At 39.4% G+C, this 1,153,433-nt stretch overlaps 1 protein-coding gene, 1 long non-coding RNA gene and 1 pseudogene across 17 annotated transcripts; 2 read left to right on the top strand and 1 right to left on the bottom strand.

Annotated features, from left to right (window-relative positions):
• The first annotated feature begins 287,789 nt into the window (after nt 1-287,789).
• UNC5D (unc-5 netrin receptor D) lies at nt 287,790-900,852 on the top strand. 16 transcript variants are annotated; one of them, XM_021076126.2, is made up of 18 exons: nt 287,790-288,204; nt 628,417-628,635; nt 646,911-647,054; nt 679,713-679,816; nt 766,423-766,603; nt 767,478-767,645; nt 769,407-769,571; nt 790,125-790,157; nt 808,630-808,644; nt 809,406-809,552; nt 814,717-815,094; nt 829,168-829,252; nt 852,944-853,112; nt 855,033-855,260; nt 863,867-864,016; nt 871,309-871,473; nt 880,139-880,317; nt 894,754-896,833. In XM_021076126.2, the coding sequence occupies exons 1-18, from the start codon at nt 288,102-288,104 to the stop codon at nt 894,956-894,958; spliced, it is 2,838 nt and encodes a 945-aa protein (XP_020931785.1). In that variant the 5' UTR covers nt 287,790-288,101; the 3' UTR covers nt 894,959-896,833. The 16 variants fall into 16 exon arrangements, with proteins under 16 accessions (XP_020931785.1, XP_020931783.1, XP_020931784.1 ...); XM_021076124.2 differs by having other exon boundaries at nt 809,406-809,591; XM_021076125.2 differs by lacking the exon at nt 808,630-808,644 and having other exon boundaries at nt 809,406-809,591; nt 894,754-900,852.
• Nucleotides 900,853-1,100,607: 199,755 nt separating this feature from the next.
• Nucleotides 1,100,608-1,102,415, top strand: LOC110256913 (eukaryotic translation initiation factor 4B pseudogene; annotated as a pseudogene).
• A 25,795-nt stretch (nt 1,102,416-1,128,210) lies between these two features.
• Nucleotides 1,128,211-1,135,565, bottom strand: LOC146395880 (uncharacterized). The gene is made up of 2 exons (XR_014829928.1): nt 1,132,172-1,135,565; nt 1,128,211-1,131,618 (listed from the first exon to the last, which is right to left on the bottom strand). It is a non-coding gene; the product is annotated as an uncharacterized LOC146395880 (long non-coding RNA).
• Nucleotides 1,135,566-1,153,433: the final 17,868 nt, after the last annotated feature.

The raw sequence follows: 1,153,433 nt of genomic DNA, 5'->3' as shown, positions 1-1,153,433 counted from the left end.
GTGCGTGATTGCTCACACAATAAAGACTGTCTTCATAATAAAGTTTTGTATAAATGCCTTTAAATCAAGAGTGCCAACTTTCATGTTAGTCTTGAAAAATACAATTAGTCATTATTTCTCTAACAATTCATAAATATGAGTCAGACATAATGACAGCATGCAGTTTGTCACATGTGGAAGCCAGTAAATCAGTCTCAGCATCTATTAAATACTGAAAGCTTTCCTAGGAACAACTGAGTATGGAAGGTGAGGGGGGTAAAACAGGACTATGAAATTGAGTTCTTCTCAAAAAGGATGAAGTTTAGTTGGGAACACATGAAACAATGAGGCAACAGTCATCTCTCTGTAGAGTAGAGCTCTGTTCCATGCCCACCCACCCTGAAAGCAGACAAAGAGAAGAATGCCTCAGCTTTCATTAAATATTACATCATCCAGTCCACTCTACAAGGCTGGAGGGGATCAGGGCAGAGGCAAATGCTGTGTAACCATTGCCAACATCTCTTCTGTTTCCATCAGTGTTTTAAACTTATCAGAAACTTTAGAGATCTTTAGGCTAATTTCCCTCCTACAGAAGAGTACTTTAAAGCAGCTTCTGGAAGGTAAGTTACAGCAACCTCTCCTCTCCCTCTTCCTTACTTTTCTTGCCAATGTAAGGTAACCAACAGGGTTTAGGATACTTTGGGTCTATAAAACACTGCAGTTCGCATTGTCCTCTCCTACCCTCACCAGATTCAAACCATAAAATTCAACTCCTTTTAGAATTAGGCTTTAACATAGTCTATGTATCAGAGTCAAAACAGTCTCACCCTATTTCTCATAACCATTGAACCAATTTTTAAAGTTCACAGCCTTCTGGAAAAATAGGCTCATTTCTGAACCATCCCTTCTCTTCAAGGAATGTTAAGTATCCCCCTCTAGGTTTACTTTGAATATTTAGTTTTGTCTTTTCAGCATATCTTTCACCTCTTGGAAGAAATTTTCTATTATCATCGATATAGATGCTCTTACTTTAAACCAGACTGAATCATCCTGTTCCTGATATGAAGATGGGTCTGAAGAAGAGCAGGGACAAAGAAACCATGTCAAACAGTAATGACTCAAAATAGGAAAGTTACCAAAAATTCATCTCACAGAAGACACACTTGGAGGTAGATACACCTTAAAGAAGGAAGGAGAAACATTCCTCCTGATAAAGCTGGTTAGGAGATGAATTATCCAAAAGGCTGTGGTAACACCTTAGCTCCCACATCTTTGTGAGCATGCACAAAAACAGCTTATCTCTCCCTTCCGTGAAGTTAAGTGTGAAAGTCCCTGGCAATTCTCTGCCAAGTAATGACTCAGGGATTCAGGATCTTTCCACTTTATGGAACCATTACCATCCAGGGGATACTTTCTCTGAGTCCAGGAGAAACTTAAGACCTAATGACTTAAGGCAGCCATGAGCGCAATGAATTAACTTCTCTCTTATGCATCTAGAACACATCTGCTAACTAGGTACCATCCTGGGAAGAACTGAGGAAATAGTTAGACAAATAATTTTCTGTGGGCTTTAACTTGCTCACAGAACCTCAACTGAAAGACCATATCGGAGTCTTCTTGGAGTTTTCCACTAGATCCTCTGCATCCCACCATCCAAGAGAGAAGAATGTCAGGAATGGTTTTAGACGTGTTATAGCCCATGCAGGGAGTGATATGAAGCCCTTTTATCTACTTTCCATTGTTCAGAAAGCCCTGCCTATGTCAGAGAAGTCCACGTGCCCAAAAGAGGAAATTTTTTTGAGCATTTAGCCAGTCTCTGCCATATGAGCAGCATAAGTACTGTTGTAAGGCTCTTATCTTACATATCATTTCTTCCTGGTGGATTATTTGACCTAATTTGCGTATTACACTTTAAAAGATGCCTGGAGCACAAAAAGTGCTGTAAGAGTTTTCTATTATTAAAGTTATTATTAATACTACTATCACCACCAACAGTGTTATTACCACTATTATTATCTGACATGAACAGTACACTATTAGAGACGTTCTTCAAACAAACATTGTTCCTTGAGAAAAAAGAAGGTCCTATAGGTACCATCTAGCCCTCCTCAAGTAGACTGTGGTCCTGGAATTGTTAGGTTTATCTAATTCTCAACCTAGAACACAAGAAGGGCTTGCCTCTAAGAGAGGGGTACCATTTCACCAAGGGAGATGCTCTGGCAGCTCGAAGCCTTAAGTGGCTATCACAATGGAGGTCCCAGTCAGAGTTTCAACAGCAGATGCCAAGAGCTGGGACAGCAGACAGGAAGAGTAGGGCCCTCCAGACCAGGTGAGATGTGTAGGCACTAGGTCTGAGCTTGGGTAAACCAGAAGAGAGAGCGCCCCCAAGTAAATTAGAATATGTGGTGCATATACGTTATACAGTAGTTCTCCCTGTGCTCTTTCCTCTTCCCAGAACCTTTGGTAAAAGTTTTTGTTTAGCCCTTCTCAGTCAATGAAATTTCATTGTCCCACTAAAATGTCTAATTCCCCAAGGGAACCTTTCTTCCAAGCTTTAGTGCACTCTGGTTAACTCCCCAAACCCTCAATCTCAAGTGCCAGCCATGTGCTACTAACTACTGAACAGAGACCTCCCAGGGCAACACAAAATAGGTTTTTATTGCTTCATACCTCCCACCTTTTCCCCAAGAAAGAAAAAAAAAAAGTTCTACATCTTTACCGCTCCAAGGCTAAAAACACTGGAAGGGTTAGAGACAGAAAGAACATCTTACCTTACTGGATTTATCTTGTACTTTTTTGTTCTCTAAGAGTTCTAGTTACTCTGTAGTCATGGATTTAGTTAACATTTAAAGTGTCGCCTTTGACAGGAGAATGAAGACAAAGAAGAAATGACTTATAATCTACCTTCAATGAAGGAAAGATGACCTGCACACAGTTTTGGAAAGCAGGCATCCTTCTGGACACTTTCAGGTGTATTTCTGCCTGGGAGACAAGTGTGATGGTCCATTTCCTATGATAGCTGCAATTTTCTCAATGGATCATTCTTTCCCCTACTCTCTAATTAAAAGTGTACCCATCCTTCAGGACCCAGGGCGAATACCTCCTCTACCTTCTCTCCCACCTTCTTGCAATTTTCATGGCACTGATCTCTCTCTTCAAGCAGATACATGACCCCATCTCCTTAGGAATCTTTCCAGAATAAAATCTGTGTCTGATTCATTCTTGTACACCTTGCAGAGATTTAAAAAATCAAAAGGTTAGCAAATATTTTGAGATGATCAAAGCCCATGTCAGTCATACAGCCTGAAATGAGAGAGAACAATCAGATCCAGAATGTAGATGTATCACAGAGAAACAGTAAATTTGAAGCTCGGTTCTAGAGTGCATATGAAGTTCAGTTGAAATTATATATCTTGACTGTCACTCTGTGAATTTTTTTTCCAAAAGAGGAAAGTTACACATTTCTACAGTAAAATATTTGCTTAAGTAGCAAAATATATGAAGTGTTTATTTTTTACTCCTTGTCCATAATTTATCCAAAATATACTACTAGTCCTATTCTATAGATTATCAGTAATCACTGAGGGTCTTCACCACGATGGGCACCTAAAGATTATCAAGTGGAAGAAGCAGGGCATGAGTAAGAGATGGATGAAGGTACACACAACCTTGCAGGTATGCGTTTAAAGCCAGGTGTTTTCCTTCTCATTTACAAATGTCACAACAAAATTTTACTGACTCCTGACTAGATGCAGGTATCTGATGATAAATATTTCAGGATCTGCAATGATGAATAAGCCTTACATTAGAGATCATCTGTTATATTGAAGAAAAATATACTAATAGGAAAATAATAAAAATGTACAGTGGGAGTAATACATTTTCTATGAAGCATTGAAATAAAATATTGAGGGGTCAGAGGGAGAATAAGTCACATCTGTTTGGATGAATCAGATAAAAGATCATACCAGGTGCCTTGAGAAAGATCTTGAAATAGAATTTGACTACAAAGCAAAGTGTTTAGAAGTACATAACAGTTAACAAAGAGATGAGCAACAGACAATTCAAGCACATAGTAGAAGGGTTTTCATCCTCCCAAGGAATTTCTGTGACGAAAGAATCATGTCATTTTGTTGAATATGCTCGAATCTGTAGTCTTTCTTCAACTTTATTGAGATATTATTTTCTTTAATTGACTCAGTGTAAGTGAAGCTAAGAGAGGGATGTTGGTGTGTGTGTGTGTGTGTGTACTCACCCTTGCACTCCTGTGGGCAGGTACGTACTCACTGCACTATAATGCCTTTTATGGTTTTAAGCTGATTGACTCTGCCCAGGAACCACTGGCTTCAAGAACATGGCTGGGTGTTTGCCTCCCTTGCCAGTTCTCACCATCTCGATCTTGATATTTTCCTTCACCTTGAACAATCACTGTTGTCTCTGCCTTTTATTGCTTTGTGACTTGGGGTATTAACATCTGTTTGGTTTCTCCCAAACTTCATTTCCAGCCTTTCCTTTGGATTTTGACTCCAAGTCTTATCTCCTTAACTATTCATCGTCATCCTGAACTGGAAAAGCAGGAATAAAATTATTACACAAAGGTCAAATACCAATTAATATGGCAAAAGATAACCTTTGGATCATGTAAACTGGGAACTAAAATTCTCTTCTTGATTGAATTACAGAATTTCCTGTATAAAAATTTTTATTGTACAACTAGATGTAAGTTCCACACATAACCAAAACCTTCCTGTGCTGACCCTATTATATTCAATATATGGAGTGAAGATGAACTAATAGATATTAATTTTTGCTATAAACAGAAGTATAGTTGGTAATTATTTCCCAGTTTATTCTCTAATCTCTGGCAGTATAAATAAGGATGCATTATGAAATAATTCCTAATAAACTGTGATATGTTTTAAATCCATGCCAACCCTGCCCTCTATCACAGCTGTGCTTTTTTAGCATGCCTAAAATAGATCAATGTTTGATTTATTCCTAGTTGGTCTCCTTTGCAACCTGAACATACATATTAATTAATCATGATGATGATAATGGTACATTATAATTATTTTAAAATATAGAAACCACAGCAACCACCTACAAGATTTCTATTTCTTCCCCAACTGCTCCTTCCCTCAGGCCATATAGCCTACCGCCTTGCCATCTGTTACCATCCCTTTTCTTCATTGCCTCATCCCCCTGTCCTTTTTCCAGGCTCCTCTACCTTCATTCTTTGCCAGACATTTAACATGAGGCCCTCACAAAGAAAACAAGCTTAAGAGAAAAGGAGATAAATCCTGCAATTTCATAAAGATGGTGCTTGTTTTTTCACACTTAGCTAAAAAAAAAAAAATTAATTTTCTCTGTGCACCCACACCACTGTTGTCTGCTTTAGCAGATAAGCTTCTTGGGAGCAGGGACCATGTTTTTCTTAATTAGGTATAGGCTTTTTTAAAGCTTTTCATCCTGGACCAAGGTCTCAAGGTCCCTACTGCTGCTCAATAAATATTAAACATAGGCAATCATTGTCTAATGGCATTTATTAAACATCTCTTTGTACATACTCCTGTTAAAAGTTCAACAACCAAAAGTCCTGCCTGCTAGGAATTTATGCTGAAAAATGAACATCACTGATGCAGCACTGCATAAGACTTATAAAATGAAGGAAATATTTTACATGTGTTCATATACACAAAGAATTGACAGAGTTTTCTTAAGTAAATAGTCACTTTTTTATTTTGAATCAACTATCATTTGAGTGCTGTCTCCAGCCCTCTGTCAGGTTCAGAGAAAAACAGCAAACTCTTTCCACAAGAGACTTCACAACTAATTTATAATTACCTATATTCCTTTATTTATAAATAAGTTAGCTTTTGCATAAGAGCTCTAACATGATGCATTAAAAGTCACATAAACAGATAACTGATGTAAGGGCTAGGGCTTGAGTAGTCTTAAGCAATTATCAAGTGCTTTCTACAACAGTCCTTTATTGATCTTAAACATACTATTTTAAAAATACAAGTTGTAATTCCTCTAATCTTTAACTTCAAATGTCAACCATATATCCACCATCTCCCTCCACTCCCTATCTTCAGCATCATTTTAAGCTGTTACTATCAAATAAGGTAATTCTTGATCATTTTCATTCAAAGATATAAAATACACCTTCATATAACCCCGAGTGGAATTCGCTCCTGAGGTAACTTTCGCATTTTATGAAGGGGAAAAAACTGTCTACATGATCCCATAGCCTTGAAATCATTAAATAAGCAAAAAGTTACTAATAAACTAACAATGATTCATATCCCAAAAATGAACATTTCATATTTGGTAATGATTTTATAGATGCTAAGTGAAGGCATCTTGCTCAGATATTTTCCTAAGGCTGTAATGTATTGATTGATTACTAGAAATTAACAAAAGAATCACTCATTCATTCATTCACTCATCAGTTATTTATTGAACACAGATTATAAGCCATGCAATGTCCTTTGTACTATGTATACATTATTTTTAATGATTTTTATTTTTTCCCATTATACCTGGTTTTGTTCTGTCAATTTCTACAGTATGGCAAGGTGACCCAGTCACACATACATATACATATTTTTTCTCACATTATCATGCTCCATCATAAGTGACTAGATATAGTTCCCAGTGTTATACAGCAGGGTCTCATTGCTTATCTATTCCAAAAGCAATAGTTTGCATCTATTAACCCCAAATTCCCAGACCCTCCCACTCCCTCCCCCTCCCCCTTGGCAAACACAAATCTGTACTCCATGCCCATGATTTTCTTTTCTGTGGAAAGTTTCATTTGTGCCATATATTAGATTCCATATATAAATGATGAATGATGAATGTGGATGCAAAAATCCTCAACAAAATTTTAGCCAACTGAATCCAGCAACATATAAAAAAAGATCACACACCACAACCAAGTGGGATTCATCCCAGGTTCACAAGGATGGTTCAACATACACAAATCAATCAACGTCATACATCACATTAACAAAAGAAAAGTCAAAACCACATGATCATCTCAATAGATGGAGAAAAAAGCATTTGACAAAAGTCCAATATCCACTCATGATAAAAACTCTTACCAAAGTGGGTATAGAGGGAACATACCTTAACATAATAAAAGCCATTTATGACAAACCCACGCAAATGTAATACTCAATGAAGAAAAGCTGAAAGCCTTCCCACTAAAATCTGGAACAAGACAAGGATGCCCACTCTCACCACTGCTATTCAACATAGTACTGGAAGTCCTAGCCACAGCAATCAGATAAACAAAAGAAATAAAATGTATCCAAATTGGAAGAGAAGTAAAATTGTCACTGTATACAGATAACATGATACCATATATAGAAAACCCTAAAGATTCAACCCAAAAACTACTTGAACTGAGCAACAAATTCAGCAAAGTAGCAGGATATAAGATTGACATTCAGAAATCAGTCACATTTCTCTATACTAACAATGAAATAGTAGAAAAGGAATACAAAAATACAATACCTTTTAAAATTGCACCACAAAAATCAAATACTTGGAAATAAACCTGACCAAGGAGGTGAAAGACTAACATGTTGAGAACTATAAAACATTATTCAAGGAAATTAAAGAGGATTCAATGAAATGGAAAGATATTCCATGCTCCTGGCTTGGAAAAATTAATATCATAAAAATGGCCATCCTACCCAAAGCAATCTACAGATTCAATGCAAACTCTATCAAATTACCCAGGACATTTTTCACAGAACTAGAACAAACAATCCAAAAATTTATATGGAACCACAGAAGACCCAGAATTGCCAAAGCAATCCTGAAGAACAAAAACCAGGCAGGAGGTTTAACTCTCCTAGACTTCAGTCAATATTACAAAGCCACAGTCATCAAGTTATTCAACATAGTACTGGAAGTCCTAGCCACAGCAATCAGACAAACAAATCAATCAACGTCATACATCACATTAACAAAAGAAAAGTCAAAACCACATGATCATCTCAATAGATGCAGAAAAAAGCATTTGACAAAAGTCCAACATCCACTCAGTGTGGTACTGGTACCAAAGCAGACAGACAGACCAATAGAACAGAATAGAGAACCCAGAAATAAACCCAGGCACCTACAGTCAATTAATCTTCGACAAAGAAGGCAAGAATATAAAATGGGAAAAAGACATTCTTTTCAGCAAGTATTGCTGGGAAACCTGGACAGTCACATGCAAATCAATGAAACTGGAACACACCCTCACACCATGCACAAAAATAAACTCAAAATGGCTTAAACACTTAAACATAAGACAAAACAGCATCAAACTCCTAGAAGAGAACATAGGCAAAACATTCTCGGACATCATCCTTACAAATGTTTTCTCAGGTCAGTCTCCCAAGGCAACAGAAATAAAAGCAAAAATAAACCAATGGGACCTCATCAAACTGACAAACTTTTGCACAGCAAAGGAAACCATAAAAAAAAGAGAGAGATAGAGAACTCATGGAATGTATACATTATTGAACAAAAGAGACAAAATCTTTGACCTTATGATGCTTTCACTCTAATTAGAGAAGCAAATGAGGCAAGAAATGGGAATAGGGAATGCTGGAACTGGGATTGCAATTCTAAAGAGAGTGGTTAAGTGAGGCAAGAATATACAATAGAAAAAAAAACAGTCTCTTCAATAAGTGTTGCTGGGATACGTGGACAGCCTCATGCAAAATAATTAAATTAGAACACTCTCTAACATCATACACAAAAATAAACTCAAAAGGATTAAAGACCTAAATGTAAGGCCAGACACTATAAAGCTCTTAAGGGAAAACATTGGTAGAACATATTTGACATAAAGCGTAGCAATATCTTTTTGGATCCACATCCTAGAGTAATGAAAAGAAAAAGAAAAATAAATGAGACCTAATTAAACTTAAAAGCTTTTGAACAGGAAAGGAAACCATAAACAAAATGAAAAGACAACCTACAGAGTGGGAGAAAAAATTCACAAATGAAGCAATTGGCAAAGGATTAATATCCAAAATATACAAACAACTCATGCAGCTCAATATAAAAAAAAAAATGGGCATAAGATCTAAATAGACACTTCTCCAAAGAAGACATACAGATAGCCAAAAAACACATGAAAATATGCTCAACATCCCTAATTACTAGAAAAATGCAAATCACAACTGTAATGGGTATCACCTCACACCAATCAGAATAGTCATCATCAAAAAGTATATAATCAGGAGGTCCCATTGTGGCTCAGAGGTAGCAAACCTGACTAGTATCCAGGAGGACGTGGGTTCAATCTCTGGCCTCATTCAGTGGGTTAAGGATCTGGCATTGCTGCGAGCTGCAGTATAGGTCACTGTTCAGCTCTGGGGTTGCTTTGATATAGGCTGGTAGCAGCAGTTCCAATTTGACCCCTAGCCCAAGAACTTCCATATGCTGCAGGAGCAGCCATAAAAAAACAAAACAAAACAAAACAAAACAAAAAAAAAGAAAAGGAAAAGAAAGAAGAGTTATACAATCAATATATGCTGGAGTGGGTGTTTGGCACACACTTACAGAAAAGAGTATAGAGGTTCCTCAAATAACTAAAAATAGACCTAACATATGATCTAACAATTGGAAAAGATACATGCACCCCAGTGTTCATTGCAGCACTATTTACAGTAGTCAAGACATGGAAACAACCTTAATGTCCATCAAAAGAAGAATGGATAAAGAAATGTGGTACATGTGTACAATGGAATATTACCTAGCCATAAAAAATGAAATAATGCCATTTTCAGCAACATGGATCAATCTAGAGATTATCATACCAAGTGAAGTGAGTCAGAAAGACAGATATCTGGAGTTCCTGTTGTGGCTTGGCGGGTTAAGAACTCAGCTAGTATCCATGAGGATGCAGATTCAAACCCTGGCCTTACTCAGTGGGTTAAAGGATCCAACATTGCCTCGAGCTGCAGTATAGGTTGCAGATGAGGCTCGGATCTGGTGTTGCTATGGCTGTGGCATAGACCAGTGGCTGCAGTTCCAATTCAACCCCTAGTCCAGGAACTTCCATGTGCCACAGGAGCAGCCCTAAAAAGAAAAAAAAAAAAAGGGAAAGAAAAAGAAAGACAAGTATCCTATGATATCACTTATATGTGGAAGTTTTTTAAATGATTACAAGTGAACTTATTTAAAAAGCAGAAACAGACTCACAGACTTTGAAAACAAATATAGGTTACCAGAGAGGAAGGGTTATGGGGGAGGGATATGTGATTGAATGACATATTACTTAGACTGAACTCAGTTTCCTCAACTAGAACAGAAGCTGGTCAACAGGATTTCCACAAATTCTAATGTTACAGACTGATCTATTTTGTTTTAAGTATTGCTAATTTACTATCAAAATTATTTATTTATACAACTATTTTTAATGATATTTTCTTTCTTGAGGAGCAAATTATAAATAATCATGTTTAATGTAGAAACACAACTAAAATTTTATTCTAAAAAAAGGAGATATTAACATGACGTTTCAGACTAAAAATCAACATTACAAAAGATGCCTATTACATCCAGAAGGCATAACTTTAATCATCTTCCAAAAAAAGCTGTTTCTACTCCATCATATTTTCTATGGACAGATTAATATATACAAAGTAGTTGTATGGTTAGACTTTGTAATAAGTGTATGTTGACCAGAAAATTAAATAAAGTAGCAGCGAACTGTTTGGAAAAATGTTCTCCATAACTATGGCTGGCATATTGCCCTGCATTGCTAAGTTATCTCTGGAATTTCATCCTTATTTGAATCACACAGTCCCTCTAGTAGAGCATCCTCTTAGTTTAAAACTATTTTATTTAAGAAACTGGAGAGAAATCCTGGGAATGATGGCAATACAATTAAAATTATTTTTTCATTGCACGTGTATTTCCATGGGCAAATGATCATCTTGCACTTCCTCATTCACATATGCATTTTTTTTTAGGCACAATAGCAGCTCATCTGTAATATGTTCAAAAAAAAAAATCTTGCATCAGCAACCTGAGTTTTAGACACTTGACTTTTTTGAGTTATAATGGGTGAAATTAATTATTTTCTAGAAAAATCATGGATTTCCCTGCTGGTAATCACTTTAACGTATTCCTTTTTGCACCCGCTCTGAAACCAAAACTAGTGTAGATTTTAAATGAAAAGATGTGATGCTCTATCAGAAAAAGCTTACACACAGAATGTGAATTCAGCCACAGAGTGATTAGCAAGATGGCAGCACAAGTACTAGATCCTGTTCCATTTCCCAAGCCGAAAGCAAACAGAATTTTTTCTCACTGATATTGCTAAAGACTACGGTAAAATCAATAATATCCTTTGAGAAGCATCAGTGTGTGCTAAAATGAGCACAATATTTGGAGGGGAACAATGAGAATTAAATTCTGAGTTGCTCTCTTACATTCTATGTGCCTGAGTAAGTTACTTGACCTTCCCAAGCTTCCACCTCCCCATCAGTAACCTAGAAGGGCTGTTGGTAAGCTTAAAAATTATAGGAGAGTACTCCTTATAATATAAGCAATCACTCCCTCAATTTACTACGTATTTCGTTAACATTTTAACATTCTCAAAAGATGTACATTTTGATAGAAGTATGGTTTGTATTTATAAACTTATGCAAGGATAGAATGTATCTATTTACCTATTTATCATCTATCTTATTGTAATATTTACACTGATAGTGCCAAAGAAGTGTTGAGTTTTGCCTTTGGATTTCTACATTCAGCTTAAAATGTTCTCAGGAAAATGCTATGATGCTGCATTTAAACAAAAAGTCATTGTGTATGCAGAGGAGCAGAGAAACAGATCTTCATGGTATAAATCCATGATGTAAAAATGTACATGACAGGAAAAACAAAGAGAAGACACTCACCAGTTAAGGAGTTGTCTTCCTGATCTGGAAAACCTCCTTATGGTACACATTTCTAATGCTAGAGTGATTAAAGATAATCTAACCTGGTCAAGATGACGAAAGGTGCAAGTTATTTCTCGCTATTAATATTCTATTTAAATGGCAGAATAGATGAAAATATAAGAATAAACCCATAGTAACATTTGTCTTTCTTTGAGCTAGTGTAATTTTCTTGTAGAACCTTCTCAAACTCTACCAGTAACAATCAACTACCAACATTTTCTCTTCTTACTGCATCCACCCTTTGACAAGGGTTCATCAGATAGTTTGAGTATGTTCAAGATATTGCAACAGGCAGTTAAATCAACCATCTGCCTCCATAACAGCATGGATCATTTTTGCCCCCACCTTCTAAAGAAGTTTCCTTGCCATTTACTCTCCTGCCCTAAAGCCAATGACCTATGTTTTCATTAAGTTTTATTGTTGTTGGTTGTTATTTAACACCATCACCCCATTCCTGGTACCAAATTCAATATCAGTTAATTTTGTTACAGTAAAAATAATCCCTAGATCTCAATGCCTTATAATAACAAACATTTACTTCACGCTCATAGATCTGCTGTGGCTTTGTTCTAAGCTTTGGGATGGGGAGAGAAGGGTTCAGGTATGTTACATATGCTTGTTTTCCAATATCCAGGCTAAAGGATCAGCAGTTGCCTGAGGCGTTCTCTTCTCATGCTTGAATGAAGGAGTAAAAGAGCATAAGCAAACTGCACAAATACATTTGGAGGACCTCTGTGCCAATGTGACGTGTCTCTGCAATGGCCAAAGTAAGGCATGGCCAAGCCCAATATTACTGGGCCGGTGAGAATAATTCTTCCACAGCTGGGGTAAACTAGAAATGAATAGATACTGAATAAAAATTATCCATAGCCGGGCAGTAATTAATAACTGTTGTTGAAAAAGGATGTCAGTTATGCATTTTCTTATAAGTAGGCACCAGTATTTACCCTTAGGATAAAACTATAAGTCAGGTTTACTTCTCACAAAATAGGAATTCTGCCAAGGGACTTTCAAAGCAGGTGCTGGTTCTACGGAAGTAGGACATTGTCCTACATAAATTATAGGGAAAAGGAAAATTCTACACTCAGAAAGCCATTCAGACCACAAAATTGGATTCATTAATGCAACAAGTTAAGGGAGGGTCAGTCCTTCTTATCAATATGTAAATCTTTTTAATTTGGAAAAAAAATTTTAACTTTGTTTTTATTTGCAGGAATGTAGATCTATCTTTCCTAGTTCTCCACAGTAGCCAAAAATCCTTATTATATAAGATGCTCAATATCACTAATCATCAGGAAAAGAAAGACAAATACTGTATGTTTTCTCTTATATATGAAATCTAAAGCATCAAACAAGGAAACGACTGTAACAAAATAGAAATTCACAGGTCTTGGGAACATACTGGTGGTTGCCAGAAGGGAGAGGGGTCAGAGGAGGGGCAAAATGGGTGAGGAAGGTTAAGAAGCACTAACTACTAAATATAAAATAGATAAATTATAAGGATGTAATATACAGCACAGGGAATATAGCCTATAACTTTATAGGAGTGTAATCCATAAAAATACCAAATTACTATGTCACATACTTGAAACTAATATAATAAGTCAACTATACCTCAATTTTAAAAAAATCGTCCTAGAATATTCTTGGCCTCTAAAGACAATGCACTGTCTCCAGTTCTGCAAGGATGGTCTGTCTGGCATACATGTCCTCCTTACTCTGCCCTCCATTATACCAGGGGCAAAAGCCACATAACTGGACTCTTTGTTGACTGCCACAAAAACTGAGATTTTCCCCATATCTTAGAAATGAATACACAAGACAATCGTTGAGGAAAGAGAGTTAACATCAGAAACTTAAAATAAATATAGACTAAATACAACTTTAGTTGTTAGATAGAAGATAATGTAATAGGAGGGAAAAGGAAAGTGAGAAAGAGAGAGAAAGGAAGTGAGAGAGAAAAAGAAGAGGGAGAGAGAGGGAAATGCTATGAAAGAGGAGTAATTAAAGTTAATTGAATTTAATTGAAAATTAAATTCTGAAATAATGGTGCAACAATAAAATAAATAGAACTAAAGAGCAGAAGTTTCACAAGTTACATACCTTAGAATATGTAAATTTAAGTTAGTTTGCAGAAAGATCAAGCCAAGGTGTTCTTTGGATTATCAAAACAAAAGTAAAGAGAATAAAAATCCTGAGATTAAAAAAAAAAAATTCTGTAAACCAGCCATAATGGAAAAATAAAAATCATTATAAAATTTAAAAAATGAGGTACGGAATAACTGTTTTGAACATTCAATATCTCACTAAAAAGGGAAGATGTTTGGGAAATTTGGCAGGCTATATGGCAAAGATACCAGATAATCATTGCAGATACCAGGCCAGTCAGAAAGGAAGTCATCTTAAACATCACACAGAGACTTAGCTGACAATTAGAAAAGCTTTAATAGGAGACTCTGGAGTAGAAAACAGAGTATAGATGGAAACATACTCAAAGTGCTTAAGAATTTAAATTTTAATTTAGTCAGGAATAAATTGGCTTCAGGAATAAATTGATGCAGTGGGCTTGCTGGAATACATCAATATTGTCAAAGTTCTGAAGAAGAATGGTGATGATTATGATGATAATTACTGTTCGTGACAAGTATTTTATTCCTTAATTTTATACCCAGGCAATAACTCCATTTATTTCCAGCTTCAACTAGTAATGAAGTCCCCTTTCCTGTTGACCAGGTTTGGTAGCCTTCTAGAGTCTTCCCTACTAAGTCAAATCCTAGCATACTGCTCCTTTCCTGTACTCTCTCACTTTGTCTATACTCTGCCACCAAAGAAAGTGAAGAATTGTTTAGAGAAGTATGAGAACTATCTTACAGATAATAAGGATCTTCACAAGGAAGCCCTTGGTGCTGCCTAATACTGAATTTTCTTTCTTGCCCTCAGGTACACACAGCTGGCCTTCCTGTCTGGCATTCGATTGTGTTCTTGCCCCTAACACTATCTTATTGCTCTGTAGGGGGTAGTCACATCCTATTCCCATTGCATCCCATGCCAGGCTCCCAGAACATCACAACAGTTGAAGAACCCTAACTTGAAACTTGTGACAGAGAGAAATTTGCTGTTTCCTTATGGTCAGAAATTAAGACACTTTTGAAGACACATAGTGTCAAGCAGGTAGGAGATAATTCATTAAATCATGTTTAAAAAAATCAAATCAACTTTCTCTCATAATAAAAACCAGAAGTTTCTTAGATTTCATTTTGTTTTCACAACGGAAAAAAGGAAACCATCTAGTTCAATAGAAGGACCACCCTTTTCAAACAATAAAGACCTAAATATGAGCATAACTTTCTTCATTTACAGTTTGTATACCTTAAAAATTACATTGATGTCTCAGAGTTTCAATCTTCTTCCTATACAAAATGTAAATAACTCCTAACCCGAAGAATCATTGGAATACTGTATAAAAAAAATACCTGGTACTTAAAAACCCTTATCTGTTTTTACTTTTTTAATTATCACCTTACTCTCAAAGGACTCTGGATTTTCTGTGCAATTAGCATAGTTATAGAGGAAGGTTTCTATAGAAGGGAACACCTTTCCTGTTTTGGCAGGCTAGTCAACAGAGAAATTTGTGGGCTGAGTGATGGGCCAATTTGTTGCCTGAATGAATTATATTCAAATAACTTCACCACATCTCCCCAGAGAACTGCTGATAAGGTTACAAGCTCATCAAGATCCTGCCCTGTGTAATAGAAGCTGATTGGGTTTGAACTGTGGTCTCCTAAAGCAAAAACCAGGCTGCCTGTGTTCTCACAAAGTTGATTGGAGTTCTGCCCTCCTTTGCCCTTTGCTTCCTTCTACTTTTGACAACTTCAGGTGGCAGGGAAGCTTTTGGGCAGCTAATGCTTTTGAGGTTGTGATCAAATCTGGGAAAGAAATTTCCCGAGCGGCAAGTTTTCTTCCTCCCAGGAATTGGCATGCTCACTTGCCCCTAGCACCATCTCAAATATTTATAGAGATGTTAAAGATGGGGCTGAGACCACACCATGCCTTCTCTGTAGTTTCTGCTAACTCTAATTCCAAGATTAAACTTTGAATAGGGTGCTTGCCAGAGAGTTGCTTACCTTGGTAAATAAATGATAATTAATAAAATATTACCTAGAAAAACACTGCTGAATAAATCATGTTTCATAAACACTGCCTACTTTGTTTCTTGGTGGTGAGCAATTATTTCCGCTTTTATTTTAGGGGGAAAGATAAATTGTGTGTTTTTCTAACCACTCCTTAAATGACCTGTACATGGAGCACCTCTTCTTGGCCTCAACTTTCCAATGTGACTTCTTGGCATAAGTCATGACTGTTAGAGTACAATCCACCAGGCATTATTTGTCTCATGCAGCCTTGGGTTTCCAGAGGATTATTCTCCTAATCATATCTGTTTCCTGTAAGCTCTTTAATCAGCCCTTAATCCTCCCTTCTTCCTTTGCCAGAGCTAATTAAATCCTATATGGGAGTGGGCAGTCCCCCGGTGATGTCTGCAGGATGGGGCCCTATCTCTATGTGGTGGAGCTAGAGAGCCCAGTACAATGGTGGTGAAGACTGGTTTACTGATCCCAACAAGATTGCAGCAAGTTCCTACCATCTTTTGAAGAAGATGGGATTTCTCCATCAGGAAAGAGGGTCTTCTCTTGAAAGAGTGTTCAATACTGGGAAAAACACAGGAAGCAGGGAAGGGCTTCTGTCTAGCCTGCAGATCCCTGAAATCAGGCTTCCTGTTGTAGCCAGATCACCATCACTGTTCTCACCACAAATGGAAGGTGTTGATGACACCATTCACACCAAAAAGAGTGCAGGGCTTTGGTTGCTCTGCAGTCCGGGTCTTTCACTGATCTCTCTCATTCTTGCTCTCTCATTCTTCAGATTTCTTATATCACAATTACAATCCATCCAGAAATTAATCATGTGCTTCCCGATGACATTTCTTATTTCACTGGCTTGAAGTAGTATGTAGTTATTGGCATGATCTGTGAATGTTTTAACCTCTCATTTCATGGTAATTAAGTCATAGGTTTATTTTCTTCCTTATGTTATTTTGCTAATTACATATAATGTTTCAAGATCTCTAGAGGTGGAAGGAATGTTCCTATCTAGAAAATCTCAATGAGTCGCAATTCATATTGTCAGGACATCGATTTTATTCCTCTGCCACATGTGGGTCAGATGAACTTTTGTTAAAGTAGGTTTACTTTTTTCACAAAGTTCCTACCGTATCCTAGTGTATCCATGGGGATAACGTTTTTATAAAAAGGCTCTTATTCAAAAGGATTTGGCTTCAGTAGAGCAGTGTGACCCAGTAGAACTTTCTGTGACATGTCCTATAATCTATAATATCCAATTAGGTAGCAGTTAGTCCATGATGATTGAGTGCTTGAAATATGGCCAATGTAACTGAGGAACAAAATATCTAATTTTGTTTAATTTTAACTAATTTTAATTCAACCCTAGTATAATGGCCCCTGAAACCTGTCATTAATTCCTCCTCATCAAAAAAAAAAAAAGTGAATTGCAAAATGCAGTTTAGTTAGTAAATAAAAATGAGGTCTTAATCTTTTTTTCCCCCCACTATTTACAATATAAACATAAAAAGAAAATCATGAGGAGAAGGGAGCCCAAACCAAGACCATTTTGAGGTTGCTAGAATAGGGAGAGCTATGACTGTAAACAGCTAATGAACTAGCACAGGAATCACACAAAGTGTGAGAGATGGGAAGATGAAAGAACACAGATTGAGTTGTTCAGCGGTGTGGAGCACCTGTCTAGAAAATAATTTAACCTTTGATAGTTCGCTCTGGGGAATAGGGAAGAATGGATCTTACTTTACAAAGAGAAGTGCTTTCTTATAATGGATATCCATGTAAAAATGGATAAACTAGCTAGTAGCTTTTAACTAGATTGCAGATAAATGGAAATGATTATCGAAAGCTACGCAAATTAGGCAGTAACTATGACATCCTTGCCGACTCCCCACAGACACCTTTGCAAATACATTACTGCCTGAGACAGCTCTGCTCATTTATTACCATCTTATTTGTATGCTTTTCCTTCCAGGATAAGTTACACAGGATGCTTATATATATATATATATATATATATAAAGCAGGATGTGATGATCTGGAGAGCTTTTTCAGCTCCTGCTGTTAACACTGTGACACAGAACAGGCATTCTGATGGGCTTCCTGGGAGCAAGCTGGATACAGCTAATGCTAGAGTTAGTAGGCCACTCAGACAAGATCCTGTTTGCAGGGGCTGTTGAAACTGAGCAAATCACTCTCCTCCTTGGGTGCTCTCTTTCACCTCTGTACCCCTCTGGACTGGGGTTTTGCCCAGCTTGTGGCGGATGAATCAGAATTTTACTTTGCACACTAGTGATTGCAGAGGCGAAGGTGTTAACCATGGAGCTGACCTAAATTGTAGAGCTCAGAAATTCGAATATGGAATCAGCATTGTGAAGCTGTCCATATTACTGAATATAAAAAAAGTCAAATATAGCAATAAATTAAGTAGTACAAAACCTACAATTGTTCCTACAACATTAATGGGTTATGTTGAAGCTTCCCTGAGCATATCAAGAGAAGTACTTTGGGGAAATACTAGTACGGTTTCAGTTCTCAAAAGGCAGGTAGGCTATTTCGTGATAAACCATCTAAACGTATTGTAACATAATTAGAGCTGTTCAGACTTCTGGGGAACAGCCTGTCAATTCTTCCTGGATTTCATTTTTAATTTGCCTCAGGAGCATAGGACCCACTTCAGAGTCTATTTAAATAGAGACAATCTTGCACAAGTAGAAAAGTAAATATACCTCCAAGGCTAAGTTGTGATGCTAAAACAAGCTGCTGTAGATATTTACCAACTGGTTTGAGCTACACACTTGAGAAAATCTGTTCTCTGGAGAGACCATTTTGAATCTTATAATTTCCTAATAATTCTTCTTCATACCTAAATATGCTTTCAGTTCTGTTCTTTTCAGATATGTATAATTTTGAATCTTTTGACTGAGCATTTCCATTCCCAGGTATGTATCCAACAGCCATGTGTATGTGTGTATTCCCCAAAAGGTATGTACAAGAATATATATATGAGCACAATTTGGAAACAGCCCAAATAATCTACCAAAAGTATAATAAGCAAATACATTGTGTGGTATGATGATAAAAGGAATACTACACAGCAATGAAAAAGAACGAATACAGCTGTACACAAGTATATAACTATCCTTATATCGCTCACATAATATATAAAAAGGGAACAAACACAAAAAAATATGCATTTTGGATTACACATTTTACATATAGTTTAAAAATAGACAATTTTGGGAGCACCAAGTCAAGATACTACAAAGGGATGCAAAGAATTTTTTGAAGTTAATAGGTACTGGGAATATTTTATTTCTAATCTATGGGTGTGTTTAGTTTAGAAAATTTCATTGAATTATAGACATAATAAATTGTACCCTATACTGTCTGCTGTTATACTCAGTAAAAACATATTAAAATAGGAGTTCTCATTGTGGCTTATCTGGTTAAGGATCTGATGTTGTCTCCTTGAGGATATGGGTTCAATCCCTGGCCTTGGTCAGTGGGCTAAGGATCTGGCATTGCCAAAACTGCACTATAGGTCACAGTTGTGACTCAGATCTGGTGTTCCTGTGGCTGTGGCATAGGCCTCCAGCTCTGATTGGACCCCTAGCCTGGGAACTTCCATATGCTGCAGGTGCATCCCTAAAAAGAAAAAAAAAAAAAAAAAAGACTGTGAAAACATACTAAAATAAAACAAGCTTGTATTTCATTAAAATTTTATTAATATAAAACACAAAATTGAATAAATTTTTTAAATGAAGTTTAATGAATTTTTACAAATTAGCCTCATGTAACCAGAACTGTATTTAAAAATAAAACAGGAGTTCTCTTCCTGGCTCAGCAGAAACAAATCTGACTAGCATCTATGAGGACACAGGTTCGATCCCTGGCCTCACTCAGTGGATTAAGGATCCAGCATTGCCATGAGCTGTGGTGTAAATCACAGACGTGGCTCAGATCTTGTGTTTCTGTGGCTGTGATGTAGGCCAGCAGTTACACCTACGATTTGAACCCTTGCCTGGGAACATCCATATGCCTTGGGTGTGGCCCTAAAAGGCAAAAATAAGTAAATAAATAAAATGTTTAAAAAATAAATAAAAATAAAACAAAAAATAATGTAAATTTATACCATTGAGAAATATCCATTTCCTTAAATACGGTTCTATAATAAGATAATTAATGAATAATACAAGGTGCTTATGTTATCATATTCATTGGTTCAAAATCTTTGGCTTGGGATAGTTTACTTTGTGTCCATTTGAAAACGCAGTCAAAATGAAGAAGAAAAAATGTAAATTTAGATTTGCTCTTGGTAATTAGATATAGGTCAGTAACTAATAATATTTCAAACTGATGAATTTATTTTTAAAACTGTAAATATAGGAGTTCCTGCTGTGGCACAATGGGATTGGCAGCATCTCTGCAGCACCAGGACCCTCACAGTAGGTTAAAGGATTCAGTGCTGCAGCAGCTGTGACATAGGTCAGAAGTGTGGCTGGGATCTGATCCCTAGCCCCAGGAACTGCAGCCTGAAAAAAAAAAAAAAAAACATAAATATAGAAATTGGCTATTATGTTGACTGCCTAGGCATTTCAATAATCTCAACCATTTTTGCCTGGTATGTATAACAAGGAACTTCACTGAACTTTACTCACTGGAAATTTGTGTCCTACATCAAACTGCCTGGCTCTAACATTCTCCCCACATATGATTCAGTACATTACATAGCCTTTGTAGTTTTCATTTCATAAAGCCAAATGATCTCTGACATCCATTTTGGTCAGTATTATAAGGCATTATATTTGGTTCTATCTTTCTAAATTTTCTTTCCCAATAATTAATTTATTCAACAAGTTGTGAACACCTATTTAATTTTCAGCACTATTATAACACAAAGACATTTATGACATGATAATTTTTCCCAAAGAGTTTATGTGAGTTAGGCAAAAAGATAGACATGTGATAAACATGAATATAAATCAAGAAAGATTTCACAAGCAGTTACATGAATGAGTTACTTATAGAGGTGAAAAAGTACAAATTCCCAAGACAGGATGCCTAACACTAAGATGAGCATCTTCTTGGCTTTTAAAACATTTCTAAAGCAAAACACTCCCAAGAGATGAACTTTTCTTCAGCTTTCTGTAAATAGTTCCCATCATTATGGGTTGTTAATAACACTCTAGTAATCACTTTAAAGTAAGGTTGCTGGTCCAAACTGTGCAAAACTAAGGTAAAATAAAACCCCAAAAAATGTGTTTTATGAAAATTATAAATGAAGCCGACTTCAACTCTTCACTGCTTCAATGAGCCAGATTGCATTTCTCTTATATTCCTGTACTTAAATTCAGTTATTATGCTCTGGTTTCACATAGGAGACATCAACCCTTACTCTTTTAAGAGGAAGAAAAAGTACTTTCCAGGAAAATCTAAATGATTCAGAGAGGACATCCTAGGCATAAGGACAGACTTGGAAAATCAACAGTAGTAGAGACAACTTCCAAGTCATGAAAAGTAGGAAGTATAACCATCATCTTTTAGCAAGTATACATTATCAGAATGCATCTGCTGCCTTTATACTGCACTGCCACTGAAGTTGGGGACTATTGATGCCACTCCAGGTCACTTCTGCCATCATTACTATATACACCTAATATCACAGTTATTAATTTTGCATCAGTTGATTAAGATTCAAAGTCCTCGGTGAAAAAACTTATCAGCATCAAATGGCCAAGTCCCAGCTGCTGGGATGAAAAGGGAGAAGTACCTTGTTCCTCAGGCCTTCTTGCTGAAAGACCAGCATTCCCTACCAAAAAAAAAAAAAAAAAAAGACACAAAGTGGGGAAGCATTCACCAACCAGGAAAGGTGAATGAATGCTAAACAGAAAAAAAAAAAAGAAAGAAAGAAACAAAAGAAATACATCTGCTAATACTAAAATGATTCTGTATGATAATTGCCTCATTTTTCTCTGCTACTAGTCTATGATCAACTTGACAATAGAAACGGCATCTTATTGCTATACTTCCCAGCGCCTGCAAAAAATGTTTGAGTTTGAACACACAATAGAAGCTCAATGACTGCTTGTTGGATGAATGAAAATGATTAGTGAATCTGTTCAAACCAAAACCTATGTTTGCATAATGTTGTAAAGCTCTCAAAATATTCTTATATTTGAATCTGAGTCAAATTGCCATTTGATTTGACTTTACAAATCGATAACATTTGAACACAAATGGTCAAAGGAAGTAATTATAAAGTTCACAAAAGAAGAAACACAAGTAATCAATGCACATAAGGAAAACCTGGCTACTTACTATTAAAATTCAAGATAAAGCAAATATGAAACTATTTGATTCCCTGGAATCTAGAGGAGACCTGGGTATGAAATGTTATGTAATAAACTTTCCATTAATGAATATTCAATTTATTGAATGAATGATGTAATTCCTCTCCAAATCATAAAATTAACAGAGAGAATAAATTTTAAGTTTGTGGTATAGGATAAATAGGTACAACTTTTCTGAAAAACAATTTAGCAAAATGCACTAAAAACTTTTAAGAAGTTCAACTACTCATTTGTTAATAGTTTGTCTATGAAATTAGCATTTAAATATAACCAAAACCATACAGAAAGATTTACATGCCAAGATATTCATTTTTGTATTGTTGGTAATAGCAATAAATTAAAGAAAATTTAATGTCAAAAGATTTGGGATGAAGAAATTAATTAAATACATACATAGGATGGAATATTATGCAGCTATTGAAAGGTGTTATCAAGTTATAGTTTTCACAATATAATGACTTGTGAAATAGTATTTACAGCATAATACTTAGCAGGCTATAAATTTAGGTATAAATATTATCCCAGTTGTATAGTATAAACTCGGGCACACTCAAAAATTAGTAGAAAATATACATCAAATGTTAAACATAAACATTTATTTATGAATAAGAGATTTGTTGACTATTAATTACTTTTTATTGTTTTGCTTTCTATATTTTTAATAATATGTACATATTAAAAATTAAGCATACAAGGTATTTTACTTCATTCTATTTTCTTTCAAATTTCAGATATCAAACTGACTTTATAGTTTTTCCTTCACATCTTTCCTATCATATCTTTGCCCCTGATAAACTTATATACTTCTGTTCTTTAAAAGGAACAATTTAGGAAGTCCTACTTTAATATTCTAAGATGCAAAAATGTCACACATCTCTTTAATGATTCTGTTCTTATTCACCAATATCTCTAACTGAGCTATGCCTTTGGATTATCAATATCTGACTTATCCAGTGACTACTGGCCATCACCTTTGATCTCCATATGTCATCAGCTTCTGAATTGCTATGCCCAGGGCCCTCTAGCCATTAATAACACGCCTCCATAGCATCACCACAACACACAACCATACTTTCTCAGAGTTGGCATATATACTCTCTAGAGTGGCTGTCCAGCTAAGACCATCTCTCAGCATCTCTCCCTCCATAAAGATTAGAGATAGCTCTGAATTCCATTGTTCCCAGGTTGCTCCACCCAACTTCAATGGACAAAGCAATGGGTAGACACAGCTTGAGATTTGAGAACACTCTTGAAAAGTCACAATTCTTATTATTAAACTTAAACTTGGGCAGATCATTCCTTCTTTTAAATGTGAGCATTTAATAATTTTTTACAGCAGTGTGCTCTAAGAGCCCTTTAAGAGTTAATGTAAGAACCTTTACTTTGGATTTGGACTGCTTAGGTTTGAATCCCAGCTCTGCCACCAGGAGAATAATGTCTTGAGCAATTCATTTAACCTACTTCATTGGGTTGTTGTCAGGATAAAAGATATTATTGTATGTAAATGCTCCAAACAGTACATGGGAAATAGTGAAGACCACAGGAGTTGTAGCTCTTCTCCAGGTAGAATTATACAGCCCTGCTTCTTCAGGACAACTCCAAAGCTTTAAATAATGATCTTCCAAAGAATGGAAGAGTAAAAGAGCTCTGAATAATGTCAAGTTATCAGAGAAAAACTGAATAGGAATGTGCTAGTATTGGAAGAGTTAGGACCCATGGATAACAGGGATTGTAGGCAATCTCCAGAAAGGGAGGAATAAAGAGAATCATTCTGAGTGTCTAAAATAGTAAATGAGGCATTTTCCTGATCTATGTTCTCAATTCTGACTATAACAAAATGAGTATATTCTCTATTACTGCCCCTCCAACAGGAAGGTCTGATGGGACTGATAACTTGGAAACTGCTTGAGATCATGGGACTTTAGAGACCTTAACATTGAAGAGGATTTAATTCACAAACCCAGGGACAGTCTATGAGTTATACTCAGACCAGCAACATAGCTTCATTTATGATGATAAGTGAAGCTAAGACTCTGAGTGGTGAAATCACCATCATGCAAAATGGTAATTCACTTCCGTTTTCCCCTCAGTTCAAGTACTGCTTCACCACACATGGAGATATTACTGAGACTAATTCACATTTCCCCTAATTTTTCATTTGTCTACTGCTTTTTCTGTAACCTGTAAGCAATGCACTTCTCAATTTCTGGCTTTTATTAAACCCATCATCTTTTCATTCAGTTTATTTTGCTCATAACCTGCCACAGTATCACTGATACTCAGTGGCAATTTGAATAGATGTAAGATAATTTTCCTGTGCGGATTTCACCTGATAACATCAAAGCAATAACAAAAATCCTTCTCTTAGTTTCAGCCTACAGGGACACTATTAGTTATGGCCTACTGGAAAGAAAAAAATGAAATGAGGACTCTAAAAACTAAAACATCCAGTAATTCTGGCATTTTTATGAATTATAAGGCAGCTTGCCTACTTTTTTAAGTAAGAGGAAAAGTGCAAGACAATGGGAGAGAAATTCCCTGAATGTGTAAATCAGTGGGCCCCAGATACCAGTATTTTTAGGAACTAAGAAAGAGTTGGCTATTTTAGAATCAAAGCATTGAAAAGGTGAGCTGAAGGAAAGACTCCTGTAAATCATCCTTTTCTTTTTTTATTACATTAGCCACAAAATTAGGATGAATTCTCACATTCAGTCTCTTACTCCTCTCCAGTTGTTCTTTCAAAGAAGAGCATTTTTTAAAACAGGAGAATGTGTGGTAGATTAAGAATGGCCTCACATACTTTGCTGCTGTTGCCACTGAGAGGTATAATCTAACTCCTCTCCCTTTGAGTCTGGGCTGGACTTAGTAAATTGCCTGATCAATAATAATCTCAGTTCTTCTGAAATTAGGGGAAAACAAAACAAAACAAAACCCTACAACTTCCATCCAGGCCTCTGGGAATATTCCTTCTTGGACCACTATGCTGAAGCCACACTGAGCTGGAAGAAAGCTAACTCTTGGCCACCATGCTGAAGTACCACATGGAAAGCCACAGCCACTACATAAGAGGAAAGGGATGCCTCAGCTAAACTCTTCTGGCCTCTAGACATTGGGCCAGCCCATCTGAGGTCCTGAAAACCATGAAGCAGGGATTAGTCAGCACACATCCTACTCAAATTTCAGATTTGTAAGAAACATAAAGGTCCACTGTTCATTTAAACCACTGTGTTTCAGTGTTGTTTTTTATGCAGTGATAGATAACATGAACATAATTAAATAGTGTGTAAGCAACTTGCTTGGCCAACAAACAGGGACATACCTAGGGCACATATTGCACTCTAGTGCCAATGACCTGAAGAATATAAGGGACAGTATCTTTTAATTTTTTATTTTTATTTATTTTTTTCTTTTTAGGACCACACCTGCAGCACATGGAAGTCCGATGGCTAGGGGTCGAATCAGAGCTACAGCTGCTGGCTTGTACCACAGCCACAGAAATACCACATCTGAGCCTCATTTGTGACCTACACCACATAGCAATTTGGGATCCTTAACCCACTGAGCAAGGCCAGGGATCAAACTCACATCCTCAGGGATACTAGTCATGCTTGTTACCACAGAGCCACAACGGTAACTTCTGGGATATACATCTTTTTAAATCGAAGTATACTTGATTTACAATACTACATTTGTTTCAGGTGTACAAGATAGTGATGCAGTACTTTTATAGATTATACTCTGCTCAAAGTTATTACAAAATAATGGCTATATTTCTCTGTGCTGTATGATATATCCTGTTGCTTACCTATAGGTATGGGATTTAGACAGGTTTTTTTTTTTAATTGAAATATAGTTGATTTACAATGTTGTGTTAATTCCTGTTGTACAGCAAAGTGATTCGGTTTTACATACATATACACATTCTTTTTTAAATATTCTTTTCCATTATGGTTTATCCCAGGATATTGAGTATAGTTCCCTGTGCTATATAGTAGGACCTTGTTGTTTATCCATTCTGTATGTAACAGTTTTCTTCTATAAACACCAAATTCCCAGCCCATCCCTCATCCCCAACCCCCTTGGCAACCATAAGTCTGTTCTCTATATCTGTGAATCTGTTTCTGTTTTGTAGACATGTTCATTTTGCTGTATTTTAGATTCCACATATAAGTGATATCATCGTATTTGTCTTTTTCTACTTACTTCACTTAGTATGAGAATCTCTAGTTGCATCCATGTTGTTGTAAACGGCGTTATTTCATTCTTTTTAATGACTGAATGGTATTCTATTGTATAGATATATACCACATCTTCTTAATCCATTAATCTGTCGACATACATTTAGGTCATTTCCATGTCTTTTCTCTTGTGAATAGTGCTGCTGTGAACCTAGGGTTGCATGTATCTTTTTGAATTGTGTCTTTCTCTGGATAGAGTTCCAGGAGTTGGATTGCTGGATTATATGATAATTCTATTTTTAGTTTTCTGAGGAACCTCCGTACTGTAGGAGGGTTCTATAGGGATAGTATTTTTGAAGCATCAAAGTGAAAGGGACATTCTAGCTTATATCAAATACTCATTTATAATGAAATTCTTTATTTGGAGCAAACTCCCGAATAATAAGAGTTTCACACACAATGTAAATGGTCGTTTTCCAGCTTCATCCTAGATGAATATTTCCAGGGTAATCTGGTTTGTTATTCAACTAGGGGCTGATGATAAGGTTCACAGCAAAGCTGGTTTCTAAAATGATGGTAAAGGTTTTCTATTTGCATTATTCAACCATTCATTGAGTTACAGGATTAGCTCTTTTCTTTGTTAATAAGACTTTGTTTATGTTTTATTTCACTTTTCCAGTAAACAGGTATTCTATAACTTAATGCCTGCAAAAATGCTTTAAATCCTCAATGCTTTCCTGTTCTCTTTATTTCATAGCAATAAGTTTTATTTTATTATTTCTCCCTACAGATTTTTTTCATTCCCATATTGATTTTTGCTTTGAATATATATATTTTTTCAATCTCGTAGTCACAATCCTTGGCTGAAATAACAAAAATTCTAGCAGCTAGTAGTAACTGCTTGCCAACTAATGATTTAAAAATTTTTTTTTATAAATGTTGCCTCTGATTCATTTTATGGGGGTTAAAACAATATTACCTCCCTTTCCCTTATTTAGAAATGAGATGTTCAAGAATATAGAAAAAGCTGTTAGATAAAAAGAAAAAAGTAGTTTTAGTACTGTCTAATGTATATTACATGATCTTGACTGGAATATAGACACAAATACATATATACCAACACAGAGGAAAAAAAAATGCCCACATCATTTTTTTAAACATTTTGAGTAGTGAGAAAACTTTAAATTTTCCTCCCTTGAGATATAGCTATAGATGAAGGTTTTTAAATTTTCTATAGTTTTACTTATTTTTTAATTTGAAAAAAAGTATATTTTTTTCTTTTCATTTGGCATATATCTAATAATGAATAACTCGTGTAATTCCTTCTAGTTTACAGAGCACTTTTACATAATTTCACTCACATGATCCTCACAACAATCCTGAGACAAAGTATTAGAATCTTTGGACTTGAGTTTTCTGGTACTCTCATTTCAGCAATCTAGCATAAATTTTTTCTTGGCATCCCCTCTTACAAATAAAGGCACCAGGACTCAGAAATGCCTTCCATAAAATCTCATAGCTTGAAAGTGTCAGACACCAAAAACTAATACACACCTAACTCCAAAAGATAACTGGGGCATTCCACTGCACCATCTCCCTGACTGCGGCTCATGGCTGTGTTCTCTGCGGCTGCATTTCCTTGTCCCTTTTAGGAAACATCTTGCTATTCCTCTCTGAGGCAATCATCTTGCCCAGATCTGTTTTCCTCAACACCAGATGCTCTCAACACCCAATTCTGGCATTATGGCTATCATTCCACCCTTCCCCATGCTCCAGCTCTGGCTCACGTATCCACCACAACTTCCCCAGATCCCAGCCTCATCCTCACTATTCTAACAGTAGCTTGATCCATGATATGAAAGACTGGTCCTGCTAGCTGAAGAAGTTCCTGCAACCTCCAGAATCTGAGTTTTATCGCATGCCAAATGAGAATTATGGACACACTTCCCATTATTTTTGTGAAAGCTTTATGGGCCCTTTACCAGAAAACTCTAAATAATTGAGTAGTAGCTTGTTAATTCTATATTAAGGGAGCTATGAAAAAAAGAACTTTAAGTGTGTATTATCTGATATTTTATTTAAGAGCAATAAGACATTTAAGTCAACTAGGGAGAAATAGCTGCTTCAAATTCATGCTGTTTTGAATAAAACTATATCAATTTAACAAGATTTCATTGCACAAAGAAATGCTGTTATTACATTGTCGCATACATTATGGGGAGGTGTATAGAATTATGACAGTGCTGGCTACATTTTCATTTTTGTGTTAATCGAAGGTTCTGTGACATTTGACACCACCCTTTGATAAGTTTGAGGGGTACTTTCCTTATTCAAGGTAGGCGTCCCTTAGCTATGTGTTTCTGTTTTCCCTACCTGCTGTATATCCTGAATGTGATGCTTAAACCAGTCCAAATTATATAACACTGCATACCAGAGCCCACAAAGGCAAATTGAAAAGGTCCTAGGAGTCACAGCACATGTCTTGGAAAACCCACTTCAAAGATTCCCCCCACTGACTGGGGGCTCTCTAACTCCCCATGCCTTAAATCTAATATCTCAGGCTGTTCTCTCTGTGCCCAACTTTGGCTTCCTCCTAGGCACTTTGACTAGTATATTCCTCATTCCTTCCTTGTCCTATGTTGTCACCTGCCATCTTAGAAGGAAGAGGAAAGATGGGTATGTCTGTTCAACCTTCATGAAACCACACCTCAACCCTGGCACTCAGAGTTCTAACCCTGTGAGGTTGGCTATGGTCCCTTCATATCCCACCCTCCCAGGGAGCATTGAGATGGGTGTAGACAAGGTGCAGGCCATGGGATGAATTTTGGTGCCTCAGTACTGTATCAAGTCCTACAAGTCAGTTCTCCCATATGAGAAGGCGAGGGAGTGGTTAGTGGCCTTGAGAATTTAATCACATTAATTCAGTACATTGGATTTCCATTGCCTTTACAGCTTATAATATACTCCCTCATTGATCAGATGAGTATCCCTATACTGTGTTTTATAGATGAAGAAAGGGAGTTCCTATCGTGGCGCAGTGGAAATGAATCTAACTAGGAACCATGAGGTTGCAGGTTTGATCCCTGGCCTTGTTCAAGGGGTTAAGGATCCCATGTTGCCATGAGCAGTGATAAAGTTCAAAGATATGGCTCAGATCTGGCATGGCTGTGGCTTTGGCATAGGCCAGCAGCTGTAGCTCCGATTAGAACCCTAGGCTGCGAACTTCCATATGACGTGGGCATGGCTCTAAAAAAAAAGGCAAAAAAAATTAAAAAAAAAAATATAGATGAATAAAATTGAAATTTTGAAGCCTAAATGGCTTCTCTAGGGCCACATGGATATTTAGAGTATGGAGTCAAAATACATTGTCTTACAGGCTCCCTTTATATTTTCAACTGTTCTACACATTTAGACTTAGGTTGTAGGGTATAGGCTAGGGATAAGATAGGGTCCAGATATCCAGATTTCTCAGCCCAGACTTCCTGCAAAGAAAGGTGAAAGGAAAAAAACAAACTGAACAATGGATCTGTTACTGAAAGCACCTACCGTTTCAGAAGGGAGGAATCATGCGGGAAATCAGAAACAGAAATGGAAAAGGGGGAGCATTCATCTAGATGACCGCACAGGAAGGGCAGAATTGCTGGGAGGTTAGAAACCTAAGACGAGTGGAAATAAAGTAGGCAGAAAATATTAAAGCACAGTATGTTGTGTCAAAGACTGATGAGCGAACAGTGTCTTAAATTCTGTGTGCTTGCAGTGAACTTCACCCTGTGGGCAGTGTTGATATAATCTCTTGGGCTGGATAACTGTCCAAGACCATGAAATCACTGTGAAGTAGCCCTCACCCAACCATCATTTTGTTTCTTAGCTTGAGGTTCCTTTGCTCCTTCAGTTTTTGTCATTTATACTTATATGTTCTCTCTTACCTTCACCTCTTCTTTTTACCGCTTGATGGTTTCTGGAGACTAACAATCAGTCAAAGATTTGTGAGATCTTGACAAGCAAAACAATAACAATTCTGAGTCTAAAGCATGGTTTATGAATCTCATTTAAATTTTTTAAGTTCAGGCTGACAGAATTCCACTTGACATTCCTTAAGACCAAATCCTAATACACAACAAAAAGACCGGCTAAAGTTTTAGATTTTCTTTTCTCTCCCCATATGAATAACTATCAACCATGTGAAGGGATTCCCATCAAACTTAGTGATCGAACTTACCTGCTAACCCTTCCCCATTGTAACTTACAGGTAATTGTATAAACCCAATTTTCTGAGTTTTGCCTAATTCTTTCCACCACTTTGGCAGCAGGAGTGCCAAAGATTAATCGTTAATGATTCAGAAAAAGGCAGTGGGCTTGCATGGTCCTGAGTGCTCCATGGCTTCCACTGTGCATGACTTTAGGTATTTGCTTTAATCCAAAGTATTACAGGAAGCTACTGCTTTTGCTTGGCCACAGAAACAAGCACATGACTAAATCCAATGTCTGCCTCATGCCTCAATTGTTTTTTCTTTTTTTTTGTTTTTAGGGCTGCACCTGAGTCAAGTGGAAGTTCCCAGGCTAGGGGTCGAATCAGAGCTGCAGCTGCCAGCCTACCCCATAGCCACTGCAACACCAGATCCAAACCATGTCTGCAACCTACACCACAACTCATGGCAATCCTAAACCCACAGAATGGGACCAGGGATGGAACACAAATCCTCATGGATACCGGTCAGATTTGTTTCCACTGCACCACAATGGGAACTCCCTCAATTGCTTCTTAATAAAGAACTTACCCCAATCTCTTCAAACAGATGTTTCCCACCTGAGTAGGAAAAACCTACCCTATTCCAGAGTTTCTCATTTATACTCATAACGCTTCTGACACCAGATGTGTGGATTTTTCCCCCACACAAAACATTTCTTCCTTACCAGCTGGTATTTACTATTTAACCTATGTAGGCCATGATTTATCTAAATTCTTACACTGTCCACCTGGATATAGTGTCAGGTCCCAGGGGTAAAGGGCTCGGTTCCACAAGCCTGCACCCTCCCCTTCAGGTGCCAATCACAACTCTAGCTTGATACTTGTGCTCCTGACTGATTGGCTATAAACCAGGGGTTCCCAGTACTTCTTCTTCTTCAAGTTCAGTTGATTTGCTGGAAGATCTCACAGAACTCAAGAAAACAGTTTCCTTACCATTTGCCAGTTTATTATAAAAATATATGATAAAGGATACAGATGAATATACAGATTTAAGAGATATGTGGGAAGAGACACAGAGCTTCCATGCCCTCTCTGGCACACCTCCTTGTGTTCAGCAACATGGAAGCTCTTCCAACCCCATCCTTTGGGATTTTTATAGAAGTTTCATCATGTAGGCATGATTTATCATTAATTCTATTTACGGTCCTTCTCCCTTCTCTGGAGAGTGAGAGGTGAGACCTAAGATTCCAAGCTTTTAATCATGGCTTAGTGTTTCTAGTGATCAGCACCTATCCAGGAGCCCCTCCAGGGTTACCTTACTGGAAAAAAAATCACTCCTATCTCCCAGAAAATTCCAAGAGATTTAAGAAGTTGGTGTCAGGAACTGGGGCCAAAGACCAAATATTAGAACAAAAGATGTTCCTAGTCCTTTAATCACTTAGGAAATTACAAGGGTTTTAAGAGTTCTGTGCCATAAACAAATGTGTGTGTGTGTGTGTGTGTGTGTGTGCGCGCGTGTATATAAGTGTGTGTGTGTTTATACATACATACATACATATTTTTAAATTATCTCACTTTATTCATGTCAGAGCCCCTCTGCCTCACCTTGTGATGGAAACCATGGCTTAAGTTACAAAAATAACTCTAATGAGCAAAATCTCTAAAATTTATAGTCAATAATTCTTTCCTAAATGACAATAAGCTAACCAAACATACATATAAAACTCTATGTATACAGATGCATATATTGTGGAAGTTGGTACTATTTTTCTCCATATTTCACCCTTTGATTTACTGTGGTCTCTGATTTGATTGGTTTGGACTGAAATCACACAAACAGAAGTGTCTGGTTAACTTTTACTGATATATCCAAAAGCTGTAATATTTGTCTCATCTTTTTACTTTTGGAAACAAAATCTCTCAAATTTACTGCAGGGATTTACTTTATTTTATTCTGCCTTTTGTTTCTTTATTTTTTCCCTTCTATCTTGGCTGGTTAGAATTGGCAGCTGCTTTGCCCATTCCCGGGAGAAAAGCCTGCAAAGCTAATGATGCTGGTAGGGGTTCCATTCATTGCAGGAAAATGTCAAACAAGGTACTTAGGAACTGGAATTGGCTACAGAATGTGACTGTACATTATTATTTAGAATGGAGGGGGGAAGGTAGTTCTGTCAGTTCTTTGCATTTAAATGTCATTCTTGTCTGTTTCATGGAGTTTTATGTCAGATTGAATATAACTGAGATTCAGCTAGTATGAGTTAATGGAGCTACTTCAGCTACTAAGCACCTTTTTTCCTCTTGTTTTCAGAGGTTATATGAAAATCTGCACAGTCTGATGAGAAATCAAAGTGGTTTTATGTCTTATATGCGCACACACACACACACACACAGGAACACATACTCCGTGTACTCTCTTGTATCACTAACTATATGATTTATATAAGAATCAATTGTGGATACCACCCCAGAAAAACCTATTCCATAAGTATTCATACAGGAGACATGGTTTTTCCACCATGTCATTCTACACTGGATTAGTCTCTCTTCTGTTTTCTCATCTTCCTCCTTGTTATCTCCCTTTATCTAGAAAATGTCCATCAATATAAGCACTGTCCTTTTTTGCATATGAATATAATGAATCTAATTGGTCTCTGTTATGGACTAAATCTTGTGCCCTAAAGAGTGTATGTTGAATCCCAAGCCCCATTGTAACTTTGGAGGCAGGGACTGTAGGAATTGATTAAGGTTAAAGGAGGTCATAGGGTGGGGCCCTAATCCAGTAAGACTGTTGCTTTAAGAAGAGAAAGAGATACCAGAGATTTCTCACTCTCTTATCACATGCTGAAGAAAGGCCATATGAGGACATAGCAAGAAGGTTACCATCTACAAGCCAGGAAGAGAGTCCTACTAGAGATCAACCTGCTGGCATCTTGCCCTTGGACTTCAAGCCCCCAGAACTGTGAGAAATAAAGAAGTCTCTCCACCCCACCCCCACCCCACCCCACCTCACCCCCAGTCTGTGACATTCCATTAGGACAACTTAAGCAGACTGATACAGAGCCCAATAGAATGCCTGTTCTAAGTTGTCTTTCTCTCTTATGGTCATGAATATATTTCATGTAAACTGTTTGGACTCTCTGATCTTGCCCTCTTAGAATTATTTTCACATGTTTTTATATTTTAAACTTGGTTTTCAAGACAATAGACTTAACAGAAATGGCAAAAAATAGGACACACCTTTCCTGTATACTCTTCACCCAGCTTCCCCTAAGGTTCACATCACATATAACCACAGTAAAATTACCAAATCCAGAAAATTAACACTGGGATGTATGGGATACTAATAAATAATCTATAGACTTGATTCTAGGTTCACCAATTTTTCAACTAATGTTTATTTTATAGTTCTGGTTCCATATTGGGTTCAGGATTCCATATTGTGTTGAATTATTTTATCCTTTTTCTCTAGTTGGTGACAGTTTCAGTTACTTGACACATTTATCTCTCAGGTACTTGACACATTTGGAGAATATTGATCAGGAGTCTTACACATTTTAAAATTTAGATTTCTCTGATGTTTTCTCAGGATTTGATTGAGGTTATGCATTTTTGGCAGGAATAGCACAGAAACGGTATTGTTACCTTCTCAGTGCTTTAGAGCAGAGGGCACATGATGGTAATATGCCTTGTTTTCGCTGATGTTAATTTTGATTACCCTGTTAAGGTAGTGTCTGTTAGGTATTTCCACTTTACAGTTACTATTTTTCCTTTGTTACTGATGTGTCCTATTGGTAGGTACTTTGAGATTATGTAAATGTTCTTTTTCTCATATTTTTGTCCACTAATTCTAGCATGCATCAGTGATTTCTGTCTACAACTGTTATGACAGTTTTTCTAGGGATAACGTTTCATTTCTGTCATTCTTCTACATTGATTAGTTGAATCTTTTCTATAAGAAGGGGCTTTCCCTTCTCCCTAAATTATTTATTAAGTTATTTAAATCAGTACAGTCTCATGAATATTTATTTTATTCTTTGTGTTATAATCTATTAGCATCACATTTTGTTGTTAAAGCTGTTGCCCATTTGGCTATTGGAGGATCCTTCAGTTGGCTCTTTAATTTAAAGATACTTGGGAGTTGCCATTGTGGCTCAGTGGAAACAAATCCAACCTGTATTCATAAGGACACAGGATGGATCCCTGGCCTCTCTCAGTGGGTTAAGAACCCAGTATTGCCTTGAGCTGTGGTATAGGTCGCAGATGTGGCTCAGATCCCACATTGCTATGGCTGTGGTGTAGGCTGGCAGATGTAGCTCTGATTCAACCCCTAGCCTGGAAACGTCCATATGCCATCGGTGTGGTCCTAAAAAGCAAAAAACTAAATAAAAAAAAATTTTTTAAGATACTTTATTGCTAAAAAGTATTAACCATCATTTGAGCTTTCAGCGAGTTATAATCTTTTTGCTGGTGGAGAGTTCTGCTTCAGTATTGATGGCTGCTGACTAATCAGGGTGGTGGTTGCTAAAGATTTGGGTGGCTGTGCCAATTTCTTAAAATAAGACAACAGTGAAGTTTGACATATTGATTGACTTGTCCCTTCACCAGTGATCTTTCTGTAATATGCAATGCTGTTGAAAGTATTTTACCCAAGTAAATCTTTTTTAAAAATTGGAGTCAATCTTCTCAAACCCCGCCACTATTTTATCAACTAATTTTATGGAAATTTCTTAACACTTTCTTGTGATTTCAACCATCTTCACAGCGTCTTCACCAGGAGTAGATTCTATCTCAAGAAACTACTTTCTTTACTCATACATAGGAAGAAACTCCTCATCCATTCAAGTTTTTTTTTTTTTTTTTTTTTTTTTTTTTTTTGTCTTTTGTCTTTTGTCTTTTTGTTGTTGTTGTTGTTGCTATTTCTTGGGCCGCTCCCGCGGCATATGGAGGTTCCCAGGGTAGGGGTTGAATCGGAGCTGTAGCCACCGGCCTACGCCAGAGCCACAGCCACGCGGGATCCGAGCCTCGTCTGCAACCTACACCACAGCTCACGGCAACGCCGGATTGTTAACCCACTGAGCAAGGGCAGGGACAGAACCCGCAACCTCATGGTTCCTAGTTGGATTCGTTAACCACTGCGCCACGACGGGAACTCCCATTCAAGTTTTATCATGAGATTATAGCCATTCAGTCACATCTTCAGCACCCACTTCTAATTCTAGTTCTCTTGCTGTTTCCACCACATCTGCAGTTATTTCTTCCACTGAAGTCTTTAACCCTTCAAAGTCATCCATGAAGTTTGGAATCAACTTCTTCCAAACACCTGTTAATGTTGGTATTTTGACTTCTTTCCATGAATCACAATGGCATCTAGAATACTGAATCCTTTTCAGAATCTTTTCAATTCACGTTGCCCAGATTCATCAGAGGAATCACTATCTATGGCAGCTATGGCCCTTGAAAATTGATTTCCTAAATAAGAAGACTTGAGAGATGAAATTACTCCTTGATCAATAGGCTGCAGAATGGATGTTGTGTTAGTGGGTGTTATATATATATATATATATAATTTACATGTATATAAATTTCATCAGAGCTCTTGGGTGATCATGTGTATTGTCAATGAGCAAAAATGTTTGAAAGTAATCTTTTTTCCTGAGCTGTAGATTTCCACAATGAGTTTTAAATATTCAGTAAAGCATGTTTTAAACATATATGCTGTAGTGTAGGCTTTTTGTTCCATTTATAGAGCACAAATAAAATAGATTTCGCATCATTTCTAAGAGCCCTATGATCTTCAGAATGGTAAATTAGCATTAGTTTCAACTTAAAGTCACCAGCTGCATTAGACCCTAATGAGAGAGTCAGCCTGTTTTTTGAAGCATTGAAATCAGGCATTGGCATCTCGTCTCCAGCTATGAAAGTCCTAGATGGCATCATCTTTGAAAATAAAGCTGTTTCATCTGCATTGAAAATCTTGTTCAGCCTAGCCACCTTCATTAATTATCTTAATTAGGTCTTCTGGGTAACGTGGTACAACTTCTACATCAGCTCTTGCTGCTTCATCTTGTACTTCATGTTATGAAGAGAGTTTCTTTCCTTAAACTTCATGGACCAACCTCTGCTGGATTCAAATTTTTCTTCTGAAGATTCCTTACCTCTCTCAGATTTCATAAAATTGAAGTTAAAACCCTACTTTGGATTGGGTTTTAGCCTTAAGAAGTGTTGTGTCTGGTTTGACCTATTATCCAGAATACTCAAACTTTCTCCAAATCAGCAATAAGACTTTTACTTATTTATCATTTGTGTGTTCACTGGGGTATCACTTTTAATTTCCTTCAAGAACTTTTCCTTTGCATTTTACAACTTGGCAAACAGATTGGTGCAAGATTTTAACCTATTTCAGCTTTGGACATGCCTTCCCACTGAACTGAATCACTCCCACCCCAAGCTGTCTCCTTTGGAAACTGTAAGTTTTTCAAAGTCTGTGAGTCAGTATCTGCTATGCAAAGAAGTTCATTCTGTCCTTTTTTCATATTCCACATGTAAGTGATAGCATTTGATGTTGGTGTCTCATTGTCTGACTGACCTCATTTAGCATGATAATTTCTAGGTTCATCCATGTTGCTGCCAATGCCATTATTTCTTTCCTTTTAATGGCTGAGTAATATTCCATTGCGTATATGTACCATTTTTTCATTATCAACTCCTCTATTTATATATATATATATATATACACACACACACACACACACACACACACACACACATATATATATATATATATATATATTTTCCCACTGTACAACAAGGGGATAAAGTTATCCTTACATGTATACATTACAATTACATTATTTTTGCTATTGGGTTGTATAAATTGTTTATATACTCTAGAGATTAAGCGCGTGTCGGTTGCATCATTTGAAACTATTTTCTCCCATTCTGAAAGTTGTCTTTTTGTTTTCTTTTTGGTTTGCTTTGCTGTGCAAAAGCTTTTCAGTTTGATTACTTCCCATGGGTTTATTTTTGCTCTAATTTCTATTGCCTTGGGAGACTGACCTGAGAAAATATTCATGATGTTGATGTCAGAGAGTGCTTTGCCTATGTTTTCTTCTAGGAGTTTGAGGGTGTCCTGTCGTATATTTAAGTCTTTCAGCCATTTTGAGTTCATTTTTGTGCATGGTGTGAGGGTGTGTTCTAGTTTCTTTGCTTTGTATGCAGCTGTCCAGGTTTCCCAGCAATGCTTGCTGAGTAGACTTTCTTTTTCCCATTTTATGTTCTTGCCTCCCTTGTCAAAGATTAATTGACCATAGGTGTCAGGGTTTATTTCTGGGTTCTCTATTCTGTTCCATTGGTCTGTCTGTCTGTTTTGATACCAGTACCACACTGTTTTGATGACTGTGGCCTTGTAGTATTTCTTGAAGTCTGGGAGAGTGATGCCTCCTGCTTGGTTTTTGTTTCTCAGGATTGCTTTGGCAATTCTGGGTCTTTTGTGGTTCCATATAAATGTTTGGATTGTTTGTTCTAGTTCTGTGAAAAATGTCATGGGTAATTTGATAGGGATTGCATTGAATCTGTAGATTGCTTTGGGTAGGATGGCCATTTTTACAATATTGATTTTCCTAATCCAGGAACATGGAATATCTTTCCATTTCTTTACATCTTCTTTGATTTCTTTGATTAAAGTTTTATAGTTCTCGGCATATAGGTCCTTTACCTCTTTGTTCAGGTGTATTCCAAGGTATTTGATTTTGTGAGGTACAATTTTAAAAGGTATCGTATTTTTGTATTCCTTTTCTAATATTTCATTGCTGGTATACAGAAATGCAACTGACATCTGAATGTTAATCTTATATCCTGCTACTTTGCTGAATTTATTAATCAGTTCAAGTGGTTTTGGGGTTGAGTCCTTAGGGTTTTCTATGTATAGTATCATGTCATCTGCATACAGTGACAGTTTGATCTCTTCTCTTCCTATATGGATGCCTTTTATTTCTTTTGTTTGTCTAATTGCTGTGGCTAGGACTTCCAAAACTATGGTGAAGAGCAGTGGTGAGAGTGGGCATCCCTGTCTTGTTCCAGATTGGAGTGAGAAGGCTTTCAGTTTTTCCCCATTGAGGATTATATTTGCTGTGGGTTTATCATAAATGGATTTGATTATGTTCAGGAATGTTCCCTCTATACCCACTTTGGCGAGGGTCTTGATCATGAATGGATGTTGGACTTTGTCCAATGCTTTTTCTGCGTCTATTGAGATGATCATATGATTTTTGACTTTTCTTTTGTTAATGTGGTGTATGATGTTGATTGATTTGCGTATGTTGAACCATCCTTGTGAACCTGGCATGAACCCAACCTGGTCATGGTGTATAATTTTTTTGATATGTTGTTGGATTCGGTTGGCTAAGATTTTGTTGAGAATTTTTGCATCTATATTCATCAAAGATATTGGGCGATAGTTTTCTTTTTTGGTGGTATCTCTGTCTGGTTTTGGAATTAGGGTGATGGTGGCCTCATGGAATGTCTTTGGGAATACTCCTTCTTCTTCAACCTTTTGAAAGAGTTTAAGGAGGATGGGCACCAGATCCTCTTTATATGTTTGATAGAATTCGCCTGTGAAGCCATCTGGTCCTGGACTTTTATTTGTAGGGAGTGTTTTTATGACATTTTCAATTTCATTTCTAGTGATCGGTCTGTTCAGTTGGTCTGTTTCTTCTTGATTCAGTTTTGGCAGGCTGTTAGATTCTAGAAAATTGTCCGTTTCTTCCAGATTGTCAAACTTGTTGCCATACAGTTGTTCATAGTATTCTCTTATGGTTTTTTGTATTTCTGCTGTATCCGTTGCGATTTCTCCTTTTTCACTTATAATTTTGTTTGTTTGGGTTCCTTCTCTCCTCTTTTTAGTGAGTCTGGCCAGGGGTTTGTCAATTTTGTTTACCCTCAAAGAACCAGCTCTTAGTTTTATTAATTTTCTCTATTTTTTTTTGAATCTCTATCTTATTGATTTCTTCTTTGATCTTTATAATTCCCTTCCTTCTGCTGACTTTAGGTCATTTTTGTTCTTCTTTTTCTAGTTCATTTAGGTGGAGGGTTAAGTTGTCCATTTGGGATCTTTCTTCTTTTTTGAGAAAGGCCTGTATTGCTATGCATTTCCCTCTGAGCACTGCTTTTGCAGCATCCCATAGATTTTAAGAGGTTGTGCCTTCATTATCATTTGTTTCAAGGTATTTTTTAATTTCCTTCTTGATTTCCTCATTGACCCATTGGTTTTTTAGTAGCATGTTGTTTAGTCTCCATGTAGTAGGTTTTTTCTCATTTCTTTTCCCATGGTTGATTTCTAATTTCATGGTGTTGTGATCAGAGAAGATACTTGAGATAATTTCTATGCTCCTGAATTTGTTGAGGTTTGTGCCCCAATATGTGGTCGATTCTTGAGAATGTTCCATGAGCATTTGAGAAGAATGTGTATTCTGATTTTTTTGGATGTAGTGTCCTGAAGATATCAATTAAGTCTAACTTTTATACTGTTTCCTTTAGGATCTCTGTTGCTTTATTGGTTTTCTGTCTAGAGGATCTGTCCATGGATGTGAGGGGCATATTAAGGTCTCCTACTGTGATTCTATTCCCATCAGTTTCTCCCTTTATGTCTGTTAATATTTGTTGTATGTATCTGGGTGCTCCTGTATTTGGGGCATATATGTTGATGATAGTAACATCCTCTCCTTGGATGGATCCCTTAATCATTAAGTAGTGACCTTCTTTGTCTTTCTTTATGTCTTTTGTTTTAAAGTCTATTTTGTCTGATATGATTTTTGCTTTTCTGTCACATCTATTGGCCTGAAATATTTTTCCCCACCCTTTCACTTTCAATCTATATGTATCCTTTGTCCTAGGTGAGTTTCTTGTAGGCAGCATATTGAAGGTTTTTGCCTTTTTATCCACTCAGCCACTCTGTGTCTTTTGATTGGGGCGTTTAGTCCATTGACATTTAAGGTGATAATTGATAGATGATAATTTATTGCCATTTTGAACCTCGTGTTCCAGTTGATTCTATGGTTCTCCATTCTTCCTTTTTTTTTTTTTTTTTTTTTTTTTGGTTGGATGGTCTCTGGTTATTATCTGCTTGTGGTTTTTGTTTTTTTTTTTCATTTTTTGCAAATTCAATATTTGGTTTTGGCTTGTGGTTGCCCTGTTTTTTAAGTATGCTAACCCCTTCCAATAATTGTGTGTTTTAGCCTGATTGTCCTGTAGGTTCAAACACTTCATTACTATATTAAAATTAAGAAGAGAAACATACAAACAAACAAACAAAAAGGGTTATTTATTTCCTAACATCCCTTGCCCACATTTTATGGTTTGGATGACTCTTTTTTATTTTTTTCTTTTTAATTTTATTTTGTTTGAAACATGTTCATGATTAAACCTATATGCTGGCTTATTTGAGTGACTGCTCTCTGATTGTGGTTTCCTCAGTCCTAGTTCTTCCTCTTCTTCTTTTTTTTTTTTTTTTCCTTTTCTTTTTTCTTCCCTTTCCTTCTTTTCTTTTTGGATTAGAGAAGCCCTTTCAGTATTTCTCTTAGCCTGGGTTTTGTATTGCTGTACTCTTTTAGTTTTTGTTTGTTGGAAAAAATTTTTATTTCCCCTTCTATTTTAAATGATATTCCTGCTGGATAGAGTATTCTAGGTTGCATATTTTTTCCTTTTAGCACTTTAAATATCTCTTGCCATTCCCTCCTGGCCTGTAGTGTTTCTGTAGAGAAATCAGCTGATAACCTTATGGGGTTCCCTTGTAGGTAACATTCTGCTTTTCTCTTGCTGCCTTTAGGATCCTCTCTTTATCACTAACTTTTGCCATTTTTTTTTTTTTTTTGGTCTTTTTGCTATTTCTAGGGCCGCTCCCTCGGCATATGGAGGTTCCCAGGCTAGGGGTCTAATCAGAGTTGTAGCCACTTGCCTATGCCAGAGCCATAGCAATGCGGGATCCGAGCCACATCTGCAAACTACACCACAGCTCATGGCAATGCCGGATCATTAACCCACTGAGCAAGGGCAGGGACTGAACTCGCAACCTCATGGTTCCCAGTTGGATTCATTAACCACTGCACCACGATGGGAACTCCCAACTTTTGCCATTTTTATTATTATGTGTCTTGGTGTGGGTCTATTTGGGTTCAATTTGTTTGGGGCCCTCTGTGCTTCCTGTATCTTGAACTCAGTATCCTTTAGATTTGGGAAGTTTCCAGCGATAATTTCTTCAAATATATTTTCCATTCCCTTATCTTTTTCTACTCCTTCTGGAATTCCTATTATGCATAGATTGGCCTGCTTTATATTATCCCATAGGTCTCTTATATTGCTTTCCTGTTTTTTCATTTGGTTTTCTGTCTGCTGACCTGATTGGGTGATTTCCATTATTCTATCTTCCACATCACTGATTCATTCTTCTGCATTATTCATTCTGGTTTTTACTGCCCTTAGTTCAGTTTGTATCTCTGCAAATGAATGTTCTAATTTTTCTTGGCTCCTCCTTATATTTTCTAGTTCCTTTCTGAGGGATTCTGCATTACTGTTCATATCTTCTTTTAATTCCTTCAGTATTTTCACTATTTCTCTTTTGAACTCCAGGTCTGTCAGACTGCAGAATTCTGTTTCATTGTTGACTGTTTTAGGTGAGTTCTCCTGTTGGTTTAACTGGGGGTGGTTTCTCAGCTTCTTCATCTTGCTTGTTGTTTTCTTTTTCCTGAGGGAGTTGTACTCTCCGTGGCTGGGCAGTGTTTGCCTTGACACTGCTGTGGAATGTTTACTGACGGCTGGCGTTCTTGGTCAGTCTTCTTTGAGGCAGTGTGGCTTTTCTGGAGTGTGGGCAGGGCTGACAGGGTCTCTCTGAAGCAAAGGAGGACTTCCTGAGGGCAGACAGGACTGGGAGGTCCACACCACGATGGGAGCAGATTTCACTCCGCCGGTCAGAGCTTGCTCTGGTGCTTTTAGGCTGTGGGGTTCTTGCAGGGGGTTGACGGTGTTGGTCAGCTGTTCCACAGGAGTGCAGCACCCCCTGAGGGCTGGAGAAGCTATCTGGGTTACTGAGAACCCAAGAGGCTCTTCCCTAGGGCAGCCCAACTCAAAGGACGGCCTGAGAATGTAGGCAGATCTTTTCACAATCTGGCCAGGCTTGTTGTAGCTTTTCTGGCCTGCAGGGGGTCCTGCAGAGAGCTGGCAGTCCTTTGCAGCTTTTCTGCAAGAGTGCAGCTCCCCCGGAGGGCTGGATCAGCTGGCTGGGCTGGTGAAAACCCAAGAGGCTCTTCCCCAGGGCAGCCCAACTCAGAAAGACTGTCCAAGAATTGGGCAGATCTTTTCACGGCCTGGCCAGGCTTGTTGCAGCTTTTCTGGGCTGCAGAGGGTCCTGCAGAGAGCTGGCAGTCCTATGCAGCTGTTCTGGGAGAGTTCGGCTCCCCCTGAGGGCTTGGGCAGCTAGCTGGGCCACTGCCAACCCAAGAGGCTCTTCCCCAGGGCAGCCCAACTCAGAAAGACCGCCCGAGAATTAGGCAGATCTTTTCACAGCCTGGCTAGGCTTGTTCCAGCTTTTCGGAGCTGCAGGCCTTTTCTCAGGGGTTGGTTGTGTTTGGTGCTGCTATGTGGGGGTGTAGCCCCTCCAAAGGGCAAGCAGGCCTGTGCAGGGACAGCCCCTGTGGTGGTAGGCTTCAGGCAATTGTTGAGGCCAGCCCTCCCAGATGGCAGGCAGCCCCAGGTCTGGCGAGTGCATAGGGTGTGGCGAGGGTGGCGGGGGTGAGGGGAGGGGATGTACTGGGAAGCACAGCTTTCTGCTAGCTAGTGGGCCAGTAAGCTTGCTGTGGCATGGGGAGTATTCTATGGGGACCCACCCCTTCTTCTCTCCCCTCCCCAGCACGGGTGCAGACCAGGCTCTTCTCCCAGGTTCCCTCTGATGCGGCTTTCCACTTCCCCACCCCTAGGGTATTGCTCCCTTCCTCTGTGACAGCTTTGTTTTCTAGTCTCCCAGGAAGTCTCTGTCCCTTCAAACTTAACAGACCAGTTTCTAGACCTCCCAAGCAGTCTCTGCTCCACCCCACCCCCCCCAGCCCTTTCCCGGGGACTAACCTCCGGAGCCGAGGTCTCGGTGCCCAGCCCCCACCCAGGCATCTCAATTTTTGGTGACTGTGCCCATAGTTCAGATTGTCCATTCGGTACTCAATCTGCTTTTCAGTACTTCAACTTACTGCTACACTCTTCTCTGCATCTGGAGATTCCTCTGGTTGGTTTGATCTTTCCCCCGAGTAGGTGCCTTTCCAGGGTGCAGGATCCCTTTCTCCTCCACAGCTCCCTTTCGGGAGCGCCTGTCCAGTTCGGATTCACCTTCTCTCTCCTCTTTTCTCTTGTTTTACCTAGTAATGTCATGAACTTCTTGCCGTTATTGGAGTTTAGGTTCTTCTGCCAGCAATTGGTTGCTGTTCTGTGTGAGTCATTTATCCTGTAGATGTGGTTTTTTTTGTTGTGTTTGTGGGAGAGGGCGAGCGTGTCCCCCTACTCTTCCGCCATCTTGTCTCCTCCCCCTTCAACTCCTCTATTGATGGACATTTAGGTTTTTTCCATGTCTTGGCTATTGTATATAGTGCTGCAATGAACATTGGAGTACATGTGTCTTTTTGAGTCATGGTTTTCTCTGGATATGCCCAGGACTGGGATGGCTGGATCAAATGGTAGTTCTTTTATTTATTTTTTTGAGGGCTGCACCTGTGGAATATGGAGGTTCCCAGGCTAGGGGTCTAATCAGAGCTGATGCTGCCGGCCTATGCCAGAGCCACATCAATGCCAGATCCAAGCCACATCTGCAACCTATACCACAGCTCACGGCAATGCCAGATCCTTAACTGACTGAGTGAGGCCAGGGATTGAACCCGCAACCTCATGGTTCCCAGTTGCATTCATTTCCACTGCACCATGACGGGAAATCCTCAAATGGTAATTCTACTTTTTGTTTTCTGAGGAATCTCCATACAGTTTTCCACAGTGGTTGCACCAGTTTACAGTTTACAGTTTACATTCCCACCAGTATAATAGGGTTCCCTTTTCTCCACACCCTCTCCAGCACTTATTGTTGGTAGACTTTTTGATGATGGCCTTTCTGGTTGGTATAAGGTGGTACCTCATAGTGGTTTTGATTTGCATTTCTCTAATAATGAGTAATGTTGAACATCTTTTCATGTTTTTTTTAGCCATCTATATGTCTTCTTTGGAAAATTGTCTGTTTATATCATCTGCCCATTTTTTGATGGGGTTGTTCATTTTTTTGGTATTGAGCTGCAGAAGTTGTTTATAAATTTTGTCAATGAATACCTTGCAAATGCTTCATTTGCAAATATTTTCTCCAATTGTGTGAGTTGTCTTTTTGTTTTGTTTAGGGTTTCCATTGTGTGCAGAAACTTCTAAGTTTAATTAAGTCCCATTTGCTTATTTTTGTTTTTGTTGTCATTGCTCTAGCCGGTGGATCTGAGAAGATGTTGCTGTCATTTATGTCGGAGAGTGTTTGGCCTATGTTTTTCTCTAAGAGTTTTATAGTGTCTGGTCTTATATCTAGGACTTTAATCCATTTTGAGTTTATTTTTGTGTGTGGTGTTAGGAAGTGTTCTAATTTCATTCTTTTCCATGTGGCTGTCCAGTTTTCCCAGCACCACTTATTGAACAGGCTGTCTTTTCTCCATTGTATATCTGGGCCTCCTTTGTCATAGATTAGTTGACTGTAGGTGCATGGGTTTAATTCTGGTCTTTCTATCCTGTTCCACTGATCTATATTTCTGTCTTTGTTCCAGTACTATAAAATTTTGATGACTGTAACTTTTTTTTGTCTTTTGTGTTTTTAGGGCCGCACCCGTGGCATACTGAGGTTGCCAGGCTGGGGGTCGAACCAGAGCTGTAGCTACCAGTCTACATCACAGCCATGGCAATGCCAGATCCAAGCCACATCTGCAAGCTACACCGCAGCTCACAGCAATGCTGGATCCTCAACCCACTGAGTGAGGCCAAGGATCAAACCCATAACCTCATGGTTCCTAGTCAGATTCGTTTCCCCTGCGCCACCATGGGAACTCTGTGATGACTCTTTGTAGTATAGTATTTGTATTTTGGATTCAATTTGCCAGTATTTTGTCAAGGATTTTGAATCTACATTCACCAGTGTAATTGGCCTGTAATTTTCTTTTTTTTTTTTTTTTTTTTTTTTTTTTTTGTAGTATCATTGTGTGGTTTTGGTATCAGAATGATGGTGGCCTCATAGAATGAGTTTGGGAGTGTTCCTTCCTCTGTAATTTTTTGGAGTAGTTTCAGAAGGATAAGTGTTAGTTCTTCTCTAAATGTTTAATAGAATTCGCCTGTGAAGCCATCTGGTCCTGGACTTTTGTTTGTTAGAAGTTTTTAATGACAGTTTTAATTTCAGTACTCATGATTGATCCATTCATCTTTTCTATTTCATCTTGGTTTAGTCTTGGAAGATCATACTTTTCTAAGAATTTGTCCATTTCTTCTAGGTTTTCTGTTTTATTAACATATAGTTTCATGTGGTAGTCTCTTATAATCCTTTGTATTTCTGTGATGCCGATTGTAACTTCTCCTTTTTCTTTCTAATTTTATTGATTTGAGTCCTCTCTCTTTTTTTTCTTGATAAGTCTGGCTAAGGGTTTATCAATTTTGTTGATCTTTTCAAAGAACCAGCTTTTAGTTTCATTGATCTTTTTTATATCCCTCTTCATTTCCATTTCATTGATTTCTGCTCTAACCTTTATGATTTCTTTCCTTCTGCTAACTTTAGGTCTTGTCTGTTCTTCTCTCTCTAGTTGCTTTAGATTTAAAGTTAGGTTGTTTATTTGAGCTTTTTCTTGTTTCCTGAGGTGGGCTTGTATTGCTATAAACGTCCATCTTAGAACTGCTTTTTCTGCATCCCATAGGTTTTGGAGTGATGTATCTGTGTTTTCATTTGCTTCTAGGTACTTTTAAATTTCCTCTTTGATTTCTTCAGTGATCTGTTGGTAGTTTAGTAGCATGTTGTTTAGTCTCTACGTGTTTGTGTTTTTTGAAGTTTTTTTCTTGTTGTTGGTTTCTAGTCGTGTAGCATTGTGGTCAGAAAAGATGCTTGATATGATTTTTTTAAAGTTGCCAAAGCTTGATTTCTTGCCTATAATGTGATCAATCCTAGATAATGTTCTGTGTGCACTTGAGAAGAATGTGTATTCTGCTGCTTTGGGATGGAATATCCTATAAATATCTGTTAAGTCTATCTGGTCTAATGCTTCATTCAAGGCCTGTGTTTCCTTATTGATTTTCTGTCTGGATGATCTGTCCATTGCTGTAAGTGAGGTGTTAAAGTCCCCCACTATGATTGTGTTATTGTCAGTTTCTCCTTCTACAGTTGTTAGCAGTTGCCTTGTATATTGTGGTGCTCCTATTTTGGGTACATAAATATTTAAAATTCTAATATCTTCTTCTTGGATTGATCCTTTGAGCATTATGCAATGTCCTTCCTTGTCTCTTAAAATATTCTTCATTTTAAGTTCTATTTTGTCAGATATGAGTATTGCTACTCCAGCTTTCTTTTTATTCTGTATGCATGGAATATTTTCTTCCATCCTCTCACTTTCAATTTGTATGTGTCCCTAAAAGTGAAGTGGGTCTCTTGAAGACAGCATATACATGAATCTTATTTTTGTATCCTTTCAGCCAGTCTATGTCTTTTGGTTGGGGCATTAAGTCCATTTCCATTTATGGTAATTATTGATATGTATGTTCTTATTGCCATTTTATTAATTACTTTGGATTTGTTTTTGTTCCTCTTTTTTCTTCCCTTCTTCTCTTGTTCACGCCTCTTCAGGTTTGATGACTATCTTTAGTGTTGTGTTTGAGTTGATTTCTCTTCCTTGTGTGTGTATAAATTGTAGATTTTTGGTTTGTGGTTGTCCTGAAGTTTTCATATAGGAGTCTGTATATGTATGAGATTGTTTTAAGTTGTTGGTCTCTTAATTGCAAGTGTATCTCCAGTGTCCTGCATTTGTACCCACCTCTTCTTATGACATCCGATTTTGGTGCCATAACTGTGCATGGATGACTTCATATCTTTACTGTATATATACTTTTACTGGTGAGCCTTGTCATTTGTGGTATTTTTGTTTCCTATTGCTGTCTTTTCTTTTCTGCCTAGAGAAGTTCCCTTTAGTATTTGTTGTAAAGCTGGTTTAGTGGTGCTGAATTCTCTTAGCTTTTACTTATCTGTGAAGCTTTTGATTTCTCCTTCAAATCTGAATGAGAGCCTTGCTGGTTAAAGTAATTTTGGTTGGAGGTTTTTTCCTTTCATTGCATTAAGGATATTGTGCCACTCCCTCTGGCCTGCAGAATTTCTGCTGAAAAATCTGCCAATAACCTTATCAGGGGTCCCTTGTATGTTATTTGTTTCTTTTCCCTAGCAACTTTCAATATTTTCTCTTTGTCTTTAATTTTAGTCAGTTTGATTAATACGTATCTTGGGGTGTTTCTCCTTGGGTTTATTGTATGTGGTACTCTTTGTCCTTCCTGGATTTGAGTGAGTGGTGCCTTTCCCATGTTAGGGAAGCATTTGGCTATTATCTCTTGGAATATGTTTTCTGTCCCTTTTTCTCTCTCTTCTCCTTCTGGCACCCCTATAATATGGATGTTGGTGCATTTAATGTTGTCACAGAGTTCTCTGAGACTCTCTTCATTTCTTTTCAGTCTTTTTTCTCTTTTCTGTTCTGCATCAGTGATTTCCATTAGTCTGTCCTCCACCTCGCTTATTCGTTCTTCTGCCTCCTGTATTCTGCTGTTGGTTGTTTCTAATGAATTTTTTATTTCAGTTATTATATTTTGCATCCCTGCTTGCTTAAGTTTTAAATCTTTTATTTCTTTGCTCAGTGTTTCCTGTAAATTATCCATCTTTGCCTCCAGTTTATTTCCAATGTTTTGCATCATCTTCACTATCATCAGGTTAAAGTCTTTTTCCTAGAGGCTGATAATCTCCAGATCACTTAGCTATTTTTCTGGGGGTATTTTCTTGCTCCCTTATCTGAGTTATTTCTCTGCCTTTTCATTTTTATAGGTTTTTGGTGTGGTTTCCTTTTTGGCATACAATAGAGCTGTAGCCTTTCTTACTTCTGATGTCTGCCCCCCTTGTGGCTGATGTTGGTACAGTGGCTTGCTTTTGTCTTCTCCATTTTCTTATCTGTAACTTCTTTTGCCAATATTGAGAAACGTGGCTATCATTACCTACTATATATTTACTTATCTTCTCAATCCTAATGGATACACAAATCAGTTTAAGAGTTACTAGTGAATCCCCATGAAAATCAAATCTGCTAATGAGAATGCCATGTAAGCTGACAGTTCTTTTTGTTGTAATCCTTCTAGCATAAATCAAAGTCTTCTGTTCCAAAGTTATTTAGGTCAGTTCTTCTCTTTCCCATTCCTTTCAATATGATTATTTAATTCAGGTTATTAAAGCATAACACAGTCAAGGTCATTTTTTACAGATTATATTCCATTTGGGATCTCCCCAGCATCCTGGTTGGTTTCAATTTTTTATTTATTTTGGAGGAAGAGGTTCTAATCACCCAATTCTGATGTGATGGTGGTTAAGAGGTAGGAACTTTTCCCTCGGACCTAACAAGTAATTCTCAGACACCAGCTGGATGTCCTACAGTTTAATCTAATCCTAACACTATTTGCCTGGAGGTAGCAGCAGTTACCACAATGTAAGGACTCAGTCCTACAAGACTGCCCCTCATACACACCCTGCAGACACCAATTTCAAGTCTAGATTGTTATCTGTACTTCTGATGGCATGGCTGTAAACCATAGCTCCCAGGACCCCCTTTTTAAGTTCAATCCATTTGCTAAGCTGGCTCACAGAACTCAGAAAATCCATTTACTCACTAGAATACCAATTATTTAAAAAGACAATAAAGGATACAAATCAAGAGACAGATGAATAGATAATAGCAGTGGATAGGAAGAGAGTTCAGCACTTCCTTGCCCTCTCTGAGAGCACCACGTTTCCAAAATTCTGAGTGTTCACCAACCCAGATTTTCACACTCCATCCTTTTGAGGTTTTTGTGGAGGCTTCATTACATAAGTATGATTGATTAAATCATTGGCCACTGGTGATCAATTTAACATCCAGTCCCTCTTTCCTCCCCAAAGGTGAGGTTGGGAACAAGGACTGAAAGTTCCAACATTCTAATTGCATGGTTGGTTTTCCTTGCAACCAGTCCCCTTCCTAAGGCACTTTCCCAGAGTCTTCTCATTAACATAACAAAGACACTTTTTATTGCTCTCACCACTTAGAGAATTCCAAGGGTTTTCTGAGCTCTGTGCCAGAAACTGGACAAAGACCAAATACACACACACACATATACTGATTATAAATCACAAAATCACATGGAGTGTGTTAAACTCTATCAGAGCTATACTCAAAAGTATATTTAAACAAGTTTCATTCTCTCCTCAACCCTTCTACCCTGTCACTATCCCCTCATTTTTTCTCACCCACTCCTGTTAGATAACTTGTCTCATTAGTTTCTGATTTATTTATCCTCCATTTCTTTTGAGTAAGTTAGCAGATACATGCATAGGTTCTTAAATCTCTTATATAAAGAATTGTATACTTTAGGTAACATTTTGTAAAGAAGTTGCATATATTTAATGAGAAAACACAGTGTATTCCCTAGACATATAACTGGCCAGAGCTTACAAGACAGGAAACTAATGACCTGAACTTTGGGTCCAGAAGAACCTGGGTTTGAGCCCACGTTCAATTGAGTACTAATTTTAGAAAACTAACATATCTAAATCTAAATATCTTTGTCTCTAAAATAGAGATTATATTAGTATCTGCATCCTAAGTCTGCATAAGGAATAAATAAGCCTTACATCTAAAGCTCTTAACAGGGTGCTTGACATTTGCTGAAGCACTCAAGAAATGTTAGAAGTATTAGTAATATTAAGTGTCTTAGAACAGTAACTATGAATTTGTAATTAGCTAATTGCTTATGGCATGAAATATTTTTCTGCTATAATTTCATCAGTAACTTTGCACAAATAAATTTTCCCCAGGAAATTATATAAAAGATGGAACTGATCATATGTTTAATTTAGAAGTTCAGGATTTCCTCAACTCCATCATACTGAAATTGCAGTATTTTTTAAAAGTGCAAATATTCTGTTTGTACTAATCTTAATCTCTTTCACTTTATTCTATAAGAGCCATAAAGACTCTCTTTGTACCAGCCTCCTGTGATATTTTTGACAACTAAATTTTTAAAAGAAAAGATCTTTATGGCTAATATAATTTTTTTGTGCTAGAAAAGATGATGGTGAAAAGTCATTGTAAATCTGTTGTAGGTATGCTGTTGGAGTAATTTTAATATATTGTCATATTTAAATATGAATTTAAAGTGTGTGGATCTTGCTCAAATTGAGCAGTATTGGTTTGAAAGAATTTCACCCTGAGCTGACAAAGTTTTAATTTATTAACATTTAGTTAAGTCCATACTGTGGGTCATGCCTATGTTAGGTGCTAGAGGTAAAACAACAACAAAAGGGAGTTTCTGTCATGGCTCAGTGGTTAATGAATCCGACTAGGAACCATGAAGTTGCGGGTTTGATCCCTGGCCTTGCTCAGTGGGTTAAGGATCTGGTATTGCCATGAGCTGTAGTGTAGGTCAAAGACACAGCTTGGATCCTGCATTGCTGTAGCTCTGGTGTAGGCCAGTGGCTACAGCTCTGATTAGACCCCTAGCCTGGGAACCTCCGTATACCGTGAGTGCGGCCTTAGAAAATACACACACACACACAAAAAGAGTAGCTCCTCCTTTAAGGACCTCACAGTCTAGTCAGTTTCTAGAAGTTACTTAAGTTGGTGGGAATGATTGTGAAAACTGGATTTTGCATCTTGGGTCTTCTTCGATCCAACCAGAATCTATCTGGACCATTCAGAATGAGTTGGGGCCATTCAGAATGAATTTAACCAGTTATAATCCATTAGAATAATCTTTTCAATCCTCCTTCATTCTGTAAGTATGTATTAAGTGACTATTAGATGGAAAGCACTGTTCTACATGCAGGATCTACCATGGTGAAATCCTCATTCTTAGGAGCTTACATTCTAGAAGAGGAAGGTAACTTGTCCATCCATCAATGCAAATCAATCAAGTGATCATAAATATTAGGGACAGAGTTGGTGAAGCATATGGAGAAGGGATTACTTTGACATTTTGTTCAGAGTGGTTAAGAAAGCCTTCTCTAATAACAGAATATTTGAGCAAAGATTTTTAAAATGGAAGGTATATGCTATATAGTAATCTGGAGAAGGAGTGTTCCCCAAAGCAAATTCAAAGTCCAAAGTTGGAAGTATGTTTGACATATTTCGTAATGAGCAGGAAGCCCATAGGGAGAGAGAAATCAAGTGAGAGAAAAAGAGAAATAAGTTAGTATGATAGGGAAGGCCAATTTCCTATCTGAGAAGCTGTCAGAGGATTTTGAGCAAATGAATGTCATGATCTGGCTTACAATTATAAAAAAGTAATCAACAGAAACCTCAATTAAATAGAATTGGGAAGCCAGCTCTCAATAGCAGAACCTGATAAAAAAGATGAAAGGATATCACAACGTCGTAAATCAACTATACTTCAATAAAAGTTAAAAAAAATAAAATGAAACACAGTCACATGACAAGCGAAAAAAAAAGGAAAATGTAGGAAGAAATATTCCTCTTCTTTACTGGCAAAGACTCAGCCAAAGAAAAACCATGGACTCTGTTTACTGGAGCTTCTTTTTCTTCTCTATAAAAATGTTCTTGGAGTTTCCTGGTGACCTAGGGGTTAAGGATCCATTATTGTCATTTCTGTGGTTCAAGTTCAATCCCTGGCCCAGGAACTTCTTCATGTTGTGGGCATGGCCAAAAAAAAGTTCTCCTCTCCTTGCGCTGTGGATTTGCCAAGGCTCAATATGGTTGCAGACCTTAAACTGCAATTTCTACTAACCCCTAAGAAACCCATCTTTGCCGGAGAAGTATCTGTTTGTTTCAGGTTCACCCAACATAGAAGGAACCCTTTGGTTCTTGTGCCAGTTATAAGGTATCATGGCATATAGGTGAAAGCAGAGAAATCTGTTGACGAGGGAATCCAGCAACTGAAATCCAGATGAGAAATGACCAGTTCTTGGACAAAAGTGGGAGTAGTAGAGTGCTGAGAGGGTGGTTTCCTTAAAGTATTTTGAATGTAGATTCATTAAGAACAAATCCAAATTTTGAACCTTAGCTTTTATAAAAATTGAGTGTTAATCATTAATTAAGGGTCCCAATACAGAAGCCATTCTCTCATTCCTAGTGGGCAAGTTGTTGGGCATTTCCAGGGAGAAAAAATGATGAGCTGAAATTAAAACACAAGGAAATGTACAGTGTTTCAAATGGACAGAGGCCCATCCCCTGCGGTGTTCTGCATCTCACCTTGCCTAGGAGGACTGAGAAATCCAGTCATCTTCTTCACCTGCATAGAATAGCGGCATTTGGAGCTGCAGGGCCATTTTCTGATCCTCAGTAATGGGAGGCAAACTGGGGCTAGTTCACTGTCACGAAATCCAGTTCAATTCTGTGTCAGTGTGTCCATATCCCAATGCTCTAGGTTGATCCTCTTCAGAGCCAGAACTATGCTCTACCCTCTAATCACTTAGAAATTATGCTTTGTTGAACTGCATATCTTGGAACTCCTTTTCAGTTTAGGAAGTTTGAAATTTCAAGGCATTTACCCCCAATTGGGCAGGGATCTACTATCCATGAGATTATAGCACTTTTTTTTTAAATTATGGGGGGTGGGGGAGGAGCTTTTTCTATCTAGATAGCTTCTCACAATTTAGAAAAATTAATACTTCCTTGCCAAGGGTGGACAAATAACAGACATATAATGTTCTATCATTTCTAGATGTGAAAGTTCCCTGTATGCTTTCAATTTTTGAAGACCATGGTGGATTTATTTATTGTTAGGAAATGTCTGGTTTTTTCAGTCTGAAATATTGTGTTTTTCTTTTCCCTCCACAGTATGTCTGGTTGCCCACATTTATCTTAGAAAAGTAATAAGACTGACTTGAGAAAATGAATTTATGTTGGCTTGGCCCATACTGCACTTCCATATGCATTTTAAATGACCCAGAGGAATTATCTGTATTAATAAAAATGAATTATTAATTGGGTCTTATAATTTAATAGTTGAGGGCTGATTCCTTAATTTTGTTTTTAGAAAGAGGTTCTATTTAGAGCTATAGTGGGCACATTTAGATATACTGATCTCTATTTCAAATCCTGCTTTTGGAGAAGGCAGCTCTAGTTGCAAATCTTACCACAGAATGAGAGGGAAGCAATAGATTCAAAGGAGAAGTTTGAACATCTAATGCAACACCTGAGCTGTGTTTCCAAAAGCATAGAAGAACCCTAAATGTTATTCCTGGCCATTCTGGCAATGGGCCAGACTGGTGTAAACCTGATGAGCTTTTCAGGGTCTAATGGAAATGATTGCACTCATTTACACATGGGCTTTATTTGTTCATTAAAATCTGCAGGTAAGCAGCATTCCCACAAGACTGTGGGACTGAATTCACAAGGGATTGTATGCTTCTCAGGCATGATTTAGTTAATTCAACACAGTTGAATCCAGTAATGTTTCAGGTGAGAACACTGGAAGGAGTCCTGGAGTTAGAATGAGGAAACATAAATTAAATGGCATGAAAAGTGTTAGGGCACATCCACTTTCTGAGCCTCAGTTTCCTTATCTGAACAACAACTACCAAAGATGGAGGAATTAGAGCAACTTTCAAATATGAAAAAAAAAATTAATGTTATCATCCTTCAGAGAGGCCATCAACATTTTAAATGACTTTGTTAATAATGAAAAAATGGTTATTCATGGACCAGTGATAATGCACACATCTGTGGCCGCTTTCTCCTTCAATGTGATGTAGGGAAGGTTGTATAATGTGTTCAGGACCAATATCAGCCCTCCAGCTTTCAACCACATCTGAACAGGGATATTCTTGGTGGCTGCCAGGGATCTGTATCCCTGAACTTACACCAGAAAGTGTGTTACTCATGTCTGATTTATATTTCACTCAGGAGCAAATCTCTTTTAACTCTAGGGCATAATAATTTTTTTAAAAGTTCTGAATCCAAAATTTCTTGGGATAGGATGAAAGTGGGCAGTTAGAATATTTCAGTGAATCTCCTTCTGGGAAAAAAGAAAAAATGAAAACATGCTTACTTCAAATTTTATCACCTAGGAACACAAATCCCAGATGTGGGAACCCTTTTGATCCTAAGAAATTTCTTTTATAATTTTAATCCCGGGGCTTTGTGGTGTTTGAAATGATTTCATATTCTTTTGAGACACCCCCAAGCCTTAGTTATAACTGAGGTTCATCTACCGATGTTAGGAAAGTCAAAAGGGTAGCTGACTAACTGTTATTTAGCACCTAATCACATAACGAGCATTATTCTGGTTCTTCTCCACAACCATTCCTGGAACTATTATGTGCCAGGCACTATAATAATAATAGCAAACACATATGTGGCATTTTCTTATGCCAAGCGTAATAACTGCTTTACATGTAATTAGTTTTAATCCTCACTGTATAGAGAGGTATTATTAACACCATTTATAGATGAGAAAACCAAGGCATCAAATAACTTTTCCAAAGTCACACAAGTTTTTTTGTTTGTTTGTTTGTTTTTTCTTTTTAGGGACTCAGTCTCAGCATATGGAAAGTCTAGGAGTCAAATTGGAGCTACAGCTGCCAGCCTACACCACAGCTCATGGCAACGCTGGATCCCTGATCCACTGAGTGAGGACAGAGATCAAACCTGTATCCTCATACAGGTCAGATTCATTTCCCCTGCACCACAAGGGGAACTCCCACACAAACCAATTTTTGAAACCAGCTACCTAGCACCAGTCTCTGCACTTTACTAGACACATGTATCGGTTTCTTCAGTCCTTATGGCATCCTAATTTAGCAGTATTTATCATTCTACTTTTAATATGAAGAAACAGGATCATATAGGTTAAGTAACTTTAACATGGTTACACAGGCAATGGTTCAGCAAGCTTCATAAAGCGCTTGGTTTTTTTACTACTGCATCAAAAAAATAGACGTATATTTAGTTTTTTGTTTTTATTGTTGTTCCAAAAGTTTGATGTCTATGATTTCAGAATATGTGTTTCTAAACAGAATTTCAAAAAGGGGGGTAAATGAGAATCATAAAGTACTGAGCATTAGGGAGGGATGTGGCCAATCATAGAAAAAAAAAAAATCTCAAAGTCATCAGAGCTTTGTTATCTAATAGCTCAGGCTCTGATGTCAAACAGCTCTGGGTGAATTCAGCTCCATTGCCAAAGAGTTAAGTCACTATCAAAATTCTGAAAATACTTGAATACTCAGCAAGTTAGCAATTCAAGAGCCTAGAGAAATGGAAATCCAGTTATAGGAATTTGAATGTAAGATCAGGATTTGGTCTGAAAACCCCATTGGAAAGCGTGGCGCTTAAATGTTACTGAAAAAGGAAAGAAGAGATTAGAACTATGTTTGGCTTGATAACTGAACAGAGTAACCTCAGTTTTTCACTAGGGCTCCCCAAGATCACCCCTTGCTTTGGGCACATTGGAACCAAGAGCTAATAGTCAGTGATACCTGGTATCAGCATTGGTGGCTCCAACATTAAGAAGAGGACAGAGAACTGATTAGATATCAGGCCTGAGGTTGGCTCTTGAGTGGTGATTAACAGATCTCCTTTATAATGGGTTGCTGTCTGTTTGTTAATATTTTACCTTCCTAGCTAGAAAAATGGGCAGGTAAAGAACTGCCTATTTCCCCCACTAGAAGCAAATAATCACCATAGATTGGCATTGTCTTACAAAGCCTCTCTCATAAGCATTTATTGTGCTAAGAACTACAAAGCAGTTGGATTCTTAGACTTTGCCTCCCTGGAATGAATATCATATGCCCATGACTATGTTAGGGGAGGTCCAGGTCAATTACAGAATATAAATCAAGGGCCCTACTCATAGGAATAACGTGAAAATCTATCATTTGTTCCTTCAATAAGATCTTCAACTTGCTGAGAATTCTATGGAAATATTAGTAGAAGTTAGATCACCGCCACTAAATTCTTTCATTGTTGGAAAATTCAAAAATACATACGTCAATGACCAGCAGGTAACAACGGCAGTTTAATAACTACATCTGCGTTCAAACAAATAAGTGATCAGAAAAGGCAAATACACCCTTAGAGAGTGGGCTTGCCCTCAATTCAAGGCACCTCATTTGCTTTACCAGCCTCAAGGCAGAAACTGATTGATTTTATTTTTTCCTAATTTTTTCCCCTAAATTGAGTAAAACCTGATTGTCAGCTGTGATATGTCCAAGATATACCTCAACAAGAAAAATAAGTTCATCCCTCTGTTTCTACACTTCTCCGAAGCCTTAGAGTTCCCCACTAACATTTAAGAGGAGACAGCAGTTTAACGGTGATAGGCGAGCTGCTTTGTGATACTGAGACATCCAAATATGGAGACACACAGGACTGTCTCTCAACTTGCACAACATGACAATCAAAATGCTTGGAAATAACGTGATCCGGGCTGCTCCATCATGTTTATTGGGAACAGAGACCAGCTCAATGTGAGAGCAACTTGGCTTACCATAGTAGGAGTTCCAGAGTAATTAAATTCTTCCACATCACATGTAAGTATAATGTGTTAATAAAAAAGTAATCACACCTCCATTGTTTCTGCAGGTTCAGCTTAATTACACGGCAGTTAGAACTCTCTCTCTCCTTATTCATACTCAGCAAGGACTCCCTTTACCATCTGCTGATATTTAATTAATATACATTAAATGCCCTGCTCTATTATTAAATGTAATTTAACAACTTCCTCTGCGCTCTCTAAATTCAGAGCAACATGAGTGGAAGACATAATGAAAGAAAACAGTGTCTACTCCCCTTATTAAAATATTATATACATATTTACATCTTATCTACACATTATTTAATCCAATTTAGGAAAGATATTTTTCACTACTTAAGCGTGCAGTGACTCTTGGAAGCTTCATAGATTGCTGAAAGCCAAGATAGAATTTTCTTGCTTATCAGAATTATTGTGATTTGAACATAGTCCCCCATTGACCCTATTTCAAAAGCTTGGGAATTTGAAGAATTGGTAGATGATTAGAAGGAAAACTGTGTTTCTTCCTATCTAATATTTTCAGTAAATGTTTAATACCAAAGTGCTATAATGTTTAGACCTCAGAGGTAAAAGAGAATGATGACAAGGCCTAGAGAATAACAGCTACCCTCATTACAGAAATTCAGATGATGTCAAGGTTCCTTGTTTAACTTATATGTACTTGGCATTATAAACCGAAGAAAATTAAACCTGCAAGTTTCTAAATGTTTTAAGTGAGGAAACAGACTTGGGCATTGACACGCCCAAGATTATAGCATCACAAACAATGGAAACCCAAGCAAAGAATGTGGGAGGTGGGGTGGTTGGGAGGGTCTGCCCTGTGCCCCAAGTACAGGCAACAAGGGAATAGTATATGGTATAAAGAGAAAGTATGAACAATTATAAAACCAGTTAAAGGTCACTCTGCTTTTTATTACCACCAGACAGTGGCAATTTCAATGATCAAACCCTTTTCCCCAAGGGGTGGTCTACTTCTCCTCTACCTCGGTCACTTCCTTTTAATATGTCACTGCCCAGGGGAATTCCTGTTGTGGTGCAGCAGAAACAAATCCAAATAGGAACTATGAGGTTGCAGGTTCCATCCCTGGCCTTGCTCAGTGGGTTAAGGATCTGGCGTTGCCATGAGCTGTGGTATAGGTCAAAGACACAGCTCGGATCTGGTGTTACTGTGGCTGTGGTGTAGGCTGGAAGCTACAGCTCCAATTCAGTCCCTATCCTGGGAACCTCCTTATGCCCCAGGTGCTGCCCTAAAAAGCAAAAAAAGAAAAAAAGTCACTGCCCAGAGCTCCTGATTCAATGATCCAATCACATCCTACAACGTGCCATCTGATCTCAACTCACTTTCCAAGAAAAGGTTTAAACTAACAATGTCTCAAATGGGAGGCAAAATCCATTTTAGTTATATCTGAGTTAATTCAAAAATGCAGAAACCAGATCCTGCTTTGAGACCCCTCTCTCTGAAAATATAACTCAACGAACCTCCATGCTTACCGAGACTTTAAGACGTAGGAGGGGAAAGTGTGTCAGGAATCCCCTGCTCCAGACTGGGCATCCCTGAAAACTGAATAACCCTCATGTCACCATAGCAACAGAAAACATTCATATTTGAACCTAATATTGGCTAAGATGACGACAGCCAAGATGGTTTTGGTGGAATGACAAGAGGCAACAATGAGAAGTGGGTTTTGTTTCCTGTGGTGGAACCCCCTTAGGGGTCAAGGATCATCCTCCAGTTTGCATGGATCCTCCAAGGCCAGTTCACCAGGTCTCAGGGCTCCCACTGTCTGCTATGTGGGCAACATACCCTCTAATGCCTTATACTAAGGTTCACTGTTTCCAGATGGAGATCACAAAGTGAGGAGTCCCAATAATTCTTACCTATGCCCGTAATACTTTGCTCAGTGTCTTTCATGTAAGTCATCCAAGTTCATGCGTACTAAATTGAAATTATTTGATCAGGACCCCTGTTCTACCAGGTGTTACAGAAAAAGTTATTTGAGACTAAATTATTTGTACAAGGTCTCATGGCAGAAAGGCAAAATTCTTCATTTCTGCCTCTGAGTTTCTGTTTCCAAAGTTCATTGAGGGTTAAAGGTTCAAATTCATTCTCTCAGGGACTATCTTTCAAGAACTTCTCTCCCTTCCCTGCATCTCCAGCAAAATCAAAATTCCCTGAGGATGAGTAATTTAAAATATATGAATTCCTACAAGTCCCATTTGCCTTTGCAGAGATGCTAAAGGGCAGATGCTTTCTCCTCATCGTAGTTGAAGCAACCTATTTGTCATTATTGACAGAGACAACCAGACAAAGTTAGGGACCAGCCCTCCCTCATCGACATTGCTCTAAGGGCTGAGCTCAGTGACCTGTCCCGGACAGCCAATCCGTTCCCAGCAGTCACACCAATGCCTCAGTCAAGGTATGTTATCACTTCAGGAGCACTTTTACTTTTTATTCAGTTAATTATTTTTTCTTTTCTTTTTTTTTTTTTTTTTTTTAAGGCCGCACCTGCAGCATATAGAGGTTCCCAGGCTAGGGGTCAAATCAGAGCTGTAGGCACCAGCCTACACCAGAGCCACAGCAATGCAGGATCCAAGCCATGTCTGGGGCCTACCATACAACTCACGGCAACGCCAGATTTTAACCCACTGAGCGAGGCCAGGGATCAAACCTGCAACCTCATGGTTTCTAGTCAGAATCGTTTCCACTGAGGGACAACAGGAACTCCCAGTTACTTATTTTTTTCAAAAGGTGGGGGTAGATAATAAAGGGAGAAATAAAAAACAAAGGAAACATTTAACTGTAATTTCTGATCTTAGATAACAGCACTGGGCTGGCCCTCTTCTGTGTTTAATTTTAAAAGAGTCAAATTGAATGCTTTCACTCTTCCAACCTCAGAAGGCCAGGGGCAGCCTCACCCTGCCAGCTGCACAATGCCCATGTTCAGGACAGAGCAGCTCAAACACTGGTGTAGTCCAATCTGGGACACTCCTACCGTGATGAGGGGCTGGTATGGTTTGAGACTGGATATAGCTATTGCCTTGTCCTGTGTTTTTCTACCTGCACATGGCTGACCTCTAAAGAGTGTGTCCTGCTAACTTCTAAAGTTAACATTTTCTCTCTCTTTAGTATTATTTCTTACCTCTTTTCCAATAGCATGCAAACTTTTAAAACATAACCTAGAGAAGGAAATATACTTTACTTTTTAATCCTGTAAATACCCACAATAGATTTTCGTGCAGTTAAGTGCATTTAAGTGAAACACGTTTCATAAAACAACAGACCATATTGTGAGACACTTTCTATGTTTTTTGTTTTGTTTTGTTTTGTCTTTTTAGGGCTGCACCCATGGCACATGGAGGTTCCCAGGCTAGGGGTCGAATTGCAGCTGTAGCCTCCGGCCTACACCACAGCATCAGCAACACAGGATCCAAGCCGAGTCTGCAACCTACACCATAGCTCACAGCAATGCCAGATCCTTAACCCACTGAACAATGCCAAGGATTGAACCCTCATCCTCATGGATACTAGTCAGGTTCGATAACCACTGAGCCACGACGGGAACTCCCACTTTCAACATTCTATTTTTTTTTTCTTTCTTCCCTTTTCCCTTTCTTCCTTTCTTCCTTTCTTCCTTCCTTTTTTTCCCTTTTCAGCTATACCCACAGCATACGGAAGTTCCCAAGCAAGGGATGGAGTCCTAAGCAGAGCTGTGACCTACACCACAGCTGCAGCAATACCAAAAACTTAACCCACTGTGCGAGTCTGGGAACCAAACCAGGGCTCCACAGAGACAAGCTAGATCATTAACCCAGTGCACCACAGCAAGAACTCTGCCCTTTTCCCAACCAACTAATTAGTCCTACTTCTTAGTTTGAGGAACACTGCCTTATGCCACACCAACAAAATTACTCCTGGATATAACAATCTATTTTATAACTGAAAGGGATTATCTTTCCAGTAAAGAAAATAAACCTAGCCATAATTTTGGACAGTTTTTGGCTGGCTCAACTAGAATACACTTCTGTGGCTAGAAGATCAATACCATTTTTAGACCAGACAAGAATGTGAGTCATAAAACAGGAAGAAAAAAAATGTTTGTACAAAGTTCCAGTTAGATTACTCTTGGACTAGTGTGTGTACTTCTGGTTAAATTACCTCAAGAAAGAGGTAATTAAACGAGAGAGATTCCAGGGAAGGAAGCTGACAGGGCTGAAGTCCGCTGAGATACGGAGTAAAGAAGTTGCAAAGATGGGGGCTTCCCGCAAAGGGTCCTATTTGCCTCTGCTCCATGATATCAGCATACTGCTTTGCATCCCAAATGAGTCTGAGATTCTTTTAATCTGATTTTTTTTTTTTTTAGATTATTACCAAAGAGCCGGTTTGGAACAAATGAGTTTTCTTTATTTTTGGACCTAAACAGTGCGAACATGTCTATGTTGTTAACTAGGCCGTCCCCATGCTGGCTTTAATTTCCAGGACATGTCTTCTCAATATTTCTGTCCTGGGAGTGATGTCCTTGGCGTGACATGATAGTGTTGTGAGTGAAATGACCTCACAAAGAGGTTCACTTCCTACTTCATTAATTAAATACCCTTCAGATGCCCAGAGACAAAGGTAGAGACAGACCCATTATTTGGACATGGAGCCTCTAAGCCACTAGCAATTTTAGAAATCACACACTCCTTTCCCTTTCCTCTCATCTTTTATGATGTGAGCAAGGGCACCGAGCACATTTTGTTAACATTAAGGTTCAAATTCAGGGAGTTAACCATCGTGGCGCATCAAAAACGAACCCGACTAGGAACCATGAGGTCGCGGGTTCGATCCCTGGCCTCACTCAGTGGGTAAGGATCCAGCATTGCCATCAGCTGTGGTACAGACAGGTTGCAGACGTGGCTCAAATCCTGAGTTGCTGTGGCTGTGGCGTAGGCCAGCAGCTACAACTCCAATTTGACCTCTAGCCTGGGAACTTCCATATACATGGGTGCGGCCCTAAAAACAAAACAAAAAAAAGAAAGATTCAAATTCAATTTCACTGATTCTTAAGCCAGTCCTGTCTTTGTTTATATTTATTTTGTTTTGTTTTAGTTTTTTATTAAACCGCTACAGCTGATACCAGCAATGTGACCAGAAAACAATTAAAGGAGAATTGAATGTGTGTATCCTCCCAAAATTGATATGTGGAAGCCCTAATTTCACCATGTGATGATGTCTGTAAGTTGGGCCTTGAGGAGGTAATTGGGTTTAGACAAAGTCCTAAAGGTAGAGCCTCCATGATGAGATTAGTGCCCTGGGAAGGAAGGAATCAAAGCTCTCTCTCTGTCCTATCTGAGAGAGCTTTGTAGGAGCAGAAAGCCACTGTCTTCAGGCCAGGAAGTGGCCTCTCACCAGACACCAAATCTGCTGGCTCCTTGGTCTTGAAATTCCCAGCCTCCATACTTTGAGAAATAAATGTTTGTTGTTAAATCCTCCAAGTCTATGGTATTTTTGTTATAGTAGCCCAAACTGAGTAAGTCAAACACTGTTTTAAATTAATCACTCCCTGGAGAAGTGGAAAAAAGTCAATTCACCCTCCATGGATTGCTTTCAGTTCTTGTCTCTCCTTACCTCCTGAATCCAATCTCTACAATCAGAAACCAGCAAATGGAACACATAGATGTGAGCTTGACCACCTGACCTCTGATCAGCACAGAAGGCCAAGGCAAAGCAGGACAAGATGATGTCTGAGAGCTCTTTGTCATCCACCATTGGCATGTCAACATGATCACTGCGGGCCTGAGCAAATATTTGGGTCAAAGTAATTGTCTGGAGAATTTATTAATTGCACTGGTTAATGGATAATTATCAAATCATGCCCAGATGCTCTCTCCTTCCTTTTTTTGGTCCCCCACTGGTACACATCATACAGCAACAATTTTTCCATTTAATATACTAATAGTTTCACCTTATCTTGTGTTTCACTGGGAATTTGTTTAACCAAGACTTCACTGATATGAGCCGTTGTTTAAATTGAAAAATCGCAATGCCTTCCCCAACAACCTTGATACAAACCTTATCTGTGCGTGAAAGTGACAAAAACATATCTTTTTGTTGAGACAGTGTTGGGATGAGCTGAACTACAGAGAGAAGTTATTTTAAATCTAGGATTGGAAATAAAGGGAAGTCTTGGTCCTTTCTTAGGGCTTACCTGACAGTTGACACAAACTTAAATGTGAACGTGTGACTCTGCCACTTCCCTTTGGAACCATAGCAGCAGTTTGAAGGGGGAGGGCACCATGCTTTTTCAGGGAAAGGTGCAGGTTCGACATTTACGTTTAAGAAGGGAGAGGATGATGGCAACTGGAGAATTTTTATGTAGGCTTCATAAATGTCAATCACTTACTGGATAAACTACACATTTATAGGGGCATCTCTAATGTATTTATTTTATGAATTAGTAGACTCTGTGTTATGGGAGCCAGAGTTAAGCATCAAGATTATGAGAGGGTATATTCAGAAGAGCCATCCTCTTCAGTGAAACAGAAGGTTTTTTACTTCTTTCTTTCCTTCTTTCTCAGGAACCCCATGGCATATGTGAGTTCCCAGGCCAGTGCTTGAATCTGAATTGAAGCTTCAACCTATGCCACAGTTGCAGCAATGCTGGATCCTTAACCTACTGCACCAGGTCGGGGATCGAACCAGCACCTGCACAGAGATGTATTAACCCATTGTGCTACAGCAGGAACTCCTAATGAAACAGAAGTTTTTAAGTGTTGGATTTTTTTTCTTTATTTTTTTTCTTTTTAGGGCCACACCTGCAGCATATGGAAATCCCCTGGCTAGGGGTCGAATCAGAGCTACAGCTGCTGGCTTGCACCACAGCCACAGCAACACCGGATCTGAACCACATCTTTGACCTACACCACAGCTCACAGCAAACACCAGATCCTTAACCCAATGAGAGAGTCCAGGGATCGAACACACATCCTCATAGATACTAGTCATGTTCTTACCCTCTGAGCCACAACAGGAACTTCTAGGTGTTGAATTTCTTATCATCAGTAAATTCAGTACTCTCGGCAAAACACATCACACAAATGAATATTTGTTCCTATGGTCAGGCCACGCAAGATGGCTATTCTTTTGCTCTCTGTACATTCCCTGCTGGACTACTGCCTATTTCACCTATACCCTACTCACAGGATTGACCTACCTATGTACTTGCCCCAGGCTCCAGTTAGTGATTGTTCTTATCAAAGGGGCAGTGAGGGGCATGCCCCTCACTGGTTTCCCTGGTAACTAATGAGCCAACCTGAGGTAATTCTCCCTTTAACTGGCAATGTCTCCTCACTCTAGAAGCAACACCTGCTTTCATGTCCTCTGCCGCACAGTGGGGAGTCGCTCCTGGACCTTGCTTCAGACAGGTAAGTTTCCCCCTTGCATTACACTACCGATGTCGCTGTGGCTGACTCCAGGCTCCTTCTTTGGTCTCAAAACTGGGCAAGTGCAGGCTTTGTAGGTCTGTGGGGCCCCAGCCCAACAGTAAGACGATTCCTTCAGTTTAAGCAAATGCCTGGCTGTGTCATCATATGTTGAATTTTTCCTTTATTTTCCACTGTCATTTTTCTTCCTCCTGTGTAACTGGAGAAATGGGAAGGCCCCACGGGGCAGAGAAAAGCAGTGCCTGGGTCAATCTGTGTGTGTGTGTGTGAGTGAGAGAGAGAGAAAGAGAGAGAGAGAGAGGATGGATGGGGGTAGGGGTGTGGGAGAGAAGGAGGAGTGACCTGGTTAGATATTAAGGGTATAAATGGCCAGATTACTAGACCATAGGACGTCTGCAGTTGGATGAGAAATGCTCCTCAGAGAATTACAGCTGGCTCACAGGAATGACACTTGCTGATAGATGCATGGGGAACATACCATTTCCTGATAAATCATTTCACAGAAGCCTGTTCCCTAGGTGGGCCACTAAGAGTAGATTACTAGAACTTAAAAAAAAAAAGAACTAGGGAAAGATTATATGATATATTTTAGGGTCTTACGCAGCCTCTCAGCCTCATAAAGATAAAAAATAAAAATAAAAGTTTGATCTCTCTGACTGAGGAAGACTTGGGGCCAAGCACAGTTTGCCTCATTTGCATGCAGAGTGGGCTGGGTTGATAATAACAAAGCTGTTATTAGGAGAGACGTTGAGGTGACTTTAATCTGTTTTTGTTTTTGTTTTTTAATGTGTACACACACACATATGTATGCTGTTGTTTTGTGGTACTTCTTTTCAGCAGCCAAATAATCTCCAGGAGGGTTGGCTCACGTGCTTATGTAGGTGAATGAAATCCCTCTGTGTATAAGAGAATATAGTCTCTGACCTTTACATGATATAAGAAAACACTACAGATCTTTGTTCCTAATCACTCCTCAGCTAGTCCTCAGCCCGCAAGGCATTGGTAAAACGCTAGCCATAACAAAATGAAATTTGAAGAAGTCAGGTAAGAGAATGGCAGTCAAGACACCAGGTGCCTATAGGCAAAGTTAAGGAATTTCACCCACAGCCGTTGGCAGTTGTGGTGGCAGAATTACATGCTTTTATGGCTTCAGAGCCTTGTCTTTGCTAAATTTCCTTCAATTCTTTGCCTCTAGGATTCAATTCCTAGCCTGTCAGTGCCACATTGTCTTTCAGTTGTCATGAGAAATGGTAAAGCTCCTTTGAGGGGTTCAATATTAAAGGAGATGATCTCGACTCAGAGATGGAATGAGGTCAAGTAAATTCCTTACACCTCCCTGGGGCTCAAGAATGAAGTAGATGCAGATATAATGCCCTCCATTCTGGGGAGTCACAATCCTCAGGACAGGAGGAGAAATCAGGGAGTGAAACAGAGGTAAAACAACCAACATTAAGCAAACTTACGTTGGTTGGTTTCCTTGCGTCATCTTCAGTTCACGAAATAATCTTTGCAGGTAAATATTCTACACATTTGCTAATGACTGAACAGAGGCTTAGAGGGATTTATCTTTTCAGGGTCTCCCAGCTTGTGAATAATGGCAGAGCCAGGATTTGGTCACTGGTTAATTGATTCTAAGTTTTGCCGTTACTTCACCAAGCCTCTCAAAAGTCAAGCTTGAGAGAAGGGAGCTCTTTTCATCCAAAATCATTTGGCAAGAGCTTTAATCCTAATTACCTGTGTGCTGACCTAGTGTAGGAAAATCTGCTGAGTATTATGGTCTCGCCTGCGCAAACACATTGTCAAGGAAGAGAAAGAAACAGACACAGCACAAGGAAATTGTAATATCTATATAGTAGACACACAAGAAAAAAAAGTCAAGGGAGAATCAGTAAAGAAATAGATTAACTCTGCTTTGGATGATTAAGAACACTCAGGAGAAATGTTTAAAATTAGTTATGCCTTGAAGGACAACGACACAGATATGGGGAATGAGAATATTCTGGCTAAAACAGAAAGGTAAAGATAAGCCCTATGCAGAAGCATAGAGCAAAGTCTGGACATTTTTGATTCAACTGGATGAAAGAGTACTAGACCAGAAGAGAAAGTATACTAAGCCAAAAACCAGGAAATTCGTATTTGATTCTGCATACAAAGGGGGCATTTGAATTTTTCTAAAATGAAATATGGCATGATTGTTATATAGATTATGAAGATCATCTGGCCCCAGGATGCAGAGGTAGAATTTAAAAGTCTTTAGGCTCTGGGGGGAGTACATTGTAAAGTGTGATGGAAATAACGAGAAGACTATTTGGAAAAAATACTCCCATCTGGAAGCATTGAGATTGCAATAGCTGGGTGACCAGCCCATGCTCCTGACCCTAAGTGCTAATAAATAATGACCCTGGATGGCACCAATTCAATTAGCAGCTCCACTCCTGGTGCTAAAAAGCTGATCGTTGTTACAAGAGGAATAGATTGGATGCATCTGCTCCAGAGAGTGAACCACAAACGTGGCTTCCATCAAGCAAGCTGTGGATGAGCGTTCAGGGTAGTGAACTTCATGACAAGGGCCTGGAGAATAATGAAGTGGAGTCTTGCTGCTAAACTGCTGAGGGAAGCTTTGGGCAGACATCCTCTTAAAAGTTGTGAAGCTGTTTATTTTTTGCGTGGTTTTTAAAACATATATATATACTTTTTTATATTCTTTTCCATTATGGTTTATCACAGGATATTGCATATAGTTCCCTGTGCTATTCAGGAGGACCTTGTTGTTTACCCATTCTATGTATGATAGTTTGCATCTGCTAATCCCAAACTCCCAATCCATTCCTCTCCCCCAACCCCTTTGGCAACCACAAGTTGTTTTCTATATCTATGAGTCTGGTTTTGTTTCATAGATATGTTGATTTGTGTTGTATTTTAGTTTCCACATATAATCGATAGTATGGTATTATCTTTCTCTTTCTGATTTATTTCACTTGGTATGATAATCTCTAGGTACATCCATGTTATGGCCAATGGAATTATTTCATTCTTTTTGTGGCCAATATTCCATTGTATGTATATATATCACACTCCTTTATCCATTCATTTGTTAATGGACATTTAGGTTGTTTCATACCTTGACTGTTGTAAATAGTGCTGCTATGAACATACTAAGTTCATTCACTCTCTTTTCTTCACAGAAACCTTCTCAATACATCTAACAGAAATGCCAACATTCTCTCTAAAAAGTAGGTTTCTGTGGCCACAAACACCAAATAAGCTGCATGTTCACCTCCAAATTTTATGACTACAATCATTTAGGTCTGAAACTATTTAAAACCGACAAACCCAAATGCCACATCATTATTTTTTTTTCAGTAAAATGCCCAAGGACACAGGTGGATATACCAAGAAGTTAATGAGGTTTAGGTCTCCCTGCTCCTGACATGCAGGACCCTAGTTCTAAGGCTCTAGAAAGAGCCTGAAAACATGTAAAGTCTGTGGGATTTTCTGGCTTTTTGAATTTTGAGTTATAATTTGTTGTGCTTGTTCACACTCAAACTGATTTTTTTATCCAATTTTTATAAAGAGGGCCTCTGCAAATATTATAAGCTGCTCCTCCAGGGTTTTCTTACTTTGGGCCATATAATTTCTAGATATACTCTCCAAGCAAAATTGGTTGAAAATATCAGCCCAGCTAACTAAGTGAATTCATTCACTAAGTATGATTATAGGATTCCCCCGATATTGGAAAGCAGAGTGTTCTTGTAAAACGTCGCTTAAGCTGAAGTGGTACAAGGTAAATAAGAAGTTACCTTGGGCCACATCATGCTAATGACACACAAAACAAATCAAAGTAAAGCACAGGTGCTCACAGACACCGTTCAGAGCTACAGAGGCTGGATGCTGAGTGAAGTTCCAGGGGTGAAGGAGTTGGTGGAGCTGCCCTCACTGCTCAGGGTACCCACTGTCTCTATAACAGCTTGCTGCAAAACAAATGCTGAACACAATTTTTAATTTTCACCTTCTTTTCATAAAAGTGAAAATCTTGTGATTTCTTTCAGGTATCAAGAACAGGTATTAATGTCGATCTTTCATAAAAGCAAAGTGGCATAAAGTGACCTTTGAAAAAGCAGAAGATACCTATATTGATTTCAAGTCACTTAAATATCAGAGGTCGTATACCCATCACTAAACTGGTTTTGTAATATTTATTTTGCAGCCATTCATATCAGTAGTTAACAAAAAAAAAAAAAGAAAAGCCAGCTGTCTATTAAACCCAGTGCCTCCTGATTACAAAAATCTGTGTAATCTGCATATATGAGGAGGTAACATTTTCTTCTCTGTGGTAATTGACATTACATCCATTTTATCCAAGAGTGAGTTCAAGTTATTAAGGAACAGATTAAAGAAAGAGGGTGCGAAACACATTTCTGTTTTGAATTGCTAAAAATTGAATTATCTGATACAGCTTGTCTAGTATGACAAAGATTTTATAGGAACAATAATAATTCAGTAACCAGAGTTTATATTGAGCTGCAGCAGTCTACCTGGCAACGATTGATGTCTATAGAGACAAAGAAAGTGGAAAGGTCAGTAACAGCCTTAGCCTTGTTTCTTCCAGCTGATTTCTACATACGGTGATAAATAGTACCATTAATTGAGGTCAACAGCAATATAGCTGTACATCAGGCTCATTTCCACTTTGTGTGGCATATCGGTATTAGCGTGAACAACACATTGATCAATAAGAGAATTGGCAAATATTTTATATGGAATGCTTAATGAGCTAGTGGCAACTAATTAGAAGTAATAAGATTGGCTCTCTCAAAAAATAAAACTGATGAATTCAACAAGGGAGGTTGGCAAACCAGATGATGTTTGTGGAGTTGTTAAAGGTAAATAAATTGATGAGGATGTGTGTCCATCAGCCATGAAGAGTGCTATTTGGATGAGTGTAAGAGCAGGAAATCAAGCATAAATTTTTTTTTTAAGTGTGTGAGTTTTCTTCCAATTAGGGAAATAAATACTGTCAGCATCTGATCAGAAAGTGGCTTTAGCTTTATAAAGTTCAGGGCAGTCATCCTGCTTTGTGAAGCTTGGGAAAGCCAGCTCTTCTGTGTCATTAGGATGTGTACTTTTACCTCATTCCCATTCCATATCTGTCGGCCAACTAAAGTCTTAGATTTTACACTATGTTGTGATTATACCTGAGGTTTTGTGTTTTTGAGATTTACAATAAAATTTAAGAATAAAAATCAAAAAGGCATTCCTAATATTTTGCAACCTTAATATATATTGTTTTATTTTGTTACCTGCTAGTTGTTCTTAAACTTTTTTCTTTTTAGGGCTGCACTGTGGTATATGGAGGTTCCCAAGCTGGGGGTCCAATTGGAGCTGTAGCCACGGGCCTATGCCAGAGTCACAGCAACATGGGATCCAAGCCATGTTTGAGACCTACACCACAGCTCAGGGCAACACCGGATCCTTAACCCACTGAACGAGGCAAGGGATAGAACCCGTGTTCTCATGGATGCTAGTCCGGTTCCTTAAAAGCTGAGCCATGATAGGAACTCCTTAAACTTGACCTTTGTCTAGAGCAGACGTCTCCTGTTGACTGATATGTTCTGAGGATAGACCTTATTTTAGAGCATCAGCAATGTGTTTATAATGAGTTGGAAGAGAAGCCTTGTTTTTAAGAATCAGAAGGAAATTTTGCATGTTAATGATATTTACTGCATTTTCCCTATTTATAAAAGCACTGTTTTCTTTTTAAAAATACGTGTTTTTTTATTGTAATTATCCATATTCCTACTTCATAGTTAACTTGCGATTCTGATTTAGTGGTTATGGGATGAGTCCAGGACATCTGTGATTTTATTTATTATTTATTTATTTATTTGTCTTTTTGCCTTTTCTAGGGCCGCTCCCTCGGCATATGGAGGTTCCCAGGCTAGGGGTCTAATTGGAGCTGTAGCCACTGGCCTACCCCAGAGCCACAGCAACGCGGGATCTGAGCTGCTTCTGCAACCTACACCACAGCTCACGGCAACGCCGGATCCTTAACCCACTGAGCAAGACCAGGGATTGAACCCACAACCTCATGGTTCCTAGTCAGATTCGTTAACCACTGTGCCATGACAGGAACTCCACATCTGTGATTTTAATAAATTCTCCAGGTGATCCAGAGCATACCAATTTTGAGAACCAATGATGAATTATACATGCTGTCTTGTTTTTGTTATATTATTCGAAAAATTGTTACATTGTTAACAAAATGCTTTATGAGCATATTTTCATTTCCCGAAGAACTCTTTAAAACCATGACTTTTGATGGTCTCATGGTTTCCCATCATGGACATGGACTGTAAAGTTTAAAATATTTTTCCTATTTTTAATATATGAATTTATTTTAACTTAAAAATTATACAGCAGGAAACATTTCTATATATAAACATTTCAAACCTTCTGATAAATTTCTTCAGATAGATTTTTAGAAACAATACTACTGGACCAAAAAAGTGCATTCTTTAAAACATGCTGTTAAATTATTTTCTGGAAAAGTTATGATAATTTATACTAGTAGCTATAATATGGCTCTTGTGACCTCACCCCACCAGTTTTAAATGTTATAATTATTTTTATCATTGCTAATTTGACAGCTGAAAACTGTTATCTCCTTGTATTCTTAATTTGCATGTATTTGAGTATAGAGAGGTTAAACTTTTTTTTTTTCTATGTTTATGGGCTCTTGGTATTCTTTCTGTCTTGGTATTCTATTCTTTCATGTCCTTTTCCAAGGCAGAGTTAAAGGTCCTAAGCTAACCGCAGAACATGTAGAGATTTTTAAATCCCCCCAGGACATCTAAATTTCCTACATTCTCTAAGCTCTCAAGTCTGATGGGTGCAGGTGGATTCCCAGTCAGCTATACCAAGGTTACAATTTAAGGCGTGGTCTCCAAGCCAGAATATTCATTCTCAGCGAGAAAGAAGACAGAAGTGAATCCAGTCCCATTGTCAACATCCTTGACTCATGGTGCCTTAGGCAGGAGAGAGGTCAGGGCCCCCAGCTCTGTGTGGGGCTCCACCTCCTCTCCTGGGCCATGTCCAGCTTACCCACCTCCATCAAGATGAATTGGTCCCTTCCATCCCTGTAACCCTGTCCACTACCATCACCTACCACTACCACAAAGCTCAACATTCATGGTTTTTCTCTCAAGCTCAGAACTCTGGCCCCCTGGCATCCCCAAATCTGAATCCATCTCCCACTCTCTCTCAATCCCTGACACCTTTCCACTGTGTCCTCATAATCCCTAATCAACTAGGTCTCCTTTATTTTCAGGCTATCTTTTGAATGTCTCTGTTCCATTCTGTTCTTGTTGGCTCAGGGAGGTGAGCACTGCTTCTCTCTACTGGGCTGCTCTGTCTCTCACCCCCTTCCTCATCCCAGCCTAGGCTGTATACTTTTGTCCTCCTTGCCCCTTCTCAGACCATAGTCCTCCACATTTTGTAAAAGCCTTTGGCTTTGAAGCTCAGGTAAACTCCGCTGGTCTCCACCTCTCATGGTTGAAGTCACCTATACACCCCACTTTTCTCACTCTCATTCCCTAACTGTTTCAGCTCATGGCTCATGCTAATTTCATCAACCACTAACCATAGGATGATTTTTGGTGATCTTACTAGCCTCAGTTCTGGCCCTTCCAAACCTTGACCTCTCAGACCCTTGACTTCCTCTCTTCTAGTGACCTTGCACTTCACCCAACCTCAGCCATTTCTCAGATGTCGCTGCCTTATATCTTGATTTCACTGATAACTACTCTCCCTCCATCTCCTCCATTTTAAGCATCTCATTTTCTGATTTCCACCTTTCTAAGTTCACTCCATCCAAACACCCTGACTTACAATTTTTTGACCCTAGGACCTGCAATCCATTGAGCCTTTTAAATTTTTGCAGCAACCCATTCATTTAAAGTTATTTCCTTCTTCCTTATTCCATGTTCAAATGTTATCATGCACATGTTCTAACTCCCGCCTCTCCCTCACTTACTCCTACTCCTTTGTAAAATCGCAAGCTGGATAAATGCAACCATTAGACCAGTCATTTGCAGCATCCACACAGCTGAATGAGCCTAGGAGGAAGCCCAAATTCATGCCAAGTGGTCTCACTTTGAACTTGTCAGCTCGTTCTGCTCAGTGATGTTATTATACTTCTGAGCCATGAATTCTTCCCTTTCTTGAGACCATGGTTATCTTCTCTCTTTCTACAAGCACTTAAAACATCCTTGGTGTAAGCTCATGACTTGACTTTGATTCTTATTTTTCTGAGGTAATAGGAGCAACAATGAAATAACATCTACTTCATTTTACTTAATCTTCACCTGCCTCCTCTGCCTTCACTCATTATTATATGTGGATGATTTCATTAACGGATTCTATATTCCTCCCTCTAAACCTACCCTCCACCATCATATTTGACAGATCCTCTCACTAGGAAGAGGAGTGTATATCCTCACCTTTAGACTCAGGGTTTGATATTGTGATTGGCTTTGGGTAACAGAATGAAGAAAAAGTAACAGTGTCAGTTCCAAGCTTAGGATGCAAGTGGCCTTCAGTTTTTCAACTGGCTTTCATGTGCTTCAGCCATTACCATGAGCCTGGGGTCCAGGATGGGAGATGTCAGTTAGACCTGAGCCTCATCCCAAAGACAAGATGATTCAGCTGCTCCTGCTCAGAAAAGAGTTTTCCAGCTTCTTCAACCCAGTTTAGACGCATGATGCCCAACCTGCAGAGAGATTTACAGAATGCTCCTTGATAGGATCACTGAGACACAGTGGTGCTTGCTGTGTGGTATTATAATGACCACAGTTTCCTGCCACCCTATCAATAAGCTGTGTTATCATTGGTCATCCCCTTTGTTAGATTTCAGTCTTCCGTAACCACTTAATCCTCCCAAAACCTGTTACTTCTCTTTTATATAACTACATTTTCCTTCTCTTCTAAATCACTTTCATCATAATAAAAACATAATGAAATATCTGACCTTTTCAGAAAACATCCCTCTCTAGCTCTATACTTGTTTCCAGTTACCAACTAATTTCTCTTCTTTTTAAGTAAATTTCCACACTGTCTCCAGTTCTCCTCTAAATTTCTCTTGAACCAACTCCAATCAGGTTTTTACTTCCACCACTCCACTCCACTGAATCAAAGTCAATCAAAATCCTTATGTTTTGAAACATGGAGGTCAGTCCTCAGTGATTAATTTATTTGAATTATTAGCAGCTTTTAACATAGTGATTCACTCTTTGCCCTTGAAACCACTTTTTACTCGACTGTCAGGACACTTACTCTTCTTGATTTTTCTCCAGTCCTCGCTGGCCATCCTCACTCAATGAATGTTATAGGAATGAATGACTACAAAAAAAATCTATGGCACCAACCTCCAGCATTGAAATATATTTAAATATTTAACTTACATACATCGATACCACTAGATTGTATTAATAACTGAATAAAATTCTGATTTTTAATTAAAAACTTTATTTTGAGATCATAAGTTCAAATATAATTATAAGAAATAATTATAAGATATTATAAGAAATAATACAGAGAGTTCCCATGTATTATTACCAGTTTCCCCCAGTTGAAATAGCTCATAAAACTAAATTATAATATCACAACTAGGGCATTGGCATTGGTTCAATTAATATACAGAACATTTCCATTACTACAAGGATCCCTCATACTGCCTTCAATAACATATTATTTTTCATTGCTGAGTAGTATTCCATGGTATGGCTGTACCATAGTTTGTTTAACCTGTCCCCCACTGAAGGACATAAGGGTTGTTTCTAGTTTGCAGCTGTTATGAGCAAAGCTGTTATAAACATTTGGGTATGGGATTTGGTATAAACATAACTTTTCATTTATCTGAGATAAATGTACAGGAGTGCAATTGCTGAATGGTATGAAAATTGCATTTTTTTTAAAGAAATCTCCAAATTGTTTTTCTGAGTGGTTGTACCATATTACATCCCCACCAGCAGTGTATGAATAATCCAGTTTCTCTGCATCCTTTTGGTGTTATTCTTTTATTTTAGCTTTTCTGATGAATGATATCTTATTGTTTTAATTTTTACTTCCCTAATGATATAGGATACTGAAGTTCATGACTAATTTTGATGAGATTTTATATTGAAAACATGTCTGTGACTCTTAAATAATGGCTCTTTGAAAATTGACCCTTTCTCCTTACCAACCCCCATTGGCTTCTAAAGCAGAAATTATTATTCTGTCATGGATTATGCTGATTTAAGTAGTAAAAGATTACCAAAAATCTTATGTTTAGCCAGCACTATGATCCTTAAAAGAAGATTGTAACTGCTATGGAAAATCACCTCTTCATTTGTTGGAAATCAGATAAGGAGTGGATGAACAGATTCAGCTCATGTGACGTGGGCCATTCAGTAGTAGGATTCTTGAGGTTGACAGAGATGTCACATTTTTTTCCTAGATAGCCAAAAAAATAATAAATTCTAAAGTTAGTAGATGAGAATATTAACTGTCCTAAAATCTCATCTCTTGGATACAAATAATACCAGATTCACTGAGGAAACAACACCTATAGATCTTTACCTTTCATTTCTCAACCAGTCATCATCCAGGAGGGATGATAAATGCTCTAGAGAGTCTCCTAAATTTTTAAAAACAGAACTCATGGGCTTGCTTTCCCTCTTAGCTCCTTGAACTCAACTATTCCTAGCAGGGAACATAGCTCCATCTCTGACTATCTCCATCCATCTGACCCAACTTGGTTTAATACTTAAAATGGGGAAGATTATAGGGTTGTGGGCCAGGCTTGATTCTTTAGAAGTCAACCAGGAAAGTTCTATTCTCAGGGATTATTAGCTTAAAAGCTCATGAAAGATAAATAATGGGAAATAATATCACTTCAGTAAATCACAAGTATCAATGTAAAGCAAGAAGGCTCATCCTCCAGATCTCTTGATTTTCTGGTGTGATTTGTGTGAGCAGCCCAGCATAACAACTGAAGCCCCTCCAAGGCTGCCTGAGAAATAGCTCAGAGGAAACCGTAGTTTGGGATCCTGACTTATGTCACCTCACTCACAGCTGTCCTCCTCACCTATCATTAGAAAAACAAATTCAAAAACAAGAACAAGTCTTAAAGGAAAAGGACTTTGCCTTTTGACTTTTTAAAAATAATGACTTATGGTAGATGATTAAATGGAAATTAAAACTGAAATCCTGAGAGTAGGTGTGAGATAAAATAAAAGGGATCAAGTAAAAGTTAAAAAATTCAAGTTCCAATAAAATTAAAAGGTTAAAAGTTAAGATAAAATAGATGAGATGTAAAATAAAAGATAAAGAGCAAGAAGCCAATGATATAAAAGGTTAAATACATGAAAGTAGAGAAAATAAATAATTAAAAGACTAAAGTCCAGGAGATAAAAAGTTTAAATATGTAAAAGAAAAATGGATTAAGGATTGAGAATAGAATAAGGAACCTAAAATGTAAAGTGGAATTATGTGAAACTGAAGAAAAAAAGAGCATTAGGAGAAAAATGTTTTTAAGGGAAGATGGAAAAAGGGGACTTGAATATTAGAGAAACAGACAATCTTAAAAGCATGAGAAAATCCTCTGTCAGTTGACTAGGAGCAAGAATTTTCTGTAACTTATTTCTTAAGGGCCTTGTGGTTTTCCTCTTCCTCCAGTGGAATTTGTCCTTTGAAGTGGCAGTCCCCCTGAGGAGCCCTGCATAGCGAGAACTTTTCAATCAAGTTGCTTTCATGGTGGGACTTGGGTGTCATTTGTGTAAATTAAAGTAGGATTTGGCTCTAGGTTAATATAAGCAACATTCCAGTTTTACCTCTGAAAAATTCCAGGGGAAAAAAAAAGTGTGATATATAGAATTAATACTCATCACATCCATTTGCCCTTTGTGTTAGTTTGGAAAGCACCTTCCCAATTATGATTTCCTTTTGATGTTTATACCAACTTCATGCAGTAGGCAGGGGTTGTTTGCACCTGCGAGAAGAAACAGGTTCCTAGAGACTGGAGGTTTAGAGAGGTGACAAGTGTGGGGTAGAGAGCATTATACTATGAGGAAAAATTGCTGAATATCAGCCTACTTCTTCTGAAGCTGGGAGGTAAAATGACATGTTTACGCACTCATAAAACAGTGGGTAGAACTATGGGTATGGAAGGGGAAGCCTTCAGAATTTTTGCAACAAATCCCACTTGTTCGACCTGCCCTGAAGGACCTCTGTGAATTGCCTTAGTAAGAAGGAAGTCTCCATAAGGGCCTCAGTGCCATTTCAGTATAATCCCTTTCCTGTTTTCTGCTGGCCCTGCCATATGCAATCTATCCCGCAGCCATTTGTGCGGCCACCTCATGACCTTGCCACGGCAGGTAAGAAATGAGAAATTTTGAGGACGGCTGCACTCCCTGGATTTTCATGGCTTTGGCATAAAAATATTTAGTGCAGGTGTTTTCTGGGCAGTGAACTGGTGAGGAAGGGTTGCGGAGTGCTGTGAGCCTCAAAAGCACCTCTCTGCCTACAAGGGGCTGCCCCAGCCTTGGGGTCCAGAGTACTCTGTTAATACCAAGGCCAGTGGAGGGAGGTTACTATTTCCTATTTCCTGTCACCCTTAGAGAACGTCCACTTTGGGCAGCTGGGGCTTTTCTGGACCTAACAGTTTAAAAAAAAAAAAAAAGATGTTTTTTTTGATTTGTGCTTTCTGCTGACCTTTGAAGAGGATTATAACCAAGGATTAACATGAATTTGGAAACTTCTGGATTTGAGAGACGCATCATTGTATCATTGTTTGTTGATAAACCATGACATTTGATGTTGGAATGGCTCTGAAAGGAGTGGGCAAGGATACTCCTTTACTGTCCCCTGTCCGCTTCCTACAATTCTGAACGTCCTTAATATGCTGACTTGATTTTCCTTGCTCTTGAGCTATTGAAAGATAGAAGCAACTAGGCATGAAAGAGAAAAGTTAACAAGGGCAACAAAATATAGACAGCAAGACATTATAGGTAATAGAGGAAGACTCATAAGGCATTTTTATAGAGAGAGAGCCAAAGCTTTCTAAGAATAATAAGTAAACCATGAATGTCACACAAAATCTAAAAAATTTCTCCTTTAGCTCCTGTGTTGTGGACTCATATTTCTTCTCTGCTCTAACTTTCATGCTCCATTTCCCTCTCTTCCTTCTTTTTTGTATTTTCTTGACTTTTTATTATTTATTTTTATTAAAGTATAGTTGATTCACAATATTGTATTTAGTTTCAGATATACTTCAAAATAATATTGCTAAATATAGTTATAGGTATATATCTACACTCTTTTTTGATTATTTGCCATTGTAGTCTATTATAAGATATTGAATATAGTTCCCTATACTATATAGTAGGGGCTTGTTTTTTATAATATATATAGTAATGTGTATCTTTTAATATCATTCTCCCAGTTTATCCTTCCCCCCTCACTTCCCCACTGGTAACCCTAAATTTGCTTCCTATGTCTGTGAGTCTGTTCCTGTTTTATAAATAAATTCATTTGTACTATCTTTTAGATTCCACATGTAAGTGATAGCATATGGTATTTGTCTTTCTCTGAATCACTTCACTTGGTGTAACAGCACTAGGTCCATCCATTTTCCTGATGTTTTAAAAACTGAACTTAAAGCTTCATTTCAGCATCTTCACCTCCAGGTAGAAGCAGCATGATGGCTAACCACTCATTCATTTGTCTCTTGTTTAACAAGTATTTTTGAGTTCCTATTATGTTTCAGGCACTGCACTAGGCACTGAGAGTGCTAATTACAGTAGAGGTTTATACTGAATATCTGCCCTGTGCAAGTATTATAGAAAAGTAGCCTATACATTCTGAGAGAAATGCTGGCCCAAACTTGCTTTATTAAAACATTACCTTCTAGAGTGATCAGTTGGCTGCAAAGTCACTTCAAATACCATCCCCCTTCCCTGGACGTGTGTTTTTCATTTGCACGAAGGAAACATAGGTATTGTCTATCACTTTGTACCAATTTCTTATTCACCCAAATATCAGCTCTGCTGGCAGAACCATTATAACAGGCACTATGCTATCTTAACATCAACATTTTGATGATCCCTCTATTTAAAGCAAAAGACAATATGTAAAAAGAAGTAACTCTGTGAAGCAGTTCAGGGTTTCCATATCACCAAGACTACTAAAATAATTTTTTAAAATATTCTTCAGTGTCTTTAATGAAACCCAAACTGCTGTTGGATCTAATTATAAAGGCTTGGAGTGAAGATTAGAAATCCTGACATTGTGAAATATTTTGACAGCAGAAACTGTTTCCTGGATGTTTGAGCCTGGATTGAGCAGCAAGAAACCCAAAGGAAACAGGTGGACCACCACATCTCAGAAGACATCAGCAAAGAACACCTAGGGATGAAGAGACCCAACAAGATAAAGGATGCCTCCAGAGATGTCAGGGAGGACCATGTGTGCACAAGACCAGAGACCATTCCTCCCACTGTCTCTCCTGCACTCAGTCTCCATCATGGGACGGGATGTGTCTTAGTAGAGAATTTACATGCTGAGTTGCCTAATGGGAGTTTTAGTTACTGTGATTTAACAAGATCAAATATTTTTCTCAAGAATAAGATGCGATCATGTAAAATACAGAGAAAGTTACACCATGTTTTAGGCATAAGTGTCATAGTGTTTCAAAGCCTCTGCCCTGCATACATTGACCTCTCTGGTCCCAGCTGGAAGTCTTTTTAAGAAGGAGAGGTACAAGTGTAGATTTGGCACCAGGTGAGCTGTTACCAGAAAGCCAGATAAAACAGATCCACAAGTAATGTCAACTTTAGGATGAACTTAACCTTTTCCTTCAAAAGGCACTCTAATCTATGCCTTCTTGGTGAGAACCTGGCTCACGCTGCTAAACACACTGAAATGAAAGTCAATGCTACAGACTTTTTTTTAATGGACGTTTCCAGGCTAGGGGCTGAATCGGAGCTGAAGCCACCAGCCTGCACCACAGCCACAGCAACGCCAGATCCAAGCCATGTCTGCAACCTATACCACAGCTCACAACAACGCTGGATCTTTAACCCACTGGGCAATATCGGGATCAAACCTGCATCCTCATGGATACTACTCAGGTTCATTACTGCTGAGCTGTTATGGGAATTCCCATAGAGAGAATTTTTTTTCCATTATAACTGAAATAAAATGTTATTTGAACAGTCTTTCATATATCAAATATGCTTTGTCTTCTACTACCAATCTCAGAACACCAAAAATAAAAGTCAAAATTAATCAAGTAAATAAATTTGTTCTAATAAGTATATCACTATTATACCCCATGTTGAAGCACAACCTAACAATTAAGGAAAGAAAAAGATTCATAATACTATTTCTCACTGGTTTTAATTTTAAAAAATCAGTGGCACTGGAAATATATTCCAGCCTCATCAGGAGACTTCAGTTGTTCTTTCATGTTCTTCAGTCAAGTATTCATTGCAAGGACACGATCTGGAGGTTTAATTAGGGGAGGGGCTCTGCATGGGACATTTGTGTCTTAGTTGGATGCAAAATCTCATCTGACTTCAAACATTGTTCAATAATAAATATTTAACAGGAAGCCGCAGAGATGGAAGATATCCAGCTCAGAGGTGTAGACACCAGACCAATGGTTAAACCAAATTACCACCTTTTTGAGGCAGCAGATTTATAAACAGATCAACAGAAAAATTGAAGCACCTCATAAAAAGCAGAGTCTGGAAGATGTTAATCCATCCACCAGCCTCAAGTATTTTTACTTCATATGGATCACATGTATTTTCATTTCATCATGTGTTTTTGTTTAACTGTGTATTTTCATTTAAACATGTATAAACATTTTTATTTCCATTAAAGTATAGTTGAATTATACTATTGTGTCATTTTCTGCTGTACAGCAAAGTGACCCAGTATTATATTTATATATATATATATATACACTTTTTCTCATACTGTAAACATTTTATTTAAACGTACTTAACATTAGAGGAGGAAATTTATGAGTCCAGGTATTGGGGCCTAGAGAAAGGTGGTCTCTAAGGTGAGGTCTGTCTGGCTCAGCATAAGTAAAAAATACCTGAAATGATTGTCCAGTCTAGTCTATACTGTAAATCAAACAGGATGCACCTTCCATCAGGGAATAACAAGCTCTTGGGGAGTTTCCTACTTTTTCTCAAAATCTTTTCAAATACTGGTATCATGTTTCAGCAATCTCTTCATCATTGCTCATTCAGAAATTTGAAGATAAGACTTCAAAGTGTAATAGGGTTTCTAGAAAGTTTAGTTATCAGTTAATAAAACAACAATGGAAGAAATAAATAATTAAAGACAGGTCTGGAAAAGCTGTTTGCAAACTGATTTTCCTGCAAGTTGAGTTCTCTGTGAAATACACCTAAGAAACTTTTGCCTTAAAGGCAGCTGTGTATTGAATCCTATTTAAAAAAAAAAAAAAAAAAAAAAGCAAGATTGCCTTGTATTTGTTTTGAATGCTGGCTGGATTTCTACCTGTTGAATTCTCTAAGGAATGGAAATCATAAAACCAATTATAAAACTCACTATGAGGCTTTGAAGTGATTCAAGATATTCCTTCTAGCTTCTTTCTTTCATCACTTTGCTCTGTTTCTCTGCATCTTTTCCTTAAAAGGGGACTAAGTCTCATCTCTTGGGGCCATTATTTTTTCTGAAGACAAAAGAAAAAGCAATATCTATTCTCTTTTCCAACCTATTACCACCTCACTTTTGTTCATCCCCCTTGAGGTACCTAATTGTCTAACATAGGTCAGATATAAATATATTAAAGGAAGTCTTTCCAACTTAAAATTCAGAAGCTACACACATTCTGGCAGGGTCTTATGAAACAGAATGACTTTGATGCGTTTAAATTAAAATTTTTCTCTTTTCCTTCTGTTTAAAAAAAAGTCACTCAATTCAAGTGACATTTTGCTAATAGTGATTATATCATTCAGAGGATATTTAACCTTTGTAAGCTACTGACACTATTCTTTTCAATCACTGATTTATTGAGCAGTAGGTACACATATTAAATATTGAAAGCTTCAGTACTTTCTAAAGCATCTAAATAATGAAAAGAAAAAGGGGCAATAATAAGAATAACATTATTGACAGAAAACTCTGTGCCAGATACTGTTCTAAGTATTTTATATATATTCATTAATAGTCACAATAATCCTGTGAGATGAGTCGCAGTACCCCCATTTAACACAGGAGACTCAGAGAGCTTGAGTTACTTGCCTGGGGATCCATGGCCTGGAAATGGCAAAGCAAGCATTTGAACTTTGATAGATTGTCCCCAGAGCTCATGCTCTTAATGAAATGAGAAAAGGAAGGAAATGAAACTTTTTTTTTTTTTTTGTCTTTTTAGAGCTGCATCCACGGCATATGTAAGTTCCCAGGCTAGGAATCAGAGCTACAGCTGCCAGCCTACACCACAGCCACAGCAATACAGGATCCGAGCCACATCTGCAACCTACACCACAGGTTACAGCAACACCAGATCCTTAACCCACTGAGCAAGGCCAGGGATCAAACCAGAATTCTCATGGATACTAGTTGTATTCATTAACCACTGAGTCATGACAGGAACTCCAAAATAAAACATCCCTTAAGGAAGAAACAGGAAAGCTATCCAGAGGTGGTACAGTGACTGAAATAATAAGTATGCATAATTGTCCACCTTTTGATGACTGAAAATGAGATGTCTGGAAGTATATATCATCCAGCCCACAGGAGTCTCCCTCAAATCTCTTCCAGACCAAGTGGAGCATGGGGAGGTGCAGAGCACAGGTGTCTAAGATGATAATTCCAACATCCAAGGATGAGAAAAGGAATGGAGAGGAAAACAAGATAGCTTCCTAGGGTAAAGATGAGCCTGGGAATGGAAGAGTCCACGTCAACTGAAAGTCAAATCCATAAAAAGCCTAGCAGAGGGGAAGAAGGGCAGGTGCAAAGCCATGGGATCTGGTAGATTCTAGAGAGTAAAAAGCTTACAATGCCTGGGGATCTTTAAAATATTCCTGGAAGTGAGAGAAAGGCCCTATTCTACAGGGAACACTTACCTCAACTGGGAGAACTGGGAAAAAGTGGAATTCAGCTGAAGAGCCAGTTTAAGCTGTTTTCACAGTTGACTGATCCCAACTAGTCTCAGAGCATTCACAATAGATTTTTTTCTCTACCAACTATTCTCAATTAAGCCAGAGGAATACTAGTGAACTGTAAATGAAAACATGATTTCTTGGCTCAAACTCTTCCAACAGCTTCCCATCTACTGGGAGCAAGATCCAAAATTTGTCATAGCCACAGCCCCTTCCATGCTGGTCCCCACTCTTTGTGCTCTGATCTCCTTGCAGTTCTTCAATTCTGCTAAGTGGTCTGTCTGCCTCAGGGCCCTTGCACCTTCTGTACCAATCATCTGGAATTCTAGTGCCTGAAACATCAGTAAGTTTCCTTTCTTCTCTATGTCTCTGCACAAATTTTTATTTTGAGGCCTCTTGCACAAGGCACTCTCTGCCTCTTTTGCTTCCTAGGTTTTGTTCACGAGCCACATAGTCATCTGGTATATTACATATTTATGTATTTATCTTCATTGTCTCTTCCACAAGAATGCAGTCTCCATAATGCAGGCATTTAGTGTTCTTCATTGCTGTATTCCTAACTCTTAAACTAGTACTGTCCATAGTAGATGTTCAATAATGATCATAAAGTGAGTAAATGCAAAATACAATGCTGAGAATTTTGAATAAGGATAATGAGGTTGAAGAAAAAAAAATCCTTATTAGTCTAAAGGCAGTAGACTGAATGACCTTGGACTGAAATCAGTCTTCAGCCATGTTTTGTTTTATCCACAGAGCAATTTTTCAACAATATAAACCAATATTTTAATATCAAGAGAGTTTACACAAAAATCCAGAATTCTGGCTTCTTGCCAAAATGTGAAAAGATTTGGCATCCCCTGGACCTATATTCCCACATTGGAATAATCATCCAAACTTGGGTAGAAGCTGTCCTTCCAAGGCAAGGTCTCCCCTCTCCAGCTGGCACACACACATTACAACTTTCTCCCCCAACATGAAGGCCAAGTGTTACTTGCTATTCATCACTTTTGTTGTACTTTTGGATGGATTAAGGGAGAGAAATATTTCTCTGTGCCCACATCCCTGTCCGCACTAGGCAAACAAGACTGAGGGAGCCACATGATCCAAGAAAAAATGGAAGAGAGTATATGTCTTTGTAGAAGCGAAGACATTCCTATATGTTTAAAATGCCAACATTGGGCCACCTGTGCCATATATAGTGCCTGTCTGAACCCTGTTATCACTTGAATTTGCACACCTTCATTCTACTCAGACTAAGCAAGACAAGGAAAATGTTGAGCTGGGTCTAGCAGGCCTTTTGGTGATTGGGCTTCATAGGCTTAAGATAAGGAATTGTGGGTCAATACATATGTCTACTTCTGCACTTTTGTGTTCAGTTCTCATTTGTTCTACTGTTGCCTGAGTTTCCTAGAAAGCTTTCTTTGAGAAAAACTATATCTCAGGTGAAGAGCAGGAAATCTATGATTTATTATCAAGTACAATGTGGCTTGAACAATGTTAAGTGTTTTATATGTATTGATTAGTTCATTTAATCTTCTCAGCAAACCTGCACAATAATGATAATTATTACTCTTTTTAATAGGTAGGAAAATTGAGACACAGAAAGGAAAAATACCTTTCCAATAACATCAAGGCCAGTAAATGGCAGAGCTGGGATTTTAGGTCAGGTATCTATGGCTCTAAAATTCATGCTCTTCACCAACCCCCGTACCACCATCACTGGAACACTACAGTCTCAAAACCTTCCCACTGTCAACCTTGGCAGGTGGGGGGCTGTCCTGTGCAGTGAAGGATGGTAAGTTAGCATTATCCTAGGACTCTACCTGCTGGATACAAGTAACACACTCCCCCTACCCATACCTAAATGTTTTCTAAAGGATGAGATGGCCCTTGGCTGAGAACCACTTCACTAAAGGGAAGCTAAGGTTTGCATGTTCCTTCTTGACCAAGCTATTTAGGAAGCTTAGAGAGCCAAAAGAAAAGGTGGAAGCAACATTTTGAACTTAAAATTTTAGATACAGCCCCAAAAGTGGCATGTAAAGAATGAATGAACCATGGGACAGAGTTATATGGGCATTGATAACTGTCAATCCATCTTTGTCATGAAATTCTTCAGCCATCTTTTTTTTTTTTTTTTTTAATGGTGGCACCCACGGGCATATAAAAGTTCCCGGGCCAGGGATTGAATCCAAGCTGTAGCTGTGAACCACACCACAGGTGCAGCAATGCCTGATCCTTTAACCCACTGCACCTGGCTGGGGATCAAACCCACACCTCTGCAGCAACCCAAGCTGCTGCAGTTGGATTATTAACCCACTGCACCACAGCAGGAACTCCTCCAGCCATCTTATCAAAAGTAATAATCTTCAAGCTGCAGAGTAAAAACCACATGATCCTCTCAGTAGATGCAGAAAAGGCTTTTAACAAAATTCAACGCCCATTTCTGATAAAAACTCTCCAGAAAGTGGGTAGAGGAAACCTACCTCAACATAATAAAAGCCATATATGACAAATGCACCATTCACATCATTCGCAATGATAAAAAACTAGAAACATTTTCACAAAGAGCAGGAACAAGACAAGGATGTCCGCTTTCACCACTACTGTTGTGGTAAGGGAACTCCCAGAACAAAGGGAAGGCAACATGGCATAACCAGCATCTGTGTGCCCATGTGTAACTCCGCAGCAATAAGACGTAATCAGTATCCATGTGCAATTTTGTAACATAGACTGTCCAACCAGAATTTACAGAATGTACATTATAAGAGGGACAAAGGGACCAAAGTGTAAAAGAAAAAATAATGGCAGGTATATAAGACAGCATCCCACTGCATTTGGGGATTAGGCCTTGGAAATGAATCCCTGAGCCAGTGCTGGCATGAATAAATGCTGCTTCCTGGCAAAAAGCCTGTGTCCTGTTCCTATGTACAAGAACCCTACAACACCATTCAAAATAGTTTTGGAAGTCCTAGCCACAGCAATCAGAGAAGAAAAAGAAATAAAAGGAATTCAAACTAGAAAAGAAGAAGTAAAATTACCACTGTTTGCAGATGACATGATACTATACCTAGAAAATCCTAAAGACACTACCAGAAGACTGTTAGAGCTCATCAATGAATTTGCAAAGTTGCAGGATACAAAATTAATGCACAGAAATTGATTGCATTTTTATACACTAACAATGAAAGATCAGAAAGAGAAATCAGAGAAACTACTCTATTTACCATTGCATCAAAAAGAATAAAATACCTAGGAATAACCCTACCTAAAAAGGCAAAAGACCTATACTCTGAAAACTGTAAGACATTGACAAAGAGATCAAAGACGGCACAAACAGATGGAAAGATGTATCTTGATATAATCAAAAGTAGAGGCGCTCCCAGTGTTGATATTTACTGATTTCGCTGTGAGCAACAGACAAAGATGAACTGGAAAGTTAATAGAACTAAAAGAGCATAGAAATATTGAAATAGCCTGGCAATGCACCAGGCACCTAATTATTTTTTTAAACATAGGTGTTCATTGATAAACTGCTTAGTTTGAATTTTAAATGGAATCAAAACTTGCACTTCAACATTTCGCTTTATGAAATAATGTATTTTTCTTCTATTGAAATACAGGATGTTATAAGAGTGAAAGTGGAGGGGCGTTCCCGTCGTGTCGCAGTGGTTAACGAATCCGACTAGGAACCATGAGGTTGCGGGTTCAGTCCCTGGCCTTGCTCAGTGGGTTAAGGATCCGGCGTTGCCATCAGCTGTGGTGTAGGTTGCAGAAGCGGCTCGGATCCCGCATTGCTGTGGCTCTGGGGTAGGCCGGCGGCTACAGCTCCGATTGGACCCCTAACCTGGGAATCTCCATATGCTGTGGGTGTGGCCCTAGAAAAGGCAAAAAAAAAAAAAAAAAAAAAAAGAGTGAAAGTGGAATCATCCCTGCTCAGCTTTCATATCCTTACTATTACTACTCTTGCTTAAGGCCTTTCCTCCAAACTGTCAATCTTAGTGCCTTTCCTATGGAGTGGGCACTATGGTTTAGAAGCTTTGTGTTGGTAATATCTCAAGGCAATAGGTTTTATTTCAGTTTGATCGAGCAATGATGCCTTCCAGAGTTAGTATTAGTTATGAGATTTAGATTCAATCGTGTATTTATATTTCATAAAAATAAATATAAGTTGAAATTCCTAAAGGAAATATCTGGCTATAAAATAAGAAAACAATTGATAGGAAAAAATAGTGAAATATGGCTACATTTCCTTTTCTGTATGTGTATTTGAGTATGCCTTCCCTTTACTGAAGGAAGAATAATACCATGTGGGGGCTTAGCAAAATAATATTTATCACTGAAGAAGTGTTTGACAGGTAGGCTGTGCGCAAAAGATGCTAATGGCAGTCGGGTATCTTATATAAGACCACTGCTTACAAATCACAGAGGCCATCTTAAACTGGCTTACTCATAAAGGAAATTTATTAAAAAGATTCTCAGGGGCCACACAAAATCCAGGGACGTTATTAACAATCCAGACTCAGGAAGATGGGAACCAGAGCTGCCCAGGAATCTTAACAGCAGGCATTCAGGAAACATCACTATCAGTTCCCAGCACTGAGAAACCTGTCAACCCTCCCTAGACCAGGTTCCTATCCCTGGTGACATAAGCTGTGTCTGCAGGGTCAAAATTCCCCTTGTAGAAACGTGACTAAGAGGGGCTCACATCTTGCTGGGAGAGAGGGCAGTTCTCAGTGGATAAAGTCTAAGCAGTCACTGTAGTAGCTGGTTGGGATTAAGTTTTTGAAATAGAGGTGGAAAAAAGCAAATTTAATATAGCAGAAATAAGAATTCAGAAATCAAGGGAGTATAACATAATAGCAAAGAGCATGATCTCCAAAATAAGTGAGGTTCAAATTCTCACTGCCACACTCTGTGTGACCTTGCATAAGCACTTAACCTCTCTATGCCTCCATTTCTCTATCTATAAAAGGAAACCAGTAATAATATATCTGGCTTACAGAGTTGTTATGAAAACTAAGTTAATTTTATCTAAAATATTTAGAGTTTCCATTGTGGCTTAGTGTGTTAAGACCTGACATAATGTCCAGAAGATGTGGATTCTATTCCTGGTCTCATACAATGGGTTAAATATCCGGCATTGCCACAAGCTGTGGCATAGTCTCCAGGCTGCAGCTCCAATTTGACACCTAGTCTGGGAACTTCCATATGCTGCAGGTGCGGCCCTAAAAAGAAAATAAGTACATTTATTTATTTAAATTAAATATTTAGATAGTGGCTGAATCATAACAAATGCTAGATAAGTGTTAGCTCCTATTAAGATGTTGCAAGGTGACCCCGACGTGGCTGGTTACATGTGTAGCCTTGGCTCTTGACCTTGCCCAACTTAGATCATACTGATCATACTGAATCCAAATTTGGGGCATCCCCTGAAAATTTCCAACTCCAATATCTTAGTGGAGGTGGAGAGGGAGAGGATGGATGGATAGCTAGCTAGCTAGGGCTTTCATGGGCAAACAAATAAAAAGGTTTTCACATATGTCGAAATCTAATAAAATCCTCTTTAGGTATTTCTGATCTTTTCTTAAATTCCTCTGCTGCTGCAGGTTTCTTGCTTTTCCCCATGCAAGCTTTGAAGACCCTTCTGATGACTCCAGCAATTCCCCCTGACTCCGCCAAGGGGATTAAAAAAAAAAAATTGCTATTGAGCAAACTCACTTCATGCCAAGGGGCCCCATGCAAGGATCCATACACAAACCACACAAGCCCTATTCTGTGCTAGGTGCACAGAGACATAAAGAGCAGGTAACAAGGAGGGATTACACTTCTAAAAAATCTAAGTTTTGCCCCAAGTTTTTAAATCTTCAAAACTGGAGGTAATAGAAATATCATTTGAAGCAGGGAGTAGGTCAAATAGAGAAAAGAGGATTTCAACTTAATCAAAGGCAAAACAAGAGTGACAGGCCTGAACTAAGGAGAGCACCAGTCAGGTGATCTTATTGTGATGGAAATGTAAAACCTGGAGTTGGGATCCCAGCACAGCTGTGTGGAGGACCACTGGGGGACGGCGGGATCATGGGCGTCAGATACCCTGCAAAGTGGGCCAAGGAGGGCCAGGAGAGTGTGTGGCGGGCACCAAGTTTTGAATGACAGTCTGCCACTCAGAACCTATGAGGCTCTGGCAAATTACTTGATTCTCTTCTATCCCAGTTTTTTATCTGTAAAATTGGGTTAAAAATAACACATACCTCATAGGGTTGTTTTGTGCATTAAATACATCATTTATGTGCAGTACTTAAAACAGTGTGCACTACAGGAGCAAGCTATTAAAAAATGATTGATTCACTTTATTGATTGATCATAGTGATTGATATTATTATAGGGATGCATTATGATGAAAGTGTCTTGCCATTAGGCGGAAGATGTGGGAAAGAGGAAATTGGGAAGGGGGCATCTGGTATAAAATCCTGTTAAAATTCTGAAATGGCTTAAGCACTGGATACTTTTATCTGATATTGAAAGTTATAAAATTACAAACTTGTCTATAGTTTTTTCCTGTGATTGCCACAAACTATAATCAAGTGATTTTTTTTCACTCTGGAGGATGAGGAGATGAAAAGAAAGTAAAAGGAATAGGTCATGATCTGGTAAAATGTGGTTTGTAGGAAAATCCCCTCACTCACCTGTTCATGCACAGTGCTCTCAGAGTGTCAGGACCCCTGGCCTGAAACTCTCACGGAATCACTTGTGGGAACTGGTGCAGACGAGTCAGGTTGTAGCCATACCCGATGCCTCCCACGCATAGCCATCAGGTTTCATCCTCATCACAGATCCACTGCCTAGTTCAGTGCATGGCTCCAGGCATATTCATTTAACAAAAACTAGATACTGCAGCAGGCATTTCATCCTCTTAATCTTGTGAAGGACATATTATTATCCATATTTACTGACAATGAAGCTGAAGTTCAGAAAACTGAGTACTTGTATTGTGTACCAAGACCATGCAGCTGAGCAGAAGAAACAGGGTTTCACTCTGACCTTTCTCCTGCTATTATATTTTGCAACAATATTTTTTACTGGAAGAAAACAAACAAACAAAAGAAAACCCTCCTACTGCTTCTCATTGCAGGAAGAATTCATTAGACTGACATTCCTGTTCCCACAAAGATCTCATACCCATTCGCCTTTCAAACTTCCCTTCCCACCTGTCTCTTACACTTGTTTTATCTCCAGCCAAGTCAGCCTGCCCTTGCTGAGTTCCTGAAATCGCTGCATGTTTTGCCTTTGCTCTTGTTTCCACTGCCTGAAGCAACTCCTCCACTCCACATTTCTTTTCCATCAAGGCTTATCTGACCTCTAAGCTGGAAGTGATTTTTTCCCCTTCTTAATCAGTAGAGCATTCTTTATGTCTCCATTAAAGCAGTTTTTATTTCTTAATTACAAATTTATGATTGATTTTTTATTCCTGGAAACTTAAGAGAAGGGAACCACGTTTTATACATCTTTGTGAGGCTTAAGAGAGTCTGGCAGACAGTCTTGAACAGAGGGCATCCTCAGTCACCATTATCTGAGAGAATGAGCAGAGGAGATCATTTTTCAGGGGAAGAAAAGTGACATACTCAGTTGTGGCACCACCTGGGTTATAGCACTTTTACAGGACTATTTAATGTCCTTTGGATACAGTCTGTGACTAGAGCCAGCACATAGCTAAGACGCATGAGTCTAGGAACGCAAGGATGGAAATGAGAACAGATACCCTGACCATGACATCTAATGACTCAGTAGGAGTTTTTTGCTTCTCATCCCTAAAACTTTGTGTACTTTTCGATTTAGAGGTCTTGAGTTTCCAAGACAGAGAAGCTTCCATAAACCTTCCAAAACACGGGTTTCATTGACCTAAAAGTTGAGACTCACATCTGGCCACTTTGGGTTCCTCAGACAAATGAAGGAATTTCTATGTTGGCTGGGTGACTAATCTTGATGAACAAGGGAAACAGCATTACTATTACTCAATGGGACATAAAGGAGCATGCCTGGAACCCAAGGAATTCTCTTGGGTAACCTCTTAGAATCCCTGTATTCCATACTGAAAGTTATTGAGAAACTACAATAACAAAATGCAAGCAAAACTACTAAAAGCACAAACCCATCAGAATAAGAACCATCTGGGGGTATTGGCTGAGTGCAAAGGAAAAATGAAATGAGCAGTGGAGGAAGAGTTATAGGATATCAAAAGGATCATGACTTAAAAGCAATAAATATCATCTAGGGTAAGTATGGTAGCTTCCACAATGCAATGTCTCCATTTCTGTGGGAAAGTGAGGATGTGTTTGGTTATAGTCAAAAGAGCAGCATAATGTGAGCCAGATGTTGTTCTGGTCTTCAGAAGTTAAACATGGGCTAAAGGGGAAGTTTAGATGGTGAGTTGACAAAAGGGTGGACTGTGCTGGATTGTTAGATGCCAACCTTTCCCTAGGTCCTCCATGCAATGTCCATGAGAACAGGTTTCACAAACCTTCAGCTGCAGACAGCTTCTTGAGGAAGATCCCCTGCTGTGTACTCTGAGATTTGTCACCACATTTTCATTGAGACCACACTTACATGAACTACTTTCAGTCAGTGACTGAGGTTGGCAGGGATATAAGGCAGACATCTTTCTGGGAGACCCAGGGTTCCTCTAGAGACCAATTTTGGCTTGAAGACTCCCTGGCACCTTCAATAGGCTACAGAGTAGTATATGTCATTTCCACTCAACCTTCCTTCCCTCTTTCTTTATATATTAATCATAATAGCATCATGATTTTACATCTCGACCCAGCTTTCCCTATCTCTCTCCGCATTTTTCTCTTATACACATTTCCCCTAATAAAAATGGCAGGTTTAACTCCATCTTGGAGTCAACTTACTGGAGGACCTATACTAACAGGCCCTACTCTAAGAGCTCCTCTATAGTGCAGAGTGGAAGCCAGGAGCTACAGTCCAAGACACTATTTTCCTGTGTGGCTTTGGGATTGAGTTTACCTATAATGGTCACCTGAATGGCATTTAGAAGGTGGATACCAGAGAGGTCATTATCCTTTGGAGGTCATTGTGAACAAATGTAGTGGTTTCTCAGATTTCCCTGTGGACTCTCTCTTTACCACAATAAGCTTTAAATTATCACTCCCAAAGATTAAAAATTTGCAGAAGTTTATCATAGGGCTTTTGAAAAACTGTAGTGTTTCAGGCTTAAATTTTCAATGACTCTTTGCCCAGTCTTCTAACTGCAGCCATCCAGAACTTTATTGTCTCAGATGTATAAATCCTAACTCCTACACTGAACCCCTTTACTCCAAGAATATTTAGAATAGCTCAAGTTTTTTAGCTGTATCCAAACTGATACAAAAAGAAATTGAGGCTTAGATCTCTATGTGATATTTAAAATGAAGGTCTCCTGAAACATGCTCAATAACTTAATTTTTTTAATTAAAGTATGGTCCATTTAAAAACATAGTAATTATCAATTTTTAAAAATAGGTTAAATACGTAAATACTTGAAATTTTTGGTTCACCTTGCCCCATCCCACCATCTCCACAGACTCTCTTACTTATACTCCTACCTCTGCCCCCTACCCATCTAGTCTTCAATCCCACTTTTTCCCTCTCCCCTCACTTTCACTGGAATAACTAGCATTCACTGAAACCCATCCATTCTGGAGCAGATCACAACCTCCCCTTTGGCTCATTTTGGTTTCTCTAGTAATGATCTACTGTTTCCATAGAAAATGCAATGCATTTTCACACAGAGGCCAGCATGATCTTTCCAAATTACAAATCTGATTATGTCAAGTTCCACGCTTAACCTGCTTAAATATTTTTTCCCTTACTTCTAGAATCCAATCCAGTCCAATCCAAAAATCCTTGAATTGTTTTTCATGGCCCCGTGTGATATTTCTCTTCTCATTTAAAACATTTCCCCCCTTGCTCTCTATGCTTCCACTACTCCAGCCATTTTCTTTGACTTCTCTAATACGTATCATGTTACTTTCCATTTCTCATCTTTCTTTCCACTGCATCCCTCTCCCGGAAAGACTTCTCTCCCAGTACACACTCACTGACATACATGTGCAGGACACACACATCCTTCACCTCACTAGTCTTCCTCATGCTGCAGGTTTCAGTTTAAATTTCACTTTATCAGGCAGAACTTCCTTGCCTGCCTGCTTGCATCTCTCATAGGCATCCTATCTTAATAAATCTATTTCTTGCCTATCACTTTGTCTCTCGCTGAATTTCTTCTGCATAGAGGCATGAAGAACCTGAACCTCCGTGAGTCCAGACACTGGCACTAAAACCCCAAACAAATGGAAGGTGTTAAAGAAGCATTCTTCATTCCAGAAAGAAGGACTACCAGAACCAGTCTTTGGACCACTTAACATCAGCTTTGAAAAACAACGAAAGTTTGCATCTACTTGATCCTTATCTGTGGCCCTATTTGTTGCTCCCAAATTATAAAACCATTTCCTATTCTCTCCCAATATGCAGGGATAGTAGAGCAGAGTTTTTAGGGCATTAGCCTGCTGTGACCCTTCTTTGCCTGGCAAATGAATAAAGCTATTCCCCCCCCCAAATTCACTTTATCAGAAAAAGCCTTCTCTGAAAGCCTGACTAGGTCAAGTTCATATGTTACATATTCTCAGAAGTTCTTCTCCTATAAAGCAGTTATCACAATTGTATCTAGTTCATTTTTCTGAGATATTTTATCTCTTTCCTTTTTTCCCTTTAAAACTTCTTATGAGAAGAGACAAATTCTCTCCTTTTTGCTATTATATTCATGTATATTAGGCACTTAAGAAATATTTTTGAATAAATACATATTATTCACATCTACAGGCAAAGCTCATCATCTGTATATTGTCAGTGTGGCTATTTTCTGTGTTGGGGTCCAAGAGTGAACAAGTTACAGCTCATCAAATTCAAGACAGAATGTTGGGGAATTCCCGTTGTGGCACAGAGGAAACAAATCTGACTATTATCCATGAAGATGTGCGTTTGATCCCCGGCCCCACTCAGTGGGTCAGGAATCCAGCATTGCCATGAGCTGTAGTGTAGTTTGCAGATGTGGCTCAGATCCTGAGTTGGTGTGGTTGTGGTGTAGGCTGGCAGCTGTAACTCTGATTCAGCCCCTAGCCTGGGAATTCCATATGCTGTGGGTGTGGCCCCAAAAAGAGCAAAAAAAAAAAAAAAAAAGAGAGACAGAGTGTTGGAATTGGAGAGAATATTAACACTTATCCCATCTTTATTTTCCTAGAAATTACAATAACTTACTGGCTTATCAAGAGCCCAGATCATACAGGATAGAGTGACAAAATCATAAGATAAATAAAGCATGTTAATAGACTTAAGTAACTTAACCCAATGTTGTTTGGGAAAAAATACTTTATGTTCATACAAGCAAATACATTTTAAAATAAATAGATAAAATTAGAAGTCTAGACTGTCTACAAGATTTCCAGAGAATACCACATATAAATAAGCTCTAATGAAACAATATTTGAAAAATTGCCCAGATTTGTCTTGGGGCAACAGCATAGGATCATCACATGAAAAAATGTGCCCCTCCAAATTACCCTCCAGGCACACACTTGCCTCTTTAATGTTTTATAAAACAAGGATGCATAGCCATGCTTTAAGACAAGACTCTCAGTCTTCCTTTGAGATGAACTGTTTTATCATGTACAAAGAAAAATACAATATCTATTCCATTACTAATTTTGAGAAAGAGGCAGTATTGGGAAAAGAACAATCTGGCTATGCTGAAAATCCAAATAAGCAAAAAGTCACCCATGGAAACCTCCTTTGGTGGTAAATGGATTGCATTTATGTTTCATGCTTCATTTTTTTTCCCTCCCAACTGAAACATTAAGAATTTCTCCAAGCAATCTGACCTATTTGTCTAACAACACTCTAAGGGTTATATATCCTTCTTTTGGACCTTGACCTTGGAAGATTCTTTTCTTTTTCCTTAGTCTTGTTTTTTAACTTTTCACTTCAATGTAGGCTAATATCACTGGAGAAGACTGTTCAATCTTAACACTTAGATAGGCCCTAACAAGCTTGGTTAATCATATTACATGCAGTCCTGGGAAGCCACTACTTTTGGGTGAATAAAGTCAGAACTTTGATGCCTAGGATCCTAGAAACTGCTACATCCACATTGCCCAGAAGAGTAACCCCAAAGCTGGGAAAATAGCAGTGATTATTACTGCCACCATCAAGGGCTTCAAAGGTTTAGAAGTAGGTGGTTTCTGCCTCATTTAACTCACCTTTTGCCAGGTACAAAACCCAGATGCACCTTTGAGGGTAACCATGGATTGTTATCAGTTTAATGCAGGCAGTAATGCCTATGGTGGCTATAGTTCCAGAAGTGGGATCTACTAGCTCAAATCAACCCAATTTCTGGTACTTGATAATGTGGATATTGACTGAACAAATGCTTTCTTTTCAGTCCACATTGACATAGATAATCAAAAGCAGCTTGCCTTCAGGAGGCAAAGACTACAATTCAACTTCACATCTATCCTTAGAAGTAGTGAATTCTTCAGTCAACTGTCTGGAGGACCTTGAAAATCTTGAAAACCATAGGAGGCTATCCTTGTTCCTTTTTTAAGGATAGTTTTTCTAAATTGTTCTGGTTATTTCTAGCCATTGTTGCCTATGATGAGGTAAGACACTTTCCTATCAGAAAACAAAAACATAAATGAATGAAAGGACAGAAGCTGCCACATTGTTGGAGTTTCCAGTGATAGAGAGCATGTCAATAAACCCCTTTTAAAGTGGGAAACAAGTCTGTACCATGTACTACCTGTGCGCTACAAAGAGACACAAATTATGGGGGTAGGAGAGGAGTCTCTGGATTCTGGGAGATAACATGCCACATTGGGTTGGGTTGTGCTGTCCTGTTTTGTGGGCAACCTAAAAGTCTACATGTTTTCAGTGGGGTCTGAAGAAAGGAGACTGTGTGAGGAACAGGCTGCAGTGCAATTTGCCCTCCCACTCCTTATGATCCAGTAGACTTGACAGTATTGGAATTACCTGTGGGACATAGAAGTGACTTAGCCTCTGGCCGAACTTCCTAGGGTTCTGGAGTAAAATAGTGCTTGTTCCTGCAGATATATCTTCTTTCAAAAAGCAAATTTTAGGTTACTGTTGAGTCCTGGTAGAGACAACACCAGACCATGAGGATAACTAGTAACTTTGCAACCTAAACTGGTCATTATTTGATACACTGAATCATAAAATCGGGTGGCTGGTGAAGCTATTTTCAAATGGAGAATGGAAATAGTATGTATAAGACCAAATCTAAGAAGCTCCAAAAGTTACAAATAAAGTGCATTAGCAGGTCGATCAAATTTCTTAAGAACCCTAGGTTACCACCTCTCCTTCAATCCACACACAATCAGTTAACAGAGGAGGGAAAAAACATGGTCCTGGTTTATGAACAGGTATGAAAAGTATGTTGGTACTATTAGAAGTTGATGGTTGGTACATTAACTAAACATTGGCCCAGAAAAAAAAAATGCTGAAATGAAGTCTTTTCAGTATGAAGAACTTCAGCCAGAATGATCTGGTTGTTTATTTTCATTGAAGATTTTATCTGAGGTATAGATGAACATTGATTGGTGGATAGTGGCTAATAGTTTTTAGTGTTCAGAGACTTGGAACAAGATTGAAAGATTGATATGGGAAACTTGGGGAGAGGTATGTAGTTGGTTTTCTTAGAATAGGAAGAGAATGTAAAAATATTTGTAATTGCCCACCAGAAGGCATCTGCTGTAGAGGAGGTGGACAAGATGACCCATTTGCTAAATGTCAGTCAGCCTCTTTCCCTAACCACTCCAATTTTTGTCCAATGCATCAATTTTAAAAGTGGTCATGATGACAGAAATGGAGGCTAATCTTGAGCTCAACAACCCTGGTTTACTAAGGTTGATCCAATTATGGCCATAAAGTGCCATGGCTGAATGCCCAAACTGCCAATAGCAGAACCCAACACTAAGCCTCACTAGAACATTATTACCTAGAAAAAGTAGCAATCCCCCTGGTGGCAGGTTGATTACCTTAGATATTTTCCATCGTGAAATAGGCAGCTATTTATTTTGAATAGGATCCAGGGTTAGAGAGTTGTTTTACAAGATTCAGTGTATGCCTTACATATATGTAGGCAATAATATACATCATTATGTCTACCCATTATCTAAATAAATTGGTCCTAGAATCTGAGGGCTGCAGATGGAACAGGACACTCTCACTATAACATCTAACATGTAAAAGATTTCTACTTTCCTTACCCATTAGCTTGTGTACAGCAGGTTTGGAGATCCTAGTACCCAAGAAAGAAGTATTACACTGGGGAATACAGTCATGTTTATGTAACAGAAAGCTGAGTTGCCTCCCGGCCATTTGGGGATTCTCATGTTGCTTAACAAACAGGTAGAAAAGATAATCATTCAGCCCAAAGGTATAAAAGGGAAAAACTGTGATGATTCATCCAGATTACTAAAACATAAGCAGATACATCAGGGACTTCACTGAAATGTTGCAGATTAATTTATATGCTTCTTAACCAATGAGGCTAATCAATAGGACACTGAGGCACTCTAACAAAATCAGGATCATCAAGGACTCAGTAGCTGTGCAAATTAGGGTTTGGTTCATCCCAGCTGGTAAAGAACTTCATCTGAAGGAAGTGCTAACAGAGGACGAGTGGATCATGAAATTAATGACAAAAAAGAAAACTTTAATTTTCAGTTTATCTTTTTTTATTTTATTTTTTTTTGTCTTTTTGACTTTTCTGGGGCCACTCCCGCAGCATATGGGGGTTCCCAGTCTAGGGGTCTAATCAGAGCTGCAGCTGCTGGCCTACACCAGGGCCACAGCAACACGGGATCTGAGCCGCGTCTGCAACCTACACCACAGCTCACAGCAACGCCAGATCCTTAACCCACTGAGCAAGTCCAGGGATCGAACCTGCAACCTCATGGTTTCTAGTCGGATTCATTAACCACTGAGCCATGATGGGAACTCCTGATTTTCAGTTTAGACCTTATAAGCAGCTATAGAAGTGGAGGTTGTTGCATCTATATTTTTTTAATTAATTGTTTTTTCAATAACTCCTCTTTTTCCCATTTTTACATACATAATACAGAACATGTGAGTGAGAGCTAATATTTTGGGCTTTGTGTGGAAGTATGACTGAAATTACATCACTCTGGGAGGATAGGATCACTGATGGGATAGCACACATTATTATCTAGATTAAGAAACAAGAATGGAGTTCCCGTCGTGGCGCAGTGGTTAACGAATCCGACTAGGAACCATGAGGTTGCGGGTTCGGTCCCTGCCCTTGCTCAGTGGGTTAACGATCCGGCGTTGCCGTGAGCTGTGGTGTAGGTTGCAGACGCGGCTCGGATTCCGCGTTGCTGTGGCTCTGGCGTAGGCCGGTGGCTACAGCTCCGATTCGACCCCTAGCCTGGGAACCTCCATGTGCCGCGGGGATGGCTCTAGAAAAGACAAAAAGACAAAGAAAAAGAAACAAGAATGGATTCTGAGGGACAGAATGAATGGTCTATGCTGCACCGTCTCAATTTGCCACCACATTCATCCCCCCACCCCCCGGTTTCACCCTTCATCTTCTCTACTGTTTTCTGCTCAAAAAGGCTAAACTCTATGGACTTCTTGAACTCTCTTGCCCTGTTTGGGTTCAACCAATACTAGAACAACTACGGGACATATACTCCCATAGATTCATGCCCTTCCATCTTTGCCTGTCAAATCAGGATTGGTAGAAGCTACATTCCTCAGCTGAGGGTCACATCTCTTTAGAAACCTTCTCCTGTAATTATATAGTTATATCTCTCATAACCATTCATTCCCCATAACTCTTTGGGTTGGGTGGTAACTACTTTATCAACTCCAATAGTTTCCATTAACCTTGTCAACATCTTTGCAAATAGTTCCTTCCTTAAGTTATATTTAATCCTGCCTTTTGAATGACTCTGACTTGAACAAATTCCATACTTTCTCCATACTAGAATTCTTTGTTTATTTTCAGTTTTTCTTCTCTCTTACCTCCATGGTTTACTCAGGCTTCTTCTCTTCCCTGGAAGATTATCCTCTGATTATACCATTAAATAACACTGTAATTGTGTATCCGTCTCTGAACTCTAAGCTCAATATGTACAATTAGTATATCCATCTTACCTTACCCATCCTTATATCCCCAGCACCTGCCATAGAGCTTGGCATATAATGGACACTCAGTCAGTATCTGGAATAAATGTTCTATGCTCTCAAGAGCTCCATCCATAAAAAACTGCTGGCTTAGAACTTTTTTCATAAAAGGGTTTTGCATAGCAGAAGCTCAAAAGTTAATTTATATTATCTGTCCTGCTTTCATTCAGCAAGTTCTCAGGTAACTGAAATTATCCTTTTGGCTCCAGAGGTAATTGTTTCTTTGTTCCCACAACCAAGAGAAGTTTACAGGGAGTTCCGCTGTGGTGCAGCAAAAATGAATCTGACTAGTATCCATGAAGATGTAGGTTTGATCCCTGGCTTCACTCATTGAGCTAAGGATCCATGATCCATGGTTGCTGTGGCTATGGTGTAGGCCAACAGCTATAGCTCCAATTCAACCCCTAATCTGGGAACCTCCAAATGCTGTGGGTGTGGCCCTTAAAAAAAAAAGCAGAGAGAGAGATGTTTACAGGACAAATAGAATGCACGATGAAACATGGAGTACGAACCAAGTTTTAAAGCTTCTGGGCTCCCAAATTAAGAGATAAAAAGTGATTCACTGGCACTGGTTTCAACTCTAATGTATAAAGAGCTTGAAAGTTGTCACTGCCATCTTTACAAGAAAAAAATTGAACAAACTAAAAATCAATGAATTTTCTTGGACCCTCTGGAGAAGTGGGTTTGCAGGACAAATTTCCACTGTGTAATGTGGAAAGACCAGCCCAATAAGAGAGCTTCTGTTTACCTAGAGCAGAGGTCACAGAAGTCAAACATTGGTGGAAACATTTAAAGCTGGAAACTCCTGGGAGCTGCAGACTTTTAGTGAGTGGTTTTTCCTCCAGAAACCTACTAGCTTCTCAAGGTAAAGATTCAAAAAAGTTACTCTTGCAGAGCTAGGGTCAGAGCAATCTTTGTGAAATACACCTAAGAATGTTCTCCATAGTAAAGCCTACTCTCCAGGGAAAAAAAAATTTAGCAAAGCCTTATCCAAGATGAGGGAAGGGAGTGTTGCCACTCTAGGAGCTCCAGCTTTCATGTCTCATCTAAGGGTGGAACAGAGCTGTGAAAAGGAGGGATGCTTGTGAGCCTAGAGATCCAGATCCCTGAAGGATGGACATTAAGTTATAAAATGCTTTCTCTCCTCTAATTACCACAACACCCATTTATGATTAAAAACTCTCAGCAAACTAGCAATAGAAGGCAGCTTACTCAAGTTAATAAAGAACAGCCTCCCAAACCTCACAGCTAACCTCATACTTAATAGTGAGGTACTGGATTCTTCCTCTCTAAGATCAGTAATAAGACATAGATGTCCTCTCTCGTTTTTATTTCACTTGGTACTGGAAAACCTAGTTACTTCCACCAGATAAGAAAAAGAAATCAAAGATTCACAGACTGACAAGAAAGAAATAAAACTATCTTTGTTCTCAGATGACAGGGTTGTCAATGTAGAAAATCCCAAAGAATCAACAAGAATACTCCTGACACTTAATAAGCAAGTAGAGCAAGGTTGCAGGGTACAGTGTTGATATAATAAAGTCAATTGCTTTGCTATATACCAGCAAAAAACAGTTGGATTTTAAAATAAAAGTGCCATTTATAAAGCACCCCAAATTAAATTCTTAAGTGTAAATCTAACAAAATATATAGAGGATCTATATGCAGAAAAAAATGGAGTTTTCTTGTGGTGGCAGTTGGTTAAGTATCTGGCATTTTCACTGCAGCGACTTGGGACACTTAATTGGCGCAGGTTTGATCCCTGGCCCGGGAAATTCCATATGCCATAGGGGCAGCCAAAAAAGAAAAAAAAAACTATAAAACTATATATTGGAAAAAAATAAAAAACGTTCTGAATAAATGGACAGATATTCTGTTCTCATGGATTGGAATACTCAATATTACAAGGATGTTGATTTTTCCCAACTTGATCCAGAGATTTAATGCAATCCCAAAAATGTCTCTGTAATTTACAGTTATTAATGTAAGCTGATTTTACATTTATATAGAAAGGCAAATAACCTAGAATGGCCAACACAATATTGAAGAAGAACTTAGGAGAACTCATGCTATCTTCATTTCAAAAATTAACTATAAAGCTATAGTAATCAACAGAATGTAATATTGTTGAAAGAATAGATATATAGCTCAGTGAAACAGAATGGAGATCCATCTGAATATAGTCAAACTAATGTTTGACAAAGGAATATGGAAGAGTCAATGGATAAGGGAAAGTTTTGTCAACAAATTATGCTGGAAAAATTTAGATGCCCAACTGCAAAGAAAAAAAAATAGCCTAGAGAAATATCTTACACCTTTCATAAAAATTAACTCAAAATGGATCATAGGCATAAATGTGAAATGCAATACTATATAATCTCTAGAAGAATTTTAGATAAAATTTAAATGATCTTAGAAGTGGCAATTGAGTTTTTAGGTACAACACCAAAAGTGAAATTGGAGAAAAAAAGCAAGTTGGACTTTATTAAAATAAAAAACTTCTGCTGATGAAAGACACTGTTAAGAGAATAAAAAGATAAGGCATTGACTGGGAGAAAATATTCACAAAATGCATAGCTGACAAAGGAATTGTATCCAAAGTATACAAAGAATTCATAAAACTCAACAATAGGCAAAAGTCCTGAGCAGACACACCACCAAAGAAGATTACAGATGGCAAATAAACATATGAAAAGATGTTCATCATCATTTTTTGTTAGGAAATTGCAAATTAAAACAGCAAGTGAGATACCCCTAACACCTAGTGGGATAGCTAAAAAAATTTTTTTTTAGAAAGAAAAAGGACAACACCAAATGTTGGCAAGGATGTGGAGCAGTAATAACTCTCAATCACTACTGGTGGAAATATAAAATGGTGCAGTCACATTGGAAGATAGTTTGATAATTTCTTACGAAGGTAAACAATCATGCTTCTAGATATTTATCCAATTGATATGAAAACTTATGTCCACACTAACACCTATGTTTGAATGTTTATAGCAGATTTATTTATAAATTCCCAAAACTGAAACCAACCAAAATGTGCTTCTATATGTGAATAGATATATACCAAACTCTGGTATGTTGACACAAGTGAATATTATTTAGCAATAATAAAAAATTATCTATCAAGTCAAAAGACATGACTGAATCTTAAGTACACACTGTTTAGTAAAAGAAGCTGGCATAAAAGGCCACATATTATAGGATTCCGATTATCTGACTAGAAATTATTTGCCTTTCTAGAAAAGGCAAACCAATAAAGGAGGCAAAAACAATAAAAAGATCAGTAGTTTCAAAGTTCCGGGGACAGAGGAGATAAAGTTGAATAAGTAAGACATAGGAATTTTCAGGTTGGTGAAACTGTCCTGTGTGATATTGTAATGGTGAATATATGGCAATATACAAGTGTCACAATCCGCATAACTCTATAGGATTTAATGGATGCAAATTACATAAACTGCATGTAGGAGATCAGGAGAATCCCAGGATGGAATGCAGAATGTGACAAAACAATCTAACACTATTACAAATATATAAAACAACCTCACTATGGAGGATGGGGAAATTGCTGATTTAACTAACTTTGGGAATGAGTGGAATCTATTAAGCTAAAGTCAAAAGAAACTTTTAAAAATTTATAAAGTAGAATACAGTAGATTTGCATTCTAGTTGATAAAATTGTCCTGTGGGTATATGGTTTAATAATTCTGCTACTTCTTCCTGTATACTAGAATTGAACAAATCAGTAAAGTGGCAATAAATAGTGCAAGCCAGGTTTCTCACTGGTTGAGTAGTGACAACAGATAAGGAAGGGGAGGAGCCTAGAATGATTCATGTGAAAACGGATTTGAATTGGTGATATCATTATGTACTCATGTTTAGCTTAATATAGATACAGATTGTTACATAGAGAAATATTTTTGGATATATGTCTAACACGGGTTAGCATACCCATAAATATTCCCTTGCTCTATCAGTTAGGAGGACCTGGAAGCAAGGACCCACTAGCAGCAACAAGTACTCCTAAGGCCTTGACCTTGGTTTCTTTTTGTCCCACTGTACAGCAAGGGGATCAAGTTATCCTTACATGTATACATTACAATTACATTTTTTCCCCCACCCTATGTTCTGTTGCAACATGAGTATCTAGACAAAGTTCTCAATGCTTTTCAGCAGGATCTCCTTGTAAATCTATTCTAAGTTGTGTCTGATAAGCCCAAGCTCCCGATCTCTCCCACTCCCTCCCCCTCCCATCAGGCAGCCACAAGTCTTTTTTCCAAGTCCATGATTTTCTTTTCTGAGGAGATGTTCATTTGTTCTGGATATTAGATTCCAGTTATAAGTGATATCATATGGTATTTGTCTTTGTCTTTCTGGCTCATTTCACTCAGTATGAGATTCTCTAGTTCCATCCATGTTGCTTCAAATGGCATTATGTCATTCTTTTTTATGGCTGAGTAGTATTCCATTGTGTATATATACCACCTCTTCCAAATCCAATCATCTGTCGATGGACATTTGGGTTGTTTCTATGTCCTGGAACTTGGTTTCTAATACCACTCTCCATTAAAGGAATGAGGGCAACTTTGAGAAATGACTGAATCTACAACTAGGTGAGGAAATAAACAAGATGAACCCACAGAATCTTTAAGTGATGAAAAGTAAGGAATTGCTTTAAAAAACAAACAAAACCTAACTAAACACCCAATGAAGGGATATGTCAAAGGAAAGCAGTGGCCAACTGATAGAGCTTCCAATGGTCAAAGCTGGAATAATTTAAGTAACAAGATAATTGAGAAGCATTTGATTATAACCCAGAGTATAAAATAAATACCCATGAGGGCACACAGACTTAGCTAAGTGGTAGATTGAACAAATAAATAAATGAGGCAAAAGAATTCCAAATAATTTATGTAGATATTCTTCCCTTGGAAGTAAAGTCTAATTCTCCTTAAAGTTGCCTACGATGACATCCTTTCAAACAATACTGAATGGAATACGGGAGTGGGGATAGGACATTAACTTTAAATGAGGATAGCTGACAAGTGCTACCTCAGCCAGGTGATCAAAGTTCACATCGACAGTGATGTCATGTTGTTTGTATGTACTCTTCATATGATGTAATGAAAATGGCACTTTATCTCTGTGGTCTTCTGCTCAAGAACCTACATCCTAGCCTAATCATGAGACAAATACAAGACAAATCCCACCTGAGGCCCATTTCTACAAAACACCTGATCAATCCTTCTCAAAACTATCAGGATCATCAAAAACAAGGATGTCTGAGAAACTCTCACAGCCAAGAGAAGCCTAAAAAGACATGATGACTAAGTCAGATATGATATACTGGATGGAATTCTGGAGAAAAAAGGACCTTCAGATAAGACCTAAGCAATTTGAATAATGTATGAGCTTTGGTTAATTAATATAAAATGAGCAAATGATTAATCTTATCACCAAATGTTACAGTACTTCCACTTTCAAGTCTTTATTCATGTTATCTCCCAAGATGAAATGGGATAGCCTCCTCCTTTAGTTGTTTGAATTGATTCATTCTTCAAAGTTAAGTTGGAGATCTACCTTTTCCACAAATCCTGGGCCTATTACTCTATGTTCCAGGGACCCCTCCCACTAAGGGCTTAGTGTGAAGTAGGTATCACATCACAAAGCCCATATTTATATGTTATGACTTTCCTCTTTATTTTCTTTGTATCCATATCTTGGATCCTAGAATGTTCTCAAGATAAACAGGTATATTTTATAAACTTCCTTTATATGGCAAGCAACTTTGAGTATAATTCTAGGCTTAATATATGTGGCAGTTAAAATTTTCTAATTTTAAAAAATCATAAGTGATGTGCCCCAAGATGTATTTTCAGGTCCAAAAGTGTATCTATCACTAGGTACCATTTTCCTGTGTGTATAACCTATTACAGTTTTGAAATTTACAGGCATGGCAAAGACTAATTGATATTTTCTTTCAAAGGACTCCAAAATCCCTAATGACTAAAATACAAAACCTCAACTCTTCAATAATAGAATCCTGCCAACAATTTTGGTCTTATCTGTTAATATTCTCTAACATTTAACTTTTGCTCCAAATAGAAGAAATAGTTCAGTTTATTTGGGGGAAAGGGGACATGGTGTGGATTTATAGGCTTTTCCCTACTTCTGTGTATTTAGAAGTGAACTTTACTCTCCTCAGACCACCTCAGCTGGTCACTCCTAACACCCCAGCTAATAAGACTTAGGTGTTTTTTTCCCTGTTCTTCTATATTATTTCAAAGTATTGAATCACATTATTTAAATGTTAACTGTTAAAATACTTACTATATTTATGTAGTTATATTTATTTAGCTATCTTTCCAATTGTACTGTAAGTAATATGAAATGTATTTTCTTCATTTTTATAGCTACTCACAGCATAGTTGGCACTTAATTTATCTTCAAATTAGAACTTATTGATTGAGTGAATGAATGTATATGAATACAGTGTGAAAGAAAAGAAAGTATTCTAGCATATATGATCCCCAATGGCCTAAAAATTCATAGAAAGTTGGCATCATTGATATATTTCCTACTATATTCCAGAAAATGCAAACTCTCCTAAGAAATGTCTTGTAGAAACACCTACTAAACATCTCAGTGAAGGGTCGGAAGTTTTAAAGCACATATTCTATGTATGCTAAACTGTAGCTATGACCCTTCTTTATTACTTTATATTGTGTATTTCTTGTTATTTTATATTTTATATGGACACTTTATATTCTATAACTCACCTATACTGTTTACTATAAACCTATCCTGTCCTCTACACAAATCTTGAACCAACTATCTTTTAGCTACAAGCTCCCTTTGAAATTTCCCTGTATTTTATAAGAATTTGAACTACTCAAGAATGTGGCCTCATCTTCTGTAAGTTTCCAAGCAAGCAAGTAGAATTTGTAAGCACACTGATCAAATGTCTAATACCAAGCCAAGACAGATACATAAGAAAATCATTGCTTTTAAGATGTGACTTAGTCTCATAAAATGTGAAAGCTGGAAGTAGTTTCCCTTTATTCATTTAGCTCACTCTCAGATAGCACACCTACTGTGTGCAAGTGTGATGCTGGGCACTGGGATATTACAGCTTCAGACTTTCATTTTAAGCAAGTGAGGAAAGAGGACCAGATGGGCAAGTCAGTTCTCCTTATTCATTAAGCTAATAATCGCCTGAGTAAAGACAAGAAGACATATCTCTAAGATTCCCCCTTCATTACATTGTATAGCTGTGAAGAATCTGATGAAATTCTCTAAAAGGAAAAATGTACCCTTTCCAGAGTGGCCTCAGTTCTAAAATTCCACCGTCCATTTCTTTTGACCTCTCCTTTTTCAAATTCTCCTGTGAAAAGTAAGAAATTAATATTAAAATCTGTAATACTTTAGAATAAATTAATTTTTAAGTGTGGAAAAAATTGAAGCATGAAAATAATGGGCACCTGGCAGGGAAATAGATAATAAAAAGCAAGAAAAATTAGCAAGAAGTAAGGAAAATCTAGGAGATGCACTGAGGCAGACAGATGCCAACTACCTCACAACATCACCTCAGGCCAACCCAGCCTGTTTCAGAATGGAGTAATTAGCTCACTGAAGTCTGAGCCCTTGGTTCCTCTGTCACAAGTTTTCCCCATGGTTTACAAACTTCATTCTTCTGCCCATTAGTAGGCAGAACTAGTGAAAAATCACTATGACACAAAGGTTGCTGCAGGAGTGCCCACTCTGGAGCCCAAAGAACAAAGAGTTTCAAGTGTTGATTGCAATGCTCTTCCTTATTTTGAGTCAGAAATATCAGCAGGAAGAAAGGATTTTTTTTAAAAGAAACTGATAAGACCAGAAGAAATTCTAGCAAGAGCACAAGCTTTCTGATAAGAGCCAGCCACAGAATAGCTTAGCTTGGCTGCCTGAATATTTTAACCATAAATTGATTAGGAACAGTAGGTAGACCTTGGGTGAAAAGTAGCATTTCTGGACAACTCAAAGGTAAATCTTAATAGGACCAGGCCCAGGCAGGTGGCCAGTTGGGTGAGTGCATGTTACTTAGGAAAGAATGTCAAAGAGGAAGGAGCAGGAAGGCTGATACATTGCATCTAAAAAAGAAGCCTTTTTTTTTTTCTTCTCCAAGTTTGGTATAAATTCCAGCCACTAAAATCTAGGGCCACAAATGATGAGAGTAGACCTATTCATTCTGCTTGTAGAAGGTCCCACAAGCATCACTGCATGCAGATGCTGCCGCCAATGACCTCCTGCTTGATGCATTTGTGGCAGAAAAGGCACCCTCCATGTGCGTATCCATCTTGTTTGTGCCTGGTCTGCCACTCTCACAGAGTCCCTGTTTCAGCACCACAAACAGCTCCTCAGGAAGAGTCTAGCTACATTTAGAAACTCCATCTTGAATGGGACAAGAATGATGGATTGAGTACTTTTTGGTGCCATTTCATTCAGAACTGAGAACTTGTGTCTCTCATGGGGGAATCACTTGTCAAAGAGGAGAGAAGTTTTAGTCTTTGAGTTGGAGTCTGAGTTTGCTGGAGGTTTCATTAAAAATATAATGCCAGATAACTGAATTACAAAGCCTCTGCAAAGTATTTGGTATTCTGCTGCTGCTAAACCTATATATCCTTTCTTTTGTCTGTTTCTTTCTTTTGGCTTTTAATTATGGAAGGATTCAAACATAGATGTGTGGAAAAGAGTACACATGGGTACATTTGGGTTTCCATCACTGAGATTGGAAATGACAATTGTTTGCCTGTCTTGTTTTATCTCTTTTCTCCCACCCCTCTTCCTACTTCCACTGGGCTATTTTAAAGCAAACCTCAGACATCATATCATTTTGTCATAAAAACTTCGCTGTACCTTGCCTTTGTATAACCTGTATTTCTTGAGATGTATTTATCTGGTACAAAATAAGTTGGGGCTCTGCTGGGAATTAGATGTTGCATTCTTAGCACACTCTTCTCTATGCTGCAGATGCTTTACTCTATTGACAGAGAAATGCCTAATGGTATCTGATTCAGGACCTCAGGAAATACAATTATAGACAAGGGACCTGAAGATGGCATAGTGACTGTTTTCTGACTGATCCCTTGGACTGAGCTGAATTGCTATGATTTGTGTAAGGGCAGAAAGCAGATGGAAAAAATTCCATGTAAGGCTGAGAGTCTGAGTGTGAGGTTGGGGCTGGTGCCTGGAGGAGTTGTTTGGGGAAACATTGAGAACACTGATCAAAATAAATTCGGTTTAGGGGCCCATGTGTGAGATGGGGTTTGGCAGAAAGTCACTTTTCTGACTTCGGCATGGAATTCAGCAACACTCCAACACGATGAGATTTATACAGTGTTTGGAAATAACTTCATTGGCAGTCTTAGGTATTTACATGAGGGGCAATTTCAGCTCTGGCAAGAGCAAATTCCCACCATGCATTCATTGATTCTTTCTTTTATTTATTCAAAAATGTATCAAGCCTGGACTGTGTGCTAGCTATTGCTCATGTTACTGGGGTCAATAGTAGAGATCAAGATAAGAAAAATTTTCTCACATTTTAGGGGGAAAAATAAACAATATGCTCTAAATATACAATATAATATCAATGTAGATAAAGGCTATAACAAGGAAGGTAAACCAAATGAAAAGAGATTAACTTCAGACTGAGTATTGTCTTTAACACACATGGGCATGGAAGTCTTCAATGACAAGATAACTTCTAAGAAGGAGCCTGAATAAATTACAGAGACAGGAAATGCACAGGTGTGGGTTAAGAAAGGCTGGATTAAAGGGACAGCAATTGAAAGTTGTCTGAGATTCAAATAAGACGGGCAGGTCCAAAAAAAAAAAAAAAAGGCAAATATGACTATAGTATGGTGATCAAGGGGACACAAGACCAGCAGTCAGTCAGATCAATCTTGTAGGGCTCCAACCACAATATTGAATTTGTTTGTTTGTGTTCTGTGCAGGGCCTCTGCATTGCTTAATGACAGCGTGTGAGTTTGGGCTGTGGACCTGAGGTTAAGCATTTAAAACAAGAGAGTAACAAGATGTGTTTAGGTTCTTTTTTTTAAGAGCCTGGATTCTATGCAGGCAAGGGATTGCAGGCAATACAATGAAAGCAGAAATTTTATAAGAAGCCATTGAAGGGAGTTCCTGTTGTGGCTCAGCAGAAACAAACCCAACTAGTATCCATGAGGATGAGGGTTCCATCCCTGTCCTTGCTCAGTGAGTTAAGGATCTGACATTGCTGTGGCTGTGGTATAGGCCACAATTAGACCCCTAGCCTGAGAACTTCCATATGCTACAAGTGTGACCCTAAAAAGCAAACAAACAAACAAAACATTGGAATAACCTGGCAACAGATAATGTGATGATAGGGTTAAGTTTACCAAAGAGATAGTGAGATATGCTTGGATTTAAGGTATATTATCATATCAAGCTAATAGGACTTGCTGATGAATCAGATGGATGTGGATGTGAAAGAGACTCAAGTATCTGGGGACTGGGCAATGAGGTCTATGTTAGTGCCCTTTACCAAGATGGAAAGGAGTAGGTCTAGAGATACCTCTAGTTGCTAACAAACCAGATTTGCTCCTGCTCCTTGTTCTCTTTCTTCTCTGCATCATCAGTTCGTCCCTCTCCACTGGCATTCCTAGAAGCAAAGAAACATACAGTAACATTTCTCATATCCTATCTACTGCTTCAACCTCCCTGGCTGTGCAGGGTCTGGCCCCGATGGGCTGCATTTCTCCCACTCACAGGTTAGTTGGCTTCTGCTGGGTTTTGCCAATGAGAGAAAATGGGTGGAATATTGGAGGGCAAGAGGAAAGAAAACCGAGATGCTTCCCCCAGACCCTCTGCCTCAGGTGGCATCGGTGATCAAGGATTGATGCCTTTGGCACTATGATTCTTCTTAGAGTTCAGGAAGTTCAAGAGAATCCAGGAAAAGGGACTAAGACGGAATGACCAATAGAAAAAGAGGAACCCCATTAACCAAATATTAAAAGCCTTTCAAAAAAAAAAAAGAGAGAGAGAGAATAATCAACTTTCATCAAATGCTGCTGAGACGTCAGGTAAGATGTAACAGACTATTACATTTTGTAATTGATTCTATGAAAAGAACAGCATGGTGGAGATAAAAGGTTGATCAGAAAAGATTAAAGCAAAATAGGAGAAGGGGAAATCCAAATACTGGTTAATTGTAGTGGGAACAAGGAAATGTGGTTGTAACTTGAGAGGAATATAGTGTTAGAGGTGGGACTGTTCTGAAGATGGGAGATGTAGCCATCAGAGGCCATCCAGTGAAACAGAAATCTAAGCATTTAAAACAAAGGTAATTTTGGAGTTTCTGTCATGGCTCAGGGGTTAACAAACCTGACTAGTATCCATGAGGATGCAGTTTTGACCCCCTGGCCTTGCTCAGTGGGTTAAGGATCCAGCATAGCTGGGAGCTGTGGTGTAGGTCGCGGATGTGGCTAGAATCCTGCGTTACTGTGGCTGTGGTGTAGGCCAGCAGCTGTAGCTCCAATTAGACCCCTAGCCTGGCAACCTCCATATGCCGTGAATGCAGCCCTAAATAGACCAAAAAAAGAAAAAAGACAAAAGTAATTTTACCAGAGCTGAAACACCAATAAGGGCAAGTAAAGGAGCCCAGGATTAGCAACTGCATGCCACTAATTCCTTCTGGCCAAAAGAACAAAGGGGAAAAATTATGTTACTATAGCCTGAAATTTAGGGTCCCTTGCAGAAGGTGGAACCAGAGCAGTGATGCCCACTCGGAGATGGAGCCAAGAAGACAGCTTCCTTCAGAGATGTGTCACTGTTCAATAGTCTTCTCTCCAGTGGCTCAACATTGACTTGGAAAATCTTTCAGTGGGCAGTGATTCTCAACAATGTCTGTACATATGTATCATCTGGGAAGCCTTTAAAATACACCAATGCCCAGACTTGACATTGAACTTTTAAAATTAGAATCAGTGGGGAGCAAAGCTTTGGTATTTTTTTAAAAGATCCCTAAGGGTTCTAATGTATAGCCTGGCTTGAGAGCCACCACTCAAAACTCCACATGGTAAAACAGTACTGAGTGCTTCTTTGCAGGAAACTGCCTCTGATGGTTGCATCTAGACCTGAAGAATCCATCATAGCAACAAATGGTGAAAGCCTGAAACCTCTCTGCTGAATTAATTTCCTTAATGAAATAGGCTGCCTGAAAGCTCCATCCCTTTAATGCTGTTTTGAGGTTATGAGAGCAAAGGATGAAAAGCCCAGAAGCAACATTCTCTGTTTCCTTTCACCAGAACAGAATAATTAAGCGGTGTGGTTACCCACATGGCACTGAGAGACACATTTTCCAGGATGCTATAGGTCACAACAGATAGAGACAGAGGGGCTTATGCTAGACACACAGAGGGAGGAATTAACACGTCTGATTTCTTTTCAAACCACTAAAATGGCTTTCAAAGTGGCTCATGTTTGTGCTTCTCTGATTTGGAATGTTATGTACCCCATAATTAGGGCTTCTCTCTTTGTTGGAGCCTGAATCATTTGTCACTTTTTAGGGCATCAAAATCTTGAGTCTCTGGATCAAAAATAAGCTCCTGGTCTTTTACTGAGAATCCTGCATTTTGGGTAAGTAATTTCCCCAAGCAGCTGGGATTTAGTCAGTGTTCTTAGTTATAATTAAATGATAAATCTTCACGTGGAAGGCATCCAACATCCAGTATGTCAGTTCCATCAAAGTGGAATAGATCACAGATACATTTACCTAGGAAAATGATTCCACTTTGGAAAACAATATTCTCTTGTCAGAAGCCAGATGACAAGCAGTTGCCTGTGAACAGTCAGCAACAAAAAGATGCTTTACAGGCTCGTGATGCATCTTACACACTCCACATCCATGCAGTTTTCTGGAAATGATGAGCATCTCCCTCCCTGTCTGACATTTCCTTATTGGCATCAGCATCCCCAGTGTCCAGATAGGCATTGATTTAGGGATGCTGTGATGCTCAGCTGGGGCATGAATTACATTCCGGGCAGCTCTTCCTGGGACACTCAGATCATCCTACCTTTCAGACTGCTGCCTTCAAATCTTGTCACCAAACAAGCGTTTGTTAATACCTGCCATGGTCTGTGCTTCTACTAGGCAATGTTGGCAGTGCAACCCTAACTATGACACTTCTGAGTCATTTGTCCAGTCAGGCATTGAGACTTAATTAGGATGGGGGCAGAAAATAGCTTGGAGTTGGTAACTCAAATTGTCCTTTCCAAATTAAAAATGATACATCTCTGTTTACATAGGTATGTATAGCTTTATAGGTTTATATATAGTGAAGTAGAATTCATGTTTGTATCCCATGTGCCCTAGCACAAGGCACTATAACTATGAAGAATTCAATAAGATTTGTTGACAGTGCATCACATAAATTAGATAATTATAATCATTGAAAATGCACAGTATAGAAATTTTCAGTGGTAACTAACACATAGATTGCTTATTGTACGAAGAACATTATTTCAAATTATTTCATCCTCATGACAACCATTGGAGCTAAGTATTATGATTATTTTCATTTTTCAGATAAAAAATTGGAAGCACATAAAGATCAAGGAACCCGATTAAAGCACACACAGCTGGGAAGGGGCAGAGGAGGGGATGCCTATTCAGGTTTTCTGTTTCTTTCTTTCTTTTTTCTTTTCTTTTTTTTTTTTTTCAGGGCTGCACTCACATCATATGGAAGTTCCCAGGGTAGGGGTCAGATTGGAGCTGTAGCTGCCCGCCTACACCACAGCCACAGCAACACAGAATCCAAGCCACATCTGCAACCTACACCACAGCTCACGGCAACGCCGGATCCTTAACCCACTGAGCAAGGCCAGGGATAGATACTAGTCAGGATCATTACCACTGAACCATGATGGGAACTCCCTATTCAGGGTTTCTGATATCAGTTTTACACCAACAAAACTACAGTCTACAGAGTTGGATAAGTTAGAGTTTATATGCTAGGGTTGTTTGCAGAGGTATGGCAACATGGGATCCAGGATAGAGCTTTGTCTTTGGGATTCAATATACCCAAGTCCACACTCAATAGCTCTGTGACCTTGGGCAAGGTCATGTATCTCTCTGAGCCTCAATTTCCTGATCAAAATTATAAGTACATCCCATGTTATTTGAGAATAGACTCTGGAATCAGACTTTCCAATTGCGTAACTAAACAAGCTTCATAACCTCTCTGTGCCTCAGTTTCCTTGTTTGTAAAAGAGGCATAGGAGTTATAACTATGGGGATCCCCATTTGGGATCTCCAGTCTTTGCTAAATGGTTTGATGTATTTTATTATCTTTGGAAAATTCCCATCCTTTATTTCTTCAAATACTTATTTCTCCCTGTTCTCTCTCTCTCTCTCCCTCTCTCTCTCTCTCTCTCTCTCTCTCTCTCTCTCTCTCTCTCTCTCCTGAGATTCCAAGTATTTATATATTGGACAGTGTGCTACTAGTTAAATTTCTTGGATGCTCAGTTATGCTTTGTCTCTTTCTGTAATTTGAGTGATTTCTATTGATCTATCTTTAACTTCACTGATTCTCAGCTATGTCAAATCTACTAATAAGCCTTTGAAAGAATTCTTTCTTCTGATATTATTCTTAATTTCTACCCTTCCATTTGTCTCTTTCCTATAGTTTATACACATCTTTGCTGAAATTCCTCATCTATTCATGAATACTGCTGATACTTTCTATGAGAAAGAGCCTCTAATATATTAATGACAGATATTTTTAAAATTGCTGTTTTGGAGTTCCTGTCATGGCGCAGCAGAAAGGAATCTGACTGGGAACCATGTGGTTTCAGGTTTGATCCCTGGAATCGCTCAGTGGGTTAAGGATCCGTCGTTGCTGTGAGCTAAGGTGTAGGTGTGTCTAGGATCCTGTATTGCTGTGGCTCTGGCATGGGCTGGCAGCTGTAGCTCCAGTTCAGTCCCTAGCCTGGGAATCTCTGTATGCCACGGGTGTGGAAAAAATATATATATTGCTGTCTTATAGTTCCAAGATTTGAAACAACTCTGAATCTAGTTCTGCTGATTGTTTTCTATCTTGGCAACAGGTTGACTTTGTTTGTTGTTGTTGTTTTTGTTTTGTTTTGTTTGCTTTTTAGGGCAGTGCTTGTGGCATATGGAGGTTTCCAGGCTAGGGGTCGAATCAGAGCTGTAGCTGCAGCCTATGCCACAGCCACAGCAATGCAGAATCTGAGCCATTCCTGAGACCTACACTGCAGCTCATGGCAACACCAAACCCCTAATCCACTGAGGAGCAAGGCCAGGGATCCAATCTGTGTCCTCATGAATGTCCCCATGAGTCACGAATGGGAACTCCTCCCCCACCCCCGGCCCCCCGCTTTTTAGGCCACGCCTGTGGCATATGGAAGTTCCCAGACTAGGGGTCGAATCAGAGCTACAGTGCTAGCCTGTGCCACAGCAGTGGCAATGCCAGATCTGAGCAGCATCTGCAGCCTATACCACAGCTCACAGAAACACCAGATCCTTAACCCACTGAGCGAGGCCAGGATCCTCATGGATTGAACCTGCATCCTCATGGATCCTAGTCAGGATTTCTAGCTGCTGAGCCATGAAGGGAACTCCCTTGGGTTTTTTGTTTCTTTGTTTTATTTTGTTTTTTGTATCATATTCATTGAATCTTAGGCATTTTATGTAGAACAGTAGATACTTGGGTAAATAATATCTTCACTTGAAAGTAGGATTGTTTCTGCCTCTATGAGGCTGAGAAAATGTTGAGTTAATCTAGACAGGAGTTGATCTGTGCTTGGGTGGTGGTGTTGCTATGGTTACCTTAGAGTGTACCATCAGCTAAAGTCCCTCTAATGGAGGACTGCCATTGACTTGTATTGAGAGTCTAGCATATTGTACTAAAGGGTTTTTCTCAGTGTTCCTGATTAGCCCAAGGCATGTGGCCTTCCCTTCCTCACTGTATAACAGGGGGACTTTCTCGACACTCCTCTCCCACCCTCGTGGGGCAGGGCTTTCTGATCATCATATTTAAGGCAGGGACAGGAAAGATGCTCTGTTGTCCTGGTTCAGCCTGTGGCAGGCAGGCCCTCTAATAATGGGCCTCATATATAGAGCTTTCTCTGCATTTGTATCTCTTCCATGTCATGTCCAACTTTGCTCTGCACCACTGATGGACCTTGTGCAGAAGAGCCTCTCACCCCATCTCAGTTGTAGGACTGCAATATATAGGACGTTTAACCTAAAACTCTTTACTGTTCTTCCTCCAGAAGTAAAGGAATTTTTCTTCTGTTAGTTCCCCAGAAAAAATAGGATTCATTGCCGCTTCCTGAGAACCTTATAGTGTTTACTTTGTATGAGCAAAGGAGTTTGGGGAAAGTGTGAAGTTTTATGCCTGCTCTACACTAGCAATCAAATCCCTCCTTGTGCCTATACCACTGTGGGAAATTCTCTAGTCTCCTTCTGTGCTTCCAATATTTCTACCAAGCACCTGGATGAAGCCTATGCATCAGTTTGTACACCCTACAATGTATCTGGGTTTCCTAGGAAACCTATATTGTCATACTAGCCCACACCCAACTGTTTACTGTTCATTACAATATGAGCTAATTTTTTTCTTACCCATTGTATGTCAACTGGTTCTTCTTGCTCCCATTTTCTGTCATTTGTCTTTCCTTGAAAGTTCCTAACCTTGAGCTTTAACCTGCTTGGTTGCCCTACACATCAGCTTTGCAGTGGGTTCAAGAAAAACTATGATTTTGTAATTTATCTCTCTTCTTCTCATTGTTTTGGTCGAAGTGACACTTTCTGGCTCTGCACGTTCAGATCATAAGCAGAACTCATCCATTCTCTTTTATGCTGCACCAATCAGGACCTCACTTAACATGTACCCTCCACAGACACAGTCAACATTATTTGACAGTGCCACAGTACTAAAACTGTTAGACAATTCTTAGTACTAATTTTTCTCTATCAGCAACACTTGATGTCATTGATTCTTCTCATATTCTGTAAATGTTTTGCTTGGTTTCCAAGATACAACACACTCATAGCTCTTCTCCTCCATCCCTAGAAATTCCTTCCCCAAACATCTTGCTGATTCCTCTTCTTTTCAAGGCTTAAAATTGGAATTCCCTGGGGTAAATTATTGCTCCTCTTTTCTTCTCTACTTTTCCCATGCCCAACAATGATCTCATCCAGTCTTGTAACTTTAAGTATCAGCTGCACAAGAATGATTCCCATATCTCTGTATCTAGCCAGGTCTCTTCCCTGCTATGCTCAGATATTTAACATGTTATTTCACTTCTTCCCTAGAATGTCTAAGAGGCAGCTCAAATTTATCTTGTCAGAAAATAAATTCCATATCTTTTTTTTTTTTTTTTTTTTTTTTTTTTGGCCACACCTGTGGTTTGTGGAAGTTCCCAGTCCAGGGAAGGAACCTGTGCCACACAGTGACCTGAGCCACTTCAGTGACAATGCCAGATTCTTAACATGCTGCACCACAAGAGAACACCAAATACCTTCATATTTACATCTGTAATACACACATTCTTCTCCATCTTTTTAGATCACAATTTATTATTTCAGATCCTGAGGACAAAAGAAAAATTTACCCTTCCTTTCTCATTTCACTCACATCACACAATTAACCCTTTAGTAATTTATGTTGGCTCTCTGTGAAAAAAATCTTTTTAACTTTTTTAAAAATCAGAAATTCAATTACTTCTAACCACTGTGATCATTGCAACCAAATTATCATCATCTGTTGCATGACTTTTTTTTTTTTTTAACAAATCATCTTTATTCCACTTCTGTCCCAGTAAATTGTCATTGTGGCATTAAGAGTAAATTTGGAAGCATAGGTCAGATCATGTCACTTTCCTCCAAAACCCTCGAACAATCCCTATTTAAGTCCTAGTGGAAACAAAAGGAATTATAACAAACTAAACTCTCTTTCCCTGGACCTCCTTTTTTTAAACATCTTCTCTTACAGGTCTCTTCCTCACTCCCTGATGAATAATAATAAATCTAGTTCATGGAGTTCCTATTGTGGCTCAGCACATTAAGAACCTGGCATCATCTCTGTGAGATTGTGGGTTCAATCCTGGGCCTCATTCAGTGGGTTAAGGATCTGGCATTGCTGCAAGCTGAGGTGTAGGTCACAGATGTGACTCGGACACAGCATTGCTGTGGCTGTGGCGTAGGCACCAATTCCACCCCGAGTTCAGGAAATTACATATGCCATGGGTTTAGCCATAAAAAAGGAAGAAAAGAAAAATAAATAAATAAATCTATTTCATTAAAATAGAAGATAACTTTCAGCTACATATGACTCTTCACTGTTTTCCAAAATGCCAGGCCTATTCCTAACTGAGGGCATTTTCACTGGATGTTCTTTTGACCGGAACTCTCTTTTTCCATATATCTCTAGAACTCACACCTTCACCTTCAAATTTTAGCTCAAATGTCATCTTTCCAAAATAGTATCGTGCCCACTTCCAATAAGCACCCTTTGTCTTTCTTACTTTGCTTAATTTTCCTTCATAATCTTTTCTCCTACAGCATATAATTATCACTTTATACTATTGTATATAATTTTCTTATTTACTATGCTTATTGCTATGTTTCCTCCCATTAAAATAGAAAACAAGAATTTTTGTCTTTATTTTTCACCATTTTATCTGCAGTGCTTTGAAGAGTGTCTAGCAAATAGTAAACAGTCATTAAATATTTCTTAAATGAATTGTCAATTCAGGGTTGATTGTATGAATTAAATTAAGTAACATATGTAAAATACCTGATAGTCAAGATGATCTCATTAAATAATTTTTGTCAGTACAACAAGCAGTGATGGGCACATACAAATATTTTCTAATGAATTAGTGTGCATTTAAATTTTAAAATTTTAAGTTCCTTATTCTAAGTGGAAAAATGATGGGAAAATACATATTTAAAAACTATATCCCCACAAGTGAGAAGGCCAAGGTAATAGAGGACAATGTATATTTTACCATTTTTGTGAGATTTTTTAGACTATGAATAGAGTGTTTATCTAAAAGGCACAAAGTTATGTGTAACAATGGTTATCTATGAAGAGGACTCTGGGACACCAGTGAGGATTGGGGTTATGTAAGTCATTATGTAGGACTTATTTTCCACTATTAATTTTTTTTAAATCATATGTATGTATAACCTATTAAAAGAAATAAAATACAGTAATTATACCTATAGATGAATTTGAATTTCCCAGAGAAACAGGAAAAAGGCTGTGTGTGTGTGTGTGTGTGTGTGTGTGTGTGTGTGTGCGTGTGTGTGTGTGTGTGTGTGTAGAGAGAGAGAGTTTCTATAAGGAATTGGCTCACATGATTATAGAAGTTGCCAAGTTAAAACCTGCAATGTAGGCCAGCAGGCTGCAAACCCAGAAGAATTGATGGTGCAGATGAAATCCAAAGGCCATCTGTTGGAGAATCTCGTTTTACTTGGAGTGGCCAGGTTTTGTTCCAGCCTATCCTTCAACTGGTTAGATGAGGTCCACCCACATTTTGGAGGGCAATCTTTTTATTCGAAGTCCCCAAATACTCTGTGTTGATACGTAAAATTAACCATTGTAACAGGTATTGGCTCAAGAAAAATTATACACATATCCCCAAAAAAGTTTTGTACAAAAATGATCATAGCAGTTTTATTCTGAATAGACAAGTCCATCAGTAATAGAACAGATAAATAAACAACCATATATTTATAAATTGGAATGCTACTTATCCCTAAAAATGGATAATTTCCTGATACATATCAACATAGATTAATTCAAAAGCATTGGGCAGAATGAAGAAAGGCTTATGTAAAACAGCCTGTAATGTATAATTCAACTTATATAAAGATCTAGAACAGGCAAAACTAATTTGTAGTGGAAAAAATCAAAATGTTGCTAAGTCTAAGGGCAGGTATTGATAAGGAAAAAGTGTGAAGAAAACTTCCAGGATAATAGAAATATTCTGTATCTTGAGGGGGATTTAGTTTTCGCAGATATATGAAGATGCCAAAACTATCAAATTGAACACTAAATATTTTTGCACATATTTATATAAAAATGTTTTACTTACAAACAATAAACAAATCTGGAACACTAGCTAACAATATGTGTGCTCAAGTATTTAGAGGTACCTAAACAGTTCAGCATGCATATTACTAAATAAAGTTTAATATTTGTCTATAGTGTACAACCTGCTTTATAATGCATCAAAAACATCAATGCATTTGTGGTAAACAATGGAACAGAAAGAAATAGTTATGCAAGAAAGCAAATACAATAAAGTTAATAATGTAAGCCACGTGGTAGACGTATGTGTATTCATTGTACATGTCTATGTTTTTCTATGCTTGAAATTTTTTATAATAAGACACTTGGGGGAAAAGAAGACATAAATAGAAATTATTTTTAAAATAGCTCTTAATGCTTTCAGCATAATTGACCCCCTTTTGGTAAAAACGAAAACCCACTTTTCTAATTAATTTACATTTAGACAGAAAATATCTACAAAGAAAAACTATGATAAATTTTTCATGTATTTCTTCCAATTCCACATCTTACTGTAGAACAGAAGTAAACTATAATAAAAACTAAAGCGTTGCTTGTGAGGAAGTCCTGGTGATTATTCCCTCAACCAGACATGAAAGGGAGAATTTTAAAAGAGGATTCAGAGGCTTTTATCTCCCTGCCTAAAACACATTGTTACTATTGCTGTTGCTGTTAGAACTCCAGACCTAGGAGCCATGGCACATTATACTGAAGCCCAGATAACAAAGTATCTTTGCATTGAGAGAATTTTCCAGTAGAAGGGGAGTAATACCTGGCAACCCTTTAGTCTGACCCCTGATTGCAAAATGAAGGACTGACTTCTACCAGAAGATCGATAATAACTTGTACAAACCAGTCGCTGATTTTGCAAACTAAGTTTTGGGAAAAATAAACAGTAAAATTTTTTCTAACTTCCCAATGGCAATTTCAGTTATGAAATAAAAACATGACCTATGTCAGAATGACTTAGGTCAATAACTTAGCACTAATGATGGTGAACTTGACCATAGACACTCCCTACTATCATCAAATGAGGACTAGATCACCTCCTCTAAATTGGAAGTCTTCTGGATCCCCTTCCCACTTTTGCTTCTCTCTGTTATCCCATTTCTACAGTGTTCTCAGTGAAATACACGCACTAATGTACATAGATATAGCCTGGTGATGTTGAAAAAGTATTTTCCAACAATAGTATATCAGTGCCCTTTCATTCACATAGTGTCTTAAATTTCAATATACTTCTGTAATTTAAAGCCCGCTAAGGCTCACTAATGTAATGTCTGCAGCACTAGTTCTCAGATAGCTGTTTAAATAGAGCTGCATAAAAATCACCCACTGGCTTATTTTTAAAGCAGGATTATGGAATGTACACTACAGGTAGTCAAACAGAATTCTGTACAATGGAGCCCAGAATCTTTTATGAATCTATCTATCTATCTATATCTATATGCATATCTATCTATACATGTTTTCACTCAATAAAGCTTAGAAATCACAGTGCTGATACCAATTATGTGCATTCTTGGCTGCAATTATCATCTGAGGTCCAGCTAATAGAGATAGCTATTCATAACAACACACATGGGCCTTTTGAACTTGGAAATTAAAAAGAAAAAAAAAAGATTAATTGAAAACACCTTAATGTCCATGATGGGATGAGTTTACTACAGCCTGGGCACAGATATAAGAAAAAGAAGTGAAGATGTAGTAGAGATAGACAATAATGTGAGTAATACTTAACATGGTTTTAATTGTGATACCTAATCCCGTCTTTCAAGAAATTGGTAGCCACCCTAACCAAATGAGTCTAAAATACATTTTTTTCAGTTGTAGTCTTTCTCATCTTTCTTTGTTATCCTGGGTCACCCTTCTTTACCTCTGATTCTCAATGGAATGGTGGCTTTATTACAGTAACTATAAAATTCTAATATCAGAAGATAATCTCCATAGGTTTCTCATATTTCTTCATGTCTTATAGGCAGCATCACTGATTGCTTTTGTTCTGAGCAATACTTTTAAGAATGTGTGTATTGCAAATAGCCTTGGAACAAAGAGATAGAATCTTCCTCCAGAGTAACAAAGCTTTGCTTAATGTTCAATATAAAAGATTTGGGTTTTCTCAGCCCAGTTTCTCTCCTGTAAATCAATCCATCATGTGTACAGTATGACTTGTCCCGCCTCACACCACCTTGTGGGAGCTGGAGCTCTTAGGATTCCAGTGTAAGAAAACACTAATTCTTGGGCTACCATAAGTAATTAACTTTCCTTTGTCTCTAATCTGGAGGTTGTGTGTCTTCTGCCAGCATCCTCTTCCATAATCTATGTCAGGGTAATGTAAAACCCCAGATACTTTAAAGTTTTGACAGCTAATTGAATAACATTTTCAATTTCTCTCTACTTACTAAAATCCCATACTAAGCAACAAGGCCTCAAAAACTTTATTTGTATAGTTTTAATTATCTCTGTTGCTAACTTATAAAATTTCAAGAGGTTTTTTTCAGCTTCAAAGAAACACTCTAAAAACACTTCCATAAAGTAATCTGTAGACCCAGACACAGCATCTCTCTTTTAACTGGTATACACGATCCTACATTTTCTCTCTTGAGAATTTTTAAATGTGTTCTTCCAGAGGGAGGGGTTGGCATTTTTACCCCATAGTGGTCTCTGCATATATAGCAACTTCCAGGTTGAATCTGAACTGAACTAAAACATACTCTCCCATTGATTTTATGATTGATTTTCTCAATGTCTCTCATAAACTTGACCTTAGCTGCCTAAGCAATTGGAGAGGAAGGTGGATGGTAATGATTCCTTATCAACGTTCTCTCTCTGGTCGTATACAGACTTCAATATTATTTTATTTTATTTAAGGACAGTATAGACTCAAATAATTTTATAGTTCAAAAAGATCTTAGAAGTCATCTCCCTGCAAGCTCCCACACAAAGCAGATACACAAACAGTAAGCAGATATTTCTTAATAACCAGCAGTGATGAGAGTTGATAGAATTTACAGTCAAGTGCTTGTCATGGTTGTGCTTATTTAATATTTAGAAATGTCTGCTTGTATCAACCATAAAGCAGTTACATTAATCACGTCCAAGCATTAGTCCTAGGCCCATTCTCTGGAGCTACCACCGACTTTATTCTTTCTCAGGTATCATATATGATCTCCCCAAACTCAACTGAGTAAATTACCACCATCATTTTTTTTAAATGGCATGGCTTTAAAATATTTGGATACTCTGGCAGAATCTATACTAAAATGTATTCATACATGCTTTTTCCTCAACAGCCTAATGGCAAAACTCAACACCATATTGGTCTTTTCCATGCAGATGTATCATATTGTTTATTTATCCCATGTTCACAATTAACTAGAAATGTCAGGTGTTTCTCACCTGAATTCTTTACAAACTAGGTTCATTACATTTTAAATTCAGGCAATTGATTTTTTTCTTTTATCTAAAGTAATCTAAATGCTCTGTAAATGAGTTTGGTGGGTTTTAATCCATTTCCATCCTCTTAGGATTCTTTTTGACTTATTTCCGCAATAAAAACTATTGGTAACTTTTCCAAGATTTGTCATTAAAAAAATCTGAAACGAATGCTTTTATACATTTATTTATTAATTAAAACAGAACAGAACCAGTAACAGAACACTTTGATTTTTAACTTTAGCATTCTCTCATAATTGATGTAATCCTAAAGATCTATATTTTTACATGGAATTATTTAAAATGTTTTAAGTTTACCTTACTATATTGTAAGCTAGGATTCATTTATGTATGTTATTCTCAAAGTTACAGTAACTTGATAAAAATTTAACATCTTGCTGAAATTTGAAAAAATTAATTATTTTAAGTTTTGTTATAAAATATTTATGGTAGAAAATTTCAAAATCACATGTAAAATTTAGAGGGTGTAATTGGCCCTTGTATGAAGATGGCTGAAAAAGTCAGAATTGGTGCACATGGCTTTCAAAACATCTTATAGAGGGACAAAGAGGTGAGGATGAAAACACACATAACACATAAGTATTAATTAGAAAACAAAGAATCCTGCAAGCTTGAAATCATCTGTACCCAGAGAAATCAACATTAAAGGATAATATAGCTACTACTAGGCTTCTCACTATGACTACAAGACATTGCATGTGCAGAGTAGGGCTAGGTCTGAGGGGAATGCATGGAAAATAGGAAAAGAGAAAAGGAGGGACAGACAAAGCCAACATAAAATCGCCACAGAAAAATCCAACACTGAATACAGGTCTGAAACCTGATAGTTGAAAGTATTAGATGCGAGTCAAGGATTTGAAAATACATAGGTAGCAGTCTTGGACAGACATTATTTCTGGGGCAAAAGAAGGTAATTAAAAAGGGAGAGACATTCTTTTAAATTGTAGTTGTGAAGGCAAAGACACAATTAAGAGGAAAAAATAGGGCTCCTGAAGAAATAAAAATAAATAAGACATAGGCATTATTTCCTCCCACCATCACCACCAACATTAAGATATCCCTTTTTAAAAAGTAACTTCATTAAACAAACAATACATGTGCTTTTGAGTTAGAAACTTTGTTTATGAAATGGCTAGAATAAAATTAGCCTATTTCCATATAAAGTTACAAGATAAAGACAGAAAATGATAAACAGTACATGTGATTTAAAAAAACCCTCTAAAAGAACCAACCATGTGAAGCAGAAAAAAACTATGACAACAATAAAACTGAATAAAATATCCTAAAACAAGTGTTTGAAGATATTGTTTATATAACAAATGCAAAATTTAAGAACAAGAATAGATAGGACAGCAAGAAATGAAGTAAGGGTTGATTGAAATCAGCAAAGAAATTAAAGAAAGAGGTCATAAATAAGAATTAAGGTAAAAGATAATTAAGTAAGAATGGATTTAAATGAAAATGTAACAAGGAGAATTGAATAGGGACAGATTAACAGGCAAAACAATAAGAAAAAGAAAGTCAGAAAGAAAGTAATTAAAATGGAATGCAGGCAAAGAAGATCAAACAAAAATCCCTGAAGAAGATACTCAAACAATGCAATAGAAATTGCATATAAAACTGTACTCCAAAGAATTCTGCTTTTGGCCACCTTAAGTAAATAAGGCCCAGACTTGCATTCCTATCTCAACAACTGGAAAACTGGAGAAAATATATGTTACCTATTTTTTGACATGGAATTCGACATTGAAGATCACATAGTGAAGGAAGGTGATCCATGAGAGAAGAAAAACAAATGTAGTGAGCATTATGATTAACCCCATATTGAGATGTTTCTAGCAGAGTTCAATGGCCTCCATTGAGTTGCAGAGGCAGAGGTTAACACACACCGAATTTCTTGGCTGACTGCAAATTCAGGAGACACACACAAGTTTGTCAAAGGAACCTACCTTAAAAGCAGCAGATGGGAGTTTTAAGAAGAAAACTGAGATATTCAGCTTTTCATAATGTCAGGAAGTCATTTTTCAAGTTTGAGTCCAAGCAAGTTAACAAACACTCTTCAGAAGAAAACAACAGAATCAATAGTTACAATAACATTATCTACAATGAGCATTTAGCAACAAAAAGCTGAGACATGTGAAAAAACAAAAACAAACAACAACAAAAAAACTGAAAAAAAAAAAAAGGAGAGAGAGTCAAAACATATTCTGTGCAGGAGAGATGTTCGATATAGATGACAAAGACTTTGAACCATCTATTATAAATATGTTTAATGAATTAAAAGAAAAAATTTCAAAGAGTTAGAGGAAAAATTATAAAAAGTGAGTTACCAAATAAGGAATATATATAAATAAGGACTTTAACAAAATGCATGTTATGTACTAAAAATTACAATATCAGAAAGTTAAAACTCGATGGAGAGTAGAAGCTGATTGGTGGACTCGATCTTGAGACATATATGAAAGCAATAAAGGAGTGAAATTTTAACTTAAGATATTTACATAAATGGAAAAGAAAAGAGGGTCCGAAGGTAAAACCACACATTTATGAGCAATTGATTTTTCACAAATGCACATAGGTAATTCCACAAGTGAAAGAATTATCTTTTCAGCCAACAGTGCTTGAACCACTTGATACCCAGAAGTAAAACAGTAGACCTCAAGATTTACTTCAAATTACACAAAACATTAATTCAAAATAATGTATAAAAGGTTCATAGATTTAAAACTATAAAAATTTTAGAAGATATCCTGATGTTGAGTTAGGCAGGATTCAGGTTTCTTAGATAAGACCTAGAAAACAAGAAGCATAAAAGAAAATAAAATTTTAAAATAAAGTGAATTTCATCAAATTTTAAAATGCCTTTCAAAAGATACTCCCAGGAAATACATATATCTGATAAAGGAGCTGTATGCATAAAACATTAAAAATGTTTACAATTCAATAATATGAAGACAAACAGCTTTCAAAAATCTGACAAAAGATTTGAACAGAAACTTTGCAAAAGAAGCTATATGAGTACCAAATAACCACATAAAAAGATGTGAAACATTAGTCATCAGAGAAATGCAAAGTTAAAAAAAAAAAAAAAAGATACCACTATACACCCACTAGAATGGCTAAAATAAAAAACAAAAAGCTGAAACTACAAAGCATTGGCAAGGAGGTGGAGCACCTCAAACACACACTGTAGGTAGTGATATGTTCAAGAATTTGCACAACAGTTTGGATAGTTTCTTATAAATTACATGTACACATACACTTGCATCATCCAGCAATTTCACTCCTACTTATATGAGAAACAAACATATGTTCACGCAAAGACATGTACACAAACGTTCATAGAAAACTTACTCCTGATAGCTCAAAATTGAATCAGCAAAAATGTGTGTCAGTGGGTAAATTCATAAACAAATGGTAATATATACAAACAGTGGCATACCAGTGAAAAAGAATAAACTACTGACACATGCAAAAATATCTGTAAATTCCAAAATCAGACTGAGAAAGAGAAGCAAAACAAAACAGAAGCCAGACACATTATAAGATCATATTATGTGATTCCATTTGTATGAATTCTAGAAAAGCCTAAAATGCAGTGATAGAAATCAAATCAGTGCTTGCTTGGAGCCAAGAAATTGATTTTGGGGATGGTATTGTGGGAAAGGCATTGAATAAAAGGGGGCTCAGGGAAACTTCCTTGAGTTCGGAAAAGTTCTATATCTTGACTGTGATGTTTGTTGCATGAATTATCAAAAGTCATCAAAATCTTAGTGTATGTAAATGACATATCAGTAAAACTGAATCAGGAAAAAAACTGTAATCAAAGAAAATTCTTTTAAAATAAAAGAACTTCATCTACCTAGTAAAAAGATGCATTGGGTCCCTGGAATAACTGACTTGAAATTTTGAACTCTACAACATACCCTATTAAAGCTATTCCAAGTTAAAATTTAAGACAAAAATTCTCAGAACTTAGACACCAAAAGGCCAACATAAGAAAACAACATTGTCATCAGATCTCTCAAAATCAACATGCAAAGCAAGGCAATAATGCCACAGGATTTTAAAGAAATTCAAGAAAAGAAAGTATGATCTGAGGATATTCAACTAAGCTACTGTTCAACTGTCAAGTCCACAAATAATACATTTGTTTACACTTGAAAATACTCAGGCTATTCTCAAGAATACCTAAATATCCATCAATGGAGGGTTGAATATTGAATAAAGAATATATATATATATATATACACACACACCCATATACAATGGAATATTACTCGGCCATAAAAAAGAATGAAATAAGGCCTTTTGCAGCAACATGGATGGACCTAGATATTATCATACTAAGTTAGACAAAGACAAATATCATATAAGATCATTAATATGTAGAATCTAATAAAAATTATATAAAGGAACTTATTCACAAAATAGAAACAGACTCAAAGATTTCAAAACCAAACTTATAGTTACCAGTGGGGTAACCTTGCAGGGAGGGGTGGATTGGGAGGTGGGATTGGCATATATGCACTACTATATACAAAATTAGTGAGTAACAAGGACCTAGTATACAGCTGGGAGAAATCTATTCAACACTCTGTGATAGCCTATATAGGGAAAGAATTTGAAAAAGAATGGATGTATATGCATATGCATGACATTCACTTTGCTGTACACCTGAAACTAACACAATATTCTAAGTCAACTATACTCCAATAAAATTTTTTTAAATGCATTGTGGATGGAGTTTCCATTGTGACTCAACAACTAACAAACCCACCTAGTGTCCATGAGGATGAGGGTTTGATCCCCGGCCTTACTCAGTGGGTTAAGGATCCAGCGTTGCCGTGAGCCATGGTTAGGTCTCAGATGCGGCTTGGATTCTGTGTTACAGTGGCTGTGGCCAACAGCTGCAGCCCTGATTCAACTCCTAGTCTGGGAACTTCCATATGCTGCAGGTGCAGCCCCCAAAAGACTAAATAAATAAAATGCATTGTGGTGACGAATGCACAACTTTATAAATATATCAAAAGACATTAAACTGTACAGTTTAAATGGGTGAATTATGTGATTTGTGAACGATATCTCAATAAATCTATTTTAAAAAAAAGGATCAGTGTATTATGCTCACTGTTCAGTAGGCTATTTGCTGAAATTCCTCTTTTCCTGAAACCAGAGCCATTGTCTGTTTATTTCCAGGCTGTTAACATCTCTTCTCTTCACCATAATTTCAAACCCAAAGTATGAACTGGATAAAAATCTCAGCATCAATAAGCATTTCATGCAGACTCAGCTGAATATAATACTGTGGATTTAAAAATCATTTTGAATATTTACTCTGAGTTCTTCTTTGCTTTTATGTGCCTCTCTATTACTATGCCCTCCTCACATTTTCACCCCTTAGCCAAAGAAACTATCATGAATGGGTCTTATCAACTAATTCATGTTCTTGGCAGACACTGTGACCCCAGAAAACATCTGGTTCTGCAGAAATTTCATCACAATGGCAAAACCCCTAAAGCCAAAGAGCTAAAGTTCTTATGGTGGAATTCAAGGCAACAGGAGTGATTGGAGAGGCATTTGGCAACATAAAGAGACTTTCAAGTACCCTGAAATCAGGACATATGTGGGTGGGCTGGCCATGTCTCCGTCTGAGGTTGGCTCCTGAGTGCCCCTGGCTTACACTTCCACTCTTTGCATTATAATTCTGGGGCCATGAAGGCTGGCATTTCTCCAAGAAATGTTCTTGCCTAACCTGGATTGGGTTTCATGACACCTTCATATTTTGTTTGCTTTTTTCTCTCCCTCATAGCTCTCTCCCTTGCAAACCACACTAGAAGGAAGATATTTAAGGCCAGTGTTGTGAGGAAAGTAATAAGTTCAAATAATTCTCTTTTCATTTATGTTACTTTGTCAAAACCTTTTATGAACTTTGGCTTTTTTTTTTCCCTCTCTTCATCTAAAACAATGCTGAAAATACCTAAAGTTTCAGGAAAGGCATTTATGAAGCCTCAGGAAAAAAATAAATAAAAAGAAACACAGCCTGAGAAACATGCTTTTAAAAGATGACCTATATTCTCCTGGGAATTTTTCTTCGTAACTAGAGAAGGAGGACAGAAGGCCATTTAGGGATATTTTTTAATTAACTCAGCACCACTCAGCAGTCTTTAAAAGTCGGTGGAATGAAATCAACATGGATGACACTTAAGAGTGAGCATCAGCTGAAAGAGGAGCTTAGCCTCCTTGGGAGCTGAAAGAATAAATACAGCCTCTGGAGCTTTAGGAGAGCATTCCAAGGACCCACCATCCACTATCCTCCCACCTCCAATCCATTAATTAGGGTTGAATCAGTACAAGTCCTCACTGGTAATCATCATATCTTTTTTGGAGAAAGAAGCTACTTTAATCCCAGTTAACCTGCTGCTGTTTCACACCACTACAATTAAATCTTTAGCTTTTTTTTTTTTTTTTCCACACCCATGGCGTGTAAAAGTTCCTGGGCCAGGGATTGAACCCAAGCCACAGCAGTGACAGCATGGAATCTTTAACTGCCAGGCCACCAGGGAACTCCTCTTGAGGTATTTTTGGACTATCAACATTCCTCTGCTTTAATATAGCCTCCCTTCTCCCTCTCATTGTGTCAGTGGAAATGAAAGTTTATCATCCTTTTCTGGGGTACAATGTTGCTTATTGTGCTATGTTGTTTACTGAGGTTTTTCAAATTAAATAATATCTTCCTTTATCTCCTTTGTCATTTTTTGTAGCTGGGTCATCAGAAATTTTGTTTAGAATTTTTATTTCTAACTCAAGTGGCAGAGTTTAAAATTTTCTGTCCTCAGAGTTCCCTTATGGCTCAACAGGCTAAGAACCCAACCGAGTTTATGAGGAAGAGGGTTCAATCCCTGGCCTCACTCAGTGGGTTAAAGATCTGGCGTTACCGCAAGCTGATTTGACCCCTAAACCGGGAACTTCCAAAATGCCATGGTGCAGGCCTAAAAATTAAAAATGTTTTTAAATTAAAAAAAAAACAAAAAACCTTTCTATCCTCTTCCAAATACTCCATTCCTCCCAGCACTCCTCTTGTCACACACCATCACTCACATCAGACTTGCTGTTTCATGGAACCTCTGCCTTTCTGGCTTATGTGAGGCTAACGGTCCACCATGCCGCCTCAGTCTTTCTCCCTTTCATTTATACGCAACTCTTCCCATTTTAACAAGGTTTGGTTTGACCTCTAAGAACCTTTTTCTTTGTTTCCCTTGACCTTTTGCAGCTTTTCAGGGAGGCACAAGTGTCAGCTGCCAAGAAAGTTTTTAATTATTGACTCATCAGCCTGGGACTTCCCAGGGGAAAGGGGATCTGCTTTGCCGCATTCGTGCTATCGAGGGCAAGGTCTAAGATATGATAAATAAATAACAGCGCATGATGAATGTCTGATCCTCTGTAGGCCACAAGGGAAAACGTCTGTCAAAGCAGCCATGCTTCTTTCTCCTTTTAACAAGGCATCCTCAGTGTGGCAGCCACAGCTGCCACTGTGCAACAGAAGCAGGTGCTTCATGCACCCATTTTTCCCATGTTTGGCAAAAGAGGGTGGCAGGCCTCATAAATCCTAAGTTGTGGGGTTGTCTGTTTTCATCCTTTCCAAGATTCATTTTAAAGGAATAAGAGCAGAAGTGAGATTTCCTCCCTGGAGATCTAGATGCCTGTCCTTGACCCATCATTGTGGGACTTTTAACAACCTACTATCTTTCTGATCTTCAGTATCCTTATCTACAAAATAGGAATATGACACTTCTTCAGTGAGATGAGACCCCAGTGAAATGATAGGCATGGAAAATGTAAAAGTACACATGTTTATTTGCATCATTATTAGGAGGTGTTTTTCACTCATTTTTTTCCTTTGACAAATGTTAATTTTAAGGTCTATGAAAGGTGGGTTTTTGTTTTGCTCACTGCTACATCTCCGGTACCTAAAACAACACTTGGCATATGGTGAGTACACATTAAGTATTCAAGAAATAAATAGATGAAGGGATGAAGGAACGGGCTAAGCATCCACCTTGCAGTTACTGAGCGAAAAACTGACTAATGTGAGGGTGAATAAAACAAGCATGACCTCTTCTGGGATTTACTCAGTGATTTATCCTTAAGGATGGTGTTAGTTGTGGGCTTTTTTAGAGATGCCCTTTGTCAGAATGAGAAAGCTTTCCTCTCTCCCCAGTTTGCTGAAGATGTCTACTAGAATAAGTGCTGGATTGTACAAAATACTATTCTGCATCTAATGAGATGGCAATGTGAGTTTTCCTTATTCTGTCAAATGTCAAATTATATTACATTCTTTCTTTGGTTTTTTCTTATTTTTTCTGTTTTTATTTCTCAAAGTGTAGTTGATTTAAAACACTGTGTTAGTTTCTGGTGTATAGCAAAGTGATTCAGTTATATATACATTTTTTTAAAGATTCTATTCCATTATAGATTATAAGATATTGAATATAATTCCCTATTCTATGCAGTAAATCCTTGTTCTTCTGTTTTATATATGGTAGTGTGCATCTGTTAATCCTATACTACTAATTTATCCCTCCCTCTCTCCCCTTTTGTAACCATAAAATTGTTTTCTATATCTGTGAGTCTGTTTCTATGTTGAAAATAAGTTCATTTGTACTGTTTTTTTAGATTCTGCAGATAAATGATATCGTGGTCATTCTCTATCTGACTTCCTTCACTTTGTATGATAATCTCTAGGTCCATACATGTTTATGCACATGTCTTTATTTCATTCTTTTTGTAGCTGAATAATACTCCCAATTTTGCTTTTCTGGAATAAGCCCCACTTGCTCATAAAATTTCTAATTAAATGCATGGGCTTTTCTATTATTCTGTTTAGTTCAATCAGTATTTACATCATGTACTTTAAAACTGTATTGTTAGCCATACACATATTTATGATTGGTATATCTTCCTGAGAAATTGACATATTCATCATTATGAAATGCCCTTCTGATAATAATATAGCCACTCTAGCTGTTTTAGCTTATGCTTATTGCTAACATAGTAATATTTTTTCCATTCTTTCTTTTTCAATCTCTCCTTTTCTTTTTTTATTAAGACTATTTTTAAGAGAAGTTTGTTTCACAGAAAAATTGAGGAAAATGTACAGATTTAGCCATTGCCCACACATATGCATAATTTCCCCTGTTATCAACATCAGCCACTAAAGCGGTACACTTGTTACAACTGATGAACTTAACTTTGACACATTATACTCACCAACAGTTCACAGTTTGCACTAAAATGTACTCTTGGTATTGTACATTCTATACATTTGACCAGCATAAGACAACATGTATCCATTATAATGGTATCACACAAGTATTTTCACTGCCTTAGAAATCCTCTGTGCTCCACCTCTTCATACCTCCCACTCCCCAACCTGGGGCAACCACTAAACTAATTACCAATAATTTTTTGTCTCAATAGTTTTGTCTTTTCCAAAATGTCGCATAGTTTGAATAATATTGTCTTCTTTTACTTATAATATGCATTAAATTTCTCCTATGTCTTTTCATTGCTTGATAGCTTATTTCATTTTAGCACTGATTAACATTTCGTTGTCTGGATGTACCACAGTTTATTTATCCACTCACCTATTGAAGAACATCTTGGCTGCTTCCAAGATGCTTCCAAGACAATATGGCAATTATGAATAAAGCTTCTGTAAACATCCATGTGCAGGTTTTTATATGCACATAAGCTTTCAGCTACTTTGGGTAAATACCAAGGAGTTGGATTGCTGAATCTGGTGGTAAGAAAATGTTTAGTTTTATAAGGAAATGCCAAACTATCTCCCATTTTGCATTCCCACCAGCAAAGCATGAGAGTGCCAATTGCTCCATATCCTCATAAGTATTTGATATTGGCAATGTTCAAGACCTTGGCCATTCTAACAGATGTGTAGTGGCAGGTCATTGTTGTTTTACTTTGTAATTCCCCAATGACACAGGCTGTAGAGCATCTTTTCATATGCTCATTTGCCCTCTGTCTATCTTTTTTGGTGAGGTGTCCATTAAGGTCTTTGGCACATTTTTTAAATCAAGTTGATTTCTTATTGTTGAATTTAATAGTTATTTGTATATTTTGCATAACAGTCCTTTATCAGGTGTATACTTTGTGAATATTTTCTCCCAGTCTGTGGCTTATCTTCCTACTCTCTTGAAATTGACTTTCATAGAATAGATTTTAATTTTAATGAAGTTAAGCTCATTACTTATTTGTTTCATGGATTGTGTCCTGGGTGTTATTTCTAAAAAGTAATTTCTCTACCCAAGTTCATCTAGATTTTCTCCAATGTTATCATTCATGAGTTTTATAGATTTGCATTTTATGTATAGGTCTATGATCAATATTCATTTTTGTGACAAGTGTTAAGTTCTGTTTCTAAACTCTTTTTTTTTTGTATGTGTGTGTCCAGTTACTCTAGCTCCATGTGTTGAAAAGACTTTGATCCATTTTATTACCTTGCAGAATTTTCAGAGCTCCTTCAAATTTTTTCATCTCCTTCAGTATTCTGTGGGTGATTCGTAGAATTTTACCTTTCTATATAAACTTTAGAATGTTTGTCAATATCCAAAAATTAACTTGCTAGGATTTTGACTGGGTTTATATTGACTCTACAGATCAAGTTAGAAGGAAGAGACAACTTGACATATAAAATATTCTTATCCATGAACATGTAATCTCTCTCCATTTATTGAGTTATCTTTGACTTTATTCATCACAGTGTTATAGTTTTTCTCATATAGATCCTCTACATGTTTTGTTAAATTTATACATAATAATTTAATTCATTGAATGCTAATGCAAATGGTATTGTGTTTTAAATTTCAGTATCCACTTATTAATTGCTGGCATTCAGGAAAACAATTGATTTTTGTATAGTAACCTCTTATCCTGCACCCTTGCTATAATTGTTTATTTGTTCCAGGGTTTCATTTTTTGTTTTGTTTTGTTTTTTCTAAATTCTTTCAGGTTTTTAATGTAGATAATTATGTCATTTGTAAACAAAAAATAGAGTATTTATTCCCTTCAGATTTGCCTTTATTTTATCTTATTGCTTTACTACATTAACAAGGATTTTTAGTACTATGTTGAAAAGGAGTAGGGAGAGGGGACATCCTTGCCTTGTACCTGATGTTCTTGGGAAAGATTTTAATTTCTCACCACTAAGTATAATGTTAGATGTAAGTTTTTTAGTAGGTAATGTTTAACAAGTTGAGAAAGTACCCCTCTATTCAAAGATTAGAGACTTTTTTATGAGTGGGTGTTTTGTCAAATGATTTCGCTACATCTATTGATATGATTATGTGACTTTTCGTATATAGCCTGTTGATGTGAGGGATTATATTAATTTTAAAATGTTGAATCAGTCTTGCATACTTGAGATAAATCCCATTTGGTCGTGTTGTACAATTTTTTATATATTGTTTGATTCACTTTACTAATACTTTATTGAGATTTTTACATATATATTTATGAGCTATATTGCTCTTAGTTTTATTTTCTTGTAATGCCTTTTTCTGATTTTGGTGTTAGATTAATGCTGGCCTCATAGAATGAGCTAGGAAGTATTTCCTCTGCTTCTGCACTTTGAGAGAAATTGCAGAGAATTAGTTTCATGTGTACACTATAGTGATACAATATACATTGTGAACCACACAAAGTTACACAATATTATCAACTATATTCCCTGTGCTATACATTACATCCCTGTAACTTATTTATTTCATAAATAGTAGTTGTACCTCTTAATTTCCCTCACCTATTTCACCCATCCTTCCCCAAGCCCCCTCTAGCAATCAGTAGTTTGTTCTCTGTATCTAGAGTAAGTTTCTATTTTGTTATATCTGTTCATTTGTTTTGTTTGTTTAATTCCACATTTAAGTGAAAACATACAATATTTGTCTTTCTCTGCTGACTTGTTTCACTTAGCATAATATCCCTTAACTATATTTCATTTTTTTTAGATTACTCAATGAATTTTATTACATTTATAGTTGTACAATGATCATCATGACCCGATTTTACAGCATTTTCATCCCAAACCCCCAGTCCATCCCCTCACCCCCCAACCTGTCTCCTTTGGAAACCATAAATTTTTCAAAGTCTGTGAGTCAGTATCTGTTCTGCAAAGAAGTTCATTGTGTCCTTTTTTTAGATTCTATGTAAAAGTGATAGGATATGATGTTCGTGTCTCACTGTCTGATTGACTTCACTTAGCATGATAATTTCTATGTCCATCCATGTTGCTGCAACTGACCTTATTTCTTTCCTTTTAATGGCTAATATTCCATTGTGTATATGTACCTTCTTCTTTATCCACTCCTCTGTCGATGGACATTTACGTTATTTCCATGTCTTGGCTAGTGTATATAATGCTGCAATGAACATTGGAGTACATGTATTTTTTAGAGTCATGGTTTTCTCTGGGTAGATGCCCAGGAGTGGGATTGCTGGATCAAATGGTAATTCTATTTTTAGTTTTCTGAGGAATCTCCATACTGTTTTCCACAGTGGTTGCACCAATGTACAATCCCACCAACAGTGTAATAGGGTTCCCTTTCTCCACACCCTCTCCAGCATTTAATGTTTGTAGACTTTTTGATGATGGCCATTCTGGCCAGTGTAAGGTGGTACTTCATATTGGTTTTTATTTGCATTTCTCTAAAATTAGTGATGGTGAACATCTTTTGATGTGTTTTTTGGCTATCTGTATGTCTTCTTTGGAGAACTATATGTTCAGATCATCTGACTATTTTTGGATGGGCTTATTTGTTTTTTGGTATTGAGCTGTAGGAGGTGTTTATAAATTTTGTAGATGAATCCCTTGTCAGTTGCTTCATTTGCAAATATTTTCTCCCATTCTGTGGGTTGTCTTTTTGTTTTGTTTAGTCTTTGCTGTCCAGAAACTTTTAAATTTAATTAAGTCCCATTTGTTTTTTGGGGTTTTTGTTTTGTTTTGTTTATTCTTTGTTTGTTTTGTGCTTTTTTAGGGCCATACCCATGGCATATGGAGGTTCCCAGGCTAGGGGCCTAATCTGAGCTACAGCTGCAAGTCTACACCACAGCCACAGCAATGCCAGATCTGAGCCACGTCTGCAACCTACACCACAGCTCATGGCAATGCTGGATCCTTAACCCACTGAGCAAGGCCAGGGATTGAATTTGCAAACTCATAGTTCTTAGTCAGATTTATTTCCACTGGGCCATGACAGGAACTCCTTAATTTTGTTTTTGTTGTCATTACTCTAGAAGGTGCATCTGAGAAGATATTGCTGTGGTTTATGTCAGAGAGTGTTTGGCATCTGTTTTCCTCTAAGAGGTTTTAGTGTCCTGTCTCATATTTAGGTCTTTAATCCATTTTGAGTTTATTTTCATGTATGGTGTTAGGAAGTGGTCTAATTTCCTTCTTTTCCATGTGGCTGTCCAGTTTTCCCAGCACCACTTATTGAACAGGTTGTCTTTTCTCCATTGTATATTCTTGTCTCCTTTGTCTTAGATTAGTTGACTGTAGGTGCGTGGGTTTAATTCTGGGCTTTCTATCCTGTTCCACTATCTACATTTCTGTCTTTGTGCCAGTACCACATGGTTTTGCTCACAGTAGCTTTGTAGTCTAGCTTGAAGTCAGGGAGCCTGATTCCTCCTGCACCATTTTTCTTTTTCAGGATGGCTTTGCTATTCTGGGTCTTTTGTGCTTCCAAACAAACTTTAAGATATTTTGTTCTAGTTCTGTGAAAAATGTCCTTGGTACTTTAATAGGGATTGCTTTGAATCTGTAGATTGCCTTGGGTAGTATAGTCATTTTGATAATATTGATTCTTCTAATCCAAGAGCATGGTATGTCTTTTCATCTGTTTGTGTCATCTTTGATTTCTTTCATCAGTGTCTTATACTTTTCAGAGCACAGGTCTTTTGTCTCTTTAAGCAGGTTTATTTCTAAGTATTTTATTCTTTTGGATGCAATGGTAAATGGGTTTGTTTCCCTAATTTATCTTTCTAATCTTTCATTGATAGTATACAGAAATGCAGTTGATTTCTATGTATTAATTTTGTATCCTGTGACTTTGACAAATTCATTCATGAGGTCAAATAGTTTTCTGGAAGCATCTTTAAGGTTCTCTGGGAATAGTATCATGTCATCTGCAAATAGTGATAGTTTTATTTCTTCCTTTCCAATTTTGATTCCTTTTTTCTTTTTCATCTGATTGCCCTGGTTAGGACTTCCAAAACTATGTTGAATCACAGCATTGAGACTGGACATCCTTTTCTTGTTTCTGATCTCAGCGGGAATTATTTCAGTTTTTCACCATTGACAATGATGTTAGCTCTGGGTATGTCATATATGGCCTTTATTATGTTGAGGTCAGTTCCCTTCCCTCTATGCCCACTTTCTGAAGGGTTTTTATCAGAAATGGGTGTTGGATTTTGTCAAAGGCTTTTTCTGCATTTATTGAGAGGATCATATGGTTTATGTTCTTCAGTTTGTTAATGTGGTGTATAACACTGATTGCTTTGCAGATATTGAAGAATCCTTGCATCCCTGGGATAAATCCCACTTATCACAATGTACAGTCTTTTTAATGTATTGTTGGATTCAGTTTACTAGTATTTTGTTGAGGATTTTTGCATCTATGTCCATCAGTGATATTGGCCTGCAATTTTCTTTTTTTGTCGTATCTTTGTCTGGTTTTGGTATCAGGGCGATGGTGGCCTCATAGAATGAGTTTGGGAGTGTTCCTTCCTCTATAATTTTTTGGAATAGTTTCAGAAGGAAAAGTGTTAGCTCTTCTCTAAATGTTTGATATAATTCATCTGTCAAGCCATCTGGTCCTGGACTTTTGTTCGTTGAGAGTTTTTAATGACAGTTTCAATTTCAGTACTTGTGTTTGGTCTATTCATCTTTTCTACTTCATCTTGGTTTAGGCTTTGAAGATTGTACATTTCTAAGAATTTGTCCATTTCTTCTGGGTCATAGGTTTTATTGGCATATAGTTGCCTGTAGAAGTCTCTTATAATCCTCTTATAAGTATTTCTATGATGTCTGTTGTAATGTCTCCTTTTTCTTTCTCATTTTATTGATTTGAGTCCTCTCTCTTTTTTCTTGATAAGTCTGGCTAAGGGTTTATCAATTTTGTTGATCTTTTCAAAGAACCAACTTTTCATTTCATTGATCTTTTCTATGATTTTATTCATTTCTATTTCAATGGTTTCTGCTCCAATCTTTATGATTTCTTTCCTTCTGCTAACTTTAAGCCTTGTCTATTCTCTCTCCAGCTGCTTTAGATATAGAGTTAGCTTATTGATTTGAGCTTTTTCTTGTTTCCTGAGGTAGGCTTGTATTGCTATTAAACTTCGAACTGCTTTTGCTGCATCCCATCGGTTTTGGAGTGTTGTATCTGTGTTGTCTTTTGCTTCTAGGTATTTTTTTTTTTAATTTCCTCTTTGATTTCCTCAGTGATCCATTGGTTGTTAGTAGCATGTTGTTCAGTCTCCATGTGTTTGTGTTTTTTGCAGGTTTTTTTCATGTTCTTAATTTACAGTCATATAGCATTGTGGTCAGAAAAGTTGCTTGGTATGATTTCAAATTTCTTAAAGTTACTGAGGCTTGATTTGTAGCCCAGAATGTGATCAATCTTAGAGAATGTTCCATGTGCACTTGGGAAGAATGTGTATTCTGTTGCTTTTGGATGGAATGTCCTATAAATATCTATTAAGTCCATCTGGTCTAATGCTTCATTTAGGGCCTGTGTTTCCTTGTTGATTTTCTGACTGGAGAACCTGTCCATTGCTGCAAGTGGAGTGCTAAAATCCCCCACTATTATTGTGTTACTGTTAATTTGTCCTTTTAAGGTTGTTAGCAGTTGCCTTATATATTGCAGTGATCCTATTTTGGGTGCATATATATTTACAATTGTTATACCTTCTTCCTGGATTGATCCTTTGATCATTATGTGATGTTCTTCTTTGTCTCTTATAATATTCTTTATGTTAAGGTTATCTTATCTGATATGAGTATTGCTACTCCAGCTTTCTTTTGATTCTGTTTGCATGGAATATTTTCTTCCATCCTCTCACTTTCAGTTTGTATGTGTCCCTAGAAGTGACATGGGTCTCTTGAAGACAGCATATATGTGGGTCTTGTTTTTGTATCCATTCAGCCAATCTATGTCTTTTGAATGGGGCATTTAGTGAATTTACATTTAAGGTAATTATTGTTTTTTATTTTTTTTCTATTATAGCTGATTTACAGTGTTCTTTCAATTTTCTACTATACAGCAAGGTGATCCAGTCACGCATACACATGTACATTTTTTTTCTCACATTATCGTGCTCCATAATAAGTGACCAGATAGAGTTCCCAGTGCTATACAGCAGGAGCTCATTGCTTATCCATTCTAAAGGCAATATTTTGCATCTATTAACCCCCAATTCCCAGTCCATCCCACTCCCTTCCCCTCCCCCTTGGCAACCACAAATCTGATCTCCAAGTCCATGATTTTCTTTCCTGTGGAAAGGTTCATTTATGCCATTTATTAGATTCCAGATATTAGGTAATTATTTATATGTATGTTCTTATTGCCATTTTATTAATTACTTTGGATTTGTTTTTGTTCCTCTTTTTTCTTCCCTTCTTCTCTTGTTCTCTCCTCTTGATGACTATCTTTAGTGTTGTGTTTGAGTTGATTTCTCTTCTTTGTGTGTGTATCAATTGTAGATTTTTGGTTTGTGGTTGTCCTGAAGTTTTCATATAGGAGTCTGTATATGTATGAGATTGTTTTAAGTTGTTGGTCTCTTAATTGCAAGAGTATCTCCAGTGTCCTGCATTTGTACCCACCTCTTCTCATGATATCTGATTTTGGTGCCATAACTGTGCATGGATGACTTCATATCTTTACTGTATATATACTTTTACTGGTGAGCCTTGTCATTTGTGGTATTTTTGTTTCCTATTTCTGTCTTTTCTTTTCTGCCTAGAGAAATTCCTTTAGTATTTGTTGTAAAGCTGGTTTAGTGGTGCTGAATTCTCTTAGCTTTTGCTTATCTGTGAAGCTTTTGATTTCTCCTTCAAATCTGAATGAGAGGAGTTCCCATCATGGCGCAGTGGTTAACGAATCTGACTAGGAACCATGAGGTTGCGGGTTTGGTCCCCGCCCTTGCTCAGTGGGTTAACGATCTGGCATTGCCATGAGCTGTGGTGTAGGTTGCAGACGCGGCTCGGATCCCGCGTTGCTGTGGCTCTGGCGTAGGCTGGTGGCTATAGCTCCAATTCAACCCCTAGCCTGGGAACCTCCATATGCTGCAGGAGCGGCCCAACAAATAGCAACAACAACAACAACAACAACAAAAGACAAAAAAAAAAAAAAAAAAATCTGAATGAGAGCCTTGCTGGTTAAAGTAATTTTGGTTGGAGGTTTTTTCCTTTCATCGCATTAAGAATATTGTGCCACTCCCTCTGGCCTGCAGAATTTCTGCTGAAAAATCTGCCAATAACCTTATCAGGGGTCCCTTGTATGTTATTTGTTTCTTTTCCCTAGAAACTTTCAATATTTTCTCTTTGTCTTTAATTTTAGTCAGTTTGATTAATACGTATCTTGGGGTGTTTCTCCTTGGGTTTATTGTATGTGGTACTCTTTGTCCTTCCTGGATTTGAGTGAGTGGCTCCTTTCCCATGTTAGGGAAGCATTTGGCTATTATCTCTTGGAATATGTTTTCTGTCCCTTTTTCTCTCTCTTCTCCTTCTGGCACCCCTATAATATGGATGTTGGTGCATTTAATGTTGTCACAGAGTTCTCTGAGACTCTCTTCATTTCTTTTCAGTCTTTTTTCTCTTTTCTGTTCTGCATCAGTGATTTCCATTAGTCTGTCCTCCACCTCGCTTATTTGTGCTTCTGCCTCCTGTATTCTGCTGTTGGTTGTTTCTAATGAATTTTTTATTTCAGTTATTATATTTTGCATCCCTGCTTGCTTAAGTTTTAAATCTTGTATTTCTTTGCTCAGTGTTTCCTGTAAATTATCCATCTTTGCCTCCAGTTTATTTCCAATGTTTTGCATCATCTTCACTGTCATCAGGTTAAAGACTTTTTCCTGGAGGCTGATAATCTCCAGATCACTTAGCTGTTTTATGGGTTTTTTTTTCCTGCTCCTTTATCTGAGTAATAGTTCTTTGCCTTTTCACTTTTATAGGTTTTTTGGTGTGATCTCATTTTGGCATACAATAGAGTTGTAGCCTTTCTTTCTTCTGAAGTCTTCCCTTCTTGTGCCTGAAGTTGGTATGGGGGCTTGCTGCAGGTTTCCTGATTGGAGGGACTGGTGCCTGCCCACTGGTATGTGGAGCTTATTCTTATCTCTCTGGTGAGTGGGGCTTTGTCTCTGGGTGAGATTAGAATCTGCTGTGTGCCTGGGGGTGGGGGCAGTCTTTAGGCAACCTCTTTACTGATGGGTGGGGCTGTGATCCCATCTGGATTATTGTTTGGCCTAGGGTATCTCAGCACTGATGGTTGGGGCCAGATTTTCCCAAAATGGCCACCTCTAGAGGAACACAGACGGATGAATATTCCTGAGATCTTTGCTTCCAATGTTCTTACCCCACAACAAGCCACAGTCACCCTGTTTTCCCAGGAGATCCTCCAAGAAATGCAATCAGGTCTGACCCAGATTCCTATGGAGTCTCTGCTTTGTCCTGGGACCCAGTGCACGTTAATGCCTGTGTGCACCTTTCAAGAATGGGGTCTCTCTTTCCCCAGTCCCATGGAGCTCCTGCACACAAGCCTCACTGGCCTCCAATGCCAAATTCTCCAGGGGCTCTTTATCCAAATGCCAGATCCCCAGGTGTGGGGACCTGACATGGGGCTCAGAATTCTCCCTCCTATGAGTGAGTCTCTGTGATACAGTTACTTTCCATTCTGTGGGCTGCCCACCCAGTGGGTATGGGGTTGCTTATATTGCATAATCGCCTCTCCTACCATCTTGATGTGGCCTCCTCTTTGTCTTATGGAGTAGGATAACTTTTTTGAAAGTTTCCAGTCCATTTTATTGAAGGTTGTTCTGACTTTGATTGTAATTTCATTGTTTTTATTGAGAGAAGGTGAGGTCTAGTCTTTCTATTCTGCCATCTTAATTCTGTCTCAAGATTTCATTGTTTTTTATGGTTGAGTAATATTCCATTGTACGAATAGACATCTTCTTTACTCATTCATCTATTAATGGACACTTAGTCTGCTTCCATATCTTGGCTAATGTAAATAATGCAGCATTGACTATAAGGGTGTATGTATCTTTTTGAATTAGTATTTTTGTTTTCTTTGGATACGTGCTCAAGAATGGAATTAATATATCATATGGTAGGCCTATTTTTAAGTTTTTGAGTAAATTCCATACTGTTTTCCATAGAGACTATACCACTTTTCTTCCCCACCAAAGTGCACAAGGGTTCCATTTTCTCCACATCTTCACCAACGTTGGTTATTTGTCATCTTTTTGATAATAGGCATTCTAACAGATGTGAGATAATATCTCATTGGGGTTTGATTTGCATTTGTCTGGTGATTAGTGATGTTGAACAACTTTTGATGTGCCTAATGGCCATTTTTATGTCTTCTTTGAAAAATGTTTATTCATGTCTTCTGACCATTTTAAAATAAGATTGTTTGTTTTGATATTGAATGGTGAGAGTTCTTTATATATTTTGGATATTAACCCCTTATTGGATATATCATTTGAAAATATGTCTTCCAGTCAGTGGCTTGCCTTTTAGTTTTGTTTGTGGTTTCTTTAATTTGATATTAATTTGTTTAATTTACATTTTTTGTTGCTGATTAAACAGATATATAGATATATACATATATATCTATATATATGTATATATCTCTTAAGCTGATGTTAAAGGGCATATTATGTTGTTTCAGGTCTTACATTTAAGTCTGTAATGCATCTTGACTTTATTTTTGTACCTTTTGGAGAAAATGATCTTGTTTTATTCTTCTACATGTAGCCATCCAGTTGTTCAAGCACCACTATTGAAGAGACTGTATGTTCCCCATTGTATATTCTTGCCTTCTTTGTTGTAGCTTAATTTGACCAACTGTATATGAAGTTCTCTCTGGGCTCTCTTTTCCATTTCATTGATCTATGTTATTTGTGCCAGTAACATATTTTTTTATTATTATTATAGCTTCATAATATAGTTTGAAGTTAGGGAGGTTAATGCCCTCAACTTCGTTCTTTTTTATCAATATAGATTTGGTAGTCAAGGCCTTTTCTGTTTCCACACAAATTTTAGGATTATTTCTTCTAGTTCTGTGAAAAATGTTATGTGTATTTTGATAGGAATTGTATTGAATTTATGGACTTCTTTGAGGAGCTTGGACATTTTAATATTAATTCTTTCAATCTATGAACTCGGTATATCTTTCCATTTCTTTTTCTTGTTTTCATTTTCTTACATCAATGTCATAATTTTGAGAGTACAGGTCTTTCAACTCCTTTGTTAAATTTATTCCTAGATATTTTATTATTTATTGAAGAATTGTAAACGGAACAGTTTTCTCAACTTTTTTTTTCTGGTAGTTTATTATTAGTGCATAGGAATTCAACAGGTTTCCATATATTAATTTGGTATCCTGTAACTTTATTGAATTTGTTTATTAGTTCTAATAGTTTTTTGGTGGCATCTTTAGGATTTTCTATATATAGTGTCATGTCATCTACAAACAGTAATAGTTTTACTTCTTTTTTCCAATCGGGATTGCTTTTATTTCTTTTTTTATTTGATTGCCATGGGTAGGACCTCTAATACTATGGTGAATGAAAATGGTCAGAGTAGGAATCCTTGTCTTGTTCCTGACCTTAGAAGAAAACTTTCAGCTTTTTAGTACTGAACATGATGTTTTCTGTGGATTTGTGTATTATGTTCAGGTGTATTCCCTCTATACCCATTTTGTTGAGAGTTTTTATCATGAATAGATGTTGAATTTCTTCAAAAGGTTTGTCTGCATCTATTGAGAAAATTACTTGATTTTTAGTCTTCATTTGGTTAAAGTGTTGTATCATATTGATGGATTTGGATGTATTGAACCATTCTTGCATCCCTGTTTAAACCCCACTTGATCATGATATATTATCCTTTTAATGTTTTGTTGTATCCAATTCACTAATATTTTGTTAAGGATTTTTGCATCTATGTTCATCAGAGACCTTTAATTTTCTTTTTCGGTAGTGTCTTTTTCTGGGTTTGGTACCAGAGTAATGCTGACTTAATGGAATGAGTTTGGAAGCATTCCATCATCTTCACTTTTTGTGGGGGAGGGGAATAGTTTGAGAAGGATAGGTATTAACTCTTTTTTGAATGTTTAATAAATTTCACCTGTGAAGCCATCTGATCCTGGACTTTTGTATGTTGGGAGTTTTTAAATTACTGATTCAAATTAATTACTAATAATCAGTCTGTTCAGAATTATCATTTCTTCCCAATTCAGTCTTGGAAAATTTGTTTCTAGGAATTTATCCATTTCATCTAGGTTGTCCAATTTATTGGCATGTAATTGTTAATAATATTCTCATGATTATTTGTATTTCTTTGATATTGGATGTAACTTTTTCATTTCTAATTTTATTTATTTGAGCCCTCTCTTTTTTTTCTTGATGAATCTGGTTCAAGGTCTGTCAAATTTATCTTTCAAAAATCAGCTCTCAGAGTTCCCATTGTGGCTCAGTGGATTAAAAACCCAATGTAATGTCCATGTGGATGCAGCTTCAACCCCTGGCCTTACTCAGTGGGGTAAGGATCTGGCATTGCCACAAGCTGTAGTGTAGGTCACAGATGTAGCTTGGATCCAGTGTTGCTATGACTATTGCTTAGGCCTCAGCTGCAGCTCCAATTGGAAACTACTATAAAAAGGGGAAGAAAAATAAAAACAAGAAAAAAAAATCAAGCCCGCATCCTCATGAATTCTAGTTGGGTACGTTACCACTGAGCCACAATGGAAAATCCATGAAGAGCTCTTAATTTCATTGAACTTTTCTTTTCTTATTTTTTAGTCTACATTTCATTTATTTCTACCCTGATATTTATTATTTCCTTCCTTCTACCAATTTTGGGTTTTGTTGCCGTTTTTCTGTTTCCTTTAGGTGTAAATTTTGGTTGATTTTTTGAAATAATTGTTGTTTATTGAGATAGGCCGAGGTCACTATGAAATTCCCTCTTAGAAATACTTTTGCAGAGTTCCTGTCATGGCACAGTGGTTAGCAAATCCGACTAGGAACCATGAGGTTGCGGGTTCGATCCCTGCCCTTGCTCAGTGGGTTAACGATCCGACGTTGCTGTGTAGGTCGCAGACATGGCTCGGATCCCATATTGCTGTGGCTCTGGCGTAGGCTGGCAGCTACAGCTCTGATTAGACCCCTAGCCTGGGAACCTCCATGTGCCGCAAGAGTGGCCCAAGAAATGGCAAAAAGACAAAAAAAAAAAAAAAGAAAGAAATGCTTTTTTGCTACATCCTATAGATTTTGAAAAGTTGTTTCTATTTTTATTTGTCTCAAGGTATTTTTTTTTAATTTCCTCTTTGATTTCCCTGTTGACACTTTGTTGTTTTAGCGGCATATTGTTTAGTCTCTTTATGTTTGTGGGGATTTTATCCCAGTTATAATTTACCTTACTTGATGTACAGTAATACTTAAAATAATTTCATATATATAATATATATAATGCATAGTATATATAAAATACCTTTAACATTTTTGCAAGGCAAGTCTACTGGAAAAATATCCCTCAATTTTTGTCTGACAAGTCTTTATTTCTCTTTCACTTTTGAAGGGTAATTTTGTAGGGTCAAAATTCTATTTTGGCGCTTTTTATTTCTCAAAAATTTTAATATTTTACTCCATTATCTTTTTGCTTAGTGGTTTCTGAGGATAACTCAGATTTATTTATCTTTTTTCCTCTTGTTTCTTTCAGGATTCTTTTCTTTACCTTTTTTTTTTTTTTTTTTTTTGTAATTTGAAAATGATATATCTAGGTGCAGAGTTCAGGGGTTTTGTGATTTTTGTTTATTTGTTTGTTTATTGGGCATTTACCCTTCGTGTTCTCTGAGCTTCCTGTATCTCTGGTTTGGTGTTTGACATTAATTTGGGGTAATTCTCAGTCATTAATGTTTTGAACATTTCTTCTGTTTCTTTCTCTTTCTTCTTCTGGCCTTCCCATTACATGTATGTTCCTCCTTTTAGAGTTGTCCCACAGTCCTTGGATATTCTGGTTTGTTTACTTATTTATTTATTTTTGCTTTTTAGGGCTGCACCTGTGGCATATGGAAGTTCTCAGGCTAGGGGTCAAATTGGAACTGTAGCTGCCAACCTACGCCACAGCCCACAGCAATGCCAGATCCTTAACCCCCTGAGCCACAACAGGAACTCCAAATATTGTTATCTTTTTTCAGTCTTTGTTCTCTTTGCTTTTCAGTTTTGGCAGCTTGTATTAAGATACGCTCAAGTTCAGAGATGCTTTCCTCAGCTGTGCTCAGTCTACTAATAAGCCTGTCCGAGGCATTCTTCATTTCTGTTATAGCGGTTTTTATCTCTAACATTTCTTTTTGGTTCTTTCTTTTGCATTTTTATGACTTACAATTTTCTTCTTGATCACTAGACATAATGTACTGGGGAAAAGGAAACTGCTGCAAATAGGCCTTTAGTAATGTGGTGTTGAAGTGTGGGGGGGGGCTTTCTATAGTTCTATAATTAGGTCTGTTTTTCAGTGAGCCTCTGCCTCTGGATGGTGAACTTTACAAGCATTTCTCGGGGGCTTTTCCCCTCCATTTATGTGGGGGAAGATAGTAGAGTGGATTGGAGTTGAGTATTTCCTCCTTCCTGGTAGAAGGCTACAGCTGACTGGAGTTAGTCAATTTCTCTTCTCCAGATGATTTAGGCACTGATAAAGTACCACCAGTTTAGGTTCTAGTTAACTAGTTTCTCCTGAGGGTAGACCTTGTCAGTGAGTACCTGGTTATTTCAAAATGGTTCCTTTTCCCTTCCTCCTGCCAGATGACTGAGGAGTTTTTTCTTTGTTAATTACTGTTGAGCTCCTGGAGGTAAACTTTACAATACTTGGGGAGGCCCCTTTGACTGTGTATCCCTGGAGACTTTATTGCTCAGAATGGTCCACACTGAGCCGCCAAGAATCCTTCAACTGAAGTTCAGATTTCTTCACCCCGGCACTCGTTCCTGCAGCACTTTCTGCTTGTGAGTCTCTTCTCCAGTAAATTGTTATTCTTTGTATTTTCCTGCCTGACTCATGAAAGAGGGCCAGTGCTTTGCCCTGTATTCTCACCTAATTTATGATGGCTAAAGAAGCTGTTGAGTTTGTTAGTCTGTTCAGCTTTTTACTTGCTGTTAAGATAGAATGGCAACTTTCAAGCTTCTTACATGTGGAACTAGAAACCATAGCTCATAATTTTCTTATTGCATCATCCCTGCACACATACACACACGTGTCATTCTCTTAACTCAAAATCTATTTCAGCTATCATTTCTCTATTTCTATTTATAAGAAAACTTGTTTAAAGTGATGTATGCATTGCCTTCAGGTGAGTCCCTTTTATTTCCCCTTGTGTGCACTCCAATAGGGTTTTTACCTGTAACACTTTACTGAAATTGCTTTTATCACATTTACGTAAGCCCTCCATGTTGGTAAACCTAATGGTCAATTATTAGTTATCGTACTTGACATAACAGTAGTACTTAATTAATTACTCCTTCCTCTTGGAAATAGTTCAGTTACATGACTTCCAGGATATCACACTCTTATTTTTTCACTGGTTGCTGCTTCTCCATTTCCTCATCTTGGTTTTCCTCATCTCCTTGTCTTCTATGTGAGATACTTAGGATTCAGTCTTTAAACCTCTACTCTTTTATATGTACTCAGTACTTAATAATCTTATCCAGGAACCTAGCTTTAAATAGCATCTGTATGCAGATGTCTCTCAAATTCGTATGTCAAGACTGGTCCTCTCCCATGAATTCCTATGTATTTCCAACTCCCCAACTCTGTAATCCTCAGCACATCCTTCAGGAAATAGGCATTTCAAATTTAACCTAAACCAGACTGAACCTAAGATTTTCGCCTCTACACATATTCCATGAAGTCCTCTCCATCTCAGTTAATGGCGATTGCTTGCATCTGGTTGCTTAGTTAGGAAAGCCCATTACTTCCACTACTATATATGTTCACAGTGTCTATGATAGCCTCCTCGCTGAAGCAGTCATTTTCTCTTCTGTGAATTATCGCCACATTCTCATAGCTTGTCTTCCTTTTTCTGTCTTTACTAAACTTGAATCTGTGCACAATAAAGTACGTCAGATCCTACTTGGATCTACACCAAAACCTCGGATGCCTTTTCTCCCAACTCAAAGTAAAGGTCAAAAATCTTTTAAGAGCCTGGAAGGTCCTGTGGAATCAATCTCATCCATTATCTCCCAAATGTCATCTCCTACCATCTCTGTTCTCTTACTCTGTTCTGGCCACACTCACCTGCTTGCTGTTTATTTTTCCACATTTCATATACATTTAGAACTTTTGGATGTGATGTTTTTATATCCTGAAATGCCTTTCTCAGAGAGTTGTATGCATTGTTTCCTTTCCTCCGTCAGATCTTTACTTAAATGTATTATCAGTGAGGTCTTCCATGATCATCTTATTCATAACTGGAATATTTCACTTTCTCTAACTCCCTTCTCTTCCTTATTTTTAAGGATTTATCTCCTCTCACTATGTGGCATCTGTCTTTTTACCTTTCTACCTACCCATCTATTTATCTTGGAATTTTTTGTTTCCCCCTCACTCATTTCTATTTATGGATAGATTTTTGCTTGTTCTATTTGCACATTTTAAATTAATATATATTATGGCAAAGTATTACTTTCTACATCCCATGGAGAATGGATCTGAAGTGTGAATAATAAAAATAGCAATTTTTATTGAGGACTTAGAAAATACCAACCTCTAGACTAAGAGTTTTACAGGAACTCTCTCATTTGATCTTCACAGCAATCCATTGAGGTAAAACTGGCCTTTCCTAGTCTTTCAGGTGATCACTCTAAAGCAAGAGAAAAGTCATTTTCCCAAAGTCAAACATATTGACAAGGACAGTTCATACTTGAGCCTAGGCATACTGATCTAAAGACCATACTATCAGTCACTACACTGACACGTCACAATTAATTAATTCATGGCAAAGCACTCTTCTAGATTTGTGAAATATAAAAAGACAATAGAAATAAATTGTCTTTCGGTTAACTTTTAAATAATTGCCATTAAGATGAATTTCTCTTTTCAACATATGCTTTCTTTAAATATTATTAATCAGGACAATAAAACTTCTAAAATATTTTTGTATTAAAAATACAGAACCATCATACTTTTCTTTGGTAGTCTCCCCATTATGAGTTATGCAATTGTTAAATTTACTTTTTTTTCTGTCTTGGGTAGCTTTGAATTTATAGCTCTTAAAATCTCCTAAAAGGACACAGCTAAAAATTTAATAGGCATTTCAGCTAAGTCTTTTTGAATTTTGTAATATATTTCCCTTTAGCCTTGGGTAAAGCCATAAAAAAAAAAAAAAACTTCCTGCTTAAAAATGTAATCATCACACAGGAACCTTCCTAAAGTCAGCATCAAATAGAATAAAGTATATTTTATTAATGATACAATTCACAAAATTACCAGCCCTGCCACTCTTTGCCCTCCGGGGACACCTCCTCCTCCTACTACATGTACACCAGTCACTGGTGTTTGTTCTGTGTAATTTAACCTTCTGATTGCCTTGAATGTTTAATGAACCAGATTAAGTGAAATGCTGATTAGAAGTGTTGACTTCTGTTGAGAAAGTGGACCGGGGAAATCTTTGTCTTGAGTCAGAGCCCAAGGAAGGCAAAGTCCCGATTTGGGGAAATAGAATCAGGAAAGGACATAAAAATTGTTTTTTTTCACTTCTGAAATGAATGAAATTTAATGAATGAATGGAAAGATCTTTCAAAGATCCACTTTGGCCTGGAATCTGGTCCCTTTTCAAGGTACCATGGCCCTGTCTCTACTTAAATGCCCCTTAAATGCCTTTTTCTTCCTCAAAATGTGTAGCTAAGACTCACACTGATTTATAATTGGTCTCCTCCCTTCTCCCTCAATTTGGTTGGTTTATTCTTGTCTCAAAAATAAGTAAGTTTCCACTTTTCTATACAGCAGAAATTGTCAGAACATTGTAAATCAACTATACTAATTTTTTTTTTTAAAGAAAACTGTTTCTTCCTCGAATTTGTCTCAAAGAGGGAGGATATATATCGCCCTGGAAACTAAACTATGATGTAATAACAAAGAAATACCAACTGAAAATTTAAAGTACTACTTGGTAGGTTGAACCTTGAAAATTTAGAGACAAGAGATAAAGCCCATGCAATTTATAACACTTTACCAATATCTAAACACAGATTTCACTATTGAAATAGAAGAAATGGCCAAAATGCCATGTTGATTGCCTGAGGGTAAATTTCTACTGGTTAACCTAACTTATACAGAAAAAGAATTTGAATTACTAAACTTATTTATTCCCCAGTGAGATGAGGATTCTCCTTCAGAGGACATAAGCCAGTGAGAAGATAAGTTCTTGTTTCTGAGGTGTCTTAGAGTGGAAGAATAAGCCAATTTCTGTTTAAACAAAAAAGAGTTTTTTGTGTGTATTTGTGTGTGAGGGCTGCCAAGGGACATATCCAGCAGCAAACTGTACTTACACACTGGAGCTGGTGTGATTATCGTTACTTCCATCCTATTCAGAAGCTTCCCTAAAGATCCAGTTTTGCACAGAGCCAAATCACATGAGATATAGAAGGAGCTTTTAACAAGCATCACATCTGCTGTAAGATGCCGACTTCACTAGTGCAGAATGCCCCTACCCAGAGATAACTCTACCCTTGATACAGGGTAGGGAATTAGGAGTGATTCACGATACTTTTAACTCTTCCTTTATTCTAGTGTCCCCAATAAGGTGTGTTTTTCTTTGCTTTCATTTATTTTTTAAGTGTCTGGAATTAAGAGTACTTAATTGGGCTGAATCATGCGCTTATGCTTTAAAATAATTAAATAGGTTGTTTGTAAATTGCTCCAGCTGGCCCCCAAACCATTTTAAACCACTGCATTAGACCAAACAACAATTAAATAGATGTCAGCAGGCAAAATATAAGGAGAAAGACTGATCTTTCTGCTCTACTATTTTAGGACCTCTGACAGAATTTTTTAACGAATTGTTTAATCTCCACTACTCAAATATATATGTTTGGTAAAACTTTTGTTGAATAAATTAAATGACAGAATGGAAGAAAATTATCAAAAACACAAAAAGGAGATAATAGTATGACTGTGTTTTGATTTTTTAATAATATTTGATTAATAGATGCAAAGAGTATTGGTTATTTCTAAAACTTAGAGAGGGTACAATTATCTGTACTTTACAAACCTGTCTATTTTATAGTTACACTCATTCCTTAAGAGTAATAAGATACGAAGTCATATTCAATCATACTTATGATTCCGATTTGCTCAATTTATTATCCTAACCAACTCTTTCTCACTGATACAAAGAAAATCCAATTTGGGGAGTTTCCTGGTGGTCTAGTGGTTAGGATTCAGCACTTTCACTGCAGCAGCTCAGGTTCAATCCCTGGGTCTGGGAACTGAGATCCCGCATCAAGCCACTGCATGTCATAGAAAAAAGGAAGGAAGAAAGGGAGGGAGGAAGGGAGACCCAGTTTCAAATATGGGTAAAAAAAGGCTTCAGGTAATTAGTTATGATGACAAAGTTGAAGTGTTTTCTGAGAAGATGAAGAAAAATTTAATGATAGAATATCTAACATAGAAACTTCAAGAAAAACCTTCACCTACTTCCAGTTTCAGGAAGAGTAGAGCAGTTTATAACAATTGTAAAATGACATGTAACTATATATACCTGAGTTAACACACACACGTGTGTGTGCTTAGTCATATGTGTACATTTATTGGGTAACACTGGGGAATGAACAAATGCAAGCAGAACTAGAGAAGAGTCAACCCTTGAAAGAAGTCTGGGAAGAGATTTCATCTGATAACCATTGCATGAGAGACAAGAGTCTGGACTTTGAGTTCTGTCAAGAGCAAATTGGTAAAGACCTCATAATTTTATAGAAGCCCAACAAGGTCATATTTTAAGAGTAAACACTACATCCCAGGGCTAAGGATATACCTTAAATTAAAGGCAAAGTATTAGATCCATTACACAGAGTGTAACCAAACTGTCAAAAGCAGATAATTAACAAGTAATTTCACTGCTGCTGGAGTGAAAATTACTACTTTTCAGAGGAAGATAACTGAATTTATAGTCTCTATAATGCATTATTAACAAAATTAAGAATGCAATAACATTTTTATACATATTAAGAACCTGCAGTATATGAATCATTGTCAAGAGAAAAAGTAATCAAAAGAAAATGACTCTGAGGTGAAAGAGTTATTGGATTTGGCATACAAGTATTTTTAAAAAGCTATTATAACTATATTAAAGTGATATTAATAAGAAAGTATCCTATGAATGTTTGGGGCTAGGGGAGATAGGAAATCTCTGTACCTTCCTCTCAGTTTTGCTGTGAACCTAAAACTGCTCTAAAATATGCCTATTAAAAAATTAATGATGGGTGATTGACTATAGTGATGTCCTTGGGGAGATGAAATAAATTCTAATCCTGTAAGCACCTAGGATTGTAAATGAGTAATAGGACATTGTGGAAGTTTTATTCTGATTATTTGTTTTCTCAGATAATTAGGAAATAAGCTATATACTGAGAGAAATTAAGAGAGAGGAGAGATATGAATCATTTCATAGGAGAGTGTTCCTTTTTTCTAATATTTCACTAACTATAACAAGCTATCTTATATATAGGGACTATCTGCCAAGTTAGCTGATTATCTGGTTACCTCAAATTGTCTTTTTTTTTTTTTTTTTTTTTTTGCTGAAATGCCTCAAAGATTCAGTTTTGTCACTGTACTGTTTGTGGGGAACAATGAGTATGTATTTGTATCCCTGGCACCTGTTTCAGTGTCTGGCACACTGTGGACATTTAAGCAATATTTACTAAATGAATAAATATTTTAGTATTTACTGTATTTGTATATATTGCTTTTTTACGTATATGTGTGTTGAGGGTACATGTATCGTGTTAATCGTTGAACCCTTTCCAGTACTAATCATCTAGGTATATTTAGATTACTCTTTCTTCTAAACTTTTTTTTAGATTTGCATATGTATGTGTATATATATATATATATATATAATGGCTTTTGGGACTATTTTAACAACCCACACTCTGTAAATATTCAGACTTGGAATTGTCTTTTCACTGATATGTATCTTAGGGCAGATATTTCAACTGTTTCTAGAGTACTATCAGCGAATAATTCTGATACAAAATAAAGACGACACTGTTGAAATCAGAGAAGTTGTAATTAGAAATTACAGTCCTGTTTGGAATGTCGTTTCCTCATGGCCTATGTCTATAAACTGTGATCACATATTAAATGAGATGTTATTATCCAGACCAATGCTAATACATTCAATAAATTGTAGCTAGGGAACCCAGTGTTTATATATTACATTCCTAATTTTAAGTCAAGTTGACATTGTAACTTATCCGACTGAAGACCTCAAGTTATCTTGGACTATATTTTGATCAAAGAAGAGTCACTTGAGTGGAAACCCATTGTAATATAAATGTGAGACTCATAGGCAACAAAGGACCCAGGGGAAAAGACTGTAATAAAAACTTTTCACATAGGCTAAAGAAGGCCAATCACATTCAATGGATGAGCTTTGAACAAGGAGACAAACAGAAGAACACCAGTGGGTGAATGGGTCCACCACTGAAAAACTGCTGAAGCATCCATGAGTGTTTGGAACAGAAAGAACATCATCATATTGGTGAAGGAGGTAGTTTTAGACTGCTTGGACCAGTACTTTATTGACTGGCGAGAATAGAAGAAGCTGCAGTAGAAGCCCTTCTAGTGGACTCATTATATTCTCCATTCTCTTGCCAGGATGAATTTGAGCAGATTAAGCCTTCCATCCTTTCATCATTCTCCCCAACTGTCAAACAGGAGTTTAAGTTTCTTTTTAATTTTAAAATTTAAAAAATATGTAACTTTATTTGATATTAACCAGTGAATTAGATCATAACAATTACATTGTTTTTACTAGCAATAGTATAATCAATATTAGGTGACAGATTCACAGAGGAATTCCAAGGGGCAAATGGAATGGCCCACTATTTCCCTCTTATACTAGTACCTTGAGTGCCATATATTTCTCTGAAGCTTTTTTATCTCAGGCATCCAACTAGGACCAAGCTTAGTCTTCTAACTTCCAACTTCTGAACCCAAGTTCCAATGAATTTTCAGTTACTTTTTCTGCCCTGCTTCTTTTCCAGAATGCTCTACGGATAACCAAAAAAGCAGCTGGAAATTTCCTCTTTGGGGAAAATGCCAGCATGTCTCGCCTTTATAGAAAAGCCATAAGCTCCTAGTAGGTAAGTACTATCTTATGCTTGATTTATGGTTTTCTATAACATCCAGTGTAGTGAGTAGATTTATGATTGATGAATTGGTTAGTTGTGAAAACACATTTTATAGTGGGTAGCGAACCCAGGAATGAAGAAAGCTCTCTGTCACAGCTGGAATTTCCAATATCACTGTGGTGCTAATCATGCCTTTCATGTTGCTTTACTTATTTGACGTCTGTTTCTCGTCAGCCATCACCAACTGCTACCACTGATGCTTCAGTGTTCTTTACATTGACATTTTTGCTGTCCCCCTCCAATCCCCCCCCCACAAAAAAAATTCCAAAGACAACTTTGTGTTGCTTTTGGTGTTAAATGCCAAGTCTATAAAAATATACTTTATACAAAGACCAAAAAGAAAAATACAGGCAGTTGGCGTAAAATCTTCACTTGACATGTCTTTCCCCCCAACACTAACATCACCTCTTTTGAACCTTTCCTTTTGCTTTTGTTATTCTGTTCTATGACAACAACTATATTTAGTACCTTTCATGATCTCCATTCTTATAAGTGAAGAAAATGATAATTGTGTCCAAGCCTAAGCACCCTTTAATTATACGTTTTAAAGAATGTTAAAGGCATTGAAAATAATTAACCACCAGGTGAACTTCAGAAAAGTCACAAGATTAGGCAGTACCGTGTTCCAATTCAATGAGCAACAGGCTGGGTTTAAAGAATGTAAGTGGATGGAAGAGAAAATGTGATTAAAATGTCAGTCCTGCCAATGGTTGATTACTTTTCACAAAATATACTAATTGAGTTCCTCAAGCAATTATTGTGTCTCTTATCTCCACCATCACCTTTCTTTTGGGGGCAAGTAAATCCCCCAATACAGTTTCCCAAATAGTTTCTTACTATTGAAGTAGTGGTAAGCCTTCAAAAATTATGTAGTGATGGAGTTCCTGTTGTGGCTCTGCAGTAACAAACCTGACTAGTATCCATAAGGATGCTGGTTTGACCCTGGCCTTGCTCAGTGGGCTAAGGATCTAGCGTTGTCATGAGCTGCAATGTAGGTCATAGACACAGCTGGGCTCCTACGTTTCTGTGGCTGCAGTGTAGGCTGGCAGCTGCAGCTCCAATTCAACCCCTAGCCTGGGAACTTCCATATGCCATGGGTGCAGCAGCCCTAAAAAGAAAAAATACATAATGCAGTTATGATTTGACAACAGAGCACTTGAATATTCTGTCCTGGTTTATCTTTCTAATAGAAATTTTAGCCCTAAGACTTTTAACCATCCAATCTCTGCCTCACACTCTTAATGGACTGAAAAACTCCATGTGGGTAGTTGGGTAAATGGGGTAGAAATGACTCAAAAGTGTTGGACCTATAGTAGGGCAGGGTAAAAAAGAATACCCAGGTTAAATTCAAGGTTTAAAGAGTAGGTGCTCACCATCATACATCTTACTCTGAAAAATCGCCTCTGAGTTCAGGCTTCCTAGTATAACCCTGTACTGCCATCCACTCTGTACTAATTCACCCATCTCTAAGTTAGCACTTTTAAGCCTTCGATTCCATTATCTATTCACTTATCTTTCCTATTAAGGAAAGAGGATAAAAACATGAAATAGCATATGGTCCTTTTCCTAAAAGATGTATTCATATAAACAAAGTAAACCTGGGAGTTCTCATCGTGGTGCAATGGAAATGAATTTGACTAGTATCCATGAGGTTGCGAGTTCAATCCCTGGCCTCTCTCAGTGGGTCAGGGATCTGGCGTTGCCAGGAGCTGTGGTGTAGGTCGCAGACACAGCTCAGATCCCTCGTTGCTGTGACTATGGCTAGACCAGCAGCTACAGCTCCGATTCCACCCCTATCCTGGGAACTTCCATATGCCTCAGGTGCAGCCCTAAAAAGACCAAAAAAAAAAAAAAAAAAAAAAAAAAGAAACAAACTAAAGCTTGCACCAAGTGCCCTGGAGCATAGAAGAAACAATACCCAGCTCTGCAGGGGGAAACCAGCAAAAGCATCACTCATAAATTTTGAGTTTGACATAATAAATGATAAGGAAAACACCCCAGTAGAGGACAGCAGGAACAAATGCACAGCAGCATCAAGGGCAATGGTACATCCAAGGAAATGCACTCAGTTGGGATGGCAGTGGTGCAGGGTACATGGGAGAAGGGCAGGGATTGCAACAATTGAAACTAAAAAACAAAGATTGTTATAGCTACTGGAAAGCTACTGAAGAAAGATTTGGTAAAGAAAATTATGTGATTATTTATTCTGATGGACAAGTATAGGTAAGACTAGAGTCAAAGAGACTAGTTAGGAGGTCATCTCAATAGTTCCAAAAAGAGAAGCAAAAGCCTTTGTGAAGGCAGGGGTACGGGTTATGAAGAGTGAACAGTTTGAGATATTTTTAGTTGAAATTCACATAACTGAGTTATACTGAAAGATGGAAAAGGATACTAGAGGGACTTCCTGGCTTCTGACTTGGACTTCTGGGTCATTTATAGTGTCTTCAATGAAATTGAGACTATGGGAGGAAGAGCCAGCTTGGATGAAAAAGATATTGTTCAGGTTTGAACATGTTGATTTTGAGTTATTGGTGGGATTCCTCAGGCATTGAACCTAGCAGACACTTAAATATATGTCTGTAATTCAGGAAGGAGTTCTGGTTCGGAAACTTGGATGGAAGAATCATCAGCAGAGGGATGTTAAAAGAAGTTGTGTCCTGGTATGAAAAAGCGTTCAGGATCCATACCAACCCACCTCAATGTACAATTCTAGACCCATCTATGATTGCTTATATTCTTTTCACTATCTCAACACAAACTTTATGCCTTTTACCCCCATACCCTTGTTCATACTATAGCTCCTTGCTAGAAAGTCCTCTTCCTCTTTCTTGACTTTCAATATGCTGTTTTTCCTTTAAAATTAACCCAAGTCTCTCTTCATCTGGAAATCCTCTCATGGCTAATTTAATTACACTAAATTACATTACTTCTTTTGAATTCTTATACTATCTATCTCAAGTATTAGTTAACTTATTTCCTAGTTAGTATTAATTTATAATTTCATAATAATTTATATTAATGCATAATTTAATGTGCAGATTCATAATATGCATGCAAGTACTTTTTATATATTTTGCAAAACTACTATTTTTGAAGACAATAGATTATATCTTAGGGTATATGCAATATACTCTCACATACATCATAGGTATACAACAATTTTACTGTTTTGTAATATGCATATTGCAATTTTTATGTACCTAATGAAGCTTATAAAACCTCTTTAAGGCTGAGTAGTATTCCATTGTGTATATATACCACCTCTTCCGAATCCAATCATCTGTTGATGGACATTTGGGTTGTTTCCATGTCCTGGTTATTGTGAATAGTGCTGCAATGAACATGCGGGTGCATGTGTCTCTTTGAAGTAGACTTTTGTCCGGATAGATGCCCAAGAGTGGGATTGCAGGGTCATATGGAAGTTCTATGTATAGATTTCTAAGGTATCTCCATACTGATCTCCAGAGTGGCTGTACCAGTTTACATTCCCACCAACAGTGCAGGAGGGTTCCCTTTTCTCCACAGCCCCTCCAGCACTTGTTATTTGTGGATTTATTAATGATGGCCATTCTGACTGGTGTGAGGTGGTATCTCGTGGGAGTTTTGATTTGCATTTCTCTTATAATCAGCGATGTTGAGCATTTTTTCATGTGTTTGCTGGCCATCTGTATATCCTCTTTGGAGAAGTGTCTCTTCAGGTCTTTTGCCCATTTTTCCATTGATTGATTGGCTTTTTTGCTGTTGGGTTGTATAAGATGTTTATATATTCTAGAGATTAAGCCCTTGTCAGTTTCATCATTTGAAACTATTTTCTCCCATTCTGAAAGTTGTCTTTTTGTTTTCTTTTTGGTTTCCTTTGCTGTGCAAAAGCTTTTCAGTTTGATTAGGTCTCATGGGTTTATTTATGCTCTTATTTCTATTGCTTTGGGAGACTGACCTGAGAAAATATTCATGAGGTTGATGTCAGAGAGTGCTTTGCCTATGTTTTCTTCTAGGAGTTTGATGGTGTCCTGTCGTATATTTAAGTCTTTCAGCCATTTTGAGTTTATTTGTGTGCATGGTGTGAGGGTGTGTTCTAGTTTCACTGATTTGCATGCAGCTGTCCAGGTTCCCCAGCAATGCTTGCTGAATAGACTTTCTTTTTCCCATTTTATGTTCTTGCCTCCCTTGTCAAAGATTAATTGACCATAGGTGTCAGGGTTAAAAAAAAAAAAAAAAAACCTCTTTAAAAGCCACCTGTAAGATTCAAATGAAATAATTTGTGAAAAGTATTTATAAAATGTGGAGCATTTTATAAATTTATGAAAGATTATTATAATATTGTTTAAACAATAAATATATGAGAATTGTATACATTATCACATCCTATATGCATGGTGAATGATAAGAAATAAAAAGTTTTGGATCAACTCATGTAATATGACAGATCAGATCTTATGAAACATAGTTTCAGAGGCTTAGATTATTGGCCTTTAAAAGTAGGATCCTTATTTTATGATGAGGAAAACTTTTGTGTTCTGAAGTAACAAATCAGAAAAAAAGAAAAGAATTCCAACTCACAGTTGTTCTAGAGAATGTCATGTTAATTATATCCTCCTTATAATTTCTTAGAATTATGTTTAAAAAATAGTGTTCACTTATATGTGTACTTTAGAAAGTAGAAATGATTACAATAAACAAATTTTTAAACAAAGAAAGTTGGAAGTTTTCACTACCTGTATTGTACACTTATCAAAATGTTTTAATAATGAAGACAGTGTGTTCAGATCTGGTGTTGTTGTGGCTATGGCATGGGCCTCAGCTGCAGCTCCAATTTGACCCCAAGCCTGAGAACTTCTATATGTTGCAGGTGTCATACAAAGAAAAAAAAAATAGAATGATGTAAGTGAATAGACCATTCAAAAATAAATTCACACTCATATGGTCAAATGTTTTTTTGATTAAGATATGAAGATAATTTATTGTCAATAGCTATCAATAAATGGTGCTGGAGCAATTAGCTAGCCACATATAAGACATTTACCTTAATCTTTACCTCATAGCTTATACAAGTTGAAATTAAGACTAGTCTTAAATGTAAGAATTATTTTCTTTAATTTTTAAAAGAAAACAAAGGAGAAAATCTTAGCGGCCTTGCATTTGGCAACAATTTATTAAATAGACACAAAAATCATGAACTATTAATGCAAAAATCAATAATTTGGACTTCGTCAAAATTTTGTAACTTTTGATCCTCAAAAGATACTGCTATAAAAGTGAAATGATGAGACACAAACTTTAATAAAATAGTTACAAGACATATTTCTGAGAAAAGCTTTGAGTCTAGATTATATAAAGAATATTTGCAACTCAATGTTAAAAAGGCAACCATACTTTTTATTATCTTTTGTGTGGGTGTGTCTTTTTCTTTTCTAGGGCTGCACCCGCATCACATGGAGGTTCCCAGGCTAGGGGTACAATTGGTGCTGTAGCCACCGGCCTACACCACAGCCACAGCAACATGGGATCCGAGCCATGTCTAGGACCTACACCAGAGCTCATGGCAATGCCAGATCCCCAATCCACCAAGTGAGGCCAGGGATCGAACCCACAACCTCATGGTTCCCAGTCGGATTCATTAACCACTGAGCCACTGTGGCAACTCCAACAACCATACTTTTTAAATAGGCAAAAAAAATGAGTATTTTATAAAGATCTGTGGATGTCAAATAATTACAAGAGAAAATATTCAATATCATTAGCCATTAGGAAATTGCAAATTATTATCACAATAAAATATGATTATATAATCACTAGAATGGCCAAAATTAAAAATAATGATTTATCAACTATTAGTAAGAATGTGGAGCAATTAGAACTCACATTAATTGCTGGTGGGATTATAAAATGATTCCATTACTCTGGAAAGTTTTTAACAGTTTCTTAAGATGTTAAACATAATGCATAATATACAACCTAGATATTTCACGCCTATATATTTTCCCAAAGAAATAAAAATGTATTTCCAAAGATTTATTCATGAATATCCACTGCACTTTCATTTATAATAGAAAAAGTGGAAATAATGACTATGTTCATTAGTATATGAATGGAAAAGTAATTTATAATATATTCATACAATGGAATATTATTATTGATAAAAAAGAATAAATTTTTTGATACACACAATATGAATTTCTCTCAAAATAATTATACTAGTGAAAAAAGCAAGGGTAACAAGGAATTTATATCACATGTTTCCATTTACTAAAGTTCTAGAAAAATTGAAATATAATGACAAAAATCACATCAGTTGGGGCCAGGAAAAGGAAGAGGAAGAGAGAGAAAGTAGTTACAAAGAGGTATAAGAAAGTTTTAGAGAGTGATAGACATAGTCATTATCTTGATTGGAATGTGTATACATATGTCAAAACTTATCAAATTGTACACTTTAAATATAGGCAGTTTGTCAAATGTCAGTTATACCTCAGTAAAACTACAAAAATATATTAAATGCTAAATGTCTACCCCAAACAAAAAGCATATATCTACTTGAATATATTCTTGAGAAAGAAATTTGGGAAACAGCAGTACTTCTGTTACATTTGAAAAACCACCCACTTACTTCGCTTCCTACTTCTTTTATTGTGCCCATTTAAGTCCTACTTTCATGTTTCATATGACGTGAAGTCAGTGGAAGAAGAAAGCTAATAATCTGCCTAGAAATCAGGAAGGGCACAAATCCATCTCTCCAGCCTCAGCCACTGCTCCCCAGAGCCCACAATGATACTGTGCTTGGGTGAGAATTTTGCTGTGTCAATAAAGCAGGAAGCACTTGTCTTTACCAGGCTTGATCCTGTAGTTTCACTGACAAACGCCTTTTGTTTGGGGCCAGACCTTTACTGCTCTATCCTAGGAGGCACTCATCACGAGAGGACCTCTATGAGACCCTTTTAAAATTCCCTTTACAAAGTGAATTCTGAACCTTTTCTTGCCCTCTGGAATTCCATTTTCTGATATATATGTTCTTCCAGATATAACAACAGATAGTAGAGATGTATCATATAGACTGCATAGAAATTACAACAGAGAGTTACAAGGATAGTATGAGTTGACTCAGTAAATGACCTGAGTTCAGTTCATTGACGATGGACTCAGTGTCAACTTTGAACACGTGTGTACTCACTGAGTTGTGGCTTCCCATCACTCAAACAGTCTGTCTAGTCCAAAGGTTCGATTTTCTGGATCATCTGACTACATTTAGATTCACTTTAGTAAACAGTCACTAATTCTACTCTGTTCATTGAATTATGTTAAATCAAGGGACTACAGGGATATATACTGACCAAAATCTCACCAGTTCATGAAAGCAGAAATCTAAGAACTTGGACCTTGACCTCAGTGAACCCATATCTCAAATGGGAGGCTGACTACTAACCTTCTTACTAATCCTCATCCCATATCTAATTTCTTTTTTTTAATTTTTATTTTTTCCATTTTAGATGATCTACAATGTTCTGTCAGTTTTCTAAAGTATAGCAAAATGACCCAGTCACACATACATATATACGTTCTTTTTCTCACATTATTCTCCATCATGCTCCATCAAAAGTGGCTAGAGTTCCCAGTACTATACAGCAGGATCTCATTGCTTATCCATTCCAAAGGCAATCATTTGCATCTATTAACCCCAAACTCCCAGTCCATCCCACTTCCTCCCCCTCCCCCTTGGCAACCATAAGTCTGTTCTCCAAGTCCATGAGTTTCTTTTCTATGAAAAGTTTCATTTGTGCCGTGTATTACATTCCAGATATAAGTGATATCATATGGTATTTGTCCTTCTCTTTCTGACTTACTTTACTATGAGAGTCTCTAGCTCCATCCATGTTTCTGCAAATGACATTATTTTGTTCCTTTTTATGGCTGAGTAGTATTCCATTGTGTATATATGCCACATCTTCTTAATCCATTCATCTGTTGATGGACATTTGGGTTGTTCCCATGTCTTGGCTATTGCGAATTGTGCAGCAGTGAACATACGGGTGCATGTATCTTTTTCAAGGAAAGTTTTGTCCAGATATATGGCCAAGAGTGGGATTGCTGGTCATATGGTAGTTCTATATTTAGTTTTCTGAGGTACATCCATACTGTTCTGGTTTGGTTCCAGGCATCTCTTCCTAGGGCCACTTTCTGTTACTGTCTCCAAATTCTTGCTGCCACACCAGGGATCATCTTGGACTCCATAGGGTACTGGTACACAACACGTGTTTTCCAAAAGTTTGACAGCATGGGTCATTCCTTCAGCTAGTTGTTAGCATTTCCCATTCTTACCTTCTTTACACTCCCTATCAGCTTGCTACAAATGTTTCATAAATTCTTGCACCCAAGATTTGTAGACTATGGAACTCTAGTCAATAGTATCTCATACTATTATTACGCTCACTTTAATATTCAAAGATTGTCATTGACTTACCAGAAATTCAGGGATGACATCCAAAATAAGTGTAAATATCAAGGACCAAGAGCTTGAATGCTAAGCAGAGACAAATGAGACCATAATTTTATTCATACATCAAAAAAGAAAGAGAACTTTGGAATTCTTTCTTCAGAATGACCAAGAAAAATATTATTATTCTGGAATGGTATAATCTGGCCTTTCTCTATGACACAGAAAAAGAAAGGAAGTTGTAGATATAAAGATGCTGAGAAAAATGCTGAAGGAGAGAGTTAATATTTGGGAGATGCTCCTAGAGAAATGGAAGAGGATATGATCTGGTGCCTAGGATAAAACTTTGTCAAAGAGGAGGAATAGAATTGTATGTGATACTACAGTAGGCAGAGAGGTGTAAAGGAAGAAAATTGATATATATTGAAATGTCAAAGATGGTAGAGAAATTCAAGTCAGAAGTTTTCAGTTCTGCTAGTATCATAGGTACCATTAGAACCTTCAGATGATGTGTATGGGTGGCAACCTGAGGAATTTAATAATGTGGAATAATGTGGAGCAGTTGCTGTGGGGATGCTATGTTGCATCTCCTACATATAAATAAATAGATCAAAGATTACTGAGTAGCAGGGAAGACCTAGTTATGTTTACTTAGCATGAAATTTCAGTGGACCCAATTATTTTAGTTTGTGACTTTCTTCGGTTTCTGCTGACAGCTTAGCAGAAAGAGTAGAGACAGTGCCTGATGAAGTTACCCAGCATTAGGGATCTATAAAGTAGACTTGATAGAAGGTTGGGAGTGGCAGCGGAGAATTCTAAGATGTTAAAGAGATGTCTCGGAATTGTCTGACTGTAGGTTCCAGGCTTTGTAGGAAGGAAAGTGGAATCAGTAAGAGGTAATGGACTACAAGAACTGGAACACTTTCAGGGACTCATTATGAAGAAGGTGAAAAGGATGTCGGCAAGAATAAAGGATTAGGATAAAAGCCTGATAAAAAGATGATAGCAACAACAGCAAGCATCTCAGAAATCCCAAACTGAATGATAATGAGGTCTGCAGGCATACTTTCTATTATGTAGCTGGAATGAAATCAATGTAAAGGTCAAGACAATAGCAAAAAACAAAGTAGAGAGGAAATACATAAGCAAGACACTGTGCTCATTGAGAAAGATTGAGAAATGCCCTGGATGTAGAGATGAATGAAGTGCACATCTTCAGTTAGCCAAAGGATGCTAAAAAAAATGGCATAAATCTTAAAGGTGAATAAATCATTGAGTGAAACCATAGTCTGGAAGTAGCCATAGCATGACAGAGGCTTAAAAAAAAAGTCTTATCCCATCAATTTGCCATAAGAATTGCCAAAGCAAAGGGACAGAATAATTTGATAAGGAATGCAGGAACAACAAGCCATTGGAGAAAGCCAATTTTCAATGAAAGCTAAGAGATGGAAAGAACACTAATGGAAAAGTTTCAATCATAGGGAAATTTTCTTGCTTAAAGTAATAAAAAGTTTCCATATAGTGCAATTAAAAGGGATAGGAGGATAGATGGAAAATGTGGAGATCTCTGAAGGCAGCAAGTCTAAGCTGAAAAAAAAGTGGAAGTGGACAGTAGGGAAAGGATTTGCTCCTACAACAGTAAATGAAGGAAATACTGTTTAAGAGCCAAATAGCTCTACTCAACTCTTCTTTGCTAAATTCATTTCACATGACTACTTATGGATACTATTTTAATATTGAAAAATAATTAAGGATTGGTAGAGGAAAAAAGCTTAAAAACTAAAGTGAGAAAGAAATTTAGATTTCAATCAATTCTTATTGTACAGAAAATAAATTTAATGAAATTAAATAACCTGTCTAAACTCCCTCAACTTGGAATAGAATTCATGTCCTTTAACCACACTGCCCCTAATTACCTGTCAGTCAAAAGACTGATATTTTTGCCCCATCTCTGCTCTTAGCTAGCTTTCTTTGATTTATTTTTCATCATTACCTGCTTTTTTCTTTTATTATTATTTTACATATAAAAGAGACAAAAAGACATAGTGTTTGCTTCTCCCTTTGTCTCCTGATGGTAGGGTAAATTCAGCCAGGGGTCATATTCTAGCAATACTGCATGAATTTTCTACTTTTTCAAGTAGAATGGTAAGGTGAACCTTTGATTCTGAATTCAATATTCTCACATTTCCACTAAATTTTTGATCGCTATTTTATTAAAATTGCAAATAGCTATGGGGTTTTCTTCTTGGCTTGCTCTTTTTCTTTTATTTCTCTTATTCTTTCCCCCTGGAATATTATGTAACACAGTAATAGACTTTGCCACTGACAACTATTTGAACTTGATCAAGTCAGTTCTTCTTTCTGGGTCTCTAAGTCATGAGGAAGTTGTACTACACTATTCCTCAAGTCATAAAAAAAGATGTAAGAATTTACCATGAAACTCTTCATCTTTCCTATTCTTTCTTCCTTTTCCCCCACAAAAGTTCAAAGTGTTGGGATTTTCCCCAATCTCCAGGGGTTCAGAAGTTGTTTAGTTTGAAATATGTAGCAGATAGAATCTACCCTAATGTCATGTTGCAGTAACAAATAGCCCCCAAATTGCAGTTTATATCCAAAGGGGCACAAAGTTTGAGTGATGATGTAAGATAAATAAGTTGTAGAGATCTAAAGCATAGCAATACAATTAACATTACTACATTGTATACGTTACGTTTAGTAAGAGAATAGATCTCAAGTGTTCTTAACACAAAAGAAAAGGAAAAAAGATAACTATGCAGTTAGTGACTATCTTAATTAGTTTGAGTGTGGCAATTATTCAATAACAAAATGTATATCAAAAGATCAGGTTGTGTATTTGCCATGTATACCATTTTTGTTTTTCAGTTGTGCCTCAATAAAAATTAAAGGTCACTGATTCATAAAAAGTCCACTGTGAGTCTGAATGAATTCCAAGTTAATTTTCTTCCACATGAAAGCTCAGCATTCTAGGCTGCTCTAATCTCATGGCACCTCCACAGCAGCAACTGCTATCAAGATCTCTGGGTGAACCAGGGAATCAAGCATTAAAAACAAAATGCTTTTCAAGAAAGTGACATGAAGTGCTTTTGCCCATGTTTTATAGTCCAAACAAGTCCAATGGCCTTGCACAATTTCAAAGGGTGGGGAGGTACAATTCCCCTAATGTCTCCTGATGAAAGAACTAGCTAATAGTGGATAGTTGGAATACCCACATGGGATAGAAAAGTAGCATTTAAATTCCATTTTCCCCCACTTTAAGTGCTCATAATAACTGGTAATAATTCAATATTCTAGTGTTCTTGTATTAACATGCTATTAAAATGTTTATAGTAATGTGCAGGTGCTCTTGTCTTAGTTTAAACACTAGCTAAGGGAAATTGAATGATTTCAAAATGGTTATAAACAAAGATTATTTGAGATGTATGAACTCATGAGTGTGCATGGATTTAATTCTCCATATACATTTTCAAATTCTAGGGGCTTTATTATTTGTGGAATTTGGTTTCTCTGGTTGCTTTTTGTTTGTTTTGTTTGTTTTCTCAGTTTTATGAGAACATGTAGAATCTAAAGGCACTTATCCAGTATGTAAATCTGTTGTATTAAAATTCTACATTATGATAATATAAGGATAAAATTCTTAGCCTATTGTTCCAATGCTGTATTAAAGAAAATGTTCCTAGCAATACTATTCAAAAAGAGAACTAAGAAAAAATTGCAAGATTAAGATCACATGTAAAAAGTTTGGATTTCTCACTATCTATATGAAAAAATTACCCCAAATTTACTCAAAATTAGTAAGGCCAAAATGGGATGTCTGGGATTTTCTTTGGGATTTTCCTGACGATGTGTCTTACCACCGGCCTTTCTTCTCCTTAATTTGCTCTTTACCTATGGAGAGGGGAGCCGTATACCAGGAGCCTAGGTATCAAGATGCAATGCACATTTTCCCAGAATTCCTCTTGCTAATGTTAGTAGACTAACTAATCAATTTACATGCCTTTTTTCAGACCTTTTCTCATAGAGTATGTTCCCACAATAACTGCTGCAGGAGGAATAGGACTCATGATTCAGGACCTTTACCCACAGCTGATTGGACCAGGGACAAGGAATCATATGACACCTCACCCCCCCCACCCCTTCCACCCCAAGAAAGTAAGAGCGTGAATGTCTGCCTTGAACATCTTAAGAACTTTCCAAGTTCTGGCTCAGGAATACCCTGAAAACCAACTACACTACCCTATCCAGATTTCTAACCTGCTGTAAGTTTGAAAAAAAAAAAAAATGTAGCTTTTCAGCTGTTTTGCTTAAGACTTTCCATACATTTATGTTTATTTATAACTAAATTATCCCTAATGAAGATACTAGGTATATGCCAGATATATAGTAGGTAACAAATTTGAGTGCTTACTATGTTTCAGACACTATTCTAAGTGCTTTTTCCATATTAATTCTTTCAATCCTTACAACTGCCTAAGAGAGTTACTAATATCATCCCAAATTTACAAATAAAGAAACCAGGTCTCAGGAAAGTTAAGACACCTGCCCAAATCACAGAGCTAATAAATGACAGAGCCAGGATTCAAATGTTACTGAGTCCAAGTTTGTACTTCTTACCACACAAGCTTGTACTTCTTGCCACATGATAGGCCATGGAGAGAGGAGTTGTTGGGGCAAGTAATAGTGACTTTAGTTAGAAAGCCAGCAGACCAAAAAGATGGTACACCAGTGTCCCAAAGAATCATTTTACCCAAGTTAGAATTCAGGCTTCTTTTATGCTAAAAGGGGAGGAGGTGTGGCTGGTTGTTGCAAACTTCTTGTTGCCAGACCACTTTGTTCTTGCAGCTGTCCAGGTAGGTCTGGTCACAATGTTCCTATAAACCTCCAAGACAAATGTTATTCTCTGTTCTGTAATTTTTTATCTCTCTATGAAGGGAAAATTGTTACATGTTTAAAGGTCACAGCGGTGGGAATGGGCTATCCTGTTTATTTTAGGCTGTAGGCAACAGTCTTATAGGAAAGGACAGAGCCAGCATGACTAAGCATAGGCAACAGAGCACAAGGGTTAGGGCTAAAGGAATAGATCACCTATGCGGTCGGGTTTGTTCTTCTCTGTTATAAAACCTATGAAGTCTCACTCTGGAGCATGTGCTTTAGCCACTATGACATAACACCCTTGAAGGTAATAGCTTTTGGTGTCTTTCTGCTTGGGTTTGAATTTATTGATGCCAAAAGCAGAAAATGGTAGGCCTGAGAAGTTCCAAAGTGGAGACCCTCCAGAATAAGATGTATGGGAAAGCACTGGGGATATGAGAGAATATGAAATCTGGAGATGACAGGACTAGTGTACAATGATCAGAACACTCCATTTAATGCCTGAGAAGTTTTTTGAAATCCTTGCCTGGAGCAATGGTGTGGATTGGAGTATGAAAGCTGTGCTTGGTGGAGGTTAAGAGCAATGCTATTGCTTTTGCTCTTGTCTTTTAGCCTCTTAAGGGTTTAAAAATTAAGGCACCAGCTTATATACATGAATCATTTGCTGAATGATTGGGTTCTGTGAAATTTCACTTTCTGGAGAACACAATTGACTGAGATATTTTTGAACTATATCCTTTCTATTGTTAATAAACTCTGAGTACAATAGTGACTGGCAAAGATTAAACAAATAATAGATGGGTTTTTATAATTTTATAATCAGGTAACTCCAACAATTGAATTAGTCTCCAGCACTTCATTACCAGACCAGGCACAGGTTAAACATCCTGCTACCTAACAGATTTCTGCAAAGATACTGCCACAACTCATGCTTCTAATTTCCTCCCCCTTGACAAGAGACATCGGATATATTGTGAAGTGTGGCTGATTTTTATCCACTGCATTAAACAAAACACCTTTTTTTTTTTTTAACCTCCATCATACTCTGTTCCTTCATGGGAAACACTCAGCATGACTCATGGTACCTGCTGGTGCTTATTACCTTGGGCTGTGTAAGAGGTAAAATAAAAATGATCAGATTTAAAGGGCCAGAAGTAATGAGAATGCAGAAAGAAAATCGTCTGGAATAAATGGTTTTATGAAGACATGGCAAATGCCCCGTAAGCAAAGAGTTGAACCTTGGCAGTGCTTCTGAGTCCCCACTTTACATGAAGGTAAAACAACGTTTCCTACATTCTAGGCAGTAGGAAACAAATCAGTGACCCGCAGGGAGAAATGCTTATGATTGCTGCAGTACTTGTATCCAGAAGTGACGAGTAGATGACTCAAAATCATTGCAGGATATGGAGACTACCTTACTATTAACAAGTGAACACAGAGTTTAGAATTTAGGTTGGGATAAAGAAGATAATGTTGATGAATAGGTCTATAACATGTTCACAGGTAGTGGCTACAGAAAAATAAGATTCACTTTGCCTTTTACCAATCAAGCTAACATGCTTTTTTAAAGCTTGTAGGGAGTTCCCTTCGTGGCTCAGTGGTTAATGAACCTGACTAGGACCCATGAGGATGGAGGTTCAATCCCTGGGTCTCGCTCGGTGGGTTATGGATCTGGCATTGCTGTGTCTGTGGTATAGGCCGGTAGCTACAGCTATGATTGAACCCCTAGCCTGGGAACTTCCATAGGCCTCAAGCTTAGCCCTTAAAAAAAAACCAAAAAACAAACAAAAACAAAAACCAAAAAACTTGGAGACTGAAATTATGGACAAGCTACTTGTGCAACAGTGTGTCACCCTTTCTACACCATCCAGGTACTACAGGAGTCCATACATCTTATACTTTCACTTGGTAATTTCCAAAGTGCTGCAGCCCTTGTTGTTAGCCTTTAACTACTTTAATAATGGCCATTTTTTCAGAGTTCCCACTGTGGCACAATGGGATTGGTGGTGTCTCTGAAGGACCAGAACACAGATTTGATCCTCAGCCCAGCACAGTGGGTTAAAGAATCCAGTGTTGCCACAGCTGCTGTGTATGTTGAAGCTGAGGCTTAGATCAGATTCCTGGCCCAGAAACACCATATTCTGTGGGGTGGCCAAAAAAAATTAATTAGTTATTAAATAAAGACTCGTTTTCACCAAATTGGATTTTGGATTTTTTTTTTTTGGCAATATTAGAGGATTATCCATTAATTTCATGGGGAAAAGAAGATGGATCATGTCAATCGGTTTTGTAATCTACAATTTTCTTATCTACTAGGCTCTTTGTCATTGGTATGGCTAAAGACTTCCAAACATTAGTGTATATAAAAATTACTTGGAGGGATACAAATAAACAAAATAAAAAATGAAAAAGGAGAAGTCACAACGAATACTACAGAAATACAAAAAACCACGAGAGGATACTATGAAAAATTGTATGCCAACAAATTTGACAACCTAGAAGAAATGGACAACTTTCTAGAGACTTACAGCCTGCCAAAACTAAATCAAGAATAAATAGATCAACTGAACAGATGAATCACTAGACATGAAATTGAATATGTCATTAAAACACTCCCTACAAATAAAAGTCCAAGACCAGAAGGCTTCACAGGTGAATTCTAACAAACATACAAAGAGGAACTTATACCCATCCTCCTTAAACTTTTTCAAAAGGTTGAAGAAGAAGGAACACTCCCAAAGAGGTTCTTTGATGCCACCATTACCCTGATTCTAAAACCAGACAAAGATACCAGCAAAAAAGAAAACTAGAGGCCAATATCTTTGATGAATTTAGCTGCAAAAATTCTCAATAAATTTTAGCCATCCAAATCCAACAACGTATAAAAAAGATCATACACCACGACCAAGTGAGATTCAACCCAGGTGCACAAGGATGGCTCAACATATGCAAATCAATCAATGTCATATACCACATTAACAAAAGAAAAGTCAAAAACCACATGATCATCTCAATAGATGTAGAAAAAGTATTTGACAAAGTCCAACATCCATTCATGATCAAAACTCTTACCAAAGTGGGTATAGAGGGAACATACCTTAACATAATCAAAGCAATTTATAACAAACCCACAGCAAATATAATACTAAATGGAGAAAATCAGAAAGCCTTCCCACTAAAATCAGGAACAAGACAGGATGCTCACTCTCACCACTGTTATTCTACATAGCATTAGAAGTCCTAGCCACAGCAATCAGACAAACAAAAGGAATAAGAGGCTTCCAAATAGGAAGAGAAGAGGTAAAATTGTCACTGTATGCAGATGACATGATACTATATATAGAAAACCCCAAGGACTCAATTCAAAAACTACTTGAACTGATGAACAAATTCAACAAAGTAGCAGGATATAAGATTAACATTCAGAAATCAGTCACATTTCTGTAAAGAACAATGAAATATTAGAAAAAGAATACAAAAATACAACACCTTCCAAAATTGCAAGAAAAAAAACCCAAACACCTGGGAATACGCCTGACGAAGGAGATGAAATACTTATATGCTGAGAACTACAAAGCATTAATCAAGGAAATTAAAGAACATGTAAAGAAATGGAAAGATATTCCATGCTCCTGGGTTGGAGAAATTAATATTGTAAAAATGGCCATCCTACCCAAAGCAATCTACAGATTCAATGTAATCCCTATCAAAGTACCCAGGACATTTTTCACAGAACTGAAACAATCCAAAAATTCATATGGAACCACAACAGACCCAGAATTGCCAAAGCAATTCTGAGGAACAAAAACCAAGCAGGAGGCATCTCTCTCCCAGACTTCAAGAAATACCACAAAGCCACAGTCATCAGGACAGTGTGGTACTGCTACCATGACAGACAGACCAGACCAATGGAACAGAATAGAGAACCCAGAAATAAACCCAGACACCCATGGTCAATTAATCTTTGACAAAGGAGGCAAGAACATAAAATGGGAAGAAGACAGTCTTTTCAGCAAGCATTGCTGGGAAACCTGGACAGCTGCATGCAAATCAGTGAAACCAGAGCACTTACCCTCACATCATGCACCCAAATAAACTCAAAATGGCTGAAAGACTTGAATATAAGACAAGACACCATCAAACGCCTGGAAGAGAACATAGGCAAAACATTCTCTGACATCAACCTCATGAATATTTTCTCAGGTCAGTCTCCCAAGGCAACAGAAATCAAAGCAAAAATAAACCAATGGGGCCTCATCAAACCAACGAGCTTTTGCACAGCAAAGGAAACCAAAAAAGAAACCAAAAAGACAACTTACAGAATGGGAGAAAATCGTTCCAAATGGTGCAATGGACAAGGGCTTAATCTCTAGAATATGCAAACAACTTATACAACTCAACAGCAAAAAAGCCAACAACCCAATGGAAAAGTGGGCAAAAGACCTGAAGAGACATTTCTCCAAGGACGATCTACAGATGGCCAACAAGCACATGAAAAAATGTTCAACCTCCCTGGTTATTAGAGAAATGCAAATCAAAACTCCCATGAGCTACCACCTCACACCAGTCAGAATGGCCATCATTCATCAGTCCCCAAATAACAAGGGCTGGAGGGGGTGTGGAGAAAAGGGAACCCTCCTGCACTGTTGGTGGGAATGTCAGCTGGTACAACCACTCTGGAGATCAGTATGGAGCTACCTTAGAAATCTATACATAGAACTACCATATGACCCAGCAACCCCACTCTTGGGCCTATGTCCAGACAAAACTTTCCTTAGAAAAGACACATGCACCCTCGTGTTCATTGCAGCACTACTCACAATAGTCAAGACATGGAAACAACCTAAATGTCCATCCTGACAGATGATTGGATTAGGAAGGGTGGTATATATACACAATGGAATACTGAACAATGAAAAATGAACAAATAATGAACAAAATAATGCCATTGGTAGCAACATGGATGGAACTAGAGACTCTCATCCTGAGTAAAGTAAATCAGAAAGAGAAATACCATGTGATATCACTTATATCTGGAATCTAATATATGGCACAAATGAACCTTTCCACAGAAAAGAAAATCTTGGACTTGGAGAATAGACTCGTGTTTGCCAAGGGAGAGGGAGCAGGATGGATTGGGAACTTGGGGTTAATAGATGCAGACTATTGCCCTTGGAATGGATAAGCAATGAGATCCTGCTGTGTAGCACTAGGAATTCTATCTAGTCACTTATGATGGAGCATAACAATGTAAGAAAAAAAGAATCTGGAGTTCCCGTCGCAGCACAGTGGTTAATGAATCCGACAGGAACCATGAGGTTGCGGGTTCGGTCCCTGCCCTTGCTCAGTGGGTTAACGATCCGGCGTTGCCGTGAGCTGTGGTGTAGATTGCAGACGCGGCTCGGATCCCGTGTTGCTATTGCTCTGGCATAGGCCAGCAGCTACAGCTCCGATTTGACCCCTAGCCTGGGAACCTCCATATGCAGTGGGAGATGCCTAAAGAAATATCAAAAAGACCAAAAAAAAAAAAAAAGAATCTATACATGTATGTGTAACTGGGTCACCATGCTGTACAGTAGAAAATTAACAGAACACTGTAAACTAGCTATAATGAAAAAAAAAATCATTATTGAAAAAAAATTACTTGGAAGGATAAAGCATTTATACAGATTCCTGGATATCCCCCCAGTAGTTTTGAGTGATGTCTTAAAGTCTAATTTTTTTTAACAATAACTCTGCTGATTCCTATGTAGGTGTTCCAAGGAACACACTTTGGGAAAACACTCTCCCAGAATGACCTGGTTTGCAGGACCCATGGCTTAGGAAGAAACCTAACCTGTGCTCTGCTTAATACCTATGTGGACTTAGGTTCAGAGAAGAGCTAGAAAAAAGAGGGTTGAACAGGTGAGTCTATTGAAGGCCCAGGATGCATCCATCTCCATGCCTGGGCTGGCTGTTCTACAATGGGAAGCAAGTCTCATTTAATGAGTAGAGAGGAACTTTACAGCAAGTTCCTAGGGAAATGAAGTTTCCTCACATCTTAGATCTATCGTCTAGTGGTCAGAATCTCACTCATTTCCAATCAGATAACTAAGATGATTTAAGAAGGTAAGATCTCCTGATTGCAATCTGCCATCTTAAAACAGTACCCCTGCTCCTTTCTATCTCCTTGCAAATCCCAGGAGAGAGTGTTTCTCACCAAAGCCACTCTTAAAGTGACAAAGCACACCCACAAATTCTTTTAGAGGTGGTATGAACCTGGATTGTGTCATGATTACTCTTCCTTAAGTTAATTGTTATGATCTTTATTGCTGAGTGTACCAACACATTCTGATAGTTTTATTGTCACTGTTATCAAGTCCCCTAAAGTTCCACTTTTGATCAGTATAAGACTCAGTCCCAAGAGGAAACCTGTGATAGTTCAGCCAATCACCAAACTGCTGTATATTGTGTGCCTAAATTTTCTTTCTAGCCCTCTCACCCTATTTGAAATCAGGATTGTACTTTGGTGCATATTTAAAAATAAATAAATAAACCTACTGCAAAAATCACATCCAAAAGTAGTATTTTTAAAAATGTTTTGAGGAAATCCTGTGAAATCAGATTGTTATGATCATTATACAACTACAGATGTGATAAATTCATTTGAGTAATAAAAAAATAAAGAATGATACCTAAGGTGAAAAAAATAAATAAATAAAAATTAAAATGTTTTGTGGTCAAATGGATGAAGGGAACTATTACATTATGTACAGTATTTCACTTTAAAAAAAAAAAGCCAGAGTTCCCATTGTTGCTCAGCAGGTTAAGGACCCAACCTTGTTTCTATGAGGATGCAAGTTCGATCCCTGGCCTCGCTCAGTGGGTTAAGGATCAGTGTTGCTGCAAACTGGGGCTTAGGTCGCAGATGTAACTCAGATCTGATACTGCCATGGGTTATGATGTAGGCCTCAGCTGCAGCTCCGATTCAACACTGAGCCCAGGAACTTCCATAGACTACAGGTGCTGCCATAAAAAGGAAAAAAATAAACAGCTTGTTTTGCCAAATAATTTAATAAACCCCCCAGTGTAAACAGTCCACTAAACAAAGCCCTCTAAAACTAGTATTTAGGAGAGTCAAACCAGATATGAAACACAAACCTACCCTAGTGAAGTGAGGATCTTGTAATTAGTTAATGTTCCAGCCCCCAGTGGCCTCTGTGAATTGAGGAAGATGTTTCCTTTCTTATTAACCACCAGCTCCTACATGTTCCTTTCCTTGGCAATCTAAAATAAATCAAAATGGAAAATATTTTTGGCTCCTGAATTGATTAACTGCTTGACCAACATTTACAGAAGGTATCTGTTAGGACCTGTGGGAGCAATTTCTTAAAATAATTACTTACAAGTTGTCTCCTCTTTGCCTAAAGTGATCCTTTCCCTTAAAGTGCAGTGAGGTGACTGAATGTCAGTGCCATTTCTTTGACGGCCAACAACAAGCCTTGCTCTAAGGACAGTGGCCTCGTCCATTTTAGATGACAGTCCCTGGTAATACATCATGTCTGACACTTAACCCTTTTACAGCTCAGTGAGAGTACAGGCCCCTGCTGTTTTAATGCCTATGGGAGACTCAGATGTGCTCAGGAATGTAATCACTCCTTGTTAAGGGGAGTCTTAGCCTTCCAGTAGTCTGTTTTTAATGTTTTTCAGGAGTTGACAGCTGAGAGTAGCTGAATCTGTCGGTACATTGCTCATCTTAAAGTTTAATTGCATTATTTTTGCAGAAGAGTAGGCTAGTTCATGCAATTGATTCTCTTTTACAAATACGGGAATAGGAGAAGCAGAAGTCGAAGAGACAAAAACAGAATCTTGGAGGAGTAAAGTAGGGTTGGGATTTAGAAATGATGATGATGGCCAATCTCATTTTACAGATGATGGAAATGAGGGTCAGAGAAGCATGTCACAGCTCTCTATACGGATCACACTTTCCAGTGACTATTTGTCCTACTTCTGCCTAGGCTTTTAGTTCTCTTTCTTCCATTCGGTCAGCTTCTACCTCCTCCACATTCCAACTCAACACTGCAGTCTATGTAACGTTTTCCTTGTGATATACCTCTATTATAGTCTAATCATACATTATTAAATAATTGGCTGCATGTTATCTCTTTAGGGGCAATGCTGTAATTCTTTTTGTTCTCACTTCCAACTACAATGTATTGTCCAAAGAAGTTACTGGCAAAAAAAAAAAAAAAAAATCCATCTAAGGGACTTACTTAAGGTCACATAAGTAGCCATAAGAAGAACCACTGATTCACTGTGTATGTTTTTTAACTCTATTTGGATAAATCCTATTTCTACTTTGTTATATTGACTCAGAGATTGTAGAAGACTTGGCTATGTCTTTTACGCTTCTCATTTTATCAGGATACATCAGGAAAAGTTGTAAAGTGTTGAGAAGATGTAGGTGCTTTTTTTAAAAACGACACAATCTCATCTTTACAAAAATGAGAAATAAATATAATAGTACCTTGGAACTTAAACAGCATAGGATTAAAAGGCTATTTTCCCACGATTTGTGAAATTATTCAGCTAAGATGAACTCCTTATCTGAGCTATTATTCAACTCATCTGGATCTCCCTTGCTAAAAGGGATATTGTAAAAGTTAAATGAGATTATTTTTGTAAAACATAGGAAAACAGTAGGCATTTTGTAAAAGTTACTTCTCTCCTGTCTTCCCCCATAATTTGACACTTTATAATTTCCAGCTTTTTTTTTTATTTTTATATACATTATCTCATTTGAGTCTTATTACAGCTCTGTGAGGTGGCTAGCAGAGATATAACTCATTAATTATAGATAAAGAAAATGAAATGCTTGAGATACATTTTTGAGAAAATAAAATTAGGCAGTTTTTGCATCTATCAACACAGTATCTATCCACACAGTATCTATCCAGGGCCATGAATCAATACGAAATCTTTCCACGTGCTATTTTAAGATAAACATGAGTTCTCCCTTCCATGGATCCCTGAGCTTCCCCAGCAAATTCCAAGGAAATCCATGATGAACCATGATGGGGTCTCAGAAATAACCACAGTTCAGTTTGACAAGAACTAGTTTAAGTCAGGTATACTACCAATACAACTGGCTTATAAACAAATGCAACTGCAAGAAGTAATTGAAACATGGAGGTGATTGTTGACATTAATTTATAAATGAAATACACAGATCTGTATTTCTTCCCATCACTGATACACTTTACGTTACATATAGTCAATATTTTCTTTGGGTGGGTCAATCTGTTTCTTATATCTCCAGTATACTGGTGGCTTTTATTTTATTTTGTCTTTTTAGGGCCACTTCTGCAGCATATGGAGGTTCCCAGGCTAGGGGTCCAATGGGAGCTGTAGGCGCCAGCCTATGCCAGAGCCACAGCAACACGTCTGCAACCTATACCACAGTTTGCGGCAATGCTGGAAACTTAACCCACTGAGCAAGGCCAGGGATCGAACCCTCGTCCTCACGGATGCTAGTCGGGTTCGTTAACCACTGAGCCATGATGGGAACTAGGCTGGTGACATTTAAAAGCATGTGGATGGCTGGTGGCTCACTCCATAAATCTGTGGTCATCCCTTGTGTAATATAGAAGACAGAAGCCAGATTGCTGAAGTGCAATGTTGCCGGGATTCCTTTAAGCAAAGGTGGGAGGGTGAGGGTAAATTTACATTCCACTTTCAATAAGACGTGCAGCCAGTAAGTGGTTACAGGCCTTTAACTGAGCTGCTTTCTAAAAGAGGATGTGAATAAATATGGGTTTGGCTAAAGCTAGGACAGGGCATTGGCTGAAGTTTCAGAACCCAGTTGCTACACGTTTATATGGCACTCATTCATTGAAGAGAGTGGTTTCCTGCTGGCTGACTGTGGTGGACCCATTGTCCACACCCTCCCTGACTGCATGAGCTCATCTCCTGCAGTCAGTATACACATGAAGGTGATAGCAGAGTTGAACACAGTGGAGGCAATCTGTTGGCCAAGCAGGATATGGTATAAGTTCCTTGAATCTCCATTCCCTGTGGATGTGCTCTTAGACTTTTCCCTGGGCACTGCCAAAAGGGAAAGTGGCCTAGTAAAATGTTCTCTTTTAAGTCGTAACATGGCTTTTCTCATAACCCCTGGTTAAACATCCTCCTCTTCAACGTTCTTTGTCTTTTTTTTTTTCATTTTTTAAAGTTTATCGAAGGATAGTTGATTTACAATGTTATGATAATTTCTGAAGTACAACAAAGTGATTCAGTTATACATGTACACACATCCATTCTTTTTCAGATTATTTCCCCCATATACACCATCACAGATTGTTGAGTAGAGTTCCCTGTACTATACAGCAGGTCCCCAATGCCCAGTCATCCCCATACTACAGTGTGAACAAGCCAATCCCAAACCCCCAATCCATCCCTCCCCACCACCTCCACCTGTCCCCTTTGGTAACCATACATTTGTTTTCAAAGTCTGAACATCACCTTTCTTTGAATTACACCCTACAGTTCTTTGCAAGTCTTGGAATAAAATGTAATTCACATGGAAGAACATATTTAGACATAGAGTTGGAAAAATGTGGTAACATTCCAAGGGAACTTGGAAATCCCAAAGTATTTTCAATGTCTGTTTCATAGGGAATGACTCTTTACCATTTTTCTTTCATTGTCACTTTCCCAGGTATTGCCTGTACCCAGATGCTTTGGGATATTTGGAGTAAAAAAAAAAAAAAAAAAAAAAACAAAACTGGGTGTGATGGCAGTGGGTGGCCAGGAGCTTCTGGTCCTGGGGAAACTGATAACTCGTATTTGGAAGGAATCATGAAAATAAATCAATTTAGAGGCAGCATGGCTTTGTCACATCATTTCTTTAAAAAAAAAATTTTTATCTTTTAATAGTTTTAGATCTACAGAAAAATTGCTCACATAATACGAGTTCCCTTATATTCCACACCCATTTTCCAATATTATTAGTATCATTCATTAGTATGATGTATTTTTTACAATTAAGAAACAAATGTTGATACATTATTACATAAGTATTAATGCAAATAATGTTAACTTGACATACATTTATTAATATTAAATATATATTTATCAGACTTTAGCCTTCTTGAGCCTGTATGTTCCAAAGCATTGAAATACTATTAATTTAAATAAGCTAAACTGACCTGCCTCCAATCTTTCCTTGTGCTGCAACTTTCTTACTGTGCAGACCAGTAGGTCTACCCAAAATCCTAAATAGTCAAGTTGGAAAAACTTTCTTCATTTCAAAAAGTCGTTGGTTGTGTGCATTCTCGTATCAAATAGAAATATCTTCTCAAAATAGAATTTGGCTGCCAAACAGAGGTTCTTTCCTTTATTATCGCCATTCAAAAGTAGTCTCTTCTTCCCTTCTCCCCTGGAAAAAAAATATTTTTTTCTATTCAAATATAATCTGAATCCTACTGCTAACTTCAAAGCAAGGTCTTTGTAACTATGGACGCCAAATATAGAGGTAAGAGTCTTTCCATGACGGAAATTTCCCTTCTTTGCAGTAGCATTAACTTTTTATATCCAAAGTAATCTAAAAGCCTCATAGGTAGTTAAAGTAGCAATAGAGACCATGCCTTTAGGAGAGTGCTAATGTCAATCTTGACCCAAAAAAAAAAAAAACAGATTGATTTAAAATACTAAAATCTTTTCTGGTATTTTTGCTATTAGGCGTCCTGTGTTCAAAATGTGGATACCATTAGCATGAACTTTTAGAAAGATGATCCATTCTCTTCAAGACTGCATGTATTCTGCTTTTCTATTAAGATTTAGTCATATAAATTAGTAAGAGTCCTAGGTAAATGACATGGTAAAAGGAACTGAAATTGGTAACCTCACTGCCATGCCTTCATTTCTGAGAGGCTGAGCATATGTGGGGATTGTGGGGTTGATGATGTGGCAGGGATTTCTCCCTTTTTGTTGTTTGTTTTTGTTTTATAAACCTCTTTTTTATTTTCCTTATCTTTCCTTTTTGTTTTCTCTTACTCTTCCTTTTCCTTGTTTTTTTTTTTTTTTTTTTTTTTTGGTCCTGTCAAAATAAATGAAAACCATCAAAAAAGGCAGTCCAAGGCTACTTTTTTTCAGTTCTTGCTTTAGCAAGGGAGTGAAGCACATTCACTTCTGTTCTGACAGAAATTCAAAGGTAGGCAGAGGAAAGGAAAGCTTTAAAGTGGAAAAGAGGAAGGCTCAGGTGTGCCTGTGCCCTACTGGAGGCTATTGGTGTAGGAAGCTGCAAGTAGGCTAACTAGAAGTGGGGCATCTTTTTCATTTTTTTTTTTTTTTGGTCTTTTTGTCTTTTTAGGGCTGCAGTATTTAGAGGTTCCCAGGCTAGAGGTCCAGTCAGAGCTGTAGCCACCAGCTTCACCACAGCCACAGTAACACTAGATCCAAGCCATATCTGCCACCTACCCCACAGCTCACAGCAATGCCAGATCCTTAACCAGCTGAGTAAGGACAGGAATCAAACCCTCATCCTCATGGATGCTAGTCAGGTTCACTAACCACTGAGCCATGACAGGAACTACAAAGTGGAGCATCTTTCGTGATAGCTGTTCAGTGTCTATTTGACTTCCTCTGGTCCTAAGTTGTAATCAAAGGCAAAAAATAGGGAGGTTGGAGTTCCCTTCATAGCTCAGCGGAAACAAATCTGACCAGGATCTATGAGGATGTGGGTTCAATCTCTGGTCTCACTCAGTGGGTTTGGGATCCGGCGTTGCCAGGAGCTGTGGTGTAGGTCATACACAAGGCTCGCATCTGGTGTTGCTGTGGCTGTGGTGTAAGCCAGCGGCTACAGCTTCAGTTGGATCCCTAGCCTAGGAACCTCCATATGCTGAGGGCATAGCCCTAAAAAGATTAAAAAAAAAGAAAAAATAGGGAAGCTATGGTTATTACTCAATTCGTGGCCATTAAGGGACAACTGTTAAAGAAGTTTTTGTTCACCTTTCTGGATCCTTCCTAGAACTAATAATCTGAGTTCTTACATGTATGACTTACAGCAGGCTGGGGTCCTGGGCTGTTCATTGTAGGTAAAAGGGTTGGTTTCCTCAGCAAGTTGATCCAGCTTGGGGGTCAGATTTCTCTTTTTATATAGCCTGGCCAGTGGCCACTTGTGGACATCCCTTTTAACTTCTTCATCTCCTTCTCTGCAAATATTTTTCTTACCTTTTTGTTAGATTTTTGTTTTTTCTATTATAGTTGATTTACAATGTTCTGTAGATTTCTGCTGTATAGCAAAGTGACCCAGTCATACATATACATACACATTCTTTTTCTCACATTATCCTGCATCATGTTCCATCACAAGTGACTAGATATAGTTCCCTGTGCTATTCAGCAGGATCTTATTGCTTATCCATTCCAAATACAATAGTTTGTATCTATTAACCCCAGACCCCCAGTCCATCCCCCTTCCCCCTTTTCTTCCTTTTCCTTACTTCTCTCTCTCCTTTTGTTTTGTTTTGTATTTGTTTTGCTTTTTAAGGCCACCTGTGGCACGTGGAAGTTCCCAAGCCAGGAGTCAAATTGAAGCTAGCAGCTGCCAGCCTGCACCACAACCACAGCAACGGAGGATCCCCAACCCACTGAGCGAGGCCAGGTATCAAACCCACATCCCCATGGATCCAAGTCAGATTTGTTTCTGCTGCACCACAACAGGAACTTCCTCCTCATTTCTTCTCAATATTTGTCTTGTCTTAGAGCTCAATAAAGATTGATAAAGAGGAATGTGAAGTGTGGCCAAGGTTCAGTGTATAAGGAAATATTTGGTTTATTCACATCAAGCTCTCAATAGCTCTTGTCTTAAATAAAGGATAGAGAGAGAGATGGGGCATCTCTGTGATCCAGAATGTGCAATCATTATTTTCACAAGCAAATAGTAAATACCAGGTTGTTATTTGGCTATAATAAAATATAACATTTAAATATTTCTCTGTGTAAGTTTCCAGGAAAACAAACTTAAAATAGTTATTCAGTATCTTCTGGAAGTGAGACTAAAATTAATACACTTTTTCTCTCCTCTAGACTTGCCAACACATAGAACCATTTTGATATTAGGCAGCAGGAAAAAAAAAAAAAACCCATAGATGCCAATATGTACCTCCAAAATATTTATCTATTTGTTTGTTTTCCTTTTTATAGCCACACCTGTGGCATATGGAAGTTCCTGAGCTAGAGGTCTAATCAGAGCTGCAGCTGCTGGCCAACCCTACAGCCATGGCAACACAGATCTGAGCTGCATCTCTGACCTGCATCTCTGCCACAGCTTGTGGCAACACTGGATTCTTAACCCACTGAGCAAGGCCAGGAATCGAACCCGCATCCTCAGAGAGACAAAGTCGAGTTCTTAACCCTCTGAGCCACGACAGGAACTTCCCTCCAAAATATTTAATCTTTTTGCTATTTTAGAGACCATAAATGGATCTTAAATGTGGCCATTTGGCCTAACAGTGTTTCCTGTTCAAGATGCATTCAAATAAAAACATTGGGCTTTATAGAAAGTTATAGAGTTCCTTTTGGGGTGCAGTGGGTTAACAATCTAGCTTGTCTCTGTGGCGTTGCCAGTTTGGTCCCTGGCCTGGAAACTTCCATTCGCTATGGGTACGACCATTAAGAAGAAAGAGGGAAAGGAGATATTTGTTGTTTCCTTGGAATATTGCTAACTGGAGCAGTAAACCTAAGTGAGTCAGTGAGCATCGAGAGAAACGCACTTAAATTAAGAGCTAGAGCTGATGTTTTTATAGGACACCTGTTCCTGTGTGCTGAAGCTCTACGATCAAAGTGCTTGGAATAGAGACAATTTTCATACTCACTGCAGATTTGCTAAGTTTGTGGATTACTCTTTATTATGTGAAATTTATTCTTAATGGAATTCTTCTCTTCTGAATTTTTAAAGCTAATTAGGCATTGATATCTTTAGCTGCGAGCACCTACACCATTTTCTCTGATCCACACTCTACCTAGGATCTTTCCAATGGAAAGGGATATTTCCATTTGTCTCCAAACCCAAAGAGGAGAGAGTCAAGTTAAACAGATCACAACCACCTCCTACTGAAAACATGTGCCCAAGAACAGCATTTTCGAAGGTGATCCAGCTGTGTGAGCTGAATCATTGCTCACAGTAATTTTACTAATGCATTCCATCCTGAATTTTAAAATCCGGATGAGTCACCCTATATGACCAACTGCTTACATTATTAAGCAGAACATAAAGGCATTTACATACATTGGCATAATTCATTGCTGGATCAACAAAATGAACTCCTACTTTTATAACCCTTCAGACTTCACAGGAGAAAATAAATGGTCTTTAACCAATGAGATGTGCTGGCAAATATAGAATTAAAATGTCAGGATTTAGTGTTGTGGCTCAGTGGTAACGAACCTGACTAGAATCCATGAGGACACGGGTTTAATCCCCGGTCCCACTCAGTGGGTCAATGATCCAGCGTTGCCGTGATCTACAGTGTAGATCATAGACATGGCTCAGATTCCATGTTGCTGTGGCTATGGCACAGGGCAGCAGCTACAGCTCTGATTCAAACCTTAGCCTGGGAACTTCTATATGCTCTGAGTGCGGCCCTGAAAAGACAATCAATCAATCAATCAATCAATCTATCAATCATCAGCTGTTGTAGTCCATCTTGTATTTTGTGTCTATGTTGTTCTTTCATGAAAGTAGTTAACCAGTACTTGTGTATCTGAAAGAGAGCAAAGGACTAGGTTAAGTTGTCTAATATGCTAAAATAATACCCATGTCAGGATACAGGATATTTTCCTGGCTTTGCTTATCCAGAAAGTATCCATCCATTAATTTAAGAGAGGCAGAGGGTAGACTAAATTCTCTTTGGATAATGGGTGGAGTCTAGATCATTTCCAGCTTTATGGGAACTAGATTTATACATAGTTTCCTCAAGTTGTTTATAAAGAAATAGAAATATTTGAAAGGAGGAAGCAACTTTTGCTAGGTAACAATAGTGTCGCTTTCTGTGGCCATTCTCTACAATGATGACCATCACTCATCATTTATTGTACATGGCACTTTTTATCTTCAGAACATTTGAGGCATTTTATCAAAATCTCCACACATCACTAGAAGGCACAGCTGCCTATAACATTCTGGATATCACACCATACTTTGGAAAAGTGTCCAGGGATTTTATTTATTGAGTCATTAGTGATAAGAACAGAACATCTATATTTATCACCATCTCAAAAAAGAACACAGTCCATGATTTGTCCAAGGCTAGAAGGTATTTGCTTACAATAATTTCCTAGGAAAAGATGTGATTATTTCCCATGCCACACTCATTTTAGTCATGTGATACTTTCTCGTCTGTTATATGGTTGCTCTATAACCATATCATCTTATCATACTGTGTCATCAAACATCGAGTATGATCTCTAAACACTTTACACTCAGTGTCCATTAGAAAATGATCTCATATAAACAGCACAGGGGATTCAGCATTAGATAATATGTATGCAGTTTTTGATCATCTTAAAAGAGTCTTGAGGCATCACTCTACCACAGATACTTGGCTGTCTCCAGCAAGAAGTAACTCACTAACATAGGCAGCTTGAGGAAATGCTAGTTTCTGAAGCTATTACAGGGACTAGAATGTCAACATGGAAGAAAGGACTAGAAATAAGGTGGAGAAGTGATTCCCATATAAAATCAGGACCTCTGTAGACTTACAGACTTAGCAAATGGGTATATTAGAAAAGTCAAGACACCACAATGCACTGAATCACAGAAATTTGTTTGTTTGAGGTCTTCTATTTGTTTTATTTTGACCTACTTTCTATCCTTGGAAAAAGTTTACCTCACTAACAATTTATAGTGTGCATCTGAGACTGAAGTTTATCATGCCTGAATTGCTCAAGAACACACACCCCCAAAACTAATAAAAAAAATAGTCCTCAAACAGTGACAACTCCAGGGAGCTTAGTATAAAACACAAAACCTCTCATACATACCAAAAGACGCCATCTAGAAATCCCCCCCATCTTAATAACTCTTTGTCATGAGCCAACATTTAAAACATGTTGTTTTTAAATGGACAGAATCTACTATAAATGAAAGAGCTCTTGGAATTAAAGGACACTAAGATTTCATTGCTATTAACCCCAAGCTCCCAAACCAACCCACACCCTCCTACTCCCCCTTGGCAACCACAAGTCTATTCTCCAAGTCCAAGATTTTCTTTTCTGTGGAAAGGTTCATTTGTGCCATATATTAGATTCCAGATATAAGTGATATCACATGGTATTTCTCTTTCTGATTTACTTTACTCATGATGAGAGTCTCTAGTTCCATCCATGTTGCTGCCAATGGCATTATTTTGTTCATTTTTATACCTGGGTAGTATTCCATTGTGTATATATACCACCCTTCCTAATCCAATCATCTGTCAGGATGGACATTTAGGTTGTTTCCATGTCTTGACTATTGTGAGTAGTGCTGCAATGAACACGAGGGTGCATGTGTCTTTTCTAAGGAAAGTTTTGTCTGGACATAGGCCCAAGAGTGGGGTTGCTGGGTCATATGGTAGTTCTATGTATAGATTTCTAAGGTAGCTCCATATTGATCTCCAGAGTGGTTGTACCAGCTGACATTCCCACCAACAGTGCAGGAGGGTTCCCTTTTCTCCACACCCCCTCCAGCCCTTGTTATTTGGGGACTGATGAATGATGGCCATTCTGACTGGTGTGAGGTGGTAGCTCATGGGAGTTTTGATTTGCATTTCTCTAATAACCAGGGAGGTTGAACATTTTTTCATGTGCTTGTTGGCCATCTGTAGATCGTCCTTGGAGAAATGTCTCTTCAGGTCTTTTGCCCACTTTTCCATTGGGTTGTTGGCTTTTTTGCTGTTGAGTTGTATAAGTTGTTTGCATATTCTAGAGATTAAGCCCTTGTCCATTGCACCATTTGGAACGATTTTCTCCCATTCTGTAAGTTGTCTTTTTGGTTTCTTTTTTGGTTTCCTTTGCTGTGCAAAAGCTCGTCAGTTTGATGAGGCCCCATTGGTTTATTTTTGCTTTGATTTCTGTTGCCTTGGGAGGCTGACCTGAGAAAATATTCATGAGGTTGATGTCAGAGAATGTTTTGCCTATGTTCTCTTCCAGGCGTTTGATGGTGTCTTGTCTTATATTCAAGTCTTTCAGCCATTTTGAGTTTATTTGGGTGCATGATGTGAGGGTAAGTGCTCTGGTTTCACTGATTTGCATGCAGCTGTCCAGGTTTCCCAGCAATGCTTGCTGAAAAGACTGTCTTCTTCCCATTTTATGTTCTTGCCTCCTTTGTCAAAGATTAATTGACCATGGGTGTCTGGGTTTATTTCTGGGTTCTCTATTCTGTTCCATTGATCTGGTCTGTCTGTCGTGGTAGCAGTACCACACTGTCCTGATGACTGTGGCTTTGTAATATTGCCTGAAGTCTGGGAGAGTTATGCCTCCTGCTTGGTTCCTGCTGTGTAGCACTGGGAACTGTCTAGTCACTTATGATGGAGCATTATAATGTGAGAAAAAAGAATGTATACATGAATGTATACATGTATGTGTAACTGGGTCACCATGGTGTACAGTAGGGAAAAAAATAATGTATTGGGGAAATAAAAAATAAATAAATAAATAAATACTGAATGAAAAAAAAAGAACCTTAATGTCTTTGTATCTTTCTGGAGGAGCGAGGGGTATAGATGAATTGTTGAATCTGAAAAGTCAAGTATATGCGTGAAAAATTTAAGGCTACCTATAAAAAATAGAGAATAATTAATGTTAATACAGTAGTGGTATGTGGAAAAAAGAAAGAAACTCTAGAATACAGGAAAAAAAGAGAAACATGAAGCACCCAAAAAGCAGAGAAAATAGATAGTAACAAATGAGATGAAAGGAATGCATCCATGTATATTAAAAAATCAGGAATTACATTTGTAAGAAGATGGAGTATTTGCTTTTCCTCTTCCTTCCACTAAATACAATTAAAAGCTTGGACATTTAAAATAAAATTCTCCTAAGACCCTGAGAGCCTGTGAGAAGGCAGATTGGCCGAGGATCTCAGAACATGAGGAACAGTACAGTGATGCTTTCCATGAGTTTTCTTTTTTACTTTGTAAACTCCATATTTACCACTGACGTAGATAGCAACCCAGAAACACCAGTAGGTATAGAGAAAAAGAGCCCCTCAGATCCTATCCCCTGTTTTCAAAGGACAACCTAGGAAGTGGCAACCTAGAAAGACTAGAAACTTTGTAAACAATAACGACTCTGCTCCAGTCAAACACAGCAGAAATGACTGGGACTCAACCCCTACCCACATCAGAGAAGATCAGACCTGAGAGAAATAGCCAAAACATAAAAGGAAAGAGAAAAATATTACATTGTCCTTTCTTTGTTATAAATCAATATTATATTATTGTAATATTAATAATATTATAATATTGTAACAATACTGTACAATAATAATGTTACAATAATGAAACTCCCCTCACCCCTCTGCCCCCTCTTGTCCCTTTTTTGGGGGCGGTGGGTCTTAGAAGTTTTTCATGTAATTTTAAATACCTAGGCTTATTGTTCTTAGGATTTTCAGAGGTTTGTGTAATTTTGTCCTGCCTGGTAGGATTCTTAATTTTGAAAAATAATTTCTCATTTTATACTACCACTTATTTAATGTCCATTAAGTGTTTTACCAAGTTACTACACTATTATAAATTTGAAAATGGTATGAAAATGGCATTTAGAGTTTTTTGTTTGTAAAGCATATTTGTCATAAAACATGCTGATTACATAGAAAAATAGACATGGCCTCAGGCTTCACAGATTTTGTGATCTATAAGAGAGATAATAATAAGGAGGCAAAGAAAAATATATAGTAATTGCATATTTGGGTGAAGGCTATAAATGACTTGTAAATATAAAGCAGTGGAGAATAATAAGGAACATCCACCTAGGAGGATCACAAGGAACACTGCACTGAGAAGGTAATATTTAAGTAAGACTCGAAGGAGCAAAAAGAAGTCAGTTCTACAAAGAGTGAAATAGTGTTCTAGGCAATGAAGGGCAAGAGAAAAAAGACTATGTCACACACTGACACAAGAGGTGTAAAGAAGGGCCCACTACACTCTGAAACTTCCTTCCAGGGGCTGTTTTCCATTTGGTTTTCTTCAGCTTTTCAAGATGCTGCTTCTAGTTCCCACTGTGGCACAGTAGGTTAATAATCCAGCTTGTCTCTGGAGAGGAGCCAGTTTGATCCCTGGCTCCCCAACAGTGGGTTAAGAATATGGTGTTGCTGCACCTGTGGTGCAGCTCCAGCCCAGATTCAGTCCCTGGCCCAGGAACTTCCATATGCCATGGGTGTAATTGAGGGGAAAAAAAAAAGAAAAAAAAAAAGAGAAAGATGTTGCTTCTGCCTACTTTTTCCCTGTGCAGAAGATGGCCAAGCCTCAGAAACACTGAGAGTGTCCATTTTCGTCATGCTGCAGAAGCCTCTGGTCACTAGCTGACTACCCATTCCATCAGAAATCAGAAACCTAAAAACAATAACATTTTCTATTTCATCCAAGCTCCAAAGCACAAGGCACAAGGGCAGGACCTAAATGAAAAGGAGCATTTTGATGAAACAATCACAGCCTGGGAATAGAATGCCTGCCTTCCAATCCTAATTCTGCAATGCTTCACTCTTTTTTTTTTTTTTTTTTTTTTTTTTTTTTTTTTTATGTGTGGGCTGTTTCTTTACTTGAGAAATTTTTCTTTTCTCCCTTGAAGAATAAAAATCTTGGAGGTGGAAAATACCTTAGAGATTTAGTGGTACAGCTTTCTCAGCAGAAAACCAAGTGTACACCATTTCCGACCTCCCTATCCAGCAATCCACCCTAGCTTACAGTTGTTATACATAAAATCTACCCTGTCTTAGCTCCTAGGAAATTAAACTAGAATAAATGCTAAGTAATAAGCCTATGTGCAAGTGTAAGCATATAGTGTTGGTAAACTTAAGCCATACATATTTTAAATGCATGTATAAAATATCAGTGTTTTGATTTCCTCAGAAGAAAAACTATAGGTATCCAAAGAAATGCTAATGTCACGTAAGACAAAGCCAAGTACTTCCATGAATATTCTACCTCTGCTGAAGGCAGAGATGATTCCCTAGTAGTTGCCTTGGAAAAATGAGACACATAGAGTATGTTCTTTTTGAGATAATGCTGAGCATCTTTCCAGAGAAGAATAAGACTTGACAAGGGGAAAAAGCATGGGAGAGATTTGCTTTTAAGTGATCCAAACACCAACTGTCAGCCTCAAAGGAAAAGAATATGCAAGACAGAAATAAAAATGAATGATGACTTAATTGGGACATTATTAGAAAGGGCACAGAGAATTTTAACTATGTCACTTAGAAATTTTTCTCCTCCCCAGAATCAAGCCACAATCTGTGACCAAAAATAGGAATCTAGCAAGAATTCAGATAGACTTCATATTCCCCAGATTTTTTAAAAAATTTTCTACTTTGTCCATAAGTGACCTTAAAAAAACATATTTTGAATCCAGTGATATATCCCTACCCTATTCACTTCCTGGTTGAGCTCATTCAACCTGACAATCCCCATTCTACCTCTCCCAGGACGAACGTCTTCCAAAGTATCTCTCTCTGAGTTCCATTAAAATTTCAAAATATAGCTCAGAAGAAAAGATTCCATGTTAATTTAAATTTGAGAAATGTTAAGTGAAACAAAACTATGTGTACATCTTCTTCAGGGCTTTACCACAATGAGCTGCATTTCCCACATCCATTTGATCAAGAGAAGTACCAGTGTTCCTGGAAACCAAACTTGGGAACCCAAATCCTCAGCACTCTAGTCAAGTTGCAATAGCAAATCACAATTCATAGAATCCTTGGTGTGAAACAAAAAACTACTCCTTTCAGTTCTCCTTTCACATTGCAAAAATGTTCCATAGGATATGAATCTGATATCATTTGCCACTTAGGGTGTACAGTTTTGTGCAAAAGCAAAGAACACTCGTTCTTTTCACCTCCTCGTCTGCCTCAAAGCTTGTATTCTACAACATGATCATCTAATTTTGCTTTCATATAGCCCAGCGCAGACACCAGGGGATCTCATCCTCAATACTCTCCCCTTGTTTTTCTTTCTTCTTTTATATCAGGTATCTTTTGCTACTCGTAACTAATAGATTCATGCTCAATGGGGAATAATCACCAGAGGATAAGAACATTAAAATCATCTGATCTGATATTGTATAAAATTATCTTAAAATTTATCTTTAGTAATAAATGACTGAGAATAGCCAAAAAAAAATCATGAAGCAAAAATATAGCATTAAATATTGTATAGGAATTTGCCTTGCCAGATATCAGAATATACTAACTATTCACTGTTATATAATCAATGTAATAGTTTATAGGAATTGACCGATTCCTATTTTCTCTTGGAACCAAATAGAATGTCCAAAAATAGATCCAAGAAAATATAATAATTTAACATGTGACAAGGGTTTTTTGTTTTGTTTTGTTTTGTTTTTTTGTCTTTTGTCTTTTTGCTGCTGTTGTTGTTGTTGCTATTTCTTGGGCCGCTCCCACGGCATATGGAGGTTCCCAGGCTAGGGGTTGAATCGGAGCTGTAGCCCCTGGCCTATGCCAGAGCCACAGCAACGCGGGATCCGAGCCGCGTCTGCAACCTACACCACAGCTCACGGCAACGCCGGATCGTTAGCCCACTGAGCAAGGGCAGGGACCGAACCCCGCAACCTCATGGTTCCTAGTCGGATTCGTTAACCACTGCGCCACGACGGGAACTCCGGGTTTTTTTTTTTAATTCAGTGAGATGCAATGATTTTTTTTTTAGATTTCTTAGGTTTCAATTTTTATTTTAAAATATGGATAATTTTACTCTTCCAAGGTCAGTACTGATTATTTAAGGTTCTTTTCTTATTGCATTAGCTAGCATATATTTTTTAATTTAGAACTACAATATGATGCATCAATCCTACTCTTGGGTATATATCCAGGTAAAACTTTCATGGAAAAAGATACATGTCCTGGTATGTTCATTGCAGCACTGTTCACAATAGCCAAGACATGGAAACAACCTAAATGTCCATTGACAGATGAATGGATTAAGAAGATGTGGTGTATATATACACAGTGGAATACTGCTCAACCATAAAAAAGAACAAAATAATGCCATTTGCAGCAACATGGATAGAACTAGAGACTCTCATATTAAATGAAGTAAGTCAGAAAAAGAAAGACAAATACCATATACATCAATGAATTGTTTTTAAAAGGATACATAGACATGTATATACGTCCATGGAGAAAATAAAATTACATCCCTTCTCATACCCCATGCAAAATCAATTACAAATTAATTATACACTTACATTAATTTATTTTAAATGAAACAATAAAGCTATAGCAGAAAATGTAGGAAATTTCATGTTTAAGATCTAAAGAGGAGATTTTTTTTTTTCCCCACTGTACAACAAGGGGGTCAGGTTACCCTTACATGTATACATGACAATTACATTTTTCCCCCACCCTTTGTTCTGTTGCAACATGAGTATCTAGACATAGAGGAGATATTTTTAACTGACAAACATCCAAAACTACTACGAAGTAAATATGTGAATATATAATAAATAAATATATATACAAAAATATAAAATAATCATTAGAGGAATTCCCATCATGGTGCAGTGGAAACAAATGCAATGAGGAACCATGAGGTTGCAGGTTCGATCCCTGGCCTCGCACAATGGGTTAAGGATCCAGTGTTGCTGTGAGCTGTGGTGTAGGTCTCAGACGCAGCTAGGATCTGGCGTTGCTGTGGCTCTGGCGTAGGCCAGCAGCAATAGCTCTGATTAGACCCCTAGCCTGGGAACCTCCATATGCCATGGCTATGGCCCTAAAAAGATAAAAGACAGGAGTTCCCATCGTGGCACAGCAGCGGAAACGAATCTGACTAGGAACCATGTGGTTGCAGGTTCGATCCCTGGCCTCGCTCAGTGGATTAAGGATCTGACATTGCCATGAGCTGTCGTGTAGGTTACAGATACACTGGGCTCTGGCATTGCTGTAGCTCTGGTGTAGACTGGCAGCAACAGCTCCAATTAGACCCCTAGCCTGGGAACCTCCATATGCTGCGAGTGTGGCCCTAAAAAGACAAAAAAACAAAACAAAACGAAAAAGGCAAAAGACAAAAAAAAATAATAATAATCATTAGGTAACCTTTTTTTCAAAGCCACAGCCACACACACTGGAATATTATTCAGCCATAAAAAAGAATGAAATATTGCCATTTGCACCAACAATTATACTTAGTAAAGTATATTATAGTAGCGAAGTAAACCAGACAAGTATATGATATCACTTATACATGGAATCTAAAAAAATGATACTTGAATTTCCATTGTGGCTCACTGGAAACATCCAACTAGTATTCCTGAGGATGTGGGTTCAATCCCTGGCCTCTCACTCAGTGGGTTAAGGATCCAGCATTGCTGTGAGCTGTCATGTAGGTTGCAGACACGGCTCAGATCTGGCGTTGCTGTGGCTGTGGTATAAGCTGACAGCTGTAGCTCCAATTCGACCCCTAGCCTGGAAACTTCCATATGCCACACCTGCAGCCCTAAAAAGAAAAAAAGAATACCAATTAATCTATGTGCAAAACAGAAACAGACTCACAGACATAGAAAAGAAACGTTGCTAAGGGGGAGAGGGAGAAGGGGAGAGTCAAATTGGGAGTATGAAATTAACAGATACAAACTACTATAAATAAAATAGATAAGCAACAAGGATTTACTTATAGCACAAAGAATTATATTCAGTATCTTTTAGTAACCTATATTGAAAATAATCTGAAACACACACACACACACACACACATGAATATATGAATCACATTTGCTGTATATCTGAAACTAACATGATATTGTCAATAAACTATACTTCAATAAGAAATTCAAAAGGTAAACGTTTGGCTTCGAGAAAAGAGAATAGAGATGACAAAGTGCTTATAATTTTGATACACAGGGATTCTTTATAAATACACAAAAAATACAACTGCAGAGAAAAATTGGCAAAAATAGAAAAAGGCTATTCACAGAATAAAAATTCTAATGACAAAATTAATGTTAATTAGTTAAATTCACCTCAAGGTAACCATAAGCTGTAACTCTAAACCACTATTTTTAAATAATATTTTTTAAAAAATATTTATTTCTGGAAGAAATAGACAGAAACAGTAATTATTAATGTCATTGTAGAAAATGGAAAGAAATTGGGCAAAAGTAAACATACACCATTTAATACTAAATCCTTGCTCTTGGTAATATTTCCCATTGGAAAAAAAAAATCCTCAGCATGTACAAATGCAGGCACACAGCTGATTGTCTCAGAATTGTTTGTAGAGGCAAAAAAAAAAAAAAAAAAAAAGCAAATCCAACTGTAGTGGAAAAAATAAAAATCATTAAAAAACTGCAACTGAGTTTCTCTTCCACTGGGAAGAGGATAGGAACAGCATGGATCCCAAACCAGCAATGAGAAAAACCTGCACTGACTAAAAATTTGCAACTTTTCTTCATGTCATCAGAGCACCTTAAATAACTAGAGGTGGACAGGCACTCTTTGGAGAGACAAGATAAGTAGATAGACTTGCTTGTGACAGACCAGAGGGAGAGGTGCTGGCTCTGCAAGTCACTCAGATGGGTTCATTGAGAGGCTCTTTGTCATGAAATCTCATCAGATGTTCACAAGAAAAATTGGTGGCAGGACAAGAGGACAGAGGGACCTCCACACAATGCTTTTTAGGGCGTACAGGCAGGAGATAAGGAGCCACTGTGGAAAAGGCACACCACCCTCACTTTCCTAACAGACATGCATCTCATTGGAAACCAAAGCCGTAAGCTTCTAAGAGGGGCTAATGCTTTTACCTGCAGGGTACACACATCAAGACTTATGATGGCTGGTGGAAAGATAGAAAGAAAAACAAAATAAAACAACTCTACTACTGGGGAAAAGCAAAAAACATTGAGTCCTAGACCCTGTATCAACACCATGGGGTCACTTAACACTGTGGTGGAAAATCTTTTTTTCTTTTTTTTTAAACCCACAGCATTCAGAAGTTCCCGGGCCAGGGATGGAATCCAAGTCACATCTGCCCCAGTATGGGATCCTTTAATGCACTGTGCAGGGCCAGGGTCAAACCTGCACCTCAGCAACAACCTGAGCCACTGCAGTTGGATTCTCAACTCACTGCGCCACAGCAGGAACTCTGAAAATCTCTTCTATACAAGATATTCTACGGATACAAAGAAGGCTTTTGTTGCCATGGAGAGGAGAGAAAAGGCTGAGAAGGCCCTACCCTTAAGTCCTAGGTGTGCTAGGTCTGCCTAAAAGCGAGGTTGGGCCAGAAGAACCATCAGCAGTAGCCTGGCAAAGCCTGAATAATAAGAACCAGAGTCTAGCAGTGGCAGCAAGGAAGCAACTTGAAGCAGCCGTCCCTCTGTGCATGTGTGGACAGGCATGAAAGGCTGAATGTAAGACTATAACACCAACTCTAAGAAAAGCCCTCTGATATCAGCCCTCTCCCTAAACACAAGGGAACGGTAGATTAATGCTGGATTATTTTTTTTGTAGCAGCTTTATTGAGATACAGCTTATACAATATGTAATTCATCAATTTAAAGTACATGATTCAATGATTTTTAGTACATTCCCGGAGTTGCACAGCCAGCACCACAATCAATATTAGAATGTTTTCATCACCTCCCTCGCCTCAAAAAAAAAAAAGTTTACCACTTATATATTACCCCCAAACCTTCTATCACCCCCTCCTCCAGCTCTAGGACAAATAGCTCTAATCTACTCTCTGCCTCTATTGATTTATCTATTCCGGACAGTTCCTGCAAATGGAATCATGTATTTTGTGACTTTTTGTGACTGATTTCTTTCACTGGGCATAATGTTTTATATTACAACATGGGTCAATACTTTTTACTATTACTATTTATGGCCAAATGATTTTATCAGTTTATCAGTTGGTGAACAGGTGAGTTGCTTCCACTTTGAGGTTATTCTGAATAATTCTGCTGTTCTTTTATGGGGGGGTGTACACTTAGAGTAGAAGAACTGGGTCAAATGGTACTTCTATGTTTAACCTATTGGGGAACTGTCAATCTGTTTTCCGAAGTGACTATATCATTTCCATTCCCACCATCAGTGTATGAAAATTCCGATTTATCCACAAACGTGCCAAACCTTGTTATCTCTCCTTTAGATTACAGCCATCTAGTTGATGAGAAACAGTATCTCATCATGGTTTTGATTGATTGATTGATTTTGTCTTTTTAGAGCTATACCTAAGGCATATGGAAATTCCCAGGCTAGGGTTCCAACTGGAGCTGTAGCCGCTGGCCTACACCACAGCCACAGCAACACCAGATCAAAGCTGCATCAACAATCTACACCACAGTTCACGGCAATGCCAGATCCTTAACCCTCTGATCAAGGCCAAGGATGGAACCTGCGTCCTCACAGGTGCTAGTCAGATTCATTTCTGCTGAGCCATGACAGGAACTCCATGGTTTTGATCTATGTCTCCCTAGTGACTAATGATGTTGAATATCTTTATGCATACTTAATGTTCATTTATTTGTCTTCATTGGAAAGATATTCAAATAGGTCTTTGCCTATTTTTAATTTATATGCCTTTTTTATTATTGAATTGTTAGAGTATTTTGTATAGTCTATATACAACACCCTCATCAGTTGTATGATTTGCAAACATTTTCTCCAATTCCTTGGGTTGTCTTTTAACTGTCTTTTTCTGAAAGGTTTCTTGAGATATAATTGACATATAACATTGTGTAAGTTTCAAGTGTTCAGTGTCATGATTTGATGCATGTATGTATTGTGAAATGTTTTCCACAGTGAAGTTAGTTAACACATCTTCACCTCATATAATTACATTTTTGTTGTCGTTGATAGTGTTAAGCTTCTATTCACATAGCAACTTTCCACTGTGAAATACAGTATTGTCAACTACAGTCACCATGCTGTGCCTTAGATCCCTGGAATTTACTTATATAACTGAAAGTTTGTACCCTTTGACAAACATCTCCCCATTCCCCTACTCCTTAGCCCCTGGAAATAACCGTTATACTCACTATTTCTATGAGTTTGATGGGGTTTTTTTGTTTGTTTGTTTGTTTGTTTGTTTGTTTGTTTGTTTTTGGTCTTTTAGGGCTGCACCCAAAGCATATGGAGGTTCCCAGGCTAGGGGTTGAATTGCAGCCATAGCCATTGGTCTACACCACAGCCACAGCAATGCCAGATCTGAGTCATGCCTGCAATCTACACCATAGCTCATGGCAACGCCGGATACTTAACCCACTGAGAAAGGCCAGGAATTGAACCTGAGCCCACAAGGGTACTGGTCAGATTCATTTCCCTGCGCTACAATGGGAACTCCAGAGTTTGATGTTTTTAGATTCCACATAAAAGTGAGATCATGCAGTACTTGTCTTTCTCTGTCTGACTTATTTCACTTATGTAATGTCCTCAAGGACCACCCATGTCATTGTAAATGGAAAGATTTCCTTCTTTATTATGGCTGATTAACATTTCATTATAAATAGAGTTAGAAGGATCAATAGATCATATTTCTAACCCAAATGTCGGTGGGCTGTTAGACTGCTTCCATGTCTTAGCTGCTGTAAATAATGTTGCAATGAACGTGGGGGTCAAGATATCTCTTTGAGATGGTAATTTTATCGTCTTTGATTATATACCTAGAAATGGGTTTGCTGGGTGATATGTAGTCCTATTTTTAATTTTTCAAGGAGCCTCCATACTGCTTTCCATAGTGACTCTACCAATTTTCATTCCTAAAAACAATGTCATGGTTCCCATTTCTCCACATCCTCACCAACATTTGTTCTGTCATGTCTGTGTGATGATAGCCATTTTTAACAGGTGAGGGGTGGTATGTCATTGCGGTTTTGATTTGCATTATCCGCACTGATTAATGTTGTTGAGTGCCTTTTTATGTATTTGTTGCCCATTCATATGTCTATTTAAGTCCTCCACCATGTTTTAATCAGATTGTTTGGGGGGTTTTTGGGGGGAGTATTTTGGGGGGTTTTTTGTTGTTTTGGGGGGTTTTCTTTGTTTTGGTTTTGGTTTTTTGCTATTAAATCATGTGTTCCTTAACATGCTTGGATATTAAAAATACAAATATGCTCTACAAATATTTTTTCCTCAATTTCCGCAAATATTTTGTAGGTCTGAGTTTCATTTTGTTGATGCAGAAGTTGTGCCTAAACTTTTAAGCTGGATGTAGTTTTAGGTTTTGATTTTTGCTTTTGTGGCTTGTGCTTTTGGTGTAATGTCCAAATAATAATAATAATAATAATTGTAAAACCAATATCAAATAGCTTTTTACTTATGTTTTCTTCTAGGAGTTTTATGTTTACAGATTTTACATTCAAATTTTTAATCCATTTCAAATTCATATTTTCAGTGGTATAATATAGGGGGCAATGCAATTATTTTGCATGTGAATATCCAGTTTTCCCAGCACCATTTCTTGAAAAGACACATCCTTTCCCCATTGAGTTCTGTTTGTCTGTGTGTATGTTTTTAGCTAGTAGCATGGTATTTTGATTATTATAGCTTTGTAAATGTTTGAAATCAGGAAAAGTGACACCTCCAGTTTTGTTCTTTCTCATGATTGATTTGTTTATTCAGGGTCTTTTGTGATTCCATATGAATTTTAGGATTTTTTAAAATTTATGTAAAAATGCCATTGGCATTTTGATAGGGGTTGTACTGAATCTATAAATGACTTTGGGTAATGTGGAAATTTTAACAATATTAACTCTTTGGATCCATGAACATTGAAGGTCTTTCTATTTGTGTTTCCTTCAATATATCTCATCAATATTTTATAGTTTTCAGTGTGGTTATTCATTTATTCTGTTAAATTTATTCCTATTTTATTATTTTTGATGCCATTGTAAATGGAATTTTTTAAATTTCTTTTTCAGAGAGTTCATTATTAGTGTATAGAAACAAAGCTGATTCTGTATGTGAATTTTTTATCTTAAAATTTTACTGAGTTTATCAGGCCTAAGAGTTTCTTGATGAAATCTTGAAGACTTTCTATATACAATGTTATGTCACCAGCATACAAACTTTACTTCTTCCTTACTAATTTGGTTGCCTTTTAATTCTTTTGCTTGCCTAATTCCTTCAGCTAGGACTTCCACTACTTTGTTGAATAGGAGTGGTTTGTGGGCACCCTTGTCTTTTTCCAGATCTTGGAGGGAAAGCATTCAACTTTTCTCTGTTGAATATGATATCTGTAAGTCTGCAGCCTTTATTTATTGTGTTGAGATATGTTCCTTCTGTACCCTCTTTGTTTAGTATTTTTATCATGAAATAATGTTATTTTGTCAAATGCTTTTCCTGCATCTATTAAGATGATCTTAGGATTTCTTAGGATTTGTATCTTTGTATCTATGTCACATTTGTTGATTTGCATATTTTACAGCATCCTTGAATCTCAAATAAATCCCACTTGATTGTGGTGTATGATCATTTTGATGTGCTGTTGAATTAGGTGTCTAATATTTTGTTAAGTGTTTTTTGCATCTATGTTCGTCAAGGATATTGATCTATATTCTTTTCTTATAGCATCCTAGCTGGATTTGATATCAGGGTAATGCTGGCCTCCTAAAATGGGTTTGTGAGTGTTCCCTTCTCTTCATTTTTTTTTTTTTGGAATAGTATGAGAAAATTTTCTGTTAATTTTTTAAATGTTTGGTAGAATATCCCAGTGAAACCATCTGTTCCTGAGTTTTTGATAGGTTTTGAATTAATGATGCAATATTTTTGCTAGTAATTGGTCTGTTTACATTTTCTACTTCATGATTCAGACAGTAGATTTTATATTTTACAGAATCTATCCCTTTCTTTTAGATTGTCCAATTTGTTGACATATAATTATTTGCAGTAATTTCTTGTGATCCCTTGTATTCTGTGGTATCAATTGTAATGTCTCCTCTTATCTGTAATTTTATTTATTTTAGTCCTCTTTTTTCCTTGGTAATACTAGATAAAGGCTTACAATTTTGTTTAGCTTTTCAAAAAGTAGCTAGGGGTTTTGTGGATCTTTTCTGTTGCTTTCCTGGTCTCAATTTCATTCTTTTTTGTTTTTTGGGGATTTTTTTTTAGGGCTGCACCTGTGGCATATGGAAGTTCCCAGGCTAGGCGTTGAATTGGAGCTACAGCTGCAGGCCTGTGACACAGCCACAGCAACACAGGATCCATGCCGTGTCTCCAACCTACACCACAGGCTCATGGCAACACCGGATACTTGACCCACCAAGCGAGGCCAGGGGTTAAACCCACATCCTCATAGATACCAGTTAGGTTTGTTTCTGCTGTGCCGCAATGGGAACTCCCTCATTTATATTCATATTCATGTTTCTCATTTCCTTTTTTCTAATTTTGAGTTTAGTTTAGTCTTCTTTTTCTAGTTCCTTGAGGTGTAAAAGTTAGATTGCTTATTTGAGATCTTTCCTTTTTTTTTTTTTTTTTTTTTTTTAAATGGCCGCACCTGCAGCATGTGGAAGTTCCCAGGCTAGTGAGTGAATCAGAGCTGCAGCTGTGGCCTACACCACAGCCACAGCAATGCCAGATCCAAGCCACATCTATGACCTATGACACAGCTTACAGCCACACTGGATCCTTAACCCACTGAGCAAGGCCAAGGATCAAACCCACATCCTCACAGATACTGGTTGGATGCTTAACCCCCGAACCACAATGGAAACTCCTGAGATTTTCCCATTTTAAGTCAGCATTTATCATTCTAAACATCCCTCTTTGCCTTACTCTTGCTCTATCCCATAATTTTTTGTATGTTGTGTTTCATTTTCATTTATTTCAAGATTTTTTTCCTTTTGATTTTTTTTTGACCCATTGGTTGTTCAGGATTGTGTTATTTAACTTCCATACATTTGTGATTTTTTTAGCTTTCTACCTGCTATTGGTTTCATATTTCATACCACTGCAGTCAGATTTATATCTAAGTATTTAATTTTTGAAGTCCTAATGAAAATAGCATTGTGTTTTTATTTCAAATTTTACTTGTAAAAAAATTACTTTTTTGTATTTTTCTTGTATCCCACAACCTTGCTATAATTACTTGTTAGTACCAAGAGCTTTTCTGTTGTTTCTTTCAGGTTTTATACATACATGATCGAGACATCTGCAAAGACAGTTTTATTTTTTCCCTCATAATGTATATCTCTATTGTGTCATTTTTTTGTCTTACTGCATTATCTAAGACTTCCAATTAAATGTTGAAAAGAAGTAGTGAGAAGGCATCTGCTTGCCTTATTCTTGATCTTAGTGGAAAACTTCAGATTTCTCACTGTTAACTGTGATGTTAGCTGTCAACATTTTATACATATTCTTCATCAAGCTGAGGAAGTTTCCCTCTATTTCTAAATTACTAAGAGTTTAATCATGAATGGGTGTTTTGTCAAATACATTTTCTGCATCTATTGATAGTTATGTGATTTTTCTTCTTTAGCCTGTTGATGTGATGGATTGTATTAATCGACTTTCAAATGTTGAATAGCCTTGCATTCCTGGGATAAATCCCATGTGTTCATGATGTATAATTCTTTGTAAAAAGAAAAGAAACATTGTTGAATTTAATTTGCAAATATTTTGTTGCAGATTTTTCATCTATGTTTATGTGAGATATTGGTATATAGGTTTCCTTTCTTATAGTGTCTTGTTTGCTCTTGGTATTAGGGTAATTCACAACTTATAGAATGAATTAGGAAGTATTCTCTCTGCTTCTGTCTTCTGAAAGAGATTGTAGAAACCAGTATAATTTCTTCCTTAAATGATTGGCTAGAGTTCAACATTATATCTATCAGGAACTGCTGCTTTCTCATTTGGAAATTTAGTAATGATAGATTCAATTTACTTCATGGATATAGGCCTATTCAGATTGTCTACTTGTGTTTGTTGTGGCAGATTGTGTCTTTCAAGGAATTGGTCCATTTCAGCTAGGTTACAAATTTGTGGGCATAGAGTTGTTTATAGTATTTCTCCATCACTTTTGGAGGATAATTTTTCAGGGTACAGTATTCCAGGTTGGTGGGGTTTTTCCTCTCAATACTTCAAATATTTCATTCTACTCTCATTTTATTTGCATGGTTCCTTGGGAGAAATCAGATATAATTCTTATATTTTTTTCTCTAAATTCTTTCAGGATTTTTTCTTATCTTTGACCATCTGTAGTGTGAATATGATAAGCCTAGGTGTGGACTTTTCTGATACTTACCCTACTTGGTTATCTCTATATTTCCTGAATCTGTAGTTTAGTGTCTAATACTGATCTTGGAGAACTATCAGTCATTATTGTTTCAAATATTTCTTCTGTTGCTTTATCATTCTTTTCCTTCTTGTATCCTCATTATATATATATATATATATTATATATAACACCTTTTGAAGCTATCCCATAGTTCGAGAACAGTCTGTTCTGGCCTTCAATCTATTTTCTCTTTGCTTTTCAGTTTTCGAGAATTCTATTGATATATCCTCAAGCTCAGAGATTCTTTCATCATCCATATCCAATCTACTAATAAGCCCACCAAAGACATTCATTTCTGATAGAAGGGCTTTGATCTTTAGTATTTATTTTTGGTGTTATCTTATAATTTTCACTTCTCTGCTTTCATTTCCCATCTGTTTTTACATGCTGTCTCCTTCATACATGAGAGCCCTTAGGATTTTATTCATAGTTTTAATTCCCTGTCTGACAATTCTAATATCTCTGCCATATCCAAGTATGGTTTTGATGTTGGGTCTGTCTCTTTAGACTATGTTTTTTTTGTATTTCAAATGGTGTTGTAAATTTTTTTTTTTATTTTCCCACTGTACAGCAAGGGGGTCAGGTTATCCTTACATGTATACATTGCAATTACAGTTTTTCCCCCACCCTTTCTTCTGTTGCAACATGAGTATCTAGACATAGTTCTCAATGCTATTCAGCGGGATCTCCTTGTAAATCTATTCTAAGTTGTGTCTGAAAAGCCCAAGCTCCCGATCCCTCCCACTCCCTCCCCCTCCCATCAGGCAACCACAAGTCTCTTCTCCAAGTCCATGATTTTCTTTTCTGAGGAGATGTTCATTTGTTCTGGATATTAGATTCCAGTTATAAGTGATATCATATGGTATTTGCCTTTGTCTTTCTGGCTCATTTCACTCGGTATGAGATTCTCTAGTTCCATCCATGTTGCTGCAAATGGCATTATGTCATCCTTTTTTATGGCCGAGTAGTATTCCATTGTGTATATATACCACCTCTTCCGAATCCAATCATCTGTCAATGGACATTTGGATTGTTTCCATGTCCTGGCTATTGTGAATAGTGCTGCAATGAACATGCGGGTGCAAGTGTCTCTTTTAAGTAGAGCTTTGTCCGGATAGATGCCCAAGAGTGGGATTGCAGGGTCATATGGAAGTTCTATGGATAGATTTCTAAGGTATCTCCAAACTGTTCTCCATAGTGGCTGTACCAGTTTACATTCCCACCAGCAGTGCAGGAGGGTTCCCTTTACTCCATAGCCCCTCCAGCACTTGTTATTTGTGGATTTATGAATGATGGCCATTCTGACTGGTGTGAGGTGGTATCTCATGGTAGTTTTGATTTGCATTTCTCTTATAATCAGCGATGTTGAGCATTTTTTCATGTGTTTGTTGGCCATCTGTATATCTTCTTTGGAGAAATGTCTATTCAGGTCTTTTGCCCATTTTTACATTGATTGATTGGTTCAGCCAGGCATGATGTACCAGGTAGATGGAACTGTTGTGTTTCATATATATATTTGTGATATGTATGATATATATTATCACAATTTAAAAATGAAAATGTGATATGCCAAATACTACTGAATTGCATACACTAAAAGGTGAATTGCATGGTGTGTAAATTATACTCAATAAAGCTGTTACAAAATTAAAAGGCAAAATGATAGACAGGGAACAGATTAATTGATACTGGGATAGCAATAATAGGAGGGTGACTCAAAGAGGAATGACACAAGGAGACCCTTTGTTGTGACAGACTGGTTCTGCGTCTTGATCGTGATAGTGGTCACAGGCATCTGCACATGGAATAAAACTGCACAGAACTGCAAACATGCACATACACACATACACACACACACACACAGCTCTCCTGGTTTTAATACTTTACTACAGCTATTTTTAAAAAGTTACTGTTGGGGTTCCCATTGTGGCTTAGCAAGTTAAGGACCAGACATCATCTCTGTTAGGATGGGGGTTCAATCCCTGGCCTCACTCAATGGTTTAAGGATTGGGCCTTGCTGCAAGCTGTGGTATAGGTCACGGATGCAGCTTGGATTCTGTGTTGCAGTGGCTGTGGCTTAGGCTGCAGGTGCAGCTCCAATTTGACCCCTGACATGGAAACTACCATGTGCTACAGATGCAGCCCTTTTTAAAAAAATAAAAAAGTTACCATTTGGGGCAGCTGGATGAAGAATATACAGGGTTGGACTATGTGTACAACTTCTCGCGGATCTATAACTCATTAAATACAGGGTGGGGTGGGGTGGGAGATAAGGCATTACCCAATCTAAAAAAAGAGAGAAAAAAGAAAAGAAACTAAAATACGCAAAATAATAAATGATATGGCAGAAATCAACAAAAAAAAACCATAAATTCAGGAAAAATTCACTTTCTAAGAGCAGTTTTTTCCATCTTAGGAAAGTGATTTTTGAATGAGATTGATAATTGGAGCTAGGGCTGTAATTTGCTGATTAACATCTCAGATTCACACTTTCCCTCTGTCAGCAGCTGCCACTGTCATGTAAGACCCCATCATTTCTCACCTGCACATCACAATAGCTTCCCAACTCAACTCTCCGATTCCATCTTGCGTTTCCCAATCGTTCCTCAGCCAGAGTAACCCTTTTAAAATGTCAAGCCTATTGGGTCACTGAAAAAGTCCCTTCTGTATACTAAAATACAAAAATATATATAATTCTTTTGGGATATCTTCTATTTCCTGCAGTTTATTTTTTCCATGTAACTTTAAAAAATTTTTTTCCGGAGTTCCCGTCGTGGCGCAGTGGTTAACGAATCCGACTAGGAACCATGAGGTTGCGGGTTCGGTCCCTACCCATGCTCAGTGGGTTAACGATCTGGTGTTGCCGTGAGCTGTGGTGTGGGTTGCAGATGCAGCTTGGATCCCGCGGTGCTATGGCTCTGGCGTAGGCCGGTAGCTACAGCTCCGATTCAACCCCTAGCCTGGGAACCTCCATATGCCATGGGAGCGGCCCAAGAAATAGCAACAACAACAACAACAAAGACAAAAAGACAAAAAAAAAAATTTTTTTTTCCACTGTACAGCATGGGTCCAAGGTACACATACATGTATACATACTATTTCCTCCCATTGTTGTGTTGCGATTTAAGTATCTAGACATAGTTCTCAATGCTACACAGCAGGATCTCATTGTAAATCCATTCCAAGAGCAATAGTTTACATCCCTTTACCCCAAGCTCCCAATCCCTCCAACACCCTCCCTCTCCCACTTGGCAACCACAAGTCTATTCTCCAAGTCCAAGATTTTCCTTTTTGTGGGAAGGTTCATTTGTGCCATATATTAGATTCCAGATATAAGTGATATCACATGGTATTTGTCTCTCTCTTTCTGACTTACTTCACTCAGGATGAGAGTCTCTAGTTCCATCCATGTTGCTGCCAATGGCATTATTTTGTTCATTTTTATACCTGGGTAGAATTCCATTGTGTATATATACCACCCTTCCTAAATCCAATCATCTGTCAGGATGGACATTTAGGTTGTTTCCATGTCTTGACTATTGTGAGTAGTGCTGCAATGAACACAAGGGTGCATGTGTCTTTTCTAAGGAAAGTTTTGTCTGGACATAGGCCCAAGAGTGGGGTTGCTGGGTCATATGGTAGTTCTATGTATAGATTTCTAAGGTAGCTCCATACTGATCTCCAGAGTGGTTGTACCAGCTGACATTCCCACCAACAGTGCAGGAGGGTTCCCTTTTCTCCACACCCCCTCCAGCCCTTGTTATTTGGGGACTGATGAATGATGGCCATTCTGACTGGTGTGAGGTGGTAGCTCATGGGAGTTTTGATTTGCATTTCTCTAATAACCAGGGAGGTTGAACATTTTTTCATGTGTTTGTTGGCCATCTGTACATCTTCTTTGGGAAAATGTCTCTTCAGGTCTCTTGCCCATTTTTCCATTGGGTTGTTGGCTCTTTTGCTGTTGAGTTGTATAAGTTGTTTGCATATTCTAGAGATTAAGCCCTTGTCCATTGCACCATTTGGAACGATTTTCTCCCATTCTGTAAGTTGTCTTTTTGGTTTCTTTTTTGGTTTCCTTTGCTGTGCAAAAGCTAGTCAGTTTGATGAGGCCCCATTGGTTTATTTTTGCTTTTATTTCTGTTGCCTTGGGAGACTGACCTGAGAAAATATTCATGAGGTTGATGTCAGAGAATGTTTTGCCTATGTTCTCTTCCAGGCGTTTGATGGTGTCTTGTCTTATATTCAAGTCTTTCAGCCATTTTGAGTTTATTTGGGTGCATGATGTGAGGGTAAGTGCTCTGGTTTCACTGATTTGCAAGCTGCAATGCTTGCTGAAAAGACGGTCTTCTTCCCATTTTATGTTCTTGCCTCCTTTGTCAAAGATTAATTGACCATGGGTGTCTGGGTTTATTTCTGGGTTCTCTATTCTGTTCCATTGGTCCCGTCTGTCTGTCGTGGTAGCAGTAGCACACTGTCCTGATGACTGTGGCTTTGTAATATTGCCTGAAGTCTGGGAGAGTTATGCCTCCTGCTTGGTTTTTGTTCCTCAGAATTGCTTTGGCCATTCTGGGTCTGTTGTGGTTCCATATGAATTTTTGGATTGTTTGTTTTAGTTCTGTGAAAAATGTCCTGGGTACTTTGATAGGGATTACATTGAATCTGTAGATTGCTTTGGGTAGGATGGCCATTTTTACAATATTAATTTCTCCAACCCAGGAACATGGAATATCTTTCCATTTCTTTACATCTTCTTTAATTTCCTTGATTAATTTTTTGTAGTTCTCAGCATATAAGTATTTCATCTCCTTGGTCAGGCGTATTCCCAGGTGTTTGGTTTTTTTATGTGCAATTTTGGAAGGTATTGTATTTTTGTATTCTTTTTCTAATATTTCATTGTTCTTTACAGAAATGTGACTGATTTCTGAATGTTAATCTTATATCCTGCTACTTTGTTGAATTTGTTCATCAGTTCAAGTAGTTTTTGAATTGAGTCCTTAAGGTTTTCTATATACACTTTCAATTCAGCTACATTTGTTCCCATGTGGTCTGCTTTCCATTCCATGCCTAGAGTTCAAATATTTGTGTGGTTTTCTAAGACCACATAATGGTAATATAAATCTAAGTATAACCTGAAATCCATTCTTGCCTACTACAAATGCATTGCCTCAGTAAATGTCCCTATCTCCCCCACATCACAGAATTTTCCAACTCTCGAGATGCATTCCAATCAATATACAAACTTCTCCCATGTTAAATATATATATATAACTGTTTTTATTTTATTTATTTATTTATTTATTTTTGGTCTTTTGTCCTTTTAGGGCTGCACCCATGGCATATGGAGGTTCCCATGCTAGGGGTTGAATAGGAGCTGTTGCTGCCAGCCTAAGCCGGAGCCACAGCAATGCCAGATCCAAGCCATGTCTGCAACCTACACCACAGTTCATGGCAACAGCAGATCTTTAACTCACTGAGCAAGGCCAGGGATCGAACCCACAACCTCATGGTTCCTAGTCGATTCATTTCCACTGCGCCATGATGGGAACTCCGCTGTTTTTAATAACAAGGTTATATGAAGTCCAGTTCCACCAAACACCTATTCATCAGCTCTTCTTTGTGACAAAAGAGTTGTCTGCATATATCATCTCCAATTCACCTCCCATCCATTCTGTTTGAAGCTACTGCAATTGTGCTTTAATATTGTCACCTGCATCTGACTCTGACTACATCCTCCATCTTTGAGTATTTTTTATTTTATTTTATTTTATTTTATTTTGTTAGCATCCTGGACAAGACACTTCTTTTTTTCTTCTCCACTGCCCTATTTCAATCTCCTTTGCTGGTTCTTCCTCATCTTTCTTCCAACCTCCAAATATAAGACTATCCTAAGTCCCATCCTTGGTACACTGTCTGTACTTTCAACTTTGGATAACCGCTTCCAATGCCAAGGATTTTTATTAGGTTAAATCACATGGAATTGCTATTATTTTCCATCCAAGAAAATCATCCATTCTTGTCAATTATGCATGGTTTAAAGCCTATATTCCATCTGCGTGCTGCCACTCTCAGCTCAGATATACCCTCCAAATCCCAGTCGCTGTACTAAAATGACTATTCACCATGTCCTGATGCTACCTAAGAGAAAGAACAACCTTGACATTTATCATTGAACTCCTGTTCATTTCCATCTAACCACCCTGTCTTTGGCATAGCCTGTTTAAATTGATGGCGATTCCATCCTTTCAGTGGCCCAAACCAAAAATCTTTAAGTTCTTTGCTCTCTTTCTTTTGCTCCCCATTGGCTCTACCTTTGAAATATAGCCAGAATTACCTGTCCCCCACTGCTCCCATCCTGGGACCAGTCACCATCATTTTTCTCCTAGATTATTACAGTTACTTCTACCTCTACCCTCTATGAGTCTATTCTCAACACAGCAGCAACAGCCATCTTTTTAGAACATATGTCAGATTATCTCACTTCCATTCTTAAAACCACCAGTCTCCTCAAGTCACTTAGAATAAAATCGAAATCAGTGCAACAACTTTTAGAAAACCCTACCAACCTGACTTCATAACCTCATACTATTGCCTTATTGGACTTCAGCCTTGACATTCCTTCTGCCTGAAGTGCTCTCCCCAGTTAACCAAGTAATAAGAACTCCTATACCGTTCAAATCCTGTCTCTATCCTCATATTACCAATGAAGGCTGCCTAAGCAACCAGACCCCACCCCCAACACCACACACACACACACACACACACACACACACACACACACACACACACACACACACGGCACTCCCAATCTCTGCAATTCTGATGAATTTTTCATTATTCCACAGCATTAATTGCCTTAGTGCATGCTACACAATTTACTTCTTTATTATACCTATGGCTATTGTTATCTACTGCTGCAAAAATTTAAACTCCAAGCTTGTCTCCTTTGTTTATTGATTGAATTCTAGGTATAGAGAATGTCTGAAACATAGTAGGTAATAGATAGTCATTCATACCATAGATGCATTTCTTCTTTAATTTAAAAAAATACCTAAATATTAGAAACAGCCACACAGTCTTACTTTCTGTAGCGATTGAGCTGAACTATGTACCACACCATACAAAATTGTTGCAGTTTTACTTCTTCAATTAATACCACCCAGATAGTCTCATTTTAAACTATGTACCATCTTCACTTCCACCCTTACATCTAACACTTTCTATTCATGCTTCCTTGCTTTCCTTTTGGACTCCAAAACTCTGTCCAAAATCTCAGCCACTGATTGTGTTGACATCCAAATTTAAATAGAAATATCACCATAGTTACAGCCCTTAGGACCTCTGAGCCAATTCACAATATAAGGTTTCTTTAGTAACCACAGGTTGCCTAAACCAGTTTTGCCAAAGATGAAATTTCTTTAACTGATTTTTTCCCTTCTCTTTAAACTTTTTAGCTGACACACTCAATTGATGCAAGTCATGTGATGTTCTGGAATATGAATCTGCCATCCATCTTGATACATCCCAATTCAGTGTGTCAGCCGAATTCATTTTCAAAAGCCCTGCAGCTCCACATAAATGCAGCTTTTTTAAGTCACATAAAAATAATAAAAGATTGCAAGTTGGGTGTTAACTTTCTAAAACATCACAAGTAATAAAAGGATCCCTTCAACAGGAAGTGCTCTATACCCATCCCTCACAATGGCACTCATCACTCTACAGTGATAACTATCTTGGACCTCTTCCATCTTCTGTTTCCACAAGAAGCAAAAATATTTATTATAAAGGGATCTCACATAGTCTGCAGTGCCACACACAGACCTCCAAGCTAGCAGAGAATGTAGCAATCGACTGTAGCAAGGAGTGCCTTTTCTCTTCTACTCTGAGTAACAATATTCTCGCTATTATCTTAAATCTTTCTCTACTGGCTCTGAATTTAGATTTAAGAGGTCAGTGTTGCTTTGCTAATGGGGAAAAAAAATCCTTAGAAGAAATGTTTTTATTGTGTGATGGTTTATTATGTGTCAAATTTGGCTAGATCATGGTACCCAGGTACTTGATAAAGCACTAGTCCAGATGTTGCAGTGAAGGTATTTTGTAAATGAAATTAATGTTTACAACAGTAGACTGAGTAAAACAGATTACCCTCCATAATGCAGGTGGTCCTCATCTAATTAGTTCAGGATGTTTAGAGAAAAAAAATGACACTTGTTCCCAAGAAAAAGGAAATTCTGGCCCCAGTCTGCTTTCAGCAGCAACATCAGCTATTCCCCGGGTCTTCCCTGCTGGCTTGCCCTGCAGATTGTGGATTTGCCAGCTTCCGACTCATGTGAGCCTACTGGTCCTATTTCTCTGCAGATTCCTGGCAAATACACCTGCCATTTAATACCACTAAGGGAAAAACTCCAAATAAAGCAAAGGAAAGTTCAAATCTGTTAGTGTTTTCCATTCCCGTCTTTTCTTAAAAATGAACTAAGGGTTCCCCATTGTGGCTCAGCAGCTTAAGGATCTGATGTTGTCCCCATGAAGATGCAAGTTCGATCCCTGGCCTTGCTCACTGGGTTAAGTATCTGGCATTGCTGCAAGCTGCAGCATAGGTCACGGATGCAACTCGGATCTGGTGTTGTTGTAGCTGTAGCATAGGCATGCAGCTGCAGCTCCAGTTGGACCCCTGGCATGGGAACTTCCATGTGCCTCAAATATGTCCATTAAAAAAAAGAAATCTAAATCAATAAAGCAGAAGCTTATTTATTTGGTTATTTTTAAATATCATAGCTTCTAAGAAGGAAGATATTTCCTAACTTTTAATTTAACAAAGAATAATAGTATATAATACTTTCCATGGTGTTATATTTCATAGTGTCTGTGAAGATGCAGTTTCAACCCCTGCCCTCATTCAGCGGGTTAAGGATCCTGTGTTGCCTCAAGCTGCACTGTAGGTCACAGATGCGACTCAGACCTGGCATTGCTGTGGCTGTGGAGTAGGCCACAGATGCAGCTCCAATTCGACCCCTAGCCCCCGGAACTTCCGTATGCTGCAGGTATGGCCCTAAAAAGGAAAAAAAAAAAAAGTTTCTCTTTGCTGTTATAGGCTATTAATTTTTTTTTTCACAGTAGTTAAAATGAGTACAACCCTTGGTTGACATTGGCAAACTATTCTTTTAATTGAAGTGTTTGAAAAGTTGGGCTTAAAATTTACTTTCAAAAGGCTTTTCTTTCCCAGATAACATAAGAAAGAAAAACAGTTTTATACCAGCCCATGTTTAGTGTGCTTCAATCCAAGGGGTGGGGAGAAGTGAACTGCTTATTTGGGTGATGCCTCATTTTTATACCATCGGGGATCAAATTTGGCCCTTTCCTGCCCTGCTTTTTGCTCTTAACCAAACTACAAGGCAAAAAAAAAAAAAGATATAAAATGTTAAAAAAAAATTTTTTTTTGAATCACAGTTTCGCACAAGCTATCAGTATAGCCTGGTGGTTACAGATGTGTTTGAGTTTGAACCCTAATTTTACCATTTCATAACCATGTAACATGGGCCAAGGCTTATTCTCTGTGGACCTGTTTCTCATCCACAGAGAAAGAAAATAATTGTATCTTTCCTTATGTTATTGTGCCACGTAAATGACTTTAATGTATGCAAAACCTTTAGAGTGTAAGAAACTCTCAGTCCACTTGGTCTCTTTGTATAATTAAAGAGGGTCTAGTTTATATTTCTTTTTTTCTTTCTCTCTCTCTCTTTTTATGGCTGCATCTGAGGCATATGGACTTTCCCAGGCTAGGTGTCAAATTGGTGCTGCAGCTGCAGGCCTACGCCACAGCCACAGCAACACTGGATCCCAGCCTCATCTGTGACCTACACCACGGTTCTCGGCAACACCTGATCGTTAACCCACGGAGCAAGGCCAGGGATGGAACCCGAGTCCTCATAGACACTATATTGGGTTTTTAACCCACTGAGCTACAATGGGAACTCCTAGTTTATATTTCTGATTTGTGTCTACACATAAAACTAGCTGAGATTAAGAGACACATCTGAAATCAGAACAAACAGGAACTGGTTACTAATTATTTGATTTCAAAAGGCTTTTTTGCTACGTGTATTTGTGCATTTCAACCAGAAATGTGAGCTCTGTGCACCCATGTGTCAGAGTTATCCATGTTATCACCTTATTGTGTATTAAGCCCTTTGAGGGGTGGCCTCAGATTTCTGATGATGAGCACTCATGCACTCTTTATATACAGGAAGGCTTTCTGGGAAATATTCTGAAAACCATATCCCTGGGCTGTAGTCTCATTTTCTGCTATTTTAGCAACCACTTGTAGGCAAGAAATTTATCTTCAAATTCATTTCAGAAAAATTTTCCATGGAATACTTGGACATTTTTCTTTGTTCTTCCACCTTTAATCCCTCTCCTTTGTCAAATTCTGATGCATTGCATTCTTTCTTTGTTTTTAGATTACATCTTTTGTTGTTGTTGTGGTTTATGCCTTGACATCAAAATGTCCTGCTGTGTAGAAGAACAAGTATTAAGTGCTTTACTGTCATTTTACTTTGCTTTATCTTTAATTCTTTATTTTGTTGTGTTGTTGTTCCTTTTACCTAGGGACAGAATATAAAACTAAAAACCATATTCAGATACCATAATATGGGTATATAAAACACAAACTACCCATTAAACAATTCTATCAAATAAATTAATTGGATCTCAGTTCTTTTCTTAGTCTATATTTTCTCTGTCTTTTTTTATTTGAAGTACAGTTGATTTACAATGTTGTGTTAGTTTCTTGTGTACAGCAAAGTGATCTGAATATATATACACACATTCCTTTTCATATTCTTTTCCATTATGGCTCAAATTATTACAAGATATTGAATATAGTTCCCTGTGCTATACAGTAAGACTTTGTTGTTTATTTTTTATACATAGCAGTTTGTATCTGCTAATCCCAAGCTCCTAATTTATCCCTCTTCCCCAGCCTTTCCCATTTGGTAACCAAGAGTTTGGCTTCTGTGTTCTTGAGTCTGTTTCTGTGTTGTCAGTCAGTCAGACAGAGAAAGACAAATATCATATGATATCACTTATATGTGGACTCTAAAATATGATACAATGAACTTATCTATTGTCTTTTTACTTCATCAAATCAGACTAAATTCAAATCCTCCCCTGAACTACAAGGGAAAGATAAATCTTCACCTTTTCCCCCACCGTATCACTTTCCCGTAAGGTAGATGCCATATGGACACGTAAAAATCACATTCAAAACTATATCTATGCAGATGTTCCACAAAGACTGCTTTTAGAGAAATTCTTTTTTTTTTTTCTGAAAATCTGGAACATCAGACGTGTTCCATCTTTATTTAATGGAACAGTCTAAACCTTGCTAAAATTGTAACTTTCATGATTGATTACATCATTGATCAAACCAAAGCTATTCTGGCATTAACATCTGTTAATCAACCAGATGTTCTCTACGGTCCCAGTGATTGAAGAAGACTCTTTCCCTGCTGGTTATGGACTAATGGGGTAGTGCTTTTTGCGAGGGACTCGTCTCAGTACTGAAAGAGAGACAATATAAATTCTAAAAATGCAAAAACACATGATGAGTTTCTTTCGTTTGTACTTGGTATACTGGAGTTGTACACAGTCTGTGTTCTTCTTCGGGTTAATAAGGCTGACTCACTTTCTGACATCAATTCCAGTCTTATTTTAAGGGAGCGTATTTGAACTCCCTTTCAGTGCAACATCTGCAATCCATACACACACACACACACACACACACACACACACCCCACACACACACACAAACATACACACAAAAGAAGAAGAAGAAGCAGCTACTTGTAAATCAGAGATCTTTACCTATTTTATAACTCAATCCCTGACTAATCTTGGCCTGCCCAAGTAAAATATCAATGTGGAAATTTACCTGCTGGCAGTAATGCCAAACTCTCCATGAATGGTTCAAAATCAGAATCTCTTTAGTTGTATCTACGCAGAAATTTTTTTTTAATCTGCTCTCCTGAAATTAGCCTTATTGCCTTAATTTTGAAAAGAAGAAGAAAGAGAAAATTAGAAAAGAAGGAAGGAAGGAGGGAGGGAAAGAAAGAAGGAAGAAAAAGAAAGATCATAATCTTTTATTTATCTAACCCCTGAGGATAGTTTAAATTGATTTAGGGCCCAAAGTTATCCCTAGGAAATATGAGGTCAGAGGAAATTTTCTAAGTTTTTGGTCTTCCCTTACATTTCAGTCCATCCCTAACATTTACTTAAGTTCTACATTAAACAAACTCAGAGAGCATTAGATGTTAAAATAAGTTGTAGCACATCTTACCCTTAGAGTTCTAAAGGGGAAAGGATACCAACAAATAAAGGGGAAAGGCCCCATATCAAGGCTTGGCCTTCAGGGTAGGAGAAAGCTAAGGAAATATTTGCACAGTTTTGAGACCTGGCTTGTTTTAGCAGCAGTTAGCCAGTCGACCTTGGTTCTCTTCTCTCCTCCCATTTCCTTGCCCATCACCTGTATCTGATCCCTGTCCAGGTAACCTGGCCATAGCAGGGGAAAAACAGGACTGATCTCGCCCACCCAGAGAGTGCTCTTAGGAGTTCCCATTGTGGTTCAGTTGGGTAAGGATCCAGCGTTGCTGCAAGCTGCAGCATAGGTCACAGATGCAGCTTGGATCCAGTGTTGCTATGACTGGGGCACAGGCCTCAGCTGCAGCTCCAATTCAACCCCTAGCTTGGAAACTTCCATATGCCACAAAAGCAGCCTTTAAAAAAAAATGACAATACTGTTAGCACCTGCAGTAGCTGTGTAATGCTTTTCCCCTCTTGGCACTTTTTTCCTTACATCATCTCATTTTCATCCTCACAACAAACCTGAAAGGCAAGCATTATAGCCTTGATTTCATAGCCTTTTTTTTTTTTTTTTTTTGGCTGTGCCCACAGCATGCAGAAGTTCCCAGGCCAGAGATCCAACCCACACCACAGCACTAACAACTGCCGGATCTTAACTGCTAGGCCACCAGGGAACTCCAAACAGTCCTTTATCTCCAGAGTAAAAGCCGTGACTCACTGAAACGGCAGTGAAAGGTCAGATGGGATCAGAGCTGAATAAACTGCCATTTCTCCTTCCTCTGCATCACACATTCTCCCAGGAAAATGTACACAGACCCACAGATACACACTCAAACATATGCCCAAATCCAAGATGCTGCATCTCAAAGGGGAGTGGGGGGTAGGATATCCTCAAAGACAGTAGCCTGGCCATGTGACAGTTGTTTGTCTCTTGTCTCCATGGAGAAGGAAGGAACAGTGATGCATGTATGCTCACAAAAACCGTTCAAAAAAAACACAAAGAACCCAAACCATTCCTATGTGTGAGTGATCCTTGCCAGGTGGGACAATTACTGACCTTTGCTGAAGACACACACAGCGTTAAGCTGTAGGCATCCGTGTTTCACCTTAGAAAAATCACAATGAGAATTAATAACAGCTTTCTTGATAGCAGGGGTGGAGGTGAGGGGACTCTGATTTTACAGCATTTCTGAGCTTCTCATGCTTTATGCTAGTGACACAGTATTCCAGAGCAAGGAAAAGCTGGCTTTTCAGGGGAAAGTACCTGCAGAGAGGTTTCTTGCTTTCCCAGCTAAGTTTCCAGCTGCAGCCAAATCCAACTGGAAATATCTCTCTTCCTTTCTCAATAGGTGACCACAGACTCAGATAGTATACGTGATAAAGACTTTTGTGCCCTCGTCTGGTCCATTCCACAGCAGAAAGGTAATAAGAATTTTTCCTAGTTCACAATCAGGCCTCTTTTCATCTTCCAATCTTCTGTCCATCACACGTAAGAGTTCTTCAACCAAGTTGACATGCGAAAAAATCATTACTCTAAATCCATCCAAACTTTAGAAGAAGGAGTTCCCATTGTGGCTCAGCAGGTTAAGGACCCAACATTTTCTCTGCAAGGATGCTGGTTGCATCATGGCCTCGCTCGGTGGGTTAAAGATCCAGTATTGCTGTGAGTTGGGGCATAGTTCACAGATGCAGCTTGGATCCAGTGTTGCTGTGGCTGTGCCATAGGCTGCAGCTGCAACTCCAATTTGACCCCTGGCCTGAGAACTTCCATATACTGCAGGTGCAGCCATTAAAAACTTCAGATGGAGCAATTCTGGGCAGACCCTACAGAAATTTCCAAGGACAAAGCTTAGCTAATGTTGACACAGGACATTCTTCTGAGACCCAGTTGCTTCAAGATTAATCGTTTTTTTTGTTGTTGTTGTTTTTTTTTTCTGTTTTCTTTGTACCTCCTAACATATGGTCACTGGTAGGCTCTATAACCTGGTGATTATAAAATGTATGGGCTTGAGATGTGAGTTTCTGTTCAAATTCCCACTCTGCCAGTTCTTAGCTTCTTTATTTCCATGTTTAGAGGGAAAATAGTAAAACTATTAGGAGTTCCCTGGTGGCTCAGTGAGTTGAAGTTCCAGCATTTTCACTGCTGTGGTGCACGTTTGATGCCTGGCCACAGAACTTCCACATGCCACAGGAATGGCCAAAAAAAAAAAAATAATGACTGGGCGTTTGGGGTTGGTAGATGCAAACTATTGCATTTGGAGTGGATAAGCAATGAGATCATACTATATAGCACTGGGAACTAACTATGTCTAGTCACTTGTGATGGAACATGAGATGGAAGATAATGTGAGAAAAATAATATATATATATAAAATATATGTATATATGACTGGGTCACTTTGCTGTAGGGCAGAAATTGACAGAACATTGTAAATAAACTATAATTAAAAATCTTTAAAAATAACTAACCTTTAGAGTAATTGTGACGATTCCAAGAGTAATGTATGCAAAGCCCTTACCTTGTTCCCTAGCACTTAAGTGTTTAATAAATGTAACTCTACAGATAGCATAGGAATATATGTATACCGCAAAAGAAAAATAAGGAACAATTTCCACTGAATAAAATAAACTAGAGGGGAAAAAATCCTATAAAAAAAAGACATTGTCACAACTGAAACCTAAATTTTTTAATGTCCTTCTGAAAAGCTTTAATTGCTTTAGAAATACTGAATATTTAAGTATAATAGCACGTTATACTTCTAGTTCTACTTACATCTCTTCAGTCTGTTCCGTTTTTATCCCTGACTCGGATGGTATCTCTGCTAATTGAATTTGGCAATGCTATTGGCACAGAGGAACAAGGTAGCAGCCAATGAGGACACAGAAGGCAAGGATCTCTTCACATTGTCCTTTATCATTTAAAGAACCTAAATGTCTTGTATACTCAATGTGCAATTCAGAGCAATGTCAGGTTGATTTCCCAAAGGGTGGAATTCAATGGTATAATGATCACACATGTGGAATACAGCTTCACATACTTAAAAAAGAGAGCAAAGAATGTATTCCTTGTTTGAAGTTAATTAAAGTGGTACGGAAACAGCCCATAAAACACTGTCTGCAGCCAACTAATTCTACTATAGTGAGGATGTTGATTTATCTTGCTACTGGTGCACATACACATAATTATTTCCAGTTCTCCTACTCACATAAACCAGAGTGTCTTTTTTATGTGAAAAATTACCGGGGATGTTTAAAAGTGGATTTTTCAAGTGCTTCCTGCTGGTCTTTTACAGGGTGCCCATTTAAGATTAAAGGGGAAAAAGGAATAAAAGTTTTTTCCATTTTATTTCCTCTCTGTATTTAAGTCTTTGGCCTTTAAACACTCACCCAATCATATAGAGAACAAGATCATTCTCCATTATTTTTAGGTCATCTAGGATACAAACAAGATGCAACTTAGACATTTATACAAGATGAACATGGAAACCAGACTTTTCTCTATTTATCTACATCTCTTTCCTCCCTGCACCAAGAACAGAGTTCAGATAGGTTTTAAGTCCTCATGAATGTTTGTTGAATCAATACATAAATTTCCGCTCTTGTTTTCTAACCTATTTAAGCCAACACATGTTCTTTTTTGTATAATCTCTATGAATCAAGGAACTCCTAGATAATATAAGTTGATTCTTCTTTTTCCAAAATTTCACATCAAGAACCTCCCAGAGTTACTTGGTAGCCTATCAGTTAAGGATCTGATTTTGTCACTGCTGTGCCTTGGGTTCGATCCCTGCCCCAGAAACTTCCACTTGCCACAGACATGGCCAAAAAAGAAAAAGGAAAGAAAGAAAATTCTCTGAATTCACTGTCTAACACTTCCATCCCAATGGCTTCACTGTTCTCCTATGGTCTTGCTAGCACTATACTTAAAATTAGTTACTGAATATGTGGCATGTTTTATAATTAATAACTTCTTAAAATCTTAAGACAATCCTAGGAGGTCAATGCTATCATTATCATTTTTTTATTGAAGTATAGTTGATTTCCATTATTATGTTAGTTTTAATTATACAGCAAAGTGACATGGTTTTTTTGTCTATTTATAATTACATATATATATTTTATATATAGTTATATATATTCTTATTTTTTCCATTATAGGTTATTACAAGGTGTCAAATATAGTTCTCTGTGCTATATGGTAAACCCTTGTCTATGTCATATATAGTAGTGTGTGTCTGTTAATTCCAAATTTCCTAATTTTCTGCCTCCCCTCTTTGTTAACCATAAATTTGTTTTCTACATCTATTGGTCTGTTTCTGTTTCTTAAATAAGTTCATTTGTACTATTTTTTAGGTTCCATATATAAATGATATAATAGGATGTTTGTCTTTGGCTGGCTTATTTCACTTAGTATGATCATCTCTAGGTCATCCATGTTGCTGTGAATAGCATTATTTCACTCTTTTTATGGCTGAGTAAGATTCCATTGTATATATGCACCACGTCTTCTTTATCCAGTCATCTGTCAATGGACATTTAGGTTGCTTCCATGACCTGACTATTGTAAATAGTGCTGCTATGAACAAAACTATCATTATCATTTTATAGAAGGGAAATGAAGTTTAGAAAATTTTAATGATTTGATCAAAGCTGTATCACAGGAATGAAACTAAGCAGAGTTCATTTCTTCATTAGGATTGTAGATTGCCTTCATTAATAATATGACTCAAATTTATGAAGAGAGAAAGGATTTGGAGAACATTAAGTCCCACTGCTTCATTTCACATATGGGGAAACTAAATGAGAGTAAATGTTTAGCCTCAAGTTTCAAGGCTAAGCAGATCTAAATTAGAAATCATAGTTCAAACTCAAGTCTATTTCTCTTCTCACATTTCTAGAATTTACAATATACTATATAATTCAATTTGACAAAAAAATACTCCTTGCCACTGCTTGTATTCACTGCTAATTGATTCCATCCTTTCCCTGTTTTCCTGTCCTTTATCTCTCCTGCACTTGTCAGCAAATGTTTCTGTCTTCACCCATCTTCATTTCTCTGCATTTCCTCTCCTCAGCCTCTCTCCTGCAGTACTTGATAGTTTTGAACTCCTTTTCCTTCTTGCTAGTCTGTGCCTGCTTTTCTGGTTGCCTCTTCTCCATATTTTCTTTTCGCATGCCTGTCTGTGTTTTTCTGTCTCCTTTGCTTACTTCCCCTCCACCACCACTCCGTATAACATTGTGGTCCCTAGGCTCCATCCAGGGTTTCCCCTTCTTTGTCTTAATCACAACTTTGTTTATACTATCACCCATATCAGCAACTCCACCCTGATTTTCAAACTCAAACTGAATACTATCTGTGGTATATGTTGACCATCGTGAAGATATGCATCAACACTTATTCCAGGCATCCAACTTTGAACCCATGTTTTTTTGTTTTTTTGGTTTTTTGCTTCCCATCAGACTTGTCTTCCATTTTCTTTTTTGGTTCATGGCATCTCCAGACCACTTTAACAGAAATTAGCCAATTATTCACCAGTAATTTTGTTCTTTTCCTTAATGGCACACGGCTGGGCTACATTTCTGGGTTCCCTCAAGGTTCAGTGGATCATGTGACTGAGAGCTGTCTAATGGAATAGGAAAGGAAGTGATGGCACCCTCTTCTGCACCTAATCCTAAAGCCTTGCGACGTAATCCATCCTTTCTTTCTTGCCTAATCTGTTGGTCAAATGCAGAATCTCCAGTGTAGGAATTCAAGGTCCTGCAGGGTTGTGGAGTTCACAATGGGAAGACCTTGGGACCTGAGTTACTTCATGGACCAGAGCTGGTCATTCCTCTGTCAAATCTCATTAGAATATGATTAAGTATAAGATACACTTTTATTGTATTCAGCCACAGTTTGTTAGAGTTAATTGTCACAGAAATTAGCTTACCCTGACCTAGTTGAATAACTGCCACGTAGTTGAATAACGTTAGTCACAAATGCCTGTGTTGTCTTACCTCCTTTGCATGTACCCAATCAATCACAATTCCAAGGTTTTCCTTATGTATTTATATTAAAATCTCTCCATTTTTACCACTCTTATCCCAATGTAATTGTTCTCTTATTCTCATGCAATTAGAACGAATGCAATTTATTCTCAATTATACCTTGTTTCAAATATCTCACAAAATTCAACTCTCTCCTCTGCTGCCTTACTTCCTAATCACAAGTCAACATACAAAATCTCAATGCTTAGAATCATTTCATGGCCTGAGATCACTGCTGGGATCATTTAGATAAAGCCCAAATTCCCTCGCATGACACCCAAGTCTCTTTGACAGTTTTCTTCCCTATACTTTTGTCACTCCAAATGTTTAGCATTTTATTCAAACTATGCACTTCCTTCTTCCCTCACCTTTTTAATTGTATTTATATGGTGTGTAATTATAATGATAGAGAGTTACATTTTTTTTCCCTGCTATAAAAATTCTACTTATTCTTCAAGGCCCAAATTCTCTGTGCTATTGTGGTACATTCTCTAATCCCAAGGTGAGACTTGATTCCTATACCCTTTGTATATGTAACTATTCCATCACAGTGTTCATCTTGACTCTAAATATCCTTTGTCTCTTTGTTATTTTGAGGGAGTCTAAAAACCAAGTATCAATGTCTTTTTCTAGTGTTTATTTTCTATTTTAGAGAGCAAGCTTTGTCCTTAAAAGGAGTAACCAATAAAGATTTGGCAAATGACTGAGAAGATGAACAAAAGTACAAATGCAAGGTCAAATATATATCATTTTTGAAACGTAGGTACTGGTGTTTAGAAAAATGGCTCATGGTCTACTCTGTCTTCGAAACAAGGTCTAATGCTTTTCTCGCTATATATTCCAACTCATCATAGATTTATTGTTGTTGTTTTCTACGGTTGTTCATTTATCTCAACTCTTTGAAGAGGCTGGGGTTCAAAGAAGCCTTTTAACTTTTTCTCATATGTTACGATATATTTTAGGCTTTTCTTGGATTAAGAAGTATAAAACCACTTCCCTAGAAAATGCATAAGAGATCAAAGTAAGGTCCCTCTGGAGAGTACACTTAAGAACTAAGAAAGGGTACTAATATTACCATATAATCATTTTCATTTTTCTATCTTTCAAAGCCAAAAGAATCCTTTTTGGCTCTTCCAGACCATCAGTGATCATTCTCTTTTATAAACTCAGAGAGGATGATATACCACTGATTTACTAATTAATCACTGCCTTAGTAATGTTCCATGTTGTTGCTTATGCTTCTCTTTAATTTTAAGACTCTCCATATACCTTTACTTCCTTGCTAGATTTTAAAGTCTTTAAGCATAAAATATCCCTTGGAAATTAGTGGTCTATTTCATATCTTATTCAAATAATAACTCTAATTTTGTTTTGATTTGTTTTAATCCTTAGGATATACAGTGAAATACTTGTGCTTATTGTGTTTCATTTCTTTTACTTAGTTTGATTAATTTAGCATTTGGTTAAGTTTATACGATGTTATACGTTCGACCTACCCCTAACTTTTATGATGGTGATCAAGGTGCTTCATTCCAGCAGTCTCACTTGATGTAATTTAAGTGAACAGAACAGTTTGGTGGGATGATAGCAGAGGGAATCGTCTTGCAATTCATATATGGTTTGCTCAGGACATGCATGGTTCTAGAACTGATTCTGAGAAATGACAAGAAGGAGAGGACAAGATTTACTCTGGGTTAGTAACAATGGAATTTAAATGCCAAGTGTGATTTTTAACTCACACTTTTGACTCTTTTGTGCCCTGGCACAGTCTGCTATTGTTTCACCCATTTCATTGTTTGTGTTTATATATCCAGTGGGGAAGCTTCCTTCATGGCTGTGGATTCAGATCAGATTCTTAGATCCATATTTATTTCAATGACAAAGAACTGAAATCAAATGAGGGCCTGTTGCTGGATGCTTGAGGCTATTTAGTTAACATAAATAAATGATCACAGGAGTCATGATTATATGGCGGCAATAAACCTACTCCAACTTAGGGCACAAAAGCACATAAAAGAGAAGAAATGGTCTCTCTGCTCCTTGCTTCAACCCTGACTGTATCCTGCTTGAAACACCAAAATGACCCACCTTCACCTCTCATTTTAAATTGGGGTGGGGAGAGAAGGTGGTCCATTAGAAGCAGAGGGTTTCATTAAAGGTAGAACCAAATATTCTTTCATTTCTAGGAATCCTTCTTTCTCTACTCCCTGTAAGAAAAAATATATATATCTAAGTAACTCCAATTATATTTGTAATAAAAAGTTAAGGAAACAGGAGTTCCTTGGTGACCTAGCAGTTAAGGATTTGCTGTTGTCACTGCTGTGGCACAGGTTTGTTCCCTGGCCCAGGAACTTCCATGTGCAGTGGGCATAGCCCAAAAAATTGCATTAAAAAATAATAAACAAATAAATTTTTTTTGGTTAAGGAAATATTGGTATTCAATGTTTTCCTGAATTTTCTACAAAGCAGCTCCCTTCCTACATCAATACTGCTATAATGCCATGCCAAGTGTCCACCAAACGGACCGTGTATCTGAATGCCATCACCCTGCCTAGGATGCAAAGGATGGACAGTTTTATGTTTTGAATGTCAGCAAGCAGTCTGTTCCCCCAAGCCCTCTGAAACCCCAAGCCAGAAAGGCTGCTTGTGGAAGGGACTCCCTTAATCGAATATTCAAAGCTCATTACCTCCAAGGAGCCATGAATTTCCTACCCCACAACCATCTGACAGATGGAAAAAGGAGAAAGCTACCGATGGGGTTTCCAAGGGATAAAAATCTTTGTTAATATGTGTTAGCAATGCGAAGCTTGGAATCCTCAGATAGCATTTCTCTTCACTGTCTGCAAATCCCCTCACTGTCCTTTTATGTGTAACAGAGTTCATTCCCAGAGTCGGCACTAAACGAACACACGATGTCAGCTTCTCCCTCAGCTCAGTTGGGGGAACATGCAGCGTTAGTGTCACAGTGAAGGTCCGGTGTCCTGTTGCCTTCTATTCCCTAGCAGTGGGGAACAATACTGGCCAAATTCAATGAAATCTGCCTTGAAGTCAATTTGCGTTGGTCCGTACCCTGCCCCTTGTTACCGATAGGTGGCGCTGCTGCAAAGCAGATCAACATGCCAGGAGCGCTTACAGAACCTTGTTAGCTTTGGAGAAGAGTGTGCGGCCTAGCATATACACTCTGGCACGCCCGGCGAACAGCAGAGGGACCAACCTTTGTTCTCTTACCAAAAATGATATTTTCTAATCACTGATCCGGTGATTCATGCACAAATTAAGATAACGTATTTGCACAGGACCCAAATTTTGCCCTGTATTTGAATAAATCTAGGCTTTTCTTTAATCATTTTCAGATTCTTTTCCTTAAATGAGCTTAACTATAGTTTACCTCATTAAAATCTTTTTAAATATTCATTACATTACAATTTCCTCATCAAGTCCTGAGAGTAATGTTTTTGTCTGTTTTAATCTATGAAAATCAAGACTTCACTTCCCCCTTTTTCGCCCCTTAAACTGACACTGTCTTTCTTGGGTTTGAGGTAAATATTATCTAAAGATGCCATGGGCCAGGACAGAGGGTCTGACTTCAGAAATCTGTCCATCAGTGACAAGGACAAAAAAAAAAATCAAAACTGGATCAAGAAAAGATATATTCACGTACATGTGTGTGTATGTGTATTTATCTTCCCTACAGAATTCATCCATCTTTTATTCATTAATGCCTTTTCATATCTTGACAGAGAAGATGTAGTTATTTTATTGAAATGATGTGCATGAAGATAAAGTGGGTGAAAACAACAGCAACAAGTTGAAAATCATTTAAATGAGTTGTCAATCTGCTCAAGAGAAGCTTCAAGGAAGTAAATGCTAAATGAGGCCAACAGTCTTGCCTACCGTATCCTTGTCCATCTTTCCTTCTTGCCTCTGGGGATCATTAGTCAATGAGTGATCTTGGCGCTCAGCTTTCTGGAATTATGGTCCCACAGAGGATGTACTATGACTCTGTACAAACTCTTCCAAACTCATAAGACCTCTCTCTTCATTTTTTGCTTTGCAGAAAAATGACTCTAAGCCTTCCAAAATGGGTTCTGAATATATTTGCTAGTAATTCTGGCAAGGCATCAGTTTCCAGAGACACCCAGCCTGACTTCCCCAAAGTGATTCTTTTCCCCTAAGAAGCTGCTAAACTAAACCATCTCTGAAAGCCAGCTACATACTTCTACTTGGTTAAGAATAAGCCATTATTACTTTCCTAAGCTTGGAAGAGCTGTGTAGGACAATAGTAATTAGGATGCAGAGAAGGTATCCAAAGCAGTCATCCACATTACAGTTACTAGAACCTGGTTGCTTTTAACTCCAGTTTCATCACCAATGAGAACTCATTTACTCCTTTTATTCCTGTCAAGCTGAGCCTTTCTAGGCAGAGCCAACACCCCAGAAACACATTTATCGCACTCAGTTCAGTGCTCAGGGCATCTCGAACCTAAGCTGTGGACCATCTTAGGTTTCTGGACATTCTAAAGCTATTTGGTTGGTCCATGATCCATGATTCACATCTTAAAATATCTAGTTTCAGGAAGTCTATCTCTTTCTATGTTAGGTAACAAATGCATTTCCATGTAAAAGAAGTTCAGTGGTATCAAGAAAACTGCTCTGACACTCTGACCGCCATCCAAATAGAAAATCACTGAACCATAAATCTGATACTATGAAAATCAATTTCTAAACCTCCTATAGCTAAATATTAAGTTCTATCATGTTTCCAAACATAATAGTATATGACTCTATGTCTCTCCAAAGGTTGTCTTTCTCTCTCTCTCTCTTTTTTTTTTTTTTTTTTTTTTTTTTTTTGGCTACACCCATGGCATATGGAAGTTCCTGGGCCAGAGATGGGATCCAAGCTGCAGCTGTGACTTACACAACAGCTGCAGCAATGCCAGATCTTAACCCACTGTGCCATACCAGAAACTCCAAAAGGATGTCTTTTAAACTTATTGATAGTTTTCTTTTTAAAAATATTGTACCTTCCATTTCTAAAGACAAGAATACTTGTAACCCAATTAAATTATTTTTTTCCTTTCAGTTAATGCAGGGTGTATCTTAGATAACTATCAAGAAATTTCCTCTATTTCTGATCTATTTCCTCCTCCACTCCCCTACTTTTTATTCTCCAAATTACATTAAAAAGTAAACAAATAAACAAAAATATATGCTCAAGCCTACTTTAAGAGATCTTTGTTCACTTGCCATGCAAATAAGTTATTTTAGAACCAGAGATCTAGTGAAAGATTGTAGCTTACTGAATTTTCTTTGAACAATGCACTTTCAAAGCATCATGTCAGAACACCCATGACATATTCATTGGTCTCAGTGAATTTTCATTAAATTCTTAGTCAGTGGGGCAAACGAAATTTTCAAGCTGTAATTCTTCAAAGTGGTTCATCTCAATCACAGAGCATGTGTCTAAATAGTACTCATCACTCTCTAAAATTATCTTACTGATTTGTAAACATATTTATTTTTTCTCTTCCAATTTAATGAAATCTATACTGAAGTACACTGGAAGACTGCTTGATACTTAGAGACTCAATAAGTTATTGTGATGAAAAAATGATGTCCCACACTTCCTGGTATTACCGGTGGAAATAATATAATAGGTTAATTTGCCTTCATTCATTGTTGAGGACTGCAAAGTGGTTTAGCCATTTTTGAGATCAGTTTTTTGGTTTCTTACGCAATTAAACATACCCTTATCATATGAGCCAGCATCTGTGGGAGCCAGCAATCCTACTTCAAGTTTTTACTCAAGAGAATCGAAAACATATATTCACCAAAAAAAAAAAAAAATACAAAGTGTTTATAACCACTTTTGTCCATAATTGCTAAAAACTAGAAACAACAAATGTATCCTTCAACAGGTAAATCTATAAGCAAATTGTAGTATATCCATACAATGGAATATTACTCAGCAGTAAAAAGGAATGAGCTATTGATAGAACATATTCATTTTTGCTAGGTATAGGAAGCCAGACCAAAAGACCACAGATTTCCTTGTCCATTTATGTGACATTCTTGAGAAGGCAAACTACAGGGGTAGGAAACAGAGACATATTTGTTTGAGGCATTTAAGGGGTGGGAGAGATTAACTCAGGAGGGCATACACAGCAATTTGTAGGGTGATAGAATAGTCCAGTATGGAATTGTGGAGGTGCACACGTGACTACATTTGTCAAAATCCACAAAATATGCAGCACAAAGAATGAACTTTATTACTTGAAAATTAAAACAAGCCAACAAGCAGAAAATGTTGGAGGATCCCAGATAGAAAACAGACTCTGACAAATGAATCTCACTGTATTACAAATAAGGGAGAAAATCTCACTGAAGGGAGTGAGGCAAAAAATGAACTGACCTAAGCATATTTGGTAAGCAGTGGTTTGGTTGGAAAATATAAGACTAAAGACAAAAAAAAAAAAAGCCTATTTGTAAACATTGTACTATAGTTGGTAAGTTTCTTTTTTCAGGGGTACAAGTAAGCAATTCTGAAACTATTTTGCATGTTTACTAGAGATTAGCAAATCGGTAAATGGACTGCGAATGATGGGAGCCAAGTTTCTCACTGCCAAAGAAAGAAGTGACAAGATAAAATGAAGGGTGGGTTCAAGTAAGAGATGCAGCATGAGAGAGAGAAGAGAGGGGAGGCACTTAACTATAGGATGAATTTATACATAGGATACACAGGATAGTAACCATATATATATATATATATATATATCCTGGTTCTGTGCAGTGAGAGGGCATAAAAGCAGAGAGAGGCCAATAGCAACAAACACAGTTAGTGCCCAGACCTTTGTTTCTAAGTGCCATTCACTGATCATTGGAACCAGGGCTTCTCGGGCAAAGAGTTAATTCTAGGGTCTAGGAAGTACAAAATGATTCTGGAGCATCTTGAGGTGTTGACAATTAAAGAAATGCCCCCCCCACCACATGGAGGCATGTCAAAAAGACACCCAAGCTTCTAAAGGCTAAGACTAGAACAAAATAAATAAATAAAATATTGGATTATAACTCAAATAATAAAAGTCCACGACATGCTAATATAAATAAGTGATTAAGTAAAGGAAAAAATGAGGAGATGGACAAATATTCTTACAGAAGAATCCCAAATAATAAATAAAGAAGAAATGATGGAAATAGAAAAGCACCATTGGACCATCACAGTAATAATTGCTTCTTGCAGAATCCACTGATAAATGCTAAAATTGTGAGCAAAATGTGAAGGAGAAATAGGATAAATGAATAGCCTCAAAGGATTTCTTCCATGACTTATTAATTGCCATCGTGATTTTTAATATATTCCTCAAAAGTCTTTGATACGCCTCCCTACAGGAGTAGATATTAATTCCCCTCTCCTAAAATGTGGACTAGACTTAGTGACTCACTTCTAATGAACAGAATATGAAAAGAAAAATAAGTAAATAACTTAAAAGTAGAAAATCCTGGCAGACAACTGCTTAATAAAGTGTTTGAAGCTAACATCACCAGTAATAAGTCATGATGATGTCATTTACCCTCTTATATGATGTGCTAATAAGGGCACTTCATCTCTTCAGTACTTTTCCCCAAAATTTATAACTCAAGACAAACACAGGGAGAGATACATTCTGCAGAATAGTTTCCCACTGCCTCAAGAATGTCAAGATCACACACCAAAAAAAAAAAAAAAAAAAAATTTAAAGACTGAGAAACAGATGGGTAGAAACTAAGTTAATATGATTACTAAATGCAGTGTAGATTCCTGAATTGGATCCTGAACAGAAGATCATATTGTCATATTTGAAAAGCTGGAGAAATCCATATAAACTCTGCAGTTTAGCTAAAAGTACTATTGAACCTATGTGAATTTCTTAGTTTGGATAAACATGCCATGAGTATATAAGATGTTAACATAAAGGGAAATTGGTTCGAGGATATACAGGACTCTGTACTGTCTTTACAACGACCTGAAATCCTTTCAAGGTGAAACTTTAAAATGAAAACAAGTTAGATAGTAATAACGTCAAATGAGTATTAAAGACCAGAACGGATAAAGGATACCATTCTGAGTATGGAGCTTATTAACAAGGGAGCAGATTAGAAACTGGGTGTTGGAGGGGTGGTTAGGTTTCAGAGATCTAGAAAGTAAGAGGAAGGTGCAACATGAGCAGAATTGCAGTAGCAAAGTGCACAGCTGGTTAAGAAAGCCATGAGGAGTTCCTGTCTTGGCTCAGTGGTAACGAATCTGACTAGTGTACGTGAGGATGTGGGTTCAATCCCTGGCCCTGCTCAGTGGGCATTGCCGTGAGCTGTGGTGTAGGTTGCAGATGTGACTTAGATCCTGTGTTGCTGTGACTGTGGCTATGGCCAGCAGCTATAGCTCCAATTTGACCCTTAGCCTGGGAACTTCCATGTAACATGGGTGTAGCCTTAAAAAGCAAAAAAAAAAAAAAAAAAAGCCATGAACAAACCAGTCCAACCTAATCTTGGGTTGGAGAATAATGGAGGGCATTTATCAGGACTCTCTTATTGTATAAGTAATGGCTTTGCAATGTAGGCACATGATTTAATTACTTGCAACATTTATTTTTCTACGTGAAAATACCTTTACCTTTAATCTCAGATAAAAGAGTGAGTTCTTTACTAGCATCCAGACATTATCTCATCAACCCATATAACCAGTAAAAAATATGTTTGTTATGTTTTGGTTCGGGGCAGGGCATATTTTTTCAGTTGTCAGTGAATCTACTACTGGAACAAATTGTTGATAAAACATCTCTTTTAGTCAGTGTCTTGGAGTTTAGGTGGAGAAGTTAAGATCAGGACATCTGACTGAACTCTTACTAATGGGTTAGGACACTGAGAAATGATGTAGGCTTCCTGAATCACTTTTTTTTTTTTTTTTTTAACAATTGTCAAAGTCCCTCCCAAAGGCTCCAGAATCACTTTCCTTACTTCCCTCACAAGGTGGTTCCTACCCAAAAGTCTTGTCTTCTTCCTGCTTGAGAGATTTGAGCCATCTTTACTGGAAATGTTAGTAGTGTTTCTATATGATTTCATGTTTACTTTAGTTAAGGAATATGCCTGGAATGACTGTGGTATTGTGTATTGTCACATTCCTTATAATCCCCTTCTAGAAAGCTTCCTATGGCACTCAAGAGCCCTCTGTGGTCTGCTTTGCTGTGTAACATCTTTTCCACCTTGACATTTTATGGGAGAAATACAAAGCTAAGTCCTCTAGGGGGCTGGCATGCTACTTAGTTGAAGTTTAACTAATGATAGGAACTGTAGGTGAGCATGGAAGCTAATTCCTTTCTCTATCTTTGTTTTATTGACAACCACTAAATGCTACTGGCAATGTGTTTCCAAGTATCAATCCCATCCAAATGTAAGTGCCATCCAAATGTAAACACACATTGACCCTCCTTTGTTGCAATCAACCCTTACACTTACACACAAACACACACTCCACAGACTCACACACATACCTTGCTTTCATTACAGAGAATCAAGCCTGGAAACAACTGTCTGCTTTGGGAGGGGAAAATTCTTTCTTTCCTGCTGATAATGAAAAGTATAAAAACGTGCTCACGAAACTTCTGTCTCCGAGGAATTCATTGCTACACAAACCAAGATTTCACTGGTAACAGATTACTGAGGGGTGTGGGGACACTTTGCATGGCTTGAGGTATCTTCATCTAACTCCATGCTAAAATCTGGACAGTAGGCGACACAGTAAGCCTGGAAAGTGAATATGTATTTTGCATCCCCCACGGTGTGATCAAACACGGATAACTCTGAATAATCCTACTTTAGTTCTTAAAATTGGTTACGGGCTTGTTCAGAGAGCACTGACGACTAGCTCCTGTCTGACAAGAGTGTCTTGTGGTAGACGTTGGCAGGAAAGCAGTTCCTAGGATATGGACTTCATTAAACTAAAAATACAAAATGTTAAGGTTAAAACCTTAGACATGCAGTGTGGTTCAATCCAGCCAGGAAAACAAGGGGGGGGGGTAATCCAAGCAGAAAATGATGATGCATAAGAATGTGAATTTGATGGCCTTGAGGGGTCCCAGTAAGAGCCCCAGAAGGCAAGAGAACACCCAGGTAATTGTAACCAAGAGCTCTCGCCATTTTTCCCTACCTGCCTGGTACCTTGGCCCTGTCCCAGAGGGGCTCCATTCTCTTTACAGAGCAGGATGTTGCATTCATTCAGACTTCAGCATTGCTGTGGAAATTCAAACAAAAGCATCTGTTCAGAAGTGTTTTTCACTCCATGGACACCCCATATTCCCAAGGGAAAAGACTGCCGTGCTGATGAATCTGCCCTTACAAATTCCTTTCACTCTCACCAAGTGTCCAAATCCTTTCTCTGTGGCACGCTGACACAGGAAACTCATTGGAACTGAGTCCCTCAGAAAACTGAGACACAGCCCGCTTTTTGATGCACAGTGCCAAAGAGGAGCAAAAACTGTCTGCTCCTACTCATCAATTCTGTTTCATTGCAACAAGAAAGCACGCCTCTTTCTCTGTTTCTCTGGCACACACACACTCACTCACATCCACTCATAGAAAGGTTCTGACTTTCGGCACATGATCAATAGGAAGATACACACCCCAGGAAAGTTGCAGTCGCTAGTTGCATCTAGCAGACAATGGGAACTCTGACCTCACTCATTCTGGAAGCGCCATCAGAGCAATCAGCATGAAGCCTGATTTTAGTCCCCAAGAAAGAAAATGACTGAGCTCTGACCAGGGTGAGTCAGTCCCCACACTGTCACAGCATCAGCTCGACTTGTCACGGGATGTCCTGACATGCTAGCTTGACATTAGCTAAATAGATTCACAGGATGCAAAACCCCTGAGGAAAATAATTGCACCTGGCAGAGAGGGTTAGGGAAACATTTCTGACTCCTTAACCTTCCTTCTCAAGAAATAACTCTCTAGCATCCCAAAATGTCAAATTTCAAGTCAGATAAGGTTAAGGGATTGGATTTCCTCTAAAGAAAAAGGAAACAATAGTTTAAACAAACAGAAAGTGTTTAATAAGAAAGCAATACTCTGGAGTTCCCAATGTGGCTCAGTGGTTAATGGACCCAACTAGTATACATGAGGACTCGGGTTGGATCCCTGGCCTTGCTCGGTGGGTTAAGGATCCAGCATTGCCGTGAGCTGTGATGCAGGTCACAGACACAGCTCAGATCCAGTGTTGCTATCTGTGGCGTAGGCCTGCAGCTACAGATCCAACTGGACCCTGAACCTGGGAACCTCCATTTGCGCAGGTGCAGCCCTAAAAGGGCAAAAAACAAAAAAATAGAAAAGAAAAGAAAAAGAAAGAAAACAATACCCTTGTCTCTTTCACACCTCAGATGAGAAACTCAAAAATCAATTTACAAAGAAAGGTCTTGCTTTTCTTGTGAATTAGGAACTCTGCAGATGAAAAATTCCCTTCTTTGACTTAATTTTTCCTGCTAACCGGAGAAAACGCTCAGCTGGCATTCTTAAAAGCTCCCCCTGTCAAGTTGAGGGCACTATGATGTCCAATTTTTCTTTTTTGTTAAAATGATCTTTTGCTACCTCAAACATATCCCTTCCATTTTCTCCATCTGGATGCTTCAGCAAATACAAGAAAGACTTTTCATTCAAGCTGATTTTGCCATGTCACTCTCTAAACAACATGCCCAAATCCGACCAGAACAATTTTGAATACTAGTTAATGAAATTATTTTCTGTGCTTAAAAAACAAGAAACAATAAACCCTGGGAGTTCCCTTTGGGGCCCGGCAGGTTAAAAATCCAACTAGACTGCTATCTATGAGGATGGGAATTTGATCCCTGGCCTTGCTCAGTGGGCTAAGGATCTGGCGTTGCAACAAGCTGCAGTGTAGGTCACAGATGTGGCTCGGATCCTGCATTGCTGTGGCTGTGGCCTAGACCAGCAGCTGCAGCTCCGATTCGACACTAGCCTGGGAGCTTCCATATGCCACAGGTGTGACCCTAAAAAGAAAAAAGGGGGGAAAAAAGCAGCTTCAGGCTTTGAAATGTTATAACTCTGTTATCTCAACTCATTATAATCACCCTCTTAAAAATCAGTGATTACCTTCTTTGGTTCTACCTGGGGCTGTGGCTGAAGGATTAAAAAAAAAGAAGAATGAGGGTTCTTAAAAGTGTCTGTCAGGGAGCATCCTCTCATCTTTTCCTGCTTTGTTTTCTTTACTTGGGTGATTTCTCTTCACTAGCACTCTCATTTTCAAAGAATGGTATTTGTTTTAAAATGAAAAAGTGCCTTCCAGAAGGAGGGAAACACTACTTTCCAAGGTCATGAAATGGGTGCACGAGAACTAACAGAAAAGATCTCGGAAGTTTTGAAACTGGGCTTTTTTTTTTTTTTTTTTTTTTTTGGTCTTTTTAGGGCTGCACCCATGACATGTGGAGGTTCCCAGGCTAGGGGTCAAATTGGAGCTGCAGCTTCTGACCTACACCACAGCCATAGCAACGCAGGATCTGAGCTGCATCTGCGACCTACACCACAGTTCACAGCAACACTGGTTCCTTAACCTACTGATTGAACCCACGTCCTCATGGATACTAGTCAGGTTCATTACAGCTCAGCTGCCAACCAGAACTCCTGAAACTGGGATTTTTTACTTGCCTTCCTTTTCAACGAACTATTAAATCCTTAAAAACAACATTTGCATTATTAAGCTTCAGTATTTAATATTAGTGTTCTAAGGGTTTTTAAGCAATAATAAGGAATCAGTTAATGTAAAATAAACTAAACTATTAGAAACAAATAAATGCATATTTTTAATGCCAAGAAAAATAGGATATCACCCTTTGAAGCATCTCCTGGATCCTTAAAAAATGTGAAGAAAAGAAAAATGGCAGTGCTGAAATCCAGAAACTTAATAGAAAGAATCTGATCCTTTACCCAAGCTGAAAGGAATATAGAAGTACATCATGAATGATAAAAAAAAAAAAATCCTCCAGAGTTCCTGTTGTAGCTCAGTAGGTTAAGGACTCAACATTGTCTCTGTGAGGATGTGGATTCAATCCCTGATCCAGCTGCACGCTCAGATGTGGTATTGCCATGGCTGTGGCATAGGCTACAGAGGCAGTTCCAATTCGACCCCTGGCCTGGGAACTTACATGTTGCAGGTGTGGCCATTAAAAGAAAAAAAAAAATCTTCCTTTTCCTATTGGGAAAATAAATCTATTTTATATTATTAACAAGAACAAGAAATGTTTTTAAAATCTAAACTCTTTGTGTAAGTCATCTACAAATAGAACAAAAGGCAAAGAGTCACTTCCTACCTACAAATATAAATAGAATCTCAACATCTTACCCTTAAAAATCCCACTCATCCAACCTAATTTATTGACCATATGAATTAAAACTTTGCGGAGAAGGAAACCTCAGGAATTGTATACAGTAAAATCTAAATAGCAATTAATGCATAATATCTGAGTGAACTCATTTATTTATAATTTTTTGAATTATATTACTTTTCATGGAGAGTAAATATCAGAGTACCATTACAAAGGCTATCTGGATATCATACCTGGATTAAAAGTAGACTATATAAAAAATAGAAAGAAAATAGTGATATATTGCATACATCTGATTTTAATGTAAATGTATGCGTACTTGTTTACATATTACTTCTATATGAGGGGTTGGTAAACTCCACTCAAGGGCTAAATCCTGCCCCCATGCCTGATTTATAAATAAAGTTTTGTTGGAACAAAGCCATACTCATCGTTTACATGTTATCTCTGACTGTTTTCATGCACACACAGTGGCATAATTGAGTAGTTGCAACAGAGACAGTCATCCTACAAAGCCTAAAATATTTATTTGGCCCTTTACAGAAAAGTTTGTCAATTCCTGATCTGCTTTTCCTTCACCACAGAGAATGAATAAGATTAATTTGCTGCTTTTCCAGCATATCATTATTCTGTTTTATTATTTGCTATTGTTGCTAATCTCTGTGACTAATTTATACATTAAACTCTACCACAACTGTGTTGGTATAGGGAAAAAAATGTGTAAGATTCAGTACTATCCATAGTTTCAGGCATCCGCTGTGGTCTTGGAATATATCCTCTATGGATAAGGAAGGACTGCAGCATTATTAACTATATGAACTGTAGTTAACACTATACATTACACATTTCTATGACTTATTTATTTATAGCGGAAGTCAGTTCTTGTTGACTCCCTTCATGCATTTCATCTGCCCACCACATCCCACCCCTGGCAACCTATTCTCTGTATCAATGAGCTTGATTTTATTTTATTTTTCTTCAAGATTCCATATATAAATAAGATCATATGGTATTTGTCTTTCTCTGATTGTCTTATTTAACTCAGCATAATGCCCTAAAGGTCTATCCATGTTGTCACAAATGGCAAGATTTCATTCTTTTTTATGGCTTAATAGTATTCCATTGTATGTGTATATATCTCATATCTTCTTTATCCATTCATCCATCAGTTTGTTTCCATATCTTGGCTATTTTAAATAATGCCACAGTGAACATTGGGGTGCATGTATCCTTTCAAATTAGCATTTATACTTTCTTCAGACAAATACCCAGTAATGGAATTGCTGGATCATATTGTAGTTCTAGTTTTAATTTTTTTGAGGAACCTCCATGCTGTTTTCCACAATGGCTGCTCTAATTTTCACTAACAGTGAACAAAGATTTCCTTCTCTCCATAATCTCAACAATACTTGCTATTTATCATTTTTTTTGATAAAGCCATTCTAACAGGTATGAGGTGATATCTCATTATGGTTTTGATTTGCCTTTCCCTGATGACTAGTGATGTTGAGCATCTTTTCATGCACTTATTGGTCATCTGCATGTTTACTTTGGAAAAAATGTCTATTCAGATTCTCTGCCCATTTTTTAATAAGATTTTTTTTTTGCTATTGAGTTTTATGAGTTCTTTTTTTTTTTTGTCTTTTTAGGGCTGTACCTGTGGCATATGGAAGTCCCCAAGGTAGGGGTTGAATCAGAGCTGTAGCTGCTGGGTTACACCACAGCCACAGCAACTCAGGATCCGAGCATTATCTTCAACCTACACAATACTCACAGCAATGTTGGATCCTTAGGCAACTGAGCATGGCCAGGGATCAAACCCATGTCTTTATGGATGCTAGTCAGGTTCATTAACCACTGAGCCACAACATAAATTCCTAGTTGTATGAGGTTCTTTATATATTTTCAATATTAATCCCTTATCAGACGTACAATTTACAAATATTTTCTCTCATTCCATAGGTGCCTTTTTCATTTTGTTGATTTTTCCTTTGTTGTGCAGAAACTTTTTAGTTTTATGTAATCTCATTGTTTATTTTTGCTTTTGTTGCCTTTGCTTTTGGAATTAGATCCAAAAAGTCATCACCAAGACTGAAATGACTTTATTGTGAGATAGTGAGGTTTTTCTGTTTTTTTTTATTCTTATGACTAGTAGATGAATTGGCTATAGTATTAACTTACTATACATTCTCAATAAATAATCACTACTTTTAAATGTATGTGATTATGCCACTATACACATTTGAAAAACAGAACCCCTTGGTGAAAATGCATGGAGAGAAAATCAAGGGTTTTGAAATCTGTGCATTGTTATCAAGATCCATTGATATGGTATGTTGGCATTTTAGTTTAATAAAGACATAAAAGCAAAATAATAGTCCATTTGTAAATAATGATTTTTGCATAAAGTGGAAGGCTAAGTCTTCAGAAATATAAAACATGTAATAAGTAACGCTTACTTGAAGTCACAATCCTTTTCTGTGGCTTCATGAAAACATTTATTATTACCCCTCTTGGTTGTGAGAGTTGACCGGGCCCACTCGGATGGCTTTGTTTTTGGTCTCCGGTGCTATTGCGATTAGATGGTTATGAGACTGGCATTATCTGGAGGCTCTTTCCTTCATGTGTGATGCCTGGGCTGGGACGGCTGGAGGAGCTGGGCTATGGCTGGGCTTATCTTTCTTAAACTCAGGCTCCCCACATGCAGCCTTTCATATGGGTTCCTTCACTGCACGGAAGTCTCAGCACAGTCAATCTTCTTCATGGCAACTGGCTTCCCCTGAGCAAGTGGATAAAGACTTAAAATCAGTTTCAGTGGATTAAATAAAATAATAAGTAATAGTTTAATGATGGAGTTCCCGTCGTGGCTCAGTGGTTAATGAATCCAACTAGGAACCATGAGGTTGCGGGTTCGATCCCTGGCCTTGCTCTGTGGGTTAAGGATCCGGTGTTGCCTTGAGCGGTGGTGTAGGTTGCAGTTGCGGCTCGGATCCTGCGTTGCTGTGGCTCTGGCGTAGGCCGGTGGCTACAGTTCCAATTGGACCCCTGGCCTGGGAACCTCCATATGCCGAGGGAGCAGTCCAAGAAATGGCAAAAAGACAAAGAAAAAATAAAATTTTAATGAACACTAATTCCCAGGCCAGATAGTAAGAGTATATCTTATTTCATTCTCATAACAACCCAGGAAAGTGTATATCACTATTCCTACATTAAAGGTGAAGGAACAGAGGCTCAGAATTGGAACCTAATTGTACCACTGCACATAGTTGTAAAATGGGCAAGCCAAGTCTTTTCATCCATTCAAATCCAGACTGCTCTTTCCCTAAAATCCAAATTCTTTTTCCTGTGCTGAGCCACCTCTTGTCAAGCCATGAAAAGTTAAGTGGCAATACGAAAGATAAATAACTGTTCAATATACAGGGTGTCATAAATTGCTTGTGATTAATACCCAAATTAAAGTACATTCAACAAGTTCTCTAGAAGTTCAGCAGGGACAAAATTTCTGAGGAGCTTTCTTACGAGAAATTAAGTGATCTAAACATGACAAAGTTTTGTTCACAAACTGAAGATAATTCAATAAGGTATACATTTTACTTTTATCAGATACTTTTGCTTACCTCAAAATTCTGTGGGTGTATTTTTCCCTTTCACAGATATTAAGATTCTAGGTCTGTAAAAGGCAGAGCAGATACAGTCTTTTTTAAGTGGCTTAGATAATTACCCTTGATGATCTAGATATTTTTGCTGATTTCCTTTTTACTATATTAGATAATATGACCATTATTATTTAAGCCTAAAAGAGCATCCAGTCCCCTGATTAAAGGAGGAAGAAAGGGCTATTTCATTAGAAGAGGCAGTTGTACTTTTCTCTATGGGAAGAATATGATCATGATGCTAAAGTGATGGGGTATTTTCTCCGCTGGTTGCAGACAAAGATTAGCTTTTTGAAATCCTAAAATGCTCTTCAAACTTTGCCATCTGCCTCCTGGATGTATTATCACCAAGTTTAGAGCTTCATACCTGTGTCAGCTCTTATTTCCTACAGTACCCCCATCCTAAGTGAGAGGTCCTGTGATGGACGGTTCCAGAAAATTCAGATCCCAAAGAAAGGGACACATACCTTTACACAGCAGGTTCATCTTCATGCTGATTAAATTGCCCAAATCAAGTAAAAATCCATGGCAAGTTAGACAGTGGAACTCTTTTATGGGTTGGCAAAGTTGATATCATTTGCTAGAGCTGAGGAGAATCAAGTTGCCTGGTTAAGGCTACATCCAAGTTGTCCAGATTTTTTTTTCCCTGTGATACTTTCTCTTCCCACCCTTACAAATGTTTTAGGCTTCTGGTCCACCATCCAGAGCCCTTGGTTTGGTAAAAAGAGGAATCCAATGATACTATCAGGCATATAGACTCTCAGCCACTGAATTCAGGGATATAGGCAAGACATCAAAATTCTTCTAGGCATCTAAAATAATGCTTGTGTACATTGTATTTGTTTCGTAAACAATTACCTCTTGAATGCCAACCTGATGCACAATTTACGCTCAAGTGATACCAAACCCTTGTGGTTGACTTCATAGAAAATTGTGCTCTATAACTTGGTTAAGTTCTTTGGTCTGCTATTTTTGACTTGTCTTACTCCTGCTTCACTGCAAGTTCTAGCTCAGATATTTTCTTCTCCAGAAAACTTTCCAAAGCCCCAGTCTATGCCATGCACACCTCTAGCATGTTCCTAAATTAGTCCACTGGAGGCACCTGTATATCATATCTGTCTTCATAAGCTCATTGAAAATAAAGATCATTTCTTACTCATCTTTGCACCTCAGTGCCCAGTCTCATACCTGACTTGTAGTTGGAACTCAGTAGTATCTGTTGAACTAAAAAATGAATTAGACAGAAATCCGATGAGCCAGACCAGGAAGCTGGATGTCCCAAGCCCCAGCAGTATGTTCTGCATCACATAGAAAGTGTTGCTTGTACAAGGATTTTGTTCAAATTAACTCCATGCTGCCTCATAGAAGCATCACTCATTTCTTCTAACTTTCTAAAGTCCAAAATTGCTCTGGGGAACACAACTGGAAGGTTCTAACAATTGATCCAATCCATCCTGCTTCCAGTCCATCCTGAGTCATGGGAAGAGCCAAGAGGGAGAAACTGATGTAACCAGAGGGGTTCAGCTGGTCTCAGGGATAGAGTGGGAGTTTCTTATTATCCCCAGCAAAGCACTAACTCCAGGAAAACAGAATGGAGAAATACCAAACTAAAGTGGTGTGCTCTCCTGGCCCAGGAAGAAAGACAGCAAGCCAAAGAGGTCAAGCATACATAGAAAGGAATTCAAGTTAATTTCCTGGAAGAACTGACCCTATCTGAGACTTGCTTGGATGTGCCAGATTTTCAGCATCTGCAGACTTAATTGGTAGTGACACTGACTGCCTTGCTGTGCATGCGAGAGAAAGGCAGAACACAATGGCCAGCTCCATGGCAGATCAGGAATGAGGAACCCTGGGATGTTAGCCACTCTTGTGAATGATCCTAGCACAGATCAGCAGGTCACATATTTATTTAAGGCCAGCAGGAAATGAAGTGGGTATCATGGCCCCCCAAGGCTTTCCACTCAGCTTGGAAGGCGGGAAGGTGATGGGAGAGAGCAGACAGTCCTCCATAATCAGTGAAGCATTATTTGCATCTCCTTGGGGAATAGGAGATGGTGCTGACATGGAAAGACAAGAGGTCATTTCCTTCACTGTCACACCAGGAAGCCCCGAGGAGCTTAGACCCAGCCTCCCTTGCTCCATTGCTGCTGTTGGAATTAGACCTGCAAAATGCTGCTTTTGAAAAAGATGCTACTATTGTTTCTCATTGAGTTCAAAGAACAAGAGTCAAGGAATTGCTTCATCTTCTATTGGCTTGTCATCTGTGAATAGGATTCATGACCCTTGAGCAAGTGAGTTTTGAGTTTCTTCAGGTCAAATACTGTCTGTGAGAGCAAGGCATATGGGTTGCCCTAAGCTTTTGAGAGAATCTCGCGAGCAGAAGCCAGCGATGAATTGCGGTTCCCAACTGCATACTGAATGTTTCCTATTAGCTCACCATCCTCTGCAGTAAATCAACTGACTCTCCATTACAATAGATGGCAATAGTGCATTACTTGTCAGCAACAAGCTGCAATAATAAGGCTCTTTCAGACAGCCTCTCCAATACAGATTGTGATGTCTGTGGAGAAATAGAACTGCTTTTAAAGAGTATGAGCAATGGCTCCGTAATAAGGCTAGATCCCAGTATTTCAACAGGAGGGTCTCTGAATTTCCTTACATCATGACAAGAAATTTATTGCAAAGAGCATGATGAAAATTCATTATTTAATTGAAAGCTATTTATGAAATTGAGGTCCTATTAATTCAGCAACAGAAATACAGCCTCCAAAATGTTCAAAGCCTACAGAAACTACAAATTATCTGGTGGCTCCTGGAAGCAGTCGGAAGGCTTGCATTCACAGCTTGCCTCTGCAGCTTACCAGCTGTGTGACCATGGGTGGGTTACTTGGACCCCATCTTTACCTCCCCAGGCTAATGAAGGTGACGATAATACCTTCCATACAGAATAGAGGATTGGGGATTAAGTAAGATAGCATCTGTAATGTGCCTCAAAAAATGCCTGTAACACAGGTACCTGATAAATGTTACTTATTAGTGTCTTAGACCTAATGTTTTTAAGTCTCAGTGTGGGACCAGAAGTTCCGTTCTGTGGGATGCCCATTCCTTCTCTCTTGCCCTTCCACTGATGCCAGTGTAGATCTGAATTCTCAGAAAACATTCCGGGAGGATTGAATTTTGAGCTTCCCACAGGAACACATAAAGAGACCAAAGTCAGCTTGTCCCCACTGGGTTGGCATCTGACAAAGATTTGAAGTGGCTCGGGGACATCACAGAGGATAGCTGGAAATCACATTGTCAGCCCGAAATGCATCAAAGCTGTTTGCTGGCTTGAGCCACCCCTGGGAGCAACCCCATTCAGTGTGGTCCATGCAGAATCATGCCTGGCCCTGGCAGGATGGGAAGTCAGTCACCACCCCATATGGCACCTCGTTTGCAGGCAGTACTTGATGAGAAATAAATAATGATAGTACTAACCCTTCTTCACCCACAAACGGAACTCAGTTAGGGACATCTGTCACCATTATCACCATGGATGCAAATTCTATTACTTTGTGCTGAGGAAAATTTGATGAAGCCCACTTTGTAGCGAATGGGAGGATATCTTGCCTAAGAGGGAAACACGAAAGACGACTACTAACAGTGACGAGCACACCCACCCCAACTCTCTGGGGGTGTGTTGCTAACACAGAGAAAAACCTGATACATCCACTTGTAGTTATTTGGTTTGTGCTTAATTCCACTTCTTTAGCCAGAATATGCCCAGTACCTTAGTATAATCCAGATTCAGTGACACTCTTGTTTTTCCTCTTGGCTGGGTGATGATTCTGCCTCCACCTATCAGAAAGGTCTCTGAGGATTTTGGGAGGAATTCCCAACTATGAGAACCATGACTGGTCCCTCCTTGGTCTCTAGCTATATCAAGCCATTCCTGTTACACATATCACATGAGCCTTGAATAAGACAGCTTCTCAACGACCAAGGGAAACAGTGTCTCTGGACAGTGGTTAGTAAGAAATATGAAATTTATTTCAATATCCTTGTGGATTTAAGGCAGTGCTACTTCTTTGCAGAAGGAAGTAGGGTAATGGTGGGAAAACTGAGGTTTCCAAACTCTTGAGATTTTGACAAGGGTCAAGCCAAAATGGAGCCATTTTTTTCCCCTCATGATTTCTTAGCAGGTCTCAATAGTCTGGTTAATTCAGAGGAAATAAAATATCCATGCCTGATTACTCCAAAGCAATGAACAAGTCCAAGTACAGTAAAATGTCTTCAAGCAGCACCAACACGATCCATGATGTATGTGATATGTGATAAATCCTGTCCCTTGTTGCTTTGACACTGTTGTTTTCTGGTTGTATATTTGGTAGAGTCTTCCAGCCTGATACTCACACACTTTCCTCACATCCTCACCATTCTTCATAAAAGACCGGGCTAGTGGGAAAATGTTCTGAATCACAAAACCAGCTAGAAAAGTTTTGAATTCCATCTTTTGGCTTGTCCCTTCAAATTGTTAGCCTACACAAACGCAGTAAAAACCTGCTTGATGCATAGATCATAGAATATACATTACAGAGTAAATATGTAGTGTTATAAAGGGAAGAAAAAAATGTATAATGTTCTAAAGGGAGCTAAAGACAAATGTTCTGAAGTCCTGAAAGTCATAGATGAGACTTCTATAAGCAGGTAGTTATTGTTGACTGTAAGAGGTTGAGTTCCAGACTCTATAATCTGTGGCTGACATTCAGGTGAGTGCTACCATCCACTCTTTAAAATTACCCAACCCCTCTGAGCCTCCTTTCTCACCTCTAAGTGAGAATAATAATATTCCTATCTCTGAGAGTTGTCATCATGATTCAATATACCCATCCACAAATGGCACTTAACCTTGTGCCTACAACACAGGAAAGCCCTTTGTGGGCACTGCCCACAACAAGGGTGATGATTTCTATTTCACTTTGCATCATATTAAACATGTTCATATTTGTGAGCATTTGAGATTTTCTTCCCCACTTCAGATCTTTTGTTCCTTATCCCTAAAAGGAGAGGAGTAGGTGCAAGATGATGTGTCAGTGTCATCAAGAGCAAGTTTTCACTGCCTGGTAAATGATCCACTTTAGGAGGAGAGTATTCAGGGCAAGAGATGAGATTTTCCAGAAAAGATAAAATAAGAAGTAAGGGTCCTATGAGAAGTAGAAAAGAAGGAGACAGTCTCATCTGGGGCGAGGGGACACAGAGCTGCCTTTCTGTGAGCCCTGGGGATTGAACTTGTCACAGACGGAACAGAGATCCAAGAGAAAAGATGATATTGACATCATTGCCTGAGCACAGAGTCTATTCCTAATGAGCATCCTTAAGAATGGATTTTTTGGGTAATGGAATAATGTAAACACTTTTCCAATATTAGGGATACAAAGACTGGGTTACATTAGCATTTACATCAGTGTTTCCACTGATCACCCTCTTCATCCTCTCAGGTAGCCCCATTATCCACATTAACAGCTTAGGCAGTGGTTAGTTCATAACCTTTCAGAATGTTACACTCATTTTTTTAGTGTCATAAAAAATACACATAACAAGAGATCCATCCTCTTAAATTTTTAAGTATACAGCACAATATTGTTAACTATAACCAAAAAGCTATAGAGCAGACCCCTAGAACGTTTTCATCATACAGAACAAGATGTAAGATACACGATGTATGTGATGCATGATACACCCCATGTCTTGCTGCTTTGACATTGAACATCACATGAACATCAACTCCCTGTCTTTCCTCCTCCCACCCCTTGGCAACCATTGTTCTACTCTCTGCTTCTATGAGTTTGACTCTTTAGACACCTCATACATCATAAAGTATTTATCCTTCTGTGACTTATTTCACTTAGCATAATGTCCTCAAGGTTCATCCACATTATTGCATATAGCAGGATTTCCTTCTTTTTTTTAAGGCTGCATAATATTCTATTGTATACATAGACCACATTTTCTTTATTCATTTTTGAGACTCTAATGCAGGTGCTGGTGTCTTCCCTAGGTTGCTTTTCACACATGTGAAATTCTACACACAATTTCTAGTCATCCATATATCACTTGAGACCTGTTCATAAAACTCTTTAAGGAACAATGCAAGGACTGACATTTCTTCCCCCATTAAAGCATGAGCTCCTTGAGTGTATGGATGATAGCTTTCTTGTTCATCTCTCCATCACATCTGCCAGAATAGATATGCAAGAGGTGGTTTTCAGTGGAAAAATAAATTAATGAATGAATGTCTACTCTGGGCCCAAGTGTTTTACAAACATGATCCCAGCTAATCTCCACAGCATTCTATAAAGTAGAGGTCATGATCTCCATTTTACAGATGAAGAAATAGATATGGAGGGATTATGTATCTTCTCAAGGTCATAGAACTTGTAAGTTACAAACCCAGAGTTTGACTTTGGCCTATCTGGCTTTAAACTGTGTGTTTATTCCTATACTATATAGGTCAGTTTGGGCTACTGTAGCAAAATACCATAGACTGAACACAACATTGTAAATTAACTATACTGCAATAACATTAAATGAAATTAAAATACCAGAGACTGGATGGATGAAACAACAGAAATTAATTTCTCACAGTTTTGGAGCTTAGGAAGACCAAGATCAAAGTGCTGGCTGATTTGGTTCCTGGAGAGGGCCCATTTCCTGGCTTGCAGATAGCTGCCCTCTCACTGTGTCCTCATATGGCCAAGACAGAGGGCTCTAGTGTCTCTTCCTCTTTTTATAAGCCCTATCAGGTTATGGCCCTCCTTTATGACTTAATTTAATCTTTATTACATCCCGATTGGCCCTATCTCCAAGTATAGCCACACTGAGATTAGAGCTTGAACACAGGAATTTGGGGTGCACGTATACATTCAATCTATAGCTTGTATCATTCTGCAAATAGATATATGTACTGAGAGAGAGATAGTTGATCTCTATATGCCCCAGCATATCAAAGGCTGCACATTTTTTTAATGTGGTTTGACCTCCGAGAGGTATTTTGTCTGGGTAGTTTTTGCAAGCTTAAAGTTATTTCCCATCAAAAGAAATAACCATGCTAAGTTACTGGTGCGCTCTGGACCCACAAGAATGGTTTTCCTGCATGCAGTCAGCAACAGCATGTGGTTTCCATAGGGTAGGGCTCCTTACACACTGCTAATCTTACAGCATACACTCATTCAGTATCTAGAAGTTTTAGTATCTAGGACTGATGGAGTGTGTGAAGTCTAGCATTTCTGTTCCCACTGGACTGATTGTGCTTTCACGGGCTGGTGGTTGAGTCTGTGCTCACAAACTTCAATATAACTTTTCATCATCATAAAAGCAAACTGATTCAGAAGCAGTGGATGGAAGTAGCTAGACCAAAACCTTGCATTGTATACACATCCTTCCATCTTTATCCACCCAACTAGGCTTCAGGTGACAAAGGAAGACATTTTTCTTTTCTTTTCTCACTTAATGTCTCCTGACATGAAATCTCAGAGATATTTACACTTGAAGAAATCTTCTTTGGAAGTTCAATTAGTCAGTTTAATGAGAACGATTGTCTTCCTCCATCCATCCCCAGAAATGCTCCTCAGCCTGATTCTCCTCCTCAAGGGGGCCCCAAGTCACCTCTACTTTCACAGTTTTTATACTGAACATGTAAAGGCACTTAGTAGTTTTTTTTTTTTAAAAAAAAAACTATTTATTTTGCTTAGTCAACATAACTTGTCTGATGGACAAATTGATAGATATTCCAAGGTTTAAGTGATTTTGAAATAAGGAGGTTTAAGGTGATTCCCTCCATGCAGGACAGCTTATACCACCAGAAAGTGGTTTTGTTTTTGGTTTTTGGTGGGTTTTTTTCATTTCTTTATTTTTCCAGTTCTATTTGGTGTGGCATAGGTCAGCAGCTGCAGCTTCAATTTGACCCCTAGCCTGGGACTTCCATATGCCACAGGTGCAGCCCTGAAAAGACCAAAAAAAAAAAAAAAAAGAAAGAAAAAAGATATAATGAATATAGGGAATTCCTTGGTGGTCTAGTGGTTAAGACTTGGTGTGTTCACTGCTGCAGCTCTGGTTCAATCCTTGGTCTGGGAACTGAGATCCCATATTAAGTCGCTGAATTCTACGCACACACACACACACACACACACACACACACACGTGTGGTGGATATGCAACATTGTATAAGTTTAAGACAATGATTTGATAGATGTATATATTACAAATGATCACAGTAATTTTAGTTAACATCTATCACCTCACATGGTTACAATTTTTTTTTTTGGTCTCTTTTAGGGCCTCACTCATGTCATGTGGAAGTTCCCAGGCTAGGGGTCGAATTGAAGCTGTAGCTGCCAACCTACACCACAGCTCACAGCAATGCCAGATCCTTAACCCATTGGGCAAGGCCAGGGATCCAACCCAAGTCCTCATGGATACTAGTCAGGTTCGTTACTGCTCAGCCATGATGAGAACTCCTTGTGCTGAGAACTTTTAAGATCTACTATCTTTGCAAATTTCAAATATAGAAGACAGTATTGTTAACTATAAACCTATGCATATATGGTGAACTAATATTTGACCAGGGATCCAAGAATAGTCAATGGAGAAAAGGCAGTCTTGTCAATAAATGGTGCTGGGAAAATTGGATATTCACAGGCAAAAGAGCGAAACTACATCCTATCTTAACTCACAAAAATTAAGTCAAAATAAAGATTTAAATGTTATACCTGAAACTATAATATTCCAAGGAGAAAATATAGGGAAAAATCTTCTTGACATTGGTCTTGGAAACAATTTTTTTAATATATGACATGTAAAGCACTTGCAACAAAAGCGAAAATAAATAAGTGGGACTACATAATATTTTATTAATGAAATAATAGTGATGATTGATAATATTTATTTGCTCTTACTATATGGTAATAATATGCTAATTAATTAACATGGTTTATAACATTCAGTCTTCATAACAGTACAATGAAGTAGCTGCTATTGTTATTCCCCTTATGTAGATGAAAAAATGCAAGGTTAAGAGAACTTAATGACTTGCCAGGTGACAGACAAGAAGAGATGGGAAAGTCAGGATTTGAAACTAAGTTGGTCCAAATTCTAGTCTCTATTTGTAACCATATGTTCAGATGATACACTGATCTAACATCTTTCTAGTCACACTTTTCTTCTTCCATTACTTTATTTCCCTTCTCTACCTTGTAGCAGTGCTGGTGGTTATGATTAGTTGTGGCATAAGGCATTCATTTATTGAATAAATATTTATTATGGCCCATGAGTTTGTAAAGGCAATTTCAGTAGAGAGGAAGTAAAATGGGTACATGAAGAATTATTTTCCAAACTCTCCCAGATTATTTCTTTCTCCACCTCTTACGTGTTAAGTACAATTTCTCTATCCTGCTTCCTCCTATGGAGACTGAAGCTTTTTGTATTTAACAACTCTTATTTTAAACTATGCAGTGCTGTGCAAAACAGTGTATAAGATATTTTAAAGACCACCTTGGGTAACTTTCCTGTAATGTTTGAATCTGAAATATTTTCCCCTAAACCCACAATTTTGCATATAGTCAAGCGGCTAAATTGCCTCTCTGAGAGGCAGAAATTACTCTGTTGATTTGATTTCCTTTGTTTTCTTAAGCAAGTATAAGATATTACCAATTCTTTTTAATCCTACTACCATTGCCACATCTCCCTCCTCGCTTCTAAAATTCTAGACAATTTTCCATAGTAAGCACTTGCAGAAATATTAACCTTTAAGGAATGGGGAAAAGTTATGTGTTCTAAAAATATAATCAGCATCCTTAAGCTTCTTTAAGAATTTTCTAGTCCAGGTTCAAAACAAAGAGTAGCACCAAACAAGCGATCAATACAGCCACAGAGTTCCCATTCTGGCTCAGTAGAAATTCGGTTAATTTCTACTACTATTCATGAGGATGTGGGTTCAATCCCTTGCCTCGCTCAATGGGTTAAGGATCCAATGTTGCCATGTGGTATAGGTCAAATATGAAGCTTGGACCCAGTGTTTCTGTGGTGTAGGCCAGCAGCTGCAGCTCCGATTCAACTCCTAACCTGGGAACTTCCATATGCTACAGGCATAGCCTTAAAAAGACCAAAACAAACAAACAAACAAACCAAAAAAAAAAAAAAAAAAACAGACAGGAGACAGGAGTTGTCATTCTTTTCTCCCTCCTATGCCTCTATGTCTACAGTTTGTCAAGCAGCTATTATAAGGCTGCATTAAAGATCTCCCTTAATAGAAGTTCCCACTGTGGTTCAGTGGGTTAAGAATCCAATTGCAAAGGCTCAGGTCACTGGGGAGGCTCGAGTTTGATCCTTGGCCCAGCCTAGCGGGTTAAAGAATCTGTCATTGCCTCAGTTGTGGGGTAGGGGGTTGGAGCTACAACTCAAAATCAGTCCTTGGCCTGTGAACTTCCATATGCCACAGAAACTGCAATTAAAAAAAAAAAAAAAAATCTCCCTTAAGAACCAGAGACAAAAATTCCCTTCTGGCAGAGTGGGTTAGGGATCTGGTGTTATCACTGTAGTGACTCAGGTCACTGCTGTGGCATAGGTGCAATCCCTGGACCAGGAACTTCCACTTGCCAAGGGCATGGCAAAAACAAAACAAAACAAAACAAAAAACAACAAAAAAAGAGAGAGACAAATGTTTTTGTATTTTAGGTTTTTTTGTTTGTTTTTCTATTTTTGTTTTTATTTTGGTCACCCCACAGCATATGGAGTTCCTGGGCCAGGGATCAAATCTGAGCCATACTCTCCACCTATGCCACAGCTGCGGCAATGCCGGATCCTTTAACCCACTGTTCCCGGCCAGGGAATGAACCTGCATCCATGGTGCTTCAGAAATGCCACCCATCCCATTGTGCCACAATGGGAACTACTATATTTTTGTTTTTTCTTTTTTTAACTTCTGTATGCAGTAATAAGTCAATACAAGATGCAGACTTTGTATTTTGAACATTTATCATAGAAGTGGCACTCCTTCTGGAAAAGATGTATTTGAACTCTTGTTTTCTGTGTATCTGTTACTTAAAATTAAAAGAAAGTAAGTAGTTAATGACTAGTTCCTTCCCTGAACCTGGATCATGACACAATTAAGTCAAGAGAATATCAAGCAGGGATAATTTCTCTCAGTTACAGAACAAGTAAAGTATTACAAGGATTTATGCCACTTCTTTAAATAACTGAATCCGATGATTCAAGAGCTTGAATTTGATTATGTGCTTGTGACCAGAATCTCAGCTCTGTACTTACTCTACTGACAGTTCAGCCACCTCCTATTATTTTCTGCTTTGGTCAGAAGTTTCTCTATGGAATTCGGTCAGAATTTGAATGTCTGTTCACCTTCATTTTAGAATATAATGCTGATTCACTCTCAGAGGTGGTTTATGATTGAGGCATATGTTGGCTTTGTTCTATACAGTTTGATTTGGAATGTTTCAGAACCTAAAAGGTAAGAGTTTCATCCATTTATATGAGATACGTATCAGGGATTAAAAACTTGTATGCTCCTGTGAATAAAAACTAAGATTACTTGGAGTTCCTATAGTGGCTCAGAGGGTTAAGAACCTGACTAGTAGCCATAGAATGCAGGTTAAATCCCTGGCCTTGATCAGTGGGTTAAGGATCTGGCATTGCCATAAGCTGTGGTGTAGGTCAAAGATGAGTCTTGGATCTGGCGTTGCTGAGGCTGTGGTATAGGCCGGCAGTTGCAGCTCTGATTCCACCCCTAGCCTAGGAACTTCCATATGCCCCAGGTGAGACACTAGAAAGAAAAAAAACAAAAACAAAACAAAGATTACTTATAACACAGAAGAACAAGGCTGACTCCAAACTGGATTTATTCCTTTAGCTCTAATCCTTGTGCTCTGTTGCCTGTGCTTAGTCATGTTGGCTCAGCACTTTTGTATATGAATGTTGTCTAGGAGTTCCCACTGTGACAAAATGGGATCAGTGGCATATTGGGAGGGCTGGTATGCAGGTTCAATCCCTGGCCTAGCACAAAGGGTTGGGGATCTTACATTGCAGCAGCTGAGGCTAGGATTTCAACTGTGGCTCAGATCTGATCCCTGGCCTGAGAGCTCAATATGCTTCCAGGTGGCCAAAAAAAAAATGTTGCCTATAACGTGAAATATACTGGGTCACCCATTCTCCAGGCTGTGACCTTTAAAGGTATGACATGTTTCCATTCATAGAGAGATAGATAAAAAGTTGCAGAACAGAAAACAAGTGCCTTATTGGAAATTACAGGAACATTGTGACCAGACCTACGTGAACAACTACCTGAACAAAGGATTCTGGCACCAAGATGTTTGCAACAATGAACTATACCTCCTCCCCTTTTTGTATTAAAAAAGGGGCCTGAATTCAAACCTGAAGTCCAACTCTTCTCGGTCTTTATTTCCAAATAAAGTCACTATTCCTTACCTCAACACCTCTTCTCTCAATTTATTGGCCTGTCATGCAACAAGCAGTACCAGCTTGGACTCAGTAACACTTAGAAATTCCTGATATAAACACACATGCATTTATATTACATATACAACCTAAACTTAAAATATAAATAAAATTCACTCTCACAAAAAAACTTGTTCAGATTAAATTAAGAATAGAACATGTTCTTCAAATAAAGTGATTCTTTTAATCCAAAATGTTTTCCTTGGTTTTTTTATATACCTGAAATGGTTTTCATATTGAGATAAATCAGAGCACTTAATTAAGGAATGAATTGAATATCATTGGCCATAATCTCTTATGTAGAATTTTAGACTTTAGGTAATATTTATGTGGATTCTTATAACTATGAGTAATAGCCAGAGTTCATTTGTCCTTACATTATATCAAGCTTTTTGTCTTTATTACTGTGTAGGCTGAACAGAGCTGGGAATGACCTGTGGTTGATGGGAAGAGCTTTAGGTGAAGGCTGAAATGCCACGTAGTGTCATACCTTGTGGTTACAGCCCTTTGGAGTGTTGTAGAACCTCTCACCCTGCCCCGCATGAACTTTTGCCATTCCAGTACCAAACCTGAATGCTGAGTCTTCATCTTTCTTTTTTTCTCCCAATCTTTTAACTCCCAGATGCCAAACATGAAAAGTCATGTAATTTTCTTTTCTGTCATCTCCTAACTCAATTTCCTAAGCTCTCTAAGCCATGCCTAGATGGCCCAGGAAAACTTTTACTTGTCATTTGTTAATACCTTTCACATCCAATAGGAGGTGATTATAGGGGCTGATTCTAAATACCTTTTGTAGCCTTTGGGTGCCAAGGGTCATTACCATATGCCCAAGTCTCAAGAATTGTTTGTTTTCTTCTTTCTTTATCTTGTGGAGAAATTCCAGTGCATCTCACACCAGTTCCTAATCTCCTTTCTACCTCACCTGATGGGATAACAAAGACTTCGCATCATCTCAGTATTCCCATGGATGTTGCCCAAATCCATCTGGCCCATCTTCGAGGATAAGTCATATCTGTGTGTGTAATTGACACCTGTTATTTTCAACTCCTGAGAACATGGTGGCCCAGTGGGTTAAGGATCCATTGTTGTTACTGCTGTGGCTCTGGTTACTGCTGTGGCTTGAGTTCAGTCCCTGGCCTGGGAACTTCTGCATGCCACAGGCATGGACAGAAAGGAAAACAAGAACTTCTTTGTAATTCTTTTCTAAACAGTTTTAGATTCTGGCTTTCTGTTGGCTTTTTACCATGTTCAAGTCTCCTCACTCATAAAAATAACTAGAAACTAACAAATGAAAAACGCACTAGTATATACTGGGAAGAATTTAAATTAGAATGTCTTTTCCTCTTGGAAACCATAGAAAGAAATAATGGGGAAAAAATGCATGCAGAAAGGCTCAGGCACTCTATTTAAAGTGAAACAAGAAGATAGAAAGCTGCTGGGGGCAGTTCCGGGGTGACTCAGCAGGTTAAGAACCCAGCATTGTCACCGCGTGGATTTTATCCTTAGCCCAGGAACTTCCAAATGCCCCAGGTGTGGCAAAAAAAAAAAAAAAAAAAAGAGGGAGTTCCCATTGTGGCACAGTGGAAACAAATCCAGCTAGTATCCATGGAGATTCGGGTTCGATCTCTGGCCTCGCTCAGTGGGTTGGGGATCTGACATTGCTGTGAGCTATGGTGTAGGTTGCTGACGCAGCTCGGATCCTGCATTGCTGTAGCTGTGGTGTAGGCTGGCAGCTGTAGCTCCAATTCAACCCCTGGCCTAGGAACATTCATATGCCACGGATGAGGCCCTAAAAAAAGAGAAAGAAGGGAAGGGAGGGAGAAGAAAGAGAAGGAAGGAAGGAAACTGCAGGGGCTGGGGCAGGGTTGTGAGGCAGATGGCATGTCATTTGACATCCAGGCTGGAGTCAGGAATCTGAGTATGGAAGACCCAGAAAGCAATGGTAGAAATATACTTCGTGAAGATAAAGAGCATATACTAAGGCACAACAGTTGAGAACAGAGCTGGGGATTATCCACAAACCTCACTGAACAGAGATGGCAAGAAAAGTGACCAGGGAGGCTGTGACAAGCTGTGACTGATGTGAGAAAATACTTTATGAAACTTCCCTGAAATAAATCCCATGGAGACCTCTACCTGTGAGCCCAGATTTTGTAGGAGGAACAATCTGGACCAAATTAATTTTGGAAAAGGGTGGAAGGCTGTTGAGTAGTCACATAGAAAAGAACAGGGATGTGTTATACTGGAGTAGACTGTTTCTTTGGCAGCAGAAGACAGGCCCTTGGTGTGTCAGGCTTTCTTCTCTTGGCACACACATTCCCAGTCCCACCTACCATGGAGAATTCCTGCAAAGAGTAGGTCTAGAAATACCTAGCCCATTTAACCTTGAGTCATAAAAGAACAGTGGCACAGAATCCAGACGGAAATACTAATACGGAGGTGTAAAAAAACAGTAAAATTTCCCAACAAGGGAACAGTCACCAGAAAAATATTGCCATGTTGCAGCTGAAGATTTAGCCAAAGATCCCACCATTAAAATGAATTATGAAGCAATCACTGGAAGAAAGAAGACCACGAGGCAGAAAAACAAGAACTCAGGGGGTAATGGACACATGACAGATGTGAAACTTGAGCTACAGAACCCAGAGAAAGAAGAGAAGAAAGAAAGGAGGATCGCATAAGTGAAGATTCCTGGAAAGAGTGCAAGCGGAATGGTTACTGTGACTTCAGTTGCCACACAAGGGACAAAGTAAACATAAGAAATAAAATGGAGGGATAGTTGAAGGGATATAGAGGAGAGAGGCAAAGAGCAAGCAATATATTTCTTTTGGACATTCTTTAAAACAAACCAAAGAAAGCAATGGAACAAAACCAATGTTTTAAAATGTAATTCAAAAGACATTTTTATGAAAATAGAGGAACTTTGAACTTATTTTCTGTTTCCAGAAAAAAAAAAAAAAACTGACCAGAACAGTCAACTCTATGATGCATAGAAGTAACGTTTTTGAATGTGAAAGATGATGAAAGAATTTTCCAGATATAGGACACCAAAAAAAACCCTTTTTTTTAATTTAATTTTTAAGAGTATAGTTGACTTATAGTGTTGCATTGGTTTCAGGTGTACAGCAAAATGAATCAGTCATTCTTATACATTTATCCATTCTTTTTTCCCATATAGGTTATTATAAACTATTGAGTAGATTTTCTTGTGCTATACAGTAGGTTCTGGTTAATCATCTATTTTATATACTAGTGTGTATATGTTATTCCCACCCTCTCAATTCTTCCCTCCCCCAACAGTTTAAAAGTTCTAAGGGGGAAAAATGCTTTATATAATCAAGCTAACATCAAACTTCTCTCTCAACCACAATACCCACAATACCCAATGCCAGAAAATAGTGAATTAGCCCCTAAAAAATACTAAAGGCAAAAAAAGTGTGAGGCAGAGATTTTATATCTAGCCAAGCTATCTTTTAAGCATATAAAAGATAAAAAGCCATATACAATAACACAAACTAACAGTTTAAGATGGAAAAATTCAGAGAGTACATTTTCCATGAGCTCTACTGGAAGAAAAATTTATAGAGTTTTGCTCAGCAAAGAAATACTGGAGAAGGTTTAGCAGCAAACCGGCAGTGAACAAAGACTCTATTTGTTATGATTAATATTTAAACAAATACAGATATAAGGGTAACAGAATTGTGTGGAAATACAAGATGGCTTGATAACATAGAAAACAGCTGGAGTATGATGTGGGTTCAGCCATTAAAAAAGAAGAAGAAGGTAGGGAGGGAAGGAAGGAAGAGCTAACAAAAAGAATAGAAGAGAATGAGAGGGTGTGTCAGCGTAAAAAATGCACAACCTAAAAGCTGAGAATTATGTTTTATTTGGCGGACAAAACTGAAGACTTAAGCCAGGACAGTCTCTTACGTAGTTCTGAGGGACTGTCCCCAAGAGGTAAGGGAGGAGCCAGGATATAGAGGAGTTTTGTAATGAAAACCAGGTAGTAAAAAATCAAAAGATTACTGTTAATATAAGAAAAACCAGGCATCTCAAGTTAATGAATTTAGGTCTTTTCTATGTATGGGAAGATGCAAGAGTCTGGGCTCATTGAAATCATTCCTTTGATAATGCACCTCAGCTATCTAGGGCCAGCATCCTGTTTTTCTCCATTCTGAATCCTCACTGGGTGCACAGTTGGGGGCCAGCTGCTGGCTTGATGGCTGCAACATCCTTTATTTACTGATATGGCGGGCGACACTTCTCCTTCACTGGTGCAAGTAAAAACTTGCAGATGCCTCCTGTTAGTAGCTAAGAGGCAAAAGATAGCCTTGAAAGCTGGCAAATCAAATAATGGAAATATAAGCGTGTTGAAGTGTACATGTCTTCAGTGTAAACATGAAAGGAAAATACTATTAATTTGGGGATTGGGAAGGCAGAAAAGAGAGAGAAGAAGAGATTAAATGAAGAACATAAGATATAAATGAATTTTTTCATGCTCATAAAAAGAAGTGGGTACATACTAGGTATGATTATAGTGGTGATTGCCTGAAAATGTAAACTCTTTAAATATTAGTGGATGTACAATTTTTAAAAAGAAAGGAGTAAACAGAGCAGAGCCAGCCCTCAGGAGAAACCAGTTAACCAGAGCCTAACTGACCTAGGGGAAAGGAAATACCCAACTGCAGCCAACTCTAGCCTTCTTCCTCCACCCATGGGGAGAGAAAAAAAACAGAAATACTTCTGAATTTCACAAGCTCTCTAAAAGCTTGAAATCTGATCATAGGACTGAAGATTACTTCCCCTTCCCCCACAGTTCACACCACATGACTAAGAGCATATTTACAGCAGTCAACACATATGTATTTGCTTATATTTACATAAAGAAAAATCAGGAGATATATTCAAGAAAATAATACATGTCATTGTCTGTTGGTGGCCAACAGGCAAAAGGCAGAATAAATAAGGGCTTCCCTTGGAATTCCCTAGTGGCTCAAGGGTTTGGGGACCCTGCACTGTCACTGCTGTGGCTCAGGTCACTGCCATAGTGCAGGTTCAATTCCTGGCCCAGAAACTTCTGTATGCCATGGGTACAGGCAAAAAAAAAAAAAAAAAATAGAGGGCTTGCCTTAAAGGGAAACATCACACTTTTAGGCTGATGTTTGTTTGTTTGTTTGTTTGTTTGTTTGTTTTACCAAAGTGAATGTATTACCTGCAAAAAACATATTTTTATTGTTTAAAAGTTGAAAACTTAGGAGTTCCCGTCATGGCGCAGTGGTTAACGAATCCGACTAGGAACCATGAGGTTGCGGGTTCGGTCCCTGCCCTTGCTCAGTGGGTTAACGGTCCGGCGTTGCCGTGAGCTGTGGTGTAGGTTGCAGACGCGGCTCGGATCTGGTGTTGCTGTGGCTCTGGCGTAGGCCAGTGGCTACAACTCCGATTAGACCCCTAGCCTGGGAACCTCCATATGCCGCGGGAGCGGCCCAAAGAAATAGCAAAAAGACAAAAAAAAAAAAAAAAATCATAAAAGTTGAAAACTTAAACATTAAATATTTTAAAAATAAAATGCATTCCAACTGCAAAAATTTCATCAGAAAACATCCTTTGATCCTTTTCTCCACACCCCCTCCAGTATATGTTATTTGTGGACTTATTAATGATGGCCATTCTGACTGGTGTGAGGTAGTATCTCATGGTAGTTTTGATTTGCATTTCTCTAATAATCAGTGATGTTGATCCTGTCATGCCTTCACACTGCCATCCTACTTGTTTTTCATTTATACACAGACTTGATAAAAGTAATAAATATATTGTTAACAAAAGTGTGAGTAATAATACTCTCTAATAACCTAAATGGGAAAAGAATCTGAAAAAGAATGGATATGTGTATATGTATACGTGAATCACTTTGCTGTATAACTGAAACTAACGCAACATTATAAGTCAACTATAATCCTGTCCATTGAGGATCTGTCCATTGTTGTGAGTAGGATGTTAAAATCTCCTACTATGTTTGTATTCCCATTGATTCCTCCTTTTATGTCTGTTAGATTGTTGGAGGTATCTGAGTACTCCTATATTAGTGGCATATATATTGACGATTACAATATCCTCTTCTTGAATGGATTCTTTAACTATTTAATAGTGTCCTTCTTTGCCTTTCTTTATCTCCTTCATTTTAAAGTCAATTTTGTCTGATGTGCGTATTGCAACTCCTGCTTTCCTGTCTTGTCCATTGGCATGAAATATCTTTTTCTAGCCCCTCACTTTCAATCTATACGTGTCCTTTGCTCTAAGGTGACTTTCTTGCAGGCAGCAGATTGAAGGTTTTTGCTTTTTTCATCCAATCTACTACTCTGTGTCTTTTGATTGGAGCATTTTGTCCATTGACATTAAGGTGATTATTGACAGATATGTATTTATTGCTAGCCTGGGAATTTCCATGTGCAGACCTAAAAAGCAAAAAGCAAAAACAAACAAAAAAGAAATGAATCTTTTTCTTAGTAAATGATATTTAAATCCTAACTTATTTTTCTTCCTTTCTTTTTGTTAATTTTTTTAGGGCTGCACCTGGGGCTTATGGAGGTTCCCAGGCTGGGGGTCAAATCAGAGCTATAGCTGCTGGCCTATGCCATAGCCACAGCAACATCAGATCTGAGCCAAATCTGAGACCTACACCACAGCTCACAGCAAAGCTGGATCCTTAACCCCTCATTGGATTCATTTCTGCTGTGCCACAACGGGAACTCCCTAACTTATTTTTCTTATATTGTGACTTTTGGTAGTGTCAATTTTGTTAAAATAATGTTAGATGGAATTATTTTGATTTTCAAAATGGAATTTCAGTAAGGATTCCACTATTTTAAAAAGATCTGTGGGAGTTCCCATTGCGGCTCAGTGGATTAATAACCCAGCTAGTATCCCTGAGGATGCCCTAGCCTCACCCAGTGGGTTAAGGAACCAAGGTTGTCACAAGCTGCAATGTAGGTTGCAGATGTGGCTTCGATCCTGCCTTGCTCTGGTTGTAGCTTTGGCATAGGCCAACAGCTGCAGCTGATTCAACAAATGGCCCAGGAAATTTCACAGGCCATAAGTGCAGCCCTAAAATGATAATAATAATAATAATAATAATAATAGGTCTGTGTATGTAATTAGGTGTGTATTTTCACAAGACTTCACAAATGTCCACACTCCAGTTCAAAGGCAGCTATTCATACATTATCATTCAGGCATCCCAATTTTACACCACACAATGTCCATTCATGGAAGCTCCTTATTGTCCCCCATCTTCTTAGGTCTCCCCCCAACACACACCCACCGGTTTTGAAAATGTTTGTTATCAAATCAACAAGTTCATTGGTATGTACTAGCTTCCTCTGTCTAATGCCACCTCCATTTTCCAAACTTAGCCTGCTGTAAAAGAATCTCAAATTGTATTTTGTCTAAGATAATAAAGGAGCACTCATTTTCATCACACAATTGAAATAAAACATTTTAAAAGTAAAAAAAAGAACATACAACCTGGAAAATGGCCTTTGTTTTCCCTTCAGTGCCAGAGTTTACTTCATTATGTTAATTCCAGAGGGCCAGCAAAAGAAAACTGACTTAAATTGAACAGTAATCCATAGTGAAATTGACTAATCCGGCTTCACTTATTACCAACTCTGTTAAATGCAAAAAGTAGTACATTGAATTGAAAAATAACAAAAGAGCAAACAGTGTTTCTAAACTGCTAATGCATTGGAAAGCCAAGGTCTTTTTGCATGGCATGTACATGTTGTAATAAGGGATGTGTGTACAAATAGGAATTTTGCAGCTTGCAGTTCTTATAAAAACTTATAGGAAACTCTATCAGAATGCAAAAGAATAATCTTTAAGGCAAATCAAAGAAACATTTTTATCTGGCAAAACCAGGCACAAACAAAGAAGAGCAAGTAAATAGCAACTAAGAATCTCATTAATGGGAGTTCCTGTTGTGGCGCAGTGGAAACAAATCCAACTAGTAACCATGAGGTTGCAGATTTGATCCCTGGCCTTTCTCAGTGGGTTAAGGATACTGTGCGCTGAGCTGTGGCGTAGGTAGCAGACTCGGCTCAGATCTGGCACTGCTGTGGCAGTTGGCCAACGGCTACAGCTCTGATTCGACCCCTAGCCTGGGAACCTCTGTAGGCCCCGGGTGCAGCCTTTAAAAAGAAAAAAAAAAAAAAATTATTAGGAAAAGCTATAAAGCAATACAAATGTTCACTATACCATGTAATGAATTTCAGGTTTGTACTTATGAGATACCTCACTTTCAGGTTTGTATTTATGAGATACCTCACATGCATACATTTCCTGTCCTCACTTATACATCAGGTTTTTGGATGTTGTCTCAGTGCCAATTAAAGAAGAATTCTAAAAAGTGCAGAATAGTGTGTAGTAATTTATCTAAAGAGGAAGGTTATACAGATACATATCCTTGTGTGAATGTATATATGTGTGTACGTGTGAGTATATCTATTTGCTTATATTGTTAAGGGTCCCTATAGTAGGTAAGCGGCAATAAGGTAAAAAGAGCAATAATTCAAGATAAACTTTTTAAAATGTAGCTTATTTTAGAAATTAAACTTTGAAATCATGTACATGTATTATATAATTATAAAACAAAATTTAGCTTTTAAAAACAGCTTTAGAAATAAAAAATAAAGTAAAATAAATAATAGCTGCCTGATTCAATTTTTGCATAGGCAGTCAGAGAGGAAATATTTCAAGGGACTTTACAACACAATAATTGGGCCACACATCCACAGTGGGATAGATCTCAAAGGAAACAAGCAGCAAAATAAAAAAAATATGATTGTTTTCAGTAACCATATCATTGGTGGTAATATTGTATTTTCATTCTGAGAACTTTGTGTGTATGATGTGAGATAAAGCAAATGGGTAATTACATAGGCATTACTGAGAACTAAGATTTGGGGCATGGGATAAATGTAAGATTCATGACATTGAGTATAATCTCAGTAGTCTTGATTTTTAATTGGAAATAGCAATAAATATTCAAAGCGCATTTTATTATTTAAAAATGTACATTATCTAGTTCTGCCCACTGGAAAGGCCTAAAAACAATGAATGATCAAATAGTGCATAAAACTTCTAGTGCCCAAGTGTGCTACTGACATGCTGTCACCAATTGAAAAGAATCGGGACTCTTTAAGGCAATAGCTATTACCAGTGAAGGAAAATATGTCTTGGGTACTTTTCAAAATAATCAAGGAGAGGGTTCCTAGGAAAGTGGTGGGAGTATTAAGGAAACAAGATGAGCGTTTCTACACCAGATAGTAAGAGACCGAGAAAAGAGAGGCCTACACTGGGTCAAAAGAACTTAGCCGTTTAATAGGCACTCACTGGTCAAAGATGACACTTTGAGCATCGATAAAGATAATAATTCCAGTGACTTGAAAAATATTAAACTATTTAAATCCATGAGTTCATAATTATACAAAAAAGTCAGGCATCGCCTTTGGAAAATATTAACACTAACTCATTATTTTGAAAACTCAGAGGTAAAAGAAAATAACCAAGCACTTAACCTTTAAGAGCTATCCCTTAGGGCAACAAAATAGTTGATGAAAATAAGTTTCTCTTTCTAGAAGTATTCACACTAATGATTGAGGAAAAAGTGATCTAATTACAATATTACCCTCTGTAACCTCTAATGAATTAATGCATCTAGTTAGTGATTTTCAATTGCTGCAACTCTCATAAGGAGAGGGAAAACTGGAAACTATGTACCTTCTTTTGGAGGAATACACCACTACCTATGAAATGGTCTGGAAAAAAAGCAAACTTGAATACAATAATTACCAATGTACATGAAATACAGAGAACAACAGAGCATGTGAGTGTTATATAAAGATGAACTCCACAATAAAATCTGCAAGAAATTCTACACGAAAATGACTGGATTCTATAACAACAATAAGCAAAAATGCAAAAACAGAGATGGAGGATGAATCTATAAATTAGAAGACACTTATTAGACATGTTGACCAATTGCAGTGTATGGACCTTGTTTGGATCCCAATTCAATAAATAAAGAGTGAAAATAATATAGAACTGTGAAAAGTGAGTGATGCATCAGATTCTGACTATACCCCAGGCACTTGCCCTCTGTCTCTCCAAGAAGTCAGAGGCAGTAGTTCTTGGGCTTTCCAAGGACTTCCTGAGTCTCTCTGAGTACAGGCCTGGAGTCCCAGGAGATAACTTTCAACCTGTGAGATGTGACAGAGGATAAATGCCTCATTTCCCTTTTTTTAAAAAAAAATTTTTATTGGAGTATAGTTGATTTACAATGTTGTATTAGTTTCAGGTCTACAGCAAAGTGAGTCGGTTATACACATACATACATCCATTCTTTTTCCCACATAGGTTGTTTAAGAACATTGAGTAGACCTCCCTGCGCTGTACAGTAGGTCCTTGTTAGTTATTTATTTTATATTATAGTAGTGTGTATATATTAATTTATCCTCCTAATGTATCCCTCCCCTCCACAGTTTTCCCTTTGGTAACCCTAAGTTTGATTTAGAAATCTGTAAGTTTATTTCTGTTTTATAAATAAGTTCTTTCATATCATTTTTATTAGAGTCCATATATAAGTGAGATCATGTGATATTTGTCTTTCTTTGCCTCACATTACTTAGTATGATAATCTCTAGGTCCATCCATGTTGATAAGAATGGCATTATTTTTTTATGGCTGAGTAATAATATTTCATTGTATATGTGTACCACATATTCTTAATTCAGTCTTCTGTCAATGGACATTTAGGTTGCTTCCATATCTTGGCTATTGTAAATAGTGTTGCAATGAACACTGGGGTGTGTGTTTCCTTTCAAATTATAATTTTCTCCAGATATATGCCCAGGAGTGGGATTGCTGGGTCATACGTTTGTTCTATATTTAGTTTTTTAAAGAACCTCCATACTGTTCTCCAAAGTGGTTTTACCAATTTTCATTCCCACCTACAATATAGGAGGGTTCCCTTTTTTCCACACCCTCTCCAGTATTTATTGTTCGTAGACTATTTGATGATGGCCATTCTGGCTGGTGTGAGGTGATATCTTATTATAGTTTTGATTTGCATTTCTCTAATAATTAATAATGTTAAGCATCTTTTGATGTATTTTTTGGCTGTTGAATGTCCAGTGTCCTTGACCTTCTATGGGACTCTTCCGACATGTACTCCACACAGTGTCTCCAGGGTTCTCCAGTGGGATTGATTCCTCTCTCCAACAACACTGCCTCTCCATTAGCAATCTCTTCTTTAACTTCTGTTCCCTCCACTTGCCCACTTCCTCACACTGGTGCCACCCTCCAAGGTGACATCCAAATCTGTACCTTAGGGTCTCTGCTCTTTGGGGGAACCCAGGCTAAGACACTGGAAATTTTATAATAATAACCTGTTTTTGTCAGGAGTGTGAATATAGGGTTGATGTTAGGACTTTTACAGGGGTCCTTTTAGAGATGCTTTCTAAAACATTTACAGATAAAAGTATATGATGCTTGGGATTTGTTTCAAAATAATTTATGAGTGGATGGCTAGGAAAGTGGGTAGAGTCATACAGGATAGCCTCTGATTTGATAATTGGTGGAGTTATGTGATGGGTATGTGGAGGTTTATTACCCTTTTATCACTGCTTTTTATAGATGTTTACTATTTTGCCTAATAAAAAGCTTTATGAAATTATGGCCATACTAAACATATCCCTGGAGGGATTCAATGAAAGTGATAAAATTGGTTGCCTTTGGTAAGGGACAGTAGGCAGGTAAAGGAATATGTTGGGAGGAAGAGTTTTCAATGTGTAATTTTTTTTTAATCCTTTAAATCTGGACTAAGAGAAGATATTATATTTTCAAAAAATAGGGGTAAAGTTACATATAATCATAAAGCATTCATAAGAGAAAGTAAAAAGCAGCATGATTGATCACAGCAGTTTTCTGCATAACACCTTTCAAATGTACCCATTGACCTGAAGATAAGGACTGAAATCTTTTAACACATCTTTAAAGTCCCTACAGGATCCAGTCTGTGTCTACGTTTACATCTCAAATTCTAGTTCTTTATAACTTGATTCAGCATGCCCCAAACATAGTTTTTTTTTTTTCATTTTTGTCCGTCTTTTTCTCTCCTCCAAACCTTTGCGTGGGCAATTTCCTCTTCTTTAGAGAAGGCTTCCCTGATCCCACACTGAGTCTTCATTTTCTCATGTGGGTAAACAGTACCCTATGTCTCCAATTATCACAATTGTGATTTCATTACTTTAATATCATGTGATAGTATGTATAGAAGCTATGATTTTAGTCCACAACCCAGCTGTGTAAGAAAGAAAAACCTTTTCTTTCTTTCTTTCTTTCTTTCTTTCTTTCTTTCTTTCTTTCTTTCTTTCTTTCTTTCTTTCTTTCTTTCTTTCTTCAGCATACAGAAATTCCTAGGCCAGTGAGCAAACACATGCCACTGCTGACAGCTGTAACCAGAGCTATAGCAGTGACAACACCAGATCATGAACCCACTAAGCCACCAGGGAACTCCAAAACAGATCTTTCTTTAATGTCTCTGTCTCCCCCTGTTAGAATTTCACCTTAATGTCAACAGATGCTCTATCATGATCTCTTTGGAAACTCTAGCACAGGCCAGGTGCTCACTCAATATTTAATGGGCAGAGAGTGATGAATGAGTGGTTGGATGGATGGGTGTGGATGGACAAATTGAAGAACAAATAAGTAAGTGAATGGATGCATCCATGAGCAGGAATTTTGGAATTCTGGTCATGAGCTTTATTGCCCAAAGATTTGAATTAACATATGGCTAATCTTTGTATTTCACTGTTTTAGAAATTCAGTGAAAGCCTTGGTTGTATGCTTATGAATGAGGAGAAGGAGAATACTCTAATTGGAGCAAATACCTCTACACTAAGGCCACTTTAGCCCCATGTATTTTTTTTTTTTTTTTTTGTCTTTTGTCTTTTGTCTTTTGTTGTTGTTGTTGTTGCTATCTCCTGGGCCGCTCCCGCGGCATATGGAGGTTCCCAGACTAGGGGTCGAATCGGAGCTGGAGCCACCAGCCTACGCCAGAGCCACAGCAACGCGGACTCCGAGCCGCGTCTGCAACCTACACCACAGCTCACGGCAACGCCGGATCGTTAACCCACTGAGCAAGGGCAGGGACTGAACCCGCAACCTCATGGTTCCTAGTCGGATTCGTTAACCACTGCGCCACGACGGGAACTCCAGCCCCATGTATTATAGTAAAACACACTCACTCTTTTTTTTTGACACTTTAATACAGCAGGCAGTGTGGAGGCAACTCTCTCCACTGCAACATGGGACTTTGTTAAAAATCTCTTTGCATTATTATTAGCAGTGTTGATAAGTAATAATATATGGCAAAGTGCTTAGTACGTGTCCAGGATTTTAAAATCTAAGTTAGTCTGTGCTCTAAATCAGCTTAACGTTAAAATGAAATCCATTCTTGGGCAAGAAAAATGTGTCACATGAGGCAAAACACAGACATAAAATATATGTCTGAAAGGAGAGAAGGGGCCCATGTTGACCTTGGTTTTCCAGTGGAATTCAGTTGGCAAATGAGTTCTTCGGGCTCACTGCATCTCATCTCTTCAGGAGGAGCATGTGCACTGGGAGTATAGTTTTCTTTTTATCCAAGATGAGTTCCTCATTGAAGCATCCTTCTGTTTCATGGCTATAGGACATTTATTTGGTACCCATTCAACCTAGTTTATATTGCTGGGAATGGGGGCCCTCCCATAGTTTTTTGCACCACTCCAGCTTTTGGAGGGAATGGAAGTGTCTATGAGGCAGAGTCTATACTTTTATCTGGAAGGAGGAAATTTTAGAACAAATGAAAAAAGATACCTATAGCCTTCAGTCCTGTATTTTTACAGTCATACACATTCACGTTACTTATATGCATCATTTCCTTTTCAAACTGTTGTGTAGTGCCAAGCCCATCTCACGGGGCAGGGGTAATTAAGAAAAGAAAAGTTACAGGCTCCTCATCCACATTATGCCGCAATAAGCATTTGGGTCATAAACCCTCCATGGGGTGGGCATTCCTGAGGGTGTTCACCACCTCTATCTATTGTCTCCCTCTTGATAGGGCAAGCATTAAAGCCACATTTATAGTGAGGGGCCACATTCATACAGTTAGAAAAGATAAGCAATTAGGTCCTACTCTACAGCACAGGGAACTATATACAATCACTTGGGATAGGCCATGATGGAAGATAGTATGAGAAAAAGAATGTGTGTGTGTGTGTGTGTGTGTGTGTGTGTGTGTACAAAACTGGGTCACTATGCTGTACAGCAGAAATTGACACACACTATAAATCAACTATACTCTAATAAAAATAAATTTTTAAAAAATAGGAGACACAAACTTTCCAGACTTCAGAGAGCATAGATTGCAGTGCCTGAATATTACAGGAATTGCCTTGGAAATGCCTGCTGCCCAGGATCTGGGACTCCTGTGAAGTTACTGTCCCCCCGCCAGCCACCACCACCTCCCACCACCCCCAGCTGAAGAAGGGATGCCATGAATCCCAAAGGAAGCTGACCTTGGATGCATCCCCTCTAGCCAGGAGAAAGACTCCCTACCCAAACTGCCCCACCTAGTTCCTTGTCCAGATCACCTAAAGGAAGCCCCCAGGTTCATTTTTAAACAATCTTGCCTCTTGCATTGCATAAAGCAGCACTAACATATCTGTCCAAATTCACTGAGTTAGCAGGGACATTTAAGCTTGCAAAACCAAAAGTGGGACATACACATTAACACAAATTAAATTTAAAAGCTTATACCTTCCTGTATGTCTAAGAGGTGAGGGGAGAAGAGTTAGATATCATTTTCTTCATATATATATATGACTGATATATATCCCAACCATGCACATATATACATTTTATATATACATATATATAATGCAAGTCCACTGATTGGAAATCAGAAAGAATATGTATGTGTGTGTATATGGTTGTATATGTGTGTGTACATATATATATATTCTTTCTGATTTGTAATCAATAGACTTGCATTTTTATTGAAGTGTTCATTTCTGTAACTGAGCACCTTGGAATGCTTTGCACCATTTAATTACATGCTGGTGATTAAATAACTGCATTCATGGAGGAAAAAAACACCACCAAGCAGATGTCATATACTCAAGGAATGCCATATTTGTTCTACACATAAAAACAACTGTATTAATTTAAAGTAGATGGATGTTTAGCATGGTTTTCCCCATGCTGTGTTTGTGCTTTTTCTCAAACTAAACATATTCTATGCGGGGAGTGTTTATCTATGTCAATCCTAAAGGCCTCTTCCATGTCATCAGTAAAGAATGGCCTGTTTCCCTTTGTCCAGAGCATGGTAAGTAAAGGTCTGAAATGAGCACATCACTTTCACAACCAGCACCTACCCATCCTTCTCGCTCTTGTTCTGTGATACGTAGCTCACATGCCTCAAGAAACAGAACCCTCTTACACAAATATCCATGCATAATACAATTCATTTAATTGATTTTTACCGGATGGCTTTGTCCTGACTTGTTTCACAGTATTTGAAATTCAGCCTTGTTTATATTTATTTTCCTGAGTACACTTCATTCATGTCATGATTATCATGAGAACCCCTAGATGAGAGGGAGGCTTCCTGCCTTGTGTTGAAAAATAAATAAAAACCAGTGGGTTACATTTTCAAACACGCTTTTCTATAATGCAGCAATAGCAACATCTGCTGTGGCCAGGTTCAATGATATAATGCACAATTGGGTTCATTCTTTGACAGAATGCTCAAGCAAGGCACAGTAGAATTGCTTTAAGTCATAAGGTAGTAACCACATTGGCCTAACATCAACCACAGATAGCTGGTGCAGAAGATGATTCTATGAACCAGCCGAGATTATACAGAAGAAAGACCCCAGAATGAAGAATGGTAGTTTATGATATGGTAGGTGGCAGAGATATCTCAAGGATCTCCCTCATCTTTGACTCTATGCTTTCTAAACAACCATTGCCTACAGAATAGAGTTTACTGTACAGAACATACACACAGCACACCACAATCCCACAGTTACAGGTAGGATCATTTGTTTAGATATTCCTATACATTGTCATAAATGAAGATTCTTGTCTGACAGTTGCATACGGGCTTGGAATTACAAAGCAGCCAAACTATATCAGGTCAAACCACTGACAATAAGTTCTTGAACCCACTCAGGTGAGGCAAGATTTTGATTAGCAGTGACAAAATTAAAGGTCGTCTTGGTAGCCATGTTTTGAATTGAATGCCAAGTTCTTTCTGTCCAGTATAGCACAATTATTATTTTTGTCACATGCTAGTTAGCAAGCAGGTAATGGACATACATACAAATAACATGGTTTTTACACAGCCAAGCCAAATTTTAGTCCGTATACTTAATTCATTTGTTCTAAAATTAAGTGTCAATATTCAGAAATTTCTCTAAAACCCTGTATTTCTTTATGATCATGATCATCATCAAAATCATTATCATCACATTTATATAGACATCATCACTCATGATAATGAAGGGGAAATGAGGAGATACTTGCATAGAAGTAACTCTCTCTACAGCAGGGGAATCAAGGCATTGTTTTATTTCTAGTAGAATGACCAAAAGCCAAGTACTTGATGATGCCCAGTGATACAGCCTCAAGTATTTAAAAATTTGTTTGGCAGTAGGGAGTTCCTATTGTGGCTCAGCAGTAAGGAACCTGACTAGTATCCATGAGGACGCAGTTTGATCCCTGGCCTCGCTCAGCGGGTTAAGGATCCGGCATTGCCGTCAGATGGGATGTAGGTCACAGATGCGGCTCAGATCCTGTGTTGCTGTGGCTATAGTATAGGCTGGGCAGCTGCAGCTCCGATTCAACCCCTAACCTGGGAACTTCCGTATCCCTCTGGTGAGGCCCTAAAAAGATGAAAAAAAAATTGTTTGGCAATAGAAGGATGGTATCTACATAAAAAGAAATAAAGGAGTTCCCATTGTGGCTCAGTGAGTTAAGAACCCAACTAGTATTCATGAGGATGTGGGTTCAATCCCTGGCCTCACTCAGTGGATTAAGGATCTGCTGTTGCTACATGCTATGGTATAGCTCACAGATGCATTTTGGATCCAGCATTGCTGTGGCCGTGGCATGGGTCTCGGGTGCAGTTTCAATTCGACTCCTAGCCCAGGAACTTCCATCTGCTGCAGGTACAGCTGTAAAAAAGAATAAATAAATAAATTTGGCATATGAATTTTAATAAATATTAATTATGTATTAGACATATTTTTTATTATGTTGTTTAATGGGGTTGACATCCACAATTCAAGATTCTTGCAGTTTGGAATTTACCAGTGGACTTTTGTCATGTGGTGTGTCCTGTAAATATTCAAACTTTTAAAACAGTTTTTAAAATAGTTTTTTAGATAGCTGTATCAAAGCACGAAGCACCTCTTTGCCCTGTCAGGAAAGATGTAGTTGCTTCTCGGGGCTTGTGAAGAATACACGAATTGTTGTATTAAAGACTTAAAAAATAAAAAAGGTTTCACCTCCATCTATTAACCCATAGGAAAGAAATTTAGAGAAGGTGATCATTTACAACAAAATGGGAATATGTCTACTATTCAAATTTATGACTTCGTGGATTTGGGGAGCTGGAGTTTAATATATTTTTTGATGTTATTTTATATAATATCCTATTATTAATCTTTGAGAACCTGGAGCAGGGCACATATTATTAAAATATCAACTTGAATTATTTTCACTGGATAAGAAGAAACCATTGTGTAGTCCGATACAAGAAAGGAAGATTGTAACTGAGATTTAGTAAGATTTACCTGCCACTTTGTAGGATAGCAGAAAGCAGAGAGAGACTGTGGGCAAAATCATGCAGGAAAGACATGAGAGTTCACTAGTTGGGTTGTCTTGGAAAACAAAAATAAGAAAGAATAAAAAGCCACTGGTGGGGAGTTCTTGCTGTGGTGCAGCAAAAATGAATCTGACTAGGAACAATGAGGTTGCAGGTTCGATCCCTGGCCTCGCTCAGTGGGTTATGGATCTGGCATTGCTGTAACCTGTGGTGTAGGTCACAGATGCGGCTCAGATGTCGCTGTAGGTCTGGTGTAGGCTGGCAACTGTAGTTCCAATTCAACCCCTGGCCTGGGAACCTCCCCTTGCTTCGGGTGTGGCCCTAAAAAAAGAAAAATAAATTAATTAAATAAAATAAGACACTGGTATTTATTTGTGCATCTTTTACCAAAAATTAGGAAGTCTTTACTTAAGACATAAACTATGATAAATTCAGAAATGTGTAAAATTAAAGCACATTCAGGAATTCCCTGGTGGTTCAGCAGGTTAAGGATCCAGCATAGTCACTGCTGTGGCTCAGGTCACTGCTGAGGTGCAGGTTCGATCTCTGACCAGGGAACTTCAGTATGCCACAGGCACAGCAAAACAGCAAAACGAAAAAAAAAAAAAATCAGGATATAGGATATAGGAAAATGGTTAAAGATAAGAGCTCTAAAATCAAGAAAAATCACTTACGATATGGTGTAAGCTATTTATTGAGTTTAAAATTTTCATTGCTATGAGTTCCCATTGTGGCATAGCAGAAATGAATCTGACTAGGAACCATAAGGTTGTGGGTTTGATCCCTGACCTCCCTCAGTGGGTTAAGGATCTGGCATTGCTGTCAGATGGGATGTAGGTCACAGATGCCACTTGGATCTGGCATTGCTGTGGCTGTGGTATAGGCTGGCAGCAACAGCTCTGATTAGACCCCTAGTCTGGGAACCTCCATATGCTGCAAGTACAGCCTTTAAAAAATTTTTTTTTCATTACTAAATTTAAATATCTAAAAATTCAATTTAGTCCTTTTACATTTATAATTTACATAAGATAATATTCACTTATTTTGAGTAAACAACTCAATGCTTTTGAGAAAATTACAAAGTGGTATAATTATCATCATGATTCAGGTTTAGAACAATTCTATCACCTCAAAATGTTACCCTACACAGATTTACAAAAAATTCTTTTTTTTTTTTTCCAGCATGTAAGTGGACCTGCACAGTTCAAACCTATGTTGTTCAGGGGCAACTGTATATAAAAACACAATTGCCTTTTTGTATATTGGTTTTGTATTTGCAACCCTTCTATACTCACTCATTAGTTCTAACAGAAATTTTTGTAAAATCCTTAGATTTTGCACAAAAGATCATGCCATCTAAATGATCCATCCTTTCCCATAAGTATACTTTCTCCTTTTTTTCTTTTCATTTCACTGATGGCAACCGCAATTACAATGATGAATAGAAATGGTAGAAATAAATATTCTTTCATTGTTCTTTATCTTAAAGGGAAAGAGTTCAGTCCTCCACTGTTCAGTATGATGGAAGCTATAGATTATTTCCAGCTGTTCACTAACAGTTTAATTTCCATTCTATTCCTAGAATGTTGAGATGTTTGATCATGACTGAATGTTGGATTTTTTTAATGGGTTTTTTTGTTTTTGAGCTCTTTAGGGCCGCACCTGAGGCATATCGAGGTTATCAGTCTAGGAATCCAATCAGAGTTGTAGCTGTCGGCCTACACCACAGCCGCAGCAACATGGGATCCGAGAGGCATCTGTGACTTACACCACAGCTCATGGCAATGTCAGATCCTTAACCCACTGACTGAGCAAGGCCAGAGATTGAACCCAAATCCTCATGGATCCCAGTAGGGTTCTTTAACCACTGAGCCATGAAGGGAACTCCCTAATGTTTCTTTTTTTATTACAGTAAAATTTGCAACACATAAAACTTACCCTTTAGACGTGTTTAAATGTACATCTTCAGTGGCATTAAGTAAATTCATTTTGTGGTTGTTCAACTATCACCACATCCATCTCCAAAAAATTTTCTTTTTTTTTTTTTTTTGCCTTTTCTAGTGCCACTCCCACGGCACATGGAGGTTCTCAGGCTAGGGGTCTGATTGGAGCTGTAGCCATTGGCCTATGCCACAGCCACAGCCACGCGGGATCCGAGCCATGTCTGTAACCTACACCACAACTCACGGCAACGCTGGATTGTTAACCCACTGAGCAAGGCCAGGGATCGAACCCACAACCTCATGGTTCCCAGTTGGATTCGTTAACCACAGCACCACGATGGGAACTCCCCCCAAAATTTTTAATTTTCCCAAATTACTCCTTTAAATTACTGATTCAACTTTGTTACTAAATATAAATGTATCCAGATTTTCTATTCCTTCATGATTCAGTCTTGGTAGCTTGTGTTTTTTAGGAATTTGTTCATTTCATATAAATTATCCACTTTGTTGATGAATAATTTTTTCATAGCACTCTCTTATAATTCTTCTTTATTTCTGTAAAATCAGTAATAATGTGCTCACTTTCATTTCTGATTTTATTTGAGTTGTCTCTCTTTTTTTCCTTAGTCAGTTTAGCTAAAGTGGAGTCAAATTGGTTAACCTTTTCGAATAACCAACCTTGTGTCACTGATTTTCTCTATGGATTAGACTCTATTTTCTTTATCTATATTAACATTACAGCTATAAATTTTCCTCTTAGAACTGTGTATGCTGCATCTCCCATAAGTTTTGGTGTTTTCATTTTCCTTTGTCTCAAGATATATTCTAATCTTACATACGGTTTCTTTGATCTATTGTTTGTTTGAGTTGTTTAATTTCCATACATTTGTAATTTTCCAGCTTTCCTCTGCTATTGATTACTAGTTTTATTCCATTATGATCAGAAGTGTACTTTGTATGATTTTAATCTTTCTAAATTATTAAAATTGTGTTATGGCCTACTATATGGTCTATATTGGAGAGTGTCCTGTGTGTACAAGATAAAAATGTATATTCTGCTCTTGTTGGGTGGAATATTCCGTATATGTTTGTTAGGTCCAATTGGTTTATAGTGCTCAAGTCCTCTATTTTCTTGTTTATTTTGTCTTGTTGTTTTATCCATTATTATAAATAGAGTTTTGAAGTCTCCTACTCTTATTGTAGAGCTGTGTATTTCTCCCTTAAATTCTGTCAATATTTGCTTCACATATTTGGGAGAGCTGATGTTCAGTACGTAAATGTTAGTAATTGTTATATCTTCTTAGTGAATTGATATTTTATCAATATATAATGTCCTTTTTTTCTCTTGTAACAGATTTTGGCATAAGGTTTATATTGTTTGAAATTAGTAGAGAAATCCCTACTCCCTTTGGGTTACTATTTGCATGGAATTACTTTTTCCACCCTTGCCCTTTCAATTTATGTGTGTCTTTAGCTAGACAGTGCATCTCTTGTAGACACCACAGTTGTAGACACATAGTTGGATTCTATATACATCCCTTCTATCATTCCATGTGTTTTGATTGGGAATTTAATTTATTTAAAGTAATTACCAATGAGGATTTATTTTTGGCATTTTGTTATTTATTTTCTGTATGCCTTGTAGCTTTATTGTCCCAACTACATCTCCAATGTTTTTCATTTGTTTTGTTTCATTACAGTTTTTTTAGGGCTGCACCTGTGGCACATGTAAGTTCCCAGGCTAGGGGTCAAATCAGATCTGCAGCTGCCAGCCTATGCCACAGCCACATCAACACAGGATCCAAGCCACACCTGTGACCTGTACTGCAGTTTGCAGCAATACCAGATCCTTAACCCACTGAGTGAGGCCAGGGATTGAACCCACAGCCTCATGAGTACTATTTGGGTTCTTAACCTGCTGAGTCACAATGGGAACTCCTCCAATGTTGTTTTTTAATATGGCTTCTATGTCTCTTTGACATCATTTGCCTCTTTACTGAGTTAATTTATATTTTAATTTAATATTTTAAACAGTTACCTTCTGTTCTTCAAATAAATTTATAAATTGCTTTAAAAGCTTTTTCTGCTAAATCCAACTATTTGGCTCATTCAGTCCATTTACATTGACTGTCTTTTTTCTTAAATATAAGTCACACTTTTCTGTTTCTTTACATGGCTAATGATTTTTGCATAAAATTGGACATTTAAAATAATACATTATAGCAACATCTTGGGTTCTGTTCTTGCTTTTTTTTTTTTTTTTTTTTTCCTTTCTTTCTTTTGTTTTGTTTTTACTATCTTGCCTAGGCTTAAGCTGTGGAGTCTGTCTCCTACTCAGTACAAGTGATGTTTCTGCTTAGTTTTTTATTTTTTAATTTTATTTTTTAGCCTGGCTCCCTAGGGTTTGCTCTTGTGTTTGCATAGCTTAGTGGTTAGCCAATAATTTGAGAAAAGCTTATATGCAAACACCTGAAGCCCATAAGGTGGCAGTTAGATGTCTTTGTGGTTTAGGGAGCACATTCATATTTAGGGCCAATTCCCACATCTCCTTTACCTTTTCCTCCTTGCTGGATTCTTGCAGGTCTACTTTGCTCCTATATGTAGTTTCCCAGTCAGCCAGCTATATACAGAGAACTTACCTCAGCACTCCTGTGGCTCTCACCTTTCCAGAATCTCACATTAATTTCTGCCTGATTGCCTGCTTGCCACACTGGGACCTCAATGTTGGGGTAGTGGATTTGCAGGTGTTTCCCATTTATTTCCTCTCGGGTTTGCCATTTAAAGCTGACAAAGCTACAAGATGTCATCCCTGTCCAAACTGAAGCTCCCATTTGCAGCAAATCTGCTAAGATTTTTGGCCAGTTTTGTGCTGGTAAAGCTAAAGTTTTCACCAATCAAGCTGGAGAGTAGGAGCATCCTGAGTCCAGAAGGTCCAGGCTCCCACGATTCTTGCCCTCAAAATCCTCTCATTTTATCCTCTGGTTTGTCTCAATTTCCTCCATTTCAGAGACCTGAAATCACTTTTTTTTTGTTTTTCCAGTTTTAAACTTTTTTTTTTTTTTTTTAGCAGGTAGCATTCATTGACACTCAATGCCTCCCCAGGCAGAAGTTTGTCTTCTTTATCAGCTTTGGGATAGTCTGAAATAGTTAGTGTATTCTATAGCCCACCAAAGTAAGTTAGATGAAACAATATCTCTGTGGAGTTTATTCTATTTTGCTTCTTAATTTTATTTATTTTTATTTTCATAAGTTCTGCCTTACAAACTTCTGTCTTCAGCTACTTTGTGGGCAGCCATAATCAACCATAAATACTTACAGAGCAATTCCTGTCTATTAATTTTGTGCTAGATTACAATCATATGGAGAAGAATATGACACACTTTGAAAAAATTAAAGTATAGTTGATTTACAGTGTTGGAAATACTTCTTGAAACGGAATATTCTACAACCCTTCTGAGGGAAATGATCTATCAAGTCCCTTTTTTCATGTCTATTTAGCCTTTTTGTATGACATCTTATTTATTGCCCATGTTTTCAGTTATTTTGCTTCACTAAATAATGTTAAAATTCTTGTTTAAATGTCGTTTTAAAAATTGCAATTCTGAATTCCTTAGTAGTATGGTACTTTAGCTTATTGATTCTGGTGATGTGCTTTTTTTTTTTTTAATTTTATTTTGGCTGCCCTGGGCCAAGGATCTGAGCTGCAGTTGCAACCTACACCACAGCTGCAGCAACGCCAGATCCTTTAATCCACTCTGCCAAGCCAGTGATAGAATCTGCATCCTGGTGCTGCGGAGACACTACCTATCGCATTGTACCACAGTGAGACTTCCAAGGGTGACACACTCTTTTTCAGGCTCAGGTCCTTGTATTTGTCCTATAGGTTGTAAGCTCATATTTGTCTGGGTTTTATGGAGAAAAAGCCCTGTGTTCAAGTGTTTGCTCTCGAAAGAGGACTTCCCTTTCCTTCACTATACACTCTGGGATACTACCTTTCTAGCACAAGTTAATTTCATGGTTTTGATTTTCTGTAACCACACAGGTCATACATTTTTTACCCTGAAACTTACATTTAGAAAAGCTTCATCAAAATTTCCTAGAAACTTTTCTAACCTAGATCTTGGGCCATGACAGATGAGTCTTCTCATGGCCTCTCTTTGTTAAGTGGATATTCCTGGTTAACATTTTCAGTTTTGTTTAAGTACTTTAAGTGTTCCTGGTTTGTATGCAAATCTCAAGTCTAATTTCTCTCCTGAAGACCCAAGAATTAGCCTCATGTCCCCCGAGTTAGCATTAAAATGCAATCCTGGGGGAGTTCCCATCGTTGGTTGTTGCTTTTTTTTTTTTTTTTTTTTTTTTTTTTTTGTCTTTTTCAGATACCACGAGCATAACACCCTATAGGGGTTTTAGTAATTTTTAGAGTTTAGTTCTGGGACTTTCTAAGAAGGAAATCATACGCATGTAAGTAATATTTTTTCACTACTATCCTTTCAAATAGGTATAATTTTATTTTATTTTATTTTGTCTTTTTGCCATTTCTAGGGCCGCTCCTGCAGCATATGGAGGTTCCCAGGCTAGGGGTCCAATCGGAGCTGTAGGCGCCAGCCTACATCAGGGTTACAGCAACGCAGGATCCAAGCCACGTCTGCAACTTACACCACAACTCACAGCAAGGCCAGATCCCCAACTCACTGAGCAAGGGCAGCGATCAAACCCGCAACCTCATGGTTCCTAGTCAGATTGGTTAACCACTGTGCCACGGCAGGAACTCCTAAATAGGTATAATTTTAAAATAATGTATTGCAATGACCAATCATCCTGAACATTGCTAAATAATTAGAGTGATAGCATTCTGGTTCATTCACAGTATTAATGAGAATAACATGTACTTTGCTTTATAACTTTGCCTGTGAGTTTGGAATAGTCAATCATAAGCTTGTCTTACTCTTTATAGTTTGATAATTTTTAGCCAGAAAAAAAAATATGCAAAATGTCTTAAATGTCTTTTTAACACCCACTGAGATGACAGCAAGGTTTCAAGTATTCAAATACTGTAGTGTTTTTGTTGAGCATGTGACAGCTGTTATCACCTCCAGGTGAGGAGTCTTCCTCTACAGGAACAGTAGTCCAAGGATGTCAACTCACTCCATGGTTTGAGACCACAAGAAAGACCTGAGTCACACAGATATTGCAGTGAAGGCCAGGCTCACTACCACACAGAGCAGAGAGACCCAATACCAGCTTGAATAGTGGGTGTTAGGCCTCCACCCCAAACTGACACAGAGTAATGGTCTGCACGCACCCCTCTGTTTCTGCAAACGGTGGACCCAGGCCTGTCCTCTGTGGGATATGAGAAACAGAGAGCTGGAGGCATGCCTGACACACACCATTCAGGCAAACAAAGAGGCATACATCTGGAAGAGGGCAAGATACTCCCAAAGAGGGTGGTGTGCTCAGCACAGGGAGTGGGGCTCCTTATCTTTCTAAACTATCCCAGGCCCAAGGCCATTCTTATGTGGCCAAGCAGAGCTCAAAAGACTGCATGCACAAAGGAAACACATGATCTTTCCCAACAATTTTCTAGTATTGAGCCTCTTTGCATCTTGAAAAAAAATTGCAATGTGGTCATCTTGTATATATGCATATATATGTACAAATATCATATATAATTTTATGTATTATACGTTTACACATATACCTATACAATGCAACTGTTTTAATTTAGAGTTTTGTAGTTATATTTATATAGAATTTATTCAGTATGTAGTTTTCTGTCTGAATTATGCTAGTTTTATAATTAGAAAGGGATTTTTTTTCTTAAATTTTCTTAATTGAAATTTGAGTAGGGAAGGAAATACATTTGTCTAGTAGATTAATATAAAGATGCATAAAATAAAGTTTGTAATCTCTTCCTACTTTCAAACTCTTCCTACTTTATTTCCACATTTTTGTGTTTATAAAAACACACAAATACTTTACATATTTATGTTTTTTGCTTTGAGGAGGTTTGTTGATTTTATTAAAATGGGATCTGTATTCCTCATGACATATTTTCCTAAATTAATGGTACTGAATATTTTGGATATCACTTCAGGTCTATATGTATAGATTTATTGTATGGTTTTTAATAGTTACTTAATATTCTGCAGTATGGATGATCTACAATTTATTCAATTTTTTCACTAGTAGATGAATATTCACATAAAGATTTGCTAATATTTTTGCTTTTGTTTTGTTTTCATTTGCAACTAAAAAAGTAAACATCTTTGTATATATAAATTATATACAAGTATTTTCAAGGTTATAAGATCAATTTATCATAGTATGATTATAGTACAATATATATTCCCAGAAAAGTTTCCCAGAGGGCTACAGTAATTCACATTTCCATCAGTAAAATATGAGTGACCATTTCCTCTTTGAGTTGTTATCATTTCTGTGTTTTACCTTATAATATTATGGCTGAAATATAGTATAACCTTGTCTGTTTAATTATCATTTCCCAGACTACAATGAGATTGACTACTGTGTCATGTGTTTATTTTCCATTGTATGTCCATTTTGGGATAGTTGCCTTTTCTTTAACTGAAATATTATCTTTACTTTTAATTATCAATATATAGAAGCATATCATTATTAGAAATAGTAACTAGAGAGGAGGGAGGGATAAATTAGGAGTATAGGATTAACAGATTCAAACTACTATACATAGATTGATAAGCGTCAAGGATTTACTGTATAGTACAGGAAATTATATTCAATATCTGGTGATAATCTGAAATGGGAAATAATCTAAAATATATATCTATAACTGAATCACTCTCCTGTATACCTTAAATTGATGCAATAATGTACATTGACTATACTTCATTTAAAAAAAAGAATAAGAAGGGAGTTCCCGTCGTGACACAGTGGTTAACGAATCCGACTAGGAACCATGAGGTTGTGGGTTCGGTCCCTGCCCTTGCTCAGTGGGTTAACGATCTGGCGTTGCTGTGAGCTGTGGTGTAGGTTGTAGACGCGGCTCGGATCCCACGTTGCTGTGGCTCTGGCGTAGGCCTGTGGCTACAGCTCCGATTTGACCCCTAGCCTGGGAACCTCCATATGCCGCGGGAGTGGCCCAAGAAATAGCAAAAAGACAAAAAAAAAAAAAAAAAAAGAATAAGAAGTAGTAACTAATTTTTGTCATATTAAATTGCAAAAATATTCCCCACTCTATTGTTCGATTTTTGATGTTGCAAATTTAAGACATTTGGACACAGAAAAAAAATCACTTTATTGAAGTGGAACTTACATATATAAAAATAAACAAATCATGATTATACAGCTTATTGATGTAGTCCACTGAACAGACCCATAAAACCATCACCCAGATCAAGAAATAGGACATCAGCAGCCAAAAACCGCTCCTGTTGTCCTCATTTATTCATTATGTCTTCCTTCCAACCCAGTCTCTTCTTTAAACTATATAACTGTCTACACAGCTAGCATGAAACAATTGATTTCCAGTTGCACTGCATTATTTGAATTCCCATATACGACTTCCTGCTTTGAGAGCAAGAGACTAGAGTATGCATGGATTTAGCATAATATACCAGTTCTGTTCTATTGATGATCCATGCAGATATTTATCTGTGTACTGAGCCACGAAATGTCTTCAGTGTTTTGTTTTGTTTAAATACATTGTTTATCATTCCTATGTGTCTAGAGCAGAAAAGGATTAGTTGAAGCACAAAATTACTAAGTCATCTTGGTCAGAATACATCTCCTTTTCTTCAGTCTTAAAAAATAACCTCGAATGTTTCAGGCCTCTTGTTTCTCACACACACACACACACACACACACACACACACACACACTCTTGGTATATGAGCCAGTTCATTTATACACACACACACATATATATGTCTATACATATGCATATGTATAGATATATATCAATTCATTTGTTCATATACACCAATACAAACAGTTCATTCGTATACATGCATATACAGATCTTCCTCAATTTATGATGGGATTATATCCTGATAATCCCATTATAAGGTGAAAATACTGTTAAGCTGAAAGTGCATCAATATACCGATTGTACATCATAACTTAGTCTAACCTACCTTATAATGTGTCTCAAAACACATTGGCTTACAATTGGGCAAAATCATCCAACACAAAGTTTATTTCATAAGAAAGCACTGAATATATCCTGCAATTGATTGAATACCGTATGGAAAGTGAAAAACAGAAGGGTTTATGAGTCCCAAATGATTGTAAGTATGTTGGTTGTTCACTGTCATATCATGTGGCTGACTGGGAGCTACAGCTGCTGCCACTGCCAGACATCACAAGAGAGCAACTGCATTCCACTGGCCCTAGAAAAGATCAGAATTCAAAATTTGAAGTACAGTTTCTAATGAATGCATTTCACTTTCACACTATCATAAAGTCAAAAATCGTTAAGTCAAACCGTTGTAAGTTGGGGACCATCTATATAAAGAAATAAACAGGAGTTCCCATCGTGGTGCAGTGGTTAACGAATCCGACTAGGAACCATGGGGTTGCGGGTTCGATCCCTGCCCTTGCTCAGTGGGTTGACGATCCGGCATTGCTGTGAGCTGTGGTGTGGGTCGCAGACGCGGCTCGGATCCTGCGTTGCTGTGGCTCTGGTGTAGCCTGGCAGCTGCAGCTCCAATTAGACCCCTAGCCTGGGAACCTCCATATGCCGAGGGAGTGGCCCAAGAAATGGCAAAAAGACAAAAAAAAAAAAAAAAAGGAAATAAACAGATGCCTGGTGTGTGTGTGTATGTGTATACATACATGTGTAATTTTCTCCTCTCAGCAAAGAAGTATACTGTGCAAGAGAGTCAAAGGAGTTCTACCTTTATTTTCTGCTTGGATTAGTTTCTTACAAAAGCACTAAAATCATCAGGGGCTTACAGTCATCCCCCAAATTGATTCTAGAACCAGATTGACTACTCTAGGGAAACTGGCACTTGAATTGAGATTAGGTCATCCTTAGACCTGACTAGATGAGTGGAATACATAATTGAATTAAATTGCAAATGGTACTCTCTTAAATTTTATTTTAGGTAATATACTAGTTAACGTGTAAAGCAGATCTTTTCTCCTTCAAAATTCACGATAGCCATTTACTAATGAATGCTTTTAAATCTACTGCCTGAGGCTTAGATATAACAAGTTATAAATTCATAGGGTTTTTTGTCCTGTAAAAATGGAGAAAAGGAAGCAGGTGTATAGTAGGATTTGGGCTGAGAAAGTCAAAGCTTTATCTGAAACTTGGACAAAATTCTGTTAAGCTAGCATTTTTCTCTTTGCACAAGTTGGGTTGGAATCATGCAGCAGTTACTTAAGTGCCTCTTTAAAAGAGCAACAGGATTTGTCATCTTTCTCTTAATGACAGGGAGTCATTTATGATATCTTATTCCAGGAGAGAGGTCTACGGAACTGAAGGAAAAAGGGAAATAAGAGAAGAAAATAAAAAAGAAAAGAAAAGGAGTTCCCATTGTAGCTCAGCAGGTTAAGGACCTGACATTGTTTCTGTGAGGATGCAGATCGATCTCTGGCCTTGCTCATTGGGTTAAGGATCCAGTGTTGCCTCGAGCTGAGGCAAAGGAAACAGATGTGGCTCAGACCTAGTGTTACTGTGGCTGTGGTGTAGGCTGGCGCTGCAGCTCTGATTTGACCCCTGTCCCAGAAACTTCCATATGCCTCAGGTGCAGCTGTAAAAAGAAGAAGGAAATGATAAAATAAAGAAAACTTTGTCTTTATTATTTTGTTTTACTTCTCAGAGAAGCAATTCAATTCTTAGTGTTTGGCATTTGTGCAGGTGGCTTCTAATGCATAAAGCCCTTAGATAAACTCCTTTGATAGCATAATCCACTTCCTAAATGTATACACTACCATTCTGTCATATTTTGCTCCAGATGTTGGACACCTCTTTTTTCTCTTGGTCATGGTCCTCCAAATAGACAATATAGAACCTTCCAGTCCTCAACTTTGACATAAAGATACTCCCCTGACTGCATCCAGTTTCTCCTTAGTCCTTGTTCTGGAGGAAAACAGACAGCTTTAGTGTAAAAAGATATCCCGGCCCTATTTATGTCTGTATACCGGAAACTCTGCATCTAACCCTACGTTTCCCCAACAATTTCCTCTGGGTAGATGTTTCAGTTCCAGAAAAATCTAACAGCTTCGAATGTCATGATAACAATGCGGGGATGGGGAGTTTCTTCTACTTGTGACATTTTTGACTCGATTCTCTTCCTGACCGTAAACTGCAGGACAGTCTTTTCCTCAGGCCTTTAGGCTTCTTTTGTTTGGAGTATGGACAAAGAATGTCACCCACCATATCAGTAAACAAAGGTTGTGCGGCCATCAAGCCAGCTACTACTGCAGCTGTTCCAGACTGTGCACCCTCTCCGACTGTTTACCCTAAAGATGGAGAAAAGCAGGGTGCTGGCCTTAGATAGCTGAGGTGCATATCAAAGTGCTGGAGGCCAGCTCTGGCAGCCAGGGAGTGTGCCCTTCCCCATCGGAGAGGGACTTGCGTCGGCGAATGTACAACACGGAGACAGCCTCTTTGTCCCTTCTTTCAGGGTGCTGGACTGCTCAAATTTTTATTGGCATAAGTGGTTGATTATATAGACAGCTTTTTGCTGCAGATTACATCACAGTGTTAAAAGTACATTGATTAACTATTACATGGTATAGCAGCTATACATCATGTTTTAAGATCTTTGTTTTAACTAAACTTAGTGGGTACAATTTAGGGGCAACTAGGTACAATACATCATGTTTTAAGACCTTTATCTTAACTAAACTTAGTGAGTACAATTTAAGGGCAATTAGGTACAATACATCGTGTGGAAAGGAGGAGACAGTACAAATCATCGCATAGCCAGCCAGTCTTTACAAGTTGAAGAGGTCACAGACACAAGAATTTGGCATTTACAAACCTTGTTTGTAGACTGGTGCTTATCTTCAAAGTGTTATGGCAGGGAGATAGTGTAAGTAAATATAAACCAACTTAACTAAACTAGCTATCACTCAAAAGCTTTTAAAATTAAAGACAAAACTCAGAGCTAGGTTTTTTGGATAATATATGGCTAACTTCTGTGGACTTCATTAAAATCCTAACTCTAAAGTTTACTATATAACTAGTTAATAGATAAACACTATGTTTTAACTAAGTTGGATTTAAATAAGGGAAAGGTCCTTCAGGATGAAATTTTTATTATACTATTGTTGTAATTTTGTTAAGTCACAAATCACCACAGGAAAATAAGAATGGGAAATAAGAATAAGTAAATAATCAGGAAAGACTGAGGAAAACTGAATAGCAAGTGAATAACAGAAAAGACTAAGTTATCCATGGAACAATCCCCACTCAGCAACGCAAAATGGAAATTATTTCCTGGGAAATTTAGTTTTCCACCTATGTCAGCAGGCGAGCCTTATTGTCTTCTGGGGCCTGTCCTCGGAACTGTGCCGTACACGCAGGCCTCCCCTTGTTTAGGAACCTACCCTCGGAATTGTACCGTTCAGACAGGCCCCTTTTCCTGATTAGGAGCTTGTCCTCAGAACTGCACCATTCAGGCAGGCCTCTTTTTTCTGATTAGGAGACTGGCCTCAGAATTGTACCGTTCAGGCAAGCTCCCTTCCTTGGCTTCTTGTATCTTCTCGGCTCCCCACATCAAAGGACTGATCTCAGTGAACCCAGACTCTTGTATCTTCCCATAAATAGAAAAGAGCTAAATTCATCAACTTGAGATGTCTGGTTTTCTTTAATTAACAGTAATCTTTCGATGTTCTGACAACCTGATTTTGGTTGCAAAACCCCTTGTATATCCTAGCTCCTCCCTTGCCTCTTGGGAGCCATGCCTCAGAACTACCTGAAAGGCTGCCTCCCAGGTTTAAGTCCTCAGCAGATCTGCAGGTTGTTCATTTTTTTCAGTTGATAGGAGATAGCTGTTGCAGTTTATCTGTTTGGTATAGTGAAGGCAACATGGCAGTCATGTGACTTGGAGCTATCAATTTAATTATCTCTGGAATTTTCCTTCCCTGTTTTCTTTATTCACCAGCAGGTATTGTGCCAACCAGAGTAGATCAAGAAGAACAAATTAATGAATGAATGATGTCCCATGGCAGAATGTGGAGGGAACACACAGATACAAACTGGACAGTAAAAACCTGCCACAAATACACATCCTACAACAGTTTGGCAGCATCTTCCACTTGATGGTTAAGAATAGTATTTTCTCCCAATATGGCAAGATACCAGGCTATCCCTGAACCACCACAAAGTGCTGGGATGAATAAATTGTCACATTTCTTTTTATATTTTTAGGGCCACACTGGTGGCATATGGAAGTCACCAGGCTAGGGGTCGAATTGGAACTGTAGCTGCCATCCTACACTACAGCCACAGCAATGCCAGATCCAAGCTGCATCTGCGACTTACACCACAGCTCAGGGTAGCGCCAGATCCTTAACCCACCAAGCGAGGCCAGGGGTCAAACCCGCATCCTCATGGATACTAGTCAGTTTCGAACTAGCTGAGCCATGACGGGAACTCCAAATTGCCACATTTCTAATGCTCAGTGCCAAGGTCAGATAACTCAGGGGTTGCATGTTATGCTGTCATCAGAGGCTACAACTTTTTTTCTTTTCTTTTTTCTTTTTTGTCTTTTGTCTTTGTTAGGGCCACACCTGCAGCATATGAAGGTTCTCAGGCTAGGGGTCTCATTGGAGCTGTAGCTGCTGGCTTATGCCACAGCCACAGCAACAGCAACACAGAATCCGAGCCTCATCTGTGACCTATGCCACAGGTCATGGCAATGCCAGATCCTCAATCCACTGAGCGAGGCCAGGGATTGAACCTGAAACCTCATGGTTCCTAGTCAGATTCGTTTCCACTGCACCACAATGAGAACTCCTACATCTTTTTGAGTGAACATATCTCCTCTTTTCTCATCACAGTTTATTCTTTTTTAAAAGCACTAACATGTTAATTTTACTGCCAAAGAATTGCGTTTCTTGTTAATAATTTTAAGTTCTTTCATCTGTGTCAGCAGCTGCAGCTGACATGCCAAGATGCCTGATTTCTGGAAGAAATTCCTTGGGGTAGAAAATGGGGAAGACACATTTGGTGGTGTCAGGAAAAAAGTATTGCATCTTATTGTGGGACCCCACTGCCTTTTTATTATTTATTTGTTTGTTTGTTTGTTTACTTGTTTTTAGAGCCACACCCACAGCATGTGAATGATTCCAGGCTAGGGGTCGAATCAGAGCTGTGGCAACATCTGTGACCTACGCAATGCCAGATCCTTAACCCAGTTAGTGAGGGTAGGGATGGAACCCAAATCCTCATGGACACTAGTCTGGTTCTTAATCCTGATGATCCTCGATGGGAACTCCCCCACTGCCCTTTTTAAACAAATGTACTGGATTTCTGTACTTTATTGCTGCTTCATAGCCCAACATCCAAAATAGACTTCTCCAATTTTGCTTGTGTGAGAGAGTTTTCTTAACAGATGATCTCATATTGCCTTTAACAGGGAAGGTTGTTAACCTGGATGATTGGACCCAGATAAAACATCATCTGGGAAGCACTCATGGCTCCCCAGCTCTCAACATCCTTTTCTCCCCGATTCCAGCAGGTTCCTGAATCATGAGCAGGGCCATGAGCCCCCCATGGTGAATAAAATTCCACCTAATCTCTGTAAATTGCAGTCCTTTCTGAAATGTGCAGCTCTGACTGAAGAAGACCTTTCTGGGGAAATGACTGACACAGAGAATTCCCCATGGTGATATCACGGGTAGATTATCTCATCTAATTGTATTGCCAAGTTCACCAATTGAAGTTGCCAGCTGTTGCCCTTCCGTCCAGTTGATTTTTGGTCTCCCCCCTCATTCATTATCATAATTGTATGATTAATAGAGATGGGGCTTTTATCAGAAACATCTAGCCCTGGCAGAGCTAGAAACACTTGAGGTCTTCAGAGAGAGTAGTCAGTTAGGTTCCCGGAGCAGGAAGCTACAAGATTAACATCCCAAGTGTGAGAAGAGAGAAGAGCGCTATGGTGAATGCTTAGGAAAGAATCTGTGTGCATCCTACAAAGGCCCTAGAGATATAGAGAAGGGTTCTTTTTTTTTTTCATTTTTTTTATTACTCAAATGAATTTATCACATCTGTAGTTGTATAATGATCATAACAATCTGATTTCACAGGATTTCCATCCCACAGCCCAAGCACATCCCCCCACCCCTCCGAGAAGGGTTCTTACAGTGGTTATTACTAAAAGTGCCTATTCAGTCCAGAGGTTAGGAAAAAGTAAGATGTACAATGTTAGGTAGCGTTATTTTCTTGCTCTTTTTTCCCCCTAAATCTTCATCCAGACTTCTTAAGCCCACCTCCTTCCCTTTTCAGCTACAGCTGTGTTATATTCCCAAAGGTCCCGATCTCATTGATTTCTGAAATCTTGGTTTTTTCAGATTTTTAAATAAGTATCTCCTGCTCCCAAATCAATCCACTTCTAGCGTTAGGGAATCCCCCAAATGTCTCCCTACTTTCTGAAATCTTCTATGTTTACAGCCCCTTCTTTCTGTTCTGAGTATGTTTTGTCTATAGTAATCTAGATTCAAACTACAATCCCTCTGCTCTTTTTTGTAAAGAAATTCACCCATCTCCAAAACCTAAATGATGATTTGGAGAACCACGGAGAAAGGTCATGTGATGGTAGGTATGGCTTTCCACCACCTGTTTTTTGGTGCCTCTATCTTTCTCCATTTCCTAGAACAACAAATTATCTCCCCGTACTCTTGTAGAGTATTTCCACCTTCTTTAATCAAACAGGTGGGTTAAATCATTTAAAATACTTTTTCAGGCAAATACACATTTTCCTAAGGAGTTATAGTAAACCCCATTAAAAACTAATTCGTTATATTTGGAAGGGCATATCTTATGCAAAATCTCTCTCCTCCAAATCAGACTTAACTCAGACATTTTCTATTTTTTGAGAAAGCTTGGCTAGAGATGATCAAAAGTCTAGGAAAAAAGGGAACCCTATCATTTGCAACATTAACGGACCTTAAGGGCATTATGCTAAGTGAGGTAAGTCAAAGAAAAAGTACCATATGTTCTCACTTATATGACAATTTAAAGCAAAACAAAAACCAAAGAACAAAATAAGCCAACTCATATATACAGAGAACAGAATTGGTGGTTGCCAGAGGTAGGGGGTGGGGGTGGGTCAAAAGGTACAAACTTCCAGTTAGGAAATAAGTCCTTGGGATGTAAGTATAGCATGGTGACTAAAGTTAAAAATACTGTATTGTATATGGGAAAGTTGCTAAGAGAGTATATCTTCAAAGTTCTTATTACAAGAAGAAAAAGTGTAACTATGTAAGGTGATGGATGTTAACTACACTTATTGTGGTGAGCATTTCACAATACACATAAGCATCAAATCATTATGTTGTACACCTGAAACTAATAGAATGTTATATGTCAATTTTATCTCAATAAATAAGGTGATGGTTCTAGCTCTTGACCTTTTTGTATCAAGTGTTAGAAAACAGGCATAGTCAATTCAAACAATGAAGAATGGAGAAAAACACTTTACTGAGCCTATTTGTTGAATTAATACTACCTAGTTACAGCTAATACTTGTAGGTTGGCTCTAATCCAAAGTAATATCTCTAGAACACAATGCATCTGTTACATAATAGTTCCACTTTCAGAAGTGGCTTAATTTCCAACTCGGTTGTGTTGAGTATTCCAAATCATAATGTACTAGAGTTGAAAATAATGGATCTTATATAGGATTGGTCTTAAACTCAAGCAGTGAAACAGTCCCATTTACAGATGAAGAAATTGGGAATAGGAAATATTGACTTGCTCCAGGCTGCATAGTCAGTACCTGGCAGTATCAGGATTCAGCCTGCCAGTGTCCTGGTTTTTTTGTCCTTTAGGCCCGCACCCACGGCATATGGAGGTTCCCAGGCTTGGGGGTCCAAACAGAGCTGTAGCTGCTGGCCTATGCCACAGCCATAGCAACATGAGATCCGAGCCACATCTGCGACTTACACCACAGCTCATGGCAATGCCGGATTCTTAATCCACTGACCCACTGATTGAGGCCAGAGATCGAACCTGTGCCCTCACGAATGTTAGTCAGATTCATTTCCACTGAATCATTATGGGAACTCCTCTCAGGTCAGTTCTACTCTTTCATGCTGCTCCTCGGCCAGAGACAATGATCCAGAGTTTTGACTACTCAATTTATTTCTCCAAGTGGATCTGGAGAAGAAGACTCAATCTCTCATAAACTCCATCTTGGGTTTAGAATAGTGCAAACTGGTGCCTCATTCTAGATTTGTGGCTACTTGGTTATATGACCTTGGGCAAATCACTTCTACACTCCACTTGACTCTCCCTATCTTCCCAGCAGAGATAATACTATCTCACTTCGAGGGTTCAGTTCTGCTGTAAAAAACAACAAAAATATATTATATATATATTTAATATGTATATATGTATTTATATATAACAAAAATATATTTGTGGATATATAACAATCGTATATATTCCTTCCTTGAGCAGGGGATGCACTCAAAGGTTCTTAGATTCCCTCCTCCTCTCTTGTCATTGCAATTTTACTTGACTTTTTAATTTCATTTATTAATCTTATTAGCTCATCTATTTCCTAAATTTTTTCTTCGAAATATAGCTTTTACTTTTGGTCCATTTTGGAGACGGTAGTAAAACTTAAATGCAATTTTGGAGAAACAGAAGAATTCCTCTTTTCTTTCTTTTTCTTTTTTTTCAAAATACTCATTTGTGATATAACCAGTTTTGAAGAAAGGAAAGTCGGAGGATGAATGACTATTTTCCAGAAGACAGGTAAAGCATATTTGGTAGATTAATTCCCAATTCACCTTCTCAAAGGAAAAGGACAAAACCCTCATTTACCAAGATTCTAAAGAGATTTTCAGGTAAGTCCCTAGCCAGGCCCCCATCAGTCTTTGCTTTGAAGCCTTCATTCCCCAGAGTTTGGTTTTCCTGACCGGGTCCCAAACATTTTATTGAGCTGCAAGAAGAGTGGAGGAAGTAATCGTTGACAGTCACAAGTCTGGTGGCACTCAGGAGAACAATGGCCTCTGTGCTTATCAGGGAATCAATCTTTCTGCCTATCATCTTCTTTTTCTTCTGAAGAAAGTGACTTAGAGCAATTACCTCATCCAGAACAATTACCTCACTCTAAACTGTTTATTCTCCAGAGAAAGGTGTTTGGGAGCCAGGTAGCACTCTGACCAGAGAGATGGATTTTTTAAAAGTACTCTATCGATGTTAAGTGTGGCAGTGGGGAGCTGGTGGGAAGGTTGTTTTTCCTTCAAACCAAGACTTCATTTTCTATGGGGGTCCACCAGGCAGAAGGGGACATATTCTGACCAGCTGAGTTCCAATGTCCTTGTGGGCTCTTGATCTGTGAGAGGAAGCGGTGCTCTTTCTATGTAGGCTTGAACTCAGGGCCATATCCCCAGGTGTGATCTTTGCTCTCAAATGGTGTGGCCTGAGGTATTCTCTCTTAAATGACTCCTTCTTCCAAGGGGAGAATAAGACGCAGCTGTGAGGTATTTTCAAAGCAGTGAAGTAAAGATTTGGTGGTCTGTTCAAAACAAAGCACACTTGTAAGAAAAGTCTTCTTTCCTTACAAAGGCCCAGCATCACTTTTTTTCCAGATACTTAGGAAAAGGCAATTCCAGAAGGCCCAGATTAAGACAAAGAAAACAGTAGTCATCAGAAAAGAGGGAGCTTTCTGAAAAGTTGGGAGATTGTGGAGGTGATTAAGACCACAGACTAGGGAATTGGGGGAACAAAGTAAAAACAAAAATTGATCACACATTCCCAATGCACCGATGATTGTAATTTCCCAATTTCTTTAAGTACATACGTGTGTGTTTAGCCTAGTGGCAATGATGGGTTTATTCTAGTGCGATTTTCCCCCAACTTGGCATGTCTTTTTTTTTTTTTTCTTTCTTTTGAATTTTTCAAGAGTGATGTCTGATTTGATTTTTAAAATATGGATACAAAAGAAGCAGCACTGTGAAAAGAATCAAAGTTGAACAAAACGGAGGTTTCAAGGAAGCAGCAGACTCAGGCGGCAGAGAAGCCCGCATCTTCCTGCGCTGGCTTGGCCTCCAAGAGGCCCTCCGGCTTTGCTCACATCTTAAAACGCGCGCGCGCGCGGGCCCGGCTCTGGTCCGGCTTCCCTGCTCCGGGAGTCGGGGCGGTTTGCGGAGCGTGGAAGAACCTGCGGGTGCGCGCAGCGGCCTCAAGGCTCACCTGCGCCTCCCCGCCACCAGCCCCACGCTGCCTGCCGCCGCCGCCCCTCCCGCAGCCCCGCCCCGGCCCGGCTCATTGGCTGCCACTCCGAGGGGAGGGGAAGGGGCGGCCGCGGGGGTCTCATTAGCGATGCGGGCTCCTTCCTCCACTCCCTAGTCCGGAACCCGGCGGCGGCGGGAGCGCTCATGAGTGAGCGGTGCAGCGGGGACGGCGGGCGACTCTGGCAGTGACCGAGGTGGCAGCGGTCACCCCGCCGTGGGAAGCTATGGGGGCACGGGTATCCTCTGGGTGCTCAACGCGCTGCAGCTCCCAGCGCTCTGCCCAGCTGCTGTAGGGAGCGGCTGTGGAGCAGTCGCTCGTGGCAGACCCCCGGGACCCCCGCGACTCAGCCCCTGGCTTGCGGTGCCTCTCCTGGGTTCCCGGAGCGCGGAAGAGCATCCGTCCTCTCTAGTGGGGCGAGCAACATGGGGAGAGCGGCCGCCGCAGGAGGAGGCGCTGGAGGGGCACGCCGGTGGCTCTCTTGGCTGGGGCTCTGCTTCTGGACAGCCGGGGCTGCGGCTGCTAGAGGTAAGTGCGGATCAGAGTGGGCGGCGGGGCCGGAGGCTAGGCGGCTGAGTGGGACCCGCACCTACGGCGTTGGCTTCCCAAGTTGCTTCCTTGATCTCTGCGCGCGCCGAGCCGAAAGGGGTGGGACCCAGGCAGAGGACCTCCGAGGGGACCACTGCCTTCCACCCTGAGTTTGAGATCAACCGCAATCCTACAGGTTGCTGGGACGGGGGCCTCTACCCTTACCTTGCTTTCGTCGTTTGCTCGTTTTACCAAGCCCTCCCCAATTGCTGCAGACTGGTATCCCCACATCTTCACTCCAGTCTCGCTCTCCCCAGTCCTCTTCACTTCCTTCCGAGACGAGATGTTCCCGGGTGGGCGCCCGGAGGGGTGTCCGAGAGTGCTTCGGGAGAGGGGCCAGGAGATAAGAGTCTCCATAGGGTGGATTTGAACGGAGAGGGCGCCTTTTCCTTACCGGGAGCCGAACTGCACCCAGGCTGAAGTCCTTGTAGCCTGACACCCCCCGGGCAATAGCAGCCCGAGGTCTTAGGCAGCGCTGGGCTTTCTTTCAAGGAGGCTGCGTTTGTGCGGGAGCTGGGGAGAGCGGCGTGCTCCATCGGGTTTAACTGCTCCTATAGTGCCCAGCCTGGCTAGTAGTTGGCTCGAGGCAGCTCACCCCGCGCCTCCTCTCCGTGACCGGTGCCGGCTGTAGCCAAGGGAGCTTGGCGAGCTCGGGGTCTCTAGAGCGGCAGGGAAGCCGCGGCTTCCTTCCGACTTAGCAACGCAGACCCCATTTTTCCTGGATTCCCCGGACTCTAGCAGAGTGAAATTTTGCACCTGGTTTCAGCTGCACGCTGAGCGAGGACAGGGAGCATCAACTTAAAACCCGCGGACTTGTTTTGAAGGTGATCAGAGGCAATTTTACACATAGCTGGACTATGGCTTTACCTTTGAAATTAACTGGAAGCTGCTTCTCTCTCTTTACCTTTCTCTTTTCTCGGGTGTCATCCATTAGGCTTAGATTTTGTAATTGTATTAAATGGTTTACCTAAACGCTTGTTCGGCGAGAGGTGAAACTCATCTGTCCACCGCACCTCTGCTCTTGCTGGCTACCTTGAGCATATTGTAAGTAGCCGAGAGACTGAAAAGGGTGGAAAGACGGTCACAAAAGAACCAATATAATCTCATTTTTATAAGAGCTAACGGTGTGTTAAAAGCAGTCGTGCTGCCTGCAATGAATTTAAAAAAAAAAAAAAAAGGTGGATGGAGGTTTTACCTTTTATGATCCTGTTCGGTGACTATTTGCATTTCATTTCCTGAAAAGTTTCTTTTCTTTTTTTTTTTAAACACAGCAAGCTTTTTAAAAAGACGAAAAGGTTTAAAAATGAGCCTCAATGATTGCATACACTGGGTTATGGTGAAGCATAGTTCTTTTCCTTGCTGGAAGAAGCACAAGCTTCAGCCATTTAATTTACTACGGAGAATGCCTCCTTGCAAAGTCAGCTCTGCGTTGTTTTTAATACACTCTTATGGGGAAAAGTGGGTCTTTTCTTTCCTGAATGTTGAGCTCAGTGAATGGGTTCCTGCTTGGTGTTGGGTGCTGAATACCTAACAGTGACTGACTTCCCATACTGACCTTTGGAATTTGGTTGATGGGGGCTGTCTAGAAGCCAGCTTGAAACAAGAGGTAGGGACCTGCCAAGAGCCTCTTGGATGGAGTTTTGCTGGCTGTGAAACTAGGGCTAGCACCTCTTGTCTGCAAGCTGTTCTTCAAGGGACTCCTGGAAAACATACTGTACACTCGGCAGGCTTATTTACAACAAATGTCTTGCACAGATCATAGTCATGTTCAAGACACATGGAGTGGAGCAGTGCATCTCATTAATATTTATTTCCCTTGTAGTATTTAACTTTCTGGGGCAGGAAGCCCGTTACCTTTCACACCTGTCAGAGGTTCCCCAAGCAAGAAGCAGTAAGCAGGCTATGAATCCTGTGAAGCCACAGGCACCTGGCTTTGGCCAGGTGGGCACAATTGGAGTTTTCAGGAAAAAGGTTGTGTTTCGATGTTAAGGTCTCCCAGCCCAGGAAGCTGCCCCTTTATTAAAAGCCAGATGAGGTACACTTGGGACATGTTTGCTGAGTACTTTTCACCACACTTTATGGCATTGCCCCTACATTGTTCTTACTCATCCAAGTTTTTTTTTTGTTTTGTTTTTTTGGGTTCTGAAAGTCTCTCCATGGTGATTTGAACCAAGATGCTTTGCCTTCCCTAAACAACAGGATGGACAGAACTATACCATTTGCTTTGATGATACAAGAATATTGAACAATTCAGTAGCCATTTCTTTACAGTTACTTATCATTCATGTTATGATTATATCAACTTCTTTATTCTTTACCTCCATACTTGTACTTAATGTAAAACCTCTGAAAATCAGAATGGGATTCCAGATGATTGGCTTTGAATGTCCTCAGGAAAATAGTTGGGGCAAGGGAGTGCCCTCACAAACTACCAGTGGCCCAAGGAGCCATGTCTGGTTCCCTCCCTTTGTAAGCAAGACTTGTGATTTATGTTCCTCTTGGGTGGCATACTGTGAGGAAGGGACTTTGGTACCATGATTACTGTATATTTTAACTCTTTCCAACTTAAAAGAGGGCAGTTTAAACGTTATTCATGACCTGCCAAGCGCTAATGGAATCAACATCATGTTGTCACACTGATTTGTTTTTGTTCTTTGAAAGAAAGGAGTACAGCTGTTGATCTGGTTGTGCTTCCTGTGCTGGATACAGTACCTAAGGCATCCCAGGCTAAAGGCTGGGAGGAAGATGCTCTTAGATAAGTGGAGCTTTCACACCATTCCTTTTTCTAAAAATTTCCCTGGACGATGAAATCCTCCTTCTTGTAACTATAGTATTAAGGGTAAGAGAAATACACATTTATTTTATAGGCATAGCGGGGTCATGTGGTTAACGTGTACTTATATCCACTTATCTACCTTGTTCCTACAGTTTTAAATCTAGATTCAATTCCTCCTTAACGAATGTTTTTACTGCCTCCCCCACCCCACATTATGCTGCTTTTTCCTCCCAAATCTGCCCCTCCATTGGGCTGTGAGAAAAGAGCCTTTTCTCCCAGTTTCCTGATGGGTTTTTTCTTTTTGTCACTCTCGGGGTATGCTCTTAGTTCCTGTCCAGAAATCTCTTAAGTGTCTCAGTTCTAAAGAGATTCATTGTTCTCACCTGGCCCTGTAACGGCGGCACCTGGTACTCTTTGTCATATTCGTACAAGGAAAAATACTAATGTCAGCCTTCCCTTCCTCCCTTTTTGAATGACCCATCTGTGGGGTTTTTTTTAATCCCCCCCACCCCCATCTTGGGCTGCTCCAGGACATACGGAGTTCCCAGGCCAGGGATCAGATCCAAGCCTCAATCTCCACCTAACTGCTGCTGTGGCAACACCAGATCCTTAGCCCACTGTGCTGGGCTGGGGGATTGAACCCATGTCCCAGTGCTTCTGATACACTGCCTATCCCATTGTGCCACAGCAGGAGCTCCCTGTCTGTGGTTCTTTAAGTAGTACAGTACCTGTAGGGTGGGAACCATGAGTTCCATCAAAACGGTATGAGTGAACTGGTCTGGTAGTCTGCTGCCTTCATAGTTCTTTTCTGTCTCTTGCCTCAGTGACTTGTAAACTTTTTCTCAACCTCCTTTTACCACCTAAGTACCCAACTTAAAATGTTGCCAACTTTAAAGGTTTATCAAGGAATTGGTTGCTCAGGAGATAGTGAGTATTTGATAATCACTCCCTCGTGTCTGTCTGACTTCTTTTTTAAATATGGAGGCTAGGGACGCAGTTTCCAGGTGTTAAGATCTAATCCCAAAGACAGATATATGAAGAAGGATTAGTTCCAGGACACCCCTTTAAGGAAGGTGGTGGTGGTGGTAATGACTAGGCATAGGTGTTGGATGTGGCCATCTTCTTGATCATACCTCTGCCATTAACTCCTGTTGTCGTGTCCACTTGGCCAGTTGTGTCACTGTCTTCTCTTCTGTCTTTAATGCCTTTATGAACTGATAGCATGACTGAATCACCAATGGGAACTTTCCCTGTGTCATTTTTTAGCCACACACTCCAGGTAAAGACATTTACCTGCTTACTCATTCATTTCCTCCATGGCTGCTGTTGGCATGAGACTTGTCATGGTGCTGCTTCTACCCTTTCTATTATGCCTCTTCCTTAAGTGAAGGCATATTTTAGCAGCCTTGTTTGACTATTAAATAATACTAATGACTGTCCTTAGTGGGTGCCATTCATTTTTCTAAAATGTTTTACAAATATTAACTCATATAATCCTTGAAATGACTCTTCAAGGTAAGTACTCTTATTATTCTCATTTTAAACATAGGAGACGAGTTACACAGAGAGCTTAGGTGCCTTGCTCAAGGCCACGGAGTTAGTATATGGTGGAATCTGGATTTGAACCCACATAGGCCGACTCTGGAGCCTGCAATAAAGATGGTTTTCTAAATCATCCTGAAAACAAAAATGACTCTTGTATTTTGGTGACAGAAGTACTAAAATTCCATCTCTATAACCATTATGAGACTTGTAGAAAAATTGAGAGTAGTTGAAATCAATCTAGAAATGTATTCAGATAAATCTCAGAGATGTATGTTGTATAAAAACAGCCACCCGCTCACCATTCAGTTTAATATACTTTGGGATCAGATTCACACTTAACATTCTGAGCGCTTGTGTCTAATACGATAGCTTGCCTTTTTTTTTTTTTTTCTTTCCAATTTTGAATCTCAACACAAAATATTACTCTGATTGAAGACGCCATCCATGGAATGGCAGATCCCCAGAGACTATTTGTTGCCTGTCTTGTATTTTTAGCCTTGTTTGCTGGGGAAAATGTGGAGCATGAGATTTGAGAATAGATTGTTAACACCAGAGGCTGCTGTTTCTGCTGTTTTGGGTCCTCCTGCTGCTGCTCTTGTGAGGCAGATGGCTAGATTCATTTATAGAAAAGAGATATTCGTTCCATTTTGCATTGCCACTTTGAAAAGAACTTTTAATTATTGGTACCACATTGCATTGTCTGGCCTTATTGTGCGAGTACGCATGCTGTGCGTAGAGAATTTGCAGAATCAGGCGGATGTTAATGTATTCAGTTTAGATGGCATTAGAAATCCACTGAAAACTCTCCTGTGCTTTGGGAGTATTTCTTGGAAAATGGGTTGGTGTGCAAGTTGGTGTGTATGCCTGTGTCTGCAACACCCCCGCCCCACCCTACCCCAGACCTCACTGGACTAAAAATCAGGGGTAAAAATAATAGGGTTGTGTTGATGGGGCCGAAGGAGAAACCAAAACAAGAGACCACTCCAGGATGCAAATTATTTCCTAATATGTTTCCAAGAGGACAAGAATTACAAGGAGGGCTGTATTTTACCTCTATGACCAGATTTTTTTTGACAGTTTGCTTCCTAAGTAAGGATGCTGGGAGCCAAGAGTTAGCCTCCATGTGAGGTCATTGACAGCCTCACTAAATGCAGATACTGACTTTCTGCCCCCAAACTTCTGGCTCATACAGTGCAGAAGAGCCTTCCTCCCCAGAGAGGGAGAGCTTGGCACTCACATGTCTTTCTCCACTCCTCCCTGACCTTGTAAGGATAGGAGGAATCCCAAGGGCTGTTTCACCACAACCCTGTAGAACTTGACTCAGAATGGACTTTACAGATGCGTGGTTGTTGCTTAGATTGAATGGTATAATTTCTCCATCAGGTAAGCCCAAGGGGAAATGACATCGCGGACATTCCAGAAGGTAAGTGATGGGCAGATGGCACAGGAAACAGGAGCTCCTAGGGGCTAAAGTGAAGAAAGCTTCCTGACTACTTTAAGGGCCCAGGCAACACCGGAATAACTGTTTATTTTTATTTTTTTTAGTGTCATCCATATCTTTTTTTTTTTTTTTTGTCTTTTTAGGGCTGCACCCATGGCATATGGAGGTTCCCAGGCTAGGGGTCGAATTGGAGCTACAGCTGCCAGCCTACACCATAGCCACAGCAATGTGGGATCTGAGCCACGTCTGTGACCTGCACCACAGCTCACAGGGGATCCTTAACCCACTGAGCAAGGCCAGGGATCAAACCTGCGTCCTCATGAATACTTACCAGATCGTTTCCACTGAGCCACTACAGGAACTCCTCATTTTTTAATTTTATTTTACATTTTTCCTTTCTTGGCCTGCCCCTCGACACATGGAGTGTCTGGTCCAGGAGTCACTTCTGAGCAGCAGCTGAGACTTAAACCTCAGCTGTGGCAACGCTGGAACCTTAACCCCCTGTGCTGGCCTGGGATGGAACTTGCATCCCAGTGCTCCCAAGATACCGCCAATCCTGTTGGGCCACAGTGGGAATTATTTTTTATTAAAAATTTTTAAGTTTTATGAAGTATAGTTGATTTAGAAGGTTGTGATAATTTTTGCTGTACGAAAAAGTGATTCAGTCGTACATATATCCATTCTCTTTCAGCTTCTTTTCCCACATAGATTATCACAGAATACTGTGTAGAGTTCTCTGCTCTACAGCAGGTCCCCATTGGCCTGTGTTTAATTATCATTGGTAGATTTTGATAACTTAATATAAAAGCAAGTGTATTTCCTAAATATTGGATAAGAAGATTTGCCTCTATAAAGAAATTTGTGGCATGCTTTTGTCAGTGGTTTGTGGTGATTGGCAGTTTCTGCCTCATAACAGTACTTATTTAGTAGTTATCTTTATTTGAAGTTAATTTAATAACATCTACTGGAAGAGGAAGGAAAACCAAATGATCATGGGTTATGGAAGCTAAGCTGGTAATATTTGAAACACACAAATCAGTGCTTTTCAAATGTTAATGTGCCTTTGAATTGCTGCCGATCTTGTTAAAAATGTACATTCTGATTTAGTCAATTGGGGAGGGGCCTGAGAGTCTGCATTTCTGACAAACTGCCAGATGATACCATCTGACCACCCTTGGAGTAGCAGGGTCATGGATGATAGTAATTCAAGTTTTTGTGGGTTTTTCTTTCTTTTTCTTTTTTTTGGATTTTGCAATATTGCTTTTCACTTGGGAGCCAGTATGAAGTGAAATTCAATATAAGAGTATTATAAACATGCCATTGGAAGAGGAGGCAAAGACAAATGTCAGGTTTAACAGACAGAAAACGTACAGCCATGCATAAAACTAATAGACATTCAGGGAGTACTGTTCTGATGCTTTCGTGTCCAGTGCTAGTAAAGATGGATGCAAAATCTTCAAATTCGTGGATTTTTGAAGTGATGGGGGCCTGAAGTCTGCATCTACTTTGTTTCTGTAATAAAGGAAACTGAGTCTCCCGGAAGTTGACCAGTTTACGCAAATTGGGTTTTTGTTAAATAAGTGGCTTTTACACCCCCGTTGAATGCTCTTTTCATCTTATTATATCTCTTGACTGGAGCTCCTCTTTAAAAAATGATTCTGAGTTCAGGATGTGGAGAGAGTGAGTCTATACTTAACAAAAACACAACAGAGGAATGTTCCTTTGTGGTACTGATGTGCTCCCCAAGCAGCTGGATCCTTGCTGTTACAACATAGTGTGGGAGCAGGTTTGGGGTCCTTCTTTGCTGAAAGACACTTAGCTCTATTGGCAGTGCCCCCCCCGCAGGCTTTCTGTTTCTTACCCAGCACCTGGCAGTGCTCCTTCCCTGGCACATGCCAAACAGTCATTTTTGCTCAAACCTTATTATGTTTAGGTATAAATAATATTGAGGTAATATTGAGGGTGAGAGGTCTAAAGTTCACTCAACATGGTGATAAAACATCCAGGAATGGAGTTCCCAGAACAAAATTAAACAACTGTTAGGAGGGTTTTACATTGTTCCCTCGCCCCGAACAGATGACAAAGCCTGGATTCCTAGGTGGATTATTCTAAAAAGATATGAGCAAGTGTAAGATGTGAATCTCATGGATTTTGAATAGTAATTTGTTTGCATGGCACTTGACATTTTAAGGTACATTCCCAGTTTTGATTGTCTTGTATTTTTATGTTTACCTTGCTACTGAACAGATGATGAAATTAAGGTTTAGAAATTTTTCAACCAGAGCTGGACAGAGCCATAAATAGCCCTAGGACTAGAAGCTGAGTCTCCAAATGGTTTCTGGGCCTTTTGGACTACTTTCTTCTGTAATTCTGATGTAATTTATTACCTGGTAGATTGGATATACTTAAGCTCGACTGTACAACATTCTGCCCACATTGCATTTGACACGGGGCTCTGGATACAGGAACACATGTGACAGGGAAAAAATACACGAATAAAAATGTGAAAACCTGTGTTGGTTTCTTGGTTTATGTGGTTATTAAATGTTTCTCAGGATTATGAACAGAAGTGGTTCCATTTTGGAAAAGGGGCAGTAGGAAAAGTGCAAGGAGTGATTGGAGGCAAGTAAAATTGTGACTGTGTTTAAGATGGAGTCGTGTGGCACAGTGGTATGTAAAATATTCTGAGAAACTTGCTAAGTGATCCTATTTTTTTTTTTTTTAAAAGGAAATTAAAATTTAGTTCAGAAGTTCCTTCCAGGCACAGTGGAAACAAATCCGACTAGGAACCATGAGGTCGAGGGTTCGATCCCTGGCCTCGCTCAGTGAGCTAAGGATCTGGTGGTGTTGTGAGCTGTGGTGTAGGTTGCAGATGAGGCTGGGATCTGGTGTGGCTGTGGCCAGCAGCTGTAGCTCCACTTGGACCCCTAGCCTGGGAACCTCCATATGCCTCTGGTGTAGTCCTAAAAAGCAAAAAAAAAAAAAAAAAAAAAAAAAAAAAAAAAAAATCATGAAAGTAAAATCACAATTAGTTCTTCTCCAGTTTTATTTTAAAGATGCCATGATGCCTTTAGAAAGAGAGTACTGACTTTAATTTGCATAACTTTCTAAAGACCTTGTCTTTATTATTACTGTTGAGTTCCTGTGCTTTATTTTTCTGTCGGTATGTAGTTGCGAAACAAGATTAAAGTCTTTTAATTTGTATTTGGAAGTCGTGTAGTGGCAACAATGCACTTGGACTTCCAATGATAATTTTCATCAGTGTGTCTTGAAGAATTATCTAACCTATTTTTTAAAAAGAAATATAAAAAAAACCCACAAAATAAAATTGTTTGCCAGAAAACGAGAAGCGTGTTATAAGCCTTTTGAAAGGAGCTGGGAAAATTGTAACTGTCCTTCATCTGAATAGGCAACACTTGTCTCTTCCTCAGCCCAGGGACCAGCCACTACAGTGATTGCCAACAGCTTGCATCAGGAAATTTCCAAAGCGGTCACCCTTTAAAAAAAGCAAATCAGGATGTTCACAGGTTTTGGTAGTGTCAAGTGTGTGGGTAGAATGTAAGCGTTTGTGGGTTTGCTTTAAAGGAATAAAGGTCTTAAAAATATTTGTCTTTCGTCTTTTTTTTCCACCTTGGAGCCACATGCACACACACATACCTCAGTACAAAAATACGGAAATGAAAACTAAAACCTATTGGTGATTTCCTCAAGTTGAGTAGACAACTTGAAATGCACATCAGTCTCGGGTAGCAATGTGAAAAGACAGCTCTCCATATCACATCCTGCAGCAGACAACACCATTGCTTGTGCAGCCAGTTATTAATAATTGTCAAGAGGATTAAGTGCTTTAATGCTCAGATCTGTGTGTATGTATTATATAGTAGTAGAATGTCATGTATCATCATTATTGCAAACTTCCATCGTGAGAGTTCTATGCTATTAATTTAAATGCCATTAATAACACTTAAACTTAAGGTGGAGACGGTTTTGACCTGAAAGTCAGCTTTTTACTTTGAGTGCCCCCATTTCTCTTTCTCCCTGATCTTTCCCATCTAACCCCAACTCAGTCTCCCCTCTTCTGGTCTCCTCCTCAGGTCAAAACTGCCACCCCACTCAAGCAGTGCGGTGGGTTGCAAAGTTCAAGGCCCCTTTTCCCCTCGTTCTTTTTATTTGTAAAATGAGAAGTGATAAAATTATCTTTAAGGCCCCTTCCTGCTCTTTCTGTGGTGCTACATCTTGTGTCCAGGACCATTTATTCATGGTATTTAAAAAAATCATTGCAGGAAGCACTTCTTGATGTTTTAAATATATATCAAAACTTTCCAGGAGTTCCTGTTGTGGCTCAGGGATAATAAACCCAACTAGTATCCTTGAGGGTGCAGGTTCCATCCCTGGCCTTGCTCAGTGTGTTAAGGATCCACTGCTGCCCTGAGCTGTAGTGTAGGTCACAGACGTGGCTCAGATTTGGTATGGGAGTGGCCCTAAAAAAGACAAAACAAAAACGTACCTCTCATAACAAATATTCAAAGTAGAATTTTCAGGCAAGTTAGTGGGACTTAAGGAATGATGCTGGTGAGCCTTGGCTTAAGAGTTTTCAAGAATGCATCAATAATAAAAGAAATGTAATTTTATGTATCAGTTTCTCTTTAATCAGTGGTTGTGCAGCTCCAGCAGCAGAAGTGAGATGAGTGGAAAAGGGCTGAGGAGATTAGGAACCCCTCTGCTATAGCTGCTGCTGCCCAGTTGAGTGTGTGGGCCCATGATTGCTAGATTGACTTTCTCTTTTTTTTTTTTTTTTTAGCAGAAGCCATGTGTGCGTGTGTGTGTGTATATGTATGTATGTGTGTGTATATATATATATATAATATCTACTATTTCATGTTAAATTTCCAGATATGAACTCTTGTTCAGATTATTTTAATAAAACACTTCTAGGAGTTCCTTGTTGCTTAGCAGGTTAAGGATCTGGTGTTGTTACTGGAGCAGCCTGGGTCACTGCTGTGGCTTGGGTTTCATCACTTGGCCGGAGAATTTCCACGTACCCGGGGCACAGCAGGGAAAAAAAAAAACCCAATTCAAAAAGCCACCTTTAATTCAAATAAGAGTCACAGGATATAGCACCCAGCCTTCCAGTTTGTCTCAAGTCAGTGACTTTTTCACATTTTGTTAAGAGATTTAAAGGATCAGGGCATCATTTGGTCCTCATTTTCTGTAGTTGTCTTTGAGCTCTGCCTGTAAAGCTTTTCCTAGCTTTGTGGAAGAGCATTGTCAAAAAGCACAAGATAGAAAGCTTTTGAGTGGCCTTTTATTTCACACATGATAAACACTAATTTGATCACTGAGTTTCAGTGTGATTTGTAAAGAAGAATCATTAAATTGTTGAAAAGGTGCTTACAGTTTCTAGACTACAGCTCAAATCTCTATGTGAGCAACTAAGGTCTAGAGAAGCATCATGGCTTGCTTAACTTGTATGAGGTCATTAGTTTGTGTTTATCCTCGAACCCAGATCTTCATTTTCTCAATGCTTTTCTTGCCTCTTCTTTTCAGGCCTTCGGTAGATGAGAACAATCAATAGAGGCATAGAGGAATTCAAAAAAAACACCAGAAGACTAAAGGCTGTTGATCATTTTATCCTTCTGTTAAAGGATGCTTTCCTTTTATTTAAAAAGTGTATGTTTTGCTACATACCTTTAAATAGTATAGATTTTTCATCTTTGGTCTGTTCTGAGTAATAGAAAGTTGAGGCTATGGTGAGAGGCTCAAGGGGTTCATTGTAGCAGAGCTAATGAAAAGATTTGCATTATAGATTTGTTTGGTGTTTTTTGTGAGTCAGACTTTTGTTCTAATGACTGAACTTCTGTATTCTTGGTAATGTATTGAGGATGAAGCCACTAGAAGATCCTACATTCTTTCTAAATATGATTATTAAAATTCTCTGCATAGGAAAGAAGATAATCACTTCACTTCTGCTAATACTAAGGGGATGTTAGTGCCATGAGTTAGAATAGGAAACCTTATGCATTACCCAGGGAAACAACTTTAGAATATTTGCCACCAACTCCTTATTGTTGTCTGCAAAACTAAATCACTTCCGATGTCCACTTTTCCCCATTTGAATCTGGATTATCTTGTGTGCTGGTAACACTTCACAGTTTGAATGGTAAGTGAGGTCTGTTATGATGAAGTGGTGTTGAATCAAATGGAATCAAAGGTGGGGTGCTCACAGGACGCTAGGTGGAGCCGGTTTTAAATGTGTGCAAAGCTTTTGAGGTTGGCAGCAACTTGGCAACTCCAAAGGCCTTGTATTTGCATCCAGAGTGACTGGTTATAATTTTAAAAGCCTCTGTTGCTGCTTCTCATGCCCTCCCTGTTGTTGTTTATTTTAAGGGAATTCTTCTCTAAGAGCCATAATAACTTGAAAAAAGCCATCCTTGTAGTTGAGCTGGAGCTTAGAAACTCCAGTGACTCTAATGATGATTATTCCTGTTGAAGCCACCTTGCTGGGGAAGTGTTAGACACTGGGGGTGTCGAAAACTTCTGATTCTTAGAGACTAGGTGTCAAAATATTCAGGGCTTGGTTATTTTTAGCAGTTATCAGTGAAGGCTCTTGCTGCTGGAATGGTGATTAGGTTTTAAATCTGTAAATTCCTGGTCTTTGCCCAAAGCCATTCCCCGCCCCCCCAAACTTGCAGAAAAGCTGACCTCTCTGTTGCATCATTACTCAGGGTTAGGGAAGAAAATCACGTAAAGGTGCTTTGAATGTGTATAACCAGATTTTTTTTTTAAGGTTTAAAATTGCTGTTCAATATTTAAAGAGTTTTATTGAAACAGTAGATTTGAAAATGAGCACCACATGTTTAAGGTAACCCCTGTTTGTAGGAATACATGTGTCTGTAATTTGAATTCTGAAGAGAAACAAAACACCAGAATTACCATCAGCTGCAGTCAGGACTTGCATCTCAGAAGAGTTGAGTCAGAATCTGAGAGGAGAGGGTCCACTGGCATTTTTTCTTTTTAAGGTTCCTCAGGTGATTCTCAGTTTGAGAGCTAAAGCTTGAGAGCCACTGGTTTAATGGGTGCCTTGTGTGTAAATGTAGAAACTGATCTTTTAAGACTTAGATAAGGTCTTTGAAAATCCCTGCCAGGGCCAAGTGTTAGGGGCAAAGGTGACCACTCAGTTTCCCCTCCTCTTCTCCATATTAAGTCTTATGTTTCCGCGTGTTGAATCCCAGATGACTTGGAGGAGTGAAATTGGGTAACGGTACTAAACATTTCAGTCTTTAGGAACTAGACTTTTCTTGCTAGGATGGAAGAATAGAAGTATTCATTAAAAGGATGAGATTAAATAGGAGACATTATATAATAAGGGAGGAGAGAACCCAGGGATGGAGGTTGTGCTTTGTTTCCTTTCTGGACCGAAGCACAGGGGCCCACAGGTGGAGGTTCCTAATAACCCTCCTCTAATGTCTCCTAGGTCCAGGGCGTAAAGGGGAAGAGATCCCATTCATGAGTGAATTAGTGCCTTTGTACTGGTCTTGACCTCTGAAGGAGATAGGCAGTGTAGTTCCTCTTAGAGGGTAGGGCAAGGCCCCAGTCAGTCCTGTTGACTAAGAGAGGTGGGTGGGGACAGCTGGTGCCCCTTTGCCACTTTGGGAAACGTGGCATAGGAATTCTTCCTAAAGCAAGCATTTCTCTGTCTACCCTGTTCACAACTGCCGCCCATTCCTTATTTGTCTGTGAAATCAAATACAAGACATTTCTTGACTAATTGTTGCACATGAATTTCGTTTAAAAAAAACATAATTAGAATGGATACCTGTGGGAGTTCCTGCTGAGGTGCAGTGGATTAAGAATCTGACTGCGGCGGTGCAGTGGTTGCTGCAGAGGTGCAGGTTCAATCCCTGGCCCAGCGCACTGTCACAGCTGTGGCTCAGATTCAGTCCCTGGTTCTGGAACTTCCATATGTCATGCATGTAGTTTTTTTTTGTTTTGTTTTTTATGTTTTTTGTTTTTTTTTTTAAAGAGATACCTGTATACTTATCACCTCTGATTTTCCTTCAGAAGGAGTCTTGCTTGAATTTTGTGTTTATCCTTTCCTGGTTTTTGAAGCTATTTCAAGCAGGTTTGTATGTGTTCCTAAATAGAGTTTACTTAGGCTTTTTTGAGATAATATGGTCTACATAGTCTTCAGTTTTTTTTTTTTTTCCAGCCAGTATTAGGTTTCATCTTTGTGACTGGATGTACTCTTGTGGAATGAATCACTTCCCTCTCGTACAATAGTTGGTGCTGTGAGTAAACCATAATGGACTTATTTATTTTATTCTCTGAAGTTTGGGTTGTTTTCAGGTTTTATTTCCTATTACTAGGAACATTCATGTTCATGCCTCATGGTACACACTTTTCTAGTGTTTCTCATATATTTGAGAGTAGATTACTAAGACCCAGAGCATGAACATGTTAAATTTCCCAGGAATGCCTATGCATTTTTGAACAAGAATTCCCATCACTTCACATCAGCCAACAGTTAATACTTCAAGGCCTGGAAATGTCTGCTAATTTAGTGGGTATAATATGATTATCCCTGCATGGACTTAATTTCCATATCCCTGATTACTAATGAAGTTAAACATTTTTTTTCGCTTATTTCTTTGCCATTTATAGTTCTTCTCTAAAACACTCAAATCTTTTGCTCATGTTTCCTGTTCGTCTTAGTGAATGATAGGCGTTTTTAATATGTGTGTATATATATTTTTAATCTTTAATGTGTAAAGTGTGATTGGAATTTCTTCTCCCAGTTTTTTTAAGTTTATGGTATTTCCTCATGACTTGAGCTTTTTATGTTACCGTCTCAGCAACCAATATTTTAATTTTAATGCAATCAATGTTATCAGTTGTTTTATGCTCTTGTGTGTTATGCTTAGGAAAGACTTCCTGAATTTCATTGAATAGATTCTCCTGTATTCTAAAATTTGATACCTTCGCCTTTCATATTTATGCCTTTAATCCATCTAGAATAGATTTTATTTTTCTGTGTAGAGTTTGAGTTAGGGATTTAATTTCATTCTTTCATGTGAATAACCAATTGTCCCAAAACCATTGATTAAGGAGCCCATCTCCTTTCTCTAATGATCTGCACTGCCACCTTTGTAATGTATAAAAGTTTCATAGATGCATGGGAATTTTTTAGTCTGGTGTTAAATGTTCCTCAAAAAGTTGCAGCAAACCTTTTTGGTTTTATTTTCTACTGCCTTTTCATATACCCTCTATTCATCTGGACTCCATGCTGTGCTTCAAAATTGTCCCACAATTTCCTTTGTCTTGTGCATTTTATACTTCTGTCTCTCACATGCTGCCTTGTGCTGTTGTTTTAGGTATATTTACTTCTCTTTTCTTCACATTGTATATAAGTTTGTGAAATCATGCTTTGTGTTTTGTTCATCTTTGATACTTTTGAACAGAAACTGGTGTCTTTTACTGAATAGTTAATAAATCATTGACCTAAATTGGGAGTTGGAATTGAAAGGATCTTAGAAATTATCCAGCCAGTGTTGTCATATTTGTCCACCTATGATCCTGAAGATTTTCAGAGTTTGAGTGCAATGCCCAAGGTCATACAGCTTGGTCAGTCCCCGATGTTTTTTCCTGAGCTTTGCCAGAACATCTTTCATGATCAGTTCTCTGGACAAATAACTGAAATATCAGACACTGTCCAGAAGTATGAACTAACATGTGAAGATACGGGAAAAGAGGTGTAGACACACGTCTTTGCAGGTCCATGACCCTTGGCTAGTTGAGTCTGTGATCTATAGTGAAGTTCACCTCACATCCAAATAACTGAGCATTTCCCAAGCATACTGTGCTGACTCACATCCCGTGCCTTTAAACACAGAGCATGTTCAACAGAACTGTTTTGATGGACCACTATGCATTAGTCTTCTGAACTCCTAGAGATTAATTTCTTCTTGTTGAATCTTATGTTACCATACTTTGACATCACTTCTGTAGCTGTACCAGTCAGACCATATTTTAATTCTTTTTTTATCTCTTTCTTGATTTTTATCACCTGAGGTCAGAGACAGTTTTCTATTCTGTTGTCTTCTCAGCACCTAGCACCAGGGCTATGTTTGTTCTGAGTTAGGTTTTCAAGATGTTTGATTTTTCACTTTCTATTTTTTTGCTTTTTAGGGCTGCATCCAAGGCATATGGAAGTTCCCAGGCTAGGGGTTGAATTGGAGCTGTAGCCGCTGGCCTGCACTACAGCAACAGCAATGCCAGATCTCAGCCACATCTGCAACCTATGCCATAGCTCACAGCAACGCCTGATCCTTAACCCACTGAGCAAGGCTAGGGATCTAACCCGTGTCCTCATGGATAATAGTTGGGTTTGTTACCGGCTGAGCCACGACAGGAATTCCCTCAAGATGCCAACATATGCAAAATCCAACAAGCAAAAAACCCCAAACCTTCAAGGGACCTTATAAATATGTTCTGTCACTCTACCCTTTAAATATGTAATCTTGTTGGGTGAAATTGTGCTGCCCCTATCTAATAAGATATAAAAACTATAGGAATGAAGAGTTCCCATCATGGCTTAGTGGTAACACACCTGACCAGTATCCATGAGGATGCAGGTTTGATCCCTGGCCTCACTCAGTGGGTTGAGGATCCAGCATTGCCATGAGTTGTGATATAGGTCACAGATGTGACTCAGATCCTGCATTGCTGTGGCTGTGGTTGGCAACTGCAGCTCTGTTTTGACCCCTAGCCTGAGAACCTCCACATGGCTCGCGTGTGTCCCTAAAAAGACAAAAATACCCAAAACCAAAAGCCAAAAACCCCAAAGCCAACCTATGGGAATGATAGCATACTTTCACAGTATTAGGTGTTATCACAGTAGTCCAAAGTAGTTGAAGAACTTGGTACATGTATTCAAAGATTCCATGTCAGGGACATGTTGTCAGACAGGAAAAAAGCAGGCTAGGTTTCTGATTGAATGAGGCTGTAAGGTTGGGAATTGTTGTAGTGGAAGAGAACTTCAAGGTCCTAGGTATTTGGGGGGGGGGTCCAAAAAATGGATAGTTAAAATAAATGGAGAGACAGGGCACACAGCTACAAGTAGCCTTAGGTTTAATGGATGGTTTTGGAAAGCACACCCTGAGATGATCAGTTTTGGAGTAAACATTTCAAAGGAGGGATGATATGGGGTCTCTGTTTATTTCACTTGACTGTTCAGTGCTGGGAGCTTCTAGGTAGGAAAGGTCCAGATGCTAAGTCAGTGAGCCAGCAGGACGTACAGTGAGACCTTCTGGAGTGGATACTCTCTTCTGCACCTTGTTGGTCCCACAGGGGCTTCAGGGTTAGATGAACACAACGAATGAGCCCAGGGGAACTTTATTTGCATCTACTACAGATAGCTTTAAAAAATTTTTTTGCTTTTCAGGGCTGCGCTTGAGGCATATGGAAGTTCCCAGGCTAGGGGTCCAATTGGAGCTGCAGTTGCTGACCTACACCACAGCCATAGCCATGTGGGATCTCCAGGCTGCATTTGCAGTCCACACCACAGCTCACAGACAGCACTGGATCCTTAACCCACTAAGCAAGGCCAGGGATAGAACCTGCGTCCGCATGGATACTAGTCAGGTTTGTTACCACTGAGCCATGATGGGAACTCCCTAGATACTCCCCAAATAGCTTTTTTTTTTTTTTTTTGATATAAGTAGTTTTTTTTTCTGAATTACAAAAATCTTATATGCTCATTGTAAGAAGTTGGAAAATATAGGAAAATCCTAAAGAGAACAGAAATCCCTAAACAACCACCTCAGGGGAGTTCTCCAGGGAGAGGCCACGTTGCTAATGTCGTGTTGCCTCTGTTGGCTGATGTCTGCTAATCACTCCTGTTGCTTATCCTCTGGAAAGAGGAACGACCAGTTACCCAAGTACTAAACCCAGTACTTTAGTTCAGTTCTTCCTAGCTTGTCAGAGTGTTCACTTCATGGTAGCAGATTCTCTAAGTACCTCTGTTGCATATTCAGTGCTTTGGATAATGTGAAATTATTATATTTTTGTTATTTTTCAACAGGTGGCTGAGCTGGTGGACATACTCTTTCTAGTGCCCAATATCACTGATAGCAAGCTCTTTAGAAGAATTCCACAGTAGGGCTTTGTGTTAACTGAACCAATAACAAGACACACAGTTACTTTTTATCTTAGTCTGAGAATGGTAGTGATTTAAGTCCACCTTTGACATTCATAACAGAAGCATTGCAAACAGAAATTGTTTACAAAAATTTTTTTTTTAACTCTGCCAAGAGCACTTCGAAGGATGACTTTCCTATTGCTAGTGTGTTACCGTAGACTGGTTTTATCTCCACATCAGAATAAATCAAGCCTTGGCCAGGAGTTCCCATCATGGCTCAGTGGTTAATGAACCCAGCTAGTATCCATGAGGACTCAGGTTTGATCCCTGGCCTCCCTCGGTGGGTTAAGGATGGGCATTCTCATGTGCTGAGGCATAGGTTGTAGGCGTGGCTCAGGTTTGGCGTGGCTGTGGCATAGGCCGGCAACTGCAGCTCCAATTTGACCACTAGCCTGGGCCCCTCCATATGCCACAGGTGTGGACCTAAAAGGACAAAAACAAACAAAACACAAACAAAACAAACCCTTGGCCAATATGAGCTCTTCTGACTATTGCAGACAAATAGAGATACATTTATTTAGAATATGTATTGTTCTTATGTGTATGGAGGCTGTCTGTGGTAAAGCCTTGTCTGTAGGTAGCCAGGAGCAATGATATCAATACATATGCTCAAATTATTTTCTGCATTTTTTTTCTTGGAGTTGGATAGAAATAATTAAAACGGAATTTTCCTAGGCAAAATTAATTACAGTTAGAACAATTAGTCTTTGTCAAGTCCCCTTCCCGCCTTCTTCAATTTAATAAGAAAATGCTTCTGGAGTAATTAAGATGTGGAAAATGAAAATCAGAAGACCATGTTTTTGGGCATGCCATGACTTAACTTGTTCTCAATTCCTCCTTCCCTACATCAACACCCTTTCTCTTAGCCAGAGCACTCACCTCCAAAGTGAAAGGTTCTATAGTTTCCCAACTTCCAAAGCATCTTCTCCTATGTGTGTATATATGTAGCGGTATCAGGTATCATAGCTGGTGGTGGTCTTTGTAGTGAGTTGACTGTCTTGATGACAGGTGCTACTTGTTTTCTGAATATTTGCATGTTGTTTGGCACATTTTAGTAATAATTCATCCATTCATGTATTCCCTTTAACTGACTATGATGAATATGTGTGTTTTAGCTGAGCTCTGACTTGATAATTGTATAAGATAATGTAGATATTTTCTGTTTGCCAGCCATCATGCTAGAGACTTAATATATGTGTGCTTTAATTTCTACAACAACTCTTTAAGGTAGGCGTTATTACCTGCTTTAGAAATAAGGAAATTATTTAACATTTCAGATGTGGTACATATATATGACGAAATATTACTCAGCCATAAAAAGAACAAAAAAATGCCATTTGCAGCAGCACCGGTGGATCTAGACATTATACTACGTGGAGTAAAACAGGGGAGGAGAAATATGATATCACTTCCATGTAGAATCTAAAAAATAATGCAAATGAACCTATATTCCAAGCAGAAGTAGACATGGAACCCAAACTTACAGTTATCAAAGGAGAGAGGGAGGGAGAGAGGGATATAGGATTATGGGATTGACAGATATAACTACTCTATGTAAAATAGATAAATGGCGAAGATTTGCTGTATAGCATAGGGAACTATATTCAGTCTCATGAATAACTGATATTGGAAAATAATCTGAAAAAAAAATTGTAGCTGAATAATTTTGCTGTACACCTGAAATGAACACTGTACTTGAATCAATAAATCAACTACTTGAATAAGACAAAAAGTACTATAGGAGTAGTCTAAGAAATACAATTTGTATCCTCCAAACCATACTTTTGTCATTTTAATGTATTAAAATAAATTTTAAGTGAAGACAAGATGCCCTTCCACTTGATAACCCAGAAGATTCTCATGAATGTCTGGGATTCTTTGGTTATAATATTGCTTTTAGAGCCGGCTATGTTTGGTTTTCCAAGGTAGCTTTCCCAGCCACTTCTTGGTCACCAGGTATGACAGGGGTTTTCCCAAGCACATGGGTGTTGAAATCCATCCTTTTGGTTCTGTTTTTGGCTGTCATCTCAGGTATCAGCAGTTTATAGATAATAATTTTTCCTAATGTATCAGTGTCCTTGAGTATCAGTCCTGTTTTCCCTTTTGATAGTTTAAACAGGGAGCATGGAAATGACAGCATGTGGCCTTGGGGGCCTGGTTGGATGACAGGCCTGCTCTGCTAGTCGTTTGCTGGCTGGTGACTGGACCCTAACTTACGTGCTCCTTGCTGTCCTCAAAGCCTACCTGATGCTCTGTGTCCATCCAGAGGAAAATTGGCAACAGCAGGTCCCCTGTTGTTGATACCATAATATATATGGCTAACCTTGCTTTGGGCAAAGGTTGTGCATGCGTTTATGTCCAAATTGATAATAGTTGGGCCAAATGATCACCTCAGTTAAAATTAATAACATGGGAGTTCCCCTTGGGGGCTCAGCGGTAATGAACCCGACTTGTATCTATGATGACACAGGTTCCATCCCTGTCCTTGCTCAGTGGGTTGAGGATCCGGCATTGCTGTGAGCTGTGGTGTAGGTCACAGATGCGGCTCAGATCCCATGTTGCTGTGGTGTAGGCTGGCAGCTACAGCTCTGATTCAATCCGTAACCTGGAACTTCCATATGATTTGTGTGCGGCCCTAAAAAGACAGCCCCCCCCCCCAAAAAAAAAATATTAGGAAACTGCATTTCTAACCTGCGTTTCTAAGGGTTCTTTCCTTGCCTGAGATTCACAAAAGAATTGACCTTGTTGGTGGATCCTTGGAGTGGGGAGTTAACATATGCTTAACATATGCATGCATTGTGATGGCCAGATTATAGGACCTTTTTAATTTAGCCCTCGAAGGGAGGAGGCTAGGGTTGTAGAGAAAGTATGATGGGAAGGCATCCACCAGCTTTTCTTGAGTCACATAGATTCTAAGGGATGTATCAATATTTTTAAAAACTCCAAAAACATTTATTGACTATATTGAATGTGTACGCATATTTGTTTTTGAAAGAGACAATGAAGAATATAGTGGTATAGCACACAGTCTCTAGAATCAGACTATTTAAATTCAATTTTTAGCACTTGTTAGCTGTGTGACCATAGGAAAACTACTTAACTTTTCTGTGTACAGTTTCCTCATGCATAAAATGGGGGTAAGTAAATAGTATCTACCCTCTAGGGGCATTGTGAGGATTCAGTGAATTAATATATGCAAATATCTTACTATGATATGTAGCATTTTAATCTACATTTATTACTACTACTCCTGTGTTGAGTACAAGAAACTGGGATCTAGAAATCCACTGTAACTGCCATGAGGGATCTTCCAGTGCAGTGAGGGAGATACCGGAATAAACTCCACAAGGAATTGTCAGAAATTCAGGGGGTGAAACATCACAGGTGGCTCTGGCAGCACTGCCAAGACCTCCAAACCTCGGAATGGGGAGATTACCCAGAGGAAGTGATCCCCAGGCTCACTGAGTGATGCATTTTGAGTAGGAAGATTTGGGGGATGGAGGTCATTCAAGGCAGCCCAAATTAGGGCAAGGCCCCCCACCCCAACCCCAGTTGGCTAAGCCTGGGCTGTGCATCTAACAGAAGACAGAACCTTAGATTTCATGGAGAAAGGACATGTGCAGGTGTCCTTGGAAGAGGTGACTAGTGGCTGGTTTGGAGGTGTTAGGTTGGAAATCCAATCCTTGTTGTATTTCTAGTTAGTGGGGGAAGGAGGGTGGAGAGAAGCAGCAGCCATGCATTCAAGACAAGATTTCTGGAAGGAAGGAGAAGCCATCAGAGATGGGAGAGCTGGTGTTTGATGCTCAGGATGGGGTTTGGGGGATGTGTGTCAGGAGTGGACCTAGTTGTTACTAACCACAGGACAGTACTAGGTTAGATGTTCATCCTCATCACCTGAGTTGGGGAAACAGTTGGTTCTATTAGAAGCAGACACCACAGAAGCAGTGGAGTGGAGGCCGCTGCCTGGTACTTTTGTTTTCCAGCCGTGGACTCCAAGGCGCTGTGCAGATCACTCTAGATGCTGTAACTGCTTCCTATCGCGTTGCTGGTTCATTTTTACCTTTTCCAAGTGAACACTTTGGGCAGACTGATTTACTTTTTTTCCTCCTCTCTGAAATGGAGAAGTGCTCTTTAGCACTTTTAGCCTTTGAAAATATAAAATCACTCAAGGGCTTTCATATTTTCAAAGGGCAGAAGCAACTTTAGTGAGAGAGAAGAGTGCAAAAAGCTGACTGATCTTTTTTTTTTTTTTTTAAGTGCTATAATGAAAACATGTATAAGACATAGCCTTCGGGCCTGTGTGTGTGTGGATGCTGGTTTAAAAAAAAATAGGTGGCCAAGGTAAGGACGGGAAGAAGGCAGAGGAGGATGCGTATTTGGAAAGTGAGACAGCTTTCTCTCTTGCTGGGATTTTATTTTTTCCTTTTTATCTTCCTGGAGAAGAAACAGTCCTTATCATTGTCTCCCAAGCGTGTGCTGTGATGTGGTAATTCCTCAATATTTTAATGGAGAAAATGGTGGCTTCCTTCTTTGGCATTGATGGGTCACATCTCTGACCCCTGAGGATGAAATCGGAACCATCAGGAACGTGGCTGTGTTATTCCAGAGTGAGTTTTGCCTTCAGAGTGACAGGTATAGTTATGTCTCCGGGAAGATGCCGAGAGAACAGTTCACCTGTCAGGTAAGAAACAAATAACCGAGCAACCAGCCAGGCCCATTATCTCAGCCTTGCACTGCACCTGCGCACAGCAGACACCTCTGGAGCGGTCCATCATCCAAAAGGGCCATATTTTACCCAATGAGGTGCTTACTCCGAGCAGCTATAGAGATGATCTAGTAACTCAGCCTTCCTTGGCAGTACTGGGTGATGGGCTCTTGCTAGAGGGGCCTCTTTGTCTCCTCCCCAAAGCACACACCACAAACGGTTATCTGCAGGAAGGATTTTACTTATTTATGTTGATGATGATGATGTTTATTATTTTTGTCTTTTTGCCATTTCTAGGGCCGCTTCCGTGGCATATGGAGGTTCCCAGGCTAGGGGTTGAATCGGAACTGTAGTCTCTGGCCTACGCCAGAGCCACAGCAACGCGGGACGTTACGAGCCATGTCTGCAACCTACACCACAGCTCACGGCAACGCCGGATCGTCAACCCACTGAGCAAGGGCAGGGACCAAACCCCCAACCTCATGGTTCCTAGTCGGACTCGTTAACCACTGTGCCATGACAGGAACTCCTATGTTGATTATTAAATATCATGAACAGTGACGTATGGCATTCATAGCAGTTGTGGTACTTAAGTGCTGTTTGCCAGAAATGGTGTCTTCTGTTGGGTACCCTAGGTATTACAGCATTCATCAGCAGGCTGGGGAATTGTCCCAGAGTCTTATTTTTTTTTTTTTTGTAATTGATTAAAGAATTGGAGGTCCCATTGTGGCTCAGCAGGTAGAGAAGTCGACTAGTATCCATGCGGATGAGGGTTCAATTCCTGGCATCGCTCAGTGGATTAAGGATCTGGCATTGCCACAGGCTGTGGTGTAGGTCACAGATGTGACTCAGGTTCCATGTTGCTGTGGCTGTGGAATGGGCTGAAGCTGCAGCTCTGATTTGACCCCTTGACTGGGAACTTCCATATGCAGCAAGTATTGCCCTAAAAAGAAAGAAAAATTATTGAAATATAGTTGAGTTATAATGTATTAATTTCTGCTGTACAGCAAAGGGACTCAGCTCACGCTCTCCATACTCTCATATATCTATATATATATATGCTTTTCCATTATAGTTTATCACAGTTCCCTGTGCTCTACAGTAGGACCTTGTTGTTTTTCCATCAGACTCTTGTTTTAAGAAGACACCCGGGATACAGTAGGCTGTTTCCACAATGGGTCGGGTTGGGGTTTGCTGGAATCTAAAGCTGATAAAGAATGTACCTTGCAGTTTCAGTGACTCAGTGGTATTGCAGTGACTCTGTCTCCCTCTCTGTCTCTCTCTCTGTCTCTTTTTTTTAGGCAGCCTGAGTGCTATGCTATGATTGGGAGGCAGAATCTTCTGAGTGGTAGACTCACGCACTTCCTTGGGTTTATGGCAGAGAAGCTATTAATTGTGAAACCATGTAAGAGTTGATGATGCTGCCTCAGACTTGCCCATCAAAGGGCCACTTAAAATTCATGCACAGTAGCAACTGTGAAGGAATACCTAAGACTCATAAATAAAGCAAACCTACCTTAATTTATTGCCAGTACCTTCTATACCCATTGAGCTATTCAGAACTCTGCACAATTGATGTTTCTTTCCTCCAGTTATTTCAGTAAAAAATGAACTCTATTTTATGCCACACAAGCATACTAATAAACCAGTGTTTTGCTGCTTATAAAGGCAAACTGTCACCTGTTAAAATATGTAACTGTCATAGAAAGATAAAAAAGGATCATTTAATAATGATGAACAATGTGCATGTGGCATAAATAGAATCCAAAAGGTAAACAGCAGTTTATTATGCTAGAGCCAGCTAGAGCTTTTTCTCAGTGAAGGGCTCTCTACTCATCTTTGTGCCCTTTCTTTTAAGGGAAATACAACCTGGCTTAACGGTGTGTGTGTGTGTGTGTGTGTGTGTAAAGAAGTCTCTCATTACTGGCTCTCAGAATCTGCACTGTTGCTGTCATGATGGAGGGAAAAAATGGTTTCCAGACATGTATTCTTAGCTAATGGGGACAATCTAAAGTGTTCTGGGTTTTCTAGAGCTTGATAATAGGGAGCATTTAGAAGTTTGATTATGCTGGTGGGTTTGGGAAGGAGCTTGGTTTTAATTAAGCTCTTCAGCAGCTTTTATTTCAGTGTTTGAAGCCAAATATATCCCTAGCAGGAATATATCTGATGCGACTAAATAAAGCCAGGGCTAGCAAAAATAAAAGTGGGTTTATTGTAGCTGCCTAGGTTTCTTGATCTCTTTTTATTGACCTATGTGAATAATACCTCCAAGGTACAGCATTGAAAACTTGCCGTTTCCTGCATGTCTAAGGAGATGATTGTAGCCAGTGGACGGTATTAAAGCTGCGTACTCACACACTGGATCTTAAAAGGCATTGAAAGGTTTTTGGTTTTGGTGCAACAAATGAGAGATTATTGTGAAACCTTTTAGAATTAATAAATATTTCAGTTGTAGTGTATTAAACTTCAAGGAACTAAAAAAGCATAACCATTCCCACAGTAAGAGTTTCTTTTCTTCTAGAGTCACTTCTTCTCCCTGTTTCCAGTCAGGGTGTGTTTACATTGACTAGTATCTTGGAAATGACCATTATGGCTGGCTTAATAAATATTGAATGTCTTAAAGATTGTGTAAATATTTGCCCAACAGACAGCTCTGGCTTCCGAAATATTTGTTTTTTTGTACTAGGTTCAATTTGAAAAGATGAAAAAGTTTACTCAGCTATTGAAGAGAGATTTTAAAAAAGCCTTTCTAAGCATATTTAAATTCAAAGCATTGTATTCAGTAGGACACAAATATTTACTCAAATTGGAGGAGACAAGACCTTCTTGAAAATGCTAAGAAGGGATTCCTTGGAAAGCCAGGGTGGGCTGGATTCTGGGGTTGGGAGTGACGGTTGTTCTTCATCCCAGTTCCACACCAAAATGTCCCTCTCACACATAAGTTTCTTGTTCTGGAAATGCCCTTTCTCAGCAAAATGCTTAAAATAACAGTGTTGTTTGTTAAAGCGACTTATAGACATAGAAAAACAAGCACTCCATACATTCAAGATGGAATCTCGAATATTAGGTACTAGAGCAAGATTTGGCTACCTTTCCATGTTCCACAGTCTAATCCATCTTCACTACCAGACGTCTGCTTCTAAAATCCTCATTGGTATTATTTCCCCCAAATCGACAGCAGTTTTGTTGCCTTTAGGATAAAGTGTCCAAACTCCTTGATACTGAGATTGGGCCTCGGTCTTCTCTTCCAGCATCATCCCCCACCACGTCCACTGTGTACTTTATACTCCAGCCACAAAAACACATCATGAACTTTTCACAGCTCTGCACCTTTGTATATATGGTTTTTCCCCCAAGACACAAACCTTTCCCTGTTGGACTGATGTGCTCCTACTTAGTTTCCAAAGCCCATTTCAAAGGTGAGCACCACTGGAAAATTTTCTAATTATTCCACTGAGTGGAATGAATCACTTCTTTCTGAAGATAGTTCTTAAAATAGGGCATTTATAGTGTTCAGTTGCAATTAATGGATTGCCTATTTCTGTAAGTTCTGAACTTTAAGGGATTGTGTTTTATGCATCTTTGTGTGGCACATCATATATCCTTATTAGGTTTCTCTTTAATGGAAAATGGTCTTTTGAATTCAGCCTATGGTGATGCAACTCCATGGCTGTGGCTTTGTATCCAAACATTGTGCCTTTAGGCTTTAGCATTTCAGTATTAAGCCTTGATAGTGGATGGAGTAGATGTAAAAATACATACCGAACAAGTGAATGGACCTTAGGACTGAGAATTAGGTGGTGGATTTTTTTCAATTCATCACTTTTTCTTGGATGACCCTCTGTTGCCCACTTGCCTTGTGGCTCTCAGCAGATTTCCTAGCTGGTAACTTTCTCATTGGACTAATGAGAATAAATAATAATATCCCTTCCTACTGTACTGGATACAAATACCAGTAGTAGAAAATTGACAGAAATTTAACTGAAAATGACATTCACATGTGGGGGTTTGGAGGGTTGTAATTAATACCAATATTCATTGTAATACCTTTCCCAGAAAAATGGCACGTTTTAGTTTTTGCCTCTAAGCCTGCATGGATCATCCTTTATGTAGTCCAGGAATAGACATAATGAAACTAGGTCATGTGATTTATAAGATCTGTTTTTTTGTTTTGTTTTGTTTTTTGTCTTTTTGCCTTTTCTGGGGCCGCTCTTGCAGCATATGGAGAGTCCCAGGCTAGGGATCCAATCGGAGCTGTAGCCACTGGCCTACACCAGAGCCACAGCAACGAGGGATCCAAGCCGCGTCTGCGACCTACACCACAGCTCAGGGCAATGCCGGATCCTTAACCCACTGAGCAAGGCCAGGGATGGAACCCTCAACAACATGGTTCCTAGTTGGATTCGTTAACCACTGCACCACGACGGGAACTCCATAGATCTGTTGATTTAGGAGTTGCTGTTGTAGCTCTACAGGTTATGAACCCTACTGCTATCCATGAAGATTCGGGTTCAATCCCTGGCCTTGCTCAGTGGGTTAAGGATCTGGTGTTGCCATGAGCTGCAGTGTAGGTTGCAGCCATGGCTCGGATCCTGTGTTGCTGTGGCATAGGCTGCAGCTGTAGCTCTGATTTGACCCTGAGTCTGGGAACCTCCATATGCCTCGGGTGTGGGCCTAAAAAGACAAAACCACACAAAAAAAAAAAAAAATATGGTCACTTACAAGATTTTGGAGAGTGAAATGTGCATGTTTATCTCTAGCCACATGATATGCAGACCAGGTTTATAGCATAAACTATAGCTTATTGATCTCCTGATATGTTTGCTCAGGCACTGTAGATGTTGTAAGTTCCTATGAATAAAGTGATTAAATTCTTCCACACTCTTCAAAGTGGGGTTTGCAATGGGATCTTTTGGGTGCAGGAGCAAAATATATTATTTGGTGAAATATTTCAAGCATATAGAAAGCTGCAAAGAGTACTCTGATTATCTATATGGCGGTACCAAGCTTTGTCAAATGCCAGCTTTGAATCTAGAAATTAATATTAAATATTTTTTAATATATATGAAACATAAGTTAACCTGTTTGCCTACTCAGCCTATGGGCAGGACTATCCTGTGGTACATGGGAAAGCCAGAGAGAAGTTGATGGGGGGGGTGTCTCAATCTGAGGGTCTTGCCATGGATGGCTCAGTGATGTTCTGGTCTTAACGGATCTGCACAAAATGGGAAAATGGTCCGCAAATACTCCTGCAAACAAATAGTACATTGGAAATAGTCTGAATAAGGTAAGGACAGGTGAAACCAGAAGAAAACGGCAGAGATGTGCTTCTCCAGGTCTGAGGGCATAGTCCCTGTCCTTCTCATTGTGAGGAAAAACAATAGCAATCATAACACGTTTGAAAAAAGTCAGCCACATCATTTTACAGTGACCTTATTTTGACTAGAGTTAATAATTCCTACTCCTAGTTTATAGTAAGAATATTACTATTAAATAGTGTAAAACTGCTACTTAATCATTATCTCCCAATTTAAGTATGCAGCTATAGCAACTAGCAAACATTTTATGTCCTTTTTCTTTTTTAAAAAAAATATTGTTTATCATTTAGAGCAGCATTGACATGGCTTTTCTGAAAAGAGCCAGATAGTAAAAATTTTAGGGCTTGCTAAAGCTTAGGCTTTAGGCCACAGATTCTTGTGTGACAACTACTTTGTGGGTGAAAGCAACTAATACACAGCCCATTGAATGGAATGAAAGGAATGAATAGTGGCTGGGTTCCAGTAAAACTTTTTTTTTTTTTTGTAATAGCAGGTTGCAGGCTGGATTTGACCTGTAGACTGAAGTTCCCAACCCCCTGTGTTAGAGATACATAGAGAAATGCTTATGGAAATGAGAAGATACCTGGGATTAGATCAAAATACTCTGGAATTATAGGGGAAGCAAATAGAGATACAGATGAGGAGAGACGGCCATGTGTTGATAATTGTTGAAGTTGGGTGATGGATAGATGAAGATTAATTCTGAATTTCTGACTGTGTTTAATTTTTCCGTAATACATTAGGACAGACCTTTTTTTTTCCCTCAGAATGTTTAAAATTGGGCTGCAGCCTAATAGCTTATAAAATTTCACTATTTTTGATGAAAAACACTTAGCTTTTTTGATGTTTCTTTAGACCAAAAGATAGTTTGCTATATACTATTGGAAGAAAAAATTTATTTCTTTTGCCTTGGTAAAAATGACGAAAATAATGTGCCCCAAACATTACAGCATTCAATTGAAATGCATTCCTTTGACAAGTACTGTTGTAAAACAAATCATAAATACTGCTGAAGACTTGAAGGACCGAGTATTAGAAGAAGCCAGACCATGTGGGAAATCTGCCCAAGAGTTAGCTAAAAGTGTGGAAGTTTCAGCATCTCAGAGCTGGTGTTGTTTGTTAGACTATATTCTGGTAGTGAAACATAAAATGGTTTATACCAATTACTATTGTTGTATAATGAACCTTCCCAGATTTAGTGGTGTTAAGACAATAACTGCTTTATTATGCTCTTGGATTCTGTGGGTCAGAAATTAAGGAGGTGTCATGGGGACGGCTTGTCCTCTGCTCCATGATGTCTGGGGTACTCTGAAGGGAAGACCTGAATGCCTGGAAGTAAGGACAATGGTTGGGGCTCGAATCATCAGGAAGTTTCTTCATTCATGTATCTGGTGTATCAGCAGCATCTACATGGAGTCTCTGAATAGCTGAGCTTCCCACAGCTGGGTGTCGAAGTTCTGAGAGAGGAAGCATCCCAAAACGGCGCCATTGGAGAGTGTTCCAGGAGGACCAGACAGAAGAAAGACACTTGACTTAACCTCAGAAGTCATTTCTTTCAGACTGTGTGGATTGAAGCTATCAAAAGCCCACCTAGATTGAAAAGGAGGGGACATAGACCTCACCTCTGGGTGGGAAGGTTGGAGTATTAGGGTCCATGCATAAAATTGCCACAAGTATTGAATTTTTGTTTTGATGAACCATTGAGGGAAAATTATATGAAGAGAGATAAATTATCAACTGTAAAAAATCTGTGTGACTATAATTACTGCTGGTGGAGTAGCCATTTTGATGAGGCTAAAAATAAATTTTCTAGGGTAAGGTTAATGAGAAACCATCTCATGTGCAGTGTATCTCCTCCTTGTTCCTGCCTGAGCGCTTTAAAAATGAAGAACCTTAAACCAGATAGACAATGAGTGGTATATTGCCTTAATATGGCTAATTTTATAAAAGAAGACTATTACATTATTGTAGAATCTTGACAATATTTGTGATAAGTTGGGAGATGATGGTGAATATTTTTTGAACTGTGTGGAGATTCTCTGGTTGTTTAGGCAAAGTAATCTAAAGAGTTACCAAACTTAAAGATGAATATCACATTTTTTCCAAAAAGAAGGTAGTTCCAAGTTTGCCAACCTTTTCTGTGGTGACAAGTGGTAACAGATTTCTGGCCAGGTTTTTGAAAAATTTACATTTGATATTTCTCATCACTATAAAAATGAGTGAGAATAGTGAATTTTTATGTAAACTTTTAAAATCGACATACAGTTGATTTACAGTTTTGTTTGTTTCAAGGGTACAGCAAAGTGATGGCAATTGTACATATATATATATTGCAGAGAGGTGTTTTTTTGTTTTTTTGTTTGTTTTTTTTTTTTTTACAGTAAGCTACAACATACAGAACATTTAAAAGTAAAATTTTGGGAATGACTATATCAATTTATGGTTTTGTTGCCAAATTCTTTGTGTTTCCTATAAATTCCTATATTGATTGAAAAAAATTAGAAGCAGAGTTTTATGAACTTTCCAGATGATAACATTTTCATTGGCTTTCAAATTTGTTAAAAATAGAAAACTTTATGTTCCAAATTAATTTTAAGAACAACTGAATGACACCAGTGAAAATGAAAATTTACTGGATGAAATGAACAAAGAAATTACTGGAAAACACGTGGATAGGATTGAAAACTTGGTAAGTGCATGCAGAAACATTATTCTGCTTTTTGGTCTCCTCTTTTCCTGGGGGATCTAGTGGAATGCCAGTGGCCATCATCTAATGTAGGGACAAAAGAATTTAGACCCAGAGCCATGAATTCCTTCAGCACCAAGTAAACTGAGCTAATCAAAAATTATTAAAAATATGTTGTCACTTTGCTATTGCTAAAATTATTAATAGTTTGTGATAACAAAAATGTGGAGTTCCCTTTGTGGCTCAGGGCTAATAAACCCAGCTGGTATCCCTGAAAACACGGGTTTGATCCCAGGCCTCACTCAGTGGGTTAAGGATCTGGCCTTGGCGTGAACTGTGGTGTAGGTTGCAGATGTGGCTCGAATCTTGCATAGGCTGGCAGCTGCAGCTCTGATTTGACCCCTAGCCTGGGAACTTCCATATGCCAGAGGTGTAGCCCTAAAAAGAAAAAAGAAAAGAATTGGTTTTGCGAATATAAATGCAGTGATGTGATTTTGGCTACCATGGACCTACTGAGCATAACATACAGCCTCTGACCTCTTGGCAGCCTGGCCCAGTCTACAGTGACTTAGCATCCTCTGGCCCTAAGTGTCCCTGAATACTTGTCTTTTTTCGTGCCTCCTTATCTGGGATATGCTCTCTCCTTTTCCTTCAGTGGCCTTTTCAGTCTTACTTGCCCTTATAAGTGCTTGTTCCTTCCTTGAGATCCAGCTCAAATGCCCTGTCCTCCAGGAAGCCCTCCTTAACTACCTATGCAAAATTCATGGCTCTTAGTGTTGCCACTTCCTTATGTAATGTCAGTATATTACTCTTACTCAGTTTTGAAATTTTCTCATTGCTCATTCCCAACAGAGTGTAAGTGTACAAAGACCAAGAAACATGTATGATTGATTCATCTATTTTTTTTTTTTTTGTCTTTTTGGGACCACGCCTGTGGCATACGCAAGTTCCCAGGCAAGGGGTCAAATCAGAGCTGCAGCTGCAGGCCTGTGCCACAGCCATAGCAAATGCCAGATCTGAGCTGCGCCTGCAACCTACACCACAGCTCACGGCAACGCCGGATCCTTAACCCACTGAGCAAGGCCAGGGATCGAACCCGCGTCCTCATGGATGCTAATTGGGTTCGTTAACCACTGAGCCATGATGGGAACTCCTGAATCATCTTTTTAATCCCACTGGTTGGCACAATGCCAGGCACATTCTACGACTGTTTTTATCACCACTGTGCTTCTCCTTTGACTCCTGCTGCTAGTTTATGCATTGGGCGCTGTGTTAAGCTCTTGAGTAGTTGATTTCATTTAAATTGGACAGTAACTCAGTGAGGCAGGGCTTGTGGGAAACTGAGTCACACATGTAGATGAGGAGATTCAGATGTGGGTCAGTGACAGAAGTGCATACCCACCTCCCCTGTTCTAGGTAAAATCTGGTTTAGTACAGAGTTTATGGTGTTCAGTACGTCTTCTAGCCACCAACATTTGAGATGTCTTTAGTGTAAGGAAGAGAATTCTAAGGTTTGAGTAGGATGGAAAAATACTTTATTCTACCATGTGACCTTGACTTTTTTTTTTTTTTTTTAAAGGGCTACGCCTGCAGCATGTGGAAGTTCCCAGGCTAGGGGTAGAAGTGGAGCTGGAGCCACCAGCCTGTACCACAGCCACAGCAACGTCAGATCCATGCTGCATCTACGACCCACATGGCAGCTTGTTGGCAATGCCAGATCCTTAAGCCACTGAGCAAGGCCAGGGATCAAACCCATATCCTCATAGATACTAGTTGGGTTCTTAACCTGCTGAGCCACAATGGGAACTTTAAATGTTTTCTCTTCTGGATAAGAAACCTGAGGGTATGGGGTAAGAAATGAAACAGAGGCAATCTGAGACAGGAACTTTTCTATCTCCCAGCCCTGGGATTGAGCCTAGTGTCTCTTGGTGAGAAATCCTCCTTATTTTCCTCCCGTGATCCTCTGCCTGTTTTAAGCAGGTGCCTACTGGGTGCTTGGATGTGGCCAGGCAAACCCGTTATGGTACAGATGTCCATTTTTCAGGCTTCAGATGTAAGATTGTGTGTGGTTTGTAGCTGTTTGTAGGATTTGAGGCTGGTTGCTGCCATGCCTGTACCATTCAGACCACTGATTTAGGGAATTCTGCTGTGGTGCAGTGGGTTAAGGATCTGGAGCTGCTACACTTTCCACAGGCCTCAAGTGTGGCCAAAAGACAAAAAAACAAAAAAAACAAACCCTCCCCCTGAAAAACCCACAATGATTTAATTCAGCCAGTGTCCATCCATTTTTATAGGGACTCATCCTCTCCTCTTCTCTGGAGATGAACTTTATGAGAAACTGTTTACTGATTTAAGTTCTAGCTATATTGAGTTCCTCTTTGTCTTTTTCTTATGAATAGCCTTAATAATAATAATAACAATAATAGTAATAAACAGGCTGCCTACTTAGTTATTATGACACATTGATAGACTGTGTGATTATCTTTAGGACTGTTTTGTGCAGTTGAGTATATTCTTCAAATTAAAAGTAAAACCTGGTGTCCTGTCAGATCTTAAATTATAAGATCTAAGAGCTGCACTGTTCATTTATATTTTTATGAACCTCTTAGCTTTGTACAAGTCTCTAGCAGACACCTGCTTCATGGCCATTTAAAACAGTGGCTCATAACATACAGTAAATTTATAGGCAGTCGTTTCTTGCAGTTGTTAACTTATGGTACTGTACTTGTGACTGCAGAAAAAAAAATCACTATTTCTTTAACTTTTAAAATCGAAATGTGCCCTTAAGTACATTTTGAGTGTATTACTGGGGAGAGCCTCCCACCACTTCTTATCAGCAGAGTACATCTGTTGGGGCGAGCTTTGTTTTGAAAATAGACATTTATCATAGTAAACATCACCGATCTTTTAAGAGAGATTAATGAATTCTCTCCTTTACTTACATTGTAGGAAAATGTAACCATTCTTAAAGAGTGTGCAAGCTGGATTTCAGATTCTCTCATTCAACTGATAATCTCTATTGGAAAAGAAGCTGAAAAAGAATTGGATGTGTTGACACGTGTAACTGAATCACTTTGTTGTACAGCAGAAATGATCACAACCTTGTAAATCAACCAGACTTCCATCAAACTTTAAAAAAAAATGAAAAAAAAAAAACAAAACCCAAATATATGTATCAAGTGTCTGTAATTTTCTAGGTGCTGTTGTAGGCCTGGAGATAAGACGGACAGTTTTCACCCCTCATGGGGTTTCCCTTTGCATGAATATGTTTTTTAAATTTTTAAAAAATTTTTATTATTTTTTTGTCTTTTTGCCTCTTCTAGGGCCGCTCCCGTGGCATATGGGGGTTCCCAGGCTAGGGGTCTAAGTGGAGCTATGGCCATCGGCATACGCGACCCACACCACAGCTCACGGCAGTGCCGGATCCTTAACCCACTGAGCAAGGCCAGGGATCAAACTCACAACCTCATGGTTCCTAGTCAGATTCATTAACCACTGTGCCATGACGGGAACTCCTGTTTTTTTTTTTTAAACTTTTATTTGATATTGGAGTAGAGTTGATTTTCGTTGTTGTTAGTTTCAGGTGTACAACAAATTGAATCAGTTATACACACATCCATTCTTTTCAGATTTTTCCTGTGTAGGTTATCACAGAACATTGAATAGCGTTCCCTGTGCTATGCAGTAGGTTCATGTACATGGATATACTCTAGGACTTATAGAAGTTATAACTAAGAATAACTTTTGAGAAGCTTTCATGTCGTTGTTATAGGTAAGACTATCCTAGTAAACACAATAAGGATGGGAGCTCTTTTTAGCTGTGTGTGCAGTGTAGCCGTGGTCAGTTAGGTGTTAACATGTCTTTCTACCACTGAAATAAAACGTTTAGAACACACACAGCTGTGGAATGGATTGATGCTATGCTGTTTCTGGAATTGTTGAATTTTCAGGAGAGAAGTGAGGTTGAATTGCCAAGTGTGCAGCGCCAAACAAAACTACAAAACATCATTTTCAGGAGTTCCTGTCATGGTTCAGTGGAAACGAATCCATGAGGATGCAGGTTCAATCCCTGGCCTCTCTCAGTGGGTTAAGGATCCGGCATTGCTGTAAGCTGTGGTATAGGTCACAGACACAGCTTGGATCGGTGTTGCTCTGGCTGTGGCATAGGCCAGTGGCTACAGCTCTGATTCGACTCCTATCCTGGGAACCTCCATATGCCGCAGGTGCAGCCCTAAAAAGACAAAAGATAAAAAAAAAAAAAAATTTCTTGAAGTATAATTGGAATTGTCTAGCTGGGGAATGTGATACTTTCTTCCACCTCCAAATTGTTCCTTTTAAGTGATGGTCATAGGTTGGATTTCCTAGGATGCAGATACTGGAGATGCCTGGTCAGCTGCTGGGACCAGTGAGTAAAGGAGCAGGTGAATGAGACTGGCGGAGGGAGACATTGAAGGGCCGTGTAGCTGTGACAGAGGCCTAAGATTCCGTGTGGGTTCTGAGATTGGGATGGGCCTTTAGAATTGTCTTGGAGTGAGGCCAATGCCTATGACTTTAAATCTACCCCCTTTCTCTCCCTCTTCTGCCCTCACCAGTCACCAGACCTGTCCTGCCCATGGGGAAAAGGGTAATTTGGATGGAGTAAGACTCTTGAGTGAGAAATTAGCTAGTTTCTAAACCATGTACCTAAAGTGCCCATGGCCTTCTGGTGGATTCACAGGGACTCTGCCTTAACTACCAGCTCAAAGTAATTCAGGGTTTCCACATTGGATTGCTATTTACATTTGAAATCCAGGGTTTCTGCAATCGGTTACGAGAAAAAAGCAAGTGAAAATGAATGCAGAACAGAAAACGAGGGCGGTGGTGTTCTATCGTCCAGGGCTTGAAATGGTCGTGCCCAGAGGGTGCTCATTGGTTAGGATTTGAATTCTTTTTTTTTTTTTTTTTTTTTTTTTTTTTTTTTTGGGTGGGTGTCTTTTTGCCTTTTCTAGGGCCGCACCTGTGGCATATGGAGGTTCCCAGGCTAGGGGTCGAATTGGAGCTGCAGCCTCCAGCCTACGCCAGAGCTACAGCAACTCGGGATCTGAGACGCATCTGTGACCTATATATACCACAGCTCACGGCAATGCCGGATCCCTTACCCACTGAGGGAGGCCAGGGATTCAACCGGAAACCTCATGGTTCCTAGTCGGATTCATTAACCACTGTGCCATGACGGGAACTCCAGGACTTGAATTCTTATTGTTTGACCTAGTTGTAAACAGTGGGTTGAGTATGTCTTTTGACTGCTGTGAAGGGCTCTCAGAAGTAATAAAGTTTGAGGAGCTTTGGACTAGTGCAGTTGGGAGAGGAGGGCTTAGCTGAAGCTGTGAGCCACCAACATTCCCAGGAGCTGGGGGAAAAAGTGCTTTGTCCTAAAGTTGGGATCTGGGTGCACACTGTAACATTCATTACAATGAGCACATAGAGTAGCCTTCCTGCCAGATATAAGTCTTAAAAGTCTGTAGCTATATATCATCAGATGAAACACCCCTTCTGAAATTCATCTGCTGGAGATAAACCAATTATGGAAGCATGGAGATTCATGTATCCTATGATCATATGCTTGCTGTGCATCATGTTGACATATATTTAACATAACAGAAAACACATAGGCCTTTAAAGGTGGAATCAGAAGGTGTGATTTAGAAGCTCCCTTGTGGCTCAGTGGGTTAAAAACCTGACTAGTATCCATGAGGATGTGGATTCAATCCCTGACCTTGCTCAGTGGGTTAAGGATCTGGCATTGCCACAAACTGTGGTGTGTAGGTCGCAGATGTGGCTCAGATCTGGTATTGCTATGGCTGTGGTATATAGGCTGGCAGCTGCAGCTCTTATTCGACCCCTAGCCTGGGAATATTCACATGCCACAGGTGAGGCCCTATAAACCAAAAAAAAAAAAAAAGTGTGATTTAATTGCTGAAATTCCTTGTCCCACCTTTGTGTTTTGGATCTCTGTGTTGGATCTTGTTGGGATGAAGAAGGTTATGTAGCCAGCCCTCTTTCGGGCTTAAGTAATCCAAATTCTGTCACTGCAGGTCTGCTGTGAAATACAGTGTGTTAACATGTTGAATAGTTTCCTCTATGCTGCAAAGTTCCCCAACATGTTGAATTCAGGAACATTTTCCCTCCAGGGAAGTTAGAGAAAAAATAGCAAACTCAGCAAAAACATACTCAGTTTGGTATTTTACTTTCCCATGTGACTGATAGATATTTATTGGTTTAGGTAAATTCATTTGTTTTTCCACTGTAAGCTTGGGTCAGAAAACTCTTAGCAAGGGAACCTTAGCAACTGAAATGTTTGTTAAATATAAATTTAACATCTGCCACATAAATTTTATTTAAAACTGGAAGAAAATACAGGGCTTAAGAACCTAAAGCATTTCATGTTTTCATAGGTTTCTTAGTATCATTTTTATGCCTATTATGAATTTTATTATAGTTTTTTAAAAACTTTCTCAGGAATGAGGACTCATTTCTTCAAATGACTGAGTATAATTATGTTTTTTTAATTGAAGTATTGTTGATTTATAATGTTTCAGGTGTACAGCAAAGTGATTAAGTTTTATATATACATACATATATTCTTTTCTGAATTGTTTCCTTATAGATTATTACAAAATACTGAATAGTTCCTTATGCTGTACAGTAGGTCCTTGTTATCTGTTTTATATATAGTGTATATATGTTAATCCCAACTTCCTAAGTAATTATGGTTTGAATAGAACTCATTTTAATCATTTAGAACCTCAGATCTTGTCTCTAAAGTTCCATTGAGCTTGCTAGTTGCCAGCTGTCATTTAAAGAGTAAAATGTTTCCTTAGCCATCACCCTGTTATATAGGTTTCTTCTGAAGATGGTGTGAATGTGAGTTTTTAAAGACACTGCTTAAAAAAAAGGAAGAAAAATAAAGACACCATGATGCGAAAGGAACTACCAGAGTGAAGAGCTAAGAGCAAAATGGTTTCTTTAGATGATTGAGCAAATCTGTAGAGCAGGATTTGTCTTAAGAACCCACTGCCAAAGTCAAAGTCGAGAAAAGCAGTAATCATTCCTAAGAAACTTAATTGTCTTCAAAAGGGAGAGAAATGATTCTCTTACCAAATTGAAAGTGTAACCTCTTTACCCAGCAAATATTGGAAGAGGTCCAAGACCTCTGAGTTTTAGCGTGTGCTTGTGTGTACATGTAAGAAGTGTAAGGGGTACATGTGTTCAGCTTCTGTGACAGGCGTTTTTTGTTTTCCAGTACCTCACTCACATGTGGCATATGGAAGTTTCCCGGGCGAGGAGTTAAATCAAAGCTGCAGCTGCTGGCTTACACCACAGTCACTTCAACTTCAGATTCTGAGCTGAATCTGCGTCAGATCCGATCTGCATCTGCGACAGCAATGCCAGATTCTTAACCCACCAAGTCAGGCCAGGGGTGGAAAGAACCTGCATCCTTAGGGATACTAGTCGGGCTCTTAACCTGCTGAGCCACAACACGAACTCTGTGACAGGTGTTTTTATCAGCCTGGAAGGGAGCCTCCGAATTTCATTGCTTTGTGAGACACCCCATTTTGCCCTTTGGTGGTAGATTTTGATACCAACATTTATTACTTATTTGTCCCTTAACACAGGTGGGCTGAACAGCAACTTTTCCACTTTGAAGTTTGTGTCGGAAACATTGAATACGTACATGCATTGTAGGTAACCACAGCCAGGGGAAATTTTAGTTGGCAAAATGACTTAATAAAGTATTTTATATTTACCAATCTTAAACATCTTTTTGATTAAAATATAATGAAATGGGAAAATAAATCTCATACCTCCTATCTCACTTTCTCATTTTGCCTTTCCATTTTGGACCAAACTTCTCTTCAGCCTTGTCCTCTGGTTTCTGTTTTTCCTGCCACTACTCTTCCCTGAGACCTAGGATAGAAGACATCTAATATTTCGTATTAAAAGTTCATAACATGTGTCACCATCTGTTATAGGTAAATTAATATGTCCTAATTTCAGGCAAAGTGTGTTGGAAAAAATAGTCTCATAAGTACAGATCAATATTATTGTGGCAAAACCTGTCTTTCATACAGAAGAATGTGAGCTGCCTTTTCTTTGGGGCACTATAACTATCACTGAAAACTGGTAGGCTTTTTCTTAGGTGTATTTTTATTTGTCCACATTTCAGCTCCGTGAAATTATGCTTATTTCATTTGTTTTCATTATTTTTGGAGTCCAGGTGATGAGAAATGTGAGTTTTTGAGATCTTCGACATTTACTTTCTGTATGACTTTGAAGACACTGCTGTGCCATGGTTTTCTCCTCTGTAAAATGGGTATCATGACACTTATTTCCTACAGCTTGAGATTGCATGTAAAGTACTGTTGATTTGTCTCTAACTGCAGTTTTTATAGGCCTTACCTTTAATACAGCTGTATCAATCAGTCTATATTCCAAATGATTTTCATTTGTAGTTAATTTTTACCCCCCCCCAGTTTCCAGCCCTTTTGTAAATAAAACAGTACATGGTTTCTAAGGGGGTAGGGGGCATAAAAGTATGGCCAGGGAAGAGAGATCTGTGCAAGTTCGGATTGTATTTTTGAAAATGGGTCAGGTAGAGATATACTATTTCCTTTGTGGTTTACTATATGATCAACTTTTTGTTTATTGATTTCATGGAAATCGAAAATACTGTGCATGTTTGTTATTTGCAATTTATAAAGTTTCAGTGTGTATGCATGTCATCATGCCTGTTCATAAATTTTTCAAATCCTCTGAGTCAGTTGTCAGGACAAGGGAGGGGTTGTACTGATTTCCCCGGTAACAACATGGTTGTAGTGGCAGGGAGCTTGCCCTTTGTGAAACACTGACAGATAATAGATCAAAGCTTAGGTAGGTGAAACATTGCTGTTGGAGGGGGAGGGTCAGAATTGCTTCAAGGCTTGACTGGAAGCTGATTGATTTAATCAACACAGCTAATACAGAACCCAATAGTGTGTTGGTTGGACTCCAATGCATGAACAAGTGAGGTCAAGGAGCGCCCCCATGAGCCCTGGCAGTGCAAGCACTCTCCAAGTTAGGGTGAGCTTCTGCCAGGGGGAGCCAGACATGTCTGAGCCATTCGTGTGATTGTGCATCTTTTGAGATGGCCCACTGTATCCAGCTACTTTTAAGAGGTACCGTTCAGGTTTTGATTTATCCATCTTTTCCCACTTGTTTGGTTCCCATACTCACTAAGCAATTTTCTCAGTAATGATATAATTTCCCATGTAGGTCTGTATACAAGGAGATGAATTTTGCATGATATAGTATTTGGCACATTTTTCTATCACTGTTAATTAATACATAAGCATTGGAACTACTGGTTTGTCCATTGGCAGGAATCTATCTCTAGGACAATATTTTAAAGACTGATAAATAGATTGTATTTTCAGAGCTTTTTCTCAGTGAAGAACAGTTTTTCATTACTTTTCTTTGGAAATTCTTTTCCCCTGTCTGCTCTGGTCTCTGTCTGGTGTTCCTGTAATGCATATTGACTGCCCTGTACCTGTCTGCATTGTCACTTAGTTTTTTTCTTTTTTAATCTTCATCTCCTTCCCCTTCCCCTTGAGTCTTCAGAGACTTTCCTTGAGCTTTTACTTTACCGATTTGATTTTTTTTCTCATAACCCTGAGTGCTACTCGCTGCCTTTATGGTTGTCTCTAGTTTTGTAGGCTGGGCTTTCTGTTTCTCCCCCTGTCCTTTTTTTTGGGGGGGGGGGCACACCCATGGCATGTGGAGGTTCCCAGGCTAGGGACTGAACTCTCACCACAGCAGTGTGGTGACAATGCCAGATCCTTAACCCATTGTGCCACACAGGATCTCCTTCCCCTTTTCTTGACTGCTGCTTTTTATGACCCTCTACTCTCATTTCAGAGGTGCAGTGTCCTTTTGAGTTTTACTAGAAGAATGCATTTTAAAATAAGTGCGCCCAGGAGTTCCCATTGTGGTTCAGTGGTAACGAACCCATCACGTATCCATGAGGACTTGGGTTCAGTCCCTGGCCTCGCTCAGTGGGTTAAGGATCTGGCATTGCCACGAGCTGTGGTGAAGGTTGCAGATGTGGCTTGAATCTGGCCTTACTGTGGCTGTGGCATAGGCTGGCAGCTGCAGCTCTAATTCAGCCACTAGCACGGGAACTTCCGTATGCTGTGGGTGCGGCCCTAAAAAAAAGGGGGGGGCAAAAAATAAGTGCTCCTATTTCTTGTAATTGTTTTTCTTAGGAAAACAGTCACTTTATTCAAAATTTTGCTTAAGTAGGTGGGATCATCTATGCTTTTCGAAGACTGGCCTTTGCAATGTGTTCTTTTAGAGGTGGTTTTGAATACTTGGCAGTTTCTCAGTCTCCGGTGAAAGAAGGGAAGTTTTCAGAGATTCAGCTGCTGGGGCAGGAGTGACCAGAAGATTAGGAAGTACTCTGGCAGCTTGACCCACTTGGGTTTCCTTAATTAGAGTGGGATGCAGGAATCCCCTGGACCACTGCCTTCCTCCTTGGCCTGGTCTGGTTCTTCCAGTGAGCTACCAGCCAGGACTGTACTTCCTTCTTCATGTGCAGTGAAAGCCAGGTTTAATCTAGCAGTGACTTCTGATCCCATAGTGCCCTTTTGTGTCCCAGATAGAGTGGGAAAATCACCTGTGCCTCACACCACACTCACACTTGCCACCCAGTCCTGCTGCTGTTACCTCATGGGCATTCGCAAACTTAATTTCTGCAACCTTCCCAGGTATCTACTCACATTGAAGATGTCTTCATCAGGTCATCCTTTCCTTAATTGGGTTTCATCTGCATTATATCTATAAAGCCCTTCAAGTTTCTGGTGTGAAAAAATAAGCAGATGATTATTTATATTTAAAAAACTCAGGCATTCTCATTGTGGCTCAGCGGATTAAGAACCCAACATAGTGTCTATAATGATTCAGGTTTCAACCCTGATCTCTCTCAGTGGGTTAAGGATCTGGTGTTGCCACAGGCTCAGGTATAGATCACAGATGTGGCATCTCGGATCTGGCGTGGCTGTGACTGTGGTGTAAGCTGGCAGCTGCAGCTCCCATTTGACCCCTAGCCCAGGAACTTCCATGTGCCTCAGGTTTGGCCATTAAAAAAACCAAAAATCTGGAGTTCCCATGGTGGCACAGCAGAAACAAAGCTGACTAGAATCCATGAGGATGCAGGTTTGGTCCCTGGCCTCACTCAGTGGGTTAAGGATCTGGCATTGCCGTGAGCTGTGGTGTAGGTCGCAGATGCGGCTCTGATCTGATGTGGCTGTGGCTCTGGCATAGGCCGCCAGCAACAGCTCCGATTAAACCCTTAGCCTGGGAACCTCCATAGCCGCGGATGTGGCCCTAAAAAAGACAAAAACCAAAAAAAAAAAAAACCACTGAAAAACCCAAAAATCTAATTGATAGTCATTTCCATGGAGGTCTGAATTAGGGGCTGGAGTTTCATGTGTTCGAGTCTGTATATTACCTAGAGAACCAAATGTTTTGTGCAGTATGAAAGGGTCTAGTTATTATCACCAATGAGTGAGTGATTATCTGCCCTAAGAAACAGGATTTACAGCCTTGAAGAAAATCCAATTTCTGTTCCATTCCGGGCCCCCTGCTAGGAGCCCAGGAGACTCTGTGAAGCCAGCAGCATCTCTGGCACCCTGTTGAGAGAGACTGAGGAAAGTGAGGGCTAGCCCCTGAATTCTAATGCTGATTCAGCGCCTGTGTGCTCCTCATTTTGTAAATATCAGCTCATGCTGACAGAGTTAAGGCTTTATTTCCGAAAGAGGAAGGTAAATAAACTCGAGAGGGATATTGGGGAGTTTTCTCCATTGTCCGTCCCCCTCCAGCTTGTTGGCTTTTGTCTTTACCATGAGGAAAGATGATATTGGCAGTGAGGACCAGCTCCTTATCAGCATTAACGAGGAACTTGTAAACTATCCAGAGAACATAAACACAATGGAAATTTTATGTGGGTGGCAGGCAAATGGCTCCCAAGCTGAACAACCCTTTGCAGGAAAGAGAAAATTAGTCACCATTGTAATTTTGTGATAGGTCACATCGGAGATGAATGAACATGGTTCCCAAATGTAAAATGTGGAGGAATCTATCCTCCAGGGCCAGTTAATAACCAGGTCTCCTGCCACTGTGAACCTCAACGGGCGATGATGACTTCTTCTCGCCTTCCTTCCAGCTACCTCCACACACTCCAGCCCCTAATTCAGACCTTGCTCTGCTTCTGAAAGACATTGGAAGAGACAGGCCTGGGCTGTAGTTGTGGTGGGCACTCTCAAAGCAAAAGATCCTCAGTTTCCAAATGGGAGTTGAAGCAGAAACAGAAGATAGACTATGTATTCTGCCTTGTGAAATTGAGAAATTGGGATTCTGGGTACTGTTATAAATAATGAAATTGGGACATTCTTTTTTCAAGTGTATAAAGATTCCAACATACTAAAATCCTTAAGTATCTGCGGGGGATTGATTTTCAGACCCCTGCATGTACCACTATCAGTGGATGCCCAAGTCCCTTGTACTATAAAATGACATAGTGCTGTCAGCCTTTGTATCTGTGGCTTACGCATCTGTGGTTATGCAGCTGCGAATACGGAGGGCTGGCTGTACTATATATGAAGAAATGCTACGTTTTCTTTATAGAGGTTGAGATAGAATTTATCTACTTTGTAAAATACCTATGATAGAGAATCTTTGGGGGAAGACAGCAGTGGAGTCTTGATATTTAGTTTTGTGAGAGTACATGTCCCATGTTATATCTTAGATCCAGAATTGACCTACCTAATACTATTGTCTTTCTGCATCTGCATTGATCTGTGAAATTATGTGTGTGCACGCATATGGGCCAGGGGATTGTCAATGTGAGGATGTGGGCAGATTAACAAGGAATGCATTTCTCCAGTTGGTGACTTTCTTTACCTGCTGTCAGCCAACAGAGTTCCTGTAGGCTAGGTAGTACTTGACACATGCCATTAGGAGTTCCTGATGTGGCTCAGTGGGTTAAGTACCCAACATAGTATGTGTGAGAATGAGGGTTTGATTTCTGGCCTTGTTCAGTGGATTAAGGATCGGGTATTGCCACAAGCTGTGGTGTAGGTTGCAGATGCGGCTCCAATCTCGAGTTGCTGTGACTGTGGCCAGCAGCTGCAGCTCTAATTTGATCCCTACCCTGGGAACTTCCATACTCTGCAGTTGTGGCCCTAAAAAGAAAAAAGAAACAGGCCTTTATTTCTTAAAACAAATTGTATCTTTAGAAATCAAAATGTTTTATTTATTTTTAGGGCTGCACCACAGCATATGGAGGTTCCCAGGCTAGGGGTCCAATCTGAGCTGGGCCTACCAGCCTACGTCAGAGCCACAGCAACACAGGATCCGAGCCTTGTCTGTGACCTATACCACAGCTCAGGGCAATGCTGGATCCTTAACCCAATGAGTAAGTCCAGGGATGGAACCTGCATTCTCAAGGATGCTAGTCGGGTCCGTTAACCACTGAGCCAATGACAGGAACTCCTCAATGTTTTAATTGAGTGCTCCTCCTCCTTTTCCTTCCCACTACCATCTATGTAGTTTTCCCTTACCTAAAAGATGGCAGTTAAAGTGGACCTCTGTTCATTCGGACCTGAGTTGCCAGATTAATCTTCCTAATGTTCAACCCCTAGTAATATTTCTCTCTCAAATTCCATTTCCCTGCCTAATCAAGTTCCCAAATGATATTTATTTAAAGCATATGTGCGCCTGCCTCTCCATTTACTTCTCCCAGCTTGATTCTTTTTTACCTGTTACTCCAGCAGAAAGCCTTTTCCCTCTACCTCCCCAGCCAGATCTTACTCAGCTCTTCATCAGTTCCTTGGGTCTTTGCCTTGAATCTCTGTCCTGTGATTGGATTTCTGTGTACCCTTCTCCCCGTGGGCAAACCCCTCTCTACACTGAAGCCCTTGTTTCATGTCTTCCTTCAGACTCTTGGCTCCGAGGAACATTTACCTCTTTCCTAACCATGCTGCATTTCCTCTTTTGTTTCTTTGCTCTCAGTGCCCTGATTTAAGGGAGGAAAGAGATTTCCATGGCCAGCTCCACGACTGTGAGGGGTACGGGAGGGGTACCGTTTATCACAGATCTGTCCCTATGTCCCTGTGTGAACATCTTGTGCACTGAGTAATTGCAGCTCTTTCCCACTAATATCTTTTTGGGCCAAAATTGTATTTGAAATCCTTACATGGCTGTACTACCACCTTTCTAGAAAACACTCTTCTGAGTCATGTAAAGGGTTTTTCTCAGGTGTCCCCCTGTGGGCAGGCTTATAGCTGAGGTCTGGGACAGCCTCATTCCGCTATCCCCTGTGACGTGCATCTTCATTATTTTAGGAAATAAATCCTGCCATGCATGCCTGGATGCTTCTTAGTGGATATTATTTTTCCATTTCTAGCCTACTTCCTTCATTTTGTTTGGTGAATGATATTATGATAGTATTCTAAATCTAGGTATCTTTTCTCACTTTTTTATATTCTGTTTTATGAATTACTTTTATATCACTTCTTGACTATTCACATTTAATGACCTGTCCCCTCACATGCACTCAGTTATTCTTTTAGGTACTAAAATAGGACATTATTTTCTATCACTTAATATCCATCTAAGCAGGATTCAGTTGTAAAAAGAAAAAAAAAAAAAAAGGTTCTAAATCTCCAAAGGCTCAGCCACTTGCAGAGGTAGGAATTTGGTCCAGATTTTCTTTTGCTTTTCTTAAAATAGGAGGGGAAAAATGCCAGTCATAGTTGGTCTCTCTTTAAAATAGCTCATGAAAATAGTGGCCCTTTTCTGAATACTGCTGTCAATGTTACTACAGCAGCCAAGACCTGAGACTGCACGCTCTGGGCTTGCTGGCTACCAGCCCTTTGGAACAGCTTTGGTGCATAATTCTCTTTTCTTTCTACCTGTTGACTGTTAAAAATTTCATGGCTAAATGATGTTAAGTGTAGTGCGGTAGCCTCCTCTTGCAGGAGGGGCCCAACCAAACTTGACTGTACAACTCCTGACTCTCCTGGATATGAATTTTAATCACTTCTGTAAATGGATTATCAGAAATTTTGGTCACAAATGAGGGTTTCTTCAACAAGGAGAGGGCTTATCAGGGAGAGGGTAGGATTTCTATTTTTGTCCTATGCCTCAGTCTCTTTGTAAACACCTCTGAGTTACTGAAGTTGATTTTTGATAGGCAAGAGAGCTTAGAAAACTTGATTCAGCATTGTAATTTGAGGTAAACTTGTGTACTGTGTTCTTTGAAGTTTTATTTCTGTGCCAAACTTTATTTTGCTAACAGCTCAGAAAACAACATCATATTTCCTCCTTTGTGTCCCATCCTGCAGTAATAATATTCTTCTGCTAACCTAAACTCAACTACTGGAAATCATACTAAGGCAAGTTTAGATATACTGATTGTGGACTTTTATTTTTGAAATGTAGAGTGAATCACTTTATAAAGGGTTCCCTCTTTTTTGGGCAAATCTTTTACTCTATGGAAACATGAGTATGTTCATCTTAAGAGTCTTTGAGTCTTGATACAGGCTTTTGATGTTTTATGAATTCCAGGGTTTGCTAAAACTAATACTGCTAGTTACTATGTGACCTACACGAACCGTAATGCTCTTGGGAGTTGACTTGGGGAAAGTGTTACTCTTGGGGTTGTTCATCCATGGTGGAAAATAAGGAAATGTATTTCCTAAAGGAAGGGAATAGTCTGCAGTGAACATTAAGAGTAGCTAAAACTAATTCGTGTTTCTTTTAAATTCAAAAACGATTTACAAACAAAATTGAATTTCTGAATAGAAGTTCAAATTATTTTAGAAATATTTCTGAATAACTTTCATAGAACATTAATGCAAAGCTACCTCATTCATGTACAAGGGGAAGAGTAACTTTTGAGAAAATATGCTTATGCCATCTTTAAAATTTATATATATATACACATATAACTTTTTTTTTCTTTCTTTTTTTAGGGCTGTGCCTGCGGCGTATGGAAGTTCCCTGCAGCTCTGATTGGACCCCTAGCCTGGGAACTTCCATGACAAACAAATCATTCTTGATGTACAAGACTCTCAAAAAACAAAACAAGACAAAAAAACCCAAAAAACTTGAAACCTTTTAATCGTAATTTCTGTTACTTATTTGGAAATCTTATTTAGGATGAGTTCATTTTAAATTGAGAACTGATTTAGTGACAGGACCAACAGAAACTCTTGATGTTGGTCAGTTCTGTAGCTAAATAGAAAAAAGTAAAGACCACAGGAAACTACATCAAACTACATTATGCCTGTGTCGACTTTTCGCTAAAATAATTGTACTGAGTTTAGAAATTATACATATAAAACAATTACAGAGTCATAGAAGGTATAAATGGCTTTTGTTAAACTAATGGCAAGTTTTTTTTTGTTGTTGTTTTAAATGGTATATAAAACCTTTTGTAACTTTTTTTTAAATTACTGCTTTTGGTGACAGGTTTTCTTTGCCCAAGAGTGGCAGAAATAGCACACACACACACACACACACACACACACCCTTTTTTTTTTTTTTTGGTGCCACCAGCATCATCCACCCAAACTCTAGGTTTAATGCAATAAGTTGGTGATACATTGCCTCTTGGCTGGTTTAGTTATCTGTACCAGTTATCACTGGTAAATAAACCACGTTTATTTTCCATTTAGCGGTAGAAAAAGTCTGGGAAAATTATTAAAAAATATGTGTATTTTCTGTAATAAAACCTTTCTTGCTCTTGAGTTATATACTCTAAAGCTATTTTAATCAGTTTGCCTTCCTCTGACCTAGAATGCGTTTTTCCTTTTTGATACTTTTCTAACCAGTGAGTTTAAAATAGACTCATTCTGGTTGGCTTTGAGATAGTTATTAATACCTCAGTGATACGCTCCTTAAGTAGTGACCCTCATGTTTCTGGTGGTGGTGTTTTGTTTTTCGTTTTTAAAGGTTTGTGCTGTCATACGATAGCACTAATTGAATAATCATAAGACTTTCACCTCTGAGCCTACAAACCCCAAACTGTAGCTAGACAGACTTGAAAGTGACAATATTGATAGCCTTGTTGTCAAGTTCATGGATGAGGATAAGGCCTCTGGGTTTCCTAGTTCCTTTTCAACAGGAAAAGACCAATTTATCTTCAGGCAAGAGCTTTCACTAGGCCTCCCTTGGAGAATTATAGCATGTGTGCTAGGACATTCTGAAGCACAGGGCAGATAACCGTTATCCCCAAATGTTTGGCTCTAGTTTTGTTTAGAGGTAGTATCTGCTTTCAGATGAAGCTTGAAGCAAGTTTGTGTTCTAAGGTTCTATGAAGCTGTAAGTAAAAATTTCCTCCATCGGAGATAATAGATGAATCTGAGTGAGCCTCTAGGTGGCATTTACTTTGCTGTTACGGAGAGAAAGGAGAGGGGAAAAAAATCAAGTTAGCTGTTAAGTTATTTGGAGATCTGGACTAAACAATTTGTTCTTCTGATCCAAAGCACAGAATGGTAAAGAAAATCACTGTTCACATCAAGTTAAGCTTATTATTGAGGAACCTTCCTGGAAAAGGCCCAGCGCAAGTTATCCCTACTGAGGTTTGGTGGATTCAGACCTGTTCCATCTGTTCCCTTGTCCATGAACCTGACACCGAGCCCCCTTTGTCTAATGGCTTCATATCTGCCTACCTAGCATTTGGAGTTTGTAGGCCACAGAGGTAATAAGCTTTATGATTATCCTGTTAGTAACTTCTATATGACAGTATACACTTTAAAAAAAGTGACATGAGAAACAGAAACATTAGAAATACAAGTCAAATTAGAAATATAATTGAGTGAACATTTCACTTTTTAAGGAAAAAAATTCAAAGTGATAACTATTCATGGGGCCCCGAAGTTTATATAAAGATGAAAAAGCTGTTGGGGAGTTAGGAATTCCTGTAGCCTTCTGTTAAATCTGTCTTGACAACTGTTAAAAGGCATTATCATCAGAAATAGGGCTGCTTTTCACTGACTGTCAAATATAACCAACATGTAGGACTTTTAAAAAGTGTGACTAGAAGGTGTGTCAAAGCAATTGGAAGAAATCACCAAAGATCAGCTACTTCTGGCTCCTCTTGGGGAAAAGCTTTAGAATACACCCCTCAAACCAGTGACCAGTACCCCAAGTGAAAACTGAGTGGTTTAGAATTATGTTTCATGAGCTGAGAGCAAATAGAGTGGAGGAAATTGAAACCACTTCTTTATTGTTGAACGAGTCAAGCAACTATTCTAAAAATAAGTGCCATAGAGGCAACCTCTGTAAAGTTCATGTGGCATTTTTTGGTAGACTGAGAACCATTTGCCACCCCAATCTAACATATCCAAGGCCTTGAAGCTGCTGGTGGGAATACGAACTGGCTTTTGTAACAGAAAACACATTGGAAACTATTAAGAGCTGGTTCTGGACCCAGCTTATCCCTCTGGTTGGCTCTTAGATTCTTGGGTTACCTCACTGTGCTTAAATGGGTGGGCGGCGGATTGTGTGACCTTTAAGGCCCCTTTCCACCTCTGAAATGCCTTGGTTCTCAATTCCATTTCTTCTCTACCTTTTGTGGTGCTGAACTTCAGCTTATCAGATGGAGATGATGTAGCTCAGATTGACATGTTTGTTGTAGTGATGAAGTTCAATTTAAAATCTAATTGGGTACTTATTTTATACTTAGATATATTAAATACTACAAAAGTACAGCATTTGTATATATTATTGAGTAGTATAATTAACATTGTAATAGACATTCAATATTTAATATAGAAAACAGATATGTATATTCTGAATCTGTGATACATTATATTTATAATGAAAATACTTTTTAATATACATATAGTATAAAACGAGTACTCAGACTTGAAATCAAACCTCATTTTTACAGCAAATGTGTCACTTTAAGATACATCTATATTTGGTTAGCTGAAGTTTAACATCATAAGAAGTATATATATATAATGTATTATAATATGAATATTTACTATACCACATATAATTATACATTATCTGTATATTTTATGTAGTAAAATTTGATATATAAAATATAAATTTATAATTAAAAATATCAAATTAATATATATTGTATGTACATGTGTATATAAAATGTCAAAGCCAAATTTATTCTTCATGTACCATGGAGAAATATGTACTTACTTGAAGTGATGACTTTTAGTTCTTGGAAAGATTTGTGTAGGAGTTCCATTGTGGCTCAGCAGAAACAAATCTGACTAGCATCTGTGAGGATGCAGGTTCAATCCCTACCCTCGCTCAGTGGGTTAAGGATCTGGTGTTGCATTGAGCTGTGATGTAGTTCACAAGGGTGGCTTGGATCTGGCGTTGCTATGGCAGTGGTCACAACTGAGGCTCAGAATCTAAGAGCCAACAAGTTGGGTCCAGAACCGACTCTTATAGTTTACCAGCTATAGCTATAACTTTAGACAGCTACAGCTCTGATATGAGCCCTAGCTTGGGAACCTCCATATGCCACGGGTATGACCCTCAAAAGACCAAAAAAAAAAAAAAAAAAAACCCCAAGACAAAACAAAAACAAAAGATTTGTGCAGCCATGACAAAAAGAATACATTTCCCCTAGAACATTTATTTATCCACTGGTTTTCTTTCTTTCTTTGTTTCTTTCTTTCTTTTTTTTTTTGGGGGTCTTTTGTCTTTTTAGGACTCCACCCGAGGCATATGGAGTTCCGAGGCTAGGGGGTCCATTCGGAGCCTATGCCAGAGCTACAGCAATGCTAGATCCCAGCCGTGTCTGGAACCTACATCACAGCTCACAGCAATGCCGGATCCTTAACCCACTGAGCAAGGCCAGGGATCAAACCTGAAACCGCGTGGTTCCTAGTCAGATTCGTTTCCACTGTGCCATGATGGGAACTCTTTTTTCTTTTTTTTTTTTTTTTTTTTTTTGGCCACTCCACAGTATATGGAGTTCCCAGGCCAGGGATCAGATCTGAGCTTCAGTTGTGACCTAAGCCACAGCTATGACAACACTGGATTCTTTTTTTTTTTTTTTTTTTTGTCTTTTTTTTGCTATTTCTTGGGCTGCTCCCGAGGCATATGGAGGTTCCCAGGCTAGGGGTCGAATCGGAGCTGTAGCTGCCAGTCTACGCCAGAGCCACAGCAACGCGGGATCCGAGCCGCGTCTGCAACCTACACCACAGCTCACGGCAACGCTGGATTGTTAACCCACTGAGCAAGGCCAGGGATCGAACCCGCAACCTCATGGTTCCTAGTCGGATTCGTTAACCACTGAGCCACGATGGGAACTCCAACACTGGATTCTTAACCCACTATGTGGGTTAAGGGATTGAAGCTGCGTCCCAGCCCTCCCAAAATGCCACTGATCTTGTTGTGCAACAATGGGAACTCCTTCACTGGTTGTCTTTTAGGTCCTGGGACCATTGCCTCTGTCTTCCTTCCCCATCTTGGCCACCTTACCTGAAGTTAGATTATTTCTAAGCGGAGAGATTCATTAAATTGTAACTTGGCCAGTTCATTGGGAAACTTTGGAAAGTCAAAATAGCTGAATTAGCAATGAGATCTTGCTGTGTAGCACTGGGACCTATGTCTAGTCACTTAGGGTGGAGCATGATGTGAGTAAAAACAACGTATACATGTATGTGTAACTGGGTCACCATGCTTTACAGTAGAAAAAAAAAAACAATGTATTGGGGAAATAATAATAAAAAAGCAAAATCAAGAACATGAAATCTTAAAAAAAAAAAAAAAAAGCCGGAAGGATTGTAACAGCTCTCAAGCCCCAAATCCCTTTAAGACTGATACAGTTTGATATTCTCTTCTTCTTTTCCTGATTTGTCTTATTTCCTCCCTTTGCTAGTTTTCCATTTCTGAAGAAGGAACTAAAGTATCTGAATTGCATGCAGGGCATTTAAAAAGAATTTGTTCTGCATCTCTAATTACCTTTATCTATTATGTTAGGATTTTACTCACTTTGCCAAATTGCATTGCTATAAAGTCCATTAGGGATTTTAAAAACCAGGATTAGTGCATGCTGCATATTCAGAACTTCAGTTATTAATTCAGTTCTAGCAGAAAAAATTTGTTCTAATTATGGTAGCATTGCGGTATTGGACATTGGTCAAAGCTTTCAGAGATGGTTATAAACAACTTGAATTTATTTTGAAATGATTTAGTTGATTATATTCTAGACTCAAATAAGTATTACCACACCACTTCCTCATTCTCCACTGTAATATCTATAGTTTTAAGTCTAAGGGCATTTGGCAAATGATGTTATGCCAGTTTGTGATATTCAAAGTCAGTCATATAATAATAATGGTACTAGTAGATTAGAGTTGAAACTCCCTATATATGAAATAAGTTAAAATAAGTTAAAAACAAAGGAGTTCCCTCATGGCACAGGGGGATTGGGAATCTGGCGTTGTCACTGCTGGCACAGGTTAGATCCCTGGCCTGTGAACTCTTCTGCAGGTACAACCAAAAAACCCCAAAACAATGAAACAAAAAAAATCAAAAAAGACTTCCAAAAATATTTTACATCATGGGAAAACAGATGTCTAAGTAATGACTATCCCTAGAAAGCTTATGTTTATCCTCATTCCAGTTGAATCAACAGGTTCACCGCAAAATCATCACGTGTATCAGTTATCTCTTCTATCTGACCACTTTTTAAAATGCTTCCTACAAAAAATAAGTGTGCGTTCTGTATCCCTCACTTCCCTTCTTTCCTTAGAAAAAATTCTCATAGTCATACAGATAATTTGGGCTGTTGGATTAACTTTTAAGAAAATAATTTGTTTTAAATTGTGGCTGAACCAGTCTTTCCATTTTTCAATAAATTAGAGGCATCTAGATAGCAGGAAAATAATTTGAGTAGGAGAATGAAGGTACCTCTGATATGATGTTGTTGGGACCTTCCTTTTTAATGATCTGCATACCAGAGAATAGAAGGATTTAAGTGATAGAATCACATCTCTAGCTACTTGGAGAGAACCTTGTAAGCACTTCTAAAGTCATGAGAGCCTCATTTCACAGACACAATAGGAGCTTATCTACTATTTTAAAGCTAGAGAGACCTCTGTATCACTACTTCCTTCTTTTTTTCTTCCTTCCAAATGATTTATCTGCTTGGTGCAGGATGTGATAGAATGAAAATTAAAAACATGGATCTTGGCACTGTCACACATGGCTGGTGGGAATGCAAACCGGTACAGTGCTTTTGGAAGAAAAGTTAGTGATAAATAAAACTATATATGCACTTACCTTTTGATTCAGTCTTCTAATACTAGGAGTATATACAGAAAATCCACCTCCAACAATGTGAAGATACATATGAATAAAATTATTTATTGCAGTATTGTTTGCATGTACAATATACTGGGAACAACCTAAATTTACACAGTATTGTGATTGGATAAATTGTTTTACATCCACGCAATGGAGTACTATGCAGCTGTAAAAAAAGAGTGAGGAATAGTTGTGTGAACTGATTGCTGTTGAGTCATTTCCAGGATATACTGTTATATGGAAAGGTAAAGTACAGAGGATATGTATGTGCTATCTTTCATTCAAGGGAAAAATATGAAAGGATATTTAAAAGCATGCATGTATCTGCAGTTTGTGCCAAAGAAATGCAGGAGGAGAAGTCAGAAACTATAACTACCTATAGGAGGGAGGGAGAAAAGAGTAGAAAGAAGGAGGGAATAGGAATGAGATAGTAGAGATAAGGAGAAAATAATACTTCTCTGATGATCTTTTCAGTTTGGCCTGCTTTTTAGAACCAGAGTAATGTTTCATATGTTAAAATAAGTAAATAAAATTAACCAGGATGTTGGTGGAACCCAGAGAGAGAACGTGCAATAATAAATGAACCTAACTATCATGAGTGACTTAAAACAATGACCTGAAGGAAGAAGAACTAATCTAATAACTTTGGAGAACAGCATTTTGACTTCATACTGTAAAACTAAAGTCAAAAAGTATAAACAAAGGCCACGCTCTGTTGAGTGAATTTGTTTCCCACAGAGAGATGAATAAGCTACTGTGAAACTATTTTGAGTATACTAAGACTGAACAAATAGTTACTTTGTAGGTAATGGAGAGCTGGATTTTTCCCTATTAGAAAAATTTACAATTAGGAAAGATAGAATAAATGCTGTGGTGTTGGATCGGATTTGGAGGTTACCTCTATAAGTACATTTTTTGGGAGGGGAGCATAAAATTACAAGTGTTAATGTCATACATATCAAGGGAAAATGAAACCATTTCATTAATGGTTCTTATGTGTAGGTAGGCAGAGAAACAGACGTGTATTTGTATGTGTGCACACATGTTTATTTACTAGCTCTGTGTTGAGAGGGACAGGCAGACGCAGTGACACCTCAGTAACAATGAGCACACTCAGTACTGAGAACCTGGTTACTAAATATCATTCTATTATCCACCCTCTCTCCAGCATTTGTTTTTTTGTGGACTTATGAATGATGGCCATTCTGACTGGTGTGAGGTGGTACCTCATAGTAGTTTTGATTTGCATTTCTCTAATAATCAGTGATGAAAAAAATCATGGACGTGGAGAACAGACTTGTGGTTGCTGAGGGGGATGGGAAGGTAGTGGATGGATTGGGAATTTGGGGTTAATAGATGAAAACCATTGCCTTTGGAATGGATAAGCAGTGAGATCCTGCTGTATAGCACTGGGAACTATATCTAGTCACTTATTATGGAGCATGTTAATGTGAGAAAAAGGAATGTATGTATACGTGTATGTGTAACTGGGTCACCTAGCCATACAGTAGAAAATTGACAGAACACTGTAAACCAGCTATAATGGAAAAAAATAAAAATCATTATTAAAAAAAATAAAGGAGCTCCCATCGTGGCGCAGTGGAAACGAATCTGACTAGGGACCATGAGGTTGTGGGTTCGATCCCTGACCTCGCTCAGTGGGTTAAGGATCCAATGTTGCTGTTGAGCTGTGGTATAGGTTCCAGATGCAGCTGGGATCTGGCTTTGCTGTGGCTCTGGCATAGGATGGCAGCAAGAGCTCCGAATGGACCCCTAGCCTGGGAACCTCCATGTGCCGTGGGTGCGGGCCTAAAAAGACAAAGACAAAAATAAATAAATGCCATTCTTCAATGAAAGAAACTGTATTTTCTTGGAGACATGATTCCAGAACTGGAGAAGAGAACATAGAAGATGAGCCTGGAATATCTTGTAGTACCAGAAAGGAAGGAATTTTCAAAAAAAAAAAAAAAAAAAAAAAAAAAAATGGAGTTCCCGTCGTGGCGCAGTGGTTAACGAATCCGACTAGGAACCATGAGGTTGCGGGTTCGGTCCCTGCCCTTGCTCAGTGGGTTAATGATCCGGCGTTGCCGTGAGCTGTGGTGTAGGTTGCAGACGCGGCTCGGATCCCGCGTTGCTGTGGCTCTGGCGTAGGCCAGTGGCTACAGCTCCGATTCGACCCCTAGCCTGGGAACCTCCATATGCCGCGGGAGCGGCCCAAGAAATAGCAACAACAACAACAAAAAGACAAAAGACAAAAAAAAAAAAAAATCGGCATGTGATGAAAGATATAGGAGCCAATTGAAAGAACACTTGATGGCCCAAGCCAGAACCAGTAGAACAAATAAATGAATCAGTAATGACAGTATTACATTGCCTTAGACTCTAGGAGACTAAAGAGTCTTGACAATGCAATGCAATGGGAAGTCCTTAACTGGACCTAGCACAGAGAACATCCATGAAGAAACAGGTGAAATTCTAGTAAGACCTGTAGTTTAGTAAACAGTATTATGTCTTGGTTTTGATAATTGTATAATTTTGTAAGATATTAACATTAGGGAAAGATGAGTGAGGACCGTAGAGGAATGCTTAGAATGTTGTAAGACTAAGTTATTCAGAGAGATGGAGAATGAGAAATTCAGCAGTGGTGAGGAAACCATGAGTTTGAGAGGCATGAAATGTTGTACCTGATTAAATGGGGTGAGAAGTGGTGGGGGCTGGAGATAGGGGAAAAGGTAGAATTTGACTCTGGTTAATCCAGCTTGAATAAATTCAGTAGCTCACCCTTCTATTTGAAATTTTATTCAGCCTTGAGCCACTCAGAAGTGCCGTTAGGTTTCAAGGAGTAGGAGAAGCTCTGATTCTCTAAATGGAGATGGGCGGAGAGCCAAATCTGGAAAATCCTGTCTTGGGAGAAATTCAATCCCTTCACTATTTCCTTTTCTTAGGATGCTGTATGTTTCCTGCATTATAAAAGGGGAAAGTTAACTCAAATGCAGCTGAAATGTGATGCAACCAAATGACCTTATTAGCAAATGGAAGAATAGCAGGGCTCTCTCTCTCCATATTGTAGCCCTGTAACATCCGGGCTTTTAGAGGATGTGCAGAAGCTACTTTAAAGAATTTTGTTTTCATGACCAGATATAACAGTGGTAGCTCTACACATGGGAGTGTGTGAAAGGCAGGATACACATGGTCAGCAAAGGGTAGGAATTTTAAAGGGATGCTATATGAGAGCAGGATGGGAGATGAGATAATTTTTAAAAATTCTTTTACTTCTTTGGAGAACACACTTTAGGCATCCATGAAGATCTTGTATTGTGGAGAGTTCCTATTGTGGCACAGCGGAAATCAATCTGACTAGCAACCATGAGTTTGCGGGTTTGATCCCTGGCCTCGCTCAGTGGGTTGAGGATCTGGCATTGCTGTGAGCTGTGGTATAGGTCACAGTCTTGGCTCAGGTGGGGCTGTGGCATAGGACAGCTGCTGAAGCTCCCATTCGACCTCTAGCCTGTGCTGTGAGTGTGGTCCTAAAAAGTAAAAAAAAAAAAACAAAAAACTTGTATTGTGAAGTACTAAAGAGAAAAAAATAATGGTCTAGGAAATTCAGAAATTCTGACGGTATATTAGGATTTTAAGATAATTAAATGTTGCTCCAGCTGTGTAAGCCAACCTCTGTACTGGGTAGTAGAATTAATAAAAATTACCATTTATTGAGTATGCAAGTCATCAAGGAATTAATGTGCGTTTTAATTTTTATAAAACACTACAATGTAGGTCTTTACTATTTAATGGATAAGGAATCTAAAGTTTGAAGCAGCTTTGCCCAATGGGAACGTAATACATGCCACATATGTAATTATTAATTTTTAGTAGCCAGATTAAAACAGTAAAAAAAGCGAAAATTAATTTTAATAATATATATTGTTTTGCTCAATTCATCTAAGATATTTCAGTGTGTAATCAATGTAAAACTATTAATGAGCTATGTTTACATTGTTATGTGTTTAAATGGGCAGCTATTTATATTACATCTCAATTTGGATGCTAAGTTTTCATTGGAAATACTTGATCTGTATTTAGAGTTCATTAAAACACAGTAGATTTACATACCCAAGTTGTTCCAGCATGCTTCAAGGTTGTCCCCAAAATTCAATAGATTATCCTCTTTTAAATTTAAATTTAAATGAAATAAAACTTAAAATTCCTCCCCCAGTCCCACCTGCCACTTTTCCAGAACTCGGTAGTAACCTGTGACTGGTGGCTATCCCAGAATGAGTGCAAGTTGAGAGAATTAAAATAAATTACCCCAGTCCTGAGAACCCATAAGTGCTGGAACTGACATTTAAATCTGAGTGAACACAACTCAGAATCCCATGATTTTAACCGACTTCCAGAATGAAAATGTTGCTTCACAGGAGCTGGGCAGAGATGAGAGCTGACTTAGTTAAATGCATGTCTTCTCTGCTTTTTCGAAATTATTATAAAGTATAGTTGATTTACCATGTGCCAGTTTCCTCTGCTTTTTTGATAATTGTGCTTAAGCTGATGGGCCCGAATGCCTAAAATCAAGTGTCCACCGTGAGGCAGCTTGTTTATAAGCCCGAGGAAAAGCTGGCCTTAAGAGCAGCAGGCGTGTTTCACAGGCCAAAATGCTAATGTCTTTCTTAGTTATTCTCAGTCATTGCCATAGTGAGATGGGAATGGAAATGCAAATGGTCAACGGAAACCGTTTTTCCTCTGGAGGCTGCTTCTGTTTTTTATCCGAGTTCTCTAGTTGTACTTCATTAACAGTCTGAGTTGTTTGTCCTTGTCGTAGTGCTTTTAATTTTGTTTTGTACATTTTGGGGGCTCTTTCATGTTTAAAAAAAAAAAAAAAAAGCTGTTAGACGGCCCTCAGGGGACTCACATTGATCTCCCCAAATAGGAGTTTTGGCTTCTAAAACAAGGGACAATCTAGACAGAACACTTTGATTGGCAGCGAACGTTGCCATGGCTTGAATTTTCTTTTTTCATTCAGCATCACTAGAGAATCATTTTGATGTTTTTGAATTTTTTGCTAATAATATATTAAAACCGTAGACATACTGGTTTCATTTCTTAATGCTAGCTTGTTGTAGACATGGTTCCCAGAAAAGATGCTTGCTTGCTTGTTAGTGATTTGAATTTTTGAGAGCAGGTTTTCCTCTATTTAGAAAAAAAAAAAAAAAAAAATGTACCGAGCAGTATCTGTCCATGAAAGCAGAAAACCCTGTTTCTTGACTTTGACCATTCTTCAGAGGATGGCTAATTGTTTTTGTACAGAGGGAAGGAGAAGCGTAAAGGAAGAGAAATTGAGTGACATGCCAGCAATTTTAGTTAATTTCGTAATAATTTATGTCAGACAAAGTAAAATGAATCACAACCTAAAAGGAAATGACTTTTTAATGAAAATTGTTCAGGCATGTCATTTACACTGTGTGTATATGTGTGTGTGCCTATATCAGACAGACAAAAAAGAGAGTGAATATTGAAAGGCTGTAGTAATTTTGTAAGCCAGTGTTTTGCTTTTCTCTTTAGTTTTCTATATGAAATGTTGGATGCAAATTATATGGGATAAAATAATTGTTCTCTCCCTGAACTAGAGTCACAGTGTGACCTATTGGGTTTGCTCTATTTACTGTGTCTGCAGCATAATTATGAAGACTTAGCTGCTCTACCAAATAGTTACAGATGTGGGAGAAAAATAAATTACTTTTGCATGCCAGCCCTGGAAGTCGTGCTGTTGTAATATAATGTAATCGGCCATGAACAAAAGGAAGTTATTATATTCATTTATATTAGTTTGAAAGCCACAGAAATGTATTATATTATTTTAGGCTGGAGAATTGAAGCAGGGCCATTGATGATTTTTTTTTTTTTTTTCCCGATCATCCAGCTTTCCTCTGAAGGTCATCCTCATGAAAAGTGATCATTTCAGCCTTTTCATTTCACTTTAAGATATAATCAAATCATAGTAGCTATCCTCAAATATTTGAAGACATATGGAAGAGGGGTTATATTTGGTCTGGGTGACTTAAGGTGAGGAGAAATAGGATCAATGGCTGGAAGTGACAAGACGCATTTTAATTGAATAGAAGGAAGAAATGATTGTGGAGAGTACTGTCTAAAATAGAATGGAATTCCTTGAGAGCTGGTGGTTTTTTCCAGTGTCAGTGTCCTCTTTATAGATCCTTTCCTGGTGATGCTCTAGAATCAGATGGGTAGATTTCAAAAAAGCAAAGAAAAAAGCATCAAAAATCCTTTTCCTTCTAACGCAGAGACCCATGAAATCAGAACTCTAGAGGGAGCCTGTGGTTGTAGCAAAATGTAGTAGAATTGTGAGTGAGCCACTTAGACTTCATGACTTTGGGGAAATTCCTCCTGCCACTATTTTTGAGTTTATACATATGGAGAAGATAATGACACTTTACATGCAGAAATATTAAGGCATGATTAGGTTAATATGGCTTTCTGTGAAAGATTGAGCTATTTGCTGAACCTATATATGTAAACCCTACTTCAACATAAAGATAGCTCTTTAATACATCAGCTGAAATGAGGAATGAATGGTAGTAAGTTGATTCACACTACGCAGAGTAGTGAGTAAATGGTGCAGGTTAAGTTAAAAAAAGTAACATAACTTTGGAACAGATGATAGTTTTTTTTTTTTTTTTTTTGCATCTGTTGATTTTTTTTTTCATTTATGAGGCGGCTTAAATAGGTTTTTACCCAGTGATCACCCTGTGACTCCTTGCTTAAAAATATCCTCTGAAGTCTTTCTCAGTTTTTCAAGATTTCTAGTTATATTGTCAGATTTGAAATAAAATTTTGTAAGTGTAATCTGTTATTTCTATGAGTTAAAGATGCTGTGAGTGGTGAGATTTTTACCTGCATGTCAGGAAAAATATTCAGACACACACACACACGCAATAGAGTGTGCCTGTGTGGAAAACCATTTCTTCTAAGGGATTATTATGAATGAGCTTTCTTCATTGTTTAGGGTTTTATTCTTACTGAAATGTTATCAGTTCCATTTTAAATTGAAGTATAGGTGATTTACAATGTTGTGTTAGTTTCAGGTGTAAAGCACGTGTTATGTATGTTAAAGATATATATATATATATATATATGTATATATGCATATTTTTGCAGATTCTTTTCCCTTACAGACGATTACAAAATACTTAGTGTAGTTCGCTGTGCTATGCAGTAGGTCCTTTTTGGTTGTCTATAATAACACTTGTTACTAACCAGCCTGGTAAGTTTTTTATAAATTATGTCTGGAAGGAGGTTAATTTAGATTTATGTAGGGGAACTGGAGAAAGAAGGAAAACCTTCTGTAATACATTATCATATAATGACTTATCTCTGAATTTTGAATTGAGGGTCTTTTTAAAATTTTAACAGAATGTATCTTCTTAAGTTGGCATAGACTTCTGGGTTGGATAGACTTTTTAAGTCTAAAAGTCCCATTTGTGTTTGGAGTAGTTTAAAATTGTTTGGGAATTTGAAAATATTATTGATCAGATGCATTCCACTCTTGTCATGTTTGTTGTTTCTTTTTGTCATTTGAGATTTCCAGTTGAAGGACAGTTTGACAAATCTCAAACTCTGTTGGTAAAAGGTATTCCCAGTTGGGAAAATGAAAATGATGGTCAGCACCGTAGTGTAGGATTGGAACACAGGGCTTCTTTTCAGGTAAATGATGTCCTTTACATTGACACATTACTACTAACTGCAGGTCATCTGGACAAGGTTCCAGAGCTGCCTGGTGTTCTTTAATCTAGAGTCTTCTGTTTCCCAAGGGACTCGGGTGAGGAGGCATCATTCATCAAAGCCATTGGTTGTCCTCAATATTCCATGGGATGATGGAATTCAATATCGGTGACCCTACAGTTGCCTGGTGCTAGTTACTGTTAGAGCAAGGAGGAGTCCTAAACGTTCTTCTTTGGATAAGTGAGGAGAGGTTGAAGAGAGTGAGAAGAAGGAGAAAAGCAAGTCTTTGTTAGAATAAGATCATTTAAATTGCCTCAGATGAAAAAGATAGTGTTTGAAATAGAAGGAAAAGGCCATGTGCCATGTACCTGGTTTAATTAACCTTGTGTTTCCACTTGTGCAGTCCTTTGGGGAGGTGAGGAGAGAATGCTCTGGGATAAAATTGACCTTGCTTTTCTACACACGCATATGGAAATGCCAGGCAGGGACTTTACAATGATATTGATTCTCTTTCAGAAGCACAGCATTGATTGCAGTGGAAAAGACTTGGGGAGGGGGTAGAGTGTGGCCGGGGGAACCTCCTGAAGCTTTCATTTGGAATCTCTTAAGAAGGTAGGCTCACATTATTGACTTACATGGAGATATTGAGGGTTTTTGCAAAGGTTTGTGATCACTCACTTCTCATTTGCTATAGAGGCAGCTTTTTTGTACCACTTTGATTATACCTTATATATTTCTTACTAATGAAGGCCATGTTTGTGATGAAGTGATAGCTACTACCTTGAGCCTTTTCCACCGTAGCAATGGAGTAGTGCATCTATAAAGAGAGGCTTAGTGAGACAGCAGCTTTTGTTCCAGCATGTGATTGTGGTGTATCATGGGTCTCTATCAAAAGGACATCCTGTCAGCAAGTAATTAAGAAAGCCTTACATTGGGTAGACACGACCAAATTCTCATTGGTTAATATAATGCTATAGTCTCATCTGAGACCACAATCTGTGACATGAATCCAAGGACATTCGTACAGTGAAACTACAGACATGTTTGATGATCGAACAGTCCTGGGTTAACAACTACCACAGGGAAGTCCAATTAGCAAATTTATTCACTTGGGCCCTATTTACCCTTCTGCTGTCAACTCTAATTACTTATTTTGGAAAAAAAAAACTTCGGCCTCCACTAGGGTCTCTGGTGCCTGTCAGTGAATGATCATCTGTTTGCAACTCCTTAGCTCTATTTGAATCTCGCCGGCCTGCCATCTGGTTAGTGGGCACCAAAACTCAATCAATGTTTATCCATACAAAATGGCAATTCCTGGGAAGGGATGCTTTCTGCCTAAGTGGTCGCGTGGTGGAAGTTGATATGAGAATTACACATATCGCCATGATTGGCAAATCAATAATGGTGATTCCATGTCCTGGATGTTTTTGTCTTTAACAGGAGAGAGCTATTATGCTATAAAACTTGCGGGACATGAAACCTGTGCCTTTATTGCTAGACGGGGGGGAGAAGGGGGAGGGGAGAGAGTTGGGTGGGGTAGATGACAGCCTCCAGCAACGTGGAAGTAGGGATGGCCAGACTGTCATGTCTCCACATCATTTGTTTTATAGTTGGTGCGTCTGGAACAAGTGCTTTCCACAAGAGCACTAACTCAGAGCTGGTCCCTGCTCAGCTAGGCTCTGTCTCCTTCATCCACAGGGAACAGTTCTGGGACCTTCAAAGGCTTGGAAAATGCCCCCACAAATTTTTGTTCTTGACAAAGCAGTGTTTGCTGAGGAGATTTAACCTTAGTTCCTTCCACCCTAAAGAGGCATGAGTTTGGGTAACAAGGTCACCAATCTGAGTCCTGCCTCTGCATCTCCATCTATAGATGTATATGTATGGAATAAATATTGATTGAGCTTTGGTGCCTACTAACCAGATGGCAGGCCGGTGAGATTCAAATACAGCTAAGGAGATGCAACCTTAGATTTCAACCTATAGACGTAGGTGCCGAGGCAGGACTCAGACTGGTGACCTTGTTACCCAAACTCTTGCCTCTTTAGGGTGGAAGGAACTAAGGTTCAAACCCTGCACATTTGTGTTGCAGAGAAACTGCTGAGTAAAGAGGAGTGAAGCTGAGCCTCAGATGGTGTGGTCACAGCTTCTCTCACTTGGAGACAAAGCCCAGAATTGCTCTTTGTCTCCTGTCTTTCCCCCATAGCTCGTTTAAGTTCTCTTAGTTTTTGTGGGTCTTTGAAACTACATTAAATTGGAAATATGCATCTGGAAAAATAACTTTTCTTTGTCGATGTAAATACTGTTTAAGAGTGAATCCCCTCTGAAAGCAAGAACACTAAAACATATTCATCCAAAAGTTTAATTGTTGATATTTATTATTAGTGGATTTATTTACTTTTTTTGGGCCACCCTGGGGCATATGGAGGTCTCCACATCATTTGTTTTATACCAGGGATTAGATCCTAGCTGTAGTTCAGACCTGTGCCACAGTTGTAGCAATGTTGGATCTTTAACCCAACCATGTCAGGCTGGTGATTAAACCTGTGTCCCAGCACTCCAGAGATACTCCCAATCCCCTTGCACCAAAGAGGAGTCAGAACTCCTATTAGTGGCTTTTAAAATTTATTCCTTCAAGGAGTTCCTCAGTGGCTTAGTGGATCTGACATTGTTCCTGTTGTGGCTCAAGTTGCTGCTGTGGCATGGATTTGATCCCTGGCCTGGGAACTTGCCATGGGCATGGCCAAAAAAAAAGTTACTCATTCGGGACCAAAAATACCAGAATCCCTTTCTCTCACATTTTTTTTAATAAAAGTTATTGTTTTTACATAATAATTTATAATGTTCTGACTTTGAAAAAGAAGTCTCCCCTATAGATTCCATGGTTATAGTCCTCAGAAACAGCTTCTGAGCACTTCTGGGGTCCAAGAAATTGAATGTTTAAGAACCATTCCAGGTGATTTTGTGACAGATCATCAAGACATTTTGGGACTCATCAACCTAGTGTGCTGATTTTTTTATTTCTGATTAATTTTTAATTTTAGTTTTTTGAGAAATGCTATGATATTGTCCTTAAATGAAATATATATTTGTTTCTATAGTGTTGGTGCAGTTTTAGATTCTCCATGTCCTGGCCCCTATTCCATGACTTAATTTTATGCTTGGACATTTTATTCAAATGTTTCAAACTTAAAAGTTACAGGTGCCTCTTTTTTTTTTTTTTTTTTTTTTTTTTTTAAGAAAGATCACAATGCCATAGCAATTAATACTTAACTTTTACATTTTTGTTGATGGTTTATTATGTAATCCAATGTGAAAGTTAAATTCTGTTTGTTTTTACATCCCTTTAAAGAAATCGCTCAACAAATACATAAAATAAATGAAAGGTGAGAAATAGAGGGGGAGCTATACTTAAATTACCTGAAATTATTTGGCTTTCAGGAATTTACAGCTATTTTACAAAGCTCTCTATGGCAAAAAGCATTATATTGGCAGTAGTTGGAACAGCATGCTTCACAGAATTTTAGTATTAATTTAGGAAGAAGGAGCAAAAGGACTAAGGATGGTAGAAAAAGGGAAAAGAAGGAAAAAGTATTGAATAATTATATACTGTCAATATATTTGCATAGAAATTTGGCTCTTGCTATATATGAAGAAGATCATGAGTCTGTTTCTGATTTAATTTGCTAAGTGTTTCCAAGTATCTCCTGTGAGTAGGACATGAGTTTCTTAAGGCTGCCAGAACAAAATACCACAGGTTTTATGTTCTCAAAGTCAAGGCGCCTTCAGGGTTGGCTGTCCTGAGGCCTCGTTCCTTGACTCACTGGTGGATGTCTTCTTACTATGTTCTCACATGGCCTTTTCTCTGGGCCCCCTCCACTCCCCCAGTATGTTATCTCTGAGGCCTCTTTTCTTCTAGGGTTCAGTCAGGGTGAACTAGAACCCCATCCTTATGACCTCCTTTAACCTTTTAATTACTCTCTTAAAGGTCCTGTCTTCCCATTGGTCCTCTTAGGGGATTAGGAATTCAGCATATGGATTGTACAGGGTACATAATTCATTCTGTAACAGTGAGTACCAAGAGTTAAAAACACACAGTTTAATGGGCTGATGGACCAAAGCAATCTCCATGATAATAAATAATGTGAAGAATTTAAATAGAGCCTAGGAAAGCCTATAGAGGAACCAAGCTGGCCTAGGACCCAGCAGAGAGAGCTGCTCGGAGGGGATGATGTTTGAAAGAGGTCCATGGAGCTGAACCCAATTGTGTGAGAGGAGTGGGGGTGGAGGGGAGTTGGCAGATGGCAGCAGGATGCATCTCATATAGAAGTGAACATGTGTACAGGGAAATAGTAGGTCACGAGGCTGAAAAGCTTTTTTCAGAGACTATTGGAAAAGGTGTCAGTACTCTGCCCAGGAGTTTGGACTGCGGATGTTGGTGCTGGTTTTGTGCAGAGGCATCCTGTGGTCACTGTGTGGTAGATGTGGCGGTGCGGTGCTAAGGGTCAGTGGGAGTCTGACTCGGATGCTGGGCAGGCCGAGGTTTGGTGTGACCTTGGTTGGACAGATGACTGAACCTCGGGAAATATTTGCTTCCTCATCTCTGGAATAGGGAAAACAATCGCCCCTTCTCCATCAGGCTGATGAGAGAATGAAATGAGATAATGCAAGCAGAGTGGTTGCCAGACAGCAAATACTCCACCTATGCTGGAGTGGAGAGCATTTCTTTCACTCCACAAATAATTCAGCACATGTGTGGTATGGATGTGGTGCTGGGACTATGGTTTAGAAACATCAAAATGATGAAGATGGTATAGAATTTAAGATACACCTTCACACTGTCAGCATCAACATGCATGGCAGATAGTTTAAGGAGTTGGGGTGTGGAAAGTAAAGGGGGAGCCTCAGGGGCAAAGAGAACATACATCACAGCTATTTGAAAAGTGTAAGGAAGAGAACCTTCTGTTAAGTCCTTGAGAATTAGTGGGTTATATTGTAACCTATTGTTTCTGCACTCCTTGTATCAACGACTCCACATGCTCCACATACATTGGCTTCATCTGTTTCCTAAAATTTCCCCTTTTTTTTTTTTTTTTTTTTAATTTGCTCATTCTTTTTAAAATTCTGGGCTTTCATGCTTGTGCTGTACTCCATTCAATCAGTATTTCATTCTCGGAGGTAAAGTCATGTTTCCCAAACTAACATTGTTTTTCAATTAATTAGAATCAGTTAAGAACAATTTAATTGAATGCTGTCACAAGCACCATAAATCATTGTGATGCCTTGCTGTCAGCACCCAGCTTCTGCAAACACCTCTTGTGGCAGGATCCGACACAGTTTATAGTCATATCCAAAATGTTTAACCGGAATGACATAATTGTCAAATATGTAATTGTGCTTTTACTGCCTGTAGCATTCAGTACGATTTGAAAATGTCAGAAATTACTACTGCAGGCAAGTCAAACGTTTAGATATATGTCCAGAATAGAATCCTCTGCTGAGATAAAAATGCATTGGGACTCCTTGGTGACTTTAAAGTTCAATGCCCTTAGGTATCAGTAAGTGACTTCCGGTGTCTTCATACTACATCTCAAGTTGGGGAAGAATGCAGGGGAGTCCAGCCCTGTCTGTGCGACTAAGAATTATTAGGTGTAGAAATTGAATACAAGGATCTTTTGAAGGGAGGAAGGATGGGATTGTCATACTGGGTCATATTTTAAAATGAGTTTTGACATGTTCAGTAGGCTTCATAACACATGATTAGCATCTCAGAATGCTTAGGGAAGGCAGAACACAGATTCAAGGATATCAAAGGAAGTGTTGAATTCGTGTTGAATTTTCCCGTTTTAGCACTGATGGTTTCAATTCAGGATAATTTTGCATAATATAAACTCTCACTAAATTGTCGTTGTCTAATATTTGTTTATTGTTTTGCTTTATAACATAAATTGTCAAACTGTGACCCCCTGGTCAACTTCCTACCCCACCTCCATCCCCCTCCAGCAGAATACCTAGCTGTATCCACATGCACTGACTTGGCAACTGTGTATCAGATGACAAGACAGTTCTGTCAAACAGCTGGATAACCACATTAAAATAATTCAGCAGGTCCTTTGAAAGGAACAATGAGTTCAAATTCAATGGAAATTTCCACTTAAAGGGAGTCCAGCCGTCACCACCAGAATAGATATTAGTCTGCATTTATTTTATTAGCGCTCACCCATGATATGTCATTAGTATGAACTGTGCTTTTCTTAAACTGCAAGGAGGGCAAGCTCATGTAAATTGCAAATACAGTGCATCCATTCAAATATTTATCTAGAGGGATATAGTTCATGGAAATCTTTTCTTTTACATTGAGTACGATGCTCTTTAATATCATGGTGCTTTGTTCCTGTGATCTTGCATTTGACTGGGCTGAACTGCAGTGCAGAAAACATGGGAGCAGATTGTAGGTTGCTCATCAACTTTTTCTTCTTTGAGATGACATGGAGCCATATCCCACGTGACAGAAAATTACTATGATTATCCTGTTTCACATGGAAGTTTTGTGATGATTTGCAGAAAGGAAACCAAAGAACCTTTCAAGCAAGTAATGGGCAGATTATTTTGATGGTCTGGCGCTGGCATTTCTTCTTAGGAGGAGTGCACGTGGGATGACACCCGAGACTTATTTGAGTCGGCTCTTTGGGTTGCCTTTCACAGTAGTGAATAGGCCCCAGGATAGGGCTGCCCAGGTCCAGGCTTTTGATGGCTTTGGCAAGTTACAGCCCTGTTATATACCTGTTTCTTGTGTGTCTATCTGTTACATAGACATAGTAGTAATATACCCCTCTTAGGATTGTTTTGAAGATTGAGTGACTTTATATACCTAATATGCTAATAGCAGTGCCTGGTACATAGTAAGAGGTGAGTGAATTTTAGCCATTATTACTACTATAACTTCTATTAATATGAATTGGTGTGTGGAAGTTAAGTACTGTTAATTTCTTGATGCTTCATTGAGCCTGCAAAAGGTACCATGATAACAAAAATGTTTGTTCTTACTTTCTAAATTGAGGGGACATTTGGATTTTGCACATACAAAACTATTACACTTTCTCCTTTGAACAATTCTGGTCAAAATTACTAAACAGATGGCTTTTGAACACTCAGAAGAAAACTGTGGTGGTCACTAACCATCATAATGTGTTAATTAAAACCAAGTCATTCCAAACTAGCCTAATCTCATTTTTGGAAAGAGTTACTGGGTTGTTGGAATGAGAGATGCCTTATCTAGATTCTGTAAGGTATATGTGGATTCATGCATTGTATGTGTTGATCGAAGTTAAGAAACAGAAGCTTAATCGAGGGGAGTACTATTTCATGGATAGAACACCACAAGAACGACTTATTCTTAAGGGGTCTGTTATAGCTTTAAAAAATGCAGTTATTTTATCTGCATCCATTTAATATTTGTATCCGTGGTTTCTGAGAAGACCTGGAAAACATGCATGATATGTGAGTGATACACATTTTGGAGAAGTAGTTAATGTTGGTGACAAATATTAGTCTCATAATAGATATACACCATATAAAATAAACAAGGACCTTCTGTATAGCACAGGGAATATTCAATATCTTCTAATCTATAATGGAAAAGAATCTTAAAGAATATGTGTCTGTATAACTGAATCACTTTGCTGTATACCTGAAACTAACACAGAATTGTAAATCAACAATATTTCAATTAAAAACTAAGCTTCAAAAATAACAGTAGGAACAGGAGTTCCCATTGTGGCTTAGCGGAAATGAAACTGACTAGCATCCTTGAGGATGCAGGTTGCCTCCCTGGCCTTGCTTAATGGGTTAAGGATCCAGCGTTGCTGTGAGCTGTGGTGTAGGTCAAGGTTGTGGCTTGGATCTGGAGTTGCTGTGGCTGTGGTTTAGATGAGTGGCTACAGCTCTGATTGAACCCCTAGCCTGGGGACCTCCATATGCCATGGGTGTGGCCCTAGAAAAAAGACCAAAAAAAAAAAAAAAATAGGAACAGTGACTGAAATAAGAGGAAACAGCAACAACAAAAAAAGGAGTTCCTGTTGTGGCTCACTGGTAATGAGCCCAGTAAGTGTCTGTCAGGACTCAGGTTCAAGCCCTGGCCTCACTCAGTGGGTTAAGGATCTGGTGTTCCTGTGAGCTGTGGTGTAGGTTGCAGATGTGGCTCAGTTCTGGCATTGCTGTGGCTGTGATATAAGCTGGCAGCTGCAGCTCCAGTAGGACCCCTAGCCTGGGAACTTGCATATGTTGTGGGTGTGGTCCTAAAAAGACAAAAGAAAAAGGTAACATTTAATGGGAATACAGTATATATAAAGTCATAATTTTAAAACATGACAGTAGTAAAGTGGACTAGGCTTAACAGAAGTTTATTTAAACATATTTCACACCTTAAAACAGTTTTCTTTTGGAGTGTCAACTCTGGGTTAGATAAGGTTGACTTAAGCAGCACTCGAACGAAGAAGCTAAAGTATAACAATAGTGAATACCCAGTGACATAGCCTCTACCCTCAAGGAGCTTGTATAATAGTGTTAGTGATAAATCTGAGTCATTTCAGTAGGTTGTGGGAATAGTACAGCAGGATAGCCATAGAGTTCTCGAAAATTCACAGATGGGACTTTTTTTCTGTTTAATACATTTTTTAAAAAATTGAAGTATAGTTGATTTACAATGCTGTGATTCATGTGCACAGCAAAGTGATTCTGATATATAGATACACACATATACATATCTATGTATATACTTTTGCAGATTATTTTCCTTTGTAGGTCATTGGAAGATACTGAGGCATTCCCTTGTGCACAGTGGGTTAATGATCTGGCATTGTCACTGTAGTGGTTTGGGTCACTGTCATGGTGCAGGTTCTGTCCCTGGCCCAGGAACTTTCACATACCATGGGCGTGGCCATAAAAAAGAAGATATTGAATATAGTTCCCTGTGCTATACAGTCTGTCCTTGTTGTTTGTCTCTTTTAAATAGTGCCTATATGTTAAACCCCACCTCATTCTGGAGCTTGCTTCTTGCCCCTTCTGCTCTGCTGCCTCCTTGGAGCAGATGTAAGAAACAAACAGGCCACAAAAAAAAAAAAAAAACAAAAAACAAAAAACACCACTGTGTTATCATTGGGATTTTTATCCCAAGGGCATGGCAGAGCATTGAAGAATGAAAATCAGAAAATGACATGATCAGGAGTTCCTGTTTTGGTTCAGTGGTTAAGAACCCAGCATAGTCTCCATGAAGAGGCAGGTTTGATCCCTGGTCTCACTCAGTTAAGGATCTGGCATTGCTGCAAGGTACAGCATATGTTGCAGATGCAGCTTGGATCTGGTGTTGCTGTGGCTATGGTGTAGGAGGCCTCGATACAGCTCTGATTTGACCCTCTAGCCTGGGAGCTTCCATATGCTACAGGTGCAGCTGTAAAAAGGAAAAAAAAAATGACATGATCAGCTTTAGAGCTTAGAAAGCTCACTTGATCTGCATGATGGAGAATGAATTATAGGTGGGCAATATTGGAAATTGACCGATTAACCGATTATTCTAATAGGATACTGATGGAAACTGACCTAAGATAGTGGTAGTTGAATAGTTATACAATATTCTAAACTAAGGAAATACCATGTTAAATTTTTTTTCATGTAATTATGACACTAGTGACCAGGTGTTAATAGATGAGTAAAATTAGAATTTTGAATTCGTAACATGTTTAGGGAAGTACAATTCTTTCATCATTTGTTAGTCAAGAATGAGTAATAAAGGCAGATGATTTTAGTTGACATGAATAAATGATTGGAGTTGACAGTAGAGGTGTGAAAGATTTTAACAAAGACATTTGCTAATTGGCATTGTAAAGATGCCTGTCCCCATTCTGTCTCTATAAGCGAAATGTATAGATGGTACTTATTCAGTGAACACAAACCTCCTTTGTGATTATCCATCTGCCAAACTAATGCACAAGGTGTGAAAAATTATTTCTACAGAATACTGACTGACTCAGCAGCTTAGAAAAAATAGGATATGTTGTCCTAACTCTTGGAGAATGAAAGAACAACTTTGTTATCTTATTTGATTTAGCAATTTCTGGCCAAGTCTTGATTTCTGGAATGGTTCATGTGAGCCTGAATGAAAATGATTACAGATTAAATCGAGAGTGTAATTATTTAGGTTAAATTTTTATCGAGCCTGTATTTCCATGTGATGAGTAAGTGAGGTCACAGATAGCACTGAGACTGTGGAGATCACTGCTTATGTGACTTTGCACTTTTAGGAAATACACTGTCAGATGGGGTAGCAATGACCGGAGGACATTGAGTTTTTTTCTTTTTTCTTTTTCGGTCTTTTTAGGGCCACACCCATGGCATTTGGAAGTTCCTAGGCTAGGGGTGGAATTAGAGCTGCAGCTGCCAGCCTACACCACAGCTCACAGAAATGTGAGATCTTTAACCCACTGAGCAGGGCCAGGAGATCAAACCCATATCCTCATGGATACTAGTTGGGTTTGTTACTGCTGAGCCACAATGGGAACTCCTGGGAGAGAATGTTTATTTAATCATTGAGAGCATCCATGATTGCCAAAAAACCAGTGTTTGAAAGGGAATGAAATCATGCAACAGAAAATAACTGCTTTGACTTTTAGAGGATTAAGTTTACATCTAAACTTACAGTAAAAGAATTTTAGAGCTTGGGCAGTTCTTAGACAGCATAGATTTTATGGATAAAGATATTGATGCTCAGAACAGTTAAATGACATTTCCAAGTTAGGTAGCTAATTAGTTGCAGAGTGGGAAAAGAACCCAACTTTTTAGTTCCCGTCTAATGCCTTCTCTGCCATCATTTGCTATGTCAGTGGCACATAATAGTTAAGATTAATTCATGCCTAGAAAGTATGCATCAGAAGGGGATTTGTATACCTGTTACTGCTAAAATAGAGAACAAAAAACCCTGTCCAGTTGCTGATAGAGAACATCTCTTCTTGAATAGTTACCTGGGTTCTGAAGACATTTAAAAGAAGGGCGTTTAGATTGTTCTCGTCACCAGTTAATGGCCTGCTGACTCTGAGGGCTGCAAAGGGACATTGTAACAATATTCTGGCAAATTCATCGTGGTCAAAGGTATAATTTTTAGCTTACTGGCCAAAAATTAAATAACAAATTAGGATGAACTCAACTAAAGTTGCTGAATTGCATCAAAGTACTTGAAAGAGACTAACAGTCGAAAGCAGAGTGCCCATCAATTAACAATGAGAAGCACAACCATCTGTCAACATAGACATTGACATCTGTCAATGTCTTTTAGGTGTAACTCTTCTATTTCCAGCGACCTGGGAAACCAGGTTACTTGGTGAGCTCAGGTTTAGACTGAGAGTAGGTGTTGATAATTGACAGACGTTTCCTGGTTCCAAGATAAAATTGTCTGTTGTGTCCATTTCACTGTAGGTATGCCTCCTGCTGGGACAAGGCAGCTTAGCTTTGGGGCATGGGTAACACAGCTTTTGGTCAGTATAAGGACAGGCGCTGCCAAAGCTTGTGCTAGTGACTGTCTTTGCTTTTCCTCAACTTGGTCCTTGCTTCCGGTTGATACTCTCCACATCCCAACCACCACATATGTTCATACATATTCAAGTCTTGTTGGACATATAAGATGGTGTCTCTCTGAAAGGGGATTTCACATACCTCTGATCTGATTTTACTTATTAACTCTCAGAAGACATTTTAATTCCCTTAATTTTGCAGTTCTTGGATGCTACTGTGTTACCTCACTGTCATTTCCAAGTCCTCCTTCCAGCCTATATATTGGAGTCCAAATTCTTAATACATGTCAAAATACTTTGATAGGGTCTATATGGAGTAGCTTATAAAGTGCAGTTATCTTCCTGGTATCCAGTAAAGGTCCAGAAATACCAGTTCTCATTCAATCCTTCACAGTAAAGTGTCAATCAGATTATGTCACTTGTAAGTGGTAGAGCAAGCAAGCATGTGATACATGCCTGACCCTCTAAGGTAGATACAAAAAGGTTAGGCTTGGAAATCAGATACAGGTTTGAGGTGGGCCTTACTTCTTACCAACTTTGTGACCTGGGGCAGGTATCTTTGCAAGTGATTCTGTTTTATCATAACGTTTTAATGATACCTGCCTTTTAGGGTGATTTTAAGATTTTTAAAGCAGTTTTGTATATGTAATGCTTTATTGATGTGATTCACACCTAGGTGTTTCATGATGATGTATTTTCTCTTCCATGTGAGAACTGTAGATTGTCAATATTTAAAGATGGAGGAGTTCCTGCTGTGGCACAACAGAATTAGCAGCATCTCTGGAGCACTGGGTCATAGGTTCAATCCCTGGCCTCACACGGTGGGTTAAGGATCCAGTGTTGCTGCAGCTGTGGCTCATATCTCATTCGTAGCCCACAAGCTGTATATGCTGAGGGGTGGCCAAAAAAGAAAAATCAATACATAAATTTTAAAAAAGATAAACTAACTTCCATTGGATAACACTGTATTATCCTAAGCAAGTCAAAATAGTCTGAACACAAATCAAACCGGGCCTTAGTGTTAGATATTGTCAGTAAGAATATAGACCTTTGGATATCTGAGCTGCAAATATGTGGGTTTCTGGAATATCTATAACCTGTCCATTCAGAGTGTATTTGAGTGTGTACAAATCTTTTAACTCTTGCATTTTTTAAAGTTTTATTGAAGTATGGTTGATTTACACTGTTGTGATCATTTCTGCTGTACAACAAAGTGATTCACTTATACATGTACACACATTCACTCTCTTTAATTTCTTTTTTTTTTTTTTTTTTTTGGCTTTTGTCTTTTTAGGGCCGCACTGTGGCACATGGAGGTTCCCAGGCTAGGGGTCAGATTAGAACTTAAGCTTCCAGCCCATGCCACAATGCCTATGCAGGGCAGGATCAGAGCCAAGGCTGTGACCACAGCTCACAGCAGCTTGCATCCTTAACCCACTGAGCAAGGCCAGGGATCGAACCTGCATCCTCATGGATGCTAGTCAGATTGTTTCTGATGAGCCATGATGGGAACTCCCCATTCTCTTTCAGATTCTTTTCCCATATAGATTATCACAGAGTATTGGGTAGAGTTCTCTGTGCTATACATCAGGTCCCTGTTGACCATCTATTCTGTATACCATAGTGTGCATGTGCCAATCCCAAACCCCCAGTCCATCCCTTCCCACCCCCGCCCCCACCTGTCCTCTTTGGTAAGCTTAAGTGTGTTTTCAAAGTCTGTGAGTCTGCTGCTATTCTGCAAATAAGTTCATTTGTAGCAATTTTAAAGATTCCACATAAAAGAATATGTACCATAGACTCCACAAAAATTACTGCTCATTTAGGAGTTTGCTGTAACAGAAAATCTGCCCAAGTACATAGGTTTTTAGAGAAGGACCTCACCAACATTCACAGAACAATGCGCGTACTCTTCTTTTAGGTCTTTAGACAAAGAAAGGGATTCTGTGATCTCCCATGGTAGCATTTCATAACCATACATGGTCTCTGTGAAGTACTTTAAGCTGACAAGGGCTTTTCCAGCTCGGCTGCACAAGTACGGTGACAGAGTCTGGATTTCCACACCCTCCGTATGAGGTGTACAACCACATTATAATTTTCTGTTAAAATACACCCTTTAGGCCACCTTAACGTCTCATTTCTGTAAACAGAATGATCTCCCCCCCCCCCCCCACCCTGTGGCCTCAGTACTGTTGACTTGCTCAAATTTTCAGACTACAGTTTTAATTTGTTCCTCTACTTGTCAGTAACAGATCACAGTTTGTTTTTGTTGTCGCTCAGCAGCAGCAGAGAGCCTTTGAGGGCTGTGTGTGAAGCTGTCTGAATCCACGATCCAGTGTGCACTTAGATAAAGGTCAGATTCATCTGTATTTCTTAATAGGATTGTCTTCTTTCCCTATGACATAGTAGGTTCTTGTCTCTCTGAAATGTGTATTTCCGTGAAGACCACGCCACTATCATTTCCCTGACCTTCTGCCTTTTTCTCTTTTAAAAGGCTGGTTAGCTAAAGAATCACTAGACTGAAATACATTGATTTCCATTTGCATAGTGAGGAACCCAGAAAAGAACAGGATGATATTTTGGCTGTAAGCTTCTGATGTGATCAAAACTTTATAAAGTGACCAGAGGCGGTAAGTTCCATAACAATTGTCATGTTTGGAAAGAGTCAGTAGCGTTTGGAGACAAGACAGAAGTGAGGGCTCTATATTCTTGGCGTCACAGTTTGCTTTGGGACAGTGGGCTATGGTGCTGGCAGCTCTTAAACCAGAATCTTCTCAACACATAGATATTTGTTAGCAGGCAGCCCCAAACTCTATATTTTCTGTAAGTTCATATAAAACCTGATTCTATTCTCATGACTGCAGCAAGCATTGGCCATGAAAGGTGAACTCTGTAGCAGATTCAGGAGTATGCTGATCCTAGAATCTGATAACTGCAAGGGCAAATCAGGGACCAGAGTCTCCCTTGAAGCTGGGGGTCCCTGGGTGGCCAGGGTTTCATATTGCAGGTGCCACCTAGAAGTTACTAGAAGGCTGCTGACTTTCTGTGTCTTGATCATGTCTCCTTTCACCGATCCTCATGCTGATTAACAAACACCTTGGTGCAATTTAAGAAAGTCTTTTGAACTGTGAAGTGGATATTTTTATCCCCATTTTGTGGGCAGGAAACGAAAACCCTCAATACTTATTTCACAGGTTTCTAATGAGGCATGTATTAATAATGTGTATGTGAAATGCCTGGTCCCGTGCCTTAAACATCAAAGATGTTAGCTTTTATCATCCCTCATATAATCAAGAGTGGGTTGTTGGAGGGAAAATATTTATAATGACTACTATGAATGAAATGTGTAATATCATTATATGAGCAGATTCTGGTGTTAAAAGTTACCCATATTGAAGGGGTTATGAATTTACTACTTGTTAGGGATTTCTTTTTTCTTTAGAGGTGGCATATATTAATGTTTATTACCTGCTCATTTCTTAGACATCCTAAATTCCAAATAATTGTTCTGGGAGTTCCCATGGTGGCGTAGCAGAAACAAATCCAACTAGAAACCATGAGGTTTTGGGTTCAATCCCTGGCCTCGCTCAGTGGGTTAAGGATCCGGTGTTGCCATGAGCTGTGGTGTAGGTTGCAGATGCGACTTGGATCCTGTGTGGCTGTGGCTGTGGTCAGCAGCTGCATCTTGGATTAGACCCCTGGCCTGGGAATCTCCACATGTTGTGGGCATAGCCCCAAAAAACAAAAACAAACCAACAACAACAACCAAAAAAACCCCCAAAAAAACTTATTCCTCTTGTAAAGAATTGAGAATAGGGATTCCTTTTTTTCTTTTTTCCTTCTGTCCTTCCATCTTTCCTTCTTCCCTTCCCTTCCCACCCCACCTCTCTCCCTCTGTCCCTACCCCCATCCCCCCTCTCTGTTTTCCTTTATATTAGAAAACTGTTCTTCTGTAAGAGTACCTCATAAATTGACTAAGACAAAACACGTGTAAATCTGCCTTTTACAAACTCACCTTCTTAGCTTCTTGGGATTAGCTCCTGCTTTGGTTATACCCCTTTTCTTGTGGTCTCACACTCCCTGTGTCAATCTGTTGTTTTCACATAATGTTTTTGGATTCCCACCCCCCTCGGCAAAGGGGAGGGGGGGGATAAGTGAAACATTGTGCTTTAATCCCCTCTCCCGCCCTGCCTTCTCAAGAGAATTTAATCAAGATGGGAATAGGGAATAAGTGTATGCCAGTGTCCCTCATTTGCAATGCATGTTGTGTCAGCCTCTTTAAATAAAGTAAAGGTTAATATGTTGATTTCCTATTTATAGGTAACTTAATGCTTCTAATTTTTTCTAATCATGGTGCAAGGTTTTGGCTCAGTACTACGAGTTCTTAAATGATCCTTCTAAATCGCTGTAATGATATGATGAGTTTACTACTCTCCGAAGAGGTTGGATTGACAGGTTTAAAGAGACAAATCATACAGTACTTTCTTCGCCATATAATATCTAGTTATAGTGGCAAGTCCTTCCATTAAGCAAGCTGTATTTCTGGATGATATATCTTTAGGCTTTTTTTTCTTTTTTCTTTTTAGCTCAGACATTTCTGCTTTGGCAATCCAGATTTAACAGTAGGGCTAATATGACCTTCACGTATATCAGAATAGAATGAGACAGTATTTAAAAGCTGAACTAATACTATCCATCAGAGGAATTAGATATTAATTCATTACATCCTTTCCATTTCTGACATTAAAAAAAAAAAAAAACTTGGCATTATACTGTTTTCGCTTTCTACTTTCCTTTTATGCATGGATTCATCTTTAGAAGAGCCTTTCTTCTGCCAAGATGAGACCCGGGCCCATCTTGAGGCAGCGATCAGAACTAAACTTTGCCTCCACAGACGACTACATGCTCTCTGAAAAGGACTGGGCTGCCTAATTGGTTTCTTTATGTTTTTGTTGAGTCTACTTGACACAACCTTTCCTTAGAGTCACTTGGTTTCTAAGGAAATGCCATGTACCACCTTTAATGAGTTTCAAAGTCAGTTGTCTGCCTACCTTCCACTCTGTCCTTTACCAGGTTTGAGTGATTCCAGAGCATATAAATGAAAAATGTACACTTCTTTGAGTGGAATCAAATCTGAAGGTTCAGTCGTCTGTTCAGCGAGTATCACATTATCAGCTCTCTGGTAGGCATTCTTTTGGGCCTTGGATGTATTTCTGCTACCAACTCCAAACACATATATGGTGCCTATAGTGTACGGAACACAGTTCTAAGCATTTTTACAGATACTAACAAGGTTTTCTTTGGAACATCCATATGGGACAGGTACTCGTTATTCTTATGTTAGTGATGAATAAATTGAAGCCCAGCAAGTTTGTCCAAGGTACTTCTAAATGGTGATGCTGAATCTGTACCCAAGCAGTGTGTCTCCAGCCGTACCCAAGCAGTATGTCTCCAGAATCTCCAGAACATGTCTGTTTTATCAAATGCAATATAGGATTTCCCTTGTGGCTCTGGTAACAAATCTGACTAGTATCCATGAGGACGCAGGTTGAATCACTGACCTTGCTCAGTGGGCTAAGGATCTGGAGTTGCTGTGAGCTATGGTGTTGGTTGCAGACACGGCCTAGATCTGGCGTTGCTGTGGTATAGACTGGTGGCTGCAGCTCTGATTAGACCCCTAGCCTGGGAACTTCCATATGCTGCAGGCATGGCCCTAACAGACGAAAAACAAGAAAACAAAAGACCAATGTACATTTAACCACATTGTACAGAAATGACTGATAGCCAAGTCATTGGCTTCCCCAGACTCACAGGTTGTCAATTTGTCCATTTTTGTCAGGAAGAGTCCCTGTTCCGTCTCGAGTGTGTTATATGTACACAGGTTCTGGATAAATCTAAGAATAATGACAAGTCATTCCATCATCTAGTTTAATGGATGTTTATTGAGCAATTACTATGTACCAGGTACACTGTTAAGACCCTTGAAGACGAAAGGAGGAATAATAAAAATATTTTTCCTGATTTCCTATGCAATTTAAGTTGTCCCTTACATTATTTCCATCTTGTGTTTTCCTGCTGTTTTAAAGTATTTAAAATGGGTAATGTAGATAATCAAAAAGCACTTTGTAAGTTCTAAACTATGCAAATACTCAGTTTTCTTTTTATCATTGCTTGTTTTATGGAACAACTTTTCATGAGCCCTCCTCCCAGGCAACTTCAGCCATTTGTTAATTTCATTTCTCTTCCAGCTTCATGATTAAACTTGGTGTTTTGTGGTTACTGAGTAAAAGACACATCGTCAATTAAAATTCCAGAACTAATATTCAGCATGAGACGGCCGAGTTGCTAAATGAAAATGAATATTATATGACAAAGGGAAGCTGCAAATTTACTTAGGTTTTTCTATCAAATTAGCAACTTGCTTGTTACAGAAAATGAATGCTAATTAGTTCTCTGGGATGCAGGAGACATCCCATACCTGTTCTAGGACAGTGTTTGGAAAGCAGTCTCATTACTTTAAGGTCTGTTCTTGGCATGAGAAATTGCAAGGGAGGACCATTGTCCTGGGCCAGGAACTATCTTGAATGATACCACCCATCACCTCTTCTGTGGGCATCACTCAATCTGAGATGGTCATGTTTCTCAAAGCAGAGGCAAACTGTGGAAAGACTGAAGGTTCCCAATGGGTAGGGGGTTCCCAGCCAGTGAAAAGCTGAAACTGATAAAGGGCAATAGATGGAATACCTTTAGATCCAGGCCTAAAGCAAGTACAGAGAATTCAGTAGGGAAATGACAAAGCAGTTTTCCATAATAAAGAATTTTGGCCTTCGAGGTTAATGTTTAACCAGTGAATTCTCCATACAGGTATTTAAAGCACATATATTAAGAGGCTAGAGGTTGGAGATGGAAAAATAAAATTTTCTAGTGATTATTTTCAAAGGACTTGATAATGCTTCTTAAATGCTTCTAGGTTGAAAGTCTGAGACCACTGGTGAAAATTTAAGAGGAACGTATGTGGTTTTGTAACAAGAGGAGATAGATACAAGTGCCAGGACAAGGACTACAGGCAGAAAAGAAAGGCTGAGTGAGGTAGCTCAGATTAACGTGGAAAGTGGGTGGAGGTAGAAGGATTGGACAGGAGTATATGTGTGCTAAGGGATCAGGCAAGGGGGTATGCAAGTCAGCAGAGGGCCCTCAGGGATGTTATTAGATAGAAATAGAGCCTCAGTGTCAAAGGAAGTCACAGCTGTGCTGTACACTGGCCTGCATTCCATTCTGGGTACCGTGTTAAAAACAGAATCAACTAGAATGTGTTTAGGAGAGTTAAGGAATTTGAAACCAACAGACTGTTGGAGGAAGGCATGGCTCTTAATGTATCTGAGACTAGCTTTCACGTGGAAGAAGGAGGAATAGAAAAGAACATTCTTTCACTGTCCTCTATGTTCTAGTCCCTGGATGAGATACTAAAATACTGCAATTAGTTTTCACCAAAAAGAATCTTAGCATTGTGGCTTGGTATATAGTCAAGAAAAGGAAGCGTGTAGAGGCAGGGTATTACACACACATTTACACAGCAAGTCCCATGGTGTTACTGGAATCCTAACTTGGGTCTTTTGGCCTTTAAAGCCCATATTGCTTATTCTACACTTTGTTCTGTCCTGGAGGATTAGAAATGAGACCGATGCATATGGACTTTGATGTTATAGTCTAATGAATATTTTTGTACCTATGTTCTGTTTTTAATGAATTTTATTGGCATGTAATAGACCTACAGAGTTGTGTTAGTTTTAGGTGTACAACAAAGTAAATCAGTTGTACATAGACATATATCCATTTCTTTTCAGATTCTTTTCCCATAAAAGCTACTATACAGTACTGAATCGTTTACCCTGTCTTGTACGGTAGAATAGATTCTTGTAGGAGAAAGGAGTAATTGAGTCCTAAGCAGGATGTCCCCCTTGATTGGCGTGCAATAGGGCAGTGCTTCCAACCCTGAAGCACATGCTTCCTGATTTTATGAATAAACTGACTGGGAAGGGACAGGTCAAGGCAAGTGGTGAGAAACCGAATGACACATTTAGAAGGCAAGGCAGGGAAAGCCCAGCTGGTAGTGAAGATGCAGGAGATCCATCAGGCCCCAAAGGTTAGGATGTCAAGTGGGAAAGAAATAAGTTGCAAGCCATCAGCACCCTGAGGTGGCATTTTGCAGAGGCAACAATCTCCTTCAGGGATAGGCGCCATGCTGGGGGGTGGGGGGTGTGTGGCACAGGACATTGGATGATGGTGGGTCTGTAAATGTGTTCAACTTCCAAAAGTAGCATCATTTTAATTTGTGTTAAGATTCCACTGTGGCGGAGTTGTAATGAACGTTGACCCCAGTTGGACTGACCTGTTGAGGGGGAAATTGGTCTGAATTAGTGGAAATGATTGGCCAGTGTGGACCTACGGTATAACACAGAGAACTCTACCCAATATTATGTGATAATCCATGTGGGAAAAGAATCTGAAAGAGAACAAATGTGTGGCCATGTACAACAGAATCACTTTGTTGTGCGGCTGAAATGATCACAGCGTTGTAAATCAACTATACTTAAATAAAACTTCAAAAAATAAAAGAGATCTATATTTCTAAAAAGGACAAAGCAATGGAGGTGCATTACCCCAGCATCTCAGCAGAGAGATGAATGGGAGGCATGGTCATGAAAATGAGATGCCCACTGAGTTCTGAAACATACAGCCATAACAACATTTTGTAAACTATGCTTCCCAAAGGACATTTCAGTGATGATCATACAGCATGCTCATTTAAAACTGTGTAAATCATATCAGTTAATTTTCACATGGACCAAATAGCCTTTCCAGATGATCACAGTGATGCTCTTTGCTTGGAATGCATTTTCTGCATGTATGCTTCTCATGTGGCATGGGTGCCCATCCATCTCCTGTTGGTGACCTGGGCATAACTGCTGCTGTCAGTTCATTCCAACACCTCAAGATCTAAGAGAAAATCCCTAACTTAGGGAAAATGCCACATAGTTTGTATTTGGCAGGAAGACTGTCCAGACTTCCATGATGGCAGGTGGGGCTTGGCAGGTCTCCTTTGCCAGGGCAGGTGTCCAGGCTCTCTCTTTTGTATTACTGTATGTATGTCTTATATGTCTGTTTTTAAACATTTATGTAAATATTTTTCTCTTTAGGGCCACATCTGCAGCACAGGGAAGTTAATGGGCTAAGGGTCCAGTTGGAGCTGCAGCGAGGCCTATGCCACAGTCCTGGCAACACCAGATCCGAGCCGCATGCCACAACTTGTGGCAATGTCGGTTCATTAAACCACTGAGCAAGGCCAGGGATTGAACCTGTATCATCATGGACACTATATCAGATTCTTAACCCTCTGAGCCATAATGGGAACTCCTGTCCTTTTTTGAAACAAGATGCTTACCTGTTGTAGGAAGAACCTGGGAAGTTGATTCCAAACCTGCTTAAGTGTCAGCAGTGGCTCTTGCTGAGCTTGGCAGGGTCTGCAGTTGGAGACCTGTGATTCTCCTCCAATCCGCAGTGATGGATTGAAGATGACAGCCTGAGTTAAAGTCCTAAGCTCCCAACTGGTCAGTGGATTTCCCAAGGACAACATTGCGAGAGTCATTTGTCAGGAGTGAGAACCTGGAGATTTGGATGTTTGAGGTGACAGCTGTTAGCCACAGTACTTAGAGAAATAACTCATGGAAGATTAGAATAAGAAGGTCTTTGATTTTTGCTCTGTGTTATGGTGACATCAGGGTACGGAAAGGTCTCCGTGGACCTTTCTGCTATTTCAGTGGCAGGATGGCTTTTTTCTTTGGGCTAGAGTAACACCAACAAAGATTGGGTGACCTCTAAGCTCAGCTTTTGTGTATAAGGTATGTGTATGTATTAGCAAATTTGAAACCCTGGAAGAAATATCCTGGAAATTGACTTTTGTGTATGTTCTAATACTATTATTAGTAACATGATGATAATCCCTCTGCAAAGTCACAGATAGTCATGGGTGACATTCTTTTAGTCCCAGACTTTAGAGTCCTTGACAGTTTGGCACTTTTGGCGATGAATACTTTTATCCTCCACAGGCAAGTGACATTAAATCATCATTTGCAAGCCTGCTTGTTTTTTTATTGTCAGGTCTAAACATCAGCATTCAGCAAGACATCCCTTCACTTCCTGGCAGGAACCCAGTTTCACTTGATTCCTGTGAGATAATAGCTTGAGTCAGGACAGAGGTTCAAGCTTTTGTTTTGCTTCCCACTGTAATAATTATCCAAATTCTATTTTAGTAATACATCCTCGGATCTCTTTTCTCACAAAGGGTATTGGGCTTCCTGATGTAACGTAGCCATTCCCAGGGCAGAGAGGATTTGTTGAGAGAACATTTTAAGGCCAGCTCAGACATCACATAGAAACTTAATAAAGTCAGACCCGGGCAAGGTGAAAACTCTTCCTTCGGGGGCAGACATTCTGGACCAGGAGCTGCCTTTCTTCTTCCAGGCCACAGAGGTATCCTTCCGTCTATGACCGTTGAGGTGAACTGGTTCTTTCATACATTCTGGAAGAATTCTGTTTTTGCTTTTTCCCCAATCATGCACACACATACTCATTACATTATTTGTCTTTTCTCTTTTCGCATCTCCTTGCCCTCGATCCCTGCTTTAAAGAAACGCACACTCCTGCCCAAGCTTCTTGGCTATATTTTCTGAGATGCTAATGAATGAGTTGTTTGAATTCCTTTATTCATAGAATCATCTTTTTTTTTTTTTTCCTTCTTTTTAAGGCCTTGCTCATGGTGTATGGAAGTTCCCAGGCTAGGGGTCGAACCAGAGCTAAGGCTGCTGGCCTACAGCACAGCCATAGCAATGCCAGATCTGAGCATCTTCTTGGACACTATGTCGGGTTCTTAATCTGATGAACCACAGCGGGAACTCTCATGGGGTCATCTTTTTCTCCCGATTTCTTTTTTAATTTTGTGGACTATAGCCTTTTTAGACTCTCTTATGTGTGTTAGATCCTCTAATCCTCACAGGCCTCCATACAATAAATATGATTTTTCTCTGGTACAGGAAATTGCACTCACAGAGGTTAAGTAATTTGCTCAAAGTCAAAGCTAAAATTTGATTTTGGAGTTGTTCACAGTCCAGGTCCTATTTTTTTTCCCCAAGCTGTAGTCTCCAGTGCTTTGGCCCCCTTTCCAACATACAGGAAGATTGTATATTTCTGATTTTTTTTTTAAAGATAGACTTCTTTCAGCACATGAAAGGTGTATAGGTAGAGAATATTCCCAATTTCTGATTTTTCTTGGAGTGACTTGCATCTGAAAAAAAAGTCAATTCTGAAAACACTAAAATTAGATTGGATTTCTAATGAGGCCATAGAAAAGCACCAGGAAAATGCTGAACATTGTTTTTAAGGTCTGTTAAAATGGCTGAAGTCTCATCCGTTATTTTCGTTGTGTTTTCAGTACCTCCTCCACCCTCCTTTCCATATTAGGCCATGATCAGGTTTGCTATAGAACTGAATCAGTAAAGAAAAATTAAGTCTGTACCTGGGGCCCCTCCCAGCTTGCCCTGGTGTACCCCCCACTCCACCTCCAACAGAATCAGAGGCTTCCGTGCCCTTTGCACACGCCTCCAGGATTGTTCTGAACTCAACTCCGTTGTTGTTCACTATTTCCCTGCTTGCCTGTGGGTTTGAATTTCCAGCACTTCAGCTGGTATGAGCCGGGCTTTATTCAACCTGTAGTAATAATAATAATAGCTAACATGTAATGAATCCTTAATAAATTCCAGGCACTGTGCTGAGCACTTTGGTTGCATAATCTCATTAAATTGCTCACAGTGGCAAAGGAGAACTAAATAACATTTGGAAATTGAGTAACTTGTCTGAGCTTCCAGAGCTGCTAAAGTCATTTGTCCAAAGGCACAGAGACGGCAGGTAGTGAAGCCAGATTTAAACCCTCTGTTCTTCTGACTCCATCCGCCAACTCCTTCACTCTAATTCATATTCAATTTTCATGATCTAGTTCAGGCTTTGTCACATATTAATTACTCAACAAATGCTTCTTGAATTGACAAATAAGATTGGAGGCTCTTGAAACAAACACCAGACTTATAATTAGGAGATTAAGGATTGCGTTAGATGTATGGCATGGTTAGCTTTGTGACCTCAGCAAAGTCTGGACTCTGTATTGAGGGGGAAAGGGTTAAATGAACCCTAACATCTCTTCTAAATGCTGATGAATAAAACCACAAGGGGTGACAGAAAAATCATTCACGGCCACTAGCTCATGCACCAGTCATTGGGCAAATAGCTATTGCATTATCCCAGTTGCTCTTCAGTTCAGCTGTAGTGGTATAATTCCATTTAGATCCAATCTAGATACGTTTTTGCAGGGCCTCTATCATTTTTCAGAATGTTTGAAAAACAAAATACATTTAGGCTCCTAACCCTGAGTTTGGAAATCTGAAATATACAAAAGATGATACGAACAACTCTGACTTTGATTACCATGGAGTGGCATAGCTGGGGGCTATAATAAAAAAAAAAAAAACCTATAAAATTGAACTTGATCTGAACCATGACAGGCCTCCTTAATGCGCAGAGGCTTTGGCTTTTGAGTGGATTCTTTCACTGTATTATACAAAATGTGGATGAAGTGATAAGTGAGTTTAAAAATGATTGTATAGAGTAAAGGGCACTGTTGGCCTGGAAAAGCATTTTGCACCAGGGAGACCAAAAATGTAAAGCAACTTTATTCCCCTTCTTTGAAGGGCTTTCTGGGTTGCTTAGGATTGCCAGGGTTGGATTAGTTGGTCTGTTGTTTGCCAAATTAAGATAACCTTTGTTGCAATTTCTTTCTTTCTTTTTTTTTTTTTTTTTAGGTATTGTTATCCAAAAGGCAGAAAAAAATAAAGGCAGAGAGATTGAGAAAGAGAAGAGCCAGAAAATAGAAGGGCCAGAGAAAAGTTTGTGTGTGAGAGAGAGAGGAAGAGGTTAATTCATAAACATATATATAGATATTTGAAAGAAATTAAAGGCACAGGACATTTACATTTGAGAGGCCACTAGGCTTGTTTTAAGTGCAGTGATTCAAAATAAATAAATACATACATACATTAACACACACACACCCCCCAAAACTCAAAACCAAACCCCAAGACACACAAGTTGAGGAGAACTATAGCTGTCTTTAGCAGTTTATAGACCCAGAGCACTTACATTGCCCCCCACTGGTATGAACACTCAGCACAGATTCCTCTGCTCCCTGCGTGTGGTGCAATGCTCTGTCCAGGCAGGTGGCAGTGGCCACAAAGCTCTAGAGGACTGTGTTAGAGTGGGAGCAGGTGAAAGCTATGCACATTTAGCCTTAGCTCTTCTGTCACTGGCCCTGCTTGTCTGCTGCTTCAGTAGTTAAGCAGAGAGAAAAAGCAACTTGAGCTTGCATTACCAGTCAGGTTCCCGAAGCTTTGAACATGCATCAACCTTAACACATACATACTTCTCGTTTCCTTTGTGTTATGAACCAGTTGAAGTCATGAACAAGGATTCTGAAAATGCAGTGAACATAGTCAAGCCTAGGCTACGGATTCAGCCTTACCTTCTGCCTCTGTCACTACTAACTAATTGTAGGCTGTTGGGCAAGTGCTTCAACCCAGTGGGCCTCATCTGAAAATAGGAAAACAGTGTTTTTCTGTGCCCAGATCTAGGAAGGGTGGAGGCAACAGATATATGGTCTAATTCCTGGCATTGGGCATGTGTTCAATGTTTGGTCATTCTTCCGTTTTGGCCGCTCATGTTTTCTCTTGCTAAGGGTACTAAACTTTTTTCCTACTATAAAGCTGTCCATTGATGCATCTAATGTGTGGTCAGGCTTCTGAATGGCTTGGCAAGCACCCCCTGCTTCAGGCCAAAATGGGATAAAATGAGAGTGGACACTAGGAGTATTCTAACCTAGCAGTGTTTTAAAATAATAATGTTAGATCAAGGTTTAGCTTTTCGTCTGCATGCCGTTTGGAGGCTTTATACTACTTGGCTGTAATGAAACACAGGTTTATGAAAAGCTCACTGTCAGAGTTCTTGGTCTGATATTCTCAAATGCAAATCCTCAGTTTCAAGGGAGGATCATGCGTGGCAGTAACAACCACAAGAAGTGATATCTTTACTTGTTTTCTGAGTAATACCTTGTGAAGTGTTCAAAATGCACAGATTTCATCTGAGTGATTATCGAATTTCGACAGCTCTTTTGTTTTTGTTGCTACAGTTGAATGTGTTGAATTTTCATGGTCAGAACATTGTTATTGAGAGTATCCTGCAGTTTTAAAACATAAGATATTGGTAATTAAACAATATAATTATATGCAATCAGCCATCGGTTATACAGAGGCACATTTGTCATGGTTAAGACTGAACAAGTTCTAGATGCTTCATTTCTGGCCCAAGGCATTTAATGATGGGGCCATAGCTGATTAGCACTAAATGCCCACCCTCAGACTTTCACTACAGTGGGGTCAGAAGGAGGGGGGACCTAGTTTGAAGTCTAGGCAATGGGATTGTGGGGACCAAGAGAGAAAGTATTAGTCCTCACTCCAGTTTTAACTGAGCTTGACACAGAGCTCCCAGGTTTGATTATGCTTCTGAGTGGGGTTAATCGAGGGCTTCCTACAGAAGTTTCCAGCCAGGTGTCAGGGGAAGACATGACCCAGGTCTCCAGTGCCCTTATGAATAAGCTGCTCAGAGATCAGAGGTGGATTTCCCATGTAGCTAAAGACATGTGAGCTTTAAACCCCTCTCTTGAATGGGCCTCCTTCCAAATTTTTTTTTTTTAATTTCCTTTTTTAAAAAAAGTTTATTTTTTATTTTAGGGCCGCACCTGTGACATATGGAAGGTCCTGGGCTAGGGGTCAAATCGGAGCTGTAGCTGCAGGCTTATACCACAGCCACAGCAATGCTGCAGCGAAGCCACATCTGCCACAGGTTGTGGCAACACTGGATCCGTAACCCACTGAGTGAGGTCAGGGATGGAACCCTCATCCTCATGGATATTAGTTGGGCTCTTAACCCTCTTAGCCACAATGGGAACTCCCCATTTTCAAATTCCGATTTATTTTTGCCTAACTTTTAGAAACTGGAGAATTAGTACATGTTGCCATCATGATTTGTGGGTCAATCAAAGCTAAAATTAGGACATAGAATGCTTTACTTGCAGTATTTGAAAATGTTAACATAGTACTCTAACTTGTATCTATAAAGTACCAATTAGCTAGCTTTCAGATCTTAGAAATTTGGGGAGGGTCTCAGATCAGTTCTAGGTACTCTCAGAATTAACCATCAATGTCAATAAAAGTTGGTCTCAACAGAGCATTTTCCTCTGTAGGAAAGGTGTGGCAGAACGCCTCCTGTAGCACAGAGCCTCTTTGATACTTTTTTTTTTTACACTTAATTTTATATGCAGCTTATGCTTACCACTTTACTTCACCACCCAAGGGATTGGCATAACAGACAGTGAAGATTAAAAGTAAAAAAAAAAAAATCTCACCTATACAGCAAAAAGTAACTGCAGAGATCAGAGACAGCTGGGAAAAGACAGACAGCTTCAGTGAACACAGCAGCAATGTGTGACCCTGCAGTGTGGGGGCAGATTGATCAAAACCAAATTTGTCCTTAAGGATTTAATTTGCAGAGAGGTAACCATCACTAATTAGAACAACAGGCATCAGTTGGCCCTTTAATAGCGTACAGAGTAAAACAGGTGATGTTGCAATAAAATAAAAGCTTCTTTTAGAATATCTGAGGCCAGATACTCCGGCAATTAAGGGCACAGACTTTGCATTGGACTGTCTAGATTTTAAAGTTGAGGTACAATTAATGTACAATAAAGTATACATATTTAAAGCACCCAGTTTGAAGGATTTTGGCCTAAGTAGTCACATGTGGAAAAAGTCACCACGATTAAGATAGTAAACATAACTATCACCACCAAACATTTCCTCATCCCCGTATGAATCCATCCTTCTCTTTTTCACCCCCTGACCCCCACTGCAGCAGACTGTCTTGCTCTGCTTTGTGTCTCTATACAGACTAGTTCGCATTTTCCGGAATTTATATATGTGGGATTGTACCATATGTTTTCCTTTTGGGGTCAGATGTCTTGCACTCAACCTGATTATTTTTAGATTTTTTTTTTTTGTTCATGTTGTTGTGTGTATTGTCTGTTGCTTGTTGTTTTTTTAATCACTAGGTAGTATCCCATTGTGTATCTCTATGACAGTGTGTATTCCTTTGCCTGTTGATGGACACTTGGATGTTTCCACTTTGTGGCTCTTACAAGTAAAATTGTTATGAACTTTCACATGCTGGTCTTCCTGTGGAGATACTTTCAGTTTCTTGGGTAAATATCCCGGCGTGGAATGGCTGGGTTATATGCTAGATGCATGTTGACTACTTGGATTTAAATCTCTCTTGTACCATCTGGCTTAGGACATTGAGTTAGTCACTTAACCTGTTAAACGGTACGTAAGCTTAGGTTTGTTGGAAGGAATAAGTGATGATTTATGTAAAGCACTTAGCTCTGTGCCTCACCTGTAGTAAACACATACAGTCTTAATTATTTTTTTTTAACTTGAACAATTTTTAAACTTTAGAAGATTGCAGTCCTGAAATTTGTTAGTTTCACTTCTCAGGAAAGTTTATCCTTATGAAAAATGGTTGTTCCATCAAACTGCATCTTAGTGGATCTACCTCTATTTCCTAAGATATATTTACTTCGAACATGAGGTCTGGCCGTGGTTATCAGCTAATGACATACATAGGGTGATAGGCAATCAGCCTTTGAAAGGAGAGATCAAAAAGAGATATTTCAGTTTCTGAAAGAGTGTTTATATATTAGCATGTATGGAATGTGTAAATTACTTTCGTAAGTTAGTAATAGATAAGTGTTTAAATACAGAGAGTTAAGGATGAAAGAGCTAAGATAAAGAAAATGCAGTCCTGGAGTCTCCTCCCATTGTGGCTCCTCAGGTTAAGACCCCAACATAGCATCCGTAGGGATGCAGGTTTGATCGCTGGTGTGTTGCTGCAAGGTGAGACTTGGATCCTGTATTGCCGTGGTTGCAGGGCAGGCCAGCAGCTGCAGCTCTGAATTAACCCCTAGCCTGGGAACTTCCATGCACTGCAGGTGCGGCTGTAAAAAGAAAAAACACGCAGTTCTGAAGCTTCTCCTTTAGTGTGTAATAAATTGAGGAGTGATCCCTAGATTGAGGGCTAAGACTGCTTTCCTTATCAGCTCTGTTGGCGTTGGGGCCATCATTTAACCTTCCTGCCACCTACAAGAATGAGCTTCCAGCTTAAAAAGTCTTCTGATTCTGTGACAGGTGGTGTGACAAGATACTTCCTTAACCGTGCTGGCACGCCCTAAAATCTAAACACTGAGTCGAATCACTGTTAACTATGTCCATGGAGAGTTTTAGGATTGCTTAAGGAGAGGTCTAATACTTTAATGCATTTCTGCAGGAGTCTTGACTGGTGTCTGGATTTCTGCTGTTATATTTTTGGTCTGAGAACAAGGCAGGTATCACAAGTGATGTTGCCAAGCTCTCAGGTTAGGAAAGAGGGTCAGAGCTGGTGGCCACCGCCACTCCACGTCTGGTTAAAAGTAGCCTGGACCAGGAGTTCCCATTGTGGCTTACTAGTCACCTGACTAGTATCCATGAGGCATAGGTTTGATCCTTGGCCCTTCACAGTGGGTTAAGGATCCGGCATTGCTTTTGCTATGGTGTGGATCGGCAGCTGCAGCTCCAATTTGACCTGTAGCCTGGGAATTTCCATATGTAGCGAGTGTAGCACTGAAAAGACAAAATTAGAAAGAAAAAGTAGCCTAAGACCTGGGGGGTATACAGGCCTTTTTCTTCCTCCCAGCAGTGGAATGGTATTTGAAAAAGGCACTCCATCCTGAGGATGTGGTTTTTGAGGCACAAAGCCCAGGATTCAAGGAAATGGTGATTTTTCTTCTACTTTAGTTTTACTGTTGTTCTGGATATTCTTTGCTTTTTAGCACTGCTGTATATGAAATGAACTTGGGTGCCGTGCTGAAATTGACACCTGCTTTCTGTCTTTTCAGCAAACAGCTGGATGAACAGATGCCAGTGAGCTATTGCCATTCAGTACCCCCCACATCTGTTTTGTCAGGACTGTCACGTGCATTTTTCATAGTTATATGTTTAGCTGCTTTTCCGTGAGTAATATTCAAAATGCTGACCCCATCATAGGAGAGTAATGATTTAGAAATACTGCAGTGGTTATAAATTCTGGTCCAATACATCATGGGCTTCAACTGCTGAATGATCTTACTGTTATCATTTTGGACGTACACTTGAGGGGACATCAGTGTCTTTAATCAATTTCAATCTCCCCGCTCCCTTATCTTAACATCACCACCAAGCAGGAGGCAGAAGAGTGGTTTTTGACGGACGTTTCCAAGGTTGATGCAAATATCTTTTCCATGAAAACATGGTAATTTTCTTTGAGGAATCTTGAGATGCAGAGACAACCTATTTGGAGACAACTTATTTAGACCTTGCTTTTAGGCAGAATGCTTTCTTCCTATTCTGACATAAGAAAGTAATGTTTTGGGTCACAACTGACTTTTTTTCAAGTTTTATGGTTGCACCTGTGGTGTGTGGACATTTCTGGGCCTGGGGTTGAATCTGAGCCCCAGCTGCGACCTGCACCACAGCTGAAGCAACACCAGATCCTTAACCCACTGCGATGGCGCCAGGGATTGAACCCACTTCTCCGTAGTGGTCTGAGCCACTGCAGATGGATTCTTAACCCACTGCCCCATAATGGGAACTCCTGACATTTTATTCATGCGTTTAGCTTATTCGGTGGATCTAGCGGGATGGAGCACATGTATTTACTTCAGTTTCCAATAATCAAGAAAGCAGTCAACTTTTCCTACCAAGTGAAGAGAATCTGCCCCAATTTGTGGGCTGCTCTTCTTAGCATTCTGGTGTGGTACACAGTATGCACTGAATTTTACTTCGCTCAGTAAGTTGCTAGAATGCTTTCTCTCAAACAAACTCAACTTCTAATTATCTTTGTTGGAAAAACTATAAAAGCTTTATTCTATGCAAATATGGAAAAAGTATTATCTTTCTGAATTCCGAGGAAGAACAGCAAATAAGAGAGGCAAGAAAGTCGATTGTTGATTTAATTTTGACACTGTCAAAGTGATAATCATATTTTTCATTATTCCCATCAAAGTTATCAATTATTAAAGGCTTGTGTTTAGGATATTTTTTTTCCGCTCCTGCATTATCCACATTGATTGGCATGTGGTAAAAGTTTAATTTGCCTTTTGCTTTCTCATTGCTTTAAAATGTTTGCAGAATGCAAATGATTGTATTAAAATTAGTGTTGTGTTCATAATCAAAGTTGTAGTTCAGTGTTGTAAAAGAAAACTTGAGATGAAACCTCTTAACATTTGTTCTTTCATTCTTGAATCTATTTTTCTACCTACTCTCTGGAGAGCTAATGATCATTTAACACAAAGGTAATATACTCTGTTAGAATGTAGAAATTTCTCTAGAATATTTTCTCACAGGATAGGATGCCAGTCTTCCAAATGGGAAATTTGCCCACATTTTCAAATTTATTGTTCCTTAGTGTTGTGTTGGGGTTTTTTGTTTGTTTTTTGATGCGGAAATTCCTGGGCTAGAGATGAAACCTGAGTCATGTGACAGTGCCTAATCCTTAACTTGCTGAGCCATCAGGGAACTCCTTTTTTTTTTTTTTTTTGGGGGGGGGGAATGCTGAGCACCTAATGGCAATTCACAGTAGTGACTTTGTATTTCAAAGTTAGTGATACTTCAGTATTCATTTGAATCGAGTTTGGCTTCTCGTGTGTGTCTGTGTGTGTGTGTGTGTAAAACAAGAAAAGCCAATGAAGATCATTTGCAGAGAAAAATATTTGATTCCCTTGGATAGATTTAAGAGCTAGGTCATCTGAGCCAAAGAGTAGTGGGTGTGTAATTCATATTCAGATTTTCCAGCAGGCTTGTAGATTGTTTGTTAGGGACGAGATTGCTAGAGACCCATGGCAGGGTTGTCTTTTGATCAGTGGGGCCAAAGAAACATTCTGGAGGGCAAGAGGTTCTGTTCTCATTCTGGCTCATTTAGAAAGGGCATTCCAGTTTTCCCCACTGCTTTTATGTGTGCGTGCTGGTTACCCTCTTTTGATCTCTTCCCCAGTCCATTTTCACTGTGGCCCAGCCCTGTCTGGCCTTGGGAGATGCACTCTGACCTACTTCTGCCCTGATTCCCATCTCCGCCTTCCCAGGATGAGGCCACCAGACAGGTGTCCTGTTCTTGGTCCCATTGATGGAAATCTATATGTACCTTGGGCTGCTGTTTTCACTCCTTTAGAGATTTTTACTGAATATCATTTTGTAAGGGATGCTTTCATGTCTCAAATGGCTTTCTGATAAACTAGTGGGAAAGGAAAAGAAAGAGATCATAGGAAAGAGACAAGCATAGAGAGAAAAGCATATGGCTATCCGCCCCTAATTCTACCTTTGAGCTACAAAGTGCTGTGCAGAGGTATGAAGGAATCTGTTGACTTCTCCTCCTCTGCCCCAACCTTCCTCCCACCTTTCTTCTTTCAATAGTTATTGAGAGTCAGCTGTGCTTAATAGTGTGCTAGATCAAGAATGAAAAGAAAACATTGATCATTTTAGTACTGCCCACTACTAGGAGTTAAGAAAATAATGCAAAAGAAAGGGATAGAAGCAAACCGTTACTGTATGATGTGACTGGTTTTAATATTAGGAGGCTCTGAACATACAGTGGTACTTATAGTAACAGATAATACAGTGGGACCCTATTTCCTCTCCTTCTGTTTATTATCCATGCGTACAGTGAAGTCTGCACAGAGAACATGTTGGATTTGGGATTTGAAGGATGCTTAGGAATTCTCCAGGTCAGAGGTGAAAGGGAATTCCAGGAAGAAGGAACAAAATGTGCAGAGACCTGAAAGTGTAAAAATGCATGGGGGGTTTAATTTTGCACTGTTGTTTGGGGCTGTAAATTGGTGTAGTCACTATGGAGAATAGTATGAGGTTCCTTAAACTAAAAATTGAGTTAACTATATGATCCTGCAAACCAAATCCTGGGCGTATATCTGGAAAAGACGAAAGCTCTGATTTGAAAAGCTACCCCAGTGTTCATAGCAACATTATTTACAATAGTCATACCATGGGAACAACCTAAATGTCCGTCTATCCTGTACAGGATGATTGAAGAAAAAGGTAAACTGTTGGATGATAGATGCTAGCAAACTGTTATGTGGACCAGAGCTATTTTTGCCCTGTGGGTTCTTATTTAGTAACTAGTTGCTTTACTTGCAATGTCGTCACTAGTGTGGTATGTTTGAGAATTTCCGTGGGCGTTATAATGTGTGAGTAAAAACAATAAGGCAGCCAGTTGGGTTGGAGAAAGTGAAAGTCTCATGCGTGGTCAATGGGATGGTCTTGGATCTTCCTTTTGCAATTTCTCTCTTCCATCTCTGTTACCCAGGTCCCATGAGTACTGCTCCCCTCTTTATAGTGTATTTGGTCACTTGGGATGTACAATTGGGAGAAAAACTGAATTCGTATATACGAGTGTGCTGTATGTGGGTAACAAATAGCGCTCTGATTTGGTGACCCCAGAATTGAAGTGTACATAATAACCACACAAGGAGACAAAGATTGGTTGATTTATTATCAGCCTTGAAACTCATGAGCCAGTAATTGCCAGTCAGAGGTTAGGTGGGTGAAAAGTATTGTGGTCAAAACTTTCCTCTTTTGATGCTCACCCTCCTAAGAGTAAAATACACGTTTAGGGAAATAGAGTGGTTTCCTGAATCTTATCAGATTCCATATGTTAGAAATGGTTGATTTCAGGTCAGTTAGGAGTATACCCTGACCTTTGACTATTGCAGTTACGTGCGATTATTCACCTATTATATCTATGTTGGCACAACTAAATCACAAAGATAACAATCTTCAGTAACACTCAGAGCAAAATCCTTGAAATTTTCTATTATATTAAATCATATTGGAATAATTCAGATTTTTCACTATAATCTAGAAATGATTTTTTAAGTACTAAAAGCTAGTTATGTCAGGTATTAGACATTTGTCACCCATTTTTGATATATGCCTAAGGAGGGAAAAAGGTGTAACTTGCTTAACAGTTTTTTTTTTTTTTTTTTTTTTTTTTTTGCTTTTTGCTTTTTAGGTCCACACTCGTGGCATATGGAGTTTCCCAAGCTAGGGGTCTAATCAGAACTGTAGCTGTTGGCCAATGCCACAGACACAGCAAGGTGGGATTTGAGCCGCATCTTCGTCCTGTGCCATAGTTCACAGCAACGCTAGATCCTTAATCCACTGATCGAGGCCAGGGATCAAACCCGCAACCTCTTGGTTCCTAGTCAGATTTGTTTCCACTGCGCCATGACTGGAACTCCCTTAACAGTTTTCTTTGAGTCTGCAGGTTACATGGGTTTTAATTCTTACTTGACCGATTATCCTGATAGCCTTCCACATAGAAGGATGGTAAGCAGAACAGCCAAACCCCAAAATGGGGTCAGAGAGGGTGTGTTATGGGGCAGAAGCTTTCATTTTTAGAGGAAGCACATTTAAAGTTGGCTTACCCAACATTTGGATTTACGTCTATCTCTTGTTTTTTTAAAAAACTTTTAAAATTTATTATTGTATTTATTTTATTTTTGCTTTTTAGGGCTACACCCACTGCATATGGAAGTTCTCAGGCTAGGGGTTGAATTGGAGCTGCAGCTGTCACAGCATCGTGGGATCCGACCAAGTCTGCGACCTACAACACCACAACTCACAGCAATGCCGGATCCTTAATGCACTGATTGAGGCTAGTGGTCGAACAGCATCTTCATGGATATTAATTGTGTTTGTAATGCACTGAGGCACAACAGGAACTCCAACTTCTTTCTCTTCTTTTTACCATTTTCAAACATTTGTGGCCTGTCATCTTGATATGACCTTTACACAAGTACTCAGGAGAAAGTTGAGATGCTTAATAATCATGCAAATGAGGCAGAACAGACACATCTTTGATAGGAGAATTAACTAATAGCAAAACATGTTATTAACAAGTGGCCAGTGATGTGACAAATATTTTGTGTAAGTGGAATTAATAGTGAAACATGCAGCAGCTGGCTGTTATCTTTAAAACGAGCAAATTGTAGTAAACTCAGCTTGATGAAACAGACACATTAAAAAAGATGTATCGATGGCTTATGAAATAGCCTGCCAAATTTTTTTCAATTTTTTTTTTATTTGGGCAGAGTAAGGCAAAGTGTTGGACACTGCAGTTTTACAGTGGTCTAAATGATGTGCTTCTCGGTATCAGTACTGTAGAATATAGGTTTTATTTTCTTTTTCTCTGCATCAAGATGCTTGACCATCAGTCTTGTAATATACTAAAAAATTTAACTTAGCATTGAGCCATTGAAGCAATTTTTTTTTCTCCCAAGTTATTTGCAGTCTAAACAAATCCCTTTATGGAATGTTTAGGGCTCAGTGGAGTTTACAGATAGGAATCTTGTAGGTAATACACAATTTTGATGATCCAGATCTGAGTTGTGACCGGTCCCTGTGACCTCAGATTTTCTCTCCTAAACAGATGACAGGAAGATCCTCTTGGATCCTGACGCTCATTCCTACCATTGTGAGACTTGATTCTCTCTTGAGTGACCACATCCCCAGTGTCTAAAATTGCTTGCCCTGGAGTTCCCGTTATGGCACAAATAGGTTGTCTCTGCATCTTAAGAGTCCTCAAAGAAAATAACCATGTTTTCAGGAAAAGATATTTACATCAACCTTGGAAATTCCTATCAAAAACCCCTCTCCTGCCTCCTGCTTGGTGGCACTTGGCATAGCAGAAACGAATCCAACTAGTATTTGTGAGGACATGGGTTTGATTCCTGGCCTCGTTCAGTGGGTTAAGGATCTGGCATTGCCGTGAGCTGTGGTGTAGTTTGCGGACATGGCTCAGATCCCGTGTGGCTGTGGCATAGGCCAGTGGCTACAGTTCCGATTCAACCCCTAGCCTGGGAGCCTCCATATGCTGTGGGTCTGGCCCTAAAAAGCAAAAAACTAACTAAAATTGCTTGCCGTGTTGCCTTTTAATTCAAAAGATGGTGATTATGATCTTCTGTGATATATGCAAGGAACCGTCAGGAAAATCATAACCCAGTATCTATGGATAGTGGGAGTTGTGGGCAAGAAAACCACTCCCCCCCCCCCAAAACCATCCACAGGGTGGTTCTGTCAAATGCAAGAGGAAATTGATAGGTAAATAACTGCCCTGCCAAATCCATCATTTACTGAGAAACACAGAAGATGTCTAGCGCAGTTTTTTTTAACAGTGTTGTATAAACTGATAGAAGCCGTCATCATCCGACAGAAAACTCAGGGGACTTGGCAAAAACCAGATTCCTGGGCCTGTTGTTAACACAATCGCTGGGAGACTTCTGGGTCATGGACCCGCTATTGAGAATTTAACAGTTCTACCATTGTTAATATATGCCAGGTTTCCTTTATATCTCTATGTGTATCTAATGAGGCTATTTTAGTTTTACTTTAGAGTATAGTTGTTGATTTACAGTGTTGTATCAATCTCTGCTGTACAGCAGAGCACCCTAGTCATACATGCATATGCGTTCTTTTTCTCATACTGTCTTCCATCATGGTCTGTTTCAGGAGATTGGATATAGTTCCCCATGCTCTGCAGCAGGACCCCATTGCTTCTGATTGAAATAGCCTGCATCTAACAATCCCAGACCCCCTGTCCATCCCACCTCTTCCCCACTCCCCTATGGCAACCACAAATCTCTTTAGAAGGGATATTTCACAGTGAGCTGCAAGACCATATGACACTTGTATTTTAAACAAGTACCTCTGGCAACTTTTTTTTTCCCCTCTTTTTGAGGGCCGCATCTGCTGCAAATGGAAGTTCCTAGGCCAGGGGTCTAATTGGAGCTATAGCCACCAGTCTACACCACAGCCACCACAACACCAGAGCCGAGCCGCATCTGCGACCTACACCACAGCTCGAGGCAACACCGGATCCTTAACCCACTGAGTGACGTCAGGGATCAAACCCACAACCTCATGATTCCTAGTCGGATTCATTTCTACTGCACCATGACGGGAACTCGTCTAGCAACATTTTATTCTGTGAATATGAAACCAGTCTTCCAGGCAGTAGTTCTCAAACTTGTAACATGTTATCACAATTGCCTGGAGGTCTTGTCAAAACACAGCTTCTGACCCCACCCCTAGAGTTTTTGATCCAGTAGGTCTGATGAGGCCAATGACTTTGTGGTTCAAACTTGCTCCTGGGTGCTGCTGATGCTGCTTGTCTGAGGACCATATTTAAAGGAGAGAGTCACTGTGGTAGTGTGTTGAGATGCAAATCATTGTTTTCAATAAAAAGTCCCAAAATACTGCTTCTTATCTAGTCTGCCAAGGGGATTCTCTTTTTCTTTACTGCTTCAAATTCCTGTAATTGAATGAGAAGGGGGGGTTTCACACTTCATGTTTTTTTTTTTTTTCTTTTTACATCCGTGCCTGTGGCTTATGGAAGTTCCCAGGCTAGGGGGTCAAATTGGAGCTGCAGCTGAGGCCTAGACCAGAGCTATAGCAACACCAGATCTGAGCTGCATCTATGACCCATGCTACAGCTTGTGGTAATGCTGGATCTTTAACCCACTGAGCAAGGCCAGGGATCGAACCCGCATCCTCACAGACACTATGTTGGGTTCTTAATCTGCTAAGCCATAACGGGAACTTGGGGAATCACACTTTACACTGTAATTTTTTATTCCCATCCAGTCTGTCCCTGTTTTGTTGCTCACTGAGGTCATCAACTAACAACTTATATCCTAGAGGGAACACTGATTAAGACCAAGTACAGTGTGGTGTTCTCTTGTGGATTAATAAGGATCCATTGTTGTCAATGCAATGGCTTGGGTCTCAGCTGTGGCTCAGGTTCAACCCCTGAGCTAGAAACGTATGCATACCACAGATGTGGCAAAGAAAGAAAGAAAAAAAAAAGACCAAGTACAGTGGGTAATATTCAGGTTGTTCTCTGAGGCCTTGTGTTCTAAGGACATGAGATGTAGGACCCAGATGTACTGGGTGAGATGAGTGTTAGAATGTTTCTTATTCAGTTTGAGGGCAGCTGTGAGGAAAGGGTAGCAAAGGAGGGAACTTGGAGGCTAATGTAAGGTGTTGTTACCAAGTAGCTGATGCTTATGGTCTCCAGAGAAACAGGAAGACTACCTTTGCAGTCGCCTCACTGAGCTGGCTTTGGCTGACCTCGCTGTAGCTAAGCAGGAGGTACGCTGGACATGAAAATGCCAGAGACACTAGTGCCAGGGAGTTAGTAAGGATCCTGAGTCAGGAATGGCTCTCAGGCTGCTGACAGCATCTCCCAGAGATCTCTGACAGGCCTGGACCCAGGGTCGGAGTAACCTGTTTGAGTCTGTTCCATGTATTGGCATCCTTCCTTTCCCTGCTTCCCTTTGCTTACTCTGTATCTTCAGGCCTTGTTGTCATCCATTTACTGCCTAGTACGTCCCAGAGAAACCAGTTTTCACTTAAGTCCATGTCTCGAAGGTTGCTTGAGAGTGGGGCGGAAAGACAGCCAGCACAGGTAAAACTTGAGTACCACTGGGAAACTCAGGTGACCATCCTGTGAGCATTTAAACAATGACTCGGGCTTTTTACTAAAAAAAAAAAAATTCTTGGTCAAATCAGTTGATTTTATTAGCAGTGAGTGTTCTTAATGAAGAATTAGAAAATCCCCATGACCAAAACCTAAACATTGAAGTCATCTAGCATCTCCAGGTAAAGCTGAGGTACAGTCTTGCAGCAAACACGCATCCCTAGCCATGAGCCAAGAGGGTCCCTGCAGTGTCAGAGCAGTGTTGTCTCAAGAGAACACATCCATTAACTGAGAGGAGATTCAGAGGAGCACAGATTCCTAATTTTTTTTTCTTAGCGTATTTAAAGATTTAAGTATGTGAGACATGCAGCTCCCATGTTTTTTATTTTTCTATTTTTAAATTATTTTATGGCTGCACCTGCAGCATATGAAAGTTTCCAGTGTAGGGGTTGAATTGGAGCTGCAGCTGAGGCCTACACCACAGCAACAGCAACATAGGATCCTAGCTGTGTCTGTAACCTACACCACAGCTCACAGCAATGCTGGATCCTTAACCCACTGAGCAAGGCCAGGGGTTGAACCCTCATCCTCATGGATACTAGTCAGGTTCTTCACCTGCTGAGACACAGCAGGAACTCCATCTTTTTTTTTTTTTTTAAAATACAACTTTTCTCCACATAAAACTTGCACTTTAAAAACCCATCCCAAATCAGATTGGTATCATTTATCTTCAACTCCCTTCCTTTTTCTTCTTAATTTACAGGATATTAGAAATCTAAAAGCAAATGCCTGACTATCTGGGTCTCTCCTTAGAACCCCTAGGAGAGAAAGAACGAAGAAGCTGGTCCCCAGCCTCCCTTCACAGGTTGGAGTGGAGGTAGATCTGAAGGCATTAATGCACTGATAATAATTGTCCTATTACACAGATATTTATACCATGCCTTATTTTTCTTTGAGTGTTTTTCCCACCTAGCAATGCATTATATACTTTGCTCTTTAATGATTATGTATGCAGAGTCATCATTACTACTGGATTTCATAAATGCAGTTAAAGATTATAATTTATTTGCCTAGTTGGCTATTCCTGGATATTTATGGCATTTCCATTGTTCCCCTGTTATATGTAAGTTGATGTGTCTATATAATTTCTGTACTAACTTGCTACTCTCCTTAGGATCATTGGCAGAAGTGGAATTACTAAGGCAGAGATTGCAATTTTAACATCTTCTGATAGATTGCCATCTTAGCTTCCAGCAATATATGTATATGGTGATTTTTGCCACAACCTCAAAAACCCAAGACATCATTATCTTTGTCAGTTGATAGGCAAATAACAAACAGCATCTTAAAAGTCACTTGGTTTCTTTTCTTTTTCTTTTTTGCTTTTTAGGCTGTACCTGTGGCATATAGAAGTTCCCAGGCTAGGGGTCAAATTGGAGCTGCAACTGCTGGCCTACACCACAGCCATAGCAATGCCAGATCTGAGCCGTGTCTGCAACCTATACCACAGCTCCTGGCAATGCCGGATCCTTAACCCATTGACTGAGGCCAGGAATCCAAACTGAATCCTCCTGGATACCAGTTGGGTTCGTAACCTGCTGAGCCACACAGGAACTCCCTGACTTCTTTTTATTTATTTATTTATTTTTGGGGGGTCTTTTCTAGGGCCGCTCCCACGGCATGTGGAGGTTTCCAGGCTAGGGGTCTAATCAGAGCTGTAGCCACTTGCCTACGCCACAGCAACAGCAATGCCAGATCCTCGCCTCATCTGCGACCTATGCCACAGCTCACAGCAACGCCAGATCCTTAACCCACTGAGCAAGGCCGGGGATCAAACCCGCAACCTCATGGTTCCTAGTCGGGTTCGTTAACCACTGAACCATGACGGGAACTCCTGATTTCTTTTTAAATTTAGTGTCATTGAGGGTAACATTGGTTTATTACATTACATAATCCCATGTGTACAACCTTTTATTTCCTTCCTCCGTATACACTACAGCATGCTCACCACCAAAAATAGAGTTTGCATCTGTCATCATGCAGTTGATCCCCTTCACCCATTTTGCCTTCCTCTCCACCAGCACTTTGGTAACCACTACCCTCTTTTTTGTATCTTCATGTCTGTTTTTCTGTTTTTGTTTGGTTCAGTTTGTTCTTTTTTCATATTCTGTGTACTAGTGAAATCATACGGTATTCATCTGTCTCTGACTTATTTCTCTTAGCATAGCTTCAAGGGTGAACCATGTTGTCACAAATAGCAAGATTATTATCTTTTTTATGGCTCACTGGTATTTCTGTTTTTGTGTAAGTGTGTGTGTGTCATATCTTCTTTATTCATCCATTGATAGCACTTAGGTTGTTTCTACATCTTGGCTATTTTAGAGAATGGTGCAGTGAACATAGAGGTAGGTATATTTTTTGAATTGGTGTTTTCATGTTTTTTGGATAAATACCCCAAAGTGGGGGATAGCTGGATCATATGGTGGTTCTATCCTTACTCTTATGAGGAATCTCCATACTATTTTCCATAGTTAATTATACCAGTTTTTATTTTCGCTAATAGCATATGAGGGTTTCCTTTTTCCTTATCAACACTTGTTATTTCTTACATTTTGGGTAATAGCCATTCTAACAAGCATGAGGTGTATCTCAGTGTGATTTTGATTTTTTGTTTTCCCACATAGTTCATTTTGTTGAACATCTTTTCATGTGCTTGTTGGCCGTCTATATGTCTGGAAAAAGTGTGTATTTAGGTCCTCTGCCCCTTTTTTTTTTTTTTTTAATTTATTTTCCCACTGTACAGCAAGGGGGTCAGGTTATCCTTAGATGTATACATTGCAGTTACAGTTTTTTCCCCCACCCTTTCTTCTGTTGCAACATGAGTATCTAGACATAGTTCTCACGCTTTTTTTTTTTTTTTAATCAGGTTGCTTGTTTCTTGGTGTTGTTGAATTGTATGAGTTCATTGTATATTGTAGATATTAACTTTTTGTCAGATACATGATTTGCAAATATCTTCTCCCATTTAGTATGTTGTCTTTTTGTCTTGTTAATATTTTCCTTCACTGTGCCGAAGCTTTTAAATTTAACGTAGTCCCATTTACTTATTTTTGCTTTTCTTTCACTTGACTGAGGAAACATATATGCAAAAGATATTGCTAAGACTTATGTCAAAGAGCATACTGTGTTTTCCTCTAGGAATTTTGTGGTTTCAGGTTGTGTATTCAACTATTTTAATCTACTTCAAATTGATTTTTATTATGCTGAAAGATAATGGCCTAGTTTCATTCTTTTGCATGTAGTGGTCCAGTTTTCCCAGGGCCACTTACTTAATTGTCCATATGTGTGTGGGTTTTTTTTTTTTTTTTCCTGCCGCTACCATGTTCTTTTGACTACCATGGCTTTGTAATCTAGTTTTGAAATCAGGGAATATGATACCACCACCTTTGTTCTTTTTTTCACAAGACTGTTTTGGCTATTTGGAATGTTTTGTTATTCTATATTAGTTTTAGAATTTTTTGTTCTAGTTCTGTAAAAAATGCCCTTGGGGTTTCAATTGGGATTGAATTGAATCTGTAATTTGTTACAGATAATGTGGCTATTTTAACAGAGTTATTTCTTCCAATCCTTGAGCACAGAATATCTTTCCATTTGTGTCTCTTTCAGTATATTTGAACAATGTCTTATAGTTTACAGTGTATATTTCTCCTTGATTAAATATATTCTTAGGTATTTTATTTTGGAATTGGAAATAGGATTGTTTTCTTAGTTTTTCTCTCTGCTGTCTCATTGTTAGCATATAGAAATGCAACAGTGTGTTGATTTTGTACCCTGACATTTTACTATATTTGTTACTTAAAATAGTTTTTTTGTCATAGTCTTTCTCCCGGTTTCTATGTATAAAGTCATGTCACCTGCAAATAGTGAAAGTTTTATTTCTTCCTTTCCCATTTGTTGCTTTTTATTTCTTTTTCTGCCTAATTGCTCTTGCTAGGACTTCTATGCTGAATAAAAATGGTGAGGGTGGGCATCCTTGTCTTTTTACTAATTTAGAGTGATAGGTTTCAGTTTTTCCCCATTGAGTGGGAACATATAGTTTCTTTAATCACTCTAATATTGGTACTGTTATTTTGGCAGTCACACAATCTTCTTTTCATTTCATAAATTGCTTTTTTATTGTAGCTTACTTTTTCATTGAGGTTTTAGTCTTGATATTTTATAAGCATGCTTAATAGATAAAAGAAGTTATCTGTTTAGGAAATACTTTGCAGTGTGATAAATATGTGTGTATGTATACACACACACACACACACACAGTAAAACAGAAAGCTTTTACATTGGCTACTTGAAGAATTACAGTTTTAATTAACAAATTAAAAATCTCCTTTGCTACGTGATTCCCTGTTACCTTGTGGCTGTTCCAGGCTTCACTTCAAGTCATAGCACATGTATGAGCTCACTTATGGTGGCCCTTTTTCACAGCCTCAGAAACCAAAAGGTACTTTATATAATTCTGTAGCATTGATCTCTTGAATATAAAGGAATTTGTTTGCAAATTCCTCTTAAGGACTGCTTTTATCATTCTCATAGCTTTTTAAGTTACTCAGCTCCACAAGAATTTCATGAAGGATCTATCTGAAGGTTATATTAGAATGCCTATCAAAATTGATGTTACAGACAAATGGTAGAGAATTTCAGAAAAGGCTGTGACCTGTGTTAGCTGGAGTGGTTGTTTCTTGTGGGAGGCAGTGACTTGAAATGGCTCTGTTCTGATTTCAGTAGGTAGAGAGACGAAAAGACATTGTGGATCTTGTTCTGTTTTTATATAAGCAGGAAAGGCCTCTTCCAACAGAGCAAGTAAATAAAAACAAATGGCAATGCCAGTACATGGGCCAGCTGCTCACCCACAATTGAATTGCCCAGTAGCAAGATCCTGCTGTATGCATAAGCCCAGCTGACCTCTGGGCTATACTCCACACGCAAAGCACGCAGTGGCCTTGAGTCTTGGGTCAAACTTGGCAGTGAAATTACATGATCTCTGTGCTTCTGCTTGGAGAGAAAATTTTGTCCTGTTCTCTATCTTTATTTCAGGCTCACATGCATAGGCTTAGATCATCATCCTGTATACAGGACTGTAAATGATATTCCTTGATATGCTGAATAGCTGTGCAGAAATATAAATGATATTTATGAGGAAGTTGGGAGTGCTTTAAATATTGTGAAAATGCTGACTTTGACACATTGGGGATAATGATGCAGAAACAGTAGGCTCTTTGTAAACTGTTTAATGGCAACAATTTTCTAAATCAAAGCAATCTACACTTCCCCATTTACAATTTCACTTCTAACTACTACAGTCTCGTAAAGAGGTTTAGTACGCAAAATCTTTGGCTTTTCCAAATGGTTTATCTAGTACTCTGATGCTTCAAACCATTTCTATTTTATCTTTTAAAATATAGAAATGTTACATGGGGAAGGATGTTTTTCATTTTGGCTGAAATACGGTATTGTTAGTAGATACAAAATTCGAGCTAATATTTTAAACGTGAGGTTTCCTTCTATAGTGTTTGATATCTTAGATAAATATTAATACTTATATAAGTGGGTTTGTGTGCTTGCATAGAAATAATATAATGGCAGTGTACACATGTCCTTAGTCTATTGAGTAATGGGTGTGCAGTGGTAAATGCCAGAAGGATTACACTGTGCAACTCAATTTTGTTTAATTCTTCAACTATGGCAAAGTTTAATCTGTATATTACCTTCTGTATTTGCTAAATTATAGACATTTACCTTTAAATGCATATTTTTCTCTGTGTGTAAGCTGAAAAGAATTCTTGTAATCTAATTATATTTGATTGGAGCCAGTGCTGTTTACATTTCATAATGCCTACATTTATTTCTGACCTGCTGTATCTTCATTTAATGAGGTTCCTGTAGAATTTCCTGTCACCCCCTTTGCTTGCATCACATGAGAAAATAAGTTAATGTAAAAGAGCAGAAGTATGAGAGAAAAATACCTGTTAGAAAACACTTGGAGTTCTTGTTGTGACTCAGCAGGTTGAGAACCTGAATAGTATCCATGAGGACGTTGGTTTGATCCCTGACCTTGCTCAGTGGGTTAAGGATCCAGCATTGCTGTGGCATTGGCCTGCAGCCATAACTCTGATTTGACCCCTACCCTGGGAACTTCGATATGCTACAGGTGTGGCCATAAAAAGAAAGAAAAGTAAAAACACTTGAACCTTCAACTAAAGGGACCTGGAAAGAAGTTTTCTACTATATGTTTTTCTTGTCATATGGAACATTTCTGGAAATAAAGTTTTATAGTTCTCGGCTCTGAGTACCTTTGAATCACACATCTCAATGTCAATAAGTTTCCTCTGATCCCACTCTTCATTTTCATTTACAGAGAGAGATTTCCTTTATTCTGCAAAGTAATTTTCATCATCTTCGACGGTGTAAGGCATTGGAAGAAAAAAGTAAACGTGGCTTTGTGCTCAGAAACACAATATACCAACTTTATATCTCTGGGACTTTGCTATAAACTTTTATTTTAAATGTTCTTCTGTGTGCTCACAAAAATTTAGAGGATATGAAACACATATTACTTTTTTTCCCCCACCTCAAACACTGAATAAAATCTCATGCATGAAAGTGCCTAATAAAATGGATAATGTCCAAAGGAAGGAAGAGGAATTTTATGATTCTGATACAGACCTACAGAAAAAAATCTAAAAAACAGAATCATCTCTTTGTTGGGCATATCACTAAGCAATGGGAAGATAAAGAAGATTGGCCCGTGTGAGAGTTCCCATTGTGGCTCGGTGAGATAAGAACCTGATACAGTGACCATGAGGATGCAGGTTCTATCCCTGGCCTTGCTCACTGGATTAAGGATTCATTGTTGCTACAAGCTGCTGTATAGGTCACAGATGCCGCTCAGATCTGGTATTGCCGTGGTTGTGGTGTAGGCCATAGCTGCAGCTCTGATTCAACCCCTAGCCCAGGAACTCCCATATATTGCAGCCATGGCCATAAAAAGAAAGGAAAAAAAAATTTGCGCATGTAATTTCTGGTGGTCTTGACTGTGTATGATTTACCCTGAACTTGTATGTCATGGTGTATATTTTCTCTGGAGGAATTCAAGGTCATTTTTTATCCCGTTGGAATTCTTAAAAAAAAAATTCTCTAAATTGAAAAAACTCTTTGGCTATCCCTGATTCTCTTTCCACTTTCTATATTCTCCTGGGGAAAAGGAGGAATGAACTCTAGTTTAGGGATGTGGGAGGTAAAAACTATCAGTGGAAGCCATGTTATTATCATTATTTAGGCCAGTAGGAACTGACAGAGGAATTGTGTGTGTATTTGTCTTGGTGGAATAGGAAATCAGGTTAGAGACTTTTCAATCATAGTGACTAATTTATATATATATATATATATGTATATATATATATAAAATATACACACGCACCCATAGTGTGCATATATAATATACACATTATATGATATATACACAAAGTGATGAAAACTCATTCTGCAAAGACTTTTTTTTATAAATGAGGAATCAATATAAACATTGGCAATGTATGGAATTTCAAGGTGTATTTTCCTCTTTAATCATGTGTGCTATTTTACTGCTTTTTTCAATATGTAGTTGCATAATCCATATATGGATTAGAGTTGGAGCAGGGTTAATTATCAAAAGAAAACAGGGGAAATATAGAAGAGAATTTTCGAGAAACTTTTTTTGTCTTTTTGCCTTTTCTTGAGCCGCTCCCGAGGCATATGGAGGTTCCCAGGCTGGGGGTCTAATCAGACCTGTAGCCGCCGGCCTATGCCACAGCCACAGCAATGTGGGATCCGAGCCGCATCTGTGACCCACACCACAACTCACAGCAACTCCGGATTCTTCACCTACTGAGCAAGGCCAAGGATCGAACCCATAACCTCATGGTTCCTAGTTGGACTCGTTAACCACTGTGCCACGATGGGAAGTCCAAGAAACCTTTTAACTTCAGGGAAAATATAAAATCATGGAATAAAATAGCCATATATGTTTACATATATATGTAAAATATGTAGACGTTTTATATATATATATATATATATATATATAAAACTTTTTTTTTTTTTTTTTTTTGGCTGTGGCTGCAGCACATGGAATTTCCCCGGCCAGGGATCAAACCAGTGCCACAGCAGTACCTGAGCCTCAGCAGGGACAACACTGGATCCTTAACCACAGAGCCACCAGGGAACTCCTACTACATTTTTCTATGTAAAATATTTTACTGCGTCTTCATAGGACCAGGAATTTTTAAGCTTTAATATTCAGCCAAAAAAATAAAATAAAAATTTTGTATTAAGCTCTTGAATGTATAATGGAATCAGTTGCTCATTTGACCTCTAAGTTTTTCATTAGAGGTCCTAGTGTGAGATGTGAGAGGGCAGAATGACTCCGCTATTCCTTCTTATGCACCATTTTATATTTTCTAATGACTCCGTCCATCAGACATTGGCATTCACAGCAATGATTTGTCTTTTTGTTTTCTGTAAAACCACATTACACATTAGAGAACAGTAACCATTATTCTTTACGTTAATTGACTCTTGGTAGAAGTTGAACTAAAATGAAGCAAATATAAGAGATGGGTGCTTGGCATCCTGGGAGCTGTGAGACACAGGTTCGACCCCTTGCCTGGGACAGTGGGTTAAGGATCTGGCATTGCTAAAGCTGTAGCTTAGGTCCCAACTACAGCTCGGATCTGATCCCTGGCCCGGAGAGTCCACATGCTGCCGGGAGGCGAAAAAAGAAAAAGACACTCAGCACCATTAGAAGGATAGTGAAGAACAACTTAATGTTTTGGAAAGTGGACTTTGAGGCTTGTGATGTGTGTTCAGTAGATTGCACCAGTAGATAGTTAACCAGTTACACCAATTTACCAAGTAATTAACTCATTTGAGCTAGAAATAAGTTCTTTGTACAAGACAAAAACAGCCTGGTGCCACCAGCAGCAGCCATGGTAACCTGCCCACAGAGTAGATTTTGTGGGGTGTATATGGGGTGTATGGGTTACAAATCCTCTAAAAGAGAGGACTCACAGCCCATGTATTTTTGAGAGATTCTGAGAAGGAGGTGGCTTAAACTGTGCGGTTGAACTATGCCATTCACCCAGTCATATTTAGTTTATCCTCAGTTAAATCCAAAAAATACTTATGTGGTCACTTTCACTGCAGCTGACATGCATTCTCTGGGAGGAAATATGAGTTCTCTCAAGAATATTGATGCACGTTTTTATTAGAATCCTCATCGTTGTGTCATGGTTTTTTACTTCGTATGCTTGGAGGTCATTCTCTTGAACTTGGGACATGATGTCTTAGGATTTGGTTGGAAGGTACTTGAGAATCATCATGCTTTGCTCCAACTCCGACATGTTCCTCCTTGCTGTGTTTACTATTCTGAGCATTGACATGGTCACAGGTAGCCAAGAGAGAATGTGACCTAGACCTCAAGGTCAGTGCTACCAATACTTTATGATTGCCTTCCCAACTTGTGATTTTTTTTAAGGTGATTTTAACTCTATTGAACCTCTAGAATTCAACGTAAATTCATTCCGTGTAGCTAAAGAGGTCACAAGATAGAGACTGAGGAAGTTTCCTAAAGACTGGGGAAGGTCTAATAACATGAGCAGAGCTAAGGATAACATGGGAATGAAGTGTAAAAGGGAAATGTATATTTTATTTGGAATTATTTTTTAGTTGCTTTTGCTTTTTAGGGCTGCACCTGCAGCATATGGAAATTTCCAGGCTAGGGGCTGAACTGGAGCTACAGCTGCCACAGCCATGCTAGATCCAGGCTGGGTCTGTGACCTATACCACAATTCATGGAAATGCCAGATCCTTGACCCACTGAGCGAGGCCAGAGGTTGAACCCACATCTTCATGGGTACTAGTTGGATTTGTTTCTGCTGAGCCACAATGGGAACTTTCTGGGATTCTTGAGATTGCAGAAGTGATACCTCATTGTTTGACCAGGTGAAACAAGGCAATGGAAAGATTAAAGGCAAAGCTGATTGCTTTTCTTTCCTCCTGACTTTGTCCTAATTTTTCCAAATGATAAATCCAATAGTGACAACTCAGGGTCTGTTTTTACTTATTTTAAAATTGCTTATACAGATATATTGAAGTAGATTTAATTCTCATACCATTGGTGGTGGTTTATCAAAATAAAAATCATTCCATATACATTAGTTTAATTTGACTTTTTCACTAACGAAATATATTACAGAGGGAACAAGTTGTGAGCATCAGGTATGCAGGCAGAGCAAGTTTGGGAGTGTCTGGAATATTGTTCTGCACACTTAGAGAAACAGGTTCAATGACTACAAAGGCTACTACATGCTGCAGGATAAATGAATATATCAAATTTTGTTATTGGCAGTGGGTACTGTCATTTGTTTTGCCTGAAATGATGATCTCTTAATATTTTTAAGAATTTCTCCTGGAGTTCCCGTCATGGCACAGTGGTTAACGAATCCGACTAGAAAACATGAGGTTGTGGGTTCGATCCCTGGCCTTGCTCAGTGGGTTAAGGATCCGGCGTTGCTGTGAACTGCGGTGTGGGTTGCAGACGTGGCTCGGATCCCATGTTGTTGTGGCTCTTGCTTAGGCTGGTGGCTACAGCTCCGATTGGACCCCTCGCCTGGGAACCTCCATATGCCGGGAACGGCTCAAAAAAAGGCAAAAAAGACCAAAAAAAAAAAAAAGAATTTCTGCTGAGATGTTCCCTTCATGGCTCAGTGGTTAACGAACCCAACTAGAAACCATGAAGATGCAGGTTTGATCCCTGGCCCTCGCTCAGTGGGTTAAGGATCTGGCATTGCTGTGAGCTGTGGTGTAGGTCCCAGACATGTCTTGGATCCTGTGTTGCTGTGGTTGTGGCATAGGATGGTAGCTACAGCTCTGATTTGACCCCTACCCTAGGTACTCCCATATGCTGCATGTGCTAAAAAAAAAAAAAGAATTTCTGCTGAGTACTCACGTTTGAATAATAGTTTTTCTTTGGCCTTTCTTCCAAGTAAAATGGTGTTCGTGGGAAAAAAAAATAGTTTGCTCAGTTAAACAAGGGATTTTTCTACTTCAGTATGCAAGAAAAGGGCTTTATGCTTAATTTTTGTGATTAAAAAAACATGTATTCAGAGTTCCTGTAGTGGCGCAGTGGTAACGAATCCAACTAGGAAGCATGAGGTTGCAGGTTCGATCCATGGCCTTGCTTAGTGGGTTAAGGATCCGGCGTTGCCGTGAGCTGTGGTGTGGGTCGCAGACACGGCTCAGATCCCGCATTGCTGTGGCCCTGGCATAGGCCAGTGGCTACAGCTCCGATTAGACCCCTAGCCTGGGAACCTCCATATGCCATGGGAGCGGCTTGAGAATGGCAAAAAGACAAAAAAAAAAAAAACAAAAAAACAAAACACCAAAAAACATGTACATAGTGTTAGAAATGGTAAGGGAAGGAGGCAGAGACCAGGATCAATGAGATCTTAGGGAGCAGCTCCTTACATAGGGAAAGCGGTAGTTTCTATTTTTAGCACAGTTCCTGATGGAGTAAGAAACAGGGAAGATACAAGTTATGTTGTTATAATGTAATAGATTCTCCTGGCTATTTTTGTCTTGCAGCTTTGTGTTTCATTTTGTACAGTTACCACCTAACACTCAAGGGTGGAGACCTAATAAAACGAATGATTTTTACTGTTTTATCAGGGTCCCAAGGCTGTCACTCTTTCTGCTGCAAGCATGTGGCAGTGTAAAAGATGCAGCATTTGATGCCACTCTATCAGTTTTGCCTGCAGCTTACTCACCATTGGTTTTCCACCATCCGTTCAATGTCAGTGTAGTGACAAAAGAAAATCACACTTTAGTAAAATATTTTTTTTCTTTCTGGTCCTTTGAGTGTTGGGAAGCTCCAGGGGTCTGGGGATCATGTTTTGAGAACAGTTGTCTCAGAAAAACTTGTATGTGTTCACCACGCTACAGGTACAAGTGTGTTTACAGTTCAATTACAGGTGATACAGAAATACTTGAAAATAACTCCAGTGTTCATTTACTTGAGGATGGAGGAATAAATTGAAGTACATGGGCATACCTCACTTTACTGCATTCTGCTTTACTATGTTTGGCAGATACTGCATTTTTTTTTTTTTTTAAATAATTGAAGGTTTGTGGTAACCCTGCCTCAAGCAAGTCTATTGGCACCATTTTTTTTCCAGCAGCATTTGCTCACTCTGTGTTTCTGTGTCATGTTTTGGTAATTTTCATGTGATTTCCACTGTTTTCATTACTATTGTATTTGTTAGGGTGATCTGTGATCACTGATCTTTGGTATTATTGTAGTTATAGTTGTTTTGGGTACCCACAAACCACACTTACATGAGAAGCCAAACTTCATGGATAGTGTTATGTATGTTTCAACTGCTCCACTGATAAACTTTTCACCTCTCTCCCTCTCCCCTGGCCTCTCTCTTCTGGGGAGACAGGAATATTAAAATTAGAACAGTTAATAACCCTTCAGTGGCCTCTGGGCATTCAAATGAAAGGAAGAAGCTCATATCTCTCACTTTAAATCAAATCTACAAATGATTAAGCTTAGTGAGGAAGGCAAGATGGACAGAAAACCATGCCTCCTGCACTAGTTAGCAAAGTTGTAAATGCAAAGGAAATGTTCTTGAAGGAAATTAGAAATGCTGCTCTAGTCTACACACAAATGATAAGGAACAGCCTTATTGCTGATAGGGAGAAAGCTTGAGTGGTCTGGTTAGAAAATCAAAGCAGCCACACTATTCTTTTAAGCCAAAGTCTAATCCAGAGCAAGGTCCTAATGCTCTTTGCTTCTATGAAAGCTGAAAGAGTTGAGGAAGCTGCAGAAGAAAAGGTTGAAGGTAGCAGATGGTGGTGGTTCATGAAGTTTTAAGGGAAGAAACCATCTTGATAACATCAAAGTACAAGATGAAGCAACAAGTGCTAATGGAGCAGCTGCAGTAGGTTATCCAGAAGATCTAGCAAAGATAATTCAGGATACACTAAATAATAGATCTTCAGTGTAGACCAAGCACCGTCTATTGGAACATGTTAGCATCTAGGACTTTCATAGTGAAAGAAGAAAAGTCAATGCCTGGCTTTAGAGCTTCAAAAGACAAGCTGAGTCTCTTGTAAGGGGCTAGTATAGCTGGTGACCTCAGTTCAAGTCACTGCTCATTTACCATTCTGGAAATCCTACAGCCCTTAAAAATTATGCTAAATCTTCTCTGCCTGTGCTCTATAAATAGAACAACAAAGCCTGGGTGACAGCATACCTCTGTATATATGGCTTAATGAATATTGTATGCCCACCGTGGAGCCCTACTGCTCAGAAAAAGGATTTCATTCAAAATATTATGGCTTACTGACAAACTACCTGCTGACCCAGGAACTCTGATAGAGATGTACAATGAGATGAATGTTGTTTTCATGCCTGCTAGCACATCATTTTGCAGTCCATGGATCAAGGAGAAATTTAGACTTTCAACTCTTATTATTGAAGAAATGACTTTTGAAAAACTATTGTTACCAGAAATAGCAATTCCTCTGATGGATGTGGGCAAACTAAAGTGAAAATCCTATGGAAAGTATTCAACATTCTAGATGTTGAATTAAGAACATTGTGATTCAAGGGACGAGGTCAAAATTTCAACATTAACGGAAGTTTGGAAAAAAGTGATCCTGATTCTCATGAATAACTTTGTGGGATTTGGGACTTGAGTGGAGGAAGGAACTGCAGATATGAAGGACATCACAAGAGATATGGAGTTAGATGTGGAGCCTGAAGGTGTAATTGAACTGATACAATGTTGTGATAAAGCTTGATGAAGAATTGCTTCCTGTGGATGAGCAAAGGAAGTGGTTTCTTGAAGTGGACCCTGCTTGGGCTGAAGATACTGCGAAGATTGTTGGAATGACAGCGGAAGATTTAGAATATTACACAGACTTATAAATATTACATAGTCGATAAAGGAGCAGTAGGGTTTGAGAGGATGGACTTCAATTTTGCAAGAAGTTCCTCTGTGGGTACAATGTGGTCAGAGCACCCCATGCTTATGGAGAAATTGTTCCTGAAAGGAAGAGTCAATCAGTGTGCAAACTGCATTGTTGTCTCACTTTAAGAAATTGTCACAGCTACCCCAGGCCTCTGCAACCAACACCCTGGTCACTCCACCGCCATGAACACTGAGGCAGGTCCCTCTACCAGATAGAAAAATAATTTATGATTTGCTGAAGGTTTAGATGATTATCCATTTTTAGCTATAAAATATTAAAGTATTTTAAACTAAGATATGTGCATTTTTTTAGACATAGTGCTATTGCACACTTAATAGATCACAGTGTAATGTAAACATAACTTTTATATGCACTTGGAAACCAAAAAACTTGTGTGACTCACTTTATTGCAATACTTTATTATGGTGATGTGGAACTGAACCCACAATATCTCCAAGGTATGCCTGTAGTCATAGAACGGAGTCAGTTTCAAGAGCATAATGTTAGGTGAAAAAAGAAAAATGAAAAAATTCTAGCAGACTACTAAGTATGTCTCTGCTAAAATAGGATCTCCATGAAATTGTCTTTTATCTGTTTAATTCATGTTTGGATCTTAAATAAATACAAGTTCCTAGCCAATAACAGGCTCTCCATAAGTATTTTTTAATGAATGAATAATCACTATTAATGAAATTATAGAGCACACAAAACTCACCAATATAATGTTCTGGAAACACTGGGGGAATAATAAACAATAAACTCCATCACTTCTGATTTCAAAAGTTATTTCTATCTTTAAAATGGACCCAAAAGTGAGTTTACAATTTGCCAATAACTATTTGTGAAATAATTAATTAGAAAGTCAGATTTCCTATCCACTCTTCATTCTTAGTCTTTATGGAAATGACATTTATAGCTTATTTAATAAATGGGGAGATGGAATTATGTTTAGAAACACGTTTAAGAACATGCTGTCTTGTGTTTCTGAGTTTGTTTTGATTTTCATTCTGTACACTCTGTTCTTTCGTTTCTATCAAGTGCCTGCAGTTCATTGCATTTGTTATAGTTTTTTTGTTGCTTTCAGCCCAGTTCCCAGTATTTGTTAGTGTTTCAATTCCATTTAATGGAAAAGGAAGGATTTTTAAAATTAATCTAAAAATTTCTTTTAAATGGAAGTTTATGTCTTGAGATTTCATATTCTGGGGAGGGTATTTCTTTCTGCTGGTTTTTGAAAGATGTGTGTGTGCGTGCGTGTAATTAAACTCTATAAGCAGCTAAATTGAAAATACTAGCATAAATATGTGTAAGCTTTCGATAGCTGAAAATTAACTGCAGGAATCCACTTGTGTGCAAGAAGCCCCAGTTCCAAAGCCTTGAGACTCATTTTTCCCCCAAAAAAACATAGTGAAAATCCTTCTAGTTTTTCTTTCTCTTATCCACCAAATCCCCACAGGGCTCATGAAATCTTTAAAAACAGTTAATTGTCTTTTAAAATTTATAAGTGATCTTATAGAAGTTTTCTCAAATATTCCTGATAGGGATATTTGGAGCATATGAACTCATAGTATTAAACATATCTATACAGTTTGATTGTATTTTATAAAGGCAAACAAGTTGACACATCCCAGTGTAAATATTTTTAAGTCTTACATGTGATGGAAAATGATGCCATCAGGGCAGGCCATCCTACCTGTGGATCGTAGGAGCAAACAACTGATCTGCACGTAAAGACTGAGAATTGTTAATCACCCCAGGCAAGCAGAAGTTTGTGGCATTAAATAAATTTCACCTACAAAAGACAAAATTTACTAATCTTATTGCTCCCAGGTAATACTCATTAGGCCATTCCCTAATAAGAGAAGTGGTTTGTGTTAGTGGAATTGTAAGTAAGATGTTAATTTTATTTTTAAAATTACTGATAATAAAAAATGCAAGTTGAAATATAGAAGTGCCATTTTTCCCTTATTAAGATCAACAGAGCCTTAAAAGTTTGATAAAAGCTGGTGCTGGTGTTGGCTTGGTATGGATATGGGAAATGGGAACGTGTATATATTGGGAAACTGGTCCTTGAAAGTTATCTGCTGGTAATTTATTATTAGTAATCAGAATTCCTTAAGTTATTATATTCCAATTTTTGAATTTGTTCTAAGAAACGGAAGGTAACAGTAGTCCAAACACACAAAGATATTTTACATAACACATTAAGGTATTTTTAGTATTTGGAAATATTAGATATAAATATCCAACATTAGGGTGTTGGAAAATATATATAAATGTAGAGGGTAATATATAACTTCTAAAATAAAAGTGTAATTCTATGGTTATTGATACACAAGGATGTTCTAATTTAAAATGAAACAATCAGGTTTAAATTTTGATAAAAAATTATATACACATGTACACTGAGACAAAATAGGAAAAATATAATTAATAGCTATTTTTTCTGATGACGGACCATCCAACAATTTTGGGTTGAGTTCATTATTAAACTCTATAGGCTTTTCTTAATTATTTGGTGTGTATATAATTCTAATATATTGAGGAATAATTGACAAATATACTTGTATATGTTTAAAGTCCACAGTGTGATAATTTGATATAAATATATAAATTGTGGAATCATTTCCAAAACAAGGATAATTAATACATCTGTCGCCTTACATAGTGAACTTTTCTGTATGTACATGGTGAGCACATTTAAGATCTACTCTTCATCAACTTGCAAGCATATACCAATTTTTCATTACAGTCACCATGCTGTACATTATATCCTCAAAACTTACTTTTCTTACAACTGATTGTTTGCATATTTCAACTTATATATCCCCATTTCCCCCTTAGCCCGGCCCCTGACAACCACAAATCTGTTCTGCTTCTGTGAAATCCTTTTTTTTTTTTTTTTTTTTTTTAAGATTTTATATATATAAGTGGTAAAATGCATTATGTGTCTTTCTCTTTCTGGCTTATTGCATTTAGAATAATGCCATGCACTATTGTTGTTGCAAATGGCAAAATTTCCTTCTTTTTTAATGGCTGAGTCATTGAGCGTGTTAATGTATGTGTATAGATGTGTGTATATACTTATCACATGTGTCTTTATCCATTTGTCCCTCGAAGGTAATTTAGTGTATTTCCATATCTTGGCTATTGTGAATATTGCTGTATTGATTATGAGACTGCAGGTCTCTCTTTGAGATACTGATTTCATTTCTTTTGGATATAGACTCAAATATGGAATTGCTGGATCATATGCTACTTCTATTTTCAACTTTTTTGGCCTTGCCCTGTGGCATGCAGGAGTTCCCAGTCCAGGGATCATACTCCTGCCATAGCAATAACAATGCTGGATTCCCATGAGCCACTAGGGAACCTTTTGAGTATCCTTTATGCTATTTTCCATAGTGGCTGCACCAGTTTACGTTACCAGTAACAGTGAACGAGAATTCTCTAATCCCCATGTCCTTACCAGCACTTACTACTTTAAGTCTTTTTCTTTTTTTGGCTGTGCCTGTGGCTTGTGGAAATTCCTGGACCTGGGATCAAACCTGTGCTGCAGTTGCAGCCTGTGCTACACTGCTCAATGCCATATTTTTTTTTCTTTTTTTTGTCTTTTTAATGCTGCATCTGGGGTCGAATCAGAGCTGCAGCGGCTGGCCTATGCCAAAGCCACAGCAGTGCTGCATCCAAGCTGCATCTGTGACCTGTGCCACAGCTTGAGGCAATTCGGGATCCTAAACCCACTGAGTGAGGCCAGGGATTGAACCCACATGCTCATGTATAGTAGTTGCGTTCTTAACCTGCTGAGTCACAATGGGAACTCCACAATGCTGGATATTTAACCCACTGCACCACATGGTCTTTTTAATAATAGTCATCCTAACAGACATGCGGTGATATCTCATTGTGGTTGTGTTAAGCTTTTAAAATTTTTGAAAACTTGTCACCTAACATATGGTCTATCTGAAAAGTGTCCTGTGTGTGCTTGAGAAGAATGTGTATTCTACTGTCATGGATGGAATGTTCTGTATATGTTGGTTAGGTACATTTGGTTGAAAGTGTAATTCAGGTTCATTATTTCATTGTTGATTTTCTGTCTGGATGATCTATCCATTGTTGAAAGTGGTATATCGAAATCCCCTATTACTATTGCATTGCTGTCTATTTCTACCTTCAGATCTGTTAATAATAGTTTAATAAGTTTAGGTGCTCTGATATTGGGTGTGTATATTTTTACAATTGTTATGTCCTCTTGATAAATTGACTCCTTTATTACTATATAATAACCTTTTTTTCCTCTTGTTATAGTTCACTGCTGCTAAATTTGCAGTTAGCCTTATCAGGGTTCCTTTGTATGTGATTACTATTTTTTTCTCTTGTTGCTTTAATTCTTTTTTTGTCTGATTTTTGAGAGTTTGATTATAATGTGTATATGTGAAGGTCTCCTTTGGTTGCATCTGTTTGGAGATCTTTGAGCCTCAGGTGCCTGTATGGCCATTCATGTCCCCAGATTTGGGAAAGTTTCAACCATTATTCCTTTAAATATGTTTTCATTCCCTTTCTCTCTTTTCTTCTGGGACTCTCTTAGTGTTAATATTGTTTTATTTAATGGTATATAATAATTCATATCAGTTTTCCTTTTTCATTTTTACTTTTTTCTTCTCTACTGCATAATGTTGAGAGATCTGTGTTCAAGTTCTCAGATTTTTCTTTTCTTCTTGATTGAGCTTGCTATTGAAGCTCTCTATTGCATTTCTCATTTAATTCATTATTTTCTTCTGTTCTATAACTTCTTTGTTTTTTTCTTTCTGTCTGTTTGTCTTTTTAGGGCTGCACTGGCAGCACATGGAGGTTCCTAGGCTAGGAGTCAAATTGGAGCTGTAGCTGCTGCCTTACGCCACAGCCACAGCAATACCAGATCCAAGCCATGCCTGTGACCTACATCACAGCTTATGGCAAAGCCATATCCTTAACCCACTTAGGACAGGGATCAAACCCGTATCCTCATGGATGCTAGTCAGATTCATTTTTACTGAGCCACGGTGGGATCTCCTATAATTTCTGTTAGGTATTTTCTTTTATCATTTCCATCTCTTTTTTGAACTTCTCATTTTGTTCACGCATTGTTTTCCTGCATTTTTTGAGTTGTCTATCTGTATTCTCTTGCTTCTCTCTGAGCTTCTTAAAGTGTCTTGAATTCTTTTCCAGGTAACTCATAGTTTTCCATTTCTTTTAAAGTCAGTTCCTGGAAAATCACTGTTTTCCTTTGATGGTATCATGTTTTTTGCTTTTTCATGTTTTTCGTGGTTTTGCATTGATGCATGCATTTAAGGGAGCAGTAACCTCTTCCAGCCTTTTTTGGATTAGTTTTGGTGGGGAAAGACTTTTCACTGACATTGGATGCAAGGACAATAGCTGGGTGTGGTTCAGTATCTCTCATGTCCAGGACACCACAGAGACACAGTCTCTGAGTATCTCTCATCAGCTGAGATCATCTTCGGCTAAGACTATAGGAATTTTCTGTGACAAAAACTTTTCCGTGGCAGGGATTCTCTGAGTGGCAGTGGCCGCTAGGGCTGTTGTCCTCAGAGGTGAAGGGGCCTTTCTCTTCTACTTTTCTTTTTTTAATTTTGGGGAGGATATTTTATTTGAGGTTATCCGTCTTGGCACCAGGTCTGATGTGCTGGCACTTAGTGCAGCAGCAGAGCTGGTTTCATGGGGTCAGGTGCTTGTGGAACTATGATAGGACCTGGATCCTGGGACAGCAGCATGGCACTTTTTATGGTTGTGGTGGTGGGTGGTGTCTGAGGTGCAGGCCTTTGAGTATTTCCTCTGGAGTTAGGGCCTGTGTCTCCACAGCTCAGGGCAGTGACTTGGGCTGTGTGTGTGGCTAGGGGACTAGCAGCAGCACAGGCCCTGGAATAACAGGCTACAATGTGGCTTTGGCCAGGGTCTGGGTGCAGTAGTTCTAAGCTCTGGAAATGGTGGGCCAGAGTCCCAACCCTGGCCCCCCAGGAGGTAGTTGGAAGATAGCAGTAGCTTGGCTCTGGTGACTGTGGGTCAGTTCCATAACTTAGAACCTTGGGGGTGGGCACAGAGCAGCCCAGAGATGGCAAGTGAAAGCCTGAGGTTGGGATCCGGGGACAGTTGCAGAACAGCATGAGCATCAGCTCAGCCTCAGTGATGGCAGGACAAAGTCATGACTGAGAACCCAGAGGCAGGGTGCAAAGCAGCATCAGTGCCCCCTGCGCCATGTAGTGACAAGTCAAAGCCACAACATAGAACCCTTGGGTCAGAGCACTGCCCAAGGGTGGCAGGTCAAAGCCATGACATAGGATTCATGGTGGACAGTCACAGAACAGCAGCATGACCTTGGTGATGGCTGATTAAAGCCTCATGTCAGGACCCAGAGTTAGGGACAGAGCAGCAGAAGGATGGTCCCCGGGATGATGGGTCTGCAGCAGTGACCCTGAATGCATTAGCATAGGCAGGCTAGCCCCAGTTATCTCGAGGCAAAGCCCGACTTGAGTCCCAGAGGGTGGGTGTAGGGCAGTAGTGGTTCTGGGCGCGGGAGGAGACCACATCGGTGTGGACCGATGAACTGGGTTCAGTGCTGTTTAAGACTGTGGGGTCCTCAGTGGCAAACACTGCAGATGTTTGTGATCTCTTTTCCCCTGTGGGGTGAAATTCTTCCAAGTGCATCCTCCCTGATGCCAAGCTGTTCTGGCCCTGGGTATGGGGATGCAGTGATCCTGGTCAAATGCTTCCCACATTTTCTGTGTGGCCACCCTTGGTTTGTGAGTTCTGCAGGGTGTGTACTGCTCTTTTTGTCTTAGTCCAGAGCTTTAATGGAGCTATTTTTATTGATTGGTAGTTGTTTATTTTTATTGTTTTGATGGCGAGGCGAGCATTGGGGACCCTCTAGCCCTCCATCCTGCTGACATCACCTTCTTAATAATTCTAAAAGTAAAAGCTGTCAATATCAAAAAGTATAAGTAAAATTCTGTTGCTTAGTGAAAGCCAAGATATTGTCTGCATTGTTTTTTAAATTGCCCTATAATTACATTTATTCAAATGTTGCTAGAAATAAATGATTCACTAATAAGTATCTTAGAAATCATTTCTTATCCTATAAAGTTTTTCTCAATGATTATAGTTCTTAATAATACTTTACTAATATCTTTTTGCAGGATAGTGGACACATCACAGCAAAATAAATAACAAAGTGGCCTTTGCAACTGTGACCCTAAATGCATATGCCATTGGGGAAAAGTTTTGATAAGTTCAACTTCATTAAGAAAATTTTCATGGTGGAGTTCCCGTCTCAGCACAGTGGTTAACAAATCCGACTAGGAACCATGAGGTTTCAGGTTTGACCCCTGTCCTTGCTCAGTGGGTTAAGTATCCAGCGTTGTCATGAGCTGTGGTGTAGGTTGCAGATGCGACTCGGATCCTTCATTGCTGTGGCATAGGCCAGCGGCTACAGGTCTGATTAGACACCTAGCCTGGGAACCTCTATATGCTGCGGGAAGCGGCCCTAGAAAAGGCAAAAAGACAAAAAAAAAGAAAAAAGAAAAAGAAAAATTTCATGGTAAAACTTCGACCAATTCGAAAGAAAATTTGGGAACGTAATTTTTGGAACTCTTGCCAGAGCCAAAAGTGCTATTTCTTTAAAGCATTCCTAGAAATCAGTAGGAAAAGGACCAATAACTCATTAGAAAAATAGACAAAGAATATAAGCCAATAATTCATGGAATTGGAAGCACAAATGGCTCTTAAGCATAGACAATTCGTAAAAGAATTACAAAATTAAACACACTAAAACATCAAATTTTCACCTATCAAATTAGCAAAGATCTAAACAGTGCTAATAACACTGTTGTCACATCTCCGGATAAAATCAACCACTGCCTTTGGTGTTGTACCTTGATACAGTCTCCCTGTAGGCAAAATTGAGAGGAATTATCTAAATTATAAATACATAAACCCTCTTACCCAGACCTTTTACATCCCGGAAATGTCATGCCTGCTAGCAAATGATAGATAGTTGTCACAGCAGTGCTGGTAAGGAGCAAAGACTGCTTGATATTCATCCATAATCATCCATCTGATTAAATACAGAGCACTATACTATGCATTATTGCTCTAAAAATGAACAGGATACTTCTGTGTGTATTAACATTGAAAAAATCTCCAAAATATATACTGGGAATGGGAAGGTTCTGGACACTATGTAATGATTGTATACAATAGGGGAGCAATTACATACATCTGCACATCCACACTCATAGAAATTTTTACATAAAATATACATGCATATATACAAATATATATGGCATGTATTTAAATACAATTACCTGAATCATATGTGCTTTCTCTCTTTTCTCCTTTTTTTTTTTTTTTTTTTTATGACCACACCTGAGGCATATGGAAATTACCAGACTAGGGGTTGATCGGAGCTGCAGCTGCTGGTCTATGTCAAAGCCACGGGTTCCAAGCCTCATCTGCAGCCTGTGCTGCAGCTTTCAGCAATGCCAGATCCTTAATCCACTGAGCAAGGCCATGGATGGAACCCGCATCCTCTTGGACAATGTGTTGGTTTCTTAACCCCCTGAACCACAATGGGAACTCCAAAATCATATGTGCTTTCATTGAAGAAAATATTTCCAGAAATGTGTATAGGAAACTGAATATACTTCTTGTCTCCAGGAAAGGATATCAAGCAGCTGCAGATAAAGATTGGGAGGATGGGCTTTTCTCTCTCTTCTCTTAACAAAGTTTGGAGTTTGGATAATGTAAACACCTTACTTAGCCTGAAAAATAAATGAGATATATATTTAAAATACAGTATAAGTAAAATATTAATATGACCCCCCAAATATGTTCGGTAATTATTTGCAAAGTTGTATTGAATGCTTTAAAGTCTGAATTGGGTTTTACACTGCAAATAGACTAAAATAAGTGGCTTGTGTCTTTCTGTGCTGATTTATTCTCTTATTTTTCTCTCATTTTTTGTTCTGATATATTAAGCAAAACAGGGACAGGGTTCAAATACATGAGTGACAGCTTGTCACTGTAGAAGTTCATTGTGAGAATTTTCATGAGTTTATGACATCTTTGTTAATAAGCACTTAAAATGAACATCTTACAAGGTGTTAATAGGGAGTAGAGTGAACTCCAGGGCAACTTGAACTATTTCATATGCATGTATTTTTCAGTGTAATGGAGCATTTCCTTCCTGATATGTGAAATTTATTTTTTATTTTGCTGAGTGTCTATGGTAACTACCATCATTGGCCTGATCACTTTTTATGCTGCCAATATGCCCTCAGTGGGGTGAAGAAGAGGTTGGTTCTCTTGAGACCAAAGAGGCCGTTTCTTAAACTTAAGATCCTAAACTGGTGGTTTTGTTTGCTTAGTTCGCTTAAGGTTTCCTCCCAATTATCTTTTACTGTATAACAAACTACCTTGAAGCCTAGTGGTCTAAACACATCTTTTTTTTTTAATGGCCACATCCGTGACACATGGAAATTCCTGCAGCTGAGGCCTGTGCTGAAGCTTGTGGCAACGCCGAATCCTTAACCCACTGAGCGAGGCCAGGGATGGAACCCGCCTCCTCAGGGACACTATGTTGGGTTTTTAACCCATGGAGACACAATAGGAATGCCTTAAATACAATCATTTTATGTAGCTCATCATTTTCTGGGTAAGGATGTTGGGAAGGGCTGGTCTCTGTGGTTTGGTTTGGATCCAGAGCTGGGGCTGGAAGATCTACCTCTGAGATGGTTTCCTTACTCAGATGTGTGGCATCTCAATGCCCTGCAGCTTCCTTTTCCACCCAGAGTGTTGTCTTAGGGCCTTTCTCTGTGGCCTGTGATGCCCAAGGTATGTTGGGATCAGGGTAGACACTCTGCTTCTATGGCAGCTGGTTTCCCAGAGTGAATGTCTCAAAAGACAGAAGTGAGAGTTGCCTTTCTCTTAAGGATTGGACTGGAAACTGGCACCCAGTCAACTCCTTTCAAATTCCATTAGCCAATAAAGTCAGTCTGCTCAGCTTTGAGGGGAGGAAATGTGAAACCAAGGTCTCAATGGGAGGCGTGTCTTTGAATTTGAGGCCAACTTAATCCATCACAATTCCTTTCAACTTGGAAAAGATATTGAGGATTCTGTTGGGAATCTTTGATGCCATCAATCAGCTCAAACCCCAGAGTGCACTCTCCTTCCCCCTTAGCAATGAACCCGAGCTTCCGGGCCATGTTGTAGCAACTTACTTGTTGACCTTGTTAGGAAATACTTGCCCAGATGGCAACTCTGGACATTGAGTTTGGCTGCTATTCTTCCTTTTCATCCCAGCAGCCTGTAACCTGACTCTTAGTCCCAAAGCTATGCTTCCTCTTTCTTAGTTAAAACGCCTTCGAAAAATAGCTTTCTTGGTCTTCCATCTTGGTGTGTCAAGCAGATTGAGGTAGCCATAGAGGACTTTGTTCTCCAGTGCCACCATCATCAGGACACAGAGACCTGTTTCCTGTTCCTCAGCAGTCTTGTTATTTAACCAAGGTATGAGTATGCTTTGTATCTTACTTGTGTCAGTTTCCGTTGCACCAAGCAGCTCCAAGAATGTGTATTCACTATGTAAATGAATGGTGATAAACACTCTCTTTAAGCTCCTGTGATCCTTTTACTTTCATTCTCCTCTCCCTTTGACTGTCTACTACCTCTCTTTTGGCTCTTACTGCACCTGATCTTGTTCATCCAAATTTCCTTCGTTAGTTTCCCTAAGACCAGTCTTGCCTGCCTTTTTTTCTGTTCTTCACATTGCAACCCAAGGGAGCATCCTGATATGAAAATCAAATGATGTGATCTCCCTGCTTGACTTTCTTTAGTGGCTCTGTTGCCACCAGGGTAGTTAGATAACTTACAAGCCTCCGAATGACTGGCCCCTTGCTTTCCTCTAGCCTTAGAGTGACCAAGGTCCCCTCTCACTTGATGTTTCAATGATAGGGACTCCTTTTGCCCCCCTATTGCGCTCTGCTGATTCTTATCTTCAAGCCTCTCTGTATGATGATGATCTACCTGCATCCATCCTCCCCTTCTCTGTTCATTTCTCTCCCCTCTACTACTTCTCAAGTCTCGGGCTCCAGGACAGTTCCTTTGGGAGGCCCTTCCCTGAAGCTGGGAGAATTAATTCCACTTCTCTGTGCTCCTATTTTGCCCTCTTCTTTTCCCCATCACAGATGCCATTCCATGTTGCTACTTTGTCTTTGCTCCTTTGCTGGTCTGTATCTTCATTTAGATTGGGAGCCTGAGGGTCTAGAGAGACTGAGTTGTTTTTTTGGCTGCACCTGTGGCATGCGGAAGATCCTGGGCCAGAAGTTGAACCTGTGCCACAGTAGTGACACACCAGACCCTTAAACCCACTGATCCACCAGGGAACTTTGAGATTAGTTTTTTGGGTGTTACTGCCAATGCCTAGAACAGTGCCTGGTGCATCCTGAGTGTAAAGATCAGTTGTGTGTTTAAGTACAGCTGATGGCAGATAGGCTTTGGCTGTGGATCTAGGGGAAAGCAATTTAGCTCATTGTCTTGATAACATGATTTTTTGCTGACCAGAAGCTAGCTAGCTAGATATTATCTTTTCCTTTCCCCTCTCCTCTTTCCCTTTTTTTCTTTCCTTCCCTTTTCTTTCTTCTTTCCTCTCCTTTCTTTCCTTTCCCCCTCCCTCTCTTCCTTCCTGTTTTAATCCAGACAATTGAGATTTCCATATGAATGACTTCCAGATGAAAGGGGTGTACTATGTTTTATACTATAATTTATAATTCATGCCACCTTTCCATGTTTAAAGCAGATTTGGAGTACTAAGAGCCTTTTTTCTGGCCCGGATCTTTGCCTACTATTGAGATAATTTTAGAACATTTTTTCTGTTCTATACCTGCTATATCATCTATTTAAGTCACAATTCAGTATCTGTCTCTTCTTCAAGAAATGTTCTAGCGCTGAATCATTCCATTTCAGCTTTCATTTTCTTATGACACATTCTTAAATTTGTGATACACAAAACTATGTCCAGTGCCAGTCATTCTTGCTTTCCTTTTAATAAAATTTTAAGAGCTGGCACTACATCTATCTTTTGGTATTGCTATGAAGGTGGTGTCACCAAGCCTTTATTGAGTTAAGTAGACACTGGCTTTCTAAATAAGATAAAAGCTAACCCACTTGAGGAGTTCTCTGGTGGTACAGCTGGTTGAGGATCTGGCATTATCACTTTAGTGGCTCAGGTTCAGTCCCTGGCCTGGGAACTTCCACATGCTGCCGGCACAGCCCTAAACAAAAAACCTAGCCTACTTTAAATCATGAGGAAATTCATGAATTTCTTATATATTTTGAATATATAAGATACTAGTGGAAAGGAGGCCTAGAGTTTTTAAGTCTCTTTAAGCAGAGATTGTATTTCTTTCTGCATGCACATCTTTTTGTTTGATTTTCCATTCTTCCACTTAGCAAAGGTGTGAACATGTCTGGAACCCCGTGGTTTCTTTTTCTCCTCACACATGGGCAGTCAGTGCTCTCAAAACAGATCTTCCTTACACAGCTACCAACTTCCATATGTTTGCCAAATGCATGAGAAGATTTCATCACCCCTTAGGAATACACATCCCATTGCATAAATACTGATTGGTGGGCATGAACTTTATCGAGGTTCAAGGAGATTGTGAATCAGGAAGGCATCATTTGTAAACTGTGTTCTTTGACATGAGATGTTCTAGTGAATTGAATATCCTGATTAATGAGGTTACCATTGATACCATAAACAGATTATCCTGTTTTAAAAAGCACAATGCAGTAGGTCTCTCTTTTTAGTTCCTACATTATGACCCTTGTGTTTTCTGGTCCCTCAGCATCGAGTTCAGTAGCTTATTCAAAGCATGCTCCACATTACATTCATTAAGTGGATGTGTTTCTGATGATCTTCACTGATGATTCAGAGAGTAGTATGGGATCTAAAATTATGAATACCAATTATCATTACACCATAAACGCTTGGAAGTGAGGGTTAATGAAGAGTTTCTGTACATTAGATGACTCTCCTATCACTTTTTTTTTTCTGAATTGAGTTGAAATTATTCTAGTTTGTATGCAAACCCAAATAATACTGCACTTGAAATCCAGTTTGTTCTTGTTTGTCTTTTTTCTCTGTTCAGGGCTGCACCTGCGCCATATGGAGGTTCCCACGCTAGGGGTCTAATCAGAACTATAGCTGCCGGCCCTTGCCAGAGCCACAGCAATGCTAGATACGAGCCACCCTTTGACCTACACCACAGCTCACGGCAACGCCAGATCCTTAACCCACTGAGCGAGGCCAGGGATCGAACCTGCAACCTCATGGTTCCTAGTAGGATTCATTTCCACTGTGCTACTATGGGAACTCCCCCACCTTTGTTTGTGTGTGTGTGCTTGCTTTATTTTTATTTTTATTTTTCATGTCCCTGCACCATTTCCAGGTTCTTACCTGTCCTTGAAGGCTATCTGCAGCCCCTTTATCACGCCTGAGTCAGTGGCTGTGTTTTTCTCTTCAGGAGCCTCCATCAGTGCCGGCTCCTGTTCCACTGATATGTAAATGTGTAGCCTCTTCCATAAGGTTGTAACATGTGGACTTGCTGTAATTCACACCAGAAGCTTTCTCTTCTGTAGGGAGTGCTTTGATGAGAGGATCTCTGTACCCTAAATTTTGTTGAATGCTTCTTCCTTGAAAGTATCTGGTATGAACTTCATTAAAATCAGCATTAGGGAAGAGAGGGTCTTGGAACTTGGGCTTTCCCGAACCCCAGACTGGCTTGGTGGGCTCCTCGGCATAGCCTGTGGGATGCTGAGTGTGTTGGAGGATTCTGTAGTCTGTGTTGTTGAGTGCACTGTCCATAGGTTACCACTCGGAAAGAAAATTGGCCTCCCTGTTCCATGTATCTGGGTCTTAAGGGCAGCTCTGTTCTAAGTCAAATACGTGCATTTCTGACTTCAATTGATTAATTTCTGCTCTCTGAGTACATATTTCAGGAGCATGGGAAATTAGATGGATATGGTGGTGGATATAACTGTAGCTGTATTCATATGAAGATATATTCCAAGAACTGGTATAAAATTGACAGTATATGAGCTGATATCAAATTGTGGCTCAACGAGTTAAGAACCATACTTAGTGATCTCAAGGCTGCGGGTTCGATCCCAGGCCTCGCTCAGTGGGTTAAGGATCTGGCGTTGCCACAAGCTGTGGTGTAGGTTGCAAATGCCACTCAGATCTGGTGTTGCCATGGCTGTGGCATAGATCTCAGCTGCAGCTCCGATTTGACCCTAGCCTGGGAACTAACAAATGCTGCAGGTGTGGCCGCAAAAAAGAAAAAAGAGAAAAAATCCACAGTATGGTTTATAAAAACTCCAACCATAGCTACTGACAGTAGTTTAAAACTCCTGTGTCTTCTTGCTTGGTCTCTGCAGATGGGAGAATTGTCATTGGGATGCTGTTGCAGAATTGCTGTTGCTTTAGATAGCTTTATTTTTATACGAGTTGCTTTTAAAAAGATTAAAAAGAAAACCATACACCCTCAAACATCAAAAGCACATTTGGACTCATTTTTTGCAAAAGGAAAATAAATTTAATGGATGCCAAAATATCTGAAAGCTAGCATGCTTGGCAAGATTGTGATAATGGTATGTGGGTAGTGGAGGATTTTCACGGTGTTTGCAAATATTAAACAAGGTTCAGTCCTCTGCACTGTGAAATAGAAGGAGTATTGGGTCAGGAGTTAGGAGACCTGGGTTCCGATCTGGGCTCTGCTGTAATCTACGTCACTTCCTTTTCTTTTCTTTTTTTAAAAATTATTATTTTAAATTGAAGTATGGTTGATATACAGTGTTAGTTTCAGGTGTACAACAATGATTTAGTCACATATATATCTATATTCTTTTTCAGATTCTTTTCCAATGTAGGTTATTACAATATATAAAATGTAATTCCCTGTGCTATACAGTAGGTCCTTGTTTTAATCTGTTTTATATATAGTAGCTTGTATATGTTAAACCCAAACTCCTCATTGATCCCTCCCCCCTTCCTGTTTGGAAGCCATAAGTTTGTTTTCTCTGTGAGTCTGTTTCTGTCTTGTAAATAAAGTTCATTTGTATCTTGTTCTCACTTCCTTTTCTTAGGCAAATATTCTCATCTCTCTTTCTCTCTCTCTGCTTGTGTTTTCTTTGTGGTCTAAAGTATCTACACCTAACTATAAAATCTCCCCTTGATTTTCATGTGGACAATAAACAAATATGGCAATAAACACGGCAGTTTGACCTTAAGTTTTCAGACTGTGCCACCTCTATAGAATATCAGGACAAAAGTCACAAGGAATTAGCCCCTTGTCTCAGTGTTTTCAAGATGCCAACTCTGAATGCTAAGGAATCAGCATGATGGATGTTGACTGGCATTGATACCAGAAGCAGAGCAGAGAAATGCAGAGAGGAGTTCCTCTTGTGGCTCAGTGAGTTAAGAACCCGACTAGTATCCATGAGGATGAGGGTTCAATCCCTGGCCCTGCTCAGTGGGTTTGCTGCAACCTGCAGTGTAGGTTGCAGATATGGCTCAGATCTGTCATTGCTGGGGCTGTGGTGTAGGCTGGCGGCTGCAGTTACAATTCAACCCCTAGCATGGGAACTAACATATGCTGCAGGTGCAGCCCTAAAAGAAAAAAAAAAAGAAAAAAAAAAAAAAGAAATGCAAAGATGTATAAGACGTTCATTAGCTTGCAGCATACAGCATCTGTGCAGGAGGCAATTTGGATTCTTAGAATCGCTTGTACAAGCTTCTTTCCTTTGTCAGAGCTGAAATTTTCCAGTCTTCACCAGCATTCCCGTTAGTATGAGTCTTAGTAACAGCTTTAACCGGCCATCTGTTTTAGTCATTATTTTTCTTTAAGTCAGACCTAGGATATCATTCTACCTAGAATAACCCAAATTAGGAAAAGTTACTACCAAAAATACATACTGACCGTATATTCAGTATATGTTATATCTGTATTTCACTCAAGGGGCATGCATTTTAATCTCTCTGAATTCGAAGTATATATAATTGATGATATCTTCCAATTAAAATCAGCAAAGCTTTTTCCTGTGAGTGGTAAATAAAATAATGGTGCATTTCGTAAGAGGTGATATCTTAGATTTAATGGACTGTGGTATTAACTTTTATCACCAGCCATGACATCAAACCCTTTGTTCAAACAATATTCATAAGCGAGATGGAAAATCTCCATGAACATGTTTGGGATTTGGGGTATGGAGGGATTTTGCTAAAAACAACCCTTTCCCAAGTTGCCATGGACAGTTGAGTCACTGCCTGTGCTGGGTCCTCTGTGACTCTTGTTTGCTTACTTGACTGTCTACTAAAAAAAAATTTTTTTTTTAATGGAATTAGAAAGCTCTAAACCAATGACTTTTCCTCCTTGCAGATGTACTTCTTTACAAGAAAATAGGTATAAAGCACTTAGCCCAGAACCTGACACGGGATAAATGGCAACCATAAAATTCTTCTGGGTAAGAGCACTCTCTGGCTAAGTGCATGGATTTTGCATTTCCATATTTAGCCTCCGTGAGGGTAGCCATCTCTCACCAGAGGCAATGAAGGGCCAAACTTCAATATATGAAGCCAAAGAAGAATCCATCTTACAAATGGCTGGACCACTCTGACAGTGGAAATAAGTAGGCTCCAAGGTATAAATTATTTTTGAATTTTTCATTTTGCGATATTGTCAGACTCAGAAAACAGTGGCAAAAACAGGTTTCCTGTAAACCTTTCTTTGAGTTCCCTGAACCAACATTTTCAAGCAAAAGTGTACAGTTATACAAATCATGACATTAGCTTTGATCCAATATTGTTCTTTTAAAAAATACATATTTTTTAGCCATTTTTTAAAAAAAATTGAAGTATAGTTAATGTACAGTGTTGAGTTCATTTTAGGCATAAAGCAAAGTGGTTAAGTTATGTATTGTGTGTGTGTATATATATTTTTCAGATTCTTTTTCCATTATAGGTTATTATAAGATACTGAATATAGTACCCTGTGCGCTTGGTCCTTGTTATTCATCTATTTTATAAATCCAGTATTATTTTCTAGAGTTGAGCATACATACTAGGAGCCAAAGAATAAATATTTTTGGCTTTGTTTGCTCTAAGTTCTCTGTAGCTACTTCTTAACTCTGCCATTGGGCAGGAGAAGCTATAGAGGATGCTTAAATGAATGGTAATGGCTGTTTCAAAAGTTTTAATCATAAAAGTAGATGAACACTTGGCCTCAGTTTGCCAACCTATGAGGTTGATAGACCTTTTTCAAAATTCGACAGTTTTCCCACTAATGACTTTCTTTGGTCTCGAGTCAAAACCCAGATCACATGTTGCCCCCAATAGTTATCTCCTGGTATCATTAATTTGGAACAGTTTCTCAGTCTGGTTTTATGTTGAGTGATCTCAAGACTTTTGAAGTGTATTAGCCAGTTGTTTTGTAGGTTAGATGTCAGTTTGTGCTTTTGTGGTATTTCTTCATAGTTACATTTGGATTTTAAAATTTTAATTGATTTTTGTTAAGAACAGCACAGGAGGTCTCTTGTGGTGTGGCAGGTTAGGGATCTGGCATTGTCACTGCAGCAGCTCCAGTCACTACTGTGACATGGATTCAATCCCTGGCCCTGAGAAATTTCCCATGTCATGAATATGACCAGCAAAACAAAAAAGAAAAAGAGCACACAGAGATGGTATTGTGACCTTCTCTGTGTGTTATATCAGAAGGCACATTATGTCTATTTATCCCATTATGGTGATGGTAACATGGGTCATTTGGTTATTAGCATGCTATCTGCCAGTTTTTCCACTGTTAGGGTTATTATTTTTCCATTTAAACGTTACTGCTTTTATCTTTGTAATGATCATGCTTCGAGACTATTTACTCATTCTTCTGCCTGTCAGTTTCAGTGTCCATTAGTGATTCTCTCCTTAAACAGTTAATAATCTCTTGTGTGCCAAATGGCACTGTTTTAGTTCCATTATTCCCTCTGCATTTATCAGTTGAAATTTTATGGTAAGGACGTGCTTTTCTTTTATTCCTCATTCGTGTGTGTGTTTTTTTTTTTGTTTTGTTTTGTTTTTTGTTTTTTTTTTTTAATAGGAGCACATAGATTCTTTATACTTTGGGCTAAGTTCTATTGTTGTCATGATGTATGCTGTTTTTTAAAACTGTCTCAGATTTGCCTGTTTGGAGAGCCCCTGCAGTTAATTGTGCTATCCTTTTGAATGCCCTTGTCATTTACTTTAGCTCTTTTTCATGTTACGGCACCTCTAAGATGTCCCTGGCTCATCTTGTGATTTGCTTGCCCTAGCCCTGGAATTGGGACATTTTACCTTGGAGTCCTGGTTCCTTTTATTAGAGAATAAGACTCTGAAACCAAGATCAAAGGAGTTAGGCATGTTATTGTACTGGGTACCATGGGCTCCAGGCCCTCTCAGTGAACAGAACTAGGAAATAAATCCATACGCGTATGCACACACACGTATATATGTTTGTATCTGTGTATCTATATAAGTATATATATTAAAATCCATGAGTTTATACATACCTCTCATCTCAATCCAACATAACAGAAATCCAACCTCTCCCTCTTCCCTTTTTTGTAACTCTCTTTTCCAGTAAGAATGCTGACTCTCATTATCCATGATATACTTAATGGTTTATTCCATCCTAGAATAAAACAGGGTAGTTTTGAAATTGCTAACCTCTACCCTTGTGTAAACAAACTGATTATTTTTGTGCAATTCTTTTTGTCTTGAGCCTGGGGCTAGATAGTCAAAATGTCTTAACTCCCTAGGTTGCTTAGGTTACACCCCAAATTCAGTGTGGTCATACTGTTCATCTGTTATAAAGTTAGTGTCTGTATACTGTCCGCTCATCTTTATTTTGTTATTTAATACATGAAATATTGTCATAGTTCTAAAGTCAGAGGTATAAGAAGAGTTATGCTCAGAGAAAGGTCATTCCCCCACCCCTCGTATCTCAATCCCATTAACTCATTTCTTCCCTTTCTGTTCTCACTTGTTACTCCCTGGGTGTATCTAATCTCATTAGTGCCTTGCATATCCTTCCTGTGTTTCATTGTATACAAGTGAGCAGATACATGGATATTTGTATATACTCTTCTATATCCAGAAAAAGGAAATGCATATTGTATGTGTGTGTGGGAGGGTGTATATATATATGTGTGTAGCATTACTTGTAATCACAAAGTAATGGAAACAATGTTCAGGTCCACACACAGGAGAGGCTAATAATACTGTATATGTCCATACATACAGCTTTGTAGCTGTAACAAAAATGAAAAGGATATCTGTGAACTGATTTGGATGTAATTCTAAGCTATATTTTTAACCGAAGGGGAGAGGAAAGTATATGGGGAAGAGTTGTAAGAGAGGGTCCTAACAGGAAGCCCCTAGAGCATGTTGTGTCTCCCACACAGGTTTTCTCCTACCATTTTTTTGGTCCAGAATTTTCCCATTGGGCGATTATCTCTTTAATTTGTAGTTTTCATTCCTCCCACCCCCCCAAAAAACCCACAAAATATATGTGGGGGCTGAAGTGTCAGGGACATGAAAGGTTTGAGAACTGCCTTGGTCAAAGATGGAAGGAAAAATTCCTGCAGGTATCAGGTGCTGAAGAAATTGGGAAGTGAATCCTGAAGGGGAATAGAATCCCAGTATTAAGTATTAGCAGTTTTTCTTTCTAGACTCCAGCAAGGTTTAGGATTAGGCAATACTTTTCACGTACCCTACTCGGAAAAATAAAAGTCTAGTGAACAAGTAACAATTCAGATACCCTGACCTAAAACTTGAAATGTTTCAACTATAGTGTTTATATTAATTAGGCAATGAAAAAACCATCCTCAGTTTTGGAGGAGAAGAAAATAGAAGAATAAATCAGACATAAACAGAACAAATAAAAAGTTATTACCTCTCTAGCCCTAAGAAGCCATTGGAACGGAAATGGTATCATTTCACACTTTATTCATTACCTTAAAAATGTCATGATTTGAGGTAAAGTGGGAAAGAGAGATTACAAAGAAGAGGTGAATCTTGTGTGGGCTCCAGGGGCATTTGACCAGAACAGTTCTCATGCTTGGAATTCTATTTTAATTAGCTAATTGCATTTTTTTTTTTTTCCTAAAGCAGGCAGACAGCTTGAAGTGTATGAGATTGGTACAGTTGACCCTCTGTATCCATAGGATCCATGTCCATGGGTCTACATCCAGAGATTCAGAGGGCCAACTGTATACTTTTCTCACTCTTTGTTTTGCCTTTGCCCTTTTTTTGCTAAGATGGTAATGAATTACGTCCAGTTTTTCCTAGTGTTCTGCCTCCCTCTAGCCTCGTGCTTTTGTTCATGCGCTTTGACCTGTCCCCTTGCCTTCATATGCACACAGTCGCCCTTATTTTAGCTAATTTCTTCTCAGTCTTCAGGTCTCACTTAGATGTAATTTCTTAGGTAATTTTCCCCCAACCCTCCAGAATTGGTGAAGTTTTTCTGCTTTGTATTTATTTTGTCTGTGCCTCTTGAAATCCTGCTTTATTTGCTTATGTACGTGTTCATCCTTTGAATGCAAAATCTATGTCTGTCTGATTATACCCACTGAGCGCAGTATTTACTACCCATGACATAGATACTAGGTGAGAGGATTCAGCAGTGGTCCAGCAATCTAGGATGTGAGGTAATGTAAAACCTGGGTCCTCTTTCTCCCCTGAGTTATTTAGAGGCTGTAAATATGAGAAATGTATAGGAAAGCAGTTAATAAAAGAAAACAAGGTTATTAAAGCATGATTGCCATCATTTAAGATATATTACATACTCTACTTTGTCTCTTGGTAGACAGCTTGGTAAAAAGCCTAATCACCTAAGATTAATGAAACTTATTTTCTTAGCTCATGTCATAATAGAGATCATCAGCCCAATGCAGTCTTCTTTTGTACAACTCTGGGATAAGATTAATAAAATAATTTGAAATGTAGAGCTATTTAACATGCCTGTAGTGGTTATAATTTAGTTAGAAGTAACAACAGGCTGCAGATCTGTTGACTTAAAATGATACTAGTAATTTTTTTTACTGTAGAACTTCTTTGAGCCACTCATATTCTGCTCTTCACTGTGAATCTTGCAGAGGGTGTATTATACAGCATTTCTAAAATGATCAAGGAACACTTTTTCTTTCTCCCCATAAATGAGCATTTTAAGAATTTGTGATTCATTTGCACTCCCTCCCTTCATCCCTTCCTTCCTCTCCAGCTACCCACTTACCTATTTATTGAGAGAATGATTATTGAATTCTTACTCCCTCCTCCCTCTGCTTTTGTGCCTTTCCACAATTCCTTTTTGCCATTATACATTATTTTGTTTTTCTATCTTCTCATTTCTTCTCTATATAGCAAAAGAACTATTTCAGACATACTCTACTTTGTCACTAGAGCAGGAAACTCCTACAGATGATAACTGGATCATAAATGAATCATGTTTGGGGTCTGTGTATATAGGGATATGTCCTTACTCTTTCCCAGAGAGGGGAAACATTCATAATTTATTGGGAACATAATAGAACTATTGAGTGTGTATACCTCAACAATAAACTCTTAAATACTTCTTTTCTGATTCTATTACAGTATAAAAGAGCAAGTATAAAAATATTGAAGTCAAAAATTAAAAGATGACATTAGTCAGAGACACCCATAAAACAAGATAGGCAAGAAGTGTGAATTTATAACAGCGGGCCTTTGGGCTGCAAAAGCCTTGAAGTTTGCTCTTATGGGCTTGTCCAACCAAGTGAACCAAACCAGTTAATCATTCTGTCGTGCGGTGTAGGACAGAACAAAGAGGTTCGCAGTATATGAGTCATTAACAATGCCCTCTGCTCCTTTCTTTTCTCTGCCTTATTTGTTTCTTCCCTGTCTCTCTCCACTTCACTATACTTTACTCGATTTTTAATTTATTAACAAGCAGATTTCCTGTAAAGCCTGCTGATGTGCACAGGTGTAATCCTCTGGTTCTGCTTTTAATTGATTATAGTGGTTTCATAGTGTGGGGGAACAAAAGAGATCAAGTTATGTCCACTAAGTGACATGGTTCCAAATAGATAGCACACGAAAGAGCTCTGAAAGCTGGCACAATCATGATAACTGTACCGTTTAGAAAAAAAATATGATTTTGGCTAATTTCGTTTCTCCTTATTTTCATTTTGAATAATTTCAGACCTACAGAGGATTTGAAAGAAGAATGGATATTTGTATTAGAGCTTTTCATCCAGATTACAGTTGACCCTTGGATATCCCTGGAGTTAAGGCCCTCACTCCCCTTGCAGTTGAAAATCCAGGTATAGGCCTGTCTATCTGAGGGACTTGCATATTGGCCTCAGTTCCACACCCCAGGATTCAAACAACCACAGACCGTGTAGTATGTATTTATTTTTTAAAAAAATCCACATGTTATTGGAGCCATGCATTTCCAACATATGTTACTCATGGGTCAACTGTAGTTTTATCTAAATTAACGGGTAGACCGATAGTCCTTTAACTAGTCAGGTTTTAGGGCCTTTGAAATACAATTCAAATGTGTACATACTTCAGGGACAGCACTTTTATAGTTAAACAGAAAACACTAATGGAATATTTGTGAAGCAGGGTTGGGCAGATACTGTTGTTCCCTTGGATTCTTCTTGCCTCTGTCAGAGAAGGCTTTATCCACATTAAATGTGTAAATTGAACATCTCAAATGTTTTCGTCTCTTGGGTTGGTCCAATTGTCCTGAGGGCTTGTCTGGTTGGCCGTGTCCATCCATAGCTGTGTTCTGGGGAGCTTTGTCTTCCTCTTCTGGTTTGTTTTTGTTGTTTGCAAACAGCTCCCTATGTAGGCACGATGGTTGCTGTGGGACGGTATATAGATAATTCTTAATTAAAAAAAAAAAAAGTAGGAAGGAGAGAGATTACAAATGTAAAGTTAAAGGTAGAAAATTGTGACCCAGAAAATATGTTCCTTGGAGTTGCTGTCGTGGCATAGCAGAAATGAATCTGACTAGGAACCATGAGGTTGAGGGTTCCATTCCTGGCCTCACTCAGTGGGTTAAGGATCTGGCGTTGCTGTGAGCTGTGGTGTAGGTCACAGATAAGACTCGAATCTGGCGTTGCTATGGCTATGGTGTAGGCTGGCGGCTACAGCTCCGATTGGACCCCTAGCCTGGGAACCTCCATATGCCACAGGTGTGGCCCTAAAAAGACCGGGGGAAAAAAGAAAAGAAAATGTGTTCCTCAAGTCACAGACAATATGATTATTGAACATAATTTGGAATCTCTCTCCTTCCTACTTTTTTCCTCTGCTGTTCTAGGAGTATTCCAGGCATGTTTCCTTTTCTTCATTTTTCTTATAACTTGAGAACAATTTAGTGATAAACTTCTCTTGTCTTTTTACGGCCACACATGGGGCATAGGGAAGTTCCCAGGCTAATGGTTCAATTGGACCTGCACCTGCAGGCCTACACTACAGCCATAGCAACACCAGAACTGAGCTGCATCTGTGACCCAGGTGGCCTAGCAGTTAAGGATGCAGTACACCTTAACTGAGCTTACAGCTTGTCATGATACTGGATCCTTAACCCACTGAGCAAGGCCAGGGGTCAAACCCACATCCTCATGGAGGCTATGTCAGGTACTTAACCTGCCGAGACACAATGGGAACTCCTAGTGATAAACTTTTTTTTTTTTTTTTTTTTTGCCATTTCTTGGGCCGCTCCCGTGGCATATGGAGGTTCCCAGGCTAGGGGTCTAATTGGAGCTGTAGCCACCAGCCTATGCCAGAGCCACAGCAACTCGGGATCTGAGCTGCGTCTGTGACCTACAGCACAGCTCACGGCAATGCCAGATCCTTTACCCACTGAGCAAGTGCAGGGATCAAACCCGCAACCTCATGGTTCCTAGTTGGATTTGTTAACCACTGTGCCACGACGGGAACTTCCCTAGTGATAAACTTTTAATCCAGAATTTTAAGAAGTTAACACACCTTAAGAATGGGGTGGGGTGGAGTGGTGGATCTTTTTCTATTTAAATTGTGTGTATGGTCTTTCTAAGTTGAACCTAGTAAAATATGACCCTATGATAATCTATAATGCAGTGTAAATGCTGTGTATTAACCATGGCCATTTATATCTAAGGGTTTTCAAATGGAATATTTTTAAAAAGCTTGGGTTTCTGTCATGACATATGGCAATGCTAAGAAAAAAGACATAGTTTGTAGTAACAGATGGATTTGAACCACACTTGGATCTGTTGAACACTTTTTAATATTTAATTTACAATGAATCTTTAATATAACATTTAACTAAGTGTTCTGTCATATTCTTTTCAATGTAATTCTGTACAGAAAGTTTTAGAAGAATATTGAGTGTTGAAAATTAAAACCGTCTTTGAAGGAAAAAAAATAGCAATTTTCCTGAGATTTTTATGGTTCACTTTTATTTGGGCTGTTAAGAATGCTGTATCTTTTTTTAACAGTCTGTCAGCCACTTCTTTATTTCCTGTTAGCTGGGAAAAAAATGGAACCAAAGAATGAAAGTAACTTTTAGCCAAGAAAATAAGATACACACAAAAGCCATGCTGAAGGCATTGGATCCATTCCGTTTGTTGGTATGGATCCAAATACTACAGTAGTTTTCTAACAATGCTAGAAATTATGAGGGTAGTATAAACATGGTTGCTATTCTTCATGGAGAGAATCTGAATAAATGAAATCACTAAGTAGGTGGTAAAACAGCCTAGTCAATCACAGCTAGAGAAACCCAAGGAAAATTCCTCTGGAGTTCCTTATATTTGTTTAAACATTTCATTCAAGGTTTATTTTTAGGCTTTTTCAAAAAGTTTATTGAGAAGGATGGAAAAGGTAGCCAAGATGTGTTCTGGGAGTTCCTGTTGTGGCTCACTGGTAAGGAGTCTGACTGGTATTCATAAGGACTTGGTTTCAATCCCTGGCCCCACTTGGTGGGTTAAGAATCCAGCATTGCCATGAATTTTGGCATAGGTCACGGATGTGGCTCGAATCTTACGTTGCTGTGACTGTGGTGTAGGCCAGCAGCTGCAGCTCTGATTCTACCCTTAACCTGGGAACTTCCATATGCCGCGGGTGTGGCCCTAAAAAGCAAAAAAAAAAAAAGGTGTTTTGATTTATAGCTCATACTACTTTCCATTGGATTGCTATATCTTGGTCATAACTGTAACACCTGAGTTTCATTCATGTGAAGAGAGAAATGTAAAGCTGTGTTCCTTCTTCCAGGACAATACTTATTAAACAGTTTCTTCCCTTGCACTTGATGAACTCTCTCTTTGGGCATGTGTTAGTTTGACATGATCCTTTTCTAAAAACACAGATGTTAAAGACACGCAAAGCTAATTGAGGATTATTTCTTGAAATCAAGCCCTGGTCTTTTGTGAGAGGGAATAACACCAATTGAAGGTCTGTCCTTTCCTGATTTGGTAAGAGGAACTTGAACCTACAGTGTGTTCTGTCTTGATAGCTGTCATTGCTTCAGAAGACTCGTTCCAGAAAAAAAAAATGGTCCAGGTCATCATCATTCTTTTTGTTTTTGCCATGTCTGTGGAATGTGGAAGCTCTCAGACCAGGAGGCCAGGGATTGAACCAGAGCCGCAGCAGTGACAACATGAATATCGAGTCCTTGAGTATCAGGCCACTGGGAAACTTCTGAGTTGTAATCTGTGAAGTCTGTATCTCTGGATGTTCTTATCCATCCTTTGATAATTCTGGGTCCAAAAGGGGTTTTTTTGGTATATGTATAGTTTTATTTTCCTCACTGTACATTATGGTGAGTATTTCTGCATGATGTCTCATTCGAAAGTGGATCTTTAAAACTGAAGGCAGTTCTGTAACTCTTTCTCTTAACTAGAAACTGTGGGCTTACAGTTTTTACATACAGAACAAACAAGGAGGAACAATGAGCCAGTGTCTAACTGGGTGGGTTAGGAGGAGTCAGATCACTCCTTTTTTTTGTTTTGTTTTGTTTTGTTTTGTTTTTTGTCTTTTTTGCCTTTTTCTAGGGCCACTCCCATGGCACATGGAGGTTCCCGAGATAGGGGTGGAATTGGAGCTGTAGCAGCCGGCCTATGCCAGAGACACAGCAACGCGGAATCCAAGCCATGTCTGCGAACTACACCACAGCTCATGGCAACGCCAGATCCTTAACCCGCTGAGCAAGGCCAGGGATCGAATCCATACCCTCATGGTTCCTAGTCGGATTCATCAACCACTGAGCCACGATAGGAACTCCTTTTTTTCTTTTTCTTTCTTTCTTTCTTTCTTTCTTTCTTTCTTTCTTTCTTTCTTTCTTTCTTTCTTTCTTTCTTTTTTTTTGGTCTTGAAGTCACTCCTTTGGATCCTTGATGGTAGCCTCTGATCTGGGTCTACAATTTCATTCCTTCCTCCTCCCCAACCATTTGATATATAACATGTATTAACCTGACTTGGTGCAGCACTAATATCTTTGGCTCTTTACTTACCACATTCATTTTGTCCATTTTTAGGGGTTAATATGCTTTTATGGGGAAGCAGATGGCCTTTTCTCCCATAGCCATTCATTGATATTTGAAGCTAAAACTTCAGAATGAAAAGGAATAAGTACCCAAGTTCCTAATGGGTCGCGGGAGCTGAATTTTTTTTTTTTTTTTGTCTTTTCTAGGGCTGCACCCATGGCATATGGAGGTTCCTAGGCTAGGGATCTAATCGGAGGTGTAGCCACCGGCCTATGCCGGAGCTCATTGCAACTGCAACTGCAACCCCGGATCCTTAACCCACCGAGTGAGGTCAGGGATCGAACCCGCAACCTCATGGTTCCTAGTCGGATTCACTAACCACTTCGCCGCAATGGGAACTCCCAGGTGCTGAATATTTAATTCCCCCATTCCACTTATATTGCCTTTGCCCGAAGAGTCTTCTTGGCAAAAGATGTGTAGTCCTAGGGCCAGTGGTTTGCTTTATTGTCTGTGCCAGGTAAACAGAGTCTCCATTCCCTCTGCTTGGTCCACCCCCTTTCTCTCCCAGAAGGGCATCCTTTCCTCTTACATTTCTTCATATGGGGGGGGGGGGAGAAAAGAAAGAATAACTTCACCAGCACCTAGCCTGTCTGATTCTGAAGGACATCCATTGGCACTGTGGATATTCTCAGAACAGTTTTACTTCTTAAACAAATAGGAGTAAAAAGTGAAATGAATTCTAAGTTATTTGTGCCCCGCTGTTGAGTGACATTACCGCACCATATGGCACTCCACGGAATGATTCCAAACAGACTGGGGAGTGTTACCTCTCCAAAATACAATAGGCATTGCTTTAAAAAGATACATCGAGCCATAAAGCCTGGACATATTGATCCTTCTCTTCTCCTGTCAGGCATAGTCTTTTAACACAGCTTTTATTTTCTAGTTAATAAGCATCACATAATACGAAGCTGCTTACTTGTTCTGCTTGCACTAGGGCATATGCTTAAGCTGGTGAAGGTTTAATTACTCTCTCCAGCGCAATAAAGCTGCCAGTTCATGCAGTCGAGGGGCCCCTTGATAAGGCAGAGGATGTTGTTATTTTGAATTTACCCTGTGTTGAGAATGTATCAACAGTGCATTTAGGTTGGCTTATCCCAGAAAGGGTTTAGAGTTGAGGAAAGAGACCAGAATCGACTAACAGCAGTTGTGCACTATTTGAAAGTTTAAACCCTGGAGTTAGCTCAAAAAAATTCATGAGTCTAAACTCATCTTCACTTTTTTTTTTTTCTATCATGATAGAAAAAAAAAAAGTAACATTGATGAATGCCTCAGTAGAGACCCATCCTTACCTCATTTGAGCACCAGAATTCCAGGGATGAAACTGATTGTCCTTTCTTTGGTGTGTTTTATCTTCCAAAATGTGTTGGGAATTATTTTGTCTAAAGGAACAGGCTAAGCAAGTATGTGAATGATGTGGATTTATAAGGCTGGTTTTTTTTTTATATGATGCGTTAGCTTCAAAAAAAAAAAACACTGAACTTTGTAGAGAAATTATGGCTTTCTGGTGACACACTCATAGTTTTATTTCCATCTTCAGTGTGTGTTCATGATTTGCATTTCAGTTGGAGAAGTTACCAGTGAACCTTTCCTTGGTTTTTACTATAAACCATCCCTTTTCCATTTAGTAGAAGAAGTAATTCACTTAAATGATGACAGAAAGTGTGTGTTTAAAATAGAATTTGTCTGGTGATCCGAGCTAGGTGTCCAAAGATGATTATGTAATGTTAGGGGTTGAGAATTGCATGGGTCAAAAGAAATTGGAGGAGAGAAATTTAAATGGGAATGATTTTGTGAAGGGTATTTGCCCATTTCTGGGTAAAAAGTCTCCAAAGGGTAATAAGGTACTGTACAATTTAATGAAGGCACAAAACTTTTGTGTGTAAAGAATGGACTGAGTATGGTAGAGCTAGGTTGAGCCCATAAAGGACCAAATCGAAAGGATGCTGTTAAGAATTTGCAATATTCCTCTCTCTTTGCTTCCTTCTACCCATATTCACATCCATCTTGAGCATCAGCAAACTCCCAAGTGCTTATTTGTTACTGTCCCAAGAGGATACACAGAATTCTCATTTCAGTTATGCTCAATTTTTCACTATATTCTAACCAAGATTGCAGATGTACCTCCATGATCTTCATTGGTTCAGACTCTTTGTGAGGACAGTGGACATGGTGACAGTTTTGGATTGCATAATTAAAAAAAAATGAAACACTCATTATGGCTGTGTAATCTATTGAGAATTCAGTGCTTCCAGTTTTTGTCTGAGATTCTTAGAGGATCTGCTTTAATAAGGAGGGTAAGACTTGTTTTAATTAGCTTAGCAGATCAAATGTTCACATGGAAAGGAACCTTCTAAAAAGAATGAGAAAATTTGTTTTACTCTAAGGAGCCAATTGCTTTTTTTGCAAGCTTTTCTGTGTTACTTATTTTTGTAGTTGATTTTTTTTTAAATCACATATAGTATAAAGGTAGACTTCAGCTAAGGATTGTATCTAAATTATTAAAGACTGTCCTGAACAGTTGAAAGTAATGAGATTGTCTTTTGGGGGGAATAGGTAACTATAATCTAGAATGGAAACAATCTTTTTTTTTTTTTTTTTTTTTGCCTTTTAGGGCCACACCCTTGGCATATATGGAAGGTCTCAGGCTAGGGGTCGAATCAGAGCTGTAGTCACTGGCCTCTGCCAGATCTGAGCCACATCTGTGACCTCCACCACTGCTCACAGTAACGCTGGATCCTTAACCCACTGAGGGAGGCCAGGGATCGAACCCATATATCCATATCCTCATTGATCCTAGTCGGGATCGTTAACCACTGAGCCATGAAGGGAATTCCTGAAGACACAATCTTTATTTACATGTGAGTTTATGGCATCTCTCCCACCTTGAAAGGTAAGGATATAAAAGTTCTGTAACTTTGCTTTCTGTGTAAGACTGTCCAAAGAGGAACCACAGATATTTAATGTGAAAAAAATGCCATTGCCAACACCTTGTTAAAGCGACCAAGGTGATTACTATTAGTCACTGAAGTATGCCTCCCTCATGTTTTCATACCTTGACAATTGGCCACACTGCTAGATGCTGGTGAAGAAAAGGATAAAGACGAAGGTGTGTGTGATGAATTCCACCTGTAGACGTTAGAGGTGGTTAAGAAACTTCCCCCCACAGTTGAGCTTTTATCTAATAAAAAAAAAGACAATATGTACATGAAAAAATAAACATGAGTTAGATTTCAGACCACATGCAATGATGGCAAACCAGTCCTCCTACAGTAACAATAGTAACATCTAAGATGAATGGTCGTGGCTTTACAATCTATATTTAATTTTAACAGTGCGAATTCCATTTGTTAGAAGTCAACAACATTTTGGAGAAAGCAATAGAATAAATAAAGGTCATTGAGAATTTTCTTCTCTAATCCAAACTATTGATTCAGCTGAATTTCATGGAGTCTGCAGTTCCTAAAGCTATAGAGGAATTGCTGGGTAATTGAATTTGTCCCATTAGTTAAAATTAATATTTTTGAAAATAGAGATTACATTTTTAATTCCTTTGGAATAAGAGCCCAGGGTGGTATTTGGGATCCCGCAGGCTGGTCATTTTTAGATTCTCTTGCAATAAGGAAATTCAAAGTGAAACCACCTCTTTGTGCTGTCCCACATCCTGAAGCTCAGAAGGAATGTAAGACATTCCCAGAAGTGGGTTTTTGCCAACTATGCTGAAGAAGGGCATAGATTGGGCTTTTTTTTTTTTTTTTTTTTTTTTTTTTAATTATCCCAAATCTGGCTACTTTCTTAAGTAAAACCGAGGTTACAAAAATGTGCTTTAGTGGAGCTTAAGTGGCATCAGTAAAGCATCCTGACTGCCACCTTCTCCAGGGACTGCTTTGGTTTGGGGCTGTGAATGGTACCACGTACGTCTTAGTGAAAGTCCGTGTGCTGGACACACAGGGAGGCCAAACAAACTGAGTCGAGTTTAGAGCAGAGAAAGATTTATTGCAGGGCCATGCAAGGACAGGGGTAGCTCATGTGCTAAACAGCCCCTAACCAAAATTGCAAAGCATTTTTAAAGGCAAGGTGAAGGAAGGGCGTGGTTGGTTGTTGCAAACTTCTTGGTGCAGAAATTCTTTGTTCTTATAGCTTTCCGCAGAGGGCAGCTCAGGATGTTCCTGTAAACCTCCAACAAGATATATGTTACATACTTCAGAGAGGAGCTAAAGCTGAAGTTCTAGGGGAAGCTTCTACCCAGCAAGTCCTCATAGGTTCCTGCTCGGTTACACTTTCTGTTGTTATGGAGCCATGTAAATCCCAGGGAGAGAAGTGAAAACACACATGTGATGGTTAAGCCCTCTGCTTAAAAGGCTTTGCTTCTCATAACCTCTAATAGGCCAGAGGGTGTCTGCCAAATGAAGTACTTGATGCAGAAATGATGTTGGCCTATGAGTTGACCTTTACGAGGCAGAACAAACTCAGGGCACAGTAGGAAGTGAATAAGACGCGCGGGATGGTGGCTGCTTAGCTTGGTTGGAAAGAATTCTGGGCTAAGGACCTCCAGTTAGATGGGCGTGAGTAAGCAGGGCTCTCTGGAGGGAATGGAGGGAGAGCAGATACTTTTGTGCAAGTCCGTGACATTGATAAAAAAGAATCAGTTGATGGAAATAAATGAGAGGGCTTTTTTTGGTTCTTCATGGAAGTCCCTCTTTCAGAGACTCCTTAAACCAGGTGATGGGGTATCTTCAAAGCCTACTGCATGTTGCTCCCAGCCTGCCTCTGCAGTGCCTCCTTGCTCTCCAGTGTCAAATCTGTGCTCTGTCACTGTCTTCCTCCATCTCTTTTCATAGAATTGCTTTATCCAGGAACTATCACACCCACCCACCCACCAACAACCCAGGTACTTACCATCATGTACGGGCAAGAGAACACTTTCTCATAAGAATGTCCCCACTTCCTCATCTTGTAAGGCTTGTCCTCTTTTCTGCTTGCCTTTGGAGAACTGGGGTTGCCATCGAATGTGTCCTTACCTCTCCTTATATATTTCCTTTCTTCTTATTTTGTTTTATAGCTGCACCTGTGGCATATGGAGGTTCCCAGACTAGGGATCAAATCAGAGCTGTAGCTGCCAGCCTACACCACAGCCACGGCAATGTGGGATCTGAGCTGCATCTGCTGCCTATCTGGCAGCTGTGGAAATGCCAGATCTTTAACCCACTGAGTGAGACCAGGGATCAAGCCTGCATCCTCATGGACACTGTGTTGGGTTCTTAACCCAATGAGCCACAACAGGAACTCCATCTTATATATTTCTTTTATGGGCCTGTCATCTTTCCCAGTGGGATATAAGGCTTTTCTGCAAAAGCACCACCTGCTGTGTCACTTTGTCTCTTCAGATCCTATGCTTCCTTGTTGCCCAGCAGATACTTTTTGTTTGGCCATAAGCATCACTGTAGACTTTGATCTCAGTGCTGCTTTTGGACCTCTGACCTGATCTAGGGCACAGTAGCCCTTTTACATTTGTCAGGGAGATGCTTTCTGGTAGAGCCCTGCCCTGTCTAAAGTGTAGAGTGACTGTTGTCCTGTGCTGTGGAGCACAGGTGTCCTATTTGCATTTTAAATCTTCCTGAAGCCACTGAACCCAGCTCCCACTGCGAGAACAGCTTCCCACAGAGCACAGCAGGAGCAGCAGGGCAGGGAGTGAATGGTATTCCTCTGGGGGTCCTGGGTTTAAGGTTATTAAAGCAGAATGTTTCTGTAATTGCAGCTCAGTGGGAAATCTCCCCATGTCACCTTTCTGGCTGCTGACCCCAGCATCCTGCTGTGCAGCCTGGGAATGCATCAGTAAACCTCTCTAGGACTTCTGGGACAGCTGGAGTGCCTTTGATTCATCTGCCCTTGTTGCTCTGGTTTATCTGTGTTTACATAGAGAGGCAGTGATATTTACTAGCAGAGTCTCCAGTTGCACCATGGGGAAGACATCCACATCTGAGGATACTGCCGGATCCCTGGGATGGGCGGGTCAGTTTTCTGAAGGATTTAGCAAAAGGATCACATGTGGCCTTTTTTTTTTTTTTTTTTTCTTTTCCCTTCTTCTTCTTTTTGGCTGCCCCACAGCATATGGAGGTTCCAGGTGAGGGATCAGATCTGAGCCCCAGTTGCGACCTACACCACTAGGCAACACCAGATCCTTTAACTTTCTGTGCCGGGCTCTAGATCAAAACTGTGTCCTGGTGTTGCAGAGACACCACTGATCCCATTGTGCCACAGCGGGAACTCCCAGCTTTTTTTTTTTTTTTTTAAATGTGGTCTTCTGAGTCTATCTGTTTGCACTGAGCTTAGTTTTCCTTCTGAGGGAGCTTGTCCGTTTTTATTATATACGTTATTTCTGTGTTCCTTTTTATAATTTGCATCCCATATTTTCTCACCATAGTACCAATGTTCTAGTGTCATCCAGGGCTCTTGCTGAAACTGAGTAGTACTCTGTGGGGCTCCTACGTACACAAGCCTTTCTGTGTCCCCTCATTTCTTGTCTTTAGGAAACAAGCTTCCGCTCCCCTGACCCTCCCTGAGTTCCAATGGGCATGTTCAGACAGTCCCTAATCAGGGAAGGGTGGGGATGCTGAGACAGGGGAGGAGTAGTCAAGAAACAATAGTGCATCTTTGAGGCAGGGTCCTGGTTTCTCCTCAGGGAATCAATATCTTTGAGTTCTCCTGTAGAACTGAAAACCCCAACCAATGAAAACCAGAGAGGAGGATCACCAGGACAGTCCTGGGGCCACTAAACTCCAACCCTGAATAAGAATGAAAGTTTATATCTACCCTTAGCCTTCTCTCTGGCCCTATTTTCTATTCCTAAGCTGTAAAAGTACTTCCTAATCTCTCCCAAAGGAGAGCACAGTCTTTAGGGCATTAACTTGATGTGGCCTCCTTTGCCTGGCAAAGCAATAAAGCTATTTTCTTTTTTCTCCTCTGCACAAAACTCTGTCTCCATGTTGCAGTTCAGCACCAGCAGACAGAGGCCAGGTTTCGGCAACAATGCTGCTTCTGTGTTATCCTCTCTGGACTACCTTTTGTAACATTTGGTGCCCAGTGGTGAGTGATTATGAGTCGCTTCTAGCTGCTGCTGACTTCTTAGTCACATCCTGTCCATCTCTATCCCCAAGCTTGTTGGGTTTTTAAAAACTTCATTGTGAACATAAACATGCTGGCTTCCTAACTCCTGTCCCTCGTCTTCTCACCTGTGATGTCTTGTGACAGCCCTTCCTACAAGGGCATGTGCATGTGGTCCTTAAATACATCTCCTTTCAGATTGGATGACCTATATGAATGCCATTTTCTGTCCAGAGCACTTTCACCTTGTGACATACTTTTTGCTTGGAAACCCTCCAAGTCTCTTGTAGCATTTCCCTGAAGCACCCAGCCTCCTGCTCAGGGACCAAGCAGAGAAAAAGGGTTGGAGGAAGCTGGCCCAGTGATGAGGAGCAAGGCAAGCCTCTCATTTCATCTGTGGGGCTGAAAAGGATGTGTGCATCACTGTGGAAGCAGGGGCTCTGTCTTTGGGGATCCGTAGCCTGGCCCTGGGTGTGCTGCTTGTCCCAGGTTCTCTTGCCTACCAACTCATGACCCAGGCTGCCACCTGGCCTTCCTGTTTGAGACTGATTCCCACTCCCACCCTTGAACTACAAGCCTCTGTTGGTGTCCAGAGGCCTGTCCCCTCCACTCTGCCCTGTATCCACACCCTACCCTCACCCATCAGTGTGCTCATCCAGACGCCACCTGCTTTAAGTGGGAAACATCCTTCTTCCACCTCAGGCCACAACCCTTGTGTTGGGCTGCACCTGCCTTGTTATGGCCAGGTTTCCCGTTCTCAGACCTCCTGGAAAGCCTGGGGACCATCCAGGATATGGTGCTTAAAGCATCAGTCCTGAAGAATTTTTTTTCTCTCCCTATTTTTGAATTTATTTTTAAAATTTATTTATATTTAGGTGGCCACATCCATGGCATATGGAAGTTCCTGACCTCCTCCGCAATTGAAGAAATGCTGAATCCTTTGACTCACTGTGCCTGGCCAGGGATTGAAACTGCGCCTCTGCAGCAACCCGAGTGGATGCACTCAGGTTCTTTACTCACTGCTCTGCAGCAGGAACTCCTCTTTTTTTTTTTTTTTTTTTTTTTGTCTTTTGAGTGCCGAACCTGCGGCATATGGAGGCTCCCAGGCCAGGGGTCTAATCAGAGCTGTAGCTGCTGGCCTACACCAGAGCCACAGCAACGCCAGATCCGAGCCGTGTCTGAGACCTACACCACAGCTCATGGCATTGCCGGATCCTTAACGCACTGAGCAAGGCCAGGGATCAAACCTGCAACCTCATGGCTCCTAGTCGGATTCATTTCCACTGTGCCACGATGGGAACTCCCTAACTCCTCTGTTTTTAAATTTTATTTTACTGAAATGTAGCTTATGTACAATGTTGTATTAATTTCTGCTATACAGCAAAGCGATTCAGTTATACATATATATAAATATGAAAAATAATCCATTACAGTTTATCACAGGATATTGAATAGTGTTTCCTGTGCTCTACAGTAGGACCTTGTAGTTTATCCATCTTATATAGTTAGTTTGCCTCTGCTAACCCCAGACTCCCAATCCATCCTTCTCCCACCCCATCTTTCCCTTGGCAATCCCGAGTCTGTTGCTAAGCCCCTAAGTTTTTGAATTCATCCTTCCCCATTGGCTAGTGGAAGCTATAGGGAGAGCTGAAATCTGAATGTTTCTGTTCCGCATGTGCATTATAAAAGTGCTGTGGGTGATCAAGCCCCGTGGAAGGAAGGATGAGGAAACAGACAGATGTGCTCTGGAACTGTCATGGTGGGCGGGAAATAGCGAGCTTGGGCTCAGTCACATCGTGCCTTGATTGCGTCACTGAAGAGCCAAGAGCAATGTCCCTGATTGTGTCAGGATGCAGGTGTGGAGGTGCGTTTTGGATTTGGGGGCGATCCCAGAGGATGGAAGACATTCCTCTAGTCTTATTTTTCGAGCTGCCTCCCTTGTCAAGGAGAATAGATGTTTCTTTTGATTTCCCGTATTGCTGATTGAGGAAAGGAGAGTGATACCATTTGAGCTGTAGTCTCCTGAGCGAAGGAAAGAATCAAAGACAGCTAATTCAGCCTACTCCTTTGACAGGGAGGATAACTGAAGCCCGCGGTGATTTATGTGTCTGCCAAGGTCACACAGCTGCTCTGTGAGGGCGCCTGACTCCCTCTCCCTTGTCCTTCCCGTTGGCTGTGACACTGTCCGAGTTGTTCTGCAACATTTTGGCTAATTTCCCACCAACCCCGTGAAACAGTCCACCTTCCTCTTTTCCCCTGTGAGTAAATGGCATCCCACCAACCCCATCCCCATGTTGGGGATCTTGACACTGTCTTCCCCCTTTCCCTTTACACACTGTCAGTCACTAAGCCCAGTGCATTTCCCCCATCTATCCATCCTGTGATAGCTATTCTGTTCCTTTCCTTATCTCTATATTCTTTGGACTTGACGCTTAGGTCTGCCTGACCCTTGCCCACAATTGCAGTCGTGCTCCTAGTGGGTTTTCCCAAGTTAGGGAAGCCTGTGACTTAGGGAGGAGAAAGCAAAAACTAGAGCTGACCTTGACACAAAAGCTGTGTGAGGAGAGACAAAGGGGTATGGAGGCTTCAGAAAATTAAGCTTTCCTATTTCTAGCAGCCCCCAAAATGTGCACTTCGATGTGCTATATTATATTCTTGTCTATATACACATAAATATGTCTGAATATATTTGAATATATTATAACATGCAGCACATGAATTCTTCATCATGTCTGAAAGAATGATGTTGCTTTCTAAGGCATGATCTTTTATTTAGGAGAATATTGAAAGTTTTTCCTGAGGAATACCATTGAAGGAGTCCTTATGTATGATTTATATATATTTTGTCTTTTCATCTTTTTCTAGGGCTGCACCCATGGCATATGGAGGTTCCCAGGCTAGGGGTCTAATTGGAGCTGTAGCTGTCGACCTATGCCACAGCCGCAGCAATACCAGATCCAAACTGCGTTTGCGACCTCCACCACAGCTCACAGCAACGCTGGATCCTTAACCCACCGAGTGAGGCCAGGGATCGAACCCACAACCTCATGGTTCCTAGTTGGATTCGTTAGCCACTGAGCCACGACAGTAACTCCGATTTTTATTAATATTGATCAAAGTTTTGGTTTATACTTTCATGCTTGTGAGAATCTGGCTTCCAGGAGTTCCCATTGTGGCTCAGTGAGTTACGAACCCGAGTGGTATCCATGAGGATATGGCTGCAATATCTGGCCTCGCTCTGTGGGTTAAGCATCCAGTGTTGCCATGAGCTGTGGTGTAGGTCACAGATGCAGCTTGGATCTGCCATTGCCATGGCTGTGGTGTAGACCAGCAACTGTAGCTCTGATTCGACCCCTAACCTGGAAACTTTCCTAAGCCATGGGCTGTTTAAAAAAAAAAAGAAAGAATCTATCTTCCAGATTACAAAGTGGAAAGTAAAGCTTATTTGAACTTGAGCTCATAAAGCAGAGGAAGCAAAACATTTACTATAAAATCACAGATTAGATGAAGGAAGAGCTGGGATCTTGTATAATCAGGAGTGATGCACAATGATAGCTGTAAGTCAGTCCCTCTGTGTGTGTTATGTGGAAACTGATAGTCTGCATGTATTTAAGTCATACTTCTTAATTTAAACCTATAGCAGTTTTTTTGTTTGTTTTCTTTTCTTTTTAGGGCTATGCCTGCAATGTATGGAAGTTCCCAGGCTGTGGTCCAATCAGAGCTGCAACTGCCAGCCTATACCACAGCCACAGCAACTTGTGGCAATACCAGATCCTTAATTCACTGAGTGAGGTCAGGGACTGAACCCGCATCCTCATGGATACTAGTCAGGATCTTAATCTGCTGAGCCACAATGGGAACTCCAACCTAGAGCCCATTTTTATGTCCACGTTAAAGAGAACTAAAGAAGTCCTGGAGATGCATGATGTGTCTGACATCCTGTTTGCCAGGCACCTGCTTGTCATCTTCTTGCTCTTGGCATAGCTTTCTATTCAATCAAAAAATGTTCACTGGATAATGAGTAGAAGGAAGGTATCATGTTAAACTCTGTGGAGAGACACACAAGGCTGTATGTTCAGGAAAAAAGAAAATCTGCCAGGAAAATTACTGATCTCGTTAAACATGGAAGGCATTCAAATTAGTAGGATGATCAGCATTAAAAGCAGCTTCCTCAATGTTCCAAAGGAGTGGAAGAGAAAATTTCTCAGAATCAGGATGAGATCTGTGGGGGTTGACTGGGGTGATCATGAAAGATTTTGTGGAGCAAACGACAGTTAGATTTTGCCTTTAGCGTCCAAATCATTTTTCTTTCGCTTTTTACCTCTACCTGTTCAGGGCCCTGAAATCCTCAGTGATTTATAACTGCAGACTTTGATGGAGCCAGCCCTGCCAGCTCTGTTAATAGATGCCTTCCAGCTCTTCCCCCCTCAACATGAGCCCCCAACTCAGTGATTTGGCTTTAGTCAACAGCTCTGCTACCCATTCTTCCACTGGACCCCGGTCTGGGGCATTATTAATTTTTTTTTAACTGTTATTATTTAGAATGAGTAATTTAATTCCAGAGACGATAATCTATATTCTTTTTAGTTTCATTAAGTAGCCATTAGAATGCTTAATCTCATCCATCTTTTTTCCCCCGCCTGTCTGAAACACTGCCACTTGTTTAGATAGTGTTTATTAAATTTTTAGCCCTGCCAAGCCACTGCACTAACATGAGATATCCTGTGATTTTAGCCTCAAGTCTCATCCCAAAGCCTATAGTCGCTTTGTTACTTCTTGCACTCACCTGGACTTGATTTCACGGAGCCCTGGCATCCTTTCTTTTTCATGCTTTCTTGTCACAGATTTCCGCTGCTTTCGTTTGGGGTCCAGAGTTTTCATGTCATATCAAATCCTTCTTGACCTAGAAGCTGAGGGAATATGGTTCAGACACACAGCCAGGATCACCTGCCTTGCAGGTTGGATGTGGTATCCAAGGTGAAGTTTGCCCTGTTCTGAAGGGATTTATTTGAACTTTGTAATTATGGATCATTTCAGTGCAAATACATTTTTACATAACAAGTTACTGCAATCTTGATACCAGAAACACAACCTCAAGCCATCTTGACCTTGAGGAGTTGTTCCCAGCTCTGCACAGGCTAAGATAAAATCTGTCAAGGTGACTTGGAAGGCTTCTAGAAGCTTTGAATTTGAGGTTCTGTGTTTCCCCCTACAGCAGTTGATGACATCTTTTGATATGTAACTCGGGCCAGACAATTGTATTTCTTATCCTCCTTTATGTGTCTGTGATGTCCTTAAACAGAAAAGAAAAGAATACTGTCGAGACTTTCAGAATTGCCTCAAATCACTTATTTTTTAAGCAAAAATGGAACTTGTTCTGGGTCTTCAATTTACACAGAGATACCCCTTTTTATTTTTTGATTTAAAAAAAAGTGGAATGCTTCCCTTGTTGATTTTGGGTTTTACGGATATATTATTTGCTTAAAAATAAAGTTTTGTCATTCACCTTAGCGTTTACTGGCTAAAGTACTTTATCTTTTATATTATCTTGAGACTGAGCTTTACTGTCTCCTTGGTGATAAATTACAAAAGATGAATGAGAATTGCAAAGGTTTTTGCTTCGTAGATTTATAGTGACTGTGACTGGACTTGGTTCCTTGTGTCACCCCTCAGGAAGGACATTAAACCTGCCAACTTAAACATTGCTTGTTGGGAGTTCCCGCCAAGGCTCAGTGGTTAACAAATCCGACTAGGAACCATGAGGTTGTGGGTTCGGTCCCTGGCCTTGCTTAATGGGTTAAGGATCTGGCGTTGCTGTGAACTGTGGTGTAGGTTGCAGATGCGGCTCGGATCTGGCGTTGCTGTGGCTCTGGTGTAGGCCAGTGGCTACAGCTCTGATTTGACCCCTAGCCTGGGAACCTCCATATGCTGCGGGAGTGGCCCAAGCAATGGCAAAAAGACCAAAAAAAAAAAAAAGAAAGCATTGCTTGTTGATGGAGCCTAGTATGCTGGGGAGGTTGCATGTGCCCCTGGACTTGACCATGGCTTTGATGCTTATGTGAAAGTTTGTGTCTAACCTTTATATCCTTGATCATGTTCACTCTTAGTTTACAGCTATTAGAGAGGTTTTGTTAATACTTAAGTCATCTCCTTTTGACTGGAAGTGCCAGGAATTTTGTGTCATGATACTCTACAGACCGAGTAACTTCAGATTTGGATGGAACCTTAATTAAAATACTCCCTACTGGAAAGGATCAGAGAAGAACATGCATTTTGTGATGGTTTGACTGCCTGTTACCACCTAAAGAATGTTTTCATAGCAGTGATCAGATTTAAGCAGTTCAGTAAGGAGGCAATTTACTGTTTTCCTGATTTTGTGGACAAGTATCTACATCACAGTGACATTAAAGGGTTTGTCCAGCAGGTTACCACCAGTAGAATCAGAGCCCAGGCTGGGACCCATGCCTTTTCATTTCAGGATCAGTGTTGCTTTCACTCATCTGCCATTTCCTGCAACTCCTATCACAAACAGGTGTTCTAAATAGCCTAGTTGAGGGTAGGAAAAAATCTATACACATTTTACAGTAATTATACATGCCTTTGAAGAGCTTATAGTCACATAGAGTGAACGAAAATTACAAGGTAGGTTAAGGAGTACTATTAAAATTAGATAGTTATTGGAGTTCCCATCATGGCTCAGTGGGTTAAGAACTGGACTAGTATCCATGAGGATGCGGACTCAATCCCTGGCCTCACTCAGTGGGTTAAGGATCCAGCATTCTTGTGGGCTGTGGTGTAGGTCAGTGACGCAGCTGGGATCTGGTGTTGCCGTTGCTGTGGCTTAGGCCGGAAGCTGCAGCTCAGATTTGACCCCTAGTCTGTAAACTTCCTCAGGTGCGGCTTCCCCCCCGCCCCCTCCCCTTTTTTGATAATTATTTACTCATTCCTTCCTGAGTTCATAGAAACAGACTGACATTATCTGAGAGGTTCCCAGGAGAAAAGATTTTTCCACGGGAACTTAAAGGATAAATTAGTAGATAAAGGACATCTCAGGAAGGGGGACAGCGTGGGCAAAAACATGGCGGCATGGCCGAGTGTGGTCTGTGGTTGAGTGAAGGGAGAAGTGGTAGAAACTGAGCCCGAACAGGTGGGATTGAAAATAGGTTATAGACTAAAGCTTAGCTTCTAGTTTTCAACCTTGTTTTGTAGTTAAAATGTCCTTAATTTTTAGTAAAGCTAAATCTATCACATAATTCGTGTGGGTGACAGCAAAAAACCCAACCATTAGAAGAATATTGTCTTAGAAAATTACGGGTGTATTTATAAGTTAGCTCTAATTCCCACAGGGTTTTGAATAGGCTGTGCCCATGCAATAGGGGCTCAGGGAACACTGGATTTGACATTGTGAGGGCATCCGTGTCTGTACCTTCCACCTCCCTTGTGTCCCAATTTCTCTCTCCTTCCTGGAAAGTAGTTTGTATTTTCCAGGTCCATGCTGACAAAAGTCAGCCCCTCAAAGCCCCTTCTGTTGTTAGCGTCCATTTATTGGGTGGAAGTTTGCTTGTTCCTTAAGCAGTTCTGGCTGCCTAATGAAATGCTGGACTCTTTATCAACGTTACAGATGGTGGCAGTTGCACAGACCCAAACTGGGACAAAGGGAAGAAAGAGGTGAGCCATTGACCCAGATTTATAGATTGTTCTAATTAATTAGCAGATAAAGGTGCCAGTTTCTTCCTTTCTCATTTTTTAACTTTGACAGGCAGAGTGAAGATATTTGTGCCCCCATAGGAAGGTTTCTCTCTACCTACTATAAGTGTCGCCCTGGGGTTTGGTCTGATTGAGGTTTATAATTTTTTTAGGTCTGTGGGTTGATAACATTCTGGCAGCAGCTAGAACAGCCTAGATGTCCCAGAAGGTCTGGAGCTTACCTTTGGAATTGGTGGGAAGGGACAGTAAATTATGTCAGAGCCCTTTGGCAGAAGCTCTGAAGTTGAGGTGGGAACAGAGTCTGGGTCCTCCATGCTGTGTGTTGAAGACACCCCTGCCAAGTGTCTTCTGAGAAAAGCCAGTGTTAAGTCAGAGGAGACCTTGTTGAGCAGCCACGGCTCACAGCACCCTGCTTCCCTAGTGAAATGGACTTGGTTTTGCCGGTGCCATGAAATCATAGAAATTAAGATGGGAAAGGTCTCTTCGATCTCATCCAGCCCTTCCCTCACTGCCAGCCTAGGAAATTGTTCCTTATGGATGAGCCCCTGGTTCTTTGACCAGTCCACTTTTAAACAATGCAAGTGATAAGGTATTGAATTTCCCTGGTGCTGAATTTCTTTTGATTTGTTCAAGCTGTCATTCTGCACACAAACCCTTGTAGTTCCTCGTTAAGATTCTTGCACTGCCTGAAACCTACATGCCACCGATTTTCCAGTGGGGATGGTTACTCTGTTAGACAGGGTCATCCTCGTTGCATTGTGTTCACATCCTTCTGCTTTCCTCTTAACAGAGACGACAGTAGGGTACCCTCTTCAGATTTTGTGTTCCATTGGTTTTATTTTATTCTTGCACCTGAACTGCATTCTCTTGATTACTGTCATTTTATAGTAAGTCTCGAAACTGTCCTCTAGCTTTGTTCTTTTCCAGAACTATTAACTATTTAGTGCTTTTTCCTTTCCATACAGATGTTTGGATTCAGCGTGTCAATATTGACAAAAATGTTGCTGGGACTGGGATTTTGTTGAATCAATTAAATACGAAGGACAGTTGTCTTCTTTCTAGCTAAACTTTCCCCCTCAAGTTTCACAATAATTTCTGACATCTCTAAACATTCACAGGCAGCAATTTTGTCTTTGGTTGTACTAGATTGCCTCAGTTTGACTTAACAATGATTTGAGGCTGTCTAGGATTGGCTTATTTTAGTAATTCTCAGGCACGTCTAGTAGATGGAATAATTGTTGTATGTAATCAAAGCTATAAAAGAGATATTTATGTTTTGGAAATGTCAACATCTTTGCTTAATTTGACTTCCTTAAACTTCTTCTTCCCTAGCTTTTCTTTTCTTAATAAATATTTCTGAGGTAAAGAAGATGAAGTGATAGCTAGCACTGGTTTTCAAGCCGTTTAACCCAAAATCTGTAGAGCATCATGTGTTCAATTTAAAGATGGACATTCATAGGAATTATTAAAATTGTTAGCTAAAAGTAGAAATATGATCAATCTTTATTTACACACATACACACACACACCCATTTTAGTAAGGAAATCACTCGGCTCCAAGAGCCTGTAAATCAATTGCTGGCCTTTTAACCATAGTACCTCATTGTATTTTAACTGGAAGATTGAGTGATTTCTTCTTTTTTGGTGAAAGGAGACTCAGTGCTGTGAAAGGGAAATTGACGAAAAGTCTGAGGGGGGAAAAGAATCAACTAGGTTATAATTTTGGAAGAACAATCGCTGTATTGTTAACCAAACTCTGGCTCTATCAGGTACACTGAATCTCTGACCTATGAAAAATGGCTTGGATTCCCCTCATTTGTCTTGTTTGAGCAGTAAAGAAAATATAATTGAAGAAATGGCATTGAAGAGTATCCTGGGTTATTTGTTATCAAAAGTGACATGCAGGAGACTTCCGATACGAAATTTCAACATAAGAAGTGGCCAAATCTGAGACTATGGGAAAGGGGACAATTTGAGTTTACCTTTAAAGAAAAATGTCTTTTTCAAACCTCTGATAGAAAATGATATGGGCAGGGCTTACTTTTTTTTTTTTTTTTCCTCTTAAAACTGAGAGTCTGGAGTTCCCTGGTGGCTCAGCAGATTAAGGATCCAGTGCAGTCACTGCTGTGGTGTGGGTTTGATCCCTGGCTCAGGAACTTCCTCATGCTGTGGGCATGGCCAAAAGCCAACCAAGCAAACAAGAAACAAAACACCCAACTAAAAACAACTGAGACTCTTCAGTATCTTCTGAAGGTGATGATACAGGGGAGTCAAAGACTAAAAACGAGAAGTGACTTCAGAAATGTGATTACTGTAATTTGCAAAATGGTTACTGTTGTTTTTATAGTAAGTCTTGAGAAAGAACCTGCCCCCTCCCTAATAGTAGCATCATCAGCAAGTACCCACATGGGTATTGGTTATAAATGCAGATTCGCAGGCCCTCAGGATCAGTCTGATGAGCACTTGATAAGTGAGCATCTTGGGCCTAAGCAGTTCTCAAGAATAAGCCCTTTCTTCTATAGTCTCCTAATTACCTTCTTCATGTGCCCCAAATACTTCTGTTTGCTAATGCTGCAAAGTTCTTTAACATCAAGTAAATAGTTTTAGTAAATTAAAGATAGTAGACATCAGAGTTGAAATGCAGTGTGAGGACCCTTGAGCTGATTATCTAGCTGGGCTTTGTGACTCTGGAAAACTCTGACAACCTCTCTGATATTCTTGGGCAGGATGGGGTATGATGTAGTGATCATTGTATCACCCATCTCAGTAGGTTTTGTGAGTACATATGTTTATAGAGAGGGACTGGGATCTAGACGATATGCAGTAAAAGCTATTGTTTTAATTATGGCGAACACTAAAAATTTTTGAAGGGGTGACCTACATATTTAGGGTCATAATACTGTGTCAACAAATGCTGTCTGGTTCTTTTCGGAAAGCAGGCTGTAATGGGATAACAGTTAAAGAGAAATAACACCATATTTCCAAAAGAGTAACACACAGATGTATGAGGAAAGGGCCCAGAGTGGGTAAGGCACAAAACTGAAAAGAGTTTTAAGTCGTGTTCAGGAATGAGCTTTTTATTAAGAAGGAAGATTTGGAAATGGAAGCTAAGCCACAGGTCCTTAAATTGACTACTTTGCCCTAAGATGCTGAGCAAGGACTCTTGCACCCACCACACTTTGAGTAGGTTCAACATGTAGTTGTAAAGACCAGTGCCTTTCCTTGTTTGCACAGCTTAAAGGTTTCAATCTACAGTCTTTCAATAGTAGCCCAAATAAAAGGGTTGTAAGGTCCACTAGTTCTCTGGCAACTGCATGGCATGACTGTACTGTTTTGATGGGGGTTGGTACTCATCCAATTTGTAGGCATGTTTTCGTATTAATATTCAGTTGAATGCAAATACTCCTTCTATGTGTAATCCCCATGCTCAGTGCTATAGATAGAAAGATAAAAGAAAAGTAGTCTATGCTGTCAAAATTGTAACATGTTGTTTTCTGCGATGGCTTTTATTTGTTGTTTGATTTTTGAATTGAGAATTATGATTCATTCAAGAATGTATTTGAATTAATTATCTTCCTGGTAAAATTTGGGCATTGCTAAGAGAGTCAACATTTAGAAATGAAAAAACACAGCTCTTAAGTTGAAAGTCTAAGGTTTCCTAGCTTAATAAAAATGAGTAAGACATTTTATTTATTTATTTTTTTGTCTTTTTGCTATTTCTTGGGCCGCTCCAGCGGCATGTGGAGGTTCCAAGGCTAGCGGTCCAATCGGAGCTGTAGCCACCGGCCTACGCCAGAGCCACAGCAACGCAGGATCCGAGCCGCGTCTGCGACCTACACTACAGCTCATGGCAACGCCGGATCGTTAACTAACCACTGAGCAAGGGCACGGACCGAACCTGCAACCTCATGGTTCCTAGTCGGATTCGTTAACCACCGCGCCACGACGGGAACTCCGAGTAAGACATTTTTTAAGAGATTTTTTCAGCATCTCTTGGAGTGGAGTAGTTCTTGCTGAATTCATTCATACTTTATTTTGGTTGCTTTTTCATGTTTGGTTTTTTCCCCACAAATGTCAGTGTTGACGAGTAGATGGAAGAACATTTAGGGGGGTGTAGTTATTCCTTAACTTAATGGAAATCAGATTCTTTAAACTTTTACCTGTGGCTTTCAATAGTAACTACACTTCAGAACCACCTGTATGGAATTTCCTCTATAAATACAGAAGCTTGGACTTTGTGGAAGTTCTGACTTTGTAGGTCATGCTCTGCCATAATGTTGAATAGCTAGGACAGAATAGCTCTGCATTTTTATTTATTTATTTATATTTTTAAATTTTTTTAAAGGCCACACCTGTGGCCTATGGAGGTTCCCAGGTTCTAAGGGTCAAATCAGAGTTGCAGCCGGGGCCTACATCACAGCCACAGCACCATGGGATCTGAGCGATATCTGCAACCTACACCATAGCTCCTGGCAACACCAGATCCCCAACCCACTGATTGAGGCCAGGGATTGAACCTGCATCCTCATGGATCCTAGTTGGGTTTATTTCCACTGTGCCACAATGGGAACTCTGCTCTGCATTTTTCTTGATTCCTGTTGCTTATGGCCTTTTCAGACAGTAAGAATAAAAACTAGGTCTTTGCTCTCAAATCTCAATGTGCATGCCAGTCACCTGGGCATCTTGTTATAAATGGGGTAGAGCCTGGGACTCTGCATTTCTAAGAGGTTTGCAGTGATAAAGATGCTGGAAGTTCTTAGCTTACACTTTGAATTCTTTGAAAAGAACTGGATTGAGATTTGCACTTTTGGGAAACAATACCTTACTAGGACTATAATGTGGAGAATCTGATACCCACTGTTTACCCTGCAAAAACCCTCATGTTGTTCTCCTGCCTGTTTTATAATAAACAGAAAGGAATATTATGACTTGCTAATAAATAAGTTGACCTTTCTTCTTTTACAAAATTAAATATATATATTACAAGCCTGAAAACTGCTTTGCGGTATAGAAAGGATTTTGCAACCATGGTTCACCTCTTTAATGGAATTCTCAAAGTTAATGTTCTGACTGATAAAGTCAGTCTTGTGGAGAGATATATAGAAGCAATGGGAAGCTAAAGGAAATGAGAAGAAATATGTATGTGGCTATCTAGACGCAGTTATAGCTACATAATTTTAATCATCATTGCCTATTAAGAGAAGGTACCTACTTGTTAAACCTACCTGTTAGAGCATTAACTTAAAGTAGGTTTGAAAAACCCTGCATACATAGTAAGTCCTCAATAAATAGTAGTTATTGCCAACACTGCTATCAGTGTGGCTCGTGTTACCATCAACAGTGACAGTGCTCATTTTTTGTAACTTTTCAGAGAAGTCTCTTAAAAGTGTTGGGTATAATATGAGGGGAAAAAAGTAATTCTGAAGAGAATTTTGAGAATCAGAATCTTTAAGGAGTAAGGTAAAAGTGAAATGCATAAAAGCTTTATAAAAAAAAAAAGCAAAAGTGCTCTTTTTGTTAAGTAAACACCCAAAAGAAATATTTTTCCTATTCATTGATAATATCCTAGCAGAGTCTCTCTAAGTGTACTGATGCATGTATTCCATTTTCAAATATCTCATTAGTTCCTCTTTATGGATTAAATGCTCACGTTCACTAGGGAAAGTCAGGCTCCAAATGACAGATGTAACTTGGATGTAATGGATGGTAGCTCTTCTTCATTGTCATCTGAACTGGTTAAACTAATAGATTAACCTCCTCCCTTATTTTCTGAGAGAGTTAAAAAAAAAAAAAAAGAAAAAAAGAACAAGAATAAAAACTAAATTCCACATGCAGGAAATTGGCTTTTAGCGACAATGTCCTAGTGCTTTAAGGCATTTGATAAGTATTTTTGCTGTCTGAGAGGTTGGAACTTACATGTGTTAAGTCTCTGTCCTTTCATCTGTCAGTGGCAACCAGGCCCAGACTGGAGGGAATTAAAGCTGGGGGAGAGACATGAAGCATGTCACATACCATAGATGTAGGTGAAACTGTCTTGATAAAGACATTTATGAAGAAACTGAACCTCATTCTGTTAGGTGAGAAACTTGTTCAGCTTTATTGTGAAACATAAGGTTAAGAAGGGAAGAAAAAAGCTATCCCTACCTAGATAGATTCACAGGATTCTTCCTCTCATCATCATCCCTCAGATTGAATTCTTTTAATTAATCCCAGATTGAATTTATTTAATTAACCCCAGATTGAATTCTTCGGCTCTGTGAAATACAGGCCAACCAAATTATTATTTTTTTGGAAGTGGTCTTGTCCCAGTTTGAGAAACAAATATATGCAAAACTTGGGTGTACAATTTTAATTTATTTTTTACTTTTTAATTTTTGTCTTTTTAGGGCCACACATGTGGCATATGGAAGTTCCCAGGCTAGAGGTCGAATTGGAGCTATAGCCACCAGCCTATGCCGCAGCCACAGCAATGCGGGATCTGAGCACGTCTGTCAGCTACACCACAGCTCACAACAATGCTGGCTCCTTAACCCCCTGATTGATTCTAGGGATCAAACCTGCATCCTCATGGATACTAGTCAGATTCATTTCTGCTGAGCCACCGTGTATAATTTTTAGAAACTACCACAGCAACAAACAAATGAAAAAAAAAAATGCTACTTATCAAGGTCCATGTTCATTTCTATCATTCCATGGTTATATTTCCCCTCTCAGCTTAGTAGGAGACTAACATGTGTCCTTGGGCCACATGCCTTTGCCTTCACAGTTATTGAAGGACATTTTCAGTTATGCCCCTGAAAAAAATACCCCATCTGTGTACGACCTCCTCCAAAATAGGAAAAACTATTGATTAAGCAAAATAAGTTTAGTAGACTTAGTGCAGGAAGGAAGAATGCCTACTTGGGAAGTCTTAGTAGCCTTGCAAAAGGAAGACAAGGGAGAATGTAAGATAGAAGACCTAGGTAGGTAGGTGAATTTGAGGCAGGTCTTGCAAAGTGAGGAGATGGTTAGCATTGGCAGATCTGGGCATAAAAAACTGGTCTGGAGGGCACAGTGAGATCAGGATGTGAGTATTGGTGAACAAACTGTTGGTCTTGCTGGTAAGTCATCTACTTCACTTAGTTTACAGTCTTAGCTTGCAAAGACAAAAACGAAGGATTTCTTTTTGCCTGTTTCCAGTATGCCTGACCACAGAAAATAGAGTATGTGATGATCTCACTGCTTAATGATGGAAAATGATATGTATTAGTGTCCTATTGTTGCCATAACAAATTACCACAATCTTAGTGGCTTAACAAAGTACAAGTTAATTTGTTTCTCATTCTGTAGATGAGTAGTTCAGCATGGGTCTTGCTGGACTCAATTCATGGAATCAATAGAGCAGTATTTCCTTTCTGGATGTTCTCCAAAGAGCATCTGTTTCATTGAACTTTCCAGCTTCTAGAGGTTGCCCACACACCTTCTCAAGTGGCTCCGCCTCCATCTTTAAAGCCAGCACAGTTGCATCTTTCTGACACTTCTCAAAGTTCTGTCTCCATCTTCCTCTTTAAGGGCCCTTTGGCTTGCACTGGGTACACGTGTATAATCCAGGATATTCAGCATGGCTCCTGTTGAAAGGTCTCATCTACATGTGACCATGTACATCTACATGTTGCCATGTAAGGTAACATCTTCACAGGTTCTGAGGATTCGAATGAAGACATCTTGAGGGGTAGGGAGGCTGCATTATTTGGCCTTCCACGTGGGGGATAGATTCCACAGAAATGGGGTAAACCTTGTCCTCTTTCATCTTTTGGCTACCAGAATAACCTCATGATACAGATAATTCTTTGGTAGTTCTTGGAGTCTTTATTTTCATTCATAAAAAGCAAGGATTGGAGTTCTCATTGTGGCTCAGTGGAAACAAATCTGACTAGTGTTTATGAGGTTGCAGGTTCAACACCTGGATTTGCTCAGTGGGTTAAGGATCTGGCATTGCTGTGAGCTGTGGTATATAGGTTGCAGATTCGGCTTGGATCCCATGTTGCTCCGGCTGCAGTGTGGTCTGGCAGCTACAATTCTGATTTGACCCCTAGCCTGGGAATCTCCATATATTGTAGGTGTGGCCCTAAAAAAGACAACAACGACAAAAACAAAACAAAGCAAAAAGGATTGTAGAGCTTCTCCTCCTTGTAATAAGTTGGATGTCAGTGAGATCTATTTGATAGCATTCATATATTGTCCTTTTTCTTTCTTTCTTTTTTTTTTTTTAAAGGAAACTACTATTCTGCTATTTGTATGCTAGTTAGCCCCAACAGGACATGGGATACCTACTTTAGATGATTATGCAAATATAAATATTGAGATCCTATTCCTGCTTTTTTTGGTAATCTAATGACTCCCTTAACACCGTGATATTTCAGATTATCTTCGGTGAGAAATGACTTGAATTTAGCTTTTTGTATCACACAATCTTATAGATCATTCTCAGCAGTGCTTTACCTAAATAAGAAATCTTTTCTTTCTGGTGCACTGCAAATAGTACTCAATGAAACATGTCTATAGCATAGTCTTTGTATAATATGAACAGCACCAGTGACGTGTAGATTTGAGTGTCTTCCTTTAGTTACTGAAAATGAAGAGCATCTGCAATTCAGGGGAGGCTCTTTCCTACCCCCCTGTTTCTTTATCTTAGGGTCTTTTAGCCATTGACACTGTTATCACTAAGCTTCAAACCTCGTGACTCTTATGTGGCTCTGATGTGAAGTATGTTTTAAGGGCAGGGGAAAGAACTTGCATTACAACTGTCAAAAGAGGCATTTTTTAGTTTGTGTAGAAGTTTTGCATTATATTGGAATAATCCACTATAGAACTTGAATCAAGATGATCTCAGATTCAAACTGTTATATAGCTAAATAAATAAATAAATAAATCTGGTTTAGGAATGTTTTTCCTTTTCTTTCCCTCTCTCCCTCCCTTTCTTGCTTCTTGTTTTCTGTTTCCCCCTCCTCCTTCCCCTTTCTTCTTTCTCATTTTCCCAATCTTTTTATCTTCTCAGCACTAAACGTTTATTTTAATTTTAATTTTTTTCTTTTTAGGGCCATGCCCTAAAGGGGCGAATTGGAGCTGTAGCCACTGGCTTACACCACAGCCATAGTAAATGCCAGATCCTTAACCCACTGAGCGAGGTCAGGGATCGAACCTGCATTCGATGGATGCTGTTCAGATTCGTTTCTGCTGTGCCATGACGGGAACTCCAGCCCTAGATGTTTAAATGATGTATATATTTGTTTGTTTGTTTTGTCTTTTTGTCTTTTTAGGGCCCCACCCATGGCATATGGAGGTTCCCAGGCTAGGGGTCCAATCGGAGCTATAGCTGCTGGCCTACGCCACAGCCATAGCTATGCCAGATCCAAGCCGTGTCTGTGACCTACACCAACAGCTCACTGGCAACACTGGATCCTTAACCCAGCTCACTGGCAACACTGGACCCCTGAGTGAGGCCAGGGGTCGAACCTCCAACCTCAGGGTTCCTAATCGGATTCGTTTCTGCTGTGCCACGATGGGAACTCCAAAATGATGTACATTTTAAGCAAACCACTTGACCACTCTGTCATGGGACTAATGAGGTTTGTCATGGGAGTAGTTCTCCCTCAGCAGAAGAAAATTATGTGTATAAGAGTATTTATTTTATGATTCTTTACATGAAGAAAAATCAGAAATTATATGGTCACCAAATAGAGTTAAGTTACATAATTTGTGAAAACAGTCCAATATTAGTGATTATTTGCTGGCACAGTTATAGGCTATTAGAATCAGATTTGTGGTGTATTTACGTTTCTTCTGGAACTCAGCACAAAGTTTGTACACTAATGATAGTGACTTGTATATATACGTTTTATTTGAAATAATATTCAAAAAATCATGTCTCTCTATGCGGAGAAGAAGAATTGGGAAGTATATATTAAAATTAAGAATAGTATTGAAGTAGTTCTGGGCTTTTTACTTCCTACTTTTTATGCATCTGGATAATTTGGAATTTATGATCAGCAGTTATTTTTACTGTCTAAAGAAGGAAATAAAAATTAAGACTGGTGAATTTATGGTTTATAAAGTATACCTCAATAAAGCAGTTTAAAGCAAACATAAAAGCAAAAAGTACAATGAGATACTACATCAGAAAAAGGAAAAAAAAAAAACCTAAGGCAAATTAATGCGAGCTTCTGTGTCATGCAAATAGTATGACTATTAAAGACATAGGAGAAAATTTTCTAGGAGAAGAATTTCTATGCAAACATGAAGAGGTAATGTTTCTGCTGTTACAAGAAATCTTGTCATTATAATGATCAGGTCACGTCAGTAGTAACCTGATAATTAGTAGGTGAGAAGGGCACAAGGGACAATCTGTAGATCAAGGGCCATGTAAATTGGGTTTTATCCTCTTTTTGTATCTCCAGAATCTAGCTGAGATCCTGGCATTTTTCTCTAATGCGTTTGTTGGGTGGATGGAGTGATGGGAGCTATCTCAGCCTTCTTTGGCAAATACTCATTTGTTTTCCCTTTAAAGTGCTTTAGGTATCCATATTTATAAATAAAACTGAAATTCCCCACATACAGGCCGCCTCCTTTCTTCATAGAACTAGTGGAAAATTACATGGATCATTAGTATGAGTGTTTTGGGACCCTCAGATCAGAAGGCAGACCTTTTATTCAAAGCAGTGGTGGTCCAATATGAAAATCTTAAAGGACAGGCACGATTTCTGTTTTATATTGCTTTCTTCTAATATCTAGCACTGTAACTTGAATACTTGGACAGTTACAATGCTACTAAATTAAAAAAAAATAGGTAAATACTGTTTTTCCCTAACAGTATGCTATCAAAAGTAGAGGATTTAACCAAACAGTATTTGCAAACTGTATAGTGTCAATGACAATATTCATTTGATCAACCTTTCCAACATCATGTTAAAAAAAAAAAAAAAAAGGAGGAGTTCCCACCGTGGCTCAGTGGTAATGAACCTGAATAGTATCCATGAGGTTTCAGGTTTGATCCCTGGCATCTCTTGGGGGGTTAAGGATCTGGCATTGCTTTGAGCTGTGGTGTAGGTCAAAGACCTGGCTAGGATCCTGCTTTGCTATGACTGTGGCCATGGCATAGGCTGGCGGTTGCAGCTGTGATTTGACCCCTAGCCCTGGAACTTTCGTGTGTTGCAGGTGTGGCCCTAAAATGTTTAAAAAAAAAAAAAGGTGGCCAGGAGAGATGATAGGGTGGAATCAAGGCTATAACAAAATCATCATAAAGTTTGTTTGGATTCTTTTTTGCCTTGGTTGCTAGAATTGTTATTTTGTATTTAAAGAATATTTTTCTCTTAAGCATGTATTTTCAGACTTAATCCTAGAGACTAAATAATTTCAAATGCTCAGAGAGGTTATGAATAATCAACACACCATCACCTAAATCTGTTAAATATTCACATCTCTGTGTTTGGTCCGGGCTCTTCCATCCAGAATACATAGGTGATGGCTAATTCTGTAGCTTCACAAGATAAGAAAGCACCTTTTTATCAGAAAAAAATCCACAGACGCTTCGGCAGCCTCTGACATTATTTTCCTCTGACTTTAGCACATCCCAGTCTCTTCCTCCTGTCACAATCATGGAGCGAACTGTGCGGACCACTGCTGTGGATTTTAAATTTGATTCTTCAGCACGATGGAGAGGCCAGTGCGCCAGAGCACTGGGTAATTTAACCTGAATGTCAAGGAGGTATTGTTACTGGTAATTTCTTTCCTTGGTCTGGTGACTTTATCTCCCTGAGGAAGGGAAAGAAAAGCCCTAGAGCGTAAGCCAGGTATACCTCCTGCGATTTATTACAGCGAAGGTTCAAGCATGAATTCAGCAAAGGGAAAGAGGCGTGGCCAAGTCTGACACCAGGTGCCTGTGTTCAAGACTCTTCTCCCAGTGGAGTCACACAGGAAGCACTTAATCCCCCGGAAACAAATTGGAACAACACCTGTGAGGTGTTGTCCATCACAGAAGCTCATTAAAGACACAGTACCCAGGGTTTTCAGTGAAGGTTTGTAGGGTAGGTGCCTTCTGCCTGGCATGAACCAAAATTCTAAACTCCCATAAGGAAAGTAGATGTTCAATGAAAACCGTATTTTTATAGAAATAGTTGAGTCCCAGTGAACCATTGTGTCAGTTTTGGAAATAAGAGAAACCCTCTTGAAATCCAGGTTCCCAGAGACCAATTTTGTAAACCTGCACAATCTGTATATTAATTTGCAATCTTCTCAACTTGTAGTCTAGAGACCTTGCCTCTTGATAGAAGCACTTCTTGAAAACTCAGGTGATGACCCCCGTCTTGCTGAACACGTAGCATTTGCTTTTCTTTCCTGCCCCCTCCTCCCAACACATGTTCATCTAAAAGGTAATCAGAGTCTATCCAGCTCTGTTCTCTCCCTGCCTGGTTGAAGACACTTTTATCTCTAAATGTGACTGCCTTGGTAGCCTCCAGCCTGGCTTCCTGGTTCAGCATTTGCTTTCTCTTCATCTGTCCTCCACAAAGCAGCCTGACTCTTTGTTTAAATTGGAGAACTGGAGTTCCCATTGTGGCTCAGTGGGTTGAAAACCTGACATAGTGTCCATGAAGATGCAGGTTCAATCCCTGGCCTCACTCAGTGGGCTAAGGATCTGGTATTGCTGTGGGCTATGGTGTAGGTCCCAGATGGGGCTCAGATCCTGTGTTGCTGTGGCTGTGGTGTAGGCTGGCAGCTGTTGCCCAGATTTGAACCCTACCTTGGGTACGTCCATATGCTGCAGGTGCAGCCCCCAAAAAGAATAAAAAAAAACCTGGAGACTTAGTTTAGAAGTTCTTAAACTTCTTCCTAACTTCACATTGTTCTCAAGATGAACCCCAGGGCCTGGAATACGACACATGAACCCCAGGGTCTGGGATATGACACATGACCTGTCCAGTTCCATCTGGAACCATCCTCTTGGTTATTTTGCAGTGACACAGGTCCTCGCTGGTTTCTTCAAATTCACCAAGCTGGTTCCATCCCTAGGCTCTGAACAAGCTCATTCAGATACCACCAACACTAGTGTTTCTTTCTTATTGTTAGGCCAACGCTATTAATTGGAGCTTACTTTAAAGTAGGGCAGCCACATAATTTATCATCTAAACCAGGACACCTTTTAGAATAAAAGGGGGTGTTATTTATAATTATTCTCAGTCAACAGGTATAACCTTGGGACTGTAATCATCTTGCTGACCCCTCCCTGGAAGAACCCCTTTCTTGGTCACATCCTTTCAATTGGGTCACTGTCAAGTCTCTCACAACCTGCCATTTTCCTTTATCTCTAAATTTATAATCACTAAATTCATACTAATTTATGTGATTATTTATTTAACATATTTTACCCCCCCCCCGGATGCTACAGAGTTTCATCAGTTCATGGGCAATATAAGCTCCATCCAGCAATGCCAGTAGATGTAAATAGAGATTCAGAATGAGGTAATAGCAGTGCTTTCAGATAGACATTTTTGGATCGCTCTTCTTCATTCTACTTTATATTTTCCCTCCACTGACATTGTTATTTGGGAAGTTCTTCATTAAATCCTTGGGTTTACTCTTTAGCTGCTGTCTTATTGAATGCATAAAGAATGAATTTGGTTATGTGTTGGAATGTGTTACCTCTGCAAAAACTCTCAGGCAGATAAGTTTGCTAGCGATTGGTGTGTATTTTAAATAGGTAGCCTCTGAATTTCGTTTCATTCATTTTTTTTTTAAACAGGAGTACATTTTTATTTAAAAAACAGTTCTTTTTGTATAAATGAATTCATCTCACCCTGTAGGAATGAATTTGCTGTGATCTCCTGGAAGTGGTCAAGCACACAATGGGTTTCTCTGAACAAAGCAGTGTGCTCCAGGTGCTAGGAAGACCCTCTGGCATTTCCCAGCCTTTTGGTGCTCATGCAGACAATGCTGCCTTCTTTGCCTTCAAAGGCCTTAACTGTCAAATAGGTCTTACAAGGTGTGGGTAGAAATTAAAAATTTGGCTCGACTGCTGTCATCCTGCTGTTTTGATACCAGATTCTCTAGAGAGTGAGAGCTTCTGTTTTGTTTTAGATTCAACCCAAAGTGAAGGTTTGGCCCATCAATTTTCAAGCCGCATATTTTCCACTATTTTTGGAAATTTGCTTATACGCTGATTTCTACATCTGGGCATCACAAATTTACATACATACATATGTCAAAAGTTAGTCTACTTAACATCTGTGTCTCTTTAAAAGATAAGGGAAAAATGAGAATTGGAATGGAGACTGCTGTAATTACAGAATAAAGGCTTTTCATTGATCTTAATTCAATATAACAATTTAAATTTTCATTGCCAAGCTGGGTGTAGATACAATTAATTGCCTACCACGAGGGTTCCTCTTTGCCAGCAGAGCTATCCTCAACTATGGGGCTGAGAGATGTAATACTGGCTCCTTTTGAACCTCTAGCAGCTAGGAAGAAGGCATACAGCACCAGTGGTACCTGTTGGGGAGTCCAACAATAGGGTGTGATTGTAGTCAGATTGTGAACACCTGGAATTTTTTTTTCTCATGATCAAAATAACCGTGTGTGGAGAAAATAGCCTTTTCCCTATCTTTGGATATGGTTAGTAAGCATGTGATGCCTGGAACAATGGCAGCCCTCTTTTGACCATGAAAAGCCAAACTTGATGATGGCCAGGTATAAAGAAGTAAAGGATCTTGAGTGATATTGTTGGCAGTTGCACTAGCCTTGGCAGCATGTGCCGCCACCAGTTTTGAATGTGAGATAATACATGTCCTTGAGGTTTAAGCCATTTTTAGTTGAGATTCTATAGCTTGAAGCAAAAAAAGAAAAAAATGCTGATATACTGGAGATATTAATTTAAAAAATCAAGTGCAGGAATTCTCTTGTGGTGCAGTGGGTTAAGGATCTGGCGTTATCACTGCAGCAGCTGGGGTCACTGCTGTGATGTGGGTTCATTTCCTGGCCCAGGAATTTCCACATGTGGCAGGTATAGCCAAAAAATTTAAGAAATAAAAAAGCAAAAATTCAAATACATTGATTGAATTCATGACAACACTGGATCTTGAACCACTAGGGAACTCTTCAAATATGTTTATAATAAATTCTCCCTTAAGATGCTCATTTTAAGAGTTATGCTTATGTTCATATTCTGGTGAAGTATTAGAGTCAGTATCTGAATTCAAATGATAGATATTTACCACTGTGCTTAACAATCAAGCTCTTCATTATCCTGGATTATACTACCAACAACTAAGACAAAATCTGGTTAGCAAAGATGCTGTCTCCATTATTGGCCTTATTTCTTCCTTTCTGATGGGCTTAACCATGGGTGTAGGCTTCATATTTTGGTTAATAAATCAAAACCCTGCATTCATCTCTTGAAACTGTTTTCCTTCAAGGCATTAGAGCAACAATGATAATCATTTGGTGGGTCAGATTTTAGCAACACAGGTATTGTTTGAGTAGTTGATGAAAACTTTCAAGACCAGCCTGTGGGTAGTGATAAATTGGGACAGTTTTGTAGATACTTCACCACCATCACCATCTCCTTTCACACTCAAAACTGGACTACAGTAGCAATTGTTCACAACCTCTCCCTGCTCAGTTCCCCTGTTGGAGAATAGTAGGAGGGGTAGGATGAGAATGCCTGGCTCCTCTGGAGCACTGGGACACAGGTTTGATCCCTGGCCAGGCACAATGGGTTAAGGATCCAGTGTTGCTGCAGCTGCAGTGTAGGTTGCAGCTGAGACTCAGATCTGGTCCCTGGCCTGGGAACTTCATATGCCATGGGGTGATCCAAAAAGAGTTTTTGATTGCTATAGTTGCCCCTATTTCAAGGTTGTCTTGCCCGGTAGTGTGTGCGTGCCTATTCATTATCATTAGCAGGGTACCCAGGGAGTGTCAGTCTTACTGATGTGTTGGTATCAGGAATACAACTGACATTCATAAAATTCCCTAGCATTACCAGAAATAAACACTAGGATCATATAATTTTGGGGGTGCCAGGCCAGATCAGCTATACCTTTGATAAGAGTTATACCCTCTTGTGAAAGATAAAATACTCATCATTTAAAATGAACAGAGTCCACTTAACCATAACAAAGATAGGTCATTGCAAGTCAGGTATTCTCAGGTCCTGAGAGGCAGGGGATACACGTGTTAACATTCCTTAAGTTTTTACTGTTTCTGCTCCCTGTCACCTGTATTTATTAATAATCAGTGCAGCCTGGCAGAAGACGAGAAGTTCCTGTAGTCTCAAAAAAAAAAAAAAAGGAAAAAAGCAGAGAGAGAATTATTGGATAAGTGAGATGATTCTCAAATTAGAAGGAGCCCTCATTTCTGCTTGCGCGTCTCCCATTAAGCCTTCCTACCCTCAGAGTTTCTCTTTAAAAATTGCAAGATGGACCCGAGGCATTGATTGTTTGACCTCAGTTTTTCTCTTTTGCTAACCTGAAAGGTGGTACAGCAGACATTGAGATGGAAGAGATGTCTTTGTAAATCCCTGTGTAGGCTAAGATTGTCACCTGAGCTCATGTTCTAGAACAGATTAAAAGGAAAATCTGTCTGATGTGTATGGGCCTTCTGGAATATGACCTTGAATGAAGATAGATGGCAGAGACCCTCTCAGAAGCCTTCAGAAGAAACCAATAAGGTTGGTATTATCCTGGGCAAATCCTGCCATCCTTTATGCTTACTTACTTTCAATGGCTGGACTGTCTTCTTAGTGAAATATGAGAGGTATTGATCTTAATTTTGCCTTGGAAATTGTGGATTTAACACGGACAGGTTTTGCTCCGTTGCATACCTCTGCACTCTCTGATCAGTCTTTATATGATTACTTTCTGCTCCATTATCCTCCTTCCAGGTGGGTCATTGAAAGACCTCGCATTTCTGTGTGTTAAAATCTTATCCGCAAGGAGTCTGTGGAGGTGATGTTGAGTGGCTTATAGAAAATTTAGTCTTTGAAATCCCTTTGTGGCTCAGCAGAAACAAATCCGACTAGTATCCATGAGGCGGTGGGTTCCATCCCAGGCCTCGCTCAGTGGGTTAAGAACCCAGCATTGCCGTGATCCTTGGTGTAGGTCACAGACACGGGTCAGATCTGGTGTTCCTGTGGCTGTGGTATAGGCTGGCAGCTGTAACTCTGATTTGACCCCTAGCCTGGACACTTTCATATGCTGCGGGTGTGGTCCAAAGGGAAAAAAAAAAAAAAAGGAAGAAAACTCAATCTTTATGTGGTGTGTCTGTCATTAACTCACATCCTTCCAAGCTGGAATTTGGAATTTATGCAAACCCTATTGTCTCATGAGACCCTAGGAAATTGGTTTCCTTGGGCCATCTGCCAAATTGACCAGTGCAGTTGCCTGATAATGGCTTTCATCTTCACCCTGCAAGTGGAGGAAGCATTAGGATTCTCCACCTGGAGGCTGAGGGATGATCCTTCCTTTCTCCCAACTACTTATTCTTCTGTCTTCATTATTCGTACTCCTTCTTTGCTCGCAAAGAATAGTTGTGGTTAAGAACTATGATCCTTACTTAAGGCTTTGAGGCCATTTTGATGCCTCTCACATTATTCCATTTTGTACTTTGTTCACTTGGGGATTCTCCGTGTGTGTAGCCCCGTTGCACTTTTAGGGGTCTGCTGCTCACTTCTAGAGTCCTATCCCAGTCTCAGCCACACACGCTAAATATACATTCATTTTTGCATCGTAGACCTGTTCTTTCCTTCTGGTGTCCTAGTCAGATCCTGCTGGGTTATTGCAGGACTGGCCTTATCAGGTCACAAGAGGCAGGGAGTTAGATGAGTTAACATTTGTTAAGTTTTTGCTGTCTCTGCTCCCTGTATTTATTAATCAGGCTGGGCCACCACATTCCACTCGTAAATCACGGAAGTGAAAGCATAAGCCATTTGTAATGCTCTCCTCTGTTGCCGAAGCTTGTTGGTCAGCCATCCCCTGTCACCCTGTCACATTTATAATAAAGGTAGATTCAGGTCACCTCCTTAGCAGTGGCTCTGTGGGTTAAGGTTGCTGCTTATTTTGGGCAGTCAGAGCAGCGGGAGGGGACTGGGCTTCTGGATCCAGCTGGAAGCTTACCCTTTAGAGCTGCAGTCCTCCTTGCCAATTGCAAGAGCTGCGACATCGCACGTATTATGTGGGTGACCCTGAACTAGGCAATAGAAAAGGTCTTGAGAAGTGCTTGAAGTAGAAGAAATTGTGACTGCTTCAGTGCCTTGAATTCACCTACAAATCTGCTTATTTCAGATTCTCTCAGAAAGGATAATTATCACCCTCATCTTCAACCACCCTTTCAATGACTAGACCAAGCTCAATCCATGCAGTCACTTCCGGTGGGACAGGGGTCCCTGTTCCTGGACCATGTTTCTGGACCATCTTCCCCTCTCTTCCCTCCTCGGACGTTTCTCCATCCCTCCCACTGAATCTTATCTCATGCCAGAGCTCTTGTTTGCTAATGTGGAGACAAACGAGTGGGTGCTACCCGCACTTGTTTTGGTCGCCTGAGCCCCCACAGATGGTGTCGCCTTCTGCAGCCATGCCTCCCCTGGGGGCAGGAGACTGACTGGCTGAGGACGTGAAGTCCCTTAAGCCTCTCTTGTATTGAAAAACAGAAAGACGATCATTTCAATAAATGGTAGTTTCTGGTAGGTCTCTTAGAAAAGAGTTTGTGGAGATGGGGTGGATGGGAGGATTTGCCCATCATGATTAGAAATTTCTGAAAGAATAGGCTTCTTCATGGTTTGGGAGAAGGTTAAGAGAACTGTTTAAGATTGAGTCCCATATGTGAGATAACATGATACCATTCTGATGCCCATCAGTGGGTTTGAGAAGGAAGAGATGGCTACCGGTTATAAAGGGAGCAGGATTCTGGCATACTTGGACTCGAGAGAAAGCCAGGTTCTATAGTATGTATACTTCTGCTGTTCAAAGTATGACCTGAGACTAGCAGAGGTGCCATCACCTGTTAGATTCTCAGAAATGCAGATTCTTCAGCCCCGTCCCAGAACTGTATCAAATTAGTATTGACATTTTAACATGATTTCCCAGATGACTTTTTTGCATACTCAAATTTGATACGCCTGGGTCTCTATGAATAGTGGCTAGAGTGACTTAATATTTTAGGCTCTTGTGCCTCAAAATGGGAATTGTAGTAGCTACTTCACCATTGTAAATATTTTTAAGATAAAAGCATGTGTGAAACCATAAACATTTTAAAAAATAATATGTGAACAGTGGGCTATCAGGAGTTCAGAGACTTCCTACAAGGAATCTCATTTTCGACCCCAGCAGCACTTCCTACCCAAGTGATAGTAGCAGCTTTCACCCAGATGATGAAGAAAAGAGGAATCATTAGAAGTCAAGGTTGGAGGTTAAGGGATGTTGTGTAATAGAAGTCACATGGTAAGTGATGAGAGTATATTGGCTTCCTGTGAAAATGAAGCTTTTACTCTAATTTCATACGATGTATTGTTCTGAAATTCTAGAGATCCAGTAGAGCAAATGTCAGAGATACTTGTGGGTTTATGCTGAGAGCTTTGTGTGGGATTTGACCCACTGACTTTAAGTTGCATAGAAAGCTAACCTGGCACTGGCAGCATGTATTTTATAATTGGAAATAATCAATGTTAAACATGCAAGAAGAAATTATAAAAAAAAAAAATCCCCCCCATATTTCCATAAATATGCAAGTTCATTTGGTAATGAAGGTTCCTCTAATGTTAAACTGTTTCCAGGAGCTGACATTCTCTGTTCACAACTTCTCTTACAGGTTCTGAAATTACTTTATCACAGTTGATTCATTTTCTAATTTTCAACTTCATTTCTAGTGACAACTTTGACCAGCTTTTAGCACTTTTTTCCTGTAGGAAAATATTATTACATGTGACTGTATCTTTCCTTTTGGTGCGCTGAACTGGAGTATGTAAAAATAATATCTGTATGAATATCATTTACTGAATTTAGGATTCTGACATGCGTAACTCAAAGATTTGGCTGTATACTAGGTTTTCAGATTTAAATGGACTAAAAAGAAGACAAAGGCAAAATTAGATGTTTCTGAGCATTCTATATTTATGAATATATTTAGTTTAATTATGGAGGACACATTAATTCAGTGTCTTCAGTGAGGTTTTATCTCTCCTTCTGTATATTATATTTTGTTTATTTTTAGTGAAATAGTGCCTCTAATAAGATTAGTGATAACAAACGTTGATCATCCAGATTATAATTACCTTTCATTTCTTAAACAAAAAAACAATCTGAATCTTCAGATTCAGAGTTGAATGCTATACACAAGATGATAATAGTTGGTAAACCTTAATTATTTTTACATTTCATAATGGGGTATTGATAAGTTACACATAGTCTTAAGAAGTATGAGAAATACTGATTTTTTCCTTTCCTCCCTTCCTTCCTTCCCCTCTTTCACTCTCTTTCTTCTCTCTTTCTCTCTTTTTTTTGCTTTTGAGGGCCATACCTGTGACATTTGGAGGTTCCCAGGCTAGGGATTGAATCAGAGCAGCTGCTGGCCTACACCACAACCATAGCAACCACGTCTGTGATCTACACCACAGCTCATGGCAACATCAGACCCTTAACCCCTGAGCAAGGCCAGGGATTGAGCCCACATCCTGGTGGATACTAGGCAGGTTCGCTACCACGGACCCACAATGGGAACTCTCAAGAAATACTGATTTTCAAAGACATCTTTACCATGATAAAACTTAGCTACCTTCATTTTCCAAGACTGGGCTCATCTTCATTTGGGCTGGTCCTGAAAGATCAGTGTAGAGTCACTTGGTTTTAGGAGTGGACAATACTTCTAGTCTCAGCTTCAGAGAGTACATTTCCTGAAGAGTGTTTTGTCCTGAGGGAGATGTGAGAGAGGCTGGCAGGAGAAAGCAACTGGAAAGGCTTCAGTCCCCCAAAGGGCTTTGTCAGGACTTGGATAGGATTTTAGAACTTGAGATGACCTTCTAGATTTAGGAAACCGAGGGTAAGGAAATCACCTGTCTTATCCAGGTTCCCACAGGTGGTCGGCAGCATTTAGGATCATAGTCTTTTATTGTACTAGTCTTTTATTCCAGTATTATTTTCGTTACGTTGAAAATTTTCACATCCATTACACATATATGAAATGTGGTGAATTTATATTCACATATATGTTGTATGTATGAATTACTGTGTATGTATGAATTACTGTGTATGTATGTATGATGTGTATGTGTGTATATATATGTAAAAGACATAAATATAAGTAAAAAACACTTCATAGTATTATTTTCGAACATAAACTATTTTTGATTGTTTGGTAATATACTTTCAGGCATGGACATACACACACATACACATCACAAACCATTACACTGAATTTAATCACTTTCTGAGAAGACTCCCAAAACCACGTTCTGGAAGTAACAGGTTTTGAGATGGAAAATTAAACTATAATTATTCCTCTACTTTTAGGTCATGTGGGATCCACTCTCTTCCTAAGAAAGTTTGTGATCATTCATACCATTTTAGACAGGAAATTTTTATGAAAATATAAAAAATTGATATTTGGAAAAGAACCAACAAAATCTATTTTAAGCATGTTCATATGTATTGATTTGTTTTCACTGTTTTTTTTTTTTTCCTAGCTCACTCAACCATTAAACATTAAAGAGCTATTTTGTTTTCCTTCCTTCTTTGTAATTGCTTGGGTGCCTGAAAAAATCGTTCTCGTGTTTTAGAAAAATATAACAAATAAATGGCAATTCAGGAATAAACATCCTTGTTTTAATAGTGACGGGGTCTTAACTCATCAAGTGAAAAGGACAGAATGGGAAAGTTCATTCCGGTAACCATCTGAACGTGTATGTGTGTGCCTGTGTGTGTGATTTTGTCACCATGTGTTAAACTACAATTACATAGGGAGCCAAATCTGGACAGCCCAATAGTATTTATTGCTTTCTGCTAATGTTTGGTTGTTCATTTCTGTGGCTGTAAGTGCCTGGTTACAAGGTGTTATTTACTTGGGTGTTGGGGTGGGGAGAAAACCAGAAAGAGTGTTTTCTGTGGTAAACAGAAGTGTGTGCATAACTGTTGAATGCTCCACATTTTCAAAGTCATATTCACCTGTAAGACTTGAGAAAAAACATCCTGCAATGTTACCGAACATTTAGATAAGTTATTTCACTTCCCTTGTGCATTGGTCTCCTCCTCTGCAAAACATGCACAAAAGTAGTCTCCCTGGAGTTCCCGTCGTGGCACAGTGGTTAACAAATCCGACTAGGAACCATGAAGTTGCAGGTTCGATCCCTGGCCTTGCTCAGTGGGTTAAGGATCCACCGTTGCTGTGAGCTGTGGTGTAGGCTAGTAGCTATAGCTCCGATTAGACCCCTAGCCTGGGAACCTCCATATGCTGCGGGAGCAGCCCAAGCAATGGCAAAAAGACAAAAAAAAAAAAAAAAAAAAAGTTAGCTCCCTGTATTGTTGTGACAATTAAATAAAATAATGTGAGACACATCTAACAACAGCCTGGTACATGGTGGGATCTTGCCATGTCCCCTCAGTCAGACTTGGCGACATCACACTCAGCTAACTTACAGAAAGCAAATCACTAGGATGCCCATTGTGGCTCAGTAGCTTAAGAACCTGACTAGTATCCATGAGGATGTGGGTTTGATCCCTGGCCTCGGCTTGCAAGCAAGATTGGGAGCTGCTGCTCTGATGTGACCCCTAGCCTTGGAATTTCATATGTCATGGGTGTGGCCCTAAAAAAGGAAAAAAAAATTTTAAGTAGAAAACAATAACTAGAGATAAACATAGAGAAATCCATGTCAATGTTTATCACATAGACCAATGTATTTTTCTTAAACTATTTTTTTAATTTACTGAAAGTGTATAACTCCATGTTTCTTGATAAATATGCAGAGTCTCAGAATTATTGTTGTATTAAAGATACCGAGCACTTCTCACCCAAATATCTCCCTGCTGTGGCCCCTTTTGTGGTCTTAGCTATGGCATTCCCCTGATCTTTCTAGTTTTGTGTTTTCAAAAATCCCCTAGAAATAAATATGTAGCCTTTCAAGTCTAGTGTATTTCACGTATCTTAATGCCTTTGTGTTTGGGCCATGCTGTTACATATATTAGTGGCTTATTCCTTTTTATTTCTGGGTAGCATTCCATTGTGTGGCTAGACTGTGATCCATTTATCCAGCCACCAGTTGAAAGACATTTGAATGGTGTACAGTTTGGGACATTTGTGAATCAAGATGTTGTCGAGTGAGAAGGCTGAACCCTAACCACTTGTTGTAGTTCCCCAGAACTTGGTCCCTTTGGAGAAAGAACTTTGCAAAGAGACTGAAGGTAGGGAGGCAATTGAGTGTTTATTTAAAGAGAGATGAGAGAGAAGATGGGCGTGGAGAAAATATGGGCACAGCCAGGCTGGGGTGGGGCGGGGGGAGTGGAAAGGGAGAGAGAAGGAAAGAGGGAGAGAGAGGAGGAGGACCAGGACTTGCTCTGGAGGTTCTTTAAATCACTTGTGTGGGGGCAGTCCTTCGGGGCTTCCTCTGGCCAGTCATCTTGCTTTGTCTGGCTTTGGGCTGGTTTAGGGCCCTGCCCTCAGGATGGGTTTTAGCACAAGGGTCTCTGGGAGGTTGACAGGAAGTACTCTGGTCTGGGGCCCTCCTTTCTCTGACCACTGAGGACCTTTCTGCGAGTGGGTAGTTCTGGGGTCTCCTTGACCTCACGAATGAGAAATACATGGTCTCTTATCTTTTATCCAAGCAGAATGCAGCTTTTATCTTGATGTTATTTGTCCACAGGGAACAGATTGAAGTTGCCCAGCCTGGAATCCGTCTATCCCCTGCTTCGAATATACTTTAAAAGTTCTACACAGGGAGTTCCCTTTGTGGCTTAGTGGGTTATAAACCTCACTAGTATCCTTGAGGATATGGGTTGGATCCCTGGCCTTGCTCAGTGCATTAAGGATCTGGCGTTGGTGTGGCAAAGGCCAGCAACTGCAGCTCCTATTTGACCCCTAGCCTGGGAACTTCCATGTTCTGCAGGTGCAGCCCTGGGTGAAAAAAAATTCTCACACAGGTTTTTGTGTTGACATAAGTTCATTTTTCTTAGGTAACTATGTAAGAATGGAAATGCTATGTCTTACGGTAAGCATATATTAATTTTACTTAAACACAAGCAAGGAGTTCCTGTCGTAGCTCAGCGGAAACAAATCTGACTAGTATCCATGAGGACGCAGGCCTCACTCAGTGGGTTATAAGGATCCAGCATTGCTCTGAGCTGTTAGTATAGGTCACAGATGCAGTTTGGATCTCCCATTGCTGTGACTGTGCTTATGGCCTGCAGTTGTAGCTCCGATTCAACTCCTATCCTGGGAACCTCCATATGTCCTGAGTATGGCCCTAAAAAGACCGAAAAACAAAACAAAAAAAACCCCCAAAAACCACCCCCACACACACCCACACACACTTTCCACTGTCCTGCAGCCTGGCTGAACCATTTTCGCAACCTACCAGCAGTGGGGGTGAGAGGTCTCGTTACATATCCTTGGTGTCCTCAGCTTTCATTGTTTTAATTTTACCCTTCTTGTAGGGAGAAGCTAGTATCTCATTATATTTTTTGTTTTTCTAAAACTCGTAACGTTGTAAAGAATCTGTTTTGACATACATATTTCTTATTTGACTTACACATATCTTCCTTGGGGACGTGTCAGTTCAAATCTTTTGCCCACTTTTAAGTTGGGGGCTTGTTTTCTTGTTTTCTGGAGTTTAGAGAATTCTAAATATATATGTATTCTGAATACGAGGTTTGTCCTTTTTTTATCTTTAAAAAAAATTTTTTTTAACTGGGTAAGTGATTTGAAAACACTTTTTTTCAAGTCTATGGCCTGTCATTGTTCTTTTAGCACTGTGTTTAACAAAGAAAAAGTTCTTAATTTTAATAAATTCTGATTTTATCAAATTTTTTATTTACTTATTTTTGTCTTTTTAGGGCCGCACCAGTGGCATATGGAGGTTCCCAGGCTAGGGGTTGAATTGGAGCTGTAGTCGCTGGCCTACACCGCAGCCACAGCAGTGCAGGATCTGAGCCAGTCTGTAACCTACACCACAGCTCATGGCAATGCCCAATCCCTGACCCACTGAGTGGGGCCAGGGATCAAACCCGAGTCCTCAGGTCTGTTAACCTCTGAGCCACGACAGGAACTCCATGATTTTATCAAATTGTTTATGATCATGCTTTTAATGTCAAGTCCAACATCAAATCCAGCTCATCAAACCCAATGCTAAGTGTATTTTCTCCTATGTTTTCTTGTAGAAATACAAGTTTTAGATTTTTATGTAGATCTATAGTCTACTTTGAATTTTTGTACCAAGTGTGATTTGTGTGTTGAGATGGGTTCTTTTTTTTTTCCCCTACAATATCTAGCTTCTAAAGCACCATTTATTGAAACACTGCATTTTCTCCATTGAGTTGCCTTTGTGTTTTGTCAAAAATCAGTTGACTGTATTTGTCTGATTCTATTTCTTGATGTTCTTTTGTGTTCCATTGGTCTCTATTCTTCTACCAATGTTACATTCTTTTGATTATTGTCATTACAGTAAGTCTTGAAACGGGGTGCGGTATATCCTCCAGTTTTGTTCTTTTCCAGAATTGTTGACTATTTATTGCCTTTGCCTTTACATACAAATTTTAGATTCAGCATGTCAATATCCACAAAAATGTTACTGGGACTGGGATTTTGTTGAATCGATAAATTGACGTTTTAACAACCATGAGTGTTCCTATCCATGAGCAGAGGTAACTCTCCATTTGTTTAGGTCTCGGATTTATATTTAACTGTGCTTTAAGTTGAGAAAACCTAGTTAACTCCCAAGAGCAACTAAAGTCTAGGATGTTGTAAGCATTCAATATATATATATTGGATGAAGTAGCAGCTTAGCAAAAATGTAATTGATTTTCCCTTTTCTCTTCATACCCTTTAAACAAGAGAAACCTTTAGAGGTGAAGGAAAGTACACTTAAATTTTTTTTTTTTTTAATTTAGGTATAGTTGATTTGCACTGTTGTGACAATTTCAGCTGTACAGCATAGTGATCCAGTCATACCCATATATACATTCCTTTTCTTATATTTTCTTCCATCATGGTCTATCACAAGAGACTGGATAGAGTTCCTTGTGCTGTACAGTAGGACTTCATTGCTTATCCATTCTAAATGTTTGCCTCTACTAACTCCAAACTTCCAGTTCATCCCACTCTCTCCCTCTTCCCTCTTGGAAACCACAAGTCTGTTCTCTATATCTGTGAGTCTGTTTTGTAGGTAGGTTCATTTGTGCCATATTTTAGATTCCACATATAAGTGATATCATATGATCCATATGATCTCTCTTCCTGGCTTACTTCATTAAGTACACTTTTTTTTTAAAGACATAAAAGTCTTATGGGAAGTCAGTATAGAGGTTATTGAGCTCTGTAGCCAAGACTAAATTTTGGTAATATCATGGCTGTACCTTTAATCTTTGAAAAGGAGAAGTTAGCAAGTGACTTTGTAAGGCAGGATAAGAGTTTGTTTTTCAAAACATGCTCCACCCCTGCCCTGCATTTACCCTCCAGTCTGCTGAAAGGTGTTACAGTCTTGGAGTAGAAGAAGCTTCAGAGAACATCTCTTCCAGTGATTAGCAATTTTTTTTTTTTTTTTTATTTCATCAGGGCACCTGTTCAAATGAAATCGTACCCTGAGATGCAGTCAAAACAGATAAAAGCTCAGGCTGAACTGGACTCTGCAGACACATTTGAAAGCCTCAAGTCATTAAATGAGAAAACTGAGCCTCAAAGAGATTATGTAACTTCCCCAAGGTCACTTGACAGATTGTTTCAGAAGCATAAATAGACTTCCCATCTCCTGATCCTTAGGACAAAGCTCCAAATGACTGCCTTTTCATATTTTCCTCAAGCTGGATTATGTGTTTCTATGGGAACTGTTTTTTTTTTTTTTTTAATTTATTTAGTCTGCTGTAGTGAAAACGTGACCCAATGTCGTTAGCTTTAATATTTGATTCCACAGGAAGATGTTTTGAGGTCCCTCCCCCATAGTAAAGAAGCCCTCATTGGGAGTTCTGTTGTAACTCAGTGGAAATGAATCTGTTATCCATGAGGATGCAGGTTTGATCCCTGGCCTCACTCAGTGGGTTAAGGAGCCCACATTGCTGTGGCTATGATGTAGACCAGCAGCTACAATTCCAATTCAACCCCTAGCCTGGGAACCTCCATATGCTGTGGGCGCAGCCCTAAAAAGACACACACACACACACACACACACACACACACACACACACACAGAAGAAGCCCTCATTGATAGCTAAGTCTCCATGATTAATGTTTTATTTTTTGACCATGCCCATGGCATGCAGAAGTGCGTGGTCCAGGCATGGAACCTGAGCTGCAGCAATGACAATGCATGATTCTCAACCCACTGAGCTACCAGGGAACTCTGTATGTTTTTTTAGTTTACATTATTCCTATGATCCAGGTGGAAAAAACCTGTCAGAGATGACTGAAAACTAGGTATCAAACCATTTAAAGAGGCTTCCAGGTATGGGACCGTGCTTTTCCAGCTGTGACCCCCCGGCACACTGAACGTGCCTTAGGGTTTTGAAAGTTTGTTTTTTTATCTTGGAAGAAAAGGTCTCCTATCTCTGAATGGGTGAAAGGTCATCCGAAGATACCAGTAAGGCTAATTAAACTGGTTGCCTTTGTGATTCTTTACTTTGTCAACTGGAAAAAAAAAAAACACTACCTAAAAGTTGAAAATTTTGTTTTATTCCATGGACTTTCTGGCTACTTAAGCCTGGAAGGCAGTAAAGAGGGACTGCTCTGAAGAGCTATGGGAGGAGCCAGATGTATAGGAGTTTTTGCCACAAAACCCAGGTAGTTGGAACATCAAAAAATTACTGGTAAATAAAATCAGACATCCCAAATTAGTGAATTTGTTGCATTTCTTTAATTTTTTTATAGTTTTATCGAAGTACAGTTGATTTACAAGGTTGTGATTATTGTAACACAAGGTTTGTGTTATAATTTCATTTGTAAAGGTACACACATCCATTCTCTTTCAGATTCTTTTCCTACATAGATTATCACAGAATACTGAGTAGAGTTCCCTGTGCTCTACTTGCTCTACAGCAGGTCGCTGTTGGTCAGTCATTCCATGTACCTCAGCGTGCATATGCCAATCCCAAACCCACAGTCCATTCCCCCTCCTCCAGCCTTCTGGTAACCATAAGTTTGTTTTCAAAGGCTGTGCTGAAAATAAGTTCATTTGTATCCTTTATTTAGACTCCACATATAAATGATATCATGTGATTGTCTTTCGCTGTCTAACTTCACTGAGAGCATTTCTTTGTATGCAAGGGTTTGGGCGCCTTTGATAGGCATCTTAGGATGCATATCTAGGGCCAGTATCCTGTTCTTTCCTGTCCTGAGCCCCTTCAGGGTGTGCCCTTGGGAGCTGCTGCAGTGGCCACAGTTTGGTGGCTGGCAGCCTACTTGTCTCCATCCTGAGCTCCCTCAGGGCTCGCCATCAGGGACCCCTGTAGTGGCTGCTGGCTTGATGGTTTGTTTACTGATCCTTTGTTTACTTGACATCCTTTGTTTACTGATAGGCCAGGCAGAGGTCCTTGTCCACAGTGTGAATTGAATTTTCTTTATATTCTGTGAAGAAACAAAAGAAAGAACTACAGACACAAATGGGATGAGTTTTCTATAAAACTGCAAATACCATTTCTGATTTCAGAGTAGCAGTATTCTTTCTTTCCTACCCCTAAATATTTCTTATGGAGTGGAGACTTGGTGAATGCCATCTTCTAAAGCACAGTGCAGGATACGCTGTAGACACTGATCATGTTTTTCATGAATTGAATGAGTTGAGTGAATGAAATACTTCTCATTTGGATCTTAGGTCCCAGAGCACGTAGTTAGAGAGGTCCACCCTGGCTACCTTACCTGTAAACATAGTCCGTGTCACCCTCAATTCCATTAGCCAGCTTTATTTCCTTTAGAGCTCATTTCGTTGCTGAGACTTGGTGCTCTGTCTGCTGGTGCTGAATAGAAAGGCGAAGACAAGAGTTTGGGGTAATGGAGAAAAAAGATAGCTTTATTGCTTTGCCAGGCAAAGGAGACCACAGCAGACTAATGCCTTAAAGACTGTACCCCCTTTGGAAGAGATTAGGAGGTGGTTTTATAGGTGGTTGGGGAGTGGAAAATAGGGCCATAGATAAGGGTCGGGGTAGAGGCAAGCTTGCATTGTTTCTCAAAGCTGGTGTTGAGTGGCCCCAGGACTGGTTCTGGAGGGCCTCTTTCTTTCCAGAATGAAGAATGCTTTATTAAGTAGTTCTGCAGAAGGGCTCAAAGATATTGTTAGGTATATTCTTTGAGGAGGAACCTGGACCCCGCCCCAAGGCTGCACCTTTGTCTCTTGACTGCTCCTCCCTGGAGCAGTCCTTACTTGCCTGACTAGCAACTGTTTGAACCTGTCCTTTGGGACTCAGGGAACGTCTTGGAGGCTGAAGCTTATTATTCCCTAAAAAGAAATGGAGGGCTCAGAAAGGCTTGAGTCTCAGGAGCCCCAGGAGCCCTAGCTGCTTTAGTTTTAGAAACAGCACTGGCATTGCATCACATCTGTATTTATTTCTTTTCTCTTTTCCCCCTCTAATACGTAATTTGCAGGAGGGCAAGAGCTGTGTTGGTTTTATTTACTAGTGTGCATCCTGAGTACCTAGAACAGACCTTAGTGTGTTGCGCAGTAGATGTTCTGTGATTGAATGAATCTTGTGATTCTCATCTGCTTGGAGTGATTCTACTCAAAAGGACAAAATAGATCACATGTCTCCTTATGTCCTGTCCCATCCCTGTGACACTAGGAAAGTATTGTTGCCGAGACTTGGCCTCTGTCTACAGGTGCTGAATAGAAATGCAGAGACAGAATTTGAGGTGAAAGAGAAAAAAATAGCTACTATTGCTTTGCCAGGCAAAGGAGGCCACTGCAGGCCTTCAAGACTCTGCCCCCTTTTGGGAAGAATTTCAGGGAATTTTATAGTAAAAGGTAGAGAAACAGGGTGTTAAGATAAGAATCAGGGTTGGAGCAGACACGCATTCTTTTTTTTTGCCATTTCTCAGGCCACTTCCACAGCATATGGAGGTTCCCAGGCTAAGGGTCGAATCGGAGTTGTAGCCGCCAGCCTACGCCGGAGGCACAGCAACTCGGGATCCGAGCTGCATCTGCAGCCTACCTCACAGCTCACGGCAATGCCAGATCCTTAACCCACTGAGCAAGGCCAGGGATCGAACCCACAACCTCATGGTTCCTGGTCGGATTCGTTAACCACTGCACCACGACGGGAACTCTGCATTCTTCTTTCTTTGGTGAAATCTTAGCCATCAAAGCTGGCATTAGGAAATCTTGGCCTGATCCTGATGGTAGTCTTCTGGGTTATTGCCTAGAATAATGGTACTTGGGGAAAAAGGCATATTGATCAGAGCTTAGAACAAACTAGGAAAACAAACCTGAAAAACATCATGTGATAATAACCTGTAATTCACAGGCCACTGTGCTGAGGGTGCCTAACCTTTAGCTTCTAGGTAATTTTGTTTAGGGTACAGTCCAAGGAACGAGAAGCACAAGGAAGGGCTCCAGGCTGTTCAGTTTTAAAGTACTCCTCTCTAGGAGTTCCTGTCCTGGCACAGTGGAAACAAACCTGACTAGGAACCATGGGGTTACAGTTTCGATCCCTGGCCTCACTCATTGGGTTACGGATCTGGTGCTACCATGAGCTGTGGTGTAGATCGCAGATACAGCTCGGATCCTGCATTGCTGTGGCTCTGGCGTAGGCTGACAGCTATAACTCTGATCGGACCCCTAGACTGGGAACGTGGACCAAGCCGTGGGTGCGGCCCTAAAAAGCAAAAACAAATAAAGTGCTCATTTCTAAAAGAAGCATAAGGAGTATAACCTTTAGGTATATAAGATGACTCCATCATTATGTGTATCCCTTGAGAGGGAATCAGGATCAATCAACTATTTGTTGATGGGCGATTTCTCCCTTGTCTTTTCATCCCCTTCTTCCCTGATCAGCAACTGTCTGAACCTGCCCCTTTAAACCTCTGGGAAGGCCATGGAGGCTGAATGAGGCCCATTTCCTAAAACCAAGAAACAAGGGCTTTTGTGCCCAGGAGCCCCACAGGGCCCTGCTTGGTCACAGTATTAAAAAGGGAAAGGGGTGTCTTTCCCAATCACAGAACATCCTTCACTGAAAAACATTCAAATGTTCGTTATGTGCTTGGTTTACCTCCTGGTTTTACCTGAGGTTGTTTTTTTTTTTTTTTTTTTTTTTAAATACCTCTGTTGCTTTATTGGCATCTAAACGGCCTGTGGTAAATGCTGGTGTTCTGTTTGACATCTCCTTTGATGTAAATGCTTAAGGAACCTTGAATGCAATATTGGCTTAGTTGCCCTGAGCTCCTGACACTTGTCCTATTTTTGTTAGCCCAAGTTCCCATGCCCCATGCACAGTGAGGCCAAAGAAACCAAAATGTCAGAGTTGGGAGCAGAGAAAGTGCCACCCACAAATCCTAAACTCCCCAAACAGAATTGCAAAGACTTTTTAAAAGCCAGGTGAGGGAGGAGGGTGGCAGGGTCAGTGGTCAGCTCCTGTACAATTCTCTGATTGGCTGATGGTGAGGTAGGGGTAGACCTTATCAGTCCCTGGGCTCCAGCAAGCCTGGGATCTCTGTGCTCATGGGGTCATCAGCTCATCAAGTACTTAACCTCTTCCTTTTGGTGTGGGGATGGGTGGAGTTCACATTTGTAAAACAACCTGGGGAAATGTACTTCAGATACTGTTCCCTGGGTACTTAGGAAGGAGCTCAAGCAGAAGATCTGGGAGCTCTCTTGTGGTGCAGCAGGTTAAGGATCCAGAGTTGTCAGTGCAGCAGCTGGGGTCGCTGATGTGCTTGGGTTCCATCCCTGGCTCCACAACTTTACATGTCATGGGTGCAGATAAAAAAAAAAAAAAAAAAAAAGAGGATCTGGGGGAAGGGCCTGTCTGGGCAGGACCCTTTTAGAAGTCTCTAGTGAGTACCAGTTAGGAATATCCTTAAATTGTCACACTGACAGTAATAGGGATAAAGTGTTGTACTCAGATTGGTGGTATTGCCTCTCCGGTCTGATCTTATGCTAAAAATATAAGCACTGTTGCATTAAGTGAAAACAAATGATTTGGCAGAAACTTCAGAGATGTTCCCTTAGGCTAAGGATGCTCACTGTTTTCAATACCTAGGTCGTTTGCTTTTTGTATGCAATGGCAGAAAAAACATGGACCACAATTCCGAAAGATCTGACGTCTAATCCCAAATAACCAAGCATTCTTTATGACCACAGGCCGGATTTTTCTCTTGCTGTGGTTTTATCATGTTTATTATGACAAAATGGTGTCTTCCTATTCGGAATGGGAATCTTAAAAAATGAACCAGTACATGCAAATAAAGCACTCTGAGTATTTTAGAAAGGAAATTGTCACAGTAAGACAAGACAGAGGCAGTTTGTGGGAATGTATATTGGTGCAGCCGTTGTGGAGGACAGAATGAAGGTGTTGTAGGATTTACATACAGAGACACAGGACACTAAGGCTTATTTCTAGGAAGCAGAGTTTATTCGTGCGGGCACTGACTCAGCAGATTCATATCCAAAGGCTGAGCCCTGAGGGCAGTGGGGAGTTGTCTTTTATATTATTTTTATCCCTTTGTCCCCCTTATATGGTAACAGCCTTATTGCAGGCTTATTGGGTACAGTCTGGGCTGTGCATATGTGTAGATAGGGTGATTGGGCCTTGCTGTTTTTCTCATTTTAAGGAAGTTCCTGTCACTTTCCTTGGGGGACGGGGTCCTGCCATGCTGCTACAGAGTTTCCTTAAAAAATTAAAAATGGAACTACCCTATGGGAGTTCCCATCGTGGCTCAATGGAAATGAATCTAACTAGTATCCATGAGGACATAGTTTCGATCCCTGGCCTTGCTTAGTGAGCTAAGGGTCCGGTGTTGCTGTGAGCTGTGGTGTAGGTCGCAGATTCAACTCAGATCTGGCATGGATGTGACTGTGGTGTAGGCCAACGGCTATAGCTCTGATTCGACCCCTAGCCTGGGAACCTCCATATGCCACAGGGGTGGCCCTAAAAAGATACACAGAGAAAAGAACTATCATATGACCCAAAAATCCCACTTCAGGGCTTTTATCCAGTGAAAACAATAATTTGAAAAGATATATGCAGCTCAGTGCTCATTGTAGTACCATTTGCAATAGCCAAGACATGGAGGCAACATAAATGTTCATTCACAGAAGAATTGATAAAAAAGATGTGGTGTGTATATATATATGTGTGTGTGTGTATATGATGGAATATTACCTAGCCATGAAAAAGAATGAAATAATGCTATTTGCAGCAACATGGATGTTCCTAGAAATTATAATACTAAGCAAAGTCAAACAATGAAAGACAAATATATGATACCACATATATATAAGTACAATCGAATTAAAAAGTCATACAGGAGTTCCTGTCATGGCTCAGCAGTTAGCAAACCTGACTAGCATTCATGAGGATGTGGGTTCAATCCTTGACCTTGCTCAGCGGGTTAAGGATCTGGTGTTGCCGTGAGCTGTAATGTAGGTCAAAGATGAGGCTCAGACCCCGCGTGGCTGTGGCATAGGCCAGCAGCTACAGCTCCGATTGGACCCCTAGCCTGGGAACCTCCATATGCCATGGGTTCAGCGCCCCCCCCCCCCGCCCCCAAAAAAGTTGTACAAAAACCCTTATTTATAAAACTAATTCAGATTTTGAAATCAAACTTACGGTTACTATAGGAGAGGCTGTAGGTGGTGGTAGGGAGCATAAAGCAGGAGGATGGCAATAACATGTACACACTACTATATTTAAAATAATTAACAAGGATCTACTATATATAGCACAGGGAGATTACTTTATAGTCTATAATAACCAATATGGGATAAAATAATGGATATGCATAACTCAGTTATTTTGCTATACACTGGAAATTAATATGACATTGTAAGTCAACTACATGCCAATAATTTTTTTTTTCTTTTTTGGTCTTTTTGCCTTTTCTAGGGCCGCTCCTGCATATGGAGGCATATGGAGGTTTCCAGGCTAGGGGTCGAATCGGAGCTATAGCTGCTGGCCTACGCCAGAGCCATAGCAACTCGGGATCCGAGCTGCATCTGCAACCTACACCACAGCTTACGGCAACGCGAGATCCTTAACCCACTGATTGAGGCCCAGGGATCGAACCCGCAATCTCATGGTTCCTAGTAGGATTTGTTAACCACTGAGCCACAACGGGAACTCCTATATGCCAATAAAATTAAAAAAAAAAAAAAAAAAAAAGGTAAGACAGTGGTAGACTTGCCATTCAGTTCGTTCTGATGAGCCTTTCCTCTGAGCAGTCTGCTTATTATCAGGTTTAGGAAACTGGGTGTACTCTGGTTTATCATGCACAACTAGTTAGATGTTTGTTCCAACTTCCAAGACTAGTAATCTAGATATGGAAGCCAATTCCAACTCCACTGAGAGCTTCAGAAAACTCTTTTCAGGGGAAGGCAGGTTATGTGGTCTACAGAGAGAGAGCTTTATAACTCACAGGTGGGTCTCCCTGGATTCCTTTTCAGCATATGGAATGATGTGCTTCTATTGAATTTCTGCATCAAGGTACTTTCTTGTTTACATTGAGTGGCTGCAAACATATCATGTAGTGGATTAGTGCCCGGGGGTGCTTATAGAGTTTGTCAGTCCTGGTTTGTTTATTTTGAGGAGCAACCATGAATTAGTCTGTGCAGTCAATGCAAAACACATCTCTATTAGCTCTGTTCCATGCCCATGCATCCTAGGTTGCTGGAGATAGTTCTTGTATGTTTCCTAATAAAGGGTTGTGATTTTTTTTCTCCCCTTGCTGACTTAGGCAAATTGCAGATGGAGATCTGCAGGCCTGGCTTTTTAACAAACTTTGCAAAATGCCATGTCCCACCCCCCACCCCCCAAAAAAAAACCCCAAAGTAAAACCTTAACCATTCAACTGTTTGTTCCTTTCTTGCTTAAACTCATTAAGAAGATAGCCAGAAGCCTGATGCTACCTGAGCAAAACCCTAACCATTCAACTGTTTGTTCCTTTCTTGCTTAAACTCATTAAGAAGACAGCCAGAAGCCTGATGCTACTGGAGCCTTTTACTGCACCATTCTAAATGTACAAATAGCAACTATCTCAGCCTCAATGACAGGCATTAAATGGGCTGGTGATGATGATGAAGAAGATGCTGATGATGATCCTTTGACTTTCTGCCATCATCTAAGTCACGGGACAGAATGTAAAAGGAGACAATTTGATCTTGATGAAAGGGTCTCTCTCCCCGGGGAACTTGTCATCCTGTGCAAAGCCCCAAATTCTTATTTCAAATTCCTCAAATCATCCATTCAACTTAAAGAATGGCTAAGGTCTTTTCAACTGCTCCATGAAAGTAGGGAGGCTGGCCTAAGGAATCACAAAAAGTGGAGGAAAGAAGAGCTATTTTAATCCATTTCTTAAACTGGTAGTAGAGAGGGTTTGTTTTTTTTTTTTTTTCTTCTTTCTTCTGTCCTTTTCTTCGCAGTAGAATAGGTCCACACATTTTATATAGTATAGAATTTCATAGCATATAGACTCTACATCAATGGGTCTTAATGCTGGCTGCCCATTAGACTCATGTCAAGAGTTTTAAAAATTACCTGTGTCCCAGAGTTCCTCCTGTGGTGCCACAGGATAGGCAGTGTCTTGGGAGCACTGGGACACAGATAAGATCCCTGGCCTGGCACAGTGGGTTAAGGATCCAGGGTTGCTGCAACTGCAGCTTGGATCTGATCCCTGGCCAGGGAACTCCATGTGCCACAGGGCAGCCAAAAAAAGGAAGAATTACCTGTGTCCTATAGTCATCCTTGGTCTTGATGCCATTCGGACCCGACTATGTGCTACTTGTAAAGCTCCCTAGAGGAGGAGGATGTCTGTTGTGGAGGTTACAGACACGGATTGGTTCTAGTGTTTTAAACTGCTGATAGGATTGAGAATCACTTGTAGCAGCATTAATTGATCCCTCTAGCTCAGTCCCCACCCACCCAGCTTTCTTATGTTAATCTTATGGGAAGGTCTGCAGTAAAGATTCCCATGAAAATCCAAAAGAGATCCCAGAACTGAATTGTGCAGGTTCTAAGTCACTAAGGACCTGCATCTTCTCTCTTTGTTGTGTCTTCTTGAATATTTATGTGGTATGTTACAGGGGAGGAAATACTTTTCCTCTATTGTAGCTTCTTTGGCTGGTGTAATAATTAAATTGATTGAAGACAGGTTAGCAGGACAAAGGTGAATTTCTTTACATAGGCATGGGAGCTCCATAAGAATCTGAGACCCACAGACAGCCTGGCAGGTGAGGCTTATATGCCATCCTCAGCTAAGGAGAAGGGGGTCAGGGGGTTGGGACTTAAAGCAGAGGGAAGACAGTTCACATGGCCAGGAAAGAGCAAATGTTTGATACACAAATGTCTGCCGTGCTCTGCAGAGACAGAAGTTTGAACACAGAGACAGGCCCTGGAAACCCCACTGGCCCACATTCTTTGTAGTTATCAGTGGTGATAGCTCTCTTCCTGGCTTCCTCTCTCAACTCTTTTAGGTAGTTATGGGGAAGTAAAAAGCTCTTCCTGACTCTTTTGGGTTTTGATGATCTTCAGCTCAAAATAATCCCCATGCCAAAGTGGCACATTTTGGGGAAGTGCATCCTGAATCCCTTCCATGTCTTAGTACAGAGCTCTAGTTGTCATTAGAGTTTAGAATTGATGATGATGGGAGTTCCCGTCGTGGCGCAGTGGTTAACGAATCCGACTAGGAACCATGAGGTTGCGGGTTGGGTCCCTGCCCTTGCTCAGTGGGTTAACGATCCGGCGTTGCCGTGAGCTGTGGTGTAGGTTGCAGACGCGGCTCGGATCCCGCGTTGCTGTGGCTCTGGCGTAGGCCTGTGGCTACAGCTCCGATTCAACCCCTAGCCTGGGAACCTCCATATGCCGCGGGAGCGGCCCAAGAAATAGCAACAACAACAACAAAAAAAGAGACAAAAAGACAAAAAAAAAAAAAAAAAAAAGAATTGATGATGACTTTGTCGTCATGTAGTTATAACACATTTTTTTTTTATCAGTCTGCAGGGCCTGTTTAGTCTTTGTTTTTTTCTTTTGTTTTTTTGAAGTATAGTTGATTTACAATATTTCAGGTGTACAGCAAAGTGATTTATATATATATATATATATAAATTCAGATTATTTTCCAGATTATTTTATATTATAGGCATTATAAGGTATTGAATATAGGGAGTTCCCATTGTGGCTTAGAGGGTTTTGAACCCAACTACTGTCCATGAGGATGAGGGTTCGATCCCTGACCTTGCTTGTTGGGTTATGGATCTGGCATCGCTGTGAACTGTGATGGAGATCACAGACATGGGTTGGATCTAGAGTTGCTGTGATTGTGGCATAGGCTGGCAGCTTAAGCTTCAATTTGACTCCTAGCCTGGGAACTTCTCTCTGCGGCAGGTGTGGCCCTAAAAAGCAACAACAACAACAACCAAAAAAAAAAAAAAAAAAGAAAAAGATTTTGAATATAGTGTCCTGTGCTGTACAATAGGACCTTGTTGTTTATCTATTTTTTTAAATAAATTTTATTGGAGTATAAGTTGACTTAGAATAGTGTGTTAGTTTCAAGTGTACAGCAAATTGAATTAACCATGCATATACATATAGATCCAGTCTTTTGCAGATTCTTTCCCCATATAGGCTATTACAGAGCATAGAATAGGTTTCTCTGAGCTGTGTAGTAGGTCCTTGTTCCCAATCAATCTTGTATATAGTCATAGCAACCCAGTATCTTATCTCTGTGTATCCTCAGGCTGGAGCCACCTTTTCTACCTTTGATATATTATACTCTTCTTACAGACTTCATTTGTCTTACTTAAAACATCTTCTAGCCTAGTTGTTAATCTAATGGAGGTCTTCCAACTCCTTATTTACCAACCTGAGACTCTAAAATGGAAACAAACATTATGATTTATTGTCATTGAGATTTCTTTTTTATACCAGATTTCTTTTTATCTCAGCCAGTTAAGGATCGGATTTAGTCTTCATGAGGGATGCGGGTTTGATCTTTGGTCTTGCTCAGTGGGGTTAAGGATCTGGCTTTGCCATGAGCTGTGGCATAGGTCACAGATGTAGCTTGAGCAGGTGCATCTGCAGTTTGACCCCCTGGCCCAGGAACTTCCATGTGCCACAGGTGTGGTAGTAAAAATAAAAAATAAAAATTAAGGAGTTCCCATCGTGGTTCACCAGAAACAATTTGACTAGCATCCATGAGGGATGGAGGTTCAATCCCTGGTCTCCCTCAGTGGGTTAAGGATCCGGTGTTGCTGTGAACTGTGGCATAGTTCACAGATGTGGCTCGGATCTGGCATTGTAGTGGCTGTGGTGTAGGCTAGTGGCTACAGCTCCGATTCTACTCCTAGCTTGGGAACCTCCATATGCCAAGGGTGTAGCCCTAAAAAGCAAAAAATAAATAAAATTAAAAAAAAGAGAAGGGTCTTCATATGTCCATTTGCAAAGATAAGATCTGGCATGTCTCCATTCAGATCAATGTTTGCATATTTTTGGTAAAATGGGACAAACAAAACAATGTATTATTTTTCAAGAAGCTCAACTTTGTCTGCAAATACAGTCATTTTATGAGTTTTGGTTCTTCACCGCCCCTTATTTTTTTTTATTTGTCCATCCCTCTAGTTGATTCATCTATTCCTAGTTTTCCTCCAACCCTTTAAGGGTCAATTTTTCAAATCGTAATAAATGTGATCTTCTTTCCAGTCTCAGTAGCCAACATGGAAATAATGCACTGGGCCCTGAACAGGAAAACTCATTATTTTTCTCTGTCTCTTGTCATTAATCAGAAAATATCCTCCAATGAATTGTCACAGTGCTTAATGGAACTCAACTGGGAGTGTGAATCAACTTATGCAGGGAATTTCTTCAAGGGATGTATAGCTAACCTCATCTCAGACCAACTAAATCTGAGTTTTTTGGGGAAAGGGGAGGTCTGGGAGTTAGATGACTATTAAAACAAAATTGTCTTAAATATTTGCCTTAGAAAATGTTGGAGTTCCCATCATGCTTCAGTGGAGACAAATCTGACTAATATCCATGAGGATGTGGCTTCAATCCCTGGCCTCCCTCAGTGGGTTAAGAATGTGACATTGCCATGAGCTTTGGTGTAGGTCGCAGACACGGCTTGGATCTGGCGTTGCTGTGGCTGTTGGTAGGCTGCTAGTTGTAGCTCCAATTCCCCCCCCCCAGCCTGGGAACTTCCATATGCTGTGGGTGAGGCCCTAAAAGACAAAAAAAGAAAAAAAAAATGTTTGCTTCTCTTAATATTCTTATGAAAATTATCATAGATTCTCTGCTGATAGTTTTATAGTTTATTTTTGTTTCTTAGTCATTGTTCTTGACATGATTGTAGAGGCTCATGGCCTAACTTCAGGATCTTGCTTAATTTTTTTTTCTAAATGGATAGTCACCTGAGTCAATATAACTAGGTGATTCTGATGTGAAGTCAGCATTGAAAAGTAAATTCCCAAACCATCTTTGACAATGCAATCCATCTGACTCATTTATTTTTGCCTTTTAATTTTATTTATTTATGTAATAAATAAGCAACAAAGGCACATCCTAAATTATTTAAACTCTTCAACTTAGGTGGAGAGGAGGGAACCTGTTTCTCTCTTGTTCCCAGGCGGCTTAGTTTTCCCCTACTCCCCAAAGCAATCAATCTTTGGTTTCTTGAATATTCTCCATCTCACTCCTTTTCAGATGGCCGCTTTATACTTCTCTGCGTATCAGTAGAAGTTTATGCTGCCCCCTCACTTCCTCATGGAGGTTTATCCAGGTTGTTGTTTTGAATTTCCAGACATCACTTATGTCTGCCACTTCCCTGATTTTTGGATCCACTTTGAGTTATTCTATTTCAGCATTAAGTATTTCAGAAGATACAGCAGTACTGGAGTTCCCACTGTGCAAGGGTGCAAGGGGATCGGTGGTTTCTTGGGAGCACGGAGATGGAGGTTTGATTTCCCTGCCCAACACTGTGGGTTAAGGCGCTGGCATTGCTGCAGCTGTGGCTTAGGTTGCAGCTGTGGCTCAGATCTGATCCCTGGACTGGGAATTCCATGTGCCACAGGATGGCCAAAAAAGGAAAGAAAAAAAAAAAAAAAGAGCACTAGCCATGAAGCCATAAAGGCCATTATAGTTCTCCCTCTGGTGCCCCCTACATTTCTAACCAAGTTGTATAAGCCACAAACAATTTGGAATTATTTTATGGTTCAAAAAAAGTGGACTGCCATGGAATAGGTAGATAAGTGAGCTTTTGTTGAAAGATCTGGATTTGATTTCTGGTAGACAAGTATCTTGCAAACTGTAAAGTACTTAATAAAATGAATTTTTATTATTGGCCCTGCTGTTGCCATCTCCTTTTTTTATGATGTGAAATTCCTGGGTACCAAGGTGGGTCAAGCATAACCATAGGAAGATTGACTAGGTTGAAGGATTGTACCTGCTGGCTACATGGTTAGATTTTAGATTAATCATTAAACTGGAAAAGGAGAAGCAAGTTTTTGGCACAGAATTGAAATGTAGGGAGTAAGATTGAAAAAGAAGCAGTTAGCTCAGCAAAAAAAAAAAAAAAAAAAAAAAAAAGGGTTAATTTCATATTGTATTGCACAGACTTCTTTGTTTATATTTAAAAATGACTAGTTGAGCTCCTTGGCGACCTAGCAGTTAATGACTCAGTGTTGCCACTGCTGTGGCACGGGTTCAATCCCCGTGGGCATGGCTGAAAACAAAATGACTAATTACAAGCACATTTGAATCTTTTTTTTTTTTTTTGCATTTATAGTTATACAACAATCATCACAACCAAATTTTATAGTATTTCCATCCCAAAGCCTCAGTGCATCCTCCCACCCCCCAACCTGTCTCCTTTTGAAACCGTAAGTTTTTCTAAGTCTGTGAGTCAGTATCTGGTCTGCAAAGACGTTCATCATGTATTCTTTTAAAATTCCACATGTAAGTGATAATATTTGATGTTGGTGTCTGACTGTCTGACTTGACTTAGCATGATAATTTCTAGTTCCATCCATGTTGCTGCAAAGTCCTTTTAATGGGTGAGTAATATTCCATTGTGTATATGTACCATACCTTCTTTATCCACTCCTCTGTCAGTGGGCATTTAGGTTGTTTCCATGGCTTGGCTATTGTATATATAGTGCTGCAATGAACATTGGAGTACATATATCTTTTTGAGTCATGGTTTTCTCTGGATAGATGCCCAGGAGTGGGATGGCTGGATCAAATGGTAATTCTATTTTTAGTTTTCTGAGGAATCTCCATACTGTTTTCCACAGTGGTTGCACCAATTTACATTCCCACTAACAGTGTAAATAGGGTTCCCTTTCTTCACACCCTCTACAGCATTTAATGTTTGTAGACTTTTTGATGATGGCCATTCTGGCCTGTGTAAGATGGTACCTCAGAGTGGTTTTGATTTGCATTTCTCTAATAATGAGTGATGTTGAACATCTTTTCATGTGTTTTTTGGCCATCTGTATGTCTTTGGAGAATTGTCTGTTTAGATCATCTGCCCATTTTTTGATGGGGTTGTTCATTTTTTTGGTATTGAGCTGCAGAAGTTGTTTATAAATTTTGGAGATTAATCCCTTGTCAGTTGCTTCATTTGAAAATATTTTCTCCCATTGTGTGGGTTGTCTTTTCATTTTGTTTAGCGTTTCCTTTGCTGTGCAGAAACTTTTAAGTTTAATGAAGTCCTATTTGTTTGTTTTTATTTTCATTGCTCTAGCAGGTGGATCTGAGAAAATGTTGCTGTGGTTTATGTCAGAGAGTGGCATTTGTTTTAATTGGTGTTTCATAAGTAAATCAAAGGCCTGAACAGTGTAAATACAAAAAGTTACCAGTTAGCCTAAAGAGGTAAAGTTGGTGATGGTCTTAAAAATCTCTAGTTAGGATAAATGCATGAAGAAAATAAAGGTGGCCTCACTGTCTTTAGCTTTGTTGTGTTTTGGCAAGTATTTGGTTTTGTGACATTTCCTTTCTCATAATAAGAATCAAATCAGAAGTAACTGTTGTGCTTTTCCAACTGAGAGAATAAAATGTGGTGCATGACCTTGATTTTCAAATGATGCTATGCCACATACAGGTTTGTCTCAGTTGGAGGCAGACTTCATCTGAAAGGGATCAGGTGATTATACAACAATTGTGTAGTTTTTTAAAGTGAATATTTAAAATTATTGAAGTACAGTTGCTCTATAATATTAATTTTAGCTGTACAACATCGTGCTTCGGTATTGCAGACTATTTTCTATTATGGGTTATTACAAGATAATGGGTATAATTCCCTGGGTGATAGAATAAATCCTTGCTGCTCATCCATTTTGTATAGAAGTTTGTGTCTATTCATCTCATACCCCTGTTTTCTCTACCTCTCTGTTTTTTTCTCTGCTTTGGTAGCTGCAAGTTTGCATTCTGTGTCTTTGAGTCAGATTGGTTCAGCTGCTAGGGAAAACAGGATGGAGGTTCCTTTGAAGGCTAGAAATAGAACTACCATAGGACCTAGCGATTCCAGGTCTGGAAAAAATGAAAACACTAATCTGAAAGGATACATGCACCCCCCAGTGTTCACAGCAACATCATTTACAGTGGCCGAGATATGAAAACAACCCAAGGACCTATCAGCAGATGTAGAATATAATTGTGTAGTTTTAACATCCATGATTATCATTGAGATGGGACATGGCTCTTTGAAGTTTCTTTCAAAATAACTGTTTGAATGTAGGAGTCTACTATTTGGAGTGAATAGGCACAGCTTGGTGGAGGGGAGAATGTGCTGGGTGATTTTGACAAAAGATTCAATGGTGCAAGATGAGTTGGAGTACTTGTGTTTGGTTTGGATATACATTTTAAGTAGGATTGATGTGACTAAGGAGTGGGCTGTACAAATGATTTATTTTCTCCAACACAGGCATTTGAAAAAGAAAGTTAGTGAGCAGAAAAGCAATATAACATGGAATGAATCAGCCACTAGAGCACTCCATTCTTATTTTGCTTGAAGTCACAGATCAAAACATATAGATTTTTTGAAAATAAAATTACACAAGTCTAAGTGTTACACAAATAAATTTTCTCTTGTAAACATGCTAATGTCTTTTCATTTGCTTATTTATTATGACATGGGTTCACTTTTTGGTTATTGAATTTCCCTGTTGAAATGGAAACTGTCTCTTCATTGGAGAAGTGATTGCCAAAGAGATAGCTTAGTCATGTTTTTTGTTTTTTTTTTTTAGAGCTGAACTGGTGGCATATGAAAGTTCCCAGGCTAGGGGTCAAATTGGAGCTGCAGCTGCCAGCCTATGCCACAGCAACACCAGATCCTTAACCCACTGAGCAAGGCCAGGGATTAAACCTGCATCCTTATGAATACTAGTCAGGTTTGTTACTGCTGAGCCACAATGGGAACTCCAATATATTTCTGCTTCCATATTTCTTTTTCTTTAATTTTTTTTTTATTGTAGTTGATTTACAGTGTCAATTTCTGCTCTACAACAGAGTGATCTGGTTATATAAACACACACACACACACATTCTTTTTCTCATATTATCTTCTGTCATGTTCTATCACTATATCCCAGTGATAAGATATAGTTCCTATGCTGTAGAGCAGGATCTCATTGCTTATCTGTCCTAAATATAATAGTTTTTGCATCTACTAAGCCCAGACTCCCAACAGAAGAATCATTATCCCAGATTCATAGACATGAGCATGCCCAAGGTGGTGTATTTGTGTCACACTACTAGGGACTTTTGACTCTGATTTCTGGATGTTAACTGTGCTCCTTTCCAACTCCACTGAACAGTGCTTAGCTGAGCTAGTTTCGATTAGGGTCTGCATTTATTGCTATTTGCAAGCCCTGAACTATCCTCTTTCTAGGCGCCAAGCCGATTGCTGAGTGAGCACTGAATTCAGAAAACAAGAGCTGAGGATAAAACCACCTTGGAGCTAATGGGTATTCAATATTATTTTTATTTAATTAAAAAAAATTCTCTCCTGTTATTTTTGCCTCTCTCTGCCCAGGGCTCATGTCGGTAGCGTTCAGAAATAATCTCAGTGGTTTATTATGGTAACCCCAGCCTCCCTTGGTTGGCTAACAGCAATCTCACAGCCTCTGGGGAGCAGTTGTTATCAGAGATTCAACCTGTTCCTTCACAGGGCTATAGAGTCGCTGCCAGCATTTCATTTCATTTTTGTTCCATCTGCAGGTGCCAGAAGCTGGCTTCATACTTGACATGTAAAGGCATTTGGGGCATATTGTTCATCTCAATGTACATTAATGATGATTTTAAAACCTTTATTGCAGTCTGGCTTTTTCACATGGTATGGGAACCCTGTTAAAGGCTGGCTGAACATAGAACTCCCTCTGTTGAGTTGGACAAATGCTAAAAGCCTTTGCTCTTCTGTCTTCAAACTATATGTAAGAATACCATTCAGAGTCTGGTCAAGATTCCTGATTTTGATGCCAAGAAACAAAAAAAAAAAAAAAAAAATAAGAAAAGGTGGAAATTAAAAAAAGGAAAGCTTCCTTCCATTGCCATTTCATATCTCATCAATAGCATCACGTTTTACATACAACTAACAATGTGGCGAATAGGTTTATTCTCACCAGCAGATTCCGGAACATTCGACTCTTCCCTCTGTCTCTACCTTATCTTAAAAGTCATGTTCAAAAAGATTGAACATGCATTCCTGGAACTTTTTTTGTTGAGTCAGGGAAGTGTTCTTAAGGCTGAAAGGATCAAGGGGCACAGGTGAGTTTTAATATTTTTATATTTCATTTTCTGTGGACACAGGCAGAAAAACCCACAGGATGGTTACTGACTTCATCTAGGCATTGGGACTTTGAAAATGTGGGCACACTGTTCAGGTGCAGTGGCAGAAGCAGTCAGAAATCTTCAAGAATCACTTATTAGGAGAAGAATTCGCAGCTCTGCGTGGTTCTTAAAATACAGCCATGAGTATCACAACAAACTGGCTCATTAGGTACTTTTAAAACGCTGCACTTAAGTGTCATCACTGCCTGGCATTTCGGATGGTACAAATCACGCATGGATTTCCAGGTAGCTGGAATGCTCCAGCATCCCAAGTCATGCCAATTAAACAGCTGACTGGGCTTCCCGTGGGGAGGAGTCTTTTGCATCTTCATGGCCACCTAATGAAGGCTCATTTGAGCAACGCTTTTTTTTTTTTTTTTTCCTTTTCCTCTTTTTGTTCCCCATAAGAAAAGAATTAGAAATTAGAGAACCCCCTTGTAGAAGCTGAGCAGTTGTTGTTAATATGTATGTAATTTAGTAGCATTCATAGATCTGGTGAGCAGCTCATACACATCTTCCAGATTAGAGCTCGAAGAACAAGATCTGACCTCCTAGGAAATTTCTCATTAGAAGCAACAAACATGTTTTCCCTTCCTTGTTCTTTCCCCTTCACTGCTGCCTTCTGGCGGTTCATAAAGGTAGTCACTGATGTGATGCTGTAAGAGCTGCCTCCTGGTGTATCTTAAAAAGTAAGATATGAAAACGGAACCCAGGAATTCCCTGGTGGTGCAACAGGTTTGGGGTCTAGCATTGTCACTGCTGTGGCTTGAGTCGCTGCTCTGGTGCACATTTAATCCGTAGCCTGGGAATTTATGCATGCCTTGGGCATGGCCAAAAAACCCAAAACAAAACCAATAAATAAATAAATAAAAGCTGTGTCAAAGCAGCTGAAAAAAGGGGTTCCTATTGTGGCTCAGTGGGTTGAGGACTCTGTGTAGTCTCCATGAGGATGTGGGTTTGATCCCTAGCCTCGCTCAGTGAGTTAATGATCTGGTGTTGCCTCAAATTGCAGATGTGACTCGGATCTGGTGTTGCTGTGTTTGTGGCCTAGGCCTTTAGCCACAGCTCCAATTTGACCCCCCAGCCTGAGAATTTCTATATGTAGCAGGTAGGGCCATAAAAAGAAAAAAGAAAAAAAAAGAGAAAATGGAACCTAGGATGAGGTGTCTTGTACCTCTGTTCATTTGAAAAAAATTAGTCTGGAGTTTATAAAAAGCCATCACTCAAGAATAAACTTGCAGATGTGGAGTTCCCATTATGGCTCAGGGGGTTAAGAACCCAACTAGTATCCAGGAGGATGTGGGTTCGATCCCTGGCCTTGCTCTGTTGGTTGAGGATCTGGCATTACCGTGAGCTGCAGCGTAAGTCACAAATGTGGCTTGGATCCCCCATGGCTGAGGCATAGGTTGGCAGCTGCAGCTCCAATTACACCCCTATTTGGGGAACTTCATATATGCCTCAGGTGCAGCCCTAAAAAGGAAAAAAAAAAAAGATGATGGAACCCAAGATAAAGTGTCTGTTACTGCCGTTCAGTTAAATGCAATTAGTCTGCAGTCTGTAGAAGACACCACTCAGAAATAAACCTAGCAGATGTTTTTGCGAAGATACCAGTTCCCCCTTAGGGAGCAGGATGTGCCTCCTCGCCTCCCCTTTCTCCCTTAACAGCCTACAGTTTAGGGTGTGAGTGAGTGGAAAAATCCTACTGATGCCATATTAATTAGAGCCATTAATGCCGTGGGTTTTTCTGAAGAGGCTGCCATTTCAGTACCTCGGAAGGGAGTGACTGTATTTCTCTCAGGCCTTAGTGTGGAAAGGGTAGACCTGGGAGAGCCATAAACATACCATTGTATAAAGTGTCTGACAAGTCAAGTAGGATACAGGTCAGAAATGATGTGTGACTCCTTTGTTCTGGAATTACCAGGGACTGACTTAAGTTATAGCCTGGTCGCTGCTATCTTTCTTTGCAAGGCTGGGTCTAGGCTACGCTGTAAAGGTATAAAGTGTCCCCCTTTCCCACCTATGTTGTGTCCCTTCCTCCCACATCTAGGGACTATTTAGTGAAAAGTGTTACTTCATCCACAGACCCCCTTCCCCCTAAAGCAAATTTTGCTCTCGGAAAAGGTTATAACATTAATCTTAATCAGAGTCTGCATCTATGTTTTATTCTCTTTTATTCTGTAGGAGTGGGTGAGAGAGCTGTGACGTGTGGAGGCTAAGCTTGGCCTCTCTTAGTACATCTGAAACGGCACAGGCTGAAATGCAGTGTCCCCTGCCCCTCTGGACTAGGACAGGAGATTTGTTCCTGTTCTGCCAACTTTGCCTAGAGAGTTAGCTGTGGCCTTGGCCTCAAGACCTCAACTGATAACTGAATTGGAAAAGGGAGAGAGAGTTATTAGTATTGGAAATAAACAGGCTCTAGGAAGGAAGGCATTTTTATTGTTGATTAATATGTATCAGATCCCTATTGAAGCAATTCATTGAATAAATACAAGCTCCTGTTTTTAGAGACTATTAAACTAGGCTTTCATAGTGGGAATTTTTTGTAATTTATCCATTTGTTATTTGGCAGCAGTGTTGTGTACAAACTAGTGTTATAATTTATATGCTTCAATACTGATTGAATTATTTTCTTTCCTTATAAGCATGATTTTGTTTTGCTTTGGCTGCATTTTTAGCCTGTGGAAGTTCCTGGGCCAAGGATCAAACCAAAGCCATAGCAGCAACCCGACCTGCTGCAGTGGCAATGCCAGATCCTCAACTCCCTGTGCCACAAGAGAACTCCCGTAAGCATATGTTGTTATAGCCACAAAATATTTACTTATCATATATGCAAATATGTGAGTTCCCTGGTGCCTCAGTGGCTTAAGGACCTGGCATCATCACTGTTGTGGCTTTTGTAGCTGCTGTGGCTTGGGTCCAGTCCCTAGCCCTGCAATTCTACATGTTGTGGTTGTGGCCAAAAAAAGAATACATAAATATATGTATAGGCATGTGTGTATCCAAATAACTACATCCTTCAGTTTTTGATTACTTTTTGACTGATCTAAATGTTTATACCATCATTTAGCTTTTAAAATAGTAAAAAAGGAAACTTAAACTCAGTGTGTGTGTATATCTGCACTGGGCTTTTCTAAATAGATAAATTTTATCAGTGACCTCTGGAAGACGCAAGATACAAATCAAAATTTGGACAGGTAATGTACCTTCTGCCTTTTTCATGCCCATTAATGGAACACTTTTTTAGCATTGGTTTATTTTTTATTTTTATTTTTTATTTTATTTTTTGACTGACCTCTGCAGTGGTTACTTGTGTGTGGCTGGCTGAGTGTATATGTACTGGGATCATTGGAGCTGTTTCACATATAGAGGCATCCACCCCTTAGGCTAAGTTGGCACCAGTTATAACAGACCTCAATGTGGCCCCTTGCCTGCAAGCTTATGGCACAGAGTGATGGCCATTCTCTCACTTTTGCTTTATTTTGCTGAGCAGAGGGTATTTGAATTGGTCCTGGTGTGAGGAGATGGGGGTTGTTCTCTAAATAACCAATCTTCCATTGTCACTGACAGTCTAGAAACTTAGTTGCCATGGCTTGTAGGAGACCACTCATTGGACAAAGCACTCATGAGTGGAAAAGTCTCCTCCATAATATACAGTGACAAATGATGACATGCTCCCATGAGTGTTGACATTTTGCCTCCCTATAGAGTTCAATACATATGACATAGGTAATTATTTGTTCAGATTTGATGAAAGCTAATGCTAATTTTGTGTGCATATAAATTTGGATGTGGCTCGACATCACTTGGAATAATAATAATAGGGAGAAGAGCCCTGTCACTTATTGAGGACATGCTATGTGCTGGGTGCTTTACATAAATGACCCCATATACTTTTCATGACAACCATATGTCATACATGGCATTTTCTGTCTTTTGAAGTTTGGAAACTGGGACTGAGAAGTAGTCATTTAATTGTCTCTCTCCAACGTCCTTGCTCCTTCATGTCCGTCATTGCTGTGGTCCTAGTCAATGAAAGTGATGAAGAGTGTAAATGTCTTATTTGTGGCTCTTAAGCAGATAGCCCACGAGATGGACAGAAAGCTTCCATGTTTTAGTGACTCGCCTTGGGTTAGACAGTTACTACTTGAATGGCTGGTGCTGAAATCCAGGACTTGTCACTCTTCCTTCAGTACCAACCCTCTTGCTTTTAAGAAGTAGCTGCAATGCAACTTAGCCAATGGTTTGGCGGTTTAGTCATTTTTCTGGCAGGAGGTAATTCTACCTGCATGCATCACTGTGTTTAGTTCAGTAGGTGATGCAAGAAAATATTAAGGTGATTTTACTGAGCAGGACACCACCTCAGAATTTATATCCCCCACCCCCAAACCATTGTCACTGTTCATGGGTGTTTGAGCACATTCACAGGAGCCAAGCTGACCATGTCATGCCCTGCAGACGCCATCCTTACGGCAGCCTCCTGACTTTCCCTTGTGACATTTCTTCTCTTTGTAGTGTCCTCTCTCTCCCCATCTTGTCAGCTGCTCCTCCTCTAGATTATAGAGATTATCTCTTACACATATAAGCAGAAGTCTTCTTTCCTGATAAAATAGCTTCATTTGGGTTAGAAACCATATAACTTATTCCTCTTCTTCTGTTGATTGATAGACCCGTGGGTATAGAAATTGACTCACATTGTCAGTGATCGGGTACAATAAATAGGAAAGTGACAAATACTTGAGCTAATCCATGGTAGGCAAGTAGGGAATGATCACTAGATTTGTAATTATGACTAATTTTAATTTAATTAATTAATTTATTTTGTTCTTTTACCTTTTCTAGTGCCACTTCCTGTGGCCTATGGAGGTTCCCAGGCTAGGGGTCTAATTGGAGCTGTAGCCACCGGCCTACGCCAGAGCCACAGCAACACGGGATCCGAGCCGCGTCTGCAACCTACACCAAGCTCACGGCAACGGCAACGCCGGATCCTTATCCTTAACCCGCTGAGCAGGGCCAGGGATTGAACCCACAACCTCATGGTTCCTAGTCGGATTTGTTAACCACTGTGCCGCGAGGGGAACTGCCCTAATTATTACTAATTTTTAATAGGTGCTATGGTTTGAGGGTAAAGCCTTTGGAAAATATCTCCAGAAGGATGGAAAACTAAAATCTTTTCTACAGAGGTAAGAAGGGTGACTACTGTTGGCTTTAAATGAAACTAAAGAGCTACAAGAAGCTGGAGTCAGTTAAGACATAAAACAGCAGAAAGGGGTTTATAAACTGAACGAAGTTAATAAAGACGATAGTAGTTCTGAGTGAGCTTGAGTGATTTCCTTCTGTTGAGGTTTTGTGTGGATAAAATGAGGCAAGTGGGACAGTGGTTGGCAGAGCCTATACGTTGAAAATGCAGAAGTCTCAGTTCCTGTTTTGGTTCAGCAATAAGGAACACAACACTAGTATCCATGAGGATTCAGTTTGATCCCTGGCCCTGCTCCATGGGTTAGGGATCCGGCATTGCTCTAAGCTGTGGGTCAGAGACATGGCTCAGTTCCTGTGTGGCTGTGGCTGTGGTGTAGGCTGGCAGCTATAGCTCTGATTCGACCCTTAGCCTGGGAACTTCCGTATGCCACAGGTTCAGTCCTAAAAAGCAAAAAAAAAAAAAAAAAAAAAAAAAACAAGCAAAAGTCTCTAGGAATGTAAGAGGTAATTAACTAACACAGTACCTCTATAATTAGGTAATTAATACCGTACCAATGCCACATATGTCATTTTTTTGTATTTACTCATTAAAAAATAAAACAGAATGGGGATGTCCCATTGTGGCTCAGCAGGTTAAGAACCCAACAGGTATCCATGAGGATGTGTGTTCAATCACTGGCCTTGCTCAGTGGGTTAAGTGTTGCTGCAAGCTGTGGCATAGGTCACAGATGTATCTCGGATCTGGTGTTGCTGTGGTATAGCCTGGCAGCTACAGCTCTGATTCAGTCCCTAGCCTAGGATATTCCGTATGTCAAGGGTGTGGCCCTAAAATGAAAAAAGAGAAAAAAAAAAAAAAGTAGACAGGAACAAGAAGTAATTTTAATGATAAATTTTATGTAATAGGATATATCCAAAATCTTATCACTTGAATGTATAGTATTTTACAATCATTTATTTTCCTTCTGATTTTATTTTGACATGTGGTTGATTTATAATATTAGCTTCAGGTGTACAACATAGTGATTCAATTTTTATAAATTATACTCCATTTAAAGTCATTATAAAATATTGGCTATATTCGTTGTGCTGTGCAATGTATCTTTGTAACATTTATTTTACACAGTCTCTTTTTAGTACTAAGTTGGGGGACTCTTGGTGTGTCTTTTACATGTGCAGCACAGCTCAGTTTGGATTAGCCATGTTTCAAGTGCTCAGTAACTCTTGAGGTTATCATATTGGACCAGGCAGGTCTAGGGTATCTGCCAGTCTAGGAATGAGATAGAAACCCTGTGATTCTTGAGTGAGCTGCAAAATCCTCTATAAAGCTCTTACAAAATAACCTTTCCTAGACCCCATTCAGAGAGGTTTTGACTTGGTAAGCCTGGGGTGAGGTCTTAGCATCTGTCTCGGAAGCTCTGTGGGTAACTTTGCTGTGGCTCTGAGGTTTGGCTCTGTACACTGGCCTCTCTATGGTGGGTGTAGGCCTCAGGCCTCTTTCTCTTTCTAACTGCTCTGCTTTTTCGGAGGTAACTCAGCGCATAACACATTTGTTTTATGTAATAAGCAAGGCATTGCTTGCTTATTAAGCTGTTTAAACAAGTTTAGGTGAGTTTTGTAGGCATGCTAACTTTATCTCTCTGTTTAACCCTTGGTTGTGGGAGAGTGGTTGGTGGGGTTATTTGTTCAAAGTGTGAGTGGGCTAATGCAGAGTTGCCACTGTCCCTCTTCCAGCAAAGATGAAGGCCAGAGAGTCAATAAATGGGCAGAAATCTGAGGAAGTTCTGTTTCAGCCCCTGGCTAAATGGATTATTCTTTTAGTTACTCTTTGGAGCTTCTTGGTGCTTTTGTATATCTCCAGCTGCAAAATGTGGTAAATGCTGATGGATATACCCTTGGAGACCCTTAGGTTAAAACATTGCTGTGCTTAGTATACTGTGTCACCTCAGGATTATGGTTAGCTACACAGCCTGTAAGTTAAATAAGTGTTTATAGAAATTTGAACAATGCTGTACTCAAGAAGGTCAAATTGACTTGCTCAAGGACAATATGCTTCTCTAGGGCTCTGATTCTCAGAACCAATTGACTTCCTCCTATTTATTACTCATCAAGTCATCTGCTTCTTTTTTTCCGATTCCTGCCCTTGTTCCCCATTTCAGAGAGACTAGATTGGCATGCTCTGTGTTTGTGAAGGTTTGCTTTCTGGTGACATGATGATGGCCTGTTTTCTAACTCCCTCGGGGTTGGAAAAAAACTAAAAACCATTTGGTTAACTTCTCATATGATTTTTGCACCTCCTTTTGAATCTCCTGACATTTAATCCTCTAGTTGATTTTTTTAGCAACACCAATGATAGGAATTTCACCACCTCCTAAGGCAGTTCATTTCATGTCTAATTAGCTCATTTTCCCTTTTACTCTACCTGAAATGTTTATTGCTGTAACTTCCACCCTTTGAAGCTGTGTAGGACATCTAAATATGACAGTCCTTCAGGTATTTGAAAGTAAAGATTTTGGTCATGACACACTCAACTCCATATGTATGGTCTACTTGCCTTTTCTTTTTAGGCTGAATAATTCTTGAATTATACTGTCAAGTTCTTCCAAGTATTCCTCAGAAAACAAGGTTCTGGGGTTCTCTTTGTGGCTCAACAAATTAAGAGCCTGATGAGTATCCTTGAGGATGAAGGTTTGATCCCTGGCCTCACTCAGTGGGTTAAGGAACTAGTGTTGCTGCAAGCCATAGTGTAGGCCACAGCTGCAGCTTTGAATCAACTCCTAGTCTGGGAACTTTCATATGCCGTAGGTGTGGCCCTAAAAAAAAAAAAAAGAAAAAGAAAACACTGTTCTAAGTTTCCTTACCCTCCTCAGAGTGTACTTGTAAGACTATATACTAAAGTGTGATACTTTAAATATAATCAGACTGACACAGATTCCTTAAAGATGGTTGAAATAAGGAAAAGACAGGGAGGCAGCTGAAACCTATGTGAAGATTTTCTTTTCTTCTCTGAATAATCGCATAATTCAAGATGCAGAAAAAAATCGCAGTGCCACTTACTGCATTCCTTTTGTGAAACCAAATGGGAGAACCATGGGATCTTTCCTTTGCTAAACAATCCTTTCTAGTACCACACTAGGAAAGTTGTTTGCTGGTTAACTTAATATAATAAAGTAAACTATCTTGTGATGATCTTAGGTAGGCATCCACATACTTGCATTCTTAACTTCAAGACACGTATCTCGTACAGTTGGCAGATTAAAAACTATTAAGTGGTATTTTTAACTTCAGAGTCTTGGTGCCCCCACATGCCCCTTTTTAGTGTTTGAAATTAAACAGCAGGGAGATTGAGGCTGAATGTTCCAGGACCATTAGAGTAAGCTAGACCTCTGACATGCATTCAGCTATGCAGAGCTAACAGAGTACTTAATCCACAACATTGCCTGGACTCTAGGGTGCGTGCCCAGCGGAAGGCATTTATTTACTGAATTAAAAGCACGGCAAGTAAAAGCCAAGGTATTATTTAGGAACATTTATTGACTCATTCTGCTCCTATTTACTGAATTTCTCAGTGATGGAAGATGATGAACAAGTTGATTCTTACAGTCACTTGGCTTCTCTAAAGGTGAAGCACATCTTCCTTGATTTCTTCGTCTTGCATTGAGCAAACAGCTTTTGTTAGAATTGGAGGTTATCCAGCTCTAGTAGGGGAGAGTATGTAGAATAGGTTTGTTTTTGTGGTTTTGGCTTTTGTCTTTTCCTCTTGAATTATCCTGTCAAGTCTGCTCCATGAAATCACCTATAAGGAGATGTTGGCAGTCTTGGGATTCAGTGACAGTTTGCATCTCTCCTTACCTAAATTCCTTCTTTCTCTTTTAGCGCATGTTTGAGTGTACATGGTGAGCACACACATACATGTACACGCAGGAGTGAACACAGAATCCTGAAAACCTACCTGTAGCTGCTTTGGGAAGCATCCACTTTGTCAGGAAACAGAATGAGAAGGGATTTTTCAGGCTACTGCTTTATTCAATTCTAGTTGCAGAAATGTTTTATCACCAAAGAATCTCTCATTTCTTTTAGCAGGATGGATGCCAAACAAAGCTAGGTGTCTTTGTCCACTGTCAACCTGGGACATAATGGGATTGATGTTGCTCTTTGAAGAATGGGTAGGGATGTTAGATATAAAGGTGATGGGATCTGAGTAAGCTAAGGAGAAATTGTTGATACAGATTATTTCAGTTAGGATCTTTTTGCACTATGATCCTAAGAAGGTCTTTCTTTTTTTTTTTTTTTTTTTGTCTTTTTGCTATTTCTTGGGCTGCTCCTGCGGCATATGGAGGTTCCCAGGCTAGGGGTCCAATCGGAGCTGCAGCCACCGGCCTACGCCAGAGCTACAGCAGCTTGGGATCCGAGCCGCGTTTGCAACCTACACCACAGCTCACCGCAACGCCGGATCGTTAACCCACTGAGCAAGGGCAGGGACCGAACCCGCAACCTCATGGTTCCTAGTCGGATTCGTTAACCACTTCGCCACGACGGGAACTCCAAGAAGGTCTTTCTTAACCCCAGCCCTTTCTTGTACACCAACCAGGCTGGATTAATTTATTCTTGGTTCTCTTTGACAATTTTGCCCTCACTGATAATCTCCAGTGTGAAGTCAAATTGATCAGCCCAAAATTTTCTCTGGGAGGCTCATTGACAACTCACAAGCCTCTGGGATGCATTTGCCCTTTCCTGCTAATGAAATTGCAAGGTATTCTATGCGAGGGCAACTTAGAGGTTGTGTATCTAAAATGCATGGATGCTGTGGGGCTTGGGAGTGTATCATAGAATTGTAGTTTACCAACACTTTCAACAGCAAACTTTTTTTTCCCAAACTAAATCTTTTCTGGAAGCTCAATATTTGATATAGATAAATGCAGTAGTTCTCAGGTGGAACTGAGAATGGAGAGTCCGGGGTCCCAAGACATGATCTGCTAAGAAGCTTGCTTATCTGATTCCTCCCTCATTCACTGGCACAAGTGTGAGGGAGTCAAGGGTATATCGTCAGAGTTTTAATTCTACTTCTTGCAGAATAATGGATGGTGATTCTTCCCTAGCACTCTTGTGCACCACTCAGGGTACATTTTCTGTTGTGCAGTGTAAGAAACCACACTGGTGTTCAGAACCTGACATAGATGCACATACACATGCTATAAATCTTAGTTGCTGGAGTATCTGTTGTGGCTCAGTGGTAAGGAATCTGACTACTGATTTTGAGGATGTGGGTTCAAATCTGGCCTCACTCAGTGGGTTAAGGGTCTGGTGTTGCCATGAACTGTGGTGTAGGTCACAAATGCAGCTCAGATTGCTGTGGCTGTGGCGTAGAACTGCAGCTTGGATTTAGCCTGGGAACTTCCATATGCCATGGGTGCAGCCCTAGAAAGAAACAAACACACAACAAAAAGAAAAAAAACAACCTTTGTTGCTTATCTATGTATCTTATTGGATGCCCGAGATCAATTAATAAGTCACTCTTGAACTCTCGATCCATCAAGGACTCACGCATCAGGGTTGTCCAACTTAGCTTATCTTGGACAAAGCAAACAAAACAAAACAAAATGAAAGTCTTCAGACGTGAGAAAGGGATGGCTTGCTAAATAAAAACAATAACAACCTCACTGGGGAGATAGTGGCTATTCTCCTGACCATTTTAACTTTTTTTTTTAAAGGCTTTCATGCCATCAAATAAACAGTCAGTAATCACTGGAAAGTTGGCAATTTATAAAGGAATCTAACATGTAATTGATGAGTCACTGAGAGAATGGGAGATGTTGCTAGGCTGGAGTAAATCCATCTCTTTGCCCCAGTTTGCTAGTTATGTGGAAAAATATGGTAGCAATGAAAGTGAAATCTGTTGGCTATTTTATGCTTCATTTACATGGTTTAAAACACATCATAGTTGGTTGTTAGCATGAATATAGACTATGTTTTTCAAAAACTTTGTTTCCCCCTTTTTCATCCCTTTCTTCTTTGAATGATGCAGAACTGAGGTATAGAGGAGGATATTGGTATTAAGAGGTCAGAAAGTCCTGGAGTTCCTGTTGTGGCTCGGTGGTTGAGAAACTGATATAGTGTCTGTGAGGATGTGGGTTTGATCCCTGGCCTCAGTGGGTTAAGGATCCAGTGTTTTGGCATTGATTACAGAGGCAGCTCAAATCTGGTGTTGCCGTGTCTGTGGTAGGTCTGCAGCTGCAACTCTGATTCGACCCTTAGCCCGGAAACTTCCATTTGCCCCAGGTGCAGCCCTAAGCAGGGTTGGGGGTGCAAGAGGCCAAAAAGTGTAGGGACAGAGATTTTTAACTATAGGTTTTTTCATTGAGATTGGCCATAAGCTGAGGTTATAAAATTGAGCAATTAATTATATTTTTCTTCATGTAACCTGTTCTTCCTATATTAATATTTTAATGGATAGTGAGAATATCACTTAGTGTTTTATCTCTGTGGTGATGACCAAGGTGAATTTATTCAGCCCTACTTGTTGTTTTCAATATCAGTCTCAGAATCTTAGATACTTATGCAACAAAAATATCATCTCTAATGTATTGAATTTGAAACCTTATTGAATTTATTATAACATTGTTATTTTTATTATTTAAACTTTCAGATTGGAACTGTTCTTTGGTGAAATGAGTTTCATAAGTTTGTCCTACAAGTTATAAAATTTCCCATTTTATCAGTATTATTACAGTATAATTTATAATAACCTATATCCATTTAAAGAGTATTCTTTGACTTTTGACAATCAAGTACTGAACATTTGCATCACCTCCAAAAGGTTCTTGAGGTTCATTTTGGTCTATTCCTGTCCGAGCCCCTAGCCTCTGACAACTGTTGATCTTATTTTTTGTCATTAGGGAGTCTCATATATTGTTTGAATTTTCCCTAACATTCCATTTTAAAATGTTATGACTTCATTTTTTTTTTCTGTTAGCAAACAATGGCAGAAAGAAAAATAGAATAAAAATTAGATTCTGTTTGGCTTTTCATTTGGGAGGTATAAAGGCTTTGTAAATATAATGGATTGTTTGTGAAGAAGAGCTTGAAAGTAACACCTTAAAACCTCTATTATGTCATCATTTAGAAATAACACACAAACATACATTTATATCAAAGCATTTTTTATGAATAAAATACAAGAATGTTAAACATCAGATATTGAAAGCAGTTTTGTACTATTTTGAGACCATTGTATGTAGTTAAGTCTCAGTCTACATTTCTATAATGTATATTTGGTTTCTAAGCTGGATATATTTAATTTAAAAATAATTTATAAATTGTGCTTTATCTCAAATAGTAATAATAATTTATTCTTGAAATAAAGTGGCATGGATCACTTGTTAAATAGAAGAACAAATACTTTTCTGGGCAAATTATGATGAACTTTAAATACATAGAGTATTGAAAGGAACTTTATAATATTTAAATACATATTGATTGTAACTTAAACTATCTTTATCATGTCATGGAGGAATGAATTAGGAGCATGGGTTCTGGAGTCAGGAAATCTGGTTTGAAATCTTGGATCTCTAATGTACCAGGTGTGTGACCTTGGGCAAGTTTTTAAATTTTGATATACTTATCTGTAAAATAAAGAAAGTAATGTCAACCTCCAACATAGTGTTCTTGGGAGGATTAAAAAAGTCTAGTCGTAAAATGTTTAAAATAGAATCAGCCACATAAGACGACTTCTATTATTACACCCCCAAAGTAGTTAATCATAGAAGTTTTAGAAAGATAATATATTATTATGACACAGTTCTATAAGTGGATAGGCTTTGAGAAATACTCAACTGGAAGATTTCTATTTTCCGTTCTCTTTTATTATCAAATACTTTATTTCGTAGTTGGTGGTACTGTCCAAGGTGCTGAAAAGGACCAGTCCGTGTTTGCGCTATTACCCTTTGTCCTGAATATTTTCATTCTAACTGGAATCACTGGGGTTAGCACTCTTGTGTTAGTGCCTAATTTTGTAAAATGAATGCCATCTGATTAGTGACGGAAAAGTGTTTGATTGTGGAAAGATTAGGCAAGAGAGTCACTTGTCAGTAAAATAAACATTTCTTCTCTAACTTGCATTGAAACTACATTTTGTATATTTTTCATATTTACATGTGAGTGAAGGTTTCCAATGCTCAATTCAATTTGCCAAGTAGTTGGCTGTCCTGCCTGAGTACTTTTGATCTGCAATCACTTTGAAGGCCAAGGCAGCTTTGTCTAGTGCCAGGAACAATTAATTTCTTGAGACTCTAATAAAAAATGTTGCACTTGGTTGCACAGGTAAATAGTGAATTCATAGGCAAACAAACAAATGCACAAACAAACGGAAAGGATATCCATAAATCATTTGTGTGATTTCCTTGCCAGATAAGAATGTTGGCACATATTAGGCACATACATCTTTATATAATTGAATCAAATACTTACCTGATTTCCAAGGCTGAGTCTGATAGCTAAAATTTATCTTCATTGTCTGTCTTTTTCATATGAAGCCTTGGATGATAAATCTCTATTGGAATGCCAAATTTCTCTAAAAATAGCAATAATCAAATTGTAGGATGGATAATCTTATGCAGTGATGAGGGCTCAAGGTGAGACATTTCTGCCTGGCCAGTAATATTCACAGGTACCTTGGAGTCTCCTCTTTCTTCTCAAAATGTTTATGCTCTTAGTCCATTTATTATAAGTAGAACATTGAGTCTTAAGTTACATATATTTCTTTCCTGGTTTATGATGTAAATGATATACAAGAAGAAAAAACTCACCAGTTAACTCCTATGGAGAGAAAGAGTAGTCTATGTGAGTTTAAATGTGTAATTTCTATCAATCCTTCCCTCAAAAGACATAAAAGTTGATTCAATTCTATTGTGAAAGACTAGTATTAAAAAGGTATATATTTTATTGGCATAGGATATAAACAGCATTTTAATTGGTTTATAATCCATCAGTACTCATAAGACATAAGAATAAAGAAGATCCTTGAAACTGTCAGTATTGTAATATAAAATTATTCTTGGCTTCATGTTAGTGGTAGAGCAACATTTGCACTGATAATTACCCTATAGTCTAATTTATATCAGTGAAACTTTATAAATTAAATTTTATTTTCAAGTTATCTTTGAATTCTAGTCAGTTATGTGGCATATGATTGCAGTTTATTCTCACATTATTTAAAGGATAATTTACTTTTTACTAGCATTTTTTATCATTAGGGAGTTAGAATAACTTGGGATGAAACGCTGAAAATTTTTACTTGACTTGGAGGTGTAAGAGTTTTAACCTTTATTGAAAAGCCTGATGACAGTTATGAAATTTTAGGATAGAACTGACGGTAAATTAAATCTAAAGAATTTCATATGGATTTTTGTAAATGGTCGAGTCATAATACTGAAATATAGAAATGAATTTAATAGCGTTTTTGTGAAAATATAGTAAGTTCTACTAATAAGAACCAGTGGTTCAATTTTGATTGGAAAAGCTGGCGCTTGTTGCCTTAGAATTGCTCCAAAATGAAAACATATTTATTTTGTGGGAGGGGATGTTGAAAATTAAAGGAAGTAGTTTTTAAATTATTTTAATTTTGAGTAATAGCTATGTAACCACAGAAATTATCTCTTTTTAAGTTATGAAATGAAAATACAGAACAGTTGTTTTTAGCTTTATTGCATAATATTGGGCTTTTTTAAAAATAGGGAACTGTTTCCCAAGAATAAAATTATCATTTTTCCCCTTCTTTTCAGTTTCCCCCTCTCTTCCTCCTTGCATAATTGTGATTCTCTTGCAATAAATCTTGGATAATTATCTACTTACAGTGCCATATTTTACTTAGGAGTGGCTCATATACCATGCATTAAGAATCATGAATTTTTAATGATATACCAAAATTAAAAAGCAAGTTAGGTGCCTGAAAACTATCATAAAAGTTCCTTATGAGGTCAATTTCCATGAAATAAAAAAGGCCTACAGTTTATGTTACAGAGTTAAAATATTTTCTCTGGCAAATGATGGAGCAATGATGCTGTCAATTATTTATGAAAGGAAAGGAATCAGCTCTTGATTTCCTCAAAGTGTATTGTGTGTATGCATGCACATGTTCATGCCTTTGTATGTGATTTTTGGTTTTTGAGTACCATTCACAATTCTTTTCTAAGTGCTAAACTTTAAAAACAAAATAAAACTGTTAGTGAAAACTGCTAATGACCTTTAAAGCTGGAAAGACTGTGTAGTACTTTTTTTTGTAGAGGGTTCAGTGATTTGGGACAAAAGAGTGCTTTTTTTACTTGATTGGGGGGTTCTCCCAATCATTTTATTTTAATTTCATGTATGATCAACCATCTGGCAGATCCTGAGTTTTGTCATGGATATCTTAGGCATGATAAGCAGATAAACTGAAGAAATTATTAAGAATTAAATATCCAAATACTAATACCGACATTAACGATTACTTTTCATTTCAAGAAAAAGTGGCAAGGCTATGGTATAAATTTATAATTGCATGAAAATATTTTTTGCTTTACTCTTAAGTTCTATTCATTTCTTTCATGCATTTTTGGGGAAAACTAGAAAAACAAATTGCCAGCTAAAATGTGATTGACTTAGTAATAAAGAAAGCTTCCAGTTTCTAGGAACTGGAGATTGCAGGTAGAATGGCCTTAGAAATTGTGACCAAATACAGCAAGTTGTGTGTTGTGTGATAACCATGTGTGATGACCCTGATCCAATTAGAGGTATTATTATAATGTTTGTGAGCATATGAAACAGTGCAAAAATCTTATATATAAGGGGAAACAAACTTGTTTGAAGGTAAGGTGAAAATGTATATTCAGGGCCAAAAATAAATTTAAAATCCAATCATGTATCTTAAGTCAGTTTTGGGTGGGGAGATACTGTAACACTTGAACTTCATTTGTTACAACCTGTCCTCTTTTGGGTTAAAGAGTCACTGACATGGAAAATATAAAGTGTCTAGAGTTCTTCTAAGGGTAAACGTGATGAATGCGTTCAACCTCTTAGCTTGAATTTCTGCTCATTTTGAGAGCTGTAGAGCAGAAGTCAACTCCAAGTTGCATTGTAAGGTTACATCGTGAGGACTGAAATAAATATTTCCTTGGGAGTAAGCATTTGTCAAACTCAATTGAAAGTTTTAACATGAGGGGAGTTCCCGTTGTGCATGGCTCAATGGTTAACGAATCCGACTAGGAACCATGAGGTTGTGAGTTTGATCCCTGGCCTCACTCAGTGGGTTAAGGATCTGGCATTGCTGTGATCTGTGGTGTAGGTCACAGATGCTGCTTGGGTCTGGAGTTGCTGTGGCTCTGGCTTAGGCTGGCGGCTGCAGCTCTGATTGGACCTCTAACCTGGGAACCTCCATATGCCGCAGGTATGGCCCTAGAAAAGGCAAAAAGTAAAAAAAAAAAAAAGTTTTAACATGAAGTAAAAGAGATAATGATCCTAAAATATTAATATTTACATAAAAAAGGATTTTTAGGAGTTCCGCTGTGGCTCAGCAGGTTAAGAACCAGACTAGTATTCATGAGGATGTGGGTTCCATCCCTGGCCTTATTCAGTGGGTTAAGGATCTGGCATTGCCTCAAGCTGTGGTATAGGCTGTAAGTGTATGTCGGATCCTGTTTTGCGGCGGCTGTGGCGTAGGCCTACAGCTGCAGCTGCAGCTCTGATCTGATTCTTAGTCTGTGAACTTCCATATGCCACAGGTGCAACCCTAAAAAGAAAAAAAAGGGGGTTTGCAAAAAGTTGTACCTATAACATTTAAGAATATTTGGATTATTACCAAAAATAGAATAGCCTGTAACCTTAATTCTAGCTTAATTATTCAAATTTGTAATTTTAATAATGAATTTAGAACTATGATTTTAAATTTGGTCTTAGTAATAAGCTTATAGATACTATTGGAATACCTATAAATTTTTTATTTCCTTCCATAGTTTAAGGTGTTTGATCCTAACTATACTTTACTCAAAAAGGCCTTATCCATAGCACTATTAAAGTATTCAAAATAATTAAATGTATAAATGCAATGTCAAATGTTTGAAGATGTTTAAGTTTATGCGGAATATCAACAGAGCACTTTTAAAAATAATGTATTAAATTTATAAATAGAAAATTAATATTCATTTAGTTTAAGAATTTAAGAAAGACAGGTTTGGAGCTAATAATTTTTTAAAATTGAACTTCATTATAGAAAAAGTGAAACACTGAATAGCCTTTTGTGTTCAAAAACTATTCTTGAACACACCAGATTCATGTGTTTAGCTAAGAAAGTCCCTAGTATTCCTAACAATTAGAGCTATCATTGGGTATCAGCAATCATCATTGCTAATTAAAAACTACATATGTGGAGAATAGACTTGTGGTTGCCAAGTGGGAGGGGGATGGAGTGGGATGGACTTGGAGTTTGGGGTTAATAGATGCAAACTATTGCATTTGGAGTGGATAAGCAATGAGATCCTGCTGTCTAGCACAGGGAGCTATATGTAATTACTTGTGATGGGACATGATGGAGGACAATGTGAGAAAAAGAGTGTGTGTATATATATATATATATTTATATATATATTTATATACATATATATCTGACTGGGTTAGTTTGCTGTACAGCAGAAATTGACAGAATGTTGTAAATAAACTATAATGAATAATTAAAAAAAAAACTTTGTGTATGGGTGTTCCCATTTTGGCTCAGTGACCTAAGAATGGGACTAGTATCCATGAGGAGGCAGGATCAATCCCTGGCCTCCCTCAGTGGGTTAAGAATCCAGTGTTGCCACAAGCTGCAGAGTAGTTCACATATGCTGCTCGAATCTGCTGTTGCACTGGCTGTGGCATAGGCCTGCATCTGTAGCTGCCAATTTGACCACTGTCCTGGGGACGGTCCATATGCTGCAGGTGTGGCCAGAAAAAGAAAAACAAAAAAACAACAAACCCTTCATTTATGGGTCACAATAGGAAAGAATCCCAATGTGTTCAGGTTGGAGGAGGTTTCTGGTTAACTTTCAAACTTTTGGGTCTATAACCTGAAAGTAATGATGACTTAGCATTCAGATTGATACTGTCTTCATTTACTTATTTATTTATTTTAAAGCCTAGAGCTTATTCTGTGAAAGATGTGCTAATTTCTATGTGATTCTACATTGGGGAAGAAAAGAGAAAGTATCTAGAAACTATTTTATTTATTTCTATTTTATATTTTTCCATTAAGACAAATTATTGTGAAATATGATACAAAAGAGTATATTAACCTAAGAATATAACAAAAGGAATAGTAATAAAATATATATACACTTTAATAGATTTTTGATGTTCTCCAGTTACAATAAAATAAATATGGCTGAGGATTTCTGTTTGTCTTGTTTAGAATTTATTGTGTTTCTTAGATTTGAGTTGTGGGTTTTTTTTTTTTTTTTAACAATTTTTGGAAAATGCCAGACATCTTTTCTTTGAAGATGGGCGCTTCCCTGTTATTTCTACAATCATCTCCTTCTGCAACTCCAAGTAATGTATTTTAGACTTTGATTCTCTATCTTTCATGTCTCTTAACTTTGCTCTTTTTGTTGTCCATATCTTTGTCAGGAGTTTCTATTGGATTGCTTGTTAAGAATTTTCTTATTCATTAATTTTCTTTTCAGCCATGTCTGATCTATTGCAATTTGATTCACTGACTTTTCTATTTCAATTATACATGATTTTCCTGGAAGTTCTTTTCTGGTTCTTTGATAAACCTGTAATAAAAAGCAGTTCTGTAATCATATTTTCAAACTTGTCTTTTTTCATTAAGGTATAATTGACTGAGAACATTAAATTATTTCCATGTGTACAGCATAATGATTCAATATCTGTTTATACTTTGAAATGATCATCACAATAGGTCTTGTTAACATACATACTTACAATTTTTTTATTGTGAGTGTACTTTTAAGAGTTACTCTTTTCTCTACTTTCGAACATGCAATATGGTTTCATTAACTGTAGTCAACATCCTGCATACTATGTCCCTATGACTTAATTATTTTATGACTGGAAGTTTGTACATTTTGGTTCTATCAATCATTTCTTCCCTCCTCTGTCTCTTTCTGCTAGCAACCACCAATGCGTTCTCTGTAGCTATGAGTTCATTTTGTTGCATTGCTGCTGTCTTTTTTTTTTGTCTTTTGAAGTCCACACCTGTGGCATATTGAGGTTCTTAGGCTACGGGTCGAATCAGAGCATAGCTGCTGGCCTATGCCACAGCCACAGCAATTTGGGATCCAAGCTGGAGCTGTGTCTGAGACCTACACCAGAGCTCATGGCAATGCAGGATCCTTAACCCACAGAGTGAAGCCAGGGGTCAAACCTGCGTCCTCATGGATGCTAGTCAGATTGGCTTCTGCTGAGCCATGACAGGAATTCCAGTTGTTATTATTGTTTAATTCCACATCTAGGTGAGAAGTATTTCTCTTTCTGACTTATTCCCTCTAATGTCCTCAAGGTATGTATATATGTATCTAACATCCATTCATCCAATGAACACTTAGGTTGTTTCCATATCTTGTCTATTGAAAAAATGCTGTAGTGAATATGAAGATGCATGTATCTTTTTGAATTAGTGGATTTGTTCTCCAGATGAATACCCATAAGTGGATTGCTGGATCATATGCCAGTTCTGTTTTGAATTTCTTGAGGAACCTGCATACTGTTTTCTGTAGAATCTGCAAAAATGTACATACCCATCAACAGTGCATAAAGATTTCTTTTTCTTTATTTCTTTGTCAACACTTGTTATTTCTTGTACTTTTGATGATAGCCATTCTAACAAGTGTGAGGAGATATATTATTTTGATTTACATTTCTCTGATGATTAGTGATATTGATCATATCAAGCATCTTTTCATGTACCTGTTAGCCATCTATATGTCTTCTCCAATGTCTATTCAGCATATCCTCTGCCCATTTAAAAAAAATTGGGTTGTTCATTCTAATTTCATTGTCCTGAGTGCTTTATATATTTTGGATATTAATCTCTTATTAGATATATAATTTTGCAAATATTTTCTGTCATTCAGGAGATTCTTTTCATTTTGTTGATTATTTCCTTTGCTGTGCAGACCTTTTTAGATTGATGTAGTCCACTTGTTTATTTTTGCTTTTGGAGTCTGATCCAAAAATTCATTGACAGGACTAATGTCAACGGTCTTACATGGAAGTCTTCAATCTATTTTGAGTTCATTTTGTGTTTGCGGGTAAGATAGTAGTCTAGTTTCATACTTGTGCTTATGGCTGTGCATAAGCACAAAGGTTCCCTAGAACCTTTTATTGAAGGAACTATCCCTCCCTCTCACTGTGTGTTCTTGCCTCCTTGGCCATAAATTATTTGGCCACAGATGTGTGGGTTTATTTTATTTTGAGGCTTTCTTTTCTATTTCATATATCTATGTGTCTGTTACCTTTTTTTTTTCCTTTTTACAGCTGCACCTGTGGCATATGGACATTCCTGGGCTGGGGTCAAAATCTGAGCTGCAGCTGCTGGCCTACACCACAGCCACAGCAACACCAGATCTGAGCTGCTGGCCTACACCACAGCTCATAGCAGTGCTGGATCCTTTACCCACTGAGTGAGGCCAGGACTTGAACTCTCATCCTCATGAATAGTATGTTGTGTTCTTAACCCACTGAACCATAACAGGAACTTCTGTGTGTCTGTTTACTATACTGTTTTGATCATTATAGCTTTGTAATACAGTTCAAAGCCAGGGAGCATGATACCTTCAGCTTTGTTCTTTGTAAAGATTCCTTTGGCTCTTTGGGGTCTTTTGTGGTTCCATATAAATTTTAGGATTGTTCAATTTCTGTGAAAGATGCTATTGGAATTTTGGAAGGGATTACATTTAATCTGTAGATTGTTTTGGGTAATATGGACATTTTAACACAATTGATTCCCTGAGCTTATGAGCATAGAATATATTTTTATTTATTTATGTTTTGAGTTTACTTCATCAGTGTCTTAAGGTTTCAGTGTACAGGTCTTTTACCTCTTGGGCTAAATTTATTACTAGGGGAGTTCCCGTCGTGGCACAGTAGTTAACGAATCCGACTAGGAACCATGAGGTTGCGGGTTCGATCCCTGCCCTTGCTCAGTGGGTTAACAATCTGGCATTGCCATGAGCTGTGGTGTAGGTCGCAGACATGGCTCGGATCCTGCGTTGCTGTGGCTCTGGTGTAGGCCGGTGGCTACAGCTCCGATTGGACCCCTAGCCTGGGAACCTCCATATGCCACGGGAGCGGCCCAAGAAATGGCAAAAAGACAAAAAAAAAAAAAAAAAAAGTCTTGGCTCTCAGGGACAGACTGAATGTGTTTGAATCCTGGCTCTGTTACTTCTGCGTGAACTTGGGAGAAAAAAGAAAAAATTATTACTAGGTGTTTTATTCTTTTTGGTGAAGTTGTAAATGGTACTATTTTCTTACTTTCTTTTTCTGATACTTGTTAGTATGTAGAAAGGCAACAGATTTTTTTTTTTTTGTCTTTGTTGTTGTTGTTGTTGTTGCTATTTCTTGGGCCGCTCCCGCGGCATATGGACGTTCCCAGGCTAGGGGTTGAATCGGAGCTGTAGCCACCGGCCTACGCCAGAGCCACAGCAACGCGGGATCCGAGCCGCGTCTGCAACCTACACCACAGCTCACGGCAACGCCGGATCGTTAACCCACTGAGCAAGGGCAGGGACCGAACCCGCAACCTCATGGTTCCTAGTCGGATTCGTTAACCACTGCGCCACGACGGGAACTCCAGATTTTTGTATATTAATGTCATATCCTGCATATTTAATTTTAACAGTGTTTAGTGAAACTAATTTTTTCTTGAACTGTAGTTCATTTACAGTGTTGCTTCTGCTGTATAGAAAAGTGATTCAGATATGTATCTAAATATATATGTACTTTTTCATATTATATATATTTTTTTGCGTTATAGGGCTGCAACTGCAGTATATGGAGATTCCTAGGCTAGGCATTGAATCAGAGCTGTAGCTTCCAGCCTATGCCATAGCCACAGAAACATGGGATCTGAGCCACATTTGCAGCCTACACACAGCTCATGGCAAAGCCAGGTCCTTAACCCACTGAACAAGGCCAGGGATGGAACCTGCATCCTCATGGATTCTGGTCGGATTTCTTACCACTGAACCATAACAGGAAATATTCTTTCCCTTATAGATTATTACAGATATTGAATATATAGTTTGCTATGCTATACAGTAGGACCTTACTGTTTACCTATTATTTTCTTTCTTTGTTTTTTTGCTGAGTCTAGGGTATGTAGAAGTTCCTGGGCCAGTGATTGAACCTATGCCACAGCACTGACAATGCCAGATCCTTAATCAGCTGAGCCACCAGGGATCTCCCATCTGTTTTATACATAGCAGTTTATATCTGCTAACACCAAACTCCTAGTTTATCTCTCTCCCCTGTCTTTCTCCTTTGGTAAGTGTAAGTTATGGTTTATGAGTCTGTTTCTGTTTTGTAAATAAGTTCATTTGTATAATTTTAGATTCCACATATAAGTGATATCATATGATATTAGTTTCTCTGTCTGACTTTTTTCACTTAGTATGGTAATCTTTAGATCATGCATGTTGCTGCAGATGGCATTATTTCATTCTTTTTTGTGGCCAAGAAATATTTTGTCATATGTATATACCATATCTTTATCCATTCCCCTGTTTATGGACATTTAGGTTGCGTCGATGTCTAGGCAGTTGTAGATAGTGCTGCTGTGAACATTGGGGTTCATATATCTTTTGAACTATGGTTTTCTCTGGACAGATGCCCGGGCATAGGATTGCTGGATCATTTGGTTAACTCTTTTTAGTTTTTTAAGGAACCTCCATACTGTTTTCCATGGTGGGTGTACCAATTTATTTTCCCACTAACAGTGTAGGAGGGTTCCCTTTTCTCTACTTTTGATGGTGGCCATTTTGACATGCAAGAGGTTATACCTCACTGTAGTTTTGATTTGCATTTCTCTAATAATGATGTTAAACATCTTTTCATGTGCTTTTGGTCATCTGTTTATCTTTAAGAAATGCCTAATTAGATCTTCTGCCTATTTTTTGATTGGGCTGTTTGGGGTTTTTTGATAGTCACCTGCATGAGCTGTGTGTATATTTTTGTGTAGAGTGATCAGCAGAGTTCTTTTCTGGCAATGATGGACAAAAACAGGTATTCTCCCCAATATCTGTCAGTGTTAAGCTGAATAAAACAACCTTTATAAGTGATCATCAGATGAATAATTACCTTTAAGTACTGTAGACCATTAAATGTGCTAATATCTATTCCAGGATTAAACTGAACCAGTATTCACATATCTGAATGGTATGATATTAGCTTCTCGTGAAAATCATTCCCTACCTACCTCCTCATCTTCCCCTCTCTTCTGAAGTATCCTTTGGAGTGGTGCCATTAGCCAATATCAAAAGATACTGTAGAAAAGAGACCTTTAGAAAAACTTCAAGTCTAGAGTAAAGATGTTGTTAGGATCTTGGTTGGTTTGCAGTGCCTTTTTTTTTTTTTTTTTTTGAGTTTTCTTCTTGAGAAATGGTTTGTTGCTTTTTGAACTTGAGTAGCAGGATTCTTTGGGTTTCTGAGCAGTTGATTTTTTTTTTTTTTTTTCTTCTTAGGCATACTTGGTTTGTAAACTCATTAGCTTTCTCTCCTGGGAAGCCAGAATATTGAATCCTATGTTACATAACTTCATATCAAAGTTATTTCTGGCTCCATTGTAAATCCTTACTTTATTTTTTCGTACTTTTATTCCCATTTCTTCAGATTTATACTATCTTGGGATATTTTATATCTAATGGTAAGCCACCTTACAACCATTTCTGAAAAGGAAAAAATAATACAATGACATCTGGACTGCTAGATAAACGGCCACATGTTCTGGAGGTGCTTGAGAAAGCTTTGCTTGGGAGTTTCTGTTGTGGCTCAGTGGTTAACAAATCCGACTAGGAAGCATGAAGTTATGGGTTCGATCCCTGGCCTTGCTCAGTGGGTTAAGGATCCGGTATTGCCGTGAGCTGTGGTGTAGGTCGCAGATGCGGCTTGGATCTGGCGTTGCTGTGTCTGTGGTGTAGGCCTGTGGCTACAGCTCCAATGAGACCCCTAGCCTGGGAACCTCCATATGCTGTGGGAGCGGCCCTAGAAAAGGCAAAAAACAAAAAGACAAAAAAGAAAAAACGGAAGCAAGCAAGCTTTGCTTGAAGGTGATATGATAGAGTGAGATGCCTGAGTCGGGCCTTCAGATTGACCTGGCTTTGAATTTTGCCTCCCTTTCAGAACCATGTGACTTGGAATCAGCTGTTTTTAAACTTTCTGAAGTTCATTTAACCCATATGTATAATGGGAATAAGGCGAGCTACAGTTTTACTATTTTTTTTGTTTTTGTTTTTGTTTTTGTTTTTTTTTTGTCTTTTGTCTTTTTGTTGTTGTTGTTGTTGTTGCTATTTCTTGGGCCGCTCCCGCAGCATATGGAGGTTCCCAGGCTAGGGGTTGAATCGGAGCTGTAGCCACCAGCCTACGCCAGAGCCACAGCAACGCGGGATCCGAGCCACGTCTGCAACCTACACCACAGCTCACGGCAACGCCGGATCGTTAACCCACTGAGCAAGGGCAGGGACCGAACCCGCAACCTCATGGTTCCTAGTCGGATTCGTTAACCACTGCGCCACGATGGGAACTCCGAGCTACATTTTTAAACTCGTGGAAAGTACAAAGAGATGAGATGATATTTGTTTGTAGGATACCTTCACATTGCCCCAAGAGTGCCCATGATTAGATTTGAAAGTGTATCATTCAAACTTTGACAGTTGGATGGGGCACTGTTAGTAATTATACCAAGAAGATCAGCATGAAATTAGGCTGTTTTAGACAAAGATGTATGGTCACCTTTTATAAACTATAAATGCTTTTATATTCACATATGCTATCAAGGTGTGCACTCTTCCTCTCCCTCCCTCCCACACACACGCGCTCTCTCTCTCTTTCTGTATATATATGTAAATATATAATACACTCACACACTGAGACTATTCAACATAAGGCAGACAAACCCAAACCACCTTTCCTGGAAGGTGTGCTTTGATCCTGGCTTTTGAATAAGTTGCCTTTGCAAAATCTTCAGCTACTAGAAAGAGTTAAAAGTATGAGTTTGAGGACCTCTCACTGTGGCACAGTGGGTTAAGGATCCCTATTGCTGCTGCTGTGGCTTGGATTCAATCCCTGGCCTGGGAACTTCCATGTGCTGCAGATTTAACAAAACAAAACAACAACAAGGTTGAAGTTCAGGTTAAAACTAGTAAATGAATGATCAAGAACATAAAAGAGAATCAGAGATAGAAAATTTGGAATGTCTGTTTTATCAAAGTGTAGAGAACAGGATTTCTCTTGCAGTGCAGTGGGTTAAGGATCTGGTGGTGTCATTGTTGTGGCTTGGATTTGATCCCTGGCCCAGGAACCTCCACATGACCTGGGTGCTGTCCAGTTATAATTAAATGTCAGGAAATTATGAGGTCCAGTCTGGCTTTAGAGAAGGTAGGGCTAAGTTTGTATCTAGGGATAAAAAGAGCTCTGTTTAGGAGGAAAAAGAGGCAGAGGCTGGAGATCTGAACTGGTAAATTAGCCCACCTTCAGTTATTGATTTTGCTAAGCTGAGTGACTACGGCAAATTATTTAAACCATCTGAGCCCTCATTCTGTATCTTATAATGTAGATAACAATACCTACTTCACAGATTGCCTTAAAGATTTGAAAAGTACTTAAAATAGTACCTGCTGACCAGTAGGCTCTCAATAAATAGTAATTATCATTGTTTCCCAGCGTAATGGCTGCAGTCTGCAGGCTGATCCATTGTGTGTCACTATTAATAAAATAACATGAGAGTAGCCTTTTCCTAGTTTGCAGGAAACCTAGTTTGGTTGGGAAATTCTCAATTGGCAGTTTCTCTGAGATCGATGTTTTACCCTTTGGTGTTTACTGCTGCTTGTCTGCCAGTGGGCGGCAATAGATGACAAAACAAATGAACGAGGAGCATCAATATTTCATGCTTTTCTTCCCAAATCAACACATTCCAAGTGTTTCATTACTTGGGCAAGTTTAAATCCCAGTGCCTGGTTTAGAATACTGTGTCTGTGGGGTTCCTATTGTGACTCAGTGGGTTACAAACCCAACCAGTATCCATGAGGATGTGGGTTTGATCCTTGGCCCTGCTCAGTTGGTGAAGGATCTGGTGTTGGTGTGAGCTGTGGTGTGGGTCGGCAGCTGCAGCTCCAATTTGACCCCTAGCCCAGGGATTTATATATGCTGCAGGTGTGGCCCTAAAAAGGAAAAATTAAAACATTAGAATACTCTGTCTGTAATGTAATGATGCCTGTTTTAACAGATGTCTCCTAGGGCCATAGAAAACAACTTTCTAAGTTCTCAGGCTTCATTTTCTGCTACCTAGCCTAGGATTGGTAGGCCAAAAATATATTTCAGATCCTTGTCCTTCCTAGAACATTCACTAGCTATGGAAAGGGTCTTTTTCTAGGACACTATTCTATGCTGGGGAAAAAAAAAATGTATAACTGTACTGAACTCCTAAGTCAAAATGTCAAAAATCTCCCAGGCTGGCATAATTCACCTTTTAAAGGTAAACAAAAGGAGATAGGGAAATTATGTTCCTTGGAAAGAAGATCTATCCCATTATACAAACTAGAGCTGGAAAGGTCACAAAGCTAGTATTTTCAGATTCAGTCCCCTTTCCCCTCAACCTGCTCACTAATTCTCACTGTTTTCTTACCACTATTGTCCCCAAATTCAACTCTGTCACTCTGGTGACCTGTATTGCTAAGCAGTAGCAATAGGTCCCAGGGGCCTGTAAGTAACTCCATCCTTTTGTTTTGGAGAAACGTTGCTTCACAGGTAAGAAACTAAGCATCGCTGTCTGGGCCTATCTGAGATCCTAAAAGCCCTCGGAATGTGTGTTGATGGCCTCGTTTTAAAGTCCCCAGTGCATCATTGGAGCATATCATCGGAACATAAATCACAGTTAGAGAATACATTCTTCCAAACTCAGTCAGCCCATGTCTCTCAGAAAATACATTCACTTCTGGCAGCTTTTTAGGAAGCCTGCTTTATGAAAAATAATAATAAAAGAGGACTTTAAAGGTTTTTGTATTCTTTTTTGGTTTAAATTTTTTTTTTTCTTCACTTAGTATCCAGGCAGACAAATTGTGTCCTGACTGCTTCTGTTGGTGTTTCCCTCAAATATTCAAGCCCTTGGTTAAATTTTTTTTATTTTTTATTTTTTTAGGGCCACATTCTCAGCATATGGAAATTCCCAGGCTAGGGACTGAATCAGAGCTGCAGCTGCTGGCCTACACCACAGCCACAGGAATTCCAGATCCAAGCTGCATCTGTGACCTATGCTACAACTTGCAGTAATGCCAGATCCTTAACCTACTGAGTGAGGCCAGGAATCGAACCCATGTCCTCATAGGTGCTGGTCAGGTTCATTACCACTGAGCCACAACTGGTACTCCCCCCTTGGTTAAATTTGAACTGCACTGAACATGGAAGCCCTTGGCATCTCATTCAGTCGATCCAGCCTTTCTTGGCTGCTCTTGCCCTGATTAAAGACAAGGAATATTAATGTACATGGAAGTGCTATGCAAATATGAATTGCTATTGCCAATTTTTATCTTCCCTCAACTCCACTGCACCAAACATTTGTCACAAATTAATTTGTGTATACTCTTTGATTAATGAGTGCTATTTTTGTCTTCCCACTATTGTTCCTGATCCATGTGTTTTCTAATATATTGTTCAGTGATTCATACATGGTGATCTTATCTCCATGGCTAGACGATAAATGTTCTCAAATGAGGGCGAGGACCAGATTGTATCTGCTCCCTTAACTAATGTTTAATAAGGGTCTGCTGGTTAGATGTTTTCTAAAATGTTAGCTGACGGAAGATGGTGGGTCTTCAGGACATGCAGTTTCCTGTTGGTAAAACTAACTCCCCACTCCCTGCCATGAGCATTTGGTTTTCTTGTATGAGAAGATCTCTGTTTTGTTACCGACTTGTATTTTATTTTTTTCTTTTTAGGACTATACCGGCGGCATATGAAAGTTCCCGGGCTAGGGATAGAATCGGAGCTATAGGCACTGGCCTACGCTGCAGCCATAGCAATGCAAGATCCAAGCCACATTTGAGACCTACACCACAGCTTATGGCAATACCTGACTTTTAACCCACTGATTGAGGCCAGGGATCAAACCTGAATTCTCATGGATGCTAGTCGGTTTCATTAATTGCTGAGCCATGAAGGGAATGCCGTGTTTATTCACTTTATTAAAGTATGGTTGACATGTAAAAAGTGCACATATTTAATGTATGTAAGTTGGTGTGTTTGGGGATAATTATCTGTGAAACCATCACTGAGGTCAAGGCCATAGACATATCCACTACTAGTCAATGTTTCCTTGCATCCCTTTATTATTATTATTTTGTGTGTGTGTGTGTGTGTCTGCGTATCAGAGTTTGTGTGGATCTTAACATAAGATTATCCACCTAGTACATTTTAAGTATACAGGCCAGTATTGCTAGCTGTAGACACTAAGCTGTACATTAGTTATCCCTAATTTACTGATCCCTCATAACTGTAACTTTGTACCCTTGATCATCACCTCCCCATTTCCCCCTCCCCTCAGCAACAGGTAAAATTCTGCTTCTATGAGTTGAACTACTTTACATCCACATATAAGTGAGACCATGCAGTATGTGTCGTTCTATGTCTGGCGCATTTCACATAACATAATGTTCCCCAGCTTCATCCATGCTGTTGCAAATAGTAGGATTTCCTTCTTCGTTTTTTTAATGTGTGCATCACACTTTCTTTTTCCATGCATTCTTCAGTGGATATCCAGGCAGATTCTGTATCTTGGCCATTGTAAGTAACACAGCAGTGAACATGGGGGTGCAGAGATCTCTGAGATCCTTATTTCAATTTTGTTGGATAAATATCCAAAATGAGATTATTAGATGGTGTAGTTTCAGCTTTAATTTTTGAGGAGCCACCATGCTAGTTTCTACAATGGCTGTACTAGATTACTTTCGCACCAATGGTGTGCAAGGAATTCCTTTTCTTCGCATCTTACTCACACTTGTTTTTATTTTTTAAAAATAGCCATTCTAACTCATGCGAGGTGACATTCTCATTGTGGTTTAGATTTGCATTTCTCTGATGATTCATGGCACTGAATACCTTTTCATATACATGTTGGACATTTGTATGTTTTCTTTGGAGAGATGTCTATTTAGATCTTTTGTCCATTTGTTAATTGGTGTATTTGTGTGTTTTTTTGCAGATGAGCTGTATGAATTCCTTATATATTTTGGATGTTAACCCCTTATCGGGTATTTGGTTTGCTCATATTTTCTCCCATTACACAAGTTACCTTTCAATTTAGTTGATTATTTCCTTTCCCAATAACTTTTTGATTTGATGTGGTCTCACATTTTATTTTTGTTTCTGTCACCTATACGTCTAGTATGGTATCCATAAAATTATTTCCAAGATCAAATGTCAAGGAACTTTTTCTTTATGTTTTCCTTTCGGGATTTTACATTTTCCAGTGTTATGTTTAAGTCTTTAATCCATTTTGAGTTAATTTTTTCCATATAGTTTGAGATAGAAGCCCATTTTTATTCTTTTGCATGTGGATATACAGTTTTCCCAGTAACATGTATTGAAAGGACTATCCTTTCTCCATTGTTTATTTTGGTGCTTTTGATGAAATGTTATTGACAATCAAAGCATGGATCTATTTCTGGGCTTTCTATTGATTGAGATCTCTTTAATTTTAGTGTAATGAGACTGAGGTATAAAATAGAGGTCCTATTTGGACCATCCTGGAACAATAGGGTAAGATAATGAGAAGGTGGTACCTGATGAGTTCATTTTATATGTCAGTTGTGCATAGCGAAGGAAAATCAGTGCCATATGCACCAGAATGTAGGTTGTGATCATTTTTTATTCATCTGAAATCAAGAAGGGAGCAACCATGGGAGAAAATATTTGCAAAGGATGCAATGATAGGAATTAATATCCTAAATATATGAACAACTCATGCAGCTTAATACTATAAAAAACAAAAACCCAATAAAAAATGGCCAGAAAACCTAAACAGGCATTTCTCCCAGGAAAACATATAGATGGTTACAGGCACATGAAAACATTCAACATCACTAATTATTGGAGAAATACACATCAAAACTACAATATGGTATCACATCATACCAATCAGAATGGCCATCGTCAAAAAGTCTGTAAATAATAAATGCTGGAGAGGGTGTGGAGAAAACAAATCTCCTACACTGCTTGGAGGAATATAAATTGGTGTAGCCACTGTGGGGAATAGTATGGAGATTTCTTAAAAGACTGAATGAAAACAGAGGTACTTAGGATCCAGCAGTCCCACTACTGGGCATCTACCTGGAGAAAACTCTAATTTAAAAAGATAAATGCACTCCAGTGTTTATAGCAGCACTAGTGACAATAGACAAGACATGGAAACAACCCAGATGTCTTTTATGAGGGAATAAAGTAGATGTTCTATACACACACACACACACACACACACACACACACACACACACACACACGAATATTACTCAGCTATAAAAAAGAATGAATGAATGCCATTTGCTGCAGCATGGATGCACTGGGAGATCATCAGACTAAGTAAAACAGACAAACATCATGTAATGTCACTTATATGTGGAATCTAAAAAATGATATAAATGAATTTACTTACAGAACAGAAACAGACTCACAGACCTAGAATACAAATTTATGGTTACCAAAATGGAGAGGGGAAGGGAAGGATAAACTAGGAGTTTGAGAATAACAAATGCACACTACTATATATAAAATAGATAAATATTAAGAACCTACTGTGTAGCAAAGGGAGCTGTATTCAATATCTTGTAACAACATATAAGGGAAAAGAATCTGAAGGGAGTCAAGTCCCCTCCTGGCTCAGACAGTTACAAACCTGTCTAGTATCCATGAGGATATGGGTTCAATCCCTGGCCTCCCTTAGTGGGTTAGGGATCTGTCATTGCTGTGAGCTGTGGTGTAGGTCATAGACACAGCTCAGATCCCACGTGGCTGTGGCTGTGGTATAAGCTGGCAGCTGCAGCCCCGAACCTGGTCTGGGAACTCTCACATGCTTCAGGTGCAGCCCTAAATAGCCAAAAAGAATCTGAAAAAGAATATATATATATATATATATATAATTTTTTTAGCTGAATCATTTTACTTTATATCTGAAACTAATACAACATTGTGAATCAAATATATGTCAATAAGTTAAAAAAATGAAGTAAAGAAACACAAAATATCGAAGGGAGCAACTAACAAGAAGGAGAAATTCTTCAAAGGCTTTGGTGGGGACCCTGCCATGTGCCAATAATTTCTGATTCTAGGACCTGTTTGATTTACAGATTGATAACAGTTTTTTAGTATTGTCTATCATGAGGTACATTATATCACTTGTCCTTACAAAGTCCTATATACCTTGTAGATTCTCTATATCCCAGAAAAGTATAAAGTTACTTCTTTCATTAATTTTCTCCCTATTTTTGATAAATTGACATAACCAAATTTGGCCATTCATCATCATTAGGTTTTCCTGGTACTGGTTATTACTGTTTTCTTTTTTTAAAAAAATTGTATTTTTATTTCTTGGCCACACTTACAGCATGTGGAAGTTCCCAGGCCAGGGATCAAACCCACGCCACAGTAGCGACCCAAGCTGCTGCAGTGACAGTGCCAGGTCTTTCACCTGCTGTGCCATGAGAAAACTCCCTGCTTTGCTTTTTTCATATCAGGAACCTGCAGGGCACTTTAGGTAGGTGAGGGTTATGTGTATCTCCCTTATTTGATTTTACTTAAAAAATTTTTTTTTGTCTTGTCTTTTTAGGGCCATACCCGCTGCATATGGAAGTTCCCAGGTTAGTGGTCAAATTGGAGCTAGAGCTGCTGGCCTATGCTACAGCCACAGCAACTCGGATCCAAGCCGTGTCTGTGACCTACACCACAGTTCACAGCAATGCCAGATCCTCACCTCAGCACACTGAGCAAGGCCAGGGATCGAACCCGTGTCCCCATGGATGCCAGTTGGGTTTCCTAACCACCGAGCCATGATGGGAACTCTTATCTCTCTTAATAAAGTTACTGATATATACAAAATGATATTTTGGACCAAATTTTGCTACAAATGCAAATATTGGTTAGATGGAAAATATGAAATTAATCATAATGATTTTAGATAAACAATAATATCCAGTGCTTTGTTCTTTTTTTGAGTTCCACCCATGCTTGCATAAAAGATTGATTGTAACAAACACAACAGTTATTCCAGTGACAAGAGTTCTTTAATTTTATAATTGATCTTGGTTTACCAGAATCTTATGAAATAATGAATAGATTCAATACTTTTTAAAACCACAGTTCTATCTCATTTCAAAGGAAGGCTTTGCACAACTTATTCAAGAATGTATATAAATTTTCTAGCTTATCCACACATAAAATTTGACAGTGAATACCCATTTCAAAAATATTTCATGCCATTTAATAAAACCCATTTTGTTGATCAGCCAATAAAGATAGTTAAAATGTGTTTGCAGGGAGTTCCCGTCGTGGCGCAGTGGTTAACGAATCCGACTAGGAACCATGAGGTTGCGTCGTGGCGCAGTGGTTAACGAATCCGACTAGGAACCATGAGGTTGCGGGTTCAGTCCCTGCCCTTGCTCAGTGGGTTAACGATCCGGCGTTGCCGTGAGCTGTGGTGTAGGTTGCAGACGCGGCTCGGATCCCGCGTTGCTGTGGCTCTGGCGTAGGCCGGTGGCTACAGCTCCGATTCAACCCCTAGCCTGGGAACCTCCATATGCCGCAGGGGCAGCCCAAGAAATAGCAAAAAGACAAAAAAAAAAAAAAAAAAAAAATGTGTTTGCAGTAGCTTCATGTCCTTGAACATTGTATGAAAGCCAACCCAATTCAGGTTAAGTACCTTTGATTGTAAATTAAAACTCTATCACCCATCTGTCTCTCTGTGTTTCTCTCTTTCACACACACACACACAGCTTAAATGTTTTAAATTATGTTACAGACATCAAAACACCATTTTATAATGGGGACCATTAGGTTCAGCGAGGTTAATTTAAGCACTTTGCCTCTGGATTATAATTAGCAGTTGGGAAAGAAATGACCCCATGGTTTTGGACTCCATTTCCATATATATATATATATATATATATATATATATATATATATATATATTTGTCTTTTTAGGGCCACACCTGTGGCATATGGAAGTTCCCAGGCTAGGGGTCAAATTGGAGCTGTAGCCGCTGGCCTACACCACAGCCACAGCAATGTGGGATCTGAGCCACGTCTGCAACCTACACCACAGCTCATGACAATGCCAGACCCTCAACCCACTGAACGAGGCCAGGGATCGAACCTGTGTCCTCACGGATGCTAGTCAGATTCGTTTCTGCTGAGCCGTGACGGGAACTCCCCATACATATTCTTTATACCATGCTATATATCCTGAGCTTATTCTATCTCTGGGTGCTGAAAAAACAAAAACTCAGTTTATTTAACTTAAGAATAACCTACACCTTGTTACCAAGATGGAAATTCTAAGAATGATTGTAAAAATGTCCCTACTGCATCTGGTTTCTTGGGAGTATTAGTGAATCAATTTGCTGTGTATGGCAACGAGGTACACTATCTAGGGGAGGCACACAGAGGTGATTCAGCAGGGCTTGCAGTCTAAACTGATCACTGAATTACTGCTGACAGGGGGAAGAAAGTCAGGGAAACGGGCATGCCCAGACTGGCACAAGTGGGAAACAGGTGAATTGAGAGCATAAAAGCTCACAGGCATTGAATAGCAGAGGCATGTCCTGACGGTTGCAAGGCAGCTGATGTAAATGATGTCGATGGGTCTAGTACTCTGGTGATTCTCAAAATTCAGATTATGGATTCCATTGGAAATGTGGCAGATAATCTAGTCTTAATGAAGAAAGAAGTCACTGCATTATATCTGCTCCAGATCTTTGCTTGCTGATGGTAATAGCTTCACACTGGAAGTAATTCTTTTTTCCAACAAATGTTAGTTATGAACTACCCTTTCATTTACTTGTGCTTTCTGAAGTTATTCCCTTGAGGTTTGATTGTTGCTATAAAGTTAACACCTGGAATGTAAGATAGAATTTGATTTGCATATAAGAGTCTATATGTAAGTGTATCTGAAGGTGATAAATTAGAAGTAGCAGATTAGGATTTCCTGTTGTGGCTCAGCAGGTTAAGTACCTCAGTAGTATCCTTGGGGATGTAGGTTCAGCCCTTGACCTTGCTCAGAGGATTAAGGATCCAGCATTGCTGCAAGCTGTGGCATAGGTTGCAGATGTGACTCGGATCTGGTGTGGCTGTGGCTGAGGTGTATGCTGGCAGCTGCAGCTCCGATTTGACCCCAGCCAGGGAACTTTCACATGCCCCATGTGTGGCCCTATAAAGACAGGAAAAAACAAAAAACTGATTATCAGTGTTCTCTTGTAGCTCAATGGCTCAAGGATCAGGTGTTCTCAATGCAGTGGTTCACGTTGCTGCTGTGGCACAGGTTCAATTCCTGGTCTGAGAACTTCTGCCTGTTGTGGGTGTGGTCAAAAAAAGAAAGAAGAAGTGGCTGATTATCTTTCATCATGAGAAGAAAAACTGGGGTTGAATGCTATTTGCAGATAGAATAGATTCTTATCTTTTGTTCCTGCTTCTAATTTGATAATTGGATATTTGTTGTATTTTTACTCATGCATTTTTGAAAACATACTTTGTTGAAGGAATTATTCTGTATTGCCTATTAAAATAATTAGATTTGTTATTATCTCTTATCCAGCGTTCAAAGGCATTTGAGGGGACCTTTTCTTAAACCCATCTCTGAAAGGTGACAGTTTTCAGCATCACCACAAGAAACATCAACTTTCCTGTTTTCTTTTCTGCCTAACTTAAGTTCACATGTGTGGCAGTGCTTACTTTTAGCCTTAGTTTCATATCCTTTGCATATTCTGCTAGTTCTTCCTACTGAACCAAGTGATAAACTGTATGGAGGGCTTGGCTAATTTCAGCTTGAAAGCACATTTAATCTGAGGGTTACCTCCTGGAAAGTGATCAGTCTACTGTGGTAGATTTTCCCCCAGTCCTTTGTGGAAGGGCCTGATTGATTTTCTTTTCCCCTTTCAAGTAACACATAGAATGAATGTTTTTTTCTCACCTCATTCATCTTCTGAAATCAAATAAGAGGAGGAGTAACACTTGCCTTAAATAATCCCATCCTTAGGAAGATCTATGGCAACAGAAATTATAGGATATATGGGTCTAGAATATACATTTCTGACCTGGTCCACTCTGAATCTTGATCTCTTTGACTCCCAAGTTTTTACTATTCTTTTGTAGGGGAGAAATCCTTTTCCTTTTTTTTTTTTTTTTTTTTTCTCTTGTAGGTTCTTTGGCTGGTCCAATAATGAAATTGACATAGATTAAAAGGAGAAAACCAAATTTAATCTGTATATATGGGAGCTCATAGAAATATGTGACTCAAAGAAATGACCAAAGAAGGCAGCTCTTGTACTTGTTTTAGACAAATAAACAATACATTTCTGAAGAACTGAAGAGACAAAGAAGTGTGGGTTTGGAACAGTAAATTAGTAAAGAAGTAATAGGTTTTATTTATTTGGCCTTCTCAGCCTTGACTTTCCTATTTCTGGTGATAAGGATATCTGTCTACCTTCTCATACAGGAGGGGTAACTTTCACAGGGGAGTTTTATTTCCTGTCTTCTGGGGAGACAAAGGAGGGCCAGAGTGACCCTTCTAGCATCAACTGTTTCTCAAGTCAAAGTGACCAAGATGTCAAAGTGGGTTTTTTTGTTTTTTTTGTTTTTTTTCCTTTTAGGACCACACCTATGGTATATGGAAGTTCCCAGGCTAGGGGTTGAATTGATACTGCTGCTGCCAGCCTACACCACAGCCATGGCAACTCAGGACCTGAGTGATGTCTGCAACCTATACCACAGCTCAGGGCACCACCGGATCCTTAACCCACTGAGTGAGGCCGGGGATTGAACCCGCGTGCTCGTGCATACTACTCGGGTTCATTTCTGCTGACCACAAGGGACACTACCAAAGGGGTATATTTTAGGAGGGCCTGCCTTAAATCCCATCACTTTCAATTACAGCATGCTTTCTCCTAGGACTGTATCAGACTCCCAAGTTCCCATAGTACTATAAACCTCATAAAAATTATCATTTTTGACAATAGGAAAATGACAAAATTTGAGTAATTTTGATGTCAGAGCAGGGCGTGACTAAAACTAGAAGTCTCCTTTATGCCTTTTGGCCCACTGTAACAGTTAATATTACCTATCTGCTTGCTTTTTCAGTGTCCCATTTTGCATGAGAAATTATGAAGTCATCCTAAGTACAGATGATGGGTTCATCCTGAGGTCCTGTTGTATCATTTAAATTAAAGCTCATCTGACTGAGGGATGTGTACCGCACTTCTTATCCTTTGCTTCCCTCGACTTCGGAGCCCTGCTCCCATCTTCCTATCCATACCACCCTCCTGCACTTCCTAGGTCCAGTCCTAACCTGGCCTTTCCTTCCACCCCATTCACTCCCTGCCCTTCAGTAAACATAATTGTTTCGAAGATTCTGGAAGACTTTATGGCAAGTCATTACAAAAGAATTGGAAAAAAAAAAAAAAGATTCAACAAATACGCATAAGTTCCAAAATGTGGTAGAAATTTCAGAATTGTTAATTGACATCATTAGTGAAATAGGAATCATGTTAGATTTGTATTCCTTCTAAAATAATGCATATAACAGCTACTCTATGATAAATGCTATTTTGAGTTCCTTACACATGTTAATTTATTCAACTTACAAATGAATGCTATAAATCTTATAAATCTTGTAACAATTCCAAGGGGTAGGTACAATTATGTCATCTTACTATTTTTGTTTTACAGATGAAGAAACTGAAATTCAGAGATTATGTAATAAACATGCTCAGAGAGTGTCGGTGCTGGGACTTCACTTTAAACAGTCTTATTCAGGAGTTCCCGTCGTGGCGCAGTGGTTAACGAATCCGACTAGGAACCATGAGGTTGCAGGTTCGGTCCCTGCCCTTGCTCAGTGGGTTAACGATCCGGCGTTGCCGTGAGCTGTGGTGTAGGTCGCAGACGCGCTCGGATCCCGCATTGCTGTGGCTCTGGTGTAGGCTGGTGGCTACAGCTCCGATTCGACCCCTAGCCTGGGAACCTCAATATGCCGCGGGAGCGGCCCAAGAAATAGCTGGGGGGGGGGGGGTGGAGACTAAACAGTCTGATTCAGAAGCCGATGGTCTTGTTACCTGGTAGTTGAAAGTGTGGTCTTTTGGGCACAGAGACATGAATGTCACTTATGAAATTGCTAAATCGAAAACTCTTTGGATGAGCATAGTGGCAAATCCTACTGCTTATTCTGATGCACTTTATGTTTGCCTTCTTAAGGGTCTTTCACTAAGTTCTCTAATCAATTATTTTTATTTGGCTTTTTACTACCACCAACAAAAAAGTCTTAACACTTCTGTATTATGTATTTAATAAGTATTTGAGGGTTAATTCAGGAAATTTGGAAAATATGTAGAAGGGTAAAAAGAATTCTAAGTGGTAGTAATTATTGTGATTACAACTTTATAATTTGCTTGTATTCATGTAGTATGCCGTGAACAGTTTTTTTTCATTTGTGAACAGTTCTAAAATACTATTTTAAATGATTCCCTGCATTTTTAATATGCTGAAATCATATTTGTATGTGTTTTTTTAAGTTCTTAAAGTTTTGAGAATTTTTTTTATTGGCATGTAATTCACATACTATTTTACATTGTCTTTACACTAAAAAGAGTCTACAATTCAGAATCAGATGTTCACTTATATTTTCTAGTAGCTGCTTCATGAATTTGATATTTACATTTCTTTAATCTCTGGAATTTTTTATTTTGATATTTGATATAGAAGATCGAATTTATTAACTTATTTTTGTGTTGGAATATAATTGATTTATGATGTAGTCTTTCATGTATACAACAGTGATTCAGTTATACATATACATCTTATTATCTATTCTTTTTCAGATTCTTTTCCCTCCTAGGTTATTACAGAATATTGAGTAAAGTTCCCTGTGCTATACAGTAGGCCCTTGTTGATTATTTTATTATTCTAATTTTTAAAAAGTAGAACAAAAATCACATTTGCCCTATGTCATTGACTATTTTTAAAAAATTATTTAAAAGTCCTCAGCAAAATAACCGGGTTGGCTTAATAAATACTTGTGAATTTCATGAATAAATGAATGAGTCTCATTAGACCTCTTTGATTTTCAGGCGTTATCTTTTTGAATGAAGATTTCATCCCCTGCCTTTGTAAATTCTGAGGTGAATATTAGTTGATGACTAAAAATCATGTAAATAACAGAGGAAGTCCAGTTAATTCTGCACATCTAATGCCTTCTTGCCCAAGACTGTGAATGGATGATCCATTTTTGGCTAGATCACTTCTTCCCTGACAGAATTGCAATTGCCTGTTCACTCTACCTACAGGGTAAATGGGAATTACTGTCTGTACGGTTTTATTTCTCAGGCATGCATCTCTTTTATCTACACAGAGACAGGGAGGTTTAGAGGCTGATGTTTACCACTTAGCACAGTGACGTCATCACCATCGCCTCCACCATCATCATCACCGTTATTTTCAGAGCTAAGAATAAACATGATGGTGTGATTACCTTGTGCCACGCCGAGCACAAGTTCTAAGTGCTTTCTATGTAATAGATCAATGAATTTATATACCTATCCTCATCTGAGTAAATACTCTTATTTTTCACAATAGGACAGAGGTGGAGATAATTGCCTAAGGTCATATAATGAAGAAGTGGAGGAGCTAAGTGTTTAGTAGATATAAGCATCTAACCAATGCTTATCAAAAAGCTACTAAATGCTTGTTGAATTGACGCACTTTTATTTTGTATGCGAAGAATATGGCATTCAGAAGGGCTAAGTGGTTTGCCCAGGGACACATCAGTAGCTGTTTGGTAGAGAGCTTGGATCCAACCTAGAAGTTCAGATTTTGAAATTCTTATCAGCTGCCAAAAGATACAGGTCTAGGAGAGCACAGGTATAAGAGTCCAGATTTTGGACCTTTGTTCATATCCTTCTACTCACATGTATTCCTTTTTGGTCTTTGAGTTATTTTTTTAGGGGCACACAGATAACATACAGAGAGTCCCAAGGTAGGGGTCAAATCAGAGCTGCAGTGACTCGCCTACACCACAGCCACAGCAACACAGGAACCTAAGCTTCATCCTTAACCCACTGAGTGAGACCACGGATTGAACCCAAATCCTCAGTTGCTGCTGAGCTCAAATGGGAACTCCTTGAATTATTTCTTCAAGTCTTGGAAAGACTTGAAGTTTGTTAACCCATCTGTGAAGTGGAGAAAATATTAATATTTTTCCGGAGCTATTATAAGGCTTAAATTGCTTACAGATCTGTTAGTTGAGCTGACTAGTGGAGACCATAGAGCACTGACATAGCATGGAGAGGAAAAAAAAAAAATAGTGGGTTTATTATTTATTTTTTACTCCTTCTACTCAATCTGATTTTGAGATATTCAGAAAATATAGCTCTAAATATTTTCTCTGCTGCTATGATTAGTCCTCAGTCAGTCACAGGAGAACTTCAGAAAATATAGAAGTTCAGCTGTGTTCTACCAGGAAATAATACTCCTCTGAAGGTTTCTGAACTTGTTTCCTTTAAAAGTACTCATGTTTGAAGCTCCTTTCCAGCCTTCTCCAAAATCGCCCACTCCCACCACCTCCCCTTTTGCTTATTGCAGAATTTTTTTAGCTGCAACAGCAACACATTTTGTCATCCATTTAAAATTAATTTTGTAATAAACTGGTTGGCCTAGAATAAGAAAAAAAGGAGGAGCGGGAGGGGAGAAAGTTCATTGCTAAAGAGAAATTCCATTCAGGCTGCTCTCACCCTTCCCCTAGGCCTGCCTCTAAAAATTTCAGGCTGATTTTTGCTCCATATGATTATCGTTCTGTGTGCTTTTTGGCCAGAAGTGTTTGGGGGCTCCAGTCTGTTCATTATCATATTTTTAAGACTATTTAGGATGATTTTTAAGACTGTTGAAGGTTTTTATTAATTTTTTTTTTTTTTTTTTTAATTTTAAGGGCCACACCTGTGGTATATGGAAGTTCCCAGGCTAAGGGGTTGAATTCAGAGCTGCAGCTGCTGGCCTACACCATAGCCATGGCAATACCAGATCCTTAACCCGCTGAGCAAGGCCAGGGACCAAACTGACATCCTCATGGATACTAGTCAGGTTCATTGCTGATGATCCCAAATGGGAACTCCTGAAGAGATTTCAATGAAGGATTAGTCCATTTGCTTTTTTTTTTTTCTTTCTTTCTTTTTTTTTTTGCCATTTCTTGGGCCGCTCCCGCGGCATATGGAGGTTCCCAGGCTAGGGGTCAAATCGGAGCTGTAGCCACCGGCCTACATCAGAGCCACAGCAACTCGGGATCCGAGCCACATCTGCAACCTACACCACAGCTCACGGCAACGCCAGATCGTTAACACACTGAGCAAGGGCAGGGATCGAACTCACAACCTCATGGTTCCTAGTCAGATTCGTTAACCACTGCACCACGAGGGGAACTCCCTAGTCCATTTGCTTTAAATAGTGATGATGAAAACAATGATGATATTTGAAAAGCTGAAAAGCAATGTCTTATTTTTTCCTTAATAAATGCTCCCCCAACCCCCAGCTCTAATTACTTTCCTAGATACATTTCTCTTGACCCTGGCACAGAGCTTCCAAAACCCTTGGAATTTCAAGAATTATAAAGTTGTCTTTTGTGATGTTAATGAAGTAGCTTTCAAAACTGATGGGGCTGCTAGTTGCTTGGAGAAGCAGACACTTGATTGGAGGATTGAAACTTTTGTTCCCATTCCAACCCACTACCTCAGGGGAGAGGGGGCTGATGGTTGAGTTTATTTACCAATGGCTAGTGTTTTAATCAATCATGCCTAAGTAATGAAGCCTCCATAACCTCCTCCCCCAAAAGAACTGGGTTCTGGGAGCTTCCAGATTGGGGGACCAGAATGCTGCTTTCTGCCCACCATGCTGAAACTGACTATGCTTATGACTTGAACCTAGCCAGAACCCAGGTTACCTCTTGAAACCACAGTTTTTAAATTAGCATCACTCACCCGGTGTCAGGACTTAAGAGGTTCAGGTTGTGTCTCAGAGCAAAAAGAATTCAGTGAGAGACAAAGTGATAGGCAAGAAGTAGATTTAAGATATGACACTTGTGAGAGATGCAAGTGGGCAGGCAAAGAAGCACTGCCCTGAGGAGTAGGTGGGCTGTGTTTCTTAATCCAATACAATTGGGGAGGGGGAGAAAGACCACCACCTTCCTCATTCCTTGAGCAGACAGCAGGCTTACATCACTAGCTCCTCCTTCTTATAGGGTAAGAAAGTATTTGACCCTTTGAAATCAAACTAAGACTGTCACAGTGCTTATTCAAATCAGCAGAAGGGTGGTAACAGAGACTAAAGTGTGTTGTGTCATCTCAGGTTTCTGTATAATGAGGGTCTCCTACTTTGGAAAGTTATCTTTCCCTTAAACTCCTGACCTTGGTCCTAAGGGTCATTGTCTTGCTGAACTTGAAGGCAGGCCTCATTTTACCTTTCACTTAATGACCTGAGACATAACTCATGCTTTTATTTATGATTTTATAGTTAAGCAAGCTGGCTTCATTCCACTATATTTGGTGACTTCCTTGAGTGATTATTAACCTCCAGTGGAGACGTCTCCCCAAGTTTCTTAGGTTTCCCTCTTTATCTATGGTCCCCTTCTGGGACTTCAACCACTACCTGTGTAACTATCCTACTCCATCCCTATCAATGCCAGGCCCCAAACCTCATGAGGACACAAGGTCCTCTGTTCAAGACCATCCCCTGTGTTTCTCTTCATCTGGCTATTGATTCACATCCTTTAATAACCTTTGTAATAAATTGGTAATCTAGTGAGTAAACTAGAGTTCTGAGTTCTGTGAGTCACTGTAGCGTATTAGTTGAACCCAAGGAGGGAGATGGGGTGTGGGGACCTCTGATTTATTATTCTTGGGCACAAAGGGCAGGCAACAACTTGGACTTGCGAGTAGCATCTGAAGTGGAGGCAGTTTTGTGAGCCTGAGCTCTTAACCTATGGGTCTGATGCTGGGTAGGTGGTGTCAACATTGAGTTGAACTGTAGGACACTCAGCTGGTGCTGAAGAATTGCTTGGTGGTGTGGGAAGAAATCCACAGGCATCAGCCTTGGTCCTGGGATCTTTTTCTACTCTGCAAAGCCTTTTTAGACCATTGGGACTCATACTGATAACTTTCTTAGGAAATACTCTGGTCTGGATATTACTGGGTTTTTGTTTCTTTTTTTTCTGAAACTATTTAGTGACACATTTTTGTTTAGTTTGTGTTATACTAGACTCTGTACCTCAGCTCAGTGTTAAGCTCTTTGAAGGCAGAAAAAGCAAATGTCACCCATTTACCACTCAGTGAGATGTCTTGTCCATTAGTGCTGAATAAATCTGGATTTATGAAGTGCACACAAATGTACTCTAAGGGTTCACACTAAAAATTTCATCCTTGGCCCTTCTGGTGACCATTAGTTTCCAAGTCCTATGCCTGGCCCAAATTGGGTTAATACTGTCCTCTACAAATAAAAAAATTCTAAGATAGCCAACCATATACTTACCTGGGTTTTCCTATTCTAGGCCTTCTCTTAGCTATTTATAGTATCGCTACCTATAATACTATCTCAGTTGGTTCTTAAGTAGCTTAGGATTTAGGAAGCTGAAAACACTCTGTATAATGATAAAAGTGATAATTCTTTTTTTTTTTTTCTTTTTAGGGCTGCACCTGAAGCATATGAAAGTTCCCAAACTAGGGGTCAAATCAGAGCTGTAACTGCAGCCCTACACCACAGCCACAGAAATGCCAGATCCAAGAGGCATCTTCAACCTACACCACAATTCATGACAATGCCAGATCCCCGACCCGCTGAGCAAGGCCAGGGATCAAACCACATCCTTTTGGAAGTTAGTCAGATTCTTAACCTGCTGAGCCACAACAGGAACTCTGAAAGTAATAATTTTTATGATTCCTTATGACAAAGGTCCTATCTACATTCTCTAGGGAGAGCTGCATACTGATATAAAATATCCTTGCAAAGAAAGTGAAGATTGACTACAGTAGTCTCTTAAAGCCATCTGCCTTTCCTCAATAAGACATTAGTCATTATCTGTATAACCTAGGTGGCTTAAGTAGGTAGTTCATTTATTAGCACATCCTTACAAAACACTTTCGAGGTAGGAGGCATGATTTTAAATTCTTTATATGGATTAAGACATTTAGTCTTTACTGTGTTCCAAAAGTGGTAGGCACTGATATTACCTCAATTTTATAAATGAAGAAACGGGTACAGAGAACCAAGGTAATGTGCCATGCTCACATAGGTAGTTGAGCTAAGAATCTGAATCTAACTATTGTGGAGTTTTAGTACTTCATACCCTTAAACAGTATGGTGCTTTGTAACTTTGGTCCTTCTGTGTTCTTATCTGAGTCCTGCCATGATGCTTCTTTCCTCTTAGTGAATAGAGGTCATTGTAAATCATCTGTGCCTATTGCTGGAACACTGCATCTCCATCACTGAGTGCTCTGTGTCTTTCTGGTAGCTGAGTTCTCTCTCCGAATTCATGTTGTCTTGCACACAGTGATACTGAGAGAAGAAATCTGAAGTTCCTTTGAATAAGGGAAAGCCACTTTCTGCTTTGAGGCCAACCCAAAGTAAGGCATTCTTTTGTCGAGCTCTTACCACTTCCTGTGAACTTTTCTTCCTTTCCTCCCCACTCCTAGTCCATGATCATTAGTTTAACGTGTTTGTTTAATTAAAGAATTATGTAAGTGACTTCTCACTCTATGGTAGGTAAGCTGTTTTATTGACAAGGCAGTACCCACCCAATTCAGAGTGCAGTGTTCAGTGCCTGGCACATAGCAACCACTAAGTAGTTCATGAGTGTGTTAATTGATGCTCTGGTCACAAGGGTACCATACAAATTTGCTAACTTAATTGCTTAGAGTTTCTGTGTGTGAGTGTGTGTGTGCGCGTGAGTGTGTGTATAAAAGAGAATTCTAATTTCCTTCATTAACTGACATTTTCAAGCACCAAATCCACTTGATGTTTATCCTAGTTACCATCCAAAGAGTTACCTGGAAAGAGATATAGTAGTTGCTTTCTTTGAATTCTTTAGGATTTAAAGCCCAAGAAACAAAGTTGCTGATGAATTCACATAAGACCTGCAGACAAAGAAGGGCATTACATAGAAAAATAAATGGATATTACTGACTACCGTTTCTTGAGCCCCAGGTATTTATTGTCCAAATGGACTTATGTGAAAGGTTTCTAATGGAAAGATAACAGACTTATGGCCTCTTCAGAGGGAGACATTAGTATTCTGATCCAAGAGTTTCAGAGGCATTAGTTTACTTTGAATATTTTCATATCTTTTTACCACTGGGGCCTTTAGTATTGGAACAAATTGATGTCTAGAGTCCAAAAAAGCTGTTTAGTGTGTGATAGTGGAAAATTAAATAATGCATTTGTCCTGCAGGCTTCTGGCTCTCCCTGCTTCTGCAAAATCAGTAGAATACCCACAGCCACTTTTTTGAGTGCTGGATGTCTTCATTGGAAAGTGAGGAAATATATTTAATTACTGATCTCAAATTAATGGCAGGAGGACGAAGTTGCATTTTTCTATTTGAATTTCTGTTCCTGTCTCCAGTTGCTTTCTCTGGCACCAAGAGCAGTGAATTATCATCCAGGATTGGAGGGTTCCTTTTCAGTCATTACCAGTGGTACCTGTTTTACATCCTATCATCATCAACATGGAGATTTAAGATTTATAAAGCAGGGAGTTTCTGCTATGGCACAGTGGGTTAAGAATCTGAGTGTAGCAGCTCAGGTCTCTGCAGAGGCATGGTTTGATCCCTGGCCTAGCACAATGGGTTAAAGGATACAGCATTGCCACAGCTGCATCTCAGATTCAGTCCTTTTATTGGGAATTCCCATATGCTGCATGTGGCCATTAATAAATAAATAAATAAGATGTGTAAAGCAAATATATTGTACCTTAAGGCCTTGAGAAAGGGGAGCATTGCAGAGGCAAAGTTAGCTTGGAAGGGTATGGCATTACCTATGAAAGTTCCACTGCTGTCAACCCCTAGTCACAGCAGTCTGATTTCATCTGATGTAATCTGACACTTAGAACATGAGTGATATTTGGGGACCATCTTGACTAAAGGGTCCTAAGAACAGTCAAGGGAAGAGCAAATCAAGCAAGAGAATAATTCTGTTTCTTTAACACTTAGTTGTAAGACTATATCAAAGGAGCAAAGGGAAGAGAAAGTCCTCTGGCATTTTCTCAGTTAATTTCTTTTCCTAAGAAGACAGTTCTTCTGACAGTTCTTTTTCTGTCTCTGTTCCCTCCTTACAGGCCTCCTTGCTGCTTTGTATCTCAAGGGGGTAGCATGTTCCTGACCCCACTTTGAAACATGTGTTTCTGAAAGGCAGAGCAGGACATCTGCTACCCACCCACTCTGCTGCCTCCCAGGACTTTGCTCATCTTCCTTGAGCTGGAGTGTAAAATTAACCTCCTGCCCACATTTGGTAAAAGGGCCAGCTTTGTTTTTGTAAGCAATCTTTTTCTTTCCTCTCCTCCACCCCACCTCCCCATTTCTCCTAATGTAGTGTAGCAGAGACAGAATTTTAAGGTCTATAGAGACTTTAGATTTGTTACAGTGAAAATCACTGTATAGACAGAAGGTACCATGAGATCCATCAACCTATGATCTATCGGTCTATTGATCTAATAGCTATCTCTCTATATCATTCTACTTTCATATATAGTCACTGTATTTTATAAAGTAGTAATAAATTTTGACCCTCCTAACCATAATTTTCTCCCATAAAAGAAAATTTTTAAACTAGAAATGGATATTTTAATACCATGTGAAATGTACAAGATGGCTACTGTGAAGTAAGTATACACAGTACCAGGTATTCAGAGACTGAATTTCCTAGCAGTTAAGGTCAGCCTCCAGTAGCCTGCTTAATTCAGATATTTTTTATTTTTTGGAAGAGAATCTATTTATCAAAAGACGCAGCACATATTCTGGAAGGAATTTTATTGGACCATTACCTAGCATTATAATTCAATGGATCTTCTGATCCCCCCTCCCCTTTTTAGAACCTGGGTTGCTAACCTTTTGTTCTCTTTGGGCTAGTGGTTCTCAAACTTGAGTGTGTATCAAAAAAACCTGGAGGGCTTGTTAAACACATTGCTGGGCCCCATCCCAGCACTGCTGATTCTGTAGATCTAGAATGGAGCCAAGCATTTGCATTTCTGGGTGCTATGAAGGTTGCTTGGAGATTCACTGCTTAAGGACACAAGAAGTCACAGCAGGAGTTCCCCTTGTGCTTCAGCAGGTAAAGAACCTGACATGGTTGACCTGAGAATGCGGGTTCTATCCTTGGCCTTGCTCAGTGGGTTAAGGATCTGGCTTTGCCTCAAACTACAAAGTTTGGATCCGGTGTGGCTATGGTCTGTAGCTGTAGCTCCAGTTTGATCTGTAGCCTGGGAACTTCCATATGCTGCAGGTGCTGCCGTAAGAAGAAAGATAATGTCACAACAATTAGATAAGCTTGGGTGATAATAGCTCCTATTTGTGGATACCTAAGGGGTGTCAGTTGCACATCTTCACTTAGTATGGTGTCCTTAAAGCCCTGTAAGAATGGGGGGGGAGAATCTCTTTCAGAAAATTTTCAGGGTATGGCTTGTGAACAGCATCACGTTGCTTAGAGGTACCAACGTGCTTGGTGAGGTGGGACCTGCCTTATCACACTGGGCTAGGGAAAAAAGAGTTACTGATGTAATTGGCCTTATCTGTCAGAATATGTGTTAAAAGTTGAGTTGATCAATTCACTAGTGCCTTGCCTCATTCTGTAGGAATCTGGACCTTAATGCTGCATTCCTTAGTAATGTGCTCTTCGTAATGTCTTCCTTGTTAGGTAAGGACAGTGGGAAATAAGATCTATGGGGAATAAGATCTATGGAGTAAGTATCGGACCATTCTCTGAGATGTTACAAGGTTCTTCCCGCTAAACATGTATTTCAAGTGTAACTTCCTTATCAGGTATGATCTCTGTATGCGTAAAATACCTCTACCTCTTTTATTTGTACTAAAGTTTAGATTAGGTTTCTTTTTTATTGTTGTTGTTGTTGTCTTGGCTTTTTGGCTTTTTTTCTTTTCAGGGCTGCACCCAGGACATATGGAGGTTCCCAGGCTAAGGGGCTAATCAGAACTGCAGCTACTGACCTACATCACAGCCACAGCAACGTGGAATCTGAGCTGCATCTGCAACCTACACCACAGCTCATGGCAATGCCGGATCCTTAAACCCACTGAGCAAGGCCAGGGATCAAACACGTCACCTCATGGTTCCTAGTCGGATTCGTTTCCGCTATGCCACGACAGGAACTGCTAGACTATGTTTTTGATTATGGCTCAGATCTATTAATGTATGTTCTTGAGCCCATTTTCTTATTTTCTCCAACTGGGCCTTATTTTCCTCTTTTATTAAGGATATAATAATGCCTACCCTGAATTAGGGTTGCTCTGAGGATTAAACTATCTGGCTTGTAAAATAACCGCTGTGTAATAAATATGTAATTCTCCCCCTTTCTCTTTCTGTCATTTGCTTAGTATTACAAGTTTTTTAAATGAATTGACATTTCATGATGAAAATTGTTATTGGACAGCGTCTTGAGTCTCATGGTGTTTCACCTTCCTTCTAGCCTGAGACTGAAGTCGTCTCTGCTAAAGAATTTGTACGTGTTGAATCCTGACTTCTCACCTCCTCCTCCTTTGATTGTTTTTCCATCTATAACCCAGTAGAATGACAATGGCCACTGTCTAAGTGTCTACAGCCACTGTTGATCATTATCATATCATTTACCATCTCCGAGGTAACAAGTTTGACTATACTTTCACAGCTCCGATAGTTACAGAGAGCTTATCAGGTTCTATTGGAGACGAATCAAGCATTTCCATTGTAAGTGCCTGTCAAGCTATTTGAACCACATCCATCCTTTTGGTTTGGATGCTAATTGCAGACAGGGATGTGCAGCCTGATTCTAAGTGGGTGAATTGGAGAAGGGTTGGAGTGGTGTCTGATCCCTCAAATCTACAAGGAAGGGACGTGTCTGAGGGCAGTTCTCTGGCATCTTAATAAGTTTCCATGGTACTTGTCTTTTGAGTCCCTTAGGAGCCCAATGGGGGAAAAAATCTGCTTGAGAACACTGACAGGGTCTTATTTATTTATCTTCCTCCCCCTGGTACTTAACCCAGTGTCTGCACAGTATGGGCTCAATCATTACTTTTGAATGAAGGAGTTTATTAATATAGTAATGTCCTTGGAATTTCTACACAATCCCAAGTCATCCAAGAATCTCATGAAAGAAAAATTGGTAAGTGATGTTTTCAAAGACCTATTCAGATGAGCAGTGAAGCAGGGAGCCTCCCTCAAAGACCTTGTGAAGTTTTGTTAGTTGATCAGTTCTATGGTGGACTTCGAGCCGTGCAGGGATTGCCAAAGAGCATTGCTGTCTACTCTGCTCCTTCACAATGTGATTGTAGGAGGGTCCCACTCCTATGGAGCAGAGTGAGAGAACAGGACCTTGGAGAAAGCCTAGGGCATCGCCTTCGTGGTACAGAAGAGGAAGCTGGCTGCCCTCAGGGAGAGACTATTGTCTGGCACAGAAATGGCCTCCAGTACCTTTCCCTACTTTGTAGTAAACTCGGAAATGAGTTCTTTAATTTAGCACAAGTAATCGTCAGGGTGTATTCCCCAAAGCCACGCTGCTAATGGTGGCTATTGACCCTGTCAGTTGCTTCTTGTGGAGGGTGTGCCATGATGGATAGTTGGATTGCACTGCCATTTCCTGATGACACCAGTGCTGATCTCTTGGCCCTGGCATTAAGTCCCTCTTCACTCTAATCCAGAATCTTTAATTAATAGCATTTAAAGGAAAACAAATGAGAGAACAAGGCAGACATAGAAAGCCCTTACTCTGTACCCCTAAGGAAAGTCATGATGCCCGTCTTAAATAACAGGACACTTCCAGGTAGATGAAACCAGGTGCACCAAGAATACATCCCAGGGATGCTGGAAATGGTTGGTATACACCCAGGGTCACTGATGTGCTCTAAAAGGAAAACAAGGAGATAAAACAGTATGAGTAGTCTTTTTAAAGCCAAAGTCTGTAATGCAAGCTTCAGACTTTGTTGGGTTTTCCGTTACTTCTTACTCTTATCCAGGTAAGTAGCAGTTTCATCATGTAAGTATAAACACTACTCTTCTCTTCTCCTTTCTGTTTTCCATGACCACCCCCCACCCTGCCCCACCTCTTTTGGTGCCTACTTCCATGAATGTGTGGGAAAAACATTTCAAACGTTCATGAGCTGGTAGAATATCTCAATTGAAGTCATTACTTGATATATCAATAATTCTTTTGGGGTTGCTGTCTTGCCAGGAGTGTGGCATGAGAAGAGATAGAATATTATTAGAGAGGCTAATTTGTCTGATTTCACAAGTATTTCTGGTTCTCTATGGATGACACCATTTGGTTCCTTACATGGGACAAGAGACTGTTTTCTTCATTCATTTGGGAGCGTATCAGTCAGTTAGATGTGGCTGGAGAATTTCAAGCAGCAATGCAAAGCCTTTAACCAGAAATGATAGTGTTGCCAATAACAAGGAGAAGCAGGCTAATAACATTTCAATTTTAAAATTCTTGGCCCTGTTTTTCTTTCCTGCTGAAATGTTATTGAAGTATAACTGCCTGTTGAACACACATTAATTCTGGAATTTGTGGTGAATCCAATCACACGTAGCCAAATTTGCTGGGCTCACTGCACAAGCCTTTTGACATTTGAGGCCAAACGTTCAAATCACGAAGCTGAAGGTCGTGGCAGGTATTAGACAGGGAAGAATTAAGAAGATGCATAGCCCTCACCATCTCAAGCAGAGTCTTTACAAACCTGTCACCATCACCAATGCATTATTTATCAGATTAGGTGAAGGAAATGTTACCTCTTTAAAAAAAAAAAAAAAAAAAAAAAACAGGGCTTAGTTATGGGGGATGGTGGAGTCCACTTAAACTCACTGTCAAATGGGAAAGCATCTTATTTCAAACCCAGACTCTTCCTGTTACACTAATGAGCCTTCTGTTTTGATGTCCAGTGTGTTGTTGCAGATACTTTTAGCTTGATTTTATGCCATTGGACAGTCTCTCTATAACTGACAAACATTTGCATGAACATAGCTCTCATTAGGTATTTTTAGATATGCCGTGGCCTTTAGACAAGTGTATCTAAATAGAAGGGTTCCAGCTCGGAGGATTCAGCTCAGTAACTTGTCAGGCTTGGCCGTGGTGAGAGCAACTTGTAAGCAGCAGCCAGCTCATCTGAGCAGGAGGGCTGGTCCCTGAATGGTTTGAAAGTTTTGAAGTGAAGGGAAAGGAAAATGAACCTCATTGTTACATATACAGCTTGCACATTTATAAAGCTTGGATTATCAAATTGTATTTTCTTCCAGAAAAGTTAAAAGATTCTTAATTGGGCAGTGAGATGATGAACGCATTCCCTTTTTCAAAATATTCCTGAGGCTTGCTTTCACTAAAAGAGGTTATAATCTCCCCAGAGAGACTGTCTTGACAGCTTGAGAGACACCAGATTCAGGATTCCTCGTGGAAATGTCAGTTAACACAAGCTCCCTATCAGGAAATATTCCAGATGCTGCAGCATGAAATGCAAAGCCTGGACTTGTTAACTTGAAATTACACCAGGACCACAAAAACCTCTGAAATACCCATTGGCTTCATCAAATTACTCCAAATCCCCTGGGTAGATAAGGTTTAAACCAGGGCAGTGCAATGGCTACAGTGCTAAACCACAATGCCAATTAATTTTTATTCATTGATCTATCTTTGAGGGTATGTTTTATTTATCACTCCTGCATCCTTTCCCCCCTCCTTGTTGAGCATGTGATGCAGAACCTTTTAAGATCTGCAAACTGCTCAAAGCCTTTCCTCACATATTGGAGACAATTTTTTTTTTCCTTATGGGTCTCTTTCTGGCTGTATTTTCTTCCTTGCTTGCTCTGCTCTGTTCATATGCCCTTCAGGCTAATTTGCATCGTTCTTCCCTTTACTTTAGCACATTTAGATACTCACTTGTCTCGGTCCACCATCAGCAACCATGAATCATTTTATTTTTGTTTTCTGGACTGGTGTCCATCCTGTGGTCTATTTACTTAGAAAGCAAAACAGGAAATGTGGTCATGGTGAGTTTCCTGACTGGTCCCTGAGCAGGTCTTTGCCTTATTATTAATATTCTACTTTTGCATTTAGATGCAAATGAAGCAGGTTGGATGTCTATGCTTGGGATTGATGTATGTGACATTGTGTTAGAATGAGATGTGGTGGTTCTGAGAACAAGAGCCCCTAGCAGAGGCTGATATTGTTGACACGGTTGACATGATGAATTAGTTACTTGGATAGTTAGTAGAAAGTCACAGTGCATTATACTCTTTGACCGGAGTGGTAATGGGTGAGTTGGGTTGAAAATGGATGTCTACTTAAGGATATTTGTTGGCAGATTGCATACTCTATTGTTTCTGCAGATGAGCCAGGGCCTTTAGATACACAACTCCCTATCTCTGGGTTTATATCTCATGCTTCTTCTACCTGGCTCATATTCTGAATCTCCAACTTCTGTGCTCTGTTCTGATGAAGAGGAATGAATGCTCAGGTTTTCCTCTGACAGGGTTCTAAGAGCAGCAGAAGCCAAGCTCTGTGAGGTGATGGCAAGCCCATCCATCACCTGAAGGAAATGAAAAAAATCCAATATATAGGACTATTAATGGATTGTAACAAGTAACAGCAGTTCCATTCCCACTTGAGTACACATGCATCCATTCCATCCTTTGTACACACATATTGTTTAGCATCGTGAGAGCCAATGAGAGAACAGCAAGTTGTTACGAGCACATCTTGGAGAGAGACAGTCTTTACTTGAGTGGAGAAGCACTGCTTCATGGGTCCTTAAAACCACCCCCATCCCACCAGCCAGCAGGTGCTGGGAGAAGGCAAGTAACTGTGCCTGGGAAATGACTTACTTAAAGTTAACCATGGTTCTGCGTTAAGAGTTAAAATTAGACTCGGTTGCCCTTTTAATTTATTATTTATTTGTCTTTTTAGGGCCACACCCATAGCATATGGAAGTTCCCAGGCTAGGGGTCAAATTGGAGCTGCAGCTACCAGCCTATGCCACAGCCACAGCAACACCAGATCCTTAACCCAATGAGCTAGGTCAGAGATCAAACCTGCGTTCTCATGGGTACCAGTTTGGTTCATTATTGCTGAGCCATGATGGGAATTCCCTGGTCTCCCTTTTTAGAAGTCTGTAAATGTGACCAGCTGTGAACAAACTAACAAACTGCCCAGCAGCCCAGACGTAAAACTTCATATGCTTCGTAGGAGCTGTGAGGGATTTTATAGATTGTTTAATCTAGACCTCTCATAATAGATGGTGAGCAGACACCCAAGGTAGCTCATGATGTCTGGGTGAGCTTTTTGGTGTCCTTAAACATGGCTTTAATGCTTAGATTATTTAAGGGCTACTTTCATTTTTGAATATTAATAGTGATTTTATTAAAATTACAAATTCAAAAACCAAGTTCTTTCTTAAGTCTTTAAATTCAATTTACAAATCTCATTATTCTTTTACTAAAGCCAGCAACATTAACAATTGCTTTTAAAGTTTTTTTTTTTACAACCTACTTAATTAAATCACTTAAATATTTTAAACTGCACTTATAAATTTAATATATTGTATTTTCTTTTTAAGTACTTAAATTGTCTAACAAATAAACTTCCCTATGGGCTTAAATAACACTTGTAAATCTCATAAATTCAAATTATAAATATGGTAGCTATCAATTCTGCGTGTTACAGTATTGCTTGTAACTTTAGGACAATTTTCTTAGAGCTACCAACTTAAATTTACAGTTTTAAAAGTTACTCAGTTCTGAGTGTTCCTGCTGTGGTGCAGTGGGTTAATGATCCACCCGTCTCTGCGAAGGCCCTGGTTCTATCCCTGGCCTGGCACAGTGGGTTAGGGATTAGCATTGCTGCAGCTGTGGTGTAGGTTGCAGCTCTGGCTCAGATTCTAATCCTGGTCTGGGAACTTCTTTATGCCACAAGGGATGCCAAAAAAGGAAAAGAAAATAAGTTATTCAGTTATGGATCATTTAAAACTTAAAGATAATAAAGGTGCTCCTGCATCTTTATCCTGCAATGTTGAATTGTCACACAATACAAGTGGTATGTTTAGAGTACAAATTACATACCGAATATTCTTAAATTTAACAGTAAATAATAATAGACTGGAAATGATTTACTTCATTATTTTTGTACTTACTTCCCTGGGGTTAAATGACACTTTGACCCAGTAAGAGAAAAAAAAATATCATACCAAAGAAAATGGGGTCCCTGACCTACCTACTGTAAGTGACTTATGGACACAAAAGAATGGGATGGCACAAACAACTTGATTCTTGCCAAAGACGTTGCCCTGATGATGGGTACAACAAAGTACAGATTCTAAAACTGAAAAAGAGATTTGATCTCCTATCTCTGTCAGATTTAATTTCTTGGTCTCTTCTCTCAGTATTGTAACTATCTTTAAGCATAGAGCGAACACAGGTTTTTTTTTTTTGTTTGTTTGTTTGTTTTTTTGACTTATTAGAGCCAGGGCATATGGAAGTTCCTAGGCTAGGGGGTGAATTGGAGCTGTAGCCACTGGCCTACATCACAGCCACAGCAATGCTGAATCTGAGTCGTGTCTGTGACCTACACCACAGCTCAATGCAACACTGGATCCTTAACCTACTGAGTGAGGCCAGGAATCGAACCTGCATCCTCACGGATGCTAGTCAAGTTTGTTTCCACTGAGTCACGGTAGTAACTCCTGATGATGCTTAAGACAGGCAATGTCTTCCCCTTTGAAATACTACACCCTGATGTTATACTTCTGATACCTCTTTGGATTGAATAGATGTCGGGTCTCTATTATTGACAAATGTTTCCTTCTTGGCAGAACTAGAACTCGTATAGGTAGATATTAAAAGTATTCCGTTTGGATTTGCATCTGTCATGGCCTTGCCTGAATGTGTTTTGACATACTGAAATGACATCCCATTTCTACCACAAGCATACTCTATCCTCCAGGCTGCTGGTTGAGGAGTCTTTATTGGTATAGCTATCAGCGTTAGAAATAAGTTGCAAGAGAGAAAGTACAAAGGCAAATAGGAGTATTTATGCAAATCTGGAAAGTTACTAAAGCTAATATGGAAATAGAATTATTTTAAAAAGTCTGTTAGGGACCACTTTTTTGCCGCACTGGTTACTGAATATATCATGAGGCAGTGCACAGTGGTTACTCTGAAGCCAGACTCTCTGGCTTTGCCTTCTGCTCTACGTCTCATGGCCTTGTCAAGAATGCTTGCTTCAGGAGTTCCCGTCATGCCACAGTGGTTAATGAATCCAACTAGGAACCATGAGGTTTCGGGTTTGATCCCTGGCCTCGCTTAGTGGGTCAAGGATCTGGCATTGCAGTGAGCTGTGGTGTAGGTCGCAGATGTGCCTCGGATCCCACATGGCTGTGGCATAGGCTGGCAGCTGCTGCTCCCATTCGACCCCTAGCCTGGGAACCTCCATATGCTGTGGGTGCAGCCCTAGAAAAAAGCCTTTAAAAAAAAAAAAAGAATATTTGATTCAGAGATGAACTAATCTATAGAACAGACACAGACTCACAGACATGGAGAATAGGCCTTTGGTTGCCAAGGGGGAGAGGGGAGGAAGTGGGATGAACTGGGAGTTAAGTGTTGGTAGGTGCCGACTTTTACATCTAGAATGGGTGGACAAGGAGGTCCTACTGTACAGCACAGGGAAATATATCCAGTCTCTTGGGATAGACCGTAATGGAAGATAATATGAGAAAATAATGTATGCATATGTGAACCTGGGTTACTTTTCTGTACAGCAGAACATTGTAAGTCAACTATAATAAAAAAAAAATTTAAAAAGAGAATACTTCAGGTAACTCTTCTAGAAAACAGTAATAACAACTCCCACCTTAGAGAACTGTTGAATGCATTAAATCCACTTGAATGAAAGCTTTACAAAGACAGCAATTTTGTCTGTTTGGTTATTGGTATATTCTCAGCACTTACAAGAGTGTCTGGATATTATATATGCTCTTTTTTTTTTTTTTAAACTAAATAGAAAGTGCTTAAAACAGTGACTGGAATGTAGAAGATGTCCAATAAATGTTGGCCGTCATTTTGTTTTGGTGACAACTTGCTCACAGTCATTTGCAGATTTTTAATTTTGTGCTGATTAAGAATGTGTTGACCAACGATTCCTGTGCCAGTAGTTGCACACCTGTGTTTATTCCTGATGTGTGATATTATTTGACCCAGAAAAAAGCCTTCATAAAGCTGAATTACTCCAGTACCTGGGTGCCCAGCTTATTTATAATTTTCTGGGTTTGTAGGTCTTCTTCCTGCTCAGCATATATGTGCACTTTTCATTTTTTGCTATTTTTTTTTCCTCTAAGTGATCTCGTCCTTAAGTCTTCTTGACCCTCTCTTAACCCTTTTCCTGTGTTTTTCGTTTGTGCATCCTTGAAGTGGAGGCAGTCTTTGAAGGTCTGTTTTTGACTGTTGATGCTCATAGTTCAACTAGCCTTTCTGGCCAATTTTACTGACTCCTGTACCTTTAAGTAAACCTCCCTTTATCCCTGTTGAAAAGGACAACACTTCTGACTTAAACCTAGGCAGAAGCCAGATTAGGACTTGAACCCATGTTTTTCATTTGTTTTTTTAACAGGAGAAAAAAAATCAAACAAAAGTGTAATAAGAAGTATATATCAGAGAGACCCAGAACAACTGAGTAACTTCCTGAAGAGACTGATGCCCTCACCTTAAATACCATCTTCCACTAAAGACTGAACCCACCTTTTTTTTTTAATTAGAATCACTCACCTGGTGTCCAGACTTACTGAGGTTCAAGTTCTTTGTGTCTCAGCATAGAAGGAATTCAGCGAGAGACAAAGTGATAGGCAAGAAATAGATTTATTAAGAGGCCATTTGTGAGGGCTACGAATGGGCAGGCAAGAAGGCTCTGCCTGAGGATTGGGTGGGCTTTACTTTTCTAGTCCAAGGAAAGTGGGGAGGGGAAAAGACTGCCTTCCTCTTTCTTCAAGTAGACATCAGGCTACATCATTAGCTCTTCCTTTGTATCCAGTAAGAGAGTATTTGACCCTATGAGGTCAAACTGGGACAGTCATGGTGCTTATTCATATCCGCAGAAGGATGGCCACATTTGCTAAAGTATGTTGAATCATCTCAGGTTTCCCTAGAATGAGGGTCTCCTATTTCAGAAGATCATCTTTCCCGTAGATTCCTGTCCTTGGACCTAAGGATTGTTATCTTGCTGCACTTGAATGCAGGCCTCATTTTATCTTTCACTTAATGACCTTAGGCATATCTTGTGCTTTTATTTATGGTTTTATAGTAAAACAAGCCTACTTCATTCCATAAACGTTCTGATGGCTTTCTTGAGCAATTAACTTCCAGTGGTCTCCCAAAGTTCCCTAGGTTTCCCTCTCTATCTATGGTCCCCTACTGGGACTTCCACAACTGCCTGTGTAACTATCCTACTCTATCCCTATCATTATCTCTGACCATCTTCTAATTCATAGACCCTTCCATTTGTATCGTATCTACTATGCTCTCGAACTCTGACAAGAGAATCATATTCTCACATTGGAAATTTGAGTGATGTTAGAATCCTCCACTCTCCCCTCCAGAACCCAGATTATAGTCAAAATTTTCTCTGTTCTTCCTTCGCAGTGTTTTCACATCAGATCTTTCCTTCCAACAATCACAGTGTCCATTTGGACCCTTATCAGTAACCACCTGGACTCTTCAATCTTCTTACACTTGGCCAGTGTTGGGAAAACTCAGCCTCTGTCCACCATTGCTGAGTAGAAATGCGGAGGCAGAATTTTGTGTGGAGGAGAGGAAAAAAAAGCTTTTATTGCTTTGCCAGGCAAAGGAGGCCACAGCAGGCTAATGCACTAAAGACTGTGCTCTCCCCTGGGAGAGATCAGGAGGTGTTTTTATAGTCTGGGGAGTGGAAAATAGCTCACAGAGAAGGATCTGGGTAGAGGCAAGCTTGGATTCTTCTTCAAAGCTGGTGTTCAGTGGCCCTGGGACTGATACTGGGAGTCCTGGAATGAAGAAGTCTTCATCAAGTAATTAGCATCTTCCATTTGTTGGGGATTTTAGTTCTGCAGAAGAGCTCAAAGATATTATGTATATTCCTCGAGTTGGAACCAGGACCCTGTCCCAAGTCTGCACCCTTGTTTCTTAACTCCCTGGTCTCTGCGTCCCCTCCCTTCCCAGATCAGCAACTGTTAGAACCTGCCCTTTGGAATGCAGGGAAGGTCCTGGAGGCTTATTTTCTAAAAACTAGAAATGGGGGACACTGAGAGGCTTGTGCCCAGGAGCTCCAGAGGGCCCTGCTCAGTTTCAATAGCTATGTCTTTCAACCCCTCCTCCATACTGCTGCCAGGGTTATGTTCTTCATAACATGATCAAATCCTATTTCTCCATGCTCAAAAGCCTCTGAGGAGACATAGTTCTCACATTTCCAATTTCACCTCCCCTTTCACCCTTCCTGTGTTTCTTTATGTGAAACCCAGTCCCCCGCCGCCGTTGCTTTATTAACGTTTTCTCCCACTGTGATTAGGCAGAATAATGCCCTTCCTTCCCCCAGGTCCTAATCCTTGGAACCTGTAAACAGGTTAGGGTTATATGGAAAAGGGGAGGATAAAATTGAGGATCCTGATCAGCTGACCTTAAATTAGGGCCAGTATCCCCATTGCTCAGGCAGCCCCAATGTAATCTTGTGTCTGTAAAAGTGGAAGAGGAGGATGGAGGAGGAGAGTCACAGGGATTTTAATTGTAGCAGGAGGTTCCTATGAGTGGATGTGAGATGAACTTGACCTGCCCTTGCTGACACTGAAGATGGGGGAAGGGGCCGAGACAGGTGAGTAGTTTTTAGAATCTGGAAATGCAGTGACAAGGAACACAGCCTGGTGGACTTTTTGCTTTAGCCTCGTGAGTCCTATGTCACACTTCACAACTGGAGAACTTTATGATAGTGACTGTGCTTTTTAAACCACCAAGTTTGTAGTAATTTGTTCCAGCAGCATCAGGAAACTGATACACCCACCTTCATGCTTTTACTCAAGCTGATCATAATGTTGGCAATAAGCTGCTTCTTCACACCGACTTACTGAAGTCTGATAAAGACTTCAAGGTCTGTATAAATACCGCCTGCTCTAAGACTTCCCGGAGTCTTGCAGTTAAAATTCATTTCTCTAACCCTACTCACCTAAAACCTTGTGTCCTGTATCAGCACTTTCTTTTATTAGATACAAGTGTGTATATCTCTTTCACCTTGGATTGTGGGTATCCAGAAAATAAGACCCATATATTATTTATCTTTGTATCTTCCCATAAAAGCTTTACATTCAAGCCAGTGCTCTTTGGATCAAATTGTAAAAATGCAACACATGGAAAATGGTGCCAAATACGAGTCCTAAACGCCCACAAGATGGAGATATTTCTTTAACAAATATAATTTTCATTATCCCATGAGTTCTTTTTTCTTTGACCCCTTTCAAAACCAGAAATTCAGTCCTTTTTACTTGAAAGAGTTGAATTTCAGCCTTGTATTTATAGTCATAATTTAAGATTTATTTATGTAATGAAAATGTCGTTGACCATTTTAAAATAAATGTTGGTATGCACATATATTGAAATTAAGAAAAATCTTTGCTTGAGAGGACTTGCGTAAATAGCGTAACTGCATGTTGACAAGTACAGTGTGGGCTAATGATGAAATTGTGTCTTACCGAGCTTAGTTTTATTATTATACAGTAGTTTGTGTGTTCCCTTTGGCAAGAGGTCAGGAGAAAATGTGGAAATGGTCTTGCTTGCTGCAATCTAATTTCACTTTTTCAATTGGAATACAAATTAAAGTCACAGATGACTCTGACAAGGGGCGAAATTCCAGGTCGTGTGAACATGTAGGGCTGTAATAAAATTAGCAGGTGAAGCCACTTACAGTGTCTTTTGAAGCATCTTCTGACAAGCAGCTTTTAAAAGTGTAAATTCAGAAATTCATATGCCCTCATCAGTTCTTCCTTAAGCAGCCTGCCATAGAAATCGTCTCTAACTCAAGTGCTTGTTGCCTGTCCATTAGCTAATAAATAGGGGGTTAGAACTCAGATGAAGCTAGCTGTTCTTTGCAATACCAGCTTGGTTATGGAACTGTGTTCTGGGTGGATGAGAAGCAGGAGGGAGGGTGTGTGTGTGGGAGGGTGGGTGGAGTGTGGACACACCCAGTTAGTTGGTTTCAAAGTAGGTGGATTGGCCCTTTGAAAGCTTACGTTAAGCTGTGAATGCAGGGTGGAAGATAAATTCAGCTGAAGCATATGAGGTTGCTTGATGCCTCCACTAAGGTAAGCAGCATTAGCTTTCAGAGTCATCTAGAGCTGTTATTTTTCTATATGAAAGGACCCCAGCCATAATGACACTAGGACAGCCAAAAAAAAAAAAACCCAAACAGGCTTGTTTATTAATAACAATGTCCAAATATTTAAAGAACTTCTGATGGAGAAGGAAGGCAAGTATCCCCTTCAGTGTAGCATTTTAGGGCAAAGCTGGAGCTTAGTGGGCACACATGTTAGGGGCAGAGTTCAGTCATGGTCCCAAAGCATTATCTTACAACTGGAGCTGTGTAATCATGGAGGAAGCTTCTGATAATCAGAGTCTTTCCCTCACAGGCCAGGTGATTACTTTTCAGCCAAAAGTTGGGTGGGAAGTGCTATTAGATGACCTTTGATGTTTTCTTCTACCAAATTGTTTGGTGATATCAGAACATTAACACACACACTTTATGAATTAGTAAGCTTCTTTTTTTTAATTTTTAAAAAGGTTATTTTTTCTATTATAGTTGGTTTACAGTGTTCTGTCAATTTCTACTATAGCATAGTGATCCAGTCACATACAAATATACATTCTTTTTCTCACATTATCCTCCATCATGTTCCATCACAAGTGACTAGATACACTTCCCTGTGCTCTACAGCAGGTTCTCATTTCTTATCTACTCCAAATGCAATAGTTTGCATCTTTTAATCCCAGACTCCCAGTCCATCGCAAGTAAGCTTCTTTAAAAGAAATACAGCAATGTGCCATTATTCCTTAAGAAATAATCCTGCAGTTCCCTGGTGGCTTAGTGGGTTGAGGATCTGACATTTTCACTGCCGTGGGGTGGGTTTTAGTCCCTGGCCCAGGAACTTCTATATGCTGTGGGCACAACCAAAAAAGAAAGAGAAAGAATAAGAAATAACCCTAAAGTAAATAATTAGTATTGGAGCAGACCTTACCTGCTGTTGAGTATAGTCAAATTCCTCAGCATCAAAATCAAGATGGCACTCCCAACTCAATAGTTGATGCACCAAACTTCACCTGGAGCCTTGGGGTTTGCCAGTGCTAGAGTAATGATTAATCATTGAGAACATGTGGAAAGGAAGCCTCAGGTAAATGGAAATAGGAAGTGCTTCTGACAATTGTAAAGGAAAAGATCATCAACTCTCTTAACCAGTCTCTTTATTTTGCCTGCACTTTGGGGAAAACGTAGTTATCCTTCTTGTTGGATAAATAATTCATTGTGGTAAAAGTTGTATTTCAGTTTTTTTTTTTTTTTTAAGAAAAAATGAGTCATCACACTTGGATATTAAATGCTGAACTTTCTTTTGCATAGCTGTGAGCCCCATGTTGGTACTGCTGCTCTCTGTGGCCCCTGTCTCCTAGAGGGATGGAGATTCTCCATTTTTTTCAAGTTATGTCACAACCCAGAACAGTTTCCAACACTACCTGGCTTGTCACCTGGCCAGGGGCAGAAAATTGCTTTGGGCCTTTCCATCTTGTAAAGTGAATAGAGTCCCATTTTGCTATCATTCCTGGAATAGCAGCACATGGGTCTCTGAACCCCTCTTGGCAAACTAGGTGTGATTTTCAAGGGAAAATGCTGATGATGTTTTAATTAGGATTCTTCTCTTCAGCTTCCTGTGTTAACAGGTGCAAGAGCAGAAAACTGAGAGTGCAGGAGGGCTTGAGAAATGGGAGAGCCCTTGTGAATTGGAGTTAGAAATGGGAGAAAAGTGGCCAATGGAAATGCTACAGAGAGAAAAAGAAGACATCCATGCCGGGTGGAAGGTGGGAGTTGTAGAGGGTGGTAGCTGTTAATATGAAATAATCTATTATTTTGTCTTTCTCAGCAAAGTTAAAATATGCTCTAGTGGATGTGACAGGAGCTATTAGCCTGTTCTGATAAAAGAGAAAACAAGTTTTCCGAACATTATTCATTTTCAGACTGCCCTAGGTGAAAGCTTCCAATTATCAGGATGACGTATACTTGGTTAGCATTTGGAACTAACCAGATTCATCTTAAATGTAGGCAATTCATTTAGGCTTCGTGAGGCCTATGTTCATATTTAAAATGGGCAACAGCACTTGTATTATCTCGCAAGTTAGAGTAAATGAAATAATGCATAGTAAACACTTGGGTTGGTATCCATTCACAGGTAGTAGTCAATAGATAGAATTAAATAGTATTCTCAGGACCCAAGCTTAGGAACCTGTAAGCTAACAAAACACAGGGAGTTCGCCTTGTGGCTCAGTGGTAACAAACCCAACTAGTATCCATGAGCATTCAGGTTTGACCCCTGCCCTTTCTCAGTGGGTTGAGGATCCAGCATTGCCATGTTCTGTGGGGTAGGTCTCAGATCCTACGTTTTGCTGTGGTTGTGGCATAGGCCAGCACCTGCAGCTCCCTAGCCTGGAAACTTTCATATGCCATGGGTGTAGCCCTAAAATGACAGACAAAACCAAAAAAAAAAAAAATCACTGTCACCTTTTATTGAAACAGCCTATATTGACTGCATATATCTTTGGGGGTGTTGGGATAGGGAATTATGTATCCTTGATTTAGTAACTCAGAATAACTCAACTTAAGAACAACTACTTGATACCATTTCTGTGCCTTCATTTCCCTACCATTCCAGGAGCTTGATAGCATTAACTACTTCCTTATCTGGCAGAGAAGCCAGAAAACTAAATGTTATGAATCTGCATAATATACTTCCTTTCAACTGTAGAGGGGCATTGAAGGAAACTGTAATGCATTTTCCTAAGAAGACCCAAATGATCAATATAAGGTTTTCAGCTCAAACTCACATCTCCTGACCCATTACATTTTTTTTTGCACCTTAAGAAGAAATATGACAAGAGAGGAGCTTCTTGATAATGTAGCGGGTTAAGGATCTGGCATTGTCAGAGCTGTAGCTCAGATCTCTCCTGGGCTTCAGGTTTGATCCCTAATCTGAGAACTTCTGCATGCCGTGGGTATGGCCAAAATAAATTCCTCAGTGCAAAATTTATTTGAAAATTATGATGGGAGAGGAGTTTCCATTGTGGCTCAGTGGAAATAAACCTGACGAGTATCCATGAAGATGCAGGTTCAATCCCTGGTCCTGCTCAGAGGGTTAAGGATCCAGCATTGCAGTGAACTCTGCTATAGGTCGTAGATATGGATGAGATCCCGAGTTGCTGTGTGTGACTGTGTCTAGCAGCTGTAGCTCCAATTCAACCCCTAGCCTGGAAACATCAATATGCTGCAAATGTGGCCCTAAAAATCAAACAAACCAAAAAAAAAAAAAAAAGTGTGCGAGAGATTTAGATACATGGCAGAGGCATTTTCTTGGGGTATGGGAATGAAGGAAAGATTGCTGGAACTTCTTGAATGCCTGATTGCTGCACAACTGCACAGCCATTCCTCACTTGTCTTTTGGTTACCATTGATGAAGGATGCTCTAAACATAGGGGTGGGGAAATCACTGGTGTCAGTAAATACATTTTGGATTTGATTTTAAAATGACTCTCCAGAGTTCCCGTCATAGCTCAGCAGTACAAACCTGACTAGCATCCATGAGGGTACGGAACTGATCCCTAGTCTCACTCAGTGGGTTAAGGATCTGGTGTTGCCATGAGTTGTGGTATAGGCCTGCAGTTGCAGGTCTAATTCAACCCCTAGCCTGGGAACTTCCATATACCACACCTGTGGCCTTAAAAATAAATAAATAAATAAATAAATAAATAAATAAAATCACTCTCCAGCAGAATATTAAATAAAATCACAAACAGATATTCAGCCAGGAGCTAAGGACAAAAAAGTAAATAAATACAACTAATATTCGAGAAGACAAACAGATCTTCTAATAATTGCAATTGATTGAGACATGTATTCATGTAGGCCTCCATCAAATGGTTTGGAAACAGCATAAAGAAGGTGTTCAGGATCTTAGGGAAAGGCTCTTCTCTTTTAAATAGGCTTTTGTGACCAAAACATAAAATCTCTGTGTAATTTTTTCATAAGTACAGCAAACATATATTAAGCATCTTTTCTTCTGGTTATTAGCACTCCATTGGCCTGTGGGAAATTGATTGTCGATGCTCATTAAGGGGGTTATGCTTTAACTGGGTAAGGAAGACATACAGACCTACACTTTGTATAAAGAATGAGCCTGAGGCTGGTATGACAGGGGCTGATAAGGCACAACTTGGCAGCTTTGAGAATCAGTCCCCCCCCCAAAGTCTTTTGTCCTAGGTGTATCATTAAAATGTGCTTTCATAGAGCTGACCTCACTTAAGCTTTGCTTGTGACAACTCTTTGAGGTTGAGCTCTCATTTTGTAACTAAGAAAACAAAATCAGAAAGGTTTCAAGGACACTCTTAGGTTCACAAGGCGAACTGAACCTGGATTTCCCACTCTAAGTACCGTGGAGCACATTCCTTGACCACAGCTTGCTACCCAGCCTCCCCCCTCCCCACACCTCCTTCAGAACTGTGGCTTGAGGACTATTTGGTAACCTTGCTTTGCCTCTGGACGTGACAGATAGTGTTGAGCCACTAACACCCTCATCACCTCAAGATTTATTTCAAATCTTTTATATCCAGTGACTGATCATTCCAGGAGATTACTTAAGTCAACAAATCTGATTCACAAGGAATAGAGAGTTTAGGAATGAGACAAAGTACCTTCCTGCCATCTCCATCCCTGAAACTGAAAGGCATTGCACAAAATTCATCGTATTTTGGCTAAGAAAACATTCAACGTAGGCTCTTACAATTAAATGAATTGTAACACCTTGCAACCCAAAGCATAACACATTGGAGAAAACACTGCCTAATTTTTTACTGTATTAATTCAAGTTCCCCAGTAGACCTTATAGCAATTAATACCAAAAGAAACATAGTAAAAACATCCAGCTATTGTGATCATAATGTCACATTACATCTTTCTCTTGCTAGTGTGTAACCTTATTTCCTCTGTCCTAAGAACTAATATTCTGGGATTTAGGAATGTTATCAGAGGTGCAGTAGCCAACCACCTTTTTATGTTAGTGAATTAAACAAATATACTAGTGGACACATTATTTATTTATTTATGCCTGAATGGCTGTGGTACAATGCCATGTTTGGTGAGTATTCAAAGGTCTACTGAGTTACTAAGAGAGGAAGGTGCCATTACAGTGAGATATATTTATGCCTTACTGGTCACTGCCAACCATTTAATGGCTGTATAATAAAAACTGAACGTGTTTGCCTTGTGATTCAGTGCTGGTCAAAGAAAGCTGTTGAATTTTCATAGTCTTTGTTTTTAAGGAGTTAAGATAATAAGAACAAAGTGTAAGGAGACTGTTAGATAGACTGCAAGTATATAGTGTTTCAATGAAGTTTTCCACTGAAGTGGAAATTAGGGATTGAATCTATTATAAGGAAGCAAAAGGAGTCTTGAGAATTGTGTAGTTAGACAAGAAGATCCCCTCAGCGAACATTTCACTCTTCCCATAGGTCTGGAAACTCTATATGATGAAGAGCTGATGGGTAGGGTTTTGGGCATAGTTGGGGAAAGGGTGCCAGTGCAGAAGTGAGCAGGGGTAGTTCAAAATCACAATAAGAGAGAGCTTGGTGAGCAAGGGACCAGGAGAACAGCCTGCAAATGAGGGAATATGAGTGATTGCTGAAGACGTGAGTGGGATGGCAGGATTGACAGTAAATTGATAAGTGGTCTTACGCTGAGTGGGAGGAAGCTAGTAAAAGAACCATTTAGAGGGGGAAAATACTTAGAGGAAAGTGTGAAGCTTTTCGTCTGAATACAGAATGCCCTGGTAAGCACCTTCTGTACTGTAATTTTGTGCCTTGTGTTTTTTCGTGGAAACTAAGACACAGTCTGACAAGAATGATAGCATCCTTTGGGGTGGGATGTGAAAAGTATGGACCATCCTGGGAAAATAAAAATGGAGCATATGGTCTCCATCACCATAAAACCTCTTGGTAAGTAAGAGAGGGAGAAAGGGGCTCTTGGATCACAAACGTGAAGCCAAGAGTTCTCTTAAAGCACAAAAGAGGAAAAGGCAACAGGAGTATTTAGTTGCAAGATGAGTATAGATCCTAAGTTTCCTCTCACCTTGAACCTTTCCGTGACACATTACTTATCCTGATGTGAAGAATTGTAAGTAGAGAGTGAGGAAGAACAGAAGATAGAAAATAAGAACATCAAGATGGAAGACAGTACATAAAGGTAGAGTGTGGGAAGCTGACTTTTCTCCAGGGGTTCAGTGGCACAGGTATGTAATTAGCAAACACAAATCATAGAGGTCAACCTGAGTTGTCAGTTTGTGATTTTCCATTTAGGATCTCCTCACCCCTTTGCTGTTTACCACAGTTGACTTTAATCTTGTCTACTTTCTGACCCTTAGTACATGCATAAAGAAGAATTTCTTTTTGTTTGACATGATGGTGTTTTTTTTTTTTTTATGATTTTCAACGTATCCAGCTACCTCATTAGAGGTAGAAGAGAAGCTTTCCTAGCTCTCAAAACAGATGACACCTATTGAGGGGTGGATTATGGGAATATGGGTAAAAAACCCTTCCAGATATGTATGCTACTGTTAGATGCAGATGATCACTACAGTTTTAGCAGAGTTTGTGCACATTAAATATCCCACGAGCTTCCTTATTTTTACTGGTCTCGCAATTAGAGCGAAGCCAGGGAACCAGTTCTGGGCATTGAATGGAAGTGTGATACTTTATTGGGTTAAGAGCCAGAATGATGCCTTCTTTCATACCCTGCCTCAGCAACCTGGAAGGCCACATGTTGAGATGGTACCTTCACAAGATGTCAGGGTTATTGGTCCCTGAGTTCTGGATGGAGGATTGCCCTTATTGACCTGCTTTGAATTTTATGTGAGCAAGGGATAGACCTTCATTGTATGAAGCCACTGAGATTTCATGGCTTGTGTCAGTCAGTAGCTACGATAAATGATTGTGACTGATAAAGTTTTATGTCAGACTTGAGTGACCTAACCTGCTTTATAGTGGTGGAATGGGGGCCCACCAGAGGAGTGAATCCTCAAAATCTCCATAGGTGGAAGGAGTTGATAATCTGAGTCTCTGTAGGTGAGATTGTTCATTTAGTAAATTACTTAATCTCAGGGGATGAAACTGTAGGGAAGAAATAGACCTGAGGTCAGTGTTTTCGCTAGTGGGCTCTGAGAGGCTTAACCTGGACTTTGCGCATTTGGGGGAATAGGAAAGAATATCCAGGAGTAAGTGGAGTGTTTGTGTGGTTGGATATGCTTTTGTTTTACTTTATTTTCCAGAAGCATTAACAAAAATACCAAAGATATAAAGGAGTTTAATTCAAGAGTCCACCTTTTGTGCTATTGGTAACAGTCAAAACGAGGGCATCCAAGTGATACAGACAAAAGGCGGCAAGTCTGACACTGCTGCCCATCCAGTTTTCTCCAGGGCCTGTCCCTTTTTTTTTTAGGCATGTGCACATGACAGTCATGTGTAGGCCCAAAAGGTGACACTAAAACCAGTTACCACTGTCTCCCCGCCCCCTTCCCTGTGCTGGCTCTGCTCTGGGACTTGAACTTGACTGTGCTTCTCTATTTGGCGGGTAGAGCTGCAGCCTTATCTTTTGCCTCTGGCTTTGAACAACCCTTCCCAGTGATGCCCCTGGGAACCCAGCCATAGCCCAGGCCTGAGCCCTCTGAACAGATGTGTGGGAGAAGGGAGAGGGAGGCACAGTGGGCAACTGCTTCTGGCATTACTTGTCCCCAAAACCTGACTGTTTCACATTTTGTTTAACAAGAAGGTGAGGACAGATTGATCTGGTCCTAATACCCTGTTGTCCTTTTAAGTTATTAAAAGTTGCAGCATAGATACATGCCGTTGATAGTTTGCTTATGACCATAACGACCCATCTTCACTTCTATTCTGAACGTGTGTGAGGAGTTTGCAACCCATATTATGCTCGGACAGGTATCCTCTCTTTACACCGTGGAGCAGTTGGCAGGTTCTAGCACCATCATTTCAACTTCTGTTGATAGAGTGCCCACTGGATGCATGGCCAGAAATAAGAAATGTGGTTACTAGATTGAAAGCTCCCTGAGGGCAGTGTTTTTCCCCTCTTGACTTTACATCACCTTGTAGTATCTTGCAATCAATTAACCTCTTGTGCATTGGATTTAAGGTGGTGGTGTCACTGGCCTGGGTATTTGGCCTCCTTAATAAAATTGATAAGAGACCAGACAAGAAATTCAGGCCGGTCTTTACTGGGGCCGCTGCAGAAGTGGGGGTGGGGTGGGGGAGGAATGAAAACAAAGACACTTCCCTTGCTGGGCTGGGGGGTGGGGGAAGGGTGGGGGGCTGAGCTGGTTCCTTATGTGGGGTGAGGGTAGAGGCAGGTCCAGGGGCCAGAGGAGTGGCTTAGGTGGTTTGCCCACCCCTTTTGTGTGCAGGGAGTATAGTAGCCTCCTTTTGCTCTCTGCTCTTCCGGAGTGGCAGTTGGATTTTTGTATCTTCCTGCCCATTATTTGCCACAGCTGTGCTGGTACAGTTATTTTTTGGTCCCTTATACTTTCTTGGTATTTTGTTACTCAAGGAGATGTTTGTCTAGGTGGAAGCATTGCAACCACTGCAGCAAAGGGTCCCAGGTCTCAGCCTGTCTCAGTGGTGCTGTGAGAGCGGGGGGTCCTTCTTTCTGGCTCAGGCCTGCAACTGTCTCTTGCTATTGCATTAGGGCCAGTGTTGCTGGAATCAATTTTTTTAACAAGCCTTCAAATGACTCTGCTGCACACACAAGTTTTGAGGACCAGTGAGTTGGTTCATGGGCCTCGGCAGCTATGTTGTAATTGCACAATTCCAGCCTCATGGAAGGTATGCCTGAGCTCCAGTCCTGGCTCTGCTGTGATGTCACCTAGGCACCTTACTTCTTTGGGTATGAGTTTATTCATCTAGCAATAAAGGTGTCCTGCTAAATGCCTGCAAAATTTTCTTCCAACTTTAAAATTGAATAACTCTCTGAGGATCTTTTGTTCATATCGATCATTTCCCAGGAATGTAACTTGGGGTGTGTGTCCGAAGATAGGTGGGAGAGAGGGATGGCTTCTGTGACTCAGAACAGGAACACTCTTTGGCCTTGGAGCCTCTGGACCCGGGTCAGAGCCGCGTCTGTCCTCAACTCCACCACTGGCTAGCGTCTTCCTTTAGTGGATTTCCAAGCCAAGTTGCCCTTCGCTACTTTCTGCCTCTCTTCCCTTTGCAAGACCTCTTGTCTTAAATTCAAGCGAAAGGCGGACCTCTTCTGAAAATTAAGAAGACCTCCATCTGCAACAGTTCCTGTTTATTTTTCTACACCAAGCTCAGGCTGGGAAAATGAATGAAGGTTTATACATATGTATCTTTTCATTTCTCTCAAGCTTCACAGCCCAGGGTCTGGATGGTGAGTTGTGTTGCTTTGATCACCCATTCTGGCACTAATATTGATTTCTGTTCTTTTCCCCTTCTTTGGTTATTTTTCTTCCCCCTCCCCTACTGCTAGAATTAGGCCCATCTGTGGAATGTAAGCATCTCATTCCCTTCTGTGATCACTCTAGCAGGGCATGCATTTGAATGTTTATCAACATTCACTGCATTGACCAGGCAGGCCCCTTGTGGGTCCTTACCTGAAATACGGCACCAAAAAAGACACTCCTTCTCAAACTTACAGATACAGAAAACAAACTACTGCTTGCCAGTCAAGGGGTGGGGGTGGGAGTGAAACCTAGGGGTAGGGGAATGAGAGGTACAAACTATAGGGTATAAGATAGGCTCAAAGATGTATCGTACAACAACAGGGAATCTAGTCATTATTTTGTAATAATTGTAAATGGAATGTAACATGTAAAAATTGTATAAAAATTTAAAAAAAAAAACCTCCTAATCTTCTAAGGTAACTTCCCTTGTACTTGAAAAGAAATTTTGTCTGCCTCTGCGATTCATTTCACTTATTTTGAGAGTCTTAATTTTAATGTGTTTAAATCTTAAAATGTAGCCTTTTTCTTTATGACTTTGAGTTTAAACTTTTCCTTTTCATTTTCCGTAATAATTATTTCTAGTATACATATTATTTCCAGAAGCCAAGACTCATTGTATTTTATCATTCCTTGTCCTTCCCCCCACCTTTCCCATCCATCGTTAAATAGCATTTGGGTCTTTACCTCTACCTGCATAATTTCAAAGTCTGTATAACATCACTGAAAATCAACAACTTTTCTCTTGCTTCACAGGTAATTTTTATGAGGCTCATTGTCTAAAGATGCTGCTGCTAATGATGTCTCTTTTTGTTCAGAGAGAATTATTCTTGAATTTGTGTATGTGAAGAAAATTTGGAGCTGCTCAGAGGCTGTCTGACACTCGAAAGATAATCATGGGTGGCTATTAAGTAACAGGGAAAGAAAAATAAAACTAAAAACTAGCTGCATTCAGAGTTTCATGGACTAAGAATTTAATATGATACTATTCCTCTATTTTTTACCAAACATCCATTAATCAACACTCAGTGGTAACACAGATGGAAGTAATAATTTTTATTAAGTTTCTATTTCTGTCTCATCCAAAACTAGTGGTTTCAGTAAGAAGATGATCTTTGAACATGATCATTGATAAAGTAAATATTCCTAAGAAATTTTGAATCCCATGCCAGAGAACTGACATCACCAATGAAGATGGATTAAAGCCTTATTTAATCAACAGATAATTCCATGTTAAGAAGTGGATGCAGATTCATAATTCATGCACTTAGCAGTGGTTTCCTTTTCGTGGCCTTTAGATATTGACACATCTTAGGACAATATTCAGACTCTCTAATTTGGATTGTTGTCTTGTAATAATCAAGACAGATGGGTTTACCACTTGAAAACTTTCTGAATTTTTATTTAGCTTATTTCACAATGGGACAGAACCTGAGTGAGCTGCCATGAGAACACCAACACAGGGGCTTTAGTTTTAATGTTGATATGCAGATGTTGTTGAATCATCGACCTAAAAGAACAATCTGTAACCAGATAAGTCTATCATTAGAAGCACACATGTGACACTTTGCTTTCCTAAAAATGTTGTAATGTTGTACTTTAATATTCTGATAAAAACAAATAAGCAAACTTAGCTTTCAGTATCTTTTCTCAGTGAGATTCTTGGGTCAAAGTCCTCTGTGCCCCAACCCTCAGTGCTTGCTGCTGAGGTTATTTGTCCATAAAGGAACCAAATTTAAAGCAGAAGACCATGCTTTACTTAGAGGTATATACCTATCTCTGAAAGGAAAAACCGACACTGAGTTCTGATCCTTAGTTTGGTTTTATTTTATTTATTGATTGATTTTTTTGGTCTTTTTGTCTTTTAGGACTGCACCCATGGCATAGGGAGGTTCCCAGGCTAGGAGTTGAATCAGAGCTGTAGCTGGTGGCCTACACCACAGCCACAGCAACACAGGATCAGAGCCACACCACAGCTCATGGCAACGCCAGATTCTTAACCTACTGAGTGAGGCCAGGGATAGAACCTGAGTCCTCATGGATGCTAGTTGGGTTTGTCAACCACTGAGCCATGACGGGAACTCCTGTTTTTATCTTAAGTTTTTGTTTTTGGGAATTCCTGTTGTGGCTTAGTGATAAATGAACCTGACCAGTATCCATGAGGATATGGGTTTGATCCCTGGTCCCACTCAGTGGGTTAAGGATTTGGTGTTGCCATGAGCTGTGGTGTAGGTCACAGACATGGTTCAGAGCTCAGTGTTGCTGTGGCTGTGGCATAGGTCGTCAGCTGTAGCTCCACTTCAATCCCTAGCAGCCCTAAAAAGAAAAAAAAAAAAAAAATAAGAAAAAATGGTTTTGAATATCAGCTCTGAGGCTGATGGTATTGAGATATGTTAATAACATGAAACGGTCTATGCTTTTTGATCAAGTGTGAGTGAGGCATTTAAGGAAGCAAAAAGTCAAGTACAACATTTTTTAACCTGCTTTTAATTGGATCATTAGGGAGTTCAGGCTCTATTGGTTGAATTACACTGCAGTCCTCACTCTTAGCTATTGAGGTTATTTAAATTGCATTTCAAACTAGTCATTGTAGAAGAGGGTATTGGAAAATTTTCTCAGTGAAATAAAGGGCAACTCTTTGAAGAGCATAATGTCTTTTCTGAATGAGTGCCTTAGAGAAGTGGTATTTGTGTGTGGAGCTAAGACATAGGAATGTTGTTTACAGACATATCTTTAGTACTGGATTGCTGTGTTTCCTGCCCAACTCAGACTGTTTGCTCTTAGAGGCTTTGAGAACTTTGATTTGTGCCTTTTGGTGCTGAGGCTATACAGGCACAAACTAGTAAGCCTGCTTTGCCTCAGACCTGGGCAGAAAGTCACCTGGAATTTCTAATAAATGATTTGTTAGTCTTGGAGAGACTTTGATTCTTTATGAATTGAAATCAGCAATTGTTCCTTTCTGTATCTGATTACTAGGGCCAAAGTGTCAATCCTGTGATTGTGGAAGCCTCCATTAACAATATGTGCATTAAAATCTGGGAGGAGTTCCCACTGTGGCTCAGTGGTAATGAACTAGACTAGTATCCACAAGGATGTGGGTTCAATCCCCAGCCTCACTCAGTGGGTTAAGGATCCACTGTTGCTGTGGCTATGCTGTAGGCTGGCAGCTGCAGCTCCGATTGGACCCCTAGCCTGGTAACTTCCATATGCCATGGGTGTGGCCATAAAATGCAGGAAAAAAAAGACACCCAAAAAAACCCCTAAAATCCGTCCCTTTGTCCTTTGGAAAGTACTCATCACTGACTCATATGTGATTTTTTTAATTAAAAAAAAAACTGTGAGCTTAAAATTTTTTTTAATTTTATTTTTAAAATATGTATTTAATTTTTTTATTGGAGTATAGTTGATTTACAGTGTTGTTTCAAGTGTTGAGCTAAGTGATTCAGATTGATCTCTGTGTGTCTCTCATATACATATATATAGAGAGAAAGAGACACTCATTGTTTTTTGGATTCTTTTCCTATATAGGTTATTATAGAATATTGAGTAGCGTTCCCTATGCCAGACAGTAGGCCCTTGTTGGTATCTATTGTATATGTAGTAGTGTGTATATGTTAACCCCAAACTCCTAATTTATGTAGTTTGCTAATGGTGATCCCTGGTGGACTATTTATTGTCTTTTCTGGGTTGTCAATTAAATGCTAAGTCTGTTCAAGATCATTTCGATTTCCAATATTGTGTTGTATTTCAATAGTAAATTAGTGATTTAAATGTAGAATATTGAACTCATGATCATTATAACAGATTTCTCTATATTTGCTCTTAAAGTTATGTGATCACCAGCAAAACTGTGCTCTTCCAAAGAACAGGGAAGCTAAAGTTATCAATAACATTGTACACTTTATCACTTAAAAATACATTCTACTAAGTTAAGGGAAAAATAATCAAAACTAAACAAAACAAGCCTGGGGCACTTTGGAATACCTTGAAGCAGAAAAGCTTTGTTTTGTTCAAGTTGTCAATGAGATTAAGAACTCTGGGTAGATTGTGAGAATTATTTTGTTTAGGCATGACAGGGACCTGATCCTTGTGCTATGGGGTTCCTGAAGAAACTTGAAGAGGTTTCTTGGTAGAGAAAGGTAAAGACAACAATTTGTTCAGTTCTTTAGTTCTGGTTGATATGGCAAGACAGAACAAATCATTATTAAACAGTATGTATTGACAGCCTATTATATTGGGGGGGGTCCTCTTTTTAGCTGCTAGGACATGTGAGGGATTAGATAGATAAACGTTTCTGTTCCTCTAGGGCTTAAATGGGGACAAGGCAGAAAACATATAAATCTTATAACTATGTGAATTGTAGAGAAAGCCAGAAGGTGATAAGTGCTATTAAAAAGAAAAAAAAAAAAGGCGGGAGTTCCCATCGTGGTGCAGTGAAAACAAATTTGACTAGGAACCATGAGGTTGTGGGTTCAATCCCTGGCCTCGCCCAGCTCAAGTGGGTTAAGGATCCTGCATTGCTGTGAGCTGTGGTGTAGATCGCAGACAGGGCTTGGCTCTGGTGTGGCTGTGGCTGTGGCTGTGTTGTAGGCCTGCAGCTGTAGGTCCAATTCAGACCCTAGCCTGGGAACTTCGAGGTGCTGTGAGTGTGGCCCTAAAAAGCAAAAAAATAAAAATAAAGGCAAGATGAAGGAGATCATTTGAGTCGGGCATGTATTTGGAGTAGTTAGGGTAGCCTTTATTAAGAAGATAATCTTTGGAATGAAAAAGGAAATAAGTGATGGCCGATAGCAAATAACATTCCAGGAAAAGGGGAATGTCCAAGCAGAGCTTCTCCAGTGGGAGGAGAGTGTGGGATTACAGGAGAATGCAAGCAGGGAAAATGGATGGGCATAAGGTGTCACTTGAGGGGTTTTTTTTTTTTTTTCTCCTTTCTTTCTTTTTATGGATATGGAAGTTTCTTGGGCCAGGGGTCCAAACAGAACTGCAGCTGAGACCTATGCCACAGCTATGGCAACACTGGATCCAAGCCTCATCTGTGACCTATGCAGCAGCTTGCAGCAAGCACCAGATCTTTAACCCACTGAGCGAGGCCAGTGATGGAACCTGCTTCCTTGGAGACGGTGTTGGGTCCTTAACTTGCTGAACCAGGATGGGAACTCCAGTGGAGGGTTTTTGAACAAAGTTTGAAATGATATGATTTAGCTTTTAAAACCATTGCCCTGCCTCTTTCAGACTGTTGGAGCCCAAGGGAGGAGGTAGAAGGACTAGTTATGAAGCTATTACAATTATTTGTCCAGGCAGAAATTATGATTGCCTTGATTGCAGTAGGGGCAGTGAGTATGGTAAGACACAGGTTTGTTCTGGGTATACCTTAAAGGGAGAGCCCACAGCATTTCCTGATAACTTGGATTTGAGATGTGAGAAAAATCTACCAATAGTGAATCTAGACACCTTGGTCTGACAACCTGTGAGGAGAAAGTTTCCCTTCCCTGAGATGAGGAGGGTGAGGGTGAGTGTGTTGGGGCGGGGTAGGGACTTCAGTCTTGGGTATATGTCATTTAAAATGACAGATTCCAGGTGGATAGGTGCCGTGTAGGAATGTGGAGGTGTGTCTAAGTATCTGTCATCTTGGTGACCTTAAACGAGAGCCCGGGAAGTTCATAAGGTCTGTGCCTAAATTGCTCAGCAAATTCTGTGGATGAAATAATCCTGGTTGAGGCCAACTGAGGTTATTTGCTTTTTATCATGTAAAATGTGCCCATATTTTATCAGGCTACCCTCCTACCGGAAGAGGGGACTGACCTTTAACTTAAGACTGAACTGCCTACTGCCCATCTATCAGGCAAGGACTTAGCAGAAGGCAGAGGGGTAATATCATTTCTGAGAGCTGGGGCTGTGAGTGTGTGTGTGTGTTCCTAACTCCACGATTAATGTCATGAAAAGCAACCACCAAAACATAAAGACAAAAATCCCCCTCTTGTACAGCAAATTTGTACTAGCTCTCCACCCCCACATACTTAATACTTGATGACATATTTGGTTTTTGTGCATTATGGAATATTAAACTCGATGAAATACTCAACGCTTCACTGCCCAGACATCCTTGACCTCTGAATTCAGTTATAAAGTGTATTATTGAAATAGGGTTCAAACAACAGATTTTCACTATCTCCTCAAAAACAACACCAAATTTTTTTTCATTAAAAAATGCTGCCTTCTAATTATCTTCTATATGCATATGTAATAACTTGGTTTGACGCTAATAATGATAGAATTTTATATTTTTTTTGAAATTTAACTTTATAATATACTGGCCTTTTTGTTGTGTTTTTGAAGTGCTTTAAATATGCCGCTTCCACACTCTCCAATTTCCAAGATACCCATTGTTAGCATTCTGATGTTTAGCCCATCACACCTGTAGGTATGGTGAAAAAGTTAAGTCAATGAATTTCCTGAAAAATTTGATTAAAGTGTAATAGAAATACATAGGTAGGTAGATTGTATATCTTAAGTTTCAGTCCATTTAGGATCATTCAATGTATATGTCATTGAAGCTCCACTGAATAGCGAACCTTTCTCCAGGCCAGTAGATAAAGAAATAAACATTTTTGTAATACACAATGTTCCATGTTATTAATTTACTTTGATTTTGAAATTATTCATCTGTGGATGGACGGTCAAAATTCTACTCTTTTTTGTACTGACTGTAGTGCTTGTGGAGCACTTCATGCTGTGCTGGCACTTAAGCACACCGCAAAAGTTAGCTGCTGTCATAGACCAATTTGACACAGGTAGTAAGAGCTGGAGCCAGAGTTTGAGCCCATTTCCATCTCCTAAGCTTGTGCTCTAAGATCATTACCAAACCTCTTTTCCTCTTCTCCCACCATTCCCTCCTCTGTTTTTTGTTTGTTTGTAGCAGCTATAACATTTACTGAGTTCCAAACTCACCCTTGAATTGCAGACCAACAGCTCACCTTATGATGGATTATTTCCTTGGGCACAATATTCACACTAAATTTTTGATTATAAGATCAAATGAGCTTTTTCTACAAGGCTAATACTCTGCTACATTTTTTTTTGGCTGCCCCTGTAGCGTGTGGAACTTCTCAGGCCGGGGATAGAACCTGCATCACAGTAGTGACAACACTGGGTCCTTAACCACTAGGCTACTAGGGAACTCCTCTGCTACACTTTAAAAGATTCCATCAATTTTTCCAGTATACCTCTACTCATTTGTGCCTGCAACTTGACTCTCATCTTGTACTTTTTGACTCCACCTCCATAACCAGTTCACTGCAAGAATATGTGGATTAGATTCTTCTCACATCCCTCAAATCCTTTTTTCCCTATTCTTCCCAATCTTTAGCATCCAAGTTAAAATATATGACTTCAAACCTAATTTCATGCTTTAGTCTACATGATCAAGTATATCCTACCATATACCAAGTTAGGCGGTTAGAACAGGCTTTATATATGTCCCCTTGTAGCTAAAACAAGCCAAAATACAGCTTTTAATCTGCAGAACAAACATCACCAAGTCTTGGTGTTTTAGGAGGAAGGGAAATTAATTAGTTCATGGCATCGTCTCTCTAGCGTTTCATGTGGCAGTGATCTTTGAGCTCTGGCTTGAATACACCTATTAGAGAAATCTGCACTTTTTCTCAGGGGAGGTTTTTAACTTCTAGATAAGTCAGCTTATGAGCATAGTCTTCTTAAACTTGAGTTAATAATGCCTTTCTGTGCCTTCCACACATTTTTTTTTTTTTTCTGAATTTCGCCTTTTGGAAGTTCCAGAATAAGTCTGATTTCTCTAAAATATAACTTTCACATCTATAAAGAACCTTGTTACATCATCATCCCATTTTTAGATGTAACTGCTGACGTCTGTGTTGCTAATATAACAAACTTTTTAGTTTGCCAATTCTGGGCATGCTGAAAATCCCCTTCAAATATGGGCCTCAAAATTGAGAACAGTTGTCTAAATGAGGCCTGAGAAAGAAGAACTCATTAATTCACCAGTATTTTTTTTTTTTTTTAAAGAACTTAGTTGGTGCAGATTTAATGCTATGTGGTAGATAATGAACTAGAGAACTAACTTGATGGAAGTTGGGAGAGACCACAGATCCAAACATTAAATCTGAAAATGAATTAACATTTGCAAAGAGACTACAATTATGAAATAGATCCTTTTTTGTGTTGTTTTTTTAGGGCTGCCTTCCAATCCTATAAGAATTAGGGAAAGACACTGCTTAAGGGGAATATAGGGGCTTGGTGGATATGCTCCCCCCAAATCTCAGATTCGTGAGTTGACAGCAGGGTGCTACATGTTTCCTCTGAGCATTGTGAAGGAATTAGGTTCCCAGAGACCCTTCCTGCGTTCACCACTGTGAATTAGAGGTCGGCACTTGCCATCTGCCTCTGCTATGAATTAAATCATGAGCCCCTGCAGCTGCTGACCCTCAGCACTCCCTCAAAGGAGCTCAGGATGGAGATCAGGAGTGAGGCTCTCTGGGAAAACTGGCAGAACCAGTCTTCAGATAGTTAAGATATTTTCAGGGAAACATTTTATGAGCCCAGTTCTTGCATTTCCTCATATCTAGAAAAGCACTAAAGTCTTTCAAGGTAATATCTGCTCCTCGTGACTAGCAGCAACTTTCAGGAGACTAGCAGCAAACTTCTGTAAAATGTGTGCTTGGTTGTGTGTCCCTCCCCTTTCACCAAAATCGCATATATATATACTGACCTTCCCCCTGCCTCTTCAGAGCGGTTTTTCAGAAGCTCTCTGAAATACTGCTTCCCGGGCTATTGTCCTCATTCTACCCCAAATAAAACTTAAGTCTCAACTTTTAAATTGTGCATATTTAAGTCGACACTACCAACTAACTGTTGGTGCTGTTTACTGAGGGTGGCCAGATTAGAAGCATTTGTTTATCTGCTAAGTTGACCTGCCATGAAGGGATCAAGATATTCAATTATTATACATCCCCAATCGTGTGTGTGTGAGAGAGAGACAGAGAGATCCTAGTGTAAAGTCATACACTGCTACCAGGCTAGTTTTCCTGAAGTGTAGATTAGATTGGGTCAATCCCAAGCGTGCCTTGTCTTGGGGGAATTTGGTTTGAATGGTGGAAATTGACCTAAGAACAAGCATTTTAATTTGGTTACCTCTTAATAGCAATATGATTCCTCCTCCAACAGAGCAACCCAAATATTTCTATCCCTCCATGAATTGTAACATGTACATTGGCGCAAAGGAAAATTACTGTTTTTTTTTTTTTTTTAAATCAATCTTCATGGGTCCTAGGAGGTATTGATTCATAAACACCGTTTACATGAGCAGTGGTTAAACCAATGTATTAGCTGAGGATGAGTCTCAAGAACAGGTGAAAACATTGTAATTAACTTTTTTTTTCTTTAGGGGGTCACACTGGTTTCCTGACATCAGAGGCTCAGAGTGGGGTTAACACAAGGAGGCTAGAGTAGAGATTCTAGACAGGAAATTTGTGCTGCATCCCAGTGCAGGGAGGTGGGGAGGGGCTTGCAAACTAGCCAATCGATCACTGCCTCCAGGGACCTTGCTTCCATTTACAATATAATCTTATCTAGATAATGACCCTTCAGGGGAAGCTGAGTTCCTTTATCTCTGCCTATAATGAATTAAGTATATTTATATTCAATCACCAAGACATCAATGTCAAGCTCCTTGTCAAAAGCGTGTTAAGAAGGGAAAAGGAAAGAAAAAAATAAAGGAAAAATACTGAAACCCCATGGAACTGCTCCATTTGTGTCAAAATCTTTCCCTGCAGCCAAAACTTGCTGTTGCTTCTATTCACTGCCTTGCCTGGGCTTCCACTGGGGCTGGCTGACCAGCTCTTCAGCCAGAATCTCCGCTTACCCTCATTTTCTCTTTACCCCAGCTATCAGTTCTATCACTTACACTCCAAATTGTATTTCTTTTGCCTTGATTTTTCTTCATCCTCTGTCCGATTTCCTATGCTAGGTACCATCTCTTGCCTGTGTCTGAAGCAACTTCCTAAATGGCCTTGGTACACTCACCTGGGCACTGTTAGGGACCACTCTTCACCCAGTGGAAAAGTGACCTTCAGAAGCTAAATGGGGTCATGCTGAAACCAAAACACCTCTGACTCAAACCCAGATTGGGACTTGAACCCATGTTTTTTTTTTTTTTAATTAGGAGCACTCACCTGGTGTCTGCACTTATTGAGGTTCAGGTTCTTTGTGTCTCAGTGCAAAAGGAACTCAGCAAGAAACAAAGTGATAGTCAAGAACTAGATTTATTAAGATAGGACTCTTGTGAGAGATGTAAGTGGGCAGGCAAGGATTAGGTGGGTTATGTTTTTATAATCAAAGGAAAGCAGGGAGGGGGAAAGACAGATTGATTTCTTTCTCCTTGGAGTAAACATCATTGGCTCCTCCTGTGTGTTTTGGGTAAGAGCATATTTGACTCTAAGAGGTCAAACTGGGACTGTCATTGTGTTTATGCAAATCAGCAGAAGGGTGGTGACATCTGCTAAAATATGTTGAATCAACTCAGGTTTCCATAGAAAGTAGGGTCTCCTACTTTGGAAGATCATCTTTCCCTTAGATTCCTGTCCTTGGTCCTAAGGATCATTATCTTGCTGAACTTGAGTGCAGGCTTCATTTTATCTTTCACTTAATGACCTGAGTGAAGCATGTCTTGTGCTTTTATTCATGTTTGTTTGTTTATTTATTTATTTATTTATCTCTTTAGGGCCACACCTGCAGCATGTGGAGGTTCCCAGGCTAGGGGTCGAATTGGAGCTGTAACCGACAACCTACACCACAGCCACAGCAATGGCAGATCCGAGCTGCATCTGCAACCTACACCACAGCTCAGGGCAACACCCAATCTTTAACCCACTGAGTGATGCCAGGGATCAAACCTGAAACCTTATGGTTCCTAGTTGGATTTGTTTCTTCTGTTCCAGGACAGGAATTCCTCTTCATGGTTTTATAGTTAAGCCAGCCTGCTTCATTCCAGTATATTCAGATGGCTTTCTTGAGCAATTATTAACTTACAGTGGTCTCCCAAAGTTCCCTAGGTTTCCCTGTCTTACCTATGGTCCCCCACTGAGACTTCCACTGCTACCTGTATAACCATCCTACTCCATCCCCATCAGTATGTCTCCCCTGCTTAGAGCCTGTAATGGTTCTCATGACCTTGCAGTGAAGGGCATCCCCATCCCTAGAGTGCCTGCAGGGTTTGGCACCTATGGTACTGGCATTGCCCCTTCTTCTTCTTCTTTTTTTTTTTAAATTATTGTAGTTGATTTACAATGTTCTGTCTATTTCTGCCATACAGCAAAGTGACACAGTTTTACATATATATATATATCTTCTTTTATTCATATTATTCTCCATATTATTCTCCATCATCACAAGTGATCAGATAGAGTGCTTATCCATTTCAGATGCAATAGTTGGCATCTGCTAACCCCAGGGTTGCCCCTTCTTGAGTCACTCTTCTTCCATGTTCACCCCTCTAATTTCTTGTTGCTTTGAACAGTTCTCTCTCCTGCCTCAGGTCCAGGGCCCTTTCCTCTGCTTGGGATATTCTTCCTTGACTGTGTATAGCACCATTTCCTTCTCGTCTGTTTTTCAGATCTCAGTTGAAAGACCACCCATTCAGAGATTCAGACTTGACCAACCTATTGAAAGACCACCTATTCAGAGAGATAGCCTTGACCAACTTGACAGTCCTCCAAACCTCCTTTACCTTGTTTGCATCTCTCTGTCTTGTTTCCTTCACATCATCCATCACAAACTAATTCTTGTTTCTTTATCTACTTTCGTTTTGGTCTTTCTCCTGGAATAGAGTATATATGCACATATGCATGTATATATTATATATGTGTATATATCATACATATATGTGTATGCAGCACATATATGTAAATAAAATGTGTTATATAGGTATATATCATACATATATGTGTATATCATATGTGTATATTGTGTATGTGTATATATCTTATAGGTAACACACACGCATATAGTATATATATTTCATGTGATCATATATATATATTCATGTATTATATATATTTCACAAGATCAAAGGACCACATCAATCTTATTCACCGTTTTCCCAATAAAATAAATATTTTTTGATGGACTATTCAGTGGTGGTGATTTTCTATGCTCTTGTCTACAGATGGAGCCAGAGAGAATGAATTTCATGTCCCATGAGAAGGCAGGGCATTTCTGCTTCCTGCCTCAGAATCTGTGGTCAGAATCCTAGCACAGCTCCTTATGTTAATGTTCCATGTTTGACTCCAGCTTGTTTTGTGGATAGCTGGTGCCAGTAAGGCATGATTTGCCCAAGGTTCATCCCAGGGCTCTCAGAGTCTCTCCTTAACTTAATTGACATGGAGTTTAATGTTACAACAAGAAGAGCTAAAATGCATCAAGTGTATGCTCTGTGCCTGCCACCATGCTAAGCACTTTGTAGTCCTGTTCAACTCTTAAAACTACCTTGAGTTCTCCATTTTCAATGGAGAAGCTAGGCAGACAAAAGTTGCACAACTTGCTCAGTGCTGAAGTAGCTGGCAAAGCCTGGAGTACAACTAGGTGGCCTGACTCCAATTCTCAATATCTTTTTTTTTTTTTTTTTTTTTGTCTTTTTGCCTTTTCTTGGGCCGCTCCCGCGGCATATGGAGGTTCCCAGGCTAGGGGTCGAATCGGAGCTGTAGCCACCAGCCTATGCCATGCCACAGCAATGCAGGATCCGAGCCATGTCTTCGACCTACACCACAGCTCATGGCAACGCCGGATCGTTAACCCACTGAACAAGGGCAGGGATCGAACCCACAACCTCATGGTTCCTAGTCGGATTCGTTAACCACTGCACCACAACGGGAACTCCAATTCTCAATATCTTAACAACACTAATAGATGTCTTTTCCTTAAATAATGAGCCTCCTCTTTTAAATTGTTTTGTTTTTCCTGGGCCAAGGATGTTATAGTCATTATAAGTCACCAACATAATACTTTATGTGATTTCATTGGATTACTCTCTGGTATGACAGGGAAAAATCCCTCAGTTTGTGAGAGACAAACCCTGAGAATCTAGATGCACAGAAAACAGAATAGGTGGGAGGCTAGTTAGTGACATAATAATTAAAGACTATGTTATCTGTTTATTGCCTTAAAGTTCATTCCAGTATTGATGATTGTAACAATAACAATCTCTCCTACATCCCTAGGATTGAGTCAATATTTGTTTCTAGAATACTTTCAGGATACTCTTATTGAGGGATGGACACGATGGCTAGTATATACTTGTCTTAAATATATTAATACTCTCAATTTAGAGAGTTAGGATGCAACCTTCTGGCTTGCCATATTCATATTGTGGGTTACACGCTGACTTTATGTGAAGATTATCTCATTTACTTTCTGTACCATAACCTAGGTAATTATTATTTCATTCTATGGTAGTCTTATGCATAGAAAGCTTCTGGTAATTATATATTTTAAAGCCTGCGTTAATATCCAGTGTGTTAACCCACTTGCCTTGCTACTCTGTGGTACTTACCCCCAAACACCTCGAACCTCCCAAGTAGTCTGGACAGTAAGGGTAGTGAGAATAATGAAGACTTTGGATTCAGACAGACTTTGCTTATAAATCTTGAGCCCCTCTTTTCTTAGCAATGAGAACCTGAGCACAGTTTTTATTTTGCTGTGGTTTTGGTTTTCTGATCTATAAAGTGGAGATGGTCAGAATCAGTTCCAAGAATCAGATGAAATAGTATACGTAAAACCATGATCGATGCATGGGAGATGATCACTTATGGTTGCCCATCCTGGTCCCACCTGTTGGCACCAATGTCTCAGCTATGGGTTGCACATGACCTGCCCCAGTTATGGCCCCTCCATAATGCTTCTTTCACCCAGGACTTTCTGCAGCTCGAAGAGATTGCACGGGGAACTGGCTGACTATTTCTCAATGCTTTAAATGTCATACTGCCTTTTTTTTTTTTTTTTCCCGAGGCAGTAATTTACCTTTGACAGTGATGGATTATTATTCAGCTTTGATTCATAGCAGGGTTGCCTTATAAGGAAAGAGTGGCATATCAATGAGGAGAGCTGCTGGTTTAAATATGGGAAATATTTTCAGTAATTTCCTAATTAACATGAGCAGATAGAAAAGCCATTTGCTGAGCTCTGCTAGGGGCACGTTCTTATTCCTGTTATGCACACGTAAGACTGAATTCTCTCTGCCATAGTGATTCACCCATGCATGTTGTCTAATGGGATTCATCCCTAACCACATACCCAAGTGCACAGAGTGGGGACAAGGAGCCAGGAGTGGTTCATTCCAAGTACTGATACTGACTCAGAGTGGGACCCAAGGAGGCATTAGAAATCTCACTCTGGGAGTTTCTACTGTGGCTCAGTGGGTTAAGAACCCAACTAGTATCCATGAGGATGCAGGTTTGATCCCTGGCCTGGCTCAGTGGGTTAAGGTTCTGGCATTGCCACAAGCTGCAGGGTGGGTCACAGATGCAGCTGGTATCTGGCATTGCTGTGGCTGTGCTGTAGGCCAGTGACTGCACATCTGATTCAACCCCTAGCCCAGGAACTTCAATATACTTGTAGGCATGGCCGTAAAGAGCAAAAAAGAAAGAAAGAAATCTCATTCTGAACTTCTCCTTCTGATAAATGTGAAAATGATTTTAACCTTTATTAATCCATGGCAAACTTAGGAGCATTGAAATCTGGAAAAAAAAAGTCAAACTTAGAGTCAAGGTAAAACAATGTGCCTTTAACTTGGTTTTGTTTTAATCATCAGCATTGGTTTGCTCCAGAAGATCAAAGCCAGTGATAGTCTGAACGCCTCTGCTTTGTCACCAGAGAATCAGGGAGGGATATGTGGTTAAATAAGATGGTATCATTAAAATGAGGGAAAACATAGAAAATGAGTACCTACTTCAGTGAATTTAGTATCATTGTTCATATGAAAGTGACATGTATCTCCAATTTCTAACTCAGGGAAGATTCCCCAAGATATTTGAGGAGGCTCTCCTGACTATTCTGTAGAGATGGAAGAAGCTTTATTTCTATCCTACCCTTTGAACAGTTAAAGAAATTCAGGTTGAGCAATGTGAAGGGCCTTTCTCTGGGTCATAGAAGTAACTGCTTATGAGATTGGACACTGAGGCTTAATGAAACCAAGCAGGACCCTGTGGGGCTCTGGGGTGCAAGCCTTTTTCTGTCCCCCATCTCTTTTTTTTTTTTTTTTTTTGAGGGAATAAGATTCAGCCTCTAGCACCTTCCCTGAGCTCCAAAGGTCAAATCAAACAGTTGCTTATCAGGGAAGGGAGGGGATGCAGAGACAAGGAGGAACATTCAAGAGACAATAGTGCAGCCTTGGGACAGGTCCTGGTTCCTTTTCAAAGAATACATGTAACAGTATCTTTGAGTTCTTCTGCAGAACTAAAATCCCCAACAAATGAAAATCAGAGAGGCAGACCACGAGAACCAGTCCTGTGGCTTCTAGTAATTAAACTCCTTTTTTCTTATTTATTCTACACTTAGACTTTTATTTGCCAGAAACTGCCATTGGCTCATGTGGAAATGCTTATTTATCTGGTCCCTTGTTCCTTAGCTGTTTTTTGTTTGTTTGCCCTTCTGTCTTGTCCTAGGCCACTCTTGCAGCATGTGGAGGTTCCCAGGCTAGGGGTCTAATCTGAGCTATAGCCGCTGGCCTACACCACAGCCGCAGCAACGCCAGATCCGAGCCTCATCTGCGACCTACACCATGGCTCACAGCAATGCCAGATCCTTAACCCACTGAGCAAGGCCAGGGATCAAACCCACAACCTCGTGGTTCCTAGTTGGATTCGTTAACCACTGAGTTGTAACGGGAACTCCCTTAGCTTTTTTAAAAAGACATTTCCTTCTCATCACTCTTGTAACCCTGTAAGGAGAAAAGAATGACCTTTAGTTTCCTTTTTGGTAGATGGCTTTGCATGAAGCAAGTACTTGATAAACAGTAATTTAAGCACCTTAAATATTTTGCTAGCTAATTTTCTTTATTTTCCACTGTTTCCTAAATGCCGTACTTTTCTTTTCTTTTTTTGTTTTTTTTTTTTTTTTTTTTTTGCTTTCTTTCCAGAGTCTAAATGTAAGTCTACATTTTCTTGCCACTGTTAAAGAATGAACTTCAAGTTTAGGTCAAATGAAACATTACTGTGTTATTACTCTGCTTTGGAGCTTAGAGATTTCTTTCTTTTTTTTCTTTACAATTTAGGAGATGTAATTTAGAAGAAATAACTTTGTCAGGGTGCAAAGGCAGGAGATATAAAGTGACTATGTCATTTTTATACGTAATGAAGGAAAAGCTAGGGTTGGTCATCAGTGGTTTGAAAATGTGGGGTCCTAGAAACTGTCCCATGCATGAATGCACTGAAAATTTGCTCTTATTGGATTTCCTGTTGTGGCACAGCAGAAACAAATCTGACTAGTAACCATGATGTCACAGGTTTGATCCCTGGCTTCACTCAGTGGGTTAAGGATCTAATGTTGCAGTGAGCTGTGGTGTAGGTCGAAGATGTGGCTTGGATCCTTCGTTGATATGGCTGTGGCTATTTCGTAGGCTGGCAGCTACAGCTCTGATTTGATCCCTAGCCTGGGAATGTCCATATGCTCAGAGCAAAAAAAAAAAGAAAAAGAAAGAACTAAAGTAAATGTGGAAGTTATTTACTAGAACGAAATTTTTGATGCAAGCCTCTGTGTTACATAATTGTAAATGGTTTTGAATATTTTCTTTTGTTTTGACTTTTTTTTTATTACTCAAGTGAATTTATCACATCTATAGTTGTATAATGATCATAACAATCTGATTTCACAGGATTTCCATCCCACAGCCCAAGCACATCCCCCCACCCTCCAAACTGTCTCCTTTGGTGACGATAAGTTTTTCAATGTCTGTGAGTCAGCATCTCTTCTGCAAAGAAGTCCAGTCTGTCCTTTTTTCACATTCCACATGTCAGTCTCATTGTATGGCTGACTTCACTTAGCATGATAGTTTCTAGGTCCATCCATGTTGCTAAAAATGCTGGTATTTCGTTCTTTTTAATGGCTGAGTAATATTCCATTGTGTATATGTACCACATCTTCTGGATCCACTCCTCTGTCGATGGACATTTAGGTTGTTTCCATGTCTTGGCTATTGCAGATAGTGCCACAACGAACATCGGAATACATGTGTCTTTGGGAGTCATGGTTTTCTCTGGATAGATGCCCAGGAGTGGAATTGCTAGATCAAATGGTAGTTCTATTTTTAGTTTTCTGAGGAATCTCCATACTCTTTTCCACAGTGGTTGCACCAATTTACAATCCCACCAACAGTGTCATAAGGTTCCTTTTTCTCCATACCCTCTCCAGCACTTCTTGTTTGTAGACTTTTGAAAGATGGCCATTCTGGCAGGTGTAAGGTGGTACCTCAGAGTGATTTTGATTTACATTTCTTTAATAATGAGTGATGTTGAACATCTTTTCATGTGTTTTTTGCTATCTGTATGTCTTTGGAGAATTGTCTCTTTAGATCTTCTGCCCATTTTTGGATGGAGTTGTTTGTTTTTTTGGTATTGAGCTGTAGAAGGTGTTTATAAATTTTAGAGATGAATCCTTTGTCAGTCTCTTCATTTGCAAAGATGTTCTCCCATTCTGTGGGTTGTCTTTTTGTGTTGCTTAGGGTTTATTTTGCTGTGCAGAAACTTTGAAGTTTGATTAGGTCCCATTTGTTTATTTTTGTTTTTATTATCAATACTCTAAGAGGTGGATTTGTGAAGATGTTGCTATCATTTATGTCAGAGAGCATTTGGCCTATGTTTTCCTCTAAGAGTTTTATAGTGTCTGGTTTTATATCTAGGTCTTTAATCCACTTGGAGTTTATTTTTGTGTATGGTGTTAGGGAGTGTTCTAATTTCATTCTTTTCCATGTGGCTGTCCAGTTTTCCCAGCACCACTTATGGAACAAGCTGTCCTTTCTCCATTGTATATCCTTGTCTCCTTTATCACAGATTAGTTGGCTGTATGTACATGGGTTTAATTCTGGGCTTTCTATCCTGTTCCACTGATTTATATTTCTGTCTTTGTGCTAGTGCCATGCAGTTTTGACGACTGTTGCTTTGTAGTATAGTCTGAAGTCCGAGAGCCTGATTCCTTCAGCTCCATTTTTCTTTTTCAGGATGTCTTTGGCTATTCTGGGTCTTTTGTGCTTCCAAACAAACTTTAAAATATTTTGTTCAAGCTCTGTGAAAAATGACCTTGGTAATTTGATAGGGATTGCATTGAACCTGTAGATTGCCTTAGGTAGTATAGTCATTTTGATAATATTAACTTTTCCAATCCACAAGTATGCTATATCTTTCCATCTATTTGTGTCATCTTTGATTTCTTTCATCAGTGTCTTAGAGTTTTCAGAGTACAGGTCTTTTTTCTGTTTAGGTAGGTTTACTCCTAGGTATTTTATTCTTTTGGATGTGATGGTAAATGGGATTGCTTCCCTAACTTCTTTTTCTGTTCTTTCATTGTTAGTGTATAAAAATGCCATCGATTTCGGTATATGAATTTTCTATCCTGCAAATTTGCCAAATTCGTGGTTGAGCTCTAACAGTTTTCTGGTAGAGTCTTTACGATTCTCTCGGTACATTATCATGTCATCTGCAAATAGTGAGTTTTACTTCTTCCTTTCCAATTTGGATTCCTTTTATTTCTTTTAATTTCTCTGATTGCTGTGGCTAGGACTTCTAAAACTATGTTGAAGAGTAGTGGCGAGAGTGGACATCCTTGTCTTGTTCCTGATCTCAGTGGGAATTCTTTCAGCTTTTCACCATTGAGAATCATGTTCGCTGTGGGTTTGTCATATATGGCCTTTATCATGTTGAGGTAGGTTCCTGTTATGCCCACTTTCTGAAGCATTTTTATCAGAAATGATTGTTGGATTTTGTCAAAGGATTTTTCCGTGTCTAAGGAGAGGATCATATGGTTTTTATTCTTCAGTTCATTAATGTGGTGTATCACACTGATGGATTTGCAGATATTGAAGAACCCTTGCATCCCTGGGATAAATTCCACTTGATCATGATGTACGATCCTTTTAATGTATTGTTGAATGTGGTTTGCTAGTATTTTGAGGATTTTTGCATCAATGTTCACCAGTGAAATTGGCCTGTAGTTTTCTTTTTGTGTGGTATCTTTGTCTGGTTTTAGTATCAGGGTGATGGTGGCCTCATAGAATGAGTTTGGGAGTATCCCTTCCTTTGCGATTTTTTGAAGTAGTTTCAGAAGGAGAGGTGTTAGCTCTTCTCTAAATGTTTGATAGAATTCGCCTGTGAAGCCATCTGGTCCTGGGCTTTTGTTTGTTGGAAGTTTTTTAATCACAGTTTCAATTTCAGTTCCTGTGGTGGATCCATTCATCTTTTTTTTTTTCCTCTTGGTTTGGTCTTTGAAGATTGTACTTTTCTAAGAATTTGTCCATTTCTTTTAGGTTTTTTCTGTTTTATTGGCATATAGTTGCATATAGTAGTCTCTTATGATCCTTTGTATTTCTGTGATGTCCGTTGTTACTTCTCCTTTTTCATTTCTAATTTTATTGATTTGAGTTCTCTCTCTTTTTTGCTTGATAGGTCTGGCCAGGGGTTTATCAATTTTGTTGATTTTTTTCAAAGAAGCAGCTTTTCATTTCATTGATCTTTTCTATGGTTTTCTTTGTTTCTAGTTCATTGATTTCTGGTCTGATCTTTATGATTTCTTTCTTTTACTAACTTTAGGTTTTGTCTGTTCTTCTCTCTTGAGGTGCTTTAGATGTAAAGTTAGCTTGTTTATTTGAGCCTTTTCTTGTTTGCTGAGGTGGGCTCGTATTGCTATAAACTTTACTCTTAGAATGACTTTTGCTGCATCCCATAGGTTTTGGACTGTTTTATCTTTGTTGTCATTTGCTGCTAGGTATTTTTTAATTTCCTCTTTCATTTCTTCGGTGATCCATTGGTTGTTTAGTAGCATGTGGTTTAGTTTCCACGTGTTTGTGTTTTTTGCAGTTTTTTTCTTGTTGTTGATCTCCAGTTGTATAGCGTTGTGGTGGGAAAAGATGCTTGATATGATTTCAGTTTTCTTAAAGTTACCGAGGTTGGATTTGTAGCCCAGGATGTGATCAATCTTAGAGAATGTTCCATGTGCACTTGAGAAGAATGTGTATTCTGTTGCTTTTGGATGGAATGTCCTATAAATATCTATTAAGTCCACCTGGTTTAATGCATCATTAAGGGCCTGTGTTTCCGTATTGATTTTCTGTCTGCTTGATCTGTCCACTGCTATAAGTGGGGTGTTAAAGTCCCCCACCATGATGATGGTGTTGTCGATTTCTCCTTTTAAGGTTGTTAGAGTTGCCTTATATATTGTGGTGAACGTATGTTGGGTGCATAGATATTTAAAATTGTTATATCTTCTTCTTGGATTTATCCTTTGATCATTATGTGATGTCCTTCTTTGTCCCTTAAAATATTCTTAATTTTAAAGTCTATTTCGTCTGATATGAGTCTTGCTAATGCAGCTTTTTTTTGATCCCTGTTTGTGTGAAATATTTTCTTCCATCCTCTCACTTTGAATTTGTATGTGTCCCTAAAAGTGAAGTGGGTCTCTTGAAGATAGCATATATATGGTTCTTGTTTTTGTATCCATTCAGCCAGTCTATGTCTTTTGGTTGGGGTGTTTAGTCCATTCACATTTAAGGTAATTATTGATATGTATGTTCTTATTGCCATTTTATTAATTGCTTTGGATTTGCTTTTTTGCTCTTTTTTCTTTCCTTCTTCTCTTGTTCTTTTCTGCCTAGAGAAGTTCCTTTAGTATTTGTTGTAAGGCTGGTTTAGTGTTGCTGAATTCTCTCAGCTTTTGCTTGTCTGTGAAGGTTTTGATTTCTCCTTCAAATCTGAATGAGAGCCTTGCTGGGTAGAGTAATCTTGGTTGGAGGTTTTTTCCTTTCATCACGTTAAGTATATCATTCCACTCCCTTCTGGCCTGCAGAGTTTCTGCTGGAAAATCTGCCAATAACCTTATTGGGGTTCCCTTGTATGTTACTTGTTTCTTTTCCCTAGCTGCTTTCAAGATTTTCTTTGTCTTTAATTTTGGTCAGTTTGATTAGTATGTGTCTCAGGGTGTTCCTCCTTGGGTTTATTTTATATGGTACTCTGTGCTCCTGAATTTGAGTGGGTGGTTCCTTTCCTGTGTTAGGGAAGTTTTCGGCTATTATCTCTTGGAATATTTTTTCTGTCTCCTTCTCTCTCTCTTCTCCTTGTGGCACTCCTGTAATACAGAAGTTGGTGTGTTTATCGTTGTCCCAGAGTTCTCTGAGACTCTCTTCATTTCTTTTCAATCTTTTTTCTCTTTTCTGTTCTACATCCATGATTTCCAATAATCTGTCCTCCACCTCACTTATTTATTCTTCTGCCCCATGTATTCTGCTGTTAGCTGCTTCTAGTGAAGTTATTTTGCTTATTGTATTTTGCATCTCTTCTTGTTTAAGTTTTATATCTTTTATCTCTTTGGTCAGTGTTTCCTATAAGTTATCCATCTTTGCCTCCAGTTTATTTCCAATGTCTTGCATCTTCTTCAGCATCAACAGTCTAAAGTCTTTTTCCTGGAGTCTGAGAATCTCATCACCTAGCTGATTTTCTGGGGTTTTTCCTTTCTCCCTCATCTGAGTTATAGTTCTCTGTCTTCATTTTTATAGGTTTTTGGCATGGTGACCTTTTTACAGATAATAGAGTTGTAGCCTCTCTTACTTCTGATGTCTTCCCCCCTGTGGCTGAAGTTGGTATGGGGGACTTGCTGTAGGCTTCCTGATGGATGGGACTGATGCCTGCCCACTGGTTGGTGGAGCCAATTCTAATCCCTCTGATGGGTGGGGCTTAGTCTCTGGATGGGATTAGAGGCAGTTGTGTGCCTGAGGGGTCTTTAGGTGGCCTGTTTCCTGATGGGTTGGGCTGCGATCCCACCTGGATTGTTGTTTGCCCTGGGGCTTCTCAGCAGCTGACTGACAGGTGGGGCCAGATTTTCCCAAAATGGCCACCTCCAGAGAAAGGCAAGCTGTTGAACATTCCCAAGAGCTTTGCTTTCAATGTCCTTCCCTCACCACAAGCCACATTCACCCCTGTTTTCCCAGGATGTCCTCCAAGAACTGCAGTCAGGTTGACCCAGATTCCTATGGAGACCTTGCTCTGCCCTGGAACCCAGTGCACCTGAAAGTCTGTGTGCACCTTTTAAGAATGGGGTCTCTTTTTCCCTTGGTCCTGTGGAGCTCGCTCCACTGGCCTTCAATGCCAGATGCTCCAGGGGCTCTTTCTCCCAGTGCCAGATCCCCACACTTTAGAGTTTGATGTTGGACTCAGAACTCTCATTCCTGTAGGTGGGTCTCTGTGAATCAGTTAGTTTCCAGTCTGTAGAGCTTCCCACCCAGGAGTTATGGGGTTATTTATGTCATGAAATCGCCCCTCCTACCTCTTGATGTGTCCTCCTCTTTTTCTTCTGGAGTAGGATATCTTTTTTAACGTTTCTCGTCCATTTGGGTGAATAATGCTCAGTCTTTAGTTGTGAATTTTGTTGTTCTTAGGAGAGAAGTTGAGCTCCAGTCCTTCTATTCCGCCATCTTTATTCTGGCTCAACCTATTTTCTGATATATGCAACCAACCTTGATCCTTAGTTATTTGAACTGCATCATCCATCTCCACTCATTGGAGTCCATAAATAACTTTTTTTGGTTCTGCCACCAAGTCTGGCATCAGGCGGGATCGCCAGGGAGGAGGATGGCGGCTCTTCCTCCGTGCCGCGGCGGTGTCTGGTTTTGAATATTTTATAATAAAGCCGTTTTCAATAATTTTTAAAAAAAATTTTGCTCTTATATACACTGTAATTTCATTAACAATTAAGATTTGCTTAATGAAGCTTGTGACCAAAAAAAAAAACTTGCTTTGTAGTTAAGCATCTGTTACTAGTTTTGAAAATAGGAATCATGTTATCTATCTCACTGAGAGGGTGTGTCTGCTGTGTTGTGTGTGTTATGAAATATTGTTCATAGTATTTTTTTTTTTCCCTCTTCCCTTCAGGACCCATAGCTACATCATGTGGAGGTTCCCAGGCTAGGAGTCAAATCAGAGCCACAGTTGCTGGCCTATAACATAGCCACAGCAACACAAGATCTGAGCCCCTTTTGCGACCTACACCACAGCTCATGGCAACGCTAGATCCCCAACCCACTGAGCAAGGCCAGGGATTGAACCTCCAATCTCATCGTTGCCAGTCAGAACTCCATATTGTTTATAGCATTGTTTTAGTACTTGCTAACATTTCCTTATGTTATTGGTCCTATGTTTATTAATTACTAAATTTGATTACCCAGGTGGTAAATAATTTGAGGGTAACTTTAGGTTGTTAGAATCATAAAACAAAATGTAAACAAACCACTAAAAGTCCTAATTCACAAATGGCACTATAGCAAAAAGTGGTTTTGGTGTTAAACATATGAAAGAAAAAAGTTAATACTGAAATTTGGATTCTTTAAAAATTAGACTATTGAGTAATATTAAGTTGGATTTGTAGAATGTTATATTACAAGTTTAAATGGATACTTCACATTTTCTTTAATTGCTCCACTTCCACCATATTTTGTGAATAAGAGACCCTGCATTTCTCAATTTCATTAAGACTGTATCAGGAAAAAATCTACTGAAATTGAAAGGTGATTTTTTTTCCTTAGGCAAAAAGAATATCCTTGTTCAAATACTTAGAAATTGACTTGATTTTTAGTTTTTGGGTTTTTTTGTGTGTGCCTGGTTTTGTTTTTGTTTTTGTTTTTTTTTTAAGGACCAAACCCACAATATATGGAGGTTCCCAGGCTAGGGATCAAATTGAAGCAACAGGGATCCGAGGCGAGTCTGTGACCTATACCACAGCTCACGGCAACGCCCGATCCTTAACCCACTGATTGAGGTCAGGGATTGAACCTGCGTCCTCATGGATCCTATTCAGGTTTGTGAACCACTTAGCCACAAAGGGAACTCCCCCAAAATAACATTTAAACACATTGAAAGAGGATTTAAGTCTCTTCTACTGGTCCATTTATCCTTTAATAAAATGGATGGCAGACGAAGGGTCAAATTCTGAAAATGGCTGTTCTCACCTTCCCTGTCTTGTCTGTTCTGAGTGGTTAAAGTTTCCCTGTAGTTAGCTCTCCCTTGCCTGAACTCTAAACAAATATGTAAGCTACATTCTCTGTGAGGTTATTGGTATGCTGTATTATAAAGTAAAATATAAAATTATGTGGTTTCCAATAATAAAAATCTGATTAAATATTTGGCATCTCTTCAGAACAACTCCTAAGAGTTGAGTTCAGTAAGTTTCTAAAGAATATGAAATAATGTATTAAACATGCAGTTATTCTCTAGCAATATCTTGCATTATAACGAACTTTGTGTGTGTGTGTGTGTGTGTTTGACATGCTAGGTTTGTTTACCCTTATGTCTGAGTATGATATTATAATAATATACCTCTTCTAAACTCTTAGCACCTTAACTTACCCTACACTGTTTTTGTCATTCTTCAGAGATTCCTATAAAAGATCCAAGTAGTATTGTTTTTTATAAAATGAAAATCTGTAATCTCTGGAAAGAATTGATTTCCTCAGAATTACAGATAGATAGTGACCATGATAACAAGCAGTATTCTTCATTCACTATTTGCTATTCAAACTGTTTGTACACACTGGCAGAATTCTGATTATTAAAGTGTGAGTCAAGTGTTTTGAATATTTATTCAGGGTTATTCTGACAGTCAAAATTTTATCTGCATCTACAATATCAAAATTTATTAGTTATAATTTTGGTGATTTTGATTCTTAATCTTTCATGTATTTTTTAATGGTCATACCCACAGCATATGGAAGTTCATGGGCCAGGGACTGAATCTGAGCTGCAGCTGCAACCTATGCCACAGCTATAGCAATACTGGATCCTGAAGCCACGGCCCCAAGGCTGGGAATTGAACTCCTGCCTCCGCAGTGACCCAAGCCGATTAACTCAGATTCCTAACCCTCTGGGCCACAGTGGGAATGCCTCCTTAACTTTCTTTTAATTGTACTTTTTAATGATTTTATTCTAAAAAGTCTCCAGGAGTTCCCTTTGTGGCACAGTGGAAACGAATCCGAGTAATAACCATGAGGTTGTGGCTTCAATCCCTGGCCTCACTCAGTGGGTTAAGGATATGGCATTGCCCTGAGCTGTGGTGTAATTCACAGATGCGGCTCGGATCCTGTGTTGCTATGGCACAGGCTGGTGCCTGCAGCTCCGATTTGACTTCTAGCCTGGGAACTTCCATATGCCTCGGGTGCAGCCCTAAAAAGCAAAAAATAAATAAATAAAAAGTCTCCAATAGAAGAATCTTAGAAACACAGTTTTGGCACTTTTCTACCCAGTGTTTCAGATTTTTTTCTCTGGCTGTCTCCTGGCTTTAGACTGGGGTTGGGGAGTGTTCCTGGAATGGGCCCAGTGAGGCTCTGACTTCTGCCGGGGGCATAAAAAGAGTGACTGAGTTGGAACTGGACACTTGACAGCTAACCTTATTGCCAAGTGATGATTGGAAGCTTATTTTTAATCACCAGGAGGAGAGAGGCTGAGGAATCTGGACTTGCCTTAGGTGCTGTCATATAGAAGCTCCGAGAGTAGTCGGTGCATGGAGAGATAAGGAATGGATGTCAAAACATTTTTTCCTTGCGGAATTTTGGAGGAGTGTGAACATTTCTATTTGGCTGGCAGGGGCTCACTCTATTACATAGAAGGAAAGTCCTGATTTGGAGACAAGCTTTAAAGTAATTTCTGCCTGATATTTAAGGGAGGTGGTGCTTCATTGCATCTCCATTTGGCTGCTTGTCTCTGGGCTTGTGGGAGAAGCTAGCTTGTTCATTTTGGTTCTCAGTTTACCTGGGTTCACTGGAGGTCAGGAAACCAGATTATTTCACAGGTGTTTTAAGGATAGTGTGTATGAAAATTTTGTTGCAGTACTAAATCATAGCAGTAATCTACCTTTTGACTCTCAAAAAAAGAATTTTTTTTTTTTTTTTTTTTTGGTCTTTTGTCTTTTTAGGGCTGCGCCTGTGGTATATGGAGGTTCCCAGGTTAGGTGTCAAATCAGAGCTGTAGCTGCCAGCCTACACCATAGCCACAGCAACACCGAATCTGCGCCACATTTGTGACTTACACTACAGCTCATGGCAACGCAAGATCCTTAACCCACTGAGCGAGGCCAGGGATCGAACCCAAGTCCTCACAGATACTAGTTGGGTTTGTTAACCACCGAACCACAACAGCAACTGCAGAATTTCTTATTTTTAATAAAAAGTATTGAGTTCCCATCATAGCTCAGTGGGTTAAGAACCCAACATAGTATCCATGAAGATGCAGGTTTGATCCCTGGCCTTGCTCAGTGTGTTAAGGATCCAGCATTGCCATAACCTGTGATGTTGGTTGCAGGTATGGCTCAGAACTGGCATTGCTGTGGCTGTGGTGGTGTAGGCCAGCAGCTGGACCACTGATTTGCCCCCTAGCCTGAACTTCCTTATGCTGCAGGCGAGGCCATAAAAAGGAAAAAAAAAAAAAAAAGGTGTTGATCTTAACTATTACCGTCAGAGAAGCTATTCTTTGAGTAATTATTCGCAGTCAGGTACTCTTCTTGGTGCTCAAGATGCAATGACGAACACAAGGGCAAAAACATAGGCGCTCCCTGCTCTCTGTTTTTGGGGTTTTTTTTTTAAATTTCTTAAAATAGAGTTGATTTACAGTGTTGCATCAGTTTCTGCTGTAAAACTCTTTGCTCTCCTGCAACTTCCAGGGTTGGGAAGGAAGGTCAGATATTAACCCAAATCCTCATGGTGGTTTATGCTTCATTACATACTGGTATTAATTTTCTGAAGACGAGAATCACAGTACTCTGCAGACAGTAACCTGTGGTTAATTCCCCTCAAACTAATTCCTGGGCTACTACCCAGATAGCATGTAGGATTTGGGCAGATGGAGGTGGAGTGGAAGAACAGTGCAGATAAGAACTTGTATTTGACCAGGGAGGCTCAGGGAAGGGGAAGATGAGGGGGAGAGGCTGGAGAGGGTCAGCTGGCTCATCACACCCAGTCTTTGAGGTCATGTAAGGTACGCGGAATCAGTAAAGGATTTCTAAGCAGAAAAGAATGTTTCTGGCTGAAGTATGGAGAAGTTTGTTGTGGGTGCCGGAACTAATCGGAGACACTGGTGAGAAACTTATCGCAGTAGTTAGGGAAAAGGTAATGCTAATTTAGATGAGAGTGTGGTAGGGAAATGAGTGAACTGAGAAATATTTTAGTAGTCTAATTGCGGAATTTAGGAATAGGTTGAAAATGGAAGTTATAAAAGGGGAAGGCCAAACAGAATTCCTATCTTTGTAACCTTTTTTTGTAATGGCTGCACCCAGGGCATAAGAAAGTTCCCAGGCCAGGGACTGAATCCCAGCCACAGCTGTGACCTACACCACAGCTGCAGCAACATCGGATCCACGAGGACATGGGTTCGATCCCTGGCCTCACTCAGTGGGTTAAGGATCCATTGTTGCCATGAGCTGTAGTGTAGGCCAGCAGCTACAGCTCCGATTCAGCCCATAGCCTGGGAATTTAGATATGCCGTGGGTGCAGCCCTACAAAAAGAAAAGAAAACCTAAGACTAAACCTTATCATATTCCAACATTTTAATAATTGAGTAAAAGATGGATTTAAAAGATATCAAGAAGAAATATCCCTTGAGATGGAGGACAAATAAGAGAAAAGTGATGAGAACCTTTCAAGAACAAGGGAGTTGTTAAAATGTGTCAAGAGATGTCAGTTTGTCAATTAAGGTGGAGGCTGAAAATGTCCATTAGAGTGACTGTCGTGGAAGCCATCGGTGATGTTGGTGGGATCTATGTTGGTTGAATGTTTCTAGACTGAGTAGGTTAAAGAGTTGTAAGGAGTAATGAATGTAGGCTACTCTTTTGTGAAAGAGAAGAAAGATAGTGGACTGTAGATCTTTATAGTTTTTTTTTTTTTTTTTTTTTTTGCACCCATAGCATGCTGGCATCCCTAAGCTTACAGCAGAGTACCCAGAGAGGCACTGAGAATTGTGGTGCCCCAAATCCCAAAGAGTGTTCTTACTCTTCTCCTCAGCCCCTCCATCTACTTTATAACAGTTTTATGAACCACTATTACAGGTTTTGATTTTATTTTTAACGCACCCATTTTTTTTTTTTTTTTTTTTTTTTTTGCTGCGCCCAAGGCATGCAGAGCTTCAGGGCCAGGGATCACACCTGTACCACGCAGTGACCTGAACCATAGCCGTGGCAAAGCGGGATCCTTAACCCAATACACCACCTGGGAACTCCTGTATACTGTTTTTGATTAACGGGATAGAGATTTTATCACAGCTAAAACTGACAAGAAGGGTCAGTACAGGGAGACTGGAAAGCTGTATACTATAGAAAAGAAAGGCAGACATGATAGGTGAGCCACCTAGAAAAGCGGGAGGCATAGGATCAAATGCCTACTTGTAGGAAGAGGAAGATGGACCTCAGTCCACCTCCACCAGGAAGAAATGGGAAATGAGAGCAGATTCATGTTTGGTTTTAGGATTTGTGTTTCAGTCCTGTTGGCACATTTGTATTGATGTGGCTGGCCTGTTTCCTCTAAAGGCGGGTGGCTGAATTTTGTTAGAAGGCATGACCTTAGAGCTTTGGTTGAGTGTATATAGAGGATCCACAAACCCAGCTTCATTAGCTTAGAACTCACAGTCACTTAATTGTGTGAATCATTCCATAGTTGGCAAAAAAATCAGTTCTAGAACTTACCTATAGCATGTCACTCCTTGCATCCCTGTGCTTTCCTTCCCTGGGCACCTTCTGCTCCCCCACACCAGTTTCCAAGCATTCAGCAGTTTTTTGAAACTTCCTTGCTTAGAAACAGGAACTCAACCAGTTTAGTCTAAAAGCAGGATGTGAATAACACTGCTGTAAGCACCTCTAACATTTGAATCAGCATTTGGCTCCTTGAAATCCCTTACTTTAATCACGACAATTGATCTACAAATCAAGTTGAAGGAAGAGCTGGGGGATTGGTTTGGACCAATAGCTTTGGTAAATGAAATTTTTTCTAACTAAGAATCAACCCCACACCACAGGTGCAGTTGTGATGAAGGCCGGATTCAGTTTCATTCAATACTGTCCTCATGCTAGTTTGCAAGTCCACACATTAGCCAATGATTCAGAACTGACCAGAGGCCAGAGAAACACTTACTTTGATACTTGCACTTGGGTGGAATCTTGGTTTTAGTTTTCCTTTATGGAAGATGGGGTATTAGCCTTGTGGTCAGTTCAATTCTCCCTCATGGAAGTTTGCCTCTTTGATTTATCATAACTGAATAAAATGATCAATCTTCCCACCAAACAAACCCCATGAGTTTCAGATGTTTAGTTGTTGGGAAAAATTTGTTCTCTGGGGTGAAGACTTTGAAAATAACTGTTATAAGTACATTTTAATTATGTCCAGTCTGGCATCATCTTGCCAGAGGAAGCAATTTTTGAGGAACCCGTTTTTGTTTTTGTTTTTTCCCCTTGAGAGTTTTGGTTTTAAATGTTGAAAAGGTTTTGAGAAGAGTAGCTTGGATGGAGAAATGGGGCAAGGGAGAAGCTCCAGGAACACGATAAGCTGTTTATAAGCGGCATGAAAAAGGCCTGTTTTCATTTCCAAGCAGAAGGCCATTAATAACCTATATTGCTTCTCAGCTGTTACTCATTAGTGGGGACATTGCATGGCATTGGGGAAAAAAAAAATCTGTGAATCGTGGCAACTCACACATCTCATTTTCACCCCCAGAACATCTAACATTCAAATGGAATTTTTGTGCAAGTGAAAATAGCACACCAGGCATGCGTGAATGCTGTCTTGCACCCCTCAAACCCAAGACAGCATTAACCAACAGACACAGGTTAGATAGAACATCACCTTTCATTTTAAGTTCAGTTGGCCCTCTGTATCCCTGATTGGTTCACTCTGTGGATACGGATCCCACGGATGCAGAGGGCTAATGATGGAACTTGAGCATCTGGGAATTTGGGTATCTGTAGTAGGTCCTGGAATCAAGCCCCAGCAGATCCCGAGGGATGCTTGGAATCGGTTTCACATTTCAGTGGCACTAAGCTAAGTCTACCATGAATATACTTAGTTTTTAATTTAGTTTTCAAGGAGGTTTGTCTTTACCTCTTTTATTTACTTGGTCTTAAAAGATATTAAATGCTTTTATTAACCCCCTTATATTTCTCGTCAAGCTGTGTATACATAAACCAGTGACTTAACTATTTCCTCCTCTGTGAAGCCATCTTGGACTCTTGTTTTCTGAACTTCCCACTATATTACACATCAGATCCTCCTCAAGGTGTGTTTCCACCTTGCCTACTAGACTAAGGGCCTCTTGAGGACTGGTGATTATCCTCTTGTTTAGCATAAAGCCCACATGCCCTAGCTGCTCAATAAAGGACTAGTGATTACTTGAATGCATACATATGCATGAAATTAAAGCTAACAATTGGGCCAGATCTTTGTGAAAATTGACCAAAACCAAATAGTGTCTACATTGGGGAGTGGAGGTGGGTAAATTCGACCATTTGAAAATGGGTTAGGAGTTCTTGCCATGCTGCAATGCGATTGGCAGCATCTTGGGAGCACTGGGATGCAGGTTTGATCCTCGGCCCAGCACATTCGGTTAAGAATCTAGCATTGCCACAGCTGTGGCTTAGGTTGCAACTGTGGCTCAGATCTGATCCCTGGCCCTGAAACTCCACAAGCTTTGGGGCCGCCAAAAGAAAGAAAGAAAAATGGCTTAGTTAAGGAGTTCCCTGGTGGCTCAGTGGGTTCAGGATTCTGTGTTGTCACTGTTATGGTATGGGTTTGATCTCTGGCCAGGGAACTTCTGCATGCCTTGGGCGTGGCCAAAAAAAAAAAAAAAAAGGATTAGTTGAAAATAAACCCAAAATCTTTAATAGAGTTTAACAAAACTGTTATAACATAGATGGTGGGTCTGAGGAGAGTAGTGAGAAAGCACTTGAAGCATTTAGGGTACCACAATTTCAGCATTTCTCTGGGTGTTCTGCCATAAGCTTGGTGACGTCAGGACAAGTGTCTGATTTGTGTACCCGAGCCTAGCACATTACCTGGTATAAGTTAGGTGCTCAATAAGCAGGTGATGTCTGGTGACCAGAAGCAGACAGACAATCAGACATAAACGTGCTCTATGGAAACACAGGGTTCACAAAATGTGGTTATCCAGGCAGTCAAAGTAAGTCTCTCTCTGCAGAAGGGCTGGCTTAGTGTCAGAAATAAATTCTATAGGAACTCCATCCCTTCTGGGTGCTACCTGATCAAGGCCAAAAGTACAAGAGCCCTCCCTGGCTAGCCTGCAGCCTGCTTGTCCTCTGTAAGTTGATTGTGTGCTGATGGCTGCTTTGATACAGGTTTCCGTTTAGAGAGAGAGAGGAAGGTGTTTGTTAAGGGAGAGAGAGATCTCAAAGGTAGATCACAATGGGCTGAGCCCTGGGTGGAGCAGCTGAGTGCCCTGAGGAGGATAGAAATGAGCTCCTTTGTAGGGGAAGGAACCTCTCACATTACCCAGAGCCAAAGCTTAACCGCATCCATCTTCGTTTTTGGAAAAGTCTCTTGCAAAGGCAGACAAAGAAAAAGGAAAGGCAAAAGTCATCTCTCTTCTCTTTCAGAATTAAACAATTTGGATGAAATTACCCCCATCCTTACCATCATTAGAATCTATCGAATGAAGATAGAATTCCCCCGAGTTTACAGACTTCCTGCTCTGGTATTTTACCTAGGAGCAAATAGCATCGCATGCTTTATTGGATGTCTTAAATAAAACCTCGTGTTTGAGGGACATGTTTATTGAATGTGATTTTGTTGCTTAACTTCAGCATTAAATAAGTGTGGGAGACGTGATTATTTGTTATAACTTGCATTCTACTTAATATTTAAAATTTGACTGTTTTTTAAATACATAAATATATGTAGATAAAATATGGATTTAAACACAAAAGAGACTGTGATGGGATGGTTCTTCTTAGCTGGCACGGGAGAGAGACAGCTACTACTGGTGTTTTATGAGCATATTAATCCTCATTGGTAGATATAAATGTGTTAGTCTCCTGTAGCCAATTATAAACATGTTTTATGGGAAGTTACCCCCTCTTCATTTCTGCAGAGTCTCACTGAGATAAGGACATCATGACAAAGCTTACCTAAAACACAGAGAGCTAGATAAATAAAGAACCCCAGAGTGGGGGTGAACTCGGAGAGAAGGGCGGCTCCATAAAGTTACCCTTCCTACATGCTGAAGTCCTTTTCAGTGTACAGACTAGATACTGTTCAGATCTAAGCAGAATTGTCACATATGGGTGAGAGCAGAAACAGATTTCAGGGCTGCCCTTAACCAGCCTGGATGAACGTGGAAGCTTCCTGAGCTTCCGTGCTCCTAATACTTAATACCTAGGCTTCTATTCTGTGTTGAGTTGACCCTTAAACAACACTGGAGATTAGCAGTGTCCAGTCTCCACATGATCAAAACTCTACATGTAAGTGGCTCTCACCATCCGCAGACCTTCAGCATTCACCTTCCCTTAGCATTCGTGGATTCAACCACAGGCAAATCTTGTAGATTTGTAGTATTTACAATTGAAAAATATCTACACATAAGTGGAGTCTGGCGCTTCAAACTCCTATTGTTCAAGGGTCAGCTGTACTATTGAGAACTCTACGATGTAGATACCTCTATTTTCTTTTCTTTTTTTAAAAAAATAGATGAGGAAACTGCTTAAGCTCCTCCTCAAAGTGGATCCTTAAGCCATGAGCATCAGTATTGCCTTGGAATTTGGTCAATAGATGACAAAATGTCATGCCTTTCCCCAGAATGGCTTAATCAGAACCTGCATTTTAACAGCATCCCTAGGTGACATTCAGTGGTGCCTGAATTTACACACCTGTGTAACATGGCAAAACCAGGCCTCAGACAAAGGTATAAATGGCACGAGAATTCAGACTCGGGTAGAATGACTCGCCCAAGATCAGAATTGTCAAATATCAGAGATAGGATTTGACCTCAGCTCAAGAATTTCTGTGTTTCACACTCTCTGCTAGAGCGTTGCATTCTCTTGTGGAGAAATTAAGAGTAATGAGTAGCATAAGTTTTTGTTAATTAGAATGCTTAAAGGCTGTGCTGAAAGTTTTCTTAATAGGAAGGGGGTTAGAATTTTAATTCCCACTCCCACTCCCGGCGCTCCTCCTTCTGAATCATCATTGTGAAAGAGTGTCTATTAAAAATGCCTCCTTGTCTGGTGCTATCTTAAGATCTAAAGAAAGAGAATGTGGCAGTGAAAAGAACATTAAATATAGCTACCTTTTATGCATGCTAGCTGTATGCCCGACAGAGCGTTCATTAACATTTAACATATGTGTTTTAAATTCAAGAAACAGAACCATAAAGTAGGAAATATTATCTCCTGTGATTTTAACACATGAAATGGTTGCCATGTTTGGCTGACCTTAATTAGCTTCAGTTTGAGGGATTTTTTGTGCTGCTTTCTAACAGCCTGAGAGGATTGTGGTGATAATCAAATAAGTAAATATACTAACGTGTTTCAAATGATACTTGACCTTGAGACATTTGATGTTAGATATTGTCATAATTTTCATTTACTATGGTTTCTGCCAGCTTCAAGTGGTAGGAAAAAGCCCTGACTTGGAGGACCTAAATTATAAGAACATTTATTATTTGATGCAATGTAAATGATGAATGCAGCCTTCAATGAGGATGTCAGAAAACCAGGTAATTTTGAACATTATATGCCATCGTCCTCAGTGAGGTGAATGTATGCTCAGACCGGCTCCACAGGTGGTAACAGGGTGGCTCCACAGGTGGTAACAGGATGGCTAGAGCAGTTCCAGTCATCACATTCAGATACCTTGTCAGGTAGAAGAAAGGTTCTTTCTTCTTGAGTGTATCTTTTTAAGTCCCAAAGTCCCCTTAGCATACTGTCATTCACATCGTAATGTCAAAATTGTTTCCCATGCCTAATATTGGTGAGAATTACCCTGACTGGTATAAGAAATTGCAGAGCCTTGTAAAGGGCAAGACTAGATGGGGTCCTTCTTCAAAAAGAAGTCCCTAAGCAAGTAGTAGCCACTGGAGATAGAGGTATAACCATTCAGCTTCAGAGATAAAGAATCTGAAATTCCAAGATTCAAATAGTTTGCCTAAGGCCACATAGAAAATGGCAGGCCAGTTTTTGATTCCACACTCACAAATTAAAGATTGTAACTTACTGCGATTCAGAGACTTGTTTTCTTTGGATGGGTTGCCCATTTGTTTAGGAGTCTGCAAGCACTGATGAAGTCATTGTAGGGGATGTTAGGAGAGGAGGACGTGGAATGGGACAGCTGTGGTCCAGCATAGGCAGATGACTCTAGGCACCCAAGACTATGAGGTGGAAGGAACTGATGGATGCTGAGTGGACAGGCACGACTTTGGGGGTCAGTGCTGTTGGAAGAGTAAATGAGAGGGACTCTATTGCTTTAAATGTTTTAGTTAATGCCCTGACTTTTCAGAATCTTGTTGGACAGGTTTATCCATTCTCTTTGAAGGTGTTTTTCTGGGGCTGAGTCTTTGGGTACCTCTCCATCAGGGCTTCATTTCTCATCAGCCCCTGTTGACAGACCCACAGTGTGGGTGAAATACCCTGGGCAGATCCTGTAACATACTCCACTAATATCCATGAGGACTTGGGTTCAATCCTTGGCCTCGCTATGTGGGTTAAGGATCCAGCCTTGCCATGAGTTGTGGTGTAGGCCAGCAGCTGTAGCTCCAGTTTTACCCTTAGCCTAGGAACTTTCATATGCAGCATATGTAGACCTCAAAAGCAAATAAGTTTATTTAAAAAAATAAATAAATTTCACAGGTATTGGTACCATTTAAGGCAGTCTGTCCTTGATTGTGTAATTAAGAATGGCTTTGAGTTCCTGTTGTGGTTCAGTGGTTTAAGAACATGATATAGTGTTTGTGAGGATACAGGTTTGATCCCTGGCCTTGCTAAGTGGGTTAAGGATCCAGCATTGCCATAAGCTGCAGTGTAGGTCACTGATGCAGCTTGGATCTGGTGTTGCTATTGCTGTGGCTGTAGGGCAGGTTGCAGCTGAAGCTCCCATTAGACACTTAGCCTAGGAACTTCCATATGCCACAGGTGTGGCCATAAAAATAAAAAGAGAATGCCTTTGTGGACAGGGTGTTGGAGGACAGTGACAATATAGTCTGGCATATGGAGAAACTGTCATAGGTCTCAGTTATTGATAAAAGACAAATCAAGAAGAAAAAATATCAAAACCTTACTTTTGGTATTGAGTAGGTTGCAGGGGCTCTGGTTTAATGGATCAATGCTGGAGCTGAAATCAGAAGCCTTGCTCTTTCTCTTGTCCTAAGATGACCAATTGGGCACTTAAATTGCCCTAGTAAAGCTAGTTTGATAATGACATTTCCCAGGGCTATTATAAGAAATCAGTGGGTTAACACATGCCTTGAAAACTTTTGAAACTTCCATCTAGGAACATTTGAGCATTCTCATATTTTCTTTCCTCCCTATATGGTCTCCAATGCATGCTTTAAAAAAAATTTTTTTTTTCTTGGCCACAACTAGGGCATGCAAAAGTTTCTGGGACAGGGATTGAGCCTGTGCCACAGATGTGATGATGCTGGATCCTTAACGAACCACCAGGGAACTCCTCCAGTGCCTTCTTAATAGAGTGACCTTGGAGGGTCTTTGTTTGTTCTGTTTAAAGTTAGAGTTATTTTTAGATGTAGCTGGGAAGAAAAGTTGAAACTCTGACCTAGGTCTAGATCATTTCAATTTTTTAAATTATCCTCATCTACTTAGGGCCTGACATTCTGACTTTATCAGAGAGCACCATTTGTTTCCTAATGAGAATGTTGTGCTTCTCTTCAGAGATCAGTGAGCGACAAAGATGGGGCAAGTTTACTCTAAGCTAAGGCCTTCGAGTCTTCTCATGTAATTATTAAACAGACAATCCAAGAATGAACCCTCCAAAAAGACAAATTGCACCTTTTTTGAAGTACCACTGGGAAGTCAAAACTGGCTCCACGTCTCTTCCAACTTCCTTTCCAAAAGAGGATTTCAGAGTGGGAAATGGCAGACTGGCAGAAAACAAATTCTGGTAGATTGCCAGGTGGCACTGGGGTAGAGGTTGTGCCTCTCAGAATGGCAGCCAAGCACTAAGTCCCTTAATTACACCCACTGGCGATAGGCTTAGGCAGAACAGAGAAGGGAAAGCTTTGGAAAATAAAGACGTAGGGCTTTGTCAGTAATCTAGAAATGAACTGGAAGTATTTGGTGGGATTCTGTCACCTTAAGAAAATAAAATTTAGTAGTGTGCCTGCCTCAATTCGATTTCGTGAGCATATTTTTAAAGCTCAACAAACAAATTAGTTCGGGATTTCCTGGTAGCTCAGCAAGTTAAGGGTCCAGCATTGTCACTGCTGCAGCTTGGGTCGATGCTATGCTGCAGGTTCATTCCCTGGCCTGGGAACTTCTGCATGCAGTGGGTTCAACCAAACAAACAAACAAAAAAAATCAACAAACTTTGAATTAATAATAGTTAATGTCTAGGGAAAATGCTTAATTAGTTACTCATTTCTTAATTTTTCTTTTTTCTTTTTTGGCTGCATATGGAGTCCCCAGGCCAGTAAGGATCAAATCTGAGCCACAGTTGGCACCTATGCCACAACTGCGGCAAGGCGGGATCCTTAACCTACAGTGCTTGGGCAGGGGATCGAACCTGCATCGTGGTCCTGCAGAGACACTGCTAATCCTCTTGTGCCACAGCAAAAACTCCTTATTTTCTGATTCTTGCCACCACTAATTAAAGTAGATATTATCAGCTCCATGTTAATAGATAATGAGGACATGATGGCCCAGGAAAGCTAAAGGACTAAAATCATGCATGTTAAGGTGTGTCTGGCTGCTGACACAGTCTCTTTCCCCTGTTTTCTACTGCATCAGAGGATAAAGGACTGTTGGTACAAATTATGTAAGTTGGATGTGATGGCCTGTGGGGCAGGGGGAAGTCATCAGCACCACACAGCTTCCTTTCTTGTGGGTTGATGAAGGAAAATTTCTTACTGCATTGAAGTAGTAGGAATAAGGGCATGTGGCCTGGCTGCAGCCCTTTGTGGGAAACTGGGAGAGGCATCAGGGCTGAGAGGTGTGAGAGGAGGTCCAGGAAAGTGTACAAATGAATAGGGCCCTGCAGCTATACAGGGCCACACAGGGAGCTGGTGTAAAGATCTTTAATGGGAGTTCCCGTCGTGGCGCAGTGGTTAACGAATCCGACTAGGAACCATGAGGTTGTGGGTTTGGTCCCTGCCCTTGCTCAGTGGGTTAACCATCCGGTGTTGCTGTGAGCTGTGGTGTAGGTTGCAGACGCAGCCCATGAAATAGCAAAAAAAGGACAAAAAAAAAAAAAAAAAAGATCTTTAATGCTTGTCCAGCTTGCTAGGGGAATTAATTACTTTTCAAATTGAGGCAGATGTGGCTCTTGGAGCCCCTGGTGCATGCTGGCTTTCTTCTCTTGTCCCCCCCACCCCCCAACTAGATCCTCTCCCCAATCCATCTCATCAGCTCCTAAGTTGAAATAGGATCACTGGTGATGTGCTTCCATGCATTCCCAACTGGGACAGTTTACCCTCTCCTCACTCTGACTTGTTGAGGGACATTAAAACTTCCTTGTTGAAGTTGTGACAAGAACCTATTACAATCTCTGCCCTGCGAGATTGTTCTGAGTGCAGGAAACAGATGATTTGACACCACCACAGCCTGACCAGTGTCTTTCTGGATAGCTTGTCCAGTATCTCAGCTTGGCAAGACAAGTCAGGTTCACAGTCTGTAAATTAGAATCATGTTCCTTGGTGTTTTTTTGTTTTTGTTTTTGTTTTTTTTTTAAAGGAAGTGATTTTTGCATCCTTGTGGGGGAGAGTCTGAGTGGTTCACATAGGTCCTCCCAATAATCTTGTCCTTGGTGGTGGCAAGAGCAGATAACAGACATCACAGGAAAATTGATGTCAACCAAAGATGATACACATACATCACTGTCTGGTATTTATATAATGTCATACTTAAATTATTAATTCATTCTTGACAGGAACAAATGTACAGTGAAATTTACTAATTTGGACTAATTGATAGAAAGGCCAATTATGGAACAAAGCCTCTACTGGCTGGAATCCAACCAACAACACCCCAATTCATCAAGTGTTGGGTCTTCCTGAATGTGTAAGAGAATTCACAACTCTTAGGAAAATCATACTTTCAGGGACTTCTCCTTTTCAAAGATGATTGACCCTAGGGTCAGTATGAAAACAGTGCCTGAACTTTCCAAGATTTGTGTTCTTTCCCAGTAACCAGGATTCATGAGGGCCTGTAAAATCCTGAGATGCCAAGAAAATAATGAAGTGAATCTTGTATAATTCTAATTGACATAGTTTCTGGCTCATTCTTAGCAGCCCAGGACCACTGTGCAGAACCGTGTTCATAACAATAGCAAAAACAGCACTGATTTTAAAATCCTGAACATGATAGTAAGCACTTTATGTGGTTTACATGTTTTATTTTCACAGCCACCCTACAAAGTTCTAAGTTGACCCCTATTTTGCATGTAAGAAACAACATGGTTAAATAAAATACTGATGGTCTCATAGGAGTAAGTAGTAGTATGGGGGTCGGAATCCAGGCTCTCTCAATCCAAAACAGATTCACTTACCACTGCCAAACCAGCCTAAAACTCTTAGAAGGAAAACATGACTGTCTTGAGAGGCAATGATGGTCTTCTTGGCAGGTCTGCACTGGTAGAAGATGGACAATATATTGATGGGAGTTCACAAATCTAAAGTTTGCAGACATGAGATTATATTTAAATTTCATTCCAACTCTGAAATACTGTAATTCTAATCAGAAAACACACCTGACCAGAACACCTCACCTCCAGGTAATATCAGTCCAAAGATGGACTATGATAAGACATGTTATAAAGTATACATTAAAGACATTTGGGAGTTCTATCTTGACTCAGTGGGTTAAGAACCTGACATAGTGTTTGTGAGGATGTGGATTCAATCCCTGGCCTCATTCAGTGGGTTAAGGATCTAACATTGATGTGTTTGTGGCGTAGGCTGCAGCTCTGATCTGACCTCTGGCCCAGGAACTTCTGTGTGCCACAGGCGCAGCTGTAAAAAGAAAAAAAAAAGATATTTGATAACTTTCTCATTTCATACAGTCATGAACATAGGGTTGCTTTCTCTGATTACATTGCTAAGTGGATTTACTTATCCTCCATGTAGAATGGAGGCTTCTGAAATCCTTGAAAAATTGTAATTTTAAAACTAGTTACAACAGTTACTTCCTTCATCTTATTTACATCTTATAATTTACTTGATGAACACTCCTTTTATTGGAAATATGGAGGTGTATCCATACAAAGTGTCATTTCTAATTAGGGTATAAATTAAGGATACACTTCCTCCAAAATGTATATGTCTTTTAAATTATTGAATGTGCAAGCAGTTTACAGATATGTTTGTGTTGCACTGATCTGAACTCACTGTGTGTTCTGAAGACCCATTACTTCCAGACATACACACTCATGTAGAAGTAATGAATAAGGGGAGAAGGCTGTCTCTCTGCATATTAAGACACCAAAAGAGTAATCAGGCCTGTGGTCACTTCATTAGGTACATGGCTGAATTTTCCTTGGTTCTTAGAAAGTTTTACCATTACCTAAATTAAAAAAAAAAAAACTAATTGAATTTACTAAGAAGGATTTAAATGAGGTTTCTGCCCTTGTAGATTATGAAATAGGATTCTTATAATCTGACCATGAGCCATTTCTTGAACTTTGGAAGGTATTAAAATCTTGAGGAGAAACCCTGGCAAATAAATTAGTTTCCTGCAGTGCCTCATTTAAGGTGAAGACTTTCAACTTCATCCTTTCATCCTACCCTTTCTCTCTGACTTTACAACCTGAATAAGTAAGAACTACTCTTTCTTCATCGTCTTTTTTTTTTTTTTATTGTTTTTCTCTTTTATTTTTCTTTGACTTTTTTTTTTTTTTTTTGCCTCATCTGCAGCATATGGAAATTTTCAGGCTAGGGGTTGAATTGAAACTCCAGCTGCCCTCCTACACCACAGCCACAGCAACACAGGATCTAAGCCATGTCTGCGACCTACACCACAGCTCACAGCAAAGCCAGATCCTTAATCCACTGAGTGAGGCCAGGAATCGAACACATATCCTCATGGGTACTAGTCGAGTTCATTACTGCTGATCCACAACAGGAACTCTGGTTGTTGTTGTTTGTTTATTTTTTATTTTTATTTTTTTGCTTTTTAGGGCCGTACCTGTGGCATATAGAAGTTCCCAGGCCAGGGATAGAATTGAAGCTACAGCTGTTGGGCTGTGCCACAGCCACAGCAACTCAGGATCCAAGCTGTGTTTGTGACCCATACCACAGCTCATGGCAATGCCAGATTTCCAAACCCACTTAGTGAGGCCAGGGATTGAACCTGCATCCTCACAGATACTAGTAATGTTCATTTCCACTGCATCACAATGGGAACTCCTGTTGTTGTTTTTTAAATTAAAGCATAATTGATTTACAATATTGTGCCAATTTCTACTGTATAGCAAAGTGACACAGTCATACATATGTATACATTCCTTTATTATCTTCCATTGTGGTCTATCCCTGGAGATTAGATATAGTTTCCTGTGCTGTAAAATAGGACCTCATTGCATATCCATTCTGAATGTAATTGTTTGCATCTATTAACCCCAAACTCCCCCTCTATCTGGCTCCCTCCCCCTTGGCATCCACAAGTCTAAAGAACTACTCTTTCTTTTTAGTACCTACTTTTCCCCCATATCTCCCTTATCATTCAAAAGACAACAGCTTTCCCGAGCCATTTTGAAATCATCCTTAGCACCTTTACCATCATCTTTTTTGACTCAGTAAGAACGATGGATAAGATTTCCAGCCTTTCTGAGCCAGCCTCTCGTCCAGGTGATTGGGATTTGCTAGTGACCTGGAGACAGGTCCCTGCCTTTGTGTACCTCACATTCTACTAGAGAAACAAGGAATAGATTATATGCTTTATAAATTAAAAAAAAATTCAAAAAGTTAGAAGGTGAACATACTATGGAAAAAGAATGAGTAGATTAGCACAGGAGGGGTAGAGAGGGCCAGGGTTTTTCAGTATTAAACAGGACTGTCAGGGTTGGCCTCTGAGAAAAGTTAACATCTGAGCTGATGTGAATAAAGGAGATCCTGACTTCTGTATAGAAGCTCCAAAGGTTCATCTCTCTCTCAGACTTAAACTCAAAGTTCAGGGGCCTGAACAGGCTTATGTGTGTGTCTCTTCTCCCCTCCTTTATTCTCATTCCTTCCTCATCTCTACTCTTCGCCACTCCTCCCCCCACCCCCCATATACACGTCTATCTTTGCTTCCTATGGTTTCTCTAGTGTTACAGGCATGCACCTACCTCAGAACCTTTGCACTTTCTGTTTCCTGTGCTCAAAATGCTCTTTCTTGAATATCCATGTGCATTTCTTCCGTACCTCTTTTACACTTTACCTTCCTAAGCCCTTCTAGCCACACTATTGCAAATTGCAATTCCCTCTCACCCAGCAGCCTTTTCCCTGCTCTGTTTTGTCCTACAGAACTTTATCATCATCTACCATTCTATACATTTTTAAATATGTTGAAAATGTGTGTATCATCTCCCCCACCCCATGAATGTCAACTACTTAAAGGAGATGGATTTTTGTCGCCTGGTGTTCATGAATATTCCACTCCTAACACAATGCCTGGCATAGAGAAGGCATCAAAGAAATTGTCCTTGTGCCACTGAATGGTGTGTGTATAATGGTTGCTTGCCTGTTATGTGAGTTCTTTTAAAACCTCTGAAAGGAGCTTGCTTTTTAAAACTAAATAATGCATTCCACTGGTCATTTTGTTTACATCATTTATTTAACATTTTAAAGCTATTGCAGAAATACACTTCCCCTATGGATTGCATAAAATGCCAATTCAGTAAAGTACAATCAATTGGTTATTACAAACACCAGCCACGTAAGAAAGCTGTTGGTGGAAAGGGTAGGGGTGGGGCAGCAAGAGCCTCCAAATTAAAGAACTTAGATTGAATTAATGTGTTCAGTTTGGTGTTTCCATAGAACTCATGTTCCCTGCCTGTCCTTTACCTGAAACATCTCAGTAGCCAAGTGACCTAAGACACAGGTCCCACGTGGGAAAGAGTGGTTGCAGAGTTCATGTGTAAAATCCAGGACCCGGAGTGCTGGTGTGCAGTCCTCTCTCCATCATTAACATGCTGCAAACCCTGGTAGCCTCTCTATGCTATCACATACCCATCTGCCAAGTTCTCACACAAGTGAGCAAATGAGAGCCTTTGAGAGAAACGTTACAAGAAACATCATCAGAATGTGATCTATCTGCATCACAGAGCAGATGGAAGTTCCTGCAACCAACCTAGAAGAGTCAGGCACGACATTCATTTCCGGTCTGGCTTGTGTACAGCATCCTAATCTCAGCAGATAAGCTCGATAATGATGGAAAATGGTCTTTTGGCCCTTGCATCCTGACCTTGGAGGTGGTCCAGCTTTCAGTGTTCCTTTACTTTGTTTGAATTTAGCATCCCTTTGGCTTTAAAAGTGGGGAAATATTTTCTTTTTCCTTAGTGGCAATTCAAACACAAAACAAAATCAACATTTGAAAATTCAGATAAGCAGGAATTGGTTTACAGTTAGAGATTTTGAGCACACTGCTTTTGTGTGATAATATTTGATATTTATTTCTACAAGTTATTGCACATTCATTCCTGGAGTTTTCATTGCAGAAAATTGCCAGAAGGAATGGATTTTGTCTTCTTCAGCTGGCAGAACAATTTTCCACCTGTCGCCCAAATATTTGATGAGAGGGATTATGGTGCTGGCTCTGAAAGTTTATACTCTGGATCCTTCGGAAGTGAGGTCTAATGACACTACTACCGTGATATCATAGTCCAGCTTGCTAAAGTGTCTATGAAGTTGTGGATGGATTTTTTTTTTTTTTTTTTTTTTTTTTTTGCCGGCATCCACGGCATGCAAGTTTCTGGATGCAGAATCGAACCTTCAACACAGCAGTGACAAGGCTGAATCCTTAACCTGCTGAGCCACACGGAAACTCCCTGTGGATGGATTTCTTGTGGTAAGGGTAATTTCTGAAAAACCAGCTTCAGTGATACGCGCGCATGCATGACACACACATGCACATGCACAGTTCTCAACTTGCTGCTTGGCAAATGACATTTTTCATCTTTGATGCTGTCATAGTATTCTTGTATTCAGCAAACTCTTGTGTGGCCTTGCCAAAGATCTGAATTAATTGCCCGAAATTATTGTTGTTCATCTTCCTGGTAAATGGAAACAGAAAGAAGCACTGGTCTGTGGGTACAGATGAAATTGTCATTTGATTTCAGGTTCAAGTAATTCAGTTGTTTTACATTCCCCTTTTACATTCGTAAGGTGTATAGCCAGCAGAGTTGTTACCGTCAACAAAAACAGATTTCAAAAATCCATGCATAATGGCAGCAACCTTTTAAACTGTCAGAATAAATATTAAACTGTTCTCCCCTGTTTCTTCAAACACTCTATGGACATTACAAGTCATAATAATATTGCTGGTGCCAGAATAATTTTTCTGGAGCATAGATTTTACCATACCCTATCACATCTCTTCAGCTGCCTTGGAAGAAAGGCTAAAATGTTTAGGCTGATATGCTTGCCCCTAGATAATGAGGCTTGGGTTTATCTAGATTATCTTTTTTTATACTCCTCCATGTACCTCACAAGCCAGGGAAACTGAACTGTTGTTTCTTATGTATTTTTTGTAGGTTTTCTCATCCCCATACTTTTGGTTGCGCTGTTTCTCATTGTATTGATCAAGTTCAAATTTTAGCTATCCATCATGACCTAACTCAAATTCTACTCTCCCCCAAAAGCCTTCCAGGCAACACGCAGTTGGAAATCATGTATTATTTTCTGAACTCAGACCACTTCATAGACATTGTTTCTGAAATCTTTCAGTTTGTTTTTTTTATCCCCATCAGTTGCTTATAAATCTAGAAGATTCCATCATTAAGAGCATTTTGTTTTGTTGTTGTTAATGTGAACATAATATAATAACTTTCCTCCAAATGGAATTGCAGAATTGCATGATTCTCTTCTGAAAATCTGCTCTGGTTTGCAGTAGGTGTTGGTACAGTTGTTATTTGAGCTGCGTGTGTCCACTTCTGTGCAGCAGTTTTCAGTAGTGGTTGAACCACCAGATTCAGAAGCTGCACATAAGGAGGAACCACATAAGGAGGGCAGACATAACTTACACATGGATTTTAGATTTCCCAAACAGTGGGTACCCCTGACCCCCATGTTATTCTGTGGTCAGCTGTACTTTCCACAGCTCGTTAGTGTCGCCTGGCTGGTCAGGTGGCATTTTGCCACCAATAGCAGAGCCAACCTAGTGTGTTCAGAACTTCAGCAGTCTTGCTAGATGCAACTGTATTGATTGTCATCTTTCCTGTATGATGTTTTCAACTGTTGAGAATGGGGACGTTAGCACTGGTACACCCAGTACAGAAAGGAAAAGCTGATCCTAAACCCTTCAGCTCTCCTGGGTTTCTTTGTCCTGCCTCCCAAATACACCTCCCCAGAACTTCTCCTTCAGCCTCAGCCCCCAGGCTGCTGCTTCCTTCCTCTATGTGGGCACAAGTCTGAAGGATGTCTTTGCTTGCTTACTTTACACATCCCAGGAAGAGCTGTGCCTTCTCGGATAAGTGGCAGCATGAAACTATGTGAAGTATTCCAGGTTGGGCATGCCACATCTTTTCAGAGTGTTCATTGTATTCGAAAACATGGAGTCATCATTTTTTGCTTTGCTTTTACGAAAGAGATGTATTATAAAGCAAAATTCAAAAATTTCCTGAATTTCAAGATGCAATAGGTACCAGAGAAATGTCTTGTTTGTGGTCATGCTGTTGTCTTCACTGATACCTTCAGAGATCTATATTCAGTTTTTCTCAGCCAGCAGGATGATTGCAGTACAATAATTTAAAAGATGCTGATTTTAAGGAGTTCCCTCGTGGCTCAGTGGGTTAAGGAGCTGGCATTGTCACTGCTGTGGCTCAGGTCACTCCTGTGGTGCAGGTTCCATCCTTGGCCTAGTAAGTTCTGCATGCCGTGGGGTGGCCAAAATAACCCCCCCCACCGCCACTGATTGAAGATTTTGATGTCATCTAGCCTTTTTTTTTGCACTTGATAGATTTTTGTCCACTGTCTTTGCCTTATTTTCCAAGATTTCCCCTTTACTTTTCTTCTTTCCTAAACTGAGGGTTCTGCCCTATCTTCAGAAATGTGCCTCCCTTTAACTTCTTTGAGTGAGACAGCTGGAAGACTAATAAGAGTATCTAGATTTTCATGCAGTCTTGTTCAAAGAACTTGGGATCCAGGTGTGTGGGTGTGAAAAAGAGTGGCAAGGAGAGGATCTCCTTCTTGTGGGTGGCTTGGCAGTTCCATAACAAAGCACATCTTAAAAGGGGACTATTGAAAATAGGCAATGTTTTTGTTTCCTTTGTGCTTTAAAGAGAGGGACGTAAGACTGGGAAGGCATATTTACTTGTTTGTGTGTAGACTTGTGCTTCTCTGGAGCTGGGAGATTTTAGGCAGGTACCAGGATCCCCTTGACTTTAACCTAGGGTCCTAGGATGCTGTAGATTTGTAGAGCAACTGGGAGTGTGCACTATTTTCAATAATTCACAAAGTTTAATGAAAAGTGTGCATTGTTTCCCAGTGCATTTTTGTGATTTGGGCTGGAACTTTTGAATTATAGAAGGGTTATATTGGTAATGATGGATTAATCAGAGGTTCTGATTACTTAATGTCTCTCTCAAATTTTTAAAAATACATAAAACGAGTTCCCACTGTGGCGCATTAGGATTGGCAGTGTTTCTGGAGCAATGGGTCACAGGTTCAATCCCCAGCTCGGCACAGTGGGTTAAGGATCCAGCAGTGCCACAGCTGCAGTGTAGGTCACAAATGTGGCTCAGATCTAATCCCTGGCCCCCAGGAACTCTATATGTCTCAGGGTGGCCAAAAAAGAAAAAATAAAAACAAGAGTACTCCGGGGGCCTAATAGTAAAAGATCGAGCATTGTCTCTGCTATGGCTTGGGTCACTGCTGTGGCATGGGTTCTGTCCCTGGCCAGGGAACTTCCTCATACCACGGGTACAGCCAAATTAAAAAATAAAAAAGACCACTTGTACATCCATCTTTCACTTTGCTAATTCTTAATTATTATTTATTACTAATAATAAACAGTGTTATTTTCCTTATCTATTTCATAGATTTTTAACAAGAGATATGAGTAGTACAGATTAAAGTGCTTTTCCTTCTAAACCCCCTTTCCATCTTCTTTCCCTTCACCCTCTTCCCAAGAGCAGCTTCTCTGAGGAATTTAATATCCTTCTCTTTTATTTTTGTATTCTAGCATGCATTTATGTACTTGTAAGTACATAATTTTCATTTATGACTGTGATCTATAAGAATTTATAAAAATGAAATCCTACAGAATATATCCTTTTTTAACATGTTTCTTTTTCTTTTCTGATTCAACGTAAATTGAGATTTATCTGTGTTGGTAGATAGATTGATGGTCCCTTCTTACCACGGTATAGTATTCTATTCCATGAATTTGCCTTATTTGATTTATTCATTCCACTCTTAAAAGATAGATATAGTGATGTTTCTTCGCTAGAAAACATCTACAGAATATTTACGTATGCTTATTTCAGCTCAGGTCCCAATGGAGATGTCTACATGACTTTAATTACTAAACAGCAGTGGGGGGAATTATTTTTATAACAAATGTTGTTTGCCAGGCAGAATGCTTTAAATCATAAACTCCAAAGGGTGGAAGAGCCAAAGGAATTGGATGCCATTGAGGTAATGAACCCCTCAGCCTATAAGTAGGGCTAAATTTAAGTCATCTGAGAAATTGGAGTTCCCATTGTGACTCTAAGAACCTGACATAGTCTCCATGAGATTGCAGGTTCCATCCCTGGCCTCGTTCAGGGAATTAAGAATCCAGCATCGCTGTGAATTGCAGTGTAGGTCCCAGAAGTGGCCCAGATCCGGCATTGCTATGGCTGTGGTGTAGGTTGGCAGCTGCAGCTCCTATTGGACCCCTAGCCTGGGAGCTTCCATATGCTGCAGGTGGCGTCCAAGAATGAAAGAAAGAAAGGGAAAGAAGGAAGGAAGGAAAGAAAGGAGGAAAGAATGAAGGAAAATTTTCTCCCTGACCATTGAAAAAATACCAGAGAAGAATTCTACAAATCTCTTTGGTTACATATTTTAGTTTCTCAGAACACTTGAGTTCAGAAATTTTTCATAGCATTTGACCTTAAGATCTACTTCTATAAGTTAAGCCCCTTGCTTTCTCCAGAAGTCCTCAAGACCAGCTCCTTACTTTCACTCCTAAAATAACGCTTTCTACTCCAAAACACTGAGTAGAAGTTCTGTTTTCTCTGAGACTGAGGAAGTGCGGTCTCTTTAGACCTTCTCCTAGGATTTCTTCTCCTATTTGTCAGTTCTAATCAAGGCATTTTTAGACTAACCCATTTCTTTAGTTTACAGGGCTTAAAGCTATGGAAAATTCATCTTATGATGGCCTTGAACAAGAATGACAGGATCACCTCATAGGTTTTATATGTGACTTTGTATATTTGTACTTATGTATACATACATATATATTTGTACCTTTATGCAGGAAATAATGTGTTCCTTCCAGTTCACAAGTATTATACACTTACCCCATACGTGTGTACACATGCACACTGATAGTACTGCATGGCTAGACTATATTTAGCATGTGACCTATTAGGTTGGCTAATCGTGCCTTTTGATATGTTGCACAAAAGCAATTTGTACTATTTAGGCATTCGTTTAGTTGATAAAAATGAGAGTGACTAGAGTATGCCAGAAGATATGTAAAGAAAGTTGAGAGCAGGATTGTTGTCAATAGCAAAACAAAACAAAGGAAAATGGCCATTAACATTAAAATGGAGAAGTATAAATGCATGCACACAATAGAATACTTTAGTGAAACACAGAAACTCCAACCACATGCATGGGGGTGTTGAATTGTTAAAACGATGTTGAGGGCAAAAAGCCATCAGAAGAATAGGAATGGCCAATCAACATATGAGAAGAGGCTCAACATCATCAGTCATTACCCCACAAAAATCACAGCCATGAGATACTGCTTCACATTACAATTGAAAAGAAAGATAATAACAAGGGCTAAGGAGGTTATGGGGAAATTTGAGTCTTTATATCTTGTTGGTGGGAATGTAAACTGGTACAGCCAATAAGGAAAAGAGTTGGTTGTTCTTCAAAGAGTCAAGTATAGAGTTAACCATCCAGTCCACCAGTTTCACCCCCAGGTCTGTGCTCCAAGGAAATAAAAAACATATGTCCTTGCACAATCCTGTTTATAAATTCCATAGCAACAATATTTATAGTAAGAAAAGGTCCCAAGTGTCCATCAGCTGATGAATGGATAAACAAAATTATGGTTTATCCATACAGTGGAGTATTAACTAGATAATAAAAAAGAAGCCCAGGGGTATGCTATTTGGATGAATTTGCAGAATGGGTCACCATAGTATATGGTACAGTTTATATAAAATGTCCAGAATTAGGCAAATCCATAGAGACACATTAGATTAATGGTTGCCAGAGTCTCAGGTGGGGAGCAGAGGAGGAACAGTTGCTAACTGGGTAAAAGATTTCTTTGGGGGAGTGATAAAAATATTCTAAACTTATAGTGGTGGTTACAGAAACTTGTGAATTTCTAAGGCCAATGAATTTTACACTTCAGGTGAGTGCATGTTGTGGTATGGGGATTATATCTCAGATTACTTTTTTTTAAATCAGAGAATGTATGGTATGTACTCTGTGACAATTTTTTTTTTTTTTTGTCTTTTTGTCTTTTGTTGTTGTTGTTGTTGCTATTTCTTGGGCAGCTCCTGCAGCATATGGAGGTTCCCAGGCTAGGGGTTGAATCGGAGCTGTAGCCACCGGCCTACGCCAGAGCCTCTGTGACAATTTTTATAGAGTTTGAAATGAATCAAGTAAACAGTGTGTCATCATGTTGCCCAGGGTTGTATACCTATATGGTAAAAACATAAACATAAAGGAGGAAATGATCTGAAAAGAAGGGGGAGAGAACCGCAGCACAGAGGGGTGGTATTTACCACTGTTTCAGACAGGTGATCATGTATCAGAGAGGATTACAGAGACCTGGTGTAGGGAATACTCGGTTCTCTTAGGTTGAGTAGTGTGATCCTTTTATTATCATGCTTCATTTCTGATATTGCACTTGTTTTCATCAGTGTGTATGCCTAAAATTTTATATGCATCAAATACTTCATAGTAAAAATCTGTATGCAGCCCATTCTGCCTTTGGAGGCAGCTCAATTGTTCCACTAATATAAAACATACTCTACCCATACTGTTTCTCTTCCCTCAGAGAGACTGGTGGAGGTGAGGGTGGATCTCCAGGAGAGGTGGCCCTCTGCTTCGTTAGGACGTTAACAAGATTTTGGTCGTACAAATCTGAATGGTTATGTATTAAAAAATAGAATACAATCTTTTTGCCTAAAAGTCATTTTTGTCACTGTTATGCTTTTTTTTTTTTTTTTTTTTTTTTTTTTGGTCTTTTTAGGGCCACACACTCAGCATATGGAAGTTCCCAGGCTAGGGGTTGAATTGAGGCTACAGCTGCTGATCTACACCATGGCCATGTGGGATCCAAGCCACGTCTGTGACCTACACCATAGCGCATGGCAATGCCAGATCTTTAACCCACTGAGAGAGGCCAGAGATCGATCCTGTCCTCATGGATGCTAGTTGAGTTTACCACCACTGAGTCTCGATGGGAACTTCCATCACTGTTTTGCTTTTTAAGAGGGAATGTAGCAGTTCCCTGGTGGTACAGCAGGTTAAGGATCTGGCATTGTCATTGTTGAGAGGAAGGGGAGATGAAGAGAGGGGGAGTTGGAGAGAGAGAAGGCAGAGAAGAGATAGGTAAGGGTGCTATGTGAGAGAAAAATGACAAAACTTCATGGAGGAGTGGACAAGTTATTTATTTATTTATTTATTTATTTATTTATTTATTTGTCTTTTTCCATTTCTAGGGCCGCTCCCAGGGCATATGGAGGTTCCCAGGCTGGGGGTCTAATCGGAGCTGTAGCTGTCAGCCTACACCAGAGCCACAGCAACATGGGATCTGAGCCGCATCTGCAACCTACACCACAGCTCACGGCAATGCCGGATCCCCAACCCACTGAGCAAGGCCAGGGATCGAACCCGAAACCTCATAGTTCCTAATCGGATTCGTTAACCACTGAGCCACGGCGGGAACTCCTGGACAAGTTATTTTTGATGATATACAAATGAGAATTGACAAAGGACAATCTGATATCCAATTAAAATTACATTTTTCTGAAATGTACATGCAGCCAGCTCTGGGACCATTAAAATGATCCTGCTAACGGATTTCGTATAGGTAAACTTGATTGCGCATTTGTTTTTAATTTTGTGTTTTTTTTTTAATTGAGATATAGTTTACGTACAACATTGTGTTAATTTCATTTGTGCAACCTAGTGATTTAATATTGTATATATTCCAAAATGATTACCTTAGTACCAATGTAACACCCATCACAATCATAGTTGCAAATATTATTTCTTGGGGTACCCATCACAATCATAGTTGCAAATATTACTTCTTGGGGTGGCTATCCTAGCCACTTTCAGATATGCAATACGATGTCATTAACTATAGTCACCATGTGGTACATTATATCCCCGGTGCTTATTTATTTTAAAACTGGAAGTTTGTATCTTTTGACTCCCTTCATTTCTCCCATCTTCTACCTCCTGCCTCTGGAAAACACCAATCTATTCTTTGTATCTATAAGCTCAATTTTTTGTTTGCTTTGGGTTTTAGATTCTACATGCAGGTTAGATCCTAGAATATTTGTCTTTCTCTTTCTGACTTATTTAGCATGATATCCTTAAGGTCCATCCATGTTGTCATAAATGGCAAGAATTCCTTCTTTGTTATTGCTGAATAGTTATTTCTTTGTGTGTATGTGTGTTATCCATCTGTCTGTCAATAGACACTTAGGTTGTTTGCATATCTTGGCTACTGTAAATAATGCTTCAATGGAAAACATATATTTTTTGGCCACCCCCATGGCTTGTACAAGTTCACGGGCCAGGTTTTGAACCTACACCACAGCAGCGACCAGAGCTGCCGCAAGTGACAATGGCAGATCCTTAACCCGTTGCACCGTGAGGGAATTTCAAAAACATATCTTTTTTGAGTTAGTCTTTTTATTTTCTTCAGATAATTATCTAGGAATTGCTGGATCTATTTTAAATTTTTTAGGGCCCCCCCACCAATATTTTCCGTAGTGGCTACACCAATTTACGTTGATACCAACCATATAAAAGAGTTCCCTTTTCTCTACATCCTTGCCAACACTTGCTATTTCTTGTCTTTTTTTCCTGGGACTTATTTATTTTTCCGGAATTAATTCTTGTCTTTTTGGTAATAGACATTTTAACAGGTGTGAGGAGGTAGCTCATGGTGGCATTAATTTGCATTTACCTGATATTAGTGATGTCAAGTACCTTGTCTTGTTCCTGTTGGCTGCTGTATCTATATCTTCTTTGGAAAAATGTCTCTTCAGATCTTCTGTCCATTTTTAAATGGGAATTTTTTTTCTACTTAGTTGTATGAATTCTTTATATATCTTAAATCTTGCCCTTTATGAGCTATATGATTTGCATGTATTTTCTCCCATTTGGTAGGTTGCTTTTTCATTTTGTTGATAGTATCCTTTGCTGTGCATGTTTTTTTAAGAAAGCATGGGAAAAGACCATGTGTTAGGACTGGTGATTGTGTCTTAGATGAGGAATAGCATCAGTGATGTAAAGAGATAGCTGATAAACTAATTTAGGGAGAAAACAAAATCCAGGGGCTAAGAAAGTGCTCATTTCCCCCCGACTTCTCCCATAGGTTCCTTGTAGAGATTAGGAATAGTTGTTCCTGATGTTGCAATTTCCAACCCCAGGAAGGCACTCAGTTTGCTTGGGAAAATTGCCTTTGAAATCTCCTTTGACTCTTAAAAAATAGTATATCCCTGGGTTACAAGATTATTCGTCCATCTGTAACATCCCAATTGACCCCTTTTATGTGTCTTCTGGTTTTATATACCCACTTTTCAAAATTGTCAAAGTTACATGGCATTTAAAGCAGCAGCTCTTAAGGTTGTTACACACTTATCTAAATTGGGTCTCATCAGCACCTTAATGAACAAACTCTTTATAACCCAGCCTTAATCAAAACGTTTAGAAAAAAAATAGAGCAATGATCTGCTCTCAGGCTTTGTGGGCTTCGTTCAGATATTAAACTTCAGATCCCCTGGGAAACAATTCAGATGATTATTGGAATATCCAGTGTCTTAGATTCATATGCCATGTTCCCTACCCCCCGAAAAACACCACACACAGCACCCCCCAGTAATGCCAATATCCTCATATAATATCTGCTAATTCTAATAGTGAACATTCAGAATGTCTCTTTTGCTCTGAGACTATTTTTGGAAGACATTCTGTGACAATGCTTTAGATAACTGGCAGGGTACTTGGGTGCCTCAAATCAGATTCAAAGAATCACTTTTCTAATCAGTTTTGCACCCACTAGGCAGTAATCTGATCCAAACTCAATTCTCCAGGTCTTTGATGAGCTCTCATGTGGAGCCAAATCCAAATTCCCTCAAAGAGAGATGGTGCACTTGCCCTTTCTCTGATCAGGGGAGCCCTCACAGAACTCCAAGAGCTTGCAATGATGATTACAATAAGCCCCGAGATTGCCACCCATTCCTAAAATGCCTTGGGATATTTTTACCCTGCAAGCTGTTTATGCAAAGAAAGGAAGTTTCATCTTGAAAGAGCGAAATCATTTAAGGCAACTTTGAGTCTAAATGTCAGATTTTTTTCACTTAAGTCTCAGTGTTAGATAGTAGAAATAACTCTGTTAAGAGAGGTGTTTCTATTAACTAGTAATCTTGGACAGGTTACTTAGAGTCCATAAATGGCACTCTTCTTGTCTGTAAAATATGAGTTAAAATGGATAGTTTATAGAATCCCTTCTAACATTAGCATGCAATGTTTGCAAAGGCCGATTTGACCCCTCTGCTACTTTCTGCTTTTTCCATCACAAAGACACCCATGATAGCCATCTAAAGTCTTTTTCTTAAGCACATTTTTCAAAACCTGGCCTCATGTTGACTTGTATCTTTGCTCTGAGTACTTGTGCATAGAAATCTGGTTAACAGCATTTACCTAGTAATGATTCCTCACTATCTACCAGCTTAACATAGTAAAGTATATTATCTAGATCTAGAAAGAGCTCCTTCTCCATCTACTTTTATGATTTTAGAGCTTTTTTATTTTTTCTCATAATTACAGTGGCATTATTGTATTGGCTCGTCTAGAACATTAGTTCACAATCAGGAAAAGCAACTGTGAAGAAATATATCTGTATCTGTAGGTACATTTCAAGAAATGACAGATGCAATTATTTACTTGGAGGGTCCCATGGATAAAATGAACCTGGAGTTTCAGACCAATTTAGATTCCTTTTGGAGCCTCCAAAATTAAGAATACACTTTTTTTGACGCTTTAACTTGTTTTAATTGGGCAGAAAGGCAATGTGTTATTTTCAAAGTATTCAGTCATAGTAAAATCCAGTTCAGCTATTAAAAAAGAAAATCTTTTCTCTCCCTGCCCTAGAGTATTCACAAAGAGTCTACAAATATGGTCTTATTTTGTGTATGTCCTAAATATAACTGGCATAATTATCTCCATATTTGGCTCATTAAACATTACATTCTTCTGTGAATCATTGCAGCGGGATAGCGCCCCAGCCGTGAAAGACTTGCCCGTGAAACAAAAGGGAAAAGCACAATTCCGTTCTAGTAGTTTTACCTTTAACTCTATTGCTGTCATTGGGGAACGTTGCTTTGATAGGTAATTCATCGCCCCAGAGCCTGTTGTTGTCCACTTACTCCACTTACAACACATAATCTGCATTTGCAGCAAGCCCAGACCTTCAAGTGAACCCAGGGTCCACATTTATCTTGAAGGTTTGTGGTGTTCCCCACAGTCAGAGGAAGAGCAGCACATTCTTCAGAAAGTGGCTCCTTGAGTCCTTGGACACTAGAGTTATAATAAGAAGGGGAACTTGCCTCATCAATCTTGCCCGGTTCTGTAAAGGTAGACATAGACTCAGAAGCACTTAGTATTTTGGAAGCCAACTAGATTTCTAGATAGGGGACTATTCTACCTGACTTGTTGAGGTTGTTTCATCTGGGATTAGTGTGGGGACTATGGACAGAGGGTAACATGGAAGATAAAGGCAGTATTTTGTGTTTTTTGGAAATTAAATTTTATTGAAGTATAGTTGAGTTACAATGTGGTGTAAATTTCCATACAGTAAAGTGACTCAGTGCTACATATATATTCTTTTCCATTATGGTTTATCAAAGATTATTGAATATAGTGTTTATTTAGTAGGACCTTGTTTATGAAACTAACATTCTAATCTCTGCATGATTATTTCTAAGAATTTCAAATGTTGAGAGATGAAGAATTTAAGTTTTTTTCTCATATGAAGTAGGTATTTTTACTTTCTGCTATGTAAGAAATGGGAGTTTACCAGGAGAGAGGAATGCTTATTTTAAACAAACTAATTTTTTTCTGAGTACTCAAATGCCCTCTCCCTCATTTTTTAATGACCTGTGAATGCCCAGTTTGCTCTGGTAACTATGTGCATATTGATATAGCTGATCTTTCAATATCCTCCAAGACTACTTGCATTCAAGCCAAATGGCCAAGGTCTGAATGATAAAATGATTTTTATGAATGAATATGTTTATTCATCATCAGTCAGAATTTTGTCTACCTTCCCTTCTGCTTTAATCACATTTTATTATGGCTTTCTCTCTGTAATGGAAAGTGACTTGGGAAAAAAATTTAAAGAAAGAAGAAATTAGAATTTGCTCTCTGAGACATTGAGTAGTAAACAGTTGTAGGCTCCTTGGTTACTTTTTTTCTCTCTGTTTCATATTGGGACCATTAGGATCTTATTTCTTCCCTTTATTTTAAGGGACTCCAAGAGTGTTTTCTTGTGTTACTGGTGGAATTATATACAGCAGATGACCAAGGAGGTGGTGTTTTTGATTTGAATCTCTCCTAAGTGGTGATAATCATTGTAATGCAGAGCCTCCTTCCCCACAGATGGACAATGTCCAATCAGGTTTACTGGATTTCTGGGATTAACTAGTCTAAAGAGTTGACATTATCATCCATTCAGTGGAAAGAATCATTTCCACCTAGGTTTCCTGACACCAGATTCCCCACTCCTTGGAAACAGTATATACAAACCTCACCAATCCAAGTAACTGCATGTATAATAATTATATATAATATATATAACCATAATAATTAGCATAGGATTTTAAGATATTTATTTTGCTCTAAGACTCGGGATCAAATTTGTTTTTTCAGCTTTCCCTCCTAGGAATTATATTTTGGCGATGACTTTGTAATAACATAGCACAGACCTAGGGTTTTTTTGGGTGAGTAACTTGTAATGTTCTTGTTAGCTTCCTCTAGCCTTGTTGTGCCTGGTATACATCATAGCATCAACTTTTAGCACTGTCTTCGCATTGATTTTTAATGTCTTGACGTTGTCTTCAGATATATTGGTACAAAGTGGGCTTTATTTCTGTTTTGTTGTTGTGATGTTAAATCCTAACCCTAGTAGACTATAAGTACCTTTGGCGTCCTATTTGAGAGCCTTTGGGTGGATGGTTCTGGATTTACCTAAAAATTCATTTTATCAATAAGTATACATTAACTCACTTAGGTACGTCTAATGATTAGGTGTGTCTGATTAGGTATATATGTTTGAAAAGCATATAGTTCCGTGTTTAAGTATAAATACCAGAAAATAATTTCATCTTGGGATTTTGCAGCGCCATTGTTGCTCTAATTTGATATTTGACATGGCCAACAGAAACTGTATTTGGGATTTCTCCTTGTGGCTCAACATGTTAAGAACCTGACCTAGTCTTCTGGAGGATGCGGGGTTGATCCCTGGCCTTGTTCAGTGGGTTAAGGATCTAGGGTTGCCACAAGGCATAGGTCACAAATGTGGCTCAGATCCAGTGTTGCTGTGGCTGTGGCATAGGCTGGCAGCTGCAGCTCTGATTTGATCCCTAGCCTGGGAACTTCCATGTGCTGCAGGTGCAGCCCTAGAAAGGACAAAAAATGAAGGAAACTGTATTTGACTGGGAGAACACTGTAGTCAAGTTTTATTTTATTGAAGTATAGTTGATTTACAATATTGTGTTAATTTCTGCTGTACATCAAGCTTGTTTTAATATATGTTGGGGCATAGAAAAGATTGAGAGATAGGGAAAAAATGACAGTGTAATGATATCAACCCCTGTTCTTTCCTCTCGCTTCCTGTCCCCAACCCCCTAATAAGAAAGAACATTGTGATCCACTATGAACTCCCCACATCTTTGCCCTGGAAGTCACCTCTAAATGTTATAGAAAGTGTCATTCCTTCTAGAGCATATGGACCCATTTGATTGATAGTTTAATATCTTCCCCCAAAGTATCAACTCTAGTGTTGGTTGTTTCTTTCAATTTCCAAACCTATTCCATAGTAACGTATGTCATCACTGACCCAGACCCTAGGTCCCAACAAAATTAAGTGTGTGCAATAAGCCATAGATAGGTACCTGCAAGCTATCAAATTGTTGATGACAAATAGCAAACAGGAATGGCCTAAAATAGGCCCAGGATTGTCTGATTCATATTCATTTATACATGGAGGAGGATGCTGAGACAGCTAAATAATTAAATCACATAAAGCAATTAAACTTACTCTAGTCAAGTGCTCTCTTTCTCCCATTCTTCTTGCTGACAGTATGCACACCAGGCTTTACCCCAGTGCAATTAAGCTGATTAGGTATGATTAGGTAATACTAAGCTGCTCAAGTATGTAGCAGTCTTTTTTTGTTGCTGTTCCGCCCCTCCCCCCAAAGTTTCCTTAAGTCAAATGCCAGATTCCCAAAGTACAACTTTAGATCATCCATTGATGTACATAAAACTCTTCATCAGGAATTTCTGCTGTAACACAGTAGGTTAAGAATCTGACTGCAGCAGCTCAGGCTGCTGCAAAGGCAAGGATTTAATGTCTGGCCTGGAGCAGTGGGTTAAAGGATCCCGCATTGCCACAGCTGCAGGTGGGATTCAGTCCCTAGCCAGGGGACTTCCACATACCATTGATAGGGCCATTAAAACAAAAAAACAAAACAAAACCCCTCTTTACCAAACACAATTTACATTTTCATGTGCTCATGGTAGCATTATAATACTATATTATTGTCTTTCTACATGAAATAATCTGGAGGATATTTCCTGTAGAAGGCAGGTTTGATATCTTACCTAAGATCGTATAATTAATTGGTAAGAAAACCTGGATTTGAATCCAGCTCTAACTCCAAAGCCCACATCAGTTGCCTTGTCTAGGGCTGCCTGTTGATAAAAGATATCAGGAGGAACACTATTCTGTGCTTCTAAGGCAACTTTGCGTAAATCTGTTTATGACTGTGTCCAGCAGCTTGTCTAAGGAGGATAAAAAAATGTAAGCTTCGTCTATTGTACAAGGTCCATCTCCCAATCAGAACTGTCACATCAAATCAGGACACAGCTTCTATTGTGGGTCACTAGTGCCATGTGGTGTATGTACTGTCTGACTTTACTCAGTACTACATCCCAGTGGGCGCAGCTAAATCTTCGTATTAGGAAAAATAACAAAGGAATTAAAGGATTTTACATGAGCATCAAAATTTCATCCTCATATCAGAATCTGAGGTGATTTCCAGAAGAAGGACTTTGTTGTGCAAAAGAGGTCATCTCATTAAGAAATGGAAGACAAATCCCATTCCTTTCGCTTTTCTAAGGTGTTTTTTGTTTTTTTTTGTTTTTTCCCCTGTATAAGGCTTTTTTTTTTTTTTTTTTTGGCTTAGAGCTAGCCATTTTTTTTTTTTTCCTTTTTTTTTTCTTTTTAGGGCTACACCCATGGCATATGGAGATTCCCAAGCTAGGGGTCCAATCAAAGCTACAGCTGCCGGCCTATACCATAGCCACAGCAATGCAGGAGCCAAGCCATGTCTGTGACGTACACCACAGCTCATGGCAACGTCAGATCCTTAACCCACTGAGCGAGACCTGGGATCGAACCCACAACCTCATGGTTCCTAGTCGGATTTTGCTGTGCCATGATGGGAACTCCAAGAGCTAGCCATTCTTGTCAATATGTCAATAGCTGTTGCTTTTGGAATAGTAAAACTGATCTCTCCATTGCTTTAACTCCAAATTGGTGATGAATGAAATGAATGAAGGAATTAATGGATTGGAAGAAATAACATAAAAAAAAATGTTGGTGTTGCTGCTGTGGCACAGTGGGTTAAGAATCTGACTACAGTGGCTCAGGTGGGTGCAGAGGTGCAGGTTCAATCCGTGGCCTGGTGCAGTGGATTGAAGGATCTGGCATTGCCACAGCTGAGGCTCAGTTTCATTCCATGGCCCAGGAACTTTCACAGCCATAAAATGAAAAAAAAAGTGTTATTGGTATTATTAAGGACTTGGTACTAAAACAGTAGAAACGATGCATTGTTTAGCTTCAAGTTATGTTTTACTTTTAGAGGTTATACACTTCCATTTTTCTTGAAACTATAAAACAAAATAAAAATGGTAAAAATATGTATAGGCACTTCATAAAAAGTAAATGAAAATAGTTGAATAATCTTTAATATTCAGCTTTGCTAGTAATCAAAAATTATATTTTCAACAATATTTTTTTTACCCATCAAACAACAAATATCCCCTAAATATCGTGTTTAGTGCTGGTGAGGATGAAGACATTTGGCCAACTCCTACAATGGTAGCGGTTATTGCAGTTTACATTGTCCTTTTGAAAATAAATTTAGTCACATGTGATATGCATTAGTGCATATTTATTGCAAAGGTAATGGTCATAAAGTTGCATCACAATTTCATTTATCTGTATATTTATTGAATCACATACTTTTTGCCTTCATGGAACTTATTGTCAGGTAAAGGCACATTGATACATATGAATAACTATATATTAGTACAGAGCATTATGGAAAGATAAGGAAAGGAATATAAGCCAGAATTTGTGTTGTTCCAAAAGGGCTCCACATATGATGTGCCAACTAAACTAAGCCTAAAGGATAAGGATGGGCTGTAAGCAAATAGCACTTTGGGGAAAATGGAAAACATGAGCGCTACTTCCAGGGGAAAGAGCATTTGACCCCTAAAAGAATTGAGAGATGGTCCCTTTATTATCCTGGTGGTGAAGTGATTGGGCACAAAGCTAGAGATGTCAGCACGAACCAGATCATGGAAGGTCTTCCTTGAAAGCCATGTCAGAAAACAGGAATCTTATCCAAAGGATTGAAGGGTTTTAAGACAGAATGACATGTTTGAATTTATATTTTGCAAAATTCATTCTGCCTGTAGAATATAGAATGGATTGAAGGTGGGCAGGCAAGAACAAATGAAGACAAGACCAATTGTAGAATTTTAGGGGAACAATGGTGGTTGGTAACCCCTGTAGTAGGAAGAGGGATAAAGAGCTGGTAGGAAAATTGAAATATTTGGGATTCAGAACCCATAGAGTTCAGTGATGAATGGAATATGAGGGCTGAGCAAAGGGAAAATACATGATGTCCAGGTTCTAGCTTAGGGAACTCAGTGAATATTACTTAGGCCAAAGAATGCGTCTAGGTTGCTAAGCAGTAATTTCTGTTTTAGGCTAAGAAATCTGTGGGATCTATGGGGACATTTAGGTAAAAACGTCTAGAGGCAGTTGAATGTAGGTTTTAAGCTGCAGAGAGAGAACTGTGCTGAAGATGTAAATTCCTGTCTTTTCGGAATGTAGATGGTGAGTAGAGAATTAGAAAATCAATGATATGAAGCTAACATTGAGAAATAACTAAATATTAAATAGTAAGGAAATAGTAAGAACAAAACTGACATACTTACTCTCAGTCATTAAGAACTGGTTCATACAACATTGTAAGTCAAGTATACTCCAATAAAATTTTTAAAAGAGAAAAGAATTGGTTTAATGAAAAATTAATATCATCATGATAAAATGAGACGGCATCTTAAAAAAAATCCTATTCACATAAAGACAAAAGATTAAATATAGATCTGAAAAAGATAAGAATGAAATATACCAAATTATCAATAGTCTCAGTCTTTGGGAATTTGGTGACAGTGGACAACAATGTTATATATATATATATCTATGGGTGTGTGTATACACAGACACACACACCCCCATAGATATATGTATATAATTGTATGCATATATAACATGTATATAATTTGTTTTACATATGTATATGTGTATATGTATTTAATATATATATGTATGTACATAATTTGTGCTTTTCTGTAATTTAGTGTTTTATAATAAGCCATAATTTTCAGTAGAAAATACATCATAAAGACAATTTTATTGTATTTGATTTTACTGGAATATTTGCAAGTTACAGTGTCATCATAAAAGATTTTACAAGAGTGTTTTCTCGGCAGAATTTCTCAATAGATGGCAATACAAAATGTAGTTGTAAATTTAATCTTTTGTGTTCCACCCGAACAAAAGCAGCATAATATAATGGGGAAAATACTATTTCTAGATGTCAATCAAGAGATTTTTCTAGGGAGAATCTGCTCCTTCGAACCCTTAAGCAAGTTGTTTAACCTCTGAGGGCTTGGATGACTTCTCAGATAAGAGAGTTGGCCAAGATTTTATCTAAGATGCTCTCCTACTCTGTTTTGCCTAAGTCCAGGTCACATAGAAAAAATTGTATCAGACCATGTTCCAGTCAAATCAGCCTCTATTTATTCAGATACGTGACTAAATGGTCACAGAGTTTTTTAAAATGTGACCTGACATTTAATGGAAGTGTATTTATTTCAGAGGGAATTTAGTGATGTTTTCGTTTTCTGCCTTTTGTTTCATTTTTTGTCCTAAAAAGATGGAAAGTCCCTACAGAACATAAAACACTAAGCTCTTCCTGAAAGGTAATTTTCCAAGAATTGAAAAATATGAGAATGGTGTTTGATTATTTGGTTTTCTGTCATTCAGTGTTCCATTAAAACAACCATTTTTCCATAACTATGAATGGCCTCACCCTTGAAAACTGTCAGTTACAAATGAAAAGTGATAATATTCTGAAAGCAAAATGTTTCCCAAATCCCACTAGCTTTTCAGATGAATCTGAAACCTAGTTCTTGGCCCACATTCATATACACAAATATATCCACTGTGGGGGGAGAGGGATTAAGAAACAATTTTAAGCTCTATCTCAAATATTGTTTTCAATAAAATATTACCCTTTTATTTTTACATTTTAAAATGAATTATTTTTATCAGCTTTACAATCTAAGTCCTTCCATTTTATTCTCGTAGTGATGTATTCATTGTATATTTTTGCCCTGATTCATTCATTTCAATATATTAAAAGTTAGACACCATGACGTAAAATCTAGAAGTTGCCATAGTTGAGTTTTCAGGGGCTTTTATATTCCTTCACTGCAACAGAGAATGTCTGTGTGTCTGTGTGTGTATTATTCTAAGTGTTTATTTAGAACACATTTTAAAATATTGAAAAACAAAACAGTTAATAAAAATTTAAATCATCAATAATCCCACTAGACATGGAAGAAACCATTGGGCTAAATTTGGCCTCTTATGTTAAAATCTCTTTGGCCAAACTGTTATTATGGGAACAGGTGTCTCATGCAGAATCTGATTGCACATTGCTTGTTTCCATTAAAGGACAAGGCACATTCAGAACTAGTGTAAAATCTCCGGCGGAGACCCAATTTCAGAAGTCAATTTTGCAAATGACTCAGGCAAGAGCTAAAATAGGAGATGATTTAAACACCAAACCAAAACAAAAAAACTTCCCCTGTGGCCTTGGGGAGAAAAGTCACTTGTGTTAGTGTAGCTGAAAAAAAAAGTAGCTCCGTCCTGCTTATTAGAACAAACATGATCTCTCCCTCATTGAAAGTGTACATACAGAATTACTTTATACTGGCCTTAGGGCTCAGGCTGTATACTGAGACAGCTGTCTTTCTTGGATTTGGTGGTGATTCTGTGTCTACATCTCAGAAAACTCTTAAAGAAAAGCATGTAGAAATCAGAGCTCTTAGAGCCAAGTAGATTCAGTAGTTTAGTAAAGATGTTAGAGTCAACTCTTTAAAATGTGAGTTCTAAGGAACATGGCTTGTAGCTGTACCTAACTCTTTGACCCTTTACATTCGTGGCACACATGTATGCATACCATGACCTCAGTTAGAATGCCGTTCCCTGTTTTTTCCCCCTCTTCCATTCCTGCCTCCATGTTATGCTGAGGTGGAATCTTCCCTACAATGCCTGTCACAGACTCTCCAATGAAGAGAATTAGACTTTCTCTCCTCTGTGCTCTGTGACATTTTGCTTATAGTTCTGGTATACTGTCAGCATGCTTGTCATTGTTCTGTAATTATTTGTCTGTAATCTGTCAGCTTCTTGAGGAAATTAACTATGTCCTAGCTATCTTTGGTCTCAGTGTCCAGTACCTAGAACACTGTCTAACCTTAGTGCACCTGTACACTATGTCAGTTTAATAAAAAGATTGAATATAGTAAGGTAAGTAATGATATTTTGGGGAATAATGAATGTGCTTTTATAAGCTCTACTAATACCTGAAGTTTCTTGTGTGAGGAACTGAGAAGGGCTCTTCAGATTTCTTTGAAAGCAGCGTAAGTAACAAATTCTATTCTGCAGAATTTAAGATCCGTTCAATGGAATAATATCTTTGGCAGATACTGTATAGGAACGACACAGGTGAGGTGAACTATGCAAATGCAGTGATATAAAACATTTCCATTTTTATTAGAGGTTGGGAAGAAGGCAGATAGTTTCTGAGTTTTAAAAAAGAAAACTTTTATTGGGGCCTAGGGAAAGAGTCTGTGTTTCATAAATTGCATTAAATATTTGGTATGTAAAATTCCTGCTGCTTTTCTGCATTAAATGAGTAAGATGCATCCCCCATCTAATTAAGTAACCATATGGAGACAAGTTCCATTTACATAAACAAAAGCAGAGAACCCAGCTCTACTGTGCTGTCTTAGATTATGTAACTTGGTATCCCTGTTATTACTTTCTGCTCTGACTTGCATATTTCTGTGGGCCAAATATACTCACAGACATTGAGTGGAATTTAAAGAGCTATTTTTAAGGTGCCTTGCTCTGTTTAAATATTGCAGTGAGAGGGACCCTAGAATGCTGTGCAGTTTCCTATGTTTAATAACCGTGTGCCTGTTAAAGCCAGTAGTTTTGGGATCTGGCCAACAGGAAATCTATTGTGTATTATTATCCTGCTTTGCTGGACAACCCTGTGCTCGGTGTATGGTTTAACCATTCATTCACTGTATGTTTATTGAATAAGTAAATGTTCCACAGCATGTTTTCAGACCTAACACGATTGCTCTAACATGCATATGGGTTGCACATAGTAAAGAAGTATTGTAAATAATAATTCATATCATGGAGGGCCCTGGGATTAAAATAATAACAATCACAATATTGAAATATAAATATTAGGATACTAAGATTTGCGATGGAAGTCTAAATCATAATTATAATTCTCTTTCTTTTGTTTGCTGTTCTATATCCAGACAATGATGCTGATGGTGTTAGTAGGGGTGGCTGTGGGAGATCCCCTCATGATTCAGTGGTAACGAGCTTGACTAGCATCCAAGAGGATACAGGTTCAATCCTTGGCCTTGCTCAGTGTGTTAAAGGATCTGATATTGCCTTAAGCTGTGGTGTAGGTCACAGACATGGCTTGGATCTAGTGTTGCTGTGGCTATGGCATAAGCCTGGTACTATAGCTCCAATTTGACCTCTAGCCAGGAAACTTCCTTATGCCACAGATGCAGCTCTAAAAAGAAAAGAAAAAAAAAAAAAAAGTAGTGGTGGCTATGGTGTCATATTATGTAACATTTTATTCTTAACTGTATTTTTAACATGTATTGTCTCATTGTAACATCACAAAATACTAAACCTTCATTTTATAGATGAGAAAAATGGAACCTCAGAATTAAGTTACTCACCCAAGGTCACAGAGTTAAACCAGGCTTTAAGTCAGGTTATTTGATGCTAAAATTCTTTTGTTTGATCAGATTTAGTCTTTGCTTTATGGTGGGGTTATTATTTGGACTTTGGAACAAATGTACGTTTGTATCAGTAAGAAGACAAGTGTACCTTGGAGATAGAAGAGAAAAAAGAAACGTATTTCAAAGTACTCTTAGAAAATAATTTAGAATTTCTTAAAATCTCTGAAGGCTCAACTTCATTTATACTGTAACCCCATGGAATGCCAGCATACTGATGGTCCAGGGTGTTATGAATCCCAATTTGGAGTGACTTTGGCCTCTAGTGTGCCCTGTCCCATTACAAACTTCACATCTCAAGCAGTCAAATGTTGGCCATTTCATAAGGTTAAACATAACAGTATGACAAAAGCCCTGGTTCCAGTCCCTTTAATTTTGTTGAAATTCACTTGTGTCCTGGTATATTCCTTATATTTTAATGGGAGTTTGAGTGGTTAACTATTCCTGCTTAAAAGATATGAAACTCTTTCTAAATGAAACATGGCAAAATCCTTCTCATTATTTTATTCTCAAACATGCCGATTCTTTGACTGCTTTGTTGGTTTCTGACTTTGGTGAGGATGCCTAGTCAGTTGAATATAATTAGTTGCATACTTGCTGTGCTATTCTCTCCAAAATATTTTCTCAAAACCTTCTCCAGGTCTGTCCATAACACATTCATGCTGACCTGGAATTACAGTACAGGCAACGGGATCACTATGATCTTTAGGATGAATATTTTACTTAGTGAAAGTGGTGAAGCACCACATAGATAACGTCTCATTTTATCTCATCTGCTTTTGGTTTTTTGAACTTTACACTGTTGCCATAAGGCAGGCACACAATCACTGATTCTATCCAACTTCTTTTTTTTTTTTTGAAGTTTTGATCATTTTTTTAATTCGAGTGTAGTTGATTTACAATGTTTTTACTGCTGTACAGCAAAGTGACCCAGTCATACATATATACACATTCTTTTTCTCATATTATCTTCCATCATGGTCTATCCCACAAGACTGGATATAGTTCCTGTGCTGTACAGTAGGACCTCACTGCCTACGCATTCTAAATATAATAGTTGGCATTTACTAACCCCAAACTGCCAATCTGTCCCATCCCTCCCACCTTCCTCTGGGCAGCCACAAGTCTCTTCTCCATGGCTGTGAGTCTGTTTGTGTTCTGTAGATAGGTTCAATTGTACCCTATTTTACATTCCACATATAAGTGATATCATATGGTATTTGTCTTCCTCTTTCTGACTTACTTCACTTAGTATGAGAATCTCTGGTTGCATCGATATTACTGAAGATGACATTATCTATCCAACTTTTAATGGTTCATTTGTTTGAACTGGACTGCAACGGAGTTGTTAGGTGTTTGGAGTCAGAGATCTGTGTTCTAAGTCCTCACTAGCTCTATGTCTTTTAGGCAAGACATGTAAATTGAAGCATTTTCTCAAAGGCAGAAGGGGACCCTTATGGTCCCCACCTTGGAGGATGTTGTAAAGCTTAAATGACTTAATCCCGGTAGAAGGTTTATTACCATAAACTGTAATCAATAAATGGCAGCTCTTATTTTTACTCTCTGCTAACATAATTTCCATGGGGTTTTTTTTTGTTGTTGTTGTTGTTTTGTTTGTTTTTTGTTTATTTTCTCTTACCACAAATTACTTAACACTGAGAGCACTGGGATTTAATAAAGTGAAGCTTGAAGCTCCGGCTTTGTTTTAGAAGGAAAGATCTAGTTGTATCCATGAGGAATATTTTCTGCAGAAACAACAGAAAATCTAACTAAAAGTAGCTTAACTAGGCAGGGATTTTAAAAAATGACAAATTATCCGGAGATGGTTGCCTCCTGGTATATGTTCAGCCTCTGCGTTGTCAGAGCTGGAACCTCTGTGCCCCTTTTCAGCTTTCCTCGTGGTCTTCCCCAGTTCAGACAGAAACAGAAGATAGAAAGGTTACTACCCACTGTCTTTATTCCTTTCATCAGAAAAAGAAAAGCTTCCTCAGAAACTTCTGTTTCTGACTCCTTTGCCATCGATGGCTGTCACGTGACCATTCCTACCTGGGAAGTGGTAAAATCAGTCTGTGACTTTTCCTGCCTCTGCTGTCTGCGAGAAGGCACTTCGCAGTGTTAGTCACCAACATTTGTCACACCAGGTTTAACACCTTGAATTCTAAAGCAGTGGCACATGTATGGAGATTAGAGGAAAATTGACCTTGAAGCCCCAAATTCCCTGACAGTCTTCCTTAAAACCATTTATTAAAATATTACCGACCCCTCCCCTCCCCTCCCCCGCTACAAAAGGCAGGATTTGCCTGCAACTTCTAAGCCCCAGCTTAGAACTTGGGTGGGCAACTTCCCACCCCCGTGGGATGAGAAGGGGAGTATAGTGCTGGGGGAGCAGCCTTCTTGTGGCAAGGAAGGCATCTGAAGGGTAAGGCACTTCTATACCAGGAATTCAAGGCTGAGCTCAGGAGGGGAAAGGAACAGAGGGAACAGTATTACGTAAACCCCACTGCTAGCACCTCACTATACATACAAAGCAAACACACACACACAAAAGGAACATATGTAACTCTTCCCTTTGCACTTATTTCATTCCTTTGTTGGAAGGATGCCAATAAAATGTAATATATAAATGAACAGTAGTAAGTATATATGAATGTCTTCACCTTTTACCTTCGTAAATTGATGTTTTTCATGTTTTTGTTTGTTTTGTTTTCAGGGATTCAAGCCTTTTCCCTACACATACATGCTACTTGCTTGACTTCAGGAGTAGTTAAGCTAGGACATTACATTCTGCCTTTTTAATTTATTTTTTGTTTTGTTTTTTTCTTTTAGGGCCACTCCTGTAGTGTATGGAAGTTCCAGGCTAGGGGCCAAATAGGAGCTGCAGTTGCCGATCTACCCCACAGGCACAGCAACACCAGATCCTTAACCCACTGAGCGGGGCCAGGGATCAAACCCTCGTCCTCATGGATACTAGTCAGGTTTGTTACCACTAGCCACAATGGAAACTCCAAGATTGACTGATTCTTAATGGAGGTCCTTAATAACACCAGCACATTTCGGGCAGACTTTTCCATTCCACTCTGCTGCTCTCTGTTCCAGATGAACATTGAACTTGTTCTTTTATCTAAAGGGGATTTCTAAAATAACAGTTTGGTACCATAAATGTTTTCAGATCTCTGTGTTTCGTGAATTGGATAGTTAAAATTTGATTTGTTTTAGGATACGGTGCCTTTATCATTTTACTTAGAGGTTAAATGTGGTCTCACTATGTACATGGAAATTTTTTGTGTAACCCCAACCCACCCCAGCCCTATTTTGGTCATTACTTCAGGCATTCACATTGCTATTAGTTAAGCAAAAGTGCATCATTCAGAACTATACGTCTGCCTGTGTTCATTCAGGCTGCCACTGTGGGCCTCTGCATATAAGTTTTATCAGGTGACCCTTTTCTGCAACAATGAATTACTTTGGACAGAGCTCAAGCCCCCCGTAGGGTGTGAGCTGTTTGATGCCCATATAAAATCTTTTAATACCTTTGTCATTTCCTCTAACACATGGATTTACAGAATCCCGAGGGGACTTGGTTTTTATTGAAGATAGAAATTGCCATGAGCAGTCAGTAACAAAATGAATTAATATATGATATATTTTATGAAGTCCATTGTAAATATAATTTAAAGCATTAAAGAAGAAAAAAAAAACAGAAAACAAAAAAATGCTTCTCAGATCCTATCCTGAAACCTTTCTTATTCTATGGGATGCATGTACCTTTTATTTTCTGAGGGAGTTTATCAAATTTTTATGACTTTAAATTGTTTGCTCTCTTATTATTTCCAGTATTTGCTTTATGATGATTTTTTGGCCCTTCCATGAGTTAGCTTTTCTATCAATATGAGTTAACTTTTTTTTCATTATATGCCCACACCTTTGGCATATGGAAGTTCCCGTCCAGGGACTGAATCTGAGCCATAGCTATGACCTACACCACAGCTCTGGCAATGCAGATCTTTTAACCCATTGTGCCAGGCCAGGGATCAAACCCGCATCTCCACAGGGACCTGAGCCACTACATTCAGATTCTTAAGCCAGTGCACCATGGCAGAAACTCTATGAGTTAACTTTTTAATTCCAAATACATTTGAAAGCTTATAATATCTCAAATGCTTTAATATGTGAGGACTCTACCCACCACCTCAAATTGATATATTTAATGGACAAAAATTAGTAGAAACAAACTATTGTGTTTATTTAATTCAATGGCATACATAGTACTTGTATATTCCCATTGGCAAGGAGCCTTTTTCATAACTCAGTGTCATTTATTTTCTTCCTTATACAGACATAATTATAGGTGGTTGTACCTTTTATGTCCTACCCCCCCTTTACATTTGATCATACTAAAAGTTCTTAAAACAGGAGATTGCCACACCTATTTTGCTTACTCATTTAGGTTCTGGACTTGAGTGTGAATGATAGGAGAGACTGTTCAAAATTACATTGATGGGACCCAGAAAGCCAGGTTAGGGTACAGGTGTGCACCCTGTTGCTAAGCTTTATCTTGATGAACAGGATTGCTCTTCCAGTGGTTTCATTAGGTCCCTTTCCCCTTTAGTCATAAAGACTGGTTTGCTTTGAATGCTAGTTACCCTTTCCAGGGCATGGTTGATTTGGGTATTGCAATCCTTGCTTGCTTTGTTCTTTCTCTGAAATGGCCATGGGAAGGCAGAAGATAGGTTCCTCTTGGTCATCTTCATATTGCTCAGCAGTTACTTCTTTCTTCTTCCACTTTGTGGTAGTTTCTCTCTCTTTTTTTTTTTTTTTTTGTCTTTTTTGCCTTTTTCTAGGGCCGCATCTGTGGCATATGGAGGTTCCCAGAATAGGGGTCTAATCAGAGCTGTAGCCACAGGCCTTTGCCAGAGCCACAGCAATGCTATATGCGAGCTGTGTCTGCGACCTATACCATAGCTCACGGCAATGCCGGATCCTTAACCCACTGAACAAAGCCAGGGATTGAACCCGCAACCTCGTGGTTCCTAGTTGGATTAGTTAGCTGCTGAGCCATGACAGGAACTCCTGTGGTAGTTTCTTAGGATTCAGTTCCTTGTTGAATGTAGTAAAGAAGCAATGAAGCAGAGTCACCGCTTCTGCTTTTTTCTTTTTATCGTGTTCTCTCCACTCCTCAGTTCCCTACCCTTAGGAGAGACTCATACCTCTTTTGTTTACTTAGGCAAATGTAACTATAAGTGTTCAACTAAAAACTCATAGCTTTTTAGTGATTTATTTTAGTTCTTAGCCTTGAAAGTGAGATGGTATATGGGGCAGGAGGGCTGGGGTAAAGAATGATGGTCAAAGGGCGAGCAGGATAAATGTGTATTCTTTTTAGAAGGTTTAATAATTTGGGGAAGAAACTCTATCCAAAGGGGAATACCAGACAATCTCCAAAGTTTCATAGGTAAAGGAAGCAGACACTTTGAAATCTCTTGGGCATGTCTTATGATGGAGCACCCTTCACCAACATCACTATGTTCACACTCATTTTTTATGGAGAACCAGATCTATTCCCACCATTATTTCAAAATTTTGAAGCAGCTTGGGATCTTCATGGAACACTTCAGGGTAGCCACTCAACAGACTGAACTGTAAGATTCAACCTCTCACCCCAGAGATATTTATCCCAGTTCTTTCAGCAAAGGTATACATATTCAAAACTGTAGCTTGAGGGGATCTCCTATTCATTTTCACTTGTCCAGTAATACTGAATGAGTATCTGCCTAAAGGTACCACATCTCATTAATTCAATCTCTAGAAGATAATTCTTCTGCACAAGCCTTACAGGCATGCTGTCTCATGATACAAAGTTTCCCAGCACAGATTCCTAGAGCCGGTTGTGCTTTGTGGCCTGATGTACATGCGGCCAGTAGTGTAGAGTGTGTTCTAATATCTTCTTCAATTTCTCAGGAACCGACAATGGTGAAGTCCTCCCTGAATCCATCCCGTCAGCTCCTGGGACACTGCCTCATTTCATAGAGGAGCCAGATGATGCTTATATCATCAAGAGCAACCCCATTGCACTGAGGTGCAAAGCGAGGCCAGCCATGCAGATATTCTTCAAATGCAATGGCGAGTGGGTCCATCAAAACGAGCATGTCTCTGAAGAGAGTCTGGATGAGAGTTCAGGTAAGAATGAGAACCATTCAGAAGAATATGTGGTAGTTTCTCAGATTCTCATGTTATATGGCTGGGAAAAACTACAAAGGCCACCCATCATTACCTCATTGGGATGAGATCATATTAACAACATCCCAAGAATATAAAAATAAGATGCTTTAAATGACTCCACAACTCCTTTGTGAACCTACTCCAATGTGGTAGAGGGGCATTTTTCATTTTCCTGCTCTATGTAACTTTAAGACCTAATTTTGTCTGAAAGTTAATATTCTTACTGGAAGGAAAACTAGGCAGTCACTGTTTTCATTTTCTGAATTCTAAATATTTTTCAAGATATAAATCTTTCACAAAATACCTTTTTAAGCAGTATAAATTCAGTTTCTCTGAGCTTCCTCCTGGATATTATTCTTGTGCCCTTTATTCTCCACAGTTGGTGGTTTCTGAGTCTTCTTTAAGTTCTTTGGATTACTGTGTAATGGTAGAGCCCAAATTAGATGACTAAATTTGAATGAGATCTCCACTATAAAAGAATTTCAGGAGTTCCCAGTGTGGCATAGTGGAAATGAATCTGACTAATATCCATGAGGATGCAGGTTAGATTCCTGGCCTCACTCAGTGGGTCTGGGATCCAGTGTTGCCATGAGCTGTTTGCAGACACAGCTCAGGCACTCAGGATCTGGCATGGTTGTGGCTGTGGGATAGGCTGGCAGCTGCAGCTCCGATTCAACCCCTAGCCTGGGAACTTCATATGCCACAGGTGTAGCCCTAAAAATTAAAAAAAAAAAAAAAGAATGAAAAAAGAGGGAAAAGAGTTTTAGCACCATTTTTGTTAATTTCACTGATGAGAGGTGATGATAAGAGTAGTTATCTTAGTAGACAGTGTTTATTGAGCACTTACCATATACCAGGCCTTATCTAAGCATCTGGTAGATATTACCTTACTATCTTTTCAACAGCCTTCTAAGGTAGGTAATGCTGTCGTTGCCTTCTTAGAGCCCAAGGAGATTATGTAAGCTATAGGCTTATGCTGGATCTCAGAGTTAGATTATTTGACTCAAAACTTTCAAAAATTTTTAACTTTTTATCTTAGTATATAATGGAAATAGTGCATACTTTTGAACTTTGGCTCCTCAGACTACTTGAAAATTTAGCGTGATCCTAAATCCAGTCTGGTGTTACTCTAGGTTAGTACTGGATTTACTCACTCATTATCAGGTTTTGAATAAGTCAGAAAGCCTGAGTATAATTAAGAAGTAAGTCAGCTCTTTGATACATGAGGCTAGACCTTCCTGAGTATTCGAAGAAGGCTAAGAGGCAAGCACTGATCTCTAGGCCTTTACACCTACTAACAGGTATAAGAACAATATACCCATAAGCACAATGCAGATGAATTTACTATAATGTCTGAAGAGAGGTAGTTGGTGCCATGGAGGATTAAAAGAAAAAAAAAAAATCACATCTAACTAGGATTTTCCAGAAAGATGTGGAAGCCATAGCATTTGAAAGGGACATTAATGAATATGTAATTCAAATAGGCATCATTGGATGCTGCACACTATGGGGGAAAAGGAGTCTCCAGGGTTTGATGGTCAACATTAGCAAATGAAAGCAAGGTGATTTCACAGAACCAGAATGAAATATCTTCAAGTTTGTTTGGAAGCAAAAAGACCCAGAATATTCAAAGCCATACTGAGAAAGAAAAATGGAGCTGGAAGAATCAGGCTCACTGACTTCAGACTATACTACAAAGCTACAGCCATCAAAACTGTGTGGTATTGGCACAAAGACAGAAATATAAATCAGTGTAACAGGATAGAAGGCCCAGAATTAAACCCACAGGCACCTACAGTCAACTACTCTGTGACAGAGGAGGCAAGAATATACAATGGAGAAAAGACAGTCCCTTCAATATGTGGTGCTGGGAAAACTGGACAGCCACATGTAAAAGAATGAAATTAGAACACTTCCTAACACCATACACAAAAATAAACTCAAGGATTTCCCCTCATGGTGCAGCAGAAATGAATCCGACTAGGAACCATGAGGTTGCAGGTTCGATCCCTGGCCTTGCTCTGTGGGTTAAGGATCCAGCATTGCCTTGAGCTGTGGTGTAGGTCGCAGACATGGCTCGGATCCTGTGTTGCTCTGGCTGTGGTGTAGGCTGGCAGTGGTAGCTCCGATTTGACCCCTAGCCTGGGAACCTCCATATGCTGTGAGTGTGGCCCTAAAAACAAATAAATAAATAAACTCAAAATGAATTGAAAATCTAAATATAATACTGGACACTGTAAAACTCTTAGAGGAAAACATAGACCAAAAACTCTCTGACATAAACCACAGTAATATCTTCTCAGATCCACCTCCTAGAGTAATGAAAATAAGAACAAAAATAAACAAATGCGACTAAATTGAACTTACAGATCTCTGCACAGCAAAGGAAACACTAAACAAAACAAAAAGACAAGCCATACAATGGGAGAGAATCTTTACAAATGAAGAGACTGATAAGGGATTAATCTCCAAAATTTATAAACACCTCCTACAGCTTAATACCAAAAAAACACAAACAACCCCATCAAAAAATGGGCAGAAGATCTAAACAGATGATTCTCCAAAGAAGACATACAGATGGCCAAAAAACACATGAAAAGATGTTCAACATCACTCATTATTAGAGAAATGCAAATCAAAACCACTATGAGGTACTACCTTACACCATCCAGAATGGCCATCATCAAAAAGTCTACAGTCAATAAATGCTGGAGAGAGTGTGGAGAAAAGGGAACCCTATTGCACTCTTGGTAGGAATATAAATTGGTGCAACCATAGTGGAAAACAATATGGAGATTCCTCAGAAAACTAAAAATAGAATTACCATTTGATCCAGCAATCCCACTCCTGTGCATCTATCCAGAGAAAACCATGACTCAAAAAGAAACATGTACTTCAATGTTCATTACAGCACTATATACAGTAGCGAAGCCATGGAAACAACCTAAATGTCCATCAACAGAGGAGTCAATAAAGAAGCTATGGTACAAATACATTATGGAATATTACTCAGCCATCAATAGGAAAGAAATAATGGCCTTTGCAGCAACATGGATGTACCTAGAAATTATCATGCTAAGTGAAGTTAGACAGTGAGACACCAACATCACATGCTATCATTTATATGTGGAATCTAAAAAAATGATACAATGAACTTCTTTGCAGACCAGATACTGACTCACAAGACTTTGAAAAACGTATGGTTTCTAAATGAAGCAGGCTGGCAGGTGGGGAAGGGCTGAGTTTTGGGATGGAAATGATATAAATTGGGTTGTGATGATCATTGTACAACTATAAATTAGTAAACTTCATTGAGAAATTAAAAAAAAGGAAATATGCAAAAAAAAAAAAAGAGAGAGAAGCACATTCTCCTAAAGTAAGAGTATTTAAAAAAAAAATAAAAAAAAAATAACGGGAAAACAGTTCAGTCAATGTCGTGGAAGGCCTCAAGTATCAGAGTGAGAAGTTCCTTACTTAATTTTATGGATACTTTGCTGGTGGCGGGAATTGATTACAGCGAGCTGGGAATGCAGTGGCCTTGAAGCCATGCTTCAAAAGATGAATTTTGTACAAGCATTTGGAATGGTAAGGAAAAACAGGATTGGGGGAAGTTAGGAAATTAGATAATTTATTTGAGAATATAAGATGAGCTTCCAGAGCAGGGGCCACAGAAATAAGAAATAGATATCTGATGTGAGAAACACTTTAATAAATCAGACTTAATAGCTGAATTAAAGAATAAAGAAATGAATAAAGGAGAAATCAAAATTAATCTCAACAGAATAAGACAGGTAATAGAATTAATGTAAGTGATCACATTGGCAAGGATAAAGTTCTGAGATCACTGGACAAACTGCATTTGAAATACTTCTGGGAAACAGTGAAGAGATACAGGTCTGAAACTTGGTAGAATTCAGAATTAGAGAAGTAGGTTTGGTCATCATCAGTAAGGATTGAAGCCATGGAGTCATCAAGACAGTGGTTAATATGACAAGAAAATGTAACTAGAGATATACCTTCTTGGGAGTCAGAAAGCAGAACATGAGCTGCCAACAAAGAAGTAGAGGAAGCTCTGTCCCAGAATAAAAGGAGAAAACTTTTAAAAAGATCTTTAGGTGATGTTCTGTTGCTGCCAAGGAATCAATGAAGAAGATGGCAAAGAACTAAACCTATATATAAACAATTCTAAGCATTCAGCAGTTCTGAACTAATTTGGGATTGCAGGAGAAATGCCTGACTTCAAAAGATAAGCACCTAAAACCTTATCACAATTCCCTTTTCATTCCACTTTGGAACTAGTGTGAAGGAGAAAACAAAAGTGCTTATTTTAGAGATACTGTTCTTCAAACCAAAGCATGCTTAGAGCTCCAGAAACTAAGTGTGAGAATGGGAAGGGATCTCAGTGGTAAACCTAACATTCCTATTTTAAACATGAAATAAAGGTTCCAGAAGATAAAAGTATTTCATGGCATAGCTATTTCTAGAATCCAAAGCTCCTGATCTTCACTTCACATATATTTCCTTGACCTCTATATACAGATTCCTGTGGTCCCCTTCATAGTCAAAATATTGACAGGTTCCCTTACTCTGACATAAGCATGGATTTCAGCACATGGCTCAGCATTTTCAATCATGAATCTTTGGAAAACTTCATTTTCCAAGTGTATATTCCCATAGCTCTTCCATTTCTTTATTCCTGATTATGTCTGCCTTCTTAGGGCCAATTCCTTATTCTAGGTTGTGTTTGTAGCACTGTTAGATAAGAGTTTCTAACAGCCAAGAGTATAGAGACATTTCCAGGATTTCCGGTGGAGGTTCCTTCTTTAAAGAAGGACTTGGCAAAAGTCAAAAAAAAAAGAAGAGGACAGATTGAATCTTGGTGTCAGAAAAGCCTCCCAAGGTTGGGATCATGGATAGACCTCAGTGGATGGGTCTGGCATTGGGAGAGATTGAGTTACGAACAATAGCAGTCTTACTTTACCTTGGCGTGAGGACCTCAAAGAAGACTCTTGATGTTGTGGGAGAGAGCAGCCAAGGGAACAGCATTTACCATCTGAGCAAAAGCCTATGCAACAATGGTAGAATATGAAAGGTGTATGTATCTTATACTCAATCAGCCCAACTGGAAAGGACTCAGATGCCAGTGGCTCCATGGGGCTGTGTGTTCTATCCTCAGGCATTTGTGTCCTAGATTTTGTTCAGTAATGACCTCAAAATAGCAGAACCCCTTTGGGTAAACTGCTCCAAATAAAAGATAGGAAGAACATTGAAAGTGATCAGCTATTTTTTTATGCTACTGCCAGAAAATTCTATATCTGTTCTCATTGAAAGACCTCTTGATAAGTGTTACAGGCCAATTTAACACTATACCCTCTTGTAATTTCACAACATTCTGTTTTGTTATTGCTTCCACCTTCTAATTCCCTTAGCATTGCTAGGCAATTCCATGTCTTCCAGATAGGAGTGTTGATTACATTCTCTGCTTCCATGTAGAAAGTCTTCCCTCTTCACTTCCTTTAAAAAATAAAAATTAAAAAAAAAGACCCATAAAAGTCACCAATTTCAAAGGAACTTGGAAGAACAAAACAAAACAAAAAAATCATAAATGACAAAAATCTGCAGAGATTCTATGCCTCTTAAAAAAATACTGTTGAGAAAGAATTTAAATTTTAACAGCTACCTTTTTGAAAAGAATTTAATAAGCACAACCTTTTCTTCCAAGTCATTTTGATTGGATCAATAGGAAAGAAATGTCTCTCCCTGAAACTGTTTTTCTCCTGCGTAGTTAATGAAAATCGCTATCTGCCGCACACTGCAATTATGTTTGCTAAGCTCTGTATTAATAGTGGAAAAGTGGAAACTAGAGCAAGGTGAGTGGAGATATTATACCCAAAACCAATGCATAAGTGCAATTAAGCTTGGAAACTAAATGGCCTCAGGTATTGAAAAATAGATACGTTACTTCCCTTGGGTTCTTCGATGAGGGCTTGAGTACAGAGATTGACTACCTTTACAGCCTTAATGGCTTTTGATGGGGTCTGAAAAATAATTCTTGCCAGTCCAGTAGGAGCTAATGACACCAAGAGGCCAAGGACAATGGGGCCATATTTGACAAGAGGTAGAGCATTTTCCATGTTCTTTTCAGAAGTTGGACGTTACTATGTCAGTATCTTTAGCCAACAGAGCCTCCATTTCTAGAGTCCCAGAGAATTGTGCTGTTCTTTTTACTTACAGGTTTCTTTCTTCACAGAACTAATGTGAAATGCATAGGACCTGGGAGTATTCGGAGTCAACACAGAATCTTTTGTATTTCTATAAATTGGTGGCAATAAGTCCTTTCAGTTGTTAAAGGCTGCAAACTGCCTTTGGTCTTTCTGGTAATTTGGCCCCGTCATCTACCAGTTCAAATAAGAAGAAAAAGGATTGTGTGTTTTCCTGCAATTTAGCTTGGAAAACCCAGAGCTAGAGTTCTTTCCTGCAGAAAGCACAATTTATTTGACATGAGTTACTATGTTTGCACAGACACGGCTATACCTCTTAGTAATGTACACTTTTAGTTCCCTGCACAAGCCAAACCATCCTCTTTCATTTGTTCTGCCTCATTTCATTTGGAAATATGGGAAGTCTTCTTCCTTGTGCTTTCCCCTGTTGACATCTTGAGTTGAGAGGCAATCCCCATTCAGGAATCATGCCCCTGAGAAAGGTTTGGATTGTTCAATAACATAGAAATGAAGAGTGTTAATATTATAATAAGGTACATGTGTGTGCACACATACACAAACACCCCCAACACAGAAAACAACAACCCACAAAACCCATTTTTGGCAATCAGGATAGTGTAGCCTCTGGGTAGCTTGAGTTATCAATAAGTTAAACCACTTCTTTATTGGTCAATAAAAATGGAGTTCCCTTACAAGGCTCTGTGGTTCTTATCTTATTCTACCTTAGAGTTATTGAACTCTAATGAGTGAAATAATGTCTATTTCAGTGTGTTATGGGAAAAGTCTCAACTCCGGTAAACTAATATTTTTCTTCTTAAAGAATATCATTTCAGGGATTTCACCATGTGTGATTTCCTTGCTAGCAACTGGACTCACTCTCTGTGGGTAAAAGGTTAATGGACTGTGTTGAGAAAAGGGAGAAGAGTAGCAATGAAAATGTACTAAATCTTTAAAGTTTCTGTCTTAACTTTGCTGTGCCGGTGATGGGGATTTGAATATAGTATCTTCCAGAAAACTGTTAATTGAAGTTACATTCAGTGATACACAAATCATCAAGGTACGTTTGGGAAGCATATATTTGAGATCATATAACACAGCAATAATCAGTCTCTCAAGTGTTCCATTGATAGTTTGTGGGTTTAAAACTCACTTTTGTGTAGAAACATTCTCCCATCCCAGATTTCTTCTTGTTCATCACTGTTTTTCAGAGGACTGACATATCTTCAAAGGTTTTCAGGAAAATATTATGAATTCTTTCTAAAATCTTGTGACAGAATATGAAGGCCTCGTCTCTTGTGTCTAATTAAACTTTTGCTACAAAAAGTTGGAGACCATTTATTCTCATTCCACTCATAGCAGGGATAGAAAGCAGCTAAGCATTTTATCTAATTTTGTAACCATTTCTGATCTTGGTCAGAGGTTTGTTATAAACCCTTGAACAGTGCCTGCGGACTTTGTTGAGCTTTTCTGTTCATACAACATTTGGATGTGTGTTTCTTTATTTGAAGCCATGATTATAAGCCTCTTAAAAAAAACTGAAGATGGTGTAGTGGTTAAGAGCATGGATAGCAGTGCTGAGTGAATACCTACTATGTTTGAAATCTGACTCTCCGTTGAGAGACTTTTCAAGGTATATGTGTTATTTAGCTTCCTTTTACCTTGGTTTCTCCATGTATGAATGGCAGTAATCATTATATATACCCTGTGAAACTATCATAAGGGTCATAGAACCTAATATACATGACGACATGCTTAGCTCAGATCTGGTGTATGGCAAGTTCCTATTCAAGACTAGCCTTCAAAATGATAAATATAAAATTGCTGGAGTTCCTGTTGTGGCTCAGAAGGTTAAGAACCTAGCTAGTGTCCATCAAGATGTGGTTTCAATACCTAGCCTCACTCAGTGAGTTAAGGATCTGGTGCTCCCTGAGCTGTGGTGTAATTCACAGATGTGGCTCGGATCCTCCATTACTGTAGTTGTGGCATATTCTGGCAGCTGCAACTCCAATTCAACCCCTAGCCTGGGAACTTCCATATGCTGCGGGTGCAGTCCTAAAAGCAAAAAAAGAAAAAGAAAATTGCAATTTTTTTTTTTTGAATGGGGCAAGTGGCTGGTGATAGGCTTCAGAAAATCAATAGAAAAATCATAAACTTTTACAATTCCAAAAAGACAACAGAGCTAATATTATTAACAGAGAAACAGAAATAATTGTCTTTATAGAATGACTTTTTATTTGCCTGTGACTCACTCCATCCGTTTACATTTCATCATGGCTATTCTCAGAGCCCCTGATGGCACCTTGAGAGAAAGAAGCTGTATGATATATGCCTGACTTCAGGGCATGATCCACCAAAAGGAGGTAGTTTCAGTGACTGTGGGAATGGAAACCCATTGATGGGGGTAGCAGGGTTGACAATCAGGACAGTGTTTCCTACAAGCTGGGAGTAGGATGTCTGAGTCATTCAGGGGTTGCTGTCCTCTAAATAAGCCTCCCCTCTCCATTTCTGCCTCTTAAGTTTCTCTTCTCTCCGTTATCAGGCAACACTATCAAGTTAATTTGCTTTCTTCTGCCAGACACCTCTGTGCTGATTAATTCAAATCTCCGGTGAGGGCGAAACTGGAGAGCTTGGGTGTATTCTTAGTTTCTGTACTTAAGACTGAACTTGTGGTTCTTCTGAGAAATACGTGGAGTGGTTATTATCCAGGGGAAACTAAAGAGTATTCATTAGGCATAGTGCACATTCAAGGGATGACTTTTTTTTTTTTAATCAAAATACATTTTAATCCTGTTGCTAGGATGAAGTGGCAAAAAAACTGTTAGCCCTAATTAAGCATCTGCCAGTAAAATGAAATATGGTTTTACCTTTTAATTATCTCCATTTAATTTGCTACTTTCAGTAGCCTGTTGGCCTCAAGACATCTAAGCTCCCCCAAGAAAATGGAGGCACAGTTTCATGAAAAGGTTTCCCTCTGTATCAGAGTTTTAAAACTTCAAATATGGATCACATTTATGTGTCTTTACCAGAGCTTTGTCCTAGACACCAAGCTAAATGTTAGGTAAGGACAGAGCCTTTAAGTCACAGGTGTGTGGCACCCATGCCCAGAAGCTTTGGCCAATGATAAGGAGAGGTTAGGAAGCCCCTCTTGTGCATTATTGTACCAATCTGTGCATCTCCTGTCATAGCAGTTGTCACCCTGAATTGTCAAAGGTTGAAATGTCTCCTGTCCAGCCTATAAGCTTCTTGAGGGTGTGAATCTCTATCATTTACTTTACGGTGGTATCTTCAGCACCTGGGACAGGGGTGGGTACATATGAGGCATGCAATACAATTTTTTTCAAATAACATATGTTGTAGGAATTCCTGTCATGGAGCAGTGGAAACGAATCCAACAAGGAACCATGAGGTTGTGGGTTCTATCCCTGGCCTCGCTCAGTGGGTTAAGGATCTGGTGTTGCCATGAGCTGTAGTGTAAGGCATAGGCACAGCTTGGATCTGGCATTGTTGTGGCATAGGCCAGCAGCTGCAGCTCCGATTAGACTCCTAGCCTGGGAACCTCCATATGCCACAGGTGTGGCCCTAAAAAGCAAAAACAACAACAAAAAATGTTGTGACCCATAAGACATCTTTGCTCTATTTCCTATGATATGGGACCCACAGCAAAATAATAATAATAGAATAGAAATAATATCATTGTGTCAAGATGAAATAAAATGATTTATTAATGGCATTAATAGAAGGAAAGAGCACTATAAGTGGTATAATAATTAATAATGGTAATATATTATTCAAAATATGGGGAAGCCTCTCATTGTTCAAACTTGTTTTCTCGGCTCCAAACCTAGGAAGAGACAAGTGAAAAACATCCCCTTATATAAGCAGTGGACCTGCTTCTTCCACTAAGTGGGCTGTTTTCTGTTTTCTTAGGAGACAGTGGAGTAAGGCAGGGCTAGCTCAGAGCCAACTCCAGGCTTTACAGGGACTGAAATACTTAGGGAGATGATGGTCTGTGAGAGAAGGCTCTTGAATATGAGATGGTGGCTTTTCGTGGGGAGTTTAATTTTTTTCCTGTTCTCCCAAATTGAGCAAGGTCCCATGCTACTCATAAAGTTCTATTAGAATAGTTCTTTGGAGTTTTGTCCCTGGAAGCTGTATAGTCATTCTCATGGTTAATTCCCAGTCATAAAACATTATAATGTGGAGAACCAGGCACAGAGAAGGTAAAACACTGGACTAAAATGGTCCAGGGAAATTGACCCAGAGACTAGACTAAGAAAACAATCCCCCAAAACCTAATTTGCTGGCCTCTTACTACTTTTGTGTGGTTTGGGAATATGGGAGGAGGAAGAGGAATTTTCACCTCCCTTCTAGAATCTGGTTATTTAGTGAGCACACCACTACCAAGAACTTGAAAAGGTTGGACATCGAGTTGTAATGAGATCCTGAGCATGGAGAACCATGTCATATCCTCCCTAAGCACCCATGCCTAGGTGCATCTGAGAACTGGTTGGCAGCAATAGTCATAGCAGGATGCTACCAATGGGCTTCCTGCAAGAGTGACAGTGAGCATAGATAATAGGGGAAAGGGTGGTGTGTGTGGAGGGTGGGGGGTAGAAGGGGAGGGGGCAACTGTTAGTAGGCACAGGATGCGATTGGCGCTGAATGTTAAGTACCGTTGCAGAACTCTTTCTTTTCTGCAGAACACATTAGGACTAGGACTAGAGCTTTTATTAAAAGTTGACCAGAAATACATAAATTTCATCCTTTTTCTCTCTCCATTTCTTTCTCCTGTCTTGTGTATTTCTCTTCTTTGAGCCGTGAAGCTTATACCTTCAATTAGCTTGAAAATTCCCTAACTTTTATTCTCCCAACAGGATTAGACCTGCTAAGAGTAACTAGTGTTTCCGATCTGATAAATAAGGGGATTACAGCAATAACTGCTGTCAGCATTTTTCTCATTTAAACAAATAAAGCTGACAAATGATGAAGTTCTGTGCTGCTCTGTTATGTTTAGTACATGCAGAGCAATTATTCATACGCTGCCAACATTAGTCTATCTACAACTAAACCATTCAACAGCGTAGAAAGCTTATTAGCATACCAGTCCCATAGTCATATTTTTATCTTCTGTAAGACTCTCCTCCATAACAAAGGCTGATGGTTATAATTTGCACAATAATTTAAAGGGTTGGACTTTTCCGTGCTTATTAGAGTTCTACAAGTTATCAGGTACAATGCTCTTCTTATTTATGAGATGCCATCTTCTATTTGCCTGGGATTTTTGTTCCCCTGTAGCATTTCCTATGAACCAGTTTGCTGCCATCTTTTGAGATGAAGTACATGGCTGTTTGTACAACACAATTGGATGAACTTCAGGGCAGGAGGATGGGTGGAGGTGTCCTTACATAGAGCTGCTTTCAATGGGTGTTTCTCATGTATATGTATTTATACATATTTACATATGCATATATATGTAAAATATATCACAATATAGAGCAATAGTGAAGATGTGAGAGAGAATATACTCTTTAAAAGTTTGCATTTTAGGAGTTCTGGTTGTGACTCAGCAGGTTAAGAACCCAACATAGTGTCTGTAAGGATGGGTTCCATCCCTAGCCTCACTCAGTGAGTTAAGGATCTTCTGTCACTGAAAGTTGCTGCATAAGTCACAGATGTGGCTGGGATCTGGTGTGGCTGTGGCTGTGATGTATGCCTGTAGCTGCAGCTCTGATTTGACCCCTATCCTGGGAACATCCATATGCTGCAAGTGTGGCCATAAAAAAAAAAATTATTAGGGTTGTTGTTGTTGTTATTATGGTGGAGAAAAGTATAATAGAGACAAAATATTTATGATTTTCCAAGGGTTTTCTCAGAGGGCACGGTTTGGAAAGGCTGAAGGCCTTGTGTTTGAAGAAAAAGATCTAATCCATAGAGTCACTATGTGTTTGTGAGGTGGGGGGAATGATGTCACTTGTGGCTTTTTAAAGAAGTTTCACACTGTGATGCTGCCTGAAGGAAAAATAATTCTGTTTGGGAGTTGCCAAGTGGCTCAGGGGGTTAACTATCCAGCATTGCCACTGCCTTGGCTCAGGTCACTGCTGTGGTACATGTTCGATCCCTAGTGCCCAAGAATTTCCATGTGCCATCAATGCAGCCAAAAAAATAAACAACAAACCCTGCTATGTTTGGAAATAGTTGGTTTATGTTGGTTTTGCTTCTTCAAACCCATGGAGAGCTTCTGTGAATGACAAGAAACTGAGCCATTGTAATACTGAAATGCTGCTTCAGTGCTTTCCTTTTAGCTGGGGTTAGTCTAAACTTCCTGATAACAATGGAGAGAGATCAGGTGTGACTTCCATGGGGGAGGAGTGTGGTCCTTGGCTACCGTTTATGCTTTCCAAAACAAATGTACACCTGTCTGTCCATGTGTAATAACCGTGTTTTCAAGTTTTTGTGTCTGGTGCTCTGACCTCTTGGAGCCTTGCTGATTGTCCAGGATTCTTGCCCGGCCCAGGACTGACTAATCCTTAGAGACAGCAGATAGCTCCCTGTGAGCACACCTTTCACACCTGAGCTCTTACCTGGACCACTTCTATAATCAAGCCCTTATACTCCCATATATGCTCTTATACTCTGGCCACCATTCCTCTGCCCTAACCCGGGACGAGGTACCCAAAAAGCAGAGGCAGCTATTCTGTCCCAGAACCCAATGAAATAATGCAAGCTAGCTAAATATTTTCACCTTGCCTCTCCATTTCCTTCCTGTGGAAACCTCAATAAAGGTTCTTGCCTGCATGTTCCCTGACCCCCTCTATTTGCTGACTGACTCTGGTGCTTCTCCCTGTGGCCCTGGGTGCTAGGCCTCCTGTTTCTAGGGAGCTGGTATGTAGACTTATTCCTTCTTGATGGCCATTTCTGTGCTGAGTGCCTTATTCTCCCTTATTAAAACGGCCCAGGTACCCTTAAAACACCATGGTGCCTAGATTAGAGTATAGCACATTTTAAAATTTGGATAGAGCAGAACTCTCTGCTTTATAAACTTGATAATCTTGAACTGTTTTGGGAAGGTGTCTATTTGCAGCGAAGAGGAAGCTTATGGGTTTAGACAGTCTTAGAAGATGGAAAAGGTAAAAATATATATATGTGTGTGTATATTTGTATACATATGTATGTATGCATGTATATAAACACATATACATATATGTATATGCACACACATATACATGTATATATACACATGTGTATATATGTGTGTGTGTGTGTGTATAGTTCCCCATGAGCTTGAACACATTTCCGACCTTCCAAGCTTATCAAATGCCTCTTCAGTGAAACTATCTCTGATTCCCAAATGGGTAGCATATTTTCTCTCCATTGGTGTCCCCATCCCGCAGTAGGGGAGCTTGGGCACAACAAAATTACCCCACCTCACACCTGGAGACATTGATTTGGTATTCTCTCTCCTCCCTCGCTCTGTTCAAAGTAAGATCATCTACCCTTTGTCACAAATCAAAACTAAGAAATATAAAACAGATCCTCTTCTCTCCAGCCTTGTTCTTTATCTTTGTTTATTCAACCTTATTTTCAAATCCTCAATATAGGTCTGCTTTCTGTCCTAATGAACTTTTGGGTAATCTGATTTTCTTCTCTTCACCTGCCACCTCTACCTTCTCATTGTCCTGGTCCTTCCTCTCCCACTTTATTTTATTGAAGTGCAAATTTCTTTTCTTTCAGGGCTGCACTCCTGGCCTGGAAGATCTTAGGCTAGGGGTCAAATCAGAGCTGCGCTGCAGCCGCCAGCCTAAGTTATAGCCATAGTAATGCTGCATCCAAGCCGCATCTGTGCCCTACACTGCAGTTCTTCTCAGCACCGCCAGATCCTTTAACCCACTGAGTGAGGCCAGGGATCAAACTCACATCCTCATGGATATTAGCTGGATGCTTAACCCAGTGAGTCACAAGGGAAACTCCCAAATTTCTTTTTAAAAGGCAGCAACAACATTAACAGTCGAAACATCTCTGAGGCTTCTCTCCTGTTTGATGTAGATGGCTTCGTAGATTCTTACCACATCTCTGACCGGTAAAAGATACATTTGTGCACAAACAGGAAAGATGTGAATTACCAGCTGCCCTCATGATGATTTTCTCCATGTAATATCTCCCACAGATTTAGAAAGTATAACTCAAATTGTGTACACGGTGATTTATGTGGCCATGAAACTCTCTCCCCACAAACTATAAATAACATGTTATTGATTGGGCGGAAGGGAACGTTTCCTCAGCCTGACTAATCCCACACCTCCGTTCCTGTGCTTTAAATCCAACCACCACCCAGGATTTGTAAGCACATTCCACCCCCTCCACCAAGCTGCCCTGGCTTGTTTAGATGATACTGCTGGTTCTGTCCCGTGAATTGCTTTTAAAGAAAAACAGAGTGATACACTTGATTTTTCCTTAAATGTTCCACATGTTGCTCTTATTTTAAATTTTTTAAAATTATAGTTGACTTATAATGTATTAATTTCTGCTGTACAGCAAAGTGACCCAGTCATATATCTATCTATCTATATATATATATATATATATACACACACACACATACTGATAATATGTATACATACATTCTTTTTCTTTTTAAAAAAATTTTTTTTTGTCTTTTCTAAGGTCACATCCTCATCATATGGAGGTTCCCAGGCTAGGGGTCTAATCAGAGCTGTAGCTGCTGGCCTACACCACAGCCACAGCAAGGCAGGATCTGAGCCACATCTGCAACCTATACCATAGCTCATGGCAACGCTGGATCCTCAACCCACTGAGAAAGGCCAGGGATCGAACCCGCAACCTCATGGTTCCTAGTCGGATTCGTTAACCACTGAGCCATGACAGGAACTCCCCCATACATTCTTTTTCTTATATTATCTTCCATCATGGTCTATCCCAAGAGACTGGATATAGTTCTCTGTGCTCTACAGTAGGACCTCATCGCTTATCCATTTTAAGTATAATAGTTTTCATCTACTAACCCCAAACTCCCAGTTCATCCCACTCCCTCCTGTCTCCCCCTGTTCACCCTTAAAATGAGCTCATTGTAAATGTTGCCCATATTGGTCTTATTTCCATAGTTAAGTATAAGTACCTAAAAATATGGGGACAGAATTGAATTTTTGAGAGGTACTTGCATGAAATGCTTGTTTGGGTGTAAGACACATCTAGGTTTAAACCCTGTCCTTCTGTTTACAGACTGTGTGATTGTAGGCAAATAACTCTCTAAGAGCTCTTTCCTCCACCAAGGGGGAATAGAGTAGCCTCTACTGCATCAGTGCCTAGTGGAAGTGTAGTGAGTAAAGTGGCAAAAGCTTTTCCTGATGCTGGGCACTTGAGTGGAATTCAGTAAGCATCATCTATTTTTCTTCCATGCTGCCTATCCTGGGGCAAGGCACCACCTCTGCCAGTATTTGCTGGAAGATGCTGCAGAGAAGATGCTGACTCTAAAGGCTCCTCCCCTACTTGTGATGACCTGACTAATACTAGTGAGGAGGATGTCCTTTCCTCTTGGGCACTTTGTGCAAGGCGACTGTCTTTTCCCAAAGAAAGAACGGCTGGTAGTCCTTAGCTGGAGGTTTGGAAGAAGCACCAGTCAGATTTTTTACTGTTAGAAGCGGAATGTAAAGATAGAATAATTTTTAAAATTATTCATGGAGTTCTAGATCCATCCATGTTGCTAAAAATGCTGGTATTTCGTTCTTTTTGATGGCTGAGTAATATTCCATTGTGTATATGTACCACATCTTCTGGATGCACTCCGCTGTCGATGGACATTTAGGTTGTTTCCATGTCTTGGCTATTGTAAATAGTGCTGCAATGAACATCAGAGTACATGTGTCTTTGTAAGTCATGGTTTTCTCTGGATAGATGCCCAGGAGTGGGATTGCTAGATCAAATGGTAGTTCTATTTTTAGTTTTCTGAGGAATCTCCATACTGTTCTCCACAGTGGTTGTACCAATTTACAATCCCACCAACAGTGTCATAGGTTCCTTTTTCTCCACCCCCTCTCCAGCACTTATTGTTTGTAGACTTTTGGATGATGGCCATTCTGGCTGGTGTAAGGTGGTACCTCATCGTGGTTTTGATTTGCATTTCTCTAATAATGAGTGACGCTGAACATCTTTTCATGTGTTTCTCGGCCATCTGTATGTCTTCTTTGGAGAATTGTCTGTTTAGATCTTCTGCCCATTTTTGGATGGGCTTGTTTGTTTTTTTGGTATGGAGCTGCAGAAGTTGTTTATAAATTTTGGAGATTAATCCCTTGTCAGTGGATTCACTTGCAAAGATGTTCTCCCATTCTGTGGGTTGTCTTTTTGTGTTGTTTAGGGTTTCCTTTGCTGTGCAGAAACTTTGAAGTTTGAGTAGGTCCCATTTGTTTATTTTTCTTTTTATTGTCAATACTCTAAGAGGTGGATCTGAGAAGATGTTGCTGTCGTTTACGTCAGAGAGTGTTTGGCCTATGTTATCCTCTAGGAGTTTGATAGTGTCTGGTCTTATATCTAGGTCTTTAATCCATTTGGAGTTTATTTTTGTGTATGGTGTTAGGGAGTGTTCTAATTTCATTCTTTGCCATGTGGCTGTCCAGTTTTCCCAGCACCACTTATGGAACAAGCTGTCCTTTCTCCATTGTATAGTCTTGCTTCCTTTGTCATAGATTAGTTGGCTGTAAGTGCATGGGTTTAATTCTGGGCTTTCTATCCTGTTCCACTGATCTATATGTCTGTCTTTGTGCCAGTACCTAGAAACTATCATGCTAAGTGAAGTCAGCCATACAATGAGACACCAACATCAAATGCTTTCACTGACATGTGGAATAGGAAAAAAGGACAGACGGAACTTCTTTGCAGAACAGATGCTGACTCACACACATTGAAAAACTTATGGTCTCCAGAGGAGACAGTTTTGGGGGGTGGGGGGATGTGCTTGGGCTGTGGGATGGATATCCTGTGAAATCAGATTGTTATGATCAATTATATAACTACAGATGTGATAAATTGATTTGAGTAATAATAAAAAAAAATTACAGGAGTTCTATTTGTGGCTCAGCAGGTTAAGAACCTGGCGTAGTGTTCATGAGGATCTGGGTTCAATCCCTGGCCCTGCCCAGTGGGTTAAGGATCCAGGGTTGCCTCAAGCTGTGGTGTAGGTCACAGGTGTGGCATGGATAGCACATTGCCGTGGCTGTGGCATAGGCTGGCAGTTGCAGCTCTGACTCAACCCCTAGCCCAGGAACTTGCATATGCTGTGGGTACAACCCTAAAAAGAAAAAATAATAATAATACAAAGTCAAGATCTTAATTTATCCTTTTTCCTAGTTTCATTCAGCCTTAGCTCTCTTTCTATAAAAGCCTCTCTTTTCTTAACCTTCTCATTCTGTTCCTTGAAGAACCTTCCTCAGTTCTCATGGCTTCAAACGTAACTTAGTTCAGCTTGTCTTCATCCCATTGGTTGTCTGGAGTTTAGGGCTTTTCCTGGGGTTCCTAGCCTCTTTACCCATTCCATGCTGTCCCCACTGCAAAAATAATTCTAAGACACATAGATAGAGTGACCCTCTCCAGCTGCCATTCACAGGGGTGGGGAGCATTTAGAACCACCCGGAACTATGTTCCCGAGGTTGGTTTGTTGAGGCCTCTTTACCCTTTAGAATCCCAGCAATGAATGTGGTGCTACATTCCTCATAGCATATTTTACTCTAAGAAAGACACAGCCAGAGCACTGTGCCAAGGTTCTGTGCAAACTATTCTATTACATGTGCGTCTCATTGGCTGGTGGTACTTTACACTCTACTCCTTCCAGCCTACTCAGCTGTTGGAATTTAATTAGCAGTAATATATTATTGTCAAAGTAATTAAAACCTTGCCTTGATTAAGAACAGAATTATTTAATTAACAGGAAAAGGTGGGGCTGGCCTTCACTTTGCATTTGAGGCATACCCCAGCCTCAGTGGTTTTGCTTTGTCTCTCTTGCAGGCTTGAAGGTCCGGGAGGTGTTTATCAACGTCACCAGGCAGCAGGTGGAGGATTTCCATGGGCCCGAGGACTACTGGTGCCAGTGTGTGGCCTGGAGCCACCTGGGGACCTCCAAGAGCAGAAAGGCCTCTGTGCGCATAGCCTGTGAGTATATTCTGGTTACCTCCTTGTCCTGTATAAATACACACTAGACTTACAGAGTGCAGAAGGGGGCTTAGGACATGCCAGCTGCTTCAGCAAAAGAGAGGGGAGAGGACAGTAAGAAACCATCAGAACTGTCGCCACCTCTGCTCATTCCCTCTTGTCAAACGGTGGTTGACATGTTGGAGATTTTTTTTTTTCTGGAGCACAATCAGCAAATCGCTTTGGATAAGAGATTCTGCCTGGACTGTCAGAACGCAGGTGCCTCCACAATACCAGGAAAAACTGTTCCTGAGAGAGAGAAAGAAAAAAATAAAAATGAAACCACGCAAATGGATTTTGCTGTTCATCATCATTGACACAGTTCAGGGGGCATTGCTGGGAAAAGTTGAGCAATGACTGTTGACTGTACTTTTCTAGCAAATCTGCAAAAATAAGACATTAAAGATTAAGGGAGTTTTATAGCCTACTGTTAAACCTCTTTGCTCTGAATCTTAAAACATGGAAATGGGTTTTAAAACTGCATTTGTTTGGCCCAAGTAGGACCAAAAAAAAAGACACTTGAGGAAAAAAAAAAAAAAAAAACAGATTCCCTTTCAGGAGAGCCTAAGATTTCTTTGTCATGTTTCGGTATCAGTGTTTTTATTTTTTAAATAATTCAATGAGTTTTATTATATTTACAATTGTACAACCATCCTCACAAACTCATTTTACATTTGCATACCAAACCCCCAGTCTACTCCTCCCTCCCCCACAGCCTGTCCCCTTTGTTAGCAGCATCAGTGTTTCTGATCATCTCCAACATGTTTAGAAATATAGAAACTTCAGACTTCTTGTTGTGGCTCAGCAGTTAGTGAACCCGAGTAGCATCCATTAGGACACAGGTTTGATCCCTGGCCTCACTCAGTGGGTTAAGGATCTGGCATTGCCATGAGCTATGGTGTAGGTCACAGATGTGGCTCAGATCCCATAATGCTGTGGCCATGGTGTAGGCCAGTGGCCACAGCTCCGATTGGACCCCTAGCCTGGGAACCCCCAAATGCAGCAGGCGTGGCCCTAAAAAGACAAAAAAATGAAAGAAATATAGAAACTTCCTTTGTCTTTCTTTAAAATGGTTTTATCCTACCCTCCCCCCCCCCCCATTATTCCACCTTGATGGGACCCCATAAAATCTCCTTTGCATGTCTAGGAGTGTAAAAGGACTCCCCACCCCCTCCCTACCCCAGCCAAGAAGGAAAGGGAGAGATGGAGGGCAGAGATGGCTATTGTTGTTTTATTTAAATGTTGCCTTCACTACCTTCTGAGAGCGCTGCTTCCATGAAGAATATAGGACAAGAGGGATTTATTTAAGGACTCAAGGAATTCTTCCTAGCAGATGTTGACGGTGTAGGGATTAAGCATAGGAGTAAATTGCTGGTTGCAGAGACGTTTATGTTTCTTGGGAAAGGAAATCTCTGTCTTAGCCTCTGCACTTCACCTTCACTCCTCTGGTGATTTGGGAGGCTCCTGCCTGGTTGACTGGGCCCTAGGGGGCCAAAGAGAAGGTCATCTTGTAAGCTGTGCTCTTGGTGTAAGATCCCTGGGAAGTGTTTTTCCTGAAGTGATTTTAGTACATTTTAGCCCGGAAATACCTTGTGACGGGTCAGCTGAGAGAGGGACCGTGTTTGATTTTAGTTTTCCTTGACACATCCAGCTCTGTGCCTCCAGCATGGCATTGGCCAGGCAGGCTGCCACATTTAACTCCAGTTAGGGTGAAGCCAGTTATCCTCTGGAGCCTGAAAAGAGGAGAGGCAAGACAGCGTAGGGAAGAGTTCCCTCAGTTTCTTTCTTCTCAATGTCACTTCTCCTGTGCATCTTCTTCCTCTACTTCATGGAGCCCCACATGACCTATCCTTTGATTCCCTATATGTTGTTTGTTTGTTTCCTCATTTTGGCTGTGCCTACAGCATATGGAAGTTCCTGGGCCAGGGATCGAACCTGTGCCACGGCATTAACCCGAGCCACAGCAGTGACAACATAGTATCCTTAACCTGCTGGGCCACCAGGGAACCCCTGCAGTCCTGTAAGTATTACCTTGTTAATCTTTCTACCTCTGAACTCTGTCACCTCCATACTTACTCACTTCATTCCTGTCACATGCCTGCAAGAAACCTCCAGAGGTTTCCTCCTGCTTGGCAAAGAAGGGCTCAAACTCATCTTCATTCATTTCCCATAGCCTCTGTGTATTTTTTTTAATTCAGTGAATTTTATTAGGTTTGTAGTTGTACAGCTGTCATCACAACTCAATTTTATGGCATTTCCATACCAAACCCCAAGCCCATCCCTCCCCAACCTGTCTCCTTTGGAAACCCTTAAGTTTTTCAAAGTCTGTGAGTCAGTATCTGGTCTGCAAAAAAGTTCATTGTATCCTTTTTTTAGATTCCCACATATAAGTAATAACATATGATGTTGGTGTCTCACTGTCTGATTAACTTCACTTAGCATGATAATTTCTAGGTCCATCCGTGTTGCTGCAAAGGCTGTTATTTCTTTCCTTTTAATGGCTGAGTAATATTCCATTATCTATATGTAGCACCTCTTCTTTATCCACTCCTCTGTCATGGACATTTAGGTTGCTTGTAGTCTTGGCTACTGTATAGAGTGCTGCAGTGAACATTGGAGTACATGGATTGTATCGAGTCATGGTTTTCTCTGCGTAGATGCCCAGGAGTGGGATTACTGTATCAAATGGTAATTCTATTTTTAGTTTTTTGAGGAATCTCCATACTCTTTTCCATAGTGATTGCACCAATCCCGTAGCCTTTGATCATGTACTCTGTACTTCCTTCTGAACACTCTTCTACTGTTTGTATTGCTTCACTTCCCTGACATGTGTATCTGTCCCTAAAGTTTCCAGTTTCACAAATGTGACCCTGGTGGCTGAGAACCCAGACACTGGAGTCCTCTTGGTTTCTAGTTCCTATCTCCATGTTGTGATGGTGGACAATTTATTCACCTCTCTGTGTCTTAAAAGGGTGCTGACTTCATAGAATTCCTGTAAGAGTTAGAGATCTTGATAACTTTAAAGTGTTTTAAACCATACTGAACACAAAGCTAACTCTTATCAGTCATTTGCTCTTATTTTATGGCATATCTGATTCTGTGTAGCCCCAGCATCATACACCAGTAAGTGGGTTAATATTTAAACTAATTGAACTGAATTATATTTTTAGTTACTTAGTTTTTCTGCAGATTATGGCTATATAGATTCTAAAATTCATTTTAGGCCAACCCTATGTATCCAAGTCTCCTGAGTTGAGTATGATAGAATCAGAAAAGGTTTAAAAAATGGAAAACACTTTTCTATCACTTCCTGCTTTTTTAGAGTCAGCAGATACTTTTGTGGAAATCATCTTGAAAATCACTTTAGGGATTAAAAAATCATTTTGTCATTTTTGTGTATGCTATGCACATATGAATATGAAAAGTGATTTTTAAGTTAAAAAAGAATATCTTTAAAGCCTGTATTATGCACTTAGCGTAATATAATCTCTAATATTTACAACATATTTTTAATTTCTTCCTGTGTAGCAAGAGATAGATTCTTTAATTTATTTAAAATTATTTATGCAAGTCAAGACATGATTTGTCATTAAATATTGCATTTGACTTGGGGACCAGTGTATATTAAAATGTAAATTGAAATTTAACTATGTTTAATGGCATCAAAAGTGGAGGGGGAAAAAACCGCCTTTAGGACCTTGGTTGGAATTCTTTTGATTTGCTTGCAGGAAGAAAGAAGAAACACTTTTTTTTTAATAACTTTCATGTTTTCTTGAAATAAAGAGATTTCTGGCTGCTATTTGCAAGCACTTCCCAGCAAGTAACACATTGCACATGAGGATAGTTTTTATTTCCAATAAATGAAAAGCCAAATTAGATATAATTGTCACCATATTTTTTCTCTTTAAGATTGTTTTTTGAAGTGCTAAAGACATCTTAATGTGCTTAAATAAGGATTTTGATATAAGAATGTCACTTATGAATCTGATAGCAGTTGTCTTGAGGGGACTTTGCAAAATTAGTATCGTTTTTATATTATTCATTCAATTATTGTGGTTCACAATCAGAACTCCCATGCTCCGTGCATTTAACCAATGATCCATTCAAATTTAATAATTTCAGGAGTTCCCTGGTAGCGTAGTGGTTAAGGATTTGGCCCTGTCACTGCCATCATGTGGGTTCGATCCCTGGCCTAGGAACTTATGCATGTGGCAGGTGCAGCCAAAAAAAAGAAAAAGAAGAAGAAATTAACAATTTCAACACCGCAGTGGATAAAATCTCCATGGCATCTGAACTGTTCAGCTGAGTGATGTCTTATCATGATGGTGTTAGCTCATCTCTACAAAAACACCATGAAGCTCACCAGCATGATATGGCTTAGAGACCATTCAATTTAAAAGGGAAACAGTATAGTCAGAATTACTTTTGTATTTATAGCACTCATATTTTCATTGAACTAGATCCACCTGGGGTATCAGTACCTATGTAGATTCCTAGTTTCTACCCTGGACCTTTTGGGTCAGACTGAGGAAGGACCAGGAAAGCTGTGTTGGTATAAAGTTATCCAGGTGATTCTATGATCAGGGGACTTTGGAACATCTTGCCCAGGAACAGTGTTTCTCAAATGTTAACATATATGCAAATCAACTGGGTTCCTATTAAAAAGTGGATGATTCAGTTGAAATGTGTCAGTATGTCCAATTCAAGGTCCAAGAGTCTGTAATTTATAAGAGTTCTCATATGATGCTGCCAGATGGTCCGTGGACCCTACTTTGAGCACCAAGACCCTGGAACACCCTTAGGAAGCACTATTTGGGAACGGATTTAACCAATGCCTCCAACGTTGTCAATAGCTGAGAAAGCAATGCTCAGAAAGGTGAGGTGACTTGACCACAGGGCCCCCAGCAGATGGCAGACATGGAACCAGACCTTACATCCATCCACCCTCCCCGAGCACTCTTGCTACTAAGTCCTGTTGATTGGTTTCTGTTAAATGGAAGTTTGAGAACATAATAGAAAAGTTCATGCTCATGCACGTTCGAATATTTTCTTAAGGACAGACATGATTGCTTCCTATTCTGTTTCTGAATAAATTGCATTCCTCTACATGGTCAAGTTATGATATATACTTACATTTTCTATATGTTATTGTTATATATAATACATATATTTATATATAAAATCACGACACATTTTTTTTTTTGTCTGTGCCTGCAGCATATTCTTGGGCTAAGGATGGAACCTGCGCCATAGCAGCAGTGGTCCAAGCTGCTGCAGTGACAAGACTGGATCCTTAACCCACTGTTCCACAAGAGAACTCCAAAAATCATGACACATTGATGCCATCATGGCCAAAAAAAAAAAAAAAGTATAGGTTTTGTTTTTAGTAGCCAGAGGGCCTGTCTTCTTAAACTATTGTGTTTTCCTTAATAATTCCAGCCTGTGTTAGAGAGATGCTGGCAGCCCATCCAGCTGCCTGGGGCTGGGAATAGCCGAGGCCCCATTTCAAAGTGATGTTCCAAAGGTGAAATAAATAAATAAAGCCAGCTCACAGTCACCCCTGCCAAATTGGCAGAAGTCCGTCTCCAGGGAGTGACTCCCACAGGCCTTCTCTCATTGGTCTGATTCAATCAAGCTGGAGGTGGTTGGGCTGCTGTGGCATCTGTTACTTCTGCTGCTGGATGGTTGTCAAAAGGAGGAATATTCAATTATTCGTAGTTGTTTATTTTCATGGGTGAACATTTGGCTGCTTAGCCCTTGCATTTCATTCCCATTTCTCTCCTCCTTCTTCATCTGCTTACAAAATGTTTGGCCTCTGTCATTAACCCTCAGTTGAGCAGACCCTTCTGTTTTTTTGTTTTTTTGGGCTGCCCCTCAGCAAATGGAGTTCCTGGTCCAGGGGTCAGATGCAAGCCACATTTGTGACCTAAGCTGCAGCTCCGGCAAGCCAGACCCTTAACCCACTGTGCCTGGCCAGGGATTGAACCTGTGTCCCATTATTCTGGAGATGCCACTGATCCTGTTGCACCACAGCAGGAACTCCTGACCCTTCTTAACACCCAGACCTATGCTTCAATATGGGAGTTGCTGGGGTTGGGGGATCAGTGAAACATTTGTCTGTTATAGTCACACTGTTGACCATGTAGGATAAAATACAGCAGGAACCCCATTGTTCTGTTGATTTTTTTTAAAAAAGAGAATCTATAAAATATGGTTATGTCCTGAATATAATTTAAATAGAGGGCTAATTTGAGACACTCTTAAAATATCTGTGCAGTCATGCCAAGAATGAGCAAAGAACTTAGGGGAGAATCTCGTTTAAAAGTTATGAAGTTCCCTACCTAAAAATTACCAGTAAAATCAACTGGCCCATAGCAAAAACGATATTAGTTTTATCTGCTTTTGGCAGGAGGGTGGTGTCTTTTTTTGAAAGCTATAGGAGACATCCAGTTAACCATACTTATGGATCTTAGCTCCATGGCTTTGGTAAATAATATCACCTTCTAAAAAGAGTCATTAGCCCCCTATCGATGTCAAAATTAAATATTAAAACAAACATAGGCACATCTATCTGGTGTTCAAATTCAGCCTTAACCAACATTTTCCATCTTACCTCCTGGTATATCCATGTAAGTGTGCTAGCCTCTGACTGAGTTAGGATGGCTTAGATTCTAGAATAAGAACTTGTTTTTCTTCTCCTAGAAGTGCTCATATTCTTTCTCCTTCCTGGAGCATATTCCCAGCCCCATCTCATTCTCTTCCCAACTGCATCCAAGGACCATCATGCATGCCAGCTGTCTCTTTTATGAGACCTAGTATAGTGAATCTCTTAGTACTAGTTGACCTCAGCAGCCTAACATACCAACTGAGCCCTTGAAAAATATACCCACCCCCCAGCATCTCTAGCTGAAAAATTGATAAAGTAAATATCCTCCTCAGAGCTCTCATGGCATTTGCTGAGTACTTGTCCCATGGTACCAATTAGTATTTTTCCAGAATTCTGGTTATCTTGAAGTTTTGTGTGGACTTATTTCCCATATTAGATTGTAACTTGCTTTAAAATTCAGTTGTGCAGTTCCCTTGTGGCACAGTGGGTTAAGGATCCAACATTGTCACTGCAGCGGCTGAAGTCCCTGCTGTGGTGTGGGTTTGCTCCCTAATCTTGGAATTTCCACATGCCACAAGCGTAGTCAAAAAATAAATAAATTCAGTTACATTATTCTCATTGACTTGATCTTTGAGGCTTGTACAGAGCCTTATCTCATCTCCTTTGTATTATAAAAGCTTGTTTGGTTTGAAAGGCAACCCTGTCTATGCCAGATAGGGTTCCATGAAAGTGCACTTGTGAGCTCCCTGTCATGATCATGCTATGAGACTAACATGGCATCTGGCTTCTTAGCTCACCCATAGCTCACAAGGATGTTATAATTTCAAGGATCATCATTGTTCTCACTGGCTTGTGACCTACTCCTAATAATGTTTACTGTCATAAAGAAGAGGTCACAAGGGAATTGGGAGCCGGTGAGTCATTACAGCCACACAGCCCAGTAACATGCAGCACATGGCTCTGAAAGGCCCCAAGGCTGCCAGCTTTACCTGTGCTTTTACTTTGCTCCCTTTTCAGGACCCGGGATTCGTTCCCAGCTTATGGAAAATACTGTTCAGACCAATACTTAACACTCGGTAACAATGGCACAAAAGCTTGCAATCTTCTTTGCCTTCCCCTGGAAGAATGTAGCCAGAGTCAGGAGAGAATAGTGTTTTTCTTAGCCAAAGGCTGATCCTTTCATTTAGGCTGAGGTAGACAAATAGGAGCATTACCAAAGGATCTAAGGGTCCAGGCCTCTTGATGGAGTTGAGCACTGCAAGAGAGCATCTGGCCAAGGCAGGGGTAGGCATTAAAATGAAGCCTACATTCCACCCACAAGGACTGCAATCAGACCATGGCTGCAATCACACAAAGAAGGGGCTGGTTTTTCTTCTACCTATCCCCCACTCGGCCCCTTTGGCAGTGCCTGTGGCATGTGGAAGTTCCCAGGCCAGGGATCAAATCTGAGCTGCAGCTGCTACCTACACCACAGCTATGGCTATGCCAGATCCTTAACCCACTTTGCCGAAGCAGAAACTCCAGGACTGTTTTTGGTTTTTGTTTTTAATTTTTTATTATAGTTGATTTACAATGTTCTGTCAATTTCTGCTGTACAGCAAAGTGACCCAGTTATACATATATACATTTTTTCTTACATTCTATCATGTTCTATGATAAGTGATTAGATATAGTTCCCTGTGTTATATAGCAGGACCCCACTGCTTATTCATTCTGAATGTAATAGCTTGCATCTTCTAACCTCAAACTCTCACTCCATCCCACTCCCTCCCCTCTTTCCCTCTGCAACCACAGTTCTGCCCTCCTTGTCCATGAGTTTGTTTCTGTTTTGTAGGTAGGTTCATTTGTTCCATATTTTAGATTCCACATATAAGTGATATGGTATTTGTCTTTTTCTTTTTGATTTACTTCACTTAGTATGAGAATCTCATTGCATCCATGTTGCTACAAATGGAATTATTTTTTTTTATGGATGAGTAGTATTCCACTGTATAGTATATCTGTACTACATCTTCTTAATCCATTCATCTGTCAGTGGACTTTTAGGTTGTTTCCATATCTTGGCTGTTGTGAATAGTGCTGCAATGAACATGCATGTCCATGTATCTTTTTGTATAAAACTTTTGTCTAGATATATGTGCGGGAGTGGGATTGCTGGATCATATGTTAGTTCTATATTTAGTTTTCTGAGGAACCTCCTTACTGTTTTCCATAGTGGCTGTACTGGTTTTTCTTGATAGTATTTTCTAGCCCAAGACCTGTGTTCTTATAGGTATCTGATTTGTGTCCAGTATACACAAAGATGCCACATAGGCTTAAGGCAGCAGAACTGGGCACAAAATTTGTGGTGCTGAGTGCAAAATGAAAATATGGGGCCCCTTGTTCAAAAGTTAAGAGTTTTAAGCCATTGGTATTAGAGTATTAAATCAAGCATGGGGCCCCATGCAGCCATACTGGTTCCACCTCCAGGAGGCTGGCCATAATGGCAGTAGTGGTGATGGTTAATTAAATCATTTTATATATGTAATGATTTTATAAAAAGGGCTTTGAACAGCTAGGGGACACATTAAAACTGATTCCACATGGAATTGGAGACAGGGTTTTTTGGTTTTGCTCTAAAGCCGGAGGCAGCATCACAGGAGCTATATTTTAAGATGGCATATTTGGGGTCAGGCTGACAACTGGAAATGCCTATTGTGGTCACATTCTTCTGCAAACTGTACATAAGCAAGTATGTCTTGTAGGGGTGATACTGGAGAAGCAATTATTGCATTGGGTGAGTAGGTGACTAATAGGGTTTTCTTTAAAAAAAAGTATAGTGATATAATTCAGACTTTTGAGAACGTTGAAATATAGTACAAAAAAGTTCCTTTAAGCTTTTTACTGAGAATCTTCAAATGTTAATATTTGACCAAATTTGCTCTGGGGTCATCTCTTTCTGTGTTTATTAGTATATGCATTTGCAAATAGATAATTATGATTTATTTTTTGATTTGGTTAAGATTAAGTTGCAGACACCATGTTCCCTTTCCTCTAAATACTTCATTGTGTATGTATTTTGTTTTTATTTTTATTAGAGTTGATTTACAGTGTTTCTGCTGTATAACATAGTGACATAGTCATACATATGTACATTCATTTTTCTTATGTTATCTTTCACCATTGTGTATGTTTTTAATAAACATATTTTCTGACATAACTATAATATTACTATCAAGAAATAAACATTGATACAATACTATTATCCCATCTAAAGACCTTCTGTTTCATCAGTTGTTCAAGAATATCCTTTATAATAATAACAGAAATCCTATGGCTTACATTCAGTTGAAAGGTCTCTTTAGCTTTCTTTAATCCAAGTAATTCCTCAGTCTTCCTTTGTTGTTCGTTATGCTGAATTTTACAGGTGTAAAGTTCAGTTATTGTGTATAATGTTCCTCAATTTGAACATATGAAAAGAGCAGTCATCTAAAAGGAAGTTCCACTGGCCACATCTGGGACAGTTTGAGCATCAAAAGAGATCATAAAGAGGTTCCCAGTGTAGATCAGTGGGTTAAGAACCTGACTAGTATCCATGAAGAAGTGGATTCAATCCCTGGCCTCACTCAGTGGGTTAAGGATCTGGCCACAAGCTGCAGTGTAGGTCTCAGATGAGGCTTGGATCTCCAGTTGCTGTGGCTGTGGCTGGCAGCTACAGCTCCAATTTGACCCCTAGCCTTGGAACTTTCATACGCCTCAGGCGCAGCCCTAAAAAAATAAAAAAAAAAAAAAAGAGATCATAGTAAAGGATTACAGTTCATTAAAAAAGAATCCAAGAATTTATACCGATATGTTTTAAATATAAAAATAAATGAGGGGAAAGGGACAGTCTTTCCGTATATTAGAATAAATGAATAAATGTAAAAGGAATGATGGAAATGGAAAGTTATTTACCATCTATCATAATTTATTTAGCATCTATTGATTGATTCAGACAAGCATCATGGATACTAAAATTAATGGCTGAAAGTTTTAGGAGTAACAGGATGTTTATAGAGTCTGAGTGTCTCTCTACAAGATACTGATTAATTACAAAGAGAGAGTGAGTAACCTAGCTGTAGAGAATGCTACCATATGCCACCTTAATTAGGTGGTTGGAGTTGACATCACTAGAAATGGGGACAAATACACAGTGTATATTCTGATGGGATAAATGGAGAAGATAGCATCACTTCAATGATATTCCTTCCAAAAATAGCTTATCTGTATTTAACCATAGGAAAGCATTTGACAAGCCTAAATTGAGGAACATTTTACATAATCGGTCATTTTTAACTACGTACACATATCTCTCAAAATGCCAGCCTGGTGTGGGACATGCTGGGGTGTTCTGGGGATAAAAGAAGCCATAGGATAGACATGGTACAGCTTTCTGAAACATCACTTGCCTTCCCCCTTAAAGTCAGTAAAATATAAACATGAGCACAAGTATGGAGCAGAATGTATAATTTTCTTAAATAGTGAAGATTCAACTTGAAACTTCTAAGCCATCTTGTGCATGCCGCATTTTTTAGGCTCCATCTATAAATGCCTCAGGGATGTGAATTTATTTTTCTTTGCTAGTAGGGGCACCTCAATAGAGTGTGAATAACTCGGAACTGTAAGTGATTGTGATTCTATGAACAAAATAGGATGATTTCTACAGAATTGGTATAAATTGAGTTACTTTGGCTTAACGTGTGCACAATTGAGAACATCAACCTTAAAGATGGGAACTGCTGGGTAACAGCGTGTTACTTTGCAACATATCCTACTGTAGATGATGGGAAAAAAAGTTCCCCAAATAACATGCCTTCGTGTCATTTATTGCCAACTATTACTTTCCTGAGAAGAATTTGCAGAAATATGGCCACCAACTTTTTAGGAAATCTCAGTTAATTCAATCTGCCATGCTTGTGAAAGAAACCTGAAACATCCTGGAAAATGGCCCTTTTTCTAAAATCCTCAGTGTAAGTTTATGAGGAAGAGGACAGATTTTATTTCAATTCACCTCTCATTTTTTTTTCCACTGAAAAAAATTTCTGACAGATAATGTTATGCAAGAACACAAAACAAAAACTCCCAAAATAAAAACACAACTTACCTCTGTTAACATTTAAGGACTTTTTGAGGCTAGTGATATTGTTCTTAAATTAGTTTAACATCTCTCTACCAGGATAGGTAAGGACAAGGGGGGTGCATTCTAGAAATTGGTTAAGCATCAAAGATATCTAAGGTTTGGAAGTGCCAGACATACATGAATAATTAAATGTCTGCCATGTTCTCAGAACAGTAATACATAAAATTCCATCCCTTCCTTTGAGGAGCTTACACTCTAGTGAAGAGATAAACTTACAGACAAATCTTTTCAAGAAATCATGGTTAGAATAAACATGGTGTGTTTTAGGGGCTCACCTGAAGGACAATTTGTCGATCCCCTATGTCTGTGGTAGGCTTCCTGAAGTAATTAGGAAGAAGGAGGGTTAACTTAAAACCCCATTGTTCAAGTTAAGGAAAGAGTTAAACGCACAGAAAGATGGAACAGTATGGAAGCTACGCTTGAAAAAACAAGGAGATGTGGTGACCAGGGAGAAAGAGATCAGATTATGGATGGTCTATGTTAAAGGGGAAGGGGCAAATCTGAGGTTCCAGAAAGGTGAAATTACCAAGCTCATGTGGCTCCTTGAATTCAAAGCTAAGGAAAAGTGAGATAGAAGTTTAAAGATTATCCCAGGTTTGGGGCTTTGTAGATTTTGGGCTAAAGTGACTGAATTAATGGTGTTTCCATTAAGTGATATTATTCATAGAGTCGTTTCTCCACTAGTGTAGTGAACAAGATACTGAGTTCTTCTTTGGGTCACATTTTGTGTGAACTACCCATGGAATATTCAATGAACTGTTTTCACCATGCCATTGTGTTTATGAGCCTCAAGCCCTGAGGTCAGCATCAAACCTTAGCATTGAGAGTCATTGACAAGTAGGTGGTCATTAGAATAATAAATCTCTATCATAAGAGGGAGCAGGTTTTTATCTGAAATACTTAAGATGGTTTTCCATACTATATATTTTCCATCCTACTCTGCAACACCCAAACTGCTGGTAGAGACAGAGGAGTAGACCATGAGTAGCATTCTGTATGTGGTTAAGGGCTAAACAGAGGGGGAACCATGAAGAAGACAGAGAAGAAAAAAGTACTGAAGAGGCACTGGGAGATCAAAGAGAGGGTGGAGATTTTTATGAAGGAGTAAATGGTCATTGGTGTCATTGTGATCACCAGAGAAAAGTATGAAGTGGGGAAGCGTCGGTTGATTAGCTTCCATTGACTGGGGCAAAGCAGTGTCATGGGAGAGGGTGGTAGGAGTTGATGATGGTAGATCTAGGATTCAATGGAAGTTGAGAGAAATAGATGGTATGGATACCCCTTTCCAAAAATTTCACAGATAACAAAAAATCTGGACCACTACCTCAAGTTGTCCATTTGCAGACTAGGTGGTATTATAATACAAGTATGATGGTTAGATAGGCTCATTTATTGAAAAGCCTTATCGAGAAGGAATAGGAACAGCAGAAAGTGAAGAAGTAAAGATCATAAGAACTAGATTTAAGTTTTGGGCTCAACTGATCAGCTTTGTTGCTCTACTCAAGGGTTTCGTAAAAGTTGCAGGCTGAGAGAATCACATGAGGAACTCTTTTTTTCCCCCTTTTTTTTAAAGTTTTGTTGAAACTTTAGAATTTGATTTACAATGTTGTGATCATTTCTTCTGTACAACAGAGTGATTCAGTTATACATGTACACACATCCATTCTCTTTCAGAATTTTTTTTTTCCCACATAGATTATCACAGAGTGTTGGGTAGAATTCTCTGTGCTATATAGCAGGTCCCTGTTGGCCAATCATTCCATGTACCTCAGTGTGCACATGCCAGTCCCAAACTGCCAGTCTATTCCTCCCCTCCACCCAACCTGTCCCTTTTGGTAACGGTAAGTTTGTTTTCAAAGTCTGTGAGTCTGTTTCTGTTCTGCAAATAAGTTCATTTGTATCCTTTTTTTAGATTCTATATGTAAGTGATATCACATGGGTTTGTCTTTCACTGCCTAACTTCACTTAGTATGATAATTTCTAGGTCCAGCAATGTTGCTGCCAATGGCATTATTTCATTCTTTTTTGGCTGAGTAATATTCCATTGTATTCCATATGTACCACCTCTTTATCCATTCCTCTGTCAATGGACATTTAGGTTATTTCTTTGTCTTGCTGTTGTAAATAGTGCTGCAGTGAACTTTGGGGTGCATGTATCTTTTCAAATTATAGTTTCCTCAAGATAGATGCCCAGGATTGGGATTGCTAGATCATCTGGTAGTTCTAATTTTAGTTTTTTGAGGAACCTCTGTGCTGTTTTCCATAGTGGGTATACTGATTTACATTCCTACAAACTGTGTAAGAAGGTTTCCTTTTCTCCACATCCTCTAGCATTTATTGTTTGTAGACTTTTTCATGATAGCCATTCTGACTTGTGTAAGGTGCTCCCTGAAAGTGGTTTTGATTTGCATTTCTCTAATAATTAGCAGTGTTGAGCATCTTTTATTGTTTTGGCCATCAGTATGTCTTCTTTAACAAAATGTCTATTTAAATCTTATGCTCATTTTTGACTGGATTGTTTTTTGATATTGAGCTGTCTGAGTTGTTTGTATATTTTGCAGATTAAGCCTCTGTCAGTTGCTGCATTTGCAAATATTTTCTCCTATTCTGTGGGCTGTCTTTTTGTTTTGTTTATGGTTCCCTTTGCTGTGCAGACACTTTTAGTTTAATTAGGTCCCATTTGTTTGTTTTTATTTTCATTACTCTAGGAGTTGGATTTGTGAAGATATTGCTGCAGTTCATGTCAGAGAGTGTTCTACCTGTGTTTTCCTCTAAGGGTTTTATAGTATCTGGTCTTATACCTAGGTCTTTAATCCATTTTGAGTTTATTTTTGTGTATGGTGCTGAGAGTGTTCTAATTTCTTTCTTTTACATGTAGCTGTCCAGTTTTCCAAGGAACACTTATTGAAGAGACTGTCTTTTCTCCACTGTATATTCTTGCTTCCTTTGTTGTAAATTAGTTGACCATAGGTGCTTGGGTTTATTTCTGGGCTTTCTGTGCTATTCCATTGATCTGTATTTCTGTAAATCAGTACCATAATGTTTTGATGACTGTAGCTTTGTAGTATAGTTGGAAGTCAGTGAGCCTGATTCTCAGGATTTCCTTGGCTATTTGGGGTCTTTTGTGTTTATATACAAATTTTAAAATATTTTGTTCTAGTCCTGTGAAAAATGCCATTGGAAATTTGATAGGGATTGTATTAAATCTGCAGATTGCCTTGGGTAGTGTAGTCATTTTGACAGTATTGATTCTTCTAACCCAAGAGCATGGTATCTCTTTCCATCTGTTTGTGGCTTTGATTTCTTTCATCAGCATCTTATAGTTTTCAGAGTATAGGTCTTTTGTCTCCTTAGTTAGTTTTATTCTAGGTATTTTATTTTTTGATGTGATGGTAAATGGGATTGTTTCCCTAATATGTCTTTCTGATCTTTCATTATTAGTATATAGAAATTCAGTCAGTTTCTGTGTATTAATTTTGTATCCCACAACTTTACCAAATTCATCGATGAGCTCTAAGAGTTTTCTGGTAGTGCCTTTAGGATTTTCTAGGTGCAGTATCATGTCATCTACAAACAGTGGTAGTTTTCCTTCTTTATTTCCAATTTGGATTCTTTTTATTTCTTTTTCTTCCCTGATTTCTGTGGCTAGGACTTTCAAACTTATGTTGAATAGAAGTGGTGATAGAGAAGCTTTAAAATTAAGGTCACTGAGCTTTATTCAAGATGTTTGGAATCATAATCTCTGGGCATGTGGTCCAGGGATGCTTTTGTGATTTTGCTGTCTTCTGTTTCTTCCCCTTCCTACTGTCCACAATTCAGTTTCCTGTGCAGATACCTCCTTCTCTTCCCATTTCTGAATACTATAATACTCTAGGTCTCTCCATCCACAGGCTCTCCTTTGGTGAAAACTCTTACTCCATGGCCCCAGTACTGTCTACATACTGATTTTTCTCAGCCCTGACCTTGCTTCTCATCTCCTGATGCCTTTATTCACTGACTACCTGATATGTCCACTTGGATATCTAGTAAGTGTCTCAAATGTAATATATCCCCAAGAGAACTGTCTTGAGTTTCACGCCATCAGCATTGCTACAAACCTGTGTTTATTCCCGCCTTTCCCAATTCAGTAATGGTGACTCAGGGCTCATGACAAGACCCAGGTGTCATCTGTGACTCCTGTTTCTTTCAGTCACATCTCACTCAGCAACAAGTCTATCTCCAAAATATATCCTGAATGTGTCAGCTTCCCTGCATCTGGTATAAACAATCATTATTTCTCTCCAGTGATAATTTTCTCACTGCTTCCTCTCTTGCCATCTTAAATCCTTTCTTCACACAGCAGCCAGAATGATTACTTAAAACAAAACCACACACACACAAAAGAAAAAAAAAAAAGATCAGGTCATGCTATTCCCTTGGCTGAACTTCTCCCATTGGATTTCTAAACTCCATGATATTGGCACTGGAGGAATAACTAGCCCCTTCTTCACTTCCCTTACACCTGGATCCTCTCCTTTGCTGTTTCAGCCATGGTGATTTCTTTTATTACTCAGGTACCCATGGTTGTCCCTACATCAGAGCCTTTGACATTCTCTTTTCCTGGAAAGCATCCTCCCAACCTCTGCATGATTAGGTCTTACTTGTAAGCTTTAGTTTTATCTTCATTCTTGGTTCGGTCTCTTTGTAAGATTTAGTATGAAATACGGAGCTTGCTACCAAAATGGTGAAAAACTGATAGCTAAAGTGATCTCTTAGACCCTTTCTGTTCTGGCAAGATTGATTTAAGGTCAAGCAAACTTCAGTTCACTTTTTTCCACTCAGCTGTTGTGTGTACCAAACAGGAGGTGGAGTGATAACTGTTTAGTGCCATAGTCCAGCCTTTACAAGCTCAGGACATGTGGCTACATCTTGTCATGATCGACATTCTTGGCCTTTGGATTGCTGGGGTGAAGAGAGAATCAAAAAGTTAATGGTGCAGGTTAAAAGCTAAATTTCTTCTTCTAGGTTGGCTTTTCCTTTTTGACTCTCTCCTCCTTTTTACCCTCTCTCTGTAGTACTAGTACTGGAATATGATGAAGTAGTGGGTATTGAAAGCTTAAGGTTATTTTTAGGTCATTTCTTTTGAAACTCATAGCAAGTTCACATCCCTCTAATTTTCTGCAGAGGGCTATGAGGGCACTGAAGAAAGTCAGAAATGATTCTTCATGTCTCTTTTCTTACAAACCTTTCCCACCCACCATGGAGTTAGCCTTGCTTTTCTTGACTTTAAATGTTCATCAAGATGCTTAGCTGAAGATAAGCTCTAGTGTGGCCAGTAGGGGACATAGGGTTTAAGCAACATCATGGATGGGGAGTTCTGACTGAGGAAGATAGAGTGTGACTTTTCTACATATGTCTTGAGAACTGAGCAAACTAGTCTAGTCAGTGACTCCTGAGACTGCATTTTTTGTTTTTCTCTCTCCATCAAAAGCACTTTGGTTCAGTGGCTATTTCTGCACTAAAACTATTAGGGCTGTTTCACCTAAAACTCAGTTTTCTCGTTAGGACTACAAGTAGGACAATAGTATTCTCAAACATAGAGAATGTGGAACTTAGAAGTATTTTATCCCCAGAGCTTTCAGTGGAACATGATGGAAAGATACAAAATGTGAGTTCTTAAATTTATTTTTGTTTGATTTAATACTTTGAAAACAAAGGAGCAGAGAATTCCTATATTTTTACCTAATGCTTTTGTTGAGATGTGCTATTTATTTAGGTCATACTTCAGCTGTCCTTTCCATATTGACACGGCCAAATTAATATAATCAATACACAGAAAGTGCCTTTATGGAACTTGGAGATAAAGCAGACTTTCGAAATCTTTCCATCAGCATGGTTTTCTTATGAAGTTTCCACCCATAGTCCTTGCTAAAGGAAGTGGTGCTGAGTGTCTTAAGTATAAGTAGCCATGTGGTGTAGCACATGTAGCCGCTGTCGTGTCCACTGGACCAAGAATGTGCACTAGGTAGATTAGCTGCCTCTGAGTAGAGTCAGAGTGAGAGACTGAATCAAGAAGGATGAAGTGATTACATACTTGTTCAGCCTTGCTCTTCAAATATGATTTGATTCAGAAGGAGAATCAGTAGTTGATAGTGGCAACAGAAAGGGAAAGATGCAAAGAAGCAGGCAGCAGTGACCCTGAGATATCAGAGGACAAGGGTAAATACAAGTAATGAATAAGCGGAGGCCGTTAAGACAGAAGAGAGCAAGAGTAAGTTGTTTCCGATGGGCAGAAGTGACAGAAGCAGCATCTGTGCTAAAAAGGATTGTGAAATTACCCAGTTCATAGAATTACACTGAATCTCTTGATCCCCACTTGCTTGGCCATGTCATAGTCTCTTTGTGATCCTTGTTCTTCCCTCCAAGCCTGGCATGTGATATGTCCTTCCTTCCTAGGGTTGCACCCACAGCATATGGAAATTCCCAGGCTGGGGGTTGAATCGGAGCTGCAGCTAGTGGCCGCAGGCACAGCAACTCAGGATCTGAGCTGCATCTGCAGCATACACCACAGCTCACAGCAATGCCGGATCCTTAACCCACTGACAAGGCCAGGAATTGAACCCGCATCCTCATGGATACTAGTTGGGTTCATAACCCTCTGAGCCACAACAGGAACTCTGTTTGTGATGTTTCTTGGTTCTCAGTCTGTCCTGGACTCAAAACTAAGATGGTCTTCCTAATGTTCAGTAAATCCTCAAATCCTGATGGAATCTGAATGAATGTTTGTGTGTTCTTGTAAATGAAAGAAGCCAAATACAATGGAATGTATTGAGTTGGGAAGAGCTCAATAGAAAACAGGTTAAATGAGTTCTCAAAGCACTTTGTAAACCTGCAGCTGCTGCTTCCCACCATGATGTGTTCCTGCTGCTGGATGCTGCCTTCGCAACACAAGTGTTGCCTGACAAACTATGCTACTTGTTGCAAACAGGGATAATGACACACTGTGCTGGTTATAAAACGATTTATTGACAACAGCAATTTAACAGCAGAGGAATTGCAGAGCACCAGGGAGCTAACAAAACCCCAACAGTATTCTGTGTCTCTGAAAAGCAGCCTTGAGGAGCCTCTGCACCATAGGACCCCTGGCATTATCCACACTTCTTGATGTCCCAGGAAACAGAGCCTGCTCATCACTTGGCCCCAAGGTGTGGTCAGAGGGCATGTGGTGTAAGGCTTACACAATCCAACTGTGATCAAAGGTGTGCTTCCTTCGCTGTTGCTGCCAGATTTTCTCAGCAGGAGTGAAGGCTACAGTATTTGGAAATCTTAGAGAAATTTACATGTGGAATTGTCCTTTAATGCGAGTTGTCCTTCAGAAAGACAGCAAAAGCAGATGAGGTGGTCCACAGTAAAGGCGGGAAATGACAGCTAGGAGCCGTCTTGCATGAACTTGGATTAGTGGGTCAAGAAATGGGTAGAATTCCTAGATGAAAGCAAGGCAGAGTGTTTAAACCAGGCTGGCTAGAGAAACATCTGTCAGTGCACCAAATACAAAGAGAGTATCACTAAGGAAAGCATTGCCCTGACAGGAAGCCTTTTATATGCTTTCTTTGGGAATAGGGGTTAGTAACTGACCCCTTGAGTCATAACCATCTAGGGCTAGAGGATGAAAGCAGAACCAACTAGGGGCCACAAGCCTTGACTTTCATTTTGCTGGCATCCATCTGTTCTGCATTCGAACCAGCCCTTTTATGACAACAAATGATCTTTATTTGGCTAAGTTACAAATTCCTTTTATGTATGACAAATATGGTATGTTGTTCCTTCAGAAAAATATGGGTGAGAACAATTCAAAGCTGATTTGAACACCAGTGTAGTTTGGCACTGATGGGACGTTGTCCCATCCTTCTGCAATCTTAACAAATGACTATGACTATTTAAAAAAAAATGACTATGATTTTTCACTGGCTGATTTGGTTTGAATGAGTAAATTATTTTTATTTCATTGCATTAACTGCCAGAACATTGAATGAGCTGATAACTCCCTGGTGTTTCTGAGCTGCAAAGAACTATTATTCGGAATTGAATTTTTATTGATTTTCTTGTGCTACAATGACTTTTCTAACATAGTAGCATGAAAGGAAAATGAGAAAAAGGCCAAAGAGGGCACAGGGTGAGGAAAGGGAGGCTGGCGCTTCCCGTGGCCTGGCCCCAGATGGACTGCTTATTGGCAGGTACTACTGACTCTGGGTGATCCCGCTGCTGATTATATGATTTACAGGTTAGCCAAGCACTTGGCTTTGTCACCTTTCCCTCCCCTTCCCTTCTTCTTTGTTTCCAGTCATTGTGTACTTTGTTGGCATTCTGCTATGGAACTAAACAGGGTGACAGGGTGAAGAGGGAGCAGGAGAAAGTGTAATCCTCCAAATTGGTTAGTGCTGATGTGGGTTAGTTCATTGATACTAGCAATGAAGATGAGAATGTGTTAAGTGTTGCTTTAACATCAGTGTCCTACCTTCATCTATTTTTGTGTTTGTTTTGTTTGTTTTTTTTTTGTTTTTGTCTGTATCTGCAGCATGCAGAAGTTCCCAGGCCAAGGGTAGAATCCATGTTATAGCAGTGACAACGCCAGATCCTTAACCTCTGTGCCACCAAGGAACTGTAATCCATTTGTGTTTTTGCTTCTCCTAGTCCTCTTAGCTATTGGGGACTTAGTTGTATCTAAGTTTATAATAATACTTCAGATCAGTTGAAATGGAAACTCATTGATTCATTCAACAATTTTTTTTAATATTTTGTTATTTTAATATGATTTTAATTTTATATTGAAATATTTTATAGTGATAACCAAAGCAGTCTACAGATTCAATGCAATCCCTATCAAATTACCCATGACATTTTCACAGAACTAAAACAAACAATCCAAAACTTTATATGGAACCACAAAAGACCCAGACTTGCCAAAGCAACTCTAAGGAACAAAAACCAAGCAGGAGGCATAACTCTCCCAGACTTCAGGCAATATTACAAAGCCACAGTCATCAAGACAGTGTGGTACCTGTATCAAAACAGACAGGCAGACCAATAGAACAGAATAGAGAACCCAGAAATAAACCCAGACACCTATGGTCAATTAATCTTTGACGAAGGAGGCCAGAACATAAAATGTGAAAAAGACAGTCTTTTCAGCAAGTATTGCTGGGAAACCTGAACAGCTGCATGCAAATCAATGAAACTAGAACACACCCTCACACCATGCACGAAAATAAAATGGCTGCAAGACAAATATAAGACAAGACGCCATAAACAAATATTTACTAAGTGACTACAGTATACTCTTACAGGTACTAGAGGAAAGGCAGGGAACAAAACAGATGATTTTTTTTTTTCTCATCTTTAGGAGTAAAACCAAATTAAAGATTATTTTAGGAGTTCTCGTCATGGTGCAGTGGTTAACGAATCCAACTAAGAACCACAAGGTTGTGGGTTCGATCCCTGGCCTTGCTCAGTGGGTTAAGGATCTGGCATTGCAGTGAGCTGTGGTGTGGGTCGCAGATGCGGCTCGGATCCCACGTTGCTGTGGCTCTGGCATAGGCCGGTGGCTATAGCTCCAATTAGACCCTTAGCCTGGAAACCTCCATATGCTGTGGGAGCAGCTCAAGAAAAGGGAAAAAGACAAAAAAAAAAAAAAAAGGATTATTTTAGAATTCACTAAAGATTGAAAAATATAGTCCTCCTTGCTTCCTTCTTTAATAGATAACGTAGGAGTGAAACTTGGTACAATAAAATGAAACAAAATGTACTTCGTCCCTGGCTTCTGATTCAGTTTGGTCTAGTTTAGAGAATCTTGACAACTTGTAAGAAAGAGGAGGTTTTTTTGGACATTATCTTTTTCTGGCTATAAAAATAATCTATGTTGATCAGAGAAAATTTTAGAAAATGCAGAAACAGATGAAGAAGATAACATATTCATCAAGTAGCAAATCTTTGAAATGTTGAGTGGTTTCTCTTTGAGGGCTTTTCCTATGACATATATAGTAATTCCATACCAGTTGCTATTTACAATTTTTGAAATCTTCAGTCTTGATGTGTGTATGTATGCAGTTTGGTTCAATCCTGCTATACAAAATAATGTGAAAATTATTGTTTTTCTTCTTTCCATAGACCATGTGAGCATAAGTGAGATCAGAAGGTGGAAATCTATTTATAGTCTATCCTCTCAATGTATATGAATAGACGACCAAGTCGAATAAGAGTGTCCTTATGTGATGTGATAACTTATGGAAAGAGAGGTAGCTAGGCAAGCATTTTGCAGAGACTTGCAAGAAGGAAACAAGAGAGCATATATATGCAAAAGAAAAAAGTTGTAAGCTGGTAAGAGCCTGACTGAAATAGTAAATGAGGCATAGCATGTACGATGTAGGCCTGTGAGATGCTCTGCCTCTGCTTACCTATAATTTTCTCTGTGAAACTTTCCTATAATCACCAGATTAAAGTAGGTCCAAATGTGATACATTTTCAGGGAGTTTTATACATCTCTATCTATTCCTCATTCATAGACCTCATATACCTCTTACTTACTTGTTTAGTATCTATCCTCCTTGATGGAGCTTATGCTGTGGGAAGGCTGCAATGGTCTGTGTCAAGTTCAGTAACCTATCCCTTGCTTCCTGGCATAGTCTCTAGCCCATGACCAACAGTGTGAGTGAATTATGAATGAGGCTGTTATGCATTTATGGGAAAATTGAAAGCAAATTAAGAGAAGAGCTACCTGCCAACACAAGTTTTTTTTTTTACATTTTTATTTTTTTAATTAAAATATAGTTGATTTACAGTGTTGTGCCAATCTCTGCTGTACAGTAAAATGGCTCAGTTATACGCACACACACACACACGCACACATACATCATGGTCTATCACATATCACAGAATACTGGATATAATTCCCTGTGCTATACAATAGGACCTTATTGCAAAACAAGGGTTTTGTTTTTGTTTTTTGCTTTTTAGGGCCGCACCTGTGGCATATGGAGGTTCACAGACTAGGGGTTTAATCAGAGCTACAGCTGCTGGCCTACACCACAGCCACAGCAATTCCAGATCCAAGCCATGTCTGCAACCTATACCACAGCTCATGGAAATGCCAGATCCTCAACCCACTGAGTGAGGCTAGTTGCGTTCACTAACCACTGAACCACGACAGGAACTCCCAGATGTACCTTTCATTTGGATGTAAATCCATTCTATAAAAATATAATTTTCACATTTGGAGGACAGTTCTTATATATTAAAAAAAGAAGTAAAAGATCATTTACTACAAACTATTTTATCTTACTTAGCAATTCATATATTTACTTATAATTTAAAATATCCTCTGAGCTTTGTTAAATATCTTCATAGTATTACATTATATAAATGCACCAAAAGATATTAACCATTCCTGTGTTATTAAATGTTTAGATTGCTAGCAGTTGATCAGCATTTGAGGAATATCACCATGCTATACTTTTTTGTGTAGCTCTTTAATAATGAATCTTTTTAATAATGAGGTAGAATCCATAATACTTGGCAATTAATTTACCTATTTAAAATGTACACTTTAATAGTTTTTGGTATATCCTCAGAGTTGTGCAATCATTATCAGAGTCAGACGTAGAACATGTTATTACAACAAAAAATAAAACCATTCCTGATCCTTCCCCACCAATTCCACCTGCAGCTGTAGGCAAAAACTTCTCCCCATTCTCACCATATGAATTTACCTATTTTGAATGTTTCGTATAATGGAATCATACAATATTTGGTCTTTTGTAACTGGATTTTTTTCATTTAGCATTGTATTTTCAAGGTTCATTCATGGTGTAGCATGTATCAGTACTTCATTTCTTTTTGTTCCCAAATAATATTTTGTTTTACACTACTGTATAAAATAGATGATTAATGAGAACCTACTATATAGCACAGGAAAATCTACTCAATGGTTTGTAATAACCTATATAGGAAAAAAGAATGGGTACATTTATGTATGTGACTGATTTATTTTGCTGTACACCTGAAACTCATACATTGTAAGTCAACTATACTCCAGTAAAATTAAAATAAAAAATAATAAAAGTTCCAATAGAAAGTAAAAAAAATGAACAGATAGAAAAATTTAATTGTAAAATTTTTGTTTTATGGATGTACCAATATTATTTATTTATTAGATAATGAACTTTTAAAGAAATTTGGTACTCATTACTAGCTTTCATGTTTAACCATTTTCACTTCTAGCAATGTGTAAGGCTATCTGGTTGTCCATACTCTTTCTAACACTGGAAATTATCCTTTAAACAAATACAGAAAACAAAGGCTATTTGGAAGAGTAAAGAGACATAGTGATGTTTTCTAAATGGACATTTCTTTAGCAACAGTAATATTGGCCCCTCTGTATATCTTTATTATCCATTTGTGCCTCTTTTGTAAATTATGTTTTCATGCCCCTTTGCCATTTTACTTTACTATCCTTCGCACTTTGTTTCAAAAGTTCCCTTTATATATTAAGGCTGTTAAGCCTCTGCCTATAATTTTGCTTAGAGTGTTTTAGATGAAAACAATTTTCAGTTTTGACAACAATATCTACTGATCATCTCCTTAAGTGTTTTTGGTTTATAAAAGTCTTTCCTAACCTAAGATCCAATAAGTATTTTATTACTGCTGTGGTTTGTAGAAAATATTTTTATTAAGATGGGATTTATTTTGGTACAAAGTAAGACATAGGTCTAACTTTATCTTTTTCTCCAAAAAGGCATCCTAATACCTTTTCTCAATTTATATATCACTTTATCATATACTAACTACTCTTTTTTTTGAGTGTCTTTGAAAAATGTTCTAGTTTATAATTAATTTGTATATCTGATTTATGACAAGATTATCCTCTTTTAATAATCATGGCTTTATAATAAGATGTAATAACATATGTGACCTTAATTAAACCCTGTTAAGCGCCCAGTGCTCTTAAAACTATTTTACACACATTAGCATTTAATTCACAGAAAACTTACACATATTAGGAATTATTATCCTCATTTCACAGATGAGGACACTGAGGCAAAGAGAGATAAAGATACTATTTATCAAGACAAGGTGCTAGCAAGCAGCAGACCAAGAATGGAACAGAAACAAGCATACCCATTTTATTATGCTTTGCTTTATTGCAGATATGGTACTTTTTACAATTTGAAGGTTTGTGGCAACCCTGTGTTGAACAGGTCTATCAGCATCATTTTTCCAACATCATTTTCTCACTCCATGTCTCTGTGTCATATTTAGGTATAATTTATATAATCAGATGGTGAACTTAAACTTAAAAAGATCAAACTAGACACAATAGTCCCTTGAGTGCCTAATGCAGAGCAAGGTCCCAACTCTTTAATTTTGTGAAGGCTGAGAGAGGCAAGGAAGCTGCAGAAGTGTTTGAAGTAGTTTGAATATTCATGAGATTTCAGAACAGAAGCCATTGTTATAACATAAAAGTACCAGGTAAAGCAGCATGTGCTGATGTAGAAGCTGCAGCAAATTATCCAGAAGATCTAGCTAAGATAATTAAGGTGGATACTAAACAGTAGATTTTCAGTGTAGACCTAACAGCCATCTGTTGGAAGATGATGCCATCTAGGACTTTCATAACTGGAGAGGAAAAGTCAGTGCCTGGCTTCAAAGGGCAGGCTGACTCTCTTGTTAGGGGCTGATGCATATGATGACTTTATGTTGAAGCCAGTGCTCATTTACCATTCTGAAGATCCTCTGGTCCTTAAAAATTATGCTAAATCTCCCCTGCCTGTGCTCTATAATAGAACATCAAAGCCTAGAGATAACTCCTCTGTCTATAGCATGGTTCACAGATTATTTTAAATCCACTGTTGAGATCTACTGCTCAGAAAATAAGACTGCTTTAAGAATATTACTTCTTATTGACAATTCACCTAATCCAAGAGCTCTCATGGAGATGTAATATTGTTTGTCATGTTGGTTTAATATTGTTTGTCATGACTGCTAATACAACATCCATTCAGTACTCCATGGATCAAGGAGTAATTTCAACTTTCAAGCTGTATTATTTAAGAAGTATATCTGCTAAGGCTATTGCTGCCATAGATAGGGATTCCTCTGATGGATCTGGGCAAAGTTAGCTGAAAGCCTTCTGGACGTAATTTACCATTCTCGATTCCTTTAAGAATACTTTATTTTTCTTCTTTTTATGGCTGCACTTAGAGCATATGGAAGTTCCTGGGTCAGGGGTCAAATCAGAGCTCCATCTGCGGCCCACTCCACAGTCACAGCAATGCCAGATCTGAGGCACATCTGCGACCTATGCCACGACTTGTAGCAGCACTGGATCCTTAACCCCCTGAGCAAGGCCGGGGACCAAACCTACATCCTCATGGATAATAGTTGGGTTCTTAACCTGCTCAGCCACAACAGGAATGCTAAGAATACTTTTGATTCATGGGGGAAAGTCAAAATGTTAACATAAACAGGAATTTGTAAGACTTTGATTCCATCCTTCATGGGTGACTTTGAGGGGTTCAGTGTTCCATTGGAGGAAGTAACTGCAGATGTGGTGGAAACAGCAAGAGAACTAGAATTAGAAATGGAGCTTGAGATATAACCTCATTGCTGTCATCTCTTGATAAACATGTATGGGTGGGGAGTTGCTTCTTATGGATGAGCGAAGAAAGTGGTTTCCTAAGATGAAATCAATTCCTGGTGAAGATGCTCTGAATAAGCTTGAAATGCCCACAAAAGATTTAGCGTATAACGTAAACTTAGTTAATAAAACATCAATGCTATTCAGCAGGATCTCCTTGTAAATCTATTCTAGGTTGTGTCTGATAAGCCCAAGCTCCCGATCCCTCCCACTCCCTCCCCCTCCACATGTTGCAACAGAAGAAAGGGTGGGGGAAAAAACTGTAATTGCAATGTATACATGTAAGGATAACCTGACCCCCCTGCTGTACAGTGGGAAAATAAAATAAAAAAAAAAACAACAACAACAAAAAAAAGAATTTCAAAATGAACAAAGAACTTGAGAAGACATTTTTCCAAATGAGATAAATAAGTGATAAAAATAAGAGATAAATAAGTGAAAAAGATGCTCAACATCATTAGCCTTTAAGGAAACACAAATTAAAACAACATGAGACGCCACTTCATATCCTCTAGGATAATTATAATAAAAAACAAAACACGCATTCTTGGTTAAGTTTCAATGAAAAAAGAGGATAGAACAATGTGTCTTCAAAGGTTTAGGTATAAGCAGGACCAGAAGCAGAAAAATGGATAAGGTAGCATTAAAAAAAAAAAAACTCATAATTTTCTAATCCTATAGGATGATCAACACCAACTAATGGAAACTATAGACTTTGAGTGATTATAATGTGTCAATGTAGGTTCATCAATTTTAATAAATGTATTGTTCTGGTGGGGGATGTTGATAATGTGAGAACCTATTCATATATGTGTGCAGGAGTTACATGAGAAATAATGTCCCTTCTGCTCAATTTCGCTGTGAACCAAAACCTGTTCTAATAAATAATACATATATATTTAAAATAAAACATCAGCAGGCTTTAGGGGGATTGACTTCAGTTTTGTAAGAAATTTTACTATGGGTAAAATGCTATCAGACAGTATTGCGTACTACAGAGAAATCATTAAAAGGAAGAGATAGTCATGGCAAACGTCACTGTTGTTTTATTCTAAGAAATCGTGACAGCCTCCCCACCCTTCAGCAACCACCACCCTGATCAATCAGCAGCTGTCAACATCGAAGTAAGACCTTCCATCAGCAAAAAGATTACAGCTAAGTGTAGTTTTTTCAGTGGTAAATAATTTTTCAGAATTCCGTATGTGGTGCAGTGGTTTAAGAATCCAACTGCAGCAGGTCAGGTTGCTGCAGAGGTGTAGATTCGATCCTCAGCCCCCATAGTGTGTTAAAGAATCCAGTGTTGCTGCTGCTATGGCTCAGATTGAATCCTTGGCCTAGGAACTTCTATATGCTGTGAGTGTAACCACTAAAAAACAAAACAAAACAAAAAACCACACACATTCGTTGAACTAATGATCTAGTGAGGAAAACAGATAGGGAGGAAGCAATTATTACAGCCATCCTAGCGGACGTTTCTTAAACTAGGTTTTGCTGGAAACCAAACTCTTTCCTCCTATCTCCAAAACCACAGCTTTTTTATTTGAGTTGCTAAGGCTAGGACTCCCTTGCCAGATTCTGGTGCCCCGAGGAGGACTACACAGTGAAGGAGAGAGGAAGGTTACCTCTTTCTGTACTTGCAAATACAGCTTTATTATGTTCTTCCTCTATTCCCCCAGGAGATGCAAGCACCAGTCTGGTGGGCCATCCTTCAAAGGTTTAGGTCCTCACTCCTTGGGTCGCTCTTCCAAGTTCCTGAGATGCCAGCACCACACCCAGTGCCCTCTCCTTGGAGAGTTGAGTGCTCTTTAGGCTTCAAAGTGGTTGCCAAGGGGGAGGGAGGCAGGAGTGGGGAGGTAGTAAGATGGACCTGGGAGTTTGCGGTTAGTAGATACAAACTATTAGATTTATGATGGATAATCAATGAGGGCCTGCTGTGTAGCACAGGGAACTATATTCAGTCTCTTGGGATAGAACATGATGAAAGATAATATGAGAAAAATACTGTATGTATATATACATGTATGTATTGTCAGGTCACTATGCTATACAGCAGAAATTGACTCAACACTGTAAGTCACCTATGCTCTAATAAAAATAAAATAAGCAAAAAAAGACAAAAAACGAAGTTCTGTAACCCCAGCCTCTTCCCTTTATTCCCCCATTCCTAGGGTGGGACCAGCCTTGAGCAATTCCCCTTTTGCTGTTTTGGTTCTTCAATTTTCACATTAATATTTTCTGCTAATGAGCTTGTGTGCTTTCTGTGTTCGTGCCTGGATCCTGAGTAACAAATCTGTTTTCTGATTCACTAGTTGAGTTTTCGGCAATCTTGAGTGTGCTGTTTACTGTCTCCATGATTTTATATATATATATGTATATGTATGTATATATGTGTACATATACACACACACACACACATATATGTATATATGTATTTCTAATTCAGCAGTTATATTATGTGTTTTTTTCCCTGCATAATGGCAGTTTTCTTGATCTCAGATGTTATCCTATTTATAAATCCCTACTCTAGACTCTCAGTTACTATTTCCTTTTGATTTTAAAGAACTTAAATTAGAAGTTATCTAAAAATGAATCTTCTTTCTAAGAAGAAGCCATTTAGTCTCAGTTCTATGATTTGTCCCCTTCATTTGTAGTATAATTCTTTGCATAGAGCTGAGAATGATTTTCCTACTATTAGATGTTGCACAGGTTCCTATGTGAATCTTTTAAGCCTTGGAACTAACATAAGTGATGAAAGTTTATAGTTTGCCAATTTAGAAACTAATTGGGGGGGTGATTTATCATGAGAATCATAGGTAGAGCTGAAGGCATTTACTTCTCTGTTAAAGAATTTATTTCTATAACTTTTAGGATATTCAGTAGCTAGCTAGAGTTTGTCTGGTATGTTTGCCCTCCTTAGGAGTTAGAAATGCCAGTGTCCCTGCCACCAGCATTAGGTATAGGCTTGGACTCAGCGATACTTGGGTTTCTCACATAGGGTGATGTCTGGTACATAGTAGGCTGCCTGTTATATGTTGGATCCATACATAGGACATCCAAGTTGTTGCCTGACCCCTACTCACTGCCTTTAATCTTTGTATCTCCACATTTAGAAGTGTCCATATACTTCTTGTTGGAACCCTTCAACACTGATTGCAAATGTCAGGAAGTTCGAGAGGTGTTATGGGGCCTTTCTCCAATTTAATCCTGCCTGTATGAGACCTAGTAGGAATTTCTCAAACCTCCTAATTTATAGACAATGCCCTTTCCTACATTCCAGTGTTGACACAGGGTTATCCTTCTTTATATATATATTTGCTTGGCTAGTTCATGGAGCAGGTGGGGATGGGATAGGAAAATGACTTCACTCCATTTGCCTTTTCATCTGCCAATGTAGTTACTGTAGAGGAGTACAGAGGTATCCCCCAAATGAGGCATTTTTGCTGCCTTTTCCATTTCCAGTGAGCAAAAGAAGAAAATAGAAGATAAAATAGAAATTCCCACTCTTCGTTTTCTGTGCTTCATTGGGTCAAATGCAGATTATTCAGTGTTGTCAAAACTAATCATGTAGACTTCTTTTAGAAAAGCAAAGAAAGCAAAACAGAAAAAAAAAAAAAAGAAAAAAAATCACAAAAAACAAGCCCCTCCCAAACTCACTCCTTTGTTTCCATTAGCAAACTGATGTGTCATGTAAAGAGTCTCTCGCCCTCTGCATTAGACTAGTTTCAGTATAGTCATCCCCCTTTTCCATGGTTTCAGTTACCCATGATCAAGCTTATCTGAGTATATAAAATGGAAAATCCCAAGAAATAAACAGTTCATGAGTTTTAAATCATGTGCCACTCTGAGTAGCCTTATGTCGTCCAGCTACATCCTGCCCAAGACATGAATTATCTCTTTGTCCAGCACATCCTGCCCGTGATTCTCTTGATAACCATTTCTGTTATCAGGTCATCTGTTGCCCTTTCTAGTGCTTGTGTTCTGGGAACCCCAATTTTAATTCATAATGGCCCTAAAGCACAAGTCTAATGATGCTGGAAATTCGGATTTGCCAAAGAGGTGCTGTCAGGTGCTGTCTTCATGTGAAAAGGTGAAAGTTCTTGACTTCATAACGAAAGAAAAAAATGGTATGCTGAGGTGGCTAAGATCTAGAGTAAGAATCCTTCTACCTGTGAAATTGTGAGGAAGGAACAAAAAATTGGTTTTAATTTCACTGTCCTACCTCAAACTGCAAAAGTTAGGGCCACAGTTAAGTGCTTAGTTAAGATGAAGAAGCAGTACACTTGGACAGCAAGGTGTTTTGAGAGAGAGACCACATTCATGTAACTTTTATTACAGTATATAGTTGTAATTGTTCTATTTTATTATTAGTATTGCTGATCTCCAACTATGCCTAATTTATAAATTGAACTTTGTCATAGGGATGTATGAACAAGGGAAAAAAAAACAGTATAAATTAAGTTTGGTACTATCCGTGGCTTCCGGCATCCCCTGGGGTTTACTATAGTCTTCATGAATAAATTAGTCATATGGAAAGGGGATTTTTGACTCAGTTTCCTTGTAGGAGAGCAGAAGAAAACAATGTGATCACATGGTGCAGGAAACATGAGATTTTTCATTCCGGGGGTTCTTCACGTTTCCATCACTCATAGTTTTGTCATCAGCCATGTGAGCTTCCTAAGAATTTCTAAGGGCTGTGACAATTTCCAGACCTCCCATAGAAGGAAACTAGCTTTATAATTTGGGGGACAGCAAGAAATGGGAAAATGGACCCTGCCTTGAGTCCTGTTAAGATCCTTTGCTTCATATAGACACCCAAAGATCTCTAAATATACAACACTCCTGACAAGAGACATTGGTTGCCTCTGGGAGGGAAAACATTAAAACTCAGTAGAAAAGTGAATACATGGATTGCTGTGCTTGTTATTCATTGAGTGTTTTTGACTTGCCTAAAAGCAAGTTTAATGTATTTATACAATTTATAAATATGTAACTGATTCTGAAGGTCTGCTCTTTACGGAGAACATATTTCATGTTATTGTAAGCACTAAAGAAAATTAAATCAATAAATCCACAGCCTGTAATTTGAGATACTCAATTGAAGAAAAATATACTCTCGGGGAGAGAGGGGGAAATCTTGAGGAAGACTTGTAAAACTGTCTTTGCTCGACCATCCCAGGCTTTCAAGTGACAGTGGGCATTAAGCTTGTGCTGTAAAATTGTCAAAGTCTTGTTATGACACCTCCACAGAAGCAAAGGCCAACTCCCACTCTTGTTAATGAAACATATGCTTAAGTGGAAAGCCATGCAAATGAAGCTCAATCTCTCTTTTTGTGAACTATCCCTCTGTCCTTTTCCTTGAGAAAGCATTGCTGGTTAGCAGTCAGAGACGGCTGTCCGGAAGTATGACTATTTCCCCACCACTGGTGCTGATGGTCTCTGTGACCACTGGCAAGCCAGTTAACCTCTCCAAGTGTCACCCTTCCACGTGTGAAAGGTTAATCGTGCAGCTTGTTTGCAAAGAGCCTAGAGCTTTGCAGGAAGGGAGCTCCACAGCTACCCAGCATTGCTGTTTGACTCGAGGGTGGGGGGGTGGAGAGTTGTAATTTTCAATTATATGTTTGGTTGGATAGGTTATAGATTTTTGTTGTGGTTGAATGTTGCCTCTTCTCCCTGGTTACACATAAAAGACTAATAGGTGATCTCACTCTGTTACCATCTTCTAGAGCTCCCTAGAGGGTGAAGGGAATGGCAGAGGTTACAGATTAATAATGCATCCTTTAGTTAATAATAATAAAAAAAAATCACATGCATCTCAACTGCATAATAGCTGTGGATGGCAATTTTATTAGGCCAAGTGCTTCATCAGATGCTAAATAGATAATGCTGGCAAAAGATACATGAAATAATGAGGTTTTTTTTTTTTTTTTTTCCCCTGCTCCTCCAGTAAATCTTTTATCCTGCACATTAGTATAGAACATTAGGAACAATTCTATGAAGATTTATCTCACATATATTTATCAATATTGAGGAAAGTGGGTTCTTGGATTCTGGAACCCTTGACCCCAGTGACTTGTGTGTGTGTGTATCTGGGTTGTGACATTAAGCTCACTGTTTTATTATTTTTGGAGCAAATATGGATCCTACTAGCCCCAGAGCAAAGTGTCATGTCTCTCACATTCTTTGCAGATTTACGGAAAAACTTTGAGCAAGACCCGCAGGGAAGGGAGGTTCCCCTGGAAGGCATGATCGTGCTGCACTGCCGCCCGCCGGAGGGGGTTCCTGCTGCAGAGGTAAGACCAGGCCTGTCCCCAGAAGAGGGGGGGCCGAGTCCCATGTGCCCACAGGTGACATCAGCCAGCCTGGGTCTGGCCTTCTTGCTAAAGATGGTGGTGAGCCTGGGATGGAAATAGGTTGGAAGAGGAAATATTCTCTCCTGGGTTTCCTTGTTGATAGCAGCTCTTGCTAGGGAGCCTGGGTGGAGTTTGTTCTGTGCCCTTGCTTTTTGAGCTTGCTTTGGTTGTGCGGGAGGCATACTTTGGTTCCTCTGTTTGTCATCTTGTGTGTCACCATGGGTGCTCTGCTGTGTGCCTTGGCTTCTGGATCAATCGAATAGGCAAAGAAAGCCACATGAAAGAGTGCAAAGGGAAGGAGGTCAGGCCCTATTGCCAAGTTTCATGGGTGTTTGCATTCACTCATCTTTTGTTTGCTTACAGAGTAAATATTCCCCGAGCATTTTTTATGTTTCAGGCCCTGTGCTGGCATGAGGGATGTGAAAATGCTGAAATGATAGGTCTCTGATTAGTTCCCCCTCCTTCTCAATGAGGCATTGGGAATCCAGAATCACTGTGGGTTTTTTTTTTTTTTCCCCTTTTTTTGAGTTTTAATTGAAGTATAGCTGACTTACAGGTTGTAATAATTTCTGCTGTACAACAAAGGGATTCATTATACATATTCACTGTGGTTTTTGCTCCTTGTTTGTTTTCTAGAAACTCCTATCATACTGTTAGAATATAATTGTCAGTGATAACACTAGGGTAATGGGGACAGCATCCTAAATTTCTCAGTCACTATTTAAAAAGGTTCTGATAGACTGTAATGTGATTCTTAAGGCAGTATTACAGGGGGCCTCAGAAGTACAGGGAGTGCTTGGTAGATTCCTAAATTTATAAATGAGGGCCTGGGAGTTCCTGTTGTGGCTCAGCAGTAACGAACCTGATTAGTATCCATAGAATGCAGGTTCAGTATCTGGCCCTGCTCAGTGTTAAGGAACCAGTGTTGCAGTGAGCTGTGGCATAGGTTGTAGACATGGCTCGAATCCCACATTGCTATGGCTGTCGTGTAGGTTGCTAATGTGGCTCAGATCTGGTGTTGCTGAGGCTGTGGTATAGGCTGGCAGCTACTGCTCTGGTTCGACCCCAGCCCAGGAACTTCCACATGCTTTGAGTGTGGCCCTTACAAAAAAAAAAAAAAAAAAAAAGATAAATGGAGGCCTGAGTGAGGAGTTCCCACTGTAGTGCAGTGGGTTAAGAATCTGATTGCAGGAGTTCCCGTTGTGGCACAGTGGTTAACCAATCCGACTAGGAACCATGAAGTTGCGGGTTCGATCCCTGGCCTTGCCTAGTGGGTTAAGGATCCGGCATTGCTGTGAGCTGTGGTGTAGGTCGCAGATGCGGCTCAGATCCCGTATTGCTGTGGCTCTGGCATAGGCTGGTGGCTACAGCTCCGATTAGACCCCTAGCCTGGGAATCTCCATATGCCACAGGAACAGCCCTAGAAAAGGCAAAAAGACCGAAAAAAATAAAATAAAAAAGAAATCTGACTGCAACAGCTCAGGTTGCTGTGGCGGTGCAGGTTCTATCCATGGCCCAGCACAGTGGGTTAAAATGATCCAGTGTTGCCATAGCTATGGTTTGAATTCAATCCCTGGCCCAAGGGTGCAGCCCCCCCCCCCCAAAAAAAAAACAGAAATAGAGGCCCAGGTCAATCAGTAGACAGACCAGTTGGGGCCCTTCTCTAGGATGCTGGCAAACTGTCCTTAGAGCTATGGTTTACACATGGAGAAACAGAAATACCAAAAAAACAACAGGAACTTTGCTTCACCTTTTAGCAAAAAATTGCTGTGGGATTTTGCATTTGGAAGCACAAAGCAGGAGAAAGTAACGAGGGGAACGAAAAAAACGCACAGACTTGCCTATTTAGAAAGGAAGCCTGCTGGGTGGACATTATTCAAAGCTCAAATGCTTCCCCGAAACGAAGTAAACGGACTTGAAAATTAAAGCAAATATTCCATGCATGATGTGAAATGATGACAAAGGAAAATGCTTATTTTTAGATTTGTATTTAATGTGAAGCAGATACTCAATCTCCTCTGGCCGTAGTCGTGTTCCGGGCCCAGGTAAACATGTCAATCTTATTTCGGACGCCCCAAGTGCTCCTGAAAGTCTAACTTGGGTACCAGCAGTTTGCTGCTGTCCCCTTCATCTCTTAGCATCCCCATTAGGAAATGTTTCATGCATGAAAATGTCTCACTGGCTGTGTATGTACGACCAGGATTCCCTCCAAGCCTATGCTGCGTCCTCTGTCACCTGCAGCACCATCAGAGAGGAGTAAAGGAGAGAAGGGAGGGTCATGGTTTTATTAGCTCTCCTTTGGGAACCGAACGTTCTCTTGATGTCTAAAAATCCATTTTTATGGCTGGAAGAGAACTTAGATATTTCCCTGGCACAGCCTTTGTATTTTAGAGGCAAGAAAACTGATGTTTAGATTGATGACCTACCAAAAGTCTTACACCCATTTAAGAGAGAATTTTCTTGGGAGTTCCCGTCTCTTGGGAGTTCCCGTCGTGGTGCAGCAGAAATGAATGCAACTAGTATCCGTGAGGATGTGGGTTAGATCCCTGGCCTCTCTCAGTGGGTCAGGGATCCAGCATTGCCGTGAGCTATGGTGTAGGTCACAGACAAGTCTCAGATCCCACATTGCTGTGGCTGTGGTGTAGGCTGGCAGCTGCAGCTCCAATTTGACTCTAAAAACAAAACAAAAGACAAATAGTTTTCTTTAGTCTTCTAAATGTTGCTCAGGGCATTCAGAGTAAAAGTCTATTTTATTTTGGTGCCTTACAGGATCCAGGATAGTCTAATCTGTTCTTGCCTCTCACCTTATCTTCTGCTGTTCAGCCTCTGACCTTGCTATAGCCACATCGGCCCAGCCTCCTTGCTCTTCCTCAGTTGCAGCAGCCATGCACCTGCCTCAGGGCCTTTGCACATGCTGACCTTTCAGCTGGAACGCTCTTCTCCAGCTACTTCATCCTTTCTTCCCTTCATCAGGGTATGCTCACATACCACCTGCTCAGTGAGGCCTGCTCAGGGCACTCTGATGAAAATATCACTTCCCTATCCTGAACGTATACTTGCAAGCCCCTTTCTCTGCTTTATATTAACTCTTTAGCACTTACCACGAACATACTGTATTTATTTTGCTTATTTTCTTTCTAGTTTACTGGAATTTAAGCTCCCCAAGGGAAATTTTGTATATTTTTTTTATCACTGTATTCCCAGAACAGTGCTTCTCTCAGCCAGGTATTCAATAAATATCTATGGAATATGAATGAAAGTCATTTCCTTCCTTTATTCCTGAATATTTGAGTTTGTACCAGGGCTAGCCTCAGACAGAACTGTGAAATCCACTAGGATTTTGTCATTTTTTGTCTCAGTCTGGGTACTAGAAAACGGGTAAGATACTCTCCACGTGCTCTTTGAAGACGTAAATAAAAGTAAAGAACACAAGAGAAAAGGGTAAAAAAATATGCAAAGGTAATAGGCAAAGGGGAAAATATACCTTGGTGTGTAAATGCATCTAGGAGTTTGCACACATGCATAAACACACACACACTGAAGCATCTTCCCAGAAGATGCAGGGCTTTAGGAATTACAAGGACCCCAAGACTGTTCAGGACCATGGTCAGTAGGGAGGCTTCCTGTGGGAGAAGAGAGAATGCCTTTTTGCTTCTGGTAGTTTCTGGCAGTCCTTGGTATCTTTGGCTTATAGACACACCACTCCCAATTTCTGCCTCCATCTTCACATGGTTTTCTTCTCTTTGTATCTCTGCACATCCGAATTTCCCTCTACTTATAAGGATGGTGAGTCATTACACTAGGGCTGACCTCAACCCAGTAACCCTTGTGTTAATATGCTGGGTCACAGGGCCTCTGCATTGACCTGATTTCCAAATAAGGCCATGTGCACAGGTTACGTAGGGGCATGAACTTTGGAGGAAGGGGCACCCTTGAACTTAGTTCACTTCCCATTTGACAGTGGATCCCTGTTTTATTTTTATTTTATCTTATTTTTATGTAATGTTTCTCTTTTTCAGGGCTGCACCGGTGGCATATGGAAATTCCCAGGCTAGGGTAGAATCGAAGCTAGCCTACACCAAAACCAGAGCAACACTGGATCCTTAACCCACTGAGTGGGGCCAGGGATTGAACCCACATCCTCATGGAGACTAGTTGGTTTTGTAACCCTCTGAGCCAAAATGGGAACTTCTCCCTTGGTTATTTTTAATCATCATGTAGATGTCATTAGGAATACATTCCAGAGCCAGGCCGGCTGAAAGCAAATAGAGGGGCCATGTCACAGAGCAGCTGGAGCTTCTAGGATGGTTTAAAACAGTAATTTGAAGCTGAGAGGCAGAGGGTGGGTGAGGGGGGGCTTGATATCTACATTTTGTATTATAGATGAAGAAGGAGAATGTTTTGGCTATACTGTAGGCTAATGGCTATTGTGGGGCCCTAACAAGCTTTTAGGGCATCATCTTAAAGTGAGAAAGCATCCTAGTTCCACACACTTGAGTTACTTTGGAATTTCACTTATTTATGAGATAGATACTACTGATATCTATGTGCCAGTACTTGCAGTTCCTTTAGTTTCAGCAAGAGCTTACGGAGTGATTATTACCACCAACATCTGTGATTTTGTGGAAGGGAAGGCAGGATGAGAGGAGAAACTGGGAGAGAGATGAACACAGGTAGGGAAGAAAAGTGCAGATGTTCATACCTTCCATGGTCAGGGGTCTCACAGGATGGAGATGTTGGCCAGGGCCTGTTGTGATCGCAGTCTTTTTCTACTTCCTGCCTTCAGAACCCACAGCTAATGGCTCTCAAGAATTACTGTGATGAGAGTTCCCATCGTGGCTCAGCGGTAACAAACCTGACCAGTATCTATGAGGATGCAGGTTCGATCCCTGGCCCTGCTCAGTGGGTTAAGGATCCAGCATTGCCATGAGCTGTGGTGTAGGTTGCAGATGTGGCTCAGATCTGGAATTGCTGTGGCCGTGATGTAGGCTGACAGCTGCAGCTCCAATTCAACCACTAGCCTGGGAACTTCATATGCCATGGGTGTGGCCCTAAAAAAAAAGACCCCCCCCCCAAAAAAAATTAAGCCTGTTTATTAAAAAAGAAAAGAATGTCAGTGACTGGGAACTGTGTTTGGAAATTGATCAGCTGTGTATTCCTCCCTGTGAAATATTCTCTTCCCTGAGCAGGCACTGTTCCACCCTCCACCGTACCACTTGAGGCCCAAGAGGTCATCACTGGAAGGAGTTGTGGCTGGTGGGGTCACTGATGCACCAGCTGGTTTTGTCTTACTTGGCACCTTGAAAGGCACCTCGGGAGCACATCTTGTTGTCATGAGACACATTAACATTGTCTTCTCTTGGCAAAATAGAACTTACTTGATAACTGAACTGACCCCATCGATGTGACCAGAGAAGGAAGTTTATGTAAGACTAGAAAGAGCTACCATTTTTGGAGTGTCTCCATGTGCCAGGTGCCATGTTAAGTAGGATTTTCTATATTATTCCACTCAATTGGCAAAAGACTGCTATGAGGTGCTAGAAAACTATGGGAATTTTCATGTCCATCTCACAGGAAGATTTGTCCAAGCTCTCAGATCACCAGGAAGCCCTTTGAACCTTAAAGCTCAGATTTTTCCTTTTGCATTTAATAGTTTGGGTTTCTTTGTCAAGAGACTGTGGGTTTGCTTAGTTTTCCCAAAGCCTTTTTGAAGCTCCGGAGCCCCTAGGTCAGTGATAGCGTATTAGCTTGCTCTGCTGCCTGATATTCTACTCTTTGAAATAGAAGGTTTTTTTTTTTTTAATTTAAAATCACTTCTAGCTAATATTCTAAGCCTAAATCTGCTGTATATTCTATGTTTCTCCATTTGAAATAGGTAATCTGGTGGTGGAGCTCAGAACAGAACACAGAGTTTGGGGAGTTGAGGGTAATAAGAGGCCAGGTGCAGGGCAACTTCTGTGATCTTAACCACCCGGAGCCTGGGTTGGATGCTGTCTTAGGAACTAGGAGTCTGTTTAATGTTTATAATCACAGGAAAGTGCCTTGGATGAGAAGCAAAGGGGGCAGATAAAAGGGGAAGTGAGGAGTTCTTGCTGTGGCACAACAGGATTGGTGGCCACTCTGGGATGCAGGTTCCATCCTTTGCCTGGCACAGTGGATTAGGGACCCAGTGCTGCCACAGCTGTGGCATGGGTCACAACTGTGACTTGCATCTGATTTCTGGCCTTAGAACTCCATATGCCTTGGAGTAGCCAAAAAAGGAAAAAAAAAAAGGGGGTGAGAGGACAAGGGTAGGCTCTTCCCTCCTGGCAGTTCTCCTACATTTGGTGGTAGTCTCAATAGATCTTGTTGTCATGAAGAGCTCTGGATATAATTTTGACAAGTGCTTTTTTTTTTTTTTTTTTTTTTTGGCTGCACCAGTGGCTTGCAGAAGTTCCTAGGCCAGGGATTGAACTTGTGTCATAGCTGCAGCCCAAGCCACAGCAGTGACAATGCTGGATCCTTAACCTGCTGCACCAGCAGGGAACTCCCTCATAAATGCATATTGATATCTTTATCCAGAGGTCTCCTGGGTTACTGCAGTGGGGTCTGGAAATAGTAGAAAAGAGCACTGAGGAGGGAGTTCCCATTGTGGCTCAGTTGGTTAAGAACCCAACTAGTATCCATGAAGATGCAGGTTCGATCCCTGCTCTCACTCTGTGGGTTAAGGATCTGGCGTTGCTGCAAGCTGCAGTGTAGGTTGCAGATGTAGCTCAGATTGGGCATTGCTGTGGCTGTGGTGTAGTCTGGCAGCTGCAGTTCTGATTTGACCCCTAGCCTGGGAACTTCCATATGCCATGGGTGTGGCAGCACAGTGGGGGCAAAATATGAACTTCGGAGTCAAAAGGAGGGGGCTCTACCCTGACTAGCATTTCCTAAGTCTATGAACTCTAGCAGTACTAGCCACCCTGAACCTCAGAGTCCTTATCCGAAAATAGGAACAATCCTCTTCTTGTAGGATTGCTAGAGGCAAAGAAGAAGAAAAGCCAAAAATACGCAAAACATCTACCACTGTTTCTTACACTAAATACGTAGTAGAGATTGCTGTGGTTCCTGTTCTTCCTCCTCCATTTCTTTTCTAAAGCGTCATGAACCTTTGATTTTCAGAGGAAGGTATGGGACTCCATTATGGTTGGGGATCCAGATTAAAGCTGAAAACTCTTGCAGTATCTCACACATCTTCAGGCCCATGAAAAAGAAGGATGCTGTAAGACCATCCCTCTTCACATGGGCCAGTCATGAGCTCCATCTCCCCAGCCTGGGCCTTCTGTTCCTGCCTTTCAAGTTCATCAAAGGACAAAGGCACCATTAAGTGTCCCGATTTCCTCTCTTGTAATCTAGCATATGGAGGAAATAAATGGTTATGTCCAGAGGCTGGTGACTATCCATATTTTTCACCTTACCTACCTCGTGGAAGAGTGTAATGAATGGAATTATTATTACCAAAAACACTTTTCAAAAAATGGAGATTTTTCACCAGACTCATTTAGACAAGGGTTTTGATGAAATAATGGGTCATACACATTTTCCAAAAGTACCTGAAATGTGAACAGAAGATAATTCAAGCTTTTCTAAATGCCATGAGCTCATCCTGTCACTGGATGTATTTGAATGGATTTGTAACTAGAGTTGCTTTTAACCTTAACCTTGGGGCAGTTCCAACTGAAGATGGCAACTTTAGCATTTGACACTGTTGTTTAGCTAAAACCAATTTGCTCGTTTCAAAACAATTCATTATCCCACACTGCACTTTTTTATACTCAATTAAATGGGAAATCTATCTTTCATAAAAGTTAGAAATTATGTCCAATGAAAATCTGACATTTTAATGGTTTGCCACAGATTAAAATTGTAGAGGTCTCAATAAACCCTGATTTACTGATGTTGGTTGTAAAATGGTTATTGCTGTTAATAAAGCCTGTAAATCTTAACAGGTTATATTTGCCTTGGACAATAAAACTTGCCATAAAGGCTTAGTGTCTAAGGCTAATTCTGCTCACATCAAGGTAAACAGCTTCCTCAAAATAATTCAATGTCTGAGAATTAAGGCCCAAAGCCAAGCAACTAACAGATTCTAGCCTTGAGTCACTGCAAGCCTGGCAATCGTCTTGTTTTTATCTCACTAAGGAGTCAAGAAGGTACTGGAATTAGAAAGGTCAAGAAGGTCGAGGACCTTAGTTGAGGCAACACGAGCTTGGAGAAGGTTCCTTTCTGCTGGCCGCCAAGGGGGCTTTGCCATTGACCAATCACTAATTTGGAATGTTTATATAAAAAGGGGAGGTTCCAGGAGTGGAAGAAAGAATGCATTTTTTGGTGTTATAAAGTGTGCCAGAGTCACAGAAATGTTAATAGCTGAATGATTGTGGGTGGAAGTGGGGCAGGGAAGTTTAGGGGGAAATGTCGTTTTCAGTTGTCCATGTGTAAATCAAAGGCTTTTTAAACAGCTTGCTTAATCTTGGCCAACTTGGTGAACATTTTCCCTATTTTCTAATAGTGAAACAATTAAAATATTTTCTTCTTATGATAGTTGATTTACAATGTTCTGTCAATTCTGTACGGCAAAGTGACCCAATTATACATATATATACACATACATACACACTCTTTTCTCATGTTATCTTCCATCATATTCTATCATAAGTGATTGGTTACAGTTCCTTGTGGTATACAGCAGGGCCCTATTGCCATTCTAAATGTAATAGTTTGCATCTACTAACCCCAAATTTCAGTCCATCCCACCCCTCTTCCCCCTCCCCCTTGGCAACCACAAGTCTGTTCTCTACGTCTGTGAGTCTGTTTCTGTTCTGTAGATAGGTTCCTTGTGCCATATATCAGGTCCAGATATAAGCAATGTTATGTGGTATTTCTTTCCCTTTCCAACTTACTTCACTTCGTTGCATCTATGTTGCTGCAAATGGCATTATTTTGTTCTTTTTTATGGCTGAGTAGTATTCCATTGTGTATATGTACTACATCTTCTTGATACACTCATATGTTGATGGACATTTAGGTTGTTTCCATGTCTTGGCTGTTGTGATTAGTGCTACAATGAACATAGGGGCGTGTGTATCTTTTTTAATGAAAGTTTTGTCAAGAATCCTGAGCACACAGTGGGTTAAGATTCCAATGTTGTCATGGCAGCGGCTTGAGTCACTGCTGTGGTGCAGATTTGATCCCTGGCCCAGGAACTTTGTGTACTGCTGGCACAGCCAAAAAAAAAAAAAAAATCCCGAGTTTTACAATGCATGTGCCCTGTCCTAGTACTGCAAGGATGCCTCTGACCAATACTTGATAGGGGCCATTGGAACAAAGCAAGTCACTGTGAGTAAGCTAAAGGCTATTTGTGGGCCTTTGATCTCTTTTTCTTTATTTGCAAAATAATGAAGGGAACTTGAATGCTCCTAAAGCCCCTTTCATATCTCTAATCATTCCTGATGTGTAAACAGTAGGAACTGCGTTCTATTTCTGACTTGTTTTCATAATTCTGCCAGGCTGGTGCCAGTTTTCAAGTCCTTTCCCCTTCTCCCCAGTGAGGGTGTTCTTAATGAACGATCCATTTGTTTCAAATGTGTTCATCACCATTAAGCCCAGGAGAGACTCTTATGACACTGAACTGTTTCATACAAGAATCACTGGACTATTGCGTTTAACCTCAATCAAACTGACTATGAAATGAGGTTTTTATTTAAAAAATAAGACTTAGTAATTGACTGGAGGAATGTTGAGGTGCCCAAGTTCTGAAGAAGTGAACCTCAGGAATTAATAATTAATCTCACTGGTTGCCGCCAAAGCAAAGAGAAGGTCTAATAGTCCAGATAAACTTTGCTTTGAGGAGACTGACAATGAGGACCTTTGCAGAAAAGTGACATTTGATTGGGATGTATAATATTGTAATAGAAACCTAATGGGCTCTTAAGAAAAAGGAATGTCGAATTGGTTAAATGCTAGTAATTAAGGGCCAGTAAATTACTTCTCTAAAAACATTCTTGCAAAAAGAAATTTGCTCTCGTAAGAGAGATGGGAAAATGAGGTTAATAGAAGTTATTTAAAAAGTGAATGTCTCCAGCCCAAATACCCTCATCGTTAATACTGGTCCTTAAGTAAATCTTATTAATGGGCTGACTTTTACAACATCCTTATCTGGGATGCTATTTCCTTACTGAGGAAGAAAATGATAGAAGCCGTCTAAAGCTCATGATTTGTATTTATTTTCTTCTTTCTTCTTATTCTGTGCTCCTGGAGGGAGGTAAAACATGGAAGATAGAATTATGTTTTCTGAAGCCATGGGTATAGACCCAGGATGAGAGGACAGTGGTGATGTAGTTACTGGTCTTGCCTCTTTTTTTTTTTTTTTTTTTTTTTTTTTCCCACATCCTGCTAGTCAGCTCTACATGCTCTGCCTTGTTTCTTTCCAAGCTCTGCTCTGCCTATATTATTTAGAGTCCTAACTCTGTGTACCTCCCATTTCTCTTTGTCTGGAGTGTCCTTGACATCCCGCATCTATCTATCTGTAGTTTACAGAGTCCGAGAGGTTGTTTTTTATTTCGTTTTGTTTTGGTTTTTACTTATATTGGAGTAGAGTTGATTTACAATGTTGTGTTAGTTTCAGGTGTACAGCAAAGTGAAGCAGTCATGCATGTATCCATTCTTTTTCAGATGTTTTTTTCCATATAGGTTAGTACTATTTTTTTTTTTTTTTTTGTCTTTTTGCTATTTCTTTGGGCCGCTTCCGCGGCATATGGAGGTTCCCAGGCTAGGGGTCTAATCGGAGCTGTAGCCACCGGCCTAGGCCAGAGCCACAGCAACGTGGGATCCGAGCCGCGTCTGCAACCTACACCACAGCTCACGGTAACGCCGGATCGTCAACCCACTGAGCAAGGGCAGGGACCGAACCCGCAACCTCATGGTTCCTAGTCGGATTCGTTGACCACTGCGCCATGACGGGAACTCCCAGTACTGACTATTAAGTAGAATTCCCTGTGCTATATGGTAGGTCCTTGTTGATTATCTTTTATAGACCGTAGTGTGTATATGTTAATCCCAAACTCCTAATATATCTTTTTGCCCCATCCATTTTAATCAAGCCAGTCTTTGACATCTTCCTTGGCCATCTCGGCTAGTACTGATTTTTCTAGAAATGCCTAATTTAATTGGTATGGACTGCTCAAAGACAGTATTTTCTCTCTAAACATTTTCTTAGCATCATGCCATGAGCATTTTTTTGTTGTTGTCTTTTTATCTACCTCTTGTATTTAACTTCCTGTGGCCATATATCCTATTTCCTCAAGCTAATTCCCTTCAGGATAAGGAATGCAAATTATATTTTTCAATATCCTTTTCCCCCAACTCCTCCCACCTACACCTTCACAGATCACACTCAGGCTTCTGAGAATAGTCTGCAAAGCATCTGTGCCTTAGTGGATGAATATTCACACAACCAATGTTTGGTATACATAATAAACTCAAATGATAATGATCACTTTCAAATTAACAAGGATTTTCACATGTATTGACTCATTTGATCCATAAAGCTACCATTTGTGCATAGGCAAATATAGTAATATCTGTGTTTTATAGAATCACTGATTCCGAACAGAACTTGATGGAGAAACTGTTCTAGAGCCAACATCCATTTCTTATGCGCTCAGCGCCAGGCATGGCTCACAGAATCCTCCCAACAATTTTGAGGTAGGTGAGAATGAGATGCCAGTTTTATAAATAAGGAAATTGAGGCACCAAATGATTAAACAGCTTGCTCAAGGTCACAGTTACTTAATGATTAAGCCAGTAATGGAATCGAGACAGCCTCGCTTCCGAACCTATTCTCTTATAACTCAACCTGATGAAACTTTATTATGTGTTGGGCCTTGCATGCTGAGCACCAGCTGAGTAGGACAGCACGTCTGTCTTTAACTTGCCACCATCTTGTTTCATGCACATGCAGCTAAGACGATGAAGGCAGGCTAGTGGCAATGTGGGCGTGTATGTGTGAACACACATATGCAAGCCTGTGGCTTTTCCTCCAGGGTTTAAAAAATGTATTTCATTGAAATCTAGTTGGTTTACAGTGTTAATTTCTGCTGTACAGCAAAGTGGTTTGGTTATACATATATATGTGCATTCTTTTTCATATTCTTTTTTTTTTTTTTTTTTGGTCTTTTTGTCTTTTCTAGGGCCACACCCACACCCATGGCATATGGAGGTTCCCAGGCTAGGGGTCTAATCAGAGCAGTAACCACAGGCCTGTGCCAGAGCCACAGCAACACAGGACCTGAGCTGCATCTGCAACCTACACTGCAGCTTATGGCAGCGCCGGATCCCTAACCCACTGAGGGAGGCTGGGGATTGAACCCACAACCTCATGGTTCCTAGTCGGATTTGTCAACCACTGAACCATGACAGGAACTCCTCATATTCTTTTCCATTATGTTTTATCACTGGATCTTGAATAGAGTTCCCTGTACTCTACAGTAGGACCTTGTTGTTTGTTCATCCTATATATACTAGTTTGCATCTGCCAACCCTAAACTCCCACTCTGTCCCTCCACCTTGGCAACCACAAGTCTGTTTCTGTGTCTGTGGGTCTGCTTCTCTTTTATAGATAAGTTCATTTGTGTCATATTTTATTTTTGCCTTTTTTATTTTTATTTAGAGCCACACCTGTGGCATATGGAAGCTCCCAGGCTAGGGGTCAAATTGGAGCTATAGCTACAGGCCTACACCATAGCTCATGGCAACCCACTGCACAAGGCCAGGCATTGAACCCACATCCTCATGGATACTCCTTGGGTTCATAACCTGTTGAGCCACAATAGGAACTCCTGTGTTGTATTTTGGATTCCACATATAAGTGATATCATTCAGTTTCCTCTATTTCTTTATTCTGGTCTATGATCCTAGGCCTGAGCCTTATTGTTGCCCAACTATGATTAAACCCTGTCATTTGATGGCCTTGGAATCTGCCTTGTTTTTGCATTCCAGAGATGGGCTGACAGAGTGGCTAAGTGCTAGTGACCTCTTTGAACAAACCTAGATGGGATGGGAGTTTGCATTGTGACTTGGTGGTAATGAACCCAACTAGTATCCATGAGGATGTGGGTTCGATCCATGGCCTCATGCGTTAAGGATCTGGCATTACCATGAGCTGTGGTATAAGTCACAGATGCAGCCTGAATGTGGCATTGCTGTGGCTGTGGTGTGGGCCTTCAGCTGCAGCTGTGATTTGACCCCTAGCCTGGGAACTTCCATATGACACAGGTGCAGCTCTAAGAGGAAAAAACAAACAAACAAAAAAAAAACAAACCCAAACTTGGAAGGGATGAAGCAATGGAGCACTGTTGGCAAAATCTCTCTTTATCCTCCTCTCTCTTCCCTTCCTTTCTCCCTTTTTTTTTCTTTTTCTTCTTGTTGTTGTTGTTGTTCCCCTGGCAGAAAGTTATACCCTTTGTTCTTTCAAAATATTAAACTTTCCTACATGCTTGGGATTTCTCAAATTGGGAAGGAAGCCAACGAATCAAGAGGAAAGGCGATTCTGAGGACAATATGACAAGGGTTGGCAGTCAGTCAATCAAGAGAAAAACAGAACGAGAAACCCATGAGAAAAGGAGATGCATGATTTCTGAGTGAACGTAATGAAGGTGTAGAGCAGTTTCTCTGTCCTGTGCCACCATACACAGTTTAGCCGCCATAAACACTCTTTATATCTAGAATTATGCAGAAGTAAAAGCAGTTTGGGAGGCCTTCCCATAAAGAGCTGCAATTCTGTAATTCAGCAGTAATGCTCCATGGGCCTGAATCAAGAACTCTGTCCCAATCCTGCTGAGACAGCATGGAATTGAAGGCTTCTGTGAAGCATGCCCTATGCCATCCTGACTCACTTAGCAAATATAGGCAGTTTTTTGTTGTTGTTTTTTGTTTGTTTGTTTAGTTTTTTGGTTTTTTTTTTAAGGCAGAACTTATTCAAACAGACACTGCCAACCACCGCAGTCACAGCTTCTCCTGGTAATCCTTTGCCATGATTCCCCAATCGTAATTGCTCTCTGTTTAGTCTGGGTGGGAAGAAATGACATCTTCTCTAGTGCCTTTTGCTTTTACCTAACTGCAGGCAACTGAAAAGTATACTGGCGCTCTGTGTGGTTTTTTGCATAATGGCGAACAGAGCATGCCCATTTCTCCGTCCTGGGGTAGTTAGAGACCCACAGAATAAACACCTGTCTACAGGTACTATGGAGCTACACCCAGCTGATCTTACTACAGTTTAGCTTCAGATCCAGCCTCTGTGCCTACGGCATGAACCCTAGATGGCCTCTTTCACTGCCCCACACAGCTCTCAGGACTCTCCACTCTGTAAACTCCTGAGGAGCTATGATCTTCCCACCTTAAATTCAGCACAGTAAGTACATTGAGTGAAAAAGCGACTTAATGAAACTCCCAGAGCTTTGGTTTGTGCAAAGTGCGGTGGCACCCCACGCTCTAGCTTAGCTCAGCTCACATCTGCACATAACTCAGATGCACTTGGCTATATCAGTTAAGCTTCCAAGAAAAAGCATCCAACACGCAGAGCCGAACATCCCCTGCTGCGGCACATTTTGATTTAAATATAACTGGGGCTCTCTTGGCTCTGGCTTAACTGAATTGGAGCTGTTCTTTTCATTGTGGATTCAGGATGGTCTTACTGATCTGGCTGCCAGTCCTCCCAACAGATTCTCTGTCTAGATGTCTTTATTAATCATGTGTGAGAGTCCGCATCCTCCATGGACCACCAGCACCGGCCCTTGTTAGTTACAAGGGTGTGTTGAAACCTTAATTTCTGTGTGTAGGACGTATCTGGCTCATGATCCACATGCCAACTTAACCGCATCATTGGGAGATGACCTTAGGCAGCTCTGGCTTGACCTGGGGGGAAACAAAAGAACACATCTGCCTGATACCACCCCAGTTTGACAAGAGTCTGGTACACGTTGGCGCATCGACTCTGTATGAGTGGTCAGTTTACTCTGTCCCTGTCATCTGTATACTGCCTGAAGCACCTCAGTTATAGAATCGGTGTATATTTGGAAGAAGTAAAGTATTATGTGGTGATGAACGTCATACATTTGTATCTCCTTGATAGCCAGGGAACTCACACTCTCATTTTTAATGAAAACATTCAAATAATAAGCAAGATGAATTAGTGCTATATAGGGATAATGGTCTTGAGAGAAAAAAAGATAGCAGAGTTCCTGTTGTGGTTCAGCATGTTAAGAACCCAACTAGTATCCTTGAGGGTATGGGTTCGATCCCTGGCCTTGCTCAGTGGGTTAAGGATCTAGCATTGCTTTGAGCTGTGATGGAGGTCACAGATGGGGCTCGGATCCTTCGTTGCTGTTGCTGTGGGTGGGCTGGCAGCTGCAGCCCCTACTCGGCTCTTAGCCTGGGGACTTCCATGTGCCATGAGTGAGGCCCTGAAAAGGAAAAAAAAAAAAAAAGATAGCAAATCTAATGCAGAGAAAAGACCTCAGAGTAGGTGGGAAACCCACAAATGCTGGTATTTGTCATTTCACGGAACATTGTGATCTGCCAAGATGTTCACATCCTCACGAGTGATCATTGTTAGTTACCATATACCGAGGCCCCTCTGCTAGGCACTGAGCATATATCCTTGGATATCATTCTCTCAGCTGAGTTAGGTACTGTTAGCATTTTCATGTTGCAGATGTGGAAATAGAGGCCTAGTTTAAGTACCTCCCCCAAAGCCCCTCTGAGAATAAGGGGCTTCATTGTCTTTGATTTCAAAGCCCAAATCTTGAGGCAACCCTACAGTGTCTGACTATTTACCATGTGCCACGTGCTTCATAAGTGAGGAAGTGGAGATTCCAGCAAGGCTGTTTCTGAGTCCATTGTTGGCTCTTCTCTGTTATATCAGATGACCCTCCCATTGATTCTGGGTTAACTTTGCTGAACTTGTATTAGAGCATAATGAGCAGACAACTCATGGGAGTTCCCTTGTGGTGCAGCAGGTTAAGGATCCAGTGTTGTCACTGCAAGGCTCTGGTCACTATTGTGGCTCAGGTTTGATCCCTGGCCCCAGAACTTCCACGTGCTGCCGGTACAGCCAAAATCAAAGACAACTCATGGACAATCTCTTGCTTGGTCTTATACACCTTTAATCTCTTAACACTTCAATAGATGGGTTCTTTGCCTCAACAAGAAATGAGGCATGGTCTCTCTTCTTGACAAACTCAAGCATCCAGTAAATGAAATCAGTAAGCAAATAACTGTCTAAAATGCAGTATGCTTCCTGTCATAATATTTATAGTAAGAGTAATAAAGTAGTCAGGATGTGATTATTTCTGTGGGCCAGAATTGTCAACCAAGACTTTTCAGAGTGTCATCCTCATTGAGGTTTTTGGTTTTGTTTTGTTCTTTCCTTTTTAGGGTCACTCGTGTGGCATATGGAAGTTCCCAGGCTAGGGGCTGAATTGGAGCTACAGCTGCTAGCCTGTGCCACAGCCATGGCAACTCTGGATCCTTAACCCAAAGAGCGAGGCCAGGGATCGAACCTGCATCTTCTTGGATACTAGTTGGGTTCTTAACCACTGAGCCACAATGGGAACTCCCTCATTGAGGTTTTGAAGGATGAACAAAAGGTCATCATGGTGGAAAATTATACAGGACACTCGGGCACAGGATCAGCTTGGTTAAAAGCAGGCAGGTATGAAACAGCATGGTTGGCCAGGAAGTGCATTTAGTTTCATTTTGAGAGAGCCTAAAAAGCATGAGAGAGAATCAGTGGAGCAGAGACTCATGGACAGCCTTGTTGTCTGTCTGAAAACCTGTTTTTTTTCTTTTTTTAAATGTCTTTGTTTAGAAAAACTTTAATTTTTGGCTCATAAGTGATAGGGAGCCAAGGAAGGATTGTTCTCAGAGAAGTGAAATGCCACATTTATGTGTCTGTGTTTTTTGATGTCCCCATATTTTTTTTTTTTTTATTTGGCCACCCCATGGTGTATGGAGTTCCCAGACCAGAGATCAGATCTGAGCTGCAGTTGTGACTTACTCTACAGCTGCAGCAACACCAGATCCTTTAATCCACTGTGCTAGGCTTGGGATCCAAACTGTGTCCTGGCACTACAGAGGTGCCTCTGATCCCCTTGTGCCACAGCAGGAACTCCAATGTCCCTGTATTCTTTAGTTCAAGGATTCACTAGTTAGATTGCAGTAGGGAAGAATGTGGGAAGCTGTAAATGTGTTTGTCTCTATGTCATCCTTGGATTGCCTCTTTAAAAGCTATTTATGTATAAATCAGTGACTTCTAACTTGCCCAAAAGTCTCCAGAATGAGACCAAAATATCCATAGCAGAGCCTCCTTTCAACAGTGCCCTGGCTAAGTGCTGGGACCATTGTCCCTGCCTCTCTGATCTGGGCCCTCCTGTCTTTTCTGCCTATGGGAGTGAGGGTGGGATTGCTTAGAGCTGCCTGGAGGGGGTGTATACTGTGTAGACGTCTCTGTTCACCAGCCTTGATGCTGCGGCCTCAGAGCCCATCAGCCTGGATTCACTCCCTTCATTTTGCCCCACTCACGTCCAGGGCACCCTTCTCTTATCAGAACAAAAGTAGCAACTGAAGAGATGGGGTGGAGGATCCTTAGGACATTAGGTGTCCTGCACCAGGCCTTCACCTCTGTATTCAGCATGGGCTTCCGAGATGATTTGACCCAACCTGGGGAGGTTTCCTTTACCTCCTTTGTACACCTGGGAAGGTGCTGAGGTTCTTTGGTCTCCTGGTAACAGAGTCCATGAGAAGCACAGGTGAAGCCCTGGCTTTTCAGGCTCCCCCAGATATGAGGGTATTTCACCAAAGCCTGGGTTCAGGGCAGAAGACAGAGAATAGAGTGTTGTCATTATTATTTCCACGAGACAGGAGCTTTTCATCCAGGTTATGGTAGGTATCTTCTCAAAGGCTCTTTAGCCCCTCCGCCCTGGAAATAGCTTTTATTTTCTCTCGGTTCACCTCTGCCACTCATCCTGGGAAGTGAGTCTGTCCTCACATTGTCCCCTTGTCCCATTGTCTCAGTGACTTCTGCATCTGCTTTTATCCTGTATGCCCTTGTCCAGGTCAGCTGGGTCCCTCAAGCCTCCCCGGTGCTCCCATGACATTGAAAATGCTGGGACCCTTGTTCCTTTCATTTGTCTGCTTCCAAATCTGAACTTTTGCTCTTTCCCTAAATACTTGAGCCTAATCAAGCTCTTATTAAGGGATTTTCAGCCCTGAGTCTCCTGGTTTCTGTTGCCCTTCTGGCTTCCAATAGCAACTATGGGTCCCTGAGGCAATTGGGGACAGGCTCTGTCAAGGCTAATCCCCCTCCCATCTCTGGTACTGGTCAGTCAGCACTTAACTCACACTCAGACTCGATGGAGCATGAGACAGAGCTGGGGTCCTCAACCTCAATAATATTCATCTGTGGAGCTGGAGCTGCCTTTTGTTGTGGGGGATGGGGCACTGTCCTGCTTAGTGTGGGGTGCTTATAGCATCCTTGATCTCTTCCCATCAGATGATAATAGCAACTCACACCCCTTTTTGTGACAACCAAGAATGTTTCCAGAAATTGCCAAATGTCACCCCTGCTTGGGAATCCCTGACACAATGCATCTGTTCTAATTCAGAATTCTCACTAAGATGCTGGCCACAGTGTCTAATACAGGAGCTGCCATAAAGCAGGTGCTCAAAATTTTTTGGTCTGTTTGAGCTCAGCATCAACAGATAGTTGTTAGCACCTGCCCACTGGCCTGGACTCACACTGCAGGCATTGGAAACCATGCCGTATTCATCTCTTTATAGTCAGCCTTGAGCAGAATACCTGGCGTGGAATTGGCACTCAGAAAACACATGTTGAGGCAGTGCTTAAAGGAAAAGAGAAGGCAAAAAGCTCCAACAAAAATGATCTTTAGATTCTGCTGATAAATCAAGGAGTTAACCTGTGTGGGGTGGGAATGACCTGGGCTGTGAAGGATGCATTGAATCCATACAAAAAGAGCTGGATAGGTGTTCCTTTGTGGCACCGTGGGTTAAGGATCCAGCACGGTCACTGCAGCAGCTCAGGTCACTGCTCTGGTGTGAGTTCAATCCCTGGCCTAGGAACTTCTGCATGCTGCAGGCACGGCCAAAATAAAATTAAATAAAGAAGAGCTAGATAAAGTGGAAACCAATGTGAGCAGCATAATGGGTCAGGTGGGCAGAAGTTCTGTTTCCAAAGAGGTGGTCCTTGTCTATACCCTGTCCGTACTTCTCAGATGGCCCACATTGCTTTACATGAAAATAAAAGCCACTGCACAGCTAGCCACAGACTGCATCCATGGCCTCAAACTGGTGGATTACAAATGTACGCCATGGATAAATCCCATGAGGCCACTACCACCTTGCTGAGGAAGTCACCTCCAAGTAGAAAACCTGCTTAACTGGATCAGAACCCTTACAAAGACCCAGCGTATTCCTGGAGGATGTCCCTTATGCTCCACTAGGGCAAACCTAAGATGGACATGCTATGGGATAACCATAGCTTCTCTTGATCCAGCTGTAGAGGAAATGTGACATATTGAAGCAGGAAGAGCTAAATTCCAGACCCCCTTCTCAACTCTCAATTAGGAAAGTTAAAACTCTTTGTTTTGTTTTAGCGATACTATTACTTTTTCTACTTAAAAAGGTAAGGGGCTGGGAATAAAGCAATCTCTTGGGGACCCCTTATAAATCGAAGAGAGGCTTTACTTACTAGAATCACATTATTAAAGAGCGTGGATCTTACAATCATAAATCAGACAGTAGAGTTCAATCCAAGCTCCGCTTCCTCTTAGCTGTTTGATCTTGGACTAACTCTGTAACCTTTCTGAACGTCAGGGTCCTTCCTCGTGTGCAAAATGGGACAAAAGTGCCTCATAGGATGCTGTGAAGATTAATTTAAATGAGATACTGAGTTCTTAGCACAGAGCACAGTAAATGGTTATTGTCTGTATTAGTAATATTAGATAGATTAAAAAAAAACCCATTAACACTTCATTGCCTTATTTTACTGTCTGTCCATAGCATACCACCAGCACATTTAGGGGAACTAGTTCTGCTTCTGTGATATTCTCACACTATGATATGTTGTTGACCCAGGTCAGTGTTGAGGTTTGCATCCATAATTTTCTCTTCCTAAACCACATGGTCCAACTTCATCCCCTACCCCATTCGACCTGTGACAACAGCACATCCTATTTGGATCCAGGCTGACGCATTCTTTCCAAACTGTCATGATCTCCCTCAGTTTTAGGAATATAGAGACTGAGAGAGTCTTGTGTTCTCAGTGACAAATCCATTTACTTTCAAAGTCAAACAATGAAGAATGTGAACAACTTGATTTTGGCATTGAAAGTGCTTGGTACCAGTCAAGGTGGGAGATCTGGGATCAATATGACTAATGGATCCAAGCTCCGAGTGGCAGAGTCAGCAAAAAGGATAAATTTATCTTCTTTCTCATGCCTCTTGGATGGTAATTTCTCCTCACTGTCTCATCTGTGATAGCCTACGTTGTGTTCTACACAGCGGCTGTCAGACCAATCATGAACCCAGACTGGGAAGCATTTGGTCCATACATCCAGTGTGTCAAGCTTTGAGTCATTTTTATGTTTGTTTGTTCCCCTTATTACTTTCTTTGGCTGAGTAAAATCTCTATTACTTTGGGCTCAGGAACAAAGAATGAGCTGTGAACACCCGAGGCGTACATTTTATTTTATTTTTATTATTTTTTGTGATGACTTCATTATTCCCTTATGCCTGAGTTTTTCCCCAAATTGTTTTTATTCCTTTTTCTTTCTTCAGCATCCTCTTTTTTTGGCTTCTCCATTTGTTTATTCCAGCTGCATGGAAGTCAGCTGATGCCATGGCTTGGCCTTTCTCCTTCAGAGCAGTGAATGGTTCCCAGATTTCTGGATTTCACAGACCAGTGAAATCAGTTCCCTCCTCTCTTTATAAGAGAATGGACCAGCCAAGTGTTGACTACTTTTTTTTTCCTTCGGGGAAGGACATTAAGACATAAGAGCCATTTTCCATAACTATTATTTCATTTAGAAAAGGACATTTAACAATGCATTTAGCATACAATTTCAGAATTACACATTTTTAAATTATTTTTTAAATTGAAGTATGGTTGATTTACAATGTTGTGTTAGTTTCTGGTGTACACCAAAGTGGTTCAGTTATATGTACACACACACATTCTTCAAATTATTTTCTACTGTTTATTATAGGGTATTGAATATAGTTCCTTGTGCTGTACATTAGGACCGTTGATTATTTTATATATAGTAGCCTGTATGAGCTAATCCTAAATTCCTAATTTATCCTTCCCCTACCCCTTCTCCTTTAGTAACATGTTTTCTGTGTCTGAGTCTTTCTGCTTTGCAAATATGTTCATCTGTGTCAATTTTTTTAGATGCCGCATATGACTGATAGCATATGCTATTTGTCTGACTTACTTAGTATGGTCATCTCTAGCTCCATTCATGTTACTGCAAATGGCATTATTTCATTCTATATTATACCTTTTAAATAAATTTAGGTTTATAATAAATTTTATATAAATAAATTTTAACAAGTTTTATAATTTATTATTTAATGATAAAATTTTATAATACATTTCATTATAATTATGAATATAATAAATGTATTGTATATAAAATGTATTTTAATATATATTTTAATTTTTCCTTTATAAGACTATAAATCATGCATCTCGTGAATGAGGGTTATATGGCACCCCTCACCTTCCTGTGTGCAACACTGGTGGATTAGAGTTAAGAAGAGTGCTCAGGGCTATCTATAGTAGAAGTAACAATTAAAGATCTCTTTAGTTCTTTAATCAATTCCTATGCATTAGCCTCCATTAAAGAAATGCCTCTCTTCACATTTTGTCCATGTGTTTGCCACGAAATCGGTCCTGCCCAGAAGAGAAATCAGCTTGCATTTCCATTAGAAGCTATAGCAGTGAGTAAAGCATCAGAGTTTGTGCTAATATTTACTAGAAGGCAGAGGAGAACCCATGAAGGAGCTCGACCCAGTGGGGCACACTAGGGCTCCAAGAGCAGACATGATTGGACTTGAACTTTGATCTAGTGGCTCATCCATTCACAGCATGCTTGACCGATGATGACTTTTTATTTTGTGTTTGATTTGCACATTCATGCACAAAAAGGCTTGAGCTCTGGCATCAACAGCCAGGAATTCAATCCCTGCTTCCGCCAGTCATGGCTGTGTGATCTTGGATTGATTGGATCCTCCAATCCTGGCTGTGTGATCTTGGATGACTTCCTCTTCTAAGCTGATGTTCTCACTTACAGAGATAAAAGCAATGCTCATGCTCACCTGTGGATAGACCTAAGACTTAAATGAAACGGCAGAGGTAAGAATGACTGGGCATACTGCTTAACACACAGCCTTTTGGAATCCAAAGCCGTTCCCATACTCTTTTTTTATTTAACTGCATCCCTATTTTTAAGGCAAAACCTAACTGGGGCATCTCAAAATTGGTCACGGTATCTCTCTAAATTAATTGCTATGGTTCTTCCCTCTCCTAAGTCAGCCAGCTCTTTCGAATCACACCCATATATGTATTTGCCTACATAAACCTCCTTGTTAATTTGTTCTTTAACATCGGGCCTTTTTCAATTTCAGGAATGTTAATTATTATTTATCACCCTTAATTATTATAATCTACCACATGCTTATTTTGAGTGCATGTGTCTGTGTGTCTGTGTGTGTGTGTGTTTAACTCAGGAGTCCATGAACTTGAGCAGGCTCTGGTAGCCTTTTATCTGTTTTCCAATAACACCATTTCATTCCCAGCCCTGACAGGGCATTCTACGGTGATAGGCTCTACAGCTGCTTTACTGACAAACATAAACTTCCCTTGATTTTTGAGTGTTCTGCAGAGGTTGGTACAGTATTGTAAAATATCTTTAAAACTCTATCACTTGGAAAAAAAAATGTTCGAAATGTGCCTTATAGGTGCTCTTTTATCAAATGTTGAACACAGGGTCTGGCACTTTAATGGGCTCCCCTCGATGTTCTAGTGAATATCTACATAAACTCTGATGGTTTATTTACTACTGTAGCTTTTAATGGAAATGTAAAATAATTTCTCTTCTGGGCAGTCCGGATTTCATTGCAAGCACATCAACAGAATGTGAAATTCACATAAAATGCCAAGTTGCAAGTACCACCAAGGCTGGAAGTCCTTGCTGCCTATTGTAGATGGGCTGGTGTATTTACTATAGTAAAATGTAATGTGGCGGGGATTGCTGGATTGTAATAAAACAATGTGGTGCTCGAGGAAGAAAGCAAAGGGGGTTGGTGAATTACAGCAGTCATTGTACCTTGTTTCTTCCCGTTACTGCAAATGGAGTATGATTATTAAATGCGGGCAGTGTGCATTTTACACGCTTAGTGATACATCGTGGGTTTTATGTGTGCCTGGAATAGCAATATTTGCTTTACTTTTAGGGAACATTAGTTACCAATACAGTAAGTGTATTTCATTTTTCATCGAAGACGTACTGGCTTCAGTTCTCAAGTCAGAGTGTGCAATCTGTGTCCTGATGACTATTGATCTCAAAGTCTGTTGAAAAGTAAGCAAGACTGGTTTTGTAATAAGCAAACACGGGTGCTGCTGCTGCTCACTGAGACGCCTGGAAGTGGAGAGAGCTGCAATAAATAAGAGTTTAATTAAATTGCTCCTTGGTAGATAGTGGAACTATTTCTCAGCTTTGGTTTAGAAGCCGCAGGCTCTCTTTTTCCTCTTGATGTATGTCTGGCCTTCTCATTAATACTCATGGGAACTATGTTTAGTGAAGGGGCAGCTGACCCCATGTCCCATTGTGTCTGCAAAATACCACATGGGTTTTTCTCTCTTGGGTTACTCAGATATTTTTTTTAAATGCAAAGAAAGAATTAAATCTCATGTATAAGAAAATCTCAAAGTATAAATTCTATACAATACTCTGAGTATCTTATAAAGGCTAAAATAATCATCCTAAGATCTTAGGAACCTATAAATAGATCCATATGTGTTTTGTATAGGACTTCGTTTCAGATTGTAATTTTAACCAAAAGATTCAAATAAAACCTCCCCTTGGAATTTAACTCTCTGATTAGTTCTATGCATATATATGATTAAGGTGCTTGGTAAACCATGGAAACCCTACTCCTAGGCTAGAAATGAATGAAAATGATTAATTAGTTTCTGTAAGGTATTACATTTATAGCAGGGCACATGTAGCCTTCAGCACACTTGGGTTCAAAGCTGTCTGAAAGATACAAGTGCTTGAAAATGATTAAAGCAGAGCTGGCAAGTTACAGTTTCCACTTGGTGTGTTGCTGTTTCTTTCCCGAGAGCACAGGCTGGGACTATGTATCATCCAGACATCCTCAGTGCTCTAGCAAGAGATGTTTCATTATTTCTGTGTACAGGTTCAGACATGTTTTGGATAATACCATCAGGCAAACCTATGTATACATGTAGAGCCCAAATCTGTATATGAAACGACCTTGCTGTTTTATAATTGCCTGTGTTTTCTCCCAGACATCTGACTTGTTGGTACTGGAGATGGATTCACTTAACAAAACTCTAGACTGGCTCTGAGCACCCTGGGGAACACTTAATACTTATAACCTACCATGTGCTAACTCTATATCCTTGGAAGCCAATGGCCCACTCCTACTGACTCTTTAGCACCCATCTACTAAACAATGGTCAAAAACTCCAACAATTTTAGGAGTTGCTGCTATGGAGCAGTAAATTAAGGATCCGCCTGCAGCTTTGGTCACTACAAGAGCACAGGTTTAAGCCCCAGCTCCACCACAGTGGGTTAAAGGATCCACTGTTGCCACAGCTGTGGCATAGATTGCAGCTGCAGCTTGGATTCAGTTCCTGGCCCAGGAATTTCTATATGCCTTGGGTGCAGCCATTTAAAACAACAACAAAAAACACAACTTCAGACATCATTCTAAATTAAACACAGGTGTGAACAAAAGGTAATCAGGAATTTTTAAAGATAAAGCAAAAACAAGAAGTCCTGTTGTGGCTCAGTGGGTTAATAACCCAACATAACCCTTCGCCCATTGGGTTAAGGATCCAGCGTTATCTCGAACCCTAGCCTGGGAACTTTCATATGCTGCAGGTTCGGCCATAAAAAGGAAGAAAAACAAAAACAGAAATAAGTGAAAAAAGCCTTTCATAGATTCCATCATATCAGCCTCTTCCCTAGTTTTTCTTATCAGTTTTGTGCACACCCTCTAGAGTCAAACCCAGTGAGTGACCTTTAGGAGAGTGTTACAAATTCCAAACAATAACATTCAGACATAATCACCTGGCTTAACTAATCTAGTAATTTCTGCCCCAATTTGTTTGATTAATCATCTTGTGATGACAGAGGAGTTTGGGAAGGAGGTGGGGGATTCTTAGCACACTCAGGGCACCTTTATTATATTAATTTGTCACCATTGCCTTCATAGCAGGCACACAGTCTTTTCCCCTGGTGAATAAGTTATAGTACGTGGGTCTTTCATCTTTACATAGCAAAATCTAGCCCTTTTGTTTCTGTGGCAGATACTCCACGATTTTCAAATAGTCATCATTGCAGAAAATTTCAAATGCCATTCTCCAGTTGATAGCACTTTATTTTTTTTTTAAGGCTCTTTTGACTCTTTTTGTATTTACTGCACTGTGTTGTTGAAAGAAATGTGTGAATTTAGTATATATGTGACAGGCAATACTACATTCCTTAGACTTTAAGACGCTATCTATTATAAGAGCCATTACTTTATATACCACTAGAAAAGACTGATTTTTTTTTTTTTTTTTTTGCTGTGCCCACAACATGTCGAAGTTCCTGGGCCAAGGACAAAACACACCAACAGCAGTGACCCAAACCACTACAGTGATAAGGCCATATCTGTAACCTACCGAGCCACCTGGGAACTCCATAAAAAAGGCCGCTTTTTAAGATATTATCAACTATAAAACACAACCATATTTCAAAGATATCAGTGTAAAAAGTGTGCACATATATTTTATAATCAGAGAAATGTGTGCTATTTCTACTCTTTCTTTCCTTTTCTGTAGTATTGAACTTTAGACTCTAACTTCTTTTTTTACTTGAAGTACAGTTGATTTACAATGTTGTACCAATTTCTGCTATACAGCCAAGTGACTCAGTCATATATATATACACATTCTTTTTCTTATATTATCTTCCATCATGGTCTATCCCAGGAGGCTGAATATAGTTGCCTGTGCTTTAGAGTAGGACCTCGTTGGTCATCCACTAATCCTAAATTCTGACACCATCCCACTCCTCCCTCTCCCCCTTGGCAACCACAAAAGTCTGCTGTTTATGCCTGTGGGATACTTACTCTTGATGATGTAATAATTAGAGATTTCCTACCAGTTTCCAATGGGAAAATATCTGTATATATCCTAGAATTAGCAATTGTTTAATCTGGATAGAATCATCATAATTACCTAGACTTGTCCAACCCCTTATTTATACATATGAGGAAATCAGCATCAGGATGCAAACCCAATCAAATGCCAGTCATTGGTACCGGTATTGTGAGTTTCTTTGGTTCAGAGATGGGGCGTAGACCCTGGACATCCAGAGCTTCTGTCCTTTTGCCTTTTATTTGCCACTTTCCTCCCAAACTCCCAACACTGATTCAATAGCCAACTTGTTTTTACCCCTAAATGATGATAACAATGTTTTCTGCTGTTTTAAATAAAAGAGTGGAAAGCAGAGTTCCCATCATGTCTCAGCAGTAACAAACTGGACTAGTATCTATGAGGACTTGAGTTTGTCTCAGGCCTTGCTCCATGAGTTAAGGATCTGTCATTGCTGTGAACTGTGGTGTGGGTCAAAGATGTGGCTCAGATCTTGTGTGGCTGTGGTGTAGGCCAGCAGCTGCAGCTCCAGTTCAACCCCTAGCCTAGGAATTTCCATATGCCACAGGTATGGTCCTAAAAAAAAAAAAAAAAAAAAAAAAATGGAAAGCTACTTAAACATGGGCACTTTTTAATCACTCAGTCCTTGCATAATTAGTAAGGGGTATGCTTTAATTTTTTTGAATTAACAGTTATAAAGTGCTTTTTTATTTTTATTAAAGTGTAATCAATTTACAATGTTGTCCCAGCTTCTGCTGTACAGCTAACTGACCCAGTCATACATATTTTATATATTCCTTTATTTATTTATTATATATTTATATATACCCTTAATTTATTTATCTTTTTAGGGCCCCACCTGTGGCATATAGAGATTCCCAGGCTAGGGGTCGAATCAGAGCTGTAGAGGCCGGCCTACGCCATAGCCACAGCAACACCAGATCTGGGCCGCATCTGCTACCTGCACCACAGCTCACAGCAATGCCAGATCCTTAATCCACTGAGCAAGGCTAGGGATCAAACCCAGGTTCATTAACTGCTGAGCCATGACAGGAACTCCTACATTCTTTTTTTATATTATCTTCCATCATGGTCTATCTCAGGAGATTGGACACAGTTCCCTGTGCTTTGGAGTAGGACCTTATTATTTATCCATTCTAAATGTGATAGATGGGAGTTCCTGTTGTGGCACAGCAGAAACAAATCTGACTGGTATCCATGAGAATGCAGGTTTGATCCCTGGCCTCACTCAGTGGGGTCAAGGATCTGGCGTTGCCAAGAGCTGTGGTATAGGTTGCAGACAAGGCTCAGATCCTATTCCTGTAGCTGTGGTATAAGCCTGTAGCTGTAGCTCTGATTTGCCTCCTAGCCTGGGAACTTCTGTATGCTGTGGGTAAGGGCCTAAAAAGCAAAAAAAAAAAAGGGGGGGGGGATAGTTTCCATCTACCAACCCCAAACTCCCTGTCCATCCCACTTCTTCCCCTCCTCCTCCTTGACAACCACAAGTCTATTCTCCAAGTCCATGATTTTCTTTTCTGTGGAAAGTTTCATTTGTTCCATATATTAGATTCCAGATATAAGTGATATCATATGGTGTTTGTCTTTCTCTTTCTGACTTACTTCACTCAATATGAGAATCTCTAGTTCCATCCATGTTGCTGCAAATGGCATTGTTTCATTTTTGTTTATGGCAGCGAGGTATTCAATTTTATATATATATATATGTCACATATCTTCTTAATCCATTTATCTGTGGATGGACATTTAGCTTGTTTCCATGTCTCAGCTATTTTGAAAAGTTCTGCACTGACTGAACATAGAGCAAAGGGTGTGCTTTAGTTTTGTGCAAGTACAGACAAATTTTAGCTCATAGCTATAATTTCTATGCTGTAAGCTGTTGTCTGTTTATCACAATCTTAAGTTCCCTTCCCAGTCATAAGAGTGCTGAGATCATTATAAATGAGGTCATATATATGATCCCTAGACCTAGAATTGTGTTGTAGTTTGGGGGTAACCATAAGTTTCTTTTTTGTCTTCCCACCTCTTTTGATTTCCCTTTTTTATTGACTCATTTGAGTCCTTTCTTACCTGGAAACCTCTCTTTTAAATTTATATCTTTTTTTTTGTCTTTTTGCCATCTTTAGGGCCTTTCCCACAGCATATGGAGGTTCCCAAGCTAGGGGTCCAATCAGAGCTGTAGCCACCGGCCTGCACCAGAGCCACAACACGGGATCTGAGCCTCGTCTGTGACCTACACCACAGCTAATGGCAATGCTGGATCCTCAACCCACCGAGCAAGGCCAGGGATCAAAGTCACAACCTCAAGGTTCCTAGTTGGATTTGTTAACCACTGAGCCACAAAGGGAACTCCTAAATTTGTATCTTGAAATTAATAAACATGTAATAGATGCTTACATGTAGAAAAGGCTTGAATTTTGTCATTTATTTCTGGACTAAAGTTGATTAATCCAGTGAAATAAATTTAATAAATTGCTTCCCTGACACAGTTGAACTGTGGATAATTTATACTTTACTTGAAGGAAAGGTTGTGAAGATATTGGAATCAGTGGTAAAGACTATTTCAGCACCTTGGAGCATCTGTAAACACTTGTGCATTTATTGATCTGTACCTTTTTTCCCTCTGCTTGCACTTACTTTGTATGATCAGTATATGATGAGGGATTAATAAGCCTTCATTTGGGAGTTCCTGTTGTGGCTAAGTAGGTTAAGGATCCGATGTCTCTGTAAGGATGTGGGTTTGATATCTGGCCTCACTCAGTAGGTTAAGGATCTAATGTTGCCTCAAGCTGCAGCACAGTTTGCAGATGTGCCTTGAATTTCCTATGGCTGTGACTGTAGTATAGTTTTAAAGCTGCAGCTCTGATTCAACCCCTAGCCCGGGAACTTTGATATGCTGCAGGTGCAGCCCTAAAAATGAGAGGGGGAGAAAAAGTCCTTATTTGAATTCTGAGCAGTCCTGATCTCAGAAAATAAGGCTAACTTATGGATAGTTTACTATTCCTTTGAAACTGGCTGAGTCATCCAGAATGGTTATACCAGGATCAGAAGAAAAGACAAAGCTAAGTCTTTTTAGCCCCCAAAAGCAGCAGTGTCCTTCTCTGTTTCTCAGTCCTGTTGCTCGTGTGCAGGATAGAAACATGGAGACATTTGGATGAAGGAGTAAAATGTAGCTTTATTATTTTGCCAGGCAAAGGATCCCACAACAGGCTAATGCCTTACAGATTGTGCCCCCCTTGGGAGAGACTGCAAGGTTGTTTTATCATTGGGGAGTGAAAAATAGGGCCATTGGTAAGGATCTGGGTAGATGAGAGAGTTTGCATTGTTTTTCAAAGCTGGTGTTCAGGTGGTCCCAAGGATGGGTTCTGATGATCCTTCTTTTAGAATGAAAAACGGCTTCATCAACATCTTCCATTTGTTGGGGGTTTCAGTTCTATCAAGGAACTCAAAGATGTTGTTATGTGTATTTCTTGAGGAGGAACCAGGACCCTGCCGCAAGGCTGCACTATTGTCTCTTGACTGTTTCTCCCTGGTCTCTGCATCCTCTCCCTTCCCTGATTAGCAACCTTCTGAACCTACTTTTTGAAACTCAGGGAAGGTCATGGAGGCTGAAGCCCATTCCCCCAAAACAGGACATGGGTGACTCAGAAAAGCTTGTGTGCCCAGGAGCCTCACAGGGGCCTCTCAGTTTCATCATCAAGCCAAGAATAGCATGACAGTTAGTGTTTTGAGAATGGTCTGGCTTTCTCTAGGGACCACCTTGCAAACTCTTTCTATAATTTCTAGAATTTTAGGACTGTTGTCATCTGATCTCATTTCTCTCTTTCATCTTCCTAGAGAGAAAGGCGGGGGTGAGGAGGAGCCCTAGTTAAATCTTCCCCATCTAATTCAATTAACTGGTTTAAAGTGCTACCAAAGATGTTCTGATTAATTGAGAGCCAGAATAGTTTATAAAAATGGAAAAAAAATCTGCAAGAAGGTTGCAGACTTCATTCCGCATTTAAGCCAGGCTTCTCCCAAGGGCATGATCTGAGGACTTAAGGATTCTAGACAGCACCTGGCTCTCTCTGGGCTCAGCCATCATCATTTGAGAAGGAAAGCGGTTTCTCTGGATGGTGGGTCTGTGATCGCCACTTTGTGAAAACGCAGACTATTTGAGGCGGAAGGGAGGAGCCTAGAAAGTCACTTGCCCTGACTCCCTATTTCATGGAAGATGAAATGAGATTCAGAGAGGCCCGATGATTGACTCCGAGTCGCACAGCGGTCGTTGTCATGGCAGCCGCTCAGCACCGCTCTTCTGACTCCCAGTTGAGCTGTTCATTCACTGACACCGTGCACTGCTGGCTGGCTCCGCCATCCACGGTAGGGAAGTTGTGGACCCAGTTCCTTCACATCATTAAGTGTTCAGCCTCATTTGTCTTTGCCACCACAGCACATGTACAGACTAGGGGAATTAGAGTTTACTGAAGCAGAAAAGTGCCCAAGATGTTCACTTCCACAGCAAGTTGTCTGAATGGGGGCAGGTAAAGGAGAACTTAATCTGACTCTGCTGAGAGCCCTTAATCAGTATAGTTGACCTCCCTGGGACTCAGTTTCTTCACCTGTAACATGAGGATATAGACAACGATCACCCTCAGGCCTGACCTTGTATTAAGACATATAGGGATTATTTATAGCTGTGATAGAACTTCGGGATCCATACCTCATCACTCTTGTACTTTCTTCAGAACGTGATTTAGCATGACTAACTCATTTTCCTCCTTAGTATGATTTTATTTTTCTGCTTTTTAGGGCCACACCTGCAGCATATGGAAGTTCCCAAGCTAGGGGTCGAATCAGAGTTATAGCTGCTGGTCTACACCACAGCCACAGCAGCACAGGATCTGAGCCACACCTGTGACCTACACTACAGCTCACGGAAACACCACATCCTTAACCCACTGAGCGAGGCCAAGTCTCTAACCACATCCTCATGAATACTAGTCGGGCTCGTTACCACTGAGCCACAAGGGGAACTTCCTAATATGATTTTATATCAGCCAGAGAAACAATCCCCTTGCATGATTTACTCAGTACTCTAAGGACAAGATGCATCCACAACTAGGGTCCATAGAGGCACTTGCACTCCACATGTGTCTGGCGTAGCCCACTCTCCATCAGGCTCATCATCAAAGCCTTGCCATTCTCCCCAGACTCGAGCACAGGGATCATTGTCATTGCCACGGAGCAGTCTTTGCGGTTAAGATCAAGACCTGGAGTTCCCATAGTGGCTGAGTGGTAACAAACCCAACTAGCATCCATGAAGATGTGGATTTGATCCCTAGCCTCGCTCAGTGGGTTAAGAATCTAGTGTGGCCAAGAGCTGTTGTGTAGGTCCCAGACACAGCTTGGATCTGGCATTGATGTGGCTGTGGCATAGACTGGCAGCTGCAGTTCCAATTCAGCCTTGGCCAGGGAACTTCCATATGCTGTGGATGCGGCCCTAAAAAGACCAAAAAAAAAGGACCAACATCCATCCAGCTGTAACCAGACTGCTTATTGTGATACCTGCATATGTGATAGAAGCCCAGTGGCAGATCTGTCACTGGTTCTGCATCCTTGGTGGGCAAAAAAGTCTTCTGTTACTCTTTGTTGTGGTGAGGTAGTCTCTTTTTCACTCATGCTTTTTTGTCACGATGTGAGTGAGGAAATCCTACCCTATCTGGGAAATGAATCTCTTTAATGCAGCATTGATTTCATCCCAAATGTGGAGCTGAAAGACTAGCTACTTTTATTTTGCCTGACTTATGGAATGACATAGAAATCTCTTCTTTGTGATCACAGTGGTTATGAAGACTGTGGAAGGGGGTTTTCAATCCCCGAGGCCAGAGCGTCATTTTTTAATGTTTTTTTTAGGGCCACACCTGTGGCATATGGAAATTCCCAGGCTAGGGGTCAAATTGGAGCTGCAACTGTGGCCTATGCCACAACCACAGCAACATAGGGTCCAAGCCACGTCTGTGACCTACACCACAGCTCAAGGCAACCCCAGATCCTTAACCCACTGAGCAAGAGCAGGGATTGAACCCACATCCTCACAGAGACAGTGTCTGGTCCTTAACCCAGTGAGCCACAACAGGAACTCCCTGAGTTTCATTTGACCTTAAATCCATGTGCATGTCCTCTGGTCCAGATCACCTCTCACATGAGGACATAGGAGAACCTTCTAGCAGCTGCAGCCTCAGCCCTGTGCTGCTGTGGCTGCCACATTCGGAGGTAGGAGAGGACAGCATCCCTGAAGCCAGGGTTTGTTCCTTTCACTTCAGGACAGCACCGTCCAAGCTCACAACTCATCTTTACACTGGTGTCCTCAGACTCATGTGGACATTCTGCCCTTCCCAGCTATGACCACCTTCAGGCCAGAGGCTCAGAGAGGTCTAGGGCGACTCCTCCTCTCCCCCAGCTGTGTGGTCTAGTTGCTCCAGGCACCTTGCTAGTTCTCAGTGACTGACTATGGTTCCTTTAGAGCCTCTTTCCTAATCCTAAGTACCCTTGAATCCCACATCTCTACAAACTGCCTGTCAACGGATTCTCACCTCCTTTGTTTAGACTCTTGCTTTATTTTTAATTAAAAAAAAATTGTCACTATAATATTAAAGGTTGCTTTCCCTTCACAGTTATCCCAAAGTATCGGCTATCTTCCCCATGTTGCTCAATATATCCTTGAGCCTGTCTGACACCTGACACCTTGTACCTTCCACACCCCCATCCCTGTATTGTCATCCTTCCTGCCCCACCCCCCCACCCCCCACTGCCACTGATAACCACTAGTTTGCTCTCTGTATCTGTGAGTCTGCTTGGTTTTTATTATATTCACTAATCTGTTGCATTTTTCAGATTCCACACATAAGCAATGGCACACAGTATTTATCTTTCTCTAACTTATTTTTACTTAGCCTGATGTTCTCCAGGTCCATCCATGTTGCTGCAAATGGCAAAAAGTTTTTTCTTTTTCATCCCTGAATAATATTCCATGGTCTGTTTATACCATATCTTCCTAATCCGTTCATCCCCTGGTGGAGACTTAGGTTGCTTCCATGTCTTGACAATTGTAAATAGCGCTGCTGTGAACATTGGGTTGCATATATCTTTTCAAATTAGCGTTTGGGGTTTTTTTCAGATTTTATACCTAAGGGTGAAATTGCTAGGTCATATTGCAGTCCTATTTTTAGTTTTTTGGAAGCCTCCATATTGTTTTGCACAATGGCTGCACCAATGGACTCTAGCTTTAATAATCTTCTCCTTCCGTATGGAAAGGAAGTTGGTTCTCAGGTACCAACTTGTACTTCTGATAGTCTGGGTCCCAGTTATTCTCAGTGTTCTTGGGGTCCCCTCCGTAGGGCTCCCTGCCTACTTGCAACATCACCATTGACAATAGAGCCTGCAGCTGTACTGCCTGCAATATTCCTCAACATTCTCTGTTATCCCAGGGATATAATTCAGTGTGCAAAAAGTTGGGATTACAACTCTACAACATTTAAGTAAATCAATAGTTGTCTTTACATGCTCATTAACTTGCTGCCAGGTTCAAAATCTAAATAGTCCCTGGTAGGTAGTCCCCCATGTCCCACCTTTTTCTGATTTACAAAGACTTTTTCTAAGCCACAGCTAATAATTTTAGGTGCACATACCCCTACTAGTCGATTACTGAGCTATTTATTTTTTCCTCTTTTTGTTCCCTGAGACAAAGAATCATTTTCTCTTTTGATCCTAGGTACAGCCTTTGAAATATCTCTTTGGGGAGTTCCTGTTGTGGCTCAGCAGGTTAAGAACCCAGCATAGTGTCCATGGGGATGTGGGTTCAATCCTTGGCCTTTCTCAGTGAGTTAAGCATCTGGTGTTGCCACAAGCTGTGGTGTAGGTCTCAGATGGGGCTTCAATCCAGCACTGCTGTGGCTGTGGTGTAGGCCTCAGCTTCAGCTCCAATTCGACCCCTGGCCTAGGAACCTCCATATGCTGCAGGTACAGCCTTAAAAAGAATACAAAATAATAAAATATCTGGCTGGAATGGCTAAATAAATGGCTTGGTGTCTAGTCCAAGTTTCCAGGGTCACAGAGGCCCAAAGCCGTGAGGTCAAGCAGTGATGTGGTATCACAGGGCCCGAGTTAGTCATGAGGCAGTGACTGACCCACAGGCTGGAGTCCACATGAACAGTCATGTGGTGGCAGCATCTTGACAAGACGCCAGATCAAAGGCAGGTGGTGGGTCCAAACCAGTCATCCAGTGGAAGGTAGAGAAGCACAAACAAAACAAAGCCTGGCATTTTGTTTTAACTCTACCACTCATGTGATCTTAAGGTTTCTGAATCTCAGTCCAGGTAACATTTATCTCCCTATGTTGTTTTTAAAATTTTAAATCAGGATTATTTGGAAAATGGTTTATAAACTCCTAAGTGAGAGCAAAACAAAAAACAAACCAACGAAGAATAGCTGTTTTCTTTGTGTTGCACCCGGAAGCATTCTTCCAGAATCACAGAGAACTTCCATTTTGTCAAGGCCAGTGAACATGGTATTTGTTTTCCCTGAGAACCATGAAGCTTGCATATTTTTACTTCGGTGTTAAACTGTAAAGTAAACAAGGCAGCACACAGAGGAGTAGCAAAGGTTACAGAACAGAGATGCTGCAAAACATATCCCCACTAATGGGAACACTAAAATGAGAAAGATTTCCATCCCAAGGTCCTCTGGTACAGACAGATAGCTCCTGGTGGACCTGTGCGAATTCATTTCCTGGGCCTCAGGTGACCTCAGTGGATCTATTTGAGAGAATTAAGAGCATTAGAAGAAGTAGACTGAGTTCCAGCGTACAGAGAGAGACAAGTTATTTAGTTTTGGAAGGTTACAAATACTGATGCAGGGGAAAAAAACAGATGACACGAGCAGCACAGAGTGATTTTGCAGTGCTTTTAGTGCAATTCTAAGGCAATTAAAGGAACAATTCTAATGTTTTTTTCCTACCCTCTCTGGGTTTTTCTACAAAATTACACAAAACGGGTACAGACTTCTTAGAAGAGTCCATGAGGGTTTTAATTTTTTCCTGCTATCCTTTGGCACTCTGATATACCTCCCACTGTGGGGAAAATATCCCCACTTGTTCTCTTTCCCCTTCTGACTCTTTCTTCCCTGCTTCAGTCCCAGGGTGTCACATTTTGAGTGTTTTCATACAGATGGGTTCTTTAGGTTCCAGTGATGCAGCTCTAGATTGGTACCTTGGTTTCTCCCATTCAACACATCCATACACAACAAAATATTTTGATTTGAAGGAAATGCACATTTTATCCTAACCCATTAAATATCTGTCTTCCACTTTTCCTGTCACTTGGCCAAGGTCTGCTCCCCTACCCAGGAAACCAGCTCTGGGTCTGAGGCAGTTCAGCTCTTAATAAGAAGTTGAGCAGAAGTTACAATAACTCATCGCCTCGCCTGCTTGGAAAACATGATAATGCTTCTTGGTTGTAAGAAATCATTTTAACAACACTGACTGGTGGCAGTTCATTGATGAAGGCTGTGTGAAACCTGCTATAAATAGCACATGATGCATGTAGTAAAGGGTTCTTCTGCATGGTAGTTATTTATTTGTAATTTATGCCCTGACTCCTTTCACAAAAGGATTTGAGCTAGCTGACAATAAAAGACACATATACCATAAGGTTGTTATGTATGTAGAAATGGGAGATCAAAAAAATCTCATGGAAAGGAGAGGGGGAAAGAGTTATGCTTGTAGTGTTTTCTTCCTCATCAAGGCGATAGAAGATGATGTTCTCAGCCTTCCCTCTCCCTGACTCACTGAGGTGCCCTGAAGTGGAGACAAGCAACTCATCCCTCACGGAAATAAATCCAGGAAGATTGTGGTTGAGTCTTCAAGTGAGGAAATTCCATTTAGAAAGAAGGGAGGATCATTCTTGGATGATCTTGTTTTGGACTGAGGGGAGGTATAGAAGGGAAGGCCAAAGAGTAAGCAAAACTACTTAGTGAGGAGTTCCCGTTGTGGTGCAGTGGTTAACAAATCCAACTAGGAACCATGAGGTTGCAGGTTTGATCCCTGGCCTTGCTCAGTGGATTAGGGATCCGGTGTTGCTGTGAGCTGTGGTGTAGGTTGCTGATGAGGCTCGGATCTGGCATTGCTGTGGCTGTGGTATAGGCCGGCAGCAACAGTTCCGATTAGACCCCTAGCCTGAGAACCTCCATATGCCTAGGGAGCAGCCCTAGAAAAGCCAAAAAGGCAAAAAACAAACAAACAAACAAAACTATGTAGTGAATCTATTTTTCCTCATCATTTAGGGTCCTGATGAGCTACTGCCCAGTTCTCTATTACTCCTGCCCTGGATTATGCAGGAGCTATTGATGTGTTCTCCACTCATTTGTGTAAATTGATTTCACAGAGAGGGAGGAAAAAGCAGAGCCTAACAATAGGCTTTCTACCTACAAATCATAATTTTTAGTGACTGAGCATCGGTCACAGAGGAGATGGTCAGGGACCTAAAATTAAACAAAGAATACCTTCTTTTGAACCCCAGCATTATTGACATTTGGGGCTTAATCATGTTAGTCATGGGGGGAATTGTAGGAAGTTTAGGGACATCCCTGGCCTCCACCCCCCTTGATACCAGTAGAACACCCTCCAATGTCCAATGAGCCAATCAGAAATGACTCCTGACATTGACAAATACTCCCCTGCGAATGGTGGGCAAAGGTGAATAACCATTGATTTAGGTGAAGACCTGTACACAGACTACCCCATAGAGCAGGTGACACAACAGAATCCTTCCCCGGTTCTCTCCTTCCCAGTGAAGAAAGCCTACGGCCAAGGAAGGTGCCCGCAGGTGTAGGGCTTCCCATTGGGTCCCAGGAAGGATATCCTTTTCCTCATGTTCTCACGAGGTGTCTGTATCTTGGCCATCCAAATGTTTTGAAGAACTCTGGCTGCACTCCTGCTAATAACTCAGAGGATGCAAGGTAGCCCAGTAGCATTGAAAATAACCCCAGCTACAGTCCTGTATGTTTCCTCTAACTGTTGGTAAATCACAAGTCACTTTCACAGGCTCCATTCCCTAGTGGGGGTAGTTAGATGCATCTGCCCGAGGTCTGTTCCTGCAGTCCTTCAGGCTTTCTGTGGAGAAAACTCTAATTGGTCCTCTTTGGTTCAACTGATAAGGAAGAAATGTTTGAAACATAGAAAGTTAAATCGCTGTGCCAAGCACATGGTACAATGAGTGACTTAGTTGCATTTGCAAGTAAAGGTCCAATCACTAGTTTCCTAATGTGGTCCCTAATTTGTAGCACCCATCATTGTTATATCAAGTCCCTAAGCAGATTTGTACTCTGAAGAAGTTTGCCTGCTTTGTGTCTTGTTATAATCACACCTTTTCTTCATGCTTGAATCACCGATGTATTCTAGTTCTTCTCAGGGTTCAGTTGTCACTGCAGTCAAAAACATTGTTTTATTTAGCTGTCTTATGGAGACCGACTTTCCCAGGTACATAGAATAGATGAGTTTCTACATAGTTCTGCCTCACCTTCCATCTAAAATCCCCAAAACACTTGTGGAGCAAACCTTTTATCTTTATAATACATCTGTAAAACTGAGAGGGAGCTGGTGATAATGAGCCCATTTTAGAGATGAATGTGACCAACGGGGTTAGGGTTCCCATTTTCATAGCCCTCTCTAATTGGTCTGGGGAAGTCTGGGATTGGACAGTATCAGGATATTAAACCCTGATGGTGAAATAAAAACAGGGCGATCCCATTTTAGCAGGAGAATTCAGCCTGTTCTTTTGGCACTGGTGTCTCTTGGTGCTAATTGGAATTTTTCGTGGGTTTAAATCAAAGTGGGGGCAAATGGTGTACTCCATCTCCCGGGAGAGGGCTTCTTCATTCTTGCCTGGTAATGAGGATGCTTTTGAGAGACACTCATCCTCTGCTATTAGTCAAGAATGGCTTTCTGAACTGAGCTCTGCTGACTCTGCTCTTTCTTCCCCACACACCAACCCGCCGACATACAACATGGTAGACCTCAGAGCTTCACTAGGTTTCAGATTCCGATCCAGCTGTCACTCATGGTGTTGGCCCTTTAGTGTGTCGCTGAGACAGTGCTCTCTGGGTCTTGACAAGGATGGGAAGGAAAAAATGAAAAAGCCTGTGGTACATCCTTGCACAGAATTTTTTCTTCATATTTTTTATTCCAAAACTACATGTGTACCAATAAGGTTTTTCACACTTTTTTTTATCTTTAAGAAAAGGCAATTATTTGCTTTTTAACACACAGTAGTGAAAGAAGATATTTCACCTACATTTCCTGTACATATTTTTATTTTGAGAGCAAACACTTGTTCTGTAGCAATTAAACCATAAGGCTGATTAGCTTAAGTGCTAGGCTTTGAGATAATGAGAATCAGCTAACATAAGTTAGTGTATGCATGGAAAAACCAGTTGAGGTACAGAAAGAATTCCCTGAATAAGGACTCAATGCCTGCAAATGGTATCCAGCTCATAATAGAGGTTCTCTTTGACTAAATGAATGATGGTGTCAAGAATGAACTCTCTCCGAGGTATTTTTTATGATTTGCTGTTTGTCCTCTAATATGGAAAGAATGAAAGTTTAAGCTATATTGAGACTAGTCCCAGTCACAGTATCATGAGTAGGTGCTGAGTACTGAAGTGAGCACTCTTCATTAATACTAAAATGTATTTTAGTTGAGACAAGGTGAAAGCAATCAAGAGTCTATGAATTATACCTTCTTTGGTCTATTTCATTTCTCCAACTAACATTTAAGTTTCCTGTAGATCAGATTCAGGAAGGATGCTGTGGATATCATGATAAAGGTACTGTTTCCACTTTGGATGGTGTACCAAAAGCAAATTTCAAGGGAAAGGTGCAATAAAGCATTTACAAACACATATTGGAGCCAGTATAGGAGAGAGAGGTAAATGGAATTCTGAGAATGGCGGCGAATGAAATCCCAGGACCCTCAGTAAATGGTCTGTGCAGCAGGCCTAGAGGCAAGTAGCCTGATTGGAACTGGATGTAGACACATTCATTCCAGAAAGAATGTCTCAAAGGAGAGGCATTCCCATTGTGACTCAGCAGGAATGAACCTGACTAGTATCCATGAGTATTTGGGATCAATCCCAGTCCTTGCCCAATGAGTTAAGGGTCCGACGTTGCTGTGAGCTGTGGTGTAGGTCACAGACGCTGCTCAGACCCTGTGTTCCTGTGGCTGTGCCATAGGCCAGTAGCTGCAGCTTCAATTCAACCCCTAGCCTGAGAACTTCCATATGCTGCACCTGCAAGCCCTTAAAGGAAAGAATGTCTCAAAGAAGAAAGGAGAACTCTAGGTTACTGTGGGGAATAAAACTTTCCTCTTCCCTTCTGTGTTCGTCTGGCTGGTCTAAGAATTACATGTGAGACAGATTAACAGGAGAAGATAAAATTTATGTGAATCCGGGAACCCCATGTAACGAAAGGTTCAAGGACAGAAGAGTAAGATGAGGTCTTTGTGCCATCCTGAGCTAAGGAATGGGGTAAGGGGCTGGGCCTTTCAAGGACAGGAGGGTCATTCACAGGACAAGGAAAAGAAGAGCACATAATTGGTAATTAAATGTTTGCCCTGCTGTATAGATAAGCCACTTAGATAAAATTTATCTCCAGTGGTAACTCTTGGAGGGGGGATCCCTAATTTAAATTCTTCTAGGTAGTTAGGAGAGGGCCGTAGTTTTGAACCTTCAGGGTTTTCATTGCCTTTAGCTCAAAATCATCCTCCTGCAAAAGTGCCAGGTCAGGGGGAGGCTGGCTCTGTACCCCATGTCACCTAATTTACTCGTGCATGTTGAGAGGTTTATGTTCTTTCAGAACTGAATTTAGAAGAAAAATTGCCTGCATCAAAAATGAATGGAATCATTAACTCCTGGGGGAAGAAAGTGTCAGGAAGAAAAAGTAATCACAGCAAATTAAGTAACTTAAGTGCAAACAGTACTAAATATTTCCAATGCTATAAACTTTGAATATTAATTTCATCAAATATGTGATCTGTTTATTATATTGGTAGGCTTGTGATTGAGAAATGTATTGCTGAGGGATCAGATAATATTAAATCCTCATCTTCAATAAGGAGAAACAAATAGATAATCACTAAAATCTAAAATCCAGTTAATACCAAGAAAAGCCCATTATTTTTACCGATAAAATACCAGATGATAAAGTTCAAAGGTCAGGAGGAGTCAGGGAGGGAAATAACTCCTTTTTATTTTTGCATGTAAAATCTTTTAACTTTCAAAATTAACATACATGGTGCATTTTCTTCTTTTGAAAATATTCAAGATATCATGTAAAACTCATAAAATTCAAAAAAATTAAAGAAATTGAGACACATTCTCTACCAAGTATACCAGCCTAGCTCTCATTTAGACTTTAATTCCTATTTTGTATGTAACGAGGTTAAACTCAAGCTGAGCCAAATATTTTCCAGCTCTCAGAGTTTCTTGTTTACAGTGTTGAGGATTCATGTACCCCCGGTCTTTCATTTTTGTGTCCTGATCTAATTATGTGACCCACGCCACATCTTGTGGCAACGCTGGATCCTATAACCCACTGAGCGAGGCCAGGAATCAAACCCGCATCCTCACAGACATTATGTCAGGTTCTTAACCCACTGAGCCACAATGGAAACTCTATATTTTTATTTACTGTAGCTTTTCTTTTTGTTAATATTTTACTAAGACTATATCTCATATTCTTGTTTTCCATTTTCTTATCACAAAAATGCGATAGAAACAACATGAGACAATATTATTTTTAGAGATTTCCCTGCCTTCTCCCTTTTTTTTTTTAATTTAATTTTATTTTTTTTTTTTATTATTTTCCCACTGTACAGCAAGGGGGTCAGGTCATCCTTAGATGTATACATTGCAGTTACAGTTTTTTCCCCCACTCTTTCTTCTGTTGCGACATGAGTATCTAGACATAAGGAGATCCTGCTGAATAGCATTGAGAACTATGCCTGCCTTCTCCCTTACTCCAGGTCTTTAAATAGACAAACCATAGTTGTCTACCTAGATTTACACTCAGGCTTCAACCAATGGGCACATATTTTCCCTGAAGAACTGTGTTCTCTGGACCCCACTAAGTCCTAGTCAGTTCAGTCTACCATTCAAATCAATCGGGAGATAATGTATACCAGCAACTTGCTTTCCTAGCTGGGTTCCTGGCTAGTATCAAAGCATTTGCTAAATTTAATTAGTACATACTCTGCAGATTACTGGAAAGTACTGGGTTTTGGCAGGTACAAATTTAATTTTAATGAGGCATTAAGCACCTATAAGACATTTTAATGATGCACTAAGCTCACAGAAAATACATCTTTGCATAACCACAAATTACTTTTCTCCCCTATCTTTAGCTACAAGGAATTGTTTCTTTTCTCCCACGTCCCTCTCTAAACCTGGTAAAATATGTGTCCTTTGTTGAATAGTTAACATGTCCTGAGTGGTTCAATATCTCAGTTTAAAATATGCTAGGAAAGCATCCTTAATGGAAGAGACTTCCACTTCTGGTCATTTTGCTAATTCTTGTCTATGGGAAAGTAAGTTATTGGTCTCCCTAATTTAGGGTTCCTCAAACTCAGCGCTATTGACATTTGAGGCCAGATACGTAGTCTGTTGTGGGAGGTTTCCCTGTGTACAGTAGGTTTTTTGATTTTTGGTGTTTTTTTGTCTTAGGGCCTCACCTGTGGCATATGGAAGTTCACAGGCTAGGGGTCAAATTGGAGCTACAGCTGCCGGCCTACGCCACAGCCACAGCAACGCCAGATCTGAGCTGCATCTGCAACTTACACCAAAGCTCATGGCAATGCTGGATCCTTAATCCACTGAGGGGGCCAGGGATCAAACCCTCATTCTCATCGATCGATAATGGTTGGGTTCTTAACCCGCTTAACCACATGGGAGCTCCCTAATATAGGATTTTTAATAGCATCCCTGGCTATCCAATAAATGTTACTAGTATCTCCCTGTGGTTGTGCCAACTAAAAATGTATTCAGACGTTACCAAGTCCCTGGAGATGGTGGGGGCAGGGAGCACAATTGCCCCTCAGTTGTGAACCACTGCCCTAATCCTGTTCCCCTCTCCTGAGTCTCCTTCTCCATGAATCGCATCTCTGTTTTTAAGACCAGCGGAGATTTTTGGAGCAGATCGGTCCTTAACATGGATTCAAAACTATTTAATGGCTTCCACATGCCCAAAAATGTTTTGGAATGCTAGCAGGTCAGGGAGGAGAAGGGGACGAGAAGCAAGTCTTGGAGAGGCTGTTTTATGCTTTTAATGTAGCTGCATCAGAGAAATTGAAACATGATCAAGAACAACCCTTGGTCTTTATCAGGCTCATAATAATCCAAGACCTTCATCGTTCCTCAGCCTCAAACACAGCCCAGCATTTCCCTCCTAATCCCTACAGGAAACCCAAGGGGACAGTAAAGCTATCCTACGTGCTCGGCCATCTGCTGTTTCTCACTAGTTCAAAGAGTCACTTGTGTCTGCAGCTTCACTATGCACATTTCAAATTAGAAATTGTATCGTGGACGTGTGTCATTGCTCACAAATGGTCACCAATCCAAGCTCCACTGGGTTGAAACTGAGGTTTGTATAGAGTCATGGAGTTTGATCTCCTTATGCTTTTTCAGTAAGAATAGGAAGGATTGAGATTAAATGGTTAACAGAGAAAGGTGGTTGGGGGTGTGTTTCTTATGCCTCTACCACAGACATTTCTAAGGCCGTTCTTTGAGCCCTTATTGCTTGTCAGCACCTTTGATGTCAGTAACCCATCCACAGGGGACCAGGAAGTTTGTTTTACTACAGCTGTGTTGATTTATGCTGATTCAATATCTTCTCCCTTCCTCTCTCCATCCCCTCATCCCTCAAGTTATTTGTAAAACCTTGAGAATTAAAGTTGACTATGCGCTTCACCTCACCCACATTCCTGGGTCCACAACCTGGAATCATTTTGAACATTTTTAAAGCCCTCTGTGCTGATTTTATCAGACTGAAAATGACTCGGTGAGCAGTCATGTTGTAACCCTCACTCAGGTTATCTAACTGTGACCAGCCTGGTTCTTTTTGCCCTGTTTGATTGAGAAAGGACATCTAAGATTCTAGTTCAAGAAAGCCTAACATTGTCTCCCTTACTGTGAAAGTTCTCAGACCATCTTGGAGGTTTACAGTTAATCACATTTGTGTTCTTGCATACATGCATGCAAACTGTTAGAGTCCTTGAACCCACTTGCAGCATTTCTCCATCAGAACAAATATATTTCAGTGAATTCTCCCTTGTTCCTAGTACTGTCGCTTTTCTTTTCAGTGCATGTTATCTAAGTGAAGTGAAACCACTGAAAGAGTCAGTTGTTCCACGCCTAGAATTTCCCTTGATATAGACACATATCAGGCCGTGAGGCTTGGAACAGTAACTGGTGGAATTCTGGACATTGATTCTTTTCAGAATAGCTAATAGAAATATAATAAGATCTAGGGACTCTAGATAAAGGTCTTTGTCCCTATATTCCATGGATCTGTTTGAGCAATTTAAGAATCAGAGAATTAGACAGCAGAGAGTTCCCTTCATGGCTCAGAGGTTAATGAACCCAACTGGTATCCATGAGGATACCGGTTCGATCCCTGGCCTTGCTCAGTGGGTTGGGGATTCGGCATTGCTGTGAGCTGTGGTGTAGGTCACAGATGCGGCTCAGATCCCAAGTTGCTGTGGCTGTAGTGTAAGCCTGCGGCTGCAGCTCCAATTCAACCCCTAGCCTAAGAATTTCCATATGCTGTGGGTGTAGGCCCTAAAAAAAAAAAAAAAGAAAAAAAAAAGAAAAAAATTAGAGAGTGATTTCCAGACAGGGTGGATAGTGGTAGTACCCCCTAGCCGTGTTCATTGCCTCACATGTCTGGTGTTTTGAGAGTTCACACACACACACCAGCACACCTCTTCTTTCTGCATGGATCTGATTTTGCTTTCTTAATATTAATGTCTCTATCAGGCACCTTGGGACCCTTGGGCAAACTTCCCTGAGCTAGCTACATGGAGAAATTTCCTCTGCATGGGTGACAGGGCCCTTACTTGAGCTTAATTTAGTGTTTTAGAGGAAGCTGAAGCAGCAGCCTGGGCTCCCTAATTAATCAATTATCAAATCCATTGGGCATGCATTGTGTTCTATGAAAAAGATGCATGCGTGCTGCAAGGTTTGCAGTTTTAGCCTCCAGGTGACCCTTTAACAGAATAATAAAAGAAACTGGAGGAAGAAACACATGCAAATCATAAGATTCCTTGAGGAGTTCCCATCATGGCTCAGCAGAGATCAATCTGACTAGTATCCATGAGGACGCAGGTTCCATCCCTAGCCTCGCTCAGTGGGTTAAGGATCTGCCATTACTGTGAGCTGTGGTGTAGGTCGCAGATGCAGCTTGGATCCCTCATTGCTGTGGCTGTGGTGTAGGCCAGTGACTACAGCTCTGCTTCGACCCCTAGCCTGGGAACCTCCAGAGGCCACAGATGCGGCCCTAAAAAGATAAATAAATAAATAAATAAATCCTTGAACCCATGTACAATGTTTCACCATCAAAAAACAGAAAGAAAGAAAAAGTAAATTTTCACTTGTTTTTAGTATTGCCACTCTTTTCAGCTTTTGTAATCTAAGTGTTTTTCCTAGGCAGAAAACTTTGAGTCCTACTTTCTTAGAGTAGCATTATGTGAGGGTCTTTGAACTAGGACACTTCCAAGCAGATATGGGTGTTCTCCAAGAAATTCTTACTGACAAAGCAAAGGAATGACATTGTTTTGTCGAGATTTTTGTTCTCTTTCCTGCTGTCCTAGTCTCTGGCTGGTCAAGGTCAAGACAGATGAGACCCTGATAAGATTGACCCAACTTCCTTTTGTCTGTAGCCTACTGGTCCTTGATGAGAGTGAGGTCTTTCATGGCTTTGATTCCTTACAAACATTTTACTTTTGAGAGTTTTATTTTAAGAACATAGGTATATGAGTGTGTGTGTTTCCTTTACTCAAGGATTCCCTAATTAAGCCAATACTATCTTCTCTCTATTGGGGTCATTAAAGACTCTTGACCCATGGAGTAATGTAAATGACATGAGAACAGGTGGGGGGAAAAAAAGACTAGGTGATAGTACGTAAAGTTTGTATTTAATGCCAGGCATTGGCGTACAAATTTAGCAAATTTAACACTTTCTGAGCACTTACTCTGAGTTAGGTATGACGCCAGGTTTGGAAAAGGCAGATGGAACGTCATCTATGCCTTAAACTCTCAGATAATTAAGCAAAGTTGAGGAACAGTTCAAATCAAGAAAGACTGTGGAACAAAGCACAGAGAGAACATCGGAAGAATAGTGAAAGTTGGTCATGAGCCAATTAAAAACATTTCGCTGTTATCTGTTTTTCTCTGATGTCATCTTTCGTTTGGACAGTATTACTAATACACTGCTTCCATCCAGTCATTCAGATTATCAGGATTGTAAAACCATGGACAGCTGCGTCGTGATTGGTATTTGTCAGTAATGCCCTAGGGGGAAAATTAAATGCAGGTATTATAGGACTTAAAGACTAATACTTGCATATGTACATATAACTCTCCCTCTGTTGCAAGTACGGGTGTATGTGTACATATAAATGAGTCTGCGTATGTATAATAAAAGATAGCATAGACACCAAAATTATAACAGTGGTTATCATTGAATGATGGGACCATCGGTGATTATTATTTGTCCTTTATTTTCTACATTGTTAACAATAAATGTGTTACTGGTGAAAAAGAGGAGTATGAATTTTAAAACCATAACTCTGACTTGATAAATATGTTGAACATAATAATATAAATGTGTGTTTGCTTAGGTGAAAATGGAATATTGCCATTGATGTACTGTATTTTTTAAGCATAGCAGATCCAGTGCTTGCTTCTAGTTAGTATTCACCCAGCCCTACCACCTAAATGTAACACATTTGTTAACCAATAATTGTATTTCTTCAAACACAGATACAGCATTGAGTTCAAACACTTATTCCCATTGCAAATAGGAAGATGATTCATTAGCAGATCTTAATGATGTTTCTATCCGTCTGACTTCACCTGCATCTTATAAACAAACAAAATATGTACTCTTTGAAAGTAACTGTTTATCAAGAGAAAATGTCTTATATCTGTGCCTTCCTGGTTAGCTATAACTCTAAGCATAATCACATGTAGACTCTGTTGCTTTTATACACAGTGCAGAAATATTCAAGTTACTGCTGCGATCAAAAATAAGGACCACACAAGCCAGCAGTGGAAAATAACTATTTCTTCAGACCATGGTGTATTTTATCAGGATGCTTTATCATTATTATTAAAAATCCTGGTTTTGGAGTTCCCTGGTGGCCTAGCAAGCTGTTAAGGATCTGGCACTGTCACTACTGTGGCTCAGATCGTTGCTGTGGCACAGGTTCTATCCCTGGCCTCGGAACTTCCACAGGCATGGAAAAAAATAATAATAATCCCAGTTTTGTGCTCTTCAGGTGTGTGTGTGTGTGTGTGTGTGTGTGAAAGAGAGAGAGCAAGCGAGAGAGCAAGAGCTCACGTTTGTGTACGTTCAATGATATATCTTTAGGAACCTGCAACATTATACAAGTATTACACTCTTTACTAAATTTTATTCTGTCTTTTTATGCTTAAGCTTCATGTTAGGGGAAAGGAGATCTGCATGGAGAAGTTTACTGGTTATAACATTAGTTTTTCTTTCTTTCTTTCTTTCTTTTTTTTTTTTTAGGACCAACACGAGGTATATGGACATTCCCAAGCTAGGGGTCAAATTGGAGCTGCTGCTGCCACAGCAACGTGGGATCCGAGCTGAGTCTGTGACTTACACCACAGCTCACAGAAACGCTGGATCCTTATCCCACCGAGCGAAGCGAGGAATCAAACCTGAATCCTCATGGGTATTAGTCAGATTAGTTTCTACTGAGCCACGACGGGAACTCCCTATAGCATTAGTTTTCCATGATGATGTCCGGATCCTAATTTCTGAAGTGAGTGCATTAGAGACAGATGCTCTCTTATGTAGATTATACAAAAATACAGTTGCCATTTTCTTATCTACAGTTGTCTTTTGGCCTGGTTTATCTTTGGGCAATGTGCAGGCACTTCCTAGTTAATTAACAATGAAGGCAAACTCTAAGTAAATACAGACAATGGCTTTCAACTTCTTTTATCCTTTGGTCCATATTCAAGAAATCTGCTTGCATAACCATGGTAGAAAGCAAGGCTTTGTATCTCTGTACATCTTTCCTTCCCAAGTTAGCAAGATATGGTAGTATTCCAAAGACAACTCAGATAATTTGCTGTTCTTATTCCTGTGAACTATAGTCAGGGGACTGAGAGTTACAGCAATAGCCTAGTCATTGATTTCTTACTGGAAAACAATTGAAGCCAACGGGTTTGTGTGTTGTTGTACCACTTGAGAGTGTACCACATGCACCTGCTGAACTATCTGGGGTCTCTCGTGCCAGCAGCGAGTCACAGCACAGCATCTACAGAAAGGGAAGAATGAGAGGTTGTTCCAATTACAAGGGAAAAAAAAAAGCCACATAGCTCTTCTCTTTAGACTGTGGTCTGCCATATCCATTTAATTTCATCTTCAAAGTACAAAATTATTAGGTAGTGATGCAGCCTGAATCTAGAACTTGAACCCATTACTCTGTAATAGCATTCATTTTAAAACTGTTACCATCCTTACCAAGTAGGACATGGGTAGCCATTCCCACGTATCCTCATAGGTCTGAATCCTTAAGGAAATTAAAGATCCCCAGCTCCTTCTCAAATCAATAGTGAGAGAAGCTGCCGAGAACAAGAGTTAAGAGAAGAATTTGGTGAGTTATCATTGTGGCTCAACAGGTTAAAAACCCCATTAATATCCATGAGGATGCAGGTTCAATCCCTGGCCTCCCTCAGTGGGTTAAGGATCTGGCATTGCCCTGAGCTGTGGTTTAAGTCACAGCTATGGCCTGGATCCCTCCTTGCTGTGGCTGTGGTGTAGGCAGGCATCTGCAGCTCTGATTTGACCCCTTACCTGGGAACTTCCATATGCTGAAGGTGCAGCCCTAAAAGAAGAAAAAAAGAGGAGAACTTTAGGGAGTATTCGTGTCTGGATCTAATAATATAAAGTTATATTATTGACCAAATGAATTCATTATATATTTTTCAATAAATTTTATTGGAGTATACATGACTTCCAGCTTTGTGTTAGTTTCAGGTATATAGCAAAGTCAATTAGCCATGCATGTACATATATATCCATTATTTTTTCAGATTATTTCCCTACATAAGTTATCAGAGAGTATTGAATAGATTTCCTGGTGCTACACAGTAGGTCCTTGTAATTTTTTAAAATTCATCATCTTTTGGCCTGATATTGTGCCAAGGAAGTTTACTGAACAAGATGAATGATGCCTCTAGAGCTAATAGATTCTAAAATACCTAACACAGATTTCAGCATGCATAAAAAGCTCTCTAGGGTCCAGTGAGGCAATACAATGTCAAGAACAGGAATTATCAGAAAGAGATGATGTTGCATTTCTGTTACATACTAAGTTTTAGCTTCTCTTTAAGATTATGCTCTTAGAGGAAGAAAAAGGAAGGGGATCTTGTCATATTTGCATGATCATATTTATACATCAGATTTTTAGAATCATTCCATGAGACTTTGTGGCAGGGGGACAAGTTCTCAAAAATGAAATAGGGGAATTATTTTAATGAAGAGAAAAGACATGTCATAAACCTTCGACTTAGACTATGAAGACAGGTCAAAAAAGCAACCACTTAACCTATATCTAAAAATTAATCTCATAGCACCAGGAATTTAAAATAGGAAACATGTAATGTATACATGTAAGGATAACTTGATCCCCTTGCTGTACAGTGGGAAAATAAAAAAAAAAAAAAAAGGAAACAGATGATGGTTAAAACTCTGGCTGCTTCTTCTTTGCTGATTTGATGTGCCTTGTGGTCACTTAGCCCCTCTTATCCTTACTGTTTCCTCTCTCAGGGAGTGTTAACTTACTGTGGGTGTCAGGAGCTTCCGTTACCTTTCATGAAGTAGTTTCTGATATGATAGATTGTTGAGAGCAGGAGTATTTTTAATCTTCCTTAATGATCACAATCCTGGATTACAAAGAGGAGGCACTCTAGAGAAAGACTGCTTTGCTTTGATGCCATGCTGAGCTGGTAGTTGCAGCAAAGATGCCAGAGAGCTAGAATTTGCATTGCTTAATACTCACGAGCATCTTTGCAAGTCATGATTTTCAGTGAGAATGAGATACCTTGTCAAGGAATGGGCTTTTCCCCCTCAATCTATTCTTTTAAATCCATTCAAGGTCTTATATTCCCCTCAATCTATTCCTTTAAAGGTCTTATATTCTCAGCCTATGAGAATAGGAGCTAGATTGAGTGTAAGTCTCTTTCATCTCTAAAATCTGATGACTTGGAGTTCCCATGCAGCTCAGCAGGTTAAGGATCATGCAGATCATGTCACGGCTGTGGCCCGGTCCCTGCTGTAGCGCAGGTTCAATCCGTGGCCTAAGAACATCCATGTGCTGCAGGGATGGCCAAAAAAAATTAAATCCCATGACTTGAAGGTGATGAAAATGATATACGAGATCTACTTCCTGATGTCCTGGGACGCTCAGCAGAAACTAGTGGTCCGGTAGAATATGCTTGCTCGTGAAATTGAACTCTCCCATTTTCCAATAAGAAAAATTGTAATGTTACAAAAGTGTCTTCCCACCTGCTTTCTCAAGTCATTTTTTAAGAGTTGATCAGTTTATCAGTTGTTTCACGTGGATCCTAAAAATGTTCAAGCCACCATTCTCTCCATAATTAAGTTTTTCATATTCATCTGGGTTTAGCCAATTATCATATGGATATTGGCCCAAAATATTGCCATCTTCTCTTATTGAGAGGAAAGTCTCCTGGTTATATACCAAGTATTCACAGGCATTGTTTTCTCAGTTGGCGATATTGGGTGAGTGCCCATTTCCTTAGGGTATTTAATTGGTATCCAAGGAGTCATACATAGGAATAATGAACTTTATAACCCTCTCTCTAACTCCTTTTGTATTCCAGCTGCTCTATAAGAATGACATTGATCATTGCTGCACTTATTCATAAACAGAAGCATTAGAGTTATCATTTTAGTAATAACTGTTTCATAATAAACATAGTCGGATATCAGGGATCCCCAGAGATAGGTTTTATTTCTTTAAGAAGTTTCTAATTTAGTTGACACAGAATTTATGAAAAAGCAATTAATAATAGAAGATAGAATATGCTAAGTCCCAATGTGGGATACAGGACAATAAGTGCTCTAGAAATTTTGAGGAGGAAGGTAAAATATTTTGATACTGACGAATAAACCATTATGAGGAAAATGATTTCTCTCTATAGTATAGTGTACATAAGAAAAGGAATGGTGCCAACAGCCAAATTACAATAAACAGCTATAAGGTGTAGGCTTTGGTCTAAAATTCGCAAATTTTGCTGGGTGTAACCATATTCTACATTTGAATAAAGAATAGTTACTGTTTTTTTAGGTTATATTTATGTAATTGAAGCATCAGCCTCCCCACTGAGTCACCTTTCTTATTCGAAAGAGCCGGAATCTATCCTGTAGCCTCGCCTGAGCCATTAGCTCTCAGCTGATATGGGGGTACCGGGAGCTCCTGCCCCCCACCCTCTTCTCATCAGAGACCACTGCTTGCTCTGCTTCTGGCCCCTTGAACCTGTCACAGTCTAGTCAACTCCAGGACAAGGGATGTGTATTGAGCAAGACACACTTGATTTCATTGTCTCCTTTACTCCTCCCAGTATAACCAGTCAGCGCTGTAAGGCAGATCATGTTTTACTGAGAACTGTAAGGTTAATGCAGAGGGAATTCTTGCATAGAAAGCAAAAAATGGAGTATGGTAGGCAAAATGCAAGTTTTCTCATCTTTCAAAGGAAAATCATTGAATTAAACACATCCCAGGTTTTCCCCTCTTGAACACATGCCACTTCCTGTCTTCAATTGTTCTCCTTCCTCCCTATCCATAGGGGAGACCAGCCAGGCAGACCAATTTCTTTAAACTTCTGTAATGCAAACCTAAAGGGTCTTTGGGGATCCCATCTCAAAGCTCCACCACTATAGTCTTGAGTTTTAGTCCAGAATCTGCCTCCCTCCCTTTCTTTATTTTACAATCCCAGGAGCACGGGTACCAAGGGTACCTTCCCCAAAGTCCTAGTTCTTCACTCTGGGGTGCCCACAGGGAAGCCTTAGCAGTGCAGAATTTGGTGCTGCAATTTGTCAGTCTCTGAGCAGAGTCAGGTGCACATATGTTTCTCATTCTTCCCAGTTTCCATCAGTTTTTTAATGATAGAATAAGTGCATGCCCATGTGTGTGTGTGCACACATACACACACACACACACACTCCCCCCAAAACAAGCATCTCTTTTTATTTTTTTTTAATATCCACACCTGTGGCATATAGAAGATCCCCATTCAGGGGTAGAATCTGAGCTGCAACTACAGGCCTATGCTTACAGCAACACCAAAGGCTTTTAACCTGCTGAGCCAGCCAGAGTTCGAACTTGCATCCTCACAGAGACAACATTGGGTCCTTAATTATGATTCTCTCTCTATACACACACATACACACATATATTATTGAAGTGTAGTTGATTTACAATATTGTGTTTCAGGTATATAGCACAGTGATTCGGTTGTGTGTGTGTGGGTGTATCTATTTTTTTTTTTCCAATTCTTTTCCACTATAGGCTATTACAGACATTAGATATAGTTCCCTATGCTGTATGTAGGATCTTGTGGTTTATTGGCTTCATATATAGTAGTGTGCATCTGTAAATCTCATACTCTCAATTGATTCCTCCTTGCCCTTTCCCCTCTGGTAACTATGTTTGTCTTCTGTATCTGCGAGTCTGTTTTTGTTTTGTAAATATTTGTACTATGTACTATTTTTTGAGTTCCACATATAAATGATATCATATGATATTTGTCTTCCTCTCTCCCACTTACTTACTTAGTATGAGCTTCTCTAGGTCCATCCATATTGCCGTAAATAGTATTATTTCATTCCTTTCTATGAATGAGTAATATTCCATTGTGTATATATACTGTAGATGATACTATACTTTTAAAAATAGAATAGAACCGGAGTTCCCACTGTGGTGTAGCAGAATTGCATGTGACTCTTAACCATGAGGATGTGGGTTTGATCCCTGGCCTCGCTCAGTGGGATCTAAGGATCTAGCGTTGCCTTGAGCTGTGGTGTAGGTCACAGGCACCACTTAGATCCCATGTTGCTGTGGCTGTGGTGTAGGCTGGCAGCTGTAGCTCCGATTTGACCCCTAGCCTGGGAACTTCCATTTGCCATGGGGGTGTGGCCCTAAAAAACAAAAAAACAAAACAAAACAAAAAAATAGAATGAGTTGCTGCGGGTGGTGGTTGGCCATGCCTGGGGCATGTGAAGATTCCTGGGCCAGGGATCAAACCCATGCCGCAGCAGTCACCTAAGACACAGCAGTGACAATGCTGGATCCTTACTTAACCTGTTGTGCCACCAGGGAACTCCTAGAATGAGTTGTTCTTTGATGCCTATTTTCTGTCTACACAAAGATCTAGCTGAAAGGTTGAAATTGCTGGGAATTTTGCATTGTTTGTTTGCTATATCTTTGGCTGGATTAGATTCTGAGGTACAGCAGGCGCTCATACTAATCTCTGTATGCAAAAGGGAGCAGTCTGAAGGTTTATAGTCCTTTACCAAGAAACCTGAAGGGATAAATTCTAATTATACTTTTTAATTCTTGAACATTTCCAGCATTTTGCCTGAGATAGTAGTTTTTACAGTACTTTAAAATTAGCAGATCTTCTACAAATTTGAAATCAAGAGAGGGGACTTTTTCATTTTTAAAGAATTATTAAACCAACCAACAGACTATTATAACTTCATAAGTAAAACAGAAATTGAAATGAACTTGGGAAAGTCAGGCAGCAAAGCGGGAAAGGTTTGAAATAAAATGCTCTGTAATTTGTTACCATCAAAGACATAATGACTACACAGTGTGACACAGGAAGTCATCTCAGCATTATGTGAGTTAGCAAATGCATTTTTTAAAAAGTATCTTTCTAATCCTTAATAGAATTCATATCTTCTTAGGGTGACTTTCTCTTTGAAGCTGAAACATATGATATGGCCTTAATAGACTAATGATTTGGAGAGGGATGGTTAAAAATACTACATGGAGAAACAATTTCATTTTGCCCACATAGGAAATTAGTCATTTTAAAAGTTTTTTTAAAATGTTCATGTATTTTATCAGTGACATCTCTTCATTGTAGATATGTCAGCATGTACATACCAACATTTAGAAAACCGCTTTAGTTGGAACTAAAGTTAGGGTTTTTTGTTTACCCCAGGTGTATTGCATCATCTTTGAAGCTAGGGAATGTATCTTCTACTCTTTCCCATCCTATTTAACACTGAACCAAGTATAGGACACATTGTAGCTGCTCTGGAAATAGATACATTGGTGCTCTGAGAGGACCCAGATGTTACCTGAGGTTATAAAAAAGGAACGGATGATCAGATTGGGGGATAATTAGGACGTGACCTTTTGGAAAAATGCATGAGTGAAATATTTTTTATGTCTGATTGCACAGAAAAATGGAAGTCGGCATGATATTCTGTATGGTAGTAGGACCAGGGTACATCAACAAGAGAACAAGAAATGGATTGGCAAAGTTACATGATCTGAATGGCTAAAATTGTGCTATGCATTTTTATTATTCCTTGTTGCTTATTTTTTTTTTCTTCCTTGGGCCTTAGGAACAAAAGTAGAAGCTGATTTATGAGTTGAGAGTCAGTGCAGAGTGTCAGATTTCTATAATGAGATTATATATTAAATCTAATGAAGGGAAAATATGCTTACCCAAACCAAATGACAGCACCATGATTAAACGGCTCAAATCCCACTATGGATTTGTTTAGACAATACAGCAGGTAAAAGTGACCTCCTCTTCGCCTAGGTTTATGATCAGTTCTGTGAAATGAAGATGTATGTCCTTTGTTATTCTGATGACATAACAGTATGATCACAGAAGCAAACATGAACAGAATGGAGGCAGTAAACCAAGTGATGTGTTGTGGGTATGGTGGAGGGCTGTATAGATGAATCACATTCTGTTTCATGGTGCCATCTGACTTCCTCAAAGTAATCCAGTTATGTGCCTCTACTTATTTATGAACTTGGATCTTCAAGCATGATGCACAGTTGCCTGCACACACACCCCCCCACACACACACATACACAGAAAGTTAAGCTCATGCTTTGTCTTGAATTTACCTCCACGTTGCTGGAGCAATGGAGGAAGTCTCGTGAAAGATATTAGTAGTAACTGGACTTGAAAAGGGTCAATACTTGAAACGTTTGATATATTTAAGCTCTAGTGACCCCAGCACCATTCATTCTTGAAAAGGAGAAGAATAAATTAAGGTAGAGGAGTAGTCAACCCTGTGGAAAATAATTTGCATGAATGAAAAAAACCATTTACAGGGAATGATTGAAAGGGTTTTTTGTTTGTTTTTTTTAGTCTTTAGGGTTCCACCCACGGGATATGGAGGTTCCCAGGCTAGGGGTCTAACTGGAGCTACAGCTGCTGGCCTACACCACAGCCACAGTAATGCCAGATTCGAGTCATGTCTGCAACCTACACCACAGCCACATTAATGCCAGATTCGAGTCATGTCTGCAACCTACACCACATGTCACGGCAATGCCAGATCCTTAACGCATTGAGCAAGGCCAGGGATCGAACCTGCAACCTCACGGTTCCCAGTTGGATTCATTTCCACTGCGCCACAATGGAAACTCCTGATTGAAAGATTTTATTTCCTAGAACTTTCATCCATTTCTACTTCGCCTTCATTTTGTCCCTCTTGCCTAAAATTTCACTATTAGAGAGTCAGTTCTTAAACTTTTTGTTCTGGTTAAAATGCAGATGTTCAGGGCCATATCATTTATGTGCTTTCCAAATAATTATTTTCATATCCTATCTCTGGGCAGAATGTGATAGAAATTGAACAATTAAAGGACATAAAAAGAGAGGGCATGAAACAGTGTATCTTGAAGAAAAGGTTTTAACTGTATTATAGTTTTGCCTTGAAGTGGCCACATGAAAGGAAGTAAGCCTGATGAATGTGGTTTTCTCCTGGTAACTTCCTCCACTCACTTTTAGTTGCTCCACTGCCATTTTCTTCTTTAATATTCATGCATTGGAAGTCTGCATTCTGTAACCGAGACTTCATGGTATTTAGCATTGCCACGTGCAGATACTTTTAAGAGCACCTCCATTAAAGATCATTTTCTCCTGGAGCATTCTGTGCTCTCTGGTGGTATTTCCCACCCAGCATTTGGTTTCGATCCCTGTAAAATGTATGCAGAGTGAGAGACACTGCTTTGTCACTCTGCTTCTGCTGTTGTAAAACAGGGGAAATGGGAAAGAAGGGAACCACGGGGAAATGGGAAAGAAGGGAACCACGGGGAAATGGGAAAGAAGGGAACCACGGGGAAGCAGGGTTGTGTATTATACAGTTGTCTATGGAGATAAAGGAATGCCAAGGGACTAGACAATTAGGGAGGAGGGGTTGCAATAGATGGTATCTCTCTCCCCAGGGCTGCCTATTTACAGCAGGCTCTGGCTGACAACAACCAGCTGCCTACTGCCTGACTCTAGCTGGCTCTCATTTCTCTTATTCCATGAGTTGAGCTTAGAGCAAAACACTGTTTCCCTCTTCCCGCACACCTCCAGGCCTAAGATGTGTATTTAGGAATTTTGATCACTTTGTGTGGGTTCTGGGTGAAGAAGGACAACAAGGTGACATGTAAACCCTCCGGCACTCCTTTCAGGTTAAATACTGCCAGGAATGGCATTATCTACATAAAGCTGTCTCAGACAGGAACTGTTGATAGGAGTCATTGGGGTAGAGAAGAGCTTATGTGAATGATCCTGGCGTGTTTGATCCTTTGCTCATTTCTAATGGTTTAAATACTGAGATTTCCTTTGGTGAACTCAGGATTTTGAGTCCAAATTTTGGGTTAGGCATGGCAGTTCTTATGTCCTTTTTGTTTGGTTTAATTTTTTTTTTTTTAATGGTAGCTGGTCTTTATTATTTTTAATTTTTTCAAAAAGTTTTTGGCTGAGGCGAGCAGCAGCTTGATGTGGGATCTCAGTTCCCAGACCAGGGACCGAACTTGAGCCACAGCAGTGAAAGCACTGAGTCCTAACCACTAGACTACCAGGGAACTTCCCTGGTTTAAATTTTTTTTTTTTTTTTTGTCTTTTCTAGGACCACGCCCACAGCATATGGAGGTTCCCAGTCTAGGGGTCTAATCAGAGCTGAAGCTGCCAGCCTACACCAGAGCCACAGCAGTGCCAGATCTGAGCCGCATCTGTGACCTACACCACAGCTCACTATACCACAGCTCACAGCAATGCTGGATCCTTAACCCACTGAGCAAGGCCAGCAATCGAATCTGCAAACCTCAGGGTTCCTAGTTGGATTCATTTCCGCCGTGCCACAACAGGAACTCCTGGTTTAATTTTTAATTAAAAAATTTTTAAATTTTATTGAAGTATAGTTGTTTTAATTTACAATATGTTAATTTTTACAGTACAGCAACGTGATTTATATATATATATATTCGTAATATTTTCCATTATGGTTTATCACCAGATATTAAATATAGCTCCCTACACTTTACAGTAGGACCTTGTTGTTTATCCATCCTATATATACTAGTTTGCATCTGATAATCCAAAACTCTCAATTCTTCCCTCCCCTACCCCTACCCCTTAGCAACCGTAAGTCTGTTCTCTACGTCTGTAAGTCTGTTTCATAGATAGGTTCATTTGTGTCATCTTTTAGATTCCACATATAAGTGATATCATGATATTTGTCTTTCTGACTTTACTTAGTGTGATAATCTAGGTTCATCCATTTGCTGCACGTGGCATTATTTCATTTTTTATGGCTGAGTAATAGTACATTGTATATACACACCACATCTTCTTTATCCATTCATCTCTTGATGGACATTTAGGTTGTTTACACATCTTGGCTATTGCAAATAGCGCTGCTGTGAACATGGGAGTGCATTTTTTCTTTGAATTGTAGTCTTGTCTGGATATATATATATACTCAGGAGTGGGATTGCTAAATCATATGGTAATTTGAATTTTAATTTTTTGAAGAACCTCCATACTGTCTTCCATAGTGGCTGTACCAATTTACATTCCCATCAATAGTATAGGAGGATTCCCTTAAATGTTTTTCTAGTTTAATTTTTTTTTAACTGAAGTACAGTTGATTTACAATCTTGTATTAGTTTCAGGTAGTCAACAAAGTGATATTCAGATTCTTTTCCTTATAGGTTATTATAAAATATTGAGTACAGTTCTCGGTGCTATACAGTAGGTTCTTGTTGGTTATCTATTTTATATATGGTAGTACATATATGTTCATCCCAAACTCCTAGGTTTTTCCTGTTCCAATTTAAATTTTAACTGCCTTGTTTCTGGTTTAAAATCCCCAAGGAGGCTTTGTGGCTAGGAAGGAAAAGCTCAAGCAAGAGTGGGTCCTGATCGACAGAGTATGATGGAAAGAAACCATAGAAAGACAGACTCTGCTGATGAACCATTTATATCTGCAATGATTCGCTTTCCTTCCTGCCCTTATCCTGCTTCCAGCTTAATGCCTTGGACTCTTACCCCACTTCTAGGTTAAACTGCATGGCAGGTTCTAGAACCAATCCTCTGCCAGGGTGGGGAAATCCGAGGAGCCCTGGCTCACCCATAGAACACGCAGGGCACATCAGCCTGCCTGCCAGTCCAGAGTAGAACTCATGTCCACTTTTCTGTCCCTGTGTGGCTGCATTGACTACTTGCCCCTAACCACCCTCCCTGCGAAGGGAAGTACATAGAATTTTTTTTTTCTTTTTTCCACCTGCAACATGTGGACGTTCCCGGGCTAGGGGTCCAGTTGGAGCTGCAGCTGAGTCCTACACCACAGCCACAGCAATGCCAGATCTGAGCCACATCTGTGACTTACGCAGCAGCTTTCAGCAACACCAAATCCTTAACCCACTGAGCGAGACCAGAGATAAAACCTGCATCCTCACAAACACTATGTCAGGTTCTTAATCTGCTGATCCACCACAGGAACTCCTAGGAAGTACACAGAATTTAATAAGCTAACAATCAAACCAGTATCTGTATCTATTTTGTTAATGATTTTCTCACATAGAAGCTTCTTATCTGGGACTCCTGAGGAACTCTAGCAATGAGGCTATTCTTACTGGGGAGAGGGCTGGCACTCATTGATTTCTGGCCTCTTGGGCCTCCTGCCACTCTGCATTCTGAGACTGAGGACCCGGCTTCATTCTGCCAGCGTTATCTTCTCGTAAAAAGACAGTGGTTGCAGAACACATTTTTTGCTGCCAAGACTGAGGACTGTCATAAACCTGTATCAATTCCAGCACTTTCTCTGTATGAACTTCGTAGGAAACATGCTGCTTGTATCACTTGCTGTTAGCAAAGTCAAAAGGGAACAAGACAAAAGCTTAAGGAAAAAAAAAAGTCAAGTGGTGCACAGTCTTTGTGACCGATTGAAGAGAAATCTGGTTATATAATAAGAGGTGGTCTGGCAGCCCCATCTGTAGTTAGAGTTTCAGACTAGCCCAGTGGCGTGAAGGCAGGCCCTGTGTTGTATTGAAGCTGCAGTAGTTCACAAAGCAGAGGATGCCCTCTGGTGATGCTGCATGACCACCAAGGTTGATAGGGATTACAGATGTGGGCATGGGAAAGTGAACAGCTACCCTCAGCCTGTGATTTGTGTCAAAAAGATGAACTTGTAAGAGATGAGTCTTGGTTTCAAGTAGAATAGATACTTACAGGGAAAAGCAAAGAGCCATGTAGCTCCAGGGTCCTAAGGTGGGGCGGAAGGGAGGGAGGGTATAGAACCCAGTGACGGTCGCACCAAGCCCCCTTCTCCATAAATTTATCCCAGCCTTGCTCACATGTTCACACGAGCAGATGCAGGCTAAGAATGAACAGCCCTGAAAAGGAAAAGAAGTCATAAACGGTCAATCTACAGTCACAGGCATACTGGATGGAGGGAGGCTGCTACCATGCACCTCCTTGAGAGTGTTATTAAAGGGATTTATTTATTACCAACCCTTGTGCAAATATATCAGTGAATGGGTGGACTTGAGCTACTGATGGGTGCCTATACAGAGCTCAGGGTGAAAGAAAAACAGCTATATAGTGCTTGTCATTAGTCCACCCAGAGCCTAGTAGAAAATGATGCCTGATTTTTTTCAGCACCTCTGGCAAATCAGGCTTCCTGTCCTTATTCCAGTTCATTATAGTCTAAAGGCAGTTCTAATCAGCTTGTATTCGTGCTAGTCTTAAGCACTAGATGAATTGATGCTCTTGATTGCAATGGTAGCTAGAAGGGTATGTGATGGTTTGAGGCTTTTGGCCTAAAGGTGAAATGAGTTTTCATGGCAAGCTAAAAATCCACAAGAAAATGAGGAAGGCACCTTCTTCAGGAATCACATCTGAAAGTCTTTCTGGGTGCTTGCGATGGTGGGGCAGTGGCGGTGAGGAGGGTAGCTTGTTGTGTTGAGGATGAATGTGTGGAGATGTGGGAGAAAGAGACAGGGAAAGAGGATGTTTTAGAAATGGGGGAAAAATTGAATGATAATTATTCTCGAATGCCTTCATTTCTGTCACAAGTAAGATGCACTTTGTAAAATGATTAAAAGTAATATGGGGAGTTCCCGTCGTGGCACAGTGGTTAACGAATCCGACTGGGAACCATGAGGTTGCGGGTTTGGTCCCTGCCCTTGCTCAGTGGGTTAACGATCCGGCGTTGCCGTGAGCTGTGGTGTAGGTTGCAGATGCGGCTCGGATTCCGCGTTGCTGTGGCTCTGGCGTAGGCCGGTGGCTACAGCTCTGATTCAACCCCTAGCCTGGGAACCTCCATATGCCGCGGGAGCGGCCCAAGAAATAGCAACAACAACAACAACAAAAGACAAAAGACCAAAAAAAAAAGTAATATGGATGGTTGCTTATTTAGATGTGTCCTACTTAGATGAGAAAATGCAGCTGAGAAGTGGTCATTTATAAAATAAAGTGTTGGAGTTCCCATTGTGGCACAGCAGTAATGAATCTGACTAGTATCCATAAGGATGCAGGTTTGATCCCTGGCTTCGCTCAGTGGGTCAGGGAGCCAGCATTGCCATGAGCTGTGGGGTGGTGCAAGCATGGATCCTTCATTGCTGTGGCTATGGTGTAGGCCAGTAGCTACAGCTGTGATTCAACCCTTAGCCTGGGAACTTCCATATGCCATAGGAGTGACCCTAGAAAGACCAAAGGTAAAAAAAGGGGGGGGGGACCCTTCTGCACTATTGGTTGGAATGTAAATTGGTACAGCCAGTATGGAAACAGTATGGAGTTAACTCAGAAAACTAAATAACTGCCATATGATCCAGCAATCCCATTCCTGGGCATATTTCTGGAGAAAACTTTCAAAAAGATACGTGCACCCCTGTGTTCCTTGCAGTACTATTTACAGTAGCAAAGACGTGGAAACAGCCTAAATGTCCATCAACAGATGAGTGGATCAAGAAGATGTGGTGCATATACATAATGGAATACTACTACTCAGCCATAAAAAAGAATGAAATAATGCCACTTGCAGCAACATGGATGGAACTAGAGATTCTTATGCTAAGTGAAGTAGGTCAGAAAGAGAAAGACAAATACCATATAACATCACTTATATCTGGAATCTAATATATGGCACAAATGAACATATCTACAGAAAATAAACAACTCATGGACATGGAAAACAAACTTGTGGTTGCCAAGGTGGAGGGGGAAGGAGTGGGGTGGAATGGGAGTTTGGGGTCAGTAGATGGAAGCTATTGGAGTGGATAAGCAATGAGATCCTGATGTGTATAGCACAGGGAACTATATCTAATCACTTATGCTGGAATATCATGAAGAATGTGAGAAAAAGAATGTGTATATATATATATATATATATGTATAACTAGGTCACATTGCTGTATAGCAGAAATTGACAGAATATTGTAAAACAACTATAATTAATTTTTTTAAAGAAATATAAAGGGTAAAGAAACTTCTACTCATTTTTTTAAATTAAGCCAGAGGATGATTTATAAACTGAAAAGAACAGGCTCTCAGAAAATGACTTGTGACCATGAGCCAGATGTTGACCTTTTTTATATTAACCCAGTTACCATTTCATCTTGCATCCAGAAAATGATTGATTGCTGTCTTCCAGGAGTGCTGACATGCTGGATGAGATCCATCTTCACTCAAGAACTGTAGAGTTTTATAGTTTGACCTATGAAATTATCACCACCAACCTGAAGCCCATAAACAAACCTTGTTTACATTGATGAGACTCCACAGTGACTGGTGGAAAATGTACTTTATCTTCAAACCAGAGACACTGTTGGTTGTGTGTTGTCGGGATGTCTGTTTTGCTGAGCGGGTCCAGTTAGGGAAGTCAGTGACCAATTCTTGAAAGTATCCCACAGCACCTTATAGATAACATGTACAAAACAGGCACTTGACCTTGAAACTCTGGGACCCCTTATCTTAGTTAAAGGCACCAAGTGCCCAAGCTGGAAAGTTGTGGATTATGTACCTTTCCTCAGTTTCTTCCTTCGCCTCTAATTTTCAATTACTACTACTTGTCAGTTCTGTTTATTTTGCTTTTACGTCTTCTCTATCTCGACATCACAGCCTTATTCACCATTTCTCATCACGTCTCCCCCTTAGTGGAATAATGACTATCTTAGATCTCTAATCCCAGGTGTCACCTGGCACCTTCCACGTTGATGCCAGAATGATTTTTCCTCAGCAAAACTCCTTTAGTTAAAATCCAGCAGTGGCTGCTTTCAGTGCTTTCAATGTAGAGTTCACATTCTCTAAGTGGCATGCAGGGTCTGTATTCAATCTGTTATTGTTCTGGTCTCATTGTTTTGAATCGTTGACTCTCCATCCCAAGAAAGTCAAGTAAGATGCTGTGTTCCTGGAATCTGCTACCACATGGTGTTAATTTATTGCTTCACCCTTTTGCAAAAATCCTTTCATTTAGTCTCATTTTCAACATCCCCAAATCCCTTCCTTACAGAGGAAGAATGGGGCAGTAACTCCATGCTCACTTAGGTACTACACAGAATCAACCCTTGATAATCCTTATTTACATTATAGAATTTTTGTATTATCTATAGGGATAGTGCAATGTATACTTTTATTATCTAGTGGACTGCTGGTCTTCTACATCCTACACTCAGCTGATATTTTTAATGAACTGTCTGCCAGTTTAATTTTTTCTTCTTTAATGGCCTTACCTAAGGCATGTGGAAATTCCCCAGGCTAGGGGTTAACAGGGCTTCAGGTGCTGGCCTGTGCCACATCCACAGCTATGCCAGATGCTTAACCCACTGAATAAGGCCAGGGATCGAACCCCTATCCTCACGGACACTATGTCAGGTTCTTAACCTGCTGAGCCGCAGTGGGAACTCCTGTACACCCATTTAAGATACACATAGATATATTTATTTTTCCCCAAATAATCAAATATTTAATTCCAAAATAGGTTTTGTTTTTGTTTTTGTTTTTTTTGTTTTTTTTTTGTTTTTTGCTATTTCAGTCATGGTTTTCCTTTGTTGAATGTATTAATAGGATTGATTCTCCATGTGTTCTAAAATCTGTAGCCACTAATTCTTCTAAACAACAGTTTATGGTACACTAGGGCTTGCAGAGTAATTTTGGGTTTTTTGTAAGCATGTGTCCATGAAGCAATAAGTAATATGGAAAGGTGGATTCTTTTAAGGCAAATAAACTGCTAAATATGTTATATACAGGCATTGTAAAGTGATAACAACAATGAAAGCTAAGAGTGAAGAGGATTCCAGACTAAACTCTACATTGCATAAGAAACAAGTGTCTCCTCCAGTGATATTAATGGAATATTGTAAGTTCATTTTAGTACCAGAATTTAAATTAAAAAAGGAGGAGGGGGTTATGGAGTAAAAGCTGTTGAAAAAAATCTTATTTTCAGCAAGTTTGAAAAAAGTCACAAAGGCAGTTTAGTCTATTTTTTAAACATTCCCTGTAGTGTTGTGAAGACCAAACAGCAGCTTTGTGCTAGTTCATAAAAACCAGAATGCAAAGACGAGGAGGATAAACTGGAGAGAAAACAAATAGGAAACTGTCCAATTTAATTGACCAGGCTGATTAAAAAGAGAAACGTAAACACCTTCCCCAAATGAGAAAATGTTGGATGTTCAAAAGTCCCTTCTTTTTAGATTCCTCTTGGAATGTTTGCAATTCATGAAACTACTTATGTTATTTAAAAGATACAAACAAATGAAAAATTCAGTTTTGTTAATGAAATTGTATAGTCAACAGCAGTAAGTATGACATGTGAAAGTAATATAATTGCATTTAAATTTCACTCCATGGATTTAGAGGTTAGCATTTTAACACAACTCATTATCCATGATCTATGTGAGAAAAAGAATGCACACACACACACACACGGGTCACTTTGTTGTACAGCAGAAATTGACAGAACGATGTAAATCAACTATAATAGAAAAATAAACACCTAAGAAAAAAAAAAAAAGATTATGCAAGGAGTTGTCCAGATAGCCAGGAAAGGACAGCTATGAAGATAAAACACAATATGGGACAGTCTCTGCTAGCCGTCTAGAAATGTATTGTTTTCCTAGTTAATGTGTTGGTTTATGGAAAAGAAAGATGCAATTTAAGACAATTTGTTTCGTCTCTTAGAGACCAGGAGTATTAGAAACGTTTTGGGAACATATATTTGTTTAATGAAAATAGCTTTTTTCCCCCTCCTGCTTAAAAACATAATATAGATTTGTAGAAAATTGAATAAGCTAGATTATAATAAAGAAACAACCTAAAAATCTCAGTGGCTTAAAGTACAAAGATTTATTTTTCTCTTATGTTACATGGCCATCTCATGTCAGCTGGGTGCTCTGTTTCAGGGACACTTTCCTTGCAATTTCAAGGTTAATGGAGTAGTCCTTCTTCAAAAAATTGTGAGCTTTTGTGGCAGAGGGAGAAAGAGAAAAGACTACAGAATCTCAATGCAAGAAATTAAATACTCAGCCCTGGAATTGATGAGTCACTTAAACTAACAACTGATTGGCCAAAATTAATCACATGATCCCACAAAACTTTTAAAAAGAAACCAGGAAATGCAACCATATTTGTAAAGCAGATGGCCAGATATATTTGGTGAATAGACCATACTGAAAATTAATCTAGGAACCTATTAAAAAAGAAAAAAATTTTATTAAAGTATAGTTGATTTACAATGAGCCATTTTCTGCTGTACAGCAGTGACCCAGTCATATATATATGTACATTATTTTTCTCATATCATCCGCCATCATCCCAGGAGATTGGACACAGTTCCCTGTGCTGTACAGTAGGACCACATTACTTATCCATTCTACTTGTAGTAGTTTGCATCTACTAACCCCAAACTCTCAGTCCATCTCACTCCTTCCCTTCTCCCCTTTGGCAGCCACAAGTCCGTTCTCTATGTCCATGCATCTGTTTCTGTTTTGTAGGTAGGTTCATTTGTGCCATATTTTTAGATTCCATATGTGATATCATATGGTATTTGTCTTTTTCTTTCTGACTTACCTCTTAATATGAGAATCTTTAGTTCCATCTATGTTTCTGCAAATGGCATTATTTCATTCTTTTTATGGCTGAGTAATATTGCATTGTGTATATGTACCACATCTTAATCCTCATCTGTCGATGGACACTTAGGTTGTTTCCATGTCTTGACTATTGTGAATAGTGCTGCTGTAAACACATGGGTGCATGTATCTTTTTGAATTGTGGTTTTTATCTGGATATATGCCCAGGAGTAGGATTGCTGGATCATATTTAGTAGGATATCATACTCAGTAGGATTGCTGAGCTATGTTTAGTTTTCTGAGGAACCTCCATACTGTTTTCCATAGTGGTTATGTCAAAGAAGAACGTTTTGATCACTGAAAGGCCCTTCACCCAAATAATACATGGTGAACTGCTATTCAGATAGTTGTGAATGCTTTTGAATGTAGAGAAAATAAAAATATAGTTATATGATCTGCTTTTAATATTCAGTATTGTCTCGTGGAGATAGTGCCCATTCTATTAAGAAAGAAATGCATTGTTCATTTTTATGGTTGCATAGTATTCTGTTGAGTAAATGTGAACAATTGATTTTATCTGCTAATGAACATTTATGTTGTTTAGTTTCTTCATTATTATAAGCAAAGCTGTAATTAACATTTTAGCAATCTAGTGCCTGTCTCTAGATTTTTACTGATTATTATTCCATTGCAACCAGTGGAAATTTACATTAAATTATATCAGTATTTTCAGTTCTGGTAAAAATTGCAACATTGTCCCACAGAGGGGATGTAGTAATTGTACTAATTAATCATCTACTTTTTTACACTTTTGCCAACCCTATATAGTTTCATTATTTGCCTAGTAATAGGCTAACAGTAATAGCTCATTTTCATATTTATTATTAGAGCAGTTACAACAACTTTTCATATGTTAGTCCTCCATTTCTATTTTTCTCCTCTGATCTCCTCCAGTACTTAGCTTGTTTTCTTTTGGAGTGTTTGTTTCCTACTGATTTTAGCATGATCTTTGTATATTGGATACCAGGCCAGTATTCATTCTGTACATTCTGGTAGAACATACTAATCAACATCCATTTTTATTGGATAAGCATCATGCTATTCTAGTTGCAAAATGTATTTCATATCTCCCTGGGTTTTAGTATAATAATCCTTTGTCATATGCTACAAACATTTTTTCATGTTTATCCTTGTTCGTCTGGCATCTTTTTTTGGTTTAGTGAACTATTCCAAATAGTGAACTAGTTACATTTTATTAGTCAATCTTTATGGCTTTGGCTTTTATACCATGCAAAAAATCCTTATCCACTCTAAAATTACAAAAATATTTAACTATGCTTTCTTATGGTATTTTTGTGACTTCACTTTTTTTTTAATACTTTATATGTCTGAAGTTTGTATTGCTGTAGAGGGTGAGCTGGATATAGCACTTTATTTTTCAAGTGGCCAATTGACTTTGGAGAAGTTCCAGTGAATATTGAGGAACATGAACAGAAAGGGACAGTGGAGGTTTAGTATTATTGTTGTTGTTATTTACATTTAAAATAATGAAGGTAAGAGTGGATTCCTTTAATTAACATGCTGCAGGGAGCTTCATTTTGAAATGGAACCTGGCCCTTGACTTACACTTACCTTTTACTTGAGCGGTAGTTTTTAAGTCCTTAAAATATCTTTTTTCTTTGCTTCCATGACATGTATATTTCTGGTTTCTCTCTTATCGCAACATTCGCAATGCATATCTGCAGGTTCTTCTACCATTCTGATTTTCTTCAGGGTTGTATCTTACACTCTCCCCGCCCCCATCTCACACTTTCTGCATGATTTCATGTACCTCTGTAGCCTTGGATATAATTTATCCTGAAGATTGTGGAGTAGATATCCCCAGAAGTTTGTTGACTATCAAAGTTTGGAGCTAAAGAGAGATCTGTGTTGAAGATGTTTATTTCAATGTCTTATATACATCTTAAACTTAAGGCATCCCTGGGTTTATTCAAGTACTTAGTCTATTTTTCTGTTGCCATGTTTGTTTTTTCTCACTTTTTCCCTTCTTTCCTTCTTTCCTCCCTCCTTCCTTTCTTCTTTCTGTTCTTTCTTCTTCTTCTTTTTTTTTTTTTTTTGTTCTTTTTGCCATTTCTTGGGTTGCTCCCTCGGCATATGGAGGTTCCCAGGCTGGGGTCCAGTCAGAGCTGTAGCCACCGGCCTATGCCAGAGCCACAGCAACGTGAGATCTGGGCCGTGTCTGCAACCTATAGCACAGGTCACAGCAATGCTGGATCCCTAACCCACTGAGCAAGGTCAGGGATCGAACCCTCAACCTCATGGTTCCTATTCAGATTCGTTAACCACTGAGCCATGATGGGAACTCCTTTCTTTCTTCTTTCTTTTTTCCTTCCTTCCTCTTTCTATTCGAAAGTGCACTTTCTATTTTAGGAACCAAGGGGATATTCTATCATCAAATATCAGTACAGCATTCAGAAGTGACCTTCTTATCTGGTATTCTCTTTATCATTTATCCAAGTCAGATATATGGGTACCAAATTTTTATTGCTATGTCTTTAAATCTTAAATCAAGCATAAATTTTTATTCATTCTATTTTACCCCTTAACTTATTGTCAAGGCTCTTTATTGGACAGATATATCTCATTTTATTGAGCTTCACTTTATTGCAGATAATGTGTTTTCTTACAAATTGAGGATTTGTGGCTATCTTTTGCTATTAGATAATGATTAGCATTTTTTTTTTTTTAGCAGTGCACCTAAGGTATGTGCATTGTTTTTCTTAGACATAATGATGTTACACACTTAGTAGATTACAATATATTATTTTCCCTTTTTTGGCCTCCCCCATGACATTTGGAAATTTCTGGGTCAGGGATTGAATTCAAGCCACTGCTGCAGCCTATGCCACAGCTGCAGCAATGCCGGATTCTTAACCCACCACACTATAGTGGGAAGTCCTAGTATAATGTTAATGTAACTTTTAGATGCACTGGAAAATCAAAAAAATCTGTGCAGCTCTGTTCCAAAATTTGCTTTATCATGGTGGTCTGGAACCAAACCTGCAATATCTCTGAGACCTGTCTGTATCTGCACTGTAACTTTCCAGTTCACACCACCACAGTCTCTCCTCAGGATTGTGGTCACAGCATCCTAATCATCTTTCTGCTCCTCACTCTGCCTGCCCCTCCCCACCCCATATATTCTGTACCTCATATCAAGAGTCTTCTTTTTAATGTGAAATTATGTCATCAACCACCCAATCTTTTTCAGTGAATCCCTATTTCAGGTGACGAGATTCATATATTTTAATACCAAACAGGTAAGGAACTCATCTATCCCTTTCTTACTTCTGGACAAAAAATTCTAAAGCCAGTTTCACATGCTGGGCTTGAAGTACCTTTGAAGCTTACCAAAGTAGATGCTGAGTAGGTATCTGAATATCAGGTTTTAGTTCAAGAAGCTCAGTGAACTGAAGGTAATTTGGGACTGTTGAGCTTATGGCCATGAATGATACACGGGTCTGGTGACATATGGAGGGACATTGTATGGTGACATCTGGAGAAGAACTTCATCTTAGATCCCTAAGAAATGCGATATTTCATTTCTAAATAGAGGAGAAGCCAACAAATTAGAGTAGGAGTGGCCAGAGAGAGCAGGTGGTGTTATCAAAACCTATGGAAGACACAGTTCAAGAATGATTCTTGGAGTTCTCTGGTGGCCTAGGGGTTAAAAATCTGGTGTTTTCACTGCTATGGCTCTGGTTATTGCTGTGGCACAAGTCGATTCCTGGCCCAGGTGGGGCCAAAAAAAAAAAAAAGAATGGTTCTCATTACCTTAAAAGTCAAAGAAAAATACAAAGTGGTTTGCACTGAATGTAGCAACGTGGGGAGCATTGGTGATGTTGGCAGGAGCAATTTCAGGGAGTTGATGGGGTGGAAGCCAGATTGACATGTAATGTTGAAGGGTGAGTAATTGTTAAAGAATTCGAGAGAGGTGCCTGTGAAGCAAGGAAAGGAAGTTTTGTGGTGTTGGCTTCCTTATTTAAGACGGCAGAATTTTGAGGGTGTTTGAACAGTTCCATTCTTTCATGCTGGTTATTTTCTTAACTGTAAAGATATGGTTGACAGTGACCACCACACCAAGTGGTTTAAAATGTTCAAGAGCATAAAATAGGGACTGAGGTATAGCAGACCATTCATAGAAGTAGGTTAGTCTCCCTTTCATTCTCCTCTTTGCCAGCATTTGCTTCACTGGGCCTACCATCCATCCTTTCTAATAGTAAAGCCCATGGTATTTAGTTATAATAAAAATCCTTTTTTATCTTTCTTACTAATCTGCCGTCTTTTGAATATCTCTTTTATTAAAAAAAAAAAGCCTTTAAATTGAAGTGGAGTTTATTTACAATGTTGTGTTAGTTTTAGGTATATGGCAAAGTTGTTCAGCTATAGACATAGTTTCTTCTTCAGATTCTTTTCCATCGTAGGTTGTTATAAGATACTGAATGTAGTTCCCTGTGCTGTACAGTAGGTCCTTGTTTGTTTTATATATAGTAGTGTGTATCTCTTCCCTTGGGTGAGCATAAGATTTTTCTTCTAAGCATGTGAGTCAGTTTCTGTTTTGTAAATGAGTTCATTTGTATCATTTTTTAGATTCCACATATAAGTGATATCATAGAATATTTCTTTCTGCCTTATTTCACTTAGTATGGTAATCTCTAGGTCCATCCCTATTGTTGCAAATGATTATTTTTTTATGGTTGAGTAATATTCTTTTATAATGCCTTTTTTCCTAAGTGCTGGACATGTTCTGTGATATATAAGTATAATCCTTTTTTTTTTTTTTTTTTTGGCCGTGACTGTGGCACGTGGAAATTCCTGGGCCAGGGATCAAATCCATGCCATGGTAGTGACCCAGACCACTGCAGTGACAACACTGAATCCTTAACCCACTACACCATGGGAGAACTCCATAAGTGTAATCTTAACTAGTTAAATTGAATTGCCTTTTCAGCGCTAATATTTGAAGACTAAGTCTGTTGCCTCCTATACTAAGTGTGTTTGACTCTCTTGCACTCTTTTCAGATTGGCAATGGTTAACAAGGCAACAGGTTCTATTTATAACAGTAAAGCAACATGAAAATAATATCCATAGTGTAGGGTTACCTTTGCAAAGCAGCAGCAGTACATTTTTGCACAAAGAACTTTTATTTGGAGCAGGTAATGACAGGCTTACAGCTTTATTCTTAATCAATATTTTGGAGCAAACACAAGAGGTGATGTAAATTACCATCTAAAATGTAAAAGCACTATCTGAAGCACTGGTCTAGAGAAATTATCCATACAAGACTTCAGAGTTTGAATTTGGCCATTTTGCACTTATGTTATTATATTAAGCATGACTTTTTTTTTGTACAGCATGTATTTTTACTTCCTTCATGGTGGCTTTGTGTCTGTCAGCTAAAAGGAGACTTGTGTGGAATGTACAGTAATCAAAGAGATGAAAGATGAATGAGTGTACAGCCTTTTTTTTTTTTTTTTAAGCACCATTAACTCAATGGCATCTACCTGGGCTGTAGATGCACTTTGCTGATTTCATTTTGATAATGCTGTAAGCTGGTCTCTGATAATTGCTTTCAGTAATTGGAACAAATTTGTGATTATGCTAATTCATTCTCAGCCACCCAATGCATGGAAGCTGAGCTCATCCATTTCTGTCCCTGCATTTCCTTTGCAGATCATTACATGATTAGCCTTTCAATGTGGCTGATGGAAACATTTTCATTCTGAACAGATTGGGTTTCTCAAATGGTGTGTATATATGTGTGTGTAAAGTGATTTGTGTTTGCAGTTCTTTATCGAACTGTATGTCACTCAGATACCAGCTTTTTAAAACCAGTTATAATATGAACATTTTGAGCCTTTAATGCTTGAATCCTTAATAAGACGCAATTATTCAGAAAATAAGATGGCTATTTTCTCAGCACTTGAGTTTCTGTTACCTGGTAGTAAGGAACAGAAAAGGCCACTGTTAATTAATACCCTCTCACCACACCTTAAAACCTTATTTACATAACAGAAGTTATGGGAGGAAATGGGAAGACGGAAGCAGTTTTGAGTCTCTCTGAAAGCCAAGTCTTGTTAGTGTTCTTCCCATCCTAAAGTAATCCCTTAAAATTAAAAGGCCATAATACTATGTTTTAGGTCACTCCTTGGGATATGAAGCTTTGGAAGCATCTCCTAGGTGTTGCTTTATCAAAGATTCAAAACCAGAATTCCTTTTCCCCTAGCAGGTGGAAATAAGCAAAGGTAGAATTAGCAAAGAGCAAGATCCATTGCACTATGGAAAGCAAGGCTGAAAAGCTAATGGTAGCATATGCCCTCCCTTAGGAATAACCATCTGATTGCAAATCTCTCCCCATTATTATGTTTATGCTTCATCTGTTGAATGTTGTCTTTTCCCTCTAATCATCATTCTTGTAAATGCTTTACATTAATGTAAACATGTCTCGTTTTTCACTCACGACAGTATTACAGTTTCAGTAAACACTTGATCAGGATGTTCACATTCCCTGAGACCATTTACCTGTCAAAATGAATTTAAAAAATAATAATAACATGAGGCTGCCCTTGACCTTCATAGCTGAAACAGTGAAGTTACAGGACGACATAGATTTGACAAGAGACGTACAATGTCAGAACATAAAGTTCCATAATCAAAATCCAGGGTTCTATGAAGGAACTCATATCTGTCATTTCATTCAGCATCGGTGAGTGTGATTCTGTTGTGATCCTTAGGTTTCTCTTGTTTGCCTGGTTTTGCTGCTGTGGCTTGACAATTAAGCTGAATTTCTGCTTCCTTTTGTGTTGCCTAATCAGATAAGTGGAGCTAAGTGGCAGAAACTGCAGTGTAGGTGGCTTTAAAGTCAATCTATCCCGTTTGGGAAGAAAAGGAAGGAAAAAGGGAAACATGATAGTGCTGTTATAAATAACTTGGAGGAAATATTATCAAGGAGGGAGGTGAGGACAGGAGACCTCTAATCTGAAAGTTGCAAAGCAAGTGATGGCCTAAACTCACTTGAGAAGATAGTTTGCTCCATTATGAGTAGAGGGATGTCCCTCCAGTAGTGAAGTCACAGTTAAGATTTATTTTAGAATGCCCCAGTCAAATCATGGGAAATGTTAGGAACAGCACTTCATATGATCAATTCAAGACATAAAACAGTGGCTAATGTTTTGTGGCAGAAAAATTATTTGAAGGCAGCTAGTTCTAATTCTGCCATGTTGCAGTTAGGTTACCTTGACCAAATCCTGTGATCTGTAAAATGGAAGGAATAAGATTTTCTTTGCCTACCTTGAGGTTTTGGTGAAGATCAAATAAGATAATGTATTCCATAGCAGTGTGTTCCCTTGGGAGTGTAAAGACAATAATCAGTATCTCTGTGGGTTCCTTTGCCTTTTCCTCATTGTCACAAAGTGGCCACCATATCTTCAGAATCACATTCATGCCCAACAAGGTAAAAGGCCAGAAATACCTATCGCTTTTCTCAGGAAAGCAAATGATTTCCTGTAAGTGGCCCAACAGACTTATACAATTACCCATCTTAAGTATTAAGACAGCAAGATTTCATGGACTGCTTGTTCTATTCATTTATGCCCATTGCCCCAAAGCAAAACCAAACACCAGATAACTTGGAGAGGGCTACCCTAACTTCTGATGCACTCTACATGGACACATACTAAGTTTGAGTCTTTTTTTTTTTTTTTTGATGTTAAGATAGTTCTGGACACTTTTTGCACATCCTGACATGTTAATATAATATAACTGGAATGTGTGCATTCAAATGAGAGCTGGCCTTTAAATCAATCCTTTAGGAGATAGCAGTCAACAACATTGCTTTTGTTAAGACATGTTTTGCAACCCTTCCTTCACCATGATCGTAAAAATCCCAAAATATGTCTTCAAAATTATCTTCAATGGTACCAATCCTCTCTATTTCAGTGGAATTTTGTAAATAGCATAGGGTCATTTCGTCCATACCTGGTGAATGATATAGATGACTGAACACTTTGGTTAAAAGCAAGACCTGGTATCAAAACTTAGATTCAGACTCTCTCTACCATTGGCTATAGTTACAACTTTTGGCAAAGTACTTAACATCTTTGTTTATTTGTCTGCAAAATGACTATAAAAATGATTGCCTGATAAAAATGACATCTACCTCATAGAAACATTTTAAGGGTGAGATTAATTAACAGATATGTGGTGCTTAAAAGAGTACTTGGTATCTAGTGAGTGCACAAGAAATGCTAGGTCTCACTATTTTAGGCAGGTGTTGAATGGAGAAAACTTACACTAGGTGAGTTGAGTTAAGTTTTATTTGCAGCGAAATGAGGACTATAGCCCTGGAAGCAGCATTTCAGAGAGCTCTGAGAACCGCTCCAAAGAGGCAGGCGGAAGGTCAGTGTATATGTGCTTTTGGTGAAGGGGGAGGTACACGCAACCAAGCACGCATTTTACAGAAAGTGGCTGCTGGTCTCCTGAAGGTCACTGCTAGTCACGAGGAGCAGACATCACCATGAAGGATTTTAGTGCTTTTCGAGATAGGAGTTGCTGCATGAATTGGGCCCATAAAATCTTCTCCTGAAAATATCTAACTCTGAAGACCTATTTTGCCAGTTTTCCCAGAGCACAGAGTGCCTCATTCCTGATCTCTACCCTGAGGTCCTTTCAGGGGGTGTTGAAGGTCAGCAGTTGCTGTGGCTCATGATTTAATCCTCATGGAGATAGATAGCCAGTGCCAATCTCCAGTTCACAAAAGATTAGTCCGTTTGCTTTATTTATTTATTGAGTTCATTTGCTTTATTTATTTTGCTTTTTAGGGCCACACCTGTAGCATATGGAAATTCCCAGGTTAGGAGTTGAATCAGAATTACAGATGCTGGCCTACGCCACAGCCATAGCAACTCGAGATCCGAGCCACATCTGTGACCTACACCACAGCTCATTGCTATGCCAGATCCCACTGAGCAAGACTAGGGATCAAACCTGCATCCTTGTGGGTACTAATCGGATTCGTTTCTCCTGCGCCACAGTGAGAACTCTCCATTTGCTTTAAATATTGCTAATGATGATGATGATATTTGGAAGCTGACTCTGATCAAAGCGCATGATGTGACTGAAAAGAAACGCATTAGTTAGACCAGTTTCCTAGAGTGTGGGAGACCAGCGGCTTCCCAGGGCTCCTGTGGAACCCCATTTTTATTTCCGATTGGTCCCCCCTCCCCAGGCTCCCGTCCTTTCTTGCGTGCCACCACAGATTAGCCCCCGTCAGCTAGAATGCATGCCACAGTCTTTGCCTGTTTGCTCACAGAAACCCAGTCACACTTTTTATTTGGTAAGACAGTAACTCGATGAAAAGTTTGAGAGCTTATGTAGGGATTGATGATCCTGTGAATGGTTATGGCTTCCACTGCTTCTTCGGCTCGACTTCTCACACCCCCTAGTGTAGCCCTGCCTCTCCACCCTCCGTCTAGACAAGGTTGCCTTCCCAAGACAGTTTTAGTTGTCGTGGGAGCAAAAAAAAAAAAAAAAAAAAAAAAAAGTATTATTACCCTTATAGGACTCATACCTTGAACAAACACATGAAGTTCAATATGAGACCCTATGTAGCCATTGTGAAATATAAGCAGTTCTCAGAATATATTTAAGAACAATTATGCTGGAAATGTCTCTCTTCTAGGTCATGTCTATGCTCTACCCTGGCATCTAAAGCAAAAAATAATATCCTCTCTCTTGGTCCAGCCCCTAAAGGTGGTTTGAAATTGTGTTGCATGTGTGTATGTATGCCACACCAGACCCTAAACTTGGGGGCACGTCAGTTTGGACTGAAAAATTTCTTCAGCAGGTGCCGTTATACATCCTCTGAGGTAGGTTCTTTGCAAGAAAGGGGAAAATTTAAGATATTGTTCATTTTCTTAAGGAGCTTGTCACTGAGGGAAAAACTGACCACAGACAATGAGGAGATGAATTAAAGAGGCTTCTAAAGTCAGAATTCTAAGGTTACATCTGTAATATATACGAGCAACTCAGTTTTATATTTAGTCTGGCAAATCCTAAGAGGACTGGAATTGGGGCGATAGGAACACTTGGTGAGTGATACCAACAAATGTCCCCCTGTTGGCATTTTCTATGGGATGGGAAGGGAGAAAGATATCCAGGTTGATACTATTTGGACTTCATAGGACAGGAATCTTAAGATCCTGCTGGGGAAGAGAGTTGACCTATTAAAGTGGCTTTCTCTTTCTTTCTTGCCTTTTTTTTGGTCTTTTTTTGGGCGGGGTGGGGGCTGAACTTGAGGCATATAGAAATTCCTGGGCTAGGGGTTGAATCTGAGCTGTAGCTGCCAGCCTACACCACAACCACAGCAATGCCAGATCCAAGCTGCATCTGCAACCTACACCACAGCTCAAGCAACGCTGGATCCTTAATCCACTGAGCGAGACCAGGGATTGAACCAACATCCTTGTGGATACTAGTTGGGTTTGTTACCACTGAGCCACTACAGGAACTCCCAGCTTTTTCTTTCTAGTCTAGTTTTTACATGTATAAATGATGAATAATAGACCTCACCTTCTCATGCTTTTATGGAGTATTAAGAACAATAACAGGAAGGAGTTCCCTGCTGGTCTAGTGGTTAAGACCCAATGCTTTCACCACTGTGGCCTGGGTTTAGTCCCTAGTCTGAGATCCCACATCAGACTTCTGCAGGCTGCAGCTAAAAAGGTGGGGGGGAGGAAAAGGGAAGAAGGAGAAGAACGAACAACCACCACCACCACAGAGCCCTAGAATCACGCATGCTATCTGATGGAAATCAATCTTTAGGTGTAAAGTTTATGTGTCTACATTCACAGGATGTCTTTGACAAAAGGTCAGAAGAGATGAAATATCAGACTTAAGCAGACATTTCCAAATGTAACCCAGGTCTCAGCAAAGATAATCTCCCACAAAGCTTTAATCCATCACTCTTCCAAAGGAAGCTACCTCCCATCCAGTTACGCCACAGCTGCCTGCTATTGAGGAAATCTATAAGGTTGTCAGTGACATACCTTCTGTCCCCAGCTAGCCAGAATGACTGATCAGGACCCGGCTGTTTGGCATGCAATCTAATTGTCTTTGATGGTCTGCTTTTCCAGATTTGTTTATAAACTGGAAAAATCTACGAATTGCAGACCATCTGCACAGAACACTATGCTAATGAATGTCTGCATCCTGCAAATCCATAAGCTCATTACCTCTAAGTAACTGGCTTCTTCACACGTTCCTAACTGGGATTATCCATCTAAGCTAAATAAGTAGGAACCAGATGAAGAATTTTTTTTCCTGTGCCTACCCCAACCTTTCAGAATGTTAAAGCTCCCTGTCAAAGAGATGACCTGTTAGCATGAGGTCGTTTGGATCAGTGGTACAAATGTCTGTTAGCTTCGAGGTGGTCAATGTATCGATCCCATCATGCTCATTCGAAAATGGGTCTTGCTTTAGTTGAGAGCCTAATTTGGGCTGTCCAGTGTTGGCAACCTCTTGTAAAATAATTTCTGAACTCAGTGTCTGTGCCTTTATGATACTTGAAGAATGCTGCCTCATAAGTTCAAAAGTTGAATGCTTGATGTGAGAAGTGATTCCATGAGAAAGCTTGGAGGATGGGCCTCGAGAACAGGCCATGATACATATGAACCATAACATTCTAGCATGATGGCGGAAGCAGACTTAGTGAAAGGAATTAACTTCCGTGAAGGATATCATGCCCCTGTTGATGATAACGTTCATGAGGGGCCAGAAGGACGGTAGATTGAAATATCTGTGAAGAGGAGAGAATAAATTCTGAATTTGCCTGTGGTGCACAGATATGTTTTGTTTGACCCTTATAATATATTTTGTAATGCACAACCCATCATGTTACAATCAAGAACTATTACCTTAAAATACTTATTAGTTTCTTAAGAAAGATGGAGGATCTTGTTACACTGGTAGCAATCATCTGAACCTGACTGGTGGCTCCATATTTGCATAGATCATAGAATCTACATTTTTGTCATCATCACCACCATGTCCCCAGTTATTCTGACACTGAGGTTACATACTTTGTAAATGTGAAAATCACTGTGATGTCTTCAAAGCAAAAGAGATTTTTAAAAGAAAAATGAGTTCACTTTCATGTTTCATTGCACCATTGTTGTTAATTTTTTAAAATACCCATGTCTCTATCTAAAGTGGGAAAACAAAAAGGAGACAGGGAGTTCCCGTTGTGGCGCAGTGGTTAACGAATCTGACTAGGAACCATGAGGTTGCGGGTTTGGTCCCTGCCCTTGCTCAGTGGGTTAAGGATCTGACATTGCCGTGAGCTGTGGTGTAGGTTGCAGATGCGGCTCGAGTTGCTGTGGCTCTGGCGTGGGCTGTCAGCTACAGCTCTGATTCGACCCCTAGCCTGGGAACCTCCATATGCCGCAGGAGCGGCCCAAGGGAAAAAAAAAAAAAAAAAAAAAGGAGACAGAAAGCAGTAACATGTTTTAAGAAAAATGAGAGTGACCTCATTCCTTCGTGGAACTGAGAACAGGTCCTTGTCTTTAATATGCAAGCGTTGCACATGGATGTCTTGCACCCAGCGCCACTTCAGTAATTTATGTCACCTCCCTGGCCCCCAAGAACATTTGAGCTTGCAACTGCTGTTGTAAGAAATGCTTTTTTTCCTGTCTTATTTATTAAGCTATTCTACATTAGGAGCACTTAGCTCATCAAAAGTGTTTTCAAATTTCTCTAAGTGACAAAAGCATAAATCCAAGAGCAATATGTCACTTTTAGAAGCCCAGAAACATACCAGACTGATTTTCTCATAAAGATCCTGCCATAAGTTAAATGGATAAACTATTAGTTCACAGATAAGAAGCAGCCCCGCAGTTTGGTGTCTATAGATGTGCTGATTGTTTATAGACATAATCGGATTAATGGCCTCAGCTGTGACACCATAAACACCAGGTGTACCAGAATGTATATACACCTGTGAAAGCATTCATCCTGTATTGATGAGTTTCAAACTATGATCTGGGGAGACCAAGTCATAGACCACTGTACATGTTCATAGCACATGTGAGTGGATGGGGATTGAATACTTGGCAAGGTCAGCTTACATAATGGTACAGGTGTGCTGAACATCTCCATGGGGCATGATTGATATAGACAGGGAAGGATGTGAATTATATCCTCTGGATTTATATACACAGTAGCCCTGGGTGTGGCCAAGTTTATGCAGCTTAGGGCCCCTCACTTCCTCAGCTCCAATACCTTCACTTCTGCATCTGTTAAAAGATATTCATTACCAGTTTTTCATTTGGCACTTTCAGATAAGCTTTATTTTTTTCATTTTATATATTTACTTTTACTGAAGTGTAGTTGATTTACCATGTTGTATAAGTTTCAGGTGTGGAGCAAAGTGAGTCAGTTATACATATATATCTTTTTTGCCAGATTATTTTCCTTATAGGTTATTACAAAATATTGAGTATAGTTCCCTGTGCTGTACAGTAGGTCCTTGGTGTCTGATTTATATATAGTGGTGTGTAGCTATTAATCTCTAACTCCTAATTTATCCCTCTCCTCCTTTCCCCTTGGTAACCATAAATTTATTTTCTATGTCTGTGAGTTTGTTCCCATTTTGTATATAGGTTCATTTGTATCAATTTTTTATTCTGCATATGAGCAATATCATATGGTATATATGATTATATGTCATATGATCAGATAAGCTTTAAATTTAGGAAATATGGTTAAATACAAATTTGAAAACCACTGTGCTACATAAGTAAAAGTTTTTTTTTTTAATTCAAGTGATTTTTTTTTTTCAGATTACTACATACCTTTTCCTTGAATGTGTTACAATTACCCACCAGGAAGAAAAAAAAAGTTATGCCTAGTCATCTTCTAAAATCTCTGCAAATATTCTGCATTTTCTGCCATCATTATGCGTGTGTGTGTATGTGTGTATGTGTGTGTATTCTGTGATTTTTGTGTTTTACAAATTTATGATTACACTAAACATACAATTTTGGATTTTGACTCCTTCATATATATATATATATTTTTTTTTTTTCTCTTTTTGCCATTTCTTGGGCCACTCCCGCAGCATATGGAGTTTCCCATGCTAGGGGTCTAATCGGAGCTGTAGCTGCCAGCCTACACCAGAGCCACAGCAACGTGGGATCCGAGCCGTGTCTGCAACCTACACCACAGCTCACGGCAACGCCAGATTGTTAACCCACTGAGCAAGGGCAGGGATCGAAACCGCAACCTCATGGTTCCTAGTCAGATTCGTTAACCACTGCTCCACGATGGGAACTCTGACTCCTTCACATATTATGAGCATTTTGGGTGTCTTCACAAGTTGAAATCATGACTTTTAGTGCTATATAATATATATTATTGAATCATGATTTATTTAAACAAAGCTCTGTTATTTGCCATGTAGCTTTAACATACTTTTTCCTTTTTCTTTCTTTATTGCTACTAAAAAATGCTTTATTGTGTTTAAATCCTTGTTTGTAGCCTGAATAATTTCCTTTCGTAAATTCCTGGGATCATAATTATAAGAACAAGAGACTATTACTATCTTTAAGCCTATTAGATGGAGATAATATGAGGAAGAAAATTAAAGCAGGATGGGAGGAATGAAGAGACTTTTACTAAATTAGAAAAGATTGTTAGGTGAGCCCTTTCTAAGAAGGTAGCATTTGGTTAGAAACAAACAGAGTTACCATATGATCTAGCGATCCCACTCCTGGTCATACACCTGGAGAAAACTGTAATTCAGAAAGGTCCATTCACCCCTAGGTTCAGAGAAGCATATTTATAAATGTTATAATAGCCAAAAATATGGAAACAACCTAAATGTCCATAAACAGATGAGTGAATAAAGAAAATATGTGTACACACACACACTGTAATATTAGCCATAAAAAAGAATGAAATAATGCCATTTGCAGCAACATGGATGGACCTAGAGATTATCCTACTAAGTCAGCCAGAGAAAGGCAAGCATCATACATCGCTTATACTTGGAATCTTTACAAAAAAAAAAAAAAAGATATGAATGAACTTATTTATGAAATAGAAACAGGCGTATACAAAGCAAACTTAAATTTACCAAAAGGGAAAGCCTGGAGGAGGGATAAATGAGATTAATGTGTACACACAACTATATATAAAATAGATAAACAACCAACAAAGCTATAAGCAGAGGAAACTATACTCAGGGTTTTTTTTGGGGGGGGGGGCAGGGGCGGTGATATGGCTTTTGGTTTTTTTAGGGCCACACCTGTAGCATATGGAAGTTCCCAAGCTAGGGGTCGAATCGGAGCTGCAGCTGCTGGCCTACACCACAGCCACAGCAATGCAGGATCCGAGCCTTGTCTGTGACCTACACCACAGCTTGTGGCAATGCCAGATCCTTAACCCACTGAGCAAGGCCAGAGATAGAGCTCGCATCCTCCTGAGCCACGATGGGAACTCCAATATACTCAATATTTTGTAATAGCCTATAAGGAAAAAGAATCTGAAATAAATAAATACACACACACACACACACACGTATTAACTGAATCACTTTCCTGTGTACCTGAAACTAACACAATGTTGTAAATCAAGTATACTTAAATTTTTTTAGTTTTTTAAAAGAAAGCCATAGGATACTTGCTGGAAGGTCCTTCTGGGCAGAGGAATCAGCAGGTGTTAAGGCCCTGAGGTTGGAATTTGTTGCAAGCTTTCCAGAACAGGAAGAAGGCATCCAAGAGGGCTGGAGAAGAGTGTACAGAGGTCACTTGTGGAATCCACGGTGGGAAATTAATTTAGGTTTGTACTAAGTGGGATTCAAGGCTATTTAAGTATTTGGACCCAGAAAGTGATAGGACCTGATCCCTTTGTGGAGAATCATCTGTAAAGGCAGGAATGGAAGCCTTAGACAGTCTGTTCCTTGAATGGCTGTTGCTGGCTCAGCAATAGCAGAAATGCCCCACACCATGAGGTCAGTAAAAAACGAACCACTACCACACCAAATAAATACTCTATGTATGTGTGTGTCTGTGTAATTTTGTTCTTTGCTTTTTAGGTAGGAGAAATGTCATTATATTGTTGCTCAATTTTTTGATTAGTGGTATGATATAGGATATTTATTCAATTGCCTAATTGCCACCTGTTTTTTCCATCTTGGATTGGGGTTTTATCATCAATTGATCTGAGAACTTGATTTATTCATTAGTAACCCTTAGACCATCATATAATTGCCCCTTTGTCTATCACATTTGGGAAAAAATATTTTTCTAGTTTGTTGATCCCCCCCTTTTTTTTTACTAAAACATATTTTATTCTCCAAAAATCTGCTTTTCTTCACAGCATAGAAGACTAATTTGCAAAAGATAAAATATAGGAATAAAATGGATTAGCAATGAGATCCTGCTGTGTAGCACTCAGAACTATGTCTAGTCACTTCTGATGGAGCATGATAATGTGTGAAAATAGAATGTGTACATGTATGTGTAACTGGTTCACCATGTTGTACACTAGAAAAAAAATGTATTGGGGAAATAACTATTAAATAAAAAAAAATATGTCCCAATCCCTAAAAAATATATATATACACATATATATATACATATATATACACACATATACACACATATATATACATATATATACATACACATATATATACATACATATATATACATATATACATACATATACATACATACATACATACATATACATACATACATATATATACACATATATATATATACACACATATATATATATATGAATAAGGGAAAAATCATTGATTATGTATTTCTTTTTTTAATTAAATACACTTGATTTACAGTGGTGTGCCAGTTTCTGCTGTACAGCAGAGTAACCCAGTCATATGGATATATACATAATACTGACCTTTTATTTATTTATTAGTTTTTTTTTTTTTTTTTTTTTTTTTTTGCTTTTTAGGGCTTCACCCATAGCATATAGAGGTTCCCAGGCCAGGTGTCCAATCAGAGCTGTAGCCACCAGTCTATGCCACAGCCACAGCAATGCCAGATCCAAGCTACATCTGCAATCCACACCACAGCTCATGGCAACGCTGGATCCCTAACCCACTGAGTGAGGCCAGGTACCGAACTGCAACCTCGTTCCTAGTCGGATTTGTTTCTGCTGTGCCTTGGCAGGAACTCTTCATGCTGACCTTTTACTTTTGTGTATGATGTATTTTTTTTTCTTCAAATCCTGTACATTCATTCTATTAAAGCAATTTGTCTTGAAAAGACATAGATAAGATGTGATATCACTTATATGTGGGATCTAAAATATGAAACAAATGAATTTGTATCATATTTTACAAAACAGAAATAGACCTACAGACATAGAAAACAAATTTATGGTTACCAAAGAGGAAATGTGGGGGGATAACTTAGGAGTTTGGGATTATCAGATACAAACTACCGTATGTGAAATAGATAAAAGACAAAGTCCTACTGTATGGCACAGGGAACTATATTCAATATCGTGTAATAAACTATAATGTAAAAAATTTGAAAAATATAAAATATATAAATGAATCACTTTGCTGTACTAATACAACATTGTAAATCAACTATAATTCTATTTTTTTTAAAAGCTATTTTGTCTTGGATGATTGTAAAGTCACAAATATAGGGATTCCACACACTCTTCACCTAGTTTCTTCCAGTGATAAAATCTTAGAGAATTATAATTGTAGTACAATATCAAATCCAGGAAACTGACATTGACATAATTCACTGGTCCTCGAGATTTCACCAGTTTTACATGTACTCATTATATATTTAGTTCCAGGCAACTTTACCATGTTTAGATTTGTGTGATCACCACTGGTGTATGATGTATTTTTATATAAGTTTTCAATTTGAAGCCCAGCCTTTCCTTAATCATGGTGATTTTCATTTCCTTTGGACAAAGATTTGTTCAGGAAAGCTTTCTTTGGTTTCTTTTTCCAGGGGTACTGCCCCCACCCACCCACCCCTGGCCCATGGCTTTTTGTTTTTGTTTTTGGTTATTTCCTCACTAGATATAATTTGCTTTTGGACCAACTTCTTGACTGGCTCTTGGAGGGGAAAGTATGGAAAAAGAAGATGACTTGAGGTGGAGACAGGAGGGAACAGCTTTTTAGGGGCTGGAAATAACAAAAGCAGTAAATTCTTAATTAGAAAACCAGGCAGCTGACACTCAGAATTTCTGAACCAGGAGGAGAGTGGAATGGAAAAAAAAAAAAAAAAAAAAAAAAAAAAGATGCCCAAGCCTACTCTAAGCTGACCAATTTGTTCTTGACCGAGTGACCCAGCAATGATAACGATTTTAAAAATCCAAGCAGAAACTGGCAGAGGAGTTCCCGTCGTGGTGCAGCGGTTAACGAATCCGACTAGGAACCATGAGGTTGCGGGTTCGATCCCTGCCCTTGCTCAGTGGGTTAACAATCCGGCGTTGCCATGAGCTGTGGTGTAGGTTGCAGACGCGGCTCAGATCCTGCGTTGCTGTGGCTCTGGCGTAGGCTGGCAGCTACAGCTCCGATTAGACCCCTAGCCTGGGAACTTACATTATGCTGCAGGAGCGGCCCAAGAAATGGCAAAAAGACAAAAAAAAAAAAAAAAAGAAAGAAAGAAAGAAAAGAAACTGGCAGAACATTGTAAATCAACTATAATAAAATTAATTCATTAATTTTTAAAAACCCAGCTCTGGAATTTCCACTATGGCATAGTGGGTTAAGAATCTGACTGCAGCAGTTGGGTCACTGTGGAGGTGCAGGTTGCATCTCCAGCCCAGCACAGTGGCATCCAGCATTGCCGTAGCTGCAGCTCAGATTCAGTCCCTGGCCCAGAACTTCCATGTGCAGTGGGTGCGGCCACTACAAAAAATAAAATAATCCAGCCCTGTTGGCTTTACAGTGTTTCATCCCAGATGTTGGTGACAGCTCTTATTTTCTGGTGGTGATGTGGATTTCCTTCTTTATTTCCATCTGACCTGTTAAATGTAAGATCTGTGAAGGAAGAGGTTGGTGGTGTTTATCTCACTTTACTCTCAGGACAACCTCTGATGTTCGATAAAGGTTGGAATATGTGTCAGATGAATGAATGGTCAGAAAATATGCCGTGTTAGTGGGGAGTGGAGGATAGTTTGTCATAGACTGGTGGTTAGATGTGTTTAAAATTGGTTCCATTGTCCTGCTTTGTTAAACCAAGGAGTGCTTCTGAGCCCTGTGTCATCATTAGTTCTTAAACCTCCAGGCTGGCACATGGTGACATTTGTTGCCTTATTACTTCATGGTCCTGCCCCATGTTGCTTTTCCAGCTCTTCTTCATGTTTTAAGCTGTTCTTGGATCTCTTCTTTTGGCTAGTATGACATCATTTTCTTTTCTAAAATCAGCGCCTTCTAGGGTAGATTTTGGATGGCTGATGACTTTTGATATTCTGTACTCATTAATGGGATGGTACTTGATAAATATTGAAGGATCATTGTAAGTTTTCTTCTGATAAATAAATCCCTTTTTATAGAAGGTCAAAATATTTCTCAAATTTGCTATATAACAAATGTCACTCAATTATTGGTGATAAATTAGAATTCTTTAGACTTAAACATGAAATGGGGCGTCTTCTTCTAAAACCAACTTTCAGTTATCTTAGCTGGTGGTGGGCAGGGTAAATGAAAGTTCCCTGGATGCGTGTTCTTCCCTGTGATGTCTCGGGTATGGTTACCACCACTGCTTTTTGTGTTAAAGTACAGTTTTGATGTGTCTGTTAAGTTCCTGTGTATAACATATGCTAAGAACTAGAGTTTAAATGGTTCTTGTCAAGAAAGAGATCCTCTAGTGATACCAAGATGGCACCAGAGGATGGAAACATTTAGATGTGGACGCAGAGGAGGAAATGAAGAAGGAAAGCAGGTGATCTGCTTGATAAAGTAGGGAATACAGGGGTGGTGCACCCCAGCTTTGAGGAGGTTAAGGATCCAGGGAGCAGAAGGTCCCATCTGTCTTCTTCAGGTGTCCAAGGAAAGAGAAATTTGAACCGAGGATAGGATTAGGGTAGAGCTGGAAAGAGGGAAATAAGTTCTCTGGGAGCAAGCTAGAGAAAATAAACCAAAGATAGGACTAGCCCATGCTCAGAGGATGGGAAAAGTGAGTTCCTTTGGAAGGAAGGCTGGGGCTTAAATGTGTTGAGTACCTAATCTGACCTAAATGTCTGCCAAGTCACTGAAGGAGTAACATAAATGATCACCAGAGAAACATATTCCCCAAAACTAGAGGACATTGAGATCCAGGTTTCATTTACATGCCCATGGTCGCCCAAATCTGTGTTACATTTGCCTTTAGACCTTTACTAAAATGTGTTGAAATGCAATCACGTTGACTTCAAACCTTGTCTGACAACATAAAATCCTCCAAGCACAAAGTATGAGATACATATATGTGCTGAATTTTTTTGAACTCCATTTTGGGCCTGTTATTAAAATATCATCATCGGGAGTTCCCATTGTGGCTTAGCGGAAACAAATCTGACTAGTGTCCATGAGGATGCAGTTTCAATCCCTGACCTCACTCAGTGGGTTAAGGATCCAGCGTTGCTGTGGCTGTGGTGTAGGCCAGCAGTTGCAGCTCTGATTCAACCCCTAGCCTTGAAACTTCCATATGCCTTGGGTGCCGCCCTAAAAAAAAAAAAAAGAAAAAAAAAATCGTCATCATCATCATGAGTTGTAGTATGAAGAAAGGCAATGAAATGACCCAATTACTGTCTTTTCTTTCTTCCACTGCATTTTTAGAAAATAGGTCAAAGTCAGAAGGATATTTATGTGCTTTTCCTCCCCCAACTTTATTAGCGTGAGTATTCATTTCCTGAATATACCAAATGCACAAAATAAAAAGGATGGAGTATGGAACAAAGCTGGAAAAAGCATAGCCGTTGCTCTGTACATTAAGCACTTCTCTCTCCCACAAGCCAGAACCTCTCACCTTCCCATTCCAGGAAAGTTCTTCTTCTCTCTCAATGACGTGTAGATATTCCTGTCTTCCAATAGGTGGAATGGCTGAAAAACGAGGAGCCCATTGACTCTGAACAAGATGAGAACATTGATACCAGGGCAGACCACAACCTCATCATCAGGCAGGCGCGGCTCTCGGATTCAGGGAATTACACCTGCATGGCAGCCAACATCGTGGCCAAGAGGAGGAGCCTGTCGGCCACAGTGGTGGTTTATGGTAAGACCAGCCCAAAAGCCAGGAATGCATAGAGAGCATAGAAAGCAGAGAAGTGGAGGGATGTGCATGTGTATTAGGACGTTCAGTGTTTCCAACTGAAAGGATTTGGGGGTCTTCCATTGCACTGCTCTTTCTTGCCTCCCCCGTTTGGCAAGTGAGAGCCAATCCCTATAGCTATGAATGTATTTGCTCTTTCACCCAAGACTGGACTTCCCAGAGATCACCAGTGACATTTCCAATTTCCTTTCAAAACCATTTTAAAAAGTTGTTTATTTTCTTCCACTGTGTTTATATAAGAAAAGAATTGGGGTGGGCAACTTCTGCTTTCCACTCCTCCCTAACCCACCCCCACCCCCATCCTCCCCACACCTGCTGCCGGGAGTTCCCTTTCTGGTATATGAGATCTGCCAAAAACAAACATTACTATTTGTTGACTATCTCAGGTATTGTATAAATGAAATTCCCAGCTCTTTAAGCCAGGGCCCTCCTTTCCACAGTAGAAGAGCCCTGGGGTTTATTTTTGAAGCACTTAAAGTAATGGAAATTCAAATGCTGGTATTTTCTTCTTAGACTCTGAGTTTTCAAGTGCTTAGAGGTATGTGGATGAGGTCTTCCTGTTGTTCACCATTTCCTTGCAAAGCGAATTCTCTGCATCCATCCTCTGTCAGAAGAGGAGACTGGGGGGCAGAGACGAGGAAAGCCCCACTGTTGCCTTGCGATGGTGGTGGGGTGGCTGGCTGGTGAGGGTTCCCGTCGGTCCCTTGGTCCCTGGAAGCCCAACTCACAACACCTGGCAAGTGGCTTGCACATAGTAGGCAATCAGTAAAAACCTCTTTTCCTTTTTTCTTCTCCCCTCCCCATTTTTCTCTCTCAGTGAATGGAGGCTGGTCTTCCTGGACAGAGTGGTCAGCCTGCAATGTTCGCTGTGGTAGAGGATGGCAGAAACGTTCCCGGACCTGCACCAATCCAGCTCCTCTCAATGGTGGGGCCTTTTGTGAGGGAATGTCAGTGCAGAAAATAACCTGCACTTCTCTCTGTCCTGGTGAGATATATGTAGATTCCCTTTTCCCTTCTGTCCCACCAACACTGCTGAGCTGGTGTGAAGCATCCCACATAAACGTCCTTCCCAAAGCGACCATCTCCCACATTCTTAGAATGGAGCCTTGGTCCAAAGGGCTAACGTGGAACTCATTGTAATAGCAAGAACATGGGTGAAGTACCTCTGGGGGCATATGTTTTTCCTTAACACTCAGATGACCCTAGACACTCACCATCCGTAAGCCAAATGCTTTGATGTATTTTTCTACTACCAGTGTTTGCTGGGGTTAAACCATCCCCTTCTCTCATTTGTGTAATAGCGGGGATTAAGTGAATTGTCTATGAGCACAAAACAGATACTTGACCTTTTTATCATCAGTCAGCAATCCACTAACCTCATCAGTTTTACCTTTGTATTTATTGACAATACAAAGTGGCAGAGACTGTATAATATCACAGCAATTTCTCTTTCACATTTGGTCTGTGCTTGCCTTCCTTTCTGATTAGAGAGAGGCTTCATTGGCCAAATACGGCTTTTATGAGTTCTTGTGTTCCTCTTCCTGCCTCTAACCCAATTTATACAGTGAAAAATGGATGAGATGGAAGATGACTTTCTATATGGAAAGCATATCCTCCCACTGAGAAATAAATGGATCCCGATCACATGTTTCGTCACATGCCTGATGAAACAGTAACTCCAAGAGCACTGGCCCAGAGCCTTCTGCCTTTTCAAATTTCAAATCTAGTTCCACTCAAAACTCAGGTGAGCCTCTCACTGGCAGGATATTCTTGGAGTTGTGTTTTGAACTTGTATCCCATGAACATTTATTGAGTGCTTACTATGTGCCAGGTACTGTGCAAGACACGTTTCCACACATTATATCATTTAGCTCTGTGTTGTGAGTTTTGTGACCCTGCCCCCCACCCTCTCACCCCCCTGCCCAGTTGACAAAAACTAAGGCTTGCTTAGCCAATAAGTTGACAGAACCAAGATCAGGACTCAGATATTTGGCTTCAAGTGTAGAATTTTTATTTTTCCCTACTCTGGACTAATTGCTCTAGATGAAAAATTGTCATATCTTCAGTAACCCAAATAACCATGGTTGGACTATTCCTAGGAGGTAATGGAACAATTGCCTCCAAGAGCTACCATACTCTCTAGGGTTGTTTTTTAGTGGAATTAAATTCAGTTTCTAATACAGCAGCCATCCATGACCCAAGAAATTCTATTTGTGTAAGTCCTGGTATCTTGGGGTTTGGCTGACCTGTTTTAGTTTAATACTATCAATATATATTGGCTTAACGTTTTATTATTGAGGGGCTTCTAGGATTCAAAGAGCTTTTATGCTACTCCCAGTTCTAAACTGTCAACCCACAAGGAAGTGGTGATTACTGGTGGTTCTTGCATGTAGTTTATCTGTCCATCTATGAGGCACTAGGGCATGAAAGACTGGGAAAGAATGGATAATGACATGATTAGCCAACCCAAGGGCACTGGTAATTCGAATGCTTGCCCAAATTCAGTAATTGGTCTCATCCTGAAATAGCAAGAGAATTACCCCGCCGCTTTTGTTAGCCTATCTCTTTAGAAAAGAAACCATGGAGAGAAGATAAACAGATATATTATTTTGTTTTTGTGGCAGTGGTGATTTCTTCAAAATCCAGCTCTAAGAACAACAGCGGTCCTGGGGAGCGGGGAAGAGGGAAGTGTGCTGACAGCCACCAGATTCATTCTAATGCTGGCTCCTTCTGTTTCCCTTTGAAGTGGATGGGAGCTGGGAAGTGTGGAGTGAGTGGTCAGTCTGCAGTCCAGAGTGCGAGCATTTGCGCATCCGGGAGTGCACGGCCCCGCCCCCGAGAAACGGAGGCAAATTCTGCGAAGGTCTCAGCCAGGAATCTGAAAACTGTACAGATGGCCTCTGCATCCTAGGTAATGCCTTCCATTACACACCTTCTGTGTCTGTCCGTAATACAAAAAAGAAACGCCATGGCCATTAACTCAGTGGAATATGTTAACAGAATAGGATCTCCCAGAGCAAAAAGAAAATGAGTGAGAAGTGTCGAAAAGTAGACAAATAGAGTTTTAACAGAGAGGGGGTAATTTTAGAGATCGCTATCACACCATAAATACCATCCACATGTATGTTATTAATGTCAGCTGGTACAGTTTGAAGAGAAAAGATGTAAGAAAATGTTTCAAACTTTGGGCTTAGCAGTTCTTTGAGTGGCTAGCATTTTTAGGTTTGGTGAAATTCTGATACAGACCACCATATACTTATATTTCTCCCAAGAATTTTACGGCACGGTGAAACATTTAATAATCCTCAGAGACCATGGTTTGGTGACAAGGGGCGTATGTTGTGACTGTTCCATTACAGATGGGGGAAAAATATGGCACTGAGGCAGGGTGGGTTTGTATCAAATTGGTCTGGCAGAGCAGGAAATAGAAGGCTCATTTCAGAACTCCCAAGCTTTTGCTTTTTTCCTTTTTTTTTTTTTTTTTTTTAAGGACCATACCCTCGGCATATGGAAGTTCCCAGGCTAAGGGTCGAATGAGAGCCACAGCAACACCAGATCCGAGCACATCTGCAGCCTACACCATAGCTCACAGCATCACCAGATGCTTAACCCACTGAGCAAGGCCAGGGATCAAACCTGTGTCTTCATGGATACTAATCGGGTTCGTTACCATTGAGCCACAACAGGAACTCCCTTTGCTTTATTCCTGACATTACACCGTCACCATCTCTGGGTATGAAAGAATCACACAGAGCCACATAGAGATGGGTTTTAATTTAGTGCTGTCTTGTACTAGCTCGGTGATCCTGGACAAGTCAGTTAACTACTTAACTTCTCTGACTGTAAGTAACAAAAACTGTACCTATTTTTGGTTATTGCCAAGGCGCAATGATAAAAGACTACATTTGAATATTTCATGGCAGAGAATAGGTTCTCAGTCAATATGAATTTCTTTTCCACTTGCCCACTGTGCTAAGGTGTATTGATTTTTCTTAGATCCTTCAAAGATAAGAAATTCAGGGCATACTTCCTCTCTAGAACTGGGTTTCCTTTTTGGAAAATATCCAGCAATAATAATAATAATAATAATATAGTTTAAGTATCTGTCATCTTTTCAGGAATATGTGTCACTTTTTATGTGGGAATATTACAGTAGGAAGGAAGTATCTAAATTGAATTTATCTTTCTGCATCAATATGACTGTCTGTGCTTTAAAAGCAAGACTCTACAAACATGCTAACCCTTCTATTATTAAAATGGTTAATACATTAGTTAAAATGTTTAATACATTGAAACAAGGACCTCTTTTTTTTTTTCTTTTTTGGCCGCCCCCATGGCATGTGGAATTCCAAGGCCAGGGATCAGATCCTAGCCATAGCTACAGCAATGCCAGATCCTTTAATCCACTGTGCTGGGCCAGGGATCAAACCTGTGTTCCAGTGCTCCAGAGACATCACCAGTCCCATTGCACCACATCAGAAACTCTGAAATGAGGATTTTTTTTTTTTTTTTTTTTTTTTTGGTCTTCCTTCCTTTTAGGGCCATACCGGAGCATATGGAGGTCCCAAGCTAGGGGTCCAAACTGTAGCCACCAGCCTATGCCAGAGTCACAGAAACGCAACACCAGATCCTTAACCTACTGAGAGAGGCCAGGGATTGAACCCACATCCTCATGGATCCTAGTTGGGTTTGCTAACCACTGAGCCACAATGGGAACTCCTAAAATGAGGACTTTCTAATAGCCCATAGTTCCTTGATTTGCCGGTGTAAGTACTAAGCAATCTGCAGATACAGAGGCTGTAAAAAAGATACCCACATGTCTCAGTGATGAAAGGTCTGTGCTCTCTAATATATTCCTTCCCCTTCCTAAGCACAAGGAAATGTAACACAAACTCAATAGCAAGAGGTTTAAGGAAATGTGTTTCTGACCACCCTTCACCACTACCAGGTTTATCTGAAATATACCTTTGAGGTATGACTATTTTTTAATGTTTTTTAAACATATTTTCATTGATAGGGTTAGGACTATAAATCTCATATGTCTTCTAAAAAGCCCATTGACAATATAATTATGTGGCTACTTGCTATAGTTTAGATAATCATTAGAGATATTTGAAATTTTAGAAATAAGAAAACACTGGTTGAATTTTAGATGATCATAGTAATAACCTTCCCTGACAACCACCAACTGGACTTAGAGAAAATTCCATGGATGTCGGACTTCAACCCGACAATGTTTAGCCCCAAATGTGAGAAAGAATCGTCAAATATGTGAAAAATTATTTATTTTCACTTGTATTGCAATCAGCAGTTATTTGTCAGCTGAGTATGAGTTGTGTTTAGGACTGAAAGGAATTACCATCACTAAGAGGATACTGACCAGCTTGGGTCCCAATTCTAAAATCTGAGATACTGTATTCATCAGGCTTCTCTAGAGAAACATAGCCATGTATATAGGTTGTTGATATACATACATACACATATAAAAAGATTATAAGAAATTGTGTATGTTTCACCAGGCAAAATCTACAGAGCCAATGTCCCAGTTCAAGTCCAAAGGCTGACATCCTGCTGGAGAACCAGGAAGAGCTGGTGTCCCTGTTCAGACTGTCAGGCAGGAGAAGTTTCTCTTACTTGGGGAAGATCAGGCCTTCAACTGATTGGATATTCAGGAGGGCATTCTGCTTTTCTCAGCCTGCCAATTTTAAGTTGGTTTCATCTGAAAACACCCTCCAGAATAAAGTGTGACCAAATATTTAGGTACTTGATGGCCTAGTCAGGTTGACAAATAAAATTAACTGTCACACATGCACAGAACTTCTGAAGTTCTAAAGCATAGCTCTTTTGTTGGAGCCAGTCAAGCTATAGTTCAGGCTTTAAATATTTAAATGTAGTCTTTTATCACTGAGCCCTGGCAATAACCAATAGCTTGAGTTACTAAATGAAATCCTCCAAGGGACATGGGCTATGTCTGGTTTTGGCCACACATGTATAGTTTAGTGGATATACTCTTCCCATTTCCCAATAGAAGGAATAAAAAAGATAGGAAAATTGATCTAGAATATGTTCAGTATTGGAGGTTAAAATCTCTGTTAAATCCTCTCCTAAGTTTAAAATGCTGTGTAAGGAGTTCCTATTGTAGCTCAGCAGATTAAGAACCCTTCCAGCATCCATGAGGACACAGGTTTGATCCTTGGACTTGTTCAGTGGGTTAAGGATCTGGCATTGCTCTGAGCTGTGGTTTAGGTCGCAGATGCGGCTTGGATCTGATGTTGCTATGGCTGTGGGATAGACAGATAGCTGTAGCTCTGATTTGACCCCAGGAACTTCCCTATGCCACAGGTTCAGCCATAGAAATGAATGAATGAATAAAATGCTATGTAAGCCTTTTCTTTCCAGTCAATCTCTTTATTCCCCTAGTCCCTTTTCTACTTAAGCATGGGTTTTTCCAGCATTCTTGCCTCAATAGTATGCATATTAAGATGTCTGTCAGATAGCAGAGATGCTTGATGGCTACAATGACTAAGCTTTCTGACAGAAAAAGAGTGAAGCCTATGAAATCATGGAGGTAAAGGAAATATATTTACACAGCAGTGGGAAAAGGGTGTGTAGCTAAGAGCTCCACATTGAGATCGAGGCTGCTCTTTTAGACAGAGCATGACTACCAGTGTCAACAGAAATGAATGACATTTTACTATCTCTAAAGAATCATCGGTCAGCCATCTAGTTAAATGATGTTGCCTTCACTCTGTGCTTCTCGTTGGTACTCTGCCAGAGTGTGCTCTTGGTGAAACTGGCTGTGCTCTCAAGATAGAGATCCAGTGAAGGCTGGGTTTGATTAAAATAGCATTTGGCAGTAGCTCTCTGGAGCAGTCGCTTTGTGCAGGATCTAGGTCATGTTACGATTTGGGAATTCCCTTCATCCTAATTTTTTTTTTCCCCTTTCTGCCAGACATGACCCTAAAGCAAGTCCTCAATTCCCAACTTCTCTTGGAGGTTTCACAGTGACATTGCTTGCCTCTTGGATGACTTACCCTTCTTTAATTGTATTTCACCCTCAACAAAGCCTCTGGATTTCCTTTGTGGTCCCGGAGGGCTGCATTTTTCTCCCAGAGATGGAGCTGCCAGCTCTGAATGATCACTGTAATATTTGGGTGTGATTGTTGCTTGGTCAGTTGTGACTGGAGCACAGGACCTCAGTGTTAGGCTGTCATACATGGCCATGCCTAAATGCTCCCAACAAGGAAATAAATGCCCCAAGACTGGTGAGCGTGAGATTAGGCAGTTCTTGCCAATAGTCATTAGTCTGAGGTTCCAAATTGCAAGTATAAACTAAACATCCAGTGCCTTTATGCTAGAGCAGTTCTTTTCTGGGAAGATAATTAGGTGGGATGACTGTCTAGAGATAGGAACTTTTTTTTTTCTGTCTTTTTAGGGCCGCACCCACGGCATATGGAGGTTCCCAGGCTAGGGTCAGATCAGAGCTATAGCCCCCAGCCTACACCACAGCTCACGGCAACACCAGATCCTTAATCCATTAGCGAGGCTAGGGATCAAACCTCCGTCCTCATGGATCCTAGTCAGGTTTCCTACGGCTGAGCCACGATGGGAACTCCCTAGGGATAGGTACTTGAAGATCCGTGTTTTCTAAGCTTTGATATCCAAAGCAGATAGTTATCCTTTTTCTTTTTCAATTTATTTCTTTATTAGTGTATAGTTGATTTACATTGTTGTCAGTTTCTGCTGTACAGCATAGTGACCCAGTCTTACACGTATTACATTCTTTTTCTCATGTTATCTTCCATTATGGTCTATCCCAAGAGACTGGATATGGTTCCCTAGAATCAGGTAGTTTCTGACCCTCATCCTTTCTGCTTTGCTGGACTTAGCTGCTTCTGTGTTTGGAGGATCTCAGCCGGAGGTGAATAACAGGTACCTTCCTCAGGGGCTGGAATAGAAGAGTGAAAATGGCGGGGTATTTAGTTTGAACCTAAGAATTAAGGGAAGCCTGTTCCCTCTCCCTTTAGTTCAGGGTATAGAAAACTAAGGGGCTTTGACTTGAGAGGATTAAGTGGGTCTGCTTCAGAGGGGATTAGTGCCCAGATGTGCAGTGAGAATGAAGCCAGAGAAATGTCACAGGGCCCCAGAAGAGAGAGGAAATCTTCAAGGCTGAGCTACCTAAGAGCTAGCCCGTCCTTGTCAAGATGGGTGATAGGTCACTTCAGCATTGACAGTTCCAAAACTGCACCATTGGTTACATGGGGCTTTGTTTCCATTTCTGATGGATACACTGATTAAAAAAAGTTTAAGTTGATGGTTTGGAAACCTCAACAAGGATTAAGACACCTAGGAGTTCCCATCGTGGTGCAGTGGAAACAAATCTGACTAGGAACCATGAGGTGATGGCCTTGCTTGGTAGGTTGGGGATCTGGCGTTGCCGTGAGCTGTGGTGTAGGTTGCAGATGCGGCTCCAATCTGGCGTTGCTGTGGCTTTGGCATAGGCCGGTGGCTACAGCTCTGATTTGACCCCTAGCCTGGGAACCTCTGCATGCTCTGGGCGTGGCCCTAGAAAGACAAAAAGACCAAAAAAAAAAAAAAAGGGTAAAGACATTTATACAATAGCAGATTCAAATAAACATCCCCAAGCTATATCTCATAATCCAACCACATTGTCTATGGCATTATCTTCTTAAATGACCCAAAGGAAGCACCTGAAAAGGTGAGCCTGTAATCACATCAAAGTAAAGCTTGCCTTGGTAAATAAACATTTTCTCTTGGATCATTCTAAGCCTCATTGTTATCCATTCCAGTAATTACCTGGGTCCCTTTCCTATATTTCCTAGGGCACTGAATAAGACAATTTTCATTCCAGAGTTAGCTCAGTGCATCTGAAACAACTCTTGTTTTTTGCTAGTGGGTTACAGAATGCCTGTTTTTCAAAAAAAATTTTATTATGGTTGATTTGCAATGTTGTGTCAGTTTCTGATGTATAGCATAGTGACCCAGTCATACATATATATACATTCTTTTTCTCATACTATCTTCTATCATGTTTTATCCCAAAAGATTGGATACAGTTCCCTGTACTGTACAGTAGGACCTCATTACTTATCCATTCTAAATGTAATTAGCCAGTATGCCTATTTTGTATATAGGATTATAACAGATGGGTGTCCCTTTCTTGAAACCAAACCCATCATGACCTTTCACTGGGCAAAGAGGCAGGAGTGGTACTTATTCTTAAAACTTTTTGTTGGATAAGTTCATATTTCAGGGCCTTCTACACTATGTAATAGCTTAATTATAGCATGGTACAGTTCTGTATAGCAGAAATGAAAATATCAGCAGCAAGATAACGTCCTAGCTTAGTGCATTAGGCTGTCAGGAAGTTTCCTACTGCTTGCTAATTCTCCCAAGTCATTTTAATATTAAAAACCCATTCCCACTCCATTTTAAGTGCATAGTAGGTATTCCTTTTTACATAAAGATTTTTCCTAGAAATACGCAATAGCTGCCTTTCTGCATAAAAAACAATTGATTAATTCAGAGTTGCCTTTATGTTTACTGCATAGAAAATGTGGATATGGTATTACAGACCCAGAGGAATAATATGACTGTAGATTTGGACACATATGGTGTCATTAGCAGTTTAGCAACAATCTCTCCCCCGTGCCCCAATAAATGCTTTCCCATTAGGGGCTCCAATGAGAAGACAAGTGAATAACATGCTTTAAGGAGACAGAGTGGACTGGCTCGTAACTGAAGTTTCCATTGTGCTTAATTAAAAAAGAAAATAAAGCAGAGATGTCTCAGTACTCATGTGTCTTAGTGAGAACTTTTTTTTTTTATGCTACAAGGCTAAAACTGTCACTTTTGTGCCTTGTAATAAGAGACCATGCACTCCAGTGCCGTCTTGGGTAGATTTGAGCATAAGAGGAAAAAAATGAACCATATACAACAAATTACCATAAAATATCTCCCCTTTGTTATTCACCCCCTGTGGACTCTTCTACATTTATGCCTTGTTAATAGAAAGATGAAGACATCTAACTTTTTTTTTTTTTAGCATAATCTCCCTTCTAAATAAGGATTGGCCTCTATCCCTTGGCCCACGATTGATGTATATTATGTTAAGTCATTAAAAATCCGTGGCCTTCCTTATCAGCCAGCTCTGAAACACTTGAGATGCCTTTTGTCATGCAGGAAATTTCATCACCATATTCTCTTTATTTCTTCATAGACCTTTGCCACCCATATATGGTCACAACAGAATGACCGTGATTAAGAATTTCTTTCTCAGCTAATATTGTTTCTTTCTTCTACTTTTTCCTATTAAATCCCCCCCAACATATTTGAGTATGAACGTTTACACTCTGCTTCTATTCTTTGGGTGGAATGGGACAGGAAGTGCCGTGTGGTGCTATAGAATCATCTCCAAAACATTGTGTCTCTCAGGCACATCTCATTAACTTTGTTCATATGAGAGAAGTTGAACTAACACACCTCTACTGTGAATAGGAAGGACTTTGCAATGAAATTTGGGCAGCCAGAGAGCACGATACATTGCTTAGAAGGGTACACACATCACAGTACAGAGAGAAGAAAAAAGTCTAAAAACAGAACACCTGAGAAAATGAAATAAATAAGAATGGATCCTTGTGATGATGTAAATTGGAGACAGGAAACCCATTAGAAAGCTTAAAGACATTTCTTTGTTTTTCTTTTTTAATGTCTTTTAGGGCTGCACATGTAGCATATGGAAGTTCCCAGGCTAGGGGTCCAATCAGAGCTACAGCTGCTGACCTACACTACAGCTCACGCAACACCAGATCCTTAACCCCCTCAGCGAGGCCAAGGAATCAAACCCACAACCTTATGGATACTAGTCGGGTTTGTTTCCTCTGAGCCATGATGGCAACTCCCAGGACGTTTCTTAAGGAAGGGAACTTTTAGCCCCAGGACCAGATAATGGGTGGCAATTACAAATTCATTATAAAGAAAAGAGAAATATTTTGTAGATGGTACACCCAAGAAGCCCAGGGAAGGTATCAGCTCTGACCTGGTTGGTAGAAGGTGCAGTGGTTGAGTTTCCATCAGGGCTATCCCAGAATGGGCCTGGGTGGAGCTGGCCTTCAGAACAAAGGCTGAACAGCCTCCCAGGGCCCTCTGTGTTTGAGTTGAAATGTTATTCTGCATTTGAAATATTAGAAATGGACATGAACCTAGAATTGAAAGAAAGGAATGAGCTGAGCCTACAGGATTTGAACTTTTATCTTGTAGATAACAGGCTGAAGAGTCTGGGCGCTGGGGTCGGATTGCTTGAGTTTGAATTTTGGTTCCCATGCAGTGAGCAACTTTCTTCATTTCTCTAAGCCTCGATTTACTCATCTATAAAATAAATGTTCTAATAGGGCCTATTAGAAAGGGTTCTTTCGGAGGAGGACATGCCCTAATCCATGCAAAGCCTTTGACATCCATAGTAAGCACTCCATTTGTATAAATGAGTGTGTATGTATGTGTGTTCTAGTAAAGGGATTGCTATGGCAGAAAAATGTATGTTTTCCATGTTCTGCAGGAGTATTGAGAGTGTGACCCTCTAGATATTTTCTTAAAACATTTCCTAATATATCTGACTAATCTAGTGTGGCTAATGAAATAAAATGTGCTTGCCATTAAAATTGGTAAGAGACACACACACACACACACACACAAGAGAGACACAAATGGTGTTCTTTGTATGAACCAGTTCTGAGTGGTAATTTGAGACATATGGTGGGTTGCAGGGAAGCAGTTTAGGAGGACCATGACAATTCATGAGAATTCTTAAACTTGCTTTCACACCAGTGTCAATATCCTTTGCCCCCAAACATCTGATAAGTAGCTGAATGCACAGTCCTTTCCAGTCTTCCTTTACAGGTGGGATTTAGTTCTGAGGAAGAGACAGTCAAGGTGATCTATGAGATCCCCCAGGTCTATGATGCTTATGGATAATTTAAAATAACTCAAGGGGGAGTTCCCTTCGTGGCTCAGTGGCTAACAAACCCGACTAGTATCCATGAGGACACGGGTTTGATCCCTGGCCTCCCTCAGTGGGTTAAGGATCTGGCGTTGCCCTGAACTGTGGTGTAGGTTGCAGATGTGGCTTGGAGCCCATGTTGCTATGGCTGTGGCGTAGTTTGGCAGCTACAGCTCTGATTCCACCCCTAGCCTGGGAACATCCATATGCCATGGGTGTGGCCCTAAAAAGACAAAAACAAAAATGAAAAACCTCAAAGCGTTCCAACGGTGGCTCAGCAGTTAACAAACCCAACTAGCATCCACGAGGACTTGGGTTCGATCCCTGGCCTTGCTCAATGGGTTAAGGATCCAGTGTTGCCATGAGCTGTAGTGTAGGTCACAGACTTCACTTGGATCTCACATTGCTGTGGCTGTAGCATAGGCTGGCAACTACAGCTCTGATTCAACCCCTACCTTGGGAACCTCCATATGCCATAGGTGTGGCTGTGAAAAGACAAAAGACCAAAAAAAAAAAAAAAAACCTCAAGGGGAAGGCCCAAGAGAGGGGTTGGGATGATCCCCAAGTGACAAAATCATTCCTCATTTTAGTGACACTTTCCCTTGTGTTATGAAATACACATGTTCTCACAAACTCACTAGAAAATAAACTTTTATAAAGCAAATTCTAATTTGCCCAGAAAAGTTCAAAAACCATTCCCATTGGGAAAAAAAAAATTCAACATACACACTGCTAGACTATACAGGAATCTGTAAATTCCAGGATTATCCCCCAGTGTTAGCCATTCTGGATCAGTGATATTTGTCACCTGTCCAGTATTCCCCTCGTCCCACATCTCCAAATTAGCCACTTTTTTGTGTTTAAAAAAATATATTTAGGGAGTTCCTATCGTGGCTCAGTGGAAATGAACCTGACTAGCATCCATGAGGATGCAGGTTCGATCCCTGGCCTCGCTCAGTGGGTTAAGGATCTGGTGTTCCTGTGGCTGTGGCATAGGCCGGCAGCTACAGCTCCAATTCAACCCCTGGCTTGGGAACCTCCATGTGCCGCAGGTGCGGTGCTAAAAAGAGGGAAAAAAAAATTGTTCAGCAGATTTGATCAGTAACCAATGGTATCCCAAAGTCCCTTTCAGTCAGGGAATTTTCCAAAATGTAGGCTTTCTGTCATAGAAAACAAACCATCCCCATTTCATTAGTTCCGTCTTCCAGATCCTACATCTGCAGTGTATTTAATCAGGACTCCACAGTACAAAACCCTGGGTAAGAAATATTAGTCTGGACGAGCGAGAAAGATTTAATGTCTGAGAAAATAGTGTGGACCAGCCGTAAAAGAAATGGCAAGAACCCAATCAAGGAAGTGATTTAAAACAGAGTCATCTACTCCTGTAGAGTATTCAGTGGCCTCTGGGGTGTGCTGAACAAAGTGAATTAATAGAGACAGAGGAAGTGTCTTTGTTTGGACTGTACCTTTTCTCCTTAAATTATAAATGAAATACATGGGTCTCTTCAAGATCATTGAGAGATGTGATCCAGAGAATATAGATGTTGTTAACATCACCCCGTCCACATTAGTGCCAACCCTGGCCTTCCACTCTCTCCAGAGGAGTGTCAGTGTTGTCATAAGAAGGGCCCTGGTCTGGTGTGTGTGTGTGTTTGGGAGAGGACGGTGTTAGTGTTTAGTGGAATGGAATACTGCCACGATCCTTTAGAAAGAGGTCCTGGGAACTGAGTCACTTGACAGGAGAGCAGACATTAACGCAACATTGTAAATCAACTGAACTTCAATACATTTTTATTTTGGAAAGAGAGATCATGGGGTAGTGAAAAGGGCTCTGAACTGGGACCTTTTTTTTTTATTGTTTAAAGTTTTATTGAAGTAGTGTTGATTTATAAGGTTATGATCCTTCTTGCTGTACAACAAAGTGGTTCCATTATACGAGTATACACATACATTCTTTCAGATTCTTTTACCACATAGGTGATCACAGAATATTGGGTAGAGGTCTCTGTGCTATACAGCAGGTCTCCACTGGCCAATCATTGCATATACCTCAGTGTGCATATGCCAATCCCAAACCCCCAGTCCATCCCCCCCACCACCACCATGTCATTGGTAACCATAAGTTTTTCAGAGTCTGTGAGTCTGTTCTACAAACAAGTTCATTTGTATCCCTTTTTTTTTTTAGATTCCACATGTAAGTAATATCACATGATGTTTTTGTCTTTCATCATCCGACTTCCCTTAGTATGATCATCTCTAGGTCCACACATTGCAGAGTCCTAGGTCTTAACCAGCAACCAGCATGACCTTGACAAATCTCCCACCCCCCCCTTGCCTTGTGTCCATAACTGTCACATGGAAAATTGGGCAAGGTGTCCTCTAAGCTTCATCTCAGTATAAGAACTTCAAATCATTGTCATTTTATATCTTGAAGTGTAGCTTTCACATACACATGCATATATGTCTATTTATATATATTTCATCTTTTATGCACAAACATTTTATACATTTATGCTTATAAGATATGATAATAACACTTGGATGTCAGTGCTTTCAGACGTTTTTTTTTAAGCCAGTTTTGAGGAGATTTTCTAGTTCAGTCCCATCTAAAGTCAACCATTTGGATGATGAATGTGCAAAGTGAGGAGGGACAACTTTTAGATCTGAAACAAAGGTCACCCATCCCCTTACCCTAGCAAAGCAGGTTGCCAGCCTCATCTAGGAACTGAGCCATTAAAGCAGGCTTCTTGCATTCCACTCCCATTCCTTCACTTAGAAGCCACAGTGTCCTAGGAATTCATCCAGAAATTAGGAAATTTATGGACCTTGACTTTTAATGCTGGTAATTGAAAATATACATGAAGCTGAGTAGCACTCATCCATTCAACAAATATTTACGGAGGACCTACCCTATTCCATTTACGGTCCCCGGGCACTGGGAATAGATGGAAAACACAGTGGTAGACTCTGCATGCAAGTCAGAGGACTGAGGAAGCTGAGAATAAATCTGCACATCAAGGATTCTCAATTCCCAATTTCTTTTTAAGCGCTTTTTTGGTAAGGTAGGGAGAATGGCCTGTGTATATATCAGTTGCTACATATTTCCTTAGCCTTCGGTGAGTCATCATAACAAATACCCACCATTCCCAGTCCATTCCCTGCCCAGACCTCCCTGTGATCTGGCAACTGAAGGGACCATCCCAGACTCACCATGACCCTCTGTCAAGGCCAGTGCTTACACAGAGAGGAGGCTTTTAAATTATTTATTTATTTATTTATTTTTGGTCTTTTTAGGGCCAAACTCGAGGCATATGGAGGTTTGCAGGCTAGGGGTTGAATCGGAGTTGTAACCTCTGTCCTACGCCACAGCTGTAGCAACGCCAGATCCAAGCGTGTCTGTGACCCACACCACAGCTCACAGCAACATCAGTCCTTAACCTACTGAGCAAGGCCAGGGGTTGAACCAGTGTCCTCATGGATGCTAGTCAGATTCGTTTCCACTGAGCTACGACAGGAACTCCTTAAATGATTTTTCAGTAATTTGAATATCACTCTTACCTTGAAGTAAGGAAAGTGATCATCATGACATTAATCAATACATTATTCCCTTGAACTTGAATTATAGATTCAGAACATTTTTCTTTAGTTTTCAGTGTGTGTGTGTGCATGTACATATTCTTCTGTCGTTGATGGAAGGGACGGATTCAAAGCAAAACAATTTACAGGAGGGAAAAGGATTTGAATATTCATCTTGCCTTGGAGCAGAATGGTAAACCTTGCATTTTATCACTTTGAGGCCAATTTCTGATAAAGGCTTTATAGATATGTGCTTAAACATCTTTGCAGTGACCCCAAAGCATGTTTTTCTCTGTATATCTGTCACAGAATTGGTGGGAATAGATAGCACTTTATAAAACAGGTGTTCAGAAATCTAGAAATTTAAATGATTTAGTTCAGAAATGAAACATGCACATGCTCCTTGTACATATGGTCATCATGGCTACTTATTTGAGTTTAGGAAATACAAAAAACATTCCCATTACAGAGACACACCTAACTTGAAAGACGAGGGAAGGCAACATCGTCTCATGCACACGAATCGTGTGCTTTGGCTGAGGGGCACTTGTGGAAGGTCATTGTCAGCAGAAGTCACATCATGGAGCCATCTCTTGTAGTTCCTATCTAAGCAGTTCCCTGGTGGCTCAGCAGGTGAGGGATCTGTCATTGTTACTCTAGTACACGTCTGACTTCCCCTAATTAATGTGGTGGGATCTTGAAATTCCCATCATGGCTCAGTGGTTAAAAAAAAAAAAGCCCTACTAGTATCCATTCCACGAAGATGCGAGTTCGATCCCTGGCCTCGCTCAGTGGGTTAAGGATCTGGCCTTGCTATGGCTGTGTTGTAGGCTAGCAGCAGCAGCTCTGGTTCGACCCCTAGCCTAGAAACTTCCATATACCATGGGTGTGGTCCTAAAAAGATCAGATATATATACACACACACACACACACACATACATGGTGGGACCTTGAATAATTCTTCAGTGGAAGATATCAGTAGAGACGATTTGCATTTACTAATGTTTATCTCACATTGTTGGAGTTTTTATTCAGGTGGGTGTGTTTGCCATTCAAGCTTAGAATTTCTCTAATTACCCAGAGGTCTGTAAGAAGGCCAGTATGATTGCTCTCACAGACATAACCAACTGGAAGACCCTGGGAGGAATCTCTGAAAACTTCTTCTTCTCTGCCCTTGTCCTGCATGAATGGGCTCAGGATGCATTTCTTCCAGTCAGTAAATAAGCCAATAGCTTTTTTTTTTTTTTTTTTGGCTTTTTAGGGCTGCACCTGCGACATATGGAGGTTCCTAGGCTAGGGGTCCAATCGGAGCTACAGCTGCCGGCCTACACCACAGCCACAGCAACGCCAGATCGAGCCTTGTCTGAGACCTACATCACAGCTCATGGCAACACCAGATCCTTAACCCACTGAGTGAGGCCAGGGATCGAACCTGCAACTTCATGGTTCCTATGTGGATTCATTTCTGCTGTGCCCCTATGGGAACTTCTAAGCCAATAGCTTTTAATTTCATTCCTGCTCCTATTTTTCTTGCTATGATTCCCTGTTCCAGTGCCCCTTAATTGTGAGTGAATCATTTAAAAGGATTTTCATGTTAGGGACCCATAATTAACCATGGTTACAAAAGTATAATATACATCAAAAATAAAAACAAAAAATGTACACATCTGAAGTAATCTATTTTGAAAAAAAAAATGTGCATTGCATTAATGACTGTAAGTAAGATGAACTGTCTGGCAAAGGAGAGTTTCCTTTAAATAGAGTGGTAATCACCAAAGATTTCATGAAGGAATCAGAAATTGATCCATGCCTTGGAGACAGGACATTTTTATATAGGAGGCTTGGTGGGAGAAAGGGTATCTATGGAGAGGCAGCAGCTTGGGCAGAAGAACTGAGGTGAGCCTGAGAGTTCATGGTTAACTGGAACATGGATTTGCATTGAGGTGATACAGAAACTCAATCTCATTTGGCATGATGGGACCAGTTTGTCAAAGATTGTAAAGGTAGGCAGAGAATTGGCCATGACTTGGAGGCAATGTGAAATCATGGCAGATTTCTGCACACTGATGCTAGAGAATTGTTCCAGTGAATAAGGAACTGACCAGAGAGAACAGGCAGAGAAGACTGACTCTTCTGCAGAATCAGCTCCTAAGGAATTTAAGAGTACAAAGGCTGGAGAGGGTAAATAAAAATAAAATTGGATTTAAGGATGGAGTTCCCAATGTGGCTCAGTGGTAATGAACCCAACTAGCATTCATGAGGATGCAGGTTCAATCCCTGGCCTTGCTCAGTGGGTTAAGGATCAGATTTTGCCATGAGCTATGATGTAGGTCGCAGACTCAGCTTGGATCCCGTGTTACTATGGCTGTGGTGTAGTCCAGCAGCTGCAGCTCCAATTTAATTCCTAGTCTTCCACATGCTTCAGGTGGGGCCTTAAAAGCAAAAAGCAAAAAAAAAAAAAAAAGTAAAAAGAGGAGTTCCTATTGTGGCACAGTGGGTTAAGAACCCAACATAGTGTCTGTGACAATGCAGGTTTGATCACTGGCCTTCTTCAGTGGTTTAAGGATCTAGCCTTGTGGCAAGGTGTGGCATAGGTTGCAACTACAGCTCTGATTTGACCCCTAGCCTGGGAACTTCCATATGCCACAGGTGCAGCTGTGAAAAGAAAAAAAATTTGAATTCAATCCATATCTTTGGGGGAGGATAGTGAAAAAGATTTCAAAGCATATGTTCTATGAAAAAGGTGATAATAAAAATGGTCTTGGGAGATGAAAACACAGGACATGTCTGGTTTCATGAAAAGAATGGTGATCATGAACTATAATGATTTGTGTGAACTACCGCCCAGAAGTAGAGAACTATCTGGGCTCTTGTCCAGGTGAGTATTTAGTCCATACTGAGCGACTCTATGCCTGAATCTCAAAAGATGACATAGACTCTGGTGTCAAACACATATATGTAGTATTCAGCACCCACAGACATCAATTCCAAAGCATCACAACGCACAAGTTTTGAGGGCAGCCTCAGGCCCCGGCTGTGGGTTGGAGATTGGACCCATCCATCTACATGTGTCATCTCTTCTCAGCTCTGCAGGATGTGGGCTGCAGGCAGTTGACCACATTTGTTCCCTGGCAGAGAAAGGATAAGGCTGGATGTGGGTGGCTGGGTGGGTGTGAAGGTAGGGGTGCAGCTATAAATAGCTACTAAGAACAATGGATACCATGGAAATGCTTTGGGAGCATCCCAGATAACAAAGGAAGCCAAAAATTAAAGAAAAGGTAGAAAAGAAATGAATCACCACCAAAAATAAAAAGGTAGATTGTGTCCCCTCTCTCCTCCCACGCATCTTTGTTTCTTTGTCTCTCTCCCTCTTCCCTCTTATCTGTCTGTCCACCTCTCTACACATAGACAAATACACACACATGCATGTTCATTGCACACAGCAGACACAAAGAGAAGATGAGACAAAGGCATATTGCAGAACAATATATAAAAGACAATACGATGTTTTTGTGGTAAAAAAAAAAAAAAAAAAAGATCTGTTGCTGTCAATTTCATGTAGTTTGCTGCCTATATATATATATATATATATATATATATATATATATATAGCAGGTATGTGTGCACAGAATTGTATATATGTAAAATCACAGAGAAAAATAGCCTAGACTTGTATATACAACTTAACATCCCGGTGGTTAATTCTTGGTGATGGAATTTCTGGGGCTTGTTTGCACTTATCTGTAGGGTGTTTTTTTGTTTTGGTTTGGTTTTGATACAATAACCGTGTAGTAACTGTGTAAATAATTTTTAAAAAATGATTTTTAAGACACGACTATTTAAAACACCACTACACATAAAATTTTCAAAACACTTCTGCATCTTTAGCTTGTAAATACACAAAATAATTATAAGACTGATTAAATAATTACTTATCATCAATTTCCATTTGCCCAGAAAGTACCTCTTGGGAAAACTGTTGTGATTTTTCCCAAACTACAGCTCAGTTGCCACTGGCTCAGAATTACATTTCTCTGCCTGCAAGATCCTTCCAGGCCCATCTGTATATGCCAGCTTCCCCAAAGCCTCTTAGGGAGGCAGAGAAGAACTGAAGCTGAGGACATAGGGCCCCAGTTTTGTTGCCAGGAAGCAGCGATGCCCTCAGTAATCAGGAAAACACAAACCCCAATTAATTGGGAATTCTTGGAGAGGGGCCCAGGCATGGGTTTGTGTTTTAAACTCCCCAGGTGATTTTAATGTGCAGCCAATATGAGGAACCATAACCCTAATGGGATTAATTTACTAAGGGGTCGTTTGAACACGGCCGTGGAGAGAGGTAAAATTAAAACAGAGGATTGGATTGACCAAGGCCAGTGGATGCATGGCCCTGAGCCTTGTGAGGAAATGATTATGCAAACAGAGTAAAGGACCATGAACTGTGGAGTGGGCTGTCCTTACAAAACATAGGGAGGTCAGTGGGCAGCTCTCTCTTGAGCTCACAGGAGAACAATCTTGAATCAGACGTGTCAAACCAGGAAAATGGTCTACAAGAGCAGCTTGCTGACAAGATACTGGTATTTCAGAAAATACGGCAGAACCCAGCTTTGATGCTGCAGCCAGGGAACCAGAGCTCTCTTGGGCACTAGCCACTTCCAGCCCTTTCTGTGAGAAGATGCAGGTGGACACACATGCTGGGCCTCAGCACAACACACACGATGGCAGAGGGGTGGCCCTTTGCATTGTTCATACTCTGCTTTCAGGATTCATTTCAAGTGGATTTCTGTGGGAGGCCTTTGGTAGTTATTCTAAAGATTTATAGGGCTTTCATGCAGGAATCTTCTGGTCTCTGCCCTTCTTTTTACCTGTCATGAAAATAAAGTTTCAACTTGCCCTTGGTCTCAGCAGAGGCCAGGACTAAGACACACGTTTCGTGATTCCCATTTGGGGACCCCTGAAATTAATTGACTAGAATTTCTGATTTTGGATCTCTGCCTTGTCTCCATGCAATAGCACATGAGTCATTTCTGTGCACTGAACAAATATGATCATATCCACAACATGTTAACATCATAATATTATTTATCAGCTTCCATTTATTGATGCTGAACAAGCACTAGCCCTATGCTGAGTGACTTCACAGTTTAATCATGTTTAATCCCCAGGACCACGCTTCAAGGACATTAGTATTCCCATTTTACTGTGGAGGTCACAGAGATAGAGGAAGACAATTCAAGATTTAAATCCATTTCTGATCCTGAGGGTCTGAACTGATCCCAGGGCACCACACCAGAAATGGGTGTCAGCAGGTAGAGGGGAAAACCCCCTCCTGTTCTGCTCTGTGCATCCCAGTGGCTCCAGTCCTTTGTCTAGGAAGCTTAGCCCTGGGCTTTTCAGCCCCGTTTACTCTTGTTTCAGAGCTGTACCTGGTACAATGCTACCACCCCATTTTTATTTTTATTTTTTTTTACAGCTTGCCTATATTCAATTTATTTTTCTGAGATGTAGTTATGTATCTTACCTGCTTTTAATGGAGTTTCATTTTGCTACCCAGCATAATCTTGGTTCCTGTGGTGTAAAAGGAGGAAAATACTGTGAAGCTCAGCCAGAGTTCTCAACAGATGTTCTGCATGTCTCTTTCCGTCGTCCTAGCAATGCATCACTTTCAGATGCCTTAGCCTGGGCCTGCCAGCATCGCTCTGCCCACGCCAAATGCTTCCAGAGAGTGTGCAATAAGCAAAAATGGGAGTCAGGTTAAAATCACCAAAGTCATTTCATTCTGATTCTTGAGCACATTAGCATCTGGACTTGGCGAAGTACCACCTGCTCTCAGGAAAGCTAGTATGGCATCAAATCTGTGCAATAAGGGAAACACAAGTTTTCTGTTTTAAGAAACCTGACTGTGTAAAAATCAGAATAGGATCATATCATCTTGGACAAATTATTATCCTTTGTGAAGATTTGTTTTATTTAAAAAAAAAAAAAAAAAAACAGATTGGCCAGAAAGTACCTTTTGTCATTTAACTTTCCCATTACTGTAAAACAAACAAAACAATGCAATGGTGGCCCATTTGCAAAAGTGTGATTTACACATACCTTTTAAAAGCTACCTCTGTAACAAATCAGATGTCAAAGCACACAAGAGTTATATTTAAAGTACACTGCAAAGGTTTACTGTCAAACTCAACTTTAACTGCAGGAGTGGGTTAGGGTAAGAGATATTCTATGAAGGATTCGGAATATAGCTGTCTTTCTGCCTGGGAGGGGTTATAGTGCAGTCAGCTGGATAATATTTATGAAGTTCTCAAATGTGTACTGTGCGTGATTTGATTCAGTTAAAAACATAATCCAAAATGACAGTGTCTCACCCCGCTTGGCTCGCCTTCAGGCAAACGGAGGAAGGAGGCTATACAAGGTGACCTTTCAAGGTCCCCTACCTTATGGGACTTTGAATGATTAGCCATAACCTCTGTGCCTGTGCTCTGTCGGTGTTCCCTCTACACCCTAAGAAGGTGCTAAAGACATGAATGGTGCCCTGTGCAAGTCCTGTGGTGTCTGAAGTGTAATTTATCCAGGTTTCTCCATCCTGGTGGAGTTGTGTTGCCTGGGACTGCAGGGTCAAGGGCAGGGGAATGGGGAATGGAAGGATGTGGTGTAAGACATGCAGTTAGCCCAGCCACCATGTCTCAAAGTGAATTGCAGGATGACTGCAAGGTAATTTGATGATAGAAGGCAGCTGGAGATGGTGGATGGCGAGCCCTGAAGAGAATGGATAAAAATGTCTCACTTGCTTTAGGAAAAGTCTGAGTGTCTTTTCTCTATCCATCTCATCTGACCGCTGTAGCATTCAGTCCCATGATTTAAAAAGGACACTTTTCCATTAAGAGAGAGCATCCCCATTTTAACAGATGATGAAGATATGAAATAAAAAAATAAAAAAGATTTCTTAAAAACAAATTTTGGGAATTCCCATTGTGGCTTAGTAAGTTAAGAACCTGACATAGTGTCCCTGATGATGTAGGTTCAGTCCCTGGCCTGGCTCAGTGGGTTGAGCATCTAGTGTTGCCACAAGCTACGCCACAGATCACAGATGGCAGCTCAGATCCAGTGTTGCTGTGGCATAAGCCTTTAGCTGTAGCTCCTGTTCAACCCCTAGCCTAGGAACTTCCATATGCTGCAGGTGCAACTGTAAAATGAAAAAAAAAAAATTAAAAACAAATTTTGGGAGTTCCTACTGTGGCACATTGGATTAAGGATCCAGCATTGTTGCAGCTGTGCATAGGTCGCAGCTGTGGCTCCGATTTGATCCCTGGCCCAGGAACTTCCATATGCTGTGGGTGCAATGAAAAAGGAAAAGTAAAACAAAAACTTTAAACCTGCAATAATGTGTCTGTACCCAATAAGAATGGAAAAATACACTTTGGATTTTTTTATCCAGGCCATAATAACTGCAAACCCATGCAGAATCCCTTTAAATATTTATGCATGGTTCATTTTTCTATCATCATATATAGTGAAATAGCATTCCTACCTGAGCAGTCTTCTGGCTGTATATAAAACAGGGATAGGCTGCAAGCTTACTGCTCTCATTATGCTGATAAGAATCTAGCCAATGCAAAAGAAACTCTAGTAAGCCTGAGGGATTTTTTTTTTTTTTTAAAGAATGAAGCAATCATCCTAGAAAAATACTGCAAAAGAGCAAAAATTTTTAAATTAGGATGAAAAGGCAAAATATAGACAACATAATCCGTATTGTTTGCAGAAAGAGAGAAAACATTTCCTTTATAGAAATAGATGTAAAGGGATATAGGAAATACATCTGCTCTTTGTAAATTTATTAAATGCAACTTTCTTTTTTCTCTTTCTTTCTTTTAGATAAAAAACCTCTTCATGAAATAAAACCCCAAAGTAAGTTATTTTTCCTCTTGTGAATATCATTTCATTCTCATATTTGCTACCTTACTGTTGTATTTGTTTAAAGAGCCAAACAGAATTGAAGTTCGTAGGAAAGATCCAGGGTTTTCTGGGGCTTCTCATTGGGTTTGGAGTCACATATCAGAGGTTTAAATGGAAAAGAAATAATGCACATCCCTCTCCCCTCCCTCAGAATAAAAGTAAATCTCTCCAGTTGATTCTGCCTCCCTATATCAGTCCATTTCTCTGCAAATGTCATCTAGGACTCTTCTTTCTGAGGACATTTATGTCATTAAAATTAACAAATATTTGTCAGTACAGACTTTCATCAGAGAAGCCTTGGGCTATAGAATGATTATAAGACTGTCCACCTAAGAGCAGGGAGGGGACATTTGAGAGACAAACCCTGAAATCCATGGCAACTGGGTAGACTAAGAACCTATAGTTCACAGTGAAATGGTCAGGAATTGAAAGTGGTGGATGGGAGCTGGCTTGAGCTCTCTATACATGGGCTAGCTTTCCCGAGAAGCCTTTGAGTTCCCTGCATCTTATGCGTCTGGTAGGTTTGGGGCAAGCAGCACAGGCTGAATGATTGGCAGCTGGGAATTCTACCCTGTGGTTCTCAGCCTGGGCTGAACTTGAGTGTCTGTAGGCCTTTTAACAATCCCCAGCCCAGGGAAATCAAAGTGGGAAGAGGGGACTAAGAACCCAGGAATCCCTATTTTAAAAGTGTCCTCGGTTGATTTCAATGTGCAGCTGTGATTGAGAACTACTGTCTTAGAAACATATTTCTTGAAAGGTAGATCAGTGATAACGTGCAACAGGCTTGGGGTGTGGTGGGAGCTTGTTAAATATGGCCCCCCTCAGAATAAAACACATTATTAATTAGAATCCCCAGTGTGGGGTGGGGGTGGAGCTCCTAAGAATTTGCATTCCAGTATATTCCCAAAATGATTCTCAGAAATATGTAAAGCATACTAGGGAACTGTCCTTATGCAGTTCTTAGTAATAGCAATAGCCAGCTCTTCAGCCAGTTCAGTTTGTAAAGCTTGTGAAAGATGTTTTTGACCAGTATCTCCCATTTGAGTCTTAAATGCATGGCTTTTGACCTTTTAAATACTAAGGTATTAAAATTCAAACAGCTTGGGAGAGTTAACAGCTTTTACTTAACTCTACTTTGAAAGAATTAAGACTGTTGGAGATAGAGGTACCTTGGGATGGGGGTCTGGAGACATGAGAGAAAGTCTCAGTTACTAGCTGTGATGTTTATACTTCGGTATGTTGCTTCAGGTAGGCCTGATGCCATGACTTCTGGAGTCAGAGAACTTTACAGAACATCAAAAACAAACTTTCTGAACTTGTTTTCCCTGCTGTCTGCTGCCCATCAAATCATTATTGGTACTTAGGCAGTGGCCCTCTGAAGTCGTCTGTGTTTCACTTGGAATTTAGAGGAAGACTAAAGCTGGGGACACCTGGTGGGGTGTGTGTGTGTTTACGTGCACATGTTGAGAGAAGGGGAAGAAAACAGGTCATTGACTGTTTGGCTTGTGCCTGTGTCAAGACCTCGGGGTGACCACTGGAGTAGTGGACCCCCCCCCCCGCTGCCTCCTAGCCATAGAGCTCCCATCATCCACTGGTCCCCACATGTGGCACAAGCAAGACCATAGGTGTCCATGTGGCGGCCAACGTGAAAGTTCCTTAGAAATGCATGCGTGTTTCTTAAAAATTAATTTCATGCTTAGTTTGTGCGTCCCGTGCCATTCTAATCTGGTTACATCTGTACTTCCAGCCATAAACCCCACAGTAGCTACTTCTGGTCCTTGGGGACTCCTGAATTAGTTTCTGCTTTGGGTTCTTGCTCCTGAACACCATGCTTAATTGCCGGATACTGCCACGGAATCGCTTATACTGTTTTAATTTGTGATTCCCTAAAAATAAAACCTTAACAGAATCAATGTGATTGCAAAAGGCTCCCAGAGGAATCCGATCCAGGTTCCTGAAGTTATGTGGTTAGGAGTGCATCAGACGAAGGCAGGCTGCAGTTTTGTTCAGTGAAAGAGGGGCTTCGTTTGAGACTCCATGAATCATCACTGATGCAAAATCAAAGTCAATTATGAAGATAATTGAGAAACAGCCTGTTCCTAGGTACAGCCGTAGACACGATCCTCCTCAAGGCCCAGTGGATGGAACCATCACTCAGCCTGGCGCGCAGATCTGTGTGTGGTGGGTCGAGGAGCCGGCTTTGAGTTGCGGGGAGGTGGGGAAAGAAAGTGAAGTCTTCAGATATCTGTTGGCAGATCATAATGACAAACTGGGGAAAATATGTGCACGGCATAGCTCATGAAAGCACTTATTGTAAATGAGATAATTTAATCAATTACGATTCCTAATGTACTAAACCGAATGTTTCATTTTCTGCTTCTGCACATCTTAAATTATCTTCAGGTGCTTTATGAGATTTAATCATAGTTAATAGAAACTTCATTACCATCAAATGTGCTTTCAATAAATGTTGTGTAACAATGTCAGGAGGTGCAGTAAAATATAGTAGGTTCTGAATGGCAAACACGCACCCCCAGAGTCAGACTGGAAAAGGGTTTCATTCAGACAATGAGACTCCCAGAGGCTTGGGGATGAGGGTTTCTAAGAGGTACTGAGCCCCCAAGGAGCACCTGGTTCGCCTTGGGCATGAAAAGGATTTCCCTTCCCCCTAGAAAATAACTCAGAACATTGTCTCTCCCCATCTCTTTCCCAGTAGTTGTTTTGTAACTAAAAGACACATGAGAAACACAAATCCCATTCATTGTTCTCACGTCAGCTACCTTTAGGACGTCATCAGGTGACTGAATCCCAGTAACCTGAATCTCAACTTTTTCAAAAGTGAATTTTTAATCCAGGCCTCCTCCTCTCTTTTCTGGTTCACTGAATAATACGAGATCTTCAACTCAGTTGGGTCCAAAACAGCCTCCTAGACCCCGCTCTTATCCTCTCCCGTCTCCAGCTCAGTTCTCCATGGATCACTACCATGTAACCTTCTCAAGTTCACCAGCTCTCCATTTTCACACTTTCCTCTCCATCCCTCCATTCTCAGCAGCTACTTATGAGGTGTTTCCCCTGATTAGGACATGTTCTATGTGGTGGGGAATCGGTGCTGAGAAAGACACATACAGTGCCTGCTTCCAAGAGACTTAGAGTGAGGGCAGATGGAAAAGAACAACCTAGAAAATATACAGTGCTGAGGGCTGTGAAGGTGGGAGTAGAAATAAAGCAAGGGAAGGGCCTCAGGTGAGGCTGGAAGGAGTGGTACCTTTTTTGTCTAAGGTATTCGGAGAGGGTCTCTGCAATAAGATCACACTGAAGAGCAGACCTGAAGAAAAGCAAAGGAACAACCCTTCTGGATGTCTGGGAGGAGAACATTCCAGGCCAAGGGGACAGCAGGATGCAAAGGCTGCATGGGGGGAGCTTGTTGCAGGACCTGGAGGGACAATTAGGCCAGGATATCGAGCAGAGTGGCACATCAAAGAGTCCATGAGGGCTAGCTAGGGTCAAAGAAGCAGGGCAAGGGGAAGTTGCCAAGCGTGTTATAGTTCATTGTAATGACTTTGACCTTTACTGTGAGTGAGATGGAAAGCATTGAGGGTGTTTATTCATAGTGACATGACCTAATATATTCAAGGATAAACTCTACCTGCTGGGTTGAGTGTAAACATATAGGGAACCAGAACAGAAGCCAGGGAATCTGTGACACTAATCTATCATAACAATGATCTATTCTAATAATCTAGGCTATTACAGTACCTAGGCTACTATAATAACCTAGATTCAAGATGACTCTGTCTTCGAATAGACAGCATCAGAAATTGTAGACATAGTCCATAATCTGGATGTATTCTGAAGGCAGAGGCAGGAAGATTTGCTAATGGATTGGAGTCTGAAAGAGAGAAAAGCCTTGGGGATGATTCCAAAATTTGGGCTCAGCAACTGGAAGGATGCACTTGCTGTTACTAATCTGGGGAGAACTTGGAACACATCTGGAGGGAGACTCAAGGGGTCATTTTCACAGATGCTAAATTTGAGATACCTCTGCAAATAAAGATGGAGAGGTTAAGCAGGCAGTTGAATATACGAGTCTGGAGATCAGAGGAGAGTCCTGGCTGGTGGCATAAATCTAGGGTTTGTCAGAGTCCAGATGATGGTTAGGCTGTATGAGATCACTGGTTAATGAGTGTGAATAGAGGACTTAGCCCTAAAGGACAGTAACATCTAGATGTAGAGGAGGTCAGAGTCACTGCAGAGGAGACAGAAGAGTAGCAGTCAACATCATAAGAGGAAAAAACAAGCCAAAAGAAAATTGTGTCCCAGATGAAAAACAATTTTTTGATTTTTTTTTTTCTAAATGTTTGTTCTGGCCATCTTTGCTAACCAGGATTTCTGCCATTGCTTCCTGTATCCAGTCTCGCCTGATATCAATGTGATCTTTGGAAAACATCAATTCTGGTCACATCACCTCCGTGTTTAAATCTTTTCCATATCTGACCATTATTTTTAAGATCAAGTCCAAAGTATTTAATATGTATGTATATGATCTCATCTCAGATGACTTTTCTTTTTTATCTGCTCTGAGGGATTTTTTTTTTAGTTTTATTGAAGTAGAGTTGATTTACAATGTTGTGATAATTTCTGTTGTACAACAAAATCCATTCTCTTTCAGATTCTTTTCTCAGATTATTACAGAATACTGGGCAGAGTTCCTTATGCACTACAGCAGGTCTGTGTTGGCCAATCATTCCATATACCACAGTGTGCACATGCCAATCCCAAACTCCCAGTCCATCCCTCCCCTCAGATGGCTTTTCTTAATCATGTCAGCTTCCATCAAACATCTTAATCACTAGGTATTTTTCTTTCTACCCTCTCACCACTTCTCATATTCTTCAGCCAAAGTTTCTGAATTTTTTGAATACCGTGTGCCCATATCAGTGTATAGCACCTTAAACCCTGTTGTTTCTGCCCAAAAACACTTTCTCTCCACCTAACTTTTTTTTTTTTTTTTTTTTTTTAGGCCCACATGTGCAGCACATGGCAGTTCCTAGCAGGTTAGGGGTTGAATCAGAGCTGCAGCTGCTGGCCTACACAACAGCCACAGGAATGTACGATCCAAGCTGAGTCTGTGACCTACACCACAGCTCATGGCAACACCAGATCCTTAACCCACTGAGCGAGGCCAGGGATCGAACCTACATCCTCATGGATACTAGTCGGGTTCATTACTGCTGAACCACAGCAGAAACTGCCTCTCTTCACCTAATTGTATCTGTTGAATTTATCCTTCCTTCAGGTTTTGGTGTAGGTGTCACTTCTTTTGCATGGCATTTACTATCTTTCCCCCACCCCACCCCCCACCAAGTCTAAGGTCATTACTCCTACAACTGGTCCAATGTCAAACAGTTTCCCTATTTCTCTATCATATGTTCATGGCCTTTATCCAGGGCTGGATTCCCTAACAGACGTAATTCCTGCCCTCTAGTAGACAGTACAGAGTCTTATTCACCTTTATGCTTGTAGCATTTACCACTGTGCCAAGTTATGTGTATGTTCAGTAAATAGTTGTTATTACAGTCTTGCATCCTCCTGCTAACTCCACCCTGAGCCTTTTATCATTAAGGTAATAATAAAGACTTTGCTCCTATATACTTAACTCATTCATGTAGTAGATATTTATTGGTCAATTTTTTAAAGTTTTGGCCACTCCCATGGCATATGTCAGTTCCAAGGCCAGAGATTGAATCTGAGCTACAGCAGCACCTTACACAACAATGCCAGACTTAACACTGTGCCAGGACAGGGATCAAACCTGAGCCTCCACAGGGACCCAAGCTACTGCAGAAGGATTCTTAACCCACTGCAATTATTCTATATCAATAATTTTGGCCCAGTGAAATGTGACGGAAAAAATAAGGAATTTTCATCCTCACAACTTCAGTACAAGGTAGAAGATGATAGAAGATTTGAGAAAAGGGGAAGTAGCGAGATAGATAATCATCTATTCTGTGCCAGGTGCTATGTTTGAGTCCAAATTGTGAGCTTCCAAGAATCATTTCTATCAAAGAATGAACCAGATGTGACCTTATAAGTCTGAAAATTAGGTATTTCTCTTCTTCTCACTAACACTGATTCTAGTCCATTCCTTTCCTCCAAGCACACTGCCTTCATCCATAGTAGAATAATGTGGATTGTGGGAATCCCTATTCTATATGCTCCTCATAGGGTTAGGGAACTCCTCAGAAGATGTGCAGTCTATACTGGCAATTTGAACATTTTCTTTCCGGCTGTGTACACTTGAATGATGCCTTGAACCCACAGAATTATCTGTGACTTTGAATCATAATATCTTTAAATTCTCAATAAACTTTGAGATTCTTCGAAGCTAACATTAGACTACTGGCATCAGTGCTGATCTTCTAGCCATGCCTTAAAACACATTTTTTTTTCCTATTTTACCCATCATTTTTCCTCATCTCCTGCTGATTATTTTCAATTACATAAATATAGCACTTGCCACAAATTGCATGACTCGCTTGTCCTTCAGAATCGTTCCCACTGTGAATCAGTTCAATCCATGCATATGTGCAACATTTGTAATTTTCTTACCACCTTAAGACTTTTTTCTAATTTTCATTCCATCATAAGTGTATGCCTTTTCCTATCACCAGTTTCAATAACATCGTTGACTTCACTGGACACAATGGGATTTTGTTCATTAAATACCCTAGAACTAAGCACAGACACAGTAAATGATGGATCATTATGTTCTTTAGCATCAGAATAACCCAGGGTACTTGGTAAAAATGTGAGTTCATCCTCAAAAAACTAAATATAGAACTATCATATCATCCAGGAATCCCAGTCCTGGGCATATATCCAGACAAACCTTTCATTCAGAAAGATACATGCAGTCCTATGTTCATCGCAGCACTATTCACAATAGCCAAGACATGGAAATAACCTTAATGTCTATTGACAGATGAAAGGATTAAGATGTGATACATATACACAATGGAATATTACTCAGCCATATAAAAGAACAAAATAAGACCATTTGCAGAATCATAGATGAACCTAGAGATTCTCATACTAATTGAGTAAGTCAGAAAGGGAAAGACAGATACCATATATCACTTATATTTGGAATCTAAAATGTGGCACATAAGGAACCTATCTACAGAATAGAAACAGACTCACAGACATAGAGAGCATACTTGAGGTTGCCAAGGTTGGGGAGGAGTGGGATGTACTGGGAGTTTGGGGTTAGTAGATGCAAATTATTGCATTTGGAGTGAATAAGCAGTGAGGTTCTGCTGTATGTTCTCTGCACGGGGAACTACGCCCACTCACTTGTGATAGAACATGAGAGAAAATGATATGAGAAAAAGAATGCATATGTATGACTAGATCATTTTGCTGTACAGCAGAAATGGACAAACCATTGTAAATCAACTATAATTTTAAAAATAAATTTAAAAAATTTTAAATGTGAATTCGTAGGGCACAGCTCTCCATGTGTTAGTATATTCAAAGTTATAGAGTTTATATCTTCAATTTGCAGAATCGGAAAAATGAAAGGGAACTCATTTTCTTAGGGGGCTGGAGTTAAAATCCTGATTTTGACTCTACTTTTCATTTTACCTTGGTTTTCCTATCTGATGGGAAAAAAACATAGTTTCTTTGCAGTCAAAGGTAGAATTACCAGATAAAATACAGAACCTGTAGTTATATTTAAATTTCAGATCAATAACGAGTACATTTTTAGCAGAAGCATACCCCAAATATGGCAGGGGAAATACTTCTACTAAAGATATTCATTCTTGATCTGAAATTCAAATTTAACCATGTCATGTTTTTATTTGCTTCATCTGGCAACTTTATCTAAAAGAAAGAATAAAATGTGTCAGAATGTGCCCTATCAAAAAATAGATTACCTCTATTGTCAATCTTGGAAGAACGGTTAGAATTAAAATGTTAGAGGAGAGAGCTTTTTAGTAAGAGCAAAAAGTCTGGACAAAAAGGAAAAAAAAAAGCAAATCTACTAAAGTACAAGGTCTACTTGAAAAAATGGATATAGGCAGCTCTCATTTTATTGTGTTTTGCTTTATTGAGCTCTGCAGATATTGCATTTTTTAAACAAATTGAAGGTTTGTGGCAACCCTGTGTTGTCAGATGATGGTTACCATTTTTTAGTAACAAAGTATTTTCTAGTTAAGGCATATCTATTTTTTAGACATAATGCTATTGCACACTTAATAGATGACACTATAGTGGAAACATAACTTTTATATGCACTGGGAAACCAAACAAGTTTTGTTACTTTATTATAATATTCGCTTTATTGCAGTGGTCTGGAACTAAACATGTAATATCTTTGAGGTATGTCTGTAATCAGATTTAGCCAAAGAGGAGGGTCCATATAGATGAAAAATAGGCAAAAGCAGCTGAGAAATAGAATTGGGCAGAGCAGAAGGTGTCTTGAGCCTTAAGGTAAGTCCCTGTTGCCATGAACTCTATACGTAGACAGTTGCTGAAAGGTCCTGGAGTGGCTATTCCAGAACCATGTTTGGGAAGAGCAATCCACTTAAAATGGTCCAGAGCGAACAAAGATTGGGGCCTGGGTACCAGCTAAGATGAGGCTGTGCAACAGGCTATGGGTGCCTCCTGTTGTATCTGAGATAGGAGAAGCACTGAGGATGCAGTCAGTAAGTGTGTGAGTAGTTCAGGGAAGGGTCATTAGAAAGAAAAGGAAAGATGACTCTTCAATTTCAGTCCTGGTTGCTCATAAGATGTCATTACAAGAAAAAAAGGAATCCAAGGAAAGAAAATACTTGAAGAGATAAGAACAGTTAATTTGTAAATCAGATGACAAATTTGAGATGTGAGCACAACACACACTTGCATGATGGTTTTTGTCCATGGAGAAGGAGAGAACAGAGAATGAAGTCTTTGATACGAGGCAAGGCAGGAGATCTGATTGTGAGAGGGTTTGGCCCTGTAGGAATAGTTAGCACTGTCTGCGTGTGAGTGATTATCTGACTAGATGAACAAAAAGGGGCAAGAACTCAGCTTTAAAACCCCTTTGCAGAACTCTGAGAAGGAAGGGTAGTTGCTGAACAATGAGAAAGGAGAAAATAGGAGAATCAAATTTAAGGGACTTTTTGTTTTTCCTAGACGGAAGGTTGGCACCTCTTATTGCTGCAGAGCAGTGGCAAAGAATAAGACAAAGAATATTACTATTGATGAGATGGTTGTGAACAGTCTTCAAAAAGGAATGGTGGTTTGGGCAAAGGACTGGCTTTAAAGGGTAGGGGAATTAAATATAGAAATAGTGAACCAAAAAAATCATTCAACAGTCTGGCAGGCTAGGCACATGTTAAAAAGAAATAAAGTATGTCTGTAGGTTCTGATAGGAAATATCTGCAGGATATCATCCATGGGGAAAAAAGCAAAGTACAGTAAAGAAAATAAAATATGGAAATGTAATAACTATCTAATAATAACTTTTAGAATAAAAAATGGACTTCTTTCCCTGAAAGATCTCATAGATACTGTCAAGAAAGGTTGGCGCCTTGTATCTGGAATCTAATATATGGCACAAATGAACCTATCTACAGAGAAGAAACAAACTCATGAACAAGGAGAACAGACTTTTGATTTCCAAGAGGGAGATGGAGGGACTGGGAGTTTGGGGTTAGTAGATACAAAGTATTGCACTTAGAACAGATAAGCAATGAGTTTCTGCTGTATAGCCAAGGGAACTATATCTGATCACTTTTGGTAGAACAGGATGGAGGGTAATTTGAAAAAAAGAATGTGTGTATATGTATAAATGGGTCACTTTGCATAAATTGACAACATTGTAAATCAAGTATAATAAAAATTTTTTTAAATGGTTGGTACAGTGGGATTGGCAGCATCTTGGGAGCGCTGAGATTCGGGTTCAGTCTCCCCTCTGGCACAGTGGGTTAAGGATCCGGTGTTGCCACAGCTGCAGCTTGGATCTGATCCCTGGCCAGGGAGCTTCATATGCCAGGGGGTGGCCCCAAAAAAAAAAAAAAAAAAAGGTTATTCTTGGAGTTCCTGCTGTGGCACAGTGGGATAATGATCCAGCTTGTCTCTGTGGAGGCTCAGGTTCAATCCCCAGCCCGTTGCAGTGGGTTAAGAATCCAGCGTTGAGGAGTTCCCGTCGTGGCGCAGTGGTTAACGAATCCGACTAGGAACCATGAGGTTGCGGGTTCGGTCCCTGCCCTTGCTCAGTGGGTTAACGATCCGGCGTTGCCGTGAGCTGTGGTGTAGGTTGCAGACGCGGCTCGGATCCCGCGTTGCTGTGGCTCTGGCGTAGGCTGGTGGCTACAGCTCCGATTCAACCCCTAGCCTGGGAACCTCCATATGCCGCAGAAGCGGCCCAAGAGATAGCAACAACAACAACAAAAGACAAAAAGACTAAAAAAAAAAAAAAAAAAAAAGAATCCAGCGTTGACACAGCTGTGGCTCAGATTGAATCTGTAGCCTAGGAACTTCTATATGCCGCAGGTGAAGCCAAAAAAAGAGGTTATTTTTGGAAAAAGGGTAATTGGAGGATAAGTTTTCTCTTGGCATAGTGTAACTTTTTATACTTCCTAAGCCTTTTTCTCATTGTATGCATGTATTCTACTTTTTCTTTTAACAGGGACAGAGGTTAGCTGGTTAGGGAAATTATGGAACATGGATCAAGAAATGTTTAATGTTATAAAAAATGCTCTTAAGTTCTTTTCAACAAAGAGCTGAGAGTTCTGTGGATGTAAAAAACACTGCATCTTTGAGGGCTTATCAGAGACTAAGTCAGGAGAAGGATTTGGAGGGAGGTGATTAGAAAACTAGACTGTGTGTGTAGGCAGAAGGCAAGGCTCAGGTGTGGAAGAAAAGTTTAGAGATGGGAGACTAAAAGAGAATAATGAATGAGGTCAGGTCCCTATGGAGACAGGAGAGGGTGGATCTGAGCTGGCCCGACACAGGAGGAGCAGCTGTTTGGGGGAATAGAGACAAGGAAAGGAAAAACACAGGACAGAGCAGAGGAATTTTGAGTTGTAGGGAAAGGAACTCCCATAGAATGGCCCCTATTTTTGCAAATAGAAAGGGTCAGGTGGGAAGCAGGGGTGTGGAAGAAAGAAAACAAAGTTCAGAGTTAACTTTTTTTTGTTTTGTCTTTTTAGGGCCGCACCTGCAGCATATAGAAGTTCCCAGGCTAGGGGTCAAATCGGAGCCACAGGCCACAGCCCAGCCATTCGGATCTGAGCCACGTCCTCGACCTACACCACAGCTCACAGCAACACCAGATCTTTAACCAACCAAGCAAGGCCAGGGATCAAACCCACATCCTTATGGATACGAGTCAGGTTCATAACCCACTGAGCCACACCGGGAACTCCCAGAGTTAACTGTTTTGATGAATAGTGTTACTTGGTCATAGGACATTAATAAAATTTTTTAGCTGCAAGGAAGTCCCAGGTGAGTTTGCAGGGCATCATTTTGTTGAGGCTACCCACTGGCATAGTTTGCATGTTCCTCCTGTAGGGCAAGGTAACCTGGGTACAGAGAGGAGAGGCGGCAAGCCACGCTGCAATGGCCATTTGGGAGTGAAGGCGAATGTGTGTCCAAACTCTACCTGTGCCATTTTCTCATTACAAAGCCTTGAGTCAGTCTCTACCTTATCGGGACCCACGACATCTTCTAGAAGAGAGGAAATATAACCCCTGCCTCAAATAGGGTTGTGAAGATGAGAATATGATCATATCTGTAGCTGTCAGAGAAGCAAGCACAGAGTGAGTGCTCCATTATTGGGCTGCCGTTGTCATCAAGGGGGTCAGGCAGTGTAATCAGGATAGCAGTTAATAGCTGGATAGAAACTTGGCCAGAGAATTGATTCTGGAGCCCAGTGGCCTGGGATTGAATCCCAGCTCTGCTACATACTTATTTTGAGGCTTTGGGCAAGACAAGTGGTTTTCTTGCCTCAGTTTACACGTTCCATTGGGCACATTTTTACAAGATTGTTGGAAGGAGGAAAGTGAGTTAATAAGTATGAAGTTGCCAGATCAGTGCCTGGCATATAGTAAATGCCACTAAAGAATGTGCTATTGGGAGTTCCTATTGTGGCTCAGAGGGTTTAAGAACCTGACATAGTCTCTGTGAGGATGTGGGTTCAATCCCTGGTGTCACTCAGTGGGTTAAGGATCCAGCATTTTCTTAAGCCTCAGTGTAGGTCACAGATGTGGCTTGGATCCAGTGCTGCCATGACAGTGGTGTAGGCTGCAGCAGAAGCTGTAGCTGCAATTCAACTCCTAGCCTAGTACTTCCATATGCTACAGGTGTGGCTATAAAAAGAAAAATAAAAAGGATGTGCTGTTGTTGTCATTCATGAGGAGGAAGTTTTGGAGAATGGCAAGTTGGAAAGGCTGAGATGCTGATTTGTGAAGGGGCTTTAAGATTCCAAGCAATGTAGATATAATTGTAATTGATCACCAGGGTTGACCATTTAAATCTATGTATTAGGGAGTCCCTTCATGGCTAAGCAGTTGATGAACCCAACTAGGATTCATGAGGATGTGGGTTCGATCCCTGGTCTTGATCAGTGGGTTAAGGATCCAGTGTTGCCATGAGCTGTGTGGTGTAGGTCACAGATGTGGCTCGGATCCTGTGTTGGCTGTGGCTGTGACATAGGCTGGCGACAGTAGCTCTGATTCAGTCCCTAGCCTGTAAACTTCCATATGCCACAGGTATGGCACTAAAAAAGCAAAAAAAAAAAAAAAAAAAAAAGCTATATATTAAAGGGGAAAAAAATGTTGCTTCTCAATGGCAGGAAGTGTAACAAACTTGAACGATAACTTCTTTCTGTTTCGGCAGGCAGTTTATTATCTTGACACTGCCCTTTGTACCCATAACACTGCCTGTGCTGGGTGAGGAGATGGCTGCTTCTGGGCCTTATATGGAGGCCAGCAAAGCAGCAGACTGTATGCCCTTCTGTTTGTTTTGCTTTTCTCAGCCCTCTCTTTGTGAATATTTATTGTTTGAATTCCTTAGTAATTTGCTGTCTCATACACTTAATAATTCAAGTTGCTGAGGGTTTTTTTCTCCCTGAATTGGGAGCAGTGGTCATTGTACAGTATTTAATGAGATAAAACAGAATTGCCTATGTTTTGAAAGGCATTTTGCTGTGCTCCTTTATTAATTTTACATAGCTATTCTAAAATAGATTCTAATCTGATGTATAGTTAAGCTCATAACATGGGAATTAAGTTTCCATTAATAAATGGCATTAATATGTCTTTCAGATGAAAATCCTATGAAGAACGAAAGGCAAACTAAGTAAACAGCTCTTCTGTTTAGTCCTTTGAGGACGTAAATTACTATAAATGACTAGGTGGGATTATAATTCATGGAGACAACAATTTGTTAATTCCTCTTCCTTGAACTCTAAAGTTTGAAGGGGCTTTGAAAGGTCATTTAGCCCTTCTAACCAGGTTTGGCCAAAAAATAAAACTACAGGCTGTCTTCGAGTCTTGCTGGTTTTGAAAGACTCCAAAACGAGATTTCACAAGCTCCTTCAGATCTATAGTGCAGCTTTTTTAACAACCCTCCTTGCAGAAAAGGTCATTTTAATATCTAACCAGAGTCTCAATTGCTGTAATAAAAGGCCAGGTCCTCCTTTTTAGCCCTTGTTGGAGATGGTGCAGAGCTAGTGACTAGATTTATCATAAATGAGCACCTCGGAGTTCCCATTGTGGCTCAGTGGAAATGAATCTGATTACGATCCATGAGGATACACGTTTGAGCCCTGGCCTTGCTCGGTGGGTTAAGGATCTGGCCTGTTATGAGCTGTGGTGTAGGTCGCAGACGGGGCTCAGATCTGGCGTGGCTGTGGCATAGGCCGGCAGCTACAGCTCTGATTCGACCCCAAGCCTGGGAACCTCCATATACTGCAGGTGCTGCCCTAAAAAGACACAAAATATAAAAAAGAAATAAATGAGCACCTACTGTGGGCCCCTTATAACACGTCATACATTAAAGATCATCCCAAATGACTTTATACTTCTCTTTCCTCCAGGCCCGTGAACCCGTGAACATTTCCTTTTCAGGGTCCTTGTTCCTAGCTTTTCAGTTTTGCAGCTTTTCTCTATAGATATTCCACACTCCTTACAGCAACAAACAGATTCCTCTGTGGTTCCTGACTAGTTTGGGAGTTAAGAGATTTCACAGTCAGTTCTTGTTTTCATTTTCTTTAGCTTATAGAGTGCACACATTTTTTTTCTACCATGCATTGGGTCCTTCTGACGTTTGCCTGAGGCTTTTATGACTCTTGGAGAGAAGAAAATAGGGATGAACACACAGGAAAGACCTCAGTAACACATTGAGACATAATCAGAAGGTCAGAGAATAGGACCCTGTGCTCACAAAAGGCAGAATGGTCTGGTCAGTCACGGGGTAGCCACACTTTTGTTCACAATCAGTTTGAGGAAACAACCCAGTGCCATACACATGTGGGAGCTCACAGGCAGGAATAAACATATGTGTGTGTAAATATAAAGGAACAGAGAGGCCCCCGTGGCAGGGGTTCTACAATCAGCCTCAGACTGGGGCTTCTTTTCTACTTCTCCCACCACAGTCTGAGTCCAGGCCAGCGGTCAACACATAGTCACGCACAATGTATTCACCGATTTCTGTGGGAAATTACAGAGATGTCACTGTTTGTAAAGACTTTAAAGCAGCTAGAGAGAATGCCCTGGCATTCAGGTAATTAGCCATAAAGAGAACCACAAAATTAACCAAAATGAGTTCTAGGAACCGTAAGTGATCTAAGAGTTTAGAAAACCACGGGTTGGCAGGGGTGGCTGCGTTTGCTAAGACAGTCACCTTCTTGGAGGAGGGGGGGGGCCTGTGCTAGCACCTGGCAGATGGGTAGATAAAGATGGGTAGGGAACAGGTGCCTCAGTGGGTGGGGGATATACTGCACTGACCCATCATTGGAATCTGAAAGGGGTACAGGGCCTTTCATAGCCGGGTGTACCTAGCAGGTCAGTTAATTACCATCGAATCTGGTGGGGCAGTGCGGAGTGCCTGAGCACAGGGATAGACGTAGAAGCTGCCAGGTCCTGGGAAGAGCCTGCACCTTGTGGCCATGAGGCTGGAGTGATACCCCTGGAGCATCAGTGGCTTCTGACGTTCTTCTGACACAGGCTGCGTGTGTGTGCTGCTGTGCACACACACGTGCAGGGGATGATACTGCATGGGCACACCTTCAGGTGCCTGCATGCTCACAGACACACACACACACACAACCAGCTTTCCCCTTCTCCCATGAAACTGTGGTGGAGAACGTGGAACTAAAGCTCAGGTGCTTCTGATGCCAGTCCTAAACACACATGAAAAGGGAATTGATTATAGTTTTCATAAGCCTTGGTACCCTTATAGGGAAACCCACTCTGCTGTCCTGGAGAAACAGATGAGGAAATGGCAGGGAATGAGAAGAAAAGAGGAGGTGAAGTAAAAGCAAGTAGATGGCAGGGGGAGAAAAGAGAAAGAAAGCAGCACAATGACCTTGAGCTGTAAGGATGGTTGGTCACACCTCTTGAGATGTGTACACATGACCTTCAGGACTCGTGTCTCCCTCTGTAGCTGCATGTGGATACCAGGATCCTATCACCACCTTATCCTTTACCACATTCATTCATTCATTCATTCATTTTAGTGACTGTAACAAAGAAACAGACTAACAGATCTAGAGAACAAATTAGTGGTTAGCAGTGGGGAAAGGGAGGGGAGGGTCAATAAAGGAGTAGGGGATTAAGAGGTACAAACTTTTATGTATGAAATAAGGTTCAAGAATATCTGTACAACAGAGAATATAGCCAATTTTTTTTTTCTTTTTGCTTTTTAGGACCACACCTGCAACACTATGGAAGTTGCCAAGCTAGGGGTCAAATCAGAGCTACAGCTGCCAGGCTGTGCCACAACCACAGCAATGTGGGATCAAGGCTGCATCTGTGACCTATGCCAGAGCTCATGGCAATGCCGGATCCTTAACCCACTGAGTGGGGCCCAGGATCAAACCTGCATCCTCATGGTTACTAGTCAGGTTTGTAACCACTGAGCCATAATGGGAACTCACTTCACCACATTTAGACAAACAATGGAGAATATGGTCCATGTGTTAATTCACCCATGTATCCTCATGTCCACTGCATGGTTGAATGAATGAAATAAGATCCTGAACCTTCAAATTCCCAGGACAGGTTATTCTTGTTAAATGAATCCCATTTTGCTTGTCTTTCTGTAGGAGTCTGTGGACCTCTGGCTTATAGAGCAGACTGTGCAGCAGGTGCCAGGCTGAGCCTCATAAGGAATCAGTGTTCTCCATACAAGTCTCTTCCCTGACCCTATCCCTGAAATCCTCATTCATTTTTTAAAATTCTGCAGCATTTCATTCTCTTTAAGTCCAAGAGATTCAGCCAATATATCTGGGAGAGGAAACACAAAGAGCTCTGGCCAAAATTTATACCTCAGTCTGAAGACATATGTAGGGTCCTTTCCTAAAACAGGACATGTATCTGGAGGACAGAGAATTCTGGTTACCTGGGCAGTAAGAGAGTGGACACAAAAAGAACAAGATAAGAATCCAGGGGAGGAGTTCCTGTCATGGCACAACATAAATGAATCCGACTAGGAACCATGAGGTTTTGGGTATGATCCCTGACCACGTTCAGTGGGTTGGGGATCTGGCATTGCCAAGGGCTGTGGTGCAGGTCACTAGATGTGGCTCGGATCTTGCATTGCTGTGGCTGTGGTGTAGGCCGGCAACTGTAGCTCTGAGTCAACCCCTGGCCTGGGAACCTCCATATATGGTGGGTGTGGCTCTAAAAAGCAAAAAAAAAGAAGAATCCGGGGAACTAAGATGGATTGTGCTTGCTACTTAGTTTTGTTTCAGGATTTCATGGCCAGTGATGTCCCTTTGCAGCAGAAGTATTTTTGCCCCAGTTATTCATCCTCTGGCTCCTGGTCCTTCCTATTTTGGTACCTGGGAAGCTAGAGACAGCTTGGTGTCTACTTTGCCAACTCAGCAGGAGAGCAGCTGCATTCAGGCCACTGCCAGACTGTCTCCATGTGTGCTCATCACCAAGCAGGTGTGCGCTCCCCAGATACACCTTTTAAGATGATAGTGTCATCACTCAGCAGTGCCCAAGGACCTGGAGGGAAGAGTGGGGGGAAAGGCTAATTGGTTTCAACACAGCTCTCTTACTGCTCCTGGTACCCAGGCTTTCTTCACCTGTTGTGTTTCAAGTCCTCTCTCAGCTCTAATTGTCCCCTCCAAGGAATTTAATTGAGTGGAGGGAGGGTGAGACTGTGAGTTGGGTTACAGCTGCATGCCATTTTCTCACCATAAGACACAGGTAGACATAGGAGCTCTGGGTTGGCATCCGTCATCATGCCGAGGTTCTGGGTGGCAAGGGAAAACCACCACCGTGGCCTCTATCGCCTTCCCTCTCCCATTCGGACCGACATGAAGTTGAACTAAAGCCTAAATCACACCCTGTTTCTTGATACCTCTTAGGCTGCTGCGGTATCTGGAGTTCCCTCTGTGGCACTGTGGGTTAAGGATCTGATTGCTGCAGCTTGGGTTGCTGTGGAGGCCTATGTTCGATCCCCAGCCTGATGCAGTGGGTTAAGGATCCGGTAGTGCCACCGCCGTGGTGTAGGTCACAACTGCAGCTCAGGTTCCCTCCCTGGCCCAGGAACATCCATATGCCGTGGGTGCAGCCAAAAAAAAAAAAAGTGTCTGATAATCCTCTGGCCTTTCAGATACTGTTCTTTGGGATGGCTATGCTCTCCTTTATGAATTTTTATGTGTTTCCCACCCTATTACTGAACTGGTTCTGCTTGATTTCCTGGTTCACTCTTTAATTTGGTGGCACCTTATTTTATAGCCCACTAACTTTGTTGAAAATAAATTTACTTGTGCGGTTAGTATTACTCATTTGATAACGTAAGTACCATATTCGGGTGCAGTGAAGGCAGAGTCAGGCCTGTGCAATTACAAGGTAAATAGATGATGGGTTTATTTTATCTGCTAAGCCCACAGGGGTGACAAAGTAATTGCTTTTGGACCTATTAAGTGTACCTACCACATAATCTGTAGGGGAATCGGTTATGTAGTTAGTACTCGCCAACCCCCATTTTTATACATGTTTTAAAGATTACATGGTCTTGGGTAAATGTCAGGCCGGATTGCAGGAGCCATTATGAGTCGCTTCAGAAATGAACCACACCCAGCCTACATCTAGCCAAAGGGTTGGAAGGCAGTTCTAGAGCATCTTGGGGGATGGGGAGACACCCACATTCTAAATTCAAACTAACGCTTTTATTTTTGCTTTGCCCATGCATTCAATAGGATGGAGTAGGAGAGGTATGGGAGAAACAGCATGTGCCCTCTTAGAGACCAGCCCTCTTCCATTAAAAAAAAAAAAAAAAAAAAAAAATTAGAGTGGAGCATTTACTTGGTGCTAGAAAACATTGACCATGGACATAAGAGCACCTAGGACCAAGCCCTTATCTCCCAATAGAAGGTCACTCATAATAACTGTAAATACCCTCAAATGACATGGTCAATGTTCTCTTGGACTGAGTGATGTGTGCCAAAGCTAAACTCATATCTGTGAGCTCTGGTCTCCTCTTGACTCATAGACCGTGTGTTTCCTTCTCACCCTAGACCGCTCTCTGTGAATGCATGCGCCCCAGGTCACAGACACGCAGAGAAGTTCACCCATATTTTGTCATTGTACGTGGGTCTCATGTCTTCCCTCAAAAAATATTTTTAAAAAAATACTTTGCAGGGCAATAGGACTTCTTAAAATAAGCAAATTAAGGAGTTGCCTATTTTTCCTTGAAAAATGTTCTATATTCTTTGCAAAATTGATTCAAGATTCCATTACATGGTAAGCTACCTTAATGCCATTAAGATATCTGACTAGCATCCCTTTGATTTATACAGTCTTTTAGAAACATGATTACTGTGTGAAAAGGAGTCCAGCTTGTGGCTCGCTGCATTTGTCATTTTCTCTGAGCAGCAGCTCCAGAGCTTCCAATAGCATTTCATTGTGTGTCCTGGGGTGGCTCTTTGGCTCCGTGCCCATGTTGGCCATTTAGGATTTCCCTCGTGTCTTGCAGGTATTGAGAACGCCAGCGACATTGCTTTGTACTCAGGCTTGGGAGCTGCAGTCGTAGCCGTTGCAGTCCTGGTCATCGGCGTCACCCTTTACAGACGGAGCCAGAGTGACTATGGCGTGGATGTCATCGACTCTTCTGCATTGACAGGTGGCTTCCAGACCTTCAACTTCAAAACAGTCCGTCAAGGTCAGCGGCGTAGGGCCCTCCACCACCACCTCCTCAACGCCTGAGACTACGCTTGATCAGGACCCTGGAGTTCTTTGGTCCTGTGCGAGGGTAGCTCATGGCACTAGGAGCCGCTACCAAATTGTCACCACGCATTAGGATACCAGGTTGGCTGGAGTAGTCTAACTGAATCCTTGGCTACTGTTAGGATCAGTGGACCTCAATTTACTATTATCAGCATTTCAAATGAGGCATTTCCATCTTCCATACATAGTGAGTGTAACAAGTTACTTTATCTCAGCGTACCCAGGTTTCCATTTTAACAAGCCTGTTTTGAGGATGTATATTTAGTTAACTGAGATACTGATTATTCAAGGCTGAGGACCAACTGCTATACCATATAGATTTATTAGGTGGAGTCATATTTGTTGTTTCTCTTTTAAACAAGTAAAGGTATTTTAGAGGATCTTTGATGGGCTAGTTACCCAGGGGAAAAAAATGAAATTCCCAGCCTAAGTGACTCTGCTCATGCCAAGTTGAAGTAGTCTTTTGTCTTGGGGAAAGGAAAACTCATCATATCAAACTATACCAATACTCATTTTTATTTATTTATTTCATTAAAGTATAGTTGATTTACAGTGTTGTCAATTTCTGCTGTATAGCATAGTGACCCCAGCATATAGATACACACACAGTTTTTTCTCATACTGTCTTCCATCATGTTCTGTCCCAAGAGATTGGATATATTCCCTGTACTGTAAAGTAGGACCTTGTTGCTTATCCAAAATTTGTATGGAAACACAAGAGACCCTGAATAGCAAAACCAGTATTGAACTGGAACTGGAGGAAGCAGGCCCCTGACTTTCAACTATCCTACAAAGCTTCAGTCATAAAAACAGTATGATACTGGAGTTCCCATCATGGCTCAGCAGTAACAAACCCAGCTAGTATCCATGAGGATGCAGGTTCAATCCCTGGCCCTGTTCAGTGGGTTAAGGATCCAGCATTCCCGTGAGCTATGGTGTTGGTTGCAGATGCAGCTCAGATCTGGTGTTTCTGTGGCTGTCATGCAGGCTGGTGGCTACAGCTCTAATTCAACCCCTAGCCTGGGAACTTCCATATGCCTCAGGTATGGCCCTGAAAAAAAAAATTAAATGAAGAAAACAGTGTGATACTGGCATGAAAACAGACATATAGATTAATGGAACAGGATAGAAAGCCCAGAAATAAACCCAAGCACCTATGGTCAACTAATCTATGACAAAGGAGGCAAGAACATACAGTGGAGGAAAGATAGTCTCTTCAATAAGTGGTTCTGGGAAAACTGGACAGCTACATGTAAGAGAATGAAATTTGAACATTTTCTCACACCCTACACAAAAACTCAAAATGGATTAAAGACCTAAACGTAAAGCCAGATACTATAAAATGTCTAGAGGAAAACATAGGCAGAACGCTCTCTGAGGTAAACCACACCAACATCTTACTTGATCCACCTCCTGGAATAACAATGCTAAAAACAAAAATAAACCAATGGGACCTAATTAAACTCTAAAACTTTTGCACAGCAAAGGAACCCATTAAGAAAATGAAAAAGCTCACAGAATGGGAGGAAATCTTTGCAAATGTGAGAACCCACAAGGGCCAAATATCCAAAATAAACAAATAGCTCATACAATTCAACAACAACCCACCTAATCAAAAAATACTCATTTTTAAAACAGACCGTTGTTTAATTCTCTTATACAAACCAACTCTATTCCTGATTGGGAGAGGGGAATGAGATATAGGAGGCTTTTATTTTAGAGAAAAAAAAAATGAAACTTTCTTCTGTGGATGCGGTTATCTACCTTGACCCTCATAGTCAACATTGTCACCTACCTTTCTGTTGATTGCTTGGCAGTGGTGCCTGCAGCACAGGACAGGAGGTCTCAATGCTTGGCAGTGATTGCATAGGGACAGGATTGTGAAGTGGTAACCCAAGCATGCTAGAAATTGGGAGCTGGGACAATGCTCAACTGCTTACCACTCCGTTCTGGCACCTCGGCTTCAGGCCCGAGTCTGGTGGGTCTCAGATGGGGACGGATCCACTCAATCTGGGCAGCGAGCTTAGTGTATCTTATTTAGGTATAAATAAAGCCAGTGAAGAACTGATCTTTATACTGTGGAAGGAACTAGACCTGTATTTCCATCAAATAATGATACCAATGTCTTGGACCATGACACTTGAATAGAGAGGATATACATTAGTATATTGAGAGTATAGTAAGACTGCTTTGTACACAAATTGAGAGGCATTAAACTCAGACCTGAGTCCAGTGGTTTTTGTTTTTTGTTTTTGTTTTTTTTTATGGCTGCCCCTGTGGCATATGGAAGTTCTCAGGTAGAGGGTCAAGTCAGAGCTGCAGCTGCCGGCCTACACCACATCCTCAGCAACGCCAGATCAGAGCTGTGTCTGTGACCTACACCACAGCTCATTGGATCCTGAGTGAGGCCAGGGATCAAACCTGCCTCTTCGTGAATACTAGTAGTGTTTGTTACTCCTGTGCCACAACGGGAACTCCCGAATCCGGATTTTCTATAGGAGCTAGTTAATCAATTATCCCCTCTCAGTCTCAATGTTTATAGCTATAAAATGGGGGTACTAACATCCATCTCATGGGGTTCTTATGAGGGTGAAACTACTTCAGGTAACATGGGTTGTAAACCCTTGGCTTATGGAAGGTGCTCAATAAATGTAGTATCTCACTCTTGAAGCTTGTTGTTTTCCTCTTACCTTGGCATGGGAGGCCACTGAGTTCCAGAGAGCACCAGGCAGCAGGTGACAAGCATGGTGCCCTGACCTGAACATTTTGGGGATGTTGAATTGCATAAGCTGAAACATATCTCCTTACCATGGAGCTTCTCAGAAGGTGTATGTGTTGTAAATTTCTAAGAGTCTATGTACCCTTTCCAAATTTACCATTTTCTTTGACCAAGAATCTCATAAAACTAGGGATACAAGCAGAAACCCTTTATTAAAATCCTACACTATCCCATATTCATGGTGAGGCTCTATCTTACCTAGATGCCCCATGATCTCAGCAACATCCATTCTTGAACAAATATGGCTGGAGCCCCAGGAAAGTGAACAATGAGACTTAAATAGAAGGTCATCCTTAGAGTACAGGGATGTCAAAAAGGACATCCAGAGAGGAAATTGGAGTCATCAAGGGACTGTTCCTGATCAGACGTGCATCAAGTTGGCCAACTTTCTTCAACCATGGACTCTATTGTCATCTCATCATCAGGCATTTTAGACATAAGTCCAACTCTAGGGAAAGTGTTTTGTCTCTTGACTTCATGTAAGATAGGATCTTCCAAGAAAAAACAGAAATTAAACTTCAGAAGGTAAGGGCTTGAGATAAAGTAGCCAGGAGATGCAGGGACCTGCTTTTCAATAAACTCCCCCTCCAAACTCTTTCCAAATGGGAGATGGCTCTTCAGTTCTGCTCCTCATCTGGGAAGACCATAACCCAGAGTACAGCTGGTGCCTGTAGAGTTCAATGCAGTTCTAGTAAAAAAAAGCACAGTTCCTTATTAAGTCTGGGTCTTGGCACAAGAGCCTCATATAAGAAAAAAAATTCATCATCAAGGTGCCTTTAGATCTGTAAGGTTATTTCATCTCATTTTACACCTCCTCTGTGATTTTGGATTCTTAGAACATCAGAACAAAGAGGTGGGAAAAGTCAGGTTTATAGATTTCCTGCTGGCCTTGTTACAAATTAGGAAAATGGAAAAACAATAGAGGCTGATACGCTGTGGCCCAGAATTGCAACATTCTCAAAAAACAGCATACTTGAAAGATTTCTGTCAGGGCCCAAAGGAAAAATGTTTTTTTTTTTTTTTTTTTTTTTTTTTTTTGTCTTTTGTCTTTTTTTGTTGTTGTTGTTATTATTGTTGCTATTTCTTGGGCCGCTTCCGCGGCATATGGAGGTTCCCAGGCTAGGGGTCGAATTGGAGCTGTAGCCACCGGCCTACGCCAGAGCCACAGCAACGCAGGATCCGAGCCGCGTCTGCAACCTACACCACAGCTCACGGCAACGCCGGATCGTTAACCCACTGAGCAAGGGCAGGGATCGAACCCGCAACCTCATGGTTCCTAGTCGGATTCGTTAACCACTGCGCCACGACGGGAACTCCGGAAAAATGTTTTTGATACAGTGTGGGTCTCAGTTTGAGATGTCACATTGACGGACTGATAGGGATGGGAGGTTGGGGACTGTGGGTTATCTTGTTATTTACTAATAAATGAGATTATGTCATCACAAGAAACTATCACAGCATTGCTTTTTTAATAGTTGGCAAAAAAAAAACACAACTAGTAAGCCCCAGCAGATGAGAAAGTCCAATTTCTCATGTTTTTGTAAGGATTTTTTTCAATTCCCCATTTGTTTTGAGTCAGAAAGGGAGCCATTCTAAGCTGCTCCCCATGTGGAATCTGAGTCCGTCTCTGTGTGGTACCCTCTTTTGCTCCCAGAGTGATGTATGCCTTATTAGAGCAAATTGGCTCCTCAGTCGTGGAGCAATTTGTTCCCTGACCCTTTGGTTCTGAGGACAACACATCATTTCCTCCCCTAGCTCCAGAAACTGCCCGCAGTTCCACATGTGATGTGCTGGCACCCACACCACCTTGGTGATAAACAGTATTATCTCGTCCCCATGCTGTGTCATCTCTTGCCATTTCAAATGAACAGATGTTATTTTTGCTCCAAACTGGATTGCAAAAACATCTCCCCCCTCCCTTTTTGGGGAACCTTCTCTTTGCCAGTTAAAATAATCCCATAAACAATAACACCTGAGTTAGTTGCCTGGGAGAATGCCAGAAATGCTAGATTGCATGAAAGAAGCTCTGGTCAGTGATGATTTGGGTTGACGGCATTCAGGAAATTGATTGTGAAAGTCAGAACTCCCTATGCCCAGGCTCTGGTCATTGGTGATCAACCTACTAGAGGTGCTGTGGGTGCCCACGCTGGCTCTGTAGAGCTTGCCCTGCCCAGAGCAGCTGGCGAGTATGCATTGTAGTGTAGTGAATAGAGGAACAGGGGTAAGGAATAACTGTGATGCTTTCCACCTTCCAAGTGACGGATTAGTTTTCTTTGACCAGGTAACTCCCTGCTTCTGAATCCCTCCATGCAACCAGACCTAACAGTCAGCCGAACGTACAGTGGGCCCATCTGTCTGCAGGATCCCCTGGACAAGGAACTCATGACGGAGTCGTCACTCTTTAACCCTCTGTCAGACATCAAGGTCAAAGTACAGAGCTCATTCGTGGTTTCCCTGGGTGTGTCGGAGAGAGCCGAGTACCATGGCAAGAACCATTCCGGGACTTTTCCCCATGGAAACAATCACAGCTTTACGACAGTGCATCCCAGAAATAAAACACCCTACATCCAGAATCTGTCATCACTTCCTACAAGGACGGAACTGAGGACCACTGGTGTCTTTGGCCATTTAGGAGGACGCTTAGTAATGCCAAATACAGGTGGGTGGTAAGTGTGCGTTTGTGATTTTCTAGAGTTTGTTGGAACATATCTACATAAGGATGTCATGTAAGATTCACTTTTAAGATGTTGACTGTCCCTGTACCAGAGCAACAAACACTGGTTCTCTTAAGGAGCTTGATTTACACAGCACACCAGAGCCGAGGGTGAGAGTGGATTTTGCCATCTTCTTCTCAGCATGGACCAAACACTCCGTTGAATGCCCAGTTGGACTTGACAGCAGCCATATTGACTTTAAAGGTTTGGCTGGTTCCCAACATTTAACCCCCCTTGAAATATATTTCCTAGGACATGATCAGGAAGCACTGAAAACATTCTTTGACCTGACCAATAGATATCAGATTCATAGTGAAGCATGGTTTATGCACTAGTCAATTTAGTGAAATGACTCAGTAACTGAGCTAATAAACACCATCAGTGGCCATCAGCCTTGCTGTAATATTCCTTTATGATGAGCAATGATGAAGGTTTCTCTTTTGAATTCCAGCTTCAGTTCCATGACTATGTAGTTCTCAAGAGTGTTTTCTACCTCTTGGTTGGGAGAGAGATTTTCTTGATCTTTTGACAAGGGGTACAGCCCACTTCACTTGGGAAATGACACATCTAGAACCTAACTGGATGGAGGAAAAGAACAATCTCTCCTTCAGTGTCTGAGCAATGAGATTTAGGTAACTCTCCAAATCATCACTGTTGGCTGAGAGGAAAAGAAATATACCAGACCTGCAGGTATTATTAAAGAACTGGATAACGTCGAGGTGTGACCAGCAGGGCCTTGGCAGATTTATCTGTTGAGAAGAGATGCTTTCTAAGTATGGAGATTTTTTTCCACATCCCACATTTGAATTTATACAAGAAATTCTATTCTGCTAACTTACTAAGTAGCGCAGTGACTTGAGCCTGCAGTTTGTTCCAAGCTGAATGTGTTGTCTTCCTATACCAATTGCTTCCTGAAAATTGTCATTTCAGGCAGGTGGCCCTCCAAGGCAGCCCTAGTAATGATTTAATTTGCTAAACTTCCAATTCCCTTAATCTCCTTTGGTCGGTATTTTAGCACATAGTAAGAAACTTCATTTAACTATGTCTGTGTGTTAGCATGTGTGATGCTGGTCTCTGTGAAGTGATAATGGGCAGACAGGAGATCCAGGCCAATGAGAAGGCAGCCATGTATACCAAATACCCTTCTTGTAAGAATCTGTACGTTGGAAGTCTGGGATCTATTAAAAGAAAAGTAAAAAATCCAAAGCCTGCCCTTTCAAAAAGAAGAGTGTATATATATATATATATATATATATACACACACACACACATATACATATATATATGTATACACATATATATATGCACACACACATATACATATATTTGTGTGTACGTATGTCAAAATTATATGAAGTTGCACATTGAGTTTTTGTACACTTATCCCCACTTTCTTACCTAGTGCTTAGCACTTAGGTGGCTCTCAATGGTTACAGGTTGAATAAATTGGCCCACATTCCTCTTCTTTCCCATCCTCATCTCTCTGTGTCTGTGCGCATAGTCACACATTTACACACATGTGGAGGAAGTACCAAGATCAACCCATTTATCAGCTATGTTTAATGTTCATCAAGTAAATATTTAAGTAAACAAGATGAAATCTTGATGAAGCAGATTTTTTTCTTCCTTCCTTTCTGACTTGAGAAGCACAAAGGTTGAAAATTCCAAGGTCTGGTAGATAGCACCATCCATGATCCCCAAGCAGTTCCTGTTAGGGGGGTTTTCAGAGCTCCAAACAAGCAGCCCTAGACAAGATTGAAGCTGTTCACTGGGAATGAGTTTGAGGAAAGATAAGCATGGGGAATTGAAACATATGCTCTGTTATTTGCAGAACATAAATGTAAAGCATGCCCTGGGGAGCTAAAGTCTAACGAGTGAGCAGAAATTAAATTGTTCTCATGCAATCCATCCCAAATTATTGTAGGGTACCTGGCACTGGTTTGTTTTTTTTTTTTTTTTTTTTTTTTTTTTTTTAATTTTATTTTCCCACTGTACAGCAAGGGGGTCAGGTTATCCTTACATGTATACGTTACAATTACAGTTTTTCCCCCACCATTTCTTCTGTTGCAACATGAGTATCTAGACATAGTTCTCAATGCTATTCAGCGGGATCTCCTTGTAAATCTATTCTAAGTTGTGTCTGATAAGCCCAAGCTCCCGATCCCTCCCACTCCCTCCCCCTCCCATCAGGCAACCACAAGTCTCTTCTCCAAGTCCATGATTGATTTTCTTTTCTGAGGAGATGTTCATTTGTGCTGGATATTAGATTCCAGTTATAAGTGATGTCATATGGTATTTGTCTTTGTCTTTCTGGCTCATTTCACTCAGGATGAGATTCTCTAGTTCCATCCATGTTGCTGCAAATGGCATTATGTCATCCTTTTTTATGGCTGAGTAGTATTCCATCGTGGATATATACCACATCTTCCGAATCCAATCCTCTGTCGATGGACATTTGGATTGTTTCCATGTCCTGGCTATTGTGAATAGTGCTGCAATGAACATGCGGGTGCATGTGTCTCTTTTAAGTAGAGCTTTGTCCGGATAGATGCCCAAGAGTGGGATTGCGGGGTCATATGGAAGTTCTATGTATAGATTTCTAAGGTATCTCCAAACTGTTCTCCATAGTGGCTGTACCAGTTTACATTCCCACCAACAGTGCAGGAGGGTTCCCTTTTCTCCACAGCCCCTCCAGCACTTGTTATTTGTGGATTTATTAATGATGGCCATTCTGACTGGTGTGAGGTGGTATCTCATGGTAGTTTTGATTTGCATTTCTCTTATAATCAGCGATGTTGAGCATTTTTTCATGTGTTTGTTGGCCATCTGTATATCTTCTTTGGAGAAATGTCTACCCAGGTCTTTTGCCCATTTTTCCATTGATTGATTGGTTTTTTTGCTGTTGAGTTGTATAAGTTGCTTGTATATTCTAGAGATTAAGCCCTTGTCAGTTGCATCATTTGAAACTATTTTCTCCCATTCTGTAAGTTGTCTTTTTGTTTTCTTTTGGGTTTCCTTTGCTGTGCAAAAGCTTTTCAGTTTGATGAGGTCCCATGGGTTTATTTTTGCTCTAATTTCTATTGCTTTGGGAGACTGACCTGAGAAAATATTCATGATGTTGATGTCAGAGAGTGTTTTGCCTATGTTTTCTTCTAGGAGTTTGATGGTGTCCTGTCGTATATTTAAGTCTTTCAGCCATTTGGAGTTTATTTTTGTGCATGGTGTGAGGGTGTGTTCTAGTTTCATTGCTTTGCATACAGCTGTCCAGGTTTCCCAGCAATGCTTGCTGAATAGACTTTCCTTTTCCCATTTGATGTTCTTGCCTCCCTTGTCAAAGATTAATTGACCATAGGTGTCAGGGTTAATTTCCAGATTCTCTATTCTGTTCCATTGGTCTGTCTGTCTGTTTTGATACCAGTACCACACTGTTTTGATGACTGTGGCTTTGTGGTATTTCTTGAAGTCTGGGAGAGTGATGCCTCCTGCTTGGTTTTTGTTTCTCAGGATTGCTTTGGCGATTCTGGGTCTTTTGTGGTTCCATATAAATGTTTGGATTGTTTGTTCTAGTTCTGTGAAAAATGTCATGGGTAATTTGATAGGGATTGCATTGAATCTGTAGATTGCTTTGGGTAGGATGGCCATTTTCACAATATTGATTTTTCCAATCCAGGAACATGGAATATCTTTCCATTTTTTTACATCTTCTTTGATTTCTTTGATTAAGGTTTTATAGTTCTCGGCATATAGGTCCTTTACCTCTTTGGTTAGGTGTATTCCGAGGTATTTGATTTTGTGAGGTACAATTTTAAAAGGTATCGTATTTTTGTATTCCTTTTCTAATGCTTCATTGCTGGTATACAGAAATGCAACTGACTTCTGAATGTTAATCTTATATCCTGCCACTTTGCTGAATTTATTAATCAGTTCAAGGAGTTTTGGGGTTGAGTCCTTAGGGTTTTCTAGGTATAGAATCATGTCATCTGCATACAGTGACAGTTTGATCTCTTCTCTTCCTATATGGATGCCTTTGATTTCTTTTGTTTGTCTAATTGCTGTGGCTAAGACTTCCAAAACTATGTTGAAGAGCAGTGGTGAGAGTGGGCATCCCTGTCTTGTTCCAGATTTGAGTGAGAAGGCTTTCAGTTTTTCCCCATTGAGGATTATATTTGCTGTGGGTTTATCATAAATGGCTTTGATTATATTCAGGAATGTTCCCTCTATACCCACTTTGGCGAGGGTCTTGATCATGAATGGATGTTGAACTTTGTCAAATGCTTTTTCTGCATCTATTGAGATGATCATATGATTTTTGACTTTTTTTTTGTTAATGTGGTGTATGATGTTGATTGATTTGCGTATGTTGAACCATCCTTGTGAACCTGGGATGAACCCAACCTGGTCATGGTGTATAATTTTTTTGATATGTTGTTGGATTCGGTTGGCTAAGATTTTGTTGAGAATTTTTGCATCTATATTCATCAATGATATTGGGCGATAGTTTTCTTTTTTGGTGGTATCTCTGCCTGGTTTTGGAATGAGGGTGATGGTGGCCTCATAGAATGTCTTTGGGAGTATTCCTTCTTCTTCAACCTTTTGAAAGAGTTTAAGGAGGATGGGCACCAATTCCTCTTTATATGTTTGATAGAATTCACCTGTGAAGCCATCTGGTCCTGGGCTTTTATTTGTAGGGAGTGCTTTTATGACCTCTTCAATTTCATTTCTGGTGATTGGTCTGTTCAGTTGGTCTGTTTCTGCTTGATTCAGTTTTGGCAGGCTGTAAGATTCTAGAAAATTGTCCATTTCTTCCAGATTGTCAAACTTATTGCCATATAGTTGTTCATAGTATTCTCTTATGGTTTTTTGTATTTCTGCTGTATCCGTTGTGATTTCTCCTTTTTCATTTATAATTTTGGTGATTTGGGTTCTTTCTCTCCTCTTTTTAGTGAGTCTGGCCAGGGGTTTATCAATTTTGTTCACCTTTTCAAAGAACCAGCTCTTGGTTTTATTAATTTTCTCTATTGTTTTTTGAGTCTCTATTTTATTGATTTCTTCTTTGATCTTTACAATTTCCTTCCTTCTGCTGACTTTAGGACTTCTTTGTTCTTCTTTTTCTAATTCATTTAGGTGGAGGGTTAAGTTGTCAATTTGGGATCTTTCTTCTTTTTTGAGAAAGGCCTGTATTGCTATAAATTTCCCTCTGAGCACTGCTTTCGCAGCATCCCATAGATTTTGAGAGGTTGTGTCTTCATTATCATTTGTTTCAAGATAGTTTTTAATTTCCTTCTTGATTTCCTCATTGACCCATTGGTTTTTTAGTAGCATGTTGTTTAGTCTCCATGGAGTAGGTTTTTTCTCTTTCCTTTTCCCATGGTTGATTTCTAATTTCATGGCATTGTGGTCAGAGAAGATACTTGAGATAATTTCTATGCTCCTAAATTTATTGAGATTCGCTTTATGTCCCAATATGTGGTCGATTCTTGAGAATGTTCCATGAGCATTTGAGAAGAATGTGTATTCTGATTTTTTTGGATGTAGTGTCCTGAAGATATCAATTAAGTCTAACTTTTCTATTGTTTCCTTTAGGATCTCTGTTGCTTTATTGGTTTTCTGTCTAGAGGATCTGTCCATTGATGTGAGGGGGGTATTTAGGTCTCCTACTATGATTGTATTCTCATCAATATCTCCCTTTATGTCTGTTAATATTTGTTGTATGTATCTGGGTGCTCCTATGTTTGGGGCATATATGTTGATGATAGTAACATCCTCTCCTTGGATGGATCCCTTAATCATTAAATAGTGTCCTTCTTTGTCTTTCTTTATGTCTTTTGTTTTAAAGTCTATTTTGTCTGATATGAGCGTTGCAACTCCTGCTTTTCTGTCATGTCTATTGGCATGAAATACTTTTCCCCAGCCTTTCACTTTCAATCTATATGTATCTTTTGTCCTAAGGTGAGTTTCTTGTAGGCAGCATATTGAAGGTTTTTGCCTTTTTATCCACTCAGCCATTCTGTGTCTTTTGATTGGGGCATTCAGTCCATTGACATTTAAGGTGATAATTGATAGATGATTATTTATTGCCATTTGATCCTCGTGTTCCAGTTGATTCTATGGTTCTCCATTCTTCCTTTCTTTTTTTTTTTTTTTTTTTTTTTTTTTTGGTTGGATGGTCTCCTGTTATTATCTGCTTGAGTGTATTTTTTTTTTTCATTTTTTGCAAATGCAATATTTGGTTTTGGCTTGTGGTTGCCCTGTTTTTTAAGTATGCTAACCCCTTCCCATAATTGTGTGTTTTAGCCTGATGGTCCTGTAAGTTCAAACACTTCATTATTATATTAAAATTAAGAAGAGAGACATACATACAAACAAAAAGGATTATTTACCTCCTAACATCCCTTGCCCACATTTTATGGTTTTGATGACTCTTTTATTTTTTTCTTTTTAATTTTATTTTGTTTGAAGCATGTTCATGATTAAATCTGTATGCTGGCTTATTTGAGTGACTGCTCTCTGATTGTATCTTCCTCAGTCCTAGTTCTTCCTCTTCTTCTTCTTCTTTTTTTTTTTTTCTTTTCTTTTTTCTTCCCTTTCCTTCCTTTCTTTTTGGTTTAGAGAAGCCCTTTCAATATTTCCTTTAACCTGGGTTTTGTGTTGCTGTATTCTTTAAGTTTTTGTTTGTTGGGAAAAATTTTTATTTCCCCTTCTATTTTAAATGATATTCTTGCTGGATAAAGTATTCTAGGTTGCATATTTTTTCCTTTGAGCACTTTAAATATCTCTTGCCATTCCCTCCTGGCCTGTAGTGTTTCTGTAGAGAAATCAGCTGATATTCTTATGGGGGTTCCCTTGTAGGTAACATTCTGTTTTTCTCTTGCTGCCTTGAGGATCCTCTCTTTATCACTAACTTTTGCCATTTTTATTATGATGTGTCTTGGTGTGGGTCTGTTTGGGTTCAGTTTGTTTGGGGCCCTCTGTGCTTCTTGTATCTTGAATCCAGTATCCTTTAGATTTGGGAAGTTTCCAGCAATAATTTCTTCAAATATATTTTCCATTCCCTTATCTTTTTCTACTCCTTCTGGAATTCCTATTATGCGTAGATTGGCCCGTTTTATATTATCCCATAGGTCTCTTATATTGCTTTCCAGTTTTTTGATTCGGTTTTCTGTCTGTTGACCAGATTGAGTGATTTCCATTATTCTATCTTCCATATCACTGATTCGTTCTTCTGCATTATTCATTCTGGTTTTTACTGCCCCTAGTTCAGTTTGCATCTCTGCAAATGAATGTTCTAGTTTTTCTTGGCTCCTCCTTATATTTTCTAGCTCCTTTCTGAGGGTATCTGCATTGCTGTTCATATCTTCTCTTAATTCCTTCAGTATTTTCACTATTTCTCTTTTGAACTCCATGTCTGTCAGACTGCAGAGATCAGTTTCATTGTTGACTGTTTTAGGTGAGTTCTCCTGTTGGTTTGACTGGGGGTGGTTTCTCAGCTTCTTCATCTTGCTTGTTGTCTTCTTTCTCCTGAGGGAGTTGTACTCTCCGTTATCGGGTAGTGTTTGCCTTGTCACTGCCCTGGAATATTTCCTGAGGGCTGTCGTTGTTGGTCAATCTTTTTTTGAGGCAGTGTGGCTTTTCTGGAGTGTTGATGGGGCTAACAGTGTTTCTTTGAAGCAAAGGAGGACTTCCTGAGGGCAGACAGGACTGGGAGGTCCACCCCACGATGGTAGCAGATTTCACTTGGTTCTCAGCACCCCCTGGGGTCTTGGGCGGGTAGCAGGGCCCTTGGAGACTCAAGAGGTTCCTCCCCAGGGCAGCCCGACTCAGAAAGACCGTCTGAGATCTTTTCCCGATTCCGCCAGGCTTGTTGCAGCTTTTCTGGGCTGCAGGGGGTCCTGCCTGGAGCTGGCAGTCCTATGCAGCTGGTCCACTAGGTCTCAGCACCCCCTGGGGTCTTGGGCGGGTAGCAGGGCCTTTGGAGACTCAAGAGGCTCCTCCCCAGAACAGCCCGACTCAGAAAGACCGTCTGAGATCTTTTCCCAAGTCGGCCAGGCTTGTTGCAGCTTTTCTGGGCTGCAGGGGGTCCTGCCTGGAGCTGGCAGTCCTATGCAGCTGGTCCACTAGGTCTCAGCACCCCTTGGGGTCTTGGGCGGGTAGCAGGGCCCTTGGAGACTCAAGAGGCTCCTCCCCAGGGCAGCCCGATTCAGAAAGACCGTTTGAGATCTTTTCCCGATTCGGCCAGGCTTGTTGCAGCTTTTCTGGGCTGCAGGGGGTCCTGCCTGGAGCTGGCAGTCCTATGCAGCTGGTCCACTAGGTCTCAGCACCCCCTGGGGTCTTGGGCGGGTAGCAGGGCCCTTGGAGGCTCAAGAGGCTCCTCCCCAGGACAGCCCGACTCAGAAAGACCGTCTGAGATCTTTTCCCGATTCCGCCAGGTTTGTTGCAGCTTTTCTGGGCTGCAGGGGGTCCTGCCTGGAGCTGGCAGTCCTATGCAGCTGGTCCACTAGGTCTCAGCACCCCCTGGGGTCTTGGGCGGGTAGCAGGGCCCTTGGAGACTCAAGAGGCTCCTCCCCAGGACAGCCTGACTCAGAAAGACCGTCTGAGATCTTTTCCCGATTCCGCCAGGCTTGTTGCAGCTTTTCTGGGCTGCAGGGGGTCCTGCCTGGAGCTGGCAGTCCTATGCAGCTGGTCCACTAGGTCTCAGCACCCCTTGGGGTCTTGGGCGGGTAGCAGGGCCCTTGGAGACTCAAGAGGTTCCTCCCCAGGACAGCCCGACTCAGAGAGACCGTCTGAGATCTTTTCCCAATTCGGCCAGGCTTGTTGCAGCTTTTCTGGGCTGCAGGGGGTCCTGCCTGGAGCTGGCAGTCCTATGCAGCTGGTCCACTAGGTCTTAGCACCCCCTGGGGTCTTGGGCGTGTAGCAAGGCCCTTGGAGACTCAAGAGGCTCCTCCCCGGGGGAGCCCGTCTCAGAAAAACCGTCGGAGAATTAGGTCGATCTATTCACGGCCTGGCTAGGCTTGTTCTAGCTTTTCTGGGCTGCAGGCCTTTTCTAGGGGCCTGGTGGTGTTTGGTGCTGCTCTGTGGAAGTGTAGCCCCTCCAAAGGGCAAGCAGGCCTGTGCAGGGAGAGCCCCTGCGGTGGTAGGCTTCAGGCAATTGTTGAGGCCAGCCCTCCTGGATGGCAGGCAGCCCCAGGTTCGGCGAGAGCGTAGGGGGTGGCGGGGGTGGGGGGAGGGAATGCACTGGGAAGCACAGCTTTCTGCTAGCTAGCGGGCCTGTAAGCTTGCTGTGGCGTGGGGGGTATTCTATGGGGACCCACCCCTTCTTCTCTCCCCTCCCCAGCACGGGCGCAGACCAGGCTCTTCTCCCAGGTTCCCTCTGAGGCGGCTTTCCACTTCCCCGCCCCTAGAGTATTGCTCCCTTCCTCTGCGACAGCTTTGTTTTCTAGTCTCCCAGGCAGTCTCTGCCCCGTCAAATGGTTTAGAGACCTCCCAAGCAGTTTCCGCTCTTCCCCGCCCCCCTAGCCCGGGGACTAATCTCTGGAGCCGAGGTCTCGGTGCCCAGCCCCCACCCAGGCGGCGCCCCCCGGCCCTTTCTTGGGGACTAACCTTCGGAGGCGAGGTCTCTGTGCCCAGCCCCAACCCAGGCGTCCCCCGGCCCCCTCTCGGGGACCAACCTTCAGAGCTGAGGTCTCGGTGCCCAGCCCCCACCCAGGCGTCCCCCGGCCCTTTCCCGGGGACTAACCTCTGGAGCCGAGGATTCGGTGCCCAGCCCCCACCCAGGCGTCTCAATTTTTGGTGACTGTGCCCGTAGTTCAGATGGTCCGTTGGGTTCTTGATCGTTTTTCCGTACTCCGACTTACTGCTACACTCTTCTCTGCATCTGGAGATTCCTCCCGTTCGTTTGATCTTTCCCCCGGTAGGAGACTTTCCAGGGTGCGGGATCCCTTTCTCCTCCGCAGTTCCCTTTCGGGAGCGCCCGTCCCGCTCGGATTCACCTTCTCTCACTCTCCTCTTTTCTCCCGTTCTGCCCAATAATGTCACGAACTTCTTGCCGTTATTGGAGTTTAGGTTCCTCTGCCAGCGATTGGTTGTTGTTCTGTGCGAGTCATTTCTTCTGTAGATGTGCTTTTTTTGTTGTGTTTGTGGGAGAGGGCGAGCGTGTCCCCCTACTCCTCCGCCATCTTGTCCTCTGGTTTGTGAGAAAGGTTGGGGTGGTCCTCACATTCTCAAAATCATTTATTATGCAAAATAGGAATAAAGCAGCTCAGGTGGTTCTGTTGTCTTATCATGGAAAATGCTGTCAAGGTAGCAGGTGGAGCTTGGGGGAGAGTATATTTTTCTTTAATCAGAGATAACTGGTAAATGACATGTTGAAAATGGATATTTCTCTAGGGAACCACAGTCATCAAGATTTCTCACAGAGCCATTCACTCTTCGTAAAGTGTAACTTGTCACCCATACCATCACCCCATCACCTTCACCTCTATGACTTTTTCAGTTTCCACCTACAATTTACATGTTTAGGGGAGAAAGGTCTGTTTGAAGGATAATCATGCCATTTCTGATTGAAGGAAATATGAAATCATTGAAAGGCCCAATGATCCTATAGATTCAGGGTGAATTTAGGAGTATTATGAATAATGGTTCAATCTAAACACAAGGAATTAAGCTGTCTTGAAAAGAATGAGATGTGATTCACCCTACAAACAGCCCTTTCTCAAAAGTCCACACGTATATTTATGCTGAGTTGATAAGGGAATTGACTGTCAGGCCCTGATGATCTGCAGAAGATAGCATGTCTCAAAGCCTGGCTTTAAAAAATTCATACTTGCTTCGGCAGCCATATGGCCTCTCTGCAAGGATGACATGCATATTTGTAAAGTGTTCCATAATTTTTATGGCACGAAGGAACTTATCTACAAAACAGAGACAGACTCATGGACATGGGCAACAGACTTGTGGTTACCAAGCGGGAGGAGGGAGTGGGATGGATGGGGAGTTTGGAATTGGTAGAAGCTGTTACATTTAGAATGGATAAGCAGTGAGGTTCTACTGTACAGCACAGGGAACTATATCCAATTTCCTGGGATAGACCATGATGGATGATAGTATAAGAAATGGAATGTGTATACATATATATGCATGTATGACTGGGTCCCTTTGCTGTGCAGCAGAAATTGGCACAACACTGTAAAATATAATAAAGTGAGTTTAAGCCTTTAAAAAAATTCAGAATTTGGAAGCCTATTCATTCTCTGCCAGGCATTGTGCTACATGATCATTGTTTTTTTTATTTATTTATTTTTTTGGCTACTCTGTGGGATGTCTTAACCCACTGAACTGGGCTGGGAATCAAACCTGCATCCTGGTGCTGCAGAGACATGGCTAATCCCGTTGAGCCAGAGCAGGAACGCCCCATTATTGCTTTGTTTTTTTTAAATACACCATATGATTTTATTTGAAATTGTAGAAAAGACACACTAATCATCATGTCAGAAAGCAAATAAATGATCATTTGGGTTGGTGATCGAACGGACTTCTTAAAGGACACCAGGGAACTTTTTGAGGCAGTGAAATTGTATTGTATCTTACTGTGATGGTGGTTACATGAAGGTATACTTTGTCAAAAAAATCATCAATTTGTATCCTTAGCCATTTTATTGAATGTGAGTTATACATCAAAAGAAAAAAATAGAAAATGGGAGGACAGTAAAACTATTCTTCAGTGTTAATTGCCTAAGATAGCATTGTTTTATTTTGTTTTGTTTTTTCCTTTTTAAATGGCCTCACCCTTAGGATATGGAAATTCCCAGGTCAGGGGTTACATCGATGCCAGATCCCTTGTCTAGCGACCCAAGCCACTGCATCCAGATTCTTGACCCACTGTGCCTCAGCAGGAGCTCCTAGATGGCATTATTTCTTGATGATCCATTCCTGTGCCTCTGTATCCAAAGAATAGGGCCTGAATATCTGCTGTCATTCCTGGACTGGGTAGTCTAAAAGGCCACAGAAAGTGCGATGCTAAACTAAGAATACAAAATGTCTAGGGTGTGTATCCAGGCTGACAACTTCTGTTCCACAGGAGGGAAGGATGTAGTGGAGGTCACTGCGTTTGGCAACTGTATTTAAGGGAGAATGGGCAATTAAAGGACGGGCCTGATCAGAGGCTGCTAAGTATGGCAATTATAGTTCTCCTGCTATTGACACTAAGGTCCAGACTATAAATGGATACCCTTGCTGAAAAGCTGTACGCAAGATTTCAATGGGCCTCATTCTTTGTGCTGGTGAAAGATACTGATGATAACTAGCGTGTTCCTGAATAATGTTCATAAATGCGAATCACATAATAATGTGTTTTGCAATGAGTCTTGCATTCCTTGATTCTATAGCAGCTAACAGGCTCATAGACGGGTATTGGTAAAGCCTGCCACCTCTAGATTTAAGTGATCATCAGCAACCTGAAAGCTTTGTGTGATTACATTAGCTCTAATGAAAGGAGAAAAGGTGAGCAAAGCATTCTTCAAAGAATAGGTGGACACCCTGAGATTTTATTTAATAAAGTTCTTACTGTGTCTCTATTTCCTTTCTTTGTACACACAAGGAGCTACATTAAAGAGAATCTCTGCCCTTTCTGGACTCTTTCTCTTGGCCAAAGTGAAATATTTACTTCACAGTATTCAGGGAGAAAGAGGGGAATTTTCACATGCAGGGGATGTACGCTCCTGTGGCTCCCCTCCCTTGGTTTATATGATTTTACTGCACTAAGTCTACTGAGTTGTTGTTGTTGTTGTTTTCAATTTGGTGTTGATAAGAATATGGTTAAGTCACCTTTAACCTCAACCTTTTCTAGCTTCTCTTAGCAAATAGTGTCTGTGCAACAACCTCTAACTTCCTAAGCCTAACCATGTTTTTCCTTCTCCTGTTTTCTTGACAAAATACACTATTCCATTGATCACCTCCTAAAACTTACTTCAAGATGCACCATTTAGAAGACCATACTCTAGCACAATGTTAGATGGCTCAACCATTATCTTAGCTACCTTTTCAGGAAATGAGTGGGAAGCAACAAGATAAATACATTTTTTAATTTGAGAGCAGGTAAACTCTTACATTCTCAGATATGTCTGATACTGTCTGGTCTCAGGATATCCAATCTTATATGAGAATTTTTTAAATGCTAGAAAGACTTTTTATTTTATTGTAGTTGATTTATAGTGTTGTGTTTATTTCTGCTATATAGCAAAGTGATTCAGTTATATATTCTTTTTCACATTCTTTTCCATTATGGTGAACCACAGGATACTGAATGTAGTTTCTATGCTATACAGTAGGACCTTGTTGTCTGTCCATTCTGTAGATAATGGTTTGTGTCTGCTAATCCCAAACTCCCAATCCGTGTCTCCCCCACCCCTTCCCCTTGGCAACCACTAAGTCTGTTCACTAAGTTCATTTGTGTCATATTTTAGATTCCATGGATAAGTGGTATTATATGGTAGTTGAGTCTTTTTGACTTCCTTTACTTAATATGATAATCTCTAGGTCCAACCATGTTGCTGCACGTGGCATTATTTCTTTTTTATGGCCGAGTAGTATTCCATTGTTGCACCATCTGTTGATGGACGTTTAGGTTGTTTCCATGTCTTGGCTATTGTGAAGAGTGCTACCATGAACATAGGGGTGCATGTATCTTTTTGAATCACAGTTTTGTCTGGATATATGTCCAGGAGTGGGATTACTGGATTATATGGCAGCTCTATTTTTACTTTGTTGAGGAACCTCCATATAGTGGCTGACCAGTTTACATTATGAAAATTTTAAATGAAAATCTGAATACACAATTAAATAACATGCCATTCTTTATGTCACTTTAAGAAAGGGTGTTTTCTTGTCTTTTTGGACTTTATAAACTTTGTCAGGATTGTGATATCATAAATTGCTGTGAGGAGGTCTCTCCTTGAGGGCATCAGTGAGGTGCTTCAACATAATTGTAGACTCTTTAAATAATCTCTTGGCTTTGTCTGTTTCAGGGGTGAGTTTACTCATTCCACATGGCGCCATCCCAGAGGAGAATTCTTGGGAGATTTACATGTCCATCAACCAAGGTGAACCCAGGTAAGAGACAGAGAAGGATGACACATTAATGATATCTTACATATGAAATGGAACTCGTGCAGAAAATCTGAACTTATTAAGACAATGCTCTAATAAGACATTAAGAGTGAGAGAATGAGCTACTTGACTGTATAGAGAGAAAACCCAATTGCAAAACTGTTGGCTGTACCTTGGCAGGCAGCCAACCCAAGTCACTGACATCTAGACAACACACACAGACACCAGTAAATCAGTAGACAGGGCATAATCAGGGTCTCTCCACAAACACCAACTGCCTCACAGAGCCTTCCTCTCAAAAGAAAAATATATCCCTGGAGGCCTTCTCAGGTGCCACACACTCAAAAGGCAGAGAATAATAGATCTGTGACCTTTTAACAGAAGATCTGCCCTAAAGCCAAGAGACAATTTCATAGGCAGTTTTCCTCAAAGAAAAAAGTTGTCTATGTTTCAATAACTTTCAGGTCTGACAAATTTCAGCAGCATTAAATTCAATTACGTGAACAAATACAAATCTTGTTGCATACTCTTTTAATGAAAGCAGTTGGTTATTTTTCTAGTGCAACTATAATATTTGTAGAAATGTTGCCTTCCCCCACACAAGATAAACTGAACTCCTCTTTAGAAAGCAATTTCTCTCATCAACTGCATCTATACCTCTGGCATTTGCAGTCATAAAATCTTGGTTATTTTAGAATAGATTTTGTTGGTGTTAGCAAAAAAACGCATGAAGGAAAAACAGTCAGAGAAACAGATGGTTTGAACAGACTTTGATAGCTATCTCCATAAGAGGATTTGTTGGTACCCAATGGTTTTAACTTTATGCTCTACAGGGCTTGAGAAAAATGGCAGAAAATGCTCTGCTAGTTGGCACTCTTAGAGGATTTGCTTGTAAGCTGTGCTATATTTCGGATTCTTGTGTTATTCCCTCAGTCCTGGAGACCCAGAGTCCTTGAGTTGTGCACCTGAAAACATGCTATTGTGTAAATATCTTCACTTGACAAATAAGGAAAACCAAGGCACACAGAGGATTTATTCCAAATCTCAATTAAGCAGAACTAAAAATGGAGTTCTCTGGATGAGAGTCGCCTCATTTTTTTCTCTATCTGATTGATTTATTTAAGAAATTGTACCTATTTAAAACTGCCTCTTGGAAACAGGACCTCTGCACCTTGTTCCCTTTATGGTAATCAGTCCACTAAGGCTGAGGTCTGCTCTTTCCTCTCCAAGCCCCTCCCAGTGTCTTCCACCTCATTACCTAAGAACCAACCTAGGGCTGGTTCACATTTTCAAAGGCATCTAATGCATAGCTCACCTCAATCCTCTTCTCTTACCAGAAACAACTTCTTAGGAAGTCAGAGCTAGGAAGTGTCCAAATGCATCAAACATACAAGGGCTTAAATAAAATGGCTCCCCCAAATGTAGCAAATATCACTTGGGACATCCTGCAGTTGTTTAAAAAAAGAGAGAGAGAGAGAGAAATACATAAAAACTCATTGGAGCCCAAAGAATTTGCAAGATAGATTTGGCCTCATGTGATCACCCCATGGAGCCTTGTAAGCTCCATGTTAGTCAGTTTGGCTTATCAATATATGTTTAAGATGCAAGTTCAATTGTTGCCATCTAGGAAGGTGGATGGAAGCAAGAACATTTCATCCAAGACTTGTGATCAATGAAGTGTATGCATTCCTCTCTATTTAACTGAGGATTAAATACAATTGTAGAGAGCACACATTTCTTCTCAGGTTGTTGAAACCTTCCCAGGTGTACCTACTGCTCAAGGAAATGACTGGCCACTAGGCTACATCCCACCTAATTTGTGTGGCTATTTTCACTCCCTATTGAGGAGCCCAAGCCACTAAAAATAGCCTTTCGGTTACCTTTTTTTTTTTTTTTTTTTTTTTTTTTTTTTTTTTTTTTTTTTGCTTTGTAGGGTCATACCTGCAGCATATGGAAGTTCCAAGGCTATGGGGTTGAATCAGAGTATAGCTGCTGGCCTACACTACAGCCACAGCAACGTGGGATCCAAGCCAGATCTGCGACTAACACCACAGCTCATGGCAACACCAGATCCTTTACCCCACTGAGCAAGGCCAAGGATTGAACCTGCGTCCTCATGGATACTAGTCAGGTTCATTACTGGTGAACCACAATGGGAACTCCCAGTTACTTTTTTGAAACTCAGGAAAATTATTTTCCATCCCTGCCAGGTGGCTACTCAGATCTAAGTTCTTCAGTTTTTAATCCTGTGATTAATCAAGAGAGACGATTTAACTATTTAGCATCCCCTTTTCTTTGAAAGGTCATTTGAAAACCTATTTTCATCTTAACAGTGTCTGTCATTCTGAACTTGTGCTCAGAATGAGACATATTTCCTCTGAGTTTGTAGAGCTAGAAAAGCACTGCTCTGTTCCTTTCACGGTTCTCTTTTTTAGTTCCGAGTGAGAATTGGGTTTCCTGACTCTGTGTTATCTCCACATACACAGAATTACAGGGGGATCCTCCAAGTAACATTGTTATGCTGTGTTTAGTCTGTCCCATTGTCCTGTTGATGATACATTTCTGTTGCTCCTTTCTGAGTGACATCCCTGGGGTGGCAAGGCAATGATTTAGTGAAACTGTAACAGACATCACTGATCCAGATTCTGTACCAGATTCCCAGGGATAGGGCTGTGTGGGCTGAACCATAGACTCAAACCAACCCCCTCAGATAGTCTCGGTGGATCTTCTTACTGTTTAGGTAAGGGTTTTGTTTGTTTGTTTTTTGTCTTTTGGCTTTTCAGGGCTGCCCCTGTGGCATATGGGAGTTCCAAGGCTAGGGGTCCAATTGGAACTACAGCTACCAGCCTACACCACAGCTCAAGGCAACTCCAGATCCTTATCCCACTGAGCAAGGCCAGGGATCGAACCCGCAACCTCTGGTTCCTAGTTGGATTTGTTTCCGCTGCACCACAATGGCAGTAAGGTTGTTCTTGTCTAAATTGAATGTGCCCTCTATCTCTTGGGACTTCCTACTTGCACCCAGGGAGCTTCTCAGAGGACACTTTCCTTCCTCAGTGTCCCTGCTCTGTCCACACTCTTGGACTTGAACAACGCTTCTAATGAATCTTTTCTAACTTCCCCCAGCAATCTGGGTCTTTGGGTATAGTGCTGAGGAAATTACCACTGTTGACTTTTTGTACCTAGATATACACATATTAAATGGTTCGCTAGTGGAATTCCCATTCTGGCTCAGTGGGTTATGAACCCCACTAGCATCCTTGAGGATGCAGGTTCGATCCCTGGCCTCGCTCGATGGGTTAGGGATCCGGTATTGCCATAAGCTGTGGTGTAGATTGCAGAGGCAGCTCGGATCTGGCATTGCTGTGGTGTAGCTGACATCTGTACTCTGATTAGACCCCCAGCCTGGAAACTCCATGTGCCACAAGTGTGGCCCTAAAAAGCAAAAGAAAAAAAATCTTTCCCTAGAAAAGGATTTTGCATCCTTAGAAAAGTAATTACTTACTTCTGTTTTAGTATAACTTGCATAGTGCTATTACATGCATTGAACTCATTTAATTTCTACAGCAATGTTCAAAAGGATTTGGTACCATTAGAGATGGGGAAGAAAATCTAAAATAATGAAGGTTCCAGGAAGCGAGGCTGCTCTGCAAGGGCATGTTACTTACTGGCTGAGCTGTGATCTGACTTCAGTTCTGGTGCTCATGGACAAAAGGATCGTACCTCTCCTGGATGTCAGTTACTTTCAGGAAACAGCTTTCTTATGTTGCATTCCAACACTAGGCCCCTGTAAAAGCCTTGGAATTGCTCTGTTAAGGGCACTGAGAATTAGGCAGAGCAAGAAGGCAGGACGAAGTTGAACATTTCCTAGATGTATTGGGGTAAATTGCTATCGTGACATCATTATAGTTGAGAGAAGAAAGGGTGGAAATGGGTCTCAGCTCCATGCTGAATCTTAGCAAACATGACATTAGGAGACGTTTGATTTCAGTGGCCAAGAATATGGGTTCAGATTTTAGTCATGCTGCTGTGATCCAGGTGATCTTAGGCAAGTTATTAAAACTCTTTGACTCTTTGTCTTCATCCGAAAAATCAAAGTAGGCACCTACATCATAGGAATATTGTGGGATTGCATGGTGTTCGGTAATACATGACCATCCCAAAGGTGATGTGTGACCATGCCAAAGGTGATACTTCACCATCCAAAGATGAGCAAGAAAACCTAATTGATACATTTAAGTATTCTACCTACAATAAATCCTTTAATCTTCACATCAGTGCTGTATGGCAAACATGAGAAGATAATTATCCTAATTTCGTAGACCTGACAATTAAGATCAAGAAAAGTTAGTAGATTTGCAAGACTGGGTACCAAAGCAAGTTTCTGATGAATAATGTATTTTTAGACTGTTACTTTCTCCACTTTAAGGCATAATTTGGCATACTATGTACAAGTCTGATGTGAGGCAGAGCTTATGCCTAGTAATGGAAATACACTCTGAAACAGAGAGAGACCAGATTTGGAAAGACAACAATGATAATTTGGTAATCCAATGTGGGATTACACTGTAATAGAAGACTTCACGGAAAGAAATGGAAAAGTAAAGGCAGAACTGTAATCTGTTCTAAAGATAGGTTTATGGGGGACGGGGACTTCTAGGAGATGTCACTTAAGCTGAGTCTAAACGATCAGTATAAATTAGCCAGACAGAGAGCAGTATAACGGCTATAACCCAGTGATTTCCAGCTCCAGGATACATTTTCTAGTATCTGTATAGTGGAAGGTGGAGTGGGAGGTACTGGGGGGTGGAAGAGAAGTCTTTAAGAGTGGGCAGATCCAGGCATTTTTTTAAAAATTGAAGTACAGTTGATTTACAGTATTGTGTTTCATGTGTCCCTCAAAGTGATTCAATTATACATTTTTTCAGATCCCTTTCCATTACGAGTTATTACAAGATATTGAATATAGTTTATTGTGCTGTAAGTAAGTCCTTGTTGTTTCTCTATAGTGGTATGTATCTGTTAATCCCTTACTCCTAATATACAGCTATCTTCCCCCTTTGGTAACCATAAGTTGGTCTTCTATGAGTCTGTTTCTGTTTTGTAAGTAAATCCATTTGTATTATTCTTTAGATTCCATCTGTAAATATTTGTCTGACTTACTTCACTATGATAATCTCTAGGTCTATCCATGTTGCTGCAAGTGGCATTGTTTCATTCTTTTTTATGGCTGAGTCATATTCCATTGTATGTATGTACCACCTCTTCTTTATCCATTCATTTGTTGATGGACACCTAGGGTGCTTCCATGTCTTGGCTATTGTAAATAGTGCTATTAGGGACATTGGGGTGCCTGTATCAAATCCAGGTGTTTTTTTCTCTGCTTTTAAGTCATTCTTTGTCTTCAGCAGTTTCCTTCCAACTCAACCCCAAGCCCTGCCACAGACAAGAGGAATTAGGTTTTGTGCACTGCTCCATTCACAACATAGAGAATGCTTTATGATGTCACAGGAGAAGGAAGCTTGAGTAGCCCCAAGAAAGGCAATGGCATGAACTTGAGCCTACTAGAAGTGGTTTCTGGTAAGAGGCCTTTGGGTTTCTCTTGGCTCAAGGGTATTTAAGCAGCGGGCTCAGTGCCAAAATGGCCACCTTTATCGCAGAGCTCTTTGGAAGATAAGGAAACCAGCAGTAGTCACTCTTGAAAAGTGTGTCTCTTTTCCTAGACTTTAATTTCAAAGAATTTGGGTCTTTTTTTTCTAACATTTTTAGGAGTTTTTTTGGGGTGTGCATATGTATTTTTCTTTTCTAAACAGGTTTTGGTAACTTTTTTTAAATTAAGGTGTTTAAACAAGATGATTTAAAAAGGTGATTATCCCATTTCAGGGTTCTCCACACATAAATACCACTATAAAAATGATATAAACCATTACATTTGGAGTGGATAAGCAGTAAGATCCTGCTGAATAGCACTGGGAACTATATCTAGTCACTTAGGATGGAGCATGATGTGAGAAAAAGAATGTATGTATGTGGGACTGGGTCACTTTGCTGTACAGTTAACAGAGCACTGTAAACCAATTATGGAAAAAATAAAAATCATTTAAAAATAGACACTTAAAAAAAATGACACAGCTGTCTCAGAACCGTCCCACTACCCATCTCCCAGTTCTTTTTGCACCCTACCCCCTTCCATGGATGGTGCATGGAGAAATGGACCAGAACGTTATTACATGTAGCATTCTTCTGAGAAGGAATAAACTGAAACCAAAGGCAAACCATTCATTTCTTTTCCCAATTAAACTACTGTGGAGATATTCCTGACCAAATGCTTAGACTAGAGCTAGAAATGTAATCTTATTGAAGAATGTGCAAAAAGGACACATATTTGGAATTTGGACTCAACCCAGATGGGATAGTTCAACCACTATTTCGTGTGTGTGTGTGTGTGTTTTCCTATCAAATTGTATGGTCTTTCCAGGGGCTACATCTTAGGGTGAGGGTTGGGAAGGTAGACATGGCAGCATTATGAAACATTTTTGGGTGGGGGGGATACCTTGATAACACAATGGCTTTAATAGCAAAGCATGAAATAAGACCAACTACAAGACTAGGAAGACAGAAAAAGCAGCTCTGGGAAATGGAAGGAGTAAACAGAATTTCTCTTCAAGTGACAGGCTCACAATCAGCATTGCAGTGATTGCAGTGGAGCTCCTTTGGAATGGCTTCCCGTGGCTTTTCCTCCATGGCTGCAAGGACAACATACACAAAGGCAAAATCATCAACCCACATTTGCTCACATATCATGCCTAGTAGAGGATACAAGCACTCAAAAATGTCCTTAGGCTGTTTGGGAGGACCTCATTTCTAGAAGACTAAAAAGAAAACATGTATGTATGGCCATTGTGCTTGTAAAAATGGAGTTTGAATGAAATAAATCTGCTTCTAATAAACTATTCTTTATCTCAAAGCAGACTTGTGAAGCCATCCTAAAACCGGTAAAATATGAAAGTGCATGCACTTATTCTGGGGCCTCCAAGGACTCTGATTTCACAGACACTAAGAAATGCCTGCCATCAGGCTACTGCAATTAGTGTAGCTGTCCCTGACAAAACCTTGTCTCTTGAGCTCAAAACAAGAGCACCTGCACAATGCCTTTGGCTGTACCCTAACACCAGGTGACTGGTCAGGACATGGCTGTAGGGAGAGAACCTGGCCAAAACCTCTGGGTTGATCTGCATCTCTGTCTGCCTTTTCTACCTTGGAGGAAGTTACCCACTAGGTTTCATCTCCAGCCATCCTATAGAAGCTCAGGCAAAAAAACCCAAACCAAACCAAAACACTGTGCCTTCTTACTGCAGGAGTTGTGAAATCCTTTGGAATATTTTTCACAGTTAGTATTATGAACTCAGTTCAGCTCACTAGGTGTCAAATGTACAGTCAGTACTATGGACCAAGAAAAACAGGACCACTTATTGGCAAGGAAGTTAGTACCTGGTGGAGGTGTTACTTGGGGAACAGAGGTTGTGTGGGGACACAGGGGACCTTTTTCTATATTCCTGAGGTTGACAAAGCTCAGAATTGATTTTTTGAGACAAGAGACCTAAGTACCCCAACAGTCTAATTTCAAAGATTTTCCCAGCTATAATGTCAAGGCCAGTTTTCCCACCTCTCTGTAGAACTGCTAGGAAGCATCATGTCATCAGAAGGGACACCACCACTCCCTCCCCATGACATTATCGCTCCCCACTGATAAGGAATGGGACTTGAAGAGAGAAAAAGAGAAGTCACATTTTGGAGGAGTATGGGTACCAAAAACAGTTGTCCCCGCCCTTGCCAAAGCCAAAGCCAGTAACCCCAAGAGAATTACTCATAAACTTCAGGTCATCTGCCAGGAGTGGGTGTTGATACCTGATTTTCTCATTATCAGTTTGTCGACTTGCTCAATGCTTAGTAGGGAACAGGGAAAAATAAAACAAAAAAATAATTGAGAAGAGAGAGCATGCTGCAAAAGCCACGTAAAGAGGGGACAAGGAGCTCTTCCATAATTTCCAGATCTCCATAGTCTTTTTTTTTTTTTAATGATCACATCCACAGCATTTGGAAGTTTCTGAGCCAAGAACTGAATCAGAGCTGCACCTGTACCAGACCAGGGATCAAACTTGCACCCCCATGGCAACCCAGAGCCGCTGCAGTTGGATTCTTAACCCCCTGCACCACAGTGCAAATGCCAGATGCTCATATTCTTAGGAAGTAGAGAGAATGAACCCAGGCCAGGAGGTGGGAGCCAGAGAAAGTAAGCGAGGTCACAAACAGGCTGGCCAGGGGCCTCTTCTGTATGAGGTGAAGAAGCTTACAGAGCAGGTCAAGATGCTGCCATCTGGGGGGCCAGTTGGCAGGTGTACCAAAACACACAAGGAACAGCAGATGCTTAGGGGCAACTGTTGGCAATCCAGTCACCTGCACCCTCTGTCAGTGAGGTCTTTTGGAGTCATCACTTATTTTACATTGAATTCACTAGAGATTATCTTAAAACTTTTGAGCCATGCAAGAAAAAATATGCCACTGCTCGTTAAGTAGGAGATGGTGTATGTTTTCCTTCTCTCTTTCTGCCATGATGCCACAGGGGTAGGCTCAGGGAAGAGAGAATGCAGAAGGAACAGGTTGTCTCCTCCAGACCCAACATCTTGAACTTTGCGTGTGTTCATGCAAATATGCATGAGAGTGTGTGCACAGATGCGTCAGTACACTTGGGCACTGGGGTAGGGTGGGGGGTTTGAATCAGATTTTAAGAATCAAGTTTTTAAATGAACCAAATCGGTCAAAAAAACAAACTATTCTTTTTGGCTGTGCCCACAGCACACAGAGGTTCCTGAGCCAGGAGTCGAATCCCCGCCACAGTTATAACCAGAGCCACAGAAGTGACAACACCAGGTTCTTAACCCACTGCGCCATAAGAGAACTCCCAAACTATTTTAGATGTTACTGAAAAGTTAAAGAAATGTCTTCAAGGGACGCTGCTACCATGGACAGTTCCAGCTACAATAAGTTGCGTGACTACTTAGGAAAACTAGAACGTGATGGTATCGCAGTGTAATGCCTGTGGTAACAAAGACACACATGTTAACCAGAAGTGAAGGGCTGAAAGGCTGAGGGAAGGTTTCCTAGAGGAAGTGACAACTGACTTAAAAACTGAAAGAGTAAAAGGCAAGAATGTGCAGGGGCAGCTAGGTATAAATAGCATGTGTTTTTGGAACTAAGCAAATTGGAACAAAATAGGAAAGAATGGTAAGGAATGAGACTGGAAAAAATAAGTAAGGACTTGACCATGTAGAGTATTGTTTGCTGCCTAGGGGAAATCGAAATATACCTGGTGGGTAGGGATGGATGAGGCTTAACACTTGGGAGTTCTGATCATATTTACACTTGAGACATAGTATCTTCTGCTTCATCTCCACTCCCACTGCCCATCTTCAAGTCTTCGTTATACTAACGTCCTTTTTTTTTTTTTTCTTTTTTGGCTTTTTTAGGGCCACACCCTCGGCAGATGGACGTTCCTAGGCTAGGGGTCGAATCGGAGCTGCTGCTGGCCTATGCCACAGCGACAGCAACTCAGGGTCCAAGCCACATCTGTAACCTACACCTCAGCTCATGGCAACACTGGATCTTTTAACCCACTGAGGCCAGGGATCGAACCCACATCCTCATGGATACTAGTCAGGTTCACCACCACTGAGCCACAACAGGAACTCCTGTACCAACACTCTTCTGAGCATAATGAAAAGATGCCTTATTTTGCCTCATGCAGCTATTAATAGTCCTCTTTTCACACTCAAAGGTATCTCAATTTGGACAGTAAATTACAGTCACTCTACTTCTGAGTATCCTTGTCTCTAGTTGTGAACATTTTAAATCCTTTCTATAATCTCCACAATGCTGTCAGTGGGGAGTTTTGAAAGAGAGATGGGAAGGAACTCGGCAAGAACTGGGATAGTGTGTGTGTCTTAATATGGGGTGAAAGAAATGAAGGACTTGAAGATAATTCCAAGAATTATGGCTCGGGAACTGATGATTAATTAGTAGAGAGATTTGCCAGCTGAAGGTCACCTGAGAGTTTGTGGTAATAGTTGCTCTGGGAGCAATTCTGGATTTCTTTCCAGGGAATTAACACAGCTCTTTGACTTACAAGAAAAGAGGTGGGAAGAAAAATTGATTAAAGAAGGAAGAAATAAAAGACAAAAATAATATGTATATTCAAGAAAAAAGACAACTGCTGAATCGAAATCCCATGTGATGCTTTTGGCCTGAGTGTATGACAGAAATGCTATGTACAGCAAAATGTTAGGATACTGGGCATAGACTGTGTTTGCATGCTTTATGCATGGTGCAAGCCTCTGCTTCCTTTTGTTTTTGTTGTTGTTGTTTTTCTGTTTTGTTTGTTGTTTTGCTTTCCTAGCTAGGTAAGGATCTGCCAATCCTAAAGTAAATAGAGGACACACATAACTTGTCAGGAAAGCAGTACAGATTTAGTCATTGCCATTATATGAGAAATAAAGAATTATCAGACTTGAGCTGATGTAGTAGAGGGAGGATAACACAGGGAGCCAAAAGGCTGAGTTCCAATCCCCTTTGCCACTTCCAGCCTGGGCAGCTTTGAGGTAGTCATTTTCTTTCCCTAACCCTCAATTGTATCATCTATAAATTCTGTATATTAACTTTACTCCAGGATTTAGGTGAGGAGGATAAAGTGACTATATATATGAGAAGTCTTCTACAAACTACATGCTACATTTGGATATTTTATTTTGTCCATCCTTTTTATTATTATTATTATTACAAAGATACAGAGTCTACAGAATTTGCTTGAACTCTCTCAATGATACTGAAGTCTTCACTCCTAATTGCTAACACATCCCTAGACTCAAAGGCGTGTTTAATTTGGTGAAAGCAAATATACTAACTGTTCACTGTAAAATTAAGAGCTTTGTGAAGATACAAAGAACACTCTGCATCAATTCCTTTGCATCCACCTCTTCCTTTCTTAACTTCCTGGCCTATGATTGACACCTGAGAGGGGTATCCTGTGGATCCAAACCATGCACTCTGGGTGGGCTGGTGTTTAGGAGATCAATGGCCAGTCAAGCTGGGGCCAAAACTTATGCCACCTTGAACAAGCTTTGGCCCTGTCCACTTTGCCAGGCTTTCCTTCCTAAAGAGTAATGGATATAAATGAACCAATTATCCCTGAACTCCTTCTGTTCAGTGGTCAGTCATGGACCTGAATTTGTTGCTTTGTGTTTTAGAAATTTTTATCAGACGAATCAGATGGGTAGTGTGTAGCTCTCCCATTGAGGAGACTGGGCATTAATAAACTCTCTAATAGACAGAGGCAACCGCAGAGGGGGTGAGGTGCTCTGAAGAAACCAGCAAAGGTGCTAGTGCCAGTGAGAGGGGAGTAAATGGCTGCCATCTGGGAAACACATTAATTCTTTCAGGCTACCAGTGTCATGCAGTGTAATAAAAGGGACAATTTATCAAATGGTACCTTAATGGCCTAGAAGGGTTAATGTACCTTAAGCTGAAGATTGTGCTCTTTTCTGCAGTCAAATCATGATGGTTTCTTCCCAAAGTCATTTAGGTTAGACTACAATGCCATTACCAGCACCACCACCACCCCCAAAAGTCAAAAGAGGAGGGGAAGAGAAAAACAGTGAAAGAAAGAGGGAAAAGGGAAAAAAGGGGTGGGGGAGGGGATTCTCACATTGTCATTTTGTGATCTGCTCTTTTTGTTAAGGAGAATTTGCCCCATACCATGCTCCTTACCCATCCTTCCACCTCACACCCCCTGGGTCCACAAATAAATAAAAATTGCCATCATTTTAATCAGGGTACCTTGGAAGCCTGTGTGAGCTCACAATGTGAAGTGATTAGAGTGGTCCAGAGGAGGCTTTAATTAAAGATGCCATTGACAAGATAACAATGGTTTGTGAATGTGGTTAATAGATGTGAATGGAAGGGGCACCTTAATTCAATAAGAGGAAAGTCATTGGTCCATGAGTTTGATTACACATTGTAAAGGAACAGCACATACTATAATTATTTTTATTTGTATGTGCCATCGCTTTTATTGCCCATGCTGGAAGTGGAAATAACCTGTCCTATTAAGATATTTAATATATATCATCCTTTCCACTTCACTTAGTTATAGGCTAATAAAAATAGCAGGAGACAACACCAACCCACGCTGAGAATGCCCTCCATGTTTCCTAAGACCAACCCTTTGAAAACCTGAATGATCATTCCCTTGGTTACCATCTTTAAGACAAACCGTAAAGTTATACGCAGAGAGGGAATTCCCTCGGCAGATGAACTTCTGCAGCTGAAGCATGAAGATAACCCAGAGGTCAACTGACACCTCAACCAATGTGCAGTGTCTGGGATACAGTGGTGGGTCAGGAGGCAGCAGCAGAGGGGTCTCAAGGTTTTAACTTTAAAGTGAACAAGGAGTTCCCATTGTGGCTCAGCAGGTTAAGAACCCAATGTAGTGGGTTGTAGGCACAGGCCGGCAGCTACAGCTCGACCCCTAGTCCGGGAACTTCCATATGCCTCAAGTGAGGCCATAAAATTAAAAAAAAAAAGAAAAGAAAAGAACAAGCTACGAAAATCCCAGTGGTAGACAGAAGAATGGCACCCTAAAGATGTCCACATTCTAATCCCCAGAGCCCGTTAATGTGTTACTTGCATGGCAAAAGGGATTTGGCAGATATGGTTAAGGTTAAGGACCTTGAGAAGGAGAGCATATCCTGGATTACACAGGTGGGCCCACAGCAGGATCCTGATGAAAGGAAGGCAGGAGTATCAGAGTCAGACATGGTGATTTTAGGATGTTATGACACTGCTCAGAGATGAAAGAAGGGGTTTCCAGTGAGGGAATGCAGGCAGCCTCTAGAAGATGGAAGAGGCAAGGAAATGGATTCTCTTCTAGAGCCTTGAGACACAACACAGCCCTGCTGACACCTGCATCTTAGCTCCATGAGACCTCCACCTAAGAACTGTGACATGCATGTATGCTAGATTAAGCCAGGACATCTAATGAACAGCAGTAACAGGACACCAACACAAGCCTCTGTACCTGAAGGCTCTGCTTTCCTAAGGCTCTCTCCAGGGTCTCTGAATACCATAGCAACTCTCATTACCCCCGACACGTTCCAGGTTTGGAGAACATGTCCCAGGGAATATCAGTCTCTTCCCTTGCCTGTCTACCCCTCCCCCACATCCCAGGACCAATGCCACTGAGAGGACAGGGATTTCTAATCTCAGCTCCATCACAGTGGGTGTGACTTTGGCCATGTCCCTCCACCCATGCCCACGCCCTTCTGTTCCCTCATCTGAACAGTGATGGCTTTGGGCTTATTTATTCTGGGGTCCTTTCCCAGCCTTGCACATGAAATGATCCTATGAAATAATACTCCGGTTCCTCAAGGGAAGGCTGTCTTCCCCATTCAAAATGGAAATGAGTAAACAACTTAGCAGATAATAAAACCTGTCATAGCAGCACACTGCCTAGATCCACTCTTCTCCTGTCCCTATCTTTCACTTTAAAGCTCTCTCTGTGAGCCATCATTATTCCACTTCTCCTAGTAAACAAAGCTAAACGCCAACACTGCATGAAAGATGAGGTTTAAATTGTGTCTAGGAACTGGTGATTTACACATGATTTGTGATTCCTTTAGTATATTAATTGGTAAACATCCTATGAATGTGTGTGTAAACGCAAGCCGCTTAACATATGCAAACAGTTTAATCTCTCAGCGTGGTGTTGCTCAAATTTCAGCAAAGTCAAATCCTCATTCCAGCATGTATATGATTGCCCTCCTGCCCCAGCCCCCTGCGCCAACTCCTTTCCCGTGATCCTATTTCAGATAATAACATGTGGGTGACATAGATCTTTAAACCCTTTAATAGTAGAGCCATATGCTTCTGTCCTCAGTAAACTGCTTGTTGCTTCTTATAATCCACTGTTCTGACTGCTCCTCTCCCGCCCCAACTAATGGCATGTAATGACTTGCAGAGCTATAACATTATTTCCAGTTACTGCTCATTGAGCCCCCAACCTGACATTCTTCCTTATTAAAACACGTGCTACTGAGAGAAAGGGGATGTCGGAACAGTCCCTTTGCAATTATATTTGCAGCTACAGTGGCAGCATCCAAAGCCTTAGTAGTGAGCACTTCAACTTGACCAGCATCTGTATTCCATTTCAGAAGCCTGCCCAACCTACACCTGACAGACTACCCAGCCCCTACTGCATGACACACTGCTTCAAATATTTTCTCAGGAACCACACAACTTCTAACATTCATTCACAAAGTTATAGGCAGCCCTATGTTCATCACAGCATTATTCACAATACCCAAGATACAGAAACAACCTAAATGTTCATTGACAGGTGAATGGATTAAGAAGATGTCATACAGATACACAATGGACTACTACTCAGCCATAAAAAGGACAAAATTATGCCATTTACAGCAACATGGATGCAGCTAGAGATTCTCATACTAAGTGAAGTAAATCAGAAAGATAAATATAAATACTATATGACATCACTTATATGTGGGATCTAAAATAGGGCACAGATGATCCCATCTACAAAACAGAAACAGATCACAGACAAGGAGAGCAGACTGGTGGTTGCCTGGGCATGGAGGGAGTGGGATGGATGAGGAGTTGGGGGTTGATAGATACAAACTATTACATTTGGAATGGATAAGCAGTGGGGTCCTACTGTATAGCACATGAAACCATGTCCACTCTCTTGGGTTAGAATATTATCGACAATGATATGGGGGGAAAAAAGGTAAAAAATAAAATTAAAAAAAAAAAGAACCATATAACTTTTCTCAAACAGGAGTGCCAGGGCCAACTTGCACATGAGGAAGGCATGTGAAAAGCTCAAATTCCAGAGTTCTTGTTGTGGCTCAGTGATGAACAAACCTGACTAGTATCCATGAGGACATGGGTTTGATCCCTAGCCTCGCTCAGTGGGTTAAGAATCCAGCGTTGCTGTGGCTGTGGTGTAGGCCAGCAGCTGTAGCTCTGATCCAATTCAAACCCCTAGCCTGGGAGCCTCCATGTGCCAAAAGTGTGGCCCTTAAAAAAGAAAGAAAAGAAAAAAAAGAGAAAAGCTTAAATTCCTGGCCCCCGTCTCAGGCATGCTGACTCAGAATCCTCATGACTGGTGTGCAGGAATGTAGTTTTAAAGCAGCTGCCCAAGGAGTTCAGAACCGGTCTTAGAGCCGCCTTAAGTCTGAAAGAGGTATCTTTTGTGATAAAAAGATTTTGTTCAACTTCTTTTTCCTCTCTTCAGCTCCTGACCCCATCTTCTTCCTCTCCAGAAGTCTATTTTCTTAAATCATACCTAGAAGGTACCAGAGTCAAAGCCCTCAGGAGACCTAGTGATGCTCTTGGGATTGACTAATGAGCCATGCTGCCTTGAAAGGGCCCATCTTTCCAGGAGCTTCTGTGATGTCTTTTCCTGGGAATGATCTCAAAAGTTTGGTCAGAGCTGCTGTGAGACAGGTATCTGACTGGAGTTAAGACAAGGGACATAATAAACCCCAAACTGTGGTTTTTATTCACAGCAATGTTAGCTGCTCCAGGTCAAAATGTGAGGGTTTCAATGAAAAGAGAAAAAGACAATAATGATAGTTAAAACTATGTGGCATCTGGGATAAAAAACTGGAGGAGGCTGGAGCTGCCTTGTTTTCAGAGCTCTAATGTTAAAACTAAGTACAGCTTCCATCTATCTGCCTTTTATGTCTATTCCATTAAAATATGATTTAATTATGTATCGACCCAGGGTCTGGCATAGTAAAACTATCATTACTCTCCTGCCTGCATTCCTGAGTGATACTCTGGGTAAAAGGTGATCAAACCTACATTAATCTATAATCTAGACCAGAAGGAGGAAAGGGTGGGGGTACAATAATGACAAAGCACAGCATGGCGGACAACAACAACAATGAAAATCTCATCTTGAAATACAGAGCTGGTGGAGAGACGGACATGCTGCAAGTCTAAAATCAGGTCAAGAGATACGAGAGCAGGGAGTTCCCTTCATGGCTCAATGGTTAATGAACCCAGCTAGGTTCCATGAGGATGTGGGTTCGATCCCTGTCCTCACTCAGTGGGTTAAGGATCTGGCATTGCCGTGAACTGTGGTGTAGGTCACAGATGCGGCTCGGATCCCCTGTTGCTGTGGTGTAGGCCGTTAGCTGTAGCTCGAACTTCCATATGCTGCAGGTGTGGCCCTAAAGAGCAGAAAAAGAAAGAAAAAGGATATGAGAGCAGAAGGTACAAAGCACGCAGCTCCAGACCTGCTGCAGTGAGCACTTGCTGCCTTGTAGCCGACCTTCAGTGTGACCTTCTGCCAGCCTTGGTATGCAGATGGGCTCTGCAAAATGTGAGTCACTGACATGGTGAGATTTGGACCATGACCTCACCACCACCAAGTACAGATCCTGCATCACACACTGTACCCTGCTGATTTCACTATCAAAATGCTGAACAGACTCTCCCCCACCCCCGCCACCCCGGGGGGTGCCTCTCTCCCTTCATTCAGAATTAGAATAGATTTACAAGGAGATCCTGCTGAATAGCATTGAGAACTATGTCTAGATACTCATGTTGCAACAGAAGAAAGGGTGGGGGAAAAACTGTAATTGTAATGTATACATGTAAGGAAAACCTGACCCCCTTGCTGTACAGTGGGAAAATAAAAAAATAAATTAATTAAAAAAAAAAAGAATTTTGGTAGTGTTTTGGCAAAATTTCAAATTTAAGGAAACATTGCAAGCATAGTACAGGTGACTCCTAAACAACCTGGGTTTGAATTGGGCAGTTTTGCTTTTCAATAGTAAATGCTGCCATACAGCACAGACTGTGGTTGGTTGAATCCAGGGATGTGGAACCACATTTACAGAAGGACGGCTCTAGGTCATGCATGGGTTTTTGGTTGCACAGAGTGTTGGTGCCCCTAAATATGTGCTGGCTTCAAGGGTCAACTGTATAAAGAGTTCCCAGCTATCCCACACCCACATTCACAAATGCTAACATTTTACTGTGTTTACTGTTTTGCCTTCTCCATATATGTATGAGTCTATGTTTATGTGTGTGTATGTATATGTACATACACACAATATGTATATATACACACAAATAAAATACACATATGTACATAGATTTTAACTATTGTGAATAGCATGTTCCCTTGCCTCTGGATACTGCAGTGTGTACATCCTAAACACAAATTTTTACGTTTCCACCACACAATTATCAAATTCAGGAATTTACCATTGATTCAATACTGTCATCCACTCCTCAGACTTTATATATTACCTGTTATCCGAATAATACTCTTTGACAAATGAAAATCCAGGTCCATTCAACTATATTCTGGCATCATGCACCTTTGTTCTCTTTTTTTATTTATTTTTTATGGCTGCACCCAGAGCATATAGATGTTCCTAGGCCAGGGAGTGAATCTAAGCCACAGCTGCGGCAATAATGGATCCTATAACCCACTGTGCTGTGCTGGGCTCGAACCTGCAAGTACCTCTGCAGTGACCCAAGCCACTGCAGTCGGATTCTTAACCCATTGCACCACGGTGGGAACTCCTGGTCTCTCTTAATCTGGAGCAGTTCCTGAGTCTGTCTCTAATTCATAACATTGACCATTTTTAAGAGTATAGGTGAGCTCTTTTGCAGAATGTCCCTTAATTTGGGCTGATATTTGTCTGATATGTCCTTACAATTCAGGTTATGTATTACTGGCAGGAATGTTACCCAAGTGATGCTCAGTTCTTTTCACTTTCCTATCAAGAAGTCTGTTCTGAAAATTCACCCCATTGCTGGCAACATTAACTTTGATAACTTGGATTAGGTGGTTTCTGCCAAGGTTCTCAAACCTAAAGTAATGTTTACCCTTTGTAACGAATAAGTACCTTATGGGAAGATACTCTGAAACAGTTCCTTATTATACTTAAAAATTTCCCCAGTAGATAAGCATCCCATTCATAATTCTCAACTGAGTCCATTATTAATAAGGGTGGTTGTTAAAGGATGACTATATATATATATATATATATAGAGAGAGAGAGAGAGAGAGAGTGTGTGTGTGTTTTATCTTTTTAGGGCCACACCTGCAGCATACGGAGGTTCTCAGGTAGGGGTCGAACCAGAGCTGTAGCTGCCAGCCTACACCACAGCCACAGAAATGTGGGATCCAAGCTGAGGCTGTGACCTACACCACAACTCACGGCAACGCCGGATCCTTAACCCACTGAGCAAGACCAGGGATGGAACCCTGACTCCTCATGGATACTAGTCGGGTTCATTAACCACTGAGCCATTATGGGAACTCTGACTTTCTACATTTATTGATTGACTTTCTATTGTATGGAAGTTTTCCCTTCCCATTCATTCATTTATATCTGTATCTTTCATGGGTTCTTAGGTTATTCAATGGGTTATAATCCTTCACTACCATTATTCACTCCAATTCTCAAAATGTTCCAGATTTGATCAGTGGAAGCCACTTCCTCCTATGCTTTCTTCAACAAATATTTTTGAGTGCTCACAACTGGCATATATTAGGGACTGTGGGTACAACATTGAACAAAACAAAAAAAAATCACTGGTCTCTTAGAGCTTACATTTTAGTTTGTGGGAGACAAAAATAAACAAGAAAACAGAACAGTGCATTAGAGGCTGTAAGGGTGAAGTAAAAGAAAAGCCAAGTGGAGTTAACTAGTTAAGAATCTGACTATAGAGGCTCGGGTTACCACGGAGGCATAGGTTCAATCCCCTGGCCCTACACAGTGGGTCAAGGATCTGTCTTTGCCAAAACTTTGTTGTAGTTTGCAGGGGTAGCTTGGATTCAGTAAGTAGCCTGTGAACTTCCACATGCCTCAGGTGCAGCCATGACCAAAAAAAAAAAAAATAATAATAAGATTAGAAAAAAAAAAAAGTAATGTCAAGATCAGCTTTGGCAACTTCCATATGCCTGGGGTGCAGCCATAACCAAAATAATAAGATTTTAAGAAAAGAAAAAGGAAAGTCAAGATTCAAAAGGGAATGTCGCCATTACATCCCACAGGCATAGTTAGGAGATGCCTCATTAGTAGGTGTCTTTGGAGCAAAGGTCTGAAGGGATGGAGGAGATAGTCATGGGGACCTGTGGAGGAAAATTCCAGAGCAGCAAAAGCAACTGCAATTGCTTGAGGCGGGAAGATGTTGGCAGTTTTAGTGGGATTCCTATGGTTGCTGAGTTGAGGACAGACGTGGTAGGTAAGCATGAAAGCAATATCAAGGAGCCTTAAATTCCCATAGTACACATCTCTCAGGCACTGGAAATTCTGTTACAGCCTGTATTGAGCTAATGACAATGTATTCAATACAGCAGCCATCTCAGAAACACAGTTGCTGTAGAAATAAGACTCATGAAAAGGCAGGAGAGGTGAGAGGAAGGTTGGGAAGCCCAATCTTCATGCCTTGAGCACACAGTAGGTGCTTTGTAGGCTTGACTTCTTTTAACTCCACAATTTCAAAATAGGTGTTATACTGCAGGGGAGGCGAGTGAGGCTCCGAAAGGCTTTCCCTCCTGCCACGCTGTCTGACTTTCATGACACAGAGCAGGTCAGACAGACAAGGGGTGTGTTATCAGAGACGATGCCATGAAGCGCACAGTGAGGACACAAGAATGTTCCTTTCATCCACTTCCCCTATTCTCCGTGGGTACTCTTCTACTTTTGATTTCCCTTGATAGTAATGAAACATGGGTTCGTCATATGGGGCTTTCTGTCTTGTCAGATTCCCAAACAAGTTGCCCTTTATCAGAACCCCCCTCTTACTATACCTCTTTAGTTTGGGGTTGGGGGCATGAAAGCTGCCAAGGTGGCAGAATTTTCTCCGGAATTCCCAGCTGCACCGTGAGAACAGAAATTTGAATTCACAACCAGGCTTTCCTACAGTTGCTCCACAAGCCACCTGCTTACACAGACCTGGCTCTTAAATGACTCATCTTTTTATATCCATAAGTATTCATAAACACGTGCAGCATATTTATGGAGAAAAGTGGAGGGGAATGAATGCAATGAAAAAGTTAAATAGCAGAAGTCCCACACAACTAGACTTTTCCTACACTAGGGGTTGTGATGCACTGAAGTTGTTCACATTGTGGTCCTGAAATCACCGTGGTTATTAGTTATTATTAGCTCACAGCAATTTTAGAAAAATGTTTTTACCCCTAGCAAGAGTGTGAGTACTTCCTTGACATATATATACATATTTTTTTTTTTTTTGTCTTTTTAGGGTTACGCCCAAAGCATATAAAAGTTCCCCAGCCAGGAGTCAAATCAGAGCTGTAGCCATCTGGCCAATGCCACAGCCATGGCAATGGGGGATCCAAGCCACATCTGCTACCTCCACTCAAGCTTGTGGCAATGCTAGATCCTTAACCCGCTGAGCGAGGCCAGGGATAGAACCCCCATCCTCATGGATACTAGTTGGGTTCTTAACCTGCTGAGCCACAATGGAACTCCTCCTTTGGCATATTTTATATAATGTGGGCAAACTAAATGCCATCCATGCTTCCCTTACAAGACTTCATTGTTTTTGTGCAGTTAAAGGCTTCTGTCTTAGCCCTTTTGTCCCCAGATATCTTAGATCTGTATCCATGACTATGCATGAACTGCATTCTTTTTCTCCATCTTTACTTTGGGGTGTCACAAGAGGCAGCGATTGGACCAGCCATGGCCCAGTGGTAACAGAGAAAGTACATCTAGTCATAGGAAGCAGGAGCCTGGAATTCAGAAATATGGGGTGATTTGACTGCCATCCCTTTGATCAGCTTCTCTGTGACCTTATGTTGTCAACACCTGCCCACACAGGCATGTGGAGAACTTTAATGAATATTTGTAAACCTCCCTGATCACCACAGATAGAAGGTCGCAGAAAAGGGCAAATTTTTAATCATGGGGGGAGCAAAAAGGGAAAAATTAAATTTTGTTCTTTCACCGGAGAGAGACCTACAATGCTTCACCATAGGAGGATTAGGGATGAGTCTTCATTTACTTCCTTGGTGCTTATGGAACCAACACCCGCTTAACGTCAAGTCCCTTCCCAGCCCCCGCCTGAGTTCCTGTGTGTACACCGTCTCAGACTCTTAATGGTGTTTGAATTATTCCTGAAAGGAGCCTTGCTATTCACAATGGGTGTGAGAGAGTTCATCTAATTAGCCGCCTTCAGTTCATTTGGCATTAAATAATTCCCCCAATCCCCATATGTTTGAACAATATGTTCAGCAAGGGGATGATTCTCTGAGAGCAATTAAATAGTTCTTTTAGGAGAGCTTGTCATCGGTCACTCACGCGCACCCCTGCTATCCCTTCCGGGGTGAAGGAAGGCGACAATTACGCAGGAAGTGCTTCACCCTCTCTAACAGCTGCTGGCAGGCATCCACGTGCCGGCTGCCACTTTGTGCTGGTTAAAGCTCACACTGGAATTGCACAGTTTTTTCCCAGCCTCAAGTACGTTGTTCTGGGCTGTGCATAGAGCCTTTGCCATTGCTAACGCAGGATTTTCCAAACCCAGCCCCCTGACTTGCCTGCCCTGCGTAGGGATATATGTGCTTAAAAGACCAGTTTTCAGTTCAGTCTATGCTCGGCCTGTGCAGAAAGAATTGTTAACTCTGGGGTGTGGTTGCTCCATGGGAGGCTGAATTTTGGGAGGCATCTCCAGTGCTTCTTGGGGAGGGAGGGAGGAAGACTGTGTGATGTTGTGTGAGCCTGTTTTAGGTATAGCAGATAGAAGCTGCTCCTTTGCGCCTATATGCCTTGACTTTTCCTGCAGGAGCAAATTAGAGGTAATGAGCCAGAGTGTGGCCATGACCAACTTGAGAACAAGCAATGTCAACAAAAGCAATTCAGAAACTAATTATGTGTTCCAGGTAGAAAAACCATTTGTTTGGGTTTTTTTTTTGTTTTGTTTTGTTTTTTTTTTTTGGGGGGGGCTCTTTAGGGCCGCACCCATGGCATATTGAGGTTCCCAGGCTAGGGGCCTAATTGGAGCTGTAGCCACCGGCTTATGCCACAGCCACAGCAACGCCAGATTCGAGCTGCGTTTTTGATCTACACCACAGCTCAAGGCAATGACAGATCCTTAACCCACTGAGGGAGGCCAGGGATCAAACCTGCAACCTCATGGTTCCTAGTTGGATTCGTTTCCACTGTGCCACAAGGGGAACTCTGGGTTTGTTTAAATACAGTATCTGAGAAGAAGGAGTATCTCTTCTTTTTTTTAGGGGCACACACGAGGCATATGAAAGGTCCCAGGCTATGAGTCGAATTGGAGCTGCCCCTGCCAGCCTACGCCATAATCACAGCAACTCGGGATCCAAGTTGCATCTGCCACCTACACCACAGCTCATGGCAATGCTGGATCCTTAACCAATGAGTGAGGCCAGGGATCAAACCCACATCCTCATGGATACTAGTCAGATTCATTTCCACTGACTCACAACAGGAACTCCAAAAGAGAGTATCTTTTAGTACTAATTTCATCCTGATCAAAGAGATGCTTTTTTGACCAGGGATGACATACTTAAATGTCCTTCGCAAGTGAGAGGAGAGAAAGCTTATGTACGACCACCACTCCTTGTTCTCTGGTAGCCCTGTTCATCCAAAAGTCCTAAATTGCTTTGTTAACTGGATTCTGTATCATTACTTACAAATATTCCCCTGCAAATACAGGGGAAAAAAATCAACTAGCCTGTTCAAAAACACATAAGCAGTTGGGAAAAATGAATAGACTTCTGGATTCTCATTGATTGCTGTTTCATAAATTACCCCATCTTCCTGTTTGAGAGCACAGGTTAAAAACAAAAGAGACAAAAATGGAAGAGGGTGGCATCCAGTAAGGTGGTACTATTTCCCTTTAGTTGAGTTTCCCTGATCTGTTTCGTGGCTCTGCATTCCTGTTGTAAATTATTCACAATACAGAAAAATCTGAACACGGGGTTTGGGTAGAATGATTTTAAATTCAGCTCTAAAATAGGAAAGAGATGAATGATAGATATTTATGTATTTGATTATGCAGTTGATGACTGTCTGCTGGGCTATATCGCTAGATAACCTGTGGATTTGTGAATTGGCTGAAAATAAATGTTTTCAAAACTAGAAGACACATACTCAATCCGGGTATATTGGAAATGTAATAATTTGTTTTATTGCTTACTATCATTGGATCTATTTGTAGACTCTAAGACTACTAGCACAGTCATTTCTATGAACTTCTTGGCTTTGTCATTGATAATTTCATCAAGGAGAATAAGGATTCAGCAGCTGGTGAGTGACACGCCAGCCATGTCTTTGCTTTCTCCTATTCTGCCCTGTATGTCTGAAGAAGCAACTGTCATTTTGTTTTTTCAAGACCTAAATTTGAAATCTAGGCTTAACCTCATTCTGTGTCCTTGAGTGTTTCAGGATTGATGGCGAAGGCTGTGGTCCAGATCAGCCCTTCCCTGCGCGGGGGGGTGATATTCCCCAGGAGGGTTTTGCTAAGCTTGTAACTAAATTCTCATTCATATATGCCCCCTCCTTTACAGCATCTCTCTCTTATCCTTTCCCCACCTTATAGCCTCCAGTCCGATGGATCCGAGGTGCTCCTGAGTCCGGAAGTCACCTGTGGTCCCCCAGACATGATTGTCACCACTCCCTTTGCCCTGACCATACCACACTGTGCGGATGTCAGCTCTGAGCACTGGAATATCCACTTAAAGAAGAGGACCCAGCAGGGCAAGTGGGAGGTGAGAAGCTAGTCTTGTTTGTTTGTTTAAGGAATGGGTTTTGGTTTCCACTTTTGGAATAGATTTAACTTACTTGCTCTTGACAAGTCAGCTGTGGCATTTGTGAGTATTTGCTTGTTTTTTAGGCATTTGGTGGCATGTGTTTTGTAACATCCTACAGGTATTGGCTAGTGCTTTGAGCGTGTGGCGGGGGGCAAGGGGCAGGGAGGGAAAGACAGAGAGAGAATGGAATAAAGAGGCCAGAGAGGATACAGAGCTTTTCCATTAGGTTTTGGAATACAGTTACAACTACCCTCACAGAGGTATAGACTTGTGCACCTGCTTTTGGGGCTTAAACTCCTGCCTTTGTTCCCAGACCAGGCCTCTGTCTGCATTGACTTCCCTCTGTGGTCCCTGTGGGCTTAGGAAGAAGGGGTGTGTGTTGTGGGGGGACAAGAAAGCTGTACTCATAAAAAAAAAAAATTCTCTTTTTGCCATCACAGGGATTATAAGAATCTGTGTTTAAGCATTCAGGAACACAGTGGGTGCGAAATAGATGCTGATGAATTAATGAATGCATTGAAAGGCATGCTGATTGTCTTTCCCTGTGTATAGGAGTACATGTAAGAGAACTAGTACAGAAGAAAATAAAAGACAAAACGAGAGTCCACAAGAGGAAAGTAAGGACCAGGGAGAGAGAGAGTCATAGCCAAGAAAGATTGCAGGGGAATTACTATTTTAAGTGAAACCTCTGATTTATCTGCCTGATAGGGATTCCTTTGATGTCTGTGTGAGGTCAGTTTGCAAGAAAGCAGGTGAGTTATCTTGTTGGAACACAATGACCTGTTCCTGCAAGCCCTGGGATCTTACCTCCCAGGAGGTGCCTCAGGCAAAAGAAGTAAAAGAAAAATCATGTTTCTTTAGGAGAAGAAAATTCCCAGTAGCTTCCATGGATTACATTTACCCTGCCCAGCAGTGTCTTAAAACGAGTCTCTATTCTTTGTTGATAATGAATTCTGGTATGTATTTAGTCCTGATACAACTGCAGGCAGATTTCCTGGGGTATAAAGTTCCATGGGGTTTCATAAAGGGGCTGGGTTTGGGTCTCTTTTCTATTACGTGTTACTTTGCCTTGATTTTTTACCACTTTAATTTTTCTTCCCAGCATTTACAATCTTTTAAATCCAGATAGTGTTATATTTATGCTCTACCAAACCAGTCACCCATACTTAAGTTCTTATCAGGGAGGGTAAAATATTCTGATACATCGTATCCAGACCATTTATTTAATGTTCCCTCGTAAATGATTTTGATGGAATGAAAGGGGATAACATATTTGCAAGAATATAAATATTACCTTAAGGATATTGGAAGAGGTTTTCAGAAAGACACCTTTATACAAACAGAAGTTTGCTCATTGATGTTAATGTTTGAGGCTTTTTTTAATTTGGCATTGCACTACTTAACCAAAAATTGGAGAAGTTTGAAAGTGATGTTTGTTGTAATGTACTAAATTGAATTCTAACACACTGAATATAACCATTCCTTGAGTTCCTGGTGTAGGCAGTTATTTTGATAAAAGAAGAACATTAAACATCAAGTAAATTAGGACAATAAAAATATTCTGTAAAAGGAGTTCCTGTTGTGGCTCAGTGGGTTAAGAACCCGACATAGTGTTTGTGAGGATGCAGGTTCTATCCTTGGCATCACTTAGTGGGTTAAGGATCAGGCATGGCCACAAGCTGCAACACAGGTCGCAGATGCAGCTTGGATCCTGTGTTGCTATGGTGTAGGGCTGCAGCTGCAATTCAACTCTTAGCCTGGGAACCTCCATATGCTGCAGGTACAGATGTAAAAAGAAAAAAATACATTCTGAAAAAAATGCTGTGTCCTTGCAAAGTGACTGTTAGATCATGTTCTCAACACACCTTTTCCCAACAGGAGGTAATGTCAGTGGAGGATGAATCCACATCCTGTTACTGCCTTTTGGACCCCTTTGCATGCCATGTGCTCCTAGACAGCTTTGGGACGTATGCCCTCACTGGAGAACCAATCACAGACTGTGCCGTGAAGCAACTCAAGGTGGCAGTTTTCGGCTGCATGTCCTGTAACTCTCTGGATTACAACTTGAGGGTCTACTGTGTGGACAATACGCCTTGTGCATTTCAGGTCAGCCCTGTCTCTGTAATTCTGCTTTTAAGGGTCACAAAATCATAGCATTTCCTGAAGATCGACATCAATAGATCCGACTGTGGAGGGTCTGGAAAATGAACCCACACCCCTGGTTCGATGGGTATGCCTAACTTGAAACAAGAGCTGGGTTGCTGTGTGCCCAGCAGTGCTCAGGGTTCAAGGTACTTGGCACTTAAGGAGAGAGAAGGGTTAGATGAACTCACAAGAGAACGTTGTGTGCTAAGCTATGAGACAGACTAGAAGTGTAGTTGGAATTCAAGAAACAGAGACCCAACTGCAATAGAGGAATTGGAGAAGAGTTTAATAGGGAACTTTCTTGGATGGATGAGATTTAAGAGGAAAAGAGGACAGAGTGAACCACAGGAATAAGAGTTACACTGGATGTGCGCAGGGAAGTAAGAAAAGTGCTGCGAATCACCTGAAGGCTGTAGTTTGGGAATAAATCCTACCTATCAGGATGCAGTCACCTGATATCCCAGACACCCAGTCTAGTCACTATGAGGGCTGCTAGGGCAGTGATGATTCAAGGCTCTTTTCCATTTTGGGTCCTTTTAATCATCTGCAATTCCTTTTAAATTAGCTACCCACAAAGAGTGCAAGTATATTAATAGCAGTAAAGATAATGCAGAAGTGCCTGTGTAAGCTTGGCTCATGTATAAATAGCGTAGCTCTCCTGACACGCCTCATCCCAGATCCCTGCTCCTCCAGTTCTGGATCATTAAGTCCATTATGCAGAACGTTTCCTCAGCAACTAGCTTTTGAGATACTGAGCTGGAAAACTCATGTTTACCAATAGAAAACAATGACCTGAATCCTGAACATAAGCCAGTCAAGGTGACACAGTGCCAACGTATGCTCCCCAACCATCCCTGACTCTCTTTTATGTAGCACAGGTCATTACCAAGGGCACTCTTCTTATCTGGCTGTCCACACAAGGGCCCTTTTTCATATAAAGAATTTCCATGTAAGCAGTTATTACACTTCATTCTATGATTGTCATTTTAAATTCTTTCGCCTGCTTTTGAGACCCCCTGCTGCCAATAAGAGGATTTCTCTAAGACAAAATACCTAACAGACATTCAGCAATCAGAAAAAACAATTACTAATGTTACTATCCTAAACAGTTGTAAGATGTACCACAACCCAAGTTGGATAACTCGAGTTGTAACTCAGTAACTCATCCAGACCTTAAAACCTGAGTAAAATCCGTGGAGGATTTCCAATCTCCAGGCTCCTGTGGGTCAACCCCCTGCTAACTAGCGTGACTGGGAGATCTGTTTGTCGCATCTACCTTGGAAGTCGGCCCTCACAACCAGTTTGGAATTTTCTTTGAATAACAGTCTCGCCGCTGATGTATATACCAGTGAGTTCAACATTGCCCAAGGAGTTTACTGAAGTGACTGGCAGATAATGTATTTTCATTCCTGTTGATTGCCACCGGATTCCCCAACAGCTCAACTCTTCCCAGATGAATTGCAGTGAGAATCATGAAAATGAGGCTCAAGCCACAGCTTTTCAAACCACGGCCCATTCCTGTGGGTTAATATTACCTCTCTTAGTCAGTGCTAGAGAAAATAGTATTCTCCTTTTAACTGAATACAAATAGCTTTATTTCATCATAAGGAGATAGTTCTTCAAACTCTTTAATTTTGCTGTAGAGAAATGTTTTCCGGTAGAGACACCTTTGGCCCCATTTGTCAGAATCTATTTACCTCCAGTGATTCTTTCCTTCACCTATTATGTCACCTTAAAGCTAATTTTAAAGTTGACTTGGGTTGTACTTGTTATTGACAGGATGTATGTGACAGCTGTCGTGAGCAGCAAAGGCCAGGCATCCCCCCTGGGGTTCCAAGGATCATCAGCCTTGGTTGAATAACTTGTCTGGCCCACAGAAAGATTAAAACATAACATGTAGCTTTTCTGAACACAAGCATTTACTCCCAGCCTTAGTCTCTTGAGTTTTAAGAAAGGATATGCAGAGGCAAGTGAGAAAATCCAGTTGCTTTCTGGATTTTTATATTGCTCAGTGAATATGCTCAGGACCCTCTACCCAGATTTATTTAAACCACCTCTGTATCCCAAATATCTATGTTATATTTTTCCTGGTTTCTTGGTAGTATTTAGTTAAAGGGAAATATGATATACAGTTACAAACCCATCATAAGAAAGCCATGAGTGCCCATTGTGGCTCAGAGGGTTAAGAACCTGACTACTATCCATGAGGATGTGGGTTCAATCCCTGGCCTTGCTCACTGAGTTAAGGATCTTCTGTTGCCAGATATGGTGTAGGTCACAGATATGCCTCAGATCTGGTGTTGTTGTGGCTGTGACATAGGCCTGCAGCTTCAGCTCTGATTTGACCCCTAGCCCAGGAATGTCCATATGCTGCAGATGCAGCTAAAAAAAAGAAGAAAAATAAAAGCAAGCCAGAGCAACAGGACACTTTGGGAACCTCTAAAAGACTTCACACATGAATTTCAGCTACCCCCAACTTGGGTGGTGTGAGCTGAACATCTTGTAGGTAGTGGTGATTCACCATCTGTAACTCAAATAGAACCCTCCCTTCTTAATCAAAAGGCATATGTAGTTTATTCTGCAGAAACTGCCTACCTTGGAATTTGCCTCCATGATCACTGTAATGAAAATGTCACGATTTGGAAGCAGAGACAAGCGTAGCTGTGACAGTTGCTGGATTTTCTGTAGTGCATCTTTCCTAACTCAAAGAAATAATAAATATGAGCCCAACTAGAATTGGGCTTGTAGCCAAGATGGAAACCCGGTTCAAGGGCATGGTTGCATTTTCATGCCACTTCTGTCTCCCTGGGAAACGATGCCCCTCCAACTATTTAAAAGCTCACCCTCTCCCTGGAAATCCTTGGAAGGAGGACAGCTTCTCAACCCAACTCTCCTGTCCTCTTAGAACGAGGTGGGGGTGAGAGAATAACCCCACCAAAACTTATTCCTTTAGAGGATTTTAGTAAATCAGACCAACATTCTACATCTTCAGTCATGCTTCCTTCTCTGCCTCCTGCAAGGCTGCTATGCTCACTTCCAACTTGCTCTGCGGAGGTTTCCTCTGAATCCTAGTAGGAATTTATTTGACAGACAAAATCAAAATACCTCCTACACCTTGGTAAGACATAATTAATTTGGTTTCAGATGTTTGAAGATCTGGTCTGATAAATATATCTAAAACAATTGCTATGGAAAATTAAATCAGCTCAGATAGGTTAAAAAAAAAAAAGTTCAAATGCCATCTGCCTGAGGGTGAGAGAGGGCCAGTGACTTTTGTCCTCCCTGCTCCTGTGTTTCTGTAGTAATTAGACCTGTGATTTTATGTTTGTGTGTTTGACATCACTGATTTTGATGAATTCAAAGGTTGAGGAATGGTGATATATTTTCAAAGCTGTAACATTTTAAGACCTGTTTTTTTTTTTTTTTATCCTGTTTTATTACACTCTCTCTCTAACACACACACACACACAGAGTTCAGACAAATCTTGACATAAGAAAAGCAAGGAATTAAGTACTTGCCCTATCTTAGGGAAAAAAAAAAAAAAGCACAAATAATTTTTTCTTCTGTTGCTCCCAGCACTCCTATTCAGTACTTCTTGGTCCTCATTACTTACTTGGCATTAATGTGGATTTAGAATCTAATTTCGAAGGATTTCCTCCAGATATAGTTCTTATGTTTATCAATAATGCAACCTTGGAAAATATTGTTCATATAAAGCATTTAAAGGAAAACACCACAGCAACATAATTTCGAGGGGTGGGGGGGTATGTGTAGTGTGAGTGTTTAAGTTCAAACAGTTTTGTCTCATAAATATGTAAATGCAGGCTGCCTGTTTTAGTATCCCTGAAGCACACCTGAATATTGCAGCCTGTCTCATTAAATCAACATAAATGGCTCAGTGAGGCACAAAGCACAAGTTTCTCCTGGCCACAACTCCTAGAACCCAATGACTAGCAACCCCCAATGTGAAAGATGAAACAGAGAGAGAGAAAAAAAACACCAACCCCAGCCTGTAGGTACATTTTATATCCAAGAAACTGGCCAGATCCTACTTTATAGTTTAATTAACACAAATACTAATTGAACAGTAGACCCAGAGATTTAACAAAAGGCCCTTGTCATATAGGAGGCAGATAGGAAAAAAAATCAAAAGCATATTAGACCTCACTCTTAGAGTGATGCATATGTGGGAGTGATTCACAACTAGCTCAGCAGAGTTGTATCACTAATTCCTACACCTGGCTGGGCATCAGGTTCATTGAGAAGTATTAAAAATACAGATGTCCAGGGGTTCCTACTGTGGTGCAATGGAATCAGTGGTGACTCTGCAAGTACCAAGATGCAGGTTCAATTCCCCGCCTGGTGCCGTGGAAGGATCTGGAATTCTCCAAGCTGCACCATAGATCGCACTGCAGCATGGATCTGAACTTTGGCTCGAAAACTCTATATGGTGCGAGGCAGCCAAAAAAGGAAAAAAAAAAAAAAAAAACAGATATCCAGTCCAACCCTTGAATAGAATACAACAAGTGAAGGGGCATAACTGGGAATTCTGTGTTAAATACAATTTATCCTATTTGGAGAGTGTTCTAAAGCTTGTATTCAAGAGTTGATTTCTCTAACTCTGAAGCCAATTGTTCCTTTACAAGTATATAAATATAATGATTAGTTCATTATTGGGCTTCTGCGCTTTAATAATTCATTGTTTTGTTACACAATAGCTCTAATTGCTTAATATTTTGTACAAGATTACAAGACACCATTAATTGTACGTGGTTGGTTCGATATGTGGAGATTAGTAAACAGCTAAAAACAGCAAAAATAAACCACGGCTATATTTAAATTGGGATCCCAAAAGCATAGATCTTTAAGAGGTAGCATTTTCCTTGGTGTAATTGTAAGTGGGGATCCATTTTAAAAATTCCTGATATCCAGAGTTTCCGTCATGGTGCAGCGCAAACGAATCTGACTAGGAACCATGAGGTTGCAGGTTCCATCCCTGGCCTCACTCAGTGGGTTAAGGGTCTGGCGTTGCCCCGAGCTGTGGTGTAGGTCACAGATGAGGCTGAGATCCAGCGTTGCTCTGGCTGTGGTGTAGGCCGGCAGCTGTAGCTCCGATTAGATCCCTAGCCTGGGAACCTCCATATGCTACAGGTGTGACCCTAAAAAGCAAAAAAAAAAAAAAAAAAAATCCTGATATCCTTCATTCTGCATCTCAGGGACAGCTTAGATAGTATATATAATTTAGGGCAAATATAATCTGACTTATGTCATCTTTACATATATCTCACACCAATGAAAAATTACCTATGAGACAGTGTTAACAGCAGTCCGATCACGTGACAAAAAAAAAATCAAGCATAGTATAGAGAAAGGCAGGGAAATCTAATAGAAAAATACCAGACCAAGTATTATAAATAGCAGCTCCATCACTAAACATGTGGCTTCAAGCAAATAACTTTGGGGGGGGGGGGAACAGGGACCTCCATGTTTTCCTCTGCAAATAATCAAGTTTAAATCACTAAATAATACCTGAAGTTCTCTCCTAGTGTGATGCTGCTATATAATTTCTAAATATTAAACAGCCTAGCTCTGCACCAAGTAACGCATGGCCTTGAACAAGTCACTTCATCCCCTGACCTCACTTTACTTCTTTCGTTTAGACAAATCAGATTAAAGAGCAGGGGTAAATGTCAGAGCCTAGTCCAATGTACTGCAACAAGTCAACACTGTTGTTATTCTATGCCTTTAATGTGGTATTAATAAGCAAATTTATTTGTTTCTGTTCCTAACCTGGCACTAGAATGCCAAAAAGAGGCCATTACCATGCTAATGATTGTGCATTGCTGTGAATAAACCCAGGTAAAGAACTGAAGCCTAAAGGTTAACCTTTACTTAAGTGACTTGCCCACAACCACAGAGAAATGTGATCAAAAGCCTGCACTTCCACTTTTTATTTACCAGATCATGCTCTCAGGTATATATAGCCCCCAGAAGATTCTCATACACCTCAAAACCTGAGTGATATTACTCTAAAACAAAAGCCCTTAGCATGGTAGCGAGAATTCATGATTTGTCCCCTATCCTAGCATTTCCATCATCTGCACCCACACACTTTCCTCTATTCTGGCTCTATCTGGCCTCTTGCTTTTGTGCAGAGCCTGGTCAGTGTCCAGAAGGCATGTTCCCTCCCTTTCCTGTGGGCAGCCCCTATCTTTACACCAAGGGTCAGTTGTTGTTTTTGTTTGTTTGTTTGTTTGATTTTTTTAAAAATGATTTTTATTCTTTCCATCATAGCTGGTTTACAGTGTTCTGTCAATTTTCTACTGTATAGCAAGGTGACCCAGTCACACATACACATAAACATTCCTTTTTCTCACATTATCATGCTCCATCATAAGTGATTAGATATAGTTCCCAGTGCTATACAGCAGGATCTCATTGCTTATCAAGGGTCAGTTTAAATATCACTTCCTCTGTTTCCCAGTCCATTTCCTGGCCTCACTGCCCATCTGAGTTATCCACCCTCTGTCTTGCCTTAATATATATATGTAATACTTAGGAATATATGTAATACTTAGATACCGGGAATATATGTAATACTTAGATACCACATTATATGCATGCTGTTCTGACCCTCTCTCTAGACTGTGAACTCCTTGGTGTTTCATTTCTGTACACCCAGTACCCAGTTCAACTATCGCTCATCTAGACACTTGTTAAATCACAAAAGAGGGAACAGAGACCAGCATCTGTAAAAACCTAAAGTCAGCATCGGACATTAATCCCCTTTTCTCCCACTCTGCCTCTTTCCCTCCACTGTTTGCAGCTTCATCAGACACTGGCCGCCATGTTGTTTTGCCCAAGGCTTAGATCCACATCGTGATGCATTACTGAGCACTGCACCGTCCCATACAATAATTGCTAACCACATGTGCCTATTTACATTTAAATTAACTAAAATGAAAAACTTAGTTCGTCACTGTAGCCACTGGGGATGGTGGATACCATACAGATATGGACCATTTTCCTCACTGCAGAGAGCTCATTGTTGACCTAGGATCCCAAAACACACCCTTCCCACACCAGAAGAGCAGGAGAAAATGACAATGGAATGGACTCATTTAGTCCTGAGAAAAGGCATTAGCAACCTCTTAACAGGTTACATGCACATGATGGGTAAAAGCTGGAAAGCTGCTTCTTAGATTTTTATTAATATTAATCTTTACATAGACAAGTAATGGAAAAGAAATTCTAAAGTTGCTTTCCATCACTGATAATTGAAGTTTAAGTTTTATTGTATTTATAAACCTATTTGCCTGACTTCTTACCTTTTTTTAGACTCTGGGATGATTATAGAACATAATTAAAGGATTTCAGTTTTCTTATTTATCCTGGCTCTGCAAGGAAATTATAAGTCAATTAATGGTGATTTTTTAAAAACCGGATTTAGGGAAATCTCTTATCTCCAATGACACTGAAAGCCTCACCTCTCACATAGTTTAATATTTTACAGATTTCATATCTGTTCTATTATTTCACTTGTCCTATCAATGTGATTCTTAACATATTTTAGAATACACAATCTATTGTGGTTTAGATTCCGCAATCTATTCTGCATTCCAATTTAGTTTACTTAATAGAACGTGTGAATTGTGTGTACATGAGATATAAAGATTTCTCAGTGAAAGATAAAGGAATATTTATCTCAGAAGTTTGATTTCTTTTTTTCTGAGCTGAAACTGACTTGACAATTTATTTTTTTCTTGGCTTTTTGGGATAACTTCCATGAACATTACTACAAATAAACATGAGAATGTGCCCTCTGTATTTTGAGCTAAAGGATAAACATTGGACAACACCTGTGTCAGTGACAAAGGAACTGGGATGTGGGGAGAGGGCTGGAATGTATCTCCCTTTCTTGTGAAATATGATGAGGTGTCCCATCAAGTATAAATATATCACCAGGAGTTCCCATTGTGGTATACCAGAAGTGAATCCAACTAGTATCCATGAGGATGCGGGTTTGATCCCTGGCCTTGCTCAGTCGGTCAGGGATCTGGTGTTGCCGAGAGCTATAGTGTAGGTCACAGATGCACGCTGCTGTGGCTGTGGCATAGGCCAGCAGCTGCAGCTCCAATTCAGCCCCTAACCTGGGAACTTCCATATGCTGCAGGTGTGGCCCTAAAAAGCAAAAAAAAAAAAGTATAAGTACATCCCTTGATTATGGCAATTCACCCAGTTGTGGACACTCAATGGTATTACAATTTGCTTGGGGCCAAGGAAGTCTTCTAAAGACAGGCAGAGTGTGTGTAAAAGCCACAGCTATACAGTAATGAAGAGCAATTGTTTCTTGGTGACCAGATCCCTACTACTCAGCAGCCTGTAGCACTTAGTTCTGACCCTGCAAGGAGAGCTGGGTGTAAATGTAGAGTGTGACCATCATGCTGTTTGTCTACTTCGGGGAGACACATGGGAGTGAGTATACATATCTGCAGAAGAAAAATGCAGATTTTGCTTAAAGTGGATGCTTTATTGTTGTGCCTCCTTTCTTTTTCTTGTCCCATAGGAAGTGGTTTCAGATGAAAGGCATCAAGGTGGACAGCTACTGGAAGAACCAAAGTTGCTGCATTTCAAAGGGAACACCTTTAGTCTTCAGATTTCTGTCCTTGACATTCCCCCATTCCTCTGGAGAATTAAACCTTTCACTGCATGCCAGGTACTGGCCAAATGGGTTTCTGACAGAAGTAGCTTGGCTTTAACCAAGCAAGAGTATCACAAACCCCAGTGAGGGTCCTTTTGACTTTCCTCCTCCTTTAACACTATGGGTTTAATTTCAAAACTGTCACAGAAAGGTCACAGTTTGGGGAGTTCCTGCCGTGGCTCAGCAGTAACAAGCCAGACTAGTATCCATGAGGATGCGGGTTCGATCCCTGCCCTTGTTCAGTGGGTTAAGGATCCAGCATTGCCATGAGCTGTGGTGTAGACTGCAGACACAGCTCAGATCTGGCATTGCTGTGGTTGTAGGCCAGCAGCTGCAGCTCTGATTGGGAACTTCCATATGCCATAAGTATGGCTATAGCAAAACCAAAAAAAAAAAAAAAAAAAATAGAAGAAGAAAAAAGGTAGCAGTTTGGACTAACCCAGAGAAATGAAACCTACTGTCATAAATCCACAGGTTTCTAATGTGGGTAGGGGGTACTTTTGTGTTAGGAAATATGGCATTTCTCCTCCTATTTAAATCATCACTTGGGATGGGTCAAAGATGGTCATTTAACAGCTTAGGGCAAGATTTGTTTGGGGTTTGTTTTGATTTGGATCAGTGCATTATGAGACACTGTTTTAATCCTGGTCAGCAATGTCAGGGAGAAGCTTTTTAAGGGTGATAGTTCTGAGTTGTAGAGAGCTCCAGCCGGGGAACAAGAGAATTTTGTCCTCAGTATGTGAAGTGCTTTCTGCCAAATGAATTGAGCAAGATGGGACTAAGAAATCACAAACTGAGAAAAACATGTCAATACCTTTTAGAATCCTCATATAAAATATAAAAAATATTTATCTGTGATTGTTCACATACCTCATTACTAGAAATTTTTTCTTTTTTAATTGCAGGATTACTTAAGAGTCTCTTTGGATCATTTTTAGGGATTTTTAATAGTTTGCTTACCATAAAAAGATGTGGACTTGTGACACTGTCACTAAATTCTGTGAAAGTTTCCAGTGATAAGTATTGTCATCCGAAGCGACCAACTGGTCTACCATCATTTCTTAAGTAGCTTCATTTTTGCTTCAAGTGGCAGGACATTTCCCAACTCTGGGTAAGCTTTTGGTAATCTCATTGATCCGGAGTCACAGGAGGCTTTCACACTTCTCTGTTCTGCATCAACATAACCTGCAGAGCCCTGTGGGTTTTTTAACCTTTACATCTTTACAGCATTCATTTAAAACACACACACACACACACACAGAACTATGCACAAGATATACTGATTTGTCAGAATGGAAATAAGCCAAATCTCAAAGAGAAAAACCTTGACCATGCTGTGAGAATTAGAAAAAAAGTTGTACCACCAACTCTTTCTACTTTTAAAGTTCAGAATTTTCAAATCAGATAAGGTCATATTTTTCTGTTTACCTTTCAGACTTCTCATTACCTTGGGAATTGCCCCCTCAATATATAGTTTTCACGCATTCAAAGCAAGAAGAATCTCTTTAAGGGCCCTGAACAATTTTTTTCTTGCATATTTAGCATATTTCCTTATGGAGAAAGGTTTTCTATGAATAAATGTATTATTTATGATGTTTCTAGACCTAGATGTCTGTGTTTCCCAGAAAGCAGTATTCAAAGTTTCTAGTCCAAATTGAATATCAGGGTATTGTTAAAACAAATCCTGATAGTCATGCAGATTCCTCTGTATTAAATAAACTGTATAGATTTTAATAAGGGCATCACTTTACTGAATCTGATACAGGTGACTCAGTTCAAAGTAACTCTGAAGTTTAAAGCTTGGGGATTTGAAAAAAAAAAAAAAATCATATGAAAGAACCATAACCTCTCAGAAGCACTTAAACAGTTCCAACACCAGGGACTCCAGAGAGCCCTGGGTAGAAAAGTGTTGGTAGGGGCCAATGTCTGTCCCAGGGGATGCCACAGGGCCAGCCAAAGCCAAAGGGCATTGGCTGGCAAGGAAACCAAACAAGCTTTACTTCCGGGATGGGTTGGATTGCATGGAGATTGTGAACACATATAAATATTTGCCTTCTGTAATTGAGCATAAATTTCAAAGAGTCTTGGAAGGCTGAGAAACAATTTAATTTTCTCTGCACCGGGAGACTTGCCGCTGAGTTTTCATTTCCACTTCATTTTTCTTTCCCACAAATGGGTTTCTGCCCTATTCTTCCTTTCTATTCACCACCCTCAACACCCATTTCTTTGCTCCTGTGATCACTAAAATCCCCCAGGTTACATGACTACCTATTGTGCTTGTTTTAATGGCCATGATGTGTTTGCTCCAGGCTTCAGATGCAAACACTTTGGGGAGGGTTTGTGTTCAGCCTGCTTGAATCTCAGGGAAAACATCATCTGCACTGACAAACTCATGGATAATAGAGAATGGCTTTTTATTAGGGCTTAGTGGATAGGAACTCACATAGTGCTATTGTGGAGACAGAAAAATCTCACAACTCCTGACATCACTTTTAAGTCTCTCCTTCAACTGGTAAATGTCCCTCTCATCTTCCAGCTCAGTGGGTAGAAGACCTCCAGTATTGTCTTTCCTACTCCTCTCTCCATCTCTCTACATTTGAGTTGGGGAATCAACATATTCCAATTGGTACCCAAAGCTTTCTCTAAGAAACTTTCCTTTTTTCCTGCTGGGACTGGGAATTTTTCCCAGGAAGGCATCCGGTGCATAAAATAGTTGCCCTATCAGATATCAACCAACCAAGAAATGTTTTTCGAATGATGTAAGTCCTCCTCCTCCCCTCTTCCCTCCCCCCTCCGACCAATTCAATAATGTAAGTTGGGTCCAGAGCCATGTGATGAGAATCTACAAATAGGAGACCCAACTAGATTTTAAATCTTGGTTTAGATTCTGGAGGATTACAATTCATGAAATTCTAGGCCACCACCCTATTGCTTATGAAACCAGGTATGATGGATAAAAGGAAAGAGAAGGGCAGAACAAGGTAGGTGAGTTCATAGATCTGATTACCATAGCACCCATCAACCTTGATTTCAAAGAGAAAACAAGGCCCCAACACTACTTCTTCTAAAATAAACAATTATTCCCCCTCTTCTTAAGACCCCACACAATTAGGGATCTGCTACTGTCCCCTCAGAAGACATAGCAAGCCTCCTCTAGATGGAAATAACTCTGCTCTCAATAGATACCTGGGACCTGAGAGCTACTTAATCACAGTTTACTTTAGTCCTTGCTGATCGTGGAGTGGAGAAGCTGTAATAAGCAGTATACAATAAAATATTAATTTATTTTTTAAATCCTGAAAAACACAAAGTCAGGCTGTCACCTCCCTAGGATAAAAGCAGCTGTCTTTACAGCATGCTCTGTATCTCAGAGAACCCAGTATCTGTCTCCGGCTAGCATATGATTTACATTCTCTCCATCTGCTGGGAAATGAATTATAATGGGACTCAAAATGAAAATATTTCCGGCATTTTTTAAATACCCATAACTTTGCCATCTTCTCTGTCCTCCCGTACTATTTTCCACAGAATTCCTGCCAGCTCAGTGAGCATCTTGGTGTTTTCTTTTGTTTTTAAAATTGTTTGAATAAATGAAAGCAAAGGTGATTGCCCTGAAAACATACTAATCACAGTGCTTCTAATTCTTTTATTTTTAAATGTTTTGTTGAGCACCATTGGCAGGTGCTTCTCAAGTCAACAATAAAAAAAAATATTCCTTTGACAGTCTCAATCATATTTTTAAAATGTTTGGATTGTGTGCAGTGGAATGGAAAGAGAAAAGGAGAGGAATGTTTTTGTCTGCCAGTTCTCATATCTTTCTGCAAGATAAGATGGTCTCTGCAGTGGATATTACTCTCCTACCTTCCTTCCAGGGATCTCAGGAGAAAATATACAAAATTTAGCAAGTTATATCAGAGAAAATACTTTTTAATAAATGGTCAGTGCCTTTGGGGGAGGCAGTAAGGTAAGCATTACTAAGGATTCAGATCCACTGAAGGAAAGGTGGCTTTAAGAGCAGGACCTTGACTTCAGTTTTGTCTAGCCCTGAAGTCCACACACTTAGTACTTACAGTACCCTGTAAGTATGCAGATTTCAAGTTTAGAAAAAGCAAAACCCCCTTGGTTAGCTTAGTTAGGCAAAAATACCTTATTTAAGCAAAAGCACCCATTAAGCATGGAGCCCTATGTTACAGTGACTTTCATAGAAGGGGAGGGTGCAAAGTGACTATAAAAATGTACTGGCTTGAAGAAGAGAGTGAATTTGAAGGCTATTAGATAGAATGAGACTGATAAGAATGAGGACGGAAGCCCTCAAAGGCCAGGCAGGAGACCATTCCTGTCCTCCAAGCAAAGGTAACATGTAATGAAAGCAGAGATCTCAGGGCACATGGTCATATCAGTGCCCCCTCACTTAGTAGAAGTGAGACCATAAGCCATTCCCTATAGAGTATCAGTCAACTTCTTCCTGTTTCCTCTGCAGTCAAGCCCCAACCCCTCATTAACTCCATGTTGTAGAGACTGAAAATGGTGGGCACGTTATTCCAGGCAAATATGAGATGAGAGGAGACGACCAAGCATGGAGACAGGAGACTGACAAGGAGGGAGAGATGGTGATAATCCCTTTTCAAAAGGTAGACTTGTCTGAGAAAGGAAAGGCCAATTAAAATGATCTGTATGATTAGGGATGTGATGCCAGTGATGGATGACAGAGAAATGCATCCTGGAGATGTAGCTGTGGGCGTCATCCACAGAGAAATGGCAGTTGGGCACATGTGAGCAGATGGGGTTTTGAAGAGTTTAGAAGGCAGAGACGTAAGTGCCAGAGGCTGAGATAGGAAGTAAGAGTTACCCTGGGTTTATAAACTATGGAGCAGCATGAAGAGGTGACTTAGACAAGGAGAAATGGCGGCACTTGTAAATATGTATTATTACCATTTTATCTGGTATAGAATTTGGTGCAGGTGACAAGTTATTGTGGAGTGTTTTAGGGAATGACTTCCTCTAAAGAATGCTGGGGGGGGGGTGGGGGCACACCAGTCACAAGGGCCCTCTGCTGCTAGGAGGGGAAGAGGAGGGATTATAAGCAGAACTCTCTGTTTAGGAAGAAAGTGTGAAAGAGGTACCACCAAGTGACCTGTGTGGTCTTGCTGGTGGCATAAGCAAGTTGGACCCCAGCCACAAGCCTCCTTAGGGACCATTAGTTTCATGCTTCTCCTGAGTATTTCCCTGGAACCACAGGCTCTCTGCGGAACCTGCTAGTGAAACTTCCAGCCCTGCCCAACTCATGTTAGTTTCTAAGGGAACTCCCAATCTACTGGTATTTCATTAGAGAATGGTTTTGGTCAAGAAAAGATATTTCAATCAAGGGGAAATTTAATCAAGGGATATGTGCTTATAAAACCTTTGGAAAACCTGGGAAAGCCAAGGTCAGAGAAAGCCACTCATGATAGGAGGAAACCAGCAAGTTCCATGATTTCAGAACACAACCACGCTGAAGCAGGTGGTTCTCTGAAGTCCCTGCAAACCTTACATGTGCTGTCAACAGAACCCTTGGGGAATGCGAGCTGGTATCGGAGGGGCAGAAGCCATTTCTGCTCCTACTCTTCCAAGTTAGAAATAAGCACTTCTCATTGGCAAAATGGAAATATGAATTCCCTGCTGGCAATACCCTGTGAAATGTAGTTTTCAGGCTTCCAGCCCCTGCCATCCAAGGATGAACTGAGGTTAGTGGAAAGAGAGCCCACATCCTGCATGGGAATAAAGTTGATGGAAAGCTGCAGTGTCAACATAAAAACCTTCTCCGAGTCCTTGTCTCTACTTCTGGAGACAGAGGTCTACTGCCTTTCCCTTGGTTTAAGAACAAAAAAAACCCAACCACAACACTCTTACATACCTTGCCAAGATGTGGGGTTGTGGTTAATGGGTGATTTCCTTCCCTCATACTCTTCAAAGCTGTCTCTCCTGTGCTCAAGTCTACAAACAATCTAAACTCCATCCCTCCCTGCTGATCCCCCCAGGAAGTATCCAAAATCAGGGTCTTTGAGACTTCCTATGGAGAAAATGAGGAAACCAACAAGTGTAGAGATTAGAGCTGATAGTTCCTCAAAGTGGGTAGATTGAATTCTAATCATGGCCCTTGGTCTCATAACACTTGCTGACTTCATCACCCATCACACTTCAGACTCCAGACTTGATACCTCTTTTGCCATCTTTCAGTATTGGTATGGAAGAAACTATTTGTGGCAACAGGTAATAGAGTCGAATTAATGAAACAAAGAAAAGGGAAAGAAGTGATTACTCATATTACACCTAAGGGCTGGGAACACATAGTCTTTGCCAAGGATCCCAGCCTGATTTGAATAGGAAGGAAAGACTTTTTAGTAGACAGAGGAATATCGGTGACTGACCTCTACTTCACGGGAGTGTCAAGCCATGTGCCTGAGCCAACTGGTGGCAAACACTAGCTGATCATGTGGAAAAGGGGGATGGCTATAGATTTTATCATTTCTCCCCTCATTTAGTGAAAATGGCTTTTGTCACTCAATTGTAAGTCTCTTCGAAGTAGGGACAAGACGTAATTTCTTATTGTGCTTTTATTGTTTATCTAGTACAGTGTCTGGCCCATAGTAGGTGCTATACACATTGTTAGATGGATTGAACCAACGAGGAGTTAGCAAACTAAGCTGTTCTGGGGCAGTTTGGTGTGTTTGCGTGTGTCTGTCTGTTGCTGGGATATGTGTATTTGTGTGTATAATTAGGTATAATTTTTATGCTAGACACATTAGCAACATTATGTTTGTACTCTTCTGCATGAGTTTGTGGTAGGGGGATAATCTCCGGCTAGTCAGGTCTTCAATATAATTTTTACTTATGCGAGAAGATATCCTGGCCCAGGCTTAGGTGGAAGGATGGAGGAGGAGTCCGCTCCCAGGAATGTACCCACAGGAGCCTCTTAAAGCAATTCTTTTTTTTTTTTTTTTTTTTTGTAGTTGGAAAACATGATGACTAACTTCTGACAGTGTTCTAATTGTATGTGTCACCAAGTGGAATCTGAGCTCTTGCGGTGTAGTTTTAGAATTCAAATGTTATCAATTGGAATTGACATTAATTACTTGTGTGCTGCTTGGCATATGCCGGACATGATTTCTACAACAATTCCACCAGAGTGGCTTAGGCAATTATCTCTGCTGCCATCCTCGTCATCCTCTTCCTAATTATTGCCATTAGTTATCTCCTGTTCTCTGCTCATCTCAGCCAGGCACTGCATACCATACTCCTCTTCTCTCCCCCACCTATGTCCCCTGCAGGAGGTCCCATTCTCCCGCGTGTGGTGCAGTAACCGGCAGCCCCTGCACTGTGCCTTCTCCCTGGAGCGATACACGCCCACCACCACCCAGCTGTCCTGCAAAATCTGCATCCGGCAGCTCAAAGGCCATGAACAGATCCTCCAAGTGCAGACATCAATCCTAGAGGTGAGTCCTTGGCCCACAGGTCACTTGACCTCTTTTCTAAAGGACATGAAGCATTGTATACCTATCATGCTATATATTATGAAAGAGCTTTGAAATACACTGTTTTCATCCTCCATGTTGATAAGGGAAGATAAACTTTTTCTCAAGCTAAGGATTGAACTGAACTTCCCCCTGGGCAGAGAAACTCAACCTATCAGAACGTAAACTCTGTGGAGGGATGGACATTTGGGAAAGGAACTGGTCTAGAGCTTTTTGTGCACAAACCCACAACAACCAAATACTTCATTGTAGACTTAGAATATTATCTGAGAGTCACAGTTGAATTGAGACACAGACCATAAGGAGGCACAAGGTCACCACCAGGCTTTTTTCTGCCAGATCTGACTAGTTTTCCAGAAGTCAGTTGCCCCATCTGTGTTATTTTCAGGACCTTGGTTCCTAATTGTCTTAAAATTTATCATACCCTCCAGGCTCAGGGTTCTGCACATCTCTGTTTCCATTTAGCCTAGATTCATCAACACAATAAAGTTAGAGTAGTTAAAAATCTCATTCTTCAGAGTAAGGACATAGCAGTGCAAAAGGAGTAAGACCTAGTCCAAGGTCATAGGACTGCTAGAGGGCAGAGTTAGAATGGGAGTCAGAGGAGAATTCACTTGGAAACTTTTGCAAAAAGATATCTGATCTCTGCCATGGTTTTGATTGGCCCTCAACCACTGAATGACTCCATAGCTTTGGACTTGAACTTCTCCAGTAGACAAAGGCATTCTCTCCCAAATGGTTCTATGCAAGCGGAGGGAGAGAAGAGCTGAGGAGGAGATTCAGAGGAGCTGGGCGATGCTCTCTTTAGCAATTCCAAGGTAATTTCCAGATAGTTTAGAAAAACACACCTATCGTTCATCTGTAGACAGCGTTTGTCTACATACACACACATATTCATGTATACGTATATAAATAATATATATTTATCCATTCAGTCTTGGCAGAAGGTGTAACACATTTTGTATCTGTACAACTCAATTTCAGGTTTTGCTTTTTCTCAAAACCTGTAGACTTATAGCATCATCACTTCCCTTCAATCTCCATGCAGTTCATCGTTTATGCAAGATGAGTATTGCTAATTCCCTACATCGTGTTTTTCTAAAATGCGGATGGCTTTCCAAAGGAGCGTGCCTCAGAAATTGATAGCTGGCTTCCCTGACATGTTTCTACAGTATTTGCATTCATTATTGCCAATTAGCATTATGCGCTAAAGCAGTTCTAATGGGAAAGGTAGATCCAGAAACCTCGGGAAAGGTATTTTAATAGTCTCTTTCTTGAACAGTCATGGCATATTTAACACAACACCTTTCAAAGTAAAATACAAGTTGTTTGGAAGTTCTAAAAGAAAGGGGAAAAAAAAAAAGAAAAGAAAATCTAAGAAGAGCTGCTATGCAGAAGACAGACAAAAAAGGCAAGACATAAAGCTGCCTTAAACATGTTAGCAGGTCAACAAAAGAATTCCAGGTTTAAAAGGGTTTTACTTTCTCAGGTACCCAGACATTGAGGATCGGCGTTAACTCTTACAGGGTATTTGATACATCCTGGTAACTGCTTCTTGCTTTAATAAACTTAAAGTGCAGGGAAAGAAACTTAGCTAACAAACAATCTTCTTTACAATTCCTTCTCTAATGCTTCACTAAGTTTATAATCACTTTGGAAAGCCTTAAAGAACATGCATCACTGTATCTTTCTCTTTTTTTTTCAACAGCTGCACCCACAACATATGGAAGTTCCCAGGCTAATGGTCAAATCAGAGCTGTAGCTGCAGGCCTACCTACACCACAGCCATGGCAACACCAGATCCGAGCCACATCTGCAACCTATGCCGAAGCTTGTGACAACGTCGGATCCTGAACCTACTGGGCCAGGTCAGAGATCGACCCTGCATCCTCACAGAGACAATGTCAGGTCCTTAACCCACTGAGCCACCATGGGAGCTCCTCACACTATATCTGGAAAAAAGGAGGCAAAAGTATCAGAATAATAATTAGATATCCAGGTTGGACTATAGTTCTCTAATGTGTAGGCTAAACGCATTTTGGAAACTTTATTAAGTTGTCTGCTCCTATTTTATTCATTGCTTTAAGTGTTTCTTCTCAAATTTGGCCCAGTACATCCCAATTGTCTTTTTTAGGCAAATCTAATTGGCCAGCATTTTCTATGTCAGAAGAAAATAACTTCTGAAAGCCACTGTCTTTCAGGTACCTTCCCACGTGCTTCCACGTATAACCATCACAGCTCTGTGGATTAGTGTTACACCATCATAATTTTACATGATGTAACAGCCCCCAGCTGGCCAACCTTCTTATCCAAGATCACAGAGAGCATACGATGGGGAGCCAAAGTTCCAGTGGAGATACTTTCCTTTAAGATCAGTCTGGATTTCTATTCAGTACCACTTCAGGATCCCAATCAGGGAAGTTTAATTCGTCAGTCCTAACCATGGGTCTTGTCCAACATGCAAGCCCTCTCTTTGGGGTCTTAGGCACTAGCGACAAATATCATGGCATCAGCAATTTTGCCTTTGAGTCTAAAATTAGATGAAAATTGGGATGTTCTTTCCTCAAAACGGCAGAAGGATGAGATGTACCTGTTTGTATGTTAGGCCAAAGTAAGTATTTAGGAGTTCCTGTTGTGGTACAGCAGAAACAAATCCTACCAGTACCATGAGGTTACAGGTCTGATCTCTGGCCTCATTCAGTGGGTTAAGGATCTGGCGTTGCCGTGAGCTGTGGTGTAGGTCGCAGACTCGGCTTGGATCTGGTGTTACTGTGGCTGCAGCGTAGGCTGACAGCTGCAGCTCCGATTTGACCCCTGGGAACCTCCTTATGCTGCGGGTATGGCCCTAAAAAAAAAAAGTATTCATTCTGTGGATTTTCAAGAAAAGAATCAATTCCTGCCCACAAGATGACATATTGATTGAATGATTGTTCAAGATCCTCCCAACCCTGGACTGTCTCATACATCTGATGTTATATATCTGGGTGAATAAAAACAATCCTCTTCCCCCTAAAAATGACTTGGTTTCTTGTGGTAGATGTTTCAAGAAAAAAATGAAGATACATAATGTGCTGAAAAACTGGGAATACCCAAAACTGGGAATACCTGGGGGGAGAAGGCAGGATATCTTCAAGACATGGAGCTGCATCCATGAGTGAGTCAGGAATAATCTATTATTAAAGTTCATCATGCTTCATTACCACTAAGCTGAAAGAATCCACATTAGGTGGTTTTAATAAGTTAGTAACAGGGTATCATTGATTAATAAGAAACTAAAACTTTTGAAGCTTTCAATTGATGTCTTTGAAATAAGTTTTTTAATATCTGCCCCCCTCAAAAAAAATCCTCAACATCTCTCAGCTCATTGGTCCACTTTCCTATCTATTTTAGTGGATTGTCTTAGTGTCACTGTATTTTGAGATGTTAGCAATGGAATCGTGAGAGGTTAAAACTATATATATATATATATATATACACATATATATATACTCACACACATGCACACACATATATTATATAAAACATCGATTTTAAATTAACTAATGAAGTGAGCATCTTCATTGAAGGGATTTGGTTCCTCTTTTTTTTTTTAGGGCTGACCCCACAGCATGTGGAAGTTCCCAAGCAAAGGGTCGAATCAGAGCTATTGCTTACAGGCCTATACCACAGCCAAGTCTGCAACCTACACCACAGCTCATGGCAACACCAGATCCTTAACTCACTGAGCAAGGCCAGGGATCGAACCTGAGTCCTCATGGACACTAATCAGGTTCATTACCTCTCAGCCACAATGGGAACTTCAGAGATTTGGTTATGTCCAGCTTCACATCCGTCATATTCCTTCATGCTTCTTCTCGAAGAGGTTTTCGGTTTTCCAAATAAATGTATTCACTCATATCATTCTCAAATTTAAAAATTATTTCAATATAACTGAATCATTTTGTTGTATAGCAGAAATTATCACAACATTGTAAAGTAACTATACTCCAAGAACACTTTAAAAAAATGAAAAAATAAATTGGAGTACCCACTGTGGCACAGTGGATTAAGAATATGACTGCATTGGCTCAGGTCGCTGTGGAGGCATGGGTTCAGTCCCTGGCCCAGCACAGGGGTTAAGTATCTGGCACTGCTACAGCTGTGGCTTGGATTTAATCCCTGGCCTGGGAACGTCCATATGCCATGGGTGTGGCCATAAAAATCAAAAAAATAATTGTTACAGTGATCAAGGTAATACATCTTTTCTGTTCTTTACAGTGACTATATGTTGTGTTAATCTTTATAAGCAGGTTGGTTCTCTTTATATCTAACCCAACTAAACTACCTAATGATTATTCCTAATTGATAATCAATAAATGAACATCACCAATATAAAAATGATAGACTGAAACAAAATAATGTTGCTGATAATGAACAGAAGGAAAGAATCCCCAAGTCATTTATTCCCTCATTCCTTATTAAGGTAATACTATTAAAGAATCTATTTTTTTGGTAGAGACCACTTAAAAAGGCATCTTGCATGTTGCAATTTTCCCTCCAAGTGATCCTTTTATCTTTCATCCCAAAGTGGTGCAAGTTGGGGAATATTTGTCTGTTACAAAGTAGATTGGATACTTGGAATTCCTCACTGATTTACAGCTCCTACGTTAACCAGGTAGCAGCTGCTTATCTCTCATGTGCAGAGCATGGAAAACTACTGTTCCCCTGCATATTTAATTTAAACAATCAGAAGATGTGTTGCATCTCCCAGATTCTCATTACTTGGCCCAGATGTCTTTGAAAATTCATCAGTGTTATATAAAGTGTCATCCTTATACATGGGAAAAAATTAAATTTGGAAACTTTAGCGTAGAAATGGGAGCCCACTTATTAAAGTGTAGAAAATAGAAAAATTGGAGTTCCCGTTGTGACTCAGGGGTTAACAAACCCAACTAGCATCCATGAGGACGCAGATTCAATCCCTGACCTCGCTCAGTGGGTTAAGGATCTGGCGTGGCCGTGAGCTGTGGTGTAGGTCACAGGCGAGTCTCGGATCCTGCATTGCTGTGACTGTGATGTAGGTGGCAGCTACAGCTCCGATTTGACCCCTAGCCTGGGAACATCCACATGCTGCTGGTGCAGCCCTAAAAAAAGACAAAAAAAGGAAAAAAAATTACGTGTTTTTAGAAGTCAATCTCACATATCTTATTCACCTTCAAATCATACCACTGTGTCCATTTTTTTTTCTTTTTTTGTCTTTTTAGGGCTACACCCACAGCATATGGAGATTCCCAGGCTACAGGTCGAATTGGTAATGTAGCCGGTGGTCTACACCACAACTACAGCAACACCAGATCCAAGCCTCGTCTGCAACCTAACCACATCTCATGGCAACACCTGATCCTTAACTCACCGAGCAAGGCCAGGGATCAAACCTGCATCTTCATAGATCCTAGTCAGATTCCTTTCTGCTGTGCCACAATGGGAATTGTCCATTTTTTTCTGATGACTATGAATCAAGGTGATCTTTCTTCTGCCAACAGCAAAAACAGCTTGGTCAGGTTGGTTAAATCATAGATGCCATGAGGGCGTTTGTGTCTGTCTGTTACAGCATGAATACTTTCAGAATTTAAGTTTTATTGGCAAGCCACCTTTTCATGTGTTAACACCCCTCAGTGCCATTTAACAATAACAACGATCATATTGTCTTATACAGAATTCCTTTTATTCTTTCTCTCTGGTTTTAACTATTCTTTTCAGGACATTATCCTGCCTTAAGTGAAGAAGTATTTAAAGAAACCATTCTGGCTTGATTTGCATTTTTCAAGGCTAGGGAAAAAAAATTTACATACCATGATTTAAAAAAAAGGTCTATCTTGTAACCAATTTTGTGCAAGAAGAAGCCTGAGGTGGTTTATTTTATAAACATCCTATATATCAGAAAGGAATTGATTACTCTGCCAGAAATAACTACTTAATCAGTTTCTATCAGTAGCTACCCATCCATCAAGTGCCTCCTCTATGAAGCCCTCCTACTCTTTATTCTTGAAGCATAATAATGCTAATATCACTCAGAGAATATTGTTCTGAAACACTCTGTTCTGTGGAATTTTTTTGTACTCATCTTCATGCGGGGTGGCGAGTCCTGGTAAAGCTACTAGGGTATCAGAGTTCTAGTTTCCACTACCTGGCTGACTTCTTCCTGGTTTTATAAACTTTGTAGTCTATAAAAAATGCCCAAAGACTGATATAGGAAATTGGGCCTGAGAGAAGTCGTGTAGCATCCAAAGTCATAGAGTTAGAAAATGTAGACTTATACTCCAAAGCAAGGTCTTTCTCATTCTGAAAAGCCATACTTTTTCAATTACACCAGGCTAACCTCAAAAACTGGAAGACTTGATGAGTATTGTTCTATAGTAGTCCAGGGAATATAACTGAAATCAGTAAATAGAATCTGTATAATTTAACAATAGGTACTTTGAATTTCCAAGAAGACCATAACATATGCAGCATCTCTCAAATGCATTTGACCATGGGACTGCTCTTTCTCGAAACATCTGAGACAGCCTGTGGAAATGCTGAGTTAAGGCATTGTGTTTCCAAAACACAGCCCCCCTAATGTAAGTGGTTACACAAAGACAAAGCAAAACACATCATCATTCATTACTAAGATCTTTGCATGAACTAGTTTTCTCAGTTGGCAGATTTTGAAAGATGAAAGTCTCACCAAATCTGAAGGCTTAGAGCAGTATAAGCCTGGGCACTAGCCAAAAAGGGGTACCATGGTGCCCACAGTAGAAAGATGTATAAAGATTGGGAAAAGCATCAGGGGAAGGTCACAGGGCATTTCAGGAGGGGTCTGTGTTGACTTAAAGGACAGCACACAATGACAAGTTCTTAATGCAAAGGATAGTTTCTTGGGGTTTAAATGGTTCTAACTAGTCCTTAGCCTGACCTCAGATTTGTGTTTTAACTTCCCTTTGTGTTAGTTTTCTTTTGTTGCATAACAAACTACCACAAATTTATCAGGAAAAAAAAAAAAAAACAACACCCACTTATTGTCCCACATTTTTTATAGGTGAGAAGTCTCTGCATAGCATAACTGGGTTTTCTGATCAAGATTTCACAAGGCTCTGAATTACCATCATGGCTCAGCAGTTAGCGAACCCAACTAGCATCCACAAGGATGTAGGTTCAATACCTGGCTTTGCTCAGTGGCTTAAGGATCTGGCGTTGCCGTGAGCTGTGGTGTAGGTTGCAGATGCAGCGGGGATCCTACATTGCTGTGGCTGTGGCATAGACTGGTGGCTACAGCTCCAATTAGACCCCTAGCCTGAGAACTCCATATACCACGGGTGCAGCCCTAAAAAGACAAAAAGACCAAAAAAAAAAAAAAATTGTGTTTTCACCAGGCTGTATTAAAGGTGGGAGTGTTCTTATCTGGAGCTCAGTTTTTCCAAACTGATTAGGATTGTTGACAAATTCAGTTCCTCGTGGCTGTAGAAATGAAGTCCCTATTTTCTTGCTGGCTGTTGCACAGGGGTCTCAGGTCCTAGCCACATGCCTCTCCTGTCCCCCCAACTCCATAGGCAGTTCACAGAATGGCTGTTTGCTTTCTTCAAGGTCAGCAAGAGAGCTTATCTCCAGCTAAGAGCTGCATCTTCTCTCTTTAAAGGACTGCTTGATCAGGGAAAGTCCACCCAGGAAAATTTCTTTTGGTAAATTGATAGTCAACTGATTAGAGACCTTAATCACACCTGCAGAATCCCTTTTGCCTTGTAACCTATCCTAATCAAGGGAGTAATTCTCAGGCCTTAAAATTCTGTTGGTTCCTATCAGCTTTCAGCAAGGACTCTGATCTGATGACTGGATGTGTTTTTTCACATTGGCTCTGATGATCCAACTGCTATGACATACTGAAATAACACATCTTCCTTGGACAGCTCTAAGTCACAAGAGTGGGCAGACAGCAGCTCTCCAGCCTGTACCACTCTACCAGCTAGTCCATATCTCATCATGGACTCATGGCTGCCTCCTGTTTTACCAAAACAATTTAATTATGAAACAAGGCCAAAAGTATGCTGTAGAATCACACTTTAGGACTAGGAGAAATACAGACTTGCAGATGATCAACATTCAGTCAATTCCCCTTTGTAGCTTTCCTCACCAGCGGCTTCCCAGCCAGCTCCTTTGATCAGCCCATTCATCTCTGATCAGCTTTCTCAGAAGGTCTCCTTATCCTGAACTTAAATCTGTCATCTGGTAGCTTCTTCCTACTGATTCTAGATTTTCCTTTTTTTTTTTTTTTTTTTTTTTTTTTGAGAGTTAAAAGAAAATCTGATTCTGCCCTCACCTGACACCTCCTTGGGTGTAGGAAGCTAAAGACGGTGACTCTCCTGAGTGGAAGAGACTGTTGTAAATCTCCAGCACACGATTTACTAGGCTACTAGAGTAACTTACTCTAAAATTTTACATTATTTACTATTTTAGAAGAGAGGGGGAGCTTGTCGGTATATTTTCTAGAGTCCATCACAACAGGCAAGCATTTTTTTGCATGTGTATGAACACAGCTTTTCTTAAAAAATGAAGGGTTGATCAGTAATGCTTCTCCTTAAATCTGATCCTGCTTTTCTTATTTTGTTTATAGAGTGAAAGAGAAACCATCACTTTCTTTGCACAAGAGGACAGCACCTATCCCGCACAGACTGGCCCCAAAGCCTTCAAAATTCCCTACTCCATCAGACAGCGGATTTGTGCTACATTTGATACCCCCAATGCCAAAGGCAAGGACTGGCAGATGTTAGCACAGAAAAACAGCATCAACAGGTAATTGGGGGCAACTGCTAAAAAAAGGATTTTGCTAAAAGTGCTTGAAAAATAAAACAAGTTGGGTGTATCCCTGTGGTTTCCAAACCTGATGTTTTTATGGATTCCTCTGGCCTTATCTCAGGTGAAATCTGGCTAAGTGGGAAAAAAGCAAAAATACAACAGTGTGTGTGGCACTTCCTGCCATCCTACTCAGCCTTTGGGGACATTCCAGAAAAACCCTACTTTGGTCCTGCATCTCCAAGTTTGCTAACAGGACCATTGTAAGGGAGCTTGAGTCTCTGTCATCTTGGTGCTGGTGAGTGGTCCCAGCAGAGTCTTGAGTCATTGACAGAGAAACCAAGAATCCAACCAAGAAACCAACACCTCCTCCTCCCATTGAGTAACCTTAAGCATTATTTAACCCTGGATAAGGACTTAGCCTGCAGAAGTGGGTGCCTGAACATGAAAAAAAAAGTTTGGGGGTGATACCTCTCAAGTCTGAAGGCAGAGGGCATTAAATAAGAGAGAAGTTATGGAGGCTTCACTAAGGAGTCTACTGCTTAATCTGATGTTACTTATTACGGTGCCAACACTGTGGCTGGGTTGAAAGTAGAATAGAGAGACTCATAGTGGGCTTTCTTGCTTGAGGTGAGAAAAAGCAGGGATGGTACTGGTCAGAGCAGCACAGATGGGGGAGACCGGTCAGGGCTCAGCTTGAAGGCTGACTGGTAGGGAGACAGCACTGACAAACAGTACCTCCCCTCTCTCTAACCCACCCTACATGCACCAGAATGAAGAGAGAACAAGTTTTCTCAGCACCGTTTTCTTTCCTTTTCCTTTGGTACTATTTTTTTTTCTTTTCTTTTGAGGCAAAGCCTTATTTTTCTTACCGTTTGTCTTACTCTGTCATTTCCATCTTTTGTTCTTTATTTCTACAGACATCCTACCTGGCTCTTTCTTCTGTGAAAGGGAGGTAGATGTCTGCCAAGAAAGGTTAGATTGCCGCTCCCTGTTTCAAAGGGGATTGAGAATCCAAGAACGAAGGGCTCAAGTAGAAAGCAGTCAGACTCAGAGAGGAAAATCAAGAGAGGAGGCACGGCTGCAAGAGAACACAGGATTTACAGAGACAGGCAGGCCCGAGAAGAGGAGATACATTCTTGAAAAGGCACATATTGAAAATGAAAGAATGCAAAAAAGTACACGTGTAGAGGGGGAAAAAAATTAGGTTGAATTTTTCCCAGCAGTTTTGATGAAGGATTAGGTGTCTCATTTAGAACTCATGAACACCCTGGCTATGTCAGGTTCACTTTCTGATCAACATGGAGACAAAAATTAAAAACCAAGAGAACAGGAGTTCCCATCATGGCGTAGTGGAAACGAATCCGACTAGGAACCATGGAGTTGCAGGTTCGATCCCTGGCCTCGCTCAGTGGATTAAGGATTCGGCATTGCCGTTACCTGTGGTGTAGGTCTCAGACGCAGCTTGAATCTGGCGTTGCTGTGGCTCTGGTGTAGGCTGGCAGCTATAGCTCTGATTAGACCCCTAGCCCAGGAACCTCCATGTATATGCCATGGGTGCAGCCCTAGAAGGACAAAAGACAAAACAAACAAACAGCTAACAGAAGAAGAAAAATGAACATTGGGGTAGGGGACTCAAAAGATCTGTAAGGCAGCCCAGGTTCTATAGCTAATTCCAGTCGGCACAAACCCATCACTTATATCCCTGTATTACTTTTTCTACAGATGCAATTCATAGAATTCAAACTACATTAACTCTCTAATCCATTCTGGCTATAAGAGTGTATGATTTTTAATTCACCATTTACAAGAAAATAATGGCCACAAAATGTCCACAGACCCATGGATGCTGTCATTAATTTGCTAAATGAGCATTTGCATGTCCCTGCCTTGTTCATCTTATTTTCCATTTACAATAAACACAGGGGAACTACAAGAAATGCCTCCAAAGTCATCGATTTCTGACCTTGCACAGTAGGAAAAACAATTTCAAACTGGGAGACTAAGGTTAACATCCTTTGGAGTCTGGGCTCTAATGAGCAATAAATGGCCACACAGGAGCACACTGTCCCCTCCAGTGTCAGGGTCAAAAATGTCAACACTTGGTGTGCCTGTTTGCTTGCTTTTGTTTCGCCTTAAGAACCCTTCTGCAGGAAAGCCTAAATGTCCTTAACATACAAAATATAAACAATCTACTTTATGAAAATGTTCTAACACAATTCCAAGAAAATGTCTATTTTCAATGTTAGTTAATCCCTTTGAAATGTTCAAAATTAATAGCAAATTAAAGTAGCATGAATGCTACTTCTATCTTTAAACCGTATTTAGCTACATATTCAACTTCGGTGAATGGCATTTCCTTCCTCCTTATTCTCTAGCTTAACTCTCCAAAAGTAGTCTCATCATGGAGTAAGAATGATTTAAACTAGGGTTAGTGAGCTTTTTTTCTGTTAAAGATAGTAAATAATTGAGGCCACATCATATGGGATCTGTTGCAACGACTCAGCAGTTATTCAACTCTGCTTCTGCGGTGTTAGAACAGTCACAGGAAACAACCTAAACAGGCATGGCTTTGTCCCCAAACAGATTATTTATAAAAACAAGCAATAAATTTGGCTACACAGTCTGCTGACCCCCTCATTTACATGAGTCTACTCTTGTTTACTAAAACTGTCATAGGATCTGTTGCTTCAATCAGTAATACGGGAAACTAAAATGAGGCACAGGACAAGGTCCCTTTCTGCAGCTGCTGTCCTAGCCAAGGTGGCCATGAAATTCAGAGAAGCCACAAGAGAAAGACAATGGAAAGCCACCTTGTGCTATATTCACTAATTCTTATTTTGCAGAAATTGTCAAATTCCTTATACATTTTCACTGCTATAGCAAAAACAGAGCTTCTCTTTTATGGAAAGAAACATGGGCTAGAGATGAAGGGGATTTTCAGATGTAATTAGTCACACTTTCCTACTGTGTCATCCCAAATCACTGGTCTTGCTCTCTCAGGGTTACAAATAATATAGTAACTCATTATACTATATAATCATCTGTCGCTAACATGATCATTAATGTGTGTTAAAACACAGAAATCTGACGTTGTCAATATGCCAATATTATTGGGTAAGAAAACTGTTCCACAGCTTGAGATTTCATCAACCCTGGGATTGCAAAAAGCACCTAGTCCTCTATTAAAGAATTCACTTCCCTTGATCTTGTGACAATAACTTTACCTGACTCTTTCCCCCTCCTTTCAGTTTTCCAAAGTGAAAAGCTAGTAAAGCAACAGCCATCACACCATGAAGGAAGAGTTTCCAAAGAGTGAAGGGAAACATGTGCTATTATTATACTGCCAGTGAAAATCTCCTTTTGGTAAATGCAGATGTCACTGATGATAATTTGCCTTTTCGCCAAATTTCTACTTAGATCTGAATACAGGAGAAGATACATGGGAAGAGAAAGGCTTAACTCGAGCAATTGAAGGGAATGGGAGGCATGTTAGTGGGGTGTGCTGTAAGGGTGGCAGCACAGGTGGTCCTGCAACTTGCCTGGCATATGGATCATGATAAATAGGCTACACAGCCTAGCAAAGAATGTCATAGTTAACAGTTGCAATCAGAGATTCTGTGAGCAAACTGACGATTACTCAGTCCATATTTGCTGCATTTCAGAGCTGGATTGCACATATATTCTGCAAATCCAGCTGCAATAACTCTCCACTTTAATGCTCTAATGTATTAATCACCAATACAGGTGATTGGTAGATGGGTAGGACTAATAAAGAATTGAGCATGTAGAAGCAGATGTGGCGAGCTTTGCTGAGAACTAAATATAAGTAATATCAGAAACTGTTTTAGATCGAAGTACCCTCACCATATATAAACTTCCATAGCACTTTGTATTTTTATGATACCTTTTAAATATTTCAATTATAGTTAGACCTACCTTGATAGGTCTAACTACTTAATAAATTCTTTGTAAATGAATGACATGAACTTTTTCTGTAGATAGTATACTTGAACTTAAAAGCTTGCCTTGTAATAAACAGAATTAAAAGCAGTAAGCGTCAAAGGATTTTGAAAGTTGGTGTAAAAAAAGAACAGGTTAGGAGTTCCCTTCGTGGCTCAATGGTTAACAAACCCCACTAGGATCCACAAGGAAGAGGGTTCTATCCCTGGCTTCACTCAGCGGGTTAAGGACCTGGCTGTGAGCTGTGGTGTGGGTTGCAGATGCAGCTTGGATCCCGAGTTGCTGTGGCATAGGCTAGCAGCTACAGCTCCAATTAGACTCCTAGCCTGGGAACTTCCATATGCCACGGGTACAGCCCTGAAAAGCAAAAAAAAAAAAAAGAGAAGGAAGTTACGTGGCTGACATTATGGAAGATTCCTGTCTTTTCTCTCAGGTCTTAGTTCCTAAAATTCTAGTAGTAGATCATTTTTTCTTTAAGGCCTCATGATTTTCATATTCCAGAAACCCTTTTGAAAATATAACCAGCTTGACCAGGTTGCTATGGGAACAGATGCTGAGTAAAGTACATGAGATGTGGGAGGATGAAGGGAAGGGAAGCAACCGAAACGGAAGGAAGGCTTCCAAGATGGAAAGGAATAAAGAAATTACACCTTATTCACAGTTTTTCATAATAGTGTACTTGTTTGAAAGCATGTGAGCACTGCCAGAGAAACATATTTCATACTGGTCAGCTGGTTAAAATAGCTCAAATTATCTTGGATGTTAATGTTCATGGGTGATGGCATAGAGACTGTGAGCAAGTGAAATTTCTCAAACCTGTGGCGGATCAAGTGGTGCTACAATAACTTGTTTTTCCACCAAATTTTTTAACAGGACCTGTAATGAGAAGTAAAATCTTCTCACATTGAGGTCATATCCTTTTATTTCCTCTCTCCACCCTCTTAATTGGAGGCACAAGAACAGTGAGGTGGCCACAGGACAGTGGGAAAGAACAGAGGCAGGTTGCAAGACAGCTTCTTACATCTATCTCTGAATAACTGTTGAGAATTCACTTGAAATGGAACAGTCCCAGAGCCAGCTTTCTTTGAGGGTAAAGGAAGGTGGAGGAGAAAAGAAAGGGAAAATGATGACAAAATCCATACAGAATGCCCACTTCACAGGCAGACCACCAAGGATGGACACTCAGCAATCGAGGAGCCTAGATATTTTCTCTCGTGTCTCGAGATTTGCTAGAATCTTAGCTAAGGAAGCTGTATGGGTTCTGCAGGCTAGAGGCTAGAAAACACATCCTAACCTTTAAATAATAAAAATGGATGTGAGGCTGCTATTTCCAAAAAACAATCTTCATGCCTCTTCTAAGGAGAATTAATATCCAGGGAGCTAGCATTACACAGGCCCTTGGAGGCAAAATATGATAAAGCTCCATCAGATTTTCTGGTTCCGGCCCAGCAGACATGTGCAGAGTCTGAATTTGAAGAGCCCTCAGAGCGAAGCTGGAGGGACCCAACACAGCCAAGTGGTGGGTGTTTAGGCTCCATTGCACTTAAGTCAATGACTCATGAAACTGCCCGCTAATATGAAGCTGAAAACAGCCCAGGGCCAGTTTAGCCATGAACAAGCTGTATACGGTTTGTTAGTAGCAGGTGTTCCTCCTCAGGGCAATATGGAAGATAAGCTGTTTATGTCCCTCCAAGAGAACCAAAGTCATGCTCCCACTCTAAGCATTGGGGTGGTGACAAGAGGCATTGTTCTAGGCAAGGGGTGAGTTTGCTCTGGTCTTTGAAGGAATAGATTTCCCTCCTTTAAGCTAATGTAGTTTCTGTAAAGACAGACATGCCTAATCCCCTTTACCGCTGAATCCCCTTCATGGGTCTGCCTCAAACAGTATTGAAAACAACTGGAAATGTCAGAACCCCTGGATGTGATATTCTCATAATTTGAGAAAATGAAATTAAGGGTAGGATTTTATCTAATTCTTAAGAGCATCCTTTAAGTACTTAACTATTGCTTTTCAATCATGTGTGAGGTTTTATTCAAATACATATTGAGTGTTTTGTAAAGGTATTAACAAGTTCCCCTTTCCCCCTTTAGGATTAGCACTGTGGTCTGTTTCTCTTGGAACAAATAGTGGTCATTCTCCTTTACCCTCAGGATTCTTTTTTTTTTTTTTTTTTTTTTTTTTAGGGCCACACCCACAGCATATAAAAGTTCCCAGGCTTTGGCTGGAATCAGAGCTGCAGCTGCCGGCCAACGCCACAGCCACAGCTACAACCACATGGGATCCGAGCCACATCTGCAGCCTACACCACAGCTCACGGTAACACCAGATCTCTGACCCACTGAGCAAGGCCAAGGATCAAACCTGGGTCCTCATGGATACCAGTCGGGTTTGTTACTGCTGAGCCACAGTGGGAACTCCACCCTGAGGATTCCTGAACATGTTTCAGTGTCATTGAAGAGAAACATTAAATGAGATGTATTTTTCCATGCTCTATCCCAACTCAAAGTTGAGATTTGATTTTGCAGTTTTCCTGGCCAAATATGAGAAACTGTCAGAGCCTTATCAGAAATGAAGCTGGAGAACTGCAGTCTATATCTGGTTTTATTCTTATTCGACAACTTCCAGGGAGTTCTGTAGGCTCCAGGGCTTAAATATGTTTTCTAAAGAGGGAAGAATCCTTGCTAGTCCCTTTCAGAAGCCGGATAATGGAAAAGGCAAAAGGAAAAATTTTGAAGGGGATTTTCTTGCCATATTAATTGCCCCCCCCAAAAAAAATTAATGCCCCACTCTGAGGGCATAACATAATGGAACTCAACATGTTTTCAACTGTGTCTTTTCCTTTTGGGCTCCCCATATCAGCTTACTTTCATTTGAAGGCACAGGGGGAAGGGTGGCAATAGGCTGAGGAGACTTAACGGTGGGCGTCTTTTGCTTATTCTTTAGGAAGCAACACAGACTTGCTTTATTCTGAAAGCTGCTTTGCTGTCTGTCGAGTACCCAGTGAGGTTGGAATTTGGGAATGAAAGCTTGATGAACGGACCAAACGCTTATGCTGTGTCCAATTACTGCTGTTCAGTATAAATGGCTTTTCTCTTCTATTTGCATTTAAAGAACCATATGGAGGGTTGGTTTGGGTCACATAAGAGGCTTTCATTAAATAAGACAATTAGGGTGATAGCGGGGATATTAATGTTTTTGTTCATTATGACCGTGTTTCAATTCCCCACTTGGTACTATATAGTAGGCTCACGCACAGTTCGTGTAATGATGTTTCCCGATTTATTACAAGCAGCTTAACTTAGTTTTCACTTTCTGTGCTGCCAACCTACTCAGAGAGAAGATATTTTTCAAATATGCTTTTTTAGAAAAAGTTGACTTAGATATAAATGGCAACAGTTTATAGACTATAAACATACTTGCTGCCTTAATGACACAGTGTTCCCTTCTGCTTGGAAGTGTTGGGTGACATCCTGAATCCTGAATGAAAATATGGCATGTACCTGCAGTGAGACATCATCTATGCTAAGGATGTTGTGCTGCAGCTCAGACGTGGTCCCCTGCTAGATTTTATTACACATGAAATTCATTCTCACAATTAGTTACAAAGAAGAGCTTATAGCTTTCAAACAGGCATATCAGCCCCCTGGTAGCATGGCTCTGAGTATTTTAGTTAAAAATAAAAGCCTTGGGAGTTCCTGTCATGGCTCAGCAGTTAACAAACCAGACTAGCATCCATGAGGATGAGGGTTCAATCCCTGGCCTCACTCAGTGTGTTAAAGATCCATTATTGCCGTGAGCTGTGGCATAAGCCGGCAGCTGCAGCTCCAATTGGACCCCTAGCCTGGGAACCTCCATGTGCTGTGGGTGCAGCACTGAAAAAAAAAAAAAAAAAAAAAAAGAAACAAGAAAAAAAGTCTTGGAGTTCCTGCTGTGGCACAGCAGGATCAGCGGCACCTCTGCAGCACCAGGACACAGGTTTAATCCCCAGCCCAGCATAGTGAATTGAAGCTGTTGACACATCTGTGACATAGGTTGCACTGCAGCTTGGATCTGCCTGGCCTGGGAACTCCATATGCCAAGGGGCAGTCAAAAAAAAAGTAGAAATAAAAGCTTAGTTATCTGGAGTTTTGAATGAAAGGGAACCCCTTATAGGCCACACACAGCTATAACTAAGAATGCTAAGCCAGGCAGACACCAGCTGAATGAAGTACATGGCCCTTGGTAGAAATTCTGTGTGCATGTCCCTGAGGCCAGAACAGAGCCTCAGACCTGTCCCTTCCCCCATTACTTGCATCTAATCTTTTTGTTAACTGATTGAGGATTTCAATGTTACTATTCCCTAATACGTTTGTATTCGAATACTGCTTTCAAGTACTGAAGAAAGGGTGGTATCTTTAAATTCACACTGGATACCTAGAGACTTCTCATAAAAGGAGCCCTGTGTTACAACAGCATATAAAGACTTATATGGCAGAATTTATCGTGGGCCTCAATTCTCCTGTCTCTGGACCCCCAAAAGCAAAGAGAAGGTAAAAAACTATTCCCAGAAATTCTCAAATCAAACCTAATTGCCATTATTAAATAGTCATTAGTTTGAAGATTTATTTTGAAAATTAAGATTCTCTATAAAAATGCAGTGTTTGGAGTTCCAATTGGGTTAAGAACCCAGTGGTTTAACAACCAGATTAGAATCCTTGAGGACACAGGTACAATCCCTGGCCTCACTCAGTGGATTAAGGATCCAGCATTGCCATGAGCTGTGACGTAGGTCACAGATGTGGCTTGGATCTGGCATTGCTGTGGCTGTGGTGTAGGCCGGCAGCTGCAGCTTCAATTCAACCCCTAGTGTGGTAATTTCCATATGCCGCAGGCGCAGGCCTAAAAAGACCAAAAAAAAAAAAAAAAGTGTTTTTTGACCTGTACACACCTGTACAAGTTGGCCTGTGTCTAGTTAGTGAAATTTCTAGTAAAGATTGATGTTCCCAAGTGTTCCCCAGGCTTCCACATAAAAGCATGGGGTTTTAATTCAGAAGAGGGGACAACAGTGATAAGAAAATCCCAGTGAAATGAACTTAGTCATGGTAATGAAACCACCCCTCAGGTGCCCAGGTGAATAGAAAGCATGTGGGCTCAACAAAACAAAATTCAGTTTAATAAACTCACTACTCAATGCATTTACGTGGATAAATCTATTTAGCTCTCTTAGCATGTGGTTTTTACAGTTTATCTGTACTCTTTCAGTGAGAATTCCCAAGGAAAAGATGAAGTCATTGAGTCTACAGGGCTTAGGACAGTAGAGTGGTTCTGAAGTAAACTAAAATTTAGAGAGTAGGTAATCTTATCTATACACAGTATACAGCATCTTCACCAACACCACAAAAAGGTAAATCTTACTTTTCAGAATTACCTCAGTTGATCAGAATTTGAAAAAGGTTCAGTGCATAAAAAAGCAACAATTTGAAGCATCTAAGACCAAGATAATAAACATTCACTCTTTAAATATTTTTCAGAGAGAAAGGGAAAAAATCGCTGTTTTGAGCCATTTACCTGAATTTCAGGATGACTGTTTTTGCCAAATGTCTTTTCCTTTCAAAAAAAAAAATTAAAGAAATCAAAGACATCCCAAAAATCAAATATTGCTATGAATTCTATTCTCAAAGATAAACAATGTTCCCTGAATTGTGTATGCATTTACTTGCTGGTGCCCAAATGTACCAGCATTATAATGAAGAGACATGAGTCACACCAATTGGGATCAGAATATTTTCAAAAGGGTGGCATGAAGATAACCAGATGGATATATGGTACACCCATTTTTCACACACACACACACAAAACATGATGCATTTGCACTCAGGTAAGCAACAAAATCCAGCTATCTTTGAGAAATAGCCTGTAGCATTAGAATTATAGGCTCTTTTGTCTGGGAATTATTCTGGTATATACAGATAAGTGAGGTTTAATAGGAGAGCCCTCTATCATCAAGCTGAATAATTTTTTAATAAGGCTGCTCCTATATATATATCTACTAAAATGAAGTAGAATTTGAGATTTGCATGTGCTGCTGAGCGTACCCTGTTTCAGTTTGGAGCATCGATCTGAAGCCTGCTTTGGGGAACACATTTCACTTGCTACTTTATGTTCAGAGACCAGTGCCAAGGGAGAGTTCTATGTCTGCCCCTTTCATCATTTAGTTTCCTGTAGCCCTGGGTGCCTAGTCTACAAATCAGGGCATTTGCAGGCCTTCTCAGAACCAAGGGGCTAGCAAGATCTGCTTTTCCTCCTCTAGGCAGTTGTACTTATAACACCTTTGCACTGCAACTGGATTCATGAATATTTTGAATAGTGTTGGGACAGAGATGTATTGCCAACTCCAAAACACATTCTGTATGCCTCTGCTAAAGTTTTGTTGTTGTGCTTTCATGCCCAGATCTTCTAGTCATGTCTTGAAATGTCAAAGTTCCCCAATTATCAAGGATCTAAGTCTCAGAGTGCTTGGGGGTAGGGCATGTACCTCGGGGACTCAGCAACATCAGCCTTCTAGGTGCTTGTTTTCAGATGCAGCACAAAACAAAAGATCAGTCTCAGAGTTCCTGTCATGGCTCAGTAGTTAACGAATGTGACTAACATCCATGAGGATGCAGGTTTGATCCCTGACTTTGCTCAATGGGTTAAGCACCCAGCATTGCCATGAGCTGTGGTGTAGGTCACAAATGCGGCTCACATGTGGCCTAGGCCAGCGGCTACAGCTCTGATTCATTCCCTAGCCTGGGAATCTCCATATGCTGTGGGTGTGCCCCCCCCCAAAAAAAAATCAGTCTCATCCCTCATCCTCTCTTAAATGGCTACTATATCTGGAACTCTAGTTTGGGTTATCAGACAATATGGGACAGGGTCAACACTACGGCCCACGGCCAAATCTGGCCCACCACTTGCTTTTTTTTTTTTTTGTCTTTTTGCCATTTCTTGGGCCGCTCCCACAGCATATGGAGTTTCCCAGGCTAGGGGTCCAATTGGAGCTGTAGCCACCAGACTACGCCAGAGCCACAGCAACTTGGGATCCGAGCCGTGTCTGCAACTTACACCACAGCTCACGGCAACGCCAGATCCTTTAACCCACTGAGCAAAGCCAGGGACCGAACCTGCAACCTCATGGTTCCTAGTCAGATTCGTTAACCACTGCGCCACAACAGGAACTCCACCACTTGCTTTTTATAGCCCAAGAGCTAGAATGGTTTTAGGAATTTTAAATGGTCAGGAAAAGGACTTCCTGTCGTAGCACAGCGGAAACGAATCCGAGCAGGAGCCATGAGGTTTCGGGTTCGATTTCTAGCCTTGCTCAGTGGGTTAAGGATCCGGCATTGCCATGAGCTGTGGTGTAGGTCACAGACAGGGCTCAGATCTGGCATTGCTGTGGCTGTGACGTAAGCCGGCAGCTATAGCTCTGATTAGACCCCTAGCCTGGGAACCTCCATATGCCTCGGGTGTGGCCATAAAACGACAAAAGACAAAAAAATATAATTTTTTTTAAATGGTCATGAAAAGAGGAATATTGTGTGATGTGTGCAAAACTGTACAGCATTCAAATTTCAGTGTTTCTAAATAAAGTTTTATTGGAACAAAGCCACACACGTTCACCTATGTCATGTCTACGACCACTTTCCCACTACCATGGCAAAGTTGAGTAGCTGCTGAAGAGACCAGATATGGGCCCTTCAGTCAAAAGTATTTGCTATCTGGACCTCCAAAAACTAATTTGTCAACCCCTGGTATAGAAGCAAGGGTAGCTTTGGGGTTAACAGGATCCACAAAAATTCCAGTCCCTCCCGCAGACACTAGTCCACTGTTGTTCAATAGCAAATAGACAATATAAATCCTTAATACTATGATGAGAAATCTGTGCTTTTCTTATTGTTGCGCTTGCCAGCATTATTTTTCTTTGGAAATGACAATGGAGAACCTGAAGAATTATTTACCCATGCCAGGAACAAAATATATGTCGGTGGTCACTATTCACATAAATTACATGGAAAGAGATTAATACATAGCCACTCGGAATCCACTCACACAGTCACTCAGTTTTTGCCTCTTTCTCACATCCTCCTCCAGTTTATATCTACCTGAATGCTGGTTGAAGTCGATGAATTTATTGACAGACCTGGAGATATAGCAACTTTCCTTACAAACAGCTCCCTACAACTAGGAAGAAGTGGCAATCTTCAAAACAATGAATAAAAGGAAAAGGATCTCATCAACTACAGAAGCAGTGTTTGCTTTGCCATTTCTATTAGTGTAGAAATAACTATATTTGATTCCAGGGCTAGATGCAGAAGGGAGCGCTGGGTAAAAGGAAGAATAGAGAAAAGAAACTGGAGCGAATATTTTAAGCTGGTCTTTTCCCTCTCAATTTAAGATTCAGATGTAGTACAGTATATATAGTTCCCTAACAATTATGCTCTTTGGCCACCAACTAGCCTAAAGCAGTCCCTTAAGACCTTTGAATAAAGTAGCACTTTATTCAGTTGAAATTTCTATGTGCGTGTTGCTTGTAAATGATAATGTGCCCTTAAAAGCTTGTCTTCTCTTCCAATTGCTCTTGACTGCATGAATTATGATTATATGCAGAGTCTGGTAATGGAAAGTCATATCATCCTCAAAATAAGCAATTCTTGGTTGACTCTGGAGACCAAGTCTTTTCAACTCATCTGAATTTTACCAGAGGTGACCTTTCTATCCCTGCTGTAAAAGTCCCTGTGAAAAACTGTGACCTTCAGTCCTTTGTGTTGTCTTAAGTCTTTATCATAGCAAAGTTATTGTTCAAAAGGTTATCATTTGTTTTCCCTGAAGATCTCATATCTTCTGAAACAAGCTCCTAGCAATTACGCAGTTGATAGATACTGAATAAATATCAGTCTTCATATAGGAAGTGCCATTGCAGACTCAAAATGATTCCATGATCCTTCCCTTTCAGGGGCCAGAAATCACACAGAAAGAAAAGCTCACACACATGAAATATATAAGCATTTCATGTGCATTTTATGCACATGAAAATTTCAACACAGTTATAAAGAGTTGAGAAAAGAAAGAAGTCATTTTGAGCAAAGGCAAGATGAGCATTGCCTGCAATCCAGGCATTATAGGAGTGTGAGATCTTGATAAAGAAGGGAAGGGGGAAAGTGGGCATTTCCTAGTGAAAAAAATATACTAGGAGCTCCCATTGTGGCTCAGCGCAGAGGAATCTGACTAGCATCCATGAGGACACAAGTTCAATCCCTGGCTTAACTCAGTGGGTTAAGGATCTGGCATCTCCATGAGCTGTGGTGTAGGTCACAGATACGGCTTGGATCTGGCATTGCTGAGGGTGTGATGTAGGCCAGTGGCTACAGCTCCAATTCTGCCCGTAGCCTGGGAACCTCCCTATGCTGTGGGTGCAGCTCTAAAAAGACCAAAAAAAAAGAATACGCTGGATGAAAGCAAGAAGCAAAGTATTACCTAAATCAGCATTAAAGGCTCAAAGGACAAATGAATATTGAAGGAAAAAATACATATGTATTGCCCTAGCTAGGTTGAGGCCAAAGGAAGACACTGAAAACAAGTAGATTCCTAGTGATTGAAGAAATAGAACACAGAGTATTAGAGTTTGGAGACATGAAGAGTTATAAGGTTTCTGCTATGATTCCTGCCATAAAGTGATAGAGCATAACTTAAATACAAATAATATGAAGAGAGAGGAAGAGTGAACCTCATGAGCTTGTCAAAAAGGAAGAAGCATAGAGAAGACACAAATATAAATGTCCTCATTTGAGAGATCGGAAGGACAGTTGTAACCACTGGGATGTTTGTTAGAGTTAGAATGGGGCCCAGTGAGAGGCATGGAGATTTTATCAACTCCTGAGACACTGAGTTTGAAGAGATGGAGAGATCTAACTGGAGCAGCCCCAAGGTCATTTAGAGGTCTGTGACCCAGCTCCTATTAACCTATAAGGAGGTGCTGATTCAGACACTGCCCACTTGGAGTTGATAATGGCTCACTTAGTGTATGGGCTCACCAAGGAAGGAAAGAAGAAATCACAGATAACATCTTGACAGCCCTCACATTTACCTTGGGAGAGATAAAGGGGGGAATCCGTTTTTAAAAAAATAGCAATGTGTTATATCATCATATAAGCTAATGAATTAACTTTTGAAGAGGGTGTTCAACAGAGAAACACACATGCATTTATTAACACACAATTCAAGGAAGATGGGGATTAGGAAATGACCTAGACGATAAGGTCATTGTAACCCTCCAAAGTGTAGTTTCAGTTGAGTATTGAGATATGAACTGCAGTCTCCAGACCTGCCTTAGTGGAGCTTTTTATTCCCATTGTAATAACACCTGTTACAGTTCATTTCTCCTTCCCTTATGATGATTTGTGTTTCTTTCCTATTTTTATTTTTGTATTTTGTTTCTTCCACTTCTCCCTGTCTAGGAATTTATCCTATTTTGCTACACAAAGTAGCCCATCTGCTGTCATTTTGAACCTGTGGGAAGCTCGTCATCAGCACGATGGTGACCTTGACTCCCTGGCCTGTGCCCTTGAAGAGATTGGGAGGACACACACGAAACTCTCCAACATGACGGAATCGCAGCTGGAGGAAGCTGACTTCAACTACAGCAGGCAAAATGGACTCTAATCCACTTCCTCTGGTGAGGACCAGCTTCAGGACACTTGCTTTAAATGGGAAAGAAAGAGGCAGCTCTCTGCCCAGTGGCGTTTGGGGAATTCAGCCTTCATTTACAATCAGTGAGCATCCCTGATTGAAGAAACTGAATTTTGTGTAGGTGAAATATGTTAATAGGGAAAAGTACAAGCTCCCTTAGGTAAAAGAGGGTTCTGTCTCCTCTGAATCCACACTTGGGTTTACACTTGATGGACTTCTCAGATTTGGAGTGGCAAGGAAAAAAGTGAGGATTTATCTAGACAAAGGTAACTGGAAAAGATGAGCTACAGCACAGCTGTAAAGGACAAGACTGAACAAGTGCATGTTTTGTTAGATTTTTAATGATGTGCCCCAAAGGGCCAGCTGATTCTGGTACCAGACTGTCAGTTTTCTACCAACTGGCATCTTGGGGTGTCGGCAGTCATTGCCAACTGGCTTTTAGAAGTGAAAGAGAGTTGCCGACTCATTTGTAGGACTTCAACAATGTCAAGGAGGGCATGTAGAATTTTGAATCTGAGTACCCCACACCAGCACCAATTCCCTATCTATCCCAGCCACTTAAAAGAAACAAGATCAAGAGGTTAGATGGACCACAAGCTAGTTCTTGCAGCATACCCCACCTTCATTTTTTTCAAAGACAAACCTGCCCACATTCTTTCTTCCCCTTCCACACCCATGACCACAGGGGAGAGGTTTCAAGGACCATAGACTTTTCAATGTGGAAATTTTTTTCTAACTCAACAAAGCAGGGCTATCTCTGTTCCCAGCTAAGCCTCTCAAATCATAAACGCTCTTGGAAGAACACAGCTTATTGCAAAGATTTAGAGACAAGAGGGGTCAATTTGGGTCCAAGGAAACATAGGAACTGTATATGCCCAAGGCCTCAAATAAGCTGTCCTTCTAGGATGCAGGTGCTGATTGAGTTACCCAATGTTGTTGCTATGGAGGGATGAGGGGCTTTACTGTACTTTTATGATGCATTTCTTGAATTTTCTAACCTTTTGGTACTATGTTATCACAACATATCTCCACAGGACTGTAACTCATCCTCGTTTGGCCTCTTGCAAAATTAGCAGATGGTCTTTTCTGTAAATGGTATCAGAATACTCAATAGGACTCTACCACTGTGTCCCAGAGACCACATGCATTGTTGAGAGAGCCTCCAGGCTCTGATCATTCAACCTCACCAAGTACACTCTAACTAAAGGCCCATTAACCTACTGCTGTATGTTTTCCCTGAGAGGCAATGCAATTGTGGAGAATTGAAATCTACAGATAATATCAGATCCCCATCTTAACACTCTACTTGCATCTTTTATCCTATTTAAATCCTTTTTGACAAGATGTCCTTATAAACTCAAGATGAACAGATTTTCTCCTGCTCATTTTCTAGAGGATGTTGTAATTAACTGCCCAGGATCGGCACAACCAAAGTGAAGAATCTAGATTAGCCACAAGACTGATCAGCTAGAGATTGGCTCCGTTAGAATAAAAGTGGGGAATGGGGGAGGCAGGGAGTACCTCGCAGTAGGGATATTATCACCTTTTTTAAACTATGTTTTTGTAGATTCTGTGTTTAAGAAAAGTGTTGTGAATCTCTGCCTCAGTGAAAAAGACCTAGGAGTTCCCACTGTGGCACAGTCAGTTAAGAATCCAACTGCAGCGGCTCAGGTTACTGCAGCGGTACTGGTTCGATCCCCAGCCCAGCACAGTGGGTTAAAGGATCTGGAATTACTACAGCTATAGCTCAGATTCAGTCCTTGACCTGGGAAATTCCACATGCCATGAGCGTGGATGTTAAAAAAAAAGAAAGAAAAAAAGAAAAGAAAAGACGGCCTAAAATAAAAATTTATGATACCCTGAATAAGGCATTAAAGAACCAGCTCTTGAATGTGTTGGCCATTTTCCCTAATGAATGTGTGCTACAGACGGTCCCCTGCATTTGAGAGAAGGCTTTGCTACAAGAAATTCAAAAGCATCTTGCTTTTCTCAGGAACCAAAGGCATATAATATGGAGCAACCCCATCCTTCTGGAATTGTTGAGCATATTTTCCAAATACCATACCTAGGTCAGGAAAACACCCATTTTACTAGTGTATTCAATTTGTTTATTCCTTCTAGGGAGTGGAAAAAAGCAAGCATGGAAATGTAAGTCATTTGACATCCTTGATAGAATGAGATAGAAGCAGAAGTAGATGGTGAATCACCCAGAATAAACCCAGAGGGTTGACCGGCATGGGTGGTATGCCAAAAGCACCTGCAAGAAACTATTGAATAAGAACGTACAAAAAACATGGTGTGGAGTGTATAATATCCATCTTGGAGGATTTTTGTTTTAACATCCTCCCCTTTTTTCCTCTTTCCTTCTAAGAAATTGGCCTTATAATTGTTTTATCTTTTCTGTGAATCCACACAGATATCTTTTTCAGATTTTTGATATATTTTTTATATTTTCAAACAGATGAAAAATGTTGTTTTCCCTAGAACCTACTTAGATTATTTTAATATAAGAACTTATTAGCAAGCCCTGAATGTCTGGAATTTCCTCACATGGCTTTTTTCTTCTTTTTTGACCTGGGTTTTATAAATGCCCTTGATCATTATATTATATCGGGTTATAAAGGAAGCAAAGGAACATGATTCTCTTCGGATTTCAGCCCAAGGTTCAAATCCATCTTTCAGTCTGTTATGTTCCCTCTTTACATCTCTTATTTCTGCTAGGATCCTAAGCAGTATTTCTTCAGGTTTCCTACAGTATGAAATTCAGCGCCCACTGCATGTCAGTACTGGGCAGTATTTTACACTGGAATTCCAAAGAGAACTCATGTTTTTGAGATTTACAGACCTGTGTTGTGTGTGGGGTGGAGGGGTGGCAGGCAGGGAGGAGTATGAAATTGCAGATCAGATAGACTTAGCTGGCACTTAAACTTACAATTACTCACTGCAACCTAAACCCTTTTTCTATTTTAATATTTTCCTGTCACAATACACACACACACAAATGCCTCTTGAAAGAGATTCACTCATCGGTCCTAGTGGAAAAATGAAATAAAAAATTAAAAGTGGTCTTTAATACTTCGTGGGTTACTTAAAAATTTTACAAAACATCCCACATATATAATGCCACATCTTTCATTCCTCAAAAGCATTTAAGTCTAATTGTCCTGCTTTGAGCAGGACTTAAAATGATACCACCAAAATGGTGCACTTCACGGCCTCACCAGACTGCAACATTGTAAAGTGAATTTACAGTTTTTACAGCATGGATTGAGCAGTCTTAGTGGTTTACATTAAAATCCTTTAAGTCAAAAGGAAGCTCGGTCTGTGGATTTAAATGCAAACTTCATTTACTGGTGCAGGAAGTCCCATAAAATTCAGATGTACTCCCACAAAAATTTTATTGGCTTTTTTGTAAGAGATGAATAGGAATTGACACAGTTCTCTTGAAAGAGGAGAACTTTGCTCTTTATGATTTTTATCTCCAATTGCAGGTGTTCTCCTATGCTGTGGTCCTTGGCTTTTCCTTTTAGTTGACTTTGAGAGGGGGTATGAAGTCAAATCACTAAAACAGGGTTCTCTTTGGATTAAAAGTTCTGGATTTATTGCACCTGTTTCCCTGAGTAGAAATTCTCAACATCTGGGTTGATAAATATTAAAAGAGTAAAACTGATTGAAGGTGGTATTCTCCACTGGCCCAACTTCTGGCCAATCTGTGAATTTCAAGATGTTACTAAATCTTGATTTCCCTTTTTTGCCATTTTCTCTTCAATTTCTTAGTCCCTCTGTAAAGGTGTTGAGTCATAGAGCTATCAAATGTGTTGAAGTTCTCTCAAGGTCTCTGTTCCAGATCCGTGAAGGTCATAGGAACCATGAAGGAGCCGAGAAACGTGCTTTTCTGGCCCACTGTGTGGCCCATTTTCATTCATTTTCCTCATGAAACATTGCAGAGTTTGGAGCCCTTAGTAACTCCTATTGACTGGACTAGAAGTGACATCCACAGGAAATGGGAGAAAAAAATATTGTCCTACAGATAGTGACACATTTTATTATCCCTTTGGTGTGAGTTGCCATAGCGCCGTATTTGAAAAAAAAAAATGCTTTAGCCCAATGCTGAATGGCCACTGTTTTCCGCCGTTTCCACTGTTTTGTCTGCATAGTTTTCCTGAACTACAAGCAAAAAATGTATTTTGTCAAATGTCACAACGTGAAAATGTTACTAATCTTAGACGTGTTGCATATTTTGTGTTTCTTAACTTTCCAGACTCTTTCAAAAGCTGCAGTTATAAAGCTGTTTGGCTGTGTTGACAGCATGTGGTGTTTTTTGCAAAAGCAGTTCTAGGAGAGCCAGTGTCTACCACGGACTCCTCACATCCCCACCTTCAGGGTCATCAGCAGAATCAGAGATGGCCATTTGTATGATGTGATTTTTTTTTCCCAAAAGCAAAAAGGGGGTGGAAATCAGACCTGGCCATTAGTCACTAGTGTGTAGTACTGTGATCTGAAGTAGGAAATTTAACTCACATAGCATAATTGTGGTTTTTGAAGCAGCTCCTTTGATTTTTTCCTTTTGCTGTAAAGATCAAGGTTTTGGAATGTCCTCACGAGGTGGGCCTAAGGCAGTAGCATTAAACTCCATGTCTTAGAACCCACCCTCTATCTGAACCCAAAGATCAAAAGCTTCATGTTTAGGCCTAAGCTTAAAAATCTCCTCCCCCATCCCTAATATTGAGTTCTTACAAGGGGTATTCCCACCCCACCCCCCCAAAAAAAGTTGAATTAGAAAAACAGATCACTCAATTTGGAAATGTCATTCTGTGCGTGAATGGAAATGTGTGTTAAATACTTTTACAAGAGGCATGGTTGCAATGAAAACGTCTTTTTGCTTCAAATTGTTCTAACCACCCCTTAAAGTCTTTCCCTATCTCAAGCATTATCTACATCCAGATTCCCAAATTGGACCAAGTATGTAGGTCCCTTAAAATTGGATGGATATGGTAGGCAGAAATTTGACTGTGGTTCTGTTGAATCATGAAAAGGAAAGGTAATATTTGAGGAGAGTTTGTAAACAGAATATCATGCCTTCTGTCCCCATTACTGAAATGGACATTAGATTCAGAAATGGATCTAAGAATTCAGACATCCCTCCATTAGCAGCTCTAATGCTGAAGGGCAATCACCCCTTACCTGGAGGCTTCCATCTAAGCCTCAGAGGGTGACTAAAACATTTCAGTCAGAAACCTTTTTCCAAAGCCTGTGTTCTACATAGACTATGTTGGCCATTCCCATGCAAATTTCCAAGAGGGTGGGAAAAACTCAGTCTGTGGGAATTTGCTGGTCAGGAAAACAGTTTTCTCCTTTCCTAAATTGGACTAAAAACAGACTTAACATTTCTCATCTTTTAGAATTGCATCTACTTGGTGCATGCCATCCACTAAGTCTTGATCTAGAAATACTGCAGATATAAGCAGTTAGAGGAGAATTAAAAAAAAAAAAATAATTACTATTATTTACCTCCATTTTTGTATGGAAGAATTTTCAAAGCAGACTTCATTTTGTTCTGTTTATTTTGGGGAGTGTGTGTGTGTGTGTGTGAGTCAGGGATTGGGGGGGGGTGATTCTTTCCAGTGATTCATATCTCAAACCCATTCCACTCTCAACTTTCATTTGATGTGTTCAAAGTCGGGAAAAAAAAAAAAAAAGCCGAACTGAATACTTAATTTGACATGAAGCTGAAGGAGTGAACAAGCCAGAGGGGAGAGTTTGAATAAAGCATGGCCTTGGCTTCATACCACACTTTTTGTGCCTTGTATTATCAATGTAAATTCTGAATGTTGTACAGTAAATACTTGGATGGACTTCTTAGAAAAGGCTGCACTGGCTTCTTTTTCAGCACATGTACATATCTATAAATATATATACATATATATTTGGTAATGCCAAACAGCTGTGTTATATTGTATTGAACAAAATGGACAGTTTGGATGTTTTATGTAGAGTTTGCAAAAAAAAAAAAACAAAAAAACTGGATGGTTACAGACTTTTCAAGATAAATGTACAGACATAAATTACTGCATATCAGTTATTTATGAATAAAGAGTCTTTTATTGACATTTTAGGATACTCCACGAGTGGAACTTTGACGTCCCATTGAGGACCCTGTCTACACATTTCCTGCCTCATACAAGCATCCTTGTTCATGTCAAGGACAGTTTCCAAATATCTGTTCATGTATTGAACCTAACTTCTCCTCTGCCCTCAAGACAGAGATACAGTGAGGCAAATGGAAGCAAAGATGAGATGGCCTTCTAACATCCCTCCCTCACCCCGCCACCCCACACACACACATACCACCTTCTTTGGGATACAGTTTTATATATTCTGAGATACTAGCCACACCATAGTTGGGGTGCTTTCACCTTACTCCCCCAACACTTGCATTGTTTATACAGATGCTAAATATTCTTCACCTCTCCCTGGGAAACTGTTAAGAAAAGAAGTACAATATTGCGCATTTCAAATACATCTGGACTGAATCTGTTTTCAATATTTTTTTAAATGCTGAAAGCTCCCCAGAATTTAATCATAACCACTTAGAATGGGTCAGAGTCATTATAGATGGCACGATTTATTAGAAGGTGGTTTCCAGTCTCATTCAACTGATTATAAATGAAAGGTCAAAAATTGGCCTAAACTGGTGTTTTCCAAAATTTGGATTTTTCAACCATTTTCATAGAAAGTTAACAGGATTGTCTCCTCTAAACTAAATTGGAAATCTATGGAATCAAACGAAACCTCATTCTCTACTCTAGATTACTGAAAACTTATATATATAACAGATTTAGTGATGGATCTTTATGAGAGTTGTATATGCAACATTTCCTGACAAGGGATCATCTTATGAGACTAGCAAGGATGGGTGAGAATATTCATAAAATGACTGAGTGGTTTCAAATATTTCTGACTCTTTTAAGATAGGCAGTGCTTTAAAGCTAATGAAAATGTATTTTAAGTTATTGGTAGAAGTTGATTCTAAATAACCTGATAAATCAGTGTGATTAGACAGCACCAAACCAAAAATTTCAGAATTATTTGAACAGTTAATATTTCAAGTTAAAATATATACAGCACAAATTACCACAGTAAGTCAACTATAGTTAAATAAAACTTTAAAAGATGAAAAACATGCAATGTGAGTTGGTCAGAACAAATTTTAACTAGATGAATGCTGTGAGCTGGCAAAAAAAGACCCAGATAATAACTAGCTCATCCTGATGACAATTTAACAGATCAGCTTGAACCTGTAATAAACTTCAAAATAATTTTTAAAAATTGTTTTTAAAATGCTTTATCGGAGTTCCCGTCGTGGCGCAGTGGTTAACGAATCTGACTAGGAACCATGAGGTTGCAGGTTCAATCCCAGGCCTTGCTCAGTAGGTTAACGATCCGGCGTTGCCGGGAGCTGTGGTGTAGGTTGCAGACGCGGCTCGGATCTCGCGTTGCTGTGGCTCTGGCGTAGGCCAGCGGCTACAGCTCCGATTAGACCCCTAGCCTGGGAACCTCCATATGCCACGGAAGCAGCCCAAAGAAATAGCAAAAAGACCAAAAAAAAAAAAAAAAAAAAAACTTTATCTGGTTAAGAACTAATTCTGAGTGGTTAAGCTACTTGGGGCTAAGCTGTGTTTTATAAAACTTATTCTGATAGGGGTTGCTCATTCATGTTTAAAAAAACATTAATTTAGCATTTGCTACATGATAGCAGAGTCTGGGTCCAAATTCTCACTCTGTCATTTAGTATTTGATATTTCTACTTTAATACTGGAATAATCATAAAATTGTAGATTCTCTCCAAATTTTGAAGATTAAATGAAAACAAAGTAAGCATATAAAGCCCTAGCATACATGATATTTGTAAGCAACCAATGAGTGTTAGCCTTTGTCTTATTTAGAGAGGCAGTATGCATAGTTAACGTGTTTGAGATCAGCAGTGGGAGGGGGAATTAATCCTGAACCTACCTTTCTCTGGATATATGACTTTGGCCAGGAAACCCTATCTTTAAAAGGAGATAATCACATCAAGCTCACTGGGCACAAAGTAGATGTTTAAGAAATAGGGTAGAATCTTCAGCTGTCTCTGGCTATCTCTGGCTCTGAACAGAGATGTTCTAAAGTGTTCATTATACAGTTGTCCCTGGGTATCTACAGGGGATAATTTCCAGGATACCAAAGTCTGTGATGCTCAAGTCCCTCATATAAAATGGCAAAATTTGCATATAAACTATAAGCCCTCTTTCTAGTATATGTTAAGTCATCTCTTACTTATAACACCCAATACAGCTGACCCTTGAACAACACAGGTTTGAACTACACAGGTCCACTTAATTCATGGATTTTTTTCTATAGTAAACACTGCAGTACTAGACAATCCATGGTTGGTTTACCCATCGGCTACAAGTTACACATGGATTTTTTTTTTTTTTCTTTCAGGGCAGCATATGGAAGTTCCCAGGCTAGGGGTTGAATTGGAGCTGCAGCTGCCTACCTACGCCACAGCCACAGCAATCTCAGATCTGAGCCACATCTGTGACCTACACCCTATAGCAGAGCTCGAGGCAAAGCCAGATCCTTAAGCCACTGAGCAGGGTCAGGGATTTAACCTGCATCCTCATGGATACTAGCTGGCTTCCTAACCCACTGAGCCATGACAGGAACTCCTATACATGGGTTTTCAACTGAGTCCCTAAGCCCCATATTGTTAGAGGGTTGGCTGTGTAATAAACACTTGCAAATCGTTGTAAATACAATGTAAGTATTATGTAAACAGCTGCTGATGTTCAGAAAATTCAAGTTTTGTGGGTTTTTTTTTTTTTTTGGAGCTTTCTGGTATCTTTAAAAATATTTTCAATCCTTGATTGACTGAGTCCTCAACTATGGAACCTAGAGAATAACTCCATCAACATGGTAAAGTGACAACAAGGTCAAAGATGTACTCAACTTTAGTGTCCTTTTGATACCTGACAGCTATTTAAGAAAGGGGAAAAAATTCATGTCTTATCCCTGAGATAAGTGAAATGAAATTTGTTTTCAAAATGTAAAGGTTAATGCTTAATAACATAAGCTTAAAAAGATGCTAAGGCCCTATTTTCTATCCACATAGAATGGTTTGGGGAGAAAAAGGATTTTGAGGCAAATGATGAGGCAAGTGCATATGTAAAGGGTATCTATCACGAAAATAAGCAACATTTTGTTTAAAATGGTAGTGACCTGGCATAGAATAGATGCTCCATCAGTGAGATGATTCATTCTCTGGTTTTCAAATGAACGAGGACCTTAAAAACATGGCAATGTGCATGAGTTAACCTTGAAGGGTTACCTGAACACTAGCACTAGCTGTATGCCAGACCCTCTGCTAGAAGTTGGCCATTCATAAATAAAAGACATGGACTCAACCTGAAAAAAGCCCACACTTTGATGATCTCTAAAATTGTCATACCATCAAACAAGTGTTGTGAAAGAGGTGAGTGCAAACTGTTAGGGGAGAATGGAGGAGGAGAACTCAAACCAGGCAGAGAATGTTACGTGGACCAGATGTGTTAGGCTAAGATTTAAAGATGGTGTATTAATCCAGCTATTTCATTAATAACACTTCCTACAAATCCTGCAATTTGTGGCTAAAAGTGGCCATTTCTTATTCTTACTAATTTATGGGTCAGCGGGGATCCTCCTCATCTGATCCCAGCGTGGCTGGTCTCAGCTGGACTCTTCATGTATGTGCAGAAAGCAAGGAGGTTAGCTGGGCTTGCTCTTCCAGACTCAGCTCCTTACATGCCTAGGAGCTGGGCTAGAATAGGACCAACTAAGCTCTGCTCCTTGTGTCTGATGATGCAATAGGTGAGGCTGACTATATTCTCATGGGAAAGGCAGAGGAAAAGAAGCATGTAGCATCTTTGGATGCCCGGTGTTGAAACACCACTTTTTTCTACAATATTCTAATAGCCAACATAACTCACAAGACGCTTTCAAGAGTGAATAGAATAAAAGCCACCTCTTGATGGGAATTACTGCAAAAAATCACAGTGCAGAATGTAGATACAGAAAGGGGTGGAGAATTTGGGTCATGGTTTCAATTTCTCCATCAGAGATGATAAAGAATTTGTCCGACAAATATAAAGGAGGGGGAACATTCAACCAGGAAGATTAGCATTGATGAATATACTAATAAGCATGTTATTCAGAAGAAGCTACCATACTGTGTTTCCTATCTCTAGTCCTTGTGACCCACTGGATTTTCTACAATAGCACTTTCCAAAATTCTAAGCAGTTATTAGGTACTGACCCTGTGGTTAGCCATGTTTGGGAAAAGCTGAGTTAATCACATTTACAGAGGTTTCTTTATTGTGAGACCTCTCAAAGGTTTTTGCATAATAATAGTAATCAACACATTTTTGAATACTTTCTATGTGCTAGGCACTTTACATGGATTCACGCATTTAATCCCCTAGCAACCATATAAAGTTTTGCTTACATTTTGTCAATAGCGAACCTGAGGAAAGAACTTATCCTAATGTGCATTTTTAATCAATCGGCCAAGGTTATTGTCTGCAACACTTTGCAAGTATTTATCACCTACTAACTCCAATTTAATGAGCATGTAGTAGCATCTCACAGTTCACATTTTGTGAATCACTTTGCTAAATATATATAAGAAATAAATTGGGTCCTCCATCTAAATTTAGTCCAGATTTTCTTCAACTTTTTTGTCATCAACCTATTTCTTTGCACATTAAAATCTATTTCCAAACATATAAGTCCATGGCAACTTTAACATTTCCATTCTTGCCTGTGAATGCTTGATTTAACCATGTTCTATTCTAATTAAGAATGCACCCTTAGGAGGTCCTATCATGGCTTAGTGGAAATGAATCTGAAGAGCATCCATAAGGATGCAGGTTTGTTCCCGGGCTATGCTCAGTGGGTTAAGGATCCAGCATTGCTGTGAGCTGTGGTATAGGTCACAGACATGGCTGGGATCCGAGCTGCTGTGACTGTGGAGTAGGCCAGCAGCTACAGCTCTGATTTAACCCTATCCTGGGAACCTCCATATGCCGCAGAGTACGGCCCAAAAAAGACCAAAAAAAACACACCCTTAAATTGATGGGGATGAGTTCTATTTTGCTTAGTTTTGTAAAGACCACTTTTTAAAGCTGGAGGCAACTTTAAAATTAAATGACTTGTCTCAAATAACATTGTTCTCTTTAAGCTGAGAGAAAAATTCAATCTATCCTTCCTTTCAAAAAGCTGAGTGTTGGGTGTCCAGCTGTGGATAAGATGCTGTGCAATTAAACAGAAGAGCCCAAAGTAGTTAAGAAGGCACTAAAGGAAGAAAATTCTAATCCTAGCTGCCATGCCTACCAAAGGAGTCTCAGACAATTCATTTTACTTTTTGAGTCTCAATATCCACATCTGTAAAATCATGAATAACCTGCCCCACTTCCTATATTTGGCTACAGCAGGGGTCAAAAACACATTGCATGTGGAAAAATAACTTTATATTCAATAAATGCCATGCAAATAATTTTAATAGAATAAGAACTGCACACTGACTGTCAATAGGAAACAAGAAATCTGGAATTCATGTTGTTAGGCCAAATTACTTGTTAGACATGCAGGTAAAGAATTGTTAGTGAACCCTAACTTGTTCCTTCATCTTCACTGACCCATAGGTTAAATAATTTGACTAGGATAACCCCCAAAACAGGGATGGTCTCTTCTCCTAGCATCATAGCTCTCAAAATCCAAATATTTGGGAAAGATTGTCAGTGTGAATGTGTTCTTGACAGCATCATAGGTGAAAGTTTATATAAAGCCATAAGGACAACTATATATTTATTATCACTGAAAAAAGGTTAACCCTTCTCTTATGGCTTTTATGGGCCCAAACTACCATATCTTTTACATCATCCTTTACAATTCTTGCAAAAAAAGGAAACACAACTTACCATTTAATTGTACCTTCTACTGGCTCACTACTTTACCCCAATTTTTATTTTAAAATACTTTAAAAATATTTATTGATTGCCTATTATCAAGGAAACACTATTAGGCAATGGAATATAGCAGTGAATAAAAAAAGCACCTCATTATTGGTGGGAATGCAAATTGGTACAACCACTATGGAGAACAGTATGGCGGTTGCTCAGAAAAGTAAACACAGAACTACCGTATGATCCAGCAATCCCACTCCTAGGCATATATCTGGGCAAAACTACAATTCAAAAAGATACATGGGAGTTCCCGTCGTGGCTCAGTGGTTAACGAATCTGACTAGGAACCATGAGGTTGCAGGTTCAATCCCAGGCCTTGTTCAGTGGGTTAAGGATCCAGTGTTGCTGTGAGCTGTGGTGTAGGTTGCAGACGTGGCTTGGATCCTGTGTTGCTGTGGCTCTGGTGTAGGCCAGCGGCTATAGCTCTGATTTGACCCCTAGCCTGGGAACCTCCATATGCCACGGGAGCAGCCCAAGAAATGGCAAAAAGACCAAAAAAAAAAAAAAAAAAATGAACATGTTCATAGCAGGACTATTCACAATAGTCAAGCCATGGAATAAACCTAATTGCCCATTGACAGATGAATGGATTAAGAAGATGTGGTACATATATACAATGGAATACTACTCAGCCCTAAAAAAGAATGAAATACCATTTGCAGCAACATGGATCCAACTAGTAAGTCAGTCAGAGAAAGGCAAATATCATATATCATTTACATGTAGAATCTAAAGTATGGAACAGATAAAACTATCTACACGACAGAGACAGACTCACAGTCATAGAGAACAGACCTGTGGCTGCCAAGGGGGAGGGGAGAGGGAGTGGGGTGAATGGGGATTTTTGGAGTAGTAGTGTAGACTATTACATTTAAAAGGGATAAACAAGGTCCTACTGTATAGCACGGGGAAATATATCCAATTTCCTGGGATAGACTGATGGAAAAAAATTTTTTAAATGTAAAAAAAATGAAGTATCTTACACACAGAAATTTAATTCTTGGGAGGATGGAGAAACAAAGAATAGAAACTAAACATGAAACAGAAACAGGAAAGAGGAATAAGATTTCTGGGTGCATGATTTGAGATTATTTTTATTTATTTCTTGTCTTCTGAGGGCTGCACCCATGGCATATGGAGTTTTCCAGGCTAGGGATCCAATCGGAGCTGCAGCTGCCAGCCTACACCACAGCCACAGCAATGCCAGATCCTTAACCCACTGAGAAAAGCCAAGGATTGAACCACAACCTCATGGTTCCTACTTGGATTTGTTTCTGCTGTGCCATGACAGGAACTCCTGAGTTTTATTTTTAAATAAGGTTTTCAGGCAAGTTCTCACCAATAAGGTGAATTTTGACTAAAGAAATAAAGGAGATAAGAGAATCAAGATCATCTCTGAGAAGAGGATGGAAGGCAGAGGAAACCAATTCCAAAGGCTTGAGGTGGGGGGCAGGGAAGGACGTTGGTCTAGTCAAAGAACAGCCCTTCGGTGCACAGTTAATTGATCCTGTGCGGCTGGAGCAGTTTAAGAGAGTAGGAGGTGAGCTCATAGGAGTAAGAGGGGCTGCATCAACTATGACTTTCCAAAGTCTTAGTGTATTGTCATGTGAAATGGAAAGACACTGGAGGGATTAGAGCATTGTTGGCATAATCACATTAGTAGTCTGAGAAATCTGTTGTAGTGAAAGAAGGGTAGATTTGAGGCAGTAACCACTTGGTAATGCAGGGGGTCAGGGGGGTTGGGGATGGAGTGGAGATGACTGTGGATTGGTTCAAAGTGGTTGCAGCAGGGGTGATGGGACTTGTTTGAATTATGGATATGCTCTGAAGGTAGAGCAGGCAGAATATGCTTATACAAAGGATGCATGTTGTAAAAGAAAAAAAGTGAAAGATGACTCCAAGGTTTCGGTCTGAACCACCATGTTAAAATGTTGTATAAAAAATATATACAACATTGTAAAAACAATTATACTTTAATAAAACTTTAAAAATGAAAAAATAAAATGTACATAAAGACATTTTAATACAGTAGTTTAAAGGTAGTGAGTTTGGAACGAGCATGCAACTTACACTGGTTTTTTTTGGTTTGGGTTTTTTTGTTTGTTTTTGTTTTTTTTTTTTTTTGGTCTAGGCAATTTAGCAGTATTTTTCTAAGTATAAGGCCTCTGAGTTAGAATCATTTAGTGTGTTTTATTCAAAATGTAGGCTTCTGGGTCTTTACACCTCAGACTGAATCTCAGAATCACTTTAGAATGAGTACTAGAGATCAAGAACCATATTCATCTTGCATTTTCACAACCTGAGGTTTTAAGAGCAACAAAATCTGGAGCCACCGCATTCAAACAAATAATATGTGTGCTCCTAGAAAGGCTTACTCCACATTTCACCGTGAAGAAAGGATCAGTTATTTCTACACTGAAGGGCAGAAAATGAGTGGCAGCTCTGTATCCCTTCTTTGTCACCAACATCAACAACATTTGAAGCCACTAGGGGAAAACACAAGTTGTGTGGCTGCTCCTATCTCCATTCTTGTCTAAATCTAAGCCATTGCCAATTTTGTTGGAGGATTGTTTTTCATAGCTAATATAAAGTGGCGAGCCTGTGATAGGAAGGGGGTTAAAAAAAGTTTGTTTCAATGTCTGAGGCTTCATCCATCATTGATATGTGCAATTCCCCTCCTTTTCTCTTTTCTATCCCCCCCCCCATTTTCAATATAATTGGACTCAAAGGGACTTGGTATTTGTCTTCAAATATTTGAAAGTCTGTCATGTGGAAGAGGGATTAGACTTGTTCTGCCTGACCCCAAGTGGAAGAAGCAAAATTAATTCTGCAGAAACTACAGACAACTTCCCCCCACCCCCCATATAGCAAGCATAATTTTCATAGCACTGTTCAAATTTAGGATGAGCTTTTAAGGAATCTTCAAAGCTTCTGGAAATTTTGATTCATGACTTTGAAACATGCAGCTAGTGCCATGCTCTTTGTCGACACTTCCTTTTTTCATTTGGGATAAGTCTCTCCTTTCCAAGGCAGCACTCAAGATATTTTTTTTCCCCTTTTTTCCTTCAGACTGAGATTTTTTGCTTCCTACCACTTACCAGATCTTCATTCCCTAGTCCAGTAAATCAGAGTATAAATATCAGGTTTTGCAGGCTACAAGGTCTCTGCTGAAAACATCTCAACTCTGCCATGGGAACAGAAAAACAGTCCCAGACAATGTATAAACAAGTGAGTGTGGTTGTACTGCCATAAAACTTACGGACATTGAAAACTGATTTCATATAACTTTTATGTGTCAAAAAATGATTAAAAAATTTTAATATAGGAATGTACATGGCAGTTTTACTCATAACAGCCAAAAGCTGGAAATAACTACAATGTCAATCAACAGATGAATAAACAAAGCATGCTATAACCATACAATGGGTAATTACCTGGCAGTATTATAGGATAAACAACTGGTACACACAACTTAGGCGACTCAAAACCAATATGGTAAGCAAAACAAGTTGGATGCAAAGAGTACATAGTTATAATTCCATTGATGTGAAATTCTAGAGAAGCGAAAGACAAAGTGGTAATTACTCAAAGTGGATAAATAGCTACCAGGGGGAGACCGCAGAAGTGTAGTAGGGAGGCTGATGGCCAAGAGACAGAAGAGAAACATGTTTAGTGATGGAAATGCTTTTTATTTTGACTGCAGTAGTGGTTACAGAGGTCTATAAATTTTGTAAGTTTCTTGAAATTGCACACTTAAAATGGAGAACTGTTTTATGTAAATACCTAAGTAAAGTTGATTTAAAAAAGGAAGCTGGAATCCAAATTTTTAAAATGTGAGAGCTAATTAAAAATTTTAGAACAATACTTATATGACACTAAAGTAATACATCCGTGACCCAGAATTCTGCTTTATATTTGCCAGTCACTAACAAGTCTCTACTGTCAACCATAGAGGTAAGTACAGTTGACTTGAACAACTAGGGGACTGGGGAAAACTACTTTCTTCACCATCAAAGATCCCCATATGGGAGTTCCCATCATGTCTCAGCAGTAACAAACCTGACTAGGATCCATGAGGATGCAGGTTCTATCCCTGGACTCACTCATTGGGTTAAGGATCTGGCATTGCTGTGAGCTGTGGTGTAGGTGAAGACTCAGCTTGGGTCCCGAGTTGCTGTGGTAGACCAGAGCTGTAGCTCCAATTCAACCCCTAGACTGGGAACTTCCATATGCCACAATTGTGACCCTAAAAAAAACAAAAATAAAAGAACAACAACAAAATCCACATACGACTTTATAGTTGGTCCCCCTTCTCCATGATTCCACATCCCCCAAATTCAACCAGCTACAGATTTTATAGTACTGTAATATAAATTTGGTGAAAAAAACCTACATATAAGTAGACCTGCCCAGTTGTTCTAGGGTCAATTGTATAATCCCTGTTTCTCAGATGGCCAAACAAGCCCTATGACATTTTGCCCACTTTCACATAACTGGTACATAGCAAAGCTGGGACTCAATCCAAAATTCCAAGTGTTAAATCCTTTGTCCATTCCACTCTCATATATTTGCCACTTTCATAGAAAACATACTAATAATCCTAAGCCTCTTCTTCCTTAATGCTCTGAATAAGTTAATGCACAATTGGCCTCAAGCTACATTTATTTTCTTTTTTTCCTTCTGTTTGACAGAAAGTCTTCAAATTGTATGTGGTATAAGCATTCTTCCCTTCAGTTCTTTGTGTTTACTGATTTGTAATGGTTCCTTGCATTTAAGTCTCTCCCTGATCCAAGTTTTCTGTTTTTTGTTTTTTAAACTCAGTGAACTTTATTTATGGAAACTTGACTTCATATAACTTTTAACTGTCACATAAAAATGATTTAAAATTTTTAATTTTTTTCTCCTTTATAGAGCCAAACCTTCAGCATATGAAAGTTCCCAGGCCAGGGGTTCAATTGGAGCTACGGCTGTAGGCCTATACCACAGCATTGCCAGATCTGAGCTGCATCTGCCTCCTACACCTCCTCTCACAGCAACGCCAGATCCTTAACCCACTGAGTGAGGCCAGGGATCAAACCCAAGTCCTCATGGATACTAGTCAGGTTCATTATCCCTGAGCCACAATGGGAACTCCAATTTTTAAATTTTTTTAATTTAAAAATTATTCTTAGCTTACAAGTTGTAGATAAGCAGGTTTCAATTTAATGTGCAGGCAGAAAGCCTAGATCTCTTATTCAGTATGAATTTGTCAGGAAGCTTTAAAAATAATATCCAATGAAATAAGTAACATTTACTTAACATCATCTATGTTCAGTTTTCCCCCACTTGTCTTCAAAATGTCATTCTATATAGGTGGTTTACTGGAATCCATATCTAAATAAAAGATCCAATATTGAGAGGGGAGAGGTTCCTGATGTGGCTCATCCGGTTAAGAACCTGACTAGCATCCATGAGAATGTGGGTGCGATCCTTGGCCTTGCTTAATGGGTTAAGGATCTGGCACTGGTGTGAGCTGCAGGTCAGGATTGCAGACGTGGCTCAGATCCTATGTTGCTGTACCCCTTGCCTGGCCTGGGAACTTCCATATGCCACAGGTGTGGCCCTAAAAAGAAAAAAAAAAAAAAAAAAAAAAAAAAAAGCTGATAGCAGTAGCTGGCTTTGGCCCAAGGGCTGTAATTCACCACTCTCTACCTTAGCTTCTGACTATATACCCTAAGGAGACAAATTATTTAAAAGACACAATTAGGAGTTCCCATCGTGGCTCAGTGGTTAACGAATCCTACTAGGAACCATGAGGTTGCAGGGTTAAGGATCCTGTGTTGCCGGGAGCTGTGGTGTAGATCGCAGATGCGGCTCAGATCTGGCATGGCTGTGGCTATGACGTGGGCTGTTGGCTACAGCTTTGATTAGATCCTTAGCCTGGGAACTTTCATATGCCATGGGTGCAGTCCTGGAAAAGACAAAAACACAATTAGTTGTATTTACAACTCAAGGGAAAATCCATAGGCTGACAGTCTGCAGAAAGCCTAATAGATGAGAGTCCTAGTGCTCAATCACAAGTCTCTATATCTTAATGTTTTTATCTAAGTGGGTAGTTTTAAAAGTGGTTTCAGTGGACAATGTGAGGACAGACATGCAGGTTTTGTTTGTTTTTTGTCTTTTAGGGCCACAGCACCCACTGTTTATGGAGGTTCCCAGGCTATGGGTCAAATTGGAGCTATTGCCACTGGCCTATGCCACAGCAATGCCAGCTCTGAGCAGTGTCATGAGAATGTGGGTTCGATCCTTGGCCTTGCTTAATGGGTTAAGGATCTGGCACTGGTGTGAGCTGCAGCAATGCCAGATCACAGCAATGCCGGATCCTTAACCCACTGAACGAGGCCAGAGATCGAACCTGTGTCCTCATGGATGCTAGTCAAATTTGTTTCCGCTGAGCCACAACCAGAATCCCAAGTGTGCAGGTTTTAACACAATACCTGGAATAAAAGTCAGAAACTCAAATAGGGAAGTAGGCAGCAGGACTAACTTTGTTAACAGAACTCTCTGAGACTGATATCACCTCTAGAGTGGTAGGAGGTCGGCATTTGTCAGAGAGCAGCTGTGGGCTAAACGGCTCTGCAGTCTCTCTCACGATGCAGTTTCACTGCTCAGACACCACATTATTGCCTTGTAAAACCAAAGCATCTCCATTATTATCCATTTCAGGCTTAAAGCATAATAGATGACAATAAAGAGTCTATAAGATATGTTTAAAGATTATTTCTCAGTCCATTTGGTAGCACTTATGTTAATACCATCAAGGTAAATCCCCAAAAGGTAGTAACAAAAGAATTTCAATAAAACAAGATTTCCACAAAAGGAGGTTGTGGCAAAGTCTTTTCATTTTGGAGTAAGTAGTACAGGGGAAGTTCTAAGGTACTTATCACTGCTTTTACCCATTTCAACATGTGAGGCTACATCTATCACTGATGGGTAGCAATTCCTTTTCTTTTTTTTCCCCTCCATTTTCAGTATAATTAGACTCAAATTTGTCTTCAAATATTTGAAAGTCTGTCATATGGAAGAGGGATTAGATTTGTTCTGCTTGATCCCAAGTGATAGAAATAGGACCAATTCTGTAGCAACTAGAGGGTTGTTTTTTTTCTTTCTTTCTTTCTTTGTTTTTGTATTCCTTATAGTGAGCCTAATTTTTACAGAGCCATTTAAAATTAGGATGAACTCTGAAAATTTCAAGTCACTGAATGTGTTCAAAGAGAAGACAGACTACTACTTGGAGGGGTGTTTTGTAAAGAGAGCGCCAACATCCTAGAAGATTTGAACAACCAGTTTTAAGATTTTTTTAGTCAGTGAATTAATGGCCATCATATAATAGCAGCTCCATTACTTTATTACTTATTATAAGATACTGTATTGAAATCTACATAACTTATTTAATACTCACAAGGATAGGGTCTACACTATTTAATACTTAAGCTTTATAAATGATGATACCAAAACCTAAGTGGTTAAGTAACTTGCCCTAAATGACACAGCTAGTAAATCAAAGATTTTAGATTTGAACCCAGATCTACTTGACACTGTGGTCCAGGCTCTTGAAACTATGGTGCTTTTTTGTAGTGGTGGAATGCAATGAGCATTAAGGACTTGATTTGTGCTCCATATGGCTTTTAAGCTAAGATAGACAGAAGTAAAAAATATAGAATACACTCATAAAATACCTTATAGCTATTAAAATTAGTGCATTAACATGAATACATTAACAAAACATGTTGAATGAAAAAAGTTACAAAACAACATATACAGTACAATGCTATTTATATAGACTCTCAAACATGCAAAATAAAATGAGAAATTACTTAGGGATGCATATGGACATTCCCGTGAATGGGAATAAGCTATACCAAATGAAGTTAAAATAATTACCTCTGAGGAGTGAGGGAAAAGACTAAAATTGAAGAAAGTTCAAAGAGGCTTTAACTATACATCTGTGTGATATTTTGGTTCTTTATGAGAGAAAGAATCCAAGGCAAAGACGACTAAAATGATAATAAGCCTTTTAAAAGTTGTGGCTACATATATTTTCTACATTTTTTAAAGTTTTTTTCCATTATAGGTGATTTACTTATTCTGTCAATTTCTACTATACAGCAAAGTGACCCAGTCATACTTGTGTGTGTATGTGTGTGTATGTGTGTATATATGTATATATATATATATATTCTTTTTCCTCACATTATCCTCCATCGTGTTCCATCACAAGTGAGTATAGTTCCCTTTTCTATAAAGCAGGATCTCATTGCTTATTCACTCAAAATGCTATAGTTTGCATCTATTAACCTCAAACTCCCAGTCTGTCCCATTCCCTCCCCCTCGGCAACCACAGTCTGTTTCAAGTCTGGGAGTTTCTTTTCTGTAGAAAGGTTCATTTGTGCCATATATTAAGATTCCAAATGTAAGTGATAGCATATATTATTTGTCTTTCTCTTTATGACTTATTTCACTTAGTATGAGAGTCTCTAGTTCCATCCACGTTGCTGTGTAAAATACTTTAATTTTGTCATAATTATATGTGTATGATTAAATGAAGAAAAATCTATGTAGCTATATGGCAGATTTAATAACTATTACTCTACATCTCCCTCACCTCCAATACCTATAAAAATGATGGCAAAGGAGTCAACAAGCCACAAAACCAAGAAGGATAAGAAGGGATCAAAGATCAGTGAGGAGAAGTTAATGTGGGTAGAGGATCTAGTGTTGTCATGAGCTGTGGTATAAGTAACAGACACAGCTGGCATCCTGTGTTGCTGTGGCTGTGGTGTAGGCTGGCAGCTACAGTTCCAATTTGACCCCTAGCCTGAGAACTTCCACATGCTTCACCTGTGGCCCTAAAAATCAAAAGAAAAAAAAAAAAGGTGCTCAGCAATCAGAGACAAAACTCACAAAGTCATTTATCTCATTAATTCAAATATTTAGTGAGTGCCCAGTTATATGCCAAGTGATATTCTAAGAGATAGGGATATGCAGGGAATAAAGAGTGAAAGTGAGAATGAATGTAGAGTCAGTCAGCAAGCAGGATTGGTTTTAAACAGTCAAATACAACAGGATTTAACAAATGCAGGTTGACTCCCAGATACTTTCCCCATCACACGGGTTGGCTGTTTTGTGCCCACAGTAGAGGTTGTTTATTTCAGGTAAGTTGAAACTAGTTCTAGAGAAAGAGTTCAGGTACAGCTACAGAAAGGACTGTGCACCATGCTTAGAACAGTGAGTGACAGTAACTATACTGAATAGTGGGACAGCCATAAATTCTCCTACTCCTACTCATCTCCTGCAAGGCTTATACCACTCATGCAAGAAATTGCTGCATTCCTCTGGTGGAAAATGGACAGCCTGGGAGAAAGAGACACTGGATATTGACACTTAGAGATTCTCAAGCCACACGGGGCAACCTGATTACCCAATTACGAAGCTTATCAGCTGACAAGACTTGTCCAGTCAGAGAGCTTTTGAATAGGTATTTGCGTCTGCCTCATTTTACTTTATTTTTATTTAATGATTTTTTTTCCCCATTATAACTGGTTGACAGTGTTCAGTCAATTTTCTACTGTACAGCAAGGTGACCCAGTCACACATACACATACATTTTTCTCACATTATCATGCTCCATCATAAGTGACTAGATATAGTTCCCAGTTCTATGCAGCAGGAGGTCTGCCTTATTTTAACATATGAGTTAGGAAGGGGAAAAGAAATCAATGATGACCAGACATTAATGAGAGTCTAAGACCACAAATGAGGGACACCAAAATTTAAAGATAATAAATAAAAGAAAAAACAATCTATGAAGATCAAGACTAAAGCTAAAGAAAAAAAACTTTTTAAGTTTTGGTTAATCTTCATAGAGGAAAGCCAACTATAAAAACATGGAAGATTCTACTTTAAAAGTATCAGAACAAAAAAAGAGCTCTAAGAATGAAAAATGTAACACCAAAATTAAGGTTAATTCCACAGAAATATTTGTAGTTTCAACCTAATAGTTGAGAAAACATCAAACAACAACAAAAAAATATGAAAATCAGACTAGAAAATATAGGTACAGTAAGGAAAATATTGCTATCAAAGATAATACTAGAGAGCAAATAAGTCATTAAAGAAATGCAAGAGGAACAAAAGAAAAAACATGAATGAAATGGCAGACCATTAAATAAAGACTTGTGAAATATTGAATAAGAGACAAGATTCACAATTAGACATATTACTTTGAAATTTCACAACACTTCAAATAGAAGAACTTACATGTTCCCAGTAAAAACACAAAAAGAACATCTGAAAGGATGTCATTGGACCTCTCTATTCTAAGAGATATGATGTACAATCTGGCATTTTATACCTAGCCAAGCTGTAAGTAAATTAGAGAATAGAAAATGTTATTTTTCAGACAGAAAATCCTCAAAAATTCCCTTTCTTAGGGAACCCCAGGAGATATGCACATTACAAACAGGAGAAACTGAAAAGAAAAATCAGGAATCTAGAAAACAAAGACCTGAAACAAAAGATTCCCAGAATAATTATGAAAGCTCCAAAATGACTACTGTGCTTCAAGCTTAGAGAACAGCTAATCAAAACTAGAACAAGAATATAAGCTTTTTGGGAGTTCCTGTGGTGGCACAGTGGAAACAAATCCAACTAGGAACCATGTGGTTGTGGAGTTCGATCCCTGGCCTTGCTCAGTGGGTTAAGGATCCAGTGTTGCCATGAGCTGTGGTGTAGGTTGCAGGCATGGCTCGGATCCCACATTGCTGTGGTTGTAGGCTGGCAGCTACAGCTTCAATTTGACCCCTAGCCTAGGAACTTCCATATGCTGCAGGTGTGGCCCTAAGAAGACAAGACAAAAAAAAAAAGAATATAAGCTTTTTGGCAGAATCTCACTATGCCTGAAGGGAGTGGCACAATAAATTTTAAGTCATGAAAGGGAAAAGCCTAAAATCAAGAAACTTCTACCCAGAAAGGCTTCATTCAGATTTGAAGGAAAGATCAAAAGTTTTACAGACAAGCAAAAGCTAAGAGTTCAGCACCACCCAACAGTGAAAAACAAAGCATCTCCTCTAACATCAGGAATAAGCCAAGGATGCCCAATTTCATTTCGCTTATTCAACATAGTATGGTAAGTCCTAGATAAAGCAATTATACAAAAAATAGAGGAGTTCCTATCATGGCTCAGCAGTTAATGAATCAGACTAACATCCATGGAGATGCAGGTTCGATCTCTGGCCTCACTCAATGGGTCAAGGATCCAGCAATGTCATGAGCTGCAGTGTAGGTCACAGACGTGGCTGGGATCTTGCATTGCTATGGCATAGGCCAGTGGCTCAGCTCTGATTAGACCTCTAGACTGGGAACCTCCATATGCTGCAGGTGCAGCCCCAAAAAGACAAAAAAAAAAAAAAAAAGGCCAAAAAAAGAAAGTAGTCAAAATTGGAAAGGAGGGGTAAAACTGTCACTGTTTGCAGATGACATGAAATTTTACATAGAAAATCCCAAGACACCAAAAAAGGACGAGAACTCATCAATCTGGTAAGCTCTAGTTGCTCAAAGCTAGAGTTGCTCTAGAGATCAAAATTAATTACATTTCTACATAAAAATAAACTATCAAAATATAAATTAAGGAAACAATCCCATTTACTATTACAAAGAATAAAATACCTATTAACAAACTAAGGAGGTAAAAGATCCATATTCAGAAAACCCTAAGACACTGATGAAAGAAACTGAAGATTACCCAGATGGAAAGATATACTGTGTTCATGGATTCGAAGTATTAAAATGACCTTACTACCCAGACAATCTACAGACTGGAAGCAACCCCTATCAAAATACCAATGGTTAACAATTCTAAAATTTGTATGGAAACACAAAGATCCCAAATAGTCAAAGCAATCTCCACAAAGAACAGAGCTGCATGTATTATGCTTCCTGGCTTTAGACTAAGCTAAAAAGCTAGAATAATCAAAACAGTGTGTCTTGTTTTTGGCAATGGCACAAAAACAAGACACACAGGTCAATAGAACAGATAAGGAGACAAAAATAAACCAATGTTATTATGGTTAATTACTCTACAACAAAGAAGGCAAGAATAGACAGTAGAGCAAAGACAGCCTCTTCAATAAGTGGTGCTGGGAAAACTGGACTGCTACATGTAGAGGAGTAGAGTTAGAACATTCTCTAACACCATATAAAAAAGTAAAACTCAAAATATATTAAAGACCTAAATGTAAGACAAGGAAACCATAAAAATCCTTGAAGAAAGCATAGGCACAATACCCTTGAACATAAACTGTAGCAATACTTTTGAGTGGTCTGTCTCCCAAAGCAAAGGAAACAAAAGCAAAAATGAACAAATGAGACCTAATTAAATTTAAAGATTTTTGCACAGCAATCAACAAAACAAAAAACCCACTGAATGTAGAAAATATTTACAAATGATATGACTAATAAGGGGTTAATATCAAAATATATAAACAGTTCCTACAATATTAAAAAAAAGCCCAAAAACTTAATTAAAACCTGACCAGAAAACCTGAATATTTTTCCATAGAAGACACATGAATGGCCAATAGGCACATTAAAAGATGTTAAATATTGCTTATTATCAGGGAAATGAAAACAAAACCATGAGATATCACCTCACACCTGTCAAAATGGTCATCATCAAAAGATCACAAAAAACAAACATTGGTGAGGATTTAGAGAAAAGGGAACCTTTGCACACAGTTGGTGAAAATGTAAACTTGTGCCAACTGCTATGAAAAACAGTGTGAAGTTTCCTAAAAATAGATCATATGATCAAGCAATTCTACTGCTGGGTGTATAACCAAAGAAAATGAACACACTAATTTGAAAAGACAACTGCACCCCAAATGTTCATGGTGGTATTATTTACATTAGCCAAGATATGGAGAAAACCTGAGTCCCCATCAACAGGTGAATGGATACCAAAGGCATGGTATGTATATACAATGGATATTAACACAGTGATAAAAATTAATGAAATTTTGCCATTTGCAACAACATGAATGGACCTGGAGGGTATTATGCCAAGAGAAATTAAGTCAGAGAAAGATAAATTATGTTATCACTAATTTGTGAAATCTAAAAAAATAAATGAATGAATATACAAAATACAAACAGACATACAGAGAACTAGTGGTTACCAGTGGAGAGAGAGGAGGGTGGAGGGGCAAGATAGGAGTAGAGGATTAAGAGGTACAAACTACTATGTATAAAATAAATAAAGGTATATAAACACAGAAAATATAGCCGATATTTTACGTTTAAATGGTGTATAACCTATAAAATTTTTGAATCACTCTGTTGTACACCTGAAACTAATATCACATTGTTGATCAACTATGACTCAATTTTTAAAAATGGAGCAGGAAATTTCTGGGTTCCAGAAGCAATAACTCCAGCAAGAAAACAAAACAGACAAAACATCTAATATGTTGAATATACTCAAGGGATCTCATCAAATGTTAGATTGACTGTAGAGATAAATTTGGGGTTGATATAGTGATAATGAAGCAAAAGCAAAATTAAACTGTGGTAATGAAGGAACTCAAGAAGGACTTATTCTTCAAAAAAGAAAATGTGTTTGTGATGTACTACACTGTTTCCTAGTCTTCGTAATACAAACATAATACTGAACAAAAATGTGACGTAAGTATATTGGAAGAAGAGAATAACTACAGAGAATGGAGTATTTAGGAGTGAATGTGGTTGCACTGTATGTGCATATAATGTGAATGCATATATGTGAGTGGGTTTGTTATATATTTAAGAACTAGTTTTTCATCCTTCCTAGTAGGCATTCCATGGAAAAGATACAAAGCTTACAAAATTCAAGAAAGAGTAGTATAGAAATTTAATATTTGCTTCTGTATTTGCAAATACCAAAGAATAGCTTAAAAAGTTGAAAAGGGTTCCTCAGGGGAGCAGGAACTAGGAGTGAATAGAGAAGAAAATTGCTATTTTTTAGTATATGTTTAGAAGTACCATTTGACTTTTTAAATTTTCTAGTTTATTGTGTAAAGAAGGGGGAGACAACTCATACACGACTAGACAATGAGACATTTTCATAGAAAGAAAAAGATTTCCATAGCAAAGGCAATTCATGGTAGAAGGAAAGAATGAGTGCCTAATTGAAGTACAATGCCCCCAATGTCTATTCTCTTTAAAGAATGGAAGGGGAAAGAAAAAAAAAAAAAAAGCAGCTTTCCAATCATGTCAATATACTTAACAATTTTGATTAAGTAGAACAGAAAACCAAAGGTTAAAACCATGTGATCATCTTTGCTCTGAGGTTTTATATGACTTTCCCACCCATTCAATGCCATGCACACTTTTACAGAGGCAATTAAAAATTTAATTATCCCCAACCGATATGATGTTCTTAGGATTTGCTACGTGCATTAAACCTGATTGAAAATATTCTATAGGTATATGTTTTCCAGCACACAGAAGATTCAATCCAAGTCAGCTCAGTGATATAACATTACTTCTGACTATGGGAGCTGAAGACAGGTCAGAGGTGGAGAAGCAGCAAGAAAAATAAATTGCCCCTAAAAATCACATGGAGCTCTAAACCAGAAATACAAACAACCAAGTATCCCATCATACATCACATCTCTCTGTTCTGAATTTTTTCTTTTCTTTTCAGGGCCACACCTGCAGCACATGGAAGGAAGTTGCTGGGGCTAGGGATCACATCAGAACTGCAGCTGCTGCCCCATGCCACAGCCACACAAGAAATCTGAACAGCTTGTGGCAATAGCAGAATATTCACACACACAGTGAGGCCAGAGATTGAACCCACATCCTCATGGATACTGATCTGGATCTTAACTCCCTGAGCCAGAAAAGGAACTCTCCTCTGTTCTGAATTTTTTTTTTTTTAATGTATTTCAAGCCCCAGAAGATGAATGAATGCTCACAATAGTCTAATCAAGAGACATGAGCCATGCAAGGCATTAGATCATTCAATAGAAATCACTATATTCTTCCCACTGTGCCAGGATCCTTGTGAAATAGAGGAAATGTAAGAAATGTTTCCTGCCCCCAAGATGTATGCAGTCTGGTTGGAGAGACAAGACTAGCATATGTGAAAAGTAAAAAAAAGGTTCGGAAATGCCTATGATGAACACTAGGTAACTGATATCAAAAGCAATGTACGTGAGTCATGGATCAGAGCAAGGGAATTTAGAAGAAAGAGGACTCGAAAAGGTGGCCTTGACTGAGGCTTTGAGGAGACGGGTGAGAATTTGGGCTGGTGATTGGAAAACGTTTGAACGATTTGTAGTTCAGAAATTTGAGTTGGAAGCGATCACACTGGGTTTTTTTTGGGGGGTACTTGAAGGAGAGAACTTGGGGAATACAGGGAAGTAGTTAGAATTCAGGGTATCACGTTTACTTCTTTTTTTCCCAAGAATTTTATCATAAAGTTGTCCAACTATCATGTTTAGTTTTTATCAATCTCCCTTTCCTTTTTTCAGTCTTTATTTGGGAGACTATGGTCATAGTAATTACCTAATACCCACCAGCTGCCACATGGTATAAACATTTGTTAATGTTGGTTTATTTATTTTTTAAATTGACCTCATCCACAGCCTGTGAAATTCCTGGCCCAGGGATGGAACCCACCCCAGACTTGAGAAATCAAACAGAGCTGTGAAAACACCAGATCCTTAATTCTCGGCCCCACATGGGAACTTACTGTAAATGTTAATTTTTAAACTCCCTTTAGTATAATAGCTTAGACCCTTATTATAGTAAGGTCATCTCCCTAGTAAAAGTCATTGTTCACTGCAAATACACTTATTTTTCTGTATCCACAAGGGACTGGCTCCGGGAGTCCACATATACATTGTAATCCATCAAAGTCCAAGTCCTAGAGGCAGCCCTCTGACCCATGGGTACCATTTCTGTATTTGTGAAATCAACCAACCATGGATGAAAATGTCCATCCATGATTGTTTGAATCCAGATTCAAAACCCCAAATATGAAGGGCCAACTGTATATTTATTGAAAAAAATCCATGTATACCTGGAAACACAGTTCAAACCTATGTTGTTCAAGGGTCAACTTACAGTCTTGTACACACCATTGAACTGTTCATCCAGTAGAATGTCAGGCATCAGAAAGTGAAGAATGCATTCAAAGTGAACAACCATTAATTTTGAACAAAATGGGGGAAACAAACCACAATGTGGCAGTGTCATTTCTCCAAGGCCAAGAAATTTCCATTAGCAACACCTGCCATTCTCTCCACAGAGGCCTTTGAGGAACTAGTTTTCAGAAGCTAGATCTTTGAGACTGTGTGCCAGGTACTGATGGACTATCATGATACCACCTTCCCACCGCCATGCCCCCCCCCCCGCCCCAGATTCCCACTGCTCACTTTTGCAGGTAACTGGAAGAAATCACGGAGCCCTAAGTAGTCAGTCATGGGTAGTTCTAATCTCAGATGAATCAGAAGAGCTGAGTAAGAGGAAAGATGGAGCTTTCTCTGAACCAAGTCAGCCCGCTTGTTCTTCAACTCTACAGACTGTTGTTTAAATCACCCATACTTAATTAAGAATGAGTGGCAGGGAATTCCTTCTGTGGCTCAGCAAAACAACCAGTATCCATGAAGATGAGGTTTAGATCCCTGGCCTCACTCAGTAGGTAAAGAATCAGCAATGCTGTGAGCTCTGGTGTAGGTTGCAGATGCAGCTTGGATCCCAAGTGTCTGTGGCTGGCAGCTGCAGCTCTGATTCAACCTCTAGCCTGGGAGCTTCCATACACCATAGGGCTAAAAAGCAAAAAAAAAAAAAAAAAAAAAAAGTGGCAGGTAAATTAACAAAAAAAAAAATTTTACTAAGCTAATACTAATCCATAAATAATGATTCAGAGTTCTGCCCTCAGTTGCACCCAATTTTTTGATATTTGTAAAAAATATTTGATAAGATATTTGTAAAGAGTGTTATATGGCTTCATGTAGCTCTCCTGAGGGCTGGAGAGGGGGGGCTCTGGAGAGAGACACCCCTCACTCTCCCCACCCATGAACTGGATGAATTTATCTGGCCTATGTGGAACACTTGTCTGGAGCCTGTGGGAGTTGCAACTTTTATTTTGACTTCTCTCAACTACCCAACTCCTCAAACTGCCCCAAAAGGCATCTCGGGTACCTTCCCTCCTGCCTTTACCCAGGTAATACTGATAATCTAACTCAGGTATAAGCCTTAGGAGCCTACTTAAGTGTTTGGATCTGGTTAAGGTACAGCCAGAGGCATTAAAACTTAATAAGATTCAGGCAAGGACCCCTACCTAACAGGAGGAGTTGCAGTTTCTTTCCATGTGAACCTAGAAGGTTTTATGATTGGATGATGATTGCTTTAATTACTAAAGGCCAGGGGAACAAAAATTGTGTTTCAAAAAAAATTTAACACCCGAGCAGGGGAACAAAGCAGTGTTTGATGAGGATTTAACTCTGCAGCTTGGTAGGCAAGACACAGTAGTACAAGCAATCTGAGTAAGAGTGATCGTCACAGAAGGAGCCCAATATTAAGCCACAAATAACACATAAATTACAAAAAAACACGCATTCCATGAAATACCCAACAAGGAGGGGTTTTCAATTCTGACATTAATTACAAAGTGTCGGTTTTTCAGCATACCACCAAGCAATTCTCTGATACCAGCTGGATGTCCTACAATTTAACCCAAGTTTGAATCCATGGGTTAAGGGCTCAGTCCTACAAGACACCCTCAACCCTCCAAATGCCAACACACACTTCAAACAACAACCACAAGCCTAAATTCTGCTTCTGACCAACCGGCTATGGATGAGAGGTTCCCAGGACCCCTCATTGGAGTTTATTCATTTGCTAAAGCATCTCACAAATTCAGAAAAGCATTTAGCTTACCAGATTTCCTGTTATAAAGAGGAACATCCAAATGGAAACGATGTATGGGGCAAAGCCTGGGGAAAGGGCATGGAGCCTCAGTGCTCACGCTGGATAGGTCCCTCTTCCCCCATTTCCAAGTCTTCATCAACCCAGAAGCCCCTTGGGGGTTTTATTATGTGGTCATGATGGATTAAGGCATTGGCCAATGGTGACTGAGCTCCAACTCCAGCCCCTCCTCTTCCTGGAGAAGATCAGGGATAGAGGTGAGGTTTCCAAGACTCAAATCACCTGGTAAGCTGATTAACTGAGGATCAGCGCCCCCATCCTTAGGTGCTTTCCAAATGTTACTCCATTAATGTAACAAAGGATACCCTTATTCTCATCCCAGAAAATTCCAAAGATTTTAGTAGCTCTGGGTTAGAAAGTGGGAAAAAGATCAAACATATATTATAAAGTAAGCAGGTCCTCCTTTCATTTTAATAATAGCTTAACAAGACTAGATCAGAGCAGAGTAAAAATGTAAACAAAGAATTACTGAGAATTTTAGAGAGTGGGTTTGGAGGTGGATGGTTGCCTAAAAACACCTGAACTGTGTTTTCTTTAGGTTTTGTGGAGCCATTGCTTGCAGATGCAATGATTGTGCCTCAACAAAGAATCAAGACTAAGCTTAGAAAACCTAGCAAGAGACCTAAATAGTATTTTTATTGGGGAGGTTTCTTACAGAAAGAGTAGGTAGAGAGAACTAGAAAGTAGTTATTCCAAGACCCTGGGTTTTGTAATTGAAAAAACCTGCATTGAGTTCCCATTGTCTCTCTCATACAGAATGTCTGACCTTGGAGAAGCTATTTAACTCCCCTTCTAAAAGTCATAAGTTAATAAGTTTCAGGCAAGAGTGCCTACCTAGGTCATTTACATGGAGTTTCTTTCAATGTTAACCTGGAAATTCTAATGATAGGATGATGATGATTGCTTTAATTATTAAATGCAGCAGTACCAAAAGAAACCTGGGTTAGCAGGGGAACAAAAGAGTGTTTGCAGAGAATTTAACACTATCTGTCACACAGTAGCAAAACCCATCAGGTAGAGGCTGTCTGAGCTAGAGAGACCATCACAGAAAGAGCCCAATATTAAGCCAACAATGCATAATACGCAAAATATTACTCACAATCCACAAAATGCCCAACAAGGAAGGGTATTAAATTCTGATACCAACTCCAGTCTATGTTGTTGTTTTTTTTCTGCACACCAGAAAGGAATTCTCCAATATCAGCTGTGTGCCCTACAATTTAACTCAAGTCTGAACCCACAGGTTAAGGACTCAGTCCTACAAGACTCCCTCCACACACAGTTCAGGCACCAGTCACAAGCCCAAATTATTGCCTGTGCTTCTGACCAATTGGCTATAGATGAGAGGTTCACAAGACCCCTTCTTGGAGTCTATAATCATTTGCTAGAGCATCTCAAAGAACACACAAAAGCATTTTTGCTTACTAGATTGTCTGTTATAAAGAGGAACATCCAAAGGGAAACGATGTGGGGCACCATCTGGGTAAGGGGCCCAGAAGATCAGTGCTCACTCTGAGCAGGCCGCTCTTCCCCAGTCATGATGGATTAAGTCATTGGCCAATGGTGACTGAGCTCCACCTCCAGTCCCTCCCCTTCCTGGAAGAGGTCTGGGATGAGGCAGAAAGTTCCAAGACTCAAATCACAGGGTTAGCTTCACTGAGGACCAGCCCTCTTCCTTAAGCACTTTCTGAAGCCTATCTCATTAACATAACAAAAGACACCTTAAACACTTTCAGTGTAGGAAAAACCAAAGTTTTCAGCAGCTCTGTGCCAGAAAGTGGAACAAAGAGGAAATACAGACTGTTTCTATTAAAAATCCCAAGGAATATATCAAGCAGATCCTCATTTCATTTTTGTAACAGCTTAACAAGACTACATCAGAGCAGAGTAAAAATGAAAAGAAAGGGATATTGAGATTTTAGAGAGTGGGTTCGGAGGTGGATGGTCGCCTAAAAACACCTGAACTGTGTTTTCTTTAGGTTTTTTTTTTGTAGAGCAATTCCATGACGATTAGATGATTATGTCTCAACAAAGTGGAGAATCAAGACTAAGCTCAGAAAATCTAGCAAGAGAATTTTGGATCTAAATAACATTTTTATTGGGGAGGTTGCTTACAGAAAGAAAGTAAGTTTGCTGTGGCTGTGGTATAGGCCAGTGGCTACAGCTCTGATTTGACCCCTAGCCTGGGAACCTCCATATCCCACTGAAACAGCCCTAAAAAGGGGGAAAAAAAAGAGAAAAAAGAACGAAATAGAGTAGGTGGAGAGAACTAGAAAGTAGTTATTCCAAGACCCTGGATTTTGTAATTGAAAAAAACCTAGATCTGAGTTCCTATTGTCTCTCTTACTAAATGTCTGACCTTGGAGAAGCTATTTAACATTTCCAAAAGTCACTGTAATTGGGGGAAATTAACAGTGCATACCTCGGTGAGGTTTGTTTTACAGAAAAGCTAAAAGAGTGTATTGGAAGTACCCAGCATAATGACAGGCATCCAGCAACTGCTCAATAAATGTTAATTGTTGTTATTATCAAGAGGCCCAGGAAATACTCAGAACTTACACTGTCATCGTATTTCTCCCGTTTGGTGGGTCTAGAGTGTAATTTCAAGATATTACTGTGTCTATGATGTAAATACAGAAATTTCTAATATAATTATGTTAATAATATAAAATTGAGCATCATATTCGGGAGAAATTGAAGCTAAAACTAGGACAATTTTTGTCCTAAGTCTTGTATTACATGTAAGGATCACAATAGTTCCAGGCAGGTCCTATAGCCAGGGGCCAAGGAACCTGGATTCTGTCACACCCAGGGACCCCATCATCCACATCATCTTATAGAATTTATTTATCCTCAAGTTCTTCCTTGGAATAATGGAAGTCTCAATAGTTCTACCTTGCTTATTACACTCTTCTAAGGACTTAGTATTAATTATATATATATATGTGTGTGTGTATATATATATATATGTGTGTGTGTGTGTGTGTGTTTGTCTTTTCTAGGGCCACACCCACAGCATATGGAAGTTCCCAGTCTAGAGGTCAAACCAGAGCTGCAGCCTCCAGCCTACATCACAGCCACAGCAACACCAGATCCTTTAACTCACTGAATGAGGCCAGGGATCAAACCCATGTCCTCATGGATACTAGTCAGGTTCGTTACCACTGAGCCACAACAGGAACACCTAATAATGTATTTTTAAAAGACCGAAAAAAAATGGGCTACTGAGCACAGCTGCCAGTTCTAGGATGGTATAGACAAAAATAAATAAGTGCACTCTATGGAAGGCCAGCCGCATATCAGACACCATTAAATACATGTAGCTATATCATTGGCACCCTCATTTTCACCAGTGTAACAGACCATTAAGAGAATCTGAGACATTATTACAACCATACAATACACACAGAAGTTAATTTCCATTTGCTTAAAGAAATGTAGTGTATATATATACATATATAATGTATATATATGAAAAAAATCAACCCTGCAGATGTCATAAAACAGATTCATTTACAAAGTATATAATATTTGGATTTCTATCTCCTCAGAAAAATACATTTTTCTGGTTGATGATGCCTGAAATCTGATTTCCATTTTAAGTGAGGCAGTAGCCCAATTGTTTTTATTATTAACTATCATTAATGATTTGAGGTACCATGAGGTGCTTTTCTTAGATGTCCTCAATTTTAAGTTTTATTTTATAAATGGAAAGTTTCAGTCTTAGGCTATGTCTCTGCTCTGTTTCTGTCCCTCTATGTTTTTTAACCCATGTTGTCAAGACTTTACTGACTTAAGAACTATTTATAGAGTACAAGAAAGAACAAAAGCAGGTTCCACATTCCTATTCCAGTGTTGGAGTACTCACAATTAAAAAAACCAGGAGGGAAATTCCACAATATGCTAATGGTGTCATTTCTGGATGGAGGGATCCCTATAATGATTTTCATAGATGTCCAGACACCATTCAATATTTTCCAAAATGTTTACAATAAACATGCATTATTACCCAACCTTGGGTCTGTTATCAAAATTCTACGGTGCATCAGGTAACTGTCAAGCATGCCCTCAAGCTGGCACTCACTGGTGACAGTTTTGGCTCTAAAAGATGGCCTTTATGTGGGCCACTAAACACAGGTACACAGATGGTGTCTGTGTGTCTAGGCAACATACGATGCCCCAGAGCCATGCAATGTGCTGCATGCACAGCTACACTGAGCAGACCTAGTCTTTTAGGAAGGATGGGTTCTGACAAAGCATCACATGGAGTGAGGGGTTCTAAGTGTCAAGATCCTCTCTTGGTACATTTCACAGTTGAGTGGTTCCCATTTTCTTTAAGCACCTTAGGTGGTTGGTGAGTTCACGGTTGTTGTCAGAACTGTAGGACTATTGATAAACACTGAGGACCAACACATAAGCAGGAAAATAAAGAGCAAATGCCCTTTGTAAAACCAGATCAAACTGAATAATACACAGCTCCAGATGTAGGTAGGAACTTCATCTATTGGCATAACGTAGGTGACACTTCTTCCTTGTGATTCAAGTCTCTTCAGCAGTAAATCCTGACATACTCACAACTCAAAGATCCTAAACAGGTGCTTCTCCTTCCAGCATTTCTCCACTGATTTAAAACAAAAAGAAGGAGTTCCCATAGCGGTTCAGCAGAAATGAATCTGACTAGCACTCATGAGGACTCAGGTTTGATTCCTGACCTCACTTAGTGGGTTAAGGATCCGGCATTGCCATGAGCTGTGGTGTAGGTTGAAGACAAGGCTTGGATCCCACGTTGCTGTGGCTATGGTATAGGCCAGCAACTACAGCTCCAATTCGACCCCTAGCCTGGGACCCTCCATATGCCATGGGTGCAGCCCTAAATAATAAAGGAAAAGGCAAGAAAGGATGGGTCTTACAAAACTTTTTGTGTGTGACAACAGACAATTTTAGCTGACACCCTGCCAACTCTGCTCTGTTCTTCCTTACTGGAGAGCATCCACTGTGTGGGTTCCTCCCTCCTTCCTGCATATAACTCAGGGCTCATTTCTGATGAGTCCAAGTTAATTAGAGGATCTCATTTCCTTGGCAGCCATTGGTTTAAAAATGGGTAGCTGACGAGTTCTGGGCACTATGATATGAGAAGGGACCTGTGGGGGCTTTCTGGTTCTTCATTCTTATAAAGAGACACAAGGAGGAAATGACCCCTTTCCTTCCATTGATCTGGATTCCTACAGAATATCTACAGAACCACAGACTATCTCGTAAGATGAAAATCCTTGCTTTCCCTGCCTTAAAGCCTTTTAAAAACAATTTAACCTAGTTTTACTTTTATCAAAATACATGTACATAATTGAAAAATCTCAAATGATCTGTAACATGTTTTCTAACAATAAACAGAAGCTTCCTGCACACTTTTTGCAATCATTCATGCAGTAGAGGCAGCTTTTTTCAACTCTTTTAATTTTCTTATGTTTTCTTCCACGTTTCTCAATAATATTGCTATTTTGGGGATTTTCGGTTTTAGACATTTTAAAACTCCCTCACTGAAAGATGAGGATTTAACTTTTACAGAATAACTTCCACATAACTTTTCTACCACCTCTATCCTCCCAATATATTTATTAATGCAATAAGTATTTGGTGTTTACAGCTGATCTGAGTAAGACAATATATTACACTGTCCTCTTGTACCACTTGTTTTACCTGGAGTTGACCATTGCCTCACTTTTTTCCTTTGTGTAGCTTTGTTTCAAAATACTGATTCAGCTCTAAATGGAAAATCTCTCAGTGTGGCCAGACTCAGAGTCTATCAACTCCATTTTTTTCTTTCTTTTTCCAGCCTATCAATGCTAACAAAGGAAGTAATAACTTCCATAGCAGAATTTGGAGGAATGGAAACATGTCCCTCTCTGCTCCCCTTTAAATGCCCACCTTGCTGTCTTTGTTGATATTTTGGGTTTTACTTTCAACACTTATTTTCCTTCTGTTCACTATTAAGTTCTCCTGATGACTTTGTTTAAAAAATATGAGGAGGTTGGTTTAATAAAAAGAACACTTGAATAACCAGCCTGGTAGTGTGATTGCATTGTGCTTATTTATGGCAGAGGAAGCAGGGAGGCAGGGAAAGGCTAAGAAAGGGGCAGGAAGCAATGGTAACAAAGTAGCTTCTCCTACTCCACAGGCTGATCCTGCTCAGCTCTACCACAGGATTTTTTTGTGCTTGTTGAAGAACCAAGCAGAGGAGAGAGCAGTAGTCAGGTTTGGGACAGGAATATTTATGGTATCTCATCCCCTGGAAGGCACAAGAAAATGGATTTTGGACTTTAAGGCCACAATTATAGTCTCATCTCTTTGAAGATGTCTCTTTACAGGTGAGTGTCAATGATGATTCCTGTACGCACCCATGCACACACAACACACACACACACATACATACTCATATGCACATACATGCAAACATACCTCTACACACAAAGCCACCCAGAGGAGAGCTAAAATAGATTAAAAGCTCGATTTTGGCTGCTGAGTAAGAACTTAGGATGTAGCCCATCATTCTCCTTCTATGACGGTGTTGTTTCCAGTAGTGAGTGAGTAGAATGCAAAAGCTGTAAGTCTAACATTGAAATGATTTTGCTTTCCTGGCACCCACACGGGTACCTTTAGACATATAAAACAAAGTTGGAACAGCAGGTGATGCATAGAAAAAATAACCTGTATTTCCCCTGGTCATATTTTTTGGTTAAATTTGACATATTTGAGAAGGCAGCCTCTCTATGGTCAATATTGACATGATGATTAGGTTAAGGTTTGACATCACACAGCTCACATGATCACATTTCCCTTTGTTTAGCTTGGATCTTAAAATATCTTTTAGTGACTGTCCAGATAAAACATTCAATTTCAGGGCTAGCTAGCTCCAGACTCATTTGCTCTGTTTGCCTTTCCTTTATTCCTTCTCCCCATCTATTAACGTTTCCAGCTGGATACAGCTCAATCTAGTGTATGCAAGAGTTAAAAAATTTTATCAACACCCACCCCTAAAAATAGCCACAATCTATGATTTGCCTGGGAGCAAGGAGCCAACGGGTAAGATATAAACCTTGACCACAATTGGAATTCAGTGTACTACTCATATTCATGAGGAATTAAATCAAGCCTAATAGAAAGCAGACTGAGGGGAGGGAGCGTAGGGCTTTGAGGAAAAATATAAAAACCAAAACCATCAACTTAAAAAGGAAGGAACCTGGCCCAATAAGAAGGGCTAATTTGGAGGGATGAATATTTCTCAGTATACTATGTTGGAAAGCATCCAAATCAGCCCTTTGAAGGTGACTCAGCTCCATTGGGAGGCAAGGCCTATGTCTGACTTTACGATGGGAGATGCTCTACTGCTATAACCATCATCAGTAAGAATGATGTTGCTAGAAAAGCAGGAAGTGGCTTATAAGCCAGAGGGAGAGGAACATCAGACGTAAGGAGAGAAAAGGTAAAAATTCCCAACAGGAATTCCCGTCGTGGGTCAGTGGTTAACGAACCCGACTAGCATCCATGAGAACGTGGGTTTGATCCCTGGCCTTGCTCAGTGGGTTAAGGATCCAGCGTTGCCTTGAGCTGTGGTATAGGTCATAGACGTGGCTTGGATCCTGTGTTGCTGTGGTGTAGTCCAGCGGCTATGGCTCTGGTTTAATCCCTAGACTGGGAACCTCCATGTGCTGCAGGTGAGGCCCTAAAAAGACCAAAAAAAAAAAAAATTTCCAGCAGTAGAGAGTTGAGCTCAGGAGCCCACAGATCTGTGAACAGGGTGCATAGAGGGGTTGGAGAAATTGGGATGAGGGAAAGTCAGAAGAGCAGCCTACATGTTTTGAGCAAATGTAGTGGGTATCGATTAGACCAAGTAGTGCAACATAGTGGACTGGTGAGAAAAGCAGAGGTGCAGTCCAGGGCCCAAGTAAATGTCACACAAATTCCCTAGCCTATTTACAACCCTTTTTGAACACCTGGAGAAATACAATGAACTGCTCTTCAGCAGGAAAAGATTATTGGTTTTATTGACATAGGTTCTGATGACTACGGGAATCTGACCTAGGACCCAAGCTGGTGAGTTTAGGGGCATTAAGGCATCTTATGTATGACTTACAGGTACACAGACACAAATAAATAAATATATTAATCAATACTATTTATGACAAATGATAAATTATGCAGTTTTATATGTGTCTCATCTAAAACAAAGGCTGATACTTGCTCTATAACTAAAAAACATAGCAATTTGAGAAATGTTCATATGTACATATCCACATCAGATATGTGATCTTTCTTGGACAACTGAATCATGTCCAAGAGGAAACCAAATGCAGACAGTTCTTGAAAAGAAAATGGCAGTAATATGATTTCTCTGGAAGCTTTCATACTGCATGGTTTTCCTGGTGAGTACTGAGATGGAGAATCTTGGCTTTGCAGCTCCCCAGTCCTTGTAATTCCCCTGGGGCTATGTGACTAGGCTTCTTTATCAAGTTGTTCCCAACCTAAGTTCCTAGGGAATGGGTGTTATTTTCATTTCAATGAAATAGATGCAAATAATCAGCAAACACTTGAAAGCCTAAACAAGGAACAGTTCCTTAGCTTTATCTGGTATCTTGGTGATATATATGAACTCTGGGGTCTCCTCGCTATCACAGTGTGGAGGTTTGGGGATGGCTAACTGTTGCCACAGGGCTGTGTTCTGGCCATGACGCTACCCAGAACCAGGAAGAGCCGGTCCTTGGCCATGTCTTCTCTTGGTAATTGGGTGTGACCTGAGGAAAGCTGGAAAGCCAGGGTGCAGCTTCTTCCTTCCCTTTTGGTGAGATAACCAGCTCATTAAATCTAAATGTGAAGGGCATTTTCTTATGAAGAGTCAAATCCAAAGATTTACTTGCCCATTTTTCACCTGCTTCCCTTTCCTGCTTATTTCTTTGTATTCACTAATGGCCTTTCTCTAAGTTATATAATCCTGTCACGGGTATCAAAATATCACTCCAAGGCTGCTCACTAGGCCTAAATCATTTAGCCCTTAGCCGTGACAGGGCGGGTGTCTGAACCACACTGGAGGCAGGAAGACAGCTGTCTCACTCCCGACCCGCTGTCGCTGGGCTAAGAAACGCTGAGATTTTAATAAGATCATAAAGTAGAGTGACATGGACAGGCAGCATGGGTAGTTTTCATTAGCATTCAGAATGCCTAGGATAATAAATTAGAGCAATTGAGCAGAAATGGGCAATTTGATTATTCAACATTTTTCAACCCCAGCCCAAGCAGCTGGACTCGGAATGGTTCCGCTGACTTCTCCCCATGAGGTCAGGCTGGCGGGGCACAGGTGAATGCACAGCCATCATTTTCTCCCACCCAGACTCTGGCAGGAGCTCCTTGGACGGCGTCTTCCGGGCTGGGTGAGTGTAAATTGATGATCAGGAGGAGGAAGTCTTCATATATCTTTGCAGTGGATGTGGCAGAGTTTGACTGGCTGATTTTCTTTTATTGCAACAGGTGATGCTGACTGAGGGACCCCTGGTGCAATGCAAGAAGGGAGGACTCCCCCTGCCCCCAATCTCTCTCTCTCTCTCTCTCTCTCTCTCTCACACACACAGACACACAGACACACACACACACACAGAGCAATTTACACTCCAGGCAGAGGTGCTCTCCATGGTTCTGGAGGCACTCTAATACAGCCTGAGACTAGCTTTAATTTATTTACTCTGCTAAGGGGCGCAGGACCAACTTTTCCAGAACTGTCATCAAACTGATAGGGATAGAGTAGGATAGTTACTCAGGTAGTGGTACAAGTCCCAGTAGGGGACCATAGATAGACAGGGAAACCTCGAGGACTTTGGGAGACCACTACAAGTTAACAATTGCTCAAGAAATCCATCAGAACGTCATGGAACAAAGCAAACTTGCTTAACTATAAAACCATAAATAAAAGTACAAGATATGCCTCCGGTCACCAAGCGAAAGATAAAATGAGGCCTGCATTCAAGTGCAGCAAGATAACAATCCTTAGGAACAAGGACAGGAATCTAAGGGAAAGATGATATTCCGAAGTGAGATCCTCATTCTATAGAAACCTGAGATGATTCAACATATTTTACTAGATGTCACCACCCTTCTGCTGATCTAAATAAGCACCATGAAAGTCCTAGTTTGACCTCATAGGGTCAAATACTCTCTTACTGGATATGAAGGAGGAGCTAGTGATGCAAGCCTGCTGTCTACTTAAGGAAGAAAGCAGTCTTTTCCCCACCCCACTTTCCTTGAAATATAAAAATGTAGCCCACCTAATCCTCGGCCAGAGTGTCTTTGCCTGCCCACTTGCATCTCTAACCACATCTTATCTTAATAAATCTACTTCTTGCCTATCACTTTGTTTCTTGCTAAATTCCTTCTCTGTTGAGAATAGAGAAACTGAGCCTCAGTAATTCCAGACACCGTGTAAATGATTCCAATTAAAAAATCCTGGGTTCAGTTTCCACAGAAAGGAAACTCATGGACTTGGTGAACAGACTTGTGGTTGCCAAGGGGGAGGAGAAGGGAATGGGAGGTAGTGGGAGTCTCGGGTTAATAGATGCAAACTATTGCATTAGGAGTGGATAAGAAATGCGATCCTGCTGTATAGCACAGGGAATTATTCAGTCACTTGTGATGGAATATGATGGAGGATAATGTGAGAAAAAGAATATATATATATATATATGATTGGGTCACTTTGCTGTATAGTAGAAATTGACAGGACACTGTAAATCAACTACTAAGGAAAAAATAAAAATCATAAAAAAAAAACCCACAGTGCCTTCAAGTCCCAATCTAGATTCAGTCTGGTTTCAAGTTAGAGTGGTTTCAGTTTCAAAACCATATTTATATATATTATATGAATTATAAAAATTGAATATAAAATAAGGAGATAGGGTAGTATCATAAGCAATTGTAAAATTTTATATTTAATTAAACACAGGGTCATTTAAACCAATATGCAATTCTTATTGTTCATGTGTGCTTCCTGCTTGTTTTTTAAACTGATATTCTATTAAAAACAATTTCAGGAGTTCCCAGGAGTCACAGTGGGTTAAGGAACTGGCATTGTCACTGCTGTGGTGTTGACTAGATCCCTGGCCTGAGAACTTCTGCATGTGGTGGGAATGGCCAAAATTTTTTAAAAATAATAATTTTAAATGGAAATTGTTAATAAGAAGGTGAATGATTTTTATCAGAACTGAAGAATGGAGAATGGCTTCCTGAGATCTTTTCACAGTTGTTGTTGTTGTTTTTTAAGTCTTTTTAGGGCCGCACCTGTGGCATATGGAAGTTCCCAGGCTAGGGGTCAAATTGGGGCTACAGCTGCTGGCCTGTGCCACAGCCACAGCAACACAGAATCTGAGCGGCATCTGTGTCCTACCCTGCAGCTTGTGGCAACACTGGATCCTTAAACCACTGAGTAGGTCCCGGGATCAAACCCTTGTCCTCATAGATATTAGTTGGGTTCATTACCACTGAGCCACAGTGGGGACTCTTTTCACAGGTGTTTTTGAAGAAGTTTGAGGTTATATTCAGAGCCATGGCTTTATGATGACTGACAAAGTCAGTCGGTTTTGAGATCTTACTGTCTTTGTACTTTAGTGTATCTTGCAGTAAAACTAGGTATTAGGCATCCTGTGGATTCTACTACTTTTGAGCAGAAAGCCCTTTGGTTTTCTTTTCTTTCTTTTTTTTTTTTTTTTTTTTTGCCTTTTTAGGGCCACACTCCTGGCATATGGAAATTCCTAGGCTAGGGGTTGAATCAGAGCTATGCCTTTCAGCCTTTACCACAGACACAGCAACCCAGGATCTGAGCCACATCTGTGACCTGTACCACAGCTCAGAGCAACACCGGATCCTTAATCCATTAAGCAAGGCCAGGGATCGAACCCATGTCCTCATGGATACTATGTTGGTTTCGTTACCACTAAGCCACAACAGGAGCTCACCTTTTGTTTTCTTGATTTGTTATCTCATTATGTTAGATGCTTGGCCTCACACCCTGGTATCACAGAGGAATTTCTTTACCATTTAGCTTAAACAGTAAAAAAATCTCCAAAGTGTTCAGTGCAGAAATTGATACTGTTCTTACAACTTCAAAAACTTACCAATTCAACCATTGAGACTCTAGGTATTGATGTGTAATGGGGGATTATCATCATCCTTCAATGCCTTTTTTTGTTGTGAGCTATCAGTATATATACATATTAGTGTGTATGTGTGTGGGTACATGTATATATACATAAATATATATACATACGCATACACGCATTTATGTGCAAATTGATTTCATCTTTAATATAGCTTGAAAAACTACTCATTCATCGAATGACCATGGAAACACATTTTGGAACCACTCTTCACAGATATTTTAATAGTTATATCATAAAATTTAAGGTTTTTGGAGTACCCATTGTGGCTCAGCAGGTTAAGAACCTGACATGCTAAGTGTGTTAAGGATCTGGCGTTGCCATAAGCTGCACCATAATTCAAGATACAGCTCAGATCCCATGTTGCTGTGGCTGTGGTATAGGCTGGCAGCTGTGGCTCTGATTTGACCCCTAGCTCAGGAACTTCCATATGCCACGGGTGGTACCATAAAAAGAAAAAAAAAATAGGGTTATTACTGTAAATTAGATAGCATCCTATTATAACCAAATATGTCTCAATTTTATCTCTTCCACTCCTTGTTTCTTTTCCTTGATGCTGTTTCCTTTCACTCTCTAAGTTCCTCCTGACAGCCTAAAGAACTCACAGAAGGTCTGTATTGGAGCAGGACCAAAACCGAGAAACTCAGGGAGAACCTAGGAAATGAAGGTTGGGGAGTGGGAGACCCTGAAGGTCATGCCCAGGATTGTGAAATGGAGAAAATTACAGGGTCCCAGAGGTGCTCTGAAGTTCAGAGTCAAGTTCAAATCATAACTGAACACTCATAGCAGTATGACTCTTGACTAGCTTGACCTCGGAACACTGCTTTTCTTATCTACAAAGTAGAGATAATAATTTAGTGACATCATGAGATTATTGAGGATTAATTATGTGTGTGAAAGTCTTTTTTTTTTTTTTTTGGTCTTCTTAGGGCTGCACCCATGGCATATGGGGGTTCCCAGGCTAGGGGTCTAATCAGCTGTAGCTGTAGCCTACACCACAGCCACACCAACGTGGGATCTAAGCCACATCTGCAACCCACACTGCAACTCACAGCAACGCCAGATCTTTAACCCACTGAGCGAGGCCAGGGATCAAACCTGTGTCCTCATGGATGCTAGTGAGATTCGTTTCCACCGAGCCACTACGGGAACTCCCCATTTATCTATCTAACACAGACATCTCCCCTGAATTTCAGATCTATATATTAAACTACAGGACACCTCCTCTTGGATATTTAACAGGCATGTGAAATTTAACTTATTCCAAACTGAGTTCTTTATCCCTTCATCCACCTCTTTCTTCTTGTAGTCAATCTCATTTGGGGCAAGCCTGCTGTTTCATTCCTCAGGCCAACATCTTTGGAGGCATCCTGGATGCCTCACTTTCTCTCAAACACCAGACCCCACTCATTTGCAATCATATGGGGTTCAACTTCAAAATCATTCCAGAATCTAATTCCTTCTCACTCTCTTATCTGCTTACAATCACCTTGTCATAGTTGACATTTGTAGAATACTTTGCCAAACCACAGAAATGCTTTTCCATTGCTCCTGAAGCATTTATCAAAAATAGGCCATATACTGGGACAAGAAACACATCTCAACCATAATTACCTCCTGACTGAGGCACTAGATAGCTTCTCTTCACAACCCTACCCCTCCAATCCACTATCTACCTAACTTGCTTTCAGTCTTGTACCTTGGAGGCAAATTGGTGAGGGTGATCAGGGGTCAATCAACCTTTCCTGTAAAGGGCTGGGTGATGAATGTTTAAGACTTTGCAGGCTACATGGTCTCTGTTACAACTACTCAATGCTGATGTGGTCTGAAAGCAGCTGTAGTCCTATGAAATGAATGAGTGTGACTGTGTGTCAATAACTTTATAAAAACAGGTGGTGGGCCAGACTGGGCCAGTGCTTGGACTATATTAAAGATTTCCCTTGCCTGCTGGGTTCCATTGGATTTGGTCAATGGGGAAACACTGGCAAGAAGTAAGAGGGAGAGTGGAGAGAAGGTCGATGCAGGCACCTAAGGGGTCCCTGCAGCCTGGCTACATCCTTCAAGCAAAGGCTCAGCTGACGTCAAGAATCTCACCCCAGGCACCACTCTTGTCTCCGGGTCCTTGTGACAACTTTCTCCCTCATCCCTTCAAGCCTAGGCTGGTAACAGAAAATGCTCTATTCCTTATGGTTCCAGACATCCTGCCCAGAAGAGTTCCTTTACTAAACTGTTCTTTGGATGACCCACTGTAGTATGCCAAGGTATCCTCTTGAATGCTATAATGCTACATGAAGATTATAGCAATAGCTCTGTGCCCACCCTCCCTCCCATACCCAGTCTATTTTTAGCACCGCAGCTGGCATGCTCCTGCTAAGACAGGTGAAATCTGGTCATGTCACTCACCTGCTCCAAACTCCAGTGCCTCCCATATCCCTCACAGTAAACACCAATGGCCCTGCAGTGGTCTGTGGGGTCTGTGAGATCAGCCCTCTGCTACCCATTATGTTTCACTGCCACATTTCCTTCTGTCCACCCCTCATTCCACCCTGGGCTCTTGAGCTTCTGCACGGACATTGCAACCCATCAGGCTTATTCCTGCCACAGGCCCCTTGCACGGGCTATGCCTCCAGTCAGATGTTCTCCCAAATATCCACAGGGCTCCATCCCTCATCACTGGCTCACTTTTTCACCTTTGCTCAAAGCCAGTGAGGCCCCTGCTTAAGATTTTATATCCCTCTTTTTGTTTCATTCCCAAGCCTGCCTCCCCAGCTATTCCATTTTACATAACACCCAACCCTAACATACTACATATCCTGCTATTCCTTAGGACCTCTCTCTCCACTACAATTAAGCCCCATGAGGGCAGAGATTTTGATCTTTGGACATCAGCAACAGCACACACAAGCAATACACGCTTGTTGGGTGACTATCAGTTATTTGTGAAAAGTACTATGGATACAGATGGAGAAGCTGGTCTGGAATTTAATTTCAGCTTCCTTTAATTTTTTATCACCCCTTTCCTCCTTCCCTTCTTTCCTTCTTTCTTTTTTTGCCTCTGATGGCCCTTCAAATAAATGTTCATTTTTATAATCACACTGAAAAATTAACAGAAATCTACATGTAGCAAAAGCAAACACTGTTCTCACCTCCTCAAACTATTCGAATTGATTTCAATACCCAATGTCTCTTTCCTACTATTATTCTTATGCAAAAACAATCTTAAAATTGTATACATAACATAGATATGATTTCTATGTTTCATTTTTGGCTTAATTTCTCCACAGTGAAAATAGCTCCCTTCTCCCTTCCTTATCCATTAGGCTTCTTGAAAAATAAATGTACAGCACATAAAATATGAAAAGAAAAATAAGAGATATTAAACTCTCACCACCTGAGATACCACCACTAGTATTTTTTTAAAAATTTTATTTTAAAGTATAGTTGAGGAGTTCCCGTCGTGGCTCAGTGGTTAACGAATCCGACTAGGAACCATGAGGTTGCGGGTTCGGTCCCTGCCCTTGCTCAGTGGGTTAACGATCCGGCCTTGCCGTGAGCTATGGTGTAGGTTGCAAACGCGGCTCGGATCCCACGTTGCTGTGGCTCTGGCGTATGCCAGTGGCTACAGCTCTGATTCGACCCCTAGCCTGGTAACCTCCATATGCCAAGGGAGCGGCCCAAAGAAATAGCAAAAAGACAAAAAATAAATAAATAAAGTATAGTTGATTTACAGTGTTTTGCCAATTTCTGCTATACAGCAAAGTGACCCAGTCATATATACATATTCCCTTTCTTATGTTATCTTCCATCATGTACTATCCCAAGAGCCTGGAATATAGTTCCCTGTGCTAACAATAGGACCTTGTTGCTTATCCATTCTAAATGTAATTGTTTGCATCTACCAACCCCAAACTCCCAGTCCATCCCAATTCCTCCTCTTGGCAACCACAAGTCTGTTATCTATGTCTGTGAATCTGTTTCTATTTTGTAGATAGGTTCATTTTTGCCATATTTTAGATTCCACATATGTGATATCATACAGTATTTGTATTTTTCTTTCTCTTTATGACATATGACTTAGTATGATGTTCTCCAAGTCCAGCCATGTTGCTACAAATGGAATTCTTTCTTTCTTTCTTATCCACCATCAGTATTTTGATGATGAGCCTTATATGTATCTATCTAAGCATTTGTATATGTATTTATGTGTATGCGTGTGTGTGTGTAATTTTTGTACAGAAAGAGAATAACATGATCAATGCTATTTAAAAGTAAATAATTAAAAATGCAACTTTTCTAACCAGAGTATTAACCTGGTATATTATATAATAGTTTACTCATAATATTCGTCAGTTTGCTTCATGTTCAAGTTGAGATTCCAATGATTATTTGTTTTTCTTCCCTAAATAAAGCAGTGTAATCTCTAAGCCAAGTATTATAAAACATTTTAGAGTAAAAATACAATTATTGTAAACCCCAAGTGCTGACTTGTAGTTATTTTGTTAAAATGTGACTTAATATATACTAAGGTATAACTCAATAGACTTCTTATGTTTATCACTCTCATGTAAAACCAAGGCAAGTTTATAAATTAAATATAGAAACAACACTGTAAAATCAATAAAATTCAAATTAATAACATTAATTTAACATGATGCATAGTGCTATTTTGATGAAACTAAATTACTAACATTTGGTTTAATGATTGAATGATATAGCCTCAAGTTTGAGCCTCAATTTAATATCTCATTGTTTTTACTTCAATAATACAGAAAATGCTAATTTTTAATTGTGTTTTACAAATGATTATTAATACCTTTAAGGCATTGTTGGCTAGTTTAAGTTACCAGACCACATGCTTAATCAAAACTGCCACTAATCAATTCATGATGGCAAATTTTAATGGAATCTCATTCGGTAGAGTTGTCATACAATTACAGATACTGGTAATGTTAGCATTGCTACACTATTGAAATCTACTTTCAAATGGTCAATTTTAACTAAGATTAGATATAGAAATTGTCACCATTTCACATTTACTACTACGTTATTGTCACTGTACTGTCCACCTAGAGATGGACATCTTTACAGGGTTGGCCAGCCATCTGCCTGTGGTCCTGACAGCTTTGGTACAACTTTAGTTGTATGAGGTTGCACAGCTTGAGAAGTCTCACTTTTCCTACTCCTTTTCCTATTTAAGTCAAGGTAAAATACAGATTTGTAAGGTGTTCCCTGACATTATTTGGTTTGGTAGGAATATGCTCAGAAACACGAACTCAGACTTTGAAGTTACATCGTTACATTCGGTTAGAAGATAGTCAAAGTGACAATAAAAGTGCTCATGTTTTTTGAAGTAGATGATCACTATACTGAGCCACCAAATTAAGAAATTTTATTAACGATCTCGCTGGCATGAGGGAGGAGGAATCCTGTGCCCCAGATCAGAAAATAGAGATATAATGATGTTTTAGAACCTACATAGTTCTGAGTTCAAACCACAGCAACACAATTTGCAAACATGGGTAATTTACTCAACTTTTCTGAACTTCATTTTTATTTGTAAAATGATGATCATTCTCATTGGTAACATGAGAAATCAACACCATGGAGTTATGGTCAGGACTCAAAGAATTGAGACAGACCAAGTTCTCAGCCACACCTGCTACAAAATGCTCAGTTGCCATTACAAGCAAGGCAGCTGATGAAGCCTCCAGCTCAGGGGAAAAGCCTCAACATTTAGGTAGGTTTACCAAGTTCCTAAATCACTGCGCTGAATGGGCGATTATAGACTTAATCACCAGCCAGATATTAAGACTTAATTTTACAACCACAACATTACATAGCTTTCCAGCAAGCAGGGGGCTAATCTTTTTGCATAAGACCAATCCCTGATCTAATAAAGGCATTTTTCTTATCTAAGGTTAAGACCCAAACTCTGTCCAGAGATGGCAGGACAGTTAAATATGCATTGGAATGAGTTGCAAGCCTCTTAAGGAGCAGTATTCAGGGCAGAGGAGGATACAAGGCAATTAAAAAACTTTTGTGGATGATTAAGTGTCCAAACACATGCTGTGAACAGCTTTCCATATCTGATGGTAGTAAAAATAAGGACTAGGGTTGACACACAGAAATCTAAAGAGATTCTTTTCAACATTTAGTAGATATTTATTTAGACCTGTTTTTTTCTTCCAGGCACTTGGAACTCCCTGGAGGAGATGGTAATATTTGGGAGAGGAATATGCAGGGGCACATAAATGCAATACAGTAGGAGATGGGCTATCTTACCCATATCTACTAAATGCTGTGGAGGGGTTGAGAGGGTTTTTGTTTGTTTGTTTGTTTGTTTTTTTTTTTTTGGCTTTTTAGGGACTCACATGTGGCATATGGAAGTTCCCAGGCTAGGAGGTTGAATTGGAGCTGCAGCTGCTGGCCTACACCACAGCCACAGCAACTTGGGATCCAAGCTACATCTGTTACCTACAACATAGCTTGCCACAACAGCAGATCCTTAACCTGCTGAGCAAGGCCAGGGATTGAACCTGTGTCCTCATGGATACTAGTTGCGTTTGTGACCCACTGAGCCACAACGGGAATGCTTACTTTTTTTTTTTCCCTGCACCTGTAGCATGTGGAAGTTCTTTGTGTTATGTATCAAACCTGTGCCACAGCAGCGACCTGAGCCACATCAATGACAATGCCAGGGCCTCAACCTGCTGAGCCACCTGGGAACTGCATCCCTGAATACTTTTTGAAACATAGTGTACTTACCACTTTCCTAGAACCACTTGCATTTTCTCTAGTGTCAAAAATTAGGTGGATAATTGCTTCAGGCTGGGGTCCACCTAGAGGCCCAGTAAGATTTCCACATGGACAGGAAATGATAAATCCAAGAACCAGAGACATACTGACCTGGACTGTAATGAGGAGCTAGGCAGGCACCCACTCTCCTTTCTACAAGATGCCTCCCAGTCAGCTTTTGTCTTAGAATGCATATTTCCCGAGTCAGGGTAGGGAATGAACAAGCTTGAAAAAAGCATCGAGTTGGTGGGTTAAAAAAGAAAAAAGAGAAGGAGGATGAGGGAGCTGAATATAAATTGCCAGGAGAGGCTGGAAACCTAGAACTGACACGAACTGTGTTATCCATGTAGTAACAGGGCCTCTAAGCCTGGCACCAACTGACAACAGCGTGCTGTAAGCCAGGGATTAGCTCAAGTGCCAGAGCAAAGAAATATTCCTTTCTCTCCCCCCCAGGGCTCTGGCCACCTACCATCATTATTTCCATTATCTCTTCTTCGGTGAAGCCATCTAGCCACTGCCAAGTTTCTCTCCTTGGACTCTGCCGATTGTGTTTATTCAAGTCCTCTGTGTGTCTTGCTCTTCTTTCCCACTGGGCTGTGCAGGGCTGTGGGGCTTTAGAACCTCCCTTTCAACAGCTGGCAGCTACACATTAACTTTTTGACATCATTAGGTGAATAGGCTGCATTATCCCCAATTTGCAGCACCTGAAGCACTCCCCGCCACTTCCATCTCCCCTCCAGCCCCCTTCTCTCATCAATCAGGGGCTGAGGAGCAGAGAAGCAGCCTTGGGAGTGGCAGGCAGGCTTGGTCAGTGTGTTTTTCCAACTCTGTAGAACCACCAAGGGCTTGGACCATTCCAGTCCACACATTCCATCTCTGTAGTCAGGACTGGTATGAGTACAAGATGCTGCTGCAGTGGGAAGAAGAGTGGACAGGACCAGAGAGATCAATCATTGCCTCGCCCCAGCCAGAAATTTCCATCCTGGATCAGAGCTGCCTTGGCCACCGTCACTTTTGATTTTGTCCACCATCCCTGGGAAGTCCGACTGGATGGAGCAACATCCTTTTCATCCCCTCTCCATCTTCCCCACAACCAGAAGACCAAATGCTTTCCCTTCACTTACCCAAGTAGTGAGAAATGAAACCAAAAACCAAAATCCCCAACCACGCCCACCCACCCGTTTTATCATCTTCCTTGAATCACACCTGCAACTACTGATAGAGGCTCTTGGCTAACTCCTTTCTCATTGGATTTTTTAAAGCCCCCAAGTAGTCAACATAGTCTATAAAAGTTGAACAAACATCTTCCCACTATCCTGTCAGGCTCAAGTGCCAATTTTCTTCTAGTTCTAGTTTTTTTTCCTAGTGCTCCTTAGAGGGCACTGAAGGAAAACCAGCACAAACAGAACTCTTAAAATCTTTCAGATCCATGGTGCATGCTTCTTGCAGTTTCAGTGGAAAAGCTCTTTTCATGCTGTGGCCCTCCCAGAACCTCCCCTCCCTAAAAGCTTGGCCTGAAGAATGAGACTGGGGAGACAGGGAGAGGCAGATGAACAAGAATTGCTGGAATAAAAGAGCCCAAACCTCCCTGACTTAAATCTTTTAAGGGGAGTTACACTTTGCAAAAGCAATTCAGAGGCACTTTATACATGGAGTGGTAGTGGAACCAATTTTCTGGAGATAGAGCATGGAAAGTGAACATCGATGTCAGAAACTTCACTGGATATTTCTTGATTTTTGTCCCTCTTAGTTTTTGTTTTCTGTAAGCTTTTATTTTTACGGTTTGTAGTTCAGGCAACCATATGTCCTTATTTTCCTAGGACAATTGTTGTTCACACCTGCTATCCTGATATAAATTAGTAAAGGGCCTTTTTCTTCTTTCAAAAATATTCCAAGTGGAACGTTAAGTTATAAGGTCACCCTGTTTGTTGTGAACTCTCCAGTGACCATTTGTTCACTCTCTCAACCTCGAAATGATAGGCAGATTGGATCAGGTGTTTTTTTTTTTTTTTTAAGAATGTACATTAATGTTACTAGAGAAAAGTTGTATTTCAAGTGCTATTTCCTCTCTGTTACACTTTTCCTTTATTTGGAGCAAATAGTGATGGAGAAATTGTGTGTTGGAAAGAGTGTAGAATTTGGAATAATACGGACTTGAGTTTTAGTCCTCCTGCTGACACTCACTCTAACCTTGGTCCAATAAATTTAGTTTTTCCTGTTCCTCATTGTCTTAATTTTAACTATGCAGCAAATTATAGCTACTTTAAAAGATGATCAAGAGGATTACATAAAGAAACTGTGGGAATGGAACTGAGCCTGGTGGTGGGAGTAGGCTGGAGCTGGAGCAGGCTGAAGCAGGCTGCAAAGCTATAGCAGTAGATACAGCTGCAGGGCACCAGTCACAGGTGGAACAGAGTGGCAGAGAAAAGAACCTTGGACTTGTGTTCAGCTTTTCCTAACACAACACCTATGGGGAGTTTCTATCATGGCTCAGCAGTAATGAATCTGAGTAGCATCCATGGGGACACAGGTTCAATCCCTGGCCTTGCTCAGTGGGTTAAGGATCTGGTGTTGCCATGAGCTGTGGTGTAGGTCACAGATGCAGCTTGGATCCCTTGTTGTGGTGGCTGTGGTGTAGGCCAGCAGCTGCAGCTCTGATTTGACCCCTAGCCTGGGAACCCCTATGCCACAGGTGCAGCCCTAAAAAGACAAAAAAAAATTTTTTAATTAAAAAATAACACAACAGCTATGTATCCTTGGACAAGCAAGCCAATTTCCTCCCCTGAGTTTCACCAAGGTCTTGCCTAAACTGCAGTTACTTTCTTTGTACTGAAAAATGAAATCAGGCTTATGAAAAACTTTACAGAACATAAGTTGATCTGAACCTTAAGCACCATTTCCTAGATGCTCTATTGGTGCTGTTTGGGAGAGTATCCCTACATGTGTGAGAAGATGTTTATTGTTATAGTGCAAGTGATGAAATGCACTGGACTCCAGCACGAGGGTCCTGGTTTCTGAAGTTCCAAAGTTCTCCCAGGAGTGAACTGTGAGCTCAGGTTAATGGATGAAGGCATTCAGAGGCAAACCAGTTGTCCACGGAGGAAAGCCCTTCCTAAGAGTCCAAGTGGTTGGAGACACAATGTCCACTCTCTGTGGCTGACACAATTACTTACCCAGGAGCCACTTTGTCTTATTTTCTGCTAGCAGACTCCTGATTTTGAGGTAGAAGAAGGCTCTCTATCTCAGTGGAAGTCAGTTCTGTTCCTAGTCCCAGGGAAGACCTCTGCTTGGTCTAAGTCAGAAGTGGCAATCCCATTCCCTGGTGCCAGTGATCATTATAGCTATGGGCTCAAGGTCCAGTTCTGGCCAAGAAAAAATAGAATGTGGCATGAAATACACTACACTTCCAGGATAATAAGGCTTTTTTCTAGGAAGAAGACTTTCCCTGTTCCTATATCTTGTCTTGATCTCATCATAGAAGGAGTTTGGTAGCTGTCATAGAGTCAGGAGACCACACACAAGAGGCTGAGCAGTCAGAATGCTGAAGACACTGCCATTGCCACTAGTGAACTGTGGATCAGCCCAGGAGTGCCTACTACCAGTCTACTTTAAGTAAATAGCAAATGACATGTATTTATTGTTTATTCCACTCTTAGACCTACAGCCAAAAGCATTCCTAAGTGACACATCTCCATACATTGGAATTAGATCAATGAAACCAAACACTATTTTATCATTTCTTTTTCTCAGGGTTTTCTTTCAACTGTCTTTTGTGATTAGTATTTTGGCTAAATATCGTGCTTGGATCATGTGAATAAAAAAATATCAGGACTGAGGAAACCACAATCAGAGAGCAGTCACTCAAATAAGCCAGCATACAGATTTAATCATGAACATGCTTCAAACAAAATAAAATTAAAAAGAAAAAAATAAAAAAGAGTCATCAAAACCATAAAATGTGGGCAAGGGATGGCAGGAGGTAAATAACCCTTTTTGTTTATATGTATGTCTCTCTTCTTAATTTTAATATAGTAATGAAGTGTTTGAACTTACAGGACCATCAGGCTAAAACACACAATTATGGGAAGGGGTTAGCATACTTAAAAAACAGGGCAACCACAAGTCAAAACCAAATATTGCATCTGCAAAAAATGAAAAAAAAATACACTCAAGCAGATAATAACAGGAGACCATCCAACCAAAAAAAAAAAAAAAAAAAAAAAAGAAAGGAAGAATGGAGAACCATAGAATCAACTGGAACACGAGGTTCAAATGGCAATAAATAATCATCTATCAATTATCACCTTAAATGTCAATGGACTGAATGCCCCAATCAAAAGACAGAGGGTGGCTGAGTGGATAAAAAGGCAAAAACCTTCAATATGCTGCCTACAAGAAACTCACCTTAGGACAAAAGATACATATAGATTGAAAGTGAAAGGGTGGGGAAAAATATTTCACGCCAATAGACATGACAGAAAAGCAGGAGTCGCAACGCTCATATCAGACAAAATAGACTTTAAAACAAAAGACATAAAGAAAGACGAAGAAGGACACTATTTAATGATGAAGGGATCCATCCAAGGAGAGGATGTTACTATCATCAACATATATGCCCCAAATATAGGAGCACCCAGATACATACAACAAATATTAACAGACATAAAGGGAGATATTTATGAGAATACAATCATAGTAGGAGACCTAAATACCCCCCTCACATCAATGGACAGATCCTCTAGACAGAAAACCAATAAAGCAACAGAGATCCTCAAGGAAACAATAGAAAAGTTAGACTTAATTGACACTACATCCAAAAAAAGCAGAATACACATTCTTCTCAAATGCTCATGGAACATTCTCAAGAATCGACCACATATTGGGACACAAAGTGAATCTGAATAAATTTAGGAGCGTAGAAATTATCTCAAGTATCTTCTCTGACCACAATGCCATGAAATTAGAAATCAACCATGGGAAAAGCAAAGAGAAAAAACCTACTACATGGAGACTAAACAACATGCTACTAAAAAACCAATGGGTCAATGAGGAAATCAAGAAGGAAATTAAAAACTACCTTGAAACAAATGATAATGAAGACACAACCTCTCAAAATCTATGGGATGCTGCGAAAGCAGTGCTCAGAGGGAAATTTATAGCAATCCAGGCCTTTCTCCAAAAAGAAGAAAGATCCCAAATGGACAACTTAACCCTCCACCTAAACGAATTAGAAAAAGAAGAACAAAAAAGTCCTAAAGTCAGCAGAAGGAAGGAAATTATAAAGATCAAAGAAGAAATCAATAAAATAGAGACTCAAAAAACAATAGAGAAAATTAATAACACCAAGAGCTGGTTCTTTGAAAAGGTGAACAAAATTGACAAACCGCTGGCCAGACTCACTAAAAAGAGGAGAGAAAGAACCCAAATAACCAAAATTATAAATGAAAAAGGAGAAATCACAACGGATAAAGCAGAAATACAAAAAACCATAAGAGAATACTATGAACAACTGTATGGCAACAAGTTTGACAATCTGGAAGAAATGGACAATTTTCTAGAATCTTACAGCCTGCCAAAACTGAATCAAGTAGAAACAGACCAACTGAACAGACCGATCACTAGAAATGAAATTGAAGAGGTCATAAAATCACTCCCTACAAATAAAAGTCCAGGACCAGATGGCTTCACAGGTGAATTCTATCAAACATATAAAGAGGAATTGGTGCCCATCCTCCTTAAACTCTTTCAAAAGGTTGAAGAAGAAGAAATACTCCCAAAGACATTCTATGAGGCCACCACCCTCATTCCAAAACCAGACAGAGATACCACCAAAAAAGAAAACTATCGGCCAATATCATTGATGAATATAGATGCAAAAATTCTCAACAACATCTTAGCCAACCGAATCCAACAACATATCAAAAAAATTATACACCATGACCAGGTTGGGTTCATCCCAGGTTCACAAGGATGGTTCAACATACGCAAATCAACCAGCATCATACACCACATTAACAAAAAAAAGGTCAAAAATCATATGATCATCTCAATAGACGCAGAAAAAGCATTTGACGAAGTTCAACATCCATTCATGATCAAGACCCTTGCCAAAGTGGGTATAGAAGGAACATTCCTGAATATAATCAAAGCCATTTATGATAAACCCACAGCAAATATAATACTCAATGGGGAAAAACTAAAAGCCTTCTCACTCAAATCTGGAACAAGACAGGGATGCCCACTCTCACCACTGCTCTTCAACATAGTTTTGGAAGTCCTAGCCACAGCAATTAGACAAACAAAAGAAATAAAAGGCATCCATATAGGAAGAGAAGAGATCAAACTGTCACTGTATGCAGATGACATGATACTATACCTAGAAAACCCTAAGGACTCAACCCAAAAACTTCTTGAACTGATCAATAAATTCAGCAAAGTGGCAGGATATAAGATTAACATTCAGAAGTCAGTTGCATTTCTGTATACCAGCAATGAAACATTAGAAAAGGAATACAAAAATACGATACCTTTTAAAATTGTACCTCACAAAATCAAATACCTCGGAATACACCTGACCAAGGAGGTAAAGGACCTATATGCTGAGAACTATAAAACTTTAATCAAAGAAATCAAAGACGATGTAAAGAAATGGAAAGATATTCCATGTTCCTGGATTGGAAAAATCAATATTGTGAAAATGGCCATCCTACCCAAAGCAATCTACAGATTCAATGCAATCCCTATCAAATTACCCATGACATTTTTCACAGAACTAGAACAAACAATCCAAACATTTATATGGAACCACAAAAGACCCAGAATCGCCAAAGCAATCCTGAGAAACAAAAACCAAGCAGGAGGCATCACTCTCCCAGACCTCAAGAAATACTACAAAGCCACAGTCATCAAAACAGTGTGGTACTGGTACCAAAACAGACAGACACACCAATGGAACAGAATAGAGAACCCGGAAATAAACCCTGACACCTATGGTCAATTAATCTTTGACAAGGGAGGCAAGAACATCAAATGGGAAAAAGAAAGTCTATTCAGCAAGCATTGCTGGGAAACCTGGACAGCTGCATGCAAAGCAATGAAACTAGAACACACCCTCACACCATGCACAAAAATAAACTCCAAATGGCTGAAAGACTTAAATATACGACAGGACACCATCAAACTCCTAGAAGAAAACATAGGCAAAACACTCTCTGACATCAACATCATGAATATTGTCTCAGGGCAGTCTCCCAAAGCAATAGAAATTAGAGCAAAAATAAACCCATGGGACCTCATCAAACTGAAAAGCTTTTGCACAGCAAAGGAAACCCAAAAGAAAACAAAAAGACAACTTACAGAATGGGAGAAAATAGTTTCAAATGATGCAACTGACAAGGGCTTAATCTCTAGAATATATAAGCAACTTATACAACTCAACAGCAAAAAAACCAATCAATCAATGGAAAAATGGGCAAAAGACCTGAATAGACATTTCTCCAAAGAAGATATACAGAAGGCCAACAAACACATGAAAAAATGCTCAACATCGCTGATTATAAGAGAAATGCAAATCAAAACTCCCATGAGATACCACCTCACACCAGTCAGAATGGCCATCATTAATAAATCCACAAATAACAAGTGCTGGAGGGGCTGTGGAGAAAAGGGAACCCTCCTGCACTGCTGGTGGGAATGTAAACTGGTACAGCCACTATGGAGAACAGTTTGGAGATACCTTAGAAATCTATACATAGAACTTCCATATAACCCTGCAATCCCACTCTTGGGCATCTATCCGGACAAAGCTCTACTTAAAAGAGACACATGCACCCGCATGTTCATTGCAGCACTATTCACAATAGCCAGGACGTGGAAACAACCCAAATGTCCATCGACAGATGACTGGATTCGGAAGAAGTGGTATATCTACACAATGGAATACTACTCAGCCATAAAAAGGATGACATCATGCCATTTGCAGCAACATGGATGGAACTAGAGAATCTCATACTGAGTGAAATGAGCCAGAAAGAGAAAGACAAATACCATATGATATCACTTATAACTGGAATCTAATATCCAGCACAAATGAACATCTCCTCAGAAAAGAAAATCATGGACTTGGAGAAGAGACTTGTGGTTGCCTGATGGGAGGGGGAGGGAGTGGGAGGGATCGGGAGCTTGGGCTTATCAGACACAACCTAGAATAGATTGACAAGGAGATCCTGCTGAATAGCATTGAGAACTATGTCTAGATACTCATGTCGCAACAGAAGAAAGGGTGGGGGAAAAAACTGTAACTGCAATGTATACATCTAAGGATAACCTGACCCCCTTGCTGTACAGTGGGAAAAGAAAAAAAAAAAAAAAGAAAAAAAAATATCAGCTTTCGAAGGGACTCATCTCTTTATGTATTTCTACTTCTTTGCAAGATAAATGTGGAAGTTGTGGGGCAGCAAAAGCATGTTGTTTTCTAAAAGCAAGGGAATTTTAGACTCTCAATCAGTGCATCTATAACATCCTGCTATGATTAAACCATGAAATGAAACTCCCTCATGGTTGGTCTGAATATTTTGCATTTGTAGTTTTGGAGTCTGGCATCCTTTATGTCTCCAGATCACATGATAGTCATATAAAAACTGAGTTAAAAATAATAACAATAAGATTTGAAAAGCCACACTGGGCTTCCCTGTCACTGTTGGTTCCATTTTTATGTGTCAGGATTAATATTTCACACATACCAGCTCATTAAAAGAGTAACCTTGGAACACAGTGTCAGGTGGAGATATTTTTTCTAAAGATGTGCTAGAAATTATGCAGCCATAAAGCACATTCCCACTAATTATCTTGGCACTCAGGTTATGCTGACCAGTTTGTCACCAAGTTGGGGAGAAGGGAGTAGAAAACTCCTTCCATGCTGTCTTATGCATTACTTTGTTGCATTTTCTCTCAAACTCATTTACTTGATACTCACATTTATGCAAAAGAGGGTAATGAGGTAGCCAAAGGTTATAGGGGGTGCAAAGGGCTTTTGGATGATGAGAGCATTGGAAACTAGGGAGGTTAGCCTTAGGCTGTCTGAAATTGAAATTTGGGATTAAATTAATAAGTCAAACTGAGCACATGCCATTTTACAATAAGTCTGTCTCCTCTAGGTTTGAAACTATGTAGTTTGACATAAAAGGATCTCTAAATATGACAGAAAAAAGTTTGAGACTATTTCATTGCAAGTTTGGGGGGGGCACAAAATAGGGGTTGGGAAGACACCTACTATTCAAACTTTCCCCAGACTGTGCTTGCATATTTCAGTCTATAGGATGTGTGTGTTTGTGTATTGTCTTAGAGGTTAATAATGATCTTGAAGTATTTATATGTGCAAACGAACCTCTGTTCTACAGTCACCCTCTTCATGATTCCCTCCCTGCAAAGTCAGGGTCAGAGCCAGGGTCTAGGAAATGCTCAGGAGCAGAGCAGGATGCTGATCGGACTTGGGTCTGTGCTGTCCTTTTACTTTCTTTGCATTTCAGGATCGGGAATATTGAGGTATTTTCCCAAAGTCAGGTTAAAGATATGGTTGACTATTGATCTGCATTTTTCAGTATGTTAAAGGAATGCTCCCTGGGATGGGGGTGGAGGGGGAGAATGTCAAAGAACATAGTGAAAATGATACCTGGGATGGGCCCCTTGAAGACACTAGCTTACAGCCCTTCTGCAGACCACAAGGCACTGAAATAGATGAGGCTGAAAATAGGATCCTACATTACTCCCAAACTACATTTGCTTTTCAGGACTGAGTGATGTGCTTGATTATGTTTCAAAATAGATATAACCTTTTAATAGGATTAAGAGAATGCCATCAAATTGATTAGAAGAATGAAGACGTTGCTGTAAGATGGCCAAAGAAAATTCTTTGAACCGTGTAGTATAGAAAGTCATGGCTAATAAAAAAGAATGAAATAATGCCATTTGCAGAAACACCAATGGACCTGGAGATTATCATACTAAGTGAAGTTAAACAGTGAAAGACAAACATCATATGACATAACTTATATGTAAATCTAAAAAAAGGATACAAATGAACTTATTTGCAGAACTGAAACAGACTCACAAACTTTGAAAAACTTAGGGTTACCAAAGGGGGACAGGTGGAGGAGAGAGGAATAGACTGAGGTTTTGGCATATGCATACTGAGGTATATGGAATGATTGGCCAAAAAGGACCTGCCGTATAGCACAGGGAACTCTACCCTATATTGTGCAATAATCTATGTGGGAAAGGAATCTGAAAGAGAATGGAGTGTGTATATACTGAATCACTTTGCTGTACAGCATAAATTATCACAACCTTATAAATCAACTATACTTGAATAAAACTTTAAAAAATGGGAAAAAAAGAGAAAATCATAGCTAAACATGACTGACTGGAGGCTGCAGTGGGCACAGAAGCAGCGATTTAGCAACATTTATAATTTAAAGTACTCAAAATTGGACAAGTCAAAGGATTCCTTTGTACAAATGAAGAAGACAGGATTGAAGTGATCTTAAGGACAGAAGCTGCCCCAGAACCCTGGTCTGGTGATACAGGCTGCAGTGAGTTTCACTTCCCAGGATTACTTTGTGAGCTTGGCTCTGAGGTAAATGAATGGAATGGGCTCTGAGTTCTGTCCCAGCCGCTGTAATAGTACCATCTGGTCTGCTGTGGTGGACCATCCATAAGCACCGTCTCATCCACTGAAAGTGAAATGACTGTGTGGTAGTCTAAGCACTTTTTCAGCAAAAGATGCTCTGTGATTTCCTTTCTTCTAAGAATTTCTCACCAGTCCGGAAGTACCACAGAGTGAAAGACAAGATCTTTTCCACTTCTCTAGCATGACCAAGAAGAATAAATGCATTTAAAAACAACAAAAAAGTCTCCTTTACTTTAGTTAAAAAAAAGTAGCTTTTGTTACATGTTGCTTTCCTACTTCGTCTCCAGTAAGGCAGCCAGAAGCTCAAGAGCAGGCGTGCCGAGCTTTATAACCCATGTCCTTACAATTTGGCCCTGATTTCTCCTCCTGATCTAATTTCCCACAGTTCGAACCCTGAGCCAAACTGAACTGCATTTTTCATTCCATGAATGCCCACTGTCCTGCTCTTCAAACCTCTGACAGCACTCCTTTTCTCTACCTTTCTTTCATGCCATCAGGAAATGACCTGGTCTCTAATTTCACAGAGAAATAGAACCACAAGTGCCACCTCAACTTATTGCTGGCAAAACCTTCAAACCCTATACCCAGGCTCATCTTCTTAACACTTCTGGTGTTCCTGGCTTTTTGGTGTTTTAATCTGAGGTCACCCATGTGCTCCAGAGATCATTCCCTTCTGCTTTTTATGAACATTATCCTATGGTTACTTGCCTTTTCTTTTCTTTTCTTTTCTTTCTTTCTTTCTTTCTTTCTTTCTTTCTTTCTTTCTTTCTTTCTTTCTTTCTTTCTTCCTTCCTTCCTTCCTTCCTTCCTTCCTTCCTTCCTTCCTTTCTTTCTTTCTTTCTTTCTTTCTTTCTTTCTTTCTTTCTTTCTTTCTTTCTTTCTTCCTTCCTTCCTTCTTTCTTCTTTCTTTCTTTCTTTCTTTCCTTCCTTCCTTCCTTCCTTCCTTCCTTCCTTCCTTCCTTCCTTCTTTCTTTCTTTCTTTCTTTCTTTCTTTCTTTCTTTCTTTCTTTCTTTCTTTCTTTCTTTCTTTCTTTCTTTCTTTCTCTTTTTAGGTCCCTGCCCATGGCACATGGAGGTTCCCAGGCAAGGGGTTGAATTGGAGCTATAGCTGCTGGCCTACACCACACCCACAGCAACACAGGATCTGAGTTTCATCTTCGACCTACACCACAGCTCACAGCAACACCACATCCTTAGCCAAATGAGTGAGCCCAGGGATGGAACCCGCATCCTCATGGATCCTAGTTGGGTGCGTTACTGCTGAGCCACGATGGGAACTCTAACTTGCTCTTTCTTTTGTATCTTAATTTTATCTTCCAAATCCCTGCTATCAGGATTAGAACACACATTCCACCCATTATTGGAGTTCCTGCTGTGGCACAGGGGGCTAAGAATCCCACTGCAATGGCTCAAGCCGCTACAGAGGTATGGGTTTGATCTCTGGCCCTGCACAGTGGGTTAAAGGATCTGGTGTTTCTGCAGATGTGGTATAGGTCACAGCTGTGGCTTGGATTCATTCCCTAGCTGGGGAACTTCTACATGACATGGGTGTGGTCATAAAAAAATAACAACAAAATGGGGGTTCCCATCGTGTCTCATCCGTTAATGAACCTGACTAGTCTCCACGAGGACCCAGGTTCGATCCCTGGCCTTGCTCAGTGGGTTCAGGATCCAGCATTGCTGTGGCTGTGGTGTAGGCTAGCAGCTGTAACTCTGATTTGACCCCTAGCCAGAAGGATTCCTTGATGTCTCCAAGTGAAAATAATTGCTCCTTCCTCAGAACTCTCACTATCAGAACTTTTTGGTGTCTTACACTCTAATAACTGAAGCGCATGACTCTTTCTCAGGAAAAGGCTGAATGCTTACTGAGGCTTTGTTCCAGGAGAGTTATACATGTGTCATCCACAAGAACGTGGTTCAGTGCAGAGAAAGGGCTCAGTAAGTGTGGAACTAGTCAAATCATTCATTTGTTCATTCACTCAACTGAGTTCCCACTAATGCCCAGACTACTCTGTGCAAAATAAAATGGTATAGAAGACATAATCTCTGTGTTTACAAAACCTATAGTAGGTGACACAGAAGAATGAACCAGCAGTTGTGTTGGGGTGGTAGGTATTAAGGTGAAGCAAAGAGGCACCTATAGCAGGCTTATTGAATTCAGAGAGGGCTTCTTAGAGAAAGTGATACTTCAGCTGAGTCCTAAAAGATGAGTGGAAATTAACCTAGGCTAAGGAAATAAAAAATCATGAAAAAAATTCTCAAAGGTGAGCCAGAGAATGACAACTCAGGAAACAGAGAGAGCCTGGTGTGGGTGGAGACCAACTGGGCAGGTGGAGGGGAAACCAGAGCTGGGCTCTTCAATTTAAAGGCAAAGGAAAACCCCTGAATCTGAGAATTATATGACTGGGTTTGTGTTTTAGAAAGTTTTCAAGGGCTGGAAAAATGAAAGCACAAATAAATGGGGAGAAAAAAAAGATGAGGATTTCCACATAGAATGTGAAAGTAAAACTCCTTCACCTTGGATTTCTCTCTCTGGGTGTATGTTTTCCGGGATTTACCATTTGTCCCCGAGGTAAAGTGTATTGTGAATCTTGTCCTTTGGTCAATTTTTTTTTTCTATGAGACTTTAATAGTCTTCTCAGGTTGTTTAGAATTAATGAGGCAAATGTCCTCAATCAAGAAGCAATTTAAGAACATGCTGCTAATTTCAATGAGTTCTGTAAATGAACTAATTGAATACCAGTTGACCTTTTTATTTAGGACGAATGATTTGTGGCTGTATTTTCCTGATTTGTGCCTATAAGCCTTGGCAGTCTGAATGAACATTTTGAGCTCAGGGGTAAATATTAATCATGGTACAAGGATGTTGCAGTTTCAAGTGGAGCATGGAACATGAACCTCAGTAAGTAAGAGGAGAGGTTATCTTCTAAGAGGAAGTTCTTCACTGTGTTCATTAAAAATCAAAATCTAGAATAAATAATACTATACCGTTGTCTCTGGGTATCCTCAAGGAATTGGTTCCAGGACTCCCCATGAATACCAAATCCAAGGATGCTCAAGTCTCTTACGGAAAATGGTGTATTTAAATATACTTATGCACATTCTTCCTTATAGTTTAAATCATCTCTAGATTGCTTATACCTAATACAATGTAAATGCTATGTAAATAGTTTGTAAATGTAATGTAAATGCCTTGTAAATACTTGCCAGCATGTGGCAAATTCCAGTTTTGCTCTTTGGAACTTTCTGGAATTTTCCTTTTCTCCAAAATATATTTTTTTTTCTTTTTTTTTTTTTTAGGGCCTCGCCTGAGCATATGGAGATTCCCAGGGTAGGAGTCAAATAGGAGCTATAGCCCCTGGCCTATTCCACAGCCACAGCAACGCCAGATCCAAGCCGTCTGCAGCCTACACCACAGCCCATGGCAACACTGGATCCTTAACCCATTGAGTGAAGTCAGGGACTGAACCTGCATTCTCATGGATAATAGTCAGAATCATTTTTGCTGAGTCATAATGGGAACTCCTCCCCCAAATATTTTTGATCCCAGGGTTGGTTGAACCCATTATCATTCTCTGGTGATAAAGACCAGGCAGACAAATGCTGAATGATATTATGAAATTTTAACCATATCCTAGAGATTTTGCTACTCTTTAAAATGTTTTTTAAACATTTTTAGAGCTGAAATGGTACCAATTATTTTTTAATTCATTAGCATAAAGAAAAATGTTACTTCACAAATAAAACTCAAGCACTCTGAATAATACTTTAATGACCCGGACATTTTATGTGTCTTTTACCACTTCATCTAGCAAAGAACTAATGCTTCTGTAGGATATTCTCTAAGATCAAGCTATCCATACGAATGTATCTTTTACAGATGATTCTTGTATGAAGGGTTTTTCTTTAAACCAGCAAATCTGCAGGTCTACAAGCAAAGAGAACATTTGACAATGCCACCATACCAATAAAAGGAGAAAATGTTATTTCTGCCACTGAAGCAGTTTCCATTTAATGGGAAAGTATTGTTCTGAGTGTGGTTTAGCATTGTCGAATCAAGGCTGAATCAGCAGCTTTCAAGCTCCTGGTAACTCAATCCTCTTTGAAAACTGAGGAGAAGGAGACTAGAACTGATAAAATCAGGAGAGGGTTGAGTTTCTTTTAAAAGAGATAAAAGCACTAACCATAAAGGAAATGATTAATAAATGACTACATTAAAATTATGAACTCCTATTCATAAAAAAAGACATCATAAATAGAGCAGAAAGACAAGATCCAGAATGGGAAAAAAATATTATTTGGCACACACATTAACTACCAAAGGGCTTGTATCAAGAATGAAAACAGAACTCCTGCAGTCTTATAGAAGAAAGACCAAAAGACTTGAATAAGCATTTCAGGAAAGAGAAAAGTCAATGGTCAATAAATATTTGAAAAGGAGTTCAAATACCTTAGCAATCAGGATGATGCAAATCCAACTATTAGATATCATTATATGTCCACCGAATTGGCAAAAATGAACAAATTGAACAATGCCGTCTTGGCTGACCTGGACCAAGAGAAACAGGAACTCTCACATACTGCCGGTAGGAAAAAAACTGTTAAAATTGTACTGAAAAACAATTTGGCATTACCTAGAAAGGCTCAAGACATGTGTGCCCTGTGACTCTGGGTTTCCACCCCAAAGTGAGAAAGTCAAGCACATAAATTTGCTCACCTGTTGCATCACTTAAAACACTGGGGAATTCCCTGGTGGTGCAACAGGTAAAGTATCTGGCTTTGTCACTGTTGTGGCTTTAGTTATAGCTATGGTGTGGGTTCAATCCCTGGCCCAGGAACTTCTTTCTGCATGCTGTGGTTGTGGGCAAAAAAATCTAGAGGAGAATTGTGTTCATTTTGCTTGGATGTAGGAGAGACTGTGGAGCAAATGTAGGGTGAATGAGAGTTAGAGAGGGGATGAAGGCACTTTTGTACAGAAACATATGAAGGAAGAAGGAAGGAAAGAAGAAAAAAGAAAGAAAGAAGAGACAAAAAAACAATGGGAGGGAGGAAGGAAGAAGGGAAGGAGGCAGGAGAGAAGGGAGAGGGGAGGGAGGAAGAGAAGATTTTTGTGAGGCTCTTTGCAAAATGAACTAACGCTCCATGAAGAAACTGAAAAATGTTTCGATCTTGATGCTCTGCAAACCAGATAATTTTTTTTTCCATTTCTATGAGATACTAACTGGATTAAAGAAATAATTTCTTAAACTAGATGCTGCGGCCTTTTAAAATCAAAGTGTAGTTGATTTACAATGTTTCAAGTGTACAGCAAAGTGATTCAGTTATACACACACACATTCTTTTTCAGATTCTTTTCCATAATAGGTTATTACAAGGTATTGAATATAGTTCACTGTGCTATACAGTAGGTCCTTGTTGTTTATCCATTTTATATATAGTAGTGTGTATGTGTTAATCCCAAATTCCCAATTTATCCCTTTCCCCTTTGGTCACTGTAGGTTTGTTTTCTATGTCTGTGAGTCTGTTTTGTGAGTGAGTATCATTTTAGATTCCACAAGTAAGATGCTATGGCCTTGTAAGATAACTTTGCCCCCAAATCTGGGAAAGAAAAGATAGAGCCCTCATCTGTCCTGGATTACAAGGAAAGAAAAGCCAATATTTATTTAGAACTTAGTTTCTCTGCCTGGTACAAAACCCTCTGCATGTGAAAATCTCACTTAATCACCATGTTATATAAATTCTCAACACAACTCCAAATTTAAATTTAAAACTCAGCTCTGTAAAGTCTCATCCATATTTTACAAAAACAAACATTTAGGAAAGTTGTCCAGGTTTACAAGATTTGTAGGTGGTAGAGCTGGAATTGAAATCCAAGTTCATGGTTCCTAAATAAAACATAGAGGTGTGCAGGGCCTTTCTGCTTTTGAGATAGAATCCAAAACCATATGATAAAGGGAAACTTAGCTGGGAAAACTTTAAAACCCAATGCTGTGCGCCTCTCACCCAAAGAGAGTCAGAAATTTTTTTTTTTTTTTTAAGGATTACTTGAAAAAATAATAATAGCCTTTGGCATCACCACTCCTACCCTCCCTTCTGTTTAATGACTTTAAGGGAAATGCCCTCTTCTTGCCAAGGAGAATAAGGTAAACAAAGAAGCATCAGATTTGGCCCTGACTCCCTTTTTCCGTAAGTCTTGCTGTCACTGACTGTATTCTCCAGGTGGGGCAGAAACATGGGAAGAAGTCATCATTGTCAAGGTGAGTAGCTTGGTTTCAGGAATTGCGCTGACTGAAGGGTAAAAGGCAGGCCAATCTAGAAGTTCCTGAGCTCTTAAAGATGAGGGTGTATAAAGATCTATATGTATATCTATACCCCCAGAAATAGATAGATAGATAAAGATATATATCCTGGGTAGGTAGATACATCCTTATCAAATATACATGTATATTTGTAAATATCTATCCTTATCTCTATCTATATATCTGTTGGAGCCCCAGAACCTTCTTCACTTATGCCTATGACTTCTGGGTTTGTTTTTACTATTTTATTAGTTTCTTCTCAGTCCCACACACAGAAAGCCTGTATTTGGCTACGGTTCTCTGATGCCAGGCTGGAACCCAAATCTCCTGATGGGGTTAATTTCTGTCTCTAGCAACTGATGAAATCTTATCCTCACCAGTGTCAAACACTCAGAAGAAAAAAAATTTTTTTTCTTGCTTTATTGTAAAAAGTCAACGAGTTCACTGGACATACCAAATTTGCTCCTTTACTCATCTTCTCTGATTCCAAACTGGTTCAAGATCCTGTGATCAGTCTTAGCAAGATATAGATACAGAAAACATATGGCCCTGTCCTTTGGAAGCATCCAAGCATGGAGGCAACTCTGGCCTTTTTGGCCTTACATTAAGCAGATGGACATAGAAGCGGAGATCTTTGCAAGCCAGAAGACTTTTTTTTTTTTTTTTTTTTTTTCTTTTTAGGACCGCACCTATGACATATGGATGTTCCCAGGCTAGGGATTTAATCGGAACCTACAGCTGCCAGCCTATGCCAGAGCCACAGCAACACCAGATCCTTAACCCACTGAGTGAGGCCAGGGATCCAACCTGCAACCTCATGGTTACTAGTCAGGATTCTTTTCCGCTGAGCCACAATGGGAACGCCTGCCAAATGCCAATTTTGGTAGAGATGCAAAATTTACACATTGACCACGAATTTACTGGCTTTCAAGTTCTCTCCGTCTTTTTTTTTTCTTTTGGGCAATTCATCTATCTTTCAAGTAACACATGTCACTCAAACTAAAAGCAATAACCATTGTCCGTGACAGCAACATCATTTTAACTGCCTGATACAACCAGGGAAAACTTATGATGGAAATCTAATGCCGGCCCTTCATCAAGGAGTGTGTGCTAGTGGGCAATTTGAAGACGCATCTTGGATGTGAGGGCACTCTGGCTGCGACATCTGTCACCCCATTGATCGCCAGGATTGAAAATGCATCTTACTTCCTCAAGTGCAAGAATGGAAACTACAAGATAACTCATCTAATCTCTCTGTCTTAATATGTTCCAATTATTCCCACTGAGTCGGGAGCTACTGTACAGGAGAAGTATCTCAGTTACTGTGCTTACCAATCTTGAGCAAAGTATCACAAGCACATATACCCCCAAGTTAGTAACACAGACAGAAAAGGCAAAGCGAGTGCATAGGAGGATAAGAACAAAAAGTATAAAGTCGGTTTTGTTCTGGATCTTAACATATTTTGCTTGAGGCCTGAGACTGATCTTTCTTTGAAAGGTGATTTCACAAAGAAGATAGAAAATGACAGATTGGTGACTTTACTATTTTATTTTTATCCATTTTTTAGTCAGATTTCCAAGGTTCAAGCGATTTTTATTCCCTCAAATTATTTCTCTTACTGACTTCTTCTAGCCCTGAACTTGATTTCTATGTATCTCATTGATCTATGTTAGTCAAATAGAAAGAGTAATACCCATTTTTTTTATTTCCAAAGGAAATTTTCATGACTGTCAATGTTGTAACAGAATTACATCAATAAATGAATACACTGAACTCTTTAGGAAAAAAAAAAAAACTTTATACATAATCTTTGTTTCTATAGATTTAAATTTGGCTGATTAAGCTTATCTAAAAATGTTTGCCACACACTTATAGTTAGTATTTATTGAAGCACCGTGAATTTTTTTTTTTTTTTTTTTTTTAAGGTGGGGGATAAACTAATTGAACACTTGGCTGTGGAAGGCCATCTGGTGTCGATAGGGAGTAACTACAGGCTTATATGGAAGCTTAGGAAATGTTTCCCACTTCATTCTGCTTTCCAGTGTGTATTTTGAAAAAGGTTATACACATCCAGCCACCTTTTCTTTCTTTCTTTTTCTTTTTTTTTTTTTTAAGCTTTTTAGGGCCGAACCCATGGCATATGGAGGTTCCTGGCCTACACCACAGTCACAGCAACGCCGGATCCTTAACCCACTAAGCGAGGCCAGGGATCAAACCTGTGTCCTCATGGATACTAGTCTGACTTGTTTCTGCTGTACAAGGACAGGAACTCCCCACCTTTTATCTCTGCAAACTGGGGGCAGTTATAGTACTTTGGGGTGTTGTTTTTTTTGTTAGGGTATAATTTTTATAAGATTTGAATTCAACTTTAGAATGTGTTTGAACTACTGTTTCACTACGGATATGTCTAATAATTTGTGATTTCATCATATATTTCTACCATATTGTAAAAAGTTCTAACTCAGAAGACTCTAGTTAAGTTGTTTCATTTTTCACATTGAGTCCTCTTGCTCTGCTTTGTGCAAATCAGAAATATCTTGATCTCTGAGAAGAATATAAACCTCTTCCTCCTCCCCATTCATACCTATGCATCTCCACCCTTCTTAGGGTCATGGAACCCTAATCATGTCACTTTAAACACAGGGCTCTTCCAACTCCTTCTGGAGAAATGGAAGACCTGCGGTCTTTAAAAAGAACAAGTGTTGGGAGTTCCCACGGCAAAGCAGAAACGAATCTGACTAGTATACATGAGGATATGGGTTGGATCCCTGGCCTCACTTAGTAGGTTGGGGATCCGGTGTTGCTGTGGCTCTGGTGTAGGCCGATAGCTGTAGCTCTGATTCGATGCCTAACCTGGGAACCTCCATATACTGAGGGTGTGGCCCTAAGAGCAAATAAATAAATAAATAAATGAAAAGAACAAGTGTCTGCTTTTCTAGTGATGGAAACATACAATGAAGCATCCTAACGCAGTAATTGTGGGAGGTAAGTTGCAGGTGACAATCTCATGGTTATTTTTCATATTTTAATATGGTCAATATAATAGACAGAGACCAGATAAGAAGTCACTCTTTACCCTTGGTGAAAAGTTCTAAAAATAAAAATTTCAGAAATGGTAAAGGTACACATTATCATGTTCCACTGTTTAAAGTGGGAACAAATGGACTCATTCAGTAGCTTTCATCATCTCATATGTTTGCTGAGAAAACCCAAAAGGCCTCACTCAGGAGAGATTTCGATAAAGAAGTGACTCAGAATTTAAAATGAGCTAAAATTAACGTTGCCCTATTTGGCAGTTTCTCGCTCTTCTGGTGTAATGGATGATGTTGTCAATGAGTCACTCAGTTATGGGAAATAATTTTGTCACCTAACCTCTTCTTTTTAGTGCTTGATGTTTCAGGCTGATGAATACTGAAGGAATAATGGAGATGCTGGGTTAGGAGTGACTGGATATGGCGCCATATCTCTTCTGTTCTTTGCCCTCCCGTGGAAAGTTTTAGAAACTTGAGTGGATCTATTTTCTGTGGATACTTTAAGATGTAGGTCAGACAATATTAATGAGAATCGTGAACCTGACTTTGTTTTTGGATATCCCCTTAAATTTCTTTTTTTTCTTTTTTAATTTTTAAATTTTTATGGCCCCACCCGTGGCATATGGAAGTTCCTGGGCTAGGGATTGTATTTGAGCCACTGCTGTGGCAACACCAGATCCTTTTAACCCACTGCGTTGGGCTGGGGATAGAACCTGTAACCTCCGAAGGGACCTGAGCCACAGCAAACAGAGTCTTAACCCACTACACCATGGCAGGAACTCCTTAAATTTCTTAATGCCTCAGATTTACCTATGAAGCGGGAGATAAAAAGGGGAAGTGAAAAAATGATATAAATTTTTTTTAAAACTGTGGCCACCTTCAATTGGCTGATGTTGCTAGAAGTGAAGAATTTTGCTTTGAAAACGGAAGAGCTGCTTTACGCCTTGCTGGAATGTCAGGAAGTGTAATTCATTAGTGGTTTGAAAAGTGCTTTGAGCTAATGGGATAAAAAGCACTGGAGAAATTTGGACTAATATTACTAAAAATGAAAAATTGCAACAGAGGAACTGATTTCCCTCAGAACACAGACATCAGTGTTGCACGTACTATTGCCCAGACAACCAAGTTGAGAAGGGAAAATGCCAGTCGCTCATCTGGACATTTTGTCCACATGCTTTAAAATGACTAATTTGACCAAATTGTTTAAATTCAGTACTTCTCTAAGAGCCTAGATTCTTGTTCATATTTAAGGTATAGCGTTTTTAAGTACTTTGATAGTCGTATTAAATCTATCTATCCACTATTTGGTATAAATTCTTCATTTACACTACCTTTTTTTTTTTTTCTCTGTGACTCTCTTGACCTTTATTTAAAGTCACATATATTCTTCTCTCCCTTTCCCTGTACAACCCTTGAACATCATATTTCAGATCAATGCTTGTCCTCATCTTTAGGGACTGTTGCATTCATTATACCACCATGGTAATTAAGATGGGACATCCTGAAGTAAACTTAATGGATAGCAAGCATTTGTGCAGGTTTCTGAGACTATGAGCCATATTATTGCTTTGTACACAGTTAGTTGTCCCACAATAACAATGCGCCGGAAATTAACGAACACAATTAGGGCTTTTTTAATATGGTAAACCTTTGAAACTCATCATTGTTCTGTTAATACAGCCTTGGTAATTTTCTGCTAAATGAATGCATTCCTGTTGTGATATAGACTGTAGTTTATAATGCAACTCCAGAGGTTTTCACTTTCCTCCCTTTTTTTCACTGATTTGTTTCTTTGTTCATGGTGTCATGCAGGTGAGTAATAAACTGAAACAAATTTCAATATTCTTTTGAGAGAAGAAAGATATTTATCTTAATGATAATTGTTTATCACTGCAACTTCCTTTTAATGTATTATCGCAATGATATGTTAAATTAATAATAGCTATTTTTAAATGCACATACTAAGACCATTTTGAAGTAGTAAAGATGGTCCTAACTTCTCCTTTCCTTTGAAAATTATACTTCGTCTCCTCTCTCAAGACTCTGAACACAACTCCTATTTTGTCATTACTTTGTAAGGCAATGAAAAGCGCCAGGAGCAACTGCAGAAAGTGAACATTAGGAAATAGAGACATATATTATGTTGATGCTTCTAGCCTAATTACAGAATAACTCTAAGCGGGGAAAGGAAAGGAGCAAAGGTTAAATGTTTGCCTTTCAATAAATTTTAAACCTGGTGAACTACCCTGGGCCTTAATGCAAAAGCAGGGTTGGCTCATGCTAATTCACAAATATGTGTGTTAACAGCATTATTTATTATTACTTTATTATGTTTCTCAGCTGCAGAGAGAGAGAACGTCTTTCTCACTAATAGCACTGAAAATCTGAATTGGAGCGAACTCAGGAAATGAAGGACTGTTTAAGTTGTCTGTTTCTGGGGGGGCTGCACCTGCGGCATGTGGAAGTTCCCTGGGCCAGGAATCAAACCCATACCACAGCTGTAAGTAAGCAGAGCCGCAGCAGTAACAATGCCAGATCTTTAACCTGTTGAGCCACAAGGGAACTTCTTCAGTTGTCCTTTTTAGGGAGATGCATTAAAGTTGGCCCTTAAAAGAGTTGCTCTCATCTCACTATTTTGAATTTTAAAAAATTCTATCATTTCTTCATTGGCCATTTTCTTTCCTTCCTTAGTTCTTCTCTTGCCTTGTCTTCTTTCCTCACACCTTCCCACCCTCCTTACCTTCTTCCCTCCCTTCCTCCTTTCCTTCTTTCCCTTGTTTCTTTGATCTTTTCTTTTGGGTGGGGAAAGATAAAAAACCAACAAAATTACCTGCCACTTGGGAATCCACATAAATGAAGAAGGTGAAACTGCCAAGTTCAAACCCTGAGAATGCTTTGCAAGATTTTCAAACTGTGTGATGTTGTGTGTGTGTGTGTGTGTGTGTGTGTGTGTGTGTGTGTGTGTGTGTGTGCATCCATCCATTTCAGGCAGCTTTAAAGTCTCGGGATCTCCTTTGCCTAACCAAATTGGAGTTTGATCTAATAGAAAAGTCCACAGAGGATTTAGTTTCATGCACTATAATAGGTAACTGAGATTTTGTTGGTGTACATTTTATAAATGTGACTTTTAGTAAGGACCCAGAAAATTAGGTTTACAAGCATCTTGGAAGGTTTCCCAATGGCCATCTCTCCAAAAAGACCATGTGAGTGTTGGAAATGCCAACTGAAGAGTCAGAGAAGGTGGCCAGTGAGAGAGTCTTTGAAAGCCTGGTGTTGGGAAACCATTGTTTCCAGAGGCTGATGGTGAGATTAAATTGAATTGATTTACACAAAAATTGGTTACAGGGTACCCAGTAAAATGTCAAACGTGAATTACAAAAGAATTACAAAATTGGTAAGCACAATAATTATGTAAAAGTGTAATAATGATTTTCACAGCAAGGGGCTGAGAGTGTCTGACTCTAGCTTATTTACCTCTGTGGCAGAACAGAAATTAAGGAATAGTGAGGGAAGTGTGGCACTTCACATTGTGTTGGATGACCTGAGAAGCCTTCTGCTGCCATGAGGAGAAACCCCAACAGGCTTTGCAGAAATGCTTTACCACAACCACCACTCCAATGAGTTTAAAATTTTAACTTTTCAGAGTACTTTCACTTTCCTTTTTTTTTTTTATCATTTACTTATATGTATATTTTTTCTACTGTACAGCATGGTGACCCAGTTACATATACATGTATACATTTTTTTCCTCATGTTGTGTTCCATCATAAGTGACTAGGCAGTGTTCTCAGTGCTACACAACAGGATTCCATTGCTAATCCATCCTGAAGGCTATATTCTGCATCTATTTACCACAAGCTTCCAGTCCCTCCCAGTCCCTCCCCTTCCCCCTTGGCAACCAGAGTCTATTCTCCAAGTCCATGATTTTCTTTTCTTTGGAAAGTTTCCTTTGTGCCGTATATTAGATTGCAGATATGTGATATCATATGGTATTTGTCTTTCTCTTTCTGACTTAACTTCACTCAGTATGAGAGTCTCTAGTTCCATCCATGTTGCTGCAAATGGCATTATTTTGTTCTTTTTTATGGCTGAGTAGTATTCCATTGTGTATGTATACCACATCACTGTATGCAGATGACATGATACTATATATAGAAAACCCTAAGGACTCAACCCAAATACTACTTGAACTAATCAACAAATTCAGCAAAGTAGAAGGATATAAGATTAACATTCAGAAATCAGTCACATTTCTGTATACTAACAATGAAATATTAGAAAAGGAATACAGAAATACAATACCTTTTAAAATTGCACCCCGAAAAATCAAATATCTGGGAATACACCTGACCAAGGAGGTAAAGGACTTATATGCCAAGAACTATAAAACTTTAATCAAGGAAATTAAAGAAGATATAAAGAAATGGAAAGATATTCCATGCTCCTGGGTTGGAAAAATTAATATTGTAAAAATGGCCATACTACCCAATGGCCAATCTACAGATTCAACGCAATCCCTATCAAATTACCCATGACATTCTTCACAGAACTAAACAAACAATCCAAAACTTTATATGGAACCACAAAAGCCCCAGAATTGTCAAGGCAATTCTGAAGAACAAAAACCAAGCAGTAGTTACCTCTCTCCCAGACTTCAGGCAATATTACAAAGCCACAGTCATCAAGACAGTGTGGTACTGGTATTAAAACAGACAGAAAGACAAATGAAACAGAATAGAGAACCTAGAAATAAACACAGACACCTATGGTCAATTAATCTTGGACAAAGGAGGCAAGAACTTAAAATAGGAAAAAGACAGTCTTTTCAGCAAGTACTGCTGGGAAACCTGGACAGCTGCATGCAAATCAATGAAACTAGAACACACCCTCACACCATGCACCAAAATAAACTCCAAATCACTGAAAGACTTAAATATAAGACAAGACACCATCAAATTCCTAGAAGAGAACATAGGCAAAACATTCTCTGACATCAACCTTACAAATGTTTTCTCAAGTCAGTCTCCCAAAGCAACAGACATAAAAGCAAAAATAAACCAATGGGACCTCATCAAACTGACAAGTGTTTGCCTAGCAAAGGAAACCAAAAATAAAACAAAAAGACAACTTACAGAATGGGAGAAAATAGTTTCAAATGATGCAACGGATAAGGGCCTAATCTCTAGAATATACAAACAACTTATACAAATCAACAGCAAAAAAACCAACAACCCAATGGAAAAATGGGCAAAAGATCTGAAGAGACATTTCTCCAAGGAAAATCTACAAATGGCCAACAAGCACATGAAAAAATGCTCATCATGCCTGATTATTAGAGAAATGCAAACCAAAATTACCATGAGATACCACCTCACACCAGTCAGAATGGCTATCATTAATAAATCCACAAATAGCAAATGCTGGAGGGGATGTGGAAAAAAGGGAACCCTCCTGCACTGTTGCTGAGAATGTAAGCTGGTACAACCACTATGGAGAACAGTATGGAGGTACCTTAGAAGACTATACATAGAACTACCATATGACCCAGCAATCCCACTCTTGGGCATATATACAGACAAAACTCTATTTAAAAAAACACATGCACCCGCATGTTCATTGCAGCACTATTTACAATAGTCAAGACATGGAATCAACCCAAATGTCCACTGATGTATGATTGGATTAGGAAGATGTGGCATATATAATTTCTGTATTTTTAATGAATGTTCCCACATTATTATTATTATTATTTTGCCTTTTTAGGGCCATACCCATGACATATGGAGGTTCCAAGGCTAGGGGTCTAATTGGAGCTACAGCAGATGGCTTACATGACAGCCACAGCAATGCCAGATCTGAGCCATCTCTGCCACCTACACCATAGCTCACGGCAATTCCAGATTCTTAACGCACTGAGTGAGGCCAGGGATCAAACTTGCAACCTCATGGTTCGTAGTCAGATTTGTTTCCGCTGTTCTACAACGGGAACTCCCCAATTATTTTGAAATGAAGGTGCTATGGTATCCCATGTCCACAGATGAGAATGTTAACACATAGCCATATCACCAAAACAAGGGCAATTTGTTCCCACTTTACCAACACAACTCTTTACCTGTCTTGCTCAACTTATGTTCGTTCACTTACTGTTTATGAATTTGAAATTTATGCCCCAGGCAATGGCAACCACTGAGGATTTCTGAGTAGAGGAATATCCAAGGTCAGAACTGTATTTGGGGAAATATTCCCAAGGGATATGATGAAAGAGGTGGGGGTGGTCCCTGGGAAGAACGGAAAGTTGAACTAGTGGGATAATGAATAAAAAGAAAAGGTTGGATGATTTTGACTGTAAATTAGAGATCTCAAATGTGCTGGAGAAGAACATGTTAGTTGTTCTTAGGGCACAGTACTGGGTGGCAGAAACCAGGTTGGTTGGTTTTACAGGCACGGATATTTTTCTTTCTTTCTTTTCCTTTATTTTCCCCCTGCTTCACGCATGGCATATAGAATTCCCAGGCCAGGGATCAGATTCGAGCTGCAGTTGCAACTTACACCACAGCTCTGGCAGCACCAGATCCTTTAACCCACTGTGCCGGGCCTGGGATTGAACCTGCATCCCAGTGCTACAGAGACGCTGCTGATCCTGTTGTGCCACAGTGGCAACTCCACATTTTTCAAACACATTTTTCATAAGTTCAGAGAATGAAACCTTACATGAGTGATTGTCATGGTGGAATCTGAACTCTATTCTTCTAGAAACAAATTCTGGAGATGGAATAAATACTGTAATGAATTATATTTCTACTAATTTGAAATCTGTGACCACTTGAATAGGGTCTATGAATGAGAAATTTCTGTACCATCTGTAGAAAATAATTATTCCTCAGGCAGATTACTAATAAAGGTAGGCCAGCCTTGTCCACAAAAATATCTCAAGGAAACAAATTGTTTTCATGTATTCTGAAGCCTCTCAGAGACTAGTCAGCACCATATGATTAATATTAAAAAATACAGAACTTTCCTTATTATTACAACAGAGTATTTCACAGCCTCCCATTGGAAATAGTTTAATTACACAATACATTATATATATGTGCTTGAATAATGTTAACATTTCTATATTCTGGATATTTCACTTTTGCCTAATTATTCTAAATTAATGTGAGTTTACTGACATTGCAAATCTATATATCAAACCCATAAAGCATTTTTATTTTTCCTAACATTCTACATACTCAAGGAGTCCTGTATTTAAACAAAGTTAAACAAGTTTGAACAAGTTCTGACTAGCCCCAGAAAGTTCTCACTGACTCCAATTTATCTAGATATGTTTTCTATTATGGGATGATACAGAAAGAAGGTAATGCAAGCTGTTGATCTTTAAGGTTGCTGATTTCATTTAGGCATACCTAATTCTGCTCCCCAAATAGAATGCAGTTCCTGGTGAACTCCAAGAACTTGTGATTTGATCTACCATAGGACCTGGGAGCGGTGGCATCATAACCATAGACCTAAAGGGGCCAGGAGCCAATCATGCTTCTTCCTGGATTTTGGTTTGCATGCATGTGATATTAGGTTCAAACAAACATCAACCACTTTTTGTTTGGCGACGCTGCCAGGTTATATGTACTAATTGTACACATGTGTTATAGAAAGGATCTTGAAAGTCAGCTCTTCCAGTGATTCCCCAAAGGGGTGGCCCCAATTCATTCTGGCCTTTTTAAATTTAACCATCTGTAATCTCTGCTACAATTGTATTGAGTAACAAAATCAAGTTATTTTGCCTTGTAACAGCTTGGTTGTGGGAGGGGTGGGCAATTCCATATTAAAAATAACGTTTACTTGATTTTTTATGTGCCTAACCAACTTTTTGATGGAATGTCATTCTTATATGGTAGAAACATCCAAACATCTGCTTGCCAAGATGCTGGAGAAGAGTTTTACTTTCTATTTATTTCAAGTTTCATTCTTGGTCTGATTCTGAGAATATGTTGGCATTATTTGAGCATGTAGATGTCCACAGTAGAGGCCTCCTCTTCCTCAGAGAATTAAAAATCCATTTCCTCTGGCTTAGCTTTTGCCTTATTTTAATTGTGCCCAGGAATTTCTATGAAATCATGTCATGTTGTCAGAAATGGCCTCCCCATCGAACTTTGCCTTGTCAAAATAATTTTATCATTCATAAATATTTCAGTGAAAACCAAAGACTGCTCATAAATGATTGATTTTGCAGAGTTCACTGACCTTTCCTGTGAAGACTTCTATTAAAATTAGAATAACCCATCCTAAATCTGACCATTAATTGTTAATAATGTGCTGGCTGAAGCCTAGGTTTCTCTGAAACATGAGAAATTAAATAGGTACTTATAATGATGTATTGAAATTAAGGAGGGTCATTACAGTTCAAAGCTTGTTCTCAAACTTAGCACTACACTAAAATGTATTCTGCTTTCTAAATTAAAGCAGGCAAGCTTTGCTCCTGGAAGTGTTCTATATTATATTTGGGGGTCTAGAAACAAGGTAAAGATGACTTTCGAGGCTGGAGATAAACATGGATGGGTTACAAATATCATCTGTTTAATCTCACCATTTCTTTTCTCTGTTGAAATATGGCATTATTACTTTAGGTGGACATATAAAAATATTATCACTTAAAAAACCAAACACTACATGGCCCAAGATTTGAAACATTGAGAAGATCCAGTCACGGATATAGGGTTAAATTAGATTTTAAGAGCCTGTTTCCTTGCTTTCACCATTGTAAGAAAAGCAGATTTTTTAAAAAAGTGACTCTTTTTAGATTTTCCAAATGCTCTAAAAGAACACGTATTGCTTTTATGAAAAACAAAAGTTAAAAATAAAAGAAAGCCAAAGCAAAAACAGACAATTCCACCAGTCATAGATTCCATTTTAAAGAGCATATTTCCTTTCAGTTTTTTCTTTTCTAAATTTTTATAGTTTATTCAAGGCAGCAAGGATTTGAGGAACATCACTGTGTGCTGTGCCCTCAGAATAAAATAGACTAGTAAGACAGAGGCCCTATTCCACAGAAACATACAGTCTAATTAGGAAGACGAGTCACTCATTGCCTTATAGAATCAAAAAGGATGCCATGAGTTCTGAATGGGAGGTAAAGACAATACCGTCACAGAAAGAGTTTGAGGATGAAGACACTTGGCTGTGGTGGGTAGAAGACCTCGGATAGATGTAGTAGGTCCATCCCACCCAGTGGCCCCTAGATTAATGCAGCAACAGCTACAGAATGTGTACATAACACATCACAGGGTCCTCATGTGCTACCATAAGGGCTGCAGAAATGACTTTGTCTTTGGCAGACGCTCTCAGTGTCCCCTCACCTTCTCTTGCCTGCACTGGTTCCATGCAGAGTGGCTGACTTCTTATTTTCATTAAAAGTATTTTTTATTAAAGTATAGTTGATTTACAATGTTGTGTTAATTTCTGCTGTACTGCAAAGTGACCCAGTCTCTCTCTCTCTCACACACACGCACTCAAACACACACAAGTTAGTTTGTAATGGTGGCAATTAATCACTAATTAATGGCACCCTCTTTATTGGATTTCTCCTTTTCCTCTCTCACTTCTTTGTACCCTTATGATTTTTCCTGGAATAACCTCCCAGCTAAACCACTTCTACTTGAATCTCTAAGGTTCAGCTCTGGGGAAGGAAAGAAAGACAGCAATTTTACCAACTTCCTGCCACCTACTTATTATTATTTGCCTCCTCAAGCTTACTGTAGACAATTCTAAAGAGAGAGTGAAAGATCACTCAGTTATAATCCCTAAATCAGCTTTCAGAGTGTGAAGGTACAATTGTTCGAGGTCCTCCAATCCAATTACCTCCTAGCGGACGCTGTTGATGCCCTCTCCTTGGCCCATCCTAGAGGTGCTTCTCCTATGCTCCTATGATTTCTCGCTACTCACTGGAGGTGGAGGCACGCCTGGTGCCCATGGGATAGAACTAAGCTACCCAGGAGCAACTGGCAAGCAATAAGGGATGGTTGTTGATGAATAAATACCCTAGTGAACAATTTTGAGCAGTTGTTTGATAATTGAGAACAATTATCTCAGACAGTCTCTAGCAGGATAAATGTTCCAGTTTTCCACAGGGTTAACTCACAACTCATGGGTTAACACCCCTTTTCATTTCTGACTCTCACTTTTTCACTCTTCACTGTGCTTCCTGGAGCCATAGCCCTAATAAGCTACATGTATTCAAGCCCTTGCTCAGGGTCTGCCCTGGAGGAACTCAAACCTGAAAAAGAGCAAAGAGAGTGAAAGTGAGACCGAGAGAGTGAAAGTTACTGGCCTAAGGTCTGTGAAGTTTTGTTAGATGGTAGAGATCATAGCGCATGTGCAATCTGTATCATCTTTTCCATTTTCATAATATTTGAATTTAAGCCAACATATTGTAAAATGATAGTCCATCATGTAAAGGAATTATGATTTACTTAACTAGTCCCCTTATGTTGGGCATTTGGGTTTAGGCATCTGTTGAAGGAATTGTGGAAAGTCACTGAGGAAAAAAAATAGTTCCATCAAAGAAGTTCCTCAATCCACCTGAACTGAAGATGTTTTTCGTTGCATTTATAAATGTCCAAGTCCACCCTCCTTTGCATGTATTTATGAATACCAGATGGGCTGTTTTTGAATGATAGCACAGCAAAATAATGGCAATCCATTAAGGTCATTAAGGGAAGACAGAGTGGAATTTATAATCAGTGGGCTGCCATTTATGCAACCAACTAGGATCCATAAAGTGCAAGATAATCTGACATTGATTTGATTTCTGATCTGAGTGAATGCATAGGAACCTCTACATCTGTAGACACGCAGTGTTTTCCAAGCTCTTTTCCAATATTGTCCATTTTTATCTCATTGATTAGCATCTCCACTGCATTATTCAGGGGTAAAATGAATTGCTAACTGCTAGGTTTCAGGAACACAGTCAATTAACGCATAAGCCTGTTTACTGTGTGCCAGATGGTTCCACAGTTACTTGGGGATAGACAGACATGGTCTCTGGTACAAAAGGATGCCACCAGATAGTTCTGAACAATGGCCATCTGAAGCTAGGGCACATGGAGAAGAGAAAAGCTTCCCAAGTAGCTGCAGATTCTTGCTTTCTTTGAAAAATAATCATGCCTGAAAATACCTTAATTCTTTAGCCCCAAAGCTCTGCATGGCAAAGAAAGCCAGATTTCTTGAGTGTTTTAAAAATGGGTCCTCCTCCAATGCTGCTGTTAAGATTCTAGAGAATGACGGATAAAGGGGTGTTGCCAGGAAGATTGCAGTGTAGGAAGAGGTCAGAGCAATGGCACATGAGCCCATGGAGATAATTCTGTTCTTAGCCACAGCAATTTTTGGTTTAAGGCACTCAGAGAATGGATGTTCTTCTGAATCCTTCTCTGCTAGACTCAATAACTACTGAGGCTGCTTCTCCATGTTTGGGTTGGGACACCTGTACCTTTTGCTGGACACAGTGACTGAGTAGCCCTCACTTGGCAGAGCTGTCAGAGTGACAGATCCATCTGGCCTTATACCAGTTGTGCTACCCAGGGATGCTGTGTTTGTCCAGAGGCTGCGTCACCTGAACAGTATGTTTCTGCTGCTCCGGGTGGACTCACCATTTCAGAATCATTCTGAAGAGCTGGTTATTGATTTTGTTTTTCATATTTCATACTTCATTCCTCCCATAAAAAGGAGGTGGAATGAAGTTGCTCTTTCTGCAAGAGGCTGGATAGGAAATGGTCTGTGAGTTTGCCCTGAACTCTATTAAAATCAGCAAATACCATCTTGAGGATGTGAGGCTTCTCCCCTGACATGAAAGCCCTGGAAGCTCAAGCAAACCTCCAAGTATGTAAGCATGTTGTCTGGGAGGGGAACACACACACGACTCTTATAAACCATTAACACGTGCATGAAAATTAGATTATTACAATCACTTGAGCATTTACAGCAAGATGTTTGGGGACGAGAGGAAGAGAAGCAGAATGCATGGCAAGCTATAGTGGGCTCTGAGGGGGTGGAGGTGGTAGGGTTTACTGTACACCTCGGGGAGGAGGCACTAAGGGGTCAGGGAGTGGGGCAGGGGAAGAGGGTCCCTAAGGGCATACCTTACTTCCTGCTTAATGCTACCTTTACAGGGACTTCTTTTTCTTGCATCACCAACAGGGCTCTGTTCTGCACCTTGAAAATTACAGATGTGTCTATGAATATTGATGAAGAATGATGAAGCAGGTATAAAATGTTACAGGGTCTCTAGAGAGATTCAAAGAGCCATTTCTTGATCAGATTAGGAAATAGAGTGCCCATTAGCTTTACCACTTTGGAATTACCTTGTAGACAAAACATTAGCATTCAGTTCAAATTAAAGTTATACTTCTGAATTTATAATTTGACAATCCTATCAATACAGGAAATGAAAGGAAATGTGTCCTCTTTCAGCCACCCAATAAAGACAAGATGCTGGATGTACCTTGTAATAGCCTAAATTTATTCCTGATAGTTCTGCTGAACTTGACACTAGAAACCTATCCATCTATATTCCATCTATATCGATGGCAGAGCATTCATTTCATTTACACAAGCCCAATAGTTTAAAGAGAGGGTTGAGTCAGATGTTGCATGGGGCTTGCCAATTCTGACACTTGAAGACCTAATGGAATTCAAACAGAAGGAGTGAGTCTTCCTTTCTTTTCTGTCTCTTTTTATTTCTTCTTGCCTTCCTTTTCTTTCTTCCTCCCTTCCCTCTCTCCCTCCTTACCTTCCTTCCTTCCAATGACAAGTTGTATATTTTCATGACACACATGGTTTCCTTTCTGGTAAATGATTTTCCTGCTTTCTCATGCCTACAACTTCTTTGTGAAGGAAGATGGTAGACAGAGAACCAAGTGATGGTCAGAAAAGGAGTTCCCATTGTGGCTCAGCTGTAACGAACCTGACTAGTGCTCATGAGGACACAGGTTTACTCCCTGGCCTCACTCAGTCGATGAAGGATCCGGCATTGCCGTGAGCTGTGGTGTAGGTGGCAGACGTGATCCAGATCCTGTGTTGCTGCGGTTGTGGTGTAGGCTGGCAGCTATGGCTCTGACCTGACCCCTAGTCTGGGAACCTTCCATATGCCACCGGTGCAGCTGTAAAAAGACAAAAAAAGAAAAGCTTACTTAAAAGAACTAGTCCTCTCTTTTGATTCAGTCACAGATGTAAATATTGTACCTCACTTGACATTGCTTATTTTTCCTTTTTTTTTTTCTTTTTTTGGGGGATGGGGACTAAAGATTTCTTTTTTCCTTTTGCTTTTTAGAGCCACACTCGAGGCATATGGAGGTTCCCAGACAAGGGGTTGAATCGGAACTGCAGCTGCTGGCCTATACCACAGCCACAGCAATGCCCAGATCCAAGCTGCGTCTGCAACCTACACCACAGCTCATGGAAATGCTGGATCCTTAACCCACTGAGTGAGGCCAGGGATTGAACCCATATCCTCATGAATACAAGTCGGGTTCGTTACCACTGAGCCACAATGGGAACTCCTCACTTGACACTGTTTCGATGTCATCTTTAAAAAATATAATTTCAGAAAGAAATTCACTGAGAAAAATCAATCTGCTAGGCCCACAGGTTTGACTGGGAAAAAAGAAACCTTGACTCTTAGGACATGAGGTGATATTTTTCAAGGTTGACTAATTAGAGTAGAACCAAGTAAACGGTAATTATTGGTTTGTGATTTTTATTGCATTTCAGGGTCCCTGAAAATACACAAGTTCTGTCTGTGTGGCTTTGGTTGCAGAGGAGAAGGCCAATTTTTGCAAGCTAGAAATGGGTATTCCCCAGGCTCCATTTCACACCATTCTTTGTGATTTTACAGAAGTTGGTAATTGAGTAGTGGAAGTTTCTCCCATCAGATGCTTCCCTCCAAAGTGCTAGAGTTTTAAGTTTCATATGACCTCACTAATTTAAATGTGGGACAAAATATAGGGAATATGAAAATAATTTCTTAAAAAACAAGTCAGTAAGTTACATCAGATCTGAGATCTTCAGTTTCTCTTTCTTTCTTTTTTAATTTTAGTGCATAATTGCTGTTCTTGAACTGGAGAAGTACATTTTTTGCTCTTCAGCATTATACTCACTCCTGCTAAATAATCGTTGAAGGTATGTTAGTTGGCAATGTGGAGGGACATTAGCTCTGACAATTGCAAACCATGTCTTGATGATTCCATTTACTCCAATGAAATGGAGACAGTATATAAATGCAGCCTCACAGACACTTATAGAAAAGTTCTGCCTTTGAGATTCAATAATGAAGCACCTTTCAGTCCATGATTGGTCAAGAGTCAGCGAGGGCTGGATCTCTGGATTATGAGTTTTAAAAATTACCTGCAGTTTGAATAGCACTCACATCTATGCCACAAATATTTAATTTCCACACCAATGGTGGAAAATACAAAATGTAGTTTATAAAGTTGTCCAGAAGAGTCAGTGATTTCTTAGAAGAAACATAAGTTTAGCAATATTAAGAAGCTTTAACCAGGTAACAGTGATTGGTTACAAATACAGATCACATCTCTAGCAGTTAGTTGCTGTTGTTGTTTTTTCTTTTCTTTTTTATTTAATTAAAAAATTTTTTGGAGTTTCTGTCATGGCACAGAGGAAACAAATCCAACTAGGAACTATGAGATTGTGGGTTCGATCCCTGGCCTCACTCAGTAGGTTAAGGATCTGGCATTGCCATGAACTGTGGTGTAGGTCACAGACGTGGCTCAGATCTGGTGTTGCTGTGGCCGTGGCACAGGCCGGCATTGGACCCCTAGCTGGAACCTCCATAGGCCATGGGTGCAGCCCTAAAAAGCAAAAAGCAAACAAACAAAATTTTATGGCCGCACCTATGGCATATGGAAGTTCCTGGGCCAGGGATTGACTCTGAGATGCAGCTGAGACCTACCACATGCCAGGCTAGGGATTGAACCTACACCTCTGCAGCAACCCAGGCCACTGTGCCACAGCAGGAACTCCCTAGTTGTTTTTTCCTGGGACGCTTAGAGAGGCAAGAAATGGGAAATGAATTATTTTTCTCAGAGCTATATTGTTAAAAAAAATTCTATCACTAGAAATTTAGTTTTATGCCATTGTTTGTGTCCTGGAGGTCTGGAATTCTGTTATGATGTTGAATACCCTAAGTCTTAAATATATTTATTAATGGTATAATTTGGGGGGAACAGAAAGGGAGAGAATATTTATTAAATATGCTGCCTGAAATTTAAAAATAACAAATGAATTCTAACAGCAATACCTTAGAATTGGTATCATTATCAGAATTCAACAGATAAGGAGAAACTAAGGCTCAGAAAGCTTCTTTGTGGCAGAGCTAAGATGTGAAGCCACGATGTCATTCCTTTCCACTGCAATGGGGCGCCAACTGACCATCCAGGGTATCGGTGGTGAGACCCACCTCCACATATTCATTGCTCTTGTGATTGTGCTGGGAGTGAAAAAATGGGAATATTCTCTACAGCAAATGGAGTTGGGGGACAGGAACAGATCCAGAAGACACATATTCCTCAGCAACCTGAGAAGCTGCTAAAGATCTAGGATATCCTGTTGGAAAGAGAAAGACAGATACCTCGCAATGTCACTTATGTGTGGAATCTAGGATAGGGCACAGATGAACCTGTCTGCAGGGCAGAAACAGACTTGCAGACATAGAGAATAGATCTGTGACTGCCAAGGGGGAGGGAGGGAGGAACGGGGTGGACTTGGAGTTTGGGGTTAATAGATACAAACTATTACATTTAGGATGGATAAGAAATGAGGTCTTACTGTATAGCACAGGGAACTGTGTCCAATCTCCTGGGATGGAATATAAGAAAAAGAATATATATATGTCTGTGCATGTGTTTGTGTGTGTCCCTGCTATACAGCAGAAATTGATAGTACATTGTAAATCAACTGTAATTTAAGAAATGACTTGGCCTCATGTAGTGGTTTGAGGATCTAGTGTTGCTATGAGCTGTGGTATAGTTGGCAGACGCAGCTTGGATCCCACATTACTGTGGCTGTGCTGTACAGGCCAGCAGCTACAACTCCAATTTGACCCCTAGCCTATGAACTTCCATGTGCTATGGGTGTGGCCCTAAAAAGACAAAAAAAAAAAAAAAAAAAAAAAAAAAAAAAAAAAAATGACCCTATGGAGAGAATTTTTTTAAAAAAGACGCAAGACATCCATCCAGGAGTCTTCAAGATAGACAAAGAGATGGTTAAATAACCAGGTGGATGATTAGGCCAGTAGTTGGAGACAACAGATTGCTTTTGGGTGGAATTGTGGGTACAGGGCAGAACATCAAACCCTCCCAATATGGTTCTACTCCCCATCCCCTAAAATAGCTATTTTAATCCTTTGGTTTTAGAAGGCTTTGGGCCAGAAACAAATAATAAAAAATCCCTGAAGTATGTTAAATGCGTTCAGAAGAAAGCAAGGAACTTGGATAGAGTTGAGGTTCCTGAGATTTTCCATGATGCCAGTAGACAGATCAGAAAAATCTAAGGAAGTGGTAGGAAAGGCATTTTAGGTACAAACCAGCTTCACCTTGTGCTCCTGGTTAAAATGGGCTACGAGGTTTATTTTAGAGAACACTAAAAATGTGTTTGAAAGTAACTACCCTCCCTAGTTGATTTAGTACATGTTGTAACATACTTTTTCAGATCTCTCTGACAGGAGTGAACAAATAAATCCCATCTTATTATGATGAAACATTCTCTGCACATGAAAAATTACACCAGGACGGATAAAATGGTGAAGTCCATCCACCTCTTCTAGGCTGAATTGAGAAAACTTGATGAAAGATCTAAATATTAGTGGTCAGTGACAGGATCTTTCTCTTTAGCCTTAGAAAAATAAGGAGGGGAAAGAAGGTAGTGCTGTTATGTTGCAGATCGTGTCTGACATGGAGAACTCGGTCCCACAACATAGCCATTAAGTACTAGGATCAGAGGCAAGATTCATATATTCTGTAAAATGGCTTCGTTCTATTTAGAGTCAACATGTTCCTGTAAGACCCAGCACAGCGGCAGAGGAAGGAAGCTCTTTGCTGCTGTCTTTGCCTGTAGCACTCCTGGTAATCTTGTCAACACTGTGAGTAGAACAAAGTGCATCTGCTTATTTTTGCTGTTTTCCAAAGGTGAGAGAAGGAAGAAGAGTCCATCCTTACTTTCTCCATCAGCCTGCAAACCTTTTCTGAGTAGTTCGCAGATCAGGGCACTCATAAACATTCTCCAGCATGGCAAAAAGTGCTGGGCAAAGAAATCAGGTCTCTCAGAAGACAGCCCTGGCAAAAAACAAACACACAAGAAAACAAAATACGAATTTAGATTCCTTCAGATGGGTGAAGGAATTTGTCCTGGAATTTCTTTTTTGTATATCATCTTTCCCTTTAAGTGTGTGTGTGTGTACATGGGGCATGTGTGCTTGTGTGTGTGTGTAAAAGAAAGAAGAGACTGTGTGTATATTTTAATTAAATGTCACATTAAAAAATTAACTCCTACTTGACCCCCTGCTACTCAGACTTTGAGTCAATTTTAAATGACATACCACTTCCCTCAAAATCACAGCTAGCTTCTGGCCCCCAAACTCAACAACAGACATGAAGGGGAGGGGAACCGAGTGAGAAAGAAAGCAGGAGGTAGGAACATTTTAATCTGTCAGTGGGAAGTTTCTGAAAAAATCTAGAGTTAAGTGTAAGAAATGAAAAATATTGTGGAAAAGAAATGGCCACACTAAAAAGTAGGAGTAGGTATTTTCAACAAGGGTATATCCAAAAAGAAGGGATGGTGGGAGTGCCCAGTGTGGCTCATCAGAAATGAATCTGACTAGCATCCATGAGGAGGAAATTTCAATCCCTGGCCTCACTCAGTGGGTTAAGGATCTGGCGTTGCTGTGATCTGTGGTGCAGGCTGCAGATGCCGCTTGAATCCTGCATCGCTGTGTCTGTGGCATAGGCCCGCAGCTGTAGCTCCAACTAGACCCCTAGACTGGGAACTTCCATATGCCAAGGGTATAGCCCTAAAAAGCAAAGAAAAAAAAAGCGGGGGGGGGTGAATTCAGGGGTGCTCAAGTGCCTTCCCAACCAAAAAGATGTTTACTGGCCCTTGCCAGAAAGAAATCAGAGGAAATCTGTATGAAAGTTCTGAACTGTTTTTACAATCCCTGGACTTCTGAGGGCAAGATAAATTCATAAGTAATTGTGACTTGTTATGACAGCAATTCAGTGTGTGTGTGTGTGTTGTGGGGGAGGCAGGGGGAGGGAGAAAGGAAGGATAAAGGTCTTAAAGGGACATTGCAGAATACCTGTGGTTCAGTTTCATATGATGTGAAAATGTTCCCCTACCCAGGTATCAATTGATGATTTTCCTTCTCAGCTTCTTAGCAATAAAAATACAGATGGTGGAGTTCCTGCTGTGGCACAATGGGATCAGCAGCCTCTCTACAGGGTAGGACTCAGGTTGGATCCCCAGCCAGGCACAGCGGGTTAAAGAATCCGGTGTTGCCACACTTGCCCTGTAGGTCACAACTGATTCTGATTCCTGGCCTAGGAACTCCATATGCCCACAGGGTAGCCAAAAAAGGAAAAAAAATACAGATGGTCCTTGACTTTAGTTGATTTGACTTAAAATTTTTCAAACTGATGGTGGTTCAAAAAAGCAATAGGAATGCAGTAGAAAGTGTACTCCCAATTTTGAATTTTCCCGGGCTAGCCATATGTGGTAGGATGCTCTCTTGTGATGCTGGACAGGGACAGTGAGCCTCAGCGCCCAGTCAGCCATGCCATCATGTGGGTGAGCAACTGACACAACCATTCTACACACTCGAAACCACCCTGTCACTTTCAGTATAGTATTCAATCCATTAAATGAGCTATCCAGCACTTTACTATGAGTCAGGCTTTATGTTAGATGATTTTTCCCAATTTTAGGTTAATGTAAGTGTTCCGAGCGCATTTAAGATAGGTGAAGCCAAGCTACAACATTCCATAAGTTAAGCGTAGCCAATGCAATTTCAACTTGCGATATTTTCAATTCACGATGGGTTGATTGGGTTATAACCTGTCGTAAATTGAAGAAGATCTGTAATGACCAGCAGTTCTTAAATCCAGCAGGCATCAGCATCATGACCTGGGCTTGCTGAAACACAGACTGCTGGCCTCCTTCCCAGGTTCCCAGAGCTTCTGATTCAGGAGGCTTGAGGTGAAGCCGGGAGTTTACATTTCTATCAAGCTCACAGGGGATGCTGATTCTGCTTGGCTGGGAGCCATTGGTCTAATCCAAGTGCATCATTACACTGTATATATTTATTTTCTCTCCAGATTTTTTTTTTTTTTTTTGGCTGCACCTGGGGCATGTGGAAGTTCCAGGCCAGTGATCAAGCCAGGCCGACGCAGTGACAACTCCGGATCCTTAACCCGCTGCACCACGAGGGAACTCTTTCTTTCCACATTTTATAGATGAGGAAATGGAAACTCAAGACAATAAGCAGCTCCAGCCATAGTGATTCTAATTCCAGGCTGCATGATGCAAATCAAAGTGATGTTTGGAAAGGAGATCTTCCTCAAGATTGGCGCTTGCAGGCCTGTCAATCATTTACAGCTAACAGGAAATTGGGTCAAATGTATCCCAGTCCAGAAACATCACCATTCCAAGATTCCATTACTAGATCATTCAGATTGATGTTTTGTTGTTTGTTTTTTACCACAGATAGATCCTTTGGTGTGCTGAGAAACTTGTTAGATTAGCCAGAATTCCCCCTCTATTTTAACCATTTAAAATAAAGGTTTAATTTTCTTCCATTTTAAAAATAGTATTTGTGCTTGCTAAAAATGCAGTAGCTGTGTAAAGAAGAAAATAATAATTTTTAGTTTTATCACTCAAAATAGTCATGGTCAATATTTTAAAGATATTTTAAGGTTTTGAGGTTAAGTTTTCATTTAATAATAGAGCTGAAGTTTTTTTTTCAACTAGATGTACTAGTACTAGATGGTTTTACGAGGAATTCAACAAATCTCTGGAGAACAGATAGTATTAAAAAATGAGGGAAAAATTCCAAATTTATTTTATGAAGTATTAAATTGATAAATCTGACAGAGTAAGTATGAAAACAACAGGCTTGATAACATTCATGTATACTGATGAACACTGCAAAAATAAAATAGTAGCAGATATCAGATTAAGGGATGATACCTTGAGATGATACTAGTACAGTGTTGTATGTCAATTATAACTCAGCAAAAATAAATACAAAATATAGTGAAATAAAATAAACAAAAATAAAAATGGACTTTGGAAGGATTAAAAATGTTTATGATTTTGAAGTGTTAGAAAAATGCTTGGCTCAATAAATGTCAAACTTTACTTCTGAATAAACAAATTAAAATATAAAAAAAGGTTTTTTCTTTTCCTCAGGTCTTTTTTTTAAAGCAGGTTTATTGACTTACATGAATATACGTGAATATATAATTCACATACCATATAATCCACCCATTTAAAGTATACAACAACTCAGTGACTTTTTGTGTATTCACAGAGATGTGGAAGTATCACCATAGTCAATTTGGCGACATTTTCATCACCCCCCTAAAGAAGCTTCCCACTAGCAGTTTACCCCCATTCCCTCCCCTCCCCTACCCCATCCTCCAGTGGTGGAAAACTACTAATACACTTTCCATCTCCATGGATTTGCCTATTCTGGACATTTTATATAAATGGAATCGTATGATACATGTTCTTTTGTGACTGGCTTCTTTCACTTAACCTGTTTTCAAGGTTTGTCTATGTAGTAGCATACATCAGTACTTCGCTACTTCTCAGTGTTAAATAATATTCCATTGTATGGAAATATGATGTTTATCTACCCTTCCAGCAGCAGAACATTTGGGTTGTTTTCACTTCTGAATACTGTGAATAATGCTTTCAACATCTGTGTACAAGGTTTTGTGTGGATGTATGTTTTCTATTTTCTTGGGTATACATATATTTAGGAGTGGAATTCCTGTAGCATGTAGTTACTCTATTTTTAATATTCAAAAGATCTGTCAAACAACTTTCCAAAGCTGCACCATTTTGCATCCTGAAAAGCAATGTATGAGGGTTCTAATTTCTCCACATCTTTGCCAACACTTGTTATCTGACTTTTTGATTACAGACATCCTAGTGGATGTGAAGTGGTATCTTAGGGTAGCTTTGATTTCCATTTCCCTAATAACTAATGATGCTGAGTATCAGTTGATAGGGATGTTGATTTAGATAGCTTCTTTAAAGAAATGCCCATTCAGATACTTTGCCTCTTTTAAAATTTGGCTATGTATAATTTCATGACTAAATTGTAGATGTTTAAAAAATATATTCTGGATGCAATTCCCATATCAGATAAATGATTTGCAAATATCTTCTCCCATTTTATGGGGTATCTTCTCTTTTTTATGGCCACACCTGTGGCATATGGAAGTTCCCCATCTTCCACACCGCAGCTTGTGGCAATGTGGGACCCTTGACCCACTGAGCAAGGCCAGGTATTGAACCTGCATCCTCACAGACACTGTGTTGGGTCCTTAACCCACTGAGCCACAATGGGAACTCCTCATGGGCTATCTTTTTACTTTTGTGAAAGTTGTCTTCACTTTCTTCGAAGCACAAATGTTTCTTTTATTTTGATGAGATTCAGACAATTCATTTTCTTTTTTCACTTTGCTTTTGGTGTCATATCGAAGAAGGATTTGCCTCATCTACAATCATGAACTTCCTCTTACTTTTTCTTCTAAAAGTTTCAAAGTTTTAGCTCTTAAATTTTGGTTATGATCCATTTTGAATTAATTTTTGCTTATGATGTAAGAGATAAAATTATATTCTGTTGTATGTGGATGTCCAGCTGTCTCAACACATATTAAAAAGACTGTCCTCAGACTTGTGGTTACCAAGGGGGAGGGGAAGGCAGTGGGAGTGACTGGGAATTTGGGGTTAATAGATGCAAACTATTGCCTTTGGAATGGATAAGCAATGAGATCCTGCTGTATAGCACTGGGAACTATATCTAGTCACTTATGATAGAACATGATAATGTGAGGAAAAAAGAATGTTTATATGTATGTGTGACTGAGTCACCTTGCTGTACAGTAGAAAATTGACATATCACTGTCAACCAGCTATAATGGAAAAAAATAAAAATCATTAAAAAAAAAAAAGGCTGTTCTTTTCCCCACTGACTTGTCTCATAATCTTCTGTATAATTTCATGTCATGCATGTATATACATGGAAAATTTCAGAACATTTCTCTATTGTTGTCTAGATATATCCCAACTTATTTTATTTTTTGTCTTTTTGGGGCCATTCCCATGGCATATGGAAGTTCCCAGGCTAGGGGTCAAATTAAAGCTGCAGCTGCTGGCCTATGCCACAGCCATAACAATGGGATCTGAGCCACATCTGCAACTTGTACCACAGCTCACGGCAATGCTGGATCTTTAACCTACTGAGCGAGGCCAGGGATCTAATCTGCATCCTCATGGATACTACTCATGTTCATTACCACTGATCCACAACAGGAACTCTCATAAGTATATGGTATATCTTTGAGTTTATTTAATACTTGCAAATGTAAAATATACTAGAAAATATGCTTTCTATTCATTTATTGGGGTTTTTGTGTATTTTATTACAAAATACGATTCTACATCTACAAATTTTGAAAATCACTGGACTAGAAAAATATAAATAGGAGGGATGAAGACATATATCAGAGCTACTGGCCACCATTTAAATAAAATAGCCACCTGGAAAGAAAATAGTTTTAGGTGTTGAGGCATAAGGAAATCCATTTATTTATTTGGATGGATTACTAGATGAACTTTATATGTACATGTACGCATATGTCTGTGTGTGTGTCTGTGTGTGTGTGTGTGTGTGTGTGTGTGTGTGTGTATGTACCTTGAATTTTACAAAACTTATCCAGGATCTCTATTCGAATCAACTTCTCTAGATAGTTTTCTCTTTTCCTTTTTATAGATCCTAAGTTGATTTTTTTTTCCCCTCCCCATTGTGGTCTGTAAATAAAGGATCCATTAAACTTCATTAGAAAAGAAAATGATTCTTTTGCAAAGTTTCTTTTCTTCACCAGGTGTAATTTATATCCAGAGGACAAGTAGGACTATGTTCATGAACAGTATATCCATCATGGCAAATTTATGAATCTTTAAGAATATTTGAATATTTAAGAAATGTTTCTACTCTCATTTATTGTTATCAACAACTATGATCTCAGACTAGAAAGAGAACTAGCCACTGCCTAGATGAACCAGTGTCACGAGACATGTTTCTACAATATTTTCTTAGCCTCTTTGCTGAAAACTCCATCTTGTCCTGCTTTACTTTATCCCATCTTCCTGCTTGAAAAACAGTCACATGCTGGTAAATGACTTAAGCTTAAGAACAAAGACCTAAAGGCATAAGCTATTCATAGGGTCAGCTGAATGAGGACATAATGCCTTGGTCTAGGCACACCAGACCTGTGCAGATTGGCACACCGTTTGCACAAGCATGATATGTCCTCTAAGGAATAAGAGAAAAAGTGGTTTATGAGCAGTCGTTAGCAGATTATGCATTAGCAAAGAGGACCAAGGTGCAAACCTAGGCACACAGGGTTGCCACAAATAGGCATGCCTTTGGAAAGCATAGTGAGGATTCTCTGGCATGCATAGATAGCTAACTCAAATGCTAATGATTGTTATGTGCCTAAAGGTCAGAGTAAAAGCTTAACCTTCTACCAGCTAAGTGGCTTTTAAAATAATAAAAGAACTTATACAATAAAAAACAAACCCTATATCCTCCACCCATAGCCCCTCCTCACTTGACGTTATCCTAAAGAGCACAATAAAAGCAGTGTGGTTTCTTGAGGCAGTGCTCTTGGTCCCTGAGACCTTGAGTCCCTCGGTTCCCACCTTTACTTAAGATAAATGTCTCTGTGTCTTGTTTTAACTTTTTTCCTTAAGTTTCACAGCACCCGTTCTTCAGCCCCATCCTGCTGAGCTGGTCTCAGCAAACTAGGTGCTTTAAAAGGACTGAGTCCCACGTCAGAGGTCAATGAAATATATCTAATATATCTCTGTCTTATCTTTAGCACTGGCTCAGCCAGGACCACACTTCGAGATTTATAATTTCCCCTTCTTTCAGGCAACATTTGGGTTTCTGTAATTGAGCCTACAGTGAAGCTCTGCTAGAAGGGAATAGGCCCTAACAGAAAGCCTGCCCAGTGCCCTTCTTAGCCTAAAGGATAGTGGCCAAGAGAAATTCCTCCAAAAAATAAACCGAAGGTGGCCAGGTTACTTCAACAAGGACTTTGTGCTTTTTCTACAAAGCAAGATATGGCACTAAGTATTACTTCCCCTGTTTCCCTTTTCTACATGAGAGCTTTCAAGGTGATGATTATATTTTTCCATCCCTTGTAAGTGAGGAGTATTAAAGATGGATGCAATTTTTGCTCAAAGATTGCAAAATCATGAAGAATGTATATGGATCTGATTAAGTTCGAAAACAGTTGCAGGATTTACATCCACTTAAAAACTTTCGTACAGACATCTACAGCAGCTTTATTCATAACTGCCCAAACTTAGAAGCAGCCAGGTAGTAGTAGGCAAATGGATAAATAAACCAAGGCATGTCTAGGCAATGGAATATTATTCAGGGCTAAAAAGAAATGAACTATTAAGGCCTGAAAAGACATAGAAGAACCTTAAGTGCATATTGCTGAATGAAAAAAAGCCAATCTGAAAAGGCTATGCACTGTATAATTCAAACTATGTGACATTCTGGAAAAGACAAAAGTATGGAGACAATAAAAAGCAGTCAAGCATAGAGGATTTTTAGGGCAGTGAAAACACTGTGTAATATTATAATGACAGATATATGTCATTTTACATTCGTCCAAACCCATAGAAAGTATACCGCCAAGATTAAGCCCTGAGATGAACTATGAACTTTGGATGATTATGATATGTCAGTGTAGGTTCATCCTTTTAAAAATGAACCATTCTGTTGAGGGATGTTGATAATGGAGGAGGCTATGTATGTGCAGGGACAAAGGGTATGTAAGAATTCTATAATTTCCTTTTGATTTTGTTGTAAACCTAAAACTGCTCTAAAAAATAAAGTTAATAAAATATAAATTAAAAAAATGCTAAATAGGAGTTCCTACTGTGGCACAGTGGATTAAGAATCCAACTGCAGGGGCTCAGGGTGCTGTGGAGGTGCAGGTTTGATTCCCTGGCCTGGTGCAGTAGGATAAAGGATCCAGCATTGCCGCAACTGCAGCTCAGATTCAATCCTTGGCCCAGGAGCTTCCATATGCCATGTATGTGGTCCCAAAAATAAAAATTAACAAAAAAAGTAATAAACATACCCCCCACACCCACACTCACACCCACCTGTCACAATCTATTACAACAACAAAAAACATATACCTACTAAAATATCTAACAGGAGAGGGGTGTTTAAGCCAGGACACTTGTAAAATACCCAATAGAACAACAACAAAATCTCTTGGTTTAGGCACTAAAGAGGCTCTCTTACAGAAACTTAAAAGAGAAAAAAAGATCAATTAAATAGGATCTATGGCTCCATAGCTTATTGCAAGGCTCTGAAGAGCTTTAAGAAATACCCTACAAGCAGGAGAAAAACACTCTACACTTTGGTAGTCACTGCCAGTTGAGAGACAATTCTTTACAGGTCTCTTCCATTTCTGTGCACCTTGAAAAGTGACACTTTGACCAGCCTTTGTCCAAATTATCTTTTTATAGTTGTTTATACAGCAAATAGCCCAGAAGATAGAGTGTCTCCCTCTGGAGCAAAGGTGGGTTTGATTAAAGCCTTGGAAGATAAAGAGAGGGTTTCCCTCCAGAACAAAGGTAAACATAATTACACCCATTAGAGGAGACTGGGTTCCCAGAGCGCTGGGTTTCTCTCCTGGAATACAATCCATGGCAAGTGACGATATGCCATGATTCTCTTAGAAGCACTCTATGGGAATAAAGGCTTCCTAACCAGAACACTTCCTGTTACTCTGTCTAGTGCTATTGCTTTGTCTCTGATTTTGTGGTCTCTTGTCTTTTGCCGACAACACAAAAACACAGCAGGCTAACATTTTAGCTTGTAAGTAAAGTAAAACTTCAAATCTGTCACACTTACAGAAAGGTGCATTTATAAAAGCATTAGATTTAGAAACTTTCTGGTCAGAATCCAGGCAAATTGTTAGCATCTTGGCTGATTCACTTGGGGCAGGGCGAGTAGTACCTGTGAAGGGAGAAAGGTACCAGCCAGACAATCTTATGGCTCAGCCCTTCTTGCAGACTATCCTGCAAACCTTAGCTCTCCTTGAAGATGCCAGTAAAAGGTCTCAGAGTTTTGTACAGTAGGAACTGGCAGATTTAAGCATGCTTGGTCTCCTCAGGGAGATTTCCCTAAGAGAGACAAAATCGTCTGGAAAACCATAGATAAGGCCATGAATGACACTTAGGCTCTGGCTGCCCCATAATGCGTTTCAATGCTGATGAAAGTGACCCATTAGAGAATGAGAAACTGTGCCCCTCTAAATTCAGATACACTATTGTAATTAGCCCCATTGTCCTAGAAAACTTGCTATTTCTTCTGTTGATACTAGGCAAGAACTTACAGGGTGTCACCAGGACAATTGGTACCACGTGCTCTAGATTAAGGTGGACCCCTTAACAAAATGTGCTTCTGTGGTATAAGAATAGACATATAGATCAACAGAATAGAAGAAAAAATCCAGAAATAAACCTTCCATTTATGCTCCATTGCTTTTTAACAGGGATACTGAGACAATTCAAGGAAGGAAACCATCATCTTTTTAAAAAGTGTTAGGATAACTGATACCCATGCATAAAAGAACAGAGTTAGACCCTTCTACACAAGAAAATCTTAAAGTCAAAAGAGATCACAGGACTACATGTAAGACCTAAAATTTTGAAACTTTTAGAAGAAATCATATGGGGGAGTTCCGTAGGAACCATGAGGTTGCGGGTTCGATCCCTGGCCTTGCTCAGTGGGTTAAGGACCCGGCCTTGCTGTGATCTGTGGTGTAGGTTGCAGATGCGGCTCAGATCCCACGTTGCTGTGGCTCTGGCGTAGGCCGGTGGCTATAGCTCCGATTCGACCCCTAGCCTGGGAACCTCCATATGCCACGGGAGTGACCCAAGCAATGGCAAAAAGACAAAATAATAATAATAACAATAAATAATAGAAGAAATCATAGTAGTCAATCTCCATGACCTTGCGTAGGACAAAGACTTTTTTGGATGACATCACAAGAACAAGGAAAAAAGGTAAATTAGACTTCATCAATATTAAAATCTTTTATATCTAGAAGGCCTTCATCAAGAAAATGAAAAGACAATCCACAGGATGAGGTAACATATTTGTAAATCATATGCCTGATAAGGGATCTGCATTTGTATGCATAAAGAATGTCTGAATCTTGAAAATAAAAGGATAAACACTCCCAAGTATTCTGTGATAAGCTATATGGGGAAAGAATCTGAAAAATAGTGGATATATGCATATGTAAAAAAATAGGCAAAGTATGTAAATGGACATTTCTCCAAAGAAGATATTTAAGCATATAGATAACCACATGAAATAATGCTCAGTATCACTGGTCCCTAGGAAAGTGCAAATTAAAACCATAATGAGATATCATTTCATACCCTACTAGGATAGCTATAATAAAAAAAACACAGAGAATAACAAGGATTCAAAAACATGTTGAACAATTAGAACCCTCATGCATTGTTCCTGGGATAGTAATATGGTGCAGCTGATTTGGAAAACAGCTCCTTCAAGAGCTAAACATTAAGTTACCACATGACTCAATAATTCCACACCTAGCTATATACTCGAGGATATTGAAAACATATGTTATGTCCACACAAAACTAGGACATGAATGTTAATAGCAGCCTTATTTACGATAGCTAGAAAATAGAACTGAAATGTCCATTAGCTGATGAAAGGATAAGCAAATTATGGTATTCATGTAGTGGAACATTTGGCCATAAAAGGGAATGAAGTATTGAGACAAGGTATAACATAGGTGAATCTTGTCAAGGCATGAAGGGAGTGAGGGACTGGGCATGCCTGTCAATAAGTGTCCAAGCTTCCCTTTGGGGTGACGGAAATGTTCGGGAATTAGGTTGTCGTGATGGATGCACAGCGTTGTAATTCTACTAAAACCACTGAATCGTACACTTTAAAGTGGTGAATTTTATGTTGTGTGAATTATAGCTTGATAATAAAAAACTGCCAAAAATATATGACTGAACCTTGAAATAATTATGCTAAGTGAAAGAAGGATTGGTCACAAAAGGCCATATATTGTATATTTCTGTTTATACAAAATGTCCAGAAACCATAAAGACAAAAAGAAGGTGAGTGGTTGGCAGTGCTGAGAATGGAGGTGGTGTTGATGGTAAATGGGTAGTGACTGATCATGGGCAGGAAGATTGGGGGGGTGAAGAAAATGCTTTACAATTGATTGTGGTAATGGTTGCACAACTCTATGGTAATAAGAAAACCCACTGAATTGTATACTTTAAAAAGGTAAATTTTATGGCATGTGAATTATATCTCAAAACTGCTATAAAAAGGACAACTTTACCTATTTAGGAAGTGGAACATTATTCAGTACCCATAAATAATGAAATTGTTTAATAAATCTTTATATCCTATTATCTTTTTGAAAAGATGCTATTATACAAGTCAAGCCCAAGTTCACAAAAAATGTAAAGCCTATGGTCCTAGGCAGACAATACCGTGCCTATGGTTGCTGAGTCAAAGGGTTCCCAAAACTCAAATAGATAGGCTTTGGGTGGATGAAAAAACATTGGAATTTTATTTGGTTGAGTCACAAGAAGTCGCCATGTTGCTCAAAACTGAAAGTAAACATACTTTGTGATTGGTGTCACCTGATCCCTCCTTCTACTCTAACCTCAGAAGATCAGAGGTAGGGCTGAGGTCTCCCTGCCCCCAAAGACTACCGAAGGCCCTATATACCAGAATAAACATGCCAGGGAACTTCTGGAATGGAAGGGACTTAAACTCCTATGGTTCAGTTGGATATAGGCATCCAAGTCTCCATCCTACTAAATCTTGCAAAGGGAGGAGGCCCGTGAATTCAACCCATGCCTTTGGGCAAGATTAGTGGGGAAGGAAAGCCAACATGAAACCTGTGGGTGGGGCCTTGGGCACTTCTGAGGTATTAATGTTGTTTCTACACCTGAATGTAAAGGAAGAGTTGATGTATTATATGCTTTTCATTCACTGTCTCATAAATGCCAAAGAGGATAATTCTGATCAGCAATTCCTGCACATAGAGAGGTACTCATGCCTTTGGCGTCCTTTAATTTTGAAGACCTCTAGAAACTACAAGTCTCTATGACTTAGGATTTTATCTCTGGCAAAGGGAGCCAGGCTCTACCTAGAAGTGTTCCTTGAGATTCTGAATTCCTTATTTCCCTTTTGAAAAGTAGCTCTTAGCTTGCTGTTGGGCTTTTGTCAACACAAAATCCTTAACTCATGAAGGATTTGGTATCCTATCTCCTGATATTTCTATTTTGGGGTAGATAAGTTTGTACTTACTGACAAGATGGTAGGGGCCCAACAAGATTTGCTTTTCAGTTGGAAGTGGTATATTCAAGAATAAAAAGGGCCTTGCTCCAGCACTAACTCAGTCTTCCACAGAAAAGTGACAGCTAATCCATTTGGGGTGAACTTCACTGCCAATTCTGCTGCCTGTCACATAGTCACTGGCTCAATGTGACTCTTGATTTCTACAGGTTCTCCTGGATTCTTGGGCCTGGTTATTAGATGGTTTGCCCAAGCTGATATTTGATGGAGTCCCCTGTTTTTGTAGTATTAGCTACACAACACTGAAAATGGATGTGGTTGTGCCAGTCAGTGGACAGAACACAGCCTGTTCTCATAGCTCTGGCCAATACCTGCCTTCATAAACTTTGTTATATTTTTACTGACTCTTGAGCTGCTGCCAATGGTCTGGCTGTTTGGTCTCTCACTTAGAAAACCAGAGGCAGGAAGATTAAAGAAACACTTTGGGGCAAATTAGAGGCACCCGTTGGAACAGATTAAAGGCAATTTGGGGACTGCTGATGGAACCATCTGTGTTGCTCACAAAGATGCCCATGGTAAGGGCCTGTTCTCTGATGAAATCCACTGTAATCAAGCTGCTTCTAGAACCTGAACCACACAAATCCACACACTGCCTGTGTCCATCATCATACTGTATACAGTAACACATCAACCTCTGCAGACCGGTCACAAAGGATTTTATGTTGGTGGTGTAGGTAACCACATTGTGTTCTAGTCCAATCTGCTGACTCTGGATATATCATGTGGCCTTGAAACTAATGGTACCCTGTTTGCTGCTTTCTGGATCATTTTCAGACTGAAAATGTGGTGCAATGTATACATTGAACTGCAACAACCACTAAACAGTGATAAAGTAGGGCTATTTGATGGGCTTTCCACATTCCTTGGGCACCTATTACTGAGCTCCTCAAAAGTTGCCTGAAAAGGAGTTCTGACTCTTTCTCCCTTACCAGCTTTACACCTGAGTGAGGCAGTTTGGTCATTGAATGAATTCTTCCCAGAGAGGGTTCCTCTTCTCTTTGCTGCTTCCTGTGATTAGCATGACACTTGTGGAAATAATTTAGACCTATTTTGAAAATTTGGTATTATTCCCTGACTTTTCTTAGGCATGATGTTTTTTTCTTTTCCATAATGACAGGTGCAGGTCAGCCCACTTAGCACAGCCACTGAATGACAGGCCAGCCCAAAGGGGACCTAGGAGATTAAAACTTCATTCTGATTCAGACCTTTGGAGTCTTTTGTTTGACTGAGAGGGTCCAAGATCATAAAGATAATACGCAACCTCTTGGTTGAGTCTACTGCTTGCAGAATCCCCCAAAGTAGGACCACGAGGGCCAAACTGAGGGCATCGTGAATCTCTGCAAGGTTTATAAAAATTCCCTTTTCCCTCTTGCATGTGACTCTCCTAGACAAAGGTTCTGAGTGCATGTGGGAAATAGATTACATTTTCTGGTAGTGGAATGAGGGAAGGAACAACTATAACCTTGGGAGATAGGGCAGTGAGCAGATATTAATGATCTCTGTCTTTCAGAGTTGCCTTTGGAGCCTTTTTCATACAGGAAAACACACAGTTGCACCTATCCCAAACTACAGCAAGTACATAAATTGAATGTTGGGTCTGCCATTCCCAACCAGACAATCCTGACCATAATTTGATCACATTTCCTCTTAAACTTGCTGATAACTCTATTAGAAAGAGCAGGGGATGGTCTCAGTTTCTACTTTTCATCACCTCCTGATGTCTTCCCTCTGCCTGTTCTCAGTCATTCCATTGAACAGGCCAATACTACCAGGGTGTGGTGTGGGTAAACATGACAGACTGGATAGACTATCCTTTGGAAACTTCCCAAAACAATTATTTCCACGGAGCTAGAAAACCTAAGACCTGCCATCTGACTAGAAGGCCATATTGGAGATAGTGTCAACCTCTGCTATAAGACTGATGTGGGTTCCACTTGGCAGGCCCTAACAATTCTAAATTCCTTAGGTGGTACTATATGTGCCCTCAGGACTGTATTTCTTGTGAGAAAGCCAGGCATTCATTATTTTGCATCTCCCCCAACATGGTGACTTGTACTTTGCAGGTGTTTCTATGAGACCTTCAAGTATTTAAGGAAATACCAACAATAAAACTTGTTACCCTCAGATGACTGCAACATGTCTTTCTTTTATTTTCTCTCTCTGCCTTTTTTTTTTTTTTTTTGGTCTTTTTAGGGCTGCACCCACCCCATATGGAAGTTCCCAGGCTAGCGGTAGAAAGGGAGCTGCCTATGCCACAGCCACAGCAATGCAGGATCTAAGCCTCATCTGTGACCTACACCACAGCACATGACAATGCCAGATCCTTAACCCACTGAGTGAGGCCAGGGATTAAACTCTCATCCTCATGGATTCTAGCTGGATTCGTTACCTGCTGAGCCATTACAGGAATTCCTGCAAGATCTCTTTCAAATAAAGCCACCCTTAGATAATGGTGGAGGAAAGACTTCTGGGAGGCGTAACTGATTCATTATTTGAGTTCACTCTGTAGGCAGTTATCCACATGATGTAGAGTTACCACTATGATAGGTGCCAGGTAATTAGAAAAGTTGGTTATATATTTGTCTCTGACATGGGCTAATGTCATCAACAATGCAAACTTTATCCTAGAAGACATTCAGTTTAGTCCTGATTCACTGGCCAGAGTTGTTAAGGATGATGCAATTGCTCTAATCTTCCTCCTTATGGGCTAAGGCACAGAGTCTGGGCAGATGCTAATCCATCCTGCTGTGCCTAGATGTTTCAGGTCCAGTGGAAAAGTCAGTACAGAAACTTAAGAGAGAAAGCCCCTTGACTTTCTAAAGTGGACCCTGATGATTTATGTGGTTGGTTCAGCTGGATCTCAGATCCTGGAACTGTTGAGGTTACTACTGCAGGTTGGCCTTATCCTGCTGCTTGAAGTCCTTTATTACATGCTGTGTGATACAAATTGAATGGCTTTTGTCCCAGCTGCTGTTGGTCAGATTAATCAAAGTAGCATTGGAATTTGATACTCATGAAAAAATTCACCAGAAATAGGGATGGCATAGAAATGAAAGGTGGATATCACTGGGAGAGAATTCTCCATGGGTCTCTTGCATTTCAGCACAACTTAGGAAGCACAGCCTTAATTCTAGACTTGCCCAGCAAACAACGTTGGAAGGTAAAGGCTGTATTTCTCTCCACAGCAAAGCACGGATTGACTTACAGTCTTAGAAGACAGAGATAGTATCTTCCTCTGCAGGAAAGGGTATGCATACTTTCCCATTGATCATTATAAAAGATTCCAGTGCTCTAAGCTCAGGGTTTCCCTCTTGGAAAGGAACCTACTGTGTGTGATGGTTTCAGTTGGCCCTTTTCCTGTCCCTGTGTCAGGGAACCAGCATAAATGGTAAAATGCTAATACTCTGGCACTTGCTTTTGCTGTGAGTAATAAGCGTCCTTTGTCTTTGATATAGGAATCTTATGTTTTCTATTAGTAAATCCATGAAAATGTGGTGGGCTAACTTGTTATCCTGTAAGGAGAGTAAAATGGCACAGTTCTTGATGCTGTTGGGAGGACTTCCAAGCTAGAACTAGAAATAGCACTGCTCACATCTGTGGCTGATAATACTAACAATGCTGAGACCTGGGCTGGTATCTCTCTTGCTGAGGTGGGAAGAACAGAAATTTGGGGGAGGGGCAACATAGAGCAAACTGATAGAGCGAACAGAAAGTCCACTGTTCATGTTGGGGTGACACTAAAGAGATTGACATTCAGTGACAATGGGAAGCTCATGATCATTATGCCAGAAAAGGTATGATGAAAGCAGTTTGTTAAGGTACATTCATATGTTAGCCTGGACTACAAATCAATGAGACAGATACAATTCAGTGACTATGTTGAATATACTGAACATCTACTAGGCCCAAAGCCACCATGCTGAGCTCTACAAATGATGCAGAGATGACTGAGATGAGAAATGAGGCAGCTTATAATTTGGGTGGGAAACATTTTGTACCAAATCTTATTGTAAGTTTGAATAAAGTAAGTTAAATAAATTATATAACTGTTATAAAGTTAAAGAGGTACAAGAAACAAGGTTTTAGAAACTTTGGAGGAAGAAAGTTATGTGCGTTTTATGGTGGTTCCATATGTAGGAGTTTCACCTCTCTGGTAAGTCTGCATGTTTCCAATGTAAAGTTCATGAGAAGCCTCTCCCTGAAGAAAGGTCAGAGCAGTGACCTTGAGACAACACTCATTATAGGATCTGCTGAACACCACCAAGCTTTCATGGCACTGACCTGGATTTACCTAACTGCAATCTTAGAGTTGGGATCACTCACCATTCATTTAACAAAACACTGCTGGAGATGGGGAGAGAGCAGAAGATGATGGATTTAAGGAAAAGAGGAGTTATACAAAAAAAAAGCATCCTTCATCTTCTTATGAAGGGATCTAATTCTGTACTTATTTATAGACATGGAGAGGCTGAAACCTACATCCCTGCCTACATTTCTGTGATTACTCAGAGCAGCTCAAAGCATCTCAGAATAGTTCCTTCACTGGCACACATCACGATGCGATGCTTTTTCTCCTCAAGCACCTGTACACATGGATTGTGCAAAGTAAGCTTACCGTAGAGTGATTTTTTAAATTTTTTTTATACTTTTGATTAAAACACTTGAAAAGGGAGCTTTATTTGCTAGCACATTTTAAACTCACAATTTATAGTCTTGCTCCAGCAGTAAACTCCTTTGGGACCACTTACAGGGTGGTAGTAAGGATTAACCAGAATGAATATATGTGAGAGACACTTGGCAAACAGTAAAATGGTAGACACATTTATAAATATATTTATTTATTCATTTCAAGTCTTGCTCCAGAAAGAAGTTAAGGCTTATTATGTGTATTTCTATTAATAACTGGTCCTCTACCTTTTGGATAGGAGCAAAGCAACTGAGATACTGTTTTTACAACATTTATTCTGACTCTACTATCTTTCTCCAGAGTTCGCTTGCTGGAAAACTCCTTCCTTCAGAGGACAGATGTGCCTTTGGGAAGACTGAAAAAAAAGTATATATATATATATGTGTGTGTGTGTGTGTATTCTTTATATATATATTCACTTTTTCTCTGATAATACATTTCTATCTTAGAATATTTAGAAAAGGCAGCTGGAAAAAGATGATAAGTATCCTTATAGATAATCATTGTTGACATTATTCTGCATATTTCAAATCTTTTTGCCAGATATACACATTGAGTCTGTTTTAAATTTTTTTTCACTTAACAATGCATTATGAACATTTTCTTGTGTTCCTAATATTTCTTAGAATCATTTTTAATTATAAATTATTGCACAGTGATCCATTTAGAAGACAGCATCATTAATTTACTCAGTTATTATTTTTTGTTTAGGTAGTGTAAATTTTTTCCCATAGTGAGTTAAACATACACCTACCACATAATACAGCCCTTCTACTACTTAGTTACTTACCCAAGATAAATGAAACCTCTGTTCATACAAAGACTTATATGTTTACAAATATTTACAGCCACTGTATTTGTAGTACCCAAAACTGAAAAAAAACCAAACATCCTTCAACAGGTGAACGAATAAACAAAATGTGGTATATACATGTACTGCCATACTACTTAGCAATAAAAAGGAAAGAACTACTAAAACATACAAGACCATGGATGAATCTCAAAATCACTGTGTGGACTGAAAGAATCCAGACACAAAATAATGTGTGCTGTATGATTCCACGTACACAAAATCCTATAGATTACAAAGTACCCTTCAGGGACAGTAGTTGCCTGAGGACAAGTATAAACGGAGGGATGAATTCCAAAAGGGCATGAGAGAATATTTTGGAGATGATGAAAATATTCAGCATCTTGATTTTTCTCATTGTTTCATGGGTGGAAACATAACATTCATCAACGTGTACACTTCAATTATGTGTTTAGTATACATTAATGATACCACAATAAAGTAATTAAAAAATTCCACAATTAGATATGAATCAATGTGTTGATAGGTGATGACCAACTGAATTCATAAACTGATTTTTACAAAACTCTGTTTCTTTCAACATATTCCTAGGGGCTCTTTTCCTGGGTTGGGGGGAAAGGCTATAAACTTTGATGGAGTTGAATACATTGTATAGCTGCCCTTCAAATGATCTTACTAGAGTCCCACTAGCAGTATACATGTATACCCGTTTTTTTTGACATTTGGGAAGCTACTTTTACCTGGGCATTCTTTTATACCAGTATGAGTTAAATGCTTTTTATAGCCTATACAATTCTTCTCTGGGAAAATTAATAGATAGAACAGAAACAATTCATTCCCAAATTGGGCAGTGTCTGGTTCTAGGAGTTAGTGCTTATGGGATTGAAGACAAGAGAAAGGATGCATGTGCATGGTTCTCATCATCACATGACCAGTTATTCATCACTGGTCAAACCCACCCAAGAGTTACCAAATTGTTACCTAACATAAACTGCGCAGTCTTCTGGGGAGGTTGGGAACTTGAACCCATTCAAATAGCGCAGGAAGCTGGCTGTGGAGGTCAGGACAGGAATTCCATTTGCACTTGGTTATATAATCAGATCTGGGCTAAGGACCCAGAATACCCCCCTGGTCCATGATATCCCACCAAGACCCTCTCCATTGCTAACCTCATGAACATCACTACACATGGGGAAGACTGAAATACTGGTACCCTGGGCAGCAACCTTTTTTTTTTTTAATTCTTGAAGAAAATACTGGTTATAGATATTAGTCTATATGACTGAGAGGAGGGAACACAGGTGTTGGAGCTGGCTTGGACTCGGGACAAGTTACTTCATTTCTCCCAGGCTGCTTTGGGCAGTAAAGTTTATCTTGAAAAGTTGTTGGAAGGAGAAATTATACAATTTGTATATAATACATTTATATACAATTTTATATGTATCATAAATATACATATATAAAATATGTATGTATATGAAATATTTATATATAAATGTATGTATATATGTTTATATTTTATATGTACATATTTATATACACAAATATCTCATTTACATGTAAATTTAGCATAATACTTGGTGCAGTAGGTAAATATTTGCTTCCTTCTCTATTAAAAAAATGAACATGTATAAACCTTATCACCCAAAATAGATTGTTACTGTCTCTTATACTCTCTAATCAGTTGCTAGAAGGAAAATACAACATCTATAAAAGTGCTTTGTAAACTTTAGAGTGCTATGCATATCTAAAATGTCATCCTTATGGTTCCTTTTGCATCTTATAGCACCTGGATCAAATGAACAGAATGTCTGTAGTGGTTGATCAATAAATAGTAAAGAGAGCAGGACTCAAACACTTCCATTGATGCCAGGATGCCAAATTACTCCTTTTTTTTTTTTAATAACAGAGAAAAGTGCTTACTGACTATGTCCAGTGGATAATTACCTGGAGGGTACCAGTGCCTGCTGTTGGCAGCAGTTTAGAGTCATTGTGAAAATTCTGGAATCGAGCCAGGCAATTTTATTTAAGGAAGGAAGGTTGTTGGATGAAAAGTATTCACAAAAGCAGTGATGGCTGTGTTTCTAACAAAGGTGAAACTTCAAGAAAACCAGGCTTAAAAAAAACATTTTCAACCCTTGATAACGAGGTCAATGTTGATAGCCACTGTGAAGTTGGAACAGCTGAACTGCTGTTAACAAAATACTTACATGGACTGCAAAGCTGGGAAGAAAACCAGAGAGCCTGTGTCCTAAGGGGTGATATGCATGCCAACACGCGCTCACCAAACCTTATGACAGCTTGGGAAATCTCTGAAGTTACCTTGTATTTTTGGAATGTGAGAAGCCAAAAAAAAAAAAAAAAATCCTGGGAAGCCATCCAAGTTTTAAAAACATCTTTTCTTTTTGTGGTCCCCCTGCTGTGATTTCAACTCTCTGTAAAGAAGGACAATCAATAGTTATTTTTAGATATTTAACACACCATGAGATTGGTAATTAACCAAGGCAATGTTTCTGAGAATAGTTTGCTTCTATATATGAAGGTAATATTTGCATAAGGGTTTTTCTCCTCTACAGCAAATATCTGTTATCTCCTTGAAGACTTTAATCCCTGCCAGCCATATGCAAAGGTCATGATTATCTGTCTTGTTGCAAACTGTTTCCCTTCCTTGTACCCATTTCAATATGACAGAATGAAAGGGAAGGGACCAGAAGTCTCAAGCAAATAGAGGGGCTAAGAGGAGGTGTCTGGGAGCAGATCATTGCCTTCTTTTTTTGGAATAAAAAGATGAAAGATGACATCAACGTAATAATCTAAAAAATACATAGAGGGAAAAAGAGATAATAGTTGGTAAGACAGTTCTATTAGCAGGTAAAAGAAAAATAAGGTAATGTTATGGACCATTACATTTAGGAACAATACAAAAGAGGGAGCTCTCAAGCAAGAAAATCATGCTTATTTTATTCTAAACAAGCATATAGGAAATAACAAGGATGATTATCCCATGTTTAATATGCAGGAAGCTGGTTCCTTGTCTCCATCCTCCTTGGAGATGCAATCTTTTAAGAGAGAGGGTTTTGTTTTGTTTTTTTTTTCCAATTGAAAGTGGGATGTAGGCTTTCCACACTTTCCAGATTCTCGGCTGGAGCCACATCATTTTCTTCTAATTGCAAGATCTGTTTCAGAGGCATGAAATCCATGGAAGAGAGATGCCAGGACACTAGCACATTGTGAACATCTGACCTCTGATTTGAGGAAATGATGAAAAATTAATGGGTGCAGATGTGCCCATCCTGCTGTGGACAGATGCTCTCTTTACACACCATTTAGAATTCCCTGGTGTGTTTGACTACAGGATGATGAACACAACTGCAGAATGGTATGGGGATCAGCAAGAGTGCTAGAAAAACTAAAGTTTATGCTAGAGAGTGGCCACACTGTTCTCCGCCAACTGGCACTGGTGTAACTCATGCATGCTGCTGGGAGGGAGATGGCTTCACTGCGGCTCCATTGGAACTGACTCAGAACACTGGGGCAAATACCCTGGTCTCAGCAGAGGATGGGTCACTTTAATACGTCTAGCCAAGAGTCTAGGATAGGTGAGAGTCATGTCATTATGTACTTCGTTTCTTGACTTCTCATTTCCTTCTACTAATATTTACAAAACAATTAAAAAAATTAAAGTATAGCTGATTTACAATGTTGTGCCAATTTCTACTGTATAGCAGTGATACAGTCATACATATATATACATTCCCTTTCTTATATTATCTTCCATCATGGTCTATCCCAAGAGACTGGATATAGTTCCCTGTGCTATACAGCAGGACCTCATTGCTTATCCATTCTAAATGTAAAATATCAAACAAGTTTTATGGTCAGACTAGGCTGTGCTGCTAGTACCATATTTCCCGAATTTTTTTTCAGAAAATAATAAGATACAGACATTATGTAATACATTTTCCCAATAAACATGCATTGCAGTAGGTTTTTTTTTCCCTTATATAACCTTTACCAGTGAACTTAGGTGAAAACAATTTCCAAGCAGGAAATAGGCATAACATTGAAATAAGGCACAAATATTTTATTTCATTTTGTAATGGTTGTACCTATGGCATATGGAAGTTCCTGGGCTAGGGATTGAACCCGAGCTGCAGCTATCAGCCTACTCCACAGCCACAGCAATGCCAGGTCCAATCCACATCTACGACCTACACCGGATCCTTAACTTACTGTGAGGGGCCAGGCATCTAACCCACATCCTCACAGACACTATGTTGGGTTCTTAACCAGCTGAGCCACAATGGGAACTCCAAGGAATAACATTTTAATTGAGTTAATACTGAAAATCTTTTTCTATTGAGTTAACATCTGATATTATTTTAGTTTCAGGTGTACTACATAGTGATTTGATATTTGCATACATTATGAAGTGATCACCACCCTAAGTCTAGTAACCAGCTGTCCCCATGTTAAGTTATTACAATAGCATTGATCATATCCCTTCTGTTGCATTACGCCCCCATGGCTTATTTATTTTATAATTGGAAGTTTTCACCTCTTAATCCCCTTCACATGTTTTCCCCCTTTCACAACCTTGCTTTCCTATGGCAACCATCTGTTTTTTTTTCTGTATCTATGAGTTATTTTTGTTTTATAGCACTGAAAATTTTTATTATTCAATAAGTATTTGGTGAATACCTACCCTATACTATGTATGGAATTTATTGAGGAGAATAGTAGTTATACATAATATGCAAATCAAACATATAATGCATAATATAATATATACACTAATATATTATTACCTAAACTTGTGTTTTGGTGCATTTAATATACAGCTATTTTAAAAAATTGTTTGTTTGTTTGTTCTTGTTTTTTTAGGGCCACACCCATAACATATGGAGGTTCCCAGGTTACAGGTCAAATTGGAGCTGTAGCTGATAGCCTACACCACAGCCACATCAATGCAGGATCTGAGCCATGTCTGTGACCTATACCACAGCTCACGGCAATGCCAGATAATAAGGCAAGGGATCAAACCTGCATCCTCACTGGATGCTAGTCTGATTCATTTCCGCTGAGCCATGACAGGAACTCCTAAAAATTTTTTTATTATAGTTGATTTGCAATGTTGTGCCAATTTCTGATGTACAACAGAGTGACCTATTCATACACATACATACATTCCCTTTCTTATACTAATTTTCCATCATGTCTATCCCAAGAGATTGGATATATTTCCCTGTGCTGTACAGTAGGACCCCCTTGCTTATCCATTCTAAATATAATAGTTTGCATCTACTAACCCTAAACTCTACTAACCCTAAATATAATAGTTGCATCTACTAACCCTAAACTCCCAGCCCATCCCACTCCCACCCCCTTGGTAACCACAAGTCTGTTCTCTATGTCTATGAGTCTGCTTCTGTTTTGTAGATAGGTTCATTTGTGTAATATTTTAGATTCCACATATAAGTGATATCATATATAGCTATTGAAATTCATACATAGTTATATGCATGATATTTGTATATTGTCTGGATCTTCAATCCCAAGTTATATAACAGAATTGGTGTCGCTACATATGAAGGGTTATGAAAGAGACATTTGGATAATAATCAGAATAGGATTTCATAAAAATGGAGAAAAATATAGTTTGAAACAAACAAGAATGCCTTCATGGAAGAGGCCAGGTAAAGGGATACAGGATTAAAGACGGTGAGAGAAATGATTAGTCTAGGTGGAGACACAGCTAGGATAACTCTGTAATTGAGAACTGCCTCATGATCTCCCTCCTCTGGAGATCAGGGAACGTAAAGTCTTTGGCAATATGAGGCCAGAGGACATTCTGAGCAGTAAGTGAGACAATAAAGCAAGGCTTAAGGAATCACTTCCCCAACACAAACTTTAATCTCTTAGTGTCCTATCAAGGGAGGCACACAGATTGAAGGAAGCCCAGGGAAGAGCTGTGTTCCAGGCAGTCCTGGATTTGATCTATACCCTTGGATGATGAAGCGATTTGAGTGCATCTCCAAGTTGCTTGCTGAGTTTGGATCGAGAATTCCTTTCTTTCCCCTAATGGAGCACTCTTGTACAGCAAGACAGTGTACTCAGACTGTCTCAGAAGAGGACCTTTGAGCAAAACCAAAGCTTGGAAAATAGTAATGATATCTAAAGGGTAAACAGAGAAAGGCAACAAATCTATTTGAAGGACAGAGGTCTTGCTAGTGAGATAATAACAGCTTTTAGGTTCCCTACTAAAACTGGAAGACCCAGATAGATGCTTAAATTAAGCAATGAGGAAACTGGATCAAGCAGAAACGTGATGACTCAAGACACTTAGAACCCTAGAATAGTTTAAGACAATATTTGGAATCTGCTGTCTTTAAATGAGGACAGACATCCCTCTAACAGGAAAAGTTTATGAGCCAAACAATCTAAAGAGGGAGAATTAGAATGAATAAAAGGCTGTTTGGAGATTCCTTCCAGAAATGAGATCTTAAAAGACAAAGGAACAAAGGCATCCAGAAAAGCCCACAGTACAGTTACTTCTTATATTTCTTCTCAGATCAATCTATTTTCTTCACTATCCCCCCATTCCTCTTGTCAATATCCCATAACATCCTCATTCATTTCTTTTCATAGCTCTTACGTCAATCTGAAATCATTTAGCTTATTTTGTTTAGTGACTAGTATCATGCCTCTTTCCCCATAAGAAGGTACAAACTCTGAGGGCAGAGACCTGGCTATACCTCCCCAGGAATGGGGCCTTGTTTCGTATATAGTAGGTGCTCAATAAATATTTGTGGAAAAATTGAATAGCACATATAATTTGCTAGAGTGATGGGTGGAATGAGGTAGGATGGAAGGAGAAAACAGTCTTCTCTCCCTTAGCTTCTAATGTCTTTACTTCAGAAAAGGCTTTTTGGAACTACTTCAATTTTCTGCTGCTTTGTGCAATGAGTTGGAAGGCAGAGTGGCAGCAAATGTTCCTCCGATTGAAAACGCAGGGACTGCACAGGCTAGTGCTTCCTCAAGTTTCTTGAAGATCATGAGGTCCCTTCTGGTCTGATCCTTTTTTGCTCGAGGACTTGGCTGCCCCTCTTGAAATTATTATTTTTTTTTCCTCTTCTATTATGCTTGTCCGATGTGGCACTTATACTTTAATGCCTTATAGATAAAATGGTCTTTGTCAGCCTGCACTTCTCATGCCTGGAGAAAGTTTTACTGCTTCATAAAATCCTGTAATGCCCCAGTGTTTAAAAAAGATCTATCACTCTATCAGTGGGTCTTTATGGGCTCTGTGTACATTTTTTTTTGCAATGCAAGGTTGGTTCCTGAAGCAAAAAAGGGGACAGAGATAAATGGATCTGTGTATGCTAAAGAATGTCAAGAATTCAGCTCAATTTTATACTGAGGTGGTAGTAAAGAGCTAAAGCAAATTGTACAATATCTCGCATTCAGTAGTATGAAGCATCACGAAGGAACAGTAATACAAGATTTTCCCTTCAAAAATGGCTACAGGAAAAGGATTTTTTTTTCTCCTGCTTTGGACAGGAGAGTCTGGATGGCTGCTGTTTCAACTTTTTACCTCCTGACAGATGCTCAGAGGCCTGATGCCCATAGAGTTCAGTTAGTGGACAGGGAACATTGGGTACAACATGTCTCTATTACCTGTTCTGCACCAATCACCTCTGTGTGGTCTATAACATCTTTTAAAGGCATCTTTTCAAGGTGTCAGCTGAAGGGAGATACACCACATTTCAGGCATGAAATATATTTCTTTACTCTGTTGTTTTAGGACTGGCTTGGCCACAATTCAGCTGGTTTCTGTACAGGGTATGTCTGTGTGTGCATGCATGTGTGTTTGTGTGTGTGTGTGTGTGTGTGTGTGTGTGTGTGTATTTGTGATCACCCACAAAGACATGTGGCATCAGGGCTGTGTCTATCTGTGTGCAGGTGACCCAGAGTGGCCTGATGGAAACATGTGTCATGCAGGATGCTGGGAGCTCTCAAGTTGCTTCTTCCCTCTGCTGTGCTGCTGAGTCATTGCCTGCTGTGTTGGTGTGTATAATAATTCTGTCTCAGCCTCCCAGCATTGGCAGTGATAAGCTGAACTCAGCATCACTTACCCTGTGGCCAGGTGGTGGGAATGACCTGATTATCTACTGGCAGATACTTGGGACAATTAGGCATATACCTCCACTTCCCATCTCTCTACTAAATAGCTATTCCTCTCCCCACCCCTCTATCACAGGGCACTTAACCTTGTGTTCAGAAGCTCTCAGGAAGTAAATGAGCATCTGAACAATTGGTTGTGTTAGCTTCAGAAAGTATTTACTAAACAATTTGTTTAAGCTCTGTGCTTTGATAAAAACTATGGTGCATAAACACATAGCAACAGCAACTGGAAAGGGGACCTGGTGCAGGGGGACTTGGGTAATCTCAATGAAATAATGCAAACAGACAACAGAGAAAGCTAGCAAACAGGAAGCAGGCAGGTCATCCACAGACATGCCCTTTAAATCTGGTCCACTGCACAAACTTTGTGCATCTCTGCAGCTGAACTGGAGTATATTAAGCAAATGCATACGGAATGCCTACTTTTTGTCCTACCCAGGATAGAGGATCAAAAAACAAAGCATACAACACAAAAACCTGCCACCAAAGAGTTTATTTCTGTTCATTAGTTCAAAGATGTGATTTTAAAAAGAAAAACAAAAGAATGGTCTGCTGGTGTTGAGATGGTCAGAAGCACCCCTCCCATTCCCACTGCAACTCAAGAAAGAATGCCTTCTAAGAGGGAAGATAAGAATACTATGAAACATTTATATACCAAATGTTGTCCTAGAAGAAATAGACAGATTTATAGAAACTTACAACCTTCTAACAGCAAACCTACAAAAAATAATCTGAACATACAGATCACTAGTAGTGAAATTAAATTTATAATTTAAAAAACTCCCAGCAAACAAAGTTCAGGACCACTCAGCTTCACAGGGGAATTCTATCAAACACATAAAATATAGTTAATACCTATCCTTCTCAAAACTATTCCAAAAAATTGAAGACATTGGAATCCCCCTAAATTCATTCTATGAGTCCATCATTACCTTGATACCAAAGCCAAAGACACTACCAAAAAAAATATTATATGCTAATATCTCCAATGAATATTAATGTGAAAAGTCCTCAAGAAAATATTAATAAACTGAATTCAACAATATATAAAAAAGGACTGTAACACCACAATCAAGTGGGATTTATTCCAGGGATGCAAAGATGGTTCAATATTGGCAAACAAATCAATATGATATACATTAATAAAAGAAAGGATAAAAATCACATGATCATTTTAATAGACAAAGAAAAAGCATTTGACAAAAACCACCCTCTATTCATGATAAAAATGCTCATCAAAGTGGGTATAGAGGGAACATATTTCAAGATAATAAAAATCATTTATTACAAATTCACACCTACTCAATGGTGAAAAGCTGAAAGCCTGTCCTCTAAAATCTGGAACAAGACAAGGATGCTCACTCTCACCACTTCTATTTAATGTAGTATTGGAAGTCCAAGACGCAGAAATTGGAAAAGAAATAGATGTAAAAGTTATCTTAATTGGAAGGGAAGAAGTAAAACTGTCATTATTTGTAGATGACATAATATTATACAGAGAAAACCCTAAATTCTCACACAAAAAACCATTAGAACTAATAAGTGAATTCAGTAAAGTTGAAGGATACAAGATCAATATACAGAAATCACTTGCTTTTCTATACACTAATAATTATATAATGTTATAACATTTATATTATTAATAATTATATAACATACATATTATATGCAATAATTATCTATTTTAATCATATAACTTCTTTAAGGAATTGTTTTAGATATTTGCTATATTTCACAAGTATTTTAATGACTGATTACAGACACCACAACATGATACTATACATAGAAAACACTAAAGATACCATCAGGAAACTAATGGAGCTCATCAATGAATTTCACAAAGTTGTAGAATACAAAATGAATATACAGAAATTTATTGCATTTCTATATACTAACTATGAAGTATCAGGAAGAGAAATTAAGGGAACAATCCCATTTATCATTGAATCTAAAAGAATAAACCTACCTAAAGAGGCAAAAGACCTGTACTCTGAAATCTACAAGACACTAATGAATGAAACTTAAGATGACACAAACAGATGGAAAAATATACTGTGTTCTTGGATTGGAAGAATCAATATTGTTAAAATGATCATACAACCTAAGGCAATTTGCAGATTCAATGCAATATCTATCAAAATACTAATGGTAGTTTTACAGAATTTGAACAAATAATTTTAAAATTTGTATGGAAACATAAAAGAGCCTTAATAGCCAAAAAAATTAAAAAAAGAAAAAGGAACAGAAAAAAAGAATAGAGCTGGAGGAATCACATTCCATGACTTCAGACTACACTATTAAGTTACTGTAATCAAAACACAATCTTGGCACAAAAACAGAAACATAGATCAACGGAAAAGATTAGAGAGCCCATAAATAAGTCCAAGTATTTATGGTCAATTAATCTACAACAAAGGAAGCAAGAATATACAATGGAGAAAAGACAGTATCTTCAACAAATGGTGCTGGGAAAAGCTGACTGCTACATGTATAAGAATAAAAGTAGAACACTCTCTAACACTTTATACAAAAATAAACTCAAAATGAATTAAAGACTTAACGAAACTGGATATGATAAAACTCCTTGAGGAGAACATAGGAAGAATACTCTTTGACATAAATTATAGCAACATTTTTTTTTTGGATCTATCTCCTAAAGTAAAGGAAATAAAGGCAAAAATAAACAAACAGGACCAAATTAAACTTAAAAGTTTTTGCACAGCAAAGGAAATCATTAGCAAACCAAAAGAAAACCTACTGAATGGGAGAAGATAATTGCAAATGATATAACTGACAGGTGGTTAATATCCAACATATATAAACAGTTCATACAACTCAACATCAAAAAAACAAACAAGCCAATTAAAAAATAGGCAGAAGAACTAAGGACATTTTTCTAAAGAGGAAATACAGATGGCCAACAGGCACATGAAGAAATATTCAACATAGCTAATTATCAGGGAAATGCAAATAAAAACCAAAATGAGATATCACCTCACACTGGTCAGAATGGTTATCATCAAAAAGTACACAAATAATAAATGTTGGTGAAGATGTGGAAAAAAGGGAACTCTCCTGCATTATTGGTGGGAACTTAAATTGGTGCAGCCACTGTGGAAAACATTATGAAGTTTTCTCAAAAAAACTAAAAATAGAGCTACCATATGACCCAGTAATTCCATTCTTAGGTACATATCTGAAAGAAACAAAACCACTAATTAAAAAAATGCATATATTTCAACATTCATAGCAGCATTATTTACAACTGTCAAGATCTGTAAGCAACCTAAGTGTCCATCAGTAGATGAATGGATAAAGATATGGCACACACACACAGAGGAATACTACACAGTCATAAAAAGAGGGAAATGTTGCTATTTGTGAGAACATGGGTGGACTTGGAGGGTGTTATGCTAAGGGAAAATGTCAGACAGAGAAGACAAATACTATGTGATATCACTTGTATGAGAAATCTAAAAAATATAGCTAACTAGTGAATATAACAAAAAAAGAAAGAGTTTCACATATCTAGAGAACAAATTAGTGGTTACCATTGGGGAAAGGGATGGGGGAGGGTCAATAAAGGGGTAGGGCATTAGGATGTACAAATTATTTATATAAAATAAGGTTCAAGGATATATTGTACAACAGAGAATAGAACCAATATACTTTTTTTTTTCTTTTTTCTTTTCAGGGCCACACCTATGGCATATGGAAGTTCCCAGGCTAGGGGTGGAATTGGAGCTGCAGCTGCTGGCCTACACCACAACCAGAGCAACATGGGATCTGAGTTGTGTCTATGACCTACAACACAGCTCATGGCAAAGCTTGATCCTCAACCCACCGAGAGAGGCCAGGGATTGAATCGGTATCCTTGTGGATACTAGTCAGGTTCATTACTGCTGAGTCACAACAGGAACTCCATAGCCAATATTCTATGATAACTATAAATGGAATGCAACTTTTAAAAATTGTGAGTCACTACATTGCATACCTGTAACTTATATAATATTGTATATGCTTATTATATAAGTATATATGTATCCATATATACTTATTATATAAGATACATGCATCCCAATGTTCATTGCAGCATTGTTTATCATAACCAAGATTATGGAGGCAACCTAAGTGTTCATCAACAGATGAATGGATAAAAATTGTGGTATATATATGGAGTATTACTCAGGCATAAAAAACTAAATTCTTCAATTTGCAAGAATGTGGGTGGACCTAGAGGGTGCTATGCTTACTGAAATCAGTCAGAGAGAGAAACAAATATTCTATGTTATCACTTGTATGTGGAATCTAAAAAATAAACAAATGAATGTATATAACAAAACAGAAAGAGACTCACAAATATAGAGACCCAACCAGTGTTTGCTAGTGGTGAGAAGGAAGGGAGGGGGGGTAAAATAGTGGTAGGGAATTAACAGATATGAACTACAATTTACAAAATAAATAACAGGATATATTGTACAGCACAGGGAAACATAGCCTTCATTTTTTAATAACTTTAAATGGAGTATAATCTATAAAAATCACTATGTCATACATCTGAAGTGGAGATACTGTTGTAAATCAACTGTACTTAAATAAAAACAAAAAAAGGCAAAATCTGGGGAAGGAGGAAGCAACATCAGGAGAGGACATGTGTAAGGAAAGGCACAGGTTTCAGTCAAACATCTGCCACACTCATTGTGTTGTATGACCTGATTTTTTTTTCCCTTTGCTTTTTAGGGCCACACCCACAGTGTATGGAGGTTTCCAGGCTAGGGGTTGAATCAGAGCTGTAGCTGCTGGCCTATGTCTCAGCCACATCAGCACAGGATCCAAGCCGAGTCTGCAACCTACACCACAGCTCACAGCAGCACCAGATCCCTAACCGAGCTGGGCCAGGGTTCAAACCTGTGTCCTCATGGATGCTAATCAGATTTGTTAACTGCTGAGCCATGATGGGAACTCCCTGAACTGACTCATTAAGTCTTAGTTCCCTCTACTGGATAAAGTGTGTGTGTGTGTGTGTGTGTGTGTGTGTCGGGGCTAGGGGGAGGGGGAGGATAACAGGTTATTTTGTGTACTTCTCAGCATTACTGTATCAAGGAAGGGCTTTGTAAACTGGGTTATGCTTCTCAAGTCAGTCATGAAGCATTATGCATGAGAAATGTCAACCCAAATGACAGGTAGAGATTGACTCAGATGTGGATGATGCTCATAGAGAGGGTTCCAAATAGGAAAATCTCCTTCCTAGGAACATGTATGAGGAACTACTTGGTCTTGATGTCCTTTTCCCAGCACTCTCCCTACTCTCCAAGGCACCTGCACAAAGTAGGGGCCCAATAAAAGGTAACATTTAATATTATTTTAACATTATTTTATTACTGGTTTTGATATTTTAGTATTATTTTTACTATTATTTTAATATTTAATATCAATAAATACCTTGGAGACTGTCAAAAGCAGTATCAGACCTCCAGCTGAGGGTCACTCAGAGATGCTACAGAATAAATGACCTTGGAACAAAAGTATTAATTTACAAGCTAATAGGGGCACAATCCAACCATGGCAGATGCTGTCTTTATATAATACTATATGGGTGTGCAGAGGGCTTTTCCATACCCGTGCTAATGAGTTTAATTCTGGCTGCTATATATCAAAGAGAATGACACAGCTGGAGTGTCAGTCTTGCCAGAGGACCAGCTCTGACATAGGAAGATCAGAAATCTTCAGCATTGAATGTGAGTCATTGAGTGCTGAGCCTGGCATCCTGTTCCACTGGGGTCTGAATGATCTGTGGCCTGGGTAGAGCTTTTCCAGGGATTGCCCTTCCTCTCCTCCCCATGGGAGGAGTTCAATCTATGTACCTGGGTTTCTCTGTTGGCTCTAGGCTCACATGCTGGCTCCCTTCAGTGGCTGGAGCCCAGGCCAGTTCTGTGACTGGTTCCTCTCTCTCCCTTCTCTACAAGGAGTAGATCCTGCTCACAGTATCTTTAGCCAGGTTGAAAGAACTGAACCTTCAGAATTTATTTAAAGGATTCTCCATATTCTGCAAGGTGACCCTGTTCTGGATTCTGATTTTTTTTCCCTCTTGAATTCTAGATTAGTAGACACTGGGAAATGTGTTGCTTAAAATCTCCATGAAAATGCTCTGCTTTTTCAAATACGGAGCTTTAATTTTCTTTTTTCTGTAACTGAAAGGCTCATTTATTATAGATTTCCCACCAAAAAAGATTCTGCTAAAGTAGCGATGTTTAAGAATCTGATCCTAAAGGAGAGACATAAAATTGGTATCTGGGGGAAATCAAGTTCTTTGAGAGACATTTATTAATGCAAGCTAAAGGATGAGAAGGAAAACTGATATAACTCCAATTCTCTTTCTGGTCCACTGGACTAGTTTGGGAGCTCCTTGATTAAGAGACAAGTTCTGTTAATTCTAAAACTATTTATGAGAACATATTGGGTCTTTATTCTTGAGCAAAGCTGATTTAGGTACCAGGTGACAAAATGTAGTTCAGAGCCAAAGAGGAAGATGCTGCCTCTGCTTTCTGCACAGAATCCAGCTCTGCTTTGGCTCCTTGAGAAATGGCAGCTTTGGGACCACAGAGGCTATACCCTTGTCTCATGTATTGGGTTCTCATGACAGTCAATCTGAGCAGTGGTGGTGGGGAGAATTCGTGGATATGACAAGTGGAAGCCAGGGTAGAAAAAGGTCATATATCCTGTGACACTTATAGCTAAATGATTGGTCTTTGGGTACAAGTGAGCTACCACTTTGGAAACCATGGGATAAAAACAAAACTAATGACATTAGAGGAGGAAAATGTTGTGCTATTATATATTTGGAGGATATTGAGCCAAGAGAACTAGAGTTGCCCTAGAGCCACAATTTTACCACCTATTTGATGAAGAAGGATTGCTGCTCTTTGATAAATGCTGCTGCTCATTAGGAAGGACATAGAGGTTGTCAGTACCAATTTTTATCTATCTGAAGCCTTCCTTGGGCCTGCTGATAAGCATTTCTACAAGATTAATTCCTTAACATAAGCAAAATTACTCCATTTTCTGGGATCAAAAAACTATAGATTCATGATACAAATAAATTTTATGAGAGAATTTGAAATGCTCAAGAGATGGTAGGTTTGGGGATTGCTATTTGAAGGGATATAGATGGTGAAGAGTTTGAAGTATAGAAAGATAAGGTGATAGAGCTTTCCTATGAAAAAGCAAAGTGCCTTATGGATAAGATGAACATGTATTTACCAAATCATAGGCTAAAACAATTTCATTTGAAAGTTATAAAAAGTTGAATAAGAGAGAATAGTCAATCAATGTTTATTTTTTAATGAAGTACAGTCAATTTATAATATTATGTTTAACGTGTGCAACACAGTGATTCAATATTTTTATAGATTATTCTCCATTTATAAAATATTGGCTATATTCCCCATGCTATCCAAGATATCCTTGTATCTTATTTATTTTATACATAGTATGTTTCATTAGCATCTTGACATAAGTAATAAATAATTTGCCAAATTCTTTATGGAGCTTTAAGCTGATAATATTTTTAATCAGGTTTAAAAATACATTAAAAAATTTTAAGATAAGGAGTTACTATGGATGTTTATGATTTGAGGATGTCCTTAACATCTAAGATTGTGGCCATGAAAGATGACCATTTTCTCTGCACCCTGTTCCTGGTACCATTGTCATGGATGTACTCTTAGTTGGATGAGGCAAAGAAAGAATCAGGATTGATGTTTACAATTTTTTAAACTTTTTTCAGCACGATTTTAATAATCCATGAATTTGATCATAATCTTTCAAATGGCAAAAGGATTAACTTTTTTTTTATTTTTTTTTATTTTCCCACTGTACAGCAAGGGGATCAAGTTATCCTTACATGTATACATTACAATTACATTTTTTTCCACACCCTTTGTTCTGTTGCAACATGAGTGTCTGGACATAGTTCTCAGTGGAACGTGGAAACAACCCAAATGTCCATCAACAGATGATTGGATTCGGAAGATGTGGTATATATACACAGTGGAATACTACTCAGCCATAAAAAAGGATTAACTTTTTATGAGTAAAATTTGTTGAAATAAACTAAAGCCCCATAGAGATGAGCAAAACCACACTGATAACATTAATTCACCTGGCTGATTCCTCAGATATGCTTCTAAATGTTCAGGAAATAAACATGTTTAGTGTATTTTTTAAAATGTTGGAATTTCAATCCAACAAACATCTGATGATCTCCTAGAAACTTCAAGCCTATACAGATGCTAGAGATTTAGAGCTAAATAAGATAGAAGCCCTGGCCTTTGGACACATAAGAGTCTTAGATCCAGAGAAAATGCTCAGACCCTGTTTCTATACTGCCATTGAGTGAGCTTTCTACTTTTCTCTAAAGAGACCTAGAAATACAAAGTTGATGCCATAGGCTATTGAATCAATTTAATTAAATGCCTCATCTTCATGGAGTTCCTATTGTGGCTCAGTGGTAACAAACCTGACTAGTATCCATGAGGATGTGGGTTCGATTCCTGGCCCCGCTCAGTGGGTTCAGGATCCAGTGTTGCCATGGGCTATGGTATAGGTTGCAAATGTAGCCCAGATTCCGTGTTGCTGTGGCTGTAGTGTAAGCCTGCAGCTGTAGCTTCTATTCAACCTTTAGTCTGGAACATACATATGCCGCAGGTGCACCTCTAAAAAGACAAAAAAAAAAAAAAAAAAAAAAAAAGAAAAAGAAAAAAAAAAGAATAAAGCCTCATCTGCAGCTCCTAGTCTTCCCTTTCCAAAATGCTTGTAACATCACCTTAGGAGGCCTTCCAGCCAAAATACATGAATTACTACAGGTGTTGCTTGAAACCTGTCAGTTGAGCTGTATTCCTGTCTGGAGTAGAGTGGAATGGGGGGCGGGGTTTGAGATTCAAGAAAAGGGAAAGGATAAGAACAGTTCTCTGCCAAAGAAGGAAGGGAGGGAACAAGCTAGTTATTCCATACACTGTGAAGATTCTGGGCGTTGACAAGTTAATGAGAACAACCTTCAGAAACTTTCTATGCTTTTAGCAAAAGCCAATTTAGATGATACTGCTAACATGGAGTATCTATCTAAACTGGAAAAGTCATCAATGTCATGACCAAGAAATACCAACAATGCTGAAACAGTTAAACTAGTATCTAAAAATGTTATGACAAATACTGTAGGATCTCACTTACATATGCAATCTCTGAAAAAAACAAAACAAAACAAAACCAGAAAACCAAGGTCATAGATACAGAGAATAGACTGGTGTTTGCCAGAGGCAGGGGGTGTGAGATGGGTAAAATGAGTGAGGTGGAGTCAAAAGGTACAAATTTCCAGTTGTAAAATAGTAAGTCATGGGGACATACAGTACAGCACGGAAACTATAGTTAATAATACTGTTTAAATGCATTCTTAAAAGTTGCTCGAAGAGTAGATCTTAAAAGTCTCATCACAAGTTGCTAAAAGTAGATCTTAAAAGATCTTAAAAGGTAACGATACATGTTACAAAATTTTGATTAAAATTCAACTTAAATTATGACACTGCGATTATTTCACAATGTATAACAAATATCAAATTATTATGTTGAAACTAATATAATGTTATAAGTCAATTGTGCCTCAATCAAAAAAATAAACAATTAGTGTCAATAAAAAATAAAATAAAATCTTGTGAATGCATTTCCTCATTTAAAATACGACAGCAGGAAATGTATGTTTGCAACTGAGACTAGCTTACTAAAGCAAGTTTTGCCATGTTTCTGGTACAAAGTGGTTACCCTGAATCCCACTTAAGCATCAGAAGGCCTCAGAATAACCTATATTGTAATTAAATAAAATGAGCCAGATTTTTAAAGTAGATATACGATAAATAGTAAATTGTTGACAACACAAGAGGAAAATGGCGAAAGGGGGAAGTGATCAGAGATAGAATTGTTGATTAACCATTACTAGGATCTTTGTGCTAGTTCCAATGTGCAAATTATTAAAACAGCAGCTCAGAACCCTCATTGTTTCCCAGGGCTGTACTAAACTTAGCCAAGAGAGAGAGTGGCAAATTTCTGAAGGTAGCATTGTATCTATAGTGTGGAAGGAAATGGGATAACCCTAGGGTAATTTCTAGATAGACTGAAAGGAGAGGAGTCCATATTGCTACCTCTAAGAGTGATTCTTAGAGCCTCTACCAGCTTCAAAAGTCTAAGTGGTAATATTATCTTTTTTTATCACTGAAGGAATGCACTTTCGCAAAGTAAAGACCTGGCTGGGGAAAGAACAATTTTTACCAGTTCAGTCCCCTTTCCAGTCTACCTGCTGCCATCTGGGTGAATGAGATTTACCCACACATGCTGAAAATTATTTCTTCTTGAGGCCCAGCTTAATATCCAGTTAAGACAAGTCAGTTTGGGGTGAGGTATGTCTCAGTAAAAGGAAATTTTGACACCTCACAAGGCACTCCATTTCATTTCAGAAGAAGGTTGGAGATGGATTCTAAGCATACTAAGCGCCAGAGTGTCTGATTTTGATGTAAAGTCAGAATCTCTCTTATTCCTTCTTCCATGGCTACCCCAGAGGAAAAGTGGTGATAGCCAGCACAGAGATATGAATGCCTAGGCTTTTGATTTAGATGAACCTCCATAAGTTCAGATTCCAAACTTAACGCTAATATGCGAGTGACCCTGAGTGATTTGCTTAACTTACTGAGGTCTCTGCCTGCATAGCTCTCAATGAAGTTCATAGTATCAATCTTACAGAATGTTGCAAATGTTAAATAAAATAGCCTACATGATACACTGGGATAAATGACAGACTCATTGAGTAGATATTTAATAAATGATAGTTTCCATATCTTATTTTCTAATGTGAAGCAAAATATTAATTGCCTGGGAGGATTTTTTTTTTAACAGATTGCTGAACTTTTTTTGGTTTTGTACAAGGTTTATCATCAAGAGAAAAATTTTAACACAAATATTCTTGCACACAATTGTTTGCACAACGAACTAATTTATGAAAAGAACAAGGATGGTGATGGGACCCAGATGACGCTTTCATCAGCTTTGTCACTAAATGCAGGGTGGGCACAATCATGCCTCATGAAGCAGGGGTCCAGGACTCAGGCCAAAAATCACCCAGCGAGTGCTTGTGATGGCTGAAGGGGTTCCATCAACATTAATCTTTGAATATTACTTACAGAGTTTATGAGGAAGAAAATGTGATTAATCCACACAAAAAAAGAAAAAAAAAACCCTCTTTCTCAACTGAGGGGGAAAATTCTTTTGAGCATAAACAGATTGCACTATTTATACATGAAATATTTTCTGCATCTATAAACTTACCATGCTCAAGTATTCTAATTAATCATGGTGGTTGCCAGGGAAACCAAACTGACTCAATTATAGGTCTGCAGGAAGGTGCAGTTTATTTATGACTACGAAGCAGGTACTTCTCTGTGCAAAAACTAAAACTGAGCAGATGCTTAAAGATTTTAAACGTTCTAGAGAACACAGTGTTTTCTGGATGGGTTTCCTTAAAGGATCTCTCTATTTTCTTTCTTTATAACAACTTGGCTTGGTGACATGGACCATGAATGTGATAGACTGAGAAGTAATTAGGAACAGGATCAACAATAAAACCATAGGTAATGATTGAATTAGGAGGCTGTGATTCCCACTGAGAGTCTTAATTCTATATACCATTTGTGTTTGGCTACTGTATTAGCTATAACTGAGGTCTAAATAATATAAGAAATAAGAGGGAAGCAGCTGGCAGTGAGAAAATAATTTTAGAAATCCCATAGAACCAATAAATTTAGCTAAGTGACTGTTAGAGGAAATTGTGGGAAATTGATGGCATTCAGCTAGAGGATCCAGGAATGTCCACATTTCCCCATCAAACAATCTGTTTTCCCATAAAGATGCTGAAAAGATGTATATAAAGAATTAGTGGCAAATGAAATTAAACAGAAGAGGAGGGGGCAAGTTTAATAAAGTTTGAGAAAGTTTCTAACATGCCATACTCATTAAGCCAAGTTCTTTTTTTTCTTTTTTTGTCTTTCCTAGGGCTGCACATGCAGCATGTGGAGGTTCCCAGGATAGGGGTCGAATTGGAGCTGTAGCCACCTGCCTATGCCACAGTCACAACAACGCTGGATCCGAGCCGCGTCTGCGACCTACACCACAGCTCATGGCAATGCCAGATCCTTAACCCACTGAGCGAGGCCAAGGATCGAACCCACAACCTCTTGGTTCCTAGTTGGATTCTTTAACCACTGAGCCATGATGAGAACTCCAAGCCAAGTTATTGCAATTATTTAAATCTACTGATTCATTTTCATAACTTAGATACCCCTAATATCTCATTACATTATTAAAATCTGTAATTAAGTTTTAAAAATCTGCAATTATGTAATCATTGTGCAGAGAGTGTACTCTTATTTATCATGTAAATAATATTTAATGCTTTCCTGAGGCCCAGACTGACCATCCATCCATCTATTTATTCAATTAAAAATTACTTAGTTTCTACCCTGCTCAGTTCTATGCTAGATCCTCAGAAAATATGAATAGAATTTCTACCCTTAGTGAGACAACTCATAAATTGATAATTAAGGAAACAAATTTTTACTAAATTTTAACTATGTGTACTCTTGGAAAAGCTTGACAGGAGCTCAAAGTTCAATCTACCACTCTAACTCCGTAAAAAAAATCCAGCCTCAGGGTAAATTACAACCTTTATCATTGATTTCATTATCTATAGTTAACACTCATTGCTTTAGTCTTTTTTACACTATTGATTTGCTCTAGTTATCTTTTAGTTGTTTTATGATGTTTCTATATGTTTTTAATTTAAGGTGTGTCTCAGATAAGTAACTTATGATTGAATATATTTTAAAATCTAGTGTGGAATTGTAGGTTTTAAATTGGAATATTTATTCTATTTAAATTTAATGCAATTACTGATGTATTTGGTTTTAAATCTACTGTTTTACTTTTATCCCACTCATCCTATTCCTTTTACCCTTCTCACCTTTTTTTAAAATCAACTAGTATTCTTTTTATTACTCAATTTTTTCCATTTTAATAATTTGCAAGTTATATTTTTAATTCTTCATTTCATGTTTTTTTAGAGATGAAATTGATCCATAGTTTATTAAATCTGGTATAAATTGGAATATTTACCGTTTTCCAGATGAGCCAGGGACATAAGAAGAGTTAATTTTCTTTATTCTTACCTTTTGCACAATTTTGTCATGTTTTACATTTCACCTCTATTTGATCCCAAAAGACTCATTTAATGTAATCAGTATTTATGTATTTTTATTCACATATTTACTGTTCCATTGCTCTTCATTTTTCCTGCAATTCCATGTTTGCATCTGGGACTATTTTCCTCTCGCCTGAAGTACTCACATTAATAGTTCTTTTCATGTGAGTCTACTGGTGAGAAACATTACTTAGTTTTGGTTTTGGGTTGTTTGAAAACATTTTTTGGAAGAGTCATTCTTGAAGTATATTTTTATATTTTTTACTGGATATAGAATTCTATGTTGATAGTTATGTTTTCTTCCATCCTTTAAAAAATACTCCTTTCCATCACCTTCCTTCTGTAAAGCCTATTTTTTTTTTTTTTCCCCCTTGGCTGCTTATACATTTTCCCCTTTTGTCTGTGGTCCTCAGGGGTCTTACTATGAAATGGCTAAGTGTGGCTTTTTTTTGGGGGTGGGGGGAATAACCCATTTAGGGAGAGTAGAGAGCTTATTGCTTCAGCGGTCTGATTTTTTTTTTAATAAGTTTTTTAAAAAAATCTTGGTTGATAAAATTGCTTTCTTCCTACTTTCCTCTCCCATTACATATATACATCATGGCTTATCACTGTGTTCCAAGTATCTTTTACATTCTTTGCTTTTTTTGTTTCTAGGTGCTTCTCTTTTTCTATCTTGAGTTCACTCTTTTGTTGCTGTGTCTAGTCTATTTCACATTTACTAAGTTCCAAATGTTAATTTTTTTCAGATCTAGAATTTTTTAAATTATTTAAAAATTTTTTTCTACTGTAGTTGGTTTACAGTGCTTTGTCAATTTTCTACTGTGTAACGAAGTGATCCAGAGAATGTGTATATATACACATACATATTCTAGATTTAGAATTTCTATGTGACTCCTTTCATAGATTCTAGTTTCCTGGTGAAATTCTCCATCTTGACTTCTATGATCTTGAGCCTATTAATAACAGTTAGTTTATCTCTCACACCTAATAACTATACCATCTGGATCACCTAAGAATCTGCATGTATGGAATATTTTTTTATCTTGCTTTCATTCATTTATGAGGCACTTACTCTTGGCATATCTTATAATTTTTGACTGAATGCCAGACATTAATATGAAAAATTCTGTAGCTATCTTGAGACCCTGGTTCAGACTGTCCTTCTCCAGAGAAGACTGACTTCCTTTTGTTTAGGGACAGTTTGAGTTTAGTGCTTTTTCAAGTTAAGGTTTCAGAATTTGTGGATCTGTTTGCTTGTTATTCCCTCCTAGAATGTAGCTCTTCTAGGTCTCAGCCAGCAGTCTGTGATGTTTACCAGGGCTCTTATGACTTAGTAGTCTCTGTAATACATTTTTGTTAACTCCATTTCCATAAGACTGCCAAAAATTCTGCTATGTTTCCTAACCTTTTAGGAAAAGTTCACTGATATTTTCTTACCTGCTTTGTCTTTTTGTCCTGGATCCTTAATAAATGCCTGAAGGGAAAAACATGGAATCCCATGCCTTCAAGTCCTGGCTGCATGGTAATGCCATAATGCCTTCAGAGACAATTTTTAAAAAATTGCCAAACTTTTGTAGTTTTTATTAGACAGCTGGTTTGCAACAAGCTCCTCCAATGGCAGAAGGGAAAGTGCTTCTTTATGTTATGTTCATTTTCCTAACTTTTCACATTTATTTAAGCTTCGCTGACAGGTCAGAATCAGATACATTTTTTCCCAACTCCCTTCCACCCCCTTTGTATTTCCTTTCAGAGAAGCCATAACTTTTATGTTTTTGGTTTCATCAAGATTCATCACTCCTTAGTCTATCAGCAAAACTACTTTTATTTTTTTTTTTTTTTTGTCTTTTTGTCTGTTGTTGTTGTTGTTGCTGTTGTTGCTATTTCTTGGGCCGCTCCCGCGGCATATGGAGGTTCCCAGGCTAGGGGTTGAATCGGAGCTGTAGCCACCGGCCTACGCCAGAGCCACAGCAACGCAGGATCCGAGCCGCGTCTGCGACCTACACCACAGCTCACGGCAACGCCGGATCGTTAACCCACTGAGCAAGGGCAGGGACCGAACCCGCAACCTCATGGTTCCTAGTCGGATTCGTTAACCACTGCGCCACGACGGGAACTCCTACTTTTATCTTTATTCAACCTCTACTAAGGTGGCTTTTTGATACTATCCATAGTGAGCTAGGTCTTTGAACTGAAAAATAAATTTGGTTTTTACATGAGCATCTCTTATTCAAATCACTTGATAATTATTGATATTTCTCTTGAATCTTTAAGCTGTCTTTATCCTGGAACATGTTAACTATATTTCAGCTCCCACCTAAGCAAATCACTACAGACTATGGAAAGCCATCCTTGACAAATGCATGAATCTACTCAGTTTCAGAATAGTTTTTTTTTTTTAATCACTTATTTATATATATATTTTTTCTAATGTACAGCTTGGTGACCCAGTTACACCTACATGTATACATCCTTTTTTCTCACATTAAGAGTTCCATCATAAGTGACTAGACAGAGTTCCCAGTGTTACACAGCAGGATCCCATTGCTAATCCATCCCGAAGGCTACATTCTGCATCTGTTTACCCCAAGCTCCCAGTCCCTCCCACTCCTTCCCCTTCCCCCTTGGCAACCACAGGTCTATTCTCCAAGTCCGTGATTTTCTTTTCTTTGGAAATATTCCACGAATTACATCCAGAATAGTTTTCTATTGTGCAGCTGCTTCACCTGAAAAACAGATATTTGCTCAACAGGGAAAATTTTTAAAAAATGAGTTTTAGCAACTTCTGTGGAACTTGACTCTCTGGATCCTCCAGAAAGTTTTCTTTGGAGAATTATTTTAAAGGAAGAGAGAGAAAAAAATGAATCCTAGACATTGCTGGTATGCTGTGAGACAAGCAGAACCCCTATGAGATGCTCCTTATTTCAAAAACAGTATCCAGAAAGGACACTGTATTCTGTGCAGCTTGACCAAGCTGGCTTGACAGCACATCACACAGGGCCTCTGACAGCACCAAGGACTGGAAAATGGAATTGCAACTATCCAGTATCGAGTTATGTTTTAACATTTAGTTATAAAGGCCATGTCATGCCCTCAGAGATGAAGCAGAAGTATTAGGCCTGACATTTTGAATTTCAAATGCAAATTGGAAAATCCAACCCAAACTAGGAAAGGACATTGCGTGTAAATGGACTACGTTCAGGATTCTGAAATGGCTCCTGGGTTAGGCTAATCAAGCCTCCCAAAGACTCTTGCTTTACTCTATCGCCTACACAACTGGAAAAAAAATTTAAATTAAAACATCTGAATAATACCTGAAGTGGAGCACATGAGCATTGTATATGACACAGATTAAGAATAAGATGTAGATACAGGAAACAATATTATGCCACACTCATCAAGCTTGTTCCACAACTAGATTATACAGGTTTTTTTAAGTTAATGATATTAAGAACCCCCTAATAATGGTTCTCATATTAAATAGATTTTTATTTTTTCAGCCCTTAAATTAGCCTGTTATCACCATTTTTCAGAGTGGTTAAGTGACTTGCCCCAAAGCACATTTTGAGGAAATAATTGAGCTGGAGCCTGCCTGATTTTCAATTCACTGCTTTTGCTCTCACTTCTGCACACTATATGCCACCTACAAAATAGTCACGAGGAGAAGGAGAGAAAACACATAGTTCAGCTGAAACACGAGTCCATTCTTTTTCCTTTAATAAGCACAGGGGTGTGTGTGTTGGTAAGCATTGGCCAAAAATGCACGGTGTTCACAGTGGGCCTTAGGCCCTAGAAAATTATTATGTTCTCAATGCTCTTTCTAAAACCCAAATTTGAGGTCTCTAACCTGAAATGGCTTTAAGCCATTAAAGCCCTTCTGTGGCTCCTCATTGCCTAGATGAAGTCCACCTTCCAAGCACAGCTTACCCCTCGCTTCTCCCCCTTGCAGGGCCGGGACTGTGCCATGCTCTCGTCACATCTGGCTTTGCATATCTGCTAGCCCCTTTATCTAGAAAGCCCTCCTCCTCTCCTGCCCTGTACCTGGCTGATTCCTTCCATTCTTCTGGTGTCAGCTGTTGCCACTTCCTCGAAAGAAACATTTTGTGTGTTCCAGATCTTAATGAAATTCACCTCCTCTGTTTTCAAGCACCCAGCACTTGTCCTTTCGAAGGCACCATAATAGGCATTGGAATTGCCCTTTTGCTGGTCTTTATTATCCACTATCTCTATGCATGGTGTGTGGAGGATTCGTGCCTATCTTGTTCCTCATTTTATTTCTGGCATTTAGCACCCTGCCTGGCATATAGAAGACACTCCATATATCTGAAGAATAAATTAATAAAAATCATTCTGACAATTTGAGAAAGGCCTTCAATGGACAAAGACCTCTGTAAGGACAAATATCACATTGATCTATTATCTATTGTGTACAATCAATTTCTATACATTATCTCCCTGTTTAATTTTTTTTTTTTTTTTACAGCTGCACCTGCGGCATATGGAAGTTTCCAGGCTAGGGTTCAAGTCAGAGCTGCAGCTGAGGCCTACACCACAGCCATATCAACACTGGATCTGAGCCACATCTGCAAACTATGCAGCAGCTTGTGGAAACACCAGGTCCTTAACCCACTGGGTGAGGCCAGGGATCATACCTGCCTCCTCACAGAGACAATGTCAGGTCCTTAACCCACTGAGCCCCAAGGAGACCTCCTAATGCTATTTTTTTTAATGGAAAACAAATGAAAAAAACCCAACAAATAGAATAAGTTGTTTTATTGACCAATATTCAGTGCCCCTTTTTGAGGGTATTTTCCTGTTGGACCCAGATACTGTCATGTGAAATGGGAGCAAAAATGGCAAGTCTGACTTTGATGCAAGGTGTATGGTGGCTTGCTATGTAACTGACCACTGATACATTTCAAAAAGAAGTTTCTTTTACCTGAGACCTCAGATACTGTGGAACAGAGCCCCAGCTAACTTGAACTGAGTGAGAAATTGAAACGTTTGTTATTTTAAATCACTAACATTTTTGAGGATTAAGACAGCAGTATACTGTAGTCTACCTGACTGTGAGAGATCCATTCAGCCTTGTTCAGATGAAGGGTAGTTTAAGGAATAGATTCAACAGGAAATCTTAGGCACATCATAGATTAGAACCAAGAACACTTAGGTTTCATTGGAACTAAAATGGCAGAAACTGGTGCTATTTTATTCATTTCTTAGAAGCTGCCTAAACCCTCACATTTCTGCTTCTACTTACCTGACATTTTTTCTTCTTCCTTCAATAAACTTATTGTACTTGGTAATCATAAATTTGACCCAAATGAAGATAATCTCCAGCCCTTGTCTCTATAGGATTTTCCAACTCAGAATCCAATACCAAATGCTACCTCTCTCTGAATCTATTGATTTATATTATTGAGAGAGATATTTATGGTTTGAGTGAATATTTTTGAACCAGTTTATAAACCAGATGTTACTGGCTCGTCAGTGTTGCTGGTTACTAGTCTAAATCTTGTCCCTCAGTTGTGTCTTTGTGTGAGTATGCTGGGGAAGGGGGTAGCATTTAGTAACAAGCCACGTGCTATAAAATATAGCTATTGGGTAAAAACTGTGGGATCTAGGTCTTAAAAAGTATATAAGAAAAAGAGATATTTTAAAATATGTCAATTTGCCATAACAGTTGTATGAGGAAAGTAGTATTGTTACTGTTATCAGTTTTACCATATTTGAGGTTATAAAACTAAGAACAATAAGGTAGTTTGGCTAAAATCACATACTAACAAGTAAGGGGAAGAGTAGGTTTAAATTTTAAAACTTGGTATGTTTTGCTGACCCCAAATATCATGCTCCTCAATATAGCAAATAATCTCAGAGACTGGAACTCTCTCTATCAGTGAAAGAGGAATGAAAACCTTTATAACAAAAATAAAATAAAGGTGTAACAGATGGGTTAATTTTAGAGGTGAAGAGTGGATAACTGGTATATACCAAGAAAGAGAAAGGTTTTCAGAGGCTCCAAAAAGTTTTCTTCCCAACCAATTTTTCCAAATGCTTTATGGTGAAAAAATTTAAATATACAGAACTTGAGTGAATAATCAAATATCTACCTATCTCCTAAAACTTATATTTTGATTTAGTATTGCTCTATCATCTATCTAGGTAGCCACCCATCAATCTATCTTATTTTTGATGCACTTCCAATTGAGTTGTTTGGCCTCCTATCTTAAAATATTTAGTTTATTAGAATCTGGCAAAAATATTTTCTTAAAATCACTCTTAGTCTTTGCATGTTCCATGACCACCAGCAGCACTGGCGTCACCTGAGACCTTGTTAGAAATGTGGAATCTTGGGACCTACTCTAGATCTACTAAATCATAACCTGCATTTTACTAAGCTCCCAGGTGATTTGTGTGTGTGCAATAAATATTGAAAAAATTGATATGGGTGATTCCAATGAGCAATGAGGTTTGAGAAGTAGTAATAAATTAGATATGTAGTTTCACCAGATGTTTCACTTACCAACACTATGATCTTACTTTGAATCTTGGGATTTTTATGTCTGGTATGGGGAGAAAAATACCTACTTTGCAGAGTGAGAAGGGTCGGATATGATCATTCATGGAGCAGAGCCTAGACATAAAGGATTTGTTTCCATAGGCAAATGCCCACATGTCTACATAGGTACACAAGAAGTGGCATTCAATTCAATAACTCCCCAGATAAAGATGTTCTGGGTTAATCTTCTGTTATTACCCAATTTTGTTGATAACAATGGAGAAAGTAATTTGGGTGAGGTCTAAAGAGAACAGATAGTACAGGGTTTGGAGTAAGTCAGATACAAACCAATTAAAGGCCTAATTAGCCAGAAGCAGGGCTCTGGGCTGCAGGGAGAAAAGGGAGTTTTGAGAATCAAAAACAGTGAGAAAGGATAAACAGATGTGAGAAAGATCAATTTCTTTGTCATTTACAGTTAAGTTTTATTGAGATGGGGAAGGACAATATGGTAGGGTTACTGATTCAGAGAGGCCAGGAGTTCATTGAACAGTGATCAAGTGGTTTGGCAGGGGGGTTACTGCAAATTAGAAAACATAGATTATTAAATAGTAACTATCATACTGATATAAAATGGTAGAGAGGAAATCACAGATCCAAAAAGAGGGGCAAGGGGTGGCATGCTCAAGTCCTGAGAGAGAAATGGGAAAAAAGAGAAAGAGATCACAAATCCTGGGAGCTCGGGGCAGAAAAAAATGAGCTACATTGCTGAGCAACAAAATTCAGAAGGAAGACAAAACAGCGCTCTGAGCAAATTTCATGACAAAGGCACACTTATCTGGACCTATAGGAAGCAGCACATTTAATAGCCCCAAACAAAATCCCTAAAGTTCTCTAGTCTTATTAGTCAATTCTGTATTATACCAGCACCTTTAAGGTCTTGAGAACTCACATTCCAGCCTCCAGAAGTGGGCCATGGTCCTTCCAGTGACAATTACTCTTACCTAACCTCCTAGCCTCCTTGTTGAGTCAGTAATGACCTTTTTCTTTGTATTTGTTTCTACAAGTTTCTCTCCCCTCTCTTTTCTCAAGTTCCTTAAAGCAAAGGCACAATGAAGACTGGGGAAAGCTTTTGCAGGTAGGAAGTCCCAATACAAGAGGACAGAATGCTAAGACCATTTACATTATACCCTTGATATCATGAGTAATGCCAAACCTTTATCTGCCTTCTGCTCCACCTTCTTAGCGGGATGGAATATTGGCATGGTTATGATGTCCTAAATGCTCTAACCACGTTCTCAATAGTGTCACCTGATAAATGCTTTCTTTCTACCAGCTGTTTCTCTTTTTCATCAGCAGTTACAGATGCTTATTTTTAGCAGGGGCTGAGTTTTATCTTTCTGAGCAGGGCTTGTGTTTCAGTTCCCTTTATTTTACTTCACTTCCATTTGGTTTTTTTTGTTTTGTTTTGTTTTGTTTTTCGTTTTAAGGCTCATTTCAAAAAATTTTCAAAGACGCTTTCAGCAAATTTCAATGCTATTTCTTCCTAGTCACCTAAATAGAACAGGCCAAAGAATGTAGCCTTTAGACATTTTCTTAAAGGTTAGTATTTGATTTGGGGAAAACAGCTTGAACTGTAGTGATTTAAAGTAAAATAATCTAAATCATCCAAGGATTGAATATTTTCATTTTAAAAGGAAAGAAATAAGTGATCAACAGTCAATAGGAAATGAAAGTTTGGGACACAAAGCTTCTGGCATAAATGAAATTTACCTTCTCTAGCAAATGATTGCTAATTTCAAAAGAATACTTTTGTTCTATCCCAGCCCATAAAATATTGTGACAGAGGATAAAAGCAGACGTCCAGAGAATTTTCCATTTTCCTTTCCAGATTTACTTTCCAACCTTTCCTATCCTACTCTATGCTTGGGCACTGGCTGTTTGGGACTGTATTAACAGCCTTCCTGGTCCATGACCTGCAGTTGGCCTTGGCCAATGGAAGGCATCTGCAGGATATATGAGGCAAGAGGAGGCAGAGGTCTGAGTATTTACCTTCCAGGCTCCTTCCCTACTGGGTCACCTCAACTGGCTGCTTTCTTCAACTGAAGTTCACAACTCCTGCTGGGCAGAATTGTCTCACAGGTACTCTTTTCTTATTCCAGCCTCTGATATCTGCCTTTGACCCTTTAGGTACAGAGATAACAACAGCACCCCCTGTTCCTGGCCCCTGGGTAATTCACCATCCTTAGTGGTCCCTTCCATTTTGTAAATACTCCCTTCTTTAAACTAACCTAAATTTCTCCATTTGAAATTTCCATGTGCTTCCAGCTGGTACCCTGACCAATCCAGAAGAGTTTAGTTATATTAATTAATTCATTAATGAATTTACCATTTATCTCATCCTGTATTGATTCATTTATTTGACACATATTGAATATCTACTATGTGCTTTATGCTCTTCTGGACCTTAGGATTATAAATACTACACACACACACACAAAAAAAAATCCAGCAAGTTAATAGATGTGAACTATTACATTTAGAATGGATAAGCAATGAAGTCCTACTGTATAGCACAGGGAACTATATCCAGTTTCTTAGGATAGACCATAATGGAAGATAATATGAGAAAGGGAATGTATATATATTTATGACTGGGTCACTTTGCTGAACAGCAGAAATTGGCACAGCATTATAAATCAACTATACTTTAAAAAAAAAAAGAAAACAATACAGCAAGAAATCCCTGCCCTTATGGAGAGATAATAAAAGAAGTATGATAATGAGTTAGAAAGTAGAAAGTGTTATGAAGATCAAGGAGGGAAGAGGGTAGGAATGATGTAAGAAGAGACAGGATGTGATTTGAGGTAATGCAGTTTGGAAAGATCTGGGAAGGTAGCATTTAGGTAAAGATTTAGGAGAAGAGAAAAAAAACAAAGCAGAAATCTAGGGGAAGGATTACAGGCTGAGGAAATAGCTGCTGCAAAGGCCTAAAGGTGTGGTGGAGGTTTGAGGACAGTGAGGCTAGAATAAAATGATAGATGGGGAGAGTTCTGGGAGATGAATTCAGAGGGCTGAGGGGATGTTAGGATGCACAGGGCAAATAAACCTTTAGGGCTGACCTTGACCCTGAGTAAGTCAGGGTGCCCTGGAAAGTACTGAGCAGAAGAATAAGGCATGAAACTTCTATTTTGAGATTAATGGAAGTGGTACTGAGAATAGGCTATACAGGAGTGCGTGTGGAATCAGGGAGACCAATTAGGAGACTATTGCAATAATCAAACAGAGAGATTTTGGTGGCTTTGAGCAGGGAGGTGGCAGAGGAGAGATGAGAAGGGGTCAGCTTCTAAATATGCTCTGAAAAAGAGCATTGAGAGATTTACTGAGAGATTGGATGTAGTGAGCTATGTAGACCTAACATTTGTGTCTTTCTCAAATTCATATTTTGAAATCCTCATCCACCATATAATGATGTTAGGAGGTGGTGCCTTTGGTAGGTGATTAGTTGTGAAGGGTAGAGGCTTCATGAATGGGATTAGTGTCCTGATAGAAGATACCCCTGAAAGCACCCTGGCACCTTCCACCATATGAGGACACAGCTAGAAGATGGTCATCTGAACCAGGAAGCATGTTCTCACCAGACACCAAATTTACCATGATCTTGGGATTCTCAGCCACCAGAACTGTAAGAAATAAATTTCTTTTTCTTTTTAGAGGTGCATCTGAAGCATATGGAAGTTCCCAGACTAGGGATCGAATCAGAGTTGCAACTGCAGGCCTACCCCATAGCCACAGCAACACTGGATCCAAGCTGTGTCTGTGACCTATGTTGCAGCTTGCAGCAACACTGGATCCTTAACCCACTGAGAGAGGCCAGGGATCGAAACCACATCCTCCTGGAGACTAGTTGGATTCTTTACCTGCTGACCCACGATGGGAACTCCCAAGAAATAAATTTCTATTGTTTATAAGCAGCTCAATTTTTGGTAGTTTGTTATAGCAGCCCAAAGGGACTGATTCAGTGTATGAATGAGTGCAATCCAGAATAACTCCAGGGGTTTTGACAAAGAAAATGGAAAGATAGAATAGTCAATAACTGGATGGGGGAGACTACAGAAGGAAAAGATTTGGGAATGAAGAACTGGGATTTTAGGTTGGATATATTAAGTTTGAGAGGTCTATTTCACATTCACATGTACCTGTTACAGAGGCAATTGGATATAGGAGTCTGGAATCTAGAGGAATTCCTGTGTAAAAAGTATAGGTATGGTTGTCATTAGCTTTTATATTGTTTTGGAGGCCATACAACTGGATGAATTTATCAAAGGAGAAAGCCTCAACAGAGAAGAGGTCAAAAGACTGATTCTTAAGATATTCCAACAATGAGACATTATGAAGATGAAGAGGAATTGGTAGAAGAGTTTTAGTGTGTCCAATGAAGTGGAAGGAAATCTAGGAAAGTATGGAGTCTTGGAAGTCCACTGAATAGTATTCAAGAAAAAAAGTGATTAACTGTGTCAAATACTTCTTATGTTAACAAGACTAAGAAGGATAAATGCTGTGTTTAGTAACATGATAGTCAATGGTGACCTTCAAAAGAGTAGTTTCTAAGGAGTGGAGAAAGTAAAAGCCTTACTGGAATGGGCTCAAGACTATGTTACAATGTATAAGACTATAATGCCAGCAGACTTAGCTCTTGCTCTTCTCCTGGTCTTGGCAATTCAGGCTTCTATATTGCGAACCATTTATGGCAGGGAACCACGGATAGTTTCTAATAGGTGAGGGCACCTCTAGCTTATAGCAGAACAAAGTTGAAGCACTCAGTCCTACCGTTAAGAGGAAGTAAATCCTGCCAACAATGTTAGTGAGTCTGGAAGCCTATTCTTCTCTAGTCCAGCAAAGGGAGAGCACTAGCCTTTCACAGAAAGGACTGGGTCATGTCTGCAATGCCAGAACGTTCAGGGAAATCTGGACATTCAAAATTTTCAAATTCCCTTATGTTCCCATCTCATCTCAGAGTCACATCATTTCCCAATCAAGGCCTGAAACTTGATATAGCCCACTTGCCAGGTTTCAGAGTTAAACTTTATATGATACTCCACTGCCAGTTAAGTCCTGGACCTGATCTTTAGCCTTCTTTTTTCTCCAGCTGCAGCAGATGAGAGATTCTTTGTCTGTTGCCAAGGAGGCTTTCACCGTTTTTCCTAAATTGATGATTTATGACCATTGGCCTTTCATTATCTTTCTACAATACTGTAATAACCCTCAGGAACAAATCACCGATTCTATATTCCTATAATTAGTATTTGCCGTAGCTCTCAAATGCTTGAGACAATGTGTCTTTCGGGGTATTCTCTTCCATGGGCATACCCTGCCAAAGGCGGCTTAACCATCACACCATGCAACATGCCCAGGACCCTTCATAACTCCACTTCCCACCATGATGTTGTCCCCCTTGTGCCGACTTGGAGACTGATGATCCAGTTCCAAAATCTGACTTTAGAATCTGCCCGCTTACACCACCCCTCACACCCACTGCTTAAGTCTCCTTCCTCGCTAAACAGATGGAGATGACTTGTGTGCAGGTGTTCTTGAGGGCAGTGATCTGGGGAACAAACCTGCCTGCGGATAAGATGAGTAGGATTAGGTAGAGGGTGACATTGAAATGCAAAGTATTGGCAACAAAGCAGAGTCCTTAGCTGATGCCACTGGGAGAATAGAGTTGGGATGGCCCTATGGAAATATCTCTGACCCCTGGGTCTTTGTAACCCCGTATCAACCAGTCACTGGATTTAAGACTCTGGGGAGGAGGTGTAATCTTGGGCAAGTCAGCTCCCTTTGGTGGAGGACAAGTCCTAGGGAGAGGGATTCAACTCTGAACCAAGAATAGTCAACAGTCTTAGCAGTTGGGTGACTAAATGCCTATGTCTGGAAGCAGGGATCTGGGCATAGCACTACAGCCAAAAACTGTCACATTTAGAATGGATAGACAATAAGGTCCTGCTATATAGCACAGGGAAGTATGTCCAGTCACTTGTGATGGAACATGATGAAAGATAATATAGGAAAGAGATTGTTTATGATTGTTTATAGATGTATAACTCGGTCACCTTGCTATACATATACAGCAGAAATTGACAGAACAATGTAAATCAACTATAATAATTTCTTTTAAAGTGAAGCTAGAAAAGGTAAGGTAGCTCAAAGAGGCCATGGAATTGAGACAAAGGATGAGAAAAAGTGAGGTGAAAAGGGTATATGTCCATGAGTGTAGATCCTAATGATGTCCACGGATTGCTGGAGTCAGCAAAGCAAAGGTAACAAACTAGAATAATAAAAGATGGCATTTCAAGTGTGGCATGATTGTAATGGAGATTTTGAAAAGCTTCATTCTCAGATCCTTATGGCCATTTATTCTAAAGATTGAATCACTCAATCAGAAAGTCTTGTCATATATCAAATTACTTGCCAACTGAAAGCTTTTTCCATATATACTAGTGTACAATTCTATTAGAATTGTATGCATTTAAACACACCCACATATACAAGCGTAAGAGTGTGAAGGCTACAATCATTTTTGCTCCAGTGCCAGCAACAAATTACATTGAAAAGTTTAGTGATAACTAGTTCAGCAGTTTTCAAATTATCTCAGTGGAAATAAATGGTGTTTTTGCATCTGAAACAGCTATCACCATTTTTTCTCCCAAATCTAGTTAAAAAGTGGATATTAAAACACAAGTAACCAAATATTCTGCTTTGTCTATCTATACTTCAAAAACTAATTCTCTTACTTCCTGGCCTCTGAAACTCTCTTTATCACAATTGAAATGCAGGGGTTCCTTGGCAAGAAAAGCTTTGAAAAAGAAAGTTTGTAGACTTCAAATGCCAAATAAAAGTTAGCAGACTTTTAAACTCCCATTAGAATATGCTTCATTGGGAACTTCAATTTTTCATTCATTTCCAGCAGAAACTCACCATCCTCCACTAAATTTGAAGGCTGTCAGAATAATTCAGGATGAAATGGCTACTTACACACAGACATAGGCAATGATGTGAACTTTAATCAAAATTAAAGACTGAAAAGGATATTTGAACTATTTCTTCCCTAGGGGTAGATATTTCCTACAGTCCAAGAAACTTTTATTTTAAAAAAACCTACCTCTAATTCTGCAGCTGCACTAATACATGCAGAAATGCATTTGTATATAAACAATTCTATTCTGGATAAAATTAGGTAAACCCTGACTGCTTGACTTGTTTTCAGAGCCCTGTGAACTCTTTCCCTTCATATTCATGATTGGTTTTTTGAGGAATTATTGTGTATCTCATTTAAACCAGGGGCCTAAAGGGCATGACCAGGAAAGGCAGAAAATCTCACAAAAGTGTAGATAAGAGTGATAAAAAGAGAAAATGGGAGTTCCTGTTGTGGCTCAGTGGTTAATGAATCTGACTAAGAACCAGGAAGTTGCCTGTCTGATCCCTGGCCTTGCTCAGCGGGTTAAGGATCGGCGTTGCAGTGAGCTGTGGTGTAGGCTGTAGACATGGCTGGGATCCTGTCTTGCTGTGGCTCTGGCACAGGCTGGCAGCTACAGCTCTGATTAGAGCCCTAGCCTGGGAACCTACATATGCCACGGAAATGGCCCTAGAAAATGCAAAAAGACAAAAAAAAAAAAAAAAAAAAAAAAAAAAAAAGACAAAAAAAAAAAAATAATAACACCAGTATAAAGTTTAGTATTTCTTATATATTTCACAAAACTAATAAACCACTGAACATATAAAAAAAAAAGGGGGAGAGAGAAAATGTATATAAACAAAGCCAATAATGAATCAAAAATAGACAACAAATGATTTCAGATCAATTTTGTCATCTACTTATCTGAAGATGCTATTCTTATACCTTTTTTTCTATTTTTTTTTTTTTTTTCATTCTACCCTTGCAATTCTTCTTTCACAGAGTTTTTGAGACCATCTGACTGGAGACAGTTGAGTGGTCTGGATCATTGTGAATATTCAATCAGATCACTGTTGAGCAGCCTACAGGATTACCTTTCCCCTTTCCTTCCATCACAGATGATAGAATTTTTCTAAAGCTATTCCATGGTTTGGAGCGGAAGCTGATTAAACCAGCATAGGAAAGATACTTTTCATTAAAGGACTCAGTTGCACATTGGACAAAAAGAAAGTACACATTGATTTTATTTTCATGGGAGAAAGAAAAACTTGCGTCCAGTTAGAGAGTGCTAAAAGCCATAGAGGATATTTTCTCTAGCCTCCCAGGAGAGGCAGGCTGAGGTTGAGGAAAGGGACACTGGGGCTCAATTATTGTTCTAGTTATTAAAAAATATCAAAAGGAAATATATTATATTATTGATATAATATTTTATAAGATAGGTGGTGGCTACATGGATTTCCACTACAATCTTCCTTTTTCTTTATGTTTACAGTAATTATAAACTACTGTAATTGCATAATAAAGCATTATAGAAGAAGCTTATGGAAAGACATAATATTAAGTTGAATTACATGAATTCATTATTTTCAATTATGTTTGCCCCATGAAAAAATGGCAGTTTGGTATGGTTCAAGGATAGGTATTTGCAGTATCTTTTTCCTGCAACCTCACACATGTTTCTTGATATTTAATATCTTAATGTGGCCCAAAGAAGGAAAATATGTTTACAAGGTAATGGATTATTATTTCAGAAACACAGATTCTCTGGTGTCAATTTTACTTTGTAACCAGTCATATCTAGTGTATCCATATTCTAGAAAATCTCATATTAGCCTCTAATACTAAGGAATATTCTATTCCTTAATATCATTTTAAAACATTAAAGGTAGTTTCAATATGATTGCATTCTTGGGTGAATTTAAGAATTTTTAGGCTATTCTAAACAGATCAAATGAAAATTATTTGAAGCATATGATAGGCTGAATAGTAGGCCTGTAAAGATATCATGGTCCTAGTTTTGAGAACCTGTGAACATGCTACATTACATGGCAAGAGGGGAATGCAGATATGATTGTTAAGGATCTTGGATTGGGGAAATTATCTAAATTATTTGGGTGAGTCACAAGGGTCTTTATAATAGGGAGGCAGGAGAGTCAGAGTCAGAGAGGATTTTTTTGGAGGGAAGCAGTGGGAGAAGGGAGATGTGATGGCAAAAGCATTGGTCAGAGAGCTGTGGAGTAAGCCAAGGAAAAGGTACAACCTCTAAAAGCTGGAAATGGCAAGAAAACAGATTCTCTTCTAGAGCCTCCAGAAAGAACACATTTCCGATGACCCATTTCAGATTTCTGGCCTCCCAAACTGTAAGACAATAAATTTGTATTGTTTCCGACCACTGAAGTTGTGGTAATTTATTGTAGCAGCAAGAGGAAACTAAAGCAAAGTTGTTGTTGTTTGGGTTTACTTTTCTATTTTATCAATTTATTTAGTCTTTTGTTTTTTTAGGGCAGAACCTGCAGCACATGGAGGTTCCCAGGCTAGGGGCTGAATTGGTGCTGTAGCTACCAGGCTACACCACAGCCACAGCAACACCAGATCTGAGCTGAGTCTGTGACCTACACCACAGCTCACTGGCAATGCTGGATCCTTAACCCACTGAGTGAGGCCAGGGATTGAACCCGCATCCTCATGGATACTAGTAGGGTTCGTGAACCACTGAGCCACAACAGGAACTCCACAAAGTTTTTTTTTTTTAATTGGTTTTTGTTTGTTTAATGCACTGGAGGTTGAGCAGAGAAGAGAGGCAGGGTATGTTTTTATTTTTTTATTTTACTTTATTTTTTTCTTTTCTGGCCATGCTACAACATATGATGTTGCTGGGCCAGGGATCAGATCTGAGCCACAGTTTTGACCTCTGACACCCCGACCCTTTAACCCACTGTGCCAGACTAGGGATCGAACCTGAGTCCTGCAGCTGCGGAGATGCTGCTGAATGCATTACGCCACAGTGGGAACTAAAGGAAGAACTCCTATCACCTATTTCCTTTACCTATTTAGCCCTCATGAGCTCAGTGGCATATACACAAAAAAATCTACTTATCTTTTTGTTAGATTCATTGCTGAAAGTACAGATTTAAAGTTACCTCAAAGGCCTTTTGAATCAACAAATCTTTTGATGCTTAACTTTCTCTGAGTTCCTCCCAATGATCTTAGTTATATCTTTTGGGTCTATACTAAATAAGGCCAATTCATATTTCACAATATATTTCACAAAAATGTTGGAAGACAGCTATTGGGCCCTTCTCTCTGTAACGTCACAAAAAATACCTTTATTTTCTGGCTCTGCAACCATTCCCCATTTCTCCCAGTTTTGTTTAGACATTGCATCATGTTTAAGAATTTCCCAGTCTCTGGAAACAAATCATGATTGTTCCAGGTTTGCATGGCTGCTTTATTCTCTTGTATCTCAGATTATTCCAGTGTAGGTATCCAGGCCCGTTCTGACAATACAGACAGGGCATTCTGCTAGTTTTTTTCCCCTAGTTAAAAAAAATAAAGGTGTACAAAGAGAAAGTCACTTTTCTGATTTGGATGTGAATATGTGAAGAGATAATGTAGCAACTGTCTTGCAACCATGAGGGGCCAAGCTGCAGAATAAGGGGCTAAAAGTCGAAGATCATGGAGCAGAGTGATAGAATGAATGTGGGTCCTTGAGCATATCTTTTAAAAATTGAACCAGTGCTTGAAGTAGCAACTTCTAGACTTCTTGTTTTTGGAGGTAATGAAATACCATTTTTTAGTCAGCTTTGGCTGATGTAACAAAATACCATAGCCAAAGTGGCTTAATAGTAGAAACTTTTTTCTCATAGTTCTGGAGGCTGACGGTATGAAATCAGGGAGCCAGCATGGTCAGGTTTTGGTGAGGGTGTTTTCCTGGTTTGCAGATGGCCAGTCACCCTCTTCTGTGCTCACATGATGGAGAGAACAAGCAAGCTCTGGGCCCTTCCTTTTCTTTTGAGGACACTAATCCCATAAGGGAGGCTCCACCCTCCTGATATTATCTAAACCTAATTACCTCCCAAAGGCCATATCCCCACAAGTACTATCATATTTGTGGAGGGGTGGGGGGGGTTTAGAGTTTCAACCTATGCATTTGGGGTAGATGCAAATATTCAGTCCATGAGAATGCTTTAAGCCACTTTTAGTTGAGAGTTCTGTTACTTTCAACCAAAAGAATCCGAACTCTTACATTTCTACCCCAGTACCTTCAATTGTCTCTATTTAAATGAGTGCAAAACTTCTCACAGCCGTGGTTAATGGACCTTTGTTTTTTCTTAACATTTGTCTCTATCTCTTTTCAAGAGTGAGAGAGTGAGTGGGAGGTGTCTGAGAAGACAGAGAGGGAGAATATGTTATCGGTAATTTTAGATTTTATAGTTCAATTAATTCAGATGATGACTGCACATTTTTTTCACAAGCCTCAGCCTTTCGTGGGCTCCAAATGGGTTCACCATGGATTCTCTAATATTTGCTAAACTACAGCTCATCATGCAGGTGATCGTTGGGACCCGAATATAAGATCTTGGTCCTATTGACCTTAGGCTTGTTGGATATTTTGAAGATTTTTCTTATTTTCTACTATTTCTCATATTCTAGAATTTTTTAAAGGGCTGAATATTTTATTATATGTTCTCTTTTTCAATGGAAATATAGTCGACATATAACATTTTGCAAGTTTAAAGTGTATGGTGTGTTGATTTGATTGATACATTTATATAATACGATCTCCACCATAGTATTAATACCTTTATCACACCACTTTTTAAGTGGGTGGACTCTTAGGTTGCTTAATCTCTTGCTTATTGTATATAATGCTGCAATGAACATGGGTGGGCAAATATCTCTTCAAGATCCTATTTTCAATTCTTTTGGATATATACCCAGAAGTGGGATTGCTGGAACATATGGTAACTCTATTTTTTTTTTTTTTTTTTTTTGAAGAACCTCCATACCACTTTCCATAGCAGCTACATAATTTTGCATTCCCATTAAGAGTGCAAGAGGGTTCCAATTTCTCCACATCCTCACCGAAACATATTTTTTAATAGTGCCTCTATTATTTTTTATTGTGGATATCCCTGACTCTTATCATTCCCTAACCGTGCCTCGTTTCAAGGCCTTGAATTCTGATTTAAGTTGTTCTAAATACACAGTCTCTCTGCTAGTCTCAGATGATCCACAGATGTATAAATGCTAACTTCATTCTTATAAATCAAGTCATGTAGAAGACAGAGTCTTCTTGTGTGATTCCATGAGAATTCGCTTTCAAGTCCATAATGGCTTAGTCATGCAATTGGTTAAAAATGTAAATAGTTCCCCAAGAATGCCTTTTAGACTGTGATTACCTTTAAAGCAGGGACCAAAATTTATTCATTGTTGCCAGGTATTGGGGATGCTGAGCATCTGGTTCTCAGTAGGAACCAACAGAATGTTTAATGCACTGATCCTCCACCCTGCCTGCCTATCAGCATAGCCTGTGACGCCTTTATAAAATATTAGTGCCTCACCCTCAGCCAACTGAATCAGATGCTTTTAAGTGTTAGGCCCAGGTGCTGATAATTTTAAAAAGCTCCTCAGTAACTTTAACCTTACTGTTAAAGTTCCAAAGAACTGATTTATTGAATAAATTATTTCACCATGGTGACTCATTTTATCATTCCTGTAAAATTATCACGTATTGGCTATATATATTTTTACTCCATCACATTTTGTTTTTATTTATAATACATGATGTAAATGTCTGCCTCTCTTACGTGGTAAGTTACTTAAGATCTCAGATCATAGTTCATTCCCTGTAATAAAGCGTAGAGTGCCTTCCATGCAACAGCTATTCAACAAAGGCTTAAATAGAACTAAAGAATGACATTTACAAACAAATACTGGAAGTGACTTGCCTGTTCTTGGAAGAGGCCACTAAATGTGATTTTTTAAGATGGCCTTCTATCAGAATTTTTTGTTTTGTTGCTTGTTGGCTTATGTTCCCAGACTTGTGCTAAATTGATGGGGAGAGAACAGAGATGAGCCAGATTTGGCAGAGATATTTTGAAGACATAGAATCTCACCATGTGTTTGTCATATGCACGTCTGGTGTTTATATAGTTGATATTCTATGTAAGAGGCAAGATTATGTACTTGCTGTGAATCCTCCTTGACTATGGAAACTGTAAACATCAGGGTATTTAAAGGCATACAGGAAAGTAAGAAATGCTATAGGAATATATCAAAATACTACAATGACTTAAACCAAGAGAAGTCCAGAGTGAATTTTCTCAGTAATGAAGTCATACTGATGCCCAGCTTGCTCTCTATACTTTGCTATTACTGACCCAAACATCTGGTTACTATGCTTAGATGCCCTTGAATAGATAACCTGATCACAAAATGTGGAGTAAAGAAAATTCTGCAGATTTCTGACAATCTGTTGAAAGCTGCCTTCATATTGGAACCAAATAAATTTTCTACATAAAGGGCTTGCTACTATCTACTGAAGAATGTATCTACTGAAGAATGTGATGTCATCAAGCTTGACTTCTTGGATTAATATGTTGAGAGATTCTTATTTTATCTTAAGAGACAAGAATAATAATGTTGGAAGACATCATTTAACCTATTTTATCATCATTTACCTTGTTAAAATGAAGAAATTCAACCAGGTGAGTGACTTCCCAAGGTCATATACTTCCTTTAAGCACTATCAAAGTTAAATATGGGTTTTTATACTTCTTTCCATCTACATTATTTGGTTTGCTTCTAGAGGAGAGAGCAGACCTTAAAATAACACATATAATGCTTTGTTTAGTTTATGACATCCTCTTATGATGCTGGATTGAGATATATCTACCTTTTCTTACTTTCTTTAGACTCAACATTTGATTAACTTTCAAAATTGCTGAAAATATCCTTATCCTCAACATGAAAGTTTGTATTATACAAATGAAATCACTCACATGGACAAGACTTTGTTTCTTCTATTGCTGGACTATCTATGCCTACCAATACTAAAATTGTAGTCATGTCCTGAATGGCATCTCTTGGGATCATAGTTTGTAACTAAAGCCACAACAATCTTTTCTTTTTCATAAGGTCCACATGTAGAACAAATAGCCAAACAACTTAAAAAAAACCCACTATCAAGATGATATCCATCAATCATAACAAGAAAAGTTGTAAATATTCAGTACAAAACACATTCATTGGATGAAATTTCCATGACTGTTCCAAATGATATAATAGAAGCAAAACTGTGAAACATCTGATTTATACTAAAGTTATGTTTAACTTGGAGGCAATAAGACCCAGTTGAAAGACTAAGATATTTGAAGTCTTTCGGGACTTCAGGAATCCAACTTGAATACTGCCATTTCCAGCTATATGTCATTGGAATAGTTGCTTGACTTTTCCAAGATTCACTTCCTCATCCACTAATTAAGAATAATAACACCAGAGTTGCATTTAAAAGAATATATGAAAAGTACTATGTATGTAGAAGAAGTCATAGAATGTTTCCCAAAAGAGAACTGATAGATTCATTTTGACTATAACCAACTTTCAACAAAACAACTAACATTAGGTTCTGATAAGATTCTACATAGGTTCCATGAATGCCTTATTATGTTCGGTTGGCCAAAGAATTAATTTGCTCAGCAAAACAGTGGTTTCTTCTGTTCCATTCAAAAATTCAAAGAATTAGTTGTTCTAATTGCAACCTATTTTCTGTTCATGTCCATTTTATGTCACACACAGTCTTGCTGCCAGAAAAAGCTCCTGTGATTGGGAAGAGGCAGGGAAAGGACTAGTGTTTTTCAAAGCTTAGCCCTCTTTCCATGAAACTAGACTGACTGAAATTGTATTTTATATTAAAGTAGAAAAGAAAGCATCTTAAGAATTAATAACATTTTCACAGTTACACATAACTCAATCAATATATTCACTACTTATAGAAGAGTTACTTAGGTAACTTAAAAATGCACCAAGAGAGTACATCTGAATTCCCTAAGTGTTGGCTTAGTACATAAGAACATACACATTGAACCTGGGGCCCATCTATGCTGATGAAGAGAGTCAGGACTCTAGGAAAGTTTAAGCCATGGAAAGAAGTTACAATTACTATATGCAATAGAAAAAGTACTCATCTTCTTTTTTTTTTTTTTTAATTATATTTACAGCCACACCTGCAGCATATGGAAGTTCTCAGGCTATGGATGGAATCAGAGGTGCAGCTGAGGCCTTTGCCACAGAAACACTGGATCTGTGCTGCATTTGTGAACTATGCCACAGCCTGCAGCAATGCCGGGTCCTTAGCCCACTGAGTACAGCCAGGAATCAAACCTGCATCCTCACAGAGACAACATTGGGTCCTTAACACTCTAAGCCACAAGGGGAACTCCCATAATCTTCCTTTTCTGATATATTTTTTGGCTATGAAGAATAATATATCTATCTAGATAGATAGATAGATAGATAGATTGATAGATAGATAGATATATGTAAAAGGCCACATTCCAAAGATTTTTGCTTCTGGCCAAGATGGAGTGACAAGAACAAGGTTTCCCTCCTGCCTGAATCAACCAAAAAATTGAACAAAATATTTGAAACAATGATTTCGCTCTGGGTATCAGGTAACAAAGTCTAGGGATGAAGTAAATTCTGCATTTGCCCCAGATTATTCCTAGAAAATGTCTTCAGGCCAAGGTGCTTGAGGAGGAAACAAGTAGAGCCTGGAAGAATCCCTGAGTTGAGAAGAGAGAGCTGCAAGTTTGGAAAGACCAAAGCAATTCAAGTCCATAGGACAGAGGCCACAGGACATAAAAAGGAAAATTGTATAGGAAAATACTTGCAGAGAGCTGCAGAGGGCTCATCTTAGGTATTCAGTGGAATACTATGGAATACTAATAAAAACAAGTGTTAGACAAAACTACTCAAGTTTGGGGAAAGACCACCTGAAGTAATGAGAAATAATAGAACTAGAAACAGTGCCTGTTTTCAACAGCCAGATTGGAAAACTTCATAATCCATGAGGCACTGAGGACAATACACAACAGAGTCTAGCCTCAGTCATGGAGCATAAATTGCCCTACACTAATAAGCACTGCTCTTAACCAGTCCTATAAATCTTAAAATCATGACTGAAAGGAGTACACCAATTCCAAGGAAATGAAATGCATTTTAGAACAAAGCTTTAAAATAGTTGTAGAAATACAAAAACATCCAGCATGTAAAATATGCAATGTCTGGCTTCTAATAAATGTTCTAGGTGTGCAAAGAAACAGGAAAATATAAAAAGATAAAAATCAAAATTAACCCCATGCAAACACAAATGCTCAAACAGTTCAAGAGAGTCATGGAAGACACACTAAGTCCCATAATGAATTTTAAAGACTGAAACTCCAATGTGTAAGATAAAATATATACGTGATGGGATTAATGGCCAATTACACATTATAGAAGAAAATATTAGCAAGGACATAGTGTTAGAATTTATTAACATCGAAATACAGAAAGAAAAGAGAATAAGAAAAGAAGAATAAACAGAGAGTTACCTGTGAGACAACTTCAATCAGCCTAACACACATGTAATTAAAGTCTTCCAAAGAGAGAACAGGTAAGTGAGAGGGTAAGCCAAGAAAAAATAATTGAAGAATTGAAGAAATAATGAACAAAGTTTTAAAAATTTTATAAAAACTATAGACTTGGTTAATGAATGCCAAGATAAGAAACATGAATAAAATTATACCAAGACAGATCATAATCAAATAGCAAAAACCAGTGATAAAGAGAATATCGTGAAACAAATCAGAGGAAAAAAGATGTTACACACATAGTAACAAAGCTATTTACTTGCACAGAGTGCAAGTAAGACATAAGTGAAGCAACGTCTTTAAAGAAAAGACATCTATACTCAGCACAACTTTCTCTTGAAAACAATGGCAAAACAAAAGGGTTTAGACATACAGTAGCTAAAAGAATTCATCACCAGAAGACTGCTACTATATTTTAAAAATTTTTAAAGGAAGTCCTTTAGGCAGAAATAAAATGATGGGCAATGGAATTATGAAATTCACACAAAGGAATAAAGAACACTTAAAATGGTGACTATATGAATAAATATAAACTACTTTATTATTATTTAAATATCTTTAAAAGATAATTTAAAACTCTTTAAACAAATAACAATATAGTGTGTACTTTAGAGTTTATATAAAATTAAAATATATGACTACAATATGAAAAAGTCGGGACAGAAGAAATGAATTATAAGGTCCTCATAATATAGGTGAAATGTTATATAGTATCACTTGTTGGTAGCCTATGATACATTAAAAGTTTTATACTAAAAGTTTATCTAATGAATGGGAGGAAATATTTGCAAATCATATAATGATTAGTACCCATAATATGTAAAGAATTCATACAACTCAATAGCAAAAAAAAAAAAAAAAAAAAAAAAACCCTGATTTTAAAAATGGGCAAAGGGCCTGAATAAACAATTTTCCAAAGAAGACCTAAAAATGGCCAATAGGCATATGGAAAGGTGTTCAACATCACTACTCATCAGGGAAGTGCAGATTAAAATCACAATGAGATATCATCTCACACCTGTTAGAATTGCTATCATGGAAAAGGCAACAGATAAGTGTTGGTGAGGCTGTGGGAAAAAGGGAACTGTTGTACACTGTTGATGGGAATACAACTAGTGCAGTTACTATGAAAAACGGTATAAAGTTGCTCAGAAATTAAAAATAGTACTATCACATGACCTAGCAATCTCACTTCTGGTTTATACCCAAAGGAAATTAAAATATTATATTGAAGAGTTATCTGCACTCCCCTGTTTATTGCAGCATTATTAACAATAGCCAAGCTATGAAAGCAACCTCTCAATGGAGGAATAGATGAAGGAGATGTGGTATATACATACAATGGGATATTATTCAGCCACAAGAAATAAGGAAATCCTGCTATTTGTGACAACATGGATGCATCTTGAGGGTAGTATGCTAGGTGAAATAATCCAGAGAGAAGATAATAAATACTGCATGGTATCATTTACTTATGGAGTTTAGAAGTTAAAAAAAGTCAAACTCATGGAAACAGAGTAGAAGATAGTTGCCAGGGGCTGGGGGCTGGGGCACTGGTAACAGTACAAACTTTCATCTGTAATATGAAAAAGGTTTGGGGATCTAACGAAAAACATGGTTCAATAGATGATAATATTGTATTATATAAGTGAAATGTGCTGAGAATAGAACTTAAATGTTTTACCAAAAAGAGAGATAAATATGTGAGTTGATGGATGTGTTAATTAATCAGATGGGAGGGATATTTTCCCAACATACATGTATGTCAGATCACCATGATGTACACTTTTGTATCTTACAATTTTACATGTCAATTAAACCTCAATAAAGCTGAAATAAATACATAAATACTATAAACCCTATAAAAACACTAAAAAAGATTTATAACTAATAAGTTAAAAATGGAGATAAAATTTTAAAAATCTAAAAGGAGACAAGAATAAAAGGAAAAAAGCGAACAAAGAAGAGATAAATAGAAAACAAATAGCAAGATATTAAACTCATGCATATAATTAATCACATTAAACGTAAGTGGTAAAATTAAAAAGCAGATATTATCAGACTAGATTAAAAATGCAAGATCCAATTTTGTGCTCTCTAGAAGAAATGAACTTCAACTATAAAGACCCAAATAGTTTAAGCGTAAAGGATAGAAAAAAAATCTACCTCTTTAGCAATAATATACAAAACCTGGAGTGGCCACATTTATTATACCAGGCCAAGAAGGTTTCACAGCCTACAATACCACCAAAGACAAAGAAGTTTATTTCATAATAATAAAGGTGTTGATTCTCAAGAACATATATTCTTAAATGTTTATTCATTGAATACCTTAGCTACAAAAATATGTAAAGCAAAACCTGATCCTACCATAAGGAAAAAGAGAAAAATTCCCAATTATTGTGGGAGATTTTAATTTATCAACCACGTAGTGTTTATAGAATACTCCACTGAGAAAAACACGCGTATTTTTCCAGTGGCCAGGAAACACTTATACAAGTAGACCATAATCTGGACAATAAAACAAATCTCAAAACAAATTTAAAATAATCCAAGTCACACAAACCAGGCTCTGTGACAAAAATGGTATTAAACCACAAATCAGTCACATAATTCCCAGATTCTAAAAATTATATAAAACTGCAAAAGATTTAGAATTGCCAAAACAACTTTGAGAAAGAACAAAGGTGGAAAAATAACACTACCTGATTTTAAGAGTTATAAAACTTCAGAAATCATAAAAGAGTGATATTGGTATAGAGGTAGACACATAGCAACATAAAAAAATAGAAATTTGAGAAACAGACCCATACATACATGGATAAATAATTTTCTTTTCTTTTCTTTCCTTTTTTTTTTTTTTTTGGTCTTTTTGTCTTTCTAGGGCCACACCCAAAGCATTCTTTTTTTTTTTTTTTTTTTTTTTTTTTTTTTTTTTATCTTTTTAGGGCTGCACCTGAGGCACATGGAAGTTCCCCGGCCAGAGCTGCAGCTGCCAGCCTACACCACAGCCACGGCATGGCAATGCAGGATCCTTAACTCCCTAAGGGAGGCCAGAGATCCAACCTGCATCCTCATGGATACCAGGTGGGTTTGTTACTGTTGAACACAATGGGAACTCTGATCAACAATTTTCAACAAAAGGCACGAAAATAATTCAGTAGAGAAACTAAAGAATTTCCAACACACAATGCTGAAACTACTGTAGATTTATATGAAAGAAAGGTGGGAAGAAAGAGAATGAACAAAGAACATTGAATCATCTTAGGTAAAAGATGTGAACAAATACTTCATCAACAAAGAGCTGGTGAATCATCATGTGAAACATCATTAGTGTTTTGGGAAATGCAAATTAAAACCACAGTGATATTTCATTTACGTCTGTTAGAATGGTTAAAATTATAAACTGACCATATCAAATGTTGGCAATAATTGGAAAGATCAGAATTCCTATACACTACTGGTGGTAATATAAAACAGGATAACCACCTTGAAAAAGCCAGGTATTTTCTTAAAAAGGTAGGCATATACCTATGGCTAACCCAGCCATTTCACTCCTAAGTATTTCACTAAGAAAAATGGAAGCATAGCTCCACAGCAGCTTTATTTGTAATGGACATAAATGGAAACATGCAAATGTTCATCAACATGTGAGTAACTGTGGTATCTACATACAATGAAATGGTACTTAACAGTAAAAGAAATGAACTACTGATAACCACACAACGTGGGTGAATCTCAAAATAATTTGACAGAGAATTTTTTTTTTTTTTTTTTTTTTTTGGCTTTTGTCTTTTTAGGGCTGCACCCATGGCATATGAAGATTCACAGGCTAGGGGTCTAATCGGAGCTGTAGCTGCCAGCCACAGCCACAGCCACAGCAACGCCAGATGCAAGCCCCATTTGTGACCTACACCACAGCGCATGGCAACTGGATCTTAACCCACTGAGTTAGGCCAGGGATCAAACCTGCAACCTCATAGTTCCTAGTCAGATTCATTTCTGCTACATCACGACGGGAACTCCAAAAAATTATATATATATATATATATATATATATATATATATATATATATATAGTATGATTCTATTTATATAAAATTCTAGAAAACACAAAGTAGTCTATAGTGATTGCAAGATCAGTGTTTGCCTACAGGAAGAGGTAAAAGGGAAAGGAGACTGGGTAATGGTGCATATATGTTCATTGTCTTGATGTGGGCATTATTTCAGGAATATATACATAGGTCAAAACTTATCAAGGGGAGTTCCATTCATAGCTCAGTGGTTAACAAACCTAAGATCCATGAGAATGAGGATTCGATCCCTGGCCTCACTCAGTGGGTTAAGGATCTGGCATCACCGTGAGCTATGGTGCAGGTTGCAGGCATGGCTGTGGCTTTGGTGTATGCCAGCAGTTATAGCTCTGATTCTACCCCTAGCCTGGGAACCTCCATATGCCACTGGTGCAGCCCTAAAAAGCAAAAACAAAACAAAACAAAACCCAAACCAAAAACCCTATCAAATTGTATACTTTAAATTTACGCAGGTCAGTTTTTAAAAACAAAAACAAAAACAGAAATAACCTGCTATACACACATGCTTCTTTATCCCAAAGAATAAATGCCTAAATACTACCCCAGTATTATCAAGTTATATTTCAACAGCTTTCATTATAGAAAACACATAGAAGCTCACAACTGTTTCATGTATTTCATTAAATCTTCAAAATAGATTAATGAGATTCTGCACATTTAGTTCCCAACTCCCTTCCCCATTTTAAATCTCATAAATGTACACAAAACTGGGAAATAAGATATTCCTCTGAGGCATATCTTTAAAAGCAGCCTATCAAAATGTCTGCAAAATCCCCACTCAGGGTCAGGAATATTTCCAGGTAGAAACATTTGATAACACTTTTTAAAACATCAATTTGATTGAACTTCTTAAGGAAAAAAAATGCCAGTTGTAAAGGGACTTAACACCAACAACAGAAGCCCAAGCAAAGGAGCATTTTCCAGGCCTCCTTTGTCAATGACCACTAAACACTAAACACAAGAACTTGACCTGTCCAACTTCTGTGGCAAGTATATCCTTATAAGAAGGCTGAGTTCATGGAGATCAATGTATTTCATTTCTATATCTAGAAATATATAGTTAAGTGCTCTGTGTCTTCAGAAATCAACCTTCTAATAATAATCTGGTTTCCAATAGACCCTGCTTCCAGGGAGCTCGTGGGCTGGTCAGAGAATTCCAGAGCCCCTTGGTAGTTAGTTTCAGTTTAAATGAAACATGGGGTTTTAGGAGCCTTATCTCAGGCACAGGGTGCACGAGTAACATGAAGCATCACTGGAAAGACTGTCCTCTGTCATTGAGCCTGCAGGTTGGAGGGTGACTTGGTGACACTTGTCATAACAATGCAGCTTCCCGGACAGCTGCATTGACAGTCTAAGAGTATTTTCTATGAAAACTTCCTTTGACTATTTTCCTGTTTGAGAATTTCCCCAATTAGTGTTGTTATAGCCATTTTTGTAGATGAAAAAAACTTAGGATCAGTGAACTATTTCTTCCTCAAGTTCACCCAATCAGTAAAGGAAGAAGTGTACACTCCTACTCAGGACTTCTGACCTTGAGTGCAAACCTCCCTTTGTTGCTTCCTGGTAATAAAATGTGGTCACTGTCAAGAGATTGAACTTTGTGACACTGGCAGGCTCTCTGCAGGTCCTGATATATGGCCCCTGGTCTGATGACTGGGTGGAGGAGGTGGAACAGAGAGAAAAAGCACCTACCAATGCAATAAAGGCATTTAAGTCTTAAGGTGTCAGCCTTTCTAATCACAAGGGCATCCATTATCAAGATTCAGCTTCATGGCATTGATTGACTTGTTCAAACTCTACAGGTCTTGGCTTTGACTTGGGAATAACGTGTGTATGTGTGTGTTTCCCTCTGTTCTGTGTATGCACATGGGCATAACTAGGCGAGTGTTCATGATTCTCTTTAGACATGGGTGGTAATTGGAAACGATTTGACTTCAGCAGCACATGCTGAGCTGGGTTCTGATTGGGAATTAGCGCATACTTCACCACTGGATAAATCTCAAGGGCTGGGATTATCAGGCTTAGTTTAGCAGGCAGCTCCATTACAGTTCATTATGTGTGACTAGGTGTCTCGGGGGGGGGGGGCCTGAAGGGTCCTGCTAAGGCATTCAGGAAAGAGCAGCCTAGACGGCTATATGTAAAAAAGGAGGAGTGAGGCAATTGTTTTTTTCCACTTGGCTAAAGTTGAGGTAATTAAACTTGACGGAGCTAATCTGTTGTTGGAATCAATATGATGGTTGGTTATTTCTGCATATTTAAGGATGACAGACTCACCTCAGACTGTCTTCTTGCTACATAGAAGAGTCAGCATTTACCTGTCTTGCTTAATAAAACGCAATACACAGATCTACAATCAACCCACTGACCCAGGAAGGGAAAGGGCTGGTATTTTTTAAGAATGTATGAACTGCAACGTCAACGTCTTTAGTGAAAGGAAATCAACTTTCAAAATAACTGAATTTTACAATGGCATTAGGATCTAAATTCTGGGCAAGAACTGTATTCTTTGCATTTTTGCATCACAGAAGAGTAACTGGCACATAGTAGGTACCCAGTAAAGATTGGCAGTATTTCACTGAAGTATGATTTTGAACAGAAAGCCAAATGACAACTCAGGGTATAAGAATTTTGTTTCATGAACTTGTTTCAATACTGTCCAATTCAGTCCTGCTTCTCTATGATTCAGTATCTGCAGGGCTGTTGAATTTAAAATGTCAAGCTTATTCTGGGTGGCTATTTATATGTATTTGTATTATATTTTATTTATATATTTTAGATGTTGGTATATTTTAATTATTTTAATTTTTGAAATACCTTATAGTACAGTTGATTTATAGTGTTTTGCCAATTTCTGCTGTATAGCAGAATGACCCAGTCATATATACACATCCTGACATTTGTATATTTAAATATTTTATGTAAAAAATATAAATTTATATATTAATTCATATTTACTTATATTGCATTTATAAAATAATGAGTGAAGCAGTGCAAATTAAAGAGGAAATCTGGGGAGGGTGTTTTGGTGGAAATAATTTATCAAGAAGCCTGGAAGATCATACAACAGTTATAAATTAGCTGAATTAATTTTAAATCTTTAAGAACATACTGCTGGGTCTCTAGGCTGTGGCTTTATTTCAAAATTCTATAAAATACACAATAAAATTTAATCCTCTAGCCTTGACTATTTGGCTTAGATTTTGTACACGTAATCTGTTACTTTCCTGAGAGATTTTTTTATTCTTTTATTATGTCATTTTTCATAACATTTTGGTATCACAGTTAAATTACACTTTTCAGTAACAATTCTTACAAGGTGAGTTGTTTTGCTTGAGCATTCAGCTTCTCATTTTTATAGTCTTGAACTGATTATTACTATCAATCATAATTATATGTGATATATGATTAAATTACATCATAATTATGTTGGGTCTATGTAATTCTAGTATTTTGTTATATTTTAAAGTATTTACAAATTAAGTGACTTGCAATGCCTTAAATAATGATTGTATTATGTCATATATGTACACAAATGTGTATAATACATAAATATATTCAATATTTAAAAAATTTAATCTGTGAGAAGTAATGACATGAGCATTGCTATAAAATTTTGAAAATGGGATTTCAGGGACACAGAATGCCTTACAAAAAATAAAGTATCTGACAAAACAATAACTTATTTTCCTGAGACTTCAGAGATAGAAAAACTAACTTATTTTTGATTCTGTGCTGATAGGAGCTAATAGCTTTTTCCCTTTAAATTTGAATTGTTGAAAAGTGAAGAGAATGTATCAGATGTTTCTGTACATATATTTTCACTTGAAAGCAATGCAAATAACCTCTAAAAATAATGTGCTCGCTAAAGGCTTTTAATTTTCCTCTGAACTAGTTCACCAATCAATACATTTATCAATACCAACTATGTAAAAATCACTGTAGTAGGTAGAAAGGAAACCACACAAAAATAAACTGGCACATTATCTTATAGAACTAATAGTTCATCTGGGGAAAAATGTTCATGCAGTATACTTTTTTGCCTTGTTTTGTTTTGCACTACCATGTAGAAGGTATGGTAGTAGGTGTTTTGATGGTTATAAACACAAACCTTAACTCAAGAGGCTTACAGTCTAGTAGTTGGGATAAAGCAAGCATGTAAACATATTTAGTGATGGAATATGAAATTATAAAAAAAGATCTAAATAAAGCGTTATGGAGTTTGACAAGCAAAGTGAGTGTATGTAATATCAGTGGTTTCATTGAGCAGGTGGCCTTTCAAATAAAATCTGACAGACATAAAATACCAATTGCTTTCTAGTTACCTCCAATATTTCTAAGACACCTAAGAGATTTTGACAGCTTCTCCATTTCTCTTAATCGCTATAATTCCAGATGGATCAGGAGAGAGATCATGATAGAATGTGACATGTGTGTGTGCGTGAGAGAGAGAGAAAGAGAGAGAGGAAGGGAGGGAGAGACACATGCACATGGCGAAATGTGATGGGATATTTATAGATGGCATCTACTTCTGCAATCTCTTCCATGTCCATGAATTCAAATACCAACGTATATATCAGTGACTACCTGACTTGTACCTTTAGCCAAAACTTCCCTCTGAGTTTCTAGCCCCACAAACCAACTTCCCCTATTACTTTGGATATTTTAATAGCACCTCAAACTCAACATGTCTACAAGTGGACTCTTAATCTTTCCCTCAGTTCTGGTGAGTATCTTCTGAATATTGATGCTGAATATCTTCTTTCTGGTAGACTGTACTTTTTTGGGGAGATTCTTTACGAATGTGCTTTATTGAATAAAAATAAAATTTACAGGTTCTGGATAGTCAGGAAAAAAAGGCACAGACCATCTATTCTCCCATCATCTCATGGAGAGGTGAGCTAAAGGCCAGCGTACTACTGGGTGTCAGTAGGAGACATTCCTCCTAAGAAGCCCCCTTTTATAGGGTGGACATAAAGCAGTCTTGTCAATGGGGGACTATATAAGCTACAGAGCAATAGGCAGCTGGGAGTTGGGGTGCCAGTGGACTTGGCTGAGACTGCCAGCTGCCCAAGGAGTGTTATAGCCCCCACTGCTGCAGTGAAGAAGACACCAGTGTCATGGGAACCTACTGTGGGTGCAGCCCCCTCCCTTAAAGGAGAAGGGGGAACCCTCAGCCCCAGCTAGTTCATTCTCCAGGCAACACAGGATGAACCATTAATGTCATAGTCTAACAGTCCTGTTCATTGCAACGCAGGGGCCACTGCAGTGGCCTAGAGCAGGAGTTGGCAAATTTTTTCTGTAAAGGACCACCTAGAATAGTGCTGGCTTTGTAAGCCATATGGTCTCTCTCACAATTACATAATTCTGCTCTTGTAGCATAAAAGTAGCCATATGTAAGTGGTATATAAACAATTGAATGTTTCTATGTTCAATAAAACTGTATTTATAAAAATAGTAGGTGGATAAACTGTAATTCAAAAAGATCAATGCACCTCAATGTTCATAGCACTTAATGTTCTTAGCAGCACTATTTACAATAGCCAAGACATTGGTGCAACCTAAATGTGCATCAATAGATGAATGGATATAGAAGAAGAGTAATGGAATATTACTCAACCATAAAGATGAGTGAAGTAATGCCATTTTCAGCAGCATGGATAGAGCTAGAGATTATCATACCAAGTGAAGTAAGTCATATATAGAAAGACAAATATCATATGATTATCACTTATATGTAGAAAAAAATGATACAAATGAACTTATTTACAAAACAGAAACAGACAGACAAAACAAATTTAGGACTACTGAAGGGGAAACAGGGGGAGAAGGGATAAATTAGGAGTTTGGGATTAACATACACACTGCTATATATAAAACTGATAACCAACGAGTATAGCACAGGAAACTATACTCAATATCTTGTTATCACCTATAATGAAAAAGAACCTGAAAAAGAACAGGTATATATGCATAACTTAATTACTTTTCTGTATACCTGAAACACAATATGGTAAATAAATTACAGTTCAATAAAGAAATACAGGGGCAGGCCAGATTTAGTCTTTGGGCCATAGTTTGCTGTTCCCTGCTCCAGGTAAGGGTAGTTTGTATTTCTTTGTGCCCTTGAAGTTTGGAGTGGTCTTATGACATTGCTTTGGTTAATGAACTATGAACAGAAGAGACATGTATCACTTCCACGTAAAAGCCCTTAAGAGCTGCTGTAAAATTTGTTCTTTTCCCTTCCATCCTCCCAAAGAAATGACTATTTCAGATGGCAATGTCAGCAATTTAGTTTCCTACACAAGTATGCTATGGAACAGAGCCCCTACCTTACCTGAAGTGGACATTTGGTATTAAAGATAAATGAACCAGTTTTTTTTTTTTTTGGTTTTTTTTTTTTGGTTTTTTTTTTTACAACCTTGTTGAGATATATTTTACATACCATCAAATTAAGTCAGCAGTTTTTAGTATAGTCTGGGTTGTACAACCTTCACCACAATATAATTTTAGAACATTTTCAATACATCCAAAAGGAACTGTATAGACATCAACAGTTACTTCTTGTTCCCATTTACCCTAATCCCTTTCTCCAGCTCCAGGTGACCACTAATCTACTTTCTATCTTTGAACCTCTATTGTCTACATCAGTAATAACTGGAGGATGCTTGTTTTTGAAGCAAAACTCAGATGATTCCTCTTCTTCTGGTGCTGTTTATCTGTACAGATAGCACCCACCATCAGAAGTGTAGAAGATACTCTTGACACTCTACTACCCTTCATTTCCCCATATCCAGCTAATCTATGCTGCTATGAATTTTAATTCCTGGATATTTCTTAAATTTGTCTATCACCATCTTCACTGCCACCACTATAGTTCAAAATACTACCACCTCTTCCCTGCACTTTTGCTAGTACTTTTAAATTCCTGACAGATATTAAATGTCAGGATTTAGGAATGAGAAGTCAGAAATCCTGAAACCATAAACCATACTTTATTTTTCATAACAATTTATGTTTTTTTATAAGGGAGTTGTAATAATACTTTTAAACAACATTTGTATGTGCTTAAAAATAATGAAATGGCAATAATAATAAAGCATTAATCATTTTTTCTGTGGCAGAATTGCACTAGAAGTTTTAGAGATTTTCTATTAAAAATGATAATAAATGCATGTTTTATTATTTTTATGAGCAAATGTATTGTGACAAGATTCTATATTTCAATAATATATAAAATTGATCTCTGCCTGATAAAGATATTTATGACAAAAAACATTAAATAAAGAAGATTACTACAAAGTAAATGCCAAATAAAAATCATTTAAAATTGAAATGTGAAATCTCAAGTATTTAATAATTAAGTTAGTTTCATTTAAAATTGAAATGTGAAATCTCAAATATTTAAGTTAGTCTTCAGGTGAAAATTTAAAATACACAAATCATTAATTACTCTGTTAGCCTAGATCTTTGTCTCATGACAAATACTATTTGTTCATTGGTAGTTAGAGTTTTAAGAGTTTGTCCAGAAGAATTTTAAGGTGGGCATTAAGATACATATCGCTTTATATAAGCTCATTTTCTTTTTTTTAATCAATAAAAATAGTCTGCTTCCAATTTTTGTTCTGCCATGAAACCATATTACTTTTACTGATTCATATTTTTAGATCACTTTCTAACTTTGTATTGAAGTGTCCACAACAACATCCTCTTCTCTTTACACAGCCTCTGTTAAAATGTTTACATTGAACTGCAGCCCATGGTAAATATTCAAACACTAGAAAACACTAGTGAATAATTTATTGCAAAGTAATAAAATAACATGACTTCAGATGTTCTAGTAAACTTAATACTACCAGAATCATGTGTCAAAATTGCTAAATTAAACACTCTGCATCAAAACCCTTTTATATTTTGCTCAAGCATAGAGTTTATATGAAGATACTTTATGAAAAAATTTATTGCTTTTATTTATAGGAACAACTCACCCTTATCAGCCTACAGGACCACAGGTACAAGTTTGCAATATGACAAGAGCAAAACTGATGGATTAGATTATGGCCACTTCTCTCCTATGTGGTCCTATCTCAGTTCCTAGAAACGTTGATCATTGCCTTTCACTTTTTGTGACCCTGTCTGGCTTTGTCACTAGTTGTCAGTGGGTTACTTCAACCCAGCGGTCTCTTTGTGGATTATGGAGCTTTAATTTTATCAGGAGGATTATGTGACTTTTTCTTGCTTTTTCTGAACTTTTTTCTTTTTATGGTACACCTGTGGCATATGGAAGTTCCTGGGCTAGGGGTCGAATCAGAGCTGCAGTAGCCAGCCTATACCACAGCCACAGCAATAGTACAACAGAGCCACATCTGCAACCTATGCTACAGCTTGTGGCAATGCCGGATCCAAGTCCAGGGATCAAACTCGCATCCTCAAAGAGAATATTTTGGGTGCCTAACCTGCTGAGCCACAGTGGCAACTCCTAGTTTTGCTGAACTCTTTTTTTTTTTAATATATTACTCAATGAATTTACTACATTTGTAGTTGTACAATGATCATCACAATCCAATTTTATAGGATTTCCATCCCACAACCACAGCACATCGCCCCACCCCCCAAACTGTCTCCTCCGGAGACCATAAGTTTTTCAAAGTCTGTGAGTCAGTATCTGTTCTGCAAAGAAGTTCAGTCTGTCCTTTTTTCAGATTCCACATGTCAGTGAAAGTGGATGTTCATGTCTCATTGTCTGGCTGACTTCACTTAGCATGATAATTTCTAGGTCCATCCATGTTGCTAAAAATGCTAGTATTTCGTTCCTTTTAATGGCTGAATAATATGCCATTGTGTATATGTACCGCATCTTCTTTAGTCACTCATCTGTCTAAGGACATTTAGGTTGTTTCCATGTCTTGGCTATTGAAGATAGTGCTGCAATGAACATCAGAGTACATGTATCTTTGCGAGTCATGGTTTTCTCTGGATAGATGCCCAGGAGTGGGATTGCTAGATCAAATGGTAGTTCTATTTTTAGTTTTCTGAGGAGTCTCCATACTGTTTTCCACAGTGGTTGCACCAATTTACAATCCCACCAACAGTGTCATAGGGTTCCTTTTTCTCCACCCCCTCTCCAGCACTTACTGTTTGTGGACTTTTTAATGATGGCCATTCTGGCTGGTGTAAGGTGGTACTTCATGGTTGTTTTGATTTGCATTTCTCTAATAGTGAGTGATGTTGAACATCTCTTCATGTGTTTTTTGGCCATCTGTATGTCTTCTTTGGAGAACTGTCTGTTTAGATCTTCTGCCCATGTTCTGATGGGGTTGTTTGTTTTTTTGGTATGGAGCTGCAGAAGGTGTTTATTAATTTTGGAGATTAATCCCTTGTCAGTGGATTCAACTGCAAAGATTTTCTCCTATTCTGTGGTTGTCTTTTTGTTTCATTTAGGGTTTCCTTTGCTGTGCAGAAACTTTTTTAGGTCCCATTTGTTTATTTTTGGTTTTACTGTCATTACTCTAATAGGTGGATCTAGGAGAGGGGGATTAAGAGGAAACAAACCAAACCTGTAAAATGGTCTTTAAGGCACCTGCAACCATCTTGGGGCTCTTCTTACACTATTCTTCTTCTCATCATCTCTGTGACACTTGAGCTACCCAGATCTCCTTTTAATTCTGTGCTCGTCCCAGCACAGGACACTTGCTGTTGCCTGCATCTGAAAGTCCTTCTCCCTACTCACCTTTCTGATCTCAGCTCAAATGACATTTCTTTAATTAACTTTTCTCTCCCTCAAGTTATGTCAGCTTTCTTTGTTAAGTGTCCTCTAAATCTATCTTTTTTTCCTACAAAACACTTTGCTCAATTCGTAATTATACAGCAATCTGTGTAGGTTATCTGTCAAAGAGTATACACAGTACATGGAAGGCATTTAAAAGCATATGTTGAATGAAAGCTAAATGAATAAAATCATGGTTCAGGAATAAGCAGAATGGGATATGTAAAATTTACAGAGTCTGGCAGATCATAGGTAAAAAGATGTCCCATAATCACCTTTCAACAATATAATTGAATAGCCATTATACACCAAGCACTGTATTAATTTCTGGAATACAAGAACAAACAGACCAACCATGGAAATCCCCAACTGTGTTGGAACTTACACATTCATTTTTTTTTTTTTTTTTTGATTTTGCCTTTTTAGGGCCACACCCACAGCATATGGAGGATCCCAGGCTAGTAGCCACTGGCCTATGCCACAGCCACAGCAATGAGAGCTTATACATTCTTTTGGGCAGAGAGCTTTATGTGCAGAATTGGCAGGTATACATCAAATGCCAGGTGGTAATAAGTACAATGGAAAAAAATCAGGGAGGTAGATACATTTTCTGGGGATGGGAGTTACACATTTATAAAGGATGCCCAGGAAAGCCTCCCTGATAAGAGTGCAAAGACCCAAAAGAAAAAACAGGTGATCAGTAAGGGAGGAAACCTGGATGGGGGACCTGGCAGCAGGTTTACTAGAGCCACCCCACAATAAATATATCTAATTGGCAATTAGAATGATTAGGAATGACAGCTAATAATTAATATGAAGCCTACCTTCATTTTATAATGACCCCAATTTGTATGTGTTACTGCTTTCATTTTACAGATGAGGAAAGTCAGGCATAGTGTTTAAGGACCTAATCAAGGTCAGTCATGGGGAAAAAACAAAATGAAACAAAAAACCCAAACAAACAAACAAAAAAACTGGTTGTAGAATCTAGAAAGGGCTTATATATTTTCTTTCATAGATGATTTCAGAAAAAAAAAGAATGACATTAAAAGGAAAAGAATGCAAAGTTGACGCTTGACAACTGAATTAATACAGTAGTTTAGACATACATAAACATTTCTTCTAGAAGAGTCATTGAAACTATGTTAAGAGCACAAGGCCATCGTTAGCTGACACCAAAACAACAGCAAAAAAATATTTTGCAAAATGCTACAGTACCATCGAGGCCTGTTTATCACTTATTTGCCTCCTCCGGAAGTACAGAACAGTGAGAAGAAAGAGCTCTCAGTGAATGAAAATGTATTTTATTCACAATCGAATGAAGTGTTTTGGGCCTAGAGCCAAAAGAAAAAAAAATTCTGTCATTGAATTTTTTTCAGATGCCTAAGATTAACTCGCTCCATTTTATTTCCATCCCTTGTATCCTTCGTCATCTACAAAATGAGGGCTTTTGACCAAATAATCTCTATGTTACTTTCCAGCTCTTAAATTGCATGACTATTCAATTTGTTAGTTAAGAGAGGAAAAGAGAGACTTTAACTTTTAGTAGGAAATTCTATTTCATCAGAAAGATAAAACACAGCCTTGACTTAGTATTCCTCCCTATAAAATAGTTTTCTCTTTGTACTTCATGCTTAACACATCAGTAAAAAGAGATTTTTAAAAAATGCATTTCAACCTTGATAGGGGTGAAAGGATCATAAGTATAACAGATAAAACACTTACTCTCAGAACCCTAATCCTACATTGGAAGGACTCTCAAACGTATTTTAAAATTAAGAACCAATGAGAACTTCTACATAATGAAAACAATCAAAATTTATCATCCTGAATGGTCATTTAATTTGGATATTCTAATGGTCAATTAGATGTATGGAACAGCTTGTTGATTGTGCTGCAGAATTAACAAATGGACAACATCAAATCTATAAGAACATGTAAGGAACATTTTGAGTAGAGGTTTAAAACCATCTAAATAATGGCAATATGCACTATTATCTAGATACAAGAAGTCAAAGACAAGTTCATCATATGAAATGCTAGGCCTGGGGGGGGGGGGTGTTCTAAAATTCTTGAGAGTTTGTCAAAATAGCTTTGTCAAAATAGCTTATCCTTCACAGGATGTAATATAACCCTATAAAGCTATAGAAGATTCAGAAAGAAATATGTTCATAGGATTTCCATTAAAGCAAAGAGAAATATGTTATTGATAATATCACTAGGTTAATTAGGAATTATTAGTAATAAGAAAATAGGTACTTTTAAAATACTGACACCACTGAAAACATGGATTTAACAAATACTGGTTCAACAACACAAGATAAAAACTTAATGTGACAAGTTTTATAATCTAATGCCACTGTATTATTTTGTGTAAATCCTTTAAGTTTTTGGCACTTAATTTCTTCATCTGTAAAAAAAAATTTTGATTGGATGAATTCTTTCAGACCATGAGGGCATATAAGTAAATGTTTATTGGACATACTATATGTTGGGAATTGTTCTAAGTGCATTTACATGTGTAAATTCATCTAGTTTTTAAAACAACAGTAGGAGGTAATATTGTCAATTCTGGTTTTATAGAGTACAAAGCAGAGTTTCAATACTTTGCTTAAGATTTCATAGTTACTGAGGGGCAAGAATGGGATTTGAAGTCAGGCCATCTGGCACCAGAGTCCACTTCTTAAACTTTTTTTTTTTTTTTTCCTTCCCAGGGCTCCACCCGTGGCACATGGAGATTCCCAGGCTGGGGGTCCAATCAGAGCTACAGCTTCCAGCCTACGCCATAGCCTCGGCAACACCAGATCCACACCGTGTCTGTAAACTACACCACAGCTCACAGCAATACCAGATCCTTAATCCACTGAGTGAGGCCAGGGATCGAACCTGCATCTTCATGGATACAAGTCAGATTTGTTTCCTCTCAGCCACGACAGGGACTCCTTAATTATTTTGTAATACTGCTTGTTTTGCAAGCAACATGAGCTACTATGCTCTCCCCTCTCTTACTTGAGAATATTATGTGTAGTGGACAGAATAATGGTCTCCTTAAAAACAAGTCTAAATCCTAACTTCTGAAACTTGTGGAAATATTACCTTATTTGAAAATGGGACTTTGCAGATACGATTAAAGTAAGATTTTTTAGTGGGTCCAAGTTAACACAAGGTCCTTATGTGAGGGAGGCAAGAGTGTCCAAGTCAGAGAAGGGGAGGTCCAAGGGATATGATTACTAGAAGCCAAGGAATGCAAGGTGGGCAGCTCTAGAAGCTAGAAAGACACTCTCCAGGTGGATTGGAACACTGTCAACACCTTGATTTTTGTTCTGTGAGACTCATTTCAGACTCTGGCATATGGACTGTAATAGGCTTGTGCTATTTTGTCACCAAGTTTGTGGTAATTTGTAACACCAACAATAGGAAACTACTACAGTGAATTTCTGTTGGTGGTCAATGTGTTTCTCTGGTTTACTACGTGAAATAAACATCATAAACCCTATATTAGATAATCCCTATATTCTGTTTAGCTCTGAGCTCATATTCATATACATGATATATAGTTTGTCGCTCCATGTGGTAAACCCCTGTCTTAGCAATGGGCCTTTAAGATGATGCTTTAGTAATGGCTGATAAAGACAGGAGCAACAGATTCCAATTCTATGCATGAGGCAGTATCAGGAAGTTAGAGTAAAATGAAAGTGATATATGGGTTCAATATTTTTCATGTTGTTTCATATATTCTCCAAAATTATTTAAAACACTAAATTAACAAAGGTTTCAACATAAAGGAATAGAATAACAAATTTTCCTTATGAGAAAAAAGAAGTATCCAGTTGAATGTATTTACAAACTCAATAAAAGACTTTAATGAACTCTGAGGCAGAATCAGATGCTATTAAATGATAGTCCTAATTCAGCATGGGAATATAGTCAAGAAACCTTTTGTTTTCCTCTTGAAATACTAACTTTCTTACTCCAAGAAGAATTAGTCACAAGCTCTAATATTCCTAATTCAGTATTTAGACTTTGCATGCGTAGGAGAACATTAATCTTAGAAGACTGATCACAACCAAAGCAGGCATGTCTAGTATCAAAAGTAAGGTGAGAGAGATGAAGATGGGCTGATTGAGACAGTTTCAATATATCTTGTTCCTAAGCAAAATCTGAGTCATGTTATTATAAGAAGACTAATTTAGAAAAAAGCAGAGGATTATGTAGAATTCACAGAAGGAAAAATCTATGTGCATAATTCTTCATATAATTTTTTGATGAACTTAACATTTCAAAACAGCAGAAATTCAGAGCTGCTCTGAAGATAATATTTAGCTAACACAACTAATTTTGATATTGTCTTATACTCAGGTTGCATATGAAGGGGTTTTTCTTACCTTCAGGGATATCAGAAGCAGGTTCTGAAATGAACTAATTGGTGAACATTTTAAGAGGCACTTGCTCAGGAGCATATAAATTATAGTGTTTTATAATGCCTTACGCAACACTGAAATAATTTAGAGCATTATGGCAAGAAGCTAAATCTCAGTGGAGCTTTTTAACTTTTTTTTTTTTTTAACATCTAAGGATTTCCAGTCCATGTAGAAAAGTGGATTCTATTTCCTAAAGAGAATGTAATAAGTGTGTGAGTATTAGAACAGTTGCTTGTGTAGCTCAGCTGGTTTTACCTGGAACTTATTACTATATAAATTGAAAATGATTGTATGCATTTTACAAAAACATTGTGTTGTCCTGAAATAGCATCTTTCCTCAGCTGTGCAGGGTTATGGAGGTCATTTCAGTGGATTAGCAGTTGTTTATAAAGCAGGGATTTATAAAGTGCATGTTGCATAATTACAAAGGGACAAAAAAAAAGACTCAAAAAGAGGAATAAATATGGCTTCTCAAGGATCTATTTAGACAAATATGACACAAATATATGAGCAAGATGGAGAAAGATTGCACATACAAGCAACTCTACAATAGTGTGAGGTGGGCTGGGGACCAAGGAAAGTCAAAATGAAGAGGGTCAAAATACATGACAATTAGTGAGGAAAGGTCCTGGAAGAGACAAGTCATGATTGGCTTAGTGTGGAGTTAATTCAGGATTTAGACAGTCTGAGGTTGAGAAAGAAGAGAATTCCATGTAGATAAGGATGAAGAGATGAATGAATAATTCATTTATTCGTTCAAAAAAATAAAACATTCAATGATGTCTATTTGCCAAAAGTATTCCTAGGTACTATCAATACAGTGAATAAATCAATTAAAAAACACTTCCCTTAGATTTTAAATTCCATAAAAATGAGTGAAACAAATTGTTAGATGATTCGTGCTGTGAAGAAAACAAAGCAGAAAAGATGATTTTGGACAACTTGGGGGAACAACTTTGAATAAAATAGTTAGGCCAAGTCTCACTTAGAAATGATATGTAAGATCTGAAGGAAGTGATGGGGCAAGTCATATGGAAATCTAAGGACAGAGCACAGAGGCAGGAAGGTCATGCCCTGAGGTAATATCACACTTGGGATGTTTGAGCGAGATACAGCAGTGGCTGGAGCAGGATGACAAAAAGGAGAATTTGAGGAGACGACATCAGATTAGTGACAAAATCCAGGTCTTTTAGGCTCAGGTGGGTCATTTTAGGGAGTCTGGCTTTTATGAGAGTGAGATAAGGAGTCACTGGAGAGCTAAACTCACAGAATGGTATGAACTGGTTTACTTTTAATAGGATTACTCTGGATGAGGTACTGAGAATAGACTCCAGGGTGCAGGAGTGGAAAGAACCACCCCTGGGAAGTTAAACAGCTATTGCAACAATCCAGGAGACAGCAAAGGCTGGGCTTGGACCACAGTGGTAGTTGTGGAGCTTGTAACAGTTCAAATTTTCAATGTATTTTATAGGTAGACCTAACACATTTTGCCAATAGATTAAGAATGTGGGAAGGAGGAGGAAGGAAATGAGTGAGGGAGAGGGAGAGAGAATAAAAATGAGAATGAGAATGAATTCTGAGTGACTAGAAGGATGGCGTTGCCATGAGCTGAAATGAGGACGATTATAAGAAGAGTAGGTCTGAGGAAACGATCAAATGCTCAGGTTAGGGTGAGTTAAGTAGATGAGTCTTGTTAGACACTGAATGCAGATGAGGTTGGGTATGAGTCGAATTGAAGAAGAGTTACAGGAGGGGTCTGAGCAGTTATAAGTGCACATTGTATTTAAAGACTTGGGGTTGCATGATATCTGCAAAGGATGGAGTAGAGAAAAAAGAGACTCAAGGTGTGAGCTCTCGGACACCAATAGCATGAGGTGGGAGAGATGAAGAGGAAGTAGTACATGAGATTGACAGCAAGGAGCTGGTTAGAGGCAGGAGGAAAAGCATGAGGGTGTGATGTCCTGGAAGGCAATAGAAGAAATTGTTTCAAGGAATAAAGAGAGGTATCAACTATGCCCAAGGTCACTGAAAGGTTAAGTAATAGGAGGACTGAGATTTGTTCATTAGATGTAGCTATATGGAGTTTAATGGTAGCTGAAAGCCTTGGCAAATTCTGATTATGTAAATGTAGTCATCATTTTCCTATGCCACATCTCCCTAGGGGTGCAATATGGTTTCAATATAACTTATAAAAGAGTTTCCAGCTTCTGGTAGTTTGAAAATATGACTAGCATTTTTTAATGTATTCTACTTCAAAGCAGGGCTTAATACCTTTCCTCTTGAGTAGGGGGCTGGACTTAATAACTTGCTTCCTATGCATGCAACAGAAATGAAAGCACATGATGTCAATTAGGGCATTAAACACTGTGCCTTCCTCCTTTGCTTGACTCAACTTCATTTGATACCATGAGTAAGAACCACTCAGCAAATGCCACTCCTGGATTTATAACTCATAGAAACTATGAGATAATAAGGGTTTATTGTTTTAAGTTTGGGGGTGTTAACATGTTATGTGGAAACTAAGTAGTTTTAGTTTCTAGGTACTAAAATCTGTTTAGTTTAGCAAACTAAAATCTGTTTACTAAAATCTGTTTACTAAAATCTGTTTACTAAAACAGATTTTAGTACCTGGAAGTAAGGTATTGTCATAACAATTACTGAAAAATGTGAAGTGGCTTTGGAACTAAGCCTTAGTTCCAGAAGCTAAACAGACTTTGAGGAGAGTGTTGATGAAAGCTTGTGTACCTTGAACAGATTGCTGTAGAGCTTGGGGCTGTCAAAAAGGCTCAAAGGAAAGTGAGAGCTATCTATTAGAAATTGAAAGGAAGATCGTAGTTAAGTAGTATTAGGGAGATTAGTGACACTGTCACCTGCGATAACACAGGAAGTAGAAAATGACTTAAAGAATGGAGTGAACAAGTTAAAGTAATTTGTTCATGGAATGTTGAAGGGGCTACTTGGTTTGCTTTTACTTATAGTAACATGTGAGAGGAAAGACATCAACTTATGAAAGGTCTGCCAAACCAAAAGAAGCTAGTGTTTTGGCTTTGAAAATTCCTAGCCTCTCCAGATGGTGAAAGATCCTAAAATGAAGAAATAGTTTCTGTACAAATATCAAACCAAGGGCTCTGCCAAGTCTAATGATGGAGCTGAGGATGTGGCTATAAAATCTCTGATTAAGATTTCAGAAGGATCAATGGCGCTGCCTCAGAATACCATTTAGTCAGAACAAAGGGCCCTCTGAAGACCCTTATGTCTCATAACTCCCCTCAATCAAGCAATACAGCTTCTAAGAAGCTTAAGGACTTTGTCCCTCACCAGAAGCTCTAAATACGAAAGAGCTTATCTTGATTTATAGGTGTAGATTTATCTAATGAATTGGAGCCCAATAACATTCACAGGAGACCCACAAAGTTTAAAGAATTATATCAGCAGAAACACTCCCAGCTTTTGGACCCCTGCCTACTCCCAAATTCTACTGACAGGAATCAGGCTCAGAAAACTACCCAGCTATAAACATACGCTGCCTTTCACGGAAAAGAAAAGATGGCCTAGGAGGAAAAAAAGAGAGTGGGGTCAAGAGCCATGAAGAATTATTCCTAGTCTTCGAGTCCCAATCAAGAAACTGTCCACCTCTGCCGCTTTGGATTTCAGGGGCGATGTGGACCAGTAACTCCTAGGTATATTCCATGTCCATGGCAGTTATCCTGTGCCCAGCTCACCACTGAGTATAGGGCAAGGGGAGAGAGCAATAACTCGTCTCTTTTGTTTTCAGGTCTTCAGTCAAGAACTGTAATCGAGGATTTGTACTTACAGAACTACACCCAAGAACGTTCATTTGTGCCTTGATTCTCATTTATATAAAAACATTTGGATTTCAAGCTAACAGTGTATTGGGGTTATTTCGCATGTGGGACTCATAAATAATGGCCAGAGTACAAACTGTGGGGGTTTCAATTCTTAATAAGTCTCTCTTTAAGATGTAGACCTTAATACCCTTCCTCTTTAGTGTGGGCTGGACTTAGTGACTCATTTCTAATGAATTGAGTTAGGTGGAAGTGACAGGGTGTGATTTTGATGATGAGGATGTAAAAGACATTGTAGCTTTCTCCTTTTTCTCTCTCTTGGATTACTTGCCTGGGGATAGGCAACTGCCATATCATAAGGACACTCAAGCAGTTTTATGAAGTGAGAACTGAATCCTCTAGGCAAATACCACCGAGTGAGCTTAGAAGCAGATCGCCCTGCTCTAGTAAAGTGTTGAGATAGCTGAGGCCCCAAGTAACATTTTCATTTCCACCTCATGAGAGACTCTGAGCCAGAACCACTCAAATTCATGATCCACAGAAACTGGGATAATAAATGTTTGTTGTTTTGTCATAAAGTTTTGGGGCAAATGTGCAGCAATAGATAAACAAGACAGGACTCAGCACCCTTTAGCAGGATCACTGGAAACTTGGCCACCTAATTCTCCTTCAGGGTATGTGCATGTTTGGGATGGGGAAGAATTACAGGGCTCACAAATGATGCCATTTCTCATTTTCACATCTGGCTTTCATCTTAGGGTCATGGGACGCCTTGTCCTCTGCCATACCCCATACACTGTTATCAGAGTGATTTTTTTTTCCTTTTTTTTTTTTTTTTTTGACCAATACCCATCACTCTGAGCTGGAGGAAGTCTCCTCCTTCTCACCTGTGCTACAGTCTATCACTAAAGCTATAAAAGAGAATTTTAAAAATGTATTTAGTTTCTAGCCTGACTGCTAGTTATGTCACTCTTTTTTTTTGGTCTGTTTTTGGTTCCAACCCCTTCTTTCCTAGGGGACTAACACAGTTTATTCCTGAAAGGTGAGACTAGAAGACCATTAACACAGCCTAAGGTGACTGCCTCTCTACCCTCTGACTATTGCCACCAACCACATCCATTGCCTGTGTATCATCGCCCTCTGAATAATCCAATTGAGCATCTGTTAGATACAAGCTCAACATGTGTATGATAACATGACTACAATGGGAAAGATAGATTTTTTTTTCCACTTAATAAGTGGATAGTATGATCAAAAATATCCTACCAAATGACTTCTTCATAAGGTATATAAAGTTTATAAATGGCTATTTATAATGATATAAAATGTCTTTCCTCAGTAGAAACTGTCCTAAAGGGACTAGCAGGTTGATTGTATTAAATAGTATCTATGCAACTCTGAGTGCCAATCTCCAATGAGAGCAAAATGACAATCTCAATTCTCCTCAGCAAAATGATAGAAGGTAACTCCTTCCATCCACATCAAACTTTGGAGTTCCTGCTGTGGCGCAGTGGGTTAAGAATCTGACTGCAGTGGCACTGGCCATTGCAGAGGCGTGTGTTTGATCCCCCAACTGGTGCAGTGGGTTAAAGGATCTGGCGTTGTCACAGCTTCGGCTGGGATTCAGTCCCTGGTCTGGGAACTTCCATATGTTGTGCATGCGGCCATAAAAACAAACAAACAAAAAACCTTTGAGCTATTTGACTTTGCCATGCTGACCACCATATGGGTTGAAATTCTGCCACCAGCAATGATGTACAGAGGCTGCCCAACAGTCTATGAGGTGGCTGGGCATGAAAAGTCTACTCAGTAGAGATGGTCTATCTAGACTATGACTTAACTTTCTCAGAGAGGATCTAATCTTATCAGTTACATCTGAGACATGGAGAAAGATGATCACATGCTAAAAGAGGGCACAGTTCAAAAAGGGAGTGTTAAGAATCATGGACTCAGCAGAATGGCCCTTGGCCACTGCAGATTGAAAGCAGAGCAGGAGGGTGGAGTTGGACAATGGTGAATTGTCAAACTCTGGGAGGATCCTAGAGCCTCAGGGGGTGTCTGAAAGTCCCAGGTCTCTATGAGACTCTATGGCACTTCCAGTGAGACTGATGGCCCTTCTTTCTTGCTTCCCATGTGGCTTTACACTACAGTGTTACCACTAGAAGGGACTTGATTATTTGGTTCTTTAGATGACCTTTATCAGGCACTGTGGTCTTAACTTTTAGGGCCAACCTCATTATGTCCAGTTGGTCTTCCCTTGAGCTTCCTCAGATCTTCATAAAAATGACATCTGACTGTCCAATTCTCTCTATTTCCAAGTCCAAACCACAACAGTGGTTGTCTTTTATTGAGTGAGGCATTGTTTTTAAACACACATCATTTCCAATCCTTACATTGACCTGAGAGTTTCATTCACTGAGTCAACAAATATATCAGGATTTATGATCATTTTAAAAGTGAGGAAATTAAAGCTCAAAAGGTTAAGGACTAGCCCAAGGTCATACAGGTAATAACCATCAGGACTGGGATTTAAACCAAGCATGATCTGGCTTCAAAGTTTCATCCAACAATCCAGTTGTTCCCAAACCTGGCTCCAGAGGAAAGTTTATTCATTCTACTAGTAAATATTGAGCAACCAATATGTGTCATCCACTGGTCTTGGCACCGCAGATTCAACAGACAAAAAGAGTCTATATCCTGAAAGACGGAGACAGATAACAAATAAAATGATTAACTGAAAGGCTTTAAAAAAAGATTCCCAGGTGTTGGCCCCAAAGATCATTCTTTTGTAGGTTAGGGGCTGTGTCTTCATCTATATTTTTAAAGACTTTTTTTTTTTTGTCTTTTTTTTCTTAAGGGCCGCACCTGTGGCAATATGGAGGTTCCCGGGCTAGGGGTCAAATCAGAGCCATAGCTGCTGGCCTATGCCACAGCCACAGCCATGTGGGATCTGAGCCTCATCTGAACTCACACCACAGCTCATGACAACACTGGATCCTTAACCCACTTAGCAAGGCCAGGGATTGAACCTGTGTCCCCATGGATACTAGTCAGATTTGTTTCTGCTGAGCCACGATGGGAACTCTAACATCTATATACTGTGTGTGTGTGTGTGTGTGTGTGTGTGTGTGTGTGTGTGTGTGTGTGTGTCTTTTTGCCTTTTCTAGGGCCGCTCCAGCGGCACATGGACGTTACCAGGTTAGGGGTCTAATTGGAGTTGTAGCCACCGGCCTACACCACAGCCACAGCCCTCCATATCTGAGCCATGTCTGTGACCTATACCACAGCTCATGACAATGTTGGATCCTTAACCCGCTGAGCAAGGCCAGGGATCGAACCCGCAACCTCATGGTTCCTAGTCAGATTCGTTAACCACTGAACCACAACGGGAACTCCTCCAACATCTATATTTTAAGCAAGGATCCCAGATAGCATTTGGGTACTTAGTCTTATTTGTTTTGCCTGCACTCACAGAATTCAGAAGTTTGAACTGCAGCCACACCAGTGACAATGCTGGATTCTTAACCTCTGGGCCACCAGGGACTCCTGGGTACTTAGTCTTGACTTGGCTCCATTGCACCAGAGAATTCTGATTCCTTCTAAACATGTTTTAATTTAAGGCTCTTAAGGCCTTAATATTCAAGAATATTCTTGAATACTTAATATTCTTGAATACTTACATGGTATATTCTTAAAGTTAAATTTTAGGAGATAAGATTCCCTTAAAATTAGAGATTGTCCCTGGGTAGCATGATGTTTGCTGACTGATAATGGGGATCCTGTAATGCATACATTTCTAAATATCTGATTAGGAGTGGTTAGGGACTTAGCCTTATGAACCCCTGACAAGGAAAGGATTGATTTTCAAAGTGCAATCATGGGGTTTTTACCAAAAGATCTCTCTTGGGGTTATCGAGTATTACTTTAGAAGTTGAGTTTTACGGGCACAATACCTACAGAAAGAATAACAAGAGCTGAAGGCCTGATCCTGGAAACTCTAAGTCTCTAGATAGAGGATGAGATGGGGAGAGAGGGGCTCATATCCTCTGATCAGGATGGAAGGCATGTGGGAGGTGGAGGGGCAAGAGTAGGACAAGTGAGAACATTTGTTTCAGGCCACCAGATGCGGACACATGTTTTGAGTTAGCATGGGGAGTGATGGGGAGGTATTTCATTCCAAAGCAGGAAGGAGGAAATAGGCAATTAGAATCCATGTCTGGTTGGGGGAGAGAAACAGCAACTGATAAATTAATTCATTTGCTCAGGGAATAAGGCTGGTGAGTCACCAGCCCTGAGAAGGACTTGCTTTGTTATCAAGAGATAGTTCCAAAGCTCAGATTTGAAGGCATGAGCCTTTAAGAATAATTTTACCCATCCTCTCAACTTCCAGGGTCTCCAGCCTCCCCATAGTGGTCTGGTATCACAGAAATGTGTTTAGCTTGTTCTGTGTCCTCCCTGTGTGTAACACTGTGATGCTCAAATTAGATCAGTGCCATGGAGAAAATATTCTCAAACCCAGATTCTAAAAGACAAGCAGTAGTTCTCATTGTTTTCCTCTCCTTCAGCCAGGACTCCAGGGCACATGTTGAATAATAACTATGGAAGAAATTACCAGCATGAGTCAGCCTTATTACAGATGAACAGTTCATCGCTAATGTATTTAATTCAAGTTCGTGTTCTAATGAATTAACTGCACTTAAATGGCCTCTGCAGCTGAGAACTTGTTTGGGGATAATGGCTTGGATACAAATACCATATGTAATCACCCCTTTAAGACATTTAATACTTATGCAATATTAAAATCAAGGATTCTTTCCAAATCCATTGTCAGAACATCTTGGTGGAATGTAAACATCTTGCAAGGGGGGAAAAAAAACGCAGCAGTTTGCAATGCATGCAGATAACCATCAGGGAGAAGTAAAAACAAATGTAGAAAGCCCTGCAATTGAGATCTCTTTTCCCCTTTAGGGTGTGAACATATATTCCTGAGCAGCTTAATTGTTTTGCCAGAGAAGATTCCAGCTGATGACTACAGACAAGGCACAAAATCTTATTGTGGATCAGCTCTAAATCCTGTGAAGTCAAACAACCATTATTTGATTTATCCACAGTTTGCAGGAAGAAGATACACATGTCTTAAGTGATTCTTGGAACTTAATATCACAAGTGCCATAAGATCATCTAACGTGCAGTTCATCATGTACTGATTTGAGCAGCGTTGGGGAGCCTCATGTCACTTCACTGAAGAAGAGCCTATAAATAAACACAGCTTAAAGTCCTTTGCTGACGAGCTAACAATGTCAATGATATCTAGAGAGAGCCAGTGTCTAGGAGCCCACAGCCACTTCCTTGGTCAGGGAACATAGAGTTCTCACTCGCATTATTGAAGAGGGCTCAGCCTGGCTATACTAACCTTGAGCATGAAAAGGACTCAGTGTCAATGACTCTAAAGTCTTAATAAGACACAGAAACAGAGATGCTATTCAAAGTTGGCCAAGACCTTTGCAGAATATTGCACCAATTTTAATTTAGGTATGTTAAAATAGATGTCTAGAAGTTGGTTGTAGTCCAGAGAAAACAAGAGTGATGATTAAATGGTAGGGGAAATAATAGTTCCTAGAAAAGTCTAAAAGGAATTGGGATTTTTTTTCATCCTGAAGGAGATGGGAGCTGGAAAGTTTTTTTAAAAAAATCATCTTCCTTTTTACAACAAAATATTATAAAGGTAAGTAGAGAAGCTGTACACAGATAGTACATCATATATATGAGTTTAGATAGAGCATAATGGAAATGTTTTCTATGATTTGCAAGTTTTTCAAATGCCTTATTGCTGAGGGTGATAAGGATGTGCCCTTTTTTCTTTAGTATTTGAAAATCACTGGTCTCATAGGCAGGACTGGGATTCACTGGGTTATCGCCACAATTAACTTTTGGTCTTATTTCAGTCTTGGCATATTTCCTCCCAATACCTATTCGTGGTTCCTACCAGAGTCTTATTGATCATAATTTTTTTCCTAGTCCTGCATAGGGGGTTATTTTTTTACACTAATTTTTCATCTACTTAACAAATTAGGTTTAAAATATCTGATGGATGTTTATAAAGTATCAGGCTCTGAAATTCTGCACATCTATTCTGGCTCAGTCCAAAGCACATACTTACAAATATCAACCTCCTTCATTTTATATACTGCAGACTAGCAACAGAAGTATTTCTAACTTACTGGCCAACTACCTTCCCTTCCTGAGTATTCTTTCAAAGGAGATACTACAAACTGTAGGAGTGTTGGTGATTAAATCTGCCTATCCCACCTAATTGAATTCTCATGTAAGGAAAGGTGTTTTGACAAAACCATTACATAATGCATTAGTCAAGTAGCTTTATAAACTGAGAAGAGACGAAATGAATGTATCCCTTTGATTGCAAGTTGTGTCAAGATCATGCTTAATAAAGGATATATATGTATTTACAAAAATGAATAAATGAATGGACTGTGTTTTAAAGGTAATATCCTAAACATACACATTACTCTCAAGTCACATACTGGTGAAAAGTTCATAGTGGCTATTGTCCTGATTTCTACCTTTTCTCAATGGGCCACTTTTTTAGTTCAACGAAGACATTTTTTTTTTTTCCATCTTGAATTGATAATCACCTCCACCTTCCCTCTATCCATAATCATGAGGCGTAGAAGTCAAGAATATATGCCTATCATTGGAAAATCATTCTACAGCAACAACTCAAGAGTGATTCCATAAGTAATGAATCCAAGACTCCCACTGTCTCTTTCGCATCTTACTGAATCATTGCACACTTTAAACTGCTCTGTGGTGTGTTTAACAAATCTTTAACTGTGTCCCAAAGTATTACTCATAATTTAGTCTGCAACACTTAGCAATTTCATAAAGTTTTGCATTCTGGCTCTAAAGTGAGGCTTTAGAACAGAACTGAAATGTTAAATGTGTTTTATGTAAGCAGAAGTGATGTGAATTCCTAAATAACTAAACCTTTTTATACTCCTTTCTATCTAACCATGAATTGCTTTCTTCCTGCATGGCCATTCATTTTTGTTGTAGCCAATAGATATTAAACCCCTTCCTGCTCACTTGTAACGAAGCCAATAGACATGACAGAAGAAAAGAAAAAAAGAAAGTTTTCTACCGATCTCTTTGGTGTCCTGAAATGGCAAAATGTTACTGTTAATAAGCCTGCAGGGGTGGAACTGAGAATGTGAAGGAAAATGCACTGTCACCACTAGCTGGCTAGGCAAGTGCTTCCATACTGGTTGGAAAAAGAAGTTGTTTTGGGGAAGAGAGTAGATGGCAGAGTCATCATGAAATCGTGTGTCTATTAAGCAGCCAGAGTTCTAATTCTTTACTCCCTTCTCTTGTTCCTGTTTCCCTTTCAACCACTTCTCATTCTCAGCTTCAGCATCCTCAACAAAATTCACACAGTCTTTTACCCCCTCCTTTCCCAGCTTCCTTTCCTAAGGTGTTGATTGTCAGCAGATCCAGCCCCTCTGACTGGACACACCTATTCCCTTTGTTTCTTGTCCACCCAGATAAGCTGGCTAAAGAGGAGTAGTAATAATGAGAATTATGATTGAGATCTGTCCCACTGTTCTATAGCCATATAACCACACAGCTTGCTTCTCACGCTCTAATCTACAGTCTTAATTTAGAAACCATCTCATGTTTCGCTCTGTGAATACAAGTTTAAGGCAAAAAGAAACAGTTGAAAATTTTTTCAACAGAATCTTGCACAAGGTTTAGGAAAACACTAGTCTCTTCACATAATATATTTAACATGGTATATCAGCAATATTTTCTATTGCTGCATAACAACTTACATTTCTTCTCTGTTTCCACTGGTAAAGAGTTGGGGGCTCGCATATCTGGGGGGGCGCCTCTGCTCAGAATCTCGCGAGGCTACAATCAAGATGTCAGCCTGTGGCTTGAATCCTCTTCTAAGCTCATAGTGCTTGGCAGAATTCCTTTCCTCGTGTTTGTAGGATGGAGGTCCTTACCTCCTGAGAGCTATCGCCCCCTGCCCAACCCATTGGAAAGTCACCACGAGTCTCTTGGCTTCTCAATGGCCAGCCTAAGAACCTTTCTTTGACTTCTCCTTGGCTCTCCTGAGAAGTCAGGTCCCAGACTAATCTCCTTCTTATTAACTCGAAGTCACCTGATTAGGGCTATTCATTACATCTGTAAAACCCCTCATCTATGCCATATAACTTAACAGAATAGCAGGAATGGTATCCCACCACCTTTGCATGTTTTATTGGCCAAAAGAAAGGATAGCTTCCGCCCACACTCAAGAGAAGGGGAGGGGGATTCTAGAAGAGTGTGGGCTATGGGAGTCAACAAATGCTCCTCATGTCTCTTTCATTTACTCAATTCTAAAGATTTTCCCTCAGCACCATTTAAGCTGTGTACTTTGCTTGACCTAATCCTCATCACCAGCCAGAAATCAGAGTTGGATGATGTGAGAAAGTGTAAATGCAAATATTCCACTCTCTAACCCCAGACTCTGATCGGTCATGCTCACGTCCTCATTCCAAGGACATCTACGCTTCAACTGCAGCTGGGCAAGGGCCCCAGGGCTGCTCCTTATCTTGGAGATTACCAGCCACATCTTTGCTCACACATTTCTCTAAGTAATCAATTGACATTACTTAGCTTGTTACTTCAATCACTTTCTCACTAACATCTTCAATTACCTTGAAACCCAGTACTTTCACTGTGCCCTACCTTCATAATGCCAGCTTTCCATTCCCTTACAACCCCCAGGCCACTTAGCCTTGGCACCACATAAGCCTTTTAAAGTCATTACAAACTCATTGTGGGCAAGGCTCTTAATTACTTCACAGCTTTGAGATGTTTGTCTTCACTCCCACTTCTCTCAGAGACTCTGTGTCTTTGGCATTCTCTTCAAGCCCCCTACCCAATTCCTATATCTTTTCATCAAAGTGAACATTCCACATTTCACACAGAAAGTGAAAGCCTTGAGAGCAAACAGCCTTATCCTTCTACCACCTACAAGATGTATCCTTGACTACATCACTGCTTTCCGTGTCCTCTAAGATGATCAATTATCCTCTTTCTTTTCAATACATCCTTCCCTTACTTACCCTTCCTTTCTTTATATGAATATTTCATATACCAAATGAGAATTCAACATCTCCTCATCTTTTCTTATTACAATTTACTCCCATCTTTTCCTCACCTTAGATCATACCCTTATCATCATTCACTGAGTCTATAGAAAAATGTCTTGTGTTTCCCTATAGATGCTATTGCTAGAATACTGCATATAAACTAAAACATATCAGTATGTCACTGGCTGAAGACCTTTGTTAACTCCCATTTGCTTCTAAAACAGAAATACATCTTCAGCATTGCATACAGCACCTTCATATACACGTCTCCATCTAACACTATCTAATGTACTATCCCCACCCTTCCTGTCCTCTCACTTTATAATCTACTGATACAGAACGTCACTCTTCCACTTAAATTTTGTGGGAGATGGCAGTATTCAAAATGTGTGTCGCCCCTCCTTGTAAGAGAATAGTACTCACCTATTCCATTATGTTAGGCTTAATCCCATGACTTACACTGGTAGAATGTGGGTGAAAGTGGCAATTACTATTTCATGCCAGAATCTTTAACATCTTTAAGAGTCACTGATTCATTTAACCATTCACTCTTTTCTCCTCTGCCATTAGGTTGACATGGTGCAGATGCAGGCTCCTCTCCTAGCTTGGGTCCCCAAAATAAAAAGGATGGAGCTCACAGCCACAGCTAATTAACAATGAACGTTAACATGAGTGAGAAACTCTTAATGGTGGAAGCTATTAAAGTGTGGGGGTTGTTTGTAGCAAAATCTAGGAAAATCAGACTAACATGAAAACTGGTGCTTCTGTAAAAAAAGAGAGCGAAATATATATATAGCTTTGGTTTCTGGGGGTTGGTGAAACAGAAGAAATGTGTTTTGTCACTATTCTTCCAGCTTCCATTTGGTAAAACCAACACCTATAATAACTCAGAAGGCAAATAATATACCTAATGAGCTTGTGGCTTTAGGGAAATAAAGAGAAAAAGTAATGTGGGCAACATGACTGCTACTGGCTGTATTTGACAAGTACTGTAGGAAAAAATGACCTCAGATGAAAACCAATTGATTTTCACAGAAAGAAATATAGGAAATCCAAAACTTACAAGATTTGCCAAGTTTGAAGATATAACTGATCACATTTCCAGCTCATAAGATATAAAAACTAAAGAGCCAGTTAAAACAGCCTAATGGCACAGTCCAAATTTAGGGTAGTGCCAACACATTTTCTGTTAACATTTCTGAATTGAAATGGATAATATAGTTAATGATGGACCCCAGTGATTTTGCAGGTAGGAAGTAGGCTTAGAATCTCTTGAGCCTCTAAGACATGTCATCTGAAAGATGTGGCCAATGACAGTAAAAGAAGAAGGACCTTCTGACAAGTGGAGCCAAAGATTATTGAGGATGATAAACAGAAAAGCTATTCCTAGGCTGTAGAACTAGGCAAAATCAAGAAAAGTTTCAGATCTCCAGGGTAGGGACCGCGTACAACATCTCCTCCCTGGATTTTTTGGGATTGCTATTGAACAGGAGCCAAGAGGAGCTCCTTTCTGCCTCTTTCCCAATGGGTTTATTTTAGTTACAATCTCCTTGTTCTATTTTTACACAGAGGATATGTGAGAAAATATCATTTATCTTTTTAGTTCACAGGTCATTGAATCAAGGAGAGCCACATCTGAATTTGATACAGAAGCTACCAAAAAAATCGTAGATGGTGAGTCTAAGTGAACCTTTTGGGTTGTTTCCCTTGGAAAGAGCTCCCTCTTTCATATTAAGTGAACTTAAAGTACGAAAGGGAGGAGAATGAATATTTGTGATCAAGACACCAATATTTTTTGTTGTTTGAAATATTTGATACCCTTCCACGTAGATGATTATAATCCCATTTCCTTAAAGTCAGTCTTGCCCATGTGACTTTCTTGGGCCAAGGAAGTATGAGAAAAAATGAATTCTGTAATTTTCACAAGGAGTTTTAAAAGCCACTGAGTCATTTGGCTATTTGCCGTTTTTCTTCTCCTTTAAGACAGGTATGTCTTAGGTGAGGACTGCTTTTTCAGCTTGGGGCTTGGAAGGAAGAAAATTAGGGGAGGCATACGCAAACGCAATGAACATTAATAGGAGCAAAACAAACCTATTTTGTGATTTTGCGATTTGTCGTAGTATAATCTAATGAAACCTGACTTACATACGCTCGATGTATCCTCACTTCAAAGCTTTCTTTGTCTGAAATTCAATTTTTATCACTCACTTTTGTGTCCTTATTTTGTACATATCATCAAAACAACTCAGTCTAGAAAGTTTTCTTTGGACTCAGCCTGGGAGAGAAGCCTGTATAAGCCTCGTAGCACAAGTATATCCCTTGACTGGTGAACCTACCATGTGATATGAAAATTGTTAGTTATGCCAAGGGAAGAAGAATGGTCTTAATCTTCATAGCACTCCCCCCGAAACAGCACAGAGCTTAATATGGCTTTGTAATGTGACAGGTTGGTGAGGCTGAACTACATTATCCAGAATCTGCTTTCTTGTGTATTAACTGTTAGTGTGGGCCACAAGAGAGATTCTGGGGAAGTTTGGAAGGGAGAAGTAGCATCCACTTTGTAGTTTACACACATTGGCAATCTGCTGAGTGTTCCTGTTGGCAGGAAGCAGCAGCTGGACCTATAATTGCTTACCTTCCCCTGGATCCTCCTAGAGCTTCTTTGACTCCTGGGCCAGGTGTGAGTGGGTGTGTGTAACTCTGTGATAAAGGGTCCTAATTTCTATACTATCCCTATCGCCACAGACAAGGGAATAAAAACAGATATGGGAATCAGTCTTCTTATGGGGTTCCAGCTCCTCATGCTTGCAGATTCCAATCTTCTTGTGATCTTCTCTTGCTGACTGTCCTCTGGATTTCAAGCTCTAGCATCATATGCAGACAACACTCTTATAGAGACTTGACTGTTTAACCAGCTCCCTAAATGTTGTTTGCCAACTCCTTATAGCGTGCGCGCGCGCGCACACACACACACACACACACACACACACACACACACACACCCCTAGATATCTAGATATACCATCTACTGATTTTGCTTTTCTGGTTGAACCCTAATGATACAGTTCCTGGAATAGAGCTAATTTGTCAACTTCACCTGACTATTTAAAAGGCAGCTCAAATTCATCATGGCCTGGAAATTTTTATCATTCTCCTGAACTTAATCATCTCAGTGAACGGCACTACATTCCTATCTATTACACACTTTAAAACCTGACGTCTTTTTCAGCATCGCCTTTCCCCCTACCCTCCGCATGCATTCCATCACTAAATCCTATCAACTCCACTTCTTAATTATCCCTCAAATATTCACCATTCTCCATGTCTACTACCAAGAACTTGGCCTAGGCCACTATTATTCCTTGAGTGGATGGCCTCATGAGCCACCTCATTTTTCTTCTTGTACACCTTGTTCTAGTCTCTGATCAGTTCCTCATTTTGCAATACAGTGATGTTTTCTAAAAACAACTGTGATCATATTGACTTTCTGCTTAAAGCAGTATCACGCCTTCCTAGTAGTCTTAAAAGAGAGACGAAAATCCTTAACACACTTAATAAAGCCAGTTGTGGGCTGCTCTTACACAGCTTTCCATCTGCAGCTTTATTTTGTTTGACTTTCTCCCTTTTTTCTGCTCTTTGAATGTTTCACTCTTCCTAAACCAATCAATCAAGCTATTCTATCCATCTATATAACACACCTTCACTCCCCAAATCTACCTAGCTTATATCCTTCCTTACAAAATCAGGCAAATCACCACTTTTGACTGTTAGGCGGTGTATCAAAATTTGAAACAAGTGAGAAGTTTTTATTACTGTCCCCTAACACACTTGACATTACACAATTATTCTTTATGAAATTTTCTCTGGAACACCTCTCCTGGATTTAAATTCAGATAACTCAGTTGGATCCTTAGGTTTAAATTCACTTAATTCAGATTTGCGTGCAACTCCCAAAACTTAGCTATTGTTCATTATGACACTTTCACATATGAACTTTTTGTGGAAGAGGTTTTAAAGAATTGAGCTTAGAAATAAAACCCCATAAATGATCATATGCATGGTAGCTTAACATGAACAAAATGATTTGTATTTTCCTACACTTCTGTATGCTTCTTGAGGATACAAAAATTAAGAGAAACTTGATTTTGCTATTCTTACAGTATTCTGAAAGCACCAAATACATTGTTTTGCACATATTAGGTGTTCAATAAATATTTGGCATACTCAGTTTATATCCAGTGTGGTATATATCACAGTCTCCATTTGTCTTTATTTGCTTACTTGTTCATTTGTTGTCTCTCACAAATAGAAGGCAAGTTCCATGAAGGAAGCTTTTCTGCCTTGTTTATAGCTATAACATTAATTCTTTAAACAGTGTCTGGCATTTAACTGATATTTGTTAAATGAATAAATAGCATATGTAAAAATATCTGGCATGTATAGGTGCTCCATAAATTTAAAGATATATTTTGGGATCAGAGCAAGTTCAAAGAGAAAGAAAATTGAGTCAATTTCCTTTCAAATCAGCTTCTCTTCCCATTGATAGAGAGGAAAGTTCTATGCAAGAAGAATGTGTTTCAGGACTTGAGAAACATCTATCAGAAAATTGCATAGACATTGCTACTTCTCTGGCTTTAAAAAAAAAAATCTAATGCAACATAAAAAATGTCTCTTTGAATGACACAAAGCATTACCCAAAGCACAGGGGAATGTCTTAGAAGGTAGGTGTAGACATACTGTAATATGATTACATTGTTTTGAAGTTTCATTACTTTTTCATCTGAATGAATATGAAACCTAGAATATTAATATAATGAAGACTGGCAGTTGATGACCCTACAGAGGCTGCTCCAAGTTGCTGATCAAACATGGACTGTGGTGCCTTCAACTCTCAGCATCATTTATAGGCGTCTTGTCTGTAATCAGGATTTGCAAGTGATGGTGCATGAACTGTTCTCTGGTCATTGTTATTCAACGCCATCACCTACCATTGTCTGTGAGCTTAAATGGGTTGTCTCATCTATCAAACTCCCCTTCCTATCTTCACAGTATCTGAGATCAACAAAGCATGTAAAATCAGCACTTCACTCAGTCCTTGAGAGGGTGTTGCTTCTGACAGGGTGATGAGCAGTCTTCCTTTCCCACCACTCCCCATGACAATTTATAGCCCATTCTGCATTTGACTTTAGCAAATACCTTCCCTCACATATGAAAAGGCCCCCTGGGGTTGAAAGGTGAAAGGGATTCTGAGCAATGCCATTTTCTTTTCTGATGCCTTCCTGCCTGAGTGCCACGTAGAAGATTTAATACCAACTCTATTCCTCTGATGCATATGACAATATAATATCCTCTAATTGCATCTGTTATGTCTTTGTACAAGGAGGGAAAATATTCTTTATGGCAGGACTACAAAATCACACACATTACAATGGAATTTTCAGGTATTAAAATAGGTTTTCCTGCTTGTTAGGGGAAAGAAGAAACTGGAAATTGCTTTTGTTTTTACTGGGCATTTTATGGACCTGAAGGGGCTGGATTGGGTAATTTTACAGGTGTTTTAAAATACATGCAGTTCTCTTGAAGTGCTGCAGGTTAAGGATCCAGCGTAGTCACTGCAGCGACTTGGGTCACTGCGGTGACTCAGGTCACTGCTGTGGTGTGGGTTCCCTCTCCAGCCTGGGAACTTCTGTGTGCTGTGGGAGAAGCCAAAAAAATACACATGGCTCATGGACATTTGAGAGGAATACCTGGAGATAATGATGCAAAATTCCTTCAAGTAAACAATGAATAAATCTATGTTATAATGTTTTATGGTGTTAATAAGGGAAAGATTAAAGAGCGATTGTATTGCCTTTCTTTAAAACCAAAGTCTGTTTTGCTTTTTACCATTTCTTTTCATCCAGGGTTGACCAGAGTTGTATCCCATCCAGGTGGTATTTAGTTAAGTGAGTTTTGTAGGTGTATGAAACTAGCTGGCTATATATCGATCCAAATTTGACCACTTGCATGAATAAACCCAGTTAGGGTAGAGTCCACACACATTCTTTTCCTTTCCCAACCAAGGTGCCTAACATTCTCCATTTGAGTATACAGAAAGTCTATCAACTTGTATCTCTGCATAAACACACACACATACATAATAACTTAGAAACAGCTTCTTTCTCACTAACTTAGTTCATGCTCAGCCGTCAGAATTACACAGAAACAACCTGCTTGAGAAGAGGGGAAATGTAGTTCTGCACAGCTGTACTTTTTTTTTTTTTTTTCCTGACGGAGCTTATCAGTCATTGTGCATGGAGCTCTCAACGGATTTCCCTTGGTCTTGATATGAAGCGTTAGAACTAAGTGATAGAAAAGAACAGAAAATGTAACAAGTTTTACAAGTAATAATTAAAATCATGGTTTTTGGGTCTGTGATGAGTGAGAATGTTAATTCTCTCAGAAAAAGAAGGGACAATGACTTCACCCATCCTGATTTCTTTCCTTCATGTTTCTTGGCCATAGCTAAACAGTGATTAAATAGCAAATTAACAGCTTTCACACTCGAAATCAACAATGAACTTTGTTATATATTCTACTTGAAATCATTGGAAAATTAATTGGTTTCCCTGGATTCACCATAGCCAGATTATATCTATATCTAAAATGAAAATCTATGTCATTGTGTAAAAGCCTCCAATGTTTTCTTTTATATCAAAACCAAAAGTACAAAGTTCCTCACAGGGTGTACACGGCCTTACTAATACATGCACCCACCAGGATCCACCTCTTGACTGTCGACTTTGCTGCTTTATAAAATAAGTAAAAAGACTGAGCTTCAGGCCTCCAGTTTTCATGTCTCCCCAATGTGCAGGCCCAGACAAAACACTGTGATGAACCCAGGATGTCCTTGGTGCTTTCCTTCCAGAGACCCACTTGAGGTATTTCCCTATCACCCAGAGCCACCCTTTCTGCAGTGAAGTCCCCACTTTCAGCTGTCAACTTGATACAACACAACTGAGTAAAAGAATCCTAGACTTTGGAGTTCCCATTGTGGCTCACAGGTAACAAACCTGGACTAGTATCCATGATGTTGCGGGTTTGATCCCTGGCCTTGCTCAGTGGGCTGAGGAACTGGCATTGCTGTGAGCGGTGGTGTAGGTTGCAGTTTTGGCTCAGATCTGGCATTGCTCTGGCTGTGGCTGTGGCCAGCATCTGCATCTCCCTAGCCTGGAAAGTTTTATATGTGGCCGATGCAGCCATAAAAAACAAAACAACAACAAAAAAGAATCCTAGACTTTTAGAGCCAGAGGAAAAATTACAGGCTATCAGGCCCTTCATTTTCAGATGAGGTTGTTGAAGTCCAGAGAACTAATGACAGCTAGTAGCAGGGTCAAGATTAGAAACTATGTGTCCCGTCTCTGGGACAAATGTGGCAATCCGTCAAACCATGCAATCACGTGTGACCTGGGGGAAACAGTGGGACTAATTTTACTAAGTCAAAATATTTTTTTTTTATTTAGCTTTGTTCTGTTTATTTATTATTTTATTAAAATTTTTATTTTTTCTTTTTACAGCCATACCTGTGGCATGTCCCGGGCTAGGGGTCAAATTGGAGCAGCAGTCCCAACAACAGCACACAGCCACAGCAACATGGGATCTGAGATACATCTGCAAGCTATCTATCCCACAGCTTGCAGCAACCTGGGATCCTTAACCGGCTGAGCAAGGCCAGGGATACAACCTGCATCCTCACAGAAACCATGTGAAGTTCTTAACTCACTGAGCCACAACAGTAACTCTCAGGAACTCCTATTTTTAAATTTTACTTTATGGCTGCACCCACAGCATATGGACATTCTTGGGCCATGGACTTTAACCTAGTACGCTGGCCTGGGGATTGAACCTGCACCTCTGTAATGATATGAGTTGCAGCAGTCAAAGTCTTACCTCACTGCTGCGAGAGCAGGAACTCCTTATATTATTCGCTAGAAAAAACATTTTTTTTTTCCTTGTGACAAGAACTCTTTGGGTTTACTCTCAACAACCTTCATATATAACATGCTTCAGTGTTAATTATATTTACCATGTACATCATACCCCTAGAACTTATTTATAATTCAAAGTTTCTGCCTTTTGACTGCCTTTCACCAACTCTACCACCTCGTGCCTCTAATAACCACAAATTTGATCTTTTTTCTATGAGACTATTGTTTCTGTTTTTGATGTATAAGGGACCTACAGCACTATATTGGTTCCTCTTATACAACATAGTAATTTGATATTTCTATGTATTTCAAAATGATCACCATGATAAGTCTAGTTACCATCTGTCACCACACAAAGATATTACATAATTATTGACTCTGTTCCCTACACAGAATATTTCATACCTGTGACTCGCTTATTTTGTAGCTGAAAATTTCTACTTAATCTCCCTAACTTATTTTATTCCTCCTTTCACAACATCCCTTCTGGCAACCACCTGCTTGTTCTCTGTAGCTTTAACTCTGTTTCTGCCTAGTTATGTTTATTTGTTTTGTTTTTTAAATTCCACATATAAGTGAAATCATATGGTATTTGTCTTTCTCTGTCAGACATTTCACTCAGCCTAATACCATCTAAATCCATTCATGTTGTCACAAACAGCAATATTTCATTTCATTCAATATTTCATTTTTTATGCTGTGTATATGTGTGTGTGTGTAACTATATATATATCTCACATTTTCTTTATCCAGTCATTTTAAATTGACATTTAGGTTGTTTCCATATCTTGGCTATCGTAAATAATACTGCAGTGAACACAGGGGTGCCTGTATCTTTTCTAATTAGTGCTTTTGTTTTATTTGGGTAAATGCTCAGGAGTAGAATTGCTGGATAATATGGTAGTTCTATTTTTCATTTTTTGAGGAAGCTTCATTCTGTTTTTCATAGCGGCTATACCCGTTTACATTCCCACCATAGGGCATGAGGGTTCTCCTTTCTTCACATCCTCACCAGCACTTTTTTGTTTGTTTGTTTTTTGGTCTCTTTGTCTTTGTAGGGCCACACCTGAGGCATATGGAGGTTCCCAGGCTAGGGGTCCAATCGGAGCTATAGCTGCCGGCCTACGCCAGAGCCACAGCAACACTAGATCCGAGCCACGTCTGCGACCTACACTGCAGCTCATGGCAACGCTGGATCCTGAACCCACTGAGTGAAGCCAGGGATTGAACCTGCAATCTCATGGTTCCTGGTCAGATTTGTTTCCACTGTACTACAACCAGAACTCCCCTCACCAGCACTTTTTATTTGTTGTCTTTTGGTGTGAGATGATACCTCATGGTGGTTTTGGTTTGCATTACCCTGGTGATAAGAGATGCTGAGCATCTTTTCATATATCTACTTGCCATTTGTATGTCTACTTTAGAAAAACGTCTATTCAGGTCCTCTGCTGATTTTTTAATCATGTTGGTTTTTTGTTGATGTCATGTTGTATGAGTTCTTTGTACATTTTGGATATCAATCCCTTATTGAATATATAATTTGAAAATATTTTCTCCCATTCAGAAGGCACCCTTTTCATTATGTTGATAGTTTCTTTCCCTGTGCAAAACTTTTTAGTTTGATGTAGTCTCATTTGTTTATCTTTGATTTTTGTTTCCTTTTCCTGAGGGGACAGATCCAAATATATATATATATATATATACACACACACACTGATGTCAAAGAGTATACTGCCTATGTTTTCTTCTAAAAGTTTTATGGTTTTAGGTCTTACATTTTTAATCAACTTTGAATTTATTTCTTTATACGGTGTGAGAAAATAGTCCAGTTTGATACATTTGCATGTAGCTAACTAGTATTCCCAACACCATTTACTAAAGACTGTTTTATCCTCATTTTTTCCTCCTTTGTTGTAGATTAATTGCCCATAGAAGTGTGGATTCATTTTTGGTCTATTTGTTCCATTGATCTATGTGTCTGTTTTTGTGCAAATGCCATACTTTTTTGGATTACTACAGCTTTATAGTATAGCCTGAAATCAAGAGGCATGATTCCTCCAGCTCCGTTCTTTCACAAGCTTTATTTTAGACCATAGATCTGTTGAGTACATTCATATCTGTTGAGTACAGTCTTCATAATATTAAACATCTCACTTTCTGCTAATATAGTTTTGAACTTCCCAATCTGCTATTGTTTAATTTATTCAATCAGTATATAACAAATGTTTACCAGAAAGTGTGCTACATACTGAAAATAAATGAATAATTTGCACAGAAGATGTTTTAGGTAAGTTTGTAGTTATGTGGGTAAGGAATTGAAATAATCCATGTCTGGTGGAATCTATTTTATTTTTAAATTTTTTTTTCCATAGAAAAGATGTGGTCTTTTTTTTTCTTTTTTTCAAGTGGCCACACCTGTGACATATGGAAGTTCCTGAGCTAGGGGTCAAGCCACAGCCACAGTAGAAGCAATGCTGAGTAGTTATGTTGTGAGCCACACAGGAAGTCCAACAAGATGTGGTCTTATGCTAAGCATTAGGATATAACTGGAGGCTTGAGGACAGAGGGAATCTATTTTGAAGGTGAGAAAGAACACATTAGGGCAGAATTAAAATATTACCAAGCTGTGCTCTCTACTGGAACAGGAGAATATAAAAATAATATTCTGTTGTAAAGTCTATTACATTGACAGGATCAGCCCAAGTACTTGGCAAAGTAACTCCAATGCACAGTCAGGTAACAAAGGAATCTCTTAAAAGACTGAGAGGGTGCACTGAAATGTTTAGTCATGAGTTCCAAGCAGATGAGGGAGGAAATGGAATTTAAATGGTTTTGCAGGAAGAAGAAAAAGGACTCAGGATCTAAAATCTGTAAAAGCTTCAAAGGAAAGAATCAGTATGAATTGAGGAAGGGGTGTGGTGGAAAGATAGGTAATTGTCTAAGAGAAGAGGGTTTAGTAGTTTAAGGGGATGGACAATTATGGTTCTAAGAATAGCCCATTGAGATAGAGTAATAATGAAATACATTTAAGGAGAGGAATTCATGGAATGGTATAATAGAGCACTGAGTAGTTCATCAATGTGGCCTGGGCATGCACTCAGAACATTAGGAACACAGTGAGTGATCTGGAAGGAGGTGGATGTTGATGAGGAGGATAGGAAGAAAGTGCATTTACTGGTGCACGAGGCCCTGTCCCGAGCCCTGGAATATGAGGTCCATGAAAGCATTCCAGTAATCTTTGGTAAATAAGTACATAGCATATTTTAAGATAGTGACAACCATTGACAAAATGAAGCAAGGTAATGGAATTTAGAATGACTGGAGGAGGGACACATCAGAAAATGAACATCTCCCCAAGGAGGTGACATTTGAACTGAGGCATGAGAAGCCACCCATGCTAAAAGCTGGGGAAAAGCATTTTAGGCAGAGGGAGAAATATGTGAAAAATCCCTGAGATAGGAAGGAGTTTGTTGTGTTTAAGAACAAGGAAGACCAGTTTGGCTGACATGAAGTGAATGAGGCAGAGACTGATAGGAGAAAAGGCTCAGGAAGAAGTGAGGGTCAGATCTTTGGGGTACGATTATCCATAAGAAAGAATTTTTTTTTTTTTTTTGATCTTTTTAGGGCTGCATCCCTGGCTTATGAAGGTCTTCATGCTAGGGGTCAAATTAGAGCTACAGCCATGCCAGATCCGAGCTGCATCTGCAAACTACACCACAGCTCACGGCAACGCCAGATCCTTAAACTACTGAGTGAGGCCAGGGACTGAACCTGCGTCCTCATGGATACTAGTCAGATTTGTTTCCATTGAGCCACAATAGGAACTGCAAGATAGGATTTAAATGTCATTCTAGGTTCAGTTGGAAGTTCTTAATGGCTTCTGGTGGGTGGGATTGACTCCAAAGGAGGAGGGATTATTAAATAGAAGTAAAAAATCATATTCTCAAAATGATGGGTGACAACTAAGAAAAAGCTGTGCCCTGTAATGGTCACAAGATACTGAGGGAGGATGAAGGAAAGAAAACAGGGAGAAACAAAAAAATTAGAAGTTGGTATTTGTTTCCAAATACCTTTTTGGATGTAGAGAGTATAAAAAAATCAGCAACAAGGAGGTGGGGAGAAGGATAAATTAGGAGTTTGGGATTAACATATACATATTACTACATATAAAATAGATTACCAACAAGGACCTACTATATAGCACAGGGAACTCAATATTTTATAATAACCTGTGAGGGAAAAAAATCTGAAGAAATTATACATATATGTATATAATATATATACAGCACAGTGATTCAGATATATATATATAAAGATACATTAATCAGATTTGTATTTTTAAATATATTTATATATATCTGAATCACTGTGCTGTACACCTGAAACTAATACAGTATTGTAAATCAACTACACCTGAAAATAATACAGTATTGTAAATTGACTATACCGCAATAAAAAACAAACAGGTGAAAAATCAGTAGCAATCAAGCCTTTATTCACGTACCGCCACAGTGTAAGCAAGAGTGAAAAAGAGGTGGCCCCTTCATGTTCTATTCCCCACCAAGGAAAGCAACAGGCAAGGGTCAGGTGGAAGCAGTACAGATAAGAGAAATCATCTCATGCTTGACGATCCTCAAACAAAAGGCTCCCATCTCTGTATGAACTTATGAGTTTCGGGGAGGGCTAGGAGTAGAAAGGTACAGAGTCCAAGTACAGAAAAATGCCTCATTCCAGGCCCCTGTATGGAGGCACTGGGTTGGGAAGGGAGATGTGCACAAGCACGGCTGGGCCGGGGTGGAGGTCCACAGGTAGGTGAGTCCTGGACGGCAGATCTCTCCAGGAAACTACAAGGCAGTGGCCGTGTAACAAGGCTGGACTGGGAAGGGTGGTTTCTTCCCATGAGGCCTGACAGACAAAGCCTCCTGGGCTCCTGGGGCCTCAAAGATCACACATAAGATTTTGGCTTCAAAGCCATATTCCTCAGAGAGAAATCTATTTTTTAGTTAAAGCTGGAAAAACTAAACTAAATCTATTTTTTAGTTAGTTTGGAAAAACAAATCTGAGTCATGAGAGTGAAAAGGAAGAGGAAGTAGCTAATGATATATTGGTAAGATGGCATTTCTGAAAGGTCCCCTTTCTTGTCTGTGTCCAGCCCAAGGCTCCACTGGGTGTGGACCCAGATTTTCCATGACAGCTCTATTACACGTCCAGCTCTTGAAGAAAGAACTTCCCCCTCTTTGGTTCCCTGGCATTAACCCAGTTAGTGACAAGTCCTCCATTCACAATAAATGAACCAATGAATTATGACTTTGGCCTCTGTAACATCGCTCCACAGAGTGGTCTTTAAAATGAAATGATCAGAGTCACAAACTCAAATGCCTTCAAGAACCAGGGAGGCAGGGGAGGTAAATGTGTAAATCAGCCAAATAGAAGTTGCAGGAAAGCAGGAAGAGTGGGGAATGGTAGCATCTATCATCTGCCTAAAAGGCATTTAAATTCAATGAAAAGAGTATCAGAAACAATACTATGTGAGCAGAACACTCTTGTGCTTACCTTTTCAGTGGGGAGGCACTGTTGTCGAACTCATTGCGCTAAAGTTGATCTCTATCTAGATCAACAGGAAAAATAAAGATTTGCTAAAATCCCAGTGTACCCTAAGCTTTTCCTCAGCTCATTAATTTCTCATTCATGCATTCTTTCATTCACTCAATTGTTCATTCAACAATTATTTTTTGAGTGTCTGTTGTATATTATTGTAAGTGCTGGAGATAGCGCCACAAAAGGGGCAAAAATTGATGTCTTCACAGAGGTTACATTCTAGAGATGTGAAACAGAAAATAAACACAATAAATAATATTACATGTAAATGGGTGTAGCCACTATGAAAAACATTATGAAGTTTCCTCAAAAAATTAAAGATAGGGAGTTCCCATCTTGCCACAGTGGAAACGAATCTGACTAGGAACCACGAGGTTGCAGGTTCAAGCCCTGGCCTCACTCAGTGGGTTAAGGATCCGGCATTGCCAGGAGCTGTGGTGTGGGTCACAGATGTGGCTCGGATCTGGCATTGCTGTGGCTCTGGCATAGGCTGTCAGTAATAGCTCCAATTAGACCCCTAGCCTGGGAACCTTCATATGCCGCAGGTTCGGCCCTAAAAAAGACAAAAGACAAAAAAAAAAAAAAAAAAAAAGAAATTAAAGATAGAACAACCATATGATCCAGCAATTCCACCCATGGACATTTACCCAAAGAAAATAATGACATCATTTAGAAAAGATGTGGGCGTTTGGAGTTCCCATAGTGGCGCAGCAGAAACAAATCCAACTAGGAACCAGGTGGTTGTGGGTTCCATCCCTGGCCTTGCTCAGCGGGTTAAGAATTCAGCATTGCTGTGAGCTGTAGTGTAGGTTGCAGACACAGCTTGGATTTGGCGTTGCTGTGGCTGTGGCGTAGGCCAGCAGCTGCAGCTCCAATTAGACCCCTAACCTGGGAATCTCCATATGCCATGGGTGTGACCCTAAAAAAGCGGAAAAAAAAAAAAAAAGAAGATATAGGCAGAGTTTCTGTTGTGGCTCAGCAAGTTAAGAACATGACTGGTATCCATGAGGATGCGAGTTTGATCCCTGGCCTTGCTCAATGGGTTAAAAGATTCGGCATGTTCACAGGCTGTGGTGTAGGTCACAGAAATGGCTCAGATCCAGTGTTGCTGTGGGTATGGCATAGACCAGCAGCTGCAGCGCTGATTTAACCCCAGCCAAGTAATTTCATATGCTGCATGTGTGGCCCTAAAAAAACAAAAGAAAAGATGTCACCCTATGTTCATTGCAGCATTACGATATCCCAGATATGGAAAAAACCTAAATATCCATTGAAAGACAAACTGATAAAGAATTTGTGAGATCTACATCTTTTTTAAAAAATAAATTTTATTGGAGTATAGTTGACTTACAGTGTTATATTAGTTTCCAGTGTACAGCAAAGTGAATCAGCCATATAAATACATATCTATTCTTTTTCAGATTCTTTCCTCATATAGGCTATCATGAAGTATTGAATAGATTTCCCCAAACTATAGAGTAGGTCCTTGTTCCTTATAGATTTTGTATATAATAATATGTATACACCAATCCCAACTCCCAATCCCACCACCCAATCCATCCCTCCCCCAACATTTGCCATTTGGTAACCATAAGTTTGGTTTCAAACTCTTTGAGTCTGTTTCTGCTTTTTGAAAAAGTTTTTTTTGTATCATTTAAAAAATTAGACTGTATTATCTATATCTATATCTATCTATTTGTAGCTATCCTATGTCATCAGAGGAGCCAGACATCTAGCTCAAAGGAATAACTTAAAGTTCACTCTACTCCAGCTGCTTCTCCGTGGCCGATGGAAAGGCTAATTGTTGTCAAATCTAATGCTTATATCTTTGTATTTTTTATAATGTGTTTCTTATAAGAACTTACAACATTCCTTTCTGCCCCTATGTAAGGTAATCTTGTTCTCTATCACGTTCAAAAGTATGGCACGGCAATGTATGGTAGCTTTTGTCCCTTACCTTTCCCTCAAATTCCCCACCTACCCCTGCAAAATGAACAACTATGTAAGATGACATATGCTATATCCAAGGGCACAGATAATGCTTTGTTGTAGGCACAGAAACAATATCTGCAAGGTTAAGATCAATAACACTGTTTTTATTCTACTACTCTCTGGATAATAGAGAGAGTGATGGGGTAAAAATTATTCTGGATAAGACATTGAGAGATGTGGATTCTGGTGCTGACTCTCTGGTATCACACAAAGTATTTCTCATCTTGGGCCACATATGGAAAAGGAGAGAAAGAAGAACTAGATGACTCCCAGGGCTCTTCAACCTTCATAGTATGGGAATAGGCTAGAGTTTGGCTACTCCCAAAGGCAACCTATGTATTTGAACAACAGACTCACAGAGCTCAAAACCACCACGTGGGTTGGATAAAGTACTGGATGCTTTTGGTGCCAAGAGAGAAACACCTTAGAAGTGAGAAACACCTTAGAAGTGAGGTGTCTCTTTTTCTTTCCCTGAATTAAATCACAGAAGTAAATTGACTTACTGTTGTGGCTGGTTCTTCTTATGTTGCTCTTGGATGCTTGTTCTTGGTCCAAACAATGCTATGGTCCTTTTTTTTTTTTTTTTTTTTTTTTAGTGTAGTTCGTTTACAGTGTTGTCAATTTATGCTGTACAACATAGTGACCCAGTCATCATTTGTGTGTGTGTGTGTGTGTGTGTGTGTGTGTGTGTGTGTGTGTGTGTGTATTCTTTTTCTCGTACTATCTTCCATCATGTTCTACCCCAGGAGATTGGTGATGGTCTCTGTCTTGCCTATTTCAGAGTCAGGGCAGCAGCCAGTGACTTCCCAGAGGAGGTGATTCTGCCTACCCTCTCCCTAGAAAACTATCCCAGAGATGTTTCTTGGTCCACAGTAGTGCCCTTGTTACTTGTCTGCAGTAATATGCTCTCTTCTTTCTTCTCAAAAGCCAAAGTTAAACAAAAACATCAAATCCTATTGTCAGGAAGTGACCAAAGTGTCGCTGTGGTCACCAAAAAAGGCGAAGCAAGATAAGAACAAAAAGGCTAAGACCATCTTCTCACTGTGTTTGGGAGTCAACTGCCCCCACTGCAGAGAATAGCCCTGGACTGAGGCTGAGGAACCCTGGAACGGCAAATGGGATAGTGAAAGTGTTGGCAATTGGGAGGTTGTAATATGTTGCATCGACTAAGAAAGCAATAATGCCTTATGTCCTATTTTACATTTTTCAAAACTTTGATATTTGTACTCTTTCATTTAATAGCTCTGAAAACTGTGCTAAAGAGGACAGTAGCTCTCTTTTAGAGATGAAGAAATGGAAGCCATGAAGTTCAACCAAAGTACTCAATTTGATTAGGGTATATGGGGCGACCCCCACATCCGAGTAGCTTAGCAAATAAAACTCTCACACTCATGCAGAGTTCATTGTATAGGTTTGCAATCAGGGGGAAGCTTTACAGGTGGCTATTAAGGGAAACAGCATTCTTCCATCCTTCTCCAGATAATCTTCACAATGTCTTCCTTCTGCTGGTATATGGGGAAAGAGAGAGTTCATTTTCATGGGCCAAGCATGGAAATGGCAAAAATCACTTCCACTCACATTCCATGGGCCAGTGCTCAGTAGTATGGCCACCTTTAACAGCAAAGGTGGCTGGAATATGTAGTCTAGTTTGTGCCCAGGAGGAAAATAAGACCTGTTTGGGGGAATACCTAGCAGTCACTGCTATGATCAGTCATAGACTCCAGGACATGCCATCTTTGGCTGCTCTTTATGCTGGACTGCTACACTCTTGCCAGTCATCACTCATTGCCCCCACTTTAGATTTAGTTTGTTCAATTTTTCAGCATAGAGAACATCCCTAGAAGAGAGGGCACATTCATAAATTCCATTTATTTCACCATCCACCAAGTCATCCTAAAAGTCACAGCCTCTCTCGAGAGGATTTTGGAAACAGCCAGATAACAGAGAAGCAAAATGAGCTTTGACTGTATCTGGAAATTTGAGTTCAGATGGGGACACCTCAATGCCATAAGTTTGTCATTACTCTATTAAGCTTTTTGATAATAATTTAATACAAATTCCAGCAAGGTATTTTGCCTTGTTCTGTGATATTTTAAATAGGACCTCTGGTAGTTGGATGGGAGAACAGCTCTCCCGCCCCACCCCTTTTGCCATGTTAATCCTAATCTCTATTTGCTGCCAGGAAAGTGCAGGAAACCTGCAAAGGTAGCCCCAGAGCATCTGGTTCACTGTGTCTCTCACTTTCCCTGGATTTCCATGTTCCCTGTGCTCCTCGCTCCTCTCAGGCTGGAGCATTTTCTCCCCATGGTCTCCCATCTGCGTTCCAATTTCAGGTCTCACGCAGGTGTGTGCAATTTTACCCAAGGCTTTCTCTAAAAAGAACTTTCTCCTAATTTGTGACTTGGCCAAGTTTGTATTTCCTTTTCACCAGCTTTTAAAGGGCTTAGGGACTCAAAGAATGAAGGTAGGGTATTCAGATGGGAAGCAGGGTAGCAAGCTTTAGGGGGAAAGTTCACATATACATTTTAGGTATCTTTCAAGAGGAACCATCTTTTCTTTACCAGAGGAGAGGACCGTGTCAATTTTCACTTACCTTTGGCGGCTGGGCAAGTGATTATCTGCAAAAGTCAGGTGCAACTTAAGGAATTTGGTTTTCTCTTTCTCTCTCTCTCTCTTTTTTTGCTGCAGAGCTGAGTCCTGTTCTGGCATTAATCACCTGCTGTAAAGGTAAAGGAGGAGAGAACTTTCCCCCATCACCCTGTGCAAAGCAAAGGAAGGCTCCATCTGTTCCTGGGACTCTGCTTTTTATGGGGTCTGTCAGGCCGTTTCAATTTTGACTGACTTTAAATGATAACATTCTTCTTCTTTTTATTATTGTTGGAAACCAAAACACTCTCAAATCCTTTTCATTATTTTTTCATAAGTTCTAGGATTTCGTCTTGTTGCTGCAGCCTCTGATGTTAAAATAACATTTACCTTGAAGCTTCCATAAAATTTTCAAGACATCTCTATGATTTTTAACCCATTGCCAGTGCCATCGCCTCTGGCTTGCTTCATTGAGGCTGGAACAGAGAAGTACCAGTACTTGCAGATGGTGTGCAACTTGACCATCTCCCCTCTCTCCCCAAATGAGGAAGAATGGTCTGTTGGACACTGGGAATTCAAGAAGCAACCCTGATTCCTTCATACTTAGACTGATGTTTTTCTGCTTGCTGTCCTTTTCTAACTGGCTAGAGACAAATTTGTGGAGAGGAAACTTGTCTTTGTTTCTTTGGTCTTCTTCCTCAGCCATGTCAAGGGCTTCTCAGGCTGTCCTTGAGTTGCTCACTATAATCCAATTCTTCCTATAATCCATTTCTCAATTCCCTTTACTCAGCCTGTCCCCTCCCTAGAGTGTCTACTTTCATCCATTCATTGGCCTTTACTGAGCTCCTACTATATGCCAGGCACGTTTCTTTGTACTCAGGTTATAAAGATGACCTTATCACCCCTAACTTTTAAGGCCTGGAAGTCTAGCAAGAGGAAGGGCAGACTCTGAAAGGGTTTTGTGCAAAGTATCAAAAGTTAACTTCAAGGTGTGATGAGCACACAGAGTCCAGTACAGCTGCCTGGTAGCCCAGAGCTGGCATCCTGGAGTGCAGATGGCTGAGCCAGGCACTTCAAGATGAATCAGGAAACCAGAAAAGGGCAACCTGGATGAGGCAACTGCATGAGTAAGTTATACACAAAGAGGATCAAATACTCAGGGGGAAAACCTAAAACTCTATCTTCTAACAACTCCCAGTCAACAGAATACAGTTTCTTTAATGTAGACCAGCGGTCTCAATATTACTCTATAACCCTGACCTATCTGAGAATTCCGGAGGCTATGATAGGTCAAAGTCACTCTGAGATGTGTAGCATTATCTGTGTCACATCTCAGAGTAACTGAGATGTACTTGAGTCTCTGTAGGAAGAAGAATCGTGGGGTACAGTTCAGAAAAATTCCCAAGAGTGATGTTGACAGACTCTGGTTAAGAAGCATAGGCATACATAAAAAAACAAAATAATGCCATTTGCAGCAACATGGATGCAACTAGAGATTCTCATACTAAGTGAAGTAAGTCAGAAAGAGAAAGACAAATACCATACGATATCCCTTCTATGTGGAATTTAAAATATGACTCAGATGAATCTCTCTACAAAAGAGAAACAGACTCACAGACATAGAGAACAGACTTGTGGTTGCCAAGGGGGAGAGGGAGGGAGTGGTAAGGACTGGGAGTTAGGAACTCATAGATGCAAACTATTAACATTTATTTTATTTTGTTTTGTTTTGTTTTATTTTATTTTATTTTATTTTATTTTATTTTATTTGCTTTTTAGGGCTGTACCTACAGCATACGGAGGTTTCCAGGCTAGGGGTCGAACCAGAGCTGTAGCTGCTGGCCTACACCACAACCACAGCAATGCCGGATCCTTAACCCACTGAGCAAGGACAGGGATTGAACCTGCATCCTCATGGATGCTAGTCAGATTTGTTAATTGCTGAGCCACAATGGGAACTCCCAAACTATTACATTTAGAATGGATAAACAATGAAATCTGCTGTATAGCACAGAGAACTATATCCAGTCTCTTGGAATAGAACATGATAGAAGATAGATAGTATGAGAAAAAGAATGTATGTATATTTATGACTAGGTCACTATGCTGTACAGAAGAAATTGATATAACACTAAATCAACTCTACTCTAATTAAAAAAAAAAAAAAATCCCCTAGGCAGGGATGCTCCCAGACCAGGTTGACCAGTCTGTCTTATCTTTCCTTGATAAATTGATAATTGATAAAAAAAGTAATAAAACATAAATTAGAGTATCAAAATGATAAAAGGAGAACTCTTTTCAAGAGGTAAAAGAATAGGGATAGATAGCTTTCATGTACTATTTAACACACATCCTTATAGACTTATTGTCTAACAGGGAACAATATTCAATATTTTGTAATAACCTATAAAGGAAAAGAATCTGAAAAATAATATATATAATATATATTATATATTATATATATTATTTTTCAGATATATATATATATATATAATCTGAATCACTCTGCTGTACACCAGAAACTAACACAACATTGTAAATCAGCTATACTTCAATAAAATAAAATAAAATACATGCTATAAATAAACAATGGCCCTACTGGCAGTCCCTATGAAGAATTGTATCTTTAAAAATTTATCTCTGAAATTCATGTTTGGAGAGGACCCTTAAAACACTGTAATATGAACAATGGGGACTAGAAATATTTTAACCTGAGTTTTATTTCCTAATAAACCAATGGATAAAGCAGAAACAACATTGTAGAGAATTCAGCTTGGTATAAGCCTATTGAAATGAGGATTTTGTCTTATTTGCTTCCACTCTGCCTTAAAAAAAAAAAAAATTATGCCTTCCCCAGGAGATTCATTACCATATGGAAGACTTGGGGCAGAGGGAATAGTCAATGTGGGATAGATAAAGATGTTTCAAAATATGAAGGTCTCTGGAACAGGCCTTTTTTTATGTTGTCTCAGAGTGTGATGAGTGTAGGAATTACAAAGTGATCAAACAGTAAATTTAGAGCCAATAAAAAGGAGATACTTCATGGGGCACGTAGCCTGCATGTAGGAATCACTGACATGGAAGGTCAAAGAATTAAATACTGGAGTAGGATTTATACTAGGGCTGACTGTTTTTATGGCCAATACAACATTTATTGGTATGCTAAGATAAAGTTAATCAAGTCTTGTGCTTCATGGTGGGGAAGCAAAGATTACTTCTTGAGAGTTTGGAAGGGATCGCTCCCTGAACCTCACAGTACATAAACTAGCACAACAGTTTTGTTTTCTCTTCTTTCTGGAAGTTATTAGAAGTTCAGGAAATAGGTTTTTTGTTTGTTTGTTCGTTTGTTTGTTTGCCACACCCACGGCATATGGAAGGTCCCAGGCTAGGGGTAGAATCGGAGTCGCCACAACCACAGTAATGCCAGATCCGAGCTACACCACAGCTCAGAGCAATGCCAGGTCCTTAACCCACTGAGCAAGGTCAGGGATTTAACCCACATCCTAGGGGTTTGTTATCACACTGGGAAGCTCAGGGAATAGTAGATGAAAACATGGCCATTAAAGAAAAGGATGACTATCACCCTGAAGCTGTCACATTTTTTGGAGTGCATTGCCCAAGCATTTTTCACCTTTAAACAATTTCTCCCAAGGTAGAACTTAAACCTAAATTCTGTACCTACATCTTTGTATGGTCAACAGTCAATATCTCAAATTCTCTACTTTTTCTTCTTTGAAATTGCAGTGTCATACATTTAAGGGGTAGATGGATGGTTGGATTAAACTAAGGATGTTGTTCTTGAAGTGTGTCTTCCAATACACTTCTCAGGACCGTTTTAGAGGGTAGTGTTAGTACCATGTAAGTTGACAGTTTGTGATGTTGTTAGTTCAGTATTTGGCCAAGGTACAATCGACTGATAGTTTGGATTTTCCCAAAGACATGAAAAAACCTCATCACATGTTTAATTACTGATTCTTTTGAGCCCATTGCTTCAGTGCTTGGCTTAACTGGATTAAAAATGATTGAAAGTTTAAGGATAAAAAGGAGCAAGGCAGTCACTAATGCCCAACTCTGCCACTTATTCCATATGTGACCTTGCCCACTGATTCATACTTTAGTCTCAGCATCTTTACTTATGAAGGAAGGGTATTAAAAGTTATCTTAGGGAGTTCCCGTCGTGGCGCAGTGGTTAATGAATCCGACTAGGAACCATGAGGTTGTGGGTTCGATCCCTGCCGTTGCTCAGTGGGTTAACGATCCGGCGTTGCCGTGAGCTGTGGTGTAGGTTGCAGACATGGCTCGGATCCCGCATTGCTGTGGCTCTGGCGTAGGCCGGCGGCTACAGCTCCGTTTAGACCCCTAGCCTGGGAACCTCCATATGCCGCAGGAGCGGCCCAAGAAAAGGCAAAAAGACCAAAAAAAAAAAAAAGTTATCTTAGAATGTTGTTAAAGATTAGACTTAATGTTTGGCTCTCCATGGGGACTAGTTTGTCCCCTAGGGAGGATTCGATGATGTCTGGGGTTGTCACTATAGAGGAGAAGGTGCTACTGACATCTAATGGAACTGATACAGGCATCAACCAGGAAGTTATTAAGACCCTACAATGCTCAGGGAAGCCTCCCAAGCAACCCCAACAGAGAATTATCTAGACCATCATGTCAACAGAGATGAGTGGCAGAAACTGTGGACTTTATGTAAAGTGAATAGACACATACAGGCAGAAATAAAGAATGGTAACTCTAATGGCCTGAATTGTGGCCCCTAGAATTTATATGTTGAAGCCCTAGCCATCGGTATCTCAGAATACAGCTGTATTTGGAGAGAAGGTGTTTAAAGTGGTGATTAAGTTAGAATGAAGTCTTTAGAGTGAGCCCTAATCCAGTATGACTGGAGATTAGGGCACAGAGAGACACCAGGGGCCACTTGTTCACAAAGACCACATGAGGACACAGGGAGGAGATGGGACCATCTTCAAGACATGGAGATGGGCCTCAAAAGAGACCAGATCTGTTGACACCTTGATCTTGGACTTTTAGCCTCCAAAGCTGTGAGAAAATAAATTTCTGTTGTTTAAGACACATGATCTGGGATATTTTGCTTTGGTGGCCCTAATAGGCCAAAACAGTAACAGCTGTTATTATCCTAATTGTTAAAAGGTGAGTATTTGAGCAGTTTTTCATGTGCTTGTTGGCCATCTGTATATCTTCCTTGGAGAAATGTCTATCATGCTGTACAATAGAAAAAAACAATGTATTGGGGAAATTTTTAAAAATTTTTAAAAAGGTATGTATTTTATTTGGAAAAAAATTGCCAGAAAAATCAGATTCGAAAACCAACTCCATATAGTTATTTTGATAGCTTGTAGCTCCTTCAGAAAAGAGGAACTTGAGATGGCTAAAGCAAATTTAAAGATGGAAATGTTTAGACTTTCTTTTTCTCATATTATTTTCCACCATGTTCTATCCCTAGAGATTGGATATAGTTCCCTGTGCTGTACAGTAGGACCTCATTGCTTATCCATTCTAAAAGTAAGAGTTTGTATCTACAACATACATGTATGATTGGGTCACTTTGCAATACAGAAGAAATTGGCACAAATTTGTAAATCACCTATACTTTAATAAAAAATAATAAACAAACAAATGTTTAGCTCAAGGATGTGGCAAAGTTTAGTGTTAGCAAGGACCATAGCAGTAAGACTTTACCCAAATGGAATTACACAGATAATGTTCTTGGAGTATTTATTTATGATCCTTGAACCCAAACTGACCAGGATCTGACATTATGAACCTTGTATATGTCTGCTGCTGTTACAGATTCCTGAGTGAGATCTATGCAGGGCACAGAGCCAGCAAATGAATATTCTTATTTAAAGCTGCTTTTCTGGTCCCAAGGGCTATGTGGAACCTCAGTCCTAATCCAAACCTGGTCATCTGATGGGCATGAGGTTTCTTTGTGCCTCACTATTCTAAAGTCTCCTAAAGAGACTTCATGAACTTGTCCCCCAGCTCACACTTGCATTTGGAATGCTAAGGTCTTACTGCTCTGATGATAAGAAGCCAGAAAAGGCAACAAGACAACAAATCTTTCTCCTGCAGCTTAGAGCAGAAGTTATCTGACCAATGTTTCCCTAAACATCCCCCTCAGGCCTTCTCTTACCAGTTCCTTCCAAAGCGAAGTTGATCTCAGCACCAGGCAGAAGTGGGGAGAATGCCACTAACAATTAGTGAACCCTCTCTGATGTTTTTATAAGGATGAAGTACAGCTGCTGTCATCACATGCTTGTACTTAATTAGAAGGAAGTGGTGATTATGTGAATCCACAGTTCAAGAGGAGAACATAAAACAGGCACCAGTCTCACTCCCGTTTAGTAGAGACAGTGAGTAGAGCTCATTAAGGGCAGTACAAATGCTAACTGCATGGCACTTTGTGAGAATTTAAATAGGCATCCTTTTTGGTAGGCACATGGATCATTCATATTCTTATTAAATTTGGAAAAGATGGCACTTGATTCTGGTGGGCAGAGCCCAGCATTGGCAGGTTGGTTGAATTTCAGCCCTGGAAGTTCCCTCCTCCAAGTGTCCTAGTGCCATGAGTCAGAATGGTGGAAGAATTTATTATTCAGGGTTGCTTACAACCCTAATACTCCAGGTTACTAGTGGAGACTTCGAGGTCTAGAGAAGTAAAGTGACACACCAACTTCAAACAGCTAGTCATGAAACAAGTGTTTTGTATCCAGGACATGGGTCTTTACATGCAAGGCACCTACCGTGGAAGACCTTTTTAAGGGAGAGTCAAGATCTAAGGAAGCACTGAAATCACACATCTATTCTAGAACATTCATGATCTCTTTGTTTCTGTCCTCCTAATTATGTCTACCTGACTTATGGACCTCCCACTCCCAGACTGTAGTGTACTCATGAAGACTGCATAATCGCCAAGAAATACTTTCAATATGAAATAAATTCATAGGATCGATGACTATTTAGATTTTCCTGAAGACTAAAATGTTTAGTTTCAGTCTTTACCAAATCTAGGAACTCTCAATTTTTCTTTAAAGAAAACTGAAGTAAATTGTATAACTGTAGTAATACAGTTAAATGAGATTTTGAAAAAAGATGAAGGAACAAAGATGCTAGAATTTGTAACAGAACTGAAAAGAATTTGCTAACTATGAAAACAGAAAAATGTATCAAAATGGAATACAAACATTAACGGTTTGCAGTTACACAAATCCTAGTTGAAGCTGAGCTAGGCTGCTTATTATTTATGATCTTGGAAAAGCTACTTAGCCTCTCTAAACTTTGGGATTTTTTTCAAATTTAAAATGGGAAAGTGAGCCTTTGCATTCTCTCTCCCTCTCCCAAAATGATGGCCTCAGCAAAAAAGAAGAATGAGAAGGGGGAAACTATCTCCCTAACAAACCTGGTTGAGGATGGAGGGACTGGCGGAGGAAGCACTTATATCCCCAAACCAGTCAGCTGGGCTGATGAAACAGATGACCTAGAAGGAGATGTTTCAACAACTTGGCATAGTAAAGATGACAAAACGTATGGGGCACCTCCAACTGACTATTCCATTCTGCCCACTGCTCCACGGGCTGCACACGAACCCAATATCTACTGGAGCCATCCTCCCAAATTGCCATCCTATACTGCTTTTCTAGGGAACCTGCCCTATGATGTGACACAAGACTCCATTAAGGAATTCTTTAGAGGATTAAATATCAGTGCAGTGCGTTTACCACAGTGAACACAGAAATCCTGGGAGCTTGAAAGATTCTTATTATGCTGAGTTTGAGGACCTTGATTCCCTGCTCAGTGCTCTTAGCCTCAATAAAGAGTTTCTACGTAGCAGGAGAATTTCAGTGGCAGTTGCTGATCAAGCAGAAGATAAAGACAGGGATGATCATTCTTTTATCAGAGATAGAATTGAGATTCTGACAAAATAGACACAGACTGGAGGGCCCATCCTGCTATAGACAGCTTTGATGACTACCTACCTAGAAGAGAAGACACATATCGAGATTGTTATGATTCATACCGAACGTCATGATGGGTATTGGCATGGTTACTGGGATGGGCCACGATGGGGCATGGATTTATATGGGGGCTAAAATCTCTATGATGACTGAGGCAGCAGAGACTATGACAGAAGCTACTATTCCAGGATGGCATTGGCAGAAGAGTGTTTGGTAGTGGGTACTGCAGGGACTACGACTACAGAGGAGGCGGGGACTGCTATGAAGATATGACAGAAGAGATGACCAGTCATGGAGCTCCAGAGAAAATTACTCTCCAGATAGTTATAGGAGTGATGATAGAGGTTCCCCCTCAAAGACCCAAAATGAACTTAAAGCCTTGGAGTACTCCTAAAGAAGATGATTCTTCTGCTAGTATCTCCCAATCCATTTGAGCAGCCACTATTTTGGGAGGGGCAAAGTCTGTTAGAAAATGATAAAAATGAGAAGTAGAAGAGCAGCTACAGAAGGAGCAAGAGAAATTGCAGCATCATCAAGGTGAGCCAAAACTAGAACAACGGCCTCAGGGGAGGTGCCCAAGCTGGCAAAGTGAAGAAACTCAGGCATGAGAACAGCTGAGGACAGGAAGTGAGTCCTCACAGAATGGAACCTCAGCCACATCTGGCCAAAGTAGTCAGACAAGGATACACAAAGGAGAGAGAGTGAGAAGTCTCTGGGAAATGAAACACCCAATAAAGAGGAAGGCTGTCAGTGTCCAACTTCTAAGCCTCCCAAACCTGAAGAGCCTCTAAAGGTAATACTGGCCCCTCCACCAAAGGAGAATGCTTGGGTGAAGTGAAGTTCTAACCCTTCTGCTGCATCTCAGAGCTCAGACACAGAGCAGCAGTTCCCTACAAGTGGTGGAGGGAAAGCAGTTCCTGCTCAACCATCTGAGGAAGGACCTGTAAGGAAAGATGAAAATAAAGTAGATGGGGGTGAGTGTCCCAAAAGGCTAAAGCGGGAACTCCAACTATGGTCCAGGAGACAGAGGGAACCAGTGGAAGGAGTCAGGAAAGATGGCAAAAAGGATAAAGACTCCAGATCTGCACCTAAGCCAAAGAAAGCTGAAGAAAATCCAGCCTCTAAGTTCAGTTCTGCAAGCAAGTATGATACTCTCTCCAATGATGGTGAAAATGAGGGAGGTTACACCAAATAGACCTCTGCATTCTGTTCTTTCTCCTAGTCTCTCTCCACCCTGGAACATTCAAGAGGAAATCAAACCTCTATCCAGACAAGACAAAAAAACCAAGCCAAACAAAAACAAACAAACAAACAAAAAAACTTACCGTCTCCTGGAGACTTTTTTTTTTTGGCTTTTTAGGGCTATAGTCATGGTATATGGAAGTTCCCAGGCTAGGGGTTGGATGAGAGCCGCAGCTGCTGGCCATACCCACAGCCATAGCAATGTGGGATCCAGGCCTCAGTCTGTGACCTACACTGCAGCTCACAGCAATGCCGAATCCTTAACCCACTATGCGGGGCCAGGGATAGAACCCATGTCCTCATGGATACTAGTTGGGTTGGTTACTGCTGAGCCACAATGGGAACACCCTTAACCTCTTTTAATAAAAAACAAAATGAAATGAAATTCTTTTGCATGCTGCTGCAGCCTTTAAAGTATTGAACTAACTGGAGAATTGCCAGTGTAGCCAGAGATAGAGACATGAATCTTTTAATGGGAGAGTTGGGTATTTTAATGACACATTCAGTTGTTTGTGTGATTAGTGCCAAGGGGCCTCTGTTTAGAAAAATGGCAGTGACAGTGATGCAATGTCTGGAATCTGTTTGGGCAGTAGGGCAGATATAAGGAAGAGTATGAGGTTTCTACCTTTAATTCTTATTGTCCTGAGATACAGGATTCATGGCATACATGAATTCTCAAGCATCTGAATAAATTCTCCATCCTTGGCAAGGTAGGTTTAGTCTCCGTTTTTGTTTTAGTTTCCAGGAGGCTGCCAGCCCTTCCTCTTATTTAACTGTGAGTTACTAGGGCCAGCCTTTGGGGATTTTCTTCATTTGTACCCCCCAGGGCGGGTAGGTGGGAGGGAATCTACAGGCCACTTAAGAATAGGATTGTTTGGTAACCAAAATAAATGGGAAAATCATGGTTTAAAAAGAAAAAAAAAAATACAATGGGAAAGTGATATTTAACTTACTGGGTTCTTATAAAAATTGGTGAAAAATGTAAATAAGATAACTTGCATGTTGTACGTATTACAGACCAGTGAGGTAGATTGAAAAAAATGCCCCTCTTTGTATCCACAAGCTTTGGGAGGTAACTCTACTGCTGGTCCTATCAAATCATGAGTCAAATTCCCCACGTGGTGAATTGAGCTTCTGACTGTGATTTGCTTTGGGTTAATACATATTACACCAGTTCTGAATCAAGGCCCCTGCTTGCTTTCTTGGACTCTTGTAACCACATATAAATATGCCTGTACTAGTCTCCTGGAAGATGACAGAAACATAGCCTGTTCATCGCCATCAGTCCATTCAATATCCAGACAACCCCGGCAGCAGCACTGCCTAGCTAACATGCATTTGACTGCACAGGGAGGCCAGCCAAGGCCAGACGAACCGGGAGGTGAAATGGCTTACATTGCCAACTCACAGGATTGTGAACTAAATAAATGCATGCTGTTTTAATCCACTGGTTTTTTTTGGGATGATCTATTAGGCAGCAGTAATGAACTATTAAGTTGTGTTTTATTAGAGCATTTAAATTATCTAGGACATTACCCTAAGTTTAAACAACTCCAGGCATCATTATTTTCTCACTCACACACAGGAAAGCTGTAGAATTTTCTTTTTCAGGGAACAGAAGCATCCTTACACAAAATTATAATTTCTTTCTTTCTTTCTTTCTTTTTTTTTTTTTTTTTTTTTTTTTTTTGTAACAGGAGGGAGCCTTTACCTAGTACATCAGAAAGACTGAGGAAGAAGAATAGGTACAAGTAAGTTTCTAGCTTTTTTTTTTTTTTTTTGGTCTTTTTGCCCTTTCTTCGGCCGCTCCTGCGGCATATGGAGGTTCCCAGGCTAGGGGTCGAATTGGAGCTATAGCTGCTGCCTACGCCAGAGCCATAACAACTCGGGATCCCAGCCATGTCTGCAACCTACACCACAGCTCAAGGCAACACTGATTCCTTAACCCACTGAGCAAGGCCAGGGATCGAACCTGCAACCTCATGATTCCTAGTTGGATTCATTAACCACTGAGCCATGATGGGAACTCCTTTATTTCTGAAAGCATTATTTTTGCCCAAAATGTCAGGAGGTAGCTTCAGTAAACAACTACAGCAAAGATTGGGTATACATGATATCAAAATAGACTGGTATTACATGTTGTTCTTGCAAAAATTGCTCTTTTAAAAAAGACGTTAAAGAGTTCCTGTTGTGGCTCAGCCAATTAAGAACCCAGCACAGCATCCTTGAGGATGTGGGTTTGATCCCTGACCTTGCTCAGTGGGTTAAGGATCCAGCGTTGCTGCAGGCTGCAGTGTAGGTGGCAGGTGTGGCTCAGATCTGGTGTTGCTGTGGCTGTGGCGTAGGCCCTGATGCCACCCCTAGCCTGGGAACTTCCATACGCCGCAGGTGCGGCCCTAAAAAAAAAAAAAAAAAAAAAAAAAAGACATTAAAAAGGGTTTGAAAGAGCAGAGGAATTATTGGAGAATGACTTGATGATACTTTGAGGTTATTAATTAGTTACTCATATTCCTTCCAACACACACACACAGAGACACACACACCACAGAATCACTCTTTTCCCACACGGGCTTTTGCAAGGGCAGTTAGTAGATTATAGTTCCCTTTACCCTTCTCCAGAAAACAGTATCAGCTTGCAGGCCACCTATTGCCTTCAAATGTTTTCTGTTTAGTTCTAGTGTCAAAAACAAGTCCATTTATCCCACCTGATGCTGATCTCTGCATTGTCAGATGAGTTCTGACAAAGGACAGTGTGGCTCACATCCCAGACTGAGCTCCATGAGGAAGCTGTGCTGGGTCCCCATGCCAGATGCCTGCCTAATGGGCCAACCGGGTATAATTTGCAAACAGAGACGGAGACTCTTGAAAGCAGTTTGCTTTGGTTCTCACTGGAAAACCAGGGTCCAGACATCATGGAGGATTGAAAAATCAGGTCACATGTGATGGGAACTTGAGCAGAGGCAACTGTTGTTTTTTTTTAAATCTGTGTTTATAGGTTTTTTTTTTTTTTTTTTTTTTTTTCTGTAGAAATACCTTTCAAGAGCAGCAGGCATGAGGAAGTTTGGCAGATGAAAAAGTTTCTTATTTCTTTTCGGTAAATTGTTCCTGAATGACAGACCAAAGACACCTGCCAGTTTCACCTTAGATTTTGATAAAGAAATTCAGTTATGAAAGAGAGTCTGGGATTGTATATCAAACTCAAATCCAAGTAATCTACACATGGAGATCAAAGAGAACAATTTTCCCCCGATTATTCTACATAGTCATGAAGATTTCATGAAAAATTATATTTACTTTGAGGGGAAAAATATAAAATATCAGAAAATTAAAGCATGTTAGATATTCAATACACCTTAAAGAGCCCAGCATTTTACAGATTAAGAAACGGAGGTCCAAGTACTTAAAGTTGCTGAGCAAATACTTTCCCCCAGAAAAGCAGGACAATTTAGAAATCTGGGGTTAGACAAAGTTAATTGTACAAATTGGAACACAGTAGATTAATTTCTTAAGTATTTTCTTAGAGAAATTGGTGAATGCAGTTTCTGAGTTGTCGAAAAAGCATCTCAATTTTTCTCCTCACCAACTTCTCCTTTCTGGCAACAACACCTGAATATTCTGAATATTCAATATCTAACTAACTTATGAATAATCGATTTATTGCAGAAACCATCCCTCCATGCCCATAAAGCAAATTCTACTGTGTGCATATGTTTGTCTCATTAGTCTCTGCCCTTAGGCTCCAAAAATGAAATTCTTCAATTATTACAAAGATTAACTCATCTCTGACTTCCAATATTACCATTTCCTTAAAACCTATGCAAAGATGGGCGTGGTGGTTTTCTTCAAAACCCCCAGCATGAGCACCAAATAGCTTCCGATTAGGATTTTTTCCAGAACTGATGCTCACAGTATTTTGCAAGTTCCTGTGTGATCTTGCCTTTGCCAGTCTCTCCAACCTTACTGCTTGCCCCTAACTCTAGAAACTCTGGCCTTGTTCCAGTTTACAGGTCCTAGCAAGCTCCAGACAAAGGGCCTTTGCACTGTTTCTGCAACCTAGAAAGCCCTGCCTACCTGCATTAGGCTTCCTCTCATTCTTCAGGTATGGGCTTTTAAATCTCCTCCTCAGAGTGGGTTTCTCAGATAGCCCTATCTAAATCTTTCCTGCCTAATATTTTCTAACATAGCAATCTGTTATTTTACTATTTAGCCCTTAAAACAGTTGGTTTTCTAGTGGGAGGGACCTTGCCCTCCCTCCCATTGTTGGTTGGGAGGGTAGGGTTTGCTAAGGCAGCTGGTGGGTAGAGGCCTGGGATTCTGCTAAACATCCCACAAAATACAGGACCTTCCCAAAGCAAAGCACCCTTATCAATTTCAGCAGAGCAGAGGCTGAAAATTCCTGACTTCGGAGGCGATCAATAACAGGACGTGACTGCGGGTTGACCCGGGAGCTGGATCCGGGCAATCCGAGGCTCCTCCCCCGTCCCGCCTTTGAAATTGTATGGCCTTCCCAGCGTTCCCACAGTGGTAGCCATTTTTAAGGCAACCCCGAGAGAGCAATGTGCTTTTGAGCCCCAGTGGACGGTGTGACTGAACCCTTAAGCCGCTATTAAAACGATCCTGGCCAGCGGGTGCGGAGATCTGCTGGTCTGGCGGTGCCCAATGCAAGCCTCCCGTGTAAGTTCCCTTGCCTATTGAATCTGAGTGGTCCTCTTTCTTCAGACTCCCTGCCCTCTGGTTACGGACGGATTTCTAAGGGAAATTGGGGGCCGACAGTTTGCGAGCCAGCCAGGAGACCGAAGAAATGGGCCTTTGGAAAGAGGCATCCACGGGGTGGGACGTGGTGTTGGCCATGACCTCGGTGTGGGCAGGGGTGGCCCCTTCATGATATGCTTGTGGTCCGACAAGTGATTCCGGGATGCGGGGAAAACGCTGCAGCTTGATTGCGCTTGTTTGAGCAATGAGCTGCGGTGCACGGTGACAAAGAGAAGGACATGGCAGGTTGTTAATAATTATCAGATGCAGTTAAGTATGATCCAGCCATATTTAAGGCCAAAGCTGGTGGTGTATAGCCTTTCCAGGCAAAAAGAGGAAAAGGCCATAATGAAAAGATAAATTTAATGGGAGGCAGTTTTGTATGAGGTATTGGTGAAACTGTTTTTCTCATTAAAATCAAGAGATTTCCTCAGCTTTTGATACATAATCTCTCTGGTCAGGAGAAGATGTTTGAACAAAATGTTAAGCAGATCCATACCGGTTCAAAGGACAGATTAATCCAGGTGGCTCATCCCCCAGAGCCAGTGTACCTGGAGTGGTCAGTAATCCAGAAAAGGAACTACAGTGTGGTTGTTTACAGTTGTAGCATCCAAGCTTTGGATCATGGACCATGTTATTAAATTATTTGGAATATGCAACCTGAAATATATACATATTTATTCATAAATTATATGCATATGCACATAATACTAGCATTAGTAAACATCATAAGGAACCTGATTCACTTAGGCTGGAATTCACGAGGAAGCACAGCTAAGTGACATCCATTGATAGTGGATATAAATCCATATTTTAAATGCTTTTCTTAATAATTTCTAAAAATTCTAGTAACTTCTCATGATCCCTCATTACATTGCCATTGTTTTCCCCTTGTAAAATTTACAAAGAGAATATGCAGGAAAGGTAGATTGTCAATTCCATCAATTTCTGTTGTCCCCTATATTTTTATTATCGGCTTTAGCCAGTGGTGTTTTTATTTAGGAATGCATTAAGCCAGTTGTGTATTTTTAAGGGTTAGTTTAGTTAAAACTATGAAATAGAATGCATAAATCTGCTTAAGTGGGCAAATGTCAACTGCTTAAGTGGGCAAATGTCAACTGCACAGTATTGTGACACTCTGAAATCAAAGGTAGATGCCACTGTTGAACCATCAGTGTGGCAAACCCCCTTTCTTCTGGGCACTTCACATACTATGTATGACATGATCCTGTGAATGCAGGAAAACAATGAGAATGAGCTAGTGTGGCTCTATATAGAATTTCTTTCCTTTCCCTGAATAATAAAAAAAATATATTAAGAAAAGTTCTAATATTTTCTTTGCATCCTCCAAGGGCTCATCTTCCCCAGTGGAGGAGGAATACATGCCTCTCTAGGGCCTCACTGACTTAGAGGACAGGAAAGATGACCATTTGCCCTTTGACCAAGAGTGGAGTGCCTGCGAGAGCAGACTCCAGAGAAAGCACAGCCTGGGTTGATATGAGATGCCTTATCCTGTCAAGCACACATACTCTCAGCTCTTTGAAGGTAAAGAAGCTGACCCTTTTCTTTCTGAGACTGTGGAAACGGCCCCCAAAGGAGGTCAATTAATACTCTTCAAATGAATGAATAAATAAATGAGGACATAGAGAAAAGTGCTGTGAAATAGCCTCACGAGTGAGAGAATAAGGAACAAAACAATCTCACATGAGGGTGGTAAAACCTGGTATGATGATTATCAGACTTCAGACTCAAGCATAGGTATTCTGTTGTCAGTCACTTCTGAGGCTCAGGAAGTATAGACCTCAAAAAGCAAAAATACCAATTGGCATAGGAAGAGACAAGGAAGAAGCCCTATAGCTTTTCTTTAGCTCCTTTTTATCTCTTTCTACCTATCTCCGCCCATTTGTATAGCTTCCATAAATCTAACATCATCTCACATAGGAAGTGAAGAAAAAACTTTTAAAAGGATTGTTAATGTCCTTATGAACTGCAAAAGCAACAATTTAACAAAATGAGAGCAAAAAAAAAAAAAAAGCCTTGCTATTTTGAGTAAATGCTGGCCCTGGAATGTTTTTATTTCTAGAATTATTTAACTATGTCTTCTTAATCAAGATAGAACCAGGAACTAATAATTAAGTTCTTGCTCATCTTAAGAGTAAATAAACCAATGAACATTCAAATCCTGCTTCTGAGTTTAACACTCTCGGGGAAGATGAGCCAGTGAGGCGGGCACCCTTGTTTTGGGTGGACAGGAGTAGAGCTAGAAAAACTAAGAGAATTGAGTATCGATTCATAAAATGGGACTATTATAATTGTAATAATCACACTTCTCTTACACAGTACCTTGAGATTCTATTTTTTTTAGAAGGCTCACCCCAAATCCAGCACAGTCTTGCTACAGTCAAGAGGGATTACTAATCTCCAGTCTATCACCAGCTGCATTTGTCTCCAGGAAAACGTATGATTTCATAAGCAACTTGTTCTAGGGCAGTGCCAGAGAAGACTCATGCAGTTGGTGGCACTTCACCTTTGCCCCCAAATAAGTCTCTTTTCCTTGATGTAAGAAGCTAGTGTAAAGAGGACAGGCTGATGTTGATGAGCCTGAGGGATGAGATAAGCCATTCCCTCTGTCTTCTCACTAATTCAAGGCCCTTAGGGTGTTTTGTACCCTGTTAAATACATCAGCATTTGAAGTACCATAGTGGTGCTTTTTCTCTCTTTTGTTTACAAATACTTAGTTTTTGCTCTTTTTTCAAGCCTCAAGATAAAGAACTCCATTATATATTTAAAGCAGAATATCCTTGATGTAGAGGACTACTGATAAGAAGGCCCTATCATGGTGCCCATTCAGGGGCTGCTATAAAACTGTTATCCTGATAGAGGTCATTACTGTTTAGAACCAGCAGAGACCTGTCATGGAACTGGTTATGTCCCTCGAATGCTTTACTTATATATAGGAATTGTTCATGATGTGTGTGTGTGTTTCTTGATCTGATGGGAAATGATGAGTCCAGTTGGTAACAACTGTGTTATGCATAAAAGACTTAGACTTTTGATCAATGAAGTATCCACAGATGCTATGAAATTCTGTACTCAGTAGGTGATTCCTCATCCCCTCTACAAATAGAAATTGTCAAACACAAGATCATTAAAATATATAAAAGATTTGATTCAGTGAACAACCACCTGGAGGAATCAGAATGTGTGTTTGGGAGGTGGAGGCGAGGAGCAGAGAGAGTGTAAGGTAGAAATTCTTAAATATAAGAAAATGACAGCAATTTCTGTCTTAACCTCTTCAGCTCTGGTTGCTAAGTTACCATGACATACCACTGTGTGTGCTTTTCAGTTTTTGGTCTTGAGCCTGACAGTTTGATTAATTCTCTGGAGTGCAAAATCTGCACATAGAATATTTAAAAATTACACACGCATGCACACACATGCACACCCACTCACCCAGCACCCCATTATTGCTTCTGATTTCTAAAATCTGTTTTATAATTAAATGACATATGTGGGTGGAAACCTGAAATGACGCTTCATTTTGGGGAGAGAAAATTCTCCACTGTGTGATGTTTCTTGAAATTTTTCTTTAACTCTACCATCCAGTTCAGTCTTCCTTAATAGCAGGCATTTTTCCCCCTTGAATGTGCATTTAACCCTTAACTTCATGCCTAAGAAAAATGGAAAATAAGACAAGTGTTATTTAAAAGTTGCTATTGCCTTTCCTTCTTCTGTATGTCTTATTTGCTGTGTGATGGAGTTCAAAGGTGTCCATAAATATTACTTTAAGCTGGCTGACTAGTGGGCTGTGAGTTGTTGGCTGTATCTATAAGAGGATGTGTCACTGTCAGCTAGCTAGACTGGTTGTGGCTCAAAATCCCAGGGCATTGCATTAACGTTAATGTAACGTAGTTCAATGCCAAACACATTTTTTAAAAAGCATAACAAAAAGTGGCTTCCAAGCCTTGCCATCGTCCTCTTCCTCGGCATTTCCTGCACTGATTCTGTAATTAAAAGATGTAATGCATTTCTCTCTCAGTCTGTCTGTGTACTTCCCAATTTTTAGAGTTTTAAAATAAAAGTGACAGCTTAAAATGCTTATTACTAAAACAAAGTGAGTTTTTATCACTGATAAGAAAGCACTTATAGCAGCAGGTATTCAACAAATGAGAAGATGCAGGCAGAGCTATTCCAGATGCTAAACAAAACTTAACCTTTTTACCACCACTGCTCCATCATTATCCAAAACAGGAATCTGACCTCCAGAGCATGGCTAGAGAAGTTAGAGTCTAGGATGCTGCTGATCAGGTAGCAAGGAGAAAATGATTGGTTTAGTCTTTGACTTTGTTATATCATTTTTGCAGTGGGGGATTAGGACTTGGTTTGCTCTTCTGACTAAGGAGGGGTTGGTAAAGTCTGGAATTGTTTCAAAAAGCTAAAAATGAGTTCCCGTCGTGGCACAGTGGTTAACATATTCGACTGGGAACCATGAGGTTGCGGGTTTGATCCCTGGCCTTGCTCAGTGGGTTAAGGATCCGGCGTTGCCGTGAGCTGTGGTGTAGGTTGCAGACATGGCTTGGATCCCGAGTTGCTGTGGCTCTGGCATAGGCCAGCGGCTATGGCTCCAATTCGACCCCTAGCCTGGGAATCTCCATATGCCGCAGGAGCGGCCCAAGAAAGGGCAAAAGGACAAAAAAAAAAAAAAAAAGCTAGAAACTTGCTTGTACCTATTCTTCTTCCTCAGTCTTCCTGATGCACTAGGTAAAGGCTCCCTCCTGTTACCAAAATACAATTCCTTGTCTGTGTTCTAGATCCCATCCCTTCCCAACTTCCCATGATGATCTTTCTCAGCCAGTCTCCCTTTAGACTGCATCATTAATCTTTTTTACCTTTATCAGGTCATTATGAGCAGTAGATAAACATACTTTAGAATCTCCCACCTTTTAAAAACCTCTTTGATCATCTGTCCTTCTTGAGATACTGTCTTGTTTCTTTGCCCCCTTCAGATAAAGAAGTGTGTGTGTGTGTGTGTGTACACTTTTTCAGATTTCTTCCCTTACAGGTTATTACAAAATATTGAGTATAATTCCTTGTGCTATACAGTAGGTCCATGTTAGTTATCTTTTATATATAGTTGAATCAAACTGTCTGCACATGCTATCTCCAGTTGCACAACTGCAGTTACTACTTATTTCCCTTCTTTTTCTTTCTTTCTTTTTCTTTTTTTGGTTTCTTTGTTTTCTTTTGTTTTTTTTTTGTCATTTTAGGGTTGCACCCACAGCATATGGAGGTTCCCAGGCTAGGGGTCAAATCTGAGCTGCAGCTGCTGGCCTATGCCACAGCCACAGCAACACGGGATCTGAGCCGTGTCTGTGACCTACCTCACAGCTCACGGCAATGCCAGATCCTTAACCCACTGAGCGAGGCCAGGGATTGAACCTGCATCTTCATGGATACTAGTCAGATTCATTTCTGCTGAGCCACAACAGGAACTCCCATTTCCCTTAATTTTAAAATAATGTATAACTAGACAGTTCTTTTCCAATTCCCTTTCTCCTCCTCCAGCTCCCACTATTCAAAGGAAATGACACTTGTCAAGATAGCCAGTGACTTTTGCGACAGCAGTTTCTGAAGACACACCATCTTCCTCAGCCTCTCAACAACTCCAACACAAGTGACTGCTATTCCTTCCTGAAAACTTTCTTCTCTTCACTTTCGTATAACCACTCTACACTAGTTTTCTGTCCCCCTCATTGTCCTCTTCTTTTTAGTGTTTTTTTTTTGGCTGACTCCTGATGTTCTACTTAACATGTAAATGTTGGAGTTGCCAAGGACTTTCTTTACTTATCCACTCTCTGTTCTCTGGTTCTCAGACGATATGTTTCATTCATATGATTTTGAATTCTGTGTATATGCTTGTGATTTAAAGTCTTCCCCCAAGTATCATGCCCAAACATGAGCTTCTGATTTCTCTTCCCCCTCTGGATTTGTTCCTCTCAACCATCTACATCTTAGTAAAAGGAATTGTCACCTGCTCAGTTGCTCAGGCAAGACCCTTAAAGGCATTACTTATTGTTCATTACTTATTGTTCCTGTACTTTATGTGCTACATCCAAACTAGTGGCAACCCTTATTGATTCTACCTCTGAAATATTTCAAGTGTGTCCCCTTCTGGGTGGAGACTGTAATCATGTGAATGGTCTTATTGCTTTTACCCTTGTTCTACATTCTCTCCGTTCTCCAGTCCAGAATCATGTTTTTGAAATATATCACATTACTTTCTATTTAAAATGTCAGGTAAGTCCCTATTTAAAATCCTTCAATGACTCCCACAGTGTTTAAAATTTATCCCATATTCTTTGCCTTCAAAATCGGTATGTTTTGGTTTATGCCAAAATCTCCTTAAATCTCATGTTTCTCACATTATCCTCCAATCCCTCTTCTGATTTTTGCTTCAGGTCCCTCCCACCTGCAATTCTGCCTAGAATACAGACTGTCATCCTCACACTACTTCAAAAAACTGGTATCTTGTCATTGTACTCAACTTAAACTGAGGAGTCTGTAACCACCTTATTCAAGGGTACTCCCTTCTGCACTCTCTGCCACAGCTCACAGCTTACCCTCCCTCTTCATAGTGGGTAACGTCACTTTTTATAAATATTTCTATATTTGTTCATTTACTTGTTTATTGGCTTTCTTCTCATTACATTATATGGTTTATGAGAGCAAGGACTATTTTTTATTCAGCATCATATCTCTAGTGCCTAACAAGCCTGGAAAATAACATTTGTAGGAGAAATGAATGGATGAATGATTACTGTTACAAACAGACATGGGAAATGCCAAGGAGGTGAAAGGAATGTGAAACAAGATGCCTCAGCCAGGGAACAAGAGTTTTAGTTGTACAAGTGAGCCTTTCTTTGATATCCTTTGTTGAACCAACACTTAGTGATCGCTTAGGATTTGTGGATATGGGCCCATTTCTCCCCAAAGAAGAAGAGCAGTGACCTGTTATTAGGGCAAAGAGAATCTGTACAAATATATGTGTTGGCTAGACCTGGCTCTTAGACCACTGTATATGGTCAATATATTTATTTGTCTTTCATCTCATCATTGAGAAATTGCAGTAAAGTGTGCATATTTTTAACAGTACAGAAAAATGGTTTATGTCCTAGACTCCACAATATGCTAGATTTAATGGGGAATCTCCATGTATCATAGCTCAGATGAAGTCTTGAGGCAGAATGACAAACTATATGAAGAAAACATTGATAAAGTGTTCAATTCATGATATCCTTATATACAGGAACCTCAGGGAGGAGTGGTCTTCATTTTTAAAGGGAAGAAAGTCAACTCTGTTGAGCAGGGGTGGATCAGTACTTCCATTCCCCTCTTTTGGCATGAATCTACCAAACACTTTCAAATGTGAGGCATAATTGATGTCTCTACTGGAAAGGGCATGATGCTTTTACAAGTTTGATTCAAGTTTTTAAAGCTAAAAGTTTCAGAATTATATTTAGAGAGCCAAATTTTTTCACTTATCATTTTTGATAAGTGAAGAACCACAGATTGTTCAGATTAAACCCTGCTCCTAGTAGAAAGGTAATCAAGCCCAAGAGAAGAGCCTATTTGGACCAGCCACTCTAAATAAGAGGCTTTATCACACATTGGTAATTGGGTCTCCTCCTTGTGGTTTGAGAGGGGGAGTCAGAAAGCCATCAACAGCGAAAACCAATCAAAATGTACCCCCTTGCTCAGGTGAATGGATCTGCCTTTCCTCAAGAAGGAAGGAAAAAATAAAGAAATGAAAGAAGGAAAAACAAGCAAGATGGAGTCCATAAAAATCATCTGCAGACTTATTAATGATGGCCATTCTGACTGGTGGGAGGTGGTATCTCTTGGTGGTTTTGATTTGCATTTCTCTTATAATCATGGATGTTGAGCATTTTTTCATGTGTTTGCTGGCCATCTGTATATCTTCCTTGGAGAAATGTTTATTCAGGTCTTTTGCCCATTTTTCTTTTCTTTTTTTCTTTTCTTTTTTCTTTTTGTCTTTTGTCTTTTCTAGTGCTTTACCCATGGCATATAGATTCCCAGGCTAGGGGTTGAATTGGAGCTGTAGCCACCGGCCTATGCCAGAGCCACAGCAACGCCAGATCCGAGCCACGTCTGTGACCTACACCACAGCTAACAGTAACACTGAATCCTTAACCCCCTGAGCAAGGCCTGGGATTGAACCTGCAACCTCATGGTTCCTACTCAGATTCGTTAACCACTGAGCCACTACGGGAACTCCATTTTTGCCCATTTTTCACCTGGGTTGGTGGTTTTTTTGCTGTTGAGTTGTATGAGTTGCTTGTATATTTCAGAGGTTAAGCTCTTGTCAGTTGTATTATTTGAAACTATTCTCTCCCATTCTGTAAGTTGTCTTTTTGGTTTCCTTTTCTGTGCAAAACTTGTCAGTTTGATGAGGTCCCGTTGGTTTATTTTTGCTTTTATGTCTATTGCTTTGGGAGACTGACTTGAGAAAACATTTGTAAGGTTGATGTCCAAGAATGTTTTGCCTATGTTCTCTTCCAGGAGTTTGATGGTGTCTTGTCTATATTTAAGTCTTTCAGCCATTTTGAGTTTATTTTTGTGCATGGTGTGTGGGTGTGTTCTAGTTTCATTGATTTGCATGCAGCTGTCCAGGTTTTCCAGCAATACTTGCTGAAAAGACTGTCTTTTTCCCATTTTATGTTCTTGCCTCATTTGTCCAAGATTAATTGACCATAGGTGTCTGCGTTCATTTCTGGGTTCTCTATTCCATTCCATTGGTCTGGTCTGTCTGTTTTGGTACCAGTACCACACTGTCTTGATGACTATGGCTTTATAATAGTGCCTGAGGTCGGGGAAAGTGATGCCTCCTGCTTGGTTTTTGCTTCTCAGAATTGCTTTGGCAATTCTGGGTATTTTGTGGTTCCGTATAAATTTTTGGATTGTTTGTTCTAGTTCTGTGAAGAATGTCATGGGTAATTTGATAGGGATGGCATTGAATCTGTAGATTGGCCATTGGGTAGTATGACCATTTTTACAATATTAATTTTTCCAACCAGGAGCATGGAATATCTTTCCATTTCTTTGAATCCTTTTTAATTTCTTTGATGAATGTTTTATAGTTCTCAGCATATAAGTCTTTCACCTCCTCGGTCAGGTGTATTCCCAGGTATTTGATTTTTTGAGGTGCAATTTTATTTTATTTTATTTTATTTTTTCTTCCTTTCTTAACTTTTCTTTTTTTTCCCCACTGTTCAGCAAGGGGGTCAGGTTATCCTTACATGTATACATTACAATTACAGTTTTTCCCCCACCCTTTCTTCTATTGCAACATGAGTATCTAGACATAGTTCTCAATGCTATTCAGCAGGATCTCCTTGTCAATCTATTCTAAGTTGTGTCTGATAAGCCCAAGCTCCCGATCCCTCCCACACCCTCCCACTCCCTCCCCCTCCCATCAGGCAACCACAAGTCTCTTCTCCAAGTCCATGATTTTCTTTTCTGAGGAGATGTTCATTTGTGCTGGATATTAGATTCCAGTTATAAGTGATATCATATGGTATTTGTCTTTGTCTTTCTGGCTCATTTCACTCAGGATGAGATTCTCTAGTTCCTTCCATGTTGCTGCAAATGGCATTATGTCATCCTTTTTTATGGCTGAGTAGTATTCCATTGTGTATATATACCACCTCTTCCGAATCCAATCATCTGTCAATGGACATTTGGCTTGTTTCCATGTCCTGGCTATTGTGAATAGCGCTGCAATGAACATGCGGGTGCATATGTCTCTTTTAAGTAGAGCTTTGTCCAGATGGATGCCCAAGAGTGGGATTGCAGGGTCATATGGAAGTTCTGTGTATAGATTTCTAAGGTATCTCCAAACTGTTCTCCATAGTGGCTGTACCAGTTTACATTCCCACCAGCAGTGCAGGAGGGTTCCCTTTTCTCCACAGCCCCTCCAGCACTTGTTATTTGTGGATTTATTAATGATGGCCATTCTGACTGGTGTGAGGTGGTATCTCATGGGAGTTTTGATTTGCATTTCTCTTATAATCAGGGATGTTGAGCATTTTTTCATGTGTTTGTTGGCCTTCTGTATATCTTCTTTGGAGAAATGTCTATTCAGGTCTTTTGCCCATTTTTCCATTGATTGATTGGTTTTTTTTGCTGTTGGGTTGTATAAGTTGCTTATATATTCTAGAGATTAAGCCCTTGTCAGTTGCATCATTTGAAACTATTTTCTCCCATTCTGTAAGTTGTCTTTTTGTTTTCTTTTTGGTTTCCTTTGCTGTGCAAAAGCTTTTCAGTTTGATGGGGTCCCATGGGTTTATTTTTGCTCTAATTTCTATTGCTTTGGGAGACTGACCTGAGAAAATATTCATGATGTTGATGTCAGAGAGTGTTTTGCCTATGTTTTCTTCTAGGAGTTTGATGGTGTCCTGTCGTATATTTAAGTCTTTCAGCCATTTGGAGTTTATTTTTGTGCATGGTGTGAGGGTGTGTTCTAGTTTCTTTGCTTTGCATGCAGCTGTCCAGGTTTCCCAGCAATGCTTGCTGAATAGACTTTCTTTTTCCCATTTGATGTTCTTGCCTCCCTTGTCAAAGATTAATTGACCATAGGTGTCAGGGTTTATTTCCGGATTCTCTATTCTGTTCCATTGGTCTGTCTGTCTGTTTTGATGCCAGTACCACACTGTTTTGATGACTGTGGCTTTGTAGTATTTCTTGAAGTCTGGGAGAGTGATGCCTCCTGCTTGGTTTTTGTTTCTCAGGATTGCTTTGGCGATTCTGGGTCTTTTGTTGTTCCATATAAATGTTTGGATTGTTTGTTCTAGTTCTGTGAAAAATGTCATGGGTAATTTGATAGGGATTGCACTGAATCTGTAGATTGCTTTTTTTACAATATTGATTTTCCCAATCCAGGAACATGGAATATCTTCCCATTTCTTTACATCTTCTTTGATTTCTTTGATTAAGGTTTTATAGTTCTCGGGATATAGGTCCTTTACCTCTTTGGTCAGGTGTATTCCAAGGTATTTGATTTTGTGAGGTACAATTTTAAAAGGTATCGTATTTTTGTATTCCTTTTCTAATGCTTCATTGCTGGTATACAGAAATGCAACTGACTTCTGAATGTTAATCTTATATCCTGCCACTTTGCTGAATTTATTAATCAGTTCAAGGAGTTTTGGGGTTGAGTCCTTAGGGTTTTCTAGGTATAGTATCATGTCATCTGCATACAGTGACAGTTTTATCTCTTCTCTTCCTATTTGGATGCCTTTTATTTCTTTTGTTTGTCTAATTGCTGTGGCTAGGACTTCCAAAACGATGTTGAAGAGCAGTGGTGAGAGTGGGCATCCCTGTCTTGTTCCAGATTTGAGTGAGAAGGCTTTCAGTTTTTCCCCATTGAGGATTATATTTGCTGTGGGTTTATCATAAATGGCTTTGATTGTATTCAGGAATGTTCCCTCTATACCCACTTTGGCGAGGGTCTTGATCATGAATGGATGTTGGACTTTGTCAAATGCTTTTTCTGCGTCTATTGAGATGATCATATGATTTTTGACTTTTCTTTTGTTAATGTGGTGTATGATGCTGGTTGATTTGCGTATGTTGAACCATCCTTGTGAACCTGGGATGAACCCAACCTGGTTGGGTATGTTGTTGGATTCGGTTGGCTAAGATTTTATTGGGAATTTTTGCATCTATATTCATCAATGATATTGGGCGATAGTTTTCTTTTTTGGTGGTATCTTTGTTTTGGAATGAGTGTGATGGTGGCCTCATAGAATGTCTTTGGGAGTATTCCTTCTTCTTCAACCTGTTGAAAGAGTTTAAGGAGGATGAGCACCAATTCCTCTTTATATGTTTGATAAAATTCACCTGTGAAGCCATCTGGTCCTGGACTTTTATTTGTAGGGAGTGGTTTTATGACCTCTTCAATTTCATTTCTAGTGATCGGTCTGTTCAGTTGGTCTGTTTCTATTTGATTCAGTTTTGGCAGGCTGTAAGATTCTAGAAAATTGTCCATTTCTTCCAGATTGTCAAACTTGTTGCTGTATAGTTGTTCATAGTATTCTCTTTTGGTTTTTTGTATTTCTGCTGTATCCGTTGTGATTTCTCCTTTTTCATTTATAATTTTGGTTATTTGGGTTCTTTCTCGCCTCTTTTTAGTGAGTCTGGCCAGGGGTTTGTCAATTTTGTTCACCTTTTCAAAGAACCAGCTCTTGGTTTTATTAATTTTCTCTATTGTTTTTTGAGTCTCTATTTTATTGATTTCTTCTTTGATCTTTATAATTTCCTTCCTTCTGCTGACTTTAGGACTTTTTTGTTCTTCTTTTTCTAATTCGTTTAGGTGGAGGGTTAAGTTGTCCATTTGGGATCTTTCTTCTTTTTTGAGAAAGGCCTGTATTGCTATAAATTTCCCTCTGAGCCCTGCTTTCGCAGCATCCCATAGATTTTGAGAGGTTGTGTCTTCATTATCATTTGTTTCAAGGTAGTTTTTAATTTCCTTCTTGATTTCCTCATTGACCCATTGGTTTTTTAGTAGCATGTTGTTTAGTCTGCATGTCGTAGGTTTTTTCTCTTTCCTTTTCCCATGGTTGATTTCTAATTTCATGGCATTGTGGTCAGAGAAGATACTTGAGATAATTTCTTCGCTCCTAAATTTATTGAGATTCGCTTTGTGTCCCAATATGTGGTCGATTCTTGAGAATGTTCCATGAGCATTTGAGAAGAATGTGTATTCTGTTTTTTTTTGGATGTAGTGTCCTGAAGATATCAATGAAGTCTAACTTTTCTGTTGTTTCCTTTAGGATCTCTGTTGCTTTATTGGTTTTCTGTCTAGAGGATCTGTCCATTGATGTGAGGGGGGTATTACGGTCTCCTACTATGATTGTATTCTCATCAATATCTCCCTTTATGTCTGTTAATATTTGTTGTATGTATCTGGGTGCTCCTGTATTTGGGGCATATATGTTGATGATAGTAATATCCTCTCCTTGGATGGATCCCTTCATCATTAAATAGTGTCCTTCTTTGTCTTTCTTTATGTCTTTTGTTTTAAAGTCTACTTTGTCTGATATGAGCGTTGCGACTCCTGCTTTTCTGTCATGTCTATTGGCCTGAAATATTTTTCCCCACCCTTTCACTTTCAATCTATATGTATCTTTTGTCCTAAGGTGAGTTTCTTGTAGGCAGCATATTGAAGGTTTTTGCCTTTTTATCCACTCAGCCACCCTCTGTCTTTTGATTGGGGCATTCAGTCCATTGACATTGAAGGTGATAATTGATAGATGATTATTTATTGCCATTTGAACCTCGTGTTCCAGTTGATTCTATGGTTCTCCATTCCTCCATTCTTCCTTTCTTTTTTTTTTTTTTTTTTTTTTTTTTTTTGGTTGGATGGTCTCCTGTTATTATCTGCTTGAGTGTATTTTTTTTTCTTTCATTTTTTGCAAATGCAATATTTGCTTTTGGCTTGTGGTTGCCCTGTTTTTTTAAGTATGCTAACCCCTTCCCATAATTGTGTGTTTTAGCCTGATGGTCCTATAAGTTCAAACACTTCATTACTATATTAAAATTACGAAGAGAGACATACAAACAAACAAAAAGGGTTATTTACTTCCTAACATCCCTTGCCCACATTTTATGGTTTTGATGACTCTTTTTTATTTTTTTCTTTTTAATTTTATTTTGTTTGAAGCATGTTCATGATTAAATCTGTATGCTGGCTTATTTGAGTGACTGCTCTCTGATTGCAGTTTCCTCAGTCCTAGTTCTTCCTCTTCTTCTTCTTCTTTTTTTTTTTCTTTTCTTTTTTCTTCCCTTTCCTTCCTTTCTTTTTGGTTTAGAGAAGCCCTTTCAATATTTCCTTTAATGTGGGTTTTGTGTTGCTGTATTCTTTAAGTTTTTGTTTGTTGGGAAAACTTTTTATTTCCCCTTCTATTTTAAATGATATTCTTGCTGGATAGAGTATTCTAGGTTGCATATTTTTTCCTTTTAGCACTTTAAATATCTCTTGCCATTCTGAGGTGCAATTTTAAAAGGTATTGTATTTCTGTATTCCTTTTCTAATATTTCATTGTTAGTATACAGAAATGTGACTGATTTCTGAGTGTTAATCTTATATCCTGCTACTTTGCTGAATTCGTTGATCAGGTCAAGTAGTTTTTGGGTTGAGTCCTTAGGATTTTCTATATATAGTATCATGTTGTCTGCATACAGTGACAGTTTTACCTCTTTTCTTCCTATTTGGATGCCTTTTATTTCTTTTGTTTGTCTGATTGCTGTGGCTAGGAATTCCAATAGTATGTTGAATAACAATGGTGAGAGTGGGCATCCTTGCCTTGTTCCAGATTTTAGTGGGAAGGCTTTCAGCTTTTCTCCATTGAATGTTATATTTACTGTGGGTTTGTCGTAAATGGCTTTTATTATGTTATGTTCCCTTAGTACCCACTTTGGTAAGAGTTTTTATCATGGATGGACATTGGACTTTTTTAGATGCTTTTTTCTGCATCTTTTAAGATGATCATGTGGTTTTTGACTTTTCTTTTGTTAATGTGTATGACTTTGATTGATTTGTGTATGTTGAACCATCCTTGTTTACCTGGGATGAATCCCACCTGGTCATGGTGTATGATCTTTTTCATATATTGTTGGATTTGGTTGGCTAAGATTTTGTTGAGAATTTTTGCGTCTATATTCATCAAAGATATTGGCTGATAGTTTTCTTTTTTGGTGGTATCTTTGTTTTGGAATTAGGGTGATGGTGGCATCAGAATGTCTTTGGGAATATTCCTTCTTCTTCAACCTTTTGAAAGAGTTTAAGGAGGATTGGCACCAGATCCTCTTTATATGTTTGTTAGAATTCGCCTGTGAAGCCATCTGGCCCTGGACTTTTATTTGTAGGGAGTGTTTTTATGACTTCTTCAATTTCATTTCTAGTGATCGGTCTGTTCAGTTGGTCTGTTTCTTCTTCATTCAGTTTTGGCAGGCTGTAAGATTTTAGAAAATTGTCCATTTCTTCCAGATTGTCAAATTTGTTGGCATATAGTTGTTCATAATATTCTCTTGTGATATTTTATATTTCTGCAGTATCCATTGTGATTTCTCCTTTTTTCATTTCTGATTTTGTTTATTTGGGGTCTTTTTCTCCTCTTCTTAGTGAGTCTAGCCTTTTCAAAGAACCAGCTCTTGGTTTTATTAATTTTCTCTATTGTTTTTTGAGTGTCTATTTTATTGATTTCCTCTTTGACCTTTATAATTTCCTTCCTTCTGCTGACTTTAGGTCTTTTTTGTTCTTTTTCTAATTCATTTAGGTGGAGGGTTAAGTTGTCAATTTGAGATCTTTCTTCTTTTTTGAGGAAGGCCTGTATTACTCTGAATTTCCCTCTGAGCACTGCTTTTGCAGCATCCCATAGATTTTGATAGGTTGTGTCTTCATTATCCTTTGTCTCAAGGTATTTTTAAATTTCCTTCTCAATTTCCTCATTGACCCATTGGTTTTTTAGTAGCATGTTGTTTAGTCTCCATGTAGTAGGTTTTTTCTCATTTCTTTTCTTGTGGTTGATTTCTAGTTTCCTGCCATTGTGGTCAGAGAAGATACTTGAGATAATTTCTATGATCCTAAATTTGTTGAGGTTAGCTTTGTGTTCCAATATGTGGTTGATTCTTGAGAATGTTCCATGTTCACTTGAGAAGAATGTGTATTCTGATTTTTTTGGATGTAGTGTCCTGAAGATATCAATTAAGTCTAGCTTTTCTATTGTTTCCTTTAGGATCTTTGTTGCTTTATTGGCTTTCTGTCTAGAGGATCTGTCCATTGGTGTGAGGGGGGTATTAAGGTCTCCTACTATGATTGTAGTCCCATCAATATCTCCCTTTATGTCTGTTAATATTTGTTGTATGTATCTGGGTGCTCCTGTATTTGGGGCATATATGTTGATGATAGTAATATCCTCTTCTTGGATGGATTCCTTAATCAGTAAATAGTGTCCTTCTTTGTCTGTCTTTATGCCTTTTGTTTTAAAGTCTATTTTGTCTGATATGAGTATTGCAACTCCTGCTTTCCTGTCATGTCTGTTAGCATGAAATATTTTTTCCCACCCCTTCACTTTTTTTTTTTTTTTTTTTGTCTTTTTGCTATTTCTTTGGGCTGCTCCTGTGGCATATGGAGGTTCCCAGGCTAGGGGTCTAATTGGAGCTGCAGCCACTGGCCTACGCCATAGCCACAGCAACTCGGGATCTGAGCCGCGTCTGCAACCTACACCACAGCTCACGGCAACGCCGGATTGTTAACCCACTGAGCAAGAGCAGGGATCGAACCCGCAACCTCGTGGTTCCTAGTCTGATTCGTTAACCACTGCGCCATGAAGGAACTCCATCACTTTCAATCTATATGTATCCTTTATCCTAAGGTGAGTTTCTTGTAGGCAGCAGATTGAAGGTTTTTTCTTTTTTTATCCACTCAGCCACTCTGTGTCTTTTGATTGGAGCATTCAGTCCATTGACATTTAAGGTGATAATTGAGAGGTGATTATTTATTGCCATTTTAAACCTCGTGTTCCAGTAGATTTTATGGTTCTCCATTCTTCCTTTCTTTTTTTGGTTGGATGGTCTCCAATTATTTTCTGCTTGAGTATTTTTCTTTTCATGTTTTGCAAATGCAATGTTTGGTTTTGATTTGTGGTTGCCCTGTTTTTTAAGCATGCTAACCCTTTCCTGTAATTGTGTGATTTAGCCTGATGGTCCTGTAGGTTCAAACACTTGATTACTATACTAAAATTAAGAAGAGAAACAAAGAGAGAGAGAGAGAGAGACAGAGACAGAGAGAGAGAGAGAAAGAAAAGAAAAAATTTAAAAAAGTCTATTTATTTCCTTACTTCCCTTGCCCACATTTTATGATTTTGATGACTCTTTTTTTTTCTTTTTAATCTTATTTTCTTTTAAACATGTTCATGATGAAATGTGTATGCTGGCTTATTTGAGTGACTGCTCTCTGATTGGGGTTTCCACAGTCCTAGTTCTTCCTCTTTTTTTTTCCCCTTTCTTTCCTTACTTTCTTTTTGGTTTAGAGAAGCCCTTTCAATATTTCTTTTAGCCTGGGTTTTGTATTGCTGTATTCTTTTAGCTTTTGTTTGTTGGAAAAATGTTTTATTTCCCCTTCTATTTTAAATGATATTCTTGCTGGATAGAGTATTCTAGGTTGCATATTTTTTCCTTTTAGCATTTTAAAATATCTCTTGCCATTCCCTCCTGGCCTGTAGAGTTTCTGCAGAGAAATCAGCTGATAACCTTATGGGGGTTCCCTTATAGGTAACATTCTGTTTTTCTCTTGCTGCCTTTAGGATCCTCTCTTTATCATTAACTTTTGCCACTTTTATTATAATGTGTCTTGGTGTGGGTCTATTTGGGTTCAACTTGTTTGGGGCCCTCTGTGCTTCCTGTATCTTGAAATCAGGATCCTTTAGATTTGGGAAGTTTCCAGTGATAATTTTTTCAAATATATTTTCCATCCCCTTATTTTTTCTACTCCTTCTGGAATTCCTATTATGCATAGATTGGCCCATTTTATGTTATCCCATAGGTCTCTTATATTGCTTTCATGTTTTTTCATTTGGTTTTCTGTCTGCTGACCTGATTGGGTGATTTCCATTAGTCTCTCTTCCATATCACTGATTCGTTCTTCTGCATTATTCATTCTGGTTTTTACTCTCCTTAGCTCAGTTTGTATCTCTGCAAATGAATGTTCTAGTTTTTCTTGGCTCCTCCTTATATTTTCTAGTTCCTTTCTGAGGGCGTCTACATTACTGTTCATATCTTAATTCCTTCAGTATTTTCTCTATTTCCCTTTTGAACTACAAGTCTGTCAGACTGCAGAGGTCTGTTTCATTGTTGATTGCTTTAGGTGAGTTCTCCTGTTGTTTTAACTGGGGGTGGTTTCTTCTTCATCTTGCTTGTTGTTTTCTTTTTCTTGGTTGAGTTTTACTCCCTGTGGCCAGGCAGGGTTTGCCTTGACACTGCTGGGGAATGTTTCCCGAGGGCTGGCGTTGTTGGTTAGTCTTCTTTTGAGGCAGCATGGCTTTTCCTGAGGGTGGGCGGGGCTGACAGGTTCTCTCTGAAGCAAAGGACTTCCTGAGGGCAGACAGGACTGAGAGGTCCACACCATGATGGAAGCACATTTCATGTGGCAAGGCAGAGATTGCTCTGGTGTTTCTGGGCTGTGGGGCTCTTCCAGGGGGCTGGTGGTGCTGGACAGCTGTTCTATGGGAGTGCAGCACCCACTGAGGGCAGGAGCAGCTAGCTGGGCCGCTGAGAACCTGAGGAGCTCTTCCCCAGGGCAGCTGCAACTGGCAGAACTGCCCTGCAATGGAGGCTTGTTCTAGTGTTTCTGGGCTGCAGGCCTTTTCCAGGGGGCTGGCATTTCTGGGTGCTGCTCCGTGGGGGTGTAGCCCCTCCAGAGGGCAGGCAGGCCAGGGCAGGGAAAGCCCCTGTGGTGGTTGGCTTCCCACAAATGGTGAGGCCGGCCCTCCAGGATGGCAGGCAGCCCCAGGTCTGGCACATGCTCAAGGGGTAGGGGGAGAGGGGATGCACTGGGAAGCACAGCTTTCTGATAGCTGGTGGGCAAGTGAGCTCGCTGTGGCGTGGGGAGTATTCTGTGGTGGCCCACCCCTCCTCCTCTCCCTCCCCAACACTGGCTCCTTGTCTTTCCTGTAGATCCAACTCTTCTCCCAGGTTCCCTCTGATGTGGCTGTCCACTCCCCAGACCTTAGTGTATTGCTCTTTCAACCTGCAATGCTCTGCTTTCTAGTCTCCCAGGCAGTCTCTGCCCTGCCAACCCGAAAGACCGCTTCCTAGTCCCCCAAGCAGTCTCCACACTGCCCACCCCACCCCAGCCCACTCCTGGGGACTAACCTCCAGAGCCGAGGTCTTGGTGCCCAGCCCCCACCCAAGCATCTCAGTTTTTGGTGACTGTGCCAGTAGTTCAGATGATCTGTTTGGTTCTCACTCTGCTCTTCAGATCTCAGACTTATTGCTTTGCTCTTCTCTGCATCTGGAGATCCCTCCGATACAGTTGATCTTTCCATTGAGTAGGTGACTTTCCAGGGTGTGGGATCCCTTGTTCCTCCACAGTTCCCTTTCGGGAGCACCCATCCAGCCCTGATTCCCCTTCTCTCACTCTCTTTTCTCTTGTTTTACCTAGTAATGTCACGAGATTCTTGCCATTATTGGAGTTTAGGTTCTTCTGCCAGTGATTGCTGTTCTGTGCAAGTCGTTTAACCTGTAGATGTGGCTTTTTTGTGTGTGTTTTTGGGAGAGGGCGAACGTGTCCCCCTACTCTTCTGCCATCTTGCCTTCCTCCCCTAAATTTTTGTTTGTCAGAAAATACTTTTACTTTGCTCTCCATTCTTGTATAACATCCTAGCCGGGTGCAAAATTTCAGGTTGAAAGTGATTTTATTTTCTTGGCAAAACTATTTCTTGGAGATGGTCTTTGAGAATTGGTTAGTGTTGATGTGAAGCCTGCTGTTCAGATAAAGTCATATTGTTTGGTTGTTTTTAAGATTTTTTTAGTCTTTGATAATTTCTTACTCATTTATATGAGTGTTTTAGCATCTGTAAACCCTGCAGATTTTATAATATGTAAGGAAACCTGGGTGACTCCTCCCTCAAATTGCTCATTTATTTGGTCAGCAGATACTTATTGAAAGCTCATTATTTGTTAGAAAATGTTTCTGTGTATTCTGATTACACACTAACACATGCCTTATGTATAAAATATATGAAATGGGTTAGTAAGAGAGACTCTTCCTGTTTTCTAGTTGCTTGGCCTCAAAAAGCTGAGAATAGTAGTTGTCAGATGACCTATGAAAGATTTGCTAAAAATCTGGAAGACCGTTTCATGATTTCTAGCTTATTAATTATCTTCAGGTTTTATAAAATAAGGCTGTTAATTCATTGGAAGATTGGAGATAGGCAAAGAATATACCCTTAGAGAGTTTTCAGAGTTCTTAAGGTGGTGGGAAGGGAACTCAAGCTCTCAGAGAAATCAACACCTGAAATTTGAGAGATTCAGAAAATAATGGCTCACACCTGTAAAAGGTTAAAAATTATCCGGTTTAAAAATTATACAAGCTGGTATAGACTTATTGCACTGTGAGACGAGAGGGGCTACAATGAAAGTAAGCTGAACTTTCACTATAGTGCAGGGGGAGGGTGTGTAGTATCTGTGCCAGTTGGGGAACTCATTGAAAAAAAAGATAGTTTACTCTGAAAGTCAGCATTTTGTCCCTGTTTTTGCCTTATAATAGGTTAATGAAAGTCTAATGACTTCTGGCTGGGTCCAAGCAGTTCCTGGCCAAAATAAACAGTGCCTGGATTTGCCTTCTCTCTTGGAATGAGAAAAAACAGGCAAAATTTTAAAAAATTATAGTTTTTAAAGCATGGGAAATCACATAATAAAGGACAGTGATCCCTGAGAGTTGGAGAAACAAATAAGGTGAGCATTATAATTGTCCATGCTTACTGCCTGGAGACTTTCAAGCTATGGGTCAGGTGGGAAAAGCTCAGGTGGGAAAAGCCCAGGTGGAAGGTTTCAGTTTCTCTGACTAAATAAGGCAGATCTGGGAGCCCAGAGGGGATGAGGAGGCAGAGGGCCAGGGAAGAGATAGTCAGAGAGAACAAGCCTTGAAGATCTGTAGAGGATCTACCTCTATTCCTGAGCTGATCTGATCAGCTCATGCATATGAGGAAGCTGTTTAAGATCAGTGAAACAAATACCCCCTAATTTAGAGGAAATATTTCCCATAACTTAGTCAGGGTCAGGAATAGTTTTGTTTGTACCAAAGTGGAAAACATAATTGATGGGAAATGGGTATGCAGAAGGGTCTTTCCTAGGTAGTGGTGCGGATTTAGCTCTAGAACCCCCAAGTCAAACAGGTTTAATTTGAATGAATCTCAAAATAAAGCTTAAAATATTTATAGGAATATAAATATCTCTAGCACTCAATAAAGCAACATTTACAAAGTCTGATATTGAATAAGAAATTATCAAGCATGAAAACAAGCAGAAAAAATATGATACATAATTAGAATTAAGATTGTTCCATCAAAACAGATTCATGAATAACATTGATGATCAAATTAGTATAAGGGGACATCAAACCAATTATAATTGTCTTCTGTATGTTTAAGAAGCTCTACTTTCAAGTCTCTGCTTGAAATATGTTTCAGAAAATACAAAAACCAAATAAAACTTTTAGAGGTGAAAATTATAATATATGAGATTAAAAATATACTCAGTCAAGAGAATGAGAAGACAGGCCACACTGGAAGAAAATATTTAATAAAGAAATCTCTGATAAAGGATTGCTATTCAAAATACACAAAGACCTCTTAAAATGGCAACAATAAGAAAACAAATACCCTGATTAAAAAGTGGACAAAAGACCTTAGCAGATATTTCACCAAAGGTATATATTATGCATCACTAGTGAATTGCCAATTTTAATAAAAATGAGATTATATCACACACCTATTAGCATCATCAAAATCTAAAACACTGGAAACAATATGCTGGTGAAGTTGTACAGCAATAAAAACTCTCATTCACCGTTTCTAGGGATGCAAAATAATATAGCCACTTTGGAAGACAGTTTGGCAGTTTCTTACAAATGTCAACATATTCTTACCATACGATTCAGCCTTCATGCTCCTGGTATATACCCAAAGGAGTTGAAAACTTATGTTTACACAAATACCTGCACATGTATATTTCCAGAGGCTTTTTTCACAGTAGCCAAAACTTGGAAACAAACGAGGTGTCCTTCAGTAGGTGAATGGATAAATTCTGGTGTACCCATATAAATACAATAGAGTATTATTATTCAGCACTAAAAAGAAATGAGTTATCAAGCCACGAAAGACATGGAGGAGGAAGTTACCATATGTCACAGGTGTGACCATTAAAAAAAGATAAGGAGGAAACTTATATGTATGTATTACTAAGTGAAAGAAGCCAATCTGAAAAGGCTAAATATTATTTTATTCCAACTATATGACATTCTAGAAAAGGCAAAAACTATGGAGAAAGTAAAAAGATCAGTGGTTGTCAAGGACTTGCTGAGGGGTGGAGTCAACAGACTAGGTGGAGCACAGGGGATCTTTAGAGAAGTGAAAGGAGTGTGAATGATGCTGTAAGGTGGACACATTTGCCAAACCCCAGAGAAGGTACAACACAAATATAAGCTATGGGCATTGGGTGATGATAATGTGTCAATGCTGGTTCCTTGACTATAACAAATGTATCCCTCTGGTAAGAGACAGCTATGGTGGGGATGGAAAGGGGCATGTTGGAACTCTCTGTACTTGCTGTGAATTTTTTTTTTCTGTGAACCCAACACTGCTCTGAAAACTAATAGAAGTAATTTTAAAATACACTAAATGAGATTATCAGTGATCAGACATTGCAGAAGAAACAAGTAGGGGACTTGAAGACATAGCAATGTAAATGATCCAAAATGAAACATCAACAGGAAAAAAAGGCTGAAAAAATAGAAACAGCTTCAGTGAACTGATGATCAACACTATGAACCAGCTTGACCTACTCCATGCCCACACATCTGACAACCTAGATGAAATGGACCAACTCCTTGAAGGACAGTCAACCAAAACCAACACAGCAAGAAATGACCATCTAAATGGCCTATATATGTTAAAGAAATGAATCAGTAATTAATAATCTTCCAAAACAGAAAGCACCAGGCCATGCTGGGTTCACTGGTAAATTCTACCAACATTTAGGAAGAAATTATACCAATTCTCTACAATCTCTTTCAAAGGATAGAAACAAAGAGCATACTTCCTAACTCATTATATGAAGCCACCATTAGCCTAATACCAAAATCAGACACAGACATTACAAGGAAAGTGCAGAACAGTATCTCTCCTGAACATAGGTGCAAGTATCCCCAATAAAATAATAGCAAATCAAATCCAAAATGGTATAAAAATGTTATATATGATGACTGTATCCCCAATAAAATAATAACAAGTCAAATCCAAAATGGTATGAGAAAAGTTATACACTATGACTAAGTGGGACTTATTTCCTGGTATTCAAGGATTATTCGACATTCAGAAATCAAATAATTTTATCCACCACATCAACAGACTGAAAAGGAAAACCACATACACACAGCAATAGATTCAGAAAAGGCATTTGACAAAAATCCAGCTCCAATTAATGATAAAAAAAAAACCTCTCAGAAATTTAGGAATAAAGGGGAACTTTATCAAGTTAAAAAAGACTATATGCCATTTGAGCACCTTGGATGGACCTAGAGATTATCACACTAAGTGAAGTAAATCAGAAAATGAAAAACGTCATGATGCCGCTTATGTGTGGAATCTAAAAAAAATGATACAAATAAACTTATTCACAAAACAGAAAGAGACAGACATTGAAAACAAACTTAAGGTTTACAAAGAGGTAAGGTGGGGGAGGGATAAATTTGGAGGTTGCGATTAACAGATGCATACTACTATATATGAACTAGATAAACAACAAGGACCTACTGTATAGCACAGGGAACCATGGAATAATATTTTTAACAACTTATAATGGAAAATAATGTGAAAAAGAATAGATATAGACATGTATAACTGAATCACTTTGCTGTAGACTTGAAACATGTAAATCAACTATACTTCAATTAAAAAAAAACTAAAAAAAGTAAGGTAGTGGTAAAGGGAAAAAAAGAAAGAACACAGAATTTTGCAGACTTCTGTGAAAATATACCAACAAGCTGGAAAACAAAGACTACCATTTGTAGAGCATTTATTAAAGTACACTTGAATCTTCTTTTTCTCTTCCTCCCTATTTTCTCCCAGACATTTCACATTTCCTTGATAATGCTGAAAATATTGATTCCTTCCCAGGGTTTCTAACAAATGCCAGACTGTTTTCTGAAATACTATAATTCTGACTAGGAAAAAAAAATTGCTAAGGATGCCTGAAAATCTCCCCTAACACCCTCCAGTTCAGTAGAGAACCAGAGTGTTCAGAACCTCCATTGTCATAAAGATTGTCATAAATCTTCAAGCCAGGAATAGGATCTTTCATTTCTTTTTCTTTTTTGAATTTTTTGCATTCTCTGTGCTTCTGAGTAGAAATATTTCATTTTCTCCAAATATTTAAAACTCTACTTCCACTAAAGTGAAGAAACAGCTTTGTAGCCTTCCAAATTTCTAGGCATATGCCTTGAAGGTTTCTGACGAGTTAGATGAGGCTTTATGTAACTTCTTTTCTATTGTTCAGGGTGGATACAAATTTTAAGGTACTTGAAGCCCACATAATTGGAGGAAACCCTTCAGAAAACAAACATAAAAATAGGTATGAGAGTTAATGTTTATTTAGAATTAGGAAAGATATCACAACAAATTTAATCACAGTAATAATTATTGTCTATCAACAATTCAGTTTCTTATGTATAATGATTGGTTAATCCTGGTTTCTGTGAATAAGGGTTTAGAAAATTTCATTTTTTTTGCTTCATAATTCACTATAGTGATGCCATATAAAATTTCTAGTAGTGTAGCCAGAATTTAAAAACCTTCCTTAAATTTCTTTCATTTATGAGCTATTAAAAAAACATAGTCATTTGGTATTCCTATAGTTCTGTGTTATATAGCAAAAAATTCAGGTAAATTCTATTTTGCATGATTACAATGCAAAAATTAAAATGTATGGTGCTTTTATAATTTTATAGGTTGTATTACTGATTATAATCTTGTTTTGACTAGAAATTGATGGGAACTAAATTCTCTGCTTATAATTTTGCATGTCTAATGATTAAAAGAACTTTTATAAAGATGAGCTTCTAGCTACATATTTGCAAATCTTATTTTCTTCACTACTCACAGATTTCTCTGCCAGGTGTTGAAGGACACTTTCATTTTGTGATACAGCTTCTGTTTTTGCATCTTAATGCCACAGTGATGGTTGAGTCAGCACATTAGCCAGAAATAGAATTCTCCAAGCCATTTTTTATGGAATAAATAACAGTAAATTAACTTCACTGAGAAATTACTTATAAACAGCATAAATAAGTCCTGCTAAACCCAATGAATGCCCAATTCAAGTCGCTTTTAGTCATATCTCACAAAATGCCCACAGCCACTTCATTTCTACCCATCACAAGAGAAAATATGATAGAAGGGAAGTCACAGTGAAAAGAGACATTTGTCTTACTTTTGCAAATTTACAAACACATTTGACCTTGTGCACACATTTCTTGGGCTCCTGCCAGAGTCTTGAAAAGAGCTTATACAAGCGAGGTTCCCTGAAGCTTAAGATTCATGAATTCTTAGTAAATCCATCTTTGCTATCATTCTTCCATCTGAACTAGCATTGTGTTAGGCTCCTCTACATCTTGACACCCATTGGGTAAAGGACAGTTCATCATCAACAAGAGGTCAAATGCTTTTCTTAAATAGAAATCAAAAGTAATCTTTAACTTCTCAAATCAGTTATTGTCAAGCTATTTTAATACATATAACATGGAACAAAGATAGGACTAAGCATTTGAGCTAGCTTAAGCTACCTTTCCTTTGTTTTCTAGCCTGTTGGCTAGTTGGAGACCCCAACAGGCATACTTGAAGGAAGATCTTACCTTATCTATGGTCTTAATAACAAAGATGATTCACTGACTATGCCACCAGCATATGAGAAATTTTGACTTGAGATAAGAAGTATGATTAATGAAAGACATAATTCATAGCAGAAAAAGACCCAGAAGTAATTTTCATGACAATTGCTACCATTTATTGGGCATTTATTAAAAGTAGGGCAGTATATTAATGATGTTGTGCATTATATGAGACTTTTCCTGCATGTCTGCAGGAAAGACATGGCACCTTCAAACAGGGTAGTTCAGGAGAGTTTAATAAGGGAATGATTTAGGTGAGAACATGCTTAAGAGAAACCAATGAAAGATGGTGGAATACCCTGAGACTATCAGTCTTGAAGAGCTGTTAGCACATATAGGCTTGAAGGGGCTTAAAGTGTGGCTGGAGCTGAAGCTGTAGTTGTTACTGCAGAAGACGGCTACCTGAGAAGAGTTATGGAATTAATTGAAGGAATACAGCTAAAGGCAAACTGTCATCTGGCCTTGAGGATGCTGGCCAGTAAATATCCCAACCGCACCCTTCACCTGCCCTGCAATCTACTGCTTGTCCCATCAGAGTTAACTGGAGGCCAAATAGCAAGAGAGCTCTTCATGTAGCTCTATCTTTTAGGACACAGGTCAAAATTCGTAGAGTGGCTACAGTAGAGCAAATGAATATCAACAAACATATTAGGCTGAAGTATATGAAATGGCCAACATTTAACCATATTTAACCCTAACAACAACAACAACTTGTATGGTTCAATCTATTATTATTATGTTTAGACTTCACAGCAAACTTGCAAGTTGTGTCTTATGATCCTCACTTTATAGTGACAAAACTGAGGCTCAGAAAAGTTGAGTTTGAGATGAGGAAAATTCCAAAGAAGAAATTCTCAAACATTAATTATCAAAAATACAAACTATGTTGTCACCTGACATTTTGTTTATAAAGAATAGAAGTTTCAGAGCTATTTTCCAAGTATTATTCTACTTAAAACTGACACCAAAAATAAATGGTATGGTAAGTCCTCAAAAAAATAAATATATAATTACCATATATTCAAGCAACTCCATTTCTGGGTATATATACAAAAAAGTGAAAACAGGGACCCATATATATATTTGTAAACCCACGATCTCAGTAAAATTATTTACAGTAGCCAAAAGGTGGAATAAATTCAAGTGTCCATGGGCAGGTGAATGGATAAATAAAACTTAGTATATAATATACAATGATGTATTATTCAGTCTTAGAAAGGAAGGAAATTTTGACACATGCTACAACATGGCTGAATCTTGAAGACGTTAAATGAAGTAAAACAAGCCAGTAACAGAAAGAAAAGTATTACATGGGGTTTCTCATATGAGGTTCCTAGAGTCAAATTTATAGAAATAGAGGGTAGAATGGTGGTTTCTAGGGATGGGCTGGAGGACAATGGGGAATTTTTAATGGGCACAGAGTTTCAGTCGGGGAAGATGAAAAAGGTACTGATGGTTGCCCTGCAATGTGAATGTACTTAATGACACAGATCTGTACAATTAAAAAAAGGTGCAAATGGTAAATTTTGTTATTTTTTTTACCACAATAAGATATACTAAAACCCCCACAAAAATCTAGTCCCATTGATTGAGCAGTTAATATTGTTAATAACTTCTAAATATATGGAAATGCCAAGACACAGAGAGGTTAAATATCTTGCACAATATTATATAGTTAATGAATATAGGGACTAAGCTTCAACTCCATATTTCCTGATCAAAAATCTGAATTCTTTTCTAGAAATACAAAGCATTCTACTGACCAGGGCCAGACTAATCCCAGGTTTATCATTTCTAAGGTCACTAAGGCAGCTGCTGATGTTTTGGTGAAAAAAAATCAAACCTTTTTCAGTGAATAGGTAATGTATTTGTCAAGAACTTGCTAATTGGTAAAATCCACGATTCTCAAAGGTAACTATTAATGATTTGATGCGTAGTATCTGGTTCTCATTAAACTGTGTTGTTAGTTTTCTAGTATCATCCTGAGAGTGTTTGTTCTCAGGGTTGAGATTTGCAACTCTGGATGTCTTGTCCACTACTGTGAAAAGTACAGAAACATAGAGAACATAAAGGTATTGCTCTGGTGTCTTTTTTTCTGTTTTTCAGCTTCTGTTTAAAATGGTGGAGTTTGTTAAATATATATGTTTGTGTGGATGTAGGGAGGTGGGTAAGGTGGGGAGGAGGGAGAGAGAAAGAGAGAGGGAGGGAGAAAGGAGGGAGAAAGGAGGAAAAAAAAAAAGGAGGAAGCATTAATAATTGGGTCAGTTTTGGTTTAAGAGTTTCCTTATAAAAACATAAGCTTTATACTGCACATAGTTTGAGAAACACTGACAAGCAAGTTCACAGCAAGAAAAAAAAGAAAAAGAAAAAAACAGATTGTGTGAATGCTTCAATTAAGAAGGAATATAGGAGTTCCTGTCCTGGCTCAGTGGTTAATGAATCTGACTAGGAACCATGAGGTTGCGGGTTCGATCCCTGGCCTCGCTCAGTGGGTTAAGGGTCTGGCGTTGCCTTGAGCTGTGGTGTAGGTCAAAGACATGGCTCAGATCCCATGCTCCTATGGCTGTAGCATAAACCAGCTACAGCTCTGATTAGACCCCTAGCCTGGGAACCTCCATATGCCACAGGTTTGGCCCTAGAAAAAGACCAAAAAAAAAAAAAAAAAAAAAAAAGGAAGGAATATAATTTCAGATTTTAGCCATAAATTTATAAATTGTTTAATTAAACCAGACTAGAAGGTGTTGGTTGGGTTGCTGGGTGAGTCTCTACCATTCAGATACCTGTATGGAAAATGTTAAGCTTTCACTGGACAAAGGACACAACACAACCCAATCTAAGGCAAAATATTCTAACTGAAATAAAGAAATGTCCTGGGAGTTCCCATCGTGGCGCAGTGGTTAACGAATCTGACTAGGAACCATGAAGTTTCAGGTTCGATCCCTGGCCTTGCTCAGTGGGTTAAGGATCCAGTGTTGCTGTGAGCTGTGGTTTAGGTCGCAGACATGGCTGGGATCCCGAGTTGCTATGGCTCTGGTATAGGCCGGTGGCTATAGCTCTGATTGGACCCCTAGCCTGGGAACCTCCATATGCCGTGGGAGCGGCCCAAGAAAATGGCAAAAAGACAAAAAAAAAAAAAAAAAAAAAAAAAAAAAGAAATGTCCCTGTTAAGGATCATATTTATACATCCATTCTCAAAACTACTAAATATATTTCTTTAATGCAGATATTTGCTTATATGTAAACTCTAACTCTGATATTGTTCAACCTGATTAGGCAAAATCGACATAAAAGGAAACCAGTTCAAGCCAAATCAGTTACAATATGAACACAATTAGGAGAGGCAGTCAATTAAGCTTATAGGTGTATCAACTTTATTTTTTAATTTTATTGGAGTATAGTTGACTTATAATTTGTATGAGTTTCAGGTGTACAGCAAAGTGTATCATATGTATATAGGTTATTACAAACTATTGAGTAGATTTCCCTGTGCTCTACAGTGGGTTCTTATTAATCATCTATTTTATGCAGTAGTGTATATATGTTATTTCTACCCTCCAAATTCTTTCCTCCCCCAAACAATTTCACCTATACCATAAGATTGATTTTGAAATCTATGAGCTTGTTTCTATTTATAAATAAGTTCCTTTGTGTCATTTTTATTAATTCCACATATAAGTATAATCATATGATATTTGTCTTTCTCTGTCTGACTTACTTTAACCAATATGAAAATCTCTAGATACACCTGTGTTACTGTAAATGGCATTATTCCATTCTTTCTTCATGTCTGAGTAATATTCCATTGTATGTGTGTACCACATCTTCCTTATCCATTCCTCTGCTGATGGACATTTAGCTTGCTTCCATGTCTTGGCTATTGTAAACAGTGCTTCAGTAAATATTGGGGTGCATGTATCTTTTCAAATTATGTTTTTTTTTCTGGATATATATAACCCCAGGAGTGGGATTACTGGAAAATATGGTAGTTCTATATTTAGTTTTGTAAGAAACCTCCATACTGTCCTGCACAATGGTTATACCAATTTAAAGTCCCACCAACAGTGGAGGAGGGTTCCCTTTTCTGCACACTCTCTCCAGCATTTATTATTTGTAGACTTTTTAATTGATGGACATTCTGACTTGTGTGAGGTAATATCTCATAGTAGTTTTGACTTGCATTTCTCTAATAATTAGTGATTTTGAACGTCTTTCTATGTGTTTTTTGGCCATCTGCCTGTCTGCTTTGGAGAAACGTCTACTTAGATCTTCCTATTTTTTGATTAGGTATATCAACTTTAAGTAACATATTTTAATGTCTTTTTAGGGTCTTAGCCTTAGTTCATTAGGTCCTGTGGGATGCAAAAGACCCAAAGATCAGGCGGATCCAGGAGTTAAGTAGGGCTAAATCTTGATTTTATTCAAAATCAGAATTTTGATGTGTGTACCCAGCTACTTTTCAGGTCAGGGACTTGGTTATTTTCTCTTTCTAGCCTAACTTCCAAATAGACATTCAGTAAATACTTGAAAGGAAGGAAAGAAGGAATAGGATTGTAACTAAAGCTGAGAGACTGGTTAGTGAGAGAAAAGAAAAATCTATGTCAATCAAGATAATGTAGAGCAATAAACAGAAGCAAATAAGTTGGTGGCATATATAGAGATTTAGAACAGACATCGAGGAAATTAGGTTCAGGGACAAAATCCAGCCACTGATATTCAGGAGTCCATTGCCCCAACTTAATCATTATAATTGAGGAATGTGGCAAGAATCTAATTATTGCGAACCTTATTACCAAGGTCAAAAAAAAACTCGATAGTAAGACTGACCTTGAGGCTGAGCTAGTGAGTTACTGCCATACTGAAGCAATTCACATTTTTTCCTCACTGGGCTGACAATTAGTCCTAGAGTCTGGGTGGAAGCTGGTTCTCTTAGGAGGATTTCAGTAAGCATATTGAGATTATTATTATTATTTGGTTTTTAGGGCTGCACCTGTGCCATATGGAAGTTCCCAGGCTAAGGATCAAATTGGAGCTGCAGCTGCCAGCTTAATGCCACAGCCACAGCAATGCAGGATCCGAGCCACGTCTGCAACATACACCACAGCTCATGCTGGATACTTAAACCACTCAGCAAGGCCAGGGATTGAACCTGCATCCTCATGGTTACTAGTCAGGTTCATTACTGCTGAGCCACAACGGGAACTCGGAAGTTATTACTGTAGAAGTAGAGAGCTAGGTGGAAATTACAAAGGTCAGAGAAAGAAGAGGAACCCATTCTTAGGTGACCCACATAGGTTGTGGTTCGGCTTGTGAGGTTTTTGGTTTTTTTTTTTTTTTTTCTTTTTAGGGCCATACCCGCACCATACGGAGGTTCCCAGGCTAAGGGTCCAATTGGAACTGCAATGCTGGCCTATGCCACAGCCACAGCAATGCCAGAACCAAGCTGCATCTGCGACCTACATCACAGCTCAGGGCAATGCTGGATTCCCAACCTGCTAAGCTGAGGCCAGGGATCGAACCCACAACCCCATGGTTCCTAGGCGGATTAGTTTCCGCTGTGCCGTGATGCAACTCCCAGCTTGTGATTTTTTTGATTTCCAGATTTCCAAGTATCAACTTTGCCTTTTCAGAGTGCTTGTTTTGGAGCTGAGCTGTTTTAGGGAAAGGGAATTTTCACCTTTAGGGAGCCATCTTACAGAAACTGTGGGCACACTTGTCTAGGGAATAAAAGGAAAAATATCTTTCACTATTTTTCAAAAAATGAAAATATCTGCATGCCTCTTTCCTTGAGCGACTCTTAATCTTCCCTGGCTCTCTGAAGTGCGTACTTAGTTCTACCCCAAATGTCTAGTCTCACATATATTCTAGCTTGGCTTTTCATGTTTCACCAGTTAACATAAGCCATTGAACTTGTGGGTATTTATCCAGATCTGGTATGTGAACATTTGGAGGTTTGCTCACAAGTCCTTTTCACTGGAATCTTCCTTTCTGGGCACTGATTTGGGCTGAATACACAAAGTAAAAATGGACTCTTGGGACTGAAATACTACGCTGAGTCTGATGAAAGATGTACTGTGGAATGTTTAGAATCACTGAGCTTTGTTATGGAATTATTATAGCCTTTCGCACTGGGATGCAATGATTTATAACCTACTGATAAACAAGAGTGTTTAACTCTGTTCCTATTAATTGATTGAACAACTTACTTTCTGCTTTATGCTCACACCTGCTCTTGATCAAAGCTGGTTCCTATTCTGCTCTTGGCTATTCCATGATGCTGTATTAATGGTTTATTGGTTCCACTGTGCCTATAACACAGCAGAGTTTATGATGTTTAATAAAACGACAAGTCTAAATAGTCTCTTGGCTTTTGATTTTCTTTTTATCAAATTAATAACATGATGTGGCTTTTCTTTATACTTCAGAATTGCAAATTTCTGCAAAAGTCTGCCACATGACACTTGAGATATTCTAACAGTGTTCTTGCAATATATGAGAGGGGGAGAAAGTACTATCTTATTAATGTGTTCTTTGCTATTTGCTTCTGTCAGCTGGGGGACTCCAGTGGAGCCCCTTGGAAGGGAGGACCTGGACGAATGAAGACAATTTTAGGTATGCTCTGTATCTCTTGCTCCTTTAAATCAGGTATTTTGGAGAGAATGAGAAGTACATTGGGGAAGGTAATGACTTCCTTCTGAAACAAAGGAGGTCAGAAGATCTGTGAAGCATACAGCAGAATTAAAGTCCCATGGTAGCTGAGTCCCATGGTAGAAGACCTTGGTGACTTGAAATATCTTCTCTCAGGGTTATTATTAGAGCCAGACATCACCGCTTATTGAGTGTGGACACTTTACACTATGCTATTCTGCCTCTGGTAATAGCAAACACTTATTAAAGTCTTTCTATAGACCATGTACCTTATTAAGAACTAACAGCATGAGTTCTGGAGTCAGGCTACTTGAAGAAAATTCCACCTCAACAGATTTGAGGCAGATTAAGCCTCAGATTCCTCTGTAAATTGGGTAAACTAATATATAAGTTGTGGAGGTTTAAATGAGCTAAAGTTGGTCAAGCTCTTAGCATAGTACTTGGCATTTAATAAACACTACAAAAGTTAGCAGTTATTATCACAAAAACATTAAGTTTAGGTATTTTACTGTTTTACAGTTAAAAGGTAAAGTACCTGCTACAATAGAGGAAGCTGGAAGGAATGAATGTATAGCAGGGGCAGTTTCCTTGGTGGTGGCTGATTAGGTCAGATTAATTGTTTGGGTTAATATATTTCCTTGTTTTTAGTAAATGCTCAACAAATGCTAGTAATTGTCATGCAAATGACTTCTTAATTTTTTGCTACCATTGTTTTTTTCTGTTCTCAGTTCATATGAGGTCACTTATGTGACCAAAGATTACATTGCTGACCTTAGCTGAAAGCTCTGGAAATGTGTGCTTTAGGGAGAAAGCAAGGAGGCAAGGTCATCTCCAGTGGAAAAACAAACCATGCAGAACACAAACTCTGCTAGTGAAAATGATGTTCATCTACAAAGAGATTCGTGATTTTTAATTATAAGCATGAAATGTCAAAACAAACCAAAAATAAGAATGAATAATGTCAAGCACATGCTTTCCTCCTTCCTAGAGTGTTCTTATTCTCCAAAATGACTGGCTCTTGTTTGTCCTCAATTTAAATGTCACTTCATCAAAGTGGTCTTATCAAAGTCACCTTCCCTTTTGAGGGCCTCTGCTAGTCCACATGGTGTCTTTGGGCAAATTGGCAGAAAGCAGTCCTCCTTTGAGACTTTTTACTTAAATTGTGAGAAAATGATCTTAATATACCAATTCACTTGAACAAGACATTTTACTGCCATCTGTCGGAAATTTTTTGCAATAAATAAATCTGCCCTGCCATGACATGAATGGTGCCTCCTAGGGTTGTGTGGTGTAAATCTGTACACAACATTCCTACCACCCCTTTATCCTTTATGACAACATCCAGTTTGTCTAATGCACAGTATTTACTGCACCTGAAATTATTTTTGGTTTATTTATGCCTTATTCTTCCACTAATTTAAAAGGTCCGGGAAACTAGGGACCACATCTATCTTAATCACTGCTATATCTTCCGTACACAAAACAGTGCCTATTTCATTATTGGTACTCAAAATATATCTGTTAAAGAAATGATTAAGTAAATGCTTAGATCTATTTAATCCATTGGTCCAGCATATCTATTTATATAGTTGAATGCAGTACATAGCATGAAATCTGATTTAAATCTTGGTTGGCTGTAGAAGTATAGAGCATGTTGTCTTGAATGTAGTAGAAAATCAGTAACTACGCATTGACTGAAACTGAAAGCCTTGTTCTAAGATCAGCAAGGATTATGAATCATATAAAATATGGATCTTGCCATTATAAAATTAAAATCATCACATTAACTTAATTCTCTTTGGTTTTCAGAATAAGAATAAGGATACTGGAGGTAAGTAAAAGAGTAGTTTTGAAGCCATGCTTTGATGGGAGTGAGTATAGTTTGGGGAGTCTAGTGTCCCAGGTGTTTTAGTCAACCCTTTGGCTGCAGACAAGCCTTCTCTGCTTTTTGGGTCTCAGCTTATGCTTATAAGATATTAGGATGAGAATTCTCAGCATATTTTAGATCAGGTGTCAAAACAGCATCCACACATTACCCTGAGATGAGAACCCTGTTCAAGGTTATCACTTCTAGGATCCCTTAGATCCTAAGAGTCTATGAATATGATACTTTGTCATGACTCAGTTTTTGTATTTATTGAAGGGAAGCAATACCGCATGTTTTTCTTTATCTTGTTATGAGTTTTGTAGCTATATGTGATGACATGCTGGTGCATGCTAAACAATATTGAGATTTTCTGGCTAATTTAACTAACAGAATAATTTCCAGAGCCATGATCTGTCGATTGCGTCAAATAAGAGCACTGGCCTCCTACTCCTTGTGACATTAATGAAATAATCGACTTAGGCTTATGTGAGTAAAAGGAGCTTGTAAATTTGTAATTGGAAACATGGAGAGTTACACTAGTCAGGATCTATTTATCAAACAGTATTTCAAATATTTAGTATAGAAAAACTTAAATGCAGGGAATTGGCTCTATGGGTGAATAGGTTAGAAGAACTGAAAAGCCAAAAACTGGCAGGAAAGCCACTAAGAAGGAAACCAGGAGAAAGAGAGGTAGGAGGCAGCATAATTAGAGCCAGGGGTCCCAGCAGAAGCTACAACCATGATGATTTTGTTAGGTAGAAGTGAGATCAATGAAGGAGATGAAGCTCCTTTTATTTTCCCAATTCTATTGAGATATAAATTACATATAACATTGTGTAAGGATAAGGTATACAACTGTGATGATTTGATACACTTAGGTATTGTGAAATTATTATGATAGAATTAGTTATCACTTGCTTTTCCTCACATAATTACCATTTTTTAAAACAGGACATTTAAGATCCACACTCAAGTATATAATAGTATATTAACTATAGTCACCAGGCTGAACATCAGTTCCCCAGAACTTATTCATCTCATAACTGGAAGTTTGTATCCTTTGACATATATTTCCTAAGCCCTAGCCTCTGGAAACCACCATTCTACTATGTTTCTAACAGTTAAGCTTTTTCAGTTTCCACACATAAGTGAGATATTTGTTTTTCAGTGTCTGACATCTTTCATTTAACATAATGCCCTCAAATTCCATCAATGTTTTCACAAATGGCAAAATTTCCTTATTTCTTAGGACTGAATATTCCTTTGTATGTGGTATATATCTATATATCACATATGTATCTATCATATATATCTATCATATATATCATATATATCTATCTATACATCTTCATTCTTCTGTTGATGGACACTTAGCTTGTTTTCATATGTTAGCTATTGTGAATAAAGCTGCAGTGAACATAGTGTAGAAATGTTTCTTCTTTTTTAACAATTGCCTCTGTTTTATTTTATTTTTTGCTTTTTAGGGATGCACCTGAGGCATATGAAAGTTCTCAGGCCAGGGATCAAACCCTCATCTTCATGGATGCTAGTTGGGTTAATAACCACTGAGCCACAACAGGAACTCCTAGACATTTTTCTGAGCCTCTGATTTCATTTCTTTTGGATAAATACTCAGAAGTAGCACTGCTAGATCATCTGGTAGCTCTGGTTTTAATTTTTTTGAGGAACCTCTATACTTTCCTTAGGGTCTGCACCAATTTACATTCCCACCAACAGTGAACAAGTGTTGTCTATTCTCCATATGAGGGGGGTGGAAAAAAGTTTTTCCCTATGTTTTCTTGTAAGAGTTTTATGGTTTCAGGTCTTATGATTAAGTTTTTAATCCATTTACGGTTAACTGTGAGTGGTATGAGAGAAGAGTCCAATTTAATTCTTTTGCAAATGATTATTCACTTTTCCCAACACCATTATTAAAGAGACTATCTTTTACCCATTTGGCATTCTTGGCTTCCTTGTCAAATAATCACATAATCATATATATGAGTGTTTATTTCTGGGCTTTTGATTCTGTTCCATTGGTCTGTGTGTTTGTTTTTATGCTAGTACCATTCTCTTTTGATTACTATAGCTTTGTCATATAGTTTGAAACCAGAAAGTGTGATACCTCCAACTTTGTTCTTTCTCCGGATTGTTGTTGGCTATTTGGGGTCTTTTGTGGTTTCATACAAATTTTAGGATTGCTTTTTCTATTTCTGTAAAAAATGACATTGGAATTTGATAAGGATTACATTGAATCTGTATATGGCTTTGGTTAGTGTGGGCATTTTATGAGCAGTTTATGAGCAGACTCTATTTACATATATTTGTGTTTTCTTCAGTTTTTTTTATCAATATTATAGTTTCCAGTGTATAGATCTTTGACCTGCTTAGTTAAATTTATTCCTATGTATTTTATTCTTTTTGATGCTATTTTCTTAATTTATCTCTCTGGTAGTTCATTTTTAATGTATAGAAATGCAACTGACGGAGTTCCCTTTGTGGCTTAGCAGTAATGAACTCAGATAATATCAATGAGGATGCAGGTTTGATCCCTGGCCTTGCTCAGTGGATTAAGGATCTGGCATTGCTGTGAAATGTGGTGCAGGTTGCAAATGCGACTTGGATCCCATGTTGCTGTGGCTTTGGTGTAGACCAGCAGCTGTAGCTCTGATTCAGCTCCTAGCCTGGGAACCTTCATGTGCTGCATATGAAGCCCTAAAAAGCAAAAAAAATAAATAAATAAAATAAATAAATAAATAAATAAATAAATAAATAAAAATAAAAGAAGAAGTGCAACTGAGTTTTGTGTATTGATTTTGATTTTGTAGCCTGAAACCTTACTGAATTCCTTTATAAAAGTTTTCTTTGGGCAGAGTCTATATATAATAATTATGCCATCTGCAAATACAGACAGTTTTAATTCTTTATTTCCAATTTGGGTGCCTTTTACTTCTTTTTTCTTGCCTAATTTCACTGACTAGGAATTCTAGTACTGTGTTTAAAAAAGTGATGAGTGGGCATCCTCATCCCTGTCCTGTTCCTGATCTTAGAGGAAAAGCTTTCTGCTTTTTGCTGTTGAGTATATTATCTCTGGGCTTGCCATATATGGCCTTAATTATGTTGATGTACATATCCTCTATAACCAGGTTGGTGAGAGGTTTTTATCATGAATGGATGTTGACTTTTGTCAAGTGCTTTTTTCTGCATCTGTTGAGATTATTATATGATTTTTATTCTATATTTTTTTAACATGGGGTATCACATTAATTGATTTGTGAATATTGAGCCATTCTGTCACACCTGGAAGATATTCCTCTTGATCATGATATAAGATCCTTTTCACGTATTGTTGTATTTGTTTGTTGGTTTTTTTTTTTTTTTTTTTTTTTTTTTTTCTTGAGGGTTTTTTTCACCTATGTTCTTCAGGGCTGTTGGTCTGTAATTTTCTTTTCTTGCAGTGTCCTTGTCTGGTTTTCATTTCAGGGTAATCCTGACCTCATAAAGTGAATTTGGGAGTATTGCCTAATTTTCTGTTTTATGGAAGAGTTTGAGAAGGATAGGCACTATATTATTATGCTAATGGTAGAATTTACCAGCGAGGCCATCTGGTCCTGGACACTTATTTATTGGGAGAACTTTAATTATGGATTAAATCTTCTTACTATTAATTGGTCTGTTCAGATTTTCTCTTTCTTCCTAATTTTGTCTTAGTAGGTTTTATGTTTCTAGAAATTTATCCATTTTGCTTTTTCATCCTTTTTTGTTTTGTTTTCCTCTGACTAAATTATTTCAAAGGTCCTGTATCATGACTCACAGATTCTTTTTTCTCTTTGCTTTATCCTATTATTGATGCACTCTATTGCATTTTTCATTTTTTTCCCTATCGTGTTCTTCAGCTCTAGAATTTTTGTTTGGGTTTTATTTATGACTACCACATTCTTGTTAAATTTCTCATTTTGTTTATGCATCATTTTCTTGACATTATTTAGTTTTTTTCCTGTGTTATTTTGTAGTTCAAGCTTTTTTAAAAAGCTATTTTGAATCTTTATTTAGTATATCACAGATATCCATGTATCTGAGATTGGTTCCTGAAAGGTTATTGTGATCCTTTGGTGGTGCCCTTTTTCCTTGATTTTTTTGTTTTTCAAGGTTTTACATTACTGTCTTCAAATTGTAGTCACCTCCCTAGGCCTTTACTGACTTACTTTGAAAGAGAATTTTTTTTCTGCTCTGCTAGGGATTCTTAAGCTTTCTCAGACTTTCTTTGGGTATGCCTGCTCGCCACTTCTTGATCCCTCTGTGGAAGACTTCTTAAGTTTTTAGGTCTTCTCTAGATTCTGCAATGCATCAGGCCATGTTTTTGAGCCTCCTCTATGCTTTCCCTAAGGTGCTGCTAAGTGCTGGAATTTGAGATCTCTTCCTGTCATGCAGATTTGGGCCAGCTTTCTGCATGTGCTCACTAGCCTTATGGGGGAGCCATGGAGTGGAGAGGTATGTGGGTGAGGCTCACAGAGTTCTGGGGATGCCTATGAGCCAGTTAAGGAAATATAGGGTGAGGTGCCTCAGCAGCTTGTGAGTAGACTTCCCAGTAGAGTTGGGATGGGAACTATTGGTAGGTTTCATGTCCCCTTGATATGTTCTGGGTCCTGGCTGCTGTTCTCACATCTGAATCACCACAGCCTAGTCATTCAACTCTCAACTCAGTACTCTGAATAGGGTGAGAGATAAGTGGGCTTCTTTGGCAGAGTCCCGCACAGATGGGAAAGCTAGACACTCACTATATGCTCTCACTTCCCCCATAGGAGTCCTAGAAGGACTCTCTTGGCACTGAGCTGTGATGCCTTGAGGGAGGGGTTATACAGTTAAAGTCAAATAGTTCCTTTTGCCCTATTCAGCGAGTCCAAGTTTGGAATTTTTTTCTCTCCAGTGATGTGCTGGCATATTTACCCTGGACTCCTGGACTTCCATAAAGGTTCTCATCCATGGGTGATTATTTAAATCAGTGTTCTTGAGGGGCTCCAAGACTGTGACCATGAGAGACCAGAGCCAATTCATGGGCCACTTCAGGGTCCTCAGCTGGAACTAAAGTCTTTATGCCTATTAGCTGACACATGACTGGGTGAGACCCCTCCTGGATCCTATGGTATAGATGCTGGATTACACAGCTTCCACAAAGGCATTTTTGTCCATGGATGGAGGCCACTTGTTGTTGAGAAGGACTATGATGAAGTACATCTTATTCAGACATCTCACTGATGTCACTTGCAGCCACTTTTAAAGATGTTGCCTGAAAGAGAAAGGGGTGGGGGTACCTGGAATTGTCTTCTTATCACATTTAAGTCTTTTAAAAGAACCTCCAACTAAATGAAAACAACTGGTAACAGACTTTCTGCATTTTTTTTTTTTTTTTTTTTGCAATACAGAGTAAAGCAGAAGAGGCAAAAAAAAAATGTATTTGAGGGCAAAGAACTCTGGGATAGACATAAATATTTCTTATTCATTATTGATAAAAAAACATCCTGGTATGTAGGAAATTGATAGAGAATGGACTTTTTCTCAAATAGAGCAAAGTATGTTTCTCTAATTTATCATTTAATTGTGATATGCTTAACACAAAAGCTAGACAATCAAAATATATAAATTTTTATATATGACCCATTTTTACTCTTACAGTAATCAATATTGCTGAATCCTTATACTTTCAACTTCCATCAGTTGCTGCATGTTCAGTCACTAAGAGGGTTAAAATATGAAATTGATCATACCGTAATCAATTTATACCATCATATAGACTGGGTATAAATTAAGGCTAGTGCTATCAATCTGAAAGATAAGAAAAAAAATAAAAATAACCTTGAAAATACTAGAATGGAGTTCAGTGGCAAAAAATACAATGCTGAAATGTGCACACAAAAATGAGACCAGAATGAGAAGCATTCTAACAGCAACAACAAAATGGTATTGTGATGAGGGAGGGGAGTTGCAGTCACCTAAGCCAGAAAGAAACTGAAGCACAAACAATGTGTTATTTTATGAACCATCATCTCTTTGAATATAAAGTGAAAAGGAGAACTGAAACAAATAGCCTTGGAATACTACATTACCTTGGTTTCATCTTTAGGCAAATAAAATTTTACCTAACTTTCAAGGTCTGTTTCAATATTGTCCTCCTAAGGGACTTTCTTTCTTCCCACTTCAACTGGATATTATTCTTTAGTAATTTATTTGCATATATCATATGACATTTATTATATAAGACTTTTATTAATTCTATTATTATGGGTTCATATTATCTTGTATACTACAAACCATTGGGGTAAAGGGATTTTAGTCAATTCATTTTGACATTCATCATAGCATTTATACAGTATGCTTTCCATACATTTTTGTTCGAGTAGCTAATTGATTACAAAATTATTCATTCCTTAGGTGTTTAAACATTTACAAATGCTCTCAACACTAGATACACAGACATGGAGCTTTGGAATGACTTTAAACTTAGAGTTCTTGCATTTTTAGGTTGCTTTACATTGTTTTATGTATTTAACTTTTTATTGAAATATACCTACAGAGAAGAGCCCATACTATATGTATTCAGTTGTTTTTTTAAATCTTGGTAGATTTTGAATTTTGTTAGTTTTTCTTCATCTATCTGGATGATCCTATGATTACCTAATTTATTCTGTTAATATGGTAAACTAAATAGATTAATTCTGAACTTTAAAGCAACTTTGCACTCCTGGAATACACAAGATAGTTGTGATTTATTATTTTTTAAAAATATATTTATATGATACTATGTATATAGAAAACTCTAAGGACTCCACACAAAAACTACTCAAACTGATAAATGAATTGAGCAAAGTAGCAAGATACAAGATTAACATTCAGAAATCGGATGCATTTCTGTATACTAACAATGAAATGTTACGAAAGGAATATGAAAAAAATACCTTTTAAAATTTCAATAAAATATCAAATGCCTAGGAATAAACTTGACCAAGGAGATGAAAGACTTATATGCTGAGAACTATAAAATATTAATAAAGGAAATTAAGGAGGATTCAAAGAAACGGAAAGATATCCCATGCTCCTGGACTGGAAGAATTAATATTGTTAAAATGTCCATACTACCCAAAGCAATCTACAGATTTAATGTGATCCCTATCAAATTACTCATGACAGTTTTCACAGAACTAGAATGAATAATCCAAAAATTTGTATGGAACCACAAAAGGTCCAGAATTGCCAAAGAAATCCTCACAAAAATACAACCAACAAGGGCTTAAGCTCCAAAATAAACAAACAACTATAAAACTCAACAACAAAAAACCAAATAACCCAATTGAAAAATTGGCAGGAGACATAGACATTTCTCCAAAAAGACATATGATTGTCCAGTAGGCACATGAAAAGATGCTCAGTATCACTAATTATCAGAGAAATGCAGATCAAAACTACCATGAGGTACCACCTCACACTGGTCAGAATGACCATCATTAATAAGTTTACAAATAACAAATGCTGGAGAGGGTGTAGAGAAAAGGGAACCCTCCTATACTGTAGTGGGAATGTAAATTGGTAAAACCACTGTGGAGAACAGTATGGAAGTACCTCAGGAAACTGAATATAGAACTACCATATAATCCAGCACTCTCATTCTTGGGTATATACCTGGACAAAACTACAATTCCAAAAGATACTTGCACCCATATGTTCATAGCAGCATATTCACAATAGCCAAGAAATGGAAGCCATCTAAATGTCCATCACTGAATGGATTAAGAAGATGTGGTTCATATATACACAATGGAATACTACTCAGCCATAAAAAGAACAAAATAATGCCTTTTGCAGTGACATGGATGCAACTAGAGATTCTCATGCTAAGTGAAGTTAAGTCAGAAAAATAAAGACAAATACCATATGATATCACTTCTATGTGGAATCTGAGATATGGCATGAATGAACCTATCTACAAAACAGAAACAGACTCAGACATAGAGACTTCTGGTTGCCAAGGGGGAGTGGGAGGGAGTGGGATGGACTGGGAGTTTGGGGTTAGTAGATGCAGGCTATTACAGTTAGAATGGATAAGCAGTGAGGTCCTGCTGTATAGCGTAGGAAACTATATCCAGGCTCTTGAGATAGACCATGATGGAAGATAATGAGAAAGGGAATGTATCTCTGTGTGTATATATATATATATAGTTTGTATATATATATATATATATATATATAGTTTGTATATATATATATATATATATATATATATATATATATTCGTGTGTGTGTGTGTGTGTGTGTGTGTGTGTATGACTGGGTTGCTTTGCTGTACAGCAGAAATTGGCACATTATTCTAAATCAATAAACTTTTAAAAATTGAAAAAATAAAAATATATTTATATATCATTGGACTTCATTTGCTAAAATGTGTTAAAGATTTTTGCATCCATAAGTATGTGAGATCTTGGTTTATAATTTTCCTTTCTTATAATGTTCTTTTAAGCATTTTAGAATCAACATTGTATTAGCCTTATAAATAGAGGTAGAGTATGCACTTTTTTTCTAGTTTTCTGTTAGAGTTTGTACAAGATTGGTATAATTTATTCCTTAAATATTCAGAAAAATTCACTAGGGAAGCCATCCTTACCACACTAGATCTTATAGGGAAAACTGGCCAGGTATTTTTTTCCTTCAGATTTCCAAATTTAGTCCTCTACACAATCTCCCCAAAATTGTACTGATTTTTTATTCATTCCTCCAAAAAGGCTCTTCTGCAAGTGCTATTATCAGCCTATGCCCAGAACTCGCAAATGCTCCTAGATGAAGAGATAGGTCACCTTGGAGATAGCCCATTCCTCAGTTTTAGATCCTCATTGCTTTCAAAGATTTCTGATGCCTTAAAAATTGGCCTTTCATAATGTATCTGATTTTTTAGTGGTTATCACTGAAGAAGCACTGGCCTGTCAGCATGTATTATATTCTACATACACACAGAAGTATAGGCTGCCTTACTTTTTCAGACAGATGGTAGTTTTTCATTTGTCTGGAGAAAAGGTTCTAGAAAGCTCAAAAGAGTTCTTTATGTCTTTTTAATATTTCTGAATATCACCCATTCATTTTTTTTTTATTCAGAAGATAATACCTGCTGATTCTAGGTATGTGGTAGTGATTGTGGTCTTACAAACCCCAAACTGGTTTGGGATAAGAATTGCCTTTGTTCTTGTTTAAAACACAGATTAAAGACCCTTAGTCCTAGAAATTCTCTCAAACAATTGGGTTGGAGCCTAGGAATCTGTAATTTTAATATACTTCCTAGGCAATTTTGATGCAGCCCATCCAGGCAAAGACATTTGGAAACCACTCAACTGGGTAGGAAGTGATTAAAAAGTAATGTTCTGAATCACTATTTTTATGATGGAATGCAGGAAATTTCATGGACTGTAAATAGGAGGGAGATCAATTTTCAGCCTCCACTCCTAGTAGGTATGGAAATACAGATCTCTAAAAGAAGCTTAAAACCACTTCCCAACATCACAGTACACAAAAGAAAGTAGAGATGATGAAAGGCTGCAAAGGAGAAAAACTAAAAATACTGATCCTGCAGGGAGAGCAGTGTCTCTCACCTGAGGTTGTAGTAAATCATCCTGCAGGCTGAAAAGCTCTTTCTAGAGTTATTTTAAAAAGACTAGGAACTCTGGGTGATTAGTTAATAAGGACCCTGAAATAAGAAGCAAACATTTCTAAGCAGACCAGATTTTATGAGACAAGAACAATGCACATCACACAGAAGTGCCCACCCTGGACCAAAACTGCTCTTGTAGCCTCACTATTGGTTGTGATTAAAACCAGGATTTTAGTGAAAAGGAACTACAATTTGATGTTAAAACCTTAACTATTTTTTTGTAAATAATTACAGCAGTCTGTTTACATGAGATCTCATTTCAGAATTTACATTTGGTTATTTTCAGTTAATCATTGTATTGTCTTTACAGCTCCAGATCTTTTAAAAGTATCATTATGGAGTTCCCGTCATGGCACAGTGGAAACAAATCTGACTAGGAACCATGAGGTTGCAGGTTCGATCCCTGGCCTCTCTCGGTGGGTTAAGGATCCGGTGTTGCCGTGAGCTGTGGTGTAGGTTGCAGATGCGGCTTGTATCTGGCGTTGCTGTGGCTCTGGCATAGGCCGGCAGCTGTAACTCCAATTAGACCCCTAGCCTGGGAACCTCCGTATGCTGTGGGTGCAGCCCTGAAAAGACAAAAGACAAAACAAACAAAAAAATAATGAAAGTTAAAAAATAAAAGTATTATTATGAAAAGTACACTTTTCTTGGAGATGATCTCTACCTATTGAAATCAAGAATTTGGCACTGAGAAATGGCAAAAGAGGAAAGTCAAGGCAATCTTTACCACATTCTCTCTAAATGAAGCTTCTCTCCTTGTGCCATACTTTAGGAGACACACTGGATGTGCAGTCACTGATGCAAAGGGGAAAGGATGACAATAGCATACTTGATACAATGTAACAAGTATGCTGTGAATGTATACCTAGTATAGTGGGAGTACAGAGAATTGAGTGCCCCATTCTGTTTGTTGTAGGAAGTTGAGCCAAGGAAACTCCAGCCATAAGATGATCTTTAATGTATTATAAAGGTTAAGCATGTTTAACATAGGTGGGTAAATATGGGTAAGGGGGTTCAGGCATAGGACATAGGATAGAGCAGAAAATGGTCTTATGTAACAGAGTGATGTGCTTTGAAGAAGTTGGGTTTTCACTTGGACTGACATCAGGAATGAGTTAAGGTTATAGAGGTTGCATAGTGCTTAAGAGATATTTGACTTCGAGCAAAATTTCTTTCCATTGACATATATTTTATTTACGATATAATATTAGTTTCATGTGTATAGCACCGTTACACACACACACATTCATTTTCATACTCTTTTCCATTATAGGTTGTTAATAATTGAGTATAGTCCCTGTGTGATACAGTAGGTCTTTTTTGTTTACTGATTTTATATATAGTAGTGTATATGTTAATCCCAAACTCAATTTATCCCTCCCTCTCCCCTGCCCCATTTCCTCTTTTGTAACCATAAGTTGTTTTCTATGTCTGAGAGTCTCTTTTCTCTTTTGGGAATATGTTCATTTGTATCTTTTTTTTTTTTTTTTTTTTTAGATATCCACATATAACGGACATCGCATGATATTTGTCCTCTTCTGGCTTATTTCACATAGTATGATAACCTCTAGGTCCATCCATGTTGCTACACATAGCATTATTTCATTCTTTTTTATGGCTGAGTAATATCATGTGTATATATACCACATTTTCTTTATCAATGCATCTGGCGATGGACATTTCGATTGCTTCTGTGTCTTGATTATTGTAAATAGTGCCTCAGTAAACACTGAGGCGCATGTATCTTTTCTTCTCTTCTCATTTTATTTCATTTTATTTATTAATTTTTTGCTTTTTAGGGCTGCACCCCAAGCATATGGAGGTTTCCAGGCTGGGGGTCTAATTGGAGCTGTAGCCACCGGCCTAACCCACAGCCACAGCAACACAGGATCCGAGCTGTGAATGGCCCAAGGTTCATTATGGTGCAAATAACCAAGATAGAAAATACATGAGGAGAAAAATATCTGTAGGAAAACAATGAACTTAGATATAGACTTGAGAAGATTAAGATATTTGAAATGGAGACTGATTACTAGAGATGGAGCAGCCATCTTGGACCCCAGAATGGTCCTGTGAATGGTGGTCATACAAGTAGAGCCATAGGTCTAGAAGCCCAAAGACTTCTTGGAGCATCTCTGCCAGACTGTCCTTGGAATTCCCATGCTAAGACTACATCAAAAGTGAGAAATATATTACTATATTATTTATGCCTATTTATTTTATGTTTTCATGCTATTTCTGATATGAGATCATTAATGAATTTTGTTGGTATACA

This window comes from Sus scrofa, chromosome 15, assembly GCF_054392235.1.
Source record: "Sus scrofa isolate SSC_HxYL_T2T_F1_AM1 chromosome 15, Sscrofa_HxYL_maternal_Yorkshire_Landrace_v2.0, whole genome shotgun sequence".
Lineage (NCBI taxonomy): Eukaryota > Metazoa > Chordata > Mammalia > Artiodactyla > Suidae > Sus > Sus scrofa.
The sequence above is the reverse complement of the archived record's forward strand: the minus strand, read 5'-3'. Positions and strand labels throughout refer to the sequence as shown.

Coding starts and splice junctions, on each gene's coding strand:
- UNC5D (XM_021076124.2), top strand. CDS start 288,102: ATGGGGAGAGCGGCCGCCGCAGGAGGAGGCGCTGGAGGGGCACGCCGG. Junction 679,817..766,422: donor AGGGGGTTCCTGCTGCAGAG/GTAAGACCAGGC, acceptor GTCTTCCAATAG/GTGGAATGGCTGAAAAACGA. Junction 880,318..894,753: donor CAGAAAAACAGCATCAACAG/GTAATTGGGGGC, acceptor CTCCCTGTCTAG/GAATTTATCCTATTTTGCTA.